Genomic DNA, 1,024,293 nt, shown 5'->3' with positions numbered 1-1,024,293 from the left:
CTCTGGCCAGACAGTCCACGGGCAGCTATGGTCTCATCCTGCGTACCAGGTGGAGCTTGTAGACAGCCGCCCTGGATACTGAATTAATCTGCACCTCCATGGACAGCTGTGAGTCCAAAATGAATCCCAGGCTGTGCATCTGGTCCTTCAGGGGCACAGTTATCCCATTCAGGACCAGGGAGTCCTCCACACCTGCCCCCCCCAAAACAGTACTTCTATCTTGTCAGGATTCAACCTCAATCCGTTAGCAAGAACGCAAGAAGGGCATCATAGAGCCAAGCCTTTCTCCTGCTGTGTCCCAGCATGTGGTCCTCACAGGTACATTCCCTCCGATCATGGGGGATATAGTTTACTGTCCTGGATGTTGTGTATGCAAATCTCAGGCTAAGCTGGGGAAAAGCTGATAAAAAAGAGCAGGGCATTGGGGTAATCTTCTTCTACCAGGTAACCACAGCCACCTGTCGCTTTGCAAAGGCATCCTGATCAAATCAGAATATAGAGCTCAGAGTTTACAAGTACGTGATGCTGCTCATTTTAGAAATTAGCAACAGAGGTGCCATCTGCAGTGCTCGAGAGCAGGGGCTGAGTAATGAAGCAGCATGGAAACGACAAGGAGTTTATATAGAGGATGCTTTAAGGAAGGGACAGTGCAGGAGCTGTGGGAAATAAGGAACAAAAAATGCAAGCAGGAAATGAGTGGGGAATGTCCTGGAGCTATGGGTAAGACGGTGCTCCTTGGCCATGTTTGAGTACCTCTCCATAGTTTAGAGTACCTCTCCATGTGTGTTTCCACACACATCCCTCTCTGTCCTCCAGGCAGGCAAGCAGAGGGCATTGTTGTTGTTGTTTAGTCATTTAGTCGTGTCTGACTCTTCGTGACCCCATGGACCAGAGCACACCAGGCACTCCTGTCTTGCACTGCCTCCCGCAGTTTGGTTAAACTCATGCTGGTAGCTTTGAGAACACTGTCCAACCATCTCGTCCTCTGTCGTCCCCTTCTCCTTGTGCCCTCCATCTTTCCCAATATCATGGACTTTTCCAGGGAGTCTTCTCTTCTCATGAGGTGGCCAAAATATTGGATCCTCAGCTTTACGATCTGTCCTTCCAGTAAGCACTCAGGGCTGATTTCCTTAAGAATGGATAGGTTTGATCTTCTTGCAGTCCATGGGACTCTCAAGAGTCTCCTCCAGCACCATAATTCAAAAGCATCAATTCTTCGGCGGTCAGCCTTCTTTATGGTCCAGCTCTCACTTCCATACATCACTACTGGGAAAACCATAGCTTTTACTATACGGACCTTTGTTGGCAGCAGAGGGCATTATCAGAGTTCAAAATGCCTTGCGCCCAGGCAAAGACACTCAAGAAGAATGCAAAGCAGGGCGAGATACCCTGTCCCTGATTTAGGCAACTACGGTGGCTGTCAGAAATGCATCCCTGCTGTGTTGCCCTTCTCTGCCTTGGAAGGCTACGAGACTGGAGAGGAGGGACAATGTGCGAAAAGCCAAGGAAGAACTGCACAGATTTCATCAAGCACACACACTGCTTACCTCTGCAGTGTCCCAGCCTCCTGGGAATCGAAGGCTTGAAAGCATTAACACCTGCTCATCCCAGTGGCTTGGCACCTGTTGCTACTAGACATGCAAATGAAGACAAAACGGTCCTCTGCCAGTTACATGGGAGGATAACGCAAGAGAAATTGCACTGAGCAAAGCGAGTAACCATTCAACTTATATCCAGGTCACACAATGATTTCCACTGTCATGGGAGTAATTTATTGGGTGAGCAATGACTTCACATGTTGGCTATGGGACCTTCACTTGCCGTGGCTTGAAGGTCGCATCGTTCATGGCTGGAGACAACTCTTTCTGTGTGAGCTACAAAATATTAGACATTTGTGTTCGGCGTTCATCATAATCATAGAATTCACATCTCAGCTACGATGATGTTGTGGAGTGGTATGCTGGGCACCCACAGTCGGATCTCCAAGTTGGCACCCCTGTCTGGAAGTAAAGCTGATTGACCTCAGAGGGGGTTACTCATGAGTAAACATTCATCGGGTTTTGCTGTCATTTGCTAGCTTTGCGCAAGTGTTGTTTCAAGGCTGCTGGAGTATTGATGATTCCTGTTTACTCTCAAAACCAGATGAAAGTGGTTCAACATATATCGGCTGAAACAAGAGCACACTCCTATCATTTCGAATTATATTTTTTATTAGCCTCCACAAAGAGATCCCATTTCGACTGTTCAACTGTCAGCAACCCACTATGACTGAAGATTAAAGCTATAAATATATACAGAACCATGAACTACTTTGTTTTTTTGGAAGGTGAATCCTTCAGAGGCTTTGCTTGTATAAATGGATTTTGTGTGTCTCTGTGTTCAGAGCATTGTTATTTATTTCTGTGCAGTATTATCTTGTGGGGGGGGGATGAAAATTCAGTGTTAAAGTTTACGTGACTTTACTGCACTCAATAAAATAACTCCAGAGAAACCCATATATATTTATTTCTGAAATGAATCTTCACTGTTTGTTGCATATCAACTATTCTTTATAGCTGAAAGAAACCCCTTTGTGAAAGAAGATAACTAATAAATGTCCTCATCATGGAAAAACATTCAGTCCTCTCTGTATGCGTGCCCAGATCCTGTGTTAATTCAATATGTTACTACAAGGCTTCAACACACACAACAGCTCCAAAATATATCTTACCCCTAAGACCCACAAAACCCAGCAAGACTTACTTCATAGTAAAATTTTGCATTATACAAAATGTGAAAAGGATCGTGACTTCTCTATGTTTGTGGTCATTTCACAATTGATTCCAAGGATAAGATAAAAGGTGCTTAACTTTTGTAAATTTCTTGTTCTCTTTTAATGGCAATGCTGCCCACCCAAGAGGTGTCGGAACTGAGTTCCAACAAGTTCTGACTGGGGGGGGGAAGCACAGAGTATAATTGATTTGATTGACACAGAAATGGAAGATGTATGTGTATTAATGAAAGTTTAAAATGGAAAATGGTTAAATGTGTATTGGTAACATTGGGGTTTTTCCATAGTAGTTTTTCTAAGGGGCTCTAAGCTCCTAAATGGGTTAATGGTTACCCGTTGATTCTGTTACTCTAAACTGTTGTAACTTTAGGTCAGGTGACAAAGGTTGTTGTTGTTTAGTTGTTTAGTCGTGTCCAACTCTTCATGACCCCATGGACCAGAGCACGCCAGGCACTCCTGTCTTCCACTGCCTCCCGCAGTTAGGTCAAACTCATGCTGGTAACTTCAAGAACACTGTCCACACATCTAGTCCTCTGTCGTCCCCTTCTCCTTGTGCCCTCCATCTTTCCCAACATCAGGGTCTTTTCCAGGGAGTCTTCTCTTCTCATGAGGTGGCCAAAGTCTTGGAGTCTCAGCTTCAGGATCTGTCCTTCCAGTGAGCACTCAGGGCTGATTTCCTTCAGAATGGAGAGGTTTGATCTTCTTGCAGTCCATGGGACTCTCAAGAGTCTCCTCCAGCACCATAATTCAAAAGCATCAATTCTTCGGCGATCAGCCTTCTTTATGGTCCAGCTCTCACTTCCATACATTACTACTGGGAAAACCATAGCTTTAACTATAAAGACCTTTGTCGGCAAGGTGATGTATCTGCTTTTTAAGATGCTGTCTAGGATTGTCATCGCCTTTCTCCCAAGAAGCAGGCGTCTTTTAATTTTGTGACAGCTGTCACCATCTGCAGTGATCATGGAGCCCAAGAAAGTAAAATCTCTCACTGCCTCCATTTCTTCCCCTTCTATTTGCCAGGAGGTGATGGGACCAGTGGCCATGATCTTAGTTTTTTTGATGTTGAGCTTCAGACCATATTTTGCGCTCTCCTCTTTCACCCTCACTAAAAGGTTATTTAATTCCTCCTCACTTTCTGCCATCAAGGCTGTGTCATCTGCATATCTGAGGTTGTTGACAAAAGTACTGAGTTGCAAATTCGCCATCTTGGAAGGGTAGTGGCTAATACAACAAAGGACGTGATAAAGGCTCTCCAAAGAGAGTTGCATAGCCTTAGGAAGGGTAGGCTTATGCAAGCTGGAATGTGGGAGAGAGAGTTATCTTTTATTTCTAAGATTCTGAACCTGTGCTGGACAGCACACAACATTATATGGATATTTTGGGTGTATTTTTGATGCTTATGTTTTATTTGTAAAGAATCCTGCCAGGAAAAGTTTGAATAATATTTTTATGGGCCTGGACAATGATTTCTTCCAAAAGGAGTCAGTTCTTATGCTCCAGTCACTTCAAACTGCACAATATTAATATCTGCAGTCATTGCATCCCCAGGTGGGTTTCTCCTGAGCTGAGGTGAACCTGTGTCTTATCCACCTCAATGTTAGCAGGTAAGTTGGATGCAGTATATCCAAGTGAAAACACACATGGTCAGACCCTCCAAACATCCCTATTTTCCAGGTACAGTCCCAGATTTGCAGATGCCATCCCAGTTTCTAATTTGATTCCAGAATGCCCTGCTCTTCCTTAGGACGTCCCAATTTTCACTGGAGAAATGTTCGAGGGTATGCAGTTATTTAACCTCCGAGATAAGGAGATAAGTAACTATACAACCTTTAGGTAAAGACATCTGAAGGGAATGTATAAGGAAGTTTTTTAAGGGTTTGTTATGTTGTTATATATGTTGGAAGCTGCCCAGAGTGGCTGAGGCAACACAGTCAGATGGGCAGGGTATAAATAATAAAATTATTGTTATTATCATTAGTATTATTATGGAATATTGTTGTTGTTGTTGTTTAGTCGTTTAGTCATGTCTGACTCTCCGTGACCCCATGGACCAGAGCACGCCAGGCACTCCTGTCTTCCACTGCCTCCCGCAGTTTGGTCAAACTCATGCTGGTAGCTTCAAGAACACTGTCCAACCATCTCGTCCTCTGTCATCCCCTTCTCCTTGTGCCCTCCATCTTTCCCAACATCAGGGTCTTTTCAGGGAGTCTTCTCTTCTCATGAGGTGGCCAAAGTATTGGAGCCTCAGCTTCAGGATCTGTCCTTCCAGTGAGCACTCAGGGCTGATTTCCTTCAGAATGGAGATGTTTGATCTTCTTTCAGTCCATGGGACTCTCAAGAGTCTCCTCCAGCACCATAATTCAAAAGCATCAATTCTTTGGCGATCAGCCTTCTTTATGGTCCAGCTGTCACTTCCATACATCACTACTGGGAAAACCTTATTATGGAATAGGACATCCCTATTTTCATCGGAGAAATGTTGGAGGGTATGCTGTCACACATGCAACAAGCAAGGGGGAGGAGGACTGGAGGTCTCTCATATTATGTGGAGCCATTCATGAAGAAGCTGACATGTTTTATTATGTCTGTGTATATGTTGGAACCCGCAAGAGTGGCTGGGCCAATCCAGTTAGATGGGTGGGGTATAAATAATAAAATTGTTGTTGTTGTTTTGTTGTTGCTATTGTTATGGAATTGGACATCCCTATTTTCACTGGCGTAATGGTATACAGCGTGGGGCTACGAGGCTCGCTGGCACCGGTGACCGGCGCTTAATTCGGAGCAAGCGGGCGCAGGCCAGGAACGTCCACACGCTGGAGAGAACCGGAGCGCGCCGCTCCTTTCTCGAGAGAGCGCAAGGCGGAGAGGGAAGCGCAGAGCTTTCCCTTTAAGAGGCCGGCTTGCCTCCATTTGACGTCAGGCTGTTTCTGCACCATCGCCGGCACCCGCGAGCCCCCATTCGGGCAGGAGGGGCGAGAGAGGCAGCGAGCGCGGCCGGCCAGGGAGGAGAAGGAAGCGAAGCCCAGCTCCCCCGGGAAGCGTCCCGCAGCCCCTCCGGCTCGACCTCAGCATCCTCCCGCGGAAAGCGCGTCTCCTGCAGCCATGTCTGTGGCCGGTTTGAAGAAGCAGTTCCACAAAGCCACGCAGGTGAGGGGGCCGGGGGCGCGCGCGGAGGAGGCCGAGGAGCCCCGGGCAAGGAGGGAGGCGCGCGGGGGCGGCGGAAAGCGCGGGTCTAACCCTCCGAGTTAGGAACCTCTGGGCGCGCGCGGGAGAGAGCGAGGCGCCGGAGGAGGCCTCCAGGGGGCGCTGCGTTGGGGAGGGGGCGCTGGGCAAACGGGAGGACCGGGGGGCAGCTGGGAAGCCAGCCGGAGAGGGTGGGGGGCAGAGGGCGAAACTAGGCTTTATTTCACCAAGACCCAGTTTGGCACCCTTCCCAAAGCGCATTTGCGTGCGCACACACACCCGGGCTGGGAGCCTCTCTGGCGCCCCTCTGGAGGCTTAACCCGGGGCAAAAAAAGCGAGGCGGGGAGAGGGTGGGGTGGGGGAACACATCCGAGATCGACGAGGCTCCCTGCTTGGCCCTGTGCCATTGCCAGGTCTTCCCAATTAAGTGGTGTTTTTGCACTAAATAGCGCACCTGCTCTGTGTGACTGCAGCAGAAGCTGGAAAGGGTCCCGGCGGAGGGGCGCTTGGCCCGACCAGGTCTGGCCAATGCAGAGGGCGCGATGGGTACCGCATTGTGCTTTACAGGGAGACGGGGATCAGACACCCGGTTTTCTCTCCCCCCCCCCGCTTTATTTCTCTGCCCTGCCTCGTTCCGTGCTGGGCGCCCACAACGCGGGATCTTGCGCTTCTCTCTCCTCCCGCCCTCCATCTCCGCGCTTCCCCCGCATTGGAGCAGCTCAGCCGCTGCAGAGCCCAGCGAGGATTTGTGGCTGCTTTTATCCGCCGCGCTGCTGCTGCTGCTGCTCCTGCAGCCTTTCTGGGACGTGGCTGGGGATGGGGGGGAAGGAGGGGACACCGGGCGCGGGAGGCTGGCGGAGCTTGCAACGTGCAAGCGGCTGCTGGTGGAGGAGGAGGGCTGGCCAGTTGTACTATTTCCATATCCTTCCAGCGGACTATCCGGCCGGGACTCGGATTATGTAAAAATCCTCCTCCAGTGACCTTGCAGTGATGTAGTTACTGAGCTTTGATTTCCCCCCCCCCCGCTGCTCCATCACACGGTGTCCCTAACCGTGCGCGCGTCCCCTCCCCTCCCTCCGCGCCTTTCCCCGTCTCATCAACGGAAAACCATCCTTTTCCTTCCATCGGGTTTTCGACTTCATGAATGGAAGTAGATCTATATTAAACTTTAGTCTTTAAAATCCCAATGAATGAGGTGTTTGGGGGTTTTTCGTGTGGGGTATTTTGACGCTCGAGTTGGATATTGCCAAACTGGTTTGTTTTGGTATTTTGTTGGTTAAATCTGTTTGGTGGTAAAGAGCCTTGCCACCACGGAGGGGAAGTTCCTTAAAAATATAATCTAGTGTGTCCGTCTGTCAGGCTGCAGTGTTTTTTCCAGTTTAATCTTCTGTTGTGATCAGTGGCAATGCGCTTGTGTGAGTAACTGATTTGGAGAGTGAAGTCTGATGGGTTAATGGCCTCATGCTGTATTTCTATAACCAAGTATTAGATTCTGATTCGGTTTAATTCACGTTGGTGCAAACCTGGGACAGGAAGGGGAATCAAATCCCCAATATCTGTCGGGTCACAGAAAACCTTCTGTCTTCCTTTTTTGAAGGCCACGTGTTATATAATGCCGCCTATGAAGTATCTTCAAGATAACGTCAAGCTGTTTAAAAATATCACCCTAGTGAATCTCCTCTGCAGAATGCAGTGCAGCATCAGACCTTTCGGGACCGGCTCTAGCACGTTGTCTTATCCTCTAGGAAATGCAGACCTTCCAGAATTAGGAATTCACGATGGAGCAGTTCTACTGGCACATGCCTTCATTCTGATTCTTCCGTCATCATTTACTTTAAATTTCTTTCATGGCCAAAGTGCGCAATGCAAATACTTTATTAGAGGGATGCAACACTGTGTTGCAACCGTTCTTCAGTAATAATAATAATAATAATAATGATGCGAGAAACCAAGTTACAGGGAACCAGGCAGAGGGCCTTCTCGGTAGTGGTGCCCTCCTTGTGGAATGCCCTCCCACCAGATGTCAAAGAGAACAAACAACTACCAGACTTTTAGAAGACATCTGAAGGCAGCCCTGTTTAAGGAAGCTTTTGATGTTTGATGTATTACAGTATTTTAATTTTTATTTTTTTTGGAAGCCGCCCAGAGTGGCTGGGGAAGCCCAGCCAGATGGGCGGGGTATAAATACTAAATTATTCTTCTTCTTATTATCATTATTATTATTTATACCCCACCCATTTGTCTGGGTTTCCCCAGCCACTCTGGGCGGCCTCCAACAGAATATTAAAAACACGATCAAGCATTCTAACATAAGATTAAGAACACATTAAAACATCAGTAATTAAAAACTTCTCTAAGTAGGGCTGCCTTCAGATGTCTTCTAAGAGCCAGATAGTTGTTTATTTCCTTGACATCTGATGGGAGGGCGTTCCACAGGGCAGGTGCCACCACTGAGAAGGCCCTCTGCGTGGTTCCCTGTAACCTCACTTCTCACAGGGAGGGAACCACCAGAAAGGTCTTGGAGCTGGACCTCAGTGTCTGAGCAGAATGATGGGGGTGGAGACACTTCTTCAGATATACTGGACTGAGTAGCATTGATATGAACATGACATGGCTAATGATCACCATGTTATGGGATCAGTGGGCTTCAGATGTTGCCTTCATCGCCTTAAGATTTTGGTTCCTTTCTGTCAGTCTTCAGTCGCATCGAGAATGCGGTTGAATCTGTTTGGGAGAGTAGCATATACATGTTGGCACTCTGTTGCTAGTCAGGAACATTTAGGGTTAGAGTAAAGTGATCTGGAGACGATTATCCTATAACCAGCAATAAGAATTTTGAATTTTGTTAGTATTAACAGGAGTGCCAAAAGTCTTGAACTAAGCAGGCTTTAAAAATGGGATATATTAGAAAGATGGTGCAACGATATGAGGGCTGTTGTTCTATATGCACAACAGAGTAAGTCCCATTGAACTTGATCATTAAATAGATTTGCCAGGCAGGGGATGGCATTTTAAATGCTGGTTTTGATCAATATTTTCAGCATTCTGACTCCAATTGTAAAAGGTGTCAACAAATCCTGTGAATGGTTCAACACCCCACCCCGCTTACTATATTCTTATGGGGTTACACTTCTGAAACTTTCATGCCGGTTAAATAAAGTAGGTAAAAATTAATACTGCATGTGTCATAATTTTAAGGCCTATTTCTGAGCAATAAACTGTGAGATACAGTTCTGAAGGCGAATCACATTTGATATAACTCCTTTTAAAAATTCAGTTTTTAATATTGTGTTGTTGTTTTAAAGAAGACTGAATAAGCAGGTAAATCTCAGTGCTGCAGAAATCTCAAAAACCGCTGCCGAAAACTGAATTAAACTTCTGTTATTAATTGTAGTTTTCTCAGAGATTTGCATTTAAATTAGTTTGGTCTCCATGAATTGTGTATGGCTGAAGTTAAGGAAATGAATTTCGTGCCTCCTTGTCCTCTGCTCACCTTTTTAACCTATTCTGCCGTCCAGTTAGCGTAATACCTACAATTACCTTAACACCTGCAAATCCCTTTTAGCCTCCTACTGCACACGGTAAAAATAGGCTGTGCACTCTTTCACATTCCATGTGAATTTTTATTTTATTTTATTAAACCTCTTGAGTCCTTTTTCAACATGGCACCTGTTCCTGGTTTAGCCTGGTGTGGACGTCTGCAAGTTGCTGCTCACATATTGCACTTTTAGGTGTACATTTAAAGATTGAAATAGTATATTCAAAAATGGAGTGTTCGAGACAAGAAGTTGGGAGGGGAGGCAAATGAGGAATCGCAGGGAAGGCTGATAAATAATTGGAATCGCTTTCCCTCCCCAGTAGCATTAGCACAAGATACAGTGGTACCTCGGGTTAAGTACTTAATTTGTTCCGGAGGTCCGTTCTTAACCTGAAACTGTTCTTAACCTGAAGCACCACTTTAGCTAATGGGGCATCCTGCTGCTGCCGCGCCGCCAGAGCACAATTTCTGTTCTCATCCTGAAGCAAAGTTCTTAACCTGAAGCACTATTTCTGGGTTAGCGGAGTCTGTAAACTGAAGCGTATGTGACCTGAGGTACCACTGTAGTTCAGTTGGTTAGAGTGTGGTGCCAATAATGCCAGGGTTGCAGGTTTGATCCCTGTATGGGGCAGCTGCATATTCTTGCATTGCAGGGGGTTGGAGTAGATGTTCTTCTGGGTCCTTCCATCTCTATGCTTCTAAGTATAGGGTAGATTAGTGACTCAGGGCCCTAGCCCTGAATCCCAGCAGCCTAGCAATATTGCCTTATAGCTCTAGTTCTGTGGTTTAGAGCTAGATGAACAGAAATCTACTCAGTGTTCCCAAAATCTGTGTAGCTCAGTCTGGAGACAGTCTCTCTCTCTCTCTCTCTCTCTCTCTCTCTCTCTCTCTCTCTCTCTCTCTCACTCTCTCTCTCTCTCTCACACACACACACACAATATTCTGGGAAGAACTGGAGATGGTTTTGTGCTAGCTGTGAATTCCAATATTTGTTAAGCTGTTGGATGCTCTGACCTCTTCTTTAAACAAGGATAGGGGACCTCTCTAGATGTTGAACTCCACCTTCCATTAATCACAGCAAATATGGTCAGTGGTTGGGGATGGTGGAGTTCAACAATGTTTGGAGGGCCACAAACTTCCCACGTTTGCCTTAGAGGAAAGAGTTGTGTGTGTGCGATCAGGACTGGAGGAAATGTTTTTCTTCCAACCTTAGTAAATCACTCCTAGGGCTCTTTCAACAGTAAACGGGTTGGGTCTCCTAAAAGTAGATAGCATTCTGACTGTGGATGGGAGACGTTAGGGTCCAATCCACCTACTCCTCTGCCCCACTTCCCAGATGCTATAATAATCAGGTTTAGGCTCTATTTGGCAGGTTTCCCCATCATCATCTTCTACCTTGGCACCATCACTACTTATGTTTAGGTACCAGGCAAAATCATTTCATTTGCACCAGGCCTTTGGCCCTTAATTATCTGTAGCTTCGTTCAGAAGGTAGAATGTGCCATTTTATAAATATGAATGTATGTTTAGGTTTTACTCCATTTTAGTTTTATGCTGGTTTTAATATATGCATTTGGTTTTGTAAGTAGCTTTGAGTTTCATTTTGCATAAAACTAATAAATTCAATTAATAATACTAATTGACGTTTAACTGTTGAGTATTCTTTATCTCTTTGAGGGCAAACAACTTCCACGGTCTAGCTACTGGGTGTGTGGGCATGAATTCATAAGAATCTATTGAAGCCAAATTGCGTAGTTTTGTGAACCTACTTCAATTTATTCTTTGTATTTATTTTTTGCGTAGTAATGCAAGCAAGCCATAGACTACTTCAGGTCAATCATGGGCAATTGTGTAGAGAGGCTTAAAATATCCCCACTGGGAACCCTGCTAATAGCATCCCTGCTGAGTAAAACTGAACGGGCATAAACCAATTTGGCAAGTGTGGAAGTTTACAGTTGGGAAGAAATAGGCATTTGAGCTTTAAAATGCGTCCAAGTAAGTGCTGCTCTGGAATGGCTTCTGTCTTCCTATAGTGATCGCTGGAGAAAGTGGATCAGTTCTGAAAAGAAATCCATGGGGCTAGAAGGCACTCCATAGACCAAGTCCAACCCCTTGTACAGGATTGATCCTCCTTTAATCCTAGCAGACTGTATCATGTAATCCAGACTATATGGTATATCACAAGTAGGGCAAGTAATGGGACACATGGCATGTCCAAGTGAGCCTGCAAAATGCCTGGTTCCAGGTGTTTTCAAGCAATTGGTTTGGCTTATAAGTTGCACCTGGAGAAGGATGGAGGAACTTTCAGAGCTTCAGCTAGGCTGACCAGCTGCAACATATCTTCTTGCCCTCCACAAATGATCAGCGAGTCCATTATAAAATAAAAACGGCAAAGACACTTGCAGCAGGGTAAAGACCTGAACCTTTGTCAGCAGCTTTCATGGAGTGTCAGTCACTTGATGCATCTAGAGTAGACTGTAGCCTACAGAAGCTTCTTCCATAATAAAATGGTTAGTCTTTATGGTGCCGCAGTATTTGTTAATGTTTGTGCTGCAACAAGCTGACACGGCTGTGTCTCTGGGGATCCCTAAAAAAGCAAAAACCAAACACCCACCTCTGACCAACCCAACTTCCAGCCTCTTTGAGAGGTGGAAGTTGGGTTGGTGCATTGGCAAATGCACACAAATTTGGCCTGACGAGTCTTCTGTTCTTTTGACTGGGCTAGTCCATGCCATGGGCTAGGAGTCAGCTTTGCCTGCTGAGCAGCAGCTTGAAGGGGGGAGAAGGCAGAGTGACCCCACCTGCGGTTGATCAGCCTCCACAGAGGAGAAGGCACTGATGAGAGCCGGCTGGTTCTTGTCTTCTTAAACAGAGCTCTCAGCAGCAGTTAGATGCTGGAAATAACACCTGTAGTTCCTGGCCCTACCTTGCTGCTTCCTGCTCTCCACCTGGACCCTTGGCTCTGTGATCCCCTGGATTCCCTGACCTCTGGACTGTCTGACTTCATATGTGGATTCTGCTCTCAGGCAAGGGTTTCTCAGAGACTCCTAGCCCCTGCTTGCTTGACGAAGGGACCTGGATGGGGCTACGGCAGTAAGATATTGCCGGAGCAGTAAGCGGTGCCCTACCCAGTCCCGTCAAGGACATTTTGGCACTTAAGGCAGGAAACCAAGCACACCTTCCTCCTTCCTAGCAGTAAAAATACAATAATAATAATAAATGGCTGGTTAGCTATTTAATTTGCTGCCCTTTCACGACACCTTCAGTTGCCTGTCTGAGGCAGCCCTCTCATTCTGTCTAGGGGTAGGGTCACTCTCTTGGGCAGAAAGCAACCAACAGTCTTCAACACTGCAATTCTAGGCATGTTTCTCCAGAAGCAAATACAGTGGTATCTCGGGTTAAGTATTTAATTCGTTCCAGAGGTCCGTTCTTAACCTGAAACTGTTCTTAACCTGAAGCACCACTTTAGCTAATGGTGCCTCCCGCTGCTGCCGTGCCGCTGGAGCATGATTTCTGTTCTTATCATGAAGCAAAGTTCTTAACCTGAGGTAATATTTCTGGGTTAGCGGAGTCTGTAACCTGAAGCGTATGTAACCTGAAGCGTATGTAACCCGAGGTACCACTGTACTGCTGAGTTATCTCCCCACAACTCAAGCTGGAACATCATTTTTTACTAGATTGTGTTTTCAATGCTTCCTGACCCAGGAAGCACTGAACCGAAGGACACAGAAAGCTACAAGTCCCATGAACCCCAGGAGGAAATAACACTCTGGGATTATGCCTTTCATCTATGCTTTGATAACCTCTAGGTTAGATTACTGCAACGCTTTATATGTGGGGCTGCCTCTGAAGATGGTTCGTAGACTTCAGCTGGTGCATTATTTTATTGTTTAATGTAATAATTTGATTTGAAGTAAATTTGTGAAACTTTGGAAAAGTTTGATTAAAATTAAGAAAGGAAGAAACTGCAGCTGGTGCGCTTCATGGGAGACTTTGGTGGCCAGTAACCACATATTTGTAAACTGAAGCAACCCTAGTAAGTATTTGTTTGCAGTAATTGCTGAAAGATAATTGTGCTGGTTTCCTTTAATGCTACATGAACCAAAATAGGAGTGAGATGCCAGGGAAGGTAATTGTGGAAATACAGTTATTTGGCTGGAGAGAAGGGAGTTAAATGTAGTATTTTGATCCGTTTAAAATGTTACAAAAAGGCCATTAAGCCTAGGGGGAAATACGTCTCAATATTGCATTGATAATTAGTTTCCCCTGGCATACATCTAAAAGCCAGCACACAAAGAGGGGCTTTCTTACAAAAGCTTTGCTAGAGGAGAAGGAGTCTGGACCTGGTGACACTGACCTAATGGGAGCTGGAGAGTTGGGCTCCATGTCAGAAGCTAATATAGCACCAGCCAAATTAGCTGATGCGTAATTTCCTCTGGAGATAAAAATTCACCTAATTAACGTGTTTCCGACAAGGCAAGTAGATTTCTTCCTATACCAACCGAGAAGCCTAGCAGACTAATGCTATAAATGTGCTTTGGTGAGCCACTCAGCAGGGAGGCAGGGATTGGTGCCGAAGACCTGAGCTTTGACCAAGAACTCATTGGAGAAACTGATTTCCTTATGGGGTGAGCTGGAGCCAACTTGGCCTCATCACTACAATTGGTATGGAGCCAATGGCCAGAGACCTCTCTTTGTCTGCCTCTGTCTCTTTCTCTCTTTCTGTGTGGCCTTATAGTGTACTCTTTCAAGAAACCCCTACTTAGCTTCTCCTAACATGGAAGTTGGGATGTGTTGGGATTCTGGCAGCAACCTCTCCTTGCAGCATGGCTGAGAGTAGCATTTGCCAAGATCCTGCTGAAGGCTTTGTGTCTAAGCCAGCCTTTTCAAGCTAATACTCTTTGGATAGTTTAGCCCCCAGCCCCAACCAGCTTGTGCTTTTTGGGACAGATGGGAGTTGTAGCTCAAAATATCTATAAGGCTGCCCCAAACCTCTCAGATGAACCGTTTCCATGCTAGTGTCCATCAGCTTTTGCATGATTCTCTTCCACCTTTGTCTTGGAGAAACCTACTGTGTGTTGTGTATCATTTATTATCACATGTACTGTGGTTACTTAACCTTTCTCCTGCTTGTTCAGTCTCAGGGTTAAACTCGGATTGTGAAGCCAATTCCCCTTTCCATCTTGGGAAAGACAAGTGTTTCAGAAACCTAGCCAACTTTGTGAAATTGTACGGGTTTGAGGGTGTTACGAACCACATTATGTTGTACAAGGCGAATGGAAAATGTAAGCATGGCAGGATCTTGCAGAGTTCTGTGCAGTAAGGAGCACATTGCTTGTGTTGATGGCTGACCTTAATTTTTTATAGTTCTTGGTTACCAAACTGACCCTGCTAACCAGCTTCAGTATAAGCTCCTTGTTTGCTCGTCCCCCGCAGCTGCTGTATTGACTGCAATATTTACCATGGGGAGGGGGGATAATTGGTTCACATCAAAGGGCTGCCATCTCAGCATTCACACCGACCTAAAACTTCATGCTGTTATTTGCCACAGCAAAGCAGTGGGGCGTAACAGCTGGTGGGAAGTGACTGGGATAGACTACCAATTTTATTTTAATTGCCTCATATTATTTTTTCCTCATAAATGATTGTTTTGTTTTGTTTTTTTAAAAAATATATCTTTATTAATTTAAAATAAATACATTTATGAGAAAACAGATGTACATACAAGTAAACAAACATACAATCAAACAAACAACTAACAGAAAAATCAAACAAACCACCACACTATAAGATATAAGAAGATTAATATAATTATCATCATATATACTCCTGATACTGAACACAATTATAAAACTTAAAGAGAAGAAATTTTAAACTGACTTCCAATTAATCTCACTGTACTTTGTCTATCCATTACTTTATACTACACAGTTACATATTTCTTATATAATTTATTTTTACCTCCCAACAACTTATATTTATACAATACAGGATCAGTCTAATTCTGCCAAGAAATGATTGTTGTGAGGAAAGATGATATCCGTAAGCCAATGGCTCTGCGATGCTTTCGATCTACAGTTGTGCTTTTAATGTTTCGTGCAGGTATTATTGGGTTGCCATCTGGCCCCGATTCCAGGACAAAGTGATTCCAATGGAATTGAGACCCTCTGAAGGGTGTTGTAAAAATTCTAAGGTCTCAAATATAGAATAAATGTATAATTCTTGCTTTTGGACCTTATTGGTCACACAGCAGCGGGAAGGTAAATGACATTTCCGTGCGCTCTGGTTTCTGTCACAGTGTCCCGTTGTGCCAGAAGCGGTTTAGTCTTGCTGGCCACATGACCCAGAAAGCTGTCTGTCAACGAACGCTGGCTCCCTCAACCTGAAAATGAGATGAGTGCCACAACTTCATAGTTGCCTTTGACTGGACTTAACCATCCAGGGAAGGGATGCAGGTGGTGCTGTGGGTTAAACCACAGAGCCTAGGACTTGCCAATAAGAAGGTTGGCGGTTCGAATCCCCCCAACGGGATGAGCTCCCGTTGCTCAGTCCTTACTTCTGTCAACCTAGCAGTTCGAAAGCACATCAAAGTGCAAGTAGATAAATAGGTACTGCTCTGGCGGGAAGGTAAATGGTGTTTCCATGCGCAGCTCTGGTTCTCCAGAAGCAGCTTAGTCATGCTGGGCACATGACCCGGAAGCTGTACGCCGGCTTCCTCAGCCAGTAAAGCGAGATGAGCGCCGCAACCCCAGAGTCGGTCACGACTGTACCTAATGGTCAGGAGTCCCTTTACCTTTACCTTAACCATCCAGGGATCCTTTACTTTTACCTTTTTTGTTTCATCAATGCTGATGCTTTGTGCAAACTGTGTCTGGAACTATGTAAAATTTACTAATCCCCAGGAATGTCACAGCTTGACCTGCCTGAGCCACTGTAGCCCCACTTTATGTGTGATGTATTTCTTACTGTAAAGGGGATGTCCTTCATCTTCATGCCAAAATGCTAACTCTCAAAAAGAGGTGTCTCTCTTTGTTCTGGGTCTCTCACCTCCTTGCAAGGGAACTGACTGATCATGGACTTAGGGGACTCAGAGTCCCTTGGGGAGTTGGGCAGCAAAAGCCAACCCCAAATTTTCTACAACAGCATAATATGTCCTGACAAAGAGCATTCATTGTGTTTCCCTCTCCCTCTCCCCCTCTCTCTCTTTCACTTTAATTAATTCATTCAGTATACTAAGTTGCTTCAGGTTTAATGATGACCAAATGGAACTGACAAATTGAATTGCTAATCTGAAACTATTTTGGGCCTATAGCCCTCCCACTCAAAAACCGTAAGGTTCTGTTCGGCACACTTCACAAAATTTACTCACCTTGGCAATCAATATAATGAAACAAATTACTCTGCTGGATTTGCACGGAACTATTGTGAAGCCAGCTGCCTGCTCTGTGCCAGGTAAATATTTATGGGGAACCTTTTACAAGCTAAGATCCAAATGTAGTGTGCCTTGAATTGACAGACAATAAAAGAGAGGTTATGTGTATAGTCCAGAAGAAAGTTCTAATTAAAAGCTTCCACTGCCAATAAAGAATTAAACTCATGATGAGGTAGCTCACAGTGCAACCCTATGCCTGTTTATTTAAGAATCACGTTCTGCTGTGTTCACTAGAGCTTACTCTCAGGCAAGTGTGCATAGGATTGCAGTTTCAGGCCTGGAAATGGTTTCTCACCTGGCGTCCTGTGACAAACAAGACTGACCTCTAGGGAACTATTGTACATTGGAAGACCCTTGCTCCTCGGCTTGTGTGCATTAGATGTGCCAAAATAAACTAATACAATGACTTGCTGGTTAGTGATCCTTCTGTGGATTAGTTATTTTCTTGGATGATGATGATGATTGCAATCCGTTCTGATTTAAAATTTGATCTGCCTTAGTTGTCCTGGTTGATTACTTTTGCCTAGAAGTAGGAAAGGAAAGTGAAGCCTTTTTAGTTCTCTTGGAACACTCAGTAGCTTTTGATAACATTGATCCTGGGATGCCAGGGCTCTTAGCTGGGTGCAGTTATGAGTAACTGTTTTGCAATGGCTACTGTTCTGCCTATTGGGTAGATCTCATGAGGTCATCCTGGGTTGCTCTGTGAGGTCCCACAGCAGAAAGAAATGTCAGACACTCACTCACCTCAGTGCTCTATTGGTCAAGCATTCTTCTTATTAGAAATAATTAATTGATATTCAGAGGAGAGTCACTTTGCTTCTTGTCTGGACTTCCTCTTGAGCCATTGTTGCTGAACTACAACTCCCATTAGCCTCAGAAAGCATAGCCAATGATTATGAGAGTTGTAGTTCAGCAATACATGGAGGGTCAAAGGTTCCCACACCTGATTTAGAGACATGGTTAATTTAAAATTAAAAGTGATTGTGTGTTCAGTATTTTTAAAAAGACTTTAGGTTTTTTTTTAATGGCTAGTTGGGGCAGAGGGGAGAGACAGAATTCTGTAAGTAAGGCATACATAATTACCAGACACCTTCATCTGCCTCACCTGCAATAAAACATATCTCTCCCGCACCAGTCTCTGCTGCCAGACTAGGTGCTGTAATTCTCCAATGGTTTGGCTTAACCCACGAAGGTGTACTCTCCTGTTGTCTCTCGAGACAGACAGATGCCAACACACATTCTGTAACTACCTGTTTCATTCCACAGTGACCCTTTGGGTATTGCTAGGTTCACACAGGTGCTTTCTATAGATTCTCATCCATTCGCTGTTTACATATAATAATGTTAATCTTCCTGCTTACAGTAATTGAACAGAACAATGATGTAACGCCAATAAGTTGGTAGGGAATTTCCTACAATAACTGGCCGTGTCGTTGTTTAGCCTGTAATGATTGTTTGGTTGTGCCCTTTGCCCAGGACTCAGTCATTGGCTGCAACACCTATCTAAGCAAATCAGACAGCTAAGCCAAGTTCCGCTGTTACCCTCCCCCCCCAACAAAAACTTCAAAAGGGGAAATTATAGAAAGATTGTGTCGTTTTGTTCTATGTAACATATCAAAGGAGATTTCCATTTTTATGCACACCTGAAGGGCCTCATAGCCACAGCTGGTGCATTTTCCTAACAAGCTAATCACAGTCTCTGTAATCTGTTTTGTCATGTGTTGTATCAGTTTATCTGTAGGTGTCCCAAACAACACAAGCATTTTCCTGGAAGTGGGATATTTGCAATCTCAGCTCCTGTATTTGCATCTTCCCACACCCCCTCTTACCTGCCCCCGAAAATGAGTGACAGTTCTCTCTTACTTCATTGTGCTGTTGGCAGAAATCCACCTCTGTCATCACTGTGTATAACTGCTGAGTGTGAAGCTGTCTTTTGGGTTATCCATGAAACTTTTTAGCCTGAGCTGACATTCCACATGTACACATGTGTGGGTTGATCGTGCCAGCTAGGCAACTTTGAGGCACCCAGCTTCCATGTTGACTGTACAGTAGATAATGCATATAGACCATCATTGCATGACTCTCCCCCCCCCTCATTTTGTGTGTGTGTGTGTGTGTGTGTGTGTATTAAAGGTAAAGGGACCCCTGACCATTAGGTCCAGTCGTGGACGACTCTGGGGTTGCAGCGCTCATCTTGCTTTATTGGCCGAGTGAGCTGGCGTACAGCTTCCGGGTCATGTGGCCAGCATGACGAAGCCACTTCTGGCGAATCAGAGCAGTGTACGGAAACACTGTTTACCTTCCCGCCAGAGTGGTACCTATTTATCTACTTGCACTTTGACGTGCTTCTGAACTGCTAGGTTGGCAGGAGCAGGGACCAAGCAACGGGAGCTCACCCTGTTGTGGGGATTCGAACTGCTGACCTTCTGATCGGCAAGTCCTCGGCTCTGTGGTTTAACCCACAGTGCCACCCACATCCCATGTATGTATATTAGGGCTAGGCAATATCTAGTTTTCAACATTGCAGTACATCACCACCTAAACATCCCAATATAACATGATGTCTGAAATAAAGATGGAGCTATGTAGAGGCACTGGCTGGCTTGATGGTTTTCCCCGTATTGTGGTTTTTGCAGACATCTTCTCTTGTGATTCACTTTCCCCTGCAGGAGACAGGGGAGAGCTGAGCCACAGAGTTACCAGGGGCTGCAGGAATTGAGAGAAGCGTTGGCTGGCTTCACGTTTTCCCCCACACTGTGATTTTTGCATAGCACACATACACATATGTCATGATTTGCGATATATTGCCAGTTCAAAAATTTTGCAGCCGATATCATGATCTGGACTTCAAACTAGTTTTGGACCCTATATCAATATATTGGCCAGCCCTAATGCTGAATATTCAGAATGGCTGAAGCCTCTAGACATGGGCAGATGTGCACTCAAGATCCAGAAATAGAAATTGGGACCTTCCACATGGAAAAGGTCCACTGCAATCAATACATATGTACATATCTTCCTTCAATTCCTCCAACACTTAGAATGAGCAGAAATGTCAGAATAACTTTACATTAAGCAAAAATGGGTGGCAACTCCTGTCTAGATATCTAATTTGTTTCATTTTATTGCATTTTTATTCTACCTTCTCCTCTAAGGAACTCATAGTGGCTGAGAAACAGTGACAGGCCCAAGGTCACCCAGTGATTTGAACCCTGGTTGGACACTCTAACCCAGGCATAGGCAACCTCGGCCCTCCAGATGTTTAGGGACTACAATTCCCATCACCCCGACCACTGTTAGCTAGGGATCATGGGAGTTGTAGTCCCAAAACATCTGGAGGGCTGAGGTTGCCTATGCTTGCTCTAACCACTACACCACACTGGCTTCCCATCTGGCCTAGGAGACCCCTACCATTTTGTGGGTCCTTGTAGCTTACAGCATGCAACTAACAGTCTCCCCTGTACCTTAACACAGGCTGCGTAATGGTTACAGAATACAAGTACTAGCAGATATAATGCATACATACCAAGTCCCTTCTCTTCTTTGCCCCCATCCCCAACAGCCTGCCTGCATATGGCCTTGGCTGGCTCAGTACCATTCTTTGCAGGCACCTTTGATGCATGATGACAGCCCTATCGGAGGCAGGTTAACCTGGTTATGAAGTCTTGTTTCCATGCCATTTGGAACCAAATAGCTACTTTGCGGAATCTTTGTTGCCCAGAGGGTCTTTCTGCCTGTCTCAGCAGCCTGCTTCTTTCAAAGCGGGAGCTGTGCATGGGAATTCCGGCTGCTTCTCCGTCTTGGCAGATGCATAATTACTCCTATTTGAGTTTTGCATTATAATGCCTCCTTGCAACCAGTGGTCAATTATCAACGCTTGCGCTTCTCTTGAATTAACTCGGTGCCTAAATGTTACGGCTCTGAGGGTTTCCGTCCCCCACGATACGCTTGTGTGTGTGTTTGTGTGTGTTTGCTCTTTCCTCTGCCACTCAGGGCGACTTTCCTTTTCCTCCCATGTGGGTGGAAGCAGGCTTTGAATCCCGGAATCCAATTAAGACCTCCCTGCAGGCCGGCAGGCCTCTCGCCTTCTCTGTTTCTCTTTTGTTGCATGCCTGTAGTGTAACAAGCAGCAGAATGGCTGTTCCCACAGCTCAGAATATGATTATTTATTAAGTGCTTCCAGCCAGCAAGATGAATATATTACTCTCTGACAAAGAAGATCGGGTAATTGAAAATGTATATTTTGCCATGATACTGAGTTGCTTTCTTAATAGCAGACTAACATGGCTGCAGTGGTCCCTCACCATAAACATCAGACCCCAAGAGATTTTATTGCAATGTTCTCAAAGTAAGAATTACTGAAGATGCTAGTATTTGATCAACATAATAGAATTTTAGATCAGTTGAGGCACACAGGGCGGGATTTGCCTAACGATCCCCATCTGAAAGGCTTGAACAGATGGGAAGATTGGAAGAGTGTCATGTTGAACTTCACCCATAGTGTTTTCTTGGCTCATTCAGACTTGTGTGGGTAGTGTTACTGTGCTTATCATATCAATATTCCTTGTAGGTGGGTATGTTGGAAATGTGACTTATTAGCCCCGTGAATTCCTTATTAGATCCGTAAAGGTCTCTGGGATACCTTTTTCTTAAGAGGGTGATCACCCAACAAGCTAGGCCAGGGGTGGCTAACCTGGCACCTTCTTTCAGATTGTATTTCCCATCACCCTGTGACCATAGGCCATGCTGGCTAGGCCTGATGGGATTTGGAGTCCAGCAGACTTTGGGGGGTACCATGTTGCCTGTCCCTTGCCTAGGCAAAAAAATACTTGGGGGTTGTTCAATATGTGTGCTCATTTCTTGATTATCTCCTAAGATCATGGATGTCCTGCATATGACAATGAGCTTTCACAAAGCAAATCCTAAAGATCCACTGTCATCTTATACAGTCCTTCGTATTGAGGATAGTTTAGCCATTCAGTTGTCAGGCACCGAATCCTAACAAATCAGTACGTGCTCATTCATGTGTGGAACACCTTTCACAGAGAAGCAAAGGGGAGAATGTAGAAAGGCAGCGTTTTAAAGCTGTCCTAAATGTATTTTAAAATTGTTGCCACCTGAGACAAATAAAACTGAAACACAGTGATGAAATACAACTATTCTATGTTATTTTCATTTTATTGAGCACTTTTATAACCCACCTTTCCTTCAAAGAATGCAAGTGGGTATACGTGGTTCTCCTTTTCCTGATTTTGTCCTTACAACAACCCTATGGTCAGGCTGAGAGACTGTGACTGGCGCAAGGGTGCCCAGTGAGCTTTCTGGCTCAATTTTGAAAGTCTGGATATAGAATTGCATATGATGAAAGCTGTAGCCAAGTACCAGTGGCCCATGGCAAGAGATACTTGGCACCTCTTTTGACCCCAGAGTTCCACTGGGTCGCACACACATGTACATTACATGGTGTATGTTAAGGTGCATCAAAGATGACCAGTTTCAGCTACAAGGCTTTTGGTGAAGGGCACCTGACATAATAGAAAGATGATGCTCAACTGAATTCTCTTGGTAAAGCAAGGCACAGCAATGGAAAAACCATTATCCTTCCTCCTATTGCTTTTCAATATTTTCTGTAAGTGGATATGCAACAAGCCCTCACCTGCTTACATCAAAGGCATCCAACACCTTTTCTCTCTGAAATTGTATGTCCTCTATTCCTTGATAGCATGGGGCTGGGTTCAGAACTTCATTTCTTCCAAAACCGCATGCCTCCACTTCAGGGGCTTTCAGCTCATGATTGCAAGGCAGACGCAATTCTGTTTGATAATTTGTCGGAAGCCCTAACGTCTGGTCTGTTTTGCAAAGACCAGCTCACATTCTGATAGATGGTGTCAAAATAATGGCTGCTATTTCCTGCTCTCGAGACCCAGCACTTCAGAACTCTATAGAGAACCACGGGACTCTGCACAATTAGCGTTCCAGCTTGTTCCAAGCCACTGCAGTTTAACTGAACTCCATGAAGCTGACAGCGTAGCCCAGAAGAGTGCATTATTTCTGAAATGTTGGGAAACAACTCTGCTCATAATGTCGGAAGCCGCAGCAGCTGCAGTTGCCAAGAGACTGAAACAAACAAACAAAAAAGAATTGTTTTTACATATGTCCAATTTAGTGTTGACTCTTATAACAAGCAGTAAGACGTCGGAGGAAAAAAGTCTCTAGAGTAACAGCTATTTTTGCAGAGGTGTTGTTTGCTGGTGGTCTCAGTTTCTCCCTAAAAATAAAATTCTGGTACGGAGGCAATTATGTTACTCAATAAATCCACATAGCTTGAAGCATGCTTAACCTAATGCATGCTTAGTAGTCCCCCCCCCCTTCATTTTGGACAATTGTGTTCAATAGAAAGGGGTTTGGGGCCAGTGAAGCTCCCACATGCAGTAGACCCTCAGGGTCTTTTCCAACTCTACATTTCTCTGATTCTATGAGTGAAGCTAGCTGAATGTTGACTTACTTAATCGGATTATACAGAGTGTGCATCCCATTTCTCTATAAGTTTGGGGTTTTTTCGGGGGGAGTCATTCTGTCTGTAGAAGTGTGTGCAAACTGAGCATGTTGAATTTCAAATTGTAAGGTTCTTAGTGTTGGTTCTCTTGTACTGCTTAAAGTGTTATGCACATCGATGTTGCTATATAAATAACGAATAAAATCAGGCAATGACCATTTCGGCAGGAATATTTTGCCTGGTGTGCCACTCCCCAGTGGCAGCTGCTCTGTGCTGCCCGGTTTTGGAAGTGAACTTGTGGTTGTTGATGATGCATGTATGCTGTAGGGCACAGTGTAGACTCTAGAGAGTCAGCCTGGGTGGATCAGCACCATGGACAGGGCTCTCTGCCGTTGCTCCTTCCAGCTTTCCATTTTTGAACTGCAATCTTATAATGGATTTTGGAAATGGCAATAGGAGCCCGTATCTTTCCCAGAGTGAATGAACTTCTTGGCTGTAATGAGTTAAGCAGTTGCCTAGGATGTTTCTTATTGCCAATGTTTGTGACCACCCTCCCTTTTTGTGGCAACGGCCACTCGATGATGTACAGCAATGCCTTTATACAAAAGTTCATGATGCCTGAATGAATCTTCTTCTTTGGCGATCCCTTGTAGCCGAGTATGATTGTTTTCCATAAACACGGTTTTAGCCATCAGTCCGTAAGTGACTGTGGAGGCCAATTCTGGATCCACACGTCCTTCCACAGTGGGGACATTGGTTTCTGGGTGGGAGTTGATCACAGTGAGGGTTTGCCAAGCGTGCCTTCCTCTTAGCACATTTCTTCCTTTTGTCCTGAGTCTGAGGGTCTTCAAAGTCCATGACACCTTTGGTAAAGGCTGTTCTCCAATTGGAACTCTCGCAGGCAAGTGTTTCCCAGTTGTTGGTGTTTATACTACATTTTTAAAGATTTGCCTTGCGGCAGTCCTTAAACCTCTTTTGCTGACCACCAGCATTACGCTTTCCATTTTTAAGTTCAGAATAGAGTAGTTGCTTTGGAAGACGATCATCAGGCATCCGCACAGCATGATCAGTCCAGTGAAGTTGAGGTTGAAGAATCATTGCTTCAACACTGGTGATCTTTGCTTCTTCCAGTACATTGGTATTAGTTCACCTGTCTTTCCAAGTGATGTGTAAAATTTTCCGGAGACACTGTTGATGGAATCTTTCAAGGAATTGGTGATGGCGTTTATAAGTGGTCCATGTTTCACAAGCATATAGTAAGGTTGGTAGTACAATAGCTTTGTAAACAAGCATTTTGGTTTCCCTGCGAATGTCCCTCAAACACTCTGCACTTCAGTCTGGAGAAAGCCATACTCGCAGAGCTCAGGCGATGCTGGATTTCGGCCCTTGTGGAAAGATAATTGCCCAGGTAGAAGTGATTGACATTTTCCAAAGTTACACCATTGAGTTGGATTTGTGGCACTGCAGAGGGGTTATTTTGTACTTGTTGGTGCAGCACTTTGGTTTTTTGGATGTTGAGCAATAGGCCAAGCTGTTCGTAAGCTTCTGCGAATATATTTAGGGTGGTTTGGAGGTCATCCTCTGAGAATTCACACATTATGTTGTCATCAGTATACTGAAGCTCTATGACTGATGCCTGAACGAATACACTAAATCTGGAGATGAAGGGAAAGACTACATATTATGACTAGTAAAGGAGATGCCAGTGTTTGCCATAACAAAAGGGTAAATTGTGGTGGTGATGTGCGCATCTTTATCAAAACCAACCAGCCATGTGCTTGCATCTGGAAACACTGGTGTTTCTCAAACGAGCATTAACATGGCTCAGTATGAAAGTATATGAGAAGGAATTTTCAAATGACCATCTTAAGGCACTGACTTCATTTATCAGCGTTGATGAAACTAACTTGTGAATCTGATGCATTGTATGAAGGTTCTGTCAGTGCTACCAATATGTTGGTAGCAACCTGCTAGTCCTTCATGGTGCTATTTAAATGTCAGTGGAAGGAGAGAAGAAATGATACAAACTGAATAAAAATACATGAAGAGGCACGTGGGAGAGCGGGAAATAGAAAATAAAAGAAGTTTCTGCACGTAATGCCTCTGGATCAGAAAATTCTGCCTAAAATGGAGAGGATGAGTCACGATACTGACAGAACCAATGTCTGTACTTGAAGCTGAGCTATGGGACTCCTTGCCACAGGGAATTAGATAGCCATACCTAATTGCTCCTCCCATCCACCACCACTTTGTGATTGGCTTTGCTTCTCGTATGTTATGGCTGGTGGGATGTGTTGATTTTTAGCCCCCTCAAGAGGGTCTTGAGGGTAGAAAGTTTGATGTAGCCCATTGTGAGCCAGATGGGTCAGTGGTATAAGGCAACATCGGATGTTCCTATGACAAACTTAATGGCAATTTATAAATGCTTTAAAAATGCCTGTGTGCTAGATAAAAGATGTAAATCTCTTACTATTTTTATGGCATCTGAAATACCAAAACACTCTTACAATACCGCTGTTTCACAATCTAATTCTGAATGTCTCCATCAGGGGGCCTTTGAGCCTTGCCTCCTTTCCCCAGGCTGCCTGAAACCTAAAATGATACCCATGTCCCTGTGTGCTTGGCTCTGATGATGGTGTGTGTCCTCTGAACCTATTCCTCAGGCACTCAGTTTTCACTCATTGGAGGAGTAGCCCTAATGATTCACTGTGCAATAGCTTGATTTATTGTGACTTCATACTGCTGGGCAGGACATGCATGCAGAATTGCAATCTGTAGAAGAAAACAAGTACTATTGATTACTTATTTATCATAGGTGTGCTTCTGTTCAGTTTAAGCAATGGTTTATTTTAGCTGCTTGGGTGACAAAAAGCCAGCTGTATGGATTTTTTCCCCCTCCCAAGGACTCTGTGTTTGAGTTGCTGACAGCAATTGCATTTCTAGGAGCAGTTGTGCTCTTGAACTGTCTTCCATCTCTTTCTCCTTTGGGCCAGATCTGTGCTGTTTGCAGAGAAATTATAGGAGGAAAAACCCTCCAGCTTGGAATGAGGGGGTGGAACCACAGTATAATCAAATTAGTACATGTGATAACCTTAAGATGTGTATCTTCGCAGTTGACTATAAGATTGAATGTGGCACATCATAGCAATCTTTGCTCATTAATAAAGCAGTTATGAAATTAGAGGCAGCAGTGATGAAGGATTTTACTTTGCTTTTCCTGTACTGCAACCCTGCAGACACAGGATAGATAACGGGATTCTCCAAAATATCACAGACATGGAAAATAGATTGGATGCACCTTCTTGCATAGATGATGCCTGATACATGCTGTGACCTGCATGAAGTCCAATTCTTTAGCTGTTGCAGAAACCATGCATTAGCAACACAGGAATGACCCAACCAAAGCTAAGCACATCACTGATTTCAGTGGAGTAGTTAAACACAAGTTCCAAGCATTTCATTTTGCATATGACTCAGATGCTAAAGTTTGGCTGCATTGAGCCTATTCCATATGGAATTACAAAGATTTGGCTAGGATTTCGTGCTTTGTACCCAAGGCCTTCTCAGTTGTAGTCTATTTACTTTCATCTAGCACAGTTGCTAGTTCCCCCTCCTCCAGTCCCTTCTGCTTAATACAAACAACATGGTTATATAAATACTCATATAAACTTCATTGCTGTTCTTGAACTTCTTCTTCTTCTTTTACAAATGCATGTACTGTACACTCAGATTCCTAGTCTTCATTTCCTACTTAATTGGCAACAGTGGGTGTGTGAGTTAGAGAACTGGAGAAAAAGAACCGTTTCCAAACAATGGAAGAATTTCGAATGTCTGTCACTTTGTCTGTGTTCCATATTCTATTTTGATAAAGTGCTTGTATGGGAGGAACTTAACTGGGCCGGCATTCTCACATACTTTTAAGATGTGTGGTGCTTTAATTTGCCCATAGACATGTAGGTGTGTGCATTATGGTATTGTGTGATTTAAAATAGAAGCTTACTTCATTTTCCCATACATGTTCAGTCTTGATACCTATAGACAATGTTACAAGACAACACTGCAATAAATGTATCTAGCCAAGAATAGAAGTTCTCAAAAGGGCACTTCCTAGAAATCAAGGGTTTTCATAAACACACCATAAGAATTCTAGGAAGCGTAGGTAATATTCAAAGTACGTTAAGCCTGGATTTTTGTTAAAAATGCTCAAGGCAACTTACAACACAATTAAACATTTATTTTAAAAATACCGATAAAAGCTAATGCACATATAGATGGAGGAACCAAAACTTGCTGTGAGGTTGAAACCCAACAGCTCAACAGTGCAGTTGCCTGGCGTTGGTGACAGAAGGTCTTCATATAGCAATAATATGCCATCAAAGAACTTGTGTGGTTACTGCTATGAGACATGGAGTAAGTCTTTTGCATTATCTTTGGGCAGAGATGGCCAGTTCCATGGGTGTTGTTGGACTCCAGTGCCCATCAGCCCAGCCCAAATGGTCAAAAGCCAAGAATAATGGGCACTGTAGGAAGTTGGGAGGGTCATGTTGATGCACGCCCCTTGGAATAAATATTATTCAGTCCAGTTCCAGTAAGAATTCAGGCCTTGGGTAGCTTTAGTCCTGATGTATAGCTTTTATTCGGAGAGGGAAAGAGTGAGTGTGCTGATTCTGTTTTGATACCGTTGATCATGGCTTTCTCCTGGAGTGGGTCAGTGGCATGGGAGTTGCAGGCCCTGTGTTGCTGTGGTTCTGCTCCGATCTTCAGGGAACCAGAGCATTTGGCAATGCTTGGTCAACCCCATGGCTTTTTGACTGTGAGATTCAGGAAGGTTCCAGTGCTGTCCAACAGCTACATTGAAGCCATTGGGGCCAGTTGGGGATTTGGAGCAAGGCGTCATCAGTATGCTGACGACATCTCTCTGTGCCAATTGAGGTACGTGCCGGTTCTGAGCCCAGTGCCTGGATGAAGTGGTGGGCTGAAAGGGAGGCAAGAATTGGAAGCTGAATCCTGGCACAATTGAGATCCTCTGGGTGGGAAGATCTCAAGTTTGTTTTCTGACACATACAAAGCTCGCTGGCAGTGAGAGAGGGTTCTCGGCTAAAAAGTGAGGTTTTTAAAGACAACTTCTTTTGTTTTAGTGGTGCCAGTTACCATCTTGCTGCAAACTCACTGTGAAACCCTTTGTTCAGATTATCCCAAGGCAGTGTTAATCTGAACATTAAAAAAACAGCTTGTGCACAATCTCTAACCTCTCCTTGCTTGACTGAACTGAGATAAATGGCATTGAAACATTGATGCCTTGTTCTTTCTGAGGTATTATCAGTAAAATGCCTGGCTTTTTTCTTCTTCTTCTTCAAAAATAAATTCTATTCTGCATCAGCATTGCAAAACCATGTATACAGCACAAGATTGCTTCTATGTTTCTATACCCAATGGATAAATGTTGTTTTTCTTTTAAATGGGGCCATGGTATAAGTCAGCTTTCTATCCTGGTTGGCTGAAAGCAGAATTTATTTTCCAAAATGAAGGCCATCTATTGTTTCTTTATCCCATTCTGTTTCTATGCCATTCTAAAGTAATGGCAGTAGGAACGATCATGAACAGCTCACTTGTATGAATTTAGAGAATCTGAAACATTCTAGTAAGACTATCTGACTAAGAAAAAGTTTGAAGAAAAATGAGCTAATAGTATTCCCTACACGTAAATTAGAAATTGGGAGCATGTGCATGATCCATATTAGGAATAAGTTACGCAGGTTTACCTTCTCCTGGTATTACATGAGACTTCCACATGCCTGAATGTTCAAAGGTGATAGGTTTACAATTTTCTCTTTGCCTATCCTGGGCCTAAAGTTTGCTATTCTGGTCCAGTTGCATGAATAAGCTGCCTGGGACAGTATTTGAGCTGCAGATGAAAAATGCCGCTTTTGTGAACTTGCATGTGCTGCTTGAGATGAAGGAATAGCAGAGAGTCAGATGCGATGGAGAGAAGGGAGTGACAGCAGATGGATTCAGGAGCCTCTCTACATCTGGGAGGTGTGTGATGCATGTGCATCAGCTGCGCACAACTTGTGCACCTGTGTAGAGTCCCAAGATGCTACCAACATTATGCCTACGCCAGTTCCGCAGCCGTGGCCATTTGTTGCTGCTCATAGAGCTATGCATGCTCAAATACAGAGTGGTCAAAGCTACACAGGGAGCGTAAACTTGGAAGTTCCACATCACTCTTCCTTTCTTCTCCAATAGCCCTTAAACCTGCAGAACAGATTACAGCGAGAGCTTATCTGTCCCTGTTTTGCAGATCTAGATTCTACTGAGGAACCAAGGGACCGTTTTCTTCTTTCTTGTGTGTATACATGCTGATGCACAGTGATACACTACATTGTCTTAAGGTTTGGAAACCAGAAGTTTCAGCAAGGCAGTTGTGAGTCAAGGACCCTCCACCTGCTTAGGATAAATAAGACACAAGACACATGTATTTTAGGTTAATGGGCTAAATAAGGCCACAACTTTATTGATTACAGCATGTGAGAGGTATTGGCTTATGCATTGGATCAACAATCAACATATGACCCCACCCTGTGCAGCGGGGAGTCATTTGAAGGTTAACACCCAGTGGGAGGAGCTTGTTGATACAAATACAACTGGAAGCTTCCCTTGATGTCACCGGGGTTCTAGCCACCAACAGGGCATCCACGACCTCCAGATTCCTTTAACGGAATACCCAACAAGGGGGGGGGTAGGTGATGGCCACCACCTGCCCTCCAACACACGACAGATATTCCAGTGCCTAACCACCAATACCTGAAAAGTTGTGACGATTTGTTATGAGGTAGGTGAAAAACCAAGAGGCTTGTGCCAATTTGCCAAATGGATAAAAATTCCTACCAGGCCCCCTGGTCAACCAGGGCAACCAACCCTGTTCCATAGTGTAATAGGTATGAGTTACTCGTGCGTAAACTGGTGCCTTTCTCGGTTAATTTGCCTTGTTAAACCTTTCTGACTGCACAGCCCCTTCTCATCGTGGCTGCCTCAGTCACTGGCGGAATCCGTCAGTGGGTGTTTCTTGAACCTCTTCCAACATAAAAGTTGTTTGACACCCAGTCTCCTCCTCCTCTCACTGCGCGGGAGTCTTCTGCTCAGGGAAGGCGTGGGTAGCGGAGGACCTGGGCTCTCCTCACTGATGTCCAGTGAAGAGTCCTGGAGCCCTCTCTCCAATTCCCCCGTCTGCCCCCCCTTTATCTCTGGTGTTGCACCGATTGGCTTCCCCCTCTACTGAGCTGTTTCTCCCCCTGCTGCTGGGTCCTTCACCAGCATCATCTGGGAGCCTCCCCTTCGCCTCTCGCTCCGATGTCAGTTCCCTGACACATAGCAAGGTCAAAAGGCAAGAATTATGACCTAGGGGAGGGCGGGCAGGTGAGCTGAAGGTACTGGGCAGCAGAGTGAAGACACGAGGCTGCGGCGTCCGCTTGAATGCAGCACAACCCTGCCCACAGACCAGCCCTACTATTGGCTGGCCTGATGGGCGGGGTGCAGCAGCCAGGACAGTGATGCTGGGGGCAGACTATGCCCCCCTGCTGACGTGGGACTGGTTCCTGCTCACAACACCTCCCCTCTGTGAGGAGGAGAGGCCTTGCATACGGCACAGTATCAGACCTATTCTGCCAACATTCTCCTCCTCCTCGGTCCTTGCACTCTCCAGGGTCTCTTTGTATATCTTCCATTCACCTGTAGCAGCAGCATCACATCAGCCCCAAAAGACTGCCTGTTCTTTCTGACTCTCTGGCTTTCCCCAGATTTATAGGGCTGTCAGGAGGATCTGGGTGGAAATTTTTAACCCCATCTTTCTTGGCCGTTTGCAGCTGCCTTAGCTTTGCTGATTGTAAGAGGTGGGTGAGGGGATTCGCTCCCATTTTGTGCCCTTGCTGGCCTCAGCTATGCTATATTTCCTAGAACACACCCATGGAAATGGCGCTACCTGGCACACTTTTCTGGGGACAGGCCAGGAAGATGCTGTGGGATTGGGAAGAAATAGAACCACCTGGCTCTTTTTAAAAGTCATAATCACGATGATTTCAAAATGCCAGCAGGAAAGCTGTTCGAGGTAAATCGTGAGCTGACTCGTCTTGTTTATAAGGCTGTCTAGGAAGAAAAATAAGGCATTGCTGTGTAAGAAGATATTGTCTGTCTTGAGTCGGGTTGCTGGGGAAGAGGAAAAGGCTTGAAGAGAACGCATGAGCTGCTCGCTCGGTTTGCCCTTCTATAAATAATTAAGATGCACCAACCTTCCAGAGGGTATAAATAAAACAGTGTCGCTGTGTATGTGATCTATGAGAAACCCAGGAAAATGGGTCACCAAATCAATGAAATATGACAGACTGTTCTCACTCAATTTGGAAAGCATTCTAGCAGCTCTGCGGCTAATTAGTTGCCATTATTTTAGTTAATTTCAGTCACATAAGGACTTCACGTGATGCACACATTCTATAAAAGTTGGCCATAAGAGTCAGTCTGTGTACCTTTTGCTTAATATTTATAAAATCCAAGTCTAAAAACAGTATCCGTCAAGCCCTGCACTTACATGGTGCACTGCGGCTGGATCTAGATGCATCAAAAAACCATTTCAGGAAAAGACGTTGTAAACCTCATCATGGGAAATCATGTTGCCCAAAGATGGAACTCCACAGTGCCATCTGGTGTCACAGTTTTATAACACATTTAATAATAATAATAATAATAATAATAATAATAATAATAATATCAATATCTTTATTGTCATTGCCCCCTTTGGGGACAACGAAATTACTTGACTGCTCCATAAAAACACTAATTAAACAATAAAGTATAATACAGCAAGGGAGATTAGATGACTATCAAAGTCCGGGCTTCCCATTCAGGGCCGAGATCGCTCTGGAGAAGAAGCTGTTCTTAAGACGGCTCGTTCTTGTCTTCATCGTCCTGTATCTCCGTCCCGACGGCAAGAGCTCAAAGAGACAGTGACCAGGATGCGATGGATCTTTTACTATGTCCAGTGCCTTCCTATGGCACCTTATGGCACAATTTAAATTGTGTTTTTGTTTAAAAAAAACTAATGTAGCTGAGCCCCCAGGTTCAGTATTTGATCCACCTGAGAAGGAATTTCTGAACTCTTGACGCATTCCTGCTTTCTGTCCTGATTTCTGGCTTGCTCTGCTGTACTCTGTGGTTCTGGCTCCATGTTCTTGACTGCTGGCATTTCCCATCTCCTAGTTTCCGACTCCTGTGACCTGACATGATTATCCAGGCAGGAGATAGATTAAGAGCTCTTAAAATATACATGTAGGTAAACCCTAGGGATTTAAGGGTCAATTTTAATTTCATTTTTTAAATATATATTTACAACTTGCTTTTCTTAACTGAAGGTAGCCCCTAAGCAGTAAATGCTCCAATGTCAAAAATAAAAGCAGACAATATGTAACAGTACGTAATAACCAGGAAGCAATTTAGTGGGTTCACATGTTGCTCATGATGCTAATTTTCTTTCCATGTAGATTTTGCAAAACATTTTCCAGAAATGGAATGTTCAAACGTGCAGTTCTTTTCTCAGTGAGGGAAGAGGAGTCTTGGTAGAAACTTGAAAGAGTCAGTCAGATTCTGTTTCCCTTTTAACACAATTTCCACCGCTAGGAAGCTTGCAAGCGAAATGTATTTTCCTGAAAATATGACGGTGGTTTATTTTGTTTCTGTTTGCACAAGCTGGCTTCCAACTGCGTGCGTTGTCTGTTCCTAAATGCAGTATTATGACCTCTGATACATAGTGAACTGGTAGCTCAGCGTAAAGATCTAAAGGTCAGAAACAGGTCAGAGTTTTCAAGCTCCTCAACCTCAATTGCATCCATTTAAGTCCGTGGCTGCCTCTTAAACGCTTGCAGCCATCTCTTCCTGTGCTTAATCTTAGTAGCATGAAATGATTAGAAAGCTATTGTCATTCATTGAAATGCTGCATTTACGTTGCCATATTGTCAGATATATTAAACTTGGGAAATGTATACTGCATGCACACATTCAATACGATTTTGTCCACATTCATATCATTTATGAAGAAAGCTTAATAGCAAAAGACAAACCTTTAAAATAAGGAAGGAGAGGAGCCAGAACGCTGTGGTTTCAATTTCTCCATCTTAATGTTTGACCATTCGCTTTTGAAACAGGTGATGTTTTAGGTAATGTGTTTGACTTGTGGAACAATGCAAGTTTTGCTTTTTCTCTCACTCACTGATAATGTATGGAGTAAATTCCAGCTGTATATTTTGCAGCATAATTTGTGGGCCTGCCCACCTCTCCAAGGCTTCTTTATTTCAGGCTCCCAGACTCAAGTAGACGAGGTTAAGCTGCCCCATGGCATGAGATGGAAATTGGGTTTGCATATTCTCTGAAGCTGCTTTTGGCAATGAAAAGAATTCCCTACTGGGTGCAAAGGGGGATTTCCCCTTATTGCAAATAGCAACTTTAGAGGAAGGGTTTTCCTCAGGATCCGTGTTATGGTTAAAGTAACTCACTCACCACATCATAACCATCAATTCCCACCCTTACCAGATGCTATATGCATTGTTTAAAACCTGCATGTCAAAAGGGAAGGAGCATTTTAATCTTTTATCTCGCTTGTTCTATATACTTTCTGGTTCAGGACTGTAAACCTCACTTTTGATCCACAATCTCTACATATAAAAAGGCTACCAATGAGAATCGTATAGAATTGTTTACAAAATTGCACTTAACTATGGGCGCAGATGACTGAAAGTTCATGCTTTCCTTTCTGGTCCTGTGAGTTACAGTGGAATTAATTCTCCAGTAGTGCAAAAGATTAACTGGATACAGAAGATACTGCCAGAGAAGTGTGCAAAGCACACTTTATGCTTATTTAATTCAACTGAGACACAGATGGTTAGATTTGTTGTGCTGTATACAAAGCATGCATAGCTCTTAAAAGGGCTAGCTCATCATCATCACCATCTCATTTATTCGTCATGTAACCAAGATCAGAATCACACTCTGCTTCAAAGGACAGCATTCTAGACCTATATCCTCTTCAGCCTTCAGCTGAGTTTATCAGTTGTAATGTCAAGTGCAATAGACTTGAAAGAGTGAGTGTATTTTTAATCAAGCAAAAGCCACTGATACAGACTTGAAGGAATTGATGCAGATGCAGTAAAAGGACAACAGGAGAGACTACAAAGCAACTTCCCAAGTATAGAAGTACTTGGATATGATTGAAGCCAACGTCTTAACATGCCACAGATCCTTTGATCATTTGTTGTATGGACATTTCCTCCAGTTGAAGTGAGAATAGGACTGTTTGCCTATGTGAATAACCCCAAGGTGAAATTGCTGACTTACATCACACCAAATTACCGGTAACAGTCTCCAAAACCACCTTAGGAGGCCATGTTATGTATACAGAACCTGAGAGGTCTATGACTGATCCACCTGCAGAGTAGAAGGAGCCCATCACGTGTGCAGGAGATTTTCCTCAGGACCACTGCAGAAGAGGAAATGGTTGAACTTCCCCTCCAGGCCTTCTGCAGTGGCATGTTTTCTCTCCGCCCCTCTCTGTTTAAAAGCAAAGATGCATGTTAAATGCAGAGAAGCATTTTAATGTTATATCATGTTTGGCCCTATACATTTATTGTTTCAGGATTTCATGCATCCCTTTTCTATAAGAGATATATTGCTAAATTATTAAACCTCCCACAAGAATGCAAACTGTTCTATATTTTGGAAAGTTGTTTGGCCATTCACCTGTTCTCTTTGAATTCAGACATCTCTTAAGATACTGGCACAAAATTTGGCACAAAAGTTCCAAAGATTGAGGAGCATGTATGTGTGGGTGCCATTGAATTCCATTACAATTACAATTTCACACCAGACATTTTCCAAAACTACACTGTTTTTGGCACATCTGGAGATACTGCAACTGCTATGCCCCCTCTGGAGGAATCCTCTTCAGAAAAGTACCTGCTGCTCCACAAAGTAAGTGTTATGAAGGAGTGGGTTGCACATGGAGATGGAGAAGGGGATCTGGGATCTCCAGGGGTTATAACACCCCTGAAAGAGCACCACCTAACTTCCACTTCTTAATTCCTGTGCATGCTCAGATATAATTTATCACATTGCGGTATTTTGGGATTCAACAAATGGTAGGTTTCTGGGTCCGGCCTTGGTGCAAGTCAATGCAGTATTGCATTTTATGAAGAAGAATTTTAGAAGTTCTTACAGCTGGAGTTTGGCATTAGAGAGCACTTGCTATGGAACTAAGAATCTTGAACCTCCTGGAAGACCTACGAGAATGTGTTTGCATTGCAGTGCCGTCCATTAATCCATAATGAACCATAATGGCAGTGGTCCATGTTCCCATTATATGTTCCTGAGAGCTTCTGAGTTTAGAGTAGTTTGCCAGAGTTTTTCGAAGCTGAGCTTTCAAACAGTTGCAAACAGTTCCAAGAAACGATGGCTTGCTCCTGTCTCCTCTATAGAGCAGTTTCATTAAGCTCTCGCCATTTGACTGTCAGCCGTATAAGGAGCATTTCAGGAGCTGTGCTATTCTCATTGCCGCTCAAGATACCCAAACTTTATTCTGTGCCGTTGCTGCTACTCTCTGAGCCACAAATTATTTAGAAGGAATCATTCTGCTGCCAGCCTTTGTTACATCAAGCAGGACTCAGCTCTTATTAGCATTTTCCACTAGTAAAAATAATAATCCCTGAAGCTTTGGTGATTCACTCACTTGTTACCTTTAAGATCCCAGCTGATAATTAGTCTAATAGAAGTGTTTGGATGTCAAGGGATCAGGGGTCACAAGTGGAATTGCTTGGTAAAGCCTGTGCAGAATGTCAAACCACCATTGACAATATGAGGAGCAGCTAAAAAAATTAATGAGCAAGAAATGTGTTCTAGTGTAATTTATGTTTAGCTAGTGTTGGCCTCCACTTCTCAAATGGTGTCCAGTGAGATGTTCCATAACAACTACCTGTTCATTAGTGAGCTACGTGAATTCAGAAAGAGTTGCATGGTCATTTTCCTCTTTTCCAGCCGGTTGCACAGCAGTGATAGCAATGTTTGTTTTGGAATGTAGCATGGGTAGAATAGTTAGTCATGAAGAGAACTATACGCTGCTGCTATGGTGCTTGATTAGATCAGCACCAGCTGCCAATGGACAGCGTCCAACATTCGCTTGGGAGATCAGAGCCTGCTATTCTTCTGCAAATGAAGCTCTTTTATTTTTATTATTTTCTGCTAATGTGTCCTTTTGGGAGGGGGAAATGATTTTCCTTCAATATTTAAAGGCTTAGTCCTTTCTCAGAGGCATCAGCCTGGTATATGAAATGGAAATGGGGGATCGCTACAGCTGTTGGTCTCCAACTTTCAGCAGTCCCAGCCTTTTGGCCAAGTTTGCTGATGGCTCTGGATGAGTCTCACTTTTGGCTGTTAGGTGTAAAAGTAGGCAAGAGCTTTACTAAATATAATTAACACAGAGAAAAAGAACGGAGGGTGTGCATGTACAGAAGTTCAATACCCCAAAGTAGAATTGCACAGAAAAACCAGCCTGGCTCAATAGCCACAAAGCCCCCTCTCCAATTTCAAGACAGATAATAATTTTATTATTTATACCCTGTTGTTTGAAGGGATGCAAGTGGCGCTGTGGGTTAAACCACAGAGCCTAGGACTTGCTGATCAGAAGGTCGGTGGTTCGAATCCCTGTTATGGGGTGAGCTCCCGTTGCTCGGTCCCTGCTCCTGCAAACCTAGCAGTTCGAAAGCACGTCAAAGTGCAAGTAGATAAATAGGTACCACTCCAGCGGGAAGCTAAACGGCGTTTCCGTGCGCTGCTCTGGTTCGCTGACCGTTAGGTCCAGTCGTGACCGACTCAGGGGTTGCGGTGCTCATCTCGCTTTACTGGCCGAGGGAGCCAGTGTACAGCTTCCGGGTCATGTGGCCAGCATGACTAAGCCGCTTCTGGAGAACCAGAGCAGCGCACGGAAACGCCGTTTACCTTCCCGCTGGAGCGGTACCTATTTATCTACTTGCACTTTGATGTGCTTTCGAACTGCTAGGTGGGCAGGAGCAGGGACCGAGCAACGGGAGCTCACCCCGTCGGAGGGATTCGAACCGCCGACCTTCTGATCTGTGGTTTAGACCACAGCGCTACCCCGACCCCAAGTCAACCCTGTACAGACCTTATAGAGTCTGATTTCTTGCTTGAAATCTTACAATGCCTACTAAGCTACACTTGCAGTCATGAGAGCCTCAAGCCAGCCTGGCCCTGAGCCCAGAAATGAAGCACCAGAAAGTGCCACCTCCTCCCTTCTCCCACAGTTGCTGCCCAACCTGCAGGCTATGCGGCAAGGGAGAGGTGTTCCTCTTAGCCAGTGGTTTCTGTGCTTAAACTAGAATTTGCACAATGCTTCTTGCATTGTGCATCATTATCCCATTTACACTCATGTTGGCACCCTGTAAATCTGGACTGCTTTGCAATACCGGTGCCAATAGAAAGTACAAGCTCTGGTTGTGCTTTGCTCCCTGTTGAGTTTCCCACATGCTATTCCGGTGGGGGTGATGCTATCTTGAATGTGTGTGGGGACTGCAATAGTAATAATAATAATAATAATAATAATAATAATTTATTAATTATACCCCGCCCATCTGGCTGAATTTCCCCCAGCCACTCTTGGCAGCTCCCAATCAAGTGTTAAAAACAATACAGCATTAAATATTAAAAGCCTCCCTAAATGGGGCTGCCTTCAGATGTCTTTTAAAAATAGTATAGTTGTTTATTTACTTGACATCTGGTGGGAGGGCATTCCACAGGGCAGGCGCCACTACTGAGAAGGCCCTCTGTCTGGTTCCCTGTAACCTCACTTCTCGCAATGAGGTGTCAGGGGATGATTAGCTGCTTGTGCTTAAAATTGTGCCCCTTCAGAGTTTGTGCGGCCCCACAAACCTCTGTGTGTGACAGAGCTCCTCAGACATGTCTGCTCTAGTCACTAGTAGAGTCTGACAGTGGCTGCCTGCGGAAGCGCTTCCAGCAAAGAAGTTCCTTAACGGAAACGCGTCTCCTGGACTCACGACGTGGCAGCTTCCGGCGAAGCATGGGTCTCCCTGCAGTTGCTTCTGACACCTCCCCGCTATTTTCGCTGGATGTGTCTCTCACCCCTTTCTCTCCCCTGCTGTTTCCTGCCTGGGCTGCTGCGTCTCTCTCAGCATTACTGAGATCCTCCTCCAGAGACCCCTCGCTCCCCCTCCTTGTCCCTGCTTTGGCTGCTGACTCTCTCCCAGTCTCTGGGAGCCCTACCAACTCCCTTTCCTCTGATGTCAGTTCCCTGACATGAGGGAACCGCCAGAAGGCCCTCAGAGGAGGACCTCAGTGTCCGGGTAGAACGATGGGGGTGGAGACGGTCCTTCAGGAATACTGGGCCGAGGCTGTTCAGGGGCCCTCGCCTGTTTTAACGTTTGCCGGCAATTCACTTGTGACAGAAATACTGCGGCAATAAAACATAAATTTTAAACAAGGAAATCCAAGCAACAACATATATACAAATTCGAATACATTTTTGCATTTGCTCCTACCAAGTAGCTTTTACAGAATCATAGCTCTATTTTGTGGCTTGCATTTTTTTTTACAAAAGAAAGAAAGAAAAGCTTGACTTATCCTATGTTCAGCTATCTGATTTCCAGTAGCCACTATACTTTTTGTCCAAATATATGTCTCCCCACCCCAAGGTAGTTAATTACACAGGGGTGCTTTTATGCTTTATAATTCTCTAATGCTCTATAATTGAATTCCCACTGAAGCTTTGCAGAAAGTCAAATTAATTGTTGGCATAATGAAAAATGTGTTAAATATAAAGGAAGGTGCAGTGTACCAAAACATGTTTATTAAATGCCTCTGTTTTGAGCGCTGTGGAAATGCTAAAGGATGATGTGAATCACAGGAAAAAAAGAACAGTAAGAGGGGAATATGTGCAGGTCGAACAATATATCTCCCCCTGGGTGTTCCTATGTATGGAATCCTGGTATTGCTTGAACAAGTAATCCATGAATAGAGACCAATGTGATTACTACTGCCATATCGTAGTGTTGACTTTGTCTTTACTCGTAGCTTCCCAGAAAACCTGAAGTTTATTTAACAGATAGTACCTGTACTTCTGGAAAATAGAAGGGGAAGAAATTGAGGCAGTGAGAGATATTACTTTCTTGGGCTCCATGATCACTGCAGATGGTGCATGAAATTAAAAGATGCTTGCTTCTTGGGAGAAAAGCAATGACAAACCTAGACAGCATCTTAAAAAGCAGAGACATCACCTTGCCGACAAAGGTCCATATGGTTAAAGCCATGGTTTTCCCAGTAGTGATGTATGGAAGTGAGAGCTGGACCATAAAGAAGACTGATCGCCGAAGAATTGATGCTTTTGAATTATGGTGATTGAGGATACTCTTGAGAGTCCCATGGACTGCAAGAAGATCAAACCTATCCATTCTGAAGGAAATCAGCTCTGGGTGCTCACTGGAAGGACAGATCCTGAAGCTGTGGCTCCAGTACTTTGGCCACCTCATGAGAAGAGAAAACTCCCTGGAAAAGACCCTGATGTTGGGAAGGATTGAGGGCACAAGGAGAAGGGGACAACAGAGGACAAGATGGTTGGACAGTGTTCTTGAAGCTACCAGCATGAGTTTGACCAAACTGCAGGAGGCAGTGGAAGACAGGAGTGCCTGGCATGCTGTGGTCCATGGAGTCACGAAAAGTCAGACGTGACTAAACGAGTAAACAACAGCAACCTGTACTTCTGCTCTGGTGTCGCAGACCCTGCATGATAACTGCCCTGTAGCTAGCTATCAGAGTGGGACACCCATCACAGAATTGTGGAGTTGGAAGAGACCGTTGAGGAAGGAGGAGTAACAAAGTTGAACGATGATTGACAAAGCTGAAGCATCAGTGGGGACAGGATCTGGGGATCCACCCACGATATCATTGCTGGTTCCCATGGTATTATTGCTGGTTCAGACAGTCTGGTAGTCCCAAATCAGCATCCTCATTCATTAAATTCCCATTCCTGCAGGTACAAAGAAATGGGCTAAAACCAGTTCTGCTTATGGTGAAATTCCCATGCTAAACACAGCATGACAGCTGTGTTTTATGTATTATGGTCACAACGTGCTTAAGTTAAGCCTCCTTCCTTTGGGGCTTAGCTATTGCTTGTTTAGGGATTGTATGATGCTGACAGCCGTTTTGTCCTGCAAATGGTGTCAATATATAGGAATTGGTTTTGATTCAAAAGCTGAACAGGCTCGATTGGCCTTGTAAACTGCCTAGAGAGGGGAGTGACTGACAGAGCCACATTTTAGCTGTTGTGTGTGCCCTTTGTAAGAATGAAGTATGACTGTTAAAATAAATAAATACATGACCTATTCAGGTTGAGTTCAAAGGTCAGCTGAGATCAAAACGATCACAGTCACACATAACAGGCCTAGATTTCCTGCTTGAAGTAGATTTGTAGGCAGAGAACTAACTTCCATGAAATGAAATCTTACAGATGAATGCTGCCACATAGAACTGACAATCAAAATGAAAAAGGGAGCTTGACCTGCATCACAGTTAACATTTACAACAAATCCAGCATGTTGTTATACAACAGAAGGTTGTATCTGCCAAGCAAATAAAACTGCATATTAACATTCCTACCACAACCAGAAAAGAGGTGAGGAGAGGGGAGAGATATCTCTGTTCATGAATTTAATGCAACGGGTTTTTACTATATGAGCTTGGTGGCTAACTGCAATTTGATTTGTTCTCCAATTAAAGATGCACATTCGTTAAATATATGCAAATAAAATAGTTTATTTGTTTTAATAGATGATGCATGTGACGAGCCTCTTGTGTGTCAATGAGACCAAAGACAGAAGCTTCTTCTAAGATGCTACTAGCAAGGATTTGTATTTTAAAACAGAGGCAATATATTTTTAATAGATCAAAAGGTTTCAAATTAATTTTAATTGACTAAATTTTGCAGCTCTAGTAAAAAACAAACATTAAAGCCCTTTGGTGTCTTCTACTGAACTGAACCAAGTTACACACTACACTTATGGGATTACTCTGGAATGAATTGGAGTAAAGTGGTTTAAAGATGCAATTATAGAGACAATTAATGATTGGGGCTATCAGGGAGATGGTAGGATATATAAGGCACAGGATGCATTACATAGGGAAACAAGAGTTATATCCTGTTGGGTCCTGTACCCAAATTCTTAGGCTGGTGCCCGGCAGGCTTTCTGGCAAACCTTTAAAAGATTATGTCCAAAGTATGGCTGCTACTGCATACATATGGCAATTTGTGCGTGTTGCAGAGCATTGGACTAGGTGTCCCTTCCAATTCTACAATTCTATGGAAAATGTAGGGTAAGATCTGTTGTCTGTAGAGAGCAGGGTAGAAGGCTCTGTTTCTAGGTGGCAGAAGTGAAGCAAACTCCATTTCTGCAACAACTGGATTGCATGGCAGTTAAGGGGCAGGGTTTGCTGTACAACAACAACAACAACAACAACAATTTATTTATACCCTGCCCATCTGGCTGGGTTTCTCCAGCCACTCTGGGCGGCTTCCAACAAAATATTAAAATACAATAGTGCGTCAAACATTAAAAGCTTCCCTAAACAGGGCTGCCTTCAGATGTCTTCTGAAAGTCTGGTAGTTGTTTTTCTCTTTGACATATGTTGGGAGGGCGTTCCACAGGGCTGGTGCCATTACTGAGGAGGCCCTCTGCCTGATTCCCTGTAACTTGGCTTCTCGCAGCAAGGGAACCGCCAGAAGGCCCTTGGAGCCAGACCTCAATGTCCAGGAGGAACGATGGGGGTGGAGACGCTCCTTCAGGTCTACTGGACTGAAGCCGTTTAGGGCTTTAAAGGTCAGCGCCAACACTTTGAATTGTGCCCAGAAATGCACTGGGAGCCAATGTAGATCTTTCAAGACTGGTGTTATGTGCAAATGCTGACTATACAGCTCTCTGAGGTAGCAGCTTTCCAGTCTCTACATCCCCAGCCTAGAATGCTCCAGATGTTTTGGTGCAACAGATCAGAACAGTAGACTTACTGTTCTGGAAGGCATGTGAAAGTTATTCCTTTTTACCTCATGCACGCCCGCCACTCATTGCATAGCAGCCTTCCACAACATAATGTCCTCCAAATGTCTTGGACCACAGCTCTCGCCATCCTTGACCTCTGGCCAAGCTGGCTGGGGCTGATGGGAGTTTGAGTCTAACAAAACCAATCAGCATCTTGCTGGGAAAAACCCTTCTGCATTGATTACAGAATTGATGCCTGTTGCTGCCTCCACTGCACACGAAGTCAGTCTTGCTATGTTTAGCACCTGCTCAAGCCAGGGCCTATGTGGGGACGAGGTATGGAGAACTTTTGTATTTTAATTTCATTTAATAATTGCGTTGGCCATCATCTAAAACAGTGTTATCCTCTCTGTGGCTTACAACGTGCCAATAACATTGCATACCCTCCAACGTTTCTCTAACCTTTAAAGCCTTATATGGCCTAGGATGCTCATACCTATGGAACCGCCTCTCCTGGTATGTCCCATGGAGGACCTTACAGTCTTCAAATAAAAACATCTTGGAGATCCTGGGCCACAGGGAGGTTAGGCTGGCCTCAATCAGAGCCAGGGCTTTTTTGGCCATGGATCCGATCTGGTGGAACGCTCTGTCACAAGAGACTAGGGCCCTGTGGGACCTGACATCTTTCCGCAGGGCCTACAAGACAGAGCTTTTCCACCAGGCCTTTGGCCCAAGGCACAGTCTGACCTCCCCTCTCCTTCTGTAATCCTCATAGAACTCTAGCCCAATGGTTGCCATTAATTTGATTCTGAACTGATTTTAGAATGTATTTCAATTAATTGACTGTGATTTTATGTAAACTGTGCTATTTTTACTGTTGTTAGTCGCTCTGAGCCCAGCTTTGGCTGGGGAGGGCGGAATATAAACAAAATATTATTAATGAAAATAGGGACATCCTAAGGAAAAATGGGGCATTCTGGGATCAAATCAGAAACCGGGACGGCTTCTGTAAATCCAGGACTGTCCCTGCAAAATAGGGACACTTGGAGGGTCTGGGACACCATGTTGACTGCCCTTGCTCTAAAGGATGTCACTCTGAGCTTCCATCTTTGTAGCATGAATATCTGTAAGCCAAATGGCGATTTTTATTTTGCTGTATTCCCTCATTAGGAACAGTTCAGACACAAACACCCAAGGACATTGGACCCTGGATCTCCTGCTTCCTGCTAAAAACAACAACCCCAAAACCTTAAAAAAACTTGCTTGCAGGGTTGGTGAGAGATCCCTTGTGATCTCGTGGTCACCATGTTGGACTAGAAGCTGGGAGACCAGGACTGAAATCCTCACTTAGCCATGAAACTCACTGGGTGCCCACTTCTCAGGCCAGCTTCCCTCACAGGGTTATTGTAATGATATTATGCAGAAAGGAGAACCCAGTATGACTCCTTGAGCTTCTCAGAGAAAAGATGGCATATACAAGCAGTAATAAAACAATACAGTGCTGTGGTGGAAATAGCAGAAGATGCCTTGCATAACGAATCTCCATATTTATTGCTGCTGCTCCAGGGAGGCTAGCAGGATCTGTGTGGGCGGCACAGCAGTTGTTATGGCAAAACAGCAGCCGTAGCTCCAAACCCCAGTTTGATAAAGGCCTAGAGGCCACATGCCCACATAATGTAAGACAGCCGAGAGTTTCAAACTTCAGACTCTAGGACCCAAGGGCTTCAGAAATTGTGCACAATTTGTATGGCATGTGAAAGATAAGAGCGAAAGAGATTTATTTTTTTCAAAATATATTGTCAGTCAGTTTATTTAGAGTTCTGAGTGCTGGTTATCAGGCACAAGAGAGCCTTTCTGGCAGCAGTTTGGAAATTTCTTCCTGTGTGTGCTTTAAGTGTTTAACTGGCTATAAGGCTTAAAAAACTTTTCAGGTCATTTATTATGCTGGCTTGATTAGCATACTTCCAGGGGCATCTTATCCAAGTCTGCATTTGTACTGAACTATATTTATTATAATATTTAATAGTATCATATATTTATTATAATATTTAATAATATATCTTCTATTCTATTTCTACTACTGCTACTACCACTACTACTATATTTAACTGTTTTATAGGTGGAATTCTTTTTAAATGCTTATATTGTTTTTATATATGGAATTGTTTTCTATATGGAACTTTTTTTTAAAAAAAATAGTTTTTACACTTGTTTTATAGTTGTCACTATTTCATCAGTTTGAGAATGTGTGTTCTGTTGTTGCAACTCACACTGGGACTTTCTGGTAAAGGGAGGTTCAGAAATCTAATATAAATAAATGGTTGTAGGGGAAATCTGGCTGCCCCACAAACATGGCAGACTATTAAAAACTTAAGTCCTGACTCATTTATCCCCCCCACCATGGACGTTGAAAGGTTGAAAGATTTCACCAGTCCTCCAAGGTCTGTGGTTTCCTTTTCCTTCTGATCTGCTCCCAACCCCTACACAATGTGCCCCCAACGTTCTGTCGGGAATTTCAGCCCAGCCCAACTTGTGAGCACCCTCTGATTCACTGGGAAGTATAATGCTGGTTCACCAAGTTTTATTCATTCATTCATTGTTGCATTTATATACCACTATCTTCCTCCCATGAGTTCAAGGTGGTATACTTGACTCGCCTCACTTAGTCCCCACTGCAACCCCAAGATGCAGAGACTGGCTCAAGGTCACTCTGTGAACTTTGACCAGGGTCCAGTGGGGATCTGAACCCACGTCTCCCAGCTCCTGGCTCTTAATGGCTGTGTATATGCCACCTTATTTTCTAGCTCTAACCGACACTGGACAAAACTGAATAGTAACTGGACTTCCAGGAAGAGATTCCTCAGTTTAATTTTTAGACTGCTCACACCTCACTTTTCTTCTGTTTTGTTGCTAGGCAACCTTGACTTTCCTGGTTGTGACAGTGAATACCAACTGCTGTTTTGCTTGATTCTTCCTCTCTCCTCTCTCTCTCCTCCCTTTTTTAACCGAGGAAGCTGTCTGTGGCATAATGTCAGATGCTCTTTTCCACATATCAAGATTTACAAAGCCAAACTGCGCTCAGGGGTTTTGTTCCTCCCAGTTTTTAACAATTGAAATATCCACTCGTGTTGGTTTTTTAAAATAAAGTGTTTGCATTCTTAGTACGTAAAACAGAAATTTCCAGACAGATATTTCAAGATTGGATGACAGGCAATGTGAAAACGATTTTGCTCCTTGGACGCATTCACATTTTACATTTTTTTAGGTGTGCACAGGAATATCATGTGGCAGATTACACTCATTGTATGTTGCTGTCAACCTCCTTTCAAAGAAATCCTCTGACAGTAATTCTTTCCCTCATAAATATTGTGTGGCTATTGCCTGATTCTGAATATTTTTGATTTAGTAAAATGTCAAGCCACTGGGTGGAATCTAATGTAGTGCTAAGGCAATTGGCCCATCAATACCAGGATGTTTGCTTGCACAATGTAACGCTCTCCTTCCACACACTCCCTAAGGTTTTCCTCAACTCTGGGTGATGCCCAGTGTTGGATGAACAGACTATCCCTTCCACTCCTCCTCCTCCTCTGCTGCTCCCTGTATGCCTCCAAAATCTTGTCTGGAGCACATTTTGGGGGTATGAAGAGGGAATGAAAGGAAGGAGAAGTTCAGCTTTGCAAGCAGAAATGGATCACACAATCCTTTGGGGGGGAAAAGGTAAAGGCAAAGGAACCCTGGATGGTTAAGTTCAGTCAAAGGCGACTATGGGGGTGCAGCGCTCATCTTGCTTTCAGGCCGAGGGAGGTAGCGTTTGTCCACAGACAGCTTTCTGGGTCACGTGACCAGCAAGACTAAACCGTTTCTGGTGCAACGGGATACCGTGACGGAAACCGGAGCGTACAGAAACTGTTGAGAATTCCGTTCCACCTTAGGGTACAGAGATGTGTGGAATTGTTGCATGTCACGTATCTGTTTACATTCCAGCACAGTATGCTGGGAACTTCTGTTTGTGTACAGCTTTTGCGTTTCTCTCTGAGATGACATGAGAGAGAGATGACATGTTTCTTTGTTCTGATTTATGTTTAATAAATCTGTAGCTGTAGCATGACTTATGCCTCACGCCTACTTCTGTGTGCGAACCACACTCTGCTAATTGCATGCCCTGGCTTTTGAAGTTCGGGTCGCTGATTTACGTAGGAGCACGGGCCGATGGAAGGAGACGTCTGAGCTGGGCTTGCCAGCTGGCCTCCTGGCCCCTCTGCATGTCGACAGAAACACAGTTTACCTTCCCGCCGCAGCGGTCCCTATTTATCTACTTGCAATTGCGTGCTTTCGAAGTGCTAGGTTGGCAGGAGCTGGGCCAAAGCAACGGGAGCTCACCCCGTCGCAGGGATTTGAACTGCCAGTGTTCTTAACGGCATGCCCAAGTTGGTTTAGACCACAGAGCCACCCGTGTCCCTGTGGGTATCACTGGATGACACCCTCTGAATGGCCAAAGAGTGTGCTGTTCCATAAGGGATGCTATGCTTGGTGCAGATGTATAGCATGGCTTTCTTTTGAAGTACTCTAACACCAAAATAGATTGCCTGCATTTTGATGATGTCCTACTGGTTCAGTGGGTCAGTGCGTCTGGCTGCTAACCAGAAGGTTGGTGGTCTAAGGCCATGCAGGGGTGGCGAAGGGCAGGGTTCCTGCATTTCAGGAGGTTGGAGTTTGGTTCCCTTCCAGTTCTATGATCTATGATTTTAGGTTGATTAGATACAGTTTCAAGCACCTGGTGGAGCCATTTGAAGAAGCCAGGCTGACATCTGATGCTTTGTGACTGCAAGAATTATGCCTGGCTCACTGGGAGAGAGATCATGGCCAAGCCTATTAGAACACATTGTGAGTAAATCTGTCAAGTAATTTGCATTGCATTATCAGGCTTGTAAACAATTTCCATCTTCTTGACTGGTAGGCTTATATTGAATGAGGAGGACTGGGAGCAAATCCTGATGATGGGCAAGGTATTATGGGATGGATGTTTGCACAAATATCTTCTGTGTATTTATACAGGCAATTTTTGGCAGGCACCATTCCGTTGGGCCCCAATTTACTAAACACGCCGGTGTATAATGATTAATAAGGCAAACAATTATTCACGCCATTACTAGCAGCACATGCTAGTACTATGCTGAATTTTTGTGAGGGCCAAAACTTTGCTGCAAAAGTTGCTATTCTTCTTCGGAAATATTCATGAATCCTTGTTCCTGCCCTTCCACATTATAATGCTTTCTCCTGTCTTTAACCTCTTTACTGCCGTTGGTATCCCACTTTTAGGGAGCAATATTAAAATGTCAATATAATTCAATATTTTCCCCCATTAAGTAAATATTCCTTGGTCACCGAAGCATTGACTGTTGCCCCCGTGAGAACAGTTAAAGACAACCTAAAAATGTGTTTGTGTTGAGTCAACCTAGAATAACTGAAATCACATTTAAGGATTAATTAATGGCCATGAGCACTACCAAACAACACATTTATAAATCAAGGAATCAATATATCTGTAGTCCATGTCTCCTGCATTTTCCACCCTGGCTAGATTTTCCTTTAGTTCCTATTCAGCCGTGCAAGGTTGTATAATCATGGCACTGAAAATGTCATAGCAGCCACATTCAAACAGAGTTCTGCACTTCAACACCTGCCTGATCTAACCTGAGTTGCAGGATTGTACAGGTGCAAAAGACTCAATTCTCTATTCCTTCCCCACTTTAAGAAGTTCAAATTAATAATTGCACCAGGCCCTTTCGCACAGTGTGCAGAGGCAATCAACAGGCAGTGACAGCCAGTCATGAGTTCCTGCTGAGTGTTACAATATGGAACTTTTGTGTTAGTCACACTGTGGGTGCGCAAAAATTGTCTGTAGGTTAATTAAGTCTTTTCATTTGGTTCAAGAACACTCATGATCAGCCCAGAATAGCTATAACCACAGAACTGGGGATTATTCTCTCAGATCAGAGCCCTTAGAGTTAGGGGGAAAAAGGTATGTATCACCTTTCTTTAATCACTGCATGTGCATTGGGACATAATTGGGCTGGAGGTTATTAAAAGCTCCCACTTTTCAATTCTTAGCTCTCAGTGGTGAAAGAACAAAAAGAAAAACCTTACCCATCCAGCACTTAGTTTCTGCCAGAGGAGTTTGCTTAACAGAGGCTGGTGGCATTGTGGTCTCTCTGGAGATCTCATAACCGTAAAAAGTAACCAGCACATGTTTCAGGAGAGGCAGTTTGCCACGAGAGCTTATTTGCTAGCTTGGGACGTCTGTTTATCGAAATAAAATATATTGTGCCTTGTGGAAAGAGCCATAGAATTCTCCCTGACATGTTTTGCGATTACTTTAATATCAAGCAGTAAGCCTGTATTTGGAAGGATTAATCCAGAACAAGCACAAGCAGAACTCACATCACTCTGGATCCTGAATTACCTACAGTCTAATTTTTTATTTTTTTAAGCCTTTGAGAGTGCTTGACAGAAAATCTCTGTTAAGAAATGCAGATTTTGGCCCAGGACACTTTTCTGTCCAGACCAAAAGTGTTGTTTGCTGCCATTCTTAGTGTTTTTATGCCCTAATTAAATATTATGTTGCAAAAATAATAAGGATGGGTGGGTGGAAAGCAGGTGGGGAATGAGAAGAGATAGGAGCTAAAAAGCTCTGGGGGAGGAGAACATTGACATATCCAGAAAAGCTCTAGTTTGGCAGTGGCCAGGTAATGCACTCTAGGGCAGCCTTCCTCAATCTGGTGCCCTCCCGTGATTCGGACTACAACTCCCATCATTCCTGGCTAATTGCCATCTTGCTTGTGGCTGATGGGAATTGTAGTCCAAAACATCAGGCAGGTTGGCTACAGCTGCTATGGGTCAGGCTTCTCCCAACAGCTGATAACTGATTCCCTTATCACACTAACAGTTATTTGTGTGTTTGTGTACGTCTCTTTACTTCTGGAAAGCGGCATTTAAAATTAGCACTAAAATTGCCTGGACATGACTTTGCTCTTCTTCTTTGCCTTCCTCTCTCCCCGCCCCCCCTTATGTTTGAGCTGAGAAGATTGGGATTACTTTGCCATTTTGCTTATCCTTAGAAAAAACACCACACAACCCAACTAATCCTGGATTTTGCTGTGAAGTGATTTCAACCACTGCTTCTTCCTGCACCTTGAAATAGTTACAGCTTCATCTCCACTGAGGCTCAGTGCAGTAGAACTTACCTAATGCTCTGACAGCATTCTTAAATAAATGACAATGTGGCGTGTTTTGAGAATTTCAAGTCCAAAGGAGCTCAGAGATGTCTCCGCTGCATTTGGCTTTAATTGGACACCAAACCGAAAAGACTCTGAGCTCTCCAGTTGTGTGCAGGTTGAAGTTGCCTCACATGTAAGTCATTTTAAGGAAATGGCACCAGCATGTTGTTGGCACTTGCGAGGGCTCTCCCGACCCGTGGAGATGGCAACATTGACCCTTAGAGTGAAATCTAACTCCTTGAGTTTGCAAGCTTTACAGAATAACACGCTTTCCAGAATGCAAGTCACAGAATTGGAGACAATTAACCAAAACAATAATAAATAATAATAAATTTTTATTTATACCCCACCCTTCCCGGTTCAGAAACCGGGCTCAGGACGGCTAACAACAAATTTAGACACTTAATTGTAAAAGCAGCATAAAAAACAGTATAAAAACATGAATAACAATAAAATTCAAACTTCAGAAATCAGTTTGGGGGAAATCCATCTAATAAGCATTAGATAATCCCCAGGGCTAGCTGGCTGAATTGGTGATACTTGGGCCAGCGAGGAGGCCAGGGGAGAATTAGCTGTGGGGTCTCAGAGCGGGTGATCTTCATAAAGGGGAGGGGGAGGGAAGAGACGGGAAATCAGGCTGAAGGGAAGGGAGATCAGGCTGAATTCAAATTAAAGGCCAGGCGGAATAGCTCTGTCTTACAGGCCCGACGGAAGGCGGTTAAATCCTGAAGGGCCCTAGTCTCATGGGACAGAGCATTCCACCAGGTTGGAGCCGTCAGCCATCACTGAGAAGGCCCTGGCCCTGGGGGAGATAGTCTGACTTCCTTAGGGCCCGGGACCTCTAAACTATGGTTATTCATGGACCTTAAGCAAGCATTGTGTTTATGTGCTTGTTTGTTTTTTTGAAGAAATGCTATGCAATGGTTTAAATGCAAAGCATAGTTATGTGGTTAATTGCAACAGACTCCAGCTAGATGGCATTAACATGGTAAGCTGATCTCACTCTGGCAAATGTGGACAGCCACCCCATGTGCTACTCTTGAGCTGGGTAACACAGACTGCTTGCATGTTGTTAGCTAGGTGATATGCAGGGCCGAGCATGAAAAGGAGTAAAGGTATTAGTTTTTAAAAATCACAAAAGAAACATAGGAGGAAGTGATCTTCTATATATGTACGTAAGGCCTAACTTCTTATCTGTATAAAATTAAAAATAGTGAATGTATATGGGAAGAGCGAGCAAACTGGGGAAACATGCAGAAAAAGAACACACGGTTATCACTGGTCTCTGGTGGGTTGGTCTTGCTATCTAGTCCCAGGTATGCAGACATCTACATACAGTGGTGCCCCGCAAGACGGAAAACTCGCTAGACGAAAGAGTTTTCCGTTTTGGAGGTGCTTCGCAAAACGAATTTCCTATGGGTTTGCTTTGCAAGACGACAATGTCTTGCGAGTTCCTGCTGGTTTTTTTTCCTCCCCCCCTTTTTCTAAGCCGCTAAGCCGCTTATCAGCTGATCCGATCAGCAGATAAGCCGCTAAAAGCCGCTAAAAGCCACTAATACAGTGGTGCCCCGCAAGACGAAATTAATTCGTTCCGCAATTTTTGTCGTCTAGCGAATTTTTCGTCTTGCGAAGCACGAAATCCCATAGGAATGCATTGAAAATCAATTAATGCGTTCCTATGGTCAAAAAAAGTCCAAACAAAGCCAAATTTGGTACAACAACAGTTTATTAACTGCTCTTTAAAGTCACACATACTGTAAAGAGCAGTTCAAAAATTTAAGGGAAAATAAATTAACTTTATAAACAAAACATGTCTTTGTTTTTAGTCAAAGAAAAAAAGTCGTGAGACGTTTTCGTCTTGCGAAGCAAGCCCATAGGGGAAATTCGTCTTGCGAGGCAAATCGTGAACGGAAAAAACTTTCGTCTAGCGAGTTTTTTGTATTGCGAGGCATTCGTCTTGCGGGGCACCACTGTAGCGCTAATCCGTCAATGGGCTTGCTTTGCAAGACGAAAAAACCGATAGACGAAGAGAATCACAGAACGGATTCTTTTCGTCTTGCGAGGCACCACTGTATTGTCACAAGAATAATGCTGTAGTCCTCCTAGCTAAGTGAGATAATGGCCCACAATGTCCCTGACAGTACAATTCTTTCCATGTTTGCTCTGAAGCAAGCCCAGCCATGTTCAGTGTAGTAAGTCTGGTTTAAATTAGAAGCAAATCTCATAATTTGTCATTTAAATGTAGCAAGACATTTGTTTTGATTGTCATTTAAACAAGTGATTTAAAAGCTGCAGCAGATGGCCGTGCAAACCACTTGAGGCTGACCACACAGAAAGATCCATTGGATTCCTGATGGGAGGAGTGCCACTAGCCTCTTAATTCTGCCCTGAATCCAGCAGGCTTCTTTTATTCAAAACTAGCCCCTTCTTCCCACATTTCCAATTGGCTCTCTTCTTTTTTTATGGTGATGCCTAGCAGAGCTTTGGTATGATGTCATACTTCCTTAATAGCTTCTGTTCTTTGCATATTTAATCTGGGCTAATTTTAGGAGCTACTTCTCAGCGAAATTCCAGTTTAGAATTGGCTTAATGCAGGGAGTCAGATTAATGAGCCTGAAGTTAGCAAATAGCTCTGCCTTCACAGAGAGCTAGTAGAAGCTGTAAGGGTGGATTCATACATAATTTGAAGCCATCAAGGGAAGAAATGGTCTTTAAGTAGCTTTGTTGGCAAGGTGAACATAACTGCAAACCACATGACATTATGCAAATGTCTATGTGGTTCTGTGCCCAGGCAGTTCTGCTAGTGACATGGTTGCCATAGAAAAGAAAACATCTGAAGGACTGGAGGGAGTTGGGCAGGGGATATGGTACAAAACTGCTATGTCTGATTAGCCACACACATCTGTTCTGCATGTAATTTGTGGACACATAGGCTCTGCACATGCTGTTGGGATGGATTCCCCCACCCTCAATCTTCTGACTGTGCATATGTAATAGCAGGTAAAAGGTAAAAAGGTAAAGGACCCCTGGACGGTTAAGTCCAGTCAAAGGCGACTATGGGGTTGTGGCGCTCATCTCGCTTTCAGGCTCAGGGAGCCGGTGTTGGTCCACAGGCAGTTTTCTGGGTCATGTGGCCAGCATGACTAAACCGCTTGTGGCGCAACGGGACACCGTGGCAGAAACCAGAGCACATGGAAATGCTGTTTACCTTCCTGCCGCAGTGGTACCTATTTATCTACTTGCACTGACGTGCTTTCAAACTGCTTGCTAGGTTGGCAGTAGCTGGGACAGAGCAATGGGAGCTCACTCAGCAATGGAGATTCAAACTGCCGACCTTTCCGATCGGCAAGCCCAAGAGGCTCAGTGGTTTAGACCACAGCGCCACCCCTGTCCCTATATGTAATAGCACTGCCATGCACACAATGTAGAGGCCATTTGGGTGGTAGTGTGAATGCACATAAGTCATTCCCTTCTATATGCATAGAGACACATTTCCCTTACTATATGGGAACAGAGTTATTATTATTACTGTTCTATGCAGAAGCTGCATTATTTGCAAATGAACTAATTCTGTAGTTGAGGCTGAACATCTGGAATGTGCCACAGCCGCAGGCAGATGAGCAGTGCCGTGTACGGGGCCCACCATGAAATCAGTCGTAACCATGCGACAGGTTGTTTCTAAGGGCTCAGCCACACTTCTGCTTCAACAAAGGGCTCGGCCGACAACTACAAGAACCTGCCAACAGCAATCAAATCAATCTGGCTAACCTGACTCAAAAAAACCCACCCACCCCACTCACACATGAAAACAAAGTTCACCACAGCCAATCCCAACCAACCAACCAACCACACCCTTAGCCAACCCACTCACCACCAAAGGAATACAAGGAATACAATAGTAAAGAGAACCCGCACAAGAGATGCTGACACAAAACCCCACACATACAACAAGTAGAAGAATAGAAGGATTGCCACCCGACCCCACCCCCACTCACCATGGCCCCCTCCACCTCTTTCCCCTTTTCTTCCTAATGTAACACTAATGTCTCACAGCAAATGAAACTGATCTGTAGAAAACGCAACTTGAAAACAGAGACATTGCACATACAGTACTTTTGTAAACCAAGAAATCCTTAATAAAAAAATACGTTAAAAACACACACAACCCCCCCCCCCAAAGGGCTCAGCCACGCTTACGCTTCTCCCATGCCTAGAAAGCATGGCTCTGAGCCATTCTCCACCAGTTTCATGCTTTCTAGGAAGAGGTCTGAGCAGTTGTATGTTTGCTCTGCAACTTTCCCCTGAAATATAAGCTCTTTACTTCTGAATCGGAACAAATAATTCATGGAAAACCCCATTGCCATTTGGTCCTATTCAGCAGTATATGGTGAATTTCCCCGGGGGAAACCAGTGGGGTATAGGGAGGTATGGAGGAGCCCAACGTCATCCCGTTAGTTCAAGGATTTCCTTCTGCACAATAGGACTTCTTCTCCCCAAATATGCTTTGGACAGAAAAGATTTGCTTGGGGAGGGTCATGAGAAGAAGTGGAAGCCCCATTGTACAGGTGGAAGACTGCACTAATGGGACAATTTTGTCCTAAGTGTTACAGGTTTGGGTGGCACCATTTTTCGGTGGAACCTATCTTGAAGTCTGGTCCAAATGCTAAGCTTCCTGTGACAAAGGGATGAGGATCTGATGGACAGGTATAGACATGATTGTTTAGTCATTTAGTCGCCTCCGACTCTTCGTGACCCCATGGACCAGAGCACACCAGGCACTCCTGTCTTCCACTGCCTCCTGCAGTTTGGTCAAACTCGTGTTGGTAGCTTTGAGAACACTGTCCAGCCATCTCGTCCTCTGTCGTCCCCTTCTCCTTGTGCCCTCCATCTTTCCCAACATCAGGGTCTTTTCCAGGGAGTCTTCGCTTCTCATGAGATGGCCAAAATATTGGAGCCTCAGCTTCATGATCTGTCGTTCCAGTGAGCACTCAGGGCTGATTTCTGTAAGAATGGATAGGTTTGATCTTCTTGCAGTCCATGGGACTCTCAAGAGTCTCCTCCAGCACCATCATTCAAAAGCATCAATTCTTCGGCGATCAGCATTCTTTATGATCCAGCTCTCACTTCCATACATCACTACTGGGAAAATCATAGCTTTAACTATACGGACCTTTGTCGTCAAGGTAATGTCTCTGCTTTTAAGATGCTGTATTAGGTTTGTCATTGCTTTTCTAAAGTTTTGTTACAGGAACCAATGTGGTGTAGGCCTAGACTTGGAGACCCACTGGGTGACCTTGCTTTTCTCGTGCTCCCTCAGCTTAATCTACCTCAGAGAGCTGTTGTAAGGATTAAATAGGGAGAAGAGATCTGTGTGTGCCGCCTTGAGCTCCTTGAAGGAAAGGTGGGACACGAATCTCCCCAAAAAGTCTTCTGTATATGACCTCCCCCCGCTTCCATAACAGCAAGTTTGTTGTTCGCTCGCTTCTGTTTAGATGATAGCACTGCAGACTACAAATGCCTAGCAGTGATCAGTAACAATGCTGGAGATTCTGTGAGTCACAGTACATCAGCAGCCTCCAGCCATCTCTGCAAAGAGCGCCAGAGTTCTGTGAGTAGCAGTGACCTTTACTCCCTGTTATTTGGGGGACCAAAAATCCAGATCAGAAGCAAAAATATAAGAGTGCTTGTGATATGTCTGATCCTAGCCGAGGATACTGAACTGTTGGCAGAAGCTTCAGCTGCATCACTTACTGTCACTGTAACATCTCTCTGGAGGAAAGGGAGAAGCATGTATGCCAACTAATAGTATTTGTTGGTAAGGTGGGATACACTCTTTTTTCATTTTTTCATTTATTTCATTTAGACATTTTATATACAGTCATACTTTGGAAGTCGAACGGAATCCATTCCGGAAGTCCGTTTGACTTCCAAAACATTCAGAAACCAAATCGCGACTTCTGATCGGCTGCAGGAAGCTCCTTCCACCTATCAGAAGCTGCGGAAGCCCCGTCAGACGTTCGGGTTCCAAAAGAACGTTTGCAAACCAGAACACTCACTTCCGGGTTTGCGGCGTTCGGGAGCAAAACGTCCGAGTTCCAGGGCATTTGGAATCCAAGGTACGACTGTACTGCTTAATTATGTTGATCTCTTAGCAGTGTAGAAAAAATATAACTACAATTAAAATAAAAGTCAGGTAAAATTATAAAATCAGAATCCAGTTAAAATTCCTGCTAGTGTGATGTAGTGGTTAGGAGCGGTAGTCACGTAATCTGGGAAACCGGGTTCGTGTCTCCGCTCCTCCACATGCAGCTGCTGGGTGACCTTGGGCCAGTCACACTTCTGTGAAGTCTCTCAGCCCCACTCACCTCACAGAGTGTTTGTTGTGGGGGAGGAAGGGAAAGGAGAATGTTAGCCGCTTTGAGACTCCTGAAGGGGAGTGAAAGGCGGGATATCAAATCCAAACTCTTCTTCTTCTTCTTCTTCTTCTAGGTATATATATATATATATATATATATATATATATATATATATATATATATATATATATGATTCAGTAGGCAATGGAAGTTCAGTGGGGAGAGGGCTTGTCTGACCTCACCTACAAGGGAGTTTCATAAAATTAGACCCACATTTCTGGTGGTGGGAAAACAGGAAAGACTGGGATGAGGGACGTGTTATAAACAAACCCCAGCAAGAGCCCTGCTGCCCCAAGGGTTGTTGTTGGGGTAAGTTTCTGCTTGGGAGCAAGAGGAGTTCTCCATTTGCTTGCATAGTTAAAGGCACAGATCTAAATGCAAAACAAACCATTTCAATGTTGGTAAGAACATAAGAGTCTTAATCTTAGGGTTGTGGGTTCAAGCTCCACATTGGGCAAAAGGATTCCTCCTCTCCAGAGTTTTCCCCAAGCAATCAGAGACTACGCCTGTGTGAAACCAACATCTCCTCCTCCCTTTTCACGCCTCTTCTGGTTCTGGGAGACCAGGGGAGAGGGGAGCTAGTCATAGCAGGAGGGAGAGAGATACCCGTGCCTCATTACCAGCCTGACTTAACTCTGTCTCTTGGCCTTCCTCCCCTGCTTCAGCTTCTGCCTCTGATTCTGGACTCTGCCGCAGACTCTCCCAGCTCACTAAGCCCTGTTACTTCTTTCCTGGTCTTCTGCCTCTTATTGTTGTCCTACCACCAATCCCCGGGCTCTGAGCCTCCTTCCTTTGATGGTCCCTGCCACCATTCCTCTGAATCCAACCAGCCCATGACATCTGGCAACCCATCTCAAAATGTAAACAAATGTAAATAGGTCAGCTTTCACAATGCAGAGTCAGTGTGAAAGGAGACATTGGGCACTCAATTCTGAACTTTGGGTTAATACATCTTGTGTTGTGTTTCACACTGCATTGCATATTTTATCTGAAATGGAATCACAACTGTGCATGGCTACTCCAAACACAATATATACCATCATTGGCATCGTTTACCAAATTAATTTGCCTTGGAAGCATCAACCAAATGAATAATGGTCACAGATCAAACATAGCACAAGACATACTGTTTTCCCAGCTGTAATGTTCCAGCTGTAGATATAGCTTTGCTAGTCAAGGGTACTGAATTAAGCACGATGCCATTGAGACAGCTAGCTTGCTCAAGAAAAATGAAACCTTTAATTTGTAGAGCTGTGGCTTATTAGGAAAGAAGCATCACACAGAGTTAGTATTAGAAGAAAATTAAATGAACTGTGGGATGCAAACTAGTTTTAATCTATCTTGCAATTTAAAGGATCTCCCAAATGTGGTCATGAAAAAAATTCTCAATCACAGAAGCAGTTCTGCAAAGAGTTATCTAACTCCTCGGCTCAGTAGAGTTTTATTCCTTTATAATAGGAATAAAATAAAGATGCTGATTTGTTGATATTAGCAAACAGTATTTAGTTTCCGTCTATGTCAGATAAACACGAAATTTCAGAACTGCAGCTGAGAATTGCAGATAAAGAGAACACAGATTGTGACTCAAGAAATTCATGTGGGATCTCTTTCAGTTGCGGCTTATTGGTTTTTAACCCAGTTGTAGCCAAGCTGTGGAACTCCACATGGGGCTGAACTATAACTCCCACCATTCCTGACCATTGGCCATGCTGGCTGAGACTGATGGGAATTATAGGAGGGCCATAGGATGACAAGCTCCATTTTTATGTCTTTATATATTACATCTATATATTACCTTCCTCCCAAGGTATCCAGGGTGGTTTACAATTTTAAATATTTGAAGAAAGGCTCTAAAATATTCCCAGACCAATTTCAGGAGCTAATAGCATGAGCTTCCCTAGTTTGGGCTTCTCTAATCAGGTCTAATCAGTGACTTTGGAACAGGACATACTTGTGAAATTGGCTGCTCAGAACATCGTTAGTACAGTGGTGCCTCGCAAGACGACAAGAATCCGTTCTGTGATTCTCTTCGTCTAGCGGTTTTTTTGTCTTGCGAAGCAAGCCCATTGACGGATTAGCGGATTAGCGCTATTAGCGCTATTAGCGGCTATTAGCGGCTTATCTGCTGATCGGCTCAGCTGATAAGCGACTTAGCAGCTTAGAAAAAGGGGGGGAGGGGAAAAAACCAGAAGAACTCGCAAGACATTGTCGTCTTGCGAAGCAAGCCCATAGGAAATTCGTTTTGCGAAGCACCTCCAAAACGGAAAACTCTTTCATCTAGCGAGTTTTCCATCTTCCGAGGCATTCGTCTTGCGGGGCACCACTGTATCTGGTTAAGAACATAGCAACATTCATCAAGAAAATGGGATAAACCAAAATCACAGCGATAATATCACTTAGAGAATATGATGTTAATTTGCACAAACTTTCTCCTACATTGTGCCTATATATTGGGGTTGTCCCCCCCCCGATGATGATATATGGTATTGAGCTAGGTTTTATTTAGAGTAGACCCATTGAAATCAGTGAACATGACCTGCCTGTCATAATGATAGGCATTTCGCTAGCAAATAAATTTTGGCCAGAGCACGATGCATCTTTTCTACTCACGATGAGTAGTGTACTGGTTTGTCAGCAATCCTTCTGGATAGGCTGAGATGTCACATTACGAAAACAAAAAATAAAACCGCCCAGCATTATGCACATGGAGATGGAATGACTCATGATTCAAGGCGAAGCTGGAATGCTGTGTGTGCTCGGCATAATTCTGATAGCTTAGGGATATTTGAAGGAAGGTGTTTATTGGCTTCCCGTGGTTTGTTGATTGATTGGGTTTTTGTGTGTGCAAATAAATAGCATTAAACGGGAAGATAAATGAATAAAAATGTATTTATTCCATCTGCCTGTCTCCTTGCGTTAACTGTTGTAACTTTGAATCTTCTCGGCTGCCTTTGATAGAGACAAACCAAACTTTGTTTAGACTACTGTACTGTGCTGGAATTATTCATATTAGTGAGAAGTTCATGATAGCGATTTCTCCAGCAATACAACAAAGGCACATCACAGTATTGGGGGCGGTGGAGAGGGGATCCTGCATATTTGCTGCTTATAAATGGTCCATGTGTGTTGATTCTGCAGCTACCTAGGATCTGACAATGGACTTTAAGACTGGAATAAAATCTGTCATTTACCTTAAAGATGTGAAGGCTAGGATCCTAGGACTGGGCTTTTGCAGTAGCTTTAAATATACTAGGAATGAAAAAAATGAGTATCTCTATATTAAGGTAAATGCTAAAGGATTCTCCAACTACCTACCAGGATAGAATAGTTGACTGCAACTACTAACTAAAACAAACAAACAAACAAACAAACAAACAAACAAGCTATTCTTGAACACCTTATGCAATCTGCAATGGCTTCAAGTGCTCTCCTGTTCAGTTCTGCCCTTGAGCATTTAATCTATTGTATTTCCTAGACATGCTCTCTCCCTGAAGATGCTTGGAGATAATGCACAACCTAATTTTATGTGCCTGTTTCAAAATAAAACACAGCCTCCTTTTTAAATAGTAAGACTGTGTACACTCCATGCATTTAAAGCATTTTCCTCCTTCCCAGGAATCCAGCTCATCACAGAACTACAATTTCTAGCACCCTTAACAAACTACCATTCCCAAGATTCGGGGCGGGGGGGGGGATAATGATGCTTAAATTCATGATGTGTATGCAGCCTAAATGCAGGTGGTAGATCTCAGTTATTCAGAAAAAGACAACTGCCTTTCCTCAAAGGTGTTACATTGAAGCCACACATGTATTACTGTGATTGCTTGACTAAATACAGTGGTACCTCGGGTTACATACGCTTCAGGTTACGTACGCTTCAGGTTACATACGCTTCAGGTTACACACTCCACTAAGCCAGAAATAGTGCTTCAGGTTAAGAATTTTGCTTCAGGATAAGAACAGAAATCGGGCTCCGGCGACACGGTGGCAGCAGGAGGCCCCATTAGCTAAAGTGGTGCTTCAGGTTAAAAACGGTTTCAGGTTAAGTATGGACCTCCGGAACGAATTAAGTACTTAACTCGAGGTACCACTGAATGTGCATTTTTGTAGCCATCAGTGTCACATCAAAGCAGAGAGCGTGGCAACGTTTGAAACTTCAGAAGTGACTGTGTCTGCTTTTCCTCCTTCCCCTGGAAGCCTGTACAATGAAACCTCTGGTTAAGAACTTAATTTGTTCCGGAGGTCCGTTCTTAACCTGAAACTGTTCTTAATCTGAAGCACAACTTTAGCTAATGGGGCCTCCCACTGCCGCTGTGCCGCCGCTGCACAATTTCTGTTCTCATCCTGAAGCAAAGTTCTTAACCCAAGGTACTATTTCTGGGTTAGTGGAATCTGTAACCTGAAGTGTCTGTAACCTGAGGTACCACTGTATGTAGAAACCTTCACCTACCTAAATTGCAACAGCAGCAACAAGAAAGTTCTGCGTGTTCAGAATGATCTCACCAAGCCTTGTAGCCCTGAAATATAGGTGGAGACACAGGCTGAGAAACTGCTCATAATTCTCTGTTAGCTTTACCACCTAAGATGACTTGACCAGCCTCCACAGCAGTTCATACCCAGAGAGTTTAGCTATCAGGATATCTGCTACCAGCTGGTGAGAGCAAGTGATAACTTGTCAGCCGGATGATCAGGAAGCTAAAGCCGGCTTTCTGAGCAGAAATTTGGCAGTGTGGTGGGGGGGGGGCACAAAAACAAAAGCTGCTCCTAAGGTCTGCATAAAACAAATACTTCCATAATGAAAACGAAGCAGCCTTGTTATTCCGAATGTTCCCTTTCTGCGTTATCACTTGAACTGTTGCTGACTTGGCATTATGCTACGCTATGCAAATCTCTTCCCCCTGAAATTAGCAACATTGATTTACTTTTAGGATGTGCCGTGTGTCCCCGGCTGACATCATTTGTCCTGCGGCGTTGCTGACCTTGTGCAAGGCAGATCTGCTGTATCGTGAGGGACTTTCACGCCGCTGCTCTTTCTGTCCTCCCACGCAGACGTTGCCTTTTGGTCCCCGGTGGATGTGTAGCTTTTAGGTGGAATGCAATAGCACTGCAGCAGAGGCTCTGCAGCGATGGGCTGGAAGAATATGCAGCAGGGCCGTTGCTGCCAAACTAGGTACCGGCTATGGCTCAAATCCTTTGCTCTTGTTCTGTGCTGCCTGAGTCACAGGAATGTACTAGATCGTGCAGCCTTAAACTGCTGAGCAAGGCTAGAAGGAATCTTATGTTAAAAGTTTGTTTTTTTAAAGAAATCGCCACCAGATAAACTGAAATCAAATGCTAATTAGAAACAAGGGGAACATGGGTCTTCCAGATCTATCTATCTATCTATCTATCTATCTATCTATCTATCTATCATCTATCTATCTATCTATCTATCTATCATCTATCTATCTATCTATTTATCTATCTATCTATCTATCTATCTATCTATCTATCTTTATTACGGTCCAGAGACCCAACAAATCGTTACAAAGCAATGCACAATTCAGACAGCCTACCTCCAGGTTAAACAAGCATTTTGTTCAGACTTAAAGATAGGGATCATTGGTTCTTGCAACCACTGATAAAAACTTTGCCACTGCTAATGTTCTAGCGTTTGTCCGGTCTTCCAATAGGAACCTGACATAGTGAGCCTCTGATTTCCCCGGGAAAGGTACCAGCAAGGGTAATATCAGTTCAGCCCTGGCTTGCTCATATTTCGCACAGTGCAGCAAAATATGTTTTATAGAATTGATGTCTTGAGCACACGAGCAAAGTCTGTCCTGGTAGGGAACTCCTCTCAGCCTGCCATCCAACTCTGCAGAAGGAAAGATGTGTTGTCTGGCTTTGGTGAATAACCTTCGATAATTTGGTACTATCAGGTTTTTAATGTAAGGTGTTAACTTAAAGACATACCCATATTGACTCCTACTGCAAAGCGGACTACAGACTGCGTGTGATCGAGATCGCAAGTCACTGTATGTATCATCCCATAATCTTTGCTTTAATGTCTTTAAGGCGCCTTCATAACCCAGGTAATAAAGTTGGGGGGATGACAGACCAACAGAGGTGGCTTTTCTAGCCATGGTTTTCTGCCATTTGCTGACAAACTCCTCATTGGTCAGGTGTTGGTACAAACCCTTCCCTAGATCAAATACTGAAATCCTGAGCCAATGTTTTAGGGCAGCCCACCATGCTTTAGTTGAAATTGGGCATTTACCAGCTTCTAACAGAAGTATGGAGTTGGGGACACAGTTAGGTACCTTGGGTCTTCCTGATGTTGCTGAATTACATCAGCCCAGAAGCATGACCACTGGCCAGTGATGGTTAGAGTTGTAATTTGGCAACATCTCGAAGACCAAAAGTTCCCTTCCTACGTGCTGCTTTATCAGACTTGCCCTCTACGTGGTTTAAAAGTGGAAACCTTCACAAGTTAAACAATGGATGTTCTTTATTGCTGGGGGTCCATTGAGACAAACCTCGAATTCCTTGGGGCCAGCGTTAACTTCAGAGGGTCCTGAACCAGAGAAACTTAATGTGTGAGGGTATGGGTAGATCTATACCACATCTTTGAAGCACATCTAAGGCACAGTTTAAAACATGACTTCCTCAGAATCCTGGGAGCTGTAGTTTGCCAAGAATGCTGATAATGATAGAATCACAGAACTGTAGAGTTAGAAGGGACCTTGAGGGTCATCTAGTCGAACCCTGGCAATGCAGGAATCTCAACAAAAGCATCCCTGGCAGATGGCCAAGGAAGGAAGAGTCCACAACTTCCCAAGGGAGACCGTTCCACTGTCTCTTACTGTCAGAAAGTTCTTCCTGAAGTGAAGTTTAGTCAGAATCTCTTTTCTTGTCACTTCAAGCCATTGGTCTGAATCCTGCCCTCCAGAGCAGCTCTGTGAGGGTAGTTCTGTGAGAGTAAAACTACAGTTCCCACGATTCTTTGGGGAAAGTGATGTCTTTTAAATGTGCGTTGGAACTGCTTTACATGTTTGGTGTGGATCTGTGCTGGCTGTGGTGGAGGAAAATCACAAGCTCCTCCAGATCTAGAGCAGATAAGAAGTTTTCCATTTCTTTAGTTACTGGTGGTGGTGGGGTACTCAAGTAAGACTTATTGTGCGGGGGCCTGTTTCCTACGTTACAGTGGTACCTCTGGTTGCAAATGGGTTCCATTCCAGAGCCCTGTTCGCAACATGAGCAGAACGCAACCTACATTTGCGTGTCTGTGTGTGTGTGGGTCACAATTCGCTGCTTCTGCGCATGCGCGTGGCGTCATTTTGAGCATCTGCGCATGCGCGAGCTGTGAAACCCAGAAGTAACCCTTTCCAGTACTTCCGGGTCGCCACAGGACGCAACCTGAAAAGACGTAACCTGAACCGAATGTAACAAGAGGTATGACTGTACTTTATAGCAGTCTTGGAAATGTCATGGCACTTGCAGTAACTGGGAGCAATAGTCCATCCTGGTTTTCTTTCTTGTTTTGGTTTTTCTTTTTGCGGGTGTACCTGCATGGTGTATGCAGATATTATTGCTGCATTAAAATGTACAAACTATTGTTAGAACGGCATACTAAAAATGAAGAAGTTAAGACGTTTATGATTAAATGGGCTAAAGATTTTGGTCATAGTATTCAATTAGAAGTGTGGGAAAGATTATGTACAAAAACTATTAATTTTACTGCATGTATGGCACTTAAGGAAAATTTAATGAAGATGATCTATAGGTGGTATTTGACACCGACCAAACTTGCTAAAATGTATAGGACCCAAGATAAGGTTTGCTGGAAATGTAAGGAAAAGGAAGGGAATTTCTATCACATGTGGTGGACTTGTACTAAGATCAAAGTCTACTGGGATATGATATATAATGAATTGAAAAAGCTATTTAAAAACACTTTTAGTTAAAAAAAACAAACCAGAGGCTTTTCTATCGGGTATAATAGGAGATGAAATTCCCCAAAAGGACTTAAATATATTTATGTATGCTACCACTGCGGCGAGGACACTTTTAGCCCAGAAATGGCAGCAGCAGGAACTTCCAACGTTGGAAGAATGGCAGACCAATATGATTGAATATGCAGAATTGGCAAAGCTGACAGGGAAAATCCGAAAGCAGTGTGACGAACTGTTTGAAAAGGACTGGAGTAAATTATTACAATATATGAAGGAACATTGTAAACATTTGAAAACATTTGCAGGATTGATTTAAAATATTTTGTAATGTTATGATTAGATACCTCTTTACAAATATTTGAGTTGATTTATAAGCATAGAAAGAAGCCAAATAAGGTAATAGAGAAATGCTAAGATGAATGTTAGTATTTATGGAAGCCGGGGAATGGGAGTCGGGAGAGTCGATGCTCTGATTGAACAAAAATGTATGTGATGATAAAATTTCATTTTGATTGTGCTTAAAAAAAGAGAAAATTTAATAAATATTATTTAAAAATTACATATTCAAGGTGCACAGGCAAAAAATTCTAGAATGACAACTTAAAAAAACAACAGCATTTGAAATGGCTTCAAAAAAGAAGGCAGCAAATAAATGTGAGAACCCTGAATTATTCAAAAGAGAATATGTGCAGTTAAGATCTTTACAAAACACAAGGCAGATTTCTGTATTTATTTTTAAAAAGCAACTTGCAATTACGCACTATCCTGGAATTATTAAAAGAAGAAGCATGAAAATGTTCACTTAAACTGCTCTTTGGGGACAGGTACTCTAACTAGGGTGAGAGGATGATACTGAAGCCATGTTATATTTGATCCCCTCTTTTGTCATAGGAGTAGCAATAGATTAGTTACGGTCACCTTCATGTGTTAAAAGTCCTTGCAATGCCATTCCCTTCATCGGTCTCCTCTTTAGTTGCCGAGGTACTTAGACCAACACTGTGTTTTAAAATAAGTAAATAAATGATAAACCACTGAAGTTGTCAAGGATGTTGCTTCAGGGTTGATGTGATCAAGCGTTGGTTACTCTGGCTGTGCTCCAAGTTTAATAAAGAACATTTAGTTTTCAGGTTATTCTCCTGTACGATACTGCAGGACTCTTCTCTCTCCCTGCCCTCTGATTCTCCCTTCAGTAGATTGCCAACCATTACAATTCTTGCCTGGTTTGTTCTTGATTAGCATGGGAAAGAGAAGGAACAAGATGCTGGTCAGCTGGGAGTGGACTGCAGTGGGGCTGGGCAGCTATTTTTCTGCCACTTGGGATGCAAAGATCCTAGGTAGACAAGCTCTACACTGTTCTGCCCACAAGAAGCTGCCCTTTCTTCCTCCTGCAGTACTACAAATGACCGCGAGGTTTATAGATTCAGGTAGGTAGCCGCGTTGGCCTGACACAGTCAAAATAAATTAAAAAATTGTTCAGTAGCACCTTAGAGACCAACTAAGTTTGCTCTGAGCATAAGCTTTCGTGTGCATGCACACCTCTTCAGATACACTGAAACAGAAGTCACCAGACCATTATATATAGTGGGAGGGTGGGGTGGGGTTTTTCTCAGGAGGGTAGTACAGTGGTATCTCGGGTTAAGAACTTAATTTGTTTTGGAGGTCCATTCTTAACCTGAAACTGTTCTTAATCTGACGTACCACTTTAGCTAATGGGGCCTCCCACTGCTACTGTGCCACTGGAGCATGATTTCTGTTCTCATCCTGAAGCAAAGTTCTTAACCTGAGGTATTATTTCTGGGTTAGCGGAGTCTGTAACCTGAAGTGTCTGTAACCCGAGGTACCACTGTAGGAGATGGGTGATTGACTCAATGGGTACGGTAAACCTGTTGGCGACTGTTTTTCCTGTAGGACTAATTGCAGTCGTTAACAGTCATCAACAGGTTTACCATACCCATTGACAGGGGCGCCGACTTATAAAAAATATTGGGGGGGGCCATACCGGGGTCCTGCCCCGGGAAGTTTTCTAAATTTTAGATGAAAATTAGTGAGTTTTAAAGTTTTTCTTTAAAGACTTTTTTTCTTTAATTTTTTTCTTTAAAGATTTTCTTTCCATAATGCAAGGCTGCATTTCCCCCTTCCCACCCCAGTTGCTTGTGGGTTAGTTATTCCCCTCCACGCTCTTGAAGCAGGCAATCCTTTTTAATTTTTTTAAGGTGAGCTGAATTTCCAAGCATTTGACATTTTGGGTGAGGCGGTGGCATTCCCAGGCGCGGCGAGAGATGCAAACAAAGCAAGAGGGCTGCCCTTTTGGGGAAGGAGGGTTGCTGCAACCTGCACGGCTGCCCTGGCCCCTTGGCCAAGCAAACTCCGCGGGACGGGGGGGTGCTTGTCGTTGTCTCTGCGCCAAAAGGCGCCTCGGCGGGGGCCGCCCGCCCCGTGGAACAGGGAGGCGGGGAGAGCAGGGCTCCCTCCCCGGAAGTGAGCGCCTGTTGCGCAGCCGGAGGGTTTTGGCATCGCGGCGCCTTGCAGGGCGAGGGAGGCGCGCCGGGGAGCAGGGATGCCACTCCGCGCTTGCTGCCCCGGGTAGAGCCCGCTTGCACTGCGCCCCCGCCCCCCCGGCTCGTGCTGTGTCCTAGTTCGTGTGCATGCGATCCCCTGTCTCGCGCTGCGGATCCTCTCGTGCGCGGAGAGGCGGCAGACACCATGGGGCTCCTCGCGCTGTTTCTGGTGCTCGGGTGCTTCTACAGGTCCAAAGGTGCAGCGGACGCTGCGGCAGGTAAGGCCACAAAGGCTGATGCTCGGCGGCGGCGCTCTGCTGGAGGGGCGCCCGAGATTATTGGGGGGGCAGAGCCCCCCCAAACAAATTTTTGAGGGGGCTCGGGCGCCCTCAGGCCCCATGGAGTCGGCGCCTATGCCCATTGAGTCAATTACCCATCTCCAACTACCCTCCTGAGAAAAACCCCACCCCACCCTCCCACTATATATAATGGTCTGGTGACTTCTGTTTCAGTGTATCTGAAGAGGTGTTCATGAACGCGAAAGCTTATGCTCAGAACAAACTTAGTTGGTCTCTAAGGTGTTACTGGACAATTTTTTTATTTTCTTATTTATTTCGTGAGGTTTATGTTTATTCAGACATGGGGCACTCCAGATCCAAACAGCCTTAAATTCATCCCAGGGAAACTGGTGCTGGTATCTAGAACTGCAGAATTCTTTCCATCTGCCACATATTGCTCACCCTTAGCAAGACAGCTCTTCAGGGCTGAAGGAATGGAAAGCACCTTCTTCTTTGCAACAGGTCTTGCCACAGTCACAAAGAAAAGCGAAGATGTGGATTGGCACTTAATAAAGCCATATATTTATGCAACTATTATGCTTAACATCAAGCACCAGCCAGCCAACCCTGACTGTAATAACCCATTCTCACGGCGTCTTAATTTCTCACACTCCGATTTCAAGCAGAGCTTTTGTCACCTGGCGGTAGTCTCATTTAGCTTTTCAATTTCAATATGAGAGATAAAGCCCAAGCAATAAGAAATTATTTGTATTCCTTCTAGGTAATTGCGTGGCAAATGTCACCCATTAGCATAGAGGATTAACACTGTTCTCTCTGTATTTATTTCTATTTGCAAGAGTGAGAAAAAACATGATGCTGAATGGACAGGTGCGTATGGATATGGATATGGATATGGGATGGTACAGGGATGGGAAAACCTTTTGCGGTCAGAAAGACCACAAAGGTGGGTGGAACAATAGAGGAACTCTTACCTTTATACAGTAGGGTTTACGCGAACTGGGCAAAAATCAGACGTTTCTACAACAGAGATCTCTCCATCTCCATTCAGGCCTGTTTCCAGGCACAATTCAAAGCGCTGGTTATGACTTATAAAGGCCTTTATAGGTTTAGGTCCAAGCTATCTGAAAGACCTTATGAACCTGCCCAGGTTCTGAGATCTTTGTGGGAGGCACTTCTCTTACCCTGCCACCTTCACAGATACGCTTGGTAGGGATGCAGGACAGGGCCTTCTTGGTAGCTGCTCCCAGACTTTGGAACTCTCTCCCTGGAGAAGCCAGACTGGCTCCCTCCTTGCTGTCCTTCCACTGGCAGGTGAAGACCTTCTTATTCCAACAGACTTTGGAGAACTGGTTGCTTTCAGTGAAAGGGCTGATGCCATGCTGGTTTTTATTATAATTATTTATATGTTTTTGAGGGGGGGGATGAGGAGGAGGAGGCAGAGATTTAATAGAATCATTTTTTTAAATCATTGCATTTTTTCTACGTTTTTAGCTGTTATTATTTTATCTGTAACCTGCACTGAGTCCATGTCAGGGAACAAGGCTGAGTAGTAGTAGTGATGGTGATGATAATAATAATAGACATTGACAAAAAGAATAGATTACATGGGAAAGTAGCTGGAATCGACACCCACAGGATTAATTTTTCATTTCTAGCTATTGCAAATAGTTGTTTCGACTGAGATACATTATAATGATGCTAAATCCTGCTCTTAACCTTGACTTTCGGTTTCCATGTGCAAAGCATTCTGCAAACTAAATCGGTAGCACTTGAAACAGGAAAGAAAACATGGGAATAGCCATCATTTTAAGCACTGCAATCTTTCTTAACCAAGAAAAGTTTTAACAGTCTCCAATTTTGAATATCCTGTTTTATTGGGGGGGGGGTCAAAGTTTTGCCTCTTAAACTGTTTCAAATCATAATAATCAGTTCTAAACATTTTTAGCTGCAATTTAAGGTTTGATCATTCCTGTTGCTCTCTCTGTGTTTTAAGAGAGATGCTTAGGCAAAATGTTTCTGACTTGGCAAATAAATCTCTAAGCCACTAGCCAATTCAGTATGTTTCTGGCAGGGCATCTCTCAAATTACTGAAGGAAGCAGCAGACCAACTCCAACAAGATTTACCATTGACTGTAACATGTCTCACTTTCAGAGTAGTACGTCCTGATTCTGCAAATGTTTCTATAACTATTCTGGAAAGAAGAGCTGATAGTGAACACCCTTGATTTATTCTCCTGTGCAGGCAGACTTGAGGTGAATATAGCTGGGCAATAACTGCTAAAAAAAAAAAAGTCTCCAAAATAATCTTAGAAGGAAGTTCCATTCAAACTGTTCAAAAGCTTTGTTGTTGTTTAGTCGTTTACTTGTGTCTGACTCTTCGTGACCCCATGGACCAGAGCACGCCAGGCACTCCTGTCTTCCACTACCTCCCACAGTTTGGTCAAACTCATGCTGGTAGCTTTGAGAACACTGTCCAACCATCTCGTCCTCTGTCGTCCCCTTCTTCTTGTGCCCTCCATCTTTCCCAACATCAGGGTCTTTTCCAGGGAGTCTTCTCTTCTCATGAGGTGGCCAAAGTATTGGAGCCTCAGCTTCACGATCTGTCCTTCCAGTGAGCACTCAGGACTGATTTCCTTCAGAAGGGATAGGTTTGATCTTCTTGCAGTCCATGGGACTCTCAAGAGTCTCCTCCAGCACCATAATTCAAAAGCATCAATTCTTCGGCGATCAGTCTTCTTTATGGTCCAGCTCTCACTTCCACACATCACTACTGGGAAAACCATGGCTTTAACAATACGGACCTTTGTTGGCAAGGTGATGTCTCTGCTTTTTAAGATGCTGTCTAGGTTTGCCATTGCCTTTCTCCCAAGGAGCAGGCGTCTTTTAATTTCGTGACTGCTGTCACCGTCTGCAGTGATCATGGAGCCCAAAAGCTTGAAGATGTCTAATTGGATTAGAAGCATTTAGGATTTAGTTTGGGGGCACCATGATAGACCACATTCAGTGCCCTCCTGACTGAATTGCTGGATGGGCATAAAGACAATTATTTACGCATTTCAGAATGAACTGATTAAATCTTGTTAGTCATCATTATCAAGAAAATGGTTTTCTCACTTAACGTTGCTGCCAAAAAAGATCTATACATCATGATTTATCAACATAAACAGGCTGCACAAGTTCATTGATTGAGGGTCCTTATCTGGTTTGGGCGCAACAACGTGTCTGGATTGCTTCCAAGAAGCAGGAATAACACTTCCATCCAGGATAGAATTAAGCAGAAGTGAAAGATGAGGGACTCAGATATCTGCTAAATGTCCATAAACTCTTAAGTTAGACCATCATTACTCAGTATTTTACCATTTTAAGGTGTGTGGGGGTTGTTGTTTTTGGGAAAAATTCAGCATCAACGTCTTCAGCTAAAATGGTCAGATTCAGATCACCTTGATGCTCTGCTTTTAGAGCTGTTCTGGTCCAGCTCCATGTCATCAAGTGATATAATTAGATTGTCTAAAGAAGCCCAGTATACACTATCGCCCGCTTTGGAAGTCTTCCTTGAAATCCATTGTGAGTGTGGATTTCATGCATAGAATGCCTTTTGAAACCTCTAAAGCTATGGTCTCGTGCTTTTTTCCTTGCCTTGCATAAATCCTTTACAGGAAGATATCCTGATTCTGTTGATTATTAAGCCTGATGGTGACAAAAGTGTATTTCTGGCTTGCAAACAAAATCATGATGCTTAAGAACAATCACCGTCACCAATCCTGGCACAACTGTACTGGCTTAGTTTCCAGGTGCAATTCAAAGTGCTGGTGTGGACTTATAAAGCCTTACATGGCTCAGGACCTCAATACCTTAAGGATTGCCTCTCCTCATATGAACTGACCTGGACCTGAACTGACTTGTCACCTGAAGCCCTTCTCTATGTCACTCCCTCCTAGAGAGGTTTGGAGGGTGGCAACAAGAGAATGGGGCCTTTTCTATGGTGGCTCTCCAATTGTGGAATGCTCACCCCAGAGAGGCTCGCCTGGCACCATCATTACATGTCTTTAGGTGCCAGGCAAAAACATTCCTCTTTACCGAGGCCTATGGCTATTAAATAACCTACGGCCTGTGAAAGTGTGGGGGAGAGGACTGCTGTTATAATAACTACTTTATTATTAGGCTGTGCTGTCAGTATGCTTTTTATTATGCTTCTCTCATGTTCTGTAATGTGTTTTTAAAGTGGTACACCACCCTGGGCGCTTTTGATAAATGGTGGCATATAAATGGAATTAATAAGAATTTTAAAAATCACTCCATCCTTGCTTCCTTCAAGGAAAGGCATTCTACGCTAGGAATTAAAGTCTCATATCAGAGCTCCTTCTGGCTTATCAGTTCCACCTGGATTTATCTTGTTTTGCTTTTCTTTGTCTGCAGAAAGTGAGTGAGAAGGTTGGTGGAGCAGAAGGAACCAAGTTAGATGAGGATTTCAAGGAAATGGAAAGGGTAAGTCTGAAAGACTGCTATTACATCTTTCATATTATTTCAGCAATGCCTGATATTAAAGCACTGTTGCAATTAGGGCCAAAATGTACAGTTGATTAATCATTTGGAACAATTGATTAAAAACCTTTTGAATGTTATTTTAAAAATGTGCCTCTATTTTCAACCAAGAAATAAAAATAACGGGTGGGCGGATCCTAATTCAATTAATGTAGGGTTCTTCATGTATGGCTGGGCAGCGTTTACACATTTGGAGATTTCCCATGACATCTTTTTCTGGCAAGTGTTCTTACTTAACAAAAAACAAAAAATGCTGCTAGACAGGCTACTGCTTACAAGACGAGTGTTTGGTAGCAGCCCACCAAGACCATGTGGTTTTGATGCTCTCTTTACAAGTAAGGAGTAATGCAGTCATCAAGTAGGACAAACTGCCATTGCAAACCTGTACACACATTGTGTGAACTTGAGCATGTGCAAGGAGAAATTAAAATCATTTGGAGAGAGGAAAGGAAATCTGGTTTATGCTTCACCATAAAAGGAATCCAAAGAATTCTCTTGACACAAGAACCAGAAGAGTAAGCTTGCATGGCAATGCTGCAATTCAAAGCTTATCCCAGTTCATGTCTGTTTGAAGTGATGTTTAGGAAGCTCTCTTTATCGCCAGGCCTGTGGTTGTAGATCTAAAGTAGCCCAAACCATATGCACAGACACTGACATGTTTTACTTGAAAAAAAAATTATTAAAGCACCGTTGCAATTAGGGCCAAAATGTATAGTTGATTGATCATTTGGAACAATTGATTAAAAGCCTTCTGAATGTTATTTTTAAAATGTGCCTCTGATTAATTGATTGCACAGGCAGCAGATTTCAAGGGGCAAATTTCATTTTTTGGAAAGTTTGTTTAAGAACAAGCTTTTACAAAGCCACAAATGACAGGCACCATTTTAGTGGGGGAGGGTGTCTCTTTTAAGATGGTGCTTGTTGTGATTTGTGCGTGCGTCATCTGGAAACAAACTCTGCTTAATAATAATAATTAATAATAATAATATATTATTTGTACCCTGCCCATCTGGCTGGGTTTCCCCAGCCACTCTGGGCAGCTTCCAACAAAGATTAAAAATACATTAAAATGTCACACATTAAAAACTACCCAGAACAGGGCTGCCTTCAGATGTCTTCTAAATATCAGGTAGTTGTTTATCTCTTTGACATCTGGTGGGAGGGCATTCCACAGGGTGGGCGCCACTACCGAGAAGGCCCTCTGCCTGGTTCCCTGTAGCTTTGCTTCTTGCAGTGAGGGAACTGCCAGAAGGCCCTTGGCACTGGACCTCAGTGTCCGGGCAGAACGATGGGGGTGGAGACGCTCCTTCAGGTCTTGGACCGAGGCGGTTTAGTGCTTTAAAGGTCAGCACCAACACTTTGAATTGTGCTTGGAAACATACTGGGAACCAATGATAGTTGACTTCAGAATGATAGTTGACTTCATTATTTTTTTTGTTATTAACATTTATACACCCCCCCATGTTTTCCCCACCTCCTCACAACAAACCCGTGAGGGAGGTCAGACTGAGAGAAAGTGCTTAGTCCAGTGAGCTGCATCGTGGAGTATGGATTTCAACCATTGCAAGGAGGAAAACCAAGACCTTCTTAAGCTGGGACTTAACCCCACTGAATTCAAAAGGACTTAACCTCAGAACAGGCATGCATAGGACTGCATTGCTAGTAATTCAGGCGGCAATCTCGTACCTTCCTAAGGATAAGTCCCATTGAAATGAATAGGACATATATAGAGGTTTTAAAACCCTACTACTAATTGACGTTGATGGCTTTAATCAAATGTTGGAGCTAGTTACGATAAAACAATTGGCACACTGTGTAGGAAATCAGGTATTCAAATGACACCCAGTGTCTTCTTACCGCTGAATTTGGAAGATACTATTACTTTTATCTTGTCATATGCCGCCATATCACAGGTGAATAAAAGGATTAAGAAAGAAAGCTCCAGTGCCCCAGTCTGGCAGGAGAGATTGAATATTTCACTTGGCCTCTGGTCTTTCTTTCATACCCATTGCAGTTGCCAATATAAATGTGCTTCTTGGCACACATTCCCATCCACAACATGATGCTGATCTGAGCCCTGTTGAAAGGGCTGGATGCTACTTTTGATGTGAACAGACAACGTTTGGATTGGAGCCCAATTTTCAGCAGCTTCAACAACGTCCACTTATTTTGCCTTCCAATGAAATTTGTGTTGATCTACTTTTGCTTTGTGCTTTAAGCCCATGACTCATTAGGGAAAATGGATAAAGGCAGAGAATTGAATGGTAACCTAAAAGCGGAAGATGGGCAGCCAGACGAAAGCTAGATCCTTGCATATGCTAGTTCTATTTTCTTTGGACATCTACATGCCGTTTTAATGATTGGTGGGCTGTTGAGTGTTCACTGCAGTGAAGGAAGATTACTAGGTCTGTGTTTGCTCTGATGAACACCTGTGCCAGAAACATGGAAGGGAGGAGGAAGTGGCAAAGGCAGCGAGACATCTATAAATGCTTCCTCCTGCAAAGGAACAAGCAGGCCAGGTGCACTCGGGCTGGCTGTACCAGTGGGTTGTCCCAATATTCTAGCAGAATGACACCAACTGTTCCTAATAAAAGGGTTGCTCGTTCATGATCACTAGGAGGCAGGTTTTGCCTGTGTCTTGCAGTGGTGATTTTGGAGACCTGCTTCCAGGGCCTGTCATTAGCCCCATCCAGTCATTCAAAGCATTGTGGGAGGGTGGCATCACAGTAGCAGTGAAGAAATTCTGGAACAGAAGGCAAGGAAAATATTCCGGAGAGAGGGGTGGAAGAGGGATAATTTCATGTCCCTTGGTGTGATACTGGATCTCCCCATCTAGGTCCCACTTTAAAAAAGAATGAAAATATTCAATAGTTTGTTAAAAATATATATATACCTATTTCCTTAAAACTACATAACAGATTAGGGATGCGGGTGGCACTGTGGGTTAAACCACAGAGCCTAGGGCTTGCTGATCAGAAGGTCGGCGGTTCAAATCCCCACCACAGGGTGAGCTCCCATTGCTCGGTCCCTGCTCCTGCCAATCTAGCAGTTGGAAAGCACATCAAAGTGCAAGTAGATAAATAGGTACCACTCCGGCAGGAAGGTAAACGGCGTTTCCGTGCGCTGTTCTGGTTTGCCAGAAGTGGCTTAGTCATGCTGGCCACATGACCCGGAAGCTGTATGCCAGCTCCTTTGGCCAGTAAAGCGAGATGAGCACTGCAACCCGAGTCATCTGCACCTGGACCTAATGGTCAGGGGTCCCTTTACCTTTCCCGGGTTGACCGGGAAAGGTAGGTGGAGCGGTGGAAGCATTTCCGTGCGCTGTTCCGGTTTCTCCAGAAGCAGCTTAGTCATGCTGGCCACATGACCCGGAAGCTGTACGCCGGCTCCCTCGGCCAATAAAGCAAGATGAGCGCTGCAACCCCAGAGTCGGCCACGACTGGACCTATGGTCAGGGGTCCCTTTACCTTTACATAACAGATTTGCACGTATGATAGAGAAGAACAGAGGAGGCTCTGGAAACCCTAAATGCAACGGTTACTCCAGGCCCACATTTTCAGAATGCAAATAGCAGCTTCAGGTGGGGAGGGACAAATGACTGATAATTGACAGAATTTCAGCAGGCAGGGAAGAGGAGTTTAACCCTTTCCACCCCTGCTGTGCTCCTGTTGGAAATTGCTCCTTGAATTGGGAGGAAAGGCCCCATTGGGAAGCTTCATAGTAATGTTGAAAATGTTGAACTTCTTTAATTAAGCGCAGTTCTTGTCCTGATTGAAACAGGTAAGTGGCCAAGAATATGCAGCAAGCCAAAAATTTCCTCCTTGCTCCCATTCATTCTTTGTAGAGCCAATGTGGTTAAGAGTATGAGACTGTGAAGACCTTTATTCAATTCTCCACTCAGCCATGAACCAGGGATCAGTTATTGTCTCTCAGCCTAACCCACCTCGCCAAATTGTTGTAAGGATAAAATGGGTGACACAGAACCACATGCAGACCGCTCTGAGCTGTGCGGAGGAAGGATAGGATAGGATATAATTGCAATAAATCAATGGAAAGGCCATTGCATTCAAGAATCTGCATTTCAGACCTGGTCTTATTAGATCTGCTACTTCCTAGGCTTCCTTCACTGCCTTTATTATTCCAGCCTTTTGATTTTATGTTGCTCTGAGACCTCAATTAGGCCAGTACTTCACTGTGCTAAGCATTGTAATGACACATAATAAACTTTAATTATTCCCCGGCCCTCAAGCGCTTACTGTCGTATAAACAACAAAGCAGGTGGGTGAACAAATGAAATGAGGGCATGGAAAGGAGATTAACAATATAAGCAGGTATCTGTTGTGTGCATAACAATGCAGATGTACGTGAAAAGAATGGGGTAGATATTTGGTCAAGGATGGTAGCTGAGCAAGTGCAAGAGGACTATTTTCAGGTTTCTGCATAAGCTATTGAAAGTTGGCCGTGTTCTGCTGGGTTTGGGAGCATGGCCGGTCCTACCGTTCTGCAGAGTGATGTGGCCACCTCATGCAATAGTTAGGCAGAGGTGCTGAAAGACAGATCTTTGTGTGTTCCACACGGCCTGCTCTGCAGCCTCTAAGCCAGCCTCCTACTATTGGGTGCAGTGGAGGCACTGTCTCATTGCTTGTGCTTCCAATTAAGATTCCACTGCATGTCTGATGAGCTTCCATTTGTGGAATGGGGAAGGGATGCCATTTTGGCCTTCACCTCAAGGTGCCACATGTCTTCAATGTATTCACAGTGAACCTTATCAAGTGTTTTAATACCAGTGAATGGGGCTGAATAATCTCCAGAACTCTCCCCCTTCTTCAAAATGTGACTCAGTTTCCCAGCTATAGCATTGTTTACCATAATGGTTCCATTTTAGGAGATACACTGTAGAATATCCAGAGTAGAATATTGAGAATATCTAGAGCCCAGAAGACTGGTAATAGCTTATTGAGCCTTAGCTTCTCTGAAAGGAAGGCTTGAGTCATATGTTCACCTCTCAATGAGGCATGACATACATAGAAGCCTCCCAGAGCCTGTAGATGACTCTCTGTCTTGACATCTTTGATGCCTGACACTCAAAGTCGGAGATCCCCCTTGTGGTCTTGGTGAGTAAAGGGCTTCAGCTGCTCACTAACCCAGTGTTTCCCAACCTTGGGCCTCCAGCTGCTTTTGGACTACAACTCCCATCATCCCTAGCTAGCAAGACCAGTGGTCAGGGATGATGGGAATTGTAGTTCAAAAACAGCTGGAGGCCCAAGGTTGGGAAACACTGCACTAACCAACTAATAGGTGCCTTGCTTTTATTTTTAAGGATGGAAGTAGACAATTGCTCCCCAGTTTTCCTTTCTTGTCCTATCTGACATTGGTTGCTTTTCCCTACTCTTCTCCTTCCCAACTGCAGGCAGGAGATGTCAACAAAAGAGAGAACAAGGAAGGAAAACAGTCAGGGAGTGACTTCCTTGATCTTCTCTGCAAGAAAAAGCAAGGTACTGCCAGAGGATGAGTGAGTAGCAGCTCTCGCCCTCCCAGAAACTGGGGCCAGGTGAAATCTAGAAGCGGGCTCACCTGTGCCAGGTGTCTGTAGTGGCTATCAGAGCCAGTGGTTTCTATAGGCTCTTGAAGGTTTCTGTTCCTGTCTTGGCTCATTAAGGAGGCTGTTGCATGAGGCAGAGTCTGCAGCATTATAGATTTTCTATCATGGCAGGCATAGGATTTTGCCACATACCCAGTAACATGTTAGGGGAGAACAGCAGTGTGTTGGGTCTGTTAATGTGTAGTTGCTATTGACACAACTAGCACATTTGTGTCATCTACCACATATAATGAAGAATGATGGAAAAATAAGTACAGAAAACAAAAAGTATTGGATTATCCATCCTCATTGGGTGTTTCCTCTCTCCCTTTTATATCTTCTTCTTCTTCTAATTGCAGAAAGTGGATGTCACCAGCAGAGCTGTGATGGAAATAATGGCCAGGACAACAGAATACCTTCAACCTAACCCAGGTAATTGTCCTTCTTTGGGAATCAGAGTGCATGTTGATTAAAAGTTCACTCACTTTTTTCCAGTGCTGCTTCAGATGGGCTTTTATCAAAAAATGACAGCAGAGTAGGAAATGATGTGTAGGAGAGATATTCTCTGTGCAAAGTATGACGTATATAGATGGTTTTAAGAGCTTTGTCATTACTGATGCATGGACACTGAATCTAAGGTGAGGAATTCACTAGCCTTTGTTGCCATACTTCTTGAATGTACATCAGCGCAAGGAACATCCTAATCTACAAAGAAGGCTGTTCTGCTTTCCCCTTTTCAGCAAAGTCTCACTTCCACATGTTGACCAGAATCTCAACATTCAGGGCTCCTTTGTACAGTGAAAAGAAAAGACACCAGACACTGTCATCCTGAACCCCCTTTGCCTTAGTTCTTAAGGTGCTCTTGTATGAGTGGAAGGTGCTTCAGCTAGGACAAGAGGAGCCTGGTATTTGTCAGTTCTCTCTTCCTCCTTAAGTGCCTTGTGCCCAATGCCTTCCTGTTCCCCAAGACTTGGGAATGGATTTTGAGGGCTACAGAGGAGGTGGTAGAGCCCTGCCATTTCAGCAAAATTCTGTTCCATAAGGAGAGTGGATGTTAGGAACCAAGCCATTGCCTACTCCACCAGGGCCAGGGCCTTCTCAGTGATGGCTCCAGCCTGGTGGAATGCTCTGTCCCATGAGACCAGGGCCCTGCAGGATTGAACTTCCTTCTGCAGGGCCTGTAAGACAGAGCTATTCTGCCTGGCTTTCAATTTGAACTTAGCCTGATCTTTTATTCCCCTTCCTTCCCTCCCCTTCCCCTTTTTATGAAGATTACCCGCTCTGGGATCCCACAGCTAATTCTCCCCTGTTCTCCTCGCTGGCCCAAATAGGACTAATTTATCTCGCTAGCCCTGGTGATCATCTAATGTTTATTGGATGGTTTTTCTCCTAAATTGATTTTACATTTTATACTGTATTCTAAGCTGTTTTTTGTTTTATCAATCAGCGTATTTTTCGCTCTATAAGACGCACCCGACCATAAGACGCACATAGTTTTTAGAGGAGAAAAACAAGAAACAAGAAAGCAATGCAAAGCCTCTTGAGCGAAGAGGGAGGAGCACTCCTGCTGTGCTCAAGAGGCTTTGCGTGGCTATCCCTGAAGCCAGAAGAGCAAGAGGGGGAAAGTGCGTCTTATAGAGCAAAAAATACGGTAAGTGTTTTAAATTTGTTGTTAGCCACCCTGAGCCCATTTTTCTGAACTGGAAAGGGCGGGGTATAAATAAAAATGTATTATTTATTATTAATATTACTCTGACTGTCAATGCCTGTCCACCTTCTCATCATGCCATAAAAGAAAAGAGCCTGCAAGATCAGGCCAATGGCCAGTCTAGTCCATCCTCCTGTTCCCACAATGGCAGACGAAATGCCTGCAAGCTGGTCATGAGCTCAACAGCACTCTGCCCACCTGCGATTCCCAGAAAATGGGCATTTGGAGCTATAATGCATCTGACAGCATCGGTAGAGCCACTGTGACTAGTAGCCATGGATAAAACGTCAGGGATGGAATCTGGGGTCTTGTGTGTGCTGTTGGTCTGCCTGTATCTCTCACTGCATGTTTATCACTATGTGCAGATGTGGTAGGGAGACAATGCCGAGTCTGGTTTCTTGGTGTGTTTGTGGATTGTACGCTGTGTTCGTACACATGCATTCAGAAGATGGGAAATACTTCTCAGAAATAGGTAATGGTTTTTGTCCTTCATGGTGGAAGAAGCCTGGGAAAGTATGGTCTCACTAGTTATAGTCTGCAGAGTCATTCTGTGCGTAATAGCTGTGGTTACAGGTGAAGCTTAACTGCACCGTGTCCCTAGGCTACTGAATACACCCACTTCTGTTCCAGTCAGTGCTCTTGAATTGTGCCAGCTGCTAAATGAGGCAAGAAGCTCTGACGTCCTGTTGAAAACACTTTAGATTCAAAGGGCAAACCGCAGGTTGAAAATCTTAAGCAGCATAGTCTCCTCACATCCTGGTATTGACCCAGAACTCTGATGTGTATTGAATTAAAACATTGCTTATTTGCAAGGTGTTGACATCTGGTTCCATACCTGAGCGTTTGGTAAAAATGGAATGGATGGAAATCAAACTTTGAAATATTTCTTGGCTACGCAAGTGATGTTGGTTCTTTTCAGTTGTTACCAACATGCATTGAGTTTCAGACAGTGGGGTGTCTGAAAAGGGGATCCTGGGCACATACAGTGTACACATATAGGAACTTCGTGTATTCTGGATCTCTCATGGTGCAGAGTTCCAATCAGATTAAGCACCTGCGGAAAGAGGCAGGGGCACTGGGGAGGGGCAATGTCTGGTTTGGGACAAACTTCTTTATGAAAATAGACACCATTTCCAATCCAGCCTTCATCTGAAGACTGCAAGGGGGTTGTGCAACAGTTTGACTGTTTTGTTGTTCCCCGCGGGGTTCAAGGTTTCAAGAGGACTGGAAAAGATTTAGTGAGCCCGGAAAGGATTTGCAGCGGAACAAACAGAGTGCAATGGCACAAACCATTACTTGGCATCCTGCACTCCACCGGTATCATTATAGTGTTCTGTTTCTCACTTTGAGCAACAGAATTCTGATGATTTCCCCTGCCATCTCGTGGGTTTGGTTGCGATATATACGTTATGTGTTAGTGAGCAATTTGTGCTGCAGAGGCACCACAGCCAAAACACATTTTCATAGATGAGTCACCGAGATAATAAGGTTTGCTTCCTAGGATAGGTTTTGTACTCTGAGACAGATACCCAGCTACAAAATGTATGCGTCATGCATCCACAACGGAGGAGTTGTGTGCATGCATAAATTACTCCAGGTCCCTTTACAGTCCATGTGAGTGTGGCTTCATATCTTTCCCGGTTGCAGCTGGCATATATTTTAAGGCAGGGAAACACATATCCATGCTCCTCTCATTACTGATGTGCTATGAGGATCTTTTGTGCACTCAGAAAGTCTCTTGAGCTACAGCTTCCTTGGAACCATGTAGAAAGAGTGAGTGGGTTAAGCTTATTATGACTGTCTGCTGTCCAGTGTGCTGATAGTTGTAGTGCCAGGCATTGGGGGTGGGAAAGCAGGCAGTCTGCTCACTTGATACAGAGCTTTAGAGGAAAGAAGGAAGTAAACAGTGCTGTCTCTCTTCCCTGCTACCCAAGGCACCAATGTAGGCAGAAGAATCATAGAAAGAGAACCTTTCTGTGATATCAGTTTTTGCTGTTGAGATTAACTGATATTACAGTGGTACCTTGGGTTACAGACTCTTCAGGTTACAGACGCTTCAGGTTACAGACTTGGCTAACCCAGAAATAGTACCTTGGGTTAAGAACTTTGCTTCAGGATGAGAACAGAAATCGTGCGGCGGCAGCGGGAGGCCCCATAAGCTAAAGTGGTACCTCAGGTTAAGAACAGTTTCAGGTTAAGAACGGACCTCCAGAATGAATTAAATTCTTAACCTGAGGTACCATTGTACTGATATTAATTCTTTGTATCTTTATTTTTGTGTGGAAGTTGTTCAGTTTGGTTGTGTAGTTCTTAACGTGTTTTATTTTTTTATGACTACTTTGCTATGTTTGTGATCATGTAAATCTTTTCATGATCGAGAGCCAGTGTGGTGTAGTGGTTAAGAGCGGTAGTCACGTAATCTGGGAAACCGGGTTCGTGTCTCCGCTCCTCCACATGCAGCTGCTGGGTGACCTTGGGCCAGTCACACTTCTCTGAAGTCTCTCAGCTCCACTCACCTCACAGAGTGTTTGTTGTGGGGGAGGAAGGGAAAGGAGAATGTAAGCCGCTTTGAGACTCCTGAAGGGGAGTGAAAGGCGGGATATCAAATCCAAACTCTTCTTCTTCTTCATATTGTAAGCCGCCTTGAGCATTGTTTTAACTGTGGAAAGGTGGCATACAAATAAAAAATGATGATGATGATGATGAACCTACCCAAGTGACGCTGGCACAAAAACCGCACACATGCACTAAGTAAAAGAACATAAGCTTCACCGCCCCACCGCCCCTCTCTCTTCTGCCCCCTCCTCTCTTCTTATCAACCCTAAATGCATGTGCTTTTGTAAATAATAATAATAATAATCATAATAAAATAATAAAATTTTCTTTATATCCCGCCCGCCCCAGCTGAAGCCGGGCTCAGAGCGGCTAACAACAGTAAATGTAACACAGTTTACTTAAAATCACAGTCAATTAATTGAAATACAATCTAAAATCAATTCAATTCTAAAATCAATTCAGAGTCAAATTAATGGCAACCATTGGGCTAGAGTTCTATGAGGATTACTGAAGGAGGGGGTCAGACTGTGCCTTGACCAAAGGCCTGGTGGAACAGCTCTGTCTTGCAGGCCCTGCCGAAAGATGTCAAGTCCTGCAGGGCCCTAGTCTCTTGTGACAGAGCGTTCCACCAGATCAGGGCCACAGCCGAAAAAGCCCTGGCTCTGGTTGAGGCCAGCCTAACCTCCTTGTGGCCCGGGACCTTCAGGATGTTGTTTGAAGACCGTACGGTTCTCCGTGGGACATACCAGGAGAGGCGGTCCTGTAGGTACGAGGAAAATCTTTAATAGAAAATTTAAAAAAGAAGAATAATAGAATTGTAGAGTTGGAAGGGATCCAAGGGTCATCTAGTCCAACCCCCTGCAATGCAGGAATCTCCACTGAAGCATCCATGACAGATGACCATCCAACCTCTCCTTAAAAACCTCCCAGGAAGGAGAGTCCGCCACCTTCTGAAGAAGATTGTTCCATTGTCAAACAGCTCTTACTTTCTTGTAACTTGAAGTCAATTGGTTCAGGTCCTACCCTCCAGAGCAGGATAAAACAATCTTGCTCCATCTCCCATGGGATAAATCTTGAGATATTTGAAGATGGCCATCATATCTCTTCTTGCTCTCCTTTTTTCCAGTAGCAACACATGCGGTAGAGCAAACTGCCCTCCTGACATTGGCATCACTCCTGTTTACCTGGACAAGGGTATGCCAGTAGGGTGGGGTGGCAGCGAGGATGAGCCTTTGTGGGTGCACCAGCCAACCCAGTGTGCCTGTGGTGCACCCACACTTTCCCACCACATAAGAACTCAAGAAAAGCCATGCTGGATCAGCCAGTGGCCCATCAAATTCAACATTCTGCTCTCAAAGTAGCCAGCCAGATCCCTATGGGAAGCATACAAGCTGGAACTGAGTTCAAGAGCAACTCTAGCCACTTGGAGTTGGAGGTAACGCTCCGCTTTGTAAAGACAAACCTCGCACCAGACATGCAACAGTATGTCAAGGAGTGCTGTGCCTGATTTCCCCGACCTTTTGCCTTCTTGGCTAGAAAACAGGGGTTTCCCCCGGCCTTTTGTCCTCTCACAATTTGTTTGTTAGACATATCACTTGGCTGGAGCATGACCAGGGACACAGACGTATCGGGGGGAACATCTGAGGGAAACACCTGCTGACACGTGTATTTGCTAATACTGGAAATGTCCTTAGATGGAAATACGTTAAGTTCAGGATGGTTTCACTACTGTTTCGAGCGGTTGACTTCTGCTAATAAAAGGAGCCTCGGCAGAGCTAGCCAGCAGCTTGCTTGGAGCATGCTTGCCAGCGTGCTTCTGTACAGCTAACCTGCATCTTACCTCCTGTTGTCTCCGTTATTACTACATTGGAGTTCCCAGCAACTGCTCTTCAGAGGTATGCTGCCTCTAACAGTGGAGAAAGAACATAACCATTGTGGTTAGTAGCCATTGCTAGCTACCTCACCCGAAAGATGAGGAAATTTATTTAATGGGGCTTTGATTGGCTGCTATGTGTGGGAATGTTCTGGGAGGCAGGAGAAGATATATTGTTGCAGGCTTGTGTAGGCCTCTCACTATCATACAATTCAGTATTGAATTGTATGTTCCTGGTAAGTTCCCTTTTATCCCTCTTAAAAGAATAAAGACACAACAATCTTACTCAAAGTCAATAAAAGAAGTTTACTCACATCAGTTCACAGTTGGATCCCTAAAGGCCGACTTAGTTATAAATATGTATATGTGGACCTACCCCATAATGGGGGAATAATCCCAGTGCTTTCTGCTAGCTGAGAAGCTAGCAGAGCATTTCCAGCTAAGAAGCTGGTCCGATGAAGAAGGAAGTGAAAAAGAGAGTGTGGCAGCATGCCTTGTCCTTTTGTTACCTGGGCAGGTAAGGTCACACCCACCTCTAGTCACATGCAAAAGGAAGAATGTTCCAGCCCACGAGGAAACAGGAAGTTTTGACTGGCTGAACCAAACATCCCCTTGCATGTCCAACTCTAGGAAAACAAGGAATGTTGTGTTTGACTGCTCCCAGTGGATTACATCCCACACTATGCATGCCTTTTCAATGGCAAATCTTGGAGTAAATGGAGTTTCACAATGGCTGAAGAACTCACTGGGAAAACTCTTTTTAAAATTATTATTCTGTCTTTGGTCCTGTGTTGTCACCTTCTCTTGGGCTAATTAGCTGGTTTGCTTGCTTGCAGCTTCCAGAGCTAGACTCAACATGCTCAACACTATGTCCAAAATCAGAGGCCAGGAGAAAGGACCAGGTTACCAACAGGCGGAGGCCCTGTTAGCAGATGCGATGCTGAAGTTTGGAAAAGAACTTGGAGACGAATGCAACTTTGGTAATGCGATTTTTCAAATCCGCACTGTAAGATACCTCTGGCTAGACCTTCTCGGGGTTAGGCCTCCAGAGGTGGCACAAAAATGGCAAAACCTGATTATGCCATATTTTATTTATTTAAACAAATTTATGTCCTGATTTTTGAGAGAAGTTCCCCACAAAGTGGCTCACAACAAGATTTAAAATCACAACATACCACACATTTATTCGGGCAGATTTTTCCCATGTGGGAGGGCAATGACTAAGCACATGCAGAGAACCCTCATGCAAAATGTGTAGCTGCAGCCACAATTTGCTTTGAATCTCTGCATCTGTTTTGCTGAATTGTTCTTTTATGAATTAAATGTTAATAACTGGACCTTTGGAGAATAGTTTGTATCAAACACAAGCTCCCAGTAAAAAAATTCAACAGCACGCCATATGTAGGGTTGCCATATTTCAAAAAGTAAAAACCAGGACACCCCAAATGTTTTTGAGCTTTTTAAAAGAAAAGCCTAAAGTTGTTGAGCCAAAATATGCCATTTTCAATTGACTTGCCTAAGATCCAGGACAAAGCGGATATTCCTCCTGGACGTCAATACCACTTATTTTCTGACAGTTAAACATTTGGGGCTGTTTCACACAAAGGCTAATTATACAGAATATACACTGCTGGGCATAGTAGCAACCCTTGGGCTCGTGTAATTTTCTCTAGCATGCACAGATAACCTTCAGTCTGAACTAGGGCTTACAGGCACAAGTGCTTTTAATATCTACTTTTTAATCTACTATCTTGCTTTCATGAGATGTCCACTGAAAAGGGATACCCTGATCCTATGAGCATTGTCTACTCACCTAAGCATAGAAAGATAGATATAGATAGATAGATAGATAGATAGATAGATAGACAGAGAGACAGATAGATAATAGCTAGCTAGCTAGCTAGAGATGATAGATTAGATGATAGATAGATATAGATAGATAGATAGATAGATAGATAGATAGATAGATAGATAGATAGATAGATGATAGATAGATAGATATAGATAGATAGATAGATAGATAGATATAGATAGATAGATGATAGATAGATAGATAGATGATAGATAGATAGATAGATAGATAGATAGATAGATAGATAGATAGATAGATGATAGATAGATAGATAGATAGAGAGAGATAGATAGATAGATAGATAGATAGATAGATAGATAGATAGATAGATGATATAGATAGATAGATGATAGATAGATGATAGATAGATAGATAGATAGATAGGCTTTTTCACATCCTGCCATGCTTATAAGCTTTTGTTTCTAATCTTCTTAGCTGCACTAGAGCCTGATTTCCACACTAGAAGTGTGGGAAACTATTGGTTTTTACAAATAAACAAATTAATGGCTGGTATCCCCCAGGCTGGGTCTGAATGAGGCCAGCATAGCAGACAACCAAAGGTCATCTGGGAGGGAGTTGCATGATTATGTGCCATGATGCAGAAGTTCTGTTGCCTAGAATGCCTTTAGTGATATTCAACATTAGTTGTACATTAGAATGATTGAAATCAGTGGATTAAATCCAGCGGTTTCAGTGGGTCTATTTGTGTATGATTAATGCTGGGTTTCACCCCTGTGTTTTTGATTCCTGAGAAATTACTGAGCTTAGGAACCGTGCTTAGAATTTTATTTCTGTAATGAACTTCTCAATACTTGCCCTGCTCTATGCTGATGTGGAAGCACAGTCTTTATTTCTTCATCAAGATTAAGTAGACTCTTCTTCCATTTCTTCAGGCCCAGCTCTCGGTGACGTTGGGGAAGCAATGAGGGAACTTTCCGAGGTGAAAGATTCTTTGGACATTGATGTGAAACAGAATTTTATTGATCCCCTTCAAAACCTTCATGACAAAGATCTGAGAGAAATACAGGTAATTTGCTGAGAAATTAACTGGCCATTGCAAGATACACAACAGAACCATTGCACTGTAGCTCCTCCTTTCTATTCCACATAATACAGGATACCAGGATAGAGAAACCAAGGGGTGAGGTCAGTGCGCTGGCAGGAGACCTGATTGGATCTGTTGGTATGCTTGCACTGTATTCATCTTACCTCTGCCCTGCTCCATATCTGTAATTTAATTGTGTGTGTGTGTACGTACACACACACACACACACACACACACACACAATATTTTCTACCTATCCTATGTATCTATCCTATGTATCTATCCTATGTATCTATCATGTATCATCTATCATCTATGGCCTAGGACCCTCGTACCTACGGGACCGCCTCTCCCGGTATGCCCCACAGAGAGCCTCAAGGTCCATAAATAGCAACACCCTAGTGGTCCCGGGCCCTAAGGAAGTTAGATTAGCCTCAACCAGAGCCAGGGCCTTTTCAACACTGGCTCCGGCCTGGTGGAATGCTCTGCCTCATGGGACCAGGGCCCTTCAGGATCTGATTTCTTTCTGCAGGGCCTGTAAGACAGAGTTGTTCTGCCTGGCCTTTGGCTTGGAGCCAATTTGATTCCCTAACACCCTTTTTCTTTTTTCTTTCTCCTCCTGTGATGAGGCTGCATTTTAATATTTTAATGTTTCTATATTTTAATGTTGTATTTTAATCTTGTTTTTAAGTTGTATTCATTCAGCTTGTTTTTATATTGCTTGTTAGCCGCCCTGAGCCCGGCCTTGGCTGGGGAGGGCGGGGTAATAATAATAATAATAATAATAATAATAATAATAATAATAATAATAATATCTATCTATAATCTATCTATCATCACCTATCTCTATCTTAGAAGAAGGAGTAGTTAAATGGTGGTCATACCAATATATAACATTGCTCAGCTAATTTTAACTCTGCAATCCTATGTATGTTTATTCAGAAGTGAATCTTCAACGGGATGACCCCCAGGTAAGTGCATAGCACTGGATCCAACCCTTTATGCAGTGCAGCACAGGGAGAATGTACTTAAAAGTGGAAACAAGGAATCCAAGAATAGAAATCACTTCCAGCGGCAAGTTCCTACTCCAAAGTCAAAACTAAGAGAACATTCCCTGGTGGCCAGTGTTGCGGTCCTCATCTACACGATAGCATCTTCCCCAGCAGCCTGAGAATTGTAGTTCTGTTCAGACACTGGTGTTTGGATACAGGCATCTGCAAGCTCACTCAGAGCTCCAGCTCTAATGACTGAAGAGCACTTGAAAAAATGTTTTATTTGTAAAATTATTACAGTGGTGCCTCGCAAGACGAAAAGAATCCGTTCTGTGATTCTCTTCGTCTAGCGGTTTTTTCGTCTTGCGAAGCAAGCCCATTGAAGGATTAGCGGATTAGCGCTATTAGCGCTATTAGCGGCTTTTAGCGGCTTATCAGCTTATCGGATCAGCTGATAAGCGGCTTAGAGGCTTAGAAAAAGGGGGGGGGGAGAAAAAAAACCAGCAGGAACTCGCAAGACATTGTCGTCTTGCGAAGCAAGCCCATAGGAAATTCGTTTTGCGAAGCACCTCCAAAACGGAAAACTCTTTCGTCTAGCGAGTTTTCGGTCTTGCGAGGCATTCGTCTTGCGGGGCACCACTGTATTTTTATTTTAGATATTACTAAACTGTCCTTTGGGATGCGGGTGGCACTGTGGGTTAAACCACAGAGCCTAGGACTTGTTGATCAGAAGGTCGGTGGTTCGAATCCCCGTGACAGGGTGAGCTCCCGTTGCTCTGTCCCTGCTCCTGCCAACCTAGCAGTTCGAAAGCACATCAAAGTGCAAGTAGATAAATAGGTACCACTCCAGCGGGAAGGTAAATGGCGTTTCCTTGTGCTGCTGTGGTTCACCAGAAGCGGCTTAGTCATGCTGGCCACATGACCCGGAAGCTGTACGGCAGCTCCCTCGGCCAATAAAGCGAGATGAGCGCCACAACCCAAGAGTCGTTCGTGACTGGACCTAGCGGTCAGGGGTCCCTTTGCCTAAACTGTCCTTTAATTTAGTGGGCTGTAAGTACACCTTAGGCAAATGAAAGGTTGTTTATATCACAGCTTTCAAAAAAAACACCAAAAAACCCCACAACCATCCACAGATTAAAAACAAATAAACCCAAAGAGCAATAGGAAAGCAACAGCAGCAGAAGACGCCAGTCATGTTACCATCTCTTAACTTTCTGCCATTTTTTTTTTTTAAGGCTAATAAGCTCCCTAGAACTGGGCAGTGAAGTAGCTTGGCAGGATTGCCTCCATAATTGTGGCCCATATCCACCATTTTTGCTAGCAGATGGCAGGGTTTAAAGGTTGTGCAGCAAAGAAATTCAATGCAGCAGTTGCGCTAGTGGAAGTTTGTTGTGCAACAGCCAATGTTTATTGTGCAATTTGTTTCACAGCAATGCCTGGTAAAGTACTTATGTTTTCCCTTGTCCAACAATGTTTCGCCAGCGCAACAAGAACATCACTAATCAACTTTAACTTTGTGCTACATTGGATGCACTCTCAGCTCCCTCTGCAGTGAAGTCTTGTGCAGTACTGCTTTCTTCAAGGACTGCAAATTTGATGGAATTTCCTGTCAGTATAAACACCTACTTATTGCTTTAATTGTGGTAGGAGGGTAGCCACTGAAATGCTGTACAATCAACAAAATAAAACAAGGGTGATCTCGGAGTACCACTTTTCCTGATGATCTCTAGAGTCTGGAAAGGCCACATTCTTGTGATAAACATAGTTTCTGATGTAGTTGGTAGTTGTCAAAATTCAAGGAAGCAGTGTGTGGTCCTTGAATAAATAAGGATGTAATTAAGATGCACAGCTGGTCTTGAATTCACTGTGAAGCTTTCCTATCCACTACAGTGTTATGTCTGGAGTTGGGATTCTAGAATAATAGGCAGGGAGGATTCTAGAGGGCAGCATCTGATTGGCAGTGGAGCCGTCCAATCCAGCTCTAGAAGGGAAGTTTGAACTAACCTATCAGGTGTGACCTAGGGTGTGGTTACATGATATATAGCCTGGGTCTGGCAGGGACTACAAGCCAGGCTACACCCTGACTGAAATAAACTGAAGCCTTTATCTGAGTATATTTCATACAGTGAGACAAAAATCAGGTTGCAAGCTAAAATTGCTTGTTTTTTTTTAATAAAAAATAAATAAGTTGCATATTTAGGCAAATAATGTTATATTAAAAATATGACTGTGTGGTTCTCCTATTCTATGTATTTTGGCCTTCACTCACTCTGATAGGGTAGTTTCACATCTAAACAGCTACCAACTATGACTTCGGCCCTTTATCTGCAATATGAGCAGCATACGGACTTGATTCTACAGCAGAATTTGTGGGTACTTAGTCAACTCATTCCATATAAGTTTGAATGTATAGTCTTTATTTAGTCCACTGTGTTTGTAAGGCAGAGGCGAGGACTTGCAGAATCTCTCTCCACCCTTTCCCCCTCTTCAGCATCACCTTAAAAAATTGGAGGGCAGACGCCTGGATTTCGATTACAAGAAGAAAAGGCAAGGCAAAATCCCAGATGAAGAACTCCGTGCGGCTCTGGAGAAGTTTGATGAGTCAAAGGAAGTTGCTGAGTTGAGCATGTTTAATCTGCTAGAAATGGATGTGAGCAAATCTCTTATCTCCTTGGAATGTGTTGTAGTATTGACATGTTTGTTGGCAGTTTAACGACTTTTTAAATGAGTAGAAAAACAAAAGAACTGAGTTATGTGTTCATGTTTCCTAGACTCTCTTCCATGAATATGCATCATCGTATTTCTTAAATCAACAGAGCAAGCATGCACAATAATAATGTTTTATTTGTGTGCAAGCTAGTTTGTGTATGGACTCTTAACATAAGAAGCACCTTTCTGCCCCGGGCCAACGTCTATCTAGCCCTCATTCCAGAACCCAGCTGGAATCGAATGATTCTTTCTCAGAAAATGCCCAATACTGATTGACCAGTCTGCCACTGGTATACCAATGGTTCTGCCCATTTCCTGCTGAAGTGAGCTCCTAACACAAGTCTACATACATTTATGTTCACTTTGGCTCTCCAGTCCAATACAGATAATACTTTATTCACTGTTTCTTGCATGTTGGAGTGTTAGTGCCTTTACGAAAGCTCTTTGAATAAGCCACACGACAATAATCAACACACGTTTTCAATATCTCCCTTTTTCAGATCGAGCAAGTGAGCCAGCTATCTGCCCTTGTACAAGCCCAACTGGAGTACCACAGGCAAGCCACACAGATCCTCCAGCAAGTTAGTTCCAAGTTGGAAGAGAGGTAGCTAAATATTTTTGATGTTCTTAAAAAAAGGGGGTGGGGATCTGAGGCTTAATATATGTTTCAATTCGTGTATATTGTCTGTGCAAACATGTCAGCAGTGCTGAACCAGAAAAAACAGGCTTGAAATTGTATTGTTGATCTGTTCAGTCTTTTAACACATAACTTAAATCCCCTTGGTTGCAGCCACCAGGAAGTAAGATGCGTAAGTGTAACTTAGGGGTGGAGCATGTTATATTTTGCAGCAGGCACTCAATCAAAAACATCCTCATTGTGATGAGGTCTCTACCACCACCACCATCCCTAGCCTTACTAGTATTCGCACAGTTGCTCCCATGCAAGTAAAAGAACAGATACAGATGGATTGAAATGTTGCTTCTAAAGACTGGTGGTGGGGTTAGTTCCCTTTTTTCATTCTGAAGTCATGCGTACCGATTTCAGGTGTTGCAAAGCTTGGAGCTGGCTTCTTTGCTTGTTTTAGATTTTTTAAGTTGTTGACAGGAAGATTTTGGAGCTACCTAATACACTTTTACTCAACTATATATAGTCTTTCTACTGTTGACTTTAAGCACCTTGGACAAGTCCAGTCTGTTGCATTCTATCAACGAAGAGTTCAATATATTCAGTGAGCCGGGGAATCTGCATAGCTTCAGTTCCACTGCAAATGTGACCTCAAACCGCAGAACATGAAAGCTTTGCAGAAACACAGCTTTCCTGAGGTCTTTTGCAATCAGACCTTCCAGGAAAAAGTACAAAAGGATCTACTATAATGAAGGGTTATAATCAGTGCTATTTTTCTAGAAAAAGAGGTACCAGAGCTCATCATGAACTTCTCTCTTGTTCTTTTAGAATGGCAATGGTGCTCACCTGAGAGGTGCCGGAGCTGAGCTCTGGTGAGCTCCAGCTGAAAAAAGCCCTGGTTATAAATATACCAAAACATAACAAAACAAAACAAAATATCTAAGAGACTCTAGTTTATTCAGAATTCAAGGGAAACTTTTTGTCTTTCATTAGTCTTGGTGCTTACGATTTGCTGATGAATTGCTTGCTCAGGATTTGCTTATTGTCTGGCAGGATAAAAGATGCCTCAGTTCAGCCCAGAAGAGAGTATCAGCCAAAGCCCCGCATGAGTTTGGACTTCTCTGAAAACAATCAGCACAACGGAGGGCTCTCTAATGCCACCACTCCCAAGCCCTCAAGTAAGAGAAGGTGGAAAGGAGGGGTGGGGAACATATGATAGTAAAGTCTCTCTGGGGGTTGCTCCGAAAATTATACTAAACAAGGACAAATGCTGGCATGAGCGACTCCTGCAATAGCATTTTCAGTTTCTGGCTAGGAACGCCCAAAGGATGAATTCTGTAGAAAGATGCATGGGCAGTATCAGATGTGGGCACACCTAGCATAATTCACCATGGAAGAAATGCACAGACTTTTGCCCTTGGATATGAGACAAGGAGCATTGAAAAGCAGGGGCATCTGTCAGCGTAATTCATTGGTTGATCTGTCATACATTTATATTTTTCCTACTGTTCCTCCAAAAAGACAAAGCTGGCGCACATGACATTATCTCCTTTTATTCTCACAGTACGAATGAATGAATGAATGAATATTTATTTGCGCCAGCCATCGGCCATAGCAATAAAACAACAATACGATATACAAAGAATTTAAAAAGTCAATTTTATAAAATACATTTTAAGGTTTTTAATCAATAGTCAAATAGTGGATCTTATTCTAATTGTCCCAGCTGAAAACCTTGCAGCCTTTGCTGTCACCTGCTCATCTTGATCTGCCAAGAGAAAGGACACTGGGGCAGTGGCTGGGCGACCTGGAATGGACAATAAAAGAGGGGTGATAATCTCATTCCTCAAGTCTTTATAAAGGGTGCAAGCCAGAAGGGCATGCACCACCAATTCAGTGCTGCCATCTCCACAGGGACATAAGCGTTTTTCATGTGGAATCTGTTGGAATCGTCCCTCAAATACAGCCAAGGTCAATACATTCAATCTTGCGAGAGTAAAGGCACGTCTATATTATAGAATTGCTAGGTTATTTAGATTGTTTAGAGTGCCAGAGAGTCGAGGTGGGAAGGTGGGAAATAGTCATACCACGGGCAAAATTTCCTTATTGTGGCCAAGTTATTCTGATGCTCAATATCATTTAGGCGCTGACAGGTTGTGAGGTTGCAATGCCTAAAGCATTCCTCCATGGGTTGCTGATCCAATGCCATTGGTAGATCTACCAAACCAACTGGCAGCAAAGACAGAAAATGGTGGTGGCTCCCCAAAGAGGGGCCCATGCTTACCTTCATAATCTGTGTTGACCAAAGACCTCCTGACTCCACCCCAGCTCATTCAGTATAAAATGTGGTCCTGGTACTGGGTGCAAACCATTGAATATGTCTAGGCTGAGGTATGCAATTCTTGGTCTGAGGACATGATCTAGACCACAGGCCAGTTTCCCTCAAGATGCCCACCATGCTCCTTTCAAATAAATAATTTTAAAAAATCAAGTGTTCCTATGAAGCAAAAATTAAAAACTCAGTTGGCACAGTGTTGGGGTGCATTTGTGCCTGCTTCCTGTGAGGTGTGGATCTCTGTGTGGGTTGCCCCACTTGATTTTGTCTACACCCATTTCTGGTATGGGACCCTCAGAGGGCCACCAAATAAAGTTAGCTACTCCTGGCACAAGGGACGTGGGTGGCGCTGTGGTCTAAACCACAGAGCCTAGGGCTTGCCGATCAGAAGGTCGGCGGTTCGAATCCCTGTGACGGGGTGAGATCCCGTTGCTCTGTCCCTGCTCCTGCCAACCTAGCACTTTGAAAGCATGTCAAAGTGCAAGTAGATAAATAGGTACCGCTCTGGCGGGAAGGTAAACGGTGTTTCCGTGCGCTGCTCTGGTTTGCCAGAAGCGGCTTAGTCGTGCTGGCCACACGATCCAGAAGCTGTACACCGGCTCCCTCGGCCAATAAAGCAAGATGAGTGCCGCAACCCCAGAGTTGGCCACGACTGGACCTAATGGTCAGGGGTCCCTTTACCTTTACCTTACTCCTGGCACAAATGCTTCCACACACTGGGAACCCTGGGCTCTCAGGTTTCCTGGTCATGCTTAGAAAAACTACATGTGTCCACCCCACTGAATGTAGGGGAGTCAAGCGTGTTGCCAGCAGCCACGATGTCCTTGGCCATGTGTTCCGTCAATGAGGGTTTTGAAGGTGAGAAGAAGTCTCCGATGGCATTGTGGACGCCTGTCCTTTTACTGAGGTTTGTTGAACCCTCCGTGGGCTTCCGAGCATCATTCCTGGGCTGCGTTCAGCCTAGGGAGTCGAAAGTTGCACAAGGTCCATACTCGAGAATAAAAAAAAAGTTGTGCAAATTGTGTGTGCATGTGTAAATAGCAGCCAAATTGGGATGGCAGCACAGGGATATGGAGGGGGATATGTCCTCCCATGTCCCAAGCCTGTGCTATAACCAGACATTTATCAGCTAGTATGACTACTTTCCTCAGCCAGTCCAAGAGCCCATCTGGTCTAGCATTTTTTTTATCCTGGACCAGATTTATTTATTTTTGTCATGTGTAGGGTACCTGGTTCCCCCCAGTTGTCACTGCCTACAGTGCCCACCATCCCTTGCCATGCTGGCTGGGGCTGATGAGGGCTGGAGGGCACCACGTTGCCTACCCCTGACTTCTACCAGTATTGATTTCTTTCTCTGTCTCTAAGCGCCTTTGTTTCTGTTCCCCTCTCTTCCCTCCGCTTCCTCTGCAGATGTTCCCATGGACCAGCCGTGCTGTCGAGCTCTGTATGACTTCGATCCTGAAAACGAAGGGGAACTGGGTTTTAAAGAGGGTGATATCATTACCCTCACTAACCAGATTGACGAAAACTGGTATGAAGGGATGCTTCATGGCCAGTCGGGCTTTTTCCCTATTAATTACGTGGATATTCTCGTCGCTTTGCCTCATTAGGAGGGCTGAGTCACGTGTCTTAATCTCCCCCCCCCCTCGAAAAATAAATAAAACAGGTCATGTGTCGACACCACTGCTTTTTAAAAACAAAGCAATGAATACATAATATGGCTGCTTACTCCACATCACAAATACAAGCTGCGGTGGTGTTTTTTTCTTAAAACAAAAACAAAAAACCAGTCATTGGGCCCCCACAGACAATCCTTGGTTTTCGTGTTGTCATGCTACATCGTGGTGATGCGTGTTAACTTCTCCAGGCTGTGTGCCCAGGCACGTGGGATTTTCACGTTCACACACGCACGGTTGCCACAGAGCAATGTCTGCAGAATGATGGGGGGAGAAAGTGGCGGTAGGCGATTTGAGTCAGTCATAGTGTTGGGAATGGGGGATGCAGTTGAGTTAGCTGGGAAGAAAAGCCTGTCACCAGTCTACTGCCATTTTTGTTCTCCCATCGAAAGTGGGGAGCTGGGTAGCGCCCCTGATTGTTCCATCTTTCCCTTCCCAAATGTTGCGGTTTATGCGGGCCTAATATCGCTAACCAGCTTCTCATGTCGTTCTTCTCTTAAAAAGGAAAAAATAAAGGGGGAGGGAAAGACAGAGTCCTGTCCTTGGAGAAACAGCATAGCGTATATTTCAGTTTCTCCACAGATGAATCGCCACTATTCTATACCCGCTGTTGGCGTAGAACCAGCTTTTATATACGCAATAGTTAACTAGAGGCCTGTGCAGTATCCAGGTTACCTTTTGAAACCATCCAAAGGCCAGGCCAGGAAAGTAAAGCGCCAACAAGCCAATGTGGCTTTCCTCAGAAATGTTGGACATAACAACAACAACAACAACAACCTAATGCCAGCAGCAAATAGATGATGCTAGAAGAAAAACCTAAAGAAACAAACAAACACAACTGTTTCCACTTTGTGTAAAGTCTAGGCACAAAAAACAACAACCCCAATATTATTCTACATCTTCACTGAAAAATAATAATGAAAAGCAACTCACTTTATGTAATTTTTATTTTCATCTACCTTGTGTTCTTCGAACATCATTTGTGTATATTCTGCCCTCAATGAGGACTAAAAAACAAACAAAACAGAAGAATCTTTGTGCTGAGCAATTAAAGCGACATGTGGCTATATATGCAAAAACATTCAAGTTGATTTTTCCTCTCCAGAGTCATATATATATATATATATATATATATATATATATATATATATACATACACACCGTTCCGTGTCCTACATTTTGTGTGTGCATAGTGATGTCTCTAGCTGATTCACTGTTCCTATTTTTGGTAACTGCTGTAAGAGTTTGTTTTAATTTGAGTTGCCCAGAGTTCTATTTATCTATCTACGTACATATATATTTCTATATGTACAGACTCTTCCTCCTGCACTGCTTTGGACGTGCCGCTTCAGTATTGGACCGTGTGAAACGACGGCAATCCTCCTGCTTTTAATGTATAAACTTATACCATGGAGAGCATTGTTATTTCAAATAAAAATGCGGATTGACTAGTGAATGAGTGTGTGTGCTTTCCCCCACATATCATTGATTTGCTGTTTCTCTTGTTGTGCCAGCACAATCGCATTCTGTAGGTCAGGGCAGGGGGGCTTGGAGAGGGGGCTTGGGAGAACTCTAGTAAAAATCTGGGGGATTTGCATGAGATCAACACCTGTTTCCAACTTCCAATTGTCTAGCTATAGCAACAACTAACAACCCACCCACCCCAGTTTCCTTACCCTCCCAGAATCATTATTTGATTTGTTTTTTCGAAATACTTATGCGCCACCTTTTGCCAAAATTGGCTCTGATGTAGTTTTCGTCATTAAAAATGCCACGGCGATAAGAACACAGAATAAAACAACCGCTACATAAAACAGAACCATTGGCAAATGCCTAACATGGGATAACACAAAATGGTTTTGCCCGGTGCCTGAAAAAAACAAACAAAAAACAAGTGCTGGTCATTTGAGGCTCCCTAGGAAGGGCTTTTTATAAATGGGGTGCCACCACCAAAAAAGCCCTGTCTCTGATTGTTGCCTGCTTCACCTTTGACAAGGAAGTAACAGAGGAAAAGGTCTTTGGCTAACCCAAGATGCAGGCATCAAGATGCTATGGGAGGTAAAGGAGCTCAGTCCCAAGCTGTTAAGTCTTCACAAGTCAATATCAGCAGCTTCATCCAATTCTGTTTTATTAAGTTTCAATATTTTTAACATATACAGTCAAAACACAATTTCATCTTTTCTCTTATTTTTGTCGACTTCCCTTTTTTCCATGGAGCTGTTGTTTCTCCCCTTCTGATGCTAACTATCTTCTATCTCTCAAATCATAACCATAATACGGTGGTACCTCTAGTTATGAACTTAATTCGTTTCGGAGGTCCGTTCTTAACCTGAAACTATTCTTAACTAGACGTGTGCTTTCGCTAATGGGGCCTCTTGCTGCTGCTGCGCCACCAGCACACAATTTCGGTTCTTATCTTGGGGCAAAGTTCTCAACTCGAGGTACTGGTAACTCTTCCAGGTTAGCGGAGTTTGTAACCTGAAACATTTGTAACCTGAAGCGTTTGTAACCTGAAGTGTTTGTAACCTGAGGCGTTTGTAACTCGAGGTACCACTGTAGTATAGTCTAATTACTTCTGTTGCTCATAGCTCAAATCCTGCTTTCAAGTTCATCATACTACGATATTTCTTTAAATAGTCTGAAAAGGGCATCCTTTCTTTCATAAAACATTCATCATTAGATTGTCTTAATTTTCCCAGTTCTGCAGATTCCATTATCTTACTTATCCATTCTTCTTTGGCTGGAGCTGCTTCTTCCTTCTGTTTCTGTGCATATAGAATCCTAGCTGCTGCTGTTACATACATAAAAAACTTTGACATTTTAGAGGAAGGGATTTCTACCCCTATAATCCCTAACAGAAATGCTTAGGGCGCGTGCGCACGCGCGCACACACACACACAGTCGTACCTTAGTTTTCGAACAGCTTAGTTCTCAAACATTTTGGCTCCCGAACGCCACAAACCCGGAAGTGACTGCTCCGGTTTGCGAACTATTGGGCTGGTTGTATGCGTCTCTCGCACCTCATCATTAAAATCTGTCTCATTAGGGCAATGTTCATGTGGGGAAGAGATGTGATGTACCTTTCACATATACACTGTAGTGATGTGAAGTGGAAGCATGGAGAAATGGCTCTCATGCCATTGTGTAAGTGTGTGAAGGGCACTAATTGTGTGCTCAAAACGAGGCTGCATATACTCCCTGTGATTGCGGGGATGACCAAGGAAGTATCTTGCAATTACTTCCTTTGCAATTAGTTCATTAGTTTGTGTGCTTTGAATACATTCCACATAATGATGATTAAAACAAGACAGAAATGTTTACATGAAATTTCACAACTGAACTGAGTTCCAGGCACACACACACACACACACACACACACACACACACACAAATGTGCCCCAGTTTTAGGTTATAATAATAGTAAATTATTATTTATATGCCTTCTATCTGACTGGGTTACCCAAACCCCTCTGGCCGGCTTCTAACAAATTAGGTTGGCTAGCAAGTATCAAATCCCAGGCACTTTGAAGCCGCTGAGCCTGTGGGACTACAGCACTGTTAGCTAAGCAAGCCATATATTATCCTTTCTGGAGGTGATGTTGTGCTGTCATCGACAGGTTATGCTGCCTTCAATCATTTTCGACTCCTCTAAGTTTTTATGCAGTCTTCCAGAACATTTTTAAAATGCAAAACTCTTGCTTAACTGCTATACCAGTCAGAAGTACGGTAGTTTGATTTATGAATGTTTTCAATCAAGATAAACGAAGTGGGGATGGGGAATCCTAATACTGAAATGTTGACTGGAAACAGATTGCAAACAATTTAATGCTGTTTTCTAACCAAGAGGTACATCTGCCCAAAGTGACTTGGTAATCTAAGTGATGCTATTTGGAGCTGACTTTGCATTCTGTATGGAGAATCTTGGAGCAAGCTATGAAAGTGTTTAGAAAAGGGTTTGTGTAGCGCCTTGGTAGAGCACACACTTCATGCGAATAAGGTACTGAAAAGGATATCAGGTAGTTGGACTGGGAAAAGATCTGAGCGAATTGCTGTCAGCTGCAGACAATCCTGGGAAACATAATGAATGGTTTGATACAATTGAAGAAAGCTTCATACAGGTTCCCTCACTGCGAGAAGTGAAGTTACAGGCAACCAGGCAGGGGGCCTTCTCAGTGGTGGTGCCTGCTCTGTGGAACGCCCTCCCATCAGATGGCAAGGAAATAAACGACTATCAGACTTTTAGAAGACATCTGAAGGCAGCCCTGTTTAGGGAAACTTTTAATATTTGATGAATTATTGTATTTTGATATTTTGCTGGAAGCCGCCCAGAGTGGCAGGGTATAAATATTATTATTGTTGTTGTTGTTGTTGTTGTTAATATGTGACCCTTAAAATCCTCATAAGCCTGATGTGGACTGCTGATTAATGCAGAGCCTTCCAAGTGTGTTTTGTTGCATTTCTTATTTCTAAAAGTTGTCTTTGCAATTGATATTGGGATAAAACAAAACACTTTAACAATCTTACATTTTTAAAGGGGGAGGAATAGCTGCTCGTAGCTGTATTACTTTTTCTCCGGCAGTCCACAGGATGGGGCCCCTTGTCATTTGAGCACTGACTTTGTTTTCCTTTTGACTCCACCACACCTGAGTCTCCTCTGACGGCGGCAGAAAGTATTTCAAGAGGTATGTCACGTCTGGGTTATCTGTGGCATCATTGACAAAAAGGTCCAACTAAATACATTTTGAATTGGTGCAAATCACGATTGCCTTGATAATTTTACATTGCATAATTTTCGATGCAAATCTGATGGGGGGGGTTGTATGATTATTCCTTTCCCACTTCGCCTGCAAGGAGGGAATTTCTCCATAAACTCAATACTTATATTAAATATTCAGACAGAATGGCCAGGGCCATAGGTTTCTGTAGCTCCTTCTGGTGGTTCCCTTGCTGAGAGAAGCAAAGCTACAGGGAACCAGGCAGAGGGCCTTCTCGGTAGTGGCGCCCACCCTGTGGAACACCCTCTCACCAGATGTCAAAGAGAAAAACAACTACCAGACTTTTAGAAGACATCTGAAGGCAGCCCTGTTTAGGGAAGCTTTTAATGTTTAATAGGTTATTGTATTTTAGTGTTCTGTTGGAAGCCGCCCTGAGTGGCTGGGGAAACCCAGCCAGATGGGCGGGGTATAAATAAATTATTATTATTATTATTATTGCTTCATATACCACTCTGGTAACCTGTAGAGGGAGTTACCAAGAAGGAATGAATGCCGAAGTGAATATTGACTATTTCTTCCAACTCCAGGAGAGTCACTTCTGTGTCAGAAAGAAGCTCATCCTTTGCCTCCGCCCAGTATGGTATTCCAGGGCCAGCTCAATACATTTTGACACAAAATGGCGGCCGCCTCCTGCCAGGGGAAAAGGAATGTGTGAAGATCTACATCAGCAACAAGAGGGAGGGGGATAAAGGTCTCCACTGGGAACAGGGGGGGGGGGAGACCCACAATGACTCCTATTCACAAAGAGGCTGCTATAGAGGCAGCATTGTGGGATGGGCTGTGAAGAAGGAAGCAGATCCAGCCTCTGAGGAGTGTGGCACAGCTGTCATTGCCACTGCGGCAGCAGCACTGGGCGACGCATTCCTCGGAGGCTGGCTATGTTGCTTCGGTAGATGCTGTGAGAATGGTCAGGGATGCAGGAGAGGATATATTGTTTGATTACAGCCTTTCCAACTTGGGTAAACAAGTTCACAATTTAGCAAAATAACACCCCCCTTTTTAAACTCACAGCAGATGCTTTTGCTCAGGCTCGCTAAAGCCTCTATAATAACTGTTCTGGTATTTCCCCCTTATTCCCTCAGAAAAGATAAGACATGGCACAGTCTTCTATAAAAGTATAAAAAGAGTTTACTCACTCACATTCTGTTCACAGTCTGCCAGAAGGCAGACGTATCTTAGAAAAGTAACATACACTTGGAAACTATCTCATAAAGAGACAGTCCCTTTGTCCTCTCTTGTCTGGAAGCCAAGAGAGCATCTTTGGCTCAGCAGATGTTTCTTCTTCCACGGAAGTAGTCAGAGATAGAGAGAGATGGCTGCCCTGCCCTGTGCTTTTGTCATTACCTGCACAGGTGAGGCCATGCCCACCTCTAGTCACATGCAGAGGAAGTCTGTCCCCAGAAGGAAACAGGAAGTTTACCTGCTCGCTGGACAAACATTCCTCCCTATGTGTAAACATGTTCACTCTAGGAATGTTGTACTTGACTGCTCTTGTGTTTCACATCCCACAGATGCTACCACCTGAGGCGGTCCTCTCACTTTGCCTCATGGGTGGACCAGTCCCATGTTATCCATTTGGAAGTTGCAAGAGATGTTTAGGAAGAAAAACCAAAGGAGGCAGCCCCTGCAGTGGCTTGTCTTAATAATAATAATAATAATAATAATAATAATAATAATAATAATACATTTTATTTATATCCCGCCCTCCCCAGCCGAAGCCGGGCTCAGGGCGACTAACAACAATAAAATAGTACAACATTCTAAAATCATTTCATTATAAAATTAATTCAACTCAAAATGATGGCAACCATTAGGCTAAAGATCTGTGAAGATTGCCAAAGGAGGGAGTCAGGCTGTGCCCTGACCAAAGGCCCGTTGGAACAGCTCTGTCTTGCAGGCCCTAGTCAAGTCCCGCAGGGCCCTAGTCTCTTGTGACAGAGCACTCCACCAGATTGGAGCCACAGCTGAAAAAGCCCTGGCTCTAGTTGAGGCCAGCCTGACCTCTCTGTGGCATGGGACCTTCAGGATGTTTTTGTTTGAAGACCGTAAGTTCCTCTGTGAGACATACCAGGAGAGGCGGTCCCGTAGGTACGAGGGTCCTAGGCCGTATAGGGCTTTAAAGGTTAAAACCAGCACCTTTAAATAACAGAACCTCTGCAGCTTTGTTACGGTGGGAATGAATGGATCGTAGGATTTGGGGAAGGCAGGAACTCAGTGACAGATAATCTTCCTTGCATGTCCTAGGTTCAGTCCCCAGTGTCTCCCTGCAAAATGTGCCAGGGTGAACAGCCCAGAGCTGGATGATCACTGCCTATGGCAAACAGCATGGCAAGCTAGCTGTCCGATGCAAACTACATGGGACTTATCCTTCTGCCTATCGAGTTCGTGAATGGCTGTGGCTTGTAAGATCCTTTCTTTGCACGCCCAGCTGTTCCTTGTTTGCAGAGGTGGGCAAGCCAGCTGCGCTCCGGTCCAGAGTCTGACTGACAGGAGTCTGGCAGCGCATGTGCCTATGCAAGGGAAAGTCCGGGAGATTATTTCAGTGTTATTGTCTGGCATTTGCAGAAATGTCTCAAAACCTCCACGCGTTAATAATAAAGCAGCATTTAGGTGGCTTGTTGGTTTGCTGCCCTGGTTTCCTTTGGCTCTGCCATGCGCTTAAGAAATTATGGTTTGCCCAGTTTCATTTTTTAGCTTCCTGGGTTTTGTGTTGCTGTGGGAAGCATGTTCGTTCCATTGAGGAAATTAAAATAAGGGAGAGGCTTTTGGAGGGGGAAAAAGGATGCTTATAACCTGAGGCTTCAAGAACTAAAATTTCATTCTGGCCACAAGTCCAAAAAGTCAGTGGGAGCTGAAGGATCAGTTACAAGATGATGCTTTTATTTTATGCTTTTATTTTATTTTATTTATGCATATGAAGAGCTTTCTATTCTGTCTTTCTGGTGCATGCACACCAGAAACTTATTTACTCATTAAAACATTTCCATTTCACTCTTTTGGTGCAAAGGAGCTGCCTGGGGCAGCTATCGCTTGAAAACTATAATGGCATAAAAGCAGTAAATACCAAGCAATGAACTCATGAGGCAGGATCAGCAATAAAATACACGCATAAGAACATTACCTGCTGCATATAACGAAAGTCTTGCAGAATAAAAAGGTCTTTAGCAACCAGCAAGGGATGGAGTTACATACGTCATGGAACAGCCTAGATGCAGCCAGTGAGAAATTTTTGCTGAATTTTCTTCAAAGTTCTTTGCAGTTTTAGCATAGGACTTGCATGCAGTCGTCTGGTTCACACAACCATGTGACGGTGCGGGCATACAGTTCTTTCATGCAATTTTCATGAGAGAACTATGGGGGAACAGAAGCATGACACCACATCCAAATATGTCCACTGTAGTAAAAAAAAAAAAAAGGTAAAGGACCCCTGGACAGTTAAGTCCAGTCAAAGGCAACTATGGGGTGAGGCGCTCATCTCGCTTTCAGGCTGAGGGAGCTGGCGTTTGTCCACAGACAGCTTTCCAGGTCATGTGGCCAGCAGGACTAAACCACTTCTGGCACAACGGGACACCGTGACGGAAACCAGAAACATTGTTTACCTTCCCGCGGGAGTGGTACCTGTTTATCTACTTGTGCCAGTGTTGTTTCGAACTGTTAGGTTGGCAGGAGCTGGGACAAAGCAACGGGAGCTCACTCCATCATGGAGATTCGAACTGCTGACCTTTTGACCAGCAAGGCCAAGAGCTTCAGTGGTTTACACCACAGTGCTACCCACATCCCTTTACCACTGTAGTGTCACATCAAAGCTACCAGTGTGGTTGCAATATAGCACAACACAGTGGTATATCTGTCAAAAAGCCACAGCGCCATTACACAGCAGCTAATGCAATGTGAAAGGAGGATGAGGAATGAGGCCACCAAACGCTAGCGTTATAACCAGGAAAACTAATACAATAAACCCCGTGTCTGAAAGCATCCTGAGCGCTACATGTGAATGGAGCTAATGCGTGAGCATAAATGCTCCTCTTTAATTAAACCCAACCCGTCACCACCACAATTCCCCTTCTTTCCATTCTTAATCAAAACAATCTTTAATCATCATCATCATCATCTTTATGTGGATGGTGAATCAAGGATTCAATTTTTATTCACTCATGACAGTGAAGCAAATGTTTTTTGAATGTTTGATCTAATAAGTCAGCTTTGCATCTGTTAGCAGCAGCTGTGGAAATAGTAGCATGAAGAAAAGTTGCAAAATTTATCTTTTTAGAAGAATATATAAAAAGCTCTGAGCGGTGTGTATAAAGTAATCAATAATTTGCAAACAAAACCAGCATTTTTGTTTTTTAAAAAAACAGAATACACATCTGGATAGTGGATTTTCTTTCTTTCTTTCTTTCTTTCTTTCTCTGATTTCGCAGTGGTTAAAGCACACTGCCTTTTAAGATCAGCTGTAGTTGGAGTCCAGCAACATCCCCATTAAAGAAAACCAGGGCACTTGTTAATGGGGATGTATCTGTGCAGGAAGCCTGTGAGATATTATTCTGTATTAGCATTTCTGCCCAAAGGGCTTTGTTTCTCTAACTGCTCTATGATGACAGGGGTAAAACCCAAGAAAGGATTCATTCCCCTGCATGGAGACAGTGAGAGCATTTGCATCTTGAATTTCTGTCCGCTGCATAAAAGCACGTCTAAGAAACAAAGTTGGTAGTCATTCTGTGGCAGGGACAGGGCTGTGCTCACTGTACTCTTAGGCCATTAAAAATAAATAAATTCTGGCAGTGTTCCTTAACGTTTCCAAGCGCATCTAATGATTGCAGATGAGGTTGCACATGTGCACATCCTTACCTGGAAATGGATTTAAATTCATCCAGAGCCTACATTCCAATGACTCAGGGAAATCCTATTTTATGGAGGAAAATAGGTTGCCCTCTAGCGGTGAAACACTTTTATTCCCACTCCAAAAACCATACACAGAGATAATTTATGAGATTGTATAGCTTCCTGATCAAACCCATTTGCTGGCTTTTCTGAGTGTCCCAGGAATCTGCGCCAAGCAAAACTGTTCAGAGTGTAGATTTAAAATTTTGGAGGAAGCTTGCCTAAAAAAAACCCCACCTGCCCCATCCATGTCATTTAAAGCACTCCTATACAACTTTGATTTTGATTTCCCAGTAGTGATGCATGGAAGTGAGAGCTGGACCATAAAGAAGGGTGATCGCCGAAGAATTGATGCTTTTGAATTATGATGCTGGAGGAGACTCTTGAGAGTCCCATGGACTGCAAGAAGATCAAATCTATCCATTCTTAAGGAAATCAGCCCTGAGTGCTCACTGGAAGGACAGATCATGAAGCTGAGGCGCCAATACTTTGGCCACCAAAGAAGTGAAGACTCATTGGAAAAGACCCAGATGTTGGGAAAGATGGAGGGCACAAGGAGAAGGGGATGACAGAGGACGAGATGGTTGGACAGTGTTCTCGAAGCTACCAGCATGAGTTTGACCAAACTGTGGGAGGCAGTGGAAGACAGGAGTGCCTGGCATGCTCAGGTCCATGGGGTCACGAAGAGTCGAACACGACTAAACAACTAAACAACAACAAGTCTTGCTGTGTTTTGTGGGTCTTAAGGGTAAGATATATTTTGGGGCTGTTGTGTGTGTTGAAGCCTTGTAGTAACATATTGAATTAACACAGAATCTGGGCACGCATACAGAGAGGACTGAATATTTTTCTATGGCAAGGACATTTATTAGTTATCTTCTTTCACAAAGGGGTTTCTTTCAGCTATAAAGAATAGTTGATATGCAATAAACAGGGAAGATTCATTTCAGAGATTATATATATATGTATGTGTGTGTGTGTGTGTGTGTGTGTGTGTGTGTGTGTGTGTGTGTTTCTCTGGAGCTATTGAGTGCAGTAAAGCCAAGTAAACTTTAACACTGAATTTTCATTCCCCCCCCACAAGATTTCTGCACAGAAATAAATAACAATGCTCTGAACACAGAGACACACAAAATCCATTTATACAAGCAAAGCCTCTGAAGGATTCACCTTCCAAAAAAACAAAGTAGTTCATGGTTCTGTATATATTTATAGCTTTAATCTTCAGTCATAGTGGGTTGCTGACAGTTGAACGGTGTGTGTTGTCCAGGTGAGCTTGACAGCTATCAATCTGAAAACAGGCTTCAGGTGGTGTTGATAGCTGTCAATCTGAACACACCTATCTCTTTAAAAAACCTGAAAGGCTATGCAGCAGCCTGCCCTTCTGTGCTGCAGGCAAGATTTTAATTTTGCCTTGCAGTGGGTATATTGAATGGAGAAGGCAGTCTTGGGGGAGGCAGCTGCATCCAATCTGAATAAATGATAATTTGCAAAGAGATAGGCACCACCTGAGGTTAGCAGCAAGAAGCCAGCCAGCCTTTCTCCCAAGCTCTGAAGCCCACTGAGAAGCCTACAGAGAAGAGAAGGCCTTCTTTCCAGGATGGCAAGGTAAGGAGTTGTTCGGGGTCTTATCTGAATATTTATGTTCATGGCCCGGTTGCGATATTTGGGGACAAAAAGCAAGTCTTTATTTAATTGTAGCTTGTGGCAAATATTGTGTATATCCTTGAAACATAAGGGAATAGTGCATTGTGCCGCAGAAAAGGATGGGAACAAGGGCAAGAAAGTCCAGCAGACTGGCAGGTGTTTTATTTATTTATGATGCCCCCACTTGGGAGTAAAAGTAGGATCAGTGTGAGAGCAATGGCTGCTACTTCTTGTGGGAAATTAGCATGTGTTGTTTGGTCAGTGCTGATCCCAATTTATAAACTGGATTGGTATTAATGGCAAGATGTCATAGATATTGAGTACAAGATAGTGAAGATGTCATAGATATTGAGATAGTGATGATGATCATAATATATAACAATCTTACATGAAATTGGTGAAGGCACAGAAAGCTCTTTAATTAGCGGCCAGAACACAACACGGAGTTAACTGTGTTGAAGAAATCAAGGCCATTATTTCCAAGTCAACATAAAATGGTTGCCATGCTTTTTTCACTCATTAGCTGTTATTTAAAAATGACTGTAGTCATCAAAGTTTTAAAAATAAAAGTTGAAATCCTGCATAGATGCTTGCTTTCACCTTCTCACATCTGTTAAGACTGGGGCGCTAGTGTGTGTCTGCGTTTAACTACATCCATTGTCCATTATAATATTTAAATCTAATATTAAACCTTTAAGTAAAGCAGAGCTGTGACCTAGTAGTGTTTGATATTTGGGTTCCTTTGCAGATTCCTTGAAGTAAACAATATTGTTAGGGTGAGTGGATGCTAATAGCCAGTAGAGGGCACTCAGGCATTTTAAGATAGCTAACAGACTCCAAAGAGGATGCAATTTCATTTTGGCAAGTTTACCCAATAGATTGCTTACAAAAAGAACAGGTTTGTGCTGACATTCATGCTCCAGTTTGCAGCACAATACCAAATGCGGGCTAACTGAATCTGTCTGTTGCATTTTGTCATCTGGAAATTAAGAACCTAAGTCACAGGGAAAACTGGGAAATGCTAAATACGCAATGCGATGTTGCTCATTAGAGTTGGGGTCCATAAACTGCCTTGGACTCGATGTTTATGGATGTAAATGCCTTATGCAAGTAAATGTCAACATGCTAAAATGTTAACAGACCCATAACAGGGTGCCCACCAGTACTGCTGTGAATAAAGCAGACATTTCCGAAGTTGTTGGGGTTTATCTGCAGTGGCATGGATCCTAGGCTTGAATGCTGTCTTCCAAAAAGTGAAAATTCGGACAGAATTTGGCGGGGGGGGGGCAAAGTTGTTGAACTTTTTTTTTAGTTTTGTCCAAAGTTGATGAGCTTGTGTGTGCGCGCGTGTGTGCACGCGCGTGTGTGTGTGCAAAATCTCAAAAAATATTGAAGTTTTTGGCTCGCCATACATCTGGATTTCCCCGGACATTTCAGCAATTGCTGCCCAGACACTGTTTCCTACAGTCGATTCCTGGCTATGTCTGGGAAATTCCAGACATAAGGAATAGTCTCCCGTCTTTTCCTTCCCTTGCTTAGGGCAGCGAGATACAGGACAGGACAGGCCTCTTGCACCTTTAGGTGTTGGGTAAAAGCTGGATTTTGTGACCAGTAGGACTTTGCAGGACTGGGGCCTTCCTAAGTTTGTTCTGAAGAGGCAAGGTGCAGCTGCACAGGTGAGGCCGATTGGTGGCAAGAGCTGGGAAGGGATATAAGGTCAGCATTTTCCCTTTGGCTCTTTGCCACAGCAACACGCTCCCTGCCTTGCTATGTTTGGCCCCTTGACTCCTTGCTTCCTGACCCTCGGACCCTTGACTTTGTAACTCTTTGCTTCTTGATCCTCGGACCCCTGACTTCGTGACTCCTTGCTTCTTGATCCTCGGACCCTTGACTTCGTGACTCCTTGCTTCTTGATCCTCGGACCCTTGACTTCATGACTCCTTGCTTCTTGATCCTCGGACCTTTGACATCATGACTCCTTGCTTCTTGATCCTCGGACCCTTGACTTCGTGACTCCTTGCTTCCTGACCCTCGGACTCTTGGCTTCCTGACTCCTGGCTTCTGGACCCCCGTTCCTGCCCCCACCCTGCCATCTTGCCCCCGGTCCCCACGTCCCCAGCCGGGACTTCGATTGCCCGTGAACCGGACTGTGACAAGGTTGGCACCACAGGACATAGGTGAAAGTCAAGAATTGCTAGCAAAATAGTGCAGCTTTGAAGCAGTTGGCTGTAGTGAAGGATTGCCTTCCAGGTATAGCTAGACTACAGCTCTCAAAGGATGTGTTCTACCACTGAGTGAGCTGCAGTTCAGTACAAAGGTAAAGGTAAAGAGACCCCTGACCATTAGGTCCAGTCATGGCCGACTCTGGGGTTGCGGCGCTCATCTCGCTTTATTGGCCGAGGGAGCCGGCGTACAGCTTCCGGGTCATGTGGCCAGCATAACTAAGCCGCTTCTGGCGAACCACAGCAGCGCACGGAAATGCCGTTTACCTTCCCACCAGAGTGGTACCTATTTATCTACTTGCACTTTGACGTGCTTTCGAACTGCTAGGTTGGCAGGAGCAGGGACCGAGCAACGGGAGCTCACCCCGTCGTGGGGATTCTAACTGCCAACCTTCTGATCGGCAAGTCCTAGGCTTTGTGGTTTAACCCACAGTGCCACCCGCGTCCCAGTTCAGTACAAACTTTGTTCAAAATTACCCTGCAGCAAAGGCACCTGCTTGGACCAGGCCTTCCTTCCTTCTTCTATAGCAGTTTTAGCATAGTAGTTAATCCAGAAAATTGATAATGTTCAGTGTGGCTTTACGATTACACGCAGGAATGCTGCACACGTTTAGACTTCTTTCCCCCTTCTTGTAATCATTGATGTGCAGATGCTCATCTTTTTTTTAAAAAAAGGAATGTATTCTGAAACTGTTCAATGAAGCTCAAACAATTTATCATCTTTTAAAAAAACAAACCTGCTTCCCCTAGTCATTAGGAGACTTGTGGTTTTTTCCCCTTCCCTATACAAACCTGCAGATAAAGTGGTCCAACAATATTTGGCATACTTACAGCTTGCTTTTCATCACAGGTCAACCCAGTTTTACATACCTTTAATATGAGGGCCTTACAAGATTAACAAACATTAGCACTAGCTTTTAGAGGCGACTGTCTTTATTCCGTGCACATGGTTAAGTGAGTCACAGGAAAGTGAAGATTTAAGCAGAATGTAAGCAATTAAGAAGGTTGTGTGTGTTTTAAGTTGATTTCCAAAATATGGGTTTCTCTCCAGCTTTTCTGGAGTGAGTGAGTGAGCTAGTGCTCTGCAGATTTGCAGTTTTAGTATTTCTCACCAAGTTTCTCATTTGTGACAATGTTCATTCAGAAAAGGACTGCTGAATGTCAGGCTAAAGGACTCCTAAGGCTGCTTCACTCCATATAGTTAATGCACTGTGATACAACAGCTTCCTCTGAAGAATTTTGGGAACTGTAGTTCATTAAGGGTGCTGTGGCTTGCTAGAACACTCCTGTTCCCCTTGCAGAACTACAGTTCCCAGAGTGCTTTAGCAATCGACCCCTCTTCACAGGAAACTCTGGGAACCGTAGCTCTGGCAGTGGAACAGGAGTTTCCTAACAATTCTCAACACCTTCACAAACTACAGCTCCCAGGCTCCTTTGGGGAAAGCCATTACAGTTTAAAGCAGTATGATACGGATTTAAATGTTTAGTGCAAACGGAGCCTTTGCGTTCTAACAGTGCAATCCTACACGTTTACTCATAAGTAAGCCCCACAGTATGAAATATGTCCTACGCCCAGGTAAGTGCCATGAGTTGAGAGCAATGTCATTGTATTTCCTTATTTCCATCAATCTGCTGCCAGCAAGGAAGCTGCTTTCTCGCAAGTCCACCGTTGCAAAACCCCAACACAAAAGCTGCTGTAATAGACAGGTTCCTGCTTTTTCTATGAGCTCTCTCCCAAATTGTTCGGCGGAAACTTGATGTGCTTGATTTTCATTAACCGGAGCGCGATGATCTCAGATGCCCTCTGGGGAACATTTTTGTAATTTTGAAGAGCACAAGGAAGGAATTGAGCCTTCCTTCAGTCAAGCTCAAAGGTGCTTGCTGATGGGAAAGAATGTCCCGAGAGCACGGCAGAGCCTGTTAGTGATAGCTGAATGGCAAACGTTTTCCATTCAGAACTGTGGTAATTCTTTACTAGCATTGCTCATATGTCATAGGCCACATTCACACCACCCATTTAAAGCACTATGATACCACTTTAAACAGGCACGCCTCCCCCCAAGGCATTGTATTTTGTTAAGGGTGGTGGGAGTTGTTAGGAGACCCCTATTCCCCTCACAGAGCTACAATTCACAGTGTGGTTTAACAACCAATCCCTCTCCACAGGGAACTCCGCAAATCGTAGTTCTGGCAGGGGAATAGGGGTCTCCTAATGATTTTCAGCACCCTTAACAAACTACAGTTCCCATAATTCTTTGGGGGAAACCATGGCTGTTTGTGGTGGCATAGCACTTTAAGTGTATTGTGTGAATGTGACCACAATCTCAAATCCTTCCGGGTTTAGCTCTGAATAGCTCCAGAATGGCCACAGCACTTTTCTTTGGGCACTGATATGGAAACCAGGAGGCAGGAACACCATATTAGAACTCCACAAGGAAAGCCATTTCATGTGTGCAGAACACATTTATAGGCTACAGATGTGGGAGCTCCAGAATGAGATGAATGGTATGTGAGGATGAAGAAAATGAGGGAAAGTGGTGAGAGAAGGGAGGGGACCATAGGAGCTACTATCAACTTTACTGTACGCTTGTGAAACATGGACCACTCATAAACGCAGTCTCCAACTCCTCGAAAGATTCCATCAATGGTGTCTCCCAAAAATGTTACACATCACTTGGGAAGACAGGTGAACTAATACCAATGTACTGGAAGAAACAAAGAAATGATTCTTCAACAGTGTCAAAGAAATGATTCTTCAACATCAACTTTGTTGGACAGGTCATGTTGTGCGGATGCCTGATTATCATCTTCCAAAGCAACTACTCTATTCTGAACTTTAAAATGGAAAGCGTAATTCTGGTGGTCAACAAAAGCGGTTTAAAGACTCTCTCAAGGCAAATCTTTAAAAAAAGTAGTATAAACACTGACAACTAGGAAACACTGGCCTGCGGGTGCTCCAATTGGAGAACAGCTTTGACCAAAGGTGTCATGGGCTTTGAAGACACTTGAACTGAGGATGAAAGGGAGAAACGTGCTAAGAGGAAGGCATGCTTGGCAAATCCACACCGTGATGAACACCATCCCAGAAACCTATGTCCCCACTGTGGAAGGAGGTGTGGATCCAGAACTGGCCTCCACAGTCACTTATGGACCCACTGTTAAAACAGTGTTCATGGAAGACAATCTTACTCGGCTATGAAGAAGAAGAAGATGATGATCTGAGGTTTAATAATAATAATAATTTATTATTTATACCCCACCCATCTGGCTGGGTTTCCCCAGCCACTCTCTGCAGCTTCCAACAAAATATTAAAATACAGTAATTCACCAAACATTAAAAGCCTCCCTAAACAGGGCTGCCTTTAGATGTTCTCAAAAGTCTGGTAGTTGTTTTTCTCTTTGACATCTGGTGGGAGGGAGTTCCACAGGGTGGGTGCCACTACCAAGAAGGCCCTTTGCCTGGTTCCCTGTAACTTCTCTTCTTGCAGTGAAGGAACTCCAGAAGGCCCTCGAAGTGTCCAGGCAGAACGATGGGGGTGGGAGTGGAGACGCTTATTCAGGTATACTGGGCCGAGGCCGTTTAGGGCTTTAAAGGTCAGAACCAGCACTTTGAATTGTACTCAGAAATGTACTGGGAGCCAATGTAGGTCTTTCAAGACCGGTGTTATGTGGTCTCAGCAGCTGCTCCCAGTCACCAGTCTAGCTACCGCATTCTGGATTAGTTGTAGAGAGAAAGAGGCAAAGTAGTGAGAGCAGGGGGATGACCATAGGAGTCTGGGTCCCCCCAATATTTTATTCAACTTGGCAGCCCTGGAGGGGACTGTTGGCTCAGGAGAGATAAGTTGTTCATGAGAGATTTGCATTGTGTTGTACAGTGTCTTTGGATATTTGGGTCCATTGTGAAACCATATTTTATTAGTAGCAGTAGCACCATCACCATCATAAACAAAGTAAGGTTCTGGGGTTGGATGTATACCTACCAATATAAAAATTAAAACAAATTATATATAAATTAAAACAATTAAAAAAAACAGTCAAGGGGGTAAGAATCCTTCTAATTCATGAATCCAAAAAGGATTCAAATGCTGGAATAGCCAGGCATGTTTCTTGGTAACGGCCTAAGTATGGGTTTTTTAAGGTAACAAAGGAAGTGTCTCTGCGCGAGAGGACAAATGGACAGGTCCCCCTCTCTCAATTTACTGTTTGTTGGAAAGACATAAGACAAAGTTGTGTGTAGGAGCTAGAAGCAGGCTGGGCAGCTGAGTGACAGAGCCATGCCTGATCTCTGCTGGGAGCCAGGGGTGTGGCTATGAGAGAAGCAAGAGTTTATTGGGGTGTTAATGCTATAAGCCCCTCCCTCATGGGTGCAGGTTGTATATATGTGTAAATAAACCATATAACCTTAAGACGACGCTGTCCTTCATTCTGAGGAAACTTAACCCTGGGTAAGAGTCTGAAATCCCTGGAATCCTGCAATCCTCAGAGATTGGGTTGGTGTGCATAAATACACACAGCAACAACAACACAAACACACACTTCATCTTACATTCCCTTAGCAGATATAGTGCACCCTCTACTCTTCCTTTGAAATTAAATTAAAAGATCTAGTGCAGTGTTTTGTGGGATGCAGTTCAATGATTTTCTTTTACGCTTTAAATCAAGTAGTAGACTGGTTTAAGAAATATTCCTTTCTGGAAAACTTTTTTCTTCCAGAAATGTCAAGGCTTAGAAAAGGAAAAAGAGTCTATATGTTTCAGGTGGGGGAGGGGGACAACTCTGAATTAAAAGGCACTGACACAGTTAATAATGTTGGCTGACTGATATGTCCTGGCACGAAAACAGACAGCTACCCAAAGGTGTGGCTCGTTCATAGGGGATGGACCTGAAAGCTCAGGAAGTGACTCTGGCAGGAAGTTAGGGTGTGTCTTCCTGCCTCGGGGAGAAAAGAAAGCTTTTCTGCGATGTTTGCCAGCATCAGCCTGGGAGTTGTCTCTGTGCAGGCTGTTCCTTGACAAATTTTTAACTCCCAATTCCCAAAATGTCACAGTACACCTGAGCCTTAAAGGCAGCATGCAACTGCTTACACACACAGAGAGAGAGAAAATATTCTGTACTCTTTGAGCAAGTTGTTCTTCTTTTACATTTCTTTTGAAGTTTCTAATCTACAAATGTAAATCTCTCCCCCCCCCCTGTTTTAAACGGAATGACTCTGTTATAGAGGTTACTTAGATTTTGCGTGTTCAGACCCAGAAACCTCCCCCTTAAATAAATTCACACTTGACTAAAATTTAGGTTTGGTTTTTGGCAGAATTTAGGCCACAACTTTATTGATTACAGAAAGTAACTGGTTGCATAGCCCTGCAGGTAGCGCTGACCCAGGGTTCCAGCATAGGTCAGCCAAGGGTGAACACCTGGATAAGTGGAAAGCCGGGAACAGGCTATCTCTGCCACCCAAATGCCCCCTGGACTCAGGCACGGGCACAACCCCCTCTCGGGAGTTGACCAAACCATCGAGTCCCTGGATTCCTTTAATTCTCCCATCCCTATTACCTGAACCAGAGCCTATTCACAACTTTACAAGTTGTGACAATTTGCTACACGGCAGGCGAAACCCAAATGGCAACAGCCAATCAGCCAAGTGGGGAAAATTCCTGCCATGCCCCTGTCCCAACGACAGACGACATACGACGGCACAGCAAGGTCAAGCGCAAAGCCCTAAAAGTAGGGAGAGGTGGGTGGGTGTTCTGATGAACGTGATGAAAGAGGAAGCTCTGGGTCATGGGCATGGGCATAAATAGGTCCCTCGAACCATTTGGACTGTGTCCCATTGGCCAGATTGCACCCAGCTTTGAGGGACCTACCAATCGGGTGTTGTGGCTGTCCAGTCATACCCACCCACAACACAGGGTGTCGGTTGCCAGGTCTCACCGCAATACGTGACCTCTTTAAGGGAGGACCCAATTTGGCTAAGCCCCACCCCATAACCCACTAAAGGCATAGAAACTTTCCCACAGTGTAATGGCGAAGTTTTCTGCCGCAAGTTTATGACGATGGCCATCAGATTAGATTGTATATGCTGTAAGCTCCCCTTAGTTTTCAGGTGTAAATGCTCCAGTAAAACAACAAGTACGATCCAATACAATAAAAGTAAACTTTAAAGGGGGATTAGACGGACGCGGGTGGCGCTGTGGGTAAAAGCCTCAGCACCTAGGGCTTGCCGATCGAAAGGTCGGCGGTTCGAATCCCCGCGGCGGGGTGCGCTCCCGTTGTTTGGTCCCAGCGCCTGCCAACCTAGCAGTTCGAAAGCACCCCCGGGTGTAAGTAGATAAATAGGTATCGCTTTATAGCGGGAAGGTAAACGGCGTTTCCGTGTGCTGCGCTGGTGCCGGCTCGCCAGAGCAGCGATGTCACGCTGGCCACGTGACCCGGAAGTGTCTCCGGACAGCGCTGGCCCCCGGCCTCTTGAGTGAGATGGGCGCACAACCCCAGAGTCTGGCAAGACTGGCCCGTACGGGCAGGGGTACCTTTACCTTTACCTTTAGACAAACTTACGGAGGATCAAACTACCTGTGGCCAGTACAGCTTCAGAGGCAGCAAAATCAGCTGCTGGCAAACAGCAGTGGGAGATGCCTATAGGCTTGGATACTGGGTGAGAAAGAAAATGTCAGACTAAATTGGCCTTTGACATCAGTCAGATGTGTTCTTCTCTTCTTACCTAGGCAAGAGTCTTTCAGTTTGTGCCTTTCTGCAGCCCCGTTGTGACCACCTTTCTGTCTCCGATTGCTGCTGGTGTCAGAGCGTTGGCAGAATCTCATCCAGGCCAGCTATGATGTTTTGTTTTGCATAATGTGCCACAATAAGAGTGCAGAAGTCCGCATCAGAGCCATGCTAAAGGGAAAGCTGATGACGCTGTAGGAGGCTCGGGCCTGCCAACATTAAATCCCAAGGCTCTGCATCCAGAAATACACTTGGGGCTTAGGTTTTGGGTGAAAACTTGGAAGGATTTGGACATAAGCAGGCTGCAAGGTCATGTAGCAGGAAGCAGGTTCAGCAAGAGATGGAGATCTCCCCAGACAAGTGACAATGGGCTTCAGCAGCTCAGTGGAAGAGCCTTGCAAGCCTGCCTAATGGCAAAAATGTAAGATTTAGACAAGTGGTGTAGGCAGCAAGAAGGCGGTGTTTTATCCTAGCCAAGGCAGTAAGTTAACAGCTCTGCTGAAATGAACTTATAGACCCCACCCCAAAATGAACAACCCTGGTGTTCTCACCTTTCACATTTCATGTGAGCTTGTGTGCATGCACTCAGCCTAATTTTCTTGTACAGAAAGCATTTGCAGCTCAAGGAGCAAAAGCAAACTTTCCAAATTCTTCACATACTTTTCTTTTCTTTTTTTTACAAAAGAAGCTCCTTTGTCTTGGCTCTACTGTTGTGGCGAGGGTGGGGAGCCCCTCTCTTGCATCGACCGAGAGAGAGAAGAGGAAGTACATGCTTAAGGAACACCTTGCATTTTCAAGGTGACTGTAAGCAAGGTAATAATAATAATAAAATGACACATATGTCCAGTAATGTCTGCTCAGATCAAAAATAAGAAAAAAACAAGATAAGGACAAGGAACAGTGAATAGGTGGGTTATTGAGGAGGGGGGGTTTAGCCTATTACTATACTAAACTAGATTTCTTGACAGCTGTGATATCCTGGCGCCAGATCGGGGGGACTGTGGCAGGAGGGGGGAATGAAAGCAGGTACTTGCAGATGCCATTTGGACAGACTGTCTCTGAAGAATCTCAGTTATTAAAAGGGAAGCCTGGAAAAGCTAAAGAAGCATTGTTACCTTTCCATCCCCCCTACCTTTGTTGCCTGGGCACACCTTTTGCAATTGATGCAACCAAGGCCTTTAAAAAAATAAACATTTAGAGATTTGCAGAGAACACTGCTCTTGTTCTGAGTGGCACCTCCCACATTTACCGGGCCCCCGGTTACTTTAGCTGTACAGACATAATAAATAACACTTGTCTGTTCAAAGCATCTTGTTTGTGCCTGGCAATGTCAGAGATCATAAACGCTTCTTCAGATCTTGCGATTCTGGAGCTGCGTTCATGATTACTTAAAAACAGTCAACGTGTGGGAATGCCAATTATGTAGAGGTTGGGTGGCTGAAACTGCTTTTGGAATGAGCAGGCGGGTATTTGAAAGTAATGGTGCATCTTGTAGGATGATTCTCACCAGCGCTGTCTGTAGCATATGTGCCGCCGGGGTGCAAAGATCCGCCCAGCGCCTCCAAATTTAGTTTAGCCCCCAAATTAACTTTTATTACGCTTATGTCAGACACCTCGTTTACGCCTTATCTCTTGTTTACGAAAGAAGGGAGGAAAAAGAAACAAACTCTTTTATTTGCTCATTTATTTACAATACACTTATACTTAAGAATACAACACCACCACACTTAAACCTATAAGTATTGTTTAGGCACCTGCTTAGGAGAAAAATCAGTCGTGTCAAAGGTGCCACTGACCCCACTGCCTCATAGCAACTCAATACAATACGTAACGTAATATTTTGATGTAAGAGTTAATTTCGAGTGCATGGCGCCATTGTGAATGACAAGTGCTGCCGCTGGCGTGGCGCGTCTTTGGTAATTGAGTGCACAAAGTCGAAAGTCATTTAGTGAAACATAGGTATACATTTCGGTAATACCTAGGTATATATGTACAGTGGTACCTCGGGTTACATACGCTTCAGGTTACAGACTCCGCTAACCCAGAAATAGTGCTTCAGGTTAAGAACTTTGCTTCAGGATGAGAACAGAAATCGTACTCCGGCGGCGCGGCAGCAGCAGGAGGCCCCATTAGCTAAAGTGGTGCTTCAGGTTAAGAACAGTTTCAGGTTAAGTACGGACCTCCAGAACGAATTAAGTACTTAACCCGAGGTACCACTGTATTTTGTTTTTCTAGCTTGATCAAAATTATTTATTATTACATAACAGGCAGATAGTTAAGAGCTTAGGCGGCTTCACCCTGGCGCCCCCCCCCCCGAATTCAGCGCCCGGGTGCCCTGCACCCTTTGCACCCTGAGTAAAGACAGCCCTGGTTCTCACGCTTAATCTAAACACATTGTAATGGAGATGAAGCGTTCTGTACCACTTCAGGCTCTAAGTTGGTGACATCAGGTTTTAGAGCGCTGCTGTGTCCAAAAAACCAGAACAAAACACTTTCCTGCAAATGATCTAAGACCACACCTGCACCCAAATTTAAAGCAGTACCATATCACGTTATCAGTCATGGCTTCCCCCAAAGAATCCTGGGTTCTCCTTAAGGGTGCTGAGATATGTTTGGAGACCCCTATCCCTCTCAGAGTTCCATTGGAAGAGGAACTTGACTGTTTAACCACTCAGAGAACTGTAGCTCCATTTAGCAAATAGGGATCTCCTAACAACTCTGGTCACTCTGCTTACTGCCAGAATAAATTGTACCAGTGGGCAGAAGAGATTGAAATGCATGTGGAGGGATCTACAGAGGGATCTACAAAGAAAATAGGATTCTGAACTATTCCACTTCAGACTGCCTTGCCCTTTCCTTTCTGCACATGCTCCAGGTGAATGAAAAAGGCGGTGGTGATTGCGATACTGTGGTATCTTAGTTTACAAACTGTCCTGTTAATGAACTATTCGGTTTACGAACTCCGCAAATCCGGAAGTAGTGTTCCGTGTGCGAACTTTACCTCTGTCTACGAACGGAAGCTGAACGGTGGAAGGGCACCAGCAGCGGGAGGCCTTATTAGGGAAAGCGTGCCTTGGTTGAAGAATGGTTTTGGTTTAAGAACGGACTTCCAGAACGGATTAAGTTCGTAGACCGAGGTACCATTGTATATGCCCAACCACAATGCTGTTGGTCAGGTGTGGATATACTTGCCCATTTTTGGGATCACCTACATCAGTTTTCATCAGTTTTCAAATAGGCACACTGCGGTGTAATGTAGACTTGGTCTACAATGAAATGTTGATTGAAACCAGTTCCTAAAGAAGCACTTTTCAAGGACATATGCTGAAGGCAGCCCTGTTTAGGGAAGTTTTTAATGACTGGTGTTTTAATGTATTTTTAATCTTTTGTTGGAAGCTGCCCAGAGCGGCTGGGGAAATCCAGCCAGATGGGTGGGGTATAAATAAATAAATTATTGTTATTATGATTATTGTTATTACTACTACAAAAAATATGCAGCAAACCTAGATTGTGGATGAACTATATGGGGCGGGGAACCAAATACTCCTTCTCCATCGATTCTAGAATAAAATATTGTATGTGTAAAGCCTAAGTAAACACCAAACCCTTTTGCATTTAGTGCAAATTTCGCATCCTGTGTAAGTTCAACTTAGGAGATAAGAGGTGAATACTCCTTTGTCTCATTGTTTCTCTCAAACAAAGAAGGACAGCTAGCCAGGAAAATGGGGGAAAGGGGCTTCAGAATAGAATTACTGTAGTTATTTTAGTTAATGTATTGTAATTATTGATCCTAATACATTATTGACTGGGGGCTTTGCCATGATTCTGCCATTGTATGAGAGCTTATCTTTGCATTATGCTGATAAATACTTCCTGCCTGCAAAGATCTTGTGAGACTTTTTTCTAAAACGCACTTGCAAGCAGCGTACAATAAGGGCCTGCACCAGCAGTGCTAAATCATCATGGGAAAATCAGGTCTTAATTCAATAAACTTTTAATCAATTGTGCTTTATAGCTATGCTAAAGTCTTCCCTGAGCCCTTGGGATAGTATCAGGGTCAGATTCAGGTTTGATGAGGCCCTCAGCTACTGAAGGTAATGGGGCCCTTTATATGTCCAGCCGTCCTTTGTCAACAACAAATTGTCGCAGGTGAACATATGTTATATGGTCATTTATGGACCTAATAGGCATCTAAAGCCATTTGCACATACAGAATGTAGGCACCCTATATATAGAAAGGAGCAAACCAGTGATATTTTAGGGAACAGGCTAGCAGGTGGGGCCCATGACTTACATCACAGGAGCCTATACAACACAAAACACTGTTGCTGTATGTAGGTTTTATTTTATTTGTGTTTTAACTTATATTTTGGAAATTTACATCCAGTTCTTTTTTTCCTTTAAATTTTTTGGAAGCCCCCAAGAGAGTGGGGCCCTGAGCTAGAGCTTGTTTAGCTTATACGTAAATTCAGCACTGGATAGGATACATCACAACTTGTAACTGCATTGGAACATTCAGGACGTGTGGAAGTGGGTGGATAATGAAGTTGCAATTATTTTGTTCATATCAGTACTGTATTGTCAGAGCTGCCCTAGGTCCCAGCTCACAAAGGACCAACGCTGGTTCATTATTATATACAAAAGTCTTTATTGAAATTCAGTTCTGCTTACACAGCCGCAGCACGCAGCTCTATGTCTTAAACTCTAGACCTCTGAAGCTCCGTCTGAGTCTCCTCCCCCCAGACACCAGTTTAAGACCCTAGCCTTGCTCCACCTCTTCCTCTGCTCTTTCCTCCTCTGGGTCCGCCTGTCAGCTGGGGTCTCGCCGTTCCTAGACTCTTCTGACGCTGAGTCCCCTGAGTCTTCCCCCTGCCTCCGGCGGGCTTTAGGACCTGGTTCCCGATCCGGGCTTTCTGCTGTCCCGCGCGCCTGTACATTTGAACTTGGCGCGCGCGCCCAGCCGGCTACCTTCCTCCTGACCATTACACTGCTCCTGTCACTGCTTCCCCCAGTCTCCGCTGGAGGTGTGGTTAGTCTCGACTCATCTTCTCTCCCTGCTGGAGGAGACGCTGGCCCTGACACCTGGGACTCCTCCTCTCCACTACGCTCTGGTGGGGAAGCTGGTCCTGATCTCCAGCTGCTGCTTTGGGAGTCCCCGCTGGCCCCCCTTGCCCTGACCATTGGCGCCTCCTTCTGGGAATCTTCTGATTCGCTGGAGAAGCTCATGGAATCTCTCGGGTCACTGCCATACTCCCCTACGCTGCCCTCAGATCCTTCCCCTTTGCTCTCCATCTCCTCTCTCCCCTGTGCCTCTGTTCCTGAGCCCCTGACAAGTATTAACAAAGATCAAATTTCTAAGCTGTCCCTAAGAAGAATCTCTACAAGTATGCCCACCTTTCAACAAATGGCTAACAGGCAACCACACCCACCCTTTGTGGACAGAAGGATGTAGAATCCATCAATACTGAAAGCAACCTGTTGAGAATCCTCCTGCTCCTGCAGCTGAAGTGAAATAAGAATAAGAATAAGAATAAGAATAAGAATAAGAATAAGAATAAGAATAAGAATAATTTATTATTTGTACCCCGCCCATCTGGCTGGGTTTCCCCAGCCACTCTGGGCAGCTTCCAACAAAGATTAAAAATACATCAAAATGTCACACATTAAAAACTTCCCTGAACAGGGTTGCCTTCAGATGTTTTCTAAATGTCAGGTAGTTGTTTATCTCTTTGACATCTGATGGGAGGGAGTTCCACAGGGTGGGTGCCACTACCGAGAAGGCCCTCTGCTTGGTTCCCTGTAGCTTTGCTTCTCGCAGTGAGGGAACAGCCAGAAGGCCCTCAGAGCTGGACCTCAGCATCCGGGCAGAACGATGGGGGTGGAGATGCTCCTTCAGGTATACTGGGCCGAGGTTCTGGCATGTGCCCCCCCTTGTCACCCCCGCCAAAGCCTCACTCACCAGGATTGTGCAGCTGTGGCTTCCAGGTTCTGGTGAAATCTCACAAGAGCCCTGTGAGAGTATGCAAGAGTTCTGCAAGAGCGCATGGAATCTTCCAGAACTCTTGCATGACCCTCCCAAGACCCAGGTAAGCAAGGTGCTCTCACAAGATTTTGTGAGGTTCTTGGGAAATCTCACAGGAATACGGCCACTAATCCTTGCTTCTCTGGTGGTGGTAGGTCTGTGGAGCACACACCCCCCGCCTCACTGTCTCATGGAAGTGCTGGTCCTGTGAGACTGAGCACCAATGACTGAGAAAAAGTACGTTTTTGCACTACAAATGCCTTAGTTGAGCTAGCTTCTGGGTGCTAATATGGATGAACCGTAGGCTGACTTTTAGCTTGGCTTTCCCCACACTTATTTAAATATGATTTTTATTACTGTAGAATAGGAAAAAAATGCGATACATTTGTAATATTTAAGGAGCAATACAGGTGTTGTTTTCAAAATTATAAACCAGGCAACAGCGCTTTAAGGCCTCTGGCTGAAAACGAAACATACTTTTCTCCCAGGACTCTATCCTGTGCTTACAGAAGGAGATGATGGCACTTGGAAGTTCAACAGAGCTTTTCCTTGTTTTAAAACCATTACCCATCATCAAAATACTTTCCCGGCACACCCAGCGTTGTCTATGTGGGAAAATCTGAAGCCTGTTTCAATCGGCTTATAGCTGTGTTCTTACTGACTGCATATGACCACAATGCACGAAGCAACATGTAGCTATCGTGAAACCTCCCCTTTTAGCAGAATGGTGAGCATTTTACATGCTCCCATTAATGTAGTGGGCATGAGAAAAAAATAATTGGGTGTAACTTTGAGTCAGTCAGAGTGCCCATTAGAGAGTCCTTTGTTCAGCAGCCTCTTTTGCCAACTCCCTGTCTTGTCCATATAATTCACTCCTAAATTCCAGATGTGGTGCATCTAAAAGAGATTTCAGGGCAGAAAACGTATGTGAAAGAGGCAAAGCTGTTACTGTTTATATTTGCACATGCCCACCCCAACCTCCAAAGGACCCTAAAGAAGGATTTTGATAAACTGGAATGAGTCTACAGGAGATGGTCCGCTGTTTTGGAAAATGAAGAAAGGTTGACGGGAGTGAGCATGCTTTATGTGGAGAATAGAAGACTTCAAAGCGCCAGGATAACACTCTTCAAATACCTTAAGGGCTGTCTTAAAGAAGTGTGGGGAGGGCAAGGGCGAAGACATGTTCTCTGTTGCCTCTGGAACAGAACTAATGGGCTTAAGTTACAGGAGTGTAGAATTTGGTTGAATGCACAGTGATGGGCCCGCAGCCCCTGCCCTGGAAAAGACAAGCCACCTTTTCCAAGATGAGTGGCACGAGGAAAAACTGGTTCCTGCTAATGGTGGGAGACCACTTTCTTTTTCTTTTACTGTGTGGGAGAACATTCATACATGCAGTCACACATCTGCATTCTGAAGGCATTCAGTCCCAGCAGAGCTATGCTTTGACCTTCACTGCCGGAGGCCCTATGCCTCTCAATGCCACCTGCTAGAAATCACAATTGGGCCAAGTTCTGTTGCATACCCTCCAACATATCTCCAATGAAAATTTTGTTGTTTAGTCGTGTCCGACTCTTCGTGACTCCATGGACCAGAGCACGCCAGGCACTCCTGTCTTCCACTGCCTCCTGCAGTTTGGTCAAACTCATGTTGGTCGCTTCGAGAACACTGTCCAACCATCTCATCCACTGTCGTCCCCTTCTCCTTGTGCCCTCAGTCTTTCCCTACATCAGGGTCTTTTCCAGGGAGTCTTCTCTTCTCATGAGGTAGCCAATGAAAATAGGGGCATCCTATTCAAGAAGAGGAGGAGGAGGAGGAGGAGGAGGAGGAGGAGGAAGAAGAAGAGAGACTACAACAACAACATTATTTGTACCCCGCCCATATGACTGGGTTGCCCACTCTGGGTGGCTTCCAACATACCATATTTTTTGCTCCATAAGACACACTTTTTTCCTCCTAAAAAGTAATAGGAAATGTCTGTGCATCTTATGGAGCGAATGCGTGGTCCCTAAAAAGCAGATTGTGCTTTTTTTTTTAAGAAAGAGGGAAGGGGGTGTTGAAACGAAGCTGCTGAGCAGCTGATCGGCAAGCGATTGGGAGGGAGATAAGGGACTCTAGAGATAAAGGAGGCTGCCTGGGAGGGGGGAGGTAAAAGCACATGGATCCTCAGGATTTTTGCATTTGGGTAACCCCAAATTCACCGTCAGATCACATAGCATGTCCATGGCTACAGCCTGCACCAAAAAAATCACGCATCAACTGTTTCGTGGGGCCGCAATGGCGCAAAAACGTGGTTACAAAGCACAGATCCACATGGATTCTCAGGATTTTTGCATTGGGTCACCCCAAACACACTGTCAAATCACATATCATGTCTGTGGCCACAGCATGAACCATAAAAATCATACATCCACTGTTTCGTTCAGAATAATTTTTTTTTCTTGTTTTCCTCCTCTAAAAACTAGGTGCGTCTTATGGTTGGGTGCGTCTTATGGAGTGAAAAATACAGATATAAAACACAATAAAATATTAAAACTTTACTAGGCAGGGCTGCCTTTATATGTCTTCTAAAGGTTGTATAGTTACTTATCTCCTTGGCTTGGGGGTCACAGAACTCCACACCCTCCAACATTTCTCTTCTGAAAATAGGGATGTCCTAAGGAAAAGCGGGATATTCCAGGGTCAAATCAGAAACCGGGACAGCTTCTGTAAATCCGGGACCTGTCCCTGGGGAAAAGGGATACTTGGAGGGTCTGCTGTTGCCCTCGGGTCCTGTTTTTCTGTTTCCTATAAGCATCGGATTGGCAACTGTGAGAACAGACGAGCTCTTCCTATGTTCTGTTCTTTTTAAGAAACTGTTCATATAAAGTATGTAACATCATCCTTAGTCGGCTTTTATTCTGTACACGCTTCTTCTGAATATATTGTATGACCATTGTTATTCCATGCGTGCTTACAGTAAACAAGACTCTCACTTGTTTTGTTTTTTTTACTTTTTTCTTTAAATATTGCCTTGAATCGATAGCTGAAAATGTTTCTGTGTATAATGACACAAATGAACTTTTTGACAGTGACAAGGAACGGAGGCATGCGAGTGTATCAGATAGAATCTGCCGTCGCAGAGGCACTACACGCTAAGCCAATCTTTCTTTCGTCTTCTGGTTCTTCAGAACTTTCTAAAGCAGGCTTGAAGTATGAATGCAGAATTCATAATATAAAAATTAGCAGCTGGTGGCCCCAGGGCAAAAACTGGTCTTCTGAGGGATGTAAACAAAAGCATTCTATTTAGTATTTCAGCAAAAAAAAAAAAAACCCTACTAAAAGTGCCTGACCTGTCCTTTCTTTCTACTGTATTTAGTGCTCTCGCTAACTGCTGATGATATTTGAGTTTTTAATGACCTCCCGCCCCCCTCCCCATATGCTTTTGAGCCCATGGTTTCTTCCAACCACAGTCAAGTTGCAATAATGCTGGTTTTCCCCCATATACTATGTTCATTTCTATGGCAACAAAAACGGACTGTCACAAATACCGGATTATAGCTGTCAGGCAATAAGTTATTATCCAAGCAAAAATATGTCAGATAATAAATAGCAAAGGGAATATAGAATATGATGGGCCAAGTGAAGTGGTTGGGCTGTTGTTTTTTGCATATAAATACAAAGAAACCAGTCTCAAGGGGCCGCCCAGGAGACCAGCAAAGAAATGGTGTTGCCTAGCAGTGGATGTCTTCATCCAAGGGTCAAACAGAGCAGCGTTTAAAAAGCAGGGCTGTTAAAGCAGTTGGCTCAGAGAAAGGGGTGGGTGTTGTGGAGAGATAGCATCTTCTTTCAGAGTTTTGCTTTCTTCCTTACTGTAGCCACTTAGTAGAAAAGGTACTCCTTGAACGAAAGCTTCCCTTCAAAAGGAAACCACCGACGAACACCTTTCTTTGGTCAAAGAGGCCAATGTTCTGATTGCATGATGGGAGGTCATGGACCAAAAGTATGAAGGTACCAAAAGATCTGGGCTCTGGGTGTGAGGGGGAGAGTATTTTCTTCAGGACACACCCAACCGCTGATGCGTTTTTGAAGTACGGATGGACATTTTAACATGCCAGCACACATTACGAGTGATGCAATGAAATGTTCGGCCACATCCAAAAAATGATGTAAGGTATGTTTTAATATTCTAGCTGTTATTTTAGTGAGCTGCTATAGCATACATGTAAGCTGTTGGCAAGGAAGTCACAGGATAAAATCTTAAAGGTAAAGGGACCCCTGACCAGTCGTGGATGACTCTGGAGTTGCAGCGCGCATCTCACTTTACTGGCCAAGGGAGCCGGCGTACAGCTTCCGGGTCATGTGGCCAGCATGACTAAACCGCTTCTGGAGAACCAGAGCAGCACACGGAAACGCCGTTTACCTTCCTACCAGAGCAGTACCTATTTATGTACTTGCACTTCGTGATTTCGAACTGCTAGGTTGGCAGGAGCTGGGACCAAACAATGGGAGCTCATCCTGTTGCGGGGATTCGAACCGCCAACCTTCTGATCAGCAAGCCCTAGGCTCTGTGGTTTAACCCACAGTGCCACCCATGTCCCTCTTGGATAAAATCTTACCTCAGTCATTATTCACTAGGTGGCCTTAGGCAAACTACTGCATGCTACTGTTCTCCTAATCCAGGCATAGGTAAACTCGGCCCTTTGGATGTTTTGGGACTACAACTCCCATCATCCCTAGCTAACAGGACCAGTGGTCAGGGATGATGGGAATTGTAGTCCCAAAACATCCAGAGGGCCGAGTTTGCCTATGCCTGCCTAGTCTCTTTGCCTGTTCCCATTGGCAACATGGATAAACTAGCACTGGCCTACCTTGCAGGGATCCCTTGTACACAGATTATATGCACTGCACAGCTCGTAATTTCCAAACTCCCTTCTCTTCTTCCAATATGGCCAGAAGGACTGCTTGCTTCCAGGCAATCACAGTTGCTTCTCGTGTCCGGAAAGCAGGCAAAGGTTAATGTTAACTGTGGCTTAGGGAGCAAGGCAGGATCATTCATCACAGTTTGAAGCTGGCTTATTTTCCTAGGCGATTGTTAACACCACAGTTTGTCTGCTTTCAAACACACCAAGTAACTGCTAATAGAAAAAGCTTCCAGTCTCCTCCTCATGGCCGCGCCAGAGGAGGGGAGCAAGTGAGCTCACTGCTCATTTAGACTTGTTTATGTAGTGCTGAAGTATGGTTAAGTGTGTCATCTGAATGCAGCCGTCTTCAGAGGCAGATTTAGGGAAGAGTGAGTACTTCAATCACACTGGGCGGAGCCTCAGTGCCGCCGCAAATGTTATTTAGAATGGAGCGCAAGAGGCAGGGGGTGCCGAATTTTGGTGCCACTAAAATTTGAGACCCTAAGATCCACCACAGTCGTCTTGTAAGGATAACTGAGGCAATGTATAAGAATGTCCTTGTAACGTTTGAAGTGTGTTTCATAAGGGTCTAGTATGGTGTTTCTCAACTGAGGGAGGTGTGTGTGTGTGTGTGTGTGTGTGTGTGAGAGAGAGAGAGAGAGAGAGAGAGTCCAAAAATATATATGAAGTGTTATCTTTGGGAGGTAAGAAGATTGTACCCTGTGATCTGTCTTTCATCATGGGCATTATTAGTTTGGCATTATCTTGTGAACGTATGGCAATCCACAGCACAGCCATTCATTGAGCATGGTTTCACCTGTTGCATGTTCACTTGCACTGTTCATTTCTGTTAATTTTGAAAACTTCGTACATGCCACATGCTATTGCCTATGGAATTACATATCTGTTTGGCCACAACATATTGTACTTCATCTTTGGACAGATTATGCTTCATCACATGCTTGTAAATTCCCTTAAAATATTCCTGGTCCCCCCCCCCGAACTGAGATATCTAACTTTTGTTAGTTGACCCAATAGCTATATGTGCACACATCACAATTGAATGTGCTTTGCACAGAGGGAAATTCCATTGAGTTCAGTCTTAATATAGGAAATCTTTTATGTGTAATATAAGTTGCATGCCCAGGCATCCCCACCCGATGGACCGCCTTCAACAGTGAATATTGAGAGATGACAACTTATATTTTGGGTCAAATCAGGCCACAACTTTATTGCCTGCCGATGTAAGAGGTTTGGACAGGCTCTGGGTAGAACCAAGCACTTCCGGCCTGCCTGCCGGAAGGACTTAAATTTGGGGTCAGCCGGAAGTGAGGGGGTTATTGAATTACATCAAGGAGCAACTCCCCCGCTGGATTGCAACTGGGGGATTCTGTGGCCCTAGACCCCACCTGGGTCAGAAGCAGCTCGTTTTTATTCTCCCTCCCAAAGTGCTGGCTCCACCCCCTCTTGATAGCCAATCAGAGAGAGGCTCCAGCCCTCTGGTGAGAGTCTGAGGCACTGCATCACCAGACTCTGGCCTAGATCAGCTATCCGTCACAGAAGCCTTTACATAGGATGGGTGCACAGCAGTATTTCAGTGACAGCTCCTCTGGCAATTCAAGTACTTTACTGTGAACTGATGTGCTGCACAGAATATCAGAGCACCCAATCTTTTACCAGCTTCTATCAGGAGCTGTGGGCTGCCTTCTCAGGTGGAAGGTGTAACCTGGTCTGAAATCCTCTATAGAAAACTTCTGTGTGCGTCAATTAGTGTTCAGATTTGCTGCAATAATTTTTATGCCATCGATCCTTTCCACCAGTAGCTGGTGCATCTTATTTTACAACCAGCCTAATGGACTGAAGTGCCGAACTTTTCAGCTTTACGTTTGCCATTCTGATAAGTGGCACCTATTAAGTGCTGCAAATTAGGAAGCTGTTGACCCGAAAAACCAGGACATGGTGAAATGGACAGAGAAGGAGGGCAGTGTATTCCAAGTGAGTCCAAACTGGAAGTACCAAAACACTCATGGTTGGCAGCGGGACCCATTTGACAGGGAAACCATTTTGAGTTGGGGAGAAACGGTCCTCTCCTCACTTTCCTTTGCTTTTGCTTACAGTGTCCCAAGGCTGCTGGATATATAGAATCTGTGATGGTGTGTCCAGTTTGGGTCTGAGCCATTTATTTTTGCCTGCAGTTCCCACATTATTCATAGAGCATCACTGATCTGAGGAAAAAAATACAAATAAACCCGAGGCAATTTAATGTGTAGAACAATAACTCTTGTGTCTTGCTTAGGGTTTTCAGTAGGCACAAGGGAGGAGGCAGGGAAATGCATTGTGGCAGTCTTTAGTGGGAAGAGATGCATCTTATTCTGCTGCATTCATCATAATTGCTGACTAAATTTCACTCCTTTTTTTGCTGCTTGCTGTGGAAGAATGTCTTGCCTCTAGCAAGCTTATACTTTCTTTGCCTGTTCATGTCATCCAACTCTCCAATACAGTTCTTGCTGTCAATGTTGTGGTGGACAATGTAGGGAGGCCCAGGGTTGTTTTCTTCTTCTTCTTCTTCTTCTTCTTCTTCTTCTTCTTCTTCTTCTTCTTCTTCTTCTTCTTCCCCTCCTCCTCCTCCTCCTCCTCCTCCTTTTTCATTTTAAAGGAAGATCTGGTTTTCTGCTCTTTGCTATACAATTTGGTTGCTACTTGAAGTCTATTTGTTGCTGTTTCAAACAGCAGACTGCTTGCTGACTGCCCTGAATGCATGTTTGAGGAGGCTTTGTGGCCCTGCAGATGTTGTTGGACTACATCTCCCACCAGCCCCAGCCAGCATGGCCAATGGAGTCCAACAACATCTGCAGGGCCACAAGACTGCTCAGTAACAACCCTCAAAAGAGAGCCAAGTTTTTAAAGCCCTCAAACTCTTTTTCCTCTTGGCAGGAAAATGACAGAGTCAGGGCAGAGCTAATCCCCGCTCCCCAAGCTACAGTACAAATTTCCTGTGTACGTGTTTGTGCATGGTGACATTCTGTAGGGTGTCATCTATCACCAAACCCTTAACTTCCATTGGTGAAGCACCAGTGGCGTAGCGTGGGGGGTGCCAGGGGTGCCGACCGCACCGGGCGCAACATCTGGGGGGGGCGCGAGTCCAGAGGGAAGGGACAAGTTCCTTCCTCCGCTGGGCTCCACGCCGCCGCCAGCCTTGCGCCCTAGCGCGCGCGCCCCCCGCCGCCGCTGTGGCTGCACTCCACTCACTGCTCGCAGGAGGAGCAGCCGCTGCAGCAGCGCCGGCGCCGCCACCGACGCCTGGCCGGGCACAGGCAGCCTCCGCCCACTGACGCCGCTGCCATCCCCTCGGCCCAGCCACAAGCGGCGGCTGCTTCTGCCGACTGGGAGACTGGGAGGGAGGAGAGCTCCAAGGGGCCTCGCCGTGCCTAAACCCTCCGAGAGGAAGCCGGCGGGCGGGCAAGGGTCTCCCGGCAGAAGGCGCCGGCTCCGGCTCTCAGCGCAAGTCTCAGCCGGGGGGGTGAGGACGGAGCACGGCTGGAAGCCCCCGGACCCGGCAGGGAGGAGGAGAGGCGCTCGCCAAGCCCGGATCTGGAGCTCCACCTACAGCCCAAGGAGAGGAGGGGGCGGGGAGGCGCCCGAGGGGAGGGGGCTTCGGCTTAATAAATTCCTGCTGAGCCTTGGGGGGGTCCTTGGCTCCTTCGCTTGCCCCCAGCCCCAGTGGCGTAGTGTGTGGGGGTGCAGGGGGGCGGGCGCAACATCTGGGGGGGCGCTCGCACTCGAGTGCAAAAATCCATGGGCTAGGGGGCGCAAATTACTTGACTTGCCCCGGGTGCTGACAACCCACGCTACGCCACTGTGAAGCACTGCTCAGTGGGGTGCTTGTGGGGCCAGTCACATCATGCATGGCTTTTTTTTTTAACCTGCTGTTTTCTGCCAGTCTGGCATTTGGAAAACTTGGGTCTAAAAAAGAAAGAAAAAAGTCCACAAACAAAAATCCCTCTGCAGATGCCCACAAGTCTCTGGAACTCAAGGAGGGCAGGAAAATACTATTTTAGGGAGTGGGAGCTGTTATGTACTGAAGTTCTCACCCTGGGCCAGCAGGGGGATACTGTAGATAGTTATGCAAACGAAGGATCGAAAGTGACGTTCAGTGATTGGATAGTTTGTATGCAAATGAAGGATCGAAAGTGACGTTCAGTGATTGGATAGTTTTAGAAAGTTGTTACAGTAACAAGGTACTGGAGCTCTATATAAGCAGGCTGACTGAGCCCTTCAGCTCAGTTCAGTTCTGGCCTCAGAATAAAGAAGAGCTGTTTGAAGAATCGCTGTGTTGTCTGATATGTTCGCCCACAACCTAACAGGAACAACACCGCACAGTGCAAATACATCCCATCAAACATGGCCCCTTAGTGTGTGGGGGAAGCTGGGAGGCAAAGTTCAGCTGAAAATTCTCATGTGTGGACGGGTGTGTTCAAAAGCAGAAATGGAAAAAATGGACCTGAGTGACTCACTTGTGGATTAACAGTCTGGTGTTTACACAGCCATGGTCACAACAACAGGAGAGGTGAATAATTTAGGCACCATTTTATACATACAACAATAGGAAAATGGATTTTGGATCATGCCCATTGGGAAAATATTTCAAGTAGTAAAATGTAAGGCAGCTTAGCCAAACATCTGTGTCCCCCAATAATCTACAGTTAGTTTTTATGTGTGATTTCTCTACGGCCAAAACTCAGAAGTTGTCAGTTCTTTTTCACTCTCCCTCTCTCCATCAGTTATTTGATACTCAACAATATTATACACCCACACTTGGGTCTTTTTAAAAAAAACTTGCTTTACTCCCTCAGATTTATTCTAGATGACTGAAGCTGTATGAGAGTAAACAAGGAAATAAATAAGCGTCCCATCATAGAATCATAGCTGGCAGCTTTGTTTAAACTGAAAAGCTTCTTAATGAATACAGTTGAAAAATATTTTGGCAAAAATACCACAGATGTCCTAGATCTCAAGATGATTTGGGGTAAAAAACGTTAAGAATTCTGCCTGGTATGTTTGAAACCGCAAGGTAAATAGGTGGTGTTCAATAGGTGCTGCTTTCTGCTGTTGTTTTACTCAGAGTAACAGTGTATTGAGGAAGAGCACTGAATGTATTAGGCCTATTAATTCTCAGAAATGAGCATATGCTCTTAGGCCATAAAATATGGTACTACATTTTTCCAACTCCACCTCTTTGTATATATGTATACGAATCCTATGGGAGACATAGTAGTGCTATTAACTTTGGATAAAAAGTGCTTACCTACTGTTCAGTGGTAAGCCTGGCGATGTATCAGTACCTCGCCCAGGAATGGTATGAGGGCCAGACCGCAATGGTTGCTTCACACGGCAGTCTTTCTTTTTCTTCTTCTTTGGCGATCACTCGTAGCTGAGTAAGATTGCCTTCCCTTAACATGGTTTTAACAGTGAGTCTGTAAGTGACTGTGGAGGCCAATTCTGAATCCACACGTCCTTCCACAGTGGGGACATAGGTTTCCGGGCGGGAGTTGATCATGGTGTGGATTTGCCAAGCGTGCCTTCCTCTTAGCACATTTCTCCCTTTCGTTCTGAGTTTGAGTGTCTTCAAAGCCCATGACACCTTGGTCAAGGCTGTTCTCCAGTTGGAGCACCTGCAGGCCAGTGTTTCCCAGTTGTCAGTGTTTATACTACATTTTTTTAAAGATTTGCCTTGAGGCAGTCTTTAAACCTCTTTTGTTGACCACCAGAATTGCACTTTTCATTTTTAATTTAGGACTAGAGTAGTTGCCTTGGAAGACGATAATCGGGCATCCAAACAACATGACCTGTCCAACAAAGTTGATGTTGAAGAATCATTGCTTTGACACTGGTGATTTTTGCTTCTTCTAGTACACTGGTATTAGTTCGCCCGTCTTCCCAAGTGATGTGTAAAATTTTTCAGACACACCGTTGATGGAATCTTTCAAGGAGTTAAAGATGGCCTTTGTAAGTTCACCCAGCGGTAGATCACAGGTTAAACTGCAGCTGCGCAAATGGAGTACTTGTGCTGTGGCCTCAGTCCCCGCCAGCTTCACATGGCAGGCCACCGCTCCCCCTCCGGGAGAAAGAGGTAGCCCACTCCTGCGAAGGCGGAGGCAGCCCTGTGTACAGAGCCTGACAGGCTCTGTGCGCTTGGCCACCACTGCCTGTCTGCCTTCACCCAGAAGGTTGGGCTGCGTCTTTCCTCCCGGGGTGGTTGGTCACCCTGGGAGTAAAGAAGCAGTGCATGAAGGCAGGCAGACGCCTTTGAGGGAGCCTTCCCTCCAGCTTGCCACAGTAGCTCATTACCTCTGGGCGCTGGGGTTGGAGGGACTGCCTCTGTCCCCAAAACCCAGCAGGAGGAAAAAGCTGTATCTGCCCTGACTCCCTGAGGCGCCAGGGTGAAACCACTTTAGCTCGCTCAACAAGAGAGGTAGCAATTCCAGCCCAGCTCCTCGTAGGGCCAAGACCAATGCAGCTTGTTCCCCCTTCCATTTCAAATCACGGTGTATCACCAGATCACGATGTTTGGCTGGTGATACATCATAGTGTTGGAAAGTTGACATCACCCAGCTCTATTCAGTGGCCTCCTCCCTACATGCCACAACGCATTTGTTAGTGATTATTTTTCCCCTGATATTGGTGGTTAGGAAGTCAGCGAAGTGCAAATGCACCAGCAGGAACACCAGGTTGGCTCTGCTGGCGTGTTTTCACTGCACCAATCTCCCTGCCACATCCCTACTCCTCCTCTCACTCCCACTAAGCAACAGCTGCTCAGGTGTTGGGATGTCAGGTAAGCACCACCCACCATGCTGTCTGCTACTGCAGCTCATTTTAAGCCACTAAAGTAAATCTCAAAAAAAGATTAAGAAAAGTATTAAAATTATGGGGGATTCCCCTATTATGTTCCCAAGGGTCCACTCTGCAACAATTTCAGAATAACACTTTGTGCAACTCATGACAACATTGGCAACAACTGGGATTTGCCACTGAGTGTACACTTGCCTGTGTGATGTGTGCCCCAAAACCGAAAAGAAAACCCTGCAGCGTGAAGCAACTCTAACATCTTGCCGAATATATCCATGAATTAAAAGCCCATTTTAAGATGGGGGAATTACATGCTTTATTAATCTAATTAGTTAGTTAAACATTGTAGCTTCATTAATAACATTTAAAAGATGCAGGCAGTGGGGAAATGTAGCTAGATATGGTAAGAGAGTCGATTTTGTTTGAATTTTAATTGGAAACTACATAATTTGCACTTCTCAAACCAAATCATGAACCAAAGCACAGCTATCATTTGAAATTTGCACTTCTCTGAATTTTGCAGTTCTACAACAATGCCATGTGTACAAAAATGCATATACTGGGGAAAGAATGCATAAAAATACTCATATTCATGGAAATAACATGCAAAAAATGCTTTCTATCAGGGAAAATTGTTTGCAAATTCATTAGAAATGCATACAAAAATGTGTCCGTAAGGAGAAATTCCCAGTAAAATGCTGATAAATTTCCAGGAGGGTTTTAAAAAAATAAAATCAATAAAATCCACAAATCACTGCAGAAATGTGGAGAACTGAATTTAAGACTGGAAAAATGAGAAACTGGGAGAAACTGAAATTGACTGATCTGGCCCTCCCTCGTAGTAGCATGCATTGAAAAATAGCCCAACATTATGCATCCCTATTAAGGCAATGCAGGACACCTAACAAAATGTGTTCTCCATCTTTATCACTGCCAATGGCATGTGAATGGGAAACTGAAACCAGTGGCAATGCTATCACTCTCTAGCTTGGCCTGCCTGTGTTTTTTTGAGTGAGTTAATTCATAACAATTCCGTAGAGAGAGTCACTTTGTTTCCAGAGTCAGAAGATCCAAATGATGCTCCCCTGCTGTGATTAAAAAGTATAGTAATAAACTAATTAATTGACAATCTTCTGCCATTTTAATAATAGGATTGCCCCTGTTTCAATAAACAACTGTCAAAACGAGTTATGTTGGGTCCCATGCTCCAATGGGCCACAAAACAAAGGCTGCAAAACTGTGATATTGTGTGTGGGCCATAAGAATGGGGACCTTTAAGTTGTCCAGTGAATAGCTCATAATCCTTGTTCCAGATTTCTAACAGTGGAATTCTGCACTCTGTATTCAGTGAAAGATAAAGCATTTTACCATCCTGGTTATTGGCGTAGCAGGGTGGTGAAGGCCATTGAGAAATGTCCCGTATTTTTCGCTCTATAAGATGCACCCAATAAGATGCACCTAGTTTTTAGAGGAGGAAAACAAGAAAAAATAATACTCTGAATCAAATGTTGTTGAAGAGGCTTCGTGCAGCTATCACTGAAGCCAGAACAGCAAGAAGGATTGCTGTGCAGCAATCCCTCTTGCTGTTCTGGCTTCTGGGATAGCTGCGCAGCCTGCATTCGCTCCATAAGACGCACACCCCTTACTTTTTAGGAGGGAAAAGGTGTGTCTTATAGAATGAAAAATATGGTACTCGTCTACTTTGAGTGATCTTGAATACGCACTGAAGATGTGATGAAAAAGCAAAACTGCATCCTAGCTGTGAAAGGGAATTCAGCCTCCCCTGCTCTTCAAAATACCCTCTAAAACTGCCTCACTCCCATTTTAAAAGAGGGCACATCTTGCTAGCTAAGAAGTTTGGGCTCGCATTCAAATCTGAATGGCTACGTTGTGACATTATGAAGCCGAATCAGGATTGTGGCAATATTTTCGCCCCCTTGTTTTCACACCCCTTCCCCCCCGTAGTCGCTGAGACATGAAGGAATGTTTCATGGGGGGTGATTTGAGTGTGCGCGAGACAGCGAGCGAGTCAGTGAGAGTGAAATCTGCTCCCCATTTAAGCTCAGCTACATGTTCGCACAATGAATCAGACGCTTTTACAATCTTCACACATAGTGATCTGCATGCAATTTTCATGCCTCTTTCTGGATGGACGTGCTTTTTGGATAGGAAGAGAGAAATGTTTCTGTCTACTTTGGGGGTGCTGTTAAACTCCCATCCAACATCTTAAATACTTGCAATAGTAACTGCCGCTTCACTGGTTGCATTTGATTAACAGATATCTGCAACGTATATGTTTTGTCAATATAAGTTATGTCGGGGTGGGAAGTTAGGGAAAAGACATCCCCTCTAAAGAAACATTTGGGGTTCTTTTTGTTTGTTTTAAAATAAAAACTAAACCCCCAAAGAACAGCCTGGAAGCCAAAAGAGATGGGTGTGTGTTCCTGTGTCAACATATTGCATTTAAACAATAAATACAGTTGTGTTACAATAAATGGGTAAGTAATTGTTCTGGAGTTAGGAAGCAGTGTGGTGTGGAATTCCTTCCTTTCAGGACAAGAGCGATTGCGAGCTGGAAAAACTGCTCCTTTTGTGGGAGAAGCTGCTGTTGCTCTCTGACCTCTCAGCCATGTTCCTTTCCAGCAGAATACAGAACAGGTGGCTGGCAGTAATTGAGAGCCAAAAGTGAGAATCAAGTACTTGGAGCAAACTGCTCCAAGTAGATCCTCCGTTCTCCCTATTTAGAAAGGCAACTACCATCAACAAATGGCCTTTTTTGCTGTGTGTACATGGGTGGGTGAGTGAGCCGTTCTGCATTTGTTCTCATGGACGTGACTTCATTACCATGTGTCACTTGCCATATGTGAAGATGGACCTGGGAAGACCTGGGGGAGGAGCTTCAGCATCCTAGAGAAGGGATGTTGACAAAGCAGAGCTCTGTCCGCACACTGTCTCTGTGCAGCTTAACGCTTGGCACCAGAATCACACTCCAGCTCCAGCTGCAGAACTGCTGAAATCTGGTGGGGCTCTTTAGCCAAACCACAGCATTCTGACTTCTCCCTTTTTATAGGGAGCTTAGGCTGATCTACTTCTGAGCATTAATAATAACTGCTTTCATTTTGCCTCTACTTAACCAAAGGCATCGATCTCCTGAGAACAAATATTTATGAAAGGAATGTAAGAATCACCATGTTGAAACTCCTGGTTGTTTCAGGGCTAGTTTTCAAAAACTGTGCTAGGAGTCCAACTTTTGTAAATGATAGGTTAGTGCAGGGTTTCCTAAACTTGGGGCTCCAGCTGTTTTTGGACTACAACTCCTATCATGCCTAGCTAGCAGGACCACTGGTCAGGGATGATCAGAATTGCAGACCCAAAACAGCTGGAGACTCAGTTTTGGGATATCCTGGGCTAGTGAGTTCAGAACACTGATCAGGGTATTTGCACCATTGTGTGATCAGAGTAGAGCCATCAAGGTGGTGCAGAATAACTGCTTATCATGAAAACAGTGGTTCGGTTACATAATTTTAGACTCTGGTCAATAGAGTTTCAAGGTAAGGGGTGCTCCTCTTAAGATGGCAAACCATTTTACTTTGCTTACTTCAAAGTATTGAAAGCCAACTTCACAGAAACTTGGGGTCATCCTGCCCATTCTATAGAGTGGTGCCCTGAACCTTTACTCCAGAGTCCTGCCATGATGGTACTACTGCATGAAGTTGACTTGGTGAACTTGTACCAGACATCATCATATTGTGGGATAACCAGTCTCATATAACCAACATGCTTAAATCTAATTAATGCATATAGGGGTTAATACCACAGAGTAAGCTGTCTTGCTAGGCTTAGTTCCCTCTCATAATGGGATGAAGGGCTATTAAGCATTTGTTCTTCCATTTTCCACCATGTGAATCCTACCAGTAAGGAGGTCTAAGCTGGATTTTCCAAGCTCAGACCACTTGGCTTAAGCAAGCCGTCTTTGGGTTTCTATACAAATAATTTTAAAACATTCACCACTTTGGAACCTACATTTTACTGCTTATGTTTTCTAACTGCTGTATGGAAAAGCACATGAATCTGACCTTTGAAGAGTTTGTAAGTAGACCATTTTAACTTTCCAAATGTGTGATCTCTTTCTATGCTAAGGGAAGAGGGGAACTTTGGAAGAAACTTAGAAGGGGATTTTTTAGAGGTCTAATAGCCTATATTCCCATGCTTTACTTTGCTGCAAATTTTGTGATTTTAAATCTCTGCTGGGGTTCTCTCACCACAGAGTACTTGCTCCAGGCCCTGGATCTTAGGCGTCTAGGGAATTCTTGTTTTCATATGCCTATATTTTATCTTTAACCAAAATACAAAAACCAACACTTCTAAGCATATCCTACTTTGTGAGGAGGATAACAATGTAACTCTTTCCTGGAAGAATATGATATGTATGTAAGAAATACAAAGATGAATCTTAACTAAAGAGGAAATTAGAAGGTCTTCCTAATATACTATGTTGTTTATTAATCAAACAAGTTATAAGCCGCCTTGTTTTTTCACCATGGATCCCAAAAGCGCCTTACAACATGCAAATGCAATGATTAAAAGCATAATGTGCAACAATAAATCAAAACCAGCTTCATGAAAAATGATATAGAGAATGTCACTCTAAAGCATACTAAGTGATTTCCATACAGTGGTCTGCTGACGTGTATGATGTAAATGTATAATTATGGGTGTTAGCTTACTTTGTTTATTGAAAAATAAAATGTAAAAAAAAATTTTTTTTTTTTTGAAAAGGAAACCAGTACAGTTGCTGCAAATGTCTTCTGAAAATAGAGCCACTTGGATGGTCAGAGGCAGAGACCTGTATGGTCTGGGTGGGAAAATAACTCCCCACCGTGTTCCATGAACTTCTTTGCGGTATTTGGTGAGTGAAAACCACCATGTCCCGTATCTTGCCTTTGACTAAAATAACCAGTTTTTTTCCTGCAATTTACGAATTTTCTTTCTGCCTGAAATTTGCAATGCAATAAAGAGCCTAACAGCACAATCCTATGCATGCTTTGGGGGAAGTATGGTTCACTGAGTTTCAAATGAGTTCGTTTGCTTTAGGATTACAGCAGGAGATTGTTTTGATAGTTTAATGTTGACTGCGATTGGAACTGATACTTCTGGCTTCATCTTGTACTGTGGCTCCCGCTCTGTTCAGGGTCAACTCAGTACCATTCCAGTTGTGCCAATCAGAAGAGACAACTTTCTCGGTCTTCCCTTTGCCCAAACCAACATCATTGTTGGTTCATGGTGGGGACAGGGAATCTGTGGTGTTCCAGACAGGGATGCCAAACTATTAGTAAGAATTGCTGCTAGTGGACCTATATTAACTCAGCCTAGGCTACCTCACAGATCTGTTACAAAGATTGAAAAAAGGGAGGGAAGGGTAATGTACACAGCCATCAACTCCTGAGAGGAAAAGCAAGATAGAAATATATAATGGCATTCATCATTCATGCAAAAAAATAAAAATAAACATGCACAATGCTCAGACTTGAGCTCTGTGGGAGGAAAAGCAGAATACTAATACTAATTCCAGGTTTCTCCTTTCAACTAATTTTGGATTAATTATCTTTTTAAGGCCCTTGCACACAAACAGACATGGGGTTTGGGGGAAGCCTCATGCCTCTAGAAAAGGTGTGAAAGGGTTTGTGCATGGGTGAGTAATCACCAAATCCTTTCGTTAAACAAGGGATGGGGAGACCCAGATTCATCACCAACATCAGGGACATGATAAGTCTTGCGTTGGTTCAGCTCTAAAGCCAGTTTACCACGTTTGTGAGAACTGTACTGACAAGGCTTGTGCCAAGTCTCTATCACCCTGAACTACTTCATGGGGTTGTTCCATGGATAAAATAGGATGATGCCATTATACTGCACTGAGCTCCTTTGAGGGAATAGAAAGTTGCAAATGTGACAAATGAATAATGATGTGGGATATCATTATCATATGATGTAACCTGCTTACATCACTGATGGTGGGGCCATGGTGTATTGCTTATGTTGGGTGTACGTTCAGATTTTCCAGTTCAAAATAAAAAGGGACACAAGAGTTTTGGAAAACAGGAGTTTAGTATGAATAAAAGGATTTTCAGCATGTGTTTAAAACGTATTCCAGACAGCATAAATTATGCTATCTCAGTTGTGCATTTCTTGGAATCCAGTACCAACGCTGTAGTGGAATTTGCCAGATACACATGTAGAACTAACAGGGGATGACATACCTGACCCAAATAAGCAAAACGTCTTTCCTTTCAGTTCTGAAAAACTGGGTGCATAACTTGAAACCGCCCCCAGGCAGCTTGAACTTGAAGAATTGGCACTTAACATAACTGATCATAGTAGGACTTACTAAACTTGGCAGTCAGAGAGCAGTCATATTTTTCACATGGATGAACTGTTCTTGAACAATTTCTCCAATGTATTAAGCACAAACAGGCTTTTCTTCCACAGCAGAGATGCAGGTCTTTCCTCTCTGCCTTCTTCACAACAACAGACAGATATAGTTATGCTGGTGCCTGGGGCAGAGTGGATTCTATTTTACCCCAGTCCCTGTGCAGATTGATTCTTACTGAGAATAAGGGATTGGAAAATGATATAATAACTCTGGGTTGCACTCTGGCTGTGCCTTGTGCAATGGTGAAAAAATGGGGAATAAATAAAAGAAGGGAAAGGTGGGGTTGGAGAGTTGGAGTGAGCAATATAGATTGTTGGGGGTGTTATGGGGGACCCCCACTCACCTGCCTCATCTTTCTCTCCCAGTGAGGTTGCACACATGATTGGGTGCTGAGCCGATCTCTTAAGATGAGGACAGATAAGGATTTCCCAGTGCACTGGCTTCATTAAAAGTTTGCTTGAGTGTCCGCATGTACTTTTTACTAGCTGTGGGAGTATTATTATTATTGCCTTGCATAGCTTCCTTCATACCCAGAATGCAACAGGACATGATGGTTCCAGGCTCTGAGTCATTTTAGAGACACTTTTACACAAATAGCCTTGTGAGACAAGTTTTGCTGAGAGGTAGTAAATTGGCCAAAGTTGTTTGGTGAGCTTTATTTGAACTTGGGTTTTGTGGGGTAGTATGAAATTCTGAGGTGGTCTTCGTGACAACCTCAATAACCGTATCCTTTCTAAGACTATGTGACAAAAATGAATTTTCAACTAATGTAGACATTGTTCCATTGCCCTTACCGCCATTGGCCGGTAAGAGTATGAAGATCAACAAATGGAACACAATTAGTTTTCCCATGGCCTGATTATCACTGGCTTGTGGTAACGCAGAGAGGGGCTTTTTCGCCAGGGGCACTAGTGCATATCCATCAACTGCCCCATTTTAAGTGAGGCATCCCAGATCCACAGAAACATTCCCAGCTGGAGGAGGCAGGCAGGCAGGGGAGAGGATGGGAAGGAGGCAAGTGAGCAGGCAGGGGAGAGGAAGCGGGATTGGTGGGTGTGCGCGCAGCTATCCCGTGCCTGGGAGGGCACCCTCTGTGCCCCTCTGGAATGTGCCCATCCTGGGCAGCACGGGCATATGCTCCGCCACTGATGAGCAGCACTCTGTTGCGGGTGGAGTACAGTGCTCTCAGGTACATGACTTTGCTGCACCATCCAACAGAGCCGGGGGAGGGGGGGAGTGGAGTGGGTCCCAGAGGGGCTGCAAGGGAGCTGTGGCAGAGGGTGGAGAGGCTGCCTCGGGCTAGAGGGGGGCTGTGGCAAAAGTGGGGTGAGGAAAAGGTGTGGAAGAGGCACAGAGGAGGGAAAGCAAAAGGGAGGTTTTGCCAAAAATTCTCTTTGCGAGTGGAATGTGTGTAAAATTCACCCAACAGTTATGGAGTGGTGGACGGCATAGCCCTATTTTTATGTCCCAATTTTTGTCAGATGAATGTTGGAGGGCAGGCTGGGGTTGTGGAATGATTTCCCTGAGAGGCCCCATTGATATTGGCATTCCACTGGCTCTTGAAAACATACCTGTTTAGACAAACACACACCTGATCCTTCAGCTTTGAACCTCCTGTTTTAATTGCTGTTTTTATGCTGTTTCAGTGGGTTTCTTTATTGTACATATTTGTTACGGATGCTTAATTTAATGTTTTGATGAAATTGTGCATTTTAATGACATGTGACTGCTATCTTCTTGCAATTTATTTTTATACTTGCAAACCACTTAGAATATACTTGACAATATACTTGACAAGTATATTGGCCTGCAAAGCTATTTCTCAAAAAACACACCCACCTGCCAATCAGCTAGCATCAAGCACTCAGTTGGAAGGTGACGTGAGCTCATCGGGGGGCTCCATCCTGCCAAAGCAGCAGGATTTGAGTAGGGATTAAATCCTGCTCAGTTTGACTGTGTGTACCACTTCCCCTGCTGGGAACAGAATGGCTGGGGAAACCCAGCCAGATGGGTAGGGTATAAATAATAAAAAAATGTTGTTGCTGTTATTATACACACAGTCAAAGCAGCTGGGGTCAAATCCAGCTGCTTTTGTAGTGCATATCGCTTTCCCTGTTTTTGGTGTTTCAAAGGGCTGTTTGAAAGCCCCTTTGCAAGTAGCCCAGATTTTGGGGCTATAAAGAGCAGGGCAAGACTGCTTGCCAAAGGGGCTTGCAAATTGTTCATGATGCATTTTGAAACACCCACTTGGAAGCTAAATTAAATAATAAGAAAGGACCATATATTCAGACTGCAGTTGGCTATAAATCTTACTGAAACCACTTTTATCTAATTGGATAATAGTTGTTTGGGACCAGAGCAGCACAAATATGAAAAAAATAGAGATTTGGGGCTGATAGTTTAACATACGAGATGGAACTTGCCCCATCGGAATTGACTTGACACCCAGTCTTTGTGCGCACACCCGACCACACCAGCAATATGTGTCTGTTACAGAAAGGGAGGAGAAAGTCTTGTGTTGAGTTTTCAGCTGCACATGTGAAATGTAAGATCTAGTTCTGCTCTTACACAGTCAGCTTAATTGACCTTTATTTATGTTATTCTCATCATACACTGTGGCCTACTATAATGTTTCTCCTGCAGGCACTCACTTGTTGTACAGTACCATCTCATTTGCCCCCCCCCATTGTACAAGGTGTTATGCCAAGTCAGATGGCTCATCTATTGAGCCCATCCTTGCCTATTCTGGCAGTTGTTGTCCCCAGTCTCAGGCAAAGAGGTCTCTCTGTTCACCCAACACATGCTCTTTTCAATTGAAGATGACAAGGACTGAACCTTGGATATTCTTTATGTTCTCTGCCATTGAGCTATGATCCTCCACACTGTTTTGAGTAGGAGATGGAATGGAAGAGGTGGAATGTAACTTAAGTGAATGGAATGTATTCGGTTTTCATCTTCCACAGCCCGGATTAATTTCACCTGATTCCTATTCTAACAGGGATATCTGCTCCTGGTGTAATTAAATTAACCCAGTGTTGTGCTCTTTCAGATCTTATGTTAGCAGCAAGTAAGCTATATTTCCTTGCCTTAAGGTCTGGTCTACAGCTGCTTCGTTTGGTATCCCTGAGAAGGCTCAAGTCCTCTTGTGTATTGTGTCTATTGGACAGAGAATCTCCATTGGTTCATGTTCGGCTTGAGTACCAAGTGACTAGAGTAAGCAGACAGTATTTCATATCTGATATTTTTGTAGTTCCTTGGATCATACATCAAGGATGTTCTACACATGTGCACTGATTTTAACTGCTTCGCCACAATGTTTAGCAATGCAGTCATTCGAGATGCGTTCCAAAATATATGCAATGGGTGTGAATTTTGGGCTGCATTGCTTCCCTTGAAAAAGAAATTTACAGGAAAGAAGCCAAATAGTTCTCACAGGCAAGATAATTTTTTGCTGCAGACAGGTTGTACAATAACATCTGCTGTTGCAAGATTTGTGTACGACAATGAGGGGCAGCAGAAAAGTATAAAGTATTGGAGTTAAATGAATGAAGATAATATATTGGGTAAAGGCCGTCTCTTCCTATATCGGTTCCAGTGTCAAGCTTAATGGGGAACACATCATGATGTTTAGGCACCTGTTGAAGACATTTTTATTCAATAGGGCTTTCCCTAGGGGGTGACCCAATCACTTATAGAATATTAATTCCATATTTGCAAATACGGCTTTATTGCATTTCTAGATTTTGTAAAGTAATGGCTTTATCGCTTCTAGAGTTTGAGGAAACTATTTTATTACTTTTAGAAAGTGGGTTTTGTGTTTTATCCTGTTTTTATCTTGTATACATGCCGTGTGTGACTTTCTGCATTCTGTTGACAGGAATTAGGATTGCCTGCTATCCTTGCAGGTCATCATTTTGAATATTAACATATGCATTTTGTGTTATTTTCAGAAATTTGTGCATTTTTATGCATGCTATACCCTAGAATATACATTTTTACACACATTAACGTGGTTGGAGAAATGTATTGCAAATTTCGGAGAAGAACAAATTTAGAAAAATGGCTTGCACACTGTTTTGGATAGTGCAGATTTGATAAGTTTGCCTTTAAATGCAAACTGAAACAAATTTCTCTCACATTCCTGTTTACTGATCTTTACAGCATTGCCTATACTGCCTCAATCAGTTAGTGGTGCAATACAATTTTTGCGTAAAGCAGCAACTATTTCTCAGTGGGCTAGTGGTTTCGGCTTTCAGATGTGCAGAACAATCCCCATTTCCACTGTAATCAGTGAGAGAAAATGCCTTTGATCCTTTCAACACCTTCCTATGAAATGGACTGTAGGGCAAACTTCTCCTCCTCCGGTCAGCTGCTTGTGTCTACCCACAAATCAAATGCAAGGCGAAAGCTCCCTAAGAAATCATAGTTTTTTCTTAAATAAAGCTGTTCCTTGCTAAACAGCACAGGCTATTCCCTTTGGTGCATTCTAGCTAGATGATGTAAAGTTCTTCGGGTGTGGGAGGCCATACCATGAAGCACAGGAAATAGCTTAAATCTTCTCAAATGTTTATAAAGTTAAATAAATGGGAAACGGCCACAGCTGACATAGCCAACCACTTCAGAGCTGTTTTAGTGAGATTATTATTATTATTATTATTATTATTATTATTATAAAAATTGTCACCATGTGTCTGTAGTTGATGTTGAATTCAATGGTAGAGGGGAGTAGGGCTAATCCATAATAATAATAATTGCCCCAGACACTCTAGGCCAACGGTTCTCAACCTGTGGGTCACCAGATGTTGTTGGACTACAACTCCCATCATCCCTGAGCTCTGGCCTTGCTAGCTAGGGGTGATGGGAGTTGTAGTTCAACAAGATCTGGGGACCCACAGGTTGAGAAAGGCTGGTCTAGGCTGCTCCCAACAAAACATTAAAAATAGGGCTGCCTTTCATAGGAGCCAGCTGCTAGGGGTTGAGGTCCCTTTGCTCCCCCCCATAAAATATTTGAGGTTGCTACCCCCAAGTTGAGAGGAATTTCCATTGAAATGGTTGCGTGTACCAAGTCACGTGCCAATATTTTATTCAAGTTGGCACCTCTGCTGCCTTCAGATGTCTTCTAAAAGTCAAGTGGTTGTTTATTATCTTGACGTCTGATGGGAGGGAGCAAAATGTCATTGGGCTTACTGGCAGTTCTGTACTGAGGTGCTTTAAGACAGCGGAATGGAACATTCATGTTTCCACTGCAGCCCGCGGGCAGCAAACCGGCTGCTGTCTATGGTTGTAAAGACTGCGGAGAGAATAATTGGGTGCACTCTTCCCACCTTGGATCAAATCTATGCTTCCAGGTGCCATAAGAAAGCTGAAGAGATAGTGAGCACACCGGAAACGATCTCTTTCAGCTTCTGCCTTCTGGAAGAAGTTACAGGATTATAAAGACTAGGACTAGCCTCCTGAGAAACAATTTCTATCCAAATGCGATTTTGGTTTTAAACACAGTGTAAGGGATGCGAGTGGTGCTATGGGTTAAACCACAGAGCCTAGGACCTGCCGATCAGAAGTTTGGCGGTTCGAATCCCCACGACAGGGTGAGCTCCTGTTGTTTGGTCCTTGCTCCTGCCTACCTAGCAGTTCGAAAGCATGTTAAAGTGCAAGTAGATAAATAGGTACCGCTCTGGCGGGAAGGTAAACAGTGTTTCCGTGTGCTGCTCTGGTTCGCCAGAAGCGGCTTAGTCATGCTGACCACATGACCCGGAAGCTGTACGCCGGTTCCCTCGGCCAATAAAACAAGATGAGTGCCGCAACCTTAGAGTCGTTCACGACTGGACCTAATGGTCAGGGCTCCCTTTACCTTTAAGGTAGTCTCTATGGGAGTATATTGTATTTAATTATGGGGTATCAGAGTTCTTAAGGGCTAACCAGGCTGGGATGGCTGGGATAGCAGGCTTGTTGGTTTTTGAATGTGTAGATTTTTTTCAACGACAACGACAATAAAGATTACCGTATCATATCGTACTCACACATGCACAGCTCTACTCGGTGTGCACGCTGCCCCTACGAACTCTGTGCCTGCCATAGGTTTGTCACCACTGGCCTAAGTGGATGCTGCGAGCCGCAGTTCAGTTTGCCACATAGGGTGGCTGCACATGGCTTCCCGTTCGAATCCCACACTGTGCTACTGTGTGTCTGCTTCAGGTGTGAGGGGAGCACCCAGCCCCTCCCAATACAATAAAACGAGAAACCCGCCCTAAATCATAGCTCTCAGCACGCTGGCTCTCAGTCCTAAGCCTACACCCATTTAAGAGACTGTGTGGAAATGGAAATAAATGAGAATGACTTCCCAGCAGATCTAATTTAAATGGGCTGTAAGGTCTTCTGTATGAAGTCAACTTCTGGGTGCGGGAGAAACAGCAAGAAAGAGAAAGCAAAAACTAGGTGCTTTTAATTGTGCTGTAAAAGGCAGAGTATCAAATCAATAATGCTGAATTTCTGCCACAAGAAGAGCTAAGCATGAAAATATTTATTGTTTACTAAAAAACACCTTTTATTCCTTGCAGAGACAATGTAGTTCATGGGAGATTTATTACCCCATCGCATAAACTGTCATTTATAAAACACCATGGGTTCGTCACAGTGCTCCAAAATGGCTATAAATTTGTCAGTAATGCACATCAGTTCATTACGGAGCTCGCTTGATCTTAGATTTCTGCCTGCACTCAGCTCCAGTCTCAGCGGATTGCCTGATATGCTTGCATTTTATATCTCACATAAAAGTTTCTCTCGTATAAAGTTATCAACACCATATATTGCCAAGATCCATCTGGCATCCCCGAATGCGCATTTCCATTTCAGCTTCCCTTGCTCTTTTAATGAGATGCCAGGCGTGTCAGAAAAATGTGTCCATGTGGTGCGCCACACAGCCAGAATCTCATTTAAGCTGGGTTGCCTTGCCTATGTGCGCAGGGCTCACATGCCAGGGGTCCGCGGGAAAGGCTGGCACCCCACTGCCATGCGAACAAAACACTGGGAGCAGCCGAGGCCCAAGTTTAAACATAGGGAATGCTGCATGGACAACTTTTTCAGATACATGTCATTAGAACCGGGTCTTAGATCAGTATAACCAAAGGCTGAATTTGGGCTAGCGCTAATGAAGGCATTTGGGCGGCTGAAGAGATTCAAAATATTTGTAAACAGGGAACTAATAATGGTTTGCAGGTCTGGTCCCGAAATGAGACAGAATGAGCAAATTGTCTCAGGCAGCGGGTATGGAATTTGTGTGTGAATTAGTGCTCCCAGGTCTCCTGTTTAGGGAAGGTTTTAATGCTTGATGTTTCATCCTGTTTTTAATATTCTGTTGGGAGCTGCCCAGAGTGGCTGGGCAGGGTATAAATAAAAATGTATTATTATTATTATTATTATTATTATTATTATTATTATTATTATTATTATTTATTATTATTATTAGCTTCATTGTTAGCTTGGCCAGCCACCTCCCATTCCATGAGCCAAGATGGTGGGGTATGAATAATAATAATAATAATAAAGAAGAAGAAGAAGCTTCATTGTTAACTTGGCCAGCCACCTCCCCATGAGGCCAAAGCTCTTTACTGCCCTTTCTACCTTCTCCTCCCTGTCTCACCTTATTCAGAGAATGGGTTAAGGAGGTCCTTCTTCAGAAAAGTTCAATGAGTTACTGCAGCAGTTTGCCATGGCAGCTACAGATACTTTAAAAAAATTGTTTGGGGGGTGGAATGTGGTTACTAGAAACTTATCTAAGTTTAAAACAGCCTGTTTGGCTACTGTGGCAACAACTCAGGCACTGCCTTGTCCATCTCATCTTAAAGGCCTTGCTCTAAAGAAAGGTCACAAATGGAGTTGTTGTTATCATCATCATCATCATCATATTGAGGTGAGAGAGAGAGAAGATGAAGTGCAGAAAATGCTAGTGCTCTCACTGCAAATGTGGAGGCAGAGGGAGGGAGGAGTTTAAAAAATGCAAAGGTGCAGGAGGCTCATGGATGGCTAGAATACTGGACAGCAAAGATCAGCCATAAAGCTCTGCTAGTGTTCCTGAGATGTCATTGTCTTCAGTTTAAACATAGGGTTGTTGGTTCTCCAGAGAGAGAGAGAGAGAGAGAGAGAGAGAGAGAGAGAGAGAGAGACTTTATTTTGTTATACAGTGGTACCTCGGGTTACAGATGCTTCAGGTTACATACGCTTCAGGTTACAGACTCTGCTAACCCAGAAATATTACCTCAGGTTAAGAACTTTGCTTCAGGATGAGAACAGAAATTGTGCGGTGGTGGTGTGGCAGCAGCAGGAGGCCCCATTAGCTAAAGTGGTGCTTCAGGTTAAGAACAGTTTCAGGTTAAGAACAGACCTCCAGAACGAATTAAGTTCTTAACCCGAGGTACCACTGTACAGTAAGTATGCAACTTACACACATTTAACTTGTACGCACTTGGCTTTAAAGACATGGCAAATAGATAAATTAAAAGGGGGTGGGATTCCCAGGAAAATGGCTTTGACAATCCCACCTGCCATCGCACCCCATTGTGTTTTAACTTTGCACAATTTTGGCTATAGGCTTTCTCTCTCTCTCCCTCTCTCAAATATCCCTGAGCTCTTTTGATGAAAGGCGGGGCAACTTTACAACAAACAAACAAACAAACAAACAAACAAACATGTGAAGGGTTAAGATTACTGTAATGCAGGGGTGTCAAACTCAAATTCATCGGGGGCCGCATCAGCAGTTTGGTCACCCTCAAAGGGCCGGTTGTATCTGTAGGACTATGTGTCCACTCTTTATTATCATAAATTATTGTCACTGCATTCAATTATTACTGTTTTTTGTAATAATGTAAGTAATAACTAGCTCTGAAAGCAGAAACATAGTCAAAATAATGGCAAGTAGATATTCAAATGTACAGGCTGGCTATTGCAGATACTGCGAATTCCCACAGGTTCCTCTCCTTCTCCCTGGGAGCAAAACTCCAGAAACAATAAGTGAACTAGGCAAGAATTTGCTTCCTCTTCTTGCCCCCCACCCCCAAACCAGTCGCCTCAAGATCTCTCCTCCTCACTCTGCCTAACAGTAGGGCCAGCCCCAAATGCATCCTCGCCAGGCCCCTTTCCGCTCTTGTTTTTATTGCCAGGCTTCTGCACCTCGGGGCTTCCGAGGGAAGCAGCAGACACACAGCCTGCCCTTCTCCCTGCCTGCTGCGGAACAGCTCGGCCTCTCGGACCAAAGCAGGAACACGGAAGCAGCCTAAGCCGCAAGCAGCATCTGCTGCAACCCCTGGCAGGCGCTCCGAAGCCAGTGCGCCGGCTGCTGCAGCTGCCCGCCGTTTCCTTGGAGGGAGATGGAGCGCGCGCCCAGCTGGGCTGGCGGCTGGGAGGGAGCGGGGGAGGGGCCGGGGCGGGTGTGGGGAGGGGAGGGGGCAGGGCTGCCTGCTGCAGTCACTCTGCTGCCACATGCCCCAGTCCCGGGAGGGAGAGGGGAAAAGAAGGTGCTGCTCCGGCGGAGGGATACAGCGCGCCGTATAATAAGCGCACCGCGCAGCCTCACACCTACAGCATTTTTGGCGACCTAACCGGAGCCCAGCTTCTTCTCACCCTGCCGCTCCTGTGCATTTGCTAGCTTCAGCGGCTGTGCCAGGGACTCAGTCAGGCCCGCGTCCCGGAGCTTGGCTGGCGAGCATGTGTGGCTGATCTTCGCGTTGGAGGAGGGGGGTGGGTGGGCGGGCTGCGGCGCAGCTGGATCGCCGACCCTCTTTGGGCACAGCTGGCCCGATTGGTGGTCTCTCTCGCCTGCCTTCCCCCACCCCATTCACGGCTGCCTGTGCTGCGGGGTCTGCTCGGATGTCCTAAGAGGGGGGTGGGGGGGCGAGGGAGCCCTGACTTGCGCTTTTGCTCCCGACCCTTGATCCTTCTTCCCCAACCCAAATCTTCACCCTCCAACTCAGCCACCCACGCGCCCTCTTCCCAGCTCCGGGGCTCGTTGCAGTTCTCGCTTCCTCTCCACAGCAAAAGGAAGGGAGGGGAATAAAAACCCAGGGCTGCGGCCGGTTCCTGTCTTTTAGAGAAGCCGCTTGCCCGGAACTAGAATATAAGTAGATATTCAAATGTACAAGGGCCACATGACGAGGTCTGGCGGGCCGGATTCGGCCCGCGGGCCTTGTGTTTGACACCTGTGCTGTAATGTATACTTCCAGTCACTTGAAATCCCTTTTCTTTTTTCTTTCATCCCAGTCTATTACCTATCCAAATATATCCATAATGGCTATTATGCTAGCTTACACTTCAATGCAAGCCAAAATTAGAGACATGGTAATAATTCAAAATTTGGAATCTGAATCATTCCCCTTCCTCCCAGCAGTCTACCTTCAACTTCCAAGACAATGGTTTACCATGACTGCAATACAGTATGCTGGAGACAATGAGTTTGAAGAGAGCAGAAGTAATATACAGTAAATGTTTCCTCTGGTCCCTGATCATTAAAAATATATCAGAGTGGGAGGGGTATGCACACCATAGGCAGCAACACTCTGGTCTGGATGACACTACAGAGATTCAGTATGACCCTCCATGTGGAGCCAGCAAGCCTGTTCTTACCTTCATCTCATGGGTGTGGACAGCACTGTCTTTAGCATATGTGCCGCCGGGGTGCAAAGATCCGCCCAACGCCCTCAAATTTAGTTTAGCCCCCAAATTTGCCCCAAATATGTAACATAATATTTTGATGTAAGAGATAATTTCGCTCGCATGGCGCCGTTGTGAATGACAAGCACCATCGTTGAGTCTGACAAGCGCTGCTGTTGTGAATGACAAGCGCTAGCGTGGCGCATCTTTGGTGAATGTGTGCACAAAGTCGAAAGTCCTTTAGTGAAACAGTAGGTATACATTTCAGTAATACCTAGGTATATATGTATTTTGTTTTTCTAGGTTGATCAAAATTATTTCTTATTTCATAACAGGCAGATAGTTAAGAGCTTAGGCGGCTTCAGCGGTGGGCACCTGGTGCCCCCCAGAATTTGGCGCCCAGGTGCCCCGCACCCCTTGCACCCCCCAGGTAAAGACGGCCCTGGGTGTGGAAGGTCTGACAGAATGGCTGCAGTCTTGTGTAGCAGTTCAAGATCACATAATCAATTTCCCTGATAAGATCTGGGAACTGGCCACATGGATTTGGCCTATGTAAAAATGGAATGCATATCTGCAAGTTCCATTTGAATGGGGATCCCTGAGGAATGGCAAAGCTGGGACGGCGTTTCAGTTCCCACCATGCAGAGTCAGACTGGAGTATCATATCCCATTAGGATTGACAGCAGTTACCTCAAGGTTATTGCACTGTAACATGTTGTTGATAGCAGCTCTTGAATAGGCGGAACGGGGAATCTTTCTGGAGTCCCCCCCCCAACTTCTTAAATTGGCCTTTTAGAAGTTAGGTGGTAAAAACCACTTAATTTTGATAAAGCAGCATACACGGGGGGTGCGGGGGGTGCTGTGGGTTAAACCACAGAGCCTAGAACTTGGCGATCAGAAGGTCGGCAGTTTGAATCCCCATGACGGGGTGAGCTCCTGTTGTTCGGTCCCAGCTCCTGCTAACCTGGCAGTTCAAAAGCACAAAGTGCAAGTAGATAAATAGGTACCACTCCAGCGGGAAGGTAAACGGCATGTCCGTGTGCTGCTCTGGTTCACCAGCAGCGGCTTAGTCATGCTAGCCACATGACCCAGAAGCTGTCTGCAGACAAACGCCAGCTCCCTCAGCCAATAAAGCAAGATGCACGCCGCAACCCCAGAGTCGGTCACGACTGGACCTAATGGTCAGGGGGTCCCTTTACCTTTAGCATACACAGACAGAAGAATGTTTAAAGCAACAACCAGCATACCTGCAAGCATTCTCATATGTGAAACCATTGTAGGTTTGTTGAGTGGAAAGTCTTTTTTGTGCCATTGGCCTAACAACGTAATTGTTTCTGGCACGCACAGAATTATGCTGTAAGTGGTTAAAACTATGAAGAAAGGGACAATGGAGCCTTATTCCAGTTGCCTTTGTTGAGACTCATGGGCTGCAGTCATTTTAATATATTTTGAAATTAATATTGCTTGGCATTATAATTAAATGTGTCTTTCGCTATTCATTCAGTCTTGAATACAGATTTGGACTTAGCCCTCGAGGGGTTGCTTCAGAAGGGCATTTTGCTGTACCTTTTCCGTCGCTTGTAGTAGGCTTTTTACGCAGGGAGTGAAGTGCTCCACAAATAAGCACAAATACCTTCTTTCTACCTAAGTTAACTAGACTTGTGTACAGCATAGAGAGAGAAACACTCAAAAGGACTGTTAGTACCATTTGTGGTGAAGTTTGCGATAAGCACATTATTAAAGCTTTAGAAAACAACCCAAGAGTGATCTCATTAAGAAACCCAGGAGGGGGGGGGGAATCACAGAAATCACCAGCTCTGCCCTTCTCTCCCCCAAGGCTTCATGGGACCCCCAGTCCTGTGACTCCCACTGGCCCAGTCCAGATATTTACTGGGCAGCTTCAAATAATGGATGAGCACCAAGTCAGCAGCAGCCCTCCACCATGCTGCTTGCTCAATTTCTGATGTAGGTATCCTTTGCAAAGACCATTATATATTATTGTCTGATTCTTTCTCCTTTAAAAATAAGGGGCGGGGGGTTTCATTGTGAAATGGGTGGCCGTCTCTATGGCCTTTTATAAATTGTATTATATAAAATTGTACATTATTTTAGGTCTGTGGCAGAAGAGAGGTGCAACTATTCTACTTTTCCACCTTGTGAAATCTGTTGCTACCTAACAACATGGGGGACCTGATAACAGATACAATGCAGGAGGCCCCTGATTAGATCTCTCAACATTTTTTTTCCATTTTGAAGCAGCTGTGTAGTGCTCTGTTTTTGATAAGGATAGCAGAACTGGAAGACAGGTCGTTTATCTCTTTCCCTATGCTGTTTTCTCAATTAAAATCTTTGTTGTGAATCTGACTCTGATTTAATGAATTGGCCTGCTAACAAACTGTGGTTTGCACAAACCACCATTTTCCCATATTGACTTTTAAAGCCCTAAACAACTGCATCGTTCATCTGCATTGTTCATCCAAGACACTGAGGTTGGGCTCCGAGGGTTTTCTGGTGGTTCCCCCATTGTGAATTTAGCACTATCTGCTTCATATAAATGCATTTAGTACATGGTGCCAATTACATACAAGTCACTGAGATAGAAAATGTTGTGTAAAGGATAATGACAATATATCACCTGGACTGAGTTTTTTCTTTTTCTTTAAATCTGTCATTATAATATAATTCTATAATGTAATAAGACTATTTAACTGAGCACCTCAAAGATAATACTGAGCAAATTATAAAATTGAGGTGAGAATGTGGTTTTCCTCAGCTATCAAACAATTAAAGTGCTATATTTTTTTCAAAAAAAAAAAAGATAATGGTTTTGCATATGCAGAAAAGCCTATGAAGGTTTGCCGAGGATGGGCAAGGGGGTCCACAGCTGGAGAAAATAATGATCTCATGGCAAAGCTTGCTGCTTCTAAACAGTTGCTGTCTTTTTCATTTTCTCCACTTTCCCCAGCCTGCTTTCAAAACTCTTTATCATATTTTTTTTGGGGTCATTCTCTCCTCTAGTTCCCTTTTCACACAGTTGGTTTGGATTTAAAACGGGAGATAGTATTCCTGTATCTTGAAGCCTAACAAGCGCTGAGTAAAAGATGTGTTACTGTGTCTGTTGACTTTCGTATGATGTTTGGGTCAGTAATACATTGTAAAAATCATTCAGGTTGTTGTTAAGTTCAGAGGGCCAGTCTGGGTGTGATCTGAGGGGTCCTTTTCAGGATTCCTGGTTGCAAGACTGAGATTTGGTCAGGGGAGAGGGAGCCAGGTTATCTTGAACTCCCCAGCCTTCCTGAAGGAGGTGACTCTCAATGGGTGGTTTTTTCCTGGAAGGAGCAACCTGAGGGCTTAGCTTCCCTCTGCCTCCCCATGGAAGGCGGTATCATCAAGATGATGTGTAAATAAGAGAACCATAGACTGGCAGTCCTGAAACTGAGACTGCATAAGCACTGTATTCACAGAGACACAGAGGTCTGGGTTTTGCTCAGTGAGAATCTAAACTTGGCACACTTGGAATTCTATTAGAAATCTGATGGGGAACAAGAAGAATTACCGACGAAAGAAGAATGGCAGACGAAATTAATGGACTATGCAGAATTAGACAAGGTGAAACCTGCGGGACCAGAGATTCTCAGAGGACTGGAGTAAATATTTGAATTCTTTGAAAAGCAATTGTAATAAACAGATTACGCTAGTAGGACTGCAAGAAGTTTTGTAAGGAGGATTATGCGAAATATTGCAGAGAAGATTATGAAGAGAATTATTAGTTAAGGACAATTAAAAGTAATAAGGAAATTAAGTGATAAGACTGAAAAACCTTCAGATGTGGTTGATGGAAGTCCAAAGCATTGTATAAGATAAGAAAATATCTTATATGTGTTGAGAATTTTATCTATTATCTATCTATCTATCTATCTATCATCTATCTATCATCTATCTCTGATGGGGAGCAATATCTGTTGGAGTCAATGCAGTGAATTCCCCTCTTGTGCTCAGCCTGTATCTGTAGAGATGAAACCTTATTTCAGGGGAACACCATAAATCTCCGATGACCTCATTCAAAGGAAACCGACCTGGGGCATGCACTGGACTGCCTTCGGTGGCAGACTTTGGACTCCAAAATTCAGTGCCACCCGCCTCTCGTTCCCCGTTCTACAACGTTGTTTTGGTGCCCCCTGCAGCTTGTCGCCCAGGACGATCACAGCGGCTGTGGTACCCTAAAGCCAACTCTGCTGCCCTGAAACTTCTCATGGTATGAAAATTGGGATGTGCGCATAGCAAAAGCGATGGTAAATTCAGCCAGTGAGGGCTGGCAGGATTGTAACCAGGACAGAGCTGCTAAGAAACAAGAGGGGGTCATTAGCATTGTTGGTCTGCAGAAATTCAACAAATATTTTTGGGGGTGGGGAAACAAACTCACAAACCACCCAATGATAACTGAGCCTAGTGAGTGGCCACATAATTCTGAACATCTGGGGGTGAGAGGGAATGGCGTCTCCTAAAAGAAGAAATAGTTGGCTTGAACATAGTTGCTCCACATGGTAATATAATGTTGCATGTCCCACTTGTATTAATACCAAGTGAATTCTGGGGAAGTAATTATAAAATACCAATCTCTTTATATTTTCATAAGCATAAATAAGGGGGTGCATGTACATTCTTTTTTTCTGTACCAGATGCTAATTTTCTTTCATTGGAATCATCTGAAGATAAGACAGCAAAACTGTTGAGTCCTAATTCATCTATGTATGCTGCAAGTGAACCAGAATTACCAATCACGGAATATGAGGCATCACCTGGTTAATTGATTTAATAACATTAAATCATTGTTTACTATACAGATATATATTTTTCTGGGACTGCAAGGTCACAATCCTGAGCATACCTGCTTGAAAGCAAACATCAATGAAATCCATGGAACTTGCTTGTGAATAAATGCAGTTATGATTTGCTACCCAGGTAGCATCTCTATAGTAAGCAGTGTTAGGGTCGTTGGAAAGGGAGGTAACACAGAAACTAATGTGCACTAGATAGAGGACACCTGTGTGCAGGTATGGACATTTGCAGAGTGACGTCTACATAAACACTCTTAGAAGAACCCCAAACTGCAGCGCCTCCAAGGCTGAAGTGTGTGTACACAGCCATTGTCTTGTGGAAATTGTCCTGTAAAGAAATTTCAGCAAAAGAAGACTCTTATCGATCACAGAATCAACAGGCTGTTCAATTCCTACATTGTTAACACGCCACATATAATTTGTCGGGGTGCTGCTGCTGCTGCTGTTTTAATGTGTTGCTGGTTCTGATCAATCTGCATTTGTTGGCTTGCAATCAGGCTAAGGCAGGCATCCCCAACCTGCGGCCCTCCAGATGTTTTGGCCTACAACTCCCAGGATCCCTGGCTAACGGGACCAGTGGTCAGGGATGGTGGGAATTGTAGTCCAAAACATCTGGAGGGCCGAAGGTTGGGGATGCCTGGTCTAAGGCATAGACAGAGTCTGGCCCTCCAGATGTTTGGGACTACAGTTCCCATCATCCCTAGCTAACAGGACCAGTCATCAGGGATGGTGGGAATCGTAGTCCCAAACATCTGGAGGGCCAGAGTTTACCTATACCTGCAGTGATTATATGCCACAGCAACGGCATATTATTTTGGAAAAAGCTAAAGCAGCAAGTTGTCGTTCTTTTTTTTGGTACAGCAAGAGGAAGCTACATTGGTAATCTATTTAAAAGGAAGGAAACTGATTATGCCTTCAGTGCTAAGCAGGAATGATGAATGAAAAGAAAAATGTTAAATACAGAGACAGGACCAGGAGAAATGAGTACTAGATATTGTTTTTGCCTTTCCTATGTGAGGCTGGGGCACTTTATGCTCTCTGGCAGCAGTGAGAAGGGGACACATCTAATTTTGACTGAACCAATCAGCGCTTTGCACAAATCATCACATATTCATCACCTGTTATCCTTGCTCCTCCCACCCCACCGGCCACTAAATTTAGAGTGTGAGCTCTAACGTTCCTGTTCTTGGCCTGCCTTTTCTCCACTCTCTTACGCAGCTCTGCTGCCACTGGCCGAGGGCAGACAGGAGAGACGAATGACAAGGAAGAGTAAACTGAGCCACTGTTTGACTTCTGGCAGTGGTGGCTATGGATTCCCCATAGTGTCCCTGTCCCAGGAGAAAGCTGACAGGACGCAAGGGGAAATGTATGGCAGTAGTTATGGCTGCCTTGCCTCAACAATGTACTTTATAAAGATTCAGGGCTGGATCTATGTTTTGCTGCCTATTGGCCTTACTGCGTAGTGCAGGCATAGGCAAACTCTGGCCCTCCAGATGTTTGGGACTACAATTCCCATCATCCCTGACCACTGGTCCTGTTAGCTAGGGATGATAGGAATTGTATTTTTTTATATATAAAGATATTTATTAAGGTTTTTAACAATAAATCATCAAACACAAAAGATACAATACAAACAATAAACAAAGAAAAAGAAAACAGAAAACAGAAAAATCAAACAACAGAATCAAATGTCCAGGAATCATATTTCTATAACCTTTCGGACTTCCTCACATCTCCCTTTCATGCGTTCCCAATTGGAAAATTTTAATCAGCAAGTTATCACCATATTTCGACTCTCATTTTATAGTTTTCACATATTATATCTCCATCCTTAAACGATTTAATCAGATACTTAAATAATTAATTCAAACATAATATATCCAATTTTTATCTTTGTTTTTAAACATCACTTACTCTCAAATTTCTTACACTTAAATTAATGGTGCCATGTTGTTTTCAAACCTGCATCTTCTTAACATTCATACAGCTTACAATATTTTTGTAGATAGTCTTTAAACTTTTTCCGGGATGATAGGAATTGTAGTCCCAAACATCTGGAGGGCCAGAGTTTGCCTATGCCTGGTGTAGTATATACTGTATGCCTGATTATCATCTTCCAAAGCAATGACTCTATTCTGAACCTAAAAATGGAAAGCGTAATGCTGGTGGTCAACAAAAGAGGTTAAAAGACTCTCTCAAGGCAAATCTAAAAAAATGTAGTATAAACACTGACAACTGGGAAACACTGGCCTGTGAGCACTTCAATTGGAGAACAGCCTTTACCAAAGGTGTCGTGGGCTTCAAAGACACTCGAACTCAGGACTCAAGGGAGAAATGTGCTAAGAGGAAGACATGCATGGCAAAACCTCACTGTGATCAACTCCTGCCCAGAAACCTATGTCCCCACTGTGGAAAGACATGTGAATCCAGAATTGGTCTCCACAGTCATTTACGGACTCATAGTTAAAACCGTGTTTATGGAGGGTAATCTTACTCGGCCATGAGTGATCACCAGAGAAGAAGATATATGCACTGAAACATGAACCCTATTTTTTCAGTGCAGATTCTGATAAAGAGCTCTTAACAATATGCACTTGCAGTACTAATATAAACTGTTGTGCCTCTGTCTCTGCAAAATGTTGAGTCTTATACTGAGCCTTATACTGAGTCGCCCACGCCATTGGTTCACCCAGCTAAGCAGTCCTTCAAGATTTTAGGCAGGAGACATTCCTAGTTCTTCTCGGAGACATCTGGAGGGCCAGAGTTTGCCTATGCCTGTACTACACAGTAAGGCCAATAGGCAGCAAAACAGAGATCCAGCCCTGAATCTTTATAAAGTATGTTGTTGAGGCAAGGCAACCATAACTTCTCCCATAGATTTCCCCTTGTGTCCTGTCAGATTTCTCCTGGGACAGGGACACTATGGGGAATCCATAGCCACCACTGTCAGAAGTCAAACAGTGAGACTGAACCCAGACCTTCTGCATGCAAAGCAATGTTCTACCACTGATCTATGGCACTCCCCTTAATGCCTTATCACTTTCATGCTCCTGTAAGATGCGGGTGGCACTGAGTTAAACCACAGAGCCTAGGACTTGCTGATCAGAAGGACGGCGGTTCGAATCCCCACGATGGGGTGCGCTCTCGTTGCTCAGTCCCTGCTCCTGCCAACCTAGCAGTTTGAAAGCACGTCAAAGTGCAAGTAGATAAATAGGTACTGCTCTCGTGGGAAGGTAAACGGCGTTTCCGTGTGCTGCTCTGGTTCGCCAGAAGTGGCTTAGTCATGCTGGCCACATGACCCGGAAGCTGTCTGTGGACAAACACCGGCTCTCTCGGCCTATAGAGCGAGATGAGCGCACAACCCCAGAGTCGGTCACGACTGGACCTAATGGTCAGGAGTCCTTTACCTTTAAGACAAGAATATCCAAATGTACTTGGAGGACTCTGACTGTTTCATTACATTGTGTGGGGGTAGCTGAATCTCTCTCATAAAGTCTCACCCTAAAGCAGTTTATAGAAGTTGTTATGGTACTTTGGGGGTGCTAAGTATTTTAGATCTCGTCTTATGGCTTGGTTTTCTATAAAATGCAAAATATGGATTCCTTTTTTTAAAAGAAACAAACCCAATTCCTTGAGACGTCTTAGGGCTTTGATCCTATGCACACATTCCTGGATCTAAGCCCCATGGAACTCAGTGGGGCTTCTGAGCAGACATTCACCAGCCAGCACCATAAGAGAGTGTGAACTTATTTCTTGTTAAGTCATTTTAATGTGTTATGAAAAACAGTTTTGTCACATTTTCAATTTGACAGGCTGGTGTTGTTTTTTTAAAACAAACAAACAAACCCAAAACCTTTAAAGTGTGTACAGCCATACCTCGGGTTACAGACACTTCAGGTTGCGTTTTTTTGTGTTGCGGACCCGCTGAAACCCGGAAGTACTGGAACAGGTTACTTCCGGGTTTCAGGGGTCACACATGTGCAGAAGCTCTGAATCGCAACCCGTGCATGCGCGGACGCGCTGCTGTGGATTGCAAACGTGCATCCCGCACGGATCACATTCACAACCCGAGCATCCACTATATATCTATATACAATTAGACATTTTGTCTAATTTGTAATGGAGGCTAGTAATTCGTTTCTATCTCACTTCTATCGTCTTGTGTCTTTATAAAAAAGCAACACAATAGGCTTCTTCAATAAACATCAAGTTTATAAATATAACACTTTAAACATAAGTTACATTCGGCAGGTTGATTTTGTTTTTCTTTCTAGAAAGAGAAATCTGTGTTATGTTCAATCAAAATAGAAATTTCCAGCTGCTATTTTCAGCTACTTTTGTGCCATTTCAGTTACAAATCCTGCACATTTCATTACTCACAAGAGAACTGATCCAACGCCCACTGAAGCAAATGGAACGACTCCAATTTCATTTCAACTGGTGTTTGGTGGCCATAAGGGGAGGGGAAAACACTAGCAAATGAACATTTGAAAATGCATGCATATCCAAATAGTCTCAGGGGATGTGAGTACAGCCAATAAATAGTTGGTTGGGTGAAGATGTAAACATCCTGCTTTGTTTCTTCAAATTTACTGGCTCACAATTCTAAAGATTGTAACTCCTGCAGCATTGGAATAGACGTGGCCAGGAATGTCCCAGATCTTGAAAAGTCAAGAATGGGAATCAGGCAGCAAAGCACACATCACCCAATGCAAGCCTTACACCCAAATCCTGAACATGTTCAGTTGATTTGGGCTGCAATTCCATCCCCACTGACTTGATAGTAAGTGCCCCTGAAAACCAATGCTGGAGGAACTTACAACAAAATCATATGCCTGATTACTCTGAAGTAAGTAACCATGCTTAGTTGCATAACCTTGAGTTTGTTGTCTTGCTGATGATGAATGATAGAAGAAGAAGAGGAGGAGGAGTTTGGACTTGATATCCTGCCTTTCACTCCCTTTAAGGAGTCTCAAAGCGGCTAACAATCTCCTTTTCCTTCCTCCCCCACAACAAACACTCGGTAACTGTAATTAATCCAGAAGGTGGCAGCTAGACTGGGGACTGGGAGTGGCCACCGGGACCACATAACACCAGTCCTGAGAGATCTGCATTGGCTCCCAGTATGTTTCCAAGCACAATTCAAAGTGTTGGTGCTGACCTTGAAAGCCCTAAAGGGCCTTGGTCCTGTATACCCGAAGAAGCGTCTCCACCCCCTTTGTTCAGCGGTTCCCTCATTGTGAGAAGTGAGGTTACAGGGAACCAGAGAGAGGGCCTTCTCGGTAGTGGCGCCCGCCCTGTGGAATGCCCTCCCATCAGATGTCAAGGAAATAAGCAACTATCTGACATTTAGAAGACATCTGAAGGCAGCCCTGTATCCCTATACAGGGCTGCCTTCAGATGTCTTCTAAGTGTCAGATAGTTGCTTATTTCCTTGACATCTGATGTTTTTAATATTTAATACTGTATTGTTTTTAACACTCGATTAGGAGGTCCCAGAGTGGCTGGGGAAACTCAGCCAGATGGGCAGGGTATAAATAATAAATTATTAAATTATTATCTGTGAGGCGAGTGAGGCTGAGAGACTTCAGAGAAGTGTGACTAGCCCAAGCAGCTGCATGTGGAGGAGAGGGGAAGTGAACCTGGTTCACCAGATTACGAGTCCACCGCTCTTCACCACTACACCATGCTAGCTCTCTTGATAAAGGCAAGATCAATCAAATGGAAGGTCAAATTATCAAATGATAAAGGCAGAAGAGCCAAGCCAACAACAATATTTAGACAAAGTCCTACAAAGTAATAACTTTTAATCAAAAAAAAATTAGGAGATTTGGGAGATACTGGGTCAGGATTATCAGGTGTTGCTTGGTAAGGTGTGTTTTTTTCTTATTATCTAAAGTAGGGATGGGGAAACTGTGGCTCTTCAGAAGTTGTTTGATCCACAGCTAGAATGATCAATGACCAGGGATGATGGGAAATGTAGTTCAACATCTAGAGTGCCATAGATTCACCCATCCCTGCACACAAGACATTTCAATGTATTAAAGGGACCCCTGACCATTAGGTCCAGTCATGACTGACTCTGGGGTTGCGGCGCTCATCTTGCTTTATTGGCTGAGGGAGCCAGCGTACAGCTTCCGGGTCATGTGGCCAGCATGACTAAGCCGCTTCTGGCGAACCAGAGCAGCACACGGAAATGCCGTTTACCTTCCCGCCGGAGCGGTACCTATTTATCTACTTGCACTTTGACGTGCTTTTGAACTGCTAGGTTGGCAGGAGCAGGGACTGAACAACGGGAGCTCACCCCGTCGCAGGGATTCGAACCACCGACCTTCTGATCGGCAAGCCCAAGAGGCTCAGTGGTTTAACCCACAGCGCCACCCGCGTGTTATTTAACCCAAATCCTAAATTCTGCCTCACCCCCCCCAAAAGTCCACCAATTAAGCTCTCAGGACCATATCAGGATGGACCATTGAGATGGCAGAAAGGGAGATAGTCCAATTCACACACGGGGGGAAAACAGGAGCAAGGAGGGGGTTGAACAACCCTAAATCAGGCCAATTTGCTCCTCTGCAGTTATTCATCTCGCCTCTCCACCATGACCTCCTTGTGCCTCCCTCTGGCAGAGTTCATCTTGAGTCTCTTCCAAGGCAGGAGCCACAGGAACACCACTGACAAAGACTGTGCCAAGGGGCTCACTTAGCAAAGAGCCCTTCCTTCTTTCTGCCACTACCTGTTTGCCTTTGCTGCTTGCTCACTCGCAGCCTCCTCTCTGCTTCTCATGGAAATTGGCCTCAGCGGAAAAGAACAAATGAATGGGTGGTAACAGTGGTGATAAAGAAGTGGACCCACTGAGGGCATCCTGACCAAGAGGTCCCTATAAAAAGCATCACAGTGTGGTATGCTGGTTTGACAACAACTGATAGGAAGTGCCTACAGAAGGTGTGAATACAGCACAAGATATTATGGGCTGTCCCGTGAATTCGCTGGATGAAATAGCGGAAGAACGTTGCCTCAGGAGTGAGGAAAATTCACAGGGATGATTCACACCCTGGCCGGCACTTTCTTGATCTCCTGCCCTCGGGCAACTAGATATAGAAGCATGATTAGTCGCACCAACAGGGTAACGAACAGCTTCTATCCATGGGCTGTTAGGCTGCTGAATGAAAAGATAACAACAGGGCAATTGACTCTTGGGTTTGGTGGGTGTGCATCAGTAAACGAGGGGAATTAAGACTAAGAGAGCTGAGTGGGGGGCGCTCGTGTAATCTCACTGTATACACGTTGTACAAGTGACAATAAACTATTTCAATTTCAATTAGAGTCAACATTGCTCAGGGCTGCAAATCTGTGTCTTGTGCATCTGGTCATCAGATGACAACATTGGATCCTGTCTTTAGGTGAGATGAAAGTCTTTGTTTCTGAAATCATGGGGCAAAAAGTTGCTCTTTGGGTTGTGCTATTTCAGTGGCATCCCAAAACACATCATTCTACGGCTATAGAGTTTTTTCAGCTGCATAATATCTATATATATATAGAGAGAGAGAGAAGAAACAAGAAACTGTAAGGCAGAATGTTTATATCTGCAGCCAGCCCAAGTTTGTTTGCTTTTGTGTGTGTACAGAGGGTGTGTGTAGCAATTTCTTTATTCGATGAACACATATCTGGAGGGTGTATTTTACTTGGTCAGATTTCATCATATGCACGACAGAAGGCGAATACTTATTGGATTAAATGTGGTATAAATCCTATCCACTCCTTATCCCTGAATCACTCCTAGAAGTTAATGTTAAGCATTAAAAAACCACCTCTGCAGGGGGGAGGTAGAATGCCCCTGCAGTGGTTGACATAATGCAGAAAAGATGAAGATGAAGCTGTACGCTGGCTCCCTCAGCCGGCATACATGCTGCTTAATCACCATATAGTTTTATTCAGGATTCCCATATGATGTATTTGGCTCCTCAGCGAGGTGTGCATTTTCCACGGATAATCCAAGTATGTAAATACTATATGCCCAGATGCTAAGGGAGTGTGCACATATACTCATGATGGGAGCTGAGAAATGTGTGTAATAATAATAATAATACATTTTCTTGTGGTTTTGCAAGAGGCTTTGGGGATCCAAGCCGAATCTTTCACAGGCTGCCAACACAAACGTGTCCAGGTTGATATTCCTATTTGATTGTTAGAAATGTGTCTTGCAACTTTCTCATTAACAGATGTCTGGCTTTATATGCAAGCCAAAAGCTTCTAAAGCTGTGAATCAAAAGGGTTTTTTTGTTTTGTTTTTAAGATCTAGCAAGTGCCTAAATAAGCGATCTTCAATCTTCAAGCATCTTCAGTTCTTATAGCTCTGATGAGATCTATGTTCTTCGCAGGGTACTAGCCTTTTAAATGCATTTTTCTTCTTTTTTAAAAAAATCGATCCCGCTTCTGTGCTTTTAGCAGCAGCCTGAAACACAAAATTAAGCAGGTGAAACTTTTTGCACCACTCTCTAGCTCCATAGTAGGAAAACTAAACTTGCCTTCTTTCTGTGCTAGGCTGCAGTTACTGGATCATGACCTGTAGAAAACAGCTGACATTCTGTGTGACTACCAGCACCATGGCAATCCGTTCCAATGTTTGCTTTCTCATGTAAAGCACAATGGCACTTACTCACAGGCAAGCATTCTTGGGATTGGTGCCTTGATATTAAAATATATAAAGTCTAGTTTTCACTACGCAGTATGGAAAAATAAGCTATTTTCATACTGAATGTCAGACAAGGTCATGTTTGATGCATTGGTAATGCATTTACCAGCATACCAAAGATGACAACTCCCATTGTTCATTCTTTATCTGAAAATCTAACGATCCAAATCTGTAGGATGGCTCTTCCTTAAACAACTCTTCTCTTCCTGTGAAGTCACAGTTGTTGTGAAGTATCAATGCCCCCAAAGAATTTCTGAATAAACGAGGCTGCCCTTGCTTGCAAAATGTGATATTACTTTGGACTCTACTGTGAGGATTCTCAATTTCCCTATGTATACATTGTTATGCTATAACTCAGGGGCGGCCCAAGATGTTTTGGTACCTGAGGCAAAATGTCCAGCTGCCACCCCCACAATGGGTGTGATGCTCTGAAAGGGCAAAAAGCCTTTGCTAAGCTTCACTACCAGGCCGGGGTGGGGGCAAACTCCATAAGGCAGTAGCGTGAAGTTAGTGGAATAGGGGGATTAGGCTAGCCACTCCTCTAAATGTTCCTGACAAATTAGAGTATTAAAGTATCCTTCCCAAAGCCTGGGAAGCTTCTGCCCAGCTTAGGGAGGGAGGTGTGATTCCTGTGCATGCAACATCGCCTCCCAATCACCCTTGCAAGCTGGCACTTTCGGCCCTAACTGTTGTTAGAATTCCTGCTCTATGACTGCAGTCCTGGGATTGTTGTCTATCACATGATGGCATATGTTTTGACTCCACAGAGTGGGAAGTAACGGAGACAGGATGTTTGTTTTACTGTGTTCCGTGAAGTGGGACTATTGTCCTTTGTCCTTTTTCTCTTTGCTGTCTGATGCTTGAGAGAGAGGGAGCCACGTTGCAGTGCTCCATGGTGTGTTTATATGTAAATAAAGTAGATTAGCCAAAATGCTGAGTTGCTGAGGTCTGTCACGCAAGTTGCGCAAACTCTGCAGATCCCTAAGTGTGCCAGTGTCGGTTGGCATCGGTCGCTGTGATGTTCAGGCTGAAGAAAGCTTTTGAAGTTACCAAACGATCGACCAGGAGGGAGGGAACATGCCAGTCGGGCATGTGTCTCTGGCAGGGTCCTACTTGAGTGTAGGCTGAACTCCTGACAACTGTCCCCTATGATAAATTCCCCCGCATGCCACTGCCACAAGGGCATCCATGATGCCCCCCGTCTTGCCAAAACCTGGTGAGAGGGAGCTGTTCTGGAGACCTTTGCCTCTGGTCTTCCCTCACTCCTAGGGCAACGCTGAGTGGCGGGCGGGCCGCTTGGATGATCTGCAGCTGCCAATGCCTCCATGGCCTGGGTTGCTTCTCTGGTGGCAGCGGAAGTAGTGGGGTGGTAGGGGTCCCTGAAGGGGTGCTGCATCTTGCATTTCCGCCACCTGAGGCAGCTGCTTCACCCTGCCTCATGTGTGGGCCGACTCTGCTATCACTACCTCTCTGTGCATCATACTGATGGGTGATGTTGGTGTAGGGGTGATTCATATAGGATTGGGATAAGGTGTGGGGTGGGGGGAATGAATCTAGAAAAAATACTTAGTGGCAGGCACTACTGAACAAGAGCTATTGGTTTCTGCTGTTGTGCATTTAAGAGCTATCTGATGCACAGTCTCCTATTAGGTGATTCTTTCCTATCACATAGGGTTGCCATATTTCAAAAAGGATAAACCAGGACAGCCTGAAAGTTGTTGAGCTTTTCTAAAGAAAACCACCGAAACTGACTTGCCTAAGATCCAGGACAAAGCATCACTTTGTGGAAATTGCCCTCCGCCCAGGACATAAGTTCCGCCTTTGAAATGGTAATGTCCAGGGAAATCTGGACATAGGGCAGCCATGCTGTCACATCTATCTATGACTCAGCTACACAGGTCAATTTATAACATTATAAACCCATTCTAAAAATGTCACCCCAGATGGTGCTGTAGGGCAGAATCCAAAGTCAATGGCAGATTGCCTCGGAAGCTTTTCTCTTCTTCTCCTATAGCATTTTTAATGGCATTTTTTTGGGGGTATCTGTATAGATCCAGCCTAAGTGGTAGCATCGTGGGACTGAGTAGCATTGAATAAAATATTGTGTGGGGCAGATAAGCCCTCCCTGCATAATCGATCACATGACACGGTGCATGCACACTATTTGAATGGCAATTCATATCAACTTTGGGAGGCCCTGGCCCCCTCAATTTTTTAATGGGGGGGGAGCAAAGGTATCTCAGCCCCTAGGAGTTGGCTCCAGTTGATTGCTTTGAAGTCACTTCATCACTAGATGGGGGAAAAATCGCCTTTCAACCGCCCCTCCCCGTCTTGTATTTTGCCAGAACTAGGCTTGCCATATGTCCTCTTTTTCCAGGACACGTCCTCCTTTTTTCAGGGGTAGAGTTGTCACAGCGATGCATAGTCAAAGGTAGAAGTCGACTAGCGCGTCCTCCTTTTTTGGTTCTTCAAAATATGGCAACCCTGTGTAGCATTTAGTATTTCAAAATCACGGGGCTGTCAGCTAAGCTGGCAGGCATTCGGGTTGCGCTTGGGTGAAGTAGCCCCCAATGCCCATGCTGTGCACGTGCGGTCTGATCCTGCACCATCCAGGAAAACCCAGCGCAATGCGTGGCTCTTCTGCTAGGATAGACGACGCGCGCAGGATCGTCGCCTGAGCCTGCGCTTCTGCGCGCGCGTCGAGGCGCCCGCCGGCTGCGCTCCGGTTCCGACTTGGCGAAGTGGGCGCGCGCTTGCGCGGACGCCCCCGGCGGGTCCGGCGCGCCGAGGAATCCCCTCAGGGGAAAGCAGCGGTGTCTCTTTAAGGCGGGGAAGGTAGGGCGAGGCCCTTCTCCCCACACCGACGCCAGCCCGCCCGGCGAAAACTCCTCACAAATTGAGGAGCCAAGTGCCTCGAGGGAGCCCGGCGCCTGGAACCCTGAGGCGGAGAAGCCGGCGTCGAAAGCAGCCCCGCCGCGGCTCCCCTCAGCCGTCCACCGAGGAAGCGAGGAGGGAGGAGCAGCCGCGGCCCCGCCACCCCTCCGGCCCCGCCGAGCTCCTCAGTTTCGCTCGCCCCCTTCGCCCATGTCCCGCTCCAGCAAGCGAGCGCCCCGTCGCGGAGCTCCCCGGGGACGCCTGGCTGCGAAGCGAGGAGCCGCCGACGGGGCGAGCCTCTTCAGGAGGGATTAAGCGGGAGGTGGAGCGGGCGAGAGGGGGGCGACCCAGCCGGGCGCGGAGCTTGCGCGCCTCCTCCTCCTCCGCGCGCACTTTGTTTTTCCCGCCCTCGGAGCTGAGGAGGACGAGGGCCATGGCAGCGCCGGCGGGACAGCAGCGCGCCTGGAGTTTAGTCGCCGCGCCCGTGTTCTTCTCCGTCAGCTTGTGGCTCCTGTGCTCGGCTCCCCAGGTAAGAGAAGCCGCGTCCCGTCTCCCTCTCCTCCTCTCCCTCTCCCTCTGTTTCTCCCCTCGGCTCGGTGGTTAGCGCGGGGAGCCCCCTGTCGGGCGGACGACAGGTGGACACGCACGTGTGCATGCGCGCGGGCGCGGAGCAGGGGTTGCCTGAGGCCAGCAGAGGCTCCTGCGCGCACGGGCGAGCTTTGGGGAAAGACGTCTCTGTGTGAGTAAGAGGGGCTGGGATGCGTTCCTTGCCTGTAACTGCCCATGCTTGCTTGCTTGCTTACTTGCTATTGATCCGTGTCTGATTTACGTATAAGCTAAATAAGCTATAGCTTAGGACCCCACTCTCTTGGGGGGCCCAAAAAAATTTAAAGGGGAAAAAACTGGGGGTACATTTCCAACATATAAGATAAAAAATAAAATAAAACCTACATACAGCAACAGTGTTTTGTGTTGTGAAGGCTCCTATTTGTTATGTGCAAATGGCTTTAGATACCTATTAGGTCCATAAATTACCATATAGCATATATTCAACACAAAAAACAGCGACAAATTGTTGTGGACAAAGGACAGCTGGACATAAACGGCCCCATTACCTTCAGGAGCTTAGGTAAAGGGACCCCTGACCATTAGGTCCAGTCGTGACCGACTCTGGGGTTGTGGCGCTCATCTCGCTTTATTGTCCGAGGGAGCCGGTGTACAGCTTCTGGGTCTTGTGGCCAGCATGACTAAGCCGCTTCTGGCGAACCAAAGCAGTGCATGGAAATGCTGTTTATCGTCCCGCTGGAGCGCTACCTATTTATCTACTTGCACTTTGATGTGCTTTTGAACTGCTAGGTGGGCAGGAGCAGGGACCGAGCAACGGGAGCTCACCCCGTCGCGGGGATTCGAACCGCCGCCCTTCTGATTGGCAAGTCCTAGGCTCAGTGATTTAACCCACAGCACCACCTGTGTCCCTAGTACCACCCACGTCCCTGTGCCTGATTTACCTATAAGCTAAACAAACTATAGCTTAGGACCCTTCTCTCTTGGGGGGCCCAAAAAAATTTAAAGGGGAAAAAACTGGGGGTACATTTCCAACATATAAGATAAAAAAATAAAATAAAACCTACATACAGCAACAGTGTTTTGTGTTCTGTAGGCTCCTATTTGTTATGTGCAAATGGCTTTAGATACCTATGAGGTCCATAAATTACCATATAGCATATATTCAACACAAAAAACACCAACAAATTGTTGTGGACAAAGGACAGCTGGACATATAAAGGGCCCCATTACCTTCTGTAGCTTAGGGCCTCATCAAACCGAAATCCGCTCCCTTAAAGTGAGGGATCTCTTTGGCCCCATACTGCTATGCACTGTCAGGCATGAGCGTAGCCATGGGGCGAAGGTTTTATGGGGGGGACACAAAACCGAGTTACCTGCTACACAATCGGTCAGTTAGTTAAGTATTTTTATTTATTTACTTGATTTGGGGGGCAGCTGCCTCCCCAGCTATGCCCATGGTGTCAGGAGTTGTAATAATAGGCAGGGATGCCAGCTTGAATAAAATATTGGAGGGCCACGCAAGCTCCACACTGCATAATCAATCACATAATGCAGTGCACACGCACAATTTCAATGGAAATACCCATCAACTTTTTTGGGAGGGTGAGCTCCATATTTTTTTTTGGGGGGGTGAAGGTCCATTGGCCCCTAGGAGTTGGCTCCTATGATAGAGAGTGTCTTGGGAACCTGAAGTTTGGGACAGGACAAGATTTCCTGCATCTCTTGTGGCTTCAAGAACTGTGCGCTTTTGCAGCTCAGGATGACTCCAAGCTGAGACTGACAGGTGTCATTTGCTTTTAGGAGATGGTTCTTAAAGTTGTTTTAAAATAGCTGACCTTTTTGTTCCAGGACATGGCATTTCCAGGGAGCTTTGAACTATCAGAACATGACATGTGAACTTCAAGGAAGTGTCCTCTTATTTGGATTTGCGGATCACTCCTTTGGTTTCTTTCAGAGATTCTAATAAGGGGTTAATTTCTGCCGTACACAGTGTCTGCTTCTCTGGTGTTTACAGAGGAGTTTTAGAGACTCTGTCCAGCTTCTGCATCTTGGTTTCTGAGTGCAAATAAGTGATAGCAAAGTTGTTGGTTTTTAATTTTAAAAACTGGCTTTCCGTCTGTGTTTAATGCTTAAATTCAGGTTATGGTTATCCTCTCCAGTAAGAAGCAGAGGTTTCAAAACCTGCAGAATCTGGTGCAGCATTTCAGGGAAACTTGCCACTTTTTTGCTGCAAATGGGTGTTGAGGATAGAGCTGTGTGTCCATCTCACTTGAGCGAATTTAGCAAAGCAGGTAGCAAATTACCTTCTCTTTGGACCCAGCAAGGGCTGAAGTGGCTGGAAGGTTGAAGGGAAGAACCAGGACTCGTTTTGTGTCTAGCAGCTAACAGCAGAACTTGAAACTGATGTCGAAAACAGGAGGTGTTGCCAGATTAGCTGGTTTTCTTTGGAAACAATGAAACCCGAAAATTTCAAAAATAAACATTTTAAAAATATAAACACATTTCAATGCCACTTCACTTTTCCCAATGTCATTGAAAATGTTTTATTATCCAATGTGCCAAAAGTACCTAGGTCTTGGTGGGTTGCGCCAGGCTGGATTATGCCAGCATCCTCTAATTTCAAATACAGTCTTTGCAAATGCCACTGTGTAAATGGAGATGGCCTCCTTTCTCTGCCTGTACCACAAGAATCATAAATTTGGCGTATCCCAGTCCCCAGAGTTCCAAAATAAAACCCCTAGTGTGAATTCTGCCAGATTCTATTTTTGTCCATTGTTTTAAATATAGGTCACATTCTCTTCCTAGAAGTACACCAATAGATTGCTGACTCTGCCATCTTAAATACAGTAGGCCTGCAAATTATGTGGGGGCTACGTTCTGGGGATCATGTGTATAGCCAAAATTGAGTAAAGTCAAAACCCATTGGGTTCAATGGTGGGTGGGATTGTCAAAGTCATTTTTCCCAGAACCCGTTTTCCCTTTCTGCCCCTTTTTTAATTCTTAAAAATATTTTTTGCCACTTGTGTAAAGCTGAAAGCACACACAGTTCTCAAACCTTTCTTGGATAATTTGCCAGTTTGGCTGCAATAATAACAGCTAAAACCTAAAAATTCAGTATACTGAACAATTGCATTTATCAGCATGCCACGATTGCATTTTGGTGCACACGTTAATAAATGGAAATTGAATGTTGGAGATTAGTAGAGTTGTTAAGAATGCAGTGTTGCATGGCTAGTGACTTGATTGATTTTCTAGCTTTGAGTCTGAATTGCTCCATATTACATGGAAGTAGGTTTCCAAGCTCTTTTACAAGGAATTCTGTCTTAATTTTGGACCCAAGATATGAGCCCCCTGGTACTGCATTGACTCTAGGTCTAAAGTCAATTTAGAGTCAGTTTATCCCACTGATGATAAACATCAGCCAAGCCTACATTGTATCTGATTCAGTGTTTTCCTGTTTTTTCTTAACAACAACTACAGTTGTCAACAAAACTGGAAATAAAACTAGCGAAAAGGCACAAACATTTGTAAAAACTATGAAACACTGACTTTGAATAACGAACAGTGAAAGAATGCACAGTAAAGCTATGCTGTTTATGCCTTAAATGAACCACCCCAGTTCTGCCACCAGAAAACCTTCCCCGTGCAGTAATTTACCAAGGAAGACTAGGTAAGAATATATACATTTCTAAACTTTGATATATAAGGACACAAACAGATGTCCTGTCCCTTTGGGGGACACCCAAGGGGACATGGGATACAGCAGATCTCCTTCTTTGCTGGTGGAGAGGAGATTCACCCTCACCTGCCTTCCTGTAACACCTGTGGAAAGGTATATCACTCTCAGTGCTCCAAGAGCAGAGAGAGAGAGAGAGAGAAAAGGGAGCACATTGGGGGAAGGCTTTGCATTTGCTGAATCCAAAGCCCCCTCTTCCTTGGACACAACCCTGAAATAGCGGGAAAGGCCTAGAGCTGGCATACTGGTTTTTCTTTCATGGGGAACCAGTGAGAGGAAAAAATATTAAAGAAAGGGATGGAGTGGCACAGGATGGTCAAAAGAAGGCAAAGAGCTGTCCCTTTCCCCTTCTACCTTTCTAGCACTAGCTCAGCAGGAGTCAATTGAAATAAAGCTATTATTATTTTTTAAAAAATTAAAATATAGGTGTGGGGACCAAACCCCCAATCAACATGGATAAAGTGCTCTATTCCTGTTGTCTCTAGTTCAGGCAGCCCCAAACCCAGCCCTCCAGATGTTTTGGGACTACAATTCCCATCATCCCTGACCACGGCTGTTAGCTAGGGATGATGGGAGTTGTAGTCCCAAAACATATGGAGGCCCGAGTTTGGGGATGCCTGCTCTAGTTCCTCTGGGGTCATGATGCTTCTGCCATGGAATGTCCCATACCTACCCCACATTGGGTTGTTCTGTCCAGCTATAAAGTACTGGAGAGCAAGTTCAACAGTTACAAAGCAGGGCCTTCTCTGTATTGGCACCCCATATTGTTGTCATGTATCTTGAAGGTAAAGGACCCCTGACAGTTAAGTCCAGTCACGAACGACTCAGGGGTTGAGGTGCTCATCTCGCTTTACTGGCCAAGGGAGCCGGCGTTTGTCCCCTGACAGTTTTTCTGAGTCATGCAGCCAGCATGACTAAGCCGCTTCTGGCGAAATCAGAGCAGCGCACGGAAACGCAGTTTACCTTCCCGCCGGAGTGGTACCTATTTATCTACTTGCACTTGACATGCTTTCGAACTGCTAGGTGGGCAGGAGCAGGGACCGAGCAACGGGAGCTCACCCCGTCACGGAGATTCGAACCGCTGACCTCCCGATCTTCAAGCCCAAGGCTCAGTGGTTTAGACCACAGCGCCACCCGTGTCCCCTCTCATGTATCTTAGGGGGTACCAAATCATTATACACAGCAGCAGGGTCTTCTGAGAACTCTCTCTCTCTTTTTAATGATCAGCCAAGTAGAGGAAAAGCTCAACTACATATCAGGTTTGCTGAGGCAAACAGAAAAATCACTGTTCTGCAAGTAGGTACCGGTACTGTTGTTGAAAACATCTATATACAAATACACACACACACACACACACACACACAGACGTAAGGCTGTTGTCAGTGTAGTCTGTGTGGCTTCCAAATGATGGCATAGTGGCAGGCAGGTAAGTAGAACATCTGTGTGTACAGGCAGTCTGCCCATGCAAACTGTTTAATAGTAGTAGGGGGCACTTCAGAGTGTGGTTTTATCAAACTGCTCTGTGAAGCAGCTCTCTCTCTCCTTTAAAAGAGGTTGGGGCAAGGTGTGGAAGTGGTTTGGGCAAGCTGCAAGGGGGCGGTTGAGGTATAAAGGAACAGGTATAAAGGGAGGAGGTGTTGGCCTGGGGAGGGGGGAAGGCAGTGTCAGCAAAGGGAAAGGTGAGCAAGGGTGGCAGTCCCTAGTATTTAATATTGTATTAGTTGCATTTGAGTGAAATTTGTAATTGTTTCTGCCACTCCCCAATTACAATGCATACAGCCTGGTAAAGATGAAGTACAGTGGTACCTCGGGTTACAGATGCTTCAGGTTATGGATGCTTCAGGTTACAGACTCCGCTAACCCATAAATAGTATCTCAGGTTAAGAACTTTGCCCCAGGATGAGAACAGAAATCGTGCGGCGGCAGCGTAAGGCCCCATTAGCTAAAGTGGTACCTCAGGTTAAGAACTGTTTCAGGTTAAGAACGGATCTCTGGAACGAATTAAGTTCTTAACCCAAGGTACCACTGTACAGTGGTACCTTGGTTTACGAACTTAATCCGTTCCGTAAGTCTGTTCTTAAACCAAAGCGTTCTTAAACCAAGGCATACTTTCCCATGGCAGTGGGGACTCAATTTACAAATGGAACACACTCAACAGGAAGCGGAACATGTTCTGCTTCCAAGGCAAAGTTCGCAAACCAAAACACCTGCTTCCGGGTTTGCAGCGTTCTTAATCCAAGTTGTTCATAAACTAAGCTGTTCTTAAACCAAGGTAACACTGTAGTGATCAGCGTGACAACTGTGTTTGTCTTGAGAGACAGCAAAGGGTTATGGAAATCTGAGATCGCGCTCATGTCACATAACAGCAGTTCACCCAGCTCCTGAGATCAACAAAGGCAAACTTATTCTTCTCGTACCGCCAGCAGGTGCAGATTGCTATACAGTGATGTGAGTCCTCTCTGTAGAGGTGCTCCAGCTGTGGAATTTACTCCTCCTGGAGGTACAGTTGGTCCCTACACTCTTGGGCTTCTGGCATTAGGTTAAGATGGTATCTCTTAACCCAGGCCTTTGATAGAGCTTAACTTTCAGCCTTGCCTTCCTCACAGAGTTGTTGTGTGATAAAACAGAAGGTGGGGGGGGGGACATGTATGCTGCATTGAGTTTCTGGGAGGAAAGACAAGATACAAGTGTTAGCCATATATATATATATAAAATATATCTGGTGCAGTCATCCTGGGGGCAGGAGAGCCCCATAATTTTTCTCTTGTTCTGTTTGTGGAGGCTCTGCACAATCTGGTTTTTAAATTGAAAGGGGAATTGTGATTCCTAAATAGGGGCTATTTGAATGTAAGGTTTACTTTTCCTAATAAAACACACTGGACATCTAAAAGATGAAGTTAGTTTTATAATCCCAGGGAAGTGAAGGTTGCATGGTATTTATTATAAACTGTGCAGGCTGCAGTAAATATTATGGGCTGTGATTCTTAATTATCCTCTTGTGAGGAGGAATTTTTCTTCTTCCAGGGTATCAAGTACTCCTGTAGTCTCTCCTGTTTTGTTTTCAAGTGAGTTTTTCGTTTCTTGAAAGCAGAATGTTGAGCTGGGTTGTGTCATTGTGTTTCCCATGGGTATAATTTACACGTACTTGATGTCATTTTAGTATTCTCTACAAGGTAGTTCCCTCTGCTTAGTCATGGAATCTCCGCTGCCCAGATGTTGATTCAGGGAAAGGGATCATAGCTTAGCTTGGGGGGGGGGGGCTGTAGAATATCCTGCAGATGCAATGGAGCACAAACAAATCTAATTTAATTAACTTTTCTTGTTTTCTTAAAACTGAAAGTGAAGCTAGTGTGAGAACCAGCCCCTCCTGGTTACTCTTATTTGTTTTCGAGTCATCTCCAGATTAGTATTTTTTTTACAAAAACATAATTAAATCCGATCGTTTTGATATACTTCTTAATGTAAGGTTACACTTCTTGAGAATAGTGTCGGATTGCATGGGCAAAATGCCACATCTTAAGTAATAAGATGTGAAAAGGTAGTAAAACATTACCACTCTGCCTGGTTGCTAACTGCGTCATCAAAATATGTTTAGAATTTTGTTGTTTTTTAAAAAAAATGTATTACTGTGCTGCTAGGACAGTTGGAAGCTTGTGAGCATGGTAGGCCTTAAAAGAGGGTGGTTGGAATCTGTGGCTGTCTGGTTTTGCTCCTTTCACCCCTGGTGACTGGATGTGCTCACTGGGCTGCTGGAAACTGGAGTTGGAGAACAGCAGGGAGGCTGCAGGTTCTGAACCTTAAAATCTCAAATCGATAGTTGGCTGGTGGGTAATGTAGAGGCAGTTCTCATTTGTATGGCCAAAAACTTTAATTAGTGCAGCTAAAATGTCACATTTGTTCACTTTTAAAATCTGCTTTTGGTTTTTACATTATACCTGCAGTGTGAAATTAAAAACACAAATACTTAACTTTCCTTCTGACAACGGGTGGTAGCCTTCTTTTGGGGAAATAGCAACCGCATGGTCCAGCATGAAAACTTCGGTTGCATTCTTCAGAAGGGAAAGGGTTTGCTCCGAGCTGTCTTAAGTGCTGAAGAAGAAACAGCTGGTGCACAGCTGGGTCATGCTACCTGATCGTCAAGAATACCTCTGTTTCAACCTATGTAAATATCAGACTTTTATTGTTGGAGAAGTTTCTGTGTTGTGTGTGTGTGTGTGTGTGTGTGTGTGCGCGCGCGCATGTGCGTGAGAGAGATATATATAGAGAGATGGTATATTAATTTTTTTTGTCTAGATTCTGGTACTTTTTGAGTTAAGGTAAAGGTAAAGGGACCGACCCCTGACTATTAGGTCCAGTCGTGACTGACTCTGGGGTTACGCGCTCATCTCACTCTATAGGCTGAGGGAGCCGGCATACAGCTTCCAGGTCATGTGGTCAGCATGACTAAGCCACTCCTGGTGAACCAGAGCAGCGCACAGAAACACCGTTTACCTTCCTGCCAGAAGGTATTTATCTACTTGCACTTTGACGTGCTTTCAAACTGCTAGGTTGGCAGGAGCAGGGACCGAGCAATGGGAGCTCACCCCATCGCGGGTATTCGAACCACCAACCTTCTGATCGGCAAGTCCTAGGCTCTGTGGTTTAACCCACAGCGCCACCCGTGTCCCACACTTTTTGAGTTAGCGCTGTGTTAAAAAGCAGGAAAGTCATTCTGTGTGCAGGCTTCTACAAATAACGCTCATCGTAAGAAGTGTGGCACTGCCACTCTGGTGAGTGTGATGAGTGAAAAGCCTTCCTGCCAACTTTGAAGTGGCAGAGGCAGGTGGAGGTCATCCATGCAGCTTCAATGTTGGGAGGAAAGCTGGGGAAGGTGCTTGCAAGCATGCTCTCCATCTCGATTTTCCACATACCGCTGAGCCCTAACTGCCTGTAATGACTGACACAATCGTCTCCTTTTTTTTAATCACAAGAAGAGGAGAAAAAGAGATGAAGAAGGGGGTCTGTAAGCCTCTCCTATGAACATGGGCTAAAGCCTGAATGGACTGCTCCTCCCTTTTCCACAAGAAATATTGCCAGAGATTCCTTTGCTGTTGGGTGGAGATTATTGACGTCATACAGCTGGCAGGTGGAATGAGCACAGTTTTTGGCTTGGGTAAGCAGGCCCAGCCAAAAACTCCAAGTGCATGAAGGTACATACAATTGAGATTACAAGCATAGAAAACTAAGGAGGTTTTTGTGTGTGTGTGTTTTTAGAGTGAGTAAGCGGGAACTTCAGGATTGAATAAAGTCAGATAGAGTGAATGGTCACTGAATGCCTTGTTTCTATGTAGTCTTCTTCAGTGGCTTGATGCGCACTGAGGATTGTGCTCAATGCTAATCACTGGGAATATTGTTGACAGGATCAGCAGGACTGAGTCACAAAACGCTTGTCATCTTCAAGAACCATCCTCCGTCACTACAGAATTTGGAATGTCTGTATTAAAGTTAAAATACCTTTCTGTAACTTTTGATGCCAGGTGCAGCTAATTCAATTCCAAGGAGTAAGACACGCATGTTCAGTGGTTTCATAGGTGAGGTGCCACTACTATCCTTATTTGTTGCAGCAGTTTCTACAACAGTAGGTAACTTTGTCTTTTAATATACAGTGGTACCTCTGGTTGCAAATGGGATCTGTTCCGGAGGCCCATTCACAACATGAAAAGAGAGCAACCGGCAGCGGCGCGCCTGTGCACGTGCGGGTTGCGATTCGCTGCTTCTGTGCATGCGCGTGACGTCATTTTGTGCTTCTGTGCATGTGCAAGTGGCGAAACCCGGAAGTAACCCTTTCCAGAGAAAGTTGTGTATAGAGCCAGTGTGGTGTAGTGGTTAAGAGCGGTGGACTTGTAATCTGGTGAACCGGGTTTGCTTCCCCGCTCCTCCACATGCAGCTGCTGGGTGACCTTGGGCTAGTCACACTTCTCTGAAGTCTCTCAGCCCCACTCACCTCACAGAGTGTTTGTTGTGGGGGAGGAAGGGAAAGGAGAATGTTAGCCGCTTTGAGACTCCTTCGGGTAGTGATAAAGCAGGATATCAAATTCAAACTCTTCTTCTTCTTCTTCTATAGATCATATGCCCAGACATTATTTGTACATAAAGGTATGCATGCCAATGTTGCTTTACACAAAATGCTACGCTTGCGTTAGCAGTGATGCAAGCCCAAGCCTTGTCCCCATGTTTCTCTTTTATAAGGGGTACAAACTAGAGTACAGAGAACACATTCCTGGTCATTTGTGAGAGTCTCTTTCGTAACCAGTCTTTTATTCAATGAGACATTTTTAAAATCTCTTCTACTATTTCAAATGTTTTAATTCTGGATTGTGTGTGATTATATGCAGTGTTCATACTTCACCTAAGGACGAAGCTATAGTTGTGGGCAATTGCTTGGATAGGAAAATAATACGCAGGCTGTGCAGAATACTTATTACATACTTTCATTAATAATGTACTTAACAGGGAATTTAGGGTATCATATCTCCCATGGGCATAATGGATGCAGTCCTGTTCTGAAGGATATCCCATTTTTGCTGTCTTCCCCTCTTTAGCCAACCTTGACTATTGTGGTACTTTGGACAAGCTCCTTCTTCACCATATCATTCAGGGAATTTTGCTGTTTGGCCAAAAGCAGAGCAAAGAGCCTAGTTTGTCAGGATAAATGACAAAGCAAGCAACTGTTGAGATACCGTAAGCACAAGGATAGCTACCCAATTATGCACAGTTCATGTATTAAACGTTTGCACAAAAAATGGGTCATGTGTTTGGTTCCTAAGAATGAAGTCAACTCTGAGAATGCCTATCACACATGTGGCGGTTGAAAAATCTCTTATTGATCCTTCAAAGGCTTGAAGCAGAGCTTAGTATGACAGATATGATGAATCACAAAGGAACTATTGGCTCAGAAGGAACATATGGAGCTTGTATTTGGACCTTGGAGGCTGGAGTAATGAAGAGCAAGTCACAGATGGAGACTATCTGGACAGCTCCCCAAGGAAAAACATGCAAAGGGGGTTTGGGGGTGATAGAGTACTGTCAATAGCCCTGTAAATGAATATTGATGTACATTCCTTTCCTGTATTTGTTGAGGGTGGAATGGAACTGAACCATGGTGCTGCCTGACGAGAAAAGCCATCAGCCAATCATGGGATGATGGGTAATTTGCTATTTTAACATTTTAAACTTGGAGCAGATGTTGGATTCTTGACAAAGACAGATGGAGCACCTTCAATTGATGTATCTGCCGTTTTACTCCCACCGCTATTCTAATACAAGGCAGTCTACAATTCTTACTCCTAACGCAGCATTGCAAAGTTACAGTACAATGAGTTTGCAATGTCAAGTACCAGGTGAGAAAAATCGACCCATTATTTAACTTGTCTGTTTGACAAATGTATCAAGCAAAGACCACACAGATGGAAACGTGTGATTTGGCATTGCCATGGTTAAGGAAAAAAAAAATAAAGCATGAACTTGCTTAAGAGTGCTGTTGCAGTTATGGTGTGACCCCCCAAAGCCCCATTTCAAATCTTACTTTGGGCAAGTAGTGATTCTTTTGTGCTCAGTTCCCTGGGTGTGATATAGAAAAAAATAAAACTGGTCTTGCTTCCACAGTTGTTGTGAAGAATAGTCAGGTAAAGATAAAACATGCACAGATTACTTGAAGTTTGAAAAAGAAGTAGACCAGACAAGGAAAAGAACTATCAGAATAGTCTAGGCTTGATTTTTCTTAATGTTATTCAGGATTTCTGTAAGTATTGCTTTGAATCCCCTTCTTTGGAGGAATAGATGACTGAATGGATGCAGCTACGGATACTGATAAAAATGTAGTTTGTGCAGGATGTCTTTTTATAAATTTTGATTTAATAAATTTGCATACGAATAAAATAATGGTAGCACAGGATAAATCATTTTTATTTATTGGATTATGTCTTGAGAGGCACCATCCTTAGAGAGAAGGGCGATGGAATGCAACCTGCAGCCCACCTATTTTTTTATAAGTCCACATATTAAAATAATTAACAGTTCCATAAAACTGTGCAGCCTGGTTCACCAAGGACATCTTTTTATGGAAAGGCTTTAATTGATTTATAGTTAGGCGAACTAGTGTCACAGCCTTAACTTTCCCCGTTATAAAGCCTCTCCTCCTTGCAGAGGGGAGCAGTTGTGAGTGGGAACCATTTCCTGCGTTGGCAAGGGGGCATTTCGGCCCTTGCCCAGCCATCCTGGCTGCCGCGCCACACCCCCAAGTAGCCAACCAACCAGGTGGAGGCTTGGGGGCGGGGTTTCACTGCTCGAATGCAGCCGTGGCAGCACTTCCCATCCATTGTGCTGCTGCCTTTCGTTGGATCACCCACCCACCCACCCTCTAGTTCATTGCTTGGTTCTTGACATTGCTATGGACCTGTGGTTGGTCGCCTTGGTTGGCCAAGGGGCCTGGTAGGAATTTTTATCCAACTGGAAAATTGGCACCGACCACTTGGTTTTTCGCCTACCTCGTAGCAAATTGTCACAACTTTTTGGTATTGGTGGTTAGGCATTGGAATATGTTTGTGTATTGGAGGGCAGGGTGTGGCCATCGCCTACCCCTCCACTTTATGGGTATTCCATTAAAGGAATCCAGTGGTCGTGGATCCTGTCCGACGCCCTTGGGCCAAAAGTGACTTGTCGACCCTTGAAGGCTAGCAAAGAAATTTATTATTGCATAGACTTTCATGGAATCATAGAATTGTAGAGTTGGTGGGACCCCAAGAGTCATCTAGGCTAACCCCCTGCAATCCAGGAATCTCAGCTAAAGCACCCAAGACAGATGCCATCCAACCTCTGCAATGAAAGAGAGTCCACAACTTCCCAAGGGAGTCCATTGCACTGCCAAACAGCTCTTGTTGTTATAGCCAGCTGGACAGCTGCTGCTGCAAGAAGCAACAGATCTATATAGCATGGCAGCTGCTGTTCCTTTAAAGAAACCAGCATTTTGCTAGATCTTCCATCTTCTATGGTAGAACAACAGCTTGGGGGTCTGGTTTTAAAAATATTTGAAGTGTAAATAAAAAGTTATCCTTAAAAGGTTTGTTTTTTTGTGTGCTCATCAATGCCTGTAGCTGTTTATTTTATATCAGATTATTTTCAATTGGTGTTACTTTGTTGTTCCATTCAGTTGCATTGTGCATGGTGATTGGGTAAGGGTCTAAGGGAAGGTAGCATTTGCTGGAGTGAAAAATGGTCATTTATTTAGCAGCAGCCTATTTATTGTATGTTAAAGGGTGGGAAAATGCTATGGTGCCCAGGTCTCCAGCAAATAATGAGTGACAGTTGTCCCATCTCTTGGCTCCCACCTCCCAAAAGCTCATATGCTTTAAGTCAGCTAATATTTCATATATAGTTCACCTTCATTGTGGTTCAAGTCCATGGTGCATCTTTTAATAGGTGCATCCCAGTGTTATTTGATGTTATATGCCATGGAGACCAATGGGACAAATTTGTGATGATAGATAACACTTAGGACAGTGTTTCCCAACCTTGGATCTAGCAGTTTCCACCATCCCTGACCACTGGTCTTGCTTGCTAGGGATGATGGGAGTTGTAGTCCAAAAATAGCTGTAGATCCATGATTGGGAAACAGTGACTTGGGGCATTGCTAGAGCTCTAAGACTAGATGCATCCATAACTTTGTTTCTGTGCCATTCTTTGCAACAAAACGAGAGTGGAGATGTCCCTAAAAATGTGTTCCTCCTTACTTTGTATGTAGATAGTCAGGCTTCCTCCTTTCTCTGTGATGCTGTCTGCAAATAGTGCAAACCTTCGAAATTCATACACAGAAACTGACCTTTTATGGCCATACTAATGTGTCCTGTGTGTATTTAATCTTTTGAAGAAGAAACTCTCATGTAGGCACTATTGGCAAAGGAATACAAGTGTGAGTCAGAAAGCTTAAAATGGAGAGTTATCTCTTTTTTCAGAAGGGAGGAGTGATAAATGAGCATTTGTTTCCTGACAGTTACAGATCTCCTGTTTCTTGATAAACTGCTTGTGATCCCCCACACTTGACTCTTAGTTCAAATGTATTCCCTGCAACACTCCCCACCCAACACCCATGCACACACATCAAATATATAACAATTATATTATATTTGTAAATATTTATATTGTATAAATATGAACTAAGGGAAAGAATAAAACAAAAATTGTGCACCAAACAGTGGCAAATAATTTCCTATGAAATATTTTCCTATGCTTGGACTCGAGAGTATTTCAGAGCTTCCTTTTCACCGAGGAAGCAATGCTTTTATACTACTCAGTAAAATATTTTCCTATTTGATGGGAAGTTAATTGGCTGCTTTTGTTCATGCACCTGTAAATAATATTTCAATTTGGCCATTAGCATGAATCCTCGCTTTCCCTCAGGATTCTCTTAGTGTTGATATGTTTTTGTTTTCCATTATTATGTGACATTTACTCCTTATCCTCCTGTTTTACTGATACTTCCATGTGATTCAGTAAAAAACCATACAGGTGCTTGCACCATAGGGGACAACTCCAGACATCCCGCACAAACCATATAATTCTGGGCGCTGGGAACCCACAAAGTCAACGAAAACAGCTAGCAGGCGGCAGCGGTGCTGGCGTTCAGCTCTGCCTTCCACGGCCAGCAAGCGAGGCACCCTTTTACATGGGGAGGGGCTCGGATGTAGAAGCAGTCTCTCTGCCTCCAGGCCTGAGCCCATCCTCACGGAAAAGGGTGTCTCCTTTGCTGTGGATAGGAGGAGGAAGAGGAGTAATCCCTGCTGGCCACCGAAACGTGGATGTCACGCACCCATGCCTGCATGTAGTTCATGTGATGTCATGCAATGGGAGCTCACCCCGTCGCAGGGATTCGAACCGCCGACCTTCTGATCAGCAAGCCCTAGGCTCTGTGGTTTAACCCACAGCGCCACCCGCGTCCCTTCCAGTGTAATAGTAATGTAAATTACAGAGCAATCTAGCCCCCTCATCTTTCGTGCTGGGTGGTGTTTGGATGGGGAAGACATGTTCCTCATCTTGCCCCTGCCTGGCTCCACCAGGTTCTGCTCTTGATGGGAGCCGTGGTGGTTAGGCATTGGAATAATGTGTTGTGGTGTGTCGAAGTGCTAGGTGTGCCCATCGCCTATGCCTTCAATTTTTAGGGGTATTCCGTTAAAGGAATCTGGGAGTCGTGTATTCTGTCCGATGCCTGCTTGGCGGGAGGCCATGGCACGACCCTCGGTGACAGCAGGGGTGAGCCTATAGTTGGATTAGCATCATCAGGCTCCACCTACTGGTGAATAAACCCACTTGTTTCGATCCAATGCCTAAGCCAATACCTTTTTATTGCTGTAATAAATAAAGTTGTGGCCTTTTCTAGCCCATCAACCTTATATCACGTGTCCTTGTGTCTTAATTTCACTTCGCGGGGGTCGGGTCCTCGAACCACAAGTGCCCCAATAGCAGGTAGAAACCTATCATCACCATCATCTTAAGTGGTGGTAGCCAATGGAACCTATCAAATGGGTCATTGGGGGGCAGGAAGCATGTGAGGTGGCATGTGATCTGCTGGGTCCCATGGAGACCGTGTCTTACGGGGAATCTAAAAATGACTATGCCTCTTTTTCTGTTTTGGTATAAGTGGATTAAATTTGTAGGCACAGGAGCCCCTCCAGAGTAGGCAATGCAAACACTTTTCACCCTGTCTCATCTGGAGAGATTAATCTCATTCCTCAAAACAGACTCTTACCCTGAGGGGAATCGAAAACAGGCACCCACACACCTGATGCTCAGTGGTTAAGAGCAGTGGACTTGTAATGTAGTGAACCGGGTTCGCTTCCCCGCTCCTCCACATGCAGCTGCTGGGTGACCTTGGGCCAGTCACACTTCTCTGAAGTCTCTCAGCCCCACTCACCTCACAGAGTGTTTGTTGTGGGGGAGGAAGGGAAAGGACAATGTTAGCCACTTTGAGACTCCCTAGGGTAGTGATAAAGCGGGATATCAAATCCAAACTCTTCTTCTTCTTCTTTGGGACCACCCCAAACAATCACATAAAAGCAGAACGAGTCTCATTTAAAGAACAATAATGCCACAAGAAAAACAAACAAATAATAAAACTAATCTACAGACCCTTTTTGTTTAAGCATCTAGTCCTTAAGATATCAGTTAGTCAGAACAGTTCTTCTGCAGCTACATCTTTTCATGAACCTCCCTGCTATGATGCTAATTGTCTATCATTTATGAAAATTTCACCCATTACTTTCCTAAAGGGTTTTATTAGAGACTCTGCAAATGTTTTGTAATACACTAATGGCACCAGGCAGAGGGCCTTCTCAGTAGTGGTGCCCACCCTGTGGAACGCCCTCCCACCAGATGTCAAGGAAATAAACAACTATCTGACTTTTAGAAGACATCTGAAGGCAGCCTTGTACAGGGAAGTTTTTAAAGTTTGATGTTTTATAGTGTTTTTAATATTCTGTTAGAAGCCGCCCAGAGTGGCTGGGGAGGCCCGACTAGATGGGTGGGGTATAAGTATTATTATTATTATTATTATTGCAGTCTAATGGCCACTGATATTTTTCTCCTAAAGCAAAAGCATCCAGGGCCTGTTGATTCTCTTAGCCTAGTTTTTAGCTGAAATAAAAAAAAAGAAAATTAAATTATTCACTTTTTATCAGGTTTGTTTATAAAGTTTTGGAATAATACATCAGTAATCCACTCAGTGTGTTGACTAATGCCCCTTTTTAATGGTGGAATCTGCTTTTATATATGTTGTTATTTCAGTTGATAAGACAGCAGCTTTCCTTCTTTGTTTCCCCAGTCAAATGTTCTTTAGCAAAATGTAATTGATTGTCTGAATTTTATAGGCTTCTAATAAGTGACTGCTTTGGGGTTTTCTGCATATACTTAATTTGCTAACAGCACTGTTGTTTCCCCAAATTAAGATTCTAACTTCATTCTCTATCTTTAATATAAATTTTGCCCATGTCCTCTACTGCTCCTGCTGTTTTCTGAAGTGGCAAAGTGTTATTAATAGTGAAAGGATCCATTAATTCAGCTTGCATTTCCTATTACTTCCGGGTTTAATAGGAAAAACTCAACCTCCTTTCACCCCATTAAATAATTCCACTGAAATCAGGTTATGGTCTACATATGTCACTGTTTCAATTTTAACTTGATTTGTTTTTTACATTAAAGTAGGTGTTATCCAGAACACTTCTATTTTAGTGTATGTGTTAAAATATGTAGAATTAAAGGTATAATCCTCCATTTGTGTTCCCGGTGCCTCCAAATACTGTTCAGCATTAACAGCTCCATATATTCATGAAGTATTTCAGGTAATATTATAGAGCAGTTATTTTTATCCTTAGATTTATCCTTGGCAGGGTTGAATATCCCATTCATATCCCCAGTTAGGTTTTCTCCTTCTGCTATGTCATTCCTTTTTCTTTATAAATTCTCCTAGGACTTAATTTGTCCATCATTTGGAGCATAAATGTTTCCCATTGTTAATTTCCCAATAGGGCTATTTAACTTCAAGAAGACAAATCTCCCTTCTGTATCAACTGCTTGTTTTCCTGCTACCTATTCTTGGTCTTGTTTACCAGTGCCTTAACTTTTTAGTTACGCATAAAAGATCTCTGTTCCTAAGAATTTTGTTGCTAATCAGTCCTATTCATTTCCAGCTGCTCCTGTTTTAATCATGTTTTCTCCCATCTCTTTCTAACTTCTAAATTATTTTGTTATTTTAAAAAAATCTCCAGTTGTTAACTGTATCATTTCTTCATCTCTAATTTCTTTATTTTGGTGTCATCTTATAATAATTTTCAAATGTCCCCCGAAGAACCATTTTTTTCTCATTAGCCTATCTGACCCATCACTCCATACTTCCTTTCATAATATTAAACTACACTATAAGCCAATGTAATCCTAAAACATAACCTTCTCTAGCTACACAAACGTAAAGGTAAATGACTCCTGGACAGTTGAGTCCAGTCAAAATCGACCATGGGGTATGGTGCCCATCTTTGCTTTAGGCTGAGGGAACCAGTGTTTGTCTGCAGAAAGCTTTTCCTGGTCATGTGGCCAGCATGACTGAACCGCTTCTGGTGCAACGGAACACTGTGACGGAAACCAGAGCGCATGGAAACACTGTTTACCTTCCCGCCAGAGCAGTACCTATTTATCTACCTGCACTGGCATGCTTTTGAACTGCTAGGTTGGCAGGAGCTGGGACATAGCAATGGGAACTCACTCTGTCATGGCAATTCGAACCACTGACCCTCCGATTGGCAAGCCCAAGAGGCTCAGTGGTTTAGACCACAGCGCAACCTGTATCCTGCTAGCTGCACAAATACTTAACTAGGTAAATGACAAGTAATGTATAATCCAGTTCCTCCAATCAGTGGCGTAGCGTGGGGGGTGCAGGGGGGGCCGGCCGCACCGGGCGCAACATCTGGGGGTTAGGGTTAGGGGGCGCAAATCCACAGGTTAGGGGGCGCAAATCCACGGGTTAGGGGGCGCAAATTACTTGCCTTGCCCCGGGTGCTGACAACCCACGCTACGCCACTGCCTCCAATTGTACTGATGCAATAATTGAAAAAAAAAAACCAAACCGAAGCAAATCAAAACCACTCCAACCTCTTCATTAATGAAAGTACAGAATTGTATAGTAAATTCAATAACAGACTGGAAAGACTATAGTGATAAGAAAAAAACAAACACTTAGGAAAAACTGATCATTGAAAGGTTAGGTTATACGATAGTTCAGCAGAAGGTTAATGCATTGGTAGAAGACCTCCTTAGCAGATTAGTTCTGTAGATAAATGATAATTTTCACATGACTATTAGTTCATTAAAAACTTAGAATATTATTATTGTAGGCCTGGTGCCTTGATGCTTTTGTTGTAATTATGGGTATGTTTTAAGCACTCTACATATCCCCAACATGTGGTTGAAATGTACCTTCTACTTCTTTACGTCTCCAACAAATACTTGACTCAGGTTTGTACATTTTTGCTTATTTACTTGGTGTCCAAAAGCTGTTCCTATTCCTATTCCATCCTCCCCTATCTCTCAGCTCTGCCTGTTCCTTCATCCCCATAAATTTTTTGTTTTTGTTTTAGCAGCCAGTCAGTATATTCTAACTTGGTAGTGCTGCCTTGCTTTCCGTAACATTATCTGCTATGGCTGAGAAAGCTTTACTTTCTGTGTACAAGTAATCCCATTTATCTAGAGATAAGTGTGCTTAATGAAACTCTAAATTCAAGAAAGAGAAGGGGGCATTATTCATTCAGGAAGTTCACTTAAAATATAGGCTTTTATTATTGAGCTTCCAGGGCACTGCTGCATTCCGGGGCTACCATTAGTCTTTCGTAGCATCCTTGCTTTGGACGTTAGTATGTAGGGCTGGACATGTCCCAATCAGTTTAGAGTTGATGGAGCTGAAACTCATACAGAGGACCAAACAGAGGAACACAGAGTAGGGTTTTTTTAATATAAGAAACCCAACATGGTAGTCTGCCAAAAAGCCGAATTCTAATTAGTTTCTCTGAGCTGCTTATGTTTTCCTATAGAAGACTGACCTTACTTGTCATGTGTTACCTGGCTGTTGCTAAATTTTTGACCTGTACTTTCATTTCCAAAGTGGCATGTGGATGAATGTGACTTGAGAATGACTGTACCGGTCTGAGCTATTATCATTGCCTCATAAAACAAATGTTGCTTATATGTTTAAAATATAGAATTGTGTCCCATGCCAAGTTATTCATGCAAAACTGATCCCCCCCCTAGTGTTTTGGAAGAAGGAAATGTTCAGCACCATGGACCACATTGGGTTATGCAAGTTAGCTACCTCTTATTTTGAATCACATTATACTGTTGCTATAAACTTGTGTAAACTTAGTTGATGCCTGGAAATGACTACAGGCTCCTCAGACAGTTTTTCAGTTTGGAATCAGGCAGAGAAATTCTTAATGATATTTGAGCAGAATGCTGAGTTTAAGATGTTAATTAGAATGATGTGTGTAGATGTATTTTGAAGCATTTAGAATCATAGAATCATAGAATCATAGAATCATAGAGTTGGAAGAGACCACAAGGGCCATCGAGTCCAACCCCCTGCCAAGCAGGAAACACCATCAGAGCACTCCTGACATATGGTTGTCAAGCCTCAGCTTAAAGACCTCCAAAGTAGGAGACTCCACCACACTCCTTGGCAGCAAATTCCACTGTCGAACAGCTCTTACTGTCAGGAAGTTCTTCCTAATGTTTAGGTGGAATCTTCTTTCTTGTAGTTTGGATCCATTGCTCCGTGTCCGCTTCTCTGGAGCAGCAGAAAACAGCCTTTCTGACATCCTTTTATATATTTGAACATGGCTATCATATCACCCCTTAACCTCCTCTTCTCCAGGCTAAACATGCCCAGCTCCCTTAGCCGTTCCTCATAAGGCATCGTTTCCGTTCCTCATAAGCCATCGTTTGAATCAGAATTCATTGAAATAAAAAACAGTTTCTGCCTATTGGATTTTTCACAAAGCAGCAAGCAGTCAAGGCTAAAGAATCACTTGGGTTATAATTTAGGCTTTTTAAAAATAAAAAAGCACTAGCCATTGATTGTACCACATGAAAGCTTGTTACTGCTATCCTGGTTCAAGTCTCTCATAACAGTCTTATATTAAATTTAAAAACCATGGAGCTTGGAGATAGTACTCCATGACACCAAACTGTAGCTCAGATTAAAAATAATCAGAACATTTGTGAAACTACAATGCCAGAAAAACTACATAAGTATAATAATATGAATTTGCATTGTAACAACAGGTGACTGGAAAATACAACTTCCAGTATATCATCCTATGGACATCTTCATAGAACTTTAAAAAGGCAGAGATAGAATTAGTGTAATAATTGCTGATATTTAGCTGATTATCCTTACAGTAGGCAAGAGAGCAGCAGAAGCAAGCTAATAGATAGGAACATTTGTGGCTAAAGTGGACTAGCAAGTGATGCATACTTTAATAAATCTGGGATGGCTAACCTACGGTATTTCAGATGTTGGGACCCAGCAGCCTCTGCCAGCATGGCCAATGGTCAAGGACGATGGGGAATGTTGTCTAGCAACATATGGAGGACCACAGGTTATCCTATAGATATCCATAAGTACATATTATGCACCCATTTTCTTAGGGTTCATTGCTTCTATTTTAATGGTGTCTGGGATTTAACCTTCTTCAAAAACGGACACTAATCTGGTAATCCTATGATCTCTTATCTGGAAGTAAGTCCACTGAAGTTGAACACAGTGAGATTTACTTCTAAGTAAAAATCAGCCATGAGGGCTCACTGGAAGGACAGATCCTGAAGCTGAGTCTCCAAGACTTTGGCCACCTCCTGAGAAGAGAAGGCTCCCTAGAAAAGACCCTGATGTTGGGAAAGATGGAGGGCACAAGGAGAAGGGGACGACAGAGGACGAGATGCTTGGACAGTGTTCTCAAAGCTACCAGCATGAGTTTGACCAAACTGCGGGAGGCAGTGGAAGACAGGAGTGCCTGGCGTGCTCTGGTCCATGGGGTCACGAAGAGGCAGACACGACTAAACGACTAAACAACAACAACAACAACAACAACAACAACAACAACAAATATGAACAGGATTGCATTACAGAACTCTTTACAGTGGTACCTCGTACAGTGGTATGTTCAGAAACCCAAGTGTGGCTTCTGATTGGCTGCAGGAAGCTCTTGCAGCCAATCAGAAGCCATGGAAGCAGCATCAGACGTTCAGGTTCCAAAGAACATTTGCAAACTGTAACACTTCTGGGTTTGCAGTGTTTAGAAGCCAAAACCTCCGAGTACCAAGGTGTTTGGAAGCCAACGTACGGCTGTAATTCCCATAGAAGCTTCATTGGGGAGAATTAAGACAAACAAAGGCTAAATTTGAATGGTCACAGAGGACCAAAAGATGAATTACCTCCTTGATCCTTAAAAGGGGATATTAATATCCATCAGAGACTGTAAGGGGAATATCAAGTTGTTCTGAGTGCTGGCAACACTAAACTCCATTAGCCATTCTGAAAGATGCTCTACATCTGTGTGTGTGTGTTCTATTTTTTCTGCAGCCCCGTTCTACCCCACAGCAATTATTGCTGTGTTGTAAAATCAACACTTCAGAGCCATTAAAAAAAAATTAAAATCTTTTTTTAAAAAAGGCCGGGTCCCTGTACTCAGATAGCAGATCTGATGGGACTCTCAATTTTGAAATATTATATAACACTATGACCTTTCTTTGATGTACACGGTGTGGATGACAGATGTATTTTGGCAATGGCACTCAGAATGTTTCAAGCTAATCTTGCTCTTCATGATAGGATTACAAGGCAGAAAGAGCCTACTGTAAGTTCCAACTTTTACAGAAGAGTGTAGCAGGGCAGCGGCGGGGGGAAGATAAGTCAAGTTTGGCTACAGGGGGCTATCCACTGGAATGCTAAACCTCTTTAACCATACTGGTGACAGTTGATGCCAGACGCTGAAACTGTAGCAGAGAGAGCGAATTTTAAGAGCAAGAATTCAATTTTTGCTGAGGTTTGCATTTGCAAGGGAGAATCAACAGGAAGGGAGTTGATTCGTTCTCACATTTGCAGATTCTCCCCTGCAAACAATCAAAGCTGCCCCCCTCCTTTCAACTAGACTTAGTTTCCAGTCTAAAAATGGCCTGGGAAGACAGTTTGCAAGGGGCATGATAAAGAGTGGAAATTATTATATTGGTCTCTCCTGTTTTAGAAGGTCATTGCATTACATCCAGCTTTTAGGCTTCAGAATGTCCGATTGCAATGCGTTCGCGGCTTCAAAAAAGAAACGGCATTTTGGCAGGTCAAAATTCTTGATGTTAAATAGGCGTTGAGTTGTGCCTTGAGAAAATGTGTCTTTATGAGTCGGAGTCTTCGATATGTTCTGTTTGCTGATGAAATTCTGCTGCTAATCTTTCACAATTCTGTAACTGCAAGGGGATGCCAGCACAGCCAGAACTTGCTGAGCGTCTTGTAATTTTATCAAGCGGCTACTGAGCCCTGAAGCCTGGGTAGAATGCAAATGAAATGTATACTGCGTGCTGTATGTTGCCGAACTGCACCAACAGAGGCAAATGTCCTACTTCCCCCCAGCAAAACGCCCCTGCAGCACAAAAGCTGGTATCATAGTACCCTGAACATGAAATGGAAATACTGGGGCTGTGCTAATTTGCTGACCATTTGTTTCCTCTGCATCGGCTTCAATCACCCCTGTTACCCATAGTTTCAGTGACGAGATGCTTTTGAGAGTTCTAGGTGAAGTTTCAAAAATATCCATGCATGCAGCATCTTAGCACCCCAGTTTGGTGCTGACTTTTATTTCTGGCTGCAGATAGACAGATTTATTTGGTTAGTGGAATTATGTCCTCTTGGTCTTCCATCACAGAATGCAAGGTAGTAAGCGCAAGGTTTCTAGGTGCATTCCATGCAGATGCTGGCTAGACTTAAAACTCAGTAGGAGCTACACCATTTGCCCCCAGACAATGCTTTGGTGTGGATATAGTGTTCTATTCCTCCCATCATTTGACTGCTCAATCACCCAATGCAAAATATTGCTCCTGGTCAGCCCAGTCTCTTGTGTGGCAGGATTATTATTATTTTTTTAGAAATGAAAGATATAGTTTGGATACACGTACATATGCATATCTAAGTGCAGAAGTGAAATAAGTTGTGTTAGTTTTATTTTATTTGCCTACCACCAATATCACAAGAGTTGTCTGGGTGGCTTACACGTAATTTAAAAATACAAAATAAAATCATTTTTATACAGTCAAACCAACCACAGTCATACTTCGGGTTACAGATGCTTCAGGTTGCGTTTTTTCATGTTACGGACATGCCAAAACCCAAAAGTACCGGAATGGGTTACTTCTGGGTTTCAGCAGTCGCACATGCGCAGAAGTGCCAAATCAAAACCTGCGTGTGTGCGCACGCGGTGCTGCAGGTTGCGATCGCTGAGGGTTGCGAACGTGCTTCCTGCATGGATCATGTTCGCAACCCAAGCGTCCACTGTATAAATAAACAAAGACTAGTACAAATAAAGCAGTTAAAAACAAGAAAGAACCAGCAAAAGCAATAACGTATTGTCAGGGGTTCAGGAGCAGAGGCAAGGGCAAGGGAGGAAACAGAGAGCGAGGGGGAGGAGGCAGAGGAAAAGATGAGTGATGACGACGACCCGAGATCTCCGAGTCTTTCCAGTGAATCAGAAGATTCACAGAAAGGAGCACCAGTGGCCAGGGCAAGGGGGGAGCCTAGGGGGACACCCCAGGGAGATAGAGCCAGAGGGGACTCAGAGGAGAGCAGTTGGAAATCGGGACCAGCGTCACCGCCAGAGAGCAGGGAAAAGGAAGAGAGCCAGGGATCAAGCGCTGGCAGCTCACAACAGGGGGGAGGGCATGAGTCAGGAGTGGCCACACCTCCATCGGGGAGCGAAGAAACGGTCAGACGGAAAGTGGAAAGTTGGGCGCGCGCGCCAAGTTCAAATGCACAGGGAAGTGACGCAGTAGGCAGCCCTGAAAGAGAGCCAGGTCCTAAAGCCCGGCGCAAGGAGACAGGAGAGTCCAGGGGGTCGGCGTCAGAAGAATCCAGGAAGGAAGAGACCCCGGGGGGGCAGAGGGACCCAGAGGAGAACAGTCAGGCGGAAAAGGTGGAGCAGGGCTAGGATATTAAGTTGGTGCGCAAGGGGCGGAGACTCAGACGGGACTTCGCCGATCTAGCCATTAGACGTAGAGTTGCACGCAGCAGCTTGAGAATGGAAAATGTAACTCAATAAAGACTTTTACTTAATGATCGCTGGCTAGCGTGATCCTCTGTGAGCTAGGATCTGGAAGCAGCTCTGACACGTATGCAAAGATCTAAAAGTACTAAATAGATATACTCATTACATTAAACAGCCTGGGAGAAAAAAATGCCTTTAAAAACCATAGAGTAGGCACCAGGCGAGGATGTCTGGGAAGGGCATTTCACAAGTGGGGTGCCACCACCAAGAAGGCTGTCTTCTTAATAACACTTCATTAGGCAGGGGAACCGTGACAAGGGCCTCTGAAGATCTCAAGGCCCAGGCAGGTATACATGGGAGAAGGTGAGCCTGTTCTTTGTGCTAACTATGCAAGATAAGCCAGTCCAAAGGGCTGCTCCACGTTGGTAAGATTTCTTGATATGTTCATTCCCTTGTGTGCATGATGTGATGGAATTTAGTCTATGAACTGGCTTTGAATAATACCTTTTAAAACTGATTATTCAGCAATGTTCATTGTATAAGATGAAAAACCTGTCATCAGCTAATTCCCGGTTTGAATAGTAGTTGATTCTAAAAATAGCAGCTGCACAGGGTACTTGACAGATGAGAAGAATTAAATTGCCATTTGTTTAAGCATTAGCACCCTATTTATTCAAGCCAATCGTGGTAGGATGGTTCCATATTAAGTAATCAACGATATGGTATGCCTGTTACTAATGTAGCTTCTGCACACTTAAGCCAATAGAAGTTTGGGCTGCTTTCTTCAAATATCGAATGTGCTTTGACCACATTTAAATTGACAAGGCTTAACAAAAACATACCTTAGTAATGTTTTAACATCTCACTTATGGAAGTATAGGCAGAGTAAATCTTGATTATTGACAGCTGTCACTGTGGCTTTCAGAATGTGAGATTAGGAACACCTGTTACTTGGCAACCTGTCCAAGTTTATTAGAAGCAGATGTAGTCGGGCAGTGAATGGTTCCACTGGGTTTCTGCCACTGCTGGGACCCTACTTTGGTTGCCATCCTTGTGTGAATAACAGATATCAAAGCAATATTTAGGCAGCAGGATTAATATGTAAATCTCTTTCTGACTGCATGTAGGAACCCAGCCAGATGGGTGGGATATAAATAAGGATGAGAATAAGAATAAGAATTTATAATAGGAAATTTGCAATTTCCATAGTCTTGTAGGTGTCACTTCCGGGGGTGGCATTTGATGGTATTTTTTTTATTCTTTCTTATTTATTTGTTTATTAGATTTATAGACCGCTCTTCATAACAAGATCTCTGGGCAGTGCAGAAGATAAATCAATGGTATCCCATTTTCCAGTATGCATATAAATACCACAGCCCTATGGGAAGAACAGGAAATTTTTGATATAGGAAATTTATTTTTGAGAATACTGCACAATACCTTTTATGTTTAAAGCTTCCTGATGTGTGTGCTTTTCTTCTTTTTGTTTATATTTCACTCCTCGACTTAATATGTTGCTTTTGTGTGTGCAAAATGGGCAAGAGCTTTCTTATGCAGTGAAATAAAATAGACATCAGTTCCAAAATCCAGACACAGGGGGCTAGTCATATTTATTCTCTAAAGCTTTTTGAGGAAATAATATAATAGCCCCCATGAGGTTAAGCTGGTTTTTTGTTGTTTTTTTACCAAAGTGGGGGAAAATATGTATGTTCTAATTACCAATGGATTTTGAGCACACTCTCTGCCAGCCCTGAATGAATACCAACTGCCCAACTTGTTTGTTTGAATTCCCTTGGCATAAAGTTATTTGCTCTCCACTGTAGGACAGTTCAGATCATTTGTAAAATAATAATGGGGTTGGGGGGGTCACTCTGTACAAAAGCAGAACAAGTCAGAGGGGGAGGAAGGAAATAAAGTGTGGTTGAATACCAGCTTGTTTCCTTCGAAGTCTCTTGAACAATCTTCGCTTGGTTTCATCCAGCTTGCCAGCCCATCCATTGTGCTACAATCACCACATGATACTATTTGTCTGGTGCTTGCAAAGGAGTTGCATCTGACAAATGAGTAACTGACAAATGAGATACAAAAGCGGATGTTCTGGGGGGCAGGATGAGACCAGGCAAGACTTACACCTGTTCCAAACCACCTTTGGTCATATGACCCAGGGCCCAATTTTTCGCTCTATAAGACGCACCAGACCATAAGACGCACCTTGTTTTTGGAGGAGGAAAACAAGAAAAAAAATTTCTGAATCCCAGAAGCCAGAACAGCAAGAGGGATCGCTGCGCAGCGAAAGCAGCGATCCCTCTTGCTGTTCTGGCTTCTGGGATAGCTGCGCAGCCTGCATTTGCTCCATAAGACGCACACACATTTCCCCTTACTTTTTAGGAGGGAAAAAGTGAGTCTTATAGAGCAAAAAATATGGTACTTTGACTCACACTCACCTGACAGCTCAGCTGGCAAGCAACCCCTGCAACAGGCTTCTGATTAGAGTTGTTTTTATTATTATTATTATTTGTTAAATTTGTATAGCGCCCTACGCCCACAGGTATCGGGGCGGTTCACAGGAATGGGAATGAGGCAACCTATTCTAGCATAAATTGCAGCAACTTGAGTTATAGTTAAGATTGCATGCTCACAACCATTTGCATTTCACATGAGGCAGCTGATACCTATCAGGTTTGCAGCAGCCGTGGAGTGCAAATTTAACATTTTCTTCAATTATTGGGGTTTTAAGGAAAACCTGGGTTTGTTTTTGCAATAGATTTTGTTGGGGGAGGTAAACCCCTCCATGGATGTCGATCCAGTTCTGACGCTGCTATGCCTTCTTTTCCAAGGCGTAGCAGAGACAACATTGGAATTCAGGCAAACTAAGCTAAACTAAAAGCAAATATGAATTGAAAGAGAGAACAATCTCCTCAGAATGAACAGGCTGCATGTAATCGAGTTGTCATGGAGTAGGCAGGTGGCGTACGAGATAGGGAGAAGACCGTGGGTTCCTTAGCCTCTCTCATTTAGATGTTTTGCTTTAATGGGCAAGATCGGTCACTTCTGAAGTGCAGTCATGTGGTAATCCTAGTAAAACAGTGTTTCTTGAGTAGCACTTAGAAGTCGTTGCCAACTTAAGCAATTTATTCTGCGTACTAAGCACCTTTGTAGTAGCGTACTTCAGTGTTGCTTTTAAGTGGGCTAGAAGTGACATGAGATTGCAATATTCGTAAGCAGAGGTACCACTGTAGTCTACTTGTGCTTTAAAAGGTGATACAGTGGTGCCTCAGGTTAAGTACTTACGGTAATTCGTTCCGGAGGTCCGTACTTAACCTGAAACTGTTCTTAACCTGAAGCACCACTTTAGCTAATGGGGGCCTCTTGCTGCCGCTGCGCCGCCGGAACACGGTTTCTGTTCTCATCCTGAAGCAAAGTTCTTAACCTGAAGCACTATTTCTGGGTTAACGGAGTCTGTAACCTAAAGCGTATGTAACCTGAAGCATATGTAACCCAAGGTACCACTGTACTCAGAAATAGAGAATATTTGCCTCTCAGTGATTACACACACACACACACACACACACACACACACACACACACACCTTTATTCCCAGTTGTATATGTTGCCCATGGAAGGGGGAAGTGGGAGAAAATTTACAGCAGAGTTCCCAAAAAATAGACCAGAGGCAATTGAACTTCATCTCTGCGCTGGCCCAAATAGGACTAATTTAGCCAGCTAGCTCTGGTGATCATCTAATGTTTATTGGATGGATTTCCCCCCTAAATTGATTTTTGAATTCTGAATTTATTGTTATGGACGTTTTATACTGTATTTTATGCTGTTTTTTGTTGCATTAATTGTTTTAAATTTGTTGTTAGCCGCCCTGAGCCCGGTTTTCTGAACTGGGAAGGATGGGGTATAAATAAAATTTTATTATTATTTATTATTATTCAGCAGAGCTTTACTTGCTTAAGGTTAATGAGCAAAATGGTCACAAAGCCAGTGCATTCAGGACTGGCACAGTCCATAAAAATCCAGTTGCAGCACTTAAAACAAAACTTACAGTAACTTATATTAAGACGTAACCTTAACACTACAACATACAGAACAGAACCTGCTTCCTGTTTCTCTCACATAGAAATAAACCTTCTAGAACAGTCTTGAACTAATCAGAATAGGAAAGATCTCCACACATCAGATCAATACTTTCTGTACTAAGAGATGAAAACTGAAAGCATGAAAAATATCAACCACTGCAAAAAAAAATAAAAAATGTCCCTGCTGTTCATTGGCAATGAAATGGTGTTTTAACTGGTCAATGTTGGAAGAAACATTTGTTCCAGTGGGTGGGTCCCATTCCCCAAGCGGGGTCAGATAGTCGCAACCAATGCCTAAGCAACCACTCACATTTTTGGTATTTTAATAAAGTTGTGGTCAAAATTATGCCAAAAACCTTAAACAAAAATTATGTGTCAATTGTGTTTTATTGGGGGGTATCTTGGCAACCTCGACACGCAAAACGTTCCTCATACCTTTGAAAATGAATCGTTTTGTTGTTGTGTTTAGGATTTCTAGCTAGACAACTATTGAGACAGAATCAGTTGCTTGTGAGAACTATTTATGTTGTTAGATACAACCTTTCTCTGTTACCCACACTTTTGAAATCACGGGGAGTGACTTCTGCAATGTGCTTTGCGTGGGGCTGCTGTTGAAGATGACTTGAAAGCACCAACTAGGATTATAAAGAATGCTGCCAACTACCTCTTGGTGAATGATGAGAGATGGGACTGTATTCAAGCTCTTCGTGGGCAATTAGCTTCTGGTTTCAATTCAATGTACTGGCGCTTATCCCTTTTTTATTTTTTAAAGGCATTTGGCTGCTGAGTGGACATTTGCGGCTCTGTATTGTTTACAGTGATCTTATTTTGTTGCTATTTTAATAGTTTATTTTCTGTCAGAAGCTACCTCAGGGAGTTGGGGGTATAAATGTTTTAAATAAGTGAGTTCCAGAGCCCTTCCTTCTCCAGTTACATTATATAAGATTCAAAGATTATTGCTGTATCTTCTATGCACGGTTGCGTGTGTTTTCTCTTTCTCTTTTAGGATAGAGAAATTAGGAACAAACCATTCTCTTCCCTGAAATTGGGTCATTGTGTTGCTTGTTCTTTCTGCACACAAGAATGTTTTTCTCCAATGTCAGTGTAATCTTAGCTACATTTACTTGGAACCAAGGCCTTCTGAAGTTAGTGGATTGCTGCACATGTATAATGTCTCTGTAGCAATTACCTTACTGTAGGCCAGAGGTTTGAGCCCATGGCTCCCTTGACCAACTGTGCCACCCCTGTGGGGCTCAGGATCCCAGTTATGTCGGCTGCAGGGCTCGCAGCCGTTCACCACTTTTTGAACACCCTCGCTTGTGGAGGGTTCCCTCAGCCTCCTCTCCTCTCCTCTCCTCTCCTCTCCTCTCCTCTCCTCTCCCTCCCCTCCTCTCCCCTCTCCTTTAAAGCCCTAAACGGCCTCGGTCCAGTATACCTGAAGAAGCGTCTCCACCCCCATTGTTCTGCCCGGACACTGAGGTCTAGTGCCGATGGCCTTTTGGCGGTTCCCTCACTGCGAGAAGCCAAGTTACAGGGAACCAGGCAGAGGGCCTTCTCAGTGGTGGCACCCACCCTGTGGATCACCCTCCCATCAGATGTCAAAGAGAAGAACAACTACCAGACTTTTAGAAAACATCCGAAGGCAGCTCTCTTTAGGGAAGCTTTTAATGTTTAACAGACTACTGTATTTTAATACTTTCTGGAAGTCGCCAAGAGTGGCTAGGGAAACCCAGCCAGATGGGCGGGGTATAAATAATAAATTATTCTTATTCTTATTATTGGGAGTCCTCTGAGCAGCCACTGCTGCCATCCCTGGTCTCTGAATTGCCCCCTGCCCCCAAAGACAGGTGCCTCCTCACCCCACCCCACAGAGACCTGGGCAGATAATTCCCCTAGCTTTAGTGGCCCAACAGAGACTGGCCAAAGGTGAACATGAGACCAGCACCTTACTTTGGGAAGGCAGCACTGGCAGCAGGACTGCTGCAACAAACAGCTATGCAAGCCGTTGTGAGACAGAGATGCAGTGCCGGATTTAAGTATAAGCTAAACAAGCTCTAGCTTAGGGCCCCACTCTCTTGGGGGCCCCCAAAAAAATAAAGGGGGAAAAAACACTGGATGTACATTTCCAAAATATAACGTAAAAAACAAATAAAATAAAACCTACAACAGTGTTTTGTGTTGTGTAGGTTCCTATGATGTAAGTCGTGGGCCCCGCCTGCTAGCCTGCTCCCTCAAATATCACTGGTTTGCTCCTTTCTATATATAGGGTGCCTACATTCTGCTCTTTATACCTATTATTAGGTATATCATACACCTATTATTGCATCATACACCTATTATTAATTCATGTTATAGCAAATTTCAAGAGACTAGATTATGAGTATAAATTGTGTTTCTAAAGGAACTTTTGTTCTTGCTAAATGCCAATGTGTTTGCATTATTAAGTTTGTTATGAATAAAAAATCATTTTAAGTTAGAGATTAATAATTATTTCACTATTAATATACTTCTTCTTAATTAGAATCATAGAATCATAGAATTGGAATAGACCACAAGGGCCATCGAGTCCAACCCCCTGCCAAGCAGGAAACACCATCAGAGCACTCCTGACATATGGTTGTCAAGCCTCTGCTTAAAGACCTCCAAAGTAGGAGACTCCACCACACTCCTGGGCAGCAAATTCCACTGTCGAACAGCTCTTACTGTCAGGAAGTTCTTCCTAATGTTTAGGTGGAATCTTCTTTCTTGTAGTTTGGATCCATTGCTCCGTGTCCGCTTCTCTGGAGCAGCAGAAAACAACCTTTCCCCCTCCTCTATGTGACATCCTTTTATATATTTGAACATGGCTATCATATCACCCCTTAACCTCCTCTTCTCCAGGCTAAACATGCCCAGCTCCCTTAGCCGTTCCTCATAAGGCATCGTTTCCAGGCCTTTGACCATTTTGGTTGCCCTCCTCTGGACACGTTCCAGTTTGTCAGTGTCCTTCTTGAACTGTGGTGCCCAGAACTGGACACAGTACTCCAGGTGAGGTCTGACCAGAGCAGAATACAGTGGCACTATTACTTCCCTTGATCTAGATGCTATACTCCTATTGATGCAGCCCAGAATTGCATTGGCTTTTTTAGCTGCCGCATCACACTGTTGGCTCATGTCAAGTTTGTGGTCAACCAAGACTCCTAGATCCTTTTCACATGTACTGCTCTCAAGCCAGGTGTCACCCATCTTGTATTTGTGCCTCTCATTTTTTTTGCCCAAGTGCAATACTTTACATTTCTCCCTGTTAAAGTTCATCTTGTTTGTTTTGGCCCAGTTCTCTAATCTGTCAAGGTAGTTTTGAAGTGTGATCCTGTCCTCTGGGGTGTTAGCCACCCCTCCCAGTTTGGTGTCATCTGCAAATTTGATCAGGATGCCCTTGAGTCCATCATCCAAGTTGTTGATAAAGATGTTGAATAAGACCGGGCCCAAGACAGAACCCTGTGGCACCCCACTAGTCACTCTTCTCCAGGATGAAGAGGAACCATTGATGAGCACCCTTTGGGTTCGGTCAGTCAGCCAGTTACAAATCCACTGAGTGGTAGCATAGTCAAGACCGCATTTTACCAGCTTCTTTACAAGAATATCATGGGGTACCTTGTCAAATGCCTTGCTGAAATCAAGGTAGGCTACATCCACTGCGTTCCCTTCATCTACCAGGCTTGTAATTCTGTCAAAAAACAAGATCAGGTTAGTCTGACATGACTTATTTTTCAGAAATCCATGCTGACTATTGGTGATCACAGCATTCCTTTCTAGGTGCTCACAGACTGTTTGCTTAATGATCTGCTCCAGAATCTTCCCTGGTATTGATGTTAGACTGACTGGGCGGTAATTATTTGGGTCCTCTCTTTTCCCCTTTTTGAAAATAGGGACAACATTTGCCCTCCTCTAGTCTGCCGGGACTTCGCCTGTTCTCCGGGAATTCTCAAAGATGACTGCCAGTGGTTCTGAGATCACATCTGCCAGTTCTTTTAATACTCTTGGATGCAGTTCATCTGGCCCTGGAGACTTGAATACATCTAAACTAGCCAAGTATTCTTGTACTATCTCCTTAGTTATTCTGGGCTGTGTTTCCTCTGCTGAATCATTTGCTCCAAATTCTTCAGGTTGGGCATTGTTTTCTTTATCGGAGAAGACTGAGACAAAGAAGGCTTTGAGGAGTTCAGCCCTTTCTGTGTCCCCTATTTGCATTTCACCATCTTCTCGTCTGAGTGACCCCACTGTTTCTTTGTTCTAATTGTATTTCAGTTCAGCAATTACTTTGATAAAATACATAATTTGTTATGTGCAAATGGCTTTAGATACCAATTAGGTCCATAAATTGCCATATAGCATATATTCAACAATAAAAAACAGCGACAATTTGTTGTTGACAAAGGACAGCTGGACATATAAAGGGTTCCATTACCTTCAGTAGCTTAGGGCCTCATTAAACCTAAATCTGGCCCTGCAAAGATGCAAGAGGGCAATAGAGGAAGGAGGAAAGATAATCATTCATGGCACCCCAGGGTGCCATGACGCACTGCCTGAAAACCACTGCTGTAGGCCAAAGTATTTAGACTTTCTTGTTGGGGAGAGATCTTTATTTTGAATGTTTACATTTTATTAGGAAACCTTACATAGTTTCTTGTTTCCTCTGCTCGGGAACTAATACAAACAAAAGTACTACAGTGTAATAAAGGTTACTTCCAGATTCTGAATTAATTAGGACTGAAGTACTCTTGTGAGTGTCGTTATACAAACTAAAAATTAAATGCAAGACAGAAGGTACCTAATTTGAAAAGGGAAAGTAATTCTGTTGCAGGAAATACAGCCAGACCAGAGGTTTGCTGAAACAAACAAAACTTGTGGAAACAAAACCCAAATGTGATTTTTCAAATATGCTATCTGAAGCTATGTTAAAAACCTCAAAAATCTGTTACAGAATCTAATCCCGCTGCTGACATAATTACATTTCTTCAGGAAAGTAGCTAAAAAGAATTCTAGTAGTTATTCACATAATATGACCCTATAATTTGACTTGTCAGTCACCAGATGGCACACACAGAATAGAGGTGCAGTGTAGTGTTGCATTTCTTTACTTCTGCCTACATTTTACTTGCTGGGAGTAGCTGATAGTTTGACAAAGCCAGAGACATAACAAGAAATATAGTATGTTTCATAGAAAGGACCACAAATACAGGTATTTTTATTGCGTCCTAACACATGCAGATGTGATTAGATTAGATTAAAGATACCTCTTTTAGAAAGCAGGCAAGAAAAATAATTGAATAATAATAATTATTTTATGGATTTTTTTCTGAATGCAGTATTTAAAAGGAATGAGCAGTATTTCTGACAAGAGATTAGACAGAGGTCCCGTTGTCAGATAATGCTAAACCAGACTATGCCTTTGTGCAAACATGCAGATTGCCAAAGAGGAGCTACTACTATGCCGTAAGATCCACTGTCCTGTAATATCACATATGAGCTTTAACTACTGATGAAGCCCAGGATGGCGAAACAAGGCCAGTATTCCGGAAATCCTTGTCTTAGACTCTGTGAAAGGATTTTGTGGAACTGTAACAACCTTTCATGTGGATGGTTTGGACTTTATGAACAGACAGGTTGAATAGACACCATTACATGGATGGACCTTATACATGAACTGACTATAGAATGTTCTGATCTACTGGGTCTTCTGCTTTGTTGATTTGTTGAACTTTATGAGTTACTTCTGTTGAAATTTGCAATTTGATACTATGAATAGTATACCTTATTTATCTAAGAACACAGCCAGTTACGTCTCATGTATAAAGAGGAGATAACGGCTGCTTTGCTCTTCTCCTAGTTGTTTTGTTACGGAACTCTGCCCCCAAAAGTCGTGGTTTGGCTTAACATGATATCTGAAACCACGTTCATGGTTTGGGTCTTTGCGGACAAACCATGAGCAATAAATCATAGGAAAAGCATTGGCTTTCCTAAAGAGAACAATCCACAAGGTTGGGTTCAGATGGCATGCTCTGCCAAGTCTTGGCTAAGGTCAGCACAGAGCACAGCAAAACAACTAAGGAGGAACTTCTGCTAATTATGGATTACCATGAACATGCAGGCAGCTCCTATGTACCCTCTGGGAATGACCATCCAAGTAGGGCTGGAACCACCACAAAGCGGTGCCACCCACCCCTAGTTTGGACAGTTGTTCCAGAAGGATACCATGGTTGATGGTATTGAAAGCCACTGAGAGGTTGAGAAGAAAGAACAAGGACATGTTTCCTTTGTTTTTCTCTCGACAGAGGTCATCATACAGGGCGACCAAAACAGTTTCTGTGCCAAAACCAGGCCTAAACCCTGATTGAAATGGATCCAGAAAATCAGTTTCTTCCAAAAGCGCCTGGATCTGGTCTGCGACACTCACTCCAGAACCTTGCTCAGGAAAGGGAGATTAGCAACTGGCCAGTAGTTAGTTAGGTTTTCTGAATCCAGGGAAGGTTTTTTAAGGAGTGGTTTTACCACTTCCTCCTTCATAGCATGATCTTGCTATTATGAATGTGGCAAATCATAATCTGCATATATTAAAACCTGATCCCTCCAGAATTCTTCTGAGTTCTTATGTTCTGGCATTCTTCATAATTTTGGAAGTACCTTGAGCTAATTTTGGAACATGTTCACTTGTGGAAATATTGGCTGTCAAGCAGACAGGCAGTAGGAAAGAATATTTAAGAGCCAATGAGTGGGGGTTGGAAGTAGAAATAAATATGTATCTCAGGTAAAATAGTGTGAAGCCTTCAAATAAATGGTTCGCATGCAAATGCTTGCTGTGAGTTGAATAATTTATTGGTTTGATTATTCATGTTGACCATAGTGCAACTGCTTTGGCAGACAGGCTTCCTTGCACAGACTGTCTTGATGTAGCAGACACAGAACCAACAAACTAATCTCTGCTTATAAACAATATATTTTAATATAGTCTATACCATGATGTGGGTTTTATGGAAAATTCTGAAGTGGAAAATTTTCCAAATAAAATTTCCTTTGCCTATCAGGGCAATTTGCACAGAATTACGTGCACCAGAAAATACTCAGTTTGCACTGGGAAATTTTCTGATGCTCCAGAGACTAATTCAATTTAACATGTTTCTTCTATTTGTCTTTATTAAACAAAGCTGAAAACTTTGAACTTGCCAAGCTTGCCTAGTGCTTTATATTCAGTTGGCATCTATTCCTTTGGCATCATCCAGCTAAACAGTTCTAATAGAAAAAGCACATTTGTCAGCACAGCGAAACCTCCCCTCCCTCTCTTTGCCCTCACTCCCTAAATCTGTTGTAGGATTTTCCCCAATCCTCCAGAGCAGATTGGTCAGGGGCACAGGGAGAGGAGAGGGGCGAGAATTCCCATTGTGTAGCCGGCAGTGCTTGCACCAGTGGAACTGTTTAACTGGACACCACCCATCATTATAAATGAGTTTATGAAATCAAAAGTTTTCCACAGGAGCACAGTCCCATGGGAAATGCTGTTATTTCCATTGAAAAGCTTCCGCGCAGGACTTTTTGACAACACAGCATAGTCTAGGACAGGGATGTCCTACCAGTAGATCGTGATTTACCAGTAGATCTACCAGTAGATCCCCAGCTGATCCTGGTAGATTGCGGGATCCTTATCATGTACAAAAAGTTACGGGGGGAGCTAAAAAACTCTGTGCAATCCTCCCCCCCCAAAAAATCTTGAAAACTCTGGGCAATCCACCTACCCCCCACACACTCTTCCTCCCTCCAATAACAATGGGAAGATCACTGCCAGTTTTTTTTTTATACTGGGAGTAGATCACAGTCTCTTGGGAGTTGGACATGCCTAGTCTAGGAGATGGAATCCTGTAGTCTTCTTGCAGTCATTGACTTGCTAATCTTAAGTAATTTCACCTTTATTTGGTTCTGTTGTCTTTTGCTCACCTTCCTTATTAAGAACGCACGTTTTCTGTGTAACCAAAGCCCAGAGAACTTGCATTCTTGACAGGCCAAGTTATTGTATCACAGTGAAGTTTCTATTTAGGATGAGGCACCTGAGACCTTCCGCAAAAAACAACCACTGTGATTTATTGCCTTTAGATGTTCAACTCTCTCGGACGCTGCAACACTGCATTTGAAAATGTCAGTTCTTTTATCTGGGATGAGGCAGTGCTTCACTTGTTTATGTGGGATAGCAAGTACAGTATATACGTAGACTTATAACAAATACTGATTATTGCTTTCCTTTGAAGTCCTATGTGAAGTAAGTAAACCTGAGGAAATGCTAGATGCAGAACAAGAGTATGGACTGATGCGAAGTCATACCTTCTGAATTTCAAAATTAGAGACCGCTTGGGAGATAGATCTGGGTCTTAACTAAACCTCAGCTAGGAAAGGGATTGGAAAGGGAGTGAAGTGAATGCATTATACATAAGGCTGCCTCTGAAGACAGTTCGGAAACTTCAGCAGCCAGGTTGCTCACCGGAGCAAGACTGTCTAAGCATATTGCACTGATCCCGGTCCAACTGCACTGGCTACCAGTTAGTTTCCGGGCCCAATTCAAAGTGCTGGTTTTGATCTATAAAGCCTTAAAAGACTCAGGACCGCAATACCTCAAGGACTGCCTCTTTCCATCTGAACCTACCCAGACCCTGAGATCATCTTCTGAGGCCCTTCTTTCTGTGCCTCCTCCTCGAGAGCTCCGGAGCGTGGCAACACAAGAATGGGGCCTTCTCTGCAGTGGCTCCCCGCCTGTGGAATGCTCTCCCCAGGGAAGTTTGCCTGGCACCTTCATTATACACGTTTAGGCACCAGGCAAAAACGTTCCCTTTTAACCAGGCCTTTGCCGGACCTGATCTACATCCTAAACCCTTCTTTTAAATGCTGGCTCTTTTTAGGGGTGTTCTATTGAGTTGTTGTTTGTATTTTGATTTTATGTATGTGATCCTTTATGTGAACCGCCCTGAGACTTTCGGGTATAGGGCGATATGGAAATAAAACAAATAAATAAAGTAATAATAAATGTGAAAGTGTGGCTCCTTTCCCTATTCCATTTTCCAAACCTAACATCTACATCCCTTTAGGAAAGTCTCTTCTTATGAACTCTATAGTCAGTAAATCCCATAGAATTTGAGCCAGATTTATTTTATAAAGTATATTCAGATACCTTATTTTGTCTTGAAGCTATAGGGTAGTCTAGAGTAGATCTATTCTATGTCTGTTTTTCTTTCTTCTGTGGAAGCTGTTGAATAATTTTCCAGTTTTTATACATGTTCATGTTCGTTTCACTGTCCCGCCTGCCTTTCCCCCTGCCCTCAGTTCTCCAAAGAAGGATTTTCTATAAACTACAGGCTTGCAAGGAAGTCCCTCTCTTGGGAGGAAGTATTCAGCATTGATCCTGCATCCTGTCACCCCAGGCAAAGTGACTTCTCATCAGACTAGGTTATTTTCCTGTTCTAGGGAGGATGAAGATTGACAGATAAGAAATGAAAATCTCCTCAATTCTTTTTTTTTTTTAAACAGTCTAAAGTTTGGACATTTAGGGTGTGTGTGTGTGTGTGTGTGTGTGTGTGTGTGTGTGTGTGCATTCTCTCTGTCTGTCTCTCTCCAGCATGTTCCTTGTTTAGAGTCCATTCTGCAGAATACTTGGCTGTCATAACACAATCTCTTCATTTACAATATGCCTCCCATTGTTAGACTCTCTCTCTGGCTATTGTAAACCACCTCTGACGAGTGAGTGTTCTGCTTAAGAGCCAAACTCCACTCCAATTTCCATCCACACTCTCAAACAAGAACAGCTATTCCCATGCGCCTCTCCTCAGTTTCTGTGTCTTGTGCCCCCCCCCTTTAATGACTTTGAGAAGTAAAAGGAGCTAAGTATTATATACAAATGCTGCTTTCTTTTACTCCATCTGGAAAACTACTCTTACGGAACCTAGAACTGGTAGACTGGCTGTAACCCTATTCATACATTTACTTACTTCCAGAAATATATAGGCACTGATGTGAAATTTGAAGAAGTAAGTGAGGGGCAAAGTAGGCCTGAAGGAATGCTCTTGTTTTAAGCAGGTGTGCATGTGTGTAAATATGTATTCCTCATAGTAAATAATTACTAATCCATCATGCCTGGTAAACCTCTCCACACCCCAGACTTAACCTGTCTGGTAACGTTACAAACTTTTAACAATGCCCAGGGTTTTGTAATCTTGTTGGATTTGATCCAGACTAAGTTTAGTTTAGCTTAGTTTCCACTGGAATCACTGAGCCATGTTAGTCATGATTTTACTTAAATCCTAGTGAAATCAGTGGGGCTTAAGTTCAGCTAACTGATGCCTAATCAGAAGTAAATCCTGTTGAGTTTGATGGGGTTTATTCCCAGGTAAATGGGGGTTAGAACTGCAGTCTCAGTCCGAATCCAAACCATTCTAGTTCTAATAATGGTTTTCATGTGATTGTTTTCAAAGCAAAGTAAACAAAATAAAAGCATACCATACTTTTCTGTGTATAATATGCCCCCATGTATAAGATGCCCCCTCTTTTGGGGGGCTCCAACTTGAGAAAATGGGGGGGGGGGAGATTGCCCAGAGTTGTTGAGCTTTTTTTGGAGGGGGGGGTGAAAATCACTCACCCGCAGGAACGCAGCAACAGCCAATCACACGCACATTGGTGAAGCCACCAATCATCTGCATGGTCGTGAGCACCAATCGCCCGCCCAATTGCTGCAGCAGCCAATAGCCAGTAGACCCTCAAAAATGCCACAGACAATATCCTGCTCACGGCAACCACCAATCACCCATCCCACCTCTCCACTATCAATGTATAAGACAACCCCAAGTTTTTAGCAAGTTTTTTGTGTGTGTTATGTACTGAGTTGAATAGGATCCAAACTGCAGCAGTCTGATTGGTCCTAGAACAATAGGATTCGGAATGCAGCAGTCTGACTGGTCCTAGAACAATAGGATTTAGAATGCAGCAGTCTGATTGGTCCTAGAACAATTAGGACCCAGAATGCAGCAGACTGATTGGTCCACAGGAGCCACCCAATCCAGCTCCAGGTGGAAGTGAATACGCAACCTGACTGCCCTACAGGAGAATCCCGGAATTAGCCAATCACATGGGGCCCATTGTGCAAATAATGTATATAAAGCAGACATTCTGGGGGAACTTCCATTCCTCCTCATCGCTATGAGCTGAATAAAGAGCATGAAATCCACTCTCGACTCTTGAGTATATTTCAATTTTAATAAAATAACCTATGGTAATTCCAAAAAGACCAGAAATCGCAACACCAATGTCACAACTGAAGCTGTACATTAAATAGAAATTGGTGAACCACTCTGACCCCAGAGCAGGTTCATACAGGCTAACACATTAGAGGGGTCTAGGTGGAAGCCTCTGTCCAGAAGCCAAGTGTGGGATAGGCAGGCCATAGACCCTCAGTAGATTGGCATCTTGGGGAGGCCAGAATCCTTTGCATGACCCTCTCCAAATTTCAGCCCTCCGGCATGAGGCTGGAATGGAGATACACCCAGTGAGCCAAAGTCCACCTACATCCGGAATCGATAAAGCTGTGGCCATTTTTCTAACCCCAGATCATTGTCCTGTTGAGTTTATTCCTTACACATTTCTATAGCCTTTGCATGGTGAGAGGTGGCTCTGTGACTGGGACCACAATGAGTCTATGCTTGTTTGTTTGTTTGTTCATCCCTCTCTCAGGCAGGTATACACACACAGTGGAAAGAAATCCCTGATCTGGGCCTTGTATAGAGTAGAAAAGAATTTGCTCTCAACCGCAATACAGTAATGAGTTTCAGAGCTTTACTGCAAGCAGTCTTAAAATAGTTACACATAAAAATTACAAACAAGATACAGAGTAACACATTGCTCTTCAACAAGCAAGTGATGCCGTCCTGCCTTCTTCCTAGTCCTTAATACAGCACATTAAATTTTCCTCTCTCTGCTCCGAGAGAGATCCTAAGCAACTTGCTTGTTCATCATTGTGGAGCTTAGCTTCTATCACGTTTGCCAAATCCAGTAACCTTGCTGGCCATGTGTCAAGGGGACTATTGCTCCCATTTGAACCTACCTGAGTCATGAGGTCATCAACAGAAGCGTCATAGGTTTAAGCTGTGGGAAGTGACTAAGATTGCTTCTGATAATGTTCTTATGCTATTAACTCTGGCCACACACTGCTGCAATCGAGCAACACCATTTGTGACTGACTGGGGGAGACGATCTACAGCCAGTGTCAGAATTTTTAATTTTTAATTTGTGTGTTTTAATTTTGTAAGCTTTCAGTATCCTAGGAATTTGAGTGAAGATCAGACTTTAACTATAAATAGCTATTTTTATTTTTCTAACCCCCTCTCCATTCCCTGAATAATCTATGTTGTCCTTCCTTAGCCAGTGTCTTAAGTATTGGGGATGCAACTTACCTTTTGATACTCTACTACTTTTTTATTCCAGTTGATCTGGAAGTGGCAGGGTTTGTGCAAATATTAACTTTATTAAATATTTATAGACTGCCCTTTTCATAAAAATATAGAAGATTACAGTACTTTCTTGTTAGTGCAGTGTGATAAATGAAGCTACAACCATGTTTTTAACTTCTAAATATGAAGAACATCGCCTTACCTCTGGAGAATCTGATTAAATTTACAATTCAGCTTTGCTCCTAATCAAATTAGGAAATACAGAAAAATGCTGATCTCTGTAAATATGATAAAACATTATTTATAACTCCGTGCCAAGAAAATGTACCATTTTTGTTTAACTTTAGGATAGCTTTCATTCCTGATAAATTTGTATTTTTTTTAAATAAGTGAGAAGCTGCTAAGACAAATACAGTCTGTAACTATTTTTACATTCAAAGCTAGCTCTGTTTTCTACACTTGAGCTCTGACTGAGTGACAATTCTGCATTGTTGCTGAAGTGAAGCCAGTTCTAGCTCCTTGATTTAAACATTCTAGAAATTGGGGGGGGGGACTTAACATCTGGATCCAAATCTTTGCAGCTTGAGTGTAAGCTTTCTCCTTTTCTGCTAAATTGAATGCAAATACTTTTACTACATACCACTTTACTGGAAGTGTTTTAGCAGTGAGTGCCATGATCAGGATATACGTTTGAGCAGAACATTAAAAACTTCCCTAAACAGGGCTGCCTTCAGATCTACAGTTGTCAGTTATTTAAGGCAAATGCAATTAAACCACAGACTTTAGTCAGCCTGAGCTGAAATGACAACCATACCAACCTGTTGTGTTTGAAATTAGGCCTCATAACAGTTAGCTAGATATGTGGGTGGTGCTGTGGATTAAACCACAGAGCCTAGGACTTGCCGATCAGAAGGTCGGTGGTTCAAATCCCCACGACAGGGTGAGCTCCCATTGCTCGGTCCCTGCTCCTGCCAACCTAGCCATTCGAAAGCATGTCAAAGTGCAAGTAGATAAATAGGTACCGGTCTGGTGGGAAGGTAAACGGTGTTTCTGTGAGCTGCTCTGGTTCGCCAGAAGCAGCTTAGTCATGCTGGCCACATGACCCGGAAGCTGTGCGCATGTGACATCGTTTTGCGCTTCTGCGCATGTGCAAGTGGTGAAACCCAGAAGTAACCTTTTCTGGTACTTCCAGGTCGCCGCGGGACATAACCTGAAAGAACGTAACATGAAGCAAACGTAACATGAGATAAGACTGTATAGTAGTACCTCCGGTTACTTAACCCTCTGGTTACGTAAACTTTGGGATGCGAAAGCGGCAAACCTGGAAGTATTTTACCGGGTTTTGCCATGCAAGCATGTGCAGAAGTGGTCCTCAGGTTGTGGAAAGCTCGGGATCCGACCAGACCTGCGGAACGGATCCTGTCCACAACTGGAGGTACCACTGTACTGCATTGCCAAGGATGGCTCACGTGACCTTTCACCCTCTTCAAAATCAGCAGTTTTGTTTTTGCTATGTTGTCAGGATGAGGCTAAAATCTTTTGTGGGGGGAGAGAATGATTTTGGCTTTCGTTTTGGTTACCCCAGAAAGTTCTATTCTGATCTGAGCAGGAAACAGACTGGTGGTCGCGGGTAATGTATTTTGAGTACAAAAGGAGCAATAAATAAATAAATAAACCCCCTCTTAACAAGAATTACATTTCTACAATCTGTGACATAAAGGAATTTGTGTGCTTTGTTCCATTGACTGTGTATCAGAATAGCCTCAACCCCGTCTTCCTTTTTCAGCACAAAGTAACTATTGTAGTTGTCATTGTAACCACTTTTCTTCCATTGGAAGCTGCAGAAATCCAGTTATTAAATAACTAAGTTGCTTATATGCCAAATACCCATTTCATTGTTGCAAAATTATCTTTATATCACAAAATGTCAAAATCACTCAGTTCAGTTTGAAGTCAAGCTTACTGCAAGGACAATTTAAATGTCAAAAGGGAAGGAAATGCAAAATCGAGCAACCCAGTCAGATGGGCAGCTGACAAATTAATAAAATTATTGCTGTTGTTCAGGCCATCAGGAGCTAGAATGGTAAGCCTTGAATCATTGTGTTCTGATTATTTGTTTTCTTCATATAAATTGAAAAGTGGGATGTCATGAAACAAGACTGATAGAGTTTCAAAATGTGGAACTCCACATTGCAAGAATGTCTAATAAAACATTCCGTAGTGTTTCTAGGTCAATGTCATTGCCTGTTGATCTAAAGACGCTTGTGTGTCAGTCTGGGTCCTTTTCATTCCTAATAGTGTGCATCTAGACAATTTTGCAAGATCCGCGCCTTGTAACAACCTGTCTCTCCAGGTAGGGGACTTGCATGTAGGCCTTTGGAAGATTCGTGTTTTTGTCATGCCCAACCGATCGAGGGGATATAAATTTAATTCTAGCCAGTTCAGTATACAAAGAGTCCAGTGTACTTTTAAATGTACACCTGTTCCTCGTTCCTCCTGCCAAATTTCCGTAAATCTATGATCTAATTATTTATAACTTTGAAAGTGCTTTCTTCTGTGGTCAGGTGAAAAATCTGTATAAACAGACGGCACCTACAGTTGTTGCCACGTAAAGAAAACCAGGAATATAAGTTGGCCAGGCCACATCCCTCTTCCCTTCAAATGAGAAAAGAGGCCATGGAAATCATTCACAAGAAAACACGTGTTGGATTTTCCTGCACTGGAAGGAGAATGATGCACCAAACTCCATGAATCTCCCTGAGACCCCCCTGGCATAGGGTAGTGTCAGGGCTGCCTCAGGTCTCAGCTCACAAAAGACCAACGCCAGGTTCTTCTTATATACAAGGATGTTTATTGCAGTTCATAATTGGTTCCACCACCGAGGCGTGCAGCCCCCACGTCTGTTAGCCTTAGACGGTTGAAGTCCCCTCTGAATCAGTCCCTCCCCTGCACCAGCTTAAGAGGCTTACGCTGCTCCACCTCTTTCTCTCCTTCCTTTTCCGCAGGGTCTTTCTGCCCGTCGGGGTTCCGCTCCTCCTGGATTGCCCTGACGCTGAATCCCCAGACTGCTCTTCCCCCCTCCTGCGGGCTTTGGGACCAGGCTCCTCCTCCGGGCTCCCTGTACTTCCGCGCGCCTCCACATTTGAACTTGGCGCGCGCGCCCAACTTCTAACTTTCCTTTTGACAGTTATGCTACTCTCCTCACTGCCCTCCTCCCCTTCCGGGATGATGGCTTGCTCTGACCCCTCCTCTTTCTCTGCTGCCGGAGCTATCTCCCCTGGCACACTGGAGCCTCCCCCCCCCTTCGCTGCTCTCTGGTGGTGAAACTGGCCCTGATTCCCAGCTGCCGCTTTGGGGTCCCCTGCTGGCCCCCCGCTCCTGACACTCTCCCCCTGGGGCTCCCCTTGCCCTGACCACGGGCGCCCCCTTCTGGGAATCCTCTGATTCGCTGGAGAGACTCATAGAATCCCCTGCGTCATTGCCATCCTCTTCCTTGCTGTCCTGGGATTCCTCTCCACCGCTCTCCATTTCCTGCCTTCCCTGTCCCTCTGTCCCTGTACCCCTGACATCCAGTATATAAATTCAATAAAAAATAATAATAATGAATGTATTTTCTGGAATTTTACTTTTTCGGAATATCTCCAATAATTAATTCTGGATTCCTTATTTGCCTGCAACTTTTGAAGGAGACAAGGGCTGTGTATATGGTATTTTCCACATTTTATATTCACAAAACCTATGTGAGATTGGTTTAAAAAGGTAAAGGGACCCCTGACCATTAGGTCCAGTCGTTACCGACTCTGGAGTTGCAGCGCTCATCTTGCTTTATTGGCTGAGGGAGCTGGCGTTTGCCTGCAGACTGCTTCTGGGTCATGTGGCCAGCATGACTAAGCCACTACTGGCAAACCAGAGCAGCGCACAGAAACGCCGTTTACCTTCCCACCGGAACGGTACCTATTTATCTACTTGCACTTTGACGTGCTTTTGAACTGCTAGGTTGGCAGGAGCAGGGACCAAGCAACGGGAGCTCACCCCGTCGCAGGGATTCGAACCGCCGACCTTCTGATCGGCAAGTCCTAGGCTCTGTGGTTTAACCCACAGCGCCACCCTAAACTGAGATTAATGACTAATCAATAGAACTTCATTACCAACTGGGGATTTGAAGGCAGGTTTCTTCAGTCCAAACACACTGCTTCAAACCCTGAATTTTCTTGTAATTAAAAATTAAGCATGTCGCCACTAGCATTGCCACGCACTCCTCCTAAGACTAAGGATGTAGATTGCAATACTTATTGAATTGTGTCCATTGCTAGTCCTACCCAGAGTAGAACCATTGGAATTAATGAACCTAAATTTGCCGTGTTCATGAATGCTCTTAGGGTATACTCTAAGTAAGAATAGCAGTGGGTGCATTCTATTGCCTATGTTACTCCACTGTCTCTCTAAGACAGGATTTGTATTTTAGGGAGGCGACTGCATGCTTGCTGTGGTCCAGGAAGTTTTGTTTGACTGCACATGTACCAAATGAAAATTGTATAACAGCTTGTTTGGAAATGCCTTTCCACCTGTGTTCCAGGCCTACTACTCAAATGACTAATTAAGCAGCCACACTCCTGGAATGCTTGTAAGCAGCATGCAGATATAATTAAACTTGTAGTGCAGGTGCACACCTGTTGTTGAAAAAAACCATTAGTGCGTGCCCTTGGTGGATCAGTTTCACATACAAAGGCAAAGCTAGGTTCTTAGGTGAACTGGCCAATCCCTGCCTATATTGAACGAGCGAAAGAAATAGAAATGAGCAAAATGGATTTGTTTTTTAAAAAGCACTCAAGTTTGAACAGTATTAACTGCCCAAGTATCAAAGTTGCTAGAATCATTGACCTGTTAAATCTTCGTTCGTGCATTCTGGAGGACTTGGGCGCATAGACAAATGCTGCATGTTCATCTCATTGTTCCCTCTGCTTTCTGTTACTCTCACTTTATAAAACATTCTCAGTCCTTCTGAACAGCTGATAGCCAACACTAAATGTTGCATAAAGCAGTGCTCCACAGTCCTGTTAAACGTCTTAATGAGTTCTTACAAAAATAAAAATTCATGCAGGTGGTTTGTGGTTAAATCCTTTACAATAAAGTGTATGTAGCACAGTAAGGAAACGAGGCTCGCTAGCAAGGCCTCTTTGCATCTAAGTGATATTGTCTGAAATCAATCAGTTTTTTTGCCTAGTGCCAGAGAATAGCTAGCTACCAATTTGATGGCCACTTTCAAAACAAACGAAGAACAGATAAACAATTCTGAATCATGGTAAATATTTTCTGAAGCAGCTTGACAAGAAAGAAAGATAGATATTTTATTGAATCCCGCCCCCCCCAGCTTTAATTACAACACCACATGTTTTTAAATCTTGCATTCTCTTCAAAGGATGCCTTTATTGCTGTAATGCATACTTTTCCAGTTTGCAAATGCTGGGCTTTGTTAGCATCGCAGAAGTTAAGATGCTGCTTGAAATATTTTAAGTGAACTAAGGACAGCAGCACACATTACAATTGTTGAATCAATGGCTGCATGAATTAGCAGTGTTATTTTTTATTTTTTAAAACCCCAGTTATAATTAAAGATGCAGACTGCAATATGATTACTTAAGTATGCTGTGAGAGAGCCCTGCCCCCAGATAATAAATAATAATAATAATAATAATAATAATAATAATAATAATAATAATAATAATAGGCTGGATCCAATCATCCCATTCCACTAGTGGAGTCTACTGCAAGGTTTCCTGCTTGTGTATAGGACTTCCTCCCTTCTGTCCCCTTGTGGCGTAGCATGTGGGGGGCACAGGGACAGAATTGTTCAGGACACAATATTTCAGCATCTGGTGCTGTCACAATACAGCTGAGCACTTCTGTTGCTGGGATCTGTTGAAGACGGCTTCTCCATGTGAGCAAGGAAGTGAGCTCTCCAGACAACGGAATGACTCTTCTTTTCTTATCCCTCTGGTTGCTGGGTGATGTGGACACCATTAGGCAGTTGAAGGCACATGTGTACTCCATTGGTTTCCTTCCCTCTAATCTGCCATCCTCCATGCGGCCCCAGATGCTGGCAACTCACGCTACGCCACTGCCTCCTCAGTTGGCTTAGGGGGCCAGGAGAATCCCAGAACAGTGCGTGCAGGTAGGAAAGGGCAGGTGGTCCCATTGGACAAGCAGAAATACTTCCGTTGATGGAACAGTTTCCTCAGTGCTGCGCTGAATTCTACTCGGGGTGGATAGAACTTGCCTTTTAAAAATAACTAGATAGCCCAGGCCTGCTCTGAATATCCCGTTCTTGCAGCTCTTAGTTAAAAGGGCATCTAAAGCCTTGAGGGATGTGGGTGGCACTGTGGGTTAAACCACAGAGCCTAGGAGTTGCCGATCAGAAGGTCGGCGGTTCGAATCCCCGCAACGGGGTGAGCTCCCGTTGCTCTGTCCCTGCTCCTGCCAACCTAGCAGTTCAAAAGCACGTCAAAGTGCAAGTAGATAAATAGGTACCGCTCTGGCAGGAAGGTAAATGGTGTTTCTGTGCGCTGCTCTGGTTCGCCAGAATCAGCTTAGTCATGCTGGCCACAAGACTCCCTCAGCCAATAAAGCGAGATGAGTGCTGCAACCCCAGAGTCAGCCATGGCTGGACATAATGGTCAGGGGTCCCTTTACCTTTACCTAAAGCCTTGAAAGCATTCTGTCATGTACTTCTGCTCCTCCCTAACCCAATGTGTGCACAATAGCTTAAAAGCCTGCAATAAAGTAAAAGGTGTATTGAAGTCACAGGGGTTACATAGGCACAAGTTTGGGTCAAAACACAATGGCAAATCCTAAATCACAGAGTTTAGAGATGAACAGCAACTAAATTTGGATCTCGATTTCCTCCAGCGTAAACTGGGGCTAAGCAGAATTAAAAGCCCATTTTGGAAGGGGAGTCCATTTGGAGAGCAGAGTTCATAAAGCCGGGGGGGGGGGGAAGAGATTTTCTTAGCACTTTATGTGTTATAACAGCACAACCAGGGCATTTTTAAATCTCACAATTCTCTTTTTCTCTTGGCAGTGGTTCTTACTATTTTGATTACTTTTTGACCTCTCATATCAGACCAACTTCAGTCCTGAAACTAACAAACCAGCATTGCCCAGTCAGGAGATTTGGGTGTGGGGACCACGGAAAGAACAGCTATGCCAAATCAAATGCTTTCAAACAAACATTCAGACTAGCACCTAATGAAATTGCTATTTTTTTAAAAAAAAATCCCGTTTTATGTTGGTGCATAAGCAAATGTTGAAGAAAAACTGTCAGATGAAAATATTTCATTGCCTGCTGACATATTAATACGATACTTTTTTTAGAAGGGTGGTTTTATTCAAAAACGAACTTGGCAATCACCTATTATGTCTGGGAAGCTGCATAAAATTGCTGACAGATAAAATTAGGGCTGAGTTATAGCTAAAATGAACTTCGCCGCTCAGCCATTTCAAAGCCAACCAGTTCAACATCGGCTTGCAGATTGTTAGACTGAGAAATAGTGGGTGAGCATAGCCCTGTGCCATTGCTGAAGGAAGTTGTCTTCCGCATACATTTGGCATTCCCCTAGAAGAGACAGAAGCATCTACCTTTTGTTGACATTGACACCATTTTGCTTTCAAAACCTCTGTTCTTGCCATTAGAGATTAGAATAAAATTATTATTCACAAGGACACAACTTAATTGGAAAATAATAACCAGTATAGGATGTTATTGTGTATCCACTTTGACATTTGAGCAGAGATGCACTTGTGGATCTCACAGTCATTGTATGTCATGATATGTTGTTCTTGGGATCCGTCTGTCTTGGGAGACAATGGAAGAGTGCGCCTTCATGGGCAAAGTCTAAGCGCTGGAGTGTTACAGCACGTACTGTGGCTGTAGAAACTGATACAGGAGAGACATGTTTTATTGCAGGTGGGACAGATGAGGGTGATATGAGATGGCATGGCTGGAGAGGAGGTAAGGTTGAAGGAAGGGTGAAAGGCATGCAGAAAAGAACATGGAGAACTATATTGGGGTTAGAGAGGGAGTTCAGATGCAAATAAGGCCACCTTATTTGTGGTGTGAGTGGCTTGCTTAGATAAAAGAATGATAAAAGTCCCTGTTCTCTCCCCAGCTCCTTTCTTCCCAGGCACACCTCACATCTTTTAATCCAAAATCAAAAAACCACCAAGTTTAAAAATACACAAGTTAGAAAGAAGTTTAAAATAATTTTTAAATAAGTGGGACAATGCTAACGGCAACAAAACCAGCTTCACAATATTCCAATCCCAAAGCCTGCTTAGCTCCCTCAGCTTTCATAGCACTGGAGGTTTCTAACTTTGATAGTTGCTAATATGTGCTAAAGTGTTTGCTGGTGGTTGCAATACTTCTGCTGCCTTTTAGCTCCCCTTCAACAGGGCTGGGCAATAAGTAGCTTTCAACATAGCACTGTATCGCCAGCTATACACTGCAGCAATATACTGAGCTGGCAGAGTTAACAGGAGCTGCAGGAATAGAGAGAAGCATTGGCTGGCTTCACAGTTTTCCCCACATTGTTATCTTTGCATAGCTCTCTCTCTCACACACACATCATGATACACCAGGTCAAAAATTATGAAATCGATATAGCAATATGAGCTTTAAAACCAGTTTTGGATGATATATTGATGTATCTCCCAGCCCTATCCTCCACTTAGGGTTCTAGGTTTTAAGGTTTAATGTTTTACTATGTTTTCATATACACTGGAAGCCACCCAGAGTGGCTGGGGCAACCCAGTCAGATGGGCGGGGTACAAATAAATTATTATTATTACTTATTAGTATTATTGTCAATTTGTGAGTATGTGTTAGTGACTCGTTTGCCTTAGGAACTGGGCAGTCAGAAGGGTGACAGATCGGTAATCGGTCCCAGATTTAATCTCTTATATCTCCAGGTAGGAGATGTCTGAAATCAGATCAGCGGCTAGTCATTTATAAAGAAACCAGAAGCATTTTTACTGGGCGTTGTTGGGAGTGATATAAATAGAAAAGAATATAAGCTCTTTTTATATGCAATAACAGCAGCAAGAATATTATTGGCCCAAAAATGGAAGCAAGAAGAATTACCGACGATTGAAGAATGGAGGATGAAGTTAATGGACTATGCAGAACTAGATAAACTAACAGGAAGGATTCGAAACCGGCGGGACCAGAAATTCATGGAAGACTGGAGTAAATTTACGGACTATTTGAAAAGTATTTGTGAAGATCAGACAACGTTTGTAGGTTTGCAAGAAGTTTTGTGAGGAGTATTATTGGAATTATTGCAAAAATGGAGAAGGGGAAGGATGATTTGTTAAGAGATGTAAAGGCAATATAAAGTTAAGAAATGCATAAGAAGTGGTTAAAATGGTGGATCATCAGAGGTCCTGATGGAAGTCTAAAAGATTGTCTAAGTGATAATTTTTGTGGTGCATTTTATAATTTATATGTTAAAATCAATAAAAATTATTATTAAAAAAAGAGAAATTGGCTGCTAGTCATTGTTGACAAGACCAAGCCAAATAGATCCCCCCCCCATGGTCTGACTTATACTAAGAGAGCTTCCTACCTTCCTATATTTGGGCAGATTATTTCATGCAAGTGTACCTAGTGAAAACATTTGCTGGGTTACATGTGCGCATTTGGTTTAATTAAGAAAACTGTGGATGAAATTACGGTTTATGCATAAACAAGTTTGAGAAGAAAGTGGGAGTTCCTGACACCAGAAGGTTAGCTTTTAGAAAATTACTCTTGCCAGACAAGAGGGCTGGGCTAATCTTCTGTGTGCCTGTCATCCTGTCAAGTTGAGAATGTAGCAAGTACAGATTTCATATTTTGGGAGTGGGGTGGGGGGTGGCGGAGTATGAAATAAAAATTTCATAATGTAGCTGGGGATTTGTAGTTAATGCAGCGCAGCATATTGCACAGCTGTGAACCTCTTTTTTGGTGTGTGCCAGCCTTCATCTGCTAGTGAGAAAGTTCTCCTAAGCCAAAACAGGCCATATGAGCCTACAGGGCTGAGCAGCTAGCAGGGAAGCAGCAGATGATGAAACAATTCTTTTTATTTAAACCAGGGTATTGGGCGGGGTGGGGGTGGGGTGGAGGACTCCCAAAAGCCAGCCTTGTGATTTATTTCCTTACTTACCAGATGTACTGTGCTCTTCTACATCACTGAGGCAATAGTCTCTGATGTAATAACGAGATAAAGTGTGTCGATGGGTTGTGCATAGAAACGAGGAGAACTGAGGGCAAGTTGAAAAATAGCTGCAGTGTTGGTTTCTAGCCGTGCATGTCTACTCAGAAGTCAGCCCCACTGAACTCAGTAGGGCTTGCTCTCAGGTAAGTAGGCACAGAATAGCAGCTTGATGTCCATATGTGTATCTGTGTGTGAAGAAAGGTTTCAACATTGCCACCACATTTGCATTGGTAGGTTAACACTCTGATCACAGTTCAGCCCCCCAAATTCTTTTTGTATGGAAAGCTGTTTTTTCTTAGCTTTTGCAATTCTTTTCCAGGCAATCATTGCTGTCAGTGCTGTTGGGAAGGTTAGTGACTTAGGGACTGGGTGTGTAGAGGAGAGAGGTTCAAGTTACTTTGGCAGCCTGTGGATTATTAGCAGGAAACAGCAATGAGGACTCTCATTTTTTCCCCCTTTCTGTTTTGCTACTCGTGCAGAAATTACAAGTGTGTGTGTTATTTCTGTGACATACACACAAACAAACAATTTGCGCTACACACAGCACCCTTGTGAAGTACCCCCCCCCCATTGCCAGAGGATTGATGTTTGCATGTTGTTTGTAATTCACAGGAAGAATTTTTGTGTGTGTGTGAATCCTGTTGGCTAGACCCCAATGGGAGTTGGAAAGAGATTGTATGTGAAGATTGTTAACAGGGAAGATGCGAGGGTCAGGTCTGGCAGATGGTAGATGGACTACATAATAAATTTAGGAGTCTGCCAAATACACTGTTGACAGCTGCCCAGTTTTTTGCAATTCTTCAGCACGCTATCATCAAATCAGTAAAACCGTTTAACTGAAGGGGGAAAGAGCAAGAATATCATATCCTTTTCATTTTATTTTAGGATGGGAGTTGAGCCCCCCCCTTATTTTTACAGGCAATACTGGCTATAAACATTTTGGAACAATTATAATTTATTTGCCATTGGTTTGAACACAACAAACTGTGAGGCGATTAATAGCTGTGCATCAAGAAATATGGAAAATGTTCCTTGGTTGTTTATGCCTCTGCCACTTTTGTGCACTGTGCAGTTTTCAGAGTGGACTATAACTACTGCTATTGGCCTCTGTCTGTCTCGGGTGACAGTGGAAGAGTGCGCCTTCAGGAGTGAAGTCAAACCATTGGAGAGTCACAGCGCCTGCTGTGGTTGTAGAGACAAATACAGGAGATACATGTTTTGTTGCTGTTGGGGCAAATGAAGGCATCCGGTTGAGCTGATGCAGATGTACCATAGCATTTCTTCTTTCTGCACTCTTCTCAGTGGTTATTCTTTCTCTGGTCACTGCTGTGGATACACAACCTGACTGATTGTCTCCTGGCACTATGGTTGTCTGCAAGGGATTCCCACACGGTGGGGTTAATGTCACCAGCCTTTGCGTCACATTTCCAGACATCTTTGTAATGCAGAAGCAGAGTTGGTCTGCCAATGAGCTTGTTGTCTGATCAATAGAAGTGGGAGAACACACACACACACACCTTCTGCTTATCCTTGAAACAGCTGCTCGCATAATCTGCTCATTTCATCTTTCTATGTGTTTATAAATACAGTACTGGTGTTTCATTTTGTTTTTCAAAACACAAACAGGGGAACTGAACAGTGTATTTCAATAGTTGTGTTTGATTTAGCATTTACCGTACTTAAGTGACTCACCCCACATTTTCCAATTTGAATGCTCTAGTCTTTGGTTAATGTAATGGTTCTAGTTCTGATTTTGGATAGCAACCACCCACTGGTGATGGACTCTACCTTAGAAGAGGGAAGTCAACTGCTACAGTTCTCATGACTGGGTGGGAGATTTCACTTCTTCTGGAACCTCATTGTTCATAGCAAAATTTATTTTCCCCCCCCCTGAATTCCTGGGCCACTCAGTTCCGTGGAACACTGAGGCATTGCCTTTATGCAGAACACATATGGAAAAGTGTTAAAGATGAGCTTCCATTATTCTGCTGTGACATCCTTTTGTTTCTCATTAAGCAGAGTCCACATGGCTCTGTTTATCATCCCTGTACATTAAGATGCTCTAAGGAATGATATTCAATGTGGTGAACAAATGCTTCCTCTCCTTGTCTTTTTCCTGAGTTGGGCCTTGCCCTAATATCTGTTCTCACGTTAGATGTGGGTTTTCTTTCAGATTAGAAAATGACTAGAAAGATCAGACAAGGTTTTGAACTATGGCTCACTGAAGATTATCAGCCCGGTCTCAAAGCAAAACAACAACAGTTCAATGCAAACTTATTAAAACAGAATGATGTTAGGCTGAGTGTGGTTTCTGAGTCTGTTGAATAATGACTTTTTTATTGAAAATGTTATGGCGAGGCCAGCCACACTTAGCATTTATAGTGGAGGGGAAAGCCAAGCTTTTGTCCATGTGATCTGTACAGCAGAAATTGTATATGTACATAATCATGCAATTTGTATCCAAGAGTACACAATGTTAAAAAGGGCAAAGACTTTCTTAAAATATCCAAAAGCCATATTAACACCCAAATTAATGCAATATAACAACTTTCAGTATTTAATTTGTTGTCACAAGGAAATAATTACATATAATGGAAAGACGTTTAATGCTATTATACAATTATGATCCAGACAGGCCTCATCTCACCAAAACAGAGATATGAAAAAGGTTATAATAGTCAAGCTAAACGCCAGTTATTAATGGAATGCAAATTTAGAAAGAACACCCCCCCCACACACACTTTTCAATGTTAGATGTTTTTCTTCATAATTCTTGCCAGACTTATACAGATAGTTTAAATCTCAGAGATTTTGTATCCATCTGCCATAAAGTCCCCAAAAATGCAACTCTGGTTTCAAGAAGAGAGAGACATACTCTTAAGACTTTAAAGCTAGATCAGAACAAAGCAGAGGCCAAACTGTTCACATTCCTAGTTCCTTAGCTTGCCTTTCAGGGGTTTAAGTATACTCATGCTTCCATATGTCTGTATTTAAAATATTTGAATAGACATTTGTAGGATTGCACTGGTGGGTTCATATTTTCTTATAAGAGACTGTCTTTCAAAAACACACAGAACATTTTACAGAGGGCAGTAGCACAGAGCATCTAATGGTGCTGCGATGAAGAACAATACTTTAAAAAGTTGCGTTGGTCCTGATCCAAAGTTCACTTTCAACAGACAGAAATGCTCTTTCTGGCTTTTGATCCCAGGAGTGGTGGGGTGGCATTTGCAGATTCCTCTTGGAGCTTCCAGTGGCATCAGCTGCCAGCATTCCAGAGCATCATCCAACCCTCTGTAGAGCAGTGTGGTAGGTGATGCTGGGGACTAAGTGGGGACTTCAACTTGTGGCCAAATAACTACTGATATAGCAGCTCCTCTCCCCCATGCTTTTTAACATCTACATAGTCGCTGGGAGAGATCATCAGGGGGTTTGGACTGGGTGTCCATCAATATGCAGATGACACCCAGCTCTACCTCTCTTAAGGTGGTGAAGGTCCTGTGTGAGTGCCTGGAGGTGGTTGGAGGATGGATGGCGGCTAACAGATTGAGGTTGAATCCTTACAGGACAGAAGTACTGTTCTCAGGGGACAGGGGGGGCTGGTGTGGAGGACTCCCTGGTCCTGAATGGGGTAACTGTGACCCTGAAGGACCAGGTGTCCAGCCTAAGAGTCATTTTGAACTCACAGCTTTCCATGGAGGTGCAGGTCAATTCCGTGTCCAGTGCAACTGTTTATCAGCTCCATCTGGTACACAGGCTGAGACCATACCTGCCCGCAGACTGTCTCAACAGAGTGGTGCATGCTCTAGTTATCTTTCGCTTGGACTACTGCAATGTGCTCTATGTAGGGCTACCTTTGAAGGTGACCCAGAAACTACAACTAATCCAGAATGCAGCAGCTAGACTGGTGACTGGAGGAGGCCACCGAGGCCACATAACATTGGTCTTGAAAGATCTACATTGGCTCCCAGTATGCTTCTGAGGACAATTCAAAGTGTTGGTGCTGACCTTTAAAGCCCTAAATTACCTCGGCCCAGTATACCTGAAGGAGCATCTCCAGTTCTGCCCGGACGCTGAGGTCCAGCACTGAGGGCCTTCTGGCGGTTCCCTCATTGCGAGAAGCAAAGCTACAGGGAACCAGGCAGAGGGCCATCTCAGTAGTGGCTAGACTGGTGACTGGAGGAGGCCGCCGAGACCACATAACATTGGTCTTGAAAGATCTACATTGGCTCCCAGTATGCTTCTGAGGACAATTCAAAGTGTTGGTGCTGACCTTTAAAGCCCTAAATGGCCTCGGCCCAGTATACCTGAAGGAGTATCTCAGCCCCCATCATTCTGCCCGGACGCTGAGGTCCAGTACCGAGGGCCTTCTGGCGGTTCCCTCATTGCGAGAAGCAAAACTACAGGGAACCAGGCAGAGGGCCTTCTCAGTAGTGGCGTCCACCCTGTGGAACGCCCTCCCATCAAATGTCAAAGAGATGAACAACTACCTTACCTTTAGAAGACATCTGAAGGCAGCCCTGTTCAGGGAAGTTTTTAATGTGTGACATTTTAATGTATTTTTAATCTTTGTTGGAAGCCGTCCAGAGTGGCTGGGGAAACCCAGCCAGATGGGCGGGGTACAAATAATAAATTATTATTATTATTATTATTATTATTATTATTATTATTATTATTATTATTATTATTCCCATACCAGAGAAGTGACCCACCAGATGATGTTCAGTTTCCATTGTCCCTGACCATTGGCCATGCTGCCTGGGGCTAATGGGAACTGGAGGTTCAATCCCTGTATGTGACAGCTGCATATTCCCACATTGCAGGGGGTTGGACTTGATGACGCCCAGGGCCCCTTCCGACGTTACAATTCTATGATTCTATGAAATATTTGAATGGCCACAGGTCTCTAATCCCTGCTCTAAATAAATTCTATCCTCCAAGTGTATGGACTGCCTCTACATTATAATCTTAAGGGGGAAGTCCTGAACAAAATGTCTAAAATTAGACTTCCAGAATGTGTGAAGTTAACACAGGTAAATGGAATTAATATTGTTACAAAAGTTGGGTGCCACATTCGCTCTCTGCTGAGCGATAGCAAGTTCCCAGGGGGTTCCAGGCACTCACCCAATGTCTGTGTTCCCTTGGAGAACTGAGACATGGCAGAGATGGTCATAGCTTTAAGAAACATGGTTTATTCACCTATTTGCACTTTCAGTCTGCATGGAGGGAGTCCAGAGCTTACAGCTTGGTCATTTCAAGATGGGCTCGTCCCCCACAGCAGTGCAGCGAGCCTTCATCCAGCCTGCCCAAGATGGATCCTAGTCTTCTTTCTGCCTCCTTTCTTCTCCTTCTACCCAGCGCACTTGCTAACAGGTGATTTTTCCTGGCACCTCACACCCAGTTACCCAGGCAAACTTCCAAATCCCCAGTCTCTGTTCACACCTCAGGGCAAGAGGGGAGGACATTGCTATGCCATGTGGCCCTGTATTGTTTCCTATTGGCCCTGGCTTGGCCAGGTCATGTGTTTTTTTCACAGGCTAGCCCAATAATTCCTCTGTAACTTGCACTTCTCCCTTCACACCCCAACTAATCAAAATCCTTCCATTTATTAATTTTTAGAATTTAGGGGGGTGGACTCCCCCAAAAAATCTTTAACAATATGTTTGGTCTGATTTGTAGTTAGTTCAGTTTAATTAACAAAGCAGTTGTTTACATGTTCAAAGTCCTTGGGTTACTTCAGAGGGCGAGGCTGCTATTTGCAAATAAACAATCCCAGCTGAGAAAACAGGATGTCACCCTGTCCAGTTCACTTCTCTACTATCTCAAAATACTTTCTAGTCACTGCTTGCTTGCTGTTAGTTGTGAAACCCACCCATCTCTGAATAAGTGAGGTGCTGGACTCAGTACTGATTATGATGCATTACCCAAATGAGAAAGAGGGGGATTCTTTTCAGCTCACCACTAGTATCTCTGGATCCTTTTATTAATTCTTAATACACTGGAATCTTTATTATTATTATTATTATTATTATTATTATTATTATTATATAATCTATTCTTAGGCCTTTTAAATATAGATGACAACACAAATAAGGATTTGTGTAGGGTTTGAAATCTCAGGTTAAACCGCCATTCTTTTTTATTATCTACCATGCTGAAATACATTTAAACATCTCAGTTGTAAAAATTATCAGAAAAGATAATTATTTGAGCATATACCATGAAGTTACTGAATATCTTATAGCTGAACTATTTCAGTTATCAGCAGAGGAAAAATATCCTTTTCAGACAAAGCCAGCAACCTGATAATTTAGAAGCAGTGGAAAAAACTAACACTGAATAGACATTTTCCCTGTTACTCACTTAGAAAACAGTTCTGCTTTATACTCCAATGAAAAGCTATCCTGATGGTTCTGGTTCTTGGATCAAAAAGCTTTCTACTTAACAGGAAGAGTTAATGTGTTTACAAATCCACCTGTGTAACAAAAAGGATGGAAATTGAAATTTAAGGCACTTTGACGTAACTATAGCTTCATATAAGTAGTAAACATGTTTTACTGTCTGCAGCACAGAAGTAGCAAATCATGAGTAGGCAAACTAAGGCCCGGGGACCGGATCCAGCCCAATCACCTTCTAAATCCGGCCCGTGGACAGTCTGGGAATCAGCGTGTTTTTACATGAGTAGAATGTGTGCTTTTATTTAAAATGCATCTCTGGGTTATTTGTGGGGCATAGGAATTTGTTCACCCCCCAAAAAAAAATATAGTCTGTCCCGTCCCCCCCAAGGTCTGAGGGACAGTGGACCGGCCCCCTGTTGAAAAAGTTTGCTGACCCCTGTAGTAAATGCATTTTAGAGTCACAGATTTTCTTTCTTTACAACTTAGCTTCCATCCACTCACACTTTCCCTTTGTCACTCAGCCCCAATTCTGTTCCTGTGCAGAATGAGCAACATTAAGGCTGTGTACACACCATACATTTAAAGAGCACCCCCAAAGATCTGTAGGAACTGTAGTTCAGTGGGTTGGGAAATTGTAGCTCTGTGATCCATAACCCACATCCACAGGATCCGTGGAGGGTACTTTAAATGTGCTTTGAAGCTGTGATCTCTATACTTCCTAAAGCTCATGACATTTTGAGGAGATGCCAGCATCCTGCACGCTGTCCCTCTGTTTTCTGTGTATGCTTTCATCTGGGTTAAGAGAGTTGCACATTATTCATACAATTATACCCCACTTTTCTGGTGCAAAAGCAACATTCAAAGTGGGCTTTTAAATTGTTGTTCGTAAAACCAACAACTTGAAACCAACAACCAAGGAGATAGGATCAGCAGTTAAGCATAAAAACATCTGCCACATGCAACAGACCCTACTGTAGTAAAACGGCATTGGGCTACCAGTGGGAAATGGCAAGGGAGGAGGCCAATGGCACTTTATGGAGCAAAGTTCTGTCACTGGAAAGTCTCTACCCCCTTGTCCCACTCAAAGTTGCTTCTACCCTAGGTGGGAATATTAGTAGTGACTATTCCTTGGTTTAAGAACAGCTTAGTTTATGAACAACTTGGATTAAGAACGCTGCAAACCCAGAAGTAGGTGTTTTGGTTTGTGAACTTTGCCTTGGAAGCAGAACATGTTCCGCTTCCTGTTGAGTGTGTTCTATTTGTAAATTGAGTCCCCCGCTGCTATGGGAAAGCACGCCTTCATTTAAGAACACTTTGGTTTAAGAACGGACTTCCGGAGCGGATTAAGTTCGTAAACCAAGGTGGCACTGTTTATAGGTTTGGGAATTAAAGGTGACTACTGATACAATATATAGGTGGCCTCACACTGGGAGCAGAAGTGAATTGGAGAGGAGGGCCATTTGGCCTGAGGCCTCAAGCTCAAAGAGGGCCTCCCATTTAGACACTTGTTGATTCTTTTTGGCATTTCACAACTTGTTTCTATTTGCATCAATTCATGGCATGAACTCTGAGCTCAGAGTTATAGATAAAAGCAGATAAGAGATGTGATTGACTAAACAAATTGCTTTGTTAACTGATACAGTGGTACCTCAGATTAAGAACTTAATTCGTTCTGGTGGTCCGTTCTTAACCTGAGACACCACTTTAGCTAATGGGGCCTCCTGCTGCCACCGCGCCACTGCTGCATGATTTCTGTTCTCATCCTGAAGCAAAGTTCTTAACCCGAGGTACTATTTCTGGGTTAGCGGAGTCTGTAACCTGAAGGGTCTATAACCTGAGGTACCACTGTATATATTTTGTCATGTGCTTAACATCAACTGTGATACTAGGGTTAATATCAGGGTTAATATTACGCGAAAGGGATATTTTCCCACAACAATTACTGCATTTCACAGGAAAAAGTCTAGAAAACCATCTAATTAATTCTTACTCCTATCCCCTTTTTGGAAGGTGGTGATGACTTATTTTGTTCCCATATGTCATTTTTGGCTGGGCTGCATTTGTTATGGTTTGTGACCTCAAAAGCCAGAAGTGGCCCAGGCCTCAACAAACCTCTGAAAGGTCCTGATGAGCTCCCACATCAGTAAGATTCCATTGCCCCTGCAACTCTTCGGACCAGTTGTCACAGGATAGGATACCAGTGCCCCCAGAGGAACATTCAGTTGATTCTGCCATTGGTCCTAGACCAGCCAGGATGCCAATGTCATGATAGACCCAGTGGCATCTAGTAATTCAGTTGACCCTGCTTTTGCTTCCAAGCATGTCATTCCAATCAAGACGAAGGCTTTGCTTATAACCATTGGGCAAAGTTCTTAACCTGAAGCACTATTTCTGGGTTAGCGGAGTCTGTAACCTGAAGCGTATGTAACCTGAAGCATATGTAACCCGAGGTACCACTGTACAAGAATGCCCATGCATGTGAATGCAGTAGATACAGTTCAAGTAAAACTAACTATTTGGTCCTCTTGAGTTTTAAGAACATATTCATACCCCCCCCCCCAATTAAAATCAATAGGGCTTAAAAGTCCTTACCTGTATATATAATTTTTTGAAATAAATCTTACATGGAGGTTGCATTTAAAAGCAGTTACGGAACTAAAGATTAGAAAGGCACATACTGGCATTAAATAGAAGTTCACTGATTTTGTCCCATAGCTTTTAATTTTATTATTATTTATTAATTTTTTCGGTCACTTTATCTCGTCCACGGCAACCCGAAGCGACTTACAGTCAAAGAAACAGACAATGAACCCCACATGGATACATTAAAACCAAGAGGATAAATGTTTTTAAAAGCATCCAAGCCCAAGCTTAAATATCTTTAACAAAGAAGGAAAGAACAAAGGAAGCTGGTTTATACCAAGTCAGACCACTGATTTTTCTAACTCTGTATTGTTTACACTGGCTAGCTGTGGTTCCTCAGAGTTCCTCAGGTAAGGGACATCCCCATCTCTACTTGGGATAGAACATCAGACCTTTTCAGTGCCCAAAGTCTCAGGCTCTTTGAGCTGCATCTCTTCTCCCAGCAATGATGAAAGCCTCTTTCCCGTGCCATCATCATATAGAGTAACATAATATAGAAAAAATAAATTCCGTGTTTACTGCACAATGATCTGAGAAGGTTCGAGCTGCAAGAGTGTGACCCAGCTTGTTTCATTAATAACACATGTGACAAAGATTACAGCATATCCAAATTGGAGAGATAAAAAGAAAAAATTTCCAGCATCATAAAAAAAACTATATTTGTATACCATGTAGTATTTTAAAAAACGGAATAGAGATTTATCAGTTATTAAAACCAGTTTTACCATTGGCAGGAAACATTAAAAATCCCATCCCAATCAAACGCATCTGGGGGAGGGGGGGCATATAAATCAAGCATGGGAAAAAGACCCTCAAACTTAAGACTTCTCACGGAAAGATGGGCCTGATGAAATTATTTAAATGATGCACATTTCCTTTTGATATGGAACTAGCGGGGAACAGCTGATATTAGATACGTCGAGAAGTTCTCCACCCACAACACTGGGTGGAAGGAAACATTGATTTTAATTTAGCTTTCCACAAAGTGAAAATAAGGCTTTTAAAAAGCCCCCAAACAACCCTGGGTTTACTTGAACATGCAATGGCCAAGATCCAAAGAACTCTACAAGGAGTTCCATATGCCTAGGGGACTGTGGTTTTGTGTTTCTCAAAAACCAGCCTCCGTGTGTGTGTGTGTGTGTGTGTGAGAGAGAGAGAGAACAGTCCTACTGAGCATGTGTGTGATGGGAGTTGTCAGTAAGGTAAAAGGTAAAGGACCCCTGGGTGGTTAAGTCCAGTCAAGGATGACTATGGGGTTGCGGCGCTCATCTCGCTTTTCAGGCCAAGGGAGCTGGCGTTTGTCCACAGACAGCTTTCTGGAAACCAGAGAGCACGGAAACATCATTTACCTTCCCACCGCAGCAGTACCTATTTATCTACTTGCACTGGTATGCTTTTGAACTGCCAGGTTGGCAGGAGCTGGGACAGAGCAACAGGAGCTCACCCCTTCGCGGGCATTCGAACCGCTGACCTTCTGATCAGCAAGCCCAAGAGGCTCAGAGGCTGCCACCCGTTGTCAGTACGGCCTGCCAAACCCCTGTAAATCAGAAATGTCTGCACCCACATTATGTGTTGGGCAGTACCCAGAATGAACCTGCCACTCAGCTCTTTGATTCTGGGGAATGGGAGTATTTAAAAGCATACTTTGCCCTGCTCCAGTATACCTACAGACGATCTTTCTAAGGTGTAGCACAGCAAGTACCTGTAGTTGATGGAATGGAAACCATCCAGACAACAAAGCTTGATATAAAATTTCCTACCCTGAAGCACCACCAATTGAGATTTGCACGTGTGTGTTCATCACTTGATGTCCCATCACTTGATAACATGTTGTTGAATGTTTGAATTCTTTCTAGTGGTCTTCTGACCTTTATTCTATGAAGGGGTGTTTACGCCAGTTCCTATACGGACAGAGAACTTTGGATAAAGAATCAGATTGATGTAAGGAGAGGAAGATAAAAGAAATTCAGATGTGGGGGTATGGAACTGAGATCCTTAATATTATTGTTATCTATTAAATTTATATGCTGCCCTTCATCTAAAGATTTCAGGGCGGTTCACAAGATAAAAATATAGGGTAAAGGTAAAGGGACCCCTGACCATTGGGTCCAGTCGTGACCGACTCTGGGGTTACGGCGCTCATCTGGCTTTATTGGCTGATATGTTTTGGACTATAATTCCCATCACCCCTGACTTTTAGCAAGGACTGATGGAATTATCATAGAATTGTAGAGTTGGAAGGGACTAAAAGGGTCATCTTTTGCCCAAGGTGGGGCTCGAACCATGAGATTAAGGGTCTCATGCTCTACTGACTGAGCTATCCCAAACATCTGGGGGCAGCAGGCTGGAAATGGCTGGTCTAGATCCTGGCTTTTAACGGGGGAAAAGCCTGCGAACCAGAATGATTTGGAAAGATTGTGTAGAGACTCATTTTAATCAGGAATGACTAAAAATGGGAATATTGTGGTACCTCGGGTTAAGTACTTAATTCGTTCCGGAGTTCTGTACTTAACCTGAATCTGTTCTTAACCTGAAGCACCACTTTAGCTAATGGGGGCCTCCTGCTGCCGCCGCGCTGCCGGAGCACGATTTCTGTTCTCATCCTGAAGCAAAGTTCTTAACCTGAAGCACTATTTCTGGGTTAGCGGAGTCTGTAACCTGAACCGTCTGTAACCTGAAGCGTATGTAACCCGAGGTACCACTGTATGTGAATTATTACTTATCATTATAAAAAAAATATTTTTAGGCAAGCTTTATAGGTAAAAAGCATCTCAAGGCAGTTTAAATTTTTTTAAAGTGTAAAATATATAAATAATAAAATTAGCTAAAATAGCAGCATTACAATTCCATGTGCAAATAAAAATACCACTGAACTTAAAACCGTTAACCGTTAGGCTTATTCTTTCTTAGCATTTCTCAAACCCCTGAAGATCTTTTGCCCGAACGGTTTTATAAATTCATCTTTCCTTTTGCTTTTGGGGGACATTTAGTGGCAAAACCTGGCTCAACCCACCCGTCCCTCAGTTTTTCACAACACCTTTCAAGCTCCAAGTGGGTTAATTTTGTAAAACGCAATTTGCTCAAGCTTATAAAGGATACCTCATCCTTCCTTTTTGTCTTCGCCATGCCTTGGTGGCCCAGCAGCAAGGTTGTTCTAATCAACAGGGTTTTAAAGCAGATGTAAAGCTTTGATTTGTTTGCTCCTATATGAGTTCATCTTTCTTTCCCACAGTCTGCTGCCCATATTTTTTTTCAGCCAAGGTTGCTTGGCAGCAGAAGTATTGGCGTGTTGTTTTTTTTTGTTACGTTCTTTTTTTCTTTTCCCCCATTCTCTCTTTTTTGCCACTCCATTTGCTGGGGCCATGTTGGCTTTCTCTGTTGTTAGAACACTCTGGGTCAAGTGTAGGCGTGTGCTTGCTTTACAAATAACATCCCCATCACTGCTAATGTCTACCTCAGATGTTAAGTTGCTGGTGGCTTTGTCCGAGGGGGCAACTTCACGCTGTAATCTTGAATGCAAATCACTTTTTGTTGCTTTTGTTCCTTGAGAAAGGAGAGGCTGAAATGGAGCTCAAATAATTTATTTCAATGAATACATTAACCAGGCTTATCTATTGTGGCTGCTTGAGGACTGAAAATAATTAGCACAAAGCCACATTTCCTTCACAGGCCATGGAAAAGAGTCAGAGTCTTGCTGCAAACCCTGAATTCAGTTTCTGTAGAAAGAAAGGGTTTTTTTTGGGGGGGGGGCAAGAGAGATTTAACATATTTCAAGGGCAACTAGAATTTCTGGTGGGAACATTTTCAAGCAGAATGAAAAACATGCCCTTGTGAAATATATTGCTATTTGAACTGGGAATTTCTTGGGCTTGTTGTAACACATCCTCAGACTGTCCCATTAACGCAACTCCTTTTTCTTTTAAATAGGGCAGTCAGATATGGGCACCCTCTTTGTATCCTTGGAGATGTACAGCAAAAAAGTACTTTTGTCTTTAAAAGCATGAACTCAACAAGATAATTCAAAACCATTATCCGGAAGTCGTTTTAGCAACTTTTCAGGAGTGCTGTAATAAATGATCCAAAACACCTGGGAGAGAAAGAATTGTAGCTAATGTGTTGCAGTATATTGATAATTATTTCATATACAGTGGTACCTCGGGTTACAGACACTTCAGGTTACAGACGGTTCAAGCTACAGACTCCGCTAACCCAGAAATAGTACCTCGGTTTAAGAACTCTGCTTCAGGATTAAAACAGAAATCACATGGCGGCTGTGTGGCGGCAGCAGGAGGCCCCATTAACTAAAGTGGTACCTCAGGTTAAGAACAGTTTCAGGTTAAGAATGGACCTTCAGAACGAATTAAGTTCTTAACCCAAGGTACCACTGTACCTGTTTTATATCTCTTTGTTTTACATGTGAAACCTTATTAGTATTATTATTTTTAACATCTCTTGCAGTCCTGAGCTCATCCAGAGCTTTGGCTCACTTGACCATCTCCCTACAAATGTTGGCTATTCATACATGAATTTCCCCTTTCTTTCATTTCTTATGCACACACCCTCTTTAAATCTCAGTTTATCTGTAACTTCCTTCTGCAGCCACACTGGTTTTTGTGGGTCCTTCCTACTCTTCTTTCTTGTTGGATTTGTCTGCATTTGTGCCTTCAAATATTTCACCATTAAGAAACCCCTATGCATCTTCGACTCCCTTCTCTTTGAGTATTTCTCACCATGGAATCTCATCCACTAGTTCCTTAAGCTTGAAACCAGCCTTCTTAAAGTCCAGAGGGTATCACCTACACTACCCTCAGCTTTCCCTTGCCTCTGTATCATGAAACCCAAGAGGACTTTCTCCCAAACTTCCCAGTACTTCCTCTTCGTTGATCAGTTCCTTCCTGTTGGTGAGGTCCAGGTCCCAAGATAGATGATCCCTTTGTTGTTTCTTCCACATTCCTGGAAATGAAATGTCAGTTAATTGTTAATTAACTGAGTTCCGTAGATTACATGAAGTCAGTTTAACAGTCCATCCTCCACCCAGCTATCTCGGACAAAGAGCCAGGATGTGACTCTTCCATTGGGTTTTAACAACACAGGGTGATAACAGAGCTCTGTACTCTGATGTTCATCCCACCATCTGGCAAATAAGGTATCTGGCCTTTTATGGATTCATTTAATCTATTTTTATTTAAATTTGAATCTTTGGTACGCTTCTGGTTCTTGCCATAGTGCACAGTGTATACGCAGAATTCCCTTTTGCTTTAATCTTGCTGGGTGGTTAATTTTCACGAGATCGCTTTTAGCTCTCGTATTTCGTGAAAGTAAATAGCATCTCCCTCTTTCTCTTTTACGCATGACTTTATAACTTCAATCATATTCTTCTCTTTGAAAGGGACTCCTTCAAAAGCATCTAAACATGGGCTTGATGTGACTGCTTACAACTTTTGTCTCTTTTCAGCACCCCTTATATTTCTCTCTCCTTCCCCACTCCCTTTTTATATGAAAATAAACCCACCCTTGCTTGAAGCAACACAGCAGTGCTAATCAGCAAGTGTTTTTGGCAGCGAGCAGCAATGCGGACACATCTGGAAGCCCGAACAGGAAGTCATTCCTTGTCCAAGCAATTTTGCAGAGCAAGAGGCCTGGGTTGCACTAACAGGGCATTTTTTGTGATGGTCCAGAAATGTTTGCTCTCTCAGTCAGTCGAGAGAAGTCAGGACCTTATCATAAGCAATTAGCACTCATTAAGTGTCATTTCACACTGAAACATTTTTAATTCCTCTCCTGCTGGGACTGCACTGTATCTTGAGCCAGTTAATCATAAACACAGATTCCTTGTGTTTAATTATAAGCATCGTGACTGCTGCCTATCCCTGGGCTCAATAAATTGAGCTCATGCTAATCTCTGGCTTCTGATAATTGAACCAAAAAAAATCAGAAACGGGATATAAAGCAGCCAGAGATTTTTGCCTCTTCTGAGGAGCTTCCGTGTTGAGGAGAACAGGAATAAAGACCTTGTGGACCTCCAGATGTTGTTGGACTACAACTCCCATGTGTCCAGCCGGCATATGCAGAGATGATGTGAGCTGTAGCCCAAAAACGTATCAAATTAGCCACCCTAATTTGCAGCAGCAAAAAAAGAAAAAAGAAAAATGGTTCAGGGCACAGGTGACACTTTTAAATTGAAAAATGGTCCACTTGACCTGTTCTCAAGAGAATAATTTCTGCCCCTTATTTCTTATTTTAGGGCCCTCGTATTTACGGGACCGCCTCTCCTGGTATGCCCCGCAGAGGACCTTAAGGTCCATGAATAATCATAGTTTAGCGGTCCCGGGCCCTAAGGAAGTCAGATTACCACCAGGGCCAGGGTCTTCTCAGTGATGGCTCCGACCTGGTGGAATGCTCTGTCCCAGGAGACTAAGGCCCTTCAGGATTTAACCTCCTTCTGCTGGGCCTGTAAGACAGAGCTATTCCGCCTGGCCTTTAATTTGAAATCAGCCTGATCTTTTATTTCCCTTCTCTCCCCTCCCTCCCCCCTTTTATGAAGACCACCCGCTCTGAGACCCCACAGCTAATTCTCCCCTGGCCTCCTCGCTGGCCCAAGGAGGACTAATTCAGCCAGCTAGCCCTGGTGAATATCTAATGCTTATTAGATGGATTTCCCCTAAATTGATTTCTGAACTTTGAATTTTATTGTTACTCATGTTTATATACTGTATTATATGCTGCTTCTATGTTGTATTACAATTAAGTGTTTTAAATTTGTTGTTAGCCACCCTGTGTCCGGTTTACTGAACCGGGAAGGGCAGGGTATAAATAATAATAATAATAATAATAATAATAATAATAATAATAATAATAATAATAATAATAATAGCTCTATCTTGAGTGGTGTACATCTGCATAGAGAGTAGCTGCACAAATAATACACTAAGCTGCAAACAGATTTGCATTTATTAAAAATATGTGAGTAACACTGAGCTTACAAGCATGTTCGCCTCTCATAATGAGTAGTTTTTCCCCTGGGTATGGCTCTTTGCTCTTTAGAACTCGCCACAGCTGCAAGCTTGTTGTGGCACTTTACCATTCCTTTTGAGATATTTTTTCAATTCCCACCTGATTCATGTTGTACTCAGTGTTGCTATGGCACACTGAGTCTTATGTAATACAGTTGGGTGTGTACCTCACTGTTAACCACATAATGCAAAGTCCATGCACCTGTTTTGTTTTTTTTAAAAAAATTCCCCATGCTCATAAAACCATATATGTCTTATACTACAGGAATAATATAATTTTTAACATTTAATTTTACAGCACAAGCGTTCAGTGCACTCAGAAGGGCTGAACACCTCCCTCTCCTTTTCACAGCCATGAACTCAAGGAATTCTCTCCAACATATTACAAAGTATAAAACTAAGGCTATTCTGTGCTGAGAGACCTCGAATTTTCCATCCACCCTTTTCGGTATTATTTTTTTCCTCAACCCCTCTCCTTTCCTCCTCAGTTGATTTCTCTCCAGCCATCTCAACGGAAGGCGCAGTAACTATGAAACACACCACTGCTCATTCTACATGTGAAAAGATCGCATCCTTATACCCTAAAATGCCATATAGCTGCCCGTGAGTGATGGACTGGTCCTGGTTTCATAGTTAAGACAAAGTCATGTGGTATATAGACAGATGGGTTAAACCCATAGCTTTCCTAATAAAGTGTAAGCTCTCTGAGCATTTCCAAGGTAGCTTTGCAGTCTACAAACCAACCAGGGAGGTATAAAAGCAGCAATAAGAAGTATGAGACAAAAAAACTTTCTTGGGCCAATTGCTGTAGCAGGAATATAAGTTGTCAAGCTACAAACTGCTGTTCTTTAAGTTCACCAGATGTGGGCTAACATTACTGTATACTATGCAGGCTGCTAGTAATACATAGTTTATTCCTCACATATCCATGCAACCCCAGGTGAGCTTATTGGTAGTAGAGGGAAGTAGCAGTAATGTCACAAGTTGTGACAGGTGGCTCCCAGCCACTCATTGTTAACTACCCACAGAGCCCCAACCCAGGCTGCCATCTAGATGTTGTTTGATTGCAACCCTCAATATCCCTGACCATTGGCCATGCTGGTTGGGGCTGATGGAAATGTCGCCCAAAGCATAGGTGAGGCTGATCTGGGACATAGCATTTAGATGGCTGGCATTTGCTAAGTTTGTATAAATACTAGCCATGGCTATACGGGTTATAGTTTTGCTCAGGCCTTGTTCCTTTGGGGGGTGGGGATGGGTCACTGGGAGTGGGTCCGCGATACCATTCATTTTAACTCTAGGTGTAGGCAAGTCATGCAATATCTTAATCCATTTTATGAAATCAAAATTTATTTCAAGCTACCTCTCTATACTGTATATAAATTGTGTCAAAAGGCTTTTCAGCATCTAATGGTAACATTAGAAATTGGTCTTTATTTTTGCTTAAGTCCACCACTAATCATCTTCTTCTTCTTCTTCTTCTTCTTCTTCTTCTTCTTCTTCTTCTTCTTCTTCTTCTAGATTTTCTTGGTTTACAAAAGTATGTGCAATGTCTCTCTCTCTCTCTCTCTCTCTCTCTCTCTCTCTCTCTCTCTCCAAGTAACATCTTTTTCATTTGTTGAGACATTAGGAAGAAAAGGGGGAAAGACGTGGAGGGGGAAAGGTGAGTGGGGGGTGGGTGGCGATGTTTCTATTATACTTAATATATATGGGGTTTTGTGTCAGTGTCACTTGTGCAGGTTCTCTGCTATTCACTTGTGTTCCTTTGGTGGTGAGAGAGGTTGGGGTTGGGGGTGTGGTTGTTTGTTTGTGATTGGCTGTGGTGATCTTTGTTTTCATGAAATCCACCACTAATCTCATATTAACTGCTGCTTGCCTCGTTTTTATAAAACCAGTCTGGTCATTCTCAATAACGGGCATTATCAATTGCTGGATTCTAATTGCTGAAGTCACTGTTAAATTCTTTGTATCAACATTAATCAGTGATATAGGCCGATAATTTGCACACTGAGTGTGATCTTTATCTGGTTTGAGTGCAACTGTAATATAAGCTTGATTGAATGTCATTCATAAATTACCTTTATCAAGTTTCTCTTTGTACAATTGGTGCTGATAGATCCAGTGCTTTTTTTTCTGGGGGGACGCAGGGGTACGCATACCCCTAAACATTTTATGAATCTTTGTACTTTTGTCCATTTACTGTATTTATTTCCCCCGATTTGAACTATAAAATGATGACTTTCTTGAGTCAAAATGATAGTACCCCTAAACATTTTTTAATATATGCTTTTGTGTGTCATCTAAATATGTTGTTTATTTTTTTAAAGGAAGGCTCTATACAATCTTAAACTACATATTTTGGTTTAGCATATAATTCCAAAGAGAACTTGAAAAATTGATCATTTGAGATTTTATAGACTTCAACTTTTCCCACCCTAATAATTGGGATCATTGCTTTTCCTTTCTTGTTATTTGGGGTTTATTACTCCTGTTGCACTATGCAATGTGTCCATGGTTGGCTGTATAAAAAAAGCTGATTAAATATTTCACTTTCTTATGCATCAGCATATTTCTACACTGTTTTTGCAGACAGTTCAGAAATTGTTCTTCCTTTCTATGATGTTGCCAGCAAAGATAAAGCATTATTTTTCTAAACGATAGTATTTTATGTTTCTAGGTTGGTGGCGACCAAAGCCAGGGAGCCATCTTTCTGCGCGAGTTTACCTTGATTCGGAGAGAGAGTCTTAATGAAGATTTCCTTTCAGATTTGCTGAATACGAACCACAGAATTGAAGATACGGTAGGACTGGCCTATCTTTTAAATAATATGGTGCATGTGAAAAATGGCATTTAGCATTTAGAGCGTTATTCTAAATGGCAGGAGAGAGGAACTCAGAGATATTAGGAAGAACAGGTGTAACAGGCACTAGAGCTGTGGTTGGAACTGTTGGTGGCAAACTCTCCTCCCGTAGCAGTGCTCTTCTGGCTCCTTCCTATCCCAGAACTCATAAGGCAGCAGTTCTCGACCTGTGGGTCCCCAGATGTTGTTGGACTACAACTCCCATCATCCCTGAGCTCTGGCCTTGCTAGCTAGGGGTGATGGGAGTTGTGGTTCAACAACATCTGGGGACCCACAGATTGAGAAAGGCTGTCATAAAGAAAGAGAAACTTGCACTGTAACAGGTATGAGGGAGAAGAGCATCAGTTGGTTGAGAAGTGGTCTACAGAGGTCAAGTATGCCAAAGTGGAGGGAGATCTATTGCAGCTCTGGCTGCTCTACCAGGCTGCTCTGAATTCAAGAGAGAAGATCTGAATGGTGAGCTGGAACCAGTAGCTCAGTCAGTATAGGCTGGGAGCAAACCAGAAGGAGTATCTCCCTCCCATAACCCTTCAGAGGTCTGGCTTTAAGTTGTGACTGTAAGACAAAACCAGTTCCGGAGCATAGCCTAGTGAAGTAACAAGACTGCATAGAAGCTGAAATTTACCTGCAACAATTGCTCTATAGCAGCCTTTCTCAACCTGTGGGTCCCCAGATGTTGTTGAACTACAACTCCCATCACCCCTAACTAGCAAGGCTAGAGCTCAGGGATGATGGGAGTTGTAGTCCAACAACATCTGGGGACCCACAGGTTGAGAACCACTGCTCTATAGCATGGGTAGGCAAACTAAGGCCCAAGTGCCTTCTCAATCCAGCCCGCAGATGGTCCAGGAATCAGCATGTTTTTAAATGAGTACAATGTGTTCTTTTATTTAAAATGCATCTCTGGGTTATTTCTGGGGCATAGGAATTCGTTCATTCCCCCCTCCCAAAAAAAAATAGTCCAGCCCCCCACAAGGTCTGAGGGACAGTGGACCAGCTCGCTGCTGAAAAGGTTTGCTGACCCTGCTCTATAGTGGAAGCCAGACTTCACCAACTTGCTGTCCTGTGCGTTTTGTTGCACTATAAATCCCAGTATCCCTGAACAATGACTATGCTGGCTGGGTCTGATAGGAGCTGGAGGACAACATCTGGAGGGCATAAGATAAGGCTAGTGAACTATCTTTGAATAGTAGTTATTTTGATGGGACTTGCGTGAGCCTAGTTTTCTCTAGATTTTGCCTGCTTTGTGGTAATACACTGAATTTATTTCAATGTTTCTGGTGTTGAAATCCTATCCCCGAAATTAAACAGAGGCATATATTTTTTAGTTAGCATTTGTTCCTCTTTCCTCCTGTCTTTGCCTAAGTTATGCAAACCATAACCATTCAAACTCCTCCTGCTATTTCAGTCTATCTTTTCATTTGTGGACAACAGTCCAAGCGATGGAGGTTATTGTGTATCATTTTGTGTTCGTTAAGATTGTGATGCTTTTAGCATATGCACTTTTACAAGGTTCTGTGTTGTATTTGGAGAAGACTCTCTGATTGTATGTAGTTGTTTCTTCTTGGTTATATAAATTTATTTTTTAAAAAGCAGATACAAAGATAATGCTTTGTGCTGCAATTCAGCTGCACTTGTGATTGTGGAGTGGATATCGCTGGTGAGAACACGGTTGACTGGAACATTAGAGAGATGAGGATTGTGGAGATAAATCTTGCTTAGGTCAAAGAACATACTTAACAAAGAGGATGGATGCATTAAGAGGATGGATGCAATAAACAGTCCCCTGGTAATCCATCTGCTTTTCGGCAAACCATCTCTAGGATTCTCACAATCCCACCCAAAGAGTTCACACATCAGGCAAAATCAACACTTTGTTTTTGCCATGTATAAATCTGTTGGTGAGACTCATAGTAGAATCAAGCAATGCTTTACTGCCAAGACAAAAAGATTCTTTGTGAAGATGATGCGATTAACCCTCACTGTGATTAATGATGTGTGCCTTGAATCTCTGTGCATCAAATGCGATGCTCCATAGACCAGCAGGCAACCTTTTGTTAGTTTTTGTGTCTGTTTTGCTGGCTTGGCCTGTGGTTGTATTGAAATACGTTGGTCTTGTGCCGGACTACAAGTATTTGTACACAGTTAACAAGCGATAGTACCATGTTAATTATACAGAAAGTTCCAACCAGAAACTATTTCTTCTCAGTAAGTTTATTTTATCGCTCAAAAAAACCAGAAACGAAACTCTGCTGTAAAGCCCTGATAGCTATGCTACATCTTAAATTTTCATTGAGAAATTATATTTTTTTTGGGTTGACAGATGCCAGAAAATCAAATCAGTTGAATGTGAATGAACAGAATACGAACAGAATATTTTAAAACTCTGTGGTCCAAAGGAAAGCAGAGCAATATGTTTGGCACCAGCTCAGCTGCAGGAGTTGAAGAAAAGAGGTGTTCAAGGTGCTATCCAACCATCTTAGGGACCCTGCTCTGCATTTGTGTAGAGTTTACTCCTTCTCCTGAGGAAATCCCACAAGGCAGTGGAGGTTTAGGATCAGAGTTTTCATTCTCCTATATGGGCTAAATTACCAGGCTGATGAGTTCCATCTGCCCCTCAATTCCCTTTACAGCACATGCAGAAACTGCCTTCTTGACCATTGGACCCACTATTGATCTCATCCGATCAATCCACTGGAGCCTGTTTCCACATGCAGGGCAAGTCCATAACTCACATATTTTAGCTGGCCAGCCAAAGCCTTTCACAGGGTGTAGCTGCTGTCGCGTGTTGGCAGCTTCTAGGAGCCACAGATGAGTGCTGAGTGCAGGGTCGGGACCAAAGGTGGCCCCTCCAGGTACTACCCCTCCTCTACCACCCAATACACCACAATAGTGGTGTAAAAGTAAAGGTAGAGGGACCCCTGACCATGAGGTCCAGTCGTGGTCGACTCTGGGGTTGCGGCGCTCATCTTGCTTTATTGGCTGAGGGAGCCGGCGTACAGCTTCCAGGTCATGTGGCCAGCAGGACTAAGCCGCTTCTGGTGAACCAGAGCAGCGCATGGAAACGCCGTTTACCTCCCCGCCAGAGCGGTACCTATTTATCTACTTACACTTTGACTTGCTTTCGAACTGCTCGGTTGGCAGGAGCAGGGACCGAGCAACAGGAACTCACCCCGTCGCGGGGATTCAAACCGCCAACCTTCTGAGCGGCAAACCTAGGCTCTGTGGTTTAACCCACAGCGCCACCCGCATGTAGAACTATCTAAATAAATAGAGGTTGCTGATTCTATGACTCAAGGGTATCTCCTGGTTCACACTTCTCCCCTTTGTTATTGAAGACTGGCATAAAAATCTCTGGGAACTTTATCAGCTCAGAACACAGAAGTTGGAGAGATCATGTCTGAATGATTTATCACTTTAAGTGGAGAACTAGAATTTCAGGCAGATGCCTGGCCTAGATCCCTAATGGTTTTCATGGTCAGGAGGTTTTTGATATGGGAAAATATTTCCTCCTAGAATACTCTTCCCTACATCCTGAATCTGATACTTTATTGGAAGGTTTAGCACTGTGTATTCAGATTACCTCTTATATCACAGGTTCCCAGTGTGTGGCCCATGTTCGCCTCTAGACAGTTCCATCCTTATTTCAGACATCATGATATATCAGTAAATCACAGTGTTTAGCTGGTGATATATTGCGATGCTGAAAACCATATCAGTGGCCCAGCCCTGTCAATGGGCTATCGGTGGTTTGTGGGCTTTATTCAGATCGCCTGCAGCCTGACTTTAGCATCTAGCACAGCTCAATAAATTGGTGAACAACAGACAGAAAAATGGTCTGCCTAGATACTCTGCAGTTATCTATTTGTCTGGGGTGGTGGTGGTGGAATTTGGGAACCATGGTCTGAGATTATAGCACAGTAGCATAAGGCTAAAAGGCCAGACTTTATGGCTTCATGACAAGAGTATTGTTACATTGTTATCTGCAGGATAATCAGATAATTAAAACAAACTTTTATTTAAAGTAACAATGCCTCAATTAGAAATTAAAGATTTATTCGAAATAATAAAAAAGCTAGCTGTGATTTTCTCCCAGAAAAACTTAATAGTTGTTGCTAGATATCAGTCTAATGCAGCGGTTCTCAACCTGTAGGTCCCCAGATGTTGTTGGACTACAACTCCCATCATCCCTGAGCCTTGCTAGCTAGGGGTGATGGGAGTTGTAATTCAACATCTGGGGACCCACAGGTTGGGGAAGGCTGGTCTAATGTGTATTCATCACCATCAATGACAACCGAAGCAGTATTTGGGCGGCCTGAGAATCAAGTCCCCAAATTCTGTTGTTCTGGAGTCTTAAGGATGGATCTGTGAGTTACGATCCTGTAGCCCCATAGGCCCCCATTATGCAAACACTGCACAAACATGAAACAAAAATAGCAGTACAGCGCTTCCAGCTTTAACCTAAGAAATGTGATGTTTCTGCCGGCCAGGGGAAGAATTCTGCCCCTGCCCCCAAATCTTTATCATATTCCATCTTTTGCTAAACTCATAACTAAAAATGAACTAGAGAATGCAGTCCAGCAATGGATTCCATGTTTTCTCCAGGGTATCCCTATTTACCGTCACATACCCTCAGTTTTGAACATTCACTAGAAATATAGAATTAGAAAATAAATTTAAAAAGCAACGGTTATATGTAAAATAACAATGTATAGACTCTTAAGGATTTAATGTTTCCTTAGTGGTTTTCAAAATGGACTTTTAGGAATATTACATGCTTTTTTAATTGGTTCGTTTACTTCTTAAACTTATGATTGGACATCAGGTGGTTAGATGTTAGCAGAAACATATTTAACCCTTTGCTGATAGGTTGGGTCAAGCACAAGGGCGGTGCAATGGAAAACGAATGTTGCAGTGAAGGCATGATGTTTTCATCTTCTTGCAAGTGGTGTGATGCTTAATCAAATCTGCCAAATATTTTATTTGTATGCCCTTCTTGACCCAAACACTGGATTCGTAAAAGCAGTTTCTCTCTCAGTGTAGGGTTAAAGATCTTGTTTGTACTAACAGAAGAAGTAATCAATGCATTTATTTATTTACAAAATGTTATGTATAATAAACATATACTGTTCTTGTTTTGACACCATTGATAATGACCGAAACAGCAGTGATCAGGCACTTGTCCATTTGGTATTTTCGTCTTAGTTTTGGAATTCTGTGTGTAATATATGTGTGTCTAATATATAATAAACTAAGTATTTTGAATAGCGTGTATAAACGAATTGCATTAGTTTTACAAATGTTTAGTATACATTTTCCCCTGCCCTTGTTCCTTTTGGTGTATACAGATGACCACATGCCACTAGTACTGTTTATTAGGATCATTTATTTATAAAATATTTATATACTGCCATATCATAAAACATCAGGTGGTCGTAAAACAGCAAAACATAAAACACTATTAAAAACAGTTTGGCTTACCTATCACATCATGGTTATTTTCTCCATGCATGGATAGAATAACCACTGTAATTTGAGCTGGAAATTGCAGGAGTGTGGATGCAACGATGGCTTTGTTCCAGATTTGTTTCCCAATAGGAGTCACCTCCTGTATTTGTATCTTTTTAAAAAAACAAGCTTAGCTCTTTTTAGCTGCACTGCACTGAAATACAATATTTACATTTCTCTAAGTGGTCCCACAGTTCAAAGAAGAATTCCTGCTGCTGTTGCTGGAGCCTCAAGTGCTCATTATAAACAAATCTCTGAACTGAGGAAAGCAACAGTTGTTTGCAGGTAAAAAGACAAGGTCTGTTACTTGGTCTTGAAGGAGGAAGAGTATATATTTTGCAACAAAAGAAGGGCCAGGGAACCTGGGAAAGAGTTCCAAGGTAAGTGCTACATCAGCAACCACCTGGCTTAGACTGAGCCTCCATTGGAGATGGAGACTCCTCTTCCTGGCTCTCAAAAAGACCCTGGTCTGGGCAGGATGTCACATGGATTCCTTCTTCCAAGTATTATTATGTAAACAATAGCCTTGAGGAGGTAGCTGTTAGCAGCTTGGGTGAATCAGATTGGAATAATCACAGCTTCTGGAGTTTGAAGGGCTTATTCATGCAGGAACTTCTTACAGGATTGGTGGAGATAGGAGAGAAATAGCGCACACATCGTTTGGAGAAAACAGCAAACAAAAAAATGGCTCAGCGTTTAGGCATGGAGTTAACTTAGAGAACTACAAACACAAGCAGGCTAGATTGCTGTACAAACAGTGGCTTCTGTTTAAAACAGAAGTGGTTTGAAACAGCACATGCATTGACTAGGACATTCAGAGAAGAAAATGTATTTGCTTTCCTCCAACAGTAGCTAGGTAGTCTACTGGCAACCCTGATGTTCCTGCTTGACTTGTCATAACCTCATTCCCTCTGGTCCGTAAGCCCTTGGGTAATTTGAGTGAATCTGGTATCCATTTTGGAGTTTTCAGTGCTGCAGCTGGAATGGTGGGGAATGGTGCATTTCTGCAAGGATGGTGTGTTTCTTGGGTTTGGTGGCTGTGCTGTTTGTTGGCAGGTCCTGCTTCTGTTTCTTTGAGGAAATCTCACATTCGGGAGTCTGAGCATGGCTGGACTAAGGGAGCTTTACAGTTTTAGTTTACTATCGATAATGAAACATGGGGTAGAATTCTAGCACACATATTTGCACAGTATCAAACAGGTTCCCACTCAGTAGGTCAATGAAAAGGTACATAGTCAGTAGCAATTAAGACCACATTTATGTTACCATTGTTATTTATCTGTATAAGCATGGACTTGCATATATATATGGACTTGCAGAGCCAAACTTCTAGGAAAACATCCTAGATATTTTATTTGGGGAGAGGGGTAGTCTAAAATGAAAATAGTAGGAAGTAACCAAAGAAGAATGGTATACAGCTAAGTTACCTATCTGTGGGACCTAGGGCAGTATCTGGGCAAAAATGAAGCAGCCCATTATTTTGTCAGTTACTGCTTACAAGTTCTATGATGAGAAAAGCCACCTAAAGTGTATAGGAGAAAGCAAGGAAAGGTGAATGGGAACTGGAGAGGAAGTTCATTATGTGTTCTCCATATTTGTCTAAGTTAGTATTCTGGCAAAGAGAACCAGGTTGTAGCTACATGTCTGTAAAGTTGGGGTCTGCTCAAGGTAAGGAAGCTCATTGAGAAAACAAGATGAAAAGGATTAGGTCCAAGTGTCGTTGATAGTACCTGTCAGGGGATGGTTAGCTGCTTGTGCTTAAAATTGTGCCCCTTCAGAGTTTGTGCGACCCCACAAACCTCTGTGTGTGACAGAGCTCCTCAGACATGTCTGCTCTAGTCACTAGTAGAGTCTGACAGTGGCTGTCTGCGGAAGCGCTTCCAGCAAAGAAGTTCCTTAACGGAAACGCGTCTCCTGGACTCACGACGTGGCAGCTTCCGGCGAAGCATGGGTCTCCCTGCAGTTGCTTCTGACACCTCCCCGCTATTTTCGCTCGAAGTGTCTCTCACCCCTTTCTCTCCCCTGCTGCTTCCTGCCTGGGCTGCTGCGTCTCTCTCAGCATTACTGAGATCCTCCTCCAGAGACCCCGCGCTCCCCCTGCTGGTCCCTGCTTTGGCTGTTGACTCTCTCCCAGTCTCTGGGAGCCTTACCACTTCCCTTTCCTCCGATGTCAGTTCCCTGACATCCACCTCCCCTCCAGGGCCCCCCTCTCCCCCGCCCCTACTTTCTCCTCTGGGCGGTGAGGAGCTGAAACCCCTAAAAGAATCCTCTTCATCTTCAGACGTCTCGAACAATTCCCTCCATCGGTCTCCGTTCCGACTCGCTGAATCCTCCTCCACCTCGGAATCAGCGAACCCCTCCAACTCTTCTTCGTCGTCGGTGGTGGCGAAGTATTCCCTCCGGAACCTTGCCACTGGCTGGGGTTTTCTAGGGAATCTCTGATGAAAAGTTTCAATCAAAACCTCGTCATCTACATCCTCTGCCCTGACCCAGGTGTTTTCCGACTCCGGCTCCCCTTCCCACATTACCAAATACTCTACTTGCTCTCCCCTCCACCTGGAATCGAGAATCTCCGCTACATGGTAGCTGTGTTCTTTTTCCTCCATAGCTGGTCCCCTATTGACCCTCCCCTCTCTGTCCCCTATATACGGTGACAGCAATGATCTGTGGAACACTGGGTGCAACTTCATGTGGTTCAGTAACCGGAGTCTGAAAGCCACTGGGTTGACCTGTTGCGTGACTTCAAATGGGCCCAGTCTTTTGGGTCTTAACTTCTTACAACCTCCTTTAAATGGTAACCCTTGGGTGGACAGCCACACCTGGTCCCCCACCCTAATGCTTTCCCCTTCCCTTCTGGTTTTGTCTGCCTGCCTCTTATATTCCTCCTTCGCCCTGTTTAAATTAAGTTGGAGCTGGCGATGGATCGCTTCCATTTCTTCAACGAACTGTTCTGCGGCAGGAACGCTCCAGTTCTCCCCCTCCCCCCCTGGGAAGGCTCGGGGATGACACCCGTGATTGGCCAAAAAAGGGCTCATCCCCGTGGACACGTTCTCTGCATTGTTATAGGCAAATTCTGCCAACGCCAGCTTCTCCACCCAATCATTCTCTCTGTCATTCACATAACACCTCAAATATTGCTGGAGGACACCATTAGCTCTTTCCGCCTGCCCATTGGTTTCTGGATGACGGGCAGTGGAAAAATTCACCTCTACATGCAATAAGCTCATGAGCTTCCTCCAGAACCTGGAAGTAAATTGTTTCCCTCGGTCCGAAACCACCCTCAAGGGGGCACCATGCAACCTAAACACATTTTCCACAAACAATTTAGCGGTTTCTTCTGCTGTGACCGCATGTGAGCAGGCTATAAAGTGGGCCATCTTGGTTAACAGGTCTACCACAACCATAATGGCTGTCTTCCCTTTGGACCTGGGCAGATCAGTCATGAAATCTATTGCCACTGCCTCCCATGGTCTTTCCGGCGTGGGTAGTGGTTCTAATAAACCTGCCGGTGCCCGCCTCTCCCCCTTGGCTCGTTGACATCGGTCACACCCTCTCACATATTCACGCACATCTTCCCTGACCTTGGGCCACCAGAATTCCCTGGTAACCAGCCACATGGTTTTGTGTTGCCCAAAATGCCCTGCTGTGGGGCTATCGTGCAGTTGCTTGAGTACCTTTTCCCTCAATTCCCCTTCAGGTATGTATAACGCTCCCTTGTAGTACAACGCCCCGTTTCTCTCCTCAAAACCCCCGGGTTTGTCTCCCTCCCTCCTGAGACCCCTGAGTTTGTCCTGGGCGTATTCATCCTGCACCGTTCCCTCTACCAGTTCCCTTTGCCCCACCAAAGCCGCCCCACACACCCAGCGGTCCTCGGGAATAACATGGGTCTCTTCGGGTGCACCCTCTCCCTCCAAATATTCAGGTTTGCGTGAGAGAGCGTCCGCCCTAACGTTCTCCGGGCCTGGTACGTAACAAATCTCAAAGTTAAATTTGGAGAACTCCTGGGCCCATCTCAACTGCCTTTGGTTGAGCACTCGCGCAGTTCTCCAATACTCTAGATTCTTATGGTCCGTGCACACTTGCACCTTCTGTTGTGCACCAATTAGTAGGTGCCTCCATCTCCGGAAGGCCTCATAAATCGCAAAAAGTTCCCGGTCGTGCACCGTGTAGTTTCTCTCAGATTTGTTCAGCTTTCGCGAAAAGAAGGCACACGGTCGCCACTCTGACCCCTCCTTCCCCGGCTGCAGAAGAAGCACCGCCCCTATGGCTCTGTCAGAAGCGTCTGTTTCGACCCTCAGCTTTTTTTGTAAATCCACATGTAGAAGTTGTTCGTCAGAGGCGAAGGCCCTTTTCAGTTCCTCAAACGCTCGCTCCGCCTCCCAAGGTGGCCACATTAAACGCTATCAGTTCTGTGTGCCTTGCCACCCTCATTATCATTGGGACGGTCTGCAAGCTGACGCCTCCTCCCAACAGTTCCCTGCCATCAATCGTGGTCACCTGCAGGGGGTTGCTTAAAGGGATAGTCTGTATCTGGTGCTCAGCAGCAAACTCCTTGCTCATGAAATTGCAGGAGCTGCCTGAGTCCAACAGCGCCTTTATTTTTAGGGGGTGTCCATTTTGCAGCTCTAGAGACACTTCAATCACTAGAGCAGGTCGAGGAGCTTCTGGCATGGGCACTTTCACTGCTCTTTGGCCTGGCTGCAGTGCCCTGCTGGCAACCAGGCGTTGGCTTTTACCTGCTCCGTTTCTCCCTGCTCTTCCCCCTCAACAGCTCCCACCATCCCTTGCCATTCCTTCCTCTGGGGGCAGACTCTGGCAAAGTGGCCTGGCTGTTGGCAGAGATAGCATTTCCGGGCTCCCTTTCCCTCCTTCTTCGCCCCCTCACTGGGCTTTGAAACTGCGCGCGCGCGGGCTGTTCCGATTTCCATCGGCTCTGCCGGCGGGAAAGCTGGCTCAGGAATGTCTGGAATGCGTAACTCCTTCCAACGTTCCCCTCTCCCTTCCCGCCTCTCCAAGGCTCTTGCCTCCTGGCGCGCTCCAATGGTCAGCGCAGATTTGGTCAGCTGATCCATAGACCCCGCCCTGGGGCTCCTGGCCAGCTCGTCTTTCACAGCTGAAGAAAGACCTTCTTCAAATAGCATCTGAATGGGTGCCGCCGATAAATCCCACCCCAATCTGTGAATCAGCATGGTAAATTCAGTCCAGTACTCACGGACAGATCTGCTTCCCTGCTTGCAAGCCATTAGCTGTCTGCGTACCACCCCTTCCTCAATATCGCTGGAAAACATGATATCCATTGCACGAAAGAATTTCATAGTGTCCTTTAGGATATCGTTGTGCGTTGCCATCAGGGGTCGAACCCAGTCCCGCGCCCCCTTCTCAAGATGCCCAATTACGAACGCAACTCGCGATTCCTCATCAGGGAACTCATCAAACTGCACATTCAGAGCATATTGCATCTCAGTCCTAAAGGCATGGTAATCCTTGGGGTCCCCCCCAAACTTCTGCACCAATCCTGGTACCTTTCTGGGGAACTGAGTGGTTCTCCCCTTTTTGTCAGCATCCTGAGCCCTTCTCTCCTCGAGCCTCGCCGTCTGCAGCGCAAGTTGGACCTCCAGAGCTTGATACCTTTCTTCCAAGCTTGGACCAGCTCCAACCCCTGCGTCTCCGGTTCCGACTGGGTTGCTCATGATGCTTTCTCCTGCACAGGCAGCGTACAGAGACTGTCAGACTGCTGTCAGGGGATGGTTAGCTGCTTGTGCTTAAAATTGTGCCCCTTCAGAGTTTGTGCGACCCCACAAACCTCTGTGTGTGACAGAGCTCCTCAGACATGTCTGCTCTAGTCACTAGTAGAGTCTGACAGTGGCTGTCTGCGGAAGCGCTTCCAGCAAAGAAGTTCCTTAACGGAAACGCGTCTCCTGGACTCACGACGTGGCAGCTTCCGGCGAAGCATGGGTCTCCCTGCAGTTGCTTCTGACACCTCCCCGCTATTTTCGCTCGAAGTGTCTCTCACCCCTTTCTCTCCCCTGCTGCTTCCTGCCTGGGCTGCTGCGTCTCTCTCAGCATTACTGAGATCCTCCTCCAGAGACCCCGCGCTCCCCCTGCTGGTCCCTGCTTTGGCTGTTGACTCTCTCCCAGTCTCTGGGAGCCTTACCACTTCCCTTTCCTCCGATGTCAGTTCCCTGACAGTACCATTCAGAGAAGGAAGATCCTCTAGCTTTCTTGATTCCTGGAATGGCTAAGAGAAATATGCTTTTGCTTGTGGAACAAAAAAGTAACGTCCTGCCAACGTTACCTCTCTGACTATGCCTGCTCTAGCATTTTCTGATATCTTATGTCAGGCATAGGCAAACTCAGCCCTCTAGATGTTTTGGGACTACAATTCCCATCATCCGTGACCACTGGTCCTGTTAGCTAGGGATGATGGGAGTTGTAATCTCAAAACGTCTGGAGGGCTGAGTTTGCTTATGCCTGTCTTATGTTAACGTATGGTTTCTAGGCCCAGAGATTGTGCTTATACCACTGAATGCCCTGAGACTCGGCTTCTTAGTTATTTTCCATGCCAGTCCTCTTGCTCACTTTTCTCTCTACCTCAACATGACATGTGTCTCATTCTCATTTAGAGCTCTTTTGACCAAAGCAAATGCAGAAGGGTTTACTTCTCCACCAGTAAAGGAAAAGGGTAGGGAATGCATTCATTGTATCCTTAGTGCCTGGGAGTACTGTCTCTGGAGAAGATGTTCTGTTGACCTTGTCATCAGATTTAAGCACAGGACTCTGCTTCTTTTAAAACACTCATTCTTTAAAACAGCCCATGAACCAAACACCCAGGAGAAAGAAGGTTCAAAGATGTCCCTGGACCAGAATCCCGACATTTCACAATGGTATTTAAGCTGCTAGCTTTTAAAACTGGTTATGCTCGATATTTTCACAGAGATTCAGATGTATTGAAAATAATGGCCCATGGAGAGTTTTGGATGGTTTCTTATTAGCAAAGAGCACTCACTACTGGAAGAGATGTGCCATTGCATTTAATTAGATGAGCTTGTACAGATATTCAGAGCATATGCTACTGGAGTCAATGTTATAATGATTTTTTGCAACATATCCTTCTCTTCGTTCCATAAAAAAGAAGTCTCAGTGGTGTATGCGACAGAAATGGAAAGATGGCAGAGGACACAATCCCTGTTCTTCCATGCAAATTCATTTGTTGGAATGAATAGAAGCAGTATATTTGTCCTGTCACTATGCAATAGGATGTTCTCCTGTACAGATCCTGCACTTGCTTAAACCTATACATTGGTACCTTGGTTCTCAAATGCCTTGGTACTCAAACAACTTGGAACCCAAAAACTACAAACCCAGAAGTAAATGTTCTGGTTTGCAAACTTTTTTCAGAAGCTGAACGTGCTCCATTTTGACTGTTACATTTCCAATGTGAGTGCCACACTTCTGTTTTGAGTGTTATGCTGAGGTCTGTCTGCTTTTGCTATTTATGTTGCGTTTTTGTTTTTGCGACTTTTTTGCTTTGTTTTTGTGACTGTGTGGAACCCAGTTCAGCTACTGATTGATTGATTGATTGATGGTGTGACTGCAGTACATAGTTTATTGCTTTCATTTTATGCATCAATGGTCTCGTTAGATAGTAAAATTCATGTTAAATTCCTGTTTTAGGGGTTGTTTTTAAAAGTCTGGAACAGATTAATCCATTTTGTATGAATTTCTATGGGAAAGTGCACCTTGGTTTTGGAATGCTTTGGTTTTGGAACGGACTTCCGCAACAGATTAAGTTTGAGAACCAAGGTACCACTGTACAGCAAGGAAATATTTTCAATGAGTTTTTGATAATACTTATCTTGATGAAGTTCAAGAGGGGGTTGTAACCTGATATGGTTGTATATAAACTATGTACATCTCAGCCTGGATAGCTCAGTTGGGTAGAGCATAGTGCTGATACCGCCAAGATTTTAGATTGGGCTAGACAATCCCCAGGCCCTTTCCAATTCTACGTTTCTATTTATGGAATGGATTTCACCTCTTGCTGGTCAGTGAATAGTGGGATTATCAAGGCTCCTCAGTGCAACAAACTGAGTTACAAAGGAATGCAGTTAGCAATCTTAATTTAAATCAGGATTCCATCAGGTCTGCTTCAAGACAGGACACTTCTGTGATAAAAATTCCTAGATTAGTTTTTTTAAAAAAAGTTTTATTTCTTTTACTGGAGCTCTGATGCTGAGCTGTTTTAAAAGAGTGATCTTAATGAAATCCCATTTTGTTCCTGCTTCAATTTGTTGTTGAAAGTGTACAAGAAATAATGTTCAAGCATAATTGAGAGTGGCAGGAATGATAGGTTTGTGAGCATGTCAATTTGAATTTTATCCGAATACTCATCTTTCACACAGTACACAGGTTGTATTTTTTTAAAGCAGTCAATTAACAAAAAAATAACCCTTGGAGTAAAATAAGTATGGAGGGAGAAGACAGCTATGTGCATTTCAAGTTACTACATGTTAGCCAGACAAAGGGTTGTCTCCAGACTACCCTTTCCCTGAGAAAAATGTACTAATATGAAAAGCTGAAGTATACCAGTCCTGCTGTTTGATTTCTGTCTTAATTTATTTAACGCAAAGTTTCTGAACATAATGAAACCACTACCATCCCATAATTTCTAGCTCTGAAAGTCAAATTAAACTTCACTTTCATAGATATCATCAACATATGTGATCATGCAAGTAGAAGCCTGTGGAAAATTTAATAGGGGAAAAATATTTTAACTATTTTATGCTAATTCAACCTATTTTATCTTAATTCCTTCCCACTAATGTTTTAGGTAGTGATTATCCAGCCAAGGATAATTCTCTTAACCAAGGTTAGCGTCAGAATTAAGCAGAATTAAGCTGTATGGAGCTTCCTTCTCCTCCTTGCTGTCCCTGCCTTCCCTGAGCTCTCAAACAGCCACTATGAGCTGCTCAAGGGAGGAGGCCGGCAGCAGCAGCCATGGAGAGGCCATGGGGAGGCCACAAGATGCTCCCTCCTGCACCAGCTCATTCTCCTCCCCAAGCTCACTGGCAGGGGAAACAGGGACATTCTGGGATCAAATCAGAAGTTGGGAGGCATTTGTAATTCCAGGACTGTCCCTGGAAAATCTGGACACTTGGAGGGTATGAAACAACACAGCGGGCTTGCCAGGGAGAATTGAAATTGAAATACTTTATTGTCACTTGTACAACTTGTATACAGTGAGATTACATGAGCACCCCCCACTCAGCTCTCTTAGTCTTAATTCCCCTCGTTTACTGACGCACACCCACCAAACCCCAAAGTCAGTTGCCCTGTTGTTATCTTTTCATTCAGCAGCCTAACAGCCCACAGATAGAAGCTGTTCTTTACCCTGTTGGTGCAACTAATCATACTTCTATATCTTCTGCCTGAGGGCAGGAGATCAAGAAAGTGCCGGCCAGAGCGTGAATCATCCCTGAGAATTTTCCTCACTCTCCTGAGGCAACGTTCTTCTGCTATTTCATCCAACGGATTCACGGGACAGCCCATAATATCTTGTGTTGTATTCACCACCCTCTGTAGGCACTTCCTATCAGTTGATGTCAAACCAACGTACCACACCGCGATGCAGTATGAAAGGACACTTTCTATTGTGGACCAGTAGAAGGAGATCATCAAATGTTGATTGATATCGTTCTTCCGCAATACTCTGAGGAGATGGAGTAAAATAATTTGTGTGGTATTGCCAGCTTCGATGATGGGGCAGAATAAATACATTGGTAGTGGGTCGAGTCTGAAGGTGTTAGAGGAGTCATTCCCCCTGCTTTCTGGGATAGAGATTTTCCTCATCAGAGTTGTTTTCCAGTTTCCATAGGAGAGTCCGTCAACAAAGGGATTTTAGGCTGGGAAGGTTTCCGTGGGTATTTCAAACATTTGAGGGTGTTGTGCCCAAGGTGCTGATCATTTTGTATATATAATTTGTACATCAAACCTTAGCATTTGCAATGTTGGGGGGGGGGGGATGGAAATCAAAAAGAAAAGGCAAATGTGTCCTTTGCTGTCTTGGTACTGTAGTATTTTATTTATTTATTTATATGTTCTTGGAAGTATTAACTCTAGTTTTTGAACAGGATAAAGTGAGTGCTTGCTTTTTACAGTGCAGAGTTGTTCCTCCTAAAATGTTCTTTTACATAATTACCTGGCAAGAGATTACTTTCTTAATACTGACAACTTGACAACATGTTTCGGTTACTGAAAATTATAGCATAGATGTGAAAATGGAGCTTTTGAACTTCTGGGTTTACCTAATTATAGGTGTAGTGCTCTGACAAGACTCCACAATTTATAGTGGCTACTCCTTCCTAATTACTTCTTAGGCTGTCTAATTCTCAAATTAGTTCTAATGTGTCATCCTTGTTTAACTTTCTGTGTTACTGCCACTGATCATCATGCTTCAGATATCTCAGGGGAGAGTACTTGCCTTAGGTAGATGAGATTGAATGTCCTTATAGACCACACAAGACACAAGGGAGAGATCAAACTTACATGAACAGAAGCCCCAAAATAATATAAAATCTGAACTTGTCTTCTGGGCATGAAGAGTTATGATGTACACGTTTATGACTTTAGAATACAGCTGAAAGGTTTTTTTTATGTGAGCAATTTAAAACAAACAGATATGAAAAGAAGAGCCCAAATTTCAAGAAATTACACACACACACACACACACACACACACACACACTTAATTTGACAGGTAAACAGTAGTTGCAGCAGTTATTTGCATGTTGAAGGATAACAGGTCTCTCCCATGTGACCAGTCAATCAGGTTGTGTACAGTGGCATTGCATGGAGGGCATTCACAAGAGCAGTTGCCCAGGGTGCAAAATTATTAGGGCGTGCAAAATTTCAACACCCGGTGGTGCCTCAAAGCAGCTGTGTGATTCCATTGCTTGGCTTCATTGCAAGCAGCTTCTCCATGTGAACCAGGAAGTAACCTCTCCAGACAACGGAACAACTCTTCTGATCTCTGCAGCTCTAAACAATACTACAGCTCAAGAGTTTGTTCAGCAGCGTCAGCTTTTGTAGCTGGAGTCAATCGGGGCCCTGCCCTCCAGGCCAGGGAGCAGATCTCCCAGGACTCTCAGCCAAGATGGTTATGGCTAAATCCCCAAGGCACAAAACTGATTCCAGTGGACTCTCTTTGAGTACCCACATGTTACTGGGCTACATCTGGATGTTATGATTGGTAATGCTACCAGGATGTTGGGACTTGCCGATCAGAAGGCCGGCGGTTCGAATCCCCATGACTGGGTGAGCTCCCGTTGCTCGGTCCCAGCTCCTGCCAACCTAGCAGTTCGAAAGCACATCAAAGTGCAAGTAGATAAATAGGTACCGCTCCAGCAGGAAGATAAACGGCGTTTCCATGTGCTGCTCTGGTTCGCCAGAAGCGGCTTTGTCATGCTGGCCACATGACCTGGAAGCTGTATGCCGGCTCCCTCTGCCAATAAAGCGAGATGAGCGCCGCAACCTTAGAGTCAGTCACGACTGAACCTAATGGTCAGGGGTCCCTTTACCTTTACCTTTTAATGCTACCAGGAAGGAAATGATCTTATCATGCATATATTGTACAGTTGAATTGCTAAAAGCCTCAGTATGCAAATACCTTGGTTTAACAAAATACTTGCAGATAGTTTTTCGTAATAAGTGTTTTACCCCTCATAATTGTTAAAACTAAATGATGATGATAATAATTTATTATTTATTATTTATACGCCACCCATCTGGCTGGGCCTCCCCATCCACTCTGGGTGGCTCCCAACAGAATATTAAAAACACAATAAAATATTAAACGTTAAAAACTTCCCTAAACAGGGCTGCCTTCTGATGTATTTTAAAAGTAGGATAGTTGCTTATTTCCTTGACATCTGATGGGAGGGCATTCCACAGGGCAGACGCCACCACTGAGAAGGCCCTCTGCCTGGTCCCCTGTGACCTCACTTCTTGTGGTGAGGGAACCGCCAGAAGGCCCTTGGCACTGGATCTCAGTGTCTGGGCTGAACTATGGGGGTGGAGACGTCCCTTCAGGTATACAGGACCGAGGCCATTTAGGGCTTTAAAGGTCAGCACCAACACTTTGAATAGTGCTCAGAAACGTACTAGGAGCCAATGCAGGTCTCTCAGGACTGGTGTTATATGGTCCCGGCAGCCACTCCCAGTCACCAGTCTAGTTGCCGCATTCTGGATTAATTGCAGTTTCCGGGTCACCTTCAAAGGTAGCCCCACATAGAGCGCATGGCAGTAGTCCAAGCAGGAGATAACTAGAGCATGCACCACTCTGGCGAGACAGTCCATGGGCAGAGAGGGTCTCAGCCTGTGTACCAGATGGAGCTGGTAGGCAGCTGCCCTGGACACAGAATTAACCTGCACCTCCATGGACAGCTGTGAGTCCAAAATGACCCCCAGGCTACGCACCTGGTTCTTCAGGGGCATGGTTACCCCATTCAGGACCAGGGAGTCCTCCATACCAACCTGCCCCCTGTCCCCCAAGAACAGTACTTCTGTCATGTCAGGATTCAACCTCAATATGTTAGCTGCCATCCATCCTCCAACTGTCTCCAAGAAGTCTTATCTACTATATCTACAAACAGAATATGAAAACAGAGAACAACAGGATTATGGGAAGTGTGTCTCTGACTACTGAATAACTCCTCCCACCCAGAATTTGAAGAGGTTTACAGCCAACTCCCTTGAGCACCTCAGGGGATACTCATCTTTCATAACAACCACACACATGCATACAACATAGCCTATAATCAAAGCCAAGATCAGTTAAATGGTTGTTAGTTGAGGGAACAATTTAATAACCGTCACTTCTTTAGCTTCTGTTCAATCTGTTTAGCACCAGCGCTTGAAACTCCTTTATTTGTATGACACCAAAGCTTGTTAAAGTAGCTGCAGATAGGAAGTGAACTACTGTGCACTGCTGGAGCCAGGATAAAAGCTTCGTGTATGGACTGAACCACTTTAGGCTTCACTTGAGAGCTGTCCTAATGAAATGCTCCTCTACCGTTAGACACAGAAAACTTGTGTGTCAAGCAGAAATCCGTCTCTGAACTCTCTCTAAATAGACACTTAGCTACTGTGCAATCAGATCGAACATTTAACAAAGCAAAAACTTGCTACGATTGGGACAGCCACCTTTCCCATGTAAAGATAGCAGGCTGTGATTCATTCCCCCTATGCAAGCAAAGTAGCAAAGCACTTTGGGTCTTACACAATTCAACACCCCTTCACAAAGTTGGCAAATATCGTTCGCGTTTGTCAACAGAAACTTGGAGTTTTAGCTTCATCCTGGCAAACCACACTGCTGAACTTTTTGCAAACCACAATTCTGCCGCTACCCAACTAAATTATCCTTGTTAGGAAGACACTGAGAACAAGGATAGAGAACAGAAAACATGCTGCACATCTAGTATTGTATTACAAAAAAGTATTTTCCCTTGATTAAGTGTATCACTGCCAATCATTTATACTTTTAACAGATGCGTATATTTCTGCAACTGTGGCTTCACAACCATAAGATGTTGAGTCTAGACTGTGTACCTGTCCTTCACACCAGTTATTTCTGGCTTATTAAATCATTTGTATCAACTCCTGTTCATGTGTGTGAGAGAGAATTTTGGGGACTAGCTTTTTTGTGTTTGTGTGACCAGCTTTTTTTCCATTTAAATCCACGATGCTGTAATAAACCAACACCAACTTTCAACAGGTCCAGATATCCTATAGCTATGCTAGGATTTCTTAGCGAAAAACTTAGCCGTTACAGCTAAGAAGACACATGTCAGGTTTTTAGGTTTAACAGCGGGAAATAGATGGCTATGACAGTTGAACCCCTATAGCTACCATTGAGGAAATATATGACCTCTGGCAGCCAAAATCTAGAGTTGATATAATTAATCCAGGCATGCGGCAAAAACACCAGCAGACTTGCTTCACTTTACCATTGTTATGTACCATTAGGAATGTGTACTTTTTAAATAAAGGCATGTATTCCCCCTCCCCTTTCTCCTTTCCTTCTCCTCCCCCTTTCTGCCCTATGTTCCACACTAAATGCTGAATGTCACCCAAGAGCTCTTTCTCTCATCATATCTGTCCCCTGCCACAGCTTGGAGTTGACTTCTGATTCTTCCATAGCTGGCAGGTTTTTCCTCATCGCTGCGGATGTACACATGCGCATGTGAAATGCCTCAGATGAATTCTCTGTCTATCAGCAGTTTGCTTGATTTGTGGCTGCCCCGGCATGTTTTAAATAGAGCTGAAAGCTCTGGATGTTTAGACACTGAGTGTCGCAACAATGCTATGTTACTGTGGGGAATGATATTTGTAGTGTTGCGGTCCAGATTGTTATTGTGCATTCACTCATGCTATCTTGCTTTCAGCTGGATGCTCCCTTGATTGCTAATCAAGATTCCCATGTTTGCTTTATATTCTTAAAGATCTGTATTTAGCTGCTGTGCCAGAATTTTTTGCATTGCAAGAGGCATAAGAATTGATTACTGTTACCAGAAGGATTAAGATTTCTGAATAATCTAATGCTTTTATTTCAGCACTGGAAAGAATGTATTGCTTCTGCCACCAATACTGACTTTTTTTCTGAGCCTCCAACACCAGATGTAATTTTGAACTCCGTATGCGTTAGCCAATTCAATATTCAACATATGAGTTTGCCCCTGAGATACAAAATATCCAAGATAATATTAATATTAGATTATCACATGTTTGCGCATGTGGGTTTGTTCACATGACCACAATAATTATTAATTCTTATGGGAAACAGGAATGTATGCAGGGTCTCAGTACATGGTAAACAGATGTTGCACATCAGTCAGAGTGAACAGAATTCAGAACTATGGATGCAACTTGTAGATTTTTTTCAGGGGTGAGTTAAAACTGGAACTTGGTAGCAGTCTGAACTTGCCAGTTTGAGCATATTGCACTTGGATTTGTCAGGTGTACCAGTTCCCAGTTTGTTTCCAACAGGCCCAATTCACAGTGCTGATTTAAAACCTCAAAGACTTCAACATCAGGTTACCTGATGCCTTCTCTCCTATGCACCTGCCCAAACCCCAAAAGCCTCTTTGGGCAGCCTGCTACAAGTGTTCTTCACTGAATAAAGTTAGGTAGGTAGTCATTAGGAAGAGAAGCTTTTCAGCAATGGCACCCCACTTATGCAAGATCATTCCCAGGGACATCTTCGTGGTATTTTCAGTGCCAAGTGAGTTTTTTTCATTTACTCCAAGGGCTGGATTATATTCTTGCCTACAAACACAGTGAAATTTATGCATGCTTTCATTAGCCAACCTTCTATTTTGGGAATTAATTACTACATAAATAAAAATTAAAAACAGAAGCAAACATCTTCAAGGCAATTGGAAACAGAAATATGTGTTGTAGCGTGTCTTTATCATTGTTTTGGCAGCCTACCCAAATAGAATTGAAACACTGTGTGGCCATTTCCCCCCATAGTTGTTTTGCACAAGGTAACTCTGGAAAGCTTTTCTTTTCTTTGTTTTTGATTCATAGTAAGAGATTTAATCCTATAACTAGAAGTAATTTAAATTATCCTCTGAAGTGGATATCAGGCCTTCTCCAAAAACTAAACAGCTACCACTTGCGAATCTAGTAGATTAGGAAATGGAGGAAGCATTGACAATGAGGACTTGCAACGATTGCTTTAAGTCTAGCACTATATTGTGTTAAGCAACTGTTCACACACGATTATACCGTAGCAAATGTTGGTTTTTGTGCAATAGCTTCATTTGCACAATCATGTGTCTGCCATATTTGACAGTGCACATTTTACAGACTGATGCATTGTGCAATGCAAACAATTTACTTTTCATTGTGATTTTTAGTCCTAGATGCGATGATATTCTTAGAACATAAGTGCACATACTCTGCTCAGCTCAAAACGTTATGCATCGTTTCCCGTTTTTGCCTGTTTTATGGCATCTTGCATTTTTACTTACGAGAAATCACTTTGAGATTTATTTGTTTGTTTTTTAAAAAATGAATAAATTTAATAAGCAACAATAGCAACATTAGGCAAGGCAGTCAGCATTGTACTGATTACATAGTGTCCTTCCTATGGACTATAGCTCCCCAAATGACTGTACATTGTCCATGTTGACTACAGCTGAGGGGAGCTGTAGTCTGAGCAACATCTGGAAAACACCAGATTGGCTACCACTGCATGGGGTTTGAATCCAGAAATAAACCAGCAGAAAAAAATTCTAGGAGTGGTGCTTTTCTGTAAACCTCTGTAGAAGAGATAGCAAAAGACTTTGCACAAAATAGACTTAGCGCAAATATACATCTTTGAAATATTCTACGTGACCTAGACAGCATCTTAAAAAGTAGAGACATCACCTTGCCAACAAAGGTCCGTATAGTAAAAGCTATGGTTTCCCCAGTAGTGATGTATGGAAGTGAAAGCTGGACCATAAAGAAAGCTGATCACCAAAGAATTGATGCTTTTGAATTATGGTGCTGGAGGAGACTCTTGAGAGTCTCATGGACTGCAAGAAGATCAAACCTATCCATTCTTAAGGAAATCAGCCCTGAGTGCTCACTGGAAGGACAGATCGTGAAGCTGAGGCTCCAATACTTTGGCCACCTCATGAGAAGAGAAGACTCCCTGGAAAAGACTCCTTGATGTTAGGAAAGATGGAGGGCACAAGGTAAAGGGGACGACAGAGGTTGAGATGGTTGGACAGTGTTCTCGAAGCTACCAGCATGAGTTTGACTAAACTGCAGGAGGCAGTGGAAGACAGAAGTGCCTGGTGTGCTCTGGCCCATGGGGTCACGAAGAGTCGGACACGACTAAACGACTAAACAAGAACAACAGCAACAACACGTGACCCTGGGCAGGAGATTGCAGTGGGCCTTGTACCTAAAGAAGCATGCTGATATATTTCGGTTTTGTTTTCTCCCACAGAGATCTTGTACTAAATGAGAAAAAAGCCTTTCTTGGAAAAGGCCTTCCGTTTGAGGAAGAGCATCTCTGGTTCCAACCATAGTTGTTCGCTGCTTAGAGCTGTGCATTAGAATAAAACCTTGTACTCTAGATGAAGCTCAGGGTTTTCACATGCAGTGAGTGAATAAGATGAAAATATGTGCAGGGGATGTATGTGGGGAGGAGAGTAAGTGTGCACTACTTCAAACTTTTAATTAGCAAAATAATATTAGGATAGCATTGTAGGCATTCTAATGCAGTAAGTGCCATAATGTACCTTTTTATCCCTTTTAGTATGTAGCATTGCAACTCACATTATCCTCCATTAGAGGGTCCCACAACACAGCTAACGCCATTCATAACATTCTGTTTGGAAATCATGTTTCTGCTTTTGATTTCTGATTCTAGCATCCAGTTCAAAGACTTTGACCATCTGCATAATTGGTCATTGCTTTAGTAGGAATAAGAATCCCCCCCTCTTTTATTGCTGGGTATTCAATGTAAATATTGAGCACCCTCTTTGATTATTGAACCCACAGCCCTTCGTCTCCACAAGGAAGTATTATCCTTCCTGGTCACAGAGCATAATGGCCTCATTCACATGTAACACTAAGCCAAACCATCACTTCCGGTGGTGCGCGTCTCCGAGGCGAGAAGGGATTCGGCCAGGAGCACGAACCCAGTCCGGTAAACGGGGGGCTAGGGGGGTGCTAGAGGGCGAGAGCACCCCAGGAACACGTCCGGAGGGTGTCCGGAGTTACAGGGAGCCAGCAGAGACCGGTCCGCATCGCCGCCAGGTAACCCCGAGAGGTGAGGAAACAGCGGTGTCGAGCAACAGGTCCTAGGCAGCCATTACTCCACCCCCGAACAGCGGACAGCCCAGTCCTCGCCGGAGATTAGCGCTCCGTTCCAAGAGCAAGAAACCCGGGGACAGAATTAAAGCGTTGGTTTAGCAATTTTAAAAAGCAGGGAGAAACTGAAAGTTGGAAAATAAAACCCGGGGAGAGAAAAGTGAAACTTTTGGGGTTCAGCCGCTACCAGGGGTCGGCAGAACCGCAAAGAAACTGCAGAGCAGAGATAAATATACGGAGCTGCCACCAGTGGTTATTTTGTTTCCCTGAAAGACTCCTTAAATGAAAACAACGACCCTCCCTAAAAGGAGGTGTTTAAACAGGGAACAGAGGTCACAGTTATTATTTTAAAACCCATTTATTGAAACGGAGGGACGCCGAAACGCCATCTTTGCCACAGGACGCTTAGCGGAAAGCGGAAAAGCGGAAGGGAAGCGCCAGCGGCGCCATTTGCAAGAACAGAATACACAGAATCTACATAATTACAATCTACAATACAATAAAACGGAGGTACCTGTTCTACGGATATATCTGATCTGGAAACTTTGTGGATGTACTCCTCTCCGTCTACCTAACAACTGGAAACGATTAGGCAATAATCTCCTGCTTTGGACTGCTGGATCACCCGATTGCCTGTGTGACGTGTTTGCCTCCAGAGTCAGGCAGCAGCAGAGAGAGCCATCTAGCGGTCAGAGCGTTTATTGCAATTAGAACTTTTTATCTTGAAGCCTCCTTCTCTCTCGGTCTTTTTCTTTCTTTCTTGACCCTTGCGGCCCTTCGCCCGCCCCCCTCCCGATCCCCCTTTTTTTTGCCGTCTCTTTCGTCCTCCCTTTTCCCCTCCCTCCCACCCCTATTTTTTTTTCTCTTCTTTTATATGGTTTCTTACAGGTAAAAAACACAAAGACTTTTGACGAGGAACTGCTGCATTTGGAAACTGCCACTTGTGAATTACAAAATTGATCCTCCTGATAAAATCTCCAAGAACTCACTGTGTAGATCGGAGAACACACATCGTATCTCAACATAAACATAAGATCTCCAACTTCTTGAACTTTCCGAAGTTCAACTTCTTGAACTACTTGAATCTTGAGACTCCAAGACCTTCTTGAAATTTAAAGACTGCTAAGTGACTGCAAACTGAGCCGAATTCTGTTAATTTAAAGACTGTCAAAATTGAGGGTTGGGATTGACCAAGCACACAGGTAATTGTTTTAGGAGTGCTACAAGTATACTGTCTTTTTAAGGTTGGGCTACCCTCCAAATTTAAGAATGTCAAACACTGGGAAAAGACCTGAAGGGGGAACGCCAGTGGACAGGAAGGGATCAAAGCAAGAAGGGGATTTTAGAGCAGAGATATTGAGAATGTTTGCGGAGATAAAAGAGAGCGAAAAAAGTGTTGAGCGCAAACTAGAACAAGTAGAACATAGAATTGGGGAAGTGGATAAGAAGTTAGGTGAAACAGTCAGTGAATTGAAAAGTCAAATGAAAGAGGTATTCAGGAGGACACAGACAGTGGAGGAAGGTCTGAAAAAGACAAAAGTAGAATTGAAGGAAGTAAGACGTGAGGAAGAAAGAATCAAAGCCGAGATACTGGGTCTAAACAAAAATCAAGAGGATTTAAAAGATTGGATTGCTATGAACGAACTAAGACAGAGGGAGGCTAATCTCAGGATGAGAGGTATACCTGAAGCCCAAGGGGAAAATATAAAGGAGAAAATAACAGTAGAATTAGCCCTCTGGTTGGAATTACCAACAGAAGATGTAGAAAAGGCAATACAAACAGCTTTCAGGTTAAAAGCTAAACTTCCAAAGAATAAAAAATTTATAGGAGACTGCTTAATTATATTCAAAGACAAGGAAATAAAAGATAAGATTCTACACAAGAGCAGAGAGAAAAGGTTAAACATTGGAGGAAACAATATAATAATTTTCAAAGACATTCCAGTTAGGCTTTTAAAACGTAGAGACGCCTACAAAGAATTAGTACAGATACTAAAAAGGAATAATATCGAGTTTAAGTGGGAGTTTCCGGAAGGCGTCTCCTTCACATATAGGAGTAAAAGGCAAAAACTGACAAACCCAGGAGAAACAGACAAATTCCTAAGGAAATACAAAGAGTTGAAACCGCAAAGAGAGGTGGGGGAGGGGGGTGGGACCGGGGGGAGATTTGGGGGGGGGAGACGGGGGAGGAGGGGGGGAGGGAGGAGGGTCTGAAGAGGAAGTCTAAAAAGAACCAACAGCCGTTTCCTTTCTCTTTTCTCTTTTTTGCTTTTTTTTTTTCCTTTGCTCTCCCTTAATTAAATCGCAATGGTGTTAAAGATATTTAGTTGGAATGTTAATGGGATGAATGATAAGGGGAAAAGGAATCGAATTGAACATATTTTGAAGAAGGAAGGATTAGATATTATATGTCTCCAAGAGACACATATAGCGAGGAAACATAAAAGAACTCTAATTAATCCAAGATTGGGGAATGAGTTTATATCCTCAGATCAGAGCAAAAAGAGAGGAGTGGTTATCTATATAAAAAAACAAATCGAAGCGAAACACCTCTTCAAAGACGAAGAAGGAAGGATAGTAGCAGTACAAATAAATTGGCAGGGAGAAAAGATCATTATAGCCGGAATATATGCGCCCAATATAAATAAGGCAGAATTCTACGGAAGGTTTGAAGAAAAGCTATCTGACTACGCTGATCAAAAAATCATATTATTAGGTGATATGAACGGCGTGGTGTCGCTAGAATTGGACAGACTGAGGGACATAAAAGGTAAAGAAGGGAAGCTACCCAGAACTTTTTTCTCTTTGGTCCAGAATTGTAACTTAGTAGATATCTGGAGGTTTAAATACCCACTAGAAAAGCAATATACCTTCTACTCAGAACCTAATAACTCATCCTCAAGATTAGACCAGATATGGGTCTCGAAGGAGTTAGTCCTAAGATCTCTACGGGTGGAGATTCAGGCCAGAACTATTTCAGACCACAACCCAACAAAAATGGAATTGAAAGAGCAGGAAAGCAGACTATTTAGATGGAAATTGAAGGACTATCTGTTGGATGACCAAGAGGTAGCAGAAAAGACTCAAAACAGATTAAAAGAATACTTTGAAGATAATTTGGGCAATAACATAAAGCCTAAGGTGGTATGGGACGCAGGAAAGGCGGTGATGCGGGGATTTTTCATCCAACAAAGTGCAATTAAGAACAAAAAGAGGGAAAAAGGGAAAAAAGAAATAATACAACAATTAGTAGAGAACGAGCAGAAATTAATCGAAAACCCAAAAAATAAGAAAATAAAAGAGAATATTAAAGTTTTACAATCCCAATATACAATGCTGATAAACAGAGAGATAGAATGGAAAATTAAAGGACTGAGACAGAGGAACTTCGAACATGCCAATAAAACGGGAAAGATATTAGCTTGGCAATTGAAAAAAAGAAAGGAACAGAATACGATAAATAGGATAGTGGTGGAAGGAGAAGAGATAAACAAACCCAAAGAAATAAGGAAAGCCTTTTTGGACTTCTATGGAGAACTTTTTAGAAACACAGAAAAGAATAAGACGAGGGAAATAGAGAAGTATTTAACATCCAAGAATATAAATAAGATCCCCGCGACAGATAAAGAGAAATTAAATGCTCCGATCGAGGTGGAGGAAATAAAAGCAATAATAAAAAACTTAAAAAATGGGAAAGCCCCGGGCCCAGATGGGTTCACTAGTAGATATTATAAAGAGATGGAATCGGTTCTGTTATATCCTCTACAAGAAGTAATGAATAATATTTTGAAGGAAAGAGAAATACCGGAGACGTGGAAGGAGGCATTGATTACATTAATACCAAAGCAAGATTCAGAACTAGAACAAATCAAAAACTACAGGCCGATCTCCTTACTAAATGTAGACTACAAGATTTTTGCGGGAGTCATGGCAAGAAGATTTAAAGCTACTCTGTTAAACAGCATCCATAGAGACCAAGCCGGCTTCCTGCCGGGTAGGCAAATGAAGGATAATTTAAGAAATATTATAAACATTATAGAATATTTAACAGAAAGGTGCGATAAACAAGGCTTACTGCTATTCGTGGACGCTGAAAAAGCGTTTGACAACGTGAATTCCTATTGAAACAACTGGAATATATGGAAGTGGGTACTGAATTTTCCAACGGCATAAAAGCAATATACACGGAACAAAAAGCAAGATTAATAATAAATAATGCAGAGACGGAAGAAATAACAGTAACTAAGGGAACAAGACAGGGATGCCCACTGTCCCCACTGTTATTCATAACGATATTAGAGGTACTACTAAAAACCATCAGAGACAATAAAGAAATTAAAGGCATCAGGGTCGGCAAGCAAGAGCATAAAACCAAAGCTTTCGCAGACGATCTGGTCGTAACATTGGAAGAACCATTAGACTCAACAAAAAAGGTACTCAGAGAATTTGACCAATTCGGGGAGGTAGCAGGCTTCAAATTAAACAAAAGAAAAACAAAAATAATAGCTAAAAACATGCAGGCAGCCGAAATTGAGGAATTACAAAGAGAAACAGGAATAGAGGTAACAAAGAAGGTGAAATACCTAGGGATATGGGTAACGCCAAAAAATATAGATCTATTTAAAAACAACTACGAAACAGTATGGAAAGGAGTTAAGAAAGACATAGAAACGTGGGGTAGGTTAAGACTGTCATTTTGGGGCAGAATAGCCACAATCAAAATGTCGGTATTCCCAAGAGTTCTGTTCCTCTTTCAAAATATTCCGATTATTAAGGGTACTAAGATATTTAAAGCCTGGCACAGAGACATCTCCAGATTCATCTGGCAGGGGAAGAAGCCGAGAGTAAAGTTTAAAATTTTGACGGATACGAAAGAAAGGGGAGGCTTCGCCCTTCCTGATTTGAAGATATATTACGAGGCATCTTGTCTATGCTGGATAAAGACATGGATAAAACTAGAAGATGGGGAAGTGCTAGACTTAGAGGGTCACGACAACAGATATGGGTGGCACGCTTACCTGTGGCACGGGCGGAAGAAGGGCCACAAAGGATTTGGGAATCATATATTCAGGGGCCCCCTGTTGGAGGTCTGGGAAAGATATAAGGAGATGTTAGAACCCAGAACACCCCAATGGCTATCTCCATTAGAGGTAATGGCCATTAAAAAGGTTAATATGGGTACTAATTGGGCAACTTATGAACAACTGCTCATGAAGGAGGAAGGAAAATGGAAAATGAGGCCTTACGACCAGGTTAAATCCCAAGTATACGACTGGCTACACTATCACCAAATAAATGATATGTTTAGGAAAGACGTAAAAGAGAAAGGCTATGCCGACAAAAACTCTAGGTTTCAAACTGAGATTCTGGGGAGCAATACAAAAATATTATCAAAAATGTACAAGTACTTACTGGACTGGAACTTAGCTGACGAAGAGGTTAAGGTGGTAATGACCCACTGGGCCAAAGATCTTGGCCGCAACATCTATTTTGAAGAATGGGAAAAACTCTGGAAACAACACCTAAAATTTACGGCCTGTGTGTCACTCAAGGAGAACCTAATGAAAATGTTCTATCGCTGGTACCTGACCCCGGTTAAGTTAGCCAAAATGTATGGATCCTGCAATAAATGCTGGAAATGTAAGGTAAGGGAGGGTACCTTCTACCACTTGTGGTGGGAATGCCCAAAGGTTACAGAATTCTGGGAAAGTATATATGATGAGATGAAAAAAATGCTAAGATATACCTTTAATAAAAGACCAGAGGCGTTCTTGCTAGGTATGGTAGGAAAGGAAATTAAGAAGAAAGACTACAAATTGTTCCAATACACAACAACAGCAGCAAGGGTCCTAATAGCAAAAAATTGGAAGCAGGAGAGTATTCCAACAACGGAGGAATGGAGAAGTAAATTATTAGAATATGTGGAGATGGACAGGATGACATGTAAAATTAGATATACAAAAGATCAGAGGTTTATTGAAAATTGGGAAAGTCTTACGAAATATCTGGAAAGCTTAATCGATGAACAGACAACACTAGTAGGTTTCCAAGGAGCTCTGTAAGAGGTAAAGGGTAAGGCTAAAAGAAAATGGATGGTTGAGAATGACTTATGGCTTTACAAACATGGAAATGCGGATTTATTGTTTTAATGTTATTTTGGACGATTCGTGGAACGACTGAAGGAAGTCAACTTATTTTCTTTAAGTGAACAGATATGAGTTTTGATAAAGTTTGTTATGTATTGTGACTTTTGTAAAACTAATAAAAATTATGCATAAAAAAAAAAACTAAGCCAAACCATGGCTCACAAGCAAACTTGTGAGCTTCCAGATAAGAGATTGTGGCTGCTTTGATTCTCCCTGGTTGTTCTGCGGCCATTCTGCAGTGAGCTACACTACACTATGGTTTAGCTTAGCATGTTATTCCAACCTGATAATGTGATTCATCTCTCCCAAACAAACTATAAACCACAAGACAAATCTTAGTAACAGCTCCTAGCTTGTCTGCAGAGAACTAAGCCCTGAGCCTTAGTTCAGACAACTGTGCAAGATGCACAAGATTCCTATGTTCCGGTAGCTCATGCACACATTTTCTGCAAGAACTATAGCTTTCATACACTTTTTTACTTTCCGGCCAATACTAAGTCCTTCCACTTTCATATTCATTGACAAGGTTTTTGCATCGTGTCTGTGTATGTCACTTCAGGGATTATCGTTCATTTTATCAGAGCTCAAGTTTTCAGTTTTCATATTTTTCTGTAACTGGGATGTAAAATGGTATATCCTTTAATAATAATACTTATAATAATAATTTATTCTTTCTTCCATGTAGAAAGATACATTTGTTACTCAAAAGTTATATTCCAATTCAACAAAACTAGCGACTTCCTGCTCACCCAACAGCGATGTTTATAACCCAAATTACACACAATGTAAAATGGTATGTTCAAAACAGGCAGTGGTATATGGCAACATAAAGCCTGGGTTTTCTATGTTTATTGAATCCTGCCAATGATCTTTTGCTCCCAGCGTGTTATAAGACTATTTTGGGTATCCCACAGGCAGTGAAAAGATGTTTGTTTTGAAAACGGTCAAAAGTTTCTCATCACTTTCAGTATTTACTTGCATTTTTTCTTCCAAGCTTCCAGGCTTATTACCATTCTTTAGATTGTAAAGCAGAAAACCTCAAACCATTTGTATTTTTCTGTGTGAATCAGCTGCATGACACTAGGGGATGCTGTTGGGCATAGTTTTGTTGAAATTTGCTATTACTGCAAGCCATGCTACTAGATATAAGCAGCGATAACAGAAATGTAATAATAACTTATGTTTTATATGTGCGTTTACATTCAAACTTGAGTAGGTATCGCCAAAAGTAAAAACAGATGATGTGTCCAGGAGATTTAATTCTCAAAATCCCAACTGGTTTGCAGTCAGAAAGTTAATGTTATCGCTTGTCATCTAGTACTGCATGAGCTCTATAAAAGATTCTTGGATGATCCAAAAACCAAGCACACACAAAAGATAGTGCTTGCATAAAGCAAAAGTAAGAAACGGGACAAAAAACCGATTCTGCAGAAGTTTGCTCTGAATATCAGGACCAGGAATAATGTAAAGGCAAGCAATACGGTGGCTAGGACAATACAAATGTTAAAATTTGGCAGTTCACTCACAAAATGAGTGAAGCACATGCACCAGGTCATTGATTAATAAAAAAATACCTACTGGAGCCTTATTTCTGCAATGAAAATAGGGACGTCCTATTCCATCACCATCATAACTTTATTTATACCCCACCCATCTGACTGGGTTGCCCCAGCCACTCTGGACAGCTTCCAACATATATAAAAACATAAGACATTAAACATAAAAAACTTCCCTAGACAGGGCTGCCTTCAAATGTCTTCTAAAGGTGTTATAGTACTTATATCCTAGATTTGGGAGTAGCATAACTCCATATTTTCCAACATTTCTCTGACAAAAATAGGGACATCCTACTGAACATTCCAGGATCAGATCAGAAACCAAGATGGCTTCTGTAAATGTGGGACTGTAACTGGAAAGCAGGGACACTTGGAGGGTCTGGAGCAGGGGTCGGCAACCTAAGGCCTGTGGGCCACAAGCGGCCCACGGGGGTCATTTAACCAGCCCATGAGCCGCCCACGAACCGAGCCACCCGTTCGGCAAGTCCCCACGCACTGCGCTAAACTGGCGCAGCACAGGGACTCACTTCCGCGGCACCAGAAATTGCGTCTGCGCAGACGCCGGAAATCATGGGTGTGCACGCTCATGCATGGGTGCAATCCAGCCCACAGAGGGATCTCTGCTTAAGTGAACGGGCCCAGGCAAGGTGAACCTTGCCGACCCCTGGTCTGGAGCCTTGGTTGTGTAATAGTTACCGTATGTTCCGGCGTATTAGGCGACTGGGCGTATAAGACGACCCCCCAACTTTTGCTGTTAAATTATAGAGTTTGGCCGCCCGCCGCCAGGGGCAGAGTGTGCACCCCTCCGCTGCCTCTGCCGTCGCAGCAGCAGCAGCCTGAGGTGAGGCGTTGGGTGGGTGGAACGAGACCGAAACCCGCCACCCAGAGGGAGGGAGGCCCGGCCCGGCTCCCTCCCTCACCTGTGGGGATGCCCAGCTGCTTGGAGCCCCGGCCAAAGCCACGCACCACCTCGCCACGACAGGCTCTTCATGACGCTCATGAGCTGAGTGAAGCCCTGCACAGCCACGGCGGAGGCTGGATCCGGCTCCCACGACGGCAGCAGCGGGCAGGCGGGTGAGCGCCGTGCTCGGAAGGACTTTCTGCGGTGAGGATAGAGCGGCGGACAATGAACACGCGCTGTACCAGTACGGAAGAGGTGGGGCCTTGAGCTGTGCCACAGGAGGCTGCGTCCCCTTCCGTGGGTAGGGAGGAGGAGCGACAGCAGAAGGGGCACCTCTGCTCACCGGCTCCCTCTCCTCCTTCCCAACAGGTGGCTCCGCGTATACCTGTCGTATAAGACGACCCCTGACTTTTGGGGTGATTTTCCTGGGTTAAAAAGTCGTCTTATACGCCGGATCATACGGTAATCTGGAAAAGAATTACATATATGCCTTCTATACACAACAGTCTTAAGAGTTTCCAGAAATTACGAACAAAAGTAAATAAGAACTCTTTAATTTTAGCACATCATAACTATGATTTCAAGTGGGTCTGCCTTGATTATGAGTAATGTTGAAGACCACTCAAAGACTTTTGAAAGCAACAAATGCTGTAGAAGTATCAATGTCTCAAATTAGTCATATATGATTAAATACACGTTTGATAAAGATTGGCTTTTTAAAATTTATCATAGTGTATTACGACCCTGGAGGTATGTGGTAGTATTTTCGACACTAGAAACATAATGAGCTGCCTATAAATGTAGTGAAAGCCAGGGCACTCACAATTTCAGCAGCCAATGTTTTAGAAAATGAGATTTTTTTCCTGTTGAATTTTGTTAGCTTGTCAGTTTCCACAACCCTGCTAATAACTGAAAGTTATTACACTGTCTACTGAGAATAACTACGATAGAGTAACCCGAATAACTAGAAAAGTGAGACAATAAGTAGCAACTCAACGAGCTGAATATTTGCTCCTATCCACTCTGTGCGTGACACAGAGCACTCTAACCAAGCTGATAAAGTAGACTTAAGCATGCAATTTATCTTTGGACACACGGGGTGGTATTCAACTAGGTTTTACCCAGAACGGACTCATTAAAATTAATGGACCTAACTTAGCAATGTAAATTAATTTCAGTGGGTCTGTTCTAAGTAAAACGTGGCTGAATAGTTCTTTCAGAGCTAACCAATATTCTAAAAGATAAACATGTGCTTAAGAATGTTTTATATTGTGTGTGCAGTGGACATCTATTTCCCAGCTGGTCAAGCTGCTGCTGTATACAGTGGTACCTCGGGTTAAGAACTTAATTCGTTTTGGAGGTCCGTTCTTAACCTGAGGTACCACTTTAGCTAATGGGGCCTCCCGCTGCTGCGCGATTTCTGTTCTCATCCTGAATCAAAGTTCTTAACCTGAGGTACTATTTCTGGGTTAGCAGAATCTGTAACCTGAAGCATCTGTAACCTAAAGCGTCTGTAATCTGAGGTACCACTGTATCAAGCTTGTGTGCGAGTGCATATTTCAAATGTCTCTCGGTGCTAAGCGCTTAATAAACAGTGTAAATACATCATGCTCAATAGTTGTAGTAGCAGCATGTTTGCACTAATATTAGTTTAGTTTATGGAAAAGTTTATGGAAAAATTATAGAATTATATGGTCACGTGACACACAGAAAATACACAGATAAGGTGTTGTTAAATGGAATCATTTATATGTACCAACATTGGAAGTTCCATTTGGGTGAACGATGCAGTGCCCCACCAACCTCAATTTGCCCTCAGCCAACACCTGCCAACCTTCTTACTTAAAACCAATTCATTGGGTTGCCCTCTGTCTGCTTTCCCCTCCTTAGTTGCCCTTTACAAAACTTAGCAGGAAGGAAGATGTCAGGAGTCCAGGTTCCCAGCTTGATAACACAGTAAGCGTAATTAAAAAGGAGGATTTATTGCAAAAACAAACAGATAGCTCCAGACGGCTCTAACAAACCCTCCGGCATCATTACTCAAGATGATCCTTCTGAAGGCTGCTTCCGGCGTCTCCAGCAGATATTGAACTTACGACCCTTACATCTCGTTTTGCTTCCTATCTATAAGCCCTCCCATTTGCCGACCCCACTGACTTATTGAATCAGCTCCAACCTTTTCTTGTTCTGAGAAGCTGTTTTTGAGTTTGCTCACTCCTGATTGTGCTTCCGCCAAGCTATGGCTGTGTTCTAGCCTGATTTCAGCTACTGTCCTATCAGCCAGCCCGTCAAGGTCAGGAAGAGCCAAAATCTGCAGCTGCCGGCTCTCACCTGCCTGACTCACATCAAAACCTCCCTGTTCCTGGATGCTTTCTGCAGTTGGCTGCAAACCTTCACTTGGAGCTGGCTCATTCCTGACAGAAGATGAGACAGAACCAGTATTAGTTGGTACTGCCTGTCATTGTCTCTAGCTCCCCCTGCTGCTCTTCTCTAGTGGTTAAGATCACTCCAGAAGGGTTAAGAAGTGTACCAGTGGTTAAGATCACTCCAGAAGGGTTTCAACAAAGTCATTGGACATGTAGCAACAGCTATCAACCATCATGGCTAAATGGTAGCTTAGGGACTGTGCCACTAAGTGTCAGTTGCTGTAGGAGCAACACAACAGTGAGAAGAAAGCTAATTTATTTGTTTGTTCTATCCTGCCTCTCATCCATGGAACTCCAGGAAATGTACATAAGAGTTTGCAAGGTGTTGTTCATACAGAAAAATGGCAATGCCATCTGGTTTCTCAACACTCTCAACATTCTCAGTTGGCACCTCACTAAAAATTATTCTGCCAGCCCTATTATTGCAAGTTCTTTAAAAGTAGAAGTTGGAGATGCTGTCACAGTGATTGAAATATGCAGAGCCGAGCCATCAAATCCATTCTGATAGAGCACCCCTAATTGTGCTTTTAATTATGTGCTCTCTAGAGCAGAGCAGCAAAGTTAAGACAACATACGGTAGTTGATCAAATTTAGATAAAATGGCAAACAGCCATAGAAATAGAAGTGGATTGTACTCAAATTGATCAAAACTCAGTAGGAAAGAGTGATGCAGAATATTTCCAGAACCTCCACATCTTTTGATCATCTCTTCTTTCACCATTTGGGTTTACTGGATTTGCATTTGAAATTGCAGTAATTAAGTATGCAAAATTAGACATGCAGTTTCATGCTTAAATAGTTTGATAATCTGTCTGTGGAAACATGCTCATTAGGATTCTGAGGTTTTGTGCAATTAGGATTGAAGCTTTCCTTGTGTGCTTTACCACATCTTTTCAAAGTTGATGATTTAAACTCAATAGAAATGCTCCATCAGATCAAATCCAGAAGATTATTTTTGAAACCACAAGGCCTAGAAAGAGTTTATTTGAAATGGAAAGGCTGAGCTGTGCAGATATATCAAATGTGCCAAATTCATAGCTTGACACATCTGACACTGGCCATCTTCTTTTGTGTAAATATGTATTAAGTTACCCCTCACAAAGGGTTGGGTTGCCAGCAAACTTGCAATAAAAAGAAGGAAGCTCATAACACTCCATAGTGGGGTTTTTAAAACTCTGATCGGAATGATATCTTTAAAAGAAAACTAATTTCAACATAGCAGAATGAAAAATGATGAGTTAAAAGGAAAAGAAAATATCACATTTCAGTTGAAAAAGAAAAGGCAATATTTCTCTTTTAAAGGGTGAGAAGAATCCTGCCTTAGATGGTTTTGTATGCTTTGGAGTTATTTCCCCCTGCCTCCAAACTTTATTTTATTGATTTTTGCACAATACAGAAACAGAAACATTAAATTGTTGTCCACTATCACAACTTGCACTGAGCATTTGCCGCAACTAAAACAATACAGAAGTGCCCTTATTTCTGATTTAGAAACATCAGTTATTTAGGTAACCTCTCCAAAGATCTGTTTGAGTAGTGGGGCAATGGGGAATCTCTTCCATGTTCATTAACACAAGAAATAAATGGACGCCACACCATATTGAATTTGTCTCTTTTGGAAGTTTCTTGTATAACTCTTCTGTGACAGGCAAGTCTTTCTGATAAGGCTACATTCCACACAGCATTAAACCATAGATCCACGTGTATTTCTGACTGATTTTTCCACTGCTGGGCTATCACCAGGTGTCCCCCAGTCAGATGAAAACCAATTAATTCTTTGTGATTCTTAAGGTCCTCTGTGAGGAGTGCCAACGCTGGATTAGGCTGCAGAGATGGTTTAGGGATAATAGAAAAAACCTTGGAAACGTTGATCCAGAATTTGTGTACAATTATACATCCAAATCATACATGCATGTAATATCTAGGCTTCCCACATGCTTTCCAGTAGAAAGGGGACAGTCTGTGGTTTATTTTAGCTAGTCTTATTGGTGTCCAATACCATCAGAAGATAGTTTTTAGGGAGCCTTCTTGAAGGTGATCAGATACTGTCTTTAAAGGGCATGTCCCACCTGTGAGCCTCTATCTTTTTTCCCTACCTCTGTCTCCCACAGCTGCCATAAACTTTCTGAATTTTCCATACTATGTTACAATACTATAGATTAGTGAAGCTGTCCCTTTCAATTCATAGTTTGATTAAAGCATAGAGACTCGAATGCAGTGAGGGATGGTAAGCCCTTTGGGCTCCAGGTATCATGTGAAAGCGTAGCCTTGTGATGCTCTGAACCAAGATTTGTGTGCATCCCCAAGCTTCCCCATAATGCTTAGATTGGCTTCTCACTGGGGAGAAGATCACAAACTCTATACAGCCCCTTTGACTCCCTATCGGCTTGTTCTTGTCTGCCTAACCAAAGGTAGGGTGGTCTATAATGGGAGTACTTTATGCCAATCTTTCCTGCTTTTAAAAAAAGGATTCTCCGCTTTCTCTGTGTCCCTGCAAGTATGACACACCTGTTGACAGCAAGGATGGAGCAAATTTAGCTGTACCCAAGGATAATCAGTTTGGCCACTGGTCAGTAGGATAAATGATTTTATTTGAAATGCAACGTAAAGGTAAAGGGACCCCTGACCATTAGGTCCAGTCGTGACCGACTCTAGGGTTGTGGCACTCATCTCGCTTTATTGGCTGAGGGAGCCAGCGTACTGCTTCTGGGTCATGTGGCCAGCATGACTAAGCCACTTCTGGCGAACCAGAGCAGTGCACGGAAACGCCGTTTACCTTTCCGCCAGAGTGGTACCTATTTATCTACTTGCACTTTGACGTGCTTTCGAACTGCTAGATTGGCAGGAGCAGGGACCGAGCAATGGGAGCTCTCCCCGTCGTGGGGATTCGATCCACCGACCTTCTGATCGGCAAGTCCTAGGCTCTGTGGTTTAACCCACAGTGCCACCCATATCCCTGAAATGCAACATAGGGCAGTCCTAAATTGGGCATTCCTAAGACTCCCTTGGACTTGTATGGGATTTTATGACTGCCCTTTGATATTTTTATTTGATAATTGTGTTTATTTTGCCTTTTGAGGGGGGGGGCGTCTTAAGACTGGTAGTACCTGGAAAAGAGATGAGAATCTAGGCAACATCAACATTTTTATTACTGCAATTTGTCCAAGATGCTTCCAGGTTTTTTTAGATTATGCTTGGAAGTTGTGTAGAAGAAGAAAAACACCTCTCAGTTCTGGTGGAATCTGACTTCACTTCTAAACACTTTATATGCCAGGAACACTGATGTTTCCTACAGCAAATGCATGAAGTGTGTCTGACATTTCCATGGTTTATAAGCAGCTTTTTACATGCATTTGGATAGGGACCCTTTAATATACATTGAAGATGTTCGTTTTTCATCCACATTGGCGTATGTTTTTGGTGTAGTTGTAACTGCCACAAGGTATGGAGTTACTCTTGCAGATATGGGATAATTCTGTCAGTGCTTGTCATAATTCTTTCCAATAGCTGAGTACATATTAATGTTGTCTTTGGAATGGGCCATACCTCCCAGATTTTCAGGTGAATTAAAACTTGGAATTCCTGAAGTTTGGGTTTAGCATGCACACAACGTGATGTGTCCCACCGTAGCATTCCATCAAGGAGCGTCTAGATCAGTGTCATTACACACACTCAGTACTTTTCTGGTCATGCACAATAAAGAGAAGCGTGAGAATAATCAAGTGCAATTAACTGACTGGCTTTGGGAGCTTTTCAAGAGCTGTCCTGCTATCCACATGGAAACAAGACAAGCATCTTAAACTCTGTCCACCTCCTTCCCTTTGTGAACTTTGGAAAGTTAGGCATTTTGTTGCCTAAGGCAAAGAACAAGATGGTGTCCCTCCTTATTTCTCATACAGAAGCTGAGATGACTGCCAGTTATTTCAGAACTGGTGATGGGACAGCATCTCTGCTACACCATACAGTATTTGCTACAAAAATATGTCTCATAGCTAAAACCTATGTATTCCATCCATAAAAAGAATTAAAACAAGTAATATTGATAATTGATACATAAAGGGTTGCTTTTGTGTCATTAAGGGTCTTCTTGGTAGTAGTGCCTGCTCTGTGGAACGCCGTCCTGTCAGATGTCAAGGAGATAAGTAACTATACAACCTTTAGAAGACATCTGAAGGTAGCCTTGTATAGGGAAGCTTTTAAAAAACGTTTTATTATGTTTCTATATATGTGTTTTATTATGTTTCTATATATGTTGAAAGCCACCCAGAGTGGCTGTGGCAACCCAGTCAGATGGACAGGGTGCAAATAATAAAATTATTATCATGAGTATCTATGCATACCCACTCACCCCATTTCTTAAAATGGTATATATCAGTTGCTACTAATTAATTTTGGTCTTGGTCTTTCGCAAGGCAGAGGCTCTACACGTTTATATTGTTAGGTGCTGTTTTGCCTAACCTGTTAGGCTCTTTTACTGAAGGACAGGGCCACATCATTAGGCCTAGCTGCCCTTTGCCAAGGCAGAACCTCTGGCATTGTTTAGCTGCCCGTCTGTTTGCCTTCATGTTGCCTTTGGAAGTCTATGCTATCTCTGTGGCTTTTGTGGTTGTTTCCATCAGGCAGTGTGGTCCCTTTCCAGAGGCACTAGCGTGCCAGACTAGCCCATTTGAATTTGTGCCAGCCCACTTACTTGGGAGGTGAAGCCAAATATTTTATATTTAAAACCGTAATGCTGTGCTTGTCCACCTCACTCCTGTCTCCTGAAGTCATTAGTTGTGGTTTTACTTCACTGTTAAAACACTCTTCAAGTCCGTTCTCTCTCTCTCTCTCTCTCTCTCTCTCTCTCTCTCTCTCTCTCTGCCCCCTCCCCAGCTATTTTCAGCCCTTGTATATTTAGTAAGTTGTGTGTAGGTAAAGAGATTGTACCGCTGCATTTAGTTTTCTTTCTTTTTTCTCTATTCCCTGTGTCTCAAGGGAAAAAGCTATGTTTCTTATTAAATATGAAACACTGTGTTTAAATAACATTAGGCATCTGAATTTAACCAACCAAAACCAAAGCACTCCCAGTAGATGTTGATGTTCTGCCTTTAGCAGTCGCAAATGCATCACAGGTACAGTGCGAAAGGACGGCTTTCTTACACTGAATTTCTAAGTTGCACCATGTTTAATATAATGTATTTTATTAGTTAAATATTATGAAAAGGGTCAGGGCTCCCCCCCAGCTGGAACTCACTGGAACTCAGTTCTGGCACCTCTCAGGTGGGTGCCATTGGCATTATAAGGGGACAAGGGAGGTGTTCATGGTGAGTTCGGTTACCTCTCTTTCTACGAAAACAGCACTGACGATGGTAATTTATAAATGCTGTATCACTAGCCCGCTGGTGTTTTTCTTAAAGTAGTATCTCCTCAGTCAGTTGGTTTGAAGGCTGCCATTTTGAGAGTGCGATGTGAACTTCTTGGCAAAACCATTGGCAATGTTTCAGATTAAACTGAGGGATGGGAGGGTTCTTAGCAAGTTTAAAAAGCCTAGCAAAGATTAAACTGCATCTGCTGCAATTACTTTTTCAATATCACAGCAACACATGTACAATCTCCACCCGTCATTTTTCAAAGAATTGAAAGGATATGTTCCTTTGGCATACATGCTTATATGCATTCTTTTTAAACTCTTTGTAGCAGTGATCATTCAGGATGCAGAATAGGCTGTTTATCGGTACTCCTGTTGTTATTATCGTGGAAAAGGACATCCCTGTTTTCATCGGAGAATTGTTGAAGGAGATGGGGTAACAGGTGGTGCTGTGGGTTAAACCACAGAGCATAGGGCAGGGGTCTGCAACCCGCGGCTCCGGAGCCGCATGTGGCTCTTTTACACCTTTGCCGCGGCTCCGGGGTGGATACTAGCGAGGGGAGGAGGCGCATTGTGTGCCCCGACACTCCCCACTGTGGCGGGCGCTGTACTGGCTGTGACGTCGCATGGGGCGGTGCATGCGTTAGTCACGCACCATCCCGACATCACCTTCCCGCCCGCTGTCAGATCGCGGCTCCGGAGATATATTTGTTTTAAATGTTGCAATGGTTTTGCGGCTCCCAGTTGTTGTTTTTCTTTGGAAACGGGTCCAAGTGGCTCTTTTTGTCATAAAGGTTGCAGACCCCTGGCCTAGGGCTTGCTGATCAGAAGCTCGGCAGTTTAAATCCCCGCGACAGGGTGAGCTCCCGTTGCTCGGTCCCTGCTCCTGCCAACCTAGCAGTTCAAAAGCACGTCAAAGTGCAAGTAGATAAATAGGTCCCGTTCCAGCGGGAAGGTAAACGGCATTTCCGTGTGCTGCTCTGGTTTGCCAGAAGCGGCTTAGTCATGCTGGCCACATGACCTGGAAGCTGTACGCCGGCTCCATCGGCCAATAAAGCGAGATGAGCGCCGCAACCCCAGAGTCAGTCATGACTGGACCTAATGGTCAGGGGTCCCTTTACCTTTAACTGCTTCTCTTGTCGGTAGAGGAGATTAAACATTACTATATCACTAGCCTCTACTATAGACATCTAGACGTCAGTCCTTCAGGTAAATAATTAGGTGAGTGTTTTTTATTCTTCCTTTGGAAGGTGTAGAATTGCCAATCTTAAAAACTGAGGTCATTTGTTTTTTCAAAAGAAAGGTAAGGAATAGAAAGTGGGAGGTGAGATTCATTTTCCTTCCCTGTTTAATCCTTGATTTCTGCTTAGCCTGCCAATGCGCTGTCAATTAAAGTCAATTATGGCATGGTGTTATACAACTGGAAACTGTCCAAGACAGGAGAGGCACTGAGACAACTTTAAGATACTAGCAAGCTGTCATAGCTCCACTCTGCTGGGTTAGTAATGCCCTGAACTGTGTGTGTGAAACCTTCAATGTTGCTTCGTTAGAACGGCAATGGAGAACAGCCTGATTAGACCTGGCAGGGGTCCTAATGTGACCTGCAAGGCCATTTTAGCCACTCCCACTTGCGGATGGCACTGTGGGTTAAACCACAGAGCCTAGGACTTGCTGATCAGAAGGTCAGCGGTTTGAATCCCCCCTCTGGTGGGAAGGTAAATGGCGTTTCCATGCTTCTCTGGTTCACCAGAAGCGGCTTAGTCATGCTGGCCACATGACCCGGAAGCTGTACGCCGGCTCCCTTGGCCAATAAAGTGAGATGAGCGCTGCAACCCCAGAGTCAGTCACGACTGGACCTAATGGTCAGGGGTCCCTTTACCTTTACCTGCCCTACACCTGACATCATATGTGACATCAGGTGTGGGGGCAGGTAAAGAAGCAGCTGCAAATGAAGACTCGGGAACCTCAAAGTGAGCTCTCCATTATTTTCTGGAAATATGTTTGTCCCCTTTTACATTTCATGCCAAATGCAAGCCCCCTGGGATTGGTTCCCTTCACTAGCTTCTGGTCAGAGCTTTCAAGTAGAACCACATCCCTACAAAAGCACCGTTTGCAGCCAGGCAGGCAGATCAACTGATCGGCCTGGCTGCAAACCCCATTGTTCTGTTGTTTAGTCATTTAGTCATGTCCTACTCTTCATGACCCCATGGACCAGAGCATGCCAGGCACTCCTGTCTTCCACTGCCTCCCACAGTTTGGTCAAACACAAACTCCATAGATTTCTGCAAAAGTGGGGTTTGCAACTGACGTGAATCAGCTGGTTGGCTGTGCCTGCAAACTCCGCTTTCAGCAGAGATCTTCTGTTGCAGCCAAGCTTGAGTTTGCTTAGAGTGCGCTCTCAGTTCCTTCACCTGAAGCTGGGCCACTTGGCATCCAGTGCCAGTCAGTGGGGCAGCTCAGGGATTGTGTCGCTGCTCACCTGCCTTCCCAACACAAAGCACAACAGCTGGTTTGGTTCCTGAGCATAGCTGTCAATGTTTTCCCCTTTTTAAGGGAAATTCCCTTATTCCGAATAGGATTCCTCGCAAGAAAAGGGAAAAGTTGACAGCAGAAGTGTGAGGTGTGGGGAGCTCAGTGCAGTGCAGGAAATGATGGCAGGGACAGCATATTGGCTCTGCTGCCATGCCACTAAATTGATTTTTGTAAATGTAACTGTATAATGTATTATGTATTATGTAACATGATTATAATACAGTCGTACCTTGGTTTGCGAACGCTTTGTGAGTTAAACGTTTTGGCTCCTGAACACCACAAACCTGGAAGTGAGTGTTCCGATTTGCAAACATTCTTTGGGACCTGAATGTCCCGACGCTGCTTCCATGTCTGCATTGTTGATATTTTCACCCCCTCCCATTGCAAGAATCTCCTGATCTGATGTTTTGAGAAAGGTGACGGCGGAAACTGCTCTTCTACTCTTCCGCTCCTGACTGCCTGCCTGACTGTGTGTGGAGAGAGTCTTATCTATGTAGTGACTAGATGGCTGAGTGGGAGATGTAACACTCATGCAAGCCAGTAGTTCTTTAGTTTGTAGTAGGTATTAGAAATAAAAGGAGTTATGCTTCACAGCTAGCTTCTGCGTTATTTATACTCTACTGAGTCTGCTGCTCACAATACACAGTTGTGAGTCCAGTGCACTGAGACCTGCTTTCCAGGACTGGAAGGTCTCTGAAAGTGCTCCAGTCACCTAGCCCAATTGGGGCAGAACCAGTTATTGAGCCCAGCGGCTGACATCGGTTGAAAGGCGTACTGACATGCAGGAGCTTCCTGCAGCCAATTGGAAGCCGCGCCTTGGTTTCCAAACGTTTTGGAAGTCGAACGGACTTCTGGAATGGGTTCTGTTTGACTTCCGAGGTATCACTGTACAGTACAGGAATAATTGCAGATTTTCTAATGTTTGTACAATGTTTCCACTTTCTCTGCACCACGGATAGAACCCATCTGAACTGCTTAATTTGCTTGTTTGTTTATTTTTAAGAAAACTCTCTGGTACTTGGAGACTTAAAAAAGGTAAAGGTACCCCTGCCCGAGCGGGCCAGTCTTGACAGACTCTGGGGTTTGTGCGCCCATCTCACATCTATAGGCCGGGGGCCAGCGCTGTCCGGAGACACTTCCGGGTCACGTGGCCAGCGTGACAAGCTGCATCTGGCGAGCCAGCGCAGCACACGGAACGCCGTTTACCTTCCCGCTGGTAAGCGGTACCTATTTATCTACTTGCACCCGGGGGTGCTTTCGAACTGCTAGGTTGGCAGGCGCTGGGACCGAGCAGCGGGAGCGCACCCCGCCGCGGGGATTCGAACCGCCGACCTTTCGATCGGCAAGCCCTAGGCGCTGAGGCTTTAACCCACAGCGCCACCCGCGTCCACTTGGAGACTTAGTGAGAAGTTAAACAGAACCAAGTTGGTAAAACAAAGGATGTGTCAGGAGATAGAAATCTTTCAAGAAACAGTTCTCACACAAACAAATACGCTAAAATCTCCTCAGTGGTTAACATGAAGAGAGATGCAGAAGCCCTGGTAGCTGCCTTCTCTTGCTTGGAAGCCATGCCCCCCAAACACAGAAGTGTGGGGTGGGAGTTGTTACTTGTTGTTGTTACTTATATTGCACATTGAAATAGGATCAGGTGCTGAGCCCGGGCTGAAATTAAGCTTTGAATCTGTTCTTCTGGTAAATACATAATTTTGTCACTGAAAGAGAAGGCAGCAAAGATATTAACTACTCCCTTGCTTTTTTGCTCCTCCCTTACCCCCACCCTCCACCCCCGGCTTTACTGCTACAAATACTCTCTGACAGTATTTGTTAACTGATCATTTTAGGCTACCGACATACCAGGGGAAGCCCTGAGGGATTAAGTCTGGATGAGATTTAAGAAGCCTCCTCTTGTGTATCTTAGTAAGATATTAGTCATATCAAAACACTAAAAGGAAGAAGAAAGGAGGGGAAATGACAGGCTCCCTCTCTGATATTCTTAGGGAGCATTTTTGTCTTCTGTGGGCTAACAATGCCTCTATTCATTTCCCCGTGTCCGAGTGGGAATTTGTTATTCCAAGAGTGTGGCTTGGCAAAAAAGCAAAAACACAGCGTAAGGAAAAGGGCAACATATTCTCTCTGAAATGGCAAATCTGTTTGCAGCCAGGAGTGATGTTTGCAGCAAACAGGACTAGCAATATCCATTATGTATTTTAGATAAGAAACAATGATGCTACATCCCTCCTAATTTAAAGAATAGCACCGTAAAGACTTTGGTTGTTTCATTTTTTGCCTGAAGCACAAATGTTAAAAAGGGTTTGGAAAAAATTGTGAAATGAATTACTTTTATGCAGAAGCACACCGAAGGCCACTTGGGAATGGAATTTGAGATGAAAGGGCTGGGGTACATGTGATCCACTGTGCTAATGTAGAATTTTTTTCTTCATTTTTCTCTCTGCAAAGATACTTCAGAAAATCATTCAATGGCAGAAAAACTCTGTTTCAACTTCTGCCCTCATAATTCAAACTTCAGAGGAAACGGCAGTCAATAAAAAAAATTCCCTTCTTTGCGTATTAATATCATAAGCGCGAACTGCTGTCTTTGTATCTGTTGTTAGAACGTGGGTCATTATTTAGCTAAGAGCAAGATGTCACTTTGAATGATACAGCTATCCTGGAAATGGTTGAAACGGAAATGCCTTCTATTTAAGCTTTTCTTAATTAATAGTTTTGAAGTGTTTTATTCTTCCAAATGGGTCCAAAGATTAAACACATTCGGAGAGTCACTAATTGGATGCTCAAAATATATATGTCATTTCAGTTTATGAGAAATCTGTTTCTGGAGGGCGGTAAGCCATAAAAATACCATTTCCATGAATAAGGGCATGGGCAAACCTCTGGAAGTTTGGTTTGGGCTGTGTTCAAACCCAAAAGCTTTTGCAGAACTTGAAATAAACTGAATTGCTACCACAAACCAAAGTGGGAAATTTCACTGAGAAATCATTTCCTATTTTTTTCTTTTTCCTTTTTGCATCCACAACATAAACTTTAGCTTTATTCTAACGTGTCCTGTGTTTCCTTCTCTGTTATGTCCAAAAATGGAACTTGAAAGTGGGGAAATGATTTTGACAGAGGTACAGGAGAAATTATTAAAATGCTTGGCTCCTACAGAGGCTTACTTTGAGGGGTGTCGGTGACAGCAGAATCACATTTATGTGCATATTCTTGCTTTAGTGAATTGTCCTGTTGCAATTTGCTGCGATGGAGCTTCATATTATTTACTGAAGGGATGCGGGTGGCGCTGTGGTCTAAACCACTGAGCCTCTTGGGCTTGCCGATCAGAAGGTCAGTGGTTCGAATCCCCACGATGCAGTGAGCTCCTGTTGCTCTGCCCCAGCTCCTGCCAACCTAGCAGTTCAAAAGCATGCCAATGCAAGTAGATAAACAGGTACCACTGCGGTGGGAAGGTAAACGGCATTTCTGTACACGGTGTCCCGTCATGCCAGAAGCGGTGTAGTCCTGCTGGCCACATGACCCGGAAAGCTGTCTGTGGACAAACGCCAGCTCCCTCAGCCTGAAAGTGAGATGAGCACCACAACCCCACAAGCGCCTTTGACTGGACTTAACTGTCCAGGTGTCCTTTAACTTTAACTTTATTACAAACTGATAAGCTCCGTAGCATAGTTTCATCTGATATATTGTCAGGATTTTGTTTTTTGTCCTCTTTGATGAATTCGTTTCTTGTTCAACCAAGTAAGAGGTGCATATGAAATGAGACACTTTCTAAAACCCTCCCTTTCCTTTCTCTAGTACTTTAATGAGCAGTTCTTAAAAATAATCACCATAGATATTTTGGTAATTTGAAAGAGGGAATTTTTTAGGGATTTCACGAAAGACATGCAGATACTGTACCATGAACACTGCTGACTAAATCCATTGTTGCAGACTTGAAGCCACATCTAAGTCTTGCTATAATAATAATAATGATAATGATAATAATTTTTATTTATACCCTGCCCTCCCCAGCGAAGGCCGGGCTCAGGGCGGCTAACAAGCAACAATAAAAACAAGTTGAATGAATACAACTTAAAAACAAGATTAAAATACAACATTAAAATATTGAAACATTAAAATATTAAAATGCAGCCTCAACACAGGAGGAGAAAGGAAAAAGAAAAAAGAAAGAGGGGGAGGGAATCAAATTGGCTCCAAGCCAAAGGCCAGGACCTTGAGGCTCTCCGTGGGGCATACCGGGAGAAGTGGTCCCATAGGTACGAGGGTCCTAGGCCGTGAAGGCCTTTAAAGGTCAAAACCAGCACCTTAAATCTGACCCAGTACTCCACCGGGAGCCAGTGCAGCTGGAAAAGTACTGGGTGAATATACTCCCATGGCAGAGACCCTGTGAGGAGCCTTGCTGCTGCATTCTGCACCCGCTGGAATTTCTGGGAGAGCTTCAAGGGCAGCCCCACATAGAGCGAATTACAGTAGTCAAGCCTGGAGGTGACCGTCACGTGGATCACTGTGGCCAGGTCAAGGCGGGAAAGGTAAGGGACCAACTGCTTGATGCATTGTATACGTAGTATGGGATATACAAGTGCTCAGTGCACTAGAATGGAATTGTACTAGGATTGTAGTGATACTATATTGATATCACCAACAGGTATTGTGTGACAAATCTTAAGGGTCATCTGTACCAGAGTTGTTTAAGTCATCCTGATTTTCCTTTAGCGAAGGGCCTGTGATGCTCCTAAGGCAGGCAAGAGAAAAGGACTTCTATTTTCTGAAGTAGTTTCAAAACGATGTCTAAATGCTTTGGATACTAAGCATTGCTCAGATGATGCAAGATGAAGCCAGCAGCCTGCGAAATTCACTGGAAATAATAATCTAGAAACTGAAACGATGTTACTTAGGAATATGATATTGAAAAATGCTATACTGAGACAGTTTTTCGACCACAAGTTTGGGTTATTATGTTCATTTGCTTAAGACACACAAAAGTTTAAGCGAGGGTGATGCTTAAGATTTTGGAATGTGATATGAAACTTTGCCCATCACCAGATGAATTTTGAGTGCAGTTGGCATCTAAATGGATTTAGAAAGTGAGAGGCTTCGGTTAAGCGTAACTCCAAATGGTGCAGATTAGGGAGAAACATACCAGCTATAATTCTATAATTATTATCCTCTTTCCCTTCTCTATTCCCTCATTAATGTTAAACTTCAGATTATAAGAACCATGAGGAAGCAAATCAATGGTTTCTTTTCTCTCTCTCTTGCTTATGTTGTATATAAAGTGTTTTTACATACCCAACACTAATGAGAATAAGTGAGTTTTTTTTAAAAAAAATAGTACGTTGTGTATACTTTTTGCACCTCCCTTTGGGTTAGATTCCACCCCTTTTTCTTTGTTTTTGTGTGTCTGATTATTAGAGCTGGAATATTTACTGATTAATAATTTGGATTAAATTTTTAAGCATCCGTTTTAAAAAAAGGTACCTGTATTGTATTTTGACTGCCTGCCAAAAAGTGAGCAGAGATGGAACCTGACAGGTCTCCTTTGAGAGGCTTTCCAATAATCTTTATGCCATGTCTGCTGTACATCTCATGACTGGTAGTGGGGGAGGAACTACAAAGTTGATATCATTGTTCACACAAATTTGTAGACTGAGAGTTGAATCCAGAAGAACTTGTTCCCACTTTCAACCCATTGAAACCAGTAGACGGCAACCCTAACCCCACTTAACTAGAAGTAAGTGCAACTGAATTCAGCAGGACTAACTTCTGAGTAGACATGGTTAGGCTGCACTAAAGTGTGACTAGACTCTACTGGATACATACATTGAACTGGTGTGTTTTATATACCTTTATTATTGACCATGAAGAAGGCTGGTTGCCGAAGAATTGGTGCTTTTGAATTCTGGTGCTGGGGGAGACTCTTGAAAGTCCCATGGGCTGCAAGAAGATCAAACCTCTCCATTCTGAAGGAAATCAGCCCTGAGTGCTCACTGGAAGGACAGATCCTGAAGCTGAGGCTCCAAGACTTTGGCCACATCATGAGAAGAGAAGGCTCTCTGGAAAAGACCTTGATGTTGGGAAAGATGGAGGGCACAAGGAGAAGGGGGCAGCAGAGGATGAGATGGTTGGACAGTGTTCTTGAAGCTACCAACATGAGTTTGACCAAGCTGCAGGAGGCAGTGGAAGACAGGAGTGCCTGGCGTGCTCTGGTCCTTGGGGTCACAAAGAGCTGGACATGATTAAACGACTAAACAACAACAACAAATTAGGGTTGGGGAGATCATATTGCATGAGTGGAAACCGTCATGCACACAGTTTGTATACAGTCCAAGGTTTTTACACTTTGTAGTTTAAAATACATGTTTTATGTTCCCAGGAAAAAGGAAAGGCCATAGCATATTTACCGTATTTACTCAAATCAAATGCTCACTTTTTTTGGCCAAGTTACGTTGCGAAAATTAAGGTGCGCATTAGTTTTGATGGCGCATTAGACTTGAGTAAATACAGTATTAAAATAAAATGGTTCTCCTCCAGCCAATCTTATTTTATTTAACAATAATCATATACTGCTTGATTGTAAAAAGAACCTTTTAAGCACTTTGCAAAAAAAACAAAAAACACACCCTACATTATAATTGTCAATAAAAGTCAAAGTTAAAACTAGGTATTTTAAAATTTCAAAATATAATTCAAACTATAATCTCATGGCAACATAATTAACAGAGTTGTATATGCTGCAAGACTGTTCTCTAAAGACATGAAACCTGTTTCTGCACAAGCACTAATGGAAGCCGCATGAAAGATTTTCAGCTTCTTTCTAAACTGGCAATAAACGGTGTTTTAATTTAAAACTTCTATTGTTTGAAGTATTAGAATATGAGTAGTTGTAGAAATATTGAAAATGTTGAACAATTAAAAATTTAAAAGATTGGAAAGTAAATAACCAACGCCCTCAAAATTGTTTTCAAATTTGAAACAGTGTTAAGATCATGAGGAAGGAGATGACTCATGAATTTGAACCATGGGGTTTGGCAATACCAGCTGCATGAAGATAGACAAAATAACATTGTGAGAGAAAGTAGACCTGGCACCCGCTAATTTAAATCATTTTCTTTGGGAGAAACAAGTCCCCTTCACTCTTAACCTTTCCTTGGTTTAATTTCCCATCTCTTTCAACCCCAGGAGTTATCCTGGCTCCATGCAGAAATTCATTATATATGCATATATACACACAGAGATCCTTGCACCTCTTAGAATTACACTTGAGAATATTTCAGACTAGGTAAATCAATAATCACTTGTCTTATCAAAATACCTTTGTCTCTGAAGCTGTGGGGAATGGCTTTCCTGTCTCTTTCTATACGATATCCTTGCACCTGAAAACCTTTGTGTTTCAGGACAGTCTTTTCCCGTCCCTTTAAGGCTATTTCTTGCTGCCAAGACTGGGTCAGATATATGCCCTTGAACCTTTATTAAATTCATCTTTAATATTCAGTTGGCATTGAACATCTAGTAACTGTCATGTTATATCTCCGTCAGAGACATTTTTAGGAACCCTTAATACGAAGCATGGCGACATTCTTTTATTTATAGACTTTTCCATTGTTTTCGCCTGCATGTTTTCTTCTTTTCTTTTCCACCATGAGCAGAAATAACCATAGCTGCTTTGCCAGCCACTGACCCCGACTTTCCATTCATATGTGCCTGCACCAAAAAATGAACATTAATAGCAGGGGTGAGAAATCCTTTTCATCCCAAGGACTGCCTTTCCTCCCTGATGCCACGTGTCAAATGATGGATAAGGCCAAAGACAAAGTGAATGAAGCAATTAATGTAATTCCCCACCTCCCCTCACCTTCATAAGAGTAGGGTCAGGAGCCAGAGTCAGGTATAGGTCAGCAATAAAAAAAAACGGTGTCAGTGAAGTTAACCCTTTATTCAGAGAAGCCAAAGTAGTGCAAAAAGCAGAGGCATCGCTTTGCCAACAAAGGTCCGTATAGTTAAAGCTATGGTTTTCCCAGTAGTGATGTATGGAAGTGAGAGCTGGACCATAAAGAAGGCTGATCGCCAAAGAATTGATGCTTTTGAATTATGGTGCTGGAGGAGACTCTTGAGAGTCCCATGGACTGCAAGAAGATCAAACTGATCTATTCTGAAGGAAATCAGCCCTGAGTGCTCACTGGAAGGACAGATCCTGAAGCTGAGGCTCCAAGACTTTGGGCACCTCATGAGAAGAGAAGACTCCCTGGAAAAGACCCTGATGTTGGGAAAGATTGAGGGCACAAGACAAAGGGGACGACAGAGGACGAGATGGTTGGACAGTGTTCTTGAAGCTACCAGCATGTGTTTGACCAAACTATGGGAGGCAGTGGAAGACAGGAGTGCCTGGCATGCTCTGGTCCATGGGGTCATGAAGTGTCGGACATGACTAAATGACTAAACAACAACAACAGTGATCCCAACAAACTCTTCCCAGTAGGTCTTGCCAAAATGAGGCAGTTGGGAGGATTGAAGGTTGCTGCCTTCCCAACGCTCTCTAAGGCTCCTTCTCTCCAGGGTTTCCCCTCCAGGCAATCTCAAACTGTTCTGTGCACAACAAATCTCTGCCCTGCTCCCCCCCATTTCTCTGCATGTTCTGGGAGACCAGTGGGGAAGGGAGCTGGTTGCAGCAGGAGGGGAAGACTCCCTGTATTCTTCAGCAGCCTGCCCCTCTGTCTCCTGGCTCCATTCCTTTCCAGCCTCGGAGTCTGAACTGCTGTCTGCAACAGCCTCTTCCTGCTCACTAAACCCTGTTACCTCTTCTGCTTCCGACACCTCCTCCTCCCAGTCTGCTCCTTCTTTTCCCTCTGATCACTCATTGTCCCTCCACCAACCCCCTGGCTCAAGAAGCACTCAAGAATGTTACAAAGCATGGCTGGTGAGGGGTGTGATCTGGAGAGAGTCTCAAGGGCTATATAGAGAGCCCTGAGGGCTACATGTGGCCTAAGGTTTCCCATTGCTAATGTAGGGCATTGCCCTTGCACACTGCACGGGTTCAGTGGTTTGTTTGTTTTAAATCCAAAGGATAGGGCAAATCTGTTTTAGGGAATATCCAAGTCATCCAGATTGAATACACTGTTCTGGTTGGGCAAGAGAGCCCACAGAGCAAGGTGGCAAGCCAGGTCAAGTGCTGCAGCACCATGGAGAGCTCCAACTGAGCAACTTGCTCCAATGAAAACAAGTGGTGTACTGAGGCCTTTTTTGCTTTAGCTTAAAGTCCACCTTTTCTAGGCCTCCTCTCCATTGTGAGAACTGCAATACTTAGAGGGCCAACCCCAAGGGCACTTCTGCAACCCCTGCCCCCCTCCCTGGTGTGCTCCCTGCGCAACTGAACCAGTGTGGTAGATTGGGAGGCGCTCAGTTCTTCAGGCCTAGGCTTAATGGAACATGTGAAATCTGACCCAGGGGGCTCCTGCTTGGCAGCCTTGGATTTGGCACTCCCTTGGTGACCAGCATCAGGTTAGAGTCGGATACCTGGCCTTGCTCATTAGCTAGCAACTCTTTAACCACTGACTGTGTTTTCATTACTGCTCGACTCTGAAGTCATGGCACTGACAAATGTAATAAAAGGAAACTCACAGTGCAGTCCTTACCATGCTTATTCAGAAATAAGCACGACTGAGTGCAGCAGGGCTTACTCCCAGGGCTAGAACTGCAGCCTAATTTATCATTATCATTGTCACAGTTTATTTCTTGCCCTTTACCCAAAGGTCGCAGGGCAGATCACAATGATTAAAATACAACATTAATATTACAGTGTAATATTACACAATAGTGGAACAGCTGAAAATTGCAAAAATAAGGCAGGTTCCACCTAGGACCCTTGTACCTACGGGACCGCCTCTCCCGGTATGCCCCATGGAGAGCCTCAAGGTCCATAAATAGCAACACCCTAGTGGTCCCGGGCCCTAAAGAAGTTAGATTAGCTTCAACCAGAGCCAGGGCCTTTTCCAAGCCAAAGGCCTGGTGGAACGCTCTGCCTCATGAGACCAGGGCCCTGCAGGATCTGATTTCTTTCTGCAGGGCCTGTAAGACAGAGTTCATCCACCTGGCCTTTGGCTTGGAGCCAATTTGATTCCCTCCCCCTCTTTCTTTTTTCTTTTTCCTTTCTCCTCCTGTGATGAGGCTGCATTTTAATATTTTAATGTTTCAATATTTTAATGTTGTATTTTAATCTTGTTTTTAAGTTGTATTCATTCAACTTGTTTTTATTGTTGCTTGTTAGCCGCCCTGAGCCCGGCCTTCGCTGGGGAGGGCAGGGTATAAATAAAAATAATTATTATTAATAAAAATATACATTTGATGTGTCAGAATCTAGTGTGAACAGGTGCATCTACAAATTATTTGTCAAATCATTAGATGTATTTGTGTGATGCTCCCTTCATGTGAATCGCAAATGAAGTGGTCTGCTGTGCTTCCAGCTTCTCAAAGCAGTCTCTGGAGTAGAAATGGGCAGATGTGTCAATTTTGGTTTCTGATTTTCCCAGTCAGTTCTCCATATTTCCATAGCGGTTTGTTAACTTTTTAGTCTTCATGAATATTCATCTGCAGGTTAGTGGGAAATTCTTCCCCTATACACATTTTATTCTGTGCAATCATTCCCAGTTTTCCCCTTGTCGAGGTTCAAGTGCCACTCAAGGTTGGCAGTCTGTAATCTTCAGGTCAAACTTCCTTAAGTTTAAACATACTGACCTGAAGACAAACGCTTGTCTAGATTTTCTTGGGAAATTCCCTATTAATATTTGGCTGTCAATTTTTTCATTTAAGTCATGACTGCACCTGGTTTGTGAAATTTTACAAAAATTGGAGTGCAGTCCTTAGGGACATTGACTAGAAAATAAAGCCCCATTGAAATCACTAGGACACCTCTATAAAAATGCTTATTCCGCCTGGCCTTTAATTTGAATTCAGCCTGATCTTTTATTTCCCTTCTCTTCCCTCCCCCTCCCCTTTTATGAAGATCACCAGCCTGAGACCCCACAGCTAAGTCTCCCCTGGCCTCCTCGCTGGCCCATGTAGGACTAATTCACCCAGCTAGCCCTGGTGACTATCTAATGCTTATTAAATGGATTTCCCCTAAACTGATTTCTGAACTTTGAATTTTATTATTATTCATGTTTTTACACTGTACTTTATGCTGCTTTTACAATTAAGTGTTTCAAAATTGTTGTTAGCCGCCCTGAGCCCTGTTTTTGAACCGGGAAGGGCGGGGTATAAATAAATTATTATTATTATTATTATTATTATTATTATTATTATTATTAGGATTGTACGGCACCAGATCAGACCCATGTAGTTTTGTACAACAGCACAAGCCTCAAAAATCTGTGGGTTCCCTGTTAAGTATAGCCATTTCGCCTTAAAATTCTGTGCTTGCAAACCCTGGCACCAAGGGATTGTGAATCATTCAGCTGCTTTGGTGTACTTTCTTTCTTATGAAATGTGTTATGGACTGGATTCAGACTAATTTAGTCACACTTACTTCCCATCAAAACCAGTGAGACTTAACTTAGTCATACCATGAGTAACTGACATTCCACTGTTTTTAGTGGAAACACTGCACAACTAACTTAGGATGCATCCAACTTGTTCCCTTTTTAAGATAGTGTCTGCTTTTTCCACCTATCAAAGTTCTCCTTCCTGCCTGAAATTAAAAAGAAATGTATGATAAAGTGAGAGACCTGGACAAGATGCAGTTCCCTGCTTCCCTTTGGGTGATATGGATTAATCTATTTTATTATTTTGATGGGCTAAAGAGACTAATTAATGGATTGGTATAATTTGCTCATAGATATCCCGTCTGTGAGGGACACGGGTGGCACTGTGGGATAAACCACAGAGCCTAGGACTTGCCGATCAGAAGGTTGGCGGTTCGAGTCCCGCAATGGGGTGAGCTCCCGTTGCTCGGTCCCTGCTCCTGCCAACCTAGCAGTTCAAAAGCACGTCAAAGTGCAAGTAGATAAATAGGTACTGCTACGGCGGGAAGGTAAACGGTGTTTCCGTGCGCTGCTCTGGTTTGCCAGAAGCGGCTTAGTCCTGCTGGCCACATGACCTGGAAGCTGTACGCCGGTTCCCTCGGCCAATAAAGCGAGATGAGTGCCGCAACCCCAGAGTCGGCCACGACTGGACCTAATGGTCAGGGGTCCCTTTACTTTTACCTTTTACTAACACTTTACTGACGTGCTACTTACTTTCAGTGTTCTTGTGGAGATTTAGGAGTCATTTCTCAGCCCACAAGGAAATTCCCAATAAAATGTACAACGTGTAGAGAAGCAAATTAAGATAAACTTGTGCTTGCTTCATCTAGATATAAAAAGTCATTCCGAACAAGAGTGGCTTCTAGGAAATGCTCAGGCTTGGACTTTGGCAGGTCTTTTGCATTTGTCAGTGACATATAACATACATTTCATTTATAACGCCACAGAGGAGACTCAGCAGATAGCTCAGGGCATATGATGACTCACAAATGTAGTGTGTGTGTGTGTGGAGAGAGAGAGAGAGAGAGAGAGAGAGAGAGAGAGAGAGAGAGTCAATATGGAATGATACCAATAACCTGTGGGCTTGCAAAATGCGACTGGTGACAGAGCCTAAAATGACTTGAACATTTCACATTTGTGGGCTATGAAGTCAGCAGGAGACTGAGATGGAATTATAGTTTTATAATTCATGGCTGCTTGTTGCTCACTCGCTATGTATATGTGTGTGTTCAAGACACACCATTCATTTCCTGTATTTAAACAGAGCTACAATATGTGAACCAAACAAAGCACTCATCTGGCAAGGTAATTACACTGACGATATCAGGATATCACACTCTGCAAATAACGCATTTGATGAAAACCCCTTAAAATTATTTTCAAGCAGGCATGATGCCATCATCAGTTCTACCTGTGAAACCACATAAGAGGCACATTAACTTCTTTTTTGTAAAATAAACAAATGATGCCATAGATAAAATGGCTTTTGCAGATTATACATTAACAGCGCAGCGAGTGCCAAGCAGAGTCAAATAGCCAGCTTCTGTACCTCAGGCAAGAGAAAAGAAAGAGCGAATAGACATTGCACCTACGACCACAGGGGGCTCATCATTCCCACCGCATGCATGTATGTAACTCACATTACCATTAACGAGAGTTGCGTATGTTCGTTGACAGGAGAAACGATCTCATCAAGAGGAGAAAAGTTGCTTCCTGCCTGCAATCCATGCTGGGGGGAAAAAAACCCTAGTTATATTTAAAGTCTCTTTGCATGTTATTATTACCTCTATTTAGTTTGCCTATATGGTGGTACCTCTGGATGCGAACAGGATCCGTTCTGGAGCCCCGTTCGCATCCTGAGTAGAACGTAAAACATGTCTGCGCGTGCGGGGGTCGTGTTTTGCCACTTCCGCGCATCCGCGTGATGTCATTTTGAGCATCTGCGCGAGCAGTGAAACCCGGAAGTAATGCGCTCCATTACTTCCGGGTCGCCACGGAGCGTATTTTGAAAATGCTCAACCTGAAAGACATTTCACCCGAGGTATGACTGTATAGTTTGCCTACTAACACTTTCACTAAACCTAGCTTATTTGCCCAGGCAGGCGCATTATATAATGCATGAGAGCAACAAAATAACCGGACTGTACAACAGCGATGGGATAAAATCAGGCCAAATCTTTATTGACAGCAGGCAGGGCAAGGGTTGGCATGGCATTGGGTCCCAGGATCAGTTCATCATTCCACAAGCCCCATGCTGATGGAATGGATCCGCTGGGTTTGGATCCACTGAGAACCAGTGTTGAACCTTGCTATGGTGGAAGCCAGGAAAGCAAGGTCTCACTGGGACCAGAGTGTAGATTCCAACCAGGCCCAGATTTGCTGTGGTCAATTCTCCCCTCAGACCCCTTATGGGAGCCCCCCTATACTATGTTGATCCTGCCCAATGCCATTTCCACCATCATGCAATGTTCTTCTGCCTACAAAGGAAAGCCATAATTTCACTGAGGGAAAGGCAAAAAAAGAAAGAAAGAAAGGAGACCAAGTGCCAATCAGGTTGAGCAGTGGCGTAGCGTGGGTTGTCAGCACCCGGGGCAAGGCAAGTAATTTGCGCCCCCTAACCCGTGGATTTGCGCCCCCTAACCCTAACCCCCAGATGTTGCGCCCGGTGCGGCCGCCCCCCCCCGCCCCCCACGCTACGCCACTGAGGTTGAGAGAGAGAGAGAAATCCTTTCCATCCTGTCAACCAGCGACCCAAATTTGCTCAGTGAAAGCTCTAACCTGAGGTGGGCGAGTGAGAAGCTCTCAAAGCAAAATGGCTGTGAGCTCCAGGAGAAGCAGCCTTACACAGGCTTCCCTCTGCAGCAAGGGCTCATGGGACAGCTTTTTCCCATGAGCCCATCACACAGAGAAGATACTGGGCAAAGCCTTACCCAGTATTTTGCTGCAATCTATGGGCTACAGCGCTGCTGGGCAAAGGCTTATTGGGCACAGAACGGGGCTTGTATGAAGAAGCTTAGGCTAAGAGACCCTTACTGGTCCAGGGTTACCCAGTTAGCTTCGTGGTTGAGCAGGGGTTTAAATGCAGGTGTCTTTGGTTCATGTTGATTGCTCTAATTCATCACATTGGTATACCTCAAGTGTGGCATCTGTGCTCAATACTGAAATAGAAGACATAGAAGAAAAGGAGGAGAAAGGTTTCAAGTAGCTGCTATAGAGCCTGTTGTATATGGATGTGTCATCCTGCTACACCATTTGAGATTGAGGGCTGCTTCTCACTTGTCATTTTTATGTATGCCTAGCATCAGCTCTGAATGGCGTTTATGTATGCTGCCATTTTTGTAGCTGATTGAAGTCTTCTTTTTCTTTGCAAACTGGATGGAAACCAGTGTGGAGCTCGTGGTTCCTTTGCAACTCCACTTCCATTCCATGTATTTTGCGGGGGGAAATTAAAGGAGTACAAGTGATGTGATGTATATATTCTTCAACTTAGTATGTCCTCACTGGCATGTTGCTTTTATGCTTGAGTAGGACAACTGAAAGGGGCTTAAGGTAGCATAGCAAAACAGTACAGTGGTACCTCGGGTTACATATGCTTCAGGTTACAGACTCCGCTAACCCAGAAATAGTGCTTCAGGTTAAGAACTTTGCTTCAGGATGAGAACAGAAATTGTGCTCCGGCGGCATGGCGGCAGCAGGAGGCCCCATTAGCTAAAGTGGTGCTTCAGGTTAAGAACAGTTTCAGGTTAAGTACTTAACCCGAGGTACCACTGTATTGGCCTTGCTCGTCTTCTCCAAATGGGAGGAGGATATCTTCAGCTAGCTCACAGAGTTGTTTGGATTTACCAGTAGTTCTTGAAGGTTTCAAAACCTCCCAGGAAGTATTAGAATAAGATTAACGATATAAAAACTTACCTGGCTAATGGCTAGAAACTAAAAGCTAACTGAAAACAAACTGCAGGCCTCAGAGTTCAAGGGAGAAGCAACCTTGTCCTCATCATCATGCCATTCAGTATGTGGATTTTTGTGAAGGAAATCAGATGACGTTACTGCATCCCTTCTCAATGGTCTCTTATACTGGTTGGCTGTTACGCTGTTTTTATATGTATATTTTATTTTTTTAATCTTTATTTGTACACTGCTGATGTGCTTTTAAATAGGTTTACATTGTCAGCCACTTGAGGTCTATCCAGTGGGGAAAAGTGGGATATAAGCTTTTTAAATTGGTAAAGAAGCAAATCTTCTATAGTTTAACAGCTGGTAAACTCACATTTGAAATAGACTTGCAGCTTTGCAGATGTAAACCATAATAATAAGCTGAATGAAATTAGAATCCTTGTGGCCAAAAGATTTCTTGTCAGCCTGGTTGGATAATGGGATAGACGCCTCTGACCTAGAAATATCAATGGAATGAAATAAATGCATGGAGATGAATTTTAATTACAGAAGAGTTGTAGGCATTTTAGATATCTGACATGGCCAGATATAACAAGTTGATGCAAGATTTTTCAATTACCATAACAACTATTCATCAGGAGGCAAAATTATGGTATATCACTGTGTATCCTGTATAAATTTGGAACTTCCATCTTCAAACCAGGCATTTGTCAGTAGCCTTAATGGTACCTGAAGTATTCATCAGTTAAGGCAACTCAACTGCAATGGACAAATAAATAAAAAAAGGGCAGATACGTTATCTCATTGCACTTTTATTATATTAGTTTCTGAGACAGAGAGGGGTGTGTGAGTTGTAGAATTCAGCATGCGACAGTCTAGTCAGTAATTACGTATTTCCTTGATAAGGCTTTGGCTGCCAGCCCACTCAAATATTGATATGAAATCTGATCTGCTGGGACTGTGGAATTTTTTTGGTAATGGGAATGAGGCTAAGAGGTTTGGAAGTTTTTGGCAACTCAGCTGTAGTAAATTCAGGAGCTCGAGGCAAGGACCATCCCCCCCCCCCCGAGCTGAGCCCAAATATAATATATTATTTTACAACAATGCTGTCCTCTGTATACATAATATTCCTGCGCCTGGTCTTTCTCCTACTTCTCTATTTGTCAGGAATACACATTCAAGATAAATCTCTTGTTTTTGAATAAGAGAAACAGCATACCGTAACAGATCTTTGGGTGGTTGAGTTAGATCTTACACTGCATATGATCTACATGTATCTCTATTTGGGTATTATTCTAATGTTTTTAGAATTAGCTATACAATACATAGGAGGCACTGTGGTCTAAACCACAGAGCCTAGGGCTTGCCGATCAGAAGTTCGGCGGTTGGAATCCCCGCAACAGGGTGAGCTCCCGTTGTTCAGTCCCAGCTCCTGCCCACCTAGCAGTTTGAAAGCAAGTAGATAAATAGGTACCACTCTGGCAGGAAGGTAAACGGCGTTTCCGTGCACTGCTCTGGTTCACCAGAAGCGGCTTAGTCATGCTGGCCACATGACCCAGAAGCTGTACGCCAGCTCCCTTGGCCAATAAAGCGAGATGAGCGTGCAACCCCAGAGTCATCCACAACTGGACCCTAACGGTCAGGGGTACCTTTACCTTTACCTATACAATACATTGAGGCCTTACAAATAGCAGGGGAGAGAAGGCAAGCAAAATGCGAGGGAGATAGTGAAAGATACAGGAAATTGAATGCAGATTTCCAAAGAATAGCAAGGAGAGACAAGAAGGCCTTCTTAAATGAGCAATGCAAAGAAATAGAGGAAAGCAATAGAATGGGAAGAACCAGAGATCTGTTCAAGAAAATTTGTGATATGAAAGGAACATTTCGTACAAAGATTACCATAATAAAGGACAAAAGTGGAAAGCACCTAACAGAAGCAGAAGACATCAAGAAGAGGTGGCAAGAATACACAGAGGAATTATACCAGAAAGATATAGATGTCTCGTATACCCCAGGTAGTGTGGTTGCTGACCTTGAGCCAGACATCCTGGAGAGTGAAGTCAAATGGGCCTTAGAAAGCACTGCAAATAACAAGGCCAGTGGAAGTGATGGTATTCCAGCTGAACTATTTAAAATTTTAAAAGATGATGCTGTTAAGGTGCTACACTCAATATGCCAGCAAGTTTGGAAAACTCAGCAGTGGCCAGAAGATTGGAGAAGATCAGTCTACATCCCAATCCCAAAGAAGGGCAGTGCCAAAGAATGCTCCAACTACCGCACAATTTCACTCATTTCACACGCTAGCAAGGTTATGCTTAAAATTCTACAAGGAAGGCTCAAGCAGTATGTGGACCGAGAACTCCCAGAAGTGCAAGCTGGATTTAGAAGAGGCAGAGGAACCAGACACCAAATTGCAAACATGTGCTGGATTATGGAGAAAGCTAGAGAGTTCCAGAAAGACATCTACTTCTGCTTCATTGACTATGCAAATGCCTTTGACTGTGTTGACCACAGCAAACTATGGCAAGTTCTTAAAGAAATGGGAGTGCCTGATCACCTCATCTGTCTCCTGAGAAATCTCTATGTGGGACAAGAAGCTACAGTTAGAACTGGATATGGAACAACTGATTGGTTCCAAATTGGGAAAGGAGTACGACAAGGCTGTATATTGTCTCCCTGCTTATTTAACTTATATGCAGAATTCATCATGCAAAAGGCTGGGCTGGATGAATCCCAAGCCGGAATTAAGATTGCCGGAAGAAATATCAACAACCTCAGATATGCAGATGACACAACCTTGATGGCAGAAAGTGAGGAGGAATTAAAGAACCTTTTAATGAGGGTTAAAGAGGAGAGCGCAAAATATGGTCTGAAGCTCAACATCAAAAAAAAAACGAAGATCATGGCCACTGGTCCCATCACCTCCTGGCAAATAGAAGGGGAAGAAATGGAGGCAGTGAGAGATTTTACTTTCTTGGGATCCATGATCACTGCAGATGGTGACAGCAGGCACGAAATTAAAAGCCGCCTGCTTCTTGGGAGAAGGGCAATGGCAGGCCTAGACAGCATCTTGAGAAGTAGAGATGTCACCTTGCCAACAAAGGTTCGTATAGTTAAAGCCATGGTTTTCCCGGTAGTGATGTATGGAAGTGAGAGCTGGACCATAAAGAGGGCTGATCACCGAAGAATTGATGCTTTTGAATTATGGTGCTGGAGGAGACTCTTGAGAGTCCCATGGACTGCAAGAAGATCAAACCTATCCATTTTTAAGGAAATCAGCCCTGAGTGCCCACTGGAAGGACAGCTCGTGAAGCTGAGGCTCCAGTACTTTGGCCACCTCATGAGAAGAGAAGACTCCCTGGAGAAGACCCTGATATTGGGAAAGATTGAGTGCACAAGGAGAAGGGGACGACAGAGGATGAGATGGTTGGATAGTGTTTTCGAGGTTACCAGCATGAGTTTGACCAAACTGCGGGAGGCAGTGGAGGACAGAGGTGCCTGCCGTGCTCTGGTCCATGGGGTCACGAAGAGTCGGACATGACTAAACGACTAAACAACAACAACAACAATACAATACATTTCTCGATGTACACTTGCTCAAAGTCCTGAGTCTCTTGGAGAATGCCTAAAGTGCATGGCTAATCGTAAAAATACCTTGCAAACTTTATGGGATCTTTGTATCTCTAGCAGCCCAGTTCCACAACTGCTTTAGACATACATGCTGTATAAACCTGCCCTCCATGTCCCAGTGAAGGACACAGAAAGTGATCTAATAGAGCCTGGTGCATTCCATTTGAGCCCTACATGTGCAAAGATATCTACTGGCCTGTAATGCTTACATCCCACACTTGTCCATGCATGGGCCCCTGCACAGGTGAAGGGCTGAAGAGTGTTTGTGGTGATCATGTGTCAGTCTCTATTTTCCCTCTCCCTTTATCACTGCTTGCTGGTGATAGGAAATGCATGAGACACAACCACGATGTTCAATGAGCCAGGCTGGAAAATGTGCTATAATCACTTGTTTCTGTTTGTAGGCAATTGTTACTGTTGCAGGTACCATTTTTTAAAAAATTTATTTTAGTTCTTCATTCAAGTTGCAGTGAATTAACAGATATTCTACATCAATTTAAACAATTACGTAGGAATAATTGGCACAAAAGGAATATCGAAATCCATCAAGGCATCTTGGTAGGTGGCAATGTGGTAGAATGCTATTATCTCACCAAAAGGACTCTTTAGGATCATATACAGATGGGGAACTTGTTGTTGGACCCGCACCCCCATCAGCCCCAGTCATTATGGCTGGGGAGGCTTTAGTCTGCAAGCATCTGTAGAGACACAGGTTGCCCATTCCTGTTGCAATGCATTTCATTACAACAGTTTGGAATAGTAACATGGTGTCAGAGACCAGGCTGAGGTCTGCAGCTCGGATGAGGAATAGTGGGAGCCTCCCCATCCCCCTGCTCCTGACCAGAATCCTAAAACTGCCCAGGAGCAGTGGAGCAGTGTAGAGATGGAACCATGGTTTGCAGAGGGACATAGTTCTGAAGACAAAAGTTGGGACAAACTGGGGGGTGAACAGCAACGTGAAGAAGAACTGGAAGAGAGTGAGCTAACCGACTCTCACTGGAAAGTGTCCAGCCTATCAGTCCAAGGTCACATAGAGCAGATAAGGTGGCTACACAAGAAGCACAGTGGTTGCAAGATCAGGTTGCAAGAGGCAGAAGTGACTAGGGAGGAAGTGGGTGGAAACCTTAAAGGGGAGCACCTTCATTCTGAGAATGGCTGCTTTGTTCCTTTGCTGTGACCATTAAAGACTCTTTAAATGGAAAGTGACTATTTTCGCTTTGTCCTGTTTATCTACGGCAAAAGGGAGGGAGGATGCCGAGTCCTTGGAGCCTGACACATGGAGGGGCGCAGATTGGACAAGGCTCTTCTAGGTGCTCCACACTATAAACAGTTATTTGCTTTTCCATGCTTATCTTTTTGGTTAGTGTTAGCCAACTTTAATCTCTTCAAGTCTTTCTTCACCATGTCTCTTCAGATATTTTCTTGCCCATCAACACTTCGTTGCTGTAGAACCAGTCAGCTGTGCTCTGTTGTTGTTTTAAATAGGTTTTATTGAAATAATTTCATGGATAACAAAGCTACGTATAGCACCTGTGTTTTCAGCTCATAGAGTCTTTTCTACAGGTCAGCTTCAGATGTTTGGTTTGAACATTTTTTCCATTAATAGATTAACTTTGATTCTAGCCATAGGTTAAAGGGGGATTTATTTATTTATGTATTTATTTAAAAAAAGATTGGAAATGGCATTTCTATTCAGACATATGGTACTCTTGCACATTCAATGGAAATATTCGTTCTCCTTTGTCTTTTCCACTTGCTGCCCAATCCTCCTGTCTTTGAATGAGATTTCCCCTGCTTCAGAAGTGATAAATGAAGCGAGCATTAATCGTAAGTCTGTGGCCCAACAGAAGCCAGCTTGGAAATCAGAAGAATATATAATCCTGATTGATTGCTCCTCAAGAATATTTTTGGTTGGTTGTTACATGCGCTGTTGAAGTTGGCGGTTCCACCTCTCCCCTAAACAATCTGAAAATAAATAAATAAATAATGCCAGAAGAGCAGGGTAGGATTGGTATCACAGGCTTCTACGACTGTGAATATTTGAGATAAATAAGGAGCTTTCCATTTGTCTTATAGGGAGCAATAAATTGTGATGAATTTCACTTGGCACATTGGTTCAAAGCACTTATGCTTTTAATTCTCAGAGTCTTCTGTTCTCTTGAGGAGGAGGAGGAGAAAGAAGGAGGTGTTTGCCAAATAACCAACCAAAAATAGCTCCAGGCTTTGGCACAACCATGATTCCTCAGAACACTTTAAAAAAAAAATAATATCACAGCAAGTCATGTAGGGTTTGTATCGAAACATTTATTTTTTCCACTTAATTCCACATATCATTTACAAAATTTCATCCTGTTGAAAAGCAGTAGGTTGACAGTTCTGGAGAACAGTGCTGTAAAGAACATTACACTAGCAAACAATACCAATTCAAGTTGGGAGCTGTCTTTGAAGATGAGCCAGGCAAGGCAGCTGGAGCACATTGCATCAGTTCTGTACCAGTTGATATCAGTGCATTTCTCGTATGTATGTGTGTACAGTCATACCTCTGGTTGCGAACATGATTCGTGCGGGAGACACGTTCGCAGCCTGCAGCATTCACAGCCTGAAGCGCTGTGTCTGCGCACACACGTGACACGATTTGGAGCATCTGCGCATGTGCATGATGTCATTTTGTGCTTTTGCGCATGCGCGAGCGCCGAAACCCAGAAGTAACCCGTTCCGGTGCCTCCAGGTTCGGCGCTCTCCGCAACCTGAAAATGCGCAACCTGAAGCGCCTGTAACCCGAGGCATGACTGTATGTATGTATTTATACCTTGCCTTTTTTCCTGATGAGACTCAAGGCGACTTTCAGAGAAAAACAAGAATCGCTAAAAACACAGGGGGGGGGGACCATCATTTAAAAGCAATTAAACATTAATATAATTAAAACACACACTCTCTCTCTCTCTCTCTCTCTCTAGTCTATTTAAAACATACAAATAATTACAATAAAAGCAGCCCGGCACCAGCCCTTTCAATAAAAGCAGTCGTTCCCCAAAGCCTGTTGGAACAAACATGTCTTTTTCACTTGCTGACGGAGGGATACCAAGGGGGGGAGGAGTCTAGTTTCTCCAGGGAGAGGCTTCTAGAGTCTGGGAGCAGCCACCAAGAAGACCCTTTTCTGCATCACCATCAAGTGTCCCTGCGAGGATGGCAGGAATGAGAGAAATAGTCGCGAGACCTCAATTTCTATCCATTCTGTATTTTCCTTTCCCTGCTCCTCAGCTTTCTCATTCACTCTTTCCTACGGGCAGAAATTGAATGCACTTAGAGGATCATGGGAAAGCAAATAAGCTTTGTCCAAGCTTCTACCAGTGAGAGCCAGTGTGGTTTAGTGGTTAAGAGCGGTAGTCACGTAATCTGGGGAACCGAGTTCGTGTCTCCGCTCCTCCACATGCAGCTGCTGGGTGACCTTGGGCCAGTCACACTTCTTTGAAGTCTTTCAGCCCCACTCACCTCACAGAGTGTTTGTTGTGGGGGGGGGGGGAGGAAGGGAATGGAGAATGTTAGCCGCTTTGAGACTCCTGAAGGGGAGTTAAAGGCGGGATATCAAATCCAAACTCTTCTTCTTCTACAAAGGGATCTGTTAACCTAGCAACTGAATTGGGAACTAGACAGCAGACTGAGCAGACTTACACAGCCACTTGGTTGCAATCTTCCTCCCTATGGTGAGATGTGTTGTATACAACTAATCCAGAATGCGCCAGCCAGACTGGTGACTGGGAGTGGCTGCCGAGACCATATAACACTGGTCCTGAAAGACCTTTATTGGCTCCCAGTACGTTTCCAAGCACAATTCAAAGTGCTGGTGCTGACCTTTAAAGCCCAAAATGGCCTTGGCCCAGTATACCTGAAGGAGCGTCTCCACCCCCGTCGTTCAGCCCGGACACCGGGGTCCAGCTCCGAGGGCCTTCTGGGGGTTCCCTTCCAGCGAGAAGTAAAGTTACAGGGAACCAGGCAGAGGGCCTTCTCAGTAGTGGCACCCACCCATCAGATGTCAAGGAAATAAGCAACTGTCTGACATTTAGAAGACATCTGAAGGCAGCCCTGCATAGGGAAGTTTTTGATGTTTTATATTTTATTGTGTTTTTAATATTATGTTGGGAGCCGCCCAGAGTGGCTGGGGAAACCCAGCCAGATGGGAGGGGTATAAATAAATGGTTATTGTTATTATTAAAATATAGTGCATATAGTCCACATGCATCTATACATATAATATGCAAATGCTATGCAATATTTTGCCTTTTATTTGATGATGCATCTTCTCTTTTGGCAACACGGCCGTCTTATTTACATGTAAGTAAACCCCACTGAATGCATAGGTTTTCCCTCTGACTGTCAGACTATTGTTACCTTTCTCAGGGAACTCTGCTAACTAGTTTTGTGAGTGGGTCAGAATTTATAACTTAGAATTCTCACCAGTTCTCACAATCCTTTGCAGGGGTGGAGGGATGTGGAGCCACAACATTTAAATGCTCTAAAACTGATACTGGTTTGTGGCATAGATACGTCCCACAAGTCAGAGTAGATCTTTTATTGTGCAAATTTCTGCAATATTATTTTTACCTATTATGTCTCTCACATTCCCTTGGGACAACACCACTCCGACTTGATCTGTTTTGGCATTTCTCCACCTCCTGGACATTTTTTTTTTGGGTCTCTCCTAATAATTGCAGCTTGATTACCTTTCATAAACTCAGCACAAGCAGAGAAAGTATTCAAAAATCCATTGCATATAAAAAGACAATGCTGTGCTTTAAGACATCATTTCTAAATGTTCCAAGTGTACCTGCCTTTCAGCCACATTACTAGCCTCACTGGTATTTCTTAATTTTGAGATCTGCTGTAAAAGAGTTTATAAGGAAGTTTGATTCCACCTTCCCCCCTTAAGCACTTCTCTGTCTGGCCCACAGTATAAATATTTTAGCTTTTAGAAACGGTACCTTTTGGTCTCTGGTGTGAAATAAAAATTAGGAAAACAAATTACTTCTGATCTTAACCCAAACGCATTTTAAATGGAAGGTTTGCTTGTAACAGTATAGTGTTATCCCATTGTTTTTGGGTGGCTTTTTAATAGCCTGCATTTACATTTCTCTTGTGCTTTTGATGAGCCTCAAATAGTTTCTCTCCTCTCTGGGTGGCCTCCCTGTACCGCAAGCCTGTGGAATTTGTTTGATCTGGTGCGACCCCCGCTAATTGATTTACGATCCTCAATTAGCTCTTTACTGCCCGGCACACTTCTCCTGCCGCACGCTCTGCTCCGATCTCTAAGTCACGCCGTAGCAGAGATATCACAGCGGTGTAAAACTGTCATGTAGCTTGGCTTCCAGACAAACACACACAGTCCAGGTTTGTCTATTTACAGCTTTTATTCCAACATTTCTCAGGAATTTCCAGGACTATTTGCAGCCATGACAAAACTGCATCCTTTCCCCACAAAGTACAGAGTGGGACTGGCATACTCTTCCCAAGCTCCTCCCAAGCTTCCAAAATTGACGTCAGAATGGTGTGGCATCATGGGAAGAACTTAACCCGTTAAGTTCCAACCTCAACACCCCCCCTTGCTGCACCTTCTGACAAGACCCTTTTGAGCTCAACACCTTACCCTTTGCCTTGTGCTCCTTCCCAGCATCTTTCCCAGGCACCTGTTGAACCCTTTCAACACTTCCAGATTCACACTGTGCGAATTTCGCCCACGCACATGTTGCCTGGTACCTTTCAGGTGGAATGCCCTTTGTTGTGCGACTAGACCTTCTGGGCATAAACTCAGATGTTACCTCTGACTCACTGCCACCAGGAAATGTGTCCTCAGCATCACGGGATTCCCCCTCTGACTTAAAACGTTTTCGAATCCTCTCCATTACACTCACAGGGGAACTGGGCTCGCTTTTGGCCTCCCTTTTTACAACTTGTGGAGATGCTACAGATACCTCCTCTTGTTCCTGACTTTGGTCAGTTACCTGATCGTCATCATCAGACTCAGCCTCTCCTTTTTCCCCCTCAGAATCTTCCTGTTCTGCATCAGAGAGACACTCTGAAAGAACATCACGCTTGACAGCAGCTTGTGTCTTTTTATCCTGCTCATAGAACTCAGCGTGTTTACTGATCAGTAACTTACTCTGATCACCTGATGGAAATGCAAATCTCCATGCACTCGCTGTTGGCTCATACCCACAGAAGATCATTTTTCGGAACTTGGATCCATCTGGCCCCTGCAAAGCAGCAGGTACCGGCACAGACGCACGTGACCCGAACATACGCAAAAAATGAATCTGGGGTTTCCTGCCATGCAACAACCCAAACGGTGTGTCCCCTACCATGGAATTGTAGGTGCGATTCCAGGTGAAGCTTACATACTTGATTGCCTCCAGCCAAAACCTTGGAGGTAACCCAGAGTCTTCCAGCAACACCTGTGCAGTTTTAACCAGAGCCTGACACTTCAGCTCTGCCGCCCCCCACTGATTGGGTGAAGTCACTGTGTGACGTATCCCTTTCTTGTGAAAGTACTTCTGCAAAGCAGAACCTGTAAACTCAGCTCCTCTGTCACTTGTGACAGCTTGCACTTTGGTGGAAAACCTTTGTTCCACCCCCTCAATCCACCCTTTGATCAGCTGTGCTGCATCATCCTTGGATGTGAGGCCATGTATCCAGGAATTCTGAGTAAAATCCTCCTGCATCGAGAGCAGAAACCTTGACCCTCCCAGACTTGGTTCCTTCACAGGACCCCACAAATCTATGTGAATCAGTTCAAAAGGCCTAGTGGTTATCCTTTCAACCTTTGGATAACTGCATCCTTTTACCTTTGCCAGTTTGCAAGTTTCACAACTTACAGCATGTCCACATTCTGAGATCTTACAACCATTGGAAACTTCTGGCAGCACCTGTAGTTCTTCTAGAGAACTATGAGCTGTACGTGTATGCCAAGCATGTACGCATGATTCATGATTGGGAATTGTAGCACGCAGTGCTTGTGCTTTCTCAACCTTCCCACCACCCTCCAGAGACGTTTTAAGAATGAAGAGATCATTCTGCCCCTTTTTAACCTTGGCAAGCATCCTCCCTCCTTTGGAGATTGTGCAAACATCACCCTGAAAACAAACCGTAAATCCCTTTTTCAGTAAATAAGGCACAGATAAAAGACAGTGGTGCATCCCAGGAACAGTACAACACTCCAACGTTTCCTGTAAAATACAAAAATGCAAATTTACAGCATTAGTCATTTGTCTTTTCTGTCCATTTGCAAACAGTACAGTTTTCCCGGCAGGAATTGCCATGCAGTTCCACCTCTCGACAGCAGGTGTCTCTGGAATCAAATTGCGATTAGCTGCAGAGTCAATAACAAAACTTAGCTCTTGGCTTGCCCCACAGCTGTCTTCAGCCAACGCCAGACTAGCTGTGATCTGATAAATCTCCTGACGTTGTTTTCCTCGTCCTTCTCTTGCGTTCCCACGCTGACCTCCCCTTCCAGACTGGTTCCCATGGAAACCCGACTGATTCCCATGGAAGGTGTCCTTGAAGCCTTCCTGTGCAGCTGCTCTCTGTGGGCAGTCTCTTTTGAAATGACTGTGAGATCCACACACTTAGCACCGACGAGTGGCAAAAGCCTGAACAAAGCTCTCATCTGGCCTTGCCCCCCCTTTTTCCCGGTGGGGCTGCCTGCGCCAGACTTGCTCTCCCTTAGACGTCTCTCCTGTTCGTCAGCCAAGCGTCCTGTGACGTAAGCCAGAGTCAGATCCTGCGGACTCATAGACTCCAAAGTTAGACATAAATTGTCATAACTTTTGTCCAGAGAGCTTAGCAAAATATAAACCTTCAATTCATCTGTAAAGTTCACCTGCAACAGCCGCAGTTCATTAAACACAGAGAGCATCTCTGTAACATGTTGTCTTATGTCCCCACCTGGACGCAGCTTCATCTCAAACAACCGCCTGGTGGTGTGGATTTTTGCACCAGCCGTGGTCCTGTGGTGCACTCTTTCAAGAGCAGCATAAGCTTCATGCGCAGTTTCCAACCCCTCCACATGGGGCAACTGTGAACCCTCCAAACTGAGCACTATAGCTCCCAGGGCTTTCTGATTTTTCCTCCGTGAAGCATGCGCATCTGCAATTACTGCTGCTGCAGCTCCGGCGGCTGGTTGAGGCAGTGGAGGCCCTAAGACCGCCTCCCAAAGACCCTTAGCTACCAGCCAGGCCTTTAGCTTTCTGCTCCATTCCGCCCAATTCTGGCCGTTTAACTTTTCGAAAGGCACGGAGAATGACTCATGGCCGTCCGCCATCTTCTCCCGTTCTCCCAAGTGGGCCCCAAGCTGTACTTACAAAAGCACCAGCTCCTCTGGCGTGGAGAAACGATTCTTGGCAACACAGGCACTTTCTGCGTCTTTCAGCTTGCTTGCTTGCTTGCCTCCGCCTCCTGCCGTGTGTCTCTGCTCGACACCGCAGATTTCACAGCTCCCGGCAGCCTCCCGTGACAGGTTTACGATAGGTGATTTAGGTTACCCATAACCTGTGGAATTTGTTTGATCTGGTGCGACCCCCGCTAATTGATTTACGATCCTCAATTAGCTCTTTACTGCCCGGCACACTTCTCCTGCCGCACGCTCTGCTCCGATCTCTAAGTCACACCGTAGCAGAGATATCACAGCGGTGTAAAACTGTCATGTAGCTTGGCTTCCAGACAAACACACACAGTCCAGGTTTGTCTATTTACAGCTTTTATTCCAACATTTCTCAGGAATTTCCAGGACTATTTGCAGCCATGACAAAACTGCATCCTTTCCCCACAAAGTACAGAGTGGGACTGGCATACTCTTCCCAAGCTCCTCCCAAGCTTCCAAAATTGACGTCAGAATGGTGTGGCATCATGGGAAGAACTTAACCCGTTAAGTTCCAACCTCAACAAAGCCACAGGACCAAATGTACACCTAACCTTTGTTTCTTTGCAAAATGTTATGCAGCAGTATCTTTCCAACAGGGTTGTGAAAAGAACTCAGCAACCTTCATCTGTCTAGATATCTATCTGTTCCTTCATCCATGCACCCTATAGAAAAAAAATCAGACTTAACATGATTGCTGTGATCTGGATTCTTCTCCAATTTAGAGTGCCGGTTCCTTTCAGCTTTCAAGAGGTTCATTTTAGCTTGGTTGGCACGTTGCTTTAAGCCATAGTTTAAAACAAATTCTGGTTTAATGTGAATGAGCAGTATCTTGGTGCATGGCAAGGTTCTTGGGGCTTGCTGCTCCCTTGCCCTTGCTGCTTTGCCACAGATGCAAAAAGGTTGGAGCCTGACTTGTCCTGTCTGAACTTGGGCTCATGGTTTGCTTCCCCAAAACAAACCTTGTGCGGTGAGTTAAGAACAAATCATGGTTCCCAATTGCAGTTTGTTTGAAGAGAAATTATTATTATTATTATTATTATTATTATTATTATTAATTTGTACCCCGCCCATCTGGCTGGGTTTCCCCAGCCACTCTGGGCGGCTCCCAACATAATATTAAAAACACAATAAAATATAAAACATCAAAAACTTCACTGAACAGAACAATGTAAGCCAGACTATGGTTTGTTTCATCTGCAGTGCTGCAGTGGAAGGGGAGCAGTGATGCAGGAATGTTTGATGTCATTCATGTTACAACATAGTTTGCTTTATAGTTACAATAATTTTTATTAATTTCAATACAATTCCAATAAAAGCCACATCGCCACATGACCAAATTACAATCCAATTAATAGAGAGAGAACCAATTATTCAAAAGCCAAATTAATCAATTTGAGATGACTTCCTGTGTACTGAGTTGCAGGTTACAAAGTTCTTATTTCTTCCTGCTTGCATAATCTTAATCCAATAATAACAGTTCCAGTTTTAATCCTCAACATGTTGTTGTTTAGTCGTTTAGTCGTGTCTGACTCTTCGTGACCCCATGGACCAGAGCACGCCAGGCACTCCTGTCTTCCACTGCCTCCTGCAGTTTGGTCAAACTCACGCTGGCAGCTTCAAGAACACTGTTCAGCCATCTCGTCCTCTCGTCCCGTTCTCCTTGTGCCCTCCATCTTTCCCAACATCAGGGTCTTTTCCAGGGAGTCTTCTGTTCTCATGAGGTGGCCAAAGTATTGGAGCCTCAGCTTCAGGATCTGTCCTTCCAGTGAGCACTCGGGGCTGATTTCCTTAAGAATGGATAGGTTTGATCTTCTTGCAGTCCATGGGACTCTCAAGAGTCTCCTCCAGCACCATAATCCTCAACATAGTTTGCTTTAAACTATGGTTTGAAGTGAGCTGAGCCTCTGTGTTCATCTACCATTGTATTGTGCTGTGTGTTGCATTAATAGGAGGTCATATACTAGACATTGTTAGCATAAAAGCTTGATCACCACGTCAGCACAATTGTAACTGGAATAAATTTGAGCAGGGTTTTTGATATGTGCCACTAATTTACCTATGGGGGAAGATGAGGACCTTATACATTAATTACTTTGCCACGAGACCCAACAAGTTGCAAAAAATTTGCGCCATAATGGTTGGCCATTATCTCAATAATACCAGCTATTGTTAGCATGATCTCTGTACCTGTTAACTGGTGCACATAATACAGTACATTGTAATTTGTGGTACAGAAAGGATATTGCAAATGTGTTTTCTTTAGCATGGCTGCTGAAGAGAAATTGGCATGCCGAAATTGGTATATCAAATTGTATCGCTTACCCTTAAACAATTCTCAGCTGGGTTAGAAGAACATTATTATAATCTAAAGAATAATGCGCTGGGAAATGGAAATACCTACTTGAGTTCAAAAGCTAGATTATTTCATGCAATTCTACTGAGTATGATGTTCTGCACAGCACAGACTCGGGAACTGTCTATGACTGAGGCTTACTCTGCTCAGTCGTTTATACAGTTGATACTGCAGTTTCCACCAGTTTTGTATCTAACCATCAACCCTTCCCCTCCTATTTTCCTGCTATTTTTTGTTGTTACTTTTGCTCTACTTTTTTCATACTTACACCTTAATCTAAAAGCAAAATAGAAGTCATAATAATAATAATAATAATAATAATAATTATTATTATTATTATTATTTATTTGTACCCCGTCCTCCCCTAGAGGACGCGGGTGGCACTGTGGGTTAAACCACAGAGCCTAGGACTTGCCGATCAGAAGGTTGGCGGTTCGAATCCCCGCAATGGGGTGAGCTCCCATTGCTCGGTCTCAGCTCCTGCCAACCTAGCAGCATGTCAAAGTGCAAGTAGATAAATAGGTACCGCTCTGGCGGGAAGGTAAACAGTGTTTCCGTGTGCTGCTCTGGTTTGCCAGAAGCGGCTCTGTCATGCTGGCCACATGACCCAGAAGCTGTATGCCGACTCCCTTGGCCAGTAAAGCGAGATGAGCGCCGCAACCCCAGAGTCGGCCACAACTGGACCTAATGGTCAGGGGTCCCTTTACCTTTACCTTTACCGTCCTCCCTGGCCGGAGCCAGGCTCAGAGCAGCTAACTTCATATAAATAATACAATATGCATAAAATCAATCAATCAATCAATCAATCAATCATGGCATTAGGGAGTCAGTATAAATGGTCTTACTGTCCCATTACTTCTGTCAGTAAAGGGTAGCTGGGTATTTGAAGGAGTCTGCCTAATGGCGGTTATCCCATCAAGCAGACAGAATCAGGCACATGTCTCTCTTCCTTTGTTTCTGCCACGTAGACCAAGCATACGAATCCCTCCTTTCCTAGGACATATTTCAGCATTGGAAGCACCCGGATTGGAGAAGCAACAATGCCAGCACCACCTTCAAGTCCAGCCACTGAATCAGGTTCCCAGTTTATTCTGTGGGCAGCCTAGCCTTGTTCTTAGATCATGACTTCTATCCGTAATAATAATAATAATAATCAGAGAACCTCTTTTGGGCTTCTCGTCTTGAAAGAAAATGAACAAACTTGAGATGCCCAGACTGAAGACTGTAAAAGCATTGCTTAGCAAAGGGAGAGACAGCTGAATACTGAATAATAATAATAATAATAATAATAATAATAATAATAATAAAGAATACTACTCTGGATTGAACATTAGACTGTTTTGAGGAATATGACTGACATATGGGTAGCTGGAAGTCCTTTATACTTATTTTTTATATTTTCTTTTTTATTATTCTTTTATTGTTCCTTTAATGCTCTCATCTCTTTGTCCCCCCCCCCATTTTTCTGCTTTGTGTTTTTGCTCTGCTACAATCTTTAGAATTTATTATGGTCCTCTGCTCAGAATTAAGGAGGAGTTAGCATACACATATAAAGGTGATGGAGAGTTGATGAAGGACCCTATGTGAGATGCAGGGAAGGGAAGATTTTCCAGGGTGGGAGGATGGGAGAAGAAAAGGAAGCTCCCAGGTGAGAGCTGGGAGGGTTCACCTCTCTAGGTGTGGGACAAGTTAAGAATTACCTGTGAAAGAGGACTTTGTATTCTCCTGTTTTCCTTCTTCCTTTGTTTTTTTTTTTTTTTTTTTTTGCTTAGATTAGTTTGTTTTCTGTCGTAATGTGTTATGAAAGGTCTTCATAAAATCTTACTATTTAAAAAAAGCAATGTAAGATCATCACGTGAGGCCATTCTGAAGAATGTGATTGGTAGAAGATCATAAGGAAAGTCCTGCTAGATCAGCCCAAAGCCCCATTTTGTCCAACATCCTGTGCTTCCTGTAGCTTAGCAGATGCTTATGGGAATCCCAGAAGCAGAACATGAATGCAGCAGTATTCTCCTGCTTATGATGACCCAACACCTTCAGCAATTGGTGTTCACAGGCATACTGGGTCCAACAGTGGAGGTAGAACATAACCATCATGGTTGGAAGTGGTGGGTGGAATTGCTTACAAACAAACAAACAAACAAGACTCTCTTTTTTTTAGTCTGGTCAGATATGGGTTGAGTCTCTCTTTAGCTCACCTGGTAGTGAAATTATCAGATTGCTCTTACGGCCAGCCACATTGTAAACTACTGGAACAGGGAAAGCACTGTAAGCAGCAATATGACTCAATCGTCAACACAGATTTCTCCATGTTGAAAGGGTTGTGTGAATTTGCCCTGAGCTAGTGAAGCCTGTGAAGTTGCGCTGATTCACAGTCACAGTTTATTAATGGCAATGGCAGGGCTAGATTTAATAGCTGCCTGCTGCAACACTTTTGCAGTAATATCCAAAGGCAACATGATAACCAAGTACCACAATGCAACGTCAATATAAACTCTTTATATAATCTATACAGAACATAGAACAGTATGAAATATATGAAATATGCACTCTCTGCAAAACCAAATAAACAGAAATCTTCTAAATCTCTGAAAGTCACAAAATACGCACTCTTGATGGATTCTCTTGAAAACATAGAACCAAACAAACATAAGTCTTATAGGTCTCTGAAAGTCTTTGTGGGCTATGCAAGTCTCTGAAAGAAGCAATGGGTCACATTCTTATCAGGTGAAAACAAGCCGTAAAGCTTTGTTTTATGACGTCCAGCGCTGCCGAAGTGGTCCACAAACAGACATAGTGAACAGTGATTCCAGATATACCCACTGTTTTGCAGTGTTTAAAATTGCTCATATATACACTCCAACTTGTCCTCCACACAACCTCCTCGTTTCAGGTTATATTGGACAACTTATTGAGACCAAAGGATGCAGACAGGGTGCAAAGTCCATGCTCCTTTTGACCCATTATGTCCATATCTGTGATGGCCAAGAAGAGCTCTTCATGAGGAAGTGGTGGCTTCCTTGATCCTTGTGACTTAAAAAAACCCAAAGTGGACGAGCAAGCTGTAGTTTGCAGGTTCCAGGCTTTTCTGGATTCAGAGATTTTTCTGGATGCATTTCACACGGACTTCCAGGTAGTTTTCAGGACTTAACATCTGCTTTGATCATCTTGTTGGGTGATCTTCGCTGGGAGAGAGACAGAGAGTGTGACTTTCTTGAAAAATTGTGAAATTGGATATAAATTATTAAGCTTAAAGAAAAAATTGATACACAGCATAATTCTAAACTCAGTGTGATGGTGTATATAGCATAAGAGACTGATTATATGAGGGGAAAGTAGGCATCTTTCTATTATGCTCTTAGTGTATAATTTTTAAAGGATTTTAATTAAGGAATGACTGATAGGAGCTGCAGTTCTGTTTCCCCTCCTTCCCTCTCTCATATATATATAATTATCAACATCAATGTAGCTCATTTCTTTCAGAAAGCAGAGTGTATATTAGAAGACCACCAAACGGCGATAACCTCTCAATGCAGAGTGTGTTGTTATAGCTGCTTTGGAGCACTCTTTGTTATACAATCCCCTGGCATACTTTAATTAGCATAGCCTATATTTTTACTACAGCATCAGGAAGATTGTTAATAGAAAACAGATCTCTAGGACAGAGAGGCTTCGCTGGGTTGATAGATGTCGTCAGCTGGGGGCTGTGCTGACCAGGCAATCTAATTCTACCTTCCCCAACCTGCTGCCCTCCAAATGTTTGGGGCAGCGGCTCCCACCATCCCCAGCCAGCATGGCCAATGGTCAGGGGATGTGGGAATTGCAGTTCAAAGCCTTTGTAGGGCACCAGGTTAAACAAGGCTCCTCTAGTAGCTTTCATGGGCTTGGCATAGGTGCTTTTGTGTTTCTTTTATGATGGTTTAATAAAGGGGGTAGGATTAAAAAAGAAGCAGTATCCCTGACCCAGCATTCAGACAATGTCAAGTGATGTCAAATGTTACAATTAGTACCTTTTTACCACATTAGGCACGCGAACGCACACACAAAATGCTTGCAATCACTTTCTCGTGGCCAGAGGGAAGCAGGGGAAATATAAGCACAAGGCTCACTTGTTCTGCTCTTAGTGCAAGACTAATGAACCAGATATTAAGAACATCCATCTTCAGTACCTGAATATACATGTTCAGTAGAACAAACACTTTGCAGGACTCAGGTTCAGCCCCCAGTTGAAAGCTTTTGAGATGTAGCTTCGCTGTTTCTCTGCCTAGGCTTTGGAATGCCCTGACCCAGCATATTCATTCTGGACAAAACTTTGTTATGGGGACAGGCACTTGTTTGTTTGGATATTTGATCTGTGTCAGTGTGGTGTAGTGGTGAAGAGCGGTAATCTGGTGAACCGGGTTCGCGTCTCCGCTCCTCCACATGCAGCTGCTAGGTGACCTTGGGCTAGTCACACTTCTCTGAAGTCTCTCAGCCCCACTCACTTCACAGAGTGTTTGTTGTGGGGGAGGAAGGGAAAGGAGATTGTGAGCCGCTTTGAGACTCCTTAGGGTAGTGATAAAGCAGGATATCAAACCCAAACTCTTCTTCTCCTGATTTTTGGCCATACCAGTTTCCATCAGCCCCAGCCAATGCACCCAGTAGCAGTGGTGGAACTTGAGGTCTCAAGTTTCAGTGGCACCCTTTGCAGCTCCAATGGAGCTGGTACTCAGCTCAACTCTTGCCTTACACCTGACATGGTAGTTGCAGAACCCTGTGCAGTGCCACCGAAGCTCAATGTGCATTGCAACCGAAGCGCTCACACTCCCCTAAATCCCCCTCAGCCCAGCAGTCAGAAATGCTGGGAGTTGTAGTTCAGCAACACCTGGAAGGTTACAAGTGAGCCAGCCCTGCATTAGCTGGTTTTTTTTTTTTTGTGTGTGTGTGTGTGTGTGTAAAATCACCATGAGCTGCAGGGCACACGAAAACTAAGGCTACCATGAAAGCAAATTACATATTTGGCAATAAGGATCTTGCGATTCCACCTTATGGTTTGATTCCTTACTTAAACGATTTATTGACTAAATAAACATTCCAGCGTTGAGTAGAGGGAAAGTATTGGTGAATGTTTCATAAATGGATTGAATTGTGATTTGATGTTTGTTCTGTTTCTCTTTGCTTTTAAACTCAACTATATAGGCATGATGTGTGTGGCACTGATACTCTTGAGTTTTATTTTTTTAAAAAATGTTTAGTTAAGTGGTTTCTGAACTTATAAATTCTGCACAAATGCTTTAAGAACGGGCAGCTTAGTGGAGTAACATTAGATGGATTTTATTTATATTTATATGCAGTTAAAGGCCTCTGATTTGTGAGGGTGATTTCAAACAATTCCTAGGGACTTGGTAGCTCAGTATCTTAAGTGGTGGCTTCAAATGTTTTATTATGTTTTCATATACCATATTTTTCCATGTATAAGATGCCCTGTACTTTTGGAGACCCCAAATTTAGAAAATGGGCATATGCACTATCCGTGTATAAGATGCTCCCAGATTTTTAACCTTATTTTAAAGTAACAAAACCTAGTCTTATACACGGAAAAGTACAGTATGATGGGAGCCACCCAGGATGAAAAGGGCAACACAGTCAGATGGGCAGAGTATAAATGATAAAATTATTCAATAACAATATTATTATGGAATAGGACACCCCTATTTTCATTAGAGAAATGTTGGAGGGTAACTGAAAAAGTGGTGGTTTATCATTGGTGTCCAAAAACAGTAAGGCTGTTGTGGTGATCACACAGGGTCCCCAGACGTTTGACAGTCTATTGATCCCTGTGCCACCACTGTGATTGCCTCCTCGCTGCCACCAACCTGTTTCTCTCAGGTGCACACGGAGTCCAGACAGCTGTTAACATTAACAAATAATCAAGTTTATTTTATAAGCATGAACAAGTTTATGGTTTCAGTTAATTTTTCTTGTCATTTTCTTAATCTTAGTTTCTTTACCAATGTATACGTTCCTAACAACTTCAAACTGATTATCCAAACTATCTGACTCCACCTAACAGTTCCCCTCACTTTCTCACATTAAAACTAGACCAACCCACAGACTTATCCTCCCTCTTCCGTCTCCAACTCCCAGCTGACTTCCAAACAACTCCAACTCTAACTCTAACTCCTCCCTTTGGGTTCACACTGGCCAATCACTTCACACTCATTTAACCCTTTCCTTATGACCCATCTAGGAGGGCAAACGCCACAGCTGTGTAGACATTAAAATCAGCATTTTACATTCCATGATTTTTTTTTACAAAATTATCTTGTTCAGTATCCGTGGATAGTATTCAAGTAAGCCATACTCAGCATAGACCCATTGGACCAAATGATTCAGTGGGCCCACTTTAAGTGTGACTAGGTCATAAACCATCTTGTTTCTCCCCACCCAGTACCACCAGAAAGTAGTGGGGAGGATTTCAAAACTTGCCTGTGTGCATCAGGAAAGCCGTTGTTTATTTATTGCACTGGAAGGCGTTTTCGAAATGAGGGAGATGGTGCTTCGGCCTGTGGGCTCTGGATTTTCTTCACATCACCACATAGGCAAAAGATCAGAGGGCTAAGGAAGGCTTCCAAGTTTTATTCTAAGTCGGAGAAACTGTAAGAGATGTAAAATTGGTCAGGCTCCAGCAAAGAAAATAAACCAAAATGATGAAGTACCTAATAAACTAGAGCAATGTGATGGCTCTTTGGTAATTTTAAGTATTTCTCATATTGTTTTAAGTATAATTGTTGGACAGAATTTGTTCCAGCTAAGGAAGTGAAAATGTTAGCAATTAGGGGTATCGTTCCCCCCCCAGTAAGTTCATACACATTCCAAGGTTGTTCCTCTACAGTTCCTTACATAATTTACTTTCAACTGGGAAACAAATAATTTCTGCTCTGTATTTCACCTACCAACCACCTTTGGGCTAATTGCAGGCACCTATTTAATCAACAAGAACCAAGTATATCCATACAGTCTGGATCAGGGGTCGTCAGTGCAGTGGGTTCCCCTCCCCAGATGTTGATTACAGCTGCCATCATCCCTGACCATTTGCTGGTGTGTCTGTGTGTGTGTGGACATTTGCCCCAGGGTACCAGGAGTGGGGATCTGAGCCGCAGGTAGGAGTGGCCAATCTATTTATTCATTTCCCAGTGCTTTGCCTATATGTGGGTGCACATGAATTGAACATGCGTAAGGGTGTGGCAGACACGCCAGTATTTACACATTGAGAGAAGAGAGGGGCACAGCTGACAATTTGGTGTGGTTGTCTGTCCATTTAGCTGTGAAAGGACATTTATAGCATCCTTCAAACTCCCTTTTATATTACTGGTACTTCTGTCCTGCATTTTATTGCTCACAGATACAATTGTTTCTGTTTATATATATATATATTCCTAAATACAACAGAATGAAGTGACAGAACTATGCTATATTGTATGATGACAAACAGAAAAATGTAACAAAATATAGACATGTCATTCATTTCTTTATTTACAGAAGTATTCATGTAATGCTTTTCAAGCATAATGGTTCTCAAAGCAGTTAATTAAAACCAAACGTTAGAAGAAGAATGCAAAAGTTGTAATTTCAAATCACATAAACAGCTGCATAAATGTGGGCTGAACATTTTAGCATAAATAAAAGTTGTGAATGTCTGGATGGAATCGTCCACAAATGAGACATGCTGTAATATAACCCAGTAGCAGCCACAAAATGTTGATTGCATTGTTCCCAAAATATGTATTTTAATTTAATGCAGCCTATGCAAATTATAAAAATTATTGTTAACACTATCAGGGCATTACTTCGGTAAATATTTTTCTTTTAATATGGGGTTAACTTTCATAGCACATGAACTGCTTTTCATTACAGCCGTAGCTAAGGAGATCCTGAAGCAGCATATAAAAATGTTGCAAAGCTTTAAAAATATACTGCCCCAATAACTTGCCAATAGCCCTATTAGCTGAGGCTATCTCTCCTCTAATGACATTAGACTTTAATAAATCATAAAAACATGAAAGGATTTGGGGAGATTGGAAGAAAGTTAATGATTCATTCAATATTTTAAAGGGTAAGTGGAATGACCCCTGCAATTAAATTCAAGTTTGTCTGACATTTGTTTAAGACATAGGGAATCTGGTACATAACTTTGGAAATTAAACTTGGAAGCATTGTGTGAGCACAGGCAATGTTCATTTGTGAGGTGTCACTATCAGGAGCTTGAGCATTATTAACTCTGTGTTTTAAAGCACAGGTAAGGAACTTCAGGCCTGGCCCAAATGCAACTCTCCAAGCAACCTGTAAATTGACCTTGAAATCTGATAATGCCTCTTGCTTGCATGGACGGAGGATAGAAATATACGTTCATGGGTGTAGAAACTAGCCAACTATACAAAAGTAAAACTTAATTGTCTTTGATCTGCCTCTGCCCAGCTCTGGCATGTGACCTTCAGAAGATTGCCTAGTTTGACCTTCAGCTATCAGGCTGAAAAAGGATCTGCACCCCGGTTTTAAAGGGCTGAAAATGAATGAGTCGTTTTGCACCTTGTGTGGAGAGGTGTGGAGGTTGCTGTTGCTTCTTCCATGCTTGCCGCCACAGTGCTCTGGGAAACTTACAAGCTGCAGCATACTGTACTTCGTTGGACAGTCTCAAAGTTTGTGTATCTTCAGGGCCAGCTCCAGGTTTGAAGGGGCCCTTGGCAATGCAAGCCCCCTCTTGTGTTGGTGTGACCCCCGGCTGTACCTAATAGCAGTGGGTAGCCATGTTAATTTCCCACAGTTCCACCAGTGTAGCAGTGCTCTTTTTGTTGTGAGAAATTAAAAGGGTTGCTCAGTGCTTCCACCACCACATAAAGCCTCTACTAAGGATACAGGGCAAATACAATGTCTTCTCTTGAGTTTGTAATTAATGCATGTATTACTTTAAGCCAAAGGAGGACACTGTTTGTGTAGTAGTCTAGCCAGCACTTGCTTGTGAGACTCTTTGTCTAAGTTAACTCCCTCCCAACTCGTTGAGACAAAATGTCTGGTATTTCCCCTTTCTACCTTCACTCAAGCTGCAAATAGTTCCTGCATGAATAAAGTCTTTGAACTCCATAAATCGCAAGGGATCTTTCCAATCTAATTCATCCAGGCTTCATGGTCTGCTAAAACAGTGCTGGTTGGTGGGCTTTGCTGGGTTCCTGGGGCCCTAGCCTAGGTGTACCAGATGCTGATCTATATACCCAATACCATCTATTTCCCTTGGGTTCAAAGCTGAAGAACTTTCTTGAACAATGCCCCCTGGGAGAACTGTCCTCAGCAATTGCAGAGTTTGGCCTTCTGGGACAGCATGCCCATAGTTTTCTCCAAGCTGATAAAGACTCAGGCGAAAAGCAGATGAAATGTTCGTGCAATTTGCTTAGCTTTTTTCAACAGAAGGTTTTGCATGGTCCTTTGTTTTGGAGTCAGTAATTTAAAGCATTGGGGAATTAGTTCATCTGTTTGTTAGACATATGACACAGAATGTCCAGCATACCTGAAGGAGCATCTCCACCCCCATCATTCTGCCCAGACACTGAGGTGCAGGGCCGAGGGCCTTTGGCGGTTCCCTCCCTGCGAGAAGCCAAGTTACAGGGAACCAGGCAGAGGACCTTCGTGGTAGTGGCACCCGCCCTGTGCAACGCCCTCCCACCAGATGTCAAAGAGAAAAACAACTACCAGACTTTTAGAAGACATCTGAAGACAGCCCTGTTTAGGGAAGCTTTTAATGTTTAATAGACTATTGTATTTTAATCTTTAGGGACGCGGGTGGCGCTGTGGGTAAAACCTCAGTGCCTAGGGCTTGCCGATCGCATGGCTGGCGATTCAAATCCCCGTGGCGGGGTGAGCTCCCATCTTTCAGTCCCAGCTCCTGCCCACCTAGCTGTTCGAAAGCACCCTTAAGTGCAAGTAGATAAATAGGTACCGCTTTATAGCGGGAAGGTAAACGGCGTTTCCGTGTGCTGCACTGGTGCTGGCTCGCCAGAGCAGCTTTGTCACACTGGCCACGCGACCCGGAAGTGTCTCCGGACAACGCTGGCCCCTGGCCTCTTAAGTGAGATGGGCGCACAACCCTAAAGTCAGACACGACTGGCCCGTATGGGCAGGGGTACCTTTACCTTTACCTTTATTTTAATCTTTGTTGGAAGCCACCCAGAGTGGCTGGGGAAACCCAGACAGATGAGCGAGGTATAAATAATAAATTATTATTATATTATATAATGTGGGGAGTGGGAGAGCAAACTTGAGTACGCAAATGCAAACTCATGAGGCCTTGACATTTTCTGCTGTACCACTACTTGGGAATATATACATCTATGTGTGGTAGATGTAGCCTGCCACTTGTGCTACTGTGAAGAGTGTTGCTGACACACCATGGACCAGTAGTGGCATGTGTTGTGGGGTAGAGACACCCTCCCAATACCAATTTCTATCTATGAAAGACCTTGTTGGTTTTTCCTTTAATGAGGGAAAGATGGACTGGGCTTTGCAGCTGACGTTCTTTTGTGGTTTCACTATGTGTCCTATATTTCTCTACGTGTTCCATTGAGGACTGGTTCCGGACTAAGTTTGCATGGCTCTGTGGAGCACAGCTACAGGATAATCAGGAAAGCCAAGCACTACATTATCCTTGGACTGTGTTTTTGGGTGCTGGATGTTGCTGTTGGTTACCTGGACAAGCTGGGATGGTATGGTGGTGAGACTACAGTTACAGTTGTGGGGCTTTTGCTTCCTGTCTAGTGCTCTTGCCACTATACCCATGCTGCCATGAGCTCACCACCTCCCTCTCCCACCACCATCCAGGCAATCAGCATTGAACTGGAAGGATGAGGCTCCTCTCCACCACACAGAACCACTATTTCTATGGGCTAAAAGATCAACCCTGTGGTTTCGCTATGTGTCCTATATTTCTCTACGTGTTCCATTGAGGACTGGTTCCGGACTAAGTTTGCATGGCTCTGTGGAGCACAGCTACAGGATAATCAGGAAAGCCAAGCACTACATTATCCTTGGACTGTGTTTTTTGGTGCTGGATTTATTAAAGCAACAGGATTAAATAATAATAAAAGATGGCATAAGACCGCAAAATATTGTACCACGAAGACAGTATTAGTTCTGAACCCCACAAAAGAACGTCAGCTGCAAAGCCCAGTCCATCTTTCCCTCATTAAAGGAAAAGCCAACAAGGTCTTTCAAAGATAGAAATTAGGCTTAGCAGAAGGGCTACCATTGGTTTCTCAGGGGACTTCAGCTTCCAGTGATATGAAATCTCTGTGTTTAAATACAGGAAGAGCATTAAAAGCTGTATGAGAGTTGACAGATTATGTATGAATAGGGAAACCTGAGCCGGCAAGTGTAGAAAGCTTTTTTGCAGTTTGAAAAGCTCCGTGAAGCACAAATGTACAGAAGCTATTTCTCACATTCTGGTTTATTAAAGGGAATAAAAATCAGTAATCCTAGATTCAGAGAGGAAGAAGAGATTAACAAATGGATGAGTATGACCAGACCTTAGCTGCTTGTTTTCATAGGTGTGAGCTTTGAAAAGTAACTTGTACAAGATTGTGACAGTAATTTGTCACATCAAATTCCTGTGTTTTGCTCAGAAGGTAGAAGAAGCGGTACTAGCAAGCCAGTCACCAACTGAGTTTGGGGGCATGACCGTTCCTAGTTCAGTGCCTTGCACAGAAGCCAGAGGAACTTTGATAAGAACTAATTTGACCTCGTGGTAAACTAACAGCTCACTGGGAATAACCAGTGATAGCTTGAGTGCCCTGCAACACAATGCCTATGGTTTCCATAAGAAACATTCAGAATTTCCTGCATTGCTGGGGGTTGGGCTAAATGACCTTTGAGGTACCTACCTTCCAACTCTACAGCTCTTTTCAAGCAAGGCAGAAAGTCTGAGAACCACAGCTCTTGTCATTTTCTTGCATACTGAAAACAGCCCTCTCTTTCTTCATTTATGTTCTGATTGTTAAATTTGGCTCCAAGTTCAAAAATAAACAATGTAATATGTAAAATGTAGTTCTCATTTTTGTAGGCTGGTTTTGTTGTTGATTTAAGTGTATTTTGAGAAGTGGTTGCATCTGAAAGTAAGTGAACATGCCCTTTTGATCCTCGCTCTGGCACAATCGAGGGTCTACAATGTTTCCCTATCCTCTTTGAAGCAGATGGAGCTTTGCAGGGATGAAGGAAACAGTGCTTTTTAACAATTTGATCTTTCTTTATTGCTATTTCTTCCAAAAAAAAATTCAGAGCCAAACCTAGACTTGGCTCTTAGGTTTTAAATAAAATGTATTTTAAACAAGTTTTCCAAAGCAGAATGCAGCGTGATTCCCCCAGAAACAGGTTTCAAAGCAAACGTGGTAGTAACTGAAACTACCACTCAGCTCAATAAAGGATCAAAAGAGACAGGTTTGAAGAGTTATGCTCCTTCCACAGGCAAGCAGAGTGGATTTCTTCCAAGTTCTGAAGCATTGTTCTAGTGAATTTATTTCATGTTTAGGGATTCCAAATAGCAAAACAAAGAGAATCGCAAATGCAAACAACTTATGCTGGCTGTACAAGGAACACAGAAGTTCATTTCTCACACCTGATTCCTCTCTACCACACCCACACAACCATTCAAGGTCGTACTGAGCATTCAGTCCAGATAAAGAGTTTTGCATAATTATGCTCTCCAAGCAAGGTTTCTAGCTGTCTCAGGGACGTGGGTGGTGCTGTGGTCTAAACCACTGAGCCTCTTGGGCTTGCCAATCAGAAGGTTGGCAGTTCAAACCCCTGCAACCAGAGTGAGCTCCTGTTGCTCAGTCCCAGCTTCTGCCAGCCTAGCAGTTCGAAAGCATTCCAGTGCAAGTAGATAAATAGGTACCACTGCGACGGGAAGGTAAACAGTGTTTCCGTGCGCTCTGATTTCCGTTATGGTGTCTCGTTGCACCAGAAGTGGTTTAGTCCTGCTGGCCACATGACCTGGAAAACTATCTGTGGACAAACACCGGCTCCCTCAGCCTGAAAGTGAGATGAGCGCCGCAACCCCATAGTCACCTTTGACGGGACTTAACCATCCAGGGGTCCTTTACCTTTACCTTTTACCTCTAGCTGTCTACTGGGAGAAGGCCAGGATCCAAGAGCAAATGATCCACTATGTTAAGCCATTTTTTTATTTTAGGTAACAAATGATAGTGGATACCACTTCTATTCGCTTGTGTGATTTCTGTTCCCGACCCTGGGTGAACATGCAGATTGTGGCAATTTCCACTCCCATTTCCATTCCTATGGAATTTTCCAACATCCCTACATGCATCCCTTCTTCACTTTTGACTAAATCATAGTTCCCTGTTACAAAGAGACCCAGAAAACTGTGATTTATTCTAACTGTAGCAAGTCAATGATATTTTTTTAATTTTTTTTTAGCAAGGGTTACTTTAACCCACAGTTCCCTGTGTTAGTAATATGAAATTGTGGCATCCAGGGAGGTACTTTTAGTGGAGAGGCACCTCTGCAAGGTTTATCACCCCTACCGCTTCCCCTTATCCTCTTGCTCACAAGCTTGGAGGCACTTAAGAGATGCTAGATTTCTTGAGAATAGGAAAGTAATGTTTCTCAAGCCTACTTGTCCCCTACCAGCTAGATTCCCTTCTGTAATTTCTGTTCTCTCCTTGGAAAAAAATCTAGCACAAACAAGGCAATTAAACATGTGGGTGAGGCAGGCCTGACTCCTAAGCTATGTGCCAAGTCGGTCGACTTCAGGCTACTGATTTAAAGTGTTTTTTATTAAAGGGCTCAGATAAGGAAATTGAGAAAATAGCAGGCTGCGTTGAAAAGAAAATATAACAGTAATTGTCAACTGATCCCAGACTGCTGTAACCGCTAAGGAAGATTTAGTAACTTACATATGAGAGTATATCATTCTTCTGCATTATTATGGGTTCCATCTGGCAAGAGACCAAACAAAAACAGAAACAAAAACATGTTTGGAACTAGCCATTTTTACGTTGGGTTCCAGGAGGGAAGATCAGTATGGGGGAATGGTAGAATCAAGTCAACTAAATAGGAGATGGATGCTTACCACTGGCAGTTCAAGTGTAAACATAAACAGGTATTTCTTCCCTTCCTGCTAGACACCCATGCACATTCAGGGAAAAAAAAGGGGGGGTTGTATTGACTCACTTTGAGGATCATGGAAGAAAAGGGTCTTCCTTGTGTTGCTGGATGGAAGGAAGACTCCATGCTATCCAAAGGGGTTTTTATGAGAGAGGGGTTTAGGTTTTGCTCTGTTATAGAAATTTGTTTATTCAACAGCCAAAGACTTCCCTCATCCTCAGGGCTGGATTTAGGATTGATGAGGCCCTAACCTACTGAAGGTAATGGGGCCCTTTGTGTGTCCAGCTGCCCTTTGTCAACAACAAATTACCACTGTTTTTTGTGTTGAATATATGTTATATGGCACGTTATGGACCTAATTGGTATCTAAAGCCATTTTCACATAACAAAATATGTATTTTTATCAAAGTATTTTATTTTATTTGTTTTTTAGCTTATATTTTGGAAATGTACATCCAGGTTTTTATCCCTTTAATTTTTTGGGGGGCCTAAGCTATAGCTTGTTTAGCTTATACATAAATCTGGCACTGCTCATCCTCCATATGCCCAAAAGAAGAAAAGAGGACAGAGGAACCCTGAAGCTCACTCTGTTTCATTTGCCATCATCTAAATCAGGATTTAAACTACCATCTGAACAGGACCAATGGGATCACTGTCACAAATACTCCCATGAATTGAAGATAATAAGCCACTTGATCTCATGATCAGTTCAAAGGCATATCATTTATTACATCAGCGTTATAGGAAACAAACCCATAAACTTCTTAGTCAATCCATCCCTTGAAGACAGAGGGAAAACCCTAGTCAACAAGAGCAGAAATGTGATACAAGCAATTGCTACCATTCAGAAGCCAAAGATTATTATGGAGCTGGAAACATTGTATTGTTTGGATTGTGTGTATTCATTCTCATCCAGCTAGGAAGACATAATAATTTTACACAAGTAGGTAGCCATGTTGGTCTGCCGTAGTTGAAACAAAATAAAAAAATCCTTCCAGTAGCACCTTAGAGACCAACTAAGTTTGTTATTGGTATGAGCTTTCGTGTGCATGCACACTTCTTCAGATACCATTTTACACATGCATTCATGGGGTCTGAACTGGCAGTGGCTGATCATCAGCAAGACCTTAGGGTCATATTTTAATTCATTGTTTCATTTTTAATTAATTGTTCTGGGTTTAAGTTAATCTCACCCCACTGAAATCATTAGAATGAAACTGGCATAAATCTAAGAACGTTATGGATCACACTTCCTGTACCCTTGTTCTGAGTGCCTCTACCCCCATCGTACAACCAGGACACTGAGGTCCAGCTCCGAGGGCCTTCTGCTGGTTCCCTCCCTGCAAGAAGTCACGTTACAGGGAACCAGGCAGAGGGCCTTCTCGGTAGTGGCACCCTCCTTGTGGAACGCCCTCCCATCAGATGTCAAGGAAATAACTAACTACAACGTTTAGAAGACATCTAAGGCAGCCCTGTATTGGGAACTTTTTTCTGTTTTGGTATTTTATTGTGTTTTATATTTTGCTGGAAGCTGCCCAGAGCGGCTGGAGCAACGATGGCCAGCATGTAAACAATAAAATAGTAGTAGTTGTTTGTTGCTGCTGCTGCTGCTGTTATTTCTTGGCTTAATTTCTGCCAATTCCTGAGGAAGCAGCAGAGCAGATTGGTTGCTGCACACTAAAGTGGTTCTTTAGTTTTTAAATGGGTGGAAAATGTTTCCCACAGTCTGGAAATTATTTGGCATTTCGAACAATTTATTCCCATCGCATTCTACTCAGTTCTGTTCCCTTTTCAAATAAAGGCCATTTATAAGTTGATGGTTTGTATAATCTATTACAGCCATACACTTTCCCCTCATTATGGGGCTGTCTCTGTTTTAGCATGCTGTTTGGTATACGGCTCCAGTTGAGCTATCATACATACCATCATTAGAATAATACTTTATGATAACACAGAAAATGCCTGTCTCCTAAAGTTGGTATTTTAACAAGGGTGGAGTGCATCTGAAATGTATATCACATTGCAAAGGGTTTCATATTGCCAAACCCTGAATACAAGCTATAGCCACTAGAGGCCTTTTACCCCTGTTTTTTTTAGTGGAATGTGATATTATTTTAGTTGTTACTGTTAAGTTTGCTTGGAATTTTTATTTGCTTATAAATACATGTTTGTGGCACATCCTCCATACACTGATATAGAGTCCCTGTGAGAATGTTAAGGAAAAAAAGGTTGACGGTGCAAAATAATTAAGAGCACATCAGCATATTCCTAAATATATAATAGAGTTTAGGCATAGTTTAATTTGCCGTTCATAAATCTTTTATTCTTCCGTGCGTAATAAGGACTATTTATTAAAATCTGGCATCCAGTTATCAATGATGAATATTCCTATTGTAAGAACAGGAAGTTGATCAACATTTAGGTTTTGGCTGTTTGTTTCCTGTATCCCTTTCATTTGAATTCAATATTTTTTTAAAGTGATGATAAAAAAGAAACTTGAGTTTCAGAATGAGTATCTACTTTTCTGACTTGTATAGTTTTATATGAATCAGCCTTTGAAATGTGGCAGTTTCATTTTAGCATGGCACCTAAAAGATACCTTGTATCTAAAGCCAATATCACACATGTGATAGTACTAAAAGAGAAAAATTATACGAAATAGGTGGAATGGAATATATTTCAATTCATAATGTTGGCGTGGCTACTTTCCCCAAGGTCTGAAATAATTTCATAATTGTACCACGGTTCAACCATATCTTCATGTTGGCAGTTTTTCACGCAGTGGCATCACCCTCAAAGCCCTAGTGATGAAGTAGACTCCACACATAAAAACTTGAAGATGACTCTTTACTTGCAGGATGGCAACTACTTACAAGCAGTAGCATTTACACATGTCAAGTCCAGTGCAATGCATTTCTCTCCCTTGAGCCCAAGAGAGGGTCTTCTTGCTTCCCAAACTCCTTCCTAGCAGTGCATAAGTGATCATTCCATGGCTTTGTCCATCCTCAAAAACTTCTCTGGACACGGCACCTCCACGCTCTGCAAAACAACAGCAAAACAATTCCCACCCCTCCTATCACTACCTAAGACATCCATACTCACTTTTAAAGGGAGTTAACAAACCGACAAGGCAATGGTTCAGCATTCCTGTGACCTTAATTGGAGCAGCAAGATGTTGCAGCTCTTACATTACATTACAGAGGTTTTCCTTTCCCCCCAATGCAATGTATTACAGTGGTACCTCAGGTTAAGAACTTAATTCGTTCTGGAGGTCCGTTCTTAACCTGAAACTGTTCTTAACCTGAGGTACCACTTTCGCCAACGGGGCCTCCCGCTGCCACCGCACCACAATTTCTGTTCTCATCCTGAAACAAAGTTCTTAACCCGAGGTACTATTTCTTGGTTAGTGGAGTCTGTAACCTGAAGCGTCTGTAACATATCTGTCAATTTTTCGCTTTTCTTGTGAGGAATCCTATTCGGAGTAAGGGAATTTCCCTTAAAAAAAGGGAAAGCTATGGTCTGTAATCCAAGGTACAACTGTATTTGGAAAATACATTCTATAACAAATATATTACAAGTATTAACAAATCACTCTTCTCCTCTCCGTTTAGCATGTCTGTTGTTGCTGTGTGTGCGCAGGAGAACACACTGCGTGTGTAGTCCCAGTCAGTGGCCCTCTATGTTACAGAAGAGAGAGCCCTAGACGTACCTATGCTTAGTGGGGTTTTCCTTGTTTCAGTGTTGAGAGAGCCTTCTCCAGCTTGGCACATCCATGTGTTTTCGGACCACAGCTGACACCAGCCAGTTCATATCATTTGGATCAGTCAGGTCAGTGGTCAGGGCGGGTGATGGGAATTGTCGTCTGACATAATCTGGAAGGTACCAGGCTGAAGAAGGCTGCATTAAAGAAACAAGAAGAGCAACAAGAAATGCCTGCTAAACCAGGTTATTATCTGCAAAAATATATATATGCAAAAGAGATGTGGAATGAGAAAGAGAATTAGTAAAATAAATGTTTTAAACTGCTACTGATATAAGTGGGACATGTATGATATCATAAAAGATCAGTAACATAGCCCATTTCCTATCATGTCCACTTTGTTTGGGACCTTCGGAGAGTCAGACACAAACTTTTATAAGTAAAACATTGCCTCACTATACTGTTCAAGCATGCAGGTGTTCGCATAGGCCTTAAAAATGGTGAGACCTTCCCTTTGCCTCCCATATCCAGCTGCTAATAATAAAAATTATAATTTATCATAATCAGGTCGCATGCAGGAACAGAATGCCTCATCCCCTGGTGGATTTGGCAGAACACAAATAGTTTGCACCAACTTCTGCCTTCTGGACTGGATAATGACATCATTACCATCATCTGGAAAATTCCAGGCAATACTCTGGTGATTCCTGAACCTGAGGTCCTATTTTGATGTTCCCCAACAAGCCAGGATTTTGCAATCCAAGAGCAAACTCTGGTTTCAGGATTGCTAGCAATCCTGACTTTTTTAAGCAGCAACAAAGCCAAAATCCTATCACAGTATGTCAGTCTGTGGCTTCCTGGTTTGTTTCTCCAGTTCATACCCGGGGAGCAGTGAAGTGGGAAGGCTGGGCAGCAACGCTTATCCACAATAAGCCACGATAAACCTGCTATGTTGGAATGTGAGAACGTGTAGCCACAAGCCACCCACTTCCCTTTGCCACCCCTGCTTTTCCCAGGCCACACCTCTCACTGGCCAGGTCCACATAGCCCTCAAACCATTGAATGACTGGAATCAGGGTTGCCACCTTTGTTGTGGCAAAATACAAGGTGGGGCAGAGTGGTTGGGGAGAGTCCCCCACCCCCCATCTGGTGCTGAAGTGTTCAAAGCAATCCATTGCAATCTAGAGAGCCAGCATGGTGTAGTGGTTAAGAGTGGTGGACTCGTAATCTGGTGAACTGGGTTCGCTTCCCCGCTCCTCCACATGCAGCTGCTGGGTGACCTTGGGCTAGTCACACTTCTCTGAAGTCTCTCAGCCCCACTCACCTCATAGAGTGATTGTTGTAGGGGAGGAAGGGAAAGGAGATTGTTAACCTTTTTGAGACTCCTTAAGGAGAGTGAGAAGAGAAGACTCCCTGGGAAAGACCCTGATGCTGGGAAAGATTGAGGGCACAAGGAGAAGGGGACGTCAGAGGATGAGATGGCTAGACAGTGTTCTCCTTTGCAGCTTCTAGTGGGTCCAAGCCCCACCTGCTAACATTGTTCATCAGCGAGGGAGAGCTTTTTGGGGAGGGAAATTGTAGTTTTAGGTTCAGTGCCTCGAAGTGTCCATTGGGTTTAAGGGGACCAATAATATTCTCAGTGTAAAAGCACTGTTTCAGAAGGCAGTGAAGCACGGAAAGGAATGTTGGTTTTGTGAACTTTGGCAGCCTGGAGCCCTATTGTGCATTGATGGAGCACAGCTTTTCTCTGAAGAATTCCAAAGGCATCACCATCGCTTTAAATAAGGCACCTCGTGGAAATCAGAGCTGGCTGGCGCTGTTTCACGAAGCTGTGGCTGTGAGCAAGTAGAGGACCACAGGAGACAACACCACATTTATTTTTAAACGTTGTTATTTGGGGGAAAGGGAGCCCTGCCTGGGCTTCACGTTGTGCAAATGGCTAGTCACGCCAGAACTATATTTGGTTTCATTTCCAAATGGCTCCAGATAAAGTATTTTTCTTACCAACATGTTAGGTTCTTCAGTGAAGCAATTGAGTTCATGGCATCAAGAAAACTGTTCTGTTATCAGATGGCTACATCCGACTTAAAAAGTGTCCATAATGCAAGTCATGAAAAAAAATCTAGCCATATGTAGGCATTAGAGTAAATGGTCCCACAATTTAAACAGCACTGTGAAGAACGGAGACCCATATATTGCTATTGTATTTAGGGACAGACACTTTTGTTGCAATAGGTTTATCAAATTCATAATCCATAAATAAAGTTATTCAACTTAGAATGCTAGAATCGTAGAATTGGAAGGGACTCTGAGGGTGATGTAGTCCAACCCCCTGCAATGCAGGGATCTCAACTAGATAATATATGACAGATGGCCATCCACCCTCTGCTTAAAAAGCTCCATGGAAGGAGAGCTTTGGAGTCTGTTAGGTCCATCTTCCATGTGACAGCCCTCCAGATATTTAAAGATGGTTCTCACACCTCCTTTCAGGCTCCTCTTTTCCAGGCTAAACTTGTCCAGCTCCTTCAACCATTCCTCATCAGGCTTGGTTTCCAGACCCTTGATAATCTTGGTCACCCTCCTCTGAATACATTCCAGCTTGTCAATGTCATTCTTAAATTGCGGTGTCCAGAACTGGACACAGTATTCCAGGTGTGGTCTAACCAAAGCGGAATTTATCTGGACACTATATTTCTGCTGATGCAGCCTAGAATAGCACTAGCTTTTTGCTGCAGCACCACACTGTTGACTCATGTTAAGTTTGTGGTCTACTAAGACTTTTTTACATGTACCACTGGCAATCCAGGTGTCCCTCATGTTATATTTCTGCAGCTGGTTCTTCCTGCCTAAGTGTAGAGACTTACATTTGTCCCTATTGAAATTCATTTTGTTAGATCTCCAATCTGCTAAGAATCCTGATTCTGTCTTCAGTGGCATTGGCTACCCAGCGGCATTGGTTTCATCTGCAGATTTGATGAGCATCCCCTCAGTTCCTTCACCCAAGTTTGCATATTCTAAAACAAATATGTATAATTATGCACTCCCCTCCCTTTACTCTCCTAGCAACATTTTCATCTCAGTAAACATTCACAATGTCTGAATGTTGTGTGGTCTTATTTCTATGGAAGGAATAAATAACAGGAATTGCAGCAACAGTCTCTAGAAGTCACTAAGGCAACATTTTCCCAACTTTGCCGCATTAAGCAGTTGGTCCCTTACTTTTCCCGCCCCGACCTGGCCACAGTGATCCATGCGACGGTCACCTCCAGGCTTGACTACTGTAATTCACTCTATGCGGGGCTGCCCTTGAAGCTGTCCCACAAACTCCAGCGGATGCAGAATGCTGCAGCAAGGCTCCTCATAGGGTCCCTGCCATGGGAGCATATTCACCCCGTGCTTTACCAGTTTCACTGGCTCCAGGTGGAGTATAGGGTCAGGTTCAAGGTGCTGGTTTTTACCTTTAAAGCCCTTTGTGGCTTAGGGCCCTCGTATTTACAGGTCTGCCTCTCCTGGTATGCCCTGCAGAGGACTTTAAGGTCCATGAATAACCATAGTTTAGAGGTCCCGGGCCCTAAGGAAGTCAGATTACCACCAGGGCCAGAGTCTTCTCAGTGATGGCTCCGACCTGGTGGAATGCTCTGTCTCATGAGACCAGGGCCCTGCAGGATTTAACTTCCTTCTGCAGGGCCTGTAAGACTGAGCTATTCCACCTGGCCTTTAATTTGAATTCAGCCTGATCTTTTATTCCCCTTCCCTTCCCTCCCCTTCCCCTTTTATGAAGATCACCCGCTCTGCGACCCCACAGCTAATTCTCCCCTGGCCTCCTTGCTGGCCCAAGTAGGACCAATTCAGCTAGCCCTGGGGATTATCTGATTGATTTTTGATTCTTTGATTTTATTGTTATTCGTGTTTTTATACTGTATTTTATGCTGCTTTTATAATTGTTTTAAAGTGTTTTAAATGTGTTGTTAGCTGCCCTGAGCCCGGTTTTTGAACCGGGAAGGGCGGGGTATAAATAAAAAAAATATTATTGTTGTTGTTGTTGTTGTTGTTGTAGCTAAGCGTTTGTTAGCTAATGCAAATTTACCTAGTCTTACTGAGTTTAATGGGCTTACTCCCAATGCTCATAGAATGTGTGTGTTAGATTGAAAGAGAGAGAGAGAGAGAGAGAGAGAGAGAGAGAGAGCGCCATTGTCTGGCACCCTGTGAATAGAAGTTCAGTCCCCCTGTATTCTTGCTGAACTTCCTACATCCCAGTATGAGCCTGGGAGGATCATATGTAGTGCAGACAAAAGCAAGCACCTCTCCCTTCAACTCTGATTCTCCTGAACTATCAGGGAAAGGCAATTAAAATCCCCCAAGTGCTTTATTTCGAAGCAAAGAGGTGCCAAGATGCACACCTGCTCAGAAACTATCGGATCTTGCAGGCAGTAATATGGCTTCTTAGGGAGCCTTGGACTTGAATCCTAAGTGAGTGTAGACAGGCTGAATATATTCAAGTGAAGATACATGAGCACATGCTTGCTTTCCTTTATTATAGGTTGGGAGTCAGCTCATTGAAAACAGATGTTGGAGCAAGGCTTGGCCCAAATTAAGCATCTGTGGCTCAATGTGGCTTGTAAGCCACAGTTTGGTCAGTGCTGTGGTGCCTTTTGTTATTGTAAGGGTTTCCTTGTGTGGAAATGATGAGCTGTAACTTTCTAAAGACTTAACTTGAACCAATGCTTAGAACCCAAAAGCATAGACTGGAGACAGGCAGTGTTTATTCCACCCCCCACCCCCACCCCACCCCGAAAATGGAAGCTTGCTTGAAATAAAGCTTGCTGCTCATATTCAGTCCACTTTCACCTTCTAGTTTACAAAAACCTACAAAGCTTTTCTTTTCTGTCTTTTTTGCTTGAAAGACCCGTGAAACTCTTTGACCAAAGGTAACAAGTTATGTGTGTGTATGCCCTTGATAAAATGAACTTTCTCAAACTGCTTTTAGCTCTGTTAAAATATGCTATCAACCGTGAGAGGCCCTTTTTTCAGTATTGGTGCTGAGCCATTACGAAATTCATTTTTTGATATATTGGTTTTAGAAAACTTATATATTGTGCATTCAATGGTCCAAACAGTGCCAAGAACAGCTTCTGTCATTTTGAAAATCGAAACAACTATATCCAATGAAATGTGTGAACAACAGTATGCAGCAACATGTGAAGCAATGATCTAAAACAGTGCCTCTGAGCATGCACAGAGCAAAACATTCCAGCAGACTGGAAACCCGGGCACACTTCCTACTTTAGAAAGTTCTGCCTTTTAGGAAGTAGCCAAACAGTTTGTTGCACACAGTGGGTGGGATGGAGGGGAGTCTTCTTTGAATGCAAAAGCCTTCAGAGGTTAGTTTGCTGCTGCCAACTTTTGGAAGTTCATCAGGGGCTGTCTTTAAAACAGCAGGGCTTATAGTGGCCATGGGAGAATTTTCAGGGTTACTGTGTGTTTAAAAAGGGATCCAGTGATTAAAGACATCTGACTGTCTTGAGAATGAATAGAGAAAATAATCACCTCCAACTCCAGTGATATTAATATTTCCACTGGCCAGGTTCACTGCTATATAATACATTGCCTGCTTTCTCGCCTCTCCAGCCTCCCTCCCTCCCTCATCCCCCCACCCCCGCCCCACCAACTTTCTTTTTCTAGGATTTCTTACTGTGCATTCTTCTCAAGCTTAGTATCATGCTGGAATTCTAAATTCTGCCAAAAAAAAAATTTGGGACCTGAATCCAATATCCAGACCAAATTTGAACTACATCCATTTCCCCCCACCGGGCTGCAATGTGAAGATTTTTAATTCTGTCCGCCTTTACTAAAACGCCGAAACCGCAGCCTCTTGCTAGCTGTGTGCATGGAGTAGGTCTGAATGTTTTGTGCTGCGTTCCCAGAGAAGCTGTTTACTAACTCTGTCAGGAACAGTTAGGACACGCTGCAGGCACGATTTTTCTATTGCTGAATACCAGACTCAGCCCTTTCAAACGTATTACACTTTTATAGTGGTTTCCCAAAGGATAGCATATAACCCTTCAGAGGGCCACACAGTGATTTTCTCTGTGTGTAAGTGTGTGCATGTGGGTGTGTTTCTGCAGCAGATTCATTGCATCTTGCCCTCTCAGATGTGCAGATGTGGAGGGGAAGGGAACTCAACTCTCTGCAGCGCATGTGGGCTTTCTGCAAGAAAAAATATTATAGGCACAATCTGATGTGGAACAAGAGGATTAGGAGAATGTTTAGCCCCATGCCCCTGTTATATTTGTTTATAAGGGTATTTATATAAACTGCCAACTCATTATTGAGAAATATTGAGGCTGTGCACACCAAAAATACAATAGAAGTAATTAAATCTCAGCACAATGCAGGGCTAAACACACAATTATGAATAGAATTAATTCTCTAAAAATGCTGGACAAAGCAAAACACTTTCTTCAGATGACAGGGAGCATCGTTTTTGCCTTAATCCAGCTGAGACTGCTGAAACTGACCCACTAGCCTAGGGTTACCAGACATCCCTGGTTACTGGGGACAGTCCCTGGATTTGCAGATCTTTCCTTGGATAAATTCTGTCCCCGGAATGTCCCCAGATTTGCAAATCTGTCCCTGGGAAATGTGGCAGCGGCAGTCTCAGCAGCCCGGAGCCAGCCTGGTAGCGTAGTTGGCTCTGGCTGGCTTCAGGAGCTGCTCACTGCTTGCTGCCACCGCCACTGCCCAGGGGGAACTGGGGACGTCCAGAGGTACAGATTTCCTGCCCCCTTCCCCCTTTGTTTTGACAGATCGGGGGAGGCATGGGGGTTGTGGGCAGGCAGCCGTTGCCCAGGAGGGGTGCAAGGCGCACGGTTTCTCTGCCAGGCAAGGTGCAAAGCCCTTCTTTCACACCCTGTGAAACATAAATGCGCAGAGTTTTTTTTAAGAAAACTGGGCAACGGCCAGCAGCCTGCAACTCCCGAGCCTCCCCCGATCAGTCAAAACAAAGGGGGAAGGGGGCAAGAGATCGGGGGAGACTCGGGAGTCATGGGCACATGGCAGTCTGTTGCCCAGTAATATTAATTAAACAAACATGCATAATCTAACACCTGAATCCAAAACTTGTTAAATCAAAAGTAATCCCCACTGAACTCAGGAGAATTGATTTCTCCGTAAGTATGTTTGGGGTTGCATCTTAATTTTATTTTATTCCAATGTGATTAATGATGTGAGCAGAAGGGGGAAGTACAAGATATTTTAGTGACTAAGCTAAAAGGGCTTAGCACCTTTATTCAATATGCATGTGTGCTTGGGCCCAGGGTCTTTTGCCTCACCATCCCCACTACTGACTCCCTGTTGCTACTCAGCTTCCAAAAAAAAAAAAAGTCAATGGATTAATTGAAAAAAATCTGGTAACCATACACTAGCCCCACCCTTCTCCTTCTAGTCTTTGACCCTGGATCCGTCCCCAGCAGACAAAGACTGTGTCAAGAGACGAGCTCCTCCTCGGAGCTTGCCTTGCCCATTGTTCAGCAATGGAGAGGAGAGCCAGCAGGATTGGGGCCATCTTGCTGCTGGGTAGCAGGGGCAGCCTCTGACGCCTCTCTGTTCGAGTCTGTGCTCACACTCTGTCTCTCTAGCCCTGACCTGCTTCTAGCATCTCCCAGCTTCTTCCTTCTGCAGACTTCTCTTCAGTGTCCCAGGACCAGGATCTGGGATCTAAGTCATCGTTTTCTGTGCCTCCCCCAGGGGGCTCTTGGGCGGGGAGCTCCCACCATTCTTCCTCATCCAGCCAGTCCCTGATTCTTCTGATAGTATAACATGGCCATTGGCAGCACCTTTCCGATAACTTTACTAGCATTTGGGGTTTAATGACTGAAAACGTGCCATTCTCACTTGTTTTGGCATGCAGTGTTTTAATTATCATTTTATTCCAGCGCCTTTACTGTTCCAAACATCTGTTGCCTGATATAGAACATAGGGTGTGCGGGGTGGGGGACTGGAGAGACATAAAAATAAGTAAATAAAAAGAACAGTTGAGATTTTCATGATGTTAACAGCAGGAGCAGTGCGGCAACGTTTGCAATTATGAAACATAAGGTGAAGCTTGCATGAGGTTGATAGGGCAGCAGTTTTCTTTGGCTTTTAAACTGCACTGAACCAAACATAACTCGACAGCAGGTCTCAAGTGAGCCATCAATAGGCACCAGTTTTCCTGATAACATGGAAGAATGTTTTGAATTTAAACACTATGCTGCTATTTCTGCAGCATAACGGGTTGGCGGGTGTTAAGAGAATTGCAATCTAAGTGACAACAAGAACTGATGTTGTATTAGACAGAGCTTCACGTGCCTTTCAGAATGGGCGACTTTCATAAATCACTTGAATGCAGTGGAGAACAATAATAAACTCTGGATCTATTTTTACTTTTTTTCCAGGAACTTACTCTTGCCATTTTTTCCTTATGTCTGGTGTATCCTTTTTTAAAAACAAAAACAAAAACAAAAAAACCCAGTGGATTGGATAAAGTGACTAGAAGGAAATGTACCCTTTCCTGTAGACATTCTTCTATTATTATTATATAGTTGCAAATCAGGGATGCGGGTAGCGCTGCGGTCTCAACCACTGAGCCTCTTGGGCTCGCTGATCAGAAGGTCGGCGGTTCAAATCCCCGCGACGGGGTGAGCTCCTGTTGTTCTGTCCCAGCTCCTGCCAACCTAGCAGTTCCAAAGCATGCCAGCGCAAGTACATAAATAGATACCGCTGTGGTGGGAAGGTAAACGGCATTTCCGTGCGCTCTGGTTTCCGTCACAGTGTCCTTTTGCGCCAGAAGCGGTTTAATCCTGCTGGCCTCATGACCTGGAAAACTGTCTGCGGAGAAATGCTGGCTCCCTTGGCCTGATCAGCTGAGAAGTGAGCGATTTACAGAAGCCCGCTTCTCAGCTGATCAAGCTCCTGGCCTCCGGCTTTTGTGAGCTGGAGTGGGGGCATTGTTAAACTGCTCGCCAAGTCATGGGCAGCTGCGTGCCCCTCAGCAGAGCAGTTTAAAGAAGCCACCTGCCCATGCAGTCCCTCTGCGGTATGAGGGCCAGAGTGTGCTAGTGGCTTCACCCGGAGTTTATCATGGTTGAAGCAGCCGCCGCTTCTGTGTCCCTCTGATACATACCACCAGTTGAAACAGCCATCACACTCTGGCCCTCAAAGTGGTCCTGGGCGATGTATCAATACTTCATCCCAGGCCTACTGGGGTGGGTTTAATCCTTTGTCTTCTCCTCACTCCAGAAAGGAACATGTTAATCTAAGTTACTTTCCAAGAAAAGTTTCACTGCTTCAAAGAATTTCAGTTTTGGCCATTGTGTGAACTTTACCTTTGTGCAGAACTTGGCATTTCATTCTCTGTGATTCCTCCTGTGGTGTTGCTAACTAACAACACATGGAAGAGAATTTGAAGAAAAACAGTGGCATCCAAGGACTGAGGACTTGGGAACACCTGCCATTTTCAGTTAACTTTCTGACCTCATGATTGTCCCACTGTCCCCTGTTGTTGTTGTTGTTTAGTCGTTTAGTCGTGTCCGACTCTTCGTGACCCCATGGACCAGAGCACGCCAGGCACTTCTGTCCTCCACTGCCTCCCACAGTTTGATCAAACTCATGCTAGTAGCTTCAAGAACACCATCCAACCATCTCATTCTCTGTCGTCCCCTTCTCCTTGTGCCCTCCATCTTTCCCAACATCAGGGTCTTTTCCAGGGAGTCCTCTCTTCTCATGAGGTGGCCAAAGTATTGGAGCCTCAGCTTCACGATCTGTCCTTCCAGTGAGCACTCAGGGCTGATTTCCTTCAGAATGGAGAGGTTTGATCTTCTTGCAGTCCATGGGACTCTCAAGAGTCTCCTCCAGCACCATAATTCAAAAGCATCAATTCTTCGGCGATCAGCCTTCTTTATGGTCCAGCTCTCACTTCCATACATCACTACTGGGAAAACCATGGCTTTTACTATACGGACCTTTGTTGGCAAGGTGATGTCTCTGCTTTTTAAGATGTTGTCTAGGTTTGCCATCGCCTTTCTCCCAAGGAGCAGGCGTCTTTTAATTTCGTGACTGCTGTCACTATCTGCACTGATCATGGAGCCCAAGAAAGTAAAATCTCTCACTGCCTCCATTTCTTCCCCATCTATTTGCCAGGAGGTGATGGGCCCAGTGGCCATGATCTTCGTTTTTTTGATGTTGAGCTTCAGACCATATTTTGCGCTCTCCTCTTTCACCCTCATTAAAAGGTTCTTTAATTCCTCTTCACTTTCTGCCATCAAGGTTGTGTCATCTGCATATCTGAGGTTGTTGATATTTCTTCCGGCAATCTTAATTCCGGCTTGGGATTCATCCAGCCCAGCCTTTCGCATGATGAATTCTGCATATAAGTTAAATAAGCAGGGAGACAATATACAGCCTTGCCGTACTCCTTTCCCAATTTGGAACCAATCAGTTGTTCCATATCCAGTTCTAACTGTAGCTTCTTGTCCCACATAGAGATTTCGCAGGAGACAGATGAGGTGATCAGGCACTCCCATTTCTTTAAGAACTTGCCATAGTTTGCTGTGGTCAACACAGTCAAAGGCTTTTGCATAGTCAATGAAGCAGAAGTAGATGTCTTTCTGGAACTCTCTGGCTTTCTCCATAATCCAGCGCATGTTTGCAATTTGGTCTCTGGTTCCTCTGCCTCTTCTAAATCCAGCTTGCACTTCTGGGAGTTCTCGGTCCACATACTGCTTGAGCCTTCCTTGTAGAATTTTAAGCATAACCTTGCTAGCATGTGAAATGAGTGAAATTGTGCGGTAGTTGGAGCATTCTTTGGCACTGCCTTTCTTTGGGATTGGAATGTAGACTGATCTTCTCCAATCCTCTGGCCACTGCTGAGTTTTCCAAACTTGCTGGCATATTGAGTGTAGCACCTTAACAGCATCATCTTTTAAAATTTTAATCAGTTCAGCTGGAATACCATCACTTCCACTGGCCTTGTTATTTGCAGTGCTTTCTAAGGCCCATTTGACTTCACTCTCCAGGATGTCTGGCTTAAGGTCAGCAACCACACTACCTGGGGTGTATGAGACATCCATATCTTTCTGGTATAATTCCTCTGTGTATTCTTGCCACCTCTTCTTGATGTCTTCTGCTTCAGTTAGATCTTTACCACTTTTGTCCTTTATTATGGTAATCTTTGTACGAAATGTTCCTTTCATATTTCCAATTTTCTTGAACAGATCTCTGGTTCTTCCCATTCTGTTGCTTTCCTCTATTTCTTTGCATTGCTCGTTTAAGAAGGCCTTCTTGTCTCTCCTTGCTGTTCTTTGGAAATCTGCATTCAATTTCCTGTATCTTTCACTATCTCCCTCGCATTTTGCTTGCCTTCTCTCCTCCGCTATTTGTAAGGCCTCGTTGGACAGCCACTTTGCTTTCTTGCATTTCTTTTTCATTGGGATGGTTTTAGTTGCTGCCTCTGTCCCCTGTTACTGCCTCCCTTTTTGTCAGAAATATTTTAAAGCAGTACCCACGTCATAATTTTGATGAAAAATTATATTAGATACCCGCCAGTTCTTCAGTTCTGGCAAAGGAGGACCACTGTAGGTTTCCTTGTGTTTCCTAACAGGCTTGAATGAGATGGAAATGCAAGGGAGAAAAATTGCTACTCTTCCTTGTTATTGATCTGCAGATAATGCATTCTAAGGCTGGCATGTGTTTCGAATGAGTATGATTCTTCCAGGATTGATCCCAGGGAACTGGGCAAAGTAAGAGACCACATGCTGGTGTGAACAACCTTTGGATTAAAATCTGACAGGCAATCAAGCATGTTGGGTATATTGGCAGACATTGGCCCATAATGAAAAAGAAGATAATATGAGTAGAGGTGGGTGAACCTGTCAATTTCAGTTTCTACTCTTAGATGCAATTCACCATAGTTAGGAATGAGTTTGAGAGTTGTTATTTTTAAAGTCTTCATGGAAAATTGTAAGCATTTAACTGCACATTTCTCCTAAATGACTTTGCCTCAAGTCACCAGATAGTTCCTTATCTTTATCTATTTGTCCAATTATATGCTACTTTGGGGCCATAACTCACAATATCATAACAAAGGACTGCAGCATTAACAATTACAGTGGTACCTCGGGTTACATACACCTCAGGTTACATACGCTTCAGGTTACAGACTCCGCTAACCCAGAAATAGTGCTTCAGGTTAAGAACTTTGCTTCAGGATGAGAACAGAAATTGCGCTCTGGCGGCGTGGCAGCAGCAGGAGGCCCCATTAGCTAAAGTGGTGCTTCAGGTTAAGAACCATTTCATGTTAAGAACAGACCTCCGGAACGAATTAAGTACTTAACCCGAGGTACCACTGTATTTAAAAAGCTGGTTAAAACAATTACAAAGACTAATAAAAAGCTTAACATAGCTCTGTTTTGCAGTGCAATCTCCTAGGCTAGCAGCAAACACCACATGCACCCACCTCTCTTTGCCAGTCGACCAGGAAGAAGAGTCTTGACCTCCTCCATGGGGCTTTCTGCTCTGGAGGGCTGGGAGAAAACCCAGAACAGGGGCAAGGAGGCAGGGCTCCCCCCCCCAACCAGATGGCAAAAGCTGGAAAATATATTTCATGTATTGTGGTATCTTGTGATATCTTACTGCAGTGCAGTTTGCTATGCTTGAAAAAGTTCAGATTCCACATCACCCAATGCTAAAGAGATAAAATGCTTCACTATGTGAGAAGGTCTCAAGAGATAGTCAAAGCATCATCTTGAAAGTTAACATCAATAGGGTTGGGCTTGCATCACACAATCCAAAATTGCACAATGAACTGCTAGACTTGAGCAGTGACCTGAGTTCCAGGCTGTGCATATGAAAAACTGGTTACACTGTACAACTGTTCCGTTGTGCTTCAGTGCCCTGCATGGATCTCCTCATTGCATGTTCTCCTGATGCTAATTTGGTTGTGTGACCTGACCAAAGGAGAAAGATCTGTTACATGTATTTAATACCGTGTTAATTCCAGAAATCCGTGTCAGCTCAGCAGTGCAAATGTCTATGTGGATCAGATTTTGTATCTGTCGACTCTTTCATCTGCTGGAACTGCTTGCACAAGCAGTGAGTAATATTTGGGTAAGGTAGTCATGGAAGATGCAGGGACACATCAATATCGAAGGATTTCTTCATTCCTCACTTCCCAGCAGCAGCATCGCTGTGGCTTACTCAGAGAGAGGGAGACAAGGCAAAAGGGAGGCTGGGCTGTGCAACTGAACGTGTTCCCCTGAATCTGCTCTAAGCTTCTAACAGATTTAGCAGCTTAGTGCAGAAGTTGTTGGGCAGACCAACTTACGAACCATCACTCCGTGTTTCTGTTAGCAAGACTGCTTGTTTGATAACCAAAGCAGAAAGTACCAGAAGCAATGAAAAGCACATGGAGTCCTTATATCGATAGTCTTGGAATGTGCCCGGGGGGGGGGGAGGAGGAGGAGGAGGAGATTGTGACATCAGCAGCGGTTGATTGATTGTGCCAACATGATCTCTGAACACTGAACAGTGCAGACTTTTTAAAGGACTGTAGGCTCAAGATTATTTTCATTAAGAGAACTTTTAAAATGCAATCACAAGCGTCTGTCAGATCACTGTTCAGCTGAAACCCTGTATTCTGAAGCAATCGTAGTGGTGAAATAACTCTGAGGAATGCATTTGCCTTTTTTGGTGGCAGCCCAAGTTGACATACCCCAGGCTGAAACCTGGCATAAAAGGTAAAGGTAAAGGGACACCTGACCATTAGGTCCAGTTGTGACTGACTCTGCGGTTGCGGCGCTCATCTCGCTTTATTGGCCGAGGGAGCCAGCGTACAGCATGACTAAGCCACTTCTGGCGAACCAGAGCAGCACACGGAAACGCCGTTTACCTTCCCGCTGGAGCGGTACCTATTTATCTACTTGCACTTTGATGTGCTTTCGAACTGCTAGGTTGGCAGGAGCTGGGACCGAGCAACAGGACCTCACCCCACCACGGGGATTCAAACCGCCGACCTTCTGATCGGCAAGTCGTGGGCTCAGTGGTTTAACCCACAGCGCCACCCGCATCTCATGAAACCTGGCATAGATTGGTACTAATGCAGGAGAGGGATTGATATGCTGGGAGCCCTCACAGCATATTAGGCAACTTTATTGTAATGACTGAAGCGACAGCAGATCTTTTCTACTCCAGCCCATGCAGAAAAGCAGTCCATTCACTCAGCCACCCAAGCATGAAAATCAAATAGGATGGTGCAGTTGGAAATGGGAGATGGTATTCCAAATGCAGAAAGCAGCTTCCACCGTGGCTGTGAAAAGAGCCTAGCGTTTTGTGTAACAGACTCATACCCTGTGCTATTGGTTAAGTGCAACAGCGCAAAATAAGAAGGCTGTGTTCATACACCTGATTAAACCATAGTTAATGTTTATCTATGGTCTAATGCTGCTCAAAAGTCCCCACTGCTGGCCTTGGTGTTCTGGGAACAACAAGCCACAAGCCTTGGCTTGCCATGCCATCCGAACCCAGGTTCCTGGTTAATTTCCTCCAAACAAATGGTGATTCGTAAACCAAGAGCAAATCTTGGCTGCTGCTCATGGTTTGTTTGGAGAGAAACAAACCATCAACTCCAGTTCAGATGATGAGCCAAGCTTCTTAGATTTGTTGTTCCTGTGGCAGCACACTGCTCATTCACACTAACTCATAGTTAACTATGGTATAATACTATGTGTGAACCATGCCAAAGTGCCCCCTTCTCTTTGCTGGGGACAGGAGAGTGCTGGAGCTCTGTGTTTGTGTCAAGGTTGGTTGGGCCCTTCAGACTGCCATGCCTTTTGTAAAAGAAAAGCGGATTTTGTAAAGAGGCAAGCTTGATTCGGTCTGCAGCTTTAAAAGGAACACTTAATCTGCATTACTTTGTTTCCAAAAGAGAGCTTTGCTTTATTGTACTTGAATTCTAAACAATGCCATAGGACAAAAACATACAAGCAGATGGTATAATTCTGAAAGGCTCTGTCCTTGTACTATTCAGATACAAAGAGCTGATTGACGGCAAATTGTGGAAAAATGTGGCTTAACTAGAGCCATGTGTACAGAGCAACTTGACTTTCAGATTTCGTAAATAGTTCACACAGTTCCCAGAACTGTGTTGTCAGGCAGTTCACCCTCACCAAGTTTTCTCCAGGTGGTTAGCTATTATTTTATTGCACATACATTATGTCATGGAAAGTAAGAAATAGTGTCTGGGAATCTACTTTCAAACTGAATTGCTTTCATTAAGTCTGCATTAATTTGCCTGAGTTTAATATCAAATGAGTTCCTTATCTTGCAGTGCTTAGCTTTGCATAAGTCTGCCTAAATCTGTTTTGGTCTACTGACACTGAATGAGAAGGAGGAGGGGTACATGAGGCAGGGGGCCTTGGGCTGAGCTGTTTCTGAGACACATATTTCCATCAGATGCACCCCTTCCTCCATGTGGCGAATAGCGGGTAATTCAGATACTCATGATATCATTTGGATATTAAAGAATTATGCTCGAGGATTTAGAGATAGTTGGCTTCAGCTGGGATCAATTGTTGCCTCCCCAGCGAAATCTTCGCTGCTGTTGCTCTTATATCTGATGAAGAACTGGCTTTTCACATCCAAATCACCTTAAAATCTCAGCTGAAAGCATACACATGGTGATGGAATGACTCCAAAAGTCCATGATATACTATTCATCATATGCCTTGTTTTACTAATTTATGTTGTTAGTATACTGGGCATTTATTGCATAAGGTCTAATGTCCCATAAGCTGGCTTGAATCTTAAATGCCTCCTGCAACTATGGGGAAGCACAGTTCAGAAAGTGGCTGTTTCAGGATTAGGAACTGGGAACCAGTATGTAATGTTGTGATAGTCAGTAGAGCATGAGACTGGGAAGTGTTACATACTGTCCCCTTTACGAATACTTCAGGTTACGCGCTCCACTAACCCGGAAGTAGATGCCCCTTGTTGTGAACTTTGCCCTGGGATGCGAGTGGAAGTCGCGCTCCGGTGGCGCGGCAGCAGTGGGAGGCACCATTAGCGAAAGCGTGCCTCATTTTATGAGCGGTTTCCGGTTACGAACAGACCTCCAGATCCAATTAAGTTTGTAACCGGAGGTACCACTGTATGTTACCAGGTTTCTCCAGCAGCTGATGCTGGAAGGTGGGAAGCAATGGGGAGGTGTCTGAGGACAGGGCTGTGTGCATCATTCGACCTGTCTTCTGCACTCTAAGCAGGCCTGCCGCCTTCAGGTGAAGCAGAAGAAGCTGTCTCATGGTCAGTGTTGAAATAGGTCTTGCTGGCCAGTCTGCTCTGGTTTTTATGTGGAATAGGAGGGGCTCCATCTTTCTCCTTGAGTCAGGCAGCAAAATGTCCTGGGCCAACCCTGTGTCCTAGTCATGAAAGTTGTCACCATTCTGCACCAGCCACAAGTAAAAGAGAGAAGAGCTTATTTTGCTTAGGGCACCATTAAGTTTGCTGCTGAAACAGGAAACGCCAAGTCCTTCCTTCCTTCCTTCCTTCCTTCCTTCCTTCCTTCCTTCCTTCCTTCCTTCCTTCTCTCCTTCCCTCTCATCCCCTAACATCTCAAGTAAATGTGCAGAGTGAAGCAATATTTTAGAAAGCGATAAATGAATTTGTCCAATGGAATCAATGTGGTATATTTTCTAACCAATCTTCAGTGTCTTGGCTCAGAATGAAGAGACAGCCTTTAGCCTTCGTGCCAATTTCCATTTCTCAAGATATTCCCCCACCCTCCTTCAGATTAACTAAAGACTTAACAAAAAAGTAGAGTCTGATTGCTGTTATAAACCTGTGCATAGGTTATACCACTTCAAATTGTAGATGGACGCTCTCAAGATTGAATACTCCTCTGTTCCAAACAAACAAAAATTAGGAAGTATTAGGAAGCACTTGGAATGAACTATTTCAATTTAACAAAGTTCACATAATTTATTTTAAACATTTTTTATTTGGAGTGGGTGGGTTAAACAAGTACAAATACAATCTCTGAATGACAACTGAAAGTAGTTCTCCTAATTGCTGGGGGAACTGAATGTGAACTAAGTTCATTTTCTGGCAGAACTTTGAGTGATTTCTAGTTCATCTTCAAGAAACATGTGTTTTTATGCATTGGAGTCTTTGAGCCATTACACTTAAATATAATCATTACTGGGAAAAATAAACGACTAACAGTCCATGGTGTGTGCTTTGATGTTTTCTTAGTATATTTTATATTTCAGCACAGTAGCTTGTATCATTCTTTATGCTGGTTTTTCTTTTTTCTTTTTGCTGAGGATCATTTGAATGAACTTGAACTGTGAACTAAACTAGTTCATTTTGTTTAAGGATGAACATGAACTGAAATTAGTTTCTTTTTGAGCGCGTTGAACTTTTAAAAAATGAGCTTTCCAAACTGCTTCCAGGCTACATGTTTTGTCTGTCACAGGTCAGAAACAGGAACATTTGTGCCCTTCAACAAGCAGTAGTACACCTACTCTGGAAGAAACCCTCCCAAATCCCATGGTTCATAACTACTGCAAATAGTTGCAAATTGGAAGATGTGGTGGAAAGGGGATGGCCAAGCAGTTACAGGAGTTCCTGGAGGATACAAATTACCTGGATCAAGGGTGGAAAATAACCTAACTATACCCTAACTATACCTAACCCTTGCCCAATTTTGCAGATTCCATCCCCAACCCCCAAAAGTCAATCCATGTCCACCAAGGACACTGTTTATGTTTTCCCATTTACATATTTCCCCTCTGCGGCATTTTTGTGTACTTCTGCAAACCTTGAGGTTCCTCCAAGTTTGCTGGTGTGTGTGTGGATTGTGCCAGTTTGGCTGCAACAACAATAATAATAGTAATAGTAATAATTTATTTATACCCCACCCATCTGGCTGAGTCTCCCAAGCCACTCTGGGCAGCTCCCAATCGAGTGTTAAAAACAATACACCATTAAATATTAAAAACTTCCCTATACAGGGCTGCCTTCAGATGTCTTCTAAATGTCAGATAGCTGCTTATTTCCTTGACATCTGATGGGAGGGCATTCCACAGGGCAGGCGCCACTACTAAGAAGGCCCTCTGTCTGGTTCCCTGTAACCTCACTTCTCACAATGAGGGAACCGCCAGAAGGTCCTCAGAGCTGGACCTCAGGGTCTGGGAAGAACAATGGGGGTGGAGATGCTCCTTCAGGTATACAGGACCGAGGCCGTTTAGGGCTTTCAAGGTCAGCACCAACACTTTGAATTGTGCTCGAAAAACACAGATTAAAGCTAGAATCACCATTGAGACACATGGCATGAATATCTTGGAATTCCTATTGGTAGCATTTGGACCACCGCTATGGCATATCTTGATATCTGATTTCTGATATCTCAGAAAGTGATTCATTCATTTTATTTTACTTGCTTTTTTACAGCAGGGTTGAAAGACAAAAATATTATTAAGAGTATTATGGGAGGAAATCCTTTTCTGTGAGTTTCCCCAAGATTTTTGGGCAAACCTAAGCAATGAAAGTCTAAGATCTACAATTCTGAAAAAAACTATGCTAAGTCTTGGACAAATAAAACACTTCTGACCTGAAAGATAATACACTGGATGTCAGGCAAACTTTCTGAGAGGGAAGCATTTCCAGAGTCAGGGTGCCATGACCTGAAATACACTATCCTGGTCATCGCCTGCTTCCACTCTGGTGGGTTGAGTGCAGGATGAGTGCAGGAGATACGAACGAGCCTGAAGACCCTAGGTAACATTTATGAGTACTGCATAGGCTTTTTCCAAAGACAAAACAAATGGAAAAAGAATCTGGCATTTTATTTCAGTTTTGATGTAAGTTCAAAGGAGCAGTTCTTCTTTTCTTCCCCCACAAAAGGAAGGAAAAGTTCAGGAAAACTTTGGCTGCACTTGCCTAGGAACCTTGCAGGGCTGGCACCTCTCCATTTATTCTTTTATTTGGCCAATAAAAGACAGCACCAGAATCTAAAGGACATGAAGTAAGAGAAGAACATGAGTATATGAAATGAGGCCTTTCTACTCATTCAGTAACCATAACCAGCTATGCAGTTAGGCAGAAATGACTTTGTAATAAATAGAAAAAGCTATTTCAGGCAGCTGTGGTTTCTTCTTCTTCCTCTTCTTCTTCTTCTTCTTCTTCTTCTTCTTCTTCTTCTTCTTCTTCTTCTTCTCTCCCCCCACTGACCCCTCAGAAGTAATCCGTGGTCACCCAATCATTTGCAGACCTCGGTGCTTACCAAGGAAGGATGAGCAGGTTTTGATGACTCGCTGCTAATTCCAAGGTCTTGATTAGGGACAAAAAAATTGCAATCAGGAAACACTGTTTGCAAAACAAAGCCACAAGTTTCTGCCATTTGCTGAGGCTTTTTTTTTTTTTAGTTCTGAAAGCTCCCTAAACTCACTGAAATCTGTGGAACATGAGCAAAGGCAGGCCCAAGACATTTTGCCGCCTGAGGCAAAGGACAAAGCGGAACTCCCTTCATTCCATATACTGAACTCCACTGAATTGTCGGTTGAATCTCAATTCAGCAGTGGCAGCAGAAAAACAAGGGCCACTGCAACTGAGGGAAGCAGGCTACCTTAGGGTTAGCTAATATTAACTAAGGAGCACTGGGCAAACTGCATGGCTCACACAGATCTGTTGTTCAGAGGTTCACCACTATTCCCTGCCCTCAGCTGTTGCCACCTGAAGCTCCTCTGCCTAATGGCATAGCTGTCAACTTTTCCCTTCTTTTTAAGGGAAATTCCCTTATTCCGAATAGGATTCCTCACAAGAAAAGGGAAAAGTTGACAGCTATGCTAATGGTCAGGCCAGCCCTGGATTGTCAGGTGTGTGTGCAGGAGCCAGGCCCTGTGGCCACTTTGCAGGACTGGGGCCTTCCTAAGTTTGTTCTGAAGAGGCAAGGCGCAGCCGTACAGGTGAGGCCGATTGGTAACTCACAGCGCCTGGTGGCAGGAGCTGGGAAGGGATATAAGGTCAGCATTTCCCTTCGGCTCTTTGTCACAGCAACATGCTCCCTGCCTTGCTGCATTTGGTTTCTTGCTTCCTGATCCTCGAACCTTGGCTTCTTGACTCCTTGCTTCTTGATCCTCAGACCCCTGACTTTGTGACTCCTTGCTTCTTGATCCTCGGACCCTTGACTTCGTGACTCCTTACTTCCTAACCCTCAGACTCTTGGCTTCCTGACTCCTGGCTTCTGGACTCCCGTTCCTGCTCCCACCCCGCCATCTTCCCCCCGGTCCTGCCGTCCCCTGCCAGGACTTTGATCGCCTGTGAACCGGACCGTGACATGGATGTGAAGAATGATCGCCGTCTGATACCAGGCAAATGGAACTGAGGTTCTCTGGACTGAGTGGTGCATTTTGAGATAGTGGTTCATAATGAGATAGGATCTCTGCCACTAAAATCTTGGATTTGCCACTAAGATACTAGCAGACTTCTTGCTAAGCTGAAGTCTGGGGTAAATCTATATATGTGTGCTTTCTTTTTTATTTCTATTTTACACTTGCACCATACTGCATGTGTATGGAAAGCACATATCTTAAGTTTATGGAACCATGGCTGGGTATGATTTACTATGCCCATGGCTAGGGTGGTGTCCCTAGACCAGGGATGGGAGAACCTCAGGCCACAGTCTTCTCTGTGTAGCCCTTGGGACTCTTGTAGGCCATATTTCTCTTTCCATGTGACACACTCCACAAGCTGTGCTCTGCACACTCACTGAGAATTTTTACCTGGATGAAATTTGTCCTTGAACTCCGATAACATTTCTTGTTTGCCCAAGAGAGAGCTGTGTAGGTGCATGTAGAAACAAGACCACTGTACAAATGTAACATTTTATATTCATTGTTCTGGTTTCACTCACTTTTGCCTTTGGCCCTGATCACCTGGCATGTGGCCCCCCAGAAGTTGTCTAGAAGAGAATGTGGAACAAAGGTTCCCAACTGCTGCCGTAGACAATCAGTGTAGTAAAAGGCTTGGTGAAACTGTATCTTTGGCTTGGGAATTTTAGCATCTCGTAACACAACCCTATACATGCTTACTCGGAAGTAAGTCCTATTGAATCCAGTGGGACTTAGTTATGCCCAATGCTGTTTTTCTAGAAAAAGAGGTGCCGGAACTCATCATGAATGCCCACCTTGTTCTCTTAGGTTGGCCATGGTGCCCACCTGACTGAGTTCCGGTGAGTTCCAGCTGAAAAAAAGACCTGGTTCTTCCTAAATGTGTGTAGGGTTGCAGAATGTGTATAGGGCTGCAGCTTTAATCTGCATTTAAACTTTGAGAATTGCTTACTTTATCCAGCTGAGAGGCAGTGAGAGAGAGATAAATTAGGGGCAATTTTGGGTGCCAACATTCTTCACTTTTATGTGTACTAATCATGATAATTCATGTCATTTCGATATAAATTTGGTATTCGTGAATGATAAAACATTCAGCAAGAAGGTGAATTCTAATAACCTTGTTTCCAAGAGCCGAGCTGCAAGTCTTACTTCAAATGGGTGTGACATGTTTTTTCTGTATGATAGCTTGTACAGTTAAGAAAGCAAATCCTCTTTGGGGCTCTGAAGTATTTTAGAAGATAAACTGTGTGGTGCAATTTATAGTTTGTCACACAGCCAAAGCTCATCTCTCATATACTACCAGCAATGCTTCATTATTTTCTGCTAACTTAGATGCTGACCTCCCAGGGCTCTTATAACATCATGCTTCATTTATTTGTTCAAAGCAAATGCTGCCTCCAACTACTGATTTATATACTGTATTAAATGTGTTGTCATTAACATTCATTTACCCACAGTTATTATAGAGGTATCTAGAAAGCAGCAAAGATAATTTCTCTGTACTTAAAATAGTAAATAGAATAATTGCAGCATCGTAAGAATCTCCCAGGGGAAACTGCAGGGGAATGTTAAGTATGATGTGTGGGTACCTTGAAACTGTCATGACTATGGATCTGCTGGTAAGGCTTGCAGAAATGGAGACAAGAGTCTTCAGCCGCTACACGGAAACATTGTCCTTTTTTTCCCTTTTGCATTGAGCTGCCATTCTTAAATAAGATTGAAATCGGTGTGGTGTCTCACCCACCTCAAGTGGGTTGGGCATGAAAGATTTGATCTTTCAGCCATAATAAAATTAATGCATTTTAAAAATTTCAGTCCGGTGGGATATATCAGTATCAAAATGTGATTCAATACATATTCAAAATGCAAGTTTTTTTTGTGGGCACCTGTATATTAATTGTGCTTGCAGAGACAATTGGAATTTATTTGCAGTCCTTTCCTTGAAACCTTCAGGGCTGAGAATGTCAGCTTCCCCAATGCCAATCTAATATCTACATGACTGAATACACTGAACCTTTAAGAAAATCAGAGGCTCACTATGTCAGGTTCCTATTGGAAGACCAGACAAACGCTAGAACATTAGCAGTGGCAAAGTTTTTATCGGTGGTTGCAAGAGCCAATGATTCCTATATTCTGAACAAAATGCTTGTTTTACCTGGAGGTAGGCTGTATGAATTGTGTATTGCTTTGTAACGATTTGTTGGGTCTCTGGACTGTAATAAAGATTGATTGATTGATTGATTGATTGATTGATTGATTTGAGAAAATGTTGGTCATTTTACAATGAAAGCTACCTTATTCTTTAAACATCTATTCATGTCTTATTGCAGTCGCTTGATGGTCTCAGACCAGTGAATTCAATCCCACGTAAATCACTAACTCGTGGTTTAGTGATCTCTTTGCCTTGATTCCTCCACTGCAAAATGGTCCATGGGTCAGTGGCACAGCTGGTGTCAGGTATTGGCTAGCATCCTTGGAACTCCCTGCCTATTTATTCCAGGCAGGTGCCTTCACTGTGTTCTTTTCAGTGCCTGTTTAAGACGTTCTTATTTAGACATGCCTAGCCAGATGTTTGGAAAGTTCATATGAGTGTTAATTTGTTCTAGTCTGGTCTATTGTGATTTTAACTTCCTGTTTTATAAGTTGTAGGGGAGTGTATAGGTGCTAGAGGAGGATATATTTAATAGATACTATCCTTCCTTCCTCACATTTGTAATTTCGGCAGAGTGGATCCCCTTGCAGCTTAAAACGGAAGCTTAGATAGGCTAGCTTTAGCCTTTTAGTTTAAGTAATCAAGGATGCTTTAAGGCAGACTGGATTCTCACAAAACAGTCTTGTAAAAGGTAAAAAAGAAACCTTTACTCACTCTGAGTTTCTGTTGCAGAATATCAGATACAGGCTTAAAATGGTAATTTTACCATTTACAGGCTTAAAAAGGCGCCTTTTAATTTCGTGGCTGCTGTCACTATCTGCAGTGATCATGGAGCCCAAGAAAGTAAAATCTCTCACTGCCTCCATTTCTTCCCCTTCTATTTGCCAGGAGGTGATGGGCCCAGTGGCCATGATCTTAGTTTCTTTGATGTTGAGCTTCAGACCATATTTTGCGCTCTCCTCTTTTCACCCTCATTAAAAGGATATTTAATTCCTCCTCACTTTCTGCCATCAAGGTTGTGTCATCTGCATATCTGAGGTTGTTGATATTTCTTCCAGCAATCTTAATTCCAGCTAGGGATTCATCCAGCCCAGCCTTTCGCATGATGAATTCTGCATATAAGTTAAATAAGCAGGGAGACAATATACAGCCTTGCCGTACTTCTTTCCCAATTTTGAACCGATCAGTTGTTCCATATCCAGTTCTAACTGTAGCTTCTTGTCCCACATATGTGAAGCATCAAGGTCCATTTGTTGTGTAGATGTGTGTGCGTTTGTACAACAGTGCTAATATTCCCATTGAGAAAAGTCAGGAAATGTTTTACCCAGAAAACGTACAATCGAGTACTACTAGAAAGGGAGTTGGTTGTCATCTTGGCTACTTTATTATGTGTATCACACCAAGGTCACTTGAAATAGCCAGTGTTCATTCCAGACTTTGGCATGTCATGCTTGCAAGGCACTTGCGTACAAGTTCTCTCTCTTATTTAGTGGTGGCTACCTCTATCAGCCCCGTCATTCTTCCTGGAATCCACTTTAATTAAATTTTCCAGGGCGTTTCACTGGTGACCTAAAGGCCCGTAGGGATTTTAATGTTCAGGAACAAATCTGGCTTCCTGCCCAAATCCTCTTGGTGGTTTATTGCTTCATGGACAGAAATTACTTTCTGCTCAATTTAAACAGGAATTCACCACCCCCCACCTCCAACACACACACATGGGCACCAAAATTGGTTTTGAATCAAGCACTTAAAAAAGGAATCCTTTTTGTATTATTATGCCATGCCCCAAGTCACTTGCTTCTTAGTACTCATGACTTAACTGCAACCTCGGGTGATGACTTGGATGGATGAAATAGCCAGCACAAATCAAATACCATGGACAGAGTTTTCCTGACTTCACCTCAAGCACAATATCCTTTTCAGTGGAGACTGCTTATCTGTGAGATGTGGAGATCTGGTTCATATACTTCTGAATTTGCAGTGGAGGGCTGATGGGATTCTCTCCCCCCCCCCCAGTTGCTTCTGTCCTAGAGATAACGGCATCCCATGTGAGTTGGGTGCACCACAGAGTGGTCCGCTTGCCTGGAAAAACTATCTGCACGTATTTTCTGTGGAAGAAAAACCTCCTGCACTGCTGCGAGTCTCTATGGAGCACCCAGGTCACTGGTAATGTTATCTGCTATAAAAACATATCAGCTATATTTGTAGCTCAGGAACACAGGTATAGCCTGGGTGTTGTTGATGAGCCATGTTTTTATTAATGCTATTACATTTCTATGTTGCTTCACTGCCATGTTGCTATTAAGTTATTAAAGTACAGGTTATGCCTCAGTCCTTCTGGGTTTTATACCCACTCATGTTATGACTGGATATTCTTCCGTCTGATTTTTCTAAACACGACAGACCTCAAGGAGTTCACGGTAAAATTGGCAGTCTGTACCTCTCCCCAGGCTGTAGGAATATAACATGCTGACTTCAAATGGGGACTTGCCAATCAACAGTTTGCTTCCTTCATTCCCCACTCATCATCCTTTTTGCATCCTCATTGGTATTCAACTGCAAATGTCGCACTTTGGAGTTTTCGGTATGTTAATAAATCTGCTGAACTGCCAAAGTCGTAACCTGTTGCCACTGTGTTTCATTAGAACTCTCTGTTCTGCTTGCAGTAGCTTATGCAGATGGGATACAGATTTGCTCAGATCTTTACAGCCCTTCTATCTATAATTCTCTATCAAGTTTTATATAGTAAAGCATAAAATATATTTTCATTAGCCAAGCTGTGCTGGAAATGGAGCAGAGATTAAATCAGTAGAGGTGGTTTTAGTATCCACATGTTACTCTTTTTTAAAAAATAAATAATAAAAATACCCTCCAAGGAGGAAAGGAATTCTGGTCCAAACTGGTGGTTGAATTCTAGAACAGAAAGGAGGAGAAATACCAGCAGCCACAATTTCAGATGCGGCACTCATGTTCCACCCATCATGGATATGTGGGGTCTGGTTCTTTGGGGTCTGAGATTTGGGGAACAGATTCTGATGCATCTTAAAAACCCACAGCCAACTACATATGTGGATTGAGATGAACTGAATTAGGAGACAGTGCTGCTGCAAAATGGAATCTATTATCCTGCCTAGTTATATTCATTAGGGTTATAACTTACTGACTTTAAAAAGAAAGAAAAATATGTCCTGTATCATAAGGGGATGAACTTTTGCTTAGAAACACTGAGAAAGGAACTAATTCTTCTCAGGTGTGAAAAAAGGTCACCCGGAAATGGAAAGTTGGAATCACCGTATATGTAATGTTACAACTCATAAGTATTAGCACTTTTAAAAACTATCTGGAACTGTTTAGAATGTTTACAGCTGTCTGGAACTGTTCTATAAGAGTCCAAATAATGGTATATAGAAAGAACGTGCAGTCAAAGTGATGCAGGAACTTAATGGTGTTTGCAGCAGAAACAAACGGTAAACTCAATTTATTGAGAGCCAGTGTGGTGTAGTGGTTAAGAGCGGTAGACTCCTAATCTGGGGAACCGGGTTCGCGTCTCCACTCCTCCACATGCAGCTGCTGGGTGACCTTGGGCCAGTCACACTTCCTTGAAGTCTCTCAGCCCCACTCACCTCACAGAGTGTTTGTTGTGGGGGAGGAAGGGAAAGGAGAATGTTAGCCGCTTTGAGACTCCTGAAGGGGAGTGAAAGGCGGGATATCAAATCCAAACTCTTCTTCTTCTTCTTCTAAGCAACAAGAAGTGATGTACAGTGTACAAAGCATTGTACAAGTATTAGAAAAATTGCAAGTTCTATTTTTCCTGTATTATAATACATGTTGTCCATATTACATAATACATTATCCAGTTGCATATACATAAAGCGATTTATTAATTTCGGGGTGACCTTTTTTTCAAAAGATTTGGAAATGACAGTTCATTCATTTGTTTTTAGGCAAAGGTTCATCTAACTAAGCTACAGGAACATGAGGCTGTAAGAAAAGTTATAACCCTAATTTATCTTGGCTTCTCCTCCAAATAGGGATAGACTGTTAGTATTGATTAACTGAAAGTTCCTGCCACAGTCCATGTCAGGCTAATTTAAATCAAGACCTAACATGGAATGGTGCATTCAGAACAATGGCTGTCAGTGGTTCACACAGTTGGCATCTCTGGGCTCCAAAGTCCAGAAAAGAGGAGATATGATAGCCTTCTTCAAATATCTTAAGGGCTGTCACATAGAAGATGGAGCAAGCTTGTTTTCTCTTGCTCTGGAAGGTAGGACTCAAACCAATGACTTCAAGTTACAAGAAAGGAGATTCCGAATTAACATTAGGAAAAACTTTGACAGTAAGAGCTGTTTGACAGCGGAACAGTCTCTGGGCACAATTCCAAGTGTTGGCACTGACCTTTAAAGCCCTAAACGGCCTCAGCCCAGTATACCTGAAGGAGCGTCTCCACCCCCATCATTCACTGAGGTCCACCTCCAAGGCCTTCTGGTGGTTCCCTCCCTGTGAGAAGCGAAGTTACAGGGTACCAGGCAGAGGGCCTTCTTGGTAGTGGCGCCAGCCCTGTGGAATACCCTCCCATCAGATGGCAAGGCAATAAACAACTATCTTGATATTTAGAAGACATCTGGTGGCAGCCAGATGGGCAGGGTATAAATAATAAATTATTAGTATTATTATTTTCGGGATGTTGTGGACTCCTTCCTTGGAGGTTTTTAAGCAGAGGTTGAATGGCCGTATGTCATGGATGCTTTAGTCGAGATTCCTGCATTGCAGTGGGTTAGACTAGATGGCCCTTAGGGGTACCTTTAAACTCTAAGATTCTATGGTTCTATGAAATGATCAGATGATAATCCAACTCAGTCCCCAAACCAAAGAGCCTTGTGTTTAAATGGCGCCCAGCAATTTGTGATGGATTTACAACCCAGGTCAGGTGAACATTTGTCTGTATGCTTAGAGTAAGAGACAACCATGAAACTTCTTTCTAGCCATTAAAAAAAAAAATAAGGCCACCCTAATCCAGATTGTGGCAGCAGAAGAAAACTGGCAGAGAATCTGCATTTCTAAAATTGTCATGGGAGGGAGGATCAGTTATGATGCCCAGCATTAAGCTTGTATTTACATATGAATTAGTTGTCTTTTTCAAAAAAAAAAGTTAGCTAAATCACAGAATGAAACATAATGCACAGCACCCAAGAGCTTTAACTGTATTTCTGACATTCCTTGAAGGACTTTATATAAAGATGTACGTAATGAACAGCTGAAATAGAGGATTCTTCTTCACAGCAAATAGATCGTGCTCCCATTCTGTCAAATAACCCTTTGCTTATTTTCTTGAGGAGTGTGTCACTTTGAAATTTCATGAGATTAAAAAAAGCTTATTAAAGCTGAGATATATTTATAACTCTGAGTTTATCATACTGTATACCGTATTTTTCGCCCTACAGGACGCACTTTTTCCCCTCCAAAAATGAAGGGGAAATCTGGGTGCATCCTATGGGGCGAATGCAGGCTTTTGCTGAAGCTTGGAGAGCGAAAAGGGTTGGTGCGCACCGACCCCTCTCGCTCTTCAGGCTTCAGGAAGACATCCACAGCCTAGGCAGCCCTGTGGGAGGTCCAGCAGGGCTGTCTAGGCTGTGGATAGCAGCCTGCTTCCCGGAGCGTCAGGCGCCCTGAAAGCAGAGTGCCTGGCACTTCGGGAACACATCCGCAGCCTAGGCAGCCCTGCAGAGGTCCCAGCGCGAGGGGCGCCCTGAAGCAGAGCGCCCCCCGCGCCAGGCAGACATCCGCAGCGTGGGGAGCCCTGCAGGAGTTCCCCGCAGGGCTCCCCATGCTGCGGATAGCAGCCTGCCATCCGGTGGGCGGGGCGCCCTGATGCAGAGCGCCCCTCGCGCCGGGCAGACATCGGCCAGCCCCACAAGCTCGGGGGACAGCAGGGAGGCGCAGCACCACCATCCCGCTGTTCCTCGACCTGGTTCGGTTTCCCCGACCTGCTTTTGGGGGGGAAATAAAGGGGGGGAATCCTTTATTTCCCCCCCAAAAAAACTAGGTGCGTCCTATGGGACGGAGCGTCCTATGGGACAAAAAATACGGTATTTCCCCCTCCCGCTAAAGATAAATCTAGAGAAGCACTGGCAGGAAATGTAATATTATTTACCATGTAAGTATGAGCATGCAAGGACTATCTTTGTCAAGAGGGTAAATTTGGTGGGGGCAGATGTAATAAGGCAGTGGGCATATATAATCAGTCTGCCAGAAGTGATGGGTCTATTGGCTTAATAAATGCTATGGCTACAGTTTACTGCATAATTACATCCACTTACCTGAGTCCAAATGAGATCAACTGGGATAAATCCATTTAGCTCGTTTCTGGATGGTAGCTTATCTGTGCTGTATTAACTGAATGTCAGCTGGATTATATTGATAGTTCTAGGTGCACTAATAAGTGGGTGGAATCCAGCAAGAGTTAGGGAATTTAAGTTGCATTGAAGTTAAATACTTAATACTCTCCCACAGTGAAAGTTAAAGTAACCCTCAGAAATGGTTAGGCTGAACTTCAGCCTCCAAGTTTAGTATAGATTTGTTGAGCTGATGTAATGTTTCTACCCAGTGCTTCACCATAATAATAATAATAATAATAATAATAAATAATTTATTATTTATACCCCGCCCATCTGGCTGGCTTCCAACAAAATATTAAAATCCATCAAACATTAACAGCTTCTCTAAACAGGACTGTAATCCATCAAACATTAACACTTCCCTAAACAGGGCTGCCTTGAGATGTCTTCTAAAGGTCTGGTAGTAGTTTTTCTCTTTGACATCTGGTGGGAGGGCATTCCACAGGATGGGTGCCACTACCAAGAAGGCCCTCTGCCTGGGTCCCTGTAACTTGGCTTCTTGCATGTAAAAATGGGTGTGTTTTCTGGAGTGGATGGAGGTATTTAGAGCTTCATATGGTAAGGGATTTGAAACAACACCTTAGCAAGGGAAGTGGGCAAGAGTGACTTGAGGAACCCACACAGGAACCCATCCTGGGATACAGATCAGTACATAGAGAGCTGGTTCTTTTCTAAAATAAGTCCAACAGATCCAGGTTTGCCATCAATACTGTCCTTCTACTGTTCATCTAAGAATCTATTGCATGCTCAGATGCCTCATGTGTCTCTACATATTGTAAATAGTTGATTTCCACAGAATCCAGCAAACAACATCCTGGGCATCACAAATGCTTAAAACAAAATAAAACAGTATATCTTGACTTTATTATTCTAGGGTCTCTTGGGGGACCACATAAGGTTCTTTTAAACAGAACGTGGAGATTTGACTTGGCATGTTCTATTTTGCATACCATTTCACATCATTCAGATACTCATATGGTTGGAAAATTTTATTTCCTTTATGAAGTTAGCTGCTCTATAGATAACAGGTAAGAACAGCAGGACAAATTCTCTATGCTTGGGGATCAGTCAGGGCCGGATTTCGGTTTGATGAGGCCCTAAGCTACTGAAGGTAATGGGGCCCTTTATATTTCCAGCTGTCCTTTGTCAACAACAAATTGTCTGTATTTTTGTGTTAAATATATGCTATATGGTATCTTACCAGTGATATTTTAGGGAGCAGGTTAGCAGGCGGGGTCCATTACTTACATCATAGGAGCCTACACAATGCAAAATACTGTTGCTGTTTGTAGGCTTTATTTGTTTTTTATTTTATATTTTGGAAATGTACATCCAGGTTTTTTTCCTTTAAATATTTTGGGGGTCCCCAAGAGAGTGGGGCCCTAAACTGTATACAGAAATCCGGCACTGGGATCAGTATATCTATAGATCTATTTGCAGAGTCAGTGCCATTTTTGGATAATTTCTTGGGGCAACTTATTAGGGTTGTGGAGAGATGCATGTAGTATCAGATTAAAGCACAGAACATGAAAGAGTGAGTGGGGAATGGACACAAGAGGTATTGCAAATGCAAAACACATCTGTGAATTTTCATGCGTCTCTACTTCTTCAGGTTTAATTTCTGTGTGCCTTGTCTCCCACTCTTTTCTTCCCCCAAAAGCAAATTTTAATGAGAACCTTAAGACTGGGATTCAGCTATTGTCATCTCCCTAAGGTAGAGCTCTTCCTGTTCCAAAATATGTTTTTGTTAACTTTTAATCAGAAAGCTAGTTCTCCGTGCTTCCTTTTTCTTTCTATCCTCCTGAAAATTGCAATGCACAATACATGGAGCTCCTACCATTCTCAACGTAAATCTTCAGGCTTTAATTGAAAACACAGTTACAGTAGTGCACAGATCCCATAGTCAACCTATAACTCTCCTCTGTGTCACAGTATTATCTGTGAGTATGCTTCTCTGTGGAACTGAGTGTCAGAAAACTATGTTACAGATAAATAACAAAAAGAGACTTGCATTTTGCATGCTCTGTCATTTCTAAATGGGTTGTGTGAGAAATACATTAGGATATGCTAAAATCTCTCTGAAGTGCATAATAGTTTTTTTTCCTTGTGCATTAGAAATGTGTCTAAATACATAATAACTTATTTAATCCTTACTATTAGACTACTGGAAATTTTTTCCGCAATAAAGCACTTTGCCGTTTGGAAATCCCAAGTCTAGCCTTTCTAAATTTGACTTAATGGATTTAGCAGGTTTCTTCATGCTATACTTTTCACAAGAAACCTCATTTTCATTTCAAATTAATTGATTTGTACATTGCACTGCTTCCCCCCACAAGCTAATTATTTTTTGCCCAGGGGTATTTGAGGTCTGGGGTATTTTAAGAAGCTAAGGAAGCACAGCAGAAGTTCAGAAGTGGAAAAGAATCAGAAATCAGTGTCATCTGGATAAGTTTGGTTAATAGTACAGATACACAAGGAAAGTTCTGTTGGGTCAGACCAGGGCTCTGTCAAGTTTAGCATCCTTTTCCTCCACAGTGGCCGACCAAATGCCTTCAGGGAGCCCACAAGCAAGGTGGAAAGGCAAAACTGCAAATTTAATCAAGGTCTTCTCTGTTTTCATGAAACAATTTTTGGAGATCAAAATACAGCCCTTCCTTGGACTCTCTTCTGAAAGCTCTCCCCATGATAAATTGCTTTCAAAACTGAAAAAGGCAGATTTTAGATCAGAGGCTTTTTCTTTATTTGCTTATCTTTCTTTCAAATGTGAATTAGATACACTATGCAACTTCTGCCAATTCCCTCTTGTGACTGTTATAGGGACTTTGCAACCACGCAGTCCAAAATGCAAAGCAAATGTTCAATTGGTATATCCATTAAACCAATTTTTATCAATGAACTTAATTCACATGCAATAGAAGTGACATGAATTAACTACCAAACGTTAGCTACCTAAAAGTTTCCAGATTTTCATTTGCAGGGGTTACTGATAAAACACATGCGTGTAATTGTGATGTTTGGGCTGCTACTCTCAGCTTTCTCCGTTTCATGTTTGTACATATATTTATCACTCTGCATCTCAATTTTGAGCATGCAGATGGCCATAGATCTTCACCATCCTTCAGTACTTATCATGTCACTCTTTATATTTTTCTCTGAGATGCATGGGCAGCTAGGCCTAGCCAGCATTTACATTTAAGCACATGAGAACAGCCAGCATCCTGGTCTGAGGGGTAATCTGTGAGACAGCCACAATCAGGACATGAGCACAATAGCCCTCTCTCGTTTTGTGATTCACAGCAACTGGTGTTCAGGGGCATACAGAGGCACCACATAGCATCACTCATTATTGTAAGAAATTATCATAAGAAAAAGAAATAGGGGAGCTAGACCCTGCAATCTAGTACTACTCAGAGCAAAAGGTAAAGGACCCCTGGACAGTTAAGTCCAGTCAAAGGCAACTAGCTGGTGTGGCACTCATCTCGCTTCAGGCTGAGGGAGCCGGTGTTTGTCCATAGACAGCTTTCCGAGTCATGTGGCCAGCAGAACTAAACCGCTTCTGGTGCAACGGAACACCGTGACGGAAGCCAGAGAAAACGCCATTTACCTTCCCGCCACAGCAGTACCTATTTATCTACTTGCACTGGTATGCTTTTGAATTGCTAGGTTGGCAGAAGCTGGGACAGAGCAACAGTAGCTCTCTCCATCGCGGGGATTCGAACCGCTGCCCTTCGGGTTGGCAAGCCCAAGAGGCTCAGTGGTTTAGACCACAGTGCCACCCACATCCCTACTCAGAGCATTCCTGCTGCTCACTGTAGTGCATCACTGATACTAAGTAAGCCCATCAGAGCTCACCAGTGGAAGAGGTCACTTTTTCCAGGGTTTTAGTCCTTTAATAGGACATGCTACACTTAGAGAAGGAACATAGCTCTGTGGTAGAACATCTGCCTTGTATGTGGAAGGCCCCAGGTACAGTTCCTGGCCTGGCCAGGTAGGGTTGGGAAAGACTATTGCAAGTCCTGCCCGAAACCCTGGAAACCACTGTCAGCCACTGTAGCGAATACTGAGCCCGGTAGTGGCACCCGCCCTCCTACCAGATGTCAAAGAGAAAAACTACCAGACTTTTAGAAGACATCTGAAGGCAGCCCTGTTTAGGGAAGCTTTTAATGTTTAATAGATTGCAGTGGTACCTCAGGTTACAGACGCTTCAGGTTACATACGCTTCAGGTTACAGACTCCGCTAACCCAGAAATAGTACCTTGGGTTAAGAACTTTGCTTCGGGATGAGAACAGAAATCGTGTGTCGGCAGCTGGAGGCCCCATTAGCTAAAGTGGTGCTTCAGGTTAAGAACAGTTTCAGGTTAAGAACGGACCTCCAGAACGAATTAAGTACTTAACCCGAGGTACCACTGTATTGTATTTTAATATTCTATTAAATATTCTATTGGAAGCCACCCAGAGTGGCTAGGGAAATTATTATTATTATTATTATTATTATTATTATTATTATTATTATTTATTATTATTTAATGGACCCGAGGTCTGACTTCAGTATAAAGCAGCTTCCCTTAAACCTATGCTTCAGTGCTCCATGAATTGGCTGCATTGATTCAAAACCTGTGTGAGCATGACTGTAGTATGTATCTATGATATAAAAAAAACCCCTGCATCATGAAGTTACATTGCTACCTCATGAAAATAGCTGTTCCACAACATTCCGATACTTAGGCCTGTGACCCACACAGAGTCAGTCGTTGGGCCTTTCCACTTATTTCTCAGATGGGCTCCATAGAAAGTCATTCCAACATCCTACACCTGTGGATATTCTCTCTTTCATTCCCTCTCTCTCTTTTCCCCTCCCCATGTACTTGTGTGTAAAACTGAGTAGCAGCATGACTCTGGCTTTACTTATTTAATGTTTTATTCTTACTGCTGCTTTCTTATCCAACAAGTTGAATTTCTTACTCTTAAAAACCTGTCTGTCTCATATTTGTGTGAAAAGCAAAACAACTTAATTGTTTTTCCTTACATGATCTCATTCAGAAAGATTTTCATTTTGGGAAGATTAAAAAAGAAAAAAAAGAAAAAGCTCCACCACCCCGATCCTTATCTTTAAACCTGGTTTGCAAATTGAGAAGACTGTGAATAAGAACATTGTCTGCTAGCCAGAGGGTGCTAGCAGAGGCCTCATCCCAAGCCAGTTGTCATCACTGAAAATACATCTGACTTAAGGCAACTTTGGATGCTACACGATGCCAAAGCTTTGTCATGTTGGCTCATCAGAGCTGTATTTTAAACCGAACTTGTATAAATCTATTTGGAAAGTGCATATCTTCTTGTGTGTGTGCATTTGTGTGTGCATGCGCATACAGATCTCTCATATTCAGTACCATGCTCCTCCTTTTCAATTGCTTGATGTCCAGTAGTAAGAGAAATCTGGTCTTGTTTTTAGCAGACTGTCCCAGGGTGTGTGTCTTAAACTTTTTGCGTTAGTCGATGTGAAACCTTTCTTCAAATGGGTGGAAGCTAGGTTATGAAGATGCCTGGAGATTCCTACCTCAATGGCCGAGCCAATGGTTTGTCATCTAAAATGAATTTGAAGCTCTGGGATAGAAAGTGTTCATTGTGGAAAGAAGTCATAATTTATTTAAAGAAGTCTGTGTCCTTTATAGAGGAATTCCCACTAGGGCTTTAGAAAAAGAAGGTGAGCTGGATTTAAGACTTTGTTTAGCTGTGATGGAAACTGAAATATTCAACCAAAACTGATTGCAAAGAACTGAAATAATGTTGAGAAAGTGGGGACCTATTTGTGATTCGAGGACCTGCCTCTTGCTTATGAATAATAAAAACACGTGGACACAGTAAATTAAAGGTTAATGGGCTAGAAAAGGCCACAACTTTATTGATTACAGCATGTGAGAGGTATTGGCTTAGGCACTGGACCAACAGCAAATTTTGACTCCACCCACTCGGAGAGGGGTGAGTCTGACTAGGGTTAACCACCAGTAGGGGGAGCCTGTTGATGCAAATACAACTATAAGCTCTCCCCCTGATATCACCGGGGGTCGTGCCATGGCCCCCCGCCACACAGGGCATCGGACAGGATCCACGACCACCAGATTCCTTTAATGGAATACCCGTAAGTGAAGGGATAGGCGATGGCCACACCTTGCACTTCCACACACCAACAACACATTCCAGTGCCTAACCGCCAAATACCGAGAAAGTTGTGACAATTGCTACGAGGTAGGCGAAAAAACCAAGAGGCCAGTGCCAATTTGCCAATTGGGAAAAAACTCCTACCAGGCCCCCCCCCCCCGGACAACCAAGGCGACCAACCATAGGTCCATAGCAAGGTCAAGCGAGAAGCTAAGCGCTAAAGGGAGTGGTAGGTGGGTGACTCGAAGAAATCCGGCAGCGCAATGGCTGGGAAAGCTGGTGCGGCCGCATTTGAGCGGCCAAACCACACCCCCGAACTGCCACCCGATTGGGTGCCATTACAGGGGGTGTGGCGCGCCAGCGACAACGGCAGGCAGGGGCCGAAACGCCCCCTGCGCCTCTTGGGAATCGGATCCCAGTCACAATCCCTCCCCTCCGGGAGTAGGAGAGGCTTTGTCGAAATGTCAATTTATTCCTTGCAGAGATCTTCTTGTTCTTGGTTTCCTCCAGACTCTTTTTTGGGATTGGGGCATTTGAGGAAAATAGATAACGTCACCCCCATTCTTCTTTTGACAAAGCAGTTGCGTAGATTCCTATTGCTTTGGCAGACATCTGTTATGTTACTTTCCAACATGCTTTCAGTTAAGGTGGTACCAGAGGACAGGAACATTGTGGTTTCTAGTACTATATGTTGCTCACTTCGGGCTAATGAGGACTCCAGGGAGTCTCATCGTCTTCATTCAGAGCCCTTTGTATGAGACAACCTAGTCAGAGAGACAGTCCTATAAAACTAAGAAGGGTCATCAATTAAAATCTTACACTTCCCTTGCAGCTGCACAAACAGGTTAACAAATGTCACAGATGGTTTTACCTGGTCTGCCAGACTTCCAAACACCATTAATAATAACTTTAATGGATGTGCATACAGCAGTTAGGTAGCTTTTAGAAGGGGCATTTGCATTGTTCCTGGAGTGTCTGCTTGCCTGTTGTATCTTCAAGAATTGGGATGTGTGTTACAGAGAAGTGGTTGGAGTATAAACTATGGAAAGAGAAAGAGAAGAAAGTGACATTGAAGCTGCAAGAGGGAAATGTTATAACAACAGATAATATAAATATTAAAAAAGCATTTCATCATTTTTATTCTAAGCTGTTGCCAAGCAACTTTTTAAATATAGATAGACAGATGAATACTTACAGAGACAAAATTTACCAAATACCGAATTTCACACTCGCAGAAACAAACTATGCATGGACCTATAACTATTTAAGAATTAGGTGATGCTATTAAAAAGTCTCAAGAACAGAAAGCTGCCAGGCCCAGATGGGCTATCAACTTCATACTACAAATCTTTTGAAGATGAACTCTTTCAAACAATGCAACAGGCAGGTTACAGACGCTTCAGGTTACAGACTCCGCTAACCCAGAAATAGTGCTTCAGGTTAAGAACTTTGCTTCAGGATGAGAACAGAAATTGTGCTCTGGCAGTGCGGTGGCAGCGGGAGGCCCCATTAGCTAAAGTGGTGCTTCAGGTTAAGAACAGTTTCAGGTTAAGAACGGACCTCCGGAACGAATTAAGTACTTAACCCGAGGTACCACTGTATATTCAACACAAAAAACAGCGACAAATTGTTCTTGACAAAGGACAGCTGGACATAGAAAGGGCCCCATTGCCTTCAGTAGCTGAGGGCCTCATGAAACCTAAATCCGGTCCTGCATAGGAACATCAGAAGCTGCCATACATCAGAGTCAGCCCACCCAACTCAGTATTGTCTACACTGACTGCCAGCAGCTCCCCAGGGTTTCAGGCAGGGAATCTCTCCTGGTCCTACCTAGAGATGGCAGGAATTGAACATGGAACCTTCTGGTGCAAAGCAGATGTTCCACTTGAAGTACTAACCACTAAGCCACGCTGTCTGTGTGTGGACCAATGGTGACACGGGCTAATAATGAGCCTTTTTGAAGTATCAAATAAGAATGTTTGGATAGTTAATGAATGGGGTCTGGCCTTTCTTAGCAACTGTCTATATTTCCTTAGGGAAATCCATCTCACAGTCCTGAAAAGCAGCGATTCAACATATTGTGGGTTGTCATTGTCACATATTTCTGGAAAGCACTGTGACCCTCCGGGTATTAAATCAAGCCTTCCTGCTGGAATGAGGGTTGTTTTGGCAATTTAGATACGCTATCTGTAGAGAGCTCATTTTTAAATTAATTTACTTTTAATAGGTTTAGGGGTGTTTTTTCTGCCAAATATCTTTTTGCTAATTGGCCACTGCTGATTATTATCATGGTCTCCTGTGAAAGTACATTTTGTTCCAATCATCCTATCTTTATGGTCTGTTTGGAAGGGAAATCTTGAAACAATCGCAGTGCGGTTTAATAGAGAGAGGAAAACAAACTTTCCCTACTGGGATCTTGGTCGTAGTCCAGATTTTGTTCTAAAATAAAAGAAGGTAAAGCCAAAAAAATGTGTTTCTTCTCATAAGAGGTGTCCGTATAGAAGACAAATACATAGCACAGTTTTTCTTACTCATTCCTAAGATTAAATCTGTTATTCCTAATGTTCCCTTAGAAGGATATTTTTTTAAGCCAGTTACTGGTCATTCTCATGAAAACAGTAATTAGACATAGGCAAAATGTCTGAAAGAATTAAGGAAATAGGTACATAGGTCTCAGCACTGCTTTCCTTATAAATCAGATTGAAGGAATGGGGAGTTATTCTCTCCATAATATCGAGACCAGAAAAGCATCATTACGTAGCATTCTTCAGAGCAGCTAATATCACAGAGGGCAAAGTTTGAAGGACATATTATCATCACCTGCTCAGGACTAAGGCATGATTAGAGAGTTACCTGGAAAATTGAGACATACCTTTGCACCAGCACAAGATATAGAATGGCGACTTATGCATTGCTCAAATGCATCCCCAAAGAAAAAAGAGGTGACAGATTTGTGTATAAGCCACTCATGATTATTTATTTGTATAGATGTGAATTTAGAAATCATTACTGTACTATCATTTAATTAGAAATACTACAATGCATCTCATTATAGTAGAGAAAACTGTGACCACGTGCTAAATTTTGATGGGCAATTTCCATTCCCAATTAAAATAAAACTCACCATTTATCACCAGCACCGATTAAATCTGATTCAGTCCTTTTAAGGCATTTTTGGATTATAATATACTTAATGTTTTTAGATTTTTTAATTTGGGGGTTTATTGTTTCTAGATCCTTTTGCACGCTCTTAATGTTTTAAATGTTTATATGTGCTGTTAATGTTTTTAAATGTTTTAAGTTTTTTCTTTAAGGTTTTGTTTGTATTTTTGCTGCAAGATAGAAATGTAACAAAATAATATTTACAGCAGCTTTATTAAGTTCTCTGATTGGCTTTTTAAAGCTTGATTTTGACTTCATGCTATTGTTGCAACAAACTTTTTTCCCTGGGGCAAAGTGTAGTGTAAATTGATGCTACCTTTCTGGTAGAAAAGCTGAATTGCTACAAATGAAATTTGTATTACAAGATCATTGTTTAGTTACTTACCATTGGCCGGGCTGGGGGGCTGGGGAGAGAAAATAGATAATCACTGCTGCTGAGCAGCCAGAAAGTTGGCACATTGCACCATGTCTCATTATTCATTTGTAGAATTGATATACTAATTAGAGACCCTGCAGCTAGCCTAGCCCTTGCGATAAGCGAAGCATTTTAATAATACAAGTATTATTCCTAAGGGACTGTGTGACCTTTCCATTGCCCGGCACTGGGAAGAAAATGACAGCTGTCTGATATCTCAGCTAATCTCGGTGGCCGGCATTGCCATCCAGCCTATTTTAGAACATGACTTGTGTACCCAGCTGTTATCAGGGATAGGCTCTCAGAACCATTGCCAGCCAGATGCCATTTCCAGAACATTTCATCATCTTGACGGGATGCCCGAGTCGTTGTAAGGGGAAAGGAAAGGAGTAAGAGAGCTTGTTTACAAGCTGACTACACACATTTTGCTTCCTGGCCTTGTACCCTGAAGTGTTTCACTGTTGCAGTCACGATAAAACTTAACGCAGCTTCACTTCTCTTGAGGTTGCAGAGCAGACCTGCTGGCTTGCCTCACGCTCTCTCCCAGACAAGCTAAGAATTCCACCAAGGCCTTGTCTGAGTGATGATTTATTAAAAGCACAATTAAAATAAAAATCAAGCTTCAGACCAATGGAGACCAATTCAGTTAAAATACTGCTGAGCTAAAGATATTAGTTTGCTCCCCCGCTTCTTTCTATGTGTACACGCAATTTCCCCTCCCCATTTTTAAACCCGGGGAAGTTATCCTGTTATATTTCTTTTTTTCCCCCTTTGGAGAAACACCGTAGGAAGCCTTAAGATTCTGTTTTCAGGTTTCATTATATTCAGAGGTGGGCGGCTTATGGCCTTCCAGAAATTTTTGGACCCCTGCTCCCATCAGCTCCAGCCAAAATGACCAATGGCCAGGGAGTATGGGAGGTGTAATCCAGCAATATCTTGAGAGACACGGGTTCCCCACCCCTGAGATATAGCCTCATACCCTCCAAAATATTGAGTCCCCAAACCAGGACTCATTTCCTCCTGTCCGTGGTCCTGGGTGAGATCACAGAGCACATGCTTTTCTCGGGGCCATGCTTCCACAGCACCCAAAAATGCATTGTGATGCTCACACAGGGTCCCCGGACGTTTGACGGTCTATTGATCCCTGTGCCACCACTGCTCGCTTCCCGGCTGCCACCAACCCGTTACTCTTGGGTACACACTGAGTCCAGACAGTTGTTAAAATTGAACCAAACAAACAAGTTTATTTTATAAACATTGACAAGTTTATGGTTTCAGATATTTTTTCTTGTCAGTTTCTTAACCTTAGTTTCTTCACCTGCCTATACCTTTGTAATACCTTCTGACTGATTATCTCAACTGTTTGACTGACTCCTCTTAATATATTCTCCCACTCTCTCACATCAGACTAGCCCAACCCACAGACTTATCCTCCCTCTCTCTTCTCTAACTCCAGACTGACTTCTTAACAACTCTAGGTGAGATGTTGGTGTGAAATTGTGTGAGATCATAGCACCCAAAGTTTCCCAAAGTATTTTCGCAGGAGAAAAGGTGGTGTCCAGTTTTTTCCAGGACACTTGTGTGGTACTCATTCTGCAGTTATACCACATGACTGTAGATATTAGTATATGATAGATACAGGAAGTTAGCATTAGGCAGGATGCGCTTTCCATCTCGGTATGTTTGGGAGTACCCCCAAAGGCCAACAAATAGCAAAATGTACTCATTTATTCGTTATTAGCAAATACTATTATTAATATTCTTTTATTACAATGAAGGTGCAATCTGGAACTGGTCTGTGACCGAAATAATAACATTTGATTCGGTTCCAAAGGCGCTAGTCCTCCAATTGCACATTTGTATTGATGGGGCAAATTGCAGCTCTTTGGGGAAAGACAAACTCCGTATGCTTTGGAATATGTTCAGGTGGATTCCCCACTTTCCCTATCCTCTAGAATTCCTTCGGTATCTTTTGCTCCCCGGTTATCTCTTCCATCACGGTCATGCTTTTTTTCCATTGCTGCACCTTGTTACTGTTTTCTTCTTCAACTCCACTGTGGTGCCCTAGAGGGGGCTGTGGTGATGTTCGCTTTTTCCTGACATCAGTCATTTGCTGTTGTTGGCTCTCCTCTTTGGGTATTTGGCTGGCTCTTTCCCAGTGGGAATCGTTGCTCTCCCTTTACATATGCACTTACATGTTATCGATGTATGCACAATGCATAACACAGAACTTAGCATCCCTCTAGTAGAGCCACACCAGAGATCAAGAGGACATTGCGCCAGCCTACCATGTCCTCAGGAACATTAAACATGCCTTCCTTAGCTGTTTCCCAGCTGCTCAAGGCTTCATCTGCCTTCCTTTCAAAAGTGTGGCAAAACTGAGTCTCCCCATTTCATACCACGTTCTTTGCATATTTAAGGTTGTAATGTCAACATTATTGCCAAAAGTTCCTACCTTTTTTGCAGGGAGTAGGAGAGAGAAGAGGGCTCTCTGTTGGCTTACCAACACTGTGATGGCCCCAGGGAACACTGTAATCAATGCCATGAATTGTTTTACATGAACAGTGTTCTATACTATGAATTGTATTGTAGGAATTGTTCATGCCATAAATTAGTCTACACTGTGGTCTAAAGCACCGAGCCTAGGGCTTGCTGATAGGAAGGTCGGCGGTTTGAATCCCCACAACGGGGTGAGCTCCCGTTGCTCGGTCTCCGCTCCTGCCAACCTAGCAGTTCGAAAGCACGTCAAAGTGCAAGTAGATAAATAGGTACTGCTCCATTGGGAAGGTAAACGGTGTTTCCGTGCACTGCTCTGGTTCGCCAGAAGCGGCTTAGTCATGCTGGCCACATGACCCAGAAAACTGTCTGCAGACAAACGCCGGTTCCCTTGGCCTGTAAAGTGAGATGAGCGCCGTAACCCCAGAGTCATCTGCGACTCAACTGTCAGGGAATACTGTAATGATAAGACAAATTGCTTCTTAAATCCACCCACTTATTTAAAGTGAAACATACTGTTTTAGGCTGCAATTCCATTCCCGCTTTCCTATCTGTGAGACTTACTTCTGAGTAAGCATTTATGGAACTGCTGCCCGGGTCTGGTTGCCTTTAGTGAGCCAAAATGCTTGCTTCGCTAGGCAAGTTGTCAAAAGGTATTTTCACAACTGACATTAAGAATGCCTCTTAGTGTGGAATGCACTAATTATGAATGTTAATGTGCAACAGAATGATTAGAAAGTGGAAGAAAGCTGTTCATTCAAAATGTACATTTTAATCAACATAGCTTTTTGCATTCAGATCACAGACATTGGGAAACACAAAGACTGGTTTAATTCTCACTTTTTGTCACAGCCATTCCTACATGTTAGTAATGTTTCCAAAAAATTCCTAAGCCAAATTTCCCTGAATTTTGGAGTTCCAAATTACCATATTGTTTCTAACATAGAACTAAGAATTCTCCACTGCTTTGGAATCATAAACTAAATCGTGTACTTGAGCAATATTGGAGGGAAGGCATAGAAGCCAACTCCTAGGGTCTGAGGTCCCTTAACCTCCCCATAAAATATTGGAGGAGGCTGAGACCCCCAAAAGTTGATGGGCATTTCAATTCAAATGGTATTTGTGTGCTGTGTCTTGTGATAGATTATGAGAGGCAGGGCTTACCTCCCCACTCCCAACATTTTATTCAAGTTGACACTCATGTGCATTTAGCATGCACTTTGCATGAAGAAGTAGTAAGGAAATTTTCGAGCTCTTTTAAAAAAGTAAAATTTTCTGCACTTGGTTAAAGAAGTTCAGGGGTTCCATGTTTATTAGATCTATATGACCTCCTTGATCCCTTAGCAAGGACCTTATGTGCTCTTGGCTTGCCAAATATTGGCCCAAGGTGGGGACCAGCCTTTACATACCGTGATGCTGACCTTATTTGATTGTCGCACTGAGTGATGCTGTTTTCCAGTTACCCCATTATGCAACTGGAATGTATTATCTTGTGGTTTGGGGCACTTTTCTTGGGTCATATAAGTGGTGACAAAAGGTTAGATGGAGGTGGTTCCTTAAGTGTCTTGGATCTTCTCAAGGCAGACTCCTTCCTAGATGTCTCAGTGTCCTTGCTAATTAAAGTGTTCAATTTGGACTGCAATGAGCCCAGCTTTCTGAAGATAATAATATTAATATATTAATAATTTATTATTTATACCCCACACATCTGGCTGGGTTTCCCCAGCCACTCTGGGTGGCTTCCAACCAAAATGGCCCATAGATTTCACTTGCCAATTTTGCAAAGTGGTTAGCACTGAAACGAGTAATTTCAGTGGATTCACCAGTCATGTTGTGTTTCAATATTGGCCAGAATAGCAGTACGTACTTGCAGTGTTGAGGTTTTTTAAAATAGACCAATTGGTATATTATCTCCTACCAGGAATTATGAATTTGGGGATCATTTGCACTTCTGAATCCTTACATAGATAAGCAATATTAGAAAAGGTGATTATAAAAAACATGGAAGATAATTCTACATCCAGTTGAATAAGTATTGGAAGTCAGACTGAGCAGTTTAATTAAAACAGCTTTGCAATATACACAATTAAATGTTCCTTGCTTTAGTACTTTGATTTACAGGCATAACCAGCATGTGTAAAGTTTCTCTTCTACAGTGTAGCAACCTGTGAAAACTGGGAAGACGCCATAATTCCTCACCATAGAGGTGCAATGAAATTTTATTGAAAACAGTCAATTTTACGTGCACACACTCAACATGCACAACAGGCCAAGCCATACAGAAGCAGTGCTCCCCACCAGCTTTAAAATGCAGACATTGGCCCCTGGTGGAATACAAACAGTAGAGAAAGAGACTTAGGTTTCTCTCCAATCTATTGAAGCTTAAATGATTTTAGTCCAATAGAGTTGGATCACAACTGGCGCATTTGTTCTTCTCAAAGTCAACGGAGTACATCAGGTTTCCATTCAGCAATATATTCTTCATATCTTAGTCCAAATCTTGTAAAAGGATTTAATGTCCTTTAAATTTCACCTCCGCCTTCAGAGAAACAATTATTTGTGAAATGGAAAAAAAAGAGAGAGAGAGGTTGCTTCTCAAGGCTGGTTCTCCTGTTACCTGAGAAGTGTGGTTGCCGTGGCTGTGGGCTCATGTTCTGAGCTGCTTCTGTAACAGCTGAACAAGGTGACTCTGTGGGTGGAATGAATAATATGGTTATTCCCACACCAGCTCAGACCCTCCAAGTGTCCCTATTTTCCAGGGACAGTCCCAGATTTACAGAAGCCGCCCCTGTTTCTGATTTGATCCCGGAATGTCCCGCTTTTCCTTAGGATGTCCCTATTTTCATTGGAGAAATGTTGGAGGGCGTGGAGTTACGTGATGCCTAAGCGAAGGAGGTAAATCACTTTAGAGCAGCCTATCTCAACCCGTGGGTCCCCAGATGTTGAGCTACAACTCCCATCACCCCTAGCTAGCAAGGCCAGAGCTCAGGGATGGTGGGAGTTGTAGTCCAACAACATATGGGGAGCCACAGGTTGAGAACCACTGCTATAGATCCTTTAGAAGACATCTATATTGGGAAGGTTTTGAAAAAATCTTTAACGTTGAATTACATTTTTATATATGTTGGAAGCTGCCCACAGTGGTTGGGACAACCACATGAGCTGGTGGCTTTGGCATGGAGAGCAGTGACACCAGTTTCCTCCTGTACAGTTACCAGAAAGCCAAGGAACTTGAGCAAAAGAAGGAGGACAATGCTGCTTAGGTATCACAAGAGCTGGCTTTCAGCGTGCATTTCAGAGTATTGCGGCTCATTTATCCCGCAAAATGAAACAAGAGTCAGCATGGAATGGTAAAAAAAAAGGCAAAGGACCCCTGGACGGTTAAGTCCAGTCAAAGGCGACTATGGAATTGCAGTGCTCATCTTGCTTTCAGGCCGAGGGAGCCGGCGTTTGTCCACAGAAAGCTTTCTGGGTCATGTGGCCAGCAGGACTAAACTGCTTCTGGCGCAACGGGACACCGTGATGGAAACCAGAGCGCATGGAAATGCCATTTACCTTCCTGCCACAGAGGTACCTATTTATCTACTTGCACTGGCATGCTTTTGAACTGCCAGGTTGGCAGGAGCTGGGACAGAGCAATGAGAGCTCACCCTGTTGCGGGGCTTTGAACCAGCAACCTTTTGATTGGCAAGCTCAAGAGGCTCAGTGGTTTAGACCACAGCGCCACCTGCATCCCTAGCATGGGATGATCACCAAGTCCAGATGCCACACACATGTTCCTTAAGTGCACCCAGAAGTTTTCGTGTCAACCCAGCAGCTCTTCTGTACCCCACAGCACAAAACCTGGCTTGTCAAACCGTTCACACCAGAATTATGAGTTGAGTTATGACAGTACTCTAAATTAGAAAGCATGTATAAAACAACCACCAACAATTCCCAAGTTATATGGAGTGTAAATGTATTGTTTGCTATCTTGGAAAACACTGGAATTATTTTTGGGCATACAGGAAGCTTTGTATTCTGGAAATGTCAGAGTGCCTATGTGTGTGCTGTGCAATATGAGCTTTCATGCATTCTACATTTTAGTAAACTGTTGCAGTGTAGACACAAATTAATGCCTTGCTGCCTAGCCCGACATCTCGGGGAAAATGAGTGGCTCAAGAAATAGACCTCCATGGCATCTAAAAGTGACTGTAAATATAATTTATGCCTGATTTAAGACCCCTCCAGGGCACCTAAGTGAAGCAAAATGGCCTTATTATAAAGGAAAAATTGGTACCAGTGTCTTAGTCAGTTCTAACACTGTGGGATTTTTACAGTCCTGTAGAGCCTGTCAGTTCCTTAATTTCACCTGCTGCTCCACGCTGCCTGCTGATTTTTCCACCAAAAATTCTTGTGCAGGATATTCTTTCCAAATAGGCTGCCATTCCCATGCCTTTGAAAATCAAGCCTTTGATATATTTTTATAGGGTTGGGGAAATATATATTTAAGTGTACTCTGTTAGCCTTATTGAGCTCTATTTCTGGGTCAATATTAAAAATGGTAATTTCATATCCAGCTTCTCGGAGCTTAACTGCTCCAGTTTACAGTTGGTGGTGACATCATAGGAAGCCACTGATGAGCTGACATTCTTTTATGATCTAGCCGAGTGTAATTGACTCTTTGTATCTCCTTATGTGCAGTGAAGTCCTGTGCTCATAAATGTTAATGAGTTATCAGCAAAGCGGGTAAGGGGGCGGGATAGCCTTTCTGGAGCACAATCTTTCTTTGCATGCCTTTACCTTATACTTTGATCTTTCCCCTTAATTGGCTGGAACGATAAAAGTGAAAATAGGGAGTTGGGTCCATTCACAAATCCAACGTTATAAAACGAAGCAGGCTTAATTGCAGTAGCATCTAGCTATTAATCTAGACAGGCAGCTAGAGGTTTGCAATTATTTATTTATTTATTTATTTCTCTTTGTTCCTTGGTTATGAGAGAAATAAATTAGGTAAAATAATACCTTTTACAGGGCCCGTTTCATTTGGTGGGTCCAAGCTTTCAAAAACTTGCATGCGTATACCAGCAAAACGTTGCGTCAATAAAAGGTATCAGTTTACTTACTCCATCTCCTCCACATCCAGGAACCAGCATAACAACACACTGAACAAATCTTTGTTTTAGCAGCTTTCTTCCCCTCTCTTTATGATTCCCTAATTTTAATAGTTCAGAAATGTGTATTTTTTTCCCCTTTTCTTTTTTCCTGCTTGGCAAAAAAAAAAAAAAAAAAGGACTCTTATTATCCATGATTTTACAGTGCCATGGTTTCAAGTAAAACAGCAAAAGCGGCACTCAGGGCAATTATTACTATCAAGGACATATACCGCCCAATCATAACTTCAGACTAAAACAAAACAAAGCATGTGAAGCCAAGAGCTGCCACAAGAGCTGTTTTGTCACAAACGCTTCCAAACTAAATATATAGAAAACGGTCTTCTGTGTAGGGGAGCATGTAGGAAATGGGAATATATGGGTATGTGACTTATTTTAGATGCCCGTCTCTCTGATTAAGACGATGAAACTGTAAAAATAATAATATGTGGGATTTAACATTGGTCATTACATAGGGACTGGTAAATCGGTCAATTTTGGTTTCTCCCTGTTTCTCGTTTTTTTCATTCTTCAGTGCAGATCACCGTATTTCTGCAGCGGATTGCGATTACTATTTTTAAAAGGTCCTCCTGAAAACTTGGCAGCGTTTTAACATTCATTTCTCCTAATATGCATATTTCCTTGCAAGAAATTCCCTCTGATATAATACATTTTGTCTGTTATCTCCACTCATATATATGTATTGTATCACACACCTTTTGTGTGAAATATTACACACAAATTGCCCTATTACACACATTTTTGTATGCATTTTTTCCCCTTCTTGGAGAATTACATCGCAACATTCAGAGATGTGCAAATTTCGAAGGATAACAGCATTTTGGTTCACATATTGCTTTGCCAAAGACAAACTGGGTAAGTTCGTATCACAAAGCATTCTAAACCACATTTGTACCCCATCCCTGTCATAAGCGGGCAGTCCACAATATATTGGGCAATTGTTGTTAGCAGCTGAAGTAATGCATCACAGGTTCTCATCCAAGGGGTCACCAACCTAAGGCTCATGGGCCGGAAGTGGCCCACAGAGGTCGTTTGACCAGCCCATGAGCCACCCCTGAACCGAGCCACCCGCACAGACGCTGCGCTAAACCGGCGCAGCGCGGGGACTTACTTCCATGGCGTCGGAAATCGCATCTGCACAGACACAGATGCCAAAAATTGCAACCGCTCATGATCCAGCCCACATAGGGATCTCTGCAGGACCGATACTGCCCAGGAAAGACAAACCTTGCTGACCCCTGTTCTAATTGATAATCCCAACGAAGAATGCAAAGACCTTACTGAATGAGAGCAACACTAAGTCATGTCCTTGTTGTTGTTTAGTCATTTAGTCGTGTCCGATTCTTCGTGACCCCATGGACCAGATCACGCCAGGCACTCCTGTCTTCCACTGCCTCCCGCAGTTTGGTCAAACTCATGCTGGTAGCTTCAAGAACACTGTCCAACCATCTCATCCTCTGTCGTCCCCTTCTCCTTGTGCCTTCCATCTTTCCCAACATCAGGGTCTTTTCCAGGGAGTCTTCTCTTCTCATGAGGTGGCTAAAGTCTTGGAGCCTCAGCTTCAGGATCTGTCCTTCCAGTGAGCACTCAGGGCTGATTTCCTTTGGAACGGATAGGTTTGATCTTCTTGCAGTCCATGGGACTCTCAAGAGTCTCCTCCAGCACCATAATTCAAAAGCATCAATTCTTTGGTGATCAGCCTTCAGCGATCAGTCCAGCTCTCACTTCCGTACATCACTACTGGGAAAACCATAGCTTTTACTATATGGGCCTTTGTTGGCAAGGTGATGTCTCTGCTTTTTAAGATCATATCCTTAGAGCATTGTAATTGCAAAGTGAGTATTTACACACTGGCACGATTGCTGGGCAGAATGCTTAAGCATGAAGGCTGCACGGTGTACTTTTTTAGCTCACTGAAGATCAGACTTTGCTCTTTCAGCTGCCTCCATGCAGTGGTGCCAATTTGGATAAAATATTGGTGGGGAGGTCAGGTAAGCCCCACCCAACCTAAGCGATCACAAGATGCTGTTCACACACACCTTATGATTGGCAGTGCCCATCAACATGGGGGGCAGCCCTCTCAATTTTTTTATTGCAAGGACTGAAGTTACCTTGGTCCCTTGGACTTGGCTTCTATGCCTCTGTGTGTCACATGGTATTAGCATTCTTAAAATGAAACTTTCCCATTCATCTTATGTAAACAGCAAAATCCACCATAGCCTCATTTCACCCATTATGAACAAAATTATGTGCCCAGTTCTACTTTGGTTATCTAGATTCACAGCACTTTGCGTGTTGAGGTCCCCAAGCCACCCTTGAATAAATTCAATTTTTGTTTAAGGTTTTTGGCATAATTTTGGCCACAACTTTATTAAAATACAAAATGCTTAGGCATTGGTTGCGACTATCTGACCCCGCCCAGGGACAGAACTGACATCCTCAAGCCTGCGAAGTCAGTAAGGGAAAACATTTTTGGGGAGTAAATGGAGCTGGGTGCCTCACCTCTCCCCAAATGCTCCCAGGGGCTCTTGCGTGGCCCTAGCCCCCTTGACAGGGGTGCGGACAAGAGCACGGCGAGCCCCTGGATTCCTTTAATGGAATTCCCTTGCAGCAGCAGCATTGGAGGGGCAGGCGCAGCCAATCCTTACCCCTCCACCAACCAATTCATAAAACTAATGCCTAACTGCAACCTTACAAGTTGTGGCGATTTGCTATGCAGTAGGCAAAAACCAAATGGCACCAGCCAATCTGTCAAATGGACAAAATTCCTACCGGGTCCCTGCCCCAAAAGCAGACGGCCCCATGACAGGCATAGCAAGGTCAAATGCAAAAGCCCTAAAATTAAGGAGGGTGGAGGGTGCTCTGATGCACGCAGTGAAAAGAGGAAGCTCAACTCCCCACGCAGGGAATTTATAACCTAAGAGTGTTGATCAATAATTCGCAACATCAAACTCTCGCCAACAACCAGAGGAGCCCAGTCACAATGGTGGCCATCCAAACTAACCCACCCAGCAACAGCTAGGTGTCTTGTTAACCCCACCGCAACATGTGCTCTCCATGAAGGAGAACACGCTTTCTCAGAATATGTTTTCTGTTTGTCTCCTTGTGAAATATCCAAATTGTGTAATTCTGGTCCATCCTGCCTGAATGCCACACAATAAACAACAAGATGGAAAATAGGGGACATGAGACATTATCAGTCCAACAACTGCCACTGATTAGCCTTGCACAAGGTTTTCCATTCTGAAAAGTTGGTTTAGGTTAGGCCTCTCCTCTTTATTTCACTCAAGCTTGTGGAAACTAGGAATGCCACAAAGATTATGTGTTTGGCTCCTGGCTGTGCAAGACTGACAGGACCTCATTACAAAGGTTCCCAGATGAGTGCTGGCAAAGGTGTTTTTCACACATTCCCTTTCAGCCAGGAGGAAGTAGAATCTTGCTTTTAACAGCTTTCAGGAAGAAAGTCGAGAAGGCCATGCAAAGAGAGAGGAGTGTAAATCTGGGGAAATGTGACTTATCAACAGACTTAAATTTCCACTTTTTCTCTACCTCCCACTGGGTCCAGGGCAGAAGATCCTGTCTATCCTGCTGATGGATATGTCTGGAATGGCTCAAGTGGGTTGGGAGGGTTTGACTTTGTGAGCCAAGTTCATTTCTTCTACCAGGTGTGCCATTGCTCAGTGGCCCTATGTCAAGCATGTTTCCTTCAGTGCTGAGACTCAAATGTGAGGAATTGTTTTGCTTTGAGCATAGGCCTGCTTTGTGATGCACAGCCCTGGAACAGGAAGCAGTGCCTGTTCATGTGATAAATCCAAAGTAAGGCTGCAGTCCTAAACACATACTTAGGAAGAGTGTGCTTTGAGTCTTTTGTGCTCTGTCCAAACAAAACTCAGGTGCCGTGAGCTCTGGGAGGTCTTAAACAGCATAGACAACTCTTTCATGGTGCCTGTTTTTCATGGTAGGAGTCTCAAATGTGGGCCTTTTTGTTCTCCCTGCTAAAATATATATCTGTTGTCACAAATGTGCTCTAGCTTAACTCCAGTTTTGCACTGGAGAACAATTTTGTACTGGAGATCCAGCTCCAAGGGCCTTCTGGCGGTTCCCTCACTGAGAGAAGTGAGGTTACAGGGAACCAGGCAGAACGCCCTCCCATCAGATGTCAAGGAAATAAAGAACTGTCTGACTTTTGGAAGACATCTGAAGGCAGCCCTATGTAGGGAAACTTTTAATGTTTGATGTCGTATTTTGTTTTAATCTGTTGGAAGCCATCCATAGTAGCTGGGGTAACCCAGTCAGTTGGACAGCCAATCAATCAATCAATCAATCAATCAATCAATCAGTCAATCAGATGGTGATGATTAGGCTCCTTGTGTAGAGTGAGGATGGATTTGAGAATACAAATCAATGTGCAATATCCATAACTCATACAACTCTTTCAAAGCTTTTTTTTTTGTTTTTCATTGATACATGAGGTTGAACTGTGGCCAAACGTTGGTGCCTGGAATTAACCTGGAGAGCTCATTGGAAATCATTTGGTTAGCTACCTAGGCATTGCAGGGAGCAGCAGTCGGTGTAAGGGATAAATGCTCCCATTCAGTTTTAATGGAGAGAAATATGGCCCAATACAGTAATGGCTGGGTTTTGCTTTAACCTGATGATAGAGAGCCCACCCTTCCCTCCCCAGCTCTAGGGTAGAATATTATCTGTTTTATTTAATCGTTTCCTGCATTTCCACCACATTGAAACTGTTTAATCCATCAAGAGTGAAAAAGTGCTGCTTTTTGCATGGCAAGCACCTCTGCTGAAAAAAATTTAATATGGAACCCGATAGCCTCCAAGTTATTAACATTAACAATATAACTCTTTCCAATTCCTTTTTTTTTTTTTTAGCCTGTTGCTTTGCTTATAAATGCATTTTTTGTTACAACACAATAGTGCATTCATGTTCAAACTTGTATACAGGTAGAGTTCACTTTTTGCAAGAAACACAAACAAAAAAACCATATGTTTCAAATATTTCTCCAAATATCTTTTCCATTTATGTGCACGTGTTGCTGTGCTCCCAAAGCTTACCATTATCCTCTTGTGTTTTATAAGAGAGTTTCCTGTATTCCTTCTTTGTATGTTTATAAATACATTTTGCAGTTTGAACTACTTTCTCTCTCTCTCTTGGCCAGCACTAACTTCTCAATCATTTTTCATCACTTTCACAGGATGTTGAACATTTCTAGATTTTCAAAGGACTGTTGTGATTTGTTTGAGTACCAGAGTGGCAGAACCATGAAGCCACAGAGAGTTAATCTACACAAACAGCAGGTTGCATTCGAAAGTCTGGACTGTACCACTTCAGACTGCAGATGGAGTAGCACATTGCATCCCCATATAAACTCCCTACACAGAGAAAACCAGATGTCAAAAAGATGTGTTTCAGTCCCATCTTTTTCCTAACAGCCTGTTGGGTTGTTGTTTTATTATTTTTGCTAAGGTTTTGTTTTTCAGCTTGGGAAAGCTTTCAGACGTGTGGCTCTACATCTGCAGTCCTAAGTGGTACAGTTCAAGAACAGTTTTCCTTTCTCCCATGTGTGATTTCTTTGTTTGTGAGCCTGAACTTTATTTACATAGCAGTTGAACAGAACATCTGAAAACTTGAGGCCTGATGCAGGGCATTCTATATGCAAGATTTCTAGGATTCACTATCTCTGCTGCTAAACAGGTCTTTTTTTTCAGCTGGAACTCACTGGAACTCAGTTCTGGCACCTCTCAGGTGGGCGCCATTGCCATTATAGGACAAGGGAGGTGTTTGTGGTGAGTTCCGGCGCCTCTTTTTTTCTAGAAAAATAGTGCTGATGCTAAATAACACCAGAAACAAATGTATGGCAATGGTTCTTCTTGTTGGGCAAGATGGTCATAGGTTTTACTTAACAGAGGACAGTCCTCTATTTGAAGGGCTGTCAGAGGAAGCGCCTGTATCAGAAGATGACCTCTACTATTTGGTGAGCTGCCTCTTCCAAGTCTGTTTGTTGATAGCAGATGGACTGTCGTCTATCATGGCATGTGACTGGACCCTCCTATCCCTATGAGCTGTACAACTGGGCAGAAAGGGTCGATACAGGTCCAGCCTGCCTGATACTTCCCTGCTCTTGAACCTCTTGGAGAGCTAGGATCTGGTACTTTCCCACAATGAGGGTCTCTCAACCTTGGTGGGCACACATTGGCATAATTACCTGCCTTCCCACAGTACATGCATAGCCCCTCTTTGTGGTGCCTCTCTTCTTCCTCCTCTGCTGACAGATGAGGTTGAGCGTTTCCCAGGGGTGCTGTCATGAGTGAGCCAGTTCCCATTGGCAGGTTGCAGCCAGCTCCCAGTGAAGGTTTGCAACCAGCTGAAGAAAGCAGCCAGGAACAGAGAGGGTTAAACTGCCAGGCAGGATGAGCATCGGCTCATTCCCCTAGGAATGTTGGTTGATAAGGGAATGTCTGAGAGCGGGCTGGAACCCAGCCAACACTCTTGAGAAGTGCAAACTGGTGGGAACAGAGAAGGCAACAGAGAAGGAAGCAGTTTGTCAGAACGGGAAGAGATTGGAGCTGAGCCAGTCCCTCCTAAGGGTAGGTTAAGGGGAGGGATGTTAGACCGGAGGCAAAACAAGAGACGTATGATGCAAAAGTACTCTGTCTTCTGTAGAAACTGGAAGGAGTCTTCAGAAGGGTCATCGTGATTGATGATACTGGGAGGCTGTGTTAGAGCTGTTCGGAGCTATCTATTCTTTTGACAATAAATAATCCTTTTTAATTAACTACACTTACTGTGTGATCAAGCCGTGGACTGGACTCCTGACAGGTGCCAACTTGAGGAAGCAATCTACCAATCTCGACATTCCTATAAGATGAGAGAGTCTTGAGAGTGAACACACCTTGCTTCACCTTTAAAAGCTGAAGCTGGCCGGAGTTGTGGGGATACTTTTTGGGGCATCTTTGTAGCTCCTGCCCAGTTCTGAACTTCTTGCCCCGCTGTTGAACTACTGAATTGTGTCTCCTGAGCACCATTGCTGCTGAGTCTGCAATGAGCCTCTATCTGTGTGTTCTGGGTGGGAGCCTGACACATAACAGCAAGATGAGGAAATTTTAAAAACAACAACCAACAACCCTGGGATTTGGACAAAGATGATAATGTGGAATTACTGAATACCAAACAGATGAAACTGGACCAATATTTTTTTGGCTTCTAAAGATAAGTTAGGTCTGCAGAGTTCACAATCCCAGTGGCAAATCGCTTTGACCCACTATATCTGGAAATGGGTTGGCAGATACCGTGTGGGTCTTAGAAAGTGGTGGTGGGGATGACAGGAGAAGCTTTCCAGACTGAAAACACCAGCCCCCCAAAGAAAAAGTGGAACTGCTTGAGTAACAGTGTCTAGCCAGGCAGTCCAAACCATTTTTATGCAACTAGAGCATACTGTTAAGAAGTTGGGGTGTCTGGCTGCTGAGCAGAGTTTTAGAAATGCATCTACCAATACTGAGCTGTGTCAACCTCCGTAAGGAGTAATCAAGTACCTAAGAATCAAACAGGGACGCGGGTGGCGCTGTGGGTTAAACCACAGAGCCTAGGACTTGCCGATCAGAAGGTCGGCGGTTCAAATCCCCACGACGGGGTGAGCTCCCGTTGCTTGGTCCCTGCTCCTGCCCACCTAGCAGTTCAAAAGCACATCAAAGTGCAAGTAGATAAATAGGTACCGCTCTGGCGGGAAGGTAAACGGCGTTTCCGTGTGCTGCTCTGGTTCGCCAGAAGCGGCTTTGTCATGCTGGGCACATGCTGGGCTGTACGCCGGCTCCCTCGGCCAATAAAGCGAGATGAGCGCTGCAACCCCAGAGTCGGTCACGACTGGACCTAATGGTCAGGGGTGCCTTTACCTTTACCTTTAAGAATCAAACAACCAGGGATTTCCGCTCAAATCAATAATGTAATATTGAAACTATGTGACATTGTGGTCACTATATATTACAGGGTACCACTTTCACCTGCGCTTCTACGTTATAGATGAAATAGCACCATAAGATTACAGTTGGGCCTTCCATTAGACAATGTAGATCTAAAGCTGGGGAAGAGGATCTTGGATAAAAGCCAGCCATTCTTCAAAATTTTGAAACTAGAAGGATTCTGTCCTTAGTGATGGGAATGAAAGCTTAATTAATTCAGAAAGAACATTCCGAAGACACATTAGTCGGATCTGTGCCATGAGCCAGAAAGGAGGGGAAGCATACTTACCTGAGCTCAAGTACATCCTCACACAGCACATAATTAGTTCGTGGAATTTGCTGCCAAAATATGTTTTATTTACTCCCCTGCTTTTTACATCAAGGAACCCAAGGTGCCGCACATAGCATAGTTCTCAAGCAGTCTCCCAGGAAGGCACTAGCCCAGTGCTGCTTAGTTTTTGCACGGCCATGCCTCCGGATCATGACCAGAGACGCAGATATAGTGACAGTCACTACCTTCATAGTTTTTAAATGGATAGGACATATCTATTAATGGCTAATAATCATGATGGCTGTATTGGCCATGAGGTTGCCCACTTGTTTTGAAACAGGGTACTTGAGCAGATGAGCCTTAATATCCTAATATTTTCTTCTCTGGAATTCCCATTCTGATGTTCTGACTCATGTTGTACTCGTGCCTCTATAAGACATTTGGCTGTCACTCAGCAGTCACACACCCAGCTAACAGGGAAAATATGAGCACATCATTGCACAATGCCTAATTATGCTATTTTAAAAATATTTCAACTATATGCACAAACTGACAGTAAGCAAACTTACGTTAAAACCTTTCAGAAACAGAATGTGTCAGCTTATTTAAATCTCTGTAAAGAGGCCATGCACCTTTTTGGATAATTACTTACATCAGAAGTATCAGAAGTGTTGGTAGTCATGCCTAGAGAAGGGAGGCATGTTGCTCTACGCCATACTCAGATTATTCTCCTCCATTGTGAATAACTTGAAATATTAATAATAATAATAATAATAATAATAATAATAATAATAATAATAATAGATATGACAGATCATCTTCCAAGGCCCTTCTTCGTGTATCTCCTCCATGAGAGGTCCGGAAAGTCTGGCAACACGAGAACAGGGCCTTTTCTGCAGTGGCTCCTCGTCTGTGAAATGCCCCCCCCCCCCGGGAGGTTTGCCTGGCACCTTCATTATCTATTTTTAGGTGTCAGGCGAAAATGTTCCTTTTCAACCAGGCCTTTGGTTGGCTGACATTCAATGCCCTTTTAAAATTGGGGGGGGGAGAGTTATTGGGCTGTTTTTGTTTTTATTTTGATTATGTATTTTGTGACTTTATATAGTGATTCTATCGTGTGAATCACCCTGATGATGATGATAATGATAATAATGATAATAATAATTTATTATTTATACCCTGCCCATCTGGCTGGGTTTCCTTGAGAACTGCAGGTATAGGGCAGTATACTTACATACATACATACATACTAAAATATTAATATAATATAATATAATATAATATAATATAATATAATATAATATAATATAATATAATATAATATAATATAATATAATATAATATAATATATAATATAATAATACCCTGGACTTTCAGGAGTTTAGCATTTTTGCTTTCTTGTTTTTCAAACTTTTGTTCAAAAAAAAGGAATATATATTTTCTCACAATTATTTATTTGGGCTTGTGGAGTCTCTCTCTCATTCAGGACGGTAAGAAGGTGCAAGGCTTAATTTCCAGCATCAGAAAACATTGTTAAACTACAGCTTGTGCGTGAAAGGGTTGAAGCACTTCCAACTGGAATGCTAAATGCAGACGGCAGCTCCTTTTCATTGGCATCCGCTCAGCCCCCTCCTTTCACCCTTTGCCCCTCCGCAGCAATCAGCACTGCCCGTCTCCAGTTGCATGATCATAAGTGCTTCAAATCAGCATCACTTCCCTCCTGCACTGGCCTTTCCCAGTGGGAGAGCAGCTGCAGTGGTGTGCAGTGAAATTTCCCCCAGGGGAACAGTTAGGGCCAGAAGTGCCAGCTTGCCAAGGGTGTTTGGGCTGGGGGCTCTTATGTTGCATGCATGCGTGAGCATCGTGCCTCCCTTCCTAAGCTGGGCAGAAGCTTCCTGGGCTTTGAGGAAAAGACGCCAGACCTCTCAAGAGATACATAGCCGCACCGGCAGCATACTTTCTCGTATCCAAAAATGCAAGAAGGGCTTTTACACTCGCCAGAAGCTTCGCTCCGCCCTCGCCGGTCCTGGAAGGATCCTTTTAAAAAGTCCCATATGCTCGGAGCCTTTGCGCCTGTTCATTGGGGGATATAGGAAGCCCAGAGCACTTGTTCTTTAGATGTCCCTTTTATGAAGAGGCACGTAGTGAGACAATTGATTCCCTGCTGGTGAGGCTCGCTGACCTCCCGGAAAAGCAAAAATTTGACCTTTTCCTGCTAGGAAAAGATCATAAGACGACCCGGATGGTCACCAGATTCTGTGTACAGATCTGTAGGCGCAGACCACCACCACCGACCCAAACTAGTTCGTTAAGAAAATCCACAAACTCGGTTCCATGAGTGACTCTGGATCATCTCTCTGCGCTTATCTATACGCTTATCTATACGCTTATCACATTTATAGATTTATTGCTGTACATTGTTTTAAATGTTTGTTTTCCTTCTGGGATTGTACCCCCAAGTGTGTTTTATAAGCTGGTCTCTGACCGTAATAAACTATCTATCTATCTATCTATCTATCTATCTATCTATCTATCTATCTATCATCTATCTATTTATCTATCATCTATCTATCTATCTATCTATCTATCTATCTATCTATCTATCTATCATCTATTTATCTATCATCTATCTATCTATCTATCTATCTATCATCTATCTATCTATCATCTATCTATCATCTATCTATCATCCTATCTATCTATCTATCTATCTATCTATCTATCTATCTATCACTAGACCTCTGACAGGATGCTGGAGCCCTCCAGACTGTTTCCCCACCTTTGGGAAGGTGGTGGGAGGGCTCTTGGACCCATTGAGCATCACATCTCTTTTCCTAAGCCACGCAAAAGCTTCCCAGGCTTTGCGAAGGCCAGCACCAGGGGAACATTTAGGGAACTAGCCTATAGTCCCCCATGTCCGCTGACCACACGCCACTGAGTGGCAGGTTCTGCATCCTGGAAGGAGATGCCCTGCTCAGCTTTGAAAAGCATTGCACACGGGTAGGCAAACTAAGGCCCGGGGGCCAGAACCAGCCCAATCACCTTCTCAATCCAGCCAGCGGACGGTCCAGGAATCAGCGTGTTTTTACATGAGTAGAATATGTGCTTTTATTTAAAATGCATCTCTGGGTTATTTGTGGGGCATAGAATTCGTTCCCCACCCCACCCCCCAAAAAAAATATAATCTGCCCCCCCCCCAAGGTCTGAGGGACAGTGAACCGGCCCCCTGCTGAAAAAGTTTGCTGCCCTATAGCATTGTATATTGCCTCTTTCAACAGTGGCCTTTCCCACTGGGAGAAACCAGCATGAGAATGGCTGGTTATCTGAGGCTGTACCCCAAGCACCTCTGACCGGCATCCAGCAACACCCCTATTTCCACAACCTTACTGAAAAGGCCATGGAGAGAGTTGCCAGTTGCATGGCACCCCAATGGCTCAGAGCAGTTTCATGCAACACCCCTCATTTCCACCCATTTGCCAAAAAGGAAACAGGGTGAAAGAAAGTAGGAGAGGAAAAGGGTCTCATTCTGCTGCACGTTACCCCATATCACCCTTGAAAGAAAGAAAAAGGGTTTCCTTCCCTTGCCTTATAACAATAAAACAAGTATAGGCAGTGTTGCAGACTTATTTTGATGTGCCTGGGTGATTTCATTACAGTGGTACCTCGGGTTACATACGCTTCAGGTTGCAGACGCTTCAGGTTACAGACTCCGCTAACCCAGAATTATTACCTCAGGTTAAGAACTTTGCTTCAGGATGAGAACAGAAATTGTGCATCATGTTTATACATGCATGTATAAATATGAAGAAGATCTGCAGAAGGGACATGGAAAAGAGTTAAGAGCCTTGGACAGAAGATCACCAGGTTGATGGACCATATGGAATCGATAGAAAGGACTGACAGAATCTGAGACCAGGGAGAAGAGACGGTGGAAGAAGATTGGGAAAAAGTTTAAAAATTTATTTAGAGAAATATTGTAAAATTAATGAGTGTTAGAAAAATGTTGGAATGAAATTATACGGCTTTAGTAGAAATGTTATAAGGAGTTAAGTATAAATAAGTTTTAGGGTTCTAATGGTAAGATAAGGTTAAAATAAATTAAATGACAGAAAACAGTGAAAGATGGAAAGGATTTGCTGAAATAATTGATAACTAGAACACAAAAAAGGGAGGTGTGAGGAGGTCGATGAAACAAGTTAATGAAAGATAAAGATATGGAAATATTGGATGTGTTTTTAATTGTTTTTGCTTTTGTTTTGATGTATTCTGTCTTTTGTTTTTGTTTTTTATATGTATTGTAATGTATTGATTTGTATTGTTTACTTTTTCTCCTTTTTTATTTCTTTCTGTAATTCTTAAACTTTTAATAAATATTATTTATTTTTCTAAAAAAAGAGAGAACAGAAATTGTGCTCCAGCAGCATGGCAGCAGCAGGAGGCCCCATTATCTAAAGTGGTGCTTCAGATTAAGTACAGTTTCAGGTTAAGAACGGACCTCCGGAACGAATTAAGTACTTAACCCAAGGTACCACTGTATTTCTGCTGGTTCATTCTGGAAGGGGAAGTTGAGCAGTGAACGAGTTAAAGAAATCGGCAAGGCAAATATATTCCACGGAAAAGTGAAAAGGAAACATTTCTGCTGACCTAAGGCTTTCTAAAAGTTTGTTTCTCTAATACCTATAAGTGGGGCCTATACTGACCTAGCAGTGTCTTGTTCAGATTCTGTGAAAGATTTCCTCACATCAGGAAGCAGCTGCATCTTAATTTCTAACTCCCTGAAGTTTAAGTTTAATTATTTCTCTTTAAAAGAAAAAATAAAATTCATTAACCCATATTGGGTCAAACTGACAAAGTGCACCAAAAGAGCTGATAAAGGGGGAACTGTGATGTCCTGAAAAATTATTCCTCGCCCCCCATCACATATAAAGGTATGGATTGAATTCACACCTAATACTGGACCTGAACTTGCTTGGCATGCGTCGCTGAAGTGTTGCATATATTTTCCAGACATGTATGCAGAACTCCGTGAATTGGATATGAAAAAATAAGGTTCCTAGTATATATGGTTATGAAGATGCTTTAAAAACATTCAGTGAAAGGGTGGAATTAAACCATCCAAGGATTTTATATTTCATTTCCGGTCTATTTGGAAGGGAGGGTCCCAATGTTCATGCCCCTATCTCAAATCCCACCCCCAGAAAAATCATATATCACTATTGTTTCCTCTTTGCCCACCTGTCTCCTTTGGTCATTACTATTCTTTGAAAACAGGGCCCTTTAAAAAAATAAAATACTGGAACTTCAATGGTTCCAGTAAATAGCAAAATTTACAAAAGCAATATCAAAATCAGAAAGAAGTACAACGACAATGCATATGTCGCATTTATAGATGTGTTCAAACTGCACTGGTGGTGCTGAATTAGCTCCACAGTGTGCATGATGTTCATCTTAATGCATTTCATATCCTAACACAATGTTGATTCCAGCCCAGCCCCTATGATTTAATACTTTCTTAACTTTCGGGCATATAGATGACCTGGTGGTAACTCACCCCATTGTGCATAGAACTCCAGTTGTCCTGGTGAGGAGACTGACCTGATCGGACTGCTGCAGCTGAACAGAAATCCAGGGACACAGGGGAACTGCAAAGTTGTTCTCACCACGTTGCAAGACAGTGCAGATAACCACCTTACAAAGTGATTGCATGTGCACCATGCCATAGCAACACTTGATAAATGGCTGTATATGTTTACCAGGACGCGGGTGGCGCTGTGGTCTAAACCACTGAGCCCTTTGGGCTTGCCGATCGGAAGGTCGGAGGTTCAAATCCCCGCAACAGGGTGAACTCCCATTGCTCTGTCCCAGCTCCTGCCAACCTAGCAGTTTGAAAGCACGCCAGTGCAAGTAGATAAATAGGTACTGCTGTGGCGGGAAGGTAAACAGTGTTTTCCTATGCTCTGGTTTCCGTCACGGGTGTTCCATTGTACCAGAAGCGGCTTAGTCCTGCTGCCCACATGATCCGGAAAGCTGTCTGTGGACAAATGCTGGCTCCCTCAGCCTGAAAGCAAGATGAGTGCCGCAACCCCATAGTCACCTTTGACTGGACTTAACCATCCAGGGGTCCTTTACTTTTACCTTTTTTATATATTTACCATCTAGCATGTTCTAAAGGCTTGAACACTGCCTGTTATTTTGTTCAAAATGTGGGAGATTGTTTATTTGTATGGCATTTACACAGTGCTTTGCTCATTGCAACCTACTATCTGAATGGTATCTCATGCCTTTGCTCAAGTACTCTACAGAGTAGTGTAGGAGTTAAGAGCAGTGGACTTGTAATCTGGTGAACCAGGTTCAATAACCCTGCTCCTCCACATGCAGCTGCTGGGTGACCTTGGGCGAGTCACACTTCTCTGAAGTCTCTCAGCCTCACTCACCTCACAGAGAGTTTGTTGTGGGGGAGGAAGGGAAAGGAGAATGTTAGCTGCTTTCCTTAGTAAAGGTAAAGGGACCCCTGACCATTAGGTCCAGTCGCGGACAACTCTGGGGTTGCAGCGCTCATCTTGTTTTATTGGCCGAGGGAGCCGGCTTACAGCATTTGGGTCATGTGGTCAGCATGACTGAGTCACTTCTGGCAAACCAGAGCAGCGCATGGAAACACCGTTTACCTTCCCGCCAGAGCAGTACCTATTTATCTACTTGCACTTTGACGTGCTTCCGAACTGCTAGGTTGGCAGGAGCAGGGACCGAGCAACAGGAGCTCACCCCGTTGTGGGGATTCGAACTGCCGACCTTCTGATCGGCAAGTCCTAGGCTCTTTGGTTTAACGCACAGCACCACCCACGTCCATAGCTGCTTTCCTTAGGGCAGTGATAAAGCGGGATATCAAATCCAAACTACTCCTCCTCCTCTTCTTCCTCTTCTTCTTCTTCTTCTTCTTGAAATTCCCCAACACTTTCATATCTGGGAGAGGGGGAGTTACGTTGTGTGGGTACAAATCTATAACATCCAACATGCATTTTGGGGGTTGGAGGGAACTGTAAAGGATTTATATCCCTACAAGAAAAAAATGTCAAAGTTGGTTAATATTTCAATCATTATTTATTGGGGTTTATCACCATATGGCTTCCTTATTTAACTTTCCTTTTACATGGAGAAGGGGTTCTTCATGCATGATAATATAAAACAGGTTTACCTCTTCTCCTTTCTCACGTATTGGAGAGAATGATTTGGATGGGGTGCCAGAAGCCTGCCCACTGCATTGAATTCAAGTTCCCTCTTTTACACAGTGGTTTCTAGTGGGTCTCAGGGGTGGGGGCCCAGCAGTTTCTGGTGGGTCTGTGGGCTCCCCGGTTCTCTTGCTTCACCAAGTACAATTCAATATGCAGAGCTCGCTTTCAAATGAGGCAGAAGAGCCAACGTGCTGGAAAAGAAGGGAACCGGCAGAAGTAAAGCACAAAGAAACCCCAGCAAGAAACCCTTGTAACAGACCGTTATCATTAAACAGCAGCCCTATAATCCATCAACCCAGTAAATGTAGGAAGCACACAACAGCCAGTGCTACGCTGACTGAGATAAGAAGGTAGTGCTGTGCCAAAACCTGTCCTCCATTTGCTCAAAAGTTTTCTTCCCCTACAAAAGTTGCTTCTGCTTTTCTGCTTCATTTGCAGGGTAGAATTGCCTCGTACTTCCAGTGGATATGGGGCTATGAGCTTAGCACCTTGTTGCAAGGTGGCCAAGGCTAGCATGTGTATTCGGGGTGGAGGGAGGTGGGTGCGGGCCGCCCCAGGTGTCACCACTGAGGGGGGTGACAAAATGCCGGGCGGCACTCACAGTGGGGCCTGCAGTGTGCCTGAGTCATGCGTCTCTCCTGGGAGTGACACGGTGGCTTAGGCGCCCGCAGGTTCCGCGCTACCACAAATGGTCCGCCCACTGCCTCCCCCCCCAGCTGTAGGGCAGCTGAGTGGGAGGAGGCAGGCAGACTCTGGAGGGCCTGCAGTGTGCCCCGCCCCTCTGGGCGACTTGCCCCACCCCTGGGTGCGCCGCCCCTGGCGCCCAAGCGGCTTCCTCCGCTGCTGTGTGTTTTGCAGCCTCCCCAGGTGCCCTGCTTACTTTTGTGGGGAGGAGGCAGACATATAAGAGACAATATCGTCTGATATCGTCCCCTGGGTTTTAATGAAGGTATGTGGGAAGCTAGGGAGTCCTAAATGGCAAGCGCCTGAGATCAGCGCAGTTGCTGGTTTTGTTTTTAAAACAAGTTCTTCCTTTTACCTTAAAAAAAATCTTTCCACACTGATTTATTTTTTAATGATTTATTTATATTTTTTACATAAACTACTAACACAAAATAGTTATCAGCAGCCTGGTAGACAGCTTCCCGTTCTTAGAGGGGAAAGGGCACAATAGGGTTTACAGGAAGTTCAGATATCTAGGATGACTGCAAAATGCAGACCACTAGAGTGAGGAGCAATGCTCAAAACTTCTCAGCCACCTGAAAAGTAAGGTAGTTGAAACAAGAAAAGCCAACCTCCTATCCACGGGAATTTCACTGAAATTTTCTCCCCTCTTTCAGAATTTTCAAATTCATTTTCTAATTTATTCATTGGAAATGATCGACATTTTCAGCACAGCAGTATATTTAAAGTGGCATGTACAGGCAAATCTATATGCATTTTCCTGACCCGATCAACACTACTAAATGTTGCACTTTAAAAAACTTGCCACTAAATTCAAAATCAGTAGCAGATGAATGTCATCAAGTTAGAATGTGCCCTAAGCAGATTATTATTATTTTTTAATGAAAATTCATTTTTTGGCTCCAAATCCCCCTTTTGACATGAAATGTCATGAAATGAAATTTTCTTCTTAAACCACAATCCTGGCACAAATTATCAGCATCCTGACAGGGCCGTCTTGTTTTCAATCTTATTTCTCCACTCTTGACAATATAAACAACATTTAATTAAAAGATGTAGACTGAAACCCTGTTTATTTTAGTAGCTAACCTATTAACAAAACTCTTAACATTGGAAGATGCAGCGAGACTAGCTGCTGGTGTGATCTCTGTGTTAGGGCACCTGCTGATTATAGTTTCAACAGAGTCAATCTAGAGTCATCCTATTCAAACAAATGAATAGGAGCTTTCCATGTTCAAGGAACTCTTTCCACATTACCATGTTTGAAGAGGATCCAGAAAACATTGCAGAATATTTGTGTGTGTGTGTGTGTGTGTGTGTGATATTAATGCACATAGCTCAAGCAAGCCGTCCTTGGGATTTATGAGTTTCAGCCAGACTAAACCAAGAGCACAGTCCTCATAGCACATGGATAGGCAAACTAAGGCCTGGGGGCCGGATCCAGCCCAATCGCCTTCTCAATCCAGCCTGTAGATGGTCCGGGAATCAGTGTGTTTTTACATGAGTAGAATGTGTGCTTTTATTTAAAATGCATCTCTGGGTTATTTGTGGGGCATAGGAATTCGTTCATATTTATTTTTTTTCAAAATATAGTCTGCCCCCCCAAGGTCTGAGGGACAGTTGACCGGCCCCCTGCTGATAAAGTTTGCTGACCCCTGTCATAGCACATAGGGCACAAAGAGCTCCATAGCATTACACGCCATCACTTACCAAGAATTCCATGAACATTATGGCTGGAACTTACAACCTGAAAAGAAGAGGACATTAGGAACAGACTGGATATTTTGTAACGCCATTTGGTACAGTTCTCAGGAACAGGGGAATAGTTCATTTTGAAGGTCGTGTTTGGCCTTGCTTTGGACTTCGGTTGGTCGCCTGTTTTTGGAATGAGGGCCAGGTAGGAATTTTTTCCAATGAGGCAGATTGGCTGTGGCTACTTGGTTTTTGCCTACCTCTTGGCAATTGTCACAACTTTGTAAGGTTTGGCGGTTAGGCATTGGTTTAGGGGAATGTGGGGAGGGGAGGTGCGGCCATCACCTGCCCCTCCAATGAATAGGGTATTCCATTAAAGGAATCTGGGGGCCGGGATCTCGTCCGAAGCCCGGAGAGGGGCTAGGGCCATGCCAGGACCCCTGGGAACCCCAGGGGTGAGCACCAGTCAATATACCCTTCCAGACTTCCTGCAGGGTGGAACAGGAGCCAGATATAGTTTGATGCCAATGCCTAAGCCAATACCAGTCACATTTGTGTATTTTAATAAAGTTGTGGCCAAAATTTGTCCATTAACATTTAAACTAAATTCTGTCTCCACTGTGTCTTTATTTCCATTCGGGATGGGTTTTGGGGCTCGAAGCACAACCTGAAAAGAGGACGTTAGGAACAGACTGGATATTTTGTAATGTCATTTGTGGTGCAGTTCTCAGGACGGGGGATTAGTTCATTTTGAATTGTTGTTTCAGTCCTGAAGAATAAGCTTAACCAAAATAAATTCATTCAGCAAAACTGCATCTTGGCAAAAAGCTGTTTATACTTTTCAGAAGTCCATCCCAATGTGCAGTGTCTTCTCTGTGAACGTCTTTCAGACCTGATAAGGAGACCCCTTTCCATACTATGGAACACACTTGCATTTGTAATGAACACCCACATTTCATCCTTTCACGTAATTAATTGGTTTGTCTCTCACAGAAAAGACACTTAACCTCATAAATTCTAAAAGGGCAAGGTTCCCATCTGGTGTGCATTTTTTCTTTTTCATTTTTTGCTATTATGATTCAGAGAAAATTTATTGATTTTCTTACATGGTAAAAATTATACATTCCAAATAAAATACAAAAGGAACAACAAATTACCAAATAAACAAATATGTATAAATCCTTAAATTCCCAAAGAAGATTTGTATTATTTAATTCACAATTTCTTAATTTCTCCATATGGCTTCCCATCTCCTCATTAAGGGTTCATTCTCCCCCCTTTTTTTATTATTATCACGGCTTCAATATTCCTTATGTGCATTTCTTTCTTTTATTTTATCTCATGTATTCTTTCTCTAACTTACAGATTGCAGAGTTTAGTCAAAGCATGTCCAGGTTTTCATTTGTGGACAATGTTTAATTAAGTATTCTTTATAAATTCCCCATTCTTTTTTTATACCTTTGAGTTGGCTGTCTCCTAATTGTCTCAGTCATTTTTGCTAATTCCATATATTCAAAAAGGTGTTCCTTTGTGTTAGATTCTGTAGCTGTAATAAATTCAATAGTTACCTTTTGGTGATCATAGCACCCAAACTTTTTTTTCATCATAAACGGGCTGCGGCACTTATGATGGAATTGCACTGAAGGTAATTTTACAAGGTTTAAAGCTGCTTGGTGGTTTCTGATTTCTTCTGCTTTTGGCAACACCTTCCATGGGGATTTAAGGTGACATGGTTCTTACATTTGCTATTTCAGCACAGAAGTGGACAGTGTGTTCTCAGCCAGATGAGGTCACTTCTGTGGCCGCGTGCTTTTTTCATCTAGTGGGTCCATGGTCCCACAGAAATATCTTTGTTATTTTACCCATGAAAGAATAACAGCAATTTATTAATAATGTTCCTTGCAATGCTATCATATTTGACCAACACTTAGATCACATTATAGCTTAAATCAGAAAAAGATTGCTTTTGCCATCTTGATGACATCATAAAACCTCTGAGCTGTAATAACTCTGAGTTGGCTACCATGTGAACAAAGAATCCATACACACAACACCCTTCAGAAGAACAGAATAGGATTTTGCCACCTTTCGTGAACCTGATGTGTGCATTGTTCAGCTCTTGGTCCATAACTTAGAGGATAAGTGGCTAATCTAAGTTCAACGCATTTGCTTTGATGTGAGATCCTGTGAAACCCACAAGAACTTTATTTTTATGTAAATATGGATAGAGTTAAAAGACTATCTTCTGAAAGAAAGAAACCCCCCCCCCCCATAGCTTATGTTAGGGGTAGCCAACATGATAGTTTCCATGATGGATGGCAATTTCCATCATCCTTTATTATTGACCATGCTGGTAGAGGGTCTTGGAATCCAAGCAGGCCTGGAGGGCACCCCACTTTCTTTGGGCATGCTTCCGTTGATCTCTCGTGCAAAGACGAGTTTATTCTATAATGATCCATATGGTCATTTCAGTCTCATCACCTTTCATTTGCGCAACTTTCACAATCGACGAATTTCTCCCACCTCTCTTTGCCTTCACAAACCCAGTGCCCTCCAGAAATCTTGGACTATTAAGTCCCACCAAGTACAGAGTTGTAGTCTGAAATGTCTGGAGGTGAGGGCACCAGGCTAGCAAAGTCTGCTTTGCCCTTTCTGTTCCACACACACAAACATTCCCATCTGTCAAAGCACCATTTCCATCTGTATCAGCTTAAGGTAAAGGTAAAGGAAAAGGAAAAGGACCATTAGGTCCAGTCACAGATGACTCTGGGATTGCGGTGCTCATCTCACTTTATTGGCCAAGGGAGCCAGCATACTGCTTCTGGGTCATGTGGCCAGCATGACTAAGCCGCTTCTGGTGAACCAGAGCAGTGCACGGAAACGCTGTTTACCTTCCCGCCGGAGTGGTACCTATTTATCTACTTGCACTGGCGTACTTTCAAACTGCTAGGTTGGCAGGAGCTGGGACCGAGCAATGGGAGCTCACCCTGTCAAGGGGATTCGAACCGCTGACCTTCTGATCAGCAAGCCCTAGGCTCAGTGGTTTAACCCACAGCACCACCCGCATCTCTTTTTAAGGTAAAGGTAAAAGGATCCCTGACCATTAGGTCTAGTCGCGGACAACTCTGGGGTTGCTCATCTCGCTTTACTGGCCGAGGGAGCCGGCGTACAGCTTCCAGGTCATGTGGCGAGCATGACTAAGCCGCTTCTGGTGAACCAGAGCATTTGTCAATGCACCCTTTCCATCTGTATCAGCTTAGTGTTGTGTAAATATCCATCCAGCATTTGTTTCTTTGTTTAATTTACAACATTTCTATGATGTCCAATAACACACATTCTCTGAGCAGCTTCCAATAAAAACAAAAACAAATAAATGCAAACCATGATTATAAGCATGAACTCTAATGCAGCATGCTCATTAATTGCTTACTAATGGGTAGTGAGTGGCAATTTAATAACAACGGTTAACACCGCAGAAAAGACGTTTAAAGAAAACACTGAGAAAATAAGAACGTGCAGCATTCAGAAAGAGACAGGTGGGTTTCAAAGTGAAAACTATAAGTGATTCTCTCCAGGGAGATCAACTCCAAAGTTCACTTCACTATTTCCACCAGTTATAGAGCACATTTGATGCTAACAGCTTTCTCCTGTCCTGGCAGGTGGTTTTTAAATCAAGCATTGTTAAATCTGTAGAGCTTAGAGTGATGCATCAGACAGTTCTGACACCCGTTCTTGCTTCTGCGCTCATTTCACATAAACTTGCTGTAGGCCTGAGGCATGGCTAACCAGGCAGCTTCAGTTCCAACATCTGAAAGCCGAAAAGCAAAGGAACAAAGGCAAGGGCCCATCCAGACTCATGATGGGGAATCAGCTTTGTGCCGCTTTGTGATGATCCCACAACTCCAGACTATCCCCCCCACCTGTGGAGGTTCCTTTTTCAACTAAATAAGGATCTTCATTAGAAGCAAGAAGAAAATAGCCACTAGAAAGGAGGGGAAACTCTTGAGTGACTAATTTAGAAGCTTCTGTAAGGTCTCAGCAAAATGACTGACAGAATGTGTGGAGAAAATGTGTGCCCTACACTGAGACATGCCCCTTCTCTGTTTCAAAGTGTTCTCCTCACCCAGGACCTTTTTGTCTCCAGAGCACTTAGACCAAAAGTCTGCCCTAAGGATGAAGGAGCTGTCATGTGATGAGTCAGGCTGCTTGACCACTCTGGGCTCAGGGCTGACTGATTCCCTGGAGAGACACAGAGTTCCTCTATCTAGAAATGCCAAACATTGAAACAGAGGCCCTATGCAATCAAAGCAGCCTCAGTCGCCTTCAGGTTTTTTTTTACCCATAATTTCACTAGCATTGCCGCTTTGTCTTTTTACCTGATTGCGTTTTGACTAACATGTTGTTGTTGTTTAGTCGTGTCCGACTCTTCGTGACCCCATGGACCAGAGCACGCCAGGCACTCCTGTCTTCCACTGCCTCCCGCAGTTTGGTCAAACTCATGCTGGTAGCTTCGAGAACACTGTCCAACCATCCCGTCCTCTGTCGTCCCCTTCTCCTTGTGCCCTCCCATCTTTCCCAACATCAGGGTCTTTTCCAGGGAGTCTTCTCTTCTCATGAGGTGGCCAAAGTCTTGGAGCCTCAGCTTCAGGATCTGTCCTTCCAGTGAGCACTCAGGGCTGATTTCCTTCAGAATGGAGAGGTTTGATCTTCTTGCAGTCCATGGGACTCTCAAGAGTCTCCTGTACCACCATAATTCAAAAGAATAAATTCTTCGGCGATCAGCCTTCTTTACGGTCAACTAACGTAACTGGGTGTAAAATTAGCACCAGCACTATGGGTGGCCTTGCGGTGGTAAAAGCTGGAGCAAAATGCCGCACAACATGCTCCCTATAATTGCCAATCTCTTCAGACCTCATTTGGTCTTTCTGCAATGGGCAGAACACCTTAGCTGTGTTCTATAAGTTGTTAAACCATAATCGCGGCACTGTGGTGAGCCAAAGCGATTCCGCCATCTGTTTACAGAGGGAGAGACAGGTATGGGGGTGGGAAGGTATAAGCATGATTCACAACATATTCGTACATGTGCCTGGTAATGGAAACCATTCTAGAAGTAATCATCCTGTGTCTGGAAAATGTTATGTCTGAACCAGCTCAAAATTCTAAAGCCAGGGGTGTGTTGCACAGAGTTGTGTTCAACTGCAGAGCTCTTACATTTGATAGTTGTGCTATTTATTAAATATAAATCTTTTTTTAAAAAAACACCCGCTGACAAATTATGTGTCTGAGGGCTGCAGGCAACACCATTTGACAGCTACTAATATATTTCTTCTGACATTTTTTTCTGCATGCAAAATTCCTGTTGACTTCAACGCACAGGACAATGATGGTTCTGTCAATTGCGCACATGCAGACTCCAGTTTAATTAGCTGCAGATGATGAGTTACCTGCCTTTGGGGAGTTTTGCAGAAGAGAATCTTTGCCTTGGTTTTATTGCAAGTATAGGTTTACAGGCATAGGCCTATTTTATTGAAAAGAACTCATAAACTTGTATGCTACTTGTATGCTAGTGGACATAAGTGTGCATAGGAACACTGATGTGCATCTGACTGCTTAAGCAGCATCTTCCAACAGAATCCCATCTTACAGGTATAAGAACCCAGATTAGGCACCCCACTCCACCAATCCTACAACAGTAGGTCTCTTAAGACCTTTTAATCTTTCCACCTGTGCAGTTTTCCCACCCAGTTTTCTGATGAAGTATATTACCAAATCTGTGGCAAAAGAACAGCACAGTCCTATACATTTCTACTCAGAATTAGCTCCAATTTTGTTTGGTGGGGCTTACTCTCTGGTTAGTGGGATTAAGTTTGCAGCCTTATTGTGGTAGAAGCTTTCATGCGCCTATCTCAGTGTGGATCTCATTTCAGCCCAGATAAAGCGACTTACTAGAATTGCCGTTGTTGTCATCCGTCTGCCTCAGAGACAATGGAAGAGTGCGCCATTGTGGGTAAAGTCAAAGCATTGGAGAGTTACAGCACCTGCAGTACGGGAGAGACATGTTTTATTGAAGGTGGGGCAAATGAAGGCATCTGGTTTCACTGTTATAAAGGTAAAAGGTAAAGGACCCCTGGATGGTTAAGTCCAGTCAAAGGCGACTATGGGGTTGTGGTGCTCATCTTGCTTTCAGGCCAAGGGAGCCGGTGTTTGTCCACAGACAGTTTTCTGGGTCATGTGGCCAGCAGGACTAAACCACTTCTGGCACAACGGGACACAGTGACAGAAACAGAGCACATGGAAATGCAGTTTACCTTCCTGCCATAGCGGTAGCTATTTATCTACTTGCACTGGTGTGCTTTTGAACTGCTAGGTTGGCAGGAGCTGGGAAAGAGCAGCAGGAGCTCACCCCGTCGCGGGGATTCGAACCGCCGACCTTCTGATTGGCAAGCCCAAGGGGCTCAGTGGTTTAGACCACAGCGCCACCCGCGTCCTTATACACTGTTATAGATGCACCATGGCATTTCTTCACTCTGCACTCCTCCCAATGATCATTTCTCCTCTTGTCCACCAGAACATATTCTAAAAAGCTGAGGAATTTCCTTGGGTTTTCATACCAAGGCAGCAAGGTCCCTGTATAACTTATGGATTCATTGAAGCGACAGATATATATGTGGGGAGAGCAGGGTACGTAAACATCTCGAGGGGTGTGTGCGCAGAGGGGGCCGCAGAACAGGTGAGAGGATGAGGCATAGAGATTGTGGTGATCTGTGTGGAAGAGAGATTTGAGAAAAGGAGGAGGAGGAAGGGGAAAAGGGGGTTGAAGGGGAAATTGGGGGTGCAGAAGGGTTTTCAAAAAAAGGAGGGAGTAGCAGGCATGGGAGGGGAAATGAAGAGGAAGGCAGGAGCAAGAAAGGGTCTCGAGAAGAGGAGAGGGTGGTTTCCTAATTGGACAGAAGATGGAAAGGGTGCCTACTGGTTGCAATGTGTGTGAGGGGTCTGTGTGCAAGGGGAGGTTACACAAATGGAGAGGCAAGGAGGGGAAGGCATGGGTAGGAGGGGGAAGGTGCAAACAGGGGCGCAAAGTAGGGCTGCGGAATAGAAGTGGCTTCAGAAATTGGGTTGGGAAGGCAAAAAGTGAGTTTAGTAGTTGCAGGAAAGGGGATGCTCTGGGAGGTTGGTGTAAGGGAAATTGCAGGGCGGTGGGGTTGGTGAGTAGAGCAAGAAAGGGCACAGCCTAGTAAACATGTAAACACTCCATGTTGTATTGTGTAAATAACGTGTGTGCTAGACATTTCCTTTGCAGTGAACCCACCCCGGAAAGAATCTACAGTGGTACCTCGGGTTAAGTACTTAATTCGTTCCGGAGGTCCATTCTTAACCTGAAACTGTTCTTAACCTGAAGCACCACTTCAGCTAATGGGGCCTCCCACTGCCGCCACGCCACCAGAGCACAATTTCTGTTCTCATCCTGCAGCAAAGTTCTTAACCTGAAGCACTATTTCTGGGTTAGCGGAGTCTGTAACCTGAAGCGTATGGAAGCGTATGTAACCTGAGGTACCACTGTACTAAAGAGCACCCATGGACTGCACTTATGGTCTCGTTCCTTCCCTTTCCTGCCACCTTGTCGAGATATGGATTGTTCTCGCTTCTTGAGCCTTTGATCTCCAGGGTCACATTTTCGAGATGAACCTCTTAACGAAACAGCCAGCTCCCATCCACGATTGGTGTGCTGGTGCGTACTGAGGGCCAGACCAAAATTTATATACCTTTGGACAAGCAAGCTTTCTTTATGGCTGACTGGCTGGCCTTCCATGGTTTTGGGGTTTTTTCCCCACAGTACGTGTGCCTACAAAGAGCATGGGAGCATATTTAGAGGATGATTTATTTTCCTCCCTGAAAGATTTCTGCCTCTTCTGATTCGCGTCCCCCTTAACGGCATGTGTTATATATTGACAGGGATTAAGTTTCCCCTCCTGAACGGAACAATGTGCGGGCAGAAAGAGAGCTAAGAGCTACCTTGCTGGTTCCTAAACGCAAGCAACGAACTATGCCAGAGCTCCAAGCTCTGCCTCTCCAAGCTCTGCCACGCTCCCTCTCTCCTTCCACCCCTCTCCCTCCTTCCTTCTCCCAGTTATCCTTGTCCGGGACCCCCTTTCCCCCTTTTGTTATTCGGCATGTCTGATTAGCCCGAGCCTGATTGGCTGCCTGCCTGTTCGGAGAGAGATTCCATGCAGATCAGCCCCTGCTCTCGCCCAGTCCTCGCTCAGGAAACGTGAGCGCGGCGGATGGAAGCGGAGAGGCAGCGGCTCAAGCGCTAGCGCCCCGCCACCGCCGCCACCGCTGCTGTTGCTGCGCCGAGCCTGACAGCAGGCAAGCGAGGCAGGAGAGCCGCTTAGCAGCCGCAGCCGCTCACTCAGTGCCTCTGCCTGACCGACTGAGATCCCGGCAAGGATCCAAGCATGGAATGGTGCCGCCGGGCAACAGCTGGCGCTCTGCTCCTGGCTTCCCTGCTCCTGGTAAATGCCTTTTCTTCTCTTTTACTAAAGCAGCGGCGGCCGCAGGATGGTCTCTCCTCCCTTGCAGTGACTGGAGAACTTAGGCGGCGAGGCTGCTCCTCTCGCAGAGGTTCCAGCCTCGCAGGGCAGGTCCCGTTAGGTGACAGGGGCTTAAAGGGCAGGTACAGAGAGTTGGGCTCGCCTCTGGTGTGGACAGGCAGCCCCTGAAACTTCTGGGTCTTGGAGGGGAAGCCCACACTCCTGACATCCAGTTCTGTGGTCAAGGATGTGCCTGGGATTCTTTCTAGAAGGGATGCCGTTCTTTTCCCTCCTCTTAAAAAAACTATTTCGCCCACTCTGCGAGAGAGGGAGAGAAAAGCAGGTCCCGCAAGCGACTGAAGGATTTAACCCTGCTACCGCAGTAGCGCGCTGATCTCTGATCACTGCAGGATTCTCGCGCAAACTTAGCTGCTTCTTCCCTCTCCACGGTGCCAGGGATCCTGCCCGTTTGATGATCTTAAGCGCGCGTTATTTCAGCCAGACGAAACTTTTCAGATAGGAGGCTTCCCTAAATTGAATGACGGATGAAATTCTTTTGCGAGTTGGGCTTAGGGGTTTGGGGGTGTTGAAAGGGAAGGCTCCGTTGCAAATTCTCCCCCGTGGGTTACTCCTCCTCCTCACTACCCTCCCTCACGTTCCCAAAAGCGTCGCTCACAATCTTGAAAAGATATACTCTTGCATGCTGCGCGTGTCTTTTGTGTTGTTTGTTTTTCCAAATCACTTCTGGTGATTTGGAATAATTGACTCGTTCATGCTGATCTTTTTGCAACAAGAGCTAAAGTTGGTCCGGGACCAGGAATGGAGTTGTCCGTGTGAAGGATTTCACAAATGCAAAGGGGTGGGGGGGGGGCCAGAAATAATATTTGAACGTCAATAGTACTGTTTCTGGTGTGGTTCGAGGAAAATCCAGTTTGTCTATAAATACGAATTAAACTTGCTATTGCACACTAAGGTCCACGAGATATTTGAAAGTTTATTGCTGACTCACTCTTTCTCTGTGACAGGGATATGACTCTGCACTTCACTTGCACTGTAAATACTTTCCTACAGATGGCTGCTTATCCTAAACCGGGTTACTGTTTGTCATTGTAATTATTGCCAGCTCTACTGCTTATACCAACCATCACTTTTATGGGCAAACTTATTTTTTTGGCAACAAGTGTTGTGCATGATATTGTACATGCCACTGTCCCCAAATCTTTGCACTAGTTATGCACATATTATTTCATTGTGCACATCAACATTTGTTTTTAAGATAAGATGTGTAAACTATTACAAATCACTAATATAAATGTGGCAGGAATGGGTAGCTGGTCAGGCTTATCCGGGGCTTTTTACCCCCAGAACCTGTTTTCAGTGCCAGAACACATCAGTATTTCTCTTGCCACTGAATAATCACTTCCATAATAAAGGGGTCGTTTGAAAGCTCCTTGGGGCAGGGCCTGTCTTTTGCTTATTTTACACTGTAAAGGGCTGTGCGCTTTATGCAATAGTGATTTGTAAACAAACCTTCATCCTTATTGCTCTGCAAGTCAAAAGAGCGAGGCTCTTTCTTCCTTTCTGGATTCATCCCAGCAGCAAGAGAAAGAGTATTATATTTGGAGCATGCTTGCGTTAGACTTGCATAATTGTTACTCTGCGTTGCCCTGCCAAATCGTGCAATTTTAATCCACCAAGAGCCAGTTTCTGAGAGCAAAAAGGGGTGCTAAACCCTCCTTCTCCCGCAGTGTACCTCCCCGCTGCCAGCTCCAATAAGCTGTGAGTGAGAGACTGTGGGCAACAGACTGGTTCACCCTGCCTCAATCACATGCCCCTTTCTCTCTTAAAATTGATCCCCGCTTTATACACGATTGGAAAACTTTGTTTTGTTTTTTTGGTATTCTAGGGCTGACTGAAGCAAGAGTTGAAGCAGCGTGATTTGGCTTCATCCTCAGAACATACCTAAACCAAATCTCCATTACTTGTGAATTAGGCACTCATTTCTCAGTTCACTAAAATAAATAGTACTCTCTGCTGCCAACCATTATGCATTATTCTTTAATGCTATATACCAGTTTGAGTTGGGTGAGTTGACTGGGATTCTTTTCTCTCTTTTAAATAGATTTCCCCATTCACACCAAATAAAACTTAATTTGTGCCTGCAGGTAAGTTATAGGGGAAAAGAGGATGGGGGAGATACAATCTCCAAGGTACACAAAACAATGCACTGTTGTTGTTTTTATATTTTTCTTGCCCCAATGCATTTCAAAGAACACCGAGTAAAGCACAATAAAATGATGAGTGATGGGGAAGACTATGTTACACTCCCCCTGCAAATTAATATATGCGTTTTGGCAGGCAGGCAACTTTCTGCTTCACTGTTTGGTTTCAAAGATCTTTATGGGTGGAATGAGATGGAACAAGAAATTTAAAAGAGAGTTGAAGATAAGAGAGGACATAATTAGGGGATTAATAAGCTAGCACTTATGGAGTATGTGTGTGTGTGTGTGTGTGCGCGCGCGTGCATGTGAATCATGACTTCCGTTTCTCTTCTAAAAGAGTTCCCCTAAATCAAGTGTGATGAATGAGTGAATTATGGAGGGACACCAAGAACAGGATATAGATTGTAGAAACCTGTGGATCTCTAGCTCCTCCCTTTAAAGTAAGTCACCCAACTTCAGCTCAGCATTAATTTATGTGGGAGAATGAAGCATATTATGCTTGGCTTTTTAGTTCTGGTCTAAAAGGTCACCTTTGCCTCGCAGGTGTGGCTTGCAACAAGAAACAAAAAAACAAGGTTACATTAAGTATGCTCAGCTACCTGGGTAAAGTCAACTAGAAAGGTATCAGAGCTGAGTACACACATACCTGTTGATCCCTAGGCAGCTTGTGATGTCAGATGAGGGCCACACCAGAAGCATCAGAAGCAGATTCCTTTCTTTGGTAGATGTCTGCCCCAATCATTAATAAAACAGGGGGTAGGGGCCCAGTTTTAAGAGCAAAAGGAGGCTGTGAGTAGGTGGCCTGGGTTTTTTGGGTTGCTGGCACTCTAGGTTGCTGGCACTCCAGTCTGGCACTCCAAGCAGCACTGGGTGGTTTAGTCTAGGCACCATTTCAGTTTCCCACAATTCACTTGAGGTAGCATGCCTTTTGAAGGCTGTGAGGAGTTAAAATGAGGGCTGAACACACCCACCTAGCAGTGCCATCACTGTTGCCTGCCTCCAGGTAAGCCAGTCAGGGCACTATTCTGAACGGCCTGACCCCTCTTCAACCCCATCATTTGCTGTTAAATCTGGGTCTTGTAACCCTCACTTTATTCATTATTGGTGCAGGCCCACATTTCTGGGGGGGAAAGAAATGTGTTTGCTGTCAATTCTAGCATATCCCTGACAACTTCCATGTATGTAGAGCTGTCACTATGGATTTGCTGGAGAATAGACTGTAGCTGACACTCGCAGACACCTCTGTATGCATGGATCGGGAGGGGGGAAACTATCACCTCCTCAGTACGCTGAATGAGTCAGCCCACATATAGATCACACAAAGCAGACAGGAGCCTTGGTTGTACATGGCTAGCTTCCCAGGATGAGCATAGGACATGTCTCGGAGGGGAAAGGTTTTGCAATTTTTCTGTGAACATTTCCCGTGCTACTGGTTACGTGCTGCAACTGGGAGCCTGGAAAGCTGGCGTACATGAGTCCCTCAAGACTGAAGGTCAAAAACCTGAATGGATTGTGGTTATGTGAGCAAAATAGGTACAGCGGGATAAGTACCTGGGGTTTCCATCCTCCAAGCCAAGGATGGGGAATCTGTGGTCCTCTAGAAGTCCCAGTCCCAGCCAACATGGCCAGTGGTCAAGGGTTATGGGATTTGTAGCCCATCTGTGTAGGGCCACAGGTTCCCCATTCTTGCTGTAGGCCAAAAGTGTGCATTCGTTTTAGATGGTATTGCCCCCACTCTTCACTGCCTTGCCTTGCAAGCCCCCTTTCCCCTACTACAAGAGATGCTCAGAGTCTGAACAGTCAGATGGAGTGCGGAAGTTCCAGACATCTCCCTAATCCTTTACTTCACTCTACCCCTGGTCTGAACATCACCATTTTTTCATATTTCTGCATAATGCAAAATGGGAAGTGAAGGGGCAGCTTAGCACAGTTTGATCAACAGCCATCCTGCTGTGTGCTGGAGTAATTGCTCTGCTGCTTTCACCAAGGTCCACATCCTAGGTTAAGGTTTTTAATCTCTGATGATGTGTTTGCCGTGGTACATCCTCTTCCCTAGAGCCATGGTCTTCAACACTTTCTTCCTGTAAAAAGCAATGGGTCGTAGTTCCAGAAAAGGCAGGAATTGTGTGGTCTGCAGTAGTAGTGTAGAATGCATCAGTTCTTTATCCTGGCACTCAAATCTTCACATCTTAACCAATGCCAGTTGGGGACCAGAACAGCACAAACAGCATTGTGGCTGCCAGGAATCAGATAAGGCTTTAGCAACAAGAGACCACTTTCAGTTGATTTGTCAGGGGGTACAAACAGCAGCAGATGTGTCTGCGTAGCCAGAGTGAGGGCAATGAGCCCTGTCCTCACTCTGAATGGGCTTTGTTATGTAATCATACAGCCAAATCATGATGTCATCCTGTTGATGATATGATTGCCCCAATGGGCTAGGGTCACAATAGTCAGGAAGAAGCACATGGCCAGGAAGGGGAGGAGAGGAACGACACTGGAACAGCTGTAAATAGAAAGCAATCAGATTGTGAAACGGTGTGAATGTAAGCACAGAACATGTTGGGTCCCTTGATGGCTGCCCTTATTATGCTGAAAATCCTGCTGTGAACACTGACCTATTGCCTGGAATCAGCTGGGCAGAATGGATGTATTTTAGTCTCACCACCCAATAAGCCCACATAGATGTGTCCAAGAAGAGGTACCACCACTTTGGGAGTGTGTTGATGACAAATGATTTACACCCTGAAATGCTAATATCCTTTGCACACGTAGAAGCAAACCTGTTGTTGTCACCAAGTGCACGCTATGGTTTTCCCTGTAGTGATGTATGGAATTGAGAGCTGGACCATAAAGAAGGCTGATCGCTGAAGAATTGATGCTTTTGAATTATGGTGCTGGAGGAGACTATTGAGAGTCCCATGGACTGCAAGAAGATCAAACCTATCTATTCTGAAGGAAATCAGCCCTGAGTGCTCACTGGAAGGACAGATCCTGAAGCTGAGGCTCCAAGACTTTGGCCACCTCATGAGAAGAGAAAACTCCCTGGAAAAGACCCTGATGTTGGGAAAGATGGAGGGCACAAGGAGAAGGGGACGACAGAGGACAAGATAGTTGGAAGACAGGAGTGCCTGGCGTGCTCTGGTCCATGGGGTCACGAAGAATCGGACATGACTAAACAACTAAACAACAACAAGCACACTCAAGAAGAAACGGAAGCCACTGAGAGTACACTCCCATGGAGAGTCCTCGCAGGATGCATGCATTTTTTCATGCATACTTTGAAGTATATACTAAACACCTAAGAATGCAATGTGTGAAGTGGCGCTGAAGTAAGTGAAGACTATATGTTTGAGTTTCTCAAGAGATAATTTAGCATTCTGCCTGCCACAGCATATAGCTGAGGACAGCAACAGCAGCAGCAGCAGCAGGGCCACATCCAGCCCCTTGGAGAAGTCTACCAGACCCACCTCTGGTTAGAAGCAAAATAATTCCAGACATTAGATTTCACCACTGACCTCGTGAGTGCCAGGACCTCCAGCCTCCTTCATTCTTGTAAAAATTCCATATTTCAGTGATGCTGACACAGAGTTCAGTGGAAACTCTTCACATATGTTAGTTCATAGGAATGTAGGCTTTATTGTGGCTGATAGGCAAATATGCTGCCACCAGCAAAAAGGAGTTGGGATGGGGGAACCCTGCAAATATTGCACCAGCTCTGGCTAGGCAGCAGGAGGGAGGCATTAATGTTCTGTCTCTCCTGCCCCATTGCATTCTTTCTGAGCAGGAGAGGAGCTGTGATTTAGCATCCTGTGGTTCCATTGAGTCACTGTGCTCATAAGAGGGCTGGCCATGCTCAACCTCTGAAAGTCCCACTGCATGCAGATAGAGAACTACAAACCATCATACAAAAGGAGGTACCTGACACTGCAAAGACCTATCAGGGGACTAAGCCCAAGAATTTTTAATTAGGTTTTTAAAATAAAAATAAATCTCATTGCTTTGTTATGCAACAGGGCCTGAACTTGCAAGCCAAGATTCTAACGAGTAATTAATTTTATAAATAAGGACATTGGGGAGCAGGATTGTCCAGGTGGCCATCTTTGTTGCTTTTAATTTCACCATTGTTGTTGTAATTGTTGTTGTTAAACACATACTCGTGTTTTTCTGTCCATATGCAGTTCTTCCTTGTGGGGATTCAGGTTTATTAATCAATGTATTTCTGCAATTGTTTCCATGCACATGCACTTAATTTGATATAGATTGCCAAAAATTGGCGGGGAGGGAATCTTGAAGAGAATTGGTAGGTAGCCAGGTTTAGCTTCTGCTAAAAGAATTAGCAGACTACTACTGTTTCCTTCTGAGTAGCTGCACAGGTGCAGCTCTGCAAGTCGCTTGCTCCAAAAATGAAAAGGGGGGGGGGAGACAGGAAAGTGACCAAGAAGAGGCACAGCGTGAGTCTTTCTCCAGATTAGTTGTGAAATAACTGGAACCTGCTTGATGAAGTACATAATGGGGGTGGGGGAAGGCTTGAAGTTCCAGACTTTAAAGTGAACATGCTAAATTAGGCCCCTTTTGGTGAGTAAATATCAGTAGCAGATTGTGTGTGTGTGTGTGTTTTAAAAACTGTCAATCCAGATGCACTAAAAATAAATAAATAAGTTGTAAAAGAAGGGGAGGTGTGTGTTCTAATTAATTGAAGAAACATTTATGTGACTGAGATTTGTCAGAGGTGAACATTTTCCTCAGTATCCACAAGAATGCATACATGAGGCATTCTATGAATTCGAAAAAACTGAATGAGAACCCATGTAGCACCGTGGTTGGGCTTGTAAGACCCAGGTTCAAGTCCCCCTCAACCATGAAGCTCACAGGTAACCTTGGGCCAGTCCAAGATGGACATACAATGGTACTTCAGGGTACATACGATTCAGGTTAAAGACTCTGCTAACCCAGAAATAGTGCTTCAGGTTAAGAACTTTGCTTCAGGATGAGAGCAGAAATCGGGCTCTGGCGGCGCGGCAGCAGCAGGAGACCCCATTAGCTAAAGTGGTGCTTCAGGTTAAGAACAGTTCAGGTTAAGTACGGACCTCTGGAACGAATTAAGTACTTAACCTGAGGTACCACTGTATTGAGGAATGAGTGTGATTTCTGGGGGGGGGGACCCTTCATGGGGTGGATGAGGAGTTGTAGGATAACAATTCAATGAAGTTTTTATTATAAAAATGCAGGGATTTTTCCCCTTTTTTGTGAGGTTATGTGTGTGGAAGATAAGAGAAACTAAAGATTTATTTTTTTAACCACGCCTTGATCAATATTGCACGGAGTTCCTGTCGTGTGAGGTGTGTATGCACAGATAAAGCCTGCTGCTTAAATTATGGTTGATAAGGTTGGGAGGCTGTTGATGAAAGCGATTCACCTGAGGGTAACAGGGATGGAAAGAGCTTGCCTGCCATAATCTAACCACTAATATTGATGCTTCAGGAATCAGATGCAGACCACTGGACCTCATTTGACCCCCTTTCATTTGCACCAGCGGAGAATTTGGCCTTGGTTTGCAAAATGGACATACATCCAAAGCCCTAGAATTCCAATGACAGGGACCAACAAACCCAGGTATTTTTCGGTGGGGTGAGAAGAGATGCCTTTGCTCCTTATATAGATTTTACATGCTGAAGAAATGAGCCGATAAAAAACAACAACACCCTGAAGAGGGTTAAAAGGCCCATTATGTTCATTTAGAGAATGCAGAGGAAACACAGGGAGCCTTCAGTCTTCTCACCCAAAGGGAATGTGGCTGAGACTTAGGCTGCTCTTTGACATGCATGTTCATCCTGACTTGAAGTCAAACCACTTCTTGTCAAAGAGTCATTGAATCAAATTTGCATTTGCTGTCTGCTCCTTTTCAGGGGGCCTTAGCTCTCTTGCCTGCCATTGTAATAGTTTCAGGAGTAACACTAGGAATGATAATAAAGTACATGGGTTCCCCCTCCCCTCAAGAATTTCTTTCCCCTTCTCCTCCTCCTCCTACTCCTAATTTATACATGGAATCTAGTCAAGTACAATAGTCCATTCCATTCATGCTCTCCTCCTCTATTATCTGTTTTGGATGACCATTGGTGCAATTAGCCTGTGGACTGAATCTTAAATTCCTTGTTTTACAGCTGAACTCAGAAAAGTTTTCTTCTGTCACCCCCCCTTTTTTTGTGCAGATATGTCTATCACTCTAAGACTGCCCATCTGTTTCTACATTTATAGCTGTGCAGAGAGAACGATTTTCCAATGCTTGCTCCAAAAACGCACATGTTCTTTTTCCATGATCACTCACTTGTGTATGCGACCGGCACTCAGTTGTGCCAGCTGAATAGGTGCACGCTGTACTCTGCTCTTTACACATGCAGTCAAGTGGCTTTGTTTATGCACACGATCCGTGTTCAAAATACTGCGCCGTTTCGGTGTCCAAAACATATCTCGTGCTCTCTGCCACTCAGATATCTTTGCTGCACCTGAGTTTAAAATCAGGAGATTAAAACCATACCCACTGGGCAAAAGGGCATTTATCTAAAGCAGTGTTTCCCAAACTTGGGCCTCCAGCTGTTTTTGGGCTACAACTCCCATCATTCCTTGCTAGCAAGACCAGTCAGGGATGATGGAAACTGTAGTACGGAAACAGCTGGAGACCCAAGTTTGGGAAACACTGATCCAAAGCACTGCTATGCAGGAGGTATCTGAGGAAGCAGTGATGGGAAGAATCCTGCAAACCTTTAAATATGTCACTAAAGATAATCAAAGAGGTCTAGCATAGACTATTAAAGGGTGTAGGTATTAGGTCAAACAGCACATAAGACAGGAAACCTGTCTCAGAGTGTTACCACCTCAGACTGCAGGTGTGAGCTCCTATGATCCTATGCGCCTCAATAAAACATTCCCAGCTGATAGAAAAGATATTGATTCATTTCCTTGACATGTTGTTTGTGTGGGAGCTTATTCCCACAGGCTTCGGGGAACTGACTGTTTTGAGTGAAAGGGCAGGTGACTAAGCAGTGGCATGATATCAGGTTATAAAATTGTACAGTGGTGCCTCTGGTTGCGAATGGGATCCGTTCTGGAGCCCCGTTCGCAACATGAGCAGAACGCAACCCGCATCTGCGCATGCGCGGGTCACGATTTGCCACTTCTGCACATGTGCGTGATGTCATTTTGCACGTCTGCACGAGTGGCGAAACCCAGTAGTAACCCTTACCGGTACTTCCGGGTCACCGTGGGATGCAACCTGAAAAGACGTAACATGAAGCAAACGTAACATGAGATATGACTGTACATGGCATGGATTAAGTGAATAGAGAGAAAAATTTCTCTCTCTCCTATATCACTAGAAGCTGAATGTTGGAAGATTCCAGATAAAAGAAAGCACTCCTTCACACAGTTAAACTATGGAACTCTCTGCCACAGGAAGCAGTGATGGCTATAAACCTGGATGGGACTCAAAGTGGATTACAGAAGAAGAAGAAGAGGAGTTTGGATTTGATATCCCGCCTTTCACTCCCCTTCAGGAGTCTCAAAGCGGCTAACAATCTCCTTTCCCTTCCTCCCCCACAACAAACACTCTGTGAGGTGAGTGGGGCTGAGAGACTTCAAGAAGTGTGACTGGCCCAAGGTCACCCAGCAGCTGCATGTGGAGGAGCGGAGACGCGAACCCGGTTACCCAGATTACGTGACTACCGCTCTTAACCACTACACCACACTGGCTCACACAGATGAAATAGGAGCAGCTAAAAACACAGAAAAGGATTGGAAAAACAATTAAACATTAATATCATTCAGCATCTCACACTTGCTCTTTCTGAGGTCTATTAAAAACATACAGATAATTATAATAAAAACAGCACCAGCTCTTTCATTCAAGGTAGTCAGTTCCCCAAAGCCTGTTGGAATAAGAAAGTCTTCGCCTGCCAGCGGAAAGACAACAGGGGAGGGGAGCCAGACTAACTTCTCTAGGGAGGGGGTTCCAGAGTCTGGGAGCAGCCACCAAGAAGGCCCTGCCCCTACCAAGCATTCATACAGGCATCTGGTTCAGGCAGTGTGAGTGTATATGCAAGAGAAGAAAAACTGGGTCTCGGGTCACATTCGGATGACCTTTTTATTCGGCAATCATCCTGAACTGTTTGCACAAAGTTTGTGAGGAGGTTTAGCCCATGTCAGCTATTTATTGAACAAGAATTCTGATCAGCTTGGTTAGGCAACATTGTGTCAAGCACACGTGACCCCACATTTTCCATTCACTTTCCTGATAGCAAAGAGGCTGACTTTTCGGAGAAACAGGCTAGTTGCGTGAGAACTCCAAAGCAGCTTTAATTGTACAAACTTTAGCGGCATGTGACGGAATAGAGACAGTCTGGAAGTGTCCTCAGTCTTGTCCTTTGTGCGTGCATTTGTGTTAATGATGAGAGGCTGAGGATGGAAAGTGCATGTATATTTCCTATATGGCACATACCTTTTTTATATAATATTTTTAATTAATTTTTAGCATACAAAAATTTTAAAGACATACCACACAAATTATTATACATATGTCCTTGTTTGGACTTCCTTCAGCATCTCTGATAGCCTTCCGTCTTGATTATTTCTCCTGCAATTCTTAACTTAATATTGCCTTTACATTTTCTAGCAAATCATTTCTCCCTTTCCATTTTTACAATATTTCTTAAATTACTCCTCACAGAACTTCTTGTAGTCCTACAAACGTAATCTGATCATCACAAATACTTTTCAGATACTCAGTAAATTTAGTCCAGTCTTCAGTAAACCTTTGGTCTCGCCGGTCTCGGATCCTTCCTGTTAGCTTGCCTAATTCTGCGTAGTCCATCAATTTCATCCTCCATTCTTCTAATGTTGGTAGTTCTTCTTGCTTCCATTTTTGGGCCAATAATGTTCTTGCTGCTGTTACTGCATATAAAAACAACTTACAATCTTTCCTGTTTATATCATTTCCAACAATACCTAAAAGAAATGCTTCCGGTTTTTTAATAAAAGTGTATTTCAACATTTTTTTCAGCTCATTATATATCATCTCCCAGAAGCATTTCACCTTTTTTCATTCCCACCACATATGATAAAATAATCCTTCTTTTTCTTTACATTTCCTATATGGCACATACCTTAGCCATAGAATGCATATGTGTGTGGTGTGAGTTGAAGCATAATCTGTGATTGTTGTCTTGACTTATGCGTTCTGCATGCAAATGGATTGTGTTGTGTTGATCTGTGGGGAGCTGATACCATTCATGTATTGTATTCCTTGATGGCAGGAGACTTGTGAGCACATGTAATAGCTGTGCATCTTGAGAACAACAGGGTACTCTTCTGTGGGCCCCACCCTCTGAGCTCTGCCAAAGTGCCAGGATTTTGAGTGTTTCAGGTTTGCACGCCTATATGTCAGCTATGAAATTAGGCAAGAGGTTGAGAGATCTTTGCCCAAGGATATCCAGGTAGATCCCCGAAGGAACAGAATCTTCCCTGGTTCCAGTTCTGATAGTTTGTCAACACTGTCATACCGGCTGCTTTGTAGTCTAGCTGTTTGCCGATTCCCACAAGAATGACAGCATGGCAGTGAACTTTGGTCCCGAATGCAGTTGAAGTGACCGTAGCGTCTGCAGAATGCATTTTGCAATTCTTAGTAAATTGATAGGCATTTTTCGAATTTCTTTCAGCACAATGATTTAAGTTTCCTTTCACTTCCCTACCGTTGCTGATGCCGCCGCCGCCGCCAAAGTAGAACATGCTTTAATTTCATTGTAAAAATAACCCCCAAATAGTTGTGGGTAAATCAGAAAGCTTCATCATCAGAAGGGTGGGATCCAAGACACAGTAGCGAGAAAGCCGTGCAAGAAGTATGAGTGCAAGATTTATTCCATCTCTGTGGCAAGCATATGCAGCGCTTGCTAATAGCTTCACCACCTGTGAATTATACCTCATAAATGGGTTCCGACTGCTATTTTTGTGTAGAAGCAATAAGCGGTATGTTCCCTGATTCTACACTACATTAATTTTTTGCCGAGTTTCCATTTTTGTCTTTATTACCTACTTGGAAATTCTTCCAAAGCACCCACCATTTATTAGGGTGGTGCACTGAGTGCGGTTTGGGGTTTTTATTATTATTAATAGTAATAGTTTCGCAGTGGAAGGAAGGAGGTGGGCGATAACGTAAGGCATCCTGAGATAAAATCCGGGAGAACTGAAGAAATAAGACTGGAGATTATGTGCAACATGCAATAAATCCAAACTGTCCCATAAAATAAATATAACTCATTTTATTTCTACACAAAAGTACTATTGGGGGTATTGGATTTCTCCTCCCTGCTTTGTTGGATATAATCTTAACCCCCCTGTTTGAAGTCTGATAGAGTTGTGTTTAATTCCTGTGTTGCATCAATAGAACCATAAATGAAAAGGTATGAAAGAAGTAATAACGGCTTTTATTGTTCTGGTGCTGAAATACAGCCTGGAGAATTTACTTATTTTTCCTTCTTTCACTTTTTCCTACGCGGGCAAATGTCAGCCAATCAATCCACTTAGTTTAAACAAAGCATGGGAAAGGGTGGGCCTACACAGCGTTCTCTACAATTGTGGTTTCTCTACAGAACCTGATCTTCAGACCACAGGTCACACTTGCCTGTGTGAATTTTCTCTCCTGACAGGTGCTCACAGAGAGCTGTTAAACTTTGGGAGGGAGCTGGAAGGAAAGGGGGAAAACAAGGAGCTCAAGGGAAGAGGAGATGCCATGGAGGGCAATCAGGACTTTGGGCAGGGATGGACATCTCAGAAAAAAAATGGTCTAACAGAGTAGTTGTGAAGTGCGTAAAAGGAAATGCATTGCTTTCTGCTTGGTGAGCAGAAGGGAAAGGTGGTTGTATCGTTCTCTGATTTTTGCAGTGAAAAGACATCTTTTGGAGGCAAAGTGTTAGGAAAACAGTTAAAAAGGTTGCTCCCTTGGATTCAGCTTAGCCACATCACAAATGCTCTTGTAGTAGTAGTAGTAGTAGTAGTAGTAGTAATAATAATAATAATAATAATAATAATAATAATACCCCACCCATCTGGCTGTGTTTCCCCAGCCACTCTGGGTGGCTTCCCACACAATATTAAAATAAAATGCTTCAACAAATATTAAAAGCTTCCCTAAACAGGGCTGCCTTCAGATGTCTTCTAAAAGTCAGATAGTTGTTTATTTCCTTGACATCTGATGGAAGAGCGTTCCACAGGGAGAAGGCCCTCTGCCTGGTTCCCTGTAACCTCACTTCTCACGGTGAGGGAACCGCCAGAAGGCCCTCGGAGATGGACCCTGGTGTCCAGGCAGAACGATGGGGGTGGATACGTTCCTTCAGGTATACTGGGCTGAGGCCATTTAGGGCTTTCAAGGTCAGCACCAACACTTTGAATTGTACTTGGAAACGTACTGGGAGCCAATGTAGGTCTTTCAAGACTGGTGTTATGTGGTCTCGGCAGCTGCTCCCAGTCACCAGTCTGGCTGCTGCATTCTGGATTAGTTGTAAAATGTTCTGCCTGTTTTATTTTGAAAACTCTACCAATTGTTAATTATCTCTTCCATTGTTTTTAATCAGCCCCACACCTTCCTTTGGAGGAGTCTGTTGACTCCTTTTTCAAAATTTCAAGCGTTTCTGTAAAAATGTTATGGTGAGCACAACATGCAAACTGTTGAAGTGATATACTGTTGGTTGTATGGTGTGCCAAGCTTCCTTCTTAGTTGTTGTCCCTTTAAAGGGAAGGTGTGACCTCAACCTCGGCTGAGTTTCTTTAGCGATAGAGAGGCAGGAGGTTGCTGTGAACTCAACAGAATTAGGTTCTGTTATGTACTGAAGTTCTCACCCTGGGCCAGCAGGGGGATACTGTAGATAGTTTTCACTCAGGTCCGCATATGCAAATAAGGGATTGAAAGTGACGTTCAGTGATTGGATAGTTACAGAAAGTGTTACAGTTGCGTTGTAGTGGAGGTCTGTATAAGCAAGCTGGCTGAACCCTTCAGTTCAGTTCTGTTCTGGCCTGTGAATAAGCAAGAGCTGTTTGAAGAATCGCTGTGTCGTCTGATATGTTCACCCACAGCTTAACAGGTTCGTTGAGTTAGGTGCCGATGTGATGGGCACCAGATTATAAAACTTTATGGAATCTTGCTCCAAGTAGGGCTGCTGTGACCCCCCCCTCTTCTTTTCTTTCTACACATTTGTGCAAAGGAAAACCTGACAAAGAAAACCCCCAATCAGACAAATTGCTTTGCCAATTTAGCTCTACCTGATCACCTTAAATGGGGTACTTTGATTTATGCTAGGCACATAATGACACTGAACGAAAATATATTTTGCCTTCTGTAGATTTGAGCGAATCATTATGAATAAGTTTGTGTTGTCTTATTTTAACAGATGTGATAGACTGAGCGCAAGGCCTTTTTTCTTGCAACAACTGCTCTGGAAAAGTGTGTGGGCCCAGCAGAACCCAAACAGACCGGGCATGCCCCTCAGAAGTAGGGCACCAATTTGACCTAGTTCCAGATGCTTGGCCAGTGAAGTGGGGGCAGTGGGGGGGCGGAGAGGCTGTCACCCTCCAGATGTTGCTGGACTCCAACCCCCTTCAGACATAGGCAGTATGGGCAATGGCCATAGAAGATGTCCAACAACATCTGGATCGTCCCAGATGCTTCCCTTCCTCCTTTTCTAGTGTTTGACTACGTTTGAGGAAAGGGTTATAACTGCTGTTCAGCCTCTTTATCATAGTTCTGAAGAAACAGAGGGATTGCAACATATGGTGAATCACCTTTATCTGCCAACTCCTGCCGGGAATTAGAAAAGTTGAACTATAGCTCTGTAGGTCCATCCCCCAGATGGAAAAAAAGTGTTGGTCATCAGGAATTCAGAGACTCAGTACATGAGCAAGCTACTGTAGCGTATGTGTTCTTTTAGCTAGTTGCCCTAATTATTGTCTCCAGGCCCCCCCCATAGAAAAACAAGAAACCACATCCAAATATTTTTCATATATATATAGAAAGTGCTTTGTGATATTTAGAGTTGTTTTGGAACCAATTACATTATTGTGGGTATATAACATGCACCATAAGGCATTTTGCTAATCAGCTGCCTGGAAAATGACTCTTGGATTTTACTGGCAGGAGAAAAAAGATACAATCATTGCTATGTATAACCGTGTCTCTGTCCCGGGAACCCCTGTAATGTGGGGGCAATTGTGTTCCTAATTGCAGGAGAAGCATGCAACCCGGTGGAGAGGGTGAACCATGTTCAATAAATATTTTATTGATTCCCCTGATGGAACGGGCGGTGGTTTACAGATAAAAACATGGACAAATCAATCATTAAAAAGCAATACATTTGTAATATTGGTGAATGTGCGCTTTGACTAGGCCATTTGTAAAATTGCCTGTTCGTGCTGTCAACTTTTGCCACATCCCACCCTGCGTAGAAAAGTGGACTTGCATTACGTTTTCTAGTGAACTTGCATTAACGTATATACAGTATATATGTGTCTGTGCATGTGTATTACATTTATATATATCCATGAGTGTATACAGTCATTATTTGTGATGTTGGCGACAAATAAATTGAAGTGCTCTGACTGTATGTGAAAAAGCAGACTTAGCTTTCTGCCAGTTGATTGCCCGCTACCATCAATAATTCCGGATAGTGCCATGTCTGAGACTGGCATTTCTGCTTCTGGGGCAGCCAACAAATGATTGCCAAGTGAGGTAATTCTTCTCCTTTTTTCTTATTTCATATGCAAAAATTGGCATATGCCAACGAGAACTGGAATGAGACCACTAATGTGTTTTGCAGAACAGCAACTTACCATTATGTGTGTGCTGGTATGTTGATGTTCTCTCAGAATATATTCTCTGTGGAGACCTATGACATATATTTTTTGCCACAGCCAATTTACTCATCCGTACAGTATTTCCTTGGGGGATATGAATACTGGAAATGCGAACTGACGAGTCAACCAAATGCCCATTCATAATGTCAATCACTTTGTTCTTTGCTGCTGGAGTTCCTGCTGTCAGATTAACCCTGAACTTTGAGAGGGTTACAAGATTGTGGAAGGATGTTCTTCAAGTAGCTTGTCAGGAAATACAGAGCAGGATTTGTGTGGGGAGCTGGCAGGTGGGACATGGTTAAAGCTGGCAACTCCTGACCTTTATAAGTTCTCGCGTTTCTTAATAGCTGCTTGTCAAGAAGGAGTTCAGCTGCTACAACACTGTGATGGGTGAAATAGCACTAGCTGGGCCAGATCCTGCTAATCCTGTCCTTCAGGCCGGACCTTGTAGTTGCTGAAGCTGCTCTGTTTGATGCTTTGGGGGAAGCTGGGTGGCTCTCAGGGCTGGTGGCCTAAAGGGAGGTAGGCGGTTCGGAGGAGAGGCAAGCAGGGAGGTGGTCAGAGCAGTTCAATTTGAATGTGAGTGACAAGTTGCTCAGACTAAGGAGAAAAGGGCTAGAGCTCAATGCGGATAGTGGTGAGGTCCATTTTGGGTCCATGTTTCTCCTGAGCCCTGCCATCACTTGCAGTTGAGGTGATGCAACACAGTGGAGTTCATACCAGTTTGCTAGATGAATCAGTGGCCCAGTGATTAAGTCACTTGGCATTAGTCACCTGGTTTTAAGACCCTCAGCACTCTACGATAGGAAAGACAGAAGAGTAAAGGCCTAGGGATTATTTTTCTCTAGGACTTCCCGCAATTACCATTTACAGTGGTACCTCAGGTTAAGAACTTAATTCGTTCCGGAAGTCCGTTCTTAACCTGAAACTGTTCTTAACCTGAAGCACCACTTTAGCTAATGGGGCCTCCCACTGCTGCCGCGCCACCAGAGCATGATTTCTGTTCTCATCCTGAAGCAAAGTTCTCAATCCGAGGTACTATTTCTGGGTTAGCGGATTCTGTAACCTGAAGCATCTGTAACCTGAAGCGTATGTAACCCTAGGTACCACTGTATAGTGATACTGTTGCTGCTTTCACCAGATTTTTCAGCATGCCGTTGCCATTGCAGTCATACCTCATGTTACATTTCCTTCAGGTTGCGTGTTTTTAGGTTGCGCCCTGGAAGTACTGGAAAGGGTTACTTCCGGGTTTCGGCGCTTGTGCATACGCAGACGTGCAAAATGATGTCATGGACATGCGCAGAAGTGGTGACTTGCGACCTGCACATACGCAGACGTGGGTTGCATTCTTTTCAGGTTGTGAACGGGCCTCCGTAATGGATTGCGTTCGCAACCAGAGGTACCACTGTATTCAACTAGTATTCTGGAATAACACACTAAAAATGCTTTTTCTTCTACTGCAAAGAAGGGTCCTCAATATTTTTTTTGTGTGTGGCATGTGTACGAGCATCATCCTAGTTTCTGTGTGAAGGGAGAAGAGGTTGGTGGGCATGGCTTGGGAGATGTCTGCTTCATGCCATTTCTCTCTGACCAGTGCAATCCATCAGTTTGCAAGGTCATTTCAGAGGAGAGCTTCGTAGTGGTAGCTTCGAAGCTTCGAAGACACTATCCAACCATCTCGTCCTCTGTCGTCCCCTTCTCCTTGTGCCCTCCATCTTTCCCAGCACCAGGGTCTTTTCCAGGGAGTCTTCTCTTCTCATGAGGTGGTCAAAGTATTGGAGCTTCAGCTTCAGGATCTGTCTTTCCAGTGAGCACTCAGGGCTGATTTCCTTCAGAATGGAGAGGTCTGATCTTCTTGCAGTCCATGGGACTCTCAAGAGTCTCTTCCAGCACCATAATTCAAAAGCATCAATTCTTCAGCGATCAGCCTTCTTTATGGTCCAGCTTTCACTTCCATACATCACTACTGGGAAAACCATAGCTTTTACTATATGGACCTTTGTTGGCAAGGTGATGTCTCTACTTTTTAAGATGCTGTCTAGGTTTGTCATTGCTTTTCTCCCAAGAAGCAGGCGTCTTTTAATTTTGTGGCTGCTGTCACCATCTGCAGTGATCATGGTGCCCAAGAAAGTAAAATCTCTCACTGCCTCGATTTCTCCCCCTTCTATTTGCCAGGAGGTGATGGGACCAGTGGCCATGATCTTTGTTTTTTTTGATGTTGAGCTTCAAACCATATTTGTGCTTTCCTCTTTCACCCTCATTAAAAGGTTCTTTAATTCCTCCTCACTTTCTGCCATCAAGGTTGTGTCATCTGCATATCTGAGGTTGTTATCAAATGATATGTTCACACTAATCTTCTAGCATAACACAGCAAGAAGTGTGAGACATCGTAGAGCTAATCTACATATTTATTTACACACTATGTACAGGCAAAGGATTCATGGTGTCTTCTCTCTCCAGCTCCGAGAGAAGAAGAGAGACAAGTGAAAGCAAAAGTACAGTACAAAGAGTACATACAGCGGAAGAGATAAGACTGTCTTCCATTCCCACACTCTTCCCAGACAGGCATGTGATTTACACCAATCTCATCTGTGGCATCAGAGGAGTGAAATACTAACATTCTAGCATTATGCTCTGTCGATAAGCGGAGATTTCCAAACCATCTATTACAGAATTCGAACCCATGATTACCTTGCATGGTATGGAAGGGAGACATGTAGCAGAATGCAGGGTATTTTCAAGCAGTGGTTATGTGATGGTCAGTCATTTCACGCTCTCCCAAGTATTTTAGAGGGAGACAGTGCAGGTGTGAAGGACATCAGGGGCATTTTATTGGCAAGCTCCTTCCATGTTTACATCTCTGTTCATGCCCTTGCAGTGTGCATAGAGCCTTCTCTGCAGTAGCGGAGAATAAGTTTTAAGTTTAAGACAACAACCTCAAATGGTGTTCCCATGTCATCGCTGGCCGTTATCAGATCCCTGAGCAATAACCAGATGGGCAGCAGGTGATACAGAATCCATATCAATGTACACATCTATGTCTTTCCTATCCATGGCCTTTTAAACCAACAGAAAGAAGAGAAGCAAAATGTAGATTTGGATATTGCAATGGTATTGGACAGCATGACATTTGCTATTGCTGTTTAGGTGAAACATGCAAATACAGTTGTACCTTGGATCTTGAATGCCTTGGCTCTAGAACAAATTGGCTCCTGAATGATCGAAACCCAGAAGTGAGTGTTCCGGTTTTCGAATGATTTTCGGAAGCTGAATGTCCGGTGCAGCTTCTGATTGGCTGCAGGAGCTTCCTGTAGCTAGTCAGAAACAGCGCTTTGGTTTACAAATGTTTTGGATGTTGAACGGATTTCCGGAATGGATTCTGTTCAACTTCCAAGGTATGACTGTACTGCTATTGGTTGGAATATTTCAAGGCATTACTAAAAGTCAAGCAGGCCAATACTATCCCAGTATAATATGATTTAGCGCAATGTCTGAATAACGTCACTGTGTAGATTATCATGTGGGCACTCTGTTTATTTTATTTATTTCTTAAATGTGTATTCCATCCTTCATCTGTAGATCCCAGGGCGGTCCACAACACAGAAATACAAGATCCTAAAAACAAGAGCACCCCCACACAAACGTATTTTAACAGGTATTGGATGTCAACCAGTCAAAGGCCTTGTTGAAGAGGAACATATTTTTTTCTGGTGCCTGAAGGTGTATAATGAAGGCACCAGCCAAACCTCCATCAGAAGAGCATTCTACAAATGGGGGAGCCACTGCAGAGAAGGCCCCGTTCTCCTGTTGCCACCCTCCGGACCTCTCGCGGAGGAGGCACACATAGAAGGGCTTCAGATGATGATTTCAGGGTCCAGGTAGGTTCATATGGGTAGAGGCAAGCCTTGAGGTATTGCGACCCTGAGCTGTTTTATAGTTTAATATCGGCACTTTGAATTGTGTGAGCAACCTTACCACCGAATTCTGCACCAGTTGAAGTTTCCGAACTGCCTTCAGAGGTAACCCTACACAGAATATAACTCGTCGCAGTAATCTAACCTAGAAGTTACCAAAGCAAAGACAACTGTAGTTAGGCTATCCTTGTCCAGATAGGGTCGCAGCTGGGCCACCAGCCGAAGCTGATGGAAGGCACTCTTTTCAAGCATTCAAATGAACACCTGTAGATGGGATGAGGGAGCAGGTTTCCGTTTGCATCCATTCTACATGGAATGAATGTCCGAAAAGGCTTATGTTCAGCTCCGTCTTTGTGCAACTTCAGATTAAGAGCATCCTGGCTTGTGATGTTTCAGACATGCAGCACTCAGGACACTGCTATCTGAATCATTTGCTTTCTTTGTTGTTGTTTAGTCGTGTCCGACTCTTCGTGACCCCATGGACCAAAGCACGCCAGGCACTCCTGTCTTCCACTGCCTCCCACAGTTTGGTCAAACTCATGCTGGTAACTTCGAGAACACTGTCCAACCATCTCGTCCTCTGTCATTCCCTTCTCCTTGTGCCCTCTATCTTTCCCAACATCAGGGTCTTTTCCAGGGAGTCTTCTCTTCTCATGAGGTGGCCAAAGTATTGGAGCCTCAGCTTCAGGGTCTGTCCTTCCAGTGAGCACTCAGGGCTGATTTCCTTTTGCTTTCTAGGACAGCAAAAAAACAAAAAAAACCACATGCATACAAAAAATAAAAATCCCACTCTGAGCCTGATTCATTTGCCAGGCAAATGTTTTTAGCAAGGCTCTAGAGATGGGTAATAGAATCTCCATTATTTGACCTGTTCCACGTTATGTAATATGTACATATTTTTCATTATACTGGCAGATTTGGGAGGGTATTTTTGTTTACGGGTGTGTTTTTTTGCTTTTGCTTTTTACAGATACATGCTATCTGTTCTTCTGTTGTTAAATGCAGCTATACCTAGCGGTATTAACAGGGTCAAGTGAAGGTTAAGTGTGTATTAGGGAACTGAGGACAGGACTGATTCCAAGCAGTTTGGAAAAGCCATTGCGGCTTACATCTGTATTGCTTGGGGTGGGGATTGAGGTCACTTGAGTGAAGCAACGTATGCACCAAACTAAGTGAAATACAATATTTGTGATTCCCAATTCATGTCTGTCCATTCGAATACTGGGATACTCATGCGAAAAGACACAACCAAACCAAACCAAACAGTAGAAGTAGAATAATTCCTTCTGCCTCAACGTACATGTAGAACAGCTGGCTTTCTATTATTTATCTATTTATTCATTTAGCACCTTCTCTTTAGGTCATGGTTGATGTGAATGCGCAGGTTGGTTTAGATTCTGAATTAGCTCTTTATTAAAGTATTCTCCTGCTTTATGAATACCATGCTGTTGCACACGTTTGATTAATGATGTGTTTGATTCTTTGAATCTTGGATGTATATTTAATTAAAACCAGGAGATGGGGAAATGCAGTCACCCTAAACATTTTATTGCAGCCACAAACTTCCAGAAATTTTCTTTTGCGTTAGTTCCAATAGCTTATCTCAGTCAATGTAAATTTGCACAAATATGGGCAACACACACACACACATACTCATAGACGCTTGCTTGCTTGCTTGATATACCGATGTCAAGCAAGAAAGCAAGCAAGCAAGCAAGCGTGTATGTGTATGTGTATGTGTGTTGCCCATATTTGTGCAATATTTGTGCAAGCAAGCAAGCAAGCAAGCAAGCGCGTGTGTGTGTGTGTGTGTGTGTGTGTTGCCCATATTTGTGCATATTTGTGCAATGAGTCCTGCCACACCAAACAATCGAGTTCTTACCAATGAAGAACAGATATTGTGGTGTCTTTAGTATTGCCAATTCTGCCAGTCAAAGCTCCTCCCTAATTTTCCTTTCCGTCTATAAAGAACACCCTCCTAACCATTTCATTATCGTAACTGGAACAAGAGCATAAAAAGAGGACTTTCTTTCACCCCACAAGCAAAAATCCCCATTTGTCTTGGAAACTCACCAAACTCTAAAGCATGGGCCATTTTTGGAAGCATCCTAAGAGGAAACAGTTATTTAAGCCCAGGCTGGCAGAATATCCAGATTTTAAAATGTATCTTAGCGCTTGCATTTTATTTTGTTAGTTAGCTAAGCCTATGAGAGGGGAGTAAGATGCACATTTAAAAGAACAATTTCTCATTAATGAAAAACTGCAAATTTCAATACTGGAGCAGAGAAGATGGAATTTGCCTCTACTTTTCTGTTGACCTTTCTTTTTGGCAAGTCATGTTGCTCATTCTTGTCTAATCACTTGATTTGTTGATTTGTGGTACTAGACAACAAACATTTCAAATGCGAATTCACTTTCCTAAGATCTCCTTTCCACAATAATTGTCCAAGGGGGATTTGCTTGATGTTTCTTGGAGCCTTTCTCAAAAAATTCTTTTCTTAAATGTTTATACTACTGTAAATCCTCAAGTGCTAATGCAGCAGTAAACAAAAACAGCTCAGGAAAGTGGCAAAACTGGATTAGACAGGTTGGCTGTTTATATATCAAGGCAGTCTTCAGACTCAGGGTAAATAAACACATTCTTCCTCTAAACCTTTAAATGGCCTTTAAGGCATCACCAGTCAGTTCAGAAGAGGAGGGGAAATCACTTTACTTTCTCCTAACATTAAACATGGCCCGAGTTGAAATGAATTATGTTTATTCCACTTGTTAAAAGGAAACCTGGACCCTGCTCCAGCTGGAGGTCACATGTTTCGGGGGGAAGCGTAGGTCTTATAATGAATTTTGGAATGCAAATAGCAGGCACATGGCTCTTTTCTTGGTGGGCGTGCAAATTTATTTGGGGAAATTTGGACTTCTCGTCCAAATTCAAGTTGCTCTACTGCTTGGAATTTGTGATGAGGTAAGAGCGCTCAGTGATTGTGGGTTCACCTTGTGACCCCTGCTTAATTGCTCTTCAGTCTCAGCTTATTACCATGACTGCTCTAGGTTTCTTTCATAATTCGCAGAAATCTTTGTGGTAAGACAAAACTTCTCTCTCTCTCTCTCTCTCTCTCTCTCTCTCTCTCTCTCTCTCGTACCCCCCGTCCAATTTGAGTTTTGTTTTTTATTTAAGAAAACAATCTGGGAAGCAAGCTGCCATAAAAATATCAGACACCTGGGATTCGACTATCCTTGCCCAACATGTAAATGATAATGGGATTGCATCTGTTGGATGGAGAACATCTGCACACCCACAGTGTGGGTGATCCTTTGCAGCTGTTGGGATTGGCTGTGGTCAACATTTGATCACTTATCTTGCTTCCTTTTAATTATTATCTTTATCCCAGCAATTACAGGGGTTGGTTCAAAATTAAGCCGCGTGGCATTTTGATAAAGATAAGAGAGAATTGAATTTAGTATGCCTAATGAGCGTAATAATTATTTGTGTGCTGGACTGATCTGATATTCTTGTGCTATAAGAATATATTAATTCGGTTTAGGTCCCTGGTCCACCCCACCCCCACCCCACTAGCCCCTGGATGAAAGCCAAACAATGAAATATTGCATGTTACAGTAGTTAGAATGAGATTCCGTTAACTGTTTAAATTAGAAACGGATCTTTAGAAAGCTACTTTGGCACGGGAGAGGAGGGGAGGAAAGAAGCCCCGGCATCTGTTTCAGATGCGGTTTGAGTCTCCATAGAAGTACAACAGCCTACAGTAGCTTCCCAGTATGCTATAGTTCTGTTCACAAACCAGAACTACCATATTTTCGCACTATAAGACGCACCTAGTTTTGGGTTGAGGAAAACAAGGGGGGGGGAATCTGAATCCCAGAAGCCAGAACAGCAAGAGGGATCGCTGCGCAGCGAAAGCAACGATCCCTCTTGCTATTCTGGCTTCTGGGATAGCTGTGCAACCTGCATTCGCTCCATAACACACACACACACACACATTTCCCCTTACTTTTTAGGAGGGAAAAAGTGCATCTTATAGAGCAAAAAATACGGTATTTGGCAGAGTATTGTCAGTCGAAGAAGGAAAAGTTTCATGAATGGGATGGAATAGAGCCGTTAAGTTCACTGAATAGCTTTCTTGGGAAAGCTTTATCTTCTCTCTTCGTAGTGCGCAGTCCTCCGAGGCTTCTCTGTTTTGCACCAATAGCCTTGCACGATTCTGTTCATCTGGCCACAGTATTTCCTGACAATGCACCACGTGGCTCTCTGTGGTGTGCCTAGAGGGCAATTTGCTCTTCTCACAGTTTGGTGCATTTGGAACTGGAAATACAGGAAATTAGATTACCATACATTTCCATAAGAAAGAAGTTGTTGCGGTGGGCGGGGGAGAGGTTGGCACACAAGCACAAAGGGACTTTTGCCAAGTGAACTACACAGCCCATATTGGTCCCTGAGTTCTTTCCACCTGCAGTAAAGTTGGAAGGTAAGTGTGAAATGGGGGTCACTAGCACATGTGGACTCTGGAAAGCAGGCTCCACATCCAGTCTCCTCCAGAATGATGTCATTTGGAGATGCTGTAGGATTATCACGAGCCAATTGCCACTACGCTTCTTTATTAACTTGTGCATCTTCTTATGTGAAAAATGGATTGGTTGCTTTAAGTACAAAGTCTTCAATACAAATATAGTGTTATGCGAGTGGAATCCTCACCCCAGGCTGAAGCCCCTTGCTCCACATCACACACCACCGCAAAGGATCCCTCAAATCTCTGGAGAAGTTTTCTGGGGGAGTTAGAGCATGGGGTGATAAAATTGGCACGAGAATGAAACCATGCATAAATGGAAATGTCTTTCACTTGCAGTCCCCCATTCCTGGTGTTTAATTAATAAAAGTCAAGTTGCCACTCAGCAAGTGTTGTGTGTAGTTTAGCCTTTGGTGTAGAATTAAGGGCTGTGGGTTAAACCACTGAGCCTAGGACTTGCCGATCAGAAGGTCGGCGATTCGAATCGCCACGGCGGGGTGAGCTCCCGTTGCTCGGTCCCTGCTCCTGCCAACCTAGCAGTTCGAAAGCACAAGTAGATAAATAGGTACCGCTCCAGCGGCAAGGTAAATGGCATTTCCATGCGCTGCTCTGGTTCGCCAGAAGCAGCTTAGTCATGCTGGCCACATGACCCGGAAGCTGTATGCTGGCTCCCTTGGCCAATAAAGCGAGATGAGCACCGTAACCCCAGAGTCGGTCACGACTGGACCTAACGGCCAGGGGTCCCTTTACCTTTACCTTATGATATCAACAGCATGTAAACCAGTACTATCCTTCTGACTTCAGCAAGCTGAGCCCTGCTGCAGTCATCCCACCATTTGGCAGGCAGCTTAGTAGTACAGTAACAACGCCCAGTTTCCTGTTGTTCATTCCCATCAGTTGGATGCATGAAATAGCAGGATGCAATACTTCTTCACTTTCAACCTGACGTTGCTATTCTTGGTGCCCTCCTTGTTCCATAGCCAGCAGCTAGCAGAGCTACATGGGCAGAACAAGTTAGGTGGTTTATTGCAGCAATAACTGCAAGATCAGCTGGTTGTTTATCTTTAAAGGCAAATGAATCTAGCCTTGGATCCTCATTTCCCTTAGTATATCTCTGTGCTCTGGTTTCTTTCTTTCTTTTAAAAAAGGAGCTTCCTGTGCCTTTAAGGGTGATGAGAAGCAGCTGTAGGAATGCTGCCAGTATGTCACTTTGGAAATGTCAAAGGAGCAGCAGGTCAGTGGACACCGGTTTTGTGAATCCCCCTTGTCACCTGCACCTGACCCTTGCCACTCAACCCTTCCTTTAAACTCACAGAACTGCCCTTGGCGTGGCTGCAGGAAATAAGACAACTTGGGTGTTGCTGTTTTTTAGCAGCCGCAAATCTGTCTCTAGGGTGCCTCATTTTCTAAGATTAACTTTATACTGTAAAATGACTTTTAAAAAAGGAAATGGTACACAGGAAGAAACAAAATCTGTGCTCTAAAATCAAGCACTGGGATTAGTTTTTTAGACTCCTTCCATTCTCAATAACACCTTAATATACCATTTCCACTTAACACAAAGCGAAACACTTTTGAATTCCATTGGCTTGAGTGGGAGATGCTGACAGTCCAATTAAACATATGTTTACTCATAATAAAGTTCTGTTGAATGCATTAGGGGGACTCTAAGTATTGCACATGGGGCTGGAGCTTTAAGGGTTTAAAATTTAGCTTTGGCTTGATTATGCCTGTTGCAACTTTCTAAACTAGGATTTTATGCCCCAGTCTTGTTAACTCAACTTGCTCTAATCTAGGGATAGCCAACATGGTGTTCCCTACATGTTTTGTGGAGTACAGTTCTCATCGGCCCCAGTTTACATGGTCGATAGTCAGGTATTATGGGAGATATCATTCAACAACATTGGCTAGCCCTGCTCTAAGCTGTGTACCTCTAAATCAGGCATAGGCAAACTCAGCCCTCCAGGTGTTTTGGGACTACAACTCCCATCATCCCTAGCTAACAGGACCAGTGGTCAGGTATAATGGGAGTTGTAGTCCCAAAACATCTGGAGGGCTGAGTTTGCCTATGCCTGCTCTAAATTCTTTCTTCACTCAATAGTTTGAAGACCTTGATTGTTGTTGTTGTTTAGTTGTTTAGTCATGTCCGACTCTTCGTGATCCCATGGACCAGAGCACCAGTGGCGCAGCGTGGGGGGTGCAAGGGGGGCCAACCGCACCGGGCGCAACATCTGAGGGGGTGCGCTCGCCGCCTCCGGAGTCTCCGAAGAGCCTCGGGCGCAGGCTGTAGCACCAGGGCCGCGGCCAAGAAGCCGAAGCTGAAGAGCCCGCTGAGCACCGCGCCCAGGCAGAGCGCGCCGGGAGGCACCACCGCCAGGGCCCGGCGGCAGCCGCAGCACCTCGCCACCATTCCGCCGCCAGACTTGCTCACACAGGCACGGCCGCCTGCCGCCGACGCTGCTGCCTCTGGCGGCGGACACGTGGAGAGAAACAGCGGCAGCCGAGCGGGAGACTTCCCTTTCTCACTGCAACGCTCCAGGGAGGGGGCGAGGGAGAGAGTCAGGCGGAAACGCGTGCGCGCGCCCCAAGCCGCATCATCGCGGGGGTTGGGGGGCGAAGCCGCCGGGTATTTGCGCCCCAAATTGGGGCGACCGCAAAAAGCCACCCTGCCAGCAGCAAGCTTCAAGGTCAAAGGCTCCCTTCGAGGAAGCTGTGATCCTCTTTTCAATTAAGTCCCCCCCCCACCCCAGCTCAGTTCAGTGGGAGGTGGATTTCCCGGGTCTCTTGTCCCTTAGAGGGCGCCTCTCATCATCCCGCCATTCTGAGAGCAGGGAGGGCGCCTCTCAGGAGACTTTCCCCCGCATTTGCTTTCCCACTCAGGAAAGCGCGCGCGGCCCCGGCTGGATCTGCAACTCTTCTGGTGAGCGAGGTTTAAACCAGAGGCAGGCGCTCCTTCTTGGACGGATGCTTGGAAGAAAAAGACCCCGCGGTCTCTTCCTTTCCTTCCCCTGCAGAGACCAGCCACGTCCCTCAGCCGAGGCCGCCTTGCTTCTCAAAAGAGCCAGTCTACTACAGTTCGTGGCTGCATGGGAGAGCGCTGCTTTCCTTGCAAAAGGCCCCCAGGTTGAGTCGCCGGCACCTCCAGCTATGAGAGGATGGGAGCAATGGCGTAGCGTGGGGGGTGCAGGGGGGGTCGGCCGCACCTGGCGCAACATCTGGGGGTTAGGGGGCACAAATCCATGGGTTAGGGGGCACAAATTATTTGCCTTGCCCCGGGTGCTGACAACCCACGCTACGCCACTGCAGAGCACAACAGGCACTCCTGTCTTCCAATGCCTCCTGCAGCTTGGTCAAACTCATGTTGGTAGCTTTGAGTACACTGTCCAACCATCTTATCCTCTGTCATCCCCTTCTCCTTGTGCCCTCCAACCTTCCCAGCATCAGGGTCTTTTCCAGGGAGTCTTCTCTTCTCATGAGGTGGCCAAAGTATTGGAGCCTCAGCTTCAGGATCTGTCCTTCCAGTGAGCACTCAGGGCTGATTTCCCTCAGAATGGATAGGTTTGATCTTCTTGCAGTCCATGGGACTCTCAAGAGTCTCCTCCAGCACCATAATTCAAAAGCATCAATTCTTCAGCGATCAGCCTTCTTTATGGTCCAGCTCTCACTTCCATACATCACTACTGGGAAAACCATAGCTTTAACTATACGGACCTTTGTCGGCAAGGTGATGTCTCTGCTTTTTAAGATGCTGTCTAAGTTTGTCATTGCTTTTCTCCCAAGAAGCAGGCATCTTTTAGTTTCGTGACTGCTGTCACCATCTGCAGTGATTATGGAGCCCAAGAAAGTGAAATCTCTCACTGCCTCCATTTCTTCCTCTTCTATTTGCCAGGAGGTGATGGGACCAGTAGCCATGATCTTAGGTTTTTTGATGTTGAGTTTCAGACCATATTTAGTTAGGCTCAGTTTTCTAATAATCTGTGTGATCCTATAGAAAGTATACATCTGGTTGCATTTTCAGTCTTTTGCCTTGGAATATCTGTCTTAAAGGACTTTCAAGATTCCATAATCTAAACAATCTTGTCTCTAGCTTTCCAGATGCAGATGCAACATTTATCTGTTTTGTTCTTCTCTTGTCGCTCAAGTGGGGATAGCCAATGTTGGTCCCCTCCATATGTTGTTAGAACTCAGCTTTCCTCAGTCTCAACCAGCATGGCCAATGCTGAGGGATGAAGAAAGTTTTAGGCCCAACAATATCTGGGGAGCACTTTATCAGCTATTCCTGCCCCAAGGGTTCAATGGACAAAAGCTTTTATGAGCCGGGGGGGCACTTTTCCCTTCAGCACAAACAAGTTTGTTTTATTTGTCTGCATTGTATACCGCCTTGAGTAAATTGGGGGGTTTTGGGTAGAAGGTAATAATACATTTTTTAAGAATAAATCAATAAACCCATTAAACAAAGCATCGTAATATATATTTAATTTATTTCCAATATTTGTAGACCACTTTTCACCACAGGTGGGCACAAAGGGGGTTATACAACCAGCTATAAAACAATCAACCAAAATAATACGGTAATTAAAACAAACAAAAAACACAAGTGAAAACATGAGTTCAATAAATAGGCATGGTAGAACTTACTTTAAAATGCCTTCTGAAATATAAACAGGTCTTTGTCAAATATCTGAAGTTCAGCGTTGTAGGGCTTAGAGCAATCAGTTAAATAAAACACATTAAATCCTGGAAGCCTCTTTTAAGAAATTGGATGACGGATTTTGGCACAACAGTAATAAAAATTATGCTACGTGAGTTTGATCTCCCTGTTATCCTGTCGCTTCAGTAGCAGCACCGCTGGGTAATGTAGTTGGTATAACATTCCTACTGCTCATTATTACATTAAATAAGAAGTGGGGTTGCGGGAGAACGCAACAGTGCATAATACCACATTCCCTCGGCATTACTAATAAATAGATTCTTGGTTGTTTCATTCCCAGTATAAACAACTGTCAACTGTAATGTCAAAGGCTCTCAGCAGCCACATTGGTAGGTCCTACTTGATAAAGAACTTTAAAGAGAGAGGGCCCCAGGCACAGTTCCCAGCTGTTGGTAGATGTTGAGGGTTTGGATTTAGGTCTATGATAAGTTCAAAGGCTTTCCTGAAAAGATATATACCGAACTGTTCACAGTTCCAGCCTTCAGCGAACCCCTTCCCAACCCCCCTACCCAAACTGCCTGTGAATAACTGCATTCAGCACTGAAGACTTTCGCTAGGCTTCTGATATCATGACAAAGGTTTCATGCAGCCTTGCAAGATAAGAAAGCTATTTTATGCTTTAAACTGCTGCAGCATCCCAACAGAAACAATCAATAGTTTAGACCTCAGAAGCCTGTGGTTGTGTGTTTTATGTTGCTCAATTTCTTGAGAAGCAATTTTCATGTTTGTCCTTATTTGTCTCTGACCATCCCATAGCCTTCATCTAAATGCAACAATTAACACAAGAAATAGCCTAACTCAGACCCAAAATAATAGACTTATTCTGAATGCCGCTGATCATCTCTGAAATGGATCAATAAAAGACAGAGGGCCTTGGAGCATGCACAGAATCATTTTCTTTCACATTTTAGCAACCAAAACTTTCCCCAGACTTTTCCCCCAGTTAAAGCAGTTGGAATGAAGTGTTGGAATGAAGTGTTTCCAGTGATGTTGATGTGGTGGTGGCGGCGATTATTATTATCCCACCCATCTGGCTGAGTTAACGTCAAACATTCAAAACTTTCCAATACAGGGCTGCCTTCAGATGTCTTCTAAAAATTGTGTAGTTTTTTATCTCCTTGAAATCTGAAGAGAGGGTGTTCCACAGGGTAGGCACCACTCCCGAGAAGGCCTTCTGCCTAGTTTCCTGTAGCTTCACTTCTCGCAGTGGGGGAACCGCCAGAAGGCCCTTGGTCCTGGACCTCAGTGTCTGGGATAAACAATGGGGGTGGAGATGCTTCTTCAGGTATACAGGACAGAGGCCATTCGGGGCTTTCAAGGTCAGCACCAACACTTTAAATTGTGCTTGGAAACGTCCTGGGAGCCCGTGTAAGTTTTCAGGACTGGTGTTATATGGTCCCGGTGGCTGCTCCCAGTCACCAGTCTGGCAGCTGCATTCTTAGTTGTCAATTCCAAGTCACCTTGAAAGGTAGCCCCATGTAGAGCACATTGCAGTAGTCCAAGCAGGAGATAACCAGAGCATGTACCACTCTGGTGAGGCAGTGCACGGGCAGGAAGGGTCTCAGCCAGTGCACCAGATGGAGCAGATGGATTTACACATTAGTGCGAATTATTGTTTTGCAAAAATGCCGTTTCGTTCAAGGAACCCGATTCATTGGTATAGAATCTGGATGTGAGGATGCCTTGTGCGAACAGTCCTGAGGAAGTAAAATGGCTACATCTTAAACCATTGACTTAAACCAATGTCTCCTTTTCTTGACTTCGTTCTTCCTTTCTCTTGTAGAGTTCTCGAACTGCTCGATCGGAGGAAGACCGAGATACGCTGTGGGATGCCTGGGGCTCGTGGAGCGAATGTTCCCGTACTTGTGGAGGAGGCGCTTCCTACTCCCTCAGGCGCTGCCTGAGCAGCAAGTAAGGAGTTAAATGTCTCTTGAGTCTCTTGAGTCTACAGCATACAGAGCAGCGGGTGTATTGGAATCGTGCTTGCATTTCGAACTTGGAAGACGAAAGGTCGTGTCTTCTTCAGGCAACCTTCCAGCAGCGTTGATGGCCCAACGCACAGTCCTTAAAATATGCCTGCAGTAAAAAAAAACACGTGCAGCACAGCGAACAATCCCTACATAGTTCTTACCTGAGTCTAATGCCAAACGGTCCGTTGCCAGCTAATGAAAAATAAAACCACTCATAGACTCTCTCATTCAGAGTGGTAATCCTCTTCACTCCCATGCACTGAACCTGAGATAAACCTCCAGCTTTCGCACCCTAAATCATTTAGTCATATGGGATCTATAAAACCCAAAAAAAGATATCCATATTTGTGTCTATATATAGACAGATGCACATGCACACATGTATAATAACATACTGAACTTTTGCTTTCTTCAGTTTTTTAAATTGATTTTCTAATATTATAACAACAAACAAACAAAATTACAATATAAAAAAGAAAGAAAGAAAGAAAGAAAGAAAGAAAGAAAGAAAGAAACATTAATCTTAACTGTTATAATCCCACTTTTGTTATCATTGTTAGGTGACTTCCTCAAATCCCCCTGGCTGAGTTTCCATATAGCTCATTGTAGTAGTTTTCCAACACTATTTTCATATAAAATTTACTTGTTCAATTAACAGCTTTCTTTCTTTTCATTCTGACTTATATCCATGATATTATACAATTTCACATATTTAAATCCTAGGCCAATCTGTTACTCACAAGTATTTCTATTTAAGTTATCTTACTGAGCTTTTGCTTTTACAGAATATTTCCTTTAGGTTATAAAGGAGATTTGGGACCAAACTAGACAAGATGCTAAATGAATCACTAGGAAGTTCTTTCCTCTGCCCCGTCCCCATCAATTCTGATACAGGGCACTGACCCTTTCTTTCATGCCACTGTCCCAATGGAAATTCTCCCCCTCCTCTGCCATTTCTGTTACCCCTAGAGATGGGAGAGCAAAAGACTCTGGCACCAATGGAAGGTCCCCATCAGGGACACCGACTTGCCCCCCCCCACACATTGAGGGGGCCCAGTGTCATGTGATTCATCCTTACCTCACCCCACTCCCGAACGCTCACCTGGCGGTGGTGAGGGCTGGGGCATGTGGTGGGCGCTCATGTCCTGAACTTGCCCGGTTCCTGAACACTTGCCCTCTGGCGGCAAGGGAGGATGGCCCCCTCAGTTTTGAGGGGTGAGCTCAGCCCCCTGCCCCCCAAATATTGAGGGGGCTGAAGAAGAAGAAGAAGAGGAGTTTGGATTTGATATCCTGCTTTATCACTACCCTAAGGAGTCTCAAAGCGGCTAACATTCTCCTTTCCCTTCCTCCCCCACAACAAACACTCTGTGAGGCGAGTGGGGCTGAGAGACTTCAGAGAGAAGTGTGACTAGCCCAAGATCACCCAGCAGCTGCATGTGGAGGAGCGGAGACGCGAACCCAGTTCACCAGATTGCGTGTCTACCGCTCTTAACCACAACACCACACTGGCTCTCTGAAGCCCCCTTTGCCCCCTATAGTTGGCATCCCTGGTCCCCATTTTTACTAAAAGTAGTTTTGTAAGAGTGACAGGATGACAGTCGGGGAGTGTACGGTAGTTCTGACTGTATAGTGGCTCTTTTCTGATTTAAAAACCAAACCAATTCACATACACTCACTCACAAACGGAAATGCAAGTATTAGGATTAGTACCATCCTCTCTAGTTTCGCCCTTAGAAAGGTCTCTGTGCTATCAGCAGCAGGCCAAACTGTAAATGTGTGTCTTTGTGCCCAAGAAGACCCACACTGTTTTGAAATTTATAGTCTTAAACTAGCCCCACCGGACTCTCAAAACCCCTTATGACAAATATCACTAATATAATAAAATCCATTTTAGAATAACTTTCAAAGCCCACACCTAAAGTACCCGCATGCATGAAAATCTTAAACCAACAGCCCAAGCAAGCAGCGTTAAATTAAAACCAGGTTTATTACTCTACTAGATTTCCAAAAGTACTTCCTAAACAGGAAGATCATAGCATCATAAAATTGCAGAGTTGGAAAGAAGCATGAAGATCATTTAGTCCAACCCCCTGCAACACAGGAAACCTTTGCCCAACATGAGGCTTGAACCCATGGCCCTGAGATTAATGTGCATAAATTGACCTGATGGGTACAGAATTTGGGTTTCTATGAACTGAGAAGAGGGAAGCTACCACAGAGCATGACTCTGAACATGTCAACAAGTATGAATTTGGCGGGAATAATCGTATATCAATTTCAATGATGCTTTTATTATCTTACACGTTGACGGCACCCAGGTGTAATTTAAAGAGAGCAAAAAAACCTGGCACATGTTTTCTGTACCATGCTGATGAGAATTTAATAGAAACCTGTTGGGAAGGAAATACTGTCCAAAAGTGCTTTCTTAGGTTTGATACTATGACGATGTAAGGAAGCATTGTTCATTTTATAATTGAGTCCAGGCAGCACAAAGATGGAAGCTGGATCTCCTGTTGCTGTTACGTTGAGGCAGGAGTGGGATGTTTATGAGGAGAGGAAAGATTCATGATGGAACCATGAAATCAGTGGGGCAACAATGTGTTTGTTTTAGCTCCCTGTAGAAATGGACAATGGCTTGCCGTTGCCTTGGTCTAGAATTAGCCCAGCTTTTCCACAGGGAACTCATTCATCATTACCAGAGCACAGTAAATCTCTACACCTCCTCTCAAGACAACTAAGCAGCTGAACAATCACTGTGAAGGTCAGTCGATTTATTGTGTATAGCCAAAGGCCTTTACAAGGTAAAAGAATAGGTAAAGACCCCTGGGCGGTTAAGTCCAGTCAAAGGCAACTATGGGGTTCCGGCGCTCATCTCGCTTTTCAGGCCGAGGGAGCCAGCGTTTGTCCACAGACAGCTTTTCTGGGTCATGTGGCCAGCAGGACTAAACTGCTTCTGATACAACAGGACACTGTGACAGAAACCAGAGCACACAGAAATGTCATTTAACTTCCCACCGCAGTGGTACCTATTTATCTACTTGTACTGGTATGCTTTTGAATTGCTAGGTTGGCAGAAGCTGGGACAGACCAACAGGAACTCACCCTGTTGCGGGGATTTGAACCGTCGACCTTCCGATCGGCAAGCCCAAGAAGCTCAGTGGTTTAGACCACAGTGCCACCAGCATCCCCTCTACAATCTCCTTTACAATGAAGAGCAGAGGACAAAGGCAAGGCTTTCCTCTGAAATCACACAACATAACCTATAAAAGTTTACAGCATAAAAAATTGACAGCATAAAAAAATTAAAATTAGAAAGCATTAACATAGCTGGAACGGAGTTTCTTAGCTGCCAGAGCAAATTTGACTACCAGATGTGTAATTTGCAGATGTTTATCAGCTAAGAGTTTGACTGTCACTTTCTGGGGGATCAGCCGGAGGACCAGTTAATAGATGATAGAAAATTTTCTCTGGGCATTGTATACAAGGGGGATAACAACAGGTACGTAAAGGTAGTGAAGCAACTGGACTACAGTGATTATGGTTCATTTTTAAGACCAGGAGCAGCTCCCCCAATGAGATGGAGCCACAGCAATAGTGTCCTAGTAGCGGCATCACTGCCACTCACTGGGATGTGGAAGGACATGGCGGTGACAAGGCTTGGACTGTGTGGGCATACAGGATTAGGTCCACCACTTGCACAGCACTGACCTTGCTGCTGCTTCACCCCTCTCCCTCCCGGTAAGCAACAGGTTAGCTTAAGATTCATTATCCGAAGAATGGGCAATTCCAGCTCCCTTTAGCTCCAGCCATCATGGCCAATGATCTGGATGTGATGCGAGTTGCTTTGCAGCGTTGTGGTTCTGCTACCATTCTGACCCTGGAAGAGGCTGCAGGAAATAGGATTTGCAGGGAAGGGTTGATATACCCACAGCGAGTGTATGGCTTCTTTCTGCTGTTAGCGAGAATAGTGGAAATAATAAGGCACTTAAATCAAGGATTAGGATGCGGGTTACCTCTACTCTTCATATGGCCAGTTCGTGTAGTTTTTAGTCCTTAGATGCACCAAAGCTACTGCCACTCTCTGCTCTGCTTCTTCCTTGAAGGCAATGCTTGCGTTCACTGTAATTTTCAACATATATTGAACATGGGACAGTATGAATTTGTTCAGCAGTAATGCAAAACATTACTATGGGACGTGGGTGGCACTCTAGGTTAAACCACAGAGCCTAGAACTTGCTGATCAGAAGGTCGGCAGTTCGAATCCACATGAAGGGGTGAGCTCCCGTTGCTTGGTCCCTGCTCCTGCCAACCTAGCAGTTTGAAAGCACATCAAAGTGCAAGTAGATAAATAGGTACTGCTCCAGCTCCAGCAGGAACGTAAACGGTGTTTCCATGCGCTGCTCTGGTTTGCCAGAAGCGGCTTAGTCATGCTGGCCACATGACTCAGAAGCTGTACGCCGGCTCCCTTGGCCAATAAAGCGAGATGAGCGCCGCAACCCCAGAGTCGGTCACAACTGTACCTAATGGTCAGGGGTCCCTTTACCTTTACCTAATGCAAAACAATGCTAAGTTCTTTGTTTTTCTGTACTGTTCTTCAACAATTTTTCTAGGGCCTGGAAAAATAAAAAAAGACTTGTCATGAATGATAACCTGAACAGACTCCCATCTGACAAGCCATGTTTATTGCAAGTGCATGCCAAACCAGGATCTGAAACTATGGTTTGAAACTGAGTGGCAAACCATAGTTGGCATTAAATCTGAACCACCAAACCATGGTTTGCCTCATTGCTTCATCAGTACAGGCTACAGTTCATGATAGTATCTGGGGATTCTCAGAGAAGGTAGTCAAAGATGAAGGTGAACAAACTATAATTTGTCTATTTGCCTAGTTATGCTTAGTAAGGTATCTTCTATGACAGGCATGTCTAAAGTTCGTTTTGGGGGCCTAATCCAGCCCACCGCTCGGTTTAATCTGATCCCTTTGGCAGTTCATTTCCTGGGGTAAAATCCTAATAAACCTCAACCCTAAAAAAAAGGTCAACAAATTTGGTCAGCCCTTTGGTCGGCCCTCGTGGCTCTTCACTTCATCAAATCTGGCCCTCTTTGAAAAAAGTTTGGACACCAGTGTTCTATGAAAACAAGTATTTTGGGTGGTGTGCGTAAAAGCTGTCTATGGCACATATGCAAAAGGGACATACCCCATAGTCGGAATTGTCTTTAAAAGTGTGTTGTTTTTTGCTTCCATATCAAGAGAGTTCGGTTTGATTTATGAAACCAAATGTGAACTTTTGCCTATTCGCAGATTGAGAAAGGGTTATTATGTGCTTATTCTGTTCGCCAGTAACAATATATTCTAAATAGTAAAATTTGACCTTGAATTAGCACTAAATGTGCAACTCATTTTTCCTTTTTCTGGTCTGCATACAATTATGAATATAAAAGAGTGCTAAATGATTATGATTATTATTTTTCCCTGTGATGCTGGACAAGCAGTTTCAAAGCGAAAAGGAAAGAAACCCACCCAAACTTTGGGGATTTAGAAACAAACCCCAAAGCATGACAGTTTTAAATCTAAGAAGACGAAAATGAACTATCTGTGATTTGTGTTGGTGGTTCACAGTTTTGTGATGTCTGTCATGTTGCAGAGTTGTGTATGCTGCACATAATTCTATAACAGATAAAATGAAGAATGACGCTAGATTTTTGATTGTTAGTTTGATAAATTAAGAACTGGCGCGCTAGTTGAGCACTATAGAACAGACCAACCCACAAACCAAAACTAAATATTTCTCCTCCACTGAGGAATGTTCATGGTGTATTACGCCTTTTCGTTCTCTGTGTGATGGCTTCCAGAACCCGAAGTAAAAGGAGAATGCAGTCCCATTGTGTCAGCTTTGAAGCCATGCAAAGAATACATGCCCTGCTTCTAAATATCTTTGTTCAGCTAAGCAGCTGAATAAATGCAATTAATTTATTTTCCAAGAGTCGCCTGCCAGATCTCCTGATTAGTCCCATTCCTTTAGCTGTTCGGGTCAGGTATGTTTAGCTGTCATGCATTTTCACTGTGTAAATGCAAAGATCCTACTTAATATGATCTCCATACAGTGCACTGCAAACTTCGTTCATCAAGTAGCATGGAAGACATTAGTAGTTCCAAGCCAGCTGTGCTTAACGTTGAGTTCAATAGGGACAGCAGTAGGTAGGTTCTGAAAAAGGAAAGTTAGAAGGAAAGGGTTAAGCTGAGGATTTAGGTGAGGCAACCAGGTGGTAAGAACATAAGAATATAAGTAGAGTCTACTGGATCAGGCCAATGGCTCATCTAGTCCAGTATCCTGTTGTCACAGTGGCCAACCAGATACCTGTGAGAAATCATGAGCCCAAGAGCGCTCTCCCCTTCTATGGGTTTTGTTGTTGTTTAGTCATGTCCAACTCTTTGTGACCCCATGGACGAGAGCATGCCAGGCACTCCTGTCTTCCACTGTCTTCCGCTGCCTCCCGCAGCTTGGTCAAACGCATGTTCATAGCTTTGAGAACACTGTCCAACCATCTCGTCCTCTGTCATCCCCTTCTCCTTGTGGCCTCCATCTTTCCCAGCACCAGGGTCTTTTCCAGGGAGTCTTCTCTTCTCATGAGGTGGCCAAAGTATTGGAGCCTCAGCTTCAGGATCTGTCCTTCCAGTGAGCACTCAGGGCTGATTTCCTTCGGAATGGAGAGCTTTGATCTTCTTGCAGTCCATGGGACTCTCAACTATGGGTTTATCAACTAGTATTTAAAAGCATTGCAGCCTCCAACTGTGAAGCAAAACTCATACCCCCTGCCCACCCTCAGGGCATCTGCTGGCAGGACTAGTCAGTTCAGTCTGGTCCAAAGTTAGCAAGTGAAGCTCCTTCCCTCAAGATTGAGGCTGAAATTCTCCACATTACTCTTTGGATCAAGTTACAGATAGGTAGCCGTGTTGGTCTGCCATAGTCAAAATAAAAAAATTCCTTCCAGTAGCACCTTAAAGACCAACTAAGTTAGTTCTTGGTATGAGCTTTCGTGTGCATGCACACTTCTTCAGATACACTGAAACAGAAGTAGCCAGATCCTTCTATATAGTGAGAAGGCGGGGAGGGGTATTACTCAGAAGGGTGGTGGGAATGGGAGATTGACAGATAGCTCATCTCAGGCTCATCTCAGCTATCTGCCAATCTCCTATTCCCACCACCCTTCTGAGTAATACCCCTCCCCACCTTCTCACTATATAGAAGGATCTGGCAACTTCTGTTTCAGTGTATCTGAAGAAGTGTGCATGCACACGAAAGCTCATACCAAGAACTAACTTAGTTGGTCTCTTTGGATCAAGTGTCCTTCCGCCCTGAAATTGTTGCCATTGGATTGTGTACCCCCTCAGCCAATTGTTAATAAATGCCACCATCAACCTCACTGCATTACTTCTGGACATCTTCTGGGGAGAAATGGTGCGTTTTTCTCACGATAATCTTCTATAATAATCTTTGAAAATGCGTAATATGGAAAGGGAGGGTACAGGAAGGGAGGAACTCCCAGGACTCTGGAAACAATCTAAGGTGATAATAGGTTAACCAAGAAGCTAAATATTTACCCAGAGATCCTGTCCATTATTGTTGTCATTCTTTCCAGCAAAGGGGCAAAGCATGGGATACTTTGTGTGTGCACAAACATTAAAAAACACAAGACGTAGCTGACCATGTGTGGTCTCACGGATATTGAATCACTGAAGCCATGTTTATGGGCCAACATCTGTTATCATCACCCTTTCCTCTAGGAAATCCTGTATGAATTGTTCATCAGGGTGGAGATCTTGCCTGTGTCTAAAATTTATCCACATCATCCATCCTCAATTAATGAGAAAATAAATTATATATGAAAAATTATCAAAGGGGAGAGAAAGTTTTAGAGGAATCCTTGTGGTTGGGGTGTGTGGTTGGGGCGCTGTGGGTTAAACCACAGAGCCTAGGACTTGTCGATCAGAAGGCCGGCAGTTCGAATCCCCACAACCGGGTGAGCTCCCGTTGCTCGGTCCCTGCTTCTACCAACCTAGCAGTTCAAAAGCATGTCAAAGTGCAAGTAGATAAATAGGTACTGCTCCAGCGGGAAGGTAAACGGCGTTTCCGTGCACAGCTCTGGTTCGCCAGAAGCGGCTTAGTCATGCTGGCCACATGACCCGGAAGCTGTACGCTGGCTCCCTCGGCCAATAAAGCGAGATGAGCGCTCCAACCCCAGAGTCGGTCACGACTGGACCTAATGGTCAGGGGTCCCTTTACCTTTATATCAGCATTTTAATTGCTTTCTTCTAGTATCAGCTACATACCATAGTAAGCACATCCACTGGATATACAGTGTGCAAATGTAAGAAGTCTGCGTACTTCATCCAGCAATCTTGCTCATGCAGTCAGATGGTGTCCTTTCTGCCCTGCTGGTCTACAAACTGTATTTTATATTACAGTATGGAAAGTTATTTGTAACTGTAAGGAAGCATGCCTGGATGTGCACCTGTAGAAGTTTACCCATGGCTGTTAGCTGCAGTGGCTCTGTTCTACCTCCACTGAGGGAGGCAATATGCCTCTGAATACCAGTTTCAGGGACACACAGGTGTGGAGAGTGTTCAAGTTCTCCTTGTAGCCTTCCTGTAGAAGTCACTGTGAGACCAGAGTGCTAGACTCGATGGGCCTCTTGCCTGATACAGCAGGACTCTTCTTACAGTCTGATATCTTGTCAGGAACCCCAACCCCACCCTTTGACCCATTGTTTAGTACATGAGTTAAGTACACTTTTATAGGGTGGAAAAATCTGTAAATTTTCATCCCCTTTGAACCCCATTCATTTCGTTCTGTTCTAAATTAGCCATGGGAGAATTGGGCTGGAGATAATGGATCAGCAACCTTTCCTAAGATGACCTGTGGAATCCCAGAGTGGTTTTCACCACAGCTTTGAGCCAAAGTTTTCTGTTTCACTTGGCACACTCTGTGACTGTTTGCACACTCCCTTTGTCATCATCCTTTCCTGTCAAGCTATATTTTGTTTGAGAAGTTTGGCTGAGGATGATGGAGTTGGCCATGATTCCATTGCTCTGTGTTTTACGGTTTCCAGCTTCAGATCAGGATCCTTCTGCCTTGAGCAGCAGATGTTTTTACACACCAAAAAACCCAAATCACAACACTTTATATAATATATACATTTTATTTTGCTTGTTCACCTTTTTTCCCTTCCCTCTGTGACATGGAATTGATAATAATAATGATATGCACCAATTTGTTCCACATTGATAGGGCAACTTATTGTCATGCTCCAAGTTAGAGCAATGTGAAGAAGCCACTTTCTAAAAGTCATTGGAAGAGTAGGAGTCATTGTTCGGTGCTTTCTTTGGAATACTCACCTTTCCATTCCCATTTCAGTAAGCATGTGGAGATTATATAGCCAAAACTCATATTCCCTAAAAACAGCTGCCATTGCACAATATACATAGCCAAAATTTTAGTCCTGTCTGAGTTTTTGCTATTTATTGACCTTTTCGTGGAATGAATTTAAGACCCCTTGTATACATATTATGCAATTGTGCAGTTAATGTGTATTTCTAAAATTATATTTAATTTAAACTATAGGGGAAATCGGAATTTTAAATCTGTAATACATTTGTATACATGGAGAAAAACCTGCATTCAATGCATAGCTCTAGTTTTATGTGGATTAAGCCTACTTTGCTGTGGCATGCAAACATAATAGCAGCCACATCTGGTGTAATTCTGGAATGATGGGTTGTGGAGGGCAGCAGCAGATTCCCCTGGTTTGCTCTTTTTCCTCACTCTTGATGATCATATAGGTACTTAGTATACCATTTTCCATCTTGAAAAAACTTCTGTTGCTCTTTGAATAGCTTGATAGAATGAAACCATTACCATGAATTCACTACCATTGTTGTCTTACTGCATTCCAACCTCCATATCTTTGGAACGGGTGCATTTGTTCTTCAAAGCAAGAGTCAAAATTCAGGAAAGGAGTCTGAAGAAAAGAGGCAAATGGTGCTGACAAGAGAATGAAGTTCTGGGCTTTATCAGAAGATTTTTTTTTTAAATCAGCAGATAATATCGTATCCACCCAAGAGTTCTTAAAGAACTCGAATGTGAAATTAACGATCTCGTAACAAAAATATGTAACTTGTTCCCTAGATCAGCCTTTGTGGTTGAGCAATGTAACAGCTGTTTTTAAAAAGGAATCCAGGGGTTTGGGATCCAGGAAATTATAGGCTAGTTAGTTTAGATGAACTCAAGGTAAATTCATGGAAAGAATTGTTAAAGATAAAATTATCAAGTTTATAGAAAGAACAAGTCTTTCTGGATTTATATGAACATGATTTTACAAAAGTAACCCTTGTTCCACTAACTTTTTGGAGTTCTTTCAGAGTGTTAATAAGCAGGTGGATATCGGTAATCCAGTAGCCATTGTGTACGTGGATTTTCCATGAGCTTGGAATAAACTTCATCACTGAAGATTCCAAAGCAAATTTAGCAGTCATAGGATAAAACGACACATCTTGCTATGTATCATAAACCATCTAAGGAACAGCAAGCGTAGAGTAGGAGCAAATAGACCGTTCTTACTGTGGCTGGATATAAGGAGCTGTGTCCCACAAGAATCTGTGCTGAGAATGGTGTTTTAAATTTGTTCCTAAGTGATATGCAGTTTGGGTGAACAATGAAGTGGCCAGGTTCATTCATAGCACCAAATTATCCAGGTTTGTCATACCAAAAAAGATTACAAAGGATCTCTCCAAACTGGATGACGGGGGCATTAAAATACTAAATGTGGTTCATTGTAACTTAATGTAGAGTGATGCCCATTGGGCAAAAAAGAAAGCATAACTTCAAATCTAGACTAATGGGGTATGAATGAATTGCTGATGCTTGACCATGGATCTTGGACTCCATAGTGATTGCAGTCATACTTCGGCTCCTGAACGCCTTGGGAGTTGAATGTTTTGGCTCCCAAATGGTCAAAAACCGGAAGTGATTGTTCTGGTTTTCGAACGTTCTTTTGGATGCTGAACGTCCAACGGGGTTTCCGCAGCTTTCCAATTGGCTGCAGGAGCAGCCAATCAGAAGCCATGCTTTGGAAGGCAAAAATTTCGGAAGTCAAACGGACTTCCGGAATGGATTCTGTTTGACTTCCGAGGTATGACTATATCTTAATGAAAGCATCCACTTAGTGTGTGGCAACTGCAAAAGAGGAAAGTTATGTGTCATTGGGAAAGGGGTCAAAAATGAACCCCAATCATTGGAGAAGCCATTTCCAAGCTGGTACAAATGTAACCAGAACAATATGCAAATATTGGCAGGCATCAGGAGTAACAAGTACTCTTTAAGTACAATACAAATACTCCTGTTAAAATACTTGCCAACAACTTTTCTAATGGCTTTGTACTTTATTTTTCAAATGTCTTTCTTTGTCACCCATTCTGCTGTGGTTTCAATTTATATCCTACTTTCCATTCGACAAACACTCACAACACGGTTCACAGTAAAAAGAGTGAATAATAAGCTATTTTGTTATTAAATCACATAAACGCCCCAAAATATAAATACAATCTTTTAAAAAGGAGAGAATTGTTGTTGCAGAAATAGAGGAAAGCCATGGCTTTAGTGGTCTTTGGAGACAAAGGACACAGGGTGCTGCCTTAGGCTGAAGTTAGACCATTGTGGTCCATCTAGGTCAGTACTGTCAACACTGACTGCCAGCAGCCTATCAGGATTCCTGCTAGGGATTGAACCTCAGATCTTTTACATGCAAAGCATATGCCTCTCACTGAGCCTATGGCTTTTCCTGACTATTGTGGAACTCCCAGAACTTTGGCATCCAGGTTCTATTGAAATACAGTGGATAGAATGTTGGGCTTTTGCCTGGATTCATATTTGTACGCATCAGTATCCAACTGTAAGCAAGTCATCATCTGACATGCAGTATTTTCCATCTGTAAAACTGACCTGCTGACCTACCTTCACAGTAGTTTCACGAGGCAGAAACGCAAGCCAAATATATACAGGGCTGATGACATCAGCAAACCCAGAGAAAATTTGTTACTTATTTGTGGACGATAAGCTTGTTGAACCATCAAGTTCCAATACTTGTTTTGAATCCAAACCACACGAAGTCACAAACTTCAGACAATTTACAGAGACAGTTTAGTCTGTAGGTTTCGCTAATCGTTCCTTCAGAGATGGCTGGTAACTTGGTTGTGGTTTTCCTAATTTCCGACCGCTACACCATGTTAATTATGAATAATGCATTAAATATCTTCCAAATGGTTTCCCCCATATAAACAGCTACCGTTGCCTCCAGGATATTATGGGATAGGGGAGGTTAGCATGGTAAAGACTGGGAGGAATGTCTCTGTGTTTTCAAATTGCAGGGTTGACTTTTAACAGATATACTGTACATTGTAAGCTCATTTATGTGGCCGCCTGCAAAATGCATCCAGCTATGCTTGGGATATAAGGAGCTGATTTATGGGAAGTCAGATAATTTGTCCTTCCTGTGAAATACTATCTGCTCTGATTGGTAGCAGCTTCAAGGGTCCGCAGCAGAACCAATGCATGCACACATCTCACTCTAGAAAAAGAATGTTACTCCCTGTAGAAAAATGTTTCAAATGTTTCAAAATTATGCTGCAGTCCTAAGACCAAACTAGCGGTTTGGCAAACAACCCAGCTTGTAAAAAACAAGGGTCACTATTAGTAAAGGTAAGGGGACCCCCGACCATTAGGTCCAATTGTGACCGACTCTGGGGTTGCGGTGCTCATCTTGCTTTATTGGCCGAGGGAGCCGGTGTACAGCTTCCGGGTCATGTGGCCAGCATGACTAAGCCGCTTCTGGTGAACCAGAGCTGCGCACGGAAACAATGTTTACCTTCCCGCCAGAGCAGTACCTATTTAACTACTTGCACTTTGACGTGCTTTCGAACTGCTAGTTTGGCAGGAGCAGGGACCCAGCAACGGGAGCTCACCCCATCACGGGGATTTGAACCACCGACCTTCTGATCAGCAAGTCCTAGGCTCTGTGGTTTAACCCACAGCGCCACCCACGTCCCAGGGTCACTGTTACACACCTCTTATTTCCTGTACCGCTGTGCCCTATAGCTGTGTATAAGTAACTGAAATAATTGTGCACTCTGCCAGTGTTTGTCCCCATCTCCACTTCAGATGTTGAGATGGCAAGCTCCTTGTTCACTCTGCGAAGTGCCATACACATAGATGGTTTAATATGCAGCCTGTGCATGTTGTGTATATCACAGGAGAGTTTATGGGTCCCAATATCCACTCATTTATTATGGGGAATGGAGACATGGTCACAGCCAGATTTCTGAAGACTTTCTCTGCTGTCCTCCACCTTCTTAAAAACTAGGGCTTGGCTTGTGGTCATTTTTCTGACTTGCAATGAAGTTGCAGCACCAGCCTGGTTAGCATAGACTGCGAGAGTTCTGCTGGTTCTCCTGGCTTGGGCTTCTACTCTTATTCACCCTCTGCTGTTGCAGATCTCTTTTCCATTACATTTGCATCCTGTGTTACTTCTGGTTATTAAATTTTTGCCATTTTCATTGTTGCATGGAAGTGCAAGCACAGTAGTAATTTTATGACATCTTGTTGATGAATTTGTCTGGGGTCCAAAGCTCGTATCAGGAAGAACGAAGACCCAGAGGGGCTGGAGAACGTCTGGTGGCGCAGCACTGCATGTTAAGGTCTGGTTTTTCATCTTGGTTCAAACCATCCAACTAAATCTTGGGCTGCAGGTCTTTACTACTTAACTCTATGAAATGACAGACATTAAGCGGGCAGGGAGACATTCTCAGTAACATTGGGAGTAAATTCAGTGCAGCTTTATTGACTTTTATGAGTGCTCTAGAATTACATTGATGTAATTTGGAGTGTGTTTCATCCCAGGGACATTTATTTGAAGCTCAAATCTACCTCTCCTCCCACAAAAAAGCCTAGCATTTAGTTCATTTCAGCTATGATAAATTATTTGCATCAGAAACGCTGACTCTCTAAAACCTGAGATTTTGGGAAATGTTATTTATGCTAAAAGTATTAATTCCTAATAGTTTTTGGTCTCCTGCTTTACTACTTCTCGTCTTGCTCTCATTTTGGGTCATTACCCCATATACTGCATCCCATATGTGTGCCTTTGGCAGTCCAAAAGGTATGATTTGTGTTTTGATTTTCCTGGCCAGTTTGCTGACTGCAGTGACTGCCGCTGGCATTTTGCCAGCTGGTTGTTTATTTTGTTACCGCTAGAGAGAAAAAAATGTTCCTCAGATATGTTTCGGCGTGTGTGTTTTTTAGGTTGCCAGGGGAAGAAGAAGGCCTATGTTATCTACTCCTCGCCTTCTTTTCTGATCTTAAAGGGTGAAGCGTGGAGCTGAGCTGAAACAACCTCTTTAGTTTCATTTTCACTATGGCTGGTAAAACACTTCAATTTTCCCATGTGATTTCAAACTGTCCATCATTTCCCCCCTCCTTTTTTGTCCAAGTCCTGACTACTAGAAGGAAAGATGGGGAAAGTCCCCAAAGGCCTGTTTCCTAAGCCTCCCTAAGGGCACAGCCTTAATAGCAAAGGTCAGGAAGGAGTCCCATGTTGAGACAAAGCTTCAAGAGAATCTGTGTCATGGGCAAGGAACCATTTTTAGCCAGAAGACCACATTTCCTTTTAGCTATCATCCATTGACTACATGCCAGTGGCATAGCATGGGTTGCCTGCACCCGGGGCAGACAAGCCGCTGATGCTGCCAGAACGACCCCTCACCAAAACAAACCTCTACAGGGAAAAAGAAAAGATTCCCATTCCCTGGTCTAGAATCTATAGGGTATTCTGCCAATTGAAGCTTCTACTCTCATTGCAGTATTATAACTCAACGACCCTACGTGGGCAGCAACAAAGACCTAAAAGCAATGCTGGAGGCACTGAATGTCACAGTTTAAACTAACCAGCCTGTTCTTTGGCTGCAGGCTTCTAGCATATTATTGATAGTATAGGGTGTTAAGAAACTTTATACACAACCCTTGCTTCTGTTTGACAAATGAATGGAAAACCCTAACCCAGTCATTTCACTCCAAACCTATTTGCAAGAAATGGGGCCCATGAGGACCTAACTTTGAAGGCAAAGGTTGCTCTGTGCCAAGCCAATCTGTGCCCAAGTTGAACTGTGTGAAAATGCCTGAAGAACTGTATTAGCTCAAGAGAAGCAAAGTCATTTGGACACAATGTTGGCGGGTTTTTTGTTCAGTTGACGGTTTGCACTTTCGCTTCAACCACGCTTTGGGGGAGGATCATCATCAAGCTACTGCAACTCCCAATTGAAACAACAACATGGATTAAAATAGTATCATAGAATTCATATACTATGACGCTTCAAATATTGGGCTTCTTATTTTCAAATTTTCTAAAAGAAAGCATAATATTTTTAAACACACACACACATGCATATATACACAGACACTTATTTTCACAAAACCATATTCATATGAATACCTTTATGAGATTCCCTGAACCCCAGGACTTCCTCCCACCCCTCCACTGGCTTCCAGAATTCTTCCCCTTTTAACTGCCTCTAACAACTTTATCTAACTTTGTTATACTCCATTCTTACCCTTTAAGGGACGCGGGTGGCGCTGTGGGCTAAAGCCTCAACGCCTAGGGCTTGCCGATCGAAAGGTCGGCGGTTCGAATCCCCGCGGCGGGGTGCGCTCCCGCTGTTCGGTCCCAGCGCCTGCCCACCTAGCAGTTCGAAAGCACTGCTAAGTTAAAACCATGTTTATGGAAGACAATCTTACTCGGCTATGAGGGATCGCCAAAGAAGAAGAAGAAGAAGAAGACCATTCTCTACTAAACTTATTGTCCTCTTGCTGCCTGATCTCCACATATTCCGCTGCCATCTCTGCATATTCCATCATCTTCAATATCCATTCTTCTTTCGATCGAATAATGGGCTTCTTAAGAGAAGTTGCAATAATTACAGGCAATTCCCCATTTTGAGGGGGGGGTTACGTTCTGAGGCACTGCATGCATCAGTGAAATCACATATATTTGAAACACCATTGAAAAAGCCTGCAAACACCCCATTCTGCCCTGTCCCTCCCCATCCTGCCTCTTTTTGTGACGTTTTCAGGTCACATCTGGGTTCAGTGAGATGCACAGATGCACACATATTGAACGGGCACACATGGAGGGTTGCCAATATACTGTTCAGATTGTTAGTATGTATGGCTCTCTTTCCTTTTCCTATGTATTATAAAATATATATTTTATGGGGGTTGAGAATACCGATAGTTCTTGTATTGTGCTGCATCAGAACCTATTGTAATACTTCTAAGCGGGATGGACTTGCTCAGGGTGTTCCATCGTGGCGTGGAACTGAAATACATTTTTAATTTCAAAGGTTTGGATTTATTGAACTATGTTAGTTTAATGCTCAACTTCTTAAATTAAGAAAAGTCAGCTTTCCCATGCATGCAACAGCTTAGAAAAGAAACAGATCTTCCGTTAACTCAAGCATTATGTTGGCCGTGCTATAGTTCAGAATGATTGGGCGGAGGGAGAGAAAAAAAGAAAAGCGCTTGGACTTTGTCAGAAACTGGAATGTTTAAGTTGAAATTTTCTTTCTGTTTCTGATCTCCAGATGGCCATCAGTCTTCATCTTGTTCCGTCTTTTATTCCAGTCAGCCTACAGCATTTACAAAATTCTTATCCTGATCTGGTAACATTTTGCAGTCTCTTTGCACTTATTAAGGTGCCAGGTGGCATAGTCCTATATATAAGGTGTTGTTGTTGCTTTTTTTAAAAATTAAAAAAAAATCAGCCTCCCTCCCATAATCTGGAGAAACCCAGTTCAGGATCTTCTGTTGTTGAGTTGTTGTTTTTCCATTAACCCTATTACATATCCCTCAAACCGACTTAATTGTTTTAAGAGTCATATATGAGTTTTCATATATTTTGATCCTAATATTGTCCAACCAGCCAAAGTTGCTATAGGTGTATATTCTAAAGTTCCCCAGTTCAGAAAGTTGAAACCGAAGAAAGGTTTCCAGTATTTGATATTAGACAATAAGTAGGCATGCTGGTGTAGTTCCAATTTCGGAATTCCAAATCCACCTTCATTAATTTGTGATTTTTCCCCCTGCAATGATAATCTTGGTGTTGTTGAACCCCAAATACATTTCCTAGCAATATTCTAATCCTGGCATTGGTCCCCGGAGTGCAAACTTGTTGATCGCTTTGACTGAATGTATAAAGTTAGGGAAATTATATGGGAAGGCAAAACCTGTAGCCTATGAAAGGAAAAAGGATCTACAAGAGACAGAAACTGGAGTACACAGACAGAGCTACTGAAGGCTGCAATGATAGGTCATAAAGCAAATATCTCAATTTGAGACTTTCTTTTGGGGATCCAACAGAGCTATGAATTTTAACTTAACATGCTCATCTTTCAAAAGTGTTAATTTGATTCTCTTTCATGCTGGGAATCTAAGGCAACAAATTCATTTCAGTTTTCTTGCAACATACTTATAGCTTTGACTTTCTCTCTCCCCCCCCCACCTCTACACACAAACACACATGAGGAACAGATTGGCCATATGTCAAAATTTACTGAGTTAATTCATCATACCTTTTTTTTCATAGTATTGCCTAATGAATGTTTGTCAGTAACCCTTATGTTAAGTTGCCGCACAATATTCTGAGGTTCTGTATTGGAAAATAGTTTGTAGCAGTCATGCACTAATGTCACTATAATTTGACATGTTGTATGCTGCCTTGTTGTGTTTTAATGAAAAGCGTGCTCTGCAAATATTTTACATAAATAAATTGACTATCTTTGAGCAAAGGCGTTTAACCTTCTGAAGACTACCGTCCCTTTTGAGTTCCAAGTTCACTCAGCTTCAGAGAGCTACATGTTATGGAATGTATTTCTTCACATTGCTCCATTTAGGAACATGAAATATATCGTGGTGAACACACATCTTGACAACATTCAATGGTCGGAATTGTGCATTGTGTCTGATTTATATGACTGGCAAAATACAGATGGAAATGAGTGACTTGTGGATTAGGGTATTGACATGCAGTAATGTGGCTTTTGTTTTTGTTTGGCTACAGGAGCTGTGAGGGTCGAAATATCAGATACCGAACATGCAGCAACGTGGTAAGTGATTATGTGCCGGGGCTACTGCAATCCACATATCTGGAAAGATTTGGGGTTTGTGACAAATGGGTGCTCTGGAAACTATCCCCCAAAAGGATAGGTCTCTGGTAGTGGCATATGACATTCAAGTAAATGAGGTTTAAACACAAATATTTACAGTTGAAGTGTTGTTGGTATGAAGAGAGGCACATTTTCCCCATAGAGGCGCAATACTCGGGCCTCCTTGCAGATGTCTTTCCCCTCAATGCAGAAGGAGGGAGAGAATGAAGGGCACCTTTTTCATGCTTGCCCTCTTGCAGACCCTCCAAATGCCCCTGTTTTCCAGATTTAAAGAAGCCATCCTGGTTTCTGTTTTGATCCCAGAATGCCCAGCTTTCCCTTAGGACATCCCTGTATCCATCAGAGAAATGTATGAAGTTTTGTGACCCTCCCGCCAAGCCAAGGAAACAAGTAACTGTACAACCTTTAGAACAGGGGTCAACACACTTTTTCAGCCGTGGGCCGGTCCACCATCCCTCAGACCATGTGGTGGGACAGGCTGTATTTGGGGGGCGGGAATGAACGAATTCCTATGCCCCACAAATAACCCAGAGATGCATTTTAAATAAAAGCACACATTCTACTCATGTCAAAACACGCTGATTCCCGGACCATCCGTGGGCTGGATTGAGAAGGCGATTGGGCCGCATCCGGCCTCAGGCCTTAGTTTGCCTACCCCTGCTTTAGAAGACACCTGAAAGCAGCCCTGTATAGGGAAGTTTTTTAATGTTTAATGTTTTATTTTGTTTTTATACATGTTGGAAGCCGCCCAGAGTAGCTGGGACAACCCAGTCAGATGGGTAGAGCATAAATAATAAAATGATGATACTGAGTGGTGTCCAAACTTTTTTCAAAGAGGGCCAGATTTGATGAAGTGAAGGGCCATGAGGGCCGACTAAAGGGCCAACCGAAGTTGTTATCCTTTTTTAGGATTCAAGTTGTTGAGCTTTTTTTAGGATTTTACCCCAGGAAATAAACTGCCACAGGGACTGAATTAAAATGACCGGTGGGCTGGATTAAGGCCCATGGAACAGCCTTTGGACATGTCCCTGTTTTCGTCAGAGGGTATGCTCTTGCTGAAGGGATGGGGAACCTGTGGTGTTCTGGATATTGTTGGACTCTAAATATCATCCACCCCAGTCGTCAAGACCAGATGTGGTCAAACAACATCTGCAGGGCCGCAAGTGTTAAACCCCTGTGTTAAATAGTCAGAAAACCTTTTAACTGTATCTCTTTCCTTCACTAGAACAACTGCTCCCCATACACTCATGTTTATTCAGTCAGTCATTGAACATGATGGCTAATGGCTCCAATGTTGTGCGTGGTTTGGCTGCATAAATCTCATTGATTTCATGGGCGTTTAAACCACCTTACTGTTCATGGGATTACACTGGGGTCCTCTCCGGGTCGTTGCAATCTCCCTTTAGTCTAGACAGGAGCTGTCCTCATTGACAACAACTGGAGGTAAAAGCCAGTCGATAAAGCTGCCCACTGCTTTGTGGGTTGTCTTCCAGCTGTGAGGCACTTTGGGTACACCAGGAGACTGAAGAGAGCAACAGGCTTAATAATTTGTGTCAAGTCGGGAGACATACGGTGGCTCCACTGAATATAGCATGGGAGAAATGAAAGAGACACTGTCCAAGCTGATGGGATTCAAAAGACTCTCACGGGTTTTGTTTTGTTTTGCACAATACTGGCCAGCTTGCTCCTTGCCTTGTTCTGCTGCTGCCAGCCCCAAAGGAAGCAGAAATGTAACGAGATGCTGCTCTGCATTAGTTTGTTGTTGCTGGATCACCCTGCTGGGAAGCTGGGATTACACCTAAGTTCGGAGCCCTTGTTTATAGGAACAGCTGAACTTTTCCAACACAAAGAATAATCTTTCCTTAATAGAAAAAATAAAAATGTTGTTCTTAGGATAGGTTCGATCTTCTGGCTAATGCACTTGAAATGTGTCTCTTCAAAATAAAAGTTCACATATCTCTGTCCAAAAGCAAGAGTAGAGAACTGAGTGTGTAGAATCAGAGTTATAGAGCAGCTGCTGTCTACTTCATGGCAAGAAGGTTGGTGTTTCTTGCTGTTCCTTTGCTCAGAAATCCAAGGAAACAGGGGGACTGTAATGTAATATTGGGCGCAACTGTGTGGTCTGAGGCTCCAGTGGGCACCTCTACACATGAACGATGTTTTAAAAGGCTGCTAGTAGTACGTTTCTGAGCACAATTCAAAGTGTTACTGCTGACCTAAACGGCCTCGGTCCAGTATATCTGAAGGAGCATCTCCACTCCCGTTGTTCTACCCAGACACTGAGGTCCAGCTCCGAGGGCCTTCTGGCGGTTCCCTCACTGTGACGAGTGAGGTTACAGGGAACCAGGCAGAGGGACTTCTCGGTAGTAGCACCCGCCCTGTGGAACGCCCTCCCACCAGATGTCAAAGAGAAAAACAACTACCAGACTTTTAGAAGACATCTGAAGGCAGCCCTGTTTAGGGAAGCTTTTAATGTTTAATAGGTTATTGTATTTTAATATTCTGTTGGAAGCCGCCCAGAGTGGCTGGGGAAACCCAGCCTGATGGGCGGGGTATAAATAATAAATTATTATTATTATATTATATAATGTCATTGGAACTAACAATTGCCTGGTTCAGAATCCAAATAAGTATTTGAGGAGAGTCTTGTTTTAAGTCTTTTTTTCTTTTAGGGAAGCCACTGGTGCTAGTGGTGGTTAGGAGTAGGGGTTTCATGCGGTGGAGCTGAAAATGTGGCGTGCCCTCACTACAAAAGCCCACTTTCTAACATCTTTGTCCAGGAAACTTGGGAGAGCTTTTATAATCCAATTTACCACTGAGTCGTTTTAATGAACGGTGTGGGTTCATTATTGGTTAGCCTGTCTTCCAATTTTTATTTAATCTGTGTTTCAAGGGGGAGGGATGTATGGTTTTATTTAATTTTTTTATCGCCCACTTCCTTGGCTGCTTTTATGTGGGAAAGTGATTTATAGATATGCATCTACATGAAATTCAACACGAGCTCACTCATTGCACAAATGCAAACAGCAAAACAATTTACAAAGAGTAGGAAAGATTGTCTAAGCCCCCCTTTAAAAACAAAACAAAAACCTCTTTCCAGAAGTTGCCTTCTCAGAATGCATGCTGCAGAGATAGTCTAGCAATTCCTCATTCAGTGTCCAAGGGAGAGATAAATCACCTGTAGGGAAATAGTTTTGTCTTCATGATGAAAGGGATGCCTGCTCCTGGTAAAATATACCTGCATATACATTGCATATATCAAATCAGCAGGAGGGGGAACTGACAAATTAACAGTGAAAATGGGGAGACCTAAGGAAAGATATCCAGGTCTAGTATGCACTGAGGGAATTTCCTAACAATCATATTTTTGGTGTGATAAGTACACATTTGTTTCTCATTTACTGCATATGGCACACGTATTTTTCTCTCAAGGTTCATCTTATTGCCCCGGCAATCCTATTTTGTGTACCTGGGGAGATGCAACGCTTTCTCTCATAGGGAACATTCAGTGCAGTTACAGTTGCAGAACCATAATAATAACCAAGAAAGCAATCTGAAGAAGTCCAGATAAATCTGACAAGAAACTTTCCCCAGATGCCTCTTGTATTAACTCCACCTCTGTTTTCCCATTACAGTTGGCTTAATCCGGTATCCTTGCTTCCCAGAGTTTTTGATCCTTTCATTGTTCTGGAGTGCACACCGCGAATTAGTTTGTTTTAAAGGTGTGTGTGAGAATAGCAGTAACTGCAGCAAGTCTTGTTTCCTCCTTTATCTGTTGTGGGGATGAACATGGATAAATTCATGTGGTGACTACAAGCGTGGAGTAAGGGTTCTGAGCTCTTTTTCTGGCTGTCCTCCTATCACAGCAATTTTATTTTTAGGTGAAGAAAAGCTCCAGCTGCTAAATTCATGTGTGCCAGGCTGCTCTTAGAGGCATGTGAGCAAAGGCCAGTGAAAAAGTTGGCATCCTTCTGGAACTTTTATCTGGACTAGATGGTTGTTTGGTATGATTCTGCCAGCCCAATTCTTATTCTTTAAATGGGTTTAGGGTCCAGCCAGGAAATTTTTATTTTGGAGGCAAGAAAGATCTATTTGTGTTCTGAACTGTGGTAGAAACTTGAGGGGGAGAAAAAACCCAGCTAAACATGTCTGAAACCATTCTGGAACTTTGAAGGAAAAATACCCTTTGTTGTTTCTTGGAAAAACGACCCTGAACGCAGTAAAAGAAAAAGACACATTTTTATAACTTGCTATGTTATTATATACCCTTTGGTATGAAAAGTAAACAAAATCTTAAAAAGTGACTCACACATTTCTTGGCTGCATGGAACTTCTAAAGCTGATTTCTCTGCCATATTGTAAACCTATAAAAGATGGATTTTTAAAGCTGTTCTTTCAGCCCTTTTCTTTCCTGGAGATTCACCTTCAGCTGCCAAAGGTTTTTCTATTTTTAGTGACAAGATGTCACTAATTCTCTCCTCCTGAAAATAACCTTTTATTATTTCTTCATCTACAAACAGAACCGCTCAACCATCACATGACCTGAATTTCCATGCTTCTAAATACTCAGATTATACCTTTTTCTAAGTTCATAGAGTCAGAAGCCATCTGGTACAACTCCCTTCTCAGGCGCTGAATCTTCCATGCTGCAGACTTAATTTTGTAAGACAAACCAGATGGCCTAAGCAAGGGAACCATATTATGTCTTAGACCAAAAGTCACCTTTACTTTCCACCTGCCCCCACATTACGGATCCTTCTCAAAATAGATAGCCCAATGCCGTAATGACTAGGAACCGCCAATCTGCTTTATGAAGCACCACACTCCTCCTGCCCCTTCCCACATTCCATGGCAGTTAAACAAATCGTGAAAAAATGATTTAATGTAAGACTGAAGCTGAAGCTGGATCAGAAATACGTCCTCCTCTGCAAATTAGCGAGTATATTGCCCCTCTACAGAATCTTTTGTTTGGAAGGAGCTTATAGGAGAAGAGCACTGGAAATCCTTGGCTTAGAGTTCCTTTGATCACCTTGAAAGGAGTGGTTTCTTCATCTGGGCGCCCCACTCAAATATCTTTGCTTGCCTCCTAGCGGTGCAGCAATAAAACTGCTAGCACATTTGCAAAGCTAAGCAGGGTCTGGTATGGTTTCAAATTGAATGGGAGGCCCCATGTGTCGAGATTCCTGCATTGCAGGGGGTTGGACAACCCTCACTTCTGTGAGACGGTTTGCAACTGATTGTGGAGAAAAACAGAACAGATAACTCTCACAATATCGTTGCCACCACACGACTAATCTCAATACTTGCAGTATTGTAAGTATTTGCTGTTTATTAAGCTTATAGGACTAACCGTAAAAAATGGTGGAAATTAATAAGACGATATATCAATTACATTTAATCCCCTACAAGTGGCTTAAGGCCCTCGTATTTATGGGACTACCTCTCCTGGTCTGCCCCGTAGAGGACCTTAAGGTCCATGAATAATCATAGTTTAGAAGTCCTGGGCCCTAAGGAAGTTAGATTATCCTCCACCAGGGCCAGGGTCTTCTCAGTGATGGCTCCGACCTGGTGGAATGCTCTGTCCCATGAGACCAGGGCCCTGCAGGATTTAACTTCCTTCCACAGGGCCTGTAAGACAGAGCTATTCCGCCTGGCTTTCAATTTGAACTTAGCCTGATCTTTTTTTTAAAAAAAAATATTTTTATTGGGTTTTCACATTTTATATAGACAAAAACAAAACACAGAACACCAAAACAAACATAAAAGACGACAAACATGTACAATTTCCTAACATCTTATTTTCTAACCCTAGTCCTTGACTTCCCCCCACCCCCACCCTTGCCTCCCTATTCCCAAATTTATGTCAGCAAGTTGGCATTTCCTTTTCCATCTTAATATTAATCCTTTTATAAAGAAAAACAAAAATAAATTTTCCCTAAGTTGGACCCCAATTCTCTTCCCTCGATTTCTCATTTTTTCTTGAATAATTTTCTTATTAACTAAACCCCCTGGTCTTGAGTGTTGTTTGAATTTAAATGCTTCCCTCCCTCCCATCCCCGGTTTGCGTCCTTTCCCAAGACATGTCCAAAATAACAGTTTTTAGCCTGGGTTCCGCACGTCCGAGGCTCTCAAATCTCTTTCAGTCCCTCTCCGCCGGTTTTGTTGGTAGTCCTTTTTGTCGGTCATCGAGTCTCGAAAGAGTTCCTTCACAATCAATCCAATCAGTCCATAGTCTCTTCCCATATTTAGAAACAACTGCTGAAGAATTTCCACAAGGCCTGAGTCTTGATGATAATCAAAATCAAAGTCTATGTGGAGGCCCCAATTGTACTTCTTTATTTCAAGTTCCTGAATTCCATAAACTCCCGGGGCCTCCACTTTCGTCTTCTGTATCTTTCGTAGGCTTAAAATGGATTTAGTCCAATAGTCTCCTTGCTTGTGTTCTCCAGATGTCGGCTTCTGGTTAGTATTTTCCCACTTAACTTGTTCTCTTTCTTGTTTTGTCTTCTCCTCTTCTTTGTTTATTATTTCGAATTCAGCTGTGGGTTCTTTCTCACTCAAGTCCTCATTACATTCAGCAGAACTACTTGTTTCAGAATTCAAGGTCATCAGTTGTTTACTCATAGCTGTAGTCTGCTCCTGTAAGGTTCCCACCAGTGAAAACATCCTTTCGATTTCTCTCAGTATCTTTCCACCCACAGCCATTGTAATTCCACAGAATTCCCCCTAGAGGGAATCTGGTTACTTAATGTTCTTTTCTCCAACAATCCTCTGTCCTGTTATTGTTTCTTTGTTTCCAACAATTTTGATTCAATTGTAACTCCTTTTAATCCGGAGAGATCTTAAATAGCAATTTTTCCACTGTTAACAGTCCATTTGACAGCTTTGACAGCTGTCAAATTCTGCTCCTCTATACAGGCTCCAAAGCAGGTCGCTCCCGGGCCCGGGAGGGAGGGTTGTTTACAACAAAACAAAGTCTCTTCCAACACTCCACTCTCCTGCTCAAATTTGCCTTTCCAAATCTTGGAAGTTACTGTCTTTTTGAAACTCACCCTTTACAGGGTAGGCACTCCAGCTTAGCTCTTATATCGTTGCTCTGGATCGTCTGCAAGGGGGGGGTGGGGACTTCCTTTTAGCACACCCCCCGGTCGTCTCAAATTCAGAAGGTAAAATTTTTAAAGTTCAGTTCCAGATTACTCACGGGTTCTTTTTTTCAGTCCAAATTTCAAGGAAGGAAGTCAGCGCTCTCCAGTTATGGCTCGCGGCTTCGCTCAGCGGCGGTAGCGATCGACTCTCAGTGCCGCGCCGTCCCCCGTATCCCCTCCGTAGCCTTTAAAAAGGCTCTTCGCGAATCAGGGGGGGCGCTTAAGGCACCCGCCGAGTCTTCAGTCCGCAGGCTTCCGCGCCTGCGGTTTTTAAGGGTCCCCGTGTCGCCGGCACGGCAAAGACCCATCCACCGCTGAGCCGATTCCCTCCGGAGCTCGGAGGGAATCCGCCATTTCCAGATCGCGCCAACCCGGAAGTCCGAACTTAGCCTGATCTTTTATTCCCCTTCCTCCCCTCCCTCTCCCCTTTTTATGAAGATTACCCACTCTGGGATCCCACAGCTAATTCTCCCCTGGTCTCCTCACTGACCCAAATGTGACTAATTTAGCCAGCTAGCCCTGGTGATCATCTAATGCTTATTGGATGGATTCCCCCCCCCATATTGGTTTTTTAATTCTGAATTTATTGTTATTCATGTTTTATACTGTATTTTATGCTGATTTTTGTTGCATCAAGTAAGTGTTTTAAATTTGTTGTTAGCCACCCTGAGCCCAGTTTTCTGAACCAGGAAGGGCAGGGTTTAAATAAAAAAATATTATTATTATTACAGACCCACACATGTGGGTCAGTTAGCATACTGCCAGCGCCTGTTTTCAAAACAGTGAGGCTAGTACGCAGAGAGCCCAAGGAGCAGAGCATTCAGCCCCATCATCAGGCACATGAATGACGCATAGGAATAGGCTATTAAACCTTTTATTAATTTTGTTCAGCTGCAAGAAGCAACTGACACCCCCTTCTATCCTCATGCAATCAAACGGAACACACTCTGAAGTGAGTTTAAAAATGATTTAGTTACTTAACTGAGGTCACAGTCATGCATTTTCCTTTAAGCAACAGCTTAAAGATAATGCAGGTAAAATACTTGGTTGAAATACAACAGAGCAGCCTCAGACACATGTCTGAGACAGGGAGTCCAGTTGAGGACCTCCTTGCTTGCAGTGTGTGAGAGAGAGGGGGGAGGGGACAGGGGGGAAAATTACTTCCTTCCTGTCAGGAGGAGAGGGGGCATGATCTCATTGAGCCAACTCTAGCACTTAGAACTCTGTGGTCCTTAACTCCTTCATATACTAACTAGCATTGTTAGGTTTGACTGCAAATCTCCCACTAAAATACCCTAGACTTGGCTCAGAAATCTGCTTTCCTAATCCTATTGGGGATAGTATATAGTTAATCTCTCTTGGAACCTGAAATATACCAATATGTATATTTTATAAATTGTTTTAGAGGCTTCTCAACTGCTTCTCTATTATAAAAACCTTGATAAGATCTTTGTATCTAACCTACTAAGTAAACTTTTAATAGCTCGATACTTTCATGTCCCATGTAATCTGATCCACTTCCATCAAGCACATCTGGGATTCATCTTATCTTTTTCTCTAGCTCATTGATTAATAGAAATTGTTTGAAATTGGATTTAAATATGACAGACCTGTGTTGCCGTTATGAAGCACAGTGAGGGCAAATAAAAGGTCATGGCAAAAATGGTTGCTGTGTATGTGTGGACAAGAGACATTTAGGCAATCTGGGTTTTATGTTTCAAATACGAAGACTTAACATTTTGTGTTTGCATTCAAAGGAAAGGGGTTTGTTCACCTAGGGAACGGTTGGCCACCTTTAAAGTAAAAATTGTTTTTGTAGGAAATATATGCCCAAGAGGATGAGTAATAGTTGATAGTTATTGACATTAAACAAACGCTCAAGAGAAAGAAAAGACCTGTAGGTTACGAATTCCTCAAATGCACTCAAAAAAAATAATGTTGTAAAAGATATTTCAGTGCTGAACCAGAGGGTCTCTCATCAAAGAATCAGAAAGACAATGGCCGCATCTTCCCCATGTGTTTAAAGTACTCTTCCACCACTTTAACAGTCATGGCTTCCCCACAAAATCCTGGCAGGTGTGGTCTGTGAAGGGTGCTGAGAGTTGCTGGGATCCCTCACAGAGCAATAATTGCCATCACCCGTAACAAACTAGAGTTCCCGAGATGTCAGGTGGACTCAGGTGCAGGGGTTTGGATGTCTTTGTTCTTTACTGAGGATGCAACACCTGTGAGTGGCTCCTGCTGCATGTTTCCCACCTCTCTCAGGTACAGGAAGTAGGTCCTCTGTTGTGCCTGTGCAGGACAGGTAAGGAGGCCCTGGCCATTGAAGCTGGGATAAACTCTGGTTCTAAACCCTGCACCTTCTGTATCATTTATCTGTGTGCATCGAGCCGTTTATTTAAGAAAAGAAGAAAAGGGGGGAAACTAAAAGAAACCAGAGCCTATGATTGTGGTTGAGAGAAAAATTGCCCACTGGAAACTAAAATTACAAGAGTGAGGCACTGAGACTTTGGGCCCCAAACCCACAAGCTATCCACTTACATGAAAGTGTAATAATTTATGTAGAATGAAATCACTTTTTTTTCAGCCCCTTGGAATGAATGTGCAACAGAATCCTGCAGCAGTAATTACAATTGGTAATGTGCATTTTAGTAATGTTTTATGTGCGCTCAACAATTTTATAATTATCTTGTCATTTCCAACAATGAGGTTTGAGAGGCTGTGATTGCAATTCCGGGAAGGGTGTGTGTATATATTTTATTTTTTTAAAAAAACAAAAAACACAAAACCAAGAGGCTAACACTGAAAGGTGTTTAGTTGCCCAAATACCCCCATGAGTCCACAAGGCCGATAATATTTGAATGCAGGTATTCCAGCTTTAGCTTCAATACTTTGTCTACAGTTCAAGTCTCCACTTTTCTTTTGATGACAGTAAAAGGCATATTGCCTCTTGCAGAGCCATATCTGAATGAAAGCTACCTAAGGCCAATAAGTCAAACTTCTGTATTAAGATGGTTTTGGTTTCAGCCATTTTTTTTGGTCATCTATTAATTTACTCCCCTTTGAAACTCTTCCTCTCCAAGCAAACCATTTCAGAGGTTTGCTTGTTTTGATAATTAGAATTCCAGTGCCTTTGAAGTATGAGACTCTTTACAGGAACAACCTTTGTACAATAAAATAAAAATCCCAAACTCTTGCTTTCTGGTCATGGATATTCTGTTGAATTCTGCAGAATCACCTGAATCCATAGGTGCTTCTGCATGGGTGCTTATTGTGCTCCTTATGCATACATAAAGGTAAAGGTAAAGGGACCCTGACCATTAGGTCCAGTTGTGGCCGACTCTGGGGTTGTGGCGCTCATCTCGCTTTATTGGCTGAGGGAGCCGGCGTTCGTCCGCAGACAGCTTCCGGGTCATGTGGCCAGCATGACTAAGCCGCTACTGGCGAACCAGAGCAGCGCAGGGAAACACCGTTTACCTCCCCACCGGAGCAGTACCTATTTATCTACTTGCACTGGTGTGCTTTCGAACTGCTAGGTTGGCAGGAACAGGGACCGAGCAACGGGAGCTCACCCCGTTGCGGAGATTTGCACCGCCAACCTTCTGATTGGCAAGTCCTAGGCTCTGTGGTTTAACCCACAGCGCCACCCGTGTCCCTATGCATACATACGGTACTTGTTTTTGCAATATTTGTATGACATTGTTGGCATAAGAATGCCAGCCCATATCCCACGCCATCCCTCTAATCCAGATCTACCTTTTCTGGGGAAGCCCCCAAAGAGCCACAGAACCATTTGTGATTTCTCAATGGCCTTTTGCAGCTGGGCAAGCCACTCTTTCAAACGCATTTTGCCTGTAGAGCTTCTAAATAATGTGAGTGTCTCTCAACAGTGCTGCATGCCTCATAAAGTAGGGAAGTCACAGAAGGTATTTTGCTGGGCCTGAAGATTTTGACTCTAGCTGGGATTTAGCATTGTATGTTTGTGCTGGCCCTTCACCCTAGAGGTTGAAATCCACTCATTCCTGCCTTAGGGCCCGTGGCATAAGTATGCATGTAGGCTTTTTTGAGTGCTCGTATTTCTTCTCCAAAGAGCTTCAAGTTTCACAGGAAACCTCTTTAAACACATACTTTGCTATTTAAATCCGTGTTATTATTTTAATCGTGGAAATCAAAGGCAACGTAGCATTTAACTTTTGGTCCTGATCACCTGCAGTGTCCGAGGAACGTGCTAGGTTAACCGTTTGTTTTTTATTCCTTTGGTTTGAGAAAACAAACGGCTCAAACAATTCTATTGGCTTGCGGGTGAACCAAGATTGAGAACTCTGTATATATATATATATATATATATATATATATATATATATCTGTAGGGTTTATTGGACCTTTTATCTCTGTAAAAATAAATCTGCCCAAGCCGGAACATTGTGTAGGATGAGCCAAGACAGAACCAAACAAGAGATCTAGCTTGGCTCTGTGAATGCTGGAATAAGCCAAGCTTATTAAACCAGACTACATGCTCTTGTGGAACAAAGGAGTGCGAAGGGAACTAGGAGGGAGGTACACTTGTTTTAATAGTTTCTCAGGCTGTTTACATGGAGCGCCCTTTCAGACCAGACCCAGCTGATCTGGGCCAAAGCTCACTGAATGCTCACACAGGGCTTTCACAGTGTGTTGACTGCTTGTTTCTACGGGTCAGGGGCTGAACCAGGTTCATTCTAGTTCAGCCAAGAAGAAACAGAATCACCTCTGAGACGAGCTGCTTAGGACATTATGGAAGGACACAACATATAGAGCAGCCTCCCTGCACTGCTGTTCATAGTCCAAAAAAGGAAGTTTTGTATTTCTATTTTGCCACAACTTTCTCCCCTTGTTATGTGCAGAAGTTCTGCTTTCAGTGGTAAAGGAAAGAGGGGACAGGAAGCACTAGAACTTTGCTTTTTCTTTCTGGTGTCGTAGCGACTGCAGGAGGACAGCTTCTTCCATGCAGCCTGGGTGACATCAGAACCATGTGGGAGACATCTATAATGTGGTTTGTTCCTATGTCAGCATTATTTATTTATTTATTTATTTATACCCCGCCCATCTGGCTGAGTTTCCCCAGCCACTCTGAGCGGCTTCCAACAGAATATTAAAATACAATAGTCTATTAAACATTAAAAGCTTCCCTAAACAGGGCTGCCTTCAAATGTCTTCTAAAAGTCTGGTAGTTGTTTTTCTCTTTGACATCTGATGGGAGGGCATTCCACAGGGTGGGCGCCACTACCAAGAAGGCCCTCTGCCTGGTTCCCTGTAGCTTTGCTTCTCGCAGTGAGGGAACCGCCAGAAGGCCCTCGGCGCTGGACCTCAGTGTCCGGGCAGAACAATGGGGGTGGAGACGCTCCTTCAGGTCTACTGGGCTGAGGCCGTTTAGGGCTTTCAAGGTCAACACCGACACTTTGAATTGTACTCGGAAACTTACTGGGAGCTAATGTAGGTCTTTCAGGACTGGTGTTATGTGGTCTCAGCAGCTGCTCCCAGTCACCAGTCTAGCTGCCACATTCTGGATTAGTTGCAGTTTCTGGGTCACCTTCAAAGGTAGCCCCACGTAGAGTGCATTGCAGTAGTCCAAGCAGGAGATAACCAGAGCATGCACCACTCTGGCGAGACAGTCTGCAGCCAGGTATGGTCTCAGCCTGCGTACCAGATGGAGCTGGTAAACAGCTGCCCTGGACACAGAATTGACCTGCGCCTCCATGGACAGCTGTGAGTCCAAAATAACTCACAGACTGTGCACCTGCTCCTTCAGGGGCACAGTTACCCCATTCAGGACCAGGGAGTCCCTCACACCTGCCCACTTCCTGTCCCCTAAAAACAATACTTCTGTCTTGTCAGGATTCAACCTCAATCTGTTAGCCGCCATCCATCCTTTTCCTTCAGAAGCAGTGGAGTCTTCCCATTACCCCACATGCTATAGTGACTCTTCAACTGAATCAGACCCCCCGTGACAAAAACGAGATAAAGGAATTAGAGGAAGCAATGTTTGGGATCAGGCAAGCTGCTAATACTGGAAGAAACTGTTACATGCTAGGAGATAACTGAAGAGTGGTTTTAATATAACCCATAAGGAAATAGTGAGTTTATTCTAAAAAAAATGTAGCTATTCTGTTAGGCGATGGATATACAAGGATATTATTTACAACTGCAAGTGAAGAAGAAAAGAGTAAGTGGTTTAAACTGATTTATGGCTAAACTGCCAAGAGCAATTTTAAACTATGGAAAATGTGAAAGATTGAATTAATCACCAAAGGAGTGAGTAGCTCTTCTTAAGCTGCCTTCTTAAATTTTCTTACTTTACAGGAAGTCTTAAATATTCTTACTTTACAAAATAAAAAAAATTCTTCCAGTCGCACCTTAGGGACCAACTAAGTTTGTTATTGGTATGAGCTTTCGTGTGCATGCATGCACACTTCTTCAGATACACTGAAACAGAAGTCACCATATTTTTTTATTTTTTATTTTTTTAAAATTTGTTTCGACTACGGCAGACCAACATGGCTACCTACCTATATCTTACTTTACAGTAAGTCTCATTGGACCCAGTGTGATTTCCTTCTTAGCAGATATGCATAGGGTCAGGCTTTAAGAGTTCTTTTGAAGGTTTTGAGAGTGTTTGCCATCAAATTTTGTGTTGGGTGACGAAATAGGATACATCCACAATCTCTCTAGAAACAGCCTCTACGATAATGGGTGTGTTTGACTAAATGCAATGGACATTGAAGTAGCTCTGGGAGAAGGGGGGATTCAAAGCTACTGAAAGTTGGATAAACCTTTTATCTTGAATGCTACAGAAAATGATTGCCTCTGCTAAGATATCTAGCCAAATATATGATTGGTCTTTAGTAACATTAACAGCTAAACTGGGTTTTTTTTATTGCTTAGCACAAATTAGAGATACTATGCTTGCACCCAAAACTTGTCTGAAACCTCCCCTGAGAGGTCAACAAGGGGTATTTAATAAATAAATAAATAACTCATGATAAGCCGGGGGGGGGGAATCTGAAGAGTTGCTGATTCTGTGGATTGTAAAATCTCTGCTTGCATTAGCCAGGTTGAAGTAATACAAATATACAGAGCATTTTTCTGGCTCACGTTGCTTCACTGACTGATTTAGGTCGTTTTGGAAAGAAACGCTAGCAAAGAATGCTTAAATAAACAAACACTTGAATCAAGCAATTTTCTTGATTCCTCCCCCCCCCTTCTCCCTTTTCAAAGGAGAAAGAACAGTTGGCTAGGTCTGCATATGTGCATAAAGTCAGAAGAAATGTTGAACAACAGGCAGTTTTTTGTGAGAGGAGAAAATATATTTCATACACTAAAACACATGGCGCTTTGTCCTCTTCAACTTGTCCCTCAATAACACATAGTTGAAGAATCTCTAGTAATAATGTCATGAGCTACTTCAGTTGATGTGTTTGCTTCTGGATGGAGAGAGACAATCTTTTCTACTTCTTCAGGACAGTCCCAAAGAGGGATTCATACCCAATGGTTGTCTCTGCAAAACAGATTTTGCAAATTTTCGCGTTAAACCAAGAAAACTAGTCTAACCAATGTCACTAGTGCAATGAAAGGAGTGTGTGTGTCTTTGTGCAGTGCCCACTTTCGACTCCCTTAAAACTGCCGTCTGATTTCTGCCTATGACCACGTTATATATAGACTCGGTTGAGTTCCCCGTGTTGAGAATACAAAACCACTTCCAAACTTGGGAGGAGGTGGAGTTGCGGGCTTCACGCCCTCTCTACGTGCGCAGGGGCTGGCTCTCAGCCTCTGCGCGATTGAGGGGATCCCTGGCCGGGTCATCCTCTGGCCAGCCAATCGGCAGGCCGGGGGGGGGCATGGCTTGCGCGGCCAGGTATCTCCCTCTTTTGCCGCCTCAGTTCATCGGGTTTCCCTCCCTCCCACCCTTTAGGTTTTCCTTTTGACCTTGCTATGGACCTCGGTTGGTCGCCATTAAAGGGCCTGGTAGGAATTTTTTCCACTTGGCAAATTGGCACCAGCCACTTGGTTTTTCGCCTACCTCGTAGCAAATCATCACAACTTCCTCGGCATTGGCGGTTAGGCATTGGTAGGGGTATTGTCATGTAGATGAAGGGGGGGGGAGGAAGCGCCATCCCCTCCCCGGAATATCGAAGGGTAGTCCGGTAAATGATTCCGGGGAGCGTGCCCCTGTCCGAAGCCTATGGAGGTGAGGGCCTAAGGCACGCCCCCGAGCAGTGACCCCAGGGGAGTTCCTAGTTGATGTGCATCAGCAGGACTCCCCCTACTGGTGGTTAACCCTTCCCGGTCTTCAAGCAATCGGGCTGAAGCCGGAAAGTCAGTTTGGACCAATGCCTAAGCCAATACCGCTCATTCCTGTAACCAATAAAGTTGTGGCCATTTTTGGCTCATTAACCTAAATATTTGTGTCATGTGTCTTTATTTCCACCGGGGGGAGGCGGGAACTCGCCACGCAATTATTAGCCCATTTGCAAGTGACCACCTGCCCTTCTTCTCTTTCTCCTTAGGACTGCCCTCCAGAAGCAGGTGATTTTCGTACCCAGCAATGTTCGGCGCACAACGACGTCAAGTACCAGGGGCAGTTTTACGAATGGCTCCCTGTATCGAATGATCCTGACAACCCATGCTCCTTAAAGTGCCAGGCCAAAGGGACAAGCTTTGTTGTGGAATTGGCTCCTAAAGTGCTGGATGGGACCCGATGCTACACTGAATCGCTAGATATGTGCATTAGCGGCTTGTGCCAAGTAAGGACAATACTTTTTTTTTGCTGATTTTCACACACCCCACACATCCTTTTTCTGTGTCTTTTGTCTTTTTGTGTGTCTCATGTTTTAATCTCTCCCCTCTCCTCCGTGGTGCTTGCTCCTACAGTCTTCTTAAAGTGTGTGTTCATTTTCAGAGTCACTTACATATTTGCTTCTGAAATGCATTTTATCAACAGTATGGTCCCCCCCCCCCGTTTCTTTTAAGTTTGTGCCAGCTCTTCCTGTTGAAACTGCCTGAAAAGGTAACCCTTTCAAGGCAGTCCTTTCAGGTTTTTCATTCCCATTCCCTTTTAATTTTTAATTCCTTTTTATTAGAGATTTTATTGTGTTACAAAACAAACCAGCAGTGAAAAGCTCATATAGCATCTCCATTTTTTGTTTAGAGTCTTTTTCACAATTTGTTTATGTTTTGTATGAGGCACTATCATTCTAGATATCATGCCGCTCATGGGGGAAGATAGGAGAAAGATGGAAAGGTTACGTTCTTTCGTTGTGTTACATAGCGTTTGTATAGACTATTGGGTCAGCATTATGTGAGCAGGCCTTTTATTCATACCTTTATTAAATGTTTATTGGCATTGCGAGAGATTAGAGGGTCCTGGTTGGTTGAGTTCAGTTGGTTGCATTGTGGTTCCTTGTTTGTTTGTGTGAGAGAGTGGGGGTGCTGTTGAATTCCCATTTCCGAACATGTAGGTAATTTATCAATTTAGAGATACTGCTATTCAAAATACTTAGTTGTGTACCCAACTACAGTCGTACCTTGGTTTTCAAACAGCTTAGTTCTCAAATGTTTTGGCTCCTGAACGCCGCAAACCCAGAAGTGGCTGTTCTGGTTTGCAAACTGTTTCTGGAAACCAAAATCTGATGGGGCTTCCATGGCTTCCAATTGGCTGCAGGAGCTTCCTGCAGGCAATTGGAAGCCACACTTTGGTATCCAAATGTTGTGGAAATTGAAAGGACTTCCGGAATGGATTCCATTCAACTTCCAAGGTATGACTGTACAGTCTACTGAGAATAGACCCATTGAAATGAATGGAGCTAAGTTAGCCATGTCTATGTCCTACACTTGAGTAGGACCCTGGTAGAGACACATGCCTGACTGGCATGTTCTCTCCCTCCTGGCCGTTCGTTCGGGAGCTTCAAAAGCTTTCTTCAGCCCAAACATCACAGCGACCGATGCCAACAGACATCGACATACAAAGGGATCCGCAGAGTCTTCGCAGCTTGCTAAACAGACCTCAGCTACTCAGCATTTTGGCTAATCTACTTTATTTACACACAGAGCACTGCAACCTGGCTCCCTCTCTCTCTAGCATCAGACAGCAAAGAGGAAAAGGAGAAAGGACAATAGTCCCACTTCACTGAACACAGTAACACAAACATCTTGTCTCCGTCACTTTCCACTCTGTGGAGTCAAACATACACCATCATGTGAAAGACAACAATCCCATGACTGCAATCATGGAGCAGGAATTCTAAGTCTATTCACTTCAGCAGGTCTACTCTGAGGACAACTAACATTGGATACAACCTATTCTTTCCGTAATGAACAATGCACTCATTCCAGCTCCATTCAGTTCTGTGGTCATGCCCTTGATATCAGTGTTCTATGTTATGGATTAGACACAACAGGCAAAGTCTGAAAGACTGAAACATATTCTATGGTCTCAAACAGTCCAATGGGCACATGGAGCTACAAAAAAGCTGGGGCTTCCAATACGGTGGTACCTCAGGTTACAGACCCTTCAGGTTACAGACGCTTTAGGTTACAGACTCTGCTAACCCAGAAATAGTACCTCAGGTCAAGAACTTTGCTTCAGGATGAGAACAGAAATCGTGCGGCGGCGGCAGCAGGAGGCCCCATTAGCTAAAGTGGTACCTCAGGTTAAGAACAGTTTCGGGTTAAGAACGGACCTCCAGAACGAATTAAGTTCTTAACCTGAGGTACCACTGTATTCTTGTCAGTATTAGCAACAGCTATGTGTTTCTCCAGAATGGAAAGGCCCTGCGATTGTTAGGGTTTGTATGTCTGTTAGAGTTTCATAATATTAGAGCGACTGCCTGCCTCTCAGTGGGGAAGTCTAACAGAGCCCCCATCTTGCATGAGCTGAAGATGGGGTGTGGGCTCCATTAGACATCTCAATTGAGGGTTGCAGGTTCATCTATAATAATAATAATAATAATAATAATAATAATAATAATAATAATAATAATAATAATTTATTATTTATACCCCGTCCAACAGAACACTAAAATTCAATAACCTGTTAAACATTAAAAGCTTCCCTAAACAGGGCTGCCTTCAGATGTCTTCTATTAATTTCAAAATGCTGAAAGCTTTTCTGTGCCACCAGGCTTGTGTCACAGTTATCCAATGATTTGTGGGTTTGTCGTACAGAACAATTCCGTTAAAGAAGGGAGAATGCAGACCTGCTGCCACTTTACTGATAAGCCCCCATACTTGATTTTTAAAAATACAAAACAAACCTTCCTCTCCTCTTCAACCCCTGTTCAGCTCCATCACCCCCGTGAAAATGGGCAGCCATTTCTAACTCAGCATTGGCTAATGGCAGCATAGCCAATCTGAGTACAAGTGATGCAATTCAACATTAGCAGCATCAGTTTCAGAAATGTTATGCTTGTGAGCTCTCAGAGACATCCAGCTGTCCACTGTTGGAAAAAAACAAAGCTGAACTGGAACCAGCCATTGTCTGACCCAACAAGACAATACGTAAGTTCTTATGTGTTTAAATAATACATGCATTTAACACATTATATGTTTATAATGATACATAATAAAATCACTTCATCTAAACCTCTGGCTCCTAAAGCTTTGGGGTCAAATATGAATCCAGACTGACTCACTGAATTAAAACAAAAACAAAAAAAGGATGCAAGCATTTCTGAACTTTACTGTCGTTCCAAATCCAAGTTTCACAGCTCTCCCCATCCATAATCCCATATAATTCCTGACATTTTATTAGCATTTGAACTGAATTTCCTTTCTGTGTCTTATGGTTGTTTTTCCCCTAGCGCTCTTTCTCTTCAGTGTTGCGTTCTGACCTGGCCCACGTCTTTATTGTTGAGGGAGATGTTTAAGCTAAATGGAATGTGATATAAAGCACATAGCTTCACTTATCTCAGCTCTGTAATTAACTGAAACAGGGACATGTCTCTTTATTTCATCAGAGGACACAATGGTCTTTCTGAGAAGTGAGCTTAGTCGAGTCAGAAGACCTTGCTGTTGGCTGTTTCTCAATTTATTAATAAGCGACTCCAGGGGACAATGTGTTTAATTCCCCCCACCCCCTCGCTAGTTGGCTAAAGTGCTTGAGCTCAGGACAAGATGTGGATTTGGAGCATTCTTGAGTCAACTAACAATCTGTTTGCCAGATCATATTGGACTAAGGCTGGATTGTGTTTTAAGGTCCAAGTTCAGGACACACCTATGTGAGAAAGCCTTCCAGTGCTAATAGATAACATCCACCATTGAAGCATGTGTTCCTTGTTTTCACACACTTGGATATAGGGAGAAATGGAGCACAGCACTGACAATTATATTGTTATTTAATATTCTTGTTGTTCTTGTATGTTAAAACCCAAATGCCCCCTGGCTTGTTCGTCTCTGTAAGTTTCCATCAGGCATGCAGGACATTGAGGAATTACCAGAGAGAAGATGGATCACACCCAAACTGCAAAATGATTCCCAAATCTGGACTCACTTGCTGCCCAGAACTAGCATAACAAATTGGTTTCAAAAGGAGCCGTTTTTGTCACTGCACAGCTGTGTCAGAGCAGGATACCACTGCACTTGATGTAAAGGAAGATCAGAATCCTTTCCAGATCATTTACACAACATCTTATGTTGTGGGCCAGCACAATTCTAATTCTAAGAACCCTGTTGTGCCTTGTAGAGGTGAATTGTCCATGAAACACAATACAGTGGTACCTCGGGTTAAGTACTTAATTCATTCCGGAGGTCCATACTTAACCTGAAACTGTTCTTAACCTGAAGCACTACTTTAGCTAATGGGGCCTCCTGCTGCCGCCGTGCTGCCGAAGCACGATTTCTGTTCTCATCCTGAAGCAAAGTTCTTAACCTGAAGCACTATTTCTGGGTTAGCAGAGTCTGTAACCTGAAGCGTATGTAACCCGAGGTACCACTGTAGAGGTAGAAGACTCTACTTTGCTTGAGGTCACATGATTGAAACTCAGTCACTCTGGTGGCAAAAGTCAGTTCACTACTATAGAGAACCCATAGTCTCAGACTACCACCCATAATTAACTCGGCAGTATGCTTGAAGTGAAATTAATCTATTCAGCCAGGACTACATCAGTGGATGGTGCCCATAATCTGCATGCAGAAGACCTACACTGAACCCATGTTTCTTGCTCAAGGAAGTGAAGCAGAGCTGGCGAAACTCACATCATACAGTTTCTTGGATGTGTAGTTCAAGTACGACATCCAAGAAACATGGCAGTGTACTGCTAGTTCCTGATTTCCTGTTTGAAGTAGCTCTAAATGGCACCACCCTTGTGTCTTGCAGGTTAGCTGGGTAAAGTCAGCAGCACTTTTGATGCATTTAAACCTCTTTGTCTGAAAACAACCTAAGCGCCTGTAATCATTGTTTCTTGTTGAGCACTGTCCAGCATTGCATCATTTACCCTTGGCCTATATTTGCAAAAACCTCCCAGAGCATGTACTTTTTCATGGAGATTTTAAAAAATGCAATCTGTAAACATCTTGTATATTAAGCATGAGTCCAAGACAACTCTCAAAGCAGACCATATATCTGTCAACAAATATGTTGATATTACCACCAGCAATGACACAATATGTATCGTCTCCAAGGGAGTCGGGGGTCTGTTGTTAAGGATGTGCTCGCTTGGCGCCTAAGTTACTCCAAACCCCAAGAAAGTAAGACGTCCTATAAATGCTAGTGTGTTCTCAGAGCTGCAGCAAAATAGGACTGCCACATTGCCGGCTCCCTTTTAATAGGGAAAGAGATGTTGAACCTTACCTCACAATTTTGAATTGTTTAGTTTTAAGTTGTGAAACAGATACAAAACGTTCTACAAGGGAGCTATAAATCTGCCCAGCTGGGATTGCATTTCAGTTGCAGAATCAACTAAGCTTTACTCCATTAATTGGAATTAATGAACATGAGTACAATAGAGTTACTCTGAGTAAAAGTTAGTTGAAAACCAGCATGATTTTTTAGTGCAGGATGTGGCAAGTTCTTAGAACAGAGCCTACACAGGGAGACCTTTTCTATGTGATTGAGAATCCTGTGAAAAATAAGATCTCTAGTCATGTGTTTGGATATAGCTATGGTCAGATCTTCTGGTGAATTTAAGTAAGCTGGAGAAAGGGACAAGTAAAGGGTTATCCTATTACACTGGACACCTATTACTGTATATTTCCATGTATAAGCCAAGGATTTTTAAATTATAAAATAATGTTTAAAATTGTGGGTCATCTTATACACCAATAGTACAGAGGGGGGAACGGGTGATTGGTTGCAGCCGCGAGCAGGAGATTGTCATTGGCAATTGGACGGGTGATTTGTGGCAGCAGCAAGGACTGCTATCGATTGGCTGGCGTGCGGAAATTGGGCGGGTGATTGGTGGCGGCTGGCGGCAAGTGGGCAGACGATTGGTGGCTTCGGCGACACGGGCAATATTGTCATTATCGGTCAGGCAGTCAGCGATTTTCGGCAATCGCCCCCTGAAGAAAGCTCAACAACTCTTGGAAATCTCCCCCCATTTTCTTAATTTTGAGTCCAAAAAATAGGGAGCATCTTATGCACATGGACGTGTTATGCACAGAAAAATATGATAATCCCAAATGAAGGCTTTGTAGTGTGGCTTCCAGGTCGCTTGTAACTCCATGCTTCTACTGAGCTAACACTCTCTTCTCCTGAACTTTCTGGAACAGTACAGTGGTACCTCGGGTTAAGTATTTAATTCATTCCGGAGGTCCATTCTTAACCTGAAACTGTTCTTAACCTGAAGCACCACTTTAGCTAATGGGGCCTCCTGCTGCTGCCGCGCCACCGGAGCACTATTTCTGTTCTCATCCTGAAGCAAAGTTCTTAACCCGAGGTACTACTTCTGGGTTAGCGGAGTCTGTAGCCTGAAGCGTATGTAACCTGAAGCGTATGCAACCCGAGGTACCACTGTAGTTCCCAAAGTGGGTGGTAGCACACCCGGGGGATGCTGGAGGTGTAAATGACTATCAGTTTTGTTGAACTAATTAAACTAAATAGTTTTGATTGGATTTTGATAAACATGCAGTTAATTGTTAATTGTGGTGAATTTTTGTGTGTGTGTTGTTATCTTCCTGAAGGCAGCCCTGTTTAGGGAAGCTTTTAATGTTTAACAGACCACTGTATTTTAATATTCTGTTGGAAGCCGCCCAGAGTGGCTGGGGAAACCCAGCCAGATGGGCGGGATATAAATAATAAATTATAATTATAATTATTCCTTTGTGGGTTGTGCAACCTGCTATTCTGAATAATGCTTTCGGTAAGGTAGGGTAGGGGGTACTAGGCGTCCAATGATGAAACCAAGGGGTGGTGACCAAAAAAAAGGTTTGAAAATCGCTGTTCTAAACCCTCTTTCTGGCTTACGTTCAAAGAGGGCCTTCTCGGTGGTGGTGTCCGCCCCATGGAACACCCTCCCATCAGATGTCAAGGAAATGGGGTATAAATTATTATTATTATTATTATTATTATTATTATATCCTCCACCCTCCTAACCCCAATGTTAATATACTTCATTTTTGCAGCTCCCATTGTGACACTTCTGTACCCTTTGGCATGAATCTGATTTCTGCTAAGTGTGCCACAATTTCCTCTATTCTGCCTCACCGGCTCATCGTTTGCCCTAGTTTTTACTGAGATAGTGAATCCCTCTGTCTTCCACCATTTTAAACTGTATGGACAGCTCCTCCATACTCGTCCCTTCCTTCCCATATAGAAAGCTAGATGTCAGGAAGAAAGTAAGACTGGAAGTCTTCCTCCTGTTTTTTTACATCAATTAAACATTCAACCCAGTGATCACAGACCTATCATCACCATGTCAGTGAGAACTGAACCTTTGCTTCCAGGATTCCCTCTCCTAACACCAGACTTTGACACTTCCCTATATTCCCTGCCAGCCGGTGGGGTCACTGGGTTGAGCTCTGGTTCCTATCACAGTGACAAAGGTAGGAGAAAACACAGAAAGAGAGGTGGGGGGTGGAGACCATCATTCCTGTGCAGCTACTTTATTTTGTTGGGTACATTCATAACTTCAAAACAGTTTCATCTCCACCCCACCCTGCCAAAGTAGATGATGAGATTCATTTAAAATTCCACTAGCTTTTATATACAGTGGTACCTCAGATTAAGTACTTAATTCGTTCCAGAGGTCCATACTTAACCTGAAACTGTTCTTAACCTGAAGCACCACTTTAGCTAATGGGGCCTCCTGCTGCCACCGCACCGCCGGAGCACGATTTCTGTTCTCATCCTGAAGCAAAGTTCTTAACCTGAAGCACTATTTCTGGGTTAGCGGAGTCTGTAATCTGAAGCGTATGTAACCTGAAGCGTATGTAACCCGAGGTACCACTGTACAGTCTATTCAGCTGACTGTGCCCCCAAATACCCCAGTAATAAGATCAGTAAGTTTGCAGATGATACAACGGTGGTTGGTTTAATCATGACTGGAGAGGGGGAGGCGGCCTATAGGAAGGAAGTTGAGCAGTTGGGGGAGTGGTGCAGGAAAAACAACTTACTCCTTAACTTAAAGAAAACAAAAGAGATTATTGTGTACTTTAGGAAATGTAAATTGAATATTCAGCCACTTATTATTGAGGGGAAGTGCGTGGAACAGGTCTTGGTGTTCCGATTTCTGGGAATGGAGTTGAGAGATGACCTAACCTGGGGAGAAAACAGCAAAGACCTGATGATGAGAGCACAGCAGAGGTTATATTATCTGAGAATCCACCAGAAAAATCACCTCTCAAAGGACCTTTTGATGGCATTATACCATTGTACTGTTGAGAGTGTATTAACTTATGGTCTGTGTGTGTGGTTTGGGAGCTGCACAGTCAGGGGAAAAACAATGCTGTCCAAAGTTGTAAAGACTGCAGAGTATCAGATGGGGTATCAGAGTTTCTAGGGGGCTAACCAGGCTGGGATAGCTGGGATAGCAGGCTTGTTGGTTTTTGAATGTCTGGTGTAGATTTTTTCAATTTCGTTGCTCTGTATGGGACAGTGACAATAACGATTATCGTACACTAGCAAGCAATTTAAGCTAGCAAATTATACCAAAAAAAACCAATGACCTGAGAGCAAGTTATTATGTATTTCCAGTATCCAGGGAAGTTTGGAAGTGTGGTGTATGATTCTATTGTGGTTAGCACCTTTCAGATGACAAAGTAGGAAAGGTTACCCTCTGCATTTTGTGTTTTTCATGAATCCAGCATAGAAAGACGTGTGCTTGAACTCCTGCCTTGTTTCTTCGTTACATAGCTTGGGTCATGCTTCGTATGTGTCTTCTGTCTGCAGCTTATCCTCCAAGGATAATCATACAAAGACTAAGAGCTGGCTTACTTCCTCAGTGCATCATTAAGATTGCATTTGCAAGCTCTGTCTGTTTGGGACCCCTTCGGGATGACAACATAAGTGAAATTTATACGACTCTTTTAATCCATATTTGTTTGATGTTGTTCGTGATGCAGGGATGCAAGTAGCTGAGTGACATATTTATGAGGCTTTGTGCAATTGTAAGTTCTCGTGGCAAAGCCCTTTTGCTTTACGTATGACCACCCACCAGCTTAGCATAAAATCAACACAGACTTCTGGCTACATTCAGAAGAGGGGAAGCCAGCTTTTTGTGTGGTGTTTTGGAGTCAGAAGCAGCTGTCCTTGGAAATGCTGGCTCTGCAGCAGGATGGGTAGATGGCATGTTGAAAATGCACTGTGCTTCATCAGTGTTTGCATGAGAAATAATATCCACTTACTGGTGGCAATTTCACACTTCATTTTTTAAACTGCGCTTTTGGAAGAAAAAAATCATGACATTATCTCTATAAACAGAAAAAAAAAGTTTATTCAGTACAGCAGTGGGTTTCAACCAGTGTGCTGTGGCACCCTGGGGTGCCTTGAATCATGGCCATGGGTACTGCGGGCAACAAGGGCTTCCATCCCTCTTTCCTTCCCTCTCTCCTCTGATGCCATTTCACATCTCTGCCTAACTGTTTGTTGCAATAATAAAAAAATTCCTTCCAGTAGCACCTTAAAGACCAACTAAGTTAATTCTTGGTATGAGCTTTTGTGTGCAAGTACACTTCTTCAGATACACTGAAACAGAAGTTGCCAGACCCTTCTATATAGTGAGAAGGTGGGGAGGGGTATTACTCAGAAGGGTGGTGGGAATGGGAGATTGGCAGATAGCTGAGATGAGCCTGTTGACGACTCTTAACGACTGTAATAGTTGCAGCAATTCTGGCTACAAGCTCCCCAGGTGAATGGTGCCTCTGGGGCTGGCCAGGGGGTGTTTCCCAAGCCCCTGTGGGGCAGTGTGAGGAGGCACCTCTATTTGTTCTCCGGCATTATAATACCAGTTCTTAATAAAAATTAATATAGCTTTGCAGGTGACAAATTCTTACCCAAGACAAGATGTGTGGTGATAAACCTTTCCCATACATGTCCACAGTTGTCAGATCTGTGTGGCTTTCCATTTCACTGTTTAATTTCACCTCCTTTATTCTGAAGCAGAACAGAAGGTTTCACCACCTTTCTGCTAGTGGTGAAATTTGATGCTGGGAGCTTAGTTATGGAAGAGACTACTATCCTTTGATGCCTTCTGCCCCATACCTGTGCTTTTCCATACACTACTAAAACCATCCCTTTACCAGGGCGGGCTGGCTGGGTGGGTGCGTTCCCCATTGCCCCAATCATGCATATTTTCTTTTTCTGACCTGGGGTAGGGGGCAGCCAGAAGAATATCAGTGGTGAAAGGGTTGGTCTGTAAAATCGCTTATTGGGGAATCAGTTAGTTCCAATTGGAGCACCATATTTTGTCCACACCTGAAGAACTTGCGAGCTCTTCCTCCTGCCGTAGTGTTTATCCTGTTTGATTCCTTTGGCTTGGAATTTCTGTGTCCCCTCAAGTTGACTGGAGTTTCAAAAGAATGGCACATTCTTTGCCCTTCAGTGAGGAGGGAAAGGGTGCGTTGTGAAAGCCCATCCAGATGGCCTGAGCCATAGTTTTAATTGCAGCGCTGCTGATTCTCAATTGCATTCCTAGGTCTAAGAACAGAAAATGGTTTGCCAGCTCTTCATGGGCGAGACATAATTGGTACCCTCAGATTTCTGATTTACTAACCACCTGTGACATTTTCCTTGTGAACTGAGGGAGAAGCACAGCCATAATATTCCTAATCAACTTCAGAAATTGAAACATTAGCTGGAGGCACCATGCCTGGGAAGCTTAAACTTCCCCACACACCCTGTCTTTTTGAAAGGCTGAGTTTTCTTTTTTACAGAACAAAGCTCCGTAAGAATAAATGAACCCACAAATAATTTAGCTATCTGGGAAGTAGTGCAGAGGTTTAGGATGGGGAGTTACAAGAGCCCAGCATGAAAGAAGAAGCAATAGGGGGACCCAAATGAGGTCCCTGAAGACTTGAGGTGGGCAAATGTCTCCATCTTCAAAAAGGGAAGAAAAGACTCAGGTATCTACCGTATTTTTCACTCCTTAAGACGCACCAGACCCTAAGGTGTAACTAGTTTTGGGAGGAGAACAAGAAAAAAAATATTCTGAATCCCAGAAGCCAGAACAGCAAGTGGGATCGCTGCATGAAGCGAAGCGGGAGGAGGGGAGGACAGGCACGTTGCTGAAGGGGCACTGTGCAGTTCTCCCTCTCTGCGCAGCGTCCCTTCAGCGAAGCAGGAGGAGAAACAGAAGGGGCTCTGTTCCTCCTCCCACTTCACTGAAGGGGCGCTGCACAGTTCTCTCTCTCTGCGCAGTGCCATTCGCTCCATCAGACGCACTCACATTTCCCCTTAGTTTTTAGGAGGAAAAAAGTGTGTCTTATGGAGCAAAAAATACGGTACCGCTTGTATTCTTATATGCAAGTGGGAAAAGCTCGCTGGGAAGCAAATACCACAGTCTTATCCATTAGTCTACTCCAGTGGTTTTCAACCAGTGTGCAATGGCACCCTGGGGTCATGAAGGTCATGGGTGTCGTGGGCAACACTGGCTTCTGTCCTTCTTTCCTTCCCTCATTCCTCTGATGCCCTCTCGCATCTCTGCCTCCCAAAGACTTGACAACTGTTTGTTGCAGCAGCCCTGGCTACTAGCTCCACAGGCGAATGGTCCTCTGGGGCTGGGCAGGGCGTGCTTCCCAGGCCCCTGTGGGGCAGTGTGGGGAAGTACCTCTCTTTAGGGGTAGGGGGACAGCTAAGAAAACATGCAGGGGGACATATTCAGTGTAGGTAAGGCTGAGGCAGTGCCGACAAGAATTGATCAGGAAGAGCAGTCTCTCCTGCATTTTGAGGGGTTATTTACTGAAATCTTTCACAATCGCCATAGTAGCTACTGGCGACAACACTGGTACCCATGAATTGAGTGTATTGAGTGCTAGAGAGATTATTTTATTGGTTAGGTGCTAATTGGTGGTCAAATTATGAGGGAGCAACAGTTGACAACTGTTGGGGTCCTCTTGTAAATAGAGGACTGAGATGTGTTATCAGTTTCATATCCTCCAACATTTCTCCGGCGAAAATAGGGATGTACTAAGGAAAAGCGGGACATTCCGGGATCAAATCAGAAACTGGAACAGTTTCTGTAAATCCAGGATTGTCCCTTGAAAATAGGGATACTTGGAGGGTCTACAGTTTATCTTAACCCAACAAGAGACTAGATTGGCATGTGAACTTTGTTGAAATCTTCAACCTTAATCTTTAGATGCTCCAACCCTAGCTTAACCAATTTCCTTCACATTCCTAGAAATGCAAAGTTTCTATCTACTTAGCTGTGCCTCTGTTCCCAATTTGACTGTTACCGTATTGTGTAACTTCTGGAAAGACTAGCTTCACTGAAATCTCACAGCACAGAGTTTTGTCTTCTTTTCTTTCCTCATGGAAAGAAAGGGATCTCCATTTTTTTGACTTTTTCATTTCTTTCCTGCCATATAGGTAGTAATGGAACGCTCACTTGAAGGCTTGTTTTATATACTGAGCCTGCAATGAAAGCCGAAACCAGACCGATTAAGGATTTGTTTTGCGTGTTGAGTTGCAGCTGTGGTCAACAGGCATTGATGAGTTTCAGAAAAGACACATTGAAATCTCATCCTCCAACTTACAACATTTTAGGGCTAAAAGGTCAAGCATTAAAAGCAAAGATAACTACTAAGTTCCCCGTAGGTTAAACATCCAGAGACTCAGGGATGTAAATTATTACATCAAAAGGCAGGCTGTGCTGCTACTTACATCGGAAACAGCTGCTGACTCTATATACAGACCTATGAAAAAGAAAATGGATTTTGTAGGCACTAATTCCTATATTTAAATAGTTGTGAAGATTGCTTTATGTTTTGAAAAATACAATTTTTTAGTTATGCGCTGCTGCCTCAGTACCAGTTGAGGGACAAACAAAGGCCCTGCCAAGATCTCGTAAGATCTTGATCTTGTGATCTTGCGATGACTGTGCTCACTCCAAGATCTTTTCCCCCTGCCCCTGCCCCTGCCCTGGCACACTGCTGTAGCTGAGAAAAACCAGGAGTTGCTTCTCCCTTTGCAAACAGCCCCTCTTGCTGCAGCTGGGCTCAGGGGTCACCACATTCTGCTCCTGAGCCCATCAGACACCACATTCACATAGAAGTCAACTCCTAGGGGCCGAGGGGTCTTTGGCAGCTCACCTGGCTCCTGTTTGGATGTGGGGCGGAGGGGGTACTGCGCTGCAATTTTCAGAAGCATAATTTAGTGTTATAGGCCACCCCAATCTGTATGAGCAGTGTGAGGTTCCGGGAGTCTTGGCACTTGAAATTGAAATTGAAATAATTTATTGTCACTTGTACAACTTGTATACAGTGAGATTACAGGAGCACCCCCCACTTAGCTCTCTTAGTCTTAATTCCCTCATTTACTGACGCACACCCACCAAACTCGAAAGTCAGTTGCCCTGTTGTTATCTTTTCATTCAGCAGCCTAACAGCCCACAGATAGAAGCTGTTCTTTACCCTGTTGGTGCAACTAATCATGCTTCTATACCTTCTGCCTGAGGGCAGGAGATCAAGAAAGTGCCGGCCAGGGTGTGAATCATCCCTGAGAATTTTCCTCACTCTCCTGAGGCAACGTTCTTCCGCTATTTCATTCAGCGGATTCACAGGACAGCCCATAATATCTTGTGCTGCATTCACCACCCTCTGTAGGCACTTCCTATCAGTTGATGTCAAACCAGCATACCACACCGTGATGCAGTATGAAAGGACACTTTCTATTGTGAACCGGTAGAAGGAGATCATCAAATGTTGATTGACATCATTCGTTCGCAATATTCTGAAGAGGTGGAGTCTCTGTTGGGCTTTCTTAACCACCTGGGTTGTATTTATTTTCCAAGTAAGGTCTTCACTGAGATAAACTCCTAGGAATTTAAAGGAAGAGGCTCTCTCCACACAGCCCTCCCCGATGTACAGCAGGGCTAGTTCTCCTCTCTTCCTCCAAAAGTCCAACACTTAAACAGGGGTTGTCTTTCTTTTGGAATGAGGCACAGCAGAGACTGTAGGGTCTTTAAGAAATATGGTTTATTCACACATATTTACACCGGAGTTTTATGGAGATAGAGTTAACAGCATTTGCATCTCAAGAGGCGCTTGTCCTTCCCAGCAACGCAGTGTTGGATTCAAAGACATCGTAAGCGCCAACCCTATGTCTATTTGTAATTGCCTGCTCCAGCCAGCCAGAGTGGCTGTTGCCCTTCAGTCTCTGCATGGAGTCCTCCACACTTCTTCCTTCTCCTTCCCAGCAGCACTTGCAGAAAACCCCTTCTCCACATCCAGCCCCACCAGTACCACCGGGCACCCCTTCAACCTCTGTTTCTCAAACCCATTGCCAAAGGCACTTTTCCCTGCTGCTTACATCCGGCCAATGGTAATCCTAACCCAAAAACTACTAGGCAGAGGGGCTTGTGTTTTGACAGTGGCTTAATGTTATCAAACAAACCATTATCAGCTTTTTGTTTTGTGGCAAACCCATCCCAAGCGAGCCATTGCCAGGTTGGCTCCATGAGAAAGCCAGCCAGTATTATTTCCAGCCCTTGCTAAATTCATGAATTTATGAGTTTGCTCAAATTCTAACCCTTCACTGAATGTAGAAATTATTAGGGGTGGGGATTTGCCCCCTCCCAAACTCATAACAATGTATAGCACTTTACAGAGGTCCAAAAATACTTGGCTTATGCTATCTTAAACAGGGGTCCCAAAAAGGATTAATTAGATTTATCTACTTATTAGTTTTCAAATGTCTTGAAAATTTACAGTTAGTCTTAAAAAAAAACACCGCTTAGAGTCACTGCAAAGCAACAAGTACCTCAATGAATACTTGCTATTTTCTTTTCCTTAGAAAAAGGTCCTAACTTTTTGCAACAGCTGCATCCTCGTCTCTTAATTCCTCCTGTCCTCTCTCATTTTATGCTGCTCATATGGTCTTTCCTTGGCAATACACGGGCTGAGCTGTAATGCAGGATTTGAAGCCTGGAATCCAGCATTTTGCTGATGACTGAGGTCAGGGTGAACCCATTGAATCTGGTTTCACAAGGGTACAGGCTAATTATCTGATTACAGCAACAGACCTCCTTTGGCACAGGCGCTGACAATAAGGATGCACTCCAGTGGGACGTCTGTTTGCATCTGGCCAGAAGACCCTTTTCTATCAACAAAAGGAGCTCTGTGCGTTTAGCAGCAAATGTACGTGCCTTGCGGATGGAACGGTTTGATTGGCGATACCCAAATATGTCATGAAGTCATTGCCGCTGACAAAGAATCACAGACTCTCTAATGAGAATCCAGCGGTAGCTCATACAGACTCTTGCTGTTTAGTAATTGGACACATCTGAAAGGGTTAGCAAAGGCTGGCTTTATGTGTATTTAATTCCATCGCTTGTTTTTTTTATAAAAAAAAGAGTTGATTATGCTATTCTGAAAATGCTAGAACAAATATGCCTTGATTGATCATTTTATGACATGGGCTCAACAGTAGATTCTTTACTCTCTCTAGTTCATATATTTCCCGGCTCTGAGAAACCTGGGAACTTGTGTCAGCTAAATCTCCAGGGGATCCGCATCATGGGAGGATATCCATAGCAGCCAACGACAACAGAATTGTCATCTGACACGTCAGGTTGTCAAGTTGTCTGCGTTGTGCCTACTTTGTCACCGCTAACTTTGCTTGCCATCAGAAACATAAGCTGTCTTACTGAGGGTCAGGAATTTAAAGAGTCGTTTTTTTTGCTTCGTTAAAGAACAGTATCATGAATCCAGGTATATTTCATGATAAAGAGAATTTTTTTTAAAAAAAGAATGAAAGCAATACGTAAGTGAAATACAGAGAAAGGACATAATAAAAACTGTAGGATTCCCTCTTTTCTCTAAAGTTGCATTTCTGTGACTCACTGAGGAATTTGCAGAAGCTGAGGAGCAGTGGGGCCCCTACCCTCTGTCAGTCAACTCTTGGGGGCTCCTCCACACTTGCCCTTTGCCATGTGCTTTCCGGCCACAGGTCCATGCTTTCCCTGTCCATGTCTGAGCATTTTCCCCAGGCATAGGCACCAACTCTATGGGACTGAGGACACCTCTCTCACACACCCCTTCCCCCCGATGTTATGTGAGGATGGGGCTGAGCATCCCCCAATCTTGAGGGGCCGGGCCATGGCAGTGAAGACTTTGTTGGAACTCCCCACATTGGCAGAGGGCCCTGCCAGGACTCCCCGTGGTGGAGTCTTGCCCTGCTGGGCTTCACAGCCTCCTCCAAACGTGCATGATGTCACGTGTGTGTGTGTGTTGCATGTGTGATTTCACATTCACGTCACACACATACACAATGTTGGGTGGAACTTGACAAGTATGTCCCCAGGAAAACCTGATCTTTACTGCTGAATCGGAGTATCACCTCACCCGGTATGTCCTGTGGAGGACTTTAAGGTCCATAAATAGTAACATCCTAGAGGTCAGATTAGTCTCAACCAGAGCCAGGGCCTTTTCAACACTGGCTCCACTGGCCTGGTGGAACGCTCTGTCTCATGAGACCAGGGCCCTGCAGGATCTGATTTCTTTCCGCAGGGCCTGCAAGACAGAGTTGTTCAGCCTGGCCTTTGGCTTGGAATCAATTTGATTCCCTCCCCCTCTTCTTTTTTCCTTTCTCCTCCTATGATGGAACTCCCACTTGGGGACTTCCCTGGCTTTTTTCTGGCCCATGTAGGACCAGTCTAGAAAGTTAGCCTTGGTGAAGACTTTACGCTTTCATCCCTCAAAAAGTTTTTGATTTGAGTTTCCATTGAAATGAGGCTGTATTTTAATGTTTTAATGTTGTATTTTAATCTTGTTTCTAAGTTGCATTTCAATCAATTTGTTTTTGTATCGGGTGTTAGCCTGAGCCCGGCTGGGGAGGGCGGGGTATAAATAAAAAAATATTATTATTATTTATTATAAATGACATGTTGTGCTTTCTACGGATTGCTGTTTGCTCCGATTCAACACTAAAGAGTGGGTTTTCACATGGGCGGGGGGAGGTGAAAGCACTGGGATGCAGAGCTGGCAAATCCAGACCTGTGCAAAGAAATGCAGAGCAAAGCTATGTATGGATGAGCCCTTGGGGGTGACAGCGTTCCAAGAAGTGCTGAGAGACCCTTTTAATTTCCCGGAATGCCTCAGGTGCCAGGTCAGGGGCATTGTGGGAAATTTAAAAGCTGGCTTGACATGGCAGAAGGGTGCAGTTTACAGTGCTGTGCCAGGAGGAAGACGAATGAAGAGGGACCCAGCAATGAGCCTGACATTTGCCCAAGGCTGCTAGCTTCTGGCACCAGCCCATCAGGAGCCATTGTACTGCTGAGTGTCTATTTATCAGGCACACTTATATTCCTGGCCAACTTGCCATCTCTCCTCCTTGAAGGAGTATTAATATAAACGTTGCTAGGACTGTCCCTAGCTGAAGCCAAAGATCACAGATGATCACATGAAGCATTTAAGCCCTGTTTATTTCATAGAATCGGAGAATTGTAGAGTTGGAAAGGGCATCCAGCAAGAATGATGGTGAATGCTGATATGTGGCATAATGAGAGCACCCTTCAAAAAAGAAGAAGAAACAAGTGAGACTGAATAATTAAGTCCGTGAATCTGGCAACTGCATAGTTGATGCATTGTAGACTTCAGTGAAAATCCCCACCACCCACCCTGTATTTCAGCTGAGAGTTTTAATGTTAAAGTATTCTTTGGAGAAGGGACGAGAAACTTGGGCTCCTGTGGGAATTCATAGGAAATTAACAAACTCTATGTGCATAGATCCACTGTGTAAGTCCTATTATTTTGGGTAAAAGGTAAAGGTAAAGGGACCCCTGACCATTAGATCCAGTTGTGGCCGACTCTGGGGTTGCGGCGCTCATCTCGCTTTATTGGCCGAGGGAGCCGGCGTACAGCTTCCGGGTCATGTGGCCAGCATGACTAAGCCGCTTCTGGCGAACCAGAGCAGCGCACGGAAACGCCGTTTACCTTCCCACCAGGGCGGTACCTATTTATCTACTTGTACTTTGACATGCTTTCAAACTGCTAGGTTGGCAGGAGCAGGGACTGAACAACAGGAGCTCACCCCGTCGTGGGGATTCGAACCGCCGACCTTCTGATCGGCAAGCCCTAGGCTCTGTGGTTTAACCCACAACGCCACCCGTGTATTATTTTGGGTAGAGGTGGCAAAAAGAATGGAATTCAGTTTAAAATGTACCCTTTGGGAGATAACATTCCAAATGCGTTTTGATCCACACTGGTCAACCAAACAGATTGTCTTTGGTACAAGGGAAATGACAGAAAATAAAGGAAGTTATTATCCAATGTTGCTTTTGAACATTATTGTTTTTTGTACACAGAAAGTATAAAATATAGGTATCTGTGTTTTATCGTGTATCACTTCTGCTTGTAAATATAATTGCCGCTTTTGCCCCCAAAGGTGTGTATAAGCAGCTCAGAAAGGGTCAGACTGCTGTCCATGCATATATACCAAGCTATAATTTGTATAATTTATACAAATTTGTACTATTCATAAGTAGCCCTATACATATTTGTCTTGTATTCAGGAGTAGGCTTTCAAAGAAGCCCTCTGTTACCACTTTTTTTAGAGAATTGTGTTATATAAAATTTTATTGAGATTATTACAGTAAATTAAAAAGAAGGAATAGAAAAAGGGGAGAAAGATAATATGGGGGAAATATTTTTAAAAGCAGAGGAAAACAGCAATAACAAAATAACGATAAAATGTAATAAAGGATACAAAACTACATAGTATATATGTAGATGGACAGACATTGTTTCCCTCAAGAATATGTTAAACCGTGTGCTAATATGGTTTCAACAAATACATTCCAAATATTATTAAATTTGTGCATGTATAATTGTCATCTGAAGGCGATCAATTCATGGGTTGCATCCATCCATCGATCCATCAAAGTGGACTATATTTTTGTCCTGTTTCAGCAGCTGTCATCCTCTGACTAGTGCCATCTTTACTGAGGGGGTCCTCTTCATTTTAAGGGGCTCATCTTGCTTTAGCTGTTGTTTACTGTGACAAAGCAGGGGGAACTATGGTTCCACCAGGGCTTCTGGCTGGAGTCCTCTAACTCAGAGGAGGACCTAGGACTCCCGTACCTTTAAGGACCGCCTCTCCTATTATGTCCCATGGAGGACCTTATGGTCTTCAAACAAAAACATCTTGGAAATCCCGAGCCACAGGGAGGCCTCAACCAGAGCCAGGGCTTTTTCGGCTGTGGCCCCGATCTGGTGGAACGCTCTGTCACAAGAGACTAGGGCCCTGCGGGACTTGACATCTTTCCGCAGGGCCTGCAAGACAGAGCTGTTCCACCAGGCCTTTGGCCAAGGCACAGTCTGACCCCCTCCTTTGGTAATCCTCACAGATCTCTAGCCCAATGGTTGCCATTAATTTGATTCTGATTTGATTTTAAAATGAATTGATTTTAGAATGCTGTGTTACTTTTATTGTTGGTAGCTGCTCTGAGCCCGGCTTCGGCTGGGGAGGGCGGGATATAAAGAAAATTTTATTATTGTTCTTAATGTGACACCATAGGGCAGGCTTCCTCAAACCTGGCCCTCCAGATGTTTTTGGCCTACAACTCCCATGATCCCTAGCTAGCAGGACCAGTGGTCAGGGATGATGGGAACTGTAGTTTCAAAACACCTGGAGGGCCGAGTTTGAGGAAGCCTGCCCTAGGGGTACTGGCATCACAGGCATTGTGTAAATGTTCCTGGTTGGTGGTTTGCATTTGGGGGTGGCTTGAGGGTAACTCTGTCTCCCAACCTGAATCCCTAGCGTGTCTTCGGAAGAAAGGGACTCGTGATGCTAAATTAGCATTTTGGTATAATTCACTACATCTCTTTTTAGTTTAGCTAACAATGCATATTGGATGGTTTAGTTCAAGTGTTGAAACTAGTGTTGCACAGATATTAACCTGGTAGTACACCGTTTTCACTTTATAATAAATGTAGTAGTTGCTGCAGCAGTATATTGCTATATAATAATAATAATAATAGTAGTAGTAGTATTAATGATAGCGTTTGATACATTTCTAAGTGAAATAAATCATGCTGATAGGTTTTCCTTGCAACCAATTTTTAACAGTGAGCTTGTTGTAAGGCAGCTGTTGTCCCTCAATCTGTTTGCAACTCCAGTTTCAATATTTACTGTCACTTGCGCCTTTTTCAAATATCCAGACCAAAGCTCCAGGGCATATCAGCATTCAACTAGATTGTAAAATATGTGCAAGGTTAAATTAAAAGCAAGTGTTTAAGTGGATTAGGGACACCCATTCCAATCTTGGGATCTTTATCCATAAACTCAGTGGCGTAGACAGGGCCTCTGAAAGACCAAAAAAAGAGATTTATCTATACTTAGCTGGAGTTGCCGGTTTGCTTTTATTATACCATTTCCTGGCCAAGTTTCTCAATGCTGAGAAGAAATTATTATGAAAATGTCTTACCCTAGGGCACTTAGGAGCACGCAGAGCTCCCAGGACTTGTCATTGCTAGTCCAGTTTTTATTCCTGAAGAAATCCCAAAGTTCACACATAGTGGGAGAACACGGCTATACCACAGGGATGCTTTTACTGGTCCACAGAAACTCATTGCCTCACCTTTCCTGCCTCATGTAGTGTCTTGTAAACAATGGCTGATGTATGAGTCTCTATGTTATGGCTGCGTAGCCCGATTCTTTGTCCTGCCAGTTCAACTTGGTGTTCGCCCAAATGAAGGGGGTCACACTTAACATGAAATATAAAAGTCAGTTTCTAAACCATAGTATGGTGTTTTTAACTTCAGGACACAGCCATGTTGACTTATGCCAAAGAGCCATATGCCTCAGATGCAGGAAGCAGCTTATCTGAACTAATACTCTGGCCGCTATCTGTGCTAAACCTACAAGCAAAGTTAAGAACTCAGCCTAGATATGGGTGTTAACTATGAGAGGAAGATGTGTCAAGTATATATTTTAAAAAAAAAGAATGTGAAAAACATTGGACAGAATTGGTGGTTATACAGAGTCATGCAGCATGTGGAGCAGAAACTGGGTTTCATCTTTAGCCTGCCAAGTAATGATATTGCAACACTACTTAACAATAACTCAGCTGTTATGGTGGCAAGAATGTGATAAGTTCATTGATCTCAGGGCAAGGATGCTGGACTACAGCTCCCAAGCCAACATGGTCAGTGGTCAGCGAGGATGGGAGGTGTAGTCCAACAACATTTGGAGGGCATTGTGGTGGGAGAAGCCTCCTCTACTTGAATACCCCCCCTTAAAGTGTCTAACCCCCAACCCCACCCCTATGAGAAATTTGGGTCGTCATATAAATACTTTCATTTTCTCCCTAAATTTCTACTGTCTCCCCCCCACCCACCCAAAGTAATCTCCAAAACTTTCCTTTAAGCAGAAATTTGGTGGTAGTGGTTTGAGAGCCACAAAAAGTTATACCTGTCTTAAGAGAGTCCTGTCAAGTTTATGCAAAATTCCTACAGATGATTTGCCTTAGTAAGATTCGTCAAATTCAACACAAATTTCAGTTTAGGTGAAATTCGGTGGTGTCACTAAGGTTCTTCTGATATTGGAAGCGACAGAAATCACTGTTATGAGTGTTATATGAGTTTGTACATGGGTGTTGGGTGTGGTTTCTTTTTTAATGAACACCTCTGATCCCTGATGATGTGCTCTACAGACAATTTAAGCTTGGGTACTTCAATGAAAGTGACTTAGTTGGTCATTCTGATGTAAAACACACACACACACACACACACACACACACACCACCCTATACCCATTTTGATCAAGGTTCTCTGGCTTATCTGTTTTGCAGATCAGGCTTTATGTATTGGTTTTGAGCTGAGCACTCAAGGTTATATAAATTTTGGAAGAGAAGGCTACCCAACGGCTCCCCCAATGCCTGTTGGAGGGCTGGAAATGGAATCCAGACTTGCTGGTTTTCAAACCCTCGTTTTAAATACAGCCTCTCTTGTGTGTCACCCTGAACATTATCTGGACACGGTTTGCATACAGACCGGGAGGACAGTCAAATGTAATTAATGCCACATGTTACTCTGGAAGTGGGCGTTTTACTGGGACTGCGGCAGAATGCAGACCAATATGTTTGGGCTCCAAGTTGCATGTTTCTGTTTACTGTGGGTTGTATCACTGGCAGCACTGTTCACCGCTGCAAGTGCATTCAGTCTCGCATGTTTAAAATGTGAGTTAAAATAAACTCCGCAGCATGCATGTCAGACTGTACATTCCTCAGTGTTTCTTCGAGGCGTGATTTTTCACACTCCTATTAGATACAGCAGCGTCACCAGAATGCAACTGTTAGGCATTGCTTTTTGTGTATAGTGCATCTCTTCCATGACATCTTAGCTCAGCCTTCACCAACTGGAACTACAAACTCCCATCAGCCCTGCAAGACACCAGGTTGGGTGAAGACTGTCTTAGATAACCTTCTGTTGGCATTAAAGCCTTTGTAGTCTTCCTGTTGCAAGCTAAGTGTGTTAAAAACAATACAGCGGTACGTTGGTTCTCAAACTTAATCCGTTCCGAAAGTCCGTTCCAAAACCAAAGCGTTCCAAAACCAAAGTGCACTTTCCGATAGAAAGTAATGCAAAATGGATTCATCCGTTCCAGACGTTTAAAAGCAACCCCTGAAACAGCAATCTAACATGAATTTTACTATCTAATGAGACCATTGATTCATAAAAGGAAAGCAATAAACTGTGCACTGCAGTCGCACAATCAATCAACCGGTAGGTGAACTGGGTTCCACACAGTCACAAAAACAAAAAAGAGAGCTGCAAAAGCAAAAGCGCAAAATAAATAGACAGACCTCAGCGTAACACTCAAAATGGAAGTGTGGCACTCAAATCGGGAGCGTAACACTCAAAATGGAGCACATTCAGTTTCCGAAAACAGTTCACAAACCAGAACACTTACTTCCGCGTTTGCAGTGTTTGGGTTCCAAGTTGTTTGAGTACCAAGGCGTTTGAGAACCAAGGTACCACTGTACCTCATCTTCGGACCCCTGACCAGGAAGCGATCACTACTAAGCCACCACTCCTTTTAAGAAACATTTTCCCCTCCTTTCTTTGCAGCCACAGCATCATCACTTCGTTGCCCAGTTCAGATGGAGCTCTCTCAGCCGAATTCATTTACTCCCCCCCCCTTTCATTGCTAACATGCTTTATGGCCCTCTTGAGACAGTGTGTGTGAGAGAGGGGGGAAAGAAATTGGCGGGAACTAACCACAGAGATGGATCCAGCAGTCAGGAGGTGCTCAATTTGAACTGCACATCTTTCTCTTTTGTCAGATTGTTGGCTGTGACCACCAGCTGGGAAGCACTGTCAAGGAAGATAACTGTGGGGTCTGCAATGGCGATGGTTCCACCTGCCGGCTTGTCCGAGGCCAATATAAATCTCAGCTCTTGGCAAATAAACGTAAGATGTTGATTTGACTTTTTGCCTCAACAGGAATATGAACGCCCTCCAAACAATGATGCGCAAAGGGACCGGTCGCTTCTAAGGGTTTTAATTATAACCCAAACATTTTAAAAAATGTTTCCTTTAACTGTACTGACCCCATGCTGGGAAATCAGGCAGAATTAATCTTCCATCAACAAAAGGCTTGGCGTTTGGATTCTGAAGGCACGCAGATGGAAGATAGGTTTGCCAGATGTCGCAGAGGACATGGCAGCTTTTTCCTGACGTGTCAGAAGGAAACTCCACAGGTGTGTCTGCTCTGGTGTTGCCGTGATGGAGAAATCGGCACCTGCTCAATGGCTTTCCACTTGCTCCCCTGCAGCATAGCCACTACAAATGTATACAAGCCCCATTGGGGTTAGAATCAAGCCACAACTGTGGCACACACACAAACACTGCAATATTTTGTGCCCCCAAAAACATGAGATAATATTCGTAAGCACTTGACTTGGGGAATGGACTTGGGGAAACCTATGACATTCTAGAATGATTTACTCATTAAATGTTGCAGATGGGACCAAACTGCTTTGTAATGTCAGCCTGATGGCCCCTTCTCCATTGCAGTGCACCTGTGGTCAGGAGCTTTCTAGTGGAAAGGGAGTGTGTCTGCTCCCCCTACCCTTAAAAAAGATTTTTTTTTTCATGCTCTCGTTGACATCTGCCTATGTAGATGCCCCAGGCACACAATTACTTTGACAAGATGAGTCTAGAACCAATGAGGTGCAGAGCATGAACCCTGCTGGGCGGGAGAAGGGTTAAGCATCTCCCCTTGCTACTAAGTGCCCCTCCATGAGCACCATGCAATAAAAAGGGGGTAATAATTACATGTGGTTGTGATGTAATGTGTAGCCAGGTACAAATCATCCTGCTGTTAACAGCAAAGGTAAAGGTAAGGGGACCCCTGACCATTAGGTCCAGTTGTGGCCGACTCTGGGGTTGCGGCGCTCATCTCGCTTTATTGGCCGAGGGTCATGTGGCCAGCATGACTAAGCCGCTTCTGGCGAACCAGAGCAGCACACGGAAATGCTGTTTACCTTCCTGCCAGAGCAGTACCTATTTATCTACTTGCACTTTGACTGCTTTCGAACTGCTAGGTTGGCAGGAGCAGGGACCGAGCAACGGGAGCTCACCCCATCGTGGGGATTCGAACCGCCGACCTTCTGATCGGCAAGTCCTAGGCTCTGTGGTTTAACCCACAGCGCCACCCATGTCCCTATTGACAGTTAACAGCTGTTAACAGTAATGCTTAGCTTTTCCTCAACTCTGGCCAAAAGTGAACATTCGTTTTACAGAATGCATGGTTTACGTGTGTGTGTGTGTGTGTGTATTCTGAATTTAGAAAGAAAAACTGGCACATGAACTAAACATCTAGAATAGCATGTAATTTCTGACAAGGGTGTGTGGAGCCATTTCTGCTGAATATCTATCCCACCTATTTATGTTTGGTTTCTGTGGGGAACATGGAAAGGCGTTTGTTTACAGAATCATCCTTACGGTCTCAAAGAATAGCCCGATGGCTAGAAAAGTTTGAGACACACCCTGAGTTTGCACAGCGTGCTTCCGAAAATGAATGCACTAGCTGCGATCTGCCCAGCAGATCAAGGAATAACAATTCACAGAAAAGCTGAATAGTCTTGTGCAAATGCTACATGCTGTAAGACTGAGAGCATACCAAGCCAACCTGGCTTAGTCGGGACCAGCAAATACATTTTGCCGCCTGAAGCAGGTCAGCAAATTTCACCCCTCAATATGTCAAAGACAATAGTCCCCCAGTCTTCTCAAGTTATTTTGGCATCTGAGGCAGACAGTTTCACAGGTGCCTTCACAGGGAGTAAAAATGCAACAATAATAAAATGATGAACAGTTTGCCACCTTTTTAATGGCACCCAGAATGAGCTGCCTGAGGTTGCTGCCTCACTCTGTCCTATGGAAGGGCCAGCTGTGGGTTTAGTGTAGGAGCAGGGAATTTGCTGGACCCTCAGCTCCCAGCATTTATTTCTTTTTAAAAAAAATAATAATATTGATTTTCTTTTTTCTCATCACAAATATACTTATATACATAATGTAAAATTTGTGTAACATCTCCCCCTCCCTCCCGTTGGACTTCCCTCAACTTCCATTTCTGATTTATTATCCTCATTATTATATTCTGCTGTTTTTTACAATACATCAGTATTTTCACTTTGTTACAATATTTGTTCCCTGTCCATAAAATTGTGAATGTTTATTTAAATCCTGCCATCAAGTCGATGTTCTTTCTTTATTTCTGCAAATATAATAGAAAAGGTTCCTACTCTTTTTCAAAGTCACTATTGTCCTTTTCCCGAAGTCTGTCTTGTCAGCTTTGCCAACTCTGCATAGTTTTTCTTGCCATTGATCTTTGGCTGGAATTTCTCCAGTCTTCCAGTTCTGTGCTAACAGTGTTCTCGCCGCCGCCGCCGTAGCATACATGAATAATGTCCTTTTCTCTTTCGGCAGATCTTGCCCTAAGATACCCAACAGGAAGGCTTCTGGCTGCTTAACAAATGTTGTTCTAAACATTTTTTTCAATTCATTGTACATCATTTCCCAATATACTTTAACGTTTTTACAATCCCACCACATTTGGTAAAAAGTTCCTTCAACTTCTTTACACCTCCAACACTCCTTCTGTTCATTTTTATATATTTTTGCCCATTTAACTGGTGAAATATACTTTCTTTAATACATCATCTTCATGTAATTCTCTTTTAACAACATACAATCTGTGAATTTCAGATTTACTTTCCAAAGTTTTATCCAATCTTCAAATTGTATATTATGTCCTATATCTTGCTGTCCATGGTGACTGGGGCTATGGGCATCCAGCAACAGGTTCCCCGTACATCCTTTGCTTATTGAATAGCGATGCATTTCTGCTGGGGAGAAGCAGGTCCAAATTCCCACCGAACCATTAAGCTCACCAGAAGACTTATTAGCTCTGTCCCTCATCATAACCTGCTTTTAAAGGTGGTTGCGGAAATAAAACAAAAGGGGCATGTATACTGCCTGTAGCTCCTTAGAGAATGGGTAGGATAACATATATATATTAAATATTTGCAAACCCTTTCTTTAACGGGTTGGTTATATACTACTACAAAGAATTGGAGATACACTGCAACATTTTGCTGCAGGTTCTTTCAATCTGAAAGCACTGCTCATGTTTCTGTGCTCTGGAGCTGCAGGCCTTGCATGACTTGGCTGTTTAATCTCAGGGTTGCTGCAGTTATTGCTGCTACTACTTCTATATATATATCTATATATTTTAAAAAAACCTCGTCCAAGTATAATTTCATTCCCATACTTCCTCTCTGAATCCATAGCTATCTTCCCGCACAGCAAGGCATGGCATAAGGAACATTTGGCTGCTGGAGGGAGTCTGCTTTCATTTCTGGTTTTCCTTCCCTCTTGTACTATCACATAAGGGGGGGGGGGTTGTTGCCTGGAACTGAGCATCTGTGAAGCAGGTAGCTTAGAAGCTCTGAGGAACGCCGCTGTACTTAAGAGATTCCCTTTTTTAGCACTTCACATTAGCAGCTTCTGTGCCAAAAGGAAAAATAAATGCTGGGAATGTTTTTCTCTCTCTGAAGCATTCCAAACACACCACTGCGTCCATCGTATTGAATTAATTTTCTCCCTGTATCTGTGTTCAGTTCTGTTCCCCCACTCTGCGGACATCGTGGGGTGGGATGTGGAGGGGGGAGTGGAGGGTTTTTGGAAACAGGGATCAGAAGACAAGGATGTGGATGGAGCAATGCAACTGTTAGCACTTGCAACGGAAACAACTATCTCAGTATTCACAGGGATAGTATATCAGTCCCAGAAGTGTGAGAAACCTGGGGGGGGAACTACCATGGTGGGAAGAGAGATGCGTCCCCCACTTCCCTCCTACGCTCTTCTGAAGGGGAAACACCTGGTTTGGTGTCCCCTCCTTGCAAATAAAAATGAAAGATTATTTGAAAGATCTGGCGCTTCAGCAATCCAGGCTTTTTCTCTGCATCCACCAAAAGTACTTAATGTGTTTTTATTACTCCTGCTTGTAAAACTAGTCTGGTATGTGATTTTTTTTCTTCTGCAGCAAAGCCCCTGCATGGTTGAATCTCTTCCCACTTTGATCCAGCATTGCCTCCGAATCAGAGGCAGCTTTTCAGAATCCACTTTCTCAAAGTAAAGTGGTGCCTCGCAAGACGAAAAGAATCCGTTCTGTGATTCTCTTCGTCTAGCGGTTTTTTCGTCTTGCGAAGCAAGCCCATTGACGGATTAGCGGATTAGCGCTATTAGCACTATTAGCGGCTTTTAGCAGCTTTTAGCGTCTTATCGGCTTATCGGATCAGCTGATAAGCGGCTTAGCGGCTTAGAAAAAGGGGGGAGGGGGAAAAACCACAGGAACTCGCAAGACATTTTCGTCTTGCAAAGCAAGCCCATAGGAGATTCGTTTTGCGAAGCACCTCCAAAACGGAAAACTCTTTTGTCTAGCGAGTTTTCCGTCTTGTGAGGCATTCGTCTTGCGGGGCACCACTGTAATGGATAAAGTGCTGATCCTGAGCTCATCTGTCACGTGCACAGTTTCTGTGGGCTGGTTTCTGGGCTGCGCATTCTGTGTGAGCTCTCCACTTATAATAATATAATAATAATTTATTATTTCTACCCCGCCCATCTGGCTGGGTTTCCCCAGCCACTCTGGGCGGCTTCCAACAAAGATTAAAAATACATTAAAATGTCACACATTAAAAACGTCCCTGAACAGGGCTGCCTTCAGATGTCTTCTAAATGTTAGGTAGTTGTTTATTGCCTTGAAATCTGTTGGAAGGGCATTCCACACGGTGAACACCACTACTGAGAAGGCCCTCTGCCTGGTTCCCTGTAGCTTTGCTTCTCGCAGTGAGGGAACCGCCAGAAGGCCCTCAGCGCTGGACCTCAGCGTCTGAGCAGAACAAAGGGGTTGGAGACGCTCCTTCAGGTATACAGGACCGAGGCCGTTTAGGACTTTAAAGGTCAACACCAACACTTTGAATTGTGCTCGGAAACGTATTGGGAGCCAATACAGTGGTACCTCGCAAGACGAATGCCTCGCAAGACAAAAAACCCACTAGACGAAAGGTTTTTCCGTTTTCGATTTGCCTCGCAAGACGAATTCCCCTATGGGCTTGCTTCGCAAGACGAAAACGTCTCGCGACTTTGTTAAACCGCTAAAACCGTGCTTCGCAAGACGAAAAATTCGCTAGACGGCAAAACTTGCGGAACGAATTAATTTCGTCTTGCGAGGCACCACTGTATAGGTCTTTCAAGACCGATGTTATGTGGTCTCAGCGGCCGCTCCCAGTCACCAGTCTAGCTGCCGCATTCTGGATTAGTTGTAGTTTCCGAGTCACCTTCAAAGGTAACCCCACATAGAGCGCATTGCAGTAGTCCAAGCGAGAGATAACCAGAGCATGCACCACTCTGGCAAGACAGTCTGCAGGCAGGGAGGGTCTCATCCTGTGTACCAGATGGAGCTGGTAGACAGCTGCCCTAGATACAGAATTGACCTGCGCCTCCATGGACAGCTGTGAGTCCAGAATGACTCCCAGGCTGCACACCTGGTCCTTCAGGGGCACAGTTACCCCATTGAGGACCAGGAAGTCCTCCACACCTGCCCGTCTCCTGTCCCCCAAAAACAGTACATCTGTCTTGTCAGGATTCAACCTCAATCCTTCACTTCAGTCCTGAGCTCTTCAATGTGTGGAAGGCAGCCAAGTCAAGCTGTCAGGATGCAATAGAGGGGACTAGGCCACCAAACACATTTCCACTCCCCTCCTGGGGGCTAGAATGCCTGGAAAATTGAGCTGTTTCACTCAAGGACAGTAGATTTCATGCCATGGGATGGGTGAGCTCAAGGAATTAGATCTTTTGCCAGGAATGTGGGTGGGGCTTCTGAAAGACCCCCACTGCAGAGTAGCTTTGAGAAAGGATTCGCTCCTGTCATGCTTCTGAAGTCTAGAGACTTTGATTCCCTAGCAATGCAATCCTGTGCATGCTTACTCCAAAGTAGCTAAAGGGGAAAAATCAGTGGGGATTATCTCCCAAGTAAGTGTGCATTCCAAGGTTTGCAGGCTATCTTTCTGGGAAATTTGTGGGTTTCAGCTGAAATCCTAAATGCACTTACTGGGGGGGAGTTAAGTGCTGTTGCAGTTGACTTACTTCTGAGACTGTATAGGACTGTGTGTTACTCAAGCATGATTTGGATAGTCAAACTTAATTGAATAAAATCTCTGAGCTGCTACCATTATTGGATCAAAGGCAATGCCTGTCTTCGCTGCTTTGCCCTTCTCAGCTTGCAGATGCATACACATGGCCAGTTCTTATCTGGACCTCTCTCACATAAACATACTGGCATGCGCTGATAAAAGGACAGCTTTGCTGACATTTTCTCTAACTTTGGCTTTATGTCAAGGCTAAATGGATTGCTTGCTAGGGATTCCAAGCTACTTTGCCTCAAGTCACAAGTAATTCTTCTTTAGCGGTATTCCAATGGATCACACGTGAAAATTGTTATCTCCTCTGCACGGATACACGCACAAACAAGCAAGCATCACAGGGTCAAATACTTTTATTTATGTATATATTGTCCAGCTTGGGTGAGCCTAGGATAATGAGAGGCAATTCACCAAATGGCCAGACAGACGTTATTTCAAATGTTGGACCTTAGGAAAGTCTAGCCCAGGGTTTCCCAAACTTGGGTCTCCAGCTGTTTTTGGACTGCAACTCCCATCATCCGTAGCTAGCAGGGCCAGTGGTCAAGAATGATGGAAACTGTAACCTAAAAAGTTTGGGAAACTCTGGTCTAGACCATGCCATGACTCAGGGCTTACCCACGTCCGTTTGCCCTATCACTTTCCCCTCCCAAAAACCTGTGGTTTTGCACTGAATCGGAAGATAAAATGGCAATTGAGTTTTCCATGGACTGCTATTCTGATTTAGCACTAAAGAGCAGGTTTTCAGCAGTAGGGCAAAGGCAGAACCTCTCATGGCACAAGCGGAAGTGTTGGCCAAGCCCTCAGTGAACTGTGTGCTGCTTTGTGGCTTGAGCAACTTGGCTTTGAAAGGGGCAGCTTCGCTCTGCTGCTGGCTTTGGTGGAGTTGAACATTTAAAGTCAAAAGAAGGCTACAGCAGAACTTGCAGTGTGGACAGCAAATCTATTTTCACAACAGAGTAAGAAGAACAGACTGTGGCTGTGTTGAGCTTACTGGATTTTTTTTAAAAAAAATTAAAGCTCACATAGAAAGGTTGCTGTTGCTTGCACTTCAGATGACCTGTGGGTAAACATAGACTTTCTATTTTCAGCAGCCCCATTCCATTAAGTTTTTATTAACCAATTTTTTGTACTACAAGGGTAGGCAGCAAAGGTTTCACTGACCTTTCCTAATGTTCGAGGCAGGTAAAATATGCTTGCTAAGAATTAAAAAATGCATTAAAATAGTTTTTCTGTTGGTTTCTGAGGCTGTGATAATGTTTTAGTGTGTGAGAATGTGGGAGGGGCACCTGAGCTGGCATCCAATATGTATTTTAATTTAAAGTGGTGGGATGATTGGGATAAAGAGTTTCAAGTATTTGAGTTTGGCACCTAATTTTGTTTTCTCTGCCTACAAATGTCAGTTACGGAGCTGCTCCAGCCAACACCAAAATGGGAGATCTTAAAAGATTAAAAATTGGAGGGTTTTTTGTTTTGCTTTGTTTAGTAGATCCTGTGTTATATTTCCTCTCCATTCCATCCTACTACCTTGCCCCCATCATCTGAGCAATGTGACCACCAAACCCCCCAATTTCCATTTCCCACATCCCAACACCCCAACCAAGTAAATATTTCATCCCCCCCTCCCAAAGAAAGATCAAATTCTCATTGTTTGCCAGTAAAATATCTCTTTGCCTTCTGCCATAAAAATGTTGATACCTGTTTAATGACAATACAGATGCACAGTCAAATTTCTGAGGAGGCTCACAAGAAAGTCAGTAAACAGCTGGTTTGTAGCCTAATATCTGCAAGAGCATCTGTTGCTATGGACGTGTAATAAGTGTTTATTTTACAAAGCAACCCTGTATAATTAAAGTGATAGCTTTCCCTTGAAAACAAGGGCATTTGTCTAGCAGTGCAGCACACACAAAGTCTGAGAGACCGTAGAGCGGAGCATAATTGTTTCATATATAGCTGTTCTTCAGGGTTCATTGGGTTTGAATGTTTATCTTTTTAGGTGGCCCAAAACTTGGCTTGCCATTTTCCCATGAAGAACTGTTTTCACTGCTTGTTTGGGCACTTCCTTTGCTTGTTGATCATGTATGTTTTTTTGCCTCCCTCTTCCCCCACCCAGCGGATGATACCGTGGTTGTTATTCCCTATGGAAGTCGACACGTTCGCCTGGTGCTGAAAGGTCCTGATCATCTCTGTGAGTAAAAGTACACTTTATCGTGGTCTCCCGTTTTTAATTGCTGTCTTGTTGTAACAGGGCTGTTTAATTGTGTGTTTTAATTGCATATATTTCCAATTGAATGCTTTGCATGAACTTGGTTTTTGCACTATGAAAAATGCTTCGAAGCTTATTTCAGCATTGAGTGTGTTAATTACACAATAATAGTCAAATGCTCATAATATGCTGTGGAGCTGTATTTAGCAAAAAACAAACACAACTCTTACAGCTTCTCTGCCCCTGCCCTCCTGCCCAATGTGAGACTCAGCCCTATCCTCAAACGCCACTCCCAAGAGCATCAGTTAGCTGCACAATTATAAGAAGCTATAATTTAGCCCATAAATAAAACACTAATTTTCCAGCCAGCTTGATGCAAAGGACTGCCATAGAAAAGATTGTGCTGGCTGATGAGAATACAGTGAAGGCTTTCCTGCTGCTCTCCTGAAGCACCACACTGCTCATGAGCTTAACACATGTTCTTGCTCATATGTTTTCTTTCGTATTTCTGGACTTTGGAGACACGTGCATTTTGTACTGTGCTGTTAAAGGATGTTGCCCAAAGAAAGCACACCAGTACCCAAGATAGTGGAGCAGAGATTATGGTTTGCTAAGGGTGGGACGTAAGGAACGCAGATGCACTGGAGATCCCCAAGGAGCTTGTAGTATATCATACCATGAGCTCAGCTTAATATATCTGAGCGGACTGGCAACAGATATGGAAGACAAGTATTCCAACGAGGTCCTGACTTTCAGAGTCTCCAGTTGGCTTCTTTTCATGAGCTCAAATGAGGGAGCCAAAATCATTAACAGCCATATATGTTCCTGAGGGCCTAGAGCAGGCTTCCTCAACCTTGGCCCTCCAGATGTTTTGAGACTACAATTCCCATCATTCCTGACCACTGGTCCTGCTAGCTAGGGATCATGGGAGTTGTAAACCAAAAACATCTGGAGGGCCGAGGTTGAGAGAGCCTGGCCTAGAGATACAGATTGAATTAGATGGTCAAATACAGAGATGGAAGACAAGAGTTCAGAGTACACCCAAATAGAGGTGGTTCACTTGGATGTTAACATGGTTGAAACATGCGTTGTATCGCCTCCCCAAAGAACAGGTAATTCATGATGCTGGATTTTTAAAGGGAAAACCCCTATTTGTCTTGCTTTAAGCCTACAATTTCTTGCATCTCATGAAGCCGAAGTCACTGTGTGAGTCATGCAGTCCTCAGCCATATCCCACAGTAATAAAAGTCGGAGGGAAGCTCATTGCATTATGGTCCTGCCGACTTAACATCTTGAGCTGTGTTTCGTGATGACACAGTAAGAAGGTGGGGAATTCACTAGAAAAATTTCGTCCTCATGGTGAAAGTAACATCTAGATCAGCTTAGTTTATTGCCAGTGACACGTTGGATGATCAGGACAGTGTCCCTTTTACCTGCTGTGAACACACACACACACACAGAGAGAGAGAGAGAGAGAGAGAGAGAGAGAGAGAGCGCGCCTGGTAATTGAACCAAACAAAATATACTCCAGGGAAGAGATGTTGAAAGCAGATGGAAAGATGCATATTAACTGAATTCGTTGTGGCCGTTAAAATGGTGCAGTTCTCCCTTGGTTTTCAGGGAACAATATAACATGATTTTCAAGATTCTAGAAAGCCCACAGAAGAAATCTGCAATAAATTCTGGTTAGATGCATAGTCACTTAAATGTTACAATGTGAAAACTGGATCTCCGTAAATCTCTAAACACCAGACCAGGGTTAATAGTTTATGGGTGTTTGGTACAGCCATATAATATTAACTGGTTTATCAAAGGTTCTGCATGTGCGTAATAATTATCCCGTCCCCCTCGCCAATCCTGCCTAGTGCTGTGTGAGGCTATTTAGCAGTCGAGAGAAATGAAAAGTGCAAATATGTGAAATGGAAGATCAGACAGAAAGCGAAACACCCCCCCCCCATGCTTTCACAAGCATAGCTTAGATATAATAAATATTGTGTATCTCGAAGAGTTGTAGAATAGAGGCAGATCAGCTCCACGTAAGCAGTGCCTTGGATGATCTCATTCAAAGTGAGCTGAAGGACCAATATGACTCCTAAGCAATAGGCAGATGGTGAATGTCATCCTGGAATAAACTTTACACAAGATCGTGATCTTGTCATGTGTTTGCAATAAATGTGTTCTCCTGGCAAGAAACCAGTGTGCTCTGTTACACTGAGCCTGGTTCAGCTTCAGTAATGTGAAGATACTGAAAGAAATTCCCTAGCAAGCCTAGCTGATTGACACCTAAGGCAGTTTTCATTTAACAGGTCATATTTCTGTTCTGCACCGTGACTTGTCATGCCCTTGTCTTATTGCATCATGGATCAAATACCCTGGGGGGAATGGGGATGAGCCCTTGGGCATTGAGCCAATAATTTGGTTCTGTAAGGAACATCTTCCCCGTCCCTGATCCTGTCCATGACTCTCCCAGCCACTGTTCTTTTATTCCTTCGTTTTTGGTCTCCTTTCTCCTCTCTCTGCTATGCATTTCCATGTTCTCAAAACATTCTGGGGCTAGCAACGCAACCTAAGTCCAAGGAAGGGGTTGGTGCTGGTGAACCAGTTAGGTAATTCGTTTAACTGCCTGGTGCAAAATCATGTGTGTTTTGCATGAAATGTAGAAGGGGGTTTTGCATCGCTGTGGAAAATGCATTGTTAAAACAGAGTTCATCCTGGCCGACCTGCAGTGCTTTTTTGGCTGGAGCTTTCTGTTCTCCTTGGCTAGCTCTGGAATAAAAGCCTTTATATATACTTCTATATCTCATTCTGAAAGAGGCCAGGAAGGAGTACAACTTCCGCTTGGAATCTCAGCACACACACAAACAGAGAGAGCGATATACACAACACCTTCTTAATTCTACTGGGAATTTTTCTGGCTCCCAAATAGATAAATAAATAGAAAAAAGAGAGGAGACCAAAATACGCTGGAATAAAGTAGAAAAAGATTGTGTGCAGGTCTTAACAGAGATGTTCACAAGCATAGACGTTAGTGAGGGCAACTTAAATGAATAGCTGCTCCTTATTAACGGAGGGAAAATCCATCTAACTCAGCAAAAAGAACATTTCCTTAAAATGTAGTATATCTTTCAAATGTGCTTTGACATTCCCAGTACTAATCATTTTGCTTGCTTGTTTTCTCTCCGCGTGCTGCCGAAACAAGCGCACCCTCCTCTTAAATGTGTTGTGTTTGCCAGATTTAGAAACCAAGACGCTGCAAGGTTTGAAAGGCGAAAACAGTCTCGGCTCCACAGGTTCGTTCCTTGTGGACAATTCTAGCGTGGACTTGCAGAAGTTTCCAGACAAAGAGATCCTGAGAATGCCTGGCCCCCTCAGTGCAGATTTCACTGTCAAGGTGAGAAGCTACGACTAAACCATGCTATTTTTTAAGGAAAGGGGGATGCGAAACAATGGGCAGTTCACTTCAAAAGCAGTGTATCAAAAGGCCACATCCTTCCAGCTCTCTGCATAGAGATGGGGTATCTCCTATGAAATCAGGTGGGGAGAAAGTCCCCGTTGACCCTCAATGCTTATAGTTTGGGATTAAAGAGAGTGACTGCTCCTCTGCATGTAGCTATGTATACGCCATAAATTCGAAGTACATTTCATCCCATTCCAATGAATCCTGGGTTGTTGTTGTTTAGTCGTTTAGTCGTGTCCAACTCTTCGTGACCCCATGGACCAGAGCACGCCAGGCACTCCTGTCTTCCACTGCCTCCTGCAGCTTGGTCAAACTCATGCTGGTAGCTTCGAGAACGCTGTCCAACCATCTCGTCCTTTGTTGTCCCCTTCTTCTTGTGCCCTCAGTCTTTCCCAACATCAGGGTCTTTTCCAGGAAGTCTTCTCTTCTCATGAGGTGGCCAAAGTCTTGGAGCCTCAGCTTCAGGATCTGTCCTTCCAGTGAGCACTCAGGGCTGATTTCCTTCAGAATGGATAGTTTTGATCTTCTTGCAGTCCATGGGACTCTCAAGAATCTCCTCCAGCACCATAATTCAAAAGCATAAATTCTTCGGCGATCAGCTGCCTTTATGGTCCAGCTCTTATTTCCATAAATCACTACTGGGAAAACCATAGCTTTAACTTTGTCGGCAAGGTGATGTATCTGCTTTTTAAGATACTGTCTAGGTTTGTCATTGCTTTTCTCCCAAGAAGAGGCATCTTTTAGTTTTCTGACTGCTGTCACCATCTGCAGTGATCATGGAGCCCAAGAAAGTAAAATCTCTCACTGCCTGGGAAATACCTTCAATTCCCAGCACCCTTAACAAACTGCAGTTCCCAGAATTCTTCAGGAGGTAGTGAATTGGGCTTTAAATTTATGTTGTATATGCTGCCTAGATCTCTGCTCCTGCACGCCTCTGAGGAATCAGAGCTATGAGCCCTCCAAAAGGGCTTTCGTTCAGCCTTGGGTAGTGGGTGGGAGGGTGGGTCGTTAGGAAGATAGCTATACAGTGATACCTCTGCTTACTTAATTCGTTCCGGAGGTCCGTTCTTAACCTGTTCTTAACTTGAAGCACCACTTTAGCTAATGGGGCCTCCCGCTGCTGCCGCCATCGCCGCCCAATTTCTGTTCTCACCTGAAGCAAAGTTCTTAACCTGAGGTACTATTTCTGGGTTGGTGGAGTCTGTAACCTGAAGCATATGTAACCTGAAATGTATGTAACCCGAGGTACCACTGTACAAAGAGTTGCAAACTTTTATTGGAAATATGTCGTTGCGGGCTGTTGCTAGTGCTCCGTGTGTCGTTTCTTAATGAATTAATTGCCAAGTTAAGTAGAGTAGAATCAAAACTCTTAGGGATGAACACGTTCATGGAGTGGAGGAGGAAACACTTGTGGAAAAGGCAGGTCGGTTATGAGATCCCGGCTAAAATAAGAGTCAGTATAAAATGAAGCTGAAGTGGGCAAATTAGACTCTGATTCAGGCTCATCATTCACTGGTTTTTATGCTTCTGCAGTCTCACAGAAGGTGTAAAAATGCATATAAAACTAAACCTCATGCCTCTCAAGATGAGCAGGCTGGCTTTGGTCAAGAAGTCATTTGTATAATTTTGAAGTTCTGCTCTGCGCAGTGCTGGCTGTAAGAATCAAGTTGTTTCCTCACATTAGTGCTTTCCTATTCTTCCAGGTAATATAAAACACATTGCTGGAGGCAGTGTGCACATTCTGTAGGGGAAGGGGGTGAAATTGCAGAGACAAATGTGAGCATTTGGGAATTACAATAAAATAAAACCCCTTTTTGGGGGGGCGGGGAGGTAGGTCAAGAGGGCCTGAAGGATTTCAGCTGTAAAGCTGTAAAAATTGCATTGTGTCCAGGATAACGTAAATTTTTCATTGTGGGATACAGTGTCAGGGGGTGTTTGATGTGAGCTGATTCTGATGACCTTGTGGCAGATGGAAATGCAGATGGTTGCGTGGAAAGCAGAATATGGGATCAAACCGAATTGAAGAAAATAGAATTAAGTCTGTGGACTTTTTGTGTGTGGTACCTGCCCTTCATAACCCTCTCCAGATGTAGCAATCTAGTCCAGCTGAGAAAATGTTCCCAATGCAAAAACAGTTTATTATTAGTACTGTTAATAATAATAATAATAATAATAATAATAATAATAATAAATTTGCATTCCTCACTATACCTGTATATCTCGGGTTAGTTCACACAAGGTACCAAAAGAGATGTTTATTAAAAGTGGGGGTGCCAATAGGATTTTCTGGGTCCAGTACACGGTATGTGGATTGGGCCCTCCAACCAACCTGTAGAAGAGGACATACGTTTGCATGAAGATTGAATATGCTTTGTGTGAGATGGGGAAAATGTGGCCTTTTGAAGGTAGGGTGGGAGGCTCAAAATCACATCCGTGGCCACACGCCAAATAAAATGCCCTACAGCCAGGATGTTAAACATTTTCAGCTACTCTTCATCAAAATCCACACATGTTCGTAGGTCATTGGCTGTTCTTCAGTACAGCAGAATGAACCACTTGTCCTCTGTCTTTTCTTAACTTTTTTTCTTAAGAGTTCTTGGTAGTCAAACTATGGTACCTGCATCTTTTCTTGCCCTTTGTGCAGGTTTCCCCAAACTTGGGTCTCCAGCTGTTTTTGGACTACAACTCCCATCATCCCTAGTTAGCAGGACTAGTGGTCAGGGATGATGGGAATGACCGCTCCCCGCTTAAAACGGGGGGCGCCCTTTGCGTGGACGCGTGCAGCCCCTAGATCTGGAGTGGCCCCAACAGCATAGGCTTGGCTTTGCCTTCCCTCAGGTGTGATACCTGGAGGTCTCCGCCTACCCCAGTCAGTTGTCCAATCCCACCTGGGGGAAGCGTTGCCAAGGAGACCAGGCCAGGTAGGGGAGGGATTACCTGCCCACACAATAGAGGGAGGATCTTACCTAGGAATCCTCACATGGCTCCAGAGCTTCTCCCACCCTACCCACCCTCAGTTAATGTCTTATTTTGCAGGTTAACTTTTCTTCACAGGTATGCGGGCGCTGCTACGTTAAGGTCGCTGTTAAAGGGCCGGAAAGGAATTTCCCTGCATTGGCAGGTTTCGCCTTTCCCGTAACAAAACGTCACAACTTTGGCGGTATCAGGCCTTGGGCGGAATCCTTTTGTCCATCTTCCTCTTTGCGGCGGCGATACCAGGGTTCTCCGTTAAAGGGGTTTTCTGAAGGGAGGCTTTGGCCGTACACCGAAAGGTCGTCATTGCTCTCTCCTGCGGCGGCAGCGTTACGGGGGCGGCCATCTCTGCTTGAACATATGTTCTCCAGAGCCGGCCCATCCCCCCCCACACACTGGATAGCCCTGATGCTCCCTAGGTCCCCGGCTGGGGACCGGGGAGGGAGAACGCCCAATGCCTGAGCCAAGGTCTACCCACATTTGAAATTTAATAAAGTTGTGGCCAATTTAATCCCATAGCACGTTGTCTTGAGTCGTTATTCCACATGACGGGGGGACCGTGCAGGATCTGGGGACTCCGCCTGTCCACGCAATTGTAGTCCAAAAAAAAAAAAAAACAGCTGGAGTCCCAAGTTCGGGAAACCCTGCCTTGGTGTTTTGACTGTTTTAAACTTACAACAATGTGTTCTCATCAGAGTGTCCTGATTTACTTTTCCAGAAAGGCAATTCTGGACCAAGCAGAACTAAGCAAAAATGTAATAAAAAGGTTGATCGTTGAAGGGGGGTATGTCCTTTCTCTCTAAAAGCACTTACTATGAATGTTTCCATTTAGAAAAGTGAAATGACCTAACTAGATATAATCTCAATTATGCAAACATTTCATTCGTTTCAGCTGAGAATTTGCTGATCAGAATGTAGGTGCCAAAGATTTCCTCCCCCCCCCCCCAATACAGGTTCCTTTAGCTGTGAATTGCAGAATGCAATGTATCTGAAAATCCTTAGAGTACACAGTACTTTTAACAATAGTAGTATGTGTGATCAGGTCAGCAACTGAAAGAATTTTCCATACACTTAGTGAATACATTTAAAGCAATGTTGTATTATATCATGGTGGCCTTTACTACAAAGATATATTGGTTTTATATCCCTGTCACTGCCATGGCTTCCCTCAGTGAATTATTCAAATTGTAGTCAGGTGACGTACTCATAATTTTCTGCTTGCAATTCCTTGCCACCTCCCAGTTATAGTTCCTAGGATCCTCTAGACCTAGGGAATAATTATTAACAGTGCAGCCCTAACATTTTACTTTTATTAACAACTAAAAACTAGCCTTGTGCACAGGTGCAGCAAAAATTAAAAGGCAGAATAGCGGCCATATAACAATGGGCATTTGGTGTTTATACGGTATTCCGTGGCGCTTGTAGTGGAAGCCTTATTAATTGCTTGGAGACATGAGTGCTTGCAGTGTGAGGAGCCCAGAAACTCAAATGCAGATGGATATAATTGCTTTGTGGGCGCTGGGAGTGTTGTAGTACCATGTCCTAGGAATTCCTCACTTATATGCTTCTCAAACAAAAAAAAACAAGCACATGCCCTCCAACATTTCTCTGATGAAAATAGGGCAACACTCTGTCCATCTGGGCAGCTTCCAGCATATATAAAAACACAATAAAACATTTAACATTAAAAAAAACCTTCCCTATACAGGGTTGCCTTCAGATGTCTTCTAAACATTATGTAGTTACTTATCTCCTTGGCTCAGGGGTCGCATAAAAGCGGGACATTCTGGGATCAAAATCAGAAACTGGGACGGCTTCTGTAAATCCAGGACTGTCCCTGGGAAACAGGGGCACTTGGAGGGTCTGTAAGCATATATCCCACACTTGCATATTTATCTACTAATAGTGATTAATCCTTGTTTCCTTATTTTCTGAGGAACAGACCCTTAGAAAAACTAGGAGAACTGTACTTGCTGTACTTTTTCCATCTATAAGACGCCCCCATGTATAAGATGCCCCCTATTTTTGGGGACTGAAATTTCATAAAATGGGGAAATGTGGCAAAAAGTTGTTGAGCGTTTTTTAGGGGGGAATGCTGAAAATCACTCACCAGCACGCAGATGCTGCCAATCGCCCGCCCAATTGTCACAGCGTTGGCCAATCAACAACACCCATTGATGCAGCAACCAATAACATGCACAATAGCCGTTGACAGCCACGGCAGCAACCAATCAAACAGATACCCTATGCACTACCCATGTATAAGACGACTCCCACTTTTTTGCATGATTTTAAAAGGAAAAAACTTAGTCTTATACACAGAAAAGCACGGTATTTAGTGTCAGTCCGCTATATCTTTCCCCCTTATCTTTGAAAGGGTCTGATGGCAGACATTTTCAACTCATTTTCAACATTCTTAGATGCGCAAAACTAAATCCAAACATGGATTTCAAGTTCAGAGCTTCGGTCTGTGTGCATGTGAAAATGGGATATGAGTATTCTAAATCAACCGATTCTTTGGGACTGCTCTGGAGATGTGGCCAGTCAGGAGTGAGGAATGATGCAGCCAGTGGTTGCTGAACTCTGACTCCATCATGCACCTGAAATCTTCCACCCCACCAATTTAATACATCTATGGACCTGAATCTGCGACTATCCCATCTCCAGGCCTAACCTTCTAGGTATTCACCATACTAAAACACTTAAGAAAGCAATTGCAAGTTCCTTAGAAGTGTGTTTTCCTTTGCGGAAACTTCTTCCTTCTTAACCTAACCATACCCCTTTTACAGATGGCTATTTGATGATGACCTAGCGAAACTCGATTAATATGTCATGTTGATTAAACCAGACAACAGCAGATGTAACCTTAGAACGTGCATCTTAGGTCAGGCTACTGTAAACTCCAACAGGCGGAGGAAATTGATGGGACCCACGTTGCCAAAATCCAAACAGTTCTGTTTAGCAACAGGACGTGAACTTATCTGATTAAAACCAAAAAGTTTTTCAGTGGGACTAACTGCCAGAGAGATGTTTCAAATCACCATTTCCTATCATAGCTTCAAGCGTAAGATTATTTATTGCGTTTATCACAAAGAGCCCTGTTATTTATGGATCTGTGTGAAGTTTGATCAAAGCGGACATATATTAGCTCACAAGGGATTGGAGGAATAGCTGGTGCCTAGGCATACAGTTGTTTTCAGCATCCGCAGTAAACGGATAAATCATTTAGAAACAAAGGGGAAGACATTGATTGCTTCGGGTGCTTCCTTCCTTTTCTCCTTTCCTGGATCATTCATATATACATATATATTATATCATGTGGTTTTGATACCAAAGCAATCACAGGGCTAAGTGGACCCATTTGCGTTATTTAAGTTTCTTGACATCGGCGGTGATCCTAAGCAAGTTCATCAGGAAGTCTCGCCAAATTCAGATGCTTATTTCCATATGAAAATGTTTCCATATAAAAAATTACTTACTGGGTCTTGAACATGCCCCGGGAATCCTGAGCTCCTCTCAGCTTCCATTGTGAGCCTTCAGATTCAAAGAAACTTCATTTTTCAAATGTGGATGGGTGTTAAGCAGATAACATGTGTGGTTTCGATAAACTGAGCAGAGTAATACTCTTTGGTGTTTTCCATGGTACAATGCATTTAACAGATATATTTAGAACCTGTACCTTCCCTTCAACTTGGGTTTCTGAAACCAATGTTGGGATGGCCAATAGTGTAACTAGCCACAAAAAAAGACAGAACAATTTAGGAACGTTGGTGGATATTATTTGTGGTGGTGTAATAATAATAATAATAAAGCAGAGACATCACCTTGCCAACAAAGGTCCGTATAGTTAAAGCTATGGTTTTCCCAGTAGTGATGTATGGAAGTGAGAGCTGGACCATAAAGAAGGCTGATCGCTGAAGAATTGATGCTTTTGAATTCTGGTGCTGGAGGAGACTCTTGAGAGTCCCATGGACTGCAAGAAGATCAAACCTATCCATTCTTAAGGCAATCAGCCCTGAGTGCTACTGGAAGGACAGATTGTGAAGCTGAGGCTCCAATACTTTGGCCACCTCATGAGAAGAGAAGACTCCCTGGAAAAGACCCTGAAGTTGGGAAAGATGGAGGGCACAAGGAGAAGGGGACAACAGAGGACGAGATGGTTGGATAGTGTTCTTGAAGCTACCAGCATGAGTTTGACCAAACTGCAGGAGGCAGTGGAAGACAGGAGTACCTGGCGTGCTCTGGTCCATGGGGTCACGAAGAGTCGGACACAACTAAACGACTAAACAACGACAACATACAGCAGCCACTATAGGGAAGATATTTCACAAGAACTTATGAGAACGTCCCTTGATATTTAGCTTGAACCAGCATGTAACTGCGACTCGAGCTTCAGAAGCTGAGCACGCAAGCCAGCAGACATAATAGAAGGGCAGACAGAGGCTGTGTAAAGCGTATTTACAGGCATTTTATTCAGCATCAGGACAAAGGGGAAAACATGTCTTCTCCACTTCGTGTCCAAGCAAGCAGCATAATCAAAAGCTATACACAAAACGGAAGTTCCCAGCAAGCTGTGCTGGAATGTAAACAGGCATGTGGCATACAACAACTCCACACATCTGTTAAGGTGGAACAGAATATCGTAACAAAGGCCTCTCAGGCTTGCTGAGGTGGCCCAAAGAAAAGCAGAGCAAGACGTTTGGCACCAGCTTGGCTGTAGGAGTTGCCAGAAGGAGGCGTACCCAGCACCAATCCAGCTGTTTTAGGGACTCCACTCTGGATTTGCATTAAGTTTATTCCTTAGCCTTTTATCCCTCTGAGTCAGGATGAATGCTCAATCAATGGGGTGTCTGTGTGTTTTGGTATCATCTCAGCAATTGCCTGGCTTTATTTATTTCTATTAGTTCTTTATTCCCTTTAGCCTGGAGGTATTCTGGACTGGGTGCAAAACAACAAATTAATTTAAAATGCCTTTAAAACAGATAAAAAGTCGTCCAACTAGTCATAAGACTAACTTGAGGAGGCAGCCCCTTGATCCATTGTACTAATTCACAACAGAAGTCAGCACCACTTACTTTTGAGAGACATCGGGAGTCAGAACGTGGAATTGAGAAGAGATGCTTCCCTTTTCAACATGGGCACACGGCTTCCTGGGTTGTGGATTCTCCCCCCAGCTTTTAGAGGTAGTCCAAAGTTTTAAAATGGGTGTGCAGGCAGGATACAGCATTTAGTTTTCAGCAGAATCAACATGTGTGCCTAGTCAACAGCTGATCTTGCCTGCGGGCTGCAGAACCCAGGTCTAACCTCTTGTCAAACAAAATTCTGACAACACGGTAATCATAATAGTCTCTTCTTCTCCCAAAGCCTATGCAGCTTTTATGAAACAATAAACACTCTTTCTTTTCTTTTCTTTTTACTGATTTCTTTTGCCTCGTTCACCTAGTAATGTTATTTTTCCATCTGTGATTAATTGCGGTGTATTCCTGGCTGTCCGAATAACTTCCCACTTATTTCAGGAGATCGATCTGCATCTGCCTTTTCTCTGTGTCAGAGAAGACAGATAATCAAGCAGACAACACGACAAGAATCCTTGGGGATCTGGGTTGTTATGTCTTCCCAACTTGGGATGTGGAACCTACTCAAGCCTTTCAACTAGTCCCTGTGTAATCTCTCTCCTCATTTATCATGCTCTGGCTAGGACCTCACACATGAGACCTTTGGGGTGCAGGCAACGTAGTTGGTCCTTCTCTCTCTCTCTGTTTCTCTCTCTCTGTTTCTCTCTCTCTCTCTCTCTCTCTCTCTCTCTCTCTCTCTCTCTGTGTGTGTGTGTCTCTTTCTAAGCTACAAAAGCTTTCATTGCTGCGCATTCCAGTAAGAGATTTCAAATAGCGTCTAGCATGATACCATTCTGGTTCCCAAGAGTCAGCGGGGCTTTTCATTAAGTTCAGATCCATACTTGATTAATGCACCACCCTGCTTCAAGGAATTGGACATCCTGTTTATGGCATGTTCAACAAAATGATATTAGTCCATACAAGAGGCCTCCTCCATTGCTACAGCTGTATATATAGATAGATAGATATATTTTCCAATGGGGAATTTGACATCACTGTTTATCTTGATTTTAAAAAGACCAGCTTTCCCTCAGTAGAGTGCAACTCTTATATCTTTCAACGTATCCCGAAGCATTTCTGCCCTGGCTCCCCCATCCCCCCCCCAGCTAAAATGCTATTTTATTAGTACTTACGCTCCTCTTACTTCCTGAAGAAATAAGTAATCCAAATATAATGCAATTGGTTTGGTATCTGTCCCCCACTCCACTCGTCACTGGCAGTGCACTTCCACTGTGCCAATTTCCCTGTTGCCTTCCATGTTTCCCCTTTACTGCTAGGGAAATGGAAAAGTACATATAATAATAATAATAATAATAATAATAATAATAATAATAATAATAATAATACTATATTTATACCCCGCCCTCCCCGGCCAAGACCAGGCTCAGGGTGGCTAACACTGAATATATATACAGTAAAAACATTTTTTTAAGAACAACAAAAAAGTTGATTAAAATGTAAGTTAGAATACAGTTTAAAATGCAGCTTAAAATGCAGCCTCATTTTAGTGGTAGCCTATAGATCAAAGCCATAAGGGGAGAAAACGTCAAAAACTATCCATGCTGGACCTACATGGGCCAGCAAAAAGAGCCGAGGGAAAATTTATATACAAATCCTGTATAAGGGGTTCCATTTTTTAAAAAAATGAAGGGGGGGGGTTAGACTGAGTCCAGCCCAAAGGCCAGGCAGAACAGCTCCGTCTTGCAGGCCCATTTGGAAAGATGTCAAATCCCGCAGGGCCCTGATCTCTTGCAGTAGGGGGTTCCACCAGGCTGGGGCCAGAGCTGAAAAGGCCCTAGTCCTGGTTGAGGCCAATCTAACCTCCTTAGGGCTCGGGACTTCCAAAGTGTTGTTATTTATGGACCTTAAGGTCCTCCGTGGGGCATACCAGGAGAGGCGGTCCCGTAGGTACGAGGGTCCTAGGCCGCATAGGGCTTTAAGATTCTCAAAGTATATACACAAAGTATCAAATGTAGTAACAGTAATAATAATGCAACAAAACAACAACGCCATAAACTGGCTTATAAGTATAAAACCAAATTTACTAGAATAGCTAGAATAGAGATAGACTTGTAACCATTCAAGCAACAAACATACTAAGGAACCATGTGCAAAACAAAGCCTGGAGATACTGTAAACATGGAGTGGATAAATGTACAACTGTATCTTAACAAGGCACCTTAGTATGTTTGTTGCTTCAATGGCTGCAAGGCTATCTCTATTCTAGCTATTATTCTAATAAATGTGGTTTTATTCTTATAAGCCAGTTTCTGGTGGTGGTGTTTTGTTGCTTTAGGATTCGAAGCTTGCCTAATTTACTTTGATATGCATCTATTGTTTAATACTTCTGTATATACATTTTGACATAGTTCCGGCAGAAGGTGTAACATGTTTCTCCTGCTCTGAATATTACCAGCCATGTTTTTTATTATATTTTGTGACCTGTACAGGTGTTTGATACCTGCGCTACATACCTTTCAACTTTACCTGCAGCGTTTCTCCTTTTCAGATCCGTTACGCTGGTGCTGCCGACAGTACGGTTCAGTTTATTTTCTACCAACCTATTATTCACCGATGGAGAGAAACTGATTTCTTTCCTTGTTCTGCTTCCTGTGGTGGAGGTAATAAATTTAACATTGTTTATAGCGATTTGCATTCTGTACCAATATACAAAAGGTTAAGTTGTTGTTGCTTTAAAAAATGGGAATGAGTTTCGCTCATTCTGAATTAACTCTTGTTGACTCTTCATCTTGGAATGGATTTCACCTGTTAGGAATTGCTTGGGTGGGGGGGAGTGTTGATTTGTATCTGATTAGTACTTCTGTACAGTACAGCTACCTCTAGGAAAGGTGCCTGGAAAATGCCAGCCATACCCAATTAGCATGGGAGCTAGGGATGCGGGTGGCGTCTAGGAGCCTAGGACTTGCCGATCAGAAGGTTGGCAGTTCGAATCCCCATGACGGGGTGAGCTCCCGTTGCTCGGTCCCAGCTCCTGCCAACCTAGCAGTTTGAAAACACACAGTGCAAGTAGATAAATAGGTACCACTCTGGTGGCAAGGTAAACGGTGTTTCCGTGCGCTGCTCTGGTTTGCTAGAAGTGGCTTAGTCATGCTGGTCACATGACCCGGAAGCTGTACACCGGCTCCCTCGGCCAATAAAGCGAGATGAGCGGCACAACCCCAGAGTCGGCCACGACTGGACCTAATGGTCAGGGGTCCCTTTATCTTTTTAGCATGGGAGCTGATTTGCCACATCTTAGTTGCCCCAGGAAAAAGACTTACTGGTTTTGCCCCAGAATTGTGGCTTCTGCTGCCAATCAGAGAGGGGAGGAGAACTTGCCTTATGAGCTCCCTCCTCTCTCTAAATATTACAGTTTCTCTTTTCTGCACCCAACCCACCTGCCTATGCAGTATGGGTTCCGCTAGTTGCCTGTTCAAGGGGCAAAGTAGAAATGGGGGGGCGGGGGCCCTTTCAATTGCCCTTGGGCTCTTCTTTTTTGCCTTCTTCGAATCCTTTTCTCCAACTCCATCACAGGCAAGGCCTCTTATCCTGCCCATTGGGCATGAGGGAGTTTAACCCTCAGGGAGCTTTCCCATCCTGAATATATTTTGATGTGGTGAATCAGCTTGTTGGTTTGCAGATCCTCAAATTTTGTTAAGTTTCAATAAATATAACCTTTCTCCAAGTTGCTGGTGTGTGAGTCTTTTCCCAGGTGTGCTGGCAAAAACACTGCATCTCATTTGCAGCGTTATCTGTCCCAAGGGAAGTCTATTTCTGTGGAGGATAATTATAGAAGGTGGTTCATTGCTATTTATAACTCCAGTGTGGTCCACAATGATGCATCAATACCACTGATTAATGACTTGCTTTTTACTCTTATACTGTAAACCATCTCTCCTTCCCAGATTACTTCTCTGTTTAGAAAGTCAGTTCCTGTATCCCAAGTTAAATATAGAGATAGATATATATGCATGTTCTGAAAGTATTTGCAGTTGCCAAAGAAGGACTGAAGTCATGGCTTTCACTAATTTCGGAAATGTTCAATATGAATATGAGGAAACATCTCACAAAGCTCTTCTGACTATCTTCAGACTATGTGCATGGCACAATTCCTTTGGGACATTCCAGGTTTACAAAGAAGCATATCAGCCATGATCTATCCATTTCACCCCTACATGTTTTCCAAATCCTGGTTGAAAATTATAATCTTGAAAGTTGCCCTGAAGAGAGAATTAAGTTCAATACAATTACAACTACTGAACGTGTTCATTTGTCTAGCTGCTCCTTTTACAAAAAAATGCACCTAAATTTCACCCTATAGGTGAAGTTAGCCATATTACAGAAACAGGGTCTATTTATTTGCATCCTTTTTGGAGCTATATTTTTGTTTTTACTTTTAATGTATCCAGCATGTGATTTTGATTACATAACTCATCATCAGCTCTGCAACTTGATTGGAGGAAGAGATCCAATTTATTGGACGCAGTAAGGCAAATGAAAGGGCAAAGTTAACAACTTGCTGTGTGATATTGGGTACAACGTATGTGATACAGGCGTCCTGAATCCTAGTGCACTGGGAAGAAGCCTGCGAGTTGAACTTCCCCTTGCCTCTTCCAACAATTTTCAAACAATTTCATTAAAGGAATTGTCACAGTGACTTGTCATGAAAGCCCCCGGGGGAGTTATGCAATCTTTGTGGTCAAGGATAGCAGCACCTAGAGAGAACTGGTATCTGGTAATTGAAATTAGGTCACAACAGTCGATACTCCCATATGGGAAGTTACAGGGGGAAAGGGAGGAAATGCTCAGAAGGAGACTCGTAATGCAGAATGCAAAAGCTGGACTTTAAGGGGAAAGATAAATCAACCCGAAAGATACGAGCAGTCGGGGGAAGTTTGCACTTTGCTTTTACTACTTTATCATTTTAGATTTCTGTAGCACCAAGCTTAAGAATCTGAGGTTGTTGTACAGAAATCAGCCTAGGGCATTAACCCTCTATAAAAGAGAACCGTATAATATTGCAGTTGACATCAGCATGCAGCTAACCAAGAAGAGGCAAAAGGAATCAATTTCCACCTTAAGAATAGCAAGGGCCAGCGACAGGCATTCTATAAACTTCTTGTTCCTCTCAAGGAAACTGCCATCGACAGTATCCACCGACCTTTGTTAACTCTGAATTATGCTTTATATACAGCAGTGACTTTGAATTAAATAAAATCCCCAGAATAAAACAATAGCTGGGAAGCTGATACTTTCGAATGTTTCTTTTTGAAAGGCTTCGGCAATAGGCGAAACCCAATACTGCTGTTATACGTGCAGAATAGCTCTTGATCCAGTGAAAGTGTCTGTCAATGCAAGAGAAGGGGAAGAAATTCTTGCCAGTTCTCCTTTCCCCACTGCAGGACTCAGAACTCCCTGGAAATCTGTTTCAGAGGGTTGAGGGGAGGGACCCTCCAAAACATTGTGGGCGAGAGTCAAGGGCCTGTAGGGAAATGAGAATAAGAGAAAATCATCTCATCTCTTCCATTAGGGAGTGACTCTCTTGGATCAACAGCCATTTCGTGAGCAAAACAGCAGAACAGGATTTCACCTATTGTCTTCATAAATTGTTCAGGCCTCAAGATATGTGACAATGTAATAGTTAAAGTTATTGCAGGGCAATGGACCACCTGTCCTTTTTAATTTTGTGTGTGTAAATAATTATTGGGGGAATGTGTTTACATGAAATTTTCACAGATAGCTGAGAAATTAACAGTGACTTCCAGTCATATTTTTGGAAACCATGTGAAGGGAAGCCGCTTAGGGTGGCTGTTACAATTGGATGCAGGGGAGAAAGGACTTAAGCATCTTCTCCACGACTGCTTCTCCTCTCTAAATAATGGTTTCCCAAAGTTGCGTTTCATACCTTTAAAAAACTCCATCACGACTCAGCCACATAGGTTTGTTAATTTGTACCTAGCCTCTTAGCTCTAGTGATACATGTGACCAAAAGAACATTTGGAACAAACCTATATTTACATTCTTAAGACCCACTTGCAAGGTCTTTTTAGGCTAACAAGTACATTCTGGTTAGTATTTTAGCCCAGTATCACAAACCTTAGCACTGCGAGTTAATTCAGTTGCGTAGTTGTCTTTGTCTTTTCTGAGTCTAGATTTTTTTTAAGGTTACCAGCTGACTTCTGCCGAGTGCTATGATCTGAGAAGCAATAGAGTGGTCTCTGACCAATACTGCCACTACTACCCTGAAAACATCAAGCCAAAGCCAAAACTTCAGGAGTGCAACCTGGATCCTTGCCCTGCCAGGTAAGTCCGTTCACGATTTTGAGATAGTTTACACTGAGCAAAATCAGACCAGTTAATTTATTGTTTAGATATTGAGAGGATTGCAAATAGCTTGTTATCCAGCTGGCATGTACAAATTAATGTAACCACATTGATTGGAACATCTTAAATTGGGGGGGAGGGGGAATCCCAGGACATTTTCTGTTCTGGTGTAGTAAATTAACTGGGATCTGATTCAGCATTTTTGAGGTAAATGTGGTGGACAACTCTTGAAAGAGTTGTTAATGTAGCTGATGTCTCTGAGTAGGCATGTTTTTTAGGATTGCACTGAAAAATGGGATATTCAAAGTAATTTAGTTATGCACTTGGAAATTATATTTATTGAATATATATATATATATATATATATATATATATATATATATATATATATATATATATATATATATGCTTTCGTAGATTTTCACGGGTATAGGAATGCAGGTTTTGGTGTCTTCGGGTGTCTTCCCGTGTAAGAGTCGGGGTGTCTGTGCGACGTTTCGACGAGGTCTCACTCGTCATCTTCAGGCTGGTGCTTTCGGCTTCTTGTTACTGGAACAGAGCAGAGTCTGGTGTTTGAGTTCCTATAAATACTGTTGAGGGGTGTGGTGTATAGCCTCCAACGTTCTGGGTAGAGAGGAAGTTCCTAGATTAGTGTGCCTTTTCTTCTTTTGTTCCTTAATTACTTGAGGGATATCTTGGGTGATTTCATGAGTGATATTCTGAATATCACTGGGTGGTTAGGGTGATATCACTGAATATCACTGCAATCCCTACACAGATCTGGCTGGCACAAGGCACAAAACCATAGCTCGCCCCTATACACGAAGCCAAGCCAGAGCACAACTAAATGCAGCACAGCCATCTTCTCAGAAAAACTCTTCACAAGCTCAAGAGGTCAAGACACGAGAGCTTTAGCAATCTAATCTACACTTAATGACCCACCCAGTGATATTCAGAATATCACTCATGAAATCACCCAAGATATCCCTCAAGTAATTAATGACCCACCCAGTGATATTCAGAATATCACTCATGAAATCACCCAAGATATCCCTCAAGTAATTAAGGAACAAAAGAAGAAAAGGCACACTAATCTAGGAACTTCCTCTCTACCCAGAACGTTGGAGGCTATACACCACACCCCTCAACAGTATTTATAGGAACTCAAACACCAGACTCTGCTCTGTTCCAGTAACAAGAAGCCGAAAGCACCAGCCTGAAGATGACGAGTGAGACCTCGTCGAAACGTCGCACAGACACCCCGACTCTTACACGGGAAGACACCCGAAGACACCAAAACCTGCATATATATATATATATATATATATGAGAGAGAGAGAGAGATCAATAGCATACTGTACGTGTCCTTATGTTGTCGAAAGTTTAAGAAAGAATGAAGTCACTGAAAACTGAAGATATGTTCATTTTAGCACGGAGAAGGGGCTCCGCAGTTAAACTTACTATATATGCTTTCTAGGGATGGTCACCTGGGGACAAAAACGAATTCACAACTTTGCAATTGCCCCAATTTTGAATGGTCTTCTTCCAGTCATTATGAAGCTGCATTTTCAGAAAAAGATAATTTTCTTTTGAGCGGGGGCGGGGGGGGGAGAGATATATAACTGTGGAAACATTTCTGGAGAAATGCCCATCCCATATCACTGGCATTTATCCACAACTTTATCAATGAGGAGAAGGTTTGTTGGTTTGTGTTTTCATCAAGTGTTTCTGACGGTTGAAAGGATAGCATTAGAATGATAATATAGATGAAATTCCAGCCACCTTGTATTATTGAATGTTATATTCTTCCAATTTGAAAAGGGCACTTCATGAAAATTAAGTATTGACCAGGGCTTTATTGCTTGTCACCTTTGACCTTTGATTAAATGTTCCCACTCCTTCTGCTGGGAACCTTATGGTGTGTTTCTGGTTTTGGGTTTTTTTTTAAAAAAAAAATGCCAACACAGAAAAATAATGAGAATTGGGTCTCGTTAGACAAGGGGAGAGACAGACTCCAGGCTTGTTGGATCTACTTTGGTCTTATTTTCTAGAACCTCAAGGTCTAACTGCCAGAATCAGATACAAAAGACATGTGGTTAAAATCAAAGACGTGGTGCCTCTGATCATATTCTGAGCTTAGGAATTTGTCTCCAGGACCTGACCTGAGCTCACAGCTTTTTAACACAAAAGTCCACTTCTGATAGCTTTCTTTAACTCAGCCAGGGGTGCCATCTAGGAGGGACTGAGGGGCCAAGGGCCCCCAAAAAAACAGATAAAATAAGAGCTCTGAGAATACAGTGAGCAGGGCATTTAACATTCAGTGATGTTAAACATTTGCCTGAAAAGGATAAGCAATATGGAAAGAGATTGCACAAAATAGAAGTTAACAATTAAGGCAAAATTGGCCTCCAGCAAAGAACATGACCACAAACCAGATTTATAATAAACCGTAGCACTAACAGGAGCAAGGAAAGCAAACCGTAATCGGCTAGCTATGGCCTGCCTAAGATATTGGTTGCAGGTAGCATGATAGCTCTGTGCCCTGGCCTGCCCAGAGCAACAAAAACAGGCGTTATTGAGCACAAGATACGACTGATGCGATGCGTACAGGAACAACCTGGTGTCTACATGCTGTGCCAGCCTGAATTATCAGGGTAAATAGAAAAGTGCATTTTCACAAATTTGCAAGTTGCAGTGTACCATAAGCAGAGGGAGACACACGGCAGGCTGCTCAAAATGTCAGTGGTGCCTGCAAAATAAAGATTAAACATGCCTAGGTATTTATTTTTGCCATTCATTTTTAAATGTTTGCCTTTCTTGATGTTTATTATATTAGAGCTCACACACGCCATTTGTTTCTGGGAACTGATTTCAAAGCTGTTTTCCAGTTTGGTGTGTGTGTGTGTGTGTGTGTGTATAAAACCTGACACTACATATACATAAATGTTAAGACAGGTGGCTGCATGGTGCATGCATATCAAAAGAAAGAGAAAAATAACTTCTGGGCAGATGTCAGGGAAGTAATTTTTGCTGTTATACAAGACGGATCAACGTGAGGCTGCTGACATACACATCCTGAAGGGCAGGAGTCCTTTAGATGCAAGAGTCTTCTCTTCCACTTACGGGACCTACCAGAATGAAGTTGGCTTAGTCAGTAATGTGACTGTAGTATAGGACCTTTCTCATAATTGCATTTGCTCTTGGAAGCAATATATATATCCTCAGCAGGAAGCCTGCTCTAAAAGAGCACTGCAGAATAGCCCCCCCACCAGCTAATTTGTTTAATTAGTCCATTTTCACCAATATTAAGAATAAGCTTCACTCAGGCCCTTGATCTGAGTGGGTTTCTCATGTGTTTGCACTATCCATCTTTTCGCTATTCGCACTGCAGGCTACAGACAGGCGTCTGGGAGGTTGTGTATGATAGGCAAATCACCTGGGTTTTTTTTTCATTTTCACATTAATTATAGCCTTTATGCTAATGTTACTTAACTGTGCATACCTTTTAACACCCGGAATGACACTCTGTTACCCACCCTATCTCTGCTTGTCCTAACAAAGTCATCTTGTGCCTTTATTTCAAATTCCTTCCATTGTACAGACAATGCTGAAAAAAATCCACCTACACATTTGACAAACGAAAATGATTCCTTCTAGCCTTTACATGCATAGGTTTGGTTCATCCATTTCCTGGCATAGCTTTGGTTCATCATTTCCCCCACCGCCCCGCTGAGTATCCATATTTGGCACGATCACAAAGGCAGAGAGAAGACATTTGACCCACTAAACACCAATGACAACAGTCACCAAAAAATGATGGCGCTTCTCACTTGGTCACCACTGCAAAGCAGAGTTGGGAGCATGGGATTTGTAGTGGAGAAGCAATGTGTGGGGGGGTATGCAATGTACTTGTGCCTAACCCTTTCCCCTGAATTCCTCACAGCCAGTTTTCCTCCACATGGGTTCTTGCGTTTGTGCTGGAAACACAATCTAGGGGGAAAGTGGCTGAAAGGATGACTTTTGGAAGTGATGGGGTCGAAAAGAGGTGCAGGGGGAAAGGCTAACAAACACAACCCACAACTGTTCTTCTGCTGATACTGCTTTGCGTGTCAAAGCCCCCAAGCCACCCCCATGAGAATAAAGACACAAGGACACAGAATTTTAGGTTAATGTTAATGGGCAAAATTTAGGCCACAACTTTATTGGTTACAGAATGTGAGCGGTATTGGCTTAGGCACTGGCATCAACAGACTATATCTGACTCCTGCCCACCTTGCAGGGAGTCTGGTAAGGGTAAACCTCCAGTAGGGGAACCCCGCCAATGCGGATCGACTCGAGCCCCCCTGGGTTCCCACTGGGGTTGTGGCATGGCCCTAGCCCCTCCCCAGGCTTTGGACAATATCCACACCCCCAGATTCCTTTAACGGAATACTCTTGAGCACAGAGGGGCATTCCAATGCCTAACCCAACGCTATTCCAATGCCTAACCACCAAACCTTACAAAGTTGTGACGATTGCCACGAGGTAGGTGAAAACCAAGTGGCCAGTGCCAATTTGCCAAGTGGAAATAGTCCTACCAGGCGACAAACCGAAGTCCATAGCAAGGCCAATGACGCAACCTGAACAAAGGGTGGGAGGACAGGAAATCCGTGGCGCGAGGCTGAAAAGGGCCAGTTCAAGGTCGTGCTGTGGGTTAAATTGGTCCCAGCCACACTCCCCAAGCCACCTGATTGGCCGCTTGGCTAACTGGCGTGGTTGAGCCTCCCCAGCGTAAGGTGGGACACAGTCCTGCCTCCCACACTGAGAGGGGAGGCTTGGTGGCTCGCCCACAACGTGTCCCCACAAAGAGGTGGAGCCAATTTGCAGGAAAGCAGCATCTGTAACTATTGGTTACAGTGGTACCTCGGGTTAAGTACTTAATTTCTTCCAGAAGTCCGTACTTAACCTGAAACTGTTCTTAACCTGAAGCACCACTTTAGCTAATGGGGCCTCCTGCTGCCACTGCACCGCCAGAGCCCGATTTCTGTTCTTATCCTGAAGCAAAGTTCTTAACCTGAAGCACTATTTCTAGGTTAGCGGAGTGTGTAACCTGAAGCGTATGTAACCTGAAGCGTATGTAACCCGAGGTACCACTGTATTTGCAGATTAGTTTGGCTGCAGAAGGTGTGCTGTGGAGACCACACATTCAAGAAACACAAAAGTAACTTTTGCTTGGTTTAATAACAAATAACAAAAACAAAAACTCCTTTTACACTAAATTACATTATACAGTATCAATAAGTGTGACCCATCCACCAGGGTACTGAGAGAGCTACTTGCTGCTCTTTATATACTATACCCAACATAATTATGTACTATACCCAGCTTAATTAACATAACTTAACAGCACCTGCTATACTGCTTCACAGATGTAAAACTAGGTCATGTTATTTGCTCTGGCCCTTAAAGACATACACATCTTGTGGAACAATAATGAAACCTAAAATTTAAAGAAACCATTCAACAGTAGCACGCAGTATAGACCCACTGCCCTCCAGATTGAATTCTGCTGCTTAATTATTGACTGGCAGTCTGGGGTCTCATGTGGGAGCTCGCTTGCCTTATGAGTCCCAGTTGCAGGGCAGCTAACACAGCGGAAAGCATTCTACCGCTAACCGAGACTGCTAAGGACTCGAATCTTGCAGGCATTGACAAAGAGGCCCTTCCCGTGTGCACAATGTGCCAAAATACTTGTCTCGTTGCTCTTCTGATCACGAATTTAGTGGAAACAGGAATACAGATTGACTGTGATATTTGCCTCATAATTGCTATCTATTTAAATACTTTTCAGCAACATGATGACAGAATAAGAGCAAGGCAGTTAAGAAATTTCCAGCGTAACCTGCCAATCTGAAATGAACTGAAAAGACCTCTCTAATTAGTTAAGAAAACATCCTGTCAGGACTCTCTTCCAGCTTTACGTCCTTATTCGTAATGCAGTCTAATATGCAAGGTCCTTCCTCCTCAGACTTGCTGAAAGAGCCTCAAACCCCAACAGAGGGGAGCAGCTGGGGTGGGTGTGTAGGTTGATCTTGAGCAGACAGCCACAGAAGAAGGGGTTAAGCACCTCATTTCCTCTTGCTTTTCTTCTGCTTGGAAAACTGCAGCCTCCCAGGACTGCTTCTGCTTAAGAAAAAGTCATTGAGCTCTCATACGCATTGGGGTGGAACATCTGGGGTGTACTGGGGCTTCCAGACGAAGACTCTGGAAGCACAGAGTGGGCCCATGTTGAGTAGCCCTGGATGGTGTGCACGCCTCCCTTGAGGTCCATCTGTACAACACAAAACATCTGCAGCAAGGGGGTCTGGTTGCATGTGCAGAGTTGTTTCCCTGGAATCTGCACCCCTGACCTTTCAGGAATGCTTCTGCAGCCCTGTGTTTAAGAGCCCCGCCAAGAAGCAGGGTATATAACCTGCACCTGGATGCAGCCTAAATTCAGGGTTCAACAGACAACACACAAAGATGAACAGCTCTATTTTAAATGCATTTCTGAGCCCAGGCAACGTGCCCAGTGGTCCGGATGTTGCCTTCAAGGAAATTTGTGGCAATTCACGCTCCCAGCACACTTCTCAGGTAGTTCTGCAAACTCAGGTTTGCTGTGGCCTTTACTGAATTAGGCTCTGGGCTCTTGCTGTTGCCAAAACAATTACCGTATTTTTCGCCCCATAGGACGCACCGGCCCATAGGACGCATCAAGTTTTTTTTTGGGGGGGGGGAAATGAAGAGAGAGAAAATTATTTTTCCCCCCAGGCGCTTGTGGGCAGGCAGCGGGGAGAAGCGCTCTTCTCCCCGCCGCCCGCCTTCAGATCAGGTCCGGGGACAGCAGGGAGACACGCTGCGTCTCCCTCCTGTCCCCAGAGTGGTGGGGCAGGCAGCAGGGAGAAGCGCTCTTCTCCCCGCCGCCCGCCTTCAGATCAGGTCCGGGGACAGCGGGATGGCGGCGTTCCGCCTCCCTCTGTCCCCCGACCTTGTGGGGCTGGCGCTGGGGCTCTCCTGAAGCCTGGAGAGCGAGAGGGGTCGGTGCGCACCAACCCCTCTCGCTCTCCAGGCTTCAGTGAAAGCCTGCATTCGCCCCATAGGACGCACACACATTTCCCCTTCATTTTTGGAGGGGAAAAAGTGTGTCCTATAGGGCGAAAAATACGGTAACCCTGTGTTTTGGTCTTGGGCTCTGGGTTCTTGGCTGACAACATGGCGGAGCGAAGGATTGGTCTCCAGCAGCAATGTGGTTCTTCACTAGCCATCTAGGATTTAGGATGCCAATATGCAGCCACCTTAGCGTCTAACAAACCCATTTTTTACATTCAGCCTTCTCTCATGCAGCAGTACACATAGATGCAAACTATAAGCACCGAAGATCCAAACAAGTACTTAAAGAAAACTGATGCTTTCCTATTATTCATCCGTATTGTTTGCTTGCTTTATAATTTCTTGGGAAGTGATCCATTAGAAGACGTACTTTTGCCTCACAGGCTATGTAGCCTTTTTGCAGATTCGCTTCACTTGGCCCAGTCTTTGGTTTATCAATGCTTAGTTCGTAAGCTAATGAGCTATGATGTCGTAAAGGGGCATCCCTGTAAATGTGGGATGTAAATTATAGCACTGGTGACCTGGAAACCACATATTGAACAAGGAGTGATCCAAGTTGTGATGGATGCTAGACCATGTGGACTAGCAGGATCGCTATCATGCAAGAGAAGCATGAGTAGCCTGAATCCCCAACAAAAAGACGCTCCAGTGAGGTACTTCCTGTTTGTGCTTCCTGTTTTCCTGTTAACTTTGATGTGTGGAAGCATCCTTCAACATTATGGTTAGTACAAAGATGGCAACGTTTCTCCCATCTTGTTGAGATGTTAAAATCGAATCCTACTGATCGACAGAGTCATTTTATTTGTCAACAAGTAATGGTGAATATGTCTCTTTTCGCAGCACAAAATCCCTACTTTTTAGGTTGACCTTTAAAATTTGGTGGTGGGCTTTGTTTTTAATGAGACAGAATAACTCCTTGCTGTTTGTGATTTGTAAGAGTGGAGAAACTCTTCTTTTCCATGCACCAGGAATGGGGAATCTCTGGCTATCTGAATGTTGTTGAATTCCAACTCCCATCAGCCCCGGCCAGCATGGCCCACAGTCAGTGAGGATGGGAACTGAACTCCCAGAACATCTGGAGGCTCACAAGTTCTGCGCCCCTTCCCTACAGATGCAAAACACATCATTCTCTCCCTCACTTATTCATTAACTCTGTTGAGTTCAGTTTAAGAACATAACTGTTCTGCATTTAATAAATAAATCACTTTACACTGTGGGAGCCATATGAACTAATAGGTTAAAAAAATTGGTTCATGAAATATTTTGCAAAGTGAAATGTTGAGTGCCAATGTCAATTTTTGCTTGCCTCCTTAGTCTTTGAAGCTAGATTTTTAGCCGCATGAGTAGAATGACATAATAATCTATTTAATGCTATGTCTCTGTATAATGTAATCATTTAGTGTTTATTTTATTGTGTGTACCTTCTACTCAGAGGGTTGGCATTATTGTTCCTAACAGTGATGGATACAAGCAGATCATGCCCTATGACCTCTACCATCCTCTTCCTCGGTATGTAAACCAGCTTCTCTATTTAACAAACATGCAGATATGTGCTTGTGGTTGATTGATACTCTTAACAGAATGTGGTAGTGATCTGCAAACACGCTCTGGGCCTGCGGTCTTGTGTTTTGTTTTCATTGCTTCCTGCTTTTCTGTACACGTGAGATACTGAAATCTGGATTTCTCGTGTCCTGGAGCTCTTGCAAAGAATGATAATCACCTATCACACAAACCAAAGAATCTTGTCACTGAAATATCCAATTGAGACTGAGATTAAAATGTCGAGCTGTTGCCCTCCCTTTCTTTTCCCCGTGTGGGCACATGTTTGGCACTTTGAGAGGCAGAGTTTTAACTGGATCTTTCTCAAAATGGCAATTACAGTCTGTTGATTGAAGGCAGTTCATTTAAGGTAAAGGTTTCTAGCAACAGAGAGCGTTTGTGTTCTCCAGAATTATTAATTTCACGTAATATGTTAAAAGTCAAAATACTGCCATTCAACTTGTTATATAATCAGCTATAAACAAGACCAATTAATTGAAAACAAATTCTGACATCTCTAGTTTTAGCATAGCAATCCAGGTTATTACAGTTTAATTGCTAATGGGGCCAATAAAAGCCATTGTCTCAATCCATATTTCTTGACAGCTTTTGGCATTTTTGCATGACTATATTACATTATTTCTCGCATATTCATCTTTTAATCAACATAAATGAGTCTTAATTGGCTAGAAGCTTGTTATTTTAGAATTTTGCGACTAAGGCCTTACTCTTTAACAATTGCCAAATTGAAGCAGAATCTATTTAATTCTCTTTGGCTTATTGATGTGACTTATGCAAGTATTTTCTTCCGTGTGTTTATTCTGAGGCAACCTTGAGCCCAATTATTGAAGCATTCAGCCGATTGCAAGCTTGATTGGGGAGAAACATCTGTGTGCGTTTGTGTTTGCGTGTCTGTAAGGCATATATTATGCTATTAAGGTTAAAGTGACTGTGAAGGATGAATGGCTTGGTGAATTGCGCAGCACCTAATTGCATTTCTCATTGGAATGCAAATGAAGGGTAAATATAAAAAGTATGCCGCTGTAGTTTTGTTCAGAAACTAGAATGGCTGGGCTTTGGTGGGCTAAGTTGGCTGAGGGCCCCCACTTGAGACCGGCTGCCTTTTTGTTTGAGTTTACAGCTTTACTCGAACAATATACCTGGCCTCAGACAAGGTCTGCATAGTCCTGATCTCAGAGGCGCCAACTTCTCAAGAAGATTGAGGGAGCCCAATGTGATGTTCTCACATCATGCGTGTGACATCACGAGGAGCCAGAGGGTGGAGCCAAGTGTCCCCTGAACATTGAGGGGACCTGGTCCCCTAAAACAAAAAGCCAACAACAGTGCCTCGGCCCTGTGGGAATGTTCAGGGTGGGAGGAGAGCATATCTTGTTTATTGATATCCTTCCTAACTTATGCTAGCAAGTTCCTTTACTTAGCAGAGTGCATTCCCCTTTACACAGCAGAAAACTAGTTGTAAACTCGTGTGAGTTTCTTAAGAGAATACGCAATTCAATCTGGCTTGTCCAGATTGAAATGTGTTCTAATATTTTCCTGGTAAGACCCCTTGAACCCTTCCTAAAAGAACAAAGACACCACAGTCTTACTCATAAGCAATAAAAAGAAAGTTTACTCACGATCAGGCAGAGCACAGTGTGATCCCTGAAGGCAGGCTTTAGGCTTAAATTTACAAATGTATAGAAACGGTTTACCCCATAAGGGAGATTCACCTAGTGACTGCAGGCTAGCAGTTCAGCAGTTCACAGGACGAAAGGAAGATGGAAAATAAGGAGAGTGGCAGCATGACTTGGCCTTTTACCAGGTCGGGAAAGGTCATGCCTACCTACTAGTCACATGCAAGAAGAAGGATGCTCCAGGCCAGGAGGAACAGGAAGTTTCAACTGGCTGGACCAAACATTCTCTTGCATGTCCACTCTAGCAAAACAAGGAATGCTGTACTTGACTGCTCCCAGTGGATTGCATCCCACAGGCCCCTAGGAGCTGGCAACTATGCCTGATCTAGATGCTAAGTTCAAAGTATAGCCCAACCACACTTTAGCCTATGCAGACCTGCCTTGCAAACTTTTATCCACAATCACTAGCATGATGCCCAGGCCTACACTTAACGGAAGAGGAAATTAATTTTGCTGTGAGCGATGGTGTCTCTCCCTCCATCAGCTTGCTTCTATTGCTTCTCAGTCAACAAAGAACTTCACCCACAAAGAGTGGTCTTGCATGGGAACTGGAACTGATGTAGGGAAGGGGAGGAATTAATTTCAGTGTCCACTTAAAGGCAATCTTACCTAAAACCAACTTTCCCAAATAATAAGCAAGCCCAAACAGAGCCATCCTTTCATGGTAAGAATTCACCTTGTTCGTTACCCAGGTGAGGAACAACCACATTTTGAACAGACAACAGAACCAATGAGTGAATTCTGTCCTATTACAATAGCCATAATAAATACTGGGTCCCTAAATCTGGATGCTGGACTTGGAAATAGTTTCCTTGGTTCTGTGGTTTATTCAAAAGGTGGTTATTCCTCATCTGGGTAACAAAAAAGGTGGTGTAGAGATGAATTCTTACCGCACTTTGAAATTTGCACTTCTGCAAATTTTGCAATGCAGTGCTCCAGCCAAGCAATGTATACAAAAACCTATATACTAAACTAAGCATTAAAATGCATATATGTATGTTAAAAATCACATACAGCAATGCATTACATTAGGGGAGATTGCATTGCAAAAATTGTATATTGGGCAAAATAGCGTATGGAAAGTTGTTTATTAAAATAAATTTGTGCTAAAATGCTGATGGCCTTTCGTGAGGACTTTAAACAAGAAATCACAAACTGCTGTGGAAATATAGAGAACCGGATTTAAGTTTGGAAAAAAATAGGAGCTTGAGAGAAACTGAGATTGAAATATCCATGTATCCCTAACCAGAAGTAGGTCCTATTGAATTCGGTGAGGCTTACTTGCAGGTAAGTGGTGTTAGGCTTGTAGCCTAAGTCCTTTGTTGGTTTCACATTAACAATAGCCCTGTTCAGATAGTCGTCACGTTCGTCCACTCGGTGTGTGGACAGGGAGGTGGGACTGTGCTACAGGCCATTGCCACCAATGTTGCACATTCAATGAAATGTCTGAAGAGGGAAGCCTCTGCATTTACAACTTTGTGTACATAGGCTCTCCATCAGATAGAGAACCCTGTGTCATCAAAATTCACACTAGCATGGGGACTCTGCTGCAGATGTCCTGCTCACTGCATAGATGTCAGTGCTAGTGGTTTGGGCTGTAAGCATGCCCCATGCATTGAGTGTGCATGTGACCTGGGAAATTGCTTGAATAGCATGACTGGGTCTAGCTAATGTAGGAATTAGCAACTATATAGGCTGCTGGGCCAAATCCAGACCCAGCATTGAGGGAATGCTGTCTTCTTCCCACCTGCTTGCCAGCACAAAAAGGATAGCTGGATGTGGTGGGAGTCGTAGCTGCATCCGTAATAACTGTACTTGCCCACTGGCTGCATGGAAGGGGTTAAAGACTGAAGGCTTAGCACACTAGCACCCAGGGCAGCCCTCTAATTGCTGACCATTGACTCAAAGACTTCCCTTATTTTTCACCCTATAGGACTCACTTTTTCCCCTCCAAAAATGAAGGGGAAATGTGTGTGCGTCCTATGGGGCGAATGCAGGCTTTCGCTGAAGCCTGGAGAGCGAGAGGGGTCGGTGCGCACAGACCCCTCTCGCTCTCCAGACTTCAGGAAGCTATCCGCAAGCCTTGGGCTGCGGATAGCAGCCTGGACCCGTTCTGGGGGCTGGGGTCAGGGGAAGCTCAGGCTTCCCCCACCCCCAGCCCCACAAGCTCCGGGAGCGATGGCGAGGTTGCGCAACCTCGCCTTCGCTCCCGGACCCCCAGCCCCGAGGCTAAAAACGAAGCCAGGACAGCGAGCGGGATCCATCCCGCTCGCTGTCATGGCTTCTTTGCTCTTTGGGGCTCGGGAGGGAAATAATTTTTTTTTCTTTATTGCCCCCCCCCCAAAAAATAAGTGCGACCTATGGGCCGGTGCGCCCTATAGGGTGAAAAATACAGTAACTGGAAACCCCTCTGCCAGGAAAGAAACTGACAAATGTACTTTGCCTTGAGACTGTTCCCTTTCAGCTCCATCGCTGAGCACTCTGAGCATGGCACATACAATGTGGTGTAGCTGTGCTTGGTGTCTCAGGCAGAATCTAGTAGGTGCCTGTGACATGCACACCACTGCCACATTCCAGACTGCAGGAACTGCATTCTCCCAGCAGTAATATCTCACCATTCGAATATTGCGGAAATGCGCTGCCCCTGAGAAATGGCGATTCAGGGAAGATGCCTAGGCGCTGATCAGTACGCAACGTTGCAATGTGTTCTTGGTTGTTTGCAACAGTTTCTCCCATTTTCAAATGTGCCCGCAGACCCATAAAGGTGGGTGACCCCTGCCAAGGCATACTGAACCCACAGATTTCTTCCGTTCATGTCGTGCTGCGAATTCTTTCACCAGCTAAATAATTTTGTCCTTCTTAGGCAGTCATGGGTGAAATACTGACTGATGTAATTGTTCCAGCAACCGACATGGTTGTGCTTTGCTGCTGCTGCTGCTGCTGCTGCTGCTGCTGCTGCTACTGCTGCTAGAGAAATGCCAATATATCATAAGATGCATACAGTGAGAAAGCTCGGATGCTCAGCCTTTTCCCTGACTGGAATCTTGTTTTGCAGGTGGGAAAGCACCCCGTGGACCGCCTGCTCTTCTTCTTGCGGCGGAGGCATTCAGAGCCGCACAATCTCGTGTGTGGAAGAGGACATCCAGGGGCTTGTCAGCTCTGTGGAAGAATGGAAGTGCATGTACACTCCCAAGATGCCCATTGTCCAGCCTTGCAACATCTTCGATTGCCCCAAGTGGTTGGCTCAGGAGTGGTCTCCGGTAACCGTTTTCTTAAAATACGTATATATTACAGTCATACCTTGTGTTGCGTTTGCTTCAGGTTGAGCGTTTTCAGGTTGCGTCCTGCGGTGACCCGGAAGTACCAGAAAGGGTTACTTCCGGGTTTCGCTGCATGCGCAGACGCTCAAAATGACGTCATGCGCATGAGCAGAAGCGGCGAATCGCGACCTGTGCACGAGCAGACGCGGGTTGCGTTCTGCTCAGGTTGCGAACGGATTCTATCGGATTCCTTGGAACTATCCAAGGAGGGATAGTTTTAAAATCGGGGTGAAAGTTTAGGATAATATACATAGTGAAATGTATTCAGGCTGCAAATATAAGATCCTAGTGTGTTTCCTACAAGTAACCCAACAAAATCACCATGGGAGAACATTCATAAAGAATATCCTTCACTACATGTGGGTTTAAAATATTAATTTAGAAAGTAGTTGAAGGAGCAGAGCCTACTGTATGTAGTTCACCATTCACCATTCCAAAAAAGCTTGACATCGCACTGATTACCACATAACATTAAGTGCTTTGCCTTTGTACTAAGCCAAAGTGACTACAAATGAAAGTGATGATGTGTTAGTAAGCACAACAACTTGTGGCTGCAAGCCAAATAGCCGGTACTGAGATAGCGAGAGAGAGAGAGAGAGAGAGAGAGAGAGAGAGAGAGAGAGAGAGAAAGAAAGAAAGAAAGAAAGAAAGAAAGAAAGAAAGGAGACGACCTATCTACCAAATAATTATGAACAATCCAAACCACCATATTCTCTTCTTCCTTCCTCTTAACTCAGATGCCAGTCACACACCAAGCACACGTTGGGAACTATAAACCAGTGCTTGTGGCCAGTGGTGTAGCATGGGTTGCCAGTGTCCAAGGCCATGAGGTGCAGGGTGGGAGGGAGAGAAATGGACAGAGTATGCATGCACATTCAACTGCCTAATGGTGTCCACATCACCCAGCAGATCATAGCCGTAGAGATAAGAAAAGAAGTCATTCCATTGTCTGGAGAGGTCACTTGCTGGTTTGCATGGAGAAGCTGTTTTCAATGGAGCCCAGAAACGGAAGCGCACAGCTGTATTGAGGCAGCACTGGGTGCTGAATTTTTGCACCCCTAACAATTTTGTGCCCAGGGCAATCACCTCTGTGGGCCCCCCATGCAACGCCACCATTAACGGCTAATTGGGATTAAGCAGCATGCTAGCACATTCTGCCCTGTTGCTCTTGCCCAGGTATGAGCAGAAGAAATAAGCTGTATGTACATGGTTTGTTGTTATGCATAAACCAGAGTTGTGGTTTGCTTCTTCCTAACAAACCATGATCAGAAAGCCAGGATGGGTGGATGGTGGTGTTCTGGTTCAGATTGCTAATTGTCCATATGGGCAAGCAGGGTTAGAAAAGGAAGGCAGAGTCTGGCTATTCAGGAATATACTTTTTCCATTGTTTTTTCCTTTCAGTGCACAGTGACATGTGGCCAAGGCCTAAGATACCGGGTGGTTCTGTGCATTGATCACAGAGGGATGCATACCGGTGGCTGCACTGCTAAAACAAAGCCTCACATCAAAGAAGAATGCATCGTCCCCACTCCTTGCTACAAGCCCAAAGGTAAAACACAGGGCAGAAGAATCCTTGCCTGCTTTTTTCTCTCTCTCCCTCTAAATACATGTACTCCCTGCCACCCCAGTAGCAGGAAATTTCCACCAATAAGTCAGATGTCTGAGAGGTGATGCCTTAGGTTTAATTTCAGCCAATATAGTGATAGGAGAGCTGCAGGGGGGGGTTCACATCTGGCAACCAATGCACCCCTTGGGTTTCAGATAATACATGTATAAAAGGTAAGGTAAAGTTAAGGACCCCTGGACAGTTACATCCAGTGAAAGGCAACTAGGGGGTTGCGGTGCTCATCTCGCTTTCAGGCCAAGGGAGCCGGCGTTTGTCCACAGACAGCTTTTTAGGTGACTAAACCGCTTCTGGCGCAATGGAACACCATGGTGGAAACCAGAGCGCACGGAAATGCCGTTTACCTTCCCGCTGCAGTTGTACCTATTTATCTACTCGCACTGGTAGCTTTTGAACTGCTAGGTTGGCAGGAGCTGGGACAGAGCAACAGGCGCTCACCCTGTTGCGGGGGTTTGAACCGCCGACCTTCTGATTGGCAAGCCCAAGAGGCTCAGTGGTTTAGACCACAGTCCCACCCATGTCCCAGTACATGGGTAAAGGTAGGTCCATTAGGTCCAGTCGTGACCGACTCTGGGGTTGCGGCGCTCATCTCGCTTTATTGGCTGAGGGAGCCGGCGTATAGCTTCCGAGTCATGTGGCCAGCATGACTAAGCAGCTTCTGGAGAACCAGAGCAGCGCACAGAAACACCGTTTACCTTCCCGCTGGAGCGGTACCTATTTATCTACTTGCACTTTGATGTTCTTTCGAACTGCTAGGTTGGCAGGAGCAGGGGCCGAGCAACGGGAGCTCACCCCGTCGCGGGGATTCGAACCGCTGACCTTCTGATTGGCAAGTCCTAGGCTCTGTGGTTTAACCCAGACCACAAATCTGTGGTTAAAAAGCCCAGGACACAAATTTTCACAGCCCTCTAGCAGCTATAGTGGCTTATTTACCAGAAGCAGTATTCTAGCATTAACACTGAAAGTGTGTATATTCTGTTCTGACTGCACTTAGCTTCCTAGAGCAACATCAGGGTCTGAGATGATACCGTATCATGTCATCTCCAAACAAGTTGCAAACGCCATGATAATTGTATTGTGTCAGACCAAAGTTAAGATCAGCTCAACAGCTTGCAAAGTCAGCAAGTTTGCTTTGTTTTATTTATTGTAACATTGTTATTGTGTTTTTACACCCTGCTTCTGGGATTGGCTGCCTCAGATGCTAAAGTCGAATCATAGAGTTGGAAAGGACAGCAGAATGCCTTGGGCTGGCCTTGAGGATTTGTAAACAGAATGTGACTTAATATGTCTCTTCCCCTCTAACCCACCAAGGCATATACACATCATATTTTACAGGCATCACGCAGGCATCTGTACAGGAAAGCACCATCTTGGGGGGGGGGGGTTGTTTTTGTTTTACAAGGCTGTACAGTTTTTTAAAAGAGTGAAAGAAAAGCAGTAAGGCATGACTTTCCATTACCATAAAAATAAGTATACGGTGTATAAACAGAAATATCTCTTTACATATTAGAGTTAATGAACATGGTAAAATACAGATTAAGCTAAGAGCTGCATTTCCACATATATAACATCAAGTGGTACCACTAAATATATCTGAGTAGAAATCTGGCAAGTAATGGTCGGGGAGGAATCAGGGCATAATAACTTCATTATCCTCTTCCTCTTGTCCTCATGCCCATAAATCTACTCCAGGAAAATTCATCACAGGAGATGTGAAATAGGATTACAGGTTATAGTCACTGTGTGTTGCCAGAACTGCAATGGATAGTTCAGTCAATGTGAAAGACTGTATGAAAAATGTTGAATGCACAATCTATTGGGGAGGTTGTTGGGGGGGGGTTGTTGAGGTTTTTGCATCTTTATTTTAAAGCTTGTTGTGTGAAAATCGTTCAGCCTGGTTGTGCATTTTAAAACATTTTATCTACAGTTTATTACTACTTTGTCATGTTGTAGTTATGCATATTTTCATGTTGTAAGTCGCCTTGAGCATGATTTGAACTGTGGGAAGGAAGCATGGAACAAAAGTATGTATGTATGTATGTATTAATTTCCTGTTCTGCTCTGTGGCAGTCTTCTGTGCCTGGAAGAAAACTTGGGGCCCTAAGCAGCAGGGAATGCCCTTATTGAATCCTTAGGCTGGGTATATGTCCCTATATGTCCCTATCCATCATCAAAAGATTTCATCTAAATTTTGTGTCTTGCAGCATCTAAAGCTTCACCCGCCCAGTCCATACACAAGCAGAAAGGGGAGGGTTAATAGAGTTCACTCCAGATTGCATTCCCTGCATATGTTAAATTCCACTTTTGAAGTTCTCTCAACCTTCAAGAGAAGTTTTTTGGGGGGAAGTGCAATGAGCTATTGGTGGGAGGTTCAGAAAAGCCGTGTTCCATATGGACCCAGGGCTCTTAATTCTAGGATTAAACACAAAACAGATTGGGCTTACTCAGAAACAACTGCATGTGTCGAATTGCCAGAATTGGAGACTCTAATCAGAGCAATGTTGCTCATAAGTAGCAACTATCTACAGCTGCTGTTTTTCTAGCTAGTTTGAATATGATAACTGTAAACTGTTGTTCAAGTGGTTTTGAAAGGAAAAAAGGGCCCATATAGGGTTGTTTCTGGGTCATGAATTTCAGGGAGTCATGTAGGCGGAACACATATTTCCAGCAGCCTGCTGTAGTCAGAGAGCATGGGAGCAGCGCTGTAGCATCCAGTGATCTCCGCAGAGATCAGTAAGTCCCTGAGGATGGTTTTCTGTTCCTTCAGGGTGAAGTCACCCATTTGTCATGGGCTCAGGACCTCAGGTCTAGCCTTGAAGGGCCATTGCAAGTCTGGTTTGCTCCAGTTTACTCTAGCCAAATCCAGATTTATGTTCCCAAGGGAGTGTATTTTGGCTCCTAAAGTGAGTATTTTATTAGATACTTCTAATGTATATTTTTGGTACTGATTTTGGAGGGGAAGGGAGAGGTCAGGATATGGAGCAGCGCTGTTTTGTATCAAAAATGACAGGGAAAGTATTCAGCTCATTCTTCGAATTCACATATTGATGAACTGATAAGCTCAAACTGGAAAGGGCATCACTGAACTATTTTTGCATTTGCCTGTTTCTTCAACTATCACTCATCACATCTGGATTTTCTTGAATGTCATAATAAACCATCAGAGTGGAGTTTAGTATATATTTTGTTTTTCAGGTTATTAAAGTGAGGGTGCAATGAGTATAACTACACACACATCTTTGACTAAGCAATGCAGGAATCTTCAAGTCTGTTAACGTGAACTTGGGGCTATAAGGCACATTAAAAGGAACAGGGGGAAATGTGTGTACCTGTGTATTTTCACTTCCTGCCACTGCTTATAAGTGAAAACAAAACCTCATGTCTCCCACAAGGGGAGATCCATGACTTCTGCGTCATGAAGCCCACACATCCCTCTGGCAGAAATGTGCAGGGCACACACACAGAGAGAGAGCTATTGCAGACGTAATACTAAACCAATGTTTAGTGTAATGAAACTGAGCTTCAGACTCCAGCTCATTGGTCTCCTCCAATACGTCTGCAAGGAGGAGTTTGGAAACTTCAGCTTGCGTTTTAGATCAGCCGCATCTTAACCATAGTTCAGATTAACCAGAGTTTAGGATTTGGATGACACACTAAACCAGGGTGGCTATCCTGTGACTCTCCAGATGTTGTTCACCTCCTGTCACATACCTATTGACCATGCTGTCTGGGAATGATAGGAGCTGCAGTTTTGCACTGTTTGCAAATGAGGCCGCAGAGACTTACTGCACCCTGTCCCCAGAGACAGAATGTGCTCTCCACAAACACTGTGGTCATAGTGACTAGTATGAAATAAATGCAGCACACACAAAATCGGTGGATTGATTTACAAAAAAAAATGTGCATGATATTACAGCGGCATAATTCCTATTTACCTGTAATTATTCCCACAGAAAAACTTCCTGTTGAAGCTAAATTGCCATGGTACAAGCAAGCCCAGGAATTGGAAGAAGGAGCAATAGTATCAGAAGAACCAACGTGAGTATGGTTTTCTGAAACTGGGATGAGGTCAGGAGTTGATCAGTGCTTTGAAACTGTATTTTACTTTAAGACTATGTGTGGTGCATTTTGTTACATTCCGGAATGGAGTTAAACCCCATTGAAGTTAGGATATTTTCCATACCCCATAATCCTGCCCTTAACTTGAAAGTCTTCCTGGCTGATTTGTGTCTTCTTGCAAGGAGTTAAACCACAATTAACATGATGTAGCTCTAACAACCGAGTAAGTTGATTCACAGAGGGCTTATTTTTATGACCCTCTAAGCTTGTAGCAGCTGAGGTTTTTAATCAAGTTGTGCTGATTTTCACTCGTAGCCGAAGTGGTTTTGTGCATGCTGATTGAGTTTATTTATTTTGGTTCGTGTAAACTGGTGAATAAGAGCTGACTCAAACTCTCCGTTGCGGAAGCAGTGCAAAACCTCTCGCATAACTGTACAGTTCAGGCTTCGCATGAGTTTGAAAGCACACACAAACATCAAAACTTGCCGCTTCCAGCCTATGCTAGCTCAGAGCCTGCCTAGATATCACATTCATCACAGAAATGCCATGTTTACAGCAGTTCATCTTGTGAACTCTGGCCATCGGATCTGAGATTTCCACACACCCTGCACTCCCAAGGTTCATGGGGTGCTTTTACCAAGTAAATTTTCATTTCAGAAAATGTTTCTCACTTAAACATTTAGAGCAGCCTTTCTCAACCTGTAGGTCCTCAGATGTTGTTGGACTACAATTCCCATCACCCCTAGCTAGCAAGGCCAGAGCTCAGGGATGATGGGAGTTGTAGTCCAACAACATCTGGCGACTGACATGTTGAGAACCACTGATTTAGAGGTTCCCACCTTGAAATATGACATTTTACTTAACATATTTTTCCGTGTTTAACACGCCCCCTATTTTAAGAAAATGGGGGGAAATGGCCCTGAGTTGTTGAGCTTTTTTGGGGGGGGGAATGCCGAAAATCACTCACCCGACTCACAAACACCAGCAATCGCCCGCCCAATTGCCACAGAAGAAGCCAATCCAAAACAGCCTTTGCCGCAGCCACCAATCACCCACCCAGTCACCAGTGATAAGCTGCTGCTCACGGCCAAAACAAATCACCCGTCTCCCCTCTGCACTATCCGTGTATAAGACGAACCCCGATTTTTTGGTATCTGAAGAAGTGTGCATGCACACGAAAGCTCATACCAAGAACTAACTTAGTTGGTCTTTAAGGTGCTACTGGAAGGAATTTTTTTATTTTGACTATGGCAGACCAACACGGCTACCTATCTGTAACCCGATTTTTAACATTCTTTTTGTATAAAAAAAACCACCCCTCATCTTATACATGGAAAAGTACAGTAATCAAACATTAAAAACTAAAGAATGTTACTGATTCACCAAGCTAAAATATTACAACTTACCCAGGGTGTGGTGGGGATTAAAGAACAAGCCCTGTAAGACTTTCTCATAAGGTTCCCTTTCATTCCTACTGTATTGAAATGGGAAGTGGTTTCTCATGGGATGCTGATAAATGCCAAAATAGATGTGAAGTACGGTATATTTTTTCATGCGAAAGGCTGGGCTGGGTGAATCGCAAGCCGGAATTAATATTGCCGGAAGAAATATCAACAACCTCAGATGTGCAGATGACACAACCTTGATGGCAGAAAGTGAGGAGGAATTAAAGAACCCTTTAATGAGGGTGAAAGAGGAGAGTGCAAAATATGGTCTGAAGCTCAACATCAAAAAAACGAAGATCATGACCACTGGTCCCATCACCTCCTGGCAAATAGAAGGGGAAGAAATGGAGGCAGTGAGAGATTTTACTTTCTTGGGCTCCATGATCACTGCAGATGGTGACAGCAGCCACGAAATTAAAAGACACCTGCTTCTTGGGAGAAAAGCAATGACAAACCTAGACAGCATCTTAAAAAGCAGAGACATCACCTTGCCGACAAAGGTCCGTATAGTAGTTCAAGCTATGGTTTTCCCAGTAGTGATGTATGGAAGTAAGAGCTGGACCATAAAGAAAGCTGATCGCCGAAGAATTGATGCTTTTGAATTATGGTGCTGGAAATCAGTCCTGAGAGCTCACTGGAAGGACAGATCCTGAAGCTGAGGCTCCAAGACTTTGGGCACCTCATGAGAAGAGAAGACTCCCAGGAGAAGGGGACGACAGAGGACGAGATGGTTGGACAGTGTTCTCGAAGCTACCAGCATGAGTTTGATCATACTGGGGGAGGCAGTGGAAGACAGGAGTGCCTGGCGTGACCTAAATGGGGTCATGAAGAGTTGGACACGACTAAACAACAACATATTTTTTCTTTGTTTAAAAGCAGCCACAGGGTTAAGAAGGGCCACCTAAGCATTTTCCTCGATGCTACTTTTTCAGTCACTATCACCTTTTCTGAAAACTGCTGCTGCTGTGAAAGGGACAAGGCCGGCCCTAATATTAGGCAGAGTAAGGCAGCTGACTCTGTTGCCACTTCTCCCTCCTGTGGCCCCTAATCTGGACAGAAGTCCCAGATGTGGCACAGGATTCTACTCCTATCATCAACATTGAAGTAAAATTCAAACATCAGCCCAGTTGGGTTCTGAACATTGAATTAGGATGGAGTGCCATCTTCTCCTTTGCCTCAGGTGGCCAAATGCAGTGGCGTAGCGTGGGGGTGCAGGGGGGGCCGGCCGCACCGGGTGCAACATCTGGGGTTAGGGCAAATCCAGGGGTTAGGGGGCGCAAATCCAGGGGTTAGGGGGCGCAAATCCACGGGTTAGGGGGCGCAAATTACTTGCCTTGCCCCGGGTGCTGACAACCCACGCTACGCCACTGGCCAAATGTCTTGAGCCGGCCCTGGGATTGGGGAAAAAATTAATGTCTTCCTCATGGTGTCATAAAAGCAGCAGGATTTGTACAAGCTGCTTCAGCTGTCCTTTAGACTCTGAACCTTTCACATTCCAAAACACCTTTAGCTGAAACATATCTAGCCTTCCTGGAGACAATTTTTGGTTTTGATTGATGTTAGAGCCATATTTTCATCTCATAAAATTTGTCTTTGAGATAGTAAAGCTGCCATGCTGGCATGGCTGACCTGAAATCGCGCAGATTTTAATTGAAGCCATGGGGAAACAGTGAGGAAATGTACAATATTATACTCAAGATCATAGTTATGTTTATATTTATATGTATCGTATGTAAATATATATTTGTCAGCTGTTACATGTTATGATGAAGTTATACTTCAGAGCTATTATATATTTCATATGTGCCTTTTGTTCATTTATAGCCAAGTGCCAGATACACGTTTGAATCTGTTTTTATTTATTTTAATTTGGAAGCCCAGTTTTTGGATTTCTGCAGTTTTCTGTCTACTAGTAAACCACTTTTCTAAATACATATTTAACAAACTATAATTACCCTTCAGTTGTATAATGGGAACTGGGCAGTGTTGGGGGGGTGTCAAACAGGGATCACGTTGCTTACACTGGAAAGGGATGATTTGAATCATAGCCCATATTTCTGCTGCCGAGCACTAAAAAAATAAGCTAGGAGAAGCCACAACTCCAGAAGAAGTCATGATCATGGACTTATTGACAAAAGTCTGGATCTGAATGTTGAGAATTAATGTTGGCGTTGCTTCGTGAGGGGGGGAAACCTCCCCAAATGCTTGGTGTTGAATAGTTATTGCATTCTTTTAAAAATGACAGCACAACAGATTTCTGAATAGTGGTACAAATGGATTTTTGTAAGGATTCTGGGATAAGGTACAGCAGAAAATATGGAATATAATTATAAAGTATTTTGGACAAATGGTAAAGACCATGATTGAAGGAATTATATACAGCCTTGGACGGGGGTGGGGGGGGAATGAAAGGAATCCCAAGAACTTAAGCAGAGATTTTATTTGTACTTATCAGCACCTTTTTATTCAGCAGATCTGTTTGCTTTACAGAGTTGTTTCCCCAGCTGTAAAATGGAGAAACAGCTCTGTAAAATAACATCACAATGTTTGGGTGGATTAAGGTTTCTTTGATAGAAAATGAGATATTTGTTATCTTTCATTCTTTCTTTGGTCTGTTGCGAAATACCTTCTTCACAATTACTACCCCATTGTAGGGGGTGAACTGAGGAGAGCATTTCGTCAATTTTGAGGGTGGGGCCAAAAATATTCAAAGTGGTTCCAGTTGTGTATTTATCCTAGGTAGGTTATATAGTGTGGCATGGAGCAGCAGTGGTTTTCTATTCCCTTCCACTGTCCTTGTGTGGTTGTAAGGAGCATTGGTGTACAGTGGGGGGGACCACAGGGGCAGTTGCCCCAGGTGCAAATTTATTTGGGGCACAAAACTTCAACACCCGGTGCTGCCTCAATACAGCTGTGCACTTTCATTGCTGGGCTCCATTGCTGGGCTCTATTAGTATTAGTATTAGTATTAGTATTTATTAGTATTAGTATTAGTATTAGTATTAGTATTAGTATTAGTATTAGTATTAATTTATATGCCACTCTGGGCAGCTCCCATCAAAGTAATAAAAGCACAATAAAATAGAAGGGGAAGAAATGGAGGCAGTGAGAGATTTTACTTTCTTGGGCTCCATGATCACTGCAGATGGTGACAGCAGCCACGAAATTAAAAGACACCTGATTCTTGGGAGAAAAGCAATGACAAACCTAGACAGCATCTTAAAAAGCAGAGACATCACCTTGCTGACAAAGGTCCGTATATTAGTTAAAACTATGGTTTTCCCAGTAGTGATGTATGGAAATGAGAGCTGGACCATAAAGAAGGCTTTTGAATGATGGTGCTGGAGGAGACTCTTGAGAGTCCCATGGACTGCAAGAAGATCAAACCTATCCATTCTGAAGGAAATCAGCCCTGAGTGCTCACTGGAAGGACAGATCTTGAAGCTGAGACTCCAATACTTTGGCCACCTCATGAGAAGAGAAGACTCCCTGGAAAAGACCCTGATGTTGGGAAAGATGGAGGGCACAAGGAGAAGGGGACGACGGAGGACGAGATGGTTGGATAGTGTTCTCGAAGCTACCAGCATGAATTTGACCAAACTGCGGGAGGCAGTGGAAGACAGGAGTGCCTGGCGTGCTCTGGTCCATGGGGTCACAAGAAGTCGGACACGACTAAACGACTAAACAACAACAACCTCCAGTTAAGGACAGGTAACTCGAGATTTCCGCAACTGGAGGTGTCTGTTCTGCTCATGCGCGCGTCATGGTAGAGTGCTTCTGCGCATGCGTACGGCGAGGAAGAGCACTTCTGCGGATGCATGTGCATCGAAACCCAGAAAAATACTTCCAGGTTTGCCATGTGTGTATCCCGAAGGATACGTAACCAGAGGTGCACGTAAGTAGAGGTACCACTATATCAGAAACTTCCTTGAACATAGCTTCTCCATGCGAACCAGGAAGTGACCTCTCCAGGCAACAGAACAACTCCTCTTTTTCTATCTTCAACCACAATCTTCTGGGTGATGAGGACACCATTACGCAGCTGAATGTGCATGCGTATTCTGCCTGTTTCCCTCCATTCCACAAATCCCCTCCACACAGCTCTGGGCACTGACAACCCACACTATGCCACTGCGTAGGAGTACTGTAGAAGGTCTTGTTTGGTTAGCAGGGGGATCTTTCCCACAAATACAAGAAAGAGGAGAATAAGAAACTGCCACTCAGCACACTTTATTCATCTAGCTGAGATAAACTAGTCGCTTTCCATCTGCCTGAACTAGATAGGATATCCTCCTCTATCATAAAACAAATTTCAGAGGGCTAAATTCTATGACCCACCTATGACCCACCCTGCAGTTGTGAAAACAGCCCTTTTTGACAAGCCGAAACACAAACCTACAGTCTGCTAACCTTCCAAAGGCAACAAAATCTTATGAGAATGATCAGTAATATGATCTCTATGGAGAACAGCCAATTACTATTAGAAATGAGACAGATGACTCGTATTAAATTTTCTCTATAGGGCTGTGTACTGCAAGGATCCTCTAACTTAGCTCTACTTTAAGTAAAGATTAAAGAATGCCTCCTAACAACATTTCTTAGACCCTTTGGCTGCAATCATCTGTGCAGTTACTAGTGAAAACAGTGTCACTTGCTTCTGAGTAAACATATAAGATTGCTCTGTTAATGCCGGTACATTGAATAGATTGGGTGTCACAATTCAAGAAGGATGTTGACAAGCAGGAATGTGTGCAGAGGAGGGTGACCAAGATGATCAAGGGTCTGGAAACCAAGCCTGATGAGGAATGGTTGAAGGAGCTGAGTGTGATGGTCTGGGACTCGGACTCGGAACCAGAGGAGTCTCAGTCTGCACTGGATCCTTTGCCTCAGGCGTCATCTGAACCAAGTCTGGGGCCTGATCCTGAAGAGTCCCAGCCTGCACAGGTTCCCCTGCAACAAACACCAGCTGGGCCGAGTCAGGGGCCTGAGCCTGCCCTGGCTCCAGATGCAGGGATTACCTCATTGCCTTCAGCTGGGCCATCACTTACAGCTGCTCCTCTACCAGTTGGGTCAGGGGAGGCTGATGCGGCCCCTGGGTCTAGTAACCCACCGACGTCTCCCGAGCTGCAGAGACTAAGGTCTGAGAGAAGGAAAGACCTGAGCACTCGCAGAAGCAGTGCTCGCCTTTGGGCGAAACATGGAGGTGAGTCACTGGGGATCAGGACCAGCCGCTACCCCAACAAGGTTGCGGGAGCAACATTGCTGTATGCCAGACCCTGCCTGAGATCCTGTAACTGTCCTAGCCTGGTATCCTGCCTTGGACCTGTTGGACTGACTTCTAGTGGAAACTTCGGATTCTGGACTGGACCAGGACCGCGTTTCATGGGTTACCCCCGGGGCCAGCACACTGAGTATCCTTAGCGTGGAAAAGGGGAGACTGAGAGCAGAGATGCTAGCCATCTGCAAATATCTAAAGAGCTGTCAAATGGAAGATGGAGGAAGCTTGTTTTCTCCTGCTCTGGAGGGCAGGACTTGAACCAATGACTTCATGTTACAAGGAAGGCGATCCCGACTAAACACCAGGAAGAACTTTCTGACACAAAGAGCTGTACGACAGTGGAACAGTTTCCCTTGGAATGCGGTCGACTCTCTTTCCTCGGAGGTTTCTAAGCAGAGGGTGGGTGGCCATCTGTCATGGATGCTTTAGCTGAGATTCCTGCATTGCAGGGGGTTGAAATAGATGACTTTTGGGGTCCCATCCAATTCTACAATTCTGTGAGTCTATGTCTAAAATCTCTAGCATTATATCGGGGGGAGGGCAAGGAAAATGAGGCGTCCTTGTTTTCCCTCACCCCTCCTTCAATCCCATCTCTTGAGCGGTCTGGACAGTGCACTGTTCCAGGCTGAATGGAGCTCTGAACTTGAACCATCCCACAAATGGAAATACACTGCAACATTATGTTGCAGCTCTCACTCATCAGTTTATAATCTCAACTGGGCCTGATGGACTCATACATCGTTCCATCTATAGATTTAGGCAAAATGTTGCATGCAACTGCAGTTGCTAAAAGCACTATCTAAACCAGTATGAAAGCTCCGTACTGTGATACCCTGTTTTCATTTTTAATTAGAGTATGGTACGATATGATACAATATGATGCGATACAATAATTTTTATTGTCATTGTCCCATACAGAACAATGAAATTGAAAATCTACATCAGACATTCAGAAACCTAGAAGCCTGCTATCCCAGCTCTCCCTGGTTAGCCCCCTAAAAACTTTGATACCCCGTAATTAAATACAATATACTCCCATAGAGACTACCTCACACTGCGTTTAAAACCCAAATCGCATTTGAATAGAAACTGTTTCTCAAGCAGCTAGTCCTAATCTTTATAACCCTGTACCTTCTTCAAGAGATCATTTCCAGGGTGTGCACTATCCTGCTCTTTTCACAACCTAAAGTTCATTCCTATGCATTAATATCTGACCTCTGTGTCATTTTTTTAAAGGAACCCAGTAATTTAAGAAGAGGTTTAAAAGCACCATTCTATTCAACAGAGCTGTCGACAACACAGCTGTTTCTTCAGCTGTAAAATGGGAGTGATAATATATTTTGCAGTGTTGTGAATTGCCTGAGGCAATGCCTTATGATTCTAGATTGGAAAGTGTGTTCACTTAAACCTCAGCCAGGTCCTTTTAATCCTCCAGTGACCATAGCCATATAATAAACACGCAGGAAAGAGAGACCCCATTGATGGCATTATATACGGCCCTCTAGGTAGGAACTGTGTTCCTTGGAATGCTACCTTCAAAAGCAAGTGTAAGAAATGTAGATGTAAATTACCATATTTTTCGCTCTATAACACGCACCCGACCATAACACGTACATAGTTTTTAGAGGAGGAAAACAAGAAAAAAAAATTCTAAACAAAACAGTGGATGTATGATTTTTGTGGTTCAGACATGTGATCTGACGGTGAGTTTGGGGTAGCCCAATGCAAAAATCCTGTGGATCCATGCTTTGTAACCACGTTTTTGCACCACTGCGGCCCCAGGCAACAGTGGGTGCGTGATTTTTTGGGTGCAAGCTGTAGCCATGGACATGCTATGTGATCTGATGGTGAATTTGGGGTGAGCCAGTGCAAAAATCCTGAGGATCCATGTGGATCCGTGCTTTGTAACCACGTTTTAAGTGGAGGGAAGGAAAAGCACTCAAGGGACAAGGAACACACTTGGGGTGGGTGGAGAAGGATGCTGTTAATAATGCAGAAGAGGGGTATAAGAGGAGAAGGCTCCTCTCCTCTCCCGCTTTGCTCCTTTAAAGGCTCTGCTTCTCTCCCTCTTCCCCGGCTCGCTGAATAAAACAGCTCCGGACTTGTGTAAGCAGCTCCTCTCCCCTCCCGCTTTGCTCCTTTAAAGCAAGCAGGCTCTCTGTCCCTCTCTCCTCCCCACTCAGCGGCTCTTCTCCCGCTTTGCTGTTTCAAAGCGAGTCATGGAGGAGGGAAGGAAGGGGAACCATGGATCCTCTGCTCACGACTGCAGCAGATTCCCCCACCATCCGTAGGCATTCGCTCCATAACACGCACAGACATTTCCCCTTACTTTCTAGGAGGAAAAAAGTGAGTGTTATGGTGCAAAAAATACGGTATAAAAGTAGCTGAAAACAATAAATCCACCTGTGAGTAAAACATAGTTATAAACTCCTTATATCCTGTTCCTTGCCATTTTATCACATTGATGTTTGGGAAAGTATAGTCTGTCAAAGAGACCGTTCAGAACTTGGCTAGTCTCATCCTTCCCTTCTTCATGGAGGCCTGATTTCATAGCCCACTACACAACCTGAACACAGTCCACTACACAGTCATCGCAGCTGAAAAAGTCAGGGGCCTATTAGTTTTCATCTGACTTGTTTCGTTGGAGAGTTTGCCGAGTTGGGGGGAGTTTTTTTTTCTAAAAGATTTGCAACTCTTGAAAAACACTTTTGTATGTTAACACGATATCCAGCTTTTAACATTTTGCCATAAATAACCTGGTGTGAGCTGTAAAAATAAAATAAAAAAGCAAAAGGGGGGTGGGCAAACTGTAATATCTGGATGCCAGATGGCACTGGCTAAGTGATGGGGCTGATTCAATAAGAAACAAAAGGAAATTCCTGACATGCAACTATTTGAATAGAACCCACAGGGAACAACTTAGATGCAGAAAGGCCAGTAGTATGCAATCGCCCAGTCATAATTCCTAAATGTTAAGCCACGCTTGCTTAGAGTCAGTCTCTTAGAGGTGAGATTTTCTACCGAAAGGGCTTAAGGAACTAGACAGGTGATGTGTTTTCAGAACTTTTACCTGCATCTTAATCTGAGCGTTCATTCTACACGGAATTGCTCCAGTAAGTAGCAACATAGCAAAAACATGTATTTATATGTTTGTTTGTTTAAATTAGTATACTGCCATTCATCTGAAGATCAGTTCACAACATAGAAATACAAAATGAAAACACGGAATACATAATAAAACAGAAACAAACCAATTACACGCCTCCCACAAACACATTTAAAAGGCCCTAGAATGTTAATCAGCCAAAAGCTACGGTTATAGAGAAATGTTTTCACCTTGTGCCTAAGGATTTGAAAGAAAGGAACCAGAGTGGCTGGGGAATCCCAGTCAGAAGGGCTGAGTAAAAACATATTATTATTATTATTATTATTATTATTATTATTATTATTATTTATTATTATTATTATTATTATTATTATTATTATTATTATTATTATTATTAAATTAATTTCACAAACGGGGGCCACTGCAGAAAAGTCCCGTTCTCATGTTGCCACCCTCCAGACCTCTCATGGAGGAGCCTCAGGATCTGAATCGATTCATATTGGGGGGGGGGTCCTTGAGTTATTCCAGTCCTGAACCATTTAAGGGAGGGGTCGGCAAGGTTTACCTTGCCTGGGCCGGTCCACCCCAGCAGAGATCCCTCCATGGGCCGGATTGTGCACGCATGTAAGCACACAGGCCTGTGATTTCCGGTGCCGGCGCCTGCGCAGACGCGATTTCTGGCGCTGCGGAAGCGAGTCACCATGCTGCGCCAGTTTAGCGCAGCACACGGGGACTCTCTGAGTGGGCGGCTCTGTTTGGGGACAACTCGTGGGCCAGTTAAACGACTCCCATGGGCCTTAGGTTGCCGACCCCTGAATTAAGGTTTTATAAGCCAAAACCAGCACTTTGAATTGGGCCAGGAAATTAATTGGCAGCCAGTGCAGTTGGGCTGGGATCAGGGTAATATACTCAAACCGTCTTGCTCCGGTGAGCAGCCTCGCCGCTGAATTCTGTGCCATCTGAAGTTTCTGAGCTGTCTTCAGAGGCAGCCCAAGGTTACCAGAGCATAGACGACAGAAGTTAGGCTATCCCTGTCCAGATAGGGGCACAGCTGGGTCACCACCCAAATAGAAATTATTAGGCCTATGTCAGCCATGGCCATTATTCTCATTGGGCCTGCTGCATGTTAAAATGATTTGAGTGCAACATAATAATAAATAAATAATATTAGAACAAAAAAAAAGCACAAATTGCTTTCAGTTGGAAACACTTTCGAAACTGATTTTTGAGTGCTGCGAAGAATGCGAGCTTTGCTTCAATCGAGAAATGTTGAATGTTGCGAGGAGCCAGTATGCTGGTTTTCAAGAGTGTGGTTTGGAAAGCCCTGGGTCATTTAACTTCTGTTGTGTATTGAGCAGCTCACTTGCTTTTTGCTTGCCGAGGTCCCCAAGCCACCCCAAATAACTCACACGTAATTTTTGTTTAAGGTTTTTGGCATGATTATTGGCCACAACGTTATTTAAATACACAAATGTGAGTGGTTGTTTAGGCACTGGTTACGACTATCTGTCCCCGTCCAGGGACAGAACTGACTTCCGGATTCCAGCGAAAGCCAATAAGGGAAAACAATATTGGGGAGAAAATGGAGCCAGACACCCAGACCCTCACCTTTCCCTGCATGCTTCCGGGGGCTTGCGCGGCCCAAGCCCTACGCCAGGGATTTGGACGAAAGCATGGCAAGCCCCTGGATTCCTTTAACGGAATTCCCTTGCAGCAGCAGCATTGGAAGGGTAGGCACTTACCCCTGCACTAACCAATTTGAACCAATGCCTAACCGCAAACCTTACAAGTTGTGACAATTTGTTATGCAATAGGCAAAAACCAAATGGCACCAGCCAACCAGCCAAATGGACAAAATTCCTACCAGGCCCCTGCCCCAACAGCAGGCGACCCCATGACAGGCATAGCAAGGTCAAAGCAGGAACACCCCCCCCCCAGTTTAGGGAGGGTGGGTGAGTGATCTGGTGCATGCAGCAAAAGAGGACACCCAAAGCTGCGTGTCCAGTATTTAAAACCTTTGACCCCGCCCCCAAAATGGCAACATCGAAATCTCCCCAGAAACTCAATTCCCCAATCACTGCCTTTGGCCATCCAAACAGATCTGCCCAGCAACAGTGGGGTGGCCTCTTGGACCCCACCACCACACATGCTCTCTGTTAGAGAGAACACACTTAAGCAGTATCTCTCAAACCCAGTTCTTCTTCTTCTCCCTCCTCCTCCTCAACTCAGACATGGGCGACCAGGGTTCAAATTCCCACTCAGCCATGAAGATCCCTGGGTAACCTCAGGCCTGTCCCTAGTTGTGGTGAGGTTACAATGGAGAGGAGAGCTATGAAGACCACCTTGACTTCCTTGGAGGAAAGGCGTGATATGGATGTAATGAATAAGATAACTTTTTTAAAAAAATATGGTTCCGACTTCTTTTGTAGGGTTTTGACAAGCATTGGCTCCCAGTACTTTTCCGAGCACAATTCAAAGTGTTGATGCTGACCTTTAAAGCCCTAAACGGCCCCGTCCTGTATACCTGAAGGAGCGTCTCCACCCCCATTGTTCAGCCCGGACACTGAGGTCCAGCACCAAGGGCCTTCTGGCAGTTCCCTCGGTGCAAGAAGTGAGGTTACAGGGAACCAGGCAGAGGGCCTTCTCAGTGGTGGCGCCCACCCTGTGGAATACCCTCCCTTCAGATGTGAAGGAAATAAGCAGCTATCCTATCTTTAAAAGACATCTGAAGGCAGCCCTGTTCAGGGAAGTTTTTAATATTTAATTCTGTACTGTTTTTAACACTTGATTAGGAGCCACCCAGAGTGGCTGGGGAAACTCAGCCAGATGGGCGGGGTATAAATAAATTATTATTATTATTATTATTATTATTATTATTATTATTATTATTATTATTATTATTGCAACTCAGGATAACACTCCATGCATCTAATGAAGTAGACTGCAATCGACAAAACTTTATCCCATAGTAAACTTGTTGGTCTTCAAGGATGCTCCATGACTTTTTGCTGTGCAAAGGCTCGCATGACTGCCTCTCTGGAAATGGTTACAAGGAGATGATGTATCCTGAAGCCTTTTGAACATTCCATATTTAGATGAAAGAGGAGATGAAAATTGGTTGTTAGAGGTGCCCTGGAGGATCTGAGGCTGTCAGCGAGGATGTTAGTTATGTATATATTACTTTTGATATTATCTACGAATACTTTTTTCCCTTTAGTTTTTGCACTGCTTTCTGTCGGCCAAAATATCTCTTTGGAGGTGTATTTCCTATGGTTGCAGTCCACTGCGTTTTGAAACAGTTGAGAAAATTCCCTCTCAGCTGCCAGGGCATTGGATCAACTTGTGCGATTTCTTCCCTTTGTCTTTCTCCATTTCTCTTGCCACTGCTCTCTCAAAGCTTTGACTACAAACCACCCCACTTCGCTCTAGAGGATTTTAACGATAAATGAATGTGATTGTTCCATGCCAAAACAAAATGTGGACATTCTCACTGCTAATATCTGTTTAAAATAGTAGGGCCCCGTTACATTGTTGTTTTTATAAACGAGGCGATCTTTATCTCAGGAGCAATATTCCTTAACCGCAAATGTTGAATTTGAAGCATGTTCATTTTTATAAGTTAAAAGAACTCAGACCTTCCTGCCTGAAAGAAGAAGAGTTTGTCAAACGATTGCACAGAGCTTCACATCAAACAGGGGTGTGATTTGGCATTTTATTTTGCAACTTGAGAATTTAATTTTTAATTTTTAATTTAAATTTTAATTAGGGACATTGCTTATTTGTTTGCTTTTGAAAAAAAGGATTTGTGAACTTATTTGCTAGGCATGTTTATTTTTGCATTAGCCATGGTCTGGAGATGAATGCATTGTTAACAAAACTGGGTACAGTATATCAGGCAGTTACTCCTCTAGCTGGTAACCCAAGATTACAAGGCAGTTGGGGAGCTTGTGGAAGGAGCAGAAGAAATTGCATGCCCAGGCATCATGACCCTGCAACATGCATGTGCTTGAATGACAACTCGTGACAACATCCTTTGATTCAAATCACGCCACAACTTTATTGATTGTAAGGTGTTTGCCTGGCTATCCAGTTCTGGATATAATGAATTTTTGTTGTTGGTTTCTACAGTCCAGGCTACATGCTAGCTTTATAGCTTTGTTCTTTCAAACAAACAAACAATGTGTTGATTTGAGTTTTAATGTGAAAGAATTGAGAATGTGGCAATTAATCTTTCTGCTAATTATCGCATGCACTTAAATCCAGGGTACCGTTCCAAGTTTCTGTTGGGAAAGCCAAAATGGTTTGGGTGGGAGTGCCCATTTCATAGCAATAAATAGCTAATGGTTTGGGTTAACTGGGCATAAGTCATGTAGATCAGGTCTACCAGAGTTGTTCTACCAGTGTTATTCTACCGAAGCATCAGGAGAAGCAATACTGTGGGTTTGAATGCTTCCCACTCACCGCTCCTCAAAAGCTTCCTGCACATAAGATCATAATTGCCTTGCAAATATGTTTCCAAATGCCTCAGGAAGTTCACAAGCAGGGCGTGAATGTGACTGTCGTCCCAAATGTATCCAGCAGCAAAAATGTCATCATCATCATCACGTTTAATTTGTATGCCATATTTCTGTCTTACAATACCCAAGGTGTTTTACAAGCTGAAGAAACAAAGAATGTACACCTTATAACAATCTAATGCAATACAAAAATGTGATAATAAAACATAGCTTTAAAATCAGGAGCCTACATCAAATACAGTAACATTCGACAGTCATTAGTATAGAATAATAATATCAGCATATAAAAAATCAAACAGAAATCCATTCTTAACAATTACAATAAATACCGTATTTTTTGCTCTAGAAGACTCACTTTTTCCCTCCTAAAAAGTAAGAGGAAATGTGTGTGCATCTTATGGAGTGAATGCAGGCTGCGCAGCTATCACAGAAGCCAGAACAGCAAGAGGGATTGCTGCTTTCACTGCGCAGTGATCCCTCTTGCTGTTCTGGCTTCTGAGATTCAGAATATTTTTTTTCTTGTTTTCCTCCTTCAAAAACTAGGTGCATCTTGTGGTCTGGTGCGTCTTATAGAGCGAAAAATACGGTAATTTCTAAACTTCAATCAGTAAAACAACGGCAAACCACAGAGCATAAAATAATACAATACAAAATGAGAAGTTGGGACTGGAGGGTGGAGCAAGGCAGGTGGAAGAAGACCTTGCCTGGTGAAGTCTCTCCCCTCACTCTGCATGCAAGTTGGACCTGAAACAAAATGTCGCAATCCAGAAGAAACACTTTCCAAATTTCAAGCCACCCCATTCCATCCCCTTTCCCCCCACCTGTTTTACATTTCTGTTCCTAAAAGTCAGCATTCTGTGACTATTCAGTAGGCTTGGTCCTCACTGGGTTCTTTCTTCACCTTAAAGACTCTCCTCCCTGGAAGAGAGGGGAGTGGTTGTGGGCGGGAGACCAAGCTCCGCCCCTGGTAGGGGGCATTAGCCCCCTCCCCTCCTACCTGGCTGGCGCCCACGCCCACCGGAGGTGGCCAACCAGGTGCCTCCGGGGGCGTGTGTAGCAGCTTAATGCTGTGGTGCCAGCTCCGCCTCCTCCTCATTCGTCGTCGTCCCTCAGCGAGTCACCCACCCTCCACTCCCATTTAGCTCAGGGTATAGGTTTTTGGCCTTGCTATGGACCTTAGGTTGGTCGCCCTGGTTGGCTGGGGGGCCTGGTAGAAATTTTTCCATTTGGCATTAGGCCTTTTGGTTTTTTCGCCTACCTCGTAGCAATCGTCACAACTTTTGTGGTATTGGTGGGTAGGTTAGGCATTGGATTCATGTGTTGTGCTGTGTCAAGGGCTAAGTGTGGCCATCGCCTATGCTATCTACCGTGGGTTATTCCGTTAAAGGAATCTGGCGGTCGTGTATTCGGTCCGATGCCTGCTTGGCGGGAGGCCATGGCACGACCCTCGGTGACATCAGGGGGTGAGCCTATAGTTGGATGAGCATCAACAGGCTCCACCTACTGTTGAATAAACCCACCACCTATAGTCATCCAATGCCTAAGCCAATACCTTTTCACTGCTGTAATCAATAAAGTTGTGGCCTTTTCTTGCCCATTAACCTTATATCACGTGTCCTTGTGTATTTATTTCACATAGCGGGGTCGGGCCCTCGATCCACAAGTAGTTTTCCTTTTTTAAAAAAAAGTACTTCTGCAAATGGAGTTCCCCCCCCTCCAAGTCTACTGATAATAATTGCATTGTTACAATTATTGTAATAATTATTTGTGGGTGGTGCCGTTGTAGTTGCATAATCAATGGCACTCATAAACTGAATATCAGAAATATATAGGATTATTAGCTCAATGTATGGAACTGCCATTAGATCCAGTTACTATTTCAGTGCTAAGTTCCGTTCTGAGCTAATTCACTGAGATTCAAATAATCAAGACCATGCTAAGCACAGTGATCCTGATTATATTAATTCACAGGATATTAATTCTGTTATTGCTCTAACCCTGTGCAAGTAGTGTTTTGATTTACCGCAACTCTGACTAGTCAAGTGTCGCTCGTTCCAAATAGATGAATAAGCTTGGGATATATCTCTTACAGTTTTGTACTACAGAGTAACTCATAAGCATATATTAAGAATTTATTTCACAGCAAAGTAGCACTATCACCAAACTCAGAAATATGGTTGTTATTAGTAAATGTTGACTTTCTAATGGCAACCTTGTATGTTTTATTGCTCTCAGCTCCACAGGTTCTCTTTATGCCTTTGAAGCAAGTTATTACATAGCATAAAACTACCCTACTAGGCTCATAACTCAAAATGCAAAGTATCTGTTTAGGAAGCAGGAAAAAATATAACTTCCTGATGTTATTTCCTGCTTTTCAGTTATGAATTACTGTGCACAGTGAAATGATTAATAATGAGTAGATTATAGTTTATGCAGCAATTTTCATTCCCTAGAAGAGTTTCCTTACAGGCTATACATTTCTCTTTTCTGCTGTTGCTCCAAGCATGTGGTTTATGCACATCTCCATTATTTCATTTAACAGGGTGTGCTGCATGAACTTAACATGCTTTTTTTAATAGTAGAGCCATTTTGCCCTGCATTAATTTGCGGTCATGTTTTTGGTAAGAGGAATCTGTGGAATTATAAAATTATGAAGCTAGACTTTCCTTAAAGTCATCTGGCCCATTTTCTTCGCACTGCGAAGGGACCATCTTTCTTTACTTAAATTGAATCCACTCACAGGATGCTCACACTAAAAAAAGGGGGGTGCAGTTTTCACCGATTCCCCTTTAGCCTGCATGCAGCCTCCTCAAACCTGCCTTCTTCAACAGGAGCTTCCATTGGACCTGAGTCCCTTCCATGAATGGAAGGAGCCCTTTGAACTTCTCAAATAATATTGGTTTCAAGTTACAGTTTTGGCATCTCTGGCAGAGAGGCCCAGACACCTTAGAGTAGGCATAGGCAAACTCGGCCCTCCAGATGTTTTGGGACTACAATTCCCATCATCCCTGACCACCAGTCCTGTTAGCTAGGGATGATGGGAGTTGTAGTCCCAAAACATCTGGAGGGCTGAGTTTGCCTGTGCCTGCCTTAGAGCAAAAGTTTTCAGTCTTTTTGAGTCCACAGCTCCCTTGAAGTGTGGGGAGAGACTTCGTCTGGCAAGGCCTCCTTCCACCTGCCTTGCCCCACCCTCTAGTCTCTGCTTCTTAATTTGTATTGCATTATTTTATGTACTTTGTCTTGCCTGGAGAACTACTGCCTTGCAATCCACCTGGCCACCATTCAAAGTGCCCTGACTGAAAACCACTGTTTTAGGGAGATGATTCCTATGTTTGTTTTTCCTTGTAGGTTTATTCCAGAGACCTGGTCTGCCTGCAGCGTGACCTGTGGGGTCGGAATCCAAGTCCGCTTAGTGAAGTGCCAAGTTCTGCTCTCCTTCTCTCAATCTGTGGCTGATTTACCCATTGATGAATGTGAAGGGCCCAAACCAGCCTCCGAACGAGCTTGTTATGGCGGCCCTTGCAATGGGGAGACCAGCGAGTATAGTCCTGAAGAGGCCGATGTGTTTTATGGCGGCTCGCAGGATTTTGACGAACTCCATGACTGGGAGTATGAAGGCTTCACAGAGTGCTCTGAGTCTTGTGCAGGAGGTGAGTTGCATTTTTTTTCAACTTGTTTGTTTTGCTTGTTTTAAATATTGCCTACCCACAGGCAAAAAATGGATGGGTATTAAGTCATGACTACCTTAAGTGCCTTGGGATGCGGGTGGCACTGTGGTCTAAACCACAGAACCTAGGGCTTGCCAATCAGAAGGTCGGCGGTTCAAATCCCCGCGACAGAGTGAGCTCCCATTGTTCGGTCCCTGCTCCTGCCAACCTAGCAGTTCAAAAGCACATCAAGTGCAAGTAGATAAATAGATACCGCTCTGGTGGGAAGGTAAACAGTGTTTCCATGTGCTGCTCTGGTTCGCCAGAAGTGGCTTAGTCATGCTGGCCACCGGCTCCCTCAGCCAATAAAGTGGGATGAGCACAGCAACCCCAAAGTCGTCCGCAACTGGACCTAACGGTCAGGGGTCCCTTACGTGCCTCATTGATTATAATCAGACTTAATTTGAACTAACTGCATCCACACTGTCATCCGACTCACATTTTGATCTTATTGTGTACTGATTAATCCTTCCCTCTGCCCAAGAACTATTCTCATTGTTCTACAGCGGTGCCTTGCAAAAACACAACCTTACCCACTAAATTAGTTCTTATCAGATGTGTGGAAAATCTGAAGAGGGGTTTTTGTCCAACCGAGCTTTTCAATTCAGCGGATTAGAGCCGATTTTCACAAGGCACACAGCTGGCTAATGGGAAATGTGGATAAATGTGGCATATAAAGCGACTCCGTCTATCCATCAATAACCGATGAAATGAGCACCTTCTGCACATTTTGGGTACTGTGTGGATGGTCCCACCAGCTCGACTGTGGCAGCCGAAATGTGAGAATCAGACCTTGGTCTTCTGTTTTCTCTGTTTGAAATGGAAGAGTGGCTCTGTGAGGGAACTATCGAAATAAAGTCCAGATGTAATACCATTTTGGATCTAGAAGGTATCAGAATTCACAGCTGGGGTCTTTCATATGACTAATGCAGTAGTCTGGTTGTTTACATTTCCTGCTGACCACTTACATTTAGGCCAGGGAAGCGTATTTTTAAAGAGCAAGATTAAGTCAGGAAGCATCAGGTGTCATTAGCTCTGCATTGCCTGACTTCTGCTTTGTAAGCAGAGACATGTGGATCCCAAGCGTTGGGCTGTTGCATATGTATTTCTTTACTGAGTCTACTGGAGACTCAGCTGGTTTTGATAGCTTTTACTAGCAAATGACATTAGCTTGGATCTCGGTGCAGGGTAAACGAGAGAGAGAGAAAACATATGGCAAAAATAACCAGCGAAAAGATTGCCTGGAGCTAGTAAGTTTGGCACTTAGGTTAAAAGTTAAGGAGGGTCACCATTTATGCATATTATGAGAATTGTTTAATGTACATGGTGTCTAATCCATTTGGGTCTACTCAGTCATTTTCTGCTAATTGCTTATGAAAATCACGTCCATTAGAAACGTCCCGTTCCTAAAATTCCTTAGCTCCTCTGAAGCTGGGGGTTTTCCACACAGGAATTGTAACAAATGGCTTGCATTTCATGGGTTCTGAGTACCGTATTTATTCCTCTATAAGACTTACTTTTTCCCTCCTAAAAAGTAGGGGGAAATGTGTGTGCATCTTATGGAGCGAATGCAGGCTGCGCAGCTATCCCAGAAGCCAGAACAGCAAGAGGGATCTCTGCTTTCGCTGCGCAGCAATCCCTCTTGCTGTTCTGGCTTCTGAGATTCAGAATATTTTTTTTCTTGTTCTCCTCCTCCAAAAACTAGGTGCGTCTTATGGTCTGGTGTGCGTCTTATAGAACGAAAAATGCAGTAACTTGTGCATGATAGAAAAAGAACATTTTTATCACGAAGTGAAGAATGTTTCATAATTATTCATTCCTTCCTTTGGTTATCCCACTTCCTGTACCCTATCAGAACAAAACATCGCTTTCCCTTACTACCTCATTCTCAGGTAAATATAGGGAAGTAGGTTTAAAAATGGCACAGAAAGCATTTATCTCTGCAGCATCGCTCAAATCTGACACATACACAGTTTACATAGGGTTGCCATATTTCAAAAAGTAAAAATCCAGACACAAACCTTGTTGAGCCTTTGCGGGGGGCAAAGTTCTTGAGCCATCCCCTCCCCCAAAAGTTGTTGCACCAAAAACTAGACTTTCAACCTGGGTTGCCATGTGTCTGGGTTTTCCTGGACATTTCAGCTATTTCCTCCCAGACACTGTTTCCGAAGGCCGTATTCCGGCTGGGTCTGGGAAATTCTGGACGTATGGCAACCCTAATTTACAGAGCTGTGAAAGCAGGTCAACATGCTTTCTTGAATCCAGAAGAAGCCCCAGGTGTAGTCTTTCGCGCCAAACCCAGGTCAAAACTCAAAGTGGAATGAGTACAGGCATGGAATGAGTGCATGCCTAGAGATGGAGAATCATCATTTTTTATCTCCAGGTAGCTGGAGAATCATCATTTTTTATTTGTATGCCACCTTTCCATGGAAGTGAGAGCTGAACCATAAAGAAGGCTGATCGCAGAAGAATGGTTTTGAATTATTGTGCTGGAGGAGACTCTTGAGACTGCAAGAAGATCAAACCTATCCATTCTGAAGGAAATCAGCCCTGAGTGCTCACTGGAAGGACAGATCCTGAAGTTGAGGCTCCAATACTTTGGCCACCTCATGAGAAGAGAAGACTCCCTGGAACAGACCCTGATGTTGGGAAAGATCGAGGGCACAAGGAGAAGGGGACGACAGAGGTCGAGATGGTTGGACAGTGTTCTTAAAGCTACCAGCATGAGTTTGACCAAACTGCGGGAGGCAGTGGAAGACAGGAGTGCCTGGTGTGCTCTGGTCCATGGGGTCATGAAGAGTTGGACACAACTAAATGACTAAACAACAACAACATGCCACCTTTCAACAGTTTAAAAAACAATGCTCAAGGCGGCTTACAGCATAACAAGATTTACATCATTCCAAAAGTCATAAACAATAAATAAACCACATCAAAAAAATACACAACCAAATGGGAAACAATTTCCACATAAATCTAAATTTAAAACTAAGAATACAGCATTAATATCACAGTTTAAAATCACATAGGTAAAAAATAACAGCAATTTAAACAAAAAGCACTAAACTAAACTAAACTAAACTAAACGGAGCCCTCTCTGTCCAGCAGCAGCGGTGGCAGCAGTCCTTTATAGAGCCCATCAGGCCCCACCCTGGGCCAGGTGGTGAGTGGCAGGATCGGGGCCCTCAGGTGCTGAGCGGGGCGTCCTCCTGGGTCTCTCACAGTCAATTTTGCACCAGAGGTTATGAGGGCTGGAAGCTCCATTCCCATTTAGGAAAGAGGCTCCACCATGATCTCCTTGGCACCCACTGCCACCTGCTGAGCCACGCATTGATTCCTGGACTGTCCGTGGGCCGGATCCAGAAGGTAATTGGGCTGAATCCAGCCCCCGGGCCTTAGTTTGCCGACCCATGGTTTAGGGCTTCAAAGTGTTTGTCAGGAGTGCGTGCAGGAGCCAGGCCCTGTGACCAACAGGTCTTTGCAGGACTGGGGCCTTCCTAAGTTTGTTCTGAAGAGGCAAGGTGCGGCCGCACAGGTGAGGCCGATTGGTAACTCACAGCACCTGGTGGCAAGAGCCGGGAAGGGATATAAGGTCAGCATTTCCCTTCGGCTCTTTGCCACAGCAACACACTCCCTGCCTTGCTGCGTTTGGCTTCTTGCTTCCTGATCCTTGAACCTCAGCTTTGTGATTCCTTGCTTCCTGACACTCAGACTCTTGGCTTCTTGACTCCTGGCTCTCTGACCCTCGGATTCTTGGCTCCTGACTTCTGGATCCCCATTCCTGCTCCCACCCCGCCATCTTGCCCCCAGCAGGACTTTGATCGCCCATGAACCAGACCATGACAGTGTTGGTGCTTGGAAATGTACTGTGAGTCAATGTAGGCCTTTCAGGACCGGTGTTACATGGTCCCGGCAGCAACTCCTAATCATTAGAAAAGTGAGGGATAATAATAATTAGAAAAGTGAGGGATCGGGTCAACACAGTACCGCAGCATCTTTTAAAATAAGATAGCCACTTAAAATAGAGAGCTTCATCATTGGCTGTCAACCATCTCATCAAGCAGATGTGCTGCTTCTGACATGCACTGATTGAAAAAGAAATGTTTGTCCTCTCGCTCCTGACCCCAGTCCACATTTGTTCTGAACTGGGAGGCAGTTGTGCTTGCCACACACCGCTTTGGGGAGGCCCATAACACACACTGTGAGAACCGCGGGCTCTACATTGCAGCAGTCCTACTCCATATCAAAGTGCAGTGGTTTGTAGGAAATAAAGACCATTGTATGGCAACCACTTGTTTCCGTGAGTTAAATTCACATCCAGCACTCGGTCTGCTGAACAGCATTGCCACAGAGAACTTGGGAGCGGCATCTCTTGTTACATTTATTGTACCTGATAATATGTGGCTGTAGCAGGAACCATTTCTTTGATCCATTCAATGCCATCTGATTGTTTGCGAAATGACTGGCATTCAGAATGTTTTGGGGGGAAACGTTTTCTGTTAAGCAAATTAAAATGGAATAAATAGGTTCCAAATAATCATTTTGTTTCCACAGTTGCATGACAGATCAAGTTAATTTTATTGTTCTTGTGCTCTCTGGAGATGAAATTTGATTCATGTAGAAGTAGCCCTTCACCCTCGAAGGAGTAGCAGCCAGAAGGAACCAGTTAACAATTTAGTCTTCATGAAGTGGCTGCGTCTTCCACTGCTGTCATCAAGTATCATGTAACAATTATGCTATTCTGGTAGATATAAACACAGCAAATCCTATTTGATGGTATATTGAAAGTGAACTGAAAGCTACTTAGATTCATGTCCTCCCCTTGCTCCGTGTAGCAGTTTAATTTCCCAGCCATAAACTTCAGGGATTTTCAAGGAAAAACAAACCCAGCTTCATTATGTTAAAATTGTGAGCAATAATTTTTAAAACTCGAGCCTCAAATACCCTGGAAAGTGGAAAACCCAGGAGTTTTCTGCGTCCCATTTTGAGCAGCTTATTTTCTCATTAGAAAGGAATGTACAGCTTCTTCGTTATATGTATTTTCCAGTTTTTGAATTCATCTGTCTTGGAAGCTGCAAGATCTAATCCTAAAATTCCAAGTGGGAAAAATCACTATCATGCTACTTGGTTCTGTGCTGCATCTCGAATGTTTTACTAGCTATTGAAAAATGTCTGAAACACAAGCAAATGTTTTTTTAGAATGGAAATGCACCGTTGCCATTTCATATAGGAGGTCCCCACCTTTACTTATCTATCTCTCCCTGCCACTTTCTAGTTTTGTCTGAGGACAAGGGAGAATATGGGCTCACCTATCATTTCTAAAAGGGACGCGGGTGGCGCTGTGGGCTAAAGCCTCAACGCCTAGGGCTTGCCGATCGAAAGGTCGGCGGTTCGAATCCCCACGGCGGGGTGCGCTCCCGTTGTTCGGTCCCAGCGCCTGCCCACCTAGCAGTTCGAAAGCACCCCTGGGTGCAAGTAGATAAATAGGGACCGCTTACCAGCGGGAAGGTAAACGGCGTTCCGTGTGCGGCTCTGGCTCGCCAGAGCAGTGATGTCACGCTGGCCACGTGACCCGGAAGTGTCCCCGGACAGCGCTGGCCCCCGGCCAATAAATGTGAGATGGGCGCACAAACCCCACAGTCTGTCAAGACTGGCCCATTCGGGCAGGGGTACCTTTACCTTACCTTTACCTATCATTTCTAAAACTGCATAAAGGAGCACATAGTTCAGAGCAGTGCTTTCTGCCAGAGAATGGTCTGAGGTCACAGGATACTACAAAAAAACCCTGTCTTCCTCTTGAAATGAATGGACACAATAGTTCATTGGTTTAGTTCTGACTTCATTATGAATTCACAAGGAAGTCTGCTTGAAAACGTTCGTAACTACGGCAGACTGGAGTTGCTAAGGAGGTTTTCGCATGCTGTGATGGGTGAATAGTGATCTGAAACTTCCATTTTCTAACCACTTGGAAGTTTACAGTACAAAAAAGTCACTTCCGAGCTAGGGAGGAGGTGGGGATGCGGGCTTCACGCCCCTCCCCCCACACGCGGGGGCTGGCTTTCAGGGGAATCCTCGGACACGTCACCCCCCTGGCCAGCCAATCGGCTGGCCCGGGAGGCATGGCCTGCCTAATTTAAGGCTGGCGCGGCCGAGGATCCCTCTTTCCTGCACCTCAGCTGACCAGGTTTTTTTGGGGGGGCGTGGCCTTGTCCTAAGCCTGTGGAGGTGTGGGCCCACAGCACCCCCCCGAGCAGTGGACCCGGGGGAGCTCCTAGTTGATGTGCATCAGTGGGACTTCCCCTACTGGTGGTTAACCTTACCGGTCTTCAAGCAAGCAGGCTGAAGCTGGTTAGTTGATAGGACCAATGCCTAAGCCAATACCACTCAATTCCTGTAATCAATAAAGTTATGGCCTAATTTGAGCCATTAACCCGAATTCTCGTGTCTCGTGTCTTTATTTCTGAGCGGGGAGGCGGGAACTCACCACGCAACACAAAAATGTGTAATACAATGACAAACGAGACAATAACCTCATCACCATGGGCTTCAGCCTGTCACTGTGAACTTGTTAGGAAGACTGCTGCTTTAATAATAGCATCTCCCATTATTACCACACCTTTGAGTGTATCCTCACCGTATCTTGTTCTTCACTCTCATAGACCTTACCGCCTGCAGTAAGCCTGTGCAAAAAACCACCCTGGATTTTCTCCAGTGCTGCCTCTAACCCTTCCCCACACTTGTGCTTTCCAGAGCTTTCGGCTGCAACTCCCATCACTCCTGACCATTGACCATACTGGCTGGGGCTGATGGGAGTTAATCTGTCCCACAGGGCACAGATTAAGATACTAGAGATAAGAGAAATTATGTTTATTAAAGAAGTGTTTCGTGTTTGCAAGCATGTGTCTGTTGCATTCACACTTTATAATTTTAAGCGTATATCTAGTAATCGCATATCCTTCTGTGAACTGCCCTGAGATCTTTGGATGAAGGGCGGTTAATAATAATAATAATAATAATAATAATAATAATAATAATAATGCTTTAAGGAGGAAAGTCCTCTATCTGAAAGCATCCTTATTCTGAAGAAGGGCTTTCTGGGCCAAATCCTAAGAAGGGAGAGTGGTGACCTTCAAATTGCCCATCAACCTTTAGTTTCTAGACAGCAAGCACAACGGTCATGTGTTCACATCATGACCAGCTCAGTTGATTTATGTTTAGCATATGCATATGTGGAGCTGGACAAGTGGATTGGCAAGGCAGCTGCAGCAATGGCTCACCTCTCCGAAAGGGTCTGCTGGAGGAGGAGCAGAAAGCTCCCACTTCCTGGATCTGCTACCGAGGATTCGGACGCATGAAGCTATGTTCTGTACCCTGCAAATTTGTATGTAAATAAAGACTGTAAATATATCTGTGAGTGAACAGAGGCATTCCTTGAGAAAGGCTTCCAGACCCATCACACCCGGCTTCAACAAAACATGTCTCTCCTGTATTAGTCTCTACAGCCACAGCAGGCACCACTACCTTCCAACAGCTTGACCTAGGCACATTCCTCCATTGTCTCACGAAACAGACAGGTGCCAATATGCATATTTCATGCAAATGGTTGGTCTATTTTGCCCTTCCTTTTGGAGCTGCATTTCCTCCTAGGTGTCAGTTTGTTGGTGGTCACCACAGAAAGACACCTAAAAATGTAGTGCATGGAGTACCCTGAAGGTCGGATCTCATTCTGCTTCTAGTCCCTTGCACCTGTCCCTGGCCGTTTATTTTGGGAGACTAGAATTTTTTGCATTGCCCATGAATACCTGCCCATGTTTACGGACCAACATTGCAGCTCAGAGTGAGGTGCTGGTGGTGCAACGGTGCGATAGTGCTTTGCATTATCCGGCGAGCGGCCCATAGGGAATAAAGCCAGGCAAGGGCTGCTGGTGCTCACAGCTCTGTGACTCTGATGAAAAGCAAAGGAGCGTTTTGAAGAGCAGTGCTTTGATTCTGCACTATAAAAAGAGGCGGTGTGTTTCTTTTTAAGCTTTGGCGTTAAAAACAAAAATAAATCAAGGCATTGTAGCTTCCATGCATGTGGCAGTGTTGTTTTTGCTCATTCAGCATGGCTTCTCAGGCTTGCCTGATGCTTTTGTAAATATGCTGTCATCTTCAAAAGGGTTTGGTGCTTTGGTGGGTGAACCTCTACATTGCTGCTGCTGCTGCTGCTGCTGCTTTTACTGTTGTGGTGGAGGTGATGCCAAAGGTTTCTCCTAAGCTAAACATTGCCATCCCATAAAGCCTTGTAATCACAACTGGATGACCCCTGAATTACCCAGAGACAGTCTAGCCACATGGGCGAAGGCGGCCCATTCGCCTCGCACCACAGAGAAAACAATGCCTTGCATCTGGTTTCCTGAGGCCTGGGGCAGGCTACTTTATGTCAACACACCGAGAACAACACTGGAAACATATTAGAGGGCTGCAGTTAATTTGCATATTTTAGCTTCACTTAATTAACATATCTGGCCCAGCATTTGTGGATGCTTTGTGGATGCCAAGACATAGGCAACGGATGGATTACACTTGTCATGGCCTTTTTCTGGCGTTGCTTATGCAAATGTGCGGGAAATCTCAACATGTGCTGCAAAACCCGTTTGGGAATGGGGCAGAATGATAGTTTGGGGATTTTTAACCTGCCCTGAGTTCTGAGATATAACTGCACTGTCAGTAGCTTTTCAGAACTGTATACAGAACCACACTAGCTGGAAATATCTATCATCTATCTATCTATCTATCTATCTATCTATCTATCTATCTATCATCTATATCTCCTATGGAAAGGGCTGTATAATAATAGGAAGTGTCCTCTCTCCATCTCTCTCTCTCTCTCTCTCTCTCACTCACACACACACACACACACACACCCCTCACAATATTCATGTTTGCAGGGTGTGGTAAACCTTCCTTTCCCATGTCCTGTGGCTCTGATGAGAAGTTCCCCCACCATAAAAATTAAATAACATAGCTGCTCGCTGCAGAATGCAAGTACCTGGTTTGGCCCTAAGACTGCAATCCTATGTCTGGTTATCTGAAGGGAAACCCTATAGAACTCAGTTGTGAAGACAGGTACAGGGTTGCACTGTGAATTTAATATTTGTAAATAGCATTTTAAAAAACTTATTCTTTTTTTGCATTGGTCTTATAGTTGTAGCTGGAATGTAACAACATTGTTAGGAGATATTAATCCCTGAGCCATTTCAGTTCCATTTAGCTTGGTGGAGCAAAGTTCCGCTTACACCTGCATTTACTGGACCTTTCCCGATGTTTGACAATAGACTTATTGGCTGAAAGTTCGATGGCAGCTTTTTATCACCCTTTTTAAAGATTGGAATTTCATTTTTTGTTGTCGAAATACACTGCAGACGTCTGAACTCCCTGGAGACCAAGAGATGTGACGATTGACTGCTCTGTCTCCTTTCTTTTAGCAAATGTTTTGTGCCGCTGAGGAAGTGGAAATTCTGCATTGATTTGTTTTGGATGTTTGTATGTGATGCCAATAAAAGGTTTTGATGATGATTTACTGGACCTTAGTTTGTGCAGATAGGCTTAGAACCTGAATCCCCAATACCTGCACCTTATTCCAGGTGTTCTGAGAACAGGGCCATGCTGCTGTCGGTGTCGCCTGGTGCATAGACCATTTGCTCCATAGCTAGAAACTTTAAAAAGTGTGGGCACTCAACTTTCAGCGGCAGGAGGTAATGGTTCCATAGCTGTGTTTCTTTGCAGAAAGAATGAACCGAGTAAACCAAGAACTGTAATGTGAATAGATTGAGATGTTTTCTTAATCAGAAAAGAATTCGAAAGCTGTGGGGGTTGTTTTGTTTTTTTATTTGCCGCTTGCCAGTGAAGAAATTTCAGTTCCTTTGCAACCCTAATACAGGTACAGGATGTAACAAGGAACAGATCTCCCAACATCTGACACTATGCTTTCCCTTCCTGTTCCATGGGTGGCAGCATGGTGTGATCCTGCCCTGTCGACAGCAAGGAGTATCAAATTCATCTCCCGGAGGCAATGAACTCCACAACAACTCAGAAGGACCCCTGCCGATGCCATGTCCGCACTTTCCTCTCCTGGCGCTGACTGTGATTTTTCCGCCCTGATTCTGTTACATTAAATTTTATTTTGACGTAATTGTGTGTGTGTGTCTGTGTGTTTGCAGGTGTTCAAGAGGCAGTAGTGGCTTGCCTGAATAAACAGACAAGAGAGTTTGCCGATGAAAATCTATGCGTGAGCAGCCAGCGTCCCCCACAGTTGCTGAAAGCTTGTAACCTGGAGCCTTGCCCCCCAAGGTAGGCTTTGCTCTTTTCTTCAGTTAGGCATATAGAAGTCACAGAATCATAATGTCTCAGAATTGTAGAGTTGGAAGGGACCCCTGAGGTCATCTCTTCCACCCCCCTGCAATGCAGGAATCTTTTTTGCCCAACGTGGAGCTTGAACCCACAACCCTCTGCCGACTGAGCTAGCCAGTCACTATATAGAAGAAGAAGAACTGTTGGCCTATAGTGTCCCGAAACTAAATTCTCGCTATACCAAATAGTATTTGAGGTGGGCCACTGAATCTAGCAAAATTGGGACAACATATGCTGGGATATGGGATGAGGGTGGCGCTGTGGGTTAAACCACAGAGCCTAGGACTTGCCGATCAGAAAGTCGGCAGTTCAAATCCCCGCAACGGGGTGAGCTCCCATTGCTCAGTCCCTGCTCCTGCCAACCTAGCAGCTCAAAAGCATGTCAAAGTGCAAGTAGATAAATAGGTACCGCTCTGGCGGGAAGGTAAACGGTGTTTCCGTGTGCTGCTCTGGTTCGCCAGTCATGCTGGCCACATGACCCGGAAGCTGTACGCCGGCTCCCTTGGCCAATAAAGTGAGATGAGCGCCGCAACCCCAGAGTCGGCCACGACTGGACCTAATGGTCAGGGGTCCCTTTATGCTGGCATATATCACTGATTTATGATTGAATTGTTTCACCTGAATCTATTCAGGGTTGTTAGTATGTAGGTAGCTGGAGGCTCAGAAATTCCATCAAATTTAGGGTGGATTCCAAAGCAAGCCCTCTCATCTATTTCCTCGCCAGAGGCCTCACTCATTTTCCTGCCTGCCCATCTGCCTGTGCCTTAAACGCTGTAGGCTTGCAGAGGAGGCTGCCTTATACTGAGTAAGATCATTGGTCAATGTAGCTCAGTATCATCCACACTGTCTAGCAATGGCCCTACAAGATTTCAGACACAGTTCTCTCCCAGCCCTAAGTTAGCCAGCAAACATTGCAGCCAAGTGTACATTTGAGCCAGGGGCTGCATACATAACATACATTTAAAGCACTCACCCACACCTAGATAATCCTGGGAACTATAGTTCAATGAAGCTTGCTGGAAAGGATAGCTTTGTGAGGGGCAAGTTACAGTTCCCAGGATTTGCCGAGAATGTTTTCCTTTCCTACCAAGTGCTCAGCCGTGGTATCTTCAGTACCATATTGGCTAGTCTCCCCAGCTGAGAAGGAAAGTGGGAAGAAATAGGAGCAAGGAAAACAGCCCTGCTTTTACTTGCTCTGTCCTTTTTTCGGGTTCTTTTTGAAACAGAGAACATTTGAGTGTGAGAACTCTGAGGCCTGCTTAATACAGAACGCTTGCGGAATTAAATATATTTAAACATAAGAGCGTTGTGCAGGTGTCGGCTTCAACTTTTGCTGAGACGTTGGTTCAGCAATCAGATTTTCATCTTCTGTGATCCCTTAAATGTGCCGCAGCAAAATTGGCTCAATATATATTCAATAGCAAACCAACTAGTGTGTCTCCCTTTTGAGACCACTGTAACATGTGGAGGAGGGGTGCGCTTGTGAAAATACACAGGAACCACAGTTTTCTGAAGCTCCTGGACATTTTCCCAACGCATACCTCCCTTCCACATATAATTATTATTTTCTGCTGCAAAGTCAACATAGTGTGTGAAATTGTCCACACGTGAAAAGTTCGCACAAGTGTTTGGTTTTAAAAAAAATTCAGACATTTGCTGGGTGAGGGATGCATCTGATTCTCATGTTACCACATGGATATCTTTCGGCCATATATCTACTAATGCTGCATTTCCTGCAAGTCAGGAGTAAACTATAGAATCATAGTTTCCTTGCCCTAGAAATGAGGCAATGAATGTTCTGATCCAGCGTCTTACAAACTGCATTTCAAGGAACACTGGGATTTCTTCAAGTTTCCCTAGAAGCAAATGTTGTTGGGTGCATTCTAGGCTCACATTAATTTAGTGTACACCTCTGAACCCCAGAATCCTGTGCACAGTACTGGCATATGCTCAGAGGTCCCTTTGCAGATGCATCAGTGCAGAGAGGATTACCAGCAGGCAGGCAACAGACAAATCCCCTTCCCCTTGAGATAGGATATTCTCTTTCTGAAGCATCTCTGGCAGATGACTTCATAAGCTAAAGCATGCCATCAATGAAACTGAAACAATTTCCCTCTTCAACAGAAGAGGAATTTGTACTGACCAGAAACATATTATTCCACTCGCTTGGATTTTTGAAGCACTCTAAGGGGGTACTTTGGTGAGTTCATACCCTAGGAGGGTTACACCAAGGAAAGTTGCAACTGGGTTTGGGACCGCCAGTGGTAATTCCAGCTCTGCCTGTACTTTTGGTGGGTGGGAGAGGGAAGTCAATGGCAGCAGAAGATAAGGCTGTTCTAGTCTAGGGTACCCATCACCATCCTAGCATGGCAGATCAGGGATTTCAGTTGCACCCTTAAAAGATTTTTAGAGTTTTTTGTGGTGTCCATGCAACTTAACCAGCACTGCCATTTGAAATAAGAGATGTACCTTGAATCTTTATAGTTCTGTAAAAAGGTGCATTGACTTAATATAAGCAGCATTTGACACCTTTCTTAAATGCATGGCTTATAACATAATCTTGTTTCTTGACAACCGTGAAGGCATGAGTAGTCTTTGGAAAGACAGGGAGTGCTACCAAGTGCATGAAAGATTTCCACGGTGGGTGTTATGAATTATATTTTTTTGAAATATCCCCCCCTGCATCTTTGGTCAGCATGTGCTAAAAAGATTTGGGTGGGTGGGTGAGTAGGAGGAAAGAGGAGCAGGCAATGAAAGCCAGATGGATGAAAATGAAGGAAATTCCAGTCAATTTCTGCCGCTTTGTTCTTAACATACTTTCAGAACTAAACGTTTATTCCTGTGCAAATAACTGAATAGCAGAGAACAGACACACACGGGGGGAAACAGCTCACAAAGTTCCAGGAACAGCAAAAAGGGGGGAAAGGAAAGATTTCCCTTCTGTACACAGCTCTTTCTCAAACTTTATGGTTCTTCTGAGAACAGGGAGAAAGAGTCTGCAACAGCAGTTTGATAATTCCAGGACAGGACTGATAAATCTCAGAACTCTGACAAGGTCAACCCCAGAGTAGTAAACACCTGACCTCCTCCATTATAAGACTGATTTGTGCTGGGGAACATCAGTTCCTTATTTTTTGTGGTTCTGGTTGCTTGTGTCTGCAGAATTGAGACTTTCCCCCATTCTCCTCTGATTTATCAAGAGAAAGCTATAAGAAAACATGGACTATTTATCAAGTATTTTCTCTTAACAGTTGGCTAATAGACACAGAATTATGTACATAAATATGAAGCCAGTGGTGACTGGTGCCGACTGGAACTGGGAGGGCAGAGAACCAGCATTAGTTGGAAGCAGAGCCAATGAGAAGCAGAGCCGCCCCACCCTCACCTCGGCTGGTTGCAAGTAAAATGGCAGGTGTCCTATTCCATCATCGTCATCATTTTATTATTTATACCCCGCCCACCTGACTCGGTTGCCCCAGCCACTCTGGGCAGCTTCCAACATATATAAAAACATAATAAAACATTCAGGTAGGTAGGTAGCTGTGTTGGCCTGATGCAGTCGAAATAAATTTTAAAAATTAAAAATTGTTCAGTAGCACCTTAGAGACCAACCACGTTTGTTCTGGGTATAAGCTTTCATGTGCATGGTATCTGAAGAAGTGTGCATGCACATGAAAGCTCATACCCAGAACAAACTTAGTTGGTCTTTAAGGTGCTACTGGACAATTTTTTTTAATTTATCATAAAACATTAAACATTTTTTAAAAAAAACTTCCCCATACAGGGCTTCCTTCAGATGTCTTCTAAAGCTTGTATAGTTACTTATCTCCTTATCTCGGGGGTCGCATAACTCTATACCCCCCAACATTTCTCTGATCAAAATAGGGACGTCCTAAGGAAAAGCAGGACATTCTGGGATCAAAGCAGAAACCAGGTTGGTTTCTGTAAATCTGGGGCTATCCCTGAGAAATAGGGGCACATGGAGGGTCTGAGGTTGGCTTGGCAGTGCCTCATTCTCCCTTGCCATTCTGCAGGCACTGGCCTTGTCCTCCCCCCCCAAAATAAATAAATAAATATGGATGATACAGACTCATGTCTTAAGATATGTTCAAACACACAGGTACAGAGACTAATAATAATAATAATAATAATAATAATAATAATTTATTATTTATACCCCGCCCATCTGGCTGGGCTTCCCCAGCCACTCTGGGCGGCTTCCAAAAGAATATTAAAATACTATAATACATCAAACATTAAAAGCTTCCCGAAACAGGGCTGCCTTCAGATGTCTTCTAAAAGCCTGGTAGTTGTTGTTCTCTTTGACATCTGGTGGCAGGGTGTTCCACAGGGAAGGCGCCACTACCGAGAAGGCCCTCTGCCTGGTTCCCTGTAACTTGGCTTCTCGCAGTGAGGGAACCGCCAGAAGGCCCTCAGTGCTGGACCTCAGGTAGAACGATGGGGGTGGAGACGCTCCTTCAGATTTACTGGACCAAGGCCGTTTAGGGCTTTAAAGGTCAGCACCAACACTTTGAATTGTGCTCGGAAACGTACTGGGAGCCAATGTAGGTCTTTCAAGACCGGTGTTATGTGTTCTCTGCGGCCGCTCCCAGTCACCAGTCTAGCTGCCGCGTTCTGGATTAGTTGTAGATTCTGAGTCACCTTCAAAGGTAGCCCCACGTAGAGCGCATTGCAGTAGTCCAAGCGGGAGATAACCAGAGTTTGCACACATCTTGTGTGGATTTACTGGCCTAATACAATTTTTTACCTGAGGTAGAGCAACAGAAGGCGTTCCTCCTCGTGGTTCCAGATTTATGCAACTAAAAGAGGGGAGAAAGGAGCTTTGGAAAGCGAATTAGAACAACAGAAGGCAAGAAAGATCTCTGGTAATTCTGGACACAGAAGTTGCTCAAAGTTTCCCCTTTAAATCAGGACACACAGAGCTGGCATGAGCAGGAACGTGTTAGAAAGCCCTTCTGAGGACTCACCGTAAGGATCAGCTGGAAACCTTAGGCTGAGGCTCTCCCTGTGGGGCTGGAAGGAGTGTGGGTGGGTGGGTGTGAAATCCTGTAGCTTCAAATGCCAAAATGGCTTTCCCCCCTCCTCACCCCCTGCTTGCTTCCTGTCTGTGGTGGAACGAAAATAATGAGGTGTTGGAAGAGACAAATGCTGTTTTGTTAACCTTAATGCCTGCAAAAAAAAAATTAAAAAAAATCAAAATTGTATGTCAAGGGTGTCAACCCATTATTAGGCTGAAAAGGGATACCTTTTGGGGGGAGACCTGTTTTAGTTTAACTACATATGAATCATACCTTTCATCAACAAGCTCAGGAATGTACATGTTTGCTTGCATTGTACACATCCTCTCAATAACCTTGTGAGGTACATTAGTTTGTCACGTGGTAAGGGCCTCCCACCCACACCAAGATTACCAGCTGTGAATATCCACTACACCCCACTGATCACAGTAGAGCTGATAGTGGAACAAATAATATTATTTGCAATTATGCAAAATATGTACAATATTGAATATTTCTTAAACAATGAGTCCTGGGTGGCATACACACCCTACATCCCATTTTTTTATCCTCGCAACAACTCTGTGAGGGAGGTTAGGCTGAGAAACAGTGAGCTTCATGGCTAAGTCAGGATTTGAATTCAGGATCCCCGGCTCCTAGTGTGGCCCTCTGACCCATAATCCACAGTTGCTTCCCTTTTTATGTAGGAGTTCCAGCCCTCTTAATCTAAAGTCATTCACAGTTAAGCACCTGTCCATTGTAGCTCTATAATCTCAAACACAGTTTTTGCTGTATTGTAATTCTGTTACTTTTAGATCATAAGTGATTGTTGTTTAGTTGTTTAGTCGTGTCCGACATCTCGTGACCCCATGGACCAGAGCACGCCAGGCACTCCTGTCTTCCACTGCCTCCCGCAGTTTGGTCAAACTCATGCTAGTAGCTTTGAGAACACTGTCCAACCATCTCTTCCTCTGTCATCCCCTTCTCCTTGTGCCCTCAGTCTTTCCCAACATCAGGGTCTTTTCCAGGGAGTCTTCTTTTCTGATGAGGTGGCCAAAGTCTTGGAGCCTCAGCTTCATGATCTGTGCTTCTAGTGAGCACTCAGGGCTGATTTCCTTAAGAATGGATAGGTCTGAACTTCTCGCAGTCCCTGGGACTCTCAAAAGTCTCCTCCATCACCATAATTCAAAAGCATTGATTCTTTGGCGATCAGCCTTCTTTATGGTCCAGCTCTCACTTCCATACATCACTACTGGGAAAACCATAGCTTTAACTACTATACGGACCTTTGTTGGCAAGGTGATGTCTCTGCATTTTAAGATGCTGTCTAGGTTTATCATTGCTTTTCTCCCAAGAAGCAGGCATCTTTTAATTTCGTTACTGCTGTCACCATCTGCAGTGATCATGGAGCCCAAGAAAGTGGTGCTCTTTTAAAAAATAAGTAGTGGGTTTTTGGAGAACGCTGAAGAACTTGGTGCATTTCTCATGTCTGCACCACAAGGATGAATGGTTAAGGGAACTGGGTTTAGCCTAGTAAAGAAGAAACTGAGAGGAGATATGACAGCCTTCTTCAAATATCTCAAGGGCTGTCACATGGAAGAGGGAGCAAGCTTGTTTTCTCCTGCTCAGGAGAACAGGACCACTAAACCAAAGGCTTCAAGTTACAAGGAAGGAGATTCCAACTAAACATCATGAAGAACTTTCTAGCTGTAAGAGCTGTTCAACAGTGGAACCAACTCCTACAAGAGGACTCTCTTTCCTTGCAGGTTTTTAAGCAGAGTTTGGGTGGCCATCTGTCATGTGCGATCTAGCTGAGATTCCTGCATTGCAGGGGGTTGGACTAGATTATCCTCTGGAGTCTTTCCAACTCTACAAGTCTAGGATTCCAGGATTCTTAAAGGAGGAACCTTGATGGGCTAGAATTAAAGCTGGTGTGTGTGTGTGTGTGTGTGTGTGTGTGTGTGTTAATTAAACAGTTTTAAGTTTAAAGCTGCATAAGTTTCCCCAGCCATTCTGGGCGGCTCCCAACAGAATATTAAAAACACTATAAAGCGTCAAACATTAAAAACTTATCTAAACCGGGCTGCCTTCAGATGCCTTCTAAAAGTTAGATAGTTGTTTATTTCCTTGACATCTGGTGGGAGGGCATTCCACAGGGCAGGTGCCACCACCGAGAAGGCCCTCTGCCTGGTTCCCTGCAACCTCACTTCTTGCAGGGAGGGAACCAGCAGAAGGCCCTCGGAGCTGGACCTCAGTGTCCGGGCTGAACGATGGGAATGGAGAAGCTCCTTCATAGTGTTACACCCTAATTTGTTTGTATGGGAGTGTCTTGTGCTCTTGCTCTGCTGTCACCACCATCAGGTGGGCAAGTCAGGTGGGCATGGAGAGAGTGTTCAGCATAGGCTTAGCTGTGGGCAGGTGTCGTTTGTGGTGCTGAGATGTGCTGAATGAGCCAAGTGGAAAAACCCTCCCCAGGAAACACTCACGTCTTCTTCTAGCCTGTGTCCGGTTGGATTTGATTTTAAATAAATGTTTAAAATATATATTGCTAAAAAGTCACTCCAGCTATATTACCCAGATTTGTACATGTAGATGTTTTAATCTTCACTGGATTTGGTGCGTGTTAAATTCCTTGTCAATGTGTTCACAAAATATTGGAGCACATCTGTAAATGATTTATTATAGGAATGACTTCTAGGCACTCTTTTTTCTTCTCGCTTCAAAAGGCATCATATCGCTCATCTTTGTTGATGATCCTTGTGCACACAGGTACCTGTCTGGTGATAAACTTGTAGTGCCGAGGCATGAAGAAAACGTTGTGTTTTCCTTGCAGTGTAATTTGACTTCATCCCCCTCCACCCGCTTCTCCCTCTTTGATTGGCAGCATATATGATCACGAGTTGAAAGCCAAACTAAGAACTATACAGTGACCAATTTTCCTTCATTTTACTTGTCTTGGAACGGATGGTTTTCTTGTCCCCGCACCTTGCTTCAATCTGTCTCTGTTTCCTAATGCCCTTTCTAAAGAGAACCTAATACTCACTGCCACCTAATATTTTCAAATATTTGGAAGGCTGTCTCCCCTCCATATATTGTACCTCTACCTCTTATTCTTTGTTTCCTCTTTAAATATGTTCTCAGTTTCCCCGAGTATAAATTTACTCTCTTGGCAGAAGGAATTTGTTCTTCTGAACACAAAAGGAAATATTTTTCTGCCAGTGCTGAAGAAGTGGGGGGGAGACACTTTTTGCAAAACCAAGCCAATAATAAAATCAGTTTTAAAAGTCTGGGTATATCCTGAAACAGTGATAGTCTTTATTCATTTGAATCTGGTTTCAGCATTCTGCAAGCCGTCTTGAACAGTCTCGCAACTGAGTAATCTTGCTATGAACAATGCTTGGTTTGTGTTAAAATGATTACTCTTTAATAAGAATAATTATATTATTTATACCTCACCCATCTGGCTAGGTTTACCCAGCCACTCTGGGTGGCTTACAACGTATCTAAAAAGATCAATCCCTAAAAAAACTTCCCTAAACAGGGCTGCCTTCAGATGTCTTCTAAAAGTCTCTGATTATTTCCTTGACATCTGATGGGAGGGTATTCCACAGGGCAGGGGCCACTACCGAGAAGGCCCTCTGCCTGGTTCCCTGTAACTTTGCTTCTTGCGGTGAGGGAGCCACCAGAAGACCCTCGGAGGAGGACCTCAGTGTCTGGGCTGAACGATGGGGGTGGAGACGCTCCTTCAAGCATACAGAGTGGAGGCCATTTAGGGCTTTCAAGGTCAGCATCAACACTTTGAATTGTGCTCGGAAACGTACTGGGAGCCAATGACGATCCTTTAGGATCGGTGTTATATGGTCCCAGCAGCCGCTCCCAGTCACTTTCATGCAAGATGCAGAAAGTAAGTCACGAATAGCAGACTCACAAAAGAGCGCTTAAGAATCTCAACCTTGCCACCCAGCTACTGCTGACACAGTCACAGTGTTTAATCTCCTACATCCACGTGGAAAGATTGGGGACAGTGGATTGCCTCTGGATCCGATGTGCAGGTACAACACTGCACAGGATTCAGAAGGGGTATAGGGGAACCCGGAAGTAAGCCCCACTGAGTTTATGGAGAGTTAGGCCTCCTCCAAACAATCTGTTTATTCTGCATTCATCCTGATTTGCTTGCAGAAAGCTTATGCAGTAGTTAGACTATGCCTGGTCTTTTTTTTAGCATTCATTCTGATATGTTTATGAGTCAGTTATATGAAAATGAGCATTCATCCTGATTTGCTTGTGCAATGTTAACACATCTTCACACTAGTCGTCCATTGATCTCTCACTTTCCAATTTCTCACTCTCCATCATGTCAAATGGGAAAGGTCCAGCTGGTGTTTTTTTTAAAAGTGGATTGGTTTCACCAAGGCAACAGGGTGCTTTAATTCACTTTGAACGCACAAACCTAAAGTTATGATATACACTTGAACACACCCACAACCACACCTGCCCTGCAAAATACTAATAACCTGGAGGCACTGATGGGGAAATTCCTTAGATATTAGTCCAGATTTTGGTGCATACAAACCAAAGGTTGTATTCTATTAACTCCTGCTTAGAGCAAACCCATTGTAATTTAAGAACCTAAGTTGGCCATGTGCATTAACTTTAATGGGTCTGTTCTGAGTAGGACTAGTACTGACGACCACCCCAAAGTTATAAATGCAATATCTACAGAAGGGATTACAGGGAAAGGGTGGACATCTTCTCTGCTCTCCAAATTACTTGCTTCTCCCTCCTTTTTGCCTTTCCATCCACTCTAGAGCATCACTTCCCTTCCTTATATGTAATATACAGAGCATCGCTTATTTATGTATGCTATACAGAGATTCAGCAAGACAGACAGTGCTGGCATTTTCATCTTGCATATTCACGAGCCGTTGCTGCATATCCACGTCCGCATTTAAAACTGGAAGAGCTGTCTGGAACCAGGATACCAAACAAGGCTTCGGTAGTTAACCTATGTTCCCACGTGTCCAAGTTTAAGTGATCTACCATGGCTGTGGCCCTGTGTCAGGCAGGATCCTGTGTGAATTGTGTACAGGTGCTTCCCCTCTTGAGTCTCAGCACAAAACCCCAAACTTCCTAAGGAGCTTCTGTTTGAAATCTGAGAGTGACAGGCACTTTTACAGCCTTTAAGTGTAAAAGTATGTTGTCTGTGTTACAGAAAGATACAGTATTTAAATAGCATGGCTCTGGGGAGTTCATGAATGATTGCCCTAATCTGCCCCAAGTCTTTGGGAATGGGGCAGGCCGTAAATAATTAGGCTAACATTTCAGAGCTGCTTCGGCTTGTAGCTGGATGTTGCGAGACCCTCCTGGAAGCTGCTGCTTTCCTACTATTGCATCATGAGTGCCTTGAATCCCACCTGTCCATATGAGTGCTTGTTTCACACCAATTGCCAACAATGAATTGCTGCTGCTCATCGCCCACAGATATACTTGAGCAGATGTGATGAACAGGCCAAAATATGGCTGGGGAGCACTCGCAATACGTATTGCTTTCAACAGGACTTGTTCGGTGCAACGCCCTGTAAAACTTTAGTAGACTAGCCTTATCCTTTGTGCTTCCATTGAAATTCCTCACGTACCTTGCCCAGGCAGGAATCTCTGCAATTCCTCTTGAAATCAAGTTTGTGATTGACCTGGGGGTTAAATAAGTTTGATGGGTGCCCACTTTGAAATCCAGTTTGTTTACATTTGGTATGAGACGTTACTGTCATAGACTTTAGAGGAAGGGGGGGAGAGAAAGAGAGGGAGAGGATTGGGGGGGGTGATTATCTTTTCATTCTATTGCATGGTGTTTGTGCAGGGTTTTTATGCCAGTATCTCATGGCTAGGTCCTTTATTTATATATCTATTTGTTTCTATTGGCGTTGTGAGAGATTGGAGGGTCCAGGGTTTGGTTGGTTGTATTCAGTTGGTTACAGTATGGTTTGTTTGTATTGGGGGGGGGGGTGTTGTTGTGTCAGGTTAGCCTTATTGATTATTGTGGTGTTGGGGGGTAGGTCATAGAATCATAGAATCATAGAGTTGGAAGAGACCACAAGGGCCATCGAGTCCAACCCCCTGCCAAGCAGGAAACACCATCAGAGCACTCCTGACATATGGTTGTCAAGCCTCTGCTTAAAGACCTCCAAAGGAGGAGACTCCACCACACTCCTTGGCAGCAAATTCCACTGTCAAACAGCTCTTACTGTCAGGAAGTTCTTCCTAATGTTTAGGTGGAATCTTCTTTCTTGTAGTTTGGATCCATTGCTCCGTGTCCGCTTCTCTGGAGCAGCAGAAAACAACCTTTCTTTGACCTGTGCTGTATATGTGACAAAACCTGTGCTGTATATGTGACTTGTGCTGTATATGTGACAAAGGGGAACTGCACACATGGCAAGGAACTCATAAGTCACTTACTCTCAGCAGCTAGAAATATTGTTGTTGGGTTTTTTTTTTAAAAAAGGTAAAGGATCCCTGGACAGTTAAGTCCAGTCAAAGGTGACTCTGGGGTTGTGGTGCTCATCTCGCTTTCAGGCCGAGGGAGCCGGCGTTTGTCCACAGACAGCTTTCTGGGTCATGTGGCCAGCAGAACTAAACCACTTCTAGCACAATGGGACACCATGACAGAAACCAGAGTACATAGAAACGCTGTTTACCTTCCCGCTGCAGTAGTACCTATTTATCTACTTGCACTGGCGTGCTTTCGAACTGCTAGGTTGGCAGGAGCTGGGACAGAGCAACGGGAGCTCACCCCATCGCAGGGATTCAAACCGCCGACCTTCTGATCAGCAAGCCCTATGCTCAGTGGTTTAGACCACAGCACCACCCGCTGTGTCTATTGTAACTAGACACTGGAAGGACCTACCAGGTGTGAACATAGACCACTGGTACCAAAATGTATGGGAAACCTCGCTGCTGGAAAATTAACCAACAAACACAGGGACAAGCAGAGTACACATTTTTCAAATTAAACACTTGTGTCAGCCAATCAGGATCTTTTGTACCCAAGGTGATACTTCCTGGTATGCAATCAGGCTTCTTTTTGTTAACTTGCCTTCCTTTCTTCAGCCGCTTTGTAAAGTTCCTCCTCCGCCTTGTTACCTAAAAGCTGGCTTTGTGCCTTTTTGATTCACTGTGAGCTATAAAATTCTGATTGATACCAATCAGAGCACAGAGCCAAAGCAGACCGCAGCTCTTGATCCCAAACCTTTCTTATGAAGCCTTTGATCTGTCTGCGTTCAGGCTTAATGATGCAGAATAACTGTACAATAGTCTCTTTTCATGGATTCTTCTAAGTTGGGAGACAGCCGCTTTTTTAGCCAAGGGGGAACAGAATCATCATGCCTCTCTACTCAGAAAACCCACCGAGTGGGTCTGATCTGTTGCCAAGCTGGCAATGCTGAAATAGCAAGCTTATGAAACAATAGCCTCTGAGCTTGCAAAATTAGTTGAGAGCTGTAAGGAAGCATAAGTGCTTAAAATGGCATGTGTTACACTTGCACAGCTTCACACATTCACAAGTCAAAGCGAGTCAGATAAGTACATCGTCATATATTTTCATGTAACATGGTAAAGGTAAAGGGACCCCTGACCATTTCATCCAGTCATGACTGACTCTGGGGTTGCGGCACTCATCTCGCTTCACTGGCCGAGGGAGCCGGCATACAGCTTCCGGGTCATGTGGCCAGCATGACTAAGCCGCTTCTGGCGAACCAGAGCAGTGCACGGAAACACCATTTACCTTCCCGCCGGAGCGGTACCTATTTATCTACTTGCACTTTGATGTGCTTTCGAACTGCTAGGTTGGCAGGAGCAGGGACCGAGCAACGGGAGCTCACCCCGCCGTGGGGATTTGAACCGCCAACCTTCTGATCGGCAAGTCCTAGGCTCTGTGGTTTAACCCACAGCGCCACCCGCGTCCCATTTATGTAACATGGAGAGAAATCCAAATTGGGTTAATTGGACTTAAGGTCAGGCAGTGTGAGATAATGGAATATTACAGAAAGGCAAGAAACAATTGTTTAATTTAGTTTATTAATTAGTTTTACCACCATAGGGTTTGCATTTGGATTTTCTGCTTCAAGCACCAAAATGTATTGGGGTATTTCACTCTTTGGTGATGTTGTGGCCCCAGACACACTCAGTTGCACTTGGATTTGGATTTGATATCCCGCCTGCAATCCTAGTGTGATTGGCTTGAGGAAGCAATCTTTTTTAGAGTACCACTGAAGAAACATGTGATCAGAGAGTTCTGTCCCAGCATGCATTGCAGTGCAGCATGGAATCCACACCTGATACAGCCACTCAAAGCAACAAAATATCTTGGAATAACCTGGAGAGCATCTGTGCTGGTGGCACCAAACTGCATTTTTTTTTGCAGGAAGGAAATGATATTTGAACAACCCATATTGCTAATGTCTGGCTCCAGAATGGGGCTTTTATTTCTGCCATTCAGCATGATAGATCTGGCCAGCAAGCTAGGAAGGAAAGAAGCCACAAAGAGAAATGGGTCTCTTTTCTGAGCCACTGCCATGCTGGTACCTTGAAGATAGCAGTGAAGGCAGCACAGCTTGCACCAGATCAAAGTCTCCCCCAACTGCTGTACGAATGGGGAAAACATGAGTGTGGGCTGATGCCTCCATGCATCTGAATGAGAGGAAGTAGATTTGCACTGGCTCTTTAAGTCTCTGCTGAGCTATTGGCTTTATCCACACAAGCTTCCAAAGTTCACCACAACTTCCATTTTTCCCACATGCCACTATATCCAGTCCCAAGGAGACTGCTTTACTAGGGGCTCTGTGATTTTACTCTTCTTCTTCTTCTTCTTCTTCTTCGGCAATCACTCATAGCCAAGAAAGATTGTCTTCCATAAACATGGCTTTAACAGTGCATCCGTAAGTGACTGTGGAGACCAATTCTGGATCCACATGTCCTTCCACCGTGGGGACATTGGTTTCCAGGCAGAAGTTGATCACAGTGAGGGTTTGCCAAGCATGCCTTCCTCTTAATAATAATAATAATATTTTTTTCTTTATACCCCAAGGCCAGGCTCAGAGCGGCTTACAAGCAATAATAAAAACAAGTTGAATGATTACAACTTAAAAACAAAATTAAAATACAACATTAGAATATTGAAACATTAAAATATTAAAATGTAGCCTCCTCACAGGAGGAGAAGGAAAGAAAAAAGAAAGAGAGGGAGGGAATCAAATTGGCTCCAAGCCAAAGGCCAGGCAGAACAACTCTGTCTTACAGGCCCCTCTTAGCATGTTTCTCCCTTGCGTCCTGAGTTCAAGTGTCTTCAAAGCCTGTGACACCTTTGGTAAAGGCTATTCTCTGGAGTGCTCGCAGGCAAATGTTTCCCAATTGTCCATGTTTATACTACAAAATTTGCCTTGAGACAGTCTTTAAACTTCTTTTGTTGACCACCAGCATTATGCTTTCCATTTTTAAGTTCAGAATAGAGTAGTTGCTTTGGAAGATGATAATCAGGCATCCGCACCAATGAGGTTGATGTTGAAGAATCATTGCTTCAACACTGGTGATCTTTGCTTCTTCTAGTACACCGGCATTAATTGACCTGTCTTCCCATGCTATCAAAAACAAGGAAGCAAAATCTACCGTTTCTTCTTCCTTCAGAGACGTGTGTTGCAATGCTACAAACACGGAATACCCTGCTTCCCTAAAACCTGCAGAAATGGGACAAAGGGCTCTGTGAAATGGTGTGGAATTGCTGTAGGAGGTTATTTGGATTTTGAGATCTGAGTTAAGCTGACACAAGACCTACAGGGAGCCAGATGGATAAAGGCATTTCAATCTTGCCATGCAGCAGTTTCCAAACTTGAAATGTAGCAGGTGTATCAGCTAGCTCAGTGGCATGGAATTAATTTTCCTCCACAATCACCACTGCTCAAAGCAGATTCAGCCAGACATTTTAGTCTCCGCTCTTGGCCAATCTGGCTAGCTCTCCCAGCTGTACATCTGTTGAAAACACAACCCAGCGATGCAAGTGGCCAAGTGATGCTTGGCACCGTTTTGCATTTCTGGGCAAATTATCGTTGGCGGTGCACTTGTTGAAGTGCAGTTCTTGCAACATCCCATTCATTCATCCCATATGAACTGCTTAAACTAATCTCAGCATGGGGTACACTAGTTGCTACTAACTATGTACTCTTAGTTACTAATTATTCTGGACTAGGGATTAGTACTAAGAGGACTGCTTCCCCAGCAGTTAGAAAACAATGTCACCCTTTCCATTCTGTTCATATATGTTTAAAATAAATCCCATAAATAAAGTCAGCATTGAAACAAGAAAGACTTTTGAAGTTTTATACATCTCACATGCTCATAGTTTCGCCATAAATATAATTTAAACAATAGAAAAAGCAACGGGTGGAATGGTCTTGAGTGTATTTGCAAGTTTCCATTTCACCTTCTCTCCAGCAGAGATGGGGGACAAATTAGTTCAGTTTGCATTGAAAGCTAAATTTATCAAATTCATACTTTGTGAACCTATATGAGACACAAAATGTAGCCATTTTTTGAAATTTAGACTTATGTGAATTTTGCAATGTGGTTCTCCAATAATTTTTTACCAATTTTTTTGCATATATTAGGTATCTGTAGGACTTACAATACAGGAGAGAAGGGTTCAGGTAGCCGTTGGATCTGTCACATCACAGGATGACATGTGCTCAATATAAAAACAAGGGGAGGTTTCCTGAATGCATGTAAAGTGGAGGTTTCCTGTGTAGAACGGCCGGCGCCGCTAGAGGGCAGACATTCTCTGGCTTGTAGGCTGCTGCGCATGCAATGAAGAGGCGGCTTTCTTGTGTCAAAAAAAAAAAGCGAGAATAAAAGGTGAAGGCTGGCGGCCGCCGCCGGCTACACGGGCCACATGACGAGGTCTGGCGGGCCGGATTCAGCCCGTGGGCCTTGTGTTTGACACCCGTGCAATACGGAATTCACAAAAGTTGGTGATTTAATAAGACCACCTACCCCCACCCCACTGCCCCACTGTTACTTTCCTCTGTTTTTAAAACTCTGTTTCAAAAGGTTACTCAATCATTTCCATTCATATAGAAGCATTTGTAAAAACTCTCTCTTTAAAACTGACATTTTTGAGGGGGTTGGGAGGAGAAACGACTGGGAGAATCATGAAATGGTTACCGAATTTGCAAAAATAGCTCAGTTTATTTATAAAGCAGTCAATAAAAGGAAGTTTGGACTGCTTGGCAGCACCTTTTTATTTTATTTTTATTTTTTTGAGGGGGCGATCTTAAACATCCAGGTTTTCATTAAATACTTTACTCCTGAAAGTATTTACCATATACCTTAAATTATGGAGGTTTCATTTTTAGGGTGGGAGAGCTGTAGGATCCATCCAAACCCTTATTCAGCAATTCTCCATTATACAGCTCAATATGGTTTATATATAGAAGTCTTCCTGTTTGGAAACTATTGACCCTGAGCATCTTTTCGGTCACTAAAATAATTAAACAAACGCCCCCTGCATAATTGCATTGATTTCAGTGAGACCCAGGCTGTGCTCATATTCACACTGGGTGAGGCTTACATCAGAAGTCCAACCATGTCTACTCAGAAGTAAGGTCTAAGGAATTCAAGGGGACTCACCCCCAGCTAAGTAGGAATAGGACTGCAGCCTTAGAGTTGCAGCCAGTGCTAGTGCGACTCAGAGTATACCCACTGATGTAATTGGTACTAACTTGGATTCAGTAATTTCAAAGGGTCTAACTCTGAGCTGGACTAGCGTTGGGAAACAATCTGTAGTTGGGAGCAAAGATGTAAAGGATTGGGTTGAATGAGCACGTAGTCAGGAGCACGATTGCAATCCATAGCCTGGGTCTAAGAAAGTTCATGACTTGTTCCATTTGCCTAAGGCAGTGGTTCTCAACCTGTGGGGACTACAACTCCCATCATCCCTGAGCTCTGGCCTTGCTAGCTAGGGGTGATGGGAGTTGTAGTCCAACAACATCTGGGGACCCACAGGGTGAGAAAGGCTGGCCTAAAGGAATTTGGGGCATCTGTTTCTCAAACAGCACAGCACACACCACACCCAATGAAGGGAATGTCACAGGTAGCTTGAGATATGCAATGCAGACCAATCATTTAGAGCAGGGATGGTGAACTGTGGCCTTCCATATACTGTTGGATGAGAACTCTCAACATCTCTGGCCATTGGCCATGCCAGCTGAGACCACAGGTACCCCATCCCAATTTAAAAGGAAAAGGTAAACCATTCTGTAAAACACATCCAGGACTTTAAATACAAAAAAACAGCCCCATAGATCTTGACCGTAATATCCAAAGTATCAATGAGAATGTGTAAAAAGAAAACCTGATCTGGAACCTCTTTTAGGTAAATATGTTGTTGTGTTGCCAGAACTTGCGCATGGTGGCAGGGAACTGCAATCCAAGTCTGGTTGTTGTTTAGTCGTTTAGTCGTGTCCGCCTCTTCGTGACCCCATGGACCAGAGCACACCAGGCACTCCTGTCTTCCACTGCCTCCCGCAGTTTGGTCAAACTCATGTTGGTAGCTTCGAGAACACTGTCCAACCATCTCGTCCTCTGTTGTCCCCTTCTCCTTGTGCCCTCCATCTTTCCCAACACCAGGGTCTTTTCCAGGGAGTCTTCTCTTCTCATGAGGTGGCCAAAGTATTGGAGTCTCAGCTTCATGATCTGTCCTTCCAGTGAGCACTCAGGGCTGATTTCCTTAAGAATGGAGAGGTTTGATCTTCTTGCAGACTCAAGAGTCTCCTCTAGCACCATAATTCAAAAGCATCAATTCACGCCTGGTTACAGCTTGTGATTAGTGAGGAGAGGGCTTAATCAGAAATCACTGTTCAGATAAGTCAGTAAGCCGAACCTTCGCACAGGGCGGTACAGCAGCAAAAGGTTTGGGGGAAGATTAGCATGGCTACAAATTCCTCTCTGGGAGCCCACAAATTTGCACAGTTCTGCAAAGGCAAAGATTGGTGTTGTGTGTCATGTGAGCCAGTCATTGAGAATAACTCGCATAGTAAAAATAGCATTCTACCTTATTGGTTTATGCATTAAGCAAATGGACATAGTATTTTTTTTATGGCTTTTTCATGGACAATTGCAAGTGGGGGGAAATCTAATTTGTCAACCAGGTGATTTATTGTAGATTATTTGTCCAACTCTTAACAGGATGTGACACCTGGTTTTCCACAATGGGCCGTTTTTCTTTGGGTGATCCTTATGGAAATTGTAATTCCTCATCCTTCACAACATCCATCATGCCATATATCACTGCCTCCTTCTTATTCGTTTATAATTACTAAATCTTCATGGCACATACTGGTTTCATTCTAAAGTGTTTTGCACAAAGGAGTTCTCTTCATTCTTATTCTTATTTTTTGCACACATGGATGTTCACCTCTTCACCTGAAACCTCTAAGGCAAAATTTATTTATAAAAGGCTATCTGAAACAATTTAATTGAAAGACGATAAATCAGTCAGCAGGCGCTGTCTGTCTATCTGTCTCATATCACTTCTCTGATTGCACCCGCGGCAATTTAAAAAGCCATGAGTGAAACTGCCTTAGAATGCAATCACTGCAGCGATCATCATTGCGTGGTGAGTTCCCGCCCCCCTAGTGGAAATAAAGACACATGACACAATTATTAAGGTTAGTGAGATAAAAAAAAATCCTTCCAGTAGCACCTTAAAGACCAACTAAGTTAGTTCTTGGTATGAGCTTTCGTGTGTATCTGAAGAAGTGTGCATGCACACGAAAGCTCATACCAAGAACTAACTTAGTTGGTCTTTAAGGTGCTACTGGAAGGAATTTTTTTTATTTTGACTATGGCAGACCAACACGGCTACCTATCTACTACTGGAACCATGGAAGGTTAATGAGCTAAATAAGGCCACAACTTTATTGGTTACAGGTGATGAGCAGTATTGGCTTAGGCATTGTCTTAACCAACTATATCCGACTCCAGCCGACTGCTTGAAGTCTGGGAAGGGTTAACCACCAGTAGGGGGAGTCCTGCTGATGCACATCAACTAGGAACTCCCCCAGGGTCACCGCTAGGGGGCGTGCCTTAGGCCCTCACCTCCCTAGGCTTTGGACAGGGCCACGCCCCCCAGAATCCTTTATTGGACTACCCTTCAATATGCGGGGCAGTTGATGGCGCTTCCTCCCCTCTTCCATCTACAGAATAATACCAATGCCTAACTGCCAATACCAAGAAAATTGTGATGCTTTGCTATGAGGTAGGCAAAAACCAAGTGGCTGGTGCCAATTTGCCAAGTGGAAAAATTCTTACTAGGCCCCTCAACAGCGACCAACCCAGGTCCATAGCGAGGTCAAGGAACGAAACCTTATAGGGCGGGAGGGTGAGAAACAGGAACAGCTGGTAGGCGGCAAAAGAGGGAGATCCCTGGCCGCGCCTGCCTTAAATAGGGCCGACCACGCCCCCAGAGCCAGCCGATTGGCTGGCCAGGGGGTGACACGACTGGGGACTCCCCCAATTGTGCGGGGGCTGGGCCGTGAAGCCCGCAATCCCACCTCCTCTGCAGGGCGGAAGTGGCTTTGCCAAGTTTCTTCACATTTTGGTTTCCCATTATTCATAGTTTCAGGAACTCCTGATCTCTGCCCCACGCAGTGAGTTCCATAACTGCAACCTCAGGTAGCAGTGGCCTGTGTGTGGCAGAGTGGACCCATGGAGCCACCTTCCTGGCACCAGCATTGCTGCAGCTTACCTGAGCAGGGCGGGAGGCAAGGAAGCAGTCAGGGATGTGTGGCCATATCACCAGAGCCAGCCTGGTAGCCCTGCCCAGGCAAACCAAACCTCACTGTTACCCTGCCTCATCCCATTCAGGAAGCTGCAGCAAGAGGGTGGCTCCACATCTCTGTCAGGTGTGCGTGCAGGAGCCAGGCCCTGTAACCAGGACTGGGGCCTTCCTAAGGTTGTTCTGAAGAGGCAAGGCGCGGCCACACAGGTGAGGCCGATTGGTAACTCACAGCACCTGGTGGCAAAATCTGGGAAGGGATATAAGGTCAGCATTTCCCTTCAGCTCTTTGCCACAGCAACATGCTCCTTGCCTTGCTGGGTTTGCTTCCTTGACTCCTTGCTCCTCGGACCCTTGCCTTTGTGACTCCTTGATCCTTGATCCTTGGACCCCTGCCTTCGTGACTCCTTGATCCTCGGACCCTTGGCTTCTTGACTCCCAGCTCTCTGATACTCAGACTCTTGGCTTCCCTACTCCTGGCTTCTAGTCTCCAGTTCCTGCTCCCACCCCGCCATCTTGCCCCCTGTCCCGATGTCCCCAGCCAGGGCTTCAATCGCCCATGAACCATACCATGACAATCTCTGCCTGGCCATGCAATTTGCTCCAGCTCTTGGGGAAGAACCTTCTGGATCTAGACTGCTTCCACCCACTGAGGCAGGCCGCTGGTTCATTCTGGATAGGAAGGAAGATGAGACGGTTTGCTTTGCTTGAGCAACTAGGTCTATTTGAGCTTTAACATGCCTAGTGCAGGCATAGGCAAACTCGGCCCTCCAGATGTTTTTGGCCTACAACTCCCATGATCCCTAACTAACGGGACCAGTGGGCAGGGAAGATGGGAATAGTAGTCCCAAAACATCTGGAGGGCCGAGTTTGCCTATACCTGGTCTAGTGTTTCTGCTCCTCTTCTCATCCCAGCTCCTGGGATGTTCTCCAGTCAGGCCTTTCTGGTGTGCCTTTTCCCAACTGCTCTTTGCCTGATTGCTCTCTGGTCCTGATTCCCTGTCCCAAACTCCAGACTCTCTCTAGGCTGCTGCCTACAGCCCAGAGCTGACCTATAGCAATGAGTATTCAAGACGCCTTGGGTCTTTGTGTCATAGCTACAATTCTATGGGAAGGAGCCAAATGCAGGATACAAGCAATCCTTGTAGAGATGCTCAGGAGAGAACTAGCACGGCAGCTTGGAAGACATTGACTGCTGTTTTAAACGGAATTCCAGTGCCTAGTTATCTGACTTTTCCCCATAAGGACTAGAGAAACATTCTGTACGACAGCACTCCATCGTACGGCAAGTTTGTCCTCTTCTACATGTAATTTAGAATCAGGAGAAGGAACTTGCAATCCTATGATAACATCGGTTCACACCATGAGTTTCACTTGACCTTATGGCAGAGAAGAGAGTTTGCCCCTCTGCCTTCCTCTCCTCTTGGAACAGAAGATTGAGCACATTTCTGTTTTTCAACCATCTAAAGACCGTGCGTAAGCGAAGAGCCTCCTGCTCCTGGCCTTTTGCACACTTGTAGAAGCTGAAACCCTTTTAGATAGCTGCTTGTGGTTAAAAGACATAATCGCATTCCAGCAGTTATGTGGCAGGTCTGGAGATGTGCTTAGTGCTTTCAACAGTTGCCCTTGGGGGGTAAATGAGTGGGCTTCTAGCCAGCTCCTCCTGCAGGTTTGATTTATCTGCATGCCAAATTTCCATAGGAAACAATGGCAAAGAACCACCGTGCTGCTGCTGCTGTTCCTGGTGCTTCTTTGGGTAGCAAAGAGACTGTTGCAGACCACAATCCAGCAGCCGTTCGTTGTGGGTTTATAAATTGACAATTTGGAAACAGAGGTCAGAGCCAAGAATTTTAAGTTTGTCTTTCATCTAGAGAAGGGCTAGAGTTCCCTATGCTTTTGCAAAGTTTTAACTACGACCACTTGCTAAAGGTAGTGTCATACCACCTGATCATCTGCTTCCTCCTCCTCCTCCAGTCACTTTGCATCAGATAATCTCTCTTGCACACTTGGTTCTGAAACATGCTAGGCTTGCACAACCAAACTTATGTGCCTGCGACCATTCAGAAGATTGGAGCTTACTGTGCAAAAAACCACCATTTTGTGGGTCCTCCCTTTCACTCCAGTTTCAGTCGAACACAATTTTTGTTCAAAGATTCGCTCCTAAAAATCCTCATTCATGTGCATGTTTATGATGGAAACAGAGGAAAAACTGGTAATGATTCCTTACAGTCATGCCTACTACTTCGCTAAATCAGGAAACTGTTTAAAAGTCCCCCTTTCTTTCTTCGATTTCAGCTCTACTTAGAAAAATGGGGGGGGCGAACATTTTAAAAGGCTACAGGATTTATTTTCATCCAAAGTTAAAAAATAGGATTTTTTAAAAAAAAAACTTGCGAACTTTTATTATTATTATTAAAGAAGCCAAATAAAGGATGCATTCCTTCTTATGGCCTGCTAGGCTGCTCATTGCCAACATAAATGCTGAGCATTTATTCCACGGATAAACAATGAGCTGCTGGAGGTAACTGGAAAACCTCCCACTCCAGAAGAATAAACTTTGGCAAGTGTTGCAATAAGCTCTGCATTGCAATAGACCTCCAAAGAATAGACAAAAGGCAGGATTTTATTTTGGGTTTTGGGTCTTGTTTTGTTTTTTACCACCAAGTACTCTGAATACCTCTAAGGTGTGCCAAGCACAGAGGGTAGCTGATATGTCATTATTAATTTCGACTGACAACTTCGTGGGACCTGTAATTCAAGGTTCGTGTATCAAGGAGACTTGCTCTGAATTGGATTAAACGGTGGCCAGGTGCCATTGCTGTCCCACAGAAAAGTGGCGATAGCAGCCCCCTCCTTTATCATAATTTAGGCAATGCTCATAAAGTCCCTTGGCCTTCAAATAGCCTTATTAAGGTCAGTAAATAAGATTCTGGGAGAGAGCCGGTATATATTCACAGGACTGCCTCTCCAGGATACCCTGACATGTGCTGGGTCCAGTGCTATTTTTCTAAAAAAAGAGGTACTGGAACTCACCCTGAACGCCTCCCTTGTCCTCATAGTCAGTCATACCTCGGGTTACAGCTGCTTCAGGTTGCATTTTTTCAGGTTGCGGACTGCCAAAACCCGGAAGTACTGGAACAGGTTACTTCCAGGTTTCAGCGGTCGCGCATGCGCGCTAGATCATGCTTTGCGCATGCGCAGAAGTGCCGAATCACAACCCACTCGTGCGCAGACACGGGTTGTGAACGCTGCAGGTTGCAAACATGCATCCCGCACGGATCACGTTCGCAACCCGAGCATCCACTGTAATGGCAATAGCGCCCACCTGAGAGGTGCCGGAACTGAGTTCTGACTGAACGAAAGCCTTGGCTGGTTCTCTTTGTCTCCCTGGTTCAAGGTGAGCTGCTCTCACACCTTCTCTTTCTGAAGAGGCACAAAAAAAGAACCCAACCCAACAGTGTGAAGTACAGGGAAAGTGGTGCCAACATGACATGACAGTGTGAAGTGAAGAAAAGAAAATAGACCATCATGAGGGTGCAGAACATCATATCAGGGTAGTTCACAAGCATTATGTTTTCTAGGTTGCAACATTTCTCTCGGTCACAATAATTTAAGAAATAGGCAGCTTAAGGATTGTGGCCAACATGGACCTGTTTAGTTGCGCTCTCTCACAAAAAGCAGCTGTAATCTGCCAATCTCTCATCGAGAAATGGAATAGTTATAGCACCCCAGATTGACGATGCTAGGCCTAGAACAAGTCAATAGGTTAAAAAAAACATGGCATTGTGATACGAGTATTCATTGTGCAATTGTGCCCATGTATGCATATGCACACCATAATTTTTTTGCCATCGGCAACACATTGCAAGGTTAACCATTTCAAATCTAAACCTCAAATCCTGGCCAGCAACATTCAGAATGCAAACACAGTACAATGGAGGGTGTATCCTGCTCTGTGCCTGAGTTGTATGCTAGGTGCAATCTGCATCCAGCAAATAGACTACCTCTGTACTGGAACATTTCATTTTCATTTCACTTTTCATTTGCATACTGCCTTTCTATCTTATTATTCACAAGGCGAAGAAACAACAAAATAGACAGCCAAGGTCACACATGTTAACAATCTGATCCAATTACAAAAAAAGCCACAATAACTTTAAAATAAACAATAAAGCAATATTCAATAAGCCATTAGAACGTAATGGTAAACAGTAAAATTAAATATCAGCAAATAGTAATTAAATAGTTTACACTTAACAAATACAATAAGGAATTACTACAGTGTAATCAATAAAAATGGTGGCCAGTCACAATGCATAAAACACCACAAAGTCATGTAAAAGGATCAAGTTGAAAAACAAGGAAAACAACATAACTTATAAAATTATTTTAAATATATGTATCCCTGAGCTCCTCTTCTCTCTTCCCAGCTGCTTCTGCTGGTCTCAATGTCATGATCTGGGAGAGGCTTCTAGGGCTGGAGGACGGGTAAAGCAGGTGGGAAAGCCATTGCCTGAGGATGATGATGATGATAAATAAATAAATAATTTATTTATACCCTGCCCATCTGGCTGGGTTTCCCCAGACACTCTGGGCAGCTTGCAACAAAAGATTAAAAATACATTAAAACATCAGACATTAAAAAACTTCCCTGTACAGGGCTGCCTTCAGATGTCTTCTAGAAGTCAGATAGTTGTTTATTTCCTTGACATCTGATGGGAGGGCGTTCCACAGGGCGGGCGCCACAACCAAGAAGTCCCTCTGCCTGGTTCCCTGTAACCTCACTTCTCACAAGGAGGGAACCATCAGAAGGCCCTCGGAGCTGGACCTCAGTGTCCGGGCTGAAAGATGGTTTAGGGCTTTAAAGGTCAGCACCAACACTTTGAATTGTGCTTGGAAACGTACTGGGAGCCAGTGTAGGGAGCCAATGATGAACAGAAAGTCTCTCTTCCCTCACAGTTCTTCCTCTGGAGCATCTCTCTTATGAAGACTCCCAGTCCAATGGCACAGTAATACCATCCCCTGGGGCACATGTACCACCTTCCCAGATTCCACAGCCTTTCTCAAATAACTAGTAGACTCCTTTTTGTGTTTGCCTCTGTAAATGGCCACCCTGGGTTTGTGTAAAAACTTCTGCATGACTGGATCTAGGTCAGAGTTGTGACCATTTCTTTTTTGACTCTGGCCTTGCCCACCAGGGGCAGAGGTGCCCAGAAGGGAACACAGCCTCTTATAAAGATGCCCCACTCCTGGTGTATAGGATTGTAGGCTGGATCCATTCCAGAGTTTCTCACGCAGAGCGAAAAGAAAAGGCAGACAGATTGGTAGGAGGTTTGGGGAACTTGTTTTGATGCAGCGGTTTCCTCTTCTCGGCTTTTCCCCCTCAGGTGGGAGACGGGGCAGTGGAGCTCCTGTAGCCTCACCTGCGGCGTAGGACTGCAGACCCGAGACGTCTTCTGCTCTCACCTCCTCTCGCGAGAAACCAATGAGACGGTGATCTTGGCAGATGGGCTGTGCCACAAGCCCCAGCCCATCCAGGTGCAAGCCTGCAATCGTTTCGACTGCCCCCCGTCCTGGTACCTCTCGGAGTGGCAACAGGTAAGTAATGTCTTTCAGTGAACCAAGGCATGACGTTTCCTCCACTTGCGCAACAAACAGGGAAGATGCAAATTCTGAACCCCATCAAAGATCAACACCAGGGGTAGGCAAACTAAGGCCCATGGGCCGGATGCGGCCCAATCGCCTTCTCAATCTGGCGCACGGATGGTCAGCGTGTTTTTACATCAGTAGAATGTGTCCTTTTATTTAAAATGCATCTCTGGGTTATTTGTGGAGCCTGCCTGGTGTTTTTGTCAGGAGCTCGGCCTACACTCGAGTAGGACCCTGGCAGAGACACATGCCCGACTGGCATGTTCTCTCCCTCCCGGTCTTTCATTTGGGAGCTTCAAAAGCTTTCTTCAGCCCGAACATCACAGCGACCAATGGCAACCAGCACTGGCACACTTGGGATCCACAGAGTTTGTGCATCATGCGTGATAGACCTCAGCAACTCAGCATTTGGGCTAATCTACTTTATTTACGTATAAACACACACGGAGCACTGCAACATGGCACCCCTCCCTCTCTAGCATCAGACAGCAAAGAGGGGGAAAACAGGACAATAGTCCCACTTCATGGAACACAATAACACAAACATCCTGTCTCCATCACTTCGCGCTTTGTGGAGTCAAAATATACACTGTCATGTGAAAGACAACAATCCCATGACTGCAATCATGGAGCAGAAAATTCTAACAGTTTCTACATGGGTAGAATGTGTGCTTTTATTTAAAATGCATCTCTGGGTTATTTGTGGGGCATAGGAATTCATTATTTTTTTCAAAATATAGTCTGGCCCACCACATGGTCTGAGGGACAGTGAAGCGGCCCATGGCTGAAAAAGGTTGCTGACCCCTGATCAACACAGTCTCTCATTTCTGCTTTGATTTTGAGGCAAGCCCACTGCCCCCATAGACACCCTCTTTGACTGCCCCACTGACATGGGGTAAACCTCACTCTGGGAAGCTCATTGTATCTACTGCAGCTTTTTACATGAACACAATATTTTAGCTATAAGCGTTACCACTCTTCTTCGCTGCGGCTTTTGAGTTCTCATAAGGAAAGATGGTCCAAATTAGATTTTTATTTATTTATTTAATAAAACTTTAATGTTCTTGGCAGAAGAACTCCTGAGATAACCATCAGCATGTTTAACATTTCGAGTGATTAAAAATACATCCTTATAAATTCGAGTCTTTATTTTTAAAATGTTCCATATTTGGGATAAAGCTGTGAGGGTGTTTACCTTGTTTTGAGGGGTTATCTCCTCTCCTCACCTCCCACCCCAAAGAAAATGGTATCAGAATTCATTTTTATAAGCCCCGGTAAACATCTCTTTTGCAGAAAGTGGCTGCAAAATGTTGCATCAATAAATCTTTTTCTATCTTCGCTTTATTGCTGAAGGAAAGGGACTTTTAATAGAACAAACCATGGCTCACTTTTCAGAATATCTATTAAAGTTCCTTGGGCTGATATGTCCCAGAACATTTTTAAAGGCTTCTTTCCCCTCTCCTGCCCCTTCAAAACTGTTTCTCCCAGTATTTTGGGAAGAAGTGGGGGGGGGGGACCTTGCTGAATGCAGCAAATTAGAATGCTTTAGGATCCAACAGCAACCATTAAAGTTTTGGAAAGCATGATTCCTTTTTCCTTCTGCATCTGTTTGGTCTCACTGCCTAACAATGCAAGGGAACAATTCCAAGAGCGAGTGTAGAAAATAACTGCTTACCAGATATTAACTTGTCCACAGAAGAGAGTTAAAATTGCTGTTAATTTCAGCACATTTCAGATAACTGGTGAATTAGTGCTCTGCGAATGACAGTCCACATAATGAAGCATTTCAGTAGCAAGGCTCTCGCCCTGCTGTATACAATATGTTGTTACTGTCACTGTTTTTTAGTCGCTTTGCTTACAAAAGTTTAAAGTTGTAAAGCTGCTGGGTGTTTATTTACCTTTTGCTGTTGCGAATACAGTGGAACCTCGGCTCCCGAACGCCTTGGGAGCCAAACGTTCCGGCTCCTGAATGATCGAAAACTGGAAGTGATTGTTCCGGTTTTTGAATGTTCTTTGGAAGCCAAGCGACCAGCACGGCTTCTGATTGGCTGCAGGAAGCTCCTGCAGCCAACCGGAAGCCTTGCCTTGGTTCCTGAACTGTTTCAGGAGTCGAACGGACTCCAGGAATGGATTACGTTTGAGAACCAAGGTTCCACTGTAGTTTGTTGAGGTTTTCTTTTTCACAAAATTATGCTGCAGTCGACAGCCGCCTCCTTCATTTCTCCCTCCCGTTACCCCTCCTCACATACCCAAACATACTGATGCACCCACCCGGTAATTCTAGTTAATACATATGCTACAGATACAAACAGTACAGGGGAGCAGAAAAGGGGATAAATAAATGTGTAAAAAATACATTAATAATAGCTACAACAATATAAATAATGCAGCTGCAATTCATAATAATGCAAGGGCAAAGAAAGAAAAGAAATCTCATCGGTGTGCCTCCCTTTGTTTACTGCTCTAGGTACTACTCTGCGAATAATTCTAAAAACTAGCCCCAAATAATTTGAAAGCTCCTTTTGTGTTTCACAAAGCAGAACCTCTTTGTGTGTTGTATGTGTGTTTTGTCTGGTAGATTGGATAGTGAAGTACCTATGCACACACACCTGTGCATTAAAACACCTTTATGGGAGACTTTAGCACCCTAAAGCATCAGAAAGAGCCCGTTGTTGTGGGTAGGTCTATCTCCCATATCATGTCAGCCCTCGTCAGACATTTTGTAAATGGTTTAGCTATAATGTCAAAGGGACTGTAGGGACAAGCACACAACGCGACTTCTCCTTCACGCCTGTTTTCATTGCCTTCCAACTCACGGTTCATTCTGCACATTGTCATATGTGGGACATAGAACTGGTTCACAAGTACAGGCTTAGACATCCCTTTTATTTCTCACTGCTTGCTAACCTTGCAATTGAATATGTGAACGGACTCCATTGAGTAGTTCTCTCACTCGCTTGATCTAACGCTCTTTAATTGGGAACCAAAAGGGATAATAACATGTGAAACCAAGATTGTAGGAAGTTTTTTATCAGAGGAAATATGAATGTGATAAGTCTTCCCGAGGATTAACATACAAGACACTAATTGGTATTAGCCAACTGACAGGTGCAAATAGAATTATTATTATTATTATTATTATTATTATTATTATTATTATTATTATTTATATCCCGCCCTCCCCAGCCGAAGCCGGGCTCAGAGCGGCTAACAACATTAAAATGATACAACATTCTAAAATCATTTCATTGTAAAATCAATTCAAATCAAATTAATGGCAACCATTGGGCTAGAGTTCTGTGAGGATTGCCAAAGGCCTGGTGGAACAGCTCTGTCTTGCAGGCCCTGTGGAAAGATGTCAAGTCCCGCAGGGCCCTAGTCTCTTGTGACAGAGTGTTCCACCAGATCGGAGCCACAGCCGAAAAAGCCCTGGCTCTGGCTGAGGCCAGCCTAACCTCTCTGTGGCCTGGGACCTCCAAGATGTTTTTGTTTGAAGACCGTAAGGTCCTCTGTGGGACATACCAGGAGAGTATGGAACCAGTTTCAACTTGCTTTTGGGAACCCAACATGGTACCTTAGATTTGGGACTCCAACTCCCATCAGCCCTAGCCAGTATGGTGGAAGTTGCAGTCCACAACATGGGCACCATGTTCTTTAACCTGGTGGTTTGTGCATAAAAAGAAATGCTAGAAGCAGGGCCTCACTGGCCTCATTGGGTCCAGTGAATCTCTATACAAGTTTGGCCTGCATGAATGTATGCAGGAGAAGATTTAGCTTAAAGAGGAAGGGAGATGTGGTTTATTAGAAATTAATCTAACATACTTACATTGACTCCAATAACCCTCCCCTTTTATTTTTGGAAGCAGTGTTCACAGCAGTCACCAAGAGTCATAAAAATAAAGGACTATGTGGTTTAGTAGTTTATTATATTAACCTTGCAAACCAATTATATAGGGAGCTGCGGATTGAAGACCCAGGTAGCTTTCCCATGAATTAAAATTTGGTGGGGGTGGTGGATTAGACTGTGGAGTTAGGTTGGGCCTGGTGTTGAACAGAGGGTTTTCTGAGCAAAGAGAGCGCCAAAGGACAGCTCCGCTTCTGCTGTTTGTTTAACTTACACTCTTCTCACAAGTAGGCTGTATGTAATGGCTGCCATCTCACATGCAGTCAGGTTGCTCCCATTCACTTCAGTTGTGATTCAGGCAACCTGATGCATGGCAGTTGCTGCAAATGTCAGCAAGCTCTGAGGCCTCTGCCGCTTCTGTTGTCCTCCAGTGTTCACAGACGTGCGGGGGTGGCCTTGAGAAGCGGGAAGTGCTCTGCAAGCAGCGCATGGCCGATGGGAGTTTCCTGGAGCTTCCAGAAACATTCTGCTCCACTTTGAGGCCCGCCTCCCAACAAGCCTGCCAAAATGAGGACTGTCCCCCTGAGTGGCTTCTGAGTGACTGGACGCAGGTATGAGGTAGCAGTAGAAAACAAAAACAAACAAACCGCAGCCTTGGGTGTCTCTAGCATTGGGTAGCCAATGTGGTACCCTCCAGATGTTTGGGACTGTGAATGCCAGTATATCTGAAGGAGCGTCGCCACTCCCATCCTTCTACCCAGACACTGAGGTCCAGCGCTGAGGGCCTTCTTGCGGTTCCCTCATTGCGAGAAGCCAAGTTACAGGGAACCAGGCAGAGGGCATTCTTGGTGGTGGCACCCGCCCTGTGGAACACCCTCCCACCAGATGTCAAAGAGAAAAACAACTACTAAACTTTTAGAAGACATCTGAAGGCAGCCCTGTTTAGGGAAGCTTTTAATGTTTACTAGGTTATTGTATTTTAGTGTTCTGTTGGAAGCCGTCCAGAGTGGCTGGGGAAACCCAGCCAGATGGGCAGGGTAGAAATAATAAATTATTATTATTATTATTATTATTATTATTATTATTATTATTATTATTATTGGGTCTGCATTTCATCGGAACCAGGTGCGCTGTGGGCAGCTAGTGGAGACAAAAGCAACAACTGGAATGAAGTTTGCTACAGCTGCCTTTCCACATTGCCTTGTCTGCAGCAGAACACCTGTGTGTGCTGCAGGAGGGTTCAGAGCATGTTTCAGGGAATGCGATCCATTATAGAAAAGCTTTGTGGGCCGCACAGTTATGCTGTGCAAACTTAGAGCACACTTTGGAGAGGGCCTAACCAGCACCTCCCCTGTAACATCGCAGAGGAAGACTTTTCTGTCCTTTCTTAGGCTGCGTACACATTACCAGTTTAAATGCAGAGAAGTCCTTTTTTTCCATTCTGATCAAAGCTGGTTTGAGGGGAATGAATCAAAATGCAGCATTTCATTTGAAAATGTAGGCTAGATACGGGTGGTGGCGAATACCATGAGTGCCTGGCTTCCTAGACCAGCAGATTGCAGAAGAAACGAACATGTGTACACAGCCTTATCTCTCTAAGGAACCACCTGACAAGGCTCGTAATATAGAATACTCAGGCTGCAAAAAGGCCCTTGCCAACTTCAATAAACACTTTGTAGGAGAGCATTTGCGTAAAGCACTGCTCTAGTCTTGTTTAATGATCCACGACCAAATACATGTGCACTTTGGGTTTGACATTATCGAGTGATTGCAGAGAGAGAGAGGCTTTCAGGTAAGGGATGTTTGGAGCACCTAATAATAATAATAATATTTTTTAAAAAATAATAATATTTGCAACCCGCCCAACTGCCTGGGTTGCCCCAGCCACTCTGGGCGGCTTCCAACATATATAAAAGCATATTGCTTAATCCTAAAACCAAGTAGGTGTTCTTCTCTTCGCCATTGCCAACCCCTCTTTCACTCAACGAGAAAGTTAATAGCTTGGTCGATGAATGAAACCTGTCGTGCCAGGATGTGTTTGTGTGTGTGTGTTGTAGAGGAAGCTTAACTAATTGATAATGATCTATCCTGCCAAATAAATAGATTGTATAATGCGATCAGCTGCCAGGACATGCACCCATTATGGGGCTAAAGCAGGCATTCTACCCCCCTCCTCAGGCAGTCATTTTGCTCATCAAAATGTACGTAAAAACCTACACAACTTTCTGCATAACAGCATTTATATTATTTTTCAAAAGGGGGCTGTTTTCTTCTACACCAGAGAACGTCTTGGCGTGTCTCTCCCCACCCCGTTTTTTACACCTATAACCATCCTTGCACGAGTATTAGAAAGTTATATTTTAAAGCCCTGATTCAACAAGAATGGTGCACACACAGCAAGGGCAAGCAGAGCAAACCTGGACCCAGATACTTGCAGCTGCTACTGGATCTGCACATAGAGTTTATAATACTGCACCTATAACCATGTGCACAGGGCCCAAAGGAAGGAGAGAACCTTTGCTCAAGAATGCAGGTCCTTCATTGGAGATGAGATGGGCCCTTCCATCTGTCTTACGATTTAGGTAGCTCTTTGTTATCTGGGGCCGCAGCTTTTGGTAATTATTAATACCCGTGCCTTACTTGCCACATGCCCACCCTGCCTTGTGCAAGGCTGAATCTGAACTGGGGTCCATGTGAGCATCATGTCTGCTTCTCCCTCCCTCCCTCCCACTCGCTGTTGCCATGTTAGTCATCAGCCACTTCCAGGAACAGCACCGCAAGCAAAAAACATAAGCGGCAGCATTGGAGTTCTTTGCAGATGTTGGCAAGAGTTCAGGCCTGTTAAGCTGCCTGCATATGAGTTACACCAAAGCGATCCTGTGTATTCCGTAGCCTGCCCGCTGGAGTACCTAACTTTTCCTGAAGACAGGATGGTGAGAAGCAAAGGAATGGGAATCTGTCTTATGCTGCCATGGGTAGGACTTCCCATGTTCAGACGGTTGCAGGAAGGCAGTCGCGACCATGCATGCTTCCACATAGCATGCATGGTTTGAACAATAGCCACACGATGTCTTCCCATATTATTTCCCCATTTTACCCGCGTTTATGGCTTCCATGCATAGCTGTCAACCGTCCCTTATTTGGCGGGAAACTCCCTTATCCCAGCGCTGTGTCCCCCTGCTGTCCCTTATTGATGATGTCCCTTAAATTTCCCGGGTTTCAAAGGAAGCAGCTCCTCTCCCTCCCTCCCTCCCTGCCAGCCAGGGAGGAGGGAGGCTCCAACTGTGTTGCTTGGCTGCGTTGCTCACACAATAAGGAGTCTAAGAATGACTGGGGGTGGAGCTTGCATACCTTGTGCCAATCAAATCGGCCGCGTTGCCCGGGGACTTGCCTTTGCTCAGCGCTTCCCAGCGGAAAGGTGATGGTGGTTTTCTTTGCTGCATCCCCTTTACCGGGTTGCTGCACTGTGGGAACCACTGCTTGAGGCTTCATTTGGCTGCTGGCTGAGCTTTCTGCCTTTGGCTCAGAGGGGCTCAGAAGTTGAACATACCTGTGCTGGGAAAATCCCTTATGTGGGCTGCTGATCCCTTATTTTCGAGGCTGCTGGTCCCTTATTTTCAAATCTGTAAGTTGACAGCTATGCTTCCATGAAAAATCCAATTGTTATGTACTGATCTTGGATCCTAGAACAATAGGCAGGTAGGATCCTAGAATGCAACAACTGGATTGGCCTGCAGGAGCAGCCCAATCAGGCTCCAGGAGGGAAGCAGAGTCAGCCAATCACATGGGACCCATTGTGTAAATAATGTATATAAAGCCTGAGGTCTGGGGGGAAATTAATTCACTGTTTACGAGCTGCAATAAAGAGCATGAAATCACTACGCGACTCTGAGTATATTTCACCAATTAAAACAAACAAACAAAACCATGAACAGTGCATCTGGATTAAAGTGGTGGGTGGAGACAGAGAACACCATTATCACGAGGTTGATGTTTTGTGGATATTGTGAAAACCTTACATGTATGAGCATTACCGAGTCCACAAAAATCTGCAAAGAGGAGTTCCCTTCTGTACAGAGTAATGCACCCTAATATTTTAAAGCATAGTGGTCACGGGAAAAGATTACAGTCCATGCACCCAGCTGCCTCCGGCCCTTTTCTCTGCACCTCTTTGTCTTTTAACATGTGACCTTCCTAATCAGTTCCTGTTTCTGCCTAGTGTTCTGTGAGCTGTGGTGAGGGAACCCAGAAGCGAAATGCTATTTGCAGGAAAATGCTAAACACCGGGCTTTCTGCCATCATCAATTCATCGCTGTGCCCACCCTTGCCGTTCTCATCGTTGGTCAGGCCATGTGCAGTAGCAACCTGTGCAAGTGAGTATAGAAAAGCAACTGGGGCGAATGGGAATTCTGACGGTTTGTGGCATCTCCGTGACCAAACAGGAGTTTGTAGAGCCCTTTAAGGTAAAGGGTAAAGGGACCCCTGACCATTAGGTCCAGTCGTGGCCGACTATGGGGTTGCCGAGGGAGCCGGTGTACAGCTTCCGGGTCATGTGGCCAGCATGACTAAGCCGCTTCTGGCAAGCCAGAGCAGCACACAGAAATGCCGTTTACCTTCCTGCCGGAGCGGTACCTATTTATCTACTTGCACTTTGACGTGCTTTCGAACTGCTAGGTTGGCAGGACCAAGGACCGAGCAAAGGGAGCTCACCCTGTCGCGGGGATTCGAACCGCCCACCTTCTGATCAGCAAGCCCTAGGCTCTGTGCTTTAACCCACGGTGCCACCCGCGTCCTGTAGAGCCCTTTACTCAGTAACAATTTACTGCAAAGCACCTTGAAGTTCAGCAGGGGCTGAACTCAACCAGCACAGTGAATTATTTGCCCTCTAGATCCCATTCATAAGACTTTCCCATAATAGTTTGCCTGTGTTCCTTAAAAATCAGGCAACAAGTTGAGAAAAGGCCTTAATGACTAGTTGATGCACACACAAAAATCTGAATCAATGGCAAGGTGGCTTATGACACAGTCCATGGTCTACCCTGGGAGTCTGCAAATATAGACATGGGTGAATTATGGACCAAAAAGAGAGAGAGACCTTACTGTGGCTATTGCTGGACTATAGCTCTCACCATCCCTGACATTTGGTTGAAACCCTGTCTCGGGGTTTGATTCAGCGAGAAAAGGCCCCTTAATCACTTTGGGGCAAATGGAGTCCATGTTTTCAAAATGATAAAAGTTTCATAACATTGCAGTTGCATTCAGTTCCCAGGGCTTGTTTATTTTCTGTGAAGAAGATATAGAAGGGTGGGGGTCCCTTTCCAAACAATAACAATCGAGTTCAGCGTTCCAGGGGTTTATGGGTGATGTTTAACAGCGTCCCTCATTGGCAGAACTGTTCAACCCATCCCTTGTACCCTCATCCCTTGCCCCCCTCAAAAAAATATGGGAGGGGGGAATCAGGAAATGGTGGGTGTCGTCCTGTGTGTTTAGTATAATGTCATTTAAGATTAGTACGCTACTCATGTATCTTAACTTTTGCCTGAAAATTGGAAAAGTACAGTGAGAAGGAAAGAATTGGGGGCCTTGTTTGTATAAGTTTGCAACAGCTGTGATTTATACATGGATGGGCCATTCATAAATGCTACATTGGGATTTGATTTCTAAGTGCAAAATGTAACATTATTTTCAAAATCCATGACCCAGTCCTCATATTCTTTTCAGTTGTCTGGCACAGAGATCTGAACTGCAGGGACCCACATAACTAATGAAGTCTAATATTATCCACCGTGGGGTTTTCAACCCGCTCAAACTAGATTTGTTCTGCTTCACATTACACCCTCGAGACTCCACTGCATTTATTCCTCCTTGCTGCACTCAGCTGTGGGGCCTCACAGGGCTGAAACGATGAACATTTAACAAGGGGAGTTCCCCTTTTTCTTTCGCACCTTCCTTGTATTCATTAGATGGGCTCCTTCACGGAAAGATCTTCAGCAACGGGATGTGCATTGCTGTTTTCTGATTTGGGGGAGGGGCTGCTGCTGCTACCCACCTATTTGCTGTAAATCATAATAGCTAAAATAACAGCCAGTGCCAAAAAGAAGCTGTTTATTTTGTTTGATGAGGTGCAAACGACATTTCTGGACAACACTGAGGTGCTACTGAAAATGATATCTCGTGCTGATTTTCCTTCCTCTCTCCTAGATTAGAGTGTAGTGCCCCATGCCATGATATAGTGCAGGAATCCCCAAACCTGGCTCTCCAGCTGTTTTGGGACTACAGCTCCCATCATTCCCAGCTAACAGGACTGGTGGTCAGGGATGATGGGAACTGTAGTCCCAAAACAGCTGGCGGGCCAAGTTTGGGGATGCCTGATATAGTGTATTACCCCATGATATGTCATTTGAGCTACTGTAGCTCTGTCCCAGTTCCTGCCAACCTAGCAGTTCAAAAGCACACGAGTGCAAGTTGATAAGTAGGTACCACTTCAACTGGAAGGTAAATGGCATTTCTGTGCACTGCTCTGGTTTCACCAGAAGTGGCTTAGTCATGCTGGCCACATGACCTGAAAAGCTATCTGTGGACAAACTCTGGCTCCTTTGGCCTGAAAGTTAGATGAGCACCGCAACCCCATAGTTGCCTTTGACTGGACTTAACAGTCCTTTACCTTTACCTTTATCATGTCATGCTCTTTTTGGCCCTCCCTGCCTCCTGCCACAGCAGCAGCCGATGTTGTGGAAGTAGAACAGGAAGTGCGCAATCTGATCACAGCATATCACAGATGAGCTGGAACAAAATGGGAGAGAGGGAATAACCCAATTCTAGTTTCCACCCGAACTTGCTAGGCTGAGAATGGAGAGATGATGTGGTTCCATTTCCAAACATTATTAATTACATTTCAGGACACCAGAGGCCATCTCACAAGCAAACCCCTCTGATCATGGCTCAAAAGAAAGTCTTCATCCAAACAAGGAAACAGAGAAAGCTGCACTTTGTTGTTGGCGGGTACGCCTACCTTCTCCCCAAAACCTCCGTCATCCTCAGGTGCCCCGTGAGAAGGTTCCGGAAGCCAATGATCACATGGGAGAAAGATGGCAAGCGGCTCATCAGCTCGGCTCACGTGACTATTGCTCCGTATGGATATATGAAAATTCATCGGTTGAAGCCCTCCGATACGGGGACTTACACCTGCACAGCAGGGCTGGCTCGGGAGCATTTTGTGATTAAGCTCATAGGAGGCCACAAGAAGCGCATGGTCGCCTTGTCGCTTGGGATGATGAAAGAAGAAGAAGCCACGAGGAAGGCCAGCTTGAACGAAGCTTTGCACGCCCAGGAGAAGCATCAGAACGGAATCCTCTTCAACGGGAGCAAAACTGAGAAGCGGGGGCTTCTTACCGACCCTAGCAGCCGGTACGACGATATTGTCTCCAGGCTTTTGGAGTACAGAGGCTGGCCTCGCGACCACCCAGAGCCATGGGAAGCTCAGGACTCTGCGGAGAGAAACATCTCTTCCGAGGAAGATCAAGGCCAGGAGTACACCCTTCCTTTCACCATGGTCGCCAACCAGGATCGTTTGGACGACATCCTGAGAAACTTGTCTCAACAGCCAGAGGAAGTTCAGGATATCTATAGCAAGCAGCTGGTTGCGCAGTTGGCCCACGAAATTTTCAAAAGCCATTTGGAACATCAGGAGTCCCTTTTCAAAGCGCAAGGGAGCAGGGTCAGTTCTGCTTCGGTGGAGGTCCCGTTCAGCAAGTATTTTTCCGAGTTCACCAGCTCCTTGAGAACGTCATCGGCTGAAGCCCACTTGTCCTCATCACCAGAGCTGACAAATGGCTCGTGGGGGCCTCATAGAAAGCCTGCCATTCTCAAGAAGATATCTGCAGCCCAGCAGCTCTCCGCCTCCGAAGTGGTCACCCATCTCGGACATACTGTCGTTTTAGCTAGCGGGACGCTAAGTGTGCTTCTTCACTGCGAGGCGGTTGGGAACCCAAAGCCCACCATTAGCTGGGCAAAGAATGGAGAGGTTGTGCAGTTCAGCAAAAGGTAACAAATTTTGTTGATTTTACCTTCCCAAGGATTAAGCTATGCACTTTTCTATTTTAGTATTTATCCTTTGATGTTCACACTTCCTGTTCTGGGGGCACATTTTGCAAGCATGCACACACAGTGTGGAGTGGTACTGTCCATGTGACGACCACTGATTAAAACCTGTCTTTGTTATTCAGTGCATGGATCAATACCTTCCCCTATGGAGAGATCCCCACTGTAGCGCAAGAAAACTTGGGGAACTAGAAGCCTACCCCCACCCCTTGGGGTAACAGGGTCATTTCTGGGAGGGGTTACATTTCTGTCACCAGTATTTCCTGAGGATCCATGTTCTTTGTTTCATGCCTCCTCTATGATTCCTACAGCACTCATCCCAGAACAGTAAATTCTGCCCTTGCAAAAAAAACAAAAACCCACTGTAGCTATCATTCTGCAGCTATAAATTCTAAAATTTGACACACTTCACTCAGATGGAAGTAGCCAGTCCTGAAATTCTGGCAGAAAATGAAAAAAGTTATAGACTGTTAATATGAATTTAACTTTAAAGATTCCCTGCATGAAATACCTACTACTTAGCAGGTTTAATATATTCTGGAGGGACTCTTGTGACTGTAAATTTCATCCACTTTGGCCAAAAGCAGGGGAAATTACAGGCTTTTTAAAAATAGATTTCCGAGTACAGTAAATGGGGAACACAGAACTTTGTTTAATAAAGAGCAACTCAGAACCCATTTTTTTAAAAAAAGCACCCTGACGCCACCTCCCTTCTTTCTGATAGCCTGTCTCTGGCTGATTTTTATTTTTTATTTAAAAATGTAGTTTGAAACATAATTAGCATAGAAACTTTTTAGCAAGATTTTTAGCAAGATTGATGATGCACAGTGAAAAGGAATTGTTTAATTGTTCGAAGGGCTTAGGGGGTTGTCAAGAACAGGGGGGGAGGGAGCTTTCAATCAAGACATATTCCCTCTCCTATGTTGGCAGGGAGAGAATTGCTGCACCAAGAACGCTACTTCTTCATTTCCGAACTCTTCATGGGCAATAAAACCTGTAGCCTGAACTGTCAAACACCCATCTGTAATAAATTCCTCCGAGTTCTCTGAATGATCAGCATATAGTGATGATTATTTACACACCCAAGTGAAAAATAATACCATTTTAGGCTTGGGTTAAATTGGCTCCGGTGAAGTGAGCAGTCATTATTAACAGCAGCTGCAGCTATATATGGGAAAGTTTCACATGTGGTAAAAGATACGGCCCCATCATTTACAATTGCTAAAGTTTCTTCCAGGCCAAGTCCAACCCCCTGTCCGCTATATAACACAGGCACAACAGAGTAGCACATCTTATGCATTAGCTTTGACTTGTGGCATCCTTGCCAAAAAGTTTGCTTTCCATTGTTTTAAGGGGGCTTGAGTCGTTGGGAGATAACCCTGTACAAGGCAGCTTCTCATTTGTGCAGAAAACGGGGAATGTTTTTGTTTTTTAAGCAAAACTCCTTTCTGTGTCGTTTTCTTACGGCTGGCGATATTTGATCATGTATCTGGGACCTTGTATCCTCGCTATGCGTTCAGCTGTGTGTTAATTTGTGGTGCTACGCATGCACAGGGTTGGGTGGCCATACGAGAGAGCGGCTTAAGACCTGCTAGTGTGCTCAGAGGCATCTGCAATAGTTGACGTATTTACAAGGCAGCCATCCAAGAATCTGCTGCCAGTACATGTTTCCTCTATGCGTAAGTTATGGGCCCGAGGTTAAATATCCGAGTCCGGTCACCGGGGTCAGCCTAGGAAATGAGAAGACACACAAGTCAACTCTCAGAGCTAAAATTAATTTTAAATGGCTGTTTCTGTCGAGGATCTAGCAAGTTTGTGATTTATCCAAGGTGCAGTTCATCGCTTGCGGTTTAGATACAGAATTAGCTTGCTTGCTGCATTCCCTTTTCTGTGGCTAGAAGCTCTCCAAGTGCAACGATTTCTGCAATTTGCTAGCATTTGCAGCATTGTTGCTTTTTAAAACAGCATTTCCCTTCATTATTATTGTTGTTATTTCCCTGGCAGATGATACATTTGATTTTTACCACTAAAAGCAAAACGTGTGTGACTCTCCCACCCTCAATATAAGAACAGGAATGTATTTGTTATGAAAAGCACATGCAGTCTTAATCAAGAATAGGCCTATGGTATATATATTTGATTGGACATTGTCCTGTAAAAATATCTTTCTGGCCTGTAGAGAGTTGTATGCACAGATTTGCATAGCCAGTGGTTACATCCTTTTGGGAAAGTGTCCATAAAGTGATTAATAATAATAATAATAATAATAATAATACACACATTCTGTTTGAACTTACTGTGGTGTGGTCTATAGGTATTTGTGTGTGTGTCATGCTTTTAAAAATAAATTGATATTCATTAAGTCCACACAAGGATTAAGCTTGATATCAAGCAAGAGAAAATTGTATCTCGATCCCACGCTCAAGTAAATGTGCTTGAGCAGTATAAGTGCACCAGTATAGTGCTTTGTTGTTAGGGAGCAAATAGTTGGTTCCAGGTTTTGGCAACTTCTTGGGTAAGGTGCTCTCAATAGAGTGGAATGAGTCCTGTGAGGAGATACGTGCAACGCAGGGGGTTGGACTTGGTGACCTTGAGGTCCCGTCTAACTCTACAATTCTATGATTCTGAATTTAGATAAATAATGTATTTTCCCTCTCGGTATCATCCATAGTAAGGGATGCGGGTGGCACTGTGGGTTAAACTACAGAGCCAAGGACTTGCTGATCAGAAGGTCGGCAGTTCGAATTCCTGTGACGGGGTGAGCTCCCATTGCTCAGTCCCTGCTCCTGCCAACCTAGCAGTTCAAAAGCACGTCAAAGTGCAAGTAGATAAATAGGTACCACTCTGGCGGGAAGGTAAACAGCGTTTCCATGCCCTGCTTTGGTTCGCCAGAAGCAGCTTAGTTATGCTGGCCACATGACCCGGAAGCTGTGCACCGGCTCCCTTGGCCAATAAAGCGAGATGAGCGCCGCAACCCCAGAGTCGGCCAGGGCTGGACCTAATGGTCAGGGGTCCCTATACCTTTACTTATCATCCATAGTACCATTTCATACATTTCTTTTTCTTTTTGTAGAGGGTTACCACAAAGAGTACAGTCAAGTTGGAAGTGCAGTCAGTTTACAAATGCATTTGTCCCATTGGAGTAGCGCATTTTTAGGTGTATGCCTAAAGCATCTCAGATGTACACCTCAAAATGCAACGTGTGAAGCAGTCCTAACTATTTGAGTACTCCTTTTCAAGACCTTGTTCATGACCGTGCTGTGCTATTCAGATGAGCATGCTGAACCAGCCAATGCTTGCCTGTGTACTAAAAGGGTATTTTGTGCACACAGGTGTGAGCTTTGCAGAGGCTGGTTTCTAAATAGACGTGTAGCGATTACATGCCATCTTGAAGGCTACCCTTTCTGGAGGAAGGAATGACCCTCTTCTTTATGGTCTGCTTAAGAAGACCCCGGGCCCCTTTCGATGAAGTCGAAAGCCTTCCTAAATGTGTAAGGCGAGGTCCTTTTTGCCTCCTACATGTTGCAGAGCAGTAGGAAGGTCAACATAGCTTTTGGTGGGACAGAACCTTGTCTGCGTACACACTATACATTTGAAGCACATTTTTACTCCTCAGAGAATTCTGGCCACTGTAGTTTATTAAGGGTGGCTGGGAATTGTTACTCTATGAGGGTGCCGAGAATTCTTTGAGGAGTAAAATGTGCTTCAAATGTGTTTTAAAGGTAGAGTCTGTGAGCTGCCCTTCCCTAGTTTGCTTTCCCCCCCCTCCCCCCCAAAAAAACGTATTTGATGGGTGGCCTTAATCTGGTTTGTTTTAGAGTGTTGCCACCCATGGAGCTGTGGGTGAGATCAAATATCCTTAACTTTGTGGTTCATGAGGCAGTAGTTTTCATTCAAGGGGAAAACAACAAAAAAAATCTCATCAGCGCATGGTAAGCAACTAGACTTTGATTGCACTCGGATGGGCTTTCTCATTCCAGCTTTTGCATCCTCTTTTGCCTCGGTTACTCCCCCAATTTCTTTTTCTGTCACCATCCTGGCAAAACGATTTATGTAAAACAGCTGCTGCAATTTTCTTCTGAGAAAAGCAACCTTGCCTATAGTTCCCCCGCCCCATTAATTCAACTTAAGAACGGGTTGAGGAGGTTTCTAGTATTAGCTTTTTTAGAGAGAGAGAGAGAGAGAGAGAGAGAGAGAGAGAGAGAGAGAGAGAGAGGTGTGTTAGGGCCACCTATAGATTTTCAGAGGCCCAAGCTTGGAAACCCTTTGGTCCAAGTCCAGCATACCTGTGTATATTTATGTGTGATTATGAATGATACAGAGGCACCATTGATAACACAAGGTCTCTGGCATATTATCTCCTAAATCTCCATGCCACAGCAACTCCTATGAGTGATATAGACTCTATACTTGGCTCCTACCCTCTGCTCCACAAGCATGATCTCATACAGCCCTAAGTTCTTGCATATCCTCCAACACTTTCCCAATTAAAACAAGGACGATGACAATTTCATTACAGTCATACCTTGGTTTTCGAACAGCATAGTTCATGAACAACTCAGAACTTGAATGTTGCAAACCCGGAAGTAGGTGTTCCAGTTTGAGAACTTTGTGAACGTCCAGCACAGCTTCTGATTGGCTGCAGGACTCTCCTGCATCCAATCGGGAGCCACGCCTTAGTTTCCAAACGTTTCAGAAGTCGAACAGACTTCCGGAATGCATTCTGTTCGAAAACCAAAGTATGACTGTGCTGTACTTATATCCTGCCCATCTGACTGGGTTTCCCTAGCCACTCTGGGCAGTTTCCAACCTGTATAAAAACATAATAAAACATTAAACATTTTAAAAGTTTCCCTATACAGGGGCTGCCTTCAGATGTCTTCTAAAGGTTGTGGAGTTACTTATCTCCTTGGCTGGGGGGGGGGACTCCATATCCTGCAACATTTTTCCAATCAAATTAGGGATGTCCTAAGGAAAGTGGGACAGTGCAGGATCAAATCAGATCCTGGATGCATGGGCGCAGCCGTGGGGGGCAAGGGGGCATCTGGGGGCCCCCAATCAAGTAAATAAACAAAATACATTAACTAAATGACCGATTGCACCTCAGATAACTTGGTACTTCCCCCTCAATAACATAAAGCCTGTCCCCCTCCTAAAATAAATCCTGGCTATGCCTCCCCAGCTTCTGTAAATTTGGGATTAAAAAAAGTAAAGGTAAAGGGACCCCTGACCGTTAAGTCTAGTCACGGACGACTCTGGGGTTGTGGCGCTCATCTCGCTTTACTGGCCAAGGAAGCAGGCATTTGTCCACAGACAGTTTTTCTAGGTCATGTGGCCGGCAGGACTAAGCCACTTCTGGCGAACCAGAGCAGCACACGGAAACGCCGTTTACCTTCCCGCCGGAGCGGTACCTATTTATCTACTTGCACTGGCATGCTTTCAAACTGCTAGGTGGGCAGGAGCAGGGACTGAACAACGGGAGCTCACCCCATCACGGGGATTCGAACCGCCAGCCTTCCAATTGGCAAGCCCTAGGCTCTGTGGGATTAACTCTGGAAAATAGGGACACTTGGAGGGTCTGTTTCTGAGTGCACCCCCGCCTATTTTTTATGCATTTCCCTCTCTCAAAGGGATCCCCCTGATCTCTGTAGTCTTGGGATTGGGGTGCTTTTGCTTTGTATATATAACTGTTGTAGAAGCTTCCCCTGTTTTGCAAATGCCAGATATTCCCTCAAGTTAAAACAGGAGACTATTGCTAGAGAAGCCTGGAACAGAGGATAATTTCTAAAGATGATGGATATGTAATACGCTACAAATGTTTTTAATACATAATAATGATTTTGTCCAGTTAGTGGAGTGTGGGGATTTTTCCCAGCTGCTTGGGAAGAAGCCTGGGGCCCTCTTCTGAAGTTACATTTTCCTACTTTCCCTTTGGAACAGTATTAACAGACGTGGCCAGGAAAAGTCCCAAAATGTTTGGAGGTCCAGTCTTTACACTACTGGAACAGTTCGGTGAAAGACTTGCACCAAATATGCAAAGGGGCTGTGTATGAGTTGAGTCACAGGCTCCTTCCCATCTCCCAGTTTGCAAATATCTGCATCATTGCTATTATTACCATGCTTTTCCTGGCTGCTTCCTTTTATGCCATTTCGAAACACAAGTAGGCAAGATTAACGTTGGAATTGGCCCATGGGATGTGAAAGATGAGAGATCGCTGCTACTAGCTTCCTTGTGTGGTCTTGGAAAAGTCAACTAGACTCCCTGGATCTTAGTTGTCTGCTTGTCACTTGCAAAGTATGGTTTATCCCAGTGATCTCTCGAGTTTGAATAAACTGTATTGCTGTTGTTTACACAGGCTTGCAATTACGCAGGATCACATAGGTGCCAGGCACAGAATTCAGATAGTCAGCAAATCAGATAATGAAGAATTCAGGGCTAAACTAGAAATGGCATGCCTTTTTCTCCCAGTGTGTGGTGTTGCTGTTTTAAATGAAAAGCAGCCTAAGACATTCTTCAGGCAAAAGGAAGGAACAGGGAGAGGCTTCTTAACCCTTTTCCTCCCTGCCATCTGTCAACTCACAATCTCACTCCCTTCCAGTTTCTTTCCAGTTTGTGAATGTTTCCAGGGACAGTGCTTTTACCCTTCTTCATTCCTGGTGCTAAGCGGATATATCCTCAGGAATCACAAAACATTTTTCCATAGAAAAGAAGGCATCACACACACATCCCAGAAACCTGCTACCAATGTGTCCTCAACTGCACGCAATAAAGTTTTACAAGCTGGAGGGTCCTCAGAAATTTATCAGGTTCATCTATGAGAAAGTGTTAAATGGTAGAAAATCTTCCCTAAAAGAGTTTGTTTGGCATAACCATGTGCAGTGTGAAGCTGCCTTCTAATGCTGTCCACATGCTAGGGGCACAAAATCTCAGTTCATACAGAGTTAACAGTGAGGAACAGTAGGACTTGCCTCCTGTTTCACGTGAGCTGAGTTTGCACTTTAGTACATGCCCCAGAATTCTCTACAGCACACAGCAGTTCCTGGCAAGTACGCAGAATTCTGCTGATAGACAAGAAAGCAACGTAGAAAGATTTCCCTGGAAGCAGAAAGCATGAAATCCAGTAATCTGATTGATAATTTTGCAGCAGCAAAAAAGAATCAGAATTAAAATTCAAATGTGCAGTTATGACAGACCAAGAGCAAAAGGTATATTGTGCCGTGAACTTTGGTAGAGAAAAATCTATTTCATCAGATGAAAGAAGAGAGGTTCTGGCTAGCTTCGAACGCCTTTCTTTAGTGTCAACCAGATTTCAGATTTAATTCCTTTACCCAAAGGTCACCAAAGTGGCTCCAGGGATGCGGGTGGTGCTGTGCTCTAAACCACTGAGCCTCTTGGGCTAGCCGATTGGTAGGTTGGCAGTTCAAATCCCCACGATGGGGTGAGCTCCCATTGCTCTGTCCCAGATCCTGCCAACCTAGCAGTTTGAAAGCACGCCAGTGCAAGTAGATAAATAGGTACCGCCGCGGCGGGAAGGTAAAGGGCATTTCCATGCGTTCTGGTTTCCGTCACGGTGTTCTGTTGCACCAGAAGCGGTTTAGTCATGTTGCCCACATGACCCAGAAAGCTGTCTGTGGACAAAAGCCGGCTCCCTCAGCCTGAAAGCAAGATGAGTGCCGCAACCACAGAGTCACCTTTGACTGGACTTAACTGCCCATGGGTCCTTTACCTTTTACCTTAAAGTGGCACCTTTAGGCACACCTGCACCACCTGCAGACGCCTGCCCTGATGCCTGTAGGGTCTCATCCCTACCCTTCTCCTACTGATATTAGGTTTGGGAGAAGCCTGATTCTGCAGCCAAAAGAATAGGATGGTGTGTGTGTGTGTGTGTGTGTGTGTGTGTGATGCCCACAACAGTTTTTCTGGTTTGTAAATATGCCCATGGGCTCAGAAAAGTTGGCAGCCCCTGCCTCATACAATATTAAGAGGCTCGAAGTTGAAGCAGCCAGTGGGGCTGCCATCTCAGAACAACCAACAGTGGCAGCAAATGTTGGAGTCCTACTCTGGGAGCAATTTTTCAAAAGAATGTATAGGTATTCAAAGTAGCATTGTCTATGAAAAACAAGAGGTAGTTAATGGGCTGTTTCCAGTAGTTCCCACAGGAGAGATCGTGATGCTACTTGCGCTGGAGTCAGTGGAATTTGCTCCTTAAAAATTGGCAGTCCCTTAGTCTTCAACATTCACATGATAATGACATTTGAAAGAGGATTTCCCTAATCCAATATTTCGCTCCCCCTTGCATCAATTTTAGTCACATAGTTGGAGAAGCCTTGGAATATGAACATCCCAGACTGGGAAGGGAGGAAACTTAGCTAAGGCAACCTCAGATATTTGGAGGCCCGGCAACAAATATATGCATGTTTTCTGGGGTAAGGTGAAATGGAAGAATGTTGTGGAGCTTTGAGGTGACCGTATTGACCAAAATGATGGTTAGGCAGAGGACCGGCACAGGTGGAGGTAGTCACCAGGTCCTGGGGCTTGGGGACCATTGCCTGCCTTGGGACATGGTCACAGGGTTGTGAAGACTATGCCTTTGCACAGCAGTACTAGAGATTGCAATTAACGGGTGCTGTGAAGCTGCAGTGGGGAGGCTGCAAGGCACTGAGACATGCAGTAGGGCTTGAACAAGTCAACGCCGTTCACCTCTGCTTTGGAAGCCAATGCAGACAGCAGTGTGTCGTATCGAGGTAGAAACTGAAAAGTTAATGTGTGCGTAGTTTAAAAAACAGAAGGCTACAGATGCCTTATGCGGTTTGTTATTGCTGGATTTAAAAACTTGTTATTTAATTAAACAGAATCTACAAAACTGGAATGTATGAGGCCTTGTAACTTGTCATTCTGCATATATATTTATTTAAATAGCTAGTGCTGAGTAATAGCATACTTGGCAATGGATCTTAGACTTACATATTGGTCTGTCGCTGCAGGATACTTCTTCAGCCAGATGACTCCTTGCAAATTCTGGAGCCTGTCGAAGAAGACGTCGGATTCTATACCTGTAATGCAACTAATGCGTTGGGATCTGACTCTGTTTCCATTGCCGTCACGTTAGCAGGTAATATGTTCCTAGCAGTCATCACAGAAATACTTCCTTTTTCCTCTTCTGTTTTTGAAAAGTTAAGCCCAAATGTGGAGCAGGCCAGGCTCCGAGGTGCAAAGCCCTTGCAGATATTGTAAAGTTTCTACTCAGATCAACAGCAGTTGAAATAGTTTAGCAATGCTTTTGCACCCAGCAAAAAATTACACCTCCAGTGAAAATTCAGTATTCCTTTGCAATCCAGAGAAGAATTAAAAAACAAAGCCAAAAATAGATAAATGGCTAAACCTGGGTCGTTGTAGGACGATTGCTAAAACGAGTAAGCAGATAATACAATAACCTTGCAGCAGCAGCAGCATTGGAGGGGCAGGCACAGCCAATCCATGCCCCTCCACCAACCAATTCATAAAACCAATGCCTAACCGCAACCTTACAAGTTGTGACGATTTGCTACACAGTAGGCAAAAACCAAATGGCACCAGCCAATCTGCCAAATGGACACAATTCCTACCGGGCCCCTGCACCAAAAGCAGATGACCCCATGACAGGCATAGCAAGGTCAATACGAACAACCCTAAATATAGGGAGGGTGGGCGGGCGATCAGATGCGCACAGCGAAAAGAGGAAGCTCAATGCTGCACAGGGAATATACAGTATACTTTTTGGTTGTTAATCACAAAATGGCAACATCAAATTCCTCCCAACGACAAGAGGAGCCCAATCGCAATGGTGGCCAGCTATCTGTACCCGCCCAGCAAAAGTGGGGTGTCTTGTTAGACCCCACCGCAACACATGCTCTCCATGAAGGAGGACTTGTGATGTACCACAAGGTTTCAGGTGTGTGGGTATCTTTTAAAAAAGGTCACCTTCCCTCTGATATATAGCATGATGCTTATCTTGTTTGGATGTAATGCTAAACCATAGTTCACATTCCATGCAGCAAACCTGCTCCTGACGCCTCCCCAGCTGCAAGAAGGGGATCAGAAGCAACTGCTTCGATGTAAACTAACAGCAGTTTATTGTTTTCTTTGATGGAAACTGTGGTTAGGGCTATAGAGAGAGACTTGGAGGGCTGCCTTTGGCCCTCGGTCTGAGGTTTCCCAACCCAGGTTTTGTGTTATGTCCAAATGCATCCCTTCCTTCCTTCCTTCCTTCCTTCCTTCCTTCCTTCCTTCCTTCCTTTCTCTCTCTCTCTCTCTCTCTCTCTCTCTCTCTCTCTCTCTGCGTGCTTCGTGCCTACTTTTGGAATATTTCCATTGAAAATCAGTACAGTTATGTCTCCTTGAAAAACTAATGCAATTAGGAGAATGTAGACTCTTTTAAAAAAACTTCACTGTAATATAAAACACTGGAATAATTCATCTGTTATGGAACTCTCCTATCAACAATGGAATGGTATCAAAAATGGATTTAACATGGGAGTTTTCAGGCTTAGCATTTTGTGGCGGGACATAACAATCCATTCTGCAGAGAGCCTTTGCAGCCAGTTATGCTCCTGATGGGCAAGTTTCAAAGGCTATAAGTATAGAATAAAGTTTTGGAAGAAAGCCTCTTCATTCAAGTCACAGTTTTCATCCAACGGAGGCTAATCAATCACTGTCTCCCGAAAAAGCCGGGAGAGGGGAATACACGAAACAGATAGATATGCCTTTGGGTTTTCAGCAACCAGCAATCATTTTTCTAATAAAATGCTCCATGTCTTGATTTCATTTTCTCATGCAAACAAATTAGCAAATGCAAGGCCCTCTGGGTCATATTTTCAAGAGACAACACTACTTGAAGGAAGGTTCTGAATAGCCTCATCCGTCAAGCTGGAGTTGAAAGTGCCCAGTCACTCAGCTGCTGGAAATCTGGACACCAAGTTTGAGATAATGAAAATGCAATTAACCAAAAGAAGAAGGAGGAAAAATAAACCACACACATTTTCTTTCAAAAGTGGAGCCCAGAACTTTTCTGCAGAGGAAGTGGGTAAGCTTTGTGCAGTCTAAATGAAACACTCAGCCTCTTTGATTAATTTAGCACATGAGGGCCCAGAGAGAAAATGTGGTTCCATTTTTGGAGTAGTTTGCTACTTTTTATGGGCTGAGCAGCTGACAGATATTTAATCTAACGAAGAGATCGTGAAAGAAGAAGAAGAAGAAACCACCAGGAAAAATTAAAAGGCCAATTGCCATTTGAGGTCTCTCTTTCCTCCTTCTTGATTTAAGAGCACCCTGTAAAACATCAGAACTTGGTGAACTTTCCATGACTGAATGGAACATGTTTGTGCTTGGATATGCTGCTCTACATTGATGTCTCAGGGACACTAGAGTCCTGCTCCTGTACAAAAAGTGTTACTGAAAGTGAATCTGCACAGCATCAGGGCTTCATGGCATCCTCTCAAAATACGTGGATTAGCTTGCTGCCTATTCCACATGAGTCCATTTCAGCTGACAGGGCAGTTTATGGATTTTAATTCGCGGCAGCGGGATCTGCGGAGAGGCAGGAGGACAGGAACAAAACCAGATTTCAACCATTTTGGTTGCCGCCGCCAACTAAAGCACCCATAATTCTTCCTCCTTCTCCTCCCTCTTCCACCCATCCTTTCTTAGCCAGCTTTCCCCCTCTTAGTGCCACTGTTGATTTATAGCTGGATTAATTCATAGGCCTTGTAGGCTCCTGTTTTGGGCCCAAGCCCATGGAATCACACGACGGCATCCATTCTGTCTTCTGCTGGCCCATGAACAATCCCACTTCTGGGAGATAAGCATGCAGCCGGCCAGCACTGAGAAGCTCTCTCACAAACATTAATGCCTTCGGAAGTGGGCTGGCCCCAATACAAGAAGATAACGTAAGCTAGATGGAGTCTCACTTGGGCTGGGGCGTTTTGAGCTCTTCCCTCTCTCCCTCCCCAGCAGCATGGAACGTTTTCTGTGGTTCATCTGACTTTGCAGCAGTTAACCCTTCGATGCACAAGTTAATTTCTCCAGATACTGGGGCCCTACCCTAGAGACATGCAAATAAAGGCACAAGGAGAATGAAACTTAACTTTATGGAGGAAGCCCTGAATGTATATACAGATACGTGAGACATCAGGATTGTGGCAATAGTCAAGCAAATATCAGCTTCGGTTACATTTTCGTTTATTGTTGCAACTGGCTTTCTATTTGTCTAGTTTGCTCTCCTGTTCAAGAAGATTTTTGACTTAGAGAATAATTTTTGACTAAGATTTTTTATATTAGAGAATAAAGACTTAGGTAGGATTTGACATGTGAATGAGTAGTTATCATGCTCCAGTTTACACACCACCATATTGTTTTCAATCATATAAGAGCTGCCAAGATTCTCGGGGCATGTTTTACCATGCCAGGGGCTACTGGTTCCATTTTATTCCATTTCATTTCTTTTTGTCTTTTGCTGCCCCCAAAATTATCTCTATGCATCCTCCATTTGTGTATATGCTTCCCTCTCTCCCAATTGTATGCTTCGAATTGTTTCCAAAATAGTGCTGCCTTTGCACACCTGTATCCATGCACATAGCTGTCAGACGGGGAATGTGGGGGAAAGAGATGACATTGAGATGAAGTTTGCAAGTACATAAGGTTGTGCATGATCAGGAGCAATTCCTTCCAAAAGAGGAAGGGTCTAGTCTGAGTGGGCTACTTTGTACAAAGCAGGTTAAAAGGTTTTACATGCTAAGGCCCCATGACCCCACAGTTCCCTAGGGGAAATGAATAACCACACAGGACAACAGCATTTTGGGTTTTTGGCTTGAATATGGCCACAACTTTATTGGTTACAGTAGAGAATGGTTTGGGATAGGCATTGGGTAAAACCATTGCTATTCCACTCCAGCCCATCTGCTGGGAGTGCGTCTAAGGGTAAACCACAACAGGCCGCAATTTAACAACTCCTGGGAGTGAGCCCAAGCATCCCCACTTGCTGGTTGGGCCTTCTGCCAGGGGAACGCCCTGTCTAAGGGCTGATGGCATTGGCCAATAGCCAGTAGTCAAGCAATCCAGCCTGCCATTTGTCGGATCACTTGTGGGTCCGGCGCCTGGCCGCAACACTGCCCACCAATGAGGGTGACCGGACTTAAGGGAGAGAGAAAATTGAAGAAGAAAGTGACAGTTTGTAAGATGAAACATATAGCAGAACATCTGAAGGCTTGCAACTCTTTAAAAAGGTAAAGGTAAAGGACCCCTGACAGTTAAGTCCAGTCGCAAATGACTCTGGGGTTGCAGAGCTCATCTCGCTTTACTGGTCGAAGGAGCCAACATTTGTCTGCAGACAGCTTCTGGGTCATGTGGCCAGCAGGACTAAGCCGCTTCTGGCGCAACAGGACACTGTGATGGAAACTAGAGCGCACGGAAACACCGTTTACCTTCCCGCCAGAGCAGTACCTATTTATCTACTTGCACTTTGATGTACTTTCGAACTGCTAGGTTGGCAGGAGCGGGGACCGAGCAACGGGAGCTCACCCCGTCGCAGGGATTCGAACTGGCAACCTTCCAATTGGCAAGCCCTAGGCTCAGTGGTTTAGACCACAGCTTTAGCATCATACTAAATTTTGCAGAATGGGGGAAGAAGGAAATGGGAGTCCTAATCGAGGGCTGTCAGTGACAGCCAGGAGACAAAATACAGACTGTGCCAATTCCTTGCGCTATTTTCAGGAAGAGTAGCAGTGCCCATATCTTGCTTCTTCCTTTATCTATTTAATAATCCACAATCCCTTCTGCTTACAGGGAAGCCATTAATAAAGACATCAAGAGCCACCCTGGTCAACAAGGAGTTGCCTGCTGTCACTGTTGATATTGGGAGCACCGTGAAAACCATCCTGGGTGCAAACGTGACCATCAACTGCCAGGTTGCAGGTGAGAGGTTTCTGCTCTCTGTGTCCTCCCTCTGGCTCCTCTGCTCTGCCCCACCCCTCAATTTCTCCCCTTCCCAGCCCCACTGTTTCTCATATCTGCTTCAGTTATCCCTCCTACTTCCTTCACCTCTCCCACTCTCAGCCCCTCCATCTCCCACCTGCTTTTTAGCCTTTTCCCCTCATCTTATTTTCTTGTCCTTCCAGCTTCATCCGTTTCTCCTATCTGGTCATCTGAGTTTAACAGAACGAGGTGGTCAAGAACTGGGTTATATGTGTGCATTTACCATTCCTCATTCTTCCCCATTCTCCTTCCTTCCATGCAACTTTCTGTTTTGCAGGAGATGTGGGTTGTCGCTTAAAGGCGGGTTTCTCTCTCTTTTAAAAAAGGTTTTGTTTATACTTCTTCAAACTGTGAGATTCCCCCCAAACGTACAGGTATGGCCTTGTTGCTCAGTGGCTCTGTTTGGCTGCAAAGCTGTCATCGTGCTGGGACTGAGTTCGGCATTAGGAGGAGTGATGTAGTGCACAGCTGCTGCAATCCAGAGAGCCGTGTGTGCAGTCAAATCCCATGGCTAAGGACGGATGGCAAAGAACCACAAGCACTGTGGTTATGTCGCCAGCAGTCTGAAATTCTTGGCTGCTCTTGCGGTACTTACTCACTGGAACGCAGCCAGTGCGTGTAGATTAATTGGATAACAAACAACAAGTGTGAACAACATCCATTCCCATTCATGAGTAAAGGAGAATAATTGGCAAGTCAATGAGTGGAAGAAAATAACCAGGACGCTTGATTATCCTCTTGGGCGGCAGGGAAGGGCAGATGGGGTTTAAGTCGTACTCAGTAGCCGCCTCACAGTGCTCAAGCCTAGCTACAACATGATAGGAGAGCCTTTTGGATTACGAAGGAGAAAGAAATCTAAGTGCTGGGCTGGACATGCTGCAGTTCATTACTGTAATCCAGTGTTTCCCAAACTTGGGGTCTCCCACTGAATCTGAAAGACAAGTTTGGGAAACACTGCTGTAATCAAATGGACTGGCTGGCCTAGGACAGGCGTGGACTTGAAACAGCCAATAGATTAATAGGAACAGTGTCCAGAATATCACCCGTAAGGAAAGAACCAGCTCAGACCACTAAGAATCATATAGCTGGAAAGGATCATTTAGTCCAGAGTCATGTGGACTCAAGGCCACACGTAGCCATTGGCCTCATTTCATGTGGGTAGCAAGTAGGAATTAAAGAAAGCAGAAGTTTACATTCCAACCTATATTTGTCACAATTGGTGCTGTTTCCATTCTGCTGCAGTTCAGGGTCTAATAATAATAATAATATTTAATAATAATTATTATTTATACCCCACCTATTTGGATGGGTTTCCCCAGCCACTCTGGGCAGCTCCGAACAGATTAAAAACAGAATAAAACATCAAACATTAAAAACTTCCCTAACCAGGGCTACCTTCAGATGTCTTCTAAAGGTCAGATAGTTGTTTGTTTCTTTAACATCTAATGGGAGGGTGTTCCACAGGGCGGACGCCACTACCGAAAAGGCCCTCTGCCAGATTCCCTGTAACCTCACTTTTCACAGGGAGAGAACCGCCAGAAGGCCCTCGTAGCTGGACCTCAGTGTTTGGATTGAACAATGGGGGTGGAGACGCTCCTTCAGGTATACCATGCCATCTGGGGCTTTCAAGGTCAGCACTAACACCTTGAATTGTGCTCGGAAATATACTGGGAGCCAATTTAGGTCTTCCAAGACCGGTGTTATATGGTCTTGCTGTCCTCTGTTTACCTTGTTAAGTAAGTTATTTAATTAATTTGTGTAACTAAATTATAGAGAGAGTGAGCAAAGGAGTACTCTGCCCATTTTTGGCTCTGGCTAAGCTCATCACCTGCATGTGACCCATAGCAGTTTACTCATGTGGGAATGTGACCTTCAAGAGAGAAAAAAGTTTCCCCGTCCCTGGTCTAACAGTTCCCTCATATTTGTCATGGCTATTGGCTAGAACAATAAACTTATGCACAGATGGTGAGAATGTGCAGTGATGTCAGTGGGCCTACTTCCGAGTAGACATGGCTAGGATCACACTGCATGGAGGTCTGGCCCTGGGCACTGCCTCAGATGGGGGCCTCATGGGGAGCCCAGTGGAAGCTGCTCTGAGCTCCCAAGACGAAAAAAGAGCTAAAAGTCTAGCAAATAATGGTGTGGCGGAACAATGCTTAGGAAATGATATTTTTCTACTTGATGAATAATACAGCCCATTGAAGGATAGTCCTTGAATTTTTTTTAAAAAAATACTTCCACCTGTGCCATTTTGAATATACTCCCTGTTCCAGTTGGCTAGTAAAGGGACCCCTGACCATTAGGTCCAGTCGTGGCCGACTCTGGGGTTGCGGCGCTCATCTCACTTTATTGGCCAAGGGAGCCGGCGTACAGCTTCCGGGTCATGTGGCCAGCATGACTAAGCCGCTTCTGGCGAACCAGAGCAGCGCACGGAAACGCCGTTTACCTTCCCGCGGAGCAGTACCTATTTATCTACTTGCACTTTGACGTGCTCTTGAACTGCTAGGTTGGCAGGAGCTGGGACAAAGCAACGGGAGCTCACCCTGTCGCGGGGATTCGAACCGCCAACCTTCTGATCGGCAAGTCCTAGACTCTGTGGTTTAACCCACAGCGCCACCTGTGTCCCATTCCAGTTGGCTACATGGCCCTTAATCTTCTCACTCTGAAGATTTCATGGCTTCTTATTAATATTTCTCTCTCTCTTTAATGTCTTCTTCCTTTTCTAAGCCTTATTTCCATCAAGCACTGCAGGTGACAGATGCATAATACAGCAAAAGAAAACACAAAAGTTAGATTTGGGAAATGCTCTTGCTCCCCCTACTGCTGCTGCGATTGAATAGCGACTCGGTTGGCCCCTCTGCACCTGTGTCCTAAATTGCACATCTTGAAGTTTTTGCCAGATCGCCATGTTCTCGGTTTCATTGCCTTTTTCTTTGGAATAAGACTCACGTAAGAAGGATAGGAAAGCTCAGGGGCTGCTCACTGCTGTTTCTTCTTTCTCTCTCCCTGCTTTCCCATGACATTTACTCCATGCAGGTGGGACATTTGGTTTCGATTCTTCTCTGCTCACCTTGAAGGCAGCAGCGGGTAACTCTTTTGTACAGGTGATCAAAGTTATAGAAGCACTGAGCTATATTCCGTTCTGTTCTGAACGCAGCTGCAGATTGCAGCAGAAACACTTTGCCTCCAAATCCTTAAGCCCTTACTTTTATCCGAATAAAATTTCCCTTTGTTGTTTTGCAGAACCATGGATCAGAGTCATGATTTTAGGATTTGGTTTCATGTGAGCCCAGGCAGCATGCCAGCTCCAGAAAAGAAATGTGGATGTGGCGATTTGGTTTTTGTCCACCACTTGAAACTTGTACAGGCGTTGGGATTGAGATTAGAAGTGTCTGTAACAGAACAGGGTATACCTGGCTAGACTGAAATATCGGATAATTGTCCACGCCTGTCTGAGCTCTGAGCTCTGTCTGTGTTTGGAGAAGATGCTGCAAATGTGCTCTTGATTCCGTCTCTCCATTACATTATCACTCCTTCTAATATTGAACTTGGGGTGGCGGCGCCAATGACTTTATATGCAAAATGGCTTCATGGAGAATCAAGCAGGAGATCTCTGTATGTTTGGAGATATTCCCAAGATTTGCAGAATGTTGAATCCCTAGCAACTCCTGGTAGGGCTTGTCTGAAAGCCCGGAGTCAATGTAGAAAGACCATGGTCCGACAGAATAAGGGAGTTTCCAATGTCATTATGTCCACATAGTAATTAGTCTGGATTACTGCAACAGGGACATGGGGGCAAGCCTTGAAGACAGTCAGTTTAACCAACTGATATCAATGGATATATTTTAATGATTAAAAATCAAGATGTTGTTATGTCCGTATTATTGAAATGAATTATTTATCTGGATAGCCATGTTTTGAAACGATTTAGGATTCAGACCAGGCATCCCCAAAATTGGCCCTCCAGATGTTTTGGGACTACAACTCCCATCATCCCTAGCTAACAGGATGAGTGGTCAGGGATGATGGGAATTGTAGTCCCAAAACATCTGGAGGGCCGAGTTTGGGTGTGCCTGTTTTAGACTGTTACTGTAATCATGTATTCTTCTTCTCTCTTGCCGCCATGTTGTGAGCCATGTTGGACACACGTATGTGGGAAAGAGGGCATACAAACTGAAATAGCAATAAATATAAAATAAGGTGCCACTGGTGCAGATTGTGGCTGCAAGAGTACTGAGAGCAGTGCCTCAAACTAGAATCATATTACACTCATTTTGAAGGAATTGCCTTCGCACTACTGGGCCTAGTTCAAGATAATGGTGTAGCCTTTCAAAGTACAGTGGTACCTCGGGTTAAGTACTTAATTTGTTCTGGAGGTCCGTTCTTAAACTGAAACTGTTCTTAACCTGAAGCACCACTTTAGCTAATGGGGCCTCCCGCTGCTGCCACGCCGCGGGAGCCCAATTTCTGTTCTCATCCAGAAGCAAAGTTCTTAACCTGAAGCACTATTTCTGGGTTAGCGGAGTCTGTAACCTGAAGCGTATGTAACCTGAAGCGTATGTAACCTGAGGTACCATTGTACTGAATGTCTTACCTGTGCTGACATCCCATCTGTGGAACTCACTTCCATTAGAGGTGCACCCACTTTGTTGATGAGTTTTCATAGACAACTTAAGACTTTCTAAGATTTATTCACTTAGACTTTGGGGTGTTTGTCCTGCAATTGCTGCTTGGATATGATAACTTTAAACCAGGCTTCCTCAACCTCGGCCCTCCAGATGTTTTGAGACTACAAATCCCATCATCCCTGACCACTGGTCCTGCTAGCTAGGGATCATGGGAGTTGTAGGACAAAAACATCTGGAGGGCCGAGGTTGAGGAAGCCTGCTTTAAACTCTGAGTTTTAATTTGCATGTTTTCGCATACTTTATTTTACTGATTTGTATTTAACCTTCTTTTAAATACATTGTGAACTGTGCTGTGATCCTGATCACTGAAGGATAATGTGTACATTGAATGAATGAATGACTTTTATTCTTCTCAGAACAAGTTAATGTGTGTGAGATAGACTGGGATTTTGGCAAAAAATATATAAAATAGAACCAACATATGTAACTTCAGCTTTTCTCAACTACACCTTTGCAGAGTGTACAGAATGCAGATTCTCTCTCTCAGGATTTTATTTCAATATATTCTCTTAACAGGTGTGCCTGAAGCAGAACTCACCTGGTTCAGGAATAAAATCAAGCTGGCCCCTGGTCATTACCTGCAGGATGGGTCACTGCAGATTGAAAATGTTTCTCTCTCGGATCAAGGCTTATACTCCTGCAGGGCAGCCAACATTCGTGGGCAGATTACCGAAAGCACTCAGCTTCTTGTTCTGGGTAAGTTTAAATTTACACTGTCGTTTAAAGAGCTAACATTTCTTGCCAAGGTTTCTTCACGTACTTCAGAGAGAAAAACCAGTATTGCCGTAATATAAAAGTGAGGGGTGCAGGGCCAAACCAGTCACGATATTCAAAGTCTTCTTCTTCTCTTCTTTGGCGATCCCTCATAGCCGAGTAAGATTGTCTTCCATAAACATGGTTTTAAAAACGAGTCCGTAAGTGTCTGTGGAGGCCAATTCTGGATCCACACATCCTTCCACAGTGGGGACATAGGTTTCCAGGTAGGAGTTGATCACAGAATGGAATTGCCAAGTGTGCCTTCCTCTTAGCACATTTCTCCCTTTCATCCTGAGTTCGAGTGTCTTCAGAGTCCATGACACCTTTGGTAAAGGCTGTTCTCCAACTGGAGCGCTCGCAGGCCAGTGTTTCCCAGTTATTGGTGTTTATACTATATTTTTAAAGATTTGCCTTGAGTCAGTCTTTGAACCTCTTTTGCTGACCACCAGCATTTTTAAGCTCAGAGTAGAGCAGTTTCTTTGGAAGAACAGGTGTTTTAAATAGGCAGATAGTGTCAGCTGACATTGGGGGCATAAGAACAGGAAGCGGACAGGCATAGAGAGGGGAATGCAATATATGGGTAGTATCAATGGGGAATTCCCTCACAATGCAAACAGAGGCAGACACATATTTAACATCTCGTGTAGTTTGGACCTCAGTAGGGTTACGAGAGAGGAACTGTCAGAGGTTTTGACTTCCAGAAGCTAGACAGCGCACAGAAGCAGTCTCAAAATTTAGCGTTAGCTGTGCAATTGTGAAATACCTACTTGGTGATAGGTTGGATTCATGTTGTAAATAAGGTCTTTGGAATATTGTTGCAGCCCTTTCTCATAGGAAGTACTGAGGTGGAGAGCAGCACTGGTTTAATGTTATATGTGAAACATAAAACACAGCGAGTTTCTAAAGGTGTTGAGCACTTAAGTGCCACTGGTCACAGGGCTTACCTAATACTTTTTGCTGCCTGACATGAAGGACAGATCTTACAAGTGCCCCTGTTTTCCAGAGACAGTCCCATATTTACAGGGTATGTAAGGACACACCACAATTCCATGTATCAAAGCCAGACAGGCTGGTAATTGAATCCTAAGCGAGTCGGAGGCTAGCATCCTCACTTAGGAAGTTCAGAATACGCCGTGTGACCCTAGAGATGGGTGGAGAAATTCAGTTCAGTTCACATTTAAAGGCAAACCTGTCTAATCTGCTTTCTCCAAAACGATACCTTCAAAATTTGCACTCCTCTGAATTTTGCAACGCAGCTCTCCACCCAAGTCATGTGTACAATAGTACATAAACTAGGGCAAGGTGTAGACGAAGATGCATATATTGGTGCAAATGAGCTACAAAAATGCATTGCATCAGGGAATGTTGCCTTGAAATAAGCTAAATTTCTTTCAAAATTGTGTATATTAGGAGAAAGCCAAACTAAAACGCTGGTGAATATTCAAGATTCTCTTTTTTTTAAAAAAAGGAAACAAATGTGGAAATGCGGAGAACTGAATTAAATACTTTTTTGAAATTACAAACTGAGAGAAGCCAATATTGACAGATTTGTCCATCTCTCTGTGGTGCACACACAGCTCTCTCTCTTTTGCAACACCTCACCACCGCCTCCTGCCCTCCGACATCTGCCGCCTGAGGTGGCCATTGCACTCTGCCTAACGGTAGAGCCAGGCCTGAAAGGGACCAGCACCCTCCCTTTCTTGCGCTTCAGACCACATGGGATTTCTCCTCAGGAGGACCTTTGACTTGTGGCCTGTGTGCTGGTTCTACGCATTAGGTGGCTGCAGTCATCATAGCTAAAATGCCTTGTGTATTAGATATGTATGCCAGTGTTACAAATTTCTTCGCTTAAAAATGAAAGGTGACTGGCTTGGCAAGCTTGCTTTGGTTAAATGACAGCTATTGCTATATTGTTAAAAGAGAAATGTCGACAAATGCCCTTAAAGGCACTGCTTTCCCTGCTTATTTAATGCATCAAACAGTGGGCCTTTTAATTGGGGTAAGAATTTCCCAAGGATACCCCTTATACCAACCTCTAGTGAAATATATTTGCCTCCTTACTGAGTCTGAAATGGCACTCCTGAACTCACTTCCACTGAGCTGATACTTGAGAATTTAATATTACACCGGCTTTTCGTGCCGAGGACAGAAACGGGCCCTTCTCCAAGAACAGGCTTCCCTAAATGAAGGCAATATATCCCTCCTGCTTCTCTATCACGGTCTCCTTACTGGAGAAGCAAGCCCTGTGGTAAATCACAAAGTGACACGGACCAATTTCACACCTCACTGACAGATGCAAAAACCAAACTCGGCCCTGTATTTCAAAAAGCGCACACAAAACAGGGACTCAGTTCACCGAAGGGTGAAGTTTACTTTGTCTTGTGTTTCACGATAGCAGGCAGTTTGAGTCTAGCTGGGTGATTTGGAATGACATGGTCAGGCCCAAAGCATGAGTGGAAATGTGTTCCTAGGGCTGATTTATGGCGCTTGCTGATGGATTTTCCTTCCTAATAACACGTTTGTGCCATTTTTACTCCCTGCTGCTTGAGAGCTGAAAGATAGGCTAAGTTGAGCAAATGCTACTGTAGATTTGCTAATGGAGTGTGCACATTCTAGAGAGGCCTGGGCGAGTTGATGCTTCCCAACTCATACAAAAGTACCCATGGCAGACCTCATTTTTCAGGACTCGATGCTTTGCTTGTTTTTAAACCCCAGCTGACCCAAGCTTCCAGGGCAGAGCATGCAGACCGAGCTCAGAAATTCCCCTTCTGTCTCTGGCGTCACCTTTAGAAACAGAGACTTCTCAAACCTTGTTGTTTGTGCAAAGGCTGGTTCACACATTGCATGTACAGTGGTCCCTTGGTTCTCAAACTTAATCTGTTATAGAAGTCCGTTCCAAAACCAAAGCGTTCCAAAACCAAGGCGTGCTTTCCCATAGGAAGCAATGCAAAATGGATCGATCCGTTCCAGACTTTTAAAAACAACCCCCAAAACGGCAATTTAACATGAATTTTACTATCTAATGAGACCACTGATCCATAAAATGAAAGCAATAAACAATGTACTGCAGTCACACAATCAATTCATCAGTAGCTGAACTGGGTTCCACGCAGTCACAAAAACGAAACAAAAAAGCCGCAAAAACATACAGAGCTCAGCAAAACACTCAAAACGGAGCACATTCAGTTTCCAAAAAAAGTTGCAAACCGGAACGCGTACTTCCGGGTTTGCAGTGTTTGGGTTCCAAGTTGCTTGGGAACCAAAGTACCACTGTACTAGTTATACTTGGTGCACTTGGATGTGTGAACTGACTCCACTGAAAAATGTTGTGCCTGAACTGACGATAGGCAACACAATCTGAGTGGCCCCTTTGTGCAGGCAAATAACTTGAGGCAGAAGTCACTGAATGATGAGTATGCCTTTAATCAACTTAAGGTGACTGATTATAATTTTTAAAAAGCTCTGAATGGGAAAGTTTCTGAATTAAGAGATTCGTCAACCCCTGAAGTCATCTGGAAAACTCCGTGTTGCCAGGGTGACTTAGACATGTTTATGCTGGGCAGACAAATCCATGAAGCTTAGGATTCTTTCTACTGAGAGATATCCTCAGGAGAATCATGATCAGGTAAATAAGGGTACCCCTTCTGTTTTTATTATCCCACATCTAATAGTCAGAGATAGACCATCACTAGTATAATATTATTATTAAGAAGTAAAGCTACAGGCAGAGGGCCTTCTCGGTAGTGGCACCCACCCTGTGGACCCCACTTCCATCAGTTGTCATGAAGATGAGCAGCTATACAACCTTTAGAAGACATCTGAAGGCAGCCCTGTATAGGGAAGCTTTTTTAAAATGTTTAATGTTTTATTATGTTTTTATATATGTTGGAAGCCACCCAAAGTGGCTGGGGCAACCCAGTCAGATGGGTGGGTATAATCAATCAGTCAATCAATCAATCAATCAATATTACTACTACTACTATTACTATTATGTTTGACTAGAATCCCATACTAAACCAGTTTTCTGTGAATTTGATTTTTAAAAAAAGTTTTTCTTGTGACCATCAAACATATCCTGCAACACTGAGTTCCACAGATTAATTATGGGCCATAGACTCACCTGTGTATCCTAGCTTAGTTTTGTCCATCTGCTGGCTATTGAGGCATCCCACTGTATTTGTTAGGATTCCACTTCCCAACGTTGAAAATGGTTCTGTTCATGATGTCACTCATTAGGCCTGTTGTCTCGTTAATGTTTTGCCCTCGTTATTCCCCCATTCATAAAATAGATATAAGTCCCATTTGAGAAAGTTCACATTTCAGTGTGGCAAACAATATCACGAGCGGTACTAAAGAACGTCAGGAATTAACTGGCTTGGTTAAGAGGCTTCCTTGTCGTATCTTAGGCTTTTCAATGTGTTCCCAGACCCGCCACAATTCCCTCATCGTTTGGAAGACATGGCAGCCGCGTTATCCATCACAGGACCAGGCGTTCCTTCTGTGATAACATCGCCTTCAGGAACGAGAAAAGTTCTCAGCCCAGGGAGTTCTGTGCTGATTGGTAAGTTCAGGTGTTTAGAATTTACCACGTTCAACTTTTTTTCCCCTCTCCCTTCTCAGCAGGGCTCATGGAAACTTTGGGTTGTGGGAGAGTGACTTCATTCCAAAGAACTGCCCCTCAACCCATACTGCTGCTCCAAAATTTAATTCCAAACACACGTAGTCACTTTTAACTTTTTGTAGGGGTTTTTTTCCTCTTTTTTCAGTGGGAGGTGGGAGATCCAGTTGCGAATCTGCTCCCTGGTGTACTGGGAATTCTGTATGAATATCCCATAGACCAAGGAATTTGAAATGTTGGTCTATGCTAGCTTCTCTTTGTACAGATGGAAAATAATCTGCTTACATGGCTCATGCTTGCGTATTTCTGGAGGGTTATTGCAAATGGCAACTGTAGATTAATTACCTGTCAAATACAGAAGCCGCAAAGAATGGTGGTTGAGATAGGTGTTTGGGGGTTGTTTTTTCCTTACTTTTAGGCTTCAGTCCTTTACCCACTTACCTGAGAACAAGCCCCCATTAAACTTGGTAGGCTTACATTTGAGTAGACATCTGTAGGCTTGAGCTGCAAGAATGCCAAAATAGGAATTTGATACCTACCCTCCTTCAGGGCTACCCATTCTTGTTACACAGAGAAAAGTGGAAACATTTGACAAGCATCCCTGGTGTTTCCAACCCCACACGTCCTATTTATTTCTAAGAATCAGCAGAAATCCAATCTTCCTGATGTGCAGTGATTTCGTGTGTGTGTGTGTGTGTGTGTGTGTGTGTGTGTGTGTGTGTGCAATCTGTATAAGAATATTTGATAGCGTTTATAATGCAGCAACAGAGATGCTGCTGGGTTAGGAATGAAGCTTCAAGTTCCCAGGTTTTAAGAGAAACGGGGGTATAAGTAATACTTGAAATATTTGGAAACTTAAATCAAAGACAGTAAATCTACCCATGGCAGCCACCACTTAGGACTGTTAGAATAATTTTATATAGATAAAGATATCAATGCCATGCATGCCAGTTCCTGCATTTAGTATTCTGTTTTCTAATACGTTACCAGGGACCTATAAACAGTTGCCTCAACCGTTTTGAAAAGCATCAGTTTTCACATATTTTTATTAGTGACCCATTTAAGATTTTCAAAAGTATGTTGATCTTTTATTTGAAAAAAAATGAATGTACAATGTTAAGTGCTTATATTTAAGGCTGCGGACCTTTCCAAGAAGTTAAAAGGAAGATTTCGGAGCGGTGGGGGTTTCGATGCTCTTTTTATCATTGCACTGGAATATATTTTTTTTATCATTGCACTGGAATTTTTGTTTTGTTTTTGTGCATATATGAGAGGTATGACAGCTAAGTCAAGTGCTAGACATGACGGCAGCAGTTGCATTGAGCTGCCAAATCACTGAAAAAGAGAGGCAGGCAGTTCAGGTCACAAAAGGATCTGGGGGAGCCTGGTGTTGCCACTAATATGCAAGTGCTGCACAGTTATATCTCTCCTCTTCCCCTGAACTTGGTGAGGCAGTCAGATCAGAACAGAATCATTAGCAACAGAATGATTAGCAACAGAATCATTAGCAACAGAATTATTGGCAACAGAATCATTAGCATCAGATCAGAACAGAATCATTAGCAACTTAGGTTAGAAAACCTATACAGTGGTGCCCCGCAAGACGAATGCCTCGCAAGACGAAAAACCCGCTAGACGAAAGGGTTTTCCGTTTTTCGATGCGCTTCGCAAGACGAATTTCCCTATGGGCTTGCTTCGCAAGACGAAAACGTCTTGCGAGTCTTGCGATTTTTTTCGCTCCCCCCCCTTTTTCTAAGCCGCTAAGCCGCTAATAGCCTTTTAGCCACTAAGCCGCTAAGCCTTTAATAGCCGCTAAACCGCTAATAGCGCTAATCCGCTAAGCCGCTAATAGGGTTGCTTCGCAAGACAAAAAAACCGCTAGACGAAGAGACTCGCAGAACAGATTATTTTCGTCTTGCGAGGCACCACTGTACGTACAGTGGAAGCTCGGGTGGCGAACGTGATCCGTGTGGGGTGCACGTTCGCAACCTGCAGCATCCGCAACCCGCAGTGGCACGTCTGTGCACGCGCGGGTTGCGATTCGGCACTTCTGCGCATGTGCAAAGCACAATTTTGCACTCCTGCGCATGTGCAACAGCCGAAACCCGGAAGTAATCCGTTCCAGTACTTCCAGGTTTTGGCGGTCTGTAATCCCAAAAAACACAACCTGAAGCGTCTGTAACCCGAGGTTTGTCTGTACAGTGGTACCTTGGTTCTTGAATGGAATCCATTCCAGAAGTCCATTCAACTTCCAAAACGTTCGGAGACCAAAGCGTGGCTTCTGGTTGGCTGCAAGAAGCTCCTGAAACCAATCGGAAGCTGCGTCGGACGTTTGGCTCCCAAAAACAGTTCACAAACAGGAACACTCACTTCCTAGTTTGCGGCGTTCGGGAGCCAAAACGTTCGCGAACTAAGCTGTTCAAACACCAAGTTATGACTGTACATCAGAGCATTGTTTTCTGCCCTTTGGAGCTTTAAAGATTAACATCAGCACTTTTCTTTTTAAGCGACCTGCTGCTCCAGCTCCCCCCAAAAATTGTTTTTTTTATTCATTTTTATTAAATTTTCCACTTTAACAATCCAATCAAATCACATTAAATATTCCAAAATATACATATCAAATAATCCAAACATTCTGCCAAATTATTTAAAAAAATTGAATAGGACTTCCCATGCTTCAAGTTCAGAGGGTTCCGAACCCTCCAAAAAATTGGGTAAGGGGTTTGCCACTAAACCAGGGATGGGGAATCTGTGGTCCTCCAGATGTTGTTAGACTCCAGCTCTTGCCAGCTGCAGCCAGCAGGTCCAGTGGTTGGGGATGATGTGCCACAGAAGTCCCTTAGACATTCAGAGGCACAACTGGGATCTAATGGTTCCACAGACCGTGAACCTGCTCCTACGGTAGGCATGTAGAACTTATGGCCTTCCTACTGTTGGCTTCCAAGTCCCATCAGCCCCAGCCCATGGTCAGAGCTGAAGTCCAGAAGCAGTTGGAGGGCCCCAGGTAATAATAATAATAATATACCCCGCCCATCTGGCTGAGTTTCCCCAGCCACTCTGGGCGGCTCCCAATCAAGTGTTAAAAACAGTACAGCGTTAAATATTAAAAACTTCCCTGAACAGGGCTGCCTTCAGATGTCTTTTAAAGATAGGATAGCTGCTTATTTCCTTCACATCGGAAGGGAGGGTGTTCCACAGGGTGGGCGCCACTACCGAGAAGGCCCTCTGTCTGGTTCCCTGTAACCTCATTTCTTGCAATGAGGGAACTGCCAGAAGGCTCTTGGAGCTGGATCTCATTGTCCGGGCTGAACGATGGGGGTGGAGACGCTCCTTCAGGTATACAGGACCGAGGCCGTTTAGTGCTTTAAAGGTCAGCACCAACACTTTGAATTGTGCTCGGAAACGTACAGGGAGCCAATGCAGATCTCTCAGAACCGGTGTTATGTGGTCCCTTCATCTGACCCTTATGGAGCAGTGCAAAAACCAGCCTCTACCCATACCAATTGACTCGCGTCCAGTCTGTGACGCAGACTTTCAGTACAAGTAGTTTTTAAAAAAGCAATAAAAGCCCCTATTCATGGGAGATATGAAACAATAACAGCAGAGTTTGCTAGTAAAGTGTGCTTTTTATGACCAGAGAAGTACAGTCAACTGTAAAAAGGAAATCCTGCTGTTCCATATTTATTGTCTTCTCCCCTGGTGACTTCCATATCATATTTGTTCAGTTCACAAGTCAGAGCTCGTTTTGCCTGGCTGCCAGCACTCTGCAAGTCTAACTTTGGGATCCTGGGAGAGAATGCGTCTTTCTGAGAAGCTAGACTGCAAGACCCCGCTCTCTTCGGCTGAGTACATTTAAAGCACACAGGAACCGTGGTTTACCCCTCACAAAACTACAATTCCCAGCACCCTTAACAAACTTTGGTTCCCAGGATTGGGGTGTGTGTGTGCTTTAAATGCATGATGTGTACACACAGCATCTTTTGATTCAGGACACAGAACATCCTCATCCTCTATTTGAAATCCAATTCAGTTCACCAAGTGTCACCACTTGTGGAGCCAGGAAGGCAACAACCATATATAAAAAAGTAGAATCAACAGTGTCAGGATGACACCCCACCCCACCCCCCAAGATTTGCAGTGTGGGAAATGTAGGCTCATATAGCTACCATGTGTAGCTCCAGTTAAATGCATGAAGGAGTTAAGACCATAGAGTAAGCTGTTGTGTGAGACTTGACCAGGTCACGGCCCCTTATGTCCTGTAACCGACAGCTAGTAAAGTTGTTTTTTTACCTTTTTTCTTCTATTTGCTCTCTTACACCATATGAACCCAATCAGAGAGGACTTCTGAGCTTGACTGCTTCAAGCTCAGGCCGTCTGCTCAGAAACATTTGCCACATTTTGTAAACTTAAGTTTTTCTACCTGAGTTTTTCTTGCTGCTGTGTAGAAAAACGCAGGACTCTGACCTTGAATGAGTTTGTAAGTAAACTTCTTTTAAACTTACCAAACTTTGTAGTCTATTCACTGCAAAGGGGGTAGAATGGGAAGCCACTATAAGTGAGTTAATAGTGGAATATTTAAAAGGTCTATATATCCCCATGCTTCCCTTGGGACGGTATGGGTATGGGTATGTAAAGGCTGTTTTACTTCCATAGGCTGTGCCCTTTATTTTAGATGAGTCTTGAGCAAAAAGTAGTTAAAATGTATGACAGATAGGAAATACAGAATAAGAGTTACTAGCAATAAGATGCATTAGGTGGGATTAATATTCCTTCCCACAGAATGAAAGGTCAGTCTTCAGTATTTTTTTTATATTTTATTCTCACTGTGCAAGATACTATGTTTTGTGCTAAAGAATTTATGTAGAATATCTCGCCAGTCAAGGGTGATTGATGCTCCTCTCACAGGTGCAAGTGAGAAATACATGTTACTACTTTCATAGATATCAGAAAGGGTGAGAGAGAGAAAGAGAGAAATAGGAAAATGTATCACTGCACGTGCTGCAAGAACAGGGGACGAGTTTTAATTATTTATTTTCCCGTTGTTGACTTCGTGGTATTTCCATTATCTTATATATTGGTTTTGGAAGAGGTAGTAATAGCTGATGCAAATTAAATATATAGCGATGAGAACAAGGCTTGACTTATTTGGCAACCCAGAACTTTGTAGGAGATGAAAAAAAGGGGGGGAATTGGCTGAGGACAAACTGAATTTGGCCTTCAGTGTAATTGTTGTGAACCTGCGGGTGTGCTTTTATACATTCTGTTCCCATCTGCATCATGCATAAAATCTATGAGTCACTCTGGGCCAGATCACGGCTAGCCACAATGCGAAAGTTACAGGCATGGCACGCTGTGGAGGCAAGAGCCCTCGTCTGCTGTGCACAGAACCTTTCATAGGAGCCAAGGCTTACCGTGGTCTGTGCAAGTATCATGTCCCCGCTTCAGAGCCGTCAGCTGGGGAGAAATGGTGCAAGCGAAAGAGTCTGGCTTCATGAAAACAGGCCGCAAAGAGCACTGATGTTTTTATAAGACCTGCCTTGGCGTTTAGATGTGTCATACCTAAACGAAGGCTGGATGTAATGCAATATATTGGGGGACGTGCCAGAACTGGTGGCCTTGGCAGGGCCCACTTCTGGTACTAACCAGAAGTGGGCCCTGCCAAGGGGTCCTTGTACAGTGGTACCTCAGGATCTGTTCCAGAGTCCCGCTCGCATCCTGAAGCAAACGCAACCCGCGACTGAGCAGGTCGCGATTCACTGCTTCCGCACATGGGCGTGCTGTCATTTTGACTGTCTGTGCATGCGCGAGCGGAGAAACCCAGAAGTAACACGTTCCGTTACTTCCAAGTCGCCACGGAGCACAACCTGAAAGTGCTCAACCTGAAGCGTATTCAAGAGTACAGCGATACCTCGGGTTGCAGCCACTTCAGGTTGCGTTTTTTCGGGTTGCGGACTGCCGAAACCCGGAAATACCAGAGCGGGTTACTTCTGCGCAGATGCGGGTTGCAAACATGCATCCCATACGAATCACGTTTGCAACCAGAGCGTCCATTGTAATGATCATGGGTGGAAGAAGGGGGTGCGGTGTGTATGGACCGCCCCGGGTGTCACCACTGAGGGGGGTGACAAAATGCCGGGCGGCACTCACCACAGGGCCTGCAGTGCGCCCGAGCCACACGTCTCTCTTGGGAGTGAAGCCGTGGCTTGGGTGCGCACAGGCTCCGCGTTGCTCAAACGGTCCGCCTGCTGCCTCCCCCCACCCAAGCTGTAGGGCAACTGAGTGGGAGGAGGCAGGCAGACTCTGGAGGCCCTGTGGTGTGCCCTGCCCCTATGGATGGCTCACCCCGCCACTGGGCGCCTTGCCCCAGGCACCCGAGCAGCTTCCTCCGCCACTGGTAATGATTTGCAGGGACTCACCAGCCTTGCCATCTTTATTATTCTGACCCCATCCTCGGTGGATGTCAGGAGTGGGCAGGGGCCCTCAAATTTCAGCGGCGCCCTATGCAACGCTAACAGTCGAGGGACCCTCTCATGCTCCATTTTGCATCGTTGTTGCTGTGCAACACCCTGTGGTGTTGGTGCCCGGTGCAGCCAAACCAATCACATTACAGTGGTACAGCTCTGGATGCGAACGGGATCCATTCCGGAGCCCTGTTCGCATCCAGAGCAGAACGCAACTGGTGTCTATGTGTGTACAGGTTGCGATTCGCCGCTTCTACGCATGTGTGTGGCATCATTTCGAGCATCTGCGCATGCGCGAGCAGCGAAACCCGGAAGTAACACATTCCGTAACCTGAAAATGCTCAACCTAAAGCAACTTCAGCCCGAGGTATGACTGGACTCTAAAAGTGCCTCTGGAGTGGGGCCAGTCTAATGGAGACAGCAACTCAGAGCTTACTGCTATTCTCTTGTAGGTAGCGTCCATTTGGTGATTGGTTTGCAAAGGATCTATTTCATGATCTGTATTGCTCTTTGTGTGAATGTCACTGGCCATTTTGAATTGAACAGGACAATGCAGATATGAATGTTTGTCAAGAATATGGAGCTACCATCTTTGGGTTCTCTGCTGTCGGGGACCAAGTTTGCTGGGATTTGATATGTTACCGTCCTTTATTATTATTTTTTTAGGCTGCCCTGTGAATGGTCATCCTGCTCCTAACATTACCTGGTTTCATGCTGGTCAGCCCCTCAGCATGCCTCACCATGTGTTGTCGTCTGGAGAGATTATTCAGATACTGAACATCAGCCTTGATCATCAAGGAGAGATCAGCTGCATGGCTCAGAACGAGGCAGGGTTGCTCGTACAAAAAACATCTCTGACAGTCCAAGGTAAAAACTGCAGCTCTAGATTTTTGGAATTGGTGTAATGGCATAGGTAATACAGTTGTTGTTTAAACACACAAACAAACAGCATACAAATTTCATGTGGAAGCAGTCAGTTTCTGGGCAATAGATTATGGATTTTAGAATATTGCCAACAGAGTCAGTTAGCTCAAAGAAGAGGACACACTTCACCGGCATTCACAAATACCAAACATTTATAAACTACGGTGTAATGTTAAGGATACCCAACCAAAGCAACTTTTGAATTACTGGAGTACCTCCACGCAGTGCCAGATTTACGTATAAGCTAAACAAGCTATAGTTTAGCATCCCACTCTCTTGGGGGTCCCAAAAAAATTTAAAGGAAGAAAAAATCTGGATGTACATTTCCAAAATATAAGATAAAAAACAAATAAAATAAAACCTACCTACAGCAACAGTGTTTTGTGTTGTGTAGGTTCCTATGACGTAAGTCATGGGCCCTGCCTGCTAGCCTGCTCCCTCAAATATCACTGGTTTGCTTCTTTCTATATATAGGGTGCCTACATTCTGCATGTACTGGTTGCATGGCAACATGGGCAAATGGCTTGAGATACCTATGAGGTCCATCAATTACCATATAGCATATATTCAACACAAAAACAGCGACCATTTGTTGTTGACAAAGGACAGCTGGACATAGAAAGGGCCCCATTACCTTCAGTAGCTTAGGGCCTCCTCAAACCTAAATTTGGCTCTGGTTACTTGCATCAAAAGGGTTGTAGTGGTGGAGGAAAAAGCCATTTCCAATAAATGGCAATGACTGTCAGGTTTCCCCAACCTTTTTGGACATGGGATCACATTTGGAAATCTAAGGAACTGCTGCAGGTACCACAAAACACGGCTTTCACGGAATGTGCATTAATGGACTCTGAAAATGCCTCTTTCTTGAATGAAGGACAGAGGGTGAGGAGTGTGTGCACTATGTAGAAATTCACCTACTCTACAAAGATAAAATGTACATTTGTTGCTGCACCTACTTCTGCCTCTGACTTTGCCCACCACTGGTATGCGGCCCTCAGAAGGTTACCCAGAAGACAACATGGCCCTCGAGGGTTAAAAAAACCTTGCCCACCCATGACCTATAACCATATAAATATATTGATGCAAAAAAAAAAAAAACCAGATGGGTTGAGAAGTTTGCTGCTTTTACACCTACTAATAAGCTCTATTAGATCTAACTCTGTTAGATCTTTTCACCTGGATGTTTTGCTGCTCTTGCAGATTACTGGTGGTCGGTGGATAAGATGTCGCCCTGCTCAGCCTCCTGCGGTAACAAGGGCCTGCAGTATCACCAGCTGAGATGCTTACTGGACAGAGCCCAAGTCAACAACTCCCACTGCATGGAGAAGCCCAAACCGGCTCTGCAGCCGGTTGCTTGTAACAGACGAGATTGCCCTTCGAGGTTCGGACTTTCCCCTGAAATGTATAATTATGTGCTACAAAACATCACTACAAAGTCATGATGGTTCCCTTCTCTAGCTAAGAGTGTGCTGCTGACCAAAAGGAGGGACGCAGGTGGCGCTGTGGTCTAAACCACTGAGCCTCTTGGGCTTGCCAATCAGAAGGTCAGCGGTTCAAATCCCCATGACGGAGTGAGCTCCCATTGCTCTGTCCCAGCTCCTGCCAACCTAGCAGTTTGAAAGCACACCAGTCCAAGTAGATAAATAGGTACCACTGTGGCAGGAAGGTAAACAGCGTTTCTGTGCTCTCTGGTTTCTGTCATGGTGTCCCATTGTGCCAGAAGCGGTTTAGTCCTGCTGGCCACATGACCCGGACAGCTGTTTGTGGACAAACGCTGGCTCCCTCGGCCTGAAAGCGAGATGAGCGCTGCAACCCCATAGTTGCCTTTGACTGGACTTAACCATCCAGGGGACCTTTAAAAAGGTAAAGGGACCCCTTAGGTCCAGTCATGGCTTCCAGGTCATGTGGCCAGCATGACTGAGCGCGAACCAGAGCAGCACATGGAAATGCCGTTTACCTTCCTGCCGGAGCGGTACCTATTTATCTACTTGCACTGTGTGCTTTTGAACTGCTTGGTTGGCAGGAGCAGGGACCGAGCAATGGGAGCTCACCCCATTGCGGGGATTTGAACCACCGACCTTCTGATCGGCAAGTCCTAGGCTCTGTGGTTTAACCCACAGCGCCACCCGCGTCCCTAGGGGACCTTTACCTGTTTGATAATCAAACATTGATCCACACCATGCATGGAAAGCACTATCAATGCACTTTTAAACCACACAACTTTCCTTAATAATTCTGTGGTTTTGTTAAGAGTATTGTAAAATGTAGCTCTGTGAGGGGGGGAACTACAGTTCTCAGGATTCTTCGGCAGAAGTCATGTGCTTTAGTCATGTGTTTTCAACATGTGCTGTGCGCATTCCCAATGCTACTGAAGTGCAGATTGCACCGCAGGATCGAAACTGCCTGGTGGTTGTGGTTGTTATTTATTAGATTTATATACTACCTTTCATCACAAGATCTGAGGGCGCTTCACAGGATGAAAATACAAGGTATAAATGCAAGTAAATAGTTAAAAACAATAATGCCCCTCCCGCATCCCACAAACACATTTAAAAGGCTGTAGATAGAATATTAATCAGCATTATAAAGCAGCAAACACACACACACACACACACATAAATTGGTAACCTGCATTAAATAAAGAGTTCCCTGCCGGCAGTCAAGTGAGGACACTCTTGTAAAAAAACAGAGAGAAACAAGGTCCATATGAATGCAGGAGGCAGGAGAAATATTGGGTGAATCCAGCTTTCACAGTCACATACCGTATTTTTCGTTCTATAGGACGCACATTTCCCCCTCCAAAAATTAAGGGGAAATGTGTGTGCGTCCTATAGAGCGAATGCAGGCTGCGCCGCTAAGCCCAAAGCCAGAACAGGAAGACGGAGCACTGCGGAGCGCTCCGTCTCGCTGCTCTAGCTTGGAGACGGTGCCTTCACTCCGCTGTCCTGCAGAAGCTAGCAAGGCTGTTCCCAAGCCAGAACAGCGAGAGGGAGGGCTCCGTCTCCCTGCTCTAGTTTGGGGGCGGCTGCGCGCAAACCTCTGTAGGGCAGCGGGGCGCTGCGCTCCAAAGGCTTCAGGGATCTTTGAGGCTGGCGGTGGAGGAAAGCAGCCCTTCCCCCCACCGCCAGCCCCACAAGCTCTGGTGAATGTACCTTGAATGCACCTTGTTTTAGAGGGGGAGAACAAGAAGAAAAAAATCCCTGTTCTCCCCCTCCTATGGTCCGGTGCGTCCAATGGAGCGAAAAATACAGTAGTTCCTTTTATGAGACGGCTTGTAAAAAGCACAGCTTAGTAAAAGAAAGCAATAATTCTCAGCACTTTCGGAGACTACTGTATTCTGTGATCTGTTTTGTTATGACCAGCGGTTTTAAATAAACAAACTGAGCCAAACTGCAGGCCACACTCCCCATGTTATTATGCAGTGTTATCTTAGACATAAATATTCCTAGACTTGTGCTTGGGAAGAGACTAGATTTTTCAACCCATCTTTTGGAGAAAATGTAGGCTGCGTACATACTCCCATTTACTCTGCATGCACTACGCTCCCACGTCTGGTTTGGGAAGTGATGTAAACATGTAAAATTAGCTACAATCCATATCTACCCTGTACAGTGGCGTGCAGTCAGTGGACATGGGGAACTAGGCTAGTCTCCTAAAGGTTCCTGGTAAATTAGAGTATTAAAGTATTAAAGCCTGGCGCTTCCTCCCCAAGAGCTGGAAAGCTTGTGCCTAGCTCAGAGCGGGAGGTGCGATGCTCAAAAAACACGACGTTGGGGCATCACACACGCAGCATCGGACCTCCCAATTGCCTTTGCAAGCTGGAGCATCTGGCCCTAACTGTTCCCCTACAAAAAAATCACTGCACGCCACTGAAAGGCACTCCTAGCCAATAATAATAATAATAATAATTTTTCATGTATACCCCACCCTTCCTGGTTCAGAAAACCGGGCTCAGGGCAACTAACAACAAATTTAAAACACTTACCGGTAATTGATGCAACAAAAAACAGCTTAAAATACCGTATAAAACGTGAATAACAATAAATTCAAAAATCAAAAATCAATTTAGGGGGAAAAGCCACCCAATAAACATTAGATGATCATCAGGGTTAGCTGGCTAAATTAGTTCTATTTGAGCCAGCGAGGAGAATTACCTGTGGGATCCCAGAGTGGGTAATCTTCATAAAAAGGGGAAGGGGAGGGAAGGAAGGGGAATGAAAGATCAGGCTAAGTTCAAATTGAAAGCCAGGCGGAATAGCTCTGTCTTACAGGCCCTGCGGAAGGAGGTTGAATCCTGCAGGGCCCTGGTCTCATGAGGCTACTTGACCCTCAAGTGACAAAGATGGATCCAGGACTGCCCCCAACCTATGCCCCTGTTCTTTACGAAGGAGAGCAGCCCCGTCCAGGACAGACAAGTGGCCAACCTCTCAGACACAGGGATCACCCACTTCCTGTGCCTCTGTATTCCCAAATGTGCATGCTCCCAGAGAGAAGCTTGCTATCTTTTTTTTTGCTCCTCCTCTGCCTTTTCAACTCAGGTGCCGCGCTGAGCCGTCCAGACTTGGCCACGTGGTTCAGCTCCCTCTTCACTAACCACAGGCTGTACAGCCAAGGTTTTTTCCTTTGCTACAGCTATTGGTTAGGGGGCGCAGGTGGCACTGTGGGTTAAACCACAGAGCCTAGGGCTTGCCGATCAGAAGGCCAGCGGTTCGAATCCCCGCGATGGGGTGAACTCCCATTGCTCGGTCCCTGCTCCTGCCAACCTAGCAGTTTGAAAGCACTTCAAAGTGCAAGTAGATAAATAGGTACTGTTCTGGCGGGAAGGTAAACGGTGTTTCCGTGCACTGCTCTGGTTCGCCAGAAGTAGCTTTGTCATGCTGGCCACATGACCCGGAAGCTGTATGCCGGCTCCCTCGGCCAGTAAAGCGAGATGAGCGCTGCAACCCCAGAGTCGGCCACGACTGGACCTAATGGTCAGGGGTTCCTTTACCTTTTTACAGCCGTTGGTTAGCAAGAAGAGAGCTCGACCGCCAGCCTGGGTTTGGACAACAGAATGCTAAGTCGAACATTTGCTCAGCTCAATATGGTGTGGAAGTGAAGAAAAATACGGCAGAGGAGCAAAGTGGTTGCGAGCTGCTCTCCAAGAACCTGCACGTTTGTGTGGTCCCCGCAAGCCATTCGCTGTGTCGTGAGAAACCAGGCCAACGTAGACGTTGTGGAGCAAAGGTCTATCAGGGGCTGTTTCCAGTGTTTCATGACTTCAGAATCTTTTTTGACAATAGCAGCAGCAGCAGCACAGCTGCCAATAGAAACAAAACAACAAAAGCAAAGATTTGCATGATCAGCTTGGAGTGGCCATCTTGGGAATAACTCCCTTTTAGTTACTTTTCCATAATGTTCCACACATCTCTGCTTTAGACAAAGGATGGCCAGCTGAACCGTAAGGGACAACTGGGACCAGGAGAGTGTGTGAAATATGAAACTTGCTCATTAATATCAGCAAAATTCTGACTTGCTGGTGGGAAACACATTCTGCAGGAATGATTTATGCACATTCATTCGCCCCTATACTAAGCTGCAGCAGCGCCCATGCTGCTTTTACCGACTCCCAAGAAACTGATGAAATGTGCATAAGTTGGGAAAAAGAAAGAGGTTGGAAATGCAGGGCTGAAATTTACAAGGGACAGAAAAACCTGTGGATTTGACCTTTCCAAAGAGCAGCGTTACAAAGACAGGGGAAGTGTGCTTTCTTTGTTTTGGCAGGACCTGATAAGTTTCGGGGGGGGGATATTTGGGGTGGGGGGAGTCCTGGTTAGCAGAAGAAGAATAAAAGCAAATTCACAGCTGCAGAGTTTGCATTTTTATTTAATTTAAAGGGCAAGAAAGAGAAGTCCTATTCATGTTTACTTGGAAGTAAGTTCCTTGCTTCCTATACTGTACATAATTTTTTTGCACAATTTTTCAGCCTAATCACAGCCTAAGACTTCCCTCAACCCCTTCTAATGGTTTTCTAAATTCCTCTCTATTTTTGCATTTTATTCAATGGTCCTTGCTTCCTAGTTAGGACTGCAGCCTAAATTATATTGTCAAATCACAGCACCACCCCACAAAGGAAAAAAAAGAAACAGTTCAAGTATCGTTATAATGTATATTCTTGGCCTGCCAGTGTCATAGAACCTTAAGAATTAGCAATGCATCAAAAATTGCATTTCCTAGGGATGAAATAGAAATGGATGAATCTGAACATTTCAGTTGCTCATTTTCACAGTCTTAAGATAAATTTGCCTGAGATCTGTGTCACTTGACAAGTCCTGGTGAACATTCCTACCATTTAAATTCACATTTCTCCTAACATAATTTTTTTATGTTCTTTTTTATGTATTTGGAAGCAATTTTCCCTAATATGTGTGTTTGTACGTTATTTTTTGCCGAAATATGCATTTTTATGCCCACTTTACTCATAATATATGCACTTCATTACATTATTTTTTTTTTGTTGGAGAACTGCATCACAAAATTCGGAGAAGTGTGAGTTTTGAGAGATGGCTGTGTTTCGGTTCTCACGTTGTTTTAGGGAGGGCGAATTAAGTGGGTTCACATTGAAATGGGAACCAAACCAAAATTCTCCCCACCCCTACCTGCAACAAAAGGTTGCAGTGTGTCGTCATCATCACACCTAATTGGCGTGTTCCTATTCAGGGTGCCAGTCACGTGCCTCCTCCTGGATACAGCAAGTTAAGCCAGGGACGCGGGTGGCGCTGTGGTCTCAACCACAGAGCCTAGGGCTTGCCGATCGGAGGGTCGGCAGTTTGAATCTGCATGACGGGGTGAGCTCCCATTGCTCAGTCCCAGCTCCTACCAACCTAGCAGTTCGAAAGCACACCAGTGCAAGTAGATAAATAGGTACCACTCCAGTGGGAAGGTAAATGGTGTTTCCATGTGCTCTGGTTTCCGTCACAGTGTCCTGTTGCGCCAGAAGCAGTTTAGTCCTGCTGGCCACATGACCTGGAAAGCTGTCTGCAGACAAACACCGGCTCCCTTGGCCCGAAAACGAGATGAGCATCGCAACCCCATAGTCGCCTTTGACTGGACTTAACCGTCCAGAGGTCCTTTACCTTTTACAACAAGCTATAAAGAGTGGGTGTAGAAGATTAAATTCCTCCCATGCCTGTTTTTTCCCCCAACTGACAGCTAGTATTCAGCACCTCCTGGGCATTCTCATTCTTCGGCAGGTGTTTGAAAAAGTTGCGGCTTTTTCCTTTTTTTTACTTATGTCTCCCCTGTTGTTTCTCGCTGGCCCCATTTTGGTTGCGCTTCACTCAGCACCTACCACCTTGTTCACTGCTAGAGAGAGAGAGGTTTTTTGAGTTTCTCGAGTCCCACTGGCCTTTCACAGAAGGAGAAGGTGAGAATCCTTGTTAGAATAAAAGCCAAGTTGACTGAAAGTGTACAGTTTCAGAAGGAAGAGAAGGCAGGTCGTTTTGCTACACACCTGTGGCTCACCCACCAGTAATTCTTCTTCCTTTCCCCTTATCCTTGTGCTAGATGGATGGTGACGTCGTGGTCCCATTGTACACAAAGCTGTGGTGGAGGCATCCAGACCCGTCGGGTGACATGTCAAAAACTGACAGCTGCAGGCAGCTCCATGCCCATGTCAAACGACGCATGTGCTCAACTTTCCAAGCGCCCAGTAGACACCCAGAGCTGTAACAGACAGCTGTGTGTCGAGTGGGCAACATCTGCCTGGGGGCAGGTAAGTACACGCAGCTGCCAGTCATTGGGAGCCAGTGTGGTGTAGTGGTTAAGAGCAGTAATTCGCAATCTGGGGAACCAGGTTCGCTTCCCCGCTCCTCCACACGCAGCTGCTGGGTGACCTTGGGCTAGTCACACTTCTCTGAAGTCTCTCAGCCCCACTCACCTCACAGAGTGTTTGTTGTGGGGGAGGAAGGGAAAGGAGAATGTTAGCCGCTTTGAGACTCCTTCAGATAGTGATAAAGCGGGATATCAAATCCAAACTCTTCTTCTTGTTTGGGATTGTGAGGAGGTTAAAACAGAGGTTGAGAATGCATTTTAAAAATTGGGTTGGTGTCTCTCTACTAGATAGCCCTGTGCAAGTCATCATCCCAGTTACCCACCTGTAAAACCACGGTGACCTGCCTCTCAGGATTGCTTCAGTGCAGGCAAAAATTAGCATTTTAACATGGGTGTGTGTGTGTGTGTGTTTAAAAAGTTTGGTGTATATTAATCATAATAGCATTAAAGGAAATTGTAAGCGCATGTTGCTGTCACTCTTGGTTGACCCTAAAATGACGGCGTTAAGCCATATGTTTTAATGGATGTTGTTAAATATTAGCTGCACAGGGAAATTAAGTTTAGAGGAACCCAGTAATATCCTGATAAAATTATAATAGCCGTATGACTGCATCATCTGCAATATCCGGCCCATTACTGAGAATGATCACAGCATGGTAAGCCAATTTGAAAGAATAGCAAATAAAGTACGTCTTATGTCAGACAGGTAAAAAGGCCTTGTGGGTCAACTAGCAACGTTTATTCTACAATTCCTGATGAACCAGATGGACGTATAATTCCCTGGTTAAAAGACATTACACATTACATTACTGTCCGTTACACAGTATGTGTTGAGCTGCCACAATGAGGGCAATGCTAGCCCATCCTGAAGAATACGGTTTGGTGGGGTGAAGAAGGATTGCAGGGTATCCTATGGCCAAATCAGACTTATTATCAGCTTTCATTTAGCTGATAACAACTGCATTAAAAACATGTTTATGCGTGCACACACACAAATTCTGCTTTGGTAGATTTTAGAAAATGTTCCCTCCAGCATTGATTGACTTATCATGCTGCCATTTATTTAAAAAGGATCAGATCTTTCCTTGAAAAGCTGTAAGCGAATGGTCTAATTTGTACTTTCCCTGGAATGCCAGGTAAGGTTTATGTCTAGTTCCCCCAGAGGGATGGCTTTTAGTTTATAGCATCCCATGATGTCATATCCAAGCTCAATTATAAAAAGTTGTATGAATTCATCTGTTTCACCTGACCTTTCGGCTTTCTGATATAATATTTCTCCAACCAAAGAACCGGGAGAGGAGTTTCTCATGCATTGTGTAAATTTACAAGGCTCCATTCCCAGGCAGGCCTACAAATTGATTATTCTGATTACAATTAAGAACAGATTACTGGCCATGGATCAGTGCCATTTCACTATTGTATCACACAGTCCACTCAAGGAGACATCAGGTTCCGATTGGCCAAGCTCAATGATTACCTTTCCCAAAGTGCAGGGAAAATAAGCAGATTACGTTGTCCCCTCTGCAAACAGACCTTCCCTCCCCTGTCTCCTATCATTTAGTTTTGATGTAGGTGTCGTGACAGCCTCAAAGGCAGGAATTCCATGTAATCATTTCTCATAAGAATTAAGTACGTTCACTGTAACTCCAGTTTCACTCGTGATGGTTTGCAGTGGAGATATTTGAGACTACGGATTTGAAGTCTAGGGCTGAGGAATTTGAAATGCTGTTTGGGAGGCTGGCCGTTCAGAGTAATGGGAGTCAAAAGTTCCCTTGGGTGCATTGAGTCCCCTCTGGGAAGTAGTAGCTCAATTCAGGGTTGGATTGGCTCTAGAGCTTTGGGGTGTTCCCAGCATGATCGATCATTCCACTTCCAGACAATATAGTCATTTAAGCAGGCAATGTCCACAGTATTTGGTGAGGAATCAAGTTGGAGGTGATATCTGGCAATGAGCAGGAGCATAAGTCAAATCAATAGTCCTAATCCTGCAACACTCAACAGAACAAACCCCACCACTTTCAGCAATGTCGCCATTCCAGTGGGAGGACAGCTAGCCGGCAGCTGACCACATCAGACCAAAGGGTGCCGGACAATATCCACAATGGTGTTTGTCTGGAATGAACCTACAGCTCCTCCATCCATCTCCAGTCTTGCCAGACCCCTCCAAGAGAGCTGGGGTCAGAAATGCAATGGTACACCTACTAGATAGAGCAGTTGGTGGAGCACATTCTTCAAGAAGAATGTGGCTCAGGGATCTATTCTACCTTTACCACATCCAAGAAAGATAGATCGCTCAGAACGGTATTAGGCCTCAAGTTTTGCAGCCAACTCATAAAAAACCACCGTTTTCAGATGGAGACGTTACAGCCTATTCAGGAATATCTCCAAAAGGGGGGCTTCATGTCTTCTGACTATCTGACAGAAGCCAACCTGCGCATTGTGGGAATGTCCAGGGTGGCAGGAGAGGAAATATTGTTTATTAATATCCTTCCTAATTTGCACTAGCAAGTTCCTTTACTTAGCAGAGTTTACATTCCCCTTTTTACATGCACAGCAGATAGCTGGTTGCAGGTTCGTGTGAGCCTCTCACTATTATACAATTCAGTCTGTCTCAGATTGAATTGTACGTTCATGGTAAGTTCCCTTGAATCCCTCTTAAAAGAATAAAGATGTCACAATCTTATTCAAAGTCAATAAAGGAAGTTTACTCACATCAGTTCACAGTTGGGTTCCTGAAGGCAGACTTAGTTACAAATATGTACATGTGGATCTACCCCATATGGAGGAATGATCCCAGTGCTTCTGCTGGCTGAGAGTTAGCAGAGCAGTCCTAGCTGAAAGCTGGTCAAACAAAGAAGGAAGTCAAAAAGAGAAAGTGTTCTGCATGACTCTTCCTTTTATTACCTGGACAGGTAAGGTCACACCCTCCTTCTAACACATGCAAAGGAAGGATGCTCCAGCCAGGAGGAACAGGAAGTTTTGACTGGCTGGACCAAACATTTCCCTGCATGTCGTCTCTAGCATTACAAGGAATGTTGTACTTGACTGATTCTCATGGATCACATCCCACACGCATTCCTATCTTTGCACCACAGCACAGGTTCCTCATGTTTGCCTACAACGGCTTTCACCTCCAATATGGAGCAATCTGGTTTGCCCTTGCCTCAGCCCAGAGAGCTTTCACCTAGGTAGTGGCTGCTTCTGTGCCTATTCCCTTCTCCTTACCTCAAGGACATGATGATTGACTCTGCATCCCTGCACCAAACAACAGAAGACTTCATGTGACCTTGTTGGTCTTCTAGGATCACAACTTGATCAACTATGAGAAGGCCAAGAGGCTATGAAATCTGGCAACGAGCAGGAGCCTAACTGATATATATTTCCACTGCAGAGTTCTTTTTAATTATTTTCATTTAGGCAGATCTGTAGTCATTACCCATTTTTCCACACTGAGGGGAGTTTACCTTAGATCTGTGGACAACCCTTCCATGAAACTCTTTATGAATTCTCATTCACGACTTTTGTTACGTTTCCAGGACTTGCATTAATTGTCTCTTGCTTTTTGGTTACTTGTTTTTAAGGGGTTCCCTGTAAATTATTAGTAAAACATCCGGCAAACGGGATAGAGTGACATTTGCCGTGTGGATCTCAAGCTGCAGGACAACAAAATGGGAAAGTGAGAGGGGACTTTTCATTTGTCCTAAACTCTTGAATTTATAGCACCAACCAAGGCAGCTTGAAAGGCTAATGTGTTTACTGTAGCATCAGTTTTCAGGGGTTCTGGCACACAAAAGTCCATGCTACCATTAATTTCCTGGTGCAACAGGACTCTTGTTGGTTTCGCTGAAACAGACCACCCTAGCTATGCTTCTGGAATTTAACAATAAATTATTATATCATACATCTCCCAGGCCACAGATCCGTAGCAAAAGACAGGGAGCATCTGACTCATTTGCAGTGTTCCTTTAGCAGTACTGAAAGAAATGCATGCTATTTCTTCGTTCTGCTGCAGCCCGCTCAATTTATGACCCACCAAGCTGCATTCAATATACCAGCCACACCTCTTTTACAATCCTGGACGAGCAACAAATAAATATTTATCAAGCCCTTGGTAGATTTCGATACATGATTGGTAGGCTGCATTCTTTGATAATAATAATAAAAATAAATAGTGCATGTCTGTTCTAAGTGTCCAGTTGTCTTTGTTAACAGTGTAATGGACCATGCATTGGATCTCGACTGGCTGTACAACACAGGCAGGTTTTCTGCCGGACTAGGGATGGGATATCTGTGCCTTCCGACCAATGCAGCTCCCTTCCACGGTAAGCCCTGCTGATATTTTCAGAAACTGACACCATGTTTGCCAATTGTGACATAGCATTATTTATGTTTTGAACTTTAAGTTTTAATCCTGTTGGGGGGGGGAATTATTTATAGCCCACCCATCTGGCTGGGTTTCCCCAGCCACTCTGGACAGCTCCCAACAGAATATTAAAAGCACAATAAAACACCAAACATTAAAAGCTTCCCTAAAGAGGGCTGCCTTCAGATGTCTTCTAAAAGTCAGGTAGTTGTTTATTTCCTTGATATCTGATGGGAGGGCGTTCCACAGGGCAGGCGCCACCACCGAGAAGGCCCTCTGCCTGTTTCCCTGTAACCTCGCAGGGAGGGAACCACCTCGGAGCTGGACCTCAGTGTCTGGTCTGAACAATGGGGGTGGAGAAGCCCCTTCAGGTATATTGGAATACTGTGAAGCTCCTTGACATCTGACAGGAGGCGGGTGCCACCACCAAGAAGGCCCTCTGCCTGGTTCCCTGTAACCTTGCTTCTCGCAGTGAAGGAACCACCAGAAGGCCCTCGGAGTTGGACCTCTGGGCTGAACGATGGGAGTGGAGACGCTTCTTCAGGTATACAGGACAGAGGCTGTTTAGGGCTTTCAAAATCAGCACCAACACTTTGAATTGTGCTCAGAAACATACTGGGAGCCAATGCAGGTCTTTCATGACCAGTGTTATATGGTCTCGGCGGCCACTCCCAGTCACCTGTTCCCTGTGGAGTGCGAGCTACAACTATATATCTAACATCATCCATTATCACAGAGGAATGCAAATGTATTCCCTCATATTTCCTCATATTCCCTCATCTTTCCTGCAAGATCTAGTTACCTTGAATATGGTCACTTCATTACCCATGATAATGAGGACTTATGAAGAGAGTGAAATAACTCTACTGGATTTGATTTATAGCTCATTAAAAAAGAAACCAAGGCAAATCACAGTCTGACTAGCTCATCCTCTTCCCTAAGCAACAAGCTTGAGAAGGGAAATGCCAATCCTAGAAGTTCAGTCCTCCCCTTCCTTTCCTGAATCTCATCACCACAACCATGAGAGCAGACGGAGCTGGAAAAGAGAAATCCCCAACCTGCCAGCATCTCAAGGAGGAAAAGTCATCAGGTCCCTGTTCGGGAAACATTTGTCCCCCAAGCAAGGAGACAGGAGCTGGACAGGGAGAAAGCCCATCCTGTGGGATGGGAAGAGCGGAGCCAGCATTAGTAACAAAGCAAGAGCCCTGCTAGATAAGCCAAAGGACAACCTGGCCCATCATCCTGTTCTCAAAGTGGTCAACCAGATGCGTGTGAGAAGCCCACAAGAACCCTGATCCCTTAAACCCCACCCAGTTCAATGCTTCATCTAACAATTTCACCTGTCTCAAAATAAAGTCTACCAATATTGAGAATGCCTGAAGGAAACGTTACGATTTGCAAAATGAATAAATCTAGGACAGAGTTGTTGTTGTTGTTGTTGTTTAGTCATTTAGTCATGTCCGACTCTTCATGACCCCATGGACCAGAGCACACCAGGCACTCCTGTCTTCTACTGCCTCCCGCAGTTTGGTCAAACTCATGCTGGTAGCTTCGAGAACACTATCCAACCATCTCGTCCTCTGTCGTCCCCTTCTCCTTGTGCCCTCCATCTTTTCCAACATCAGGGTCTTTTCCAGGGAGCCTTCTCTTCTCATGAGGTGACCAAAGTATTGGAGTCTCAGCTTCAGGATCCGTCCTTCCAGTGAGCCCTCAGGGCTGATTTCCTTCAGAATGGATAGGTTTGATCTTCTTGCAGTCCATGGGACTCTCAAGAGGACAGAGTACTTGTTGCTTTAGGGATGGATGGATTGGCTCATTAAAGGAGAAAATGAAAACATTAGCCAATCCTCTTCCTCTCTTTTCTTACTGGCGGACTATGTTTACATGTTATGATTTCATGTGGATGTAGAAAATACTGCACACACAATTCAGCTTCCGGAAAAGCTCAACTTTTCATTTTATAAAGGGGAAGTGCCCAGCCCTTATTGTTAGAAAGAAATGCTTGGATGCTGGAACCCTGGAAGCCAGAGGGCATTGGCAGGATTCCAGTAGCAGAACCCTGCGCCTTTCACAGATCCTCGCCTTTTCCTTTGACTTGCAAAACCAGAAGCAAATATGCAAAGTCGTACAGATGTCAGAATAAACTGTGCAAAATGATGGAAAGAGAACTGGGCTGTTTTACTTGCCACTGTGGCATCATTCAATTTGGCTTACTTGTACGAAGGCAGGAGTAATCTTGAACAAGAAATAGGCTGGCCACTTTTGAAGGTCTTTTGCTCTTGTAGTCATTTGTGACTCCTCTTACAACTTCGTTTCGGCTTAGCAATTTTTTCAGGGCACCATTTGCACGGTTGGCTTTCGGTTAATGGTTTGTTGCAAGAAAAGGGTTAGCACTCTGCTGAGTTTCACTTCTGGGCTGTTAATACTTGGTGAGTATGCAAAACTAAGAGGGCCCAACCTATTTCCTGTAAAAGCTACTCCTGCCTTGGTCCACTAGAAACACAAGTAAGCCAACCCAGCAATACTACACTAGAGAAGCAAACCTAACCTTCAAGTAGGCACATTTTCATTGTGCAGATACTGTAGTGAATCATTTCATGTGTTTGTGCGTGTGTATATGCAGAGTATACATCCTTCTGGTTGATTTGTCAAGACAGGGGACTGACTCTGGTTTGACTCCTACTTGGCCAGACAAGGGTCAGCCTTTCCTGAAAGGCTCGTACAGGTGTTGTTTTTAAGAATATTTCTGCAGTAGTATTGTATCTCTTCTGTTTGCCAAAAGGCCTCTGAGCACGCAGAACTGCTGGACAGATGCTTGCGGAGTGCACTGGAGGGTCAGTCTGTGGACTCTGTGCACGGCTACCTGCGGGAACTACGGCTTCCAGTCGAGACGAGTGGAATGTGTGCGTGTCCGCACCAACAAACCCGTGCAAGAGCACTACTGCGCCTGGAGACCGAGGCCGGCTAACTGGCAGCGTTGCAACATCACTCCCTGTGAAAATAGTACGTCTTTCTAACTTAGCACTACAGTCGCTGGGGAAAGCCGCTGTCTGAAAATGCACGTTCTGAGGACTGGTTCACATGTCGTCCTCTGCAGGTGGTCATAGCTGGTTGTGCATGAATTTCACTACACTGCTGATTCCCCAGATTTCTAATCAGATTATATATGATAAAGTTCTCATCACTACCTGGCAGAACATCATGAAAGACTAGCTTCCAGAACAATTGCATGTAAACCACAATTACATTACAGTGTTACCTCGGGTTAAGTACTTAATTCGTTCCGGAGGTCCATTAACCTGAAGCACCACTTTAGCTAATGGAGCCTCCTGCTGCTGCCACACCGCCGGAGCACGATTTCTGTTCTCATCCTGAAGCAAAGTTCTTAACCCGAGGTATTAATTCTGGGTTAGCGGAGTCTGTAACCTGAAGCGTATGTAACCCAAAGTACCACTGTACTATAGTAAATAAAGCTCTGTGGTTATTCTTTATAGTCATTGTCGCAGATGTAGTTTGAAATATGTACTGATTCATATATATGAATGTATATTTGCATAATTTTTTTTCTCACAGCTCCTTTGTTTTGGAGTTCTAGAGAGGCCCCAAGATTCACCTTGCAAGCTGTGCATTTAAAAAAAACTATGATCTGTTTCTGCATCGTGCCATGCACTCCCCCGTTCAATCTGTGTTTCAGTTTAACCTGCATTTCAGGCTTTAACCTGTTCTGTATATATATTTTAAAAGCTGTGTGTTCCCCATTCACTATAATGGAGTACAGTGGTGCCCCGCAAGACGAATGCCTCACAAGACGGAAAACTCGCTAGACGAAAGAGTTTTCCGTTTTGGAGGTGCTTCGCAAAATGAATTTCCTATGGGCTTGCTTCGCAAGACGACAATGTCTTGCGAGTTCCTGCTGGTTTTTTCCTCCCCCCCCCCTTTTCTAAGCTGCTAAACTGCTTATCAGCTGATCTGATCAGCAGATAAGTCGCTAAAAGCCGCTAAATGCCGCTAATAGCGCTAATCCGCTAATCCATCAATGGGCTTGCTTCGCAAGACGAAAAAACCGCTAGACGAAGAGAATCACAGAACGGATTCTTTTCATCTTGCGAGGCACTACTTTATCTAAAAACAGCTCTAACTTTCTCCGCCTTTGGACAAAGCGAATGAAATGTTCAAGCCCAAGAGCCCCTGCAGATTGGATTAAGCCTGCCAAATTGCAGACAAAAACGTTATGGGGCTTTTTTGGGTGGGGGGAAGTAAATGGCCAATAGTTCTGTCTTAAGTTCTGTGAAAGAAATGGCCCCAAATGTTGCAACGGTAATGAAATGATAGGAAGATTGGAACTTTGCAGAGAGAAGCTGTAAAACCAGCCAACATATGAGATGCAAGGCAATGAATTCTTCTCTCTCTTTTTCTTATGCAATAATGCAATGATTCTCTCTTTTCTCTTTTTCCTAGTCGAGTGCAGAGATACCACCAGGTACTGTGAGAAGGTGAAGCAGCTGAAGCTCTGCCAGCTCGCGCAATTCAAATCAAGGTGCTGTGGGACGTGTGGAAAAGCATAAGGGTGGCAGGCAGAGAACCATCTGATGAATTTGGCACCACCAGCCCCCCCACCTCTGCTTTGTTACTGAGAAGGGCTTCTTCATAAAAAGGAAAAATTGGAAATGGAATGGCCTTATCTTCCATTTTATTTATTTATTTTTTTCCTCTCCCCCCCCCTTTTTCTGTTTCCGCTTTTTTCAAAATCCCTTTCTTAAACTGAAGTCTTTGTAAAGACCTCGACAAGGTTTCCCTTCTCTAAGGAGGTTGGGAGACAAACGCAGCAAGCCACAGAATTCGTTATGAGGGTGCAGACCAAAAACAAAAGGAAAGAGAGCACCAGAGAGAAAAGAGTCTGGAATGATGGAACGCCCTGGAAGACTTCAAGGCTGCCCTTTGTGGACAGAAGGAACCTGCGGACACCGACCCTGAGCAACTGGGCTCAGCAAACGCCTAGCGAAATTGCCAGTACCTTGAGGTCAAGAGTGGAACGCGACATTCGCCCCTGCCCAAAAGAAGGGATGGCAAAGTGAAAGGAAAAGGGGTTGTCGTGTTGAAGAATGGATTAGTCTTCGGTTGACCCTGGAAGGCTTGCTCACGTAAGGTGAATAGATATGACCATCTGCTAAAAGGAGTAGCTTCCCATGTAGTGCATTTCACCACGTGGACATGGGAAGGAACAGCCACCCACCACTGGGCGAAGAGGAATTTACCCTGTACCATTGCAGTCAGAAATACGGGGAAACAAGGGAGCGGGGAAATTCTGCTACTCGCCACTGGGGCAGGGATGCTGCAGCCCAACAGCTTCCCAAATGGTTGTGTGTTCATGTGCTCAGCAGTTCCGTATATTCATCTGCCATGGGTTTTGTATAGCTGTTTCTCTGTTATGTTACCACCTGGGCCTCCCTGCTTTTGGTTTACGCTCAGGAGGCACAGGCCAAGTCTCAAAATACTGCATTGGCACAAGCTCCATTTCAACGTGGCATTAAAAACAGGGGGAGCAATGCAAAGGGTATATCCGTTAATCCCAGTCACCAAAAAGAGAGTCTTGAAAGAAATGATGCTAAAAGGCTTGCCCTCTTGTCACATTTCAGTTAATTTCTGTTCATTGTCCTGGTATTCCGCCTGACACATACTGTACAGTCGTACCTTGGTTTTCAAGCAGAATGCATTCCGGAAGTCCGTTCAACTTCCAAAACGTTCAGAAACCAAGGCATGGCTTCCGATTGGCTGCAGGAGTGTCCTGCAGCCAATCAGAAGCCACACCGGACATTCAGCTTCCAAGGCAAAGTTCGCAAACCAGAACACCCACTTCTGAGTTTGCAACGTTCGAGTTCCAAGTTGTTCGTGAACTAAGCTGTTCAAAAACCAAGGTACGACTGTATAGACTCTTGTTTTTAAAACACACACACACACACAAAATATTCTCAATAAATACTGAATATGTGCAATGATATTCACATACTAATAGGACACTTGATCAATTTTAGACCAGATGAAACTGGAGGAAGACCCTAGGTTCAAAAATCCTGAAGCAATTATCAGGTTTAGCTGGTGCTAATAAAAATTAAATTGGAACATAATTGAGAGTTAATGATTAAAATAGAATCTAGATTGGGCAGTTGCATAGATGCAATAGTGCATACTGAGTGTTAAAAAAAATTGAAGAATATTTGATAGTAACAGAGGTAAGTGGGGGACCTAGTCCAGAAAAAGAAATACCATGAGACATCTGTAGCTAACAGTACAGAATAAAAGTATACAGGTTAAAAATGCAAAAGTGTGTAACTCTTGAATGTGACTTGAGATTCGTACAGCGCAGCAGTCTCCACCCACCCGCTGGCCCAGAATTGGCACACAATCAGGTATTTCTCACTATGAGCACATTAAGGTTAAACACACCGTCGGAATTCCCACGAGTTCAGCATCATGTTTAAAACAGTAGCACCTGACCATGCAGCATGGGCATGTTAGTACACCTGGACCATCGATCCATGGCATGGGGCCACAGCATGGATTGGTGCGAATGGCCTACTTTAACCATGATGCTGACTGTGTTGCTTCTGGCAAAGGTAAGCGTTCCCGTAACTGGGGGAACGTGGCTGTGCTGCCTTCTCATTTGAAGCAGATCTCAGACAAAGGAAGGACAAGATAAATGTTGAATAAGGATAGGACTATCAGTCTAGGTGGTCCCTGAGCCGCACGCCCACTTTAGTAAAACATACGACCAATAAATGTTTTTGGGGTCAGGTATGAAGCAGGCTTCAGCTGGACTACTTTGACCAAAGTCTATGTGCATCTCATGCACATTTTGAGATTCGGAAGTGTGCATCCAACAGACTCTCACAGCTATTTCATAGTGACTATCTAGGTGCATGCTTTTCCCCGTGAATGGCTCAGTTAGGGTTTGGCAGGTTTGCTTCCTGCAGGTTGTCAAATACCGTATATTTTGCTCTATAAGACTCTCTTTTTCCCTACTAAAAAGTAAGGGGAAATGTGTGTGCATCTTATGGAGCGAAAGCAGGCTGCGCAGCTATCACAGAAGCCAGAACAGCAAGAGGGATTGCTGCTTTCACTGCGCAGCGATCCCTCTTGCTGTTCTGGCTTCTGAGATTCAGAATATTTTTTTTCTTGTTTTCCTCCTCCAAAAACTAGGTGCGTCTTGTGGTCTGGTACGTCTTATAGAGCGAAAAATACGGTAGGTGTTGGCCCACAACACAGCTCATGTTGGTTGCGTGAGCATGACTTCCAGGCTGCAAACAGCAGGAGGGCCAGCAGGCGAGATTGTGGGACTGCAGCCAGTATACCTGCACAGCAACCTATGCAGCCTGCAGCCCCTGGACCCAAAGTGAAGCAGAAAGAACAAGTTTCTGCAATAAATAGCATTGCTCCTATGTGTGCTTTGAGCTCTCTAGGGGATAGGCGAAGACCACCTTTTGCATTCTGACCTGTATCCATCACAATCAGCGCCGTTTCCATTCCAATGCAGTTCAGTTTCTGCCAAATGCTACATTATGTCCGCTAGTTAATGTACCTTACACTCGTTTCAGTATAAAGGGAACGCCAAAGCCATGTTTAAAATGCCGTTAACTTGCGTGCTTGTTTGCAGACTCAGAAACGGCAGCAATGTGAATGAACACTGATCTTACTTGCTTGATCCATTTCTGCTGCTGACTGCAGACAAACACGCAAGCTGCAGCAGATTCCGCTTCCTTTTCCGTTTTTGTCAGAATTCCCCGACATCCCTATAGGTGTCTAGCGGATTTATATATCCGGGCTTTAGTGCCACAAAGTGCTGCACCTCTTCAAGCCAAGGAAAATAAAAGGCTGTTTAGAAAGAAGCCCCCACGTCAGTGGGGCAAGGCAGCGGGGAGGCCTGGCTTGCAAACCTTTAGCTTTGTGCGGCTCTCGTCCTTTGGTTGAGCACCAGGCTCTATAAAAGGGCTTAGCTGTGCCTCAGGTGTCTCTGTGGGGGCCCAGGGCTTGTGCTGGAGTCATAAAATGCAGCTCAAGTGCTGAAGGTAGCATTGACAGGTTGCAGCTTTTATTACCTGCCAATTCTAAAGCAAGTCTGGAAGTTCTCTGGTGAGGCCAGCATCAGGTCCGACAGATTAAATTGCCTCCGGTTTTGGGTCATTCCAAAATGTATCTGGCAGGGAATACGTGTTTTCTCTCTCTCTCTTTCAGATGGGTCTCTGAGCTATTGTGTTGCTATGAATCAAAGCGACGTTTATTTAAAAAAGAAGAAGAATGTCTTTCTATGTATGTAAATGTATCTTTTTTTTGTATATTTATTAGAATTTCTTGTATAAAAAGTGCAATATGAATAATTGTACATTATGTTGTTCAGATGAACCTATTTAGAGGAGGAGCTATTCTGTTATCCCTCTGCAATGTGTTTTTGTTGTACCAGTGATAATGTATATCCCCTCCCCTCCCCAAATTCTAAATCAGCACTTCTTGTTTAATATTGACTGAGTTTCAGCGTATACAGAGTAAATTGCAACAAAGTGGGAGGCAAGGGTGGAGTGGTGTTTCTTTAATTAATTAATTAAATTTAATTAATTAATTTAAAAAAAACAAACCAAGGAGTTACCAAGAGAACAAACAGCAGCTTACTTAATAATGACGTGGCGGCTGTTTTCCGACAGCAATAACGGGCAAGAAATGCAGCGGTAATATCAGCCTTTGGTAGGGTTGCCATATTTTGAAGAGCAAAAAAAAGGACGCCACTGTGCCAGCCATTCAAAGCAAATAAATGCAATTTGACTCAAAAATTTACCCCTGAAAAAGAGGACGTGTCCTGGAAACAGAGGACACATGGCAACCGTGCAGCAGCCACCTCTTTTATAGTCATCATGCAATAACTCTGCTCCAAGGAATCTTGGAGCTTAAAGCCCCGGTGGACCAGAATGCCTGGGACTCTCACCCAAGCAGACTCCCCCCCCCCAGGAAAAAAAAATTAGCGCAGAGTGAAGCTCCACACACGCATCCCTTTGTTGCCCCCTTCATTCATGTGACGCTGCGCATGGGCATCTCAGTGGGGCCTGCGCCTGCAAGGACTCTCCAAGGCCATGCAAATAAATCAATTCCTACAGAAATCAAGGATCATACCGCTGTATTTCGTGGTGCTGAATTGCACTCAGAGGCTGACTCGGCCGCTCTGCCCCCCTTTGCACACCATGGCCAGGGTCCTCTGCGCAGAGCGCTTGTGCTAAGTCCCGCCGGGGCTTGCAGGTTTGCTAACTGTGCAAAGGCTTGCAGCCTATGAATGTAATTTCAAATGTAATTTGTCTGATGAATTGCAACCTGAGAGCATCAGTGTACATTTATTAGGGTTGGAAAATATTACAGGAGGCGGCTTCCCTCCCCTTTAAAAAAAACAAAAACAAAAAACTTGATTATATAATTTTTTTTGTACAAATAATGCATCTTATTTATTTACTCCCTCTTGTCTCGTCTCGTTCTTTATAAACCATACGGACACCTTGGAATTCAGAAACAGCTCAGGCTTCATTTCTGTCTGAGATCTGAAGAGAAGTATCAAAACCCTTAGGCTGTGTACGTTTAAAATGCCTTGCCCCCCCAAAAAAAAATCTGGGAAATGTAGCTTGTTAAGGGTGCTGGGAATTAGAGCTCCATGAGGAGAAAACTACAGTTCTTCATATTCTTTGAGAGAAGAGATGTGTTTTAATAGCCAATTTAAATGTGACCTTAGGCTTCGGTTTCCAGGCGAGAAGGTGGATTTAACATTAGGCAAATGACTTAAGTTTCCTTCTCCAGCACCCTAAGGGACCCAAAACTGAAACCCTAATTACAAAACCCAAAGTACTGCTGTGCAGATGAGAAACAAATAGTAGCCATGGTGAATGATAATGCAGCAAACGAAACTCCTTAATATCTGCCCTCATGTCAGCCATCGTTATCTGCCTGAATTTAAAGGGCACCAAAAAGAATTTTGGCCCACTTTTAAACCGAAGGTTCGTTGCACGTGAACAATCCCGATGCCAATGATATATTTGCCAAATTGGGGGGGGGGGCTGGGGACCAGGGCTTTCCTCACCAGCTTCCTTCTGCCCAACAAGCGGTACTGCATCCCACTTGCATCGGATTTACAAGAGGAGGGATAGCACCATATGAAATGGCTTCTCGCTTATTTTATGGCAGCCTCTCCCTTTTAAGATACCAGAGTGAAGCTTCTGTCCTGGGAGGCTTGTTCTTGGCTGAGCTTTGTTTTTATTATATATATATAAGTAATGTCAACACTGATGCGCTTTCCCCAGGTTCAGGCAGGAGCATCTCCCAGCCCTACCGGGAGATGCTGGAGATTGAAACAGACCACCTGCATGCAAAGCATTTACTCTACCACTGAGCTTCCAAAGCCTGATCCTAAACATTTTTATCCTTACATACTCTCCAACATTTCTCTGATGGAAATAGGGACGTCCTATTCCATAATCATAATTTTCTTATTTATACCCCGCCCATCCTGAGTGGTATAAGCCACTCAGGGCAACTTCCAACATATATGAAAACTTAATAAACATTAAACATTAGAAAACTTCCCTATAGGTAAAGGACCCCTGGACAGTTAAGTCCAGTCAAAGGGTGCTCATCTTACTTTCAGGCCAAGGGAGCCAGCATTTGTCCACAGACAGCTTTCTGGGTCATGTGGCCAACATGACTAAACCGCTTCTGGCGTAATGGGACACCGTGATGGAAGCCAGAGTGCACAGAAACGCCGTTTACCTTCCCGCCGCAGCGGTACCTATTTATCTACTTGCACTGGCATTCTTTAGAACTGCTAGGTTGGCAGGAGCTGGGACAGAGCAATGGGAGCTCACCCCGTTGCAGGGATTTGAACTGCTGACCTTCCGATTGGCGAGCCCAAGAGGCTCAGTGGTTTAGACCACAGCACATCCCCATACAGGACTACCTTCAGATGTCTTCTACAGATTGTATCTCCTTGGCTCGGGGGGGGGTGCATAACTCCATACCCTCTGAAATTTCTCCGATTAAAATAGAAACATCCCTATACCCTCCAGCATTTCTCGAATGAAAATAGTGACATCTTAAAGAAAAGCAGGACATTCCGGAATCAAATCGGAAACAGGGACGGCTTCTGTAAATCCAGGACTGTCCCTGGAAAAAAGGGACACTTGGAGGGTCTGTCCTTACATAAATCCAATGTTCACAGGATAGTGGTCTTAGGTTCCTATGAAAGCTTATCATGGCTTAGAGTTCTTCCTTCAAAGGACTAAATGCTATCTAAATCTAAAGCAGGCATGCCCTTCACTTCATCACTTTGAAAAAAGTTTGGACACCACTGATAAAGGGTAAAATAGCTGATAATCTGCGATAACAAACAAATATGGTGCATATGTGTCTGGCTGAGAAGGAATTAAAGTGCTGGGAGAGGCTGTGATTTGAAATACAAAACATTTGCTTTTGAGTGGGTAATTATTATGATCGCTGTGGCTGCACGCCCTGCACTGTAAATATGCTTTCAACAAAATCATGTGGGAATTGAGAAATCAATTTCTTCTGCACACCCGGGCGCTCCCCTGATCCTATAAAACAGTCTGCTGTCTCTCGGTCCCTCATGACCATTGGGATGATCTCATGCTTCAATCCAGAAGGTCAACCCAAACCAACAGGAGCGCCATGTAAACCGAAGAGACCGGAGAAACGGAGAACAATTTAATTGCTAATGAAGGAACCCAAAACTTGCTCCTTGTTACTTAAGGAAATGCTTCAATGGTCAGATTGAAGGTTGCTATTCCCTCCCCCACTTTACCCAAAATTATTTGTTAAGCCTAAATTATTGGTTTAAGTAAATGTTCTGCGAGGTTGGTCGTGCAACGTTTATGGGGCTGGTTTTCTACAAACCCAGTGGTCTAACCTAGTGGTTTTTATTACCAAGTAAGAAAGAAAGCTGGGGACACAGGTGGCGCTGTGGGTTAAACCACAGAGCCTAGGACTTGCTGATCAGAAGGTTGGCGGTTCAAATCCCTGCGACGGGGTGAGCTCCCGTTGCTCGGTCCCTGCTCCTGCCCACCTAGCAGTTTGAAAGCACGTCAAAGTGCAAGTAGATAAATAGATACCGCTCTGGCAGGAAGGTAAACGGCGTTTCCGTGCGCTGCTCTGGTTTGCCAGAAGCGGCTTAGTCATGCTGGCCACATGACCTGGAAGCTGTACGCCGGCTCCTCGGCCAATAAAGCGAGATGAGCGCCACAACCTGAGAGTCAGCCACGAGTGGACCTAATGGTCAGGGGTACCTTTACCTTTACCTAAGAAAGAAAGCTAACTTGCTGAGACGTATCATAGCAGATCAAGTACGATTGCACCCAGGAGGAAAGATTCCTGAGCCAGAAACCAGGGAATGGCTAACCAATAGCTAGGAGGACCAAATACAGTTGTACATTGGAAGTCGAACGGAATCAGTTCCAGAAGTCCATTCAGAAACCAAAGCATGGCTCCTGCAGCCAATCAGAAGCCACAGATGCCCGTCAGACGTTCGGCTTCCAAAAATAGTTTGCAAACCAGAAAAGTCACTTCTGGGTTTGCGGCGTTCGGGAGCCAAAACATTCGAGAACCAAGCTGTTTGAAAACCAACAGTTGCTGCAAACCCCCTTAAGCAAAACTAAGGCTGAAGGCATGAGCCACAATTTCCACTAAGCAGAATATATAAAATGGTGATGTTCTCCAGACTTGCCATATAACCAGGAAATTTTGGACAATTAATACTCCCCACAGAAAGAGGTTTGGGATATCAGATTCCTGCCTGAGTAAGTGCCTCCAGTGGCCACTTATGTAAATCTCCAAAAGAGGGCACAGATTTAAACAACACTGATATGCATCTTGATTTTCATGTACAGTGGTACCTTGGTTCTCAAACTTAATCTGTTCCGGAAGTCCGTTCCAAAACCAAAGCGTTCCAAAACCAAGGTGTGCTTTCCCATAGAAAGTAATGCAAAACGGATTAATCCATTCCAGACTTTTAAAAACAACCCCTAAAACCAAAATCACATTTGGGTAGAAACTGTTTCTCAGGAGGCTAGTCCTAGGTCTGCATCGTCTACACAGACTAGTGAAAAAAAGACAGTCACGGAACCAAAAAATTACGCAGAACAAAAGAAATTACCGTGAAAATCCCTGAAACGAGAAGTAATCAACTATAGAATTACTTCAAAAACTTACTTCAAACTCAAAAAACAGGGCTTTAAGAGAATCGAGCAATCTAAAAATCCAATACATTTCCTTCTGTAGTAATTTCTTTCTTAAAATATTCGTATTTATCTCAGAAGTTTGAAGTTTATAAATGATAAACCATCGTATTCATAGCAAAGTGATGGAAGCACCTCTTACTTCTCATTTCTTAGAAACCAAACATAAGGCAACGGATTTCAGATGGTTTATCATTTTAGATTTGGTTCCTTAATTCCGTCAGGTCTCAACTCTTATATTGACTTTAGTTCCTTCTTGTAATCTCTTATAACTCTTTTTAAACAATATTCTTGTTATTCTTTACAAACTTTGGCAACAATGCCCTATGTTTTAACTAGATGGTCTGTCCCTTTAAAAATTCTTTCACCTTACAGTTTAAAAACCTGTGATTAGGAACACCCTATATCATTCTTTAACATCAACAGTCAGGAGTGCTTCAGCCCTGTTTTTGAGTCTGTTTGAAACTTAAAACCTCAATTTCTCAGTAGGGCTATGTTCAAAACTTGTTTGAGTCTCTGCCCTATTTTTGAGTTTGTTTGAAACTTCAAATCTCTATTTCTTATTACTACTGCTTGGTTCTCTTAAATAGGGTTTTATTTAAAACTTTTTTGAGTATCTGCCCTGTTTTTTGAGTTTGTTTGAAACTTTAAAACCTCAATTTCTTATCACTACTGCTCGATTCTCTTAAATAGGGCTCTTGAGCTTGTTTGATATCACAATCTTATAATTTCTTTATTTCCTTCTGAGGAAACTGATTAGTTCAGTGAAATGAGTTTTGTAGCTGGCATCTCGTTAAGTTTTTGTTTAATTCTAGTTTATTTTTTGATTTTTGTTATTCTATAGTCAATTACTTCTCGTTTCAGGGATTTTCACGGCAATTTCTCTTGCTCTGTGTAATCGTCTACACAGACTGGCAGAGGCTCTCCAAGGTTTCAGAGAGAGAGCTCTCCCTCAGTCCCCTACCTGGGACTGGACCTGGGGTCATCTATCCCCGAACTTCATCCCTTTGCATGTCAATTTAGCATTAATTATTATAATTTTAAATAAAAATGCAACTTACCAGAACCGTGTGAGGAGGTGACTCGGGTGCTTGCTCATCCTTCTGCCCAGCTGTTGACAATAAATGGGCAACCTCCAGCCCCCTGCCTTTGGTGGCTCTGTATCTTTAAACTGGGCTTGGGTTGGCCAGCCCTTCAAACAAATTGGCCATCACCTGTGATTTAGGACACATGGCAACCCTGCAAACTCCTGGGATTGCTAAGAACAAAACCACAGGTGCAGTGAGGCTATTAGTTAGTTATAGTCAGGGCTGGTCACTGCTAGGCCTGGAAGCTGTTAATAGGGCCAAAATTCAGTTTTTGGAATATGCAGCAAAGCCTCATAACGACTACACGTCCTGGGAACTGTACTTTCCTCTTCACAGAGCTAGAACTCCCAGCCTTATTAACAAACCGCGTTTCCCGGGATTCTTTGCGAGAACCTTTTAAAATGTGTGTCAGATGTGCTTTAAATGTATGGTGTTGATCTGCCCTGAAGTTATTCTCTTCCCTTTACAACATAAATTTCTCTCAAATGAATAAAGTCGTAAAAATGTGCCTGGGCTAGTAACTGGACTGACTAACAAGGACCATGACTCTGAGCATGTGCAGAGTTCTTCTCAAGTGGATGAACAGAGCAACACACAGAAATGCCGTTTACCTTCCAGCCAGAGTGGTACCTATTTACCATATCTACTTGCACTTTGACGTGCTTTCAAACTGCTAGGTTGGAAGGAGCAGGGACTGAGCAACGGGAGCTCATCCCGTCGCAGGGATTCGAACCGCCGACCTTCTGATCAGCAAGTCCTAGGCTCAGTGGTTTAACCCACAGCGCCACCTGCGTCCCTTTTCATGCAAACATAGATTTGATCAATTAATTGCCTGATCAATCAGTTCAGACTCATACAATTAATGAATTTAACCTGCATACCTGTACCTGCAAGTAAGAGCCATTGAACTCAATGGGACTTCCAAGTAGATATGCAGAGGATCGTGCCATATGGTTTTCTGGTGGCAGCTCCGGAAATAAAATGTCATAACGCAACCAGGGGGAGGAGAGCTTTCCTAGAATATTAGTTATTTATTCAGCTCTACCAGAAGGACGACAAGCCTCTGGAAATAAACATGATACCAATAGCATTCATCAACGAATAAATTCAGTGGTGTGTTGAAAACTAGCTCAAGAAACATCAGGCTTTCATCGCAATCTCTTTGAGGCCCGTTTGACTGAAGCTGCCCCCAGGAAGACTGCCTCTACGGTCGCCAATATTCAAACTGGACGCACATCGGTCCTGGGCCACCGTAGCAGGACGGAACCGCCTGTGCCCTGCGTCATCGATCTTCTCAAATACGTAGCCGGGCGGCTCTTTGTACGTGGCAGGGCAAATGTGGACTTTCTTGGGTGTGTAGCACGTGGCGTAGGTGGTTTCGTCAACAAACGGGACGTGAGGCCGACAGGCCGGCAGCCGGGGCTTGAAGCTCTTGGTGAATGGAAGCGGGTGAGGCACGTAATGGCTCTGGAAGGTGGTCAAGGTGTCCATGGGGACTTTGGGCAACGTGACCTCGCAGTGAGGAACAATGGCCTTAGGTTTCGAATAGTCCCAATGCTTATAATCCTCCTTCATGGTGGAGCAGTGGTTGAAGGGATCTGTGTGGGTTACGACACGGGCCAGGGGTTTGCAGGACGTTGCCGGGCGGCCGTGAGGGTCGACGTAATGAATCTGTGCCATCGTCTTGAGGTCCATCTTCTCCTTAGGCGGTGTGTATGCGGCAGGCTTCCTGCTGACCGGTGGGGCCGTTGGCCAAGCTAAGAACTTTTCCCGGAATTCGGTAGTCCCCTCAAAATTGGCAAGGTCCGGCCTCACGTAAGGTGGCTTCACAGACTGAGCGGGTGGCCCTGCCAGCCCTTTGTAGGACTGCTTGTGGGTGGTGAGACCGTCGAATGGCTCCTCGCTGGGCTTGAATGGCTCAGGGACATGGGCATGGCGTTTGGACAAGGGGTGTGCCACGTAATTCAACTTATAGTTGGTCATACTGTCCAAGGGTATCTTTGTAATGTGTGGCGATCTAAAAGGTTTGCAGCTCTTTGTAATCACTGGGCCCTTGTAAAGGTACTCATCCTGGTGCGTGGTCCGACAGTCAAATTTATCTTCTGCTGGGCGGAAAGTGTGTGGCGGCTTAATCATGTCTCTTTTGGGTTGCTTCCATGGCAAGTAATCAGCTGAAATGTAAGGAGAATGCAACTTTAAAGCAAAATCATATGCTAACATTTGCTGACTAATAATATGGGGCTATTGTTTATCCTCATATTCTCATTTCCACACCACTTGCGTGGCAAGTTCCCGCCTCCCCCCAGTGGAAATAAAGACACACGACACAGATATTTAAGGTTAATGGGCTAAATATGGCCACAAGTTTATTGGTTATAGGTGATGAGCGGTACTGGCTTAGGCATTGGTCCTAACCAACTATCCGGCTTCAACCTGTTCGCTTGAAGACCGGGAAGCGTTAACCACCAGTAGGGGGAGTCCTGCTAATGGACATCAACTAGGAACTCCCCCAGGGTCACCGCTCGGGGACATGCCTTAGGCCCTCACCTCCATAGGCTTCGGACAGGGCCACACCCCCGGAATCCTTTATCGGACTACCCTTCAATATGCGGGGGAGGTGATGGCGCTTCCTCCCCCCCCCTTCTATCGACATAACAATACCAATACCAATGCCTAACCGCCAATACCGAGGAAGGTGTGACGATTTGCTACGAGGTAGGCGAAAAACCAAGTGGCTGGTGCCAATTTGCCAAGTGGGGAAAAATTCCTACCAGGCCCCTCAACAGTGACCAACCAAGGTCCATAGCAAGGTCAAAGACGAAAACCTTAAAGGGCGGGAGGGTGGGAAACTGGAGCAGCTGGAAGCGGCAAAGAGGGAGATTCCTGGCTGCCCCTGCATTAAATAGAGCAGGCCACCCGATTGGCTGGCCAGGGGATGACCCGATCGGGGATTCCTTCAATCATGCAGAGCCTGAGAGCCAGCCCCCGTGTGCATGGTGGGAGGGAGAAGCCCACAACCCCACCTCCGTTCTATGTCGGAAGTGGCTTTATGGCATGCCATGCTAATGAATAAAATAGCAGGATTTATGCAAACGTGGGCAGGAAGAACAAATACAGCTGCTTTGTTATTAGAAAGATGTCAAGACATTTGTTGTATGAATGAACAGAACGAAACAGATGAGATGCACACATTATCAACATGGTAATTGTATAGCTGAATAAATACTGAAACAAGACGTCCCTAGATCACTGTCTCTTTGTACTTTCCTCTGTTTAGGGATGTGCAACGTCATGTTAAGAACATAAGGGCCTTCCTTGCTAGATCAGACCCGCATCTAGTCCAGCGTCCTTTTTCACACAGCGCCCAATCAGATGCCTTTGGGAAGCACACAAGGAAGAATGGGGAGCAAAAGCCCTCTTACAGCAGTTGTCGCCCAGTGACTGGCCTTTAGAGGCAGGCTGCCTCAGATTCAGGCAATAACATATTGCCATTACAACCAGTTGCCATTTTGATTTAAATGTGCATTTCCTGAGTTGAGCACCCCCCAAAAAAGGTGTACAGAAAGAAGACTGCTCCTTCAATTTCACTAAAACAGACACGTGTGGTACTGTGGTCTAAACCACTGAGCCTAGGGCTTGCCGATCAGAAGGTCAGCGGTTCAAATCAAAGTGCAAGTAGATAAATAGGTACCGCTCCGGCAGGAAGGTAAACAGCGTTTCCGTGCGCTGCTCTGGTTCACCAGAAGCAGATTAGTCATGCTGGCCCCATGACCCGGAAGCTGTCTGCTGACAAACGCTGGCTCCCTCAGCCTATAAAGCGAGATGAGCTCGCAACCACAGAGTCATCCGCAACTGGACCTAACGGTCGGGGTACCTTTACCTTTTAGCCCAAAGAGAGTGTAGGATAGCATACGAGGGTGGAACTATAAGAAACACAGGGCTGCCTCTGAAATCGACCTGGTTTTTCCATGCAACATGTTTCCACTAAGTGATTCCACAAAGTGATTCCATGACAGCAGCCAAAGAAAGCTGTGAAGCAGGACAAAAGGACTGTAACATCACAGCATCATCACTGAAGGTAAGTTCTTCTACGTATTACCCTAAAAGGGAGAGATGCTCACCGCAGGGCCACAAGCTCTCTGTTGTGGGTGGGGTGGTTTGACTCTAGAAGACTTGAGTTAGCATTCGAAAGAATGATGGTGATACCAACTCCATACTTCATGGGCATTTTGACTCTGCTGGTGAACCTATAACCTAGGAGTCACCCGTCTTTTTTAGGTCTGTGGGCGCATCTGGGTCCTTTTAGTTGAGTGCAAATGGGCACCACCAACACCCCTCTCCCATAGAGTCAGAAAGAGAGAACGTGGGCCCTTGGCTTCTTCGAGCATTCTCAGTAAAAGTAGAATAAATCCAATAGAATTTATCTGAGCCTTGAAAAACACAGATGGAGATGAAGGAGGAAGTGGGGGAAAGTGTGACTCTTCCAACTTCCTGCTTCAGTTTTATGAAGAAGAAGAAACATGAGCACCCTCATCACTTTATGACCAAGGAGCTATGAGTGGGGAGTTTCGGAAGCCCCTGCTCTAACCAAACCATCTCATCTAATTGCATCTTGCGGCCTAGGACCCTCGTACCTACGGGATCGCCTCTCCCAGTATGCCCCACAGAGGACCTTAAGGTCCATATATAGCAACACCCTAGAGGTCCCGGGCCCTAAGGAAGTCAGATTAGCCTCAACCAGAGCCAGGGCCTTTTCAACACTGGCTCCGACCTGATGGAACGCTCTGTCTCATGAGACCAGGGCCCTGCAGGATCTGATTTCTTTCCGCCTGGCCTTCGGCTTGGAATCAATTTGATTCCCTCCCCCTCTTTCCTTTTTCCTTTCTCCTTCTGCGATGGAACTCATATTTGGGGATTTCCCTGGCTTTTTTTCTGGCCCACGTAGGATCAGTCTGAATAGTTGACCTTGGTTAAGATTTTGACATTTTCATGCCCAAAAAGTTTTTGATTTGAGTTTCTACTGAAATGAGGCTGTATTTTAATGTTGTATTTTAATCTTGTTTTTAAGTTGTATTTTAATCAATTGTTTTTATACCTGGTGTTAGCCGCCCTGAGTCCAGTCTTGGCTGGGGAGGGCGGGGTATAAATTATTTATTTATTTATTTATTTATTTATTATTAATAATAATAATAATAATGAATCCCAAAAGTTATCTATGTGTTGTGTGTGCAACAGCCCTTCTTGTCTGCTCTGGCACAGCCCCAACAATTTGTTGTTATGCAAAGCCCTGTGCGATCTTTAACTTCTTCCTGATTCTCATCCGCACACCTGCATCTTTGCTACCTGAGAAGCTGCCATCGAGACACAGCACCTGTGACAGCCTTGGGATTTAAATCTGCTTCCTTGCAATGCTGCGTCCCAAGGAGGACTGAGGTGCTTGCAAGGGATCTCCACGGACAGCCACAGTTTAATAGCTACTGCACGCAATAAAGGATTAAGGTTACTTTGGAAAGAAGCCATGTACATGTATTGAAAGGAACCACGGGGAAATGGAGCGACGACTAAGTGAGAACATCCCTCGTGTTTTTTACGGCTGCTTCTTAACACAGTCTCTACGCAACCCTGGAGCAAATTTATAAGGATTACCTTTCAAGCACACTTTTTGTAGGCCGTTGAAGACATACGGAAGTATTTCCAGAGTTTGCCATTACTTGTGATAATCTGGCCTAGGATGTTTGCGGATATGGGAGTTTTGTACAATATTTGGAAGATGGCAAACGTTTCCATATGTCTTCCATTGCACGTGTGTGTGTGTGTGTGTGTGTGTGTGTGTGTGTGTGTTAAAATGAACTCCACACATTTGGAGCTCTCCTAGGTATTATGAATATATTTCACTTTGTTAGAGCCAACAGCGCTACTATCCACCATCAAAATATGTTACAATTTCATTGAAACTCTCCTTCTTCTCTGGTGGGTATTAATGGCTTCCCATGTATCACCATCTTGAAAAAATTAAGAAATAGGGGAGGGAATCAAGGATACGCACCACATGTTTAAAAAAAGGCTCAGGCAGACCTCAGCATAGCCAAACAAAATGACTCTAAAATTAGATTATCTACCTATGGCGTTTATCTGGGAAATAATGAGAAGACTGGAACAATACACAGGGTGATGCTGAAAAGCTGCAAGGCATTCGTTGTGACCTGATAGCATCATTTTCTGCCACATTGTCTGGCTGGGGTGTATGTAGATAAATGCAAAAACTGCATTTTCCCCTCTCACTCTCATTTCTGTCTGAATTATATTCTATCTCCATATAATGAATGGAAGGGATTGTCCCATACCTGACCTTGAAAGATAACAGGCTAATGTGGATCTGCATTGGTGGGTCTAATCCCTGCACCACAAATTCCCTTCCAACTTTATACAGTGGTGCCTCGCAAGACGAAAAGAATCCGTTCTGTGATTCTCTTTGTCTAGCGGTTTTTTTCGTCTTGCGAAGCAAGCCCATTGGCGGATTAGCGGATTAGCGGCTTATCAGCTTATCGGATCAGCTGATAAGTGGCTTAGCGGCTTAGAAAAAGGGGGGGAAGGGGAAAAAACCCGCAGGAACTCGCAAAACATTTTCGTCTTGCGAAGCAAGTCCATAGGAAATTCGTTTTGCGAAGCACCTCCAAAACAGAAAACTCTTTCGTCTAGCGAGTTTTCTGTCTTGCGAGGCATTCGTCTTGCGGGGCACCACTGTAATTGTATGATTCTGTGAAATGGGGAAAGTGGGTTGTATCAGAAGCTTCCATCAGCAGAAAGGGGAGGGGGGCAATTGTGGGCAATCGTCCTCTGCCCCAGTGCACCCCTCCCACATTGTTCCAAAGCAGGGCCGGATTTAGGTTTGATGAGGCCCTCAGCTACTAAAGGGAATGGGGCCCTTTCTATGTCCAGCTGTCCTTTCTCAACAACAAATGGTCGCTGTTTTTTGTGTTGAATATATGCTATATGGCACGTTATGGACCTAATAGCGATCTAAAGCCATTTGCACATAACAAAATATGTATTTTATCAAAATAATTTTTGAACTGACATACAATTAAGAAGTATATTAATAGTGAATTACAATTAAGAAGAAATTGCTGTTTTGAGGGGTAGTTTTTTGAAAGTCTGAAATGGATTAATCTGTTTTGCATTACTTTCTATGGGAAAGCGTGCCTTGGTTTTGGAACAGACTTCCGGAACGGATTAAGTTTGAGAACCAAGGTATATAGAAATATATAAAAATGTATATAGAAATGAGCAAACCAGTGATATTTTAGGAAGCAGGCTAGCAGGCAGGGCCCATTACTTACATCAGGCATAGGCAAACTCGGCCCTCCAGATGTTTTTGGGACTACAACTCCCATCATCCCTGACCACTGGTTCTGTTAGCTAGGGGTGATGGGAGTTGTAGTCCCAAAACATCTGGAGGGCCGAATTTGCCTATGCCTGACTTACATCATAGGAGCACAACACAAAACATTGTTGCTGGATGTAGGTTTTATTTTATTACTTTTTTATCTAATATTTTGGAAATATAATCCAGGTTTTTTTCCTTTAAATTTTTCTGGGGCCCCCAAGAGAGTGGGGCCCTAAGCTATAGCTTGTTTAGCTTATACGGAAATCCGGCACTGTTCCAAATCCTCCGGAGTTAACTTAGGGTGGGCAGGAGCTGCAGTGGGGAGAAGGAACTGCCTCCTTCCCCATTCTACTGATGGAAGCAGCTGCCTCCCATCCCCCATTGAAGTGAATGGAGAGCCCCACTCGCAGGAACTTCGTGAGTGCAGTTTAATTGGTATGACTCTGGCTAAGAGGATATAACTGCCTGAATACTAGAAAGCGCCACTTTGTTCCAGTCCTCCAAATCGATGAAATGTGCCGTATAAACAATGAATCAGCACAATATGCCCAAGACCATGGGACCAATTATTAGCTGGGGATTTCCATTTGCAGAGAATTGTGATAAAAAGTTGTAAATTGCAACCAAATGTAGACGAGCTGCATTTCACTACGGCTCTTGGAACCCCGGCAAAAGCTCTGCAAATCATTACCTAAGGCTTTCATATGGTTCATCTGCAGGTAGTTTAAGCACTTCGGTTTGGGACAGTAACGTCGTTGAGGGGATGAATCCACACACTCGAAGGGCCAGGGAAGACGGGACAGAAGGGACATGCGTGCACAATCGGCATGCGTAGGTGGGGAGCAGGGATTGTGTCCATGGCATGCACTCCAACATTTCTCCAATGAAAACAGGGAATTCTCTTCTGTGTCAGGAAGATGCTCCCGCGTTTGACCTCACGCACGCATGGACGTCACCTGAACATTGACATCTGGCACTTTGAGCCAATTGCAACCTCTCCACTGAATCTACTTCACAGGATTGTGGTGAAGAAAAAACGTGTGAGGGAAGGGATTGCACACAACACCTTCCACAGACAAATGGAATGAAATTATTATTATTATTATTATTATTATTATTATTATTATTATTATTATTACCCCAGCCAAGGCCGGGCTCAGGGCGGCTAACAAGCAATAATAAAACAAGTTCAATGAATACAACTTAAAAACAAGATTAAAATATTGAAACATTAAAATATTAAAATGCAGCCTCATCACAGGAGGAGAAAGGAAAAAGAAAAAGGAATAATTGTATCTGTAAGCTGCCTTGAGTCCCTGTCAGGGGAAAAGGTGGGTGATAATAATAATAATAATAATAATAATAATAATAATAATAATGGAAACAGTGAAAATGATCAAGAACATACCAAAGAGTAAATCCTATTGAACTCATTAGAACTTAGTTCTGAATAAAAATGCTTAGGATTGCAGTGTAAGGCTGCACAGTCTTTAACCAGTTACTTGGGAGTAAGCTCCACTGAATACAGCGGGACTTACTTCTGAGTAGACATGTAAAGGCTTACAGTGTAAGGCTCCATTTACAGTAAAGGAATCGACACTCCACGCGTTTCCTTAAAAATGAAGTGTTGCCATGAAAGAATTTGAAGTGGATCGGTGACCTTTTCCCTCGAAATTATAGGGAGAGAGAGAGAGAGAGAGCAAAGACGTGGAGGGAAGGAAAAAGGATAACCGGGACATCCCGGAATCAAATCATAAACTGGGATGGCCTCAGTAATTCCGGGACTGTCCCTGGAAAATCGGGGCACCTGGCGGGTCTGCCACAGGTTCCCCCAACCCCGTTAGTCACATTTCCCATATCTTGTGAATGACTTAGTGCATACAGACCTTCTGTATACAAGCCCTGTAGGCAGTCAATATGTTTGTACACATACCATTTGTTCACACACTACTGTATTTTTCGTCCCATAGGACGCTCCGTCCCATAGGACGCACCTAGTTTTTGGGGGGGAAATAAAGGGGAAAAATTTCCCTTTATTTGCCCCCCAAAAGCAGGTCGGGGAAACAGAACCAGGTCGAGGAACAGCGGGATGGCGGCGCTGCGCCTCCCTGCTGTCCCCCGAGCTTGTGGGGCTGGCCCATGTCTGACCCGCGCGAGGGGCGCTCTGCATCAGGGCGCCCCCCCCCTGCGGGGTGGCAGGCTGCTATCCCCACGCTGCGGATGTCTGCCTGGCGCGGGGGGCGCTCTGCTTCATGGCGCCCTGCCCACCGGGCGGCAGGCTGCTATCCGCAGCCTAGACATCCCTGCCGGACCTCCCGTAGGGCTGCCTAGGCTGCGGATGTGTTCCTGAAGCCTGGAGAGCGAGAGGGGTCTGTGCGCCCCGACCCCTCTCGCTCTCCAAGCTTCAGCAAAAGCCTGCATTCGCCCCATAGGACGCACCCACATTTCCCCTTCATTTTTGGAGGGGGAAAAGTGCGTCCTATAGGGCAAAAAATACGGTATACAAAATGTTCATATTGGAGTAGTGGAGGGTCCCGGGGACACCATCCTGCTCCCTCCTCTTGCACCAAGGATCTACACCACTGAACCTCTTGGGCTTGCCAATCAGAAGGTCGGTGGTTCGAATCCCCATGACAGGGTGAGCTCCCGTTGCTGGGTCCCTGCTCCTGCCAACCTAGCAGTTCGAAAGAATGTCAAAGTGCAAGTAGATAAATAGGTACCACGGTGGTGGGAAGTTAAACGGTGTTTCTGTGCTCTCTGGTTTCCGTCACTGTGTCCCATTGCACCATAAGCGGTGTAGTCCTGCTGGCCACATGACCCAGAAAGCTGTCTGAGGACAAATGCCAGTTCCCTCGGCCTGGAAGCAATTTGAGCACCGCAACCCCGTAGCTGCCCTTGACTGGACTTAATCATCCAGGGGTCCTTTACTTTTACCTTGTTACACCTGTGTCATGTTTAAAGTTCCTGACCTGCCTACAAGTTTGAATATCTATATTTCTGACAGTATCCCCAGCAGAGTTAACACTGTTTACATACAGTGGTGCCCCGCAAGACGAATGCCTCGCAAGACGGAAAACTCGCTAGACGAAAGAGTTTTCCATTTTGGAGGTGCTTCACAAAACGAATTTCCTATGGGCTTGCTTCGCAAGATGACAATGTCTTGCGAGTTCCTGCTGGGTTTTTTTTTCCTCCCCCCCCCCTTTTTCTAAGCCGCTAAGCCGCTTATCAGCTGATCTGATCAGCAGATAAGCTGTTAAAAGCCGCTAAAAGCCGCTAAAAGCCGCTAAAAGCCGCTAATAGCGCTAATAGTGCTAATCCGCTAATCCATCAATGGGCTTGCTTCGCAAGACGAAAAAACCACTAGACGAAGAGAATCACAGAACGGATTCTTTTCGTCTTGCGAGGCACCACTGTACTAGGGTTTCATTTCTCTTAATCAGTGAAGTTGTTCCAGTAACTACGACACTTCTAACATGTTTTTTTTTCGGGGGGGGGTGCCGTTACTGTGGACCCTTGAGTACCCCCAGGAAAATACCTCCACTGCTCTTAACATTTAAGTGAGCCCTTGCTCACTCTAGTTTACCAGCCCTTTCTCAGGGTAGCATTCTGTGCCACAGACACAGCACCGAAAAGGCTCCTCACTGGGCGCGTCTCCCCAGCTGCATCCAGCTTTGCATATCCTCTGGTGATATGCAGATTCTGCACACAGATTCTGCAGTCTTTAAATACTGAGATGTGAACAAGAAGCTGCCATGAGATAACCCCACCACAGCTGACCTGCAGCTCCCAAGCAATAACTGCCTCAGACACAGGAGCCAAGCCAGAGTTGACCGCTTAATAATAATAATAATAATAATAATAATAATAATAATTTATACCCTGTCCTCCCCAGCCAGAGCCGGGCTCAGGGCGGCTTACACCAATAAAATCACATTAAAAACATAAGGCGGGGGGACCAATTTAAAATACAGGTTAAAATGCAATTTAAAATGCAGCCTCATTTTAAAAGTAGCCGATAAATCAAGACCACAAGGGGAGGGAAACATAAGGGTCAGAACGAGTCCAAACCAAAGGCGCAGCTCTGTCTTGCAGGCCCTGCGGAAAGATGTCAAGTCCCGCAGGACCCTAGTCTCTTGTGACAGAGCGTTCCACCAAGTCGGTGCCAGAACTGAAAAGGCCCTGGCCCTAGTTGAGACCAATCTAAACACCTTGCGACCTGGGACCTCCAAAATGTTGTCATTTGTGGACCTTAAGGTCCTCTGTGGGGCATACCAGGAGAGGCGGTCCCGTAAGTACGAGGGTCCTAGCCGTATAGGGCTTTAAAGGCCAAAACCAGCACCTTAAACCTGACCCTGTACTCCACCGGGAGCCAATGCAGTTGGTAAAGCACCAGATGAATGTGATCCCGCGGCAAGGATCCTGTAAGGATAGAATGAGGTGGTGGAACCTTACTGGTCCCTCGCGTCACCTGATTCTCGCCGAGTTGCTCGCTGCAACACCAGTCTCTGGCCATTTATAGTGATGGAGCTATAAGTGCAAAAGAAAGCATCTCTGTCCTGCGGCAAATTGCTATGGTGACATCGTATGGATTAAGGCGCCTTTGTTTCAGCCCCGTGTCCAAGATGTTGCAAAGAAGCAGATTGCCTTATAAAATAGCTCCTTTGACACTTACCTTTGTATGTTGGTACTGTGGTCATCTTGTCATCGGAAGAGTATTTCCGTTCCTGAGGCATGCAAGGACGCACTCGATTAATGGGGTAAGGGTTGTAGTCTTGCTTATACGTAGACAACAGGTCCATAGCTGCATTACTCTTGAAATATTGTTCGGGCGGCCTCAGCTTTATAGGCGATACTTCATGAGGGACGTAATCTCTCCTGTAAACAAGAACGCCGGCATGGCTCACTTGTGTTAATATCTAGAACCGAGGAAAAACATGTGTCTATATTGCACCTGTCCTTAGATAATGTTGTCGGACAGGTTTAATGCCCCTGGAAGCTGGCAGGGGATTTGGGTTGACAAGCCAATTCGCCCTGTTCCCGCAACTGTGATTTGTTTTCACGTTCCTAATGTTGAATGTTAGGATATTGTGACCTGCCTGGGGACCTGGTGGTGAAAAGCAGGTAATAAATTTAATCATCATAAATGATAATAGTCTTCAATTTTTTTTCACCAAAGCCAGACTACGCGTCTTTCCTTCTGCAGTGTTGGATGGCAGGTTGAGAGGAGTTCCCTACCAGGAAAGGCTTTGCTCGTGTGCTCAAGACATCGATTCCATAAAACAAAAGCCAGGGCTGAACTGATACTACCCTTGCTGGTACCTTTCCCGGGGAAATCAGAGGCTCACTATGTTAGGTTCCTATTGGAAGACCGGACAAACGCTAGAACATCAGCAGTGGCAAAGTTTTTATCGGTGGTTGCAAGAACCAATGATCCCTATATTCTGAACAAAATGCTTGTTTAACCTGGAGGTAGGCTGTATGAATTGTGTATTGCTTTTTAACGATTTGTTGGGTCTTTGGACCATAATAAAGATTGTTGTTGTTGTTCATAATAGTCTTCATTTTTTCCCATATCTAGCCCAAACATGCAGTTGAGGACACACTTTTTATTTCCCCCCTGATATATCTGTATGGTGGTAATCAAGCTGGGAATCTGTAGTGGGTCCTAACTTGGCCAATTGCTTAAAGAAAAGGAAACTCACAAGCGTTGTGCTTAGCAGGACATTGCTGCTGCTGCTACTATTATTGCTGCTGTTTACAAACTGTGCCCCCTTCTCCACCCCATAGCCTCTTTTTCCAAGTCTAATGAAGCCCCATAGATAAGGCTGCATCCATACATTCTTGAGCATCTTAGCTAGGGACAGTTCAAAAACCTCCTGTTCTACAAGAATTCTCAGTTTTTAGGCAAAGGCTCTGAGATTACATCTGTGAGCTCCTTTAGTACCCCTTGGGTGCAGCTTATCAGGCCCTGGATATTTGAAATCGTGGCAAAGTAGCTAGGTGTCCCCTTGCCACCTGTCAAGCCTTGTTCTGCAATGGCTGTGATTTAATTTTTTTATGCTCTGTATTCCTTTGATGGTCCACTCACCATAATAAACATTGGCCTGATCTTCCCTGTCTCAGTTTATGAGGCCAAAATACCTGTTGCCCAGAGGTATTGGTGTTACTGAGAAAAGAGCAACATCCATTCTGCATTCTCTGCTCTCTCCATTCAGCAGGATAACAAACCCTCCATCATTTCCCTCCTCAAGTCCCAAAAATCAGGACTTCACCCCCACACGGGAGATCTTTCCCCAGGTATGTCTGTTTCTTGACTCACAGATACCCATCACTTGCCATTTTGTTACCTCATGGTAGAAATGCCTTCCATTGGTACTGGCTGCTTATTGTACTCTATGACGGGTTTGCAGGATTCTCTGGGTTCGACGTTGGGATAAAGTGGGTATTTCTCTGTATACTCAGTGAGGAGACATGGCTTCTCGTTCATTTCGAAGGGTCTGGTTATATGAGGGCAGCGATGGCGCCTGGAGGAAGCACAAAGGTTAGGAATTAGTTGGCGTACAAAACAAGAACTTTGTTTGTCTCAGCTCAGCTCTGCAAACTGCTTCCAGGGACAGTGCTGAGGACCGAGACGTCTGACATAGTAATAAAGAAGAGATCCTTGGAGCATGTGCAAAGATCCTTTCCCATGGCACAGGTTCACCAGAGCTAGCCCTAAAACACTTTACAGTGGTACCTCCGGTTAAGTACTTAATTCGTTCCGGAGGTCCGTTCTTAACCTGAAACTGTTCTTAACCTGAAGCACCACTTTAGCTAATGGGGCCTCCTGCTGCTGCCGCACCGCCGGAGTACGATTTCTGTTCTCATCCTGAAGCAAAGTTCTTAACCTGAAGCACTATTTCTGGGATAGCGGAGTCTGTAACCTGAAGCGTATGTAACCTGAGGTACCACTGTACAGGAGGAAGAGGGACGGCAAGCCTTCCTACAATAAAATAATAATAATAATAATAATAATAATAATAATAATAATAATAATAATAATATTATTATTATTATTATTATTATTATTATTATTATTATTATATTTATATCCCGCCGTCCCCAGCCAAAGCTGGGCTCAGAGTCACAGAAGTATGGTTTCCTGCCAAGTTTAAATGCAAATGCTTTTCCGTTTTGAAATTAATTTATACCTCACCTGTGAAGTAAGGCAATGTTGCTGCTGCTTAAAATGTGGGAACCTTAGGCAAAACTGCAAATGAATAAATCCCCTCAGGGAATATTGACAGTTGCATCCAGAGATAAGTCTGCCTTTCCTGTATTAAAATTCAGTGGCCCATGCTGTTGACCTCCCTCTCCCTCTGCCGAAATCCAAGAAATGCTGGAACGCCTACAGGTGATTTAATGGGAACAATCTGGAGCATTCCTAGTTGAGAGAAGGTTCTGGCCCCAGGCTTCTTGAGCAGGGATGGGGTTGGAATTCAGTTTCATTTGCATTACCCGATTCACAGTTCCTAAAACAGTACGCAAACCAGAATGCTGGTATCAGTTAAAATTTGCACTTCTCCAAGATGAGGATAAAACAATAAAGACAGGGGAAAAGAGTAGGTTAATGTGAACTGAAACTGTAATGAGGCAGAAGGAAGTCTACAATAAAAAATAAGTAACGAGATTCAACCCACACCGAAGGTTCACAATATACAAGAAATACCAACACAGGGTAGAATCATATTAAATAGAATCTATCAGGTGATAGGTATTGAGAATGTTTAAGTTATCATTCTGTTATAGGTAAATTTTGTCAATTTGTATCTTTTTGTTTTTTCCTTTTTTCTTTCTATTCATTTCTTTCTTTTTTTGTTCACGTTGACGTGTATGTTTTCCCCCCTTTCCTCTTTTCATATAGGTTATTAATGTATTTGCTAACTATGTATTTATATGTTTTTGCTAATAAAAAATAAAAAATAAATAAAATTTGCGCTTCTCTTGAGTTGAAAGCTTGTGTACAAAAACAAGTGAATAAGGAGAAAGTATGCCCCCCCAAAAAGCATACACATGAAATGCATAGAATGATAGAATCATAGAATCATAGAGTTGGAAGAGACCACAAGGGCCATCGAGTCCAACCCCCTGCCAAGCAGCAAACACCATCAGAGCACTCCTGACATATGGTTGTCAAGCCTCTGCTTAAAGACCTCCAAAGTAGGAGACTCCACCACACTCCTTGGCAGCAAATTCCACTGTCAAACAGCTCTTACTGTCAGGAAGTTCTTCCTAATGTTTAGGTGGAATCTTCTTTCTTGTAGTTTGGATCCATTGCTCCGTGTCCGCTTCTCCGGAGCAGCAGAAAACAACCTTTCTCCCTCCTCTATGTGACATCCTTTTATATATTTGAACATGGCTATCATATCACCCCTTAACCTCCTCTTCTCCAGGCTAAACATGCCCAGCTCCCTTAGCCGTTCCTCATAAGGCATCGTTTCCAGGCCTTTGACCATTTTGGTTGCCCTCTTCTGGACACGTTCCAGTTTGTCAGTGTCCTTCTTGAATTGTGGTGCCCAGAACTGGACACAGTACTCCAGGTGTGGTCTGACCAGAGCAGAATACAGTGGCACTATTACTTCCCTTGATCTAGATGCTATACTCCTATTGATGCAGCCTAGAATTGCATTGGCTTTTTTAGCTGCCGCGTCACACTGTTGGCTCATGTCAAGTTTGTGGTCAACCAAGACTCCTAGATCCTTTTCACATGTACTGCTCTCAAGCCAGGTGTCTCCCATCTTGTATTTGTGCCTCTCATTTTTTTTGCCCAAGTGCAATACTTTACATTTCTCCCTGTTAAAATTCATCTTGTTTGTTTTGGCCCAGTTCTCTAATCTGTCAAGGTCGTTTTGAAGTGTGATCCTGTCCTCTGGGGTGTTAGCCACCCCTCCCAGTTTGGTGTCATCTGCAAATTTGATCAGGATGCCCTTGAGTCCATCATCCAAGTCGTTGATAAAGATGTTGAATAAGACCGGGCCCAAGACAGAACCCTGTGGCACCCCACTAGTCACTCTTCTCCAGGATGAAGAGGAACCATTGATGAGCACCCTTTGGGTTCGGTCAGTCAGCCAGTTACAAATCCACTGAGTGGTAGCATAGTCAAGACCGCATTTTACCAGCTTCTTTACAAGAATATCATGGGGCACCTTGTCAAATGCTTTGCTGAAATCAAGGTAGGCTACATCCACTGCGTTCCCTTCATCTACCAGGCTTGTAATTCTGTCAAAAAACGAGATCAGGTTAGTCTGACATGACTTATTTTTCAGAAATCCATGCTGACTATTGGTGATCACAGCATTCCTTTCTAGGTGCTCACAGACTGTTTGTTTAATGATCTGCTCCAGAATCTTCCCTGCTATTGATGTCAGACTGACTGGGCGGTAATTATTTGGGTCCTCCCTTTTCCCCTTTTTGAAAATAGGGACAACATTTGCCCTCCTCCAGTCTGCCGGGACTTCGCCTGTTCTCCAGGAATTCTCAAAGATGACTGCCAGTGGTTCTGAGATCACATCTGCCAGTTCTTTTAATACTCTTGGATGCAGTTCATCTGGCCCTGGAGACTTGAATACAATACACAAACTGAAGTGTAGTGGGTTCCCATGAGACAAGACACAGTGGTAACAGCAATAACCTTTATTGAACTAACAGAACTTGACAACAGGGGCAAAGCAACTGCTTATATACATTTTTGAAGGACTGGGCCACTCCCACTCCCAACGTGATTGGCTGTCTAAACTCCCAAGCTGCAAATCATGACTCAGAGTTTTAAGGGCCAATGGCAGAGGCACAAATCCTGAAATGTTCTGTGATTGGATATCATGTATCGAATCAGAACACAGGGGTTCAGAATCCTTAGTCCAGACTCAAGCTCAGGCAAACACAGACCACAGAGTACATAACCCAAACATTAGGTTAAATTGCTTCCAAAAACATGTATATTGGGCAAAAGTACATACAAACTTTTTTAGAAGAAATGCATGCTAAAATGGTGACAAGTCTTTGAGGTTTTTCAAGAATGCAAACTGATGAGGGAATGTGGTGAACTGAAGTTATGATGGGAGAAACAAGAAACTCAAAGAAACCCAAACAGAGAATTTGATTCATCCATACTTCTGGGTTTATCTTGATTCACAAAAATCACCCTCAGAGTCTAATAATAATAATAATAATAATAATAATAATAATAATAATAATAATTTATACCCCGGCCATCTGGCTGGGCTTCCCCAGCCACTCTGGGCGGCTTCCAAAAAAATATTAAAATACTGTAATACATCAAATATTAAAAGCTTCCCTAAACAGGGCTGCCTTCAGATGCCTTCTAAAAGTCTGGTAGTTGTTGTTCTCTTTGATATCTGGTGGGAGTGTGTTCCACAGGGCGGGCGCCACTACCGAGAAGGCCCTCTGCCTGGTTCCCTGTAACTTCGCTTCTCACAATGAGGGACCTACCAGAAGGCCCTCGGTGCTGGACCTCAGTATCCGGGTAGAACGATGGGGGTGGAGATGCTCCTTCAGATATACTGGACCGAGGCCGTTTAGGGCTTTAAAGGTCAGCACCAACACTTTGAATTGTGCTCAGAAACATACTGGGAGCCAGTGTAGGTCTTTCAAGACCAGTGTTATATGGTCTTGGCGGCCGCTCCCAGTGACCAGTCTAGCTGCCACGTTCTGGATTAGTTGTAGTTTCCGGGTCACCTTCAAAGGTAGCCCCACGTAGAGTGCATTGCAGTAGTCCAAGCGGGAGATAACCAGAGCATGCACCACTCTGGCCACCTATGTCCTGATTGTTAGAAATTCCAAATTCTGGATTCAGAATCTTCAGTTCCAAACTTATCAGTTAAGGGAGTGGAGAGTGGAAAATAGTGGTTGGGATCTATTTTCAACACCTGGAAGTGAAATTTAGAACCAATGCATATGATCAAATGGACCTCTACCTCTTAGCTATGGCCCCATTGAAGTCACAATGGCTGGGCCAGCAGAAATAGTGGCAACCTCATTGTACAGAGCTGGAGTAAAACATACAAAGTTATTACCGCTATTAAATCAGCCCTAAATCAGACCATCGCAGAGACCCTCTATTGTAATTTAATGTTAGAAAATACACTCTGTTTACGGCAGCAGGTCTTTAGTACCAACTGCCCACAGAACTGGCATCTAGTTGATCAGAAAGCCACACATTTTTGTACTTGTGACTTGCATTGTCGAAGCAGCCTAATGCATGACATCATCTGCACACAAGTGCGTTCCAAGTTCATGTAGATCATTAAAAGGTCGTTAAATAGCGGTGCAAATCATAAAGCACTAGCCGTGAATCCCCAGGGCAAGCTCTGAAGCAGCTCAAACATTCTTCTCGCTGACCTAAACAAACTTCCTTTCCCGAGTCAGGCAAAGAGAAATATTCAAGCCAAATGCATTTTTCTTTTAAGTACAGCAAATTTCTGGCATTGTTCTATATCTCAGCGACTTTGTTCAAGTTGGCCTGATCCTTTTTGGCATCTGAAGAGAAATTAACCACTTAAAAATAATTGAAGTTATCTTATCCCCCTTTTTCTCTTTGCAGCTGTTACAAGAACAACCTGAATTTACTGAGGAGAAAATAAGAGTTGAGTCCAGTGAGCTACTCATGCCTTTAGGGGGGAGACAAGGAATATCCCAGCTCTTTTTCTGTGTGGAGGGGCTTGTTTGGTAAAAGGAGGGGGGTGCTGCAATGTGCTCAGCACACTGCCAGCAAATGACTGGGCGTTGTGGAAAAAGTTGGCAAGAGTTGGATTCTACCTAGCTATCTCTTATGCTTCCCCCAAGTTCAGTTTCATGTTGCCCCTTCTCTTTTGATCGCATTGTCATGACCTTTGTTGTTGGGTGGGATATGAAGAAAATATTTATTTGCAGAGATGTATTATAGTAAGGTAAAGGGACCCCTGACCATTAGGTCCAGTCACAGACGACTCAGGGGTTGCAGCACTCATCTCGCTTTACTGGCCGAGGGAGCCGGCGTACAGCTTCCGGGTCAGGTGGCCAGCTTGACTCCTGAGAGCTTCCTGACTTGGCAAGATTTGAACCCAACCCTCTCCAGTCCAACCAAGCACTTTAGCCACTGCACTTCTCTGGCTCTCATGATGAAGGTCATCATGAGGTAGGATGAATACCCCCAGCCCCAATTGCCAAGTCAGTTATACCAATCTTATTTATCCACACTATTTGTGTTTCCCATATGTATATCCAATGAGGAACCTCAGGCCTCTTTTCTGCCATCAAGACTCCCCCAAGCCACACCCTTTACGGGTCCTGCTCCACAGCCTCCTGGATTGCTTTGGCCTGGCTAGAATGTCCCATGATGTGAGATAACGCTTTTTGCTAGACCAGATAGAGGTTAGCATGGTTGGAAGGGAGTTGAGTGAGCAAAGTTTAGCATCATAGCCTTTGCCCCATCCATCCCCTTCTGGTCCCACTCACCACTGGAATGCAGGCCTTGAAGAACAACAAAATTTGTTCCCCATCCCCAATACAAATGATCCTCATGCCAGGGAAATCATTTCCACATGGAGACCCTCATCTAGGCCACTTTGAAAATATGCCACTGTGACGCGGCAGCTAAAAAAGCCAATGCAATTCTGGGCTGCATCAATAGGAGTATAGCATCTAGATCAAGAGAAGTAATAGTGCCACTGTATTCTGCTCTGGTCAGACCTTACCTGGAGTACTGTGTCCAGTTCTGGGCACCACAGTTCAAGAAGGACACTGACAAACTGGAACGTGTCCAGAGGAGGACAACCAAAATGGTCAAAGGCCTGGAAACGATGCCTTATGAGGAACGGCTAAGGGAGCTGGGCATGTTTAGCCTGGAGAAGAGGAGGTAGGGGTGATATGATAGCCATGTTCAAATATATAAAAGGATGTCATATAGAGGAGGGAGAAAGGTTGTTTCTGCTGCTCCAGAGAAGCGGACACGGAGCAATGGATCCAAACTACAAGAAAGAAGATTCCACCTAAACATTAGGAAGAACTTCCTGACAGTAAGAGCTGTTTGACAGTGGAATTTGCTGCCAAGGAGTGTGGTGGAGTCTCCTACTTTGGAGGTCTTTAAGCAGAGGCTTGACAACCATATGTCAGGAGTGCTCTGATGGTGTTTCCTGCTTGGCAGGGGGTTGGACTCGATGGCCCTTGTGGTCTATTCCAACTCCATGATTCTATGGGCAAAGTAGCCATGCACTCAGGGTTGGCAAAAGCACATCTCTCCAGGTTTCTAGATTGCTTCTGACTAGAGCTAGGTAAGATATCAAAATAGCATCCAAAATCAGTTTGAAGTCCATATTGTGATATCAGCTTCATAATTTTTGACCCGGCAATATATCACGAATCATGGTGTGTGTGTTATGCAAAAATTGCAATGTAGGAAAAACCATGAAGCCAGCCATTGCCTCTACAGAGTTCCATCCTTATTTCAGACATTGTGATATATCACACAGCTTCCCAAACGTCGTGACACGTTAAATGTGTCAACTGCAGTGTGTAGGTGTGTCACACGAACACTCCCCATGCTCCTCTCACGTCGGAAAGGGGTTAGTTTAACCTTTGTTTGCTAGTAAAACTAAATTACCGTGTTGTGAAATGATGCATATCTAAAAAGTGTGTCACCAACATGAAAAGCTTGGAAAGCTCTGATATATCAGTGTATCGCGGTGCTTAGCTGGTGATATATCACAACGCTGGAAACCAGGTATCGCTCAGCCGTACTTCTGGCCTGGCCATTTCAATAGAATTATCTTACAGCCTCCTGCCCCACCTGTCTTGACATGGCAGAGGATTTTGGGAGATGCTCTGTGTTTATACAGGAAACTCTTTGCACTGCATGGTAGAATATATATGTCAACAAACACTCATGGGCTATGGAGGAGAATATTATTGATATCAACCTACACCATGGAAAATCTTCAATCCATATCTTTGCTAAAGTATTATAAAGCACCTTCTGCAGTTAAAGGTGTTGCTGTGTTGCATTGTCTGCCTTGAAGCAATATTGCTAGCTCATCTTCGGAGCCTACGGTGATTTGGCTGGCTGAAAACACATGGCCCGCCAAGCTGAAATAGGCTTTTCTGTAACACCTAGAGCTGCAGAGGTTCTTTATGACCCATGCGCGGGCGGTGCGGAAGAAAGATCTTTCATTTCACGAACTGATAGTGACGAGTGCTATCCTGCTTACTTTATGACCTCGACTTTGCATTGTTAAAATCACCCCTAGTAATTAGAAGTGAATTGGGTGGATTTCTATGCGCTTGGCCAAAGTCCGGGCCCCCAAGTTGTCAGCTGGTGTGACTAGATGGAGTGCTGTTAGAAAGGGATCTGACAGCATCTCGAAGGTTCACCTTCCTCGTGAAACAAGGGCCTTTGTGACATGAAATTGGGGGATGAGCCTCAAGGGCACACATGAACCAAGCACCATGGAAGTGTTGTCTTGCTCTCCTGAGGCCGCAGCCAGGAAAGGATGTTACCAGAGACCCAAATTCCTGAATGGGGCACTAATACAGCAAAAAAAATGAGGGCCACTGAATATTCATAGAATCGTAGTGTTGGAAGGGATCCCAACCCCATGGATGCAGGAATATGCAGCTGACCCATACAGGGATCGAACCTGCAACCTTGAAATTATTAGCGCCATGCTCTAACCAACTGAGCTATCCAGGCCCGGTAATTCAGATTTTCAAGACACAGGGATCATGTCCTTGTAGGAAAGTGCTCAAAAGTCTCATATAAATTGCATGACGTCACACAATTACCAGATTATGATTTGTGTATGGGAATGGGTGAATCTGTCAATTTTGATTTCTTTCAGTTTCTCATTCCCCCACCACCACCTTAAATACAGTTCTCCACATTTCTACATCAGTTTGCATTTTTTTTAAAAAAAAAATCCTCGTGAATATTCACTGGCATCTTAGTGTGACTGTCTCCTCATATAAACATATGTGCATTTTTGTAACTATCATTTGGAGAATTGCACTGCAAAATATGGAGAAGTGTGGGCTTTGCAGAATGGCTGGGTTTTTGTTTTGGGAAGCACAGATAGGGGAATGCCTTTAATTGTGAATGGAGCTGAATTTCCCCCCACCCTTATTCACGTAGAGACACTTAGGAAACTGTAACATGCTCACAGTTACCCATGTTATGTACACAGATATGCACACAGCTTTCAGACAATTCCCTACCAAAATTTTCCTGCTAGGAGTGGAGTTTGCATGTGTGTAACTGTGGCCAACAATAGCTCCGCCATCAAGTTTTTGAGAAAACTCTGCTGTAGCCCTGAAAAGACTCTTCGGAGAAAACTCAGCAAGCCCCGTGCGTAAGTTGCATGCGCTTCTGCAAATGCCATAAGAATATGGCTAATCTGCTGCATTTGCTGCAGCTCCTTGAACGATGTCAAATATCGTACTTTTCCGTGTATAAGACTATGTTTTTTCCTTTTAAAATCATGCTAAAAAGTGGGGGTCGTCTTATACATGGGTAGTGCCTAGGGTGAACGTTTGATTGGTTGCTCCCGAGGCTGTCAGTGGCTATTGTGTGTGTTACTGGCTGCTGCGTCAATGGGTGGGTGTTGATTGGCTGACACTCCAGCAGTTGGCCAGCGATGGGACAGATGGGAGCCAGATTTAGCTGCACAACCCTGGGTAACCCCCCCCAAAAAAAGCTCAACAACTCTATGTCATCCCCCTACGCCCTAGTAAAAATCAACAGGGCTATACGCAATGCGACCCTGCGTCTTGGTGGCCGAATGATAAAACATCCAGAAATTAAATCTGACAAACTGGACCTTTTCAGAACTGACCGAGTGCATCTTACACCTACAGGGAATGAGCATTGGTTGAAAGACGTGAAGCAGAGCCTTGAAGAGTGAATTCAGTCTTGGAGGTGAGACTGCGATTCCGTGGTCTCGGGTGGGGTTTTAGGTCTTGAGTGGAATCCTTTAGTCCAGGGGTAGGCAAACTAAGGCCGATGGGCCACAAGCAGCCCACGGGGGTCGTTTAACTGGCCTACGAGCCACTCCTGCTGTGCTAAACTGGCGCAGCACGGGGCAGGGACTCACTTCCGCGGCACCAGAAATCGCGTTTGCGCAGACGCCGGAAATCACATCTGCACAGATGCAGACACCAGAAATTGCGGGATCTCAGCTGGAGTGAACTGGCCCAGGCAAGGTAAATCTTGCCAACCCCTGCTTTAGTCTAACAACTGCAGAAGGGGTGAAGGCGTGGCTCATCCATTCCGTGCCGGCGGCGATAGCAGGATTCCTTATTAGAGGGGTCTTGAGGGGAGTCTCTGTCCAGAAGCGCAAAGCAAATGGGCCATAGAGCTCCCCCCAGCATCACAGGAGGGGACCGGCTGTGTAAACGCATTTTGCAGTGGTCCCATATTCTTATTTGACCCGGCCATGCCTCAGACCCCCAACTGGGGGCTGAGAGGGATACATGCCCAATGCCTATGCCAAGGTTTCCTACATCTGAAATTTAATAAAGTTGGGGCCATTTTCATCCCAAAATATGTTGTTGGGTCTACTCCTTTGCCCTTGAGGTCTGGCTCCCGGGGTAAGGGGGGGGGACTGCGCCTGGGCATGCAAACAGCGGTCTACATTCTTCTTCTTATTTTTAAAATATCCTTGCATATAAATTTCAAGGCAGCTTACAACCGTACAATAAAACAACTAGAAGCAAGAAAGGGAAACACCCTAGGCAGAGAGACCTAACAATTCTTCATCCAGCTGGAAAAGCTTGTCGAAACAAGAACATCTTCAATTGTTTCCGGACACTACAAATACTGAGTGCCTGCAATATCTCAACATTATAGGATTATTTTTATAAGATATATATACATGGATATGCAGGATAGCTTACAGAGATAATGTAAGGAAGCAAAAGCATACATGTGCAACACATCACAATGTATCACACAGGAATATTAGATGTGGTAATAGTTTTAAGAAAATGAAAACACATTGCAGATAAAGGCATAAGGAAATGTCAGCCTGTTGCTTTTAGACAGTGAGTGGTTTTGAAATAAAACTTGAAGGTGCAGTAAAAAGCAATTCCTCCTTTGGGGAAAGCAAAAGTTTGAAGTCTCTACGCTTATGACTTTAATCCAAAACCTCTACAGGGTTAGCAGGAACTCCTGCAGAGCTCAGAAGCATTTTCCGAATGCCATGGTTGTAACATAGTGCTCTGGATGATAAACCTGATTCCACGAACGCTTCCCAAATGCTAAAACATAGACCAGCAGTTGCATGCACCAATAAACCCAAGTTGGCCATGAAAGCTGGCACCTTGCACATGCAACCAGTACAACACACACACAGACGCCATTCATTGGTGAAAAGAAAAGCCACTCTTAAGGACGTGCCAAATATCTCTTTTTACACCAAGGATCATTACCTGTGACATACTGGACAAACCTGCATATGTACCACACACTTAAAGCACATTTTAACCCAGGGGTCAGCAAACGTTTTCAGCAGGGGGCTGGTCCACTGTCCCTCAAACCTTGTAGGGGGCTGGACTATATGGGGGGGATGAACGAATTCCTATGCCCCACAAATAACTCAGAGATGCATTTTAAATAAAAGGACACATTCTACTCATGTAAAAACACACTGACCATCCGCGGGCCGGATTTAGAAGGCAATTGGGCCAGATCCGGCCCCCAGGCCTTAGTTTGCCTACCCATGTTTTAACCCAAAGAATCCTGGGGACTGTAACTTATTAAGGCTGGTGGCAATTGTAGTGCTGTAAGGGGTAAACTGCAGTCCCCAAGATGATTTGAGGAGAGTCATGTTCTTTAAAGGCAGGGTCTGTACACAACCAAAGGCTCTGGAGCCATTGCTGTATGCTATGTGCATTAGCTCTGTACATAGCTGTCAACTTTCAGATTTGAAAATAAGGGATCAGCAGCCTCGAAAATAAGGGATCAGCAGCCAAAATAAGGGATCAGCAGCCTCACCTGTCCCAGGCACTCCCGTCTTCCATTGCCTCCCACAGTTTGGTCAAACTCATGCTGGTAGCTTCGAGAACACTATCCAACCATCTTGTCCTCGTGGTTCAATGTTACTAGTGAGTAAAGTTGCCCAGTCAGGATTTGAATCTTGGTCCTATCTTTTGGGGTTAAGTTTCTATTTAGCTGTCCATTAATATGGACAAACCGTATCTCCCATTCATCTCTCAGATCCCCTTGTAAATCTAAAGTACTGACCTCACCACATCCTCCGGTAAAAAAAAGCCCCAAGTTAATTACACATTGTGTGAAGGTAAGTGTGTAAAGCTACAGCATTCCTACTATCAGCTTAAGTGACACCTTCACTCTCTCTCTCTCTCTCTCTCTCTCTCTCTCTCTCACACACACACACACACACACACACACACACACAGTAGAGCCCCTCCGAGCGAAAAGGCCCAAAGGCAGAAAGCCCAGCCAGCAGCCAAACGAAGCCTCAAGCAGTGGTTCCCACAGCGCAGCAACCCAGCAAAGGGATACAGCAGCAAGGAAAACCACGCTGTCACCTCTCCGCTGGGAAGCGCTGAAGCAAAGGCGAGTCCCCAGGCAACGCGGCCAATCTGATCGGCACAAGGCATGCAAGCTCCATCCCCCCAGTCATTCTCAGACTCCTTATTGGTGAGCAACACAGCCGAGCAACGCAGTTGAGGAGCCTCCCTGGCCGGCAGGAAGGGAGAGGAGCTGCTTCCTTTGAAATCCGAGAAACTTACGGGATATCAACAATCCGGGATAGCAGTGGGAAACGGTGCTGGAATAAGGGAGTTTCCCGCTAAATAAGGGAAGGTTGACAGCTATGGCTCTGTAACGGCCTGTCCCACGCTGACGTGTAAAACAGGGTATGTGATTAGGCTGACTGACAATAACAGATTCACATATTTATTTATTTTTAAAAGACTTTTAATATGCTTTTTATCACATGATCAGACCTTGTGTACTTCAGTAGAAAAGCAGCAGCTCAAACATATATTATATTATTATTATTATTATTATTATTATTATTATTATTATTATTATTATTATTATTACTATTACTATCATTTCATCCATCAGAATAACCACTTAACATTACAATTCGGACACGCAGCTTTATAAGGGGCTGGGGGTGGACAAAAAGCGAAATCCAGATCTTTATTGCTTAGCCAAAGGCCATCATCTGTCCATACAACAGTATAAGAAAACGTGAGACACCACTCAAAATCATTTTAAAACCAAGAGCATTGTTCATTGCAATAGCCTATATAAATTGAATAACTTTTACAATACGATTATTATTTTTAAGTTTACTCTTATTATTAGTAACAGCAAATAATATCACAGAAAAGATAGGCTCCTGCCTGTTCATAATCTAACTCAACACTTTAACAACAGAGTTGACGGTCCCCTGCTATCTGACAATTCTCCATTGACTTTCGTTATACTAAGCCACGCTGTCACTCAAGTCATGTGGGATCCAGCTCATTCCACAAAAACCACAATTAGATAACCAGCTAGATAAAACATGATCTTATGGGTCTGGTTTGTCCGCAAAAAGAGCAGTACATTCTGTCCTCCCCAATTCCTTTTGTTCCCCCAACTACTTTGCTACTAATTTATAGCTATGGCGACTCTATAGACTGCGCTGAAATACTTTATACGCCAGAGTTTCTGCCCCAGAGACCTTGGGGCTCCTCCAGAGAAATTCCTCTGAACCATCCCTCTGAATGTTCAGAGAAGCTATTCAGCCCTTCCAAGGTGAATCGTCGTATTTTCAGGGGTTCAAGGGGCCAAGGAGGGAACCGCTGAACATCTTCCCCCTTTCTCTTATGGTAGCAGCTGCATCTGTTGCATCAAAAGCTCTTGAGCAAGGCAAAACCGGGTGCAACCCTGGAGCTACACTGTTTTCCAAAATAAAACTTTGGTGTTCTCTAGTGCGGGTATATATGCGTACAGTTTATTTTTGAGGAAAGCAAAACCAAAGTTTTAAAAATGCACAAATCTGTGCTCTGAACTGGCTGCTGCGATAAGAGTCAGCTGTGATTTATCAGCCACTGGGAGCATTTTATTAATTCCGAATGAGGTCAATAGTCTGAGAAGAGGACAGACATTGGAGCATGTTGTTAAAGACTCTCGTGAATGTCTCCTCTTTATAAGCTGCTGCGAGGCAGAGTCATTACAAGGTCAGCTTCTTTACTGTCAGCTCACAGGGTCAGCAAAGGGTCCGCCATGAGATCATTACATTTCTCAAGGCAGACGGCCTGTCATGACATTCGCTTAAAAACTTCCCTTTGTCTTTTGAAGGCTGTAATCCTAAACACGCTCAGGGCAGCCCTGCAAAGCAGAATTAACTGCTTTTTCAAGTCAATGACTTTGTCCTCCTTCCTGGTTTTCTGGTTTAGGCAAAATGGTGCATGTGAAAGCCACCGGTTAGGTGCACCAAACGGCTCAACGAGTTGCAACCTTGCTAGTCCACAATTGGACCTGTGGCTCCTTTAAAGGCAGAGGAGAATTATATCCGGGCCTCTGGTGAAGGGATTAAGCCTCCCCAGTTTTCTTTGCGTAAATCTTCCTGAAGCTGCTGTTTGCCCCAAGGTGTTTTTCTTAATTTGCACCAGGAAAATGGCAGAAGGGGCTGGGACCAGGAGTATATATGCTAAATACTTTGAATAATGGCTATATACACAATTAGCAGATAGCAAAATGGAAGCATCCCCCCCCCACTCTCTTGTGAAGATCAAGATATAAGGGCGACCGAGGGCAACATAGATATATTATAATTTTGTGAATTATGAGAATTATATGAGGATTATTAATGGGTTTTATATTCTTTTTCTCTTTAGTTTCCTTTCTGGTTGATATACTGTATTCTATTTTCTTTTTAGTTTAGTTGGAATTTGATGGGTTGAAAACTGTTAATAATAATAATAATAAATAATTGATTTATTTTTTAAAAGGAAAATGACATGGGGGAAGATTAACTCCCCTTTTAGCAACACCAGAATCCATATCCAATTGAACACTGAACTGTAAAACGCAATACAGAATGCAAAATTTTAATCAGCATCCAGCTGTTTGCCAGTATAAAGTCCAAAATTTGGATAGGAGTGTTTGGATTGGAGTGTTTGGAGTGTTTATAAATGTAAAAAAAACCAAAAAACAGCAGCACAGATGTCAACCTGGGACCATAGCAGCACCAGATAAAGAATGGTTTGTTGCCTAGCACATATTGCAGTCCATTAACAGAAAATTAGGATGACAAAGAAGTGATTATAGGAAAAGCTACCCCAGCACATCTTCAGATGAGAAGTAGGAGGGTTTTCCTTCCAAACTGGGTATCGTGCAAGCTTATTGCAAAAGGCAGTTAAATGCAAACAGGTGTGGTAATTAAGATCCTAAATACCAATTAAATGGGTAGAACATAATATTTCCTCCTTTGGTGAAACCCAATCTAAGAAAGAAGCTTCCTGAAGGAAGGATGTCAGAGATCAGAGAGAATTTCTGAGGCCTAAGACAGCTTTCCTAATCCAAAAGTCAGCCGTCGGTTCTCAGCGGGCAGAAGGCAAGACCCCTGCCCACAAAAAGCTGCCATTCACTGAAGCTGATGAAGAAAGAGATATACACCCACAGCGACTTAAGAGGATTAGGGATGGGGCAGATTTTACAATGGGACCTGTTCAAATCATCTGATTGTTTGAGTTCTGGATCAGATTCACAGTTACTTCCTGGCGTTTGCTGCATTAGGAGTTATTTAGTTATTTCTATTTTATTTTTTAAAATATATCTGTGCTCATGTGAATCTCAAATGATATGATGGTGCAAGCAAAACAGAAGAGGAAATTCTCACATGTCGTGTTTCATTCACAAACAACGAAACTTCCAACTCTGCTACGCAATCAAGAGAAAGAAAACAAGGGCTGAGAGACAGGGCACGATAAATAAAAATATATGGACGTGGCTTTTTCACATAGGCAGAACCGATCTCACGTCATTGTGTGCAACACTACTTGCTAGAAGAGAAGGCTAGGTTATACAGACAAAGCTCGGCTCCTGAACGCCTCCGTTACTGTACGTTTCAGCTCCCGAATGCCAAAAACCTGGAAGTGTTCCGGTTTTTGAACATTTTTCGGAAACCGAATGTCCGACGCAGCTTCCGCTTGAGTGCAGGAAGATCCTGCAGCCAATCAGAAGCTGTGCCTCGGTTGTCAAACATTTCGGAAGCTAAATGGGCTTCCAAAAAGGATTAAGTTCTGTTAAGTTGTGGGTGAACATATCAGACAACACAGCAATTCTTCAAACAGCTCTTGTTTATTCACAGGTCAGAACAGAACTGTGCTGAAGGGTTCAGCCAGCCTTATATAGAGCTCCACTAGAACGCAACAGTAACCATTTTCTGTAACTATCCAATCACTGAACGTCACTCTGGATCTGAACTATCTACAATATCCCCCTGCTGGCCCAGGGTGAGAACTTCAGTACATAACAAGTTCAACAATGGAGGTTTGGCTGTATTTTGTTATTTTATGAGAGCCATGCTTTTAGCCTGCCACTGGTGGTATTCCATCAGAATCATTTCCTATCCTAGCCAGCACATTCATGTACATCATAAAATGTGTCCCAGTATGCTGTGGGCCATTGCCTTGGTAATAAGCTATTTTTTTGTGAAGCATGCTGGGAAATTATCCACAAAGCATTCTGAGCCAACAAGCACGATTGATGATGAAAGCAACCTCTTGTTGCACACAAGGAATGCTGGGGTATTAGCACTCTTGCTACTTAAAGGGCAGTACTTCAACCCCAGCAACAGCTGTGCCTCCATAGCTCATCCGGTGGGAAAACAGCACTGGTAAGTGGACTACAGCAATGTCCGTATGAATGCCAACCACTGTGGTTGGCCTTCTAGGTTGGATCCTAGGCTGAGACTGAAATCTCAACACAAAGTACCTGGGAGTAGGTTCTGTGGAATTAAACAGGATTATAGTTTGCGTTTGGGAGGAAAGCAATGACAAACCTAGACAGCATCTTAAAAAGCAGACATCATCCTGCCGACAAAGGTCCGTATAGTTAAAGCTATGGTTTTCCCAGTAGTGATGTATGGAAGTGAGAGCTGGACCATAAAGAAGGCTGATCGTCGAAGAATTGATGCTTTTGAATTATGGTGCTGGAGGAGACTCTTGAGAGTCCCATGGACTGCAAGAAGATCAAACCGATCCATTCTGAAGGAAATCAGCCCTGAGTGCTCACTGGAAGGACAGATCCTGAAGCTGAGGCTCCAATACTTTGGCCACCTCATGAGAAGAGAAGACTCCCTGGAAAAGACCCTGATGTTGGGAAAGACTGAGGGCACAAGGAGAAGGGGACAACAGAGGACGAGATGGTTGGATAGTGTTCTCGAAGCTACCAGCATGAGTCTAACCAAACTGCAGGAGGCAGTGGAAGACAGGAGTGCCTGGCGTGCTCTGGTCCACGGGGTCACAAAGAGTCAGACACAACTAAATGATGAAACAACAACAAAAGTTTGCGTAGACATGGTGAGGTTCATGGTTCATTGCTAATAAGTCCCACTGATTTCAATGGGTCTGCTCTGAATGTGGCTAAGTCTGGATTCAACCCACTGATGAAAAGCTCTGGGGTTTGCTCTACGGAGCTCAGTGCAGCCAAGATGCCCCCCCCCCCATTGTGGTTTGGCCCGGCAATATATGGTGGTTTCCAACATCACAATAGATCACCAGCTAAACATCGCGATATACCGATATATCACAATGTCTGAAATAAGGATGGACCTATGTAAGGGCACTGGCTGGCTTCCACGGTTTTTCGTACATTGTGATTTTTGCATAGCACACACATGATTCACAATATATTGCCAGGTAAAAAAATTATGAAACCAGTATCACAATATGGACTTCAAAGCGGTTTTGGATAATATATCAATATATTGCACAGCCCTATTTGGGGAAGGCAAATGTGAGAGTAATCGCCAGGGAGAGGTTGCTCCTTTCACAACAGAAGTTGCTCAGGAGCAGCAAAGTTTAAGGGGATAAGTGAGTCACAAGTGACTTACAACCAAGTAAAAACTGCAATAATAAAACGGTTTGAACCCATTTAAAACAGGGTAACCAATACAATATCATGGGCGCTATTCCCCAAATGCAGAGGAGACAAAAAACGCCTTTGTCTGGCATCAAACAGATGACCAGGTTGGCTCACCACACAAAAGTGTGTAGAGTCCTGTTGCCACTCTCTGGACCTCCCTTGGAGAAGGCACACAGCGAAGGGTGATGATCTCAGGCTCCAGGCAGGTTCATACAGGGGCAAGATACAGTGGTACCTCAGTTGTCAAACATAATCCATTCCGGAAGACCGTTCGACTTCTGAAACGTTCAACAACTGAGGCGCAAAGGGCGATCAGCAAAGTCAATGGAGAAAAAATGAAAAAACGCAGCGGATGCTGTTCAACTTCTGAGGCACGTTTGAAAACGTAAGCAATTACGTCCGGGTTTTCAGCGTTCGGCTTCCGAGATGCTCGAAAACTGAGGTACCACTGTATTTCAAAACTAGCAGCAGGGAGGGAGAGAGCACATTTGCAGGGACTAGTTATTTGACTGAGTAAAGACCTAATACTTCCCCACCTATTCTCTCCCTAACCTCACATTCCATAGAATCATAGAAGTGTGGTGTATCTGAAGAAGTGTGCATGCACACGGAAGCTCATACCAATAATAAACTCAGTTGGTCTCTAAGGTGCTACTGGATGGAATTTTTTTTATATATAGAATTGTGGTGTTTGCCTAATAATAATAATATTAAATACTAGTTGGGAATGAAGGTGGGCAGTTATCAGCACCTTCAAATGTAAAGTACCTCTCTCTTTCTCTCTCTCTGCTACCTGCTTCCCAAAAGCATGGAGCAGGTTTAAAGAATGCAGAGCAAAGGCAAGTGAATAGAGGCAAAAGCACTCACAGCTAACAGCAGCCTCCACATTCTGGAATTCTAAGGTCTATGTTGCCACCCTGTGGAATTCAGAGGGAAAACGATGCCGAGGAGAACCTCGTTGACAGCGACAGAGAACTTCCGCAGGAACAGGACCACCGATCAGTGGCCCTGACTATGCCCTGCCCTCCTCTCCTCTTAGCAGTGGGGGATAAAGGGCATCCAAGAAGCTTACTAGACTACAATATGGTGGCCTCATCTTGAACCACTCCCAATGCAAACGCCCAGCTCCATCTTGGTGCTACTTGGCTGCTGTTGCTACAACAATAATCTGAGTAAACAGCAAGGTTGAGCCTCAAGAGTGGCCTATTTTGAACCAATCTGTCCAAAATTTGCTACCCATAAATTTTGCCCCAATTCTCTGGCTATAGTGGAACATTAAAGCCCAACTTTGGATTAGCCCAGATTGGGCAAATATTTTTTTTTTCTGATTTCCTAAGCAAAACAAAATTGCAGTTTTTTATCTTTTTTAAAAGGAAAATAGGCAAAAACACCACCGACATGGGTTGCCATAAGTTCGGATATGCCAATTTCTGCTGGGGCACTGATTCTGACAGCAGTATTCTGGGTATGTCCAGGAAATTCCAGATGTATGGCAAGCCTACCCAAGGCTTCGGGGGCACAGTAACCCCATTCAGGACCAGGGAGTCTCCCACACGTGCCTGCCCCATCCCCCCAAAATGGTACTTCTGTCTTGTCAGGATTCAACCTCAATCTGCTAGCTGCCATTATCAGATCCCATAGCCCAGAACCTACCAGCGTTGTTGTTGGATACGATTCAGAAAAAAAAAACAGATGCCAACTGGAGCATCAATGTTGGTTTTAGATGCACAACATTAGGTGCACGACGACAACTACTCATGGGAAGACTCGTATTCAGATCCGAAAGGTCCTCTTCTGTGGATACAGTAAGTCTTCTTGGCAGAAGTTCCTTTGGTCAGCGAAGGGAAACCTTTAGTTCCAGCCTAAATCACTGTAACCTAGGGATGGGGAACCTGTGCTTCTCCCAGATACTGATGATGAGTTGGAGTTCAACAACCTCAGTCAGCCCAGCTTCAGATAGCCAGGGATGATGGGAGCTGGAGTTCCAGCGACATTTGGAGGGCAGCAAGTTCACCGCCTCTGCGGTAACCTGTTGAACAGATGCACGCCTGTTTCGCAAACATACAATGGCTGAAGTGTGCCTTCCATTAAAGTCAATATTCAAAATAATGCACCTAGGTGGCTCTGTTCTTCTGCTGCTGCAGTTATTTGAACGGCTTCCGGAGTTTGTATACTCAGGTGAGGGCAGCAGGTATTGAATGCCCTCTTAAAATGTAAATATTTCACACTAGGTACTTTTATCCATGTCTACATATTTTCACCTCGCCGTGAAGGATGAAGGAACGTTACATGCATTTAAAAACTTTGAGAAACTGCTTCCCATGTGTTCAAATCTCTTGGTCAAAGCACAAAGCAAGCCAGCAAAATACACACAGCTCTATTCTTTGGAGCAAAATAATAGCCACCCTGTTGACACACAGGCAGTTGGATCACTCTCCAGCCTTCCAGAGGGTTCTGATGGATATCCCTAGCATGGCTCCACAGCCCAGACTAAATAGCTTCCTGCTGATAGATACAGCATTCCCCTTATGTTATACCCTGCAGCGGGCAAGGTCACAAATAATGATATGCGCTAGGAAACATCAGCAAGCCATCAGGCATCTGAAAGGACAAACAAGACAGAAGTTCCACATTGTTATGTCAAGGTGGTTGTAAATTCCTCGTCGAAAGAGGCGTTGGATCCAGAGTCTTTAAAGGATGCAATGACTCCACTGTTCCTAAAGTAACATAGTCTGGACCAAGGAGGTGTTAATAACTATATGTCGGATTCAAAAGAAAATCCCTTCCTTGGCAAGGTGTTTGAGTGGGTGGTTGCTCAGCTCATGACTCTCTGCGGACAACACTGATTTACTAGATCCGCTTCAGGTGGGCTTGAGGCCTGGTTGCGGAACAGAAACTGATTTTGTTGCCCTGTGGGATCACCTCTGCTGAGACACAGACGGGTGTGTGTGACACACTGTCAGTTTTCTTCAATCCTTTTGACTCCATCAACCATGGTATCCTGCTGAAGAGGCTGTCTGGGTTGGAGGGAACACACTGCACTGACTTGGGTGCTTCAGTCTTTGCACAAAGTTCTCCTTTGCTGGTTTGGATTGCTAAATTGTTTTAGCAGCTATGGCTTGTGCGTTTTATAGGTGGGTTTGTTTGGAGGGGGCGTTCGCTGGCCTTTTTGCTGTTGTAAGTTTCCTTGGTTTTGGTGTTTCACGAGGAATTCTGTGTGTGTGTGTGTGTGTGTGTGTGCACGCGCGCTTACAGGGGGGTGAGCATTTTGCACAGGGGTTCCATTCCTGGCCCCCATGCACAACAGTAGAGTATGCTTAAGCCGCCCCCTCCTCCGGGTCCAAAAGGACCTGTGCATCGGCTGTCACACGTCAACTGAATGCAGGCAAAATGGTTACCACCTGTACATCATCATAATAATACATGCCAAGTTCACAGAGGTTGTTTCTTAAAAGAGAGACTATAGAAGAATGGATGTAGCTAGATCTTACACAGCTTTGCTAGTTTTCAAATTCTGAGTGGATTTGCACCTTTTGCCCAAGTTATGCATCATCTGAATATTCGTATTTATCAAGGGCAGAAGTACAGATTGCTTTACCTTTCAAGCTGTGTCAGTACTACCAACCACTATCTTAAGAGAATTATTGAGGGCAATAAACTCGTCAGAAGACAAGGTTTTCCAGCACTTCAGATTCCCCAAACAGAAGTGTTTGGCCATCCTCGCACGTCCTTACAACACATATTACAAACAAAATGGCTTTAAACGACGGGCCGGATGTAGACATGGGAAAGCACCAATACTGGTAAAAAGGAGAAACATTCAGTGCAAAGTGCACTTCGTTGGATCTAAGACATTTCAAATTAAGCATGCTCCTGAAGAACATCGTAAAAACAACCAGCCTTAATCTTTAGTCTCCAGCAACTCTGCTGCCAAACAGTCCAAGTTACTTTACAGCAGAATCACCAGAGACCGAATAGCAAGATTGGTTGCTTAAAATGTACCTCTGAACATACTAATTTGAAACATGTAGAAGCCTGCATCTAGCAGCTCCCTTTCCTCTTTTCCTTGCATAGGAAATCTCCATAGATACTCCAAGGACTTCTGAGGGGGCAGAACACCTCTGTACGCTGCAGTCAAAGAGACACACTGCATGATCCCTGTCAGTGAAGGCTAAGTCACTTGGTGTCTGGCTCAGTTCGACTGTAGCTGTGTCCCCCAAATGCTATACTTTGCTTTTTCATTAAGAGAGCGGGTGGTGCCGTGCTCTAAACCACTAAGCCTCTTGGGCTTGTCGATCAGAAGGTCGGTGGTTCAAATCCCCGCAATGGAGTGAGCTCCCATTGCTCTGTCCCAGCTCCTGCCAACCTAGCAGTTCAAAAGCATACCAGTGCAGATAGATAAATAGGCACCACCGTGGCGGGAAGGTAAACGGCATTTCCATACGCTCTGGTTTCCATCATGGTGTCCCGTTGTGCCAGAAGCGGTTTAGTCCTGCTGGCTACATGTCCCAGGAAGCTGTCTGTGGACAAATGGCGGCTCCCTCAGCCTGAAAGCAAGATGAGCACCGCAATCCCATAGTCACCATTGACTGGACTTAACCGTCCATGGGTCCTTTACCTTTTCATTCCTAAGAGGTGGGGAAGTCTGTGGGGTACATCTGTTTACTGACTCATCTAACCCCAGACATTGAGAATCAAGCCTGCTCTGATCTACCCTGGGTTCAGATCCTTGATAACACAAGTGCGGTGGAATATTAAGAATTCAGATAAATCTGCTAGGAATATGAGAGCTCACCACCACACAAATCCATATATATCTACTACAGCACAATATTGTGAGTCTAGATTCTAACATTTAAAGATACTTCTTAAACAAGTTCCCACTTCTGGGTCTTCCAGTGAGTTATTGTCCTCATCTATAGACTCAATCCCTTCATTCTTTTCTTACTATGGGTTGGAGGAGACTGTCAACACTTAATCCTGTTTCAAGCTGGAAAGGATGGACTGTGCTGAATTGTGTCAAGCAAACAGAGTTTCACACCGCAAATACAAATAATTGTGGAATAACATTATTTTGCTGCTGGCTGTGCTGAAAAAACCAGCTTCTCACAGACATCTCTGCATGGCGTCCGTGGTGCTAACCACTGAAATGTAGACACTTTGGAAAGGGACAGCTGAGCAGCCAGTGTACCCATAAATGAGAGATTAAGGCAAACGCGGACCAAATTCAGCACCAGCACGACTCCTTTTGTAAATATATCTGAAACCACTGTCAGTGCCATGGAAAAACAGCAACAGATGTGGAAGGCTAGGAAAAGTGTTAATGTACCCAAAATAAAGGAGACACAGATGTACTAACAGTGGGCGATGTGTGTGTTTCTGCTCTGTGCCAAATCCACCAAACACATCGAGTTCCCCAGCTGTGAGCCCACACACATTGCTCCAGATGTAGATATTGAAGCAACCTCTTGCACAGGCAGGAGCATCCAGGTCACGACCCACAGAGGCTCAAGAAAACTGTCACCCAATGTCAGTATGCTGACTTTATGCAATGTCTGGACTGCATCAGAGGTGCAGAATTAAAAAAGGAGTACTGCAAGGTTGAAACCAATGACTGGACAGCCATGAAAACACATGGGCTTAGAGCCAGTGATATCAGAGAGTTGCCATGGGCACCTCATAGTTAAAAGTTTTCCTTTGCAATCACGAAATCTGAAGTTCCCAGTGATCAAGCTGCACTACTGGTTTATACACATACTGTCCTAATGCATATCCAGAAAACATATAGAGATGGTTACCATTGCAGGAAAGTATAGCTGATGCGGTTCAGAAAAGCCCTACTAGACGACCAACAGCTGTCCTAAGCAAGGCGGTTTATGGATGCAAACACGTTTTTGATGTTCCAAGTCAATTCACATTGGAACAAAATGGGCAAAACCAAGACCTGGTGTGTTTTGCAATGCAAATTCATACCAAGCAGAAGAAACTACCGATTGCAAAGAATGACCACCCAGATCCCTACCAGCAACACTTCCCCCAAAACCTCTAGGTCAGGCCAGCTACTACCAGCCACCCAGTAGGGCTGGGCAATAGCTGGTTTTCAACAATGTAATATATCACCAGCAAAAGATAATGATATACTGATATATCACACTGTCTGAAATAAGGATGGAGCTATGTAAAGGCATTAGCTTTTTTCCAACATTATGATTTTTGCACAACACACACACACACACACACACACACACACACACGATTCACAATATATTGCCAGGTCAAAAATTATGAAACCCATATCACGATATGGGCTTCAGCCCAGTTTTCGATGCTATATCGATATATCATCCAGCCCTGCCACCCAGTGGAGACTCCTTCCATAATGGCACCCTGTCAACAAAGCAAAAATGTAGCTGAGTATCACTTGCATCCCAGCCTCTCTTTCTCCTCTCTTTCTGGATTTATGCCCCCATTCTGCATCTTCCGTTTTGACTTGTGGAGAAGAGAGCATCTCTCAATTGGCATTGGTGCTAAATTGTGATTCTGAGTACTCAAGTTGCGTCAACTGGAACTGTTCAGTTGCTGCAGCAAGAAACTGGACAGAGGGGGCATTACAACAAAGTGGTTTTTCTCCAGGAGCCACAAACTGAACCTCCTTCTCCCAATGAATAATTTGTTTAGATGAGAGAGGGAGATTTTGTTTTACAATAATGTCAGCCTATAACCTTCCAGAATCATAAGTATCAGGAATTCTGAAGGCCTGGATTCAGAGCCTGCTGTGGATCTGAACCTTGGAGTTTTGCTCTCCATCATTTCCCTATGGCTATCATGCCATTTTAAAAAACAGCCCTTCCGGTTGGGTTAACGTAAAGCTGACTTGGCCTGTGAGATGATAATATATCAAATATACTGAAACATACTATGGAATCCTGGAATCCATTGTGCAAAGCACCTTTCAGACAACCCATTTTCATGTGTATTCCAGCTGGCAGGCTGCAAAAGCCGGGCTCACTGTGTGATCTGGGCTCACCCAATGCAGCAGTTTCGAAGCGAAGTAGTTACCTGATCTGCACTTAGGTAAGAAGCTGTTGGGAGCACCACAAAAGCTACTCCAAGGTTTCCAACGGAAGAGTGACACAGAAATACAGTAAGCGAGTTACCACATACAGTCATACCTTGGAAGTCGAACGGAATCCGTTCTGGAAGTCCGTCCGACTTCCAAAACGTTCGGAAATCAAAGCGCAGCTTCTGATTGGCTGCAGAAAGCTCCTGCAGCCAACCAGAAGCCAGAAGCCCCGTCGGACATTTGCTTCCAAAAATCGTTTGCAAACCGGAACACTCACTTCCAGCTTTGCGGCGTACGGGAGCCAAAACATCCGGGAACTCAGCTGTTCCGACTTCCAAGGTACGACTGTAAATGGAGGGAAAAAAGTCACGTGGCTGCTCTGAAAATCAACTCATATACATCCTTGGCCACGGGACCATGGACCACAACACAGCAAGGAGAGATTCTGTCTGTCCATAACAGCTCTGCGAAAGCGACTTAACCGTGAATGGGGATGGAGGTGTGTATCTTTATCTATGATTGGGCAAGCCAGCACACGGCATATACATACCCACAGTCGCAAATCTCGCAAATGCATGGTTGGGAGAGACGTGAAACCGCTGGAGAAGCCATGGCTGCTGCAGTCCTGTTTCTTCTGGGGTGCAACCTGTAGGCTAGCTCTTCCTCATCTCACTGCAGCAGGTCACAAAGGAAGAAAGTATTCTGCACATCTCAGCTAGTCAGCTTTCCTAGAGCAGCACAAATTCTCTTTCCCCCTAAACTTGCTGCTGTTCAAGCCTCTACTAATCCAGGCCTGCTCTGCAAAGGACAGGGGACTCATAATATCCTCTTGGGGTGGTCACTTGGAGATCCTTTGTGAAGTCACCAAGGTAGACCTGGATCTTGCAGCAGCAAAACTGCCAAAAGCAGGACTGAGCACAGCCCCCACCACAAAACAGAGGAGGAATTCATAGCTCAATTTATAGCCAGCTCAATTTTAAATCTGGGAATCACTAAACTACTCCAGTTGTGAGCAACTGGAGCAGGGCTGCTTTAGAGATGCAAGCTAAAGGGCCCCCATTTCAATATTTATAAAAGGAAAACAAATGTAGTTAATACAGCTGCAAACATTACTTGACAATACTTTTATTTGAGAACTGTTACCCTTCCATGTGGCGCTTCGAATCAGTCCTTTAAAAACCTTAATGTATCAATCAATGCCAAAGGCACAGTAACACAGTAATATTAAATGGCTATTGTTTTCTTGTTTCTGTTCCTGTGGGCATTTGGGGCATATTTCCTGCAACATTGTCAAAACTACCTGTGAACGTGGAGTGGAGCAAAACCCACACACTGCCCACTAATATTGAAAACAGATCCGTACACATGATTGATATTAGAACACTTCCTGTAATAAAAATGTTACTGAGACAGGCCACAAGACTTTTTGTATTAGGGAGAATATGTATATCCTGCTTTATAGACCCAAGAGTATCACAGTGGCTTACAAAATATCCTTAAATCTAGTACAGAGACAGAAATTAAATGGCACTCCACATTGAATCAGGATTACTTGGCCAGCATCCTTGGTGTCATCCTATAAGGTACCAAGTCCCAACAAAATATTTTGAGGCAAGGGAGCAAACTGTGCAGCTGAAACGTATGAAAGAAGACATCTTCCCTTGCTGGCAGTTTCTTTTATAGGGGATTTTCTACATTAACACGCTATATGAAAAAGTAGCAAGTCTGACTTGGGACTCAGCTACACAGCTGCAAATAAAACGTTTTAAATGTGTTGTAAAGTGCAATATACAAATGTGACACTAGATGGCGACAGTGAGCTAAGCAAAATTAAAAGTATTTTTCCAAAACGTCATTTTTTAAAAAAGCATTTTCACAGTGTTTTCTATATGTGTGTAGATTCCACCTTGAAGACTTAACTATGACACTATTTGGCTTTTCCAAATGAGAAAATTCTGGCAGGTCCACTTCCCCTGACCTGCATAACCCAAATGCCGCAATACAGCATGCAAGAGGGAAATTTACTAAATGCTAGGGGCAAAAGCCCCTTCTGTGATCAGAGAGGCTCCTAAGCGCAGTTATATTCTCTTGTTAATTATGCTGTTTTAAATGTGCATTTGATTTCACTTAGGAATGTGTTTTTAAATGCTTAAGATTTCGTTAACTTTGTGTTAAATATGTATTCTGTACTTGACCTCCTTTGTAATATTTTATTTTGAAATCTTTAAGATAATGTTTTAGTTTTCTATTTGACTTTCTTCAGATTGTTTTATTGATGTTTTAATATGCTGCAAACCGCTTTGAGATTCTTAAAAATATAAAGCGGTATAGAAATGAAATTAATAATAATGGTTCATGAAGTATAGAAAATTGCTGCTGGAAAAATACTTTCCCAGCTCAGAAGCCACAGTAGTCACATGAACAGACCATCCGCCATAAAGCTGGAGGGATGTTTAGGAGGAATTCAATGTGGCGCTAAGATGACTATTCCACCAGCAAAAGCATTTTGGACCACTCAGAACCAATGGGGGGCCTGCAGAAGTTTGGAAAGACCTGTTGTGCTAGCAGAAGGCCTTACCCGGGCTTTCGCTGGCAAGACCCATTAGTTGAATCCAGCCTAAAATAAGTGAACAGGCATAAAACACAAGTTGGGCCTCTTTCATAGCCTTAAATAAATTTACTTCATTCTTCCAAAGAGCCGAAGGAGGGAAACCCTTAAATCAGAAGATTTTATTGAGAGAGGTTTATTATGCTTTTTAAGATTTATTTTTAATAAATATTTTAAGACAAGTGAAAGTTTTAAGACAATACATTAGTTACTAGAATTCAGTTCATTGTCTACATGACCAAGCTATGTCTGGGCAAATGTGTTCTAACAAAGCAAGCTCTCCGTTTTTTAGATTAGTTCTTAAATACACAGTACATAACCTATTTTAGGGGGAGCATCTTGCAACAGCAAATATTAAGAGAAAACACAGAAGAGAAAGATGAAAACATCTGCGTAATGAAGACTATTCTTAAACCTGCGTAGATTCAAACACAGGAGGAAAAGTTGACATAAGAATGGGCAATTGGTTTAGCCAATTATTTACAAGAGCATTTCATTAAGAATATGTGCTGAAAAGGGTTAGAGCAAAATGAACTGTCAAAATCTGATTAGAATGCAGTTATGATATGTAAAGGTGTACACAGATAATATTTGTTGGTTCAGTCTCTTAACACTCCATGCTTGTGAAAGTCTCAAATGGCCTCAATTTTTCAGGATCTCTTAATCAGTAAAAACAGAAGAGCACCATAATGGGGACTATGCAACAAACTAAGTCAGAGTTTGCATTGTTTAACACCAAAATTTCAATGAAAGCATGAGGTTTACAAAAAAAAATATAAATACTTTAGGTAAAAGTGAAATGTTTAAGTTTCTGAAGTTAGTGCATTGTTATATAACCAAGGAATGTTTTCATCTTTACAGATCTTTGCAGATGAAGATTCTTTTACATCCAGTTCCATGCTACTTTTCTGAAAAAGAAACACATATGCCATTCAAAAACTTTTCAATTATTTTTTTAAAACTTGCCTAGAAATAATAGTCCTTTAGGCATAAAGTCTTCCAAGGATGTACCCTGTTATGTATGGGGTAGAAATCAATTACAAAGCAACCTCGGTTAAAACTTTTTAAACTTCCAAGTAGCAAAAGAAGATTTTTATGGTCACTTTGGCTATTAGAATTTAGATAATATTAAGAATAAGATGGTCAAAACTGAGAGAATATGTTTCACATGTTAAGGGCAGAAAATGAGAAATCATTTTCCTTGCACAAACGACGCATGCAAGATCTCTGAATACAAGATTGTTTTAAAAAATCAGCACGTGGATTTTGTTAAATAAAACTATATCCAGAGAACTTGTTGTGCAAGTGGGAACAAATGAGAATTAAACAAAGAAATAAAAAACAGACAGCAGACTTTCTTGCTCTAACACAAACTGGTCTGGGAAGTCCCCAAAGTTTAAAAAGCTGTTTGCTACATAGGAAATGGTGGGGCAAAAAACCCCAAAATTAGACACTACCTTGGATGTGCAGAATTAGTGGCATGCTTCTTTGGCTCCCGTCTCATGTACGTAAGCCGTTTCACACAGCTACTTGCTCCCTTGTGTACCTACTATGGCATGACTGCTTGCGCTAGAAAATGCAAATCTGAGCACAGCAGAAATGCAAGCTATTTTATCCCTTACAGACCTGTGCTAGCAGTTTGCTGGCATTCCTTAGCTTCTGCCCCACTCAGTATTAGAAAGTGTTCCATCACAGCAATCCTGTGCCTGCTTCAGAAGTCCCATCATGTTCACTGGGGCTTGGGAACATAGGAAGCTGCTTTTTATCGAGTCTACATTGACTGACATCAGCTCTTCAGAGTTTCAGAGAGCGGGTGTGGACACCCCTAACTGTGGATGATTAGGGAGAAAACCTGCCCCTTCTACGTACAAAGCAGATGCTCTAACCACTGATCAACTCTGCTTCCCCTGTAGGCAAACAAGAGGACTGTGGCCAAAATCATACACTGAAAACAGAGGAATGCCAACCCACCCCAACACGGCAATAAAACACATTTTCATCTGCAAGATCCAACAGGTACTAACCGTTTAACAGGTCTCCCCTATCCTGTGAGCCTGACTGCTCTCTCTGTGGCGTTGAAGGAAGCGAACCCAGGGGGGAGAGAAGGATCTTTCTTTCAAGTAGAGTCGTGTGTGATGGTTTCCCGGCAAGTTCTGCATCTGATGCATATGGTTTCCCCGAAGGGGTAAGAACATTGCAAGCTTCCAAGCTCGCCGGAGAGAGACTAAACTCAGACCTGCACCTTGGGATTTGTTTTTTAGAAGGCAGCGAGTTTTCGAGCGCAGATTTTTTCAACGTTTCCAAGCGCTTTCGAATAGATTGCAAATCCAGTTTGCGCGCACTTCCTGCCACGCAGTCCGGCAAAGTGTTGCTGTCTTCTCTTACTTCATCCAGTTCAAAATCTTTACAACTATTATTAAGGCTTAAGAGTGCCCCTTCCTCTGGAAGGGTTTCTTGAAGTATGCCCAGTTGGATAACTTCCTGGCTATCAGAGCAGCTTCCTATCGGAAGACCATCCCATGACACAGTTGTACTCATAGAAGAATTCTGGCTCACATAAGGAGGCAAAGTCTCTGCCGCAATGCCATTCCATGGACCATCCTGCAGCTCACTTGCACGTTCAGTCTTGAGGCCAGGATCTGGACTTTTTGTTTCACATTTGCCTGGAACAGCGCATGTTAACCCTTGCTTCCAAAACATCTCACCCACTGGCCCAGCAGCTGCTTGATGGGTCAACGATTCGCTACGACCGGTAACCACCTGCTGGAAACAAAATGGAGACCGCGCATCCAGAAAAGGAGATTCTGCTGTATCAGACATGCATGAAGACATAAAGCATGCCATACTTGAATCTACTTGGTTTCGAGACGCAGGGACTCGTTCCTCCGGCATGTCTTTTATTGCTTCGGTATGATTCCTTTCCACACTTGAGGCTTCTTCATCCTGGATAGCTTTTTTCCAGGAGCTTCTAATTTCAGCAACTAAAATTCAATCAAGAATAAGTGAAATGTAGCACTGCACTGGAGACCATACTCCTATCCAATGTGTTTCTATTGCACAGTTAGCATGTTACCTTCAAAACTAGCTAGGACAGCTAATTAAATATAAATATAAATATAAATATAAATATAAATATAAATATAAATATAAAAATATAAATATAAAAATATAAATATAAATATAAATATATTATTACTTATACCCCACTCATCTGGCCAGGCCTCCCCAGCTACTCTGGGAGGCTTCCAACAGGATATTAAAAACACGATAAAGCATCAAACACTAAAAGCTTCCCTAAACAGGACTGCCTTCAGATGTCTTCTAAAAGTCAGATAGTTGTTTATAGTGGTACCTCGGGTTAAGTACTTAATTCATTCCAGAGGTCCATTCTTAACCTGAAACTGTTCTTAACCTGAAGCACCACTTTAGCTAATGGGGCCTCCTGCTGACGCCGCGCCGCTGTAGCACGATTTCTGTTCTCATCCTGAAGCAAGGTTCTTAACCCGAGGTACTACTTCTGGGTTAGCGGAGTCTGTAACCTGAAGCGTATGTAACCCGAGGTACCACTGTAATATGTATGCAGACCATATTACTGTATTTCCTTGACATTTGATGGGAGGGCGTTCCACAGGGCGGGTGCCACTACCGAGAAGGCCCTCTGCCTGGTTCCCTGTAACCTCACTTTTCACAGGGAGAGAACCGCCAGAAGGCCCTTGGCGCTGGAGCTCAGTGGCCAAGCTGAACGATGGGGGTGGAGAAGCTCCTTCTGGGATACTGGGCCCAGACCGTTTGGATTCCCTCGCTTCCTTCCACATGCAATGTCATCAGTTACTTAAGTATAAGGTCCTTAGAAGAATGGTGGATCTAATGTCAAAGTTCAGGGAAGCAAAACTATTTGTACTGCCAGACTGTGACTGATCTGCGTTTAAAAATCAAGTTCTGTATGAGCCGAACAGATTTTCTTAGCTTGAACTGCTCTGCTAGTCATGTGAACAGCAAGACAATAGGCCGAAGCATCAACCTCTGATCAGTGAAAAGGCTTCCCTCCTCCAGGCGTATTTCACCAGGCATCGCCCACAGAATGGAAATGCCCGTTTTGTTGCCATAAGGAAAAGAAACTTACTCTTCATAAACAAAAAATGGATTCTCAGGGAGTGAAGGTAATACCATAGTCTGTGCGTGTGTTGTACAACAAATGAATTAGGCTGCAGAAGAGTAAAGTTAAAAGTTGGAAAGAATCACCCCCTTTGGGAACTATTAGCATTTCTGCTAATCTGGCTCGTAACTGAACTCTGACCAACCATTGTTCTCCCCCTTTCCCACATGTAATTACAATTTGGCAGGTTATTCATACAGGCCAACATAGAGGACATCACACTTTCCCCCAAGAACAGCTGGAGTGACGAGAGGGAACAATTTACTGGCCTCTCAATGAGTCAGTCGGCACCAAAAAGGGAGCCTCCTAGTCCAGGGAGCCAACCAGGACAATTTCTGCTTCCTTCTTCCTGACCCTTTAAAGAAAAATGGACAGAGGCATAAAGGATGAGGATGTATCTGGAAGAACCTGTGTGTCAAAAGGTATCAGCTGCCATTGCCTTCAACACTTGAGTCCTAGAGGAAAACGTTGCCATCTAGCACAGAAGCATCACTGACTGCCCAAAATATTGAACGATTTCTCTGATGCCTTTAATTGTGGTGTCTATCCTACCTGTTCAAGAGAGAACGCGACTTCTTGTAAAATTCCTGCATCAGACAAGGGAATTACATTCCCTCAAAACCTTAACTTTGTACCAACTGGCATTGCAGAATCCTCTGCCATAGGTAATTAAAGGGTGGAATATTAGAGATACTCACTCAGATTTTCTGGGGTCCGTGGAATCTGTTTCTTTGTTAAGAAGGGATCTGAGATTAAGGTGCCAAACAGGTCCTCCAAATCCTGTCCTCCTCGAGTGCTCTGGGGAGAATTAGATACTACTACATCTGCCATCTGCAAAAAAATACACACAAAAAAAAACCCATACAAGTAACACAGGACCGGGTTCTACTCATGGGACTCTGAATCCAGCTTTGACAAACTATGGGACTATTAACATTGAGCTTTAGAGCAGCATTAGTAAACGACAGAAAAACTAGTTCATTAGACACCTGCCAATGAAACAGCTTTTAAAGCAGCTGCTCAAGATGCAAGCAGATTTCCCAACTCTTTCCTAGGTGTCAAGAGACCAGGCTGAGGTATGCACCTCTGATGAGGAATGGTGGGAGCCTCCCTCTCCTCAGACCAGGATCCTGAAGCTGCCCAGGAGCAGTAGAGCAGTATAGATTTGAAACAGTGGTTTGCAGAGGGGCATAGTTGGCAAGAACTGGGAGGGTGAACGGCAAAGTGAAGAAGAACTGGGAGAGAGAGAGCGTGCTAACAGACTCTCTCTCTCACTGGAAAGTGTCCAGCCTATCAGTCCAAGGTCACGTAGAGTATATAAGGTGGCTACACAAAAAGCACGGTGGTTGCAAGATGGAAGTGATGGGACTGGGGGGGCAGGGAAGCGGGTGGAAACCTTAATTGGGAACACCTTTCCTCCGAGATGTTCTTGAGCTGTGATCATTAAAATCTCTTTAAATGGTTAAGAGACTGCTTTTGCTTTGTTCTGCTTATCCACGGCCAAAGGGAAGAAGGAAGTCCCTCCCCCACCTCAGACCTTCCAATACTGAATCCAGCTAAGCCAGGCATAGGCAAACTCTGGCCCTCCAGGTGTTTGGGACTACAATTCCCATCATCCCTGACCACTGGTCCTGTTAGCTAGGGATGATGGGAATGGTAGTCCCAAACATATGGAGGGCCGGAGTTTGCCTATGCCGGAGCTAAGCAGAGCTGCTTGCCTTGTGGCAATTTTCTGGCTGAATCACATTCAAGGACGTCTCTCACCTGTTCCGCCAGTTGCTCTTGTGCCTTCTTCAGAGGATCTTCTCGTTTAACGGAAGATGGCGTTTTGAATGTATCAGCTTGTTTTTTCTTTGCTGTTTTTGCAGGTCTTGAACTTCTTCCTTTATATCTTAAGAGTTGATAACTAGAGTGATCTGCTGCCTTGGGTGTTTCAGTAACCAATCCCTGAAATGATGCAATTATTTGCACAAATGCTCAAGGACCGGTTTTAGATGCAGACTGTCGTTCTTGACAACATAACCACCATGGCAGATTTAACTGCAACAGACAATGCTGCAGTTTCCCAAATTATATGGATTCCCCTATTCAGAAGGGAGAAGCAGGTTTTGGGCTGTCACTACAGAAAAGCTTGGTGTAGCTGGTCTTCTTTAAGGTAAAAGATTTTATGATGCCGCAGCAACCAAGCCACATTTGCACCATATACACATTTTAAACATTTAATTTTAAAGATTTTAGGCCCTCTTTCAGGGTAGATAACCTCACAAGATAGCTCCCAAGTTGGCAATTATTGTTATTATATGGAATTATTTTATATATGGAAATGTTTTTAATTGTTTTGACACTTTTGTGTTTCCCCATTATAATTGTTTCATTTGATTAATAAATTTCATGTATTTTATTGTTGTAACCTGCCCTGGGACGGGTGGTAAGAAATCTAATAAAGAACTAAAAACAGTACACAACATAAAATAAAATAAATAATGAAAATCAAGACAGCTATTTAAAAACCCAATGAATGGCTTAGAAATATTTATAAATCTATTAGGCCATAGAATAAATAATTCCTTAAGCACAGGAGCACCACTGAAAAGGCCCTCTCTCTCATGCATGTCTACTGGCAGGCATATATGGTCTCAAGGCCATTAAAAGGTCAAAACCAGTAAAATAATCTTAGGATAAGGTTCAGCTTCTTCAAGGCAATGGCCTCTCTATGAAGTAATAATGTTTTTTGAAGCCGATCAACACCATGTGGAAGGCAGGGAACACTCACAAAATAGTCTATGTGCTGCTTCACACCCAGAGTAGCACTACTTCTTGGTGCCTATATTGTCTCCCTTCTCCTCCAACCAAAAGCAGAAATCACTCCCACCCACAAGCTGGGAAAGACAGAACCAGGCCAAATTATGACTTTACTCCAAGCTCTGTAACTCCTTGTAGACACTTCAGCTTTTCAAGAACAGTTAGGTTACCTTTTCCAAAGATACCCATGTTTCATTTTCAGACGCTGTGGTGAGACTGAAAGAGGGCACGACCATCCTGCGGGGGTGAGGAGAGGTGAAAATATTACTAAATGCATACTGTTGATGCTCTGCACTTCATTCAGTCAAAAGCTGTATGCCCCGTATCTGTCCGTTACGATTTCCCTCAATTCGTCCCGGTCATCAAAAGGCAGTTTTATTATAGGGAGAGCTAGTGCCAACTAGAGCAAAGCTTTATCTCTATTTGAGTATCAGCCTCCCAGAAGTATAAAGATGAATCTCATGAACAACAATATATGCACACACAAAGAATCCAGTGCCTGGAAATATATGCTTCATAGAATGTTTTTAAAGACAGCTTGTACACAAATCGCAACTGCACACCATGCCACACAATCACAAATTGATGAAGACCAGTTTACGAACTGGTAGCAATCCACACAGAGAACTTCAAGCAAATCAGTGTTTTACATATGGTAAGTACTGTATTTTCCCATGTATAAGAGAGAAAATGGGGGGAGATTGTCCAGAGTTGCTGAGCTTTTTTGGGGGGAGATTTGCCAGAGTTGATCTTTTTTGGGGGGGTTGCCCAGACTTGTTGAGCATTTGGGGTGGCGGTTTTGCCAAAAATCGCTCACCCGCAGGAACTCAACAGCCAACTGTCTGCACACTCGCCGAAAGCAAGCACCAATTGCCGCAGAAGCCAGTAGCCAGCGGACCTTGCAGCACCCACCAATCACCCACAAAAATGCCGCAGGCAATATCCTGTTTGCAGCAGCCACCAATCGCCCGTCCCACCTCTCCACTATCCATGTATAAGACAACCCCAAGTTTTTAGCACACTTATTTTAAGAAAATAACTTAAGTCTTATACACGGGAAAAAACGGTATTTCCCCCTATTTGGATAAACTATTTATAGTCCTTTATAGGAAGGGCTACAGGAGCTGGAAGGTATGCCTCATATATAGCTGGGTCAATATTGACCTGTGCAGAATCAGTTGCACGCGTAGCTCAAATGATATTTCAAGCCTAAGAACTTCAGGGAGCAGCATGCATGTCTTACGGGGGGGGGGGGGACAACATTCTTCAGAGATGCTTCCCAAACCTGACAGGAGCAGCAGCAGCGCAAATGGGGTCCTCCTCACTTGAGGGTAGCTTCCCATTTCAAGAGAAACCAAGCATAAATTAATTCAGCTCTGCTGTTCCTCCTCTGCCCCCATATTGGACCTGGGCGCCTCCTGGGACTAAGGAAACGTAAGAGACGGCAGGTAAGTGAAGCCATATAGCCTTAGAGCTCAAATCTAGATTTGCATCAGAAGGAAAAGACTGATTCGCATTGCATTTCCATGAGATGGTCACAGAACTATAAACAAGAGGTGAGATGTGTAGCAGTACTTCATCCCTGTATAATACCTGCTCCTCCAATTTTCAGACTTGTGTCACATTCAACACACACACACACACACACACACACACACACACAGGCCTTTGATGCATAAGGACATAAGCCATACCTCTCTGCAATTACCCCATCTGAACTACCCTGACATCTTGATGCTTTGCCAGGAAGCTCAAGTTCTGTTTTCTGAAAACTCTTCTTCTTGGTAGAATCTAAAAATACATTTTTACAAAGAGAATCATGGCTTTTCGAGAAGTGCAAATTTGTTATATTTACTAGATTAGAATACCCTAATGCAGGCATCCCCAAACTCGGCCCTCCAGATGTTTTGGGACTACAATTCCCATCACCCCTGACCGCTGGTCCTGTTAGCTAGGGATGATGGGAGTTGTAGTCCCAAAACATCTGGAGGGCCAAGTTTGGGGTTCCTGCCCTAATGACTAATACTACATGCCTCAAATATTGTGCCCATGTTAGCAAGATGATTAAAAAATTATGGCTAATGATGATAATTTTAAATGTATAAATATGCAAAGAGGAAGACATGTCTGCGACTGTTGCCATCGAAAGCCCTTACCCATGCTCTGAGGCTATGGATCTCAGGGCAGGATTGATAAAGCTGCTCTTGAGATTTACCTGGAATTGATGCAGGATACTGGCAGAAGACACTGCTTTTATAAGCTTCCTCGGTAGCAGGAGAAAAAGAAAGGGGAGACATGGCTGGTAATAAGTCAAGTGCCTTAAAAAGAAAGACATTCAAAAAGTTATGTTAAACAATATTTTTAGCTCTGAGTAATATATCGTCAATATTCCAGAAAACTTAAAATTCCTACAAAATTTTAAAACCACACAGCCTCTTTTCAAAATCTAAAAGGCTGCCCTTAAGTTTTACCATTTCAATAAACATTTGAAAACTTAATAATAATAATAATAATAATAATAAATTTTATTTATATCCCGCCCTCCCCAGCTGAAGCTGGGCTCAGGGCGGCTAACAACACTAAAATAGTGCAACATTCTAAAAACATTATACTTACAACCTTACAATAGTAAGGGGTCATAGGTTTGGCTCTTTAAGAAGGTTCAAATCAAGAGAATTAACCATTGCAAAATACTTGAGGATTTTACCAGCGTCACTACCAAAAAGTGTGTTGGTCAAGTTAAACAATTAGTATAACAATAAGGGGACTGCCTTTGGGATTTTTAAAGGCAAACTGTTTCAATTAATTTTCTACAGAAAACATACATTTTTAAAAATCAATACAAGCCTTTTACTCTCCCTGAAAGGATACTTACAGGATCTGGATTTTTAATTAAATGAAAAGGTGACTGGCCAAGGCAATTTTCCCACTTCAAATCCCATTCCTGCTGTTTTTTAGAAATAGACTGCTTTATTGATACACAATCTTCACGTTTTAATTTTTGCCTGTAAGAATTGAAGAATAACCAACATAGTTACTACAAAGTGTTTTATTCAAGTAAACTGAGATTTCATGAACAAATGAGTTATATCAAGTGAATGTATCTGCTATAAATTACACAGCAGCTGTGCCTTAGCTAAAGTTTAGTTGTGAACCATAATTAGAGTAAGCAGAAAGAAACTGCAAGACCACAATATACAAGTTTCATTTACAAAAATCTGAAGCTATTTGATACTCACAAAAGTAAGTTTGTGTCTTAAAAAGTTAACAGTTACTAGACTACTAGTATAGACCTGAAAAGCAAGAATACTCACCAAAAGGCAAATGAAATGAGCTAACTGCAAGTTAATAAAATCAGAAGGTAAAGAGTACAGATCCTCTGTTTAAAATAGAATCTGGACACCAAGACATACAGGGAGAAAGGAATTTTGTACTCCAAGTTCAGATCCATCAACTAGTCCAGAAACAAATAATGTGCTTGTATGCTTCCCACTCTTTTCTATTCCGTTTCTGAATACTTCCAGCGCTTGTTAAACCACACTTTCCTCATGGCATCCAAAGCAGAAAACTCTGATTTAAGCAAATCGTAAAAAAACAGGAATGTTCCTGGTTTTAGGGATTACTTAAAGCAGTTTCCTGGTTCAGATATCATGAGAAAAATGACTTAATAAACCATAGAAATATTGACTTAAGGTCGATAACAGAAGATGGGGCATAGTTTGCTCCAGATCCAGGAAATCATGGTTTACCAGACCCTTACATCTAAGCCAGGCCAGTAAGTCAGTTTATTCATGCCACAAGTATGTGAAAAGTGGCTGTGCATGTAGGATATGCAAGCCACAGACTTCTGAACTCACCTCAGTGACTTAAGACCCTGTAAATTAACATTCTGGTATTTGGTCTTTCCTTCCATGTACTGAAGATCCAATTTTAGTGCATTCTTGTCAATGCGCCAGCGCTCATGCATCAGTATTTCCAAAGCTTTGTTGAGTAAGTGGACAACCGTTAAAACGTTTAGTTTCCCTTCTTCATAGACGTTCCCTACATGAAACTGCAAAACGTTGCAAACAAGGGCAGGAACTGATTAATACAGAAATACATCGTCGTAACACCCCATTCCTCTTTCAAAACTGAGCAAAATATAATGGGATAGTGAGCCATGCAAGACAAATGGAGTGAAGACCGTGATTTAAGAGATAACTGAGTGCCTGTGGCTTGAGATTCAGGGCTGTAGATTGTTTCTTTATGCCATGGGCCTGGAAGTCAAAGGGGGAGTGGCTGAAGGGTAAAAGAAAAAGACATCACCAATTTTACATTGTGATTTTTCAAGGGACTACCGAGAAAGGGGCACCAAAAGACTTTTGGCATCATGCTAGTGTATGCTTGGGAGCAACCAGTAAACTTCTCTTAAATTAAAAATTTACATGGCAAACAATTTAAATTGGGGGGGTCTCTTGGGGGTAGTATGCGACCCGTGGGTTAGTCACCCCTGCTTATTACAAATGAAGGGTGCCGATATATGCATGGAACCTCGTCCAACCCAATGATCGGTCAGCTGCAAGGAGAGCCTGGCTCACGTAAGCCCAACTCAGTGTAGGGGTGGAATGATCTTGCAAGAAGTACAACTCTTAGAACAGAGCTCTTTGATTTAAGTTTGATTACATCTTCACTATACTGCAGATCTTTCCCTGCATTTTGTCTTAACAAAATTGCTAATCACAATAGCTAGGGGACAATGAATTTCAGACAACTAAACGAAACAACACCAGACAAGAAGAAAAAAACAATTCTACAGAAACAGTGGCGTAAAAACAAAGATGCAAAGAAACTTACTTGGTGCATATCCTTTTCAACTTTTTCAAGTAGAGGCCTCGGAACATTAATAGCGACACTTGTGCCATCTAATACGTACTGGTCAATATGACCTTTGACAACTGAATCTACAACTTCTATTTCTTTTTGTAGACGTGTAAGTGTTTCCGTTATCTGTGTCCATAAACAGCGAACCTTTGGAAGTAAAAGAAAGCGGGGGTGGAAACGAGAGAGAAAATGAAATACTTTGAGAAAGCAGAAATATGCATGCGCGTAAAATGACAGTCCTTGGAGGCAGGGCACCAGATGGTGATAGTTGGAATTACATGATCAAATATCCTCACCTTCTCAACTCTCTCTGCCGTGTTGTTCTGACTTGGATTAAGGCCTTTCTCCATTCTAGCCAGAAAGTGAAAAACACAAAAAGTGTGAGCCAATGGTATAATTTGTGCTACAGCAAAAGCTGACTCACATATTCTGGTGTCTTTTGCTAACAGCTAATTAGTAGCCATTGAGAGCATTAGGCATGACAAGAGCGTATCACATACAAGTCAACACAAAATGCTTCCTTCTCCCACTTCTCATATCTGCCAGGTATTATGTTGTAATGAAAATGTGTTAACACCACAACCAGGGCAAAAAAACTCTAAACTGAAACTTTCAAATGGAAGCAAGCTAAGAGGGTACACTTACTTTTGGAGTTGCTTGTCCAGATCTGCATTTTCAAATTTTAAATCTCTAATTCGCTTACTAAAATGCCTGCAAACAAAGAAGTAAAAGCAATGCTACAGGTAAAGATTCTTAAATGTACAATACTCCCAAAAGCAGCTGATGAAGAGCAAACAGCATTTTTTCCTTAAGCCCCAAACCCCCAATATGTGCTTCACATAGTTCACATGTTTACTTTTTTAGTAATATGCAATTCTAAGATGGCAGCTCCCTAAAAGTTTTAGTTGGTTTGTTTGTTCGTTTGAATCAAGAAGCCTTTTTTAGCTACACAGGCCTGCTCCCTAGGGATTTACTCCTATTCTCCCTGACATCTTTGTAGAGACTGCCCTATGTCTCTTGGCAGGATCATGCATTTATTTGGCTTCTAGTCTTTTTTGAAGTGCTAAGATTTTGTCTTACATTTTTGTAAGTTTCATACTTATTTTTTTATTTGAATTGTGTATTTGTGTGCTACCCTTTGTGAGGGCATCTTTTGGCTGGAAGGCAGCACAGAAACGAAAACTCAACAATCTCAGCTATATGGTTGTTTGGATCACTCAAACTGCCACAACTTTCATGTTATAGAAACTCTACTTACAATGCTTTTTTCTGCAGTTCTTGAATCAAAGTGTCTTCCTTTTGCAGACCGTGTAAAAATCTGTTTTGTGCTACATGATATTTTGCAACTGCAATGTTCAAGTCGGGAGGTCTTGAGTTCACTGCTTCTGGATAGGATATGTCAGCACCTACAATGGAAGAAGCAAGTTTCTCAAGCCTTTTGTGCATGGGCCCCCTTCATTCTGTTTTTTGATCCCTTGAACCCAGTATCAACTACATGTCCTACAGTTTATTTCCCACGTGGTGTGCATATAAAAAAAGCTAGTTTGGAATAGAAAGCCTCCCAAGAAATGATTGCTTACCTGCAGAATCTACTTTAACATGTTGCATTATGACATATCTTGCGAAGCAGTACATTAGATGAATGAACTTAGACCCACCGGGAGAAAGGAATAAAGATGCAACAACTGGAGGAAAGCTGTTTCCACATTCGTCCTGGGGAATTAAAAGGATAAAAAAGTGAACGGAGGAAGTGAACTGCAGCCCACAACTCTCTCTCTCTTAGATTTAAGCTTTAGCTACTACCTGTTTGTAGCACTAATACAATCGGCAAATAAAACAATACCAAGTAGCTTTGACAAATCAGCATACTTTGCTTCATCATTTCCTGAGGCTTGTACCAATACCGAACTTCTGACTGTATTCCTTTGTTATGATTTTTAATTGTTTTACTGTAGGTTTTAATTAAGGATGTTGAATGCCCCAATGGATTTGTTATTGTGGATCTAAGTATGTATCGATTTTATACCTGTGTGCTGCTTAGAAGCCATTATGACATTTAAGTGGTTTATAAATTAATAAATAATATTGTGCCTGAGCCACAGCTCACAATACACCTTCCTTCCTCTGCCGAGAGAGAGGGGGAAAAGAAGAGGCGGAGGGAGGTGCTCCACCACCACTCAGCATGCAAGGTCCACAGATTACTTTCCCACCCCAGGGAATGTGGCACTGGACAGAACAGAGGTAGCCCACCCCATCACTGGTCTGAACGAGGCTGTACTTTCTGAAGGAACAGGCATACAGTCTAGAAGTACTCCTTGATTCATCACTGCCACTGGAAGTGACAGTAGTGATCTCAGTAATTAGGAGTGCTTTGTAGAGTTGGAAGGGACCCCAAAGGGTAATCTAGTCCAAGCCTCTGAAATGCAGAAATCCCAGCCAGGAGAGGAAGAGGGCCATGAAGTCCAGACCCCCAAAGCGCCCCAGTGTTCAAAGGAGGCACCTGTGGAATGAGAGCAGCCCGTCCATCACTCCGACCGGCCCCCATGGTTACTTTGGGGATCAGCCAAGTAAGAATGGTGGAGGCCCCCCAGGATCTATGTTGGCGATTGCATGTTGTTGTTGCCGTTTGTAAACCAGTTAAAGTAACAACCAGAGTGCCATCCCTGCCTCCCCCGTCAGCAGCTGTTCTGGGACGAGCAGGGATTCCCAGACATCATTGCTGTGCTAACAATGGCCATTCCTGGACAGGAACAGCTTAGTTACAGCGACCCATGTAGCATCACAACTGGATTTTTGTAGAAGTTAAGACAGGCTCTGAAATTGGACACATTTTGTCACAGGCTAACAACTTTTATTTTTACACGCTTTCCCAAATGTTTTCCCATGGAAAACATCCGATTTTTTCTCTGATAATAGCTTTATCTGTTTTTATTTGTTATCTTTTCGTTTTTTATTATGGTTGGATATCACTATGGTATTTTGTTACTATTATTATTATTCAGCCCATCTGGGGGCTCCCCAAAACACAATAAAGCATCAAACGTTAAAAACTTCCCTGAACAGGGCTGCCTGTTTATTCATATTCCAAACAAATTAAGGAATAGCTTCTGCTGTGCTGAATCCCACCCAGCATGACTTCATCAAATGTACTTTTATGTCGGCACTGGGTGTTTCAAATTCAATCCCACGTGCTGCAACCATAGGATTGCAAAGCCATATTTAAATGCCCTGTTTAAAAACTAAAGAGAGGTACCAATGTTCTGATCCTGGACAGCAACAATTTAAACTGACCAGCTACTTTTGGGGCTGGCAAGGAAACCTCCCCAAAGGAGCAAGTACTGGAGGGAGGAATCTTCGTCCACACTCCTTTCTGGTTCTCCTTTCAAACAGTTTCTATCATTTGCTGACAACTTGAACTACTTGAGTTGTTGCAAGATGATGAAAGCGTGAAAAAGGTGAAATAGTGGAGGCAGAGAATAGGGCATGAGAGAACTCTCCCTCTCAACACCTAAAGAGTCAGAACACAAAGTCTGAAAGGAATTCTCATAGACCACCAATATTTATGGGGCAAATATGTGAACCCCTTTTTCATTCTTACCGATACTTACTGAAATTCTTCTTAGCCATTCGTAACTATGTTTCCTGAATTCAGAGTCTGTCTTTTTATCTGTTGGAGGAAAACAAAATCTTTCCAGGGAAGGGAAAGAAGTCAATTTCAACAAACGTTCAATGAATCAGATATATTTCTCACAAAACATAGCAATACAAAAGGCTCGGTGTTCTCTAAACACATTTGCATTAACAAAGACCTAAGTATCCCACCTAGGATAGAGTTTGCATAGACAACAGTTGTAGTCAATTTTCAGGCTGGCATTGATAGTACTAAATCATCCCCAACCCCTGGCCAAGTTGATGGGAGGTGGAGTCCAAAAACTTCTGGAATGCACCTTGTTGACTACCCCTGTGCTAAGTAATAGGCAAGTTATGGAGACAAAAAGAGGCATGTTACAATTACAGCAATGTGTTCCAAATGGGCAACCTCTGAAGAATTTTTGGAAGCTTCAGCTGATGTGGAATATGTAAACAAAGGGTTTTGGTGTGTGTTCACCCAAGAGAACATGCGCTGACTACTTTCCAACTGCTGCACAGGCTTCCAGTTCACTTCCAAACACAAGCTGACATACAAGTCTCTCACTACATGACTTGGGCCCAAAATACCAAAAGGCGCATCGTCTCCAATATAAATCTGCCTAATCTTAAAATCTCCAGGTCCCATCAGTGATGAATGACAAATAGCTAGGAGACAAGCACCTCTCCTAGGGTGCTGTGGCAGCACCTAGACTGATAAATTCCCTGCCTTAGGAAGTCTATTTGGCCTGCTTTTTCTTCAGCTTTTGTCACATAGTTAAGCGGGGGTTGACAAAATATAGCTGGCTTAACGGCCAGGCATTAGTTTCTACTAGCTAGCTGTGCAGTCTAGTTCCACTATGATAGCACAATAATATTACCTGAATTTATCAATAAATATATTATCTGGAAAAAACATATATCTTAAATTGAAAAAGCTTGGGTTTTTTAAATTTGTTTTTAACTAGAGATTTATTCCACAGCCTTTCCTCCCTCACTTTCTCAGGTTTTTTGTTTTCCCACCCAGCCAGTCATTTTGTCTCCAAAATCCTATCTACATGTTTCGTTTGGAAATAAATCACTATCCATTGCTTTTGTGGATAGTTAGAACTTAATGACTGCAAAAAAAGCAGATAAAAAGAGATCAAGTTCCATTCTGAATGCCCACAGCCTTGTTTAAGCTAGAATTCCTGCTTGCTACAATAGATTGGCATTAGCATAAATAACTGCACACATATCATCTTACCAAGCGACTGGCTTCCTCAATCTGCATCTTTTGAAACTGAGCTAACCATGACAATTAGTAAAGCTTGAAAGCTTTTTATCACCTAATTCACTTGTCAGAACAGAAAATTCTGGCACATGACTTAGTCTTATCCCAGCAGGTATCTGACCTTTCAGAATAATTTATTTTAGTGAACTGATCTCTTGTTTTTATATACTTTCCTGAGTGCAAGTATTATTTAACATAGAAGCCCTTACTTCTGAATAGACATTTGCAAGATTGCACTGTTAAATGCACTGCTATGTTTTATAAGTAATAAATTGTGTAATCGTATATTCCAAACACTGAATACTATATTGTTACAAAGATATTATTCATGACATCAGTTGGAAAAGAGTTCTGTTGCTCATTGCTATCAGTTTCCAGCACCCTGTGACCTCAACACCACAAAGAAGATCTTGCAGGAGTTGCAACTAATCTCCAGAAAATGTGCAGCAAGTCCCTTGTTAGCTAGTTTTTCCTCTCAAACAAAGGCTACACACAGAGAGAGCAGCAGCAGTAAGCTTAAAATCTCAAAAAATGATGTGAAGAAATGGAGGAAAGGATGTTAAATTAACAAGTAGTACCTACACATTCCTCTAATTCTATTAATCACATCCACAAGAATTCTTCCCCCTGCCTTGTGCACAATATGCATCCTTTTGGTGGGCAGAGGAGGAGTAGAAACAAACATTATGGTTATCTCCTCTGCAGCAAGACTAGACCTCTACTACTTGTGGGCTGGATATTACACTATTTTCTTTTAATGGGGAGCAATACGGCAGTCCCACAAAGGGATAGCAATGTACAATTTCTCCCCAGAGGAAGGCTGCTACTAGCAATTGTGGGCTGCATAGTTGCTGGGCCCTTGGCCACACAGCTATCAAACTGGCAAACACCCTGTTACACTTTTCTGCAGGAAAGGGTGAAAAGGTGCTGCCTGGCAGAGACCAACTACATTCTGGTGGCCACAATTTTTAGTTTGGCTTGTAAGGCCATCCAGAAGTTGTGGACCCGTTCATAATTTTGTCTATAAGAAAAAGCCATTGAGTAATAAAGCATCCTTTAAATGAAGTTAAAGAGAAATGACACTCACCTGAAAATCTCATTACAACGAGACTGGTCTACGTTGGAAAACAGGAAGTGCACAACGATACTAAATGCATCTTTGTTCGGTTTATCAAACATGTTCCTAAAAAAATAAAAAAAAATATGAAAACCAGAAATGTCCTTGTAAAGGAAACAATTGCCCCATGCACAAACCTCAGCACCCACCAGGATTGCCTCCTTTCCTCCCTTAGAGGGCCCTTCAATGCACTGATAGCAGCTCACAAAATAACAAGATTTATAGAGAAGCAGGTTGTTGTTTTTTGGAGCAAGAAATGGGATTAACATCCAACCATGCTTCATTTCCCCTCTTATAATAGCACATTTAAAACTTACAGGAGTGCTACAAGGCCACAGTCCTGCACTATTAATTCTTTCCCATGATCCATTTTAGTGTCGGTAAATACAATTTGCATGAACGTGGACATTCTTTTTTAATTTTAAGGGAGAGAGGTGCAGTGATGGGAATACTTCATCTACCAACATTTGCCCGCCAGAGGTGTGCTTAAGGCACACGAGTACTTGATTTTTAAGACGGTACCGTATCTTTTTCAAAAAACCACTACTATAAACAATATACTCGAATAAACCCCCATAGCATTTTAACCCCCACCAGCGCTATTGCTTCTAGGAACTTGTGTGAGATGTACACCCATTAAACCAGTGCGTCTCCAGCTGCTTTCAAACTACTGCACAATTCCCATCACGGAGTCACAGAATTGTAGAGTGGGAAGGGACCCCTAAGGTCATCCAGCCCAACCCCCCAGCAATGCAGGAATCTCAGCTAAAGCGTTCTTGGCAGACAGGGCTGGATTTAGGTTTAATGACACCCTCAGCTCCTGAAGGTAATGCAGCCATTTATATGTCCAGCTGTGCTTTGTCAACAACAAATTGTTGCTGTTTCTTGCATTGAATATATGCTATATGGTCAAGGACATTAATAGACAGAATATTAAACTGTTTTTATATGCAACAACAGCGGCAAGAATATTGTTGGCCCAGAAATGGAAGCAAGAAGAAATACCAACGAAAGAAGAATGGCAGACAAAATTAGTGGACTACGCAGAATTGGATAAAATGACAGGAAGAATTATTTGAAACCTGTGGGACCAGAAATTCACAGAAGATTGAAATAAATTTACAAATTATTTGAAGAGCAACTGTAATCAACAAATTACGCTAGTAGGACTACAAGAAGTTTTGTAAGGAGGAACATATGAAATATTGCAAAGAAGAGAAAGAAGAGAGGTATTAGTTATATTTATGTAATAGTGAAAGTAAGAAATGTAAATTAAGTGGAAAAGATTGGGAATTTTTCAGATGTGATTGATGGAAGTAAAAAAAATGTATAAGATATAAAAGTATGTTTAATAATTGTTGAAATTGATATGTTAAAAAGCCAATAATATTTAGATATATATATATATAAAAGAATATGTGCTATATGGTAATTTATGGACCTAATAGGTACCTAAAGCCATTTGCACATCACAAAATATGTATTTTATCAAAGTAACTGTGGAACTGAAATACCACTGTTGAACTGAAATGCAATTAAGAAAAAGTATATTAATACTGTAGTGAAATTTGGGGGGGCAAGAAAGTGGGGCCCCCAACCTCTGCTTAAGAAACCTCCAAGGAAGGCTGAGGACAATGGGAGTTGTAGTCCAAAAAACAGCCGGAAACCCAAATTTGGGAAACGCAGCATTAAACAAAGGTCAGTTTAAAAGAAAAAAGAAAAAAAAAGGCCCACTCACACGCCCAGGCCGAGATGCGTGGAGACCCTCCCGGCGGCAGCTTTTTCCGGGTCGAAGCCCAGCGCCAGAAGGTAGAGCCAGAGGTGCTCTTTCTCCCAGGCGGGAGGAGGCGAGAGCTGCTGCGCGCTCATGGCCGCGAGGCGAACCGGGGCTGACCCGTGTCTTCCTTTCTTCACGTGCAGGTATATCCTCCGCGTCAGCGCTCTGCTCTTCCTCAAGGGTTCCGCCTTCGTTCGCCAAGCCCTTCAGCTCCTCTCAGAGGCGCCCTTCTTTTTCAGCCTCAGCCGCCGCCTCGCCCACCACACACGCCGCCATTGAGGCTCAAACCGCCAAAAAAAGAAAACGGGGAGGGGCGGCGAGGCGCGCGCCAGCCAATCAAAGAGAAACATGCGCGGCTCCAGCCAATGGGGGACGGGACCGGCATGCAAGTTCCCAGCATGCACCGCTTGCCGGAGACATATACTGTACCCGACTCTCAACCGAGGCACGCTGACGTAGAGCTACGAAAAGTGTAGAGGGGACTACTAGTTAAGTGTCTGCCTGCTGCGCGAGGCTCTTCCGCAGGCGGAAAGCGGAAACTGCTCCTTAGCAACGGAGGGGAGGGGGAAATTCCCCACGGGCTTTCAATCGGTGCTGGATTTGTGTATAAGCTAAAGAAGCTCTAGCTTAGGGCCCCACTCTCTTGGGGGCCCCCAAAAAATTTAAAGGGGAAAAAACCTGAATGTACAATTCCAAAATATAAGATGAAAAACAAATAAAATAAATCCTACATACAGCAACAGTGTTTTGTAAGTCCTGGGCCCCGCCTGCTAGCCTGCTCCCTAAAATATCCCTGGTTTGCTCCTTTTCTATATATAGGGTGCCTACATTCTGTTATTTATAATTATTAGTAGTTTGCATCATATATTTACACCTATTATTATTTCATGTTATAGCAAGTTTCAAGAGACTAGGTTATGAGTGTAAATTGTGTTTCTAAAGGAACTTTTGTTCTTGCTAAATGCCAATGTGTTTGCATCATTAAGTTAGTTATGAATAAAAATCAATTTAAGTTAGAGATTAATAATTATTTCACTAGTAATATACTTCTTCTTAATTGTATTTCACTAGTAATATATGGTACTTCTTTTTAATAGATTTCAGTTCAACAATTACTTTGATAAAATATGTATTTTGTTATGTGCAAATGGCTTTAGATGCCTATGAGGTCCATTAATGACCATTGCGATAGGAATTTTGAGGTCTTAGATATATGGTAATGTTCATAACCGCATGTACTGTAGGAATGAAAAATCATGGGAGACAAGAGAGGCAGGTGTAGCTAGGCGTCTGTCAGGGCGGACCCTGAGAGCCTATTTTATTGAATATTGCAAGCATTGCCACAGGTGGGCCTGTGGCTGATTGGTTGATACATACACACAGAAACTTGTAATTGGTTAACATAAGTACTAAGGCGGGAATTACATGTGAAAGGTGGGGATTACATGTGATCATTTATCATTGATGGAGAGAAGGCTGAGAATCGGAGCTAGAACTAGACAGGCATGAAGCCTCCTAATTGAATTGTAACTAGGGATTAATTGGCACAAACAATATAACAATCGGGTTCTATAGTTATGGTCAGCTAGGCATGGAGAGCAAGTACAGTTTGTTTTCCATGAGCTTAGGATGTCTGTTACTAATGATTGATTATATCATGTAACAATGTAATCAGGTTTTGTGATCAGCTAGGCGTGAAGAGCAGGTTCGTATAGTGTGTGCAAAAGCAGGAAAAAACCTATGAGCAAGACTTCTTTAGCAAGCAAGAGAAAAGAGGAGCAAAACTTCCCCAAAATGGAGCAGTTTTGTGCAGAAAGAGACTAACAGTTATGTGTAGAAAGAAGACTTCCCTGATCTATGTACATAGATCAGCACAGGAAGACCGACCTGAAGCCATTTTGATTCCTAATGACCAAATGTTTTCTCTGAAAGGTCAAACTGGAAAGCCTCCCCATTGTCTTTTCCTTCACAAATCCTGTCTTAAGGGTATGTCTGTGTTTGAATAGGGTGTGAGCCAGTGACCTGGCCCAGGAACTAAGTATTTATCACTACAAAAGAATGGCCAGGCTCCCCAGGCAATCCAATCAAGTAACCTGCCAGACAGGAGAAAAATAAGGACAGGAGAAAAAACAACATTCAAATGTTCTGTTTTAAGACCGCCTTTTCTGTGATGTAGGTGTGATGTATCTGAGTGGTGGTCTTAGGTTACACCCCTTCTGTGATGTATGTATATTTCTGGGGGTGGTCTTGATCTACAGGGTGGCAATTTCAGAAGTCTTTATAAGGCCTTGCATGCCATTTTTCTGGGTCCCTCCTCTCTCCTGCGGGTGAGGTGAGCACCCTGTTGCAACAGATCAATAAAGATCAAGCTTACTAGCTTTGCTTTGCTTCTCAATATTCTCTGGTTGGCCTCTGTTATTTTCTCCTACCAATAGGGAACCTATGTAAGGACACTCTATGGGCTCTTGGATACCCCATAAGGGAAAAGGGCAATTTTTGTTTACAACACCATGTAGCATATATTCAACACAAACAGCGGCAATTTGTTGTGCACAAAGGACAGCTGGACATAGAAAGGGCCCCATTACCTTCAGTAGCTGAGGCCCTCATCCAACCAAAATCCGGTCCTGCTTTCAATGTAATTGAATCCTGCTCTGTGGCTTCTTGCGTGGTCATCCTTCATCTTTGCAAGGACTATGTGGCCAGCACAGGAGCATAACTGTCAATTTTCAGATTTGAAAATAAGGGATCAGAAGCCTCAAAAATAAGGGATCAGCAGCCTCACCTGTCCCGGGGTCTAACAATCCGGGATAGCAGTGGGAAGCAGCGGGAAACGGCGCTGGAATAAGGGAATTTCCCGCAAAAAAAGGGGAGGTTGACAGCTATGCACAGGAGCCCAACTCCTAGGGGTTGAGTCCCCCCACCCCCGCAATATTCTGTTCCAGTTGCAAGGATGTTTTAGCCACAGCCTGCGGTGTAGAGTCGCTGGATCCTGCAGCTGGAAGGGACCCTACGGGCCATCTAGTCCCACCCACTGCAAGGCAGGAATCTCAGCTCAGGGCATCCACAAGGATCATGAGATATAGCATGAGAATAACAAGATTGGTTTGGAAACAACAGCAAGCACCAACGGTAGAAGAATGGCGACAGAAGGTACAGTAATGGAATATGCAGAAATAGCTAGATTAACGGGGGAAATTCGACAACAGGGCGATGAAACATTTCAAAAAGAATGGGGGGAAATTATGTCATACATAGGAAGGATAAGGTGGAATAGTGAAACCAGTAGAACTGAAATAAACCTCATAATGTGAAATACAAAGAAAATTTCTGGATAAAGAAAATAACAAAATGTAAAATGTACAATGCGATCAATGTAACCAATGGTAGTTGTAATTGAATATAGGCAGACAATGAGAACTGTATATACAGGAGGATTTATTTGACAATAGACACTCGATGGACAAATACAAAAGAACAATAATATACAAAAGGGATGAAGACAATGCGAAAAAGTTAAGATGTGATGTAAAAGGCCAGAAGAGGGAAGGAGGGAAGTCGGCTCTGGGGAGCAGGTGTAAATTTGAAATATGTGTATGTGGAGTGTGCAAATGAAAACCAGTAAAGAATATTGGGGGGGGGGAGAGAGAATAACAAGATGGGGGGATTTTTTAGACGCTGACCGCTGAAGAGACACTTGGAAAACTAATACTTTTCGCAGGCGCCGCCGCAGAATACCCGCTTCCTTGGGCGGCGCCTTTGGAACTCCCCGCCAGTGGAGACCCAGCTGGCTAAGCCTTCGCTAAGCGGAAGCTCCGGCTCATCCCGGAAGCTGGACGCTGCGTGTCACTCTACCCTTTTCTGAGTCAAGGGTGGTCAGGGAAGCGAAGGCGGGACTTGTTTCCTGGCCCCGCCTCGTTAACGCGGCGCGCGTGACAATGAAGTCGGGAGCAGGTGAGCGGGGAAGAAAGAGCCCCTAAAACGGGGAGAGGAAGAGTCCATCTGGGCAGCCAATGGGGAGAGGGGCGGGAGATTGCATTCGTCCAACCAAAGTGAGGCGGGAGAGTCCATTTGTAAAGTCAAAGGGGGAGCTGCAGAGTCTTATCTGTAGATCCAGAGCAGGTTTGGGAGAGCCCACGTGAACAGCCAAAGGGGGGGCGGGAGAATCCATCTGGACAGCCAAAGGGGGAGCAGCAGAGTCTTATCTCTAGAGCCAGAGGAGGTTTGGGAGAGTCCATCTAGTCAGCCAATGGGGGAGGGTGGGAGAGATCATCTGAACAGCCAAAGGAGGTTTGGGGCAGTCCATCTGAACAGCCAAAGAGGGGGCGGCAGAGTCTTATCTGTAGATCCAAAGGAGGTTTGGGAGAGTCTACCTGGACAGCCGGGGGGGGGGCGGCAGAGTCCATCTGGGCAGCTAAAGGGGGTGGCGTGAGAGAAACAGGGAGCAGTCCACCGGCAAGGAGGATGTGGGTGAATGGGGACTGTGTCCATCGCCAGGTGCTTGGAGCTGTTTATTTTTATGCTTTCACTTAGGGACTCCACCCATCTGCTGGAGGTGAGCCGAAAGCAGCAACCACAATGCTAACTGTAAGAATCCCCTTCGCGGATTCCCAAGTCCAGGCATCCTGCAAGACAGCTTGCACTACAGTCTCTTCCATCAGTTGCTGGCGCTGATGGGAGTTGTAGTCCGAAAAATGAACCATGGAACGAAATTCCCTCCAACGTTTCTCCAATGAAAAGAGGGATGTCCTATTCTGTAATCAATACTTTTATTACTTATACCTCGTCCATCCGACTGAGCTGCCCCAGCCACTCTGGGCGGCTTCCAACATATATAAAAACATAATAAAACATTGAACATTTTAAAAACTTGGGCTGCTTCCCGATGACATGAATAGCTCCATACCCTCCTGTATTTCCCTGAGGAAAATAGGGATGTCCTACAGTTTTGCAGAGGACGCGGGTGGCGCTGTGGGTTAAACCACAGAGCCTAGGACTTGCCGATCAGAAGGTCGGCGGTTCGAATCCCCGCGACGGGGTGAGCTCCCTGCTCCTGCCAACCTAGCAGTTCGAAAGCACGTCAAAGTGCAAGTAGATAAATAGGTACCGCTCTGGTGGGAAGGTAAACGGCGTTTCTGTGTGCTGCTCTGGTTCGCCAGAAGCGGCTTAGTCATGCTGGCCACATGACCCGGAAGCTGTATGCCAGCTCCCTCGGCCAATAAAGCGAGATGAGCGCCGCAACCCCAGAGTTGGCCACGACTAGACCCTTTACCTTACAACAGTTTTGCAGGACATTCCAGGATCAGAAAGCAGAATGGCTTCTGTAAATCCAGGACTGTCCCTGGAAAACCAATCCAAACCAAGTGTAGTTGTTCCAATAAGGGGGTCACATGTACCCAGTAGGTGGCCCCAGTTCACACCATCTTTGCGTATAGCATATCTGCTACTCAGCATTTTCACAAGCATTTTGCAAAATGTGTTGCTATTGCATCCTGCAAACTGAATACTAATGTGCAATTGTATTAGTAGTGAGCCTTTTATGTTCACGTGTCCATTTATATTCTTTTCGGTAGCTCATCCCATAACTACGTTGTAGCCAATTAAGGCGGAAACTAGCAAGATGGCATCAAATCCTCCTGGGCAAGGTAAATGTTACATCTGGTAATCTTCACCTCTATCTGCATGGTTACGTTATAATAAAATTTTAAGGTGCACACACTCTGCAAAAAACCTTCACCCTTCAAAATTTAGGAAATATTCCCTGAGACTTCATTTGAGTACACAGAACAATCCCAAAGTCTTACCTCCTCTCATCTTGGAAAACCTTTCCCAATAGTTCTTTCACTCACAAATCCTTCAAATCGAATACAGTGGTACCTTGGTAGTTGAACGCCTTAGTGGTCGAACAAATCAGCTTCCGAACGTCGCAGTGAGTGTTCCAGTTTGCAATTTTTTTGGGAAGCCAAACGTCCTAAAGCGGCTTCCGATTGGCTGCAGGAAGTTCCTGCAGCCAATCAGAAGCCATGCCTTGGTTTTCGAACCATTTTGGGGGTCGGGTGGATTCCCAGAATGGATTAAATTAGAGAACAACAGTATGACTGTATTTGTTAAAGGCAAAACAGACCTGTCAGAGGAGCATTCTCTGTGTGTCAGTGGGTGCTTACCATTTCAAAGGAATGGCTCAGACTAGCCAGGAAACCACAACCAGCAAACATTGGATATCTTGACAGGCAGGAGACAAGCTACACTCTTATTATTTGTTTGTTTGTTTGTTTGTACCCAGCCAAGACCGCGCTCAGGGCAGCTAACACCGAATATAAATACAGTAAAAACTTTTTTTAAAAAACAAAACAAAAAAACCAAGCAAAAAGCTGATTAAAATATAAATTAGAATACAGCTTAAAATGCAGCCTCGTTTTAAGTGCTAGCCTATAGATCAAAGCCATAAGGGGAGAAAATGTCAAATATTAACTGGGGCCAACTATCCACGCTGGTCCTACATGGGCCAGCAAAAAGAGCTGGAGTAAAATTTATATACAGTGGTGCCCCGCAAGACGAATGCCTCGCAAGACGGAAAACTCGCTAGACGAAAGAGTTTTCCGTTTTGGAGGTGCTTCGCAAAACGAATTTCCTATGGGCTTGCTTCGCAAGACGACAATGTCTTGCGAGTTCCTGCTGATTTTTTTTTCCTTCCCCCCCCTTTTCTAAGCCGCTAAGCAGCTTATCAGCTGATCCGATCAGCAGATAAGCCGCTAAAAGCCGCTAATAGCGCTAATCCGTCAATGGGCTTGCTTCGCAAGATGAAAAAACTGCTAGACGAAGAGAATCACAGAACGGATTCTTTTCGTCTTGCGAGGCACCACTGTACAGTTTTATGCCCTCCCTTCTCCCCAGACAGGACTACAAGCAGCTTATAAATAAACATAAGAACTGCTAAAAACATAGGGAAAGCGATAATAATAATAAAAACCAATTGAACATTGTTAGATTTAAAGCTATATGCATATATAAAATCTATTTTATATTTGTATACAAATAATTACAATAAAAACAACACGGCAGCAGCCCTTTCAGTACAATCTGTAATACAGTGGTACCTTGGCTCCCAAACAAATCGGCTCCTGAATGATCAAAACCCAGAAGTGAGTGTTCCGGTTTTCGAACGATTTCCGGAAGTCCAACATTTGGCACAACTTCCGATTGGCTGCAGGATACCCCTGTAGTCAATCGGAAGCCACACCTTAATTTTTGAACGGTTCCAGGAGTCGAACAGACTCCCGGAACGCATTCTGTTTGAGAACCAGGGTACCACTGTACTCTTTATCATTCACTTTGGAGAGCTTGAAGTAGTGCACAGACTTTTCCATTCTTCTCACTCCTGCCAGGGTTTCAGAATAAAAACAGGGTTGCGATTTTGGCAGAGCTAGATAAGGAGAAGAGGAAGCTGCTGATGCAAAACCAGTCTTCCACAAATCACCCTGGAGCCAGGTACAGTAAGTTTAGAGACCTGCCTTTTTGTTTCATTTGTGTTCTCTGATCAAAGAGGAAAGCCAAGGGATGCTTTCTCTTGCATGCCAAGGCCCCGTGCCCTGTAGTTCCCCATTGATTAATAAACACACCAACACGAGTGTTTGGGATTATGGGCTAAAAGAGGCCACAACTTTATTGGCTTGGACGTTGGGTGAAACCAGGCTACAGTGGTACCTCGGGTTACATACGCTTCAGGTTACAGACTCTGCTAACCCAGAAATAGTGCTTCAGCTTAAGAACTTTGCTTCAGGATGAGAACAGAAATCGTGCAGCGGCAGCAGGAGGCGCCATTAGCTAAAGTGGTGCTTCAGGTTAAGAACAGTTTCAGGTTAAGTACGGACCTCCGGAACGAATTAAGTACTTAACTCGAGGTACCACTGTATATCTTGACGCCCGCCCACCTGCAGGGAGTCTAAAGGTAAAGGTAAAGGGACCCCTGACTGTTAGGTCCAGTCGTGGCTGACTCTGGGGTTGCAGCGCTCATCTCGCTTTACTGTCCGAGGGAGCCTGCGTACAGCTTCCGGGTCATGTGGCCAGCATGACTAAGCCGCTTCTGGCGAACCAGAGCAGTGCACGGAAACACCGTTTACCTTCCCGCCGGAGCGGTACCTATTTATCTACTTGCACTTTGACGTGCTTTCGAACTGCTAGGTTGGCAGGAGCAGGGACCAAGCAATGGGAGCTCACCCCGTCGTGGGGATTCGAACCGCCCACCTTCTGATTGGCAAGTCCTAGGCTCTGTGGTTTAATCCACAGTGCCACCCGCGTCCCTTGCAGGGAGTCTAACTAAGGGTAAACCACCAGAAGGGGGAGCCCTATGACTTACATCAAATAAGGTCAGTCCGAGGGGTCCCCGTTGGGTTAGTGGCATGGCCCTAGCCCATGGGTAGGCAAACTAAGATCCAGGGGCCGGATCCGGCGCAATCGCCTTCTAAATCCGGCCCACGGATGGTCTGGGAATCAGCATGTTTTTACATGAGTAGAATGTGTCCTTTTGTTTTAAATGCATCTCTGGGTTATTTGTGGGGCATAGGAATTTGTTCATATTTTTTCCCCAAAATATAGTCCAGCCCCCCACAAGGTCTGAGGGACAGTGGACCGACCCCCTGCTCAAAAAGTTTGCTGAACCCTGCCCCAGCCCATGGGTAGGCAAGCTAAGGCCCAGGGGCTGGATCCGGCCCAATCACCTTCTAAATCTGGCCCACGGATGGTTTGGGAATCAGCGTGCTTTTACATGAGTAGAATGTATCCTTTTATTTGAAATGCATCTCTTTATTTGTGGGGCCTGTCTGGTGTTAGGAATTCGTTCATTATTATTTTTCAAAATATAGTCCGGCCCCCCAGAAGGTCTGAGGGACAGTGGACCGCCCCCCTGCTGAAAAAGTCTGCTGACCCCTGCCCTAGCCCATGCCCACACTTTGGAGAGAATCCACAACTCCAGATCCTTTTAGCAGGATACCCTTATCCAGGAGTATCCCTCATTAAACAAGGGTCCTTGCAGGTCCGAGCAGTTCTGGCATGGAGGCAAGAGAAAGAAACCCTGGCCGAGCCGCAATTTCAGTTACCCTGTGGCCATGCCCCCCATCAGCATAGATTGGCCAGGTGGGGGTAATACAGCTGGGGCTGGCGTGGAGGGGGCGACAATCTCCCGCCCCCTAGCCGGGTCGCTACCAGGGCCCGGATCCCCAGCCGCAACGCCGTCCACCAAGAAGTTGAATAGACCTATCAGCAACACATACTTCTAATGGAAACAGTTCATAACCATCAGAGTTGTGTGCCAATTGTTCCAAGCAGCCAGCTGCAAGAGAGTTTCCATCTTTGCTCATTCCCTCTGGAGAGGGGAAATTTCAGTTCACCTTTTTTTAAAAAAAAAAAAGTTAACTTTTTAATGTTTTGTATTTCCACCCACTTCTCCACCAAAATTCCGCTTCCCCTGTGTTGAACCTTATCATTGTTTTCATATTAAGATTTGAGATTTCTATGAATCTGCTGAAATGTAAAGCTGCCCCTGAATCGAAAAAAAACAAAAACAAAATCCTCTTCCATGTGTTTAGCGTAGAACTTGATTTATTGCTCATGGTGGAGTAGTAGTAGTAGTAGTATTTTCGCGTACTGTAACTTGTTGGCTACGAAGAGACGTTGTCTCAGCGCAATCTCAATGGGAAACTCTTTTCCTGCATACAGAGTTCTGCAGCCACTCTACCAAACATATGAACTCCCCATCATGAAGACTATGGACCCCTGGTTAGTAGCACTGTTTTATTCAGGTATCACTTAGGCAAGTTGTTGGGGGGCGCCGATGAGAGAGCAAAATGTGCTGGGGTCCCTTTTTCTTCTACTGCATGCCTTCCGGTTGACTTCCTTTTGACTTACACTTGGGTTTCCTCCCTATTTGATTTCACCTGCCATTGCTGGAGTGAATGTTCCTGAGCAGAAATGTCCTTCTGGCATAATAATAATAATAATAATAATAATAATAATAATAATAATAATAATTTATTTGTACTCCGCCCATCTGGCTGGGTTTCCCCAGACACTCTGGGCGGCTTCCACAGAGACCAAAAATACACTAAAATGTCACACATTAAAAACTCCCCTGAACAGACCTGCCTTAAGATGTCTTCTGAATGTCAGGTAGTTGTTTATCGCTTTGACATCTGATGGGAGGGCGTTCCACAGGGCCACAGCGCCACTACCTAGAAGGCCCTCTGCCTGGTTCCCTGTAGCTTTGCTTCTCACAATGAGGGAACTGCCAGAAGGCCCTCGGCGCTGGACCTCAGTGTCTGGGCAGAACAATGGGGGTGGAGACACTCCAGGTATACTGGGCCAAGGCCGTTTAGGACTTTAAAGGTCAACACCAACACTTTGAATTGTGCTCGGAAACGTACTGGGAGCCAATGTAGGTCTTTCAAGACTGGTGTTACGTAGTCTCGGCGGCCGCCCCCAGTCACCAGTCTAGCTGCCGCATTTTCGGTGCAGCCTGAGCAGGGGCCAAGAACATTATACAGTGGACCCTAGAGTTACATACCGCTCTGGATATGTAACTTTCAGGTTGCGAACGCAGCAACCCCGGAAGTGTATACTTCCGGGTTTCGCCGCATGCGCAGAAGCGCTCTGCGTGCCATGCACGTGCACAGAAGTTTCACCTCCAGTTACGGACTTTTCAGGTTAAGTACGGACCCCCAGAACGAATTTAATTTGTATCCGGAGGGGCCACTGTAGTGAATTGTTGCAGCTTGTCTTCACTTCTCCCACTGTTGTGAATGGCCCGTATCACCATTAAGAAAAAGAGGCAGGAATAGGCCAATATATATTATGTGGACTGTCCCTTGATCAAGTGGCTTTTCTTCTTTAAGTTCCCAAAACTCTTAACCTAGCTCAAGATCTTTAACTGAGACTCAATCACAGTCAGTCCATCATTTGGAAAATAAGATGTTAGAGCTGTCTTGCCCCAAAATGGCAGCTAGGCATTCTGTTGGGTGACTGTAACCTTGGTTGAAGGAGTCATTTGGTGCCTAGCTTATATATCTGAGTTTCCAACGCTGTCTGGCATGTGCAAATTATTCACTTTGCATGTCAGATTTGCCCAAAATCCCAAGTCTTGTATTTAAAGTAACGACATGGAACTTCTTGACTCTGAAACACCCACCCTGGCCATGACAAGCCTCTACCTTGATACTGTGCTGATGGCTGCCTTCCCTGCCTTTGTGTGACATCTCAATTTCTTATCATTGCTTGCAGCATCTCTCTCGCCAGATCTTCCCTTAACAAGGACTTTCGTGATCATGCTGAACTACAGCACATCGCTGCACAGCAGAAGGCTGCTCTACAGGTGAGTTGTCCTGACCAAAGCATATCCAAACGGGCCGTATTGCAAGTTTCCCTGGGCCTTTTTGTTTTGGTGCCTCGGAGACTATAGCCCCATCTCAGACGTTGGGGACAAAAGCTAACATGCATCATGAAAGCTTAAGATTTGCATAGTGATGACAAAGTTTAAAATTCTGAGAGTGTCTTCTGATTTGGGAAGTGGCTTTGGTCATGTTACGTTCTGTATTATCTCACCTTTTAGCCCTGTTTTAAACACTGCGGGCAAAACCTTGGGAATAATGAGCTAGATGTGAGGATGGACGTTGTAGTTCGGCAATATGGAGGGCCGGGGGTTCCCCACACCTGGGTCAAAGCAACTGAACTACTAGCAGGACTGAAATGTGGCAAAGAACAGATATTCCTTCCAAATCTGATGTTCTTAAGCACGCACTCATGCTTGCATGACGGTGGAGAGACTTGGCTTCCATTGAAAAGGTCTCATTTTGAAACACTTATGTTCCTTTCGCAGCATGCTCATGCACATTCCTCAGGATACTTCATAACCCAAGACTCTGCCTTTGGAAACCTTATTCTTCCTGTGTTGCCACGGCTTGATTTAGAGTGAGGAACCATCCTTGGGACGAAGAGCATCTGTGTTTCTCCAGTCCTACAACTGCTCCCTTGCCAAACTTTGCTTCTGGTTTATAAAAGCAAGAGGACTCAAAAATGAATGTTGTTGTTGGGTTTTGTTCACTGTAATGGCTTTCCATTTTGGATTCAGGTATTTTGTTTTCAGCGAATGTTAAACTTCTTAAAACAAGTTCTAAAGTGTCCTGTTCTTTTCTTTCCATGTGGTCAAATTCCCCACAGTGGTGAGGAAGAGCTGGCTACTTGGTCTTCTGTGATCACGAACAACACTACCCCGCCATAGACAGAGGGAAGGGGGCGGAGGTGGCTACTTGCAATTTCTCTAGGTAGCACTGTGGGGCCATCCCTCCTTGCACAGTACCCAGAGAGAGAGAACAAAAGAGAGGAACCGAGAGCAGCTACAGTTTTCTCTTGCTCATTCTGCCCTGCTGCTGCCCGCACTCCTCGCTCGAACTGACAGAGCTCAGTACAAGTAATAATAATAATAAGTAATAAATTTTTATTTATACCCCACCCTTCCCGGTTCAGAAAACCGGGCTCAGGGCAGCCAACAACAAATTTAAAACACTTAATTGTGATACAACAAAAACCAGCATAAATTACAGTATAAAAGCGTGAATAACGATAAATTCAAAGTTCTAAAATCAATTTTGGGGGAAATCCATCCGATAAACATTAAATGATCACCAGGGCTAGCTGGCTAAATTAGTCCTATTTGGGTCGGTGAGGAGACCAGGGGAGAATTAGCTGTGGGATCCCAGAGTGGATAATCTTCATAAAAAGGGGAGGGGGAGGGAAGGAAGGGGAATAAAAGATCAGGCTAAATTCAAATTGAAAGCTAGGTGGAATAGCTCTGTCGTACAGGCCCTGCGGAAGGAGGTTAAATCCTGCAGGGCCCTGGTCTCCTGGGACAGAGCATTCCACCAGGTCGGAGCCATCACTGAGAAGGCCCTGGCCCTGGTGGAGGTTAATCTGACTTCCTTAGGGCCTGGGACCTCTAAGCTATGATTACTACCACGGGAAAAATTGTGAGCTTCCTCATGGTGGGGGGTCCTTTCCAGACTTTTTTCAGGGCCCTCCCATAGTGGGCTTGCCGTTCCACCAAGAAGCATAACTAGCTAATTTTTTTCAAAATCAGCTTTTATTTAAGATATTCTCATGCTACAAATGAATAAACAGGGAGGAGTACCTCCATTGTCTCCACTTTCAGTTCATAGAGTCTCTTTCGCATTCGTTTACAAGTAGTGAGAGACACTTTTGTCATAGACATCCTGAGGTTGGGGGAAAGGAGAAAGAGAGAGATGGGGGGTGTTCTTTCATACAAAGTTGTACAGTGTTAGTAGTCCAGGGGTTTGTATCAGCACCCCACCGTGGAGTGAGACATTGTGAGAGGTTAGAGGTTCAGATCTTGGCTGGTTGCCTTCAAGGGACACTGGTGGCACTGTGGTCTAAACCTCTTGGGCTCGCTGATCGGAAGCTCGGTGGTTCAAATCCCCACAACGGTGAGCTCCCGTTGCTCTGTCCCAGCTCCTGCCAATCTAGCCATTTGAAAGCACACCAGAGCAAGTAAATAAATAGGTATCCTTGCGGCGGGAAAGTAAACGACGTTTCTGTGCGCTCTGGTTTCCATCACAGTGTCCCGTTGTGCCAGAAGCAGCTTAGTCCTGCTATCCACATGACCTGGAAAGCTTTCTGCGGACACACGCCGGCTCCCTCGGCCTGAAAGCGAGATGAGCGCCACAACCCCATAGTCGCCTTTGACTGGACTTAACCATCCAGGGGTCCTTTGCCTTTTACCTGGTTGTGTTCAGTTGGCTGCAGTGCGGCTTGTTTTGTGGGGAGGGGTAGGTTGTTGGGTCAGATGGGTCATATTGATTCATAAGCTATTGGGGGGAATAGATAATTGTCCTGTTTTGCTGTGTATGTGAGAAAGGGGAACCACACTGGGGTGAAGGCACCCTTCTTTGCTTTTCCCCGCATAACTAGCTGCTAAATGACCACAGGCGCAACACACATTGCATTCCGGTGTAGCAGCACCAGGCTCGCGGTGTCATTTTGCAACCCCAGCACCATGTCAGCACATTCAGTGGGCTACATCCTACTCTGAATGCTGGTTTGGCGGGTTAAGGTGTCGGGTGCAACTTATTCCTGGCCAGTAGACTCGATGCCGTGGCATTTCGACAGAGGTCGGTCCACGATGTCAAAGAACCCCTGCATAAAAACACTTTTGAGAAAGTGTTAAGGACAGGGCCGGAATTAGTTTTGCTGAGGTCCTAAGCTACTCAAGGTAATAGGACCCTTTATATGTCCAGCTGTCCTTTTCCACGACAAATCCTCGCTGTTTTTTGTGTTGAATATATGCTATCTGGTAGTTTATGGACCTCATAGGTATCTCAAGCCATTTGCACATGCAGAATGTAGGCACCCTATATATAGAAAGGAGCAAACCAGTGATATTTGAGGGAGCAGGCTAGCAGGCGGGGCCCATGACTTACATCATAGGAGCCTACACAACACAAAACACCATTGCTGTAGGTAGGTTTTGTTTTATTTGTTTTTTATCTTATGTTTTGGAAATGTACATCCACAGGTCTTTTACCTTTAATTTTTTTTGGGGGGCCCCAAGAGAGTGGGGCCCTAAGCTAGAGCTTGTTTAGCTTATACGTACATCCGGCACTGGTGAAGGACAACATTTGAATTGCTTTAGGAACTGTTATCTGTAAATTTTCTATTAGATCTACCAAAGAATAAAATCAAATCAGGATTAAGAAAAAGAGTTTGGATTTTATATCCCGCTTTATCACTACCCGAAGGAGTCTCAAAGCGGCTAACATTCTCCTTTCCCTTCCTCCCCCACAACAAACACTCTGTGAAGTGAGTGGGGCTGAGAGACTTCAGAGAAGTGTGACTGGCCCAAGGTCACCCAGCAGCTGCATGTGGAGGAGCAGGGAAGCGAACCCGGTTCACCAGATTACGAGTCCACTGCTCTTTACCACTACACCACTTCTTCATCTACGCCGGCTTTCTCAGGATGGAGGGGATATGTGCTGTGTCCCATTGGGGTACTGGTGGTGCTAATAATAATAATAATAATAATAATAATAATAATATTCTATCTATACCCTGCCCTTCCCAGTTCAGAAAACCGGGCTCAGGGCGGCTAACAACAAATTTAAAACACTTAATTGATGCTACAAAAAAACAGCATAAAATACGGTATAAAACGTGATTAACAATAAAATAAAAAATCAATTTAGGGGGGAAATCCATCCAATAAACATTAGATGATAACCAGGGCTAGCTGGCTAAATTACCGTATTTTTTTGCTCTATAAGACTCACTTTTTCCCTCCTAAAAAGTAAAGGGAAATGTGTGTGCGTCTTATGGAGCGAATGCAGGCTGCGCAGCTATCACAGAAGCCAGAACAGCAAGAGGGATTGCTGCTTTCACTGCACAGCGATCCCTCTTGCTGTTCTGGTTTCTGAGATTCAGATTTTTTTTCTTGTTTTCCTCCTCCAAAAACTAAGTGCATCTTGTGGTCTGGTGCATCTTATAGAGTGAAAAATACAGTAGTCCTGTTTGGGCCAGCGAAGAGACCAGGGGAGAATTAGCTGTGGGGTCTCAGAGCGGGTAATCATCATGAAAGGGGAGGGGGAGGGAAAAGAAGGGAAATAAAAGATCAGGCTGAATTCAAATTAAAGGCCAGGCGGAATAGCTCTGTCTTACAGGCCTGATGGACGGAGGTTAAATCCTGAAGGGCCCTGGTCTCCTGGGACAGAGCATTCCACCAGGTCGGAGCCATCACTGAAAAGGCCCTGTGGGGAGCGAGGGGGACAAAATGAGAGATCAAGGAAGATCAGTTGGGGGTAGGAGTGAGCAACGTCCCTATTTTCATCTGAGGAATGTTGGAGGGTCGGCATTCTAGAGCAGTAAGCAGTAAATTTTTTCATTATTTGGGAAGGGGCATGTATTTTATTTAGATACTTTTCCAGGCACCCAAAGGTCTTGTGGTTGAGCTAGGCTGCATGCTTTTTTAAAAAAAAATGCCAAAAATATTTCAAGGATAATGGTTATTTAGTTCTTAAAAGAAGCATGCTGCGTTATCACTTTGTTTTTTGAGAGGAGTTAATGGCCTTCAAGGCTTGGTTAACTTGTTAATAATGACATTTGAACGGTATTTGCCAACTCAGTCACGCCCTTACAGAAGCAACAATTACTTCTTTGGTGTGTGTGTTTTTTTAAAAGTATCTTAAGCGTAACTAAAAGCAGTAGATGCAAATTTTATTTTTCATGGAAGACATCTGACTGTGGGATAAGTGGTGATCTTGTGTGCGTTTTTATATAACTCAACTTAGTCACAAACATAAGACAGCATAAGAAATCATATTCTTATGATCCCATCAAAATGTGATAACCCTGTATTTCAGAAAAGGTTGGTTTTTTCCAGTTGCAGCTACAACAACTTCAAATAATCATGAATTTCTAATGGTTTGGAGGTCATATAAAAAGCAATAAAAAGGAGAAGCAAAACATCAGCAGCCATCAGATTATACAGTTTTAAACTTTATTTCCAAGGCATTTCAGTGACTAGTGCTTAAAACTTCCATGTTATCTCTTATAATGCATAACTGAAGAGTGGGGGGAGAGGTTGTCCACTTCATGCTAAAGAGAGCGTCAAATTATCTCTTTAATTCAGATCTGTGGACCTAACCTATAAAATTAGCACCATAGGAAATCCTCATAATCCCATAATTAAAAAACGGGGGGAAACCCAAAACTGCCAGCGATATTAAAGGTTGTCTGAACCAAAACACGGCGTAGTCTTTCAACTGTAGCATTTCGTTAAGTACGTCTGATTCTGCATTTCTAGTTTGTTTTGAGCTTCCTCTGACTCTTCCGATTTGCGTCAAGAAATGGCGGATCTGTTTGACGGCAAACCACTGGAACTATACAAACCCTGCTAAAACAACTGTGGATTGCGCAGGAACATCGCTTCAGGGCTAGCTTTCTCCATGTCGTTTGTATTTTCTGCCCCATTTTTCACTACACGTCTTTTCTTTTTTTGAACCCTCTCAGAAGTTTCCCAGTTTGCATCTCTTGAACCTGTGTTTGGCTCTGTTTTACTCTAGAGCAGTGGTGGCCAAACTTGGCCTTCCAGCTGTTTTGGGACTATAATTCCCATCATCCATGACCACTGGTCCTGTTAGCTAGGGATGATGGGAATTGTAGTCCAAAAACAGCTGAAGGGCCAAGTTTGCCCACCACTGCTCTAGAGTATTGTCCTAGTTAAACTCCAGATGTTCTGAAGCAGTGATGGCGAAACCTGCGACTTCCAACTCCCATCGGCCTCAACCAGCCTGGCCAATGGAAAGGGATGATGGGAGATGTGGTCCAAAATATGGGAAAGGTACACAGGTTCCCCTACTGCAAAGCCTAATTCTTACTGTCCCTGGGCTGTACCACTTCTGGCTGCAAGTGGAGAGCTCTCACGACTGCTCTTCCAGAGAAAAACAAAATTAGGTCTCAGGAAGGACGGTCCTAGTTCAAACTTCTCTGTGATGTGCTAAGATTTCTACATGCAAAGATTTACTTTGTATGGAAGACCGTTTGGTCTGTCTCCCATAGTCTAAAATGGCGCAACCCAGGCACAGGTTTATCACCTGACTGAGAACATGAGTTGCAATTTGCTGGAGCATCATAATCTCTTAGAAAAGCAAGGAGCGCTGAGCTCATCCATTGCATTTGAACTCAAAGGGCACCTGTTTAAACATTTGGTACAGAGTCATGCAGATACATCACAACGAAACAGAAAGAGACGAGAAATGGTTGCATTTTTTTCTTCCTGGCAGGTAAAGATGTTGATGGAGAAACAGAAGTATTTACAGAGGAACTGAAATTGAAATCGGCAAATCTTCTTTCAGACAGGATTCCATGTCAAAGCAGCAGAGATGTGGTTTCAGAAGCAACTGCTGTCCAAACTGTGATATAGACTTAAAATTGATATTGTTGACCAGTTGAATACATTTATCTGACACGGAGGACAAAAACAGTCCACTCCTCCATGCTAATAGGTTACGCTAATGTGCGTTCCATAATATTTTTTGACAAGGTCAGAGTTTTGATCGCTCTAAATGAAGCAAAAGTGATACAAACAAGTCCAATACTCCCCAAGAGCTAAGTAACTCCACTCCAAAAAGCAGGAGGATAAGGTTAGGGGGAAAAATGGGTATGAACATATATTTATTCAATCAAAAGTATTAGTTTTTGGTTTTTTGTGCTCGGTGTTTATTCAGCTCTTTGACCTGTGGTGATGGGACCATTTGCACGTGAATAATCTTGCTGCCCTTCTTCATCCAAAGCCAAGATATCTGGTATCTCATCCGATTCTGAAGACAAGTCTGTGATAGCAAAATCCGGAACCTGCAGAGGAAGAAACTCAAATAAATTTGAAGGCAACATTTTCAACATTTCCCAAAGTGTTAAGGACCTAGGACTCAAACTGAGGAGAACCGGCCAGCAAAATTTCCTCCCATTTCACAGTACTATATTGACAAAAACATAGCGTATCACATGTGAAATGAAATAATATTGTCTTATCATTTAAAAAGTTCACAAATAATTAATGTGGGGAATTGCCTCTTTCTCTGGTGTAGGTTTCATAGTGAGAAATAAAAGGAGACCCAACGATTTTAAACCAACCATTTATCCACATTGTGTTATTTTAATGTAGGAAGCAGTGGTAGAAACTCAGTTATGTAAGCTAGGCGCTAAATGGCTCCTTCAATCAGAGTTACAGTCGCCAAAACAGAATGCCTAGTTGCCATTTTGGGGCTAGACGGCTTGAAAGTCTTATTTTTCAATATGACTTTCTGGTTCCTGAAATTCATGCTGATTGTGCAGATAAAATATAATGGATAGAATTGTACAGAATGTGTTGCTGGTGTTTGAAAACATTCAAGATCCGAATATTGCCAATAGAAATCAAGCAAAACACAAGACCACTGTTTATGTACTCAATCACGGCTGCAAGAATACTCAGAGTCAGAAGTTGGAAGTGTCAAACAACACCAACAATAGATTGGCAAACACTCATGATCACATATTTTCAATTAGCAAAGCTGACTGGAAAAGTCAGGGGTGCCCCGAATCAAAAAACATACAGAGAATGGAAATTATTCAAGGAGTATATAAGATTATATTGTAAAAACGATATTATCCTAGCAGAATTGAATGATACTTGTGTATAATAAACAAATGGAATAAACACCTTAGAGGAATATATAGAAAAAGTCATAAAATAAACTGTGTGATAGAATCAAGACAATATGAAAAGTACAATGAGAATGATTGGAAGTTTTTTTCAGAAGACTGTATTGGCTAAGATATGACACTGTATAAATGATTGGCTTTTCTGATTTATTTATTTTGCTATTGTCAATTCTTTTTTGTCTTTCTTTTTTGCTTTTCTTTTTTATCTCTTTTCTTTTTCATTTTCGTGTTTAACTCCGTTGTAAAGTATGATTGTATTTTAAATCAATAAAGACGATATTTTTTAAGAAAAAGAAAACATTCAAGATCCAAGGATTCCCAGGCAGGAACTTCCAGATGGGGGAGATGTCAGGCACCATCATGGAGCCCAGGCATTTTCACTCGGTCGCAAGTGGCCCGTAAAGGTAAAGGGACCCCTGACCATGAGGTCCAGTCACAGACGACTCTGGGGTTGCGGCGCTCATCTCGCTTTATTGGCCGAGGGAGCCAGCGTACAGCTTCCGGGTCATGTGGCCAGCATGACTAAGCCGCTTCTGGTGAACCAGAGCAGCGCACGGAAACGCCGTTTACCTTCCCGCCGGAGTGGTACCTATTTATCTACTTGCACTTTGACGTGCTTTCAGACTGCTAGGTTGGCAGGAGCAGGGACAGAGCAATGGGAGCTCACTCTGTTGCAGGGATTCGAACCGCCGACCTTCTGATCAACAAGTCCTAGGCTCTGTGGTTTAACCCACAGCGCCACCTGTGTCCCTTTAAGTGGCCCATAGCTAGGTGCAAAATGCGCCTGGCGAATTTTGAATGCTGATACGAAGCTGTCCTATATCATGTCAGACCACTGACCCACCCAGGTCTGAACTGACTGATGGTGGCTCTCCAGAGGTGCTATTCTGCTATGTTTTATTCAGAGCACGCTCACTGAAATTAATGAACACATGCTTTGCCCCACCCTCCAACCCTGGAAGCCTTCATAAGAGAGCTGCTCCAGAGGAAGAACTGTGAGGGGGGAGAGACTTTCTGTTCCTCATCAGGCACTAGTGTTTCCACCTGCCTTGCCCAACCTAGCCTTTCCTGGACTATGACTTTGAGAACAGCAGCAGCAGCTGGAAAGAGAGGAGTTCAGGGATATTTTTTAAAAATTGTTTTTTTTAGTTGTGCTTCTTTGTTTCTCAATTTGATCCTTTTACATGGTTTTGTATGTTTTGTGGTGTTTTAGGCATTGTGATCTGTTGTTACTTTTATTGATTATAGGTTGGCAATTATTTATTGTGGTTGAACTGTTTATTATTTGCTGGTGCTTAATTTTACTATTAGGTTCTGATAGATTGCTGAATGTTGCTTTGATATAAGTTGTTTATTTTGACTATCAGAGATTGCAAAGAAAGGAATACATGATAACAACAAGAAGATGAAGAAGTAATAAAGAGACTATCTGGACAAATCTGGATAGAACTGTTTGATAAAAGCAGTAACAGAAATGATGTTTTGATCCTCGTTGATATAAGGGTACCCCCAACAAAATTTAAAAATCTGGCTGTATAATTTGGAAGTAATATGATTTGGAATTAATGTGATTGGACTGGCCTGTTAATAAAAATTATGTTTAAAAAAAGATATAGGTTGTTTATTTTAAAGTTATTGTGACTTTTATATTGGATCAGATTGTCACTATTAATGTTTGATGTTTTATTATGTTTTTATGTCTTGGAAGCAACCCAGTCAGATGGGTGAGGTATAAATGAATTATTATTATTATTATTATTATTATTATTATTATTATTATTATTATCATCATCATCAGAGTCAGGCCCATTAATTTTAACAGTTCTACTCTGTGTAAAACTCACTTGAATACCACTCCAGGATTTCAGACAGGAAGTCTTTCCCGGCCAGCACTAAGATTTGAGGGTTTTTACCTGGATATTCTGCATGCAAATCACGCACTCTAGTTATGGCTAGCAATTAAGGGCTCGACCCTCTTCTTCCTGTTGTGTGGGTTTGTCTGGGAATTGCACTCAAGTCCTTTGTCACTGAAAGCACGAGTCCTATCCCTAGACCAACAATCTGGAGAGAAATCTTTCCATCCTCCCACAGCTTACATCTCTGCCGTATGTCTCCTCCTAAGCTTGGACTCTGATACCAGAAGTGAGATCCGGTAAGTGTTAAACTGTAGTGTACATGTGAATCAGTTTCCCTCAGCGCATGCCCACTTTACTTTAACCAACTGTCATAGTTTAGACCAGGTTATCCTCCAAATCTCTGTTTCTAAAGCAACAGCATGATTACATGGCTTGATTTCATCTCTGAAACAGTTAGGGAAAGGGAAAGGACCCCTGGACGGTTAAGTCCAGTCAAATTTGACTATGGGAGTGTAGCTCTCATCTCACTTTTAGGCCGAGGGACCCGCCGTTTGTCCACAGACAGCTTTCCAGGTCATGTGGCCAGCAGGACTTAACCGCTTCTGGCACAATGGGACACCGTGACAGAAACCAGAGTGCATGGAAACACCGTTTACCTTCCTGCTGCAGTGGTACCTATTTATTTACTTGCACCGGTGTGCTTTCGCACTGCTAGGTGGGCAGGAGCTGGGACAGAGCAATGGGAGCTCACCCCGTCACAAGGATTCGAACCGCCAGCCTTCCGATCGGCAAGCTCAAGAGGCTCAGTGGTTTACACCCGCAGGATAGTTAGGGTAAAGAGACTCATACAAACCAGAAATAATTCAATTCAGAATGAATTGGTTTCAAAATAATTAAAGTCAATGGGCTCATTCAGGCCTAAAGTGGCAATGCCTCTGTGGTTCCTTGGGAGTAAGCGCCACTGTAATTAGTGGAACTTCAGAGTGAGCATAGGCAGGATCAGCTGCCTATTATTTTAACACTGTGGACACAAAGGTACTATGATGACTATGTCTGCTGCTAGGCTGGTCTCCCTGCTACCATTTGCTTTGACGCTCTCAGAATAAGGCAGCAGGGAGTTTTCTGTCCTAGCCGTGCCGTACCTATTTCAGCAGCAGACTGGATTCAAGGTCAAGTTGCCTACTCTTCCGTAACCTGTTTTGAGCACCTTACGTAGATAAGGCTACAATCCTACACACACTTTCCAGGGCATAAGCATCACTGAACACAGCAAAACCTCTAAGTAGGAACATGAGGCTTCACCTTACACCAAGGGAGAAAAATCTAGTTCCATTTTGTCAACACAGGCAGGCAACTGCCCTACCTAGAGCTGCAGAGTGTTCGAAAATCAGGATATATACACTAGGAACCAAAAGGTTCCTTAAAACCAAGGTTGCAGTCTCCCAAACAGAATGTCTAGTTGATATTTTGGGGCAAGATGGGGCTAAAGTCTTGTTTTTCAAAAGATGGGCTGACTGTGACTGATTCTCAGTTCAACATCTGGCTAGTTCAGAGGACTACCTTGAGCTAAGTTAAGAGTTTTGAGAACTTAAAAGAAGAAAAGTCACTTGATTCAGGAACAGTCCACATATGTATTGGCCTATTCCGACCTCTTTTTCTTAATGGTGACACGGGCCATTCATAACATAGGGCTATTCTTCACAACTGTGAGCAGGGCATTGGGGCGGGAGAAGGGAAGAGAAGCTACAACAATTCACTATAACGTCGTTCTCGGCTCCTGCTCAGGCTGCAGAGATGATGCATTTTGGTTTCCTGAAATTCAACCTGATTTTGCAGATAAAATATAAGGGGTAGAATTCTACAGGATGTGTTGCTAGTGTGTGAAAACAGTCCAGATCCCCAAGCATACACTTCCAGATGGTAGAGATGTCAGGCACCTTCATTTGGTTACAAGTGGCCAATAGCCACTTGTGCCTGGCGAATTTTGAACACTGGAGCTGCATGGCATTGAGCTTGTGATGTTCTGCTTGCAAAGAAGATCCTGTACAACTGAGCTATTGCCATGAATAGGATTGTACTTATGTTTGTCTTGAATGCTAGTGGAACATATACATATGTACCAAGCAACGGCAAAATGCAAGTACAGTGGTACCTCGGGTTACATATGCTTCAGGTTACAGACTCCGCTAACCCAGAAATAGTACCTCAGGTTAATAACTTTGCTTCGGGATGAGAACAGAAATCGTGCTCCGGCAGCGCGGCAGCAGCAGCTGGAAGCCCCATTAGCTAAAGTGGTGCTTCAGGTTAAGAACAGTTTCAGGTTAAGAACAGACCTCTGGAACGAATTAAGTACTTAACCCGAGGTACCACTGTACCCTGGTTCTGTTGCTATGTAACACGTTATTTACCTGTACAGAAAACTAATAATTATCTTCATATCATTCTTTAAAGCAGGGGTAGAAAATGTGGGACCCTCCCAGGTTTTTGTGGGACTCATCAGCCACAGTCAAATTGCATGTGAGCTTACTTTCCTTTGTATAAAACAAGCCTGAAGGAGGCCCCCAACCCATTCACGGGTCCTTGTATGATCAGTGGAAACAGTTGGTCCTGGTAATTATTAACCACTCTCAATTGCACCCTGATAATTGCCACCTGGGGATGCAGGTGGCGCTGTGGGTTAAACCACAGAGCCTAGGGCTTGCCGATGAGCTCCCATTGCTCGGTCCCTGCTCCTGCCAACCTAGCAGTTTGAAAGCACGTCAAAGTGCAAGTAGATAAATAGGTACCGCTCCAGCGGGAAGGTAAACGCCATTTCTGTGTGCTGCTCTGTTTCGCCAGAAGCGGCTTAGTCATGCTGGTCACATGACCCAGAAGCTGTATGCCGGCTCCCTCGGCCAATAAAGCAAGATTTGCACTGCAATCCCAGAGTCGTCCGCGACTGGACTTAACGGTCAGGGGTCCTTTACCTTTACCTAATTGCCACCTGCCTGGATTTTAAAGTGTCTGAATTAATTTTAAGATGTATTTTAATTAATTGATGTCTGTTTTTATGCTTATTGTGTTGTTTTTATGATGTTAGCCACCCTGAGCCCAGCCTCAGCCAGGGAGGGCGGGATAACAAATAAAAAATTATAATTATTAATTATTAATTATTATTATTATTATTAGCACATGCAATTGGTTTTAATGCAGATGAACAATGCTTATGCAACACCAGAATTGTATAGAGGGAAAATTCCACAGCCTGAAGGGAAGGAGAATATCCATGGGTGTGAGAGATCCCACAGCCTATCCGTGATCTTTAAACCACAGATTAATTGCACGGCTAAAACCAGTCCACACATGAATTATTGCTTGTCCTTAGTAAGCCAAGGTGGTTATTATTATTCAAATTTGTTTACCACCCTTTACCCGCAGGTCTCAGGGCAGCTCAGGACAAAAAATCACAATATAAAAAACACAAAATACATAATAAAACTAAAAGCAGTAACAACCTAATTATTCCTGCTCCCTGCACAACATATTTTAAAAGGGCATTGTATGTCAATCAGCCAAAGGTCTGGTTAAAGAGGGAAGTTTTCGTCTGGCGCCTGAAGGTATATAATGAAGGCACCAGGCGAATCTCCCTGGGGAGAGCATTCCACAGATGGGGAGCCACTGCAGAGAAGGCCCCGTTCTCCTGTTGCCACCCTCCGAACCTCTTGAGGAGGAGGCACACAAAGAAGAACCTCAGAAGATGACCTCGGGGTACGGGTAGGTTCATATGGCGAGAGGCGGTCCTTGAGGTCCTGAGCCTTTTAAGGCTTTATAGGTCAAAACCAGCACTTTGAATTGGGCTTGGAAACCAATCGGCAGCCAGGGCAGTTGGACCAGGATAAACAACTGGGGAGAAATTCAACACTCTGCTGTGTCGATGGCACCATCTGCACAAGCATTTCAGTTTGCCAGATGAAACAATCTCTCCTCTGCTCCCCTTGCATGCTATTCTGGGGGGGGGGCAGAGGGGCAGAGGAAGGGAAGCCCCATTGCACAAGCAGAAGTCCTTGAGCAGGGCTTCAGCTAACAGGACTAGTTAGGTGAATCCCACCCACCCACCCGCCAGTGCAACAAAATGTTCACATTCTTCTGCCAATGCAACTAGGCAACACCAACCAAAAACTGTGTTCAAAGAAACCAGCACAACAAAGCATGCATTATAGATCACATGACAGTTGGCATGGTTCAATTTTAAAGCCAATTTTTTAAAGGGCACTTTTAGACTAGGGGAATTATTGGCAATGAATTGTGATTCGAGTGGGCCTGCCGCTTAATTCTACCCCAGCAACGTTGGCAGAACGCTTAAGTCCTCATCGGTGCTGCTTCTACACAGGTGGAAGTCTCAGGGCATCCCGTGCGCTAAATGTTTTCCCTGCATGGAAAAAACAATTAACATATTGACCTGTGTGTACTTTGTCATGTAACTGTTAGCGCAGCAGGATACCTGGACAGCAGAGCAAACTTGTTTTTGTTTGAGTTTAAGCATCAAATGGAAGAACAAGCAGAGCAGGAGGAACCAGAAATATCTCCAGGTCATTCGCTGATGTTCTCAACAGTTTGTTGTGGTTCAGCTTCCTGGGACCTGTTGTAAAATCTGAAGGGCCATCAAGACTGTGGAATGTCTGTGCTACGAGAGACAGGTGGTTTGGCCTCCTTTGGCATAGTATACATCATAACAGCCTACCGATTCAAGCCACAACCCACCGATTCAAGAGCCCCGACCCAGAAAAGCAAGCTACAAGCAAAAGCTGGGATGGTAGAAGCTTAAGAAACTGCAAGTATCCAGAGAGCTGGATGAGGAGTCGTAGGAAGGAAATAAATACAGCAGCAACACCTGGCCCATCTGTTTACATGTAATGCTTGGTGCTGATTCAGCAATTTGCATTCAACCCATTTTAAACAGACCCACAGATCAACGGTAATTGAGTCACAACGTTTGTTTCTCATCCTCAATACTCTTTACACAATCCAAGAGAGACCAGACTCCGGCTGCTGAAGCATTTATTACTAAGCATACATGTGAAATTACAAGGCAAGGCACTACAAAAAGACAGGCTAAAAACACCCATGTACAAACAGCATGAATCTCGTTTAGCGCACAGTGCTCAATAGTAGCTTAAGTGGAGTTACTGAGTAGTACAACGTCTCATATTTAGAAATGAAGGACGAAGGTGAGCTGTCGCAACAGACAAGTTACTCTGGCAAGTCTAGTCCAACTCCACGCAAGGAGTGGAAAAAGCTTATCAAGGCTTTTTCTCTTTTTTTAGGTCCTAGAACAAATTGCTTTAAGGCAAATGGAAGGAATGATAAGTATACAAGGGTACAGTGTGCAGTTTTCAAACGAAAGCTGAATAAGAAAATGTAATTATGCTGCCAGAAGCTTTACAGATTTTCAATAAAGGGGGTTGCTTTGTTTTTTCCCCGCCCCTGCGTATATTAACAGAATAGCAGTAAGCTCCTTTTAAAGGTCACTTTAACTGAGAGACAAGATGGGGCTTTATAATATACAGGTAGCTAAACAAAGTGTTTTCTCCAATGCAATCTGCTGAGGCTCAGAAGTCTTTTAAGGCACTTTGCATCTTTCACAACTTCGAACCCAAACACTGGGAACTCAACTCGGAAGCGCAGAAATCCTTTTTTGCTTTTTTTGTCAGAGAAAGCACAGCAGGAATTAAATTTCTCCCCCCCCGCCCCCCAGCAGGTTACACTGCAGCTACCACAGCTCAGCCACCTTGTCAGTCAAGCTACGCGGCGTGTGTGTGTACGTTTTGTCACGCCGCCATTTATTCTGTGTTGTGTTCAGGCTGTTTGTCCTCCTGGCTGGTCTTTTTCTCCCCGTCACCTCTGTGCCCAGCATTCTCAGAGCCAGCCAATTGCGGGTAAAAGGGACCTACCAGCCAGTTGAGGGGCGTGTTGTTCACCAGGTAATCCATCACGTCGTCCAGCGATTCCTTCATTTTCTTCAGCTGCCCTTTGCTGGTGGTGATGAGGTTGTCGGACACTTCCTGGAAGGAAGATGCTGAGCGGAAGTTCCGGTAGACCTCGCCCGCCATTTCCCCCACATGGTGAACCTGGCCTTGGATATTCTGGGGCAAACCCTGTATACTCGACACCAGGGTGACGCAGGTGGTTTGAAGCTGCTGGGTCAGGTTCCGTGCAATCGTTAGTGTGCGTGATTCAATGTACTGGAAACAAAAGCAAAACACACAGACATTGGAAACGGGCTCCATGTTATTCTGTTAGCTTAAAATAACCCCAATACAGTGATACCTCTGGATATGAACCAGATCTGTTCCGGATCCCCATTTGCATCCTGAAGTGAACGCAACCTGCATCTGCGCATGCCGCGATTCGCCGCTTACGCGAATGCGTGTGACGTCATTTTGACTGTCTGCGCATGCGCGAACGGCGAAACCTGGAAGTAACGTGTTCCATTACTTCGGGGTCGCCGCGGAGCGCAACCCGAAAGCGCTCAACCTGAAGCATATTTAACCTGAGGTATGACTGTATTCTACAGCCGGGGCCGCCACCCTAGACAACAATAATTTGAACTTCCAATGTGGGGGTACAGTCATACTGTGGATCCCAAATGCCAAGGTATGACTGAAGTATGGAATGAAGCTGGGACCTGTGCTCAAAATTTGCCAGGCCCATTCGGCACCTGGCTATCGGCCACTCACGACCAAGTGAAGATGCCCAGGTGCCAAGATGGCGCCTGATGTCTCCACCATTTGGAGGTGCATACCTGGGGAACCATGGATCTTGGCTGTTTTCACAATGCATCCTGTGTAATTCTGTTACATTTTCACTGCCCAATCAGAATGAATTTCAGGAATTGAAAAATACGGCTTTCGAACCACATGGCCCCAAAAGGGCTACTAGGCATTCTGATTTGGTGACTAGCCCTGGTTTAAGGAGCCATTTGGCACTTAAGCTTATATATCTGAGTTTCTCACACTGGCTGAGACACTGCCATAAGACCCAAATGAATGCTCATACGCACTGACCAATGTTTCTCTGCATCCAAGGGATCCTAACTTTGGCTGGGACTTGCAACCTAATCAGACCCCTTGACCTGGAAAGCGAAAAGCATTTCTCTCTCCTGGCCTCCCACCAGTAACAGATCGGTCAAGTGGTTCTTCAGTTATATCCTATTTGCCAGATAGCTTTACCCCCATGCTTGCTACAAAGATTTTGTAGGCGTGGGAAAGAGTGTGCTGAGAGAAGCCACCTTACTCATTCACATCTTTTCCCTTTTCTTTACAAGCTTCCTGTATTTCCACTGTGGCTGAAACAAGACAAGCAGCTAATACCCAGTAGTAGCAAGAGCTAAGTTTAAGCCTTCGCTTGAGTCCTGGACAGCAGCCTTATCACTGCTGTAATTATTTGGGTCAAAAGGTTAATACTCTTAACCTTGATAAAGAACTTTCAGCATGGCCAGCTGTAGACTGCTGCAGCAACTGGGCAAGGAAATTGTTTTGGGTGCAACCTTGCCCTTTATATCTGCAAAAATATATATGATACTAATACATTAGGAGGACAAAAACATAGCCTTTCAATCAATGGACAGATGGCATTGCAACTCATGAATGGATCGCCTTCAGACAAACATTATGTATGGACAGATTAAATATTTGGAGTGCATTTATCGAAACCATAGGTAAAGGTAAAGGTACCCCTGCCCGAACGGGCGAGCCGTGTCCGACTCTAGGGTTGTGCGCCCATCTCACTTAAGAGGCCGGGGGCCAGCGCTGTCCGGAGACACTTCCGGGTCACGTGGCCAGTGTGACGAAGCTGCTCTGGCGAGCCAGCGCAGCACACGGAAACACCATTTACCTTCCTGCTATAAAGCGGTACCTATTTATCTACTTGCACTTAAGGGTGCTTTTGAACTGCTAGGTGGACAGGAGCTGGGACCGAAAGACGGGAGCTCACTCCGCCGCGGGGATTCGAACAGCTGACCATGTGATCAGCAAGCCCTAGGCGCTGAGGTTTTACCCACAGTGCCACCCGCGTCCCTATCGAAACCATACCAACCCATGAATCCATGTATATTTGAGGGAAACTGTAAGTTCAGTCATTTGCACATGTGTTATATAGTTCTGTGATCTTAATTATATTTTGCTGTCATAGTGTTGTTTTCCTCTACCTTTTAAAATGGTTTATGTATTTTCTTTCCTTTTTTTTACTTTAACTGGTAATATTAATAAAATTGAATACAATTAAAAAACACAAGTAAATAGTTAAAACAGAAACAACCAAACAGCGAGCCCTCTTCCTGCAAACATATTTATAAGGCTGCAGAATACCGTATTTTTTGCTCTATAAGACTCACTTTTTCCCTCCTAAAAAGTAAGGGGAAATGTGTGTGCGTCTTATGGTGCGAATGCAGGCTGCGCAGCTATCCCAGAAGCCAGAACAGCAAGAGGGATTGCTGCTTTCACTGCACAGCGATCCCTCTTGCTGTTCTGGCTCCTGAGATTCAGAATATTTTTTCCCCTTGTTTTCCTTGTGGTCTGGTGCATCTTATAGAGCGAAAAATACGGGTATTAACCTGACACACATCTGCCCAATGCTCACTCAGCAACCTACCTCAGCACTGCGGGAGTCATCTTCCTCATTTTGGCCTGTGTTTTTCCTCCATTCTACCCAGGAATTATACAGCTTTTGTTGGGCATCTTGGAGTTTCTGGTTGGCACTATTCATATTCTTTCTGGCATATTCAATCTGGAATACAAAAGACTTGCACGTTCAACTTTTGGGAAGTACTCTTCAATGGTGCAATCCTGCACATGTCTACTCAGGAGTAGCCACTGATTTCTGCGAATCTTTCTCCCAGGATACAGGAAACTCAGATCATTCTTGGGAGTGCATTCGCAGCTAAAGCAATCTTTGTTCTGCCAACGTTTATCAAACAAGATTCAGGTAGGTAGCCGTGTTGGTCTGACGGCTGTCGTAATAAATAGATTAAAAAACTGTCCAGTAGCAAACTTAATTGGTCTCTAAGGTGCTACTGGACAATTTTTTAATTTTTTTATTCCTTTAGTTATCAAACATGTTTGTACAAGGTCGACTTTGATATCTCCTTTTAAAACTCCACCGGCGATTGTTAAACCCTCCAACAAACCCTCTGAAAAAGAATTAGGAAGTTGGAATTTCACAGCGCTATATGGATCTCGTATAAATGAAAGATATCTACTTGGGCCCCAAAATGTAACTGTGTATTCTTGCCCAGTAGAGCCTCTGTTTTCACCAATTCCTCTCCTTTGGTGCAGTTGCTGGCACACTACATATCATTTTGAAGAATTCTTTATTTGTTTAAATAAAGCCTAACATTTCCCCCTTCAGATTACCCTGCCCTAAGAACCCATCAAATGCCACTATAGTGTTTTTTGGACCTATTGTTTCAACAATTTGATATTAAGAAAATATTCTTATTGTGTCCATGGATGTAGGAAGGTTGCCCAGTAAAATGCTGAGCTGTGTATTACCTTAATGCTAGCCTTGCAAACTTTAAAACTCGAGGCCAACTCACAAGTAAAGAACACAGGATTAAAATATTATTAAAAAGGTAGAGCGGACTGCCATCCACCGATACATGCACTGTGAGTCCCAAAGGTTGACTGAAACCATAGCTGTCAACTTACAGATTTGAAAAGGGACCAGCAGCCTCGAAAATAAGGGATCAGCAGCCAAAATAAGGCATTTTCCAAGCACAGGTATGTTCAACTTCTGAGCCCCTCCAAGCCAAAGGCAGAAAGCCCAGCTAGCAGCCAAACGAAGCCTCAAGCGGTGGTTCCCACAGCGCAGCAACCCGGCAAAGGGGATGCAGCAAGGAAAACCACCGTCACCTCTCTGCTGGGAAGCGCTGAGCAAAGGCGAGTCCCCAGGCAACGCGGCCGATTTGATCGGCACAAGGCATGCAAGCTCCACCCCCCAGTCGTTCTGAGACTCCTTATTGTGTGAGCAACGCAGCCAAGCAACACAGTTGGAGCTTCCCTCCTCCCTGGCTGGCTGGCAGGGAGGGAGGAAGAGGAGCTGAGCTGCTTCCTTTGAAACCTGGGAAATTTAAGGGACATCATCAATAAGGGACAGCAGCAGGACACAGCACTGGGATAAGGGACTTTCCCCCCAAATAAGGGACGCTTGACAGCTATGACTGAAACCCTTTGCAAAAATCTGAAGTTAGAGCCAAGAACTCACCAGATTGACAGTGGAGTTAAGTTGAGAGATTGTCTCTTGGCTTCTGAGCTTTGCATCTCGAACCTTGATTAAGGCCTGCTGGTAGGCACGGGATCGGACCTTTGACGACAAAGACCCTAGTCTAACGTAGTAACTTGGCTTCTGAACTCCAACTTCAAATCCTTCCATTTTCGTAGCTTCTTTCTCTGCAGAATCAAAGAGCAAACCATTCCAACTGTAACCGTGGCAAGTTAACGCCGTCAAGCTTGCAATTAGGAAACCTAACAACAGCTTCCTATCTTTCTCGCTCGCTTCTTGAGAGTCTGTTGCCTATAACCAAGAGAGACAAATTCTCCCAAGGCAACTTTGCAAGGTGGTTTTGGTCTGATGGTGAAAAATTCAAGGTGAGAGAGCTGGCGACTTTCCCAGGGAAGAGCTTTGAATGTGAAGCCTTCTGTCAAACCCAGAGAGTCGCCGCGATTGAGTGTGTAGGGCTGACTGATCTTACGCCATGTTACAAAGTTTGCAGTCGTAAACCAACCAAATAGCCAAATGATCATCAAGAGGCCCAGTTCTACCCACAAACTACCGTATTTTTCACTTTATAAGACACACCAGACTACAAGATGCACCTAGTTTTTGGAGGAGGAAAACAAGAAAAAAAATATTCTGAATCTCAGGAGCCAGAACAGCAAGAGGGATCGCTGCACAGTGAAAGCAGCAATCCCTCTTGCTGTTCTGGCTTCTGGGATAGCTGCACAGCCTGCGTTCGCTCCATAAGACGCACACACATTTCCCCTTACTTTTTAGGAGGGAAAAAGTGAGTCTTATAGAGCAAAAAATACGGTATGTTTTCCTTGTTCTTGAAAAATAATACACGATAGCATCACATTTTATTGGCTTCATAACCAATGAACTTTGGCAAATGTATTCCCCCCTCATGTCTATTTATGAAAAATAGCACGATCTTCATAACGGGGTATGTAACCTGGCGGACTGGACCTTCTAGGACAGGGGTCAGCAAACTTTTTCAGCAGGGGGGTGGTCTACTGTCCCTCAGACCTTGGGGGGGGGCAGACTATATTTTTTGGGGAAAACTGAACGAATTCCTATGCCCCACAAATAACCCAGAGATGCATTTAAAATAAAAGGACACATTCTACTCATGTAAAAATTCCTGGATTGTCCGCGGGCCAGATTTAGAAGACGATTGGGCCAGATCCAACCCCCGGGCCTTAGTTTGCCTACCCATATTCTAGGACAGCCTTTCTCAACCTGTGGGTCCCCAGATGTTGTTGGACTACAACTCCCATCACCCCTAGATAGCAAGGCCAGAGCTCAGGGATGATGGGAGTTGTAGTCCAACAACATTTGGGGACCCACGGGTTGAGAACCACTGTTCTAGGAGAACTTACCTAGTTCTTCTTCCGTCAGTGGGAGATACTGGTCTACAAGGGTCTCTGATCTGCTGAGTGCAGTGTCCACCCCACTGGTCACCAGACGCAGCACCCGGCTTCCCAGAACGGTGTTGATGCTGCCACTGACCACTGACCGGGTCAACTCCACACTGTCCTGGACGGCTCCTTTTGTCTTGTCAACAACTCCATTAATGGTTTGTGCAACAGTATCCTTGGCACCAGTCACGGTAGTTGCGACGACATCCCTCGCACCGACAACCACATCCATTGCATTAGCGACAACCTAGAAAAAGTGGTTGCAGATTCTTCACTGCTAGCTGATTCCCCGATTTGATTTATTACGGCCATTGGCCCATTACGGCCATTGGCCCACTGCTAGCTGAATGCAAGACGCAAGGAGCGACACAACTCATTCAGTATAAAGCACATGGGCCCAGTTTGCCCATCACATTAAGTCCGAGTTTAAAAATACGGTTTTATTACGAACGAGTGCCGTGCTGGCACACACTTGCAAATTCATCATCAGTTCCCATAGTCCCCCACCAAGCATAAAACAAGACAGAATCTTGTCCATTGCATAACCTGATGGTTACCCAAAAAACAAGATTGGTAAGCCAATAGAAAAGCTTGCTTCCTGCTTGCTGGGGGATTTTTTGGGAGGGGGGGGAGAACAAACATAAACCTGAGTTCTGACAATGCAACCAGCTTAGATTCTGGATCGCTTTGTGTACACCATGCAGACTTTGGAGGAATGTGTCCCCAATGCCTAGAGTCTTCAAAGGAGCTGTAACACGGGGCTCTTACTTGACAAAACAGAATGCCACATGGGTGAGGACCTCCTTCGTGCACCTCCTCCTTGAGAGGTCTGGAGGGTGGCAACACAAGAGCGGGGCCTTCTCTGCAGTGGCTCCCTGTCTGTGAAATGCTCTCCCCCAGGGAAGTTTGCTGGTGCCTTCATGACACACCTTTAAGTGCCAGGCGAAAATGTTCCTTTTTAACCAGGCCTTTGGTTGATTTGATTGACACCTGATGCCCTTTTAAAATATTTGGTGTGGCTTTTTTGCACCGGGGGGGGGGTATTGTTTTTATTTTGATGATATATTTTGTGGTTTTATATTTTGGTTTTGTTCTGTGAACCGCCCCGATACCTCCAGGTATAGGGCAGTATATAAATTCAATAAATAAGCAATAAGTAATAATATTGGTAGTCCCAAGGTCATAGTGAGGAGAAGGCCGGGGGGGGCATAGCCCCAAGCGAATGATTTGGATGGGCAAGCAGAGCAGTGCCCCGGGCACCAGCAAAGGACGCAACACCATTGGTCAGTCCTACTATGTAGACCCACTAAAATTAATGGCAATGACTAACTTAAGCCCCTTCATTTCAGTGAGTCTTCTCTGAGTAGGACTCGCACTGGATACCACCCTAAGTGTCCAGTGAGCAGCCTATAGGTATGCGAGACCTTTTCCTTCAAAGAAGAGGTGAATGATAAAGCCCTGCAGGAGAGGGCTTTGAACTCAACAGATACATAAAACAGGGACTTTTGCGTTTGTAGATTAAACACTGGGCAGGTATCCCAAGTAAGTCGTACCATCCTGCGTGCCTCGGGGCTCCTTCATTTGTTTCCTGCGATGAAGTCCCCCCCCCGCTCCCCAATGCACCCTGTTATAGTTGGCACCTTTTTTCCAGTTCATGTGTAACTCTGCTTCGAACCAACGAGAGAGAAAAAGCCACATTAAAATCCTTCTAAATAGTTTACCTTATCAGTTGGTTGATAAAGTATTGGCAGCCTCTCCTCGACTTTGTCAAGTCCTATGCAAGCGTAGCTGTTGGCAACTGCAACTGGAAACATTAAAGGACCGTTAGGCCAGCTTTTGCAATTTTAAGAAGTTCATCAGAAGCTGTTTATTTCTTTGAACTGCTGGGAAACAGGAAGCATTCTGGTGTATCACGTTAAGGACGAAGTTCATCATGAATGACTCATTAGCAAGTTCAGAGCTCCTTCAGAAAGCGATAAAAGAGGGTCTCCTGGCCCTCTGCCACTTCGCAAGAATAGGTTTCCACAAACAAGCTGACACACTCAAGCACAGGAAAGCAAAACGCAAAGTGCCAAGTTTCTAAACTGTGAGACATTGAGAAAGTAGGCGAAAGGGGAAGATGAGACAGAACTTAGAAGTGGGTGAAGGGTGAGAAACTGGAGCCAGGAGGATTTTTTTGACTCATTGTGCATCTTACAAGTCACAGTCTTATTTGACTTCGCACCCAATTCGTCCTGAAAGCTTCTTTATAGCCACAGCGGCCCATAAACATTATGCAAAGGTATTAGTAGCCTCGCAATGAGCTGTTATTTAAGGCAGGCCTTTACAGTTCTTTGCAGGGAGTGTGCTTCCACTAAGATAAACAAAATACTCTGCCCGTGGTGAAAACATTTTAGGCATTCTACAAAAGCAACGAGGCTTCTGAGCAGAGCATTTTTGTAAGCTGACAACTGAATATGTCACTGGGCTGCAATTTCCATCATCCCTGACCACTGGAGCAATTAATCAGCACACAAGTAGTTGAATAACCATCCTGAGATCAGTGTTAGAAGCTGAGATATGAAAGCTAGGAGCTAAATGGCACCTTAAACTTAGGATATGAGCACAAGAACGGAATGTCTAGGCGCGCTTTTTTAATAATAATACAAAGCTGAAAATGAATGAACTGCAGCTAAAATATTATGTTCATTTTTCATATGGTCTAGTCCTTCCCCTGCCAAACCCCCTAATGTTCTTAAGAGGGGCTCTTCTCCAGTCTTCAGAGAGTAGCTAGAAGTGGGGAGGCAGAAAGAGGTCCTCCTTTCCTTCTACTCTGCAGTTTTAATTTGATAACTTAGGCACAGTACAGTGGTACCTCTAGTTCTGAACTTAATTTGTTCCAGAGGTCTGTTCTTAACCTGAAACTGTTCTTAACTAGAGGCATGCTTTTGCTAATGGGGCCTCTTGCTGCCGCTGCAACGCCGGCACATGATTTCCGTTCTCATCCTGAGGCAAAGTTCTCAACTCAAGGTAACCCTTCCAGGTTAGCTGAGAGTGTAACCTGAAGCGTTTGTAACCTGAGGCGTTTGTAACTCAAGGTACCACTGCACTGCGCCCAGAAAAGTGGTTAAGAGTGGTAGTCTCGTAATCTGGTGAACTGGGTTCGCTTCCCTCCTCCTCCACATGCAGCTGCTGGGTGACCTTGGGCTAGTCACACTTCTCTGAAGTCTCTCAGCCCCACTCACCTCACAGAGTGTTTGTTGTGGGGGAGGAAGGGAAAGCAGAATGTTAGCCGCTTTGAGACTCCTTTGGGTAGTGATAAAGCGGGATATCAAATCCAATTTTTTCTTCTTCTTCACACTAATGAAATTCCCTGTCGCAAAATGCACCAAGAAAAATGGGAGTTTCGAACACTGCGTGAGATTATTATACTCGGTGGCAGTGTTCGATGCCAGGCTCATTTGGCACTTGGCTATTGGTCCCTTGCAACCACCTGAAGGTGCCTGGGAGCCAGGATGGAGCCCTGACAGCTCCACCACTTGGAGGTGCATGCCTGAGGATCACTGGATCCTGACTGTTCCCATCAAACTCCACTAGAGGGATCACAGATGACTTTGGATCTTACCATGCTGTCTACACATCTGAATGCACAGCCTATGAAACGACAGCCATTTCCAAACGAATACCAACTTGTATGCCCAGACTGTCATTTCTGCTTGGGAGCCTGTTTATTGTTATGAATAAACCTGATCTTTTTTTGCTCTGGAAGAATTTTGCAAGCTGAAAAGTGTTTCCAAGAGCTGCGGCTTACTTTGTGGCTCCAGCTTTTGGATGATAGGCAGAGCGCCAGTCATGGCTACTGCAGTAATGGTCTTTACGCCCTTCTCCGCCATCTCGCATACAGACTTCAGGTAGGGATGGTTGTCCTTCGTGGTGACGTAAGCTGAGGAGACCATGTCGTAGGTGGAGCTCACCAGGGGAAGGTTGGCAACCCTGGCGACCACATTCTGTGTATGCAGAAGACAGGACAGTTAGCCCACATTTCTTCTGGAATAAATCGTCAGGAACATTTTTGGTGCGTGCAAACATACCTGCTGTGAATCAGTCCTCTCTTCCGCCATGTTTGGGCCTTGAATGCTTTATAGAGTCTGGGGGAGGGGAGAGAAAGCACAAGTTAAATGCAAGGCTTGAAACAAAACCTAACCTTTCGACAAGTTGCAGCTGCTAAGATATGCTCAGCTTGTTCCGTTATTAAAACGCTTTCCATTTATGCAATATGGAAGGTTGAAACTTCAAATCTGAAATAATTTTCTTTCCAGACAAATATGACTAGCCAATAAAATTTGTGGGCAATATCCAGTGAGTCATACTCATGAATAGACCTGCTAAAATCAATAGGCTTAAGTAACTTGATGTACTAAGTATCAATTTCAATGGCCGTATTTAAAGCATGACTATTTTGGATATTTTCCGTTATTTCTAAATTATAATTCACTAGTTTATTCAGTAATGCTTGAACTGAGCAGAGACATGTTCTGGGTTGCTTTGGCAAAGCCAATTTGTATACAACCTTGGGAACACTTGGCTTTTCTTGTGTCCAAAAATTTGCCTCACTTTCCAAGCCAAAACGTAGTAGCAACAACTTAGGTTAGGGAAATAAAAAATTTAATTGGGGTTTGAAAAGCGGAAGCCGAGCATTGTATTCTAGTATTCTTTACTAAGTTACTAAACAAACAACAGTGTCTTCAGAGTAGACATTAAACCAGAGCTTTCCAGACTGTGTGCCACGACATGTTAGTGCATCCGCTGCAGTGTGTTGGTGTGTGAAAAGGGGTTCATTTAACCTCCGGTTTGCTACTAAAACTGAATTACTGTGTCGCAAAATGATGCATGTCTAAAAAGTGTCCCGCCAACAGAGAGTTTGGAAAGCTCTGCATCAAACTCCGGTTACAAGAATGAATGAAGAAAAGCCAAGCTGAATCCACAGTTACCAAATGTGGATCCACTGTCAAAGTTGTGTTAAATGGAACAAGGGAGACTGTTTGTTCCCTCTGTAGCAATAAAGTGCTTAACACGTTGCAATTGCCCCTTCTTCCGCTGCTGGTTGTGAGACTCTCTCTCTGCAAACAAAACTGCCATCTGAATTATGAAACCACATCATTAGTCTATTAAGGACAGAGAGTTGCCCTGGAATATTCCTCTCGCTCAGCCATCCTTGAGTTTGTGCCCTCCAGATATTTTGACTGTGACTCTTATCATCCCATGATGATGAGCTATGGCTGGTGCAGGCTGTGGTCAAAACCAAACAGGATTCAGAAATCTGTTCTCAGCCAAGGACACATTGTACATTTAAAGCACATTCTCTCTCCTCTCCCGGAAAGGAATCCTTTGAACTATAATTTAAGGGTGCCGGAAACACAGGCATAACCTACAGTTTTAGGAGGGGGGGGTTGAATGGGTGTGTTTGAAAAGTTTGTGTATGCACTATTAAAGAGTTTCTGTGACACAGAAATGACAGGATGTGTTTCCATTTCAGTTCTCGTGAAACTTTATCCTGCTGTAGAAATGATTACAAAGCAACTTAAAAACAAAAAACCTTAATGCCTCCCTTAAGTTGATCAAGATCAGGCAGGATTCCTTTTCATACGAAAGGTAGCAAAAGGGAAAGAGCACACCATGCTAGGGGCATTTAAGCTTCCCATTTTAAGTCTCGGTGCAATACTTGAAGGACCACCAAGCACTCAAAACCCAGGGGTTTTTTAAGATATAGTACAATACAGGTGATGCATTGGTTAAACAGTTATTACAGACAAGAGACGATGAGTTCCAAAAAACACAGGGAGCTTTTTCAAATTAAAAAATGCTCACTCACCCACAACAGTTTTTTGTAACCCAACTACAATATTTCACGCAGTGTAAATAAAAGCAACCAAACTAAACCTCTCCTACAGAGAACCCTGTGAAACAGCTGCAAATTTTGCCTCTCGGCCCCTTCAAGTATGGGATAATTTAGAGGCTTTGAGGCAGCTTGCATGTTACACAGATGAACAGCAGCTTTTAGCAGGGAGAGAAAACAAACAGGCTTAGTCTCCTCCAAACAATGGGACCAAACCTATTTAAGCAGCAGATTCTATCTCGGTTCCGTTTGCTTAGGTTGCATTGTATTTATCACACAGCTCTGTTCCCGACTGTCCTTTGCCCCCACCTACATTGCCAAGATGATGACCTATCCGACAGAAATGTTTCCCACCCAACTATGGCTCCACTTCAGTGACGGCACAGCATCCGCCAGCAAGAAGTGAAAGTACATTTATAGACCTCCCCAAGCATCGGGACGGAGGCGGTTGGGGAGCGCCGGCATTTCCTTGCTGCCGTCCCGGAGAGCCTCTCCACTCACTCCTGCATCCTCAAGAAAGATCTTTCCTCACGGGGAAAAAGGGGTTTAAGAAGATGCCCTGTAGTCCCGCCCCCCTCGGGCAAAGAGGATGCCAACTGCACTTACCTGGGAGTAAGCCCCAATCAACTCGCGTGTGTGTGTGTGTGTGTGTGTGGCTTACCTCGGAGTAAGCATACACAGGGTGTGCCCCGCCTTGTCTACGGCCCCTGCGCATCATTCCCGGGGCTTCCCAAACGGAAGATGGAGAGGAAGGAAGACGCAGAGCAAGAAAGCGCAAAGGGACACCTACCTACCCACCCGCTCGCAGCGTGGGACTCTTTGCTCTCAGGGTCGTGGGTTCGAGACCCGCGTCGGGCGAGAGAGCCCGGGGTTGGACAGGATGACCCCTCGAGGTCCCTTTGCAAGGCGAGGATGCGCGCAGACCCGCTTGCTCCTTTGCGCCCTGGGCTCCCGCAGCCTCTCCAGGCGCGTCCGCGTCCCCACCCCCGATTGCAAAGACGCGCAGGTTAGGCTCCTCTCGGCCAAGGGCAAAGGCGACTCACCTGTCAGAGGAGAAGTAGCGGCTTCCTCGTGTGCGTCAAGCGCGCCCAGCTGGTCCTCTCGCCCCGTCGGCTCCGCAGCCGCGCCCCAGCCTCGCCGGCAATTTATCCGCGCGGAGAGAGGGGGGGGGCGTCGGGCAGCCTCCTCCTCCTCCTCCTCCTCCTCTCGCGAGACGCCAGGCAGCTACAAATCCGGGCAGCTTCCTCCAAGCGCGCACACGATGCGCGCTCGGCTCCGAGGAGAGGAGGGCGCGCGGCGGAGGAGGAAACAGGCGGATCCTGTCTCTCGGCGCCGCGCCCTCTTGGCTCCTCCTTGCGCAGCTGAAAGAAGCCGAGGAGAGAGAGGGGGGCGAGGGTTGCCATGTGTCCTCTTTTCCCAGGACGCGCCCTCTTTTTCCGAGGGGTGAAATCGAAGACAAAGCGCATCTGTTTGCTTTGGATGGCCGACGCAGCGTCCTCTTTTGGGGGAGGCTCTTTAAAAAAGATGGCAACCCCCAGAAATCGCAGCAGTTAGCGTGCAGGTTGAATCGCAGGAGCAGTTATGCAATGCCCCAACCGCTTATTTCCTTATTTCTTTATTTCATGAAGTGTATACCTACACTGCTTTATGTCTTTTTTTAAAAAAGAAGAAAGCTCGAAGTGGTTTGCAAAAGATAAAAAAGCAAAACCGAGAATAAATAAATAATTTTTATTTATACCCCGCCCTTCCCGGTTCAGAAAACCGGGCTCAGGGCCGCTAGCAACAAATTTAAAACACTTAATTGATGCAACAAAAAAACAGCATAAAATACAGTATAAAATGTGAATAACAATAAATTCAGAATTCAAAAATCAATTTAGGAGGGAAATCCATGCAACAAACATTAGATGATCACCAGGGCTAGCTGGCTAAATTAGTCCTATTTGGGCCAGCAAGGAGACCAGGGGAGAATTACGGGTAGCTGTGGGATCTTCATAAAAGGGGGAGGGAAGGGAAACACAAAAGTTAAAATACTGACGCAGTTCTTTTAAAAAGGAAAAAAAGAGGGGAAAGTGCCAGTAATAATAATAATACTACTACTACTAATAATAATAAATCATTTATTTATACCCCGCCCATCTGGCTGGGTTTCCCCAGCCACTCTGGGCAGCTCCCAACAGAATATTAAAAACATGATAAAACATCAGACATTAAAAACCTCCCTAAACAGAGGGATAATGGTACTCACCACTATCACCATCATCATTTTATTATTGGTACCCTACCAATATGACTGGGCTGCCCCAGCCCCTCTGGCCAGCTTCCAACATATATAAGAATGGAACATTACACATTAAAAGGCTTCCCTAAACAGGGCTGTCTTCTAAAAGTCAGAAAGATGATTATCTCCTTGACATCTGACAGGAGGCGGGCGCCACCACTGAGAAGGCCCCCTGCCTGGTTCCCTGTAAGTTCACTTCTCTCAGTGAGGAAACCTCCAGAAGACCCTCGGAGGTGGACCTCAGTGTCCGGGCTGGATGACGGGGATGGAGATTCTCCTTCAGGTTGTTGTAGTAAGTGCCACACTTTTAACATGGGGGGGGGGTGAAGGTGCTGCTACTGTGTAACCTTGAATACCCCCAGAAAAAGGCACTGCTAGAACAGATTAGAATTACTTCCACTTTCTAAGCCTCTGAGTAGGCATGTCTGGGGGCAGACTTTGGTCTTTCAGATTTCTGCAGCATCCTGTGCGAGGCCAACAATCAGCACCTTCCATTCTGCTCCATTCACTATGTTGCAGTTGTGGCACCCTGCGGCCCCCCCCTAGGCTCAGCACCCAGGGCGGGGGAAGCAGTCGCACTGCCCGAAATCCGCCTCTTGCTTGTATGAACGGTTTTGTGTGTGTGGTATATTTGTGTGTGATCTATACCAGGTGTTAGTTTCTGTTTTGCCACTGAGCAGCTGCTTGGAGTCACAGGACTCTCTTTACATTCCTGGGATTCCATACTATTGGAAGTCTCACGGGAGAGGAGACAGGATGTGACATAGTGGTTTCCTGCTTCCTTTGCTCCTTTGTTCCTTTGTTCTGTTGCTCTCTGCTTCCATAGAGAGAAGATGTCTTTTCTGACTGCGTAGCTTAGAAATAAAACTCTTTACAATGTAGCCCAAACCTCTCGTCTCTTTCCTGTGCTGGAAACTCTGCTGAAGAATGTGCCTTGGAGCCTTATCAAAGGCTCAGGTCATTAAACACGTTGGGAGGCGATTCCGAAGACTCGGGGGAAGAAAATGAGCTTTATCAGCTTGGCCAAGTGGAGATCTCGACACCAGGCACCCCTAACCTTCGGCCCGCCAGATGTTTTGGACTGCAATTCCCATCATCCCTGACCACTGGTCCTGTTAGCTAGGGATTTTGGGAGTTGTAGGCCAAAACATCTGGAGGGCCGCAGGTTGGGGATGCCTTATCTATACCATTGCATACGTGAAAAGTAACTTTGATGCACTGATAATAAACTAAGCCACTTCCTGGCTTGTTAAAAATTCTGGAGAGGGAGCCATGGAGGTCTGTTGCAGGATAACCAGCAAAGAAGGTAAGGAGAGAGTTGCTATCGAGCCCAACATCCTTTTTCCCCACAGAAGGGAAGCTGGTGCCTATGGGAAGCCCATGTTCAAAGAGAAGATAATACAGTGGTACCTCAGGTTACATACGCTTCAGGTTACATATGCTTCAGGTTACAGACTCCGCTAACCCAGAAATAGTGCTTCAGGTTAAGAACTTTGCTTCAGGATGAGAACAGAAATTGTGCTCTGGCGGTGCAGCGGCAGGAGGAGGCCCCATTAGCTAAAGTGGTGCTTCAGGTTAAGAACAGTTTCAGGTTAAGCACGGACCTCCGGAACGAATTAAGTACTTAACCCGAGGTACCACTGTAAAGCGTGTTTAGGATTGCAGCTACAAAGACTCAACCCATTTACCATGGCGTAAGCTTTCATGAACCAGAGTCCATTGGACTTCACCAGGTGTGTCATCGACAGCTAAGAGATGATGCAATAAAATGGGGCCAAAGGCCATGAACTGCAAGAGGAAGTGTCTGCCTATTTTCTATATGGTACCCATCTCTGTATTCATGTTGCCGTTAGAAATGGAAAGAAAACAGAATTGGTCCAAATTCCTGGTTGAAAGGGTACAAAAACATTGCCCCTTAATTTCAGGTTGACTTCCTATGCAACTTTACTTAAAGTAAGGTCACTTTTAAATATATAAAAATACTCAATGATGAGTAGGAGTCCCGATTTGTACAAATATAGAAGAAAACATCAACTTTGAAAGCAAGAAAAATCAGATCAGGTGTGTGGGCTTCATCCAGCCTACTAAGGCTGCTCTCCTGGACTTACTTAGTGTGGCTGCAGGTCTGGCCAGGGACACAGGGAAAACCTTGACATACATATGTGGTCCATGGGCCTTATGTTGCCTTATGCTTACTACGAGACTATCCACCAGTTCTCATATAAAGATTATGCTACTTAACTGGGGAAGGGAGAATATATGTATCAGTTACCCTCATGGTTTGTGTAGCAGAAGCACAGCTTTCCTCCCGGTAAGGTCAGTATTGATTTAGAAACAAGAGATATTGAGAAGCAATGAGAATGGAAATTGGCCATTAGTCTCCTTTGCTTTCCCTTCTGAGGTTTTCAGATTATTATGGCCAGGTGTACATTCAACATTGAGAAAAGGCAGTTTGTTCATGTTACACACCGATCTGTCTTCTGTTATGAATTCATTCGGTCTCTCTCTGTCTCTGTCTCTCTCTCACACACACACACACATGATCTACAGTGGTACCTCAGGTTACATACGCTTCAGGTTACAGACTCCGCTAACCCAGAAATATTACCTCGGGTTAAGTACTTTGCTTCAGATTGTGAACAGAAATCGTGCTCCAGCGGCGCGGCAGCAGCAGGAGGCCCCATTAGCTAAAGTGGTGCTTCAGGTTAAGAACAGTTTCAGGTTAAGTATGGACCTCCGGAACGAATTAAGTACTTAACCTGAGGTACCACTGTATAGTTAATCGCTGCCAGGGTTAAAAAACATCAAAGCCATTAAAGGAGAAAATTTCTGTTGGAGTTGGTTACGGGTTTAACAACAGAAGGCAGCTTACAAACAGGAGGAACCATTCTGAAAGAAACCAACATTTGGTTGACAAATGAGACTGAATTCATTGCAGTCAGGGGATGATTTAGCTCTGCAGCCAGTACCCCATAGGACATTGCACTAGTCGAAAGTAAACTAAAAGTTGCTTTGCAGATTTGTTTATTATAGTCCTTCAAGCTGTTTACTTTTAATTTTTCCTACGCTTTCTTTTCTCAGTATGTCCTAAACATGGTTGCTAGGTTATTTGACCAGAACGATTGACGCACGTTGGGAAATACAGATTGTTCATTGTAGTTCTTCATGCTGTTGATTCCCTGCCCTTCTTTGGGTTTCCTTCTTCCATAGGTTCTAAACATATTTGACCAGAAAAGATTGATGGTGGATTGCAATATGCACAAAAGGTCAAGACATGTTTTGATGGAAAGGGGATGTGTCTTCCAAACTCTGCTCTAGGAACGTTGAGGTTGCTCAGAAGTTTATCGGGGAATCTCAAAGAAAGGGGCATTAACAGAAGACAAACTTCACAGAAAGTCAGTTTCCCTAGCCAGAGCTATTTTTCTAGAAGAAGAAGAAGAGTTTGGATTTGATATCCCGCTTTTCACTCCCCTTCAGGAGTCTCAAAGTGGCTAACATTCTCCTTTGTTGTGGGGGAGGAAGGGAAAAGAGAATGTTAACCGCTTTGAGACTCCTGAAGAGGAGTGAAAGGCTGGATATCAAATCCAAACTCTTCTTCTTCTTCTTCTTTCCCTTCCTCCCCCACAACAAACACTCTGTGAGGTGAGTGGGGCTGAGAGACTTCAGAGAAGTGTGACTGGCCCAAGGTCACCCAGCAGCTGCATGTGGAGGAGCGGAGACGCAAACCCGGTTCCCCAGATTACGAGACTATCGCTCTTAACCACTACACCACACTGGCTCTCTCTTTCTAGAAAAAGAGGTGCTGGAACTCACCATGAATGCCTCTCTTATTCTCTTATCATGGCAATGGCGCCCACCTGAGAGATGTTGGAACTGAGTTCCGGTGAGTTCTGTCTGAAAAAAAGCCCTATAGCCTACTTTACCTGCAATATTTAACTGCAGAGGACAGGTGTTTTCTGAGATGCAGTGTCAGACCATGTAAGGCAATGTTGAGGCCAATACTCCACACAAACCATATTATTATTATTATTATTGTTGTTGTTGTTGTTGTTGTTGTTGTTATTATTATTATTATTATTATTATTATTATTATTATTATTATAGCATTTCTATACTACATTACCTTTTTATGAAAAAATCTCAAAGCTGTTTGCAACACGTTAAAACACCAAACACAACAATCCAGAATAAAATGGTTCTGAAGAAAATCAAATATAAAGCATGCATTCAAAGCAACGCAATTAACAGGAAACTAAAAGATTCTCTTAAAGATTTCAAAACAAAACATGACAGAGGCGGCCAACTACCAAAGGCATATTTAACACAGAAAAGTTAGCAGCAACAACTATCATAAACATTTTAAGAGAAAACATTAGTAAAGGAAGTCGGATCTAAAAAGCACATTTCAAACAGCCTAACTAACAAGGGAATGAAATATTATCTCAGCCATAGAAGATATCTGCTGCTGTTGCTGCCATTGCTGAAAATGGTGGCTTGTGGCAGGAGGTGTGAAGCTCAGGCTCAGTGACCTGGGTCTGCACAAAGAGGCAGCCAAGAGGGTCTTTATCAGGGCCTGATGAGGCCCTCAGCTACTGAAGGTAATGGAGCCCTTTCTATGTCCAGCTGTCCTTTGTCAACAACAATTTGTTGCTGCTTTTTGTGTTGAATATGTTAAGTTGTGGGCGAACATATTAGACGACACAGCAATTCTTCAAACAGCTCTTGTTTATTCAGAGGCCAGAACAGAACTGAACTGAAGAGCTCAGTCAGCCTGCTTATATAGAGCTCCAGAACAACGTAACTGTAGCAACTTTCTAAAACTATCCAATCACTGAATGTCACTTTCGATCCTTCATTTGCATAACTATCTACAGTATCCCCCTGCTGGCCCAGGGTGAGAACTTCAGTACATAACAGAATATATGCTATATGGTAATTTATGGACCTAATAGGTATCTAAAGCCATTTGCCCATGTTGCTGTGCAACCAGTCCATGCAGAATGTAGGCACCCTATATATAGAAAGGAGCAAACCAGCGATATTTGAGGGAGCAGGCTAGCAGGCAGGGCCCATGATTTACATCAGAGGAGCCTACACAACACAAAACACTGTTGCTGTATGTAGGTTTTGTTTTATTTCTATGGGAAAGCGCGCCTTGGTTTTGGAACGCTTTGGTTTTGGAACAGGCTTCCGGAACGGATTAAGTTTGAGAACCAAGGTACCACTGTATCTAGAAATGAGCAAACCAGTGATATTTTAGGGAACAGGCTAGCAGGCGGGTCCCACTACTTACATCAGGCATAGGCAAACTCAGCCCTCCAGATGTTTTGGGACTACAACTTCCATCATCCCTGCCCACTGGTCATGTTAGCTAGGGATGATGGGAGTTGTAGTCCCAAAACACCTGGAGGGCCGAGTTTGCCTATGCCTGACTTACATCGTAGGAGCCTACACAACACAAAACACAGTTGCTGGATGTAGGTTTTATTCTATTTGTTTTTTATCTTATATTTTGGAAATGTACATCCAGGTGTTTTTGTCTTTAAATTTTTTGGGGGCCCCAAGAGAGTGGGGCCTTAAGCTATAGCTTGTTTAGCTTATATGTAAATCCGGCACTGATCTCTGTCCTCTTCGGCAACCTCAGCTTTTGCAGCTGGAGTCAGTACGGGTGCTGCCCTCCCGGGCCAGGTGGGGAAAGGCTTGCAAGGCAGCCAAGATGGTAAACCCTGAAAAAAATGCTATTTTCAGCACTGAGGAAAAAGAAGACGACTAGTTTATAGAACTATGAGAAAGGAGGGGAGCGGTCCTTGAAGTTGTGTACCCATAGTTAAGAGCTGGAAAGCAGACACAGATCACTCAATCACCATCTTTCTCACTATGGTAAGATATGCATTACATTTCTATTTAAATAATAATATTTCTACTAGTTGTATATCTATATGTGCACATTATCATCTGCACTTTTTATGCAAATATGTTGTCCTCTTTTTTGTGTGTGTGATGCATTTCATCGTTTTGGCAATACAGAATTGCCCCTCTGTCGCTTCCTAGGCAGACCCATTCACGTGGAAAAGGGTCTCTTCAAAGTAAAAAAAAAAGCTTGGAAACCACTAAAATGGGGAAATGAAAGCAGAAAACTCCCACAGTCATATAAACCAATGCAACCTTGGTTTCCCCTTCACAAGTCATCGTGTTGAAATCAGCTGAACTTAATGCAATGGGTGTGTCTCTCATCATAACAAAAACTCCAAAACACTTTTATGTTCCAAGCACAGAAGATAAAATGAGATTTAAAAAGGGCAGGTATGGGTTGATTTGATGTTAAAAAGCCACCTCAGCTCCTCAGTTCAAATAAATACTCATTTCTTTCTAACACACTAGAAATGCTGTCTTGCTTTACCTGGGAGAAAACGGCTTAAGCAGGAGATTTGAACCTGGTTAGCAACAAAGCTCTAGACAGATTGATTCCAACCTTTGTTGCAACGACATAACTTGGTGGGCTCATGGAGGTTGTCACCATGGTATTACTCTTTCTCGTGGGTGTACAGAATGCTGGTCTCTGGCCCCTTCACCACACGGCTACAGTATGCTATAATAATGTGCAATGCTATCTCAGATCATTCCCCATTGTGGGCAACATGGTAAATTGATTTCCAACCCTCAGAGATGGCACAGTGCAACTACAGTGGTACCTCAGGTTACAGATGCTTCAGGTTACAGACTCCACTAACCCAGAAACAGTACCTCGGGTTAAGAACTTTGCTTCAGGATGAGAACAGAAATCGCGCGGCAGCAGGAGGCCCCATTAGCTAAAGTGGTACCTCAGGTTAAGAACAGTTTCAGGTTGAGAATGGACCTCCAGAAGGAATTAAGTTCTTAACCCGAGGTACCACTGTAGTTTATTTAACAAGAAAAGTTCCCTAGAGAACATTCAGAAGGCTCCAAGAATAGCTTAAATGTGTCAGTGATGAGACAGTCCCTGCCTTCAGACTTGCGATCCAAAAGACATGACAACAGGAAATAAATATGGAGGGAGAAGGAGAAAAACAAACAGGCACTATTTCTTATTTTACAGCATATCACTTTATAGTAAAATATGTTGGAACCGATATCTCCATTGTGGCTTCAAACCATGCAACCTTTGTTGGTTTACATTATTGCTGGTTTACATTATAGCCAGAAAAAAAAAGAACTTCAAGATATCAGGTCATAACCTGCCCCTAAAAGTCCTTCAGATCAGCGTTCAAAACTCCCTTTGTTCTGGGCACATTTTGCGACAGGGAATTTCATTAGCGTGAGCAGTTTCTGAGCTCTGGGCGCAATCCTGTGCCTAAGAGTTCAGATTAAAACTGCAGAGTGGAAGGAGGAGCTTTTTCTGCCTCCCCACTTCCAGCTACTCTCTGAAGACTAGAGAAGAGACCCTCATAAGAATATTAGGGGGGTGGGAAGGAGAAGGACTAGATCATATGAAAAATATTAGCTGCTGTTCATTCATTTTCAGCTTTGTATTCTTGTTATAAAAAAGCACGCCTAGACAGTCCGTTTTTGCACCAATAACCTCGGTTTAAGGTGCCATTTACACCTGTATTTTCCCAGACATTGCTTTTTTGTAAACTCAACAATTTTTGTGGTTTCCTTAAAAAATGCTCAACAATTATGGTCAGCCTAAAAAAAAAAAAAGCTCAACCATTTTTGGAGTGTCTGTATGGCAACCCTATCCTAGCTTTCATATCTCGGTTTCTAAGGCTGATTCAGAATACTTTCACTCTCCTGCGAGGCACTCTCACTTTCTCCTCCCAAGTTCAGCGAGATGTGGGTCTTGTTGGAGTATATCTGTATCTGAACATACTTTGAACTAAGTCTTTTGAACCAGAGCTATTGTTGCACAACTACCTTACGTGTCAGAAAGCGAATGGGTTGTCATTCATTTTCCATCTGAAGGAGTCGGCAGTAGTAAATCTCATTTCCATTTTCAGAGCGTTATGGTCGGAGCAAGTCTTTGGGCAGATTTCTATTTTTGTGGTCTTAGGTGCCAGCCCTCTAGTTGTCCAAATTTGGTCGATCCTTGTCCATGACAGGTGGGCCTCAGAAAAGAAAGTTCCTTCTTTACCTAGGGGGTTTCTCGTCCTCCATGAGTCAATTAAATCCATATTGTCAGTTAGTTCAAAGAAAGTTTTTGGTAGTCTTCCATCTTTAGTCAAATTCTGGTTCTGTGACTTATCCATAAAAGTAGAGACAACCCCATTCATGTCTCCCATCATAATGATGTTAGAGTAGTCCAGATAGTCCAATAATGTCTCATGCAGCTTCTTATAAAATTCTGATTTCCCCTCGTTTGGTGCATAAATTCCTAATATCAAAATTTTCTCTCCTTGGGTCGAAATCTCAATAGCCAGGATTCTTCCTTGTTCATCTTTAAACAAAAGTTTCGGTGAAAGAGTCTCTTTGGCGTAAATCACCACGCCTCTCTTCTTGACTCTGTCTGATGAGATGAATTCTTGGCCTAATCTTTTATTTGTTAACACCTTCCTGTGTACCCTTGTCACATGGGTTTCTTGCAAACAAATTATATCCAAATTCTCTTTCTTTAGGATATGGAAGATCCGTTTGCGTTTTTCTGGGGAATTCGCGCCATTAATATTCCAACTATACAGCTGCAGAGACATCTTGTATCAATCTGTTGTTACTCTTGTGGGGTGTCCTCTTTTTTGTCCGAGTCCGAAGGTGGTAACTCTTTCCCTAACTCTGGTGGTGGCCAAATAGCTGCTCCTTTCTGTAGGTCTTCTCCGTGATCGTGTAGGAACTTCTGGCAATCCTCTTTCGTTTTGATTTTTATCTTCTTTCCTTTGTATTTAAATAAGACACCTTGTGGGAACTCCCACCTGTAAGGTATTCCGTTACCTCTCAAAAGTCCAGTTAGGTCAGTGTAGTTGGCTCTTAGATCCAGTAATTGTTTAGGGATATCTTTGTAAATTTGTGCTCTTCTATCCTGGATCACAAGTGCTTTATTGAAGTGTAGATCAAGTAGCTTGTCTCTCTCCTGTTTAGTCCTTAAAATAATCAAACAGTCTCTAGGCCTGTCCTTCCCAACGACTCTTCCCAATCTAAATGCAGTCGTTATTTTGAAATCTGTGTCTTGGTTTATACCCCAGAATTTGGAAAATTCTGCCGTTAAAAAGCCGGTCAAATCCTCTTTCTCAATCTCTGGGATAGAGCGTAATCTCAGGTTATTTTCCCTGTTTCGCAGTTCCACCAAAGACAGGTAGGCCTGCTGGTCTGTAATATGTTTGTGGAGCGGTCTTACCTCTCCTTTCAGTTCCTCCACTCCTTTGGCTGCAGCCTCTGCTTTTCCAATCGCAGCCTCCGCCAATTTTCGATTTTCAGATGTTGCGTCGTTTAAGTTTCCAATATCTTGTGAATGCTTGGCCACCTGTTCCGAAAGTTTGGTAATTGAAGATGTGGCTAAGTCAATTTTTGCAGTTTGATCATCCACTTTTTTGTTCAAAATTGCGAATTGTTGTAACATTTCCTCTAAAAGAGTGTTAGATCCTCCAGATGCCATATCCTCACCTATTGGTTGTTCAGCTTCTTCAGCTGGTGTTGTTGGCGAGGGTGCAGTCTGTAAAACAGCAGGGACTGAAGATCTACGTCCCTGAGAAAACAGGGTTGTTTGTGTCAGTTTGCCTTTCCCTGCCTTCGACGCAGCTCTTGTTTTTACCCTGTCGCTCATTCCACACCTGTCTTTGGATTCAAGGTCAGACTGTCAAAAGTTTCATGAGAAAGGCAGGCGCAAGCGTAAACAATCTAACCACAGAAAGACAAAGCAAAGTTGGTTCTCAGGAAATTGTAAGTCCCAAGTTCCACTAGAGGGAGTAATGTTGCAATTCAGGGAAGAAGAAACAAAATTTCAGACGCCATTAAAGCTCCTTAAGTTAAGTAAATTAACGATGATCCTTGGAAAAGACCTTTTCCCTCTAGCAGAGCTCTCACAATATTGCCATAAGTTTCTTAAAAGGTGCAAAGTACAGTTGTTTAATTGTATCCAACAATAATGCCTCTAAGTGTCCATTTCAAATTTATAAGTGTATCCGCAAAGTAGCCTTTTGTCCCACTGCAAGTCCGGGACTGGGGGTTTTAAAGTCTTTAGAGTTTAGAAAAGTCCAGCAGAGGAGAAAGTCCCCAAATAAGGTACAGAAAATAGCAAGGAGATAAAAGTAACTTGCCTGCTTCAGTTTCCGACTTTTCCGAACGTATGATGTCTCACTTTAAAATCTCTCCGCACTGCTTCCAGCTTGTCAAATCTTTGCTTTTGATCACTAGCATCCTCGGGAGACGGACTTCCTTTTTCTCGCCTCCCGCTTTCAGCCAAATTCATAAATTTGTAATCCAATTTTGAGTAAATCTTACTCACGAGTAGTTGGTTTGTAATCCAATGTAAAAGGAAGAAAGGTCGGCGCTCATCCGCAACAGCCGCGCGGCTTCACTCCCGCAGAAAGAGCGATGAATCCACAGCACCGCTTCCCCTCCGCGCTTCCGGAGCCCCTTACGGGGTCCCTTCTTCGTTTTGGGGGTCGCTCTAGGTGCCCGCCGGATCCCACGGCCACGAGCTCACTCTGCTCGTGGTTTTTCTTAGTGGGTCGTCGCTTTGCCGCAGCGAACGACCCTTTTCTGCGGAGCCCCTCTTCGCAGCGCAAAGAGGACCGCCATTGCTTGCTTCGCGCCGCCTCCGGAAGTCCCCCATTAGCGTGAGCAGTTTCTGAGCTCTGGGCGCAATCCTGTGCCTAAGAGTTCAGATTAAAACTGCAGAGTGGAAGGAGGAGCTTTTTCTGCCTCCCCACTTCCAGCTACTCTCTGAAGACTAGAGAAGAGACCCTCATAAGAATATTAGGGGGGTGGGAAGGAGAAGGACTAGATCATATGAAAAATATTAGCTGCTGTTCATTCATTTTCAGCTTTGTATTCTTGTTATAAAAAAGCACGCCTAGACAGTCCGTTTTTGCACCAATAACCTCGGTTTAAGGTGCCATTTACACCTGTATTTTCCCAGACATTGCTTTTTTGTAAACTCAACAATTTTTGTGGTTTCCTTAAAAAATGCTCAACAATTATGGTCAGCCTAAAAAAAAAAAAAGCTCAACCATTTTTGGAGTGTCTGTATGGCAACCCTATCCTAGCTTTCATATCTCGGTTTCTAAGGCTGATTCAGAATACTTTCACTCTCCTGCGAGGCACTCTCACTTTCTCCTCCCAAGTTCAGCGAGATGTGGGTCTTGTTGGAGTATATCTGTATCTGAACATACTTTGAACTAAGTCTTTTGAACCAGAGCTATTGTTGCACAACTACCTTACGTGTCAGAAAGCGAATGGGCCTGGTCAACTTCCACTGGGTTTTTTGAGCCTCACATGTCCATTTATTGGCGATGCTTCATTAGCCGATATAGAGCAAAGTTCAGGCGCTTGCTGACTCACACAGCTGTTTGCACAGACTGCTGTCTGCTGCAATGGGCAGAGTCCAGGAGAAGCAGATCACGTGCGTGTAAGAGAATATGGGGAACGTGATCCCTTGATGCAGCAGGATCTTGAAGGCAGCTGCTATATTTAGGGTCTGTGCCAATACAGCCTTTTACTAAATTCAGGAGCGGCTTCTGTGGGTCAAGTCTGCAAGCTGATCTGCCCCGTTCCTGTGCCTCCAGGGATACACTGACTTGGGCACAGTGTGCAAATAACAGCATACGAACATTACAGGGTACCTTCATTGGCTCCCAGGACGTTTCCGAGCACAATTCAAAGAGTTGGTGCTGACCTTGAAAGCCCTAAACGGCCTCAGCCCAGTATACCTGAAGGAGCATCTCCACCCCCCATCATTCTGAGGTCCAGCTCCGAGGGCCTTCTGGTGGTTCCCTCCCTGCGAGAAGTGAGGTTACAGGGAACCAGGCATAGGGCCTTCTCGGTGGTGGCGCCTGTCTTGTGGAACGCCCTCCCATCAGATGTCAAGGAAATAAAAAACTGCCTGACTTTTAGAAGACATCTGAAGGCAGCCCTGTTTAGGGAAGTTTTTAATGTTTGATCTTTTATCTTTTATCATGTTTTTAATATTCTATTGGGAGCCGCCCAGAGTAGCTGGGGAAACCCAGCCAGATGGGCAGGGTATAAACAATATTATTATTATTATTATTATTATTATTATTATTATTATTATTGGTGTGTTACCCAATAATGTACTTTTCAGAGCGGGTTTGTACAGTAGCAAGCGCATGTTCCCTGCAGCTGAGCCAAAGCGTGTGAAGAAATTAATGTCTGGAGAATTGCAGCTCATTCTTATTCTTCTTCTATATAAATTTTATTAAATTTTTTGTTTCACAATTTAAAATACTCATTTTACATCCTTAAGTGTCAGGGAACTGACATCGGAGCCAGAGGCGGAGGGAAGGCTCCCGAGCGATGCTGGAGAAGGGCCCAGCAGGGAGAAGACTTCCGCGCAGGGAGAGTAGGAGGAGACTTGGCGTCAAACAGCTTTTATGCTGGAAAAGGTTTAAGAAACGCCCACTGACGGATTCTGCTAGCGACTGAGACAGCCATGAAGTGAAGGGCTGTCCAGACAGAAAAGGTTTAACAAGCCAACTTAGCCAGGAGTGGCAGCAACTTACACACGAGCAACCCCTATATTCATCACATTAAGATATCAATGACTTCCCTTCTTCTCTTTCCATGGTTCATTTTACATATCATAAATCCCTGCATATTTTACATACTCTTCGGGTTACACACTCCGCTAACCCAGAAATAGTACTTCAGGTTAAGAACTTTGCTTCAGGATGAGAACAGAAATCGTGCTCTGGTGGTGCGGCGGCAGCAGGAGGCCCATTAGCTAAAGTGGTGCTTCGGGTTAAGAACAGTTTCAGGTTAAGAACGGACCTCCGGAACAAATTAAATACTTATTCCGAGGTTCTTCTCTTCTTTCTATGCTTTCCTTTTCTTCTTTTGTTCTTACTCTTTTTCTTCTCTTTTTTCCCTTTGATGAGCTATTTAGATTAATGCTTCAGTTTGGAGGGAAAAGATATCTGAGATTAAGTTCTGTGTTTTTCTTTATACTCCAATGAGGGTTTCCCAAACTTGGGTCTCCAGCTGTTTTTCGACTACAACTCCCATCATCCCTAGCTAGCAGGACAAGAGGTCAGGGATGATGGGAACTGTAGTCCAAAAACAGCTGGAGACCAAAGTTTGAGAAACTCTGTGAAATTTATTTTAAAAAGAGAAAAGAAACTGTGGAAGTAAGATAAGGAAATCGTGTGTCACATTATGTTGCTCATTCTCTTCTGTGGCCCTTTCCCTTCTTTCCTTTTGTATAAACACATATACTCTTCCTTTTCTCCTCTCTTCCTCCAGCCTTCCCCAAAATGCGCTGGTTTGGTTAGGAATGTCACTATGGGACTTGACAGAATGGCTTTCCGCAGGTTAAGTTTTGCAGGAGGTGATGGTTCCTGTGCGCTAATGGCACCAGTTTTCCAGGGCAGCAAAGTCCCCTTCGAAGGAGCGTTCTTTTTCCAGATGGCGGCTTCATCTCCCTCAAATTGTCCGGCTACAGGCCTGCATGCACCCCTGATATCTGGTGTGTTTTGAATACAGGACCCAGTGCAGGAAACTTCTAATTAAAAGTTGCTCAGGGATGACGCTGACTTTCCCCCCAAGTCTTGCTTACCGCACAAGGTTGGTGTGAGGGTTTAGTGGGGATGGGTAGAACATTTGCTTCACCTGAGCTCCTTGGAGAAAGGGGGATTAAAATCCCAATAAATGAATGAAATACAAAATTTGTGCATTTCTAAGCTACATATGAGGGACGCTGGTAGCGCTGTGGGTTAAACCACAGAGCCTAGAATTTGCCGATCAGAAGGATGGTGGGTTGAATCCCCACGACGGGGTGAGCTCCTGTTGCTTGGTCCCTGCTCCTGCCAACCTAGCGGTTTGAAAGCACGTCAAAGTGCAAGTAGATAAATAGGTACCACTCTGGCGGGAAGGTAAACGGCGCTTCCGTGCGCTGCTCTGGTTTGCCAGAAGCGGCTTGGTCATGCTGGCCCCATGACCCGGAAGTTGTACTCCGGCTCCCTCGGCCAATAAAGCGAGATGAGCGCCGCAACCCCAGAGTCGGTCACAACTGGACCTAATGGTCAGGGGTCCCTTTACCCTTTACCTTTAAGCTACATATGTCAGCAGTACTACAAATAAATAAAAATAATGGAAGATCACGAAACCACTAGTTCAGTCCCACAAAACCCACCTGCCCTTCTTTGCAACAACAGAGCACATCAGGCAAACATTACTTAGCCTGGTTATTGAATCAGTCGCTAGATTTTACCCTTTGTAGACAATCCTTTGTTCTTATTCACCAGTAGCGAAAATCCTAAGGTTTCCTTACACTTCAGAACCAGTATGGAAGACAAGGAGATATGCTGGGTGTGGATTTCAACTCCTCCTTTCCCTTGGGAATTTTACCAATGGCGAGCTCAAACAGAGAGTAAGAATGTAAGCCTTCCGATAACACGCACATAATCCTTGACCTTTCTTGTCTTTTATAACCAAAAGATAGTCAATATCAATGGCTAGGAGGACTTTGTGAAATCTGGTCAATATATGAACAATGCTGTCTTTTGCGACTGGGACAGGTCGTCTGCAGAAGCAGCAAACATTGCACATATCGCCATAAACTCATCTGCAAACTCTTCCTTTAGAAAACAATCAAGAGCTTGCTGATGCAAGGATGCAATATATCTTGCAGGGCGGGAGAGAGACCTGAGATGGATGGTGGCTCATAGCTCAGAGTTCAGAAGGTCGCTCATAGCCCAGAACCAGGGCCGTCTTACCCATAGAGGCTAGTGGCACAGGGCGCCAGGGCGCCAAGTTCTGGAGGGCGGCAGGGAAGAGGCGGAGGCTGGACGCAGCACCTCCTGGCATCAGCTCGCCACCCTCGCCCACCTCTGCCATGCCGCCTGTGCCAAAGCAGCACTGCGCCCGGAGCCTCCGTCTGCTGTGGCCACCGCGGCACGAAGCGACCAGCTGAGCCGGGATGCGTTGTTTCCAGCCTTTCCCGCTGGAGAAACTACCCTCCAGCCGCTGCCCGCCTCCTCCCATCCCGCTGGCAGTGCCGTCCTCCCTAAAGAAAGGTTGACAATGCGTGCTCTCCTTCATGGAGAGCACGGGTTGCGGTGGCGTTAACCAGACACCCCCTGTTGCTAGGCAAGTTGGTTTGGTTGGCCCAAAATGTGATTGGACTCTTCAGGTTGCTGGGGAGAGTTTGATGTTGCCAGTTTTTGAGTGACAGCCTGGGTTGAATATATGCCCTGCGCGCAGCGTTGAGCTTCCTCTTTTCGCTGCGCGCATCGGATCACCCGCCCACCCTCCCTAATTTTAGGGTATTTGTTGCATTTGACCTTGTTATGCCTGTCATGGGGTCGTCGGCTTTTGGGGCAGGGGCCTGGTAGGAATTTTGTCCATTTGGCAGATTGGCTGGGGCCATTCGGTTTTTGCCTACTGCGTAGCAAATCGTCGCAACCTATAAGGTTGCGGCTAGGCATTGGTTTCAAAAATTGGTTGGTGGAGGGGTATGGATTGGCTGTGCCTGCCCCTCCAATGCTGCTGGTGCAAGGGAATTCCGTTAAAGGAATCCAGGGGTTTGCCATGCTTTTGTCCGTATCCCCGGCAAGGAGCTAGGGCCGTGCAAGCCCCTGGGAGCATGTGGGAAGAGGTGACGGTATGGTGCCGAGCCCCATTCTCTCCCCAATATTGTTTTCCCTTACTGGCTTTCGCTGGAATCTGGAAGTCAGATAGTCGCAACCAATGCCTAAGCAACCACTCACATTATGTATTTTAATACAGTGGTCCCTCAGGTTACATACGCTTCAGGTTACAGACTCCGCTAACCCAGAAATAGTACCTCGGGTTAAGAACTTTGTTTCAGGAGGAGGAGAACAGAAATTTCGCGTTGGCGGTGCGTCAGCAGCGGGAGGCCTCATTAACTAAAGCGGTGTGTCAGGTTAAGAACAGTTTCAGGTTAAGAACAGACCTCCAGAACGAATTAAGTACGTAACCAAAGGTACCACTGTGAAGTTGTGGCCAAAATTATGCCAAAAACCTTAAACAAAAATTCTGTGTGAATTGTGATTTATTTAGGGGGGTGGCTTGGGGACCTCGACACGCAAGTCCTGGAATAGCCGTGGCTGATGAAACAGAAGGAACAGAGAATCAGGCTCCAGACCAGCAGCAGATAACGAAATATGGCCCATTTACCTACGTCCCCTTTCAAACAAAAGCACCAAGGACGTCTCTGCGGTGTGAACTCTAGCCCAGTTCCCACTCGTACCATTTCCTGGGAGGAGCTGGCAGTGGAAGAGGGGATCATGCGTCCTACTTTATGGCGACTTGGGTTGTCTGGTCTAAGTCCGATGGAAAGATAAAGGATCCCACCAAGGGAGGGCAAGGGGCCTCGGATTGGCCCATCAACAGATCAGCAGACATGCTTGCTCACCGTCTGCCCCCCCCCCCCCCGTGGCAAGATCGGCTGCCTTTCTTATATAAATTGCAGTAACTGCTGCTCAGTTTGCATCTGCACAAATAGAAACTAGCATGTGCAATTTTTTTAGCAAATCTATGTCCTCTTTTCTAAGGGGCGGCTGCTAGCTTCAAGAAAGGGTCTCAAGTCCCACAGCACAAGTTAAGTTTCTTGGCACCGCGGTACTTACTGCATTTTTATCCTCTTATCTAAGGAGCTTAAGGTGGTGTACATGGTTCCCCCCTCCTCATTTAATTCTTACCAACAACCCTGTGAGGTTGTGCCTCTGAGCCTAACTTGACTGGCCCAAGGTCACCCACTGAACTTCATGGCTCAGCGGGGACTTGAATGCTCATCTCCCAAGCCCTAGTAAGATGATGATGATGATTTATTTATACCCAAGGGACACGGGTGGCACTGTGGGTTAAACCACAGAGCCTAGGACTTGCCGATCAGAAGGTCGGCGGTTCGAATCCCTGCGACAGGGTGAGCTCCCGTTGTTTGGTCCCTGCTCCTGCCAACCTAGCAGTTCGAAAGCACGTCAAAGTGCAAGTAGATAAATAGGTACCGCTCCGGTGGGAAGGTAAACGGCATTTCCGTGCGCTGCTCTGGTTCGCCAGAAGCGGCTTTGTCATGCTGGCCACATGACCCGGAAGCTGTATGCCGGCTCCCTCGGCCAATAAAGTGAGATGAGCGCCGCAACCCCAGAGTCGGTCACCAGTCTTGAAAGACCTACATTGGCTCCCAGTACGCTTCCAAACACAATTAAAAGTGTTGGTGCTGATCTTTAAAGCCCTAAACGGCCTCGGCCCAGTTGACCTGAAGGAGCGTCTCCGCCCCCATCGTTCTGCCTGGACACGGAGGTCCAGCGCTAAGGGCTTTCCTGCAGTTCCCTCACTGCAAGAAGTGAAGTTACAGAGAACCAGGCAGAGGGCTTTCTCGGTGGTGGCACCTGCCCTGTGGAACGCTCCCCCATCAGATGTCAAGGAAATAAACAACTATCTGACTTTTAGAAGACATCTGGAGGCAGCCCTGTATAGGGAAGTTTTTAATGTTTGATGTTTTATTGTGTTTTTAATATTCTATTGGGAGTCGCCCAGAGTGGGTGGGCAAACCCAGCCAGATGGGCGGGGCATAAATATCATCATCACCATCAGTTGCTTAGAGCTTGGTGCTGATAACGCCAAGGTTGCAGGTTTGATCCCTGTTTGGAACAGCTTCATAGTCCTGCATTGCAGGGGGTTGGGATGGATGACCCCTGGGGGTCCCAACCCTACAATTCTAGGATTCTGTGAAATGCAGTAGGTTTGGCTCACCACATTTTCAAGTTATGAAGCAAAACACATTGCTGTCTAAAGAGGGGAGCCCCGTGAGACCATGAGGTCCAGAGTCGAAGCTTAGCCAACTGCTGTATAAAATTTAACTCTGACTCAAACCATGTAAGGATTATTTAACAGAAGAATTGTGTAGAATGGGTAGGGGCAGAGCTTTTTGAGGGGGTGGGGTATACGCGGGGGTAAGCATACCCCTAAACATTTTGTGAATCTAAGTTTGGCCTCATTGAGGGGCAGGATTTCAATATGAGTAGGAAAATGGGAGTACCCCCTAAACATGTTTTTAGGGGGGAACACTGGGTAGGCGGGGAGGCAGGCAGGAGTCATAGCTGTCAGCCGTCCCTTATTTAGCGGGAAACTCCCTTATCCCAGCACCGTGTCCCACTGCTGTCCCTTATTGATGATGTCCCTTAAATTTCCCGGGTTTCATGCTCGCCCGGCTCGGGAGGGAAGCAGTGGCTCGGGGTCCTCTGCCGCATGAGAGAGAGCGCGCTGGCGCCATCGTCCTGGCGCGAGGAGTTCCATCGGCCCTTCCCCACCCGAGAGAGAGGGGGGAGGGAGAGAGACTCTCGCCCACGCCGCCTGCAAGCCTGGAGGCGGCAGCGGTGGTGGCAGCTGAGGGAGGAGGAAGAGGAGGGGATGGGGAGGGACGCAGAAGGGCGGCGCTTCAGCGGCCGCCGCCGCGCCGCAACTACCTCATGCTGGATTGACAGCATCTGTCAATCCTACCAATGTACAATAGCAAAATCTCTTATTTTGGCTGCTGGTCCCTTATTTTCAAATCTGTAAGTTGACAGCTATGGCAGGAGTACACAACTATTTCCACACAACCGCCCGCCATTACAACAAATCCCGTGACCTTGTGTACCAAAAAAACTACCACCCTTTGCCAAGAAAAGAAAGAAAAAAGGCAAGGGGACCTTTGCTACATTTATATGGTTTATTTCAGGGTTTTATAGCTCCACCTCGTGGCTGGAAACAAAACATAGTCTGATTCCACAGCTGATGCAGGAGATAGCTGCGCAGTCCTGATGCTTGTTCAAATCTTGGCCCATATGATAATTATACCACATTACAGGGAAATATATATATTTAATAGGTATATACAGTGGTACCTTGGTTTACAAACTTGATCCGTTCTGGAAGCCCGTTCTTAAACCAAAGCATTCTTAAACCAAGGCGTGCTTTCCCATAGCAGCGGGGGCTCAATTCACAAATGGAACACACTCAACAAGAAGTGAAACATGTTCTTATTCCAAGGCAAAGTTCACAAACCAAAACACCTTCTTCCGGGTTTGCAGAGTTCTTAATCCAAGTTGTTCATAAACTAAGCTGTTCTTAAACCAAGGTACCACTGTTGTTATTTCTTATATCAACATAGTTTGCTGGGTGAATTTGAAATAAACATAATACCATCAAAATACCACAATAAATTTGTATCCGGCACAAGGCAATGGCATGCGCTTTCTTTTGCAAGCCAATTTTGGTTGCTTGCTTTATTTATTAAAAAAAAATAAAATGTTTATATGCCTCCATATCATAAAATGAAAAATACCAAAGCAGTTTACAGCAATAATACATAAAATACATAACAAAAACCATCAGCTGACCGTTGTGGGAAAATGTATTCTTAATCGCCTGCATAGTCCTCTCGGAACAGAAATGTTTCCATCAAGCGTTTAAAAGTTGACACAAAAGGCACCTGCTGAATCTCTTTTGCTGGAGCTCAGTGGGGGGTATCAGGTGAGAGTGACTGTCATCACCCCATTAATGTCTCTCTCTGTGATGCTTCCATCTGGTCACTGAGATAGGCCGTCCATTAATGGCAAAGAATCCTCCTCCCCTTATTGCCTGAGCCATTACAAGGCAACATCTGTACAGAAGGATCCAGTGCCGGATTTACGTACTGTATAAGCTAAACAAGCTATAGTTGTTGAGCTTTTATTAGGATTGAAGTTGTGGAGGTTTCTTTAGGATTTTACCCCAGGAAATAAACTGCCACAGGGGCCGGACGAAACAGATTTTGGACATGCCTGAGCTAATGGATGCTCATCGCTTCCCTGGTGGGACTCTGTTGTGGACCTCTTCCTCCACTTCCTTTCTGGCCAAAGAGACCCACATGGTTGCAGCTTTGGAGGCATTACATCCTAGCCTAGGAGGGAACAGAAGAAGACGACCTAGATCCCAGGTCCTGGTGGTGGGACCAGGGCCGGATTTAGGTTTGATGAGGCCCTCAGCTCCTGAAGGTAATGGGGCCCCTTATATGTCCAGCTGTCCTTTGTCAACACCAGCTTGTCGCTGTTTTTTGGTGTTGAATATATGCTATGTGGTAATTGATGGACCTCATAGGTATCTCAAGCCATTTGCCCATGTTGCCATGCAACCATTCCATGCAGAATGTAAGCACCCTATATATAGAAAGGAGCAAACCAGGGATATTTTAGGGAGCAGGCAGGGCCCATGACTTCCATCATAGGAACCTACACAACACAAAACACTTTTGCTGTATGTAGGTTTTGTTTTATTTGTTTTTTATCTTATATTTTGGAAATGTACACCCAGGTTTCTTTCCCTTTAATTTTTTTGGGGGCCCCCAAGAGAATGGGGCCCTGAGCTAGAGCTTGTTTAGCTTATACGTAAATCTGGCACTGTCTGCCGTCAGAAACATTAAACGATGTCAGTCTCTTTATCCTTCGAAGCCCATCAGTTCATCTGCCTGCAGACTGACTTCTCTGGCTATCTTCTTTGACTCAGTTCTATTATCTGAGATCTGAGATCCTTAAACCTGGAAGACTGAAGATTGGACGTGAGGCATCCATTCTGAGGTCTTTGTGCTCTGCTAATCCGCTCCACTTCCCAGTGGGGAGGAGTTGCGGTGGACCGCGTGGCCACCCATTCCCCACTGGGGGCGGGGGACCTTGTCCCCCATTGCCTGGGGGATCCCGGCCATGTCAGAGCCCAGCCAGCCAATCCGCTGGCCGGGGGGGACATGGCCGGAGCTGTTTAAATGGAGGAGCAAGCCAGAGGACTTCCTCTTTGGCTCGCTTCTTGTGTGTGGGGAAGGGAGGTGTGGCCATCACCTGCCTCTCCATGCTTAAGGGTATTCCGTTAAAGGAATCCGGGGGTGTAAATCTAGTCTGAAACCCGGCTGGGGGCTTGGGCCTTGACATGACCCCAACGGAAACACCAGGGGGAGCTTGAGTTGGTTCGCATCGACAGGGCTCCCCCTACCGGTGGCCTACCCTTACTGAGACTTCTTGCACAATGGGCAGGAGTCAGATATAGTGAGGTCCAATCAATGCCTAAGCCAATACCGCTCACATTCTGTAATTTCAATAAAGTTGTGGCCCAAAATTTGCCCAATAACATAAACCTAATATACGTGCCCTTGTGTGAGTTATTTCCAACGAGGGGGTGGCTGCGGGGTCTCAACACGCAACTGAGCTACGTGATCATGGTGGCTTTTTAGCCTGTGCATGAACGGCAAAAGTGACTCTTCTGCTGAGCTCATGAGTATATTCCACCCAGCAGACCTCCAAACGTGGACGCTATTTCTCTTTTGAACAAGCCTCGCGTACAGAAGCAGCCCACAGGAAATAACAGCCTAGAGATCAAAGGCAGACAAACACGGACCATTTCAAGAGCGCTTTTTCCGTGGTACAGTCAGTGACGCTGCAGAGCTTAAAGTAGATGAATATGGATCGATTTAACACCCCGGGCAGCCCACAGCAAACGGCTCTTTAGAGATTAAAGCCAGATAAATGTGCACAAGTCAAATTGCTTTCTTGTGTTTGTTATTTGAATATGGCACACCCAGGGCCATAGTCCAATGAACTAAATCTGCTGCCTTTTTAGTTCATGCACAAAAGGCTGGATAGAAAAGGATTTGCTTTTCTCCGCGCTTCAGGGCCACCTGCAAAACTGAGACACCTTTCAGAATTCTATCGTTTTCGTATTTGGTTTTGGGCAAGAAAATGAAGTGTAACTCATCCATGCACAAACGGAATCTAGTTTTTCATCCTAAGGCAGTTCCAAGTTTCCTGTTGCGGGGGCGGAGGGGGGGAATAAAACTTACCATCTTGCTCAGCTGCAATCCTATACACATTTACCTTAGACTAAGTTCTATTGAACTCAATAGGTTATAGCAAGAAGTTGCTTACATCAGTTCCTAAGGGTCAGATGAAATGTGGCCATGGGCAGCTTGTCTTGGCCTGAACTGGGTCCCAGTAAAGTGGGGGGGTTGGGGGGGAGGGAAGGAGAGATGTTTTAAGGAGAGAAGGGGTGGGAAGAAGGGGTTAAAACAGCTATGTCCAAAGTCCATTTCGGTGGCGTAATCCAGCCCGCCGGTCGGTTTAATCCAGTCCCTGTGGCAGTTTATTTCCTGAGGTAAAATCCTAAAGAAACCTCTGCAACCTCAATCCTAATAAAAGCTCGACAACTTCAGTCTTAAAACTCAACAACTTTGGGGTAAAATCATAAAAAAGCTCAACAACTTCAATCCTAAAGAAAGGTCAAAGGTCAACAACTTTGGTCGGCCCTCATGGCCCTTCACTTCATCAAATCTGGCCCTCTTTGAAAAAAGTTTGGACACCACTGCATTAGCTGCATCTTTTTGGGTCTTGTTTATTAGTATCTGCATGCATAGAAAGCATTGGCTGGGTGGGGAAGGATGAAATATTGCTGTGTTACCATTACTCTTTGTTCCAGTTACAGATAGGTAGCCGTGTTGGTCTGCCATAGTCAAAATAAAAAAATTCCTTCCAGTAGCACCTTAAAGACCAACTAAGTTAGTTCTTGGTATGAGCTTTCGTGTGCATGCACACTTCTTCAGATACACACTGTATGTGTGCATGCACACGAAAGCTCACACCAAGAACTAACTTAGTTGGTCTTTAAGGTGCTACTGGAAGGAATTTTTTTATCATTACTCTTTGTGTTGAGGTGAAGCTGCGTGTTCTTGATTTGCTTTAAATTTTATATCTGTTTATTTTTCAGGAGAATAGCCTGCTAGGTAGCTTTCCCTGCACGCGGTAACTCAAACACACACAGAAAGCGGACTTTTCATGCTTTGTCCCCAGAGAAATATTGTTTTGCACAGATGAAAGCGAAGAGCACAGAGACACAGATCCTTGGCCCCGAACAGATAAAAATGAGGTAGCAGTGGGGAGAAAGGGGAGCAGAACACCCACAGGATGTTTATTTGACAGATGCGGTATGTTTGATCCTCACAGCTGTCTCCCAGTGGAAGGAGGGCTAGCATCAGTTGAGCACACGGCACAGCCAGCTCCCTAATATCTACAAAGGAGTGTCTCTTAGGAGACAAGATTCCTGCCTATCCTTTATACTTATAATTCCCACACTTCTGGCAATGTGCTAAAACGCCAGATCAAGCTCCTTCGTCGAAAATATCATCGAAAATGTACAAATTATTATTGGAATGGCATACTAAAGATGAGGAAGTCAAAGGGGTGGTGATACAATGGGCTAAAGATTTTGGATATCATATTCAGTTAGAAACTTGGGAAAGGTTGTGGAAGGAAGGTATTAATTTTACTGCATGCAGTGCACTTAAAGAAAATGTTACGAAAATTGGCTAAAATGTACCTAATAGATATCTAAAGCCATTTGCTGTACACTGGTACCTCAGGTTACATATGCTTCAGGTTACATACGCTTCAGGTTACAGAACCCAGAAATAGTGCTTCAGGTTAAGAACTTTGCTTCAGGTTGAGAACAGAAATTGTGCTCCAGCGGCGCAGCGGCAGCAGGAGGCCCCATTAGCTAAAGTGGTGCTTCAGGTTAAGAACAGTTTCAGGTTAAGTACGGACCTCCGGAACGAATTAAGTACTTAACCTGAGGTACCACTGTATGTAGGTTTAATTTGTTTTTTATCTTATATTTTGGAAATGTACATCCATTTCCCCCCCCCCTTTAATTGGCGCTAAGCTACAGCTTGTTTAGCTTATACGCAAATCTCGCACTGGGTGGGACACTGAAGAGAAGTCTGCAGAAGGGATGAGCTGGGAGGTGCTAGAAGCAGGAGGTTTGAGCAATCAAGGGAGGTCAGAAGAAGGACGGTTAGAGGCTGGGACTCAGGCAGAGAGGAGTCAGAGATTGGCAGGACAGCCCCAGAGTCTTGTTACTTTCTATTAATAAAGAGCTACTTGCCTTCCATGCCTGCTGTGTGTGTACCTGCCCTGTGGATGACCTGCCTCACTGACAGCTCCTTGACAATATGACAGGCTGCACAGTGAGATGTTCTCTTTTCTGACGCCATATTCTGCCTTCATTGCACAGCTAAAGTGTCAGCTAAAGTGGGTGTGACCATTGCATGAAAAGTGGCTCCTCCACTTCCCTTGGAGCCAAACACTTCTTGGAACCACTGCTCAAATCATTTTGTGGTGACGGGGCAAATATTGGACCGTGCTGACATTTGGGTATTGTGTACTGTATTTTTCGCCCTATAGGATGCACTTTCTCCCCTCCAAAAATGAAGGTGAAATGTGTGTGCGTCCTATGGGGCAAATGCAGGCTTTCGCTGAAGCCTGGAGAGGGAGAGGGGTCGGCTTCAGGAAGCTATCCGCAAGCGGCAGGAGAGCTGCCTGCACCCCGAAGCCTGAGGGCGTGCTGAGCTCAGCACCCCTCAGGCTTTGGGCTTCGCGCAGCTCTCCCACGGCTTGTGGAGAGCTACCTGTTCTGGGGGCTGGGGTCGGGGGAAGCTCAGGCTTCCCCCGCCCCAGCCCCGCACCTGGGGGGGAAATAATTTTTTTTCTTTATTTCCCCCCCAAAAAACTAGGTGCGCCCTATGGGCTGAAAAATACAGTAATTACATGAAGGACGCTACACCAATCCACTCACTCATATTAACAAGACACCAGTTTGGCCCGATAACTCGTTCCATGGTAATATTAATGGTCCTGCAGGGGACATGGGTAGCGCTGTGCTGTAAACCACTGAGCCTCTTAGGCTTGCTGATCAGAAGGTCCGCAGTTCGAATCCCCATGATGGAGTGAGCTCCCATTGCTCTGTCCCAGCTCCTGCCAACCTAGCAGTTCAAAAGCATGCCAGTGCAAGTAGATAAATAGGTACCACTGTGGTGGGAAGGTAAATGGCATTTCTGTGCGCTCTGGTTTCCATCAGGGTGTCCCGTTGCACCAGAAGCAGTTTAGTCCTGCTGGCCACATGACACAGAAAGCTGTCTGCAGACAAATGCCGGCTCCCTCGGCCTGAAAAGTGAGATGAGCTCCGCACCCCATAGCCACCTTTGACTGGACCTTGTCCATAGGATTAGCTGCACTGCACCTTTCCACCCGTTGAAATGGTTGTTCTTACCTAGGACAATTATAAAAAGGTAAACGGGGTCTTTATTGTTTACCTTTTAATAATTGTCCTAGGTAAGAACAACCATTTCAACGGGTGGAAAGGTGCAATGCAGCTAATCCTATGGACAAGGCCTGAACATTTAAGACTGCTAGACGTGGGCTAGTAAGACCTTGTTCACGTGTGCTACTCTAAGTCAACCAAAACACGTGATCTCATTTTTAGACAGAATTACAAGCTTGGTAGATGAAGGGAATGCAGTGGATGTAGCCTACCTTGATCTCAGGAGGCATTTGACAAGGTGCCCCATGATATTCTTGTAAAGAAGCTGGTAAAATGCGGTCTTTACTATGCTACCACTCAGTGGATTTGTAACTGGCTGACTGACTGAACCCAAAGGGTGCTCATCAATGGTTCCTCTTCATCCTGGAGAAGAGTGACTAGTGGGGTGCCACAGGGTTCTGTCTTGGGCCCGGTCTTATTCAACATCTTTATCAACGACTTGGATGATGGACTCAAGGGCATCCTGGTCAAATTTGCAGATGACACCAAACTGGGAGGGGTGGCTAACACCCCAGAGGACAGGATCACACTTCAAAACAACCTTGACAGATTAGAGAACTGGGCCAAAACAAACAAGATGAACTTTAACAGGGAGAAATGTAAAGTATTGCACTTGGGCAAAAAAATGAGAGGCACAAATACAAGATGGGTGACACCTGGCTTGAGAGCAGTACATGTGAAAAGGATCTAGGAGTCTTGGTTGACCACAAACTTGACAATGAGCCAACAGTGTGATGCGGCAGCTAAAAAAGCCAATGCAATTCTGGGCTGCATCAATAGGAGTATAGCATCTAGATCAAGAGAAGTAATAGTGCCACTGTATTCTGCTCTGGTCAGACCTCACCTGGAGTACTGTGTCCAGTTCTGGGCACCACAGTTCAAGAAGGACACTGACAAACTGGAACGTGTCCAGAGGAGGGCAACCCAAATGGTCAAAGGCCTGGAAACGATGCCTTATGAGGAACGGCTAAGGGAGCTGGGCATGTTTAGCCTGGAGAAGAGGAGGTTAAGGGGTGATATGATAGCCATGTTCAAATATATAAAAAGATGTCACATAGAGGAGGGAGAAAGGTTGTTTTCTGCTGCTCCAGAGAAGCGGACACGGAGCAATGGATCCAAACTACAAGAAAGAAGATTCCACCTAAACATTAGGAAGAACTTCCTGACAGTAAGAGCTGTTTGACAGTGGAATTTGCTGCCAAGGAGTGTGGTGGAGTCTCCTCTTTTGGAGGTCTTTAAGCAGAGGCTTGACAACCATATGTCAGGAGTGCTCTGATGGTGTTTCCTGCTTGGCAGGGGGTTGGACTCGATGGCCCTAGTGGTCTATTCCAACTCTATGATTCTATGAAAACACAGGCTGCAAACTGAAACAACAGCATATTGCTTCTTTGCCTCCGTGTCTTGCCCGCTTTCTCTGGAATTTTATACTGTAAGCTCCTCAAGGCACAGACCTGTCCATTGTCCTCTCTAAAGACCAATGCACACCAATGCTGCTATATCTAAATAATCTGCTGCACATAGATTTCTGTATAATTCCTGGGGCACATCATGTGCCACCCATTGCTCTTATTACTCTGCTCTACCCAATAAAATCTTTAATAATAATACTATTTTCTCACTGCCCAGTGCCTGAAGTGGAGATTTTAATCTGTTTCAGGAATTGTGAGATTCATATATTGCTATATCCCATATGACCAATTTGCATGCAGTGCCTGATATTAATAGCTTCAAAGTTAGCACATTTTCTTCATACCACGCCCGGCTTTGTCCCTTGCGGTTAGGGGTGGGTTTTGTGTAACTTGAAATGTGATCACATGGCCTGCGTTCAACCTAATTGTCTCCTCCAGCTGTCTCCCTTTATCTTAACAGTTGTGTGTGTGTGTGTTTCAAACCCACTACTGTTAGCAGGCAATGGAATGAACTATCTACAAAAACATGCCTTGCCCAGGGACATCAAATCTCCCTCCCCCGCCACAATTTTATTTTTTATTTTATTTTCTCCCTTTGAACATGCAGCCCAAATGTGGGGCCATTGTGTAACTTGGAAGCTTGCACGCTGCTGCTTGAACGCTATCTGCTCCAAATAAAAGATATCCTTCCACTTGCTTAATATTCTCTGCTTTGAGGGGCCCACCGAAAGGGAAAAACAGGTTTCGATTTGGAACGTAATGAGCAGGAAAGAAGGTAATACAACAGCAAGGGGCAAACAGAGCTCCAGGTTTTCTAAGGTTGCCCTTGAACTTCCGCAACACAGTCGATTCGGTTTATTTACTTGAACTGGAAGGGATGAAAGTCTCTGTTATCCTAAATAAGATCCGAGAATACAGCGAGCTGTCAATTTGCTCTAATAGTGGGAGGTACAATCAGGGGCAGTAGTAATTTTCTTTAACTGAAAGCTCACAGTGCCGTAGCCTTAAAATTACAAAGCACAGCAAGGTAATGTAATGACAGAATATTACGAATTATGGAAAGGATTTGCTGTGACAATTATTAATCAAGATACAAGAGATGGGAGGAGGAGGAGGTCATGGAAAGAAGGTAATGAAAGTGGAGAATTTGAAAATGATTGTTTTATCTTTTTTTCTGTCTTTGTCTTTTTTTCTCTGTAATTTTGTCTCTTTTTTTTCTTTGCAATTTTAAAAATTCTTTTTTCAATAAATATCATTATAAAAAATAAATAAATTACAAAGCACCTCACATTTTACCAAGCTAACCACCACTCAGGAAGGAGCGCCACGCAGTAATATGGTCTGCATACATATTACAGTGGTACCTCGGGTTACATACGCTTCAGGTTACATACGCTTCAGGTTACAGACGCTGTTAACCCAGAAATAGTGCTTCAGGTTAAGAACTTTACTTCAGGATGAGAACAGAAATTGTGCTCCGGGGGCGCGGCAGCAGCAGGAGGCCACATTAGCTAAAGTGGTGCTTCAGGTTAAGAACAGTTTCAGGTTAAGTACGGACCTCCGGAACGAATTAAGTACTTAACCCGAGGTACCACTGTATCCCCTTAAATCACATTCTCCCGCTCTATGAATTCTGGTCACTGCAGTTTACCTCTCAAAGAGTCATGGGCGCAGACAGGGGCGGCAGCTGTCACCCTCTAAACAAGTAAAAAAATACAAACACCACCACCTCCCTCCCTAGAGAGCATTTCCCCAGAAAAAGTCAGTGCCTGCTTTTGTCACACAAATGCATGTCACATATCATTTCATCCTTCGTTATAATGTGTGAGCCGTTCTCTGCAGAACATCAGAATTCAGGATACTGCAGCAGTGGGTCTGACCGGCCATCTCTCTTGCTCAGCAATGCACTTGTCCCCTGGAGTGGTCATTCAGTCCTTCGCCAAGAGTAAAGACCTGACTAAGGTCAACAAGGACAGGGGAGCATCTTCATGGGCTTTGCTTACCGAGTGCACACAGAAAAACTGCATGGGGAGGGGGGTGTTGTAAACAAAAATTGCCCTTTTCCCTTATGGGGTATCCAAGAGCCCATATAGAGTCCTTACATAGGTTCCCTATTGGTAGGAGAGAATAACAGAGGCCAACCAGAGAATATTGAGAAGCAAAGCAGCTAGTAAGTTTGATCTTTATTGATCTGTTGCAACAGGGTGCTCCCCTCACCTGCAGGAGAGAGGAGGAACCCAGAAAAATGGCACACAAGGCCTTATAAAGACTATTGAAATTGCCACCCTGTCGATCAAGACCACCCCCAGAAACATCATACATACATCACAGAAGGGGTGTAACCTAAGACCACCCCTCAGATACATCATACATACATCACAGAAAAGGCGGTCTTAAAACAGAAATTTGAATGTTGTTTTTCTCCTGTCGTTGTTTATCTCCTGTCTCTCAGATTACTTGATTGGATTGCCTGGGGAGCCTGGCCAGTCTCTTGTAATGATAAATACTTAGTTCCTGGGCCATGTCACAGGCTCACACCCTATTCATATCTTAAATGTGCCCTTAAGACAGGATTTGTGAGGAAAGAGACAATGGGGAGGTTTCCCATTTTGACCTTGTAGAGAAATCATTTACTCAGTTTAGGAATCAAAATGGTTCCAGGTTGGTCTTCCTGTGCTGATCTATGTACGTGCTTGGTTAGTACACTTATGAAGATTACCATATATCTAAGACCATAAAATTCCTATCACAGGGGGAAGGAGGGATTTAAGAAGTGCGGAAAAGGTTTGCATCAAATCCGAGAAAAGTTGTTTTGGTTTAGATTTTTTTTCTAAAACAAGATGAAAAAGGGAGTGCTCTTTGTAATTTTGCAAAATATACACTCGTTCACCACATGAAAGGTACTCCCCGGTGTTAATTTTTTGTTTAGCTTCCTAGTTTTCACATGGCGGAAGGTTTAGTCGGATTTTTCTGAGCCCTTGGGGTTCAAAAAGGTAATTTGAAACCACTGTTGTTGAGACATTTCATTCTGAAAATACTAGACAGAGCCAGACAGAGGATGATGACAGCTGGGGGTCCTGCCCACCCCCACCCCCCCAACATAAGTCCTGTCTGCGCCCATGCACAGAGTTACAATTCCCAGGAAACCTGAATAAACTACAGTGCCCGTAATTTTTTGAGGGGGGAAATGTGCTTTAAAGTTACAGTGTGCACACAGCCTGACGATGCAATTCCATGCACATCTACTCGCAAGTAAGTCCCATCGTGTTTAAGAGGTTTACTCCAACCTAGGCAAGGGTGCACTGAACTGCAGCCTGTGGGAGAAACTGGGTCTTCAGTTCATGTGTTCTCATCTATCTCAATCCGATCAGGACTTATTGACTAAGCTTCCAGAAAACACAGAGGTGAGAGCCTTTCCTGTCCAGTAAGTCAAGCACCCGGAAATGAGCAGTTGACACAAGTCTGCTTTGTTTAAACCTAGTGCCCCATTTTGGGACCAGTGTTTGGTCTTGATTTCACTGGAAACAGGCAAATCGGAGATTTCGAGAGAAGGGTGTTGAAACCTCTGCCAGAGTTCCCATAAGGTCACCCATCCGCAGTGTATTTGGGCAACAGCATTGTGTACAAAAGTTAGGGAGAGTATATTCATATTTCCTGTGGTTGGCGTATATGCATCTGGGTTGAGAAGGTTCTGTCCTATAGTTTCAGGGCTCTGCAGAATCTCAGCTTCACTTTTCTTTTCTTTTTCTTTTTGATGTTTACTTTTCAGGAACACTTTTTCAAAATGCCACATCGAGGTTTACCAGATTTTCCTTCCTGCTTCTCCCCTGGAGGAGTTGAACCTGAGGTCTCATAAATGTGATGCATCTATTTTGATAACAGCCCAGCCTCCTTCCCTTTACTGCTACAAGAAATGACAGACAGAGCCAGGCAGTGGCTGATGGTGGGGGGTTTTTTTGAGCCACGATACTGGGATGGTAATTGTGGCGTTTGCCTCCTAGGATGGGTCATAAGGAAAGAGTTAAAATAGGTGTGATGTGATTGGCCAGTGAGAATGCAAGGGGGGGGGAAATAAAAGTTAGAGTGGGAGGTTTTGAAAGTTGGTTGAGAGTTGAGGTTTGCTAGTTGAGTTGAGGTTTGGGAGTTGAAGAAGGAAGAGGGAGGAATAAGCAGTGGGTTGGTCAAGTTGTATTGTGAGAGAGTGAGAGGAATTGTTAGGTTGAGTCAGATAGATAGTTGGGAATAATCAGTTTGAAGTTGTTAGGAACTAAGATTAAGAAACTGCCAAGAAAAACTAACTGAAACCATAAGCTTGTTCCTGCATTTAAAAATAAACTTGATTATTTGTTTATGTTAACAACTGACTGGACTCCGTGTGTCCCCGTAAGATACAGGGTGGTGGCAGCGGAAAAAGCAATCGCAGTGGCGGCACAGACCATCAAACATCCGGGGGCCCTGTGTGTGATCGCCACAGTAATTGACTCTGGTTCAGTATATTTTTGTATACAATGTGTGTTATCTGAACGTTGGACAGATAGTGTGGCCAATGGGTTTTTCCACTTGGCCACTTGTTTTTTTGCTGCAGTGCCTGCAGAGTCAATGAGCTCTCCGACAGCTCAACTGAACAGCCACTAAATCAGGAAAGAAAAGCAAATTCACTTGACATGTTTGAAGGCAGCAATCGTTCTTGCAGTGTTCAGTCCAAGCCTGTGTTGGGACCCAGTCTGTTAGAAAGCTCAGTGCTTCAGAGGCTGAAAATAAGTTTGTCATTTATCACATTGGTCAAGGAGGCCTATGGACAATGATTGGCAGAATTCCAGGGGAGATGAAGGAAACGCTGGAATGAACAACAATGTAGTTTTTAAGGACAAAACAGGTTGCAGTTGTGCTAATTTTTCCAGACCAGAGTCTTTCAAAGGTTCAAAAAAGATATTCAAAATATCAGCCGACGAGTACTCCACATTCTGATTCAAGACAGCTGTCTAAAAATAGGGATAATTCAGCCAGGTGTAGGGCCAAACTTCAAAGGGAAACTTGTGTTTTCTCTTCATGATGTTAATGTTCGGGGCAAGGGGCATTGCAGGGAGAATTTGGAGGTGCCAGTAGCACAGCAGTCAGGGGGTAGATTTATTCACATGGGAAGAGAAAGATTGTCTCTTTTGGTAGATGGATCTACTACCAGATAGAAGATCGACAGACCCTCCAGGTGTCCCTATTTTCCAGGGATAGTCCTGGATTTACAAAGGCATCCTGGTTTCTATATGATCCCGCTTTTTATTAGGACGCCTCTATTTTAATCAGAGAAATGTTGCAGGGTATGGATCTAGGACAGTCATAAAGAGGCTAAAGAGACTTTTTGCCCACATATAGATGAGCAGATATTGTATTCTCTGATAAAGGACCACTGTTTGCATTTCAGAACATTCCAAAAGCAGCGGGGATCTGATCATCAAAAATCTGATCGTCAAAATAGCAAAGACAATTTTGGCCAAAGCCAGAAAAGCAGGTACTTCTGGACTTTCAGAACACACTTTCACAATGGGATGCGAGTCCAATCCATATGTTCATGATGCTTTGGGCTAGTTGTAAAGAATATTTAACTTTCATTTATCATTGCACAATTCAGCCAGCCAATTCTGGGATTACAGAGCACATCAGGATTCTTCCTCAATGCAATGTCTTTTTAGTCTTGCTTAGAATCATAGAATCATAGAGTTGGAAGAGACCACAAGGGCCATCGAGTCCAACCCCCTGCCAAGCAGGAAACACCATCAGAGCACTCCTGACATATGGTTGTCAAGCCTCTGCTTAAAGACCTCCAAAGTAGGAGACTCCACCACACTCCTTGGCAGCAAATTCCACTGTCAAACAGCTCTTACTGTCAGGAAGTTCTTCCTAATGTTTAGGTGGAATCTTCTTTCTTGTAGTTTGGATCCATTGCTCCGTGTCTGCTTCACTGGAGCAGCAGAAAACAACCTTTCTCCCTCCTCTATGTGACATCCTTTTATATATTTGAACATGGCTATCATATCACCCCTTAACCTCCTCTTCTCCAGGCTAAACATGCCCAGCTCCCTTGGCCGTTCCTCATAAGGCATTGTTTCCAGGCCTTTGACTATTTTGGTTGCCCTCCTCTGGACACGTTCCAGTTTGTCAGTGTCCTTCTTGACATCATACGAGAGGCGAATGTTGTGCTTTGCGGTGGAGCACGGCGATTGCGAACTCAAATGTGTCGGATGTCTTGTGATTTCTGTGCAGCACAAAGTGCTGATATTGTGAAAAAAAGTTGCAGCCCTTCTGGGGAAAAAATATTGCGAAAGAGTTTTGTAATGGCTGGACCTGAAAATGTCACTCAAAGCCTCAATGACACACTGGGCAAAAGATATAGGACACGATATAGATTATAATCTCTGGGGGAAACTCTGGAAAAGTGACTTGAAGTTTACAGCATGTTATTATTTGAAGGAGAATTACCTGAAAATGATCCACAGGTGGTATTGAACTCCGAGTGGGCTTGTTAAGATGTATAAGGCTGAATCAGATAAGTGCTGGCGATGCAAAGAGGTGGAAGGAATGTTTTTTCATATGTGGTGGACTTGTAAAAGGATAAAAGAGTATTGGGAAATGATCCATAAAGAACTGAAAAAAAATGTTTAAATGTACTTTCCCCCCAAAACCAGAGTCCTTTCTGTTGGGAATAATTCAGACTGAAATCCCCAGGTGTCAAAAAAAGGTTATTTATGTATGCTACAACTGCGGCCTGTGTTTTGTTAGCCCCAAAATGGAAAATGAGTGAGGTCCCAACCAAAGAAGAATGGCAACTTAAGTTGACAGAATTGACACTTTTCAAAGTTACACCGTTCAGTTGGATTTGTGGCGCTGCAGAGGGATTATTTTGTGCTTGTTGGTGCAGCACTTTGGTTTTTTGGATGTTGAGCCAAGCTTTCCGTAAGCTTCTGCAAAGATATTTAGGATGGTTTGGAGGTCATCCTCTGGGCGTGCACACACCACGTTTTCATCAGCCTATTGAAGCTCTATGACGGAAGTTACCGTAACCTTACTCTTTGCTTTCAGCCTGCTCAGAATAAGGAGCTTTCAATCTGTTCTATACTGTATACGATTTCTACTCCGGTGGGGAGTTTCCCTTCGACAAAGTGTAGGATCATGGCAATGAAAATAATGAACAGAGTTGGGGCAATAACACAAACCTGTTTAACACCTGATCTCATTGTGAATAGCTGTGTGTCCCACCACACCCCAAACACAACTCTGCTCCAGAGAACCGAGATCCGGCGTTTGGCTCGCTCGCTTTTTGCCCTCTTTCCCAGTTGCTCGCTTACGCGCGGCCAGGAGAAGGATGGCCACCCGGGGAAGGAAACCTTCCCAGCAGGGCAGCCTCTTCTTGCGCACGTTTGCCGGGGCCGCGGGGGGGGGGGATTTCCTGCTGCATTCAGCCCTCCGCTCTCCCCAGCCAGCCGGTAAACGTGCGTAACGGGACGGCGAGCGCACAGTGGCCAAGGCGAGCGCCAGAGAGCACAGGGCGCGCAGCCCCGGCGCTTCGACGGCGCGCCCGTTACCGGGAAAGGCTCCTCCTGCCCTCGCCCTGAGCGGAGGCGACGTCCGAGCGTCGGAGAGTCCTCCCAGCTGCCGTTAGAGGAGCCCGAGCTCTTCAGCGCCTCCTTGCGAAGCGCCGGCTGCTTAAGGAGCGCCTGCGCTCCCTTTCGCCCTCTTTCCTCCTCCTCCTGGGCGGGCCTCGGATCCGCCTCCAGCCGCTGGCGGGGCCGAAAGGAACATGGTGGCCGCTTCCTCCCTCGCCAGCAACAGCGACGTTTCGGCTTGCTCGTGAGGCGGCGCCGGAGCGAGCCAGGCCGCGAGGGAGTCTCTGCGCCCGAGGCGACGACGGACGGGGAGCCCCGCGTCTGGCCAGCGCCGCCGGTGAGGCGGGGAGAGGAGAGCGCGGGGGGCCGGGTGGGGAGGGCAGGCTGACAGGCGGACAGGAGCTCGGCCGCTTCCCGGGGCGCTTCCTCGGTTAGGAGACCCCCTTAGCTCGCCCTCCAAGAGGCTCGTTTTGGAGAGGGTGGCGGGGAGAGAGCGCGCGCGCGCAGCCCGGCCAGGGCGAATGCAGAGTCGAGGACGTGGGGCTGGCTGTTTCGCCCCCCACGCACTTCCCCGGCAGCAGCAGCAGCCCTTTCCCCTCCCCATAGCATTGGGGCAAGTTGGGGGTGAGTGGGAAGGAAGGCTGGAAACGCAGAAAGGCGAAAGAGAGAGAGCGCGCGCGTGGGAATTGCGCCCGGGCCCGGAGAGGGTCGAGGTGGCCTCTCCAAAGCTAGGGCTGCCCTCTTTTGTATGGGGTTTGGGAAGCGGAGGGCGTTTGGCGGCAGCCCTCCTGATGTGGGGTTGGGAGGGGTGGCGGGGAAAAGAGTCTCGCGCACTGTTCTACTCGCTCCGCGTTTCCTCCTGGGAATGGCTGTCTCCTCCTCCTCCTCGCCGCGCATGTCCTCACCTGCCCAAGGTGTGCTGGGCGGCGTTCGCTTGCAGGTGGGGATGGGGAGGCAGCAGCTTGTCGCGAGCAAGAAGGCGGTCCCACAGGGCCCCATCCTTTCTTGCTGAGCATCGGGGGAGATGTGCCGCTTGTTGTCACATCTGCTGCGCATGCAGCGGAAACCGGAAGCCCACACACCTGTGCGCGCCTTGTTGTCATTTTGCTGTCTATAGGACAGCCCCTCCAAGTGCCCCTGTTTTTCAGGGACAGCCCCGGATTTACAGACGCCGCCCCAGTTTCTGGTTTCACTCCAGAATGTTTCCTTAGGGCGTCCCTATTTTCCTTGGAGAAATGTTGGCGTGTATGGGGTTATGCGACCCCGGAGCCAAGGAGATAAGTAACCATGAAAGGACATTTGAAGGCAGCCCTGTAGAAGGAGGTTTTTGATGCTTAATGTCTTATTATGTTTTTGTATATGTTGGAAGCCACCCAGAGTGTCTGGAGCAATAATAATAATAAAATAATTATTATTATTATTATGGAATAGTATGTCCCTGTTTTCATCACCAAAATGTTGGAGGGTATGCTGTGAAGAGTAGCTTGCTTGCTAGGTGGTGGTTTTTACAAGGCAGTTTCTTCTTGAGATCATCAATCATCAGTCTTGAGGAAAGTGGTAGCAAGCTGCTTTCACTGGGCATTGCCATGTTTAGCAATAATATTTCCAGTGTGTTGCAGCAATAGTTTCAATTTTTCATTATCGGTGTGAGAAAGCCATTATAACTGAATTGCTGGTGGGGAAAAAATCCTGCTTAGTATTTGCTCCCAATGTTCCCTCTCCCTGTCCCCGCCCCCAAACTTTTGGCTTCCTCTGTGCCTGGCAGATGGAGGATTAGTTAGTTGAAAGGGCCCCCTTGGATGCCAGCACAAAGGAGATATATTCTGCAGGTGTTGAGGTAACTTTCTACCTTATCTGCTTTTTTCCTGCCAACTCCTCTCTTGAGTTCCTGTGTGATTTGACTTAACTCTAGAAGGAAATTGTGTAAGAAATCCTAAACATTATTTCTCAGGAAAGAGTAGAAATAAGCCAGTTGCTGTGATGTGTCATGATGTCTGTTGCTATGTGAGCTGAGTTCTGTAGTGTTTTGACAAAAAAAAAAAAGGCAGTAATTCATGAGTAATTATTCAGGCAGTTTTCAGTTTCTGTTTACACCTGTGTTTGGGGACCTGGCTACAAGAGCTAATATTATTAAGTGGACTTACCAGTACCTTCCAGCCGTGCTGCTGGTGTTGTGCAATATTTCGGTTCACTTTTTGTGTTTGGTACATAACACTTTTGTGTATGTAACACTGCTCAGTACAATTCTGGATGTGCTATTTTGCTGCGTTATATGTTGAAAGCAAATAAAGAAATGTGATCCCTAAAGCTTTGAACTGTAAAAACATCTAGAGTTTAGTTCCATGTTTTGGTGCAGACTCTTCTCTAATAAACCAAAAGAGATATGTCTTCGCAGCAGTATCTGCTAAAAATAACTGGGCCTTGGGTAGTACAGCATCTTGATTGTGACTAGTTTGCAAATCTAGCAAACTTGCAAACTAGTTAATAGCACTGTCTGCATTTGTGAATGAAGAATTCTCAGTCCAAGCTGTTTGCGGTGGTACTTTACTATGCTTTAAACTAGTAATGTCCAACTGGGGGCTAAATCCTGCCCCAGGATCATCTTTATATGGTTCCTGGTGGGCCCTGTCAGATTTTATAAATGTGCCATATTCCTAGGTGATTATTATTATTATTATTATTATTATAATTATTATAATATATTTATTAATACCCTAACAGGGACTCAAGGTGGCTTACAGATAAAATAAGAACAGCTCAGAGCGTGGTGCTGATAATGCCAAGGTTGCAGGTTTGATCCTTGTAAGGGACAGATGCATTTTCCTCAGGGTCCCTTCCAACTCTACAGTTCTATGAAGAGCATAGAAAAAAACCCAATAATTAAAAAACAATTAAAGACACACACATACGATCTATGTATGATCTACAGGCAATCACAACAAAAACGGCACCAGGCCCCTCATTAAAAGCAGTCACTTCCCAAAAGCCTGTTCTTCACCTGTTGGCAGAAGGACAACTAGGAGGGAGCTGGTCTAGCGTCTCTAGGGAGAGAGCTCCAAAGTCTGGGAGCAGCCACCAAGAAGGCCCTGCTCACCATCCCAACCAAGCGTGCCTGGGAGGGCGGCAGGACCGAGAGAAAGGTCTTCTCCCAAAGACCTCAGAACTCAGGCTTGTTTGTATGAGGGGATACTGTTTATCAGATAGCTTGGACCTAAGCCATATAGGGTTTATAGGTCACAACCAGCACTTTGAATTGTGCCCGGAAACAGTCCAGGAGCCAGCGGAGCTGTTGTAACGAGGGAGTTGTCTGCTCATGATAACCAGCCCTGTTCAACGGTCTGGCTGCAGCTCTTTGAGCCTGTTGAAGTTTCTGAGCCCTTTTGAAAGGCAGCCCATGTAGAGTGCATTGCTGTAATCTGGGCAGGATATAACCAAGGCTTCTGGCACTGGGATGCTAACTCTGCTCTCAAACCTTCACATCCATGAGGGGTTTTTCTCTCTCTTTATCGTGTGGCCTTCACTAGCTTTGGGACTCTAACTCTGTCAACCCCCAGGAGCCAGAAGGGCAACCATTTGGCAAAGGAAGCTCCTCTTGTGGCTTTTGTAGGCCCCTGATTTTTCTATTCCCTTTTGCATCCTCTTCGTATTAAAAATGTTTTTCTTCTTCTTCTAATGACTGTCTTTTATTTTTACCTGCCGTTGCTAAAGCAATGAATTCGGTGACCTCTCTCCTCTGGAGCATCCTTCTTGACCCGCCAGGGGGAGGCCACGGGATGAGGTGGGTGCCGGAAATCTGCTCCATCTCCCGATGACCAGATTATGTATTACAGTGGTCCCTTTAGATACGAACGGGATCCGTTCCAGAGCCCCGTCCGCATCTAGAAGTAAACGTATCTAGCGATGGCACGTCTGCGCATGCACGCGTCGCTTTTTGCCGCTTCTGCGCATGCACGCGACATCATTTTGAGCATCTGCGCATGCGCAAGTGGCGAAACCCAGAAGTAACGCGCTCTGTTACTTCTGGGTTGCCGTGGAGCGCAACTCGAACGCGCTCAACTTGAAGCAAATTTAACCTGAGGTATGACTGTACCTGCCTTCCTTCTGTACCCCCAGCTCTTCCCCGCTCCCCATGCAGATTTAAAGAAGGCAGTTGAATTTCTGCAAGAAGCTTGTCTGTGTTGTGTCTCTCAGGGAGCTGGCTTGCCCCACCCTAAAGGGAAAAAGGACCTCCAAGAAAAAGAGGGAGGGGGTCTTTCCTCCCCATCCTTTCCTCTTCACATTCCTCCTAAAGAAATGTGGGGAGGAGCTCCTTTGGCCTTTTCGTCCCTCCTGTGGATCTGTCATGGATGCTTTCATTGCGATTCCTGTGTTGCGTGTCGAGGTCCCCAAGCCACCCCCTAAATAAATCACAATTCACACAGATTTTTTGTTTAAGGTTTTTGGCATAATTTTGGTCACAACTTTATTAAAATACATAAATGTGAGTGGTTGCTTAGGCATTTGTTATGACTATCTGTCCCTGCCCCGGGACAGAAGTGACTTCCGGATTCCAGAGAAAGCCAGTAAGGGCAAACAATATTGGGGAGAAAATGGAGCCGGGCATCAGACCCTCACCTCTCCCCGCATGCTCCCTGGGGCTTGCACGGCCCTAGCCCCTTGCTGGGATACGGACAAATGTATGGCAGTTCCTTTAATGGATTTCCCTTGCAGCAGCAGCAGCATTGGAGGGGCAGGCACAGCCAATCCATGCCTCTCCACCAGCCAATTCATAAAAGCAATGCCTAACCACAACCTTACAAGTTGTGACGATTTGCTACACAGTAGGCAAAAACCAAATGGCCCCAGCCAATCTGCCAAATGGGCAAAATTCCTACCAGCAAAAGAGGCTGAAAAAAGCTGTGTGCCAAGAATATATAACCTTCGGGTCATCCCTCTAAATGGTAACATCAAAATCTCCCCAACAACCCAACTTGGCCCAATCACAGTCATGGCCATCCAAATGGTCCCACCCAGTAACCAAGAGGGGGGTGTCCTGTTAGACCCCACCGCAACACGTGCTCTCCATGAAAGAGAACACGCTTTGCAACTCTGCAATCCTATGGTTCATCTCCTCCAGCTCTAAACACGTGTCCAAATACCAGCAACCCCTGAGATAGAAAAGTTAAGCTAGGTGTGGGAAGCTTCTTTTTAGCCTGAAGACCACATTACATCATAGGCGATCTTCAGGGGACCGTATGCCAGTGCTGGGCACGTCTGGAGTAAAAAGTGGATGGAACACTGAATTACCTTTGTACAGTAGGCTGAGGGAGTCAGTCCCAGGGAGCACCTTTGAAATCTCTGCAGAGGAGGGAGAGATGCTCCTAAAAATGATGGTTGAGGCTTGTAGAGTGCCCTGCACTGTGCTTTGAAGCCCAGACAATCCACTTTAGAGAGGTTTACAGGTGCTGTAGATCAGTGGCACCTGAAACTCCCTTTTGGGCTGGCATCACCTTTAGCTCCCCCATACCTGCCATTGCATGTAACGCCAGGTGAGCATGGCTTGAGCAAAAGGGCTTGGCAGCCCTAATCAGGCCCACAGCATGGAAATTCTCTCGTCCCCCCTTAACCCAAAACTTTAATAAACTTTTTAAAATAAACTGGATCTTCTGAGAATGCAAATTTTCTTCAATAGGTGCATTGTGGGTTTTGTTTTTCAAATAGTTGGTGTCAGCTGCCCACTCATGAGTTGCTGTCAAAATAAGAAACCATCGTAGACACATGATAGAAAAATAAACATATGGTTTAACAATATAATCTAGGTTGGCTGTTATGAAACACTGATTTGAAAACATAAGGGCTGAACGAGATGTGATGACAGTAGGTTTGAGTGTCATGTGTGGCATTTATAACAACAAAAAGTGCACATGAATTGGGAATGCAGAGAACTTCCTATACCTCCCCTTTCCACGTGCCTTTAACTCCTTTGAAATAATTTCCAGTATCAGAGCTAGGGAGATAAATGTCAGGCGTGTGTGTGTGTGTGTTTTAGTGCTGTTAAAATCAGACATCCCATTCTGAGAAAATGGGGCAATTCCACATGTAAAACATACAGAACTTCCGCTGTCAAATCCAGTTTAGTTGTAAATTCAGTCTGATAAGCATTGCGGTGAAGAACTCCTAAAAACAAAGGATCCCATATTCCTATAACTTGAATATATAGCTAATATATATGAGCCAAAACAAAAGCAAAAATCCCTAATCTGGGTGTTCATGGGTAGCTAGGCCAAGAAAACCAAACTACTGTACTTGTTGAAAAGGTAAACTCAAAACAAACACGGCTGAAATGGAATCCAAAGGAATCTTTGTAGCTTTTCCTTGTCTAATCCATTGACTTTTCTTTCGCTTTAACGGTAGCAGTGGTATTTATTGACAAAATATCATGTCAGTTCTGTCCTGCGGAAGAAGGCAGCATTAATCTCCCCTTCCCTTTCTTATGGACAGCCTATTTGCGGCATTCATTTTTCATCTCCATGAGTGACGGGAACGTGACGTACCACCCCGCCGTTGTGCAAAAACCTCAAGTATTTTATTTATCTCATTAAATTGTTTCGACCCCAAACAATTGGGGGGGGGGTGCCAAAAGCAGCTTCCAAACATCTGTAGTAAAAAAATAAATAAAAAAGCTGTGTCCTAATGTTTACCGTCTAAAATACATGACAAGGATTGCGAAGGAGAAGGGAGGAAAACTAGCTCAGGCGCCACAACCTAGCAATTCTAAAATACAGACACGCTTTTACTCTCGCAAGATTGAACGTATTGCCCTCGGCTGTACTTGAGGGACGATTCCAACAGATTCCATACGAAAAATGCTTCTGTCCCTGTGGAGATGGCAGCACCGAATTGGTGGCGCATGCCCTTCTGGCTTGCACTCTTTATAAAGACTTGAGGAATGAGATTATCACCGCTCTTTAGTTTGTCCATTCCAGGTTGCCCAACCACTGCCACAGTGTCCTTTCTCTTGGCAGATCAAGATGAGCAGGTGACAGCAAAGTCTGCCAGGTTTTTAGCTGGGGCAATCAGAATAAGATCCACCATTTGACTACTGATTCAGAACCCTAAAATGTATTTTACATAATTGACTTTTTATTTCTATTCTTTGTATATCATATTATTGTTTCATTGCTACGGCCGATGGCTGACGCATATAAAGATTCATTCATTCAAGCTCAGGCACCTGTTCACAAAATGATTCGCTGGGATTGAATGGTTCAGATTGCCTGATGCAATGGCTGCTGCTAGGTGACAGTTTAGGGAGAGCTAAAGAGAGCTGAAAATCAGCAGAAATTATGGGATAGCCCTGCTACTCTTCCCCTCTGCTTCTGCCTGATGGAAGGAGCATAAGAATCGAGGTGGTAAAGTCCAGTGGTTGATCTATAATTTTCTATAGCGGGTGGTTGTGGACAAATTCCGGCTGTAAATGATTAAGCTGATAAAAATAGGAATATAGCCAGCACCGCGAGATAATATTGTAAGTAATAATAAGAATAATAATAAAAAGGCTGTTGGCAAGTTAGCTTTTAAGCTGAGCAGTGAGAGTAGCTTTGTTGTTTGCCAAGTGCCTCTGTTTTGGTCTGTTCGAAGCGGATGTGGATTGTGTAACATTGATATAAGTGAGTAACTCAGTTCATAGTATCATTTTTTGGTTCCCGTGCACCAATACGATTGTCCAGAGATCTAGTTTCTTGTTACCGCATTGTGCCGTTGAGATGGTACTTGCTAACAAATACTCCTTTCAGAAAATCTGGTGGCTTGGTACGTTAGAGGCTTGGTTTTAAACATTTGTGGAACTGCTACTCGTGTGTCGTAAAGGGATCTTGAACAGTCTAGTTTAAGGCTATTGGTAACAAAGGGAGAAAAACCGTTCAGGTCAGTTTTACGATACCTGTGAAACATGGCTCGGACGAGTTTAATTATTTGGATTGCCACATCAAGCTCATGGTCTTTCTGTTTCTGTTTTCCACCCTGAAATTAACACCTGGCCAGTGTACAAATTAAAGCAGCAAAATCATGTGAGTGGGTGAAGAAGCCAGGCATGTCTGGATATGAAATGCTTTGGATGTTGCTGAGCCACTACCAGTCAGTGGGAAAAGCTGAGATGGATGATCCATTTGTTTGACTGAATTAAGACAACTTCCTACATTCATGTAATACAGTGGTACCTTGGTTCTCAAACTTAATCCGTTCTGGAAGTCCGTTCCAAAACCAAGGCACCCTTTCCCATAGAAAGTAACGCAAACCGGCGAACTGTTCTAGACTTTTCATGACCATAGAATTGTAGAGTTGGAAGGGAATACAATTGCTTCTAGCAATTTCAGATCAAGTGATTCTTTCCTCAAATGCTGTCAGAGGGCTCACTCAGAACCCTCTTGCAATAGTGGTGGCGAGAAGAGACAAGACAAAACAGCTTGTCAAATGCCCTGGCTGAAGAGAACATCACGTTCAGAGCAGGCAAGAACATATTGTGAAACTGAAAGTTCATCGATGGCCAACGTGGAAGGTGGCTGCTCAAAAGCTTTTGAACCCCAGTTGTTTTTACTGGACACCAATTTCAACTTTCCCTCCCCATGCATAGATAAATGGTGGCTCAGATCTTCACTGCAAGGAAATCTAAACCTCCCTGTTAGGAACACAGGGATAACGAAACTGACTTGAAAATGTCCTGTTGGCCATATTTTCTGGGAACCAGATTTTACTGTAAGATCAGTATTGCACTGAGGGGTTTTATATGAGCTAGACCACCCCACAATAGCACTGTTTTCATTGTCCTTGCTGCTAGTGGCATTGATAGGTTTTAATCTAATCACAGAATTGTTGACTTGTAAGGGATCCTGAGGATCTTCCAGTTCAGGGTTTCCCAAACTTGAGTCCCCAGCTGTTTTCGGACTACAGTTCCCATCATCCCTGACCGCTAGCTAGGGATGGTGGGAGTTGTAGTCCAAAAACAGCTGGAGACCCAAGTTTGAGAAATGCTGATCTGTTCCAACCAACTTCAAAGCAGGAATATGCAGCTGTCCCTTACGGGGATCAAACCTGCAACCTTGGCGTTATCAGTACCACACTCTAACCAACTGAGCTATCCGGGGTCATGTTGAAGTATATATTCTTGTTTTATTTGGCCCCTGTCTGTAGGATGAGGACACGGGTGGTGCTGTGGGTTAAGCCACAGAGCCTAGGACTTGCCGATCAGAAGGTCGGCGGTTCGAATCCCCGCGATGGGGTGATTCGACTGTTGCTTGGTCCCAGCTCCTGCCAACCTAGCAGTTCGAAAGCACATCAAAGTGCAAGTAGATAAATAGGTACCGCTCCGGCAGGAAGGTAAACGGCGTTTCCATGCCCTGCTTTGGTTCGCCAGAAGCGGCTTAGTCATGCCGGCCACATGACCCGGAAGCTGTATGCCGGCTCCCTTGGCCAGTAAAGCGAGATGAGCGCCGCAACCCCAGAGTTGGTCACAACTGGACCTAATGGTCAGGGGTCCCTTTACCTTTACCTTATCTGTAGGATGGGATAGTACAGAAACTGAAATCTGCTTTCCCCCTACCCCCTACTCAGATCTGTCTTTACCTGCCTTTTTGCTCCCTTTTCTTGCTCATCTCAGACCAAGCTATCGGCTGCCTGGCCGTTTGATCTTGCTGTTTTCTTGCCATTTGGCTCTTTCCTACAGACAGGAAACCAGGCTTTTCAGTCTTCTGGCTGGTGAACATCTTATGTAACCTGTTAAGACTATGATCTTCTAAATCTTTTCCTCGCATATGTACAGACACACCAGAAAAACGCTGTGAGATTTTCTTTTATACCTCGCCCAGTAATTCCCAAACAACGTATGTACCGTGGGAAAACTGCTACCGGGCAGCAAGGAATCAATACTTTTGTGAGCCTAAAGCACCTGTCCACAGGAGAAGCTGAGCTCTGGGCTTCTGGCCTGTTCATCCTCTGCCGAGTCTGCTGCATCTTCAGAAAAGGTCACATGTTGTATCTCTGTATGAATCCCTGCTCTGAGCTTCCAGTCAGGTGACATGCTGAGGACGACAACTTACACAGAAATGCAGGGACAGGGTTTTCCTCTGTGGGCACATGTACAGGTAGTACTGTGTCTCTAATCTTCAGAAATAACCGAGACACACTTCAATAGTCCAGTGGTACCTCTGGCTGCAAACGGGATCTGTTCTGGAGGCCCGTTCGCAACATGAAAAGAACGCAACCCGCAGCGGTGCGTCAGTGCACATGTGGGTTGCGATTCGCCACTTCTGCGCATGCGTGTGACGTCATTTTACGCGTCTGCGCATGCGCGAGCAGCGATACCTGGAAGTAGCCCTTTCTGGTACTTCCGGGTCGCCGTGGGTTGTAACCTGAAAAAAACATAACATGAAGCAAACGTAACATGAGGTATGACTGTACAGTTATCTTGATTTTGTTTATTTTTTTCATGTGAAAAGCTTTCCATTATAGACTGTAGAAGGACTACAGGTGACTGCATTGGAGAAACAGGTTGTTCACAGCAGAACAAATGTAACTGCTTGGTTGGAGGAAATTGTGAGCAGCTTAGAGGCAAACGAAAGACATGTCAGGTCTGGCAGGAAGTAGGGCTGGGCGATATATCACCACCCAAACATCACGATATACTAATGTACAGTGGAACCTTGATTCTCAAACAGCTTCGTTGATGAACAAATCGGCTCCCAAACGCCGAAAACCCGGAAGTAAGTGTTCTGGTTTTCTAACGTTTTTTGGAAGCCGAACGTCTGATGCAGCTGTCAGCTATTGTTTCCGGGGCACCTGCACCAGTCGGAAGCTGCGCCTTGGTTTCCGAACGTTTCGGGAGTCGAACGGACTTCTGGAACGGATTAAGTTCGAGAACCTAGGTACCACTGTATACTGATATATCACAATGTCTGAAAGGGAGCTATGTGGAGGCTGGCTTCACAGTTTTCCCCACATTCTGATTTTTGCATACACACAAACACACACACCATGATTTGTGATGTATTCTTGCCAGGTCAGAAATGATGAAGCCGATATCACAATATGCACTTGAAACCGGTTTTGGGTGATATATTGCCCAGACCTAAAAGGTGTCAGTCTCTCTGTTCTCCTGTGTCTTGCAGGTCAGACTTTCTTAGTATTTCATAGTAACTGTAGCCCTTCAATTTTGAGATATTACTGGGACTACTCTGTAAACCAGATTTTAATATCCATGTTATAAAATGGTCCAGTTGTAATGCTAGAGTTTTCATATTGGAATATCTGGTAGATGAAATGGCTCATCAGAGATGTAATAATGCATATAAATGTCTGAGTTATACAGATGCTAGTCAATTTTCGCAGCTAACAGTGAGTTTAAAGTTAATTTCCCACTTTTTTCTAGTTTTTGGTTATGACCTTTTTTTAAAAAAAGGGGGGTCAATGTTCTTTGCTATATAACTGTTACTGACTCAAAAATGACAAACGTCTACTGTTGAAGGCATTTTAATTATTCTGTACCTAAATACTATTCTTGAAAATAAATAAAAATATCCAAAATGAGGAGAGGGACGTGATAATGTTGTCTCCACGACTGCTTTTAAGACATCTGTATCTCTTATTGTAGAATGCCGTCCTTACTTCCCTTCCAACGATTCATGTTTCAGTTTTGAATTCACCGGCATATCTTCTGCATATTGAAGATATATTTGCTGTTAAACAGAGTGTTTATCATGGAAACGGTCAAAAGCATATGATGTGAATGACCTTCCCCCCATCTGGAGGTTGATAAGGCTCCTCTGACACACAGAAGAAAACGGTGTCAGAATGATTTGCAATTGCATCTTGATGTTACTTCCATAAAGAAGAAAATACTGGAGCTTTTCTGCGTTCCTATGGCTTTTACATTGTAGGGTTTGGAGTTTGTTTGGTGTGTGGGTTGTTTTTGTGTGTTTGCACGTCGTGTTCTAGTACAGTGGTACCTCGGGTTACATAACGCTTCAGGTTACATACACTTCAGGTTACAGACTCCGCTAACCCAGAAATAGTGCTTCAGGTTAAGAACTTTGCTTCAGGATGAGAACAGAAATTGTGCTCTGGTGGCGCGGCAGCAGCAGGAGGCGCCATTAGCTAAAGTGGTGCTTCAGGTTAAGAACAGTTTCAGGTTAAGAACAGACCTCCGGAATGAATTAAGTACTTAACCCGAGGTACCACTGTACTCATCTTCAGTTTTAGAAACTCAGATATATAAGCTAGGTGCCAAATGGTGCCTTAAACCAAGGTTACAGTTGTGGAAATGGAATGTCTAGTTGCCATTTTGGCGCAAGACTTCTCCGGTGTCTTATTTTTCAAATGATGGAGTGACTTGGATTGAGTCTCAGTTAGACATCCGGCTAGTTCAGAGGACAACCTTGAGCTAGGTTAGGAGCTTTGAGAACTTAAAGAAGAAAAATCACTTGATTCAGGGACAGTTCACGTATATATTGGCCTAATCCAACTTCTTTTTTGTAATGGTGACCATTTGTAGCGATAATATGCTCCACAACTTTGAGCAGGGCATCAGGGTGGGGTAAGTGATGGCTGTGGCATTCATACGGAGCCCCCGGTCGTCTCACGGACTATTGACCCGTACACCACTAATCCGCTGCCACCAACCAGGTCCACCTTGGTAAAATCACTTCAGTCTCAGTCAGCTTCTCAATTAATAAAGAAGAGTGTATTTTATTTCAGACACAAACAAAACTTTTACGGCATTCTGAACACTGTTGCTCTTTACTTTCTTAGTCTTATTTTCCTCGCTCTATCTCTTCTACCTCCCCACACTCAAGAACCTACTGCTCTAACTGTCTCTCTATTACCAACTCCTTTCCCAACCAGCCAACCCACTAAAACCAACCAACTACCCACCAACAACTCCCATCGAGCTCCTCCCCCTGAACTCCTCCCCGAACTGGTTTTATAGTCCCACTGACTCCACCCCCTGGGTCCTGACTGTGCAACCTGTTTAACTATTTCCCCTCCAGCGCTCTCTCATATATGTTAACGTCACAACGACAAGCGACAACAATTAACTATAACGTTGTTTTCGGCTCCGGCTCAGGTTGGTTTTGGTTCCTGAAATTTGTTCTGATTGTGCAGATAAAATATAACAGCATTATACAGGGTAGGGTATTGAGTTTGTGAAAACAGTCAAGATCCAAGGATTGTCAGGCATGCACCTCCAAAATGCACCTAGCACCTGGCTAATTTCGAACACTGCTCATCTTGCTTCCCAAGTATATCAAGTTTGATGACTTTAACTGGGAACAATAGTCTTTGCGCACTCCTACTCGCAAACATCAAATGCTTTGCTCAACATAACATCGTTTTGAAACACACTAGTAATAGTGAGGGTAGGAAAGGCTTGGCATTGTAAGATTTCTTTTGCCGTGGTGGTGAACAGCCCAGCAAAATGGAAAAGGCTTGCTGCAAACCATTGATCTAATATGCAGAAATGAGCCTGGTAACTTGTTAGTTTTCCTTCTCCTGGCTTGGTAATAGAATGTGTAATAGAAAAATAATGGTTTAAATGTACTGCCTGGTTCGATGGAATTGAAAATGTACTATTGCTTGGTGGGGGAAATGATCCAAATAGGTTTTGACTTTGGAGATTACCTTTAGCTGACTATAGGCAAAAAGGTAAAGGTAAAGGACCCCTGGACGGTTAAGTCCAGTCAAAGGTGACTATGAGGTTGCGGCGCTCATCTTGCTTTCAGGCTGAGGGAGCCGGCGTTTGTCCACAGACAGCTTTCCGGGTCATGTGGCCAGCAGAACTAAACTGCTTCTGGCGCAATGGGATACCATGATGGAAACCAGAGCGCATGGAAACGCCGTTTACCTTCCTGCTGCAGCGGTACCTATTTATCTACTCTAGCTGGTATGCTAGGCTGGCAGAAGCAGTGGGAGCTCACCCTGTCGTGCAGATTCGAACTGCCAACCTTCCATTCGGCAAGCCCCAAAGGCTCAGTGGTTTAGACCACAGCGCCACCCATATCCCTTTTAGCTGATTATATCAGCTATTGTATACCATCTTTCGGAAAATATTTTAATTTGAAAGCTGGCTAATATATCAAATGGAAACTGCATTTTAGGACTGCTTGGGCAATACGGGGATGTGGATTCTGAGTCCTGGAAGCTGCATACAGCTGTTGTGGCTACATATATTGTGGCATGATGGTAGAGAGATGAATGCTTGCTGGCATTTTTCTTTGCACTGATTTTTTTCCCCTTTTCCTTTTTTGCTTTGCTTGAAGATTTTGATGTGATGATTCAGTGGAAACCAACCTGACTCACGTTATAAACATTTCATAAACATGAGACTATCATCAAGTAAAAATGAAACTGGTTCCCATAACTGCCATTTGGGGATGGGGGGGGGGAGAGAAGTAAATTTGGGAGGTGCGGTTCAAAGAACTAAAAAAAATACACATTTTTACATTTGGGAATTCTCACTATGGACACAAGCAAGTTTGATTTCCATTCTCCCATCTTGCTTTACTCCCTATGGTCTTGCACCCAAATTCCAAAGGTCTAAGTCATTTTTATTCTTCCTTGAATTTTATCTGTGAGTTTATAAATCTATTAATAAGTGGGGGGGGCACCCTTGATGTGCAGGTGTTTTGATTGACTTAGAAACCATTCCTTAAGTCTACTCAGAGGTACGTCCCACTGTATTAAATGTGGTGTATTGGCTTACAGAAATGTAAAGTAATGGATCGGGTGTTTTGAATTGTTGTGCTTCACTTTTGTAAACTTCCCTGAGTTGTTGCTTTTAACTGAAGAGTACTAGAGATGTATACTAAATAATTGTAAGTTCTGTAGACCTTGTTTTGAGGGGGGTTTTCCTAGGAAAGAAAAACATTTTAGAAAGAATGTGTCACTCTGCACGTGTAGCAGTTTTTGTGGCTCTTGGCATTCCTATCCTGCTTTTTGCCTGCTATAGTTGCACAGTGACATTCCGAACTTACTTATTTGTCACCCTATGATCTTAAATAGTTAAGTGGTTTAAAACAGGCTTCCTCAACCTCGGCCCTTCAGATGTTTTTGGCCTACAACTCCCATGACCCCTAGCTAGCAGGACCAGTGGTCAGGGATGATGGGAATTGTAGTCTCGAAACATCTGGAGGGCCGAGGTTGAGGAAGCCTGGTTTAAAACAATTTAAAAGCCCATATAAACTATTCGAATACAACTATGATCCAATAAAACAGACAAACTAAAGAATTTTAGTTTAGGAATAAAGGAATAAAGAATTTAAAGAGTAAACATAAATGCCATAATCTTCACGTAGTCTCCTTTGGACCTGTGCCAGTAGTAAAATGTGCCTGGCACCTGGGGAATTTGATATAGTTGCCCCATAGCAGAAGTGCTCTAGGAAGGCAGGGTAGTATAATGGTTAGAGTGTCAGGCTAGCACCTGGGAGATCAGGATTCTAATCCCCACTGTGCATAACAACAGCAACAGCAACAACAACAACAACAACAACAACAACAACAACAACAACAACAACAACAACTTATTTATACCCTGCCCATCTGGCTGGGTTTCCCCAGCCACTCTGGGCGGCTTCCACAAAGACCAAAAATACACTTAAGATGTCACACATTAAAAACTTCCCTGAACAGGGCTGCCTTCAGATGACTTCTGAATGTCAAGTAGTTGTTTATCTCTTTGACATCTGATGGGAGGGTGCCACTACCGAGAAGGCCCTCTGTCTGGTTCCCTGTAGCTTTGCTTCTCACAGCGAGGGAACCGCCAGAAGGCCCTCGGAGCTGGACCTCAGTGTCTGGGCTGAACGATGGGGGTGGAGACACTCCTTCAGGTATTTTGGAATATTGTGAAGCTCCTTGACATCTGATGGGAGGCGGGTGCCACCACCGAGAAGGCCCTCTGCCTGGTTCCCTGTAGCTTTGCTTCTCACAATGAGGGAACTGCCAGAAGGCCTTTGGCGCTAGATCTCAGCCCAGTGGGTGACCTTGGAGTCAATCACAGCCTCTTCGCCTCCCTCACAGGGTTGCTGTAGGGATTAACTGAGGAAGGGGGTGAACCATGTCTTCCTTGGAGAAAAAAGCTGCTTTAATGGATGCAAGTGATTTGGGGAGGAAGTCAACGTTGTGCGCTTCCAAGCGTTGCGTCAGGGCAAGGATTTCAGATTGCTGGATGGAATGACCCCTCCTCCCCCCTGCACACACTGCTCAGGGGGTTCTCCCAGCTTCAGGGCCAATTTTGTAGGGTGTGGGAGGTGCCTGGGGGGAGGAGGGGGGTATCTCATATGACGTCAGCAAAAGACATTGCTGGTTTCTACAAACATCTAGTTAAATGCCATTGGGAGGGGGGAACGAACAGTTAACACTGCATCTCACTAATTGGCAGAAGCCGTCAATTATAGACGACATATTTAGCCGTTTTTCTTCAGTAATTAAGATCCAAGATCCCTTTCCTGGAGGGCCCTATAATTTGTGGTGGTTTTTACCAAAGCTGTGTATGAGGGCATAAAACCTCACTAACAACGCTTTAGGTTTCCCTTTTTTCAATTTCCGCCACATTGTTAATTTCCTAAGGATGCATGTGAGACTGCCATTTTTCCACCCAGGAAGTGTTGTATTTGTAAATATTGGAACTGCAGGGAAGGATAATTCGTAGATCTGTCTGAGGTGTCTCCCCTTTGTTGCCCTTCGCTATTGGAACGTTTTGGTTGCAATAGAGGTTAGATCATTTAATGAAAAAGCCGGAAAGGAACTTATTTTTTTTAAAAATGCTGACTTATAAAGTCTTCGTGCCAAGGTTTTCTGCTGAAACCTGTCTGACGAATCAGTGGAATTTGCGTAAAGCACAGTCTATGGGGAAGATGAATTAAAAACAAAAAAACCTGATTGAGGTGAATCATCACACCTTAAATTTAAGAAGTGATAATTCACCTCTGTCAAGTTTGCAATTAAAAAGTAAATGCTAATGAGTATTGTCGTTCTTGTTAGGATGTTTACCAGCTGTTCCAACGAATACTCGGTGTAGTCACTTTTCCCATTTCCTAGGTATAATATCGCCTTCAATTTCCGCTTGACACCGTGGAATCAGATACGTTCCATTTGACAGCTGTGAAAGTCATTGTTAGCTGTGAAAGTCGGTCTTACGAACATTTAGCAAGTAGTGAAATAGGATACTGCTGGTGTAAGTTGGAATTAATTTTTAAAATAAACCATTTCTTGTGTTACTGTGGCCTTTCCCACGGCTCCTCTATATTGAAGGAAGATTTTGTTTGTTATGTATGTGTTTTCCTGATAATGTCCTCTAAAATAAACATTTTGGTGAATTAGTCCACTTATGTTAATAACTATTACTGTTATCTTCGTTGTTATTGTAACTTCCTCACACTAAATTTGCTTGTGCTCTGCTGTGAGGCTACGCAGGTATAGTCATACCTTAGCTCCCGAACGCCTCGGGAGTCGAACGTTTTGGCTCCCAAACGATCGAGAACCAGAAGTGATGGTTCTGGTTTTTGAACGTTCTTTCAGAAGCTGAACGTCCGACGGGGCTTCCGCGGCTTCCGATTGGCTGCAGGAGCTTCCTGCAGCCAATCAGAAGCCGCGCTTTGGAAGCTGAACATTTTGGAAGTCGAACAAACTTCCGGAACGGATTCTGTTCAACTTCCGAGGTACGGCTGTATCCCCCCCCCAAAATACCCATTACAAAGTATCCTTTTGTAATATACTGAGACAAAACAGCTACTTAGTCTAAAAGAGAACAAGATCAGGAGGAAGACAAGGAAAGGAGAAACCTAAAGAAAGAGAAACCGAGAGAAGAGGAAAAGAAAGGGGGGGGGAATTAAGAAAAGGGAGAAATAAAATAAAAGGACTTTGTGTTCTCTGTCCTGTAGCTACATATGATATTCATTCCTTAAGATCCAACCATTCTGTCTTCTATAAACCAGTATTATGTCAATCTTCAAATCCAGATATTGCAAGTTCATTTTCTCTCTCACGCAAAAAGCCCATAAGAAATTTCCAGTCCTTAATAAATGTCAACTCTGTTCTCATGTATGGAGCAAGAGGGGAAAGTGGGGAGGGGAATAATTGGACCCTTCTGCCATGAGTGTAGAGAAGAAGGATTGTATCATTTCTTGAAGAATTTCCATATTGACTGGAGTCTGCTGATCTAGACAAGTCCAACCAGTTGCTTAATGCTAGCAGTTTTGTTGCATACTGAATTATGATAACTTGAAATATTTGGAAGCCACGTTCTGTGGCATAATTAAGAACATAATGCCAATTGTTACAAATGTGTCTCTTATAGGATTTAAGGAATGTGCAGTAATGGATATTTCCAAATATTTTCTCTTTCTCTTTCTCTCTCTCTCTCTTTTTGTCATAAACACACACACACACAGAGCGCTCACGTTGGTAGGGCCACTTGGAAGCAGCTTGTTGAGTTTGTTTTGCTTTCACTAGGAAGAGGTAATTAAGTGTAATTTAATAAGAAGCTATCACCTTTCTAAATTAATGTAAATCAAGTGTTAACCTATTTCCAGGTTACAAAAGTTGGAGCAAGTGTTGTCTTAATAGGAAGTGATAGAAGAGAAGATGTCTACGTGGTGTAGAAATACTCTGGAACAAGCATTTTGAAAATTATTTGTATATGAGAAAGCAGACTTGGTATTGCATGCTATTCTGTTGCAGAGAAATATAACGTTAATGGAATCTGCATATGTATTTGGTGTGAATGGACATGTTGGCCGTGTTTGGAGCCATCCCGGTTCTTAGAATGTGCATTTGCTACCTTGTCATAACTTCGCTCATCAGTTGGGCATTGGAAAGGACTGGCAGGATTGGGGTGAAACTATTAGCTCAATGTTGGAGCAGAGAAATACCGCTGCTTTGGTTAAAATTTGAATATATATAAAAAGAAAGTTAAGGGACCCCTGGATGGTTAAGTGCAGTCAAACTCAACTGTGGGGCTGCAGTGCTCATCTTGCTTTCAGACCGAGGGAGCCAGCGTTTATCCACAGACAGCTTTCCAGGTCATGTGGCCAGCAGGACTAAACTGCTTCTGGTGCAACGGGATACCATGACGGAAGCCAGGCCACATGGAAACGCCATTTACCTTCCTGCCGTATAGGTACCTATTTATCTACTTGCAGTGGCGTTCTTTTGAACTGCTAGGTTTGGGTGGTGCTGTGGTCTAAACCACTGAACCTCTTGGGCTTGCTGATTGGAAGGTTGGTGGTTCGAATCCGTGTGATGGGGTTAGCTCCCATTGCTCTGTCCAAGCTTTTGTGCATATATATATATATATATATATATATATATATATATATATGATATTAAACATGTTAGTAGTTATTGATGCTTTTGGATTATGGTGCTGGATGAGACTTTTGAGAATCCCATGGACTGCAAGAAGATCAAATCCATCCATTATGAAGGAAATCAGCCCTGAGGGCTCACTGGAAGGACAGATCCTGAAGCTGAGGCTCCAATACTTTGGCCACCTCATGAGAAGAGAAGACTCCCCGGAAAAGACCCTGATGTTGGGAAAGATGGAGGGCACAAGGAGAAGGGGATGACAGAGGACGAGATGGTGGGACAGTGTTCTCGAAGCTACGAACATGAGTTTGACCAAACTGCGGGAGGCAGTGGAAGACAGGAGTGCCTGGCGTGCTCTGGTCCATGGGGTCATGAAGAGTTGGACATGACTAAACGACAACAGTTATTGAAGGACAATTCTACACAATTGGAAGCTGGAGTGGCTTGTTTGTTATAATCTGATGAATGTTTATTCCCATTTGTAGGCCTCTGTGTCTCTATGGTACTTGCCCATTTAGTTATGATATATCTGTAAATATTGCAACCGCAGTTGCATGAATCTTCCTTATCTGTGTGCCCTGTTCACTGAGAGGTTTGTTTGTGTGTAAATAAAATACCTTACACACACATGCACATGCATATGTTTCAGTTACACATAGAGGAGTCAACTGGGGAGCATCCCATAGAAGGGCCTGGGCTGTGGCTTTGTGTGAAAGAAGAATGATGTCTTTTCTATCAAGAATTCAGGAGCATTAAGTGCTAAGGGACATCTTTCCTGTTAAGCAGGAACGGACTTGCCCCCTGCTGCCGCCCAAATAACCCTTGGTATGTCTGTTGAGGCCGCCTGAGCAGAAGTAGAAAGACCTGAATGGGCACTCTTTCACATCTTCAGAAGAAAGGGGTGCTAAAAATAAGGCGGAGAAATGTTTTAATTATCTCTTGCTAGATGTATGGGACGTGGGTGGCACTGTGGGTTAAACCACAGAGCCTAGGGCTTGCCAATCAGAAGGCTGGTGGTTCGAATCCCCGCGATGGGGTGAGCTCACGTTGTTCGGTCCCTGCTCCTGCCAACCTAGCAGTTCGAAAGCACGTCAAAGTGCAAGTAGATAAATAGGTACCGCTCCGGCGGGAAGGTAAACGGCGTTTCTGTGCGCTGCTCTGGTTCGCCAGAAGCGGCTTAGTCATGCTGGTCACATGACCCGGAAGCTGTACGCCGTCTCCCTTGGCCAATAAAGCGAGATGAGCGCCGCAACCCCAGTCGGTCATGACTGGACCTAATGGTCAGGGGTCCCTTTACCTTTACTAGATGTTGGCACAATACGTGATCGGTTAATTCTACCAGCGCTTTGAACCTATTGGAGTTTTGGGTGAATAAATTGAACCTACTGGAGTTTTTGATGAATAAATTGAGAGAAGAGTTGCTGCTTTTGATGTCACAAAACTTGGCAGTCAATTGTATGTTTGAATGTGGGAGGGAATCTTCAGTTTTATAACATGTTGGGTCATTGGTGTCCCCTGGTTGTAGTGTTTTGAAAAAGAGCAATAAGCCAGTGACAACCCAGTCTATAAATCAGGAATAGGGACACGGGTGGCACTGTGGTCTAAACCCCTGAGCCTCTTGGGGTTGCCGATAGGAAGGTTGGCGGTTCAAACCTGTGCGACGGAGTGAGCTCCCATTGCTCTGTCCCAGCTCCTGCCAACCTAGCAGTTCAAAAGCACACCAGCGCAAGTACATAAATAGGTACCGATGCTGCGGGAAGGTAAACAGTGTTTCCATGCGCTCTGGTTTCCATCACAGTGTTCCGTTGCGCCAGAAGTGGTTTAGTCCTGCTGGCCACATGACTTGGAAGGCTGTCTGCGAACAAACACAGGATCCCTTGGCCTGTAAGCAAGATGAGTGCCACAACTTTATGTAGTTTTGTAGTAGTTTTATGTAGTTTTCAATTTCATTGTTCCGTAAGGGACAATGACAATAAAGATATCGTATCGTATCGTATCGTAACCCCATAGCCACCTTTGACTGGACTTAACCTACCAGGGGTCCTTTACCTTTACATTACCTATAGATCAGGGCTTTCCTAGAACAGAGGCTGCTTGCATTAACAGTTCCTTTATTTGATGCTTGCTCTTCTAAATCATTGTTCAGAAGGTACATAAGAGCTACAGAAGAGTCTCTAGCATCAATCTGATAACTTGCGGTATTACAGGGGGTTTTGAGATTAGAGGTGGAGATCACGAAGAAGAGAAGCAGAGGGAATGGTAGATTTTAGGGAAGACTTATTTCTGAGAGTTTCAGATGACTTCTTTCTGAAACACCATGGATAAATCTACAAGGAATAGAATAATTCCAGATTCATTCATGTTTAAAAGTTGACAGTAGCCTCTATGCAGCATAGCAGTTTTGGGGGTGGTTGGACAGGGCAAAGCGGTTAACCACAAATCGGTTAAGAGACTTCTGGTTTCAGGCCAGAAGAACAAATTACATAAATTATTGTGAATATTTTTAATGCGGTTTTAAAACAAGCACTGCTGCAATTTGAAGGGTTAGAAGGGGCACAAAAGGTTTCTTTCTACACACACACACACACACACACACACACACACACACTATTTTTCTTTTTACAATTTAGAATATTCATTTAAACAACCTTAAATTATTAATGACTTCCCTTCTTCTCTTTCCATGGTTCATTTTGTGTAGCATAAATCCCTGCGTATTTTATATAAACTAAACCATTCACTATTCCATTATTACTTCCATCAAAACTTATTTACACCGTTGGATTTATCTTAATGCTGCCAACGTTTTCAAGTGTACACAATTTCTCCCCATATATTCAATAAACATTTCCCAATCTCCTTTAAAAGAATGTTCTGCTTATTCTCTTATTCTATAAATTAGATCCACAAGCTACGCATATTCCATCAGTTCCAAGTTGCCATTCCTCTTTAGTTCGGACCTCGCTCATTTTCCATTTTTGGGCTAACAATACACGGGCTGCAGTTATGGCATACATAAATAACCTTTTTTGACAACAGTGGAAAGGGTTAAGAAACCTCAGGTGTCAGAGCACAAAAGGTTTCTTAACCCTTTCCTCTGTTGTTCAACCCCCAAGCAAATATTTGCCTGTGATTTCGATTCTGAGATAGATGGACCAATGATCTGAATTCATGTAACTCAGCTTGATGTATAAGTTCAGGTTGATTCTTCTCTTCCTCCTCCCCCCACTTTATTTTTGCTGAGCAAAAGAGATGAGAATGCATGCTTTTAGAATATGGATTATTATTACTTTTTTGGGGCGGGTGGAATAAAATTAGAAGAGACAGAATTCCGGCACCCTTGCTCACAGAAATCTCACCATCCACATCCTCTAGGGCAGGGGTCAGCAAACTTTTTCAGCAGGGGGCCAGTCCACTCTCCCTCAGAACTTGTGGGGGGCCAGACTATATTTTGAAGGGGGGGAGAACGAATTCCTATGCCCCACAAATAACCCAGAGATGCATTTTAAATAAAAGGACACATTCTACTCATGTAAAAACTCGCTGATACCTGGACTGTCTGCGGGCTGGATTTAGAAGGCGATTGGGCCGGATCCGGCCCCCGGGCCTTAGTTTGCCTACCCATGCTCTAGGTTCTTTTGGGATGGTGAACATGCCTTAAGGGTTGATTCATGTAATAAATGACTCTCCTGTTATGCTCTTACCTATGCAATTAGAAGAGACCTACCATCTTCATTCAAAATCATGTGTGCCTGGAATAATTATTACGTTTTGTTTTTGTTTTTAAAAAGATGGTTCTTAACCTGATTTCCATCCATCTTTTGCAGGAATCCCCCCAGCACAATTATGATAGAGGATAAAGGCCCAAGAGTGGTGGACTATTTCGTAGTGGCCGGACTCACAGATACATCAACGCTTCTGGACCAAGAAGTAAATCGCTCTGAAACAAAGTCGGTTGGCCCCAAAGCTCCCATTACAGATCTTGCTATCATCATCAAGTCAGCGGGAGAAACTGTTCCTGAGGGATACACCTGTGTCGAAGCAACCCCCACAGCACTTCAAGCCAACCTGAACTATGGGAGTCTCAAAAGTCCGGAGCTCTTTCTGTGTTACAAGAGAAGCAGGGACAAGCCGCCTCTTACGGACATTGGGTGAGCAGTGTTGCGGTGAAAACAGATATAATAATAATAATAAATTTATTATTTGTACCCCGCCCATCTGGCTGGGTTTCCCCAGCCACTCTGGGCGGCTTCCAACAAAGACAACAAATACACTAAGATGTCACACATTAAAAACTTCCCTGAACAGGGCTGCCTTAAGATGTCTTCTGAATGTCAGGTAGTTGTTTATCTCTTTGACATCTGATGGGAGGGCGTTCCACAGGGTGAGTGCCACTACCGAGAAGGCCCTCTGCCAGGTTCCCTGTAGCTTTGCTTCTCGCAATGAGGGAACCGCCAGAAGGCTCTTGGCGCTGGACCTCAGTGTCCGGGCTGAACGATGGGGGTGGAGACGCTCCTTCAGGTATACTGGGCCGAGGCCATTTAGGGCTTTAAAGGTCAATACCAATACTTTGAATTGTGCTCAGAAACGTACGCTCAGAAAAGATCCTGTTAGTCATTGAGCTGCATCAGTGTGGGAGAGAAAATTGTGGTTTTGCCTTAAAAAAAAAAAAGACCTTCAGGATTGGAACTCCTGACAGTCTGTCCTATCCAAAACCGTAGGTGCTTGAAAGAATGCAAGTGCAGTTATACCTTGGATCCCGGACACCTTGGTACTCGGACGTTTTGGCTCCCGGGCGGCGCAAACCCAGAAGTGAGAGTTCTGGTTTGCGAACTTTCCTTAGAACCCGAATGTCTGATGGGGCTTCTGCTGCTTCCGATTGGCTGCAGGAGGCCAATCAGAATCTGCGCTTTGGTGATGTTGTGTGTTAGGTCATGATGTGTGCTAGGGCTGGATGATATTTTCACTCTATAAGACGCACTTTTCCCCTCCTAAAAAGTAAGGGGAAATGTGTGTGCGTCTTATGCAGTGAATGCAGGCAGGAGGTTCTGTCAGCGCTCCCTTTAAAGTGTGGAGCGTGTGCGCGGCTCTTGGAGGCTTTTCCTGAGGAGGGAGAAGGGCTGCCCTTCCCCCACCGCCCAGAAAAGCCCCCAAGAGCCGCGCTCTTTAAAGAGTGCGTGGCTCTTGCGGGAGGGAAGCCAGTAGGCTTGCTTTCACTGAAGGCAGGCAGGCAAGGGGGATCGGTGCGCACCAATCCTGCTTGCTCTCCTGGCTTCAGGGGTAGCCCCGCAAAGCCTCCTGAGCGAAGATGGAGGAGCGTTCCCTCTTAGCTCAGTATACTTTGCGTTCCTTTCTTATTTCTTGTTTTCCTCCCCTAAAAACTAGGTGCGTCCAATCATCCAGTGCATCTAATAGAGCGAAAAATATGGTATCATCCAAATCCTGGTGTGAAATCCATATTGTGATATCAGTTTCATCTTTTTTTTGCTTGGCAATATTTAGCAAATCATGATGTAATTTTTGCATAGCGTGTGAGCGCACGTACACACACAAAATGTGGGGGAAACCGTGAAGCCATCTCTCGATTCCTGCAGCCCCCATTAACTCTGCCGGCTTAGCTCTCCCCTGCCTTACGCAGGGGCAGCGAATCACAAAAACAGGTGTAGGCAAAATTACGATGTTTAGCCAGTGATCTATCACTATGTTGAAAGCCAGATATCGCCCATCTCTCTACTTTCCACCATGCTCTTTGCAAAAACGTCTTCATGGAGAGGCAGCAGTCAACGGGAATTCTTTTGGTATTCCTTGAGAATCATTACAGTGGTACCTCAGGTTAAGTACTTAATATGTTCCGGAGGTCCGTTCTTAACCTGAAACTGTTCTTAACCTGAAGCACCACTTTAGCTAATGGGGCCTCCTGCTGCTGCTGCGCTGCCGGAGCACAATTTCTGTTCTCATCCTGAAGCAAAGTTCTTAAGCTGAAGCACTATTTCTGGGTTAGCAGAGTCTGTAACCTGAAGTGTATGTAACCTGAAGCGTATGTAACCCGAGGTACCACTGTATTTGTGCTTGAAAGGGGTCCTGTTGAGAAGGGTATATAATTCTATAAAAGTGCACTGGCAAATAATTTGGTACTATGTGTGTGAAATGTTCCTCTGTCCGTTATTCCTTCCTTCTTGCAGAGTTTTATACGAAGGGAAGGAACGCTTGATCCCGGGCTGTGAAGTGATCCAGGCTACTCCCTATGGCCGTTGCGCGAATGTCAACAACAGTTCGGCAACTTCCCAGCGAATCTTCATCACCTTTCGGAGGGCTCCCCCCGTGCGACCCCAAAACTCCTTGGCTGTTACCGACATCTGCGTCATTGTAACCAGCAAAGGGGAAACCCCGCCCCATACATTCTGCAAAGTCGATAAGAATTTGAATTGTGGCATGGTGAGATTCATATGTTGTTGTCTGAAACTTTGGCTTTGTAATGGGGTGATGGGGCAGAAATGCTTTTGGGGCTTGTTGCTTCTGCTAAAAATTTGTTTTTAATAATAATAATAATAATAATAATAATAATAATAATAATAATAATAATAATAAAGTATTTATTGCACTCTTACCTAGTGTACTTAACTCTGAGTACAGTTTGCGTCACTTCATTTTCCACAGCTCTGTATTTCTTCCTTCTTCCACTTCTGCTGCCAGAATCCATATCTATGAGATAGCCAACTACACTCTCTCTCTCTCTCTCTCTCTCTCTTTTAATAACAGGGTAGGAGGGAACAGTTGAACTTTGGAAGACTGCTGGTGTTATAATGATAAAAAGTAGCTTTTACTTTTGTCATGAATAACAGCCGAGCTATTTAAGTGGAAGTGGAAGAAGTTGATTTTACTGTTGGCGTTCTTCGTTTGTGAGTTATAAGCCAATTGCAAAAGTCCCCGGTGCTGTGTTTGTGGTGATATACATGAAAGTAAAACGCCTTTTCAAAGTAGTTTTTCAGATAACGCTACTGAAGTGTAGGCACAGGGTCAGTAGAATCCAGTTTAGAACATATTGGTGTGGGGTTGAATTTTAGCATTTGCCTGAGTCCCTGAAACTGTACCATACAAGACAGAGAAGAACTAGTCTTTCCTTCCTTTTTTACCACAAATACAGTGGTACCTCGGGTTAAGTACTTAATTCGTTCCGGAGGTCCGTACTTAACCTGAAACTGTTCTTAACCTGAAGCACCACTTTAGCTAATGGGGCCTGCTGCTGCTGCTGCGCCACTGGAGCAGGATTTCTGTTCTTAACCTGAAGCACTATTTCTAGGTTACGGAGTCTGTAACCTGAAGCGTATGTAACCTGAGGTACCACTGTATACAGATGAGGAGTGAAGCAAGAGGAGATAAAACACTATGCTGAGATACTTTACGTGTCTATTTTCATAAGCGGAGGCCGTTCTAAATAGGGTAAATTGAATGTACTGAATAGCATAGGCGAAATATGCAACATTTAAAGGTGAATATGGAAACCATGAAAGGGGAGGACAGGAAAGTCAGTTGATAAAGTAACTTATGGTTTATGTTAACATTTGCAAAGTTTTTTTCTTCGTGAAAAATTAATAAGATTTTTTTTTAAAAAAACACCCTGGTGTGGATCCAGTTAGTTTATTCTTCTTTAAAAAAAGTTACCTTTTCAAATTGGTCCAAATTTCTTTTATTTTTGGAGGAACCGCTGCTTCAATGGCGGCTCCTGAGGCAGTTTGCTGTGGGTCTTGATTGCGCTGTATGTCTGCTCTTGATTTCGGAGCTCCGGCATCTCCTTCCGGAACCCGAATGTTTTCTTTCAGGCTGTTTGGAGAAGGTGCTTTGCCCATGCTCCTTTCCTGGCCCCTCACAGCAATCGGGCTCAGAGCTCACAGCAATCGCGCTCAGGACAAGGGGTCTCCGCCGCCTGCCATGGTCCGCACTGAACCGCAAGTCCTAAAAAGAAACAAAAAGTAGAGATGGTCCTCAGTGTAGAAAGAAAGTGCTAGCAGAGTGAAGGCAGCCCTGTTTAGGGACGTTTTTAATGACTGATGTTTTAACGTCAATCTTTTGTTGGAAGCCGCCCCAGCCAGATGGGCAGGGTATAAATATTATTATTATTATTATTATTATTATTATTATTATTATTATTATTATTACAGTGGTGCCCCGCAAGACGAATGCCTCTCAAGACGGAAAACCCGCTAGACGAAAGGGTTTTCCGTTTTTGAGCTGCTTCGCAAGACGATTTTCCCTATGGGCTTGTTTTGCAAGACGAAAACGTCTTGCGAGTGTTCCGATTTTTTTCCGCTCCCCCCCTTTTTCTAAGCCGCTAATAGCCTTTTAGCCGCTAATCCGCTAAGTCTTTAATAGCCGCTAAGCCTTTAATAGCACTAAGCCGCTAAGCCACTAATAGGGTTGCTTCGCAAGACAAAAAAACTGCTCGTCTTGTGAGGCACCACTGTATTATTATTATTAGTTAGTTAGATTGGTTTCAACTAGGGCCAGGGCCTTTTCAGCACTGGCCCCGACGTGGTGGAACGCTCTGTCACAAGAGACTAGGGCCTTGCGGGATTTGACATCTTTCCGCAGGGCCTGCAAGACAGAGCTGTTCCACCTGGCCTTTGGTTTGGACTCGGTCTGACCCCTATGTTGCCTTCCCCTTATGGTCTTAATTTATCAGCTACTTTAAAAATGAGGCTGCATTTTAAATTGCATTTTAACCTGTATTTTAATTTATGTTTTTACTGTGATTTTTATTGGTGTTAGCTGCCCTGAGCCCGGCTCTGGCTAGGGAGGGCGGGGTATTAATAATAATAATAATAATAATAATAATAATAATAATAATAATAAATAAATAAATAAAATTTACCTGTCCTGGTAGGTTGGTTTTTTTTCCTATGGTCTTACATCTAAAGACTGACTGCAGCATCAACTGTTGACTTTAATAGAGTCTGGCCACTGATATATGTGCAGGCGTGAACCATTTTTTTGGTATGCAATTGGCTCTGGGAGGGTTTTGAAAGCCAAGGCGTTCTCCCGTGATGTTTGGTGCTTTCTCTTTCTCCCACACACTGATTTTGGTGATAATCTAATTTTTGGTGCCTTTGCAGTGGGGTTCCAGTGTATACCTGTGTTACAAGAAGTCCGTTCCAGCTTCAAACTCCATTGCATACAAAGCTGGTAAGTTATTTATTTCCATATACTGCAGATAATATTGGCACTGATTTAAAATTACTTTAAATTACTTTGCCACTTACTAAATTTGCCGGCTGGGATTTCTTGATGCTTCCACCACTGCACCTTAAACACCATCCACTTCGTTGAATAAAAACGTTTGATTATACATTGTTCTTTGTATTCTGCCATCCTTCCTCCACTGAACTCAGAGCAGTGTACGTGGGTTTCTCATTGCGCCCTGCCCCCTTTTAGTCCTTTCATCACCTCGAGTAAAGATTTGAACCCGGGTCTCTCCAGAACACTATTCGACCCGCTGGATTCCATTTCAGCCAAAGCGAATTTTGCAGAATCTGCAAAATAAATGAATTAGGAGGCCTTGTTAAGCCAGAAAAGGACTATGGATGGAGAAGCTTGGAAGTGTGTTCACAGTTCCGTGAAGGAGCAGCAGCCAGGAATAACTGGGGAAACTCTGTTTATTGCCCCAAGATGTTGCTCCTACCCCAAGAGTTCCTTACAAAATAAATAACATGAGAAGCACGGGGTAAGGTGAATGGGCCTGTCGACATGGAATCGTTGGCCAGTTTAGCACTGTGCCAGCAGATGCAACAGGACTTCTTCCTCCCTGCTCATCCATTCCAGAGGTCCAGCTAGTGCAACCATTCTGACTCCTTAAGTCATGTTCCAGCGTGCCATAGCAAAAGGCACTGATCGTAGAGGTGTTAACTTTTTCCTTTGGGGCAAATTTATAACATAACCGTTTTGAATGGCACAAGCGATGCGATACGATAATTTTTATTGTCATTGTCCCATACAGAACAACAAAATTGAAAAAATCTACATCAGACATTCAAAAACCAACACACCTGCTACCCCAGCTATCCCAGCCTGGTTAACCCCCTAAAAACTCTGATACCCCATAATTAAATACAATATACTCCCATAGAGACTACCTTAAAGTAAATGGTAAAGGGACCCCTGACCATTAGGTCCAGTTGTGACCGACTCTGGGGTTGCGGCGCTCATCTCACTTTACTGGCTGAGGGAGCCAGCGTACAGCTTCCGGGTCATGTGGCCAGCAGGACTAAGCCACTTCTAGAGAACTAGAGCAGGCACAGAAATGCCGTTTACCTTCCTTCCAGAGCGGTACCTATTTATCTACTTGCACTTTGACGTGCTTTTGAACTGCTAGGTTGGCAGGAGCAGGGACCGAGCAACGGGAGCTCACCCTGTCACAGGGATTCAAACTGCCAACCTTCTGATCAGCAAGTCCTAGGCTCTGTGGTTTAACCCACAGCACCACCCGCGTCCCGAGAGACTACCTTACACTGCATTTAAAACCAAAATCACATTTGGATAAAAACTGTTTCTCAGGCGGCTAGTCCTAATCTTTATAACCCTGTACCTTTTCACAGATGGCAGAAGCTGAAAGAGATAATTTCCGGGGTGCGTACTATCCTGCGCTATCTCTGCAGCTTTCTTATGACACCTGGAAGCATAGATTTGATCCAAGGTGATCCAATCGTTGCTCGGAACTTTTAAGCAGCCTCCCTTATGGCTTAAAGCCAAATTTTCACTTGGAAGCAGAAGTTCATGATACATGGCTGCCTAAATGGTTGTTTAAAAAAACACACCATAATGGTTTTGAATTTTGTTTTGCAACATGCTTTCCAATCACGTTAGGTGGATTAGTTATGGGTTTTTGCTCCTGATACCATACAGCCTTATCCAGGTTTTTTCTTACTTTGTGAGTGCAACCCTTAACTCCCTGGTGCTGATCACTGGTGATGGGGTAAGGTGATTTATGGTGTCTTCTCTGCTGGCAGAAAAGAGCGCTGGTGGTACTGGTGGGTTCGACTCTGGAGAGGCTTCAGCTTAGGTGGGCTGTAAGCTCCAGCTGTTGGTTCTCCTTCCATCAGTAGGCGTTGCCAGGCTTCAAAGCAGGGCACTTCAGGTAAGGAGCAGGAGAATTGCAACCTTTTGGATCCCAAACCCTGTAGATCCCCCAAAGGGTTTGACCCTCCTGCCCCTCAGCCTGCCTGGAGTTGGTGAAGCAAAAAAGAGAAGGACCCCTGTCCCATTTTTGTGCCCCCATCCCTGGCTAAGATGAATGTCCTTCAAATGTGGGAGAATCATAGAATTGTGGAGTTGGACAATGAGGCTCATCTCTTCCAACCCCCTGCAATTCAGGAATCTTTCGCCCAGAATGAGGCTCGAACACATGACCATGGCCATTTAACATTGCTCTATACGTATATTCTGTTATCTCCATACAGAGTAAGATAACGCGAAACATGATTGTATTTGTTTTCCCTTTGGAAAGGCTTGATATTCAGATACCCAGAAGATGACTATGAGTCATTCCCCTTATCAGAATCTGTACCTCTCTTCTGTCTTCCAATGGGGGCCACCATTGAATGCTGGGACCCTCAAACCAAATACCCGCTGCCTGTATTCTCAACATTTGTTCTGACTGCCTCAAGTGCAGAAAAGGTATGTCTTGAGAACCGTAGCATTCTCTTTTCATATGTCACAGTTAGAATCTTCTGTTTTCCTTTCTTATTGCATATCAAAGCCAAACCTGCATAGTTCCTTGACCTGTGAAATTGTCATATTGCATCCCGGTTTAATATACATGTTAGATAATATTTTACTCCAGAAATGATGATGATGATGATGGTGTTGTTATTGTTGTTGTTAATAATATGCTGCTCACCTGACTGGGTTTCTCCAGCCACTCTGGGCAGCTTCAAACAAATTAAAAGCATTAAGCACAGTAAACCATCAAACATTAAAAAAAACTTCGCTAAACAGGGCTGCCTTCAAATGTCTTTTAAAAGTCAAATACAGTGGTACCTCTGGTTGCGAATGGGATCCGTTCTGGAGCCCCGTTCAAAACATGAGCAGAATGCAACCCGTGTCTGTGTGTGTGCGGGTTGCAATTCACCGCTTCTGTGCATGCGCGTGATGTCATTTTGAGTGTCTGCGCGAGTGGCGAAACCCGGAAGTAACCCTTTCTGGTACTTCCGGGTCACTGCAGGATGCAACCTGAAAAGATTTAACCTGAAGCAAACGTAACAAGAGGTATGACTGTAGTTGTTTATTTCCTCGACATCTGAAGGTAGGGTGTTCCAAAGGCCAGGTGCCACTACTGAGACCCTCTGCCTGGTTCCCTGTAACTTCACCTCTCGCAATGTTAATGGGCCCTAATAATAATAATAATAATAATAATAATAATAATAATAATAATAATTTATTATTTATACCCCACCCATCTGGCTGGGCTTCCCCAGCCACTCTGGGCGGCTTCCAAAAAAATATTAAAATACCGTAATACATCAAACATTAAAAGCTTCCCTAAACAGGGCTGCCTTCAGATATCTTCTAAAAGTCTGGTAGTTGTTGTTCTCTTTGACATATGATGGGCGGGTGCCACTACCGAGAAGGCCCTCTGCCTGGTTCCTTGTAACTTGGCATACTAGCTACTGATTTCACTTTGGGGCCCTATAGCACTGTTGTATCACACTTCGTGCTTTACCTAAATTGTGTATTCTAGCAATCTTGGGAGTGGGCGGATAGAAGAATATCTCTTTCCTTCCATGTTTAGAGAATCAAGATAACTCCCTTCTCCTCCAGTTGCTGGAGGTACTTATTTACGTGGCTCTCCCTCCCCTCCTATAGGTGTACGGTGCTGCTATCCAGTTTTACGAGCCTTACTCGCGAGAGCTGCTGTCGGAAAAGCAGCACATGCAGCTGGGGCTCCTGACAGCTGTCGAGAGAAAAGTGGTTACCTCAAAATCCATAAATTCCAACAAGTGCATCTGCCTTCTGTCACACTGGCCTTTCTTTGAAGCCTTCCGAAAATTCCTCATGTTCATTTATAAGCTTTCCGTGTCTGGTCCGCATCCTCTTCCCATTGAAAAGTAAGTAGGAAGTCTTCCAAGTCTGCTCCTTGTTTTCATGGCTTTTGCAAAAATGAGGGACGGTTACGCGAAGGTGCTCATTCTGGTATTCTTATTGCTAAGCTGTGGTGCATGCTGTGAATTACTGCTGTGGTTTTCCACTGCCAAGCCATTGCACACTGAAAAGGCATCTGGGTTTTATTTTGACTCTTGTGCTGCATGTGAGTAGAAGTTTCTGTAAGATAGGGATGGCACAAAATAGGGACACGGGGGCCGCTGTGGTCTAAACCACTGAACCTCTTGGACTTGGTTCGAATCCCCTCGACGGGGTGAGCTCCCATTGCTCTGTCCCAGCTCCTGCCAACCTAGCAGTTCGAAAGCACATCCAAGTGCAAGTAGATAAATAGGTACCACTCCGGCGGGAAGGTAAACGGTGTTTCCGTGCGCTGCTCTGGTTCGCCAGAAGCAGCTTAGTCATGCCGGCCACATGACCCGGAAGCTGTACGCCGGCTCCCTCGGCCAATAAAGCGAGATGAGCACCGCAACCCCAGAGTTGGCCACGACTGGACCTAATGGTCAGGGGTCCCTTTACCTTTTATACTCTCACATGCTTGAAGATCTCAAAGTGAAAGCAGCAGAGTTGGAGGTGCGCACCGACCCCTCTCACTCTCCAGGCTTCAGCGAAAGCCTGCATTCACTCCATAGGATGCACACACATTTCCCCTTCATTTTTGGAGGGGGAAAAGTGCGTCCTATAGAGCGAAAAATACGGTACATAACATCTAGTCACACAGTGATTAGCAATCTGCTTGGGTCATGCAGCTGTGAGTATATGGAGTCAATTTTGGGATTTTTTTTAATTTGGAGGACAGCACAGGAAGGAAGCAGCAACCTTTTAAGTACCATAATTACATCAAAATGACCAGGATTATTGCATCAAAATATATCTTTAAAAACTGAGATCTAAACATTAGTGATTTCTATTAAACCGAGTTCAGATGTGCCTTTTTAAAATTAAAAAATACAGATAGTTGCAAAAGCATTGCCAAATCCACCTTTCCTCTTCTATCTGTATACTTTCCTGAATGTACCTGTTTTCTGCTTATTTCCCTGCATGTGGTCATTTTTATCTGCACTGTCTTCTGAGATGGTTTGTTGATTCCTTTCTTGTTGCCATCTTTGAGTGTCATCTTTCAGAACTTGGAAGATCCTAGCAAGTAGTCTTGCCACACTTGACTTTCACTTGCAGATCCCATTTACGTGCTCAACAATTTGAAATAATAATAAAAAATTGTCCAGTAGCACCTTATAGACCTACTGGACAATTTTTTATTTTTTATTTCAACTGCATCAGACCAACACGGCTACCTACCTGAATACTGAACAATTATTAGTGGTCTCATTCTTTTCACTAAGCACACAACCAAAGGAAAGCAAGTTCTCTTGATCCAGCAAGACCCTTTCTGAATTTCTTGATCTTTCCTAAGTATTTATGCAAGTGCTTGACTCTTTAAGTGCTGACGCTTAGCAGCTTAAATAAGCCTCTGAACTGGAAAGGTGAATTTAGCTTTAGCGGTTTGAAATAAGTGCTCCTCTTTGCATCATTTAAAAACAGTGTGGAATTTCACTTGTGCTACGAACGTGGCTACTAAATTCATTTGGCATGTTTACTTTCGATTAAAAAAAATCCTTTTTAAAATAGTGAGTGTGCTTTAAATGGTTTTGAGATGACAAATATCTATAATTGTCTTTACAGGCACATATCCCACTTTATGCACAACATACCTTTCCCTTCTCCCCAAAGACCAAGAATTCTTGTGCAGGTAAGTAAGTTAAATACTTTGAGCACCCTAGGAATGCTGCTTACTGTTGCAGTGCTAGCGGGACTTCCATGTTGAATTGCTTTGTTTTATGTAGAATCATAGAGTTGGAAGGGACTGTCAGGTATGGGGATTGAACCAGAGCCAGATTTAGGTTTGATGAGGCCCTCAGCTCCTGAAGGTAATGGGGCCCTTTATATGTCCAGCTGTCCTTTGTCAACAACAAATTGTCGCTGTTTTTTGTGTTGAATATATGCTATATGGTAATATATGGACCTCTAAAGCCATTTGCACATAACAAAATATGTACTTTATCAAAGTAATTGTTGAACTGAAATACAATTAAGAAGAAGTATATTAAAAGTGAAATACAATTAAGAAGTATACAGTGGTACCTCGGGTTACATACGCTTCAGGTTACATACGCTTCAGGTTACAGACTCCGCTAACCCAGAAATAGTGCTTCAGCTTAAGAACTTTGCTTCAGAATGAGAACAGAAATCGTGCTCCGGCGGCATGGCTGCAGCAGGAGGCCCCATTAGCTAAAGTGGTGCTTCAGGTTAAGAACAGTTTCAGGTTAAGAACGGACCTCCGGAACGAATTAAGTACTTAAGCCGAGGTACCACTGTATCAATAGTGAAAAAATTATTAAGCGCTAACTGTATGGAGATTTTATTTTATTTGTTTTTTATCTTATATTTTGGAAATGTACATCCAGGTTTTTTTCCTTTAAGTTTTTTGGGACCCCCAAGAGAGTGCGGCCCTAAGTTACAGCTTATTTAGCTTATATGTAAATCTGGCACTGGATCGAACATTCAACCTTGGCACTATCAGCACCTCACTGTAACCAACTGAGCTATCCACGAAAGTGAATTTCAATAAGCAGCCTGAGGTGTAAATGATATAGCGAACAGGGGACAGTATATAATAGACTTAATCCGTTAGCACAAGCCTTTTCCATTTGTACAACGTAACTTTCCCATTTTCTTCTTGCCATTCTTGCTCTGCACCCTCCCCAACCGGCTCTGGAGGGTTGGGGGAACCCCAAAAACGATTTAGAGGGCACACAGAGAGAGGAAAGGGAGGAGAATTTCTGTCTTCCTGATCCTACAATACCGTGTGACGCACATGGTTGATTAGAACGCTTACATGAGTTTTCTGTCGGCTCACTAATATTTGTGCATTTGTCGTTTTGCAGCTCTCTGCTCATGATACATTAATACTGTCGCAACCGGTTGCTACGCCCTTGCCACTCAGGTAATGATAGTTGATAACTCTGAAAAGCAAACAAGTGTTTGAAGATACTGTGTGTGTGTGTGTGTGTGTGTGTGTGTGTGTGTGTATGCGTATTTATTCATTAACTTTCTATATGTGCATCATGGGACACGGGTGGCGCTGTGGGTTAAACCACAGAGCCTAGGACTTGCCGATCAGAAGGTTGGAGGTTCGAATCCCCGCAATGGGGTGAGCTCCCGTTGCTCGGTCCCTGCTCCTGCCAACCTAGCAGTTCAAAAGCACGTCAAAGTGCAAGTAGATAAATAGGTACCGCTCCGGCGGGAAGGTAAACAGCGTTTCCGTGCGCTGCTGTGGTTCGCCAGAAGCGGGTTAGTCATGCTGGCCACATGACCCAGAAGCTGTACGCCTGCTCCCTCGGCCAATAAAGCGAGATGTGTGCCTTGCTGTGCTTCGCTCCTGCTTTCCTCATGGTAAACAACAGTAGCCCACACTACAGTGGTATCTCGGTTTTGAATGTCTCCGTTGACGAACATTTCGGTTTTCAAATGCCGTAAACCCGGAAGTAAATGCTTCGGTTTTCAAACACGCCTGGGAAGTCGAACATGCCACACAGCTTCCATTGAGTGCAAGATCCTGAGGCCTAGCTGTCAGCTATTGAGTTTTCTGTTTTTGAACGTTTCAGAACTCAAATGGCCTTCCGGAACAAATTACGTTCGAAAACCTCGGTACCACTGTACTGGGTAATTTTTCCCCCTTTACCAGTATGACAGCCTCTTACTAGGGTTGATATATTGCCCCAAACCAGTTTGAAGTCCATATCGTGATAGCAGTTTTGTAATTTTTGACCTGGCAATGTATCGCAAATTGTGATGTGTGTGTTTGTGTTATGCAAAAATCATGTGGGGAAAACTGTGAAGCCAGCCAATGCCTTTACATAGCTTCCTCCTTATTTCAGATATTGTGGTATAGTGATGTACCACAATGTTTAGCTGGCAATATGTCAGAAAGTTGAAAACCAGATATTGCCTGGCCCCCACTATACAATCCTGTTGTGCTTTTGATGAAAGCTTCCACTGCCCGGTGCAGCAGGATGATTTGGGGGTGGGGATGGGCGAAATTGGTCTGTCTGGCAGTACATCCTTGCCTCGCATAGGGTATAACTTGAGCTGCCACAGCACAACAGAGACTTGCCCTGGGAAAGGATAGAACTGACTTGCGTCGCTGTCCGGCATGATGTATTCTGTTGGTAGCTGTTAAAATGACAAATAACAAATGTTGCGCTTCTGAATCTTCTGATCACATTCTAGTGGAGCAAACTTCAGCACTCTGCTAATGAATCTTGGACCAGAAAACTGTGCCACTTTACTCCTCTTTGTGCTGCTGGAGGGTAAGATCCTGCTGCACTCTCTCCGACCAGCTGTGCTGACTGGAGTAGCGGAAGCAGTGGCAGCTGTAAGTATGTCATGTTCTCCTTTAAAGCTGAAATAACAGTATTTCTGCAGACTTTGGAGCAGCCCTTTAATTTCAGTAGGCGGCCTATTCTATTGCTGGCCTCACGTTTTCATGTTTCATTTTGCTGACTTGTACAAGGTTTTAAAAATTAGCCAGCTTTGTGAATTAATCTCTCTCTCTCTCCCTCTCTCCCCTTCTAACCCTTCTTTCTTTCTTTCTTTCTTTCTTTCTTTCTTTCTTTCTTTCTTTCTTTCTTTCTACTGTTTTCAGAACTAATGTAGCACTGTCCATCTAATACAGGGGTCAGCAAACTTTTTCAGCATGGGGCCCAGTTCACTGTCCCTCAGACTTTGTGGGGGGCCAGAGTATATTTTTTTTGGGGGGGGAGAACGGATTCCTATGCCCCACAAATAACCCAGAGATGCATTTTAAATAAAAGCACACATTCTACTCATGTAAAAACTCGCTGATTCCCGGACCATTTGCGGGCCAGATTTAGAAGGTGATTGGGCCGGATCCGGCCCCCGGGGCTTAGTTTGCCTACCCATGACAATTGAAGAGATCAACCTACTTCTGGGGGAAATATGCAAAGTCCTAGACAGTAGTAATTTTTCCTACTTGGATGGGGACAGCTCAGGCACAGTTGGAGAAGTAGATTGTTCAGCTTCAGTTACCTAGAGGGGAAGAATTTTATACTAGAGTAGTCTTAAGTGATTTTACAGCTTTTTGCTGCTAAGGAATGTTAAAGCATCTGAACAATTGCAGATTGTGCTTTTTTTATATTTGCAAAATTGGGAGAGCTCAGGTCGTCCTGAATCCATAATTCGGAACCTTGCAAGCTGTTTGCTCATTTTTTAAAATGTTGGTGGCAATTGTTTTGAAACAAGTCTTTAGACTGGTAGATACCACAGATGTATCCAACTGGTGCCTTTTCCATGAGCACACCAGCTTTTGATTAAATGGAGCTGTCTGGTGACAGAAGGGAGGCGGTTTGTGCCTATCCCCCCACAACTGGCCTGGAGGGTCTGTGGGAGTTGGGAAGGGAATGGGCAAAAATGGCCTCTCTTCCTCTTCTGTTGATGTGTGCCTCAACTGAAATAAGAGCAGAAGGAACACCAGTTGGATCACACCCTTGGAAATGTTGTTTTCAAGAGCAATTAAAAATAAATTAAATAAAATATTACATATTTTTTAACATGCATAGTGTCTAGTGATCTTGAAAGATAACACCTATGTATCATTTTTTTGGTTCTGGGTTGTTAGTTTCACTGGCGTAGGTAACAGAAATGAAGAATGCAGTTGAACTCTTAGGGCTCCAAATTCTTCTTTATCCCAGTGTGCTTTTGAAAGGGGAAGATATAACTTCCTCTTTCAAGGCATATGATAGTCACTGTTTAAAAACAATTTCAAAGGCAGTTTTCATAGTATCTCTCCGTTTATAGTCTAAGCAAAGTTAATGACACATAGCCCCTTATCTTTTTAAAAACAATAATGCTTAAAAAATGCATTCTCTACTTTTAAGAAACTGTGTGTTGCAAAAAAGAAGAGATAGACATGTCTGATTTTCTCTTCATTTTCCCTCCCTCTACCTTTGCATGTCTGTAGCTCTAATATTTCTTTTATTTGTCCTGTAAATTGTGCATCTTGGCCAAACCATCTTATTTCTTACTTTCTTCAGCTCAAAGTGAATGGTGAATTACTTCTAAAATGCTATTCCTATCCATGAAGAAATCACAGGATTTTGAAAGGGGAAAATGTTTCTGTTATTTGAGCGATATGATGATGATTTTTTTGAGCTATATTATTATTATTATTATTATTATTATTATTATTATTATTATTATGTATTATTAGTAATTATTATTAATTATTAATTATTATTAATTATTATTATTATTATTGTCATCATCATCATCATCACAATAATTATTCTGCCACATACATGCCAAAATGGCTTCTTGACTGTTTTTGTGAATTTGTTGATACTTGATGTTTGTTAACTGTTTTGTCTATACACCCAAACCTGCCTTGAAGCTAAATTTTCTGTTTATTGGACTTGAAGGAGCGCTGGCAATTATTAAAACAACAAATTTGGATCTCTTATATACAGTTTTGAGTTTCCTATTCTATAATGCTGCTGCTGCAGTTCTTGCTGCGATGGTCCGTGTTACGAGAATGACTTGACGCTACATCACTTTTTATTTATGTTTTAATACATGGGTTTCGTTTTCATTTTTCCTTCAGATGATTTTCCCATTTCAGTGGCAGTGTCCCTACATCCCCCTCTGTCCTTTGTCTCTGGCAACGGTGCTCAGTGCTCCCGTCCCATTCATAGTTGGAGTTGACTCCCGATACTTTGATCTGTATGACCCTCCACAAGATGTGGTTTGCATTGACTTAGATACAAACATGGTGTACATGTAAGTGGTTGTTTTTCCCCCCAGTTTTTGTTTATATCCTCTGTTTTTTTGTGTATGTATGTCTCTCTGTGTTTTAAGGCATTAATGTGAATTTGAATGTATTTATTTTATCCATTCAATCCAGTGAATTGGCCTTAAAATAGATCCAAAGTCTGTTAGATTCCTGTAAGTCATTCGAGTTGAATACTAGGCCATTCTGTTTGCTTTTTGGTTTCCATCTGCTCCCTGCTGCCCCAACTGTAGCTCTAGATGCCTTTTCTTGAGTTTTGGGAGTAGTTTGGTGAATGGTGTTGAGGGAGTGAGCTGCGCTTCATTTTTAAGAGGAGTTTTTGAAGGGAGCCTCAGAGGCCCATCTGTGTGTGGCTTCATGCAAACTGCTCTTGATCCCGGACTTGCCGTATTTTTTGCTCTATAAGACACACCCAACCATAAGACACACCTAGTTTTTAGAGGAGGAAAACAAGGGGGAAAAATATTCTGAATCAAATGTTGTTGAAGAGGCTTTGCACGGCTACCCCTGAAGCCAGAACAGCAAGAGGGGTTGCTGCGCAGCAATCCCTCTTGCTGTTCTGGCTTCAGGGGTAGCTGTGCAGCTTGCATTCGCTCCATAAGACACACAGACATTTCTCTTTACTTTTTAGGAGGGGAAAAGTGTGTCTTATACGGTAAAACAGAAAAAAACCTCAGATACAGTAGAAAGCATGTCAAAGATTAGTAACCAATGGAAAACCGAGTCTTGGCTTCCAAAAGGCAAATATTTGTTAGTGGACAGCATTGGAAGGTGGTGGGTTCTCCTTCCTTGGAAGTTTTTAAGCAAAGGTTGGGTGGCCATCTGTCACAGATGCTTTAGCTGAGATTCCTACATTGCAGGGGGTTGAAAAAGATGACCTTTGGGGTCCCTTCCATCTCTACAATTCTGTGATCTCGTGGTCCAAATGTCCTGGCCTCTGCTTCTGGCTACACAGTTGTTGCTTGACCAGCAACGACATGGTGGAGCTTTGAAGGCGCAGATGTCATCGCCTGTACCACGAGCTGTTATTGACCTTCCGAGAAATGGGGAACTTTAGCCCACCAAGGCGCAGCCAGCAGAGCCAATGGGAGTAGAGTCCATTCAAATACCGTATTTTTTGCTCCATGAACGACCATAACCATAAGACGCACCTAGTTTTTAGAGGAGGAAAGGAGGAAAGCCCCGTTTTTGGGGAGATCACAGTTGTGCAGCTTCTTTTGCAAATGGGAAAAGCCCCTCTTTTGAGGATCAGCTCAGAGTTGTCGAGCTTACTTTGCAAAGGGGGAAAAAACCTGTTTTTATGGGGTTCAACTCACAGCTCTGCAGCTTCTTTAGGAAAGGAAAGGGAGCCGTTTCTACAATTTCCAGACAGATAATCTAAACAGCCAGTCCCATATCGTTGGGGAAACAAACAGCCTCCATCTGCAGAACATTCAACAATGGAGGCCTGGGCAAGGGGCCGGAAAGGGAGCCAGCGATCGACCACACATTCGCTCCATAAGACGCACAGACATCTCCCCTTCCTTTTTAGGAGGAAAAAAATGCGTCTTATGGAGCGAAAAATACAGTAACTGTTCGCTCTAATGTAGTTCTAACAGCACTCGGGAGGGTAGCGTATGAGTCCTCACAATTTCTTCTCCGGGTTGGTTTTTTTGGGGGTAGCGGAAGGGAGACCACTGGGGCAGCCACCGGATGGTCTTTGGATTGGAGTGAGTTGCAAGGGGATGGGGGGAGTTCTGAGCAAACTGGGGGGATGGGGTTTGGCGAAACAGAGTGGGGGCTTTAGCAGGTAGGCTGGGATGGGGCTGAAGGAGCAGTGCAGGGATGGGTGTTTGGGCCAGATGTAAAGGGAGGGGGCTTGGTAACGGATTGGGGTAGGCAGGGTTGCAGAGTAATGGGAGCAAGAGTGCAGCCTCTAGTTGCATGTATTTGCCTGTGACTGCGCTTGACCTGGTGCAAGACCTGTGTTCAAAATGATAAAGCCACATTACAGTTAGTGCTACTTTTAGTACAAATCAATGGGCTGCTTTAGATCTGACACCGAACCATGGCTTGACGTGATGAGACTGATCTAGAGCAGTCTTACCCTTGGCCTGATCCAACAGGGATCTTCTTATACAGCTTGCCTGGTAGTCCCAAAACAACACCTTGTTTTTTTCAGGACAGGAAGTCATCAGAAGCAGAAGACCTAAACTGCTTCTCAAACACAGTGACAAATCTGTTAGTCCACAATTTTATACTGGGGAACCTGTGAACGACTCTCATATCTGGAGTTCTGTTAAAATATAGTATAGGATACAGGCCCAGAAATGGCCTCATGGGGAAGTCCAGCGGGCCAAGATTGGTTCATGGGCTGGAATTTCCACACATCTGACCTAGAGAGACAAAATTCTGCCCTCAGAAGCTGAAGGTCTTTTGCCTTGCGTCAGGGAACAGTGCAATCCTGCAAAAGGTCAAAGGCAGTTCTGAACACAAAGTGCAAATGAGCCGCAACATAATTTAAAATTAACACCACTAGGGAAGAAAGTCCTTATGCGATTGTAGGGAGCCGGTGTGGTGTAGTGGTTAAGAGCGGTAGTCTTGTAATCTGGTGAACCGGGTTCAATTCCCCGCTCCTCCACATGCAGCTGCTGGGTGACCTTGGGCTAGTCACACTTCTCTGAAGTCTCTCAGCCTCACTCACCTCACAGAGTGTTTGTTGTGGGGGAGGAAGGGAAAGGAGAATGTTAGCCACTTTGAGACTCCTTCGGGTAGTGAGTGATAAAGCGGGATATCAAATCCAAACTCTTCTTCTTCTACTACTAAAACAGGGGTCGGCAAACTACAGTCCATGGGCCGGATATGGCCCGAGGGGGTCGTTAAACTGGCCCCCAGCCCTTGCCGCCCGCTCGGTCAGTCCCCGCGTGAAGCTAAACTGGCGCACTGCGCCGGTTGCTCTGCGCGGGGACTGACTTCTGGGACGCAGCCCTGGCTTCCTATTGGTTGCAGGAAGCTCTTGCAGCCAATAGGAAGCCGCAGACGCCGCCTCCTCCCCCGCCATGGCTCTGAAAGCCAGCGGGGAAAGAGTGACGGGCGTGTGCGCATGCACATGGAGGTGCGCGCTCCTGTGCACGGCCGATCCAGCCCACTAGCGGAAAAGTTTGCCGACCCCGGTATTGAAATAAAGTGCAGAAGCAGAAATGGCCACTGGGGTCAGTTATTGTTGGGCTTGAGACTGGAAAATAAAACAGATAGTAGCCAAGTGATGCAATATGATATTTATTAGAATGAAATCCTCTTTTTAAAAAGGGGAACTTTTGTGACAGTTGTCTTCCCTACAAATGGTATATATCCTGGGTTAGAAAGAAACAAATCATTAGGGCGTTGCGATAGCCAGGTGTAAATTCTTGTGAGCATTACAACTTCCCACATGGACTTGGGTCTTGCTTTGAAAGCTTTTATTTTTGGGTGTCTATCAGTGAATTTTCATGTTTTTTTAAAAAAAATTTTTTTTGGTTTTATAAAATAAATCACACAATTAACATTTTTTAAAAATATTAAAGATAAAACAAGATTCTTCCGAATCTTAGGATCTCCTTCCTCCCGTCTGTGGGTCCTTTAAATATCTTAATCAACTGCATATTATAGTTCATCCGAATTAGAGTCCTCCAAAATATCCAAAGTCTTTGTAACATTTCAAGGGTTATTCAAAACCTGCCAAAGAGTTCAAGTGTTTACAGTGTTCTTTTAAATACAACCTTTTTGTTCCATTCTCTATTGAAGTTTTGATCCTCCTGATTTCTCCAGTCTAGCCATCTCTGCGTGTCACATGTTATGTTGGTCACATGTCATTTGCTAGAAAACCTTTTCCCCACAGTTTGCAATAAATGTTAAGTTTGACACTTGCCTGTGAAACATTAGCTCTTTCTAGAAAAATATATATCCATGTCTTTAGAGAAAACACTTATCCAAATTACAGATAAATTGTTGAGATTGCAAAACTGTTATTTGCACCTTTTAAAACACAGTTAAAACTACTTGTGGCACACTTCTTGATCATTTTTGCAGCGAGGATCAAATCGCTTAATATTAATTGGAGCCAGATGACATTAACTAAAACACAAAGTATTATGTAAAGAAGCATACAGATCTTACATTGGTCACCGCAAAATTACCCAGGAACAGTTGCCAAGATGACCTTGCGTTGAGGAAAAGGAAGAATAGCACTTCTCAGAAAAGCAAAGCACTGTCACAGATAAGACACTTGTCACAGATAAGCAGGTCTTGTGTGTGACTCTGGTGCTACCAACTATACCATAGTGATGGAGGCATGACTGAGTGCCAGAAAAATGTTGAATAGCTTTCATTCATCAGACGGTCCTCTTCATTGTCTGACTTCAGTTGCTTTCAGGGTCTATTAACAGAAATGACAATGAGAAGCTGTTCGTGTGCAGATATTGGGCGGGACGTTAGGTCATTTCCCCCCTCATATTAGTTTTTGTTGCTGCTGAAGACTGCCTGCTGTTTAATTGCAGGGTTCCCCTAAATGCACATCTGTGTCCGGGAGAAGCAAGTATTCTTCTAACAGCCCTGATATCATTCTTGTAGTGTTTTCTCTCCATCTCACCCATTTTAAGAACTGAATCCAGCTGTGAATAATCTAGCCTCTATATCTGAATACATCTCTACATTTAACTGTTGGCCTTAGCAATGGTAACACATGACATTAAGTATTAATCCACAAATCCCGTATCCCCTTTTTTAAATGTCACGCACTGTGGTTTTCTTTTGTTTTCTGAGGTGCAGTTTTATTTCTCCTAAACACTCTAAAACTTCCTCTCAAGCACCAGAAGGAATATAAAAAGCTGGGTTTATTTTTGCCAGTCAGGTACTTGCTGATGCCCAAGCCCAGTCTTGGTCACAATCCCAAAAAGGATTATGTGCACATGTTAATGAGCTGCACACAGCCAGAATTATATTTCTGCATTTTTTATGTAGCTTCCCTTGCAGAAGACACAGGCCTCATTTTAAGCAGCAGAGAAACTGTGAAGCTCTATACTGCAGCTGTGCGTGTTTCACAAACACTAATTATTTAGATCCTGCCCTTGATCTTGCGTATAAAGGAGCGGTTCCCACATTTTCATGCATAGCGTAGGCTTTGTGTGAAATGATGGCATGCTGATGGACACAACAGATTCCAGCAATTATTTCACCTTCCTTCCAGATGCAAATAGACTCCAACTCCCATCAGTCCTACCAGAATGGCCAGTGGTATGGGATGTTGGGAGTTGTGGTCCAGCAGTGTCTGGCAGACCAAAAGTTCCCCACTCCTGGATCAAATTATTTATTTTTGATTGACAGTCTGTTCCCAGTCTGCCAAAAAAACATGCTTGCTTCTTTCTGACACTGGCCTTCATCTCAGAGAAATAACAGCATAGCGAATCATCGTGGTTTTGAATATTTTCAGTTCTTGCAATTATAGTAGTTTAAAGGCATATCTGAAAAATGAAAACACTTGAATCTGTTGCCATGCATGAAAATGCTCAAGACTCATTAAAATTAAAAGTCCAATGAAGGTACAAAATTGTATGCCTGCCAAATTTAATTGTACCTGAGCAATTCCCTCCTTCCCCGACTGGAGGGGGAAATCAGTTAAAATGTGGAAAACCGTTTTTAAAAATGCAGACGCTGAAATAGGATAGGGAACTCCATGTTGGAATACTGCCTAAATCAAACTTAAATAAAATTCGTGCGTTCTGGGATTAGATCCTAATTCAGTTAAGAGAGCTCTATCGCTTTTTCACGAAACCCAATAGCTGCTACCAGATGTTTCACTTAAAAAAACCAAAAAGTGCTTTGGGGTGTTATAATTTCCTTTCTTCTTGGGCATTAAGAAATGCTAGACTAAAGCAATACATTTTCCACCTTTAAACATATGTCCATTTTGATTTGTGTGTGTATGTGTGTGTTTTCTCAATCGTGTAGATCAGATGATAAGAAGAGCATGAACTGGAAGCAGCTTCCTAAGAAGCCATGCAAAAGCCTGCTCAGCACCTTAAAGAAATTGCATCCACAACTGGCATTAGGTAAACCATGGTGTAGAAGGAGAATAAAGTTGATTTAAGCAAAAGAAGATAATTATAATGGTGGTGTTATAAGGGGGGAAAACTGCTCCTTTTCCCTTATGGGATACCCAAGAGGGCCCAGGGGTCTGAAAACTCATCCTCCCCACCACCACTTTCTGGACACAGCCCAGGAGGAAGGAGCGGAACCACTGTATAACGGTGCCCCCAGCCCCTCTAGACGGTCCAGAAGGATGTTATGGTTGGCGGTGTCAAAGGCCACTGAGAGATCCAGCTCTCACCTTTGTCCCTAGCCCACCGGAGATCATCGCCCAGTGCGACCAAGGCAGTTTCAGTCCCATGATGAGGCCTGAATCCCAACTGGAAGGGATCCAAATGGTCCACATCCTCCAGACGTGCCTGGAGTTGTTCAGCAACCACCCACTCGAATCATTTATCTGTTTTAGACCTCTACATAGTAGCAATTGCCCCAACATTGTCCTGTTCGCCTCTGTATAGTTCCATCCTTAATTTCATACATTGTGGCAGATTGCAATGTTTAGCTGGTGATATTGTGAGGTTGAGCTAGTTATCGCAGTGTTGAAAACCAGATATCGCTTAGCCCTTACACTAATTCGTGATATATTGTCAGCTCAAATACGATGAAACAATTATCACAATGTGAACTTCAAACCGATTTTGGACGATATATCAATATAGTTATACCTCAGTTTTTGAACGTCTCCATTGACGAACATTTCGAACACACCTTGGAAGTCGAACATGTCTGCGGTTCTGCTGAGTGCAGGGTCCTGAGGCCTAGCTGTCGGCTATTGAGTTTTCAGGTTTCGAACATTTCAGAACTCAGAACGGTCTTCCAGAATGGATTACATTAAAAAACCGAGGTTCTACTGTTTATCGCCCAGCCCTACCAGAGAGTAGCTTCCCTTTATTTGTGTGCCAGGACATGTGGTTTAGTTGGAAGTTGATGCTTATTCCTAGGAGGAAACAAACCATGGGCTCTGGTTTGTGTGGAAGTGAAACCAATCTGGTTTGTTTTCTCTCTGGTGCCAACAGCAGGAACAAAGCAGGACGATATGAGTAGCATGCAAAAACATTCTGGTAATGATATTATTTTTTAAAACTATGCTTTGATGTGAAGTGTGAACTCGGCTGGTAATATAGGAGGGGTTAAATTATAGAAGGGGTTAAATTCCTACTAGGACGTGGGTGGTGCTGTGGGTTAAACCACAGATCCTAGGACTTGCCAATCAGAAGGTTGGCGGTTCGAATCCCCGCGGCGGGGTGAGCTCCCGTTGCTCGGTCCCTGCTCCTGCCAACCTAGCAGTTCAGCAGCACGTCAAAGTGCAAGTAGATAAATAGGTACCACTCCAGCGGGAAGGTAAACGGCGTTTCCGTGCGCTGCTCTGGTTCGCCAGAAGCGGCTTAGTCCTGCTGGCCACATGACCCGGAAGCTGCACGCCGGCTCCCTCAGCCAATAAAGCGAGATGAGCACCGCAACCCCAGAGTCGGTCACGACTGGACCTAATGGTCAGGGGTCCCTTTACCTTTTACCTAAATTACTACTGCACGTATACGTACCCTGCAGAATCAGTAGGGGAACTTCTTATCTTCCTCTTTTTGTCCTCTTCTTGGTTCTTATCAAGAGCTGTTGTTTCTATCTGCGGTAAAACTGCTTGCTTCCACACACATGGAAAAAAGCCATGGTGCGTTTCAGCTAAAACTTTTCTTTGCACACATCACATTTTCCTGTGATGGGTAGAAAGTGCCAGGGTGGTGATTGCAAAGGAGATTTCCTTTGCTGTGTGTTTAGGAAAGACAAACACATTTTGCTGTTTACTGAAGGCTATATTTTTAATGCACAGTGCCAAGCATAATGCTAGTTTCAGTAACCTCACTGACTTAGCATACACTTTTATTTCAGCTTTCACAGATCTGCTGATAAAGGGGTATGACATAATAGCTTGAAGCTAAGATGTTACTGCGAATGGTAGAGTTGAAAGTCAAAGCCCATAGAGGTTTTAGGTTCCAAACACTGTAAATTGCACTCATTCTTAATTTGCCTCTGTGTAAGCATTCCTTGATGGTTAGCCTTTTTAATATTTAAATAAACCACACCCATGGAGCTGGAAAAAAAACCCCTTTAATTCAGCTTTCCTCCTTCCAACCTCTACCCCAGTTCACAGAAAGACACAAGAAGGCTCTGCGGTCGAGATGACTCCTATAGAGGCAGATTTCTCGTGGCACAAAAAGAACACGCAATTCGAAACGGAGATTCAGGAAGCCTTTCTACGCTTCATGGCATCTATTTTAAAAGGGTACAGGACGTTTCTTAAACCGATCACCCAGGCACCTTCAAATAAAGCTACTGCTACAGATTCCTTGTTTGACAATCAAGGTGAGTTTTGAGAAGAACCTGGGCACTGGTTGAAATGAAATGCTAGCAGTAGTAACAGGGCCATTCTCAGCTTGTGTCTCGCAGACGTCCTCTGTATATCCACAGGGCTGCACTTTGCATGTTATTGGACTTCAGAGTTGGAGAGCAGTAGAGTTCCAGAGTGTGCTGGAATCTTCTTGCACAAGCCCTGTTGAAATTGATGGGAAAACCTATTTATGTTTGTTGGTTTCTCAAATGCACCAAGCCTAGAATATATAAATATCATCTGTTACGGTTACATGAGCACTCAAGGTTTGAATTTTAAGGGTTCCCACCTTGCCCCCTCCCCACTTCCCAGAGCTTATTGTCCTCAGTTTATTTTGTCAGAATTGCAATTTTTTTAAGAAAATACTCATTTTCATTGTGGCAACAGAAAACTGACAGCACAAAAATGCTGTTGTCGTAGAAGCTTCTCAAAGGAAATGGGCAGGTTAAATTTGGATAAGATTACTAGGCAAGTCACCTTTCTCCTTCTGGTTTTGGTTCTGTTTTCCCCTCTCCCCCCCCCCACCAAGAAGACAGGATTTGTAAGCAGAGAGACAAAGGGAAGGCTTTCCCCATTTGCCTCCCTCCTTGCAGAGAAATATATTGAGGTCAATTTGGAAGAGTCAAAATGGCCTCAGGATTGCTCTCCTGTACTATTTCAGACACGTGGTTCATATACTTATGTATGTGTTTGCCTTGTACATTTATGAACATTTATTTTATATTGGGACCTTAGAATTCTTACAACACAGGTTTGGTGCTTATGTTCAGGACATTTCATAAAGACTTTCTTATTTTCCTAGGAATGTTAAGATCTCCAAGCGTGCTTAACTCTTTTTGTTCATGTGTGCTTTGTTTTCTATGCTGTAGTTGGTCTTGCTTTGTTTAACTTCTGGGGTTCTTCTGGGTTGCTTTTTTATAGTTTTTAACTTTTGACCGTTAACCACCTGGAGGACATTATTAACTGGGTGGCATATAATGATATAAAGAAATATGAGCGGAAAACACTTAGAATATAATGGGGAAATGGCAAGTTGCTAAAGTAAGAAGCTCAGTATGCAAATAAAGTTAATTTTGAACCTTTTATCTCTAGCAAATTGTCTTGTTTCTTAACTAGGGTTTTTAAAAAGTAGGGATCGTGCCTACACAAAATTCTACACGGTTTTAACAAAGACGCAGATATTTAGCAGCTTCATTGTAGAATGCAGTTTTGTGAGTGACAAAGATACTGGACTGGCATTCTTTGACGACTGCGTAGAAAAGGTAAAAACTTCTTTCTCTTTTTTGTCTAACTAAATGTGATAGTGTTAAGCTTTTGATTCCCTTTGCTAAATGCTCCTGAGCAGGGGTCAGCAAACTTTTTCAGCAGGGGGCTGGTCCACTGTCCCTCAGACCTTGTGGGGTTACAGGGAACCAGGCAGAGGGCCTTCTCGGTAGTGGCACCCGCCCTATGGAACGCCCTCCCTACAGATGTCAAAGAGAGCAACAACTACCAGACTTTTAGAATACATCTGAAGGCAGCCCTGTTTAGGGAAGCTTTTAATGTTTGATGTATTACGGTATTTTAATATTTTGTTGGAAGCCGTCCAGAGTGGCTGGGGAAGCCCAGCCAAATGGGTGGGGTATAAATAATAAATTACTATTATTATTATTATTATTATTATTATTATTATTATTATTATTATTATTATTATTAGGGGCCGGACTATATTTTGAAAAAATAATAATGAACAAATTCCTATGCCCCACAAATAACCCAGAGATGCATTTTAAATCAAAGGACACATTCTACTCATGTAAAAACACGCTGATTCCTGGACCGTCCGCAGGCTGGATTTAGAAGGCGATTGGGCCGGATCCGGCCCCCAGGCCTTAGTTTGCCTACCCATGCTCTTGAGTCTCTCCTTTGATGTGTCAGGAATGGAATTTCACCTCCTGAAACAGCTTGAGTTGAGTTGCTTATTGTAGTTTTATACAGGGAATGTGTGTGGCTAAATAGCAGCGCAGTATCTACATATATCAGCCTTAATGGAGAAGCCCATGTGGTAGAATGGACTTGGCAATAATTGTAGTCATGTGGATATAGAGCTCTTGGAGCTTGTTTTGAATGGCACATCTCTAGCTCAAACTCTATTTTATAATGGGCCTGTGTGATTTGTCTCTCACTCAGTTTTGTAGTCCAGGCTAGAAGATCCCATCGGTACATGAATCTCCCGTACACTGAAAAGTATGCCTACTTCTCCTTTGGGAACTTTCTGTGTTTAATATCCAATAGCAGCTTTTCTTAGGCAGAGTATGGGGGAAAAATACTATACTAAGTTTTGGAGTTTTTAATATATGCTTTTCTAATTTTTATCGCCTTTTCTAGCTTTTTCCAGAGAAAGGATCAGAAAAAGGAGAAAAGGTATTTATTTACGTCCTATAGGAACATTTTAAGAGTTTTCTTGTATTTCGCATGTCTGGACAATACCGTGGGAAGGGGAATTGTGGTTGTTTAATTATATGCCTTAGAATTTTTGATAGGCCAGCACAGAGCATATGATAGCTGCAAGATGTGTGTCTTGTAAACTGGCCATGCACTGATTTTTTTTCATTGGACATTTTTGTAACTTGCCCTGGGGCCATTTGGTGAGGGCCAGGCAAGAAGTACAAACAAACAAACAAACAAACAAACAAACAAATAAATAGCTAGCTAGCTAGCTAGCTAGATAGCTAGATAGATAGATAGACTTGGCATTTGTCTATACATTTTTTCATAGTACTGCTACCTGTACTTAGAGATGCAAGGCAAGGCATTAAACTTGCATCATCACGTGCAATTTCAATACAATGTATTTGCAGGTTGATATGGATTCCACAGAGGATACCCGATTGATTGAACTGGATGAGTCACAGAAGAGTGAGCACACGGTCTTTATCATGCCACCTGAGCCTCCCCCTGATGACGGACAGGATAGGCTACCTAAATACAGGTAAGGAAGCCTGGATACATTTTTGTCTTCATCCTATTTATAAAGATTTTTCCGGCACACTTCAACCTTTTATATTAGCCTTCCTGCTTTAAAAATGACATTGCTACCTTGGTCTTGGTCTGTTCTGAATTCTGATAATGTTGCATCGATGGTCGTTGGCGTTTCTTGCTTTTTTTCTACCCAGTTTCATTAACAATGTGCTGCGGCATGGATATTCCCAATGTCTGGAAGTTATTTTGTCTTGTGAAAGGAAGGTATCTTGGTAGTACAGTATTGCATAGCCTAGCATTCTAAATATAAGCTTGAAAATTGTCTTGTATTAATAATAATAATAATGATAAATTATTATTTGTACCCCACCCATCTGGCTGGGTTTCCCCAGCCACTCTGGGCAGCTTCCAACAAAGATTAAAAATACATCAAAAACTTCCCTGATGTCTTCTGAATGTCAGGTAGTTGTTTATCTCTTTGACATCTGATGGGAGGGCATTCCACAGGACAGGTGCCACCATCAAGAAGGCCCTCTGCCTGGTTCCCTGTCACTTCACTTCTTGCGGTGAGGGAACCACCAGAAGGTCCTAGGCGCTGGACCTCAGTGTCCATGCTGGACGATGGGGATAGAGATGCTCCTTCAGGTTTACTGGGCCAAGGACATTTAGGGCTTTAAAGGTCAACACCAACACTTTGAATTGTGCTCGGAAACGTACTGGGAGCCAATGTAGGTCTTTCAAGACTGGTGTTATGTGGCCTTGGCGGCCGCTCCCAGTCCCCAGTCTAGCTGCTGCATTCTGGATTAGTTGCAGTTTCTGGGTCACCTTCAAATGTAGCCCCACAGAGAGCGCATTTCAGTAGTCCAAGCAGGTAGCACCTTAGAGTAGAGTACTACACCTAAGGTGCAGTAGCACCTTAGAGACTAACTAAGTTTGTTCTGGTTATTTTAACACTGTTTGAGCAGCTTAGAGAAAGTGTGGCATAGCTTCTTTGCATATTCAGTAGGATAGATGGATTGTAGAGGGTTCTTAATTCTAAGACCCTTAGGTATAATGTCCAGGTTCTTACATTTAGTCAGAAAGTTGATATCGGTCTGTACCTGTGCAAGTTTCTTTGTGAAGTTGATGGACTTCCGTTTCATGCAGCTCAATGGTGCTCAAGTTGGTCTCTAAGGTACTACTGAACAATTTTTTTTAATTTTTTAATTTATTTCGACTGCGTCAGGCCAACACGGCTACCTACCTGTATCTAAATATAAGCTATTATTCAAAACATTATGGTTTCGATCCAAAGAACTATGCAACTCATTCTGTATGCATGAGAGAAGCTAGGAGCAGCTCTTCTCAAAAAGATTATCTTAGCCTGTTCTTGGCCACCCCCAGCTGCTTGCCAAAGCTCTTTTGAAAACTGGAAGGAGAATTCAAAAGCAGCTTGCAATACAAGAAGAGGGTGAAAATGAAATTCCACCGGGAATATCCCAAGTCTTTGGGCATTCCCCTGTTCCTTTTGAGAGCCTTCATCCCAACATCATCCAGATGCCTTCTGAAGGGGAATCCAAAATGGTTACAAATCATACAGAGAACTGGTCTGGTTGTCGTATCAATTTAATGTTTTGTGGTGAGATCTCACAGGGCTCCAAGTGAGACTGAGAACGGCTGTAGCACACATGCAAATTCAGTAGATTCAGTCCCTAGCATTTTCCGGTTGAGAGACTCAGGTACCAGGACTGAAAAGGAAGTGTTGGAGAGTCACTCAATGTTAGGGTGGACAATATTGGCTTGACTCTGTGCGTGTTACAAGTGTCTGTGTGCGTACATGTACACGTGTACAAAACAGATTCTTGCCATTTCTACTACAGTGGTACCTCGGGCTACATATGCTTCAGGTTACAGACTCTGCTGACCCAGAAATAGTACCTCGGGTTAAGAACTTTGCTTCAGGAAGAGAACAGAATTCGTGCGGCGGTGGTGGGAGGCCCCATTAGCTAAAGTGGTACCTCAGGTTAAGAACAGTTTCAGGTTAAGAACGGACCTCTGGAATGAATTAAGTTCTTAACCTGAGGTACCACTGTAATTAAAATGCTAATGACATATTTGATCTTATTGGTAGAGTCCCCACCTGCCCCAAAGCAGTTTTACTAATCACTGTGGTATATTTTAAAGTATAATTTTATACCTTGCATTTAACGTTCAGCTGCATTCATCCCTCTGTATTTCTAGGAGTGGTACCTCAGATTACAAATGCTTCGGGTTACAAATGCTTCGGGTTACAAACTCCGCTAACCTGGAGTAGTACCTTCGGGTTACGAACTTTGCCCCAGGATGCGAACGGAAATCGCGTGCCGGCAGCAGCAGTGGGAGGCCCCATTAGCGAAATCACGCCTCAGGTTAAGAACGGTTTCGGGTTAAGAATGGATCTCCGGAATGAATTAAGTTTGTAACCTGAGGTACCACCCTATGGCTGAAATCCACCGTGCACAATTCTTGGTTGGAAGTTGTCGAAGTGGTGTCTTATGCTAAATATATTACAGATAGGTAGCCGTGTTGGTCTGCCATAGTCAAAATAAAAAAATTCCTTCCTGTAGCACCTTAAAGACCAACTAAGTTAGTTCTTGGTATAAGCTTCCGTGTGCATGCACACTTCTTCTGTATCTGAAGAAGTGTGCATGCACACGAAAGCTTATACCAAGAACTAACTTAGTTGGTCTTTAAGGTGCTACAGGAAGGAATTTTTTTATTTTTGCTAAATATATTGTGCTTCAACAAACAAACAGGCTTGGCTCACACCTTTTGAACTTGTCTCTTTCAGCTATAAAACCTTCCCCAGGCTAGACTTGAAGCTTTTTGACAGACCACAAGAGCTCAAGCTTTCCTTCAGCAGGCACTCAACCGGAGGAAACATTTCCAATAGTCCAGCACTTATGGCAAAGAGGACAAAGCAGGTCAGGTTTTTATTTAAAAGCAATGTAGTAGATTATATAAGAGGAAGCATATATTTTATGTAAGCAACTGAGAGATGTTTTTTTAAAAATAATTGATATATAAGTCTTGTGAAATAAAATAAATATGTAACTCTGAGAATGGCTGAATGTTCAGCTCTGAATATTTGAAGCAGAGCTAAAACCCTGGGAAAAGCCATACTTTCAGAACTGCTTTCTGTCTTTCACACTACATGTTGTTAAAGGATTGTGAGATGTGACGTTCTGACTGATCACTGTGATTTTTTCCCCCTTTTGTTTTGCTTTGCTTTTCTGTAGGAGATAAAAGCAGCTCATAAGCTTGCCAAGAAATACTACGCAAATGCTTCCCAGTGGGCCAAGTGTCTCTTCAGCCATTGCTACAGCTTATGGTTCATTTGTCTCCCAGCTTATGTTAGGGTTTCCCACCCCAAAGTCAGAGCCCTGCAGCAGGCATATGACGTTCTTATTAAAATGAGGAAAACGGATGTGGAACCACTAGATGAAGTAAGTTAAACAAAAACATATACCACATAAAGAGATCCGAATGCATTTTTAATCTTTGCTTGATATTTGTATTGTAGAACTGTTTTGTTTTTGGTTTTTTACCAGAAATTTCAAGCTTCCTTAATTTTGGATTAAATGAACTTCAGATATTTCCTTTTTTTCTCTGACTACAGAAATCAGATATGGTCTAGAAATCCAGAAATCCATTTAGTGACTTGAAATCTTGCTATCTTACTCTGCCAGTGTAACTGCTCAGAGGAAGAAAATGTGGTGAATTCTGTCAGTTATTAGCAGCACTTCAGATCTTTTTAATCACAGCAATGGCCTTAACATCCATCATTCTTGGGTGGTGCTGTTTCTGAGTTAGACTTGGAAGAACAGAACTGTGGTGTGTTCCCTGTATACAACCCCTTCCTCTCTAAATGTGGGAAAGTAGTTTCGGCAAACTCTAGTTGTCTCCCCTCTGAGAATAACATTTGCCTCGCTCCACAGTCAAGCACACATACTCAGGAATATGTCTTTCTTTCACCGGACCCTATTGTAATTTTGTAAAAAGTCCAATTGCTCAAAACTTTCTTCTTACGATTCACCTATAAAAATATAAATTAATGGTTAGATGAGAAAGTGAAGTTTCCCCGGGGAGAAAAGCATGAAAAAAGATGGCAGTGAGGCAGAAAAGGGAAATTATTTTGGACAGGTCAGCTTAAACCATCTGCAAACTTTAAAAGCTTATTCTGAAACTATTTGTCTCCTCTTCCACTTGAACTGTAATGGGGAATGTAATAATCTTGGCTCTAACATATCGTCACACTCGATTCCTTTAGTGAGTTCAGGGAAGTTTTTAATATGTGACATTTTAATGTATTTTTAATCTTTGTTGGAAGCCGCCCAGAGTGGCTGGGGAAACCCAGCCAGATGGGCGGGGTACAAATAAATTATTATTATTATTATTATTATTATTATTATTATTATTATTATTATGTGAGTTTCCTCCTCTAAACCTTGCCTCAACCAAATTTAGATAGGGAAAAGTAAAGAACGTATTTCCATGCAGATGCAGGTGACACCCTTAGGTGTCAAGTTTGGAATTAATGAGAAAAGTATAATATTGACTTGGCGCCACCAGAATAATCTTCCAAAACTTGGCATAAGTAACTGAAAATCCACCTAGCTGTCACATCAGGTTTGGCACAGGAATAAGGAAGAATGTGACTTTTGTTTGGGGTGGCATGTATGGGTGGTGAGGGGAATTTCGGGCCCAACCCCTCATTATTAGCTTGGCTTATTATTGGTATTATCATCCCCCCCCACCTCCTCCCTGCCTTTTCTTTCCTCACTCTGAGAAAGGGCTAAGGGGATCCTTCTTCAGAGTGAGAACTATATATGAGAGGGCCTGTGCCGTACCAGCTTGCAGATCTGTTTTAAACTTAAAATTCATTTTTGAAAGTTTCCTTTAAAAACTATAAAACTTCCTTCCGGCTCCGCTGCTGTCAACCAAACCTCTCCAATGGGACCTTGGTTGTCAAACGCCGCAAACCCGGAAGCAAGTGTTCTGGTTTGCAAACTTTTTTTTGGAAGCCGAACGTCTGACGTGGCTTCCACGGCTTCTGGTTGAGTGCAGGGGAGGGGAGGAGATTTGGGGAGGGAGAGCGAGAGGAAGGAAGGGAGAAAGAGAGAAAAATAGGTGAAGGGGTTAATTGAAATTATTAAAGATTGGTAAAGGATTTAAGAGATTTAAATTTTTATAAAGATTCTATAAGGAAAGCAGAAAGCAGAAAGAAATATCAAGTAAAAGTATCGGAGAGGAGATCAGCGTAAATGAAAACATGAGACTTGTGGTTTTGTTACATATGATTTTATTTTTGAGTTGTCTGCTTATTTTGGAGTTGTTTGCTGTAAAGAATGTATATTATGTGAATAAAATAATAAAGGATTAAAATAAAAGAAAAAAGAAAAAGAAAGAGAGAAAAATAAAATTCAGAAAGTAAAGGACTTCCAGTTCTTCGTCTGCCTGCTCTATATAAACAATATTCACTTCATCCACTCCAATATAACACCGAACAAAGCCACTTTCTGTGAACAAATGTGATCTTCAACCCTGAAGTCCAAATGTCATCATTTCATTTTCTTTTTCGTGCAGAAAATCATAGAGGAAGCCTTTTTATCTTTTGCAGGTAGTCACATCTGGCGCCGAAGTTCCTTCTAACAATATGAACTTTTCCATCTTTTACCAGGTGTGCTATAGGGTTGTGATGCTGCTCTGTGGACTTTGGGGCCATCCTGTTCTGGCTGTGAGGGCCCTCTTTGAAATGAAAATTGCTGGCATAGCACCCAATGCCATCACATATGGGTACTACAACAAGGTAAGCAAGCAATGGGGTGAGTGGTTGGGGGAGACCACCATCAAGGAAGCCCTTACACACTGTGTAGATTCCTCTTATTCTGGGTGATGACCTTGAGGAACCTTCCTGTTTAGGCCTGTTGTTGTTGTTTAGTCGTTTAGTCGTGTCCGACTCTTCGTGACCCCATGGACCAGAGCACGCCAGGCACTCCTGTGTTCCACTGCCTCCCGCAGTTTGGTCAAACTCATGCTGGTAGCTTCGAGAACACTGTCCAACCATCTCACCCTCTGTTGTCCCCTTCTCCTTGTGCCCTCCATCTTTCCCAACATCAGGGTCTTTTCCAGGGAGTCTTCTCTTCTCATGAGGTGGCCAAAGTACTGGAGCCTCAGCTTCACGATCTGTCCTTCCAGTGAGCACTCAGGGCTGATTTCCTTCAGAATGGATAGGTTTGATCTTCTTGCAGTCCATGGGACTCTCAAGAGTCTCCTAAAGCACCATAATTCAAAAGCATCAATTCTTTGGCGATCAGCCTTCTTTATGGTCCAGCTTTCACTTTATTTAGGGCCAATTCTGAAAGAATGGTACGTGCTCATCGTATTTTGAAAGGAATCCCTTGAGCCACCTGTCTGTTGTAACTGGTAATGGATCTCACTTCTTCATCAGTCGAATCTGTTGGATATTTTTCAGGGCATTGTCCCATAAATGTTAAAATTCCAGCAGCTCTCAGGTTTAGTTGTTAGTGAGATTGTTTCAAAGGGGGGGGGGACCACAGAGCACAGCTTTGGTGCAATATAGCATTGTATAGGAGGGTGGGAATGCTTAATGCATTGAGTTTTGGGCTGTGGGCGAGGTCGTTAAGGAAGCGAGGTCGTTAAGAAAGAGGTTAAAAAGAGAGGGAGCAAGTAGACAGCCCTGCTTTACTCCTCGGTTTATGATGACAGGATCTGTCATTTCATTCCCTGATGTTGTTCTTATACGGCAGGTGTTCTTTGTATAAAGCTTTTTGATCAAGTAAAGTAATCTGGGTTCTGGGCCCATTGTCTCCAATTTGGTCCATAACAGCCCCCTGTCAACAGTGTCAGAAACAGCCTTAATATCTAGGAAGGCCACATAGAGATGTTCTGCCACTGGGGAAGTGGTAATTCTGTATTGATTTGTCTTGGATGTTTGTATGTGTTGCCACATATGGAACGCGGGTGGTGCTGTGGGTTAAACCACAGAGAAGGTCGGCGGTTCGAATCCCCGCGGCGGGGTGAGCTCCCGTTGCTTGGTCCCTTCTCCTGCCAACCTAGCAGTTCGAAAGCACGTCAAAGTGCAAGTAGATAAATAGGTACTGCTCTGGCGGGAAGGTAAACGGCGTTTCTGTGTGCTGCTCTGGTTCGCCAGAAGTGGCTTAGTCATCCTGGCCACATGACCTGGAAGCTGTACGCCGGCTCCCTCGGCCAGTAAAGTGAGATGAGTGCCGCAACCCCAGAGTTGGCCACGACTGGACCTAATGGTCAGGGGTCCCTTTACCTTTACCTTTATGTGATGCGAATAAAAGGTTTGATGATGAATATAGCATTGTCCCTGAGATTGCAGTAGATAAATGTGAGTTATTTGAGTTTGTTAGAGCATTTTAACCACGGGAAACATTTGCTTAATCATCTCACTTTTCCAGGCAGTTTTGGAGAGCCCGTGGCCTAGCAGCAATCGCAGTGGTATATTTCTCTGGACGAAGTTGCGAAATGTGGTGCACAGCATGGCACAATTTAGGCAATGTCTCAGAAAGTCAACACAGTGTTCGCAGGCTATTTCAATACCAGGTAATCCTACAGACCAGCTTCTGCAGAATCTGGGCATAAAGAGCTCTCTCGTTGGCTTTAAGGTAGCATCAGGGGATTTCATCAAAGATCCATGTAACATAATTTGAGAAGCATCAAGCTGTATCTTGTTGGAAAGAGAGTGGGAAAAAGGCACCTTTCCCTACCCCTTGTGAGACTACCCACAGGTATTCAGATTCTGGACAATGGTTTGTCAAGAAACAAGTTGGGAAGTTTTTGCTTCTGTTTCTGATTAATAACAGCTTTCAATGTCCTCCGAACCCGGGCAATTTGTGGTTAATTTCAATTCCGGTTGTTAGAGCAAGACCATTTTAGCTTTTTTTCATTAACCAAAAATAAGATGATCCACAGTTTATGATGTGATGGCATTGCTAGAGATTTTGATTCCTGATTTTTTAAAAATTTACATATGCCTTATATGTATATAATTGTGTTTTCTCTTATTTTTGTGAAATCGCTCAAGGGCGTTTTATGGGCGAGCGATTCATAAAAGGACTGTGGGACCTTGGTTTTAGAACGTAATCCGTTCCGGAAGACCGTTTGACTTCTGAAAAGCTCGAAAACCGAAAGCGGAAGCCTCAGTTCAATAGGGGAACTCTAAACGGAAGCCACGTAGCACGTTCGGCTTCCAAAAATAGTTGGAAAACCAAAGCAGTTACTTCCGAGTTTTCGGTGTTTAGGTTCCAAAATGTTTGTCAACAGAGACGTTTGAGAACTGAGGTTCCACTGTAATTAAATGCGTGCTAAAAGAAAGCGATAGGGACGCGGGTGGCGCTGTGAGTTAAAGCACAGAGCCTAGGACTTGCTGATCAGAAGGTCGGTGGTTCGCATCCCCGCGACGGGGTGAGCTCCCATTGCTTGGTCCCTGCTCCTGCCAACCTAGCAGTTCAAAAGCACGTCAAAGTGCAAGTAGATAAATAGGCGCTGCTCCGGCGGGAAGGTAAACGGCATTTCCGTGTGCTGCTCTGGTTTGCCAGTCATTCTGGCCACATGACCCGGAAGCTGTACGCCGGCTCCCTCGGCCAGTAAAGCGAGATGAGCTCCACAACCCCAGAGTCAGCCACGATTGGACCTAATGGTCAGGGGTCCCTTTACCCTTTACTTAAAAGAAAGTGTATACGAAGCTGAAACGATCTCTGCTGCTGCACTGGAGGGATGGAGGAGGAGAGAGTTATTCTTGATGGTCCAGTGCAGGCTTCGTCAACCTTGGCCCTCCAGATGTTTTGAGACTACAATTCCCATCATATCTGGCCACTGGTCCTGCTAGCTAGGGATCATGGGAGTTGTAGGCCAAAAACATCTGGAGGGCCAAGGTTGAGGAATCCTGGTCTAGCACTTTCTCTGAATGCAGCTAGCCGCTGTCTCTTTTCTTTTTTAAAATGTTATGTCTTTTGTATCTAATTCACTGTTGTTCCTGTCTTCAGCTCCTCAGATGCACACGGGTGGAAGTGATGGGGACACGGTGAGCCATGATAGTGTGACTAGTTCTAATGATGCTAACAGTGGGGAGCACACCTTCTTCGTCAGAGACTTAGTCAGGCTTGATTCCATTGCTAATCACTCTAGCACAGGTACTAGATACGTTGGGTTTCACTAACTGCACACCCTCCTCCTGGTACAGTGGTTCCCAATTGGTGGTCCGTGGACCCCAGAGGGGTCCGTGCGACCCAACCGGGGGCGTCCGCGGCACCATGCACATTACAAAAACTACCATAGAGGTATCAACATTTTCAAAAGCGGGGGTCCTACTTTTGGCTTTTGAAAAACAGGGGGTCTGCAGTCCTTAGCTCATTGGGAACCACTGTCCTAATACATTGCTGACTTGAATTTCCCTTGCGTCGTTCTCTCTGTTTGCAAGAAATTATGTACTGTGAAATTTTGAGAGTTGAAGAGCTGAATCCATCAGGACATAGTTCACGGGGTCATCATCAGGAAACGAACGGCATGTGTCAATCACAGGGTTCAGGCATAGAAGTATCTCACTGGTGTTGTTCCACATCTCATGATGTGGGTCCTAAAGGAGGAATAACTGGGGACAATATTAATGGGAAAGGGGGGGACACGACACAGTGCTGTTAATAATAAGGAAATGTAGCTTTGTGTCAGCTTGGAACTTGAATTCGCCCACCCTAGAGCAATTTAGTCTTCAGAAGCCAGTGGATAAGGCAAATTCTTGTACATACATGTAATCTGTTGATAAGAATAGAGCATGCTGTTCAAATTACAAATTGGCAAACAGCCTGTTGGCAGGAAAAGCATTGTGTTATATGTATATAAAAATGTATATTTGAACTTGGCTTACGTTTCGGGGAGGGAAAAGGGGAAATTGCTAAGAAGCAGCTGAATACTCAATGTGGAATATAGTGTTTCAGCCAAAGCAGCAATAACTTGCATCAGGTAGAAACTATAGATTGTAACCAACATTTGGTGGCCAGATACGAATGTGCATTTAGGGTTTTCTTTGGTTTTTGCTTAGCTCTCTGTTGTGTATTTTTATAAATACTCCTCAAATGTTTTCTTCCCCCTCTCACTCAGCCTTTCAAATGATATATGTTATGCATTTTAAATAAAGACAAAACTGAAGGCATTGCCACACACAGATCTTCCTCATAGCCTGTCCATGTTTTTCCTCTTCTCTCACTTTCTGGACTAAACTTTCTGACATCTTACCTTTTTAAAGCATTTTGAGTCTCTCTTTCCTGTGTAGATAGCCTGGCTGTTTTTGCCTTGTAGAACGACTAAACATTCCTTCTCTCTGATCTCTCTTGCTCTGCTTCTTGCTCTGTGCTGTCCTTTCGTGCCGCATTTGTCCTTGGTCTGGGGTGCAGACTTGCATGGCGCGAAGCCTTGGAAGCAAATGTGCACTAATTCTGCCCTTGAATGTTAACCACTCCAGGTAAATTTTCCCATTTATTAATGGGGTTCTTTTGTCACTTGATGCACAAGGAGTAGTTAGAGGGTTTTTTCTCCTTAACCTGATATTGTAAACAATGACCAGTTGCTGTGACACACTTACTTGTAAGAACGAAGTTAGGCACTTTCCATTAATCAGTTAATCGCAGCTTGGGCACAATGCCAGGAAGCGCCCCTGGCAAAAAGCAAAAACACAGATCCCCTTTGCCGTTAACAAGCTATCCTATAAGGAGAGGTGCTGCAGAACTTCTGTTTGGTACTTGGCACAAATTCATGTTGCATGCATTTCTGCTTCTGACCATCTTCGTGCACCTAATGGACTTAACGAGGGGGCTATAGCAGAGAGATACTGGGTTTTCTTAGGCTCTGTGACCGTTGGGCAGCTGCTGGGATTGGCAGCCACTGAGATCCCTCATTCTGCTGACCCTGAAAGGAAGATCAGCAGCACGAATGAGAAGCTGGGGGTTTCTGTGCTGCAAGAGGCCTAGACCCCAAGGCACAGCAGAGGTCTGACCGCTTAATTCAGTAGGATTGTGGCCCTGTATATGTGTAACGGGCAAGTAGCTAACAGCAGTGGGCTAACTAGCTTCTATCCCAGAGAAGAGCAGACTAATGCATATTATTGTGGGGTATGTGGTCAGTGCTGTTTTTCTAGAAAAAGGTGCTGGAACTCACCATGAATGTCTCCCTTGTTCTCTTATAATGGTGGCGCTGTGGTCTAAACCACTGAGCCTCTTGGGCTTGCCAATCGGAAGGTCGGCAGTTTGAATCCCCGCAACGGGGTGAGCTCCCATTGCTCTGTCCCAGCTCCTGCCAACCTAGCAGTTTGAAAGCACAACAGTGCAAGTAGATAAATAGGTACCGCTGTGGCGGGAAGGTAAACGGTGCTTCCGTGTGCTCTGGCACTCGTCACAGTGTCCCATTGCGCCAGAAGCAGTTTAGTCCTGTTGGCCACATGACCCGGAAAGCTGTTTGCAGACAGACACTGGCTCCCTCAGCCTGAAAGCGAGATGAGCGCCGCACCCCATAGTCGCCTTTGATTGGACTTAACCATCCAGGGGTCCTTTTTACCTTATAATGGCATTAGGAATGGTCCTTATTCCTCTGGGGAGAGTTACCATTTGTCAGCTTCAATAACGTCCTGCTGAAAATTCGCTCTGCAGATCAAACAAACCTTTTCATTCTGTCTCTGCTGCTGCTCTTTCCCCTTCGCACTCCAAATATTATGTGAGGGTAATTTTTGTGTGCAAGGCACTGAGTCTCTCTCCCCCCCCCCCCGTAGTGTAAAACATCAAATGTGGGCTTGCCGATTGGGAAATAATTTGCTAGAAGGTCTGTTGCATTTTTCCTCCCTTCAGGTGCTCAGTCCGATCAGGGTTACGGTTCTAAAGATGAACTTGTAAAGGATGATGCAGACAGTCTTCATACAACAGATACGCTTGTAGAAAAAGCGCTTGTTGCCAAAGGCGACGACTTAATTGGAGGTATGGCGTTGACAATTTTATTCGCTTTAGTGGTGCTTTATTAAGTAAAGCAAACGGACCTTGTGCGTTTCTGATCTTGCTAGGGAAAGCACACGTTCAGTATGTTAACAGCCTCCAACTGAATCTTTCAGAATAAAAGGGTTGGAGAAACAATTAGAAAGCGCAGCTAGAGTTCGCTAGACTGTGCTTTTTAATAGCAGTACAGTGGTACCTCGGGTTAAGTACTTAATTCGTTCCGGAGGTCCGTTCTAAACCTGAAACTGTTCTTAACCTGAAGCACCACTTTAGCTAATGGGGCCTCCCGCCGCTGCTGTGCCACCGGAGCACGATTTCTGTTCTCATCCTGAAGCAAAGTTCTTAACCTGAGGTACTATTTCTGGGTTAGCGGAGTCTGTAACCTGAAGCGTATGTATCCCGAGGTACCACTGTACATAGCCAGGAGAAGTCCAGCTGATTTGAGCCTTCTCTCTCATTGTTGACGCTCTCTGTGCAACATAGCTGTCGGAGACCCTTGTGCATTGAGAGCTGGGAATTTCAGGGCAGAAAGGAGCATAAGGTAAAGTGCTCACTCTTGCCACTGCTCACTCACCTGGAGGGGATGGGGAAACAGGTAGCAACAACAAGGAGAAACAGCAAGGGCCCTGGGCTGGGGGTGAGTGAGTTTGGCAGTGGGTCCGCTTGCTGGAATGTGGGCTGAGGTCGGTACCCAGGGCTGCTAGTCCTGACTCAGCGACTACCAACAATCTGTCTACTATGTGAAATACTGAGGGTGAGGATGCTTAGCAAGTACATGTTCTAAATTGTGGAACACCCTCTCCAAAGAGGTCTTGCATCTCCTCATCGCTGGCCTTTTTAGTTTGCAGCCAAAAGTTGGCTTTTCAGGGAAGTCTTTGGGCTGTTTTAGGTGCTGTCATCAATTTCATTTGCAGCCACTATTCCCTGCCCCCCCCCCCCACGGTTACCTTTTGTGTGTGAGAGTGTATGGAATTAAACTCTGTTTTGTTTGATTAAAGTTACGCACCGCTTGGTTGTAAAAAACAAAACAAAACACCTCAAAGTGGTTTAAATTTAAATATTTAGCTAAGTTCCAGAAAGAAGGGGCACGGGTGGCGCTGTGGGTTAAACCACAGAGCCTAGGGCTTGCCGATCAGAAGATTGGCGGTTCGAATCCTCGCAACGGGGTGAGCTCCTGTTGCTCAGTCCCTGCTCCTGTCAACCTAGCAGTTTGAAAGCACGTCAAAGTGCAAGTAGATAAATAGGTACCGCTCCGGCGGGAAGGTAAACGGCGTTTCCGTGCGCTGCTCTGGTTCTCCAGAAGCGGCTTAGTCATGCTGGCCACATGACCCGGAAGCTGTACGCCGGTTCCCTTGGACAATAAAGCGAGATGAGCGCCGCAACCCCAGAGTCAGCCACGACTGGACCTAATGGTCAGGGGTCCCTTTACCTTTAAGTGCCAGAAAAGTATTGGCCTGGCCTAAAATCCATTTTATAAAATGGTAGAAATGATACTTCTTTGCTGCAATGCACTGGTTTTGAGCTTCTGTTTTACTGACAGAGCATTTAACTCTTTGCCCTCTCTCCCTTCCCTTTTGAAGAATTTTGCGTTGCCGGTGAGTCTGTTGAAAAACCACATCATCATGCCGAACCGCACAGTCCGGTTGAAGTATCTTTGCACCCGTCAAGCAGCATCGTCAAGATTCCCTCTTGTGTTTTTGATAGCACCGGCAGGAAGAGCAGCAGTGGTGAGTTAGTGAACACACTTTGGTTATTGTAGCTGTAAAACGGATAGCCAATTAGGCAAGCCTGATCCTGCCCAAGAAAACGTCTTTGATGTGTCAGGTGCTGGAATGTGTATAGGAACAATAAAGACCATCGCTTGTGAGCATATTCAGAATGCCTTTTCTCTCGCTGAGATGTTTCGCCAGACATCTGGGATTTCCTGCAGTGGAGGAGGGAGAGAAATAAATCTCTAGCAACTTTTGTACAGAGTTAAGCCCAGCATTAAAAAATACTAGTTTGGTAGGTAGGTCCCTTCTGAATTTTCCAGTAGCCTTGGCCAGCAAGAGGTTTAGGACTGTAGCTGTTTTTATTTTGAAAGTAAAGTGTCCAACTTTAATATGCTTCTTGGAAAAGCATGTTGAATGTAACGTGTAGTTTTGTCTGCCAGCTCATCAAATTATTTTGCTTTTATGTTTTTTGTGGTTCCTCTTTTGTATTCTCCTGTACTTTTCATGCATTTTGCATTCACCAATTTTGCATTTCCTGGATCGATGCATCGTTTTATTCATGCTCATGCTCTTTGTATGTTTAAAGGAACGGGATCCAGTCCTCTTTTCATAGCTCAGGATACCGTTGAAGATTCCGTGTTTGACAGCAACACGTCTCCCAAGAGAACCAGCGAAAAAGGGAATAAAAAACAGAAGCTTTTTTCAGAAAGGAGCTGCAGCTTCAGCTCCGAAAGCAGGGCAGGCATGTTGCGGAAGAAAAGCAGCCTGGATTTGAATACCAGCGACGTGGCCATCATGATGGGCGCGGATGCAAAGATTCTTACGGCGGCTCTGTCCGGAACCAAAATGTCACCGCCACCCCACGTGAACAAACCCCACAGCTTTGACACCGCAGGTGGCGGGCTGTTCTTCTCTGCCACAGACACGACTAGGACTCGTGCGAGCGAAAATATTTGGGAAGCAGAGTCTAGGTCGTCTCCTGTTCCGGAGGAGCCTGAGGAAGGGCAGGAACAGCTTGAAAACGGGCACGACGACCACACGGCCAAAGCGGATATCGCCAACCCCAAACCTCTTGAAACCGCGCAGCCCCAAACAGAGCAGGCGGAACCCAAAGACGCAGCGAACAAGAGAAGTAGTTTATATGGCGTGGCCAGGCCTGTTGAGCGAGAGGACGTTCAGGTGGGCTTGGACCCTTTGTCTTTGCTGGCAACCGAGACCGCAGAGCCCAAACCCGCCAAAGAGGAGGAAAAGTTGATGTCGCCGGTCGTGGCGCGCAACCTGGCCGACGAGATCGAAAGCTACATGAACCTGAAAAGTCCCCTCGGCAGCAAATCTTCCAGTATGGAGCTCCACAGGCCAGACGGCGTGGGCCAAGAGGCAGCCTCCCCATCTCTCCTAGGCCCTTCTCTCGAGAGGAGGTCGAGCTTGCCCTCCGATTCCGCTCCGCCAGCCCAGGTTCCGAACGCGAGCCGGAAGAGCCCCGCCGTCTCCAGGTCCAAAACGTTCACCGGGAGACCCAAACAACTGGCCCTTTCGCGTAGCCAAAAAGAACGGTCGACATCTCTGACGGGCTTGGGCAAAACTTCGCCGCAGGCGTCGTTGGGCGCGGTCGTCACAACTCTGTCTGGTCTGAAGCTAGACCACATATTATCGGGACCTAAAATGGACGTCCTGAAGTCTGGAATGAAACAAGCGGCTCATGTCGCCAGCAAAGTGTGGGGTGCTGTGTCCTCAGCATACAGCTATTCAGATGATGAGGTAAGTTTGAATTTGTTTATTTTTTTTTTTTTAAAAAAACATTTTTATTTGGTTTACAAATATAATTTTATAACAATCCATATATAGAGACCCTCTGAATCTCAAGACCTACCCGCATCCCCTTCATGGGTCCTGTTGTCAATATTTGAAACCGTATATTATTAAGTCTATATTTTATATCAATTTATATTATCCAAAACGTTTGTTACATTCCAAGTGAGGTTAAAATCCTGCTGATGTTTTCATCTGCTTGCAATGCTCTCCTAAATATATTATGCATTTTCCCCATTTTTTTTTAGTTTTTTAGTTTTTGTCTTCTTGGTTCCTGAGCTGTCCCGTCAGTTTTGCCATATTCCATCAGCTTAGTTTGCCATTCCTCTCTGGCGGGGACTCTTTCTTCTTCCCATCTTGAATTTATATATATTTTTAATGGTTTCTAGGAGCCTAGTGATAGCTTGCTCTTTACAGGCAATTCCCAATTTTTGTGGGGGTTACATTCTGCTTTTCCATGTGTGTAATAGCGTGTATTGGAAGCGCCCTGGAGAGTTCTCCTCGCTCATGCGGAGGCGCTTTCAGAATCCCAAAAGAAGAGAACGTCCTCTTTGGGGAGGGTCTCCTCATGAGCTGGAGGCATATCAGGGCTTTGCTGAGGCCTCCTTGGGACACGGGTGGCGCTGTGGTCTAAACCACTGAACATCTTGGGCTTGCTGAATGGAAGGTCAGCGCTTCGAATCTGCACGACGGGATGAGCTCCCGTTGCCCTGTCCCAGCTCTTGCCAACCTAGCAATTTGAAAGCATACCAGCACAAGTAGATAAATAGGTACCTCTGCAGCGGGAAGGTAACCGGCATTTCCGTGCACTCTGGTTTCCGTCACGGTTCTCCGTGCGCCTGAAGCGGTGTTGTCCTGCTGGTCACATGACCCAGAAAGCTGTCTGTGGACAAACGCCGGCTCCCTCGGCCTGAAAGTGAGATGAGCGCCGCAACCCCATAGTCGCCTTTGACTGGACTTAACCATCCAGGGATCCTTTACCAGGGGTCAGCAACCTAAGGCCCACGGGCCACAAGCAGCCCACAGGGGTCGTTTTACTGGCCCACGAGCCGCTTGCTCGGAGAGTCCCCATGAGCTGCGCTAAACTGGTGCAGCGCAACGCAGGGACTTGCTTTTGCAGCACCTGAAATTGCATCTGCGCAGACACAGATGTTGGAAATCGTGGCCACACACGTGATCCGGCCCACGGAGGGGGTTCTGCGGCAGTGAACCGGCCCAGGCAAAGTAAGCCTTGCTGACCCCTGTCCTTTACCTTTACCTTTTTACCTGCCTAACAGCTGACTTGCAGGCTGCAGCCGCTGCTTCCCCGCCCATTAGCTATGGAAGCCGCCCCTGCTCTCCAGATCATGTGGCTTCCTTGACTGGCACAAGTGCAGGGAAGAAGCTGCCCTGCGTGTCTGCTCCGCAAGCCGTCCCTTCAGCTGTGCTGGTCCATGGTGGAACCACGATGTCCCTCTGGCTCGCATGCGTGGACCAGAGGGACAGGATAATAATAATAAGAAGAAGAATTTATTATTTATACCCCGCCCATTTGGCTGGGTTTCCCCAGCCACTCTGGGCGGCTTCCAACAGAACACTAAAATACAATAACCTATTAAACGTTAAAAGCTTCCCTAAACAGGGCTGCCTTCAGATGTCTTCTAAAAGTTTGGTAGTTATTTTTCTCTTTGACATCTGATGGGAGGGCGTTCCACAGGGCGGGTGCCATTACCAAGAAGGCCCTCTGCCTGGTTCCCTGTAACTTGGCTTCTCGTAGCGAGGGAACTGCGAGAAGTCCCTCGGCACTGGACTTCAGTGTCTGGGCAGAACAATGGAGGTGGAGATATACTGGACCGAGGCCGTTTAGGGCTTTAAAGTTCAGCACCAACACTTTGAATTGTGCTCGGAAACGTACTGGGAGCCAGTGTAGGTCTTTCAAGACCGGTGTTATATGGTCTCGGCGGCCGCTCCCAGTCACCAGTCTAGCTGCCGCATTCTGGATGGCTTCCTCAGCTGGCTGTGCAGAAGCAGCAGCAGCAGCGGCTGTTCTACCCCTGACGTCAGCTGCTAGACCTTCCCCAGAGGAGGGAACTTTGGATATGGGGTTTCAAAAAAGAGCCCCTTATACTGTGAGGTCTACTCCTTTTCGAAATGGCGAGGAATTTCAAAAGCAGTTTGTTCTGTGAACAGCCTGCTGTGCAGAGGGATGGGGAAGGTGGCCCAGAATTCCACCAGCTGTGCTCAAACCCATAGACGCAACTAAAGAAGTTCACTGGAGCCTGGCTGCATATTCTGTCTGTGTATTATGGCCATTTCGCCCCCTCAAGCAAAGTTAAGTTTCCCAGTTCTGTTCCCACATAGCTGTGTGCTTCCAAATTCCTTCTGGCAATCCTCTTCGGCTAGCTGTTCTTTGTCTTCTGTCTACAGTGAGTTGGCTGCAAATGCTAGGCATTTAGGAAACAATTGCCCTTGAAATACAAGTCCACTACCTTGCTTTTTTTCCTGTGTGTGTGGTTTGGGAGCTGCACGGCCAGGGGAAAAACAATGCTGTCCAGGGTTGTAAAGACTGCAGAGAGAATAATTGGGTGCACTCTTCCCACCTTAGATCAAATCTATGCTTCCAGGTGCCATAAGAAAGCGGCAGAGATAGCGCAGGATAGTGCGCACCCCGGAAATTATCTATTTCAGCTTCTGCCTTCTGGAAGAAGGTATAGGGTTATAAAGACTACAACTAGCCGCCTGAGAAACAGTTTCTACGCAAATGCAATTCTGGTTCTAAACGCAGCATAAGGGGTCTCTATAGTATAGTGTATTTTATAGTATAGTTTGTTTTATAGTATAGTACAGTATAGTACAGTGTATTTTAAAATGGGGTTTCGTTGTTTTTAGGGGTTTTTGAATGTTTTATGTAGTTTTTCAATTTCATTGTTCTGTATGGGACAATGACAATAAAGATATCGTATATCATATCGTATATCGTAGAGTGATAACTGAATGTCTGAGAAGCAACGTGGGTTGTCATTGATAAGAGATATTGAACTTGTCTGTCATTTCTCTCCCCCCCCCCTCTCCTTTCATCTGAAGGAAGAAACCAGCCGACCTGACTTCACCTTTGCTGCTGGCTTTGAAGATCATATTCTAGGTGTCAATCAGCCGCCCAAAATGGGAATCGCAGGGCTTGCCACCAGTGAACTTGCCCAGAGCACCACCAGTCTTGGAAGCAGCAACAGCAGTGGCGACGTAGGGAGACAGCACTTCCAAGCAGGTATTCTCCTCCCCTCACAGCTAGGATGGGCTGTCTGACACTTGAGATCAAGGTGCTGAAAAGTTTTAGTTGCCAGGTGATTTGCAGGTTTAGAAGAGCCCCATTTCAGAAACTCCTGGGTTAGGTGTTTGTGGCATTCAGCATCGAGGAGACCAGGAGGTAAATATATGAGCTTGAATCCTGCTGGTAGACAGCTGCCCTGGACACAGAATTGACCTGCACCTCCATGGACAGCTGTGAGTCCAAAATGACTCCCAGGCTGCGCACCTGGTCCTTCAGGGGCACAGTTACCCCATTCAGGACCAGGGAGTCCTCCACACGAGCCCGCCTCCTGTCCCCCCAAAACAGTACTTCTGTCTTGTCAGGATTCACCCTCAATCTGTTAGCCGCCATCCCTCCTCCAAAGCACAAATGTATCAAGACTTTACAGTGGTACCTCTGGATGTGAACGGGATCCATTCTAGAGCCCCGTTCACATCCAGAGCAGAACGCAACGTGTGCGGGTCGCGATTTGCCGCTTCTGCGCATGCGCGTGACATCGTTTTGCTTTTCTGAGCATGCGCGAGCGGCGAAACCCAGAAGTAACGCGTTCCATTACTTCTGGGTCGCCGCAGAGCATAACCTGAAAACACTCAACCTGAAGCGACTTCAACCCGAGGTATGACTGTACAGTGGTACCTCAGTTTTCGAATGTCTTGGAAGTCGAACGTTTAAGTTTTTGAACGTTCGAAAACCCAAAAGTCAATGCTTCGATTTTCGAACACTTTTCAGAAGACAAATGTGCTTCTGTATTGAGTTTTCCGTAAGTAAATGCTTCCGGAAATACACGCTTCGTTTTTTGAACGTTTCGGAAATCAAATGGTCTTCGGGAATAGATTACATTTGAAAACCGAGGTACCACTAAATATATATATATGTTTCCCTAGTAAAATACGTGTTTAAGGCTTATCCGCATGCCAAAATCGGTTGTTCCTATGTTTCTCAAGCTGTCTTCACATTTTCCTCTGTTGCCTTACCTTCAGCCTTGAACATGTCCCCATTCCGTTTGTGTTGTGCAGGTGAAGTTCAGATTCCCAGAAGTATGAAAGGTCTGGATTCGGAGAAGTCAGAACATGGCTCTTCCCACAACACCAGTTTGTCCAGCATCTTCCAAAATTGTGCCATGGAGGTAAAAATAGTTGATCTTCTGCTAGATTTATTTCGAGGGATGTTAGAGACATTTCCTTCTATCAGTACCTGGTGGAACCAGATCTTGTTCATCAATATGTAAAATGAATTGAAAACAAGCATTTCAAGTTTATTTTATTTTTTAAAAAAATCAAGTCAACTATTTTAAAACCTGCAACAATTTCTCTTTAAAGTTCCACTTGAGAATGTTCACTTTGAAGTTACGTGATGACTTGAAATGCCTTTCGTTCTTCAGATTCAGCCTAAACGGAATCCATTGCCTTTTCAGACGCAGCCTGTATATAGTCCGTCCACACACAAATGCTCAAAGGATCACGGTCGAGGCAATTGCATACCCCTTGTGCAATAACACTTAACAAAATATGTCATGAGAATAAGGATTATTGATCTACTGAGATGTGTTAATTAGGAGAAGCTTTGAAGGAACTTTAAAAAAACCCAAGGGCTCTGAGTTCTAAATATTTGTAAGCGGATTTCCACTTTCATAACGGGATTCTGCTTCCTCTTGTTCTCCCTGTAAGCTGACCTTGTACTCTCAGAATCTGCTCCAGAAGTCCCATTATGCAAATGATTGTCTGTTCTGTTCACACGTACAGCCTCTGATACATAAAACCCATAACGATTGTAATTAGTTGTTGTTGTTGTTGTTGTTTTGTTAGGTCTTAATGTCAAGTTGTTCTCAGTGTCGTGTATGTGGAGCTCTAGTTTACGACGAAGAAATCATGGCGGGATGGACAGCGGATGACTCTAATCTGAATACTACATGCCCATTTTGCAAAAGCACTTTCTTACCTCTTCTTAATGTGGAATTTAAAGACCTGCGTGGTCTTGCAAGGTTGGTTCATTTGCCGCTGCGTAAATCCTTAAAGGCCTTTAAGTGCTGCGTAGATATTTCCATATGCAGCTTGTGGCAAATTTAAATGGTAGCTGTTGGGATAAGGGACATTCCTTCACTTCCTTTGACACCTGAACCGTCCTTTGGCTATATTTCTGGCTTCTCTTTCTCTTTTCTTTTTGCATAGCAAAGTAAGTGTGTGCAGGTTTTTTCTTTCATTTAAAACAATTTTATTGCCTGAGAATCTTTTACACGATAATGAAATAATAATAATAATAATTTTTATTTATACCCCACCCTCCCCAGCCAAGGCGGCTAACAAGCAATAATAAAAATAATTAGTGGGTGGCTCTCATTTATTTATTTTATTTTTATTTAAAACTAAAATGTAATGTCTATATCAATTTCTAGTCTATAACAGTTAATTGCTGGAGCCAATTGTGAATTCTGACTGCAGTTAATGTACCCCCAAAATAGGACATTTTTGCATTCCAACCTTTTTCGTTCGCTTTGGTTTTTTTGCTCTCGTTTCATTATTAGCTTGCTTTTGAAACCGAGTACCTCTGGCGATAGTTTGCACAGCAGCAACATTCCATTAACCACGGATTCTCTGGAGCCAAAGGCTGTTTCAAGCCCCGCTACTGATCTGATCAGTTTTGCCGAATCTTCAGATATGAACCAGACCATCGCTGAAGAAAACAGCACCGCAGCAAAGCAAAGGTACCAAAAGAGAGAAAGGCAGAGCAGATCTTAGTTTCTGGGGGAATTCATGCGGCCTTTGCTTTGCTTTGAAGCTTTGTTTCAAAAAATGTTTGGAAGAACAGTGTGTACTCAAATCTAGTGTACAATCTGGTGGTAATGAAGAGATCCGTGTTTGTTAAGTGCAGAGACCAAGGCAAGTATACCTGAAGGAGCGTCTCCACCCCCATTGTTCCGCTTGGACACTGAGGTCCAGCTCCGAGGGTCTTCCGGCGGTTCCCTCCCTGCAAGAAGTGAGGTTGCAGGGAACCAGGCAGAGGGCCTTCTCAGTGGTGGCACCCACTTCCTGTCAGATGTCAAGGAGATCCACAATATTCCAATATACCTGAAGGAGCGTCTCCACCCCCATCGTTCAGCTTGGACACTGAGGTCCAGCTCCGAGGGCCTTCTGCTGGTTCCCTCCCTGCAAGAAGTGAGGTTGCAGGGAACCAGGCAGAGGGCCTTCTCGGTAGTGGCACCCGCCCTGTGGAACGCCCTCCCATTAGATGTCAAGGAAATAAACAACCAGCCGACTTTTAGAAGACATCTGAAGGCAGCCCTATTTGGGGAGGTTTAAAATATTTGGTGTTTTATTGTGTTTTTAATACCCTGTTGGAAGCTGCCCAGAGAGGCTAGGGAGGCCTGGCTGGATGGACGGGGATCTAAGTAATAAATTATTACAGTGGTACCTCTGGTTGCAAACGGGATCCTGTTCGCAACATGAGCAGAACGCAACCCACCTCTGCGCGTGCTGCGATTTGCTGCTTCTGTGCATGCACGTGACGTCATTATGAGCGTCTGCGCATGCACGAGTGGCAAAACCCAGAAGTAACCCTTTCCAGTACTTCCGGGTCGCCGCGGGACACAACCTGAAAGGATTTAACCTGAAGCAAACGCAACAAGAGGCATGACTGTATATTATTATTATATCAGTGTGAGCAGACTGCTGCAATCTGCTGGCTTCATTTACGGTAGAATGAGATGAGTCCAAATGCCCTTTACGAAATTGCAGTGGCAGTAGACAAAAGGTTTAGTTCCTTCCTTCCAGTAGCCTTCCTGAGTTTTCCCCAAAGGCCTCTGCTAAGGAAGGTTTTCCATGGTTTCCTTCTGTGCCATCACGCATCCCGTTCCAAGAAGGGTTTCTCGGAGGCTGGGTGGGGAAGTAATCTTCCACCTGGACACTTCTGCAGATGGAATACTTATCAAAGCGCTCTGTGCATTGAAGTCTGACAGAAATCCTTCCCTCTAATAGCAAACTCAGCCTGTAGCCCAAACTGGTTGACCAAGAGATGAGAGGGAGGTATCAGCATTCTTGTGGCGATCCCAGGGTTTGCAGAAGTACAAAGAAGTGTCTCCATTCCCTGGATTAGCATTGCCAAATTTAAAATTATATTATGAAGCAGAATGTTTAATTTGGGTAAGAGATTGGCTTCGATTGGAAAAACTAATATATTGGATCTTGAAAGTTTTAATAATAGATACGGATGGCATGCATATCTTAATTATGAGAAAGTAAAAGTCAATAAAGAATTTACAAGTTATATATTAAGAGGTGCATTATATAAAGTTTGGAACAAATATAGATTACATCTGGAACCACAGACACCTTGGTGAATATCACCGCTGGAGGCATATGCTATCAGAAAAAGATACAGTGGTACCTCGGGTTAAGTACTTAATTCGTTCCGGAGGTCCATTCTTAACCTGAAACAGTTCTTAACCTGAAACACCACTTTAGCTAATGGGGCCTCCTGCTGCTGCCACGCCGCCGGAGCCCAATTTCTGTTCTTATCCTGAAGCAAAGTACTTAACCTGAAGCACTATTTCTGGGTTAGCGGAGTCTGTAACCTGAAGCGTATGTAACCTGAAGCGTATGTAACCTGAAGCGTATGTAACCCGAGGTACCACTGTACACTAATATGCCTAGATTAAAATGTGAAGTACTGGATGGAAGAAAAATTAGTAAGGAAAGATAGTAAGAATATATAGATGATTTGAGAAGATTGTAGAATGCAAAGATTATTGTAAATTGTATAATGTGGAGGAAATTGAGTGGGGGAGGAAGGAAGTGGGAGGAAGGAGAAAAGAATAATACAATGGATTGAGGAAATGTAAATGTATGGGGGGATGGGGAAGAAATGGTGTTGGATTTGGTACATCTGTATTGTAATATGTGAAAACCAATTAAAAAAAGAAGTGGTGTCTCCCTCCCCAGGAGAAAAAACCGACCTAGCAATGACCAAATGCTGAGGGTGGGATTCACCTAATGGGCGGTGCTTGCTGAAGGACTTCTGCCTGCACCATGGGGCTTACCCCCTTCTTCTCCCCATTGTGTGCCCTCCCCCAAATTGGATGGGGGGTTTGGGGGAGAACACAGGGAGAGGGGGTGCATGCACCTAGGAAACTTCCATCGTAGCGTGACGTTGAATTCCACCCTTTCGTTTTAAGCACTGGCGTCGCAGGAGTTGGCGACAGGGACCTCAACCCCTCCAGGCCCTCTGCTACAAGCAACGCCTCGCAACGAGGAGGTTCTCTGACTCGGAGCCATAGCGTTGGTGGTCCGCTGCAAAATATTGATCTCTTGCAAAGGCCGGCTCATGGCATCTCAACCGTCAGCCTTCCCAACAGCTTGCAAGAGGCTGTGGTAAGTCCTCGGCAATAACTGCTTGTCAAGCTGATTTGTTGGTAGCGAGTGACTGTGCTTTGAGATCCTTTGCTAGCTACAGAGTGTCTTGAACATTAGCATTCTCGTTTGGGTGGGGGGAAGAGATTCTCCAGGGGCTTTTATCTTGTGTACAGAAAACGCGGGTGGCGCTGTGGGTTAAACCACTGAGCCTCTTGGGCTTGCCGATCAGAAGGTCGGCAGTTCAAATCCCTGCGACGGGGTGAGCTCCTGTTGCTTGGTCCCTGCTCCTACCAACCTAGCAGTTTGAAAGCACACCAGTTCACGTAGATAAATAGGTACCGCTGCAGAAGGAATGGCATTTCCATGCGCTGCTCTGGTTCGCCAGAAGTGGCTTAGTCATGTTGGCCACATGACCCGGAAGCTGTACGCTGGCTCCCTCGGCCAGTAAAGCGAGATGAGCGCCAAAACCCCAGAGTCGGCCACGACTGGACCTAATGGTCAGGGGTCCCTTTACCTTTACAGTAAACCAGTAAGGGGTGAAGAGGTGCTGGGAAACTTTTTTTTCCTTGTATAGTTTGTTTTAATCCCTGTCGCAATGCAAACATTCTAAATGTTCTAATGGTGATGTGTTTTAGCAACCTTTGTTATAAAGAAAGCTGTGGAACTGTAGCAGTGTGTCATTTTTAGACTCAAGTTTGCATTACTGCAAACCTACCCAGCCTGGTGCCCTTCAACTGTTTTGGATTACAACTCCCTTCAGCCCCAGTCAGGATGGTTCAATAACAGAATCATCGCGTTGTAAGGGACCCCTAAGGGCTATCTAGTCCAACCCCTTGCAATACAGGAATCTCAGCTAGAGCATCTATGGCAGGTGACCATCCAACCTCTGCTTAAAAAGCTCCAAGGAAGGAGAGTCCACCTCTCGTGGGGGACCATTCTACTGTCAAACTGCTCTTTAGTCGGAATCTCCTTAACTTGAAGCCATGGGTTCGAGTCCTACCCTCCAGAGCAGGAGACAACAAGCTTAGTCCCTCTTCCATGTTACACCCCTTGAGATATTTGAAGATGGCTCTCATATCTCCTCTCACTCTCCTCTTTTCCAAGCTAAACACCCCAGTTCCCTCAACTATTCTTCCTAAGTCTTCGTTTCCAGACCCTCGATCATCTTGGTTGCATTAAGGGAGGCTGCATTATTTTGTGCAACTTGCTCTTGAGTAATGTGGCTCAGGTACACCTCAAGGTGTTTCATTGGCGAGAGAAGCCATCCAGCATCATTTGCGGATGAATGATTGTTGAATGTTTTTCAGGATCCCTTAGCCAAAAGGGCCAATCCTTTACCTGTGTCCGTCCCGTATTTGAGCCCCTTGGTACTAAGGAAAGAGCTGGAATCTTTGTTGGAGAACGAGGGAGAACAAGTGATCCACACCTCCACGTTCATCAATCAACACCCCATCATTTTCTGGAACCTGGTGTGGTATTTCCGACGCCTGGACCTCCCAAGCAACTTGCCAGGACTCATTCTAACATCAGAGCACTGCAATGAAGGCGTGCAGGTGAGTTCTGCACAGCTACTTCCAACACGGCAGGTGCACCTGGCGATGTTTGTTTTGTTTTGCCCTTGCAAACCTTAAAAGAGGGTAACCTGTTGGTTGGTTTTGCCTTGGTATCCTGCCTCCATTTGCCTTGGGGACAGAAACAAATACTGACAATATTGGATAGAGGCTAGTCATCTATTGCAGGTGTTCAAAGTCTGTTGGGGGAGTGCATATTAGTGCATGCTGCTGATAGAAAGGACGACCCCTAAAAAGCAATTGTTCTATTTCAAAATATAGTGGGGGAGATAGATAGTTAAAGTGCAACTCAGACAAAGTTAGGCACATGGCCCATTGGTTTCGTCGGAACAATGGTAAATTCTTCAGTAGAAAAATCACTGGGATTTAAAGTGCTCAACTTTGGAGAGAATAAGCAGAGTTAGAAAACATCTTGATCATTTAGGAAATAGCTTGGGTGTGTCGGAGAGAAGATTGTGATTTGCTTGGGGAATGTGTTTAGAAGATGTGAACAGACCATGTAGAAAATCGGCTTCAGCTATGGAGTACATAAATAAGGCATTTATGTTTAGAAATGCAATTACTTAAGATGGCGACTTGTTTCTGTCGGGACACTGTGTTTTTTTCGTGAATGTTCGTAAGCCGATGGCTTTTTCAAAACCAGCTCTGTAAACAGATCAATATTGTGGCTATGATGCAAATCCTTTCCTGTTTCTGAAATTGGCTTTGTTTAAAGGGGAGGAGGCCATGTGCTCTAGACAAATGTTCCTTCGCTAGAGAACTCCGCCAGCAAAGGGTGAAATTAGCATTGTGCACCCGCCATTGCAAAACTGCTGGCAAGAGAGCTCAGTCTGTGGCAAAGTGATAAGAAAGCGTGTTTCCTCTCTTTTAGCTTCCTCTGTCAAATTTGTCTCAAGACAGCAAGCTAGTGTTTATCCAACTTCTGTGGGACAATATCAATCTTCACCAAGAGCCCGGGGAACCTCTGTACCTATCTTGGAGAAACTTCAGTGAGTAAAAGTGTACATTTCAAAACGTGTTTTGAGAATAATACTCTTCACCTGTGCTCAGCGGTCATCGATATTTGCCCATCTTTTCCAAAATGACTGCCCCTGTTCCTTGATGGGTCAGCACTCGGACCAAGTACCGGCAGCCTTGGTGGACGAAAAGCTTGGATACAACTGCTTGGAGGCTAGTTGCTAGTAAAATCTACTAATGCAATAGGCCAGTGGTTTTCAACCAGTGCCTTGAATGATGGTCTGGGGTGCTGCAGGCAACACTGGCCTCTGTCCCTCTTTCCTTCCTCCCATGCCCTCTCATGTCTCTGCCTCCCAAAGGCTTGCATAGCTGTTATTGCAGCAGTCCTGGCTACAAGCTCCACAGGCAAATGGTGCCTCTGAGAGGCACCTCTCTTTGGGGTGGGGTCTGGGGCAGCTCAGAGACCAGGGACAGCAGCAGCAGCTGCCTGGAGGACTCCCAAGGAGAAGGGAGAGGAGGCTGGGGGAACATTCCACAAGGGAAGGTGTTCAAAAAAGGGTGAGGCTGCTAGCTCTGCAGGAAAGGGGTGACATAACTCCTGGTATGCCCCGCAGAGGACCTTAAGGTCCTTGAATAATCATAGCTTAGAGGTCCCGGGCCCTAAGGAAGTTAATTATCCTCCGCCAGGGCCTTCTCAGTGATGGCTCCGACCTGGTGGAATGCTCTGTCCCATGAGACCAGGGCCCTTCAGGATTTAACCGCCTTCCGCAGGGCCTGTAAGACAGAACTATTCTGCCTGGCTTTCAACTTGAACTTAGCCTGATCTTTTATTCCCCTTCCTTCCCTTCCATTTTTATGAAGATTACCCGCTCTGGGATCCCACAGCTTATTCTCCCCTGGTCTCCATGCTGTCCTAAATAGGACTAATTTAGCCAGCTAGCCCTGGTGATCATCTAATATTTACTGGATGGATTGCATGCACAGAAGTGGTCCCTCCAGTTGCGGAAACCTCGGGACCTGACCGGAGCTCCGGAACAGATCCTGTCTGCAAGCAGATACCACTCTATTTCCTATCAGGGACCTTCTATGTGCAGCTGTAATCCCTAGCCTGAAAGCTGCTTCTCCTTTCCTCTTCCAGTTGCCAAAACTTCCTCCTCTCTCCTCCTTTGCCCTGTATTTCTTCCTTCTTTCTCATTCTTTTCTTTCTCCCGTCTTCTCCTTTCTAGTCTCTTCCTTTCCTCTACCTCTGCCTTTCCTCCCTGTTGCATGTAGTTTTCTTTACTTACATTTAGTGATGGCTTTTCACCTTTCTTAGTCATAATTTGTTGATTCCCCCCCGCCCTTCTAGATTCTACAGAAAAGAAACCTTCTGCAGTTTCAGAAGAGCAGCAAGCAACAATCGCTTTAGCTGAGAACATCAAACTGAGTATTCAGCACAATGATGTTGTGAAACCCATCAATCTTCTCGTGCAGAAAACTAAGCAAGATAGGAAACGACAAAGGTAAAAGGGAAATGCCACTGACTCCACAAAAATATGGGGATGAAAAGTAGTGGCGGTTATCAAAGTTCCTTGCATACTGTGCATAGGAGCATTCAGCTATCTGTGGGGGGAGTTAACCTGCATTAAGGTGCATGCACAGTTGCTTCTACGGGAATCAATGGAGACAAAGATCACTGCAGAGGCAGCAAATATGCATGCAGAAGTAAATACCGTATTTTTCGCCCTATAGGACACACTTTTTCCCATCCAAAAATGAAGGGGAAATGTGTGTCCTATGGGGCGAATGCAGGCTTTCGCTGAAGCCTGGAGAGCAAGAGGGGGCTCGCTCTCCAGACTTCAGGAAGCTATCCGCAAGCCGTGGTAGAGCTGCGCGACTTCACGCAGCTCTCCCACGGCTTGTGGAGAGCTGCCTGTTCTGGGGGATGGGTCGGGGGAAGCTCGGGCTTCCCCTGCCCCACGCCTGGGAGGGAAATTTTTTTCCCCTTTATTACCCCCCCCCAAAAAAAAACTAGGTGCGCCCTATGGGCCGAAAAATACAGTATATCAATATGGAAGTTTGGTGTAAAATTTTACTGTTCTGCTCTTGCTAAGAGGCAACTATATAATGAAAGGTCACACTGACATCTAGAGCCTTTCGAGAACACCTTCCTTGTGATCTGCATTACCCAGAAAGCAGCTGACGAGTGTTGGATCTCTTAAGACAATGCAGATGGGGCTGCCGTTAATGAACAGTAAAGCCCTTTTTCCTCAGGAAAACTTGTGACTGTTTGACCTGAGAAACACACTCAAAGCGACATTTTTCACCTGTGAGAACTCTAGTTCCATGTAAGGTAGTGTAACTTACCAGGCAGCATGTGGCTGGAATAGGCTAAAGGGAAGGCTGAACTTGTCTAATTTCTAAACATGCATTTTACAGGAGCTTTTACAGAGAAATTCTTTTCCTGTCCCTGGTCTCACTTGGGAGAGAGAATATTGACATAGGTAAGACACGTAAGCATGTGTGTGTGTTTTATGAATGGTATTGGGTGTCATTATTCTTGTAACCAGAAACTAACTCTTCAAATACGTTTTTTAAATTATCAGTTCACCTGGAAAAGCAAAGCATAGCTAATCTTTTAATATTGTTTCTTCTAACTTGTAATAATTGCTATACACCTTAAAAACAAGATTTAGCTTTTCTGGAATGTTGTACCTTACATTTGAAAGGCTTAATGGATGAATCAGAATGGACAGTGCATTCATATTTTGTGTGTTTGAAGACCGGCAACTCAAAAAGGCCCAGGCATTCTATCTTTACCTAAGAGAATCTCTTTCCATTTCCATTGTGAATGGCTTTCTGCTGCATGGAAAGAGATGTTTTGCAGAGTGCTGAAAAGCTTTAGCAAAAGGTCAGTACAACTTCTCCGTCTCCCTTGACCGAAGCTCTGCTTTCGTTCTTTGCAGAGGCCTTTGACAATGAGTACAGAGCTGCCTACAAAAGCCTTCCAGCCGAGGTGCTTGAAAAGATGCAGAAGATCGACGCCCCGCCCAGTGTCAGCGTTGAGTGGTGCAGGAAATACTTTGGGGCGCCTGTCATATAAACTCCGCAAAGACGATGCCATGTAGCAGCTCCACAGAGAGCAGAGGAAAGGGACAAAATGATGAATGTGTTGATTTGGATTCAGCTATAGCTGTTGGCGTCCAATTCAAGAATACATGTAGCACTCTCTTCTGTGACAGTCCGATGTCTATACCAGCCCCAAGAATTAAGTGCAAATACGCTAGTGCAAAGTCATTGGCTTTTGAATTGACAGTTTAACCTTCCTGTGCGTCATGTTTAGAACGACAACCGAGACTGGTGTTTTAATTGGTGTCTTGCTTTTTAAAACTTGAAATGTTGGAATGTTTTATTTGTCTTCTAGCCCAAGAGCACACTGGTTTCTTTGTGAATGGATCCATCAGTTTAAAAGAGAGATCTCTACTTGCTGCATGTATATGTACATTTTGTACATTTTGAATTGTAATTCTTTTCCCTTGGGTCAAAAGACCAAACTGTAGCTTTAGTTTAAATGCCCATCTTCTTCTTGGAAAACAATCACTGTCTTGGACTGTAGCAAGAATATAGCTATTGTGGCTATTGTAAAGCATAGTATTTTTCTCATTTTTATAGATTAACTACTTTAAATAATTCTCAAACTGTACATACAATGTTCTCCCCACAATGATGGGTTCCTACCCTGAGTGGCTTTGAAGGCAGTTGCCTCTCTATAAAGGAAAGTGGGAGTAAATGAATCTAGGGTACATATATGGGTGGGGAAAATTGACCACATATACCTGTCTTAGCATTTGTGTAAAAGAAAGTATATAATATGTATTTTGGGGCAAAGCTTGAAGCTGTCAGGTGCCTCATTCCTTGCTCATCTTTTTAACCTGTGGGACATTTTCTTTGCACTGTCCAATTTAAATACTTCTATATTAAAATGTATTTATACTCACACACTTGAACATATATGTTTACCAGGAGTGTAAAGGCTAATTTTTAATCTTAACTTTTTAAATATCTCTGGTTAATCCAGTTTGTTGCAGAGAGAGGGGGAGAATGCTTGCATTCACAGCTGTCTTTTGACGGTCGCATGGATGTTTTCTGAAACATTTAATGACAGTTAAGAGATGACTATCCTCCTCCTCTTCACTTCAGATGATGTCATGGTATCTGAGCATCTGCATTAACTACTTTTATGAAGCAAGTCCATTAAGAGGGATTGTGGATGATGACAAAAAAGTACACACATATTCTTGATCCTGCGGGTTTTCTGCCCCTTGTAATCTTTCATACTGCACTAGCGCTAAGCTAGAACAGAGCATGGCAGGATTGTGACTATTCCAGTATAACAGCAAGAATTTTGCACTTGTCAGAATAGTTTGGCACTTTAGACTAGATTCTCTCTTAGTGTTCACACTAAACCACATTTCAAAATATATTGCTGGAAATGTTTTAAATGTGAAAGCCATCCCTTGAAAGAGCACAGTAGGCAGAGAGTGTCTCCCTTATACTTTTCCTCCCCCCCTGCCACCACTATTTTTCTGAAATTGCGGGGGACTAGTATATTAAGGTTGCTTGTAGGATGTCTGTTTTAGCCCCCCCCCCCTTGTCCCTTTCTCAAATACAATGCATTTTTTCATTTACAAATGATTATTATAAATAAAAAACCTTACGAAACACCTTTTATGGTATGTTCATATTTCCATTGTAAATTAATGTTATGTATGAAAGATTGCACTTGGAACCTTTCTTGTTTTGTTTCTGCAGGCTGTTTCTTACCATTTCAGTTTTGCCGTTTCTGAATTACATCTTACTGCAAATCAGCAGGAACAATTTGGGCTATTGATACTATGCAGGAAAAAAAATGGCATTTTAGCTAGTGGTAATTCTTTTGCTGTAACAAATAGCATTTAGGGTAAAGCAAGTCACATTTTAAAAACCTTTCGCTGTGTTTGAACTGTTGGCATTGCACTTCTGTTTTAATGCAGAACAGAGGATAAGCACCAAAGACTTAAGTTCTTGCATTATTACTCCAGCAAATTTGAGAAACCTAATTTCCTGAAAGCAGATGTTGGAGTGAAGGCAGCATAGACTCTTCCCATGTGGTCGAGCTGCTAATGTTACTCTAGCTAACCAGTGCAGTAACACAAATGCTAGCTTCAATTTAGTGCATTTAATGCCGTATTTTGGACCCATATTAAAGCTGCCATCTGCTTTTTAAAAAGTGCCATCGTTTTCCTTTCAACTGTCCGTAAATTCTGGGACTGTGTGGTATAGTTCTCTATAAATTTTATTTCATTGGGGGCTAATTTGGTCTAAGCGAGTTTTTTTAATGCAAGCTATTAATTTGGTTTCTGATAACATGTTAATCACGAGTGCACTTTAGAAAACAATCAAAGCAGCTGACAAAGAGGTAAAGACCAATAACATGGTTGCTTAGGGAAAGAGAACTATGTATGGCAGCTTGAGTAATAAGGTAGTAGAAAGGTAGCAAGGCTTTTGAAGAATTTATATCACTTACTGGCTGATCCTATGCAAGTTCACTGAGAAGTCCCATAGAGTTCAATGAAATTTACACCCCAAATAAGTTTGCCTAAGGAAAGCTAGTGCTACGTGTACAGTTTGGCTCTATGAAACATACATATTAACCATGCATAACTTTAACATGAAGTTAAATTTTAAGGGGGCAAATGTCTTGGAAGTAAATGTCTCAGCAGCTTATACATCATTACTGGGAGTTAATGGTAGCAAATTAATTATAGTGCAAGCGTCATGAAACCCCTGTTCAGTTAAAGTCTTTTATAGAATAATGAAAACTAACAGAATAACCACAAAGTTTAGTTGTTTTTATATCCATTTTCCCCATCCATTATTTTTTTAAAAAAGATGTATTTAGGTATGGAAATAGATGAACAGTTAGGACTTCAGGCATATTACTCATAGGGCTAGTTATTTGTGCTGACCAAACCAAGTAAAATGCTACGTATGCAGTATAAAATTAGGTCCTCTCTCTGTTAAACTAATACAGGATGTTTCTAAAACACTAAAAGCTTACACCTGGTTTGGGGAATTAAATCAAAGCAAGCCAGCCTGCAATTTTAACTTTTGGGTAGTTTTAAGCTCCTTTTTATTCCAGCGCAAAAGCTGTGAGATGTAAAAAGATACCATGCTTTTCCCCAACCTGTGGCAGCGTAGAAACTAAAAATTACTTAGCTACATGTGAAAACCCTTTTAAGCTCCTTTCTATATTCTGGCGGTGACCAGCATAGGTGTGTCCAGTTGCCTTGTAATTGCGGACACATGGGGTCTGGAAAAGAGAAGAAGGGGAGCAGGGGGTCTTTATATGTGCTCTGCCGATGCACAGAGGGGCCAGGAATAAGAACCCTGCATGAAGGGGTCACCGGCTGCATCCAACTTTTATAGTGTTTTAGAGCATTCCCTACATTAAACTAGGAGAGGAGTTTGCTACAGTTCTGTTCCTCTTCTGCCACATTGACTGCACTGCATGTTAGGGGGTTGGGAAACAGACCTTAAAACACCTAGAATCCTGCGGAGTACAAGTATAAAAAGGGATTGTTTTGTCTTTAACATTAAAAGTGACATTGCTTTGAGGTCAAATTTTATATTTTCATGATAAAGGTGGGAAGGTTTCAATTACTAATACAATCATGTACTGGTTTCAGAATTTGAATGTCATCAATTCACTGTGCTTTGAGCTACCTGGTATCTTAATATTTTTGTTAATAGGTTTGTTTCTTATTGATTCTTTTGCATAGGTACCCTGGGTGATTTAGAAACCACTTGTTAAATGTTATATCAAAAATAAAAGTGTACAAATGTCTGATACTAGTCTCTTGCACTTCTTTTGTTCTTAAGCAATGTTTTTCAAAGGCTCCAAAGCAGGAGAGCGGTCAGTGGCTTCTAGTTCCAAGGCTCTGCCACAAGAAAGGCAGACAACCATAGAGAAAGACAGCAAACCAAGTGCCACACCCATCGATTAATGTGGCAACAGAATATTAACATTAAACTTTAAATGGGCATTTGTCTCTTTTTAAAAAAATAACGTGAACAGTTCCATCTCACCATAAAAGTTTTATTTAATGTTTTCAGGAACACAGTTCCTCATTTACTTCTGGCTTGATTCTGATTTAGATGTGGAGGCTCTCAGAGAAGAAAGTCTACGCCTCTTGGCTATTTGCTCTTGTCGTTTTTCCTTTGCCTCCTTAAAAAAAAAGAGGGGAGAAGGTACCACGCATCAGTACAAAACAGTGTTTCTGCGACAAAAAGATGATGGGTATGATGCCTCATACCCTTCCATCTCTGTTACCACAGTTCTCATCTTTGCATCTTCCAAGATAGAGGTCAGTTACCAACTATGCCAATATCATACTGCTAGGTATGTTCAAAATGTAGGGGTGGGGAACCTCAGACTCTGCGATTCTCAGCCTTTCCCATTTGGCCCCTGGACTGTCCAAAGAAGAGACTCCCTTCTCCGGCCAATACTGGCCCTGCTTTTCACCCTTCATGAATGGGTTTGCCTTAACTCTGACAATGCCCCCTGCTTACCTGGATGAAGGGATAGAGGGTGGGTGTGTTTGTAAGAAACTAGCTTTCTGTAGGCTGGCATCCGTCTCACATACAAGAAAGCTAGTTTCTTACAAGCAGACACAAACCCTCTATCCTCCCATCCAGGTAAGAAGGAGGGAGGCATTATCATCCTTCCACCCAAGCTTCTCACCCTGCCCACCACTGAGATGTGGCCGCTGCAAGGCTGCCCAGAAAGGAATCCATGCATGGGCTGAAAGAAGTTTCTCACCCCTGGTTTAAATCAGCCCGTAATTAACATGTTGTGCTTAATGGGTGTAATCAAAAATAAATGCCAAATGTGCCTTGAGGATGGGGTGGACTCAGAATCCAGAAGCTGCACAGAACTAAGTATACCTTCATTCTTTTAGCCAGAAGCTTGGCGTATTCTGCAGCTTCGTCCTTGTTCTTTTGGGTACGCTGCTTCTTCAGAGCAATACGCCTGCGCTTGTGTTGCAGGACCCTGGGAGTCACCAAGCGCTGAATCTTGGGTGCTTTGGTCCTGGGCTTCTTGCCTAAGAACAGACACAAGCACAATCAACAGGGCAGCTGCTGTCAAGTCCAGAGCAAAGAATCTACAATTGTGGTTCAGCTCGTTTCTCTACCACTGGAACTAAAACACGTATAAGGCTACAGACTTGAAGAAGACATTCTGCATTTATTCTGCCCTGGTAATGGGCAAGGAAAAGCTGTAATCAGTTTGCACCTGCCCTCAAGAACACACATTTCCATCTGCACTGTGATAAAATACCTATAACTTCACCTAAAATACCTATAACACACGGAATGTACTGGGCAACGCACATCCTGTTTTACTAATCCCACCTACCCTTGAAGCTCAAAGGGGCAGAGGGGCTCAGATGTCCCAACACATCTGAAAACAATGCGGGATGGATGGAACATATGGGTGAGACTGCCCCCTTCACAAACACATTTGACAGGCATGTGCAAATGATCTGCATGCAAATTAATGTATGCACATACAGCTCCTCCACACTACCAAGGAGGGAGAAAGGACATCTCCTGGCTGGGCCAGCATCCCCCTAACGAGGAGTAGATTTACACATGTATGTTGAGCCACATGTAGAACTTGTTCTAATATGATCTAAATGGGCAGCTGGTGGAGTCGCCATATACCATTATCAAAACGCTGTGGCTGAAATGGTCTGTTGACTGGACAGAAGTCTGAAAGCTAAGCAGATTGGTAAATGCCCACCTAGTTCCAATCCCCCCACCCTGCCTGGTTACATTTCTGTGAAAATTCCAAGTCCGACAGGAATGACACTATAGCACCTGAATACACAGCCAATCACTAGATCACTAGTTTTGCCTAGTAGACCCGCTGCAACAAAAATACTGTATTTTTCCATGCATTAGACAAGGTCTTTTGACTCAAAAATCGTGTCAAAAAACTGGGGTCATCCAATACACAGATAGTGGCATGAGGGGGTGGCGCACCCACCCGTGCGCCGGTTGCCTGGAGCACAACTTGCCCCAATGCCACTGTGCGTGGGAAACAATCTATGGAGTGTTTCCTACCCACGGCTGCGTGGGGGAAGAAGCTCAACAACTTTGGGCCACCTCCCCTTAGTTTTCTGAAAACAAAGTCCCCCAAATAAGGGGGGGGGTCTTATACATGGGGGCGTCTTATAGACGGAAAAGTACGGTAACCAAAACGTTATCTTCATTCCCCTTACCTTCCTTGTTCAATGGCTTTCTCACAACATACTGACGGACGTCATCTTCTTTGGAGAGGTTGAACAGCTTTCGGATCCTGCTAGCCCTCTTGGGACCAAGTCGGCGAGGCACAGTGGTGTCAGTCAGTCCAGGAATATCTTTCTCACCTGAAGTTGCCAGGCCAGAAAGATTATTCTTAGCAAGCGCTAGACTCAGAAGCCAAGCTCCCTGCCCCACACACCTGAGACTCTGGCCTCCTATCCCTTTCAAATTCAAGTATCTCAAGATAATGCATGCAAAAACTTGAGCCACCCAGTCCTCATTAACTTCTGCTCTCTAGAACAGGCAATACTATGTATAGAATTTCCTACTGCCTAGTTTCCTCTCCCTTAATTCACTGGTAGCAGCAACATCAAAATTTTCCATTCAGACCCAAGATCTGAGAACAGCCAATACTCAGCTAAAAGCTGAGTATTTCCTAAAACCCCAACATCTAATAGTGTAATCAGAGATTCAAAGATAGTTCTGAAACACTTATGACACCTTGAATTCTGCTCAGAGGGTAATCAAGCCTGAAAATTTATTCCTGGTGCTTGTTCAGAAAGGCTGCTGCACCGATTACAGCTGCTAAACAGCTACCAAGAGCAATTTCAGAAAAAAAGTATTATTGGTGGCAACCTTAAGGTTAGGCACAGATGAATCAGGCAATGAAGGCACATTTGAAACCTAGACGGAGCTGGGGATAAATGTTGCTGGTCACAACCTAGGAGCTCTAGACCTTGCTCCAGGATAAGTGCAAAAGTGAGCTTTTTGGACACACTTTGCCATCAAAGCTATAAATCTGTTGGAAATGTAATACGCCAGACCCGTAGCAGTTCACAGTCCAGAGCAAAGTTATCTGCCACTTTTCCCTTTGCTATCTTCACTATGGTAGAATCTAGACACATCTGAAAGCCGGTCGAAAATGTTTTTTAAAAAAGTTTTTTAAAAATACATTGCATTTTCCAAAAGGCTCGCCATCACCATCAAGTGTCACTTAAAACATTTTATTTGTAGCTGTATAGCCGAGCCCTATGTTAAAAAAATTAGATTGTATGCTCCTCAGGCAAGGACCTGTAAAATGCAACACTTGTCCTACATAAAACAACAACAGTAAAAACAGATCCAGATTCCTAGATAAACCCAGGATAGCCCCTTAAAGGGCAGAGCACAGTACAGGCAGTCCCGTTTATGTGTGTGACCGTATATACATGCTGAATCTGGAAGTGACTCAGAAACACCATAAAGACTTCACTAAAAGGGTGGGACGGGGTGTTTGCAGGCTTTTTTGACGGGTTTCAATTATATGTGATTTCACCGATGCATACAGTGCCTCAGAATGTAACCCCTGTGTAAATTCCTACTGGTAGGGCAGGAGTTTTTGAGCCTGCAATGTACAGCCCTATTTGCTGGTCATTACTATGTGTGTGGGGGGGGAACCCTTACCTTTCTTTACAATGACCAAATTCAAAACGCTTAAATTGGCATCAACAATGCAACCCCGAACAGATTTGCGCTTCCTTTCTCCAGTCCTTCTAGGGCGGTAACATGAGTGGCCCTTGCTGAGAAGCAGGCGGACACGTCCGTGAGTCAGGACCCCCTGCTTCATGGGGAAGCCTTGCTTGTCATTGCCACCGCTGATGCGGACAACGTATCCCTGAAACAAAGACAAAGAGCTTAGACCTGTCTCTCAAGGGGGAACAATTTAAGAGCGTTAGTTCAATTTCTCATTCTTCTCTCCGTATACAGGTAACAGATGCCGCTAGATATAAACTCAATTGCACTGGCAGAAAGAACATTGCCTTTCTTCATTTTCAGCATCAACAACTAGACCTGCTGAGATTGCCTGGCTTGACCAATATTGTAACCATGCTCCAGAACGTCTACAATGCTACCATATTATGCCTATTGATCATGCTTCCTTAGCAATATTGTGGAATCTGTCTTGAATGTAGAGGAAATGCCAAGTCTAGCGATTTAAGGCAAATTCACTTTATTTATGATGCGCAGTCTACTGTTTTCACATGGAATGTCTTTCCTATAAGGGCCAACATGTGACGATCTCCCAGTGCATCATGTCCTGCCCAGGCATTTAATCAGATCGCTTAATTCCATTTCTAATACATGGACATGAAGCCTACAAACACAAGGGTGTTAACAAAACAGACACTGTTTTGATCTGTTTGATTTCCACTAAAATTGAATCCCACTAACATAACCTCCCAACTTTTGGGGCAAATGGGTGTACACATGCTCCCCACAGATGCTTCAATACTAAGATTGCTATGCATAAAGGAAAATTGCTGTTGGATTCCCTGCTCCGCAGAAGTCAATTAAGTTAGCACACTTGAGCAGAAGTGAATTTACTCTCAAAGTCAGACTCATTAAGTGCATTTACTGACAATTTTCATGCTGTATCACATCACCACACCTCTCCCTAAGCCACTTTCCCTGGTAGCGTTCTGAACTCCAACCCACCATCGCTTTGCTAACTTAAGTATTTTCCAGACTCCCTTCCAACTCACCACCAACACACAGGTGAGAATGCAGGTTTTTGCATGCAGCTGCGCGCAAGGAGTTTGCTACTGCATGCAGAGATCTGTGGACAGGAGTAGCAATGCCACCACTAAACTCTGAGCTCACTCTTTCTCAGACTGATGGGTAAACACAGATGCAGTCACAACCATGCACCCAAATCCTTTTGGGTAAGGCCCATGCCTTCAGTGGTAGTAGTAGCTTTGCATTCATTCAAAGGCTCCCAGATTCAATCCCTGAGATCTGAAGGTAGCCTAGGAACAATTTATTCCCAACTACTGAAACAACCTCTCAGGAATAATTAGATGGGCCCAAAGTGTAACTTAGTAACTCCCAGAGTTCTCATTTAATATGAATCCATGAGGGCCTCTGGACAAGACACCAGACAATAAGGTTGTCACCTGTCCTGTATAACGCAGGCTACATCCTGTATTGAGAGTTTTGTCCTGTATTTCAGGTCCCCTCTCTCTGCCAAATTAGGGATCCTCTCCAACTGCATGTGGTTGAAAGGGTGTGTATTTCAGCTCCGGGTAGCCCAGCACACTTTTACAAATTCATGTGTATGTCTTTGGGCAACAGATTCCAGGGGAACCATCCTGTTAGGCTGCAATAGATTGCAATGGATTGATAGGAAGTCACTTCAGCACATGGGTTTTGTTTTTTTTAAAAAAAAATCACCCTCCCAACTCCCACCCTGTCCTGTATTTTGCCAGAACAAAGGTGGCAACCTTACCAACCACCCACTCAAATGGAAATGCTCCAACCATTGCGACTTTTCCCAGTGGGGGAGTTATTCCAGTCCCCTGACCCTTTTGAATGCCCCTTTCTTTACCGACTGGCCCTAGCCGCCGCCTGGATTAGAAATGCCAAGAGCTTTTGTCTACACTGCCTTGAGGAAGAACCGAAGAGCAGCCTTCCTGGATCAGGCCAGATGACCACCTGGCTCAGCGGCACTGTGTTCTCACAGCGGCCAGGGGAACGTGCAGGCAGACCCCGAGCACAGCAGCACACAGAACCTGGCATTTGGCAAGAACCAAAGTGGCAAGCCACAGACCCTAAATTTTCTCATCCCCATTTTGCACACATGCAACAAGCCTTATGAAGCCAGCCTCACCTTCCACTCCTCGCCAAGAGCATCCGCAGAGACTTCCGTGGTCATGCGCTTCTCGTAGAAGGTGCGCAGCTTGCGCTCATCATCCACTTCGATGAGTTTCTGGCAGCCGGTGGCTGGGAAGGAGATGTTCAGCTGCAGGGAGGAGAGAAGCCACACTCGGGTTTGCAAAGGGGCTCAAGGGGTTCCCCAGGGCGGCATTGAGCCCTGTCGTCCTCCACAAGGACTAAAAACGCTTCCTCCTTTACCAGTGACGGCCAAACTTGGACCTCCAGCAGTTTTGGGACTACAATTCCCATCATCCCTGACCACTGGTCCTGTTAGCTAGGGATGATAGGAATTGTAGTCCCAAAACTGCTGGAGGGCCAAGCTTGGCCACCACTGCTCTAGATCAGGCATGGCCAACCTTGGCCCTTCAGCTGTTTTTGGACTACAACTCCCATCACCCTTAGCCAGCAAGGCCAGAGCTCAAGGATGATGGGAGTTGTAGTCCAACATCTGGGGACCCACAGGTTGAGAACCACTGCTCCACGAGGACGATAAACGCTGCCTCCTTTATCAGTGGCGGCCAAACTCCCACCATCCCTAGATAACAGGATCTTTGGTTAGGGATGATGGGACTTGTAGTCCCAAAAACCACTAGAGGGCCAAGCTTGGCCACCACTGCTAAGCGCTCAAGACGCACGGGTTGGGGGGGTCTGAAGGGTTAACAGTAATTCCCGCGAGATGACACACCGCGCGAGAGCTCCTCTCCGAAGCGGGGACGGGAGGCCAGGGCCGCCGCGCCGCTTCCCCGCATCGGCCTCCATCCGCCGACGGGGCCGCGCTCCCTTGACGGCCGCCTGCCCCGCCGCCTCCCGCCGGGGACCCTCGACCTGCCGAGGCCTCTATTTCCCGGGAGTGGATGCGTTTTTCGCCCCCTCCGCGCCCCACAACACCTACCTTCATGGCGCCGGCACAGCTCGCCTCGGGTCCGCCACGGGAAAGAGGACGCGCTTCCGCTCGGCCGGAAGTCACAGAGGCTGCCGAGCGGGATCTCGCGAGAGTTCAGAAGGGCCCGCCCCCTCTGGGCTCAGCGGGAGCTCCTGAGCGAGCCGATAGAGATAGGGAAAAGGGTAGAGTGGGCAGCTGCTGTGGTCTTGCGCATAAAATTTTCATTCAGAGGAAGGAATGGAGAAATAGAGGAGATTTGGACTGCTGCATATTCTGAATGGGAATTGATGGGAACCACAGCATTCCCTCCAACGTTTCTCTGATGAAAATAGGGACGCCCTATTCCATAATAATAATAATTGTAACCCCTCATCTGACTGCATTGCCTTCCAACATATTGGCTTCCAACATATATAAAAACATAATAAAACATTTTTTTAAAATTCCTTCTACAGGGCTGCCTTCAAATATCTTCTAAAGGTTGTATAGTTACTTATCTCTCTGGCTCATGGGTTGCATAACTCCATATCCTGCAACATTTCTCTGATGAAATTAGGGACATCCTATTCCATCACCATCATCACATTTGTACTCCTCTCCCCATCTGACTGCATTGCTCCAGCCACTCTGAGTGGCTTCCAACATATATAAAAATATAATAAAACTTTTGAAAACTTCCCTATACAGGGCTGCCCTCAAGATGTCTTCTAATTCTCTGATGAAATTAAAGGTAAAGGTGAAGGACCCCTGACCGTTATGTCCAGTCACAGACCACTCTGGGGTTGTGGTGCTCATCTCGCTTTACTGGCCGAGGGAGCCGACGTTTGTCCACAGAAAGTTTTTCCTGGTCATGTGGCCAGTATGACTCAGCCGCTTCTGGCAAAACCAAAGCAGCGCATGGAAACACCGTTTACCTTCCCGCCGGAGTGGTACCTATTTATCTACTTGCACTTTGACGTGCTTTCAAACTGCTAGGTTGGCAGGAACAGGGACCGAGCAACGGGAGCTCACCCTCTCACTCGCGAGGATTTGAACGGCTGACCTTCTGATTGGCAAGCCCAAGAGGTTCAGTGATTTAACCCACAGTGCCACCTGCGTCCCACTGATGAGATTAGGGGTGTCCTAAGGGAAAGCGGGACATTCCGTGATCAATTCAGAAACTGAGACGGCATCTGTAAATCTGGGACTGTCCCTGGAAAATAGGGACACTTGGAGGGTCAGAGTCTGCCTGCAGAGTGCGGGTGAACCAGGTGGTTGTCTGGCCTGATCCAGGAAGGCTGCTCTTCTGTTCTTCGGGGACTTGGGCTTCTTCAAGGCACCGTAGACAAAAGCTCTTGGCATTTTTAATCCAGACAGTGGTTAAGGCCAGTTGGTAAAAAAAGGGGGCATTCAAAAGTGTCAGGGGGTTGGAATAACCAAGAAAAGTCACAATGGTCGGACCTTTTCCATTTAAGTGGGTGCATGGGCATAGTAGCCAGAGGGGGCAGGGAGAGACAGCTGCCCCCAATCAATAAAAAACAATAAAAAAATACATAGCTGACTTTCTCCTCCCTCCGACAAAAATCTAAGCTACACCCATGAGTGGGTGGGAATCTGGGGTGGAGGTATATAAAATTATGCAGGAATCTGAGAAAGCGAGCTTTCCCTCCCTCTCTCAAGCTAGAGATTCAGGACAGGCAAAACTGGAGTTTGCTACTCACTGGGTACAAATACATCCTTTGGCATTTGGAAAACGTGTTCTTCTGATTTTCCCCTGCATCCAGTGCCCCTCCACCCCCCACGTTTTGGTTTGGAAACAGCTAAACGGCCAACTATCCTGCCTCTAACCATAGCAGAGTAGGTAATAGTTACGGCTGTGTTGCCAAAGCTACCCGAGACAGACGAACCATTTGAGTTGATATAGACTGGCTGGCGGAATCATTGATTATAATAATCTCTGAACCCCAAGCTAACAAGTTGTTCATTGCTATGTTACTGAAAACCAGTAACATTTAAAAAAATTATGTGTCTAAGGCTAGAGAATATAACCTAACGGTACCTAAGTATCCGCTTTCTTGCTTTGAGTACATGAGCTAACACTTTGCTAGGATATGAAATTTTTTTTCAGCTAGACAGAAATGACACAGTGAAACTATTAAATCATATTCATTACATTTCTATTCCATCCTTCCATCCCTTTTGTTTGCCCAGGGCAGCAAACAAAAAAGTGGAAAAAATGCAAAAATAAACATATAAAAACATTAAGAATATCTAAAAACATTTGAGGACAGTTACATAATCTCATAGGTGCCAGGGACAAGTGTTCTTTGAACCATCAAATACCTGGTTGAATTTATACAGATTGGTAGATTTTATGCATAAGCACCAGCCCTTTTTGAGGTGGCGAATAAATGCACATTTCAAAGATGCTGTTTTGAAAAGGCTTTCTAGTCAATTTACCCTGCAGAAATGGACTTTCCTGCTGGCTTCTTATCTGCCTTGCCCAATGGCAGAGCCTGTGGTTTGCATTCAAAGGTCCCAGGGTCAAATGCTGGTAACTCCTGATAAGGCTGGGAAATACTCCTGGAGGGCTGCTGCCGGTTGTCGTGTTGACAATGCTGAGCTAGATTGATGCCAATGATCCGCTTCCGTATAAGACAGGCACCTTTTTCCTGTGTTCCTGAAAGGAGCTTTTGAGGTTCATAATTGGCTCTTAACAATCGCAACGCTAGCAGAATGCCTTTCAGCACTAATGCATGGGAAGGTGTTTGGAGCATTGCTGAGTTGGTTGGCATCAGTGGCTCCTTAAACCAAGGTTACAGCTACCATAACAGGATGCCTAGTTGCCATTTTTGGGCAAGATGTCTCTAAAGTCTTATTTTTCAAATGGTGGGTTGATTGCAATTCATTAACAGTTAAGCATCTGGCGAGTTCAGATGAAACCTTAAGCCAGGTTAAGAGAAAGGTAAAAAGTAAAAGGTAAAGGCAAAGGACCCCTGGATGGTTAAGTCCAGTCAAAGGCAACTATGGGGTTGCGGCGCTCATCTCGCTTTTCAGGCTGAGGGAGCCACCGTTTGTCCACAGACAGCTTTCCGGGTCATGTGGCCAGCAGGACTAAACTGCTTCTTGTGCCATGTGACACCATGAGCACATGAAAACACAGTTTATCTTCTACTTGCATGCTTTCGAACTGCTAGATTCGCAGGAGCTGGGACAGAGCAATGGGAGCTCACCCCGTTGTGAGGATTCGAACCACTGACCTTCTGATCAGCAAGCCCAAGAGGCTCAGTGGTTTAGACCACAGCGCCACCTGCATCCCAGGTTAAGAGAAGGACGTAACAGCTCAGGACACGGCAGGGCGTCGTAAGGAATGCACCTCCCCAGATGGTATATAACACCAGTAAAGATAGCAAAAATGTATAAAACTGGGTCAAACATATGTTGGAAATGTAAAGAAAAGGAAGGGATCTTTTATCATATGTGATGGGAATGTAGAGAAATTTTAAAAAAAGGGGAAATGATATATAATGAATTGAAGAAACTGTTTAAAATCACATTTGTAAAAAAAACCACAGAAACATTTTTGTTAGGGATTGTAGGACAAGACCTGCCAAGGAAAACAAAGAATTTATTTATATATGCTACAACAGCGGCAAGAGTCTTGATAGCACAAGGATGGAAGAATGAGGAAACCCCGACAAAAGAACAGTGGCAAGAGATATTGATGGACTATGCAGAGCTGGTTAAACTTGGGCCTCCAGCTGTTTTTGAACTACAATTCCCATCATCCCTGACCACTGGTCTTGCTAGCTAGGGATGATGGGAGTTGTAGTCCAAAAACAGCTGGAGGCCCAAGGTTGGGAAACACTGTTCTAAGGGTTAGTACGTCCAGAGTGGAACTGGACGTGCCACAGCCTGGGAGTTCACACTACACTGCTTACGACAAAGTCTCCCGTCTCCCTTTACAATGATCTCGTCTCTCTGACTCTGCACTGATGTCATTCCATCTCCCGTACAGTCTCTTCCCCAGAATTACATTCTGCGGATTAGCTTTACAGCTAATCAAACAAAAGAAACACGAGACCACAGGCGACAGGAAGTGCGCCCTTCTGTTTAGTTTTGCATGTCCAACAAGCGACGTGACCCTGTTCCCAGCCAAGAATGTGTCACGATTGTTCAGAAAAACGTCTCCTTTTCCCTAGATCCTATTGATGTCTTTGAGTAGCACAGGTCATTTTCCTTTCTGCTGTTCCTGTTCTAGCTTCCCAGTGTTCGCAAGCATGCAAAGCTGTGTGGTGTTTCCTTCGTTTACATCGCTCAGAATATTGCAGCTGGGCCCGTGCACCAATTTAGGTTCTTGCCGTCCTCCCCTTTCAAGTATGTTTGTGAATAGGATAAAAAGCAGCAGCTCGATGCTGCATTAAAAGCAAGACAATGCAGAAGGAAAGAAGGTCTCCTTTAGTTTCTTGGTGCTTATTTATAATTAAAGAAATGTAGGCATGATAGCAACAGTTTTGGGTAATTAGATAGGCCTGATTCCTACTGCTTTGCAGATGAACCTTACAAAGCCTCAGAGAGGCAGTTGTCTTCCTTGAATGTCACTGCTATTAGCTTTTTCAGTAACTTAAAGGTAAAGGTAAAGGGACCCCTGACCATTAGGTCCAGTCGTGACTGACTCTGGGGTTGCGGCGCTCATCTCGCTTTATTGGCCGAGGGAGCCGGCGTACAGCTTCCGGGTCATGTGGCCAGCATGACTAAGCCGCTTCTGGCGAACCAGAGCAGCACACAGAAACGCCGTTTACCTTCCTGCCGGAGCGGTACCTATTTATCTACTTGCACTTTGACGTGCTTTTGAACTGTTAGGTTGGCAGGAGCAGGGACCAAGCACCGGGAGCTCACCCCGTCGTGGGGATTCGAACCGCCGACCTTCTGATCGGCAAGTCCTAGGCTCTGTGGTTTAACCCACAGCGCCACCAGTGTCCCTTTCAGTAACTTGCATGTTGCATAAAAAAGGCTGCCTAGCGGGTCAGTCCTTGGTATATCTAGGTAAGCCTGGGAACAACTGCTACCTGCAACGCCTTGGAGAACCATTGCCAGGCAGTTTACAGCTGAGATAAGGAACCCGAGGGGCTTGCAACCTAATTCTATGCACTCTAGAGATGGCAGAGAGAGACTCAGATTGTGGGGAGAGGACTCTGCAATCTTGCAGTGCAGCAAAGACTGCCCACTTGGCCTTGACCAGGTATCAGCTGCAACTGCAAATTGATTTTTCCTATGGGTCAATGGAAGGGAAAAGTTTTCCCACCTCTGTTTCAAACAACATAGATGAACAATTGCCTGACTCAGGGGCACACGGTGGTGGCCTGGGGGTGGGTTAGTGTGCGTGTGGTGGGGGGAAAACAATGGCAATGGTGGTGAGTTCCTCCACCTTTTTTCTGGAAGAAAAAGCACTGGTTGTTTTCAATTAAAAGCTTTTCATAGTTAACAAGGGGACGTACAACATTCATATGAGTCCTTTCTACATGTTAAGTTGTGAGTGAACATATCAGACGACACTGTTAGGATATTTCCGTTCCACCTTAAAAGGGAGCAGGCTTTGTGAGTATTTCCTGTTCACAGGATGTTTTTGTTGTGTCTTTGCTTTCGTTTCTCTCTCTGTGCCAGAGACACTGAAGCAGGCAGTCATGTTTTCTTTGTTCTGATCAATGCTGAATAAAATTGTAAATAATGCTCTCCTGCGTGCATCTTTCGCTGTGCATTATCTGCTGATAGAGTGTGCATCGGCTCTGGAATGTGGCAGGCTATTTCTGGAGCTCGTGTCGCTAATTGCTGATACTGCGTGTCTACGGGAGATCAATGAACGTCCGGAGGTGGCTTGGGGGCCATGATGGACTTTGTCTCCCTGGCAGTATCCCAACAGACACAGCGATTCTTCAAACAGCTCGTTTATTCACAGGCCAGAACAGAACTGAACTGAAGGGCTCAGCCAGCCTGCTTATATAGAGCTCCACTAGAATGCAACAGTAACCATTTTCTGTAACTATCCAATCACTGAACGTCACTCTGGATCCCTTATTTGCATATGTGGACCTGAACTATCTACAATATCCCCCTGCTGGCCCAGGGTGAGAACTTCAGTACATAACACTACAGATCACTTCCATTTGGTGTGAGACACCTGCTGCTACAAACGTTGTGAAGAGGGGGAAGGGGGCAGAAAGAAGAAGTTGGGGGGCAGTGACTTTTCCTTCCTTGGAGGTTTTCAAGCAGGGGTTGGCCATGGATGCTTTAGCTGAGATTCCTGCACTGCAGGGGGTTGGACTCGATGACCCTTGGGGGCCCCTTTCCAACTGTACAATTCAGCTCACATTTAAATAAAACAAGACCTGGCGGCATATCTGGGCAACGGCCGGGTTTTATACTTTAAGTAATAAAGTAACCTTATCTCCAATGCCTTTCTTATTCCCTGCACCCCAAGCCTGGGCGCATCCTGAAACCTGAAAGGCCCTTTCACTTGCCTCTCTGCCGGGCCTGTCCCATGACTGCGCAATGCAGGCAAACTGCCTGGCTCCGCAGCCGCCATCTACCCTTTTCCTTCTGAAATATACTCAGAGTCGCAAAATAAAAAAATTCTTTCCAGTAGCACCTTAAAGACCAACTGGAAGGAATTTTTTTATTTTGACTATGGCAGACCAACACGGCTACCTATCTGTAATCAGAGTCGCAAAGTGATTTCATGCTCTTTATTCAGCTCATAGTGGTGAGGAGGAATGAATGAAAGTCCCCTCAAAGTATCTGCTTTATATACATTATTTACACAATGGGCTGCACATGATCGGCTAATTCTGGAATTCTACTGTAAGCCAATCAGGTTGTGGATTCACTTATATCTGGAGCATGATTGGGTGGTTCCTGCCAACCAATCATACTGCTGCATTGTTTTAGGACCAATCAGACTGCTGCATTCTGAATCCTATTGTTCTAGGACCAATCAGACTGCTGCAATTTGGATCCTATTGTTCTAGGACCAATCAGACTGCTGCAGTTTGGATCCTATTCAACTCAGTACATAACACCTTCCCACCCCGCCTTTGGATCCCGACCTCATCTATCCTGAGGAAGCGTTGGGGGGGGGGGGACTAAGAACTTGGCCCTGCAAAGCTTTGGGTGCGGTTTTTGCCATGAAAAGTCCCACGCGCTTAAAACAAAACTTTAGACCCATCCCTCTCCCCACTCAAAACAGAACAACAGGAACAGCGACGCGCGTTTGCTTCCTTCGAGAGGAGTCCGCGCAAGAGCAACAGGCTGCTAGACCTGCCCTCCCTCCCAAAAAATCCCCTGCTTCCCCCCCCCGCGCCGCCTTCCAGAAACAAATGCAAGTTGGAACGCAGCAGGGCGGCGGGGAGCGTAAAGCGCCGTGCTCTCCGTGGCGCACAGCCCTATCCGTGGCGCGCAGCTGCGTCCAAACGAGCCACGATGCATAGGATCGCTTAAAGGTTGTGGGCTAGACCACGTGATAAAGGGGCTCGGCGCAAGCCTAACGACTTTGCGCAGGCGCGCTGTGGGCGGGGAGGACGCGCCCCCGGGGGCCGGATCAGCTGGCGGGAGGCGTGCGCTCTTGCGCTTCCAGAGCCGGCGGCGGGGGCTGTTTTGGTGCGGAGTTGAGCAGGCAGAAGAGGGACAAAGCAGCAGCCGAGGCAGCAGCGACCAACCTCCCCCCGCGCGGATGCTGCTGCGCGGATCCTCTTCTGCTTAGGTTGCGTCGGCGTTGCGCGCGCCCCCCCATGTTCCTTGCCCGGGTCTGGCCATCATGACCACGCTCCGCTTGTGGGACCACCTGCGGGCCGGCAGCTCCGAGCTGGACTGGTGCGAAGACAACTACACCATCGTGCCCAGCATCGCCGAGTTCTACAACACGGTGCGTATCTCGAACTCAAGACCTGAGCCCGGAGAGGAGGAGGAGGGTGCATTTGGAAGCCGGGGGTGTGTGTGTGGATTGGGAAGTACGTGCAAATGCACGGTGGGGCTGAATACATGATGTTCACACGGCTCGGCTCTTTCCCTTCCCTGCCGCTCAATAACTGATTTCTCAACAAATGGTTATTTTTTAAAAAACAAATGCCACCGCGTCGTGGAAATGCCAAATGAGGTTCTGGGCGCAATCAGACTTGCAATAGGATCCTGGAGACCTTCAAGTCGGGCTCCGATTTCTGCTTTGGCACCGACTCGCGTGCAAGGCGCTGCATATCAGTTCTCAGCCTTGGTCAAATTGGGAAAATGACTATTTTGCAAATCGGGAAGAGGATACCCATTGTTGTATTTTAAAACTGCAGCTACTGGCGAATAGTTGTGTATATATTTTTTTTTTTATCGAAGAGAGAGCCTGTCTCGGTAAACAAACAGTTTCTTAAAGTAAAACCGACCATAGTGTATTCTAAGTGGTTGTTTATTATCCTGGTGGCCTTATTTTCAGACAACAAACTTATCTTTTTATTATCTGAATAGCTTGCAGATATAGGACTAGGGATCAGATCGTTTTCCTGGGAGCTTTTTTCCTTTGTTTTTCCTGGCAGAAATGCTTGTAAAATCAGAGAATCCCCCATAGAGCTGGAAAAAGTCTGCACTCCTTTGAATCCTTTTTGAGAGGAGCTGGGGTCATGGACTGTCATTTTTTCAGGCTGTTCAGATTGGAGGATAAAGCTTAAATTGCATGCAGTGGATTAATGGAGCAAAGCAGAATTTTCCATCTGTTATCAGCTTAAGCTTTAATTTTGCTTTAGAAAAGGTAGATCTGGATCTCTGGCTGATTTGCAGATCAGCAAGCTTTCCTAACAACTAAAACCCTGCAATTTGGGCATCTGATAGTTAGGAAACTCGAAGGGAAATTCTGGTACTGAACTGAGAGCAAAATTTCTGGCCTGATCAGGAGTTCACAAGCTTGAAGTCTGCCTTTCCCAGCTTTAGAAAAACAGCTTTCTCTCAAGGAATTAAGACTGCTTTCAGGGCTGATTTACATATTAACAAATTCTTCCATGCAATCAGCTCTGTGTAGGAATAATGCTATCTTGCATGTAGGTTTCCACACAGAGGACTGTGCATTCATGCAAAAATGTGGCCTGGATGCACGTGGTGTTGCATGCTGGTAACACATTAATTTAACCTGTTAATAAGTCTGCCCTCCCCCACAAAAAAACTAGCTTGCAAACTAACTAGCCTTCTGACTGCACACGCCTATGTTAAGTCAATATCATGTTTAAACAGTCTAAAAGAATAAGAATAATCTTTCTTCCATCTCCAAAAGGTTCCCTGCTTTTCTGGTCAGGAGGGATTCTTTTAAGTTATTCACCTGGTTTTCTGTGTCAATTTATGAGCCGGCACTTAATTCCTACCTTCACAATATTGTGGCAATGTGTGGAGCGGCCCCTCATCCCATGGGACAATTGTTGCGTACTTTCCTGCGTTTCTTTGAAAACACGCAAGCCGTGTTTTTCCACTGCAAGATCTTTAAAGCCGTTTGTGACCCAGAATAAAACAGTATCAAACAAAAATCCACATTTGAACGTAACTCCCCAACCTGCGTACAAATGTGCGCACACAGACGCAGGATAGAGGTAGCAACAACAAAACAGGCAACAAATGGGAGGGAAGAAATTGTGCTATTATTTTCTTTCCACCTGACTTCAAAACACGAGGCCACCTGGAAAAGGCCAGTGCGTTTATTTTCTCAGGATCCTGTTGTTAGGAGAATGTTGACACTTCAGCGCTTTAAAGATTGCTCCTTGCAGTCCGAAACTGTGCCTCCAGGGTGCAAAGATCCGCCCAGCGCCCCCAAATTTAGTTTAGCCCCCAAATTAATACCACCACACTTATAAGCAGTTGGTCCCTTACCTTTCCCGCCCCGACTTGGCCATAGTGATCCATGCGACGGTCACCTCCAGGCTTGACTACTGTAATTCGCTCTATGTGGGGCTGCCCTTGAAGCTCTCCCAGAAACTCCAGCAGGTGCAGAATACTGCAGCGAGGCTCCTCTCGCGGTCTCTGCCATGGGAGCATATTCACCCAGTGCTTTTCCAGCTGCACTGGCTCCCGGTGGAGTACAGGGTCAGATTTAAGGTGCTGGTTTTGACCTTTAAAGCCCTTCACGGCCTAGGACCCCCGTACCTACGGGACCGCCTCTCCTGGTATGCCCCACGGAGGACCTTAAGGTCCATATATAGCAACACCCTAGAGGTCCCGGGCCCTAAGGAAGTTACATTAGCCTCAACCAGAGTCAGGGCCTTCTCAACACTGGCTCCGGCCTGGCCCTCTGTCTCATGAGACCAGGGCCCTGCGGGATCTGATCTCTTTCCGCAGGGCCTGTAAGACAGAGTTGTTTCACCTGGCCTTTGGCTCAGAATCAGTTTGATTTCCTCCCCCTTTTTCTTTTTCCTTTCTCCTCCTATGATGAGATTGCTCCCTAATTGTTTTAATGTTGTATCTTAATCTTTTAAATTGTATTTTAATCAACTTGTTTTTATTATTGGTTGTTAGCCGCCCTGAGCCCGGTCTTGGCTGGGGAGGGCGGGGTATAAATAAAAATTTATTATTATTATTATTTATTATTATTGTTTGGGCACCTGCTTAGGAGAAACATCAGTCATGTCAAAGGTGCCTCTGATCCCGCTGCCTCATAGCGGCTCAATATAATACGTAACATAATATTTTGATGTAAGAGTTAATTTCGCGTGCACGGCGCCGTTGAGAATGACAAGTGATGGTGTGGCGCGTCTTTGGTAAATGAGCGCACAAAGTCGAAAGTCCTTTAGTGAAACAGTAGGTATACATTTCGGTAATACTTAGGTATATATGTACAGTGGTGCCCCGCAAGACGAATGCCTCGCAAGACGGAAAACTCGCTAGACGAAAGAGTTTTCCGTTTTGGAGGTGCTTCGCAAAACGAATCTCCTATGGGCTTGCTTTGCAAGATGAAAATGTCTTGCGAGTTCCTGCGGGTTTTCCCCCCCTTTCCCCCCCTTTTTCTAAGCCGCTAAGCCACTTATCAGCTGATCCAATCAGCAGATAAGCCGCTAAAAGCCACTAATAGCGCTAATCCGTCAATGGGCTTGCTTCGCAAGACAAAAAAAACGCTAGACGAAGAGAATCACAGAACGGATTCTTTTTGTCTTGCGAGGCACCACTGTATTTTGTTTTTCTAGCCTGATCAAAATTATTTATTATTTCATAACAGGTAGATGGTTAAGAGCTAGGGTGGCTTTAGCAGCGGGCGCATGGCGCTCCCCCCCCCCAGAATTCGGCACCCAGGTGCCCTGCACCCCTTGCACCCCCGGGGAAAGACGGCCCCTGCCTGTGACATTTTGGTCATTGGCCTGAGCAACAGCTTAACTACACCACTGTATATGAGTTGTCGTCTGAATGTCAGGCTGCTGTTGGTGTCAACTTTACTGACTGATTGACCGAGTGAATTGGGGATGAGCCTCATCATTGCCCCAAGTCTGAACTAGGAAGCAAGTTTTCGTTCCCCGAAGACAGCTTGCATAAACCCGGGCCGTGCTGCATCTTAAAGCGAATAGCAAGGAGGAATGAAATGGTGCTGTTGGCCATTGATGGGCCAGCAGAGTTGTAACCCTCCACTCACATTTGTTTATTATTTTATTTATTGAGATTTATAGAACACCCGCCATCGTAAGATCTCATAAGATGGAAACATGAAAATAAGTAAAACAGCAAAACAATAACCCCCCTTCCCACAGACACATTTGAAAGCTTTGCAAAAAGGTTTACAAAATAATATAAAATCCATGTATGAGAGTTCCCCAAAATAAGCCACGTGTGATAATGCTCTGCAACACATTAATTCTTTCTGCAATTCCTTGAGTATAATCCACATACCTGCTGGGCATGTTTTATAAGCGCAAGGGGGCTTATTCGGAGCAAATGATTTATACATGCCCCTCACCTCACACCCATGTGTGCACTCGAGAAGAGTGATCCACCTTTGCTCCCATTTTACAGATGGACTACCGAGGCCGAGTGACTGATCTGAGATGCAGGACTGATTCTTCTTACCTGCACCTTATCTTCACGTTTGCACAGGTGATGGGTTAGGATACCGGTTGAAGTCGTCAAGAGTTTGCGCCCAATAGGTTCTTCTCATCACTTATGAGCCACAGGAAGTAACTGCATTTCCAGCTAGACACCCTGAGGTTGTGTGCCCTAATTCTGTCACCGGGGTTTTTGAAAAGCAGGCAATCCACAAGTGAAGGATTAGTTTACCTGAATTTCAGGTGTGTCGTAAGACCTGTAATATGTGATCTAATAATTTTCATTCCAATCCACTTCATCACCCACCACAGACATAATAATCCAGTAATGTCCCCAAGCAGGTTTATTATTATTAATCAATCAATCAATCAATCAATCAATCAATCAATCCACCCATGGGCTCAGCAGGATGCTCTGATGAGGACATACTTTGAACGTCAAGGTTTATTTATTTATTAAATTTTTATACCTCCCTTATACCCGTAGATCTCAGGGCCATTCACAACATAAAATCGCAATATAAAAAACAAACAGAAAATACATAATAGAAACAAAAGACAAACCAAGAATCCCCCTTTTCACAACACCTTTTCAAAGGGCTTCAGATGACAATCAGTCCAAGGCTTGGTTGAAGAGGAACCTTTTTTGCCTGGCACCTAAAGATGTAGAATGAATGAGTCTCCATGGGGGAGAGCGTTCCATATTTCGATTTGGGGTGGGAGGCGAAATATCATTATCAATTTTTTTATTTGCATACCGTCTTTCTACCTTACAATACTCAAGGCGGTTTACAAGCTGAAGATCTAGCAATCTAATGCAATACAAAAATGTGATAATAAAACAAAACTTTAAAATAAGCAACCTACATCAAAAAGAAACATTCAACAATTATTAGAGTAGTATAAAATAATAATATCAACAAATAAAAGGAAAAGGTTGATATTTCCTCTCCCCCCCAAAAAAAAAAATTCTAGTGACAGCTACTTTTAGAAAATAAAGTCAATATTGGGAGATCTCTCCCAAATGATTGGATCTCTCAGGCTCAGCTCCGCCATGGATGCCCTTCTGATTCCAAGAGGAGAGAAAAAGTTACCTCTTTCCTCACGGCCGTTTGCTGGTTGCAATTAAGGAGCTGAAGTGAATATAAAGTAGGAGTGCTTTTCCCTCCCCCATGCAGCCCAAATTAAGGATTATATCTTGTGCTTTGAAACTTGAAAAGCAACTCAAAAGGATTCGCTCTTCTCAAGCAACTGCCTTGTACCGAAAGTAGTGGGGTTTAATCTTTACAAAATAGGCTGCTTAGTGCTTTCCGTTCCATCTGCAAGGCTGTTTCTAAAGTCAAGCGGAACTGGGTGGAAAAATGCGCCTCTCTCTTCCTCCTTCCTTTCCCTCAATGCCCCTGCCCCATGCCCAGTGTTTCTGAAATTTTCCCTGAATGGAAGAAAGTACTCTGTCAGTGAAGGCCTCCCATTGTGTGCTAGCGCTGGGCGATACCTGGTTTTCAACATCGTGATAGATCAACATGGTGATAGATCACCAGCGAAACATTGCAATATACCGATATATCATGATGTTTGAAATAAGGATCTAGCTATGTACAGTGGTCAAACTTAATCCGTTCCAGAAGTCTGTCGCAAAACCAAGGCGTGCTTTTCCATAGAAAGTAATGCAAAACGGATCAATCCATTACAGACATTTAAAAACAACCTTTTAACATGAATTTTACCATCTAACAAGACCATTGATCCATAAAATGAAAGCAACAATCAATGTACTGTACTATAAACTAAATAAGACAGTATTGTAGATGATAAAAATTAAAATTATTATTTTTTTTCTTACCTGCACTGATGATAGTCATTGTTTGGATGGGGGGCTTTTATCCATTTCCGCAGTCGCACAATCAATCAGTCAGTAGCTGAACTGGGTTCCACACAGTCACAAAAATAAATCAACAGAAAAATTCACAAAAATGCAAAATAGCAAAAACAAAAGCAGCAAACACAATCCATTCCAGAATTCGGATATATTGCCAGGTCAAAAATTAGGAAATCATTATCACAATATGGACTTCAAACTGATTTGGGATGATATATTGACATATTGCCCACTGGGCTCTGCTGAATCTGTTGATGAAGAGAGCCTTACGCTGTTTCTAAACACTCCCAGTGTTTGCAAGATACAGTGGAACCTCTGTTTTCAAACGTAATCAATTCTGGAAGATGGTTCAACTTCCAAAACGTTTAAAAAACTGAAAGAGAAAGCCTCAGTTCAATAGGGTAACTCAAAATGGAAGCTGCGTCGGACGTTCGGGTGCTGAAAAACGTTCGAAAACCAGAGCATTTACTTCTGGGTTTTTGGCATTCGGGAGCCGAAATGTTTGAAAACAAGAACCGAGATTTGACTCTGCAAAGCTCCCTGCCAGTCAGCAACACTGTGTCTGGGAGAAACTTGCTCTTAGCTATCTCTCTGTTTCACTGCGGGGCTGGTTTTCTACTTGCAGGGCATTCAGGGAGGTATTCCACTTAGCATTTGCCCCCCTTCCTGGTTCCGTTTATTCTGCCCCCTCAGAACTTTTGCTCCCCGTTGCTGCGTCCATCAGAGAGCTGGCTCTTAGCTCCTCTTCCATTGGTCTCCTGGAATCGCAGAGCATAGAATCATAGGATCGCAGAATCGGAAAGGGACCCGAGGGTCATCTAGTCCAACCCTGCCATCTCAGCTGAAGCATCCATGACAGACAGCCATCCAACCTCTGCTTAAAAGCCCCCAAGGAAGGAGAGTCCACCATCTCCCTAGAGAGGCAGCTCTTACTGTCAGAACGTTCTTCCTGATATCTAGTTGGAAATCTCCTTTCTTGTTGACCTCTTGATGTGTCCCAAACAACAAGGAAGGGGTGTGGTGGGGGTTCTCCACCCACTCCCTCCTCCAACACAACAAGGCTGCCCCCAAATTAAAAAACTAAAGCCAACCGATTCTTTTGTCGTAGAGTTTGGATTTGATATCCCGCCTTTCACTCCCCTTAAGGAGTCTCAAAGCGGCTAACATTCTCCTTTCCCTTCCTCCCCCACAACAAACACTCTGTAGAGGTGAGTGGGGCTGAGAGACTTCAGAGAAGTGTGACTAGCCCAAGGTCACCCAGCAGCTGCATGTGGAGGAGCGGGGAAGCGAACCCGGTTCACCAGATTAGAAGTCAACCACTCTTAACCACTACACCACACTGGGTTTGAACTATGGCCGGCTCTCCCATGAGGCAAAGTGAGGCAATGGTGTCACGGTCCGAGTCAAAGTCCCGGCTGAGGACGTCGGGACCGGGGGCAAGATGGCGGGGTGGGAGCAGGAACGGGGGTCCAGAAGTCAGGAAGCCAGGAGTCCGAGGGTCAGAGAGCCGGGAGTCAAGAAGCCAAGGGTCTGAGGGTCAGGAAGCAAGAAGTCACGAAGTCAGGGGTCCGAGGATCAAAAAGCAAGGAGTCAAGGAGCCAAGCACAGCAAGGCAGGGAACGTGTTGCTGTGGCAAAGAGCCGAAGGGAAATGCTGACCTTATACCCCTTCCCGGCTCTTGCCACCAGGTGCAGCGAGTTACCTATCAGCTTCACCTGTGCGGCCGCGCCTTGCCTCTTCAGAACAAACTTAGGAAGGCCCCAGTCCTGCGAAGTCCTAATGGTCACAGGGCCTGGCTGCTGCACGCACTCCACTCAGGCTGCAGGATTCACAGGGACAGCCGATCTGTCTTCCAAGGAATGCATTGTCCATTGCTGCTGTGGTGACAGTGACAGGACGCTCCTTGCCGCCTCTATAGCAGCTTCTTGGCCATTAGGAGGCACTGCTGGTCTCCCGTCACCCTTGTCCCCATTGTAGATCTTTATTCCTCTCCTGGCAGGGTGGGCGGCCCCGTTTTGTGGCTCGCCTCAGGTGACAAAATGCCTTGAGCCACGGGAGGAGCCGTGTTGCCCTGTGTTATGCCAGGACCGAAGTGCTGGCTCAGACCAGAACGTCCCATGAGTTGAAGCCAAGTGACTTCTGCTCAACTTACTCTTCCTTGCATTTGCAAGTCTTTCAGTGCTCTCGGCCAGAGGAAGAAGAAGGAGAAGAAGGAGAAGGAGGAGGAGAAGAAGAAAGGGCATGGGTTCCTCAAAAGAGGAATTCAAGGAGACCGAGCTGCAAGTGTTTCATAGCGCTTTCTTTCTTCTGGCTCAAAATTGGGGGATGCCCGCACATAGCTGTCATCCATCTCTTATTTAGCGGGAAACTCCCTTATCCCAGCGCCGTGTCCCACTGCTGTCCCTTATTGAAGGTGTTCCTTAAATTTCCTGGGTTTCATGCTCGCCCGGCTCGGGAGGGAAGCAGCGGCTCAGGGTCCTCCGCCGCGCGCGAGAGAGAGCGCTGGCACCGTCGTCCTGGCGCGAGGAGTTCCATCGGCCCTTCCCCGCCCAAGAGGGGGGGGAGGGAGATAGACTCTCGCTCACGCCGCCCGCGAGCCAGTAGCGGTGGTGGCAGCTGAGGAGGCGGCCTGAGGGAGGAGGAAGAGGAGGGGATGGGGAGGGACGCAGAAAGGCGCCGCTTCAGCGGCCGCCGCCACGCCACAACCACCTCATGCCAGATTGACAGCATCTGTCAATACTATGAATGTATGTTTACAACAGCAAAATCCCTTATTTTGGCTGCTGATCCCTTATTTTCGAGGCTGCTGGTCCCTTATTTTCAAATCTGTAAGTTGACAGCTATGTGCCCGCAACCCAGTCGACCTCTTTCATGGCCACCACTCCTGGTTTTGTGGTTGCAGCCTTGGCAGTGGTCTTCCAGGGACCATACCTGTTGGTCTCCACCATTTTCGTATTGTGTCAACATGAGTGTGATGTCTTCTCCAGGCAGTTGAGAGCACTGCATGTCCTAGAAAGAGTTGATTCAGGCAAAGTGATGGTCTAAGTCGTGCATGGCATGAGGTCTCTCTACACCATGGGTAGGCAAACTAAGGCCAGATCCGGCCCAATCGCCTTCTAAATCTGGCCTGCGGATGGTCCAGGAATCAGCATGTTTTTACATGAGTAGAATGTGTGCTTTTATTTAAAATGCATCGCTGGTTTATTTGTGGGGCATAGGAATTCATTCATCCCCCCCCCCCCAAAAAAATATATAGTCCGGCCCCTCACAAGGTCTGAGGGACAGTGGACCAGCCCCCTGCTGAAAAAGTTTGCTGACCCCCGGTCTACACTTCTATCTCAATTTGTGAATCAGGGCAGGGATGGAGTCTTGGGGGGTGGGGTGGATGTTTTTATTTCTGCCTCCTCTTATCCAGATATTTGCCTGGGAAAGTGCTAAGCTTACTCCGTTGTGCAAGATCCCTCTCCCTCCCCTAACGTCTTTTGTTTCGGTTTTGTAAAATACCACTTTATTTAATCATTCCTTTCTGCTTATTTAATTTTTTTTCCCGTTTCCCCCCTTAGATAAGCAACATCTTATTTTTTGTTTTGCCACCCATATGTATGTGCTTATTCCGACAATATGCAACCTGCTTCAACAGCGGAATATATTTAATATGGACCCTCCTTGTGGTGGTTGGTAAGTCCTTCTGTGTCTGTCCTATGTGACCTGAAATTCTGAGAAATTGTATTTATTTATTTATTATTTGAAAACAAGGTGCACCGGGGTGGGGGTGGACAACAGATAAGGTGCTTGGAGAATGTGCCCGAATTCAGAAGTACAGTACACTCCCAAAATAAAATATTGGATGTTGGGTGCCATTTTGAGCCTCTCAGTTTCCCCTGCTATGTATTAAATAAGGTAGTTTTCCATTATTACGAACATTGTGGGATAAGTCATGGTGCTTCCAGTTGGATTATTATGCTGGGATGGCTTCTCCTCAAGCCGACAAGTTTTATCCACCCTCCATTTAATCTGGATTTAGCCTTTCTGGCAGAAATCCAATAAGTATAAAGAAGTCTGTTGCCAATGACCCATTTCTGCTAATATGCAGATTAAGTCCCTGTCTGTAAGCATTGAGGTTGGTTTCGGTTCTGGTCTTAATGGTCTTGAGAGGAAGGGCAGTGCGTATTATTTTACTTACCTCAAAGAGTAGTAGGCCAGCCCTGTTTGCTCAGTCAGGCCCTCAACTACTCATCCGCTGATTTCCTTTTTGCACCTTCATATATATAGATATCTATTTCAACACATCCTCACAGTTTCTCAATTAAGTTCTGCAATGAGATAACTGACTGTGCAAACAAAACCCCTCCCCACTGAAGTCTCCCACGAATAAAGGTAAAGGTAAAGGGACCCCTGACTATTAGGTCCAGTTGTGGACGACTCTGGGGCTGCGGCACTCATCTTGCTTTATTGGCTGATGGAGCCGACGTACAGCTTCCGGGTTATGTGGCCAGCATGACTAAGCCACTTTTGGTGAACCAGAGCAGCACATGGAAACACCGTTTACCTTCCCGCCGGAACAGTACCTATTTATCTGCTTGCACTTTGACGTGCTTTCGAACTGCTAGGTTGGCAGGAGCAGGGACCGAGCAACGGGAGCTCACCCCGTTGTGGGGATTCAAACTGCCGACCTTCTGATTGGCAAGCCCTAGGCTCTGTGGTTTAATCCACAGCGCCACCCGCGTCCCCCACTCCCACGAATACTTACTTAATTTTGAAGCTTTTGGGAGTGGGTTTCGATCTTCAAAATCTAGCTCTTCGCCGTGTGCTTGGTTGCTTGCGTTCAATTTTCAGGCGCTTGTCTGTGCAAAGCTGCCGGGCTGTTGTTGAATCTTGCCGAGAAGAGAAGACGACGTTTGAACTGTGCTGTAATGACCTCTTGATTCTGTATGTGTCCCCCCTCCAGGAATTGGATCTGTCTACTTCCACGCCACGCTCAGTTTCCTGGGTCAAATGCTTGACGAACTCGCTATACTCTGGGTTTTGATGTGTGCTCTGGCTCTGTGGTTTCCCAGAAGATATCTTCCCAAAATGTTCAGGAACGACAGGTAATGTCTCTTAAGCACTGGGGTGCTGGTCCCGAGGGTTAACGGTGAGGTCTGAGTCCAGTCCGAGGTCGAGGGTGCGGTATGGAGGTTGTCCGTCAAAGCTGTAGCTGGGACCCAGGCAGGGAGTTGGGCGAGGCAGAAGAGCAGGACAGGGTGCAGGCAGGAACAGGCTACCAACAATGTTGCTCCCACAACCTGGGACTGGGGCTGGCCCGGTCCACAGGTGACTCGCCTCTCCTGGCCTGGAGGTAAGCACTCCTCCTGTGGGAACTTGGTTCCCTCCGCCTCTCTGCCCTGAGCCTCTGCAGCTCAGGAGAGGCTGGAGGGTTACTGGGCCCAGAGGCAACCTCAGCTTCCCCTGACGGGGCTGAGAGTGGAGCACCTGCAGGCAATGGGTCCTCCATCACCTCAGGGGCCAGAGCAGACTCAGCTGATGCCTGCACCTGAGGATCCAGCACAGGTGAGGACCCTTCAGGCTCAAATCCCAGCCCCGGCTCAGCTGGTTCTGGAGGCGGGGACTCCTGTGCAGGCTGGGATTCCTCAGGTTCAGCCTCCGAGTCCGAATCCCAGACCATCACAGCTGGCCTTTAAAGAGTGGGCTGCATTAATAGCACCGTGCCCTTCTCCTCGGAAGAGGGCAGGAGAGAACCAGAAAGGGCTGTAACCCAGAGATTCTGACATCACCTTTAAATTTGCCATCTGCCAAGGCCATAATAAAAACTAGGTTGTGGGATATTGAAAGCCAAGAACTAACAGTAGCAGCAGAGAAAACATGTTCCCCTCTTTATTTTCAACTTCCTTGGGCACATGAAACTAACACAATTACCTTGAATTTCTGCTTAACTCTCAAGAAAGATGGGCATTTTCTCTGGCCAGGTTTAATTCAAATCCATCAAACCTCCTTTGGGGAAGGTTCTCAGGCAGGGTGGAAGGAGAAAGACCTTGCCCAGGTGAAGACCACCTGGTGGAAACCCTTACACACATGGTTCTCAATTGTAAACTATATGCTGATCTCCGTCAGCAATTTCTAGATCAACTCTGTATCCCCAAATAGAAACCAGAGTTGGAGGTCATACATTTTCTATTACTGGGGAATGATCAGGAGCTCACCAAGTTAGTGGCTAAATATCTCCATTTGGTTTTTTGTCGTCAAAATACACTCCAGACGTCTGATCTCCTTGGAGACCAAGAGATGTGACCATAGACTGTTCTGCCTCCTTTCTTTTAGTAAATGTTTTGTGCCACTGGGGAAGTGGAAATTCTGTATTGATTTGTTTTGGAAGTTTGTATGTGATGCCAATAAAAGGTTTAATGATGCTGACTCATTTTTTTAAAAAATAATCCAGGGGCCGATTTAAGGCAGCAGTGGGCATCCTCTCTGGGGTCACCACCTGCCTCGCCTTCATTAAGCCTGCCATCAATAACATCTCGCTGATGACGTTGGGTCTTCCCTGCAGTGCCTTGCTCGTCGCAGAGCTGAAAAGGTGGGTGTCTGTCGCTGTGACAAAATAAATCTGTTTGGATGCCTGCTTACCATTTGGAGCGAACACCTGGGCATGTGCAGGGCCGAATTTAGATTTGATGAGGCCCTCAGCTCCTTAAGTTAATAGGGCCCTTTCTATGTCCAGCTGTCCTATGTCCACAACAAATTGGTGCTGTTTTTTGTGTTGAGTATATGCTATATGGTAGTTGATGGCCCTAGTAGGTATCTCAAGCCATTTACACATCACAAAACTTGTATTTTATTAAAGTAATTGTTGAACTGGAATACATTAAAGAAGAAGTATATTAATAGTGAAATGCAGTTAAGAAGAAGTATATTAATAGTGAAATAATTATTAAGCTCTACCTTAAAATGATTTTTTTATTCATAACAAACTTAATAATGCAAACACATTGGCATTTGGCAATAACAAAAGTTCCATTAGAAACACAATTTACACAGACTAATTATCTAGCCTCTAGAAACTTGCTATAACATGAAATAATAATAAGTGAAAATATATGATGCAAACTACTAATAATTATAAATATCAGAATGTAGGCACCCTATATATAGAAATGAGCAAACCAGTGATATTTTAGGGAGGAGGATAGCAGGCAGGGCCCATGACTTACATCATAGGAGCATACACAACACAAAACACAGTTGCTGTATGTAGGTTTTATTTTATTTGCTTTTTATCTTATATTTTGGAAATGTACATCCAGGTTTTTTCCCTTTTGGGGGGGGGCAAGAGAGTGGGGCCCTAAGCTACAGCTTGTTTAGCGTATACGTAAATCCGGCGCTGGGCGTGTGACTTACCTGTGGGCAGGATGGCAGAAGCACACCTGGAATTAAGACACAAAAGAGCTTAAATATTCCCACGGAAATCCCAAGCATCCAGACAGGAGCTGTTTTGGGTGGACGACTTGACAAGGTGATAAATGGTTCTGTAAATAGCCTGGGTGCATTATAATAACTTCTCTCCCTTAGGGTGGCAAAACAAAATATCTTGTCATGTTGAAGAGGTGAGGCAGGCTCACAGTTTGAAAGCTGCCACCTGGGCCTTCAAAAGGGGCTGTGAAGAGGGATTATAATTTTTAAATAATTTATTATTAATACCCTGTCCACACCCCCCCCCCCAATTTTTTAAAAATACCGGCTATAACTGCCTGGCTGTTAGGTAAAGGTAAAGGGACCCCTAAGGTTCAGTTGTGGCTGACTCTGGGGTTGTGGCGCTCATCTCGCTTTATTGGCCGAGGGAGCCGGCGTACAGCTTCCGGGTCATGTGGCCAGCATGACTAAGCCGCTTCTGGCGAACCAGAGCAGTGCATGGAAACGCCGTTTACCTTCCCGCTGGAGCGGTACCTATTTATCTACTTGCACTTTGACGTGCTTTCGAACTGCTAGGTTAGCAGGAGCAGGGACCAAGCAACGGGAGCTCACCCCATCGCGGGGATTCGAACCGACAACATTCTGATTGGCAAGCCCAAGAGGCTCTGTGGCTTAACCCACAGCGCCACCCGCGTCCCAGCGCCTGGCTGTTAGTCACCATCTGAATGGTCTCATTTATTTGGAAACCAGAAATACCAGTGGAACTGCGCTGGGATGAGAACCCCTCGGGCAATGTAGGGAAGTAACTCACCCTAACTTACCGCCGATCCTTCTTGCAACAGTGTTGTGGGAAATGTAGGAAGACCGCTTTAAACGGGATCATGCGATCTATGGCATTCGCTCATGCCATGAGTAATGAAGGCCATCAGCTTGGATGCTTCTAAAAGTGGCTTAGATTTTCTGTGTTTAGTTGTAAGCCTTAATTTGCGCTTTTGGCTCGTGGCTTTTTCTGGGCCACATGCTTGGTTTTTTTTTTTTTTTAAAGAGTGCTTTTAGACGAAGCCCTTGATATTTGTTTTCATGCCATGACCTGCCTTGGGGCAGGGGGTGTATGGAACCGTTGCCCCCAAATGTACAAAGCTTATCGTCTCTTAGTTTTGTTCAGTTCTTAATCTTGGGTCAGATGTTATTCCGTTGCTGTGCTTTTAATGATCTGGCTTGGCTTTCAGATGCGACAATGTGCGAGTTTACAAGCTGGGACTATTTTCTGGCCTCTGGTGGACTTTGGCTCTTTTTTGTTGGATCAGCGACAAAGCATTTTGTGAGATCTGGTCGTCATTCAACTTCCCATATTTGCACTGCGTATGGTGAGTCCATCGTGTTCGGATTCCAGTCCTTGCCACAATTCGTGCTCCCCTCTCTGCCCTCTGTTTCCCGGTGTTACATCTTGCCATATTTGTTGGATGAAGAGACTATATAGAAAACTCAGACCACCCTTCACCAACATCAGGGGTCCCCAAACTAAGGCCCATGGGCCGGATAAGGCCCAAGGGACTCGTTTATCTGGCCTGCGGCGACCCCCGCCACTTCCGGGTCGGAGGAGCACCGAAAATAGCTTGTGCGCATGTGCAAGCATTATTTCCGGTGCACATCCGGGTCGGAGGAGGCCCGTTCACATGCGCATAAGCTATTTCTGGTGCTCCTCCGACCCGGAAGTGCGCTGGAAATAGCATGTGCGCACGCGTATGGGCACGCGCTCCCCCACCCTCCGGCCCACAGTGTGATCGGCGCTGGAAACACAAGCTTGAGGCACAGTAAGTTTGCTGACCCCTGACCAACGTTGTACCTGCCTCCCTGATTCCCATCAGCCCCCCCCAGCCCTACACACTGGAGGGCACCGTGTTTGTTAAAGCTGGTCTGAGTTCTCAGTGTAGTCTGAAGGCTGATCCAGACGCTACAGACATTCAACTCTGTTGTTTTTACAAAAATGCGCGTTGGGAGTGAAAAATACGTTTTGTTGCCTTAATGCTGAATTTCCATTTCTAAGGAAACAGCCCTGTGCTTGGGGCAAATCTCATCTTTTACCTGCCAAAGGTCCCTGGTTCAGTCCCTGACATCTCCTGCTTCAGCCTCATGATGTATCACCAGCTGAACATCGTGATATAGTGATATAATTCACTATATTATTATTATAATTTATTATTTATACCCTGTCCATCTGTCTAGGTTTCCCCAGCCACTCTGGGCGGCTCCCAACAATATTAAAACCACGATAAAACATTAAACATTAAAAGCTTCCCTAAACAGGGCTGCCTTCAGATGTCTTCTAAAAGTAATCTACTTGTTTATCTCCCTGACATCTGATGGGAGGGTGTTCCACAGGGTGGGCACCACCACCGAGAAGGCCCTCTGCCTGCTTCCTTGTAACCTCGCTTTTCGCAGGGAGGGAACCGCCAGAAGGCCCTCAGAGCTGGATCTCAGTGTCCGGGCTGAATGATGGGGGTGGAGACGCTCCTTCAGGTATATGGAAATGCTCTTTCACGAGGCACTGGAGTGAAGCTTCTGCCAGTGCCAAGCGCATAGAGGAAGCAGGCAGCCTGCCTGCTCAGCCGGAGAAGGAAGCAAAGGTGATGGCCTGCAGGGATGCCCCCCCCCCCTTCACTGGCATCTCTGGTTTCATTTATTTGGAAACCAGAGTTGCCAGTAGAACTGCGCTGGGATGAGAACCCCTTGGGCAATGTGGGGAAGTAACGCGCCCTAACTTACGGCGATCCTTCTTGCAACATTGTTGTGGGGAAATTAGGAAGACGAAATCACACGGGATCATGTCATCTATGGCATTCGCTATGGCATTCGCTCCTGCCATGCGCAGTGCACAGAGATGCCAGCATTATACCGCTGGGTTAAAACCCCATTGTGATTTGGCCCTCAGTCCGGCCCTGGACAACGTATCGATACATCACCCAGGCCTAACGCACAGTCCCTTCTTTTCAGAATTGCAAGGAATATCAGTTGCACGCTGGTGGTGAGGAGCAAGCTGTACTCACCCTCCTCCGTTTCTGTTCTGTCGCCTCAGGCACATCCTCATTTGTATCGCTGCTTACCTGGGCTGTGTGTGCTTCGCCTACTTCGATGCCGTCTCAGAGATCCCTGAGCAGGGCCCGGTCATTAAGTTCTGGCCCAGCGAGAAGTGGGCGTTCATCGGGGTCCCTTACGTCTCCCTCCTCTGCGCGCACAAGAAATCGCCCCTGAAGATTACATGATGTTCGACGGTTCTAACCTGCCGGAGGAAGAGAGGCCAGAGAACGAGACCTGTGCCTTTCTTCCTCTGTCTCTACAAACTGTGGTTCTGCAAAGGGTGTAATCTGCGTCTGCACGAGGGTGTAATCTGCGTCTTCCCTGCCTCCCACTCCTCTCTCTGGCTCCCAAGCAAAGTTCTTAGGAGCGAGCAGCAATGGCAACTCTTTTGCACCCCTTCTCTGTGGTTTTGGCAGAACTGGAGTTTTTCCCCCATTAGAAGTCTTGAATTATAGTACTGGCAATGTTTTGCTGTGTGCATTTTGCATAACGTTCTCTAGCTGGAACTAGACATCGTGGGAGATGTGTGGTTGTTGTTGAAAAGGCGCCAAGCTCTTTTCCCCCTTCCTCAACCACCTACCTCCCCCCACAATGTGTGGCGTCTTCCACAATTAAACTCTGCCTCCCTTTTAATTGGCTGCCAGCTGCTCTTGCAGGGCGGGGACTCCCAGAATGCTCTGACATCACAGCATGTCAACTTTGACAATGCCACGCGATTTCCCATAAAGCCCAGCTCCTGACAAAACCCCTCCAATCAACTCCGAGAGAGTATTTATACAGGCAATCTTTCGTTGTGAAGTAACCACAGGATCCAGCTGTTACTGGAGGCTTTTGAAAGGTTTGCTTTGTAGTTCTATCACTATCACCTCTCTCACAGACTTGGGAGGATATTTATACCAACAGCATTTTCAAGGACAAAATATATTTCTGGCCAATCTGGTCAGAAGCTGTTGGGGGTTTTTTTGGGGTGGGGTGGGCAGGGATTCACAAGGAAATATGTTTTGAGAAGCCGGCTTTTCTTCTCAGTTGCTTGATTAAGTAGTTTGTAGCCTTAGCACTGAGACTGTTCTGCTCTAGGTCTCCTCCTGTTGTACTACAGTAAACTCATTCTCACTGGGCATTGCCAACTTACGAATGGCAGCTGGGTCTGTGCTGTGAACCTTTCCCTTGTTGATTTCTGCAGATCAGACCGCTGCTTACGGCATAGGAACAGGCCAGTCCAGGCTGCCCCTATCTTGTGCACTGTCCCCCTTACTTGGCAGTGTGATTATCTAGTGGCCACTTGCCATTAGATGCCACTTGAAGGAAGAAAACAAAACTCACATGCATCTATACGATAATCTTCATTGTCATTGTCTCACACAGAACAACAGAATTGAAAAATCTACATAAAACATTCAAAACCCAACAAGCCTGCTATCCCAGCTATCCCAACCTGGTTAGCCCCCTAAAAACTCTGATACCCCCATTTTTAAATACAATATACTCCCATAGAGACTCTTTACACTGTGTTTAAAACCAATATTGCATTTGGGTAGAAACTGTTTCTCAGGCGGCTAGTCCTAGTTTTTATAACCCAGAAGGCAGAAGCTGAAAGAGATAATTTCCGGGGTGCGCACCATCCTGCACTATCTCTGCAGCTTTCTTTTCTTTCTTTTAATTTTCACAATATTATAAACAAACAAACAAACACACATAAAACAGACAAACATAATTCATAGCCTTATTGAAATTTACAGTTATTAATTTTGTTAAGTGACTTCCTCGCTTCCCCTTGGTTGAATTTCATTGCATGTCCTTTTGGCGGTTTTCCAAATCCCAATTTTTATGAAATTTAACTTAAACATTAACATCCTTCACCTTATGGAATTAAACATATTAATTCATCACTTAACATAAATAAAATCCTTAGCCCATTAAGTATCTGCAAACTGTTTTCAGTTAATTTAACTTAACAAATTTAACTAAATCATCATTAAATTTATTCCACTCTTCCTGATACTCCTCTTCCTTCTGGTCGCGGACTCTTCCGGTTAGGTCGGCTAGCTCCGACTATCTCTGCAGCTTCTTATGGCACCTGGAAGCATAGATTTGATCCCAGGTGGGAAGAGTGAACACAATTATTCTCTCCGCAGTCTTTACAACCCTATTCAGAGGAAGGAGCTTTTTTCCACTTACCTTTTTGTGATGTTCATCTCCCGGGCTTCCGCAGAAGGCCTTGAACTTGTGCAAATTCGCAGTTGCCTCCTCGGATCCTCTCTCTTTACTCAGGACTACGAGACTGGCGGTGTGGAAGACCCCTCGGGAGAGATGTCTCCAGTCCATTGGCGTGACTGCATTGCTCAACCACCATCTTAAGCAGAACTGTGGCACTTGGTGGTGGAGGTGGTTTGGCAGTGCCAAGGGTTTGGGGGTCCTGGGACAGACCTTTCTCCCCCCCCCCGAACCTTCACCAGTTGGAATGCTGGCTGCCTTGTGCAACCCTTAGACATCATGTGTTTGTCAACGACCTGCTGCTTTTCAAGTTATCGCAGCAGAAATCTGGGTTGAGTTGGCAATGGAAGTGGAGAAGTGTTGGCAGATCAGCCATAGGTGCTCTTTATAAGGTCGGGCCTTTGAGGGCAGTGTGAATAAGGTATTCAATATTAGTCCTACTCAGAGGTGTCCCATTAAAACCAACTGGTATTACTAACTTAGGCCCATTCATTTCAGTGGGTCTACTCTGCGTGAACTCAGTTGGGCTGGAAAATGAGATGGTAGGTTAAAAGCTCTAAATGCATGAAAATCTCTCCTTCCATTGAGAGATTTGAATTGCAAGATCTAAGAATGAACCTTCAGATTCCGATCTACTTGCTTGAGCTCTGAGCTTCACCCTTATTATTTGGGGCTGTTTGTCAATCTATGACAATAAACAGACTAAAACACTGTTAGGTGATTGTGGGCAAGGAAGCAATTAACCAATTAAACACTTTGTTATTATCATATAATTAACATATATGTATATATCATGATGCACGCTTTTCTGGCTGCTGTTTCTGTTGAGACATCTTGGCCTTGATTTTTAATAGATTAATCCCCACCAATGAAATAAGATGTTAAAACAAATAAAAATAAAATAAAACCCACATTTAGCTAATTGTGCCCCAAATACTGATTGAAATGACTGAACATGGCTTTATTATCCCACCTTCAGTTCCCTTTTGGTAGCAACTGAATAATGCATTGAGTTCTTGGAAAGAGATTAATGCAACAATAAGCCACCAGATTTTTTGAAAAACCAATTTACCTTTTAATCTGCATTTAAATCCCCGGCTCTTTGCGAGCAAATAAATGAACTCTGAAAGGTTGAAGTTTAGCTGTCAAATATGGGGGTTTTTTGCCACATGTTGCCATGACAGAGTTTTAGAGAGCACTAATATTCTGGCACCTGTTTTAGTTTTAAGGAGGTTGCAGTTTCGTTTCAACAACAGCGAAGACTGTGGTTCACAAGCTGAATTCATAAAAGCTGTTTCAACTTTTAGGACAACATGATGCAGATGTTGCATGAGCCATTGGCACAGTCTATAACATCTGACCAGAAAGCATGATGATTAATATAGGCCTCAGAGAAACTAGCTGCTTTGGAGAGATACATCATATTTTTGGGTCCCAACTCCAGGCATAACATACCTTGTTCTAAACTGTATTCTAACCAAAATAAATTAGCTTTTTAAGTTTACCCAGCTCCATTTAAAGCTTAATGACAAACCACTTTCAATGTTGTGTAGGTGCTTCCTGCCTTCTCCCTTCACAAGAACTAGGAAACAGACCAGGTAGCCTTCCAGTTAACCATAGTTTCCTGATTTGTCCAAACCATGAAAAATTATGGCTAACACTTTGAAGGAGCCGGGGTATTAAACCACCATTTGAAGCTGGCTTCAAGGCCTGGCTTGGGCAGAAGCTACTCACTAACCATAGCTCCCCGGTTCCAACAAAGAGCAGTGGAAGATGGCTTGGTTTGTTTTCTGATGTACACAAAAGTTCATGCTCATTGGCTTATTAAGCTGAGATATGGTCCCTCTAACTAAATAAGCTGAGAGCTCAAGCTTGATTTCTGACGGGCCACCTAACTGACCCAGGTGGTACCTTCATGCTTTGCTGTGACAGGAGCATAGCTTACCTCGTGGTATAGAATGGGCTTCTGGCTCAGAAAACCCATGGCAAGGCCCATTTCAAACCAAAAGGCTTTGTCTCTGGCTGACCCCAGAAGATTTTCTTGCAGAAGAGCCCAGATAGGAATGTGCACCCCTTGTTCCTATTTCTTTTCTTTGCACTTCTCTTTGCTCCAATTTATTTGATGTTTATTAGGGTTTTCTGGGTACCACCTTTTGTCTTTGTTTTTGTTTTTAAGCTTGGGAAATTTGTGATAATACTCCGGTACAGTGTTAACCCTCAACGTGTGTTTTGGTTTTCTGCGGATGTTAAAATACACACACACACAAACCATATACCGTGAATTGCTTAAGGACTCAACGTGACTCATGGGATGGTACCACTTGACAAGAATGCAACTTAGCTAGCGTTTTAAAACTGAGAAAGTTTCATGTAAAACCTAGCAAGCTTTTAATTCCTTTGTGTATGATTGAGTAAAATGTTCAGTGTTAAATCTTCTTCACTGTGTACTGCAATAAAATCTTTTCCTTGGAACTTCTTTCTGAAAAGAATGGGTTTAATAGAGGCTGTGACGGAAAGATCCGTTAGCAATTTCCATTGCCATCTGTAGAACAGGGAAGCCAATGCACTGCCCCTTTCTGTAGCCTGAAACAGGCTGAAATGTAGATAGTTCTTCTCTCTAATATAGTAGGTGTCCTTTCCATTACAGAGATGTAGTATTTCAAGCAGTATTAATGGAGGTAACTGCAGAGGGGTCAGGCAGAGGTTACCGATAGGTTTGCAGAAAGCTCTGCACTTCTTATTATTTTTTCTGCAAAAGGGGGAAAAAAAGTACTTGGAAAAAATTAAACGTTTTTGTAAAAGTCACATTTTTTTCAGTGTTTGGAATTTTGCTTTCAGACTTTTTATTTTGACCCACTTTGGAACTGGGTAAGGCTGGTTGGGAATCGTGAAAAAGTGGAGAGGGAAAGAATAAACAAACATTGCCAGAACTTCTTCACATTTATTTTTTTTAAGGCGTCAAATTCCTCATCCCTGAAAGCCTGCCTTGGATTTGCTGTAACCCTTGGGATAAATGTTTCATCTGCTTCCTTGAGGACTAGAACCCTGTTCATATTTTGTTTTTTATAAAATTAACACTGAGAAGTTTTCCTTTTACTCTGCTTTCTTAAAAGTACATTCCTGCATTTGGGACTTACATAATAGGAAGCATGTTTTAAGATTGAAGCTAAAACATACATTTAGTGTGCAGGATTCTAGTCTGAGAGAGATACGGTGATTGCTCTTAAGAGTCTGTGTCCTGGTGTCCTCACAGGCTACATGCCAATTTAATGCAAAGCGTTGCTCAAAATTCATATGTTTTGGTTTGCTGTATCAGTACAACTCTTCTGCTGGAAGAGGTCTGCCAGTCTGAGGTGAGCAGAGGCCAGGCACAATGTCTCTCTGTGTGTGCATCAAAAAGAAGAAAAGCAGAATACACCTGGGGGAGAGTCCTCTTCACAGTATTAAGTTCTGAATTGCTTTCAAAGCCTGTAAATCCTCTACAGGTAGTATTCTAAAATGTGCATGCAATGTATGAACAGACCCATATTAAACATCTTTTGATCACGGAACAGCTCGGTTTTTACCTTGGCCTTATTTTCTCCAGGTGGGATCTTAAGAGCTCAAAGACTTGGGCATTTCCCCCCTCTTCGGGTGACCGACACTCTGTCCTCCATATTGCAACTGGTGGTTGTTGTTAACCCATCTCAGTTCCCAAAACCATTTTGTCATAGGGTAAAGAAAGTTCCTCTTTGAACATCACAACTCTATAGGCCTTTTGGATGCATGAGAAGCACTTCTGTGTCCAGGGCAGCTGTCTACCAGGTCCATCTGGTACGCAGGATGAGACCCTACCTGCCCACAGACTGTCTCGCCAGAGTGGTGCATGCTCTGGTTATCTCCCGCTGGGGCTACTGCAATGCGCTCTATGTGGGGCTACATTTAAAGGTGACCCGGAAACTGCAATTAATCCAGAATGCGGCAGCTAGACTGGGGACTGGGGGCAGCCACCGAGACCACATAACACCGGTCCTGAAATGCATATATTGGCTCCCAGTACATTTCCGAGCACAATTCAAAGTGTTGGTGCTGACATTTAAAGCCCTAAACTGCCTCGGTCCTGTATACCTGAAGGAGCATCTCCACCCCCATCGTTCTGCCTGGACACTAAGGTCCAGCACCGAGGGCCTTCTGGCGGTTCCCTCACTGCGAGAAGCCAAGTTACAGGGAACCAGGCAGAGGACCTTCGTGGTAGTGGCACCCGCCCTGTGGAACGCCCTCCCATCAGATGTCAAAGAGAAAAACAACTACCAGACTTTTAGAAGACATCTGAAGGCAGCCCTGTTTAGGGAAGCTTTTAATGTTTGATGTATTACGGTATTTTAATATTTTGTTGGAAGCCGCACAGAGTGGCTGGGGGGGCACAGCCAGATGGGCGGGGTATAAATAATAAAGTATTATTATTGTGTTCTTTGGATTCTGGCTAGTATAAATGTATTAATAATGGGGCAAGCATCACACACACAGAGAGAGAAAAAAATGGGAGGGGGGAGAGAATACAGTTTCACAAATTTATTTGGCTTTCCCAGACTCTCTAAGTGTCCCTATTTTCCAGGGACAGTCCTGGATTTGCAGAAGCCACCCCAATTTCTGATTTGAATGCCCCACTTTTCCTTACTTAGGACATCCTTATTTTCACTGGAGAAATGCTGGAGGATATGATTTCCTTTATGAAGTACAGTGGTCCTTTGGTTCTCAAACTTAATCCGTTTCGGAAATTCCGTTCCAAAACCAAAGCATTCCAAATCCAAGGTGTGCTTTCCCATAGAAAGTAATGCAAAACAGATTAATCCCTTCCAGACTTTTAAAAACAACCCTTAAAACAGCAATTTAACATGAACTTCATTCTCTAACGAGACCATTGATCCATAAAATGAAAACAATAAACAATGCATTGCAGTCACACAATCATTCAGTAGCTGAACTGGGTTCCACAGTCACAAAAACAAAACAAAAATGCAAAATAAATAACTAATACAGACAGACCTCAGCGTAACACTCAAATCGGAAGTGTGGCCCTCAAATTGGAAGTGTAACACTCAAAACGGAGCACGTTCGGCTTCCAAAAAACATTCGCAAACTGGAACACTCACTTCCGGGTTTGCAGTGTTTGGGTTCCAAGTTGTTTGAGTACAAAGGTGTTTGAGAACCAAGGTACCGCTGTATCTCTTATCGGAGAGAATTGGGGAAAACCTCTCACTGTGGCATCTAGTTCCACACGGGGGCAGCATTGACCTAACAGTGTGAACTCAATGCAGGCGAGAAACTCTGCAGAAACTTGGCAGCATGTCACAAAGGGGTTTCTCCATAGCAAAGCAGTGGAACCGTTTTTCTTTTAAAAATACCTGCCTCTATTACTTGAAATTCACTAAGGTATGCTGCATTGCGAGGGATGTGTGTGTGTGTGTGTGTGTGTGTGTGGTCAAGATGACACTGGCACTCTTTGTCCCTTCAGATGACACTCTGTGTCCCTCAGCCCGGACACTGAGGTCCAGCTCCGAGGGCCTTCTGGCAGTTCCCTCATTGCGAGAAGTGAAGTTGCAGGGAACCAGGCAGAGGGCCTTCTCGGTAGTGGCACCCGCCCTGTGGAACGCCCTCCCATCAAATGTCAAGGAAATAAACAACTCTCTGACTTTTAGAAGACATCCGAAGGCAGCCCTGTTTAGGGAAGTTTTCATGCTGTACAGTGGTACCTCAGGTTACATATGCTTCAGGTTACGAACTCCGCTGACCCAGAAATAGTACCTCGGGTACTATTTGCTTTGCTTCAGGATGAGAACAGAAATTATGCGGCGGCGGCGGCGACATGGCAGCAGCGGGAGGCCCCATTAGCTAAAGTGGTGCTTCAGGTTAAGAACAGTTTCAGGTTAAGAACAGACGTCCGGAACGAATTAAGTACGTAACCAGAGGTACCACATGCACTGTATTGTTTTTAACACTCAATTGGAAGCCGCCCAGAGTGGCTGGGGAAACTCAGCCAGATGGGCGGGGTATAAATAAATAAATAAATTATTATTATTATTATTATTATTATTATTATTATTATTATTATTATTCCAGCTCTTATGATTCTATGGCTGTGACATGGGACTTTCCTGCACCTACTGGCCCCCGCACCTGGCCCCAGCTGATCCTGAGGCTGTGAGGTGTAGTGTGAGGAGTTGCAGCTGTAGGTCACAGTGGACAGAAATCCCCCCCCCTTGCCTGAGCCAATGTGGCCCTCTTGATTGAACCCAAAGTTAGTCACCCTTATGTGTGATCATGACAACATACCAAATTTTGGGGGGGGGGGGAGGCTGCAAAAGAGCTGAGCCAATAGGAGTTTGCACCAATGCCGCTCAGAGATATTGTAAATCTAGGACCACCAGGGAAGATTTACCTGGGACCAACGTGGCCCCCTCCCCATTTGGGTTTGTTTTTTCATTTATTTTTTGTTGCTGAAAGGCTTACCCACTTTGGGGGACCCCTGCCCTTTTCTGTTGTTTTGGGGTGCGCTTAGGTGTTTTGCCTGTTTGGGGCAGTGGTCCTGACAGAGCAGTGCCAATTTTATCTCCTGTGAGGAGGAAAGTTTATTTGATTATCCTCCTGCACCAAAAACATTGGGGCACCTCTTGCAAGTTCTTGTGCTAAAAAGAACAACCAGTGTTTTAAAGGTCCATTGCCCAATTAATTACGGACGCTTGAAAATAATAATCAAAAATCTGATTCTTCAACTAAGCATTGTAACTGCTGCTTAAATGTTGCAGCCCTGCATTAAATTAATTACTTAATTAAGGAACAGGAATACTTGTTCTCTGTGTATATGTATGTTTTTGCATTTGTCTGCCTTGCTTTCAGTGGTTCTGTGGCTGTCCATAACTCTTCCACTACCTTTCCTCAGAAGCGCCAGCCCATTCTGTACCTTGCGCAGAGCTGCCCTCGTCCAAGAAAGGTGCACTGGTAAGAGGTTTAAGGATATATAAAGACGCTTGCATTAGGTTCCTGCCACTGAGAGATGTCCGGCTCCATGCAAGAGCCGCTCACAAGGTGGACGGCACATGGCTTCTCCCTGTGCACAGCGGCTGTGCGTGAGAAAGAGGGCTCTGAGTTAATGAAACAAGCTTTACCTCAGACCTTGCTTGAGCCAGTCAGAGAGGGCAGCTCCATCTGCAGTCCTCCCAGTTCTCAGTGCTGTTATCTCAGCCTGTGCTGTTTCCTAAATTGTGACTGACAGGTGTAGATAGATTTCCTCGCAAACGAAACCGTAGCATTAGAATGGAAAAGGCTTATTTGCCCAATGTGGTGGGAGACTTCACAGAGCCGCTCAGTCAGAAGGGGGAATGTCAAACTGTGTCTGCAGCCCAAAGGATGTAAAAACCAGCAGAGTCAGACGCTGTGATTTGTAACTGGCAATTGCGCTACACAGACTTAAAGGTAAAGGGACCCCTGACCATTAGGTCCAGTCGTGACCGACTCTGAGGTTGCGGCGCTCATCTCGCTTTACAGGCCGAGTGAGCCGGCGTACAGCTTCCGGATCATGTGGCCAGCATGACTAAGCCGCTTCTGGCGAACCAGAGCAGCGCACAGAAACACCGCTTACCTTCCCGCCAGAATGGTACCTATTTATCTACTTGCACTTTGACATGCTTTCAAACTGCTAGTTTGGCAGGAGCAGGGACCGAGCAACGGGAGCTCACCCCGTCACGGGGATTCGAACCGCCAACCTTCTGATCGGCAAGCCCTGGCCTCTGTGGTTTAACCCACATCGCCACCCACAATTACGCTACACAGACTTAGCACCAAGTAATTTCTGGTCCCTTTTGCACCAAGGAGACGCTTCTGTAAATTACGCAAGTGGATGCTAAAGTTTGTTGCAACAGTGAAATATTTACAGCCTTTACAGTGAAATATTAGGTATGTCTACTCAGAAGCAAGTCCAGCTGTGTTCAGTGAGATCTGCTCCCAGGGGGTTGCCGTTCCAGTCCGTCCATTAGCCATTAAAGTCCATAGAGCCTATGTTGTGTGGGAATAAGTCAAAATGACCCCCGTGTGACTTGCTTCAGAGTAGACGTACATAGAATGGCACTTCTACTTCTGTGTGTAATCTCTTACATCATTTGCTCACTTATTTTCCTACTTGCCTGAACCCATCAATCATTTCCTTCTTTAGTCCCACTTAAATGATGAATGCCTTATTTGCTACTTGGGTGCATAGCAACCAAATTGCTTTATCTATTTTATTTAAACACCAAGCTTCAAACGAGACTAGGTCCCTTGCTATGTATTCCCCCGACCCCCAAATCTTGGCACACCACCATCTCAGTCCCCCACATAGCTGTCAAGCGTCCCTTATTTGGCGGGACAGTCCCTTATCCCAGTGCCATGTCCCGCTGCTGTCCCTTATTGATGAGGCTTCGTTTGCCTGCTGGCTGGGCTTTCTGCCTTTGGCTCGGAGGGGCTCAGAAGTTGAACATACCTGTGCCCGTAAAATCCCTTATTTTGGCTGCTGATCCCTTATTTTCGAGGCTGCTGGTTCCTTATTTTCAAATCTGCAAGTTGACAGCTATGGTCCCCCAATGCTTGCTTTCTTTCTTTCTTTCTTTCTTTTTCTTTCTTTCTTTCTTTCTTTCTTTCTTTCTTTCTTTCTTTCTTTCTTTCTTTCTTGTCTTGATCACTGTTGGCGCATATTCTGATAGGATAGCTCAGTTGGCAGAGCATGAGGCTCTTAATCTCAGGGTTGTGGGTTCCAGCCCCACATGGGGCAAAAAAAATCCTGCACTGCAGGGGGTTGGACCCTCATAGTCCCTTCCAACTCTACATTTCTAGGATTCTCTATATAGGGTTAAGGCTTATGACTTATGTGCACAGTCTGTGTGTCCCACCAGTGGGTTTATTCAAGTGTTTGGAACAACTGATCGCAAAGAGAGGAAAGTTCTTCCTGCCTGGGGTGATTCACATGCTCATTGGGCCCCCTTAAATACTCTCCTCATATCACAGGCCTTGAATGGACAATATGTTTGCTGAATATGTACCTTTTTACCTTGGTTTTTGACACTTTATTTTTAGGACCCACCGTATGCCTATTTTTGTTTGTTTTTAACACTTACAGCTGCAAGAACGGGTGCTAAGGAACACAACAATATAGTTTGCCAGAGAATGTACTACTGAACATGTAAAAATTGACAAAACACATTTGCTGAAATTGTTAAGAAGCTGGAAACAACATTATCATCTCTTAGCTCAGCTCTTTTTTAAAAAACAACAACACCTCATCTTTGTAATAATTGCACGTCAATTTTTGTACAGTAACTGATGCAGGCACGAGATTGAAATTGGCAAAGGAGCTTCACTAACCCTGTGCTGTACAAGTCTTAACAATAATGAGCTGTAGTCCTTTTCCTTAGTCAATGCCCCCCACCCCGAACTACTTTCCCCCTTTACAACCTCTTGCGAAATGCTTCAGTTCCTGCTATGAGTTGCCATCATGACACACTGTCGACTTTAAATCACCAGATTTCCTTCATGTGCTCTTGAGCACTGTGACGTTAACATATGAGAGTGCTGGAGGTGAAATAGTTAAACAAGTTACCCAATCAGAACCCGGGGGATGGAGTCAGAGGGACTATAAAACCAGCTCTGGGAGGGGCGAAAGGGGAGTTGGTTGGGAGTTGGGTGGTTGGTTGGAGTGGGAGTGAATTGGGGTAGAGTCTGGGGGTAGGTTGAGTTAGTGTCGCGAAATAAGCTGAGTCAGGAACAGTTAGGAGCTAGGAAGACAAGTAAATACCTGAGAGGTGGTTTCGTGAGTGAGATCAGGTAGCGGAAGTTACAGGTCTGGATAGGCACCCCATGATTGTAATTGACCGATACCGTTTATGAAACCACACGCTTGTTAAACTGCCATAAATAAACAGAAGTTTATGTTCCAATTTAAACCTGACTGGACTCAGTATTGTCCCAGGTAGGGCCTGGGTGGTGGCAGCGAGAAATCAAGTGGTGGCACAGGGATCAATAGATGGTGAAACGTCTGGGGACCCTGTGTGATCGCCACAAGCACACCTGTTGCTAAACACAGCGGTGCTGGCACAGTCCCACACGAGCCTGGCGCAGTCTTCCTGGCACCTGCCAGATGCTGATCTGGGTGAGAGAGGACTGCTTTTTCAAGGAGCTAAATTTCCTTCGCTGAGACGCTCTGCCTTCTGTCTGCTACCTGCCCTCTGTCCTCCATTAAGGCTTCCAGGAAAAGCCTCTAGCAGGAAGCCTTGTGGGGCAGGCTGCAAGTCGCGAGAGAAGCTTAAGGGTGCCAGAGCAGCCTTGCACTTAATAAGCTATTTTGATAGGTATTTTGACTGTTGACTAGCTGAAGCCATCGGCAGGAAGTGGGCAGTACGGGAAAGCCAAGCTCTTTGAGCACCCAGACCCCCTTGCCTACCTAGATGTGCACAGTTGCTGGACTTTCGAGGGACCACTAGATTCAGAAGACAGAAAAGCATCTTGCTGAGAGACTACCATATGACTTCCTTGCTGCTAAGCAGCTTTAATCTAAAAATATCTAGGTCCGAAGTTGCTACAGCGATAATTGGAAACGTACCAATTTAAATCTCGGTGATGTGTTTGGTGCGACGACAACTATCTCTGGGGGGGGGAGAGCTGTGTCATGAACAGTACAGGGGCAGAGCCCAGAACAGGAACCTCGTGCCAAACTCCCTCCAGCAAAGAGTTATAAATAAAGTTTATATATTTAAGAAGACACATTGCTCCCCTGCCCAAAGAAGCCTAGGGTTTGTTAGGCTTGCTGGGAACTGTAGCTTTGTGTGGTACAAACTATGTTTCCCAAGGTTCTTTGGGAGGTGGAGCTGGAGGAGAAAAAGAAAACACAGCCTTGTTTAGGTTGCTCACGTTTTAAATTTGTTCATTTATTTCCACACTTATATGATTTTTAAGTTACACAAGGTGCCTTATGAGGAGTTACAGGAACACAGAGTAGCTGTGGAAAAGTGTACACGAGTCACAATAATTAAAATTCAGTACTTATATAGTGAAGAAATACATTCAGAAGAATATTTCTGCCACACTTATGTACAAATAAGAGCTTTCACACTATGTACAATTTTTTTATTCACAGAGAAAATACTGATTCATTTGTCCCATTTTCATTCGAGGAATAGCAATAAATAAATTCACATAAAAATAAATTATTATTTTGGGCCTGCATATATTAATTCCTTTTTTTTAAAAAAAAAAACAAAACACAATTCTTTAAAATAAGTAAATAATTAGCAGCTTGAAATCAATACTCTCCCCCTAAGTAATAAAGGAAACATGGGTTTGCTTGCTTGGGATTTTTTAAAAAATACTCTATTAAAAAAATAATATATGATTGTCATTTATAACGCTTTATCAAAGTTTTCACAATCAATGGCTGATCTTGAGAAAGTGCAAATTTGTTACTGAACTGCAATTTACAGGATACTTATTCAGAAGTAGTTCTACGGACGTATGTAGATCTATTCTGGAGAAAGTAATTTGCAAACTGCAGCAGTGGAACAACACAGGTACAGCTTTCCAGGTCATTCCCCCAATGACTAAATGTGATGTTGGAGGCTTTTGCAATATTAATTTCTGAAATCAACTTAAAAACAAAAAAAGTTGCTATCAAGGTGGTAATCTGACCTTGGAGAATCAAATTTTTGGAATTACACCGGAGAAGAACTGCACGGAACATCTGCTTTGTATGAATAAAGTTGAAGGATCAATCCCTGGGATCTCTTGTTAGGGCTAGGGAAGAAACTCTTAAGAAGGCGCAGCCAGCTAGTAGAGACAGTACTGAGCTAAATGGACCAGTGGTCTAACTCTGTGTAAGGCAAGCTGCCTAGATTGGTGGCCAGTGTTCCCTGTTAAAAAAGAAATGCAATTCGCATTGAGTGCCACTATCTACAGAACACCAGCAGCCTTCAGAGGTCCTTTGCAGTACTGTTAGCAACCCGCTTTTTCACATCAGAATGACGCGATTCTTCAGGGGTCTAAGGTAGACCCCTGGACTGTTAAGTCCAGTCAAAGGCGACTATGGGGTTGTGGCGCTCATCTTTCTTGCTTTCAGGCCAAGGGAGCCAGCGTTTGTCCCCAGACAGCTTTCGGGGTCATGTATCCAGCAGGACTAAACCGCTTCTGGCGCAACAGGACACTGTGACGGAAACCAGAGCGCACGGAAACACCATTTACCTTCCCGCTGCAGTGGTACCTATTTATCTACTTGCACTGGCATGCTTTTGAACTGCTAGGTTGGCAGGAGCTGGGACAGAGCAACGGGAGCTCACCCCGTCGCGCAGATTTGAACCGCTGACCCTCGGATCGGCAAGCCCAAGAGGCTCAGTGGTTTAGACCACAGCGCCACCCCCGTCCCTGGTAATTCAGGGGTCTATGGCAGACTGAAACAAAGCAAAGCTTCACATTTTGTTATTGCTGAGGTCTCCAAAGGGGAGGGGGAGCACAAGGTGGAAAGAGGGAGCGCTTAAAGCACCCCCTTAAGAATTTAATTGGGGGAAAGCCATCACAGGCAACCGTGTAGAATTCCCTGTACACATGAAAGATGGAACGCATTCCATCTCCATCAGGGATCAGTTACTTTATTTTCAGTTTGATACTCTTTTCCCATCACTTCTCACACAAAAAATTGGATCGATTTATATTTATATAACAGGGTGTCGGTTTTTCTATACTGTGCATAGATTTATTAATTGGCATTTGTGGGATAGTTTGGTGCATGTTGCCTTTAGTTTCTTTGCGATGCTGCAAGCTCCTGTCTGACAATGGTTTGTTCTGTTTCTTATCTGGCTTTTTGAGGATAGCTAAGAAATATTGCCGAGTTTCAACGCCGCCTGCAGCTTGGAATGCCTTGTGGAGGCAGCAGGGCAGGTTGCAAAGGTGTTAACTACATAAGCCTACGGACACCCATTCCTGTTACTTAGTTTTTGCATCTAACAGTGCAACCCTAAAGGTAAAAGGTAAAGGTAAAGGATCCCTGGATAGCTGGGTCCAGTCAAAGGCGACTATGGGGTTGCACGCTCATCTCGCTTTCAGGCCGAAGGATCCGGTGTTTGTCTGCAGACAGCTTTCCGGGTCATGTGGCCAGCAGGACCAAACCGCTTCTGGCACAATGGAACACTGTGATGGAAATGCAGTTTACCTTCCCGCCACAGCAGAACCTATTTATCTACTTGTTACTTAGTGTTTGCATCTAACACTGCAACCCTGTACAGGTCTATTCAGATGCACTGAATGCAACGTAGCACTGTTACGGTCGCCTGGTCTGCACAAGGGTTTCTGCTTGCTAGCTGTGCTCTCCCAAACTCCACAGCTGTTTGCAGGGTGGCGGCGGCAGCAGAAGCACACAGAGGGAGAAAAGGGAACCACAACTGTGCCAGCACTGCTACTGCAAGTTTTTAGTCAAGTCTGGCTCACGGGTCTCACTTCCAGGTAAGTGGATACAGGATTGCAGCCCAAGTGTGTGTGTTTAAATGAACCTGAAGCATGTTTGGGCGCAAGTTCCATTGGGGTCCACGTGCTTTACATGCAAGCTGAATGTGTTTCTGTACACGAGAAATCTGCACTTAACGCCTAACATCTAACCATTTCGAACTCAATTCAAAATCGCCCTCTACATCCATTCAAGTGACCGTCACTAGGTAAGTTTTTCCGTCTGCATGCAAGGAAAACCTCACTTGTATTACGGCTCTGATGGGAATGTCGGTACTAGTTTAAACTAGCTGGAGCTGAAGCACTCAGGGGACATTTTATTTTTAACTGCAGAAGGACCAGAAATTTGCAGAGAAAGCTATCAAGAGCAACACACCACTTAAATCTCACTGGTGCTTCTCAAAGCAGGAACTGCAGCACATTACAATGGCGATGTGAAATTCAACCAAGCCTAATCTATGAGAAGTACTACTTTCTGTAATCTATAAAGGATCTCAGGCATACCTGACTACGGAGTTTTGAAAAGCATACAGTCATCTCATTGATATTAAAATGTCCAAGAAAGTCCTGGATTAACTGAAGTCAGCCTGATGTTTCATAACTATACAGAATTAGATAGCATCAGGGCTGTTGTGTACTCTGTGCTAAAAACAAATATTAATTAAGTGCCTAAGGAATTCAATTTTAATTCAACTTTAATTAAGTGCCTAAGGGTTAAACCACAGAGACTAGGACTTGCCGATCAGCAGGTCGGCAGTTCAAATCCCCGCGACAGGGTGAGTTCCCATTGCTCGATCCCTGCTCCTGCCAACCTAGCAGGTCGAAAGCACGTCAAAATTGCAAGTAGATAAATAGGAACCGCTCCGGCGGGAAGGTAAATGGCGTTCCCGTGCGCTGCTCCAGTTCGCCAGCAGCGGCTTAGTCCTGCTGGCCACATGACCCGGAAGCTGTACGCCGGCTCCCTCAGCCAATAAAGCAAGATGAGCGCATCAACCCCAGAGTCGGTCACGACTGGACCTAATAGTCAGGGGTCCCTTTGCCTTTACCTTTAAGGAATTCAAGTCCTGTGCCAAGAAAAGCTGAATTCTGCAACTGGAATTAATTATGTTAATTTGCCTCTTTTATTTTCCTGAGAAGGGTCAAAGAGTTACTAAGAGAAGAGAAGTCATACTCCCTACTGTTGGAAACTAAGCCTCCATTCTGGTTTCTGAGATTGTCTACACTTTCAGTGGTCTAGTTCCTGATGGGGTTATTCTTCCCATTGTGTCCTGTAAATACATAGCTATGCCTTGACAGCACTAAGGGGGTAATCAGGGCACAAATAAACATGTGTGGCTGCATTTCATGTGCTGATGTTAAGTAACCTGCCAACGATTTGTGCTACAAGGTTCTAATAACCTAATATTGCACTTTTAACTTTCCAAACAACTAGGAATGCTGAAGGCATGGAAACCGAGTGCTGGAAAGCACAGAACTCTGCGAGGAGCATCTCTGCCAAACGGAGGCTCCAGCCATTTGCTGGAACTGTTTGTTCCTAAGGTTCTCTGTCCCTTTCCAAATGTCACTGTGTTGTTCTGCAGAACCACCCACCCCACAGCTTCCTGCACAGTTGTCTCCCCAAATGGTGTTTTTGAAAAGCTAGCCTGCTTCTGAGTCAGAGGCCTTTCTTCCTATGACATGCATTCCAAAGCCTTAATCATAATCTTGCATCTGAAGCTGCTCCAATTTTAACGTGGATTTTGATTCCTGAGAGATGAAGCGCCGTACAGCTTCTTCCTACCCCAAAAGGCATATTCTGCCCCCCCATGCCTTTATTGCAGGTGTGAATCTGCAAGTAAAGGCTACAAACAACTATTGGATAAAAAAGATCTATGATGTTTTGTCAGCCCACCCAACTCAAGCAAGTTAGTACATGCCATCCTCATCAATGCCATTACATCATTACCTTTAGAAGTGAAGCTACTGAACTGCAAAAGAAGAGAAAAAACAGTTTTTCTCAGCTAATTATGCAAAGGGTTGTTCAGCTTAAGAACTGCAACCAGCTTTTCCACAGAACCAGCTTACGGACTTGCTGTTAGCATAAAAGGCTCTAAATGACTCGGGACTCAAGGACCTGAGGGTCATCTTACTCACTGCCAACCGACCCAGGGATTACGATTGGCAGGACATGCCCTGCTCTTCATTTCATCCATGGCAGAAGGCAGAAGGGCAGTGGCATGAGATAGGGAGTTCTTGGTGACAGCGCCCCATAGATGGAACTGCCCTCACAGCTGCCATTTTGAAAAGAAAGCTGAAGACCGCTATGGCAGACATGTCCAACCGGTCGATCACGATCTACCGGTCGATTGCGGGGTTGATCATGGTGGATCGCCCCCCCCAAAGCTCCCCCTCCCCCCCAAAACTCAACAACAGTAGATCACAGTCTCTTGCAAGTTGGATGTGCCTGTTCTACGGGCATGAACAAATTACACTTTAACTTTTCAAACAAAGATAAAAAGGGCCAAGATAAAAAGAAGTGCTTTGGGCATGTCCAAGGGCTTAGATGCATCCAGAGCAATCTCTGACCTCCCCCACAACCTCCCCACCCAGTGTCCTATCACAACAGATTTGCATTTCAGAAGAGATGTTTGTGAAACACAAGTGCAAAGCTCCTTCTTTAGGGACGGACAGATCTTTGAATCCTAGCCCAGGTATTTTAACACAACGTACGGATATTAACTTTGGCTGCAATCCTGTGAGATGGCAGAAAGCCCTGCTAGATTCTGGAAGCTGGAATAAACCTCTAGGAACATGCATAGAATTTACAACATGGTGGTATGTGTGTCAGTATCAAGCCCAGCCCTGGATGCAACCCCAAAGGGCACAATGAACAAACAGGGCCTCTAAAGGGCACCAGCGATGTTCCAGGAAACAACAACAAACAAAGGTTTGCCCGGGAAGATGCTGTAGCAGCTTTGAAACAAGAAAGGGACAGCAGTTATGCTGCTAGTATTTGGTGGGGGGTGACTAATTTTCTTGCTTTCACTTGTTATCTCGCTTTCACCACTTTTGTTTTAATATGCCTAGGCTAATATCTAGGCTTGTTTTCTGTGAGTTCTGTGATTTACCTGGATATAGCTATGCATGAATATAGCTATGTACAGATGCATGAATACACAGAGTACAAAGGAAAGCGGAAGCGAGAGACGAACAGGAAAGCTCAGCATCAACATCTGCTGAGTCCTCAGTTATATGGTCTTAAGTATCATGTTTCCATGGCGCATGGGTGACCTACGATATCAAGAACACTGGTAATGTATCAATCACGGAACTGAGATGGCATGAGTTTTAACAAGGTAAAAGATGCTTCACAGATAAGTGCTGATTATTGTAGAAGGAAGGGCTGGTTTTTTAAAAAAGTTTTTTACAGCTGTTCTATTTAATGCTGAGTCTTAGTAAATATGAAACCTCTTTTGCTTCTTCTTTACTACTGTCCCTCTTCCTGGGGCTTCTACAGGAGATGGATGAAACTTTAATTGTTCACTGTCCCAATTTGATCTTCACATTTCTCAGCAACTTCAGAAAACGGCTTCAAACCACTTAGTTCCACATCCCTAGAAATGATTTACCTTCTCAAACATCCCCAAAGCTTTAGCAGAAAAGGAACGTGGAAGTGTGCACAGCAGTGCAGGTAACAAAAGGAAATAACCTATGGGATTTATCCGCTTCTGTTCTTGTCCCCATCATAGAGCAGTTTTGAAATTCTATTTTAAAGAGCTACACGGAAGCCACACTAGCATCTTTCATATGGCAAGGCAAATGCACTAATGGAAACAGCATTTAAAATGACTTTGTATCCTTACAGCATTGCTGCACTACCAAAATGAGTATATTTACTTAGTAGTGGTACATTTTTATGTAAATGCTGTGGGTGATGGGAATCCACACTTCAAGTGTGGGTTTTACCTGTGAGTACCTCAAAGATGTCCTGCTAATTAATATATATATATAGATGAAGAACAATAGCGAAAATGCAGAGATCCTTCTAAGGAAGCCAGAGCAAGCCAGGGTGCATCTTTTTTGGGATTAAAGGCTCGTTCTCACATGCATGGACATCGCTTGACCCCGATGCTGCACACCTAAGTATGCAAACTTCCGCCACTGGTAAAGTATTATATAAGAGGCATTGCACAACCTCTGTGATATGCAACCTGTAGTGCTTCTTTCACACATGTACATAATAGTTGCTTGCTGCTGGAGTAATGCTGTGATAAGCAGGAACATACAGGAGATGCAAGTATCCGAACTTTATTTTTTTGTTTAACTCGACTGGCCTCATATAAAGGTTATTGATTTCTCACAGTCTGGGTGTGTGTGGATCAACCCAACGTCTACTGATCTGCTCTAAACATCTGTACGCTTCTCAAACCTGCAGAGCCTCCGTGTCCACGTCACGTGCTAGCTGCACTGGAACAGCACATGATCCACGGAGAGTCGTGTCTTGTCTGTCGTTCGCTTCATGCTGACAGCACTGGGTACTGATAACTCTTTCTGTTACATTATACAAACAGATAAAATCCCAAACAGGAGAATTGCATCTCCCAAAAGATGGATATCGGCATTTCCCTGTATGTTTATAAGATACTGCGCTCTCTCTCTCTCTCTTTGTGTAGCATGTATTTGTTAATATATATAGAGAGAAAGATGCATGGGAGCAGATCCTAGGTGTAGCATACGTAATAGCTTAACATTGTTATAAAATACATGCACAATACCTCCAACAGATAAGCAGCGGGACTTCTCCAAGACCATGTTTCTGAATCACTGTTCAGCAGCAGCAATTGTATTGAGCTGAACTTCTCCACGCCTCGCTTCATGACTTCAGCTCTCCCTCTCCCCACTGTTTTAAATTAGAGGGTTCCAAAGACGTTGCTTATCTTGTCTTGCAAGACTGTTTCTTTGTTCTTGTCTGGTTCTGGTTTGGGCATTTGCTTTTGCAATTTGTGTGTGTGTGTGTGTGGGGAGGGGGGTGTTGTTCAAGAAAGCGGCACCTCCTTCCTTGTCAAATAGACACAGGGCACACGATGATCCTGTCTTCTAGAAGGACGCTGACGATCAGGAACACAAAGTAAAGCCCAAACATGGTGAAGCCCAGGAATTTGTTCATCCTCCACTTGCAAGCCGCAATGGAGAGGATGACGAAGAGCAGCATGATGAAAAGGAGGACTATTGCGCAGAAGAGCCCGTTGCTGCTCACGGCCACGGGGACAAAATTGTTGATCACAGCGTAGAGGAGCCATGGCAGAGGAAGGCTGTTGGGCGAAGAGAGAGAGAGAGACAATATTGGAAACGCTTTCACAAAGGTAGGCTTTGCTAACCACTGGAAGACAGTTACAGATAGGTAGCTGTGTTGGTCTGCCATAGTCAAAATAAAAAAATTCCTTCCAGTAGCACCTTAAAGACCAACTAAGTTAGTTCTTGGTATGAGCTTTCGTGTGCATGAACACTTGTATCTGATACACACTGAGTATCTGAAGAAGTGTGCATGCACACGAAAGCTCATACCAAGAACTAACTTAGTTGGTCTTTAAGGTGCTACTGGAAGGAATTTTTTTATTTTGACACTGGAAGACAGTGTGATTTAGCTCGCAAGCGACATTGGAAAGGCTATCAGTAGGGAGCACGGAAACATTTCTTCGGAGAATGGTAGTGCATTAGAGTCTGGAGGAGACTCTTGAGAGTCCCATGGACTGCAAGAAGATCAAACCTCTCCATTCTGAAGGAAATCAGCCCCGAGTGCTCACTGGAAGGACAGATCCTGAAGCTGAGGCTCCAATACTTTGGCCACCTCCTGAGAAGAGAAGACTCCCTGGAAAAGACCCTGATGCTGGGAAAGATGGAGGGCACAAGGAGAAGGGGACGACAGAGGATGAAATGGTTGGACAGTGTTCTCGAAGCTACTAGCATGAGTTTGACCAAACTGCAGGAGGCAGTGGAAGACAGGAGTGCCTGGCGTGCTCTGGTCCATAGGGTCACAAAGAGTCGGACACGACTAAATGACTAAACAACAACAACAAGTGCATTAGATGGGGCGAAGTGTTTTCTGTGCCAGAAGATGACGAGGAGGTTGCTGGCTGAGGTCCACTGTAAGGAGAACCGGCTCCTGTCACCTTGAGTATCACACCATTCTCTGGACAGTGGTCAAAGGCAGCAAAAGTGCATTTTGCCACACCATCAACACGGTGGCAGTGAAAGCTATATGATAAAGCCAACACCAACTAGCGTAAGAATGTCACATTTAACATGCCTTTACGCATGGCTGGGCTGTTAATATAAACCACTCAGTTTTATTTGTGATACGCAGTTGTGTCTTATTTTAACTTGTTTTTAATCCAGATTTTAGAGCCTTTTATTAGCATTTATTATGTTCAATTTATTCAGAGTAGACCCTTTCAAATGAATGTGCCTAACAAAGTCATGTTCCCTGTTTTCAGTGGGTCTGCTTTAGACTTAGTTTGAATACCTGTACCTATGTAAACCTCTTAAGAGATTTTTAGTATGTTAAGTGGTAAAAATGATAAACAAATCCATGAAGAGAAGTAACTTTGAGCAGCTTTCACAGGTTGAGAACTACTTTTCCCTTGAGGTTTCGTATTTCTAATTTACATCTTTTCCCCAAAAGTAGCAAGAAAGAACTGCAACTAATGACTGTAGTGTGAAGTTTCAATCTGTGGCTTAAGTTAAAACTGGGTGCTGCCGCTTTTTTAAAAAAGAAAAACATTACTTACCCCACAGTGATGTCAAAGATGTTACTTCCGACAGAGCTGGACACTGCCATGTCCCCCAGGCCTTTACGTGCCACAATAACACTGGTAATTAGGTCAGGGATCGATGTGCCTGCAGCTAAAATCGTCAGACCCATGATTTCTTCGCTGATGCCAATGGTTTCTCCCACCTAAACACAAAATAATATGCTGAAATCGTGGCGAAACATACTTTACTTAGCAGAGTAGAGAAGTATACCCTAGCCCAGGCATAGGCAAACTCGGCCCTCCTGATGTTTTGGGACTACAATTCCCATCATCCGTGACCACTGGTCCTGTTAGCTAGGGATGATGGGAGTTGTAGTCCCAAAAACATCTGGAGGGCCGAGTTTGCCTATGCCTGCTCTAGTCTCTCTGTGTGCTTAATTCAGGGCTGACGTCCTTAATGGAGCAGGTCGCCAGGAGGAAGAATGGCTACATGTCCAAGCAGACCTTCCCTTTGCTCTTTGGTGAGTCCATATTTAGTCTTAGCTGATCTATGAAGAGAGCTTTCCTTATTGAACTAATAACACCAATGGTCTTCTTTCAAAGGGCTGTCAGCATTTGTTACCTGTTCCCTTAGCTGGTCTGGCATTCTTCAAGCTGTTAGGTGTGCTGCTGATTTCGCTTTTGAGCACCATGCTATCTTAGCTCCCCAACTCCATAGGTACATTTCTAGATATGAAAATTATCCTCAGAATTTCTTCTACAGATCTATAGCACTTTTTCAAATGAAGAGGGCCGTGCCTGGATACAGGGCCTTTTCGACTGTGGCACCTCTTGTCTGGCATCTTTCCAGCACCAGCTGAAGACCTTTTTATTTTTCCAGGGTGGGTTTCTTCAGTACCCTGTTCTGTTTTTATGCTGAAATGGCTATTTTACTTATTTTATGGTATTGTTCTATAGCTCCATATCCCTTTCCTGTTTTAAGTTGCCCCAGAAGGTCTTAAATAACAGTACTAAATAAAAAACAGCTTCCGTCCCCCATCCTTACATCCAGAGCTTCATCTCACTCTACCAGTTATATCGTCAACGTACAGAAGCAGAGTAAAAAAGCCATTAGATGTATCAAGTTAAGTTAGCTTGCGATATAGTGAAATTTTCAGACCGGAATGGTTACACACAAAATAGAGATGTATCTTTCACTTACTTGATGTGCCCACCAGACCATTAGGTAAGAAAATACTGCTATCCAAGAGATCGATCCAAAAAACGTTAAGGGGAAAAACTTCTTTGAGCTCTGAAAAACAGAAAGAATGGGAACAGTAAGGAGAGGTGCTACTAGTTTAGTTCAAAGTCCACAAAACGAGGCATTCTACTGAAATTTACCCAGATGTATAATCTGTTTTGCTTCTATGTGCATGGCCAATCCACGCCAACCACATTTTTATCCTTCTGACTTAATCCTTCAAGGCAGACAGAAATAATCAGAAGAAATGCTCCTGTAATAAACCTTTTCATAATTTAATCCTAAATGCATCCAGGAGCCGGCCCTTGCAATTTGCTGAATGTTGTTACCCCCCTCCTCTAGTTTTGAAATGCCCCTGTGTCTTCGAAGCACATTTCCACAAGATCTTTGCATCTCTAATGTGAGAGAGGGCATGGCAAAAGGGTTCTGAAAGGATTAGTTGAAACTATCCATCGGCTATTTCCCATCTGAAGGGACATGGGTGGTGCTGTGGATTAAACCACAGAGCCTAGGGCTTGCCGATCAGAAGGTCGGCGGTTCGAATCCCCGCGACAGGGTGAGCTCCCGTTGCTCGGTCCCTGCTCCTACCAACCTAGCAGTTCAAAAGCGAGCAGTTCAAAGCGCAAGTAGATAAATAGGTACTGCTCCGGCGGGAAGGTAAATGGCATTTCCGTGTGCTGCTCTGGTTCGCCAGAAGTGGCTTAGTCATGCTGGCCACATGACCCGGATGCTGTATGCTGGCTCCCTCGGCCAGTAAAGCAAGATGAGCGCCGCAACCCCAGAGTCGTCTGTGACTGGACCTCATGGTCAGGGGTCCCTTTACCTTTGCCTATTTCCCATCTGTACATTTCCTTCCAGAAGAAATGCATGACTTTTTTTGTAATGCGTATTGGAAAGAACCTAGCACCTTCCTTATTACTAGGCATCTTTCCTGCCGTCATGGCAATAGGACACGCTGACAAGTATTTTCTATAAAGCAAATATCCAATTTCCACCCTGACAACACCAATTGGATTCAGCAACTTGAAGGAAGATTAGCTGGCTCAGTGCAGCTGATATGCAATGCTTCATCTGAGCAATTTAGATTTCCTTGATGCACATTTCAGCTCTTAAATTATGAAATGCAATACATTAAAACTAGAGCAACAACCTTTAAACATTAGGTTAATCAATTCCAAAGCTCCCCAAATAATCGGGCAGCACATTTTAATAATGTTAATTATTTTAACTCTAAGTGCTTTTGTGTAAGTACGTGCAGAAAAATAATTAACATTATTAAAATGTGCTGCCTAGCGAGCTTTTGAATACAGCGCAGCTACAGATGATAGGCACCATCAAAGAAGATACATTTATTCTTCACGGGAGGTAATGCCTCTCCTACAATGGTATCACTTGTGAAAATACACCCACGTCCCCCAAAGCATGAAGAATGAATTACCAGTTTGATTAAAGCCAATCCATAATGGACTAAGATTTCTTTAACTGGGTGACAGTCATTATTACTACCAAATAGCTTTTGATAAAACAAACGAGTTGTTCCTTAAAGCATATTCCTATGAGCAGCACGAATCCATTGCTAGAAATACGTGAATTAATTAAGATTTCTTTGGAAAACGTGCCCAAATAGGTTTTGAGAACAACAACAACAACAACAACAACAACAACAACAACAACAACAACAAAAGGTATACAGGGACATCATTTGAATCAGAGTTAGTACATTCCTCAACCCCAGCTGGTTTGCACTGGCCCTGACTTTCCAATAGAATTTCTCTTTAAGTGTTTAATCTGTCTACAGTTGTGTCCAAACTTTTTTCACAGAGGGATTTGATGAAATGACGGACCGTGGCTTTTTTTAAGGACTGAAGTTGTTGAGCTTTTGTTTTTTTTAGGATTTTACCTCAGGAAATAAACTACCACAGGGGCCAGATTAAACTGACCAGCAGGCTGGATTAGGCCCCCAAAATGGACTTTGGACATGCCTGGTCTACGCTGTATGATGGTGCAACCAGTTGCCTTGCTGCTCATTTGCGCATGCTGCAAAGGTGTTAAAGCCTAAAGGTAAAGGGATCCCTGACCATTAGGTGCAGTCATGATCAACTCTGGGGTTAAGGTGCTCATCCCGCTTTATTGGTTGAAGGAGCCGGCGTACAGCTTCCGGGTCATGTGGCCAGCATGACTAAGCCGCTTCTGGCGAACCAGAGCAGTGCATGGAAACGCCGTTTACCTTCCCGCCGGAGGGGTACCTATTTATCTACTTGCACTTTGATGTGCTTTTGAACTGCTAGGTTGGCAGGAGCAGGGACCGACCAATCGGAGCTCACCCCGTTGCGGGGATTCGAACCACTGACCTTCTGATCAGCAAGCCCTAGGCTCTGTGGTTTAACCCACAGTGCCACCCATGTCCCACTGAAGGAAATACAAAAATAGTAAATGGAGGGGCTACAACTTCACTTGGGAGGGGCAGGCTGCTTGGCTCTAATTTGCTGCCAAGGAGTGTGGTGGAGTCTCCTTCTTTGGAGGCCTTTAAGCAGAAGCTTGACAACCATATGTCAGGAGTGCTCTGATGGTGTTTCCTGCTTGGCAGGGGGTTGGACTCGATGGCCCTTGTGGTCTATTCCAACTCTATGATTCTATGATTCCACTGAAATTAAAAACAAAAAACGGAATTTCTTTCCAGGAAAGAACTGTGCTCCCAGGTGTGCTCCCTTGATTCTATTATGGAAAATACTTTATCCAAATGAATGCAGAAACTTCTGCAGAAGAGGGGACTAAAGGATACACAAACTGCTGGGCGCCTGCAGAATCCAAGGGGGACTATTTCTTATGCATATGTACTGATAATAGACATCTAAAGAAACAGCCACAGGGATCAACATGAAAGGACTATTCATGCCGTATTTTATAGGTTGCCATTAAATATTTACATAGGTAAATGGCAATATATTCACAGCTATTGTCTGCCAGCTTAAGAACGGCTCAAACCAAATGTCATTTCACGCAGCAACTCTTGCTGGGTAATTTTTCCACCAGGAAATTTAATGGAGGCAAAGGGATCGTGAACTTAAGTTACAGATCCCTAACAACCGTACACATCTTGAGAAGATCTGCTACTTTGAAACGGGAAGATACCTGTTATGCCTATTGGTGTGGTTGCTCGAGAGCGATCAGGCAAGGTCCCTCACTGGTCTTTTCAAAGGCTTTATTATTGGTGCAAAACCTTTACAATGCAGAACGCCTCTATTCCATGTCTTGCTCACTCACTAGCAGAATCTGAGAGTGGGCGGTCCTTAAACTTTCCCCAGCAGAGTAGTCTCTTGACCCCCAGCCGACGCCTCCCCTTCCATCCTCCGCTGAGGAAGTGCTGCTTCCCACGAGCTTTGGAAGCTCTCTGCAATCCAGCTGCCCTTCCCCCTCTCGCCTCTGAGCTGATGGCAGTTCCCTGACAATACCCAATATTTCAAATCCTATACAAAAAGGGAATAATCATTGCACTGCTTACAGGGTTTCTGACGTCAGGCAGGGTAGCCCATAATGGAAAAACGATGGGGAGAATAGCCAGATAGGTGAGCTGTTTGCGGGGCGTGTCGGGCCAGGCCAGGCTGAGGGGCTGATCTTCATCCTCCTCTTCCTGTTACAAGGGAGAGAAATTGCAATAATGTTAATTTGGCTGCAAAACGGAAAGTTGTGCTTTTTATGTCGCACACCGCCCCGGGGTTTTCAGATAAAGGGTGGTAAATAATAATAATAATACTAGCATAAAAGCTATACAAGTTTTAGACATCTTGTGATATAAGAAAGGTAACAGTTACAAATCAGTCTTGGGTCCCAACTATGTACACTTTTCACTGAATTTCCTTTTTTTAAAAAAAAAAACAAAACTTTTTTTTGCAATATTATATAACCCAGATTTTGGATGGCAAAGAAGCAGAAACTTATTTCAGTGAATTTGCTTTGCTTCTGCTAGTAATGGGGAGCAGCAAAAAACTTGACAGAGCACTGAATAATCAAAATTTCTCCCTCCTCTTTCCCATCCAGCTCCTGAACATTCACCAAACATTTCCCATTCATGTTCAGCAATAAGGGCTAAAAACGTGCTTTGAAAAAATGGAGCATGTGCCCAGAATGTGTGATTCTGTGTTCTATAGTGCAGAGCCCATTCAATGTTGCATGTGCTCACAAAGGATTAAGGGGGGGGGGGGACCACCGGTACTGTGAAAACTCATTTTCTAGCCTGGAGGTTATTCACTATGTAGAATGTTCAGATAGGAGAATCAGTTACAATTCAGCCATAAAAACCTTGCACCTACTTAATATTTCTTAATCTAAACAACTCTGCAAGGGTTTTAATGATGGGGAAAATGGGATTCCTGTACAGGCTACAGAAATGCTAAATCCCAATTAGGATATACTTTAACATGTGTTTTGGTCCATAAACTGGCTCCCAGTACGTTTCCAAGCACAATTCAAAGTGTTGGTGCTGACCTTTAAAGCCCTAAAAGGCCTTGGTCCAGTATACCTGAAGGAGCATTTCCACCCCCATCGTTCAGCCCGGACACTGAGGTCCAGCACCGAGGGTAGTGGCGCCCGCCTTGTGGAACACCCTCCCACCAGATGTCAAAGAGAAAAACAACTACCAGACTTTTAGAAGACATCTGAAGGCAGCCCTGTTTAGGGAAGCTTTTAATGTTTAATAGGTTATTGTATTTTAGTGTTCTGTTGGAAGCCGCCCAGAGTGGCTGGGGAAACCCAGCCAGATGGGCGGGGTATAGATTTTTTATTATTATTATTATTATTATTATTATTATTATTATTATTATTAACCATGATGTTGCCGTCTTCCTGCATTATCAGCAGCAGCAGTTTGTGACAGCGCTGCTGAACTGAGTAGCTTTGCTACAATTCTGAAGCAGCGTGACTCAGTTACTATGCGTAAAATAACTGAACTGTACAACTGGAAGGGACCCCGAGGGTCATCCATTCCAACCCTCTGAAATGCAGGAATCTCAGCTCAAGCAGCCCTGGCAGATGGCCATCCAACCTCTGCTTGAAGACCTCCAAGGAAGGAGAGTCCACAATCTCCCGAAGGAGCCTATTCCAAATTGTTTTCAAGCAGGTGTAGTTGATGTTTCATCATGTTAACATCATAGGCTCCAATATTTTTGCAAGTGAATTTTTGCCGTAATGCACCATTCCAGTTTCCCCCTGAAGTGGAGTGTTTGCACTCTGCATGTTGCGTAAGCTATTCCTTCACCTTGCCAATGCTGAATGAACTATGGGGGAAACTGGCTTAGCTGCCACAGGCGTCAATCACCTGCGCGGAGACTGTGATCTGCGTGAGGTTACTCTCAGAACTGGTTGCTTGCCAGTGATCTGAGCTCACAGTCTGGCTGGCCAGTGGAAAATGAGGACAGGGCTCCTGAACCATTAATAGTACTGCAGAAGAGGGATTTTCAGCTGATGCAATTTGCCTTCCACCTGCCTTGCCCCACCCTCCAGTCTTTGCTTCTCAATTTGTATTGTATTATTTTATGCACTGTGGCTTGCTGTTGTTTTATTGATTGTAGTTTCGAAATTATTTATTGCAATTGTTAAGATCGGGTTTCTGTTTAATTTTTATATGCTGATATTATAATTCTATACTATTCTAATGATTGTTGAATGTTACTATATTTGATGTCGATTGCTTATTTTAAAGCTGTTTCATTATCACATTCTTGTATTGCATTAAATTGTTATAAGGTGTACATTCTTTGTTTCTTCAGCTTGTAAACCGCCTTGAGTATTGTAAGATAGAAAGGCGGTATACAAATTAAAAGTGATGATGATGATGACAACTCTCACTCTCTGCTACACAACTATTAGAGGAGCAGGGGCCACCCAAAAGCAGTCAAAAATTGCTTGTGTAGACCAACCCAGCAAAGGGAAATTAAAGTCCAGTACCAAAGTCCAGTACCAAAGTAAGGGACGCGGGTGGCGCTGTGGGTTAAACCGCAGAGCCTAGGACTTGCTGATCAGAAGGTTCGAATCCCCGCAACGGGGTGAGCTCCCGTTGCTCGGTCTCTGCTCCTGCCAACCTAGCAGTTCAAAAGCACGTCAAAGTGCAAGTAGATAAATAGGTACCGCTCCAGCGGGAAGGTAAACGGTGTTTCCGTGCGCTGCTCTGGTTCGTCAGAAGCAGCTTAGTCATGCTGGCCACATGAACCGGAAGCTGTAGGCCGGCTCCCTCGGCCAATAAAGCGAGATGAGCGCCACAACCCCAGAGTCGGTCACGACTGGACCTAATGGTCAGGGGTCCCTTTACCAAAGTCTCTGTAATTATACTGGTTTGTAAAGTTGAGATGGTCTACTGCTCCCAGCCTTTCCTGTGATAATTCACTCCTTGCCTAGTTTGTTGGTATTAACCATGTTTTGGAGTAATGTGATTCACCTTCGCTCTGCTTCTGTTCATTCTCCTTAAAAAACTTTAAATGACCAATGGTTGCAGTGCTGATGACACAGATGTGATACACCTTAGGAGCAGAACTGCAACCCATGAGTTGAAGAGATATAATTCTACAGAACCACACCATCTAAATGCATGTTCTCACTCTTCACTCCCCCAAAAGCTGTTTATCTTGCTAGAAACATTCAGTGATCCCAAGGAATAATGGGATAGGGAGAAATGGCCAACTATTCATAGTTAAAAGTCAAGCTATTTTGACAAATGTGGCCCAGTATGCATTGCAAGGAGACAAAACACCCCAGAAAGGAACTTTTCCTGAAATGAGTAAATCCTGTGTTATCCCTCTGATGTATCAAGCAAAACCCACTTTGCCACAGTCATTCAATAAAGCTGTTTACTAATCACAGAGAAAACAATATGGACTTAAGTTTGCCCCTTTTCACTAGAAGTTGTCTTTGCCATGGCAGGCATGCGCGCATATATATATATATATATTTCTGATTTGGTTTCCATAGAAACTGGTAAAAAAGGAACACGTCTGAGTGGGAGGAGATGTTAATGTGAAAGTGAATGTTATTTTTAGGGAAGTCACAGGTTAGAACAATTACAGCTGAACTTGCTTAACTGCTTATCTAACAGGGGAATGGTGCTTTTAAAAGGTATATAAAATTTCTGGATGATCTTCCATAGGGCAGCCTAATTTTTTCAGCGAGTGGCTCCTGTAGTACTTTTGGCCTTTTTAAAAATCAAACATACTCAGTGCCAAGCTATAGAACATAACATTCTAATGCTAGCAGCAAGAAAATATACAGTAATACATGACCTTTCCTTTGGAAAGCGAGTGGTAGCTTTTGTTTATCGGAAATGAAATAGAGTGCATTGCTACTCTATGAAATATAAATGGTTGCAAAGTACACTACTCTCAGATTAGTAGAAGCTATGAGGAACAGGCTTGCAAGATTTTCTTGGCCTGAGTTAAGTAGTGTAACAAGTAGTTCAGCACCTGCCACTGGGCAGCTGTGTCAGCTTGGCAAGGTTACTGAAAGACCAGCAGATTAAGGCTTTAATCCTGTGTTCCCTCACCTGTACGTAAGTCCCAAATAACTCAGTGGTGCTTACTTCTAAGTAAACATGTACAGGTTTGGGCTGTCAGTGCAGTATAAATTTTCATGGCCTAGAACAGGGGTGTCAAACTCAAATTCATCGGGGGCCGTATCAGCAGTTTGGTCACCCTCAAAGGCCCGGTTGTATCTGTAGGTCCTACAGTAAAGTGGAGGTTTCCTGTGTAGAACGGCCCGCGCCGCTAGAGGGCAGACGTTCTCTGGCTTGTAGGCTGCCGCGCATGCGCTGAAGAGGCAGCTTTCTTGTGTCAAAAAAAAAAAAAGCGAGAATAAAAGGTGAAGGCTGGCGGCCGGTGGTGGCTACACGGGCCACATGTGTTTGACACCCGTGGCCTAGAATCTCAGCTGGGGGATACATGACAATGTCCACAACTCTGTGTAAAGCTTAAAATACGGAACAGCAATTGCTGATAGCAGCAGCATCAGAGTTTTACTATGTCAATTAACAGCTATACTGGGACAGTAAAACATGGTATCTAGTGAAGCTTAAATGATGGAATCAAACTTCTTGATTAGTATCAATCAAGCTATCTGACACGCTGTTCTCCCTCTGAAATTCCTCTGACAGGGAACTCCAACATTCATATAAAAAGTGAAGCGTTCTGGGAAATTAAAAGGCTCACCCACTGGTTTCTAAATGTTGCCATTTCTGATGCCAGATTTTTGTTGATTTCTTCTTTTGCAGAACTGGCAGAGGATAGCATGGTTTGATCCAGTTGTATGGACTTGCAAAAATTCAGGTCCCTTCTCTTTACAGTTTATTCAAAATAAGGCAGACATAGCACTTTGCTTTTGAAAACAAGACTTCCTGACTCTGCAGGATTTTCCAGTGGGCTTAGAAAACGCTAGACACACAACGACTGTACATAGAATATTCTATGAGATGCAGTTGTGCTTCCTTGTGCCTCTGTTCTTCCTGAATAATTTCTGAGCCCTGAGTGACAGGAAGGATAAAGACTTCCAAATTAATTTGTTCAGTTCTAGACCCTTTTGTGTTTTTCTCCTGTGCTTAAAGAAAACACTTCCTTGTTAGACAGACAAAGGGCAAGATCCAGGCCAAACTAAGCAGTCTTAAATCCTGGTGATTCAATGGGAGAGTAGAGCAGATGCTCAAATATCTCCCAGTGAAATCAAAGTGCTTAACTGAAATTAAAGTCCTGGGTGATACCTAATGTAAACAAGAAGATAACAAAACAATATTCATATGGAAAATTAAATCACTGCGCTTTGTCTTTTTTTGTCTGTCTGCTTTGAAGACAGCCTTGTTTAAAAACTGAAATTATTTCAAGACTATTCAGGCACATCAATAGGTGGAGCCACAGGTATATTTGCTATGACTCTAATTACGAAGTCTTGAAAGTGGGAATCCATTTGTCAAAAACTCATTCTGGGTCAAAACTTGTGTTAGTCAAGTTAAGATTTACCTGTGAAAGAGGGCTTTGTATCCTTCTTTTTCTTTTCTTTTAGTTTAATCTTTTTTATTATAATGTATTAATAAAATCTTATAAATAATGAGAAATAAAATAAAACGAGAGAATGCGGGTTAGGTTGCTGCACTCACAAGTGTGTCCCTTTTATGAATCCAGTTAATCACAGCTGACAGGCTGCAGTCTTGGGAGGAAATGTTTTGCTCAGCGCAAGGAAAGAATCTCTATTAATGGAACCAGGTGATGTGAACGCAGTTCCCTAGGCAAGTGTGAGAAATGCACCCTGGAAGGAAACATCGCTGACTTTGGCCCAACCTTGAGAAAAATGTTCCCTCAGAAGTTTTGGAGAGCCAGTTTGCCACGTATCACACGACACGGCTGCTGCATCAGCTTATGTGAAACCACTGGGCTTTTTTAAATCTCCAAGGCGATTGTTCTTGCATATAGGTTATCTCTTGATAAGTGGTAAGCGTCCCCCACCCTGGGCCCACAGACTTCGTACGGTAAAAACATAAGGGTGCTACTGAAATGGACCAAAGGTCCACTTTGTCCAGGGATGAGGAAGATGAGCCAGCATAGTCCTTTGTCAGCGAGGACAGGCACTGAAGTCTGGCAACATCTGGAAGGCCACAACCTCCCCATTCCTGGCCTACACCCATAATTCTGTTTGCAACAGTGATCAGCTGGATGTTTCTAAGGGGTGTGTGAGGAGGGCATAAAGCTAATGGCCAAGTGATCAAACCAAGTGGCCAACACTACAGCTTGTGTCCATGCAATTCACAAACACCGTATGATAACTAGCTATACCTGTGGAGGACTGAATTCTTGTGAGGAGGGAGAAGAGGAGGAAGAAGAAGAGAAGAAGAAGAAGAAGAAGAAGAAGAAGAAGAGTCTCTCTCTCTCTCTCTCTCTCTCTCTCTCTCTCTCTCCAGTGTTTCATAATTTTATGAATCTCTTTGCCCTTTTATGGTACTTCCTGTGCATCACAAAATCATGCATAAATAGGGATGGAGGAGACAGGGGGCAGAAGGGGAAGGAATAAGATAGCAACCTCTACTGCTCCAACAGCTGTTCCGTTTTGCATAGCTCCATCATTTGGTGGTGTCACTTCAACTTCGACTTTTGCAGCGTTTGGGGCACCTGAAGCATATTCCAGAAATTAAAAAACAAAATGTAAGCAAAACTGAGAACATATCAGTTACTTTTCAACCATTAATCTGTAACTCATTGAACAATTAAGCACTGCTGATATAAGAGTTAGTTTGAGACAAAAATAGTCTAGCTTAAACCTACTGAAGCCAGTGGCATTTAAAGGAGAGTTCAAACTGAATGCTAACAGAGTTTAATATAATATCTTTGTAATCTTTACTTTCTTTGCTCCAATATCAAGTCTATTAATTAATCACCTCCTTTTTTACACAGCTGCTCACCCAGAGCGAATTAGTCTCTTATCGTGCATCTGCCTCTTACAGACACGGCCAACTCCCAGGACCTCAGGTGGAACTGCTCAGGAGATGAAACTGGCGGAGAGAAGCTCTGTGATTTGCTCCTCTTTGCCCATACATAAGCATTTATTTGTAGTGCTTTGGGATTCTCCTAGTTCCTGTTCCGCTAGACCTGACTGGTGCAAGGATAAACCTGGGCTATTCACACACACCACAATTTAAAGACTCGTGAAAAGGTGAAGGAGGAAGGCATAAAAGACACTGCTTATTCTGCAGTATATTCTCTGACTCCTAGCCAGTCTCTAGAAGAATGTGGATAAGGGATGCGGGGCTATCCCTTAATTGGGGGACACACACGTGTATCAGCTGGTGGGTTGCAAATGAGCCAACTTGTTGACCATCATTAGCCTGTGTGATCACAGAGGATTATCTAAGCCAGGGGAGGGGAGGGGAACTGGCTGAGTGGGACTGCCCAGCTGTCAATCAGCTGATTCTAGTATGATGTCAGGTGATATCTTCAAAGGGGTTCACTGTCACTGCATCACACAACATGTGGGCAGGTGGGTCTGGTTTGGGAAATGGCTTGCTGGGCCTAATTAGGCGATAGGCTGCTGTTCCCCACCGCTGATCTAAGCTTAAATAAAACCAGGCATGGAAAAAAGATGTTGCAGAAGGAAAGCTTGTTCTTCACTTCTGCTTTCAACTTGGCGAACACAGTTGCACCACATATACCAAGAAGCCAAGGGAAGCATGTTTGCATTGGAAGGCAGATGAGAATGCCAGACCCATCCATGTTGTGCAGAACAGATGCAGGTTTATTTGCAACAAAAAAAGTACATGCTATTTTGCAATTATACTATAAATACAGAGGTATTACCTCATTTTTTTTAAAAAATGCGGTATTTTCTCGAGTAAAGTACTCTATAGCATTTCTATTCACATATTTAATTCTCTCCTCTTAGGCAAAGATCATAAGATGACCTGGCTGGTAGCCAGATTCTGCGCCCAGATTTGTAGGCACAGATCATCCTCTGCAATAAAATAGCTTACTAGGGAAATGCTGAAGTTCCCCTTTGGGGCGCCTCAGGGTCATTTTTTTTATGGTAGCCCAAATCTCAGTTGTACGGGTGTATGTATATATCTCAATTTTAACTCATGAGCTAACGCTGCAATCTGCTCCGATTGTATATTTTATCTTTATGAATGCTGTTTTTATTGTGTTATGTTATGTGAGCTGGTCTTTGATATCTATTCACATATCTGCAAACGAAATAATTAAATATTATTATGTTTTGCCTACCGGCATGATTAGCACTTCCATTCCGTTTTTCACCGTCCTCCACCTGACACTTTTTGGCCATCTTATGAAGAATAGATGCCCTTTCTTTGAACTTTCCTGAAAGAAAGAAAAAAACCACATTTGTAAAGCACAGCTATCGGAGGTGGCAGATTCCTGTTACTGCCTCAGCTTTTTGCACCGTGAAAGAGCAAGCTGAACTTATATCTTCCAACTTGAATAGCTGCAAAACGGTGGCTTAGTATTGCGTGTATATTTGTATCATCAGAAGCTCCTGCAAGACTGAGAGACAGCACCTTGGACCAAGGGGACACATGGATTTGGTTTCAATTAACTCTGAATGAAGAAACCTGTCAGAATTAACACCAACTTTTATTAATAGGATGACTGCTATGCTTTGCCTCCCCCCCCATTCCTAGGAGACAAATTCCAGAAGAGACAACTAACAGCTCAGTCCTATGCAAATTTACACTAGATCTCACTAAATTAAATGGATTGCAGCCTAAGAGGCCTGTGGCAGCCCAGAGACTAATGCGTTAATTGTGGCAAAATCATTCTCAAGCTAGAGCCTACATAGTAAATATAGGGGTGAATACCAATGATATCTGTCTGAATGCACAACTGACTTCTGCATGAGCAATGGGACTTCCTGCTCCTCTCCTCCCCCTATAGCCCACCAGCCGACCCCAAAATCTTTTCCAGAGGATCCCGCAACCCTCTGGGACAGATAGGGGGGTTATACCGCAAGGGGGACGGAGAGGAATTGGAGATTCACTCATGCAACGGGGGGGGGGGGGAAGAATAATTAAAATGTTTCTTTTTCCTTCCTCTGAGAATCTCAAGGTAGTATACAACAGTTTTAAGACACATATGAAACACTAAAACACAAACAATAAAATGCAGCCAACAAATCATACGCTATTTACTTATCAATTAATCAATAAAATACTTTAACCCAATAAGACCTTTATGCAACTCAGAGACCTAACTGCATGACATTTGTAATTATCCTACAATATATTTTCTCCGTTCTGATAATGAATTTTGATAATGAGCAGGAACTGGCTGAGCGAACACCATGGACCAGTGTCTGATTCAAATTTAATGTAGTAAAACAACCCAGAGTTTGCAGCAAACCAGTTTCCTATTTTATCTGAAAATAAGAACCTGTCTTTTGCACAAACCAGGATACTTCCCATGATGGATATTGTTTTGCTCTGTTGTTGTCTTTGGACAAAAAAGCTTGGCATATTTGCTAAGCCATGAAAAGCCTACGTAGAAGAGGTGAAAGTAAAAAAAATGAATGTATGTACCCTAAGCAGCAATCTGTTTTTACAACTGTATTCAACTCCTTTGCCTGGGGGTGGGGGGGAGCACATGATTGTGTCTCCAGCTATAACTGGGATCGGCCCACAGCACGGACTTCCAGTATTCATCTTAAGAATTGCTTTTCAATTAGTAGTGGAGCGATTTAAGGATATAGCTCAAATATAATGGGAGGCAGTAGGCAGCGGGAAATACCGAATATTTGTGGGGAAGTGGTGGAAGAGAAATATTTTTCTATTTCCCTTTTCATTATGTTTCTGAGATGCAGACAACAATGGTTTTTGCCCCCCCCCCAAAAGACCTTCCTGAGATCAGATTAGTTTCTAAAAATGTAACCTTTGTGGTTTTCTGAAAGGCTTTTGGAGAGCAGAAGATGGCTGGATGCAGAGAAGCAACGAAAACTGGGACTAGGAACATAGAAGGTTATCTATGAAGGCATAAAGCTTGGATATAATCATGTAATCAAATAAAAGATAAACATGGCAATTGATGGACACCAATAAAATTCGTCTCTCCAGCGGCAAGATTTTTATTATTTGATGTTTGCAGTGTCCGATGGATGTATTTTAAAGTTGGTACTGGTTTGACACAGAATAATGCACTTGGCAAGCATGGCACAGCTTGAAAACAGGAGCATTTAATACAACATAATGTAATAGCGAGATCAATGGGTGCTTCAAGAAACAAAAGCCAGACTATATAAAGAGTGGTTACAAAGAGAAATGAAGAACCGATTAATGAGATGTCATCTGTTCATTAGTTAGTTCATTCTAATGCAGTGGAAAACGCAAAAAATAATAGGTACAAAACCTCACATGGTAAAGAGTACAAATCTACTTATGGGTAGAAAAATGGATACAGATCGATTATGGATTCATCAGAAGAGGCACACAAACAGAAAAGGCTATTTACAATCTGGTCCTATTGGCCGGGTCCTATTGCAAGATCACACCTGTTTCTCTTGCAGCCAGAGGGACTCGCAAACAGGCAGTTGTTCTACCCCCCAACAAAGCCAGTGGTTGTACTGACTGCCAGGGCCATAATGGGGAAAGTGCTCATTTCAGCCGCTTAGCATGAGGGGAGGGGAACCTGGCAGTGTTAATCTAAAATCCCACCATCCCTGACCACTGGCCATGCTGACTGGGTCTGTTGAGAGCTGAAGTCCAGAAGCATTTGAAAAGCCAGCCCCATCCACACAACAGACTTTTCCAGTGCTAAAGGTAAAGGTAAAGGGACCCCCTGACCATTAGGTCCAGTCGTGACCGACTCTGGGGTTGCGGCGCTCATCTCGCTTTATTGGCCAAGGGAGTCGGCGTACAGCATCCAGGTCATGCGGCCAGCAGGACTAAGCTGCTTCTGCCGAACCAGAGCAGCGCACGGAAACGGCGTTTACCTTCCCGCTGGAGTGGTACCTATTTATCTACTTGCACTTTGACGTGCTTTCGAACTGCTAGGTTGGCAGGAGCAGGGACCGAACAACGGGAGCTCACCCCGTCGCGGGGATTTGAACCGCCGACCTTCTGATTGACAAGTCCTAGGCTCTGTGGTTTAACCCACAGCGCCACCCACGTCCCACTTTTCAGTGCTACAGGAGCCCTAAGAGCTTGGGAGTCACGAGCTACAAGGAGAATTTGTCTTTGCCTCCGTCATCCGATACACTTTTAGAGCTGCAAACCAATGTCTGAACAACCATGGCAAAACTTTGGAGCCCACAAAAGCCAAGAAGACCAATGCAATTCACTGCATGCAAATGCAGAAGAGCAAGAGTCATGCATTTCTGAGAATTGCGGGGTGGAAAGGAGCATCTTTCAAGTTTGACATGGAGCTAATTTAAGGCGGATATGTCCAAGTATAGATCTGTAACTGCTCTCTAAAAGGCTTTATACAGAATTATTTTTACAGTTGTGGAAGATTACCAAGGCACAGCATCTAAGCACAAAACTTTTCAAAACATTTTTGCTACCTAGCCTTCCACTAACAATGGACATAAAAAGGTAAAGGGACCTCTGACCATTAGGTCCAGTCATGGCCGACTCTGGGGTTGCGGTGCTCATCTCGCTTTATTGGCCGAGGGAGCCATCGTATAGCTTCCAGGTCATGTGGCCAGCATGACTAAGCTGCCTCTGGCGAACCAGAGCAGCGCACAGAAATGCCGTTTACCTTCCCGCTGGAGTGTTACCTATTTATCTACTTTGACTTTTATGTGCTTTCGAACTGCTAGGTTGGCAGGAGCAGGGACCGAGCAACGGGAGTTCACCCTGTTGCGGGGATTCGAACTGCTGGCCTTCTGATCAGCAAGTCCTAGGCTCTGTGGTTTAACCCACAGCGCCACCCACACCCAACAATGGGCGTAGTTTGTGGCAAATTGCCAATCTTACTTCCTGTTCGAGATCCATTCAGCACCAAATATGTGAGAGAGGGAAGAGGGAAGTGCCTCACTTCCTTCCATGGATTCTTCCTTGCAATTGCCCCCTCCCTGAATAAGGATTGCAAGAACTCTCAGTGCAGCTCCACCTTTGGTTCAGCCATGGGGAGGAGACAATAGTAGCATCACCCACCTCTCATTCATCCATCAAAACTTTGGATAAGGACTGCGTGTGCTGACAAGATGGAGCAAACTGCTAATTGGCATAGCTTACATTTTTAAAATGGCTGCACGGGTGTAAACTATATCTCAGTTGTTAATGTGGATTGCACAACATCACCTAACCTCGATGAAAACACTCACATCAATTAACCAAATATTTTGATGAAGCTCTGAACGATTTGCACGTAGGTGTTTGCAAAATCAAAAGGTCATCTCCTAGCCTTGCTATATCCGAAATGAGAAGTGTGATTGATAAGTCTCATTGTGTCTTGCGTTAATAAATCTAGGCACATTTAGACAGTGGTCTTTTTACACACTTAGATGCGAGTGGGTCCCACTGAACTCAGTAGGGCTTGCTGTGGACATGATCAGGTTTGCATGAAGAAGAAAATTTTAAAATTGACGATCGGTGGAAGTGTGTGCTATGTCAAAGCAAAACTGATTTGCTGTATGGCAATAAAAAAAGAAACAGCAAATGCGAGTTGATAAAAATGTTAAGAAGTATGGTAGCACATCACACTATGTCAGTGAAATCATGCAAAGAGGAACTAAAAAAAAACCAAGAAGAAGAAAAGTAATCACAGTAGTTTTTTTTGTTTTTTGTTTAAAAAAAGAGTATAAAAAAATGCTGAGACAAAAATTCCAAAATATTTCTTACCTTCTTCAGTCATTGTGTCATAATATTTTAGCTTTCCATATGATCCAAGCTCTACAACATCATAGTAAAAGACACAGAGATAAGGAAGCAGCAGACATTCAAAGTAATCAACATGCTTTCACACATTCTCAATAAAATTCACAGCAATAATCTTTCTGCAGAGTAGGGAAGCACAGCTTGTCAAAATGAGACATATTTATGAAAATTGTTTCTGTAGTTAATATAAGCATCTTGGATAGGTTGATTTGAGCACAAAACGCAGTAAGTTTTGGGGTGTCACTGGAAATTACATTTTCTCTTCTAGGGTTACGTTTTAAGTTTCACCTTCTGAGAATCTTCTTTTGTAAACTACAATTTTATGCTACGATTTAATATTTACTTAGCATCAATAGTCTGCAAGATGCCTAAGAACACGTTCCGGTGAAAGCCTATTTAATGTTTATTGGGATATGATTGAAGTTTTTTTATTAATTTATTTTTAAATTTTATACCACCTTTTATCCAAAAATCCCAGGGCAGTGTACAAAATTAAGAACATAATTTACACAGTATAACAATAAAAAAAATGATAATACACAGCATAATAATAAAATAATCGTAAGAACAGCCCAACCTCCTCATTTAACAGGTCATAGATATTTAATGGCCAAAGGCCTGGAGCCTAAAGATATGTAATGATGGTTCCAGGCAACCCTCTCTGGGGAAAGCATTACACAGCCAGGGAGCCACCACAGAAAAGGCCCCGTTCTTGTGTTTTAACCCTCCAAACCTCTCCGGGGGGGGGAGGGGACATAGAGAAGGGCCTTGGATGACAAGCACAGAGTCTAGGTCGGTTCCTATGGGGAGAGGTATTGAGCTCTTGAGCCACGTAAGGCTTTTCATGATTTAATTTAGGTTGTGGCTTTTTATGTGATATACTCTAAATATACTTCATTTTGTTTTTCATGCAGACTGGGTGGGAAGTCAAAAAGAGCTGCTGTATAAGAATGGAAAACGATGTAATTGTAAATCTGAAAACTTAAATAAAAGAGGAATGCTTCAGAAATGCACATTACAGTCGCACTGTGATTGCTGAGCATATGTTTCAAAGAAAACATCTGAGTCAGGGAGCTTCTTCACCCCTTCATAAAAAACAGAAGGAAAAGCCTTCTGCAAAGTGGAATTATCTTGTAGCACCAATGCAGTAAAGCTAAGATTATATAAGATGCAAATCAAAGGTGGAAGCAGTGTTGGAACTCTCCAAGTTCAAAGGGAAAGTTCCACTCCGAACTGGAAATACGAGCTCATTTTAATACCTGGGGGTGAGTTAATTGTTCAAAATGACTTTTTAAATTATTCATGAGATAAGTAGGGGTGCAAAATAATGACAAATTAAGGCAAATTCTTTAGAAACACTGTGATTTCCCCCCCCCCATCATTATGTTCTAGTCCTCCTTCGGAACTTCCATTTCTGAGCATTTATCACCGACTACCAAAACTGAAGCTTTGCAGAGACCTAATAATAGAATTTCAGATGTTATTCTCCCTGCTTTAATGGAAGCACTTAGAAAGTAATTATAGCAGCAACGGTCCATTATTTCGCTCTTTAGTCAACTCTTTTGATTCTTCTAAAAATGGTCTGGGTTCAGGCACGTTTCCATAACACTTGATCTCTCTCTTAATGTTTAGATCTAAGATCAGTGACAATTTTCCAATCTTAATTGCTAATAAGTAGAGGATTTTGTTTCCTGATAAATATGAAATGTATCTTACCTGTGCATCCCTGTACTGGCTAAAATGTATAGTCAATTTAAGAAGGACAGTCTCTTGCTTGCTATGCCACTGTTCAGAACTTACAGTTACGTGGCATTTACTTCAAAAAGTAAGAAACCAGGAAGTTGTTGAGTTTTTAGGGAAATGTGATTTTTCGGTTGACTTCCCTAAGATTCCTGAATGCCCTAAACACACCTCGTGGCGCTATCTGTCAGGTAGGCATTAAAATGTAACAGTGCCACGACAATGGTTAAACAGGACTTGCTTCAGAAGGCTTCATTAATGAGAAAACCATTTTCACATAACTCCCCAACCCACGATATTTGCAGTAGGAAAGGGACAGAGCAAAAACATAATTAAAAGGGTCCTTGAGAAGAAAGAGGCAGTTTTGCATTCAGGTCAGGTCTTTCAAGTTTTTAAAAGTTGACAAAGAAAAGCTGTGGACTTCATGCTCAAATTCTATATTTTAGATTTTTGAAAAATTAAAAGAATCAGCTCTTAACATTTTGTGGTCATGGTGAAGGGGGAGGTTGGGTGATTCTCTTGTCATAAGTGATTGACATAGGCAATATCAATTACATTTCCGCAACAGATTCCCAACCATCTTACACAATTCATCATCTTAGGAGGACTGGTGTATTTGTCTCCAACTCATCGTTCAGCCCGGACACTGAGGTCCAGGTCTGAGGGTCTGCTGGCGGTTCCCTCCCTGCAAGAAGCAAATTTACAGGGAACCAGCGAGAGGGCCTTCTCAGTGGTGGCGCCCACCCTGTTGAACACCCTCCCATCAGATGTCAAACAGATAAACAAGTATCTGACCTTTAGAAGACATCTGAAGGCAGCACTGTTTAAGGAAGTTTTTTATGTTTGAAGTTTTTATTCTGTTTTTAATATTCTGTTGAAAGCCGCACAGAGTGGCTCAGGAAACCCAGCCAGATGGGCGGGGTAGAAATAATAATAATAATAATAATAATAATAATAATAATAACAACAACAAGAACAAATAAATGGCTCACTTTTCTACTGGCATTCATAATGCACGCAAGCACAAATGCATTCTGTTTTGTTTTATTTTAATATAATTTTTATTGTTTTTTACAAACACAACATCCCATTTTAAACAACAGTAACAAACTTTGGTTATCACAGCCTAGGACTTCCATCAACCTCAACTGATGGTTTTCTAACTTCCTTTCTAATTTTGCATTTTATTATTATAGTTATTGCTATGAAATCCAAATCCTAAACAAACTCCTTCTTAGTCCTCTTTTGCAATAATTCATATAGTTCTCCTTACAAAACTTCTTGTAACCCTACAAGCGATGCCAATTGATTACAATTGTCTTTCAAATATATCATGAATTTCTAAGCACAATTGCATTCTGACATACGTATGGCATTCAGAGTGGGGTTGAAAGGAGGAGCATTCATAACACATGGCTCTGTCTAAAACAGGGTTTGGCAAACTAAGGCCCGTGGGCCACAAGTGGCCCGCGGGGGTCGTTTAACTGGCCCCCAAACCGAGCCACCCACTCAGAGAGTATCTGCGTGCTGCGCTAAACTGGCACAGCACGGTGCAGGGACTCGCTTCTACGGTGCCGGAAATAACATCTGCGGATTCTCAGATGCCAAAACATGCGCGATCTGGCCCACGGAGGGATCTCTGCTGGAGTGAACTGGCACAGGCGAGGTAAACCTTGTCGACCCCTGGTCTAAAAGCTGTATGAAGGACTACATAACACAGGGGTCAGCAAGGCTTCCTTTGCCTGGGCCGGTTCACCCCCTCTGTGGGCCAGATCGCGGGCGCACATGAGTGAGAGCGCCTGCGGTTTCCAGCATCTGTGTCTGCACAGACGCGATTTTGGGCGCTGCGAAAGCGGGTCCCTGCGCTGTGCTGCATCGGTTTAGCATAGCGATGCGCCAAGCGGGTGGCTCAGTTCGTGGAGGGCTCGTGGGCTGGTAAAATGACTCCCTTGGGTGACTTGTGGCCCACAGGCCTTAGGTTTTCGACCCCTGACATAACAACTCTTCCCACTTCCTTCTGAATGGGAGCAGCAGCGGTTTGAGGTGCAGCCACAATCATTATCTTAAGCTGACATTCTTTGGGATCCTGGAAAGAGAGTTGATCCTTAACATTTCTCATCTAAGGAAAATACAGTGGTACCTCAGGTTAAGTACTTAATTCGTTCTGGAGGTCCGTACTTAACCTGAAACTGTTCTTAACCTGAAGCACCACTTTAGCTAATGGGGCCTCCTGCTGCAGCCGCGCGATTTCTGTTCTCATCCTGAAGCAAAGTTCTTAACCTGAAGCACTCTTTCTGGGTTAGCACTCTTTCTAGTCTGTAACCTGAAGCGTATGTAACCTGAAGCGTATGTAACCCGAGGTACCACTGTAATAGTGCCTGCCAAGTGGAAGTTTGAGGAAGGTACCAGGACGATCTCAAATGGATATAATAATCAAGGAGGAGGAAAGAAGAGGAGGTATTCAGGGAAGGAATTTATTAAAAGAAAGAGACTAGGAGAAATGAAATAAGTATCATAAATTAACTGGGGGGCGGGGGAGAAATGCAAAGGATTACATATTGCGATCTGAAGTGGTTTTTGAAAGGATGGAAGGGAGAGGGGTCGTTACACAACATGCCTCAAATCAAAGAATGACAATGAACACGTAAGAAAAGAGATATCAGATATCCAGTATTTTGTAATCAGATTTCCCCATTGACAGAAAAGATACTAATAGAAAGGAAGGAAGGTACACGCTAGCAAATGCAAGAGTAGGTAAGAAGAAATCAAGGCCATAAGTGCACAACATATTGGCACAGCTAGGGATCTGAAGGGTGTGCTATCTGTGTCTCCAATCTAAGCCTAAACAGATTCACTAGTCTAGGATTATTAGTCACTTTGTTTCAAATTCTTATACCTCAGAATTTCTGCAAATACATTATGCAGAATCAGCCCCTGAGTAAGTAAGCCATGGTTTGTTTAGCCTGTGGTTTCTTTCAACTATGGTTTGGCGTTATGTCCAAACCCACCAGGCTTGCTTAACCACGAGTCATTCAGCCACTCCTTCCCAGTTTCTCGGCAAGTTACAGAGGTATGAGGCACGAGCAGTTGGAAAACAAACCAAGCTTTATGGATGCTTCAGATTCTCAGAAGACAAACAATTACCCAGGATAATGGTCTGGGGAACACTTAAAATCCTTAATAAGTGCCCTAGGTTAATGCCATTATTAGCATAATAGGTGAAAAAGCAGCGGCATATTGATTTCTTTAAAAAATGAAATGCATTTTGGATTGTACAGCTTTTTAAAGTATCCTGTTTAGTAGTATATTCTTGCCATACATTAATTATTACTGATTATTAACAATATTCACTAGAGGTTTGCACATGTTCAGGCAGATATAGAAACACATCTTTTCCCACAGGTCTTGTGCATTCTTAGTCTGAAGCATCTCTCATCCATTCTCTCTTAACGTTCTACACATCTCAGCTCTTAACTGTCAGTTGTTCATCCAGCAGCCATCGTATGATATAAACTATTGGTGAAGCATTCAGCATTGCCTTTGCCATACTGGGTCCTATTAATCTCCCCCTTGGCAGTCTCCTTTTCCAGGAACTTGTGTCTTCTTAAGCATTCCTTTTCAGATTCGTTTCCGCAGCCAACACAGCACATACAAGATGGAGATTTACAGGCAATACAAAGTGAAGATTGAAAGCAGATTCAGGTCTATCTTATAAGTTGTATTCTTTCGAAGTTGATAGTAATTAATTTAAGATTTTTGATTTATTTTCTAGCCTGTTAATTAGTGCTTTTTTGCCACTGCAGCCGCCCCACCCCCCACAGCCTGCTTCCTTTCTGGGTGCTAATTAACTGGCAGACAGAAAATCAAACTCATATTTACTTCCAATCTTAGTAGTAGTGAAAAGAAGGAGGTTTTGTTGACCCGATGGCCTAATTTAAGGGCTATTATGCAGTGCATGGGCCCAATGATTGTTCCTCTCTCTAGATGATCCTCCACTCCCGACAGCTTCTGTCTCTGGCATGATGAACATCTTCTTCTGAGCATGTGATGCTCATTGCTGAACTCCCTTATCTCAAAAGGAAGTTCTGGTAACCAAGCATCATACCTTGGTTATCTCAATCACAACATAATTATCTCTGCCGACAGGAGTGTCAGCAGTCCATGACTAGTCCGCCACCTTTCCTCCCTGGAAGTGGCGATGTTACAACTTTTTAGCACCCCACATTTTTGGAATTTGAAAATTGAAAAACACTCCACTCTGACAAGGTCCCGAAGCCCTCCTGCCGCCTTCCCAAAATTCAGTAAGTGCTTGCCTGGCTTTAGGAAGCAGGTGTGAGGACTCTGGCAGAGTCCTCGAGTCCTCCCTCCCCCTTCCCAAAGCCTAGTAAGCACCTGCCCAGCTTGGGGACAGAGGCCCGTGGGCTTGAAGAAGAAGAAGAAGAAGAAGAAGAAGAAGAAGAAGAAGAGGAGGAGTTTGGATTTGATATCCCGCTTTATCACTACCCAAAGGAGTCTCAAAGCGGCTAACAATCTCCTTTCCCTTCCTCCCCTACAACAAGCACTCTGTGAGGTGAGTGGGGCTGAGAGACTTCAGAGTAGTGTGATTAGCCCAAGGTCACCCAGCAGCTGCATGTGGAGGAGCAGGGAAGCGAACCTGGTTCCCCAGATTACGAGTCCACCGCTCTTAACCACTACACCACACTGGCTCTCTAAGACACCTGCCAAAGCCTGACACCTGGGGTGCTGCAATAGGAGCTTGGTGCAGTTGCCTGTGGGGAAACAAATAAATGGAGACTGGGTTTCCTCTGCTCACCCACACAAAATTGCAACTGCATAAGTAAAATAAGCTTAAGATTAAAGTTACCTGTACACGTTTGTAAGTTTGGGGATTAAGATGGAATGGGGTGAAAGTACACTTAAATAATCACATATTTATATGGTTCTTTTTACGAATTAAAAAAAAATGCTTCAAGATGCGATAACTTATCCTGCAAATTTTCTTGCAAAGTTTAAATAATGCCAGTGGATTAAAGGGACTTAAGAAACAAGTGATGTCCTGATATGGCATAGTAGCTAAGGACACAATTTTTCTACACGCTTTTCCTGGATGTAAGTTCCATTGAGCACTGTAGGACTTAGTTTTGCGTAAACAGGCATAGACTTGTGCTGCATGAAAATGAGCTACAAATCAGGAAATTCCTAGTTTTAATGTTTGGTGGTTTACTGTTGTAGTTTTTATCTACTGTCATAATTTTATTATGTTTGTTTATAGTCATAAGATGTCAGCTGCCTGTAAATGCAGTAGTGAAGGGTGAGACAGATACAAATAAAGCTCATTTTCTTAAGCAAGCCATTATCTCTCAGTCCCTCTCTCTGTATCTGTAATATGGAGATAATCGTGCCTCCCTTTTTGTACAATTTAATGTATGCGAAGCGTTTTGAACACTCTAAAGCACTTTATGAATACTTTAGATTCCCAGAAGACAAACAATTACCCAGGATAACTTAATGGCCCGAGGAATACTTTAATCCTTAATAAATGTCCTAAGTTAATGCTATTATTAGTACAATAGATGAAAAAGCAGTGGCTCTCCCCAAACCATCTCCCTCAGTGGCCATCCCACCTGATGGTTCAAAACGTATAATGTTAGCGGGACCACTGGACTATATGGAACTTCCTGAACTGACTGGGAGATTCTGAGACCAGAGAGAAGAGGTGGTGGAAGAAGACTGGAAGAAGTTTAAAGACTATTTGAAAAAATATGTTAATATTTAAATCTTAGAATAGCTTTGGAAGTGGATATAGGCTGTAGGGTTAGAAGTAGAAGATAATCTATTTTAAAATAGTATTATTTGTAAGGGATAAAATATGAAGATTTTTATGGGAAAAGCAAGTGTGATTAAAAAATGGTTACAAATTATGATATTTGTAATCTGCTAAAGATGAGTTAAAATGAAAATCAGGTAGGGGAGACTTGGGGAAGTTCACCCAACAATGTTTAGAAAAAATAAGGATAAGATAAGAATTTGTTTGTATTGTTTGCTTTTTTGTTTTTGTTGTTCATTTGTGTTACAAAATGAATAATTTTTTGGGGGGGGGATTAACGGTACTAGTTTGCTCTCCCTCTTTGAACTCTCAACCCCTTTCCCCTTTGGTATCGTATCTACTAGACCATAAGGTTGTGGGAAGGAATCTTTATGCAGCGCCTTGGTAACTTTAATCACAATTGTCATCGTCATAATCTCACAACTAGATGACCGCATCACCTGGAGGATTTATAGTTTTGGTAAAATAATATTTCAAGATCAGACCCAATTTTTGAATACATGCATTTCTGTTCTTGGCTTATAATGCACACTGAATATTAATTTTGACCCAGCTCTCCCCTTCTCTTGTCTCCCTCCTGCCTGATCTCCCATGCTTTCCCCCTCAACCTTTTAAGAAGACTTTAAGAAGATGGTGGTGCTTTCGCAGGTGCAAATTTAGGGTAAGGCATAAGCTAGTTGTTGGTTATGGCCCACCAATAAATGAGTGCTGACACTGGATTTCTGGAATATCCATCTAAATACTTTTGTTACAGGAGAGGAAAAGTAAACCTCCTTCAACGCTGTGTTATGTTTTTAAAAAATGGTTCTGAAAGGCTACACAGCAGCTGCTTAGGGCAGATGATGCAAGACAGATGCAAAGCTATGCATTGAAGGAGAAAACAAAGGAATATAAAAGGAGGCAAATTATACAATTTGGTTGGGTGTCTTGGGGTTTGTTTGCTTCTTTTAGTAAGATGACAGAAGATACAAATCTTATTTATTTTTTAAAAGCTAACCTTCACAGTCCAGACAGATTATTACTGGCAAAGTTAATTTCAACTGAGCAGCTGCAAAGTTTCCAGTGGCAGTTGCAAAGCTTTATACAGTCAAGAGAGTCCCAATCGCTTCTGACAACATTTTCAAGCACATGTACTTGTCTGAGCGGAGACTTGGTAATGCTTAGAACGTAAGGAATGAAAGAGTAGCAGCTTTTCCTTTAAGACTGGTGAACGTTACATCATTTGGTTAAAAATGACAAAAAAACCCAAAATCTTCATTTCAAAGAGATGTGGAGTATTCTCTCTCTTTTTTTTTAATGTAATTAAACAGTTTTCAAGTGAAACCCAAATTCCTTGTGCTTCTCATACAGAGCAATTTAAATTTTGCAATCACTTGAGTAAGCAAATGATGAGAATATTCTCATAGTTTGCTAACATACGATTACTTATTTTTGGAGAAATTCTAGCCTTGCAAATGCAAGCATTATTTCGGAAGACATAATCTGTATGAAAAGCTAAAGCCAAGACTTAAGAACACACACACACAAAACACACAAACAGAGCTGTGTCTACATCTGTCTATTTTATCTGAAGGGAGAGGAATTGTTTCAGCGGGACCTTGATTTAAAGGCTGATTTTAAACCAATGTTTGTGCATGGGAGGTTTTTGCACGCGTGGAAGCCCCCTACTGAGATGAAAAGAAAGCACCCATTTTGTCAACTGCGCCGGAAGAGAACAGGAGAAAAGAAGCATTAGCTGCCGAAGGCAATTTTAAATAAAATTAACAAGGGGGAAAGAAAAGCAACAGAAAAAATAAAACACATTGAAGCGATACCTTCAGCAAGTGGGTCAAGAGTGTGAATCATAAGCTGGAAAATGCTGTTCCTCATTAGGCTGTTGTGCAGAGATGCAGAGCTCCCACCACGCTGCAGACGGGGCTTAGTCTAAAGGGGGAAAGAGGGGAAAAAACTATTTAAATCCTGTTTGGAAAGTACATTTACTTCATGTACTACAACACTGTGACTCCTCCCTACTATGTATATAAAGCAGGTATTGTTATTTTTTACATATTTTAGGAAAATAATTAGATAACACAATAAGGTCGTACAGTCAGGACTAACCCGCTTGCTAAACGAATTCAGAGGCTGTTAAAAATAACCACAGGATCAATATCGGAAATGTTTATCAGGACTATTTGGACTAATTAAGGAATGCAGTGCAACGTTAGATCATCACTCCCCGAACTTCAGAGCATGGGAAGTCACCCAAAGATATATAATTTGGCATAGTTGTTTGGCTTTTTAAATTGTATTATAATTTGGAATGTTTTGATGTGGTTTTTATTGGATGGTTACAATGGAAAACTTAGTAAATACCATTTTTTTAAAAAAATATAAATAAGATAATATAGTCTTAAATACTTCACATAAAGCTAGGTTTTCAGTCCCTGGGTCACATTATATAAGCCTCATAAACACCAGTATCTTAAGAGCAAATGACAAGTTAGTTGGGGCCAAGGAAGAAGGGGCCTCTTCCAGCCCACAGCAGAAATACTGAGCAAAATGAAGGCTCCAAATTGGTCTAAAAACAAGACCAGGCATCTACTAAGGTAACTCTTCCCCTTTACTTACTGGTTCGTGGCAGGAGTGGGCATTTGTGGAGGGGAGTAAGAAAAGGACAACCAGGACATTCCAGGATCAAATCAGAAATTGGGACGGCTTCTGAAATTCTGAGATTGCCCCTAGAAAATGGGACACTTGAAGGGACATGTGTACTATGGCCAGTCTGGTTTGATTGCTTTTTGGTGCAGCAAAAGGAAGAAAACGGGAACTTTTGAACAGTGTGGTAGTTTTATTTCAACCGTGCTTTAAAGCAGGGGTTGGCAACCTAAGGCCCATGGACCCATACTGCCCGCTAGGGGACCCTCACCGCCTTCTTAGTTGGCTCCTGTGTGCCATGCTAAACCGGCACAGAGCAGAGTGGGGACCGCCTTCCGCGACGCTGGCCGGCTTCCCATTGGCTGCAGGAAGCTCCTGCAGCCAATGGGAATTATTATTATTATTATTATTATTATTATTATTATTATTATTATTAATTATTTGTACCCCGCCCATTGGGCTGGGTTTCCCCAACCACTCTGGGCGGCTTCCATAGAAACCAAAAAAACACTAAAATATCACACATTAAAAACTTCCCAGAACAGGGCAAGCCTCCTCCACACCAGAAGGAGCGCCGGAAATAGCATTTGCGCATGCGTGCGCATTCTGGCCCAAGCCACAAAACCTTTGCTGACCCCTGCTTTTTAAGCGACATGTGAACAAGACCTATGGAAAAGCATTGAAGTTCTTAACATGATTTCCATATTCATATGCAATTCATTCTTCTGACTCACTGTAGTTTTGTAGGTGGAATTATAACTCTGGAAATATATATGACTGTAAGATGTATGCGCAGTTGGTGGAAAAGAAAAAAATAACTTGCAGGGCCATTCTTTTATAACCAGGGGGGGTTTGGTTAAGCACATGAGCCCTGAGAGGGGAGCTACGCATGACCTGGGCAAACACATTCACAAAACCGTATCTACTGAGGTGACACGAATGAAAGAACAGGCATTTGAAGAGAGTTACCTATCAAAGGATGGACGTGGGTGGCACTGTGGTCTAAACCACAGAGCCTAGGACTTGCCAATCAGAAGGTCGGCGGTTTGAATCCCCGCGACAGGGTGAGCTCCCATTGCTCGGTCCCTGCTCCTGCCAACCTAGCAGTTCGAAAGCACGTCAAAGTGCAAGTAGATAAATAGGTACCACTCCAGCGGGAAGGTAAACTGCGTTTCTGTGCGCTGCTCTGGTTTCACCAGAAGCAACTTAGTCATGCTGGCCACAGAAACTGTACGCTGGCTCCCTCAGCCAATAAAGCAAGATGAGCGCCGCAACCCCAGAGTCGGTCACGACTGGACCTAATGGTCAGGGGTCTCATTACCTTTACCTTAGCTATCAAAGGAAAGGGAAATGTGTCCTTGGCTGCCAGTTAGCCAATGAAAGCGAAGTTCTTCACCTAAACTGGGCTAGACAGCTTCTACACCTTAGTTTCTTGTGGGCTGCAAAACTGCAAGGAGAGAGGCAAGCAACTACAATACAGTGGACGCTCGGGTTGTGAACGTGATCTGTGTGGCATGCACGTTTGCAACCTGCACATGCGTGGGTTGCGATTCAGCGCTTCTGCGCATGCACGGCCACTGAAACCGTTTCGGTACTGCTGGGTTTTGGTGGTCCGTAACCCAAGAAAACGCAACCTGAACTGTCTGTAACCTGAGGTATGACTGTATGTGGCTTGGTGATTAAGGCCAAGGAAAAATGGCAGACTCTGACTTGTATCCAGTCTTAAGTCATACTTGACAGTGGACCTATTGAAATTAATGAGCATGCCTAACTAAGGATCAACAGGCCAACTGTGAATAAAACTTAGTTGGATGCAGTCCCTCTGTATATGCATCCATCTTCCAATAAAATGCAAATGAAATGGAAAAGTAAAATCCCAGAAATAATTTTAGCACTAGAATTCGAAGTTTTACAATTATATCATCACATATATAATAAAAACAACTGTCTATGCATTTTAGAATCAAAATGACTAGATATAAAAAGACACTTGCTACTGCCTACCGTTAGTGTCTGGTCCTCCCCGGCATTTGACTGCATGAGTGGAAAGGAAAAAGAAAAGACAAAACAAAAGAGTAAAATGGATGGTAAAGCATGCCAATGTTTTCAAAAGAAAGTGTTAAACAAAGTGTCAAGACAGCACTGAACATACTATGCAATAATACACATGATATAAAGTAAGAGGACCCACAATTTATAAAACAGAATTTCCATCTCAGGCCAATAGATACGGCTCGTTTGTAGTTGACCTCAGAAGGAGAACCACTGGCAGAAGATAAAAAGCAAGCTGAACTTTCCTATATTCACTTTGATCCAGTTTTTTTGAAGAATGAACTCTGATATTTAGGGAATTGTTGGGATGTGGGCTAAAAAGAAATCAATTATGGGAGGTTCCATAGCTCAGCAGTAGAGGGCACAACAGAGTTCCAACTTAAATCTGCAGAAACTCTAGATCAGGCATGGCCAAACGTGGCTCTCCAACTGTTTTGGGACTACAATTCCCATCATCCCTGACCCCTGGTCCTGTTAGCTAGGGATGATGGGAGTTGTAGTCCCAAACTGCTGGAGGGCCATGCCTGCTCTAGATGAAGAGTTGAGATGTCTAGATAGCAGGACTAAGGTCTCCAACCTAAGGAAGACTTTGCTTAAAGCCCCATAGAAGCTACAAGTAAATTGTGGTAGACGATGTGGTAGACTAGATGAGAAAACTTCCCCTTCCTCTTTTTTTAACTTATTACGCCAAGGAAAAGTCAACTGGGGTCAAAATGGAAAAGGGTTCTTCTGTTGTAGAAGCACAGGTGATTTTCTTCACAAGCTTATCTGCAGATACAATTTACCATCCTGCCCAATCGCTACTGTAAGTGGTACTTTTGTTCTACAGCTTCCTGGGCTCCAATCAAGTGTTGATGACTTCAACCCACTACCCAACTATTGTTGTTGTTGTTTAGTCGTTTAGTCGTGTCCGACTCTTCGTGACCCCATGGACCAGAGCACGCCAGGAACTCCTGTCTTCCACTGCCTCCCGCAGTTTGGTCAAACTCATGTTGGTAGCTTAGAGAACACTGTCCAAACATCTCATCCTCTGTTGTCCCCTTCTCCTTGTGCCCTCCATCTTTCCTAACACCAGGGTCTTTTCCAAGGAGTCTTCTCTTCTCATGAGGTGGCCAAAGTATTGGAGCCTCAGCTCTAGGATCTGTCCTTCCAGTGAGCACTCAGGACTGATTTCCTTCAGAATGGAGAGGTTTAATCTTCTTGCAGTCCACAGGACTCTCAAGAGTCTCCTCCAGCACCATAATTCAAAAGCATCAATTCTTCAGCGATCAGCCTTCTTTATGGTTCAGCTTTCACTTCCATACATCACTACTGGGAAATCTCTATCGAAATCTCTATCTCTAATCTATCTATATCTATCTGCCCTGGAAGCAGATTTCTCCTAATTTCTCCAAAAGGAGTAAAGGGAAGGAGACAGAGGACAATAATGGAAAAGACCAAGGTATGAGTGCCTACCTTCTGCTTTCTCTGGGCTTCCTCCTTGTTCTTTCAGCTAGCCTCTCCTGCCCCATCGCAACTCTCCTCACCAGTCAGCCCATTCCATTCCATTCCTTGCTCTGTTTGCATTTCCAAGTTATTCAGCACTTCAGGGCTGCTGATCCTGCTCAGTCCCCAATGGATTGTTTCGAGTTCCTCTCCATTAGATATCCACCCCCCAAGATTCCTTGTACTTCTGCAAATCTCTGGGTTCACCCAAACCTCACAGTACCTGCTCTCTTGTGTGTGGATGGAGCTGTTTTGTCTTACATAAGGATTATCTCCCACCCCCTGAAATCTGAAAACGGGGGAAGCCAATGGAATCTGCCCAAGATGTCCCTGTTCCTCTCAGCCATGCCATTTTCCATGATGTTCAATTCCTGGTTTTCCATTTTTCCTTCCAGGCAGCATTCTGTGCCCACTGAGTCCTCAATGAACTGTTTGGGGGGAAGGTGTTCCAAAAGATTTCTTTTTTTGCATTACTGCAAATCTTGGGGTTCTTCTGAGCCTCCTAACACCTTCCTCTTATGTGCAGGTGGTGCCATTTTGACTACATGATGATTGACACCTGTGCTCAGTGAAGGAGGAGTGATTTCCTCTGTACGTAATACTTTTCAGACATATACAGTATTTGGATTTGGTGCGAGATGGCAGCGGCAAACAGAGCTGTGCTGCTATTATTATTATCATCATCATCATCATCATCATCATCATCATCATCATCATAAGAGATCAAGAGCGGGGTGTCTGTTAGTGCAATGGGGCTTTCTGCACTCTTCTTCCCACCCCAGAGCGGGATGTCTGTTAGTGCAAAGGGGGACAGTTCTACCTGGCAAGCTGAAAAGCTTGTGCTGGCAGAACTATTGTCATAGTGATATGATTCCCTCCAAAACACACACACATTTCTTTTCAAAAAAGAGTTATTGGCACAGTATTCCAAAGTATTTCCAGAGTGGGATACAACAGCAAAGCATAAAATCATTAAATATAAGTTGTGTGTATGTGTAGGATTGTAGCTGCAGGGTCTCTCGAGTTCCTAAGCAGATTTACTGAGAATCAGTGGGACAAATAGCTCCAAGTAAACAGATTTGGGACTGAGATGTTGGACGTGTAAGAATTGCCCCCAAACAGAGGCGAGACAATCAGTATAGAAGTCAAACAAATTATGCAGCAAGGGTGCAACCTGACTTGTTGAACACGATCTTTAGTACTGTCTAACACAGTACTAACTCATATTACGTCCTTGTGACGATTATTCAGAAAGACAGCATTGCCGCTACCATGAGAATGCACTGTAAGGGCAACTTGCTTGCCAGTTAATCAGAACAAAACAGCACAAAATCGGAACGGCAAGTTCTTCATTATAGATAAAGCGTTCAGCGCCTACTGGGGACTGAAGCATTATCTCTTCTAATTATTCCTGGCACTTTACCTGTATGACTGTGATCTTCCAAACACAAAAAGAAAACGGTCTCTTAACCTTCATGTCTGGTATCAAGCTATTCTAAGTCAACTGGCACATGGTGACCTGACCTGTTGTGGAGGGCAAACGTCTCTCTCCCCCTGCTTCATACAGGATGGAGATGATGCAACAACGTGGTACAAAGCTTACTGCCTATTCTGACTAGCTGAACAAATACAGTGGTACCTCGGGTTACATACGCTTCAGGTTGCAGACTCCGCTAACCCAGAAATAGTGTTTCAGGTTAAGAGCTTTGCTTTAGGATGAGAACAGAAATCGTGCTCCGGTGGCATGGCAGCAGCAGGAGGCCCCATTAGCTAAAGTGGTGCTTCAGGTTAAGAACAGTTTCAGGTTAAGTACGGACCTCCGGAACAAATGAAGTACTTAACCCAAGGTACCACTGTATATGGATGCATTTTTAATTGGTTTCAAACAGCACAATTAACATTCCAAAATACAAACAAGTTTCCCAAATCATTTTCCTCATACAAGTTTCAAAGGAATGTAAAGCCCAGTCTTTTCTGGTGTTTAATTTTGCTACCGAAATGTCCAAGATAAATTATCTCCTCAGAAAGAGATCTGTTGGTGGTCTTGGGAAGTCAGATCCTTTAGTAACATTTGACAGACATGGCGTCTTCAGAAAGTTGCATTGTTTGACCAAGCCCCTCAAACTTCTGCTGCGGTAGGTAACCTTTTCAGACAAAAATTCTAGATTCTATTATATTCACCCCTCTAATGGAGATCTAGTGTTCAGCTTCTAGTATCTTACCACTTCCAATATTACTGCTGCCAGGAGAAGTATCAATGAGCCATTGTGTATAATCAATATTGCTTTGCTGTCATATAATGAGAAATGTACTAAATATACATTAGTGGGGTCATGTGTGGAACAATTTCTGAAATCTCCCCCAAAACTTTACCACCCCACCACATACATATTAGAGAGCCTCCATATTATAACGCTGCCAACATAATGATGCTGAAGATCAGTTCATATAATGCACCCTTACTAGGATGAGATGGCAACTATGTTCAACCTTGAGTATGGACTCTTTTAATTCTAGCCAACATTGTTTTAAGTGGCTGGTTGCTTGTCCCAGATGGTATCCCACCTCAGGTTTTTGAGGTCTCCCACCCAGATCTGATTCCCACACTTTTCTGAATCAGGATTTGGGCAAAGCTGTTCTTACAAGATGGAATATGATTTTGTGCAATTTTGCAAACCTTCTAAGCAAAGTTTCTCCTAAGTTGACAAAAAATATAGAGGAGGTTTACTTGTCCGAACAAGTGTTTGGTAGATAAGGACTAAAGTCTCTAAGAGCAAATATATTAAGGTAGCCAAATAAAGCACATTGCATTTTGGTATGAGTCCAAAAAACCTAGTTAGCATCACACTTCTTTCTTTGTTCAGCCCAGGCTGGGATGAAATCACTCCTACTATTCAAAATATGACAAAATTAAGAGGTGAAGCCACTAAATAATAATAAAAATGGCTGTGATCCATCTCTCTCTCTCTCTCCACACACACACACACATTTTAAAAACCCAACAACAATAGAAGTCCTCATTTTCTTTATAAAATAAAATAAAAATGTCCTGCTAGTTTTTACAGCATTGCTATCTTGTCATGCTGTGTGATTCTTCCACTGGAAAAGTTGTTGAGATGCCCTTTTCAAAGAATTGCTATGAATAAATGATTCCCCACATGTACCACTTCAAATGCTGTCATTTTAACTATACTTGCTTGAAATCATTGAGAGAATCAAATATGCTTGTGTACACCATGCACCCAAAATTACATTTAAGGATACGTAAGCTGGACCATAAAGAAGGCTGATCGCCGAAGAATTGATGCTTTTGAATTATGGTGCTGGAGGAGACTCTTGAGAGTCCCATGGACTGTAAGAAGATCAAACGTATCCATTCTGAAGGAAATCAGCCCTGAGTGCTCACTGGAAGGACAGATCCTGAAGCTGAGACTCCAAGACTTTGGCCACCTCATGAGAAGAGAAAACTCCCTGGAAAAGACTATGATGCTGGGAAAGATGGAGGGCACAAGGAGAAGGGGATGACAGAGGACAAGATGGTGGGAAAGTGTTCTCGAAGCTACCAGCATGAGTTTGACCAAACTGCGGGAGGCAGTGGAAGACAGGAGTGCGTGGCGTGCTCTGGTCCATGGGGTCATGAAGAGTTGGACACGACTAAACAACTAAACAACAACAACAAAGCTGACGTATCTAAGAAAATAATATTGTTACAGGTTTTGGGTACCAGAGTCTGTGGGTGCAAAGTAACCTACAATTTCTGAAACTGGCAGAAGTTGGACCTAATGGTCAGGGGTACCTTTACCTTTACAACCTCAAGTTGAAAGCTCATACCAATAACTAACTAAGTTAGTTTGTCTCTAAGGTGCTATTGGAAGGATTTTTAAAAATTATTTTATTGTATTTTATTTTCTTTAGTCTTGTAAATGTTTGATTTGAAAGAGGTAGCAATAATGCAACCAGAGAACACCTAGTTCCTACTGCTGGTTACATAAAACTCACAGTTTTAGCGAATTTATTCTCTTCTTCCAAGCCTGGCAAATGCATTTTAATTGCATCCAATGGTGAAGATAATAACTGCATCACCACTGAATCAAACAACAATGTTTTGTCATATTTTTTTTGCAGCTAGAAGCAAACAGAGAAGGTCTGTTTCCATGACAAAACATAACACGAGCAGGGAAATACCTACAACGCTCACTCAAGTTACAAAGAGAGCCTAGGAACAAAAATGGCAGCTTTCTGAAAAGGTCAGCTTTAATGTCAAATGAAGTTCATTTAGTGGAAAATGCATATGATTTAGAGCTTTCTGAAGAGTGTGGGTTTTTTTTAAAAGAAAATCAGAAGAAGAAAAAGCCAAGTTTTTTAAAATGTTAAGAACGATTCCACCATCCCCCCCCAAAAAAAAGATGAAAAAGGATATATGTATCCCAGTGTCTTAAGTAACTTTTGAAATATATTCTGCCAGAACCTCTAAGAAAACCCTCTATCCCTGAAGTCAGGAAGCAGCTACGAAGAAGAACACTTATCCTCTGCAACCTAAGATGTCTGATAAACTCTAATGCGCATGAGTTTTCATATAACTTTGGAGCTTTTCACCTGCTATTTATTTGCCTTGCATTAGTTTGGATATGCTTATGATTGAAAAGGAATTTGAATCCTTGCTTCACATTGCACCAAAATCTGGAAGCATCTGAAAGACCGTGGGAGAAATGAATGTCAAAGATGCTGGAAGAATAATGGTGACTTTATTTATGAAGAATGCCCACATTTTGGCCAGGAGGCCTTTATCAGGGGCTAATCAGATGACACAACATTGATGGCAGAAAGTGAGGAGGAATTAAAGAGCCTTTTAATTAGGGTGAAAGAGGAGAGCGCAAAATATGGTTTGAAGCTCAACATCAAAAAAACGAAGATCGTGGCCACTGGTCCCATCACCTCCTGGCAAATAGAAGGGGAAGAAATGGAGGCAGTGAGAGATTTTACTTTCTTGGGTTCCATGATCACTGCAGATGGTGACAGCAGCCACAAAATTAAAAGACGCCTGCTTCTTGGGAGAAAAGCAATGACAAACATAGACAGCATCTTAAAAAGCAGAGACATCACCTTGCCGACAAAGCTCCGTATAGTAAAAGCTATGATTTTCCCAGTAGTGATGTATGTAAGTGAGAGCTGGACCATGAAGAAGGCTGATCACCGAAGAATCGATGCTTTTGAATTATGGTGCTGGAAGAGACTCTTGAGAGTCCCATGGACTGCAAGAAGATCAAACCTATCCATTCTTAAGGAAATCAGTCCTGAGTGCTCACTGGAAGGACAGATCGTGAAGCTGAGGCTCCAATACTTTGGCCACCTCATGAGAAGAGAAGACTCCCTGGAAAAGACCCTGATGTTGGGAAAGATGGAGGGCACAAGAAGAAGGGGACGACAGAGGACGAGATGGTTGGACAGTGTTCTCAAAGCTACCAGCATGAGTTTGACCAAACTGCAGGAGGCAGTGGAAGACAGGAGTGCCTGGCATGCTCTGGTCCATGGGGTCACGAAGAGTCGGACACGACTAAACGATTAAACAACAACAACACAGTCTAAAAAACAACCCCCATTAAAAATAACAATTATTCAGCAATGCACAATGTTTTGGGAAATTATATAATGTAAATCAATGAGTATGCTATTTAGGCTAAAAGAAGACAAAAAACAAAACAAAAAAACCACACTAGTTCATTCAAGCCTTGAGGGGCTGTTGCTTAATTTCAAAATCCATCGTCTAATTTCATGTCCATATTCCAAGAAATGACTCACACAATGTTTACCCTTTGGAATCATTCACTAAATCACTAACAATGCTATATACATCATTCAGTGTCCATGCAAAAAGAATCTATGTAGGTCAAACTACAAGGATGCTCAAAATAAGAATAGCATCTGGGTAACATTAGGAACCAGGAGATTGGCACCCCTTTGGTGAGTCATTTCTTGGAATATGGATATGACATTAAAAACTTTCAGTTCTGGGCAGTGGAACAAGTTTATTCAGCAAATGAAAAACAAATCTACTTAATAAAGAACTACAATAAACTCACATTTATAAGTAATATGATTAGAACGTCCAAATCACTCTTGCCAAATGTACTTTATGGCTGGCTAAACCAGCTGTGTTGCACACACAGACACACACACAAAGATAAGTAGGATTTGGCAGGAAATCAAACTAATCTCATACATCTGCCTTTCTCTTGATCTACAGCACATGTGGAACACAACTTTCCCTAGCATTGTGATGCATCAAGTTCAGAGGGGACCCATGGCCAGCAGTTGCTATCCTGATCCAGAATGTCTCTGCTCGAGACCTCACCTCATCTTTCACCTCTCTCTCCATTGTGCTATAGCTCTTGTCCTCTGCAAACTTTCCCAGCTTCAGAACTGGTTCTAAATATGCATTCTTTGGTTTAAAAAAACAAAAAAAAAAAAAAGGAAAAGAGCGGAGATAAAAGATAGAAGAACCTGAATAAAAATACCCTCCCCCATGTATATTTTATTGCTTCCTCGACACCTCCCTTTCCATGGAGGCGCAGATTGCAGCTATAACAAAGGCGGCATTTTTTCATCTCCACCAAGCTAAGCAGTTTCCTCCTTACCTCTCTCGCCCTGACCGAGCCACTGTGATCCACGCAATGGTCACCTCCAGATTGGATTATTGTAACTCACTCTACGTGGGGCTGCCCTTGAAACTGACCCAGAAACTCCAGCGGGTGTCCTCGCCGCGGGATCACATTCACCCGGTGCTACACCAGCTGCACTGGCTCCCAGTGGAGTACAGGATCAGGTTTAATGTGCTGGTTTTATCCTTTAAAGCCCTATACAGCCTAGGACCCTCGTACCTATGGGACTGCCTCTCCTGCTATGTCCCACGGAGGACTTACGGTCTTCAAACCAAAACATCGTGGAGATCCCGGGCCACAACCAGAGCCAGGGCTTTTTCGGCTGTGGCCCTGATCTGGTGGAATGTTCTGTCACAAGAGACTAGGGCCCTGCAGGACTTGATATCTTTCCGTAGGGCCTGCAAGACAGAGCTGTCCACCAAGCCTTTGGCCAAGGCACAGGACGGCAGAGAACGAGATGGTTGGACAGTGTTCTCGAAGCTACCAACATGAGTTTGACCAAACTGCAGGAGGCAGTGGAAGACAGGAGTGCCTGGCGTGCTCTGGTCCATGGGATCACGAAGAGTCGGACACGACTAAACGACTAAACAACAACAACAACAACATCAAAACTGATCTAGTGAAAATACATTTTGCAAAGATATTTTGTCCTGGAGTCTTTAAGAGATTAACCGCTTTCTCATTTACCATTTATATGGTGGAATTCAACATAGGAACTAAGTAGGGTACGCATGCAGGGGGGAAAGTCCATGCTTCCCCCCCCCCACCGTGGGCCCCCTCCAGAGCAGATTTAGGGAGTGAAAGGAGGCATTGAAGGGAAATCCCATTGCAGCAACAGACCTCATTCCTCCCCTGCTACAACTTAGATGAATTCTGCTCATAGAGAAATCATAGAACATAACTAATTTCAATAATAGTACAATACCTGCTACCTGCTGTGGAGTATAGGGCTTTTTGCTCAGGTGCTAAGGTCCAGGGTCCCATGCTAACAGCACTCATAAAATCTTCTATGTAATAAAGGGATAGTTCAGCCTGACACAAATATGCACCAGCCAAAATGCAACATCAAGGAGTTTGAAAGGTTTTGATGTTGTTGCATGACGAACAGCACCTAACAACAGAACCAGGCTGCAAAATAAAATTATTAAGCTATCGGGTTGACCTTGGCTGTTCAAATAAGAGGCAGAGCATTTTACATTGCCCTTTGCATACTTCTCCAATATATCAAGTTAATGCTGGCACAGTATTTCTGTCTAGAGAAATTTAAATCTAGACAGCACACACATCCATTTATGTGTGTGTGACATTTGTACTCTTTAAAGGACAGAACATTCTTGTTCCATTTCAAAGGGATTTGTGGAGTCAGTCAGGGGCAGTATTTAGAAAATATCTACCCAAGTGTTTAAATTAATAAACATCCTTGACTGAGAGAAGACGTCTCCTGCTCCTGTCCAGGGAGGTTTTAAAAACATGTGCTTACATGTGGTTAAGAGCCGCCAGCATCTAAGAACTACACATTCATGTGAAACCATGTTTTATTACCAGAGATGATCTTATCTGGAACCAACATTATTAAGTGACATCTCTGGAACTCACCTAAATAGAGTATTACACCAATGGTGTATTTCACAAACACTTTTTTTACATTATCACCCACTCTACAATAGATAGAAGACATGAAACATATCTGGGAACACTTCTTTTACAACACATTGCCTCCCCTCCCAGGAACCCCAATCCAGAGATATGCTGCAGTAAAGACATGTGAATTCTGTCCCCCCCCCCAATTATTGGGCAAACAACTAATATCTTATTTCCTCACCATCAAAAACATGATTCCTTATCTTGTTCTCAGCTGAGAAGGATTATAATGGGCACAGAACAATTTCCAGAGCGATAGTTTAATTGTGCCTGCCTGCAGCTAGCAGAAGACTACCACTGGTGACTGGCAGTGGCCACCGGGACCACATAACACCAGTTCTGAGAGATCTGCATTGGCTCCCAGTATGTTTCCGAGCACAATTCCAAGTGTTGGTGCTGACCTTGAAAGCCCTAAACAGCCTCAGCCCAGTATACCTGAAGGAGCGTCTCCACCCCCACCATTCAGCCCGGACACCGGGGTCCATCTCCAAGGGCCTTCTGGCGGTTCCCTCATTGCGAGAAGTGAGGTTATAGGGAACCAGGCAGAGGCCCTTCTCGGTAGTAGCGCCCTTTCCGTGGAATGCCCTCCCATCAGATGTCAAGGAAATAAGCAGCTATCTTATCTTTAAAAGACATCTGAAGGCAGCCCTGTTTCGGGAACTATTTAATGATGTATTGTTTTTAACACTCAATTAGGAGCCACCCAGAGTGGCTGGGGAAACTCAGTCAGATGGGCAGGGTATAAATAAATTATTATTATTAATATTATCCTACGGCACGCCACTGTCCTCCCCTCTGCTTGCTTCAACTCATCTTCTTTGGAGGGTTGAGCAGCTCTGTGGTCCAGATTTGGAGGGTGGGCGCAGGAGGGAAAATCTTCCTGCACTACACTGGATACTACTCTTCAGTGCTGCTAATGCAGTGGTTTAACTTCACCCCCAGAGATGCACCCCTCTCGAAATAGACAGATGCCAACAACTAGATCATGCCTGCGTTGTGTGAAAATATGCCAGGACCGTGAAATCTGATGATGATGATTAATAATAATAATAATAAAATTTTATTTATCCACGTCCTCCCCAGCCAGAGCTGGGCTCAGAGCGGCTAACACCAATAAAATCACAGTAAAAACATAATAGGGGAAAAAGAGGGGCGGGGGAGAGAAACAAACCAATTTCAAATACAGGTTAAAATGCAATTTAAAATGCAACCTCATTTTAAAGTAGCTGATAAATCATAAGGGGAGGGAAATATAAGGGTCAGACCGAGTCTAAACCAAAGGCCAGGCAGAACAGTTCTGTCTTGCAGGCCCTGCAGAAAGATGTCAAGTCCCGCAGGGCCCCAGTCTCTTGTGACAGAGCGTTCCATCACATCGGGGCCAGTACTGAAAAGGCCCTGGCCCTAGTTGAGACCAATCTAACCTCCTTGAGGCTTGGGACCTCCAAAGTGTTGTTATTTGTAGACCTGCAGGAGTCATCGTGCTTTTGCAAGATTCAACAAAGAGAAGCGGCCATTGTTTTAAAAAGCTTAACTAGTTTTGGGGAGGACACGTCTAATCTTGAGATTCCTGGCAGAGCTGTTGTCTAAGGATTTCTTTCTGAGAAACTGGAAATCGTTTGAAATCTCTTCCTGCCTTTGACAGAGAATGCCTTTCATTGTGCAGATAAGGAAGACTCACAATATCGATTGAGACCTATTTTTAGGAAGAGAGGGAGCAGGCGCACCTTGTTTATGCAAAGAACTGAGATGGGTGAAGGTATATAGCCTCTATGGATGTTGGTGCCATCAAAATAGTTTTTTTTAAAATAAATGTTCAGCCATTAACTGTTTATTGATATTAAATATTCAAGAATTAAATAAAAAAGCCACCCTTTCATTTTCCTTGCTCCTTCTTTTTTCTTGTGGCATCCTCTGTCTCTAACCAATCCTAACACTGATTATAAACCGGGACTTTAGCGCAAAGAGACAATCCAGTGTATGGAGAACACACAGGAGAGAATAAATCTACTGCGATTCTATAGAACAAAGTATATAGACTCTCTACCAAAAAAGGAGATAAACCAGGAACTGTAATTCAGGAGGGGATCTTAGAATTCGAGTATTGCATAAATGAAGTATTTCTAATATCATCAGAAAACTACTATATCATGCATCATCTATCATCTATCTATCTATCTATCTATCTATCTATCTATCTATCTATCTATCATCTATCTATCTATCTATCTATCTATCATCTATCTATCTATCTATCTATCTATCTATCATCTATCTATCTATCTATCTATCATCTATCTATCTATCTATCTATCTATCTATCTATCTATCTATCTATCTATCTATCATCTATCATCTGTCCTGGTTTCACAGTGAAATCCTATGCATATTTATTCAAAAGTCTATTTTATAAAGCACACATCAGGAAATAGTTCATAAAATTGTAAGCTATAATCTTACACGTCTGCTCAGAAGCAAGTTCCATAGAATTAAATGGCGCTTATTCTAAGGTGAATGGGCACAGGGTCCCAGGCTTAAACAGTTCAAGTTCATGATGTCGATTTACCCTAAACTATGTCAACATATAAGCAAACTTGCCAAGTTATAATGCCAGGCTTTTGAGGAGTGGTACCTGGATCAAGAGGCTCGCTTTGGAAGCTGTCAAGGTAAAGGTAAAGGGACCCCTGTCACGGACGACTCTGGGGTTGCGGCGCTCATCTCACTTTATTGGCCGAGGGAGCCGGCATACAGCTTCCGGGTCATGTGGCCAGCATGACTAAGCCGCTTCTGGCGAGCCAGAGCAGTGCATGGAAATGCTGTTCACCTTCCCGCCAGAGTGGTACCTATTTATCTACTTGCACTTTGATGTGTTTCAAATTGCTAGGTGGGCAGGAGCAGGGACCGAGCAACGGGAGCTCACCCCATCACGGGGATTCGAACCGCCGACCTTCTGATCGGCAAGTCCTAGGCTCTGTGGTTTAACCCACAGCGCCACCCGCATCCCTCTTTTGTTAGCTGTACGACTGGTTAATTCATTGGCGCAAGATAGTACAGTATCATTAATGTGCTGAGGTGCAGAAATCAAAGTGAAAACTTCATTAGCAAAAAAATAAATAAATAAGCTGTTTTTGATCTAGTAAAGGCAGTGCCAATGCTACATGTATTATAGTGATGTGATATTAAGATCAACAACTTAAGAGACTGAAGATCTCACATCAGCCATGAACTTTTCTCAGTGTGGCACATTTCTGAGTCTCAGAACTCTTCCACCACCAAGTCAGTATATAGGAATAACAGTGGTGGCATACCTCTAAGTCAGGCATCCCCAAACTTGGCCCTCCAGCTGTTTTTAGGACTACAACTCCCATCATTCCTAGCTAACAGGACCAGTTGTCATGGATGATGGGAACTGTAGTCCCAAAACAGCTGGAGGGCTGAGTTTGAGGGTGCCTGCTCTAAGCGATGTTGTAAGGACAAGTCAATATTTCCATTCTGATTGTTTATTCCAAATTCACAGAGGATAGCAAATGCCTTCAAGGGGCAATGCAATCTATGTTTAAGCCACTGCACTCCCCCCATCTTGATTTAGAGCAGTACATTTATCTGTACCATGCCACGCTAACATGTCAACGATAACTGACACTCATACAAAGAACAATATAGTTATAAAATCACACAGAAGGATTCAACAGAACTTAATTGCTTCTTTTCCAGCCAACTATATATGTAAGACAATCACATGACTCCATTTTAGACTTGCCAGCTTTTGTGGCTCGCAGACTATGCCCTCTGATGGAACATACAATTGTTGGATGCTAGTTCTTTTTCTTTCTTTCTCTTTACAAATTTTAATTGGAAGACCTTTCTGGCACAATGATAGGCAATTGGTACAAAATAGTTCGGGAAACAGCCCTCCTTGAGAGATTAACAAATAACCTATGGTTGACACGTGGGCAATTCAAGAAAGACAGCTATACCCCAATGTGGTTTAATTTCATGACATAATGCTAGCATTCCAGAAAATGAACAATCCCCATCATCAACATTTGGCTCAATCTGGTTTATCATTTTTTTAACAACAACAACAGCTATTATCTCTACTTTGTTATCTCCCACCTCCCACATCAATATGCCAACACTTTATATGGTTTCATTGGTGACATAAGAGGAAAAATGAATATTATTCATACTTAATCTAAGCACAACCACAATGGTTCCTGATTGGGTATTTAGATAGTATGCTAGTTCTGAAAATGGTAGCAGATGTTCACTGATTAACTTCCATTTTCGTTGAGATTCTGCAACTGTAAATGCCATTTAGGTCATACCCACATTTCTTGTACTCGGTCTTTTGTCACAAATTAGCACTGTGCTTTATCTGAAATTGTCCAATATTTCATATTTAGGCCTTTTGTGTAATAATGTGTTTTCTCAGTGTATTGCCTTATGCCAATATAATTATGAGCATTATTCACAGATTCCTTTAAAAAGATCCTTTTGCACCAACAGTAAGCATCCATTTTCATAAAACAGCTTTCTTTACTCAGCTTAACTGGGTAATGTAAAAGGGTCCAATTTATCTTCACCTTAATTGTGTACGAAATGGTCATTTATTCAGCAGTGATCTGTACTTGTAGGAAATTACTGACTGCTCTATTTTATTTTATTTTATTTTGCAAGTGGAGCACCTAACATTAGTGCCACAGGTGTGTTTTGGATATATAAAATGGTATTGTGCAACAGTCCCAACTCTGCTGTTGTATGAATCTTGCTTCAGCAATGACTTCTGAGATAGCAAGGTGCTCTCCATGGTACTGAAGAAAATGCCTTCTCCTTTTCATTAAAACCAGAGTTTGGCTGGAACAACCTGTCTACTTCTGGCAAACATTTTTGATAGCACTGGAGACCCTCCCCTGCATTCTGAACAATTTTTTTTTTTTGGAATACCCTTCCCCATTTTTAAAATATCTGGGGACTGTGTCAAAAACGAGTGAAACTGTTCTATACAGAACGAATAACACATATTGGGATAATTTGTGCTATTTCCCCCCTCAAGCCTAAATACAAATCACTTGCTCAACCTGTGCTAAAATGATCCTTGAAGATTATTTTGGAGCATATCTACTTAAGCCAGCAAAGAAAATGAAAGTACTTTCAGATCTGTAGATCCGTTGCCAGGGTTTCTAAGGTAAAATTTCATTTTATGGAAAGATCTCATTCAGAACACATACTGGGCTGCATAATTTTAGGTTTGCAAACCACAAGCAAAAATTGATTTTGTCAAGCCAAGCAAGATGGAATTTAAAAGCTATTTTTAATATATATATATATATATATATATATATATATATATATATATATATATATATATATATAAATATTATATAAACTTGTTGGTTTATCTCTTCTGCACTAGAACATAAATCTATGTGCAAGTAATTTTAGCCTGAGCAATCCCTGGTCACAGAAATAATCCTGAATTGAGCCAGGTCTCCATAACTGGCATAAGGAATTTAACCTAAGCATTTAGTCACTAGCAGTGACATAAGGAGTTCTGTGAACACCCGTTCTGCTCTTTGTCCTCGCCTGATGATTCTGGCACTTTGCTCCCATTGATTAGTTCCTTAGCCTGCAAGAAGACTCTTTAAAACAGGCATAGGCAAACTCGGCCCTCCAGATGTTTTGGGACTACAACTCCCATCATCCCTGACCACTGGTCCTGTTAGCTAAGGGTCATGGGAGTTGTAGTCCCAAAACATCTGGAGGGCCGAGTTTGCCTATGCGTGCGTTAAAACCTTTGGGGATGTTGGTTTCTACTGCATGTTCTTCAGGATAAAACCATAACTGGAGATATAACAGGAGGAGGATGAGGATTTTGTGCTACAGAAATTTCTCACGTTATAGTATAAAAAGAAACTAAACGCACACATTTGTCAAAGTTAAAAATGATGCATTCAGAATGCCAGGCAGCACTCTGGACAGCTCAAGGGTTTCTGCATATATCCATATTTGGCTTTACACCATCCATTATTAATGTCATATTTCCTATTAAAAGTGCACACATGGCCTTAAAGCTGTCAAGGTTACAGTCAGAAAGGGTATCCTAGCATTTCTGTGCTCTGGTGCCCATTCTGCTTACTGAATGCTAGGTAAAGGGAACCCTGACAATTAGGTCCAGTCATAGCCGACTCTGGGGATGCGGCGCTCATCTCGCTTTATTGGCCGAGGGAGCTGGCATACAGCTTCCGGGTCATGTGGCCAGCATGACTAAGCCGCTTCTGGCAAACCAGAGCAGCGCACGGAAACGCTGTTTACCTTCCCGCCGGAGCGGTACCTATTTATCTACTTGCACTTTGATGTGCTTTCGAGCTAGGTTGGCAGGAGCAGGGACTGAGCAACGGGAGCTCACCCTGTCACGGGGATTCGAACCGCCGACCTTCTGATCGGCAAGTCCTAGGCTCTGTGGTTTAACCCACAGCGCCACCCGTGTCCCAGTACTGAATGCTACAAGCATCAAATAAGCATGTTAATGTAAAACCACCAAACACATAAAGGATGGAATCCAATGCTGATGTTCCATTGCTGTTTCATTGCTGCCTTTCTTCCAGAAGATGCTTCCACAAGCATATGGGCATGTGTGTACCCTTTATATTAGCTTCCCTGCCATTCTGGAGGGTTCCCGAACCCTCTGAAACAGACTTTCAGGGAATGGAGTAGGTTGCAGCAGGAAGGAGTAATTGGCAAAAATAAACAAAAATGCTTCCCCTCCTTTTGGATCAGCAAAGGTGTCCACTGAATCAATGGCTGGGTTTCCCCAGCCACTCTGGGTGGCTCCCAACAGAATATTAAAAACACGATAAAACATCAAACATTAAAAGCTTCCCTAAACAGGGCTGCCTTCAGATGTCTTCTAAAAGTTGTATAGTTCTTTATCTCCTTGACATCTGATGGGAGGGCGTTTCACAGGGCGGGTGCCACTACCGGTGAAGGCCCTCTGCCTGTAACCTCACTTCTCACAGGGAGGGAACCACCAGAAGGTCCTCGGAGCTGGATCTCAGTGTCCAGGCAGAATGATGGGGGTGGAGATGCTCCACCCCTCTGGGTTATTATTTTTTAAAATACTAGTTTATATAAATAGGATTGACTTGCAATCTTTTCAGAACTTACAACTTCATTTTTTAAATGAGTAAACACTCCCAACAGCTTGCTGACAAACCTAAAAAACCTCTGGACCAAGTCTTAGAACATTAAAAACTTGCTTACAGAATCATGGAAATGTAGAGCAGGAAGGAATCACAAGTGTTATCAAGTGCAGGAATCTTTGCCCCCATCATTTTGTGTGTTTTGGTTGGTTCTAATGAAGTATTTATTTGATACAACAAAGGTCCGTATAGTTCAAGCTATGGTTTTCCCACTAGTGATGTATGGAAGTGAGAGCTGGACCATAAAGAAGGCTGATCGCCGAAGAATTGATGCTTTTGAATTATGGTGCTGGAGGAGACTCTTGAGAGTCCCATGGATTGCAAGAAGATCAAACTGATCCATTCTTAAGGAAATCAGCTCTGGACAGTGTTCTCGAAGCTACCAGCATGAGTTTGACCAAACTGCGGGAGGCGGTAGAAGACAGGAGTGCCTGGCGTGCTCTGGTCCATGGGGTAAATGACTCAACAACAACAACAATAAAGTATTGCCTGATCACAGCATATACATCCAATTATTATTTTTATGACTTCCTTTGGGTTTTTGTATAACTTGGAAAAATGTCAATTTAGCCATTCCAGAATAGAATCCTAGACCTGGAGAAAGATGATTCCTAATACCTAGAGAGAAGATGTCACCCTTTGAAGGGTTTATTGACTTTTTATCTAATCACTGCCTAAGATTAATCTCTGGTTTTGCTAATATAAAAACAGACATGTTACTCTTTACTTCTGTTCCCTGCACAGTAAAGAAACTGCACAGACTGGAGGCAGATCTGTGTAACTGCTGTATTCTATATTTTCAAGAATAGGAAAACCACCATTTTGTATTTCCTCATCCCAGCAATCCAAGGTGTAATCTGAAACCTACATAACACCTAGCAGACACTAATCCAATCAAGTATGCAGCATCCTCCTGCACACCATCTTAAGACCTTGACTGAAAATTTGTCTGAGCTTTAAAAACAATTTAAAAAAACTCCCACCGATCATATGGATTTTTTTTTTTGGCAGGCTGCAATTGTTTTAATACTATTTCTAATATAGCATTTGATAATTTTATCTTTTTGAGTGAGCTGCCCAGAACCCTGTTTTTGGGTGGCCAATATAAATACCATAAAAAAGGTAAAGGGACCCCTGACCATTAGGTCCAGTTGTGACCGACTCTGGGGTTGCAGCACTCATTTCGCTTTATTGGCCGAGGGAGCTGGTGTACAGCTTCCGGGTCATGTGGCCAGAATGACTAAGCCGCTTCTGGTGAACCAGAGCAGCGCATGGAAACGCCGTTTACCTTCCCGCCGGAGTGGTACCTATTTATCTACTTGCACTTTGACGTGCTTTCGAACTGCTAGGTTGGCAGGAGCAGGGACCGAGCAACGGGAGCTCACCCCGTCACGGGGATTCGAACTGCCGACCTTCTGATCGGCAAGCCCTAGGCTCTGTGCTTTAACCCACAGTGCCATCCGCGTGGGTTACCATAGTAATTAGCATTTTCCTGTCCCTTGGGGGCTCTGCATAGATTGTGTGCTAGGGTGAGGGGTCAAGGCAGGTCCCTGACAGCAGTGAACATGACTCCTCATCCCCCATCCTTGTTGGCTTTTAAATGCCAGGAAAAGACTGCACTCTTTTTCTGAATTTGAAAGTATTTCCTTCCTTTTTTGCTAGTTTTGGTTTGTTTGCTTGTTTGCTTGCTTTTGCTTACTCCTGATTAATTTAACCAACCAGCTAACTATTCATTATTATTATTTGCATATCATGTTCTCACCAGTGTTTTCATCTTTATTTCAGATGTTTTGATTGTGAGACGCCTTTCAAAAGGCAGGATAAAACAAAACAAAATCATCTGCATAAACAGCAGCCTGGGAACAAGATTGCCAACTAAATTTCAGAAACCTGCCACTCTGCTTTGGAAACACAAGCCTTTGAGTTTGCCAGTTTCTAAAACCGGGTTAATTTTGGGCAGTGCTGGGAGAAACCAATGTTGTGATTTAGCTTTTTGATTGCCGATGACTTCTTAAGCTGGATTGCAGCGTTAACCACTGGCTTCTTTAAATAACGAAATCTGCTGTGAGACTGCATAGCTGTGCTTCCGTAATACCTGCTATGCATTAGGAAGAGAAGCTTTTGCTACCTAGCCACTGTTGCCAGCAATAGGAGGACTTAAGGCTCCAGGTTAGAAAGGTCAATCCTGTATTAGTAACATCGGCATTTCCATGATCACTATTTTCAGTGCCGAATGGAAATAATATTATTGGGTTCGCTGCAAAGTAAACAGATGTGAGGCACAACACAGACCTCCCTCCCACCGACTCTGCAAGTTATCTGCCTATAGCAGCAGCACCAGATCTGTGGGCCAAGTTAGGCAAGGCACTTTCGTAAAATTAGCAAATTGTGTGGGTAGGTGAATAGGACCTTTGCTACCAATGCAAGCACCAGATGTGGGGCCCTGATTTGGACTGCAGTCCAATGCGCTCTTACTATAGCCATGGGCTATAGCATGTCAACAAAAAGACGGGGAGTGCTTCACTGTCAACAAGAATCAGCTGGAAGATCCACTGTTCTCTACCTAACAAAGAGGTTCCAAGACGGCTTACCTGCCTTATGCAACAAGCACAAAAAAAGCCTTCCAGATCCCATCGTTATGCAAAGATTCGTGCTTTCTATTTTACATTCTATTTTGTCTTTTTATGCAGTGCAGAAGAACTTTTGCTATTCTCAATTGGCTTCTATAATTGAGTTTTGTTAAAAGCAATTATTGGGGTGAAAGTGAGAGACTGATAAGGGACTAAGACCAAGATGGCTGTAACTCTGAACAACCTGCAGGTGTTCTGCACTGTAATCTAAATGGAAAAGATTCATTTATTCATTTTAGGTATTCAGTATGGGCCCCGTTAAAAGCCAAATTACCAATTCATTCCACAAACTTCTAACAAAATACAGACATTCGATTTTCCTTTTCGTTGTGCTCCAAAATGTTACACAGATGTTTAATTATTTGCATCTAGCTTAAAAGTAATTAGTATTCTAATCAAATCTTTTTTTATTTCTTTCCTTTTTAGCATAAAATGAGATTTTCTCAAGCAAAATGGGTGCTCTGAATGGCTATTATAAATTATTGTCCTTCTGTAGCACCTCTTCTTATTCCATTATAACATTTCATATTAGAAATTAAAACATAAAATGCCCTATGGGGAAATTCTATGAAACCTCCTTGTAGCTTTGCTTCTATCGCAAAGGTTTTAGGTTGCATTTTCACCTGCCAAGGTAGCAGGCAGGTAACTGAATGTTGTCTACCTCTAAAAAAGATTGTAAGTCATGGGAGAACCATTTGAATGCTTCTAAGAAATACAACTATCAAAATTACATGCTGAAAAATATTTGCATTTGAGAGCATAGAACTACATATACAGTGTTGTCTGCTACAAGGAAAAATATGGCTCAGCCCTAGCTGAGACCAATCTAACCACCTTGTGACCTGGGACCTCCAAAGTGTTGTGATTTGTGACCTTAAGGTCTTCCGGGGGGCATACCAGGAGAGGCGGTCCTGTAGGTACCTGGGTCCTAGGCCGCATAGGGCTTTAAAGGTCAAAACCAGCACCTTAAACCTGACCCTGTATTCCACTGGGAGCCAGTGCAGTAGGTAAAGTACTGGATGAATGTGATCTCATGGCAAGGACCCCGTAAGGAGCCTCACTGCGGCATTCTGCACCCACTGGAGTTCATGGGGCAGGCGGATTCCTGAGGGGCACAGAGGGTGCCCTCCCAGACACGGAATAGCCTCATGTGCACCCGCCAATCCCACTTCCTTCCTCTCCCCTTCCTGCTTGCCTGCCTCCTCCAGCCAGGAGCACAGGGCAACGGCGCACCGCCCACCCATACTCCCGCGCCAACCATCAGGGGAAGGGGGGAGCTGCTGGGTCGCACCCCTGGCTAGAGGAGGCAGGCAGGCAGGCAGGCAGGGGAGAGGACGGGAAGGAGGCAGGCGAGTGGGAAGGGGAGAGGAAAGAACCAGCAAGGCGGTGCAGCAGCTCTCCCCTTCCCCTGAAGGGATTCCCAGTCGCAGGCGGCGCACCAAATGTCACCCCCACTCAGGGATGACAGCTGGAGTGATGTACATGGGGACTCCATGTGTTCTGGCCAAGTTCTGCAGGATTCTGTTTTGCTACCACACTAACCTACCACCTGGGGCATTTGTCCCCCCTTACCCCCCCAAAAAAAATCTGAGCTTATGTGCAATTGTACTTTTAAAAAAGTCCTAATATAAAAATGTATTGTTAATATCAATACTACTTGTCAATCCAGGGGGAGAAAGGAGAAGCGCTCCGGTTTTAAAAAGCTATACAAGCTGCAATTACAGTCGATTGCAGATATCTATCTCCTTTGAGGGAGGGGGAAACCTGTAAGTAGATAAGTAATGGGCGAAGCCATCTTATAAAAGGTGATTATCTCAACGAGTTTTCTAGTCTAATTTAAAGAATATGCGTTAAGAGAAGAAATAAATTGCACAAAGACAGATGGAGAGGTTATTTTAGGAAAGGACTTGTAATGGGGATGGCATATTGGTGCTTGAAAAATAGGAAGACTGTAGCTTCTGCCATCCCTTCTCACCCAATCACTGATCTCCCTAGTCTACCTGTGTAGTCATATGGTTGGTTGAGTTTCAATGAAGCCTCCTTTGCACAGTCATTTTCATAGCCAATCCTAGATCACCTTGTTCCATCTCTGCCTCTTGGATGCATATCAATGGTGGCTTTACAGGAGAACTGCTATTTATTTGCACACTCAGCCTCTGTACTCTGCATGTACAGCCTTCTCCTTATCAATCCATGCTAGCAGAATGAAACACAGCTATGGTAGTCCAGGGGGAGAACACACACATTTTATCAGTATCCATTTCCTTAGCTTCCTCTTAACCCAGTTCAGTGCAATGGTTACACCAAGGGCAAAGGAACCTACACCCTCCAGATGCTCCTTATTCAGCCATGCCCTATGGATGCGGCTCAGGGACGCGGGTGGTGCTGTGGTCTAAACCACTGAGCCTCTTGGGCTTGCCGATCAGAAGGTTGGTGGTTCAAATCCCTGTGACAGGGTGGGCTCCCATTGCTCTGTCCCAGCTCCTGCCAACCTAGCGGTTCAAAAGCACACCAGTGCAGGTAGATAAATAGGTACCGCTCTGGCGGGAAGGTAAACAGCGTTTCCGTGTGTTCTGGTTTCCATCACGATGTCCCGTTGCACCAGAGGTGGTTTAGTCCTGCTGGCCACATGACCCGGAAAGCTGTCTGTGGACACTCTGGCTCTCTCGGCCTGAAAGTGAGATGAGTGCCGCAACCCCATAGTCGCCTTTGACTGGACTTAACTGTCTAGGGGTCCTTTACCTTTATCTATGAATGTGGTTTACTTTACGGCCGCCAGATGCTGCTTCAAACCAAACTGCAGGTGGACTTTTTTAGCATCATGTTTCTACTTCTATTCAGCTCCTGTTTTATGTGATCAGAAGGACAGACGTAGCACAACGAGTAAAAAAATCAATTCTATCTGAAGCATTTTACTGTTCTAAGGTACCTAGGCACCAACACGAGCCATCAGAACCTGGGAATTCAGTATTGAGTGGAAATAAACATCTAAAGTAGCTTAACTTTAAGGTGCTTCAAGCCTACTGAAAAATTCATATCATAGGCTTGAATTAGTAACACTGTTTTCTGCATAGTAGCGTCTTTTTCTGAGCTGCTGCCTACATTTATAAAACATAGGGGACGGCTTCATCTGCAGCATCTAAAATATTTATTGTGAGGCATAAGCCTAAAAAAGGCAGAAATATATAATCCACTGATAAGAAACTAGATAGTACTACAGAGTGCTTTTTTTCTAAAAAAATGTTTAGGGTACTCTCATTTTCCTCCTCATATTGAAATACTGCCCCTCAATGAAGCCAAACTTAGATTCACAAAATGTTTAGGGGTATGTGTACCCCCTGCGTACCCTCAGAAAAAAAGCACTGGTACTACCATACCTGTGTCTGCTATGTGAGAAAATGAGTTGAAATAGCTACATGCATTAATGACTATCATACAATCGAGCTGTTGTGGAAACACAACACAGCAACCTGGGATACAGCATTAGAAAAGCAGACAATAGGCCTGGAAGTACTCGCTTTGCCCAATGCTTGCCTAGTGATTTGGTAAAAGTTTTGCTGTTGCTGTTGTTTAGGTGGAAGGGTAATATTGAGACTTTATATTGGAAGACAGAGTACCAATTACTGTATTTTTCGGTGTATTAGATGCCCCCATGTGTAAGACGAACCCTATTTCTTTTTAACACAAAACTAAGAAATTAAGTTGTTAAGCTTTTTTGGGAGGTGGGGGAGGTCACTTCCGCCAACCGCTCACCCGCCTGCCCGCCACTGCCAATCGCTTGCCACAGCCACTGCCAATTGCACACCTTGCTGCAGCCACCAATTGCCTGCCCAATGCCGCAGCCATAGCCAATCGCCAGCAGGCCTTGCTGCAGCCACCAATCACCTGCCCAATCGCCGCTGCCAATCTCCTGCTTGCTGCCATTAATCGCATGTCCCCCTTCTGCATTCACTATCCATGTATAAGACGACATTCATTTTTTCCCCACCGCATTTTTCGCTCTATAAGACGCACCAGACCATAAGACGCACCTAGTTTTTGGAGGAGGAAAACAAGAAAAAAAATAATTCTGAATCTCAGAAGCCAGAACAACAAGCGGGATCGCTGCACAGCGAAAGCAGCTCTGGCTGTTCTGGCTTCTGGGATAGCTGCGCAGCCTGCATTCACTCCATAAGAAGCACACACATTTCCCCTTACTTTTTAGGAGGGAAAAATTGAGTCTTATAGAGCAAAAAATACAGTAATTTTTTTAGCAAAAAGTATCGTCTTATACATGGAAAAATACGGTATAGACCTACCATTTTATTTTCCTATTAATGTTTTGAAAAGTTATAAAGAGAAGAGACTAGATGATAGCCACAGAAGCACCCACATTTTTAATTTGAAACCCTTTAGTACAAGAACAAGATAGTTGAATTGAAATGCTACCTTCATCTATTTCTGGCACCTTAAGACAACCAAGCAGTGGCATAACAGCATCAACATCAGACACAAGCCAAAAGTCAGAAAGTAGAATCTCTATTCCATACCTTCTCCCATTTTAATTTCTGCAAGCCCATAATTCTTGCCCTGTATATTAACTAGTAGGCCACAAGATTCACCATAATCTAATATACAGGATGAGCACTGAACAGAATCATTGCAATGAGAATAATCATGCTAGACCCTTTCTAAAAAGAAACATCGAAAGTATTAAGAGAACATACTACTAGAAACCAAAATTCAAGTCTGGCTCTTCTGACTTCACTAGTGGAGAGATTTCCAAAGGAAAGATTTAGGGAGGATTAGTGGATAATATGTCTGCTTCAGATCTGGGTGAACCAGAAACAAGTCACCACTCAGCTACGAAAAATCAATAAAGGTAAAGGGCCCCCTGACCATTAGGTCCAGTCGTGGCCAACTCTGGGGTTGCGGCGCTCATCTCACTTTATTGGCCGAGGGAGCTGGTGTACAGCTTCCGGTTCATGTGGCCAGCATGACTAAGCCGCTTCTGGCAAACCAGAGCAGCGCACGGAAACGCCGTTTACCTTCCCGCCGGAGCGGTACCTATTTATCTACTTGCACTTTGACATGCTTTTGAACTGCTAGGTTGGCAGGAGACGAAAACTCAATGCATGACCTTGAATAAGTCACAATCTATCTACCAAGATTGCTCAAAGTTGTAAATCTCACGCTAAAGCAAATTTGTACAACAGCATTTTTGCCTTCATTTTCTTTTCTAAAGTGCCTCTAACCTTGTTCAAAAAACCACTTTGGGGAATATATATATTTTAAAAAGATGGATCGTTTCAGAACAAGAAGAGACGAGTGGCTTCCAGTCAAGCATATTTTTGCTTTAGCATACTTCATCTTCTTCATGACACAAATGAGAATATTTAGTCAGCAACTAGATTTCCTTCATATTAGAATCAAACCTTGCTTCAACTAAAGTCAATAGCAAAAACCCCATTGGTTTCCCCAAATGAGTGAGTTCGCACACAACATTAAGTCAAACTATGTCTTCAGTCCTGCTGCTGCTGCTGCTGTTGCCTCCTTCAAACAAATCACAAGCTGAAAACACAAAAACAAACCTTGGTCTGAACCAAGACAATATACCAAGGCAAACCATGGCATACCTTGCAGCAGTCGGAGGACTGGGGAAGGAGTGCAGGATCCGCAATGTCCTGCCTGAGAATGTGAGTATAGATTCTAAGCCACCATTTGACTTCATGTTACATATAAACCAGCTCTTTTTACTGCACGTCTCAGCTGAATAGAGTTATAAAGCTTTTTTATATATATCACAGCACTCCAACAGGATCAATTGGGATTGGGACCAGCAATTACAAGCAAAAAATGGAGAATGCTCAGACAAGCAATCACCCCTAATGGGTGCTTAAAACTGACTCTGCAAATACTGCATATACCATGGAAATCTGAAACCAGCAGATGTTGGCCAACTCCCATCATCCTTGATTACTGGCTGGAGTTGATCAAAGCTATCTACAAGGTCACCAGTTCCCAACCCTGTCTTATAGCTGGCAAAGAGGTCTCACTTTCTCCTGTTTCTTGCCCCATTCCACTCTATATTTTGCTTATTAATACTTACACAAAAATATATTTTTATATAACACCCACTCACAAAACCTCAGGGTGGTGTACAGCAATGTATAACCTTTAGAAGCAAGACAAAGCAATCATTAAAATGACCAGCTACTCACTATGCTTGGTCAAGTACTGGAGAAATTATCCATGATAAATCATGAGATGCGATTGATCAGTTCCCATAGGCTTCTAATCCCATTTATACTGCTTTGTGCTTTTGCTATATGAACAGCTAGTAAGAGAATACTAGATAATCTTTTTGAATTCACTTCCACACTGTCACATTCTAATGATAATTTTCTCTTAGTTTTGATGTGTTAATTTTATTTGAGAATTCTACATGTTGTCAATCACTAAGGTTTTTCACTACTGGAATTCCTGACCAGAATTCATAACTGAGATCTTTAAAGATTTCTGCTGCTGAAAAGATTCCAAAATTGGATCTCTTTACACCAGCAAGAATAGAGAAATGAACTAAATAAAAAAATTCCTTCCAGTAGCACCTTAGAGACCAACTAAGTTTGTTATTGGTATGAGCTTTCGTGTGCATGCACACTTCTTCAGATACACAGTGTGCATGCACACGAAAGCTCATACCAATAACAAACTTAGTTGGTCTCTAAGGCGCTACTGGAAGGAATTTTTTTATTTTGTTTCGACTACGGCAGACCAACACGGCTACCTACCTGTAACTAGAGAAAGTAACTGCAATCGTAACATTGAAAAAGCACAGTTGAGTTGAAAGCAGATTATAAACTTCTCCAACACATAAAAATAAAACAAAACATATGAATCTGGAACTGGAATCTAGCTTCAACTTCTGATATCCTGCATGCAGGTGGAGCTTAGAGGAAACTTGTGTATCACTGATGACTCGTGCCTTTTGTCTTCCTAGCTTGTTCTGTTGCTCCCCTAAACCTATCAGGTTTGATTGTCTATTTGGAACGCGATGCTTGATTTAAAGTCAAAATAACCTGTGAAGCAATTTAGGATAATTTGGAAGCCATCTTCAGACCCTGTATTTTTATGAGAATAAGTCAAACGCATCACAAACTCCTCCTACATAATGGGACCTGAAAATACGTTTTGCCATTAGAGTTAAGGGCACATCCTTCCACCAATGTCAAAGTTGAGCCAGTGGCGTAGCGTGGGGGGTGCAGGGGGGGGCCGGCCGCACCAGGCGCAACATCTGGGGGTTAGGGTTAGGGGGCGCAAATCCACGGGTTAGGGGGCGCAAATTACTTGCCTTGCCCCGGGTGCTGACAGCCCATGCTACGCCACTGAGTTGAGCTCTAGTGGTCCTGAGTGACACTCTGCTCAGGATACCATGTGTGAATTCATACAGAGATCACACAAAACTAGCCACACTTAGGTTTCATCTCTCTGCTCCTCCACATGCAGCTGCTGGGTGACCTTGGGCTAGTCACACTTCTCTGAAGTCTCTCAGCCCCACTCACCCCACAGAGTGTTTGTTGTGGGGGAGGGAGGGAAAGGAGAATGTTAGCTGCTTTGAGACTCCTTCGGGTAGTGATAAAGCGGGATATCAAATCCAAACTCTTCTCTTCTGTTACAGAAAGTAGGGCACACACTCTGTTTTCAGAAGTTTATTTGCATTTTGCTGGATCTCTGTTGCTTTTCACCATAGCATCGGAGTACCGTGCCCTGTGAACAGCTGCCTTAATGAACAAAACATCACCCATCTATAAAGAGAATCAAGTCTCACGTTAAAGTTATGGAACTGAGGAAAGTCCACCCTCTGTGACTAATCTGTGAGTAAGCTAGGATCTGCTAGGTCTAACACGAAATCCAGATTGATTACCAATCTGAAGCAAAACAAACATTAAAAGCGGCTATGAACTGATGGACCAGGCAAAGTGGTCATAGATTCTCATCAATATACGATATTTTTATTGTCATCAGTGGCGTAGCGTGGGTTGTCAGCACCCGGGCAAGGCAAGTAATTTGCGCCCCCTAACCCGTGGATTTGCACCCCCTAACCCTAACCCCCAGATGTTGCGGCCGGTGCGGCCGGGCCCCCCTGCACCCCCCACGCTACGCCACTGATTGTCATTGTCCCATACAGAACAATGAAATTGGAAACAATGAAATCCCTGATTGGGTGTGCTTTTCTTATGCAACCGCTACCTTCCTTAGAACAGCCATGGCTGCCAATTAAATAACTAAGCTGTGTTAAGATTTTTACAGTCAATATTCTTTCTACTGATTCACTTACATACACTAATCTTCTTAGAAGCAGTGGCTTTCAAGCCTGCGAGACCATTTCTTTCAGAACAAAGCTTCCTTTCTGCCTGCCTGATTGGATTAGAGAACCATTAGACTCAAAATTCCTAAATTAACACATGAATTTGCAATTTATTTCTTGTTTCTTTTTTGTTATGTGCTTGTATTTGTGACTGCAGTGATATGCTATTTAAAGCCAGAAGAAGTTCATTTTGTTCTCATTTTACAAGTCTATTTTTATTGCAGTACCTGGAATACAGAAAACAGACTGCACCATTTCAGAATTGTGGGGTTCCATTTTAATAAAAGATACTTATGTTATCACCATACAATGGAATGCTTATGCATTAATGATTTTCTTCTCTTTGAGGGAGGGGTGATCTCACTTTTTTCTTTCCAAGAATATACTAAATATACTCTTATTTCTCGGCAGCCATCACCACTGTTTGTCTTCCTGGATTTGATTGTGCGCTGGAATATTTTAATGTTTTGTGTCTTATTTACTAGGCATTTCCTTGATTACTCTTGGATATTAACCTAAATTAACCTAAACAATAAATCAGCAGTCACAGAATTCTTGGGATCAGGCTGCAGCACTCGTGCACTAAACAATCAAGATTAAAAAAATACAGTTTCAGGAAAAGAAGGAGAAAAGCCGTTATTGTTTTATGTCTTCCTTCATGGCCAATACATTTATATTAGTTACAAGAGAAAGCAGTAAAGGAAATTCTTTTAAGAAATTTATGTAAGGGATACTTTGTTTCCTTACAGAATGTCCCATGTGTGCCAACAGCCAAAGTACAGTATTTTAAAAAATGTGTAATGTTGACACTAGTTGGTTACATAATAAATGCCTCTGGTAACATAATTTACTTTAGACTAAGAGCAGCAACCATTAAAGAGATAATAAAACTAACTCCTAGGCATAATTTATGGATAATTTTATTTATTGCATTTGTCAGTGAAACTTCAAGTTAGATATTTATATCTCCAACAACATGAAACTTATTGGGATATTTCTGTATTTGCGCAAGTCTCTTCCTCCTCTTTATGTATATTCTAAACATTCCCAGAAATGCACCTATTCCTCCAGCATTAAACTATTTGGATATTTCTTCCTGTTTCCCCTTCATTTCCCTTTTCTAAATGTAAGCATTTGGCCTTCTGTGGAGCTATTTATGCCACAAACCATATGTCTCTTTTAAGCCTATTCCCACATCTCACCTTAAAAGAGCTACTCAAGGTCACTGCTATTTATGGCTTTGCCATTTAAAGAAAGACACGTTTTAAAAGGAAGAAGAGCGAGGAAGACACAGACAGCTAGTGGCAGATCAATAAAAACAGCAATTACCGACCAATCATTTCTGGGCTGAGATACATATCCAAAATTTGTCAGCATTTGAGATTACTGTAAAATTGCCAAATACACTTTAGTTGCATCTGGTTCAAGCTGGAGCAGAGGGATATTTTTAAGCTGCTTTTCAAGCAATGTGAGCCCTGAACCTTGCATCACCCTAGAACGAAACACCAATCAGAAAGGATAACACTTCTCTGTCCTTAGAAAATACAGGGAGCGATCCTGTTCCCATGGAAGTCAGTGGGTGCTTTAACAGCGGCAACTTCCAGCTGAGCAAGACAAGATTTATCTTGGATTTACATTATCAGCCTTCTACAAAAACCATACGCCAACACACCTGGAGCAAGGTGTTGAATGGTTTCTTTACATGTAAAGGTTCATCATTGTTCCACTCCATGTGTATGTCTTTAAGGGGCCAGAGCAAGGGCCAGAGCAAGATAACGAGACCCGGCTTTACAGCTGTGAAACATAGCAGGTGCTGCTGAGTTGTATTTGATTAAGGCGTGTCAGCATTTGGGTAGAGTATATAAGGAGCAGCACCTAGCTCTCCCATTACCCTGGGGGATGGGGTTGGTGGTTGGGTCATGTTTGTTGATGTATTTAGTGTAAATGGAGTTTTTGTTTTTCTTATTAAAACCTTCTTTAAGTTATTTTTGAGTCCTTTCTTTTTAATGCATGATCTCCCCAGCAAGCTCTCTGCAGCGTTACTATACTGCAAAAAGCCAACACAAGGATGTTTTTCATCCTAGCAAGTAAAACGTCCGGGGACCAGATAATTGTGTGCTGTGAGGCTTGCAGCCAATTCTATGCAAAATTAATGTCATAACTGACCACAGGATTGGCAGCTAGCAGAACAGGAGGAGGCATAGCAGCAAGGCATTCTGCATATGCTCAGGAATGCTACCTCTTCATTCCTGCAGGCTAGTAGAAAAAACTGCCTGTTACAAAGCGCAGACACAATTTTTTGACCTCCTGCCAACCTAGCAGTTCGAAAGCACGAAGTGCAAGTAGATAAATAGGTACCACTTCAGCGGGAAGGTAAACGGCGTTTCCGTGCGCTGCTCTGGTTCGCCAGAGGCAGCTTAGTCATGCCGGCCACATGACCCGGAAGCTGTACACCGGCTCCCTCGGCCAGTAAAGCAAGATGAGCGCCGCAACCCCAGAGTCGGCCATGACTGGACCTAACAGCAAGGGGTCTCTTTACCTTTATATATATATAATGCTTCTCAATATTAATTTTTAACTGGCAAGTTACCCGGTGGTGACAGAATGTTGTTGTTGTTGTTTAGTCATTTAATCGTGTCCAACTCTTTGTGACCCATGGACCAGATCACACCAGGCCCTCCTGTCTTTCACTGCGTCTCGCAGTTTGGTCAAACTCATGCTGGTAGCTTCCAGAACACTGTCCAGCCATCTCGTCCTCTGTCGTCCCCTTCTCCTTGGGCCCTCCATCTTTCCCAACATCAGGGTCTTTTCCAGGGAGTCTTCTCTTCTCATGAGGTGGCCAAAGTCTTGGAGCCTCTGCTTCATGATCTGTCCTTCCAGGGAGCCCTCAGGGCTGATTTCCCCCAGAATGGATAGGTTTGATCTTCTTGCAGTCCATGGGACTCTCAAGAGTTTCCTCCAGCACCATAATTCAAAAGCATCAATTCTTCGGCGATCAGCCTTCTTTATTGTCCAGCTCTCACTTCCATACATTACTACCGGGAAAACCATAGTTTAACTATATGGACCTTTGTCCGCATGGTGATGACTCTGCTTTTTAAGGTGCTGTCTAGGTTTGTCATTGCTTTTCTCCCAGGTGACAGCATACAAAGTACTAAAAGGATGAAACCTCCCCCCCCCCATAACCAATGCTTGGGGAATTGCAAGGAAACTATCAAGGAAACTGCAAGCACACCTGAAGGTGATGCACTTTCAGCTGAAGTTCATGGCTATTCAGAACACAGTGTAGGGTAGAGGGATTTTGATCCCTGTAGCAGCTTTTTGGTTTCTCGCTGAAGCAGATTTGCACAGCAGAATCCCATTTTCTCACTCAGCAGATTTCTATGTGCCAACGCCATGGGAAATTTTCCTACAAAAACACAGTCCTTCTGTAACCAACAGTCCTTCAAGACCTTTACTTTAATTCTAAACATTTGCAGCAACAAATGTGCCACCAAGCCATGTACTACAACACCGTGCAGCAGAGTGGCTGATCTTTCAAACCTGGGCATATTTGCATACAGGAGAAATCAGCTGTTAAATTAGCAACAAAATATTTCCTCTCCAATGTGTTGCTGGAAAAGCAATTTTTGGCAGCACTTTTAGAACGGGCACTTCTTTCCCAAAACAAAAAATGCACCACCTCAAGGAATGGTTATTGTCTCCAGTATTTGGCACACAGTAAAAGCTCAATTTGAACTTACTTGTTTATTCAAATGATAGCCCTACAACAAGATGTTGCTGTGGTATGGAGGGCTTCTGTTCAAGGCTCCAACCATTCCATTCCATTCCATTCCATCCCACAACAGTTAGTCCTCTTTTGCCTATCACTCCTTACGTCGTTGTCCAATCTCAGTTTGGTAGTTTATTTTCCTCTAAATAAGTCAATATTTCATGGCCACCACTGAGTCTTCATTACAGTGCTTGAAGTCTTTCTTCTTCCTTCTTCCTTCTTCCTTCTTCCTTCTTCCTTCTTCCTTCTTCCTTCTTCCTTCTTCCTTCTTCTTTCTTCTTTCTTCTTTCTTCTTTCTTCTTTCTTCTTCTTTCTTCTTTCTTCTTTCTTCTTTCTTCTTTCTTCTTTCTTCTTTCTTCTTTCTTCTTTCTTCTTTCTTCTTTCTTCTTTCTTCTTTCTTCTTCCTTCTTCCTTCTTCCTTCTTCCTTCTTCCTTCTTCTTCACTCCTGCAAAGTTATCCTGAGTCTGTGGATACCTCATTCTTCTATGTAACTATTGATCTGTTGTCTACATAAGCAATGGCACTGAAATAATTGAATTGGGCACTCTGGTCAGTGACTGAAATAAATCGATTCATTCAGTCAATTAATTGAATTGGAATTAAAATACTGAAGATTAGAGAGAGACAGACAGACAGACTATGCTAAGTACAATAAGTAGCCCTTGCAAATTACATTAGATCAATGGTAGGGTGCATCCATTTACTCAAACATCATCTTTAAAACAATTATTGTTGATAATTTCAGCTGTAATTTTCAGTATTAGACAATTGCAAGCCTACAGATAATTTAAGTGCAGCTTAGAAATCTTAATTCAATGGGCTTTAAGCAAGCTAAGTAAGTACAGGATTGTGGTCTAAGTTCTCAATGTTCTCATCTAATTTAATTCCCAATAACTCTGAAAAGTATATCTGCCTGAAAGTGATTCATCAAATGTCACACAGCATGCGCAATGACTGCATGGAAATATTGACCTGGGATGTTTCATGCCTAAACACACTCTACTAACTAGTCTTCGGACGATGCCTCTAAAAACATTACACGGGGATGGAGTTCCCATATGAAGATTGCAGAATTTACAAGCCAACAAGAAAGCTCGTTTTCACTGCCCTTGGCACAGAGGTTCTTTAACTTCTACGAGAGAACTATTTCAGCCTTGCATTGCCTCTTTATCAAAAGCTAGGACTGTACCACCTCAGACTCTCACATTGTGAATCCATGTTAATGTAGGCTGGCAAATGGGGAAAGATAGCAAATGTGGTCATTTCTAAGAATAAAATTGAAATGAAATAGTCAGGTGCAAAGTACCCTTGGAACAGGCAAGGGGAGCCTGCAGCCCTCCAGATGTTGCAGAACTAAACCTCCCATAATCCCTGGCCACGCAGGCAGGGGTTGATGGGATTTGGAGTCCAGCCATATATGAAGGGCAACAGCTTTCCCACTACTGCATTAGACCCTCCTTTTTATTATTATGCTTTGCTAAATTATGTGAAATAATCAATACAGTCAACTTATTGGACTCAAGGGTTACAGTCCTTAAAATGGACAAATTTTTATATGCAGAAAAATGGAAAGATGTTTGAAAATGTAGGTGGATTTGTTCAAGAATCTGGGATAACCAAGTATAATAAAATTAACTGTAATGGTAGGAAAGTATTTACAGCTGCCTTGAATCCCAGTTTGGGAGAAAGGCAGGATGTAAATACATTTAACAACAGCAACAACAATGCAATATGTCAAGAAAGAATTATAAATCTCAGAGAAGGGAATTGACTTTATAGGTATTTATGCTATAGAAAAATACTTCCTCTCTTTGTAGCACGCCTGGGTTGTATTTTATAATTTTTAATATCACTAACTTAGAAAACATTTTGAACTGAAATTATACATATGCGCAATCATTTATAATTAACTGCACTGAATTGTATTTTAACTTTTTTTTATTTCTATTGTGGCTGCCAACAGATAATATTGTACAGCCTGGAAACCTGAATATAATTTTTTTCCCTTTAAACGATAGGAAAATGTGTTGAAAATAAATACTTAGGACAAAAAGGCTTACCACTCTCACTCTCAAAGAAATTGTAAAATGCGTTATTACTGTTGAGTACAAATGGCACAAGGATATTAGCTATAGCTGCAGCTGATGTCACAATAACTTGGGTAAATTCTAGCCTACTTACAAGGAAGCTATTGACATGCTCAATTGTTAAGGGAGGGGAGAGAAAAGGAAAGTTTGCTGCTGGGAATGGGAAGGTTTAGAGCCTGGTATACAGACCTGTCCACACCCTAGCATGGCTCAAACAGCATGGACAGACAGTCCCACCTACATATTATGGACCTCTATGAAGTAATATAGCCAAAGTTACCGTGTTCATAACTTTTACCCACAACTGAATTCCTACTTCGAGTTGTCTGTGTGCTTGTAACCTGCCCTAGGACCTTACAGTGAAGGGTGGGTAATAAATAAATAAACCAAGGGCCTTCTGGTGGACCGAGGGCCTTCTGGCGGTTCCCTCACTGTGAGAAGCCAAGTTACAGGGAACCAGGCAGAGGGCCTTCTCGGTAGTGGCGCCTTCCCTGTAGAATGCCCTCCCACCAGATGTCAAAGAGAACAACAACTACCAGACTTTTAGAAGACATCTGAAGGCAGCCCTGTTTAGGGAAGCTTTTAATGTTTGATGTATCATAGTATTTTAATATTTTTTTGGAAGCCGCCCAGAGTGGCTGGGGAAGCCCAGCCAGATGGGCGGGGTATAAATAATAAATTATTATTATTATTATTATTATTATTATTATTATTATTATTACACCATCTAGTCCTGAATAAAAGTCTTAAAACATCTTAGTTCTGAGTTAACAAGGATAGGATTGATCAGGCAATCAATTAATGCTATGAAGTTTACAGTGCAGCCGTATGCATGCATAATATTGCAATCCAACAGTACCCTTTTATATAGGCCTAATCGAAAATAAATCAGATAAGCAGGTAAAGGAACGCAGGCTGCACTGATCACTTTAATGTGCTTATGAGTATTTCTGAAGCAAAAAAATCATCCTTGGTTTTTAGGTGAGGCACTCATGAAGTAGGCAGCATTTTAGAAGATGTATTTCTCTCCTATGTACGACCAACAGCAGTTTTCCAAGTAAGAGACTTGTATTAAAAACAGTAAGCAGATGCAACTTTTCTGTTGATTAACAGGTTTGTAAGGCTGCAATCCTATACACCTGTACCCGGGAGTAAATCCCATTGAATTCAGTGGTGTTCACTTCTGAGCAAAAGTGCAAACGATTGTGCTGTAAATCCATTAACCTAACCAATTAAATGTTGCAGCTCTAATTGAAAAGCATATGAAAGATGTACATGTATATATATTTATACATGTATCATTCTGCTTATCCATATAGCCTCTTGTATAAATGTCCAAGGCTTTCTGACAATTGCTCAGTCCTATTTGATAAAGACAACCATAACTGAAGGAGAATTACGCACCCCAATACGTTCAGAATGTCGTTTACATATAATTCTATACAACCAAGATGCAAAGAATTTACTTTAAATAGTATTCATCCTGTAACTGACATAGTTCTCAAACATTCACGAGCTCCTATAGAAACAAACTTTTGTTTTTAGAATGGGTTTAGGATAGCGTAACACTGAACTTTAAAGACAGGTAAATAAACTTTTTAAAAACAAAAATTAAAAGAAAACATACAGCGTTTGAACCTCTCTCAATTTATCTCTCGTGCTTCTCTCTATGTATACATACTATCTCCTTCTTGTGGAGACAATGTTACGGTACAGTCACCATCATAAACCCTCTCCATACATAATTTTTCTTCTGAGTATTCCTGGGAAAGATTGCTAGTCAGCGTGAGCCAAGTGTTGCCAACTTATAAAGTGATGCATATTTTGGCAAGTCGAAGACAGCTGGGTACGGGTCTGGAGAAAATAATGCTTCAATACAATTGTTGTTGTTTAGTAGTTTAGTCGTCTCCATCTCTTCATGACCCCATGGACCAGAGCACTCCAGGCACTCCTGTCTTCCACTGCCTCCCACAGTTTGGTCAAACTCATGTTTGTAGCTTCGAGAACACTGTCCAACCATCTCGTCCTCTGTCCCCTTCTCCTTGTGCCCTCCCATCTTTCCCAACATCAGGGTCTTTTCCAGGGAGTCTTCTCTTCTCATGAGGTGGCCAAAGTATTGAGGCCTCCGCTTCATGATCTGTCCTTCCAGTGAGCACTCAGGGCTGATTCCCTTCAGAATGGATAGGTTTGGTCTTCTTGCAGTCCATGGGACTCTCAAGAGTCTCCTCCAGCACCATAATTCAAAAGCATCAATTCTTCGGCAATCAGCTCTCACTTCCATACATCACTACTGGGAAAACCATAGCTTGAAATATACGGACCTTTGTCGGCAAGGTGATGTCTCTGCTTTTTAAGATGCTGTATAGGTTTGTCATTGCTTTTCTCCCAAGAAGCAGGTGTCTTTTAATTTCGTGGCTGCTGTCACCATTTGCAGTGATCATGGAGCCCAAGAAAGTAAAATCTCTCACTGCCTCCATTTCTCCCCCTTCTATTTGCCAGGAGGTGATGGGACCAGTGGCCATGATCTTCGTTTTTTTGATGTTGAGCTTCAGACCATATTTTGCACTCTCCTCTTTCACCCTCATTAAAAGGTTCTTTAATTCTTCCTCACTTTCTGCCATCAAGCTTGTGTTATCTGCATATCTGTGGTTGTTGATATTTCTTCTGGCAATCTTAATTCTGGCTTGGGATTCATCCAGCCCAGCCTACAATAGCATTCTAATAATGTACTGTATTTGGAACTACTACAATGTTTCACTTAAAAGTTTTGCAAAATTTAAGAAGCGAGATCATTTATCTGGACTATTAAAATTCCTGGTTTTCTATCCATAGAAAGAGTGCCATGTCAAAAACTATATATACAAAAAATATACAAGAAATCTCTGGTTTGTATAATTTATATCCCACCTTTCCTCTAAGCTAAGGAGTTCAAGGTTGTGTAAATAGTTCTCCTCCCCATTTTATCCTCACAACGACCCTGTGATGTAGCTTAGGCTGTGAGTGAGTTACTGGTTCAGGGTCCCCCAGTGAGTTTCATGGGTGAGCGGCAATCTGGTTTCTCAGGTCCTAACCCAACACTCTAACCCAGGCACCCCCAAACTCAGCCCGCCAGATGTTTTGGGACTACAACTCCCATCATCCCTAGTTAACAGGACCAGTGGTCAGGGATGATGGGAGTTGTGGTCCCAAAACACCTGGAGGGCTGAGTTTGGGGATGCCTGCTCTAACCACTTACGCAGGCTCTCTTTTGTAGTAGCTTGTATACGTCTAACATGAAAATTCAGGTGTCTTATGACTTACTAAGATTTTTAACCTCAACCATTGTTCATCAAACAGCAACGCCTCTTCTCCATCTCAAATGGTAACAGCTGTAATAGTAAATGATGTGTTGATTAAAGATGTCTTTATAATTCACTTGTTAAGTGTTTCTCACTAAGATTGTAATTAGTGTCACCATTTTCCCATGACGTGTATACAGTATTTCTCAATTCTCGTTGCCACTGAAAACATGTTACCCAAAGTAATCTATCTGAATACTTCCCCACCCCAAAGGCATGGTGAGAAAACAAGGGACTTTATTATACTGAAATTGTGTTCTTGCCAAGGCAAACGGCTGCAAACATCCCTGCATTGCTCGTGGTCCCTTCCAACTTTATGATTCTATGAAATGACTTCTGTAAATAACTACAACAAGAAAATATTGGCCATAAAGATGGTGCCAATTTGCACACATTGTTGTTCTGCCACTCACATTTGGCTTCTTTTGTTGTCAAGCACACAATACCGGGTGAAGAGATGAGAATCCTTTAGGCAGCAACTTAATTGCAGAGCTACCAATTGCCACCTGGAAAGGTATGTTTGACTTCCAATATTAAAGCTACTTTTATTTGCCTACCCCTTGGAATTTTACCAATCAATTTCCAATTTTGTTTTTCTCTGGTCAGTTCACCATATGCAAATACGGTTTCCCTCCTCTTCTTTAAGGTTTTCTAAAGAAGAGGAAGGCACCTTTTACAAGAGTTGAGCTTGAGCGAGAAAAAAGTACGTTGCAAAAACCCAGCTGAGTCCACAGAAATAATAAAGTGCTTCAAAAGACATAAAATATGTTTTATATATAGAATGCAGCAGATTATTGAGGTAGTGAGTCAAACCTGAGTTAGGCTGCAATCATATGCACAATTACCAGGAAATAAGTCTGTCTGCAGTCAATAGGACTTATTTCTGAGTACAGTAGACATATCTAGGATTGCATTTTAAAATAACAGGCAGGAATTTCCCCCACAAATGGAAAAATGTAAACAAAAATGGATCTATCCATAATACTGTGTGATGCACTAATAGCTTTTCTGTTTTTATGCTAGAGTTTCTTTTTCAAAGGTGGCTCTTTCATCAGTAGTTTATTGCAACAGACTGAAATGACATACTGTCCTCTAGCACCGTAGAAATGTCCAAATTCAAATGTTTTTCATTTAACTGGGACTGTGTACATTTCACTGTTTGGGATTGGGGATTTGTTGCTAGGATAACTCTTTAGCTCTTGGTTCTTTATTTAGGTCTCTCAGAACTCTCTTGACCTGCTGTCAGATTACAACACAAAGTCTTAGAGATAAATACCACAGACAACAGTTTCCTTGACTAACCACTTTCCAGCTTAAGAAAGCTAAAGCTCGTTTTGCATATTTGAAAGGAGAGGTACAGAAAAACAGCAGGAACCGCCAAATTAGTCTTGCATCTTATTAATACCTAGAACAACCATTGCCGTATAAATTTATTTTGATTCTACGATGAATGCTTTGATTGTTATACATTCTGTAGAAAGAAAGAAAGAAATAAAATACTTTGCACTGAAAACGAATTGCATTTGACTCTCCATTAGAATATAGCAATACTGCTTGTCATTTATTTCCTTGCACAGAACAAGGACAAATTCTGCAGCCAATAACAGGCGCAACAACAGGAGATAGCTTGTCCCAATGAAAACCAAGAACACCGCCTCTGCAATGCTTCTAACCTCTGTTGCTTCAGGAGCTAGAGTCCATGTGCCGTCGGGATTAGTCATTAATGCTTGCTACAGATGCCAGAACAATCTTGTTGAGTGCTTTAGGAAACCATCCTATAAACTACTCTGAAACTTTCAAAACATTTGTTTAGATGTAACAAAAATACTGTAACACTATATATAAATAAATCCCACTGAACTCATTGAACTTCTGAGTTGCATGCAGAATATCCACATTCTATACTACAAGGAGGAAGCAAAATGCCCTTTCCTTTATATTCCAACAGTGTTCTCAGTTCTCTGAGTGTTGGTCCATAAGTAGCCAAAATGTTCCTAACCGAACAAAAGACGGATGAACCGGCAACCTTGTGGGAGCCCCAATATTTGCAAAAGTTTTTTTTAAAAATCCACAGAGGAAAACACTCTAAAGGGAACATGGAATCCATGCCACCCAAAAGCCCACTAAGGGCTTATGCCCAGTTGGCATGCTCAGGATGCTGACTAACAGAGAGGGAAAGCAAAATACATGGGGGAATGGAAGTGCAAATAGAATGAAGTGTCTGGAATCCTGAGGAGCATTGCACTCTGCAACATTTCTGTGCACTAATAGCAAATTCAATTTGCTGAGTGTTGATCCTTGTGTAACTAAAAAAAAAAAAGGCACCGTCTGTGCACAGGGAAGAAGTATCTGCAGGCTTGGAGGAATCCCAAGTTTGCAGAAGTAAAGCAAAGTAGCAGCCCACTGAGCTGAGCATGTTTAGTAGCCAAGAGTGATGACCGATGTCAAGGGACAGGGGTAGAAAACCAGCTGGACAGAAAACACAGTGGAAAAGAGAAACCATGAACAAGCACACTCAGCTTTTTGTTTCAGGACCCACCTGACTAGAACAGATATCAGCCTGAAGCAAAACTATCCATCCGTAAATTTCTCCATAGACTTAATTGGGTGATCTGGCCCACAGTGAGCCACAAAAAAATCAAGTGCACTGTCCAGCAGTTCCAACAAAGAAAATCCATCTAGATGTGTAATGCACATGAATATTTTAATAAACAGATATACCCTCAGCCATCAGTCAGACCACAGTCAGTGTGAGCATAACCTCATCTATTAAAAATCTTACTGCACATTTAGCACATAAAAATGTGCATTTACCAAGTGCTACTCTCCACGGCACTGTGGGTTAAACCACCGAGCCTAGGACTTGCTGATCAGAAGGTCGGCAGTTCGAATCCCCGCGACGGGATGAGCTCCCGTTGCTCAGTCCCTGCTCCTGTCAACCTAGCAGTTCAAAAGCACGTCAAAGTGCAAGTAGATAAATAGGTACCACGGACTTGCTGATCAGAAGGTCGGCAGTTCAAATCCCCGCAACGGGATGAGCTCCCGTTGCTCAGTCCCTGCTCCTGCCAACCTAGCAGTTCAAAAGCACGTCAAAGTGCAAGTAGATAAATAGGTACCACTTCGGTGGGAAGGTAAACGACGCTTCCATGCACGGCTCTGGTTTGCCAGAAGCGGCTTAGTCATGCTGGCCACATGACCCGGATGCTGTACGCTGGCTCCCTCGGCCAATAAAGCAAGATGAGTGCCGCAACCCCAGAGTCGGTCACGACTGGACCTAATGGTCAGGGGTCCCTTTACCTTACTCTCCAATACCCTCTCAAGGTTTCACTTCTATCACTCAATCTATTTTTCCAGCATTTGACAAAATGTTACAGCCACCATCCCTAGATAATACCTCAACTGCTTTTTTAACTGCTGCATGGAATGTGGTTGTGCAAGCGTCCTGGATTGGATAATGTTGTAAAATGATGTGTCACGGCGCACTCATCTCCTCGCCAAACCATTTGTAAACCCTGCTGCCCCTCATTGAGATGCATTTCTAAAAGTAACAAACAAGTGTCATGCTACACCAACGATTGGCCATTTTGTGAAACCTCTAATCTTTACACTGTAATTCTTTGAAAGAGATATGCTCCCTCCCTCCTGGGTTTGAGTGCAAATCTAGCTAGATGTTTAAGAAAGGAGGGAACTATGCTTATGATATGTGCAAAGGACCATGATGTCAAAGTAAAACAAAACCTACATGGAACAGAGCCGTAATATCCTGCCATGTTAGGAAATGCCACGGCGGACACACGAGGCATTGCACATAGCTCAGAAACAACAGTAATTAAGGCTGCTAAACGGGGGGGGGGGGATATGTTTGTGCCAGTTTCGCCAACCTGATATCCTGCAGATGATTTGGACATCGGATGAGCTGGAGGGCACCAGATTGGTAGAAGCTGGTCTAAGCACTAATCTAAAAGCTTCCCAGACATCTCCAAGACAAAAATACGTTGCCAATCAATGCACTCAATACTGTTAGGCAGGTTTGGGCCTGCAGATGGTAGTCAACATAAAATAATGGATCAGTATGCTATTGTAGCAGCATGATGCATTGTGCGCCACTTTAGTTATTGGCGGCTCGTTAGCCTGGGAAGGTAGTCCATCCAGGAGAAGGAAAACTCAGAAAACTCTGACCCTAAACGTCTGCTGCCTTGAGGACATCTTTGGGAGAAGGAGTAAACCCTACACATATCCAGAGTGGAGTCCCTAAGATGGTCGGATGGCGACTTGTACACCTCCTCCCGGCATCTCCTGCAGCCAAGCTGGTGCCAAATGTATTGCTCACTTTCCTGTGGACCCACAGCATGGCCGAGGAGGGGGCGGTGTCTTGTCGTCTGGGCAGCCCAGGACCTCCATGTTCAATGCCCAGGGAGGTCAATTCAGTACTGTGGTTTGACCTCACCCCCAGAGGCACACTCCATGGTCCCTCAAGAAGGACAGATGCCAACATCAATATCCGACTCATGATCGTTTCGCACAGAATTATAGTGAGACTGTATAAACTGGCCCACTCTGAGCCAGGGAAGATGTAACATGACTCATCATTTATGGGTAAGGAATAGGGGGTGGGCATGGGCAGTCCCTGTCTCCACTCCCATCAGTCCATTATGAATTCCTTTCATCCTTCCCCAGCCATCCTTAACCATGGCTAAGGACGCTGCCAATGTAAGCCTTAACCACAGCCAACCCTGCTTCCAATTGTGGTAAAGGGTAAACTCTGTTTAGCATTAACCATGGTTAAGGATATGAAGGGTGTGTGTGTAGAATTTGCACCAGAAAGGAGACAGACAAGAATAAAGGAGCCCACATTCCTATGGCCCATGCCCAGTCCCTCTACCAGTGGACTCTGTTGCATCTACGCCCGTCCCTTTTTAATATACAGATTGGGAATTCTAATCCATGTTAATGATTCAGATCACAGGAAATTGTAGTTTTTCTGGAATAAAATGGCGCGATTGCGGTTTCAATCCACCATTTGTGAAAGCTTGTATTGAGCATAACTGATCATCTCATCGATGAACTCTGCATTCCCCAAAAGAGTTTGAAAACTGTTAGGAAGATCCAGAATGTTATTACACACCTAGAATGTTCATGCAAACAACTGTATATTAATCAGATATGACATTTCAAACTTTCTCATGTAAAATCCTATGGTAGATATATCTTGGAAAGCTTTTTTTTAAGGCTGGGAGAATGCAGACACGTATAAACATTTAATTCATATGGCAAAGACTGCTTAGTTACATTTCTCCTCATGCAGAGTGTTTACTCTGAAGTAATGCAAACTGTATCTTTAAAGTATCCCAATGGAAAACAAGACATGCAGAACTTCACATCGCAACATTTTACTACAGAGGCAGATGACTGTAGCGGACATGTTTTCAACCGCTGCCGAAAAGACTACACTGAAGAGTACAGTTTACACCTCACTTTTAAATGAAGATATCTGGTTCTGCTTTGGCCATTTGCAGATGGCAGTTGGCCAATTTTAATCTGTTTTGGTATTTTTACTTTTGAATGGTTGTGAATTCTTCTTTCTGCTGCTTTGACATGATACCTGAACTGGCAAAGCCTATTTATAGCTGCAGCACCACACCCACAGGTAGGTCTATAGGGAGATGGGAATAAACTGGCAAAACAGAGCTGGCATGACCCAAGGAGCCTTTAGGTCTTAAATCACAACCTGTGCAAAGCATGTTTGGTGTGATGTTTGAATTTAGCCACAGTATGTAAAAGAAGAGCAAATATATTATTGAGTATATCAGCTCTTTAACTCACAGTATTATGTGCTTGCAGAAATGCATTTGCAGCTGAAACTGTGAACTATTTTGCATTTGTAGCAGCCCTTGAGCAAGCTCTCGAGTGTGCAGGTTTGATGACATCGTGCTACGTACAGAAATGAAACAGTTCCTCCAAACTCTATATACATAAGCTGTTGCTGCAACCTGTGACCCTCCCAACAGTTCAAAATGCAGCGGTCAGAACTGTGCAAATTGCTGAAGTCATATTCACAGTCCTGACGTGAAGGTCATCATCCATAGGTCATGCATTTGGCATCATCCACGAGCACAACAGTACAGCACAACAGTACAGGCACAAGGTTTTGGTTTGGGACCTAGATGTATAAATGCCACCTCCTTCCATCTAAAGCCACCAGGCCCTTTGGTCTTTGTCTGAAACCCTTCACTGTATAGTGTGAAGCAGCCCACAAAGCAGAACCGTTTCAGCAGTAGCACACGGACGATGGAATTCACTGTCTAGCATTCTGCTTGCCTTGAGACACGTTATTCTTCCCATATGCTTTAGACCTGAGTAGTAGCTGAATGCTTATTGTGGAAGCCTATTTACTGCTGATACTTTGAATTTTTTGCTTTGCTTTCTGGTTTGAGGTTTTTATTTGCAGCTCAGGAATTATGAATCCCATTTAATACATGACTGTTGGACATTCTAACAGTCCCACATGCAGAAAGAAAAGTCGGCTAATAATATCAAAACAGTGGGTGATGGGGAGGGAAACAGAGGCTGCCAGGAAATGTGAACCAGCCTTGATACAGACACAGTGGCAAACCACAAGCTAAGTTACGGACAACGCAGAACGGTTTTAAAAGTGAGTGATACTAGTTTCTCCATACGATACTAACCTTTGCTTCAACTTCGGGCGATACTTTTTCCACTTTGTTCTTGCTTAGCAGGCTTTTCACCAGTTCTTCCACTTGCACGTTGAACTTCATGAACGTCACGTAGACGAAATAAGCAAACAGCAGCGTTAAACTTTCCCACCACATGATGAAGTTATCCAAAAAGAAGATGATCAGCAATATCAGGTCCATGATGTAAAAAGACACATCCCGAAAGAGGGGCCACCAGGTGAGGTGCAGGATCTCCTTGGAAAATAAAGCACACATCCCAATCACAAAGAGGATATTGAACACGGCAGAGCCAACTATTGTTCCAATGCCGACATTGCTGTGGGATATAAAAACTCCTATTAGAGAAGTGAAGAGTTCTGGTGCTGAGCCTCCAGCAGCCATGAATGTTGCCCCGGCCACATCATCAGAAATCGCCAGTTTTTCTGTAATGACTGTCAATGAAGGAACAAAGAACTCATCGCAGACAATGGCTAAGGCTATGAACATGTAAACCATTCCACAAATATGAAGTATTACAGCACCCCTCCGTCTTTCTTCAAGAGAAAAAAGATCTTCCGGGTACTCTCCCTTGGAGTGCTCCTCCGTATGGTTATCCTGCCCAGCTTCATATTTCATAGAAATAGGTGAATCTGGAGCGCCGGTTTGATTCTGTTCGTTAAAGTCCAATAGAGTTCTTTGATGCATGTGCTTTGACTTATGGCTATCTAGATTGCTGGCTGTCTCTGTGCTATAAGGTTGCGACTGGAAAAAGGCACTAATTGAAAGATACAGCGTGCTAACGGCCACGATACCCAGGAAAAGTCCTGTTATTCGTATCAGTCTCAGCTTTTTCCTAACGTTTGGGTGTTTCTTACAGCCAAGCAGTGGTTCTGGCAGACACAATTCCTCCAGAAAGTTAACAACAATGTTTTTGCACGGAGCCATTCTGAGCTCTTTCCTGCGGTCCAAGAATTTAAAGTCAGACAGATTGTTCTGTCATTCTTCTGTCACTGTTCAAGTAAATGTTGCTTTGTCGTGTCCTTTCAGAATCCGATCGCTTTATGCTTCATGTGGAACACATTCCTTGGTTGTGCTTAAAAAGAGAGAGAAATGTTTTCATCAGTTTAGTTACAAGGTCAAACATCTGATGCGTCAAAAGACATTTCCCTGTACATTATATAAAAAAGAGAGAGTTAAATTTCCTGCTACATTAAACCAAAATGACTAATAACACATAAAAGTGCTGCTTAACATTTTATCTGATGGAAAACCTGGGACTGCCACCGGGTATGCAGTCAACAGGGAGGATTTTTTTCTGATTTTGAATCACTGCACTCTAGTCATCATTTAAGAATCTGAGCACTCCTTTACTAATTTCTCATAGCTGAAGCCAAACCTGCCAAGTTCATGATCCCAGGATCAGTCACTGAGCGTACCTGTCCTGATCCCTCATTCTTTTAGTCAGCATCAAGTTAACACAGGTGCATGCCTACACTGATTGAGGGGAAGTGCGCAAATTCATTTTTCGGGGGGGGGGGCAGAGCAGGCGGAATCTGTGGCTGCAGTTTGGTGAGAAGAAAACGCAACAAGCGTCAATATTATTGTCAGGAAAGTGTGCAGAACGGTGATCTGGGTGACACCGAGGAGCACTCCAAAAACCAGTCCCAATTCACAATCCCTTTGGACTGGAGCTTTAGGATTTAAGCCACTTTAAACAATTAATACCCACCAAAGTCAAGTGAATTAGACTGGCTGAAATCCAGCCGCTTCATATGGATCCACAGCTCTGTGGACCTAGCTGCAAACTTGTTTCTTAAGGACATTAAAGGCATTAAATATCCGATATTGCAATATGAAATTTGCAGCGTTGAAAAGTGAAAACACCCTGGCAGTCCTTTGGAAGCATAGTTAGAAGAATACTCAAATACTATCCAATGCGATGCACTCATTAATAGCAAACTCAGAGCCACTGTAAACTCGGAGCAATATAAGACGCACTGGAAGAAAACACTGCAAGAGTTTAAAGTGTGTTATGATAAAAAGAGAAGCTGTAAAAACCTTCTCACTGCCTTGGTACCCACCGCCATAAAGGCAAAACATGTACAATGGATTCAGCTGTCCTTTCCTCCCTGACCCTCCTTTTTGTAAGCAGTCATGGCATACTTATGGCCGAGGAATTAATTACTCTCTAAGCCTCTCCTCCTCCGACCTCTGCTCATCCCTCAGACTCCGCTGTGCACTTTTCCTGGCAAACTGATCCTATTACCGTACAGACTCAGGCTTTCTTGTCCTTTTTTTTTGCAAGTTACCATCCGCAGGGTGTATCACGGTGCAGTTGAAATATTTGCTTCTCTCCAAATCAGAAACCCAGTCCGACCGAAAAACAACAACGAAACCTTCCCTACTGCATGGGTGTCCCTTTAATTTTTTTTCCCAGAGAGAGGGATTTAACTGTATCCATCTCATTCTCTGAAACAAAACAGCTCTTCTGCTGAAATGCTCAGGATGACTGGAGCAAATCAGGCACGGCAAAAACCTAGGCACACTTACCTGGGAGCAAAGGAGTCAACTCCTAGGGGCTGAAGTCCCTTTGGCACCCCAATAAAATATTGGAGGGGACTACCCATGGGTATGCCAGGATTTATGTTGGGGGAGGCAGAATATCAGGGTTTTTTTTTTTTTACTGATTTTATTGATTAGCATTGCCATTCAAATGTTGTGTATGTGGCATGTCTTATTAGCGATTATGTGGAGGGGGTAGCCCCACTCCACTCCCCATATTTGCTTGAAATTGGCACCCCTGCCTGGGGGCAAATCCTATTTGAACTCCATGGGGTTTACTGCTGAGTAGACTTGAATAGGACTTCACCACAGTTCTGTGCTGGGGCCAAGCAAATTGAAACAGATGCCCCATTTTAAGAAGCTGCTTGTTCTCTGTTGAGGGCTAACGACCCTTCCTCTGGGAATCTGGCAGGGCTTCAACTCCATGCAAAACGAATTAATGGCTCAGTTGGTTAGAACAAGTGGGGTGCTGATAACACCGAGGTGTTCAATCCCTGTATGGGACAGCTGCCTATTCCTGTATTTCAGGGGGTTGGACTGGATAACCCTCAGGGGTCCCTTCCAGCTCTGCAACCCTACGATTCCAGGATCCTTCTAGGAAGAGGTCCTTAGACAAGGTGGGTCATTCATAACGGAGCCTGTGAAGAAATCCAGCAGGATAAGGAAAGCAGCAAAACTGCAAGCTGGGATTCTCTTTGCCTGGATAACTCAGCTGGTTAGAATGAGGGGTGCGAATGACGCCAAGGGTTGTGGGTTTGATCCCCGTGCTGCTTATTCCTGCACTGCATTCCTGCATTGCATGGGGTTGGGCTGGATGACCTTCGGGGGTCCCTTTCGATTTTTGCAAATTCCAGAATTCTCTGAAACTGGCAGCGCCAACCCAATAACCGGGTAGGGGTGGGGCACTTAGGGCAGGCTATAAATCCCAATGAATGCAAATCCCAATGAATGCAAACCCTAAATTCCAATGAATGCAAAACCCAATTGAGGTCACCCTCTCCCTCCCCGCGCAACTTACCACCCTGCGTCCTCCGTCCCCGGGCATGAGTGGGAAGCCCCTCCGCGGTCCCCCGGGGCAAAAACTCAGCCTTCTCCTCTCCAGCGCGCTCAGCGGGCGGCGGCAGACGCCTCGGACCCGGCCAGGCAGACCCGCGGCAGCGGCAGCAGCAGCAGCTCCGGGAGAGACCGACCGGCACCGCCAGACGCGCAGCATCCACTGCCGGGAAGAGGACCAGGAGAGCCTCCCGGGGAGCCACGCCCACCGCCCAGCCCAGCCACGCCCACCCAGGGGAACTGGGCGAGCCAGGAGGGCGGAGCCTCTCATCCCCACCCCTCGGGGCGGGGCTTCTCCGCCTCCGCCTTTTCCCGCGCTCTGAGGGGGGGAGGAGCCTGGCGCGGTCCAAGCCCCGCCCACTCGCCCGCCTCGCGCGCTTTTCCTCCTCAGCTTTTTCCCTCAGTTTCAATTCAATTTCAGTTTCGACATGTTCGCGTCCTTTTTCCACAATAAACCATGTTCATAGTTATATGTCTTGTCCATATCTCAGGGCAGCCACACACCCCCAATCCTCAAACATTAAGGAAAAGCGTTAAAAAAAATACTCACGTCCCCCCCATAACATTTTATTTCCCAACAATAACAACAATAATAAATTTTATTTATACCCCACCCTGCCCAGCCAAGACCAGGCTCAGGGCGGCTAACACCAGGTATAAAAACAATTGATTGAAATACAACTTAAAAACAAGATTAAAATACAACACTAAAACATATAAAATGTAACAAAAACAATAATAAAGATAAAAACAAAAACAAAACAGATTGACTCCCCCCCATTCCCTTCCTCGGTTCCATTGTATTTCAGTGTACTTACTACGGTACATGTCCATTATAAAGTTTTAAGCCAGGCATAGGCAAACTCAGCCCTCCAGCTGTTTTGGGACTACAACTCCCATGATCCCTCACTAACTGGACCACTGATCAGGGATGATGGGAGTTGTAGTCCGAAAACATCTGGAGGGCCAAGTTTGCCTATGCCCGTTTTAACCATATGAATTACTTATTGTCCATTCATAATATAATTACAAATATTCTTCAAAACCCTGCCGATGTATTAAACTGCTTCTGTAAATATGCAGAACTGCTTCTGTAAATGTACACTGCTTCTGTAAATATGCAATAAAGTCCTTCCAGTCTTCCTTAAATTCATTGTCGTCTCTTCCTCTTAATTTCACTGTCAGTTTCGCCATTTCAGCATATTCCGTTAATTTGACTTGCCAGTCTTCTTTAGCTAACAATGTTGCTGCAGCCTTCGCTGCGTACATAAACAAGTTATTTTGTGATCTTGGTAAATCCATTCCTGTGATACCTAATAGGGAAGCTTCTGGGTTTGTTTTTGGACAAAGGTTGTTTTAAACAACTTCTTCATTTCATTATAAAACATTTCCCAATACTTCTCAACAATTTTGCAATCCCACCACATATGAAGAATTAAATACTCAGTTTAACCTTCTCCCCTTAAAAATACCTGCCCCCGTCTTCTTTTTACCCGTAATCTCCCTCAAAAAAAGCTTCACAACTCCCCCTCCCCCAAAAAACCCACACACAAACACAACAACAATCCTGCTTTCCATGGGTGTATTTTTCTTAAGGGGGGGGGACAGCCAAAGGTTTTTGGGTTTTTTGGGAAATAACGGGTAAAAAGAAGAGGACATTACGGAGGGGGAAGCTTCTGCTGGGGGGGGTGGCAGAATCTCAAATAATTGAGTATTTTTGATGCTTTTCAATCATGTTTGCCCCCACTCCCCTTGGCTTTGCCAGTGCTGGCTGGCTGGCTGCACCAATACAAATCAATACAAGTTTAAGGTTCTGCGCCCCCCCCCAAAAAAAATCCTGGCTATGCCCTCAGAGGGGCATCTGCCACTCACTAAAGGAATAAAAATCAATGCAAATCCATACAAATCGGATGACAATGCCCATCAACTTTGGGGGGACCCAGCCCTCCTTATTTACTGTATTTTTCGCTCTATAACACGCACCCGACCATAACACGCACGTAGTTTTTAGAGGAGGAAAATCCGTAGGCATGCCACCCGTAGGCATTCCCTCCATAACACGCACAGACATTTCCCCTTACTTTCTAGGAGGAAAAAAGTGAGTGTTATGGTGCAAAAAATACGGTATATTATTTGGGGCAGGAGGTACGAAGGGACCTTAGACCCCAGGAGTTGGCTCCATCTATGCCTCAGAGAGGATGAGAAATGCAGGAAGTGGACAGATCATCGGGTCCATTGAAGCTTCAAGTTGTTTGCACTGACTGGCAGCCTCAGGAGTCAACTCCTAGTGTTGTAAGTCGAAAAAATGGCTTTTCTCCTGAGTTTACGCCAATAAAACTCAGAAACATGAGGAGTTAGGAGTCCAACGTTGTTTATTGCAAAGCAGTAAGTTACAGTCCGATCGTTCTGCAAAACTGCAACCCCGCCCGGTGGTCCAGCCACGACTGTTTATAAAGTTTCAAACAAAGCATTTCAATTTTCACCAGTCAAATCATTACCTCATTTCATGATTAATACACATGTGCAATAAACACTGGCAATTTCTGCTGATTAAGTTCTGATACCTGCTGTGTTCTGTTACATTACGTGTGGCCATTTGCACCATGTAACAACTTGACCTGCAGCTTTGTGATTCAGCTGTATCTTTGTGGTGACTATACAGTGGTACCTCGGGTTACATACACTTCAGGTTACAGACTCCGCTAACCCAGAAATAGTACCTTGGGTTAAGAACTTTGCTTCAGGATGAGAACAGAAATCTTGCTCCAGCGGTGCAGCAGCAGCAGGAGGTCCCATTAGCTAAAGTGGTGCTTCAGGTTAAGAACAGTTTCAGGTTAAGAACGGACCTCCGGAACAAATTAAGTACTTAACCCGAGGTACCACTGTACAGCTAAAGCGAGATGAGCGCCACAACCCCAGAGTCGGCCACGACTGGACCTAAAGGGTCCCTTTACCTTTTACTATATTAGCTATATTTCTGCCCCAATGGGGGGTGGCAACTTGCAAAATCATCAGTTGCATAAAATAACAGGCTACCATAACTCCTCAATTGAAGCAAACTCAAGGATTTACAGGGGTGCACATTATCACATTTATTGTGGCCCTTTGGGCCACTACCACAGTAGGGGCTGAGGTGCATAGCTGTCAACTTTTCCCTTTTCTTGCGAGGAATCCTATTCGGAATAAGGGAATTTCCCTTTTAAAAAAGGGAAATGTTGACAGCTATGCTGTGGTGCCTTGGACCCCCCCCCCAAAAAAAAAATTGATAGGCATTCATTGCCAAAGTTGATAGGCATTGCCCTCCAAATGGGTGTGGGTGGGTGTGCCATGTCATGTTATGTGATTATGTGCTCCCCCATATTTTATTAATTTCTGGGGCAGGCAGTCCTTCCCAGGAACTCCGCTGAAAGCTGGGGTACCCTGAGCACAGTGGAAAATGGATTAGGATGCAGACAGAGGCAACGGTGGATGCCTAAACAAGGACAAGTCTGAGCCATAGAATCTGCTGCTCCTATCTGCATGTTCTTGTCTACCCAGAAGTTTCAAGGAATGGGGCTTCTTGCCCCCCTGAGAAACTGCACCCAGGGCTCCTATGTTGTCTGAGAGGCTGGATGTTAGCAGGGGACACTTTTTCCTTCTTAGCCTCGTCGACTCAGAAGCCTGCCTTGCTGAGTTCAAGGGGATTTTCTTGCTTCCAGGGAACGATGCTTCTGATTGTGGTTGGGCAGTGCACTTCCTTCAGAATAAATCTTGCTGAATTTATATCTGTAGGGTTGGGGTGCACAACATACCCAAAGTGTTATACCCCTCTCCCCTTTCTTAAATGAAGTTGTTGTTGTTGTTGTTGTTGTTGTTCTTCTTCTTCTTCTTCTTCTTCTTCTTCTTCTTCTTCTTCTTCTTCTTCTTCTTCTTCTTCTTCTTCCTCCTCCTCCTCCTCCTCCTCCTCCTCCTCTTTCCTCTTCCTCTTCCTCTTCCTCCAGGGACAGGGAGCCTACAGCCATAGCTGTCAGCTTACAGATTTGAAAATAAGGGACCAGCAGCCTCAAAAATAAGGGATCAGCAGCCAAAATAAGGGATTTTGCTTAGCTTATGAGTGCTATCGCCCCTTCCCCACCCGAGAGTGAGGGAGAGAGACTCTCGCCCATGCCGCCCGCAAGCCTGGCATGAGGTGGTTGCGGCGCCACTTTGTTTTTTTTAATAATAATTTTTATTGCATTTTTTCCAAATTACAGAAAGAACAAAAGAATGAACAGAATAGAAAAAAAAGAAAGAAAGAAAAGAACAAAAAATCACAACCATTTCAGGAACTTATTTCAAATTTCCATTGGACTTCCCCACATCTCCCGCATAATGCATTCTTGATAATAAAGCTATCAGCAAATTATACCCTTACTTCGTGTGTTTCTTTATATTTTCAGTTGCAATTTAAGTTTAAATCTCTTATTCTCCATTTACTCTAAAAATATAACATAATGTCGTTTTTACCCATTTAAACTTTGATTCTTTCATAAATGTTGCCCAATTTCATAGATAATTAAATTTCGTTGCTGGGGCTAACGTTCCAAATCATACGGCATCTTATGATTCATACAACTTATAATACTTTTGCAGATAGTCTTTAAATTTTTTCCAGTCCTCCTCCATTGCCTCTTCTCCCAGGTCTCGGATCCTTGCAGTCATCTCGGCTAGTTCCATGTAGTTCATCAATTGCGTCTGCCAATCCTCCAGTGTGGGCAAATCTTGGGTCTTCCGTTGCGGCGCCACTTTGGCCGCTGAAGTGCCACCCTCCTGATTCCATCCCTTTCCCCTCCTCTTCCTCCTCCCTCAGGCCGCCACCGCCGCTGCCACCTCCGGCTTCCCCTGGCAGCGCGGCGGAAGCCTCGCAAGAGAGGGGCTGCCTGCCTGCCCACCGCTACCTGTCTTTCACAACACGCCCCTGAAGGGGAAAAGGGAGAGATGGAGACGCGGCAGCTCATGCGTGCACTCTCTCTCGCGGCGGAAGGACCCCGAGCCGCTGCTTACCTCCCGACCCGGGCAAGCATGAAACCCAGGAAATTTAAGGGACATCATCAATCCGGGACAGCAGCGGGACACGGCGCTGGGATAAGGGAGTTTCCCACCAAATAAGGGACGGTTGACAGCTATGCCTGCAGCCCTCCGAACATTTTCCGATGTTTTCAGCCCCAACCAGCACAGCCCATGCTAGTGCTTCAGTGCTAGTCTGCAGTTCTGCGAACAAAATGCTACAAACAAGCACAGGACAGATGGATTTATTAAATGCCTTTCCTGTTTCGCAAGTGGAGTTGCCCATTTTTCATCTGAGAAGACATTGCCGCTGCACCTGGCATCTCCTCCTTTGTCCTTGGGCTGCAAAAAGACCTGCAATCCTGCAGGCAGGCAGGTAGGAAGGAAGGAAGGAGGTCACAGCCAGGTGACAGAATATCCAGCTGCCATCACTCAGTGTCTCTTCGGAGGCGCAGCTGCTACTGCGCCTGACTCATCCCTCTCTGCCCTTGGAAGGTGAAAAGACGGGCTGTTCTAGGGACAGAGGAAATAAATGCACAGCCAAGCAACAGAACATCCCAGCTGCAGGAATGAAATGGGACAAAAGGCAAGGAGAGCAGTTACATAATGAGAAGTGGGTCAGGGACTGGGGATGAACTTGCTGCCTTAGCACAACGCAATGCTGGTTAGTAGGGTTGGACCAGTCCTGGTGTAAGTATAGTTTATTCATGCCTTGAGAAGCGTTCTGGATTGAAAGGCAGCACAACTAGGCTCCCGGACAGTTGTTATTTATCTAAATAGCAGGTAGAGGTGACAATATTAAAGGTAAAGGGACCCCTGACCGTTAGGTCCAGTCGTGGACGACTCTGGGGTTGCGGTGCTCATCTCGCTTTACTGGCCGAGGAAGCCGGTGTACAGCTTCCGGGTCATGTGGCCAGCAAGACTAAGCCACTTCCGGCAAAACCAGAGCAGCGCACGGAAACGCCATTTACCCTCCCGCTGGAGTGGTACCTATTTATCTACTTGCACTTTGATGTGCTTTCGAACTGCTAGGTTGGCAGGAGCAGGGACTGAGCAATGGGAGCTCACCCCGTCACAGGGATTCGAACCGCCAACCTTCTGATCGGCAAGTCCTAGGCTCTGTGGTTTAACCCACAGCGCCACCCGCGTCCCTGTGACCAACCTTTTGATAGTGACCCCATGGAACAGAGCACGCCAGACACTCCTGTCTTCCACTGTCTCCTGCAGTTTGGTCAAACTCATGCTGCTGGCTTCGAGAACACTGTCCAACCATCTCGTCCTCTGCCGTCCCCTTCTCCTTGTGCTCTCCTTCTTTCCCAACATCAGGGTCTTTTCCAGTGAGTCTTCTCTTCTCATGAGGTGGCCAAAGTCTTGGAGCCTCAGCTTCAGGATCTGTCCTTCCAGTGAGCACTTAGGGCTCATTTCCTTAAGAATGGATAGGTTTGATCTTTTTGCAGTCCATGGGACTCTCAAGAGTCTCCTCCAGCACCATAATTCAAAAGCATCCATTCTTTGGCGATTAGCCTTCTTTGTGGTCCAGCTCTCACTTCCATACATCACTACTGGGAAAACCATAGCTTTGACTATATGGACCTTTGTCGGCAAGGTGATGTCTCTGCTTTTTAAGATGCTGTCTAGGTTTGTCATTGCTTTCCTCCCTAGAAACAGGCATCTTTTAATTCTGTGACTTCTGTCACCATCTGCAGTGATCATGGAGCCCAAGAAAGTAAAATTTCTCACTGCCTCCATTTCTAGCCCTTCTATTTGACAGGAGGTGATGGGACCAGTGGCCATGATCTTAGTTTTTAAGATCATGGGTTTAGCCTAAGACATAGCAGTATAAAGTGCAAGCCACCCCACTTTGCAAACAACCAGACAAATCCCACCATGGAATTAAATAGTAGGCTATTGTAGGATTCTCTTCGTTTTCCTGTCCCTTGTAAAATATGCATATCCCATAAATAAATGTGAGAAGAAGAAAGCATGTATTTTTCGTTTACTTCTGTATCACATGAATGAAGACACCTGCTGAAGATCACAAAGGAATAATTGTTCATTCATTCCTTTTCCCAAAAGACTTCCTTCAGTGAGTGGTGTTTATCAGAGCAGTATTCTATTTTTAGGCAATTTTTTATTACGACTCTTTTGTTACATGTACTTAGGCGGCAGAGGTACATGTGCACAAGCATCTGCGGGAGAGGAAGAGAGAGTGGGAGATGAGGCTCCGATGAGAGCAGTGCCTGAATAGCAGCTAGAATCAGTACATTCTAAAATGGGAAGAGGCAAGCGAAGGAGATTGCCATGACTACAAAGGCGGCATATTTAAATACAAATTGGAGCCAGGCTTTTAAATGCTAATTGTGATAGAGAAATAAGAGACGATTGAAATTGCAATCATTTTTTTCTAATACTTCACAACGCACGCCCTATTTTAAGAAGGGGGCTAGAGGAAACAAAATGCTAATAGCATGATGTTGAATAGGAAGAGGCGTACGCAGAATAATTTTCCGGCTCACAATGGGGTGGGGGTGGGGGAAGGATACGGCTTAAAAAAACAAAACTTGTTACACGTATGGCAGAATGTATAGCTACCATTGGGTGTAGTGAGGGCCACCAACTCAGATGACTTTAAAAGGCAAATTCACAGGGGATGAGGCTTTCAGTAGCCACAAGACATTCTGTCTCTGAGTATCACGCAGATTGATGTTGAATCCTGACAAGACAGAAGTACTGTTCTTGGGGGACAGGGGGCGGGCAGGTGTGGAGGATGCCCTGGTCCTGAATGGGGCAACTGTGCCCCTGAAGGACCAGGTGCACACCCTGGGAGTCGTTTTGGACTCACAGCTGTCCATGGAGGCGCAGGTCAGTTCTGCGTCCAGGGCAGCTGTCTGCCAGCTCCATCTGGTACGCAGGATGAGACCCTACCTGCCTGCAGAGTGTCTTGCCAGAGTGGTGCATGCTCTAGTTATCTCCTGCTTGGAATACTGCAATGTGCTCTACATGGGGCTACCTTTGAAGGTGACCTGGAAACTACAATTAATCCAGAATGCAGCAGCTAGACTGGTGACTGGGAGTGGCTGCCGAGACCATATTTGAAAGACCTACATTGGCTCCCTGTACGTTTCGAAGCACAATTCAAAGTGTCGGTGCTGACCTTTAAAGCCCTAAACGGCCTCAGCCCAGTATACCTTAAGGAGCATCTCCACCCCATTGTTCAGCCCGAACACTGAGGTCCAGCTCCGAGGGCCTTCTGGCGGTTCCCTCACCGTGAGAAGTGAAGTTACAGGGAACCAGGCAGAGGGCCTTCTCGGTGCCAGCACCTGCCCTGTGGAATGCTCTTCCATCAGATGTCAAGGAAACAGACAACTATCTGACTTTTAGAAGACACCTGAAGGCAACCCTGTTTAGGGAAGTTTTAAATGTTTGATATTTTATCGTGTTTTTACTATTCTGTTGGGAGCCGCCCAGAGTGGGCAGGGTATAAATAATAAATTGTTGTTGTTGTTGTTGTTGTTGTTGTCTGGAAATACAAGTGGAAGGAGTGCTGTCCTGCTCACGTCCCGCTTGCAGCTTCCCATAGGCATCTGTGAAAACAGGACCAATGTCCGCTTCAGCATTTAGGCAGGAAGAACCAGATGCAAAAATATAAGATGGAGGAAACCCAGCAAAACGGGTCTAGGGGTCTTGGTGGACCACAAGCTTAACATGCATCAACAGTGCGATGCAGCAGCAAAAATAAAAATAGCGGTGAAATTCTCAGAGATTGAGGTATTGCATAGGAAGTAACCTCTGCTCAGTTTAGAATGGCAAGAGTTAATGTTTCAACAGACTCTTCAATAATAAATACATCTTGGCTGCGTGATTCAGAGAGTGAAATGTACAAACAACCAAATTAAGACCTTTTTGGGCGGTGGCTCCATTAGCACTAATCCATTACCTGTTAGTTACTCTCAACTATGACAAGTTTATTATATTAGAAGTAATTTAAGCAGGCACAATATAATTACCTGAGTACTGCTGCTTTATGTCTTAAATTAAAGCTGTCCATTCTTGTAGCTCAAGTACCATAGTGTTATGGTTGGAAAACAGCCCAAATACATAGGACTGGGTCATATTTTTCTTTCCCTTTTTGCATCATCAAGCAGTTCTTTGATTATGAGGATAACAAGGGGGTATTAAGCACTTTGAAATCCCACTTCATTCAAAGTAAAATATTCAAATATGTACTATAGTCACTCCCCCTGAATTTAATGGGACTTCAGAAAGGCTACAAAAATAATAAATATTATTATAATCTCACCCGTCACCTTAAAGTCCCAGGGCAAGTTACAACAATTTAAAACACAACATAAAAAATAGTTTAAAACAAATTGCAATCACAAAACTAGGGTGGATTCTAGATCCTGTAAAAATTGTTTTAACAAATCCCAACTGTTTCTTATGCACATTTGTGGGAACTAATAGATGTTTTAGTAAATATGTATTAAATACAGTGGTACCTCGGGTTAAGTACTTAATTTGTTCTGGAGGTCCGTTCTTAACCTGAAACTGTTCTTAACCTGAAGCACCACTTTAGCTAATGGGGCCTCCTGCTGCTGCCGCACCGCCGGAGCAGGATTTCTATTCTCATCCTGAAGCAAAGTTCTTAACCTGAAGCATTATTTCTGGGTTAGCGGAGTCTGTAACCTGAAGCGTATGTAACCAGAGGTACCAATTAAACACCTTGTAGGCACATTGATACAAACACTTTCATCCTTATGGGTGACCCTTTTAACCAAAAAATAATTTGCATCCTGCATCTTTCCAAGAGTTCAGCCAAGAAAGAAAAGTTTTATTAACACCCCCCCGAAAAGAATGCCTAAATATATAAATTAAAACGACCTGCCTGCATGGTTAAAACCAAATCAGGAGCATTTTGCATCACATTTGGAAGGTATTCAGCCTCAGATTTTCATGGGCCATTAAGGGATTTCACAAAGAATACATTTCTGTGCACCAGTTGTTCAGAACTGGTGCTTTAATGAAACCACCCTTGGTTGCTCTTAAGTATTTCTTTGATTCAAACACAACAAGGAAGATGAACACTGAGTGTCCATGCTGGCTGAAAACCATGTGTAGCACCCTGCTTGTGGTTAACGCTTAGCTGGAATGAAATATTCAACGCAGCAATAGAGAAATTAAAATAATTATTTATTTGTCAGACAAATAAATGAGAGGCACAGTGGTATATGGTTACCAAGCTCTGGCCTGCTCCTGCCATTATGGCCAGCACTTATATTCCCTTAATCCAGCCCCCTTTGCTCCTCCTGTGGCTGCCTCTGTCCAATCAGCCTGGTTGAAATTCCTATTGGCTGATTGCTAGAACCAATCACAAAAAGATACACCCATATCCTCCTGTCCTTATATGGAACACAAAGAGCTATATATTGTTACATCTATAAATGACAAATAAGTAGTAATATATCTTACATGTGTCTCAACAAGGCATCTTAATTACCAGCTCACCTCTTGCCCTCCTTGCCCTATTGCCTTCTAAAACAAATGGTTAATCTTAATTTTTTATCTTAAACATATGTCAAGGATCTTGAGTTTCACATCAACATTGAAAGATCTCCTTCATTTGAAGGTTTCTAAACAAATGTCTGACAACTAATATATCAGGACTGCTCAGGACGGCGTCTCTTGTCTAGCAAGGGGGGCAAGACTGGTGGCTGACTTAATTTCAAAATACAACTCTTAGAACTATATGAAATCTAGCATTTCTTAAATCCTTTGCATAATTACATTTAAGACAATATATTTAATACATAACATAGGTAGCCTTTTAAAAGGAATAAGGCCTTTGTAAAGTAAAAAGGAACTCAGTAAAAAAAAAACAGCTTCAAAAGAAGCCTCTCCAGTTTACAACCCCTCCTTCAGCCAGCTGCTTTTCCCATTAGAAAAAAAGACTTGCCAGCTAGATGCTTCCCCATTTGGTCTTGGCCTTTTAACCTTAGAAAGAAGATCTGGCTCATTTTACTGGGAGGCACATTGGCATTATTTTACTATTTACTCATTCCTAATTATATTTATTTCTGCCTTTTTTATCTTCTGTAACATGTAGGGTCAGTGTCCTCATTCAGTCTGTAATTTCAGCTTTTACGACTTTGAGAATTGTTTTCTGCTATCAATCAAAGGGGCCCTTGTCTAGGAGGATAAACATTACCAAGGTTGTAAACTGCTGGTCTTCTGCCTGGCTTGAAACTTTTGAAAATCTGAGCTCTCTCTTTAATATACAAGTCCTGATCAAACATTAATAAAATGCAGTCTTATGCCTGATGCCTCATTCCCCCCTTTCAAGCTCAAGGACCTTCATCCCAAGTGTCCTTGATAGCTTGACCTTCATCATGTTCCTGAGGTAAAGCTCTGTATAGGGCCATGATATGAGGTAGAGTTTCATTTGAAACCATCTTGCTAATTGTACTTCTAAAACATGAAATGATACATGGCATCATACATAAAACCATTACCACTACTGTCAAGAAAAACAAGCAAGACAATAGTATCCCTTTGAGTCCTGTGACATTAGGTAACCAATTGGTGAGCCATCCCATATCCCATCCTTCCCATGTTTGTACTGGGACATGTGCTATATTCTCCATCTTTGTGGCCAACACACGGATTGCCTCACCATTATCTGAAATGTTAAAGCAACAGGCATTCCCTGTCAAGTTCAAGACTCCACATAGACCTCCCTGCTTGGCAAGTACATAATCCATTCCCATTTTCAGCTGCAAAATGGCGGCTCTACTTTCATCCAACTGTTGTGCAATAAGTCTCAAACTCTGGGCCGTTGCATTGGTTACAAGTTCCACTACTGCTTGCAATCGAATTATTCTGTTTAGATTATAAATAGGATCCCGTGCCCCTTGTATGAGCTCACCAGGATTCCAGGAGGCAGGATCATAATAGGCTATAATGCGCTCTGGTGGCCAATCATCAGTACCGCTCCAACTTTGGGTACTTCCTCCTGCTATACGAGAAATATCAGTGTTTCTTCGTGTTCGCTTGGCCAAATTAGTGGGCATAATCCACATTGGTGGTAATACCCATCCCAGGAAACAAGTCCCACTCCATTTGGAGGGGAGTTTCTTGTATGCCCATTCTCCACATATCCACCACAACCATCTGGTCTGAGGTTTTTGGTACGTGGAGTACAGAAGGCGAAATAACAAAAGAGGTAGAGAGTTCACAGTGCAGTATGTTAGATTGCCTTTTTCTGTCACAGTTATGTTCCATACCACTTTCCATGCATGAATAAAAGGAGGTGCACAGGGCAAGGCATTCCGAATTCGATAGGTAGTACCGTGTGCCCAGGTATTCTTAATATTATCCCAAGTATAGCGACAATGAGAAGAGCCTATCATGATAGAATCAGCTGCATCTGATGATTTATGTACACAGAATTCCCCTTGTACAGGTATAACTCGTATTGGTTTAGTTGAGTTCCATCCGGGGAAATTCTGTATTTCTGTTTGGTGTGGTATTTCGCTTACCATACCAATGGCATCTAATGGTATCGGTAATAAGGGCATACCTCCCTCTGAATCATCTGGCCCAAGAGAGCAAACAAGGCAATTGGTCCTATTTGCAACATTGGCTACCATCTCAGCTAAACCTACCCACATATTGTGGTCATGGCGGAATCCATATTTAGTCAATTTGGTCAGATTCAAGGACCCTTCCCCTTTCCAAGGGATCAGGATTAATAATAAAATCATGTTGATGTCTAGCATATGCATTCCTTCCACAAAAGATTACCTTATTGTGATAGCAGATAAATATTAGTCCCAATATAATTCCCCCAGTGACAGAAATGGGGAACCACCAAGACCAAAACATATATCCCGAGGATCCCCAATGAGTAATATCTCTGATAATTGTTCCACAAGGGGGGGGGGCAGTCAATTAATTGTATAAGAGAATCTTTCCTTTCACAATCGCTGGTTCTGATGCTCCTCAAGCTTCAGGCGTGCGCAGGTCAGCCAGCTTCCAGGTTGTGGCTGCAGCAGGCCGGTCGTCTAATGTTGCCCGTGACCTAGCCCGTTCCCGGTAGGGCTAGATACAGGGGTTTTTGGAGAGAGTCAGTTTAAGAGGATTAGAGGGGTCACCTTTGCACGTCCAACTGCCTTCGGACTTCTTCAAACGGGAGTGATGAATCCAGGGGGTCACCTCAGCTACCTTCACCGCTGTTGGAGTAGAGAGCAAGACGGTGTAAGGTCCACGCCACTTAGGTGCAAGTGGATCACGTTTCCACTCTTTCACCCATACGCTATCGCCAGCCTGGAACTGATGAATCGGCTCGGCAATGCTGCACGGCGTGCGCTCGAGGGCCCACCTGTTAAGAGAAACAAAAACACGGGAGAGAGATTGCACTTGTCCCTGTGTCACATGGTCTCCTATTTGTTTAAGGTCAGCTGGAATATCCTGAACAAAGGAGGGCGGTCTCCCATACAGGAGCTCAAAAGGTGACAACTTAAGTCTTTTTGTGGGTGCACACCGAACACGAAACAGTGTTATGGGTAACACATCTACCCATCCCAATCCCGTTTCCTGGGTTAATTTTGCCAATTGGGTTTTCAAAGTCCGATTCATTCTTTCAGTTTTCCCTGAACTCTGAGGCCTATAGGCTGCATGCAGTCTCCATTTCACTTGTAGGACTCGACATACTTCTTGTACTACTTGATCAATGAACGCTGGCCCATTGTCACTTCCAATGCATCTAGGTAACCCAAACCTCGGGATTAATTCAGTGAGGAGTCTCTTAGTTACCTCTCGTGCCTTTTCAGTTCGGGTGGGAAAAGCTTCAACCCATCCGGTAAAAGTATCCACAAACACAAGGAGATACTTGAATCCCTTAGAAGGGACCAGCTCTGTGAAGTCCACAATTAGGCTTTCCATGGGGACATATCCCACATGTTGGATTCCAGGAGGTTGTACCGGTCCCTGCCTGGGATTGTTTTTAGCACAAAGAACACATTTCTGTGAAATGCAAGTTGCTAATTGTGATAGATTAATAATATACAACTTCCGACTGAGACTCTCTCTGGTTGCAGTACCGCCAAGGTGAGTAGATTCATGATAATTCCTTACAATTGTGCCTGCTAGATGATGAGGTACATAAATCCTATTGTCTGGCAGGATCATCCAACCGTCCTTCGCAACTGCTCCTTCCTGTTCAGCCCACTTCCTCTCTTCTGGGGTATAGTGAGGTTTAACTTCTTCTGGAACTACCTCTGGTATGAGGGCTGCTATAAATCCTCCCACAGGCTTTTGGGCTGCCTCTCGGGCTGCTTTGTCAGCAGCATGATTTCCTCTGGTTATTGGATCCCTTCCTCGTCCATGACCTTTGCAGTGCATTACAGCAATCTGTTCTGGAGCCCATACTGCTTCTAACAGGATTTCTACTTCAGGTCCATATTTCAAGGCCTTCCCGTGGGCTCCTATTAGACCTCTTTCTTTCCATAGAGCACCATGTGCATGCAGGGTTAAGAAGGCATATTTAGAATCAGTATAGATGTTTGCCTTACATCCGGCTGCCAATTGCAGAGCTCTAGTTAAACCTATAAGTTCAGCTTTTTGTGCTGAGGTGCCAGCAGGCAAAGCTTCAGCTTCCACAACTTCCTCATTGGTGACCACAGCATATCCTGCTCGTCTGGCACCTTCATGCAGGTAACTGCTACCATCAGTATAATATACAACATCTGGATTTTTCAATGGTTCATCTTTCAGATCGGGTCTACTGGAATAAACTTCATCCATTATTTGGAGACAATCATGTGATTCTTCATCATCTACCTCTGGTAGGGGCAGCAAAGTCGCTGGATTGAGCATATTCACTACTCGTAGATGAATCCTGGGATTTTCACACAATAGGCCTTGGTACCTAGCCATCCTTGGGTTCGTTAGCCAATAACTACCCTTATATTCCATGAGTGTCAGAACAGCCGAACAGTACATCGTCTGGCCGAAGGTAAATTTATCAGCTTCTTTGACAAGGCTTGCAGTGGCCGCTACTGCCCTTAGGCATGGAGGCCATCCTTTTGCTACTGA

The 1,024,293-nt window shown here is 44.0% G+C and overlaps 10 protein-coding genes and 6 long non-coding RNA genes across 28 annotated transcripts; 9 read left to right on the top strand and 7 right to left on the bottom strand.

The window, feature by feature from the left end:
- Positions 1–5,678: 5,678 nt before the first annotated feature.
- SH3GL2 (SH3 domain containing GRB2 like 2, endophilin A1) lies at positions 5,679–95,881 on the top strand. Of its 3 annotated transcripts, XM_082205115.1 has the most exons (11): positions 5,679–5,920; positions 40,989–41,153; positions 71,348–71,416; positions 76,884–76,968; positions 77,414–77,486; positions 84,028–84,171; positions 85,937–86,070; positions 89,572–89,730; positions 90,290–90,393; positions 91,468–91,592; positions 94,160–95,881. In XM_082205115.1, exons 3-11 carry the CDS (start codon positions 71,391–71,393, stop codon positions 94,357–94,359), a joined length of 1,050 nt encoding a protein of 349 aa, XP_082061241.1. In that variant the 5' UTR covers positions 5,679–5,920; positions 40,989–41,153; positions 71,348–71,390; the 3' UTR covers positions 94,360–95,881. The 3 variants fall into 3 exon arrangements, with proteins under 3 accessions (XP_082061241.1, XP_082061240.1, XP_082061239.1); XM_082205114.1 differs by lacking the exon at positions 40,989–41,153 and having other exon boundaries at positions 5,680–5,920; XM_082205113.1 differs by lacking the exons at positions 40,989–41,153; positions 76,884–76,968 and having other exon boundaries at positions 5,686–5,920.
- A 70,283-nt stretch (positions 95,882–166,164) lies between these two features.
- ADAMTSL1 (ADAMTS like 1) lies at positions 166,165–652,771 on the top strand. 3 transcript variants are annotated; one of them, XM_082204522.1, is made up of 30 exons: positions 166,165–166,419; positions 236,526–236,648; positions 430,419–430,546; positions 448,768–448,813; positions 464,559–464,795; positions 487,923–488,049; positions 496,456–496,530; positions 499,782–499,939; positions 510,602–510,713; positions 514,257–514,395; positions 523,003–523,053; positions 527,833–528,037; positions 529,499–529,646; positions 533,675–533,759; positions 551,475–551,776; positions 562,036–562,165; positions 587,449–587,659; positions 591,986–592,165; positions 595,774–595,927; positions 598,454–599,597; positions 608,640–608,767; positions 613,474–613,602; positions 618,867–619,046; positions 623,533–623,667; positions 630,852–631,052; positions 632,310–632,490; positions 638,655–638,862; positions 643,134–643,243; positions 646,067–646,287; positions 647,743–652,771. In XM_082204522.1, the coding sequence occupies exons 1-30, from the start codon at positions 166,324–166,326 to the stop codon at positions 647,847–647,849; spliced, it is 5,451 nt and encodes a 1,816-aa protein (XP_082060648.1). In that variant the 5' UTR covers positions 166,165–166,323; the 3' UTR covers positions 647,850–652,771. The 3 variants fall into 3 exon arrangements, with proteins under 3 accessions (XP_082060648.1, XP_082060650.1, XP_082060649.1); XM_082204524.1 differs by lacking the exon at positions 591,986–592,165; XM_082204523.1 differs by lacking the exons at positions 166,165–166,419; positions 236,526–236,648 and adding an exon at positions 398,871–399,360.
- Positions 217,800–220,096, top strand: LOC309522153. Its single transcript, XR_014214920.1, has 2 exons — positions 217,800–217,937; positions 219,968–220,096. It is a non-coding gene; the product is annotated as an uncharacterized lncRNA (long non-coding RNA).
- Positions 652,772–658,651: 5,880 nt separating the features above from the next.
- On the bottom strand, positions 658,652–697,005 carry SAXO1 (stabilizer of axonemal microtubules 1). The gene is made up of 4 exons (XM_082205003.1): positions 696,780–697,005; positions 671,375–671,551; positions 669,700–669,902; positions 658,652–659,811 (listed from the first exon to the last, which is right to left on the bottom strand). Exons 1-4 carry the CDS (start codon positions 696,839–696,841, stop codon positions 658,781–658,783), a joined length of 1,473 nt encoding a protein of 490 aa, XP_082061129.1. The 5' UTR covers positions 696,842–697,005; the 3' UTR covers positions 658,652–658,780.
- Positions 687,607–691,275, top strand: LOC309522116. Its single transcript, XR_014214856.1, has 2 exons — positions 687,607–687,916; positions 691,048–691,275. It is a non-coding gene; the product is annotated as an uncharacterized lncRNA (long non-coding RNA).
- Positions 696,597–703,696, top strand: LOC309522211. Its single transcript, XR_014214983.1, has 2 exons — positions 696,597–696,728; positions 703,181–703,696. It is a non-coding gene; the product is annotated as an uncharacterized lncRNA (long non-coding RNA).
- On the bottom strand, positions 697,339–718,758 carry HAUS6 (HAUS augmin like complex subunit 6). 2 transcript variants are annotated; one of them, XM_082204689.1, is made up of 17 exons: positions 718,411–718,758; positions 716,643–716,738; positions 714,264–714,342; positions 712,236–712,368; positions 711,914–712,061; positions 711,301–711,366; positions 710,952–711,006; positions 710,629–710,802; positions 709,653–709,846; positions 708,671–708,800; positions 708,011–708,113; positions 707,490–707,586; positions 705,966–706,032; positions 704,758–704,940; positions 703,692–703,824; positions 700,862–701,818; positions 697,339–699,745 (listed from the first exon to the last, which is right to left on the bottom strand). In XM_082204689.1, the coding sequence occupies exons 1-17, from the start codon at positions 718,539–718,541 to the stop codon at positions 699,738–699,740; spliced, it is 2,754 nt and encodes a 917-aa protein (XP_082060815.1). In that variant the 5' UTR covers positions 718,542–718,758; the 3' UTR covers positions 697,339–699,737. The 2 variants fall into 2 exon arrangements, with proteins under 2 accessions (XP_082060815.1, XP_082060816.1); XM_082204690.1 differs by having other exon boundaries at positions 714,264–714,322; positions 718,411–718,550.
- A 3,525-nt stretch (positions 718,759–722,283) lies between these two features.
- LOC309522080 (SOSS complex subunit C-like) lies at positions 722,284–730,606 on the top strand. Of its 5 annotated transcripts, none has more exons than XM_082205296.1 (7): positions 722,284–722,403; positions 722,983–723,004; positions 724,023–724,094; positions 725,835–725,937; positions 728,164–728,223; positions 729,721–729,811; positions 730,316–730,606. In XM_082205296.1, exons 3-7 carry the CDS (start codon positions 724,070–724,072, stop codon positions 730,409–730,411), a joined length of 375 nt encoding a protein of 124 aa, XP_082061422.1. In that variant the 5' UTR covers positions 722,284–722,403; positions 722,983–723,004; positions 724,023–724,069; the 3' UTR covers positions 730,412–730,606. The 5 variants fall into 5 exon arrangements, with proteins under 5 accessions (XP_082061422.1, XP_082061424.1, XP_082061421.1 ...); XM_082205295.1 differs by having other exon boundaries at positions 722,302–722,403; positions 722,983–723,036; XM_082205299.1 differs by having other exon boundaries at positions 722,383–722,403; positions 722,983–723,036; positions 725,807–725,937.
- Positions 730,607–734,981: 4,375 nt separating this feature from the next.
- On the bottom strand, positions 734,982–758,296 carry PLIN2 (perilipin 2). The gene is made up of 9 exons (XM_082205018.1): positions 758,150–758,296; positions 755,302–755,358; positions 755,022–755,217; positions 752,953–753,035; positions 751,193–751,478; positions 749,799–749,983; positions 748,188–748,322; positions 745,490–745,780; positions 734,982–736,854 (listed from the first exon to the last, which is right to left on the bottom strand). The coding sequence occupies exons 2-9, from the start codon at positions 755,329–755,331 to the stop codon at positions 736,720–736,722; spliced, it is 1,341 nt and encodes a 446-aa protein (XP_082061144.1). The 5' UTR covers positions 755,332–755,358; positions 758,150–758,296; the 3' UTR covers positions 734,982–736,719.
- A 35,527-nt stretch (positions 758,297–793,823) lies between these two features.
- Positions 793,824–878,035, top strand: DENND4C (DENN domain containing 4C). The gene is made up of 33 exons (XM_082204516.1): positions 793,824–793,991; positions 816,814–817,137; positions 819,169–819,421; positions 822,097–822,166; positions 824,484–824,653; positions 825,842–826,083; positions 827,819–827,885; positions 829,081–829,139; positions 830,426–830,570; positions 832,815–832,990; positions 838,965–839,065; positions 841,242–841,460; positions 842,602–842,747; positions 843,853–843,888; positions 844,326–844,456; positions 847,256–847,388; positions 847,704–847,910; positions 850,145–850,273; positions 851,913–852,057; positions 853,500–853,646; positions 856,347–856,472; positions 858,068–858,214; positions 858,786–859,957; positions 863,072–863,252; positions 864,311–864,420; positions 865,100–865,275; positions 865,816–865,995; positions 868,462–868,657; positions 869,947–870,192; positions 871,082–871,199; positions 872,516–872,669; positions 873,586–873,650; positions 874,113–878,035. The coding sequence occupies exons 2-33, from the start codon at positions 816,833–816,835 to the stop codon at positions 874,247–874,249; spliced, it is 5,889 nt and encodes a 1,962-aa protein (XP_082060642.1). The 5' UTR covers positions 793,824–793,991; positions 816,814–816,832; the 3' UTR covers positions 874,250–878,035.
- LOC309522170 lies at positions 822,840–824,458 on the bottom strand. Its single transcript, XR_014214942.1, has 2 exons — positions 823,483–824,458; positions 822,840–823,113 (listed from the first exon to the last, which is right to left on the bottom strand). It is a non-coding gene; the product is annotated as an uncharacterized lncRNA (long non-coding RNA).
- Positions 878,036–878,263: 228 nt separating the features above from the next.
- On the bottom strand, positions 878,264–885,199 carry RPS6 (ribosomal protein S6). The gene is made up of 6 exons (XM_082205220.1): positions 885,080–885,199; positions 884,141–884,272; positions 881,938–882,148; positions 880,473–880,619; positions 879,133–879,290; positions 878,264–878,413 (listed from the first exon to the last, which is right to left on the bottom strand). Exons 1-6 carry the CDS (start codon positions 885,083–885,085, stop codon positions 878,318–878,320), a joined length of 750 nt encoding a protein of 249 aa, XP_082061346.1. The 5' UTR covers positions 885,086–885,199; the 3' UTR covers positions 878,264–878,317.
- A 5,275-nt stretch (positions 885,200–890,474) lies between these two features.
- On the bottom strand, positions 890,475–892,327 carry LOC309522397. The gene is made up of 3 exons (XR_014215087.1): positions 892,126–892,327; positions 891,198–891,643; positions 890,475–890,567 (listed from the first exon to the last, which is right to left on the bottom strand). It is a non-coding gene; the product is annotated as an uncharacterized lncRNA (long non-coding RNA).
- Positions 892,328–892,447: 120 nt separating this feature from the next.
- On the top strand, positions 892,448–914,144 carry ACER2 (alkaline ceramidase 2). Its single transcript, XM_082205200.1, has 6 exons — positions 892,448–892,967; positions 902,533–902,647; positions 903,918–904,059; positions 905,406–905,543; positions 907,606–907,743; positions 909,453–914,144. The coding sequence occupies exons 1-6, from the start codon at positions 892,860–892,862 to the stop codon at positions 909,637–909,639; spliced, it is 828 nt and encodes a 275-aa protein (XP_082061326.1). The 5' UTR covers positions 892,448–892,859; the 3' UTR covers positions 909,640–914,144.
- Positions 904,413–905,388, top strand: LOC309522193. Its single transcript, XR_014214965.1, has 2 exons — positions 904,413–904,719; positions 904,915–905,388. It is a non-coding gene; the product is annotated as an uncharacterized lncRNA (long non-coding RNA).
- A 14,411-nt stretch (positions 914,145–928,555) lies between the features above and the next one.
- Positions 928,556–1,009,362, bottom strand: SLC24A2 (solute carrier family 24 member 2). Of its 4 annotated transcripts, none has more exons than XM_082204869.1 (11): positions 1,009,142–1,009,362; positions 1,005,574–1,006,654; positions 961,681–961,710; positions 958,854–958,962; positions 949,437–949,487; positions 944,869–944,964; positions 943,175–943,263; positions 936,633–936,761; positions 933,092–933,181; positions 931,927–932,093; positions 928,556–930,450 (listed from the first exon to the last, which is right to left on the bottom strand). In XM_082204869.1, the coding sequence occupies exons 2-11, from the start codon at positions 1,006,504–1,006,506 to the stop codon at positions 930,201–930,203; spliced, it is 1,944 nt and encodes a 647-aa protein (XP_082060995.1). In that variant the 5' UTR covers positions 1,006,507–1,006,654; positions 1,009,142–1,009,362; the 3' UTR covers positions 928,556–930,200. The 4 variants fall into 4 exon arrangements, with proteins under 4 accessions (XP_082060995.1, XP_082060996.1, XP_082060998.1 ...); XM_082204870.1 differs by lacking the exon at positions 1,009,142–1,009,362 and adding an exon at positions 1,007,643–1,007,747; XM_082204872.1 differs by lacking the exon at positions 949,437–949,487.
- Between the last annotated feature and the right edge of the window lie 14,931 nt (positions 1,009,363–1,024,293).

The sequence above is a fragment of the Podarcis vaucheri genome, assembly GCF_965113315.1.
Source record: "Podarcis vaucheri genome assembly, chromosome: 17".
NCBI lineage: Eukaryota > Metazoa > Chordata > Lepidosauria > Squamata > Lacertidae > Podarcis > Podarcis vaucheri.
Note: the sequence above shows the minus strand (reverse complement) of the source record. Positions and strands in the feature narration are given on the sequence as shown.

Bases quoted from the DNA above. Each gene is read 5' to 3' on its own strand.
- SH3GL2 (XM_082205113.1), top strand. From the start codon at position 5,876: ATGTCTGTGGCCGGTTTGAAGAAGCAGTTCCACAAAGCCACGCAG. The intron at 77,487-84,027 runs GTAATTGTCCTT...GCTTGCTTGCAG, and splicing joins ATACCTTCAACCTAACCCAG to CTTCCAGAGCTAGACTCAAC. The intron at 89,731-90,289 runs GTGAGCAAATCT...TCCCTTTTTCAG, and splicing joins TTAATCTGCTAGAAATGGAT to ATCGAGCAAGTGAGCCAGCT.
- ADAMTSL1 (XM_082204522.1), top strand. From the start codon at position 166,324: ATGGCAGCGCCGGCGGGACAGCAGCGCGCCTGGAGTTTAGTCGCCGCG. The intron at 608,768-613,473 runs GTAATATGTTCC...TTCTGCTTACAG, and splicing joins CATTGCCGTCACGTTAGCAG to GGAAGCCATTAATAAAGACA. The intron at 646,288-647,742 runs GTACGTCTTTCT...TCTTTTTCCTAG, and splicing joins CATCACTCCCTGTGAAAATA to TCGAGTGCAGAGATACCACC.
- HAUS6 (XM_082204689.1), bottom strand. From the start codon at position 718,541: ATGAGCGCGCAGCAGCTCTCGCCTCCTCCCGCCTGGGAGAAAGAGCAC. The intron at 710,803-710,951 runs GTGAGGATATTT...TTACTTCCAAAG, and splicing joins CGGCAGAGAGAGTTGAGAAG to GTTCGCTGTTTATGGACACA. The intron at 701,819-703,691 runs GTGAGTATCTCT...ATTGAATTTTAG, and splicing joins ACGGACCCCAGAAAATCTGA to TTGCTGAAATTAGAAGCTCC.
- LOC309522080 (XM_082205296.1), top strand. From the start codon at position 724,070: ATGGCATCAAATCCTCCTGGGCAAG. The intron at 728,224-729,720 runs GTTAGTAGCACT...CATTGCTTGCAG, and splicing joins ATGAAGACTATGGACCCCTG to CATCTCTCTCGCCAGATCTT. The intron at 729,812-730,315 runs GTGAGTTGTCCT...TTCCTTTCGCAG, and splicing joins AGCAGAAGGCTGCTCTACAG to CATGCTCATGCACATTCCTC.
- SAXO1 (XM_082205003.1), bottom strand. From the start codon at position 696,841: ATGGCTTCTCCAGCGGTTTCACGTCTCTCCCAACCATGCATTTGCGAG. The intron at 671,552-696,779 runs GTATGTATATGC...TGCTTCCTCCAG, and splicing joins TGCGAGATTTGCGACTGTGG to GCGCCATCGCTGCCCTCATA. The intron at 669,903-671,374 runs GTAACAAAATGG...TCTTGTTTACAG, and splicing joins GAAGGCATTTCTACCATGAG to GAGAGATTACGTCCCTCATG.
- RPS6 (XM_082205220.1), bottom strand. The intron at 882,149-884,140 runs GTGAGGCTGGCT...TCTTTGTTTCAG, and splicing joins CTCTTGGCGAGGAGTGGAAG to GGATACGTTGTCCGCATCAG. The intron at 880,620-881,937 runs GTAAGGGTTCCC...TGGCAACTTCAG, and splicing joins TTTGGTCATTGTAAAGAAAG to GTGAGAAAGATATTCCTGGA.
- ACER2 (XM_082205200.1), top strand. From the start codon at position 892,860: ATGACCACGCTCCGCTTGTGGGACCACCTGCGGGCCGGCAGCTCCGAG. The intron at 904,060-905,405 runs GTAATGTCTCTT...AAAATAATCCAG, and splicing joins AAAATGTTCAGGAACGACAG to GGGCCGATTTAAGGCAGCAG. The intron at 907,744-909,452 runs GTGAGTCCATCG...CTGTCGCCTCAG, and splicing joins CCATATTTGCACTGCGTATG to GCACATCCTCATTTGTATCG.
- SLC24A2 (XM_082204869.1), bottom strand. From the start codon at position 1,006,506: ATGGCTCCGTGCAAAAACATTGTTGTTAACTTTCTGGAGGAATTGTGT. The intron at 961,711-1,005,573 runs GTTAGTATCGTA...CCACTCATGCAG, and splicing joins CGCCCGAAGTTGAAGCAAAG to TCAAATGCCGGGGAGGACCA. The intron at 958,963-961,680 runs GTAGGCAGTAGC...TTCCCCCTTTAG, and splicing joins GGGAGGACCAGACACTAACG to ACTAAGCCCCGTCTGCAGCG.
- DENND4C (XM_082204516.1), top strand. From the start codon at position 816,833: ATGATAGAGGATAAAGGCCCAAGAGTGGTGGACTATTTCGTAGTGGCC. The intron at 850,274-851,912 runs GTAAGCAAGCAA...TCACTTTTCCAG, and splicing joins CATATGGGTACTACAACAAG to GCAGTTTTGGAGAGCCCGTG. The intron at 859,958-863,071 runs GTAAGTTTGAAT...TTTCATCTGAAG, and splicing joins ACAGCTATTCAGATGATGAG to GAAGAAACCAGCCGACCTGA.
- PLIN2 (XM_082205018.1), bottom strand. From the start codon at position 755,331: ATGGCGGAAGAGAGGACTGATTCACAGCAG. The intron at 749,984-751,192 runs GTAAGTTCTCCT...TTGATTCTGCAG, and splicing joins ACTGACGGAAGAAGAACTAG to AGAAAGAAGCTACGAAAATG. The intron at 745,781-748,187 runs GTAGGTTGCTGA...TTTTGTTTCCAG, and splicing joins ATGACTCCCGCAGTGCTGAG to TACATTGAATCACGCACACT.